Source organism: Oryctolagus cuniculus, chromosome 7 (genome assembly GCF_051225735.1).
Source record: "Oryctolagus cuniculus isolate XC-2025 breed Fujian yellow rabbit chromosome 7, ASM5122573v1, whole genome shotgun sequence".
Lineage (NCBI taxonomy): Eukaryota > Metazoa > Chordata > Mammalia > Lagomorpha > Leporidae > Oryctolagus > Oryctolagus cuniculus.
The window spans coordinates 160,692,564-161,781,440 of NC_142873.1; the positions used below are offsets into that span (position 1 = coordinate 160,692,564).

Below are 1,088,877 nucleotides of genomic sequence, written 5' to 3' on the forward strand. Positions count from 1 at the left end.
ATGGGAGAAGGAAATTCAGGTTGAAATGGCCTGCTAGGTTCAGCTCAGCTCAGTACCCGTCCTCCTCAGAGCCATCACTTGGGACACGGTTGGCTGTAATTCTCCAATTCCATTCATCCTCACACCCACTCTCTGTAATGAAAAGTCCCCTCTGATATCCGCAACCTGGCGACGGCACTGGCTGAGCCTTCCGGGTCACAGAGTGAGTCACTCCCCTGAACCTCTCCCCCCGCCCCCAGGCCGCCTAGGTAATTGGATGAATCAGATCAATAAGTAGAGCAGCGTTTATCTGCACGTCACCCTTCCTGTCCTGCCAGCCATCGCTTGGCACCGTGTGCCGCTGGGTGGAAGCCAGGCCCGGAATGCAGCTCCTCCTTCCTAGTGCGGCGGCCTCTGGGTCCCAGGGTGGCAGCCGAGCAGTCCACCCCAAAGTCCCATGGAAATGCGACTTTCAGCACTTTATAAAAATCCGGCTTCTCATCCAAGGAAAGCAGCCATTCTCTGAGGTCCTACCCCACGACATGGCTCCTCTTAGGCACCCCTGCCATGGAGGGGTCCCTGATTCCAGGGCCACACACCTTCCACCTTCCAACACTGTCAAGGTCATTAGAGGTGATTCTAGCCTGGTGAGGTGAACCCAGGCCTGGGTCCCCACCCCAGGCTCATCAAGGTCAGCAGCAGGGCGTGGGGTGCCCTGGTCATCGGGAGAGTGGGGGTGTCACTGCAGCTCCATACCCTTAGGGGGGACAGTGCGTGTAGGTGCCGCGGGTGCTAGCCCATTCCTGCAGCGAGCAAGGAGCATCCCAGAGTGGCTCCCCCGACCCCTCTGCTCTCACGGTGCAAGTCCAGGGTCAAAGTGCTTGCAGATTCAGTGTCTGGTGAGGGCTCACTAGGCAGTCTGTAGACAGGGGCCTTCTTGCTATGTTTCCACGTGGGAGAGGGAGGGGGAGGGGGAGGGGTGTGGGAGGGGGAGAGGATCGATTGGGGATGGGGATGAGAGAGAGAGATTTTTTTTTTTTAAGATTTATTTATTTCTTTGAAAGTCAGAGTTACACAGAGAGAGAGGAGAGAGAGAGAGAGAGAGGAGAGAAGACTTCCATCCTTTGGTTCACTCCCCAGATGGCTGCAACGGCTGGAGCTGGGCTGATCTGAAGCCAGGAGCCAGGAGCTTCTTCCGGGTCTCCCACGTGGGTGCAGGGGCCCAAGGACTTGGGCCATCTTCTACTGCTTTTCCAGGCCATAGCAGAGAGCTGGACAGGAGTGGAGCAGCCAGGTCTTGAACTGGGGCCCATATGGGATGATGGCGCTTCAGGCCAGGGCGCTAACCCACTGCGCCACAGCACCAGCCCCGAGAGAGATCTTTCTGTAACAATGCTAACAAGTCTCGGGGCTCCACTCTCCCGACATCTTCCTCCACTCACCTGCCAAAGCCCCCACCTCACGCTGGGGATTAGGTCTTTAACATATGACTCTGGGGGACACAGACATCCCAGCCACAGCCCTGTCTCAGAGAACTCGGGGCCCTGGGACCCCTGCACGCATGCTGACACCGGAGTCGTTATTCCGCTTGGAGGGAAACTGCCCAGGCTTCCTGGGTGGCCTGCTCCCCGTCACTAGGGAGGACAGGGCCGTGGCTCTCTGACTCTCCTGGGGAAGATGGGCTGCGGCTGCTGTGGTCCAGATGTGGCTCATCCCTCAGGGGCCCCAGTGCTGAGAGGTGGCGGGAGCTGTAGGAGGTGGGGCCCTGTTGGGGGTGGTGGGGCCCCTGGGGGCACCGCCCTTGGAAGGGATTAGTGTAGTTCTCACAGGACCATGGTTGGTCTCATGGGCTGGGGCCACCGCACACACTGGCCCCCTGCCTGCTTCTCCTCCATGTGGGCATACAGCCAAAGGGGCCCTCACCAGAGGCCAAACTGATGGCGCCACCCAAATTGTGAGGCGAACAAACCTGCTTTCCTATAGCCTACGCGGCTTCAGGCATTTGTAGCAACAGGACGTGGCCTCGGACAAGGACTAGGGGGCCTGTATCTGCTGGCTGGCCGGGTCCTCGCCGCCACACCCTGACCACGCCAGCTCCCTCACGGCCACGCCTCCGTGGGTGTTGGACTGCCCCTCGAGGCTGCGGTGACCTTGGTGTTTTGTCAGGCTCAACATCCTGCAGACGGGGATTTGCCTGTGGGCCCAGCTAGGCCTGGCGGGACGAGGACTGTGTTTCTTCTTCTTTTTTTTCTTTAAAAGATTTATCTATTTGAAAGTCAGAGTTACAAAGAGAAAGAGGAGAAGGGGGGGGAGAGAGAGAGAGAGAGAGAGAGATTGGTCTTCTATCCGCTGGTCCACTCCAGCTGCAATGGCCGGAGCTGTGCCGATCTGAAGCCAGAAGCCAGGAGCTTCTTCCGAGTCTCCCATGCGGGTGCAGGGGCCCGAGGACTTGGGCCATCTTCCACTGCTTTCCAGGAAACATCAGAGAGCTGGATCAGAAGTGGAGCAGCCGGGTCTCGAACCGGTGCCCATATGGGATGCCGGCACTGCAGGCGGCAGCTTTACCCACTACGCCACAGCGCTGGCCCCGAGGGCTGTTTTCAGTTTGTGGAAGCCGTCGTGTGAGAGGAGAGAGGCAGTGGTTTGAGCCCCTAGGCTATTTTGTGCATCTCCTCTTGTTGATGTCTTGGTCCTAGTCTGGCTGAATGCAGTCACCAGCTGCGTTGGTTTCCTGGGCAGCCTCACCGACTACCCCAGCCTGGGGTTTACTCCGTCACAGTTCTGCAGGCCGAAGTCCTGCACGGGGAGTCAGCAGGGTTGGTTCCTCCGGAGGCCTCTCCTGGGCTTGCAGACGGCTGCCTTCTCCCAGCTCTTCTCCCGGTCTCCTCTGTGAGCACCCGGATTTCCTTTGCCTGTAAGGACGCCGCCATTCAGGTCAGGGCCCACCCCCAGGACCTTATTTCAACTCCATCCCCTCTTTAAGGCCCCTTCTCCAAATGCAGTGGCACTCGGAGCTCCTGGGGCTCAGGCCTGCAGCCCGTGAGTCTGGGGGTGCACAGGTGCACCCACGGCATCAGCCTGCTTCTACGCTAAGCTCTTCATATTTGGGGATCTCTTGTTTGCTGCTAAAGTTCATGCTGTGTGGTGGAATGAGAAGGCCATGCCAAGATGGCTGCTGGCAAGCGAGTGTCAGTTACTCAGGAATGGCTTCGGAACCCACCTGGCAACGGAGCCTGCCTGGCAACAGGCTGTGATTGGATGGCTTTGGAAACCACCTGGCAATGGAACCTGCCTGGCAACAGGCTGTGATTGGATGGCTTCGGATACTGCCTGGCAACAGTCTGTGATTGGTTAGAGCATAAACCGCCCCTTGACCGGATTGGCTGCCTTAGCTATTTAAGCTGCTGTACCAACTGAAATCAATGAGTCTGCAGGCTGCTTGCCTCTGGCCCGCTTTCACCCAACTCCCGGGGTCTGTGTGGTGACTCTGTGCCTCTTGCCCCCACCACGCTCCTCCTCTCAGAACAAATCCACAGCAACAATGCTGTGTCTTAAGATTCCTCAATTTCGGCCGGCGCCGCGGCTCACTAGGCTAATCCTCCGCCTAGCGGCGCCGGCACACCGGGTTCTAGTCCCGGTCAGGGCGCCGGATTCTGTCCCGGTTGCCCCTCTTCCAGGCCAGCTCTCTGCTGTGGCCAGGGAGTGCAGTGGAGGATGGCCCAGGTGCTTGGGCCCTGCACCCCATGGGAGACCAGGAGAAGCACCTGGCTCCTGGCTCCTGCCATCGGATCAGCGCGGTGCGCCGGCCGCAGCGCGCCGGCCGTGGCGGCCATTGGAGGGTGAACCAACGGCAAAGGAAGACCTTTCTCTCTGTCTCTCTCACTGTCCACTCTGCCTGTCACAAAAAAAAAAAAAAAAAAAAAAAAAAAAAAGATTCCTCAATTTCAGCCCAACGATCACGGCTGACTTGTGTCCTCACAAATTCATCGTTGATGTCCCACCCTCCCTGCCAGGGCCTCAGCACGTGGCTTGGAGAGAGGGTCTTGACCTTTCATTAAGTAACAGTGGTCGCTAGGGTGCTCCCTGGTTTGGCAGGATTGGTGTTCCTACAGGAAAAGACTAGGATGAGGACCCAGGAGAGGACAGTGTCTACCAGCCCCATGAACACCTTGATCTTGGCTTCCGGCCTCTGCATTGGGAGAGACTCGCTTTCTGTTCAAGCCTTCCAGCCTGTGGCACTCAGCGACAGCAGCCATCGAGGCAGGTGTGGGGTCCTGCTCCGACCAGGAGAGGCAATGGCTGCGATGTGGAGGGACTTCTGCTGCAGGCTCCTGCCCTCGTGCTGCCCTGAAATGCCACGTGACATTCCTGGACCAGACTCCTAGGGGCAACAGGCCCCCAGGGGGAGGGGGATGCAGTTGCCAGGCAGCACCAGCCCCCAAGTGAGTGAGGAAGGCCACCCAGGCTGCATGAGTGACTCCCCAAAACAGAGGAAGGCTCCCCACCTGCTGGGAGCCCAGTCCAGATCACAGACCACAGACTCAGGAGCCAGTAGGATGCCTGCTGTCAAGGCCAGCGCTGTGGTGTAGCAGGTAAAGCCGCTGCCTGCAGTGCCGGCATCCCACCTGGGTGCCGGTTGGAGTCCTGGGTGCTCCACTTCCAATCCAGCTCCCTGCTAATGCGCCTGGGAGAGCAGTGGAAGGTGGCTCAAGTCCCTGGCCCCTGCACCCACATGGGAGACCTGGATGAAGCTCCTGGCTCCTGGCTTCCACTTGGCCCAGTCCCAGTTGTTGTGGACATTTGGGAAGTGAACCAGCAGATGGAAGATTCTCTCTCGCTCTCTCTGTAACTCTGTCTCACAAATAAATAAATAAATCTTTAAAAGCCACTGTGTTCTGGGTGGTTTCTTATACAGCAGAAGGTAGCTGGCCAGTGAGCTTGGCTGGACACAGGAACACAGAGCCCACCCACCTCGCTGAGCAGAGTTCCAAAAATCCACTCATTTACTAACCCGGATTTGAGCTCCTCCCACGCGCCAGGAGCCATCATGAGCAGGGACTGAGCCCCCGGGAGCATCGCGAGGAAAGGAGCTGCGACGGCCACGGGAGAACTCACAGACCGGGGAGGACACGCAGCCTGCAGGTTTAATTTTCTTAATAAAACTGTTTTTCTTTTGTTTTTTGTTTTTGTTTAGGGGCAGAGAGATGGACAGAGAGGGAGAGCTCCCACTTGCTAGTTCACTCCCCAAATGCCTGGAGCCAGGAAGTCACTCCAGGTCCCCACATGGGCGGTGGGAGCATCGTCACACAGGCGGTGGGAGCATCGTCACACGGGCGGCGGGAGCCCCATCACACGGGTGGCAGAGCCCCGTCACACGGGGGGGCAAAGCCCCGTCACACAGGGGGCAGAGCCCCGTCACACGGGGGGTGGGAGCCCCGTCACACGGGGGGCAGAGCCCCCTCACACGGGTGGCAGAGCCCCGTCACACGGGCGGCAGGAGCCCCGTCACTTCAGCCGTCACCGCTGTCTCCCGGGTCTGCATTGGCAGGAAGCTGGGTTGGGATCCTGGGCTCTGCAAACCAGGTTCTCCAGCGTGGGCTGTGGCTTCCCGAGCGACGCCACACTGCTGTCCAAAGCGGGCCTCATGGCGCCTCACTGGAACAGGAAGTCCTTACAGTGACATTCAAGAGCTCGTGTAGGTCGACCTGTCCTCCTCCCTTCCTCTGTCCTCGCCCCCAACTGCTGACCAAGCCACAGGGGACTCTCCGCGTGCTCTCAGGAGGGAGAGCAGAGTCCTGCCCGGCGGCCTGTGCACATCCCCTGTCTGCGTGGAATGAGCTTTTCTCCCAGGACCTCAGGTCCACGCCGACCCCTCTATAAAAACAGCCATTTCTTTCCACTCCCCGCCTCCCTCCGACTTGGTTCCTCAGAGTTTACCGCACCTGCGAGAGGCTTTGTGTCTGGCGTCCCTGTTACATCCGCATACAGCAAACAGTGCTGGCGCACAGCAGGTGCTCAATAAACGCTCTTGCATGAATGAGCGAGTGACCCCGCTCCGTGCCCAGACTGCTGTCCACCGTTCTTCATATGGCCACGCGACCCAGCCCTGTTTGTCTCTCGAGGCTTTTCTGCTCTTTGCAAATGCACTGGACCCTTCTTCTGGGCTTTGACTCCTCGTGTTCCTTCTCCCCTGACCCTGGAGGGGATAGGCGGTGGGCCTGTGATGGCCACGGGTTGTTGTAGTGCAGTCATCAAGGTAGGTGTTCTGTACCCACTTGAACCCAGTGGTTAACTGGAATATGAAGGATCACATGAGATATGTCTGAAACAGGGTCAGCGCCAGTTGAGCACGAGCTGTTGTGGACGCGTATTCTGAACTTGCTCGGACCCAGGTCTACACTGACGATGGCACACAGCAGCACTGGAGGGGCACAAACATGTTCCTGATAGTTCCCCTACAGGAACTCAGGTCGTCACTCATCAGCAAGCGCTACCGAGTGGGCTTCCAGCACGTGGCTGAGCCGAGCCCCCCAAGTTCTCACAACCACAGTCCATATAAATCTCACGTTTAAAGATTTTGCCCCTGGGGCTCGTGTGCGGTACGGCAGGTTAAGCTGCTGCACGGGATGCCAGTGTCCCTACTGGAGCACCACTGCTAGTCCTGGCTGCTCCATTTCCAATTGAGCTTCCTGCTAGTGGACCTACGGAAGCGGTGGAAGATGGGCCAAGTACCTGGGCCCCTGCCACCCTGTGAGAGAACCAGATGAAGCTCTTGGCTTTGGCCTGGCCCAGTGTGGCCACTGTGGGTCTTCCAGCAGGTGGAAGGTCTCTCTCTCCCTCTCTGTTAACTCTGCGTTTCAACCAAAGAAGTAAGTCTTTTAAAAACAAATTATGGCCATCTTATACAAGGTAAAGATGGAAACTGAGAGGGTGAATCTGGATCCATTTTTACACAAAATTGAAAGAGGTTTGTGTTTTTCATACTTATCCAATGGATCCCAGGGTTCCACAGGCAAAAGCCAACCACTGTTCTAAAAGCTACTTGCCAACTAATTCAAGCCCCACTCCACCAGGCGGTCATGGTTCCTCCCTGTCCTGACATCGGTGTGCAGCCAAATTCCTTAAAACAAAGACCACTCAAAACCCAATGATGCGCTCGGTCCCCGCTCAGCCCCTTTCTGGGACAAGGTGACGCTGTCATTGACTGTCTGCTGAAGGAGGGAAGCTCATTTTCTTTAAGCTGAAGCTTCTGGTAGTAACTTAATTAGGCCAGGCTACGGAGCCGCCACTAACAGCGGTCAGCAGTGCCTGAGTCACCGGCGAAGGACAAAGCTTGGCAGACAGCCCCTTCCTGGAGGGAGGACAGAAGCCCGGGGTGGCCCCTGCCTCTCCCCGAGACCGCCCTTGAGGCCGCCACAGCCCCGACCCCCCGTCTCCCAGCTGCCCATCTCAGCAAGGCTTCCGAGTGGTTCCAGGCACAGATGCGTGCGCACACAGCACACCCAGCACACATAGACGGACGCATAGACATAGAACTGCATTTTAAGAAAACAAGTCCCTTTACCCGATCCAATCATTTTCACAGTGTAAGCTTACTTGTGAGTTCTTGCAGCTTTCTTACATAGCAGCAGTCCCCTTTATGTCTTCTAGCGGCTATTTTAATGTTGATTAAAACTACATGTTGATATGCTCTATAATCTACTAGTTTATATACTTACTTGGGGGCTTTCAGGCCAAATTTGGGTGCCTGTAGGTTGAATTGTGGTTTGTGGGTGGGTTTCATTTCAACCATGCAGGACTGTGTTGTGATTTTAAAAACTTAAGTGCCAAAGGAAATAATGGATAACCCTTAAAATCTGGATTTCTCACATCCCAGCCGCATACCAGGTGGCTCCAGGCCACCCTGAGAGAGTGCAGCTCCCCACTTTGCCCCACTCCTCTCAGTCCCTGCTCTCACCCTCCACGCCTGCCTTGTCATCCACACGGGCCCGCGCTGACTCCTGGTGAGTTTGCAGCTTTGGACTTAATGCTTCTGGCCACTACAGGTAAAGCTGCTGATGATGCCTTCAGGGAAAATTTTTTAAACTTTATTTTTATTTATTTGAAAGGCAGAGTGATGGTGGGGGGAGGGAGGGAGAGAGAGAGAGAGAGAGAGAGAGAATGAATGAATCAATCTTCCATCAATAGGGGCTGGGCCAGGCTGAAGTCAGGAGCCAGAAACTCCATCTGGGTCTCCCACATGGGTGGCAGGGACCCATCATCCATTGCCTTCCCGGGTACATTATCAGGGAGGTGAGGTGCATTGGAAGTGGAGCAGCTGGGACTCAAACTGGCACTCTGGGATGGGATGCAGACATCGCAGGTGGCGGCTTAACTCACTTGTGCCACAACACTGGTCCCAGTTTATTTAGCTTTTGCCTCGTTTCCACGGGCTGCATTTCTGAAGGCAGGCTTACCAAGCAGAGCAAATTCCTTCTGGCTCTTGCCAGGCTGTACTCCATATGGGAGGTCCTTCGGGATCCTCTTTTGCCAATGGTATTCTACATGCTCACCCCAAATCCGGCTCAGCTGGGGAAGCACACCCTCTCTCGTGAGTGTGCAAACTGATTTAAAAAGTAGCCAACCCGAGCTGATCACATAAACCGGAGAAGGTAAAGATCTTGGTGGGAGGTGTGTATTTGACCAAATACACACACAAAAAACAAAGACCAGCTTTTGCTAAAAGAGAAAAGAACGAGATATACACGGACAGAGAGCTGTCCAGCAGGAAACCATGGCGCTGGAGACACAGGCAGGCTGGGGTGCAGCGCGGGGGCAGTCACTGAAGGCAGAGGTCACGAGGCAGGGAGCCCCTTTCCTGCTCTCATGTCCTGCAGCCTGCTCTCTTCTTCAGCCGGACGGAGGTGGCTTCCCTTGGTGTGAGGATGCTGGTTCTCGCGGCCAGCCTTCTGTCTTCTGTGTCCACAGCCCTGTCCTACACCCAGCTGGGCTGAGACACTGGTTTTGGCCACGGCCACCTTCCCCACTACAGAGCAATGCCTGACGTCCCATGCCTGGAAAGTGCCCTTAACAAGGTTGCCAGTGGCTTCCCTGCTGCGCCGGTTCTGTTCTGGGTGCTCCCCAGTCTGTGGGCACCCTGGTCCCAGTGGTCACTTCCTGTGCCTCCCCACCTTGCTCTGGGCTCCTCCCCCACCTCTTTGCCTGACCCTCCACAGTTCACTGCACACCAGACCGCTTCCCGTTCTTTCCCTGCTCAGAGGTCCTGCTCAGTGTCCCCACCCTGAGGCCCCTCGATTGCCCCATGTGAAGTCACATCCTCTGGGCCCCCTGTCCCACCGACTCCAGCTGTCCTATCTCTCTTCATGGCAACAAACAAGGACCCTAGCATGTGCTCATTTTGTCGTCTGTCTCCTCCAGTTAGGAAGTTCACGAGCGCAGAATCTTTTGTTCGTCTCCACAGTCATGTGATACTTATCCTTCCGGGTCTGGCATATTTTGCTTGGTACAAAGTTTGTGGAATTCGTTCCTGCTGGGTTACAGGCACATTCTCTGTGGTGCTGTGTCAGGTGCCACTGGATGATACAGCATCCTGCTTACCCAATCCGAGAAGGGCACTGGGGCTGTTGGTCACTTCTGGGACTAAGGTTGCGATGACCATTTGGATATGACTGGACAGACATGTGCTTCATTTCACCTGGGGTTGTACAAGGAGAGGGGCTGCTGGTCACAGTTAGCTATGTTTAACTTTCAGAGAACTTCCAACTCTTTCCTGTCTCCTTGACGCAGAGCCTGTTTCTGCCCCGTGCCAACACTTGATGCTGTCGGTCTTAGCTGCAGCCACCATGGAGGGCGTGTCACAGCACCGCTCTGTGATTTTATCTTGCATTTCTCTGATGACTAAAGACATGGAGTTTTTGTGTGCTTACTAGCTCCTTGGTTATCTTTTCTTGTGAAGGGCTTCTTCAACCACCTCCATTTATTTTTAATGTTTATTTATTTGAAAGGGAGAGAGACAGGGAGAGTGAGGGACAGACAGATCCTTCATCTGCTAGTTGACTCCCCAGATGGCTGCAACAGCCGGGGTTGAGCCAGGTTGAAACTGAGAGCCAGGAACTCCCTCTGGGTCTCCCATATTGGTGGCAGGGGGCCAAACCCCTGAGCCATCGTTTGCTGCCTTCTTGGGTGTACTAGCAGGAAGCTGGATCAGAAGCAAAGCAGCTGGGACTTGAACCAGGACTTCAATATGGGGGGAAAAGGTGTTGCAGGTTGTTTTAACCACTGTACCTTAACACCAGTCCAGACTGTCTTTTGCCCCCTGGGTCATCTGGCTTATTGAGTCACGATTCTTCATAGTCATGTATATGCTGGAGAGCAGTATTTTGTTAGGCAAATGTTTTGCGAGTATTTTCTCAGAGTCATGACTGGCCTTTTCATTTTCTTTTCTTTTTTTCAACTTTTATTTAATAAATATAAATTTCCAAAGTACAACTTTTGAATTATAGCGGCTTCCCCCGCCATAACCTCCCTCCCACTCGCAACCATTCCATCTCCCACTCCCTCTCCCATCCCATTCTTCATCACGATTCATTTTCAACTATCTTTATATACAGAAGATCAACTTAGTATATACTACATAAGGATTTCAAGACTGCACCCACAAAAACACACAAAATATAAAGTACTGTTTGAGTAGTAGTTTTACTGTTAATTGGCATAGTCCAACACATTAAGGACAGAGATCCTACATGGGGAGTAAGTGCACAGTGACTCCTGTTGTTGATTTAACAATTGACACTCTTATTTATGACGTCAGTAATCACCCGAGGCTCTTGTCATGAGCTGCCAAGGCTCTGGAAACCTCTTGAGTTCACCAACTCCGATCTTATTTAGACAAGGCCATATTCAAAGTGGAAGTTCTCTCCTCCCTTCAGAGAAAAGTACTGCTTTCTTTGATGGCCCGTTCTTTCCACTGGGATCTCACTCACAGAGATCTTTCATTTAGGTCATTTTTTTTGCCACTGTGTCTTGGTTTTCCATGCCTGAGAAACTCTCTTGGGCTTTTCAGCCAGAGCCGAATGCCTTAAGGGCTGATTCTGAGGCCAGAGTGCTATTTAGGGTGTCTGCCATTCTATGAGTCTGCTGTGTATCCTGCTTCCCATGTAGGATCATTCTCTCCTTTTTAATTCTATCAATTATTATTTGCAGACATTGGTCTTATTTATGTGATCCCTTTGACACTTAATCCTATCTTTATGATCAATTATGAACTTAAACTGATCACTTTGACTAGTGAGATGGCACTGGTACACGCCACCTTGATGGGATTGATTTGGAATCCCCTGGTACATTTCCAGCTCTACCATTAGGGGTAAGTCTGAGTGAGCATGTGCCGAACTGTACATCTTCTCCCTCTCTTATTCCCACTCTTATATGTAACGGGGATCACTTTTCAGTTAAATTTAAACACCTAAGAATAATTGTGTGTTTATTAAAGAGTTCAACCAATGGTATTAAATAGAACAAAAAAATACTAAAAGGAATAAGATAGTAAGTTGTTCCTCGACAGTCAGGACAAGGGCTGATCAAGTCATTGTTTCTCATAGTGTCCATTTCACTTCAACAGGTTTCCTTTTAGATGCTCAGTTAGTTGTCATCGATCAGGGAGAACATATGATATTTGTCCCTTTGGGACTGGCTCATTTCACTCAGCATGATGTTTTCCAGATTCCTTCATTTTGTTGCAAATGACAGATTTCATTTTTAACTGCTGTATAGTATTCTATAGAGTACATATCCCATAATTTCTTTATCCAGTCTTCTGTTGATGGGCATTTAGGTTTATTCCATGTGTTTCTATTTTGATGGCATCCAATTTTTCAATTTTCCCCACTTAATAACAAAATTGTACTGATGAGGTACAGCATGCTGCTTGGGTGACACATGCACAAGCTAATTAACCTGTCCATACATTGTCTCATGTACTTTGTGTGTGTCTGTCTTGTGGGAACATTTAAAATCTATTCCTGCAGTAGGTGTTGTGGCACAAGTTAAGCTGATGGGATTGAGTTCCACCTCCATTTTGATCCCATTTCCTGCTAATGTACACTGACCCCATTTCCTGCTAATGTACATCTGGTGATGGCCCAAGTACTTGGGTTTCTACCACCCATGTAGAAGACCTGGATGGAGTGTCCTGGAACCTGGCTCTGGATTGGCCCAGCCTGGCTGTTGTGAGAATTTGGGGAGTGATCCAACAGTTGGAGGCTCTCTCTCTTTCCTTGTCACTCTTTCAAATAAACTTAAAAAAATGATTCTTTCAGCAATTTTCAAGTATACAATTTATTGCTGTTAAGTGAAGTCACCATGGTATACAGAACTCCTGAATCCCTCTGTTTTCTTCTTATGTGGAAGGTGTCTTGAGAAATATGTTCCAGGGCTGGCACAGTGCTGTAGCAGGTAGGGCTGCCACCTGTAGCATCAACATCCCATAAGGGGAGTGGTTCGAGTCCTGGCTGCTCCACTTCCAATCCAGCTCCCTGCTAACATGCCTGGGAAAGCAGAAGAAGATGGCCCAAGTACCAGGGCCCCTTGCACTCATGTGGGAGACCTGAAAGAAGCTCCTGGCTCCTGTCTGGCCCAACCCTTGCCATTCTGGCCATTTGGAGAGTGAACCAGCAGATGGAAGACCAATCTCTAACTCTTTCTTTCCAATAAAATAAAAATCAAATTAAATTTAAAAAGAATAGAGAAATATTTGCCCACCCTGAGGCTGTGAAGGTCAAGTTTGTCTCTTGTAATTCCACTGTTTTCTGTTGAGGTCAGTCAGAGGGTTTTTTTTTTTTTTTTTTAAGATTTATTTATTTGAAAGGCAGAATTATATGGAGAAAGAAGGAGCAAAAAAGAGATCTTCCATCTGCTGGTTCATTCCCCAAATGGTCACAATGGTCAGGGCTGGGCCAGTGGAAGCCAGGAACCAGGAGCTTATTCCAGGTCTCCCTTACACGGGTGCTGCGATCCAAGAACTTGGGCCATTCTCTGAGGTGCATTAGCAGGGAGCTGGATTGGAAGTGGAGCAACCGGGACTTGAACCAGCGCCCATATGGGTTGCCAGCACTGCAGATCCAAGTTTAACCCTCTGTGCCACAGCACTGGTCCCCGTCAGGGGTTCTGAGTGAAGAACAGACATGACAAGACTCCTGTACCGGAAGCATCACTTTGCTGTGCTGAGATGGGGCTGTGGGGCAGCAGGTAGATTTGAGGTGACCACCACGATCTAGGTGTGCATGGACCAGGCTGGGCAGAGCGGAAGTGGTGGCAGAGGCTGAATTCTAGAAGGAGTCATCGGCGAGCTTTGGGCCATGCCCTTCATCAGAAGATGAATGGTGTCTGGCTTTAAGGAGTGCTGCTTCCTTTCTCTGAAGACTCCAGCACTTGTCATTTTTCCATAAGGCCAAGTGTGTGGACAGAGACTCCAGCAGTGTTTGCGACACATTTTAACCTATCCTCACTATTTCAAGTAAAGAGTTGGTTTTAAGTTTTAATCCACACACTGACATCTTCAGGCATGGCTGCCCTAAACACAAATGCCGACTCATCTGTCCGCCCGTGAGAGATCGAAAGAAAAGGAAACCGACATATTTCACGTCGCGCTCTGCGTCACTTCTGTTGGGACTCATAAATCCATGCCTCTCTGCTGTGGCCACTTCGTGTCTGACCCTTTCCTTAACTCATGATTTATTGCTGCTGCTCCTGTTGCCAGACTTATAAACTTCACTGTCCTTCATGACACCTCCTTTGTATACGAGGCTACGAGACAGCAAATTTATTGTCTATGAATTGGTACCTTGAAAAATTACATCAATGCAAAGTGATTGCCTTTGAGCCTCCATAGCCAATAAGTTTATTTTTTTGGAGGGGATGATATGAGGTCATAGGATGATATATATAATCGGTGATCACAGAACGGAAAGGAGCAAGTTGGAAGTCCAGTGCCACAGAGCCGAGAAGGAAGGTTTCTCTCTCTCCCATCATGTGTAAGCTGGCCTCCTGCTGTCTGCTTTTTATAGCACTCTTAAAGCCTGTCTCCGCTCTCCCCATCCTTGGCTCGGGGGAAGCGTCCTTTCAGCCCTCAGGTAAGATGATTTTCCTCTCTATGGTAAGCCTGAGACCCTCCCTGGTTTAGAGCAGTGTTAGAGATAAAGATGGGGTTCCTGCTTAAAGGAAACTTCTATCAGTAGCCCTGCTTATGAAAAGATCATTAGAGGATCCTCACTGCACATCTGAGACTTAGGGATGGGGACAGGTTCCCTCCCTAAAGTATGATCACGGGAGGACAGCTCTGCAATTCAAACTCTTTTTGGGGCCAAGCTATTTTTTCCAATTTTAAAAATGGACCTGAATTTAAAACCTCATTACTTTTAGTTCTTATTTCAAATGAGCTGGCTGAATGTAGAACTGGTTGTTTCCGTTATAGATTAATACTGTATTTATTTGATCTTATATTAAAAGTAATCACCTGACATGTGTTGTATGAAACAAAAATGTTCATTAAAAATGAAGTGGCATGTGGGAGTTAGGGACATTGTAGGCTTCCAAGTATGCTCATTTAGTTCAAGCCTAAGTTGGATTTTTAAAAATCTGTAAGTAGATACTTATTTTGCTATTACCTTTAATAGATGGAAAGACTGACTATATAAAATTTAACTGGATTTAATGTTGTCTTTAATTCTGGATACTTTTAGATTTTAAAAGAAAAACACCCTCTAAGCATTGGTTTTATCATTTCTCTGCTCTGAAAGTTTTTCCCAAGCATCTTTCTGATGACTCCTGAGCACTGTGATCATTCAAGCGCCGTCAGCCAACTGCTGGTCACAGAGCTCAAAAGCAGCCCCTAATGGCCAAAATGGCATGGACCTCACCAGCTCTTCTATTTAAAAAGGAACAGGGAAAATCATATGATGAAATCAGGGGTGCTCAGTTATTACTGTCACCCTCAACAATCTGCAGTTAGAATTTTTAAAACTTAGATGAAACGAGAGTAACATCTCAATCACATTCTAGACAGGCGGCAGCTGACCTTGGAATTTTATCATTTGTCTCTAAATAAATGATCCTTCATGACAAACATTTATATTGATAAAATTTTATAGATTTTTCAGTAACATTCTTGAAAAATGCAGGAATGTGCTCCAGTGTGCTATAATGCTGTATTGTCTCTAATCTCTGTGGGAGGTCAGTATGTGCACGCCTGCAGCTGGGGCTGTGTTGTGGCTTCCCAGCCCAGCTCCCAGGGCCTCCAACCCCAGCGCAGTAGCACCAGGAGAACTCACTGGACGCCATCTCCACTCACTGCGCCTCAGGCACCTATCACACCTCACACGCACCAACCTCTCCTCACACACACCTACTGGACTCCACTCGCGCCTACCACACCTCATGCACATCTACCTCACCTCACACGTGCCTACCTCACCTCACACGCGCCTACCTCACCTCACACACATCTACCACACCTCACACACATAACCTCACCTCACACGCATCTACCACACCTCACACACATCTACCTCATCTCACACACATAACCTCACCTCACACACTAACCTCACCTCATGAGTGCCTACCTCACCTCATACCCTAACCTCACCTCACACGCATCTACCACACCTCACACACTAACCTCACCTCATGAGTGCCTACCTCACCTCATACCCTAACCTCACCTCACACGCATCTACCACACCTCACACACTAACCTCACCTCACATGCACCTACCTCACCTCATACCCTAACCTCACCTCACACGCCTACCCTACCTCAGGTGTACCTACCACACCCCACTTACCCTGCCTTGGGCGCGCCTACCACACCTCACACATACTTCCCTCACTCCACACACTAACCTCACCTCACACACACCCACTGCACCTCCGCAGTGCCTACTGTACCTCACGGTCACTTACCACACTCTCCCCAACTTCCCATCACGTTGTATGCCACGTCGTTGCACCAGTTTCACACCAGAAACGCCAGCCAAGTTCCTTACGGATCATTTGGAAGCTGACCTCTTCCCAAGTGTAACAATTTTGACTGGGTCTGGAGGTCCGGTGAGATAACCTGTGCCCCAGCCCGTCTGCTTAACGGGAAACCCCACCATCTTTGCCTCCTCTTAGTCCAGCCTCCTCACCACACAGCCAGAAGCAGAAGGCGGCAGCAGCCGTGGGTAAACGGGGGGCAGGACGAGTCAGACTTCCTGAGCAGAAACTGGGTCTCAAGAAAGCAGGCTCAGCCCTCTCCTGCCCGCAGTGCCTGGGGGGCTGGGTCCTCCCCGGGCAGCAAGGAGTGGGTGGGCACTGCAGCCATGGCCCTGACATCTACTCTGACACACACCCGATCACAACCCCGCACCTGAGGGTGTTCCAGGCATGTTTCACTGCCCTGGGGACTCCCAAGAGATGCCTGAAGACAACCGGCTGAAGTGGAGACCCCCCCACCCCCCACCCCGTGTCTGTTCCTGCTCCACAGCTCGCAGCCGAGACACCAGGGAGCCTCTGGGGGCGCTGGAGCGCACTCCCGTCGTTCTGCAGCCGGGGCCGGAGATGCTGGGTGCCGGCCGCAGCGCCAGGCTGCGGGAAGCAGGTACGGTGCCTCTCCCGGTGGTCTCCTTGCTCACATCCTCAGGTGAGGTCACACCCAGCTTTGGAACACAGAGGGGGCGGCACGGAGCCAGCGCTGGGCCCTGGCAGCCTCCCCTGCTGGCCCGCGCGCGGCCCTCTGCCGCCTTCAGCTTCCCCTGCCCCGGGAGCTCCCGGCCAGTGCGAGGTTCTGCCCGGCACCTCAGCCTTTGCGCCTTCTGTGTGGCTTTCACTTAGTTTTTGTGGGTGCGAGGTCATTCTAGCGAGTGCAGTTTCGTAGGGAACAGCAATGGTAACAGGGCTACTGTGAGGCATCCGGGAAAGCGCACAGCGCCCGCTCAGTCACCCTGAGCCGACGCCCGTGGCCAGCGGGGCTGCTTCCCATCTGTGCCCTCGCAAGCGCTGCCACGCGTGCTCAGGTGCGCTGGCAACAGGACGGGCCTGTCCCACAGATACGAGTGCTTCTGTTGCGGTTTGGACAAACTGCTCATCTGCGAGGTCCCTGGGGGCAATGCCGAGTCCTGGGAGTTCCAGGCAAGAAGAGGGCCTGCCTGTCTGCATCCAAGCCAACATCACTGCAGCGTGGACAGGCAGAACCCCTTAGCCGCGTTCGCCGCGCCACGTTTGAAAACAAGCTGAGGCAGAAGTGGGAGAGCTGAGGCACTGGTTTCCAAACTGTTTTGCAGATCCTCAGACCGACATTTTCAACCCACGAGGAAATCTGAAGCAGGTGAGTGACTGCTTGTGCTGCTGGGTGTGCACTAAGGGGAACATGCCAGGCGTCCCCCAGGACCTACCATCTTGAGCCACGGCGATGTTCCGGGTGGAAGCCGCACCTGGAGACAATGGGCCAGTGTCGTTTCAAAGCGTTAATTTTCCAAATTTTGACTCCTATAAAATCTGGAAGCAACAAGAACGTATCCATTGCCAGTTTGGACGAGTTCTAACCGGTTGCAAGAGAAGAGAAACGCAGATGAGGGCCCGCTCTGAAGCACGTCGTCTGCTGTGTGGGCTCGTCCTCGTGGCGACAGTCAGCCCACAGCCAGGGGCCCTGGTGTCCTTGGAAGCCCGGGACACGGAATCTTGGGCACCTCCCCGATGTCCCCACTTCCCCGAACCCCGCGGCTTCCCCAGGAGGTTCCTGCGCACGTGGAGAGGGGAAGAGTGCTGCTGTGAGACGCCGAGGGGGAACCCGTGCAGAGGGAGAAGGGTTTCTAGGGAATTCTCTCGGGCGCGGTGGACACACTAACAGGGAATGACGGACTCTGGTGTGTCCTCACGGCCATCCTGTTGGCCACCCACTGCCGCCAGTGCCTCTGAGCATGTTTGGGCCTCCAGGATCGCAGCACAAAGGATTCTAATGAGCTCTAGTCAAGCACTTGCCAGACATTTCCAGGGACACCTTTTTGAGTGTGACACTCATTAACATTCTAGCAAAAATGCACCCCGCAAACATGAATACCCGGACACACAGGCTCAAGGAGGGGTCAGCCACTCGGCACAGGGAGCCCCACTGAACATGCAGCACTCTGGTCCCCGTGCCAGCCCAGAGCCGGCACCTGCTAAAGGTTGGACGTGCGTCTTGCTGAAGACTCGTAGGATTCCTAATTCACTGACAACTTATCCTGCCTTTTGTTTGGCTCACTCTCATTTCAGGCTTTCTCCGGACAAGGTCCAAACATTCTGCTGAGTCATCTTTTGGCCAGAACCAGGAAACAGTATAAGAAACGTGGGACTCCCTCCGAGTGCTTCTGGAAATACTGCGTCTGAAGGGACACGGCCATCTATTAGTTCAGAAACATCCAGCTCAGAACATTAAAAATATAAATGCTTGACTTGAAAACAGCGTGAGGAACAACTAGGCAAACCACACCCTGTTATTATTTGGAAAAATAAATCCTCTATGTTTTGCAAAGAACATGAGTGGTTATTCATAAACATTATCTTAAAACCTGTAATTTTTATTTCAATTCACCCTATGGAATTCTTTCAGAACTTAAAAGTGAAGCCAGGGGTATGAATTCAGCACGGTGTTAAGCTACTGCTTTGGAAGCCCACATCCCATATTGGAGTGTCTGGGTTTGAGTTCTGGTTCTGCTTCTGATGTCAGCTCCTCACTAATGTGTGCTCTGGGAAGCAGGTGTGGGCTCAAGTGCTTGAGGTCCTGCTACCCACATGGGAGGCCTGGACTGAGTTCCAGGCTCCTGGCTTTGGCATGGTCCAGGCCTGGCTCTTGCAGGCATTTGGGGAGTGAACCAGTAGATAAGAGATCTCTGTCTGCCTATCTCTGTTTCAAATTAAAAAAAAAAAATAAATAAAACCAGTAAGTGAATGGAATAAAATACTAAGAAACTCCTAAAAACAAAATATAGTTAGAATCATTAAACTACAAATCACTTCAGTAAACTGTATTATCTTAGCTATTATGTTCTCTCTTAACACTTAAAGATGGTAACACAAGTTATTACTTTCCAAGCCTAGAAAAAGATCTGAATGAAGGCTGGCTGCAGGTGAAGGCTGAGGACGGCCACGAGCTCACTTGTCCAGCACTGAGTGCTTCAAACATGAGCCCTGAACACCAAGGCCTGCTTGATCCCAGCCCCTGTGAGCTCAGAATGTCTGCTCATGCGAGGGAAGACACCTGCACATCTCTTGTCATTTCTTTATTTTTAAAGATTTATTCGAAAAGCAGAGTTAGAAAGATCTTTCATTCACTGGCTTGCTCCCCAAATGGCTGCAACTGCCAGGGATTGGCCAGGCTGAAGCCAGGAGCCAGGAGCTTCATCTGGGCCTCCCATGTGGATAAAGGGGCCCAAGGACTTGGGCCATCTTCCACTGCTTTCCCACATGTATTGGTAGTGAGCTGAATGGAACTGGAGCAACTGGGACTCAAACTGGTGCCCATATGGTGCAGGCAGTGGTTTAACCTGACATACCACAGCGCCAGCCCTGGGTATTTCTTCCTAAAAACCACACATGTGTAAACACTAATTTATATTCTGCTAATACATCTACAGAAATATAGCTTCTGTCTGTACAGAAGATCTGTGAGCTCCCAGGAGTTCTGGGTGGCTCGGAGCTGGAAGCCCACACCCAGGAGAACTCTGGGTGGCTCGGAGCCCGGAGCCTGTGCTCCGTGCTGGGCCGTGCCCTTCCCAGAGGACGCGCCGAGGCGGCAGGTGCAGACGGGCAGCAAACAGTGCACGTGTCTCGGAGCACAGGTGTGAGGCGTTAGGAACACATCTGCAAGGAAACAGGTGTCCAAGCAGAGGAGCGGGCGCCTCGTTTCAGAAACACGAACTACAGCGAGGGCGGGGCTGGGGCCAGCTGTTTCTCGCTGAAGTTAAACTGGCACCGGTTCTCTGAAATAGAACTCCGATGCCCAAAACCACCTGGTACCAGAGTGACCGCAGGGTGGAGTCCCACTGTGGGAAACCCCCAAGTCTCTTACCTGCTCCACAGCCGACAGGCAGTTGTTTTGCAGATGGGGATCTGCAGTCAGAACGCTACGGTCAGACCCCGAACCCCACACTCAGTCCTCCCTGGCTGTGCCGACTCACTCCTCTGCCTTGGTCTCCTCCTCTGCAAGCCGAGGTCACCAACAACACTGACGACATCGGTGGCTGCGGGGGTTAAGCAAAACCATTCGCATGAAGCACTTAGTCCGCCACAGCGATGCACACTGGACCAATACCGAGCTGCTTTCCCCCTCTTGGTATCACTGCTGTCTTTGTGAAAGGTCTCAAGTGTGTAACACTACAAAAGCCCTCTGAGCTTCTGGATCTTGCTCTATAATTTCTGGATTTTATTTCCAGCGGTTGCACTGCCAGACTTTGTGAAGCAGCTGTGATCACCCTATATAAGTTATAAGAGTAATTTGGCATTATAAATGTTATAAATTTGGCATTAAGATTAGTAAGTATTAAAAATATGTGCATAGATTCAGGAGCCAATAAATTCTAACAAGCGAATGAATGTAACAAGTCCCACCTTCTGCATGGCAACAGCAAATGCAAAACACTGCTGAGAACTGAGAAGGGTCCTGCTAACCTGACGTGAGGGCCCTCACGGACCCTGATGAGCACTTCTAAGGGACACTCTGTGACGTCATTCACTTCCAAGTGACACCCTGACATCATTTGCTTCCATAGACAGGAAACAAATTCAGAGCAAACATTTGTTGATGCAGTACGAGGAAAATTTCAATTTACAACAATACTCATGTAAACGCTGAAACCTACAATAGACATTTTTATTATCAATTCCTATGGTCATGACTAGAGTGAATAAACTTGAACACTGAAGTTTAAGCTGGGCAAAGCCCCCTGGGGGGCAGCAGTCACCACTGCTGAGCCCATGGCCGCCTTCAGCAGCACAGCCAGCCTCCATGCTGACTCATCATGGGCCACGAAGAGGTCTGACAGGTTCCCGGCCTGCTTATGAAGGCACCAGTGTCGATCAAATGCGTACACCACACTTCATAAAAAGTATCTGAAGGCAGGAAACAGGCAAACTCAGATGCCATCTAGAAATAACGGGAGGAAGGTTCCTATTATTAGAGACCCAAGTTCCACAATATTCATCTGTGAATGCAGGATGACCCTGGCGGCTACATGTGCCATTTCTGATTTGCACAATTCAAAACTTTGCTACTACAGAGGCTCGCTGGTGGACAAGATGGAAACTGAATGACTGTTTAAATCTGATTTTTCACTATGGGGAAAGATACCATATGAGTTATCAACACACAAAGGCCTCAGAAAACGTTTAAACATCAGGGTGGCTAGAACATGAATGTCTTCAAGAAAAGGATATCTGCATGGAACTGCTCAGTGTTAGAAAACACCAAGAGATGTCAAAGCAGCATTTGAAAAGGATTTTGACACCGATTTCCACCCAGAAAACTACTTCAGAAAGGAACTCCAAGCTACAGGGATTTGGAGAAGTTAGGGTGTCTGGCAGTTGTCATGGATAAAAAGATCAATTCTAATCATTCTCAGGATGCTTTACTTAACATGTCAAAGAAGAAATGTTTTCCTAAAACAGAAACAAAACAGAAAACAAAAATGTTAGTGGGCTGCAAGTTTAAAAAAAGGTTACTGTAACCTTCACTTCCTTGTGCCCCCTTTGCTCCTCCGCGTGGGTAGGGATTCCGCTGATCACTCACATCTGAGAGGAATCACGCAGCCTTCCCTATGAGCCGTGGTGAGTGAGCTGACTTAGCCCGTGAACAGTCACACACACGGCCTCGGAGTCACGGCTACGAGTGGCAGAGAGCAGGACAGGAGGCATCGCAGCACCCCCCGCGCTAGCTGCTGGGCTCCCTAGAACGTTTTTCTCACGGCACAGTTCCCACAACACTTGTCCCTGCTCAGAGGCAAACAGACTGGAGATGGAGAAAGCTCTTTCATGTGAATTGGATGGAAGGAAAGAGTAAACTGTTAGTTGTGGTGAGACTGAACATTTAAACATATGAACACATGGAAACAATATTAACTAACTTTTGAAATCATCATTTTTAAATATTTGTCAAATATTTGACCACCAGTATTTTTAAAATGAAAATGTTATAAAGCAAACACCATGGGCTGAGTGAGAAGCACTTGTGTGAACATTACAAATGAAAATGTGAACTTGAACTCTTCAAATAATAAGCTCAGGGTAAGCTGATCAATTTCTAATCCAAGACTCTCAGAATTTCAGTGTGAGGTGGAAAATCAACAGGAAAGGCATTTATAAGAATAAAGATAATGTCTACATAAATAAAGAACCACTAGAAAAAAAAAAGAATAAAGATTAAGTTCAACCCTAAAAATGAGGTATTTCCAGATCCACCAGTGGATACTGTGTTGTAAAGCACTGTGACGAAACCACAAAGTTCTCTCTTAGTTATGGAACGGAGGTACCAGGCCACACGATGCCTGGCTGGATGTGTTACATTAACAGATATCATGATGAAAAGTCTGTGACCTCTAAGTGGGATTTCTTCAAGTACTCTAACAGAACAGTTCCATAACAGAGCAACACAACCGAGGCGAACGTCTGGGGCTCTATTTGGCCACACTTCTCATTACAGCTCACTTCGTGTGATGTCTAAAATGAGGTTTTGTCACACACTACCCCTTAGAGGCAATACAATTTCCTTCTTTCTTTTTTTTTTTTTTAAGACAGAGTTACAGAGAGAGGCAAAGAGAGAGAGAGAGATCTTCCATCCACTGGTTCACTCCCCAGATGGCCACAATTGCCAGAGCTGCGCTGATCCAAAACCAGGAGCTTATTCCAGGTCTCCCACATGGGTGCAGGGGCCCAAGCACTTGGGCCATCTCCCACTGCTTTCCCAGGCCATAGCAGAGAGCTGAATCGGAAGTGGAGCAGGCGGGACTAGAACTGGTGCCCATGTGGGATGCCGGCGCTTCAGGCCAGGGCTTTAACCCGCTGTGCCACAGCACAGGCCCCAATCCAATTTCTTTAGAAGATGGCTATATGAGAAGTTTTAATACATCAGGAACAGAGAGAGGATTCTACAGACAACATGTGCTTCAGAAAAATGGTATTAACAGAATCAAAATGGGAAAGTACCTAACAGGGTACCCTCATGGTGACTGAAGGGTCCACAGAGGGCTGCTCATCCTGCCTGTCTGGGAAAGGCCAAGCAGGGATCCCCACAGGTGCTCAGGCACTGTCTTCTGCCAGGTCCAGGCTGCAGGATTCTGCAGCATCATCGAGGAGCTCTCTGGTTTCCCCAGTGACACAGCTCTCCAAAAAGATCAAGGCAGGCAAGTGATCTGACGTTGGTGTCATCTGCAGTTTTAGAATCAACAGAAGGCTGGCCAAGCAACATACTTCTAACTCCCCAACTTATTCATGTCCTCAAATATCCAAATGCAGCTGGTTCTTTATTATTAGACGGTAAATGACAGAAATTATTTAAATACAGTCATGTGCCGCTTAACAGTGCACTCTGAGAAATGTGTCGCTAGGCAATTCCTCGCTGTGTGGATATCATAGAGTGACTCACACCAACGAGCCCGTACAGGCCTGTCACTCCACCTGGCCTCCCTGCGATCAACAGATGTGGTAGCCATGAGATGCAGGCGCTGCTGCCAGCCTGGCCATGCAACCGTTTCTCGGCAAGCCTTGCCGGAAGCAGCAGTGCACGCTTGAGCCCTGAGGAAAGCAAACTCACAGAACAGCACCACCGTGGTCTAGCCTCACGGCCAGCCATCACACAGTGCAGGCAGCGCGTACGCGTTCTGCTTTTCACAGCTGGCAGAGCAGGTGCACCACACGGGCGAGTGCTGCACTGCGCCACACCGTGACAGACGAGCTGTCCCCAGGTGGTGGGCATCTTTCAGCCCCACTGCAGCTCCAGGGGATCATGGGTGAACACAGGGTCTGCCGTTGGCTCACGTGTTACCTGGCACAGGTAAGTTGTTTTGGTGCACACTCTTCATATACCCTTCACACAACAAAGGCATGTAGATGGCCCAGCACCTGCTTTCTAGCGAGGTTACAGACCAGTCTGACACTGCTCACTCTCTTTTTCAACACTGGGCGTCGGGAGGGGTTCTGCACAGACAGTGGAGCAGGAAGCATGGGAGCCTGTCTCCCTCTCCAGACAGCCATCGGCTCTGGAATCCGTCCGCTGTCACCGCCTGGGAGCTCTGGAGTCTGTGGGATGCCGGCATCGCCCAGGGGAGGCCTGGGTGGGCAGCTGCAGCGAGTGTGGGTCAACGTCAGCCCCAGACCAATTGCACTGCAAAGAATCAACCAGACCCAAAAGAAGACGGCAGCACAAGAAACAAGGGACAAAACGTTGTAAGGTGTACGCAGACAGCAAGTGACATAGGAGGCCCCTCCTCATCAGAAATTACTTTGAGGCAGAGACTGGCAGAGTAGGTTAAAAAAAGCATGACCCTGCTCTGTGCTACCTGCAAGAGACTCACTTCGGATCTAGACAGAAATAGGTGGAAAGCGAAAGGGTGGAAACGGTGACAGAAGCAGAGCTGGGGTCCAGACAGAAGCTGGTCACGAAGTCACTGTGACTCCACTCACCCCAGGCGCCCAGCGTCATCGAACGTGTTCCGGCGGAGGCAGAACAGTGGTCACAGGGTTGAGGGGCAGGATGGGTTACAGCTCAGTGGCACCACCTGGGCTCGCAGATGAGCCGAGTGGAGAGCAAGTGGTGATGACGGCTGAGAAACCAACCGGATGTGCTGACCCCTCGGGGCCCCACACTTCCTGTGCACTGTGTGCATTTTCCCACAACCAAAAAAGTGTTACTCAGTTTTTAAAAGGGGTTGTGGTGGGGAGGCTTTAAGTGACTTTCATAAGCCTTAATCTCATACTTTCTTGGACGTCTAACTTTATTTTCTGTTAAAACTTTAACTTGACTCTTCACCCTCCCACATTTAAAAAATTTTTATTTGAGAGGCGGAGATGGGAGGGCAGGAGGAGAGAGAAAGAGCTCCTATCTGCTGGCTTACTCCCCACATGCCCAGGCTGGCCCAGGGCTGCAGGCAGGCTGAATCCCAGGTGTCCCACTTGCCTGTTAGGAACCACATCACTGGCTCCTCCAGTCTGCACTGGTGGGAAGCTGGAATCAGGAGCTAGAGCTGGGAATCGAACCCAGGTCCTGGCACTCGGCTAGATGCCTGCTTCTTTATTTTGATCCTTGTGGAAACGAAGAGCTCATCATGAGTACAGCCCTCATCACTATCACTCCGGCCGCCGCAACCACCAGTTGGCACCACTGGTTGTTCACAGATGATCTCACTGAGAAGCCCTCAGAACAGCAGAGCGGTCACACCAAAGTCCTGCCAGGTGTGAACACCAGGTGTCTCGGGTGTCAGTCTGCAGCTTTCATTCCTTCCAACATGTGCAGGTGCACCTCACCCCTCTGCTCCCTCATCAACCACGCATCACAGCAGGGCCTTTACTCTTCACTGTCCCAGACTCAGAATCCAGAGAACCCCCAGGCTGCGACTGCTTGTTTACCATCTACAGACGCATCAACAAAGCAGGGACAGAATCACCCTGCAGAGGCCGTGGGGAGAATTGAGGCCTTCAGGGATCCGGCACAGATGCCTCGGTGCAGGCCAGCTGTCTCGTTCCTGATGGACATGTGGTTCTGACTCCAGGAGTGCACCTGGGCGAGCTCTTCCTTCTGCCCACGAGAAGACAGGGGCTGTTGCTGCCTCATGCGATCTAGTGCTATCTAGTCTTTTTTCAATACCACTACTGAGCCCTGAAAATAAACACACACACCTCAGGGGTCCTGAATGAGGCATCGGAGAGTAGCCCGGCTCATGACTGGCGATGTCCTCCCCATTGCTTGTTCACACGTGACGCACATGTTTAAAAAAGAACAATCACTTCTTTATCAGGCTGGTCAGGCAGAGCTCTGTCCTGCATGGGAAACCTGTTTCATGTTTCCGTGAAGCAACAGAGACGAACACACTTGCTGTAGCTCTTTCCCTTCAGAACGGGGGAAAGTCCACAGCCTGCAAAGGAAGCCTGGCACCAGCTTACCGGCTTGCCGCCTTGGACGGCACCGGCCTTGCCTGCTGGGCTCCCTGCATGCGCCCCATTCCTTAGTCGGGAGCTGAATACACGTGACTTCCACCACCATCCTGGACTGTACATCGTTGTCACTTGACTTCAAATGAATGAATTTGAAAATACAATTTTCTCACGGCATGTATAAAACATCAAGAAGTCATTCTGTACTAAAAACACATTAAGAAACCATAAACATAACACTGAGTGGGATGTCTAACGTGCGGTCTTACCTCTTGGGCACCTGGTGAGTTTGAGAACGGAGGTGGGAGTTTGTTCTGCACTCTCCAGTCGGACTTCTCAGCTGTCTTGAGCCATGATTCCTCCTGTGCACTCTGAGCTCGCTGCCCACCTGGGGAGACTCCCACAGAACGACTGCCACCAGCAAAGTCTTTGCTGTCACTGCTTCCTGCCGGAAACCACCAGCAACACCATCAGAACACATTGCAGAGACCCAACCTGGACGCCAGGATGCACCCTTCTCTCCTCACTCTGACTGCTATCGGGAAGCCCACCTTTTCACGCTAACACCCTGGTTTTCAAGAAAAAGCAGTGTATATATGCACATATTCAAGTGTCTACTATGAAGTGAATATGGCAAAATGATAAAAACTGTTACCATTAAAAATTAAAAAACAAATAATCCAAAAGAGAAAAAGTATTGAATTTAGGAAAAGAACAAGACCCTGGCAAGTGACGACAGTGCTGCTCACCACTGTCCAGGGAACTCTGGCCGCCCTGCAGGCAGCACTCAGCCTCAGTTTCCTCCTGGCTCCTCCCCCACGCCTCATCAGCTGTCCATCCTGAGACGACATCCCCTCCTTACCATCCCCCACAGCTGTTCCACCTCCCAAACCACCAACATCCCAACTTTGCTTTCTCATTTGCTTGCTCAACTGCTCCCTACAAATGTGCTCCACTGCTTTGATCTCTTTGGTTCCCTTGTTCTTCACCTTGGAGTCCACAGTTCATCTTTCAGTATCTCAGACTCGTGACACCGTGGGCATCTTTTCCCTTTTGACTCTTCACTGCTGTCGAAGCATCAGCTCAGGCAGAGCCAATCACTGACTTTCCAACAAGCCCAGGCAGCCAAACAGGAGGAGAAAGCCACACAGCACAGGTGCATGGTGCTCAACCACCATGAGCCTCAATGGGAACAGGAGCGCCAGGCTGGGCACCCTGCTGCAGGGCTCTTCCGCCTCCCCCAGCAGCTGTTCTCCACTCCCCCTTACCGCCCTCACTCTCACTCTTCTCCGAGGAAAAAGAACCAGCAGAAGGAAATGCACCACCTGCCCGATTCCAAGCATAAACGCCCCCCCCCCAACCTTCCTCGGCCCCTCCTGGTGTGGCTGAGGAGCCCCTATCCCCAGGCCCACTACTGACAGTTTCCATGGAGCCCTAGGTCATCCCTTTCCTATCTTGCATTTCACCCTTCCAGATCCTTCTCATTGGCATTTGTTGTTGTTGTTATTTGTTTTTTTTTTAAAGACTTATTTATTTTTATTTATTTGAAAGACAGAGTTACATGGAGAGAGGTAGAGACAGAGAGAGAGGTCTTCCATCTGTTGGCTCACTCCCCAGATGGCCTCAACAGCCGGAGCTGCACCAATCCAAGCCAGGAGCCAGGAGCTTCTTTTGGGTCTCCCACATGGTGCAGAGACCCAAGCACATGGGTCAGTCATCTTCTACTGCTCTCCCAGGCCACAGCAGAGAGCTGGACTGGAAGAGGAGCAGCCAGGACTAGAACCGGCACCCATATGGGATGCCGGCGCTTCAGGCCAGGGCTTTAACCCATTTTGCCACAGCGCTGGCCCCCTCATTGGCTTTGAGACAATTAACATGAAGCAAACAAAAATACTACCCTCTGTAAAAGGTAATTGACTAAAACAAAGCTAATAATAGGATTTTAGGATTTACAACACATGTTAAATGTATGACAAAAATAGCACAAAACAGAAGAGGGTGGAATGAAATACTCTGTTGTAAGGTTCTTCCATATAAAGCATTATAATGACTATAATATTGGCAGGTAAATTATGATGACCAAAAAATGTACATAGTAAATCTTAAAACAACAACAACAACAACAAAAAAAACAAAACAAAAAGGAGAAAATCCAGGAAAGCCAATTCTGGAGAGAAAATGGAATTAAAAAATACATAATTTACCCAAAAGGAAGAAAGGGAAGATGAAACACAGAACAGCTACACAGCAAGAGGAAGACTGAAGTCCAACACTGCAGTGTCGACACATCAAACGGAACGGTGCAAGGACTTGGACCATCTTCTAATGCTTTTCCAAACCATAGCAGAGAGTGGGATCGGAAGTGGAGCAGCCGAGACTCGAACCAGCACCCCTGCGGAATGCCGGCACTGTGGACAGTAGCTTTACCCGCTATGCCTGGCTGCTCCACTTGTGATCCAGTTCCTTGCTAGTGTGCCTGGGAAGGGAGCAGAAGATGGCCCAAGTACTTGGACCCCTGCTCCCATGAGGGAGACCTGAAGGAAGCTCCTGGCTTCAGATCGACCCAGTTCTAGCTGTTGAGTCCATTTAGGGAGTGAACCAGTGAATAGAAGATCTCTCTCTCTCTCTCACTTTGTAATCTCTCTGTAACTCTGCCTTTAAAATAAATAAGTAAATCTTTTTTAAAAAAGTATATTGACCCTTACCTCACACCGTATACAAAAATTAACTCAAAACAGATCACAGATCTGGCTGAAAAAAGTTGAAGTTATTAAAACCCTCTGAAGAAAACACAGAAAACCATGTTAGTAGATTCTGGTTAGGCAAAGATTACTTAAAAAGGGCACAAAAACCCACAATCTACAAAAGCAAAACATCGGTAAGGTAAACAACATCAAAACAAATTTTTTTTCTCTTCTCAACGTACCACTAACAAAATGAAAGGGCAAGCCACATATGGAGAGGAAATTTTTGCAAAACAAATATCTGATAAAGGACTTGTATCCAGAATATATATAGACTTCTTAGTAGGAAAATGAAACACAATCAACTTTTTTAAATGGGCAAGAAATGTGAACAGATTATCACAAGGATGACGCACGGATGGTGACCAAGTCCATGGAAAGATGCTTAACGTCATCAGGGAACAGGCGAATGCAAATCAAACCCACAACGAGATGTCACTGCACACCCACTGGAATGGCTAAAATTAATGATGGATGAGGGCCAGTGTTGGCTAGGGTATCCATGTGGCAACCTGGAGCTCACACAAAACTGAAAGGAATGCAAAATGGGATAGCCACTTGGAAAAGCACTTGGTAGTTTCTAAAAAACACTTCCCACATGACTTAGCAATTTCATTCCTAGGCACCGAGGGGATGGAAATATACATCCACAAAAAGACTTGGAGGTTCAGGGCAGTCAACTAATGATAGTGCAGGCTGCACAGACCGACAGCCATCAAGTGGTGAACCCCTACCTGTGCCTCTACTCAGCAGTACGGAAGGATCTCACCAGCACAGATGCACAGCACCTGATGTTCAAGTGACAGAAAGCACATCACGTGTTGCCAGAAGCCGGGGAATCAGGGCAGGGGCTCACTCTAGAGGGACACGGATGGACTTTTCAGGGCGATGGGAAATGTTCTATCTGGGGATTGTGCCAGGGGTTAGGTTATTGCACACCTATCTTACTGTAGTAAGAAACAGAAACCCTACTTCTACAACATACCTATTTATTGTTCATAAGAAGAAACACAAACCTTCCTCTACACAGCCAAAACCAGTCACAGAGCCCTTATCTAGTGACCGCCTGGCAGCAGAGTTTAATGTACTGTAATCCTGATGACTACCTGGTGGTGCAGCACCAGGCCACTCAGAGACGCCTCGAGGAGTGACACTGCGGACAGCTCACTGGGAGTAGAGTGCCTGGTCCTAGTCCCACGGTTGCCGGTAACACATTGCCAGAAAGCAAGGACCCGAGGAAAGGCACAAACATGATGTAATAATCTGACCAGCAGATCTTCAACTTTACCTTCAACAGAGTTAAGACTGACTGACCAAAGTGATCAGTTTAAGTTCATAATTGATCATAATGATAGGATTAAGTGTCAAAGGGATCACATAAACAAGATTAGTGTCTGCTAATAATAACTGATAAAATTAAAAAGGAGAGAACGACCCAACATGGGAAGCTGGATACACAGCAGACTCATAGAATGGAAGACACCCTAAATAGCACTCTGGCCTCAGAATCAGCCCTTGAGGCATTTGGATCTGGCTAAAAAGCCCAAGAGAGTTTTGCAGGCATGGAAAGCCAAGACACTGTGGTAAAAAAAAAAATATGACCTAAATGAAAGATCTCTGTGAGTGAGATCCCAGTGGAAAGAATGGGCCATCAAAGAAGGAGGTACCTTTCTCTGAAGGCAGGAGAGAACTTCCACTTTGACTATGGCCTTGTCTAAATAAAGTTGGAATCTGTGAACTCAAGAGGTTTCCAGAGCCTTGGTAGCTCATGACAAGAGCCTCTGGTGATTACTGACATCATAAATAAGAGTGTCAATTGTTAAATGAACAGGAGTCACTGTGTACTTACTCCCCATGTAGGATCTCTGTCCTTAATGTGTTGTACTATGCGAATTAATGGTCAAACTAGTACTCAAACAGTACTTATATATATAATTATACATATATATATATAAGTATATACTTAGTGTGTCTGTGTGGGTGCAAACTGTTGAAATCTTTACTTAGTGTATACTAAATTGACCTTCTGTATATAAAGATAATTGAAAATGAATCTTGATGAAGAACAGGATGGGAGAGGGAGTGGGAGATGGGATGGTTGTGGGTGGGAGGGAGGTTATGGGGGTGGAAATCTGCTGTAATCCAAAAGTTGTACTTTCAAAATTTATATTTATTAAATAAAAGTTAAAAAAATAAAAAAACGACTGACAGATGTAAATGTGCAAATGACGGGCACAGCCTTCCCAGCCTCACCCAGAGACTGGGTCAGAGCGACTGTGCAGAACGCCAAAGGCACGGCTGTTTCCGGAGCACCTGCTATGCTCCAGGCACTGGAAGTGTGTGCTTTAATTGCCTTTTTGTCATTCAGCAAACAGATAATGGACATTTTACAGGTTCCAAGCAATGTTTGCAACACCAGGAATACGACAGTAAATAAAAAATTCCAGCTATCCTGGAGCTTAACTGTATGGAGAGAAGTACTATAAAGATATTCCATCATTTTCAAAAAAGACTTATTTGAAAGGTACAGTGACAGAGAGAGGGGTAGGACAGAGATCTTCCATTGGCTGGAAGGCCACAACAGCCAGGGATGGGCCAGACAGAAACCAGGTGCCAGGAGCCACAACTGGGTCTCCCACACAGATGGCACAAGCACTTGGGCCATTTTCCACTGCTTTCCCAGGTGTGTTAGCAGGGAGCTGGATTGGAAGTGGAGCAGCTGGGACTCGAACTGGCCCTCCAGGATGAAATGCCAGTGTCACAGGTGGTTGCTTAACCCACTACACCACACCACTAGCCCCTACAGGTTTTATCATTTGATCCATTTTTCTAATAAGAAAAGAAAAAAAAAAGAAAAAGACAGTTAAATGACTTGCCTAAGCGAATCCAGGAGAGCAGTGCAGTGGCAGAGCTGGGGTTTTTTGCTCGCGGGATGCCACTCTGTTACACGTTTTCAGCAGGTGCACTAACACCATGCTTCCAGTCTTGATTCGGATCATCAGATTCCAAATTGTTTCAAGGAAAGGTCCACCCTTGAGGGGAGGACAGAGACAGACAAGTGTAAACACTGACACTCATCCTGATCTGTACCCAGTCAGCTCAGATTCTAGAGTTTAATCTCAGAATGCCTTTTCAGATGAAGGCATGAACGATTAAAAGAAACTGACCGGGGCCGGCGCCGGTGCTATGGCGCACTAGGTTAATCCTCTGCCTGTGGCGCCGGCATCCCATATGGGTGCCGGTTCTAGTGCCGGTTGCTCCTCTTCCAGTCCAGCTCTCTGCTGTGGTCCGGGAATGCAGTGGAGGATGGCCCAAGTGCTTGGGCCCTGCACCCGCATGGGAGACCGGGAGGAGGCACCTGGCTCCTGCCTTCGGATCGGCACAGCTCTGGCTGTTGCGGCCACTTGGGGGAGTGAACCAGCGGAGGGAAGACCTTTCTCTCTCTCTCTCTCTCACTGTCTGTAACTCTGCCTGTCAAATAAATAAAATATGTAAAAAAAAAAAAAAGAAAGAAAAAGAAACTGACCAAAATGGTTCACTTTTGAGAATGGGACGTGTTACTTGTGAAACTATAAACGGCCTCCTTTCTGAAGTGACAACAGGTGGCTCTGAGGTCCTCTACACTCACGTGTTGCCCTGCAGCTGTGCATGAAAAAGGATGGCTGGGGCCAGCGACACGGCACAGCAGGCTGAGCAGCTGCTGGCGACACCAGCATCCCACACGACGAGTCATGGCTGCTCCACTTCCAATCCACTTCCCTGATAATGCATTGGGGTAGGCTGTGGAAGATGGCAGCGCCATCCATGTGAGACCACCATAGTGTTCCAGGCTCCTGGCTTTGATGTGGCCCTCCCCTGGCCATAAGCCATGTGGGACGTGAAGCAGCAGATCAAAGATCCCCTCCTCTCTGTTTCTCCCTCTCTATAACCCTGCCTTTCGAATAAATGATTTTTTTTAAGAAAAACTATGATGGCTAAATTCTCATCTTGTCAGTACACCATCACCCCAGTTGCTAGAAAGAAAATATACTTTATAGCATTGAATGAATTAAGTTTAATACCTGGATATCAACGTTCAAAGGGCAGGGGGAACTCAGTTCACAAACAGGGCTTGAAATACAGCACTCTGGGAAAACCTCACCAACTGTCCGAGAAATGACACAGACACTCCTCCCTCCTGACTCGTAAATGCGGCTGTGCAGAGATGGCCTGTCCCCGGAGAACACAGCCTCTGCGGCCTCCACACCGATGCAGACGACCGCTCAGGGTCAGTGCTGAGACCATGCAAAAACCTTACTTTTATTAAAAAAAAAAAAAAAAGGCCCCCCCTGAGAGGCAGAGAGGGAGAGAAAGAGCGTAAGTGTGCTTCCTTCTGCTGGTTCACTTCCCAATCCCAGAAGAGGCAGGGGCTGGGAACTCAGTCCAAGTCTCCCACGTGGGTGACAAGGACCGAAGCACCTGGGTCCTCACTGCCTTCCAGGGTCTGCGTCAGCAGAAGCTGCAGTCGGAGCCAGGGCTGAGGGTGAACCCAGGCGCCACGATGTGGTGTCTTAACCGCTACAGCAAACATGTGCCCAGGAACCTGACTTAATCGCAGAGCACTCACTCCCCACTTGTGTGTTCAGGGTCAGCATCACTCGTGTCCTCCGCTCCAGGCACGCGTTCCTTCTCACGTGACCTGCACATTCGGAGGGTCTGGGAACTCTTCCTGGACCTGATTCAGCTGCAAGGGGGAGCCGCTCCTCTCAGCGTGGCTCCACGTGTTCCTCCACTCCCCTTTCGCTGAGGACCCAATATGGGCTGCGGGCCTGGGGCCATGGCTAACCCTGAGATCTCAGAAAGGCCTGTAGGGGGACACACGGGTGGCAGAGGGGGGGGTGGGGGGTGGTGTCAGGCAGGAAAACGGTCATGAACGCATCCCAGCAGGGAGGGGGAGCAAGGAGAGGCAGAGGCAGCTGGGGCAGACATTCTAGGTGGCCCATTCTCTCGGAGGGGAACTCTGGGGTAAGATAAGGCTGGAGGAGGCGCAGGGAGGGGCAGCTGTGGAAGGGCCCAGGCCCTGCGTCCGCGAAGCCTTCCACTGCCGCCGCGGGAACACTCGTCTTCCTTAGCACCAGCGCCACCAGGTGGCCGGGGCAGCTTCTTACGCTTGTGCTTTCGCACCTGCTCTGCCTGGACGCACAACATCCCGAGAGGGTGAAAGAGGGCGCTGCATGGAGGAAGCTAACCCCTGACAGAGAAGGGTGCCTCTTACAGCTAAGTGCAGGCCCAGCAAAAGGAATGAACACCTGCCAACAGCAGCCACGTCCACTCCAGGAACAGCAAAAAGTGGTTCTAAAAAGATGAACAAAATTCTCGAAAGGGGCTGGCGCTGTGGCACAGAGGGTTAGTTTTTCAAATAAATAAATAAATAAATAACTATTTTAAAAAAAGAAAATTCTGGGGCCAGCGCTGTGGCACAGTAGGTAAAGCCACTGCCTGTGGTGCCGCCATCCCATATGGGCGCCGGTTCAAGTCCTGGCTGCTCCACTTCCAATCCAGCTCTCTGCTATGGCCTGGGAAAGCAGTGGAAGATGGCCCAAGTGCTTGGGCCCCTGCACCCATGTGGGAGACTCGGAAGAAGCTCCTGGCTCCCGGCTTTGCATTGGCTCAGCTACGGCTGTGGCGGCTACTTGGGGAGTGAAACAGTGGATGGAAGACTTCTCTCTCTCTGCCTCTGCCCTTCTGTAGCTCTGCCTTTCAAATAAATAAATAAATCTTTTAAAAGTTGGTTAAAAATTCTGCATAAAGTCCGGCGCCGTGGCTCACTAGGCTAATCCTCCGCCTTGCGGCAGCGGCACACCAGGTTCTAGTCCCGGTCGGGACGCCGGATTCTGTCCCGGTTGCCCCTCTTTCAGGCCAGCTCTCTGCTGTGGCCCGGGAGTGCAGTGGAGGATGGCCCAAGTGCTTGGGCCCTGCACCCCATGGGAGACCAGGATAAGTACCTGGCTCCTGCCATCAGATCAGCGCAGTGCGCCGGCTGCAGCGCGCTGGCCGTGCTGGCCATTGGAGGGTGAACCAACGGCAAAAGGAAGACCTTTCTCTCTGTCTCTCTCTCTCTCTCACTGTCCACTCTGCCTGTCAAAAAAAATTCTGCATAAAAATTATTATAAAGTAAACTTATTTCAGAATCTCTTAATCAGTTACTTATAAAGACCAGTTTCTCAGATCTAGCATATAAAGAAAGATCCAAATAAATGGTTGATTCAAATTTAGTTCAGCATTTCACAATCTCCATTCACCCCTCATCTCCCAGGAATCACAATGGATTTGTAACAGACATACAGCAAGAGGAACATATTTCTTAAATAAACACAGCTACCTGCACACCGGAACACTGAACTCTGCTTCTGCCTTCCTGCTGACGGCAGGAGCTGTATGGCACCACCAGGATCTTTTCCGGGAATCTGTCACATAATCCTGCTCTTCCTTCTGTATGTGGGCGGGCAGGACAGCCTTCATGAGCCTGCCATGTTTCCATTCTTCCAAGGCCAAAGCCATTGGCCGTGTTTCTAGGGGTGGGGGCTCCCAGGCCAGGGCAGCGGCCTCTGTAAAGAGTGGAAGACAAACTCAATTCTAATTCCTGTCCATCACTTGTATTTATTTTTTTACCTGCCTTCCAATAATTCTTGCAAAGATTATTATAACTGTTCAAATTTTAAAAAACAGTGCCAGGGGCTGTTGCTGTGGCATACCAGGTAAGGCCACCACCTGCATTGCCTGCATCCCATATGGGCACCAATGCTAGACCCAGCTGCTCCACTTCCGATCCAGGTCTCTGCTATGGCCTGGGAAAGCAGAAGATGGACTAAGTCTTTGGATCCCTGCACCCACGTGGGAGACCTGGAAGAAGCTCTGGGCTTCTGGCTTTGGATCAGCACAGCTCTGGCCATAGCGGTCATCTGGGGAGTGAACCAGTGGCTAGAAGACCTCTCTCTCTCTGCTTCTGCCTCTCTGTAACTCTGCCTTTCAAATAAATAATAAAATCTTTTAAAAAAAGTGTCAGCTTAGCATAGGCTTTTAGTTTTCTGTCTTTATGTTTTAGTGAGTTGTACTAGTGCACATATATTCATTTATTTGAACCTTGCTTTCACTGGAAATCTTATCTCCCTGAATTCTTCAGAACATTTTTTGTGACTTTCACTTTAAAAATAGGTTATATATGTATGCATTTCAAACATCAACAAGTATTAAGTCACAGTTAGTAAGTGGTCCCCCTTCCCTGCCGACCACCTGCCAAGTCCCTGCTGCTTCCCCTAAACGCATGGCGTAGCTTCGTACACCCTCCCTCTGACCCTGTTTCTACCCAAACACCTACGTACCTTGGCCCGCCACACGCTGTTCCTTTAACTACATCCCCTGGAGGATGTTATTGATACATACAGTTATCTCGTGCTCTTGTATACTTCATATGAATCTTTTAAGACTTATGTATTTATTTGAAAGAGCTACAGAAAGTGGGAGACACACACAGAGAGTGAACAATTTTGCATCCACTGGTTCACTTCCCAGATAGATTCAACAGCCAGTGTTGGGCCAGATCAAAGCCAGGAGCTGCATCTGAATCTCCTGCAGGGGTGGAAGGGGCCCATGCACTTGGGCCATGTTTGCTGCTTTTCCCAGGACATTAGCAGGGACCTGGATTGGAAGTGGAGCAACCAGAAAGGATGCCAGCATCACAGGCAACGCTACACCATGACGCCGGCCCCCACGGAGTCTAAGAAGCCCTGCTTTTGCTGCATCACAAATATTTTAGTGTGCTGCACCTTCATTGATTTTGAAATGTTTTCTAATTCCTTCTGTGATTTTTAAAATATTTTATTTATTTGAAAGAGAGGGGTAGAGACAGAGAGATGGGGGTCTTTCATCTACTGGTTCACTCTCCAGATGGCTACAATGGCTAGAGCTGAGCCAATCCAAAGCCAGGAGCCAGGAGCTTCTTCTGGGTCTCCCATGCAGGTACAGGGGCTCAAGGACTTGGGCCGTCTTTTACTGCTTTCTCAGGCTGTAGCAGGGAGCTGGATCAGAAGTGGAGCAGCCAGGACTTGAACTGGTGCCCATATGGGATGCTGGCACTGCAGGCCAAGGTTTTAACCCACTGTGCCGGCCCCTTTGTGATTTCTTAAGGATCACTGATTATTTACAAATGTTTTGATTTCTAAATGTTTGGGTTTATTATCTTAGTATCGATTTCTAATTTAATTTATTCTGACCAGAGAGTACAGTTTATATACCACCAACCCTTTTAAACTTCAGATTTTTAAATTTTTTTAAAAATTGTTTTTTACTTATTTGAGAGGCAGTTATAGAGAGAGGGAGAGATAGAGAAAGGTCTTCCATCCACTGGTTCACTCCCCAAATGGCCACAATAGCCAGAGTTGGCCCAATCCAAAGCCAGGAGCCAAGAGCTTCTTCTGGGTCTCCCACACTAGTGCAGGGGCCCAAACAACTTGGGCCATCTTCTGCTGCTTTCCCAGGCCATAAGCAGAGAGCTGTATCAGAAGAGGAACCGCTGGGATACAAACTAGCACCACAGGTGATGGCTTAGCCTACTGGCCACAGCACTGGCACTAAATTTGAGATTTATATTACAGTACACTATATCTCAGTGAACACACTGCCTGCACTTGGGAAACTCATATGATTTGCACTTACTAGGTGTCATATTTACCCAGGCATGAGTCACTGAGGTCGCAAGGGCTGTCACATCATGTTTTCCTACTCATTCTTTGTCTAGATGGTTTATCAACTGCAGAGAGAGGGGTGTTAAATTTTACAATCATCATTATAGGAAATCCATTTGTTTTCACTCTCATTTTTGCTTTTTTTAAATATTTATTTGAGAGGCAGAGTAAGGGGGGGGGGAGAGGTCTTCCATCTGTTGGATCACTCCCCAAATGGCTGCCAGGGGGGTCAATCCAAAGCCAGGAGCCAGGAGTCTCCTCTTGGTCTCTCATACAGGTCCAAGAACCCAAACACTTGGGCCATCCTCCACTGCTTTCCCAGGCCATCAGCAGAGAGCTGGATGAGAAGTGGAGCAGCTGGACTTGAACCAGCACCCATATGGGATGCTGGTGCCACAGGTTCGCTTTCTTCCATTTGTTACTAGCAAATGCACACTTACGACTTGTGTCTTTGTGGTGCATTATTAGATGCACCTGCTGGGACTGTCACGAACCAAGTCCTTCAGCCTCCCAATGCTCACGGCTGCACTGTGTGCCTCTCCTGTCATCTACTCTCGACCCATGCATGAATTTCCACTGAAAAAGGACTTTGCAGAGCATATACAGCTGGGTCTTGATTTTTGCCCGTTAAGAATTTTTGCCCTTTAAAGACAACGTTCAGTTCATTTTGTGTTCATTACTAATACAGTTGGACTGGAGCTGGCTTGGTAGCACAGCCAAAGTAAGCCACTGCCTGCAACATCAACATCCCATATTGAGTGCACTGGTTCAAGTCTCAGCTGCTCCACTTCTAATCCAGCTCCCTGCTTAGATGCCTGGTAATGCAGTACAGGATGGTCCAAGCGCTTGGGCCCCTGCCATTCATGTGGGAGACCCAGATGGAGTTCCCAGCTCCTGGCTTTAATTTGGCCCACCCTGGCCACTGCAGCCCCTGGGGTAGTGAACCTGCAGATGGAAGATCTTTCTGTCTCTCCATCTCTTTATATAACTCTGCCTTTCAAATAAATAAAAATCTTTTTAAAAACTGCAGTTGAATCTATAGCTAGTATTTTATTATTTGCTTGGTCTATTCCACTTCTTTAAAAAAAAGTATTGTGTTTCTGTTTATTTTTGGCAGAGCTCATACCTGTTGTTGTGGAGTTTCTTTATACATTCTGGTTATTAAATCTTAATCATTGCATAGTTTGAAAATAATTTCTTCCATCTGTCGGTTGCCTCTTCATTTTCCTGAGTGTTTTCTTCCACAGTACAGAAGCTTCTCAATTTGATATAGTCCCATTTGTGAATTCTGGCTTTGATTGCCTGTGCCAATGTCTTGCAGGGTTTCCCCAATGTTCTCTAGTAATTTGATGGTATCACGTCATAGATTCAGATCTTTAATCCATTTTGAATGTATTTTCGTGTAAGGTGTGAGGTAGGGATCCTGCTTCATGCTTCTGCATGTGGAGATCCAGTTTCCCAGCACCATTTGTCCTCGCTCCAGAGATGGGTTTTAGCTTCTTGGTCAAATATAAGTTGTAGATGTTTGGATTGATTTCTGGCATTTCTATTCTGTTCCATTGGTCTGTCCATCTGTGTGTGTGTGTGTTTACCAGTACCAGGCTGCTTTGATTATAACTGCCTTGTAGTATGTCTTGAAATCTGGTATTGGGGGGTGGGGGGCGTCTGGGGTCTTCCATGACTGAGCTGTCGTGCTGCCCAGGTGCCCAGCTTGCCGTAAAATGGTGGGTTTGCATTTGAGTTGCAACAATAAATTTGTTTTTCTAGAGACAAAAAAAAAAAAAAAAGAAATCTGGTATTGTGATGCCTCCTGCTTTGTTTTTGTTGCATAAGATTGTTTAGCTATTTGAGGTCTCTTATGCCTCCATATGAATTTCAGCACCATTTTTTCTAGATTTGAGAAGACTGTCTTTGGTATTTTGATTGGCATTGCATTGAATCTGTAAATTGCTTTCAGAAGAATGGACATTTTGATGATACTGATTCTTCCAATCCATGAACATTGAAGATTTTTTCATTTTTTTTATCTTCTTCTATAACATTTTGCAGTTATCATCGTAGAGATGTTTGATATCCTTGGTATAATTTATTACAAGGTATTTTTTTAGCTATTGTGAATGGGATTGATCTTAGAAGTTCTCTCTCAGCCATGGCATGGTCTGTGTATAGAAAGGTTGTTTCCTGTGTATTGATTTTATATCCTGCTACTTTACCAAATTCTTCTGTGAGTTCCAATGGTCTCTTAGTGGAGTCTTTTGCAGCCCCTACATATAGAATCATATCATCTGCAAATAGAGATAGTTTGACTTCTTCTTTCCCAATTTGAATCCCTTTGATTTTTTCTTGCCTGATGGCTCTGGCTAAAACTTCCAGGATTGAACTGAATAGCAATGGTGAGAGTGGGAATCCTTGTCTGGTTCTGGATCTCAGTGGGAATGCTTCCAACTTTTCCCCATTCAATAAGAAACTGGCCGTGGGTCTGTCATAAATTGCCTTGAATGTGTTGAGGAATGTTCCTTCTGCTTAGTTTTTATCATGAAAAGGTGTTGTGTTTTATCAAATGCTTTCTCTGCATCTATTGGGATAATCATGGTTTTTGTTTTCAGTGTGTTGATGTGATGTATCACAGTGATTGATCTGTGACTGTTGAACCATCCCTCCATCCCATGTGGTAAATGGACAACTTCTTCAAAGGTCAGCAGCAGAGTGACTGATGCAGTCCCATCAACTGTTGCATTCATAATGGCCAACAATAACCTAACTGCTTTATGTATATCAACTACAGTCACTGACCAATAACACAATAGGAAATACAGTCAAAACACACAGCCAATGTGAACATGGTGAAATTTCCAAAAGTAACTAACTAAATTAAAGAAAAGATATCTATAAAATTTAGAAGTTACAACTAAGCCAAAGGTATTAATGACTTGCTTTCACTGTGCTGTTTAAAACTGAGTCCATTTTCAAAGGTGAATGTGGCACCTGACTCTGGGGGTGGAGCATGAGCAGTGGCCTTGCTGTGGCTGCATCAGCTTGCAGCCGACCCCAGGCTCAGCGCTGCCATGACAGGGTCTGTGCATCTCTTCCTTCAGCTGTGGACTGTCCATTGGTTGGTATTTCCAATTTCAGTATGTTTGGGGCCTGAGAAACAGCTGGTGAGAGAAGAGAAACTGAGAGTGAAAAGAAAAATTCCCACAGAAAATTCATGTTGAAGACCCAAAGCATTCACAGACATTTACAGCAACAAAAGGAAGCCTATAGGCCATGAGGAAGTAACATCTGGCCAGGACGTTGTGATTACGGAAAATGCAGGTGAGAGTTACTGGGGAACGTGAGCAGAGGACGGCTGAGGAGCACCCTCTCTGTCCAGCAGGGAAGGGCACCGCTGTGACCTCGCAGGACTCGGAGGCCAGCGGCCATGTCTCCCTCAGAGGACACTGTGCTTGCCTAGGACACACACTTCCTCTTCAGAGCAGGGACGCTGCAGCTCCTCGGGTATCTGCAACAGCTCAAGCAGGCCACACGTTCCTGCCTGGCCCCAGTGAGGCACTCCCCGCCTCTCTGCTGGCAGCCACTCCTGTGGGGGTGCTTGGGCTCTCTTCTTTGAGCAGGCCCTCCGTGACTATCCCAGCTGGAACCACCAATGCCACAGCCCTTTCTGGAATTTGCTCTGCCTGCTTCATGTGACTGAAACCTGGGAAGCTCAACTCTCCACTTCTCAACTAAACAAGGGCTCCTTCCGAGAGGAGATGCATCCGCCACAGTGTCCAGTAACTATGAACTCCATGTGGTAGGCACTCCATAAAAATCTACTGATTTACAGCAAAAAAAAAAAAAAAAAAAGCAGGGCAGAATGGCTATTAGAAATTATCGGAAGGCTCTACACTGATAATGTAAGCTTTTGGAAAAAGGTAACACTACATCAAAATTTGTGTCCCACACCTGGTAACACTCTCCCAGTTTATCCATGTCCCACACCCGATGATGCTATCAATACAGTTCATCTCCTGATAGGAGGGGCTGTGCTGTGCTCCCCTCATATCCTCATAGGACTCAGTATCGACATCTTTGTTTTTCAGTGTTTTGGGGGATGAAAAGGCCTTTTCCTCATCTGGAAGGGAATGAAAGGATGTGCCATGAAAAACCTTTGTGAGGAAGCAAAGAACAGGTACTTAGCAAAATTAATCATGCTACTTGATTCTACAAATAGAATGCTATGCAGCTCTTAAAAATGAGTCAGATCTAAACACGCTGATATGGCCGGCGCCGTGGCTTACTAGGCTAATCCTCCACCTTGCGGCGCCGGTACACCGGGTTCTAGTCCCGGTCGGGGCACCAGATTCTGTCCCAGTTGCCCCTCTTCCAGGCCAGCTCTCTGCTGTGGCCAGGGAGTGCAGTGGAGGATGGCCCAGGTGCTTGGGCCCTGCACCCCATGGGAGACCAGTATAAGTACCTGGCTCCTGCCATCGGATCAGCGCGGTGTGCTGGCCGCAGCGTGCTGGCTGCAGCGGCCATTGCAGGGTGAACCAACGGAAAAGGAAGACCTTTCTCTCTGTCTCTCTCTCTCTCTCACTGTCTACTCTGCCTGTCAAAAAATAAAAAAATAAACACGCTAATATGGAAAGATGCCTATCATACTTAATAACACGAGTGAAAGAAAGAGAACTCACTACGCACAGCGTGATCTCATCGATGTTTCAGGGCAGAGATGATGGAGGTTATCCTTGAAATCCTGGTCAAATGACGGGCGACAGGGGGCTTTTCAATGTGCAGCTCATGCCGTGAGCATGACTCATCAATCCTGGTGTCACCAGGATGGAGAATGACTTAGCACTGTCCATCCTTTGAGTACATGGCTCCACCATGTGAAACCCGTGTCCAAGAGAACTTTTTGTGATGACTGATAGGATTGCTTTTCATTTGTGCTGCCCAATGTGGTGGCCACCAACACCACGGGCAGCTACTGAGCCCTTGACATGTAGCCCGAGCAATTGAGAAGCCAGCGTTTTGTTTTGTCTTTTAAAGACGGTGGTCACCATTGGCAGGAAATGGGAATCAAATGTGCACCACAGGATGCACTGAGTTTGAAACCTCTGCTTTGTCTCTCTCCTCTTTATTGGGGTGAGGCGGCCACTCCTCACAGAGTTTTTAAAAATTCATTCAATTATCCACTTGAAAGGCAGAATGAGTCTGGACCAGGATGAAGCCAGGAGCCAGGAACTCGATCCAGGTCTTCCACGGGACGGCAGGGATCCAAGCACTTGAGCCATCATCTTCCGCACTTCCTAGGCATGTTAGCAAGAAGCCAGATTGGACATGGAGGTGGGACTCTTGGCATTCCAAGCAGCAGCTTAACTTGCTGTGCCACAAAGTCCACCCCTAGTAAGTTTTTCAAAGTATTATTATTTTTAATTTGAGAGGCATAAGGCGTGTACACACGAGAGTGGGACTCCATCTGCTGGTTTACTCTCCAAATGCCTGTAACAGGGCTAGGCCAGGGTGAAGCTGGGAGCCAGGAACTCAACATAGGTCTCCCACAGGGGTGGCAGGGACCCAAATACTTGAGCCATCACCTGCTACTTTCCAAGGTGCACATTAGGAGGAAGTTGGAATTGGAAGCAGAGCCAGAACTCAAACCCAGGTACTCTGGAAGTCTGTCTTAACTGTTAGGAAAAACACCCAGCCCAGAACTGAGGTTTTTTTTTTAAGGCACCAACTTATTCACAGTCATAACTGCATCCTGAGCTGCCTTCATTCATATTTACAACCCCCTAGAGTTCCGTGTCCTGGATCATCCTTCACATTTCCTGGTTTTTGGCATCAGGTTCAAACACACCTCATATACACTGACCTCTCCCGAAACCACTCCCAAAACTAAATAAATACTAGAGGAAACATTATAGATACTTGAAGGCTTGATCTTTGCTGAGGACAGAAGAGTCAGTGCCCTGTGAGGAAGTTTTACAGAGTAAAGAATTAACAAACTTTGAAGTTCACTGGAAAAGCATCTTACCCCTGCTCAGGGACTACCGAGCACAGCTTAAAGGGATCATCACGCGGGCTGCTGTCTACGGGCCATCACTCACAGTCTTCTACCACCCAGCTGTCTTCTTCATGTCTGCTTGGGAGGAGAAGGGCTGTGGCTGGCCGGCGGGTGGGCTCTGACTCGGAGGCAGAGGCCAGGTTTCGGCTTGGGTGGTCCGAGTGAGTTCACCTGGCGTCTCCTCAGCCGACTGCCCTTCATTGAGCTGCACCTTGTCTCCACTCTCAGGGTCCAACATTCCATGCTCCCTGTCAGCCAGGGCTTCCATCTTCAACCTTCCAAAGTGTCACTTCAGAGGAAGTCTTCCAGTATCTCGGACAAGAGAAGCCTGAGCTTGATTTCTCACTGGAATGGTTAACAGAGCAGGGGTGGCACCAGTGGGTCTGGAGGTATAAAGCTGACATGCAGAAGGCAGAAAAAAGTGCTCTTGCTGCCAGGCAATTTCCCCGATACTTTTAATTTATTAGAAACCACCGGGGTTTGTGCAAGGGTCGAAAACCTGAACCTCCTCCTTGGTGATGCGCAAATCCCCGGGCTCTGCTGGCATGTATCACTCCTCTTCCCTGAGTAAAGAGCGCGTATTCCCATCACCACTGAGGATATCTGCAAAACTGAGAAATTCACTGGCTCTCACAGATCGTCTACTTCCAGGAAGAAATCTATGTAGTTTTGGTGAAGATACAAATCAAACAACTCTCCTGGCATGTGTGACATTTCCACTACTTCCTCAGGGTGAACAAGTAATGGATCCCGTTTACACTCTGATAAATGAGACGGCAACTGAGGTGAGACTGATTCTGTTGAAGGTGCTCTTTTACCATGTAGAATTTTCCCCAAAGCTCTGAAGAGAAAGAGAGAACCGTCTTTGCCACCAATAACTTGGGCCTCTTGACTTTGAAAAACCCCATCAGATTTTCTCCTTCGTCTTGATTTTGATAGCACAGCATCTGATTTTAACAACGCTCCTTTTTTCCTTGGTCATAAATTGTTCTCTCCTTTAGAAGAAGAACATTGGAGGCTGTTTATTGCACTACTGATACCACCGTAACATCCTTGACAGAGTAACTCTAAAGAACCTCTATCAGGGACAACAATTTTTCTTCCATTTTTATTAGCTTCCATAGTCACTATTCAATTAAGAAACCAGCATAATTGTTGGTACTACAGGGTTAAAACTAATATTTGAGACAGAACATTCCTCTTGAATTTCTTTGGGAAACAGTAACCTATGATTATTATCGCCACTGATACTGTCAGAGATTACAGATACAAGAGGACATCGACCAATCTGCACATATTTCCTTAGAACGTCATGTAAATTAGGAGAATCTCGATAAAACTGGTTAGGTAAATCTTTACCAGAATTATCTTATTAGTTCTTAAGTCACCTTCAAGCACTTGTAGTTTGTTACACTTTGTTGCTCTCAATAGAAACTCTTTGAACACTGCCAACTGAGACTGATATGGAAGCAGAGGGAAGCTTGATTCAGGATTAAACATCCCTTTGAAATCATCTTTTTGGAAGCCTGATAAAACTGGATTAATCCACTCTTGTACATGAATAGCATGCTCCTTTGACAGTATTTTTATAGTGGTCGGCTTTCCACATCCAGGAGGACCTGTTTTGGTTGCCTTTCTAGAACTTGGGCTTTTAACCAGGTTTCAACTTCTTCAATTTTCTTTTTATGCACAGCAAGTCCATGCTGAGTTTCTGGTTTGTATTTGTCCACCCATGACTCATTTTCAGATAGATATTCCTTTGAATTTTCTAGACCATAAATCGGTTCTAAGGAAGACAGCTTTCCTTTTTTTCTAGCTGGAAATTTGCTACTTTCTAATGTAAAAAACATATTTTTTTCTTTTATGAGTTGAGTTATTCACACCTAACGATGTGGCAGTAATAGTGGAGATGCTTGTATTCTCCAAACAATCCTCGAATGATGGGTCTACCCAGTCTGTTACCTTTGCGGAAGACACCTTTGGTCTAAGAAAAGTGTTTGACATCATAAATCTCAACAGCTCCCATCCGCAGTGTACAATCTGTAGTACAACAAAGTATAATTCACTTTCCAGGAGCTGCATTCCCCTCGTGGGCGGAGAGGGGCCAAGGAGCGCAGGGTCGGCTCCTGGTGGAAGGGTAGCCACCCGGCCCTCCCTGGTCGGCACCGAGCCTCTTGGGGGTCCAGAACTGAGTTTTTTTTTTTTTTTTAATTTGACAGATAGAGTTAGTGAGAGAGAGAGACAGAGAGAAAGGTCTTCTTTCTGTTGGTTCACCCCCAAATGGCCACCACAGCTGGCATGCTGCGCCGATCCGAAGCCAGGAGCAAGGTGCTTCCTCCTGGTCGCCCATGCGGGTGCGGGGCCAAGTACCTGGACCATCCTCACTGCCTTCCTGGGCCACAGCAGAGAGCTGGTCTGGAAAAGGAGCAACTGGAACTAGAACCTGGCGCCCATATAGGATGCTGGCACCTCAGGCAGAGGATTAACAAAGTGAGCCACAGCACCGGCCCCAGAACTGAGTTTTTAATTGTACTTATTTGTATTTACCTTGAATTTACACTGGACAGCACAGGGACAGAGAAAACAAAAGGCCCCCAGGCTTGAGCTGTGAGGGAGTTAAACCTTCTTACAGAGGCAAAGAAGTTGCAAGGAGACTGCAAAACAGCAGCCAGAAAGGCAAGAAATACCCTGTGAAATACAGCAAGGCAGAGACTGCGTTAAGGGGACACGCTATCTAACTCTAACAGCAACACCGCTGACAGGCTTTGGAACAGGTATCAGCTGCTAATGTGGTTAGGCAAGGGCGGTGTTGGCTGGAAATGGCGGTATACAGCAGCCTGGTACTATCCCCGGTTTCAAGCATCTACCAGGGTCTTGATACGGGACAGAATGTTGCTGACAGTGCCACATCCAAGGCAGGTGACGAGAAACTGCACAGTGCAGGGGGCGTGGAGAGCAGCCACTGTGAGACCACAGAGTGGGGAAGGAAGCTAGGACACTGATGGGAGACCCGGGCCGGGGCACTGGGCAGGGGGTTGGCTGGCCTGATAATTAGGAAACATTTAGGAACTTCGGCTTTAAGACCTCCCAAGGAATCTTCTCTGACAGCACATGGGGTAATGACACAGAGTGGGAAAGCTATTTAGAGGAATCTGGTGGATTCAAGGGACCAAAATTTTAAAAATAAGTAAAAATAAAAACATCTTTTTAAAAAGCTGCTTCTTGGACGGCGCCGCGGCTCACTAGGCTAATCCTCCGCCTGCAGCGCCGGCACACCAGGTTCTAGTCCCGGTCGGGGTGCCAGATTCTGTCCCAGTTGCTCCTCTTCCAGTCCAGCTCTCTGCTATGGCCCGGGAGTGCAGTGGAGGATGGCCAAGTGCTTGGGCCCTGCACCCCATGGGAGACCAGGAGAAGCACCTGGCTCCTGCCTTCGGATCAGCACGGTGCACCGGCCGCAGTGCGCCAGTAGTGGCGGCCATTGGAGGGTGAACCAACAGCAAAGGAAGACCTTTCTGTCTCTGTCTCTCTCACTGTCCACTCTGCCTGTCAGAAAAAAAAAAAAAAGCTGCTTCTTGCCTCTTGTGCCCTTACATGAGACAGCAGGAGCAGTGAATGGTCGAGAGAGGAGAGTAAAGGGCAGGACTTGCAGTCTGGAGACCCTGTGGGCTCCGCATGGGCATCCCTCCTAACGTCCCCTGCTGGACAGCGTCAAGCAGACGTCAGGGTCTGAAGAGCTGGGGCCTTCAGGAAGTGACCACAGATGGGGGCAGAGCCCACGGGATGGCAACGGTGGCCCTGTGCCAGAGCTGCAGGGGACAAGCGGAGTGTGAGAACGGAGTCCCCCTGAAGGATGACATCCTAGAAGCCGGGTCAGGGCCCCTCCGGACACGGACCCTGCCAGCACCTGATCGTGGACAGAAAGAAGGTAAACTTCTGTTGTCTACGAGTCATGTGATCTCGTGTATTCTGCTAGAGCAGCTCGAGGTGACTAAGGCAGGCTCTCAGCGTGATCCCCTATGGGGACAGCATTTGTGTGTAAATCACATCCGTCCCGAAAACACAGCTGTCACTGCGGCTGCTGCTACCGGCCTTCGGAATGCAGTTTCTCCTCCACCGTGTAACAGAACCATTAACAACACTTTCATGATCTCCAGAATTATATTAACATTCAGGTAGAAAAATCAAGACAAAGACATCTAAATTAAAAAGTTAACCTGATGGGGCCTGCACTGTGGCGCAGCAGGATAATGCCCTGGCCTGCAGTGCCAGCATCCCATATGGGCACCAGTTCGAAACCCGGCTGCTCCACTTCCGATCCAGTTCTTTGCTCTGGCCTGGGAAAGCAGCAGCAGATGCCCCAAGTCCTTGGGCCCCTGCACCCAGGTGGGAGACCTGGAAGAAGCTTCTGGCTCCTGGCTTCGAATCAGCGCAGCTCCGGCCATTGCAGCCAATTGGGAATGAACCAATGGATGGAAGACTTCTCTCTCTCTCTGCCTCTCCTCTCTCTGTGTAACTCTGACTTTCAAATAAATAAATCTTTAAAAAAAAAGTTAACCTGGGGCTGGCATTGTGATACAGCAGGTTAAACTGCTGCCTATGGCACCAGCATCACATATGGGTGCCAGTTTGAATCCTGGCTGCTCTGCTTCCAATCTGGTTCTCCGTTAATAGCCTGGAAAAGCAGCAGCAGATGGCCAAAGTGCTTGGGCTCCTGCAACCACGTGGCAGACCAGGAAGAAGCTCCTGGCTCCTGGCTTCAGCCTGGCCCAGCCTTGGCCATTTGGGGAAGGAACCAGAGGATGGAAGATTCTGTCTGTCTGCCTGTCTCTTTCTCTCCGTATAACTCTGTCTTTCAAATAAACAATAAATAAATCTTCAAAAAATTCAATTGAATTTGATCTCTGTATTATAAATTTTCCTCTGCTATACAGGCAAGCAGGTTACCCTTTCAAAACAATACCCACTGCCACAGGGGAACCAGTCCTTGTGGAGTGCTCCTTCCTCACACCCGACAAAAGCACACGTGTATCGAAACAATGGCTAAAGCTTTTCATTCAATTTAGATCATAAAGACTCTCCATTTGGAATGTACTCCTGAAATGTATTCTAAAGTCAAGTCTTGGTTTATAGACAGCACAAACAGGGAGGCCAACCCCCGTGTCTGCTGGTATATAACGTGAATTCTCGTGTAGACACGAGCTGCAGCTACACTCTGGAACCACTGAGCTCCCGGGCAGTGTTTGCTGCTACCACTTCTTATGGAGTTGATCAATTTTACTACTATAGTAATATTACTACTGCCCTCTGGGAAGATAAAGGTGAAAACCAGCACCAGGGTCAAGGCTTTCTGCTCAGAGCTCACACCCATGACTGCCGGGGCTCTGGGCTGCGCTGCTGACTCACTACCACCACCACCAGGCGGCACCGTGCACATCTCTGTCACTGGCTGCGTGGACAGTTTGGTCGCGGACCGAACGGAGAGCTGCTGACCACGGTTCTGAATTTCCTTCACTCTGGAGCAGACCTGCTGCAGGTTCAGCTTAGGGAAGAGTAAAAGTAAGTCTCCAAAATTATACACGTGCACAGTAAGGATCAACAATGCATTTTTAACGTTGGTTCTACAGAGACAGGATGACCACACGCACAGTAACTGCTTCATCCAGTTTGCCCTTTGCCATGGCAGACGGGCATGGACGGAACACCCAGAACACCTGTTCATATCAGCTTGTTCTTAGAGAGCATATAACTAATCCAAATACCAACTTTCAAAGGTAGTACTTTTTGCTGACATTTTCCCCAACAAATATGGGTTAAAGGGGCCAGCGCTATGGCGCAGCAGGTTAACGCTCTGGCCTGAAGCGCCAGCATCCCATATGGGTGCCGGTTCTAGTCCTGGCTGCTCCTCTTCCAGTCCAGCTCTCTGCTGTGGCCTGAGAGAGCAGTAGAAGATGGCCCAAGTCCTTGGGCCCCTGCACCCACATGGGAGACCCAGAGGAGGTTCCTGGCTCCTGGCTTCGGATTGGCACAGCTCAGGCTGTTGCAACCAACTGGGGAGCGAACCAGAGGATGGAAGACCTCTTTCTCTGTCTCTACCTCTCTCTGTGTGTAATTCTGACTTTCAAATAAATAAATAAATCTTTAAAAAAGAAACATTGCATGCAGAATAAGTCAAGCAAATGAAAATTAATTCACAACCAAGTCCCACACGATGTGACAGTCTGTTCAGAGAATAACCCTATGTGTGGGGCTGGTGCTGTGGCGTAGTAGGTTAAGTCTCCACCTGCAGAGCCAGCATCTTGTATGGGCATCGGTTCATGTCCCAGCTGCTCATCTTCTGATCCAGCTCTCTGCTTATGGCCTAGGAAAGCAGTGGATGATGGCCCAAGTGTTGGGCCCTTGCACCTGCATGGGAGACCCAGAAGAAGCTCCTGGCTCCTGGCTTCAGATTGGTCCAGCTCTGGCCATTGTGGCCATTTGGGGAGTGAACAGCGGATGGAAGACCCCTCTCTCTCGCTCTCTCGCTCTCTCTCTCCCCCTCTCTGTCTGTAACTCTACCTCTCAAATAAAAATCTTTAATCAAAAACAAAGCCATGACAATAAATATCAATTGAAAGAATTTTTAAAAAGGAGTTACTCTATGCTTTTATAAAGCAAACCTCTGAATCCCAATATAGAAAACATGAATCCTGTTCACGTTGGGGAAGGGAGATCTGAAGAAACAGGCGGGATATTAACAGGTTTCCTAAGTTTCCAAGCAGGAATTCTCGCCTGTTTCTCCCCTCTGAGGTATTATAAATCTGAATCAGCGAAGAGCTAACCTCTTTGCTGCTAAAGTATCTTCAACCACTGCCAGTTTTCTATAACTGAGCAACCCACAGCAGGAATCTTTTTTTTTTTAACATTTATTTATTTGAAAGGCAGTTAGAGAGGCAGAGGCAGAGAGAGAGGTCTTCCCTCCACTGGTTCACTTCCCAGATGGCCACAATGGCCAGAACTAGGCCAATCTGAAGCCAGGAGCTTCTTCCAATCTCCCACGTGGGTGCAGGGGCCCAAGGACTTGGGCCATCTTCTACTGCTTTCCCAGGCCACAGCAGAGAGCTGGATCGGAAGTGGAGCAGCCAGGACCTGAACCGGCGCCCATACAGAATGCCAGCACTGCAGATGGTGCCTTTACCCACTACCCCATAGCACCGGCCCCAGTTTTTAATAACTGAGCAGCCCACGGCAGGAATCTTAGAGAGCCTAAGTTTGCCCAATTGCAGTTAACATTCACTGCTCCGTACCACTGACGCTGTCTAGTGAGGACGGCTCTGCACCCACCCACTCACGGCCAAAGTGAGGCTGACAGCATGCCTGTGGTCTCATGTACACTCCTGGACACAGGCACTGGCAGACAGGCCACAGAGAGGACAACAGAGGAGAGAAGGAACTGCCCTTCCCCACCCACGCAGGGGGTGCCTCACAAGCAGCATCCCCTCACCTGAACCAGCACCTCTCCCGGTGGCCCACCTGGCACTCGCGGAGGGACCGCAGTAGAGGTTCCTGGGCCCAGGCCTCTCACCCTGAGACCGTCCTGCCTCTCGGACCTTGGCAGAGCAGTGCCCAAAAGGAGGTGTGTGTTGTCAGACAGGTTGCGGGCCCGAGCCCCTGCCGCACGCCTGAAGGCAGGATTCTCCCCGCACAGAGAGGCAGGGACCCGAGAGCCCGTGGAGGTGTACCACCAGCAAGCGGCTGCAGAGACAGGCTGGGGAGCACGCGCCTGACCCCAGAGCCAGCGCCTCCTCCAGCCACTAGGCCAGCTCTCTGCTCCTCACAAGCGATGCCTGCAGCTCAAGGCAAAAATTATCACCAGAGAATCACAGGACGTTGCAGCATCACAGAAGTGGTCAGGAGTAAACCTCCCCCTGTGGAGACGGCATGGCCCCCGTGCCGTGAAACCACCCCGCAGCCCCGGCCCCAGGCAGGGGCCCCTCGGCGGCTACCAGTGCAGCACCAGGCACATCACATGCTGATGGTAAACTGCGCTGAATAACCACCCCACTTCACAACCTGCACCACGTGCACCCCACTGTTTCTCCTGTTACCTGTCCTTCCCTGCTTCCAACACCACACACGCTCCAGCTGGTACTTCTGTCCACAGGGTTCACTTCTGGGTCTCAAGCACTCAGCACACAGTGCTCGGTCCACGGCAGAAGCCCATGAACACATAAATGTGTACAAGACACTCACAACAGAAATGCTTCCCATATACTTTCAGAAGGATTTGGATTTGTTCTTCAACTCAAGTTGAGACTTACTGATTCCTAGTTGTGAAAATTTCCATCAAGATACAACTGTATTTCAAATCTGTAATTACAGAAATCAAACTCATTAGCCTGCGGGCAGCAGAGAGGTAGCCTTCACTAAAAATGGTGAAATGGAGAAGTATTAGGCTGTTTTGAAAGCAAACAGAACCAGGAAGAAACAAGAAAACTAGTTTTAGTCTCCAGTTTCAACTTCCTCCCTGAGTGATCCCTGGGAAAGTTTCTCTGGCATATCTGCTGATGTGTTATTATATTGGTCAATACATTTTTTTGGAATTACAAAAGATGGGATAACGTTTGACCCATTAGATATAAAACACAGCATAAATCATTATTTGTACCCATGATTACCATTAGGTTTAAAACACAGAAATGTCAACTGTGGAATGGGGAAAAAAGACAGGAAGGAAGCAAGAGCTACGTGTTGGCTCCATGTGGGCAGTAGGTCCATGGAGAAAGTTCCCCTTAGTTGGTTTTTTGCATTTTCTGCATTTTTTAAACAAAATTATTTACTTATTTACTTGAAAGGCAGAAATAAAGAGAAACAGAGAGAGATCTTTCATTCACTGGTCCACCCTCAAAACACCCACAGTAGCCAGGACTGGGTCAGGCTGGAGCCAGGAGCTGGAGCTCCAGCTGAGTCTCCCGGGGGGTGGAAGGGCCCAACCACTTGGGCCATCACTAATCCTCCCATTTGCTGGGAGCCGTATCTATCAGAAGTGGGGTAGCTGGGACTGAGCCCAGGTGCTTCCAGATGGAACATGGGCATCCCATGCGGCATTTAACCCCCTACACCACAAGAATCCCACTGCCCACACAGACTAAGGTTTCTGTTTTACTTCCTTTCAATTTTTTCTCCATTCTGCAGTTTATGTGTGTGTGTGTGTGTGTGTGTGTGTTTTACAGGTAGAGTGGACAGTGAGAGAGAGAGACAGAGAGAAAGGTCCTCCTTTGACGTTGGTTCACCCTCCAATGGCCGCCGTGGCCAGCGGCCCGGGCACACCGCGCTGATCTGAAGCCAGGAGCCAGGTGCTTCTCCTGGTCTCCCATGGGGTGCAGGGCCCAAGCACTTGGGCCATCCTCCACTGCACTCCCTGGCCACAGCAGAGAGCTGGCCTGGAAGAGGGGCAACCGGGACAGAATCCGGCGCCCCAACCGGGACTAGAACCTGGTGTGCCGGCACCACAAGGCGGAGGATTAGCCTATTGAGCCACGGCGCCGGCATGTTTATGTTTTAAACACAATTATAATCATGGGTACAAATAATTTTTTATGCTGTACTTTATGTCTAATGGGTCAAATATTGCCCCATGTTTTATAATCTCCCAAAAAAATGTTATTGACCGATATAATAGCACATCCACAAATATTCCAGAGCTCATCTCTGATGGGAATTTAAGGTACCTTAGGTATGATTTCTTTTAAGGCTCTTGATACAGACGTCAAACTATCTTCCAAAAGCACTGGGAAACATCTGCACTTTGCTCATTCAAGCGACAGTCAACGGTTAAGGAGCATCACGTAGTAAAAGCAGTTTTCACAGGAAGCGGTCAGACTTACGTTTGAGCCTTATGCTGACCGATGATGAAGGCAACCTTGTGGCTCCAGGGGTTCACAAAACTGCAGCAGCTGGAATCCAGGATGAGCGTCTCCATTTTGAGTATAAAATCTGGTGGGTGAATGTTCAAAGGGAGGACGGCCTGCAAACTCTAAGACTAGAGAGAATCACGAGAAAACATGCAATCTAGTTAACACAGACCTAGATTGCTGGTGTCCTTTTCAGACACTTGTAAGTTTTAAAAAAAGAAACAACTATTCAGCAGTTTAGATCCATAACTTATTTGGCTAAGAGAATGAAATAATGAACAAAAAGTGAGAAAAATTAAAGAAAACCTTCCTCCCACAAACACATGGGCCCTCGCCTGTCTGGTGCACAGCTAGCATCAGAGGCCGGTGCTCTGGGTGGTGTGCGAGGATCGGTGGCCCAGCAAAGGCACTGCTATGGGGACAGTCACAACACAGAAGCGTGGTATACTCACCAGGAATTAATATACTTCTTTACAGAATTTGAAATACAAAACATTTTACTCAAATGTGTCATCAGAGCATCTCTAAAGGCAACACACCGCCCCAGTGCCTGCACCAGGGGAAGAGGCTGAACAGGAGGAGTGGCGGTGGACCCGAAAGGCTGCACGCTGACCCTCCTGCCTTCTCCTCATCTGTGGTATGGCACACCACCGCCACCTAGATCCTCAAATTTAGTGGGTCAATAAAACTTTAAAATAAATGTGGAGGCAGCCGGCGCCGCAGCTCACTAGGCTAATCCTCCATCTGTGGCGCAGGCACACCGGGTTCTAGTCCCAGTCGGGGTGCCGGATTCTGTCCCGGTTGCCCCTCTTCCAATCCAGCTCTCTGCTGTGGCCAGGGAAGGCAGTGGAGGATGGCCCAAGTGCTTGGGCCCTGCACCCGCATGGGAGACCAGGAGAAGCACCTGGCTCCTGGCTTCAGATCAGCGCGGTGCGCAGGCCGTAGCGCGTAGGCCGTGGCGGCCATTGGAGGGTGAACCAACTGCAAAGGAGGACCTTTCTCTCTGTCTCTCTCTCTCACTGTCCACTCTGCCTGTCAAAAAAAAAAAAATGTGGAGGAAGAAATGGGGAACACGGATGTGGTGATAACATTTACCTTTTCCAAACAAAGATATTTGAAAAACAGCAGTAAGCTTTAACTATTCTCTACTTTGACGACCCCAAAACCAGAAAGGACATAAGTTCAAAATAAAAAGCAATCCTTTACACTAAATAAATTTAAGATTACCGAAGACAAAGCTGTCCTCCTGAGAAGTGCCTGCCCAGGGAGCATCCCGCAGCAGGTGCGGCAGGTGCTGGAGGACCCCCCTTTGCCCTGGGCTGAGCCCAGTCAGCTGCTACACAGGCTCTCTGCAAACTGACCCTGAGAGCCCGAAAGCACACTTCTGTGAAATCAAATACCATTTCAAATAGCTTTGGGAAGCATAATATGCAACATGCTACAAATCTAGACACACAAATAAATTTCAATGTAAATAATAAAAATCGGACAAATGGATAATCTTAGCTACACATGGACAAGTATGGGAACCTCTTCATATCTTTGTTTCTAAAACCAAATTTCTTTTAGGCTTGCAGAAGCACTGAGCTTTCATCTACTTCAAGAAAAATACACCCTGGGGTGTGTGTTGTGGTAAAAATTATTTTGTCCACTGGGATTTGAGGAGCCATGAAAAAGCAGAATGACCCATTTAAAGGCAAGTATCTAATTAATCATCCACTTAAAGCTAACTGTTTCACACACTTAGGGAATAAAACCTCTATGTGAAGTGACAGAAATCTCACCTAGGAGTCTGGCCTTCAAGCAGCTAAAGTGATAGTTAAGTGACTGGAATTTCATTATTAACTACATTTTAATTAGGTCAAAATGCAATGCCTCCTGAAGTCAATTTTAAACTGTGTTCACTGAAAAGCTAATTTTCTCATCAAAAAAAAGCAGTAACTAAAGAGTTTGGTCATATTTAGTGCTGTGTATAACTAAACAAACAGGACTTGAGATGTCAGTGCTGAATGGACTTTTTTTATTTTTGTAATGAGCCGGCATGATCAGTGCTATGCTAAGCTTACGCTTTGAACCAGCCTTCAGAGTGCGAGGCAATGAGCCGAGCATAATCTGCCCTGATATTCCATTTGCTTGTACGCGATTTCATCTGCAAGAAAACTGAAGTGAATACAGAACACAGCACGCAGCTGAAGGCAGCCACACACATCCCAAACACCCGCCTGCCTGCTGCTTCCGTTTACCCCATGCTGGGAGCCACACTGACGGCAGTGTGCACTTCCAAGTCCTTTATCATCTGTAAAATTGGGCTACCCCTTTTACAGGTTCCTGTCTTTCAATGTAAGATTAAGTTTTTGAGTGCTGTGTCCCCGAGCTCACCTTCGCCGTAAGCCCTGTGTTTCTGTCGGGCGATTCTGTGCAAGACAAGCTGTAGGAAAGTACGTCACACTGCATCAGAAGTGACTGCACCTCTCGGGAACACGAGGAAGCTGTCACGGCATCGGCACACGAGTTCAGGGATAGAAATCTTGTAGAAAAAGGGTCTAACAAGACTTCTCGCTCAGGGGGTTTCAAACCCTCCAAAAACAGAATTCATTCTTGTGGCCTCTGAGACAATTCCAGGGCCCTTATTTCACTCAAGACAGAAGCAAAAGTCCACAGGACATGCCACTCACGGAAAAAACGCCTCTCGGGCCACGTCGACCATGCGGCCATGCTGTCTGTGAAGGAGACTGACTGTGCAGGAAGTCAAGGCCAACACAGGACATGCATGAGAAGCAGCTGCAGCACCCGGCGCATCAGGGCCACACTGGAGACACCAGCTCCCTCTTCTGCTCGATGTGTGCAGTGAATGGGCCCGCTCGCATTTCTCTCTGACGGCGGACAACCCCATGTCAGGCCTAAAGCCAATGGCCTCGACCCACACGGGTAACCAGAGTGACACTTCTCAGCTACCCTCAGACAGCAGGGCTCCAATTCTAGTTGGGCAGAGCTAAGGATGTGGATGGAGTAGGGGCTGCCCCGGAACGGGGCCTGACTCTTCTCCTGACCTGGCCTGCACCTCCACTGCAGAGACCAGAGATGGTCAGCGGAGTGCTGCTGTGTGCCAGAAGCCCTGGTCAGACAGGCTGGGGAATCATCTCGCTGGTGACTTCCGGGAGAGGCATCCAAATCTAAGACATGCACACGTCAGATTAAGCGTCGCTCCTTACTCACCGGGCAACTGGCTCAGCTTCTCTCCTCATCCTTGAGCGCACTTTCCAGGCCTAAACAGTAAGGCCACCCTGGAGGTCCCCATCGGGCCCAGGGTCTGGAGGCAGAGCTCCAGCTGTGCTCCCGCCTGACCTCTCTGAGAGCGAACACCATGCTCACTCTTCCCCCCCCTTCACTCCAGCACGTGACAACTCCAGCCACGCGCTCTGCTGTTGTCCGTAACTCATGTCATACCCAAGTCTAATCCACTAATATGCTTTGTCCCTTTAAAAGGATCCAGAATGTCCAAACATTTCTACCTCCACGAGACACTGGGTCCAGACCTACCATACTTCACATGTCTCATTCCAATGGCTGACTGTTGCCCCTGCTCACCCTCTGATCCCTCTACAATAGGGGCGGCCAACACAGCCCCTTCCAAAAAACCAGTTTTCTTTCTACAAAAGGAGAATTTTCATCTCTGCCCACTGGAAACTCCCGGAAGACTGACAACCTCACAGCAGTAACTACGCTGACCAGCCAGCCTCGGTCTCCGAATACTAACACCGACTCCCACTACAGGAACCAGGGGCCCTCGGGGACACGGCGACCCCACATCTGGGATGAGGAACGTCTGAGACGAGGACACGTTCTGCCCGGGACTCAAGCCCTGGGGAACTCTCAGGAGAGCGCAGGCACAGACCGAAGGCACCGCTGCTGGCCACAGCCAGGACGATGAGTCTTACGAAGATGAACGAGAACTCTGTCTTCCACAGGGGCGCTGAGACAGCAGCGGAAGAGGTAACACGAGAGCTGCAGCTGGCTTCGGAGTAACCTGAGAGAGGGAAGCTGGGGAGCAGGTGACGGGACGGAGCTGGGTTAAAATTAGGAGAGCTGGGTGCTAAGGACATGTTGGATCATTGCACTATTTGCTGCACTTTCGTGTTATCAAGCTCCCAAAGTAAAACATTTTGAACATAAAGCAATGAACCTGAACAAACCTCTCACACAGGAGGCAAAGCTTATGGTCTGGTGTCTGCTTTCTCCTCCTCCCGTTTCCCACCACCCACACGGGCTGTCCTGTCCCTCCTCCAAGTCAGGCCCCCCCCACCACAGGGCCTGCAACACACTTCCTTAGATACCTGTGGGCTTGTTCTCTTACTTCCTTCAAATATCTGGTTCTCATGATTTATAAAATATTTATGATTTAAAAAATAAAAATTTTTAAAAATTTATTGTATTTGAAAGGCAGAGGCAGAGATCTTCTACCTACTGGTTCACTTCTCAAATGCCCCCGGCTGCTGGGGCTGGGCCAGGCTGAAGGCAGGAGTGGGGAACTCGATCCAGGTATCCCCGAGGGTGGCAAGGACCCAAGTACTTAAGCCACCATCTGCTGCCTCCCATGAACAGGGAGCTGGATTAGAGGTGAAGCTGAAACTTGAACCCAAACACTCTGATATAGGATGCAGGCGTCCAAACACCCTCTGGTCCCATTCGGCTTTTTAAGAGACAAGTTCCTCAATATCAAGATGTGATGATTTGAGCTGAAACCGAACAGCAACGTGCGGGAGGCGGGGGCAGCCGCTCAGGGCCTGTGCCAGGGTCACAGTGCTCCTCCCTCATGGACAGATGACGTCACTCTCATGAGAGCCGCGACAGAGCATCAGGCCTCCCCTGCCCTCCTCCCTCTGCAGGTGCCTGCTTGACCTTTGCCATGAGACACTCGCCAGAGGCTGAGCAGACGACAGCCCCATGCTCTGTGGACGTCCAGGGCCTGCTTTCCTTCAAGTTACCCGTCTCAGGTGCTCTGCCACAGCCAACAGAGAGCAGGTGAACAGCCCCAAACACAGCCGCAGAGTCTGCCCTGCCCAGCACCCCTTCCTCTGCTTTACCAACAAATGTACATGCACACATGCACACACACACACACACACACACACACGCACGCTTGTGGATACCACCAGGCTCCTTCCCATAGAAGTTAAAGTCTATGAGGGCGGCCGGCGCTGCGGCTCACTAGGCTAATCCTCCGCCTGCAGCACTGGCACACCGGGTTCTAGTCCCAGTCGGGGTGCCGGATTCTGTCCCGGTTGCCCCTCTTCCAGGCCAGCTCTCTGCTGTGGCCCAGGAGTGCAGTGGAGGATGGCCCAAGTGCTTGGGCCCTGCACCCCATGGGAGACCAGGAGAAGCACCTGGCTTCTGCCTTCGGATTGGCGCGGTGTGCCAGCCACAGCGTGCCGGCTGTGGCGGCCATTGGAGGGTGAACCAACGTCAAAGGAGGACCTTTCTCTCTGTCTCTCTCTCACTGTCCACTCTGCCTGTCAAAAATAAATAAATTAATTAATTAAAAAAAAAGTCTATGAGTGTGGGGAGCAACTCGGACTAGACTAAGTTACTGGAATTAAGACTTATTCTATGCATCTGCTCTCCCACAATATGGCGCTGGGAGAGAAGTAAACAGCTTCCGCACAGCTGCCTCCAGTTCAACCAATAAACTGTAGGACCTGCTCCTGATTGGAGGAGAGCAGCGTACTCGGCGTGTGGGTAGCAGAGTTGGGATTGGTGGAAGAGGACTATAAAGGAGGAGAGAGACAACATGCACCAGGAACATCTAAGGGGAACATCTATCTGAAGGAACACCTGTGCGGCCCCCGAGAGAGCCGGCCGGCGGTGTGCCACTCCCCTGCGGAAGTGGGGAATGTGGCCAGGGGGAACTGCCCTTCCACGGAGGTGGAAGGGTCGGTAGCCAACCCGGGAAGAACCAGCAGCAAACCCGGGAAGGGCCGAGCAGACAAAAGAACAGCGCAGGGTCCTGTGTCATTCCTCCACGAAGACGGGGAGCGACATAGTGGTGCCGTGACTCGGATATGAAGCCTAGGCAGGATTCAGTGTCGTTCCTCCACGAAGACGGGGAGCGACATAATGGTGCCGTGACTCGGATATGAAGCCTAGGCAGGGTTCAGTGTCGCTCCTCCACGAAGAGGGGGAGTGACATAATGGTGCCGTGACTCGGATAGGAAACTTAGGAGGGAAGAAGAGGGAAGAAGTGGGAAAATACCAGAGAAGAGAGACTAGCAAAGAGCCTAGGGAAAAGCCGGAAGGAAAAGGTGCCGGAAGAAGCTATTGAAAGCCTAGGCATAGACTCGGATACGGACTGTGGGAAAGAAGTTAGGATTTAAAGTGAAAGCAAGAAGAAACTTAGACTCAGATACGGACTGCAGGTTGAAAGTGAAAGTGAAACCTAGAAGAAACTTAGACTCGGATACGGACTGTGGGGAGAAGCCAGGAGAAGTGAGAGGGGAATATTGTTGGAAGAAAAGTTAGGAAACATACCGGGTAGAGAAAAATGTTAGGGAGGATGAAGCCGCCGCGGGGCGAGGCGCCGAGAAGCAGCCTCGGGGCGGGTGCCGGGAAGCCGCGGAGATAAGAGAAACAGAAGTTTAGAAGTAAAATGAGAGAAATAGGAATGCTGGCAGATAGAAGTAAAATAGGAGAAATAGGAATGCCCGGAGATAAATAGAGAAAAATAAGGCCTCCCCACAACATGGCAATGAGAGGGCTTGGATTCGGTCTGCCTGATTAGTAAGACGATAAGTACCTGTGGGCGGCTGCAGGTCACCGAAGACAGGCACGAATTAACATCAATAAGTCTTCCCACAATACGGCAATGAGAAGGCTTGGATTCGGTTTGCCTGACTGGTAGGGCTTGTAAGCACCTGTGGGCGGCTGCAGGTCACCGAAGACAGGCACATTATCAACATAAGTCTCCCCACAATACCGCAATGAGAAGGCTTGGATTCGGTCTGCCTGATTAGTAAGGCGATAAGTACCTGTGGGCGGCTGCAGGTCACCGAAGACAGGCACGAATTAACATCAATAAGTCTTCCCACAATACGGCAATGAGAAGGCTTGGATTCGGTTTGCCTGACTGGTAGGGCTTGTAAGCACCTGTGGGCGGCTGCAGGTCACCGAAGACAGGCACATTATCAACATAAGTCTCCCCACAATACCGCAATGAGAAGGCTTGGATTCGGTCTGCCTGATTAGTAAGGCGATAAGCACCAGTAGGCAGCTCGACCAGCGTATGAGCTGCAGGTCACCGAAGATAGGCACGAATCAACACCAATAAGTCTCCCCACAATACGGCAATGAGAAGGCTCGGATTCGGTTTGCCTGATTGGTAGGGCTTGTAAGCACCTGCAGGCAGTTCTAGCAGAGCAGAGCATGCGCTGCAGGGCACCGAACACAGGCACGCATCAGCGCCTAAAAACCTCCTCACAACATGGCGAAGAGAGGACCCGGATTCGGTTTGCCTGATTGGTAGGGCTTGTAAGCACCTGTGGGCAACTCCAGCAAGCAGAGCAGAGTGTGTGCCGGGGGCACCGAAGACAGGCACGTATCAACGCCAAAAAATAAAAAGAAAGGGGGATCTGTGGGGAGCAACTCGGACTAGACTAAGTTACTGGAATTAAGACTTATTCTATGCATCTGCTCTCCCACAATATGGCGCTGAGAAGGGAGAAACAACTTCTACGTAGCTGCCTCTCGCCAATTTGATTGACTGAGCTGCAGGAGCTGATCTTGTTCTTGATTGGAGGAGAGCAGCATACTCGGCGTGTGGGTAGCAGAGTTGGGATTGGTGGAAGAGGACTATAAAGGAGGAGAGAGACAACATGCACCAGGAACATCTAAGGGGAACATCTATCTGAAGGAACACCTGTGCAGCCCCCGAGAGAGCCGGCCGGCGGTGTGCCGCTCCCCCACGGAAGTGGGGAATGTGGCCAGGGGGAACCGCCCTTCCACGGAGGTGGAAGGGTCGGTAGCCAACCCGGGAAGAACCAGCAGCAAACCCGGGAAGGGCCAAGCAGACAAAAGAACAGCGCAGGGTCCTGTGTCGTTCCTCTGCGAAGACGGGGAGCGACATATGAGGGCAACAGCTTTGTTTTGATTCCAGCACTCTAACAATGCCTGGCTCAGAAACCATGCCTAGCAACAGCTCGCTCGCTCGCTCTCTCTCTCTCTCTCACACACACACACACTCTTTCTATACGTCAGCCTTTGTCCCAAGGCCCTAACAAATGAGGACTCTGAACGGCCCCAGACCTGGCACAGGCCCTCCCACCAGCTTGGCTTCCCCAGCGGGGCAACATCAGCTCAAGTCTCCTCGACCATGGAGAACCCAACTCACCCACGACAAGGATTCCTCTCTTTTCCAAATATCTAGAGCACTAAGTAGTCTCAACACCAACAAGGATTTCACTTAGAAGTATTTTTTCGTTTTACTGTGGAAGTGACTACTACATTGCAGTAAAGTCAGAAGATGAAAAAACCATCTCTAGTGACTGAATCAGAAACCAGCCACTACTGAAATTGTGCTATCATCCCCTAGTTCACGCTCTCCAGACCTTTTCACCTCCCCCCCCCATAAATATCCTTCTTTAGAAACTTAAAAACCAATCATGTGACTGAAAAAGAGGAGCCCAAACAATGGTCATTTTATATCCCCAGCCCGGGACCTGGCCCTCAGGTTAAGAAGGATCTTTGTGGTTCCTTTTTCCTGTTCCATTATCTTTTTTGCTCTCCTCAAAGCACTGCACACTCCTTGTGGCAAGGACCATCTTGTGCTTCTGTATCCAAAACAGAACCAGCTGAATGCAAACAAGCACTAAAACACAAATTAATTAAGTAAAACAAATCAGAGCATAGCCCACCGTTTCCGGCCTGTCCGAGCCCCTGTGCATACCAGATCCTGCAGGAAAACAGTTTCCCGGGACACTGCTAAGACAAAGACAGACTGTCACTCACCACCCCACCCGCCTCTTGCCCAGTGAAACAATCCTGCACTGTTACCAACAAACCATCTTCTACTTTGCAAAGATTTATTTATTTATTTCAAAGGCAGAGAGAGACAGGGAGAGGGAGATATTCCATCGACTGGTTCATTCCCCAAATGGCCCCAACAGCTGGGTCTGGGCCAGGCAGAAGCCCGGAGCCCCAAACTCCATCCAGGTTTCCCATGTGGGTGGCAGGGGCCCAAGTGCTTGAGCCATCCTCTGCTGCCTCCCAGGTGCGTGAGCGGGGAGCCGGGTCACAAGCAGAGCAGACTTGAAGTGGCACTTGAACACGCACTCCAATACGGGGACACAGGCAGTACAAGCGGAGGCTTAATCCACCACATCACAACGCCTGTCTCTCTTAGGAGAGAGGTGGTACTGCTTAAGACAGGGCTCTTCTTCCTCCCTTTGAAATCTAGTGACATGCCTGCATTTGCTGAGGGCTTCTGTGTTCCCACGGGAAAGCTCAGGAGCGACAGTGAGAGCACCTGATCCATCCTCCCCGATTATATGCTGAGAATTTCTAATTCGCAAATCTGAAATCTGAGATGTTCCACAATGAAGCTTCGGATTCTGGATTCTGGATGCTCAACTGATGTATGTCCCCGCAGACTGCCCCGCCCCGCAAAGAACCCCTATGAAATCGGAACCATTCCCAGCGCCAAGCACTTGGACGAGGAACATTCAGTCAGGGTTTCCTGTGGTCCTGCCCATAGTTCCATAACTGCTCCTACTCATCCATTCCCAGTCTCCACGTGATGACCTCTACGGCCACTTCGGTGGGGACAGTCTATTCCATTCTAACGGCCTGGATGTTTCTCAAACACTGGGAACTGAGATGATTTCAGCTTCTCACTACATGATACACATCTTCGACCTCTTTGTCCATTTTACATTCTTGCCTGGGATAAATTTCCAAAAGTTGTGTTCCTAAATTAAGTAACGATCACGTCGAGTCTCCTCAGGTACCAACTTCCCAGTGCCATTACTAAGGCTTTCTCACGGCCCTCATGTCAACAGTTTGCATCAGTTTTACTGCTTTTTGTATTACTTTCATTGAGCAACGAGATGGCAACTCAGAAATCAATCTTCCTATCGCAGGGGTGAGGGAGCGGGCTGGGCCCCTCCCCGAGAGCTTGCTGACTGCATCTGCTCCACAGATCTCTCTCCTGCTGTGTCTGTGGGTGCTTGTGCACCAGGGTGTGAAGTCTTCAGCTACAGGAGCTTTCAAAAATGCACGCTGAAGACAGCTCAGGGAGAACCCTACAGAACCAAAACCCCGAGTAAGGCCAGGTCTTTGCACCTCTGAGGAAAGGCGCATGAAGAGTCAGGACTGGAACCCAAACTTGCTCACTCCACTCACACATCCCACAGGTGTGGGCACCAACTGTAGTCGCCAAAGGCCCAACACCGGGGCCAGACCACTCAGCGCAGACGCAGATGGGAGCCCAGCGTTCACGTCCTCGCCTCGCTGTGCGCAGGGAGTGCTTGCTTCCAGGGATCAGACCCTTCCAAGGGGTTTGCTCAACCAGTGTGAAGGGGAAATGTGTTCTAGCGCAGGGCCCCAGCCATAGGGCGCCCGGGCTCCAAGGGAGAGGCGGCAGCTGCAGCAGGTGTGCAGCTCAGGAACCTCGCCCTCGGGGAAGTCTGAATCTTCGAGAGCTGTCAGGCAGGAGTACCTTATGAGGGTAAAGTCCACGCACACCACATTGCTGCGGAGTAAGTGAACCACCAGGGCCCACAAGACACCAACTCTGGGGAACACCGAGCTTTCACAGGAAAGGCAAACACGGCAATAAATACTCAGCAAGGACAAGAAGCCGGAAAACACGCAGCAGAGCCTACAGAGGCGATATTAAAGGCCAAACACCAGGGCTGAACATGAAAGAGCCAGCGAACATGACTTACCACAGCCGCCTGTCCCCGTCACAGTCACGCCATGACTTACCACAGCCGCCTGTCCCCGTCACAGCCATCCCGGCACCTGCAACAGCTCCTGATGCTTAGTGATTGGCTGCGGAATAAACGTCTACAGGATGAATAAACTATTAATGAGACCAGAGAAACAGAGACGATTAAATGACGAAAACATGTGCTGAGGAAGGAGGAGAGAAATGCAATCACTATTTTTGAAAGGTGTGAGGGGCTGGAGCTGTGGCACAGCAGGTAAAGTCACCAGCAGCGCCGGCATCCCATGTGGGCGCCGGTTCGAGTCCCGGCTGCTCCACTTCTGATCCCGCTCCCTGCTGTGGCCTGGGACGGCAGTGGATGGCCCTAGTGCTGCGCTCAGGAGATGAGGGAGGTGTTCTGCAATGTGCGCCCCTGAATGTGACAGAAGGCAGGGCGCCGCGGCCACCGCACGCGCGGAAGATGCGTGGCCAAGGGCGGGAAGGAAAGAAAATGCCTTCCACCTCCAGCGGTGGCTACCGAAACCTTCAGCCTCCATCGAAAAGCCCGGCACCGAGAGGAAAGGCCGCGGGCGTCCCCACAGCGTGGGCATCCCCACAGCGTGGCGGAGGCGCGGGGCGAGGTCCGCGGGCGTCCCCACAGCGCGGCCGGAGGCGCCAAGGTCTCGCGGGCCGCAGGCGTCCCCACAGCGTGGGCATCCCCACAGCGTGGCGGAGGTGCAGGGCAAGGTCTCGTGGGCGTTCTCACAGCGTGGTGGAGGCGCGGGGCGAGGTCCACGGGTGTCCCCACCTGCTTGCCGGGAAGCGGTTCTGACGTCATGGCGGCCAGTTCTCGCGGTCACGACCGCGCGCTCCCGGGCCGCCTCAGGGGCCCCGTCTGGCCCGCGAATCCAGAAAAGCCCCGTGGGCTGAGACACGGACACACGTGGCCCGGCGGCCGCCTGGCTTCCGGAGGCCGGACTTCTCCCTCAGGACCACACAGACCCCTGCGTGACCTGCACAGCGACGCTGCAAGGCCCGACGTCGCGTTGTGGTCAGTTCTGCTCACGCACATCCTCGGTGCGTCAGCGTCCGTCACATTGGACCCCGAGGACGCTGCCCAAGCAGGGCCTGACTGAACCTCCGCGCGCGTGCGGACGCGGCCCGGCCACGCCGATGTCAGCCCGGCTTCGGGGGCGTCACGGGCGCCGGGCGGCCGCGCCAAAGCCCGCCCTGCCTCTCGCTCCTAGAGCCCCGGACCTCGGCGACAGGGGCAGACGCTGCGGGCACTTGGGTGCCCCGGCTCCCCGCCCCGCACCACTCCCAGCATCGCGGGCGGCTCTGCTGCCCCGCATGTCCCAGCCTGCTTCTCCACTCGCGGGGCCCTGGCCTACGGGGAGACGGCCGCTCGAGGCCGGACTGTCCCACGCTCCGTGCTAGAAGGTGGGCGTACGCCGAGAACTGGGGCCGGTGAGGCCAGCTCAGGGGGCACCAGCGCGGAGGGGACGCCCCAGCACGCACCGGCGCCTCCGCCCGCGGCCAGCGCAGTCCCCGGCCCGCCGCGCGCGGGGAAGTTGCTGGCGCCGCGCCCCCCGCGCACCCCGCGCCCCGGCCGCGCGATTGGCCGCCGCCTCCGGCTCCGCGAGATCCCATTGGTCCGGGGGCGGGGCCCGAGCCGGAGCACCCGGGCTACGTAACCGCAGGCGAGTGGGCGGCGACGAAGACCCCAGAGCGTTCCGTGACGGAGGCCGGCTCGCGGCCAATCCTCGGCTGATCCCGGCGGGCCCGGGGCGTGGGCGGGAACGGCGTGACCGCGAGAAGATTCGGCCCGGCGCGGGGGGCGGGGCCGCTGGGCCAGCGAGGCAGTCGTAGGGCTCCGGAGCTGTCCGTCACCAGGTGGGCGGGGCCGGCGCGGCCTGCACGTGAGGCGGGCGAGGGAGAGGGCGAAGGGGCGTGGCGCCCGGGGGGAGGGGCCTGGGTCTCGCAGGGCTGTGGCCCTCGGTGCTGGCCTGGACCTGCAGGGAACCTGGCTGGGTGGACGCAGCCTTATCAAACCCAATCCATTTTCAGGAACTTAACCCTCTAAGTGCCAGGTTTTCAATTCTGTGAACATGCCAACATTCATTTCAAAGTTACCATAGGTGGTATATTTATTAAGTTTTTTTTTTAAAGCTGTCCTATATGTAGGACGATGGGACTTAAAACACGTTGAGGGTCTTCCTAAGGATTTATTTCGCAACTGGGGACAGACAGGTGCAGCAAACACGCCAGCGACACGTGATTCAGGGAAGGCAGGTGGGAGCCCCTTAATGAGTCAAAGCTCCTGGTAGGTTGCATCTCGGCTCACCCTGTTAGGGAGATCATCGTGGGGTAATTCGCCCGAGAAAGAATTCAGGCCTGAGACAGCAGTGCTAAGCAAGGCCTGCTGGGGTAGGGCATCGTCAGAACGGAAGGGGCAGGCTCAGCGTGTGTCCACTCAGACCGGGGAAAGCAAGGTTACATGGCTGAATGGAGAGGCCACACCTGGCAGGCCGGGGCGGCTCAGCAGAGCTGTCAGACCGGGGCCTCAAAGGGAAAGGAGCCCCAGGTCCCCCTCCCCCAGGACAGAGGGTTCGCTGCGGCTGCACGAGGCACAGTCCCTGCCACGGCTTTACTGCTCAGCGCTGTCACCTGGCACGGGGCAGGGCCCTTCCCTTGCGGTGCCTGCTGGGAAGGTTCTGTTCTCCTGTTACCGGACCAGGTGACCCATCTGGTGCTGAGGAGAGAGCACTGTCCAGCTGAGCTCCCCTTGGGGGAGGGGCTGAGACCACCCGGAAAGTGACCAGGGTCTGGGCAGGACACCTGTGACCCTAGGCTGCAGATGCTGGTTTCATTTCCCAGCGTCCGGCGCGGGGGCCAGCCCTCTGCTGGGCGAATGAACGCTTACCAGGGAAGTGGAGTGCGTGCCTTCCTATGACGTGTTGGGTCAGCACCTTATTTTGCTAAGTGACTCTCCAAGGCATCCATCTGACAAATGCTTACTGGGCCTGTATTTGGGTGCGGATGACTGTGGTCCCGGAGCAGAGAATGGACAGAGCCCCTGCTCCTGGGGGGGAGGGGTCAGCATTTTATGAGAAAGACGTAACATACAACTGACTCCATAAAGTAAGTCCAGAAGGTGTGAACACGTGGGCACAAGCTCATGGAGCAGCGGTGGAGGGTGACAAGTGACGGGGCCGGCTTCTGAGGAGAGGAGACTGGAACCCAACGAGCAAGGAGCCGGCCCAGCGGGCATGCACCAGCTCCTGGAGGCCATGCCCCACAGCAGTGCTGCCGCGAGGGAGTGGCAGCTTCCTGTCTGGCGCTCAGAGCACCAGGTGAAACGAGGGCACAAAGTTCAAGGGGCCCAGAGCAGTTCTAAATACCAGCAGCCAACGCCACCCACCCGCTCTAGCTCCCAAGGCTGTGGAAACCAATTCAAGGGAGCACATCCACAGATCCAGAGATCAGCAGTCCTGTGTCCGGACGTCCCTCAGCTGTCCACACTTGGCTATCCCGTGTGGACAGCGGGCCGGTCTGCCCTTGGCAGCACCAGCTCGTACCCCACTTTTGAAGGACCATATATTTAAGATACTCAGAAGCCAAATCCTGAACACACTTTGGTCATCTGTGAAAGCCAGTGCCCACTCATCTCCTGTGCTCAGGAGTACTTTCATGAGGGGAGTCGTTCGCTTCCAGATACTCAGCTAGGAGCAACCCGAGTCCTACAGCTGGTGGGGACTGAGAGTGTAGAGGCCAAGGGAAGATAGGAGGAGGGCAAGAGCCATTTTCATGACTTGGACAAGGCGCGCTGTCCCTCTCCAAGCAACACAGGGGCCAGAACCATGTTTATAAACTTTATTCAGAGAATTACAGTGGGCAAGTTCCCAGCTAAATGCAGAGAGGAGTGAGGTATTCCTGGGTTAATGCAGGAGCCAGTGGGTTACACGGGACTGGGCAGAGAGCACCGAGGTTTGAGCCAGACATGGCCAGAAGCCCCACGTGGAGGCTGGGCTGGCGCCCTGACCCTGACACCGGGGGGACAGCACCGAGGTCTGAGCCCCCACGCGGAGGCTGGGCTGGCGCCCTGACCCTCACAGCTGCTTGTTTCTTGGCATCATTGCAGTGATGTCGGGGCAACCTGAGCCGTGGCTGCTCTGTAAGGCCCAAGAATGGGAGGACATTCTGGTGGCAGGCCAGGGTGACAAGGCCCCCGTCTCCCCCTCAGTGCCTCCTCCCCTCTTTCGGCCACATGCCCTCGCGCTGAGTCTCAGGACACAGCCGGCTCTCGGGTGGCAGCAGTTTCCCCCAAGGCAGCATCCTGCGCTATGACACTGAAGAAACAGAGTGGCTCTGGTGGGCTCTGCTGGTGCCAAGGGCCCTCCACCCGTGCACCGCCCGTGTGCAAGCACACCTCCCAGGACGGCTGTAGGATGTGGAATACGAGTGCACGTGGCACACGAACTCCCACAGCTGTCATCTAGGAGCTCAATGCACAGATGGCCTTGAAGGCCACAAACTGCTGCCCACGTACTCACTAGAAACACATGAGTCCACGCTGACAGCTGTCGCTAGCACGACAGAGTCAAGCTCAACCCTTCGACCCGGGGGGAGGTGGAGTCAGAGGGGAGCGCACATGTGTGCATTCCAAGGCAGGACAGCTGGCCAGGCTGCAGGAGGCTCGCACACCGAGTGACCACTGTAGTTCTAAAGGGCACTGTACGGGCCACTTGGCACTTTCCTGAATTTGCCTGTCAGGAACAGACTTAAGGCAATTTTATTCATTTTTAACATTTTGGCAAAATAAACTTTGGTCTTAGCGATAGCACTAAAAAAGCTTTGTTAAATGGCTATTACTCTGACTGGTAACTGTAGCAAGTGGCACTTAACAGTAACAAGGAAATATCTTCACGCCTCAGGAAGAGCCAAGCTCTTAGCATCTTCTTTAAACACAGCAGAAGAGTCAGTCTTGCTTACAAAAAGTAGAGGTTTCTTACAGGCAATCAGAAAAATACCAAAGTAAGGCACAGCCTGTTACCATCACAGGTTTGTGTTAGGCAGTAGTGTTCTTTCTGAAGGTACAAACTGGAAATGTGATTACTCAAAGTCGAAAAGGCAGACCTAAGGATAGTGCCATATGTCAGGGATAGCCAACTTCAAACGAGTTCCCTTCGTGAGAGTCAGGGGCCGTGAATAAGTGACAAAGGTGGGTCTAGAGGAGTAGCCTCTGGGGCTTGGGAGGTCTTTATCAGCCTAGACCTGTGAGGCCGCAATGTAAAATGCAGGTGGGCTGGCCCACTTCTAGCTTGGAGTGCGTATTAGAGACCAAAGGCACATTTCCTAGAAATCGAACTTTACACGAACAAAAAATAATCATTTTAGATAAAAACAGTAGGGAGGCTTCATAATACAGCAAGTTCTAAGTCCAAAGGCTTGAAGAGTTCTCCTGAAGAGCGGCTTCGGGCTCGCCGGCCCTTCAGGAACCGACGATCCACACTGTGGAGCGGGGAGAGTCACAAACAGGGGAGACGCAGTTTAGTCTTTTGTGCGAGCCCAGAATACGCAGCGAACGCTGCAGCCTAATGTGCACAGCAAGGCACGTGGCTGATTTTCTCCTAACAGCTTCTCTCATTCTACAGAGAGCACGGGAGTCCTGATCAGGAGACAGGCACTTTGATAACAACAGTAACGGGGTGTGTGTTTTTATATAGCAGATCCGCTTATAAATGATTATATCGGGGTGCTGCTGCGGTGCAGCATGCTAAGCCACCTGCAATGCTGGCATCCCACCTAAGTGCCCGTTCAGGTCCGTCCCAGATGCCCCATTTCTGTTCCAGCTCCCTGCTAATGTGCCTGGGTAGCAGCGGAAGATGGCCCAGGTCCATGGGCCCCTGCCATCCACGCAGGAGACCTGGATGGAGTTTGAGGCTCTTGGTTCCAGCGTGGCCCAGCCCCGGCCATTTGGGAAGTGAACCAGTGAATGGAAATTCCCCATCCCCCTGTAACTCCGCCTTCCAAACAAATCTTTTAAAATCCATAAATGTTGTGATTATATGCCAAGTGCCACCCTAAGCTTGTTTTATGTAATAACCAGATTTGTCCCCGTAACAAACAAGGTAGGTTCTACTATTATCCCCACTGTAAAAGGGAGGGAACTCAGGAACACAGATTTTAAACTGCTCGCTCAAGGCCAGAGAGCAGGACAGCAGTGGAGCCAGGATGGAGTGTATGTGGTCCACACCTGGAGTCACTGCACTACAGAGAAGGAAACACTTGCTGAAGAATACAGGGAGAAAACTCATCAGTCAGCAAAAATGAACAAATTATCTATAACCTCAAGGATTAATGCCTATATAAAAAAACTCAGACTTTAATCATACAAAACTCAAGTATTTAAAATATTTGCTTAAGAAAATTAAAATTATTCAAAATAAGCAGATATTTCAGAGGGAACTTTATCCTGAGTTCTTGCACACACAATCAACTGAGAACACAGATTTTTCCAGAGAGCTGAACACAGGTAACTCACCAATGATGATGATGATGATGAAGACCAGAACACTGATCCCGATCGCCCACATCTGCAACAGACATCACGGGCTTACTGAAGAGTATCTCACAATTCCAGTCACCGAGAGAGAAACGCAGGTGTCCACAATCCGAACAACTAAAGCCTAACGTAAGCTTCCCAGTCAGGGCCTGAAGGTCACTTATGTGCTATAAAAGTACATTCTGGGGGCCGGTGCTGTGGCACTGCAGGCAAAGCTACCACGTGCAGTGCCAGCATCCCATGTGGGTGATTGGTTCAATCCTAGCCGCTCCACTTCCGATCCAGCTCCTGCTAATGTGCCTGGGAGAGCACCAGAAGATGGTCCGAGTCCTTGGGCCCCTGCACCCATGTAGGAGACCCAAAAGAAGTTCCTGGCTCCCAGTTTTGGATAAGCCCAGCTCTGGCCATTGTGGCCATTAGGGGAATGAACCAGTGGATGGAGGATCCCTCTCTTTCTCTGGCCTCTGCCTCTCTGTAACTCTGACTTTTAAATAAATAAATGAATAAACCTTAAAAAAAAAGTGTAGAAAAAGACTTAAAATTAAAAAAAAAATAATTCAGGGACCAGAGCTGGGGCACAGGTTAAGCCACTCCACTGCCTGCAATGCCAGCATCGCATACAGACACCAGTCCCTGGTGCTCCAATTCCAACCCAGCTCCCTGCTAATGCTCCTGGGAGAGCTGTGGAAGACGGCCCAAGTGTTTAGACTCCTTGGACAAATGGGAGACCCAGATGGAGTTCCAGGCACCTGGCTTTGGCCCGGCCCAGCCATGGCCATTGTGACCACCTGGGGAGGGAACCAGCAGATGGAATATTGACCTCTCTCTCTCTAACTCTGCCTTTCCACCGCAGCACAGCAGAGAAAGCTGCTGCCCGCAGTGCTGGCATCCCACATGGGCACTGCATCGCGTCCTGGCTGCTCACTCCCGATCCGGCTGTCTGCTATGGCCTGGGAAAGTAGAAGACGATGGCCTAAGCGCTTGGGCCCCTGCACCAGCGTGGGAGACCTGGAAGAAACTCCTGGCTTCGGACTGGCATTGTTCTGGCCATTGTGGCCAACTGGAGAGTGACCCAGTGGATTGAAGACCTGACTCACTCACTCTCTCTGCCTCTCCTTCTCTGTGTAACTCTTTCAGATTAATAAATAAATCTTTTAAAAAACAAAACAAAACCTGTGTCGCAGGTATGCTTTGCTATCTCAGGCACAGAAAGCCCACAATGTGGGCCGGCGCCGCGGCTCAATAGGCTAATCCTCCGCCTAGCGGCGCCTGCACACCGGGTTCTAGTCCCGGTCAGGGCGCCGGATTCTGTCCCGGTTGCCCCTCTTCCAGGCCAGCCCTCTGCTGTGGCCAGGGAGTGCAGTGGAGGAAGGCCCAGGTGCTTGGGCCCTGCACCCCATGGGAGACCAGGAAAAGCATCTGGCTCCTGGCTCCTGCCATCGGATCAGCGCGGTGCGCCGGCCGCAGCGCGCCAGCCGCGGCGGCCATTGGAGGGTGAACCAACGGCAAAGGAAGACCTTTCTCTCTCTCTCTCACTGTCCACTCTGTCAAAAAAAAAAAAAAAAAAAAAAAAAAAAAGCCCACAATGTGTCATACATGGAAGTAAATTTAAAAAACAAAACAGGGGGCCAGTGCCATGGCTCACTTGGTTAATCTTCCGCCTGCGGCGCCTGCATCCCATACGGGTGCCGTGCTCTAGTCCTGGTTGCTCCTCTTCCAGTCCAGCTGTCTGCTGTGGCCCGGGAGTACAGTGGAGGATGGCCCAAGTGCTTGGGCCCTGCACCCGCATGGGAGACCAGGAGGAAGTACCTGGCTCCTGGCTTCAGATCGGCACAGCGCCGGCCGTAGCGGCCATTTGGGGAATGAACCAATGGAAGGAAGACCTTTCTCTCTGTCTCTCTCTCTCACTGTCTATAACTCTACTTGTCAAACTAAAAACAAAACAAAATAAAACAAAAAAACAACTCTGCCTTTCAAATAAATAAATCTTAAAAAACAACAACAACAACAACAAACATGTAAAGGATTTATGGCCCCTAGGAACGGACAGGCTTCCACACAAGGAGCTGCGGATGCACCCTGCATATCTGGACGTGTCACTGCTCATCAAGGCAGAGGGTAGGGTGCCCGGGGCCTGGCTGCAGCACGTCTTGGGGGGCCACGCTCCTTGCACGCCTGCTCTCTACTCTTCCATTGTGCACACCGTGACCGCCTCATATTCCCTTCCCTTGACCTCGGGCCTGTCCGCAGAGCCACAGGCAATGTGCCCATCACTTCCAGCCCTCTCCCGGCAGTCTGGTCAGGGCTCCGCAGGGGTGGAGGGCAGAACATGGCTGACTCAGAATCCTACACGTAGAGGGTCAAGGCCACCTCCCCTGCTCACGAGTCTGGTGTTCCAGCCTCTGCTGATCCACTGAGCACGGACAGGAGGCTCAAGGTAGAAGGCGGTTAGAAGAGAGTTACCTTGCAATTCTTCCACCAGTATTTTCTCTTCAACTTCGCAGCACTGGTTTCAAACTGAGAAGCCCCAGCCTGCAGTGCGTCTGCACGGTCATCTAACTCGGAGAGCTTCTGGTCTCTTTCTAACACCTTATCCACGTTGACTCTCATTATGTCCACGACCTACGGGAACACAGGCGCAGCAAGTTCGTCACGCGTCAGGAGTGGGAGAACTAGAATTACAGCTGTGACGTGCTGGCACATTTCTTCACATCAGCCCTTTATTACTTTGAATCTGACTTTCACCAAACAAAAAACAAAACAAAACAAAACAAATTGGGCCCACCCTTTCATGATGAAAACACTCAGAAAACTAAGGGAATTTCCTTCACAAGATAAAGGACACTCTCACCAGTGTCACACTCGGGGTGAAAGACGGAGGGTCCCCGAGATGGGGAGGAGACAGACACCACTTTCCCTGGTGCTGCTCTACGCTGTGCTGGAAGCTCTGGCAGAGCAGTCAGAAACGATAAAGAAAAGGCATTCACATTGGAAAGGAAAAGTAAAACTTATCTCTATTTGCAGATTCCTGAAGAATCTACAACACAAGTACAACTAACAAATTTAGTAAATCTGCAAGGTACAAGATCAACACACATAAATCAGTCATTTCTACACATCGGCAATGAAGAGTAGAACAATTACATTGACAACATCATCCAAAAAGTAAAAAATCCTAGGAATTAACCAAGTAGGGAAAAGACTTGCACAATGAAAACCACAAAACATTGCTGAAAGAAATGAAAGCAAATCCAATTAAACAAGGCATCCTATGATCACACACTGGAACTTAATACAATATTGCTAAGATGGCAATAGTCCCAAAGTGCTGTGCAAGCTCAATGCAATCTCTATCAAATTCAACATTTTTTTTTCTTGAGAAACTGGAAAGCCAGTAACCAAACCGTATGGAATTGCAGAGCTGAAAAGGTGAAGCGAAGCTGGAAGGCTCACACTTTGCAATTTCAAAATTTACTGCAAAGCCATGATAATCCAAACAGTGTGGTATTGGCCACAGAACAGACAACACACAGATAATGGAACAGACCTAGAGTCCGGAAATCAGTCCAAGCATTTATGGCAAACTGATTTCTGACAGGACCATGGGGGGGGGGGAGAGAACAGTATCTACAGGGGCCGGCATTTTGGAGTGGGGGTAAAGCTGTTGCCTGCAATCGTCAACATCTCATATGGGCTCCGGTTCGTGGCCCAGCTGCTCCACTTCTGAGCCAGCTCCTCTCCAGTGGAAAAGCAGTGGAAGATGACCTAATTGTTTGGGCCCCTTTACCCATATGGAAGACATGGAAGAAGCTCCTGACTTCAGCCTCGCCCAGCCCTGACTGTTGTGGCCATCTGGGGAGTGAACCAGCAGATGGAAGATCTCTCTCTCCCCCTCTCTTCCTCCCTCTATACTCTTTCAAATAAATAAATAAGTCTTAAAAAATAGAGTAGTATCTTCAGCAAATGGTGCTGGGACAACTGGACAGTCACATGTAAAATGACTGGACCCCTACCTCACCTCACATATAAGAATTAACTCAAAATAGATCAACCACCCAAGTGTAAAAGCTAAAAGTACAAAAGAAGCAAAAACAAGAGTGAGTATAATCTAGGGTTTGTTCCTGTAAGATCTGATACAAAAATCAAGGGCAACAAAAGGAAAAAACAGCTAACTTGGATTTTGTAAGAATTAACTTTTGTACCTCAAGGGACTGTATGAAGAATGTAAGACAATCCACAGCACAGCAGAAAATATCTGAAAATCACGTATCTGATGAAGGTTTAATATGCAGAAAACATAAAGAACAGACACATCAGCCAAGACAAATCCAATTAAAAACTGGACAAAGGCCTGGAACAGCCACTGCTTCCAAAAAGTCACACACAGAGGCCAATAAGCACAAGAATAGATGATCAATGTCACAACCATCACAAATGCAAAGCCAAGCCAGGACGAGACTCCACCTCAGGCTGCCTGGGCCGGCTATCGTCCAGCACGGGCACAGTCCTGGTGAAGAGGTGGGGAAGCCCCTGGGTGCTGCTGGGAACATGCAGTGGTGGAGCTACTGTGGCACACGGTGTGGCGGGTTCTCACGGAGCTGATAGAGAAGGGCTTCAGGACCCGGCAGTGTTACTCCCAGGTATGTGCTCAAGAGAAACGAAACAGAAGTCTAAACAAAATCTTGTTCGTGAACGTACACGGCAGGATTATGTGTAACAACTCAAATATCCGTTATTGCACGCATGGATAGACACACCACGGTCTCACACACGACGGAATATCATTCAGCCATAAAAAGGAACGACGTGCTGATCTCGCACTGGTCAGATGAACACTGACACATAACGCTGAGTGAAAGAAGCCAGAAACAGGTCTCGTGGTACCCGATACGCCCGAGCAGGCCATCCACTTGCACAGAATCTGATTAGGTACCAGAGAATGGGAATGAGGAACAGAGATAAGTAAGCAGGGTCACTATATGGGGACGGGGTGCTTTTCTGGGGTAAAGAAAAAGTTTTGAGACCGGAGAGAGCTAATGGTTGCATAATATTGTGAATATACTAAATACTAATAAATTGTACACTTTGAAATAGTTAATTATGTTCCACCTCCATTAAAAAAGGAAAGAACTCTCCTTAAAGTTTCTGAAAAAGGGCTCTAATTTGATTTTGTTAGGAAGCAAAAGTTAAAGGCAGCACAGACTTAGCAGGGGTCTCTAAAATGTGAAATGTTGAGAATTAAGTTCATAAACAAAACCATCAAACATTACTACACGATTTAATGATGGTATCTAACATAGTTTTAACTCTGTTTTGTAGGGTAGCAACATACAGAAAGACCAAAATATCTTTGTTGCTCAGTAGTAACTTCGGGAATAAGGAGATCTTGGTCTGAAATCGGGAACAACCTTGTGCTGCACTCCTGCATCTCTGAGATTCTGTGAACAGGGCCAGTGCCGTAGCACAGGCGGTACAGCCAGTGCCTTACGGGCTCCGTATGAGCCCCAGCTGCTCTCCGATCCAGCTCTCTGCTACTGCCTGGGCAAAGCAGTAGGTGGCTCAGGGCCTTGGGCCCCTGCACCCACGTGGGAGACCGGAGAGAAGCTCCTGGTTCCCAGCTCCGGGATTGGCTCAGCTCCAGCTGTCATGGCCGTTTGGGGAGTGAACCAGCAGGAAGAAGACTGCTCTCTCTGCCTGTGCCTCTCTGTAACTCTGCCTTTCAAATAAATAAATAAATATCTAAATAAAAAAGATTCCGTGGGCTGGCGCCGCGGCTCACTAGACTAATCCTCCGCCTTGCGGCGCCGGCACACCGGGTTCTAGTCCCGCTCGGGGCGCCGGATTCTGTCCCGGTTGCCCCTCTTCCAGGCCAGCTCTCTGCTGTGGCCCGGGAAGGCAGTGGAGGATGGCCCAAATGCTTGGGCCCTGCATCCCATGGGAGACCAGGATAAGTACCTGGCTCCTGTCATCGGATCAGCGCGGTGCGCCGGCCACAGCGTGCCAGCCGCGGCGGCCATTGGAGGGTGAACCAACGGAAGGAAGACCTTTCTCTCTGTCTCTCTCTCTCCCACTGTCCACTCTGCCTGTCAAAAAAAAAAAAAAAAAAAAAAAGATTCTGTGAACATCTATTGCTCAAGAATTCTAGGGAACTGGCACTGTGGCCTAAGCGTAAAGCCACCATCTGCAGTGCCAACATCCCATAAGGGCACCAGTTTGTATCCCAGCCGCTCCACTTCCGATCCAGCTCTCCGCTGTGGCCTGGGAAAGCAGCAGAAGATGGCCCAAGTGCTTGGGCCTCTGCACCCATGTGGGAGACCCGGAAGAAGCTCCTGGCTTCTGTCTCCCTTTCTGCCTCGTCTTCTCTGTGTATTAACTCTGACTTTCAAATAAATAAATAAATAAATCTTTTTTTTAAAAAAAAGAATTCTATAAATACGGATGTGTTGAGCTGCAGTTTGCCAGAGACTGCCTTCTGTGTGTCAATGGGCAACTGTCACAGATGAATTCTACAGAGACTTGCTCAGACTGGGTAATGTGTAGGTCAGGCTAAAGGACAGAGCGTTTTGATTTAAAAATACATGTATATCCATCAGAAGGACTGGTCCTGGCATGAGCAATCTTAGACCTAATCCTTAAAGTTCTGTTACTTTTTTTAATAAGACACTTTTGGGGCATGCCCTCAGGGAGACTGTTTTATGTACATGATTCTATATAGGTTCCCGGAGAGTCTGACTTTGGCTTAGATTAGGGCAGATTCACTACCTTTATGATAACTCAACACTGATGTTCCATTCACACCTTTACGAGAGTTTTTCTAAACAGAATTATCTTCGGCACGCTGCCATGTTTGTTTAAATCTACGTTCCCAGCATTTCGAGCGATACCTCATCCACTTGGTTCTGCGTCTGCTGAAGTCTTCTGCTGCCGGCAGCAGCGCTGGAACCTGCAGGTGCACCCGTGGACCTGGAACGCGGAAAGGCACAGCATGAGTCGGTCAGGAATCCCAATACAGTACTGTCAGCTTTAGGATGCGATCCCATTCCCCAGGACTCCAGTGCGGACAACGCTCACATCACAACCAAAGCGAAAGAGAACCCTGCCTGTAGACCTGAACAGTTCCTCCAAGATTACCAATTTGCCCACATCCGAGGGACCGGAGTCCAGGAGGAAGGCTCGGTAGAGTCTGGTACACAGCAGCGACCCCCAGCCGGGCACACACACAGGCCGCTCTCGGCACTCAGGACTCCCCGGGCCCTTCCACTGCGGCAACAATGCTTTCAGAGGAATAAGAGTTCCGGTGTCTCCTAATAGCGACTCATTTACAGACACAGCGTAGGAACACCGGGCGGGGGGGGGGGGGGGGGGATGCCGTGGAATGTTCGAGAATGGCGAGGAAGCATCGCATCCTCTCAGCGACCGACTCATCCTCCAAGTCTCCCTCTCTTGGCCACTGCGGCCCGGAGCTCCCCTAGGGCTTGGCTGGCGCCGGACAGTCACCAGTCACCTCTCTCCTGACAAACCACGGGCTCCTGGGTCCTAGAATTCTCTCCTCCGTGTTCAAGAATGCCTGGAGTGCTGGCGCCGCGGCTCACTAGGCTAATCCTCCGCCTGCGGCGCCGGCACTCCGGGTTCTAGTCCCGGTCGGGGCGCCGGGTTCTGTCCCGGTTGTCCCTCTTCCAGGCCAGCTCTCTGCTGTGGCCCGGGAAGGCAGTGGAGGATGGCACGGGTGCTTGGGCCCTGCACCCCATGGGAGACCAGGAGAAGCACCTGGCTCCTGCCTTCGGATCAGCGCGGTGCACTGGCTGCAGCGCGCCGGCCGCGGCGGCCATTGGAGGGTGAACCAACGGAAAAGGAAGACCTTTCTCTCTGTCTCTCTCTCACTGTCCACTCTGCCTGTCCAAAAATGATAATAATAATAATAATGCGTGGAGCACCTGCCTCGCCACACAACATCAGTTATTTAAAACCTGCCGCGCGTCAGCAGCCGGGGAATAAGGCAGATCCCACGCTGTTCTGCGTGGAGTGTCCGCGAGAGCACGCAGAGGGCCCACGCCCCGCGCGGGCTCCTTGGATCCTAACTCTTTGGGGTGGGGGGGACACTGCCGATGCCCTCAACACGAGGTTTAGCAGTCACTCCAGGGGGCATTCACCGGCTCCGGGGGTCCGCGGGGCTCTGCTGACCAGCACAGCGGCCTCCCCAGGGACGTCCCACGGGCGCGCCCCTCGGGCGCTGGGCTGGTTTTCCCCGCAGGGGTTGCAACGAGGGGCTGGAGGCGAGACTGCCGGGGCCCTGCGATGCTGGACAACCGAATCTGGAAACAGCGGTCTCCAGGGCCGCAGCCCCAGGAACGCATTCGCTCAGGAGCAGCAAGGCCCCGGCCAGGCTGCCGTGTCCCGAGGCCGCCGCTCCCGGCCCCGCGGTCGCCGGCGCTGCTCTTGGGGACCTCGCGGGGCAGGGCCGGGCTGCAGGGCTGGGCGCAGCCACTTCCTCCCGGAAGCCCGCCGGCGGCAGGGCCCTGGGGACGGCCGGCGGCGCCGCGGCGACAGCTAGGCCCTGCCACGGCCCGCACTCCCGCGGGCGCTGCCCGCCGCAGGCCTCGGAACGCACTCAACGCCCTCACGGGCTCGGCCCGCGGCGGAGGGGCGACCGGCAGGCAGCCACCGGGCCGTGCGACGGCTCCCGCCGCGGGCCGCCGCCTGCGGGCCCCGAAGCCGCCCCGCGCCCCGTCGCGTCACTCACATTTTGGCAGCGGCGGAGGCGCGGACGGCGGGGCGAGAGTCCTCCGAGCTGCGCAGCCCAGGACCTAGGCTCGGGGATGGGTGGGGTGGCGCGGCGGCAATGACGTCATCGGGCGCGGCCGGGCGCGCCGGAAGTGGGCGCCCACGTGGGCGGGGCCAGCGCGAGGCGCCGTCTGCGTCCTAACGCCGTCGGCGGGGCCTGTGGCGGCCGCCCCGGGCCACTGGCAATGGCGGCGTGGGGGGGCCTGGCCGCTGGGGACGCGGTCAGGGGGAGCAGGCGGTACGGGACAGGGACTGTCTGGGCGAGGGCGGGGCTCTGTACGTTCTTCCGGGTGTTTTCGTTTGTGACCGGTGTCTGTCAGCGCCCGCCGCCGGCCGCGCTGAGGGGCGCCCGGGTCGAGGCGGAGTGTGAGGTGGGAGTGGGGAACGCAGTGCCGGCTTGGCCGCGTCTGTCACGTGAGGAAGGAGCGAGCGCGCGCCCCGGGTTGGGGTCGGGGGTCGGGCCGGGCCGGCCGCGCTGGGCACGCGCCGGGCACGCGGCAGCCGGCGGGGCCGGGGGCCTCGAGGAGCCGGCGGGGGCCGCTACGGGCGTGGGACGGTGCCGGCGCGGACGGCCGCTGGCCGGGACACTGGCCCAGGGCTTGGGACTTCAACTGCAAAGCTGGGCGTCTGCAGGACTGACTCTCGCTCAGGAAGGCGTCCGCCCAGCGCTGTTCGGGATCACGGGTTGGCATTGGGAACCGGCACGTGCTCACCCCCTTGGATTCCGGGAACGGGTCAAGTTAAAGCAAAACACGGATAGTATGGGGAAATTTTCTTCATTTTTAATTTACAGCAGAAAGAATATAAAGCATTCAGAAAACATTTTCCATATTTTAAGGGCAATTCAAAACATTTTGCATGGTTTCCAGCAGCTGAGTTCTTCAACAGATCCATTGATTCAATGATGCTTTACATGCACAATTACAAAAATAAAACTTACAAAAAAGAAGACATCTAGACTAGTTTTACATGCAAGTCTCAGGGACCCCCCGTTGGGCGCCAACTACTGTGTGGAACTGCCAGAAGCGACCGTGCAGCCAGAGAGGGGGTTCGTGTTATTGTCTTTTATTTCGTTCACACAGTACAGCTGATTTCGAATGGGTAACGAGAATAGCAATTAAATCTTCAGGAGACAGAATAAGATTAGCTATTAATTTTATAATGAAATCCTACTCCTGGCACTTGGGAATTCAGATTATCCAAGAAAGCTGCGCTTACCTATCATCTTATATTCGAAATTAAGGTTCACAACCAAGAGAAAGCGGTCAGAAAAGCTTCGATTCAGTGGAAGTGCGTTTGTCCCTCACCGAGGATTCACAGTTGGACTGGTAGGTCGGAACCTACTTCCCATCCCCTCCGTAAGAGCCCTCCCAATTCTGTGTAAGTCTCTAATCTGGAATTTTCTAACTTACTCAGCTAATAATGTAGCATGTGAAACATCTTTTGAAATAAAAATAGTGTGAGGGTTAAAGCAAATCCACTGAGGTCATTACTCTGGTCAGAGATCAGTTACTGTACCGTAATCAATGGACTGAACATCCAGATCCAGTGTGGATAGAGGGTATCCCGGAAGAGCTGGCTTTCACATTCCCCGTTTATGAATGCGACTGTGTGTTCCTGGAATACGCAGCGTCCTCCTCTAGGTCAGACCGTGTCAAACAACGGGGATCTGGGGGACCGCACAGCTGCGACGTAACCCACACATTTAAAAACAAAATGGAGTCAGGTCGTTTACAAATGTACAGGTGGCTACTCATTGTGGGGCTGTCACTGTTGTCAAAGCCAGTCACAAAGCAGAAAGACGTATACTGTACAGTAATTCGAGGTTGGCAGTGAAAGGAAGTAATTAAAAAACAAGTACAATTATAGAAAAGGCACCAAGAGCACTGACCCCAGTTTTTACCACAATCTTTTTGTGTCCACCTTCCTTCTGAGACACCAGTTTAAAAGCTCATTCGCGAATTCTGATAGGCTTCACAACAGGCCTCGAGTTCTCAACTCACAGTTGGCAACTGGAACCGAGAGAAAACACCTCTGCCAACGGATGCTCGGCCTCGCCTGGGCATTTTAAACTGGCGTCAGCAACGCGAACTTCATTCTCTCAACCTTGGTAGTTTAATTTGTAAAAGCATCAGATTTCTTTGGCTCCTCGTTATGTGGAAAGAGTTAAATACCATGACGTCCCTTACAGGGCCAGTCTGCATCTTTTTCACTTTTGAGTTATTTGTGTGTGTGTGCAATTTTCACTTCACTTTCTGGTTTCCAGCAGGAGATATGAAAATGTGACATTTCCCTACTTTGCATTCCGTTTCTTTTTGTCAGGTTTTGATCGTTCTGAGTGTTCTTTGTTGGAGTGGATGGTGTTAGGCTATATACTGATTTCTCTTATGATTATCTGTTTTGCAAAATTAAATTAATTTTCTTAAGCAATATTAGCATTCACATTACTTGGCACCATTGGCAAAAAAATTTTAAATAAAATAAACTAAACTCCTGGTAGCCAAAATTAAATGTAAACATATCCTTTTTTTTTTTTAAGTAATGTTACTCTGCCTTTTTTCCTAAGTCTAAATACAGTAGCTCTTTTTTTTGCAGTTTAGTCATGCTTTAGCAAAATGTTCTTCTAAAGAACATTTAAAATAAAGTACTCTTATAGTGAAATAAAGGATTTTTTGTTTCATTTTACAGACCATAGCCACTAATGCTTTGCTTTTGTTCATTTCTTTTTTCTTGATTTCATGCACATATCTCTTTGTTTTAATATATACAATATATACAAACAATACATCCACATTTTTCTCGCTCATTCAGACAAAACTATACAAATAATTTTATCTTGCCATGTTATTGACCTTTGTGAATAAAATATTTAGCAATTAATATAATCCCTTTCAAATATTTTCTCACTTTTCATTTCTACCCTCTGTATATACACAGACACCGCTCCGCTGGATGAGATAGAGCCAAAAACATGGAATTTACTGGCCAGAACGCAGCACCACACTGATCGTTTAGGTGGCAAATGTCCAGGCAAGGTTTATGATTCCTTAGAAGTGCTAGTTTCCAAGGTTACTAAAAAAGGCTACATGCTTTCCCAATTCTTAAGTAATTCTCATTGCACATGAAAGTAAGGCAAAAAAATTAAAGTGCTGAACATGAGAGAAGGGACAAGACAGTTATTCGCAGGGCTTCTGGGAGGTGGTGGGGACAAGAAAATAAATTTAAACTCTGTGAAGCTGTTTCTTGTTATTTCCCATGCATTACCCGTTTGCCACACACCCGCCCCTCTGCAAATTTCCACAAGACATTAAAAACCTGCAGATTTTAAAAGTTGCATTAAGTGTGCTGTAGAGATTAAAACAAACAAGACAAACGAACAAAGAAACAGTGAAGGAAATGAGAACACACGGACCCGATACAGACTGTATGATCTGAGCCCTCCACTGAGAACCAATCCCAGAGATCCACCTTCTTGGCAATGACCGACAGGCGCAGGCACGGCATCCTTGCTGCTGCTCAGGTAGCCCCACCTTTCCTTAGCTGTATTTTTGGTATAAATATTTGTACAGTTCCACACGATGTTTGAATGCAGCCCTGTATGAGAAGGAAAACGGCTTCTTCTGAAGATGAAGCCTCTTCAGTTCCTCCCGGTGTCTGGTTTTCCTGTGATCCAACAGAAGATTGAGTTCCAAGATGTCTTGCTGATCAAATTAAAAGTTGTCCATGAAAGTGCAAATGCAATGACCAAAACATTCCTGTTAAAATCCTGCAGCTGATCTCCCCAAAACTGCAGAGGGATCGTGTGTGCATGTGTGTGTGCGCATGTGTGTGAGTTGTGTTGTTGCATGTCTCTGCTAAAAACAGAAATGAAAACAGTCTGAAAAAGCAACGTCACATTGCTAAGGGATGCTGCTGTATGTCTTCAAGTTCCTTGGCCTTTTTCAACTCTTTCACTCTGGAAGAGAAACAAAGAAAACACCAGGTGATAACTATATAGTGAAACTGTGACTGAATAGAGGGGCGTTACCACTCGCTCTGGACTGAGAAGCCAGGACAGCAACCCTCTTCAGGATTGATGGCAAAAGAAACTTCTGGGAAGTTGCCGGAAAAACACCCGAAAGGGAAGAATGACCCTTCTTAGGGTGATTAAAAATCTTGTCTGCTCTAAAATGTGCTGTACCATCAAGTGCTCTAAGAACAGCAAAATCAGTCTCCTGTACTGAGTGTAACAACAGGGTCAGCTTAGGAAAGGCTACCTTTTCAAATGACTTTTGGGCCGGCTGGAGCACCACTAAGCCCTAGAGCTCCACAGGGGAAGTGCACATACATTCATTGTAGCTCTCAGTGTACTGAGGAATTGAAGTCTTGGCTATCTTGAACCTGAGTACCTCTGCACAATTCACTCTTGCCCTTGTGTGCTGTGGAGTCTTTGATTTTCTCTTCTTCCAATCCACATGTGACTTTTTTTTTAAAAAGACATTGAGGTTTCTCTCTTTAGGGCCCCCAGATGGACAGCAAGTGTGTGTGTAACACTGATAACACACTCTGTTCTGCTTATCAAATATACGGTTGTGAGCAAATTTAAATGGAACTGTTACGGACTGATGGAAAAGCCACATCAGCAAATCATTAATTACCACCTCCAATCTGTATTTTTCATTTAAAAGTTTGCCCATTTTTTGAATAGACTGGGTGGCAGGCAAGCAGCTGTAAACTGAGGGAACAGTCCTCTATACTGACAAGGAATTATCAGTTCCCCTAACAGCTGATTAACCAGATGAAGTCAGTGCAGGCCATGAAGTCAGGCTTTGCAGTACAGCATGCTACACAGTAGCATTTGTTTCTCCAGAAAGGGAATGAGTGCCTGATTTTGGTACAAGAGAAGCATTAGTTTCTCTCCCTCGGTAGCAAGACAAGAAGTCTGACTTGTTCTGGACCTATACAGGGGTCAATAATTTCAAATAAGTTTCCAGTTCTCAAAGAAGTCTTTTCTGTTACCTTAAGTCGCACCAGTAAAACTAAAATTTCATTTTAAAACAAATGCTAGTTTACTTTCTAAACAGATCCCTGAGCAGGAAGAAAATGCTTTTAAAAAGAGGTTTCATTCCTGTGCTACCCAGGTCAGAAGCAACGGAACGAGACGCTGTCCCAGCAACGAGAGAAGGTGACTGCGGTTCCCCCCTCCACACAGAGGGTTTCTGGGAATTCTGCAGGGCTGACACGGCCTCTTCAAACACAGGAGGCCCCCAGAAGCAATGCTGCAGCACGTTTCCATCAGCAACACCCAACAGAGCTACTGTGTTTGAAAACTCGCTTGTTTGATTTACTCTGCACCTATACCAAGCCCAGGCTGGGCCTCGCGTGACACGTACATGTGACAGTTAGCTCCTAAATCTCGGATTCTTTTAACAGGCACATTTGGAATACACTGCTAGGTTCACAACTAGAGCCAGATGTTATCTGGTTTTACATTTTATAATCAAGTAAACCATGGATGAATACCTTTTTAAGGTGGTTTGGGTCCTATCACAGTACGGGACAGTGCATCATTCTAGGTCCCTCCTTTTGGACATGCATAATTAATAAATGGCCTTTAAAAATTGAAACATGCTACAGTCTCTGTTCAATTTTTAAACATGCAGTATCTATGCTAACATCCCTTTGGCTGGAAAAATGCAAGGCATGCGCCGATGCCACCTTCCCTTCTGGACATGCAATCTCTGCACCTGTGCAGACCCGCTTGTCGGTCACTGCCAAAGACGCATGCTACCGCTGCCGTATTTGATCTCTGCACTAGCACAGAACTCATTCACAGATATGCAACAGACTCCATCGCTGATGAGGTTTCCATCCATTCTCAGTTTTCCTAGAGTGAAGAGGACTGCCTCAAAAATGTGAAGTCCATCATTGAGATGAACTACAAAGGAGTGTGAATGATAAGGCTGAGATGTTTCCTACAGTTTCTACCAAAGAACCTGGTATCAGCTGGTTAGGGTATGTACAAAAAAAAATTTTTCTTTTAGTTAAATGGTCACATTGGTTTCTTCAATGATTTTTTTTTTCAGTTTCTCTCACAACTAATTAGAAAACCAATTAAGTTTTCATAAGGTTTTAGAGTTACTGCATTAAAAATTGCTATAAAATTAGTGATGGCCTCACGGATCACCAAGTTGAGGAGGGGTATGCGTCCACGAACAGAGAATGTCTGCCTGGGACAAATGAGGACACCCCAATCATCACAGACACGTGCTAGGCTCTTGTAACTCCTGAGTGATGGAGAATTTCATTCTTGGTTTTGTCATGAAGTCACTGCAGCGTGCTAGTGTTTCACATGATGCTAGAATGACGGACATGGCACAGACATTTCTCTACAGGAAATCATTAAAGGAGGAATTAGATGAAAAGGTAGAAAGAGGAAGAAACGTGGACGACCTCGCAGGTGCTGTGCAGGTTGCTGGGATTCGCTACCTCCTGCAGTCATCTCCAGAGGTCAGTGGGGAACCTGAGACTTACAGGAAGGAAGCGACTTGCCCCAGATCAGTTAATAAACAGCACAGCAGTGATCTGAACCCAGGTTTGCTTGACTTCAAATGCTTCTAGTAATCTCAGACTAAAGAAAAAAAATCTTAATATTCTTATTTCATTGTTTTTTTTTTTTTTTCAAAAGAATTTACTAAAAAAAAAAAAATCGAAGCCATTTGGAAAGTTCCACGTAGAAAATGAGACTGACAGCTCTGCTTTCTCAATGCCAGGACGTCCCCCTTTGTCAAGACACTGCGCTGGTCTCACTACAAGGTTTTGGTTGGGGGAGGCCTCTGCATAAGATGTGCATCTTGATCTTACAAGGCAATCGGATTTTAAATCCAAAACCACGCAGCAAGAACCCAAGCCCCATTCTCCAACTCGCATCTTACAGACCATGCAGGTGCTGACCGGCCCCCGAAGGCTACAGGAAGCTGGGCAGCTTCTCCCTACCCTCCTGAAACACCAGAGTTTTGTGTCATTTGGATGACTCAGGACGTGAGGGGTGATTTTTATTGTTTTAAATTAAATGTCAACTGGGAAAAATGTCAGAATACTACATTGCCCCCAGTGAAACAGAACAATCCTCTCTCTGATACGATGTAGAATCAGAGCGCTTCCTGTTACCACAGGAATCTGTCTTTGCCTTGTTACGGTCAACAAAGTGAACGATCCCCAAGAGGCTCTGGGCTGTTTCCAAAGCTTTTGTCGGCTTAAGGCCTACTCATCATCCTTTAAAAGCTGATGTTTTTCTATCTACCTACACCTCACAAATGTGTTCACGTGACATACAAATAGCTAAAAAACTTAGGGGAGGAAAAAAATTGTGTAAACTAGAAACCAAGATCAGTTGCCTGGTATTCCCTGTGTTGTAGGTGTGCTTTCAGTGTCAGCTCGGTACACACAGACCCGAGTCTTTCAAGTTGGAACTAAGTCTGAGGATCTGGTGTCTGCCACTATACATCTATTACTCAGAACACAGGTGCTCAACAGTCCCCGCCCCTTCTTACGGGGACCTGGGATTTTGGTTCTCTTGAGGGAATGTAACTGTGAGACACTTTGGGGGCTAAAATGAACCTAAAAATGTCCAGGTCACTTTAAAAAATCTCACTGCAATTGCACTTCTGTCTGAATCCTGTTACGTGGAAGACACGTAAAAGCAGCTTCTCTCTCCTGAGGTTGTAAAAACAATTAACGGGATGGGAACCAGAGCTGCTGTCCCCTCCGGAGAGCTCCGCGGGCATCTCTGAACCTCCCGCCAGTAACCTGGAGCTGGGGCAATGAGGCCAGCAACACCTCGCCTGTGACCATCGACTAAATTGGGGGACAATCCCAGGGTCTTCCCGGGTGTTCCAGGCTAAGGAGACTCATCGCCTTCCTTGGGATACTGCTGTAGTCTCAACCAGACCCCCCCCCCAAAAAAAAAGTGGTTGCATCGTAATGTACTGGGGTGACTGAAGTGATGGAGGAAGCAGCAGCACCGAAAGCCAGCAGAAGCCACGGGGTCTGTTTCCAGCAGACGTCCGGTGACAACTTAGGAAACCCAGAGCGAACAACGGCTGCGTGGGGAAGCACAGGGCCACAGCTGCTTCGTTCCATCTGCTCGGGAATGCTCAGCCAGAGATGTTTCATGAGTCAGTGGAGGCCAGCAGGTGTCTTCCCGCAAGGCTGCGCGTCAGAGATCGGGGCAGCCAGGGCGGCTTTCTGATGAGTTACCTGTTGCTCTGAGAGCTGCAAAGGCTCGTGGGGAATTTAGGGAAAGGGAGATCTCGCCATTTTCCAGAAATCTCATTGGGATTGCAAAACAAAAAAGACAGAGAGGCCCGGTAAGAATGACACAGAGCCTGCTGTCTGCAATTTAATGCACACCACTGTCTTCCAAAAACATCCATTTCCTAAAAGAGGCAAGTGAGACAAAGTTACTTCGGAGAGTCCAAATACACCCACGATGACACATCCCACATTCACGTCTTACTGCTCAGCCAACCGACTGGGCCACGTGGAAACTACACCTCACAGCAAATCTAGCTGAAGGGCTGGGACACCGCGGGGGCTGCCCGGGCCCTGGCTCCGTTCCCCCGAGGGGCAGGCCTCCAGGTGCTGTTCCCATGAGCTGGGAGTGTACGTGTGACTTCCAGAACCGGGAAAGCCCTGCAGAGGGGACCCACGTCACAGCGCAGCTGTCAGAAGCGTAAGGCAGAGCCGCGTCCCTGAAATCACTACTTACCAAAGTGGCCGGTGCTTCCGGCGAGGGAAGTGTTTAGAAAACTCCATTCTCAAATACAGAGAAAATCTGTTGTTTAAAAATGTGCAACGAAGGGGCTGGTGACGTGCACAGTGGGGAGAGCCTTCTACCTGCAAGGCATGTGGGCACCGGTTCAAGTCCCAGCTGCTCCACTTCCAATCCAGCTCCTTGCTAATGGCCTGGGAAAGCAATGGAAAATGGCCCAAGTACCTGGGCCCCTGCACCTACATGGGAGACCCGGAAGAAGCTCTTGGCTCCTGGCTTTGGCCAATAGATGGAAGATATCTCTGTCTCTGCCTCTCTTTCTCTTTCAAATTAATAAAAACTAAAGGGGGGGGGGGTGCAACCAATAAGTGTTTTTCCTTTTAGTCCACTAGGACACGTGTACCCAACCTTTGCTGAACACAGTTGGGTGGGCGATTACCAACTGGCTATTTACATAGCAGAATTGCCCCTGCTCATGGTAACAAAATACTGCTCCCAGGAGTCTGACTCCCAAAGCAAGCAGGGATCTGCCTAGAGCTGCTTTCCAGGGAGGGACATCTCTCATGCCGAAGATCATTTTCTGCTACAGAAAAGTCATGGAGAGAAGTGGAAAGCCATTTTCTGTCTTAAAAAGGGCATTTGTGTTTAAGGCAGATGGAGTCTGTTCCAAAGCCTGTCATCGGCTACTTCCTCTATATGTGCACTGCCCTGGTTTTTCCTGTTAGACATCCTCACACCCATCCAACTGGAAGCAGGTGTTTTCAGCGCACTTTAAAAGTTTCTCATGGGGCTGGCGCTGTGGAGTAGCCGTTAAGCCTCCAACTGCGACACTGACATCCCATTGGAATGTCTGGCCGCTCCACTTCCAATCCAGCTCCCCGCTAATGACCTGGGAAAGCAGTGGAAGATGGCCCAAGTGCTTGGGCCCCTGCACCCACGTGGGAGACCCAGAAGAATCTCCTGGCTCCTGGCTTCAGATCAGCCCAGCTTTAGTCATTACAGCCATTTGGGGAGTGAACCAGCGGATGAAAGACACCTCTCTCTCTCTCTCTCTCTCTCTCTCTCCCCCTTCCTCTCCCTCCCTGTGTAACTTAGCGCCTCTCAAATAAATAAATAAATCTTAAAAAAAAAAAAATCTAGGTCTCACTAAAAAAAGTTTCTTACATCACAAAAGTCCTTTGGTTATTTGCTTAAGTTGGTGTAATACCTAAACTACCTGAGAAACAATTAAAACTGATTTAAACATCTGTCTCTGAAGTTCCCTCCTAAGTGGACAATTCACATGCAAGACAAAGGAAAAAAAAATAAAAGTCAAAACCCTTAGGGGAGCATCCACAAGTTGGTAACTGTAGTGCTGAAGTGAGTGGGTGACCTGGGCTAAGCCTGAAGGGACAGGAGGCAGCGGCTTGGTGCTTCTTCCCCACTCATTTCCATACACAATGGTATTTTCTGATTGCTGGGCTGCTGGGAGCCCACAGGGTCTTAATTCTGACAAAGGACACGGCCCCTCTGCTCACCTCTCCTCCCAGATCGGGTCAATGATGGAGACCCATAAATGCAAACACCGCCCCAAATCTAAGCTTTCAAATGCTTGTTGATGCAAACACCCTAAAGGACCTCAGACAGGAGTGCTTCGTAAATTAACAAAATGAGCACATTATATTCTGTGACATTCCAGAAACAGACTCCTCCTCAGAGAAGGCTCTGCCTCCCCAGGGTGACTCCAACTTGGGGGTGGTGGGGGCAGAGCCGCTGTGAGAACCAGGAGAGGTGTCATGGGCAGTTAGGCAAAGCTGTAGGAAGTGCCATGTCCATTCAGACAGCTGCTCAGCTCCTGTCACTCAAACTCCCTAAAGACTGGGGGGGCAGGGGTGGGCGTGCGTAAGGGCCATGATGAGGTTCCAGCGTCCCATGCATGAGTAGGAGTTTCGGGAGCTCCCGACAGGATGCAGCAGGCACTGGAGAGGTGGAGGCGGGGGCTGTCGCTGGCAGTGAGCGCCTCTGCAGAGAGTGCCGGTAACAAACTGAGACGCCCAAGCTTCCCGAGTGCAGGAACAACCTTCTACCAGGACGCCGCTTCCCTGCGTGTGACATGCAACCCGCTGCAGCTGCCGGCTGCACCGCTACGAGAGCATGCATCTCCTCTCCTGGAGGAGTTGTTTTTGTTTGTTTGTTTGTTTTGTTTTAAATAGAAAAATCATCTGTGTCTGCCAGGGTGGGAGGAGCCGGCAGAGGCGGCCATCAGTATCCCCCGTTTCTCGTGCATTTCCAACGCAGACGTCTCTGAGCCTGCTCTACCTTCTGGACCTGAGTCACCTCTGCTGTAAACCGCTGCCGGACGCTGAAGAGCCTGACCCAGGTAAACGTAAACACGTGGAGCTGCATTTTGCTCTGTTTTCCTTTTCTCAACACAAATTTCTGCAGTGACTACCCATGGGTTTAGTCTTCCATAAAGACAGGGCCGTGACGCAAGAAGAAGCCAGCAAGCTGCGGCCCCTGGCTGGGACCCAGGTGGGACCCACCCTGCGTCCATTCTCGTAATAGTCTTATTAGGATGTGGCCACGGCCATTCCTCTGGGAGAGTGGCTGGGACAGACTGTGTGGCCTCAAAGCCTACAATATTTACTCTCTGGCCCATTCAGAATAAGTTTTCAAGGAGCCGGCGCTGTGGCGCAGCGGGTTAAAGCTCTGGCCTGAAATGCTGGCATCCCACACCGGCACCGGTTCTAGTCCTGGCTGCTCCTCTTCCAATCAAGCTCTCTGCTGTGGCCTGGGAAAACAGTAGAAATTGGCCCAAGTCCTTGGGCCCCTGCGCCGACGTGGGAGACCCGGAGGAGGCTCCTGGCTCCTGGCTTTGGATCAGCTCAGCTCCAGCCATTGCGGCCAATTGGAGAGTGAACCAGGGGATGGAAGACCTCTCTCTCTGTCTCTACCTCTCTCTGTAACTCTGTCTTTCAAATAAATAAAATAAATCTTTAAAAAAAAAAAAAGAAAAAGTTTTCAAGCCCCTGGCTAAAAATATAAAATCTATGAAATTGATAGGAAGTTTGCCAACCCCTGGCTTAGAGTACAGTAGATAAATACCAGCATCTAAGTGTGGTTACTGGGACATAATTCACACCTCCAGAGGTCAGAGGTTCTAAGATTTGAGCTATGGTCTTCTCTGAGAAATCTTAAAAAGGACTGAATAAAGTACTAATGTGAAGTTAGGGTTGGTGCTGAACATACTTGATTGAGATAAGGCCCGTATTTCAAATTCGTAAGAAAAAAAGCTAACAAATCCATCTGAACTCAAGTCCAGTTCTAGTGAATTCTATCTGCTTTTTAACAGGTTTCTGACGCTCAATCTTCACTGTAACTTGAGGTGTGTTCCAGTCACACCTGGCGGCGTCTTCTGCCTCTTGCCTGACAAATCAGCACCTCTTCTGAAATCTCAGGAAAACCAGCAGCGCCTACTGTGGAGTACCGACTCCCTGCCGCTTCTTTAAACGATGGACCCCACTGGAACAGCCACTCTGCACCGCGCAGAGAGGGCGCAGGTCCGGGAGACGTCACACCCTCCCCCACCCCCGTTTTCTGTCCAGCCTGGCCCTGGAAGCTGCGTGACACCGCATGTGCTGGGCGGGTCTGGCAAGGAAGCCTCTGTGTCTGACTTACCTCCTCACATAGGGAGAGGGAGACTCAGAAAGCCAAACTACAGGGGCAGCGCACTCGGCCACAGTCGTCCTAAACAAGACACTTGACCGGCTTTGTGCCTTCTTGCTCAGGCAATGTCGGCAAAAGCCGAGTTATTTCTCGTAACGCAGCCTTGACTAGGGTTCAACTCGTGCTGCGGCCACTGTTTTACACGGGAGGCCTCTTCCACCGAGCCTGCCCCCCTCTCCCTCACTCATGCACTTGTATGTCTACCGTACACGACTGCTCTCCTGTTGTGCAAGACGGCAGTGTTAGTAATTGGGGTTAGTTCTTATTTAATTTCATTTCATTCAAAATGGAGGTGGAACTTACTGGCATACCTAGGCTGCAGCCCCATGCAAGCAAGCAAAAAGCAAAATACCGAGAATGGAAGAGGAAGAGGAACTGGCTAGCAGGCAGCTGCACTCACCCTTCTGCACAGCCTATGGTCCACCAGGGGGCTTTAGACAGCAAAACAACACCAGAGAGCTATTAGCAGAGGGCCACGGCAGGATCGACAAACAGCTGCTTTTCAACCAAAGGGAATACAAAATGGCTTCTTTTTCGGGGAGAAAGAAAAGGCGAGTGATAGTGGGGTATGTGGAACGAGCAGGTGGAAAATTCACCAACTGACTTTTAAGTCTTACAGCAGGGCCGGGGTCTCCACTTCTCACTGATTCCTGAAGCCCCTGTCTACCTGCCCTTCTGAGAGGGGCCACACGAGGTTTTCTTTAATATGGACTTCTGTGCTTCTAAGGGACAACAGACATTGACAGTTTCCCTTAGAACAGTATCAGGCGGCCCAGGATGACACCAGGGTGACGTAAGCCCCCAGGGAAATCCAAGTCTGATGGCAGCACACGCACAGCTTTTCAGCATCTTCTCACATTCCTCGGTGGAACACGAAGGAGTGAGTGGGAGATGAACACCAGTCCTGCAGGCCACACACAGCGGTCACGGGAAACCCTGGGCTGTTTCCTAACATCTAACGTCTGGTCAACACGAGGTCAAGGGCCAGCAACGATCTTTACTTGTTTCCAAATAATGAACGGGGATTCAGGGTCCAGCATCTCGTGTTCTCCTCACACCGAGCCTTCTTGGCGGCCTTCCTCAGTGGTGAAAGCCGAAGGAAGCTACAAGTCTTCCGTGAAGTCTCTCCCAGCTGCTGGAGCCCACAGAGAGCAAGCAGGGGACCTTTGTAGGGGCCTTCGGGGAGTTTATGTCCTGTTGAAGCATTCCACTCTCTCAACCCACCCAGTGTACAAACAGGGCGTGGCTTTGGAAAAAAAAAAAAAAAAAGAGGAAGAGAAAAAAAAGTGTAGAACGTTATGTGCTTTGCTCAAAATCCAGAGGACTGCATTACCTCCACCTATATTCAATGTCTGAAGATAAGACTCGAAGAAATGAGGGTGATCGCGGAGTCCAAGTTCACTTGTGAACATTCTGGAAAGCGGGGGACTGTGCCACAGCAATGCTCTTGAAAACGCAACCCGTCTGCAGAGCGTCCACGAGACTCTGCTCCCGGTGGTCAGTCTCCTGGCTTCGGTGCTGCAGGAGCCAGAGGGATGGGGAAGGAGGCAGAGTGCACAAGGGAGACGTCGGGCTGAGGGCAGGCCAGGTCCGCGGGGCTCGCCAGACGGGAGACCCCAGCTGCTGGTGTTGGTCCCCAGCGCTCAGATGCCAGGTGAGTGTCTGACAAAGCGGCAAGGCAGGAGACTGGCGAGTTTGGAGATCAAGATCATTATGTGACAGCCGAGTCCCACGCTTCATATGTGTTTCTGAACAGGACTTCCTACTTCTGAGTCTTGGTAGCAGTCTGCTGTCTCGTTTGGTAGTTGCCGTGTGCAATGAGGAGCCCCCAGTTCTGCACCTCGTCATAGCCTCCACACTGGACAACACCCGTCGGGCCCGGAAACCCTCTTCCTGTTTTCCCTGTTGCTAACATAGGGGCAGCGCGTGTTTCCCTCCACAGCCATCTAAGTGAATTGTTTTGTTGATTTAGAGAAAGGTACAAGGGACCAGTTAAACCCTATGAAGTCTCAAAGGTCAAACGTTTCAAAGTTAGCAATCCGATGGTTTTAGGAGTTAGAAAAATACAAATGGCAGTGACACAAGACCTCTGAGGATCAAATTCCAGCAGGTGTTAAGACACAGAGGCACAGGGAACACACAGCCAAACCACTGGGGAGGCCCCCTGCGCACGGGAGACGTGGCCACTGTGACGGAGGTTGGGCTGGACTGAAACTTAGAGGAAGCAAAATGATGTTCTCCAGCCCCCGGGTGTGAGTGAAGACCCCAACTTCAGCAAGAAAGCGCCCGTGCGAGGGGAGGGACCTGTGGGGAGGGGCCGCGGAGCCCACCTCCCACTAAGTGCAAGGCCCCCAGGATGTCAGCGACCTCTGACCCTGCACAGCTTTGCTGGGCCATTTCCTGTCAGCCACCCCACATCCAGCAGAGGGCGCCACCTGCTTAGTGGAAATTCTGCATCACAGAACCTGGGTGGCCTTGACAGTTCGCCTTCCTTTGCTGGGGCACAGAACACTCCGCGTGCTTTCGGTTTGGACAGACACTGGCACAGGAAGGGATTACAAGAACACTGCAACGCGGCCTGCAAGTCACGGGGTAAGGGGCACTTGGAGCTGAGCAGCACGCGGCACGTCGTCCTCACATCCGAGGCCTGAGCCCCCTGGCCCGACAGGCACCGCGGGGTCTGGGCCAGTTCCCAGAGCGCCGCCAGCGGCGACTTCCTGGCTGCTTCAGGGGCTCCACTGCCCCGCCGTAGTCCGGGGTGCGCCCCTGCCTGCCTGCCTGCCTGCCAGGGATTAGCTTTCCACGGGAGCCGGTGGGCGGTGAAGGCGGGCAGGGCCGCCGCCTCGCTCTCGGCGACGGACACGCACAGACCGAGATTCACCTACCTGTGGCGACAACGGCGTAGAAACCTCATTATTTTTCGAGCAGCTTGGTCCTGCTTTTTGGTTAGCAAACTGCTCCTGAAAAAGTCAGAAAGCTGTTGTCACAGGAGGGCGCTGGGAAGCCTGACGTGCGAAAGCCGGAGGCCGACTCCTGGTAACCAATGACTTACTTCCATGGTTCACGGGGCAAACCCGACAACACGGGCACCTGCGGCTGTCAGGGCACTGAGTCTGCGCGTCACTGGACGAGGACGGGGGGCTGGGCACTTCCCCTCACTTTCAGGGAGGCCATATAAAGACTGAAAGTAAGTCCTCTCTCAAAGCCCCGTCACAGCTCCTTACAAACTCACTCTGTCGAAAAAGACATCCGGCACCACACGGGCGTTCCTAGTGTAGAGGCTGACTCGCCTGAGTCTGATACTCTCTTTGGGCTGTTATTTTCTCCATTTTTAAAATTGTTAAAGAATATTTAATTTATTTGAGAAAGAGAGAGAGAAAATCTTCTCCACTCTGCCCCCTCCCCCATCCACTGGCTCACTGCCCAAATGCCAACAGCAGCCAGGACTGAGCCAGGCCAAAGCTGGGAGGTGAGAACTCCATCCGGGTCTCCCCCGTGGGTGGTGGAGACCCAAGTACTTGAGCCGTCGCCTCCCGCCTCCCAGGGTGAGCGCGCTGAGCAAGAAGCCGCGATGGACGGCGGAGGCAGGACCTGAACCCCGGCTCTCAGGCTCTCGGATGTGGGCCGCGCTGCATCAAACGCTCACCCCTAAAATCTTTCTACGTCAGCGTTCCCTCACTCTGCTGCAAGCTTTTATGACCCTCTCTAACCCTAGCTACTCTTGCAAGGTTTTCCATGTAGCAGCAACTCTGCATCTTAGACAACTGCCACTTAGACTTCTTAAACAGAGTAAGACCTTTCTGAGTGGAGATTCTGGCCCTCCCCCATTTCGAGGTAAGTTGAAATTAGGTGGTGACATCAAGATACCTGGCGCTAAGCACACAGAGACCGGCAGCGCAGGAGTTACCCATGGGACGTGACGGAGCTGCAGTGCACGGAGAAGACAGAGGCTGCCAGTGCCCCGCACAGGCCCCGCACAGGCCCCGCACAGGCCGTCTCCTGCCCCGGGACCCACCTGAGCTTCTGCTGGACGATCACGGCCGTCCGGCGGGCCTGCCGTCTCTTGCCGCACTTGCGGTAGCTCCGGTAGTATTTCTGGATGAGCACGGCGGCGCGGCGGCTCTGCTGGAACTTCTTCTGTTCGTAGTAACTGCGGAACTTGCTCTGGATGAGGATGGCCGCCTGGGTCATCTTCTTATAAAGTGCGTACTGCGGGGAGAACAGGCCAGGCCATGACAAGCGCAGCTGCAGCAGCTCGCCCGCCCCTGGGCCCGCTCCCCCCATGGCCTCTGCTTTGGTTCATCACGAGAGACAGAGCAGGAATCTCCTCACCTACCTTTCCAAACTGTGAAGGACTACTAGAAGGGTTGCCTTCAGATTAAACAAAAACTGCTTTATACATGCTTTTCCCTCAAAATAGTTCCCCTTCTTGGAAAGGAGTTTTAACCATAACAAACTTAGACTCCGATGAGTCTGAAAACATACTCAGGCAGTAAAATTTTCAGTATCTGCTCTGAGCCTGAGGTCTCCTATCCAGGTCTGACCCGTGTGTCCTTCCTTGTACCCCGGCCCTGCCCCCACACCGAGAGCTGCGCAGCCGTCAGCAGCTGACTTCCAACTGTCATCCGGGTGACAAGTCTCTGACTGAGTTACAAGGTCCCAAATACGAGGCTTATCATGAAACGCTGACACCTTTAAGCCAGTTTAACCTGTGAGAGATTAGCACTCGCGAGAGCTACGTGGCAGAGTGAGGAGACCCGGGGGCTGCTCGGGAGCAGGACGGAGCCACAGAGCTGGCTTCCTCCTCGCCGAGAGGCCCCAGGCAGCAGGGGCGCAGCAAAGCGCCCGTGACTCTGGGGACGGGAGTGACAACCACGGCAACTTCCTCTCTGCAGGAACACGCCCCTCGGAAAGTCCCTGTCTCCGCCTCCCTGCACCCTGGGATGTGTGAGGGGAATGAGGGCCCACGCCAGGATCTGCCCTCTCACCCACGGGCCTGACAGTCTTGTACAACAAGAACGCGTGGCCCAAGTGGGGCTTTTGTCACCCTCATCTGTGCACACGGCACACTCAGGCCCCCAGGGGCCACCGTGGAGCCCGCCGGGAAAAGGGGACGCCTGGTTGGCGGCCTCTGGGCTGCAGGCAACTGGCGTGGAAGGGTAGACGTGAGCCGAGAGGACGTCCTGAGACGATCCTGCCAGACCCCTCTCACTGATGACCACGTGCCCACCTCGGGACAGGGGCCCGCCCTGCTAGGGGCTGGCGATGTGTGCGGTTTGTGACTCGGGTGGGATGGCTTGTGAGAGGGCTTGGGTGTGTCATTACCTTCAAGGCTATCCATGTCAGCTTGGGGGAGAAACAGAAAATACAAGATTAATGTTAGATTGCTGCTTATAATGGAATAAAAAACCAGAACTAATAAAACTCCCATCCGAAAAAACACGAAACAAAGTGGCTACAGTCATGCCTTCCATCTTCCAAAACACTCCTCTGACAGCTGCTGTTACTTCCAAAAATAACGACTTCTTTGAAAGGAGGTTAAAGAAAACAACCCGAAGTCACGTTTTAGAACAAACACTGTGCTCATCACAGACTGGAAACCCTGACGCTGTGGCTGTCTGTGCTCAGGTTGCGCCTGCTCGCCAGACAGGAGCCAGTGCGGCCCCTGCCACAGGCCTACGGTATTGTGGTGTCAGCGTTTGCACAATAAACCTTCATTTTCTGGGATCGTGAACTCAACCGGCTACAAGCTGGAGACGCCTCTGCGCCGCCCCGGGCGTCATCCGAGAGAAACCGGAGAAAACAGAACCCCGGTCAGAAACGGAAGCGAGCCCTGGACTGTAACAGAACGTAACCCCGGGTTTCTGTGAGACTGATACACGGGCACTTCCAAAGCCTGCTGGGAAACTGTGGTCAAAGATGATGTGCGTCTCCCATGGGTTTCCTGAAGACCCCTGTGTACGTCTTGACACTTCTTATTCTTTAAATAAAAATTGAAAACCGACCTAGAGCACGGCCTACTAAGAGGTTCAGAAATATACTGACAAGACTGAATTTTATTGTCAAAACTCAGGTTTTTAATAGTTTACAGCTGCCTCGATGATTTAAAAAAGTCTAAATGTTTAGCGAATGCCTCTTCGCCTCGGCTTCTTCAGCTGAGGAGAAATATGTGGGAGAACTGTAGGGGTACACGAGGGGGTGTGCCCCGAGACCCGGTCCCCACCGGGGACCCCGCAGACGCCTGCCGGGTCCCTTTGCCCACTGCCAGTCTAGGGCCCCCACGTGTTGTCTGGGGAACAAACCCAGGGAAGATGACTTAGTGATTCTTGTGCCTCCTAGGGAGGGAAGGCAAAGGCAATTTAAGATGTTCCGAGCTCCTGATCCGCCAAGATTTTTACAATTCTTCCTTTTAAAGTGAGTAAGGAGCTGAAAGCAAAGTGGCCAGAGACGACATCACTCAGTAATCCGACGTCCATGGCAGGAGTGGCGTTTACCTTCTCCAGGCACCTACGGAACTTCCTGGAGCTCCCAAATTACCGCGGTTACATGCTCATGGGCGCACGGCTTCGCAACTCAAACACGAGCTGTCAGCCCAGACCAGCAGAGGGGGGCAGCTCCGGGAGGTGACAAGTGCTAAAAGGCCACAAGTTTGCACCATTATTCTCTTCTGGCATAGGTTTAAGTGCAGGTGGTTTTGTTATGTTTCACTTTGGTTTTCAATCGAGCCAATTCACAGGAAGTCTCTGTCATCAGGTGCCAGATATGGTGGCCCCTGGCCAAGCACCACGCCATGGCCCGGCGACTCCCAGGGCCGGGGCTCACCTGTTTGTATTTTCTGTAACAGCGCTGAATGACAGCTGCAGCCACCTCTTGCTGTTCCTGCAGCGGTCGGCCCTGAAAGCGTAAAGTGAGGGGCACAGATCAGCGAGGATTTCCTGTGAGAAATGTCAACTTTCTTAAAACTGAAAGAGAATCATCACCCAGGTAATTCAGCTTGCTCGGAAACGAGCCCTGCGTTTCCCACGCGCACGACGGTTAGCACACGCTGGGGCGAACGAGCCCGCAGAGTGGACCCCTCGACTACTCTTGCTTCTAAACGAAACCCCGACATCTGCAGGGGCAGGAGACCGCACAAACGCTCGTTTGCGAGGTAGCGCGGGTGCTGCACTGTCCCTCCACACGCCAGTGGTCTCTCCTGGTCCCCTTTCTGGCGGAGGGTCAGAGACCCCTTGGAGACTCCATGGGGGCATGGAGAAGGGAGCCCCCTCAGTCAGCTCCTGGGCCTCCGGCTGGAAACCTCTATCTAAGGTCAGTTTCCCACCACACCCACTGTCACTCCCACTCAGGCTGAGACGGCGACAACCGCCCGCTGCTTCTGCAAAGGAGAAATCATCTAATGCAACACGAAAGCTTCAAATGCAAGTTCTGTCAACTCAGAGGAAAACAAAACACAACGAAAGGCCCGGTCTAGGTTTCAGTTCCAACGACCGGGACTTCCGGCCAACGTCCCAGATCTCAAAGCTGTCACAACACCGAGAGTCCGTCCGTTCTCTTTTACCTTGTATTTCCGGAAAGCTGTCTGGACAAGCCTGGCAGCCTCATAGAGTTCTCTCTGCTCACGATCAGACAGAGTTAGCTGAGCAAACTCATTCTCTACCTTCTCGCTGGTCGACGCACTCAGGAATTCCGACCAGTCTGCCGCCGAGGGGAGGGGAGCTTTCTCCAAGGCTAGTTCACTGCCAGGGGAGCCGACAGGGCTCAAGCTGGTGTTAGAGGGCGGGGTTAGAGGCTCGCTATATGCACTTCTGCAAGGAGGAGAGAAAGCAGAGACGGCCTCGTGACTGAGCTGCACAACCCACTCCAGGGCAGCCAGCGAGAGGCGATCGTGACCGCCAGGAGCCGCCTCCACTCACGAGGGAGGCTGCCCAACACACCCAGCGCTGCCACTGTCCCACCCACGGGCAGGTTCGCACTCAGCACCTGCTGTGAGCTGAGGGCCGCACTCCGCAGGAGCAGCCCTGGGCCGCTCCCCCGCCCGGAGTGGTGGTGGTGGGGACACATGCTCTGCCACGGCAAGAAACGGGAGGAGGAGGTGAGGCCGTGCACCTCCAAGCGGCAGTGCGGCCTGCCCTAAAGCTTCCTCCTTCCCGGGAAGGGGAGGCCCCCTGTTACACAGCATTCAGCAAATACAGCTCTCCTCTCCCGCCCCCAGCTACATCTGGGAACTGAGCCTGGGGGGCAGCCCCCAGACCTGTACTGACCGGATATGGGCGGCACTGGGCAGGCGGTCGGCGTCAGCGAGGTAACTGGCCAGCCAGCTCATCGTGCTGCTAACGGCGGCAGGCTCCGTTCTTTCCAACACGGAAGGCTCCAGGGACACAAAAGTCTCCTGCTTGATTCGGTCGGGGGTGGCTTCGATAATGTGTTCCGCTAAGGTCATCATGTTCACCTGGAACCAGGGCACAGAACTCTCAGGTTAGCTGGGCGCCACCTCCACCCGCCCCTCAGAAAGACGAAAGACAAGCGCAGGCGGGCAAGCTCATGCCCCAGCCCAAAGAGCTCCAACATCCGTGAAGCTGTGTGACGATTTGCCCAGGTACGCGGAGACCCACAGACCAGATTATCTCCAATCACAGTTTGGCCAAAACCTTTCTTTTCCAGTCTTGCAGAGCTTCTGGCTCCAGCCCACTTCTACCCTCGCCAGGATCATCCAATGATGTGCCAGCTGGGTGGAGGCATCAGTGTGGTGCCTGTCACCCCTCCTCGCCCCACCCATGCTGCCTTGCAAGCCAGCCATTAAAAACACTTGTCTTGGATAATTTTCTAAATCTTCATCAAAGATCAATTATGTTTTGCATGGGAATAAGAAGAAAGTAGGGCCTTTACGGGGGCTGGCACTGGGCAGAGCAGGTACAGCCACTGCCTGCAGTGCCAGCATCCCATATGGGAGCCAGTGGGAGTCCCAGCTGTTCCACTTCTGATCCAGCTCCCTGCTAACGCGCCTGGGAAGGCAGAGGAGGACGGCCCAGGTGTTCGGGCCCTCGCCACCCATGTGGGAGACCTGGATGAAGCTCCTGGCCCAGCGCTGCCTGTTGTGCCTACTGGGGAGTGAACCAGGAGAGGGAAGATCTCTCTCTCTCTCTCTGTAACTGACCTTCAAAATAAATAAAAAGACTGCCTTTATTTGTTTTCTATTAAAGGACAAAAACACTGTATTAAGAGCAAAGTTAGATTTTTCTACTTATCACTCACACTGCTCCCAGTCATGCAGGTTATCAAGGTAAGGACACCTCAGTGTGACCAGTAAGAGCCACCACTCAGGCGCAGCGTTCAGTGTGACAGCTGCAGAAGCGAGGGGATTTTAGCGACTTTAAAGCCAATGATTTTCTCAGCAGTTGGCCCTCGGACACTATGTCCTTTGTTTCCACAGTTCTTGGATGTGGTCAGCTTTGGGTTTTGATTCAAACACGCTTTGTGTCCTAGGGTATGGACAATTTTCATAAAACAATTTAAGAGAACAGTGTTCTATTTGATTGTATTTCTAATTACAGCAGCCCTGTCCTATTAAGTACATCATATATCAAGTGAAGCTAATTGTATTGGTAAGATTTTCACATCCTTTCCACATGTCCTCGGCGAGGCTGTGAGACAGCCGTGCTGGCGTCCCGCTGCGGTCACCGTTTTCCGCTTCTCTGCGTCTGCCGGTTTGCAGCATTTACCGGTCCCGCTGCTGGGTCTCCCGACAAATCCCACAGCTCCTGTCTGCCTCGATCTGCGCTGTTTCCTGCTTTCTGCACCCATCTGCCCTCCCGGCTTCACACACCCCTTGGTCTTCTTTCTCTTCCTTCAGCTTTGTCTGTCTTACAAGCAGCGTACGGTGTATTCTGGTTTCTTTTTTATCGGTTCTGAGAATCCTTTATCTCAGCAAGGTGTGAATGAGCCACGTTTGGGAACCCTCCCACGTTCTCTGTCCTTTGTTATTTCTGCTGCAGTTCTGTGCTTCCTTACGTCCCTCAATTTTTTCTTCGTGGACCAGATGTCCGTCTTCCCCCTCAGTGACTCAGAAATTCTGTAGTGCACGTTGACACTACCAACAAGCACTGTCCGCCTGTCCTTACCCATCCTCTCGTGGGAAACACTCGACCACCTCCCCTGAACACAGGATGAGCTACCGACTGTGATACCCACTGACTGTCTCCACTTCCCCACATCAGCGAGGCTGGCACCAAGCACAGCAGGTAAAGCCACCACTGGCATCCCAAAAGGCTGCTGGTTCGAGTCCCAGCTGCTTCACTTCTGATCCAGCTCCTCCCTGCTAATGCACCTGGGAAAGCAGCAGAAGATGGCCCAAGTGCTTGGGCCCCCACACCCATATAGGAGTCTCGGAAGAAGCTCCTGGCTCCTGGTTTTGGATTGGCCCAGCTCTGACCATTGTGGCCATTTGGGGAGTGAACCAGCGGATGGAACATCTCTCTTTCTCTGCCTCTCCTTCTCTGTAACTCTTTTGAATAAATAAGCAAAAACAAACTTTAAAAAAGAAACACTTCAGCGTGCTGGGGTGCAGGCAGTGGCCAGTAGTTAAGAAGCCATGTGGGACATTTGCATCCATGTCTGAGTTCAGGCCAGGGCAACACTCCTGACGCTGGCTTCCCTCTAATGCAGATCCGGGGAGGCGCCTCGTGATGGCCCGTGTCACCGGGTCCCTGACACCCACGTGGAGACTCTGGAGTTCTGGGCTCCTGGCTTTGGCCTGGCCCAGCCCTAGCTATTGCAGGCATTCGGAGAGTAAACCAGCAAATGAAAGATCGATCTACCTATCTTTCTCGTTGCCTTTCAAATGAAAGTAAACAATTTAGAATTTCAGTTCTGGGTTACTGTTTAAGATCATTCCTCTCCTCTGTGAAGAATTCTCAGCACCGATCTCTCCCTGACTTTCCAATAAATAAAATAAACAAATAAGTAACAGGCTGTGGGTTCTGGGCACTGTTTGAAGATGAGGCCTCTACACAGCGACTCGGCCACGGCAGCTTTATCGGCTTCACTGCTCGTCTTCTGGGAACTGTTCTGTCATTTCTTATTTCTAATTGTTAATTTTTCATTTCAGTTATTTAAACTGCTGTTTTCATGGCTATGTGCTCTTAACTTAGTAAAATATTCTCTCAAGACTCTGAAAACGTGGAATAGCTTTTTTAGGTTATTTTCCGTTTCATGCATCAATGGTTTCAGAGGCCAGCTGGCGGGAAGCCCTGTTTGTACCTGGTGGTGATCTACACCTAAATTAATTAAGTGTAAATACAATTAGGAGGCTGGCTCCTGTGCTGCACCAGCCAGGACTCTGGAGCTCAGCAACGCGGGCGGCTTGCAGCGTGGACAGCAGGGGCGCACCGTGTCTCCAGCGCTCAGACAGCTCTGGGAGGCCTGGTTCTGGGTGCCCCCTTGCCTCCCTCAGTTCTCATTTGTGGTTGTTTGATTTCACAAGCATGGTTCTGGATGGCTTAGTATTGACATCTGTATGGGTCCCCAGAGGAACTGTCTGAAACAGGGCTTGGCGACCTATGGTAGGCCGGATCCAGCCAGCACCTGTTGCTGCAAATAAAGTTTTATTGGAACACAGCCACACTCCCTCCCTCAAGCCCGATTCTGTGCTGCCAGATCACATTAAATGGCCCCGATGGAATCAGAAAGTTATCAGCTGGCCTGCTGTACAGGACGGCATCCAGCTTTCCGGCACAGGCCGTGGGAGCCGTTAGCAAGCAGGCAGGCTTCTCTCTGCACCACACAGCATGGGGCTGGCAGGAAGGGGCCCTGAGGTGCGCTGACCAGCAGTGGCTCCCTAGCTGTGCTGGCCTGGGACCCAGGGGCCCTGCCCTAGGTGGGTCGGCCAGGACCAGGGAGCTCTGGCAGGCCCCTCCTTCTCCTCGCATCGCTTCTGCAGGTGCACCTGTCCTGTCAAATGCCGTGGGCATTTTCTCCTTTTACGACTGTTTTCAGTTAGATCAGGGGCAAGCGGGAAAGAGAAGGAGGCTAACGTGTTCTCAGGTCGCCCCCCGTGGCCCTCCCCTATACATCTTTTTTTTTTTTTTTTTTTTTTTTTTTTTTGACAGGCAGAGTTGGATAGCGAGAGAGAAAGGTCTTCCTTTTCCATTGGTTCACCCCCCCAGATGGCCACTATGGCCAGTGCGCTGCGCTGATCTGAAGCCAGGAGCCAGGTGCTTCTCCTGGTCTCCCATGCGGGTGCAGGGCCCAAGCACTTGGGGCATCCTCCACTGCATTCCCGGGCCACAGCAGAGAGCTGGACTGGAAGAGGAGCAACCGGGACAGAATCCTGTGCCTCAACTGGGACTAGAACCCAGGGTGCCGGCGCCGCAGGTGGAGGATTAGCCAAGTGAGCCGCGGTGCTGGCCTCCTATACGTCATGATTAATGAGATTGGTTCAGTAGCCCAGTAAGTTTACTTGTGTATGTATGTCCTCTCCTGATCCATAACAAGTTGGTGCCTGAAACGAATTCTGGATTTTCTAGATGTCTCCTAAGGCGGTCACTGGTCAGCTTTAGGGCTATCTCAGTGCACTTCGTGACGGCCTCACGCCACACGCACCCTTTGCAGTGGCCACACGATGGCCATGCCCATCAAAGTCATGCAGATAATTCATGTTCCGTCCATCCCTTCCTGATCTCGCTGTCCTGAGGGCCCGGATTCTATCATAACTGGAGCTTAGGGCAGCGAGATCAGTCATCCTGGAGGAAAGAGGCGGCAGGAACTCACTCGAGGCCCAGTGTGAGTTCCGGGGAGCCAAGAAGACTCTGCCAAGACCCGCGTCAGCGAACAGAAGCGCAGGTCCTAGGGCAGAAGACCGGCCGACGCTCTGACGCCCTGGCACCCGGGGCCGGGCCTCCAGCCCTGTCCAGGGAGGACGCTACGTGATCTTGACAAAAGGACTGCACCGACCGACCGAGGACTCTGGCACCCCGGCCGGCCTTTGCGGGCTTACCTGACCAGCGCTCACCTGGATGTCGTCCATGGGCTGCGAGCACTCCTCGCTTTCTGCACTGTCCCGGTAGGACCCCATGTCTGGATCCACCACCTCTCTGCTAGCCATCATCAGGACACTCATTGGTTCCCGTGGTCGCACCTGGGAAGGTGCTGCCTCCTTTCCTATACTGGTCCCCTTCGGATTCCCAGTCACCTGCACTGTAGACACACCAATGGAAAGATCTTTGGAATTCCACGTTACTACCGGCTGGGACGCAGAGGCGTGGAGTCCTGCAGGCTCTGGAGAGGGAGGGGAGGGCTCCCGGCTGCAGTCCCTCACCCCGTCCCTGGGGCTGACTGCCTCGGGGACAGCCTGCTTAGAACTAGGGCTCTGCTTCCTGATATTTGGCTGTTCCAGACTCAGTGCAGTGGGAAGCAGCTTCTGCCTCGCCTGGAAGGACTCGGGGTTCAATTTATGCTTTTTGGGAGCCGGACAATCTTTGTGGCTCTCACTGCTGTAGTAATTAGAGGGTTCAGACCGAGGTCTTCTCAGCTCTGCAAAGTACAGTAGAAAGGAGAGTCAGCACAGGTGACAGAGTGAGAACCCGCACGAACCAACACTTCCCACGCCTGAGGTCGCGAAGCCGGCCCGGACGCGCCCATTCCCCGGGGCACGGTGCGCGGGAGCTCCCCCAGGAGTGCGCTGCCTGCACAAACACAGGGTCTGCTACCTCCAGGGCGGCCTTGGCGGGGGAGGGGGGTGGGCGTGGGAGGAGCGCCAGGCGTTCTTAACGGGAAGTCAGAAACAACAACAAAAGCAAGCCCGGTGGACGCGACTGCGCTAGGGACTGCTGAGGGCGGCGGTGAGGACGAGGCGGGGCTGTCGCCGCTTCTCACCTGGGTTGGTGCTGGCGATCACGGTGACTCCTTTGGGTGTTTCCGGAGAGGTCACGGCCTCGCTGTGCCACTGGGACACCCAGCTGTCCGTGTCTGGCTCTTCACTGGGAGCACAGTGGATCCTGGGGTTCTGGCCCAGCTGCGCCTGCTCGTCCCTCTGCAGGTGCTCCAGACACTCTGCTAACTTCACGTGACCTCGTGACCTGGCGATTCCCAGAGGCAGCCTGCCCAGAGAGTCAGGGATGGAGATGGCCCGCCGGTCCCACTTGTACAGCACGACGGCGGCTTCCAGGTGTCCCAGAGCGCACGCCCACATCTACAACAGAGCAGGACAGGGTGGGACACACTTTCTCAGGGGTGCTGGGAACTGGTCCTTACACGCCCCGCCCAGACAGAGCCGCCTGGAGCAACGGGACCCGGGCGCGCCCTCCTTACCAGAGGCGTGCAGGAGAAGTGGTCCACGTTCAGGGGGTCGACCTCCAGCTCCAGATCAATGCTGTCTGCGTGCTTTGTGCTGTAAGGGAGCCGCAGGGCAACAAAGGTTAACGGGAAGCACAGAGCAGCGCGAAGCCCCACAAAGCAGCAGCAGCATGGGCAAGGAGCAGCCCTGGCTCGAAGGAACACCGCATGCCTGGCTCCTGGGAGGCAAAGGCAACAAGAAGCCTGACGCTCAGTGTCTCGCCCGGCACCTCCTGGGCACAGCTCATACACCCCCTGGGAAAGGCCCCCAGGGACGGCCTTCGGCTCCCGGGCCGTGGAGCCCGGTGGGCGGCCAGCGTGCTCTCCCCCGGAAGAGCCGGGGGAAGGGGGCTGCGTGTCGATGCACGCCCGTAGCTCAGCCTTACCGCCACTTGATGAGGGTCTGGATGAGGGTGGCGTAGCCCTGGGCGGCAGCCAGGTGCAGGAGGGTCATCCCGCGGAAGGTCTTGGAGTGGATCAGGTGCTTGGACTTGGCCCAGCAGGCTCGGCTCATCATCTTCTCGCACACGACCACCACACGACTCTCGAAGCAGCTCCCCAGGGTCCCCGTCCCGGAAGCACACTGTCACGGGAAAGCCATGTGTCACGCCGGGCACTGACTCCCAGCGGGGACAAATGCTCAGCAGGGGATGGAGCGTGTGGCAAGGCCATCCCCGCGGCTGCTGACGCTCCACGCCTGCTGCTAGACGGACGGACAAACGGGGCGCAGCCGTGGGGGCGAGGGCTGGCGAGTTCCCCCGGGGCCAGCTCGCTGCATCTCAGGGAGAATCAAGTCACCGCGAGGTGGGGGTTTGCCCTAACGAAGCATTTAAAACAATCTACCCATCACCCACGTGAAGCTGCCGGGAGCCTCGGGGACCCTGCAAGTGACGCACTGTTCGTGACAACGAAAGCACGCAGGACACAGGAACCCCGCTCTCAGGGGCCCGGCCTCCGCCCTCGCTCGCTGTGAATCGGCTGTGTCAGCACACTCGCGGCTCCCCGGGGCCCCGGCACAGTCCTGTTTCACACTCCCCCAAACCCGCAGCACTTCCAGCCCAAGCTGCATCCCTCGTGTTACGGGAAGAGCACTTTTCCTGGCAACACACCCCATAGAATTCAATTACTACAGAAACACTGTCGCGCCTCCTTGTGACGGGAAAATAATGCCTCTGACGCCGCAGGAGCAGATGACACAGATGCGAGCGGGGTGTCACGTGGGAACCTCTCTGAGCACAGCGGGCATCCCCGCCTCGGGCAGGCGGAGCCTCCAGACGGGGCCCCAAGAGGACTTTTTTCTTGTATTAAACAAAGCAGCCACGTCTCTGGCACCGGCATCAGACCCAGGTATTTACGGAAGCAGACTTGCAAGAGTGCATTCAACAGCAGTTACGTGGGGTCCGTTCACGACAGGCCCTTGCTCAACGGCTGAGCTTTGAAACGACACTGATGCACCCTTTGCTGGTCAAGGAACAACGGTTTCGCAGGGACTTCGTGTTTCAGCCACGGGGCATTCTAAAGCGATCCAACAAGCGCCCAGCTCCTTCACCCGAAGGAAAAGTGATGCTGGTGGTAGCCTGGGGACCCTGCAAGCGACGCGCTCTACTTCTAAGCGGCGATTACTTCTTTTATTTTTATTTTTTTTTTTTTTTTTTTGACAGGCAGAGTGGACAGAGAAAGAGAGACAGAGAGAAAGGTCTTCCTTTTGCCGTTGGTTCACCCTCCAATGGCCGCCGCAGCCGGCACGCTGCAGCTGGCGCACCGCGCTGATCCGAAGGCAGGAGCCAGGTGCTTCTCTTGGTCTTCCATGGGGTGCAGGGCCCAAGCACTTGGACCATCCTCCACTGCACTCCCGGGCCACAGCAGAGAGCTGGCCTGGAAGAGGGGCAACTGGGACAGAATCCGGTGCCCCGACCGGGACTAGAACCCGGTGTGCTGGCGCCGCAAGGCGGAGGATTAGCCTAGTGAGCCGCAGCGCCGGCTGGCGATTACTTCTATGACCCTTAGCAGTGCCGGGCGACAGCTCGGCCGATCTGAGCTTGGTGAGCACTGCGTGGGCACCAGCGCTTTTCTTATCGATGTCTGAAGACAGGGGAGGGAGCCTGGTGTTTGCAGGCGTGCTACTGTTTGCTGTGTCTTCATCTGTTATTATTAAAATTATTTCTAACATGATATTTAGAAGAATAATGAAATAAAGTTTTACTTAAAACCAACAGTGTTCAGAGGAAATCACCATTCATCTTGAAGAGAAAGAGTGGATAGTGTTTGAGGTTTGTAGCCCCCCACTCAGCAGTGGGGTTAAGAAATACGGCCAGACCCTGGAGTGTCTCGTAAGAAATGATTTCTTCAGGGCCGGTACTGTGGCGTAGCGGGTAAAGCTGACACCTGTAGTGCCTGCACCCCATTTGGGCGCTGGTTCGAGTCCCGGCTGCTCCACTTCCGGTCCAGCTCTCTGCTATGGCCTGGAAAGGCAGTGAAAGATGGCCCAAGTCCTTGGGCCCCTGCACCTGGCTTCCGGCTTTGGGTGAGCCCAGCTCTGTCCGTTGTAGCCATTTGGGGAGTGAACCAGCAGATGGAAGACTTTCTCTCTTTTTCCTTCTCTCCGTGTGTAACTCTTCCTCTCAAATAAATAAATAAAATCCAAGAGAGGAGAGGAGAGGGGTGGGGAGGGGAGAGGAGGGGAGGGGAGGGGAGAGAGGAGAGAGGAGAAAGGAGAGAGGAGAGAGGAGAGAAGAGGGAAGGAAAGAAAAAAGGAGAGATTTCTGCCCAGGACAGTTTCACCAAATGAAGCTCCTTGGTGAAGTTCTCAGGGAGCCTTCGAGACCAGTGCCACTCAAACAGTATCTGGCCGCTTCCCGCGCCTGGCAAGGCCACCCTGTTCTCGTGGAATGTCAGAGAAGCCTGGGTGCAGGGCCAGCATGCGCTGTTCCACCTTCAACAGCTCCGTGAAGCTTCTCTGGGCCCTCTTCATGTTGATCTCGTGGCGTTCATCAACGGGCGTGTGATTTCTAAACTGGATCACACTGTCTGAAGACGGAGTGAAATGCACAATGCTGTCCGCAGAGATTCCAACTTGGTTTGGAGCCCTGGGAGCCCCGAGCCCCGCAGTGGCCCTCGGGCTTCAGGGGCCTGGACGCCCTCTACCTGCACTGCCCGGGGACTGCGGAATCTCCAAGATCCGTCAAGGTGACTCCAAGGTGGGGGAGGCGAATGACCGAGAAGCCGCACGTCCCAGGGCTGCGTCACACGACGCGGACGGGAACACAGATGAGCACAGGAGCTTCAAGTCCACCTCTGCCCACATCCGGGAATGAGAGCAGCAGCAGAGAAGGGAGCTGGAATCGAGCCCCGTCCCCATCAACCAAAGGTGAACCCGGAGACCGGTACCTGCGCTTGGCTTCCTCCGTTCCCGCTCCCATTGCTGCCTCCGCCGCCAGCTCCTCCGCTCGCCTGCTTGTGCGGCTGGGACCCCGTCATCTCGGCCATCCTCCGCTCCATCTGCTCCAGGCGCTCCAGGATGGACATCCTGAACTGGTTGTCTAGGGCAGAGCAGGAGAGGAGTGAGCACACAGGCCCTGCCCGAGATCATGGGCTTGGCACCCAGGCTGCCTGTGGCTAAGCCAACCAGGGAGGTGCGCCAGGGCCAGGTTGCCCCAGCTCCGTGGTGAGTCTGCCGCCCCACGCAAGACCGCAGTCTCTCCAGCAGCCAAAGGGACAGAAAATGCCCTCTCGCCAAACTGCACGGAGAGCAGCGTCCCCACATGCCCGCAATTTCTCCTAATACCAGCTTCTCAGGTGACCATGGCACGCTGGTAGAAACGCACACCGGTATACAACCGCTGTCAGTTAAAGGCTTCAGTCAGCTCCACCACCTTTCCTGTTCACTCCCTTCTGCTCCAGGATGCGACACAGGATACCATGGCACACCCAGCGCCGAGGTCTCCTCTGAGCCGATTTCTCAGTGTTCCTATACTTCTCAAGACTTTAGCAGTTTTGAAGAATACTGGCTAGGTATTTTGTAGCTGTCCCTACAAGGTTGAGGGTTTGTCTGCTATTTTCTTGGGATTGGCATGGGTTTGGGGTCTCCAGGAGGAATGATGAAGGTGACATCCCTGCTCATCACACACATCATAGGCTCACCTGCCCATCTCACACCTGCCCATCTCACATCACTGGGGGGGGGGGGGTGTTCCAGTGAGGCTCACCTGCCCATCTCACATCACTGGGGGGGGGGGGGCGGTGTTCGGGTGAGGCTCACCTGCCCATCTCACACCTGCCCATCTCACATCACTGGGTGGGGGGCGGTGTTCAGGTGAGGCTCACCTGCCCATCAAACACATCACTGGGGGGGGGGGGTGTTCCAGTGAGGCTCACCTGCCCATCTCACATCACTGGGGGGGGGCGGTGTTCGGGTGAGGCTCACCTGCCCATCAAACACATCACGGGGAGGGGTGTTCGGGGGAGGCTCACCTGCCCATCTCACACCTCATGGGGGGGGGGTGTTCGGGTGAGGCTCACCTGCCCGTCTCACACCTTATGGGGGGGGTGTTCGGGGGAGGCTCACCTGCCCGTCTGGGTGAGGCAGTACCTGCCAGAGTTCTCTACTGCAAGGGTGCTCTTCTCTCTTCCAGGCTTTGGAAGCAAGTCATTAAGTCTAGCCCACCCTTGGGCTGGGTGGCAAGGGGCTGACACACATATTCGCCGCTCTCCCAGGAGGAAGATTCTGTCCTCTCACTCACTGCTCTCAGTGTGGACTCGGCTGTATTTGCTGTATCCTTTGGGTCACAATAGAACACTACGAGGTTTAGTTTGTTCACACCGCTCCAGCTGCGGCCGAGGGGCTCCTCTGGGCTCCTCTGTCTCCCTGGACGTGTAGCCGCCTGTCTTTGCCTCCTGCTCTGAGCACCTCCTGACTTTTTGGCATGACAAGCTGCTCCTGGTTCTTCTTCAATCTCCCTTGTACCAGTCCTAAACCAACACTTTCTCCAAGGAGTAGAGTCCTGGTTCCTTTTATTAAGAACGGTGTTTAGCTACCAAGATCTGGGGCTGGCTGTGCTTACTGCTGCTCTAGCCCTGTCAGTGGGCAGAGCTACAAAATCTATGAGGATGCTTTTAAAACCTTGTGGAAAACGGAATTAGAAGACAAGCATATTTTGCTACAAAAAGTTTTGAAATCTATGCATAGCTTTTTCCAATAATATACCTTCCATGCACTTGTAGAAGATCCCGTGTATACATGAGTAATTACCCATGTGTGCACACACAGCTAGAGCCATTTCTGTTTCTATCTGTGTATATATTAAGGGAAAGATGATTCACTCCCATGTCTGACTGTGAAACAGCAGCGCAGTCTTCATTCTGGCCTTCTGGGCATTCTAAACATGGCCAAAAGGATGACAAAATCTACGTGCTGCTTAGATGTGACAAACCAACATACAGGATGCTAAAATCCTATCGGTGCATTAAACTACACAAAAAAAGGAAAACTATGCATCTAATTTTGTATCTCACAAGTACACAGATGGACAGACATTGTGGCACAGCAGGTCAGCCACTGCCCGCCACGCTGGCATCCCAACTCCCAGCTCTTCTGCTTCCACTCCAGCTCCCGGTTCACGATGCCCTAGGTGCTTTGGGCTCCCGCCACGCACATGAGAGACCCAGATGCAGTTCCTGGCTCCTGGCTCCAACCAGCCAGTGCCATTGCAGCCACTTGGGGAGTGACCTCGGTTACTGCCCTGCCTTTCAAGTAAATAGATCTTTGTAAGAAAGCAGGCAGGGTCAGGGCATCGGTGGGGTGCTGTATCCAGCTACCTTGTTACACTTCAGCAGTGTAACAACACGAGGAAACAAGTGCACACAAAACTGAGGGTCTTCAGGAAGCCCGTGGGAAGTGGAATTAAGTTTACTGGGGGACAGAGCCACCTGAAAGCCATGCCTACTTTCTCCCACAGTATGCACTTCCGTGCACTTGGAAGACTCCTGAGTGCTCAGGTCCTAATCCCAGAAAGACAACCACAGAGCCCTCAGGAGCTCCCAGACTCCCTCCCTGCTCTGGGCTGATAGGAAAAGGGTGCCTCCCCCCCCCACCCTGCAGTCCTGCTCCTTGTCACAGGACTCCTTTTCAAATGCTCCAAATTAGCATTCACTTGGATGGTTAACATCCCTACACAGGGGCTGCCCAACCCCCCCCCTCCCCCCCCACTAAGCTGCACAGCTGCACCGGGTCAAGTCCCAGCTGCTCACTGTTAGTCCAGCTCCCGCCTGGGAAGGCAGCAGAAGATGAAGCAACACGGGAGACCCAGATGGAGCTCCAGGCTCCTCGGCCGTTGCAGCCATTTGGGGAGTGAACCAGTGGATGAAATATCAATCTCTCTGGTCACTCTGTCTTTTAAATCAAGAAAAGTTTAAAAAAAAAATCCCTAAGCAATATTGAAGTTTTAAAGACATGGCATCAGACACCCTGGGACTGCTGCTGCAGCGCGGGGCACCCCGCGTGTCTGGGCGCCTGCCGTGAGGACACTCCGCTTCCTCCCTGTAAACCCTGGAACCTCCATAGCCTCCATTAGCTGTGCTGAGCCATACAACACAGGGCAGCTCCCGACGCCGGTTCCCGGAGAGCCAATCCCACCCCGGGACTCACACGTGGGTTTCAAACTCTCAGGTGTGACACACAATCCTCTTTCCCCGCCGTCCCGGGCTGTGCTCTGCGGGTTCTCGCTGGACACCCTGTTCCCCAAACTCAGCGGGCATCTGATGGCCCTGTGGGCCTCATGGCGCTGACCAGTGGTGGCTCTCCACCTGGAGCTTCCAGAAGGCAGTTCATCCATGCTGAGCAGCCCCCACTCTGGTGGGCCCCAGGTGGCCACGCGCCACCAGCTGCTTTGTCAGCTGTCTGCAGACTGCGCATGATCCCGCCCAGTGGTGCTGACCTGAGACACGTGGGAGAGAGCTGAGTGCGCCTGGCCAGCCACCACTGCCTTCCAGCTCAGGTGAGGAGGCGGTGGCACCAGAGTGTTGGGGTCAGGTTCCAGTGGCAAGACTCAGGAAGCTCTGGCTTCACCAGTCGCAGGCCGGAACGTCACGGCCGTGTCCCCTTCCTTGCCCTCCTGGGCCTCAGTAGTGAAAACACAGACGCCCCAAGCTCTGCCCGCTTTAACTAAACGACTGGCGGCACGGGGCGATGAAAGCAGTGCCTACTGCTGGTGATGAAGGCATCCAACAGGCTGATGCATAAACTGGGGATTGTAATCAGGCTCAGCAAACGAGCCGTGCCCTAGAAGGGGCTTGGCAGGTGTGTGGACCCGAGCACCCGGGGAACGGGCCAGCGGATGGCATCTTGTTATTCCAACGGCTTGAGCAGAGCCACCTCAGGTCCCAGTGCCAGAGCAGGAGGGAGGTTCAGCCTTGGCAGGTGAATGAATGAAGGGGCAGCCATCAGATACCACCTGCTATTTTAGAACGCGTTATTTGTGGCTCAAGTGCACATGTGCCCTCCTGTTGCTATTTGGACTGGGCATGAGAGGCCATCTCTCGTTCCATTTACGGCCTGCGGCCGTGCTGGCAGGAAGGGCTGGTGAGGCGCGAGCGGGCAGACCCGGACTATTTCTGCAGGGGACTGGAGCTGCTGCCTAGGAAGTCTGCGTTCTTCGGGACGCTCGGAAGGCCCGGGGAAGGAGGGCCCTCGACTCCCTCCCAGAAAAGCAGGGCCGAAAGGGTGCGCCAGCCGCTCCTCCCGGGCAACGCTGCGTAAGACGTCCAAGTGCAGAGGAGAGGGTGAGGGCCAGACGGAGATAAGGCACAAGCTGTACCACTCCGATTTTCCAAAGCAATGGCTAAATTTAGCCTCAGAAAAGACGGCCACATGCCACTTTTTAAAAACTCCCCAACTCGAGGCACCGGACAGCAGAAGGGAGGCCCTTGGAGGTCTTCATCTGCGGTGATTCTGAATCGCACAAATCCAGAAAAGCCACTTAGGACGCTGCTAAAACCAGGAAGAACTTGCAAAGAGGAGGCGCCCGGGGTGGCGAGCACATTCGCCATCACTTCCTGTCTGAAAGCTCTGCTGCCAAAGCCTGGGCGGGCACGAGGGCGAGACCCAGACCCCGGGGTGCCCAGGCCCTCGACGGTCGCAACGCAGCACGAGGCGGGGGGGGGGGGGGGCGCACGTTGTGCAGCAGTGGCCTCTGCTGTGGACAGAGTCGCACATCCACCCGGAGAGAAAGGCAGGACGCTGCAGCCGACAGAGCGCACACAGCTGAGGGACGCTGAGGCAGCCCCTGGACCTCGTGAGGCTGCTACGTTTTCCCAGAGGGACCCATCTGGAGGGTGCGGCCTCCGTGGTTTCGGCCACAGAGCAAACAAGAACCACTTGAAGCACAGAGTGAGACGTTCTGGAGCAGGTGACAAGGAGACGGGCGTAGAGGGACGGGGACAGCACTTTCCAGGTGACAGTGACAGGGTCTGCAGACGAGACCTGGACATGAACACCGACCTCACAGGAGGGTGGACGGGAACTTAAGTGAAAACCCGCAAAGCCTAGGGGTTGGCCGGAGGCGTGAGCGTGCGCTAAGCACCAGCAGGCTGACGCGTGGCGCCCAGCGCTTCCAATGCACCCGCTCCGATCCCTCGGGGAGAGCCAGGACCAGGAGGCTCCAGGGACGCAGGACGAACAAGGCGACGCAAGCTGCCGTCACCACCAGGCATGCCCAGGCCCCAGAACCTCCAATCTCCTTCCAGAAACTGCGCCCCCTAACCCTAACCCTAACCCTCCAAGAGGCCAGGGACGACGTCCAGCGTGCTCAGGGCTCTCTGCTGCGCCCGCACACGCTGGGCACGTGAGGTGAGGACACTGATCTGAAACACGCAGGGTCAACTCCGAGGACACGGGGGAGCGGAGGACGCCACCAGGCTTTCTCCAGCCACGTCACTGAGCAGCCCCTTCCTTTCTCCCGCGGCCGCCTTGCAGCCGACCCTCTCAACAACACACGTGCAGTGGCACGGACGACACTCGGGCACAGCAGCCGCTGGGCACGGGGACCGGCTCGGGACGGCCCCTCCGCGGCAGCCTCCCCCTAGGACGTGAGCTTCACCGCAGGGCAGGGTGGCCCATGGGTGGCGAGTGGCGTGCCGTGCTCGCGGCTGCTTTGAACTCACCCTTCCAGCCACAGCCGTACCGTTTGTGCCAGAGTTCCTGGAGGCGTTCACCATCCCGCAGGGACAGCGGGTGCCTCGGGTGTGGCAGCTGCCAGTACCACACGGCTTCGGAGAGGGGGGCCCTGCTCGCTGGCGCTGGGGACCCCATCTGCACAGACGTGCGTCAGGCACGACCGTGTTGAAGTCCAAGATGCTCCACACACACTTATCTCCGTGGAGCACTGGCTCCTTCGCAGATTTCGGTGCTGGAACTCCAAAATTTATTAACTCTGCCGTAAAACTGCAAAACCAGACAAGCAGGCACAGAAGTCCCGCTCGAGTGGATGGACCGTGGCCTACGTGTCCCAAAAGGAAGGGCTGGATGTAACAGGACACTGGACACCACTTCACACACGACACTGGACACCACTTCACGCCTCGGCACAGGCCTTTCTGGTAATAGGGAACGGACAGCTGAAGACATTCAGTGTGCACTTTAGTAAAATACTTCCGCAGGGGACCCCTCGGGGTGTGGGAAAGTTCTAGGCCCTCTCTCCTGTGGCGACAGACCCCTGTGAGGGCCATGCCGTCTCCCGGCCCCCGCCCTGTGACAGTGCAGAAGGGCCCCCGCTGGAGGGAACGCCAGCGCCACGCCTCCCTGGAGTCGGGGTGGGGGGATCTTCCAGTTTCTGCACGTTCCAGATCAATCGGTGAGACTGCAACAAGGGTTCCACTGAGGCCAGCGCTGGGCTCAGGCAGAAGCGCTGACTCCTCACCGTGGCTCTCGCCAAACGGGGCCGGCGATCGAGTCCTGCCCTCCTCACCAAGTCAGCCCACTCAGAGCTCAGGGTCTGCCAGGCCCTTAACTAATGGGGCGAAAGGGGGGCATCTGTCCGCAGCCCCTCCTTGCAGCCCCCTCCCTTCCCTGACCACCTCCCCCCACCCCCTCCAGGCCCCCTCTACCTGTTTCCTGCCCTGCTCCCATGCATCTGGTCGACCACCGTGGACTCTGGTGGTTGGACGGGGCCGCCAGGAACACTCAGAATTAACGACAGATCACGTAAAACTCAAGATTCGTGGAAGACAGGACGCAGCGCGAGCTGAGGAAAAGCCGGGTCACACAGAACACCCACGGAACCCTCCCACCGGGCCGGTTAAATGCCATCCCAAATCTGGCTGAACTGAGGACCGAGCAGAAAAGGAGGCGGTCCACCCCAGATGACCGCTGCTCTGGGTGGCGCGACTTCTGCTGGCCCTGAGGTCTGGAAGCGAGTTCTCCCACGGGCCCCGACGAGGACACTGGGTGTAACAGCAGCACGGGGTGGGCCGAGGCGGCTGCTGCAGGTCAGTATTGAAGAGCACGGACCAGCATTCCGGAAAAGCCGCCCGGTGACAGTTGAGTGTGGTCCTCCAGTGACCGGCTGAGGTCAAGGTGAGACCATTCAGAGGGGCACCTGGCCGCCGCTTACTGCTTATTCCTAACTGCACAGTACCTGTGAACCTGATTTTTAAATCTAAGTGTAGGCGAGCTGAATGCTTTACATTTCCCGAAGGAAAAGTTTCCTGTATCTACCTGGTTTTAAGTCATCATTAAATAATTCTCAAGTTGTTCCTCTTTTGCAGGTCAGTAGCACTTAACCTTAAAAAACTGTCTTTTTTGTGATGAAATAAATGTGTTTTTTTCCCCCTTTCTGTTTTTGCAGGTAAATGTACACAGAGTTTCACCAAAAGGCAGAGTCTTGAACAGGTAACTTCTTCCCAGAATTCTTGGTGGAAAGAGAGCAGCTGCCAGTTTTTAATCTACTCAACAGCATGACATTCAAGTGACTCATCGGCCCATTTTCTTTTCTTTTCTGAAGTCAGAGTTACAGAGAGAGAGGAGAGACAAAGAGGAGAGAAGACAGATCTTCCATCTACTGGCTCACTCCCCAGATGGCCACAATGGCCAGGGCTGAGCCAGGCCAAAGCCAGGAGCCAGGAGCTTCATCCGGGTCTCTCACGTGTGTGCAGGGGCCCAAGGGCTTGGCCCATCTTCCACTGCTTTCCCAGGCGCATTAGCAGGGAGCCGGATGATCAGAAGCGAAGCAGCCGGGACTCACTGGTGCCTAGATGGGATGCCGGCACTGAAGACGGTGGAGTGGAGATGGCCCAAGTGCTTGGGCCCCTGCACCCATGTGGGAGACCTGGAAGAAGCTCCTGGCTCGGGCTTTGGCCCTTGGCCAGGCCACTACAGCCAATCTGGGAGTGAACCAGCAGATGGACAACCTCTCTCTCTCTCTCTGCCTTTCAAAATAAAAAATCTCACAGATGGGAGAAATGCAAGAGAAACCTCATTCGCTTGTTAGAGAAGAAACCATTGCAATGGCACTTAGCCTTTTTGTCATGGGCTCTTGGACAACAATAAAAGCTGTGACTTCTCTCCTTAAAAAACACACCAAACACAAGTAAAAACTTTTGTTCAATTTCAGAGGACTCAATTCACGGGCAGACCCCGGATCACAGGGTCTGCCCCCCGACACCGCATGTCACCTCACACATTCTCCATGAGACCGTGCTGTGCTCTGGCAACAGAGCACACGCTTGGCTCTCTGGCCTAGGCCTCTCCCCGCCCTTCCCATGCACCGGACCTGCCGACTGTCAGTAAGTGAGCGGCGGCTGTCTTTCCAAGATTATCTAAATCCTCCTGCGTGGGGCCCTTACACGCATTCCCTGAACCTTCCTACGTGGGGCGCCCTTACACACATCTCCAGTGCTAATGTTCCCAAGGAGCAGCTGGGAGCTGAACCCAGTTCTAAACCGACTTTTTTTGATGCAGAATCTCCAAGTTAGGAAATTCTTGGTCCATGCCTTCCTCTTCTCATCAGGCTGGGCTCAGGTGCACCCCAGCCCACCGCGGACCCCAGTAAAGTCCCATGGATGAACGGTGGACCCAGGGGCTGACCCAGTGAGCACCCTAGCCCACACGTCCTCCCTCAACCCCCACCATTGCTCATCCCTTCAAGAATCCTAAAATGCATTGATCTCATTTTTTTTTTTTTTGTTCCTTCTGGGGGGGGGGGGAAGATTGTAATTTTAACGGAAAACAACAGTGCTAGGGTCATACTGTTAAGGAACTTTGCTGATTTTCTTTGGATTTACTCTAAAAAATCAGAGAGGTGGGCTTTCTATTTCCACAGAACCGCTGACTTCTACCATATAGACTAAGAATCTTCACCAAGAATATGCCCGCTCACTGAAATTATTTATGTTCACTCTTTATTCACGCAATATCATCTCATAAATGTGAACTTCACTATTTGCTGTGTCCCGTATTGATACATGGTGCACATTAAGTAACTCAACGTCTTACAACACACGCCACACACCCACGCACTCAGACCACTTTGACTATCTATTACGTGATCTGAAAGTGTCTTTCCCCTCAGGTCACCATTACTGTAGTGTTCCTCTGGGAAGCAGCACTGGGCTGAACTCCACACGAGCTTCCAGATGTCCCCAGCATGAGGCTGGGTCCTTCCTGTTGGCTGAAACATCTTTCTCACACGCATGAATGCCGGGGCACTGATTCTGGCTTGAGCAGAATGAATGGGTTACTTCCCTCAGAGGAGACAGAAAAGGATATTTAGATAAATCCTCTGTCGATGAATGCAGACCACAGCCTGCGACACTGAGGGACCAAATCCCACTGTCTGAAAATGGTCCAGGAACGACCCATTCACAGATGCGCTAGAGGGAGCTGGGCTCTGGGGTCTCCGAGCTTAGCGTGGGGCCAGAGAACAGAGTAAGGCGTCTGCGCCCGTGCGGTTTCTGCAGGAGTGCCCCCTCTGCCAGCGGGACAATCGGTCCATGGCAACAGGAAGCCCGAGGACGGGGAGTCTCCAGGGCTCCCTGACGCACACCTGCCTGGCAGCCCCTCCCTGCCCTTCTCTTCTGGGAAGTGCAATGCACTAAGGTCGGGGTGGCCTCCCTGCCCCCCGAATCCTAACCCTCAGTGTGAGGGGGCTGGGAGGTAACCAGGAAGAGAAGGTGGAGCCCAGGTGAGCAGACCTCAGACAGCAGCCCTGCGCTCTCCCCCTCGTGGGGCGCTCCGAGAAGCCACCGTCTGCAATGCGGGAGGGGCCCTCCCCAGAGCCTGCTCACACCAGCCCCTGGCCACAGACTTGCAGGCACCACAACCGGGAGGAAGCCGTAGCTGAGGCAGGGAGCTGACCCCAACTCCTGCCGCCAGGACTGGGTGCATGCGGGAGGCCGGCCCCTGTGCAGGTGCCGGGACACGTGGGGCACGCAGAGCCAGTAAGAGACAGGATGTGTCCCCGGAACCCTGCTTCCGGAGACACTGGCTACACCCGCAGAACAAAAGCCCGGAGCTTGGAGAGGGACATCTTGCTGCCTTCAGGGACCCCTGAGAACACAATCAACACAGAGCCACGGGAGGGACAGAGTTTCCTCTAGGCAGCTAGAGCCAGCTGCACCTGAAGACGACACCCACTCTGAGCCAACACATTCCTTTTATGTGAGCCAGCCTGCGTTCCAGGGTAGGCATGGCTGGAAGTGGGGTCGACAGCGACTCTGTTAACTGAAATGTGGACCCCTTTGCTGGATAAATCTACGATTTCTGTTCCCACACACAAATTTCAACACTGTTCTTTAACATTAAATGTACCTAGCAGCAGTGCACAGGTGTCGGCAGAATGCCCCTATGAAACACGGGCTGCAGCAGAAACAAGCTGTCCTGCCTGTTGAAACACTGATTCACGTTGATCAGCCACAGAAATCAGAGGCTGGGAAAGGCTAGGAAAGGCTAGGAAAGGTTAGGAAAGATTAGGAAAGATTAGGAAAGGTTGGGAAAGGCTGGGAAAGGCTGGGAAAGGTATGCTGGGCTCCGGCCGAGCGGGAGGACCCGTGTAGCTGACTGTGTTACAGACTTGTACATGCGGGGACCTCAACTCTACCTTACTGCCACCGCAGTGCCATAACAACAGACACATGCCAAAGAACCACCATACGAACAGGGGTTGGATGGCAGCTGAGAAATTACCCAGTCCAGTGATGTGATTTTCTTTTCTCTTCTCTTCTCTTCTCTTCTCTTCTCTTCTCTTTTTTCTTTTCTTTCTCTCTCTCTCTCTCTTTCTCTCTCTTTTTTGACAGGCAGAGTGGACAGTGAGAGAGAGAGACAGAGAGAAAGGTCTTCCTTTGCCGTTGGTTCACCCTCCAATGGCCGCCGCAGCCAGCACGCTGCGGCCTGCGCACCGCGCTGATCCGAAGGCAGGAGCCAGGTGCTTCTCCTGGTCTCCCATGGGGTGCAGGGCCCAAGCACTTGGACCATCCTCCACTGCACTCCCTGGCCACAGCAGAGAGCTGGCCTGGAAGAGGGGCAACTGGGACAGAATCCGGTGCCCCGACCGGGACTAGAACCCGGTGTGCCGGCGCTGCAGGCGGAGGATTAGCCTAGTGAGCCGCGGCGCCGGCCCAGTCCAGTGATTTTCACCTTACTTTTGACCAGGGCCTTACAGAAAGAAAGAGCACCCCCCACACCCACACCCCCCCCCACATGCACACGAAACAAAAACCTCCAAAATTCGTGTGTAATGCACTCTGCAAAAACTGATGATACCATCCACTAGACTGATTTCCTGCACCACTGATAGGTGTAGCAAGCAGCAGAGGGTGAGGGGATCTGCCTAAGACTCTTGTTTAGCAAGTGGTAGGGCTGAAACAAAAGCCAGGATCCAGCCTACCGCTGTCCATGTACGGAAACAGCAGGGCCGGGTGTGTCTCCCAGCCAGCAAAGCTTCCAGCCCTGGGGTGGACGACGCAGCTGTCAGACCGGGCTCGTCCACCCTGGCACAGGGTGCAAGGTTTTCAGGGCTTTCAGGGTTAGGGATTTTTAGGGGTGAAAGTCAGGTGGCAGAAGAGAGGTGATGAGAACACACAGAGCCTAACTGGCCAACCTGAACAGAGGCTGAACGTGAGTGCAATATAAAGCTGGGACTTAGCGACATCATACCCATCACTCTCCATACTACACAAGTGTCAGGCGCTTCAGCACCTACAGACCCCACCCCGGCTGAACTCCTCTCAAACTTCACCTGCTGCAAATTAATATTTAATCATCAGTCACAACTTTCGTAACAGCTAACACACAACAGGTGCTTATCAACGTGTGCACTGGTCTCGTGCGACCCAGGTCTGATGTCCTGCTCTGTTTCCAGCTTACAAGATACTGTACAATGAAGCAAATCCAGGAACTGGGCACTTGCAAAACAAACTGCAAGTACTGCATGGAAAGAGCACCCTGGAAATAAAGCAGCCAACAACACACTGGCACCCCGCCCCCAGGCCACTTTTTGAAACCACAGCTGACAAGGTGTAGTCCCATGGTTTTCCTCTCCGTGGGGCTGGAGAGGAACCACTCCCTGCAGGTCTGCCTGCCCTGGGTGAACCCAAACGCAGGTCCGGGGTCGAGGACGGGACAAGCACCTGGCTCTTCAGGATCCCGGTGTTGGTATCTTTGTGGCAGGAAGCGACCCGATCCATACTTCCTACACGTTCAACGTGACTAACATTCACGTGTACTCGTGCATGTAATCCGACACGTGTCAGCTGCACCTCTGCCATCATCGCGGTTACCTGGCAGCTGTCACAGCTTACATGGATCAGAAGAAAATTCCCTGCACAGAAAGGGTTAAGGAAGACTAAGGAACCACACTGCGCACTCCAGGCTGTCAGGGAGCCTGGGTGGTGTCGGGTCCCCCAGACCGACACTGAGCGCCAGCTCCATCAGGGCCCGGCTCCCCTTCCCACACCTTCCCTCTCCTCGTGCCTGGCCCTCCCATCCTGCTGTCTTATTTCCTCTTGCGCCCATTGTGCAATCTGTCTCTCGGCCAGCTCCCTCAAGTCCCTTTTTTGATGAAGGTGAGGTGCACACAAATAAACTCTATCGCGAGTGGATAACAAGGGCTTTCCGGCAGAGGCGCACATAACTGAAGTGAGATCCCAAGCGCCAGGCAGGAGGCACAGCTGGTGGCTAACACGGCAGGCCAGGCGCCACCCAGAATCCCTTCTCCTCAGAAGACGGACGGGATGCAAATGGTAAACCACTTCAAACCAGAGAGAGCCGAGCCCTGTCCACTGGCATCAAGGCGGCAGACACGCAGGGAACCCTGAAGGGAAGGGCTGGGGAGGTGAGGGCAGGGAACAGTCTGCACTGAACCCTGTGTCTTACAGAAACATTAAAACGTAAGCCTGCACCCCTGACTCTGCACCTCCCCAAGTTCACAAAAATGATCAAAGTAACAGAAAACAAGAATAGTTCCCAAAGCAAGCTGAGACCACCCCCTCACCCCCACCCCCGTTTACACTTCCTGGCTACTAAGGAGAGCTCAGTGCCACCTGCTCCGCCTGTACTCTGGAGCGGTTCCACTGCAAGGCCTGGCTCAGCCCCACACAGAGGACCACAGCGGAGCCCGAGACAGCCCAAGCGCGCTGTGGTTAACTCCTGCACTCAGCTCCACGTTTCCAGCCGGAGTATTCACAGCATGAAGGAGGACGACCTGGGCAAGGCTTTGAAGGAATTCAGAGAAGCCCTCTGCCTGTTTTCACCACGAAGCTCAATTTCCTCGGGACATGCACATCCCACTGATTCTGACAACATTCAACACTACCACTCGCTAAATCTAACACAAGGAGAAACAACAGCAAGGCTGGCCCTAGCCGGTAACGTTTTCCCATAACCACACCAGGAAAGGCTCGGCTGGAAGCTCAAGTTATTTCTCTCTCTCGGGAGGGCGGGCGTCTGGGAACCGCGTCTGCAGGAAAACTCAGGGAGCACAGGGAAGGACTGCTTCGTGCGGCAGAGCCCGGCGTCGCTGCCCGCGAGACAAAACTTTCAGCGCAACTCTAACATGTCAGGGTTCGGCCTCGCTGGTGCAAGAAGCAACCACACGCGCGGGGCACCTGTGCGGGAATCCCAAGTCCCCTCTTAACGCCCTGCATTCCACACCTGAGGCTAGGGACGGTGCACAGCAGACACTTTAAGGTGGTCGGCAGCGCCCGGTGAGGCAAACGAGCAGACAGATGATTTGCAAAAAACGCTGGCTCGTTTGCAGGGAACCTGGTGGCGGGGTCTGTGCGCTCCGCAGGGAGCTGCAGAGTCTCCGACAGCGGCCGCCACCAGCGCCACCTGCAGCGCCAGCCACGGCAGGCAGGTGCGCAGGTGAGCGCGGCTCCGCAAGTTCCCGAAAGCTTTCCTCCCAACTTTCCCGACCCCGCTGTGCGCGCCCACGCCGCACGCGAGGGCAAGCCTCGGCTGTGGCGCGGGGCTGGCCCCGACCCCTGAAGCCCGCGCGCCCTGGCACCCGGGACGCGCGCGCCCCACACCTGCTCCACCCACATCTGACGCGGGGCCCGCCCCCCCCCGCGCGCGCGCACCGAGACACGCCCCACCCGCCCGCGGACCCGCGTGTCCCGCCCCGCCCGGCCCCCCACGCACGCCCCTCGGGCAAACGCGCGCCCCGCGAACTCTGCGCCCCATGCGCCCCTGGGCAACGAGACACTCGCCTCTCACGCCCTCGCACACACGCGTGTCTTGCACCCACTCCCCCGCATAAACTCACGCCCCTCCCCACTCGCGCTCCAAGCCGCGCCGCACACGCAGTCGCCCCCGCCACCTTCCCGCGCCGCCCCGCTGCCCACTGGCGCCAGAAACGCGCGCGGCCGCAAGCCGCTATCCAAACGCGCTTCCCCACCCGCGCCACGGGCGCGCGTGCTCCCCCACGCCCCCGCCCAGCGCGCCCCCGCCAGCCCCGCCCCCGCCCCCGCGCGCCCCCGCCGGCCGCCGCCCTCGCCCCGCACGCGCGGGCCGCCTCGCCCCTCCGCCGCTCGCACACTCACTCGGACTCGCGGAGCACGGCCGCCGCTCGGTCAGGCTCGCCCCGAGTCGCCTCTCTCCTGCCCCTCCGCCCCGCCCGGCCCCGCCCGGCCCGGCCCCGAGCCCGCTCAGCTCCGCGCCGCAGCTGGAACCGACTCGCTGGGCTCCGGGTACCGCCGTCTCCCCGCCACAGCCCGAGAGCGCCGCGCGGGCCAATGGCGGGGCGCGGCGGTGAGCTCACCGGCCCCGGCCCCGCCCCCCCGGCCGTGCGGGCCAGTCGCGGGGATGGACGTCACCCGGAGCCGGGCAGAGGCAGGTGTGGGGCGCGGAGCCGCTCCGCGCGCGGACTGCGCCGGAACTGCGCCCTGGCCGCGCGGCGCGGCGCTGGACGACGGCGGCGGCGGGGCCCGGAGGGTGCGGGCGGAGTGCGGCTCCCGGCGTCCCCTCGCGCGAGGCCGGGTGGGTCGCGGCACCTCGCGCCGTCGCCGGCTCAGCCCTGCCCGCTCGGATCGAGGGAGGGCCGCCGGGGTGGGGGGTGAAGGGGCGGCCACGGTGCGCTCGAGGGCACGGCGGTTCCGAGACCGACGGCCGAGCCCGCTTCCCCGGGCCGACGGCCTCCGGAGCTCTCGGGAGCTGGCTGGAGCTGAGGGGTTCGCTCCCCGCGGGGCCTCCCCACCCTACTCCTGGCCCCGCGGCGCCGTCGGGTGCGCCCAGGGGCCCCGCGTCCCTGGCCAGGGCAGCCTGCTCAGCCCTGGCGCGCCCTGCGGCGGCGGCGGCGTCTGCAATGCAGCCCCGGGAGGGGCGGGCGCTGCGCATTGAGCGGGGAGCGCGGCCGGCTGGGCGGGCAGGAGGGAGGGGCGCGGCGCCTCGGCCCGGGGAGCCGGACAGCGCCCTGGAGGCAGCGCGGACACAGGGCTTGGCCGGGGCGTCGGCTCGGGTGGGGCCGGAGGCGGTGCCGGGCGTTCCCCGCGGAGTTCAGGAGCCCCCAGGGCCCCCGGATCCCGGTGTCCACGCCTCGGTCAGACCTCCACGTCCACAAGCCCTGGCTGTGTTCACTTGGAGACCCTGTGCCCTGGATACTCACCACCCCAGCAGCCTTCCCGGGGGTATCCAGTGCACAGCCTGGTCCCTTTGCTGTCCTCTAACCTCTGTGTCCACTGCTGCTCAGTTGCCACCCACCCACGGGCTGTGTTGCTTCCTGTTGTCCATCATCTTTACAAATCTGTCCTGCTCCTTCCTGCCATCTGGGTCAGAGTCTCTCTTTTGACCCCAGTCCCCTAAACACGGAAAACCACCACAGCACTCTGCACAGCCCCGGAGGCTGCAGAGCCGAGCAGGGATGGGCGGTGAGCGGCCGGGCGGAGGGCGGGCGTCCGGAGGAGGCTGGGCCCCCGGCCGCACCCACACCTGCCAGCAGAAAGCAGGCAGGGCGTCTGTGTGGTTTCACTTGGGGGCCTGCACGGACACGTTCCAGAGGACACTCGGTCCTGCTGAGTCTGTCCACTTCGACCCCACTGTGGCCACACGGACCCCTGCTCTTTGCCAGCTCTGTCCAGGAAGGCCTGGCCTCCACCCCACCCCGTGAGTCTGACACTCCTCGTTTCAGATGAGGAGCACCCCCGGTGCCGGTGCCCCGTCCTTAGCAGATGTGCCCTCATCCCTATGCATGTCACACAGGAAGGAAAAAGTAGCCTTTAAAGTGAAAGTTACTAGCTAACAGCAAGAAGCCCAAACCTTGAGAACCGGAACAAACTCACCCATGCTGGCACCTTGCACGGTGTCGGCTGGGCACAGCGCAGCTGCTCAGAGCGGATTGTGAGCAGCAGAGACACAGGGGACAGCATACGGGCAACACCTGCCGGCTTCCTCCCAGTGCCAGAGAACTGTAGCCTGCGCCTCCTCCTGCCACTGGGCCTCGCTAAGGAGAAGGAATCTCCAGTCTCCGCTCCCCTGGGAAGTTCTTTCATTTGTAAACAAACAAAAAAGGCAGAGGCAGGGTTCAGCCCCCAGCAGCCCAGCCGCTGCAGCAGGAGCCTCAGCGGAACCCGGGTGCCCTCACCCTTCCCCCAGCAGCCCGGTGCCCACAGGGCGTGTGACACACGTGGGCCAGGACACAGCACCCGGGTGCCCCCCCATCCCCCAGCAGCCTGGTGCCCACAGGGTGTGTGACACACATGGGCCAGGCCACAGCACCCAGGTGCCCCCTCCCATCCCCCAGCAGCCCGGTGCCCACAGGGTGTGTGACACAGGTGGGCTCAGGCCACAGCAGCACAGAAGGCTGCAGATTGGGGCCGGCAGTCTGAGTGACATTTCTGAGCGGGGTATGTCCCCTGCTCCTCAGCGGGGTTCACTCTCCTGGAAGGCCTGCTCTCCTCTGAGTCCCCACAGACCCCAGAAGCCACGGGGAGTCAAGACAGGGCAGGGTGGGGTGAGCTGAATGCTTCTGCAGGGAGCTCAGAGCAAGGACGTGCTGGGACCTGGTGCCCACAGGTGGCGGCTCCGCGGGGGCCCCGCCTCTCTTCCAAGGCAGAAAATGAAAGGGCATGGCGTGTTGGTGATTCAAGATGACACTGGGCTTTTATGAGGCTTTGAGGCTGCCCAGGTCATTTTTTTTTTTTTTTAATTAGAGAAAAGGAAAACTTGACTGCTGGGAGTCCTCAGGGCAGCAGCCAGACTAAGTGTAATTTCTACCCTCTGAAGCAGGTGCAGAAAACCATTCTTCCAGGTCTCCTAATGGAGGTGGGTGCTGTGATGTGTCTGCTGTTTAGCGAGGCGCTCCCACAGGCTGCTGCTAATGTTCCCGCAAGCAGGACATGGGACAAAGGCTTCGGGAGGTCAGGGAGAACTTGCCCAAAGCCCACACGGCTGGGAAGCAGCGGACCTGGGCTGCAGGTTGCCAGCCTGCACTCACTCTACCTCACTCCAAACACCTGTAAACATCACGCCAGCGTTTACACAGCATTCAAGGGAAGAGTCTGGAAATTTCTACAAAGGATTTTCCTACAAAGAGTGTTTATGGTGTGAGACACACAATGGAGAGCCCGCGTCAGCTGATTTCATTCACCGCACACCAGGGAATAACAGTCGTTACTACCACACACCAAGTGTTCAGCTGCCATCCGTGGGGGTCCCTCCCCCAGCCTCTGAAGTGAGAGGTGACCGTGGGATTCCCTTCAGCCAATGAACTCGGAGTAAAAGTCGCAGCATCCTTACAGACAGAAGCTGTCCACCACGTTCTTTCCCCCCGGGCCCGGTGACTGTGAAAGCCTGATTTTGTAAAGAGATCTTCTCCACCACCCTAGGTCCTTGAGTGGCCACAATGCACAGCGCTGTCCCTACCCCCAGCAGTGGACGTGCGGCCCGAGGGAGAAACCAACCATTGACTGAAACGTTTGTCACAGTGGCGTGGTCTAACCTCTCTTGTCTGGGAAGAAATCGAGGGTCTGTCTGCAGATACTGACTTCCCGTAAAAGCAAAAAAAAAAAATCACATAGGATTCTGCTCAAACTGAGTGACAACCTAAAAATGAGTGGGAGATGAATACCCGCGGCAGCTCTTAGGTAATAAGTGAAAACCACTAAAACCACAGGTACAGTGTCAAGGCAATTCAATGGAGAAAGACCGGTCTCTTCCACAAGAAGGGCTGGGACAACTTGTGAAAGAAAAGCTGAGGGGCCAGCGCTGTGGCACAGTGGGTTAAGTGGGTTAAGCCTCCTCCTGTGGTGCCGGCATCCCGGATGGGTGCTGCCGCTCCACTTCCAATCCAGCTCCCTGCTGTGGCCTGGGAAGGCAGTGGAAGATGACCCAAGTCCTTGGGCCCCTGCACCCGCGTGGGAGACCTGGAAGAAGCTCCTGGCTCTTGGATTCAGTTCTGCCCAACTATGGCCATTGCGGCCATTTCGGGAGTGAACCAGTGGATTCAATGGTTCTCTTGGCTTCTCCCTCTCTCTCTCTCTAACTTTCTCTTTCTCTCAAATAAATAAATAAGTCTTAAAAAAGAGAGAGAGAAGAAAGTTGAATCCCCACCTCACACCACATGTAAAAAGCAACTCACAGTAGAACAAAAGTCTAAACATAGGAGCTAAAATGACAAAACTTTCGGCAAAAGACACAGTGGCAAATCCTTGTGACCTTGGATTTGACAACACCTTCTTAAATATGATACCAAAAGCACAATCAACCAATGAAAAAAAATAGATAAATTGAAGTCTATGAAAATTAAAATTTTTTCTGCTTCAAAGGACACCATCAAGAAGTGAAAAAGGCAATCACTGGGCGAAAAATACTTGCACATCACATATCTGATAAGGGACTTGCATTTGGAATAGAAATACAATTCTTACAGTTCCAAAGTGAAAAGTAAAATAGCCCAATTTTTAAAGTGGGCAGAAGACTGGGATTATGCTCCAAAGCAGATCTGCAGATGGCCAGTAAGGACAGGAAAAGCTGCTCAGCCTCTGAGGACAGCAACCTCCCGAGGAAATGCAAATCCAGCCCTCAGTGAGACAGCTTCACACCCGCCCACAACTGTAATCAAGAGGATGGACAAGAACGGGCGCTGGCAGGGGAGTGGGCAAACTGGAGTCCTCGCACACTGCTGCTGGGAAAGTAAAATGGTGCAGCCACTTTGGAAAACAGTCTGGCGGCTCCTCAGAAGGTTAATCGCAGTTACCACGTGACCGAGCAACCCTGCTCCCAGCTGTGCGCCCCAGAGCAGACGGCCAGGCACACAGGGACAGCCGTTAGGCAGCAAAAAGAATGAGGGGCTGACACACGCTAACACGGGTGAACCCTGGAATCGTCATGCCAGAAGACCACACACTGGATGATCCCTTTACAGGAAACGTCTGGGATGGCCCAGTTTCTAGAGACAGGACGTGGATTAATAGTAGTGGGGAGAGGGAGGAGCTGCAGAGGACTGGGAAGTGAGTGTTAAGGGGCTAAGGATTTCTTTATTTCTTTTTGGGGGATGAAAATGTTCTACGATTCATTTGTGGTATGATTCTACAGCCCTGTTAATGTACCAAAACACTTTGATTGATCGATTGATTGATGTGAAAGACTCCAAGTGCCCACCATGGCTGGGGCTGGGCTGGAGCCAAAGCCAGGAGCCCAGAACCCGGTCTGTGTCTCCCACAAGGGTGACCGGAACCCAATCCTTGAGCCAAAAGCACTGCCTCTCAGGGTGTGCCTTAGCAGAGGGCTGGAGCCAGGTGTGGAGCCAGGTGTGGAGCCCAGGTCTCCAGGTGGGATGCGGGAATCTTACCTGCTAGGCTAAACACTGCCCCTAAAAACCTTTACATTGTACACTTTACACAGATAAATTGTACAGAACGTGAATTACATCTCAACAAAGCTGTGCCCCTCCTCTTCCTCCATCACCACACACAGGAGAAGAGAGAGAAGACAAGAGTGGAGAATGGAGGGCGGACCGGGCTGAAGGGGATGGGCACAGGTCAGAGGGCCCGATGGCCAACCCTCACTGCGAATGTGCCAGCCCTGTATGGGGAACGGTGGCAGGGGAGCGCGTGGTGGACGGCCCCTGCCCCAGGACTACTCATGTGGACAGTGACTCCCAGAGCAGGAGGAGGTCAGAAGATGGCCCTAATGGTGCTTCTCTGGCCAGGGCTGAGTCAGCCAGATTCCTACTGCCAGAGACCCCGGAGAGAACGGCACCCCTGACCTGGTTCCCTGCAAGGTGGCAGTGGCTGGCTGCCTGGGCGGAAGGGTGAGCTCAGCCGAGAGCCTCACGCATCTCCAGCTGGGTGGCCGATGTCCCTGTTTGGGCCCTGGGGCTGCCCGGTGTGAGGGAGGGGCAGAGGGGGTCCCAGCCTGGGGTCAGCGGCCTAGGCTCCGGTTCTGGTCCTGTCATGGACTCCCCATGGGGCAAGCCTCGGTTTTCTCCTGTGGGAAATGGGAATGGACTTGCACTCCGACACAACTCTCCTAGAAGTCCAGAGTCCAGTTTAATCTAAGTCCAGCATAGCCTAAGGCCACACTCAGAGGGTCCGGAGCCTGGAGATGTGAGAGGACCGGACGCACGGCTGCAGCCGCATGAATGAGCCTGGCCAAGCCCAGCATCACAGAAGGTAACGTCCTGCGGCCGGCGCCCAGCTTCTGCAGCTGTTGTGCGCCAGTGGGTATTTAGCACAGCCAGCGACGGCAGAGCAGTCCGAAGGCCCGGCGTTTGCCACCGAGGCACGCCACGCTTCAGGCCAGGAAGGCTGGCAGCACGGAGCTGGAGGGAGGAGGAGACGCCTGCGTCCTCAGCCTGGGAACCTACAGTTGCCTCTTACGGGGCGCGCTGCAGGAAGAGGCTGGTGCAAACCCCCTCAACTCGTTCTGGTGGCTGAAGCAGGCACCCCCCAGCGCCCTGTACTAGGCGCACACAGTGATGACAAGATGGGCGGGGTCTCTAATGAAGGGGATGGCGGATGTGGAGGCAGCAGGGTGCTGAGGGAGTACAGAGGAAGCTCCGGGGGTGGGAAGGGGTGGTGATAAAGCAGCCAGTGAGCTGGAGCAGGGGACAGCCCTGAGGGTGCGCCCCCAGCTGTGTGACACGACCGGCCACTGGCCCCTCTGAGATGCAGCAGAATGGGGGCGGGAGTGTCTCCTGGAAACACAGCCGGGGCTGTGAATAACTGAATAACGAATGGGAGCGGACGGCCCAGGTCCCGGGGTCGCTCAAGGAGGGCTGGGGGGACAGACCCAGGAAGGGTCTTTGTGACGTGCTCTGGGCTCTTTTGGGGGCAGATCCTCTCCCACCACGGTTTGCTTCCTGTGCACAGGAGCTGGCTGGGGTGCCCGAGGCGTGGGTGGCGATCTCACAGTTGGGCACAGGTGCCCTGACTGAACCCGACTCGGTAGCCATCCACGAGAAGCTGGGGTGGGAGAGGGGACCCAGGCCCAGCACGTGCTGGTTTAACTCAGGGGTCCCAGCCAGCCCAGCCTGCACCTGTGGACTAAGATGAGCTCCTCCTTAGCACGAATCCCCACTCCTCCGAGCTTCCTTGCCCTGGTGAGGGGCTCGAGGACTCTCCTGGCAGAGCCTGCGCACTCCACAGCCTCCCCCAGCTCCAACTTCCCACAATACTCCTGGAGATGAGGCCAGGAGAACTCCTGAGGCCTGAGCCAGCACCACAGGTGCCCTGGGGCTGCTGTCCAGCCCTTCCAAGAGGCAAGAAAACCCAGCAGAGCCCTCAAACAGGAAGCCGCACGCCCCATAGCGCAGTGGAGTCACAACCGTGAACGGGCATTTTGATCAGAGAGGTAGACTCAAAAGACGCGTGCAGTAACACTGCCCTGGCGTGCCGTCTCGCTAATTGATACCACTCATTCTGTTTTGTTGTTGGTTACGAGGGGTTCAAAGATCCAGACACGTGGGGAAACCACTTCACGATCACCGTCCTCACGGCCACAGTCAGCTGCTGAGTTCCCCTCGCGGGGAGCAGCTTAGCTGTTCCCTGAGACGGTGAGCACGAGAGGACTAGACACGCTGTGCTACCAAGCAGAAAAGCAGCACTCGACAAGGAAGACCACAAATGTGCATTGCACTGGGAGGGACAGCCGCCTCGGGCGCTGGGGACGCGGCTCACAGTTCAGTCTGGGCAGAGCTGCACACACCCCAGATGCTGAAGTCCCCGATGGAGAAAACCAGCGCCAGCCGGGAGAAAGCACAGGTGTCTCACGTATCTGTGAGCCCCCGGGGGCCACTCCTCGGCACCACTGATCGCTTTCCCTCAGTGGCCCCTCCTACTGCAGCCACACCTGACGCAGGCTGGCCCCTCCTGGCCCTGGGACCCATGAAGTGGAATCAGAGTCCAGCCTGGCTCTGCTGCCCCTGCGTCTATGTCTCCGGACAGGGGACAGGTGACACAGCCCCACCCAGCCAGCCTCCAGCCTCAAGCGGCTTTCAAGGGACTTGCAACAGTGCCAGGGTGTCTCACCCAGTAGAGGAGCACCCACTCACTTTCCTACCGGGAAGAGAAAACGGGAGGGAGGGTGTCTTCCAGGGCCCCAGCGGGCTCTGGGGTTTCAGATTTCCAGCTGCACCCTCTGCCCCCTGCTCAGAGCTCGCCCTCTCCTGTGGCTTTCCAAGAGAGATGGACAGACCCCCAATAAATGCATCTGGCGTTTTCCAACCCCAGGGCCCTGGCTGCTCCCAGTGCATCGGGCCTGACCTCGGGGGGCTGTATCCTCAACCCCTCCAAGGGGGCTGCCTTCACAGCTGCACACCTGCTTCTGCCAGCTGTAGCTGATCCCAGGTGACCTGGGACCAGGTCTTCCGGTGTCACAATAGACATCACCACGCTTAGAAACGACAGCAGTGAGGAACCTTCTAGTCCTCAAGGGTCACACTGAATTGCTAGTGCCCTAGAAGATGGCCGAAGGCTGCATCCATGGCTCCTTTTCTCTTACTGGTGAATTATTGAGTAGGAAGGCTCCACCCCTGGCCACACCCAGCCGGGCGCCATTTGAAAGGTCAAGTCCACTCCCATCCGTGTTGGGGGAGGGGGAGACGGTCACAGCAGAGGGGACACTGGTCTAGGGCCTCCTCCCAGCATGGGAGACAGCGATGGGGAGAGCAGCAGGAGGGAGCTGCACACAGCCCTGCAGCCGCCAAATGGGGGAATACGGAGTCACGGGGAACATTGCTGGAGCCGGGGGCGCTGTCTGCAGTGGAGACGGGAGGCGGGTTTGCTGCCAGGGCAGTGCGGGCCACGCACAGCGCAGGTGACTGAGACGTGACTGAGAATGCATTGGGACAACAACCTTCGCGCTGGAAGGCTCCTGGAAGTTCTCATCTCATTTCACATTTAGGCCGACGGATGTGCAGTCTAGCTGCTTTCCCATCTCTGCCCTGGAAACTTGAGCTTCAAATGGTATTTTATTTTCCGCAGAAGACAGAAGTCTTTGCCCACACTTGTCTCGGGATACGATGTATCCCTGGGCCCCAGAGAACTGCCACCACTACCCCAGACGTGTATCGGGCAGCGCTCGAACACAGCAGGGTCCAAAAGCACCTTGGATGCAGGAGACAGGCTGCTTCCTCCATAGAGACAGCAAAGGGAGTCTGGTCTCTGGACCGAGGAGCGGGCAGGCGATGGTGGGGAGGCACCATGCTGCAAAGCAAGGGTCCAGTCTTTGTCCCTTTGTTCTGGGAGGTGGCTGCTGAGCCCCCTGGACAGCCATGCGCGATGAGAGAGTCACGCCTGGGTCGCAGGACAGTCTAACAGTGAGGCTGAGGGTGGGCTGAGCAGGCCGTAACCACTAACAGAGTGATTTAGATGAGAGGCTTTGGGTCATGCACCTGGTTCCGGCTGCCTCTGGAGGGGCTAGTACTGAGACTGGTCACTTGGTCACGTGGGCAATCGGTCACAACTACCTGATGGAACCCCAGGAAACACTCTGGGCCCTGAGGGGTGCATGAGCTCCTTGGGTTTGCAATTCTCCAATTCTCCGTGCGTGCTGCCACACGTCAGCACCTGGAGAGTGACGCTATGGTGACGCCACAGGCAGGGCAGCACAGAGCTCCCTGTTCCAGCCCCTGTCCTTTGCCTTCTCCCCACAGCTGATTTGGAGAGTGGCCTCTGGAGGGAAGGGGCTGCCACTGCCTGCCTGGAGAACCACCAGGCCTGGGGTGCTCTTGGGGACCTGCACGGTTCTCAAGTAGCTTAGGGTGGGGCTCCCGCATCTTGACCTGGGTCACTGCTGAAGCTCGTCCAGTGACAAGGAGACTGGACAGGGGGTGGCAGTGCCTGGTCAGTTCTGCACCCCCTCCCCAGCCTGCCTCTGATGTCAGGGAGGACATCAGGGCCACTGCAGCCTGACGCTGAAGCCGGTCAGCAGTGAGAGCGATGCTCACAGACACCACTGGTCTGGCCGGTCAGCCACCTGTCCCTGGACGGAAGGCTCATCGAGAGCCTGCTGTGTTCCTGACCTCTGGTAGACCGCGGGGAATGCAGATGGTTAAGGAAAAGCCCTTGGCCTCCGGGCTCAGCGGTCATCTCCGCCGTGTCCATTCCACCCATTTCCACTGCCCCATTGCAACCAGTGCCACCTCCATGCAGCATTCCACAGACTATTCTCCTTCCTGTTTGCATCTCTGAACTCTGGAGCCCACATCCACTTGCCATTGACCTTGCACATGGATGTACAAGCCCCTTGTGGCCAGCCCTGCTCACCACTGGTCCTCTTCAAGGTGAATGGCACGGAACCCACACAGCTAACCCACAAGCCCTCCCATGTCATCTCCTTGATGTCTCTCGACTGTCCCCTTCTCCCTAGAGCCACCAAGTCCAACAGTCTCTGGCCTGGAAGGTAGCTGGTCTACTCTTACTGACTCCCCCTTCTTTCAGTCTGTTCCCTACAGAGCAGCCAAGTACACCTCTTGGCCATGGCACTGCTTCAAACCTTTAGTGGCTTCCCTCTCCCAGGGTATAAAGCCAATACAGCTGGCCCACTCATCTGGCCCCTCCGGCTCCCTCAGCCTCACTGGCCTCCCCGATGGTCCCCCCCCCCCCCAGAGCTCCTGGGCACCACTGCTCCCTCACTGGGAATATTCTTGCCTGCCCTGTTTGGGAGGTAACTTCTGCTCATCCTTTAGATGTCAGTTCAAGCACCGTTTCTTCAAGAACTCCCTCCCAGGTCCCCCAGAAAAGCCAATGCCAGCTCCCAGAATGCTCGTTTGTGCAAGGGTGTGGTGGTCAGGCCTGATTTTCCCTGCACTGGATGGTAACCTTGGTGAGCACACAGACTGCACGTGCCCTTGGCGTCTGCTCTGACTCCCAGCCTTTGGCACAGCAGAGCCTCACTCCATTACCAGGTGTTGAATAAATGATTACAAAGAAAAAAAAAAACAGCTGTTGGAAGAATCCGCAAAGTGTGATGGGTATGATGGGAGAGCCGAGCGTGACGAAGGCGTCTCGCGTGTGTGGAGGGGGCACTGGGACACTTGAACCAAATCCAGCCACAGGGACGAGACCCCGAGGAGGACATGCCTGGAGTGCGTGTCAGGAGCAAACGATGGGGTCGGACCAACACACACAGGCTCTCCGCCCCGCTCACAGTCGTGTCCCAGGTCCTCGTCCACACAGTGGGGACCCCATGGGTTGCTGGGTGGACAGAGCCTGCAGGTGGTGAGCACTTGGGTCTCGGCTGCTCTGTCGGGGGGGGGGGGGCAGCTCTGTGCCAGGAGGTGGGTTTTGCTGGAAGAGAGAGTCTGCTCCCTCTCCCACGTGTCTCAGGACCAGTCGATACACCCAAGTGTCACAAGGTGTCCCCAGGTCTTAGAAACACCACCTAATGGAGTGAGGGGCTAGGACAGGGTTCCCTACTCTCATCCCTGCACGCTCAGGCTGAGGGAGGAGAAGAGACACTCCAGTGGGGACCTCCCCACCTGCTGATGTCAGGTTGGGCCCCTCGGCACCAGGGGCGTGGAGCACAGGGTGGGAGCCAGGTCCTGTCCCTCTCTTGCTGTGTGAATGCAGAGAACAGCATCTGCTGTTTCAGCCAGGACACTGGAGGCAAACCTTGACCTTGGCAGAGACATCACAGTCTGTCATGTGGCCCGGGGCTTCCAGCCGGCTCGTCTGTGCCCTGGCTTCCGGGGCTTCTGGAAACTTGGCCGTGGGATGGAGACGGGGAAGAAGACGGAAGGGCGCTGGCATGCTGGCCGAGGAGGCGAGAGGAGGCCCCACCCCGGGGCAAGTGGCTGCCCTTCCTTCCAGGAGGGGAGAGCTGGATTACTGACAACCGAGTTCTCTTTAAGTTGTAAACTCTCTAACATACTGAGTCTGTTTCTGGAACGTCCATGATTTGCACTCCGCCCTGAGTTTTTACAACGCCTCCCACTATCCATTAGGAAGGGAACACAGGACCCCACTGCGCCCCGCCCCCCAGCACTAAGGACCCCAAGTCCACAGGGACAGACACACTCGGCAGGCCCCTGCAGTGGAGGGCACAAGTCTTTGACCTTCAAAGACCACTTGGACGTCCTGGTGTCCGAGGCAGAGGACAAGGTGGCCCGCGGCTCAGAGGGGATGAGAAACGTGTGTATTTTTAGGAGCTCTTAAAAGGAGAGGGCCTTGCTCTTGGCTCCAGGCGGAGGCTCAGTGTGGCCTTCTCAGTCCTGCCTGGGGCTGGACTGGGTGGGAGGTGTCTGCTCCCAGCTGCTCAGGGCCCTGCAGGCTCAGGTCTTCTCCCAGGCTGCCTGAGGCCCCCTCCCCACCTCCCCCCTGCCCCGCCTCTGCCTCTTCTCTTCCTGGCTGCTGCTGTTCGACCTTCGCAGTTTCAGGCCCACTGCTGCAGCCCAGCCCCTGCCCTCTTTGCCGGGGAGATGGATTCTGAGAGCCCGATCCGAGGGCAGGTCAAGGGAGCCCGAGGCCAGGTTGGCCACATCCCTGGGGCCCTAGCTCTGCCAAGAGGACTTTCTTTCCTTAAGGCCGTGCATTCTGGAGAACAGATGGCCCACACCCCACCAACGGGGCAGGATACTGGGAGGCCAGAGTAATCGATTCCGGGTGTAACTGCCCAGGCAGGATTCCTGCATGCCAGCGACAAGCGGCACTCAGGGGCTGGAACCATCACACACGCGGCTTGGGGCTGAACGGTGTGCTCCTGGCTGGGTGCTCACCTCCAGCTCCTGTACCCCAGTGGATGTGGGGTTACCCGTGGATCCCGGGACAGGAAGGCCACCTTCCTGGAGCCCACAGACCCATAAAACTGTGCAGGACCGACACCGAAGGAAGGCAGGGAGAGCAGGACTGGGGCCTCCCCTCCCACCACACAGGAGTGGGCTGAGGCTCAGGGATGGGCAGGGTGTCCTGGGCCAGGTCAGCATCCCAGAGACCCCTGCTCTCCTGACCATGAGAGCCATAGCCCTGAGCCGGGAGATGGGCTTGGCACCAGCTTTTCTGGATTTTTCAGCCGCTTCTGAGTTCTTCACACTCCTGGAGCACACCCTTCTCTCCCAGCCTCCCACGGGGGTTCCATCTGGGACACACTTCCAGCCGCTCTGCTTGGCACTCGACTTGGCTGACCCGGCTCTTGCCCTCGAGGTGGCTGCTTAGCCTCCGTGGGGTCACTCCCTCCTGGCCATCCTCCCATCGCGCCAGCTGCTCCACCTCTTCTGCTCGACCCCCACATGGGGGTGGCCCATGGGGGACTCTGCTGCATCTATGCACAGCACTTAGCCATGACTTTGAGGACCACCCACCAGCTGACGCCAACTCCTGGCCTCATTCTGGTCTCTTCTTGGCCTCCAGGCTGTGAATGCCGCCCATGAACTTGGCACGTCCGCCAAGGCTGACAGTCCTGACGCGGCCCAAACCAAACTCTAGATTCCCTTTTTCCCCAGACTCCCCACCTCTTCCAGAACCTTCTCCATTGCAGGAAACAAGGGAGCCACAGACTTCTGGCTGTCCAAGTCCACATCCAGGTGCCACATGGTCATCATCCTCTCTCTCACGCTCCACTTCCAAATCATTGGCGGGACCCTGGGCTTCATCCCTACCCTCCCACTGTGTCCCTCAGTGCAACCTCATCAGCGCCATTGACGTTTGACGGCACAGCCTGCGAGTGGAGACACAACTCATTCCCCACGCAGTGGCCCTGAAAACCTGAGTGTGGCCACGTGTCTCCCATGGCCCCCACTGGCCTCAGGATGCAACCTCAGCCTGCTGCTTTGGCTGACGGCCCTCGTGTGGCCTGGCCCCTGCTGGTGCCCCTGGTCCCTTCTCACTCCCCTCCACCTTCCTTGATTCTCGTGACAGCTCCTCCAACACGTGCCAGGCTCACGGTCTCCCCGCTACTCCTCCTGCCCCCACTGTTCTTCCCGTGACCCCAGCGGGTGGGGCTGGCTCCTTCCTGTCACTCCTGTCCCAGTGCCAACAGCCTTCTCTTAGGGGCCTCCTCTAACCTCCCAACTCAGAGGCAGCCTCTCCCAGAACACCAGCTCCAGGTCCCTGGCCAGCATGTAGCACAGCCTGATCTTCCCTCTGCGTCTCATCTGCTGTCTTTCTCCCCCACTAGCACACGAACGCCCCAAGAATCCGGACGCCCCAGGGCCCAGAGCAGCCACCTGCGCACAGCAGCCTCCAGGGACAGGTTTACAGGTTAGCGCATGTGAGATTATTTGGGGGCTGAGTTGTGGTGGTGGAGAGAGGACGGAGGGAAACAACGTATGTGTGAGAAATCAAGGAAAGAAGTCCCAAGCTGTGCTGAGAGAGGGGAGGCCGGGAGCAGGCACAGGTCTCGGGGATGACGCCAGTGGCTGCGTTGGGATTCTGTGTTCAGGTGAGGGAGGCTGCAGGAGTGCAGGGGTGGGGAGCAGCGTGTGGGGTCACACGAACACCTGGGAGGCCCGTCAGGGACAGGCTGGCTTGCCCAGGCTATCTGAGTGCACGGTTCTATGGGTGGCGAGATGGATGGTTCCAGATCTGAGATACAAAGGAGCAGCCACTGCAGTTGCTAGGGCAAAGAGCTCTGCACGGGGAGGGAGCCCCAACAGAATGGGCGGGGGAGGAGAGCAGCTCAGGAGAGAGCTGGATGTGTGGCCCATTCAGGAACATTCCAGAAGGAGGAGCAGTGGGAGCAGGTGGAGGGAGATGGATGGATGGGAGAGTGCAGACCCAGGGCTCCACCGGGGGAGGGGAGGAGGCGGTCACTGAGGTCAGAGGTGTCCAGTCTTCAAGTCAAACGAGAATTGGACAGGCCCTGGAGTCAACAGAGACTGCTGTGGCCTTGGCAAGGACCGGGCCGGCTGGCGTGTGTGTGCAGGGTAGAAGCGGGAGGTCGGAGCCGGAGGCCAACGCCCAGTCCACCCTGCTGCCCCACAGCTGTCCCTGAGTGTCCCAGCAGGAAGGCGCCATTGGGCAGCCCCTCCAGGGCAGGAGTCTGTCTCCAGCACTTGGGGTCCCCTTCCCCACACCTGTCCCACTGCTCACAGAATCAGCACTCAGTGTGGATGGCGGCTGCATGTCCTGGTCCTCTCCTTGAAAGAGGCCACAGGACAGTGGCTCAGTCCTCACACTGCCTGCCAGAGTCAGCCCCGTGTACAACAAACGCTCAGCAGGCTTCCCCAGCACGGCCTGGGGGCCAGGGCCGTGCCCCCTGCTGCTGCTCTGAATTCTCCTGGGGACATGCCTCAAGAGACAGTGTGCTGGGTCAGGTAGCATCCCCCAAGTGCGCCGGTCCACCCAGAAGCTCAGCGTAGGACTGTGTGTGGCCGTTGTCTTTGTAATTAGTTACAGATATAGTTAGTTAAAACCAATTCCTCCTGGATAGGATGGGCCCTACATGGATGGCCAGTGACCCTGAGACACCCACCGAGGGAAGACAGCCACGTGACAGTGCAGACAGTCCTGTGGCCACACGCCAAGGATGGACACGGCCGGCAGCAGTGCCTGCAGCTGGAGTGGCAAGGAGGGCTCAGCTTCACAGGGGTGTGGCCCTGGCCACCCCTGGGTTTCAGCATTGGGAGGGGTCAATGTTGCTTGGAGCCATGCACCTCCTGGGATGTGCACAGCAGCCTGGGAAATCGCGCAGTGGTGGAGGGGAAGCTGGCGAGTGTCGCCCACTCGAGGGCCTGAGCCTCTCACCTTCAAAGTTCGGAACGGAAGAACGGCAGCCAGTCCCACAGGAGCAGCCCGCCCTGCCCGCACCCCAAGACTCCCTCCGCGGAATCTGCTTTGCCCCCCACCCCGACAGCCTCCTCGGCCTCTGCAGAGCCTGCGCTCTCTCCTCAGGGCTGCTTTTCTGCAGGGTGCCATTTGTCACTGCCAGGAGGCGGCTGGGTGAGGCCCAGCACCAAGGTGACCCACTCCCCGCCACACAGGGGAGCTCCTGTGGATCCATTCCATGTTGTCCCCGCTGCGAACGGCCGGAAGTCGCCTCCCCGGAAGTGTCTTGGTCTCCGGCTCAGGGGCAACAGCTGGCTCCCAGGAAGTCCTGATCGCTGACTCCCTCCAGCCGGCAGCAGCCACGACCCGACCCCCAGGGTGCTAAGGAAGGAGAGCAGGACCCACCCCAACCCATGATGTCGTGGACCCCACAGAGAAGAGGAGACTGATTTGGAGCGGCCTCGGGCTTTGGAGCAAGGCACTGGTTGGGCTCAGAGGACACTCCTCCTGCCACCAGCTTCAGTTAAGACAGGCTCACACAGCTTGAAAGGGCACGGGACAGGGAGGGACGGATGGAGGACGTGAACAGGTACAGGCAAGCTCCCACGTCCCCTGGCGCAGTAGGGTAACTGGCTGACAACAGCCAATCATCAATTGCATAAAGTTAGGAGAAAGTGTTTTTCAACATCGCGACGCACAGAACTGATGCAACATCTGAGGCAACAGGCGCGTCAGTTATCCTGATCTGCTTATCACTCTGCGTCTGTGTACTGGATAGCACAGGGCATGCCGTGCATATGCACAAGTATTGCACATCGACCAAAAAGACCAGGAGGCCCGCTCTGTGGCACAGCAGGTGAACCGCTGCCCACAATGCCGGCATCCCATATGAGCACCAGTTCTAGCCCCAGCTGCTCCACTCCTGATCCAGCTCCCTGCTAATGGGCCTGAGGAAGCAGCAGCAGATGGCCCAAGCGCTTTGGCCTGGCTTAGGCCTGGCCCAGCCCTGGCCACTGCAGCCATTTGGGGAATGATCCAGCCGGTGAAAGTTCTCTTTCTCTTTCTGTCTCTCCCTTTCTCTCTGTAACTCTGCCTTTCAAATAAATAAATCTTAAAAAAAAATAAATAAAGACCAGGCCAAATGGCTTCTGCTACTGCCACATGTGTGCCCTAGGCCACCACGGCACACAGATGTCACCACGTATGTCATTCAGGTCACCATAAGGCACACAGCGTAAGCACAGGGCCAGGAGCCAACCTGCTTGTTAGCCCCAGACCTCACTCCCGGTGGAGTCCAGAAAGTTCTCCTCCCGCTGCCTTCTTACTTACAGGCAGGACTTCTCCAACTTCCCCGAAGCAGCCCCCCAGGGGAAGATGGGGGGGGGGCGGCGGCTGTCAGCTGTGATTAGCAGCTTTCTCCTTCTTAAATGTTCTTGGGAAGTTGGTGTTTTACGCCACACAGCAAACTGTATTTGATTTAGTGAAACACGGACAGTTACAATCATCTACCAACTAAATCCCTTCGGCTCGGCCCCTCCCTCCGGCATCACCGGGGAAGAGCTAGGCCTTTGGAATTCGTCCTCTGTGGGCATCTGCAGGGCCTGTTAGTGCCTCCATCGCCCTGGGAGCTGCACAAAAAGCAGGCACTCGGAGGGTGAGGTGGCAGCTCCCCCAGCCCATGGCCCCCTCTGCCTGGGTGGCAAGGCCCTTCGCCCCTCCCCCAGGTCACCAGGACACCAGCCCCCAGGTGAGTGGGCAAAGCCCAGGAAAGCTGCATCCTTGTCTCACTCCAATCCTCTCACCGGGCAGGGGACTCAGAGGCTGAAGATAAGCGGCTTAGTGGGCTTTGGACAAGGGGGCCGGGGTGGGGGTGGGGACAGCGGACCCGGAGCCTTCTGGACATGGCCTTGAGCAGAGTGAGATTGACGCAGGAAGAGCGAGGACAGGGCCCACAGGCCTTGCAGGGACAGGGGTCACTCAGAGGTGCCCCAGGTGCCCTTGGCCGGAGAGGCCTGCCCCACCCCCACAGCCCCGGGGCTGCAGTGTTGAACGGTCTGGGCTTCTTCCCTTTGCAAACACAGGCACAGGCGAGACAGTCTAAACAGCAGCAAGTCCTCCCCGAGCCGAGCCCAGCACAGCCCCAGCTGCTGGAGCCCCTGGGACCCACTGCAGACAGTGACATGTCCCAGGGGCTCCCCTCAAACCGTCTCGGGGTAAACCCTGTGGACCTGCCTACTTCCCACTGGAAGAGAAGAGACCCGCAGACCTGCTCACACCTCCCAGGGCTCCTACACAAGGGTCTGGAGTCAGGTGGGGACGGGGTCTGTCCTGAATCTGCACCTGGAGCCTGGCAGCCCTGGCCAATGGCAGCCAGCCCTTCCCGCCCCTCCCCTCTGTCCCATGCTACCCCTCCTCTAGGCAGACTCTTCCCTTCCTTCTAGCCAGGCTGATGCCTGCTCAGGCTACAGGTCTCACCAGGACGGTCACTTCCCCCCAGAAGCCCTCCTGGTCACCAGGCCGGACTAAGCTCTTCTCATGTGCACGCATGCGTTCGGGTCACAAATACAGTGCTTAACAATGGGACCCTGCCTCTGTCCCCTCCAACTCACAACGGAGGGAGGAGCCTACACGGTCTGCTCCAGGCGCTGCAGCTCTGGGCTCCCCCTCTGCGGCCGCGCCACCACCCACCCCCACTCCCCGCGCCAGGTGTCTGCCTGGATGGCTGCGCCCCAGATATTTGGGGGCTGTGGGGGAGGTCCCTGCGTCATGACCCCTTCACGGGGACAATCGTCCGCCGCTGGGCGGGGCTCCATCAACAAATGCTGCACCATGGGACAGACACTGCACTGCGGGGACAAAGACCGCTGCGGGGACAAAGACCGAGCTGCAGCTGCTGTGTGTGTGTGTGTGTGTGTTTGTGTGTGTGTGCGCGCGCGCGTTCCCTACACTAGGAACCCGTGAGCCCCAGCGGCCCTTAGCCTGGCAAACAAACCCGCCGCTCAGTCAGACCGAGACAGAAATTCAAGTCCCCAAACCGCCCCCACCCTGGGGTGAGGGGTGGGCCGAGGGCGACCCCAGGACACAGAGCAGCGCAGCGAGCGCAGGGACGCTACGGCTGGCAGGCGGGCGACGTGGACCCAAGCCCCCAGCTCTCCGCACACCGCGCGGCCCTCCCCCGGGGCTGCGGGCCCTCCAGAACCCGCTGTCCAGCCGCAGTCGCCGCAGCCAGCCCAGCGCCCTCCGGCCCTGCGCGCCGCCGGCCTTTCTACGGGGATTAGGGGCCCCGCATTGCGGCTGCGCGCCAGGCTCCGTGCGCGCCTTCTGGGCGTGCACGCGCGCCACCACGGCGCCCCACTTAGCTGGCGCCGCAGTCCCCCGGCTCCCGCGCTCTGCGCTGCCACGCCCCAGCCCTGCGCAGGGCGCCGTGGGACTAGCACGGCGGGGGCCCTGGGTGGCGGGGTCAGCAGGGGCAGCAGAGGCACGCTGGCCAATGCCAGCCACTGCGGCGTCTGCCCCGGCATGAAGCTCACCGCCGGCCAGGGCTTGGCCGGAAGCCCGGGACCCCCGCTCTGCTGTCCCGTTGTCCCCCAAGCTCTGGGTGCGGCACTACAGTCCCCACCCCCACCTCCCGGGCTGCTTCCCAGGCTGGCGAAGGGCTGGGGACGGGGTCCTGGAGTGGTGTGTCACCTGTGTTCATTCAGAGTAACAAGGTGGGGTCTCAGGGTCCCGCTGCTCCCACCGCCAAAGCCAAGGGTGGGAGCATAGCGTCTGGGGGCACTATAGAGCTTAGGGCTCCGAAGTCATGGAGGAGGGGACTGTTGGGGGGCAGGGGCCCCGCTGGGCACCAGGCCCATCCCAGGGGGAACTCAGGGGTGTGTCTGCATGAAGTCTCCCCTTGCAGTGGCTGGACCACAGCAACCCTCCCGCCATGGGTGGGGAGCACAGCTGGCCCTCTGGGCTTCCAGGGGCTGGCATGTGTTTCCTGTGTCCTGAGGCCCTGCCTGGCTGAGACCATGCCCCCAGAGAAGCCTCCCTCTCCCAGTCAGGGTCCTACCCCGGTCCCCACATCCTTCAGGTCACCCTGGTGAGGCCGACTGGGTCACTCAGGGAGAGCTCTCTGCTCCTATCTCGGGTTTGTTCTGCAAAACCGAAACCGGATTTCCTGAACGGGAACCCTGGTCACCCTGCCCTTCTCTGTTACATCCTGCAGGTCATCGGCACAACCCTAGCTGGCTCTAGCCTCGGCCAGGGATGCTGCCAGGACCAGCACGGGGCTCCCAGGCAGCTTCTGCCAGGGTGCAGACGCCTGCTGACCCAAGGCTACCTCTGGGAATAGCTCCTGAGGGTTCACCGGCCAGGGTGGCTGCTGGGCACCCTGCATGGCTGGGGCAGGGTCTGGGATGAGGCCGAGGTTTGCACCCTGGATGGACCAGGGAGGGTTTGCAGGGCATGGACCGAAGTGGCAACAGGGGAAGCCTAGGAGATGAGAAGGCAAGGGGCTGCTGTGGGTGTAGGAGAGGGGCTTAGGGAACCCCACCCAGGAGACCCCCAACTGGGCTTAGCCAAGACCCCAACGCTGCAACTGCTGAGCTGTCCAGCACCACCCAAGGTCACCGACAGCCATCCCTCCTGCTGCACCGTCAGGGCAGAGAGCAGAGTGGGCTCAGTGCCCATGTGGGAAGGGCAGCCTTTGACGCCGGGACGCCCGCCCGTCCTCGGCAGCTTTGCTCTGCAGAGCCTCCCCCGCCAACCCCAGTGGCTGCCTCCTCCCTTGCCCTCAGGGGCTCCTCTAGCCTTCTGCCACAGTCTTGTTCCCAGGCTTCTCGGGGAGGCTGTCCATGGCACAGGCTTAAGGAAAAACAGCCAAAGCAGGGCAGATAGGTATCTGAGGCCGCCCATGAGGTTTGGCTAGTTACCTCTAAAGAAAGTACTCAACACAGAGCTCAGACTGTCCAGGCCCCCAAATCCCAAAGCAGCCCAGGCCAGAGCTGCTCCCGAAGCTTCCGGAGAAGTGGGGCTGGGCGGTGGCCTCCTGTGGTTTCCATGACAACAGCCCAGGATGGGCGCAGCAGGTGCTTAGACCTTGCTGCTTGGGGTCTGTCCAGAGAGGGACCTCTCTGCTCCCCAGATTGAGGCTGGGGCCAGCCGGTGGCCAGAGACAGCCACTCCCCCGTTCTGGGTGCTTCCTTGTTTTCTTGTTCCCACAGGTGGTACACAGGGTCCCCGAGTGTCCCTCTCCCTTGGTGCCCGGCGAGGTACAGGAGCATGGTTCTTACCGTCCAGTGACAGCCAGTCGTGCTGGGAGGACGGGAGGGTGGGCAGGGCCCGGGCTTTGTACTCAAACACCACCGAGTTGGAGATGATCTGGTTGTTGAAGGCAACTTGTAGGGTCACAAGACCAGTGTCATGGGCTGAAAACAAAAGAGACAGAGGTCAGGGCGGGGGTGGGCGGGCACCACCAGGACCCGCGAGGTCACCATTGCCCTCGTCCCAGCCTGTGCCCCGAGGAGGCAAAGCTGCTGCCTCCAGGAACCTTCTCTGGTCCCCCAGATGCAGCCAGGTGCCCCGTGGTCACCGCGCCCCTCTGTACTGTAGCCGCCACTTGCGCCTCTGCTGCTGGGTGGAGGCACGGATTGGCTGAATAGGGGAATGAAGGAACGAGTGCCACCTTTCACACGGTGGCTGGCTGACTTCCCCTCTCTTCGTGTCTGTCCTGTGTGGGCTTCATGTACATTTGCTTTGGACTCCCTTGTGCCCACTTCTGTTGTTTCATCTTTTCCTAAAAGCACGGCCTGACTCCTTTAATGTGGCATTCCATGGATTTCTAGAAGTCCCTCTGCCTCCCAGATGGAAGCGAGAGTTCCAACCGTGCCTGCTACGATGGACCCTGGCTGGCGCGGGAGGCCCCAGATGCTGGCTTGAAGCCGGCCCCTGCCTCAACGCCAGACTCCATTGTCCCCTGACATTTGCACAGCCTGCAGCTCTCACGGGGCAGGTCTGGCCCTGACACAGGCTCAAGACACAAGGCTCAACACTGGATGCGTAGAACTCGTGAATAAGACGTCCTCCTTGTGGGCGGGAGGAAAGCCAGCCCGTGGTAGAGACCTGCTCCAGTTCAGGGTCAGGCCGCTGCTGTATCTTGTGGCCCCCAAAGCCAGCCCAGGGGCAGTGGTGGGTGTGCAGGCCCCTGGCTCAGTGCTCTGCGCCCTGCTTTTCTGGGGCACCAGATACCAACAACCAGGGCGTCCCCAGCTCGGACTTCCAGGGAGGACACACCCGAGGATCGCGTTACTGTCTGGGCTCTTGGCTTTCGGAGGCGCTCCCAGACTCAGGACGCAGTCCAAGTCAGCTGCTCCCCGGGACACAGGAGAGCTCAGCTTTCCCCAGAGGACATCTGCAGGTCCCACTTCCCACGAGAAAACCAACTCACCAGCCAGGGGCGTCTGTCCCTCCCAGGTGGACACAGTAAGGCTGCAGGCTGCCACGCCTGCCAGTCACCTGGGGGTTCCCCTGTGCCTCCCACCCTGGCTGGGTCTCGCAACCCAGGCTGCAGCCTTAACCAGAGGACCTGTTGTGGGGCCCCTCTGGTTGGGGATCGACAGCCACGTCCAGGCTCTCCTGTGGCTCTGACAGCGCCACTGGGCAGGTCTCCAGGCTTGTGGGCACTCGCCATCCCCAGAGATTTGTCTGGTTTACCATCAGGAAGGAAGGGCGGTTTCCCCCGCCCCCCGCTGAGCCCTACTCCTCACAGTGAGCCGCCTCAGGGGGCCTCTAGGGACCTGGAGGCTTCTCTGGTGCCAGAAGTCCCAGCCAGGGCGCTCCTCACTGCCGCTCTTCCTCCACCAACCCCTGGCATTTGCGCATCCTGTGGCGACGCTGGATGGTGGCAGACTCCGAGGCTGTCTTGCTTCCCCAGAGAGACGGAGGACAGAGGCCATGCGGTGACCTGGGTGCCGGTCTAGCACCCGGGGCCTTCCTCGGCTTGCTCTTTGCCTCCCCGGGTTCAGCCCATCCTGGGTCCTGGCGCCACCCTTCCCTCTGCCTCCACTGATACTGCTCTAGTCCGAGCTGCGGTCATTTCTTGCCTGGACTTGCTGAGGTCAGCGCCAGCACACGTGACCCCTGCTCCTGCTGGGACGGTGTCGGGGAGGGGGGGCACTGTATTGCACGCCCCTGCAGGAAAGCAGTGGGAGAATACTGCCGAAGAGCCAGGCAAGATGAAAAGCGAGCCCTCTGCCCAGCGGCTCCTACGGTCGCCCTGCTTCCGTTCTTCCTCCTGGTGATCCATGCCCCCGCACACGCAGAACCATCTCCCTGAGACGTAACCCCCCCACGTGAAACTAACAGCCTCCCACTGCACGGAAACTCCAACCGGGCTCCGTCCTGCGACTGAGGCGTCATTTATTCTTGGTCCTTGCCACCTTCTCCAACCTCACCACGTTCAAGTCTTTCCACCACACCAACCATCCAGCCATCAGCTTTATGTTTCCCTCCCTGACACACCACACTTCTGCTGCCGGCCCTGCCCCTCTGGCTCCAGAGCCCCCCCCACACCCAGCAGCCCTGCGGGCCGTGCAGCAAGGCCATCCCAGATGCCTTAGGCTGGGTCAGCCTGTCACAGAGCAGGGTGAAGGCAGCATGGTGTGAAACTGTCCACCTACCACCTGCGGCTGGCAATGGACTTGCCTGGCCGAGGAGTGCGTGCCACTTCTTGTACCAGGTTGTCTGACCCCTTCCAACATAAATGGCCCCTGCGTGCCCTCTGGATGATGTCCTAGGGGGCTGGAGTCAGTCACTCTGGGTACCTCTTGTGTCTTTGCACCTCTCCACCATCTGTCTGGCCTGGACTTCCCCCGCCTCCCTTCCCATCACTGGCTGCATCTCAGCTACCAGGAGCCTCCCTCCTCCCAGGCGTGTGCTGCCGCGGAGAGAACGGCGCTCACTGGTTGGCCTGGCCACCACTCTGTTGCCTTTCTGTCCCCCTTCATGAGACCGGGGACCCCGGGTCTGTCCTGCTTTTCATGCCAAGGTCAGTGCCTGGCATGCTGTGGCCACTTGGTCACTGTTGGTTCGTGAACTGAATCTCACCTTTTGCCTTAGGTGACCTGGCAGGAATCCAGGGTGGCGCCGACTGCCTCTCTCCCCACCACTCTCCCCTGGGCTCAGCGCTCCCACCCAGGCTCAAGGCACCCTGGGAGACTTGTAGAAAGGCAGTCTGTGCCTGCGTGTCTCCTGCCGCCTGTGATGGCATGGGAGCTGCCAGGCAGGACCCTCCCTCGGACTTGCTTGGGCAGCTGCACCTGCCCACTGCCCACTGGCCACTTATGCTCCCTGGCCCTCCTCTGGTCATTCTCAGCCCTCAGTGGCCTCTGAGCACTTCTCTGTGACAAAGCTGGTCTGATGCTGGCTTTGAGGTCCATCCTCCGAGCTCAGCCCCAGCTTGCTCTGGGGGAGGTCCCTTAGTAGCCAGCATCAGGCCCCAAAGCACAGTTCCTTTGCATGACTCACTCCTCCCTGCACTGGGAGCTCCTTGGGGCCAGGGGCCCAGGCAGGAGCTGGGTCTTACTCTTTGTTCCATTCCGGGCACCTGTCCAGTGCACAGCAAATGGAAGGCACTGTTTTGTAGAGGGGAAATGAATGAATGAGTTAATACATTTAGAGCAGTCTTAAAGAGTGACACGTTTCAATTTGGGCCTCAAATCAGAGATGTCCCAAAGGGTCCCCCTTCTGGGGTTAGATCAGAATGGTGCTCAAGGAGGGGTCCCGGCTCCCGGGCTGCCCGGAGCCTGTTGGCTTCTGGCCCCTTGGGCTGAGACGCATCGGGTCAGAGGAGTCCGAATGACCCAGAGACACTCTGCTGCCAGCTTGGGGACCAGAAGCGCCTGCCGAGACTCACTGGGCGCTGGTCCTCCGGCCACCCTCCCCTGGGGGAAGAAAGAGCACAGACGAACCTCCCCGTCCCTCCCCTCCCCAATGCACTCAGCCAGCCAGCAGAGAGGTCAACCACAGAGCTCAGGTCACACCGTTGCAGTCTGGCCGATCCGGGAGGTACCCAGGGGTGACTGACTCCAGCCCCCTAGGACATCATCCGGAGGGCACGCAGAGGCCATTTATGTTGGGAGGGGTCAGACAACCTGGTACAAGAAGTGGCACGCACTCCTCGGCCAGGCAAGTCCATTGCCAGCCGCAGGTGGTAGGTGGACAGTTTCACACCATGCTGCCCTCACCCTGCTCTGTGACAGGCTGACCCAGCCTGAGGCATCTGGGATGGCCTTGCTGCACGGCCCGCAGGGCTGCTGGGTGTGGGGGGGGGGCTCTGGAGCCAGAGGGGCAGGGCCGGCAGGAGGCCCTGCAGGTGCCAGTCTGGCTCCTTGGGATATTTAAGGAGCTAGGTTCAGGTAGAAGCCAGCCCTGTCGGGTGGGCTGCAAAGGGGCACTGAGAGAGAAAAAGAAGGAAGAATGGTGGGTGTGGGCTTGGGAGCCCCAACCTGGGCACCGTGTAGGGGGAGGCAGAGAGCTAGGGCAGCCAAGGCAGAGCCTGGCTGGAGTCTGGGAGCCCCCCAGTGGTCAGCTCTGCCCCACCTGTGTCCCTCATGCTCAGCCCTCACCTGGGAACAATCGCCGCTGCTTTCCTAGGCAACTCCCTGGGAGGGGTCTCTCTGCCCCCCCCCCCAGCCTCTCCCACTTCTTGCTGGGTTAGCCATCCAGGCCGCCCCAAGCGGATGATGGGGGAGACAGGCCTGCCAAGGGGTCCTCTCCACACCAGCTGGAAACTGACCTCAAACTCCAGAAACTCACTCAGACCTTCATGATTTCAGTCTTCCGCTCGTGACACTGGCCCTGGAGACAGAATGCTGACCAAGAGAGACACAGTGCCTGCCCCTCATGGAGCTGACCGGCCAGTGGGCAGGAGGTGGGGATGGCTAGAGGTCAAGAACAAGGGACCGGAGGTGGACAGAGAGCTACGTGGGTGAGGCAGGGAAGGTCAGAGCCACGAGGCAAGCAGAGGGGCTGGCTGGCTTCTCGGGGGTCACTGAGCCTTTGTGCCCAGGCTACGCAGAGGTCCATCTGCATGGCCGGAGGAGCTAGTTCCGTTTGATACTTCCTGGTCCCCATCTGTATGGTCTGCTCTGGGCCCTGGGGGGTACAGCCCAGGGGCCTGGGCTCCCTAGGTTTCTGACTGGCCTGGGCCAGGGCAGGAGGAGAAAGGTCCTCTGGCCTCATATGCAGCTCCTGTCTGGGCCCCTCAGTCTGGCCCTGGCTCTCACCAGCTCCGGTGGCCCTCCAGGCCCAGGGTGGCCACTGCTTCCTGCTGTGGCCAGTCCCAGGTGTGCCCCTGGCTTCCAGGTTCTCTGAACAGTCCATCCCCTCATCACGTTGTCCTCAAACATCCCAGGGGAGCATGCCTGCCCGTCTGGTCGGGGCTCCGCCACCCGACGCAGGTGGCACGGCCAGGCTCTAGCTGGGCCCTGCTCACAGCTGCGCACACCAAGGCCCACAGCAGCCCCGCCCCGAGGTCGCTCCTGAGCCCAGCGTCCCGGGGGAGGCCTCCTCCTCACCTGGGCAGTAGCAGCGCAGCACCCCGGGCTGGATCAAGGACGCAGGCACGGAGATCTGGTCGAACAGGCAGCTGTAGTTATTGCTGGCTTCCTGCCAGGGGCCCGTGATGAGGACCTTCACGCCTCCCTACAGGGCCAGAGGGGGCAGAGGTGGAGACGGAGCCCCGGCGGCACCCCGCAGGGCAGGTCTGCGCCCCTCCCCCACGTCCTGGAGAAGCAGGCAGAGCCCCAGGCCTGGCCCCCGGGACTGCGGTCAGCCCTCACCCTGCCAAGCACTCAGGCCAGCAGCCACAGATCCCCGCCCCACCCTGCCCTGCCCTGCGGGAGCCCCAGCTGCTCCAGCACAGCTGCATCCAGCTGGGGGGGGCAGAGGGGGCACAGCAGGTGTGACCCCAACCCTCTCCCTATCCACCAATCATTGGCCTCAGAGCTGGCCAGGGCCCACCCAGCAGGGAGGCAGAGGGGAGGGAGGGGACAGCTGCCTCTCACTTGGGGACCGAGCGAGCAAGGGAACTCCCAGATTTGGAAACAGGCCTGAGCCCTTGGAGTTACCCCAGAAGAGTACTTGTAGGGAATTCAGGGGAGAGGCCCGAGGTGTGGGAGATGCACATGAGAAAGACCAGAAACAGAACAAGGGGGCAGAGGGCTGGGTGAGGGCCTCAGAGGCCAGATGGGAGGGGGCAGCCCCCTCTGCCATGGCCACGGTGGGGAGGGGGCACCTGCCAATGGACGGCCCGTGCAGGCAGCTGGGCCCTCACCTGGGCGCAGGCAGGCTGGCTGGGGGCCCTCAGATAGCCTTCCCGGCTCCAGGGCGAGGACCCGAGGCGCCCAGGGCTGGAGAGCATCAGGACTGCTGGGGCGCGCCCTGACCTCGGGCCAGCTTGGGGTGCTGCCGGGCGGGTAGGCAAAGGGCGGCCGCGCGCCCCTGCCGGCGACGGCGACGGGGCAAGTTGGGCCCTGGCTCCCGCCTGGGGATGAACAGCGCCGGACGGAGCCTTACAGGTCCCGTACTTACGGCTTGGCCGAGAAGAGGGGTGGTCACCCGGAGTGCACGGAGGCGCTCCCTGGGGATGCAGGGGGCGGGGTGCGAGCCCCACTGGCTCCCGGCTGACCTCTCGTGCACCCACCCCACTGGCTCCATGCGCCCCGCCCCCACGCCGGTAAACACCTTTCCCTGCGGGGGAGGGGGGCAGAGCTGCGCAGGTCAGGGCGGAGAGCGCCACCTGGTGTCCAGGCCGGAGAAGGCCGGGAGCCGCTCCTGAGACCGAGGAGGTGGAAGGCGGGAGAGGCGCTGCGGCCAGAGCCCCCCTTCCCCACCTCCAGGCCCAGGAGGCCAGGCGCGCCCGGGCCCTCCCGCTGCAGCCCTCGGCCAGGCAGGGGCCATGGCTGCCCTGCGCTCCGCGATGAGCCCCACCCTGGGCTGGACTGCCAGGCAACCAGAGCTTGGAGGCCGTGGACGGAGCTCCTGCGGGCACCGACAGCAGGAGGCGTGCCCGCCCCTCGGCCTCCAGCAGCCCCTGGTTTCCGATCTGGACAGCTGCCCCGGTGGAGGGGCGGGGCCTGGCGTGAGTTCCTGGCTGGGAGGTGTGCCAGGCGGACAGGTGCAGCCTGACTTTTGGGAAGTCCGGAAGCTCGGGGCACCACCTTCCCTGGATCCTGGGGAGCAGGCCGTGGGCAGCTGCCACGTGAGGAACAAGGGGGCCTGGAACAGTAACCGCAACCCGCAGCCGCTAGCCCGAGGCTGGGGCGCTGCGGGGAACAAAGCGCTGCGGGAATTCCTGGAGACCATCAGGGCCTTCTCCATGGAAACCGCCCCAGGTCGGCTCGGCATCCATCAGCTCGGGTGGTTGCCGTGGCAACAGCCGCCTGGCGCAGTGGTGACGTGCCTGCCAGCGGCTCTAATTACAGCCTCTCCTGCAGGGTGCAGCGGGAATGTCAGTGGCGGAAGGTGACGCAGATGGGGTGGGGGTGGCGATGGGGGAAGGGGGAGCAGCGACTGCCATGAGGTCTTTGTGTCCTGGGAGCTCTGATTTCCACTGCAGCCAGGGCACATGCCAGGACAGGAGGCCTGCCTCCGGGGTGTGCGACCAGCGGCCGCCCGGGGTGAGGCAGTGGACAGCGCAGGAGAGAGGGAGGAAGACAGCAAGAGGGCTGTGGCTGTGGCTTTCCTGAGGCCTGGCTGCCTGGGAACCAAGGATGTTTAGAGCTGGGTGGGGGCCCGAGTGACCGCTTAGCCTGGCCCCGTGTCGCAGACACACGCAGAGCCCTCTCTGAGCTTGGCCAGCACGGAGCCCCTGACACACCAGCACCCACACAGGCCTCTTGCAGGCTGGGGAGGGTCAGGGCAGAGGCCAAGCATGGCAGTGCCGGGAGAGAAGTTGCTCCCTCTTGCAGGACCCCGGATGGGGTGGCTCCTGCTGCTGGCGTGGGGACCGTGGCCTTGGTGGGAGAGGACAGCAGAGAGGAAGTGGCCCAGCCAGCGCCGCTGGGGCCTCTGAGCCTTCCCTGTGGCCTCATTGGGCCCCAAGGGAGTGCTTCCCAAATCGGATTGAACTGGAGCTGCTTTCGTGTCTGGCTGGCTGGGAGGCAGCACCCAGGGCTCCTGGAAAGCAGGCTTGGATGCGCCCCACTGCGTCTGCTTTTCCTGTTCCTGGGCCGCCCTCGCGTGGCGAGCTGCTGCACTGACTTCCTCCCAGATTCAGTGCAGGTTCTGCAGGGAACAGAGGGAGCTGGGTCTGTGCTCGTCCGGCCCAGGGGGACCCAGCCCAGCGACCTGTGCTCTCAGGCCGAAGTCCCCGGAAAGAAGGGGCCCTTCCCCAGGGCCAAACGTCCAGGCTCTGGGACTGAGAGCGCCTTGAGGGCGCCACCTCGGCTCCCAGCGTCAGCTCAGTCAGGATGGGAAGATAGCTCCGACCTCCGACTTCAGCTCTGGCCTCCCTGTGGCACCCCAACCCGGGTCCCCCCTCGAATTGTTTTTCTAAGCCCCAAGGGGGGCTTTTGGAGGATGCAGTGGGCATATGAGGTTGCCTCTGAGCTTCGTGTGGCTGACCAGAGCAGGGGTCAGGGACAGCAGGGGTCACATGGAGCCACATGGAGAGGAAGCCCAGTGCATCCTCCTGGGCGCTCACCACCGGCTGGGGCCGAGTGGACGTGGTCGGAAGAGGCAGGTGCCAGGCTGAGCCCTGTCCTCAGCTGGGCCTCACCCTGTCCAGTTAGATTCTTTTGCTCCCTCTTAGAGACAGGAAGGCTGGCTGCCTGGCCCGAGGTCCCCGCGGAGCGAGGTCATGGGTGAAACATGGTGTGGACCCGAGGAAGCCTCCCGGGGGGAACCGCCCAGCAGCCCACGCTGGACCTGGGCTCCCAGAGCTCCTGGCAGCCAGGCGGAGGAGGAGTCGGGGGCATTGCCTGTGGGGGAAGACTCGGGCCGCGCTGTCCCCTTCCTGTGCCATTCTGCTCCAGAGTAAAAAGCAAAGCTCCCCCCTTAAGCCCCGCGCCCCCTCTCTCCCCAAACAAGACCTGCACCTGTTCTTGGGAGCAGAGTCAGATCCGCAGGGGGGGGAGGGTGAGTGTGCTGGGGGGACCTGTGTCAGCTCAGGTAGGGAGGGGTGGGGCGGGGCAGGGGCTCAGGTTGGAGATCCCAGGCCATAAAACAGGCCTTTGATCCTGCAAGGACCTGGGAGGTGACTCGGCAAGCTGCACCTGCCCCTGCGATTTCAGTGAGAGGCTTTCTGTGTGCTCAGAGGGGAAGCAAAAAAGAGCGATGGACGCAGGTACCTCGGCGGTGACTTGGGAACGTTATGGAGCAGCCCTAGGACCCTCGTCAAAAACAAAACAACAAAAAACCAGCAAAGCACAACTGGTGGATTCTCACTCCCACGCCAGGAGGCAGCAGGCCGGCCAGGCCAGCGGCGTCCCTGTTCCAAAAGCTCCGAGAAGGTTGAGGACCCCTGCTTGAGCGACGTGTCCCGGGGTAAGAGAGGAGGGGAGTTTTGTGCTAAGGGTCCAGAGCCTCCCCGAGTGGCCGAGACACAGGGGCAGGTGCGGCGGCCGCGGCTTACCTCTGGGTACGACCACTCCGGGGAGTAGTCGGTCACCATGAACACCCGGCCGCTCTGCTGCAGCAGCCCCACCTCGGCGACGTGCATGTAGGCCATGGTGCCGGCCCCGCCCTCGGCACTGCTCAGCTGGGGGCTACAGCAGGGGATGCACATCTCGGCCTGGGTGAAGGGGGCGCGGGCCCCGTCCTCCGACTGCGACAGCGCCGCGCTGTCCCCCGACACCAGCTGGTGCCCGTAGATGGTGCCGCTGCCCCCCTCCACGGAGATGAAGTCGTTGATCAGGTCGGAGAACTGGTTGCTGAAGGAGATGTCAAAGTGGTCCAGGCTGAGCTCCATGTTGGAGGCGTTGCCCAAGCTGGGCTGGGCCACCGGGTAGAGTCCCTGCACCACGTTGCCCGGGAGGATGGGCACGCTGCCGGCGGCGCTGCGGATCACGCCGTTGGTCTCCGGCTGCAGGTAGTGCTCGGAGCTGCAGGCCTGCAGCTCCCCGGACTTGAGCAGGACCGTGCCCGCCTCGGGCGCCTGCGCGGTCTCCATGGTGACCTCCCCTTCGGCCGACATGGCCTGGAAGTTGGCCTGGAACTGCATGAGGTGCAGGGAGGAGGAGGACTCTATCCGCGTCTCCACGTGGCCGCTGCAGGAGCTGCTCTGGGAGGAGGCCTCCGTCTTCACCGTGGGCATCACGAAGGTGCCCCCCGAGTCGCTCAGGCTGCTCTGGGCATTCTGCTCGATGGGGAGGGGTTTGCTGGCATCCTGCAGGAAGAAGCTGGGGGAGGGGGTCTGGTGGATGTGGGGGCTGTGGCCCGTCTGGCTGAAGCCGGACGAGTAGTCCTTGTTGGCGTCTATGGCGCTGAAGTCCATCTGCTCCAGGGTGGTGCTGGGGCTCAGGCCGCCGCCCGACGGCAGCAGGCTGGAGCCGGCGCTCAGGGTGAGGGAGCTGGCCGCCGTGGAGGACGAGTACGCCTCTTTGGCCATCTGCTGCTCGAAGGAGGTGTCCTCGGTCTTGATCTCCTTGGTGAGGACCGTGGTGAAGCCGAAGGCCCTCTCCACGGGCGGCGAGTGCCGCATGTTGGTGCTGGCCATCTCCGCCTTCAGGCCCCCGCCCCCGTATGTCTGGCCCTGCTTTGGGTTGTTGAGGAAACAGTCGGGGTCAAAGTTCATGGTGGTCTCTGGAATCTTCCGGCTGCTCTCCAGGGTGGTGGAGAGGACCAGCTCTTCAGACACGTTGGCGGGCAGCATGGCCAGGCTCTCCGAGCTGCCCGTGCTGGGGAAGGCAAACTTGTGGCCGTCGGAACTCACGGCCAGGACGAGGCCCTGGGAGGCGTCAGGCGAAAGGAGGTGGTGGTTGGGGCCAGAGGTCGGGGACATGGTGTACACAGCCTCATTGGTGACCTCCGACATGAACACCGTGGCGCTCTGGGACAAGCTCCCCATCACAGAGGCCACCGCCATGCTGGACACGCCCGTGACCGCGGGGCTGTCCACCATGTCCGGGTCGCTGTTGAGCCCGCTGCTGATGGACACAGGTGAGCTCTGGGTGGTGTCGGGGACCTCCACCTGGTTGGTGGAGGACACCTCGGTGCTGCTCTGGTGCAGCAGCACGGGCTTGGCCACCTTGCCGTTCCTCTTGTCGCGGCTGGAGCTCTTGCCGTGGCTGTGCTCCTGCTTGCCCTCGGACACGTCGTTGTGCTGCACCTCCGAGTGGCCCCCGTAGCCCCCCGACCGCGGCTCCACCTTCGGCGAGATGATGCGGTGTTTGGCACTGTTACACTTGTGGTGCACGCTGCTGCCCGCGCCTGTGGAGACCAGAGCACAACACACGTGCGCACACATGCCCGCACGCATGTACGCATGCAGAGACTCAGGGCTGGGGCCACGGCAGGCCCTGGCCTGGGGAGCTGGGGTCTCTGGCGATGTCCAGCTCAGGAGCCCAGGCAGGCCACTGACCCCACGCTGCGAACATCCAAGGTCTCTCATCCACTTCCCCTAATCCCTGGGGCTCCTCCTGCCCTGTGTGACCCTCCTCTATAGATCAGGGGGCTTTGTCCTTGCAGCTCTTTGTCGACTGTGGCCATAGCACCCCAGGATGTGGGAGGTCGGGAAGGAGGCGGGCAGTGTCACCTCTCAGGAGAGTCCCCTCACCGTCAGAGAACAGGGGGCTTGCTGGCCAGGGCCGCAGCCCAGGGATGGTAGCTGTGTCCCCCACCCCTTCCACCTCTGTCCAGGCTGTGGACACCTGGCCTGCAGGTGGCTCAGTAGGAGCCAGAAGTCAGCGCTGGCAGATGAACAGCGTCCTGGGACCAAGGAGGGCCTGGACCTGCTCCAGAGGCAGAACGGCCCGGGAGCCACCCCATCCGCCGTTCGGCCAAGTCCCCCTGGGCTTGTCCTCAGCTCTTTGGGGAACAAAATCCTTCTAAGCCCTAAACATGGGCAGAGCTGGAGCCCCATAGCCCTAGCCGAGAGGCAGGGAAGACCAAATGCTGGGAGGCCAGGCCTTTCTGAGCTGGGCGAGTCTCACTTGCAGCCCCTCCCCCACAGCCCTGGACCCTGGTCATCATTTTTCTTTGGGTCACTTCGCTCTTGATGACAGTGAATTCTCCCCTGATTCTGTTACAGCCTCCACGACTGCTAAGTGCACGAAGACTTGGCAGAGAACTGGACGGACCCCCTAATGGAAATAGGTAATTAAGGAAGCCGAGAGAGAGAGAGAGAGAGAGAGAGAGAGAGAGAGAGAGGATGGCATTCCCAGAAAAGCAGGCAGATGCTTGAATGCTTGGAGGAGACAGAGGTTGGAGAACGAGACGGAGGTCCGTGGGCCTGGGGCAGATGTCCCTGCAGAACCCCCGTGCTTGTGGCCTGGGCCTGCTGCTGAGGGTACCAGGAGTGTGCTGTGGGCACTTAGCCGTGGGTGGACAGAGGTCTGAGCCCCAAACCTCTGCACCTCCACTCCACCCCATCTCGCTCCCACTCCCAGAAATGACTCTCTCTTGCCCAGGGCGTCTGTCCTGGGGGCTGCAGTGTCACTGGTTCCTGGATGGGCTGGCCCGGAAGGGGGCAGCTGTGCCCACTGCCCGGCACGGCCCGCCTGCCCCGGGAGCCCCGGCTCACCCAAGCTGCCGGTGCAGAGGCAGTTGTGGGTGCGCGGCTGAGGCTTGGTCTGGTGGCTGTCGAGGATCTGCTGCACCAGCTGCTCCACCGAGAAGCCCGAGCTGCTGTTCCCGTTGCTGCAGGTCCACTTGATGCCGTGGACTGTGGGGAGAGACACACAGTGCCTGTCAGGGGCCGCAGGGGCCGGGGAGGCCTGGGTGGGGCCAAGGGGTGGACCCAGGCCTCTCTGAGCCCAGCCATCTCTCTGCTGGGAGGCCGGCTCCAGGGGAGAAAACTGGTAAGTGTGAGGAGGGGAAGAGGCAGTCTCCCTGCTCCGGTGGGAGCTCTGAGCCCCTGCCTTGCCTCCTCCTCCCCTGCCTGCAGCCTGGGCAGTGCACGGCCTAGAGTCTCGCTCCTGTTTCCTCCCAGTCCGAATGCAACGTTGCTCGAGAGGAGATGGAAGGAGCAAGGATGGACTGGCAGAGTTGACCAGCCGCTGGAAGCCTCCCAGCCTGCAGGCGGCTTGCAGAGGCTGGGAGAGGCTTGAGGCTGGGGCTTCCTGCCTCCAGGAGGCCGTGGGAGGAGGCGCAGCTGGAGAAGTCAGCCTCCTTCCTTGCCCTGTTTCTGTGTCCCAAGGGAGTGCAAGAGAGGCGGGGTAGGGGGGCATGTGACAGGGGGTGCAGCTGATTGGCACCTGTGGCTTGAACAGTAGGGCCTCAGCTCCCAGCCGGTGCTGATAACCGGCCTGGGGGGGATCCCTGCGGTTGGGGCTGGGGCGGGAAGAAGGGAAGGGGCTAGACGGCTGGAATGAGCTGCCTTGCTCATCTGCGTGTGAACTGCCAGGTCTACGCTCGACCCTTCTCCTTCTTCAGCTGGCACAGCTGGCCACCAAGAGGTGGCCCAGCCCAGCACTCCCTGGGGACTCCAGAGGTCACGGTCCGGTACAGGCAGAGTTTACTTCTTCCTCTGCCTGAAGCTTCTCTCACGGGGCCTCCAGGGCAGGAAGTATTAAAACTACACACCTGTCACCTGTCACCTGTCGGGATGCCCAGAAGAGTCCTGGGGGGACGGTCAACACAGCGGCAAGGAGCTGGCTCCAACTGAGACCTGGATGGGAGTCCAGGGTTTGATCTTGCTGCTTTGGGCAGCTCACTTAGCCTCAGCACTCTCATCTGTTAAATGGGAAGACAGTAGCTCTTGCCTCTCTGGCCGGCCAGGAGGAAGCAGGACCCACAAGCTTGGTGCTTCTGCGTGGTCCAGCAGAGGAGCCGCGGCTGTGGCCGGCCCTGCCTGGGACTGGGCTGGGGGAAGGAGGCTTCCTGCTGTGAAATTCACAGGTAGCTCCACCTGGGAGTGCTGGCGGCCGCTCTCCGTGGCAGCTGTGGCCCTCAGCCTGTGCTGTCAGTCAGCAGCTTTCTCTAGAATGTCCACGTTTTCAAAGACAAGGACTCTGCGTGGTCTGGCCGGAGCCCCTTGCAGCCCTGCTGCTTTCCTGGTCGGTGCACCTGGCTCAGGTGTTAGCTCCCTTTCTTTTCCCTCTGCTCCTCCGGAGGCCTGCAGGGTCCTACTGCCTGCACGTTCACCTGTCCCCAGCCAGCTCTGGCTTTTGGCAGGTCCTCAAGCAGGAGACAGACGTGGGCCGAGAGGCACCTGGCCCCGAGCTCACCGAGCTGTCCACCTTTCTGCAGCTGGGCAGTGCCTCCGGCTGGGACTCCCTGGAGGAATTCTCTGCAGACCCCAGGGACCCTGGCTCCTGTTGGTTCTGGCCCCCTTGGGTCCACTCTTCCTGAGCACCCCGCCCTGTAGCCGGAAGGGAAGGCCCAGGCCAGAGGCTTTCAAACCTCATCGACACTATAGAGCTCCTTCTTCCAATCAACCCAGCCTGGAGAGTCTGATGTCGGTGGTCTGGGGTGTGCTGGGCATTTTACCAGAGCACCCAGCTCCTCTGCCCCACGCCCAAACTCAGCAGCAACTGCAGATCTGGGAGCAGACACACCCATGCGCTGAGCCCAGCCCGTCCTGGAGCAGACCCGTTGCCGAGCCAGGCTGGACGTGCCTCTGGGAACCCCCGCCCAGCTGAACTTGGCTCTCTGGAGAGAGGAGCTGTCCTCAGCGCAGCCCCACTGCTGGCTTCTGGCCTCCCGGCCACAGCCCACTCAGGGGCCTTGGGTCTCGGGGTCGGTGAGCGTGCCCTCCCCATGCCTGGGGCATCCCTGCTCTGTCTGGTTTCCCCTCCCACTCCCGACAGGGTTGCGGCAACTGCCTCCTTTCCTGCCTCTTGCCCCCTCCTTGTGTTGTGAAGGTCATAAAATGAAAACCCAGTGGAGGGTGACAGATTGCACAAGCAGAGACTTTCTGGACGCTTGATGCAAACTGCGCACTGTCCAGGCACATTCAAAACGCAGACTGTCTCCCTCCTGCCTGGGTCGAGGGGAGGGGCGAGGAGAAAGCCCCCCACCCCGCCCAGGTGGTGAGTTGTTAGTGAGAGTATCAAACGCCATCAAGATGGCTTTTCACGAGTCACGCTCTGCTGGCCGACCCGTAATGAGTCAGCAGGATTTCTGCAGGGGATGACTGCTTAGGAAGCAGGGTTCACACACGCGCACGCCACCCCCTCCTGCTTTGGGAAAGCTGCAACAGGGAAATTGCATCGAAAGTCAGCTTGGTCCAACGCAAGGTCAAGGCGCATCATGGGGAGTGGGGCACAGACAGGAAGGGAAAGGGGAGTCCTGGAAAATACCCGGCCTCCTGGCGGCTCAGGGTCCCACCCAGCCCCTCCTGCTCCTGCTCAGATCCTGCTCGGATCCTGGGCAGACAGCCCCTCTGCTGAGCTTCCTACACAGGGGACCTGGGTGGGGGTCCCTGGGCCATTCAAGGATGGAGGATACCTGCGTCCCTACGAAGGCTGGGGCAAGGCAGGTAGCAGAGAGGGGGAAGAGCAGGCACCAGGTGGGATCGGCCAACCCCCAGCCTGGACCTGCTCAGGCCAGGAGCTGCCAGGAGAGACACGATAGCCACCAGTAAACGGGTCCCCAAGAACGTGGCTGCTGCCCCGGGACCCACGCCTGGGACTGCGTTGTCCGCTGCAGTGGGGCCTGGCTGAGGCCCGCTCTGCAGAGCTGAGGCTGGGGGCGGCTGTCGCGGGAGCCTCCTGGCCCCCTCCCTCGCCCCCCTGGTCCGCACGTGATGTTTGTCCTCATGACAACGCCTGGCAAGGCAGCGGTGCTCCCGCTAATACGAATAATCAAAATGAAATCAATGACATCAGCAGGTGGCCGGTGTTTCTGAGAGCGTCTTCTGATGAACAATTTACCCAAGAGGCGCCGACCGCGGAGAAGAGAGATATCGAGACCTGGAGATGGCTGGGGGTGGGGCTTAGCCCATGTGGTGGGGGTGGGGAGGGGCAGGCTGCCAGCCAGGGCAACTGGTTACAAGCCCCTGGGGAGCAGGCTGGGAGCACCTCCCATACACCCCATGACGTGACGCTGAACTGCGCGCATCCCCTAGTCACCTGTGGACATCCTGACCCCTGTGCGACTGTACTGGAGACAGGAGGAGACAAGGTTAAACGAGGTCATTTGATGGGGTCCTGATCAATGGGAAAAGACCCCTGGCACGCCCTAGGACAGGAAAGGCCACCGAGGACAGAGAGAAGACGGCTGTCGGCAAGCCAGGGCCAGAGGCCTCCCCAACTCTGACCCCAATGGCACCCGGGGCTCGCACTCACTCGCAGCCCCCAGACTGGGAGCCGCCCAGGTGGTGGGGGTGCTCTGTAGGCAGCATCTTGGTCTGCTTGGGGGGGGGCTGACTTGGAGCTTTGCAGGCTGGCCACTTCTCATCAACAGCTCTGGAGGCCGGGCAGCCACTGTCAGGTGCTGGCACCTGGAGAGGCCCTCTTGCTGTGACGTCACTGCCTGACCGAGGGAAAGGACGAGAACTGTCCCCTTGGAGTCCTTGCCATGGTCAGTGGGGTCCCGCTCGTGAGGCCGGAGCCGCATCAGTCGGCTGCACACCTCCCGTCAGGCCCCAACCCGCCACTGTTGCACTGGGGATGAAATTTCATTGTGTTTGTGAAGGGACAGGCGCTCAGACCGCTCAGACCCTGGGGCCCCAAGCCTCCCCCATCGTCAGCCTCCGGGCTGGAGCCACAAACTCCTGGGGCAAACACCTGCCTGGCACTCACTGTACCTGCTGTGTGTGTGGTGAGTATGCGATGTGTGGTCTGTGTGTAGTGTGTGTGATACGTATGTCTCTGTGTGTGGGCTGTGGTGTGTATGGTATGTGTGTGGTGCATCTGTGTGGTATGTGATGTGCATGTGTGTGATATGCATGTGGTATGTGTGAGTGATATGTATGTGTGCCAGGTGCATGCGTGCGGTATGTGTATGGTGTTTGTGGTGTGTGTATGTGATATGTGTGTGATGTGTGTGGCATGCGTATAGTATGTGTGTGACAAGGTATGGTGTGTGCATGACATGTATATGTGTGTATGATATGCATGTGCCCTGTGTTGTGTGTGATCTGTGTAGTGTGTGTGTGTGTATGTGATATGCATGCGGTATGTGTGGGGAGTGTGTGTGATATGTGTGGTGTGTGTGACCTGTGATGTGTGTTGTGTTATATATGTTATGTGTTGTATGTAGTGTGCAGGTGGTGTGTATGTGATGTGTGTGCAGCTTGTGATGTGTGTGATGTGTGTAGTGTATATGTGGTGTGTGGGTTATGTGTATGTGTCATATGTGTGTGGGGTATGTGTGGCCTGTGTTGTGTGTGATGTATGTAGTGTATGTGTGTGTGTGGCCTGTGATGTGTGTAGTGTGTGTGTGTGTGGTGTGTGTGGGGAGTGTGTGAGATATGTGTGTAGTGTGTGTGTATGGTGTGTATATATATATGGAGTGTGTGTGATATGCGTGTTGTGTGTCTGGGATAAGTGTGTGGTGTGTACGGCTCAGGGAGCCCTGCCTGGTGTCAGGAGCTGTCCACGAGGACTTCTTTCCTCACCACTTTAAATCCCCCACTTCCTTCCAGCCCAGCGCAGCCTGGCACAAGCTCCTGCCCGCCCGGGGCTGCTCTGGCCCTCATTGCCCTCTCAGGGGGGCTGCAGGCTGAGTCCCGAGGCAGGTGTTGGTGAGCTGCTCACTGCCCCCTCCCATGTGGGAAGCAGTGCCCAGCCCCCCCCCCCCCCCCCCGGCAGACGCAAGGTAGTGCAGCGGAGCGACTGGCGCTCGGTCACGCCCACTCCAGCACAGCCGCTTTCTGTCTTCTTGGGTCATCGCTCCCACCTCTGAGCTGTAAGCGGAGCTCATGTCTCAGTAACACTCACAACAACAGTGACAGCGGGCCTTGGGCACGCCCCCACGTGCCAGGTACGGTGGCACATGCTGCGAGCCTAAATAACCACAACACGGCCCAGCCGGGCACCTGCTGGGGGCGGGCGCTGGGCGCTCTCGTGCTCACAGTGGTTCTCGGAGTGTGGGCCTGCAGCACGGAATGCACATTCCCAGGCCCTGTTGCATCAGGAACTCCACAGCCCTCCAGGGGGTTTGGGCTGGAGTTTGGGGACCCGCGGTGTGGAGGGGACATCTCCAGCGTCCTCTGATGCTCCTGTCATTCAACCAAAACGAAGGCTCAGAGAGCTTTGGTAACCAGCAGGTGAGTGGTGGCAGGGGCTGCAGATTCCAGCGCAGAGGGGCCTGCGGGGCCACCAGGCAGCAGGCAGGGGAGAGGCCTCCAGAGATCCCGGTGGGCACAGCCAGGCTCGCTCCTCTCTGACACAGGGAGTCTGATTCCTGGATTCCTGCATGGCCCGGGTGACCAGACTCCTGGGCTGCTGATGCTGGCCGCCTAAGGGACCCCGCTGGCTGGAGGTAGGCGACAGGAGCTCCACAGCCCCTGGCTCCCGATTGTGCTTGGGCCAGGCCAGGTGGGCAGCCAGGCCCGAGTGAGCGACCGCCCAGTTGGCTGAGCCCCCAGACCAGAGCAGAAAGACTTCAGGGTGCTGTGGTGGTGCTGCTCTTAGCACACGAGCTAGCGGGCGAGGGGGAGGGAAGTCCAGGGGAGGCCGCTGCCCGCAGGGATCCCCAGATGTGGGCCCAGGCCGAGGTGTCTGTTACAGGTGCACCTCAGGGACACTTCCAGAGAGAACTGGCAGACGGACCTCACCCCAGACAGCCAGTGTGGGGTTTGGGGGCAGGGTTTGGTTGCGGCACAGATGTCAGGCTTGGAGTTCCTGTTACTGGGGTTGAGGCGGGCGTGGGGAAGGCCAGACTGGGGGCCCAGGGGCCGCCCCTCTTGGTCATCTATGGAGGCCACAAACCATGATTCCTGAATCTCCCTGAGAGACAGGCTGAGGCTACATGGGAGGAAGGTGCTGGGGCTCAGAGGTGTGGGGAGCCGGTGGGAGCTGAGCCCCAGGACCACACTGGCCGGGGGCTGTGTGTCGGCAGCTCTTTGCTTCTCATATCACGTGACCTTGGGAAGTCCTTGGTTCCTCTGGACCTCAGTTTCCTCGTCTGTAGAGTGGGTGTTCTTGCTGGTCCATTGTTTCTCAAAGGACATCAGACACCTGCCAATGAGAGGGCCTGAGCCCTGGGGTTCTGGTTTGTGGCACCCACAGGCAACGGAGGTGGACCAGGGCCAGCAAGGAGAGCTGGCGAGAGCCAGGGCCTGTCCCCTGTTCTGCGTCTGGAAGGATGACAGGGCAAGTTCAGCTGGAGTGTCCGTCACCACGGTAACGGCACAGGCAGCACCTGCTGGAATCGACAGCTGGCTTTCTGGACAAAGGAAGAGGTTTCTTGGTGCCATGGTGAGCAGGTGACAAGGACAAGCAGCAGTGTCCCTGACCAGAGGGCCATGGGGGCCTTCCTCCTCCTTAGCCTGGCCTCATCCCTAGTCTACCCAAGGAAGATCTCGAAAGAGGGGAAGCAGTCAACTTGCCGTCCAAACCGGGTCTCCTTGAAACTGGAAAAGGGGCACTGAGCTCATTTGTCCAGGCAGTGGGACAGCTGGGAGGCTCCCAGGGGCCCCAGGTGTGTGGGAGGCCGTGGGGCGGGAGAGGGGGGTGGCCATGTGCCTCAGGGGAGTGGACAGGAGCCCCTTCCGGGCCGCAGGTTGTTGACAGCGGCAGGCTGTCGCCACGGCAGCAAAGTCGCTGGGAAGCAGCAGCGGCGTTGGGTTAATTTCCACTGTATCCTTGTTGACAGGAATAAAGGCCCTGCTTCTGATTTCTTGGTTCAACTGGATGGAATTTTCATTAAATTTAACTTCTCATAGCCAGACACCCACATGCTATTCAATTTCCCCATCTCACCACTCAACTCTGATTCTCCTATTGGTCCCGGGGACAAGATTTTCAGAAATCTCATTTCCAGGAGTGCAGAGGCTGAGGGGGACAGGCTGGGATGTGTGTGTGTGTGTGTGTGCGTGTGTGTGCACACACATGTGTGCCTGTGACAGGAGGCGTGTGCCTGACCCCAACCAACTTGAAATTCCTGGTACTCATTATGGGGACCCAGGCATTGAGGTTCCCCCTGGGACCAGAGGGCACGGGCTCCCCTCCTACGTCACATACACCCTGGGAAATGGCCCAGGCGGCAGGTTCCGGGCAGAGCACTGAACCTGAGGGGGAGGGGAGAACTTTCTGGCTGCTAAGGCGACAGCCAGGCCCCGCCTCCATGTCCGAGGTGTCAGTGACAGCTGTTTCTGCCCAGCCACGCTGAGCAGGCCAAGGGTGCTGGAGCTACCAGGCCACGCGGTGTTGTCACAGCGGCCAGGCTTCCCACACACGGGAGTGAGGGTGTGCAGGCGCTAGAAGCTCTGGTTATCTAGGAATGCCTGGGGTGCCACTTGGCAGGGAGAGGAGCTTCAGTAGTTATCTCCACATCCGGGAGCCACACGGCTTCTGGGATCCTCTTCTCATTCAGGCACAGCTGCAGCCGGTGTCCCAGGCATGGGAGTGGCCAGCTGTCTGTCCGGTCCTCCAGGCCGCTTGGCAGTAGGGACAGGGACACAGAAGGAGTCCAGAGGCTTCCATATTGCTTCTCATCAGATTGCCCAAGGACCCGGCCTCAACCGCCGGCCAGGAATTGGGGGCGGTGCTGCAGGGAGGCCGCCAGTGAGACTCCGGTCTTTAAAGAGAGGCTGAGATTCTGGGGACGTGAACAACGGCGAGGAATCCTAAATCTGACAAAACCACCCTGGCACAGAGCAGGGGCTCAGAATCAGCTCCCGGTGACAGGCAGGCCTGGGACATGGCTGGGCCCAGCTGTGTCTCCAGCTCTAGCCCAGAGGAGCTCCCACAAACCCACGGAGCAGGTGAGCGATTAAGACGGAAGCGAGTGGGTGTCCGGGGGGTGAGGAGCCGGGGAGACAGGGCCTCTGCTTCTGTCCTTCTCCGGGGCCGAATCAGTTCTGAGGCATTTACCAGAGGGAGAAACACACGTGCCAAACAAACCTGGATCGCAGGGGCAGGCGCAAGCCGCCAGTCCCCACCTACACCCAGCCTTCCGCTGAGGTCAGCAGTTCTGGCAGGAGGGGCAGCAGCTGGGCTTGCCTGGAGAGCCAAGGCTCCCACGCACCTGCTCCTAACCAAAGGGTGCCGCCCCTGCCCCCTCTGTCACTCCCATGTCCTGGGTTCACAGGCAGGAGGCAAGGCCTTTACCCTGAGGGACAGAGCTGACCCCCGTGCCTGGGGCCTGCCACAGACACGCAGGTGGGCTTCCTATTACGGGACTCTAGGACTTCCCACAAGTTCAAGTTAGTGAGCGGCGGGCAAGGCCCCACCAGTCCTGGCAGCTACGCCTCAGCCGCAACTCCAGGACACCTCCAGGGTTGTGTTACCTTAACCCGGAGTCTACAGAAAGACCTAGAACACCCAGAAACTCTCCCCAATTCTCTGTGCTGTCTGGGAGCCTCCCTAACCTGCCCCTCCCTCTGACACGGGAGCCGACTGCCTCCCGAGGAGGCGTCAGGCCTGCAAAGGTGTGAACTCTGCTCTTGCCGGACATGCTATAGCTGAGGAGTGTTTCCTGGGGGCCCCACATGAGCACCCCACTCCCCAGGAAGTTCAGGTTCTGGGGCCACCCCTCCACGTCAGAACGTGGGGGGAGGGTGGGAGCCGCCTTCTCACAGCCCCAAGTCTTTGCTCAGGCCCGGCTGGGTCTTGGTGGCTTTGGGGGTGCCTGGAGGTGCCCGAGCCTGAGCCCTCACTGGACAGAAAGAAGCCCTCAAGCCTTCCCAACCACAGCCCCTCGCTCCCGGGGCGGCTCCAGCAGGCGCATTGTTGGGACTTTCTCTGCCACGGGCTCCTCTTTCCCTACAGGATCTGCCCGGGCTTAGGGACAGGCCCTACGGCTCAGGGGTGGCGCCCTTTCCCACTCCGACTCAGAAGAGATGGAGCCTTGGCTTAGGGCCTCTTCTGTGGTTCCAGACCCTCCCCAAGCCAACCCTCATCAGAGCCTTCCACCACCTCCCCAACGCCAGGTCCAGAGGCAGGGGTGGGGATGGGACCCCCCCATCCCGGACTGGGTGTGCATCTGGGAGCTGGGCTGCTGCTGGCCACCAGGTGGCGCTCATCAACCAGGAACGGGTGCAGCAAGGCCCAGGGAAGCCTTTGTTGATTTTACTTCTTGATATTCTATAATCACCAGGATTACAATCTAAGCAAAAAAGCAAAACAAATAAACACAGCCCCCCTTACTGGATCTTTGGTCTTTGTCTGAAAAATTACGAGAAAACAAAAGACTGCATTATGACTGTACAACCCAGGGCCTGGGTGTTAGCAGCGGCGAGGACTTCTGGGCAGGCTGAGGGAGGGCTGGGATCCTGGAGGACAAGGGCTCCGCTGAGCTGAGAGGACCGTGACCGTGCCCATGGCCTCGGCAGCAGGCGAGGCAGTGCTGGCGGCTGGCCCGCTGTGTTTCCCCGCTGCCGCAGGCCAGCTCGGGGCTATCGGGGTTCCCTGCCTTCGGCCCTGGCTGCGCCAGCCTGCACACTGCCTGGAGCCCAGGCCGCCCGTTCTGTGAGCCTGTGGGGAGGAGGCTGAGCCTTGGGCTCCTGCAGGCAAGGACCTAAGGTGTTTGGGGTAGCACGGGATGCTGGGAGCCGTAACACCTGGAACCCCCTCGTCACCATGCCTCCACCCTCACGCTCAGCAGGCTGCACCCCAGATTTCCCACTGCTCTGACTGTGGCCTCTGCAGCACTATGGACTTAACACTCATCACCTCACATTCAGTGCAATCCCTGCCTCTCCACACTTGTCATGGCTTCTCCAGTCCCAACATATCCATTATCATCTCACGTCTCAGTCGCCTCATCACTCATGCCCCGCACACTCTCACCCTCACCGTGGCCTCTGCCACCTCACCATCAACAGGAACCCTGTCCCCTCACCCTCGTCACATGGCCTTTGTCATCTCCCACTCTAACAGCCTCCATCCCTCCACACTCAACATGGCCTCCATCCCTCCACACTCAACATGGCCTTCACCCTCCACACTCATCATGGCCTCCATCCCTCCACACTCATCATGGCCTCCATCCCTCCACACTCATCATGGCCTCCATCCCTCCACACTCAACATGGCCTCCACCCTCCACACTCAACATGGCCCCCATCCCTCCACACTCAACATGGCCCCCGTCCCTCCACACTCATCATGGCCTCTGTCCCTCCACACTCAACATGGCTTCCGTCCCTCCACACTCAACATGGCCTTCACCCTCCACACTCATCATGGCCTCTGTCCCTCCACACTCAACATGGCCTCCGTCCCTCCACACTCAACATGGCCTCCACCCTCCACACTCATCATGGCCTCCACCCTCCACACTCAACATGGCCTCTGTCCCTCCACACAACATGGCCCCCATCCCTCCACACTCAACATGGCCTCCGTCCCCTGACACTCAACATGGCCTCCACCCTCCACACTCATCATGGCCTCTGTCCCTCCACACTCAACATGGCCTCCACTCGTCATCCTCACCCAGCCCTGGAAGCCTTGAGCCCCGTGTGTCCCTTCACCTCAATGCTACTTCAGCCAATACTGCTCTGCCCACTTTTTGCTGATCCCTGCAGAATGATGGGAGCCCCCGCAGCTCCTCCTCGTCTCCAAACCCTGCAGACCCCTCAAGGCCTGAGGAGAGCCCCCCTTCCATCGTATGTGCCCAGCCCCCTCCCCGAGGTGCTGGCATTGCAGCACTTGGAGGCAGAGTCATCTGCTTGCCCGTAGGGCCATCATTCTCTGGACTCTGGAAGGAGTTCCTGAGGGCAGGGCCTGGCCGCCTCCTCGTGGCACCCGCCCCAGGGCCCTGCACCAGCTGAGGGCAGGGCCTGGCCGCCTCCTCCGTGGCACCCACCCCAGGGCCCTGCACCAGCTGACCGCAGGGCCTGGCTGCCTCCTCCGTGGCACCCGCCCCAGGGCCCTGCACCAGCTGACCGCAGGGCCTGGCTGCCTCCTCCGTGGCACCCGCCCCAGGGCCCTGCACCAGCTGACCGCAGGGCCTGGCTGCCTCCTCCGTGGCACTCACCCCAGGGCCCTGCACCAGCTGACCGCAGGGCCTGGCCGCCTCCTCCGTGGCACCCACCCCAGGGCCCTGCACCAGCTGACCGCAGGGCCTGGCTGCCTCCTCCGTGGCACTCACCCCAGGGCCCTGCACCAGCTGAGCTCAGAGCAGGAGCTTGAACAGCGTGTCATACTCCGCGATCCGAAGGACCCCTGGAGGCCTGTCCAGCTGGGTGCCCACCTGAGTGGGCCGAGCATGTGCTCAGCCTGGGAGTGCTCAGTCTTCAGAGACTTCTGCTCTGGGTGCGGCCACAGTCTGGACCCCAGGTGCTTTATATCCATGACGTCCCCTGATGGCTGCACGGGCCCTGGGGGAGGGGTCCATACCGTCCCCACCGGGAAAGAGGACACCCAGGCTCCGAGAGTTCAGGTGCTTGGCCAGGCCTCGCCCTGGTCAGAGGGGAGCTGGGGCTTGGCTGCCTGCCGTCTGGCCCACTTATACGTTTTGTGAGGGGACAGGATGGGGACTGGACCGTCTCTCCAAGGGTGCTCTTGGAGACAGAGTATTGGAGGCGGTGCTAGTGCCAGGCTTCACCTGCTGGGCCCTCATGTGTCCCCGTGTGTCGTGGTGACGGGAGCAGTGGTGTGCAGGTGCATGTGGCGTGGTGTGGAAGCTTCCATGTCACATGAGGGCAGGAATGGGCTGGGTCCTTGGGCCGTGCTGCTCCTTCCTGCGTGGCCCTCCCCATCCTGCCGAGGGCATCTGCCCTAGAGGCCTCCGATTCAGGACCAGGAGACTCTGGGATGGCAGCTTGGAGAGAGACAGGCCGAGAGGCTGCTGGGGCTCCCTGGTGATGGCTGGGGCTTGCTTGGCAGTGTGGCGCCAGGTGGCCAGCAGGGGCACTCCAGGAAGAGCCCCTGGGGGACAACTGGGCGAGATGCTGTGAGCACAGAGTCCCCCGTCACCCCTCACTAAGGATGCCTCAACCTCGCCGGCTGCTAGCCAGGAAGTGACCACAAGTCTGTCCCCTCCCCCTGCTGCCAGGAAACGGGGCAGGGCAGAGAGCCATGGGTGCTCCGAGGGTGCCAATGGTTTCCGGGGGCACTGGCTCCATCTGGCTGCCGGATGCTCAAGCAGAGTGAAGGCTGGAAGTGAAGCCATGGGCCACGGAGCAAGCCTCCACCAGACCTCTGCCTGTGCGTCCGTCTCCCACCTTGCAATTGACTGTCAGTGGTTGATGTGGGGAGCGGACCCCCTACATTCACACTCGGCCCCTCATGCACACCTCGGGTGTTTGCCAGGTGCAGTGTTCCTGCACTGTCCAGCCCAAACCCCAGAATTTCCAGAACGAGATGCGCTGAGCTTCAGACCGCCTCCCCTTGGGTTCTGTAAACTCCCACCCTCAGCCAATCATCGGAGACCTTGAGCCGAGACGAGCGGTTCTGTGCATTGTGGGCCCAGAAGCTGGGGCCTTCCGGGGTGTCCCTGGCTGAGCCCAGCTCTCCTCAGCCCCGAACGACTCACGTGCAGAACCTCATTCGCCAAGTGCTCAGGAAAACACTGCACTTCCCAGTCCCTTGCAACTGGGGCTGACCATATGGCAAATGTCTGGCCAGCGACACAGGTGGAAATGACTTGATGTCGACGGGAAGAAAAGCTTCCCCCGACTCTACCTTCTCCTCTTCCCACTGCTTGGAATGCAGTTGCAATAGCAGGAGCTGGAGCAGCCATCTCAGGCCTCATGAAAGGGGGCCACACCCTGAGAATGTCCAAGCAACCACTGGAAGGAGCCTGGGCGGCTGATTGACACCTGGGGCTGCCATATCGACCCTGACCTGCTCTGCAGGAGAGAAATCCACTCCTGTTTTATTTAAGCCACCGGTCCACGGCTTGTAAGGGTTCAGGACAGGATCCCAGAAGACGGGGGGAGCTTTGGGAACTGGGAATTCCCATCAGACACCTTAGTGTTTGTCTATTTGTTTTTCCTCCTGGAGCAGGCATCCAGAGTGCGGGCTCACCCAAGGGCACGGTTGCAGGACTCAAGACGGGGTTCTCCAAATTGGTCTGGGGCAGGAGGCAGCGTCCGTGAGGCTCCTGGTATGAGAGGACCAGGGGTCCCCATCTCTCCACGGGAGAGGCGAGGGCTCGGATCAGTTTCCCTTCCCCACCGAGAAGCACAACATTTTGATTAAACCACTGACAACTCTGCTGCAGGGCAGAGAAATTTGGAAACATCGGGAAATCCAACTGTGAAGTCTTTGAAGGGACGTGATTTATGTGAGATGTGGGGAAGCTAATGTGTCTGGCTCCGGCGTCGGGCGGCACGCCTGATTCTGGAACCACATTGGCTGCCGTCTCGGCTCTCCGCATGCCTCTGCTTCCCAGAGCTCGGCGAGCTGAGCCCTGCCTGGGTTCCTGGCGCCAGAAGCTGTCACCGGAGCCGCCCCGCCCGGGCTGCGCCTGCCGGTCTGCGCACGTGCAGCAGGTGCAGCACACTCCTTTGCCGCAGAGGCTTGGGCAGGCATTGCCAGTGCTCCCCAGTTACGCATCAGGGGCCAACTCAGGTCTGTCTGGGTCCCCTCCCTGGGGGTCACAGAGCTGGTCCCCGCCACCCAGCCTGGAGGCAGTGTTCCTGTGTGATGGAGCCAGGGAACCAGCAATGGGATGGGTGAGGGAGAGGGGCTGCTTGTGGGGCCAGTACATCTTGCAAAGCCAGCCCTTCCCTTGGGAGCAGCGCCTGGTGATCTCTGGCTAACGTGATTTCTGGAACTTCCACTATGTGGATGGGGGCCTCTCACTAGCAAAGGGGCCCCAAGGTACCAGCGGAATCCGACACAGGGAACTCCTTCTAGTAACAGAGGGCAAAGGTTGACAGGTGCAGAGAGGCCAGGAAGAAGGGGCAAGGAGGGGGCGCCCATTCCCATGGGGCAGCCACTACGCACCTGGACTCCGGGAGCCAAGCCAGGCCCCACTGAGCAGGCTGGAAGCAGAGGCCACCAGATTCTTCCCCTCTCTCTCTCCAGGAGGGTGGGTGATGGGCCTGGGGCCATGCCCAGGCAGCTGCAGAGTCAGGACGAGGGCCCCCTCCCACTCATCGGCTCTGCCTCTGCCTCCCACCCGGGCCAGGTGGCTTCTGTGCCCGCCACGAGTGGAGTCATTGCTCAGCCCGGGGTGGGGTGGGCAGAGCCCCGTGCCCATAAGTGCTGAATCAGAAGGGGTTAGCAAGCAGGCGTGGAGGCAGAACCCCTGGCACTGGGACCCTGAGCACTCCAGCCACAGGCCTGGCCTTGGACGTGTCCAGAAGGGTCTGGCACTTGGAGACCTTTATCCACTGCTCGGAACGCACTGGAGCCAGCGTGGTTACTTCCCCAGCCGTCCCCCAGACAGGCAGAGAGGCACCCACGTGCCCAGTGCCTCCCGGGCCGCTGGCAGAACTGCAGGGGCTCAAGCAGTCCCTTGGGCGAGCTTCAGTCTGATGACTCTCTCCTGGGGTCTTGGGGAGGCCTGGGGGTGGGCAGGGAAGGCTGGGGAGGTGTTCAGCCTGGCGCGGGAGGGGGTGGCAGGGAGCCAGTGAAGCCGGGGGAGCACCAGGCACAGGGAGGCGGGGGCCGCGGAAGGTGGAAGAGTGGCGTCCCAGCAGGGCAGAGGCCAGAGGTGTGGGGGTGCAGTCAGAGCCATCGCGAAAGCCGTTTGCAGCCTGCAAGGCTTCTGGCTCCAGGCAGGGGCAGCAAGGCCAAGCTGGCCTGGGCACTTGGCTCAGGACAAAGACACGAGAGGAGGCTCAGTCTGAGGGCCTGGGCCACCTCCTGCTGGGCGGCCTCCTTCCCTCCCAGAACCCCTCCGGATCCTCATCCTCAACCCCCTGCCTGAGGCCTCTCGGGAGGGGCTGGTCCCCGCAGCTTGGACCCCGGGAAGGACACTGTGGTGGCTCCCTGTGAAGGGGCCCAGGGCCGGGGTTCCCTCCAGCCAGCTCCCCTGCAGGTCCTGGTTCTGACCCGCCGGTGTGGTGCTGCTGGTCAGTGCTTCTCTGAGCCTGGGCAGTCAGTGTTCCTACACCCTGGGGGCCCTCGTCCAGGACTGGACATCTCATGTCCTTATTGGCTCTGGCAGACCCAGAGCCCAGCTGTCCAGGACTTGCCTCCTGGACACACAGAGCCCCTGTCCCACCCCCGCCCCGCTCCTGTGGCTGCCATGACCCACAGCCCAAGGGAACGAGGTCCCGGCCGAGCCCCAGCTCCCTGGACGTCCACGGTGATTTGCATTCAGTGACTTGCACCTGACAGATGCGGCAGAAAGCATCCCTTGGCCGACAAACTCAAATCCTGCTCAATTCCCATCACCGTTCGCCACCCGGTGCGGGAGCTGCCACAGGCCCCGGGTCCAGGATGCTAGGCTGAGCCTGGCCGAGGACAGGAGGCAGGGCCCGCTGTGGCAGGTCCCTCCTCTGCAGCCCAGCCCCCTGCCCCGCTGTCTGTGGCCTGGGAGGCGCAGTCCTGGGCGGGCGAGAGAGCTCCTGTCCTCGCTCTGGTTGCTTTGTGTCTCTCAGCTTTTCTCACCTGTCCTATGGGTGGGATGTTTTGGCCCTGCCTGGGGTGGAGGGGGCTGGTGAGAGTCAGGTGCAATGGGGACGGGGTGGGCATTGTGCTCAGCTCACGGTGTCCCCGTCATCCACTGTCAGCCAAGCGAGACAGGGCTCCACGACTCGCGTGGGGGCTGCAGCCAGCCGAGGCTACTCACACATGGGTTTCAGCTGCCCGACGAGCTCTTCTTTCGTCCATTTCGCCCACTCCTTTTTGTCGGTGTTGATGGAGCAGAGGATGGGGCCGCAGGGCTTGCCACAGTCCTCGATGGCCGGCACGTTGAGATAGTGCACCAGGACGATGTCGGGGTTCTGGGGGAAGAGCACAGAGACTGGCAGCATGGGGCCAGCGCAGCCCCTAGCGGGCGTGGGCAGAGCCCTGCGTGCCCGAACTCCAGGCTGATAAGCAAGGCAGCATCCTGGTCTCCATTAAGCTCCGCCTCTCACATGGTGACCCCTTACACGAACCTCCAGACATTGCCTGGCATCCTGGGTAGACAAACCATGGACCCACGGCATGGCCGCCGTGTATGTGACATGGGACGCCCAGAGCAGGCGCCACCGTGTCTCCAGCACAGCTACACAGACCCCATGTCCACGGCGGCACCCACAGCTTCCGGGCCCTGCTTCACTCCTGAATGTGGGCATCACTGCTCTCTTCTTACCAGGGCCAAAGCGGGGGTCCCAGAGGGATAGAGCAGCCCCTCTGCCTGTAGCCTGGGGGCTGCTGCCCGCACCAACGGCCCCAACCCTCTCCAAGGCAGCACCACCCAGGCAGGAGCCAGGAATCTAGTTGTCCTTGGAGTCCCTGCGGGGCTTAAGAAAGGAAGCGCTGCCTGCTGGAGACCCTGAGGCCGCAACTCCTGTGTCCCCAAACGGCTCTACTTAGATGGCCCAGCCTCCACCTCCCTGCCAGCCCCGACCGGGCTGCATCACGGGGTCTCCGCGAGGCAGCGGCTTCATTGCAATGATCTGGGGCCTGCTGGGACCTTCCCAGGGCCCCCCAAAGGTGAGGCTGTTTACTGGGTCAGATCAGGCGTGACATGTTATGGAGGCACATGGATAAAGCCGGGAGAACCTGGCTTAGCCCCTCTACCGCCGCAGGGAGCTGTGGCCAGCACTGCGTGGGGGGCCCCGGCCTGGGATTTTGTGCCCCCCAGATCTGTCTCGGCTGCTTTTCCCGACATTTCACCTGGGGTGGGCGGGACCCCAGGCACTGAGGAGGCTGGGGTTGAAGCAGCTTTTTCTGGATGTGGTCCGAGCGAGAGTAAGAAACGAACGCATGAATCAATCCATCCATTAATAAATAACGACCCAAGACTATACCAGGACCAGCACGAGAAAGAAGACTGGCATAACTTAAAAGGATTTTCAATAAGGGTTGAAATATAGTTTTTTTCTTGCCAACGCTCAGTTAACCAGGAAATTAAATCAACACGAACAGGAGCCTTCTCGTTAACGGCAGCTTCTCTGGATTGCGGTAATCACGCTCCTTAATAATAATGATAATCCCTGACATCGGTGCACACTTTATTCTTCTCAAAGCACTTCCCAGCCATTATCTCATCGGGTGCCCGCGCTGGCCAGGGAGGCCGGCAGGGCTGGGCCGGGCTGCCGGGCAGGGCGCCCTCCGTCTGCAGCCAGACTGTGGCTTTGCCCAAAGCCACGTGCCTGGGCTGGAAGCCAGGATTGCAACTCCAAACTCAGGTCTTGCCAAGACATCGAGGGCCTCTTCTCGCTTGGCCCAAGCACGTTCCCACCTCACATTTCGGTTCACCTTTGCCATGTGCCCGGAGTCAGACGTGTTGTGCTCACGGCATGGCTGGGCTGACCCAGGAGACGGGAGGCGTGGGGGGAGACCCAGCCCTGCGTTCTGTAGGCCAGCATGCCGGCCTCCCTGGGCTGGGGCTGGACCCGGCCAGGTGGCAGTGCCAGCCGCTGAGCAGGGCGCGGGAGGGTCACAGGGCTGCAGGAGCCAGCACGCTCCCCGGAGCTTCCTCTGATCCGGCTCTGGAGCAGGAGGAGTGGCCCGGTGGGAGCGAGCTGGCCTGTCAGCCGCCTGGGAAATGAAAGGGCTGCAGCTTCCTGCCCCGCGGCCAGCTAAGCAGAGCTGGGTACCTGTGTGAGGCCGAGGTGACAGGGGTGAGGCAGGCAGAGGCCCCCACTCACCGGGCACCCAATCCCCAAACCTCACAGAGCACCCAGAAGCTCTTATTTTAGGAAGGTCTGCTGCCTCTCTCTGCATAACCAGCGCCCATCTACTACTCTCTGAGGACAGGCACCAGGATCCCCTCCTCCTCCGGGGAGCCTTCCCTGATACCTTACCCTCTCTACCTGCCCACAGCAGGCGGGCAACTGGCTTTGGGTCTGTCTACAATATCTCCTGGACCACAAGGTCAAGGCCCCGGAGGTGTTACAGCGCCTGGCGTTTCAGGTTTGCAGACTCCAGCAAGGCTGAGCCGTGACCTGCCGTCACCTGGGGCCTCGTGACCTTGCTTCAGTCTTCTGTGTCTACAAACGCGGGGCTTCCCCAGGAGGACCCGATGGGAAGCTGGTGCTTCCTTCTCTGCGTCTGAGGCCTCTGTCGAGGTCAGAGGCAGGCTGTGGGCTCCCTGCCCCTGTCCCTGAAGAATATCTCGAGCCACATCCATGTCCCTTCCAGGGCCTCGCGTGCCAGGGCCTGTGAGCCCCCCGGCCGTCATGACCTACTTGGGGATGCTGGCCCTCCTGCTCGTGCCAATCTGAGGGTGCGCCTGGCACAGGCCTCACCGTTCTCTGTTCACACGATCAGCAGGTGGTCCCAGCCCCTGGGGGCTCCAGGGTTTGGGGTCAGGGTGCAGAAGCAGGTGGCTCCGTGCCTCTGCCTCTCACCCCTTTGCCAGCCCAGGGCCCAGACCTCCTGCCGGTGGAACCAAGAGCTCATAGTGAAGCATCGGCCACCCCCACCCCCGCCCCCACTGCTCAGGGCTGGTTTTAAGGCACCGGAGGATTATTTGGGGTGTATGCCGCTTCTTGGCAACGTTGCAATTGTATGCATTCGTTGTACATTTTACTGGGCGTTTTCGGCAGAAAAAAATCTATTAGCCTTGGAGACCTAACGTATCAGTTTCACGAAGCGCTCATAATGGCATTGGAGCCCTCATGGTGCCCACTGAGGGCTGGGCTGGAGCAGCTCCTCGGGGCAGGTGGCCGAAAGGATCACGGCTGTGCCTGGATGGGAGGTCACGGCTGTGCCTGAGCTCGCCCGGGGCCCTCGGTTCTCGATTCTGCAGTCACGGAGCCCTGGCCACGCCTGAGCTGCTCTGACATCTCTCTGGTTCACCACTGCCCGGGGCTGGCCACGCGGGCCTGGGGTGGGGGCGGGGATCCTGCCTGGGCTGTGGGGTTTCCCCAGAGACATGAGCGGCCTTTCTCCACCACAGTGAACTGGACTTCTGAGGATGGCCCCCTGTATATCCCAGAGGTCTGGCTGGTGTTCACAGTGAGGTTGGGAGGGCACAGAGTGGACCCCATGGGGTGCCATGCAGTGGTTGGGGAGCCAAGGATAACCACAAGCCTCATGGAAGCTCCAGAACCTTCTGGAGAGAGCCTGGGAGAGCCCTCCCTCCTCCTGGAGCGTCCGGCTCCTCACCTGTGCCTGGAAACTGTGCCCCTGCCTGTGTCACGGCGCTGCTGCAGGGAGCCAGGACAGGGCCTGGAGAGGCACCTGCTACTCCTGGCCCCAGGTGCCCCCACACCAGACCCCAGGGAGCCCTGAGTGGCCGGGGCTGAGCTCCCAGCAGCCAGCCACCCATTCAAGTCCCACCCTCCCAGTGGCAGCTCCCAGGCGCGCACCCAGACACCCTGCCATGGCGAGCCTCGGGCCTGGGTTGTTAGCTCTGCCTCATCTCCTGGTGTCCCCGTCCAACCACTGGCCTCCAGCCCACCAGGTTCTTTCCAGCCCCACCCTGCCCCTCCTGGCTCTCCTGTCGACTGCTCCCCTAGGGACATCAAAGCACCCCAGCTGCTTGTGATGGAGCGTGACTCCGCGAGGGGCTCTCCGCACCCTTGGCCCACACCAGCCTCTCCTGACGAGGGTGGCGCCTGGGTTCCTGCTGCACAGGTCCCAACCTCCATACTCCCTCCTGTCGTCTCTCCCTCCCTGCACAGCCAAGCCCTCGTCTCGGTGTCCAAAGCCTGTGCCCCCCCCCCCATCCCTGGGCGTGGATGTGGGAGCAGGGCCCTTCCCTGGGGCCCCTGCCTGCCCCTTGCCCTCTGCCTCCAGTCCAGGGATGACCTACAGACCCAGCGGTGCTCCCTGGCACTGTGGATGGAACCCACACTCGCCTCCAGCTCCCCTCAACAAAGAGGGCAGGCAGGACGCACTGGTCACCTTTGCCTCCCCAGGCCCGGGAGAGGCTAAGAATGGTGTGCAGAGAACCCCTGCCCTAGGTGGAACAGGCTCCTGGTGCAGGACTCCTTGGAGCTTTGGTGGTGCCGTGTGCAAGAGGCCCCCTCTTCCGTGCCCATCTGAACATGAGCCTGAGCACCCTCTAGGAACCCTGGTGTTGTCTGGAACACAGTTCGGACAAAGGAAGCCACTTTCAAGCAGTCCCTGGAAGAGAGGCCTGGCCAGCAACCGAGTCCCCGTGGAAGCAGGGCAGCCATCCTTCTCCTAAGCCGGGTCCCCGCTGGGGCTCTGGACCCGGCTCCCCTCAGCTGCCAGCTGGTGCTGGGTCTCTGAGCAGTGCTGGCCTGGGGCTGTGCTGTCCTCACAGCTCTCCCCATCCCGAGGGTCCCTACTGCCCATGGCTATGGTGGAGGCCACTCCCTGGGGAGGGGCTTCCATTCGGGAAGACTTTAGCCCAGGAGAGCAGCCAGGGTAGGAGACTCTGCCTCCTCTCAGATGTGGGTTTGGTCCTTCCTGTCCTGGGAACCTGGGCTGCTGAGGTTCCCTGGGGAGACTTGGAACCAGGCCAGCTTCCCCGTTGTGGGCACTGAGGTTGGGGATGGGCGGTGGGATAGGAGTGGATCTCCTTAATGACAGCTGATGGGGATTTGAGGAAATAAATTTGCTCTGAACAAGAGCACCTCAGGAGCTTGGTGAGGCCGAGGTGGGCCCAGCCAGGGCCACCAGCAATGGCTCCTGTCATCCCAAATGCTATGCAGTAGCTCCTGTTTCCAGCAGGCTGGATTTATAGCCAGTCCAGGCTGCTTCGGGCGGCCAGGCACGGCAGCAGGGGATTAGCAGTGAGGGAGGACCAGGCAAGTGTTCTCCTGCAGGTCTCCCCACCCTGGGCCACCAGTTCCCCTTGAAGAGCCCCCAGCCAGGGAATCGGCCCCCTCAAGCAGAAGCCAGCGAAGCCTGTCTGGAGGGCAGGACCTCGGGATGGCACTGAGATTTAGGGGATGCAGCCTAGAGCGAGGCCCCTTGGCTCCTGTGCTTTCCGGTTCCTGAGAGGCGAGGGACAGGGTGCAGGGGCCCGGGCCAGGGCAGATGTGGACCCAGGATCTGGGGCGAGCCCCTAATCTCACCAAGCATCAGAAAGGGGAGATGAGTACCCCTGGTCTTAACCTCGCCAGGAGGGAGAAAGGGCTCGGCAGGGAGCTGAGCCCCAGCCAGCATTCACATGCCAGGCCCTGGGCATGCCGCTGGCGGGGTGGTCAGTGACCAGCCACTGGTCTGAGATGGAGCTGGGGGAGGTTTCTGGTTTGCAGAGGAAGCTGAGCCTACTCCAGCCCAGGTTTGATAGCAGCCCTGGAGATGGGCGAGGGGCCCAGCATGGAGCTCCTCCCCGAGACCTCCTGAGGGGCCACACATCGCCCAGAGCAAGAGCCGTGGGGTGCTCACGCCCTCCTCGCAGCCACGGCGGGGGTCGGCCTTGGGTGGCGGGGAAGGAGGCCCAGAGCCTGTACCCCTTTCTGTGGAGCTAGCAGGACGGCAGCATTAGAAGTGGTTAAAAATGCAAAAAGCTGTGGGTTTTGATAAAGAAAAACGCAGCTGCAACATCTGTTTGACTTTTGTTTGCAGCTTCATCAACGCTAAGTGGCCAATAAATCAGAGTGGCGTGGCACTCCGTCTCTTCTGCGGCTCAGTCATTAATCTCGTGCCAGTTCTCATGAAAAATGAAGGAGAGAGGCCGAGGGGTGGTGAGAGTGTATACATTACCCAGAAAGTCATCATGGCCTGCAATGCTGCCACGCACCTCCCGGCAAGCCTCCCGGGGGCGGGGGGCGGCCGGGAGGAGGGGGCTGGGCTTGTAAATCAGCGCTGCTGGCGCCACGAGCCCCTTCCGCACCGCACGTGCCCGCTGAGTGCTGTGCGTGCGGATGGCCAGTGCCTCATGAGCCAGTTCCTAAGAGACGCAGCCGGCGTCGTACCTGGGTGTATGATAAACACCAGCAGCAGAAGCCCATAAAGCACGAGGGCCACACCGCCTGGAAGCAGGGCAGGGTTGATTAGGGGATGGATGATGATGGTCCCAGGCTGCTCAGGGCTGGCGCATCCCGGGCGGCAAGGCAAGAAGCATCCCCCGCTCTGCTGCTGCGGCCCCGGGCACTTTGCCACCTGTCTGCTCTGCTCTGGACAGGGTCTGAGGTGGAGGCCACCGGTCCCACTGGGAAGGAGGCTGCTCAGGGAGTCCTTGGCAGGCAGGGCCCTGAGCACTGCCAGTGGGCAGGATGAGGGGGAACGGAGGCCCGAGGATGGGAGGAGACAGACTTCTACTCCTGACAAGGGCCAGGGTGGCGGCAGCCGGCACTCCTGTCGCCTGGGGTCCTCCTGGGCTCCAGGGCATGAAATCTCCCCCCCGCTACTGGGGGCGCTTCTGGGGGCCAGGGTATGCCTGTGCCCCCAGCACGTGGGGTGTGGCCATCCTCACACCAAGCTCTGCAGCAGGGGCTCTGCGGCCAGCAGGCCCATGCACAGAGCACAGGGTGCCTTCTGCAGAGACCCCCAGAGTGTCATGTTCACAACTCAGACCCACGTTCTGAGCCCCACCTCCACAGCTTCCCTGGCCTGGGTCCTGGGGCTCTGGGGGGAGTCGCTGGACAGTGGGTAGGTGCCGTGGCTGGGCCTCAGGGTTTCAGGTAGCATCTGTCCTGGAGCAAAACAGTGCCAGGGAGCCTGGCCGGCCCATGATGGGTGCAGGGAGCTGCCGTGGCTGTAGATGTCCCTGACTTCTCTCAAGGGCCCCCACCCCGTGGTCAGGGAGCAGCATGTGTGGGAGGACAGAGGACAGCCACAGGGCACTCGATCTGTAGCCAAGACAGGTGGTGGGGAGAGCCGGGCCCTCAAAGTCAGGGGTGGTTGAAGGAGAAGCCAAAAGAGAAGGGAAAGAGGAGGAGACAGAGGGTCCCTGGAGCCCCCAGGCCTAGGCAGGGCCAGTGGTCACCCACGTTCTTCCCCCACCAGCCTAGGTGGCAGGACACAGCCCTCCTCCTTGCCAGTGCTCCGCGGGGCCAGCAGGAGGCTCAGGGGGTCACGTGCAGGGCCAGGGGCCGGCTTCCCAGGGGGAGACTTGGGGCTCCTTCGTGGGGCTCCTCGCAGTCAGTGAGCGCGTGCTCCACGAGAGCCGGGGGCCAGCAGCCCTTCCCTGCTTCCGAGGGAGGCTGGGGGACGTAATTAGTTAATGCGGGTAAAGTGGTCTGAAGATGAAGAACCCTGGGAAATTGCTGAGTGCTGCTGCTGTTGTTATTACACAATTACCGGGATTTTCCAGCCATGGGAATCGAGTTAAACAATTCCCACCTGGTGCTGGGTTCTGGGAACCACGCCGCGGGCTTGCTCTACCTCCTTGAGCCTTGGTAGGAAAAACACACGAGAGGTGGGAAACCACGCCTGGCACCGTCCAGGGTGTATCCCAGACACTCAGGGAGTGCCAGGCCAAGAAGCCCAATTCACAGCTCTCCCTGAGCAGGTGAAGAGGCGCTTTCTAGAAGCATCTGAGAAAGTTCTACCCCAAGGCTCTCAGAAGGCCAAGCCATCGTGGCCGGAGGGTGCTGAGGGTGGGGTGGGTGAGGAGAATGTCCCAGTGTGCAGTGTGAACTGGCTGCCCACCTGAACACGCAGGCTGAGGACGTACGGCATTGCTGGCAGCCACATGGAAACCATGGCACTGGCTTGGGGCCAGGCTTTGCCTTATTTAAAATCGTTACGAAGGACCTGGGGGAAGAAATGTCCAATAAAACATCCACATTTGTAGAGGACACTAAACTTTTATGGGTAACAAAAGATCTCAGGCGGCTGTGTTGGTGGGTAGGGGAGTGACAGATGGACCCTGGGCAGGTGGAGTGCGAGGTAGTGGCTGGGGAGGCCGAGGGCCTGAGCTGCCATCAGCCAAGCCCAGGGCTTCTCCCTGGGACTCTCAGAAGCCACTGGCCCAGCATCATTGCTGGGAACGGAAAGGGTGGGAGTCTGGGAGGTGCGAACAGAATCCCAAAGGCCATCTTGGTTCCAGACCTTGATGTGGAGTGGGAGGGCAGGGGCCACCCCGGGTGTTTGTGTCCAGAAAGACAATGATGAAGAGAGAGGAAATGGGGTTCAAGTCTTGTAGGTCAGACAGGGGAGAGTTCCTCCTCCGAGACCCCTGGATGCTAAGAGTAAGGGTCCCCCTTGGAGCTCAGAGAGGTCGTCTCAGCCCAAGTCACAGAGAAGGCAGTGGATGCAGGGGGCTCCTTATCCCAAGGGAGACCGAGGCTGAAAACTACAGAGATTTCTTAACACCAGTTCCTGGGCAGTGGCTTCATGAGGAGTTATGGAAGGAGATGGGGATGTTGGGGTCATCCCTCTCTGGGACCCAAACCCAGGAGGCGCCACCGTGCTTGGGCCCCCCAGGCCGGAGTCCAGGGCTAGACATGTGAGCCAGGTGCTGGGCATTCACCCCCCGTTTCAGGCCTGCCAGGACTCAGTGGGGATTTGCCAGGGTTGTGGGTGGCTGGTGGCTGGCAGAGCCTGCGCTTGGATGAGACTGTAGGTTTGTGTCCCGTGTGTCTCTTGCTCTCACCTCGAACCAATTTTTGATTTATTAGAGATCATCGCAAGAGTTGCTCCTACCAGCCCTGGGGTAAGAAGCCAGGGTCTTTCTCAGGGACATGAAGAACCCCTACGGGGAAGGGCCCGCCTCAGGACTGGCCGCTGTGGCCCAGCAGAGACGGAGAGCAGGCAGGGCAGTGCTGATGCCAGGGGCCAGGCCCTGGGGGTTCTGATTCTGGCACCTTTGCTCTCCTCTCGGCTCCCAGGAGCTAATCCATGACCTCCCTCTCACCAGCCTGAGAGGCCCTGCCCCCAGCTTAGACTTGGCCATGTCCTCGCAGAAGGCTGGAAGCCAAACCCCCTGCCCTCCCCATCTTTCCACGCTCCCTGAGGGTGTGCATCCCAGGCCTGCCCCTGGGGCTGTGTGCCCGCCCCGAGCCACGCCCCATTAGGCAGTGAATCAACCCCATCAGATGACAATGGCACCAAACGGTCACAGCAGCATCTCTGGAGCACAGACGTGCCCTGGACCCCTTCCTGTCCATCTGTTCCCACAATAGCTCTGCGGGACGCTGGGCACGGTCACCACCTCTGCTGGGCTGAGAGGCGCCACATGGCTGAAGGGAGGGCAGTGCTGGATGCGATCCTAGCGTATGTGGTGTTGGTGTTCTTTTGGTGAAAGTATCCGCTTGTTCTTAGCCCCAGCTCAGTCCAGGAGTGAAGAGTGTCACTCAGGCGATCAGGGCCATGCTGATTGGCTCAGGGATGGACTCGTGGCCCCAGCAGGGACAATCAGAGCTCATTCCTGGACAATGGTTGGAGCCACTGGGAAGCAGGGATGCTCTTCTCTGCTGGCCTTGAACCTGGGAGGGTGAAACCTACTGCTCCTGGAAGCATATGGAGTCCCGGAGGGAGCTGGCATCATAGTCAGGCCTCAGGGGAGGAGGCACTGACCCTTGAGGCCACTGATTGAACCCCTGGATCCAGTCGTGCCTGCAGCAGCAGGCAACACGGCTGCAGGCGAAGCTTCCCTAAGACCTCAGAGAACTCACACATGGAGCAAAATGAAGTTAAGTCAGACACTGCTTGTGCGGGAGGTGTGGTCCTTTAAGTCAGGGGCCCGTCTAGGCAGCTGAGAGATTATTTTCAAACGTGAAGGAAGCATTGTCATCCCAATGGATGTTCAAGCCAGTGGGGAGAGGCTGATGATTGGAACATGGTCCTGGGGCGGGGCTGCAGCACAGCATGTCAAGCCGCCACCTGGAACACCGGCACCCCAAAGGGGCACTGGTTCGAGTCCAGCTGCTCCACTTCTGATCCAGCCCCCGGCTAATGACCTGGGAAAAGCAGCAGAGGATGGCCCAAGTGTTTGGGCCCCTGTCACCCATGTGGGAGACCCAGATGAAGATCCTGGCTTCAGCCTGGATCTGTGCTGGCCATTGTGACCATCTGGGAGAGTGAACCAGCAGATGGAAGATATCTCTTTTTCTCTCCCTTTCTCTCTGTAGCTCTGGTTTTCAAATAAATAAAAAATTTTTTTAAAGAATACCAATCATAAAAACAGGAGCTCTGAGAAAACTGTGTGTAAGGACTGGGAGAAAATTACATTTCCTGGACAGGTGTCCTGTGTGTCTCCATAAATCCAAAGTCTCCACCCACTTCCTGCTAATCTGTCTGCACCTGAGGGATCTGGGCCAGCGGGCCCATTTTCAGATCTCATGCAAGTGGCCCAAGCATCGGGTGATGGACGGTTCTCGAGGAACCCTGGCTCTTTCAGAACCATCCCCACTTACGGCTCAGCTCTGCACCGGGACTGTGTGCCAGACCCTCAAGGATCCCGCCAGTCCCGAACTCTTGCTTCCTCCTCACGGGACAGAGCATGAACTACATGGGAGGAAACTTAGCGACGGTCCAGGTCAGCTCCTCCATCCTTTCCTATTTCCTGCTGGGAAAACTGAACCCACAGAGGCTGCTTTGCCCCATGTCTCACGTCCCCCAGTGGACAGGAAGCTAGAGTGAGGCCAGGGAGCCCCACCCGACCCTACCTCTGCTGGCTCCCTGACTGCCCCCTTCCTGAACACTGGAGCCAGCAGGAGGCAAGTGGTCACAGCTGCCTGAGTTTGCAGAGAGACAATGCAGGAGGGCGGAACTGGTGCCGTCCACCCGCGGTGGCCACGGAACGAGGCTGGCTTCTGGTCAGTGTCCTGCCGCCCAGCCTTGACCGCGATCGTGGCGCGCTGGTAAGGGGCCCTGAGCTGAGCTCCTCAGCGCTCCGCCTCTCTGTTCAGCATCCTCCTGGTGGGGGCCGTGGCGGGGCAGGTGCAGCGAGCGGGGGAGTCTGGGAGGCTGGGATCTGGGCCACCCCCTCCCGCTCTGGGAGAGCACCTGGGGAGCCCCTCCACTAAATCCCATTAAAGACGTAAACCCCAAAGCTCTCCCTCGACTGATAAACGGGCCAGCTGTGGAGGCAGCGGAGGGTGAATTGTGCCCGGCCCACGGAGCATCTATAGGATTGTTCTGCTCCGGCAGCTGTAACGGAGAGATCCCGGCAATTGTCTTAGAGAGAATCATGATTAAATTGGGCCGTGTGTTTCTTTAATGTGCTCCCCAGTTCCTCTTTAATACCTTGGTAGGACAAGATAAAGTGGAATCGCTGCAGTGACTGTGGCCCTCACCAGTTTATGTCTTGAAAGAGTGACTGGGGGTTAACAAAGCCACCGCAGGGCAGGGTTTGGATTAGAAAATACAGTTTTTCTTTTTGTTATTTTCCTTTTAAATCCTGCTTTATCTTCCTCCTTTCTCCAGTGGCTCCTGGAGCTCGCTGATAACCTTAAGCCTCCTTGGGTAACGCTGGACCCGCTGCACTCACGACACAGGCAAATCCGGGACCGCCCCCGGCACAGGCACCGGCACAGGCACCGCCCCCGGCACAGGCACAGCCACCGCAGCGGGCCCGCCCCTTCCCCAGGAAAGGCCGACCTGTCCCCCAGGCCCGAGGGGCTCAGCATCCTGCACACCAACACGATCGAGACCCCGTCTTTATCACTGCACCCCGAACCCACAGCAGACGGTTTCAGGGAGGGTGTTGAGTGCATAAATCCTAAAATGCTGCCCTTAAGTGTCCCTGTGCATGGCAGACATTGAAGTCAGCAGTGGGGTAGGTGCCTGTGGCCTCCAGGGAGCTGGGGACCCCACCACCCCTCCTCAGACAGTGACAGGGAGACCTGCTCATGAAGCTTCCTCTGGGCAGCTCCAAGCATCTGCCAGCAGGGGCAGCACTGAGCCACTGGGAGAGCTCATTGCTCCAATGGCACTCCCATCTGAGGCACTGCTTGGGCCCCAAGAGCTACAGGAGGTGGGGGCGGTGGAAGGGGGAAGGAGTCTTCTCTCTGTCCCCAGTCTGACCCTCACCGCCTTGCCCAGGCGCCCTGGCACCGGCCTGAGCTCCTGTCTTTAAGCCAGGCTGTCCCATCTGCCTCCGAGCCATCTCTCCTGGTCCCTGCTCTGACGGCATCGGTGCTGCCAGCTTCACACTGCTCCCCATTTCTCACGAATACAACCCCTGCTGGAGACCAGAGCTTCCCTGATTAGCCAATCCACTGCCATCTACGCCTCCCCTGCCCCCTTGGCTCTGTCACTCAGCCTGCTGTGCCACCGGCTCCGCCCACTCTGTCCCCAAGGCCTGGAGCCTCTCCACAGGCCACCTACTTGTCAAGACCCAGCGCCAACGCTGCGTTGTCCTTGGAGCCCACAAAAGGAACTGCATTCTTCTTAGGACTCCCAAAGCAGCCCCTGTACCTCTCACACATGCAGCACTGGTCCTTCACATAGATCTTTGGGCTGGGGTCTACGCTCCTCCGGCTGACCCCAGGCTTCCTGGGGGCAGTGTCTAAGTTGGAAGGAAACCCGTTCTCCAGTAGGTAGTCACCAAGGGGTTGCATCAGCGTCTGACCTGCCCTAGAGGTGGCGGTGAATGGGGACGCCCAGCCTGGACCGGTCACTGGAGCGAGCCCCGTGGGTGTTGCTCTCAGCGGGGAGCAGGTGCACCTGCCAGGCTGCTGTCCTCACCGCCTCCCCTTTACTCTCTTCCGCCATCCCCAAGGCAGAGTGATGACACTGTAAGGGTCTCTCTGGGCACCTCCACATGGAAGCCCATCTGGATCTCCCTCTGCTTCACTCGTGGGAGCCAGCGTCTAGCAGAGTGATTGGCACCAGCCACTCAAACATGGATCCCCACTCTCCTCTTGGCCTTGGACTTTTGCACCAAACCATGGCAGACGGTGCTCTTTTCTACTAAAGCTCATATCGCAGCAGAGGTCTGGGTTGCTGGCCAGCTGCATGCACACGTGTGCATACGTGTGCACACACAACACACACATAAGCACACACATACACACATGCATGTACACACAACATAAGGTGCACAAATAAACACCCATGAACATGTTTGCACACACATGCACAGATAACACACATGAACACACATGCACACACAGCCCCGAGGTGCGTGTCTCCTTGTTTGTTTTCAGGTCTCATCACGGCTGCCTTGAAGCTGAGGAAACAGATGCTGGGCCGAGGGCCTTGGCACCGGCCCAGGGTAACTGGGACACCCGTTTGCAAGAAAGCATTTGTGAAGTGTGAAGACATCAGAAGAGCACCGTTCAGAAACTGTGTTTAAATTTCACTCAAAATGTTCTATTTTGTGTAGGGGGAGAGTCCTTTTGGAAAAACCACTTGCTGGCATTTGCAAACCGCTGTTGCTATGGAGCTGGTGTGAGACGTAGTGCCCAGGGATCGTAATTAATCGTGGTGGTTGCAGGCGGATCGGGCCAGCAGCTCCTCTGGAGAGAGCTGATGGGAGCGGGGAAGCTGAAAGGCAAATGCGGGGCGCAGACTCCCTGGGCCGGATGCCTGTCTCTGCTCCGTCTTGGTGCTGCCCTCCCCGTGGAGGAGGGAATGTGTTGCGAAGGGACCTGGGCTTCCTGCTCTGTGGGGGCCAGACGCCAGAGGGCACCAGAGCATCCACTCCCCAGCGGGGTTCATGGCGTGGGGGCCTCGGCCTTCATAGGGCAGGGACAACCTGCACAGGCACTCATTCATTCATTCATTCATTCAACAGATATCTCTCAAGAGCATGATGTGCAGGGGCTGGCCTAGGTTTGGGGTCGGCCTTGAGCTGAGTCTCCACCAGCAAGGGGCGTGGAAGGGACAAGTGACTAACGCTGGAAGGAAGAGGTGGCTCTGGAGAGGCCACAGTGCTGTGAGCTGCAAGGATAGAGGTCAGCGGGTGGGGTCTCCATGGAGTCAGGGAGCTCGCAAGCTCCGAAAAGGTGGCTATGAGCCAAGCCTGGAAGGACAACCGGAAGCCAGCGTGGGGACATCTGGGAGGGGAGGGCTCAGGCACAGGAGCAGGACCAGGACCTCTGACAGCCTGGGGCCCACAGGGAGCTCCTGGGGCCATAGCTACGCAAAGCAGAAACATGGGGTTCAGCCTGGGGTGCAGAGAACTGGGGCTCGTGTCCCAGGAGGGCAGCTCCACGCCTGCGTCACTGGCCCAGTGTCCAGCCTGGCACCTGGGCCAGAGGGCAAGGCTTGGTAGAGACTTGCAGAATAAGCGAAACGGTCCAGGAACCCCTCGATGCTCGATGAGCCTCCACCCAGAACGGCAGCTCCAGTCTCTCAGCCGAAGAAAACCCGATTACCAGGAAAGGCTCGCCTGTCCGAGACTCAGCACACTACACACGGGGACTGATTCCCACAGGCTAAGATGCTTAAGGCTTGCTCTAAACCACGTGTTCTGCTGGCCATTTGTTGAGCAAAGGCATTGATGATGGGTTATAATTAAGTCCGCTGGTTTTAGCCTCAGTGTGGAGTTAAAACTCGATAGGAAGAAGTTACCTTGCCTGAGGCCAGACAAGGGAAAGAGTGAGGACACTCAAATCCCCCCTGGGCCACTGGGTACGCTGTGCAACCTTGGGCCAACTCCTCAGTCCATCTCGGCCTCAGAGGCCTCACCAGGAAAATGGGGGTCGTCCTGTCGGCCTGATGGGGGTGGGGCAAGGATGCAGGGGGCTGGCATTAGTGACGGGCGCCCAGCAGACTCCTGGCCAGTGGGAGCCCCTGGGTCACTGACGGATACACTCATGGACACGCCCACCTCTGCCGTTCCTCCTTCCGTCCCCCAGGGCAGATGTGCTTATTTACGGGGCCTTCCTGTTCCTTTGGCTTCTGGAGGTGACCGACTGACCCCTGCCCCTGACAGTTGTTTCTGTAAGAACTAAGGGTCTGGGGGGAGGGAGTGGGCAAGGTCACAGGAGGTCACCGGAAAGGGCGCCTGGCTTTGTCCTCAGTGCATCCTCTCTGGAGACGCAGGGGAGCCAGGATGCGGCAGTGCAGGGTGAAACCTGGAATTTTACACCAAACCCGGGCCAAGCAAAACCTAACGCGACCATCTCAAGCAGCGATGGTTCCGGGGCCGGGCCGTGTTGCCAGGGATTGCACAGACTTTTCCATTCTTCCTTCAGGAAGTTTCCAGAAGGGCCAGCACAGCATGTGGCACCCTCTCACTCCCTGTCCCCCCACTTCCCGGTGGTGGAGGAGGTGGGCTGTCACGGCCGGGCAGAGGCGCCTGCGGGAAGCTGATGGGGGGAGCATCTCGGCTGAACTGGGCTGCGGGGCGAGGCTGCTGTTGGGGGTCAGCGCCCCAGCCCTGGGCTTTGTCCCCCTTGCCTCCTTCTCAGGCTGCCACCTGGCTTAGCAGCGAACGGAAAATTCCTGGCATCCCAGGCTGCGGCCCCTGTGCACATCCTGCTGAGGCTAACAGGTGACGGGGACAAGACAATCTGGCTGTGCCTGTCCCTGGGCAGTGGGAGGACTCTGGGCTCTCTGGCCCTGCCGTGGGAGCACCCCCCCACCCCAGAGCCTGTGACTGCTTCAGCCCAGGCAAGGGCCTCCGTCCCCTGTTCCCTCCTTCCTCTACGTAGCCCCCAGGCGGGGCTGAGTTGCACCGCCTGGACTTTGCCTGTCTCTAAGGCAGGCTCCTGCTCTTCCTATCGGTGAGGGAACTCAGATGGGCCCCATCCCTGACCCTCGGGCCTTCCCCCAGCTCCCTCTCCTCTTCCTCCACCCCATCCATCCCCCAGCCGTCCTCAGGGCCGTGTCCTCTGATACCTCTTCCCACCTGCTCCTGTGAAAGCATCCTTCGCTGGGTCTGAACTGTCAGATTCAATTTCTCAACCCAAACCTTGGACTCTCTCTGAGCTGCTCCAGTTGTCTTTGTTCTGCAGCTGAGAATTAGCTGATGTCAGCCCAGCCAAGGTGTGCCTGGAGGGCCCCCGCCTCCAGATCGCACTGTCTCTGGCCAGCGCCCCTCTCTGCCTGGCCCCTGCCTCCTCCAACCCCATGTTGGGGATACCTGGGATGGCCGAAGGGCCCTGCTCTGCAGGTGCTGGTGGTCTCCCCGGGAGATACTCATGTAGAACAAGGCAGAGTGGAATAGAAGGTAAAAGAAAGTTCTGTGGGACAAGGGGGGTGGAGCATGGTTCTGTATCCCCAGCTTCCAGCCACAGCCTGGGAAGTCACTCTCCCCTCCTCCCCCAGGGAACCAAGCATCCTGGGAGCATCTAGATGCAAGCCAGCCCTAAGCGAGGTTTCTCCACCTCATGCTACAGACTTCTGGGGCTGGTCACTCCTGCCGGTGCGTGGTAGGATGTCCAGCAGTATCTGGCCTCTACCACTAAATGCTGGTAGCACCCCAAATGAGAAAGATAGAACTTGCCTCTAGACACTGCCAAGGTCTACTGGGGTGAAGCCATCCATGTTTGAGAACACTGGGCTCCCCAGCGCCCAGGTCCTGCTCATGGTCCTGGCTCCGTGGTGTTCAACCCCCAGGACTCCAGAGGGACAGGGAAGGGGAAGAGTGCCCTTGAGGGGACCGCAGAGGGCTGGGCCTGGCTTTGGTCTGGAGTTCATTTTTCTTGTTACCTTTTGTTGCACACACACACATGTTTTCGCTGTGTTTGTCACTTCCCAAGTGCATGTCAGCAGTTTCCCTTTCTCTGTGGGCAGCTTCTCTCCCCAGACCCCCAGTGGATCTGAGTGCGGACAGCACCGCACCTCACATACAAGCACTGTGCTACTGCAGCACCCCTCATAACTGGCAAGGCTACCCGGAGGGTGGCACATACCTTGTGGATTCACTGGACCCAGGGATGAGCCACACGCCAGGCAGAAAAGGATCCTACCACAGGACTCACAACAGTGGGCAATGTAAGTCCTACGGGCCGTTTACTTCTGGAATCTTTCATCTAAGATTTTCAGGCCGTGGCTGGTGGGTACTGCCACCATGCAAAGCCACCTGGCAGATCAGGGGTCACCGTGCTCATGTCTGTGCAGCACTGACTCCCAGCAAAGCCCACACTCGCCATGTAGCCACGAGCCCTGGGGGAGGGGGTGAGCGCATCTGGCCAACTGCTCTCCCACCCCTCTTGCTGGAGATTCTTGGGAGTGAGTGTGGACCCAGTTCTGCTGCAGAGGTTTTCCCCAGGGACAGGCACTTCAGGTTCCCCCAACTCTTCCTCCCTGATGCACTGACAGGTGATAAGTGGAACTGGGAGTCGCTGCTCCCCATCATCTTGCTCCCCACAGGAGCTTGAAGCTACTGCAGAAGATGGCGTCGTGAGAGCTGCAAAGAACCAGGGTCCTGGGTGAGCCGGATGAGCCCCCGAATCCCCTAGCCCTGCCAACTGCACGCCCTCCCGCGCAGGTGATCCGGTAAATTCTGCATCGCTGACCCAGTTCCAGGGTGGGTTGCTCTGCGGAGGCGCAGAGCTATCTCACCCTGGCGTCGCCCAGAGGTGACAGTAGATGGGCGAGGGGGTGGAGCTGGACTCCCGCTTTCTGGCCAGGGATTAGCATCTCACAGTCTCCCACCAGGCAGGCTGCAAAGAAGCTGCTCTGGGGGTGGGGGTCAGGGGAGAAGCCAAAAGGCCTCAGCTGCCTCCCTGGCCTGGCCTCCCCCAAATTTCTGTTTGAGATGCAAATTTCCTGATTACATTTGAACACATCCCTCTGTGGAAGCCAGGAGCAGGTGAAGAGAAAGTACACAAACAAAAAACACCTTTCTGGGAAAAGCCCGTGGGCTCTACATTGAAACTCCAAGAACACAATAGCTTTCCAACTGGCATTTGCAAGAGGGCTGAGCTAACCTAATGCAGTATGAAAGGAAGAGGGAAGATTTTAATTATCTCCTTCTCATCATGGGAGAAGAGACTGGTTCCTCGGGAGGTAAACACCCTAAGCCACAGGGTATCCACGTAAATCACAATGCTCAACTTGAGCTGACAAGGCGAGGGACGGGGCTTCCTGGCTGGTGGCATTCCCTGATGTGTGGCCTTTTACTGTAGGCATAAAGAGGCAGTAAATCAGGAAGGTGCTGTAGGATACCATCGGAACCAGCTGGGATCAGCCACAAGGAGCCAGATTTCAAGCCAAAGCATTGAAAATGTGGGAGATGCAAAGAGCCAAAGCTAGTGTTTGGGGCGGAGCCCACCAGGAAGGAAAGAGAAGCCCCTTCTGGAGGTGCAGAATTGCAAGCCTGGGGCCACACACAACACAAGACAAAAGGCTGCGGAACAGGAGAGGGCTCATGGGCAGAGCTCGGTCCTCCCCGGCGGGGACCTGCTGGCACCTGGCACGAGCGTGGGATCCGGGCTGCAGTCTGTGGGAGATGCGGTCTCTCTCTCCCACTCAGCTAACACTTCCCAGAGTTACGATATGCCAGGCTCAGGAGGCGTGGAGATGGAAGAGAGAGTGTCCTCAGGGTCCAGGAGGACCATGGGACTGCACAGAGAGAATGACACGTCCAAGTCAGCTGAGGCGACGGCAAAGGCGGTGATGATGACGACCACGCTAGAACGATACCCACGCTGCACCAGGAGCACCTACTGCATGCAATTCAGGAGCACCTACAGCATGCACAAAGCAGGACTGAGGTCCCGTCCAGACCTCACCCAGGAGAGCCCCTGTCTTCCTGTGCCAGGCTCTGGGCTGGCTCCCTGCATTGGGTTCTCCTAAGAACCTCATTAGGATCAGCCCCACTTTAGGACCAAGGAGACGGGCTCAGAGAAATCCAGGAGCCTGCTCTGGCTGCCACTCCACCGTAGAGGAGCCGGTAATGGCACCCAGACACTCTCCAGTTGCCTGAGCAGCTTGGCTGAGGCACTGAGAGTGAAAGACCGAGACGTCCCACCCGCACACACAGACTGCTCCACACCCGAGGGTCTGGCGTTGGAGAGCTGATTCCTCTGAGGACCACACAGCCTGGTCCTCGGGAAATAGTGTCTTAGACCATGTGTGTGTGCATGTGTCTGTGTGTGTGTCTGTGCGTGCGTGTGTATGCATGTGTCTGTGTGTCCTGTGGGGTATGTGTGTTTCTGTGCGTGTATGTGTGTATGTGTGTCAGTGTGTGTGCTGTGGGGGTGTGTGCATATATGTCTGTGTGGTGTACGTATATGTGCATCGTGTTGTGTGTACATATGTGTATATGTGTACACATGTGATATGTCACACATGTACGAGCACATGTGTAGTATGTGTCAGGTGCATGTATGTGTATGTATATGCACACATGTGTGGTATGTGGCAGACACATGTATGTGTGTGGTATATGCATGTGTGTAAGTACATGTGTACACATGTGGTAGGTGTTTGTGTGTGGTGCACGTATATATATGCATGTGTAGGTGTGTACACGCATGGTATGCATGTGGTATGTGACCCAAGTCTTCAGAGAACCTGCAGTGGGGACACCAATTCCCCTGCGCTGGGTCCTCTCCCGGTGTCCAAGTGTCCCATTGGCAGGGGAGATGCTACTCCACGACTCCGATGTTCTATCAAACCTGAGGTCTTATTTGCTCTGCTGGTCTACACAGTCCCCCCCTCCCTAGTGGATCCTTGAGGCTGCAGACGGCACCACACCCAAGTGTGCTGTCATTTCCTGTGTGCCACGCCACATCGGGCGAGCACCATGGCCAATCCATCCTCCCCCGTGCTGTGCCCCGGCGCCTCCTCACATGGCAGCTCTCACGTCTGGGGACCGTCACTAAGTGCAGTCAGAGTTACTTGAATGCGAGAACTGCGGAGTTGCCATCACTTCTCTGGTAACTGAGAGACTGTCCACTTACACTGATGGGTGGGCAGCGCAGGCAGCCTGCATAAGCTGGAGGAGGGAGGAGTCACACCCTGGATGGGGCAGAGTGGGCGCATGCAACTTAAACTTACGAACTGCCTATTTCTGGAATTTTCCCTGTAATATATCTGCACCACAACTGACTGCAGGAAGTGAAGCTATGGATTAAGGGGTGGGGGCTACCGTACTGGCCAGAGAACCTGAGGACAGAGGACCCCGCAGCCCCTTGGCTGGGAATGGAGGCCAACGTCCCCAGAGCCTGCAGCTGGCCCTGCCTCCGTCTCTCGGCACAGCAGCCACCCTGGAAGGGCTGTGTGTAAGATAGAAAGTGTGCTGCAGCCGCGCAGTACCCCAAGGGCTCGGCCCTGTATGTCTTAGACGGAAGACGTGACTGCAGGTGACACCTGTGTGATGGCAAGTCTTATTCAGGAGACAGATTTATAATAAACAGCCTTATTTTATAGAGCCCCAAACATTTGCACAAAAATGAGCCCTTCATGTAACTTGCTCCATTTATCTCTCTGCTGTCACCAGGTGCATCTCTCTCTTTTATTACTGTATTTTTTAGCCCCCCCCCCCCTCCAATGCCTGCTGCTTCTTTGCTCACCTCTCGTTTCCACGACAGCTGTTACTCCAGTGGCCATCTCCCCTCCCTCTCACACATCTCCTCCCCCTGCTGGTGTCCCCACTCCAACTCACATGGCGGGGGAGGGGATAAGGTGAGGGTGAGGCTTGGCCTCCCCGGGCCTCCCCACACCCCTGCCCACACCCCTGCAGGATTCTAGGGAGCTGCAAGAAGGTGCCCCTGGAGAAGGACTGCCCGCCACCATGGCGCGCCTTCCCTTTCAGCACTCTAGACAGCGCTCCAGGCGGCCATCACTTTAACAGGCTTGGCCTTGGCCTTGCAGGCCCGGTCTGGCCATGCAGAGCCATTTGTGATGGGTTTCTGTGTGGTCTCTTAGCATTCCTATCATTATGAAGCAAGCCTCAAGTGGCTTCGAACCTCCCCGACGGCCCACGACACAGGCTCAACAGCAGAGAGAGCAGCGTGTGAGGAGAGGAGCGATTTTAATTTCAAAGTTCTGCTGGCATTCATTGAGGGCTCTCAAGGTTTGTATCAACAGAACGCCCTGCTTGAAACATCGCTTTGAATTCCGCGTGTGCCGTCACGCCTCTGTAGGCTGCTGCTTCCCTTCCACTCCGCAAAGGGTGCCTTTGTGTTTTAATATTCAGAGGCACAGAAACTGCGGCTGGGGAAGCCCGGCTTGGTTCTTCATCGTCCGAGACAAGTTTGGCCAAGCGGAGGGGAGCTATCCTTTTAAAAGGGTGGTATTGGGAATAATAATCTTACATTTACTAAACATGGGACTTTCCAGAGCCCTCTGGTGTTCATCAGTTTGTCAGATTCTCACAGCAATTCTGTTCAACGCATCTGGATGTGAATGGCAGGCTTGAGGAGGCCTTTTTGGTAGATGGAGAAACTGAGGCTGAGACAGAGTGAGTGACAGCTCAAGGTCACTGCACGGGGCCACTCTGGGCAGGGCTGGCAGGGGCGTTTTTCAGGCTGCCTCCTGCCCTGCACCCTCCCACACTCCCGAGTGAGCTCTCATATGTTCTCACGTCACCCTGCCTTCTCCGAATGGAGAGCTCCTCCCACGGCCTCTGCCTTTTTTATTTATTTATTTGAAAGGCAGAGTTACGGGGGGGTGGGGGGGAGAGAGAGAGAGAGAGAGAGAGAGAGAGAGAGAGGTCTTCCATCTGCTGGTTCACTCCTCAAATGGCTGCAATGGCTACAGCTGGGGTGATCTGAAGCCAGGAGCCAGGAGCTTCTTCCAAGTCTCCCATGCGGGCATAGGGGCCCAAGGACCTAGGCCATCTTCTACTGCTTTCCCAGGCTATCCCTGGCCTCCGCCTTTTAGGACGAATTAAAGCTGTGGGCCAGCATTGTGGTATAGCAGCTAAAGCTGCTGCCTGTGGCACTGGCATCCCATATGGGCACCGGTTCAAGTCCTGGCTGCTCCACTTCCTTTTCAGCTCCCTGCTAATGTGCCTGGGAAAGCAGAGGGAGGATGGTCCATATGCTGAGGCCCTTGCACCCATGTGGGAGATCTGGAAGAGCTTTCTGGCTTCAGCCTGGTCTAGCCATGGCCATGCAGGTTCCAGGGGAGTGAATCAGTGGATGGAAGATCTTTCTCTCTGTCTATTTCTTCCTGTTTCTCCCTCTCCTCTCCCTGCAACTCTACCTTTCAAATAAATAAATAAACAAAATAATTAAGCTCCGAAGCCAAGGGAGAGAATCCCTAAAAATAGCCAAGTCTTCCTCCACTACATGTGGACCACATGCCAAACATGTGCTGTGTCCTGAACAAGCATTACTTCCTTTGCACAGCTCTGAGGTCTGTGGCTCATTTTAGAGCTACAGAAAGGGATGTCTAGAGTATCATAGCTTGTCAGCCTCATGGCCACATCCATACTCGAGCAGCCTGCTCTGGGAAGAGCCTGAGCACCCATGCCTGTGCCCTACATGTCCTGTTTGTCTCTGAGGACAGCCTTAGCATCAGCCAGAGGGAGGGCTCGACAGGGCAGGAGACCAGCTTTGCCCCTCTTGTTGGCAGCCAGGGTCTTTGCCTCTTGTCACCTGTTCTGGGGATGGAGACCAGAGAATCGTGGGTTCTGATATCTGGGTCCTTGCCCTTGAGGGTTGAAACCTCTGACTGCATCCTCTCTGTGGCCCCGGGCTCCTGCAGTATCACAGTCACTCCAGCAAACACATTGTTGCACGGATGAATGAATAAATGAGCGAATGAACAAATGAGGGGAAAGGCTGTCTTGGCAGGGGTGTTGAGGGAGGCTGTGCAGCAGAAAGGCAGTTGAAGTCAGGAAATGTAACACCTGCTCTGGCTCAAAGCCCTGACCCTGAGCTGAAGACCCCCAGCCCCATGGCCCTGACAGCACAGGCGGCTCCCGCCAGGCAGTGCGACGCAGATGCAGATACAGCCAGGGCGCTCTGGGGTCAAGGTGAGTGAGGTTGGGCGGGGGTTTCCCCATGAGCTAGGTCTGATGTGACGTTCGAGGTCCAGCCTGGCTGGGTATGCTGATGGCAGATTGTTCCAGCTCGATCTCTCGGGGGTGGCGTCATTTATAGGTTCTTGAAATGTGTGACTGCTGATAACAGTGACAAACCATAAACCTCTCCGAGCGAGGAATGCTAATAATGCAGGAGGCATTTTTTAGGTGGTGGCTTTGGGGAGCCCTCGGCGCATCAGTGCCGACAGGCTGGCTGTTGTCACTGTCATATATCTGGGAAGTGATTCCAGGAAGGTCGCACGATGACTCGATTGTCATTATGTACAAAATATCTCAATTCTCCAGGATAGAGCACGTCCTGGGGTCCATGAATCTTCACCCCCCCTTTTAGGGCTCCCTGTTTGTTTCTCTGTTTGTATGAGCAGACGATGGGCACACACAGGTGGCTCAGGCTGGAGACACAGGGTCAGGCGGGGCAGCTCAGGGCTCTGAAAGGATCTGACCTCAACTTGTCTGTCCAAACTGTCCACTGGACAGAGCCTTTGCCCTGGACCTCTGGTCACATCTGCATTTCTCTTGCTCAGACCCCCTCCCTGCTGCCCACCTGCAGTGTCCAGCCTGCACCTGCTACCTGTGCTCTCCTGCAACTGAGAGCCCTGCCTGGGGTGACACAGTGGGCACTGACTCACGTACATTCCTAAGCACGGCTCTGTGCCCTGCTTGGCAAGGGGTCTCAGTCTTGTTCTATTTGTCAGCACCTGCTTGTGGGCAAGGACCCTGCTGTGTGTGCTTCTGTGGGTTTCCCAGGGGCCGGCTGCTGCCTCTGCACCTCCATGCACCCTCTTCCTCAATAGTTTGCCAAACCTAAGCTCTGACTTTCTAGCCTGCAAGGTCCAGCCCTGTTTGGGTTGAGGCTCCTCTGTGTGGTTCTGGGCCAGTCTGGTGCTGGGGGACCCAGATGTGTGTGTATCTCAGCTCAACTCTGGACACACAGTTGCTCTTGCATAAGTGAGCACAAGAATGGCAGGGCTTTGGCAGGGACCAATGAGGACAGGGTGGCTTTGCTGCACATGCATGGCCGGATACCAGAGTGCATGCCCAGCCCCAGCGACCCACAGGGCAGACACAGTCGTCCAGGGTCTCTATGCTGGCCCCTCCAAGGCCTTGTGCTCGTTGGGTCACTTGGGCACCTGCTGACAAGGCAGGGAGGACTTAGGGACTTCTAATATGGGAGCCTTGTCTACAGGAAATGGGGGGGGGGTGTAGGGAGTCCAGATATGTGGAAAGTCCGGGAATCTCAGGGCCTGGGTGCAGTGGCACTCCCAGAAAAGAGCACGAGGCATAAAAGTCTTGCTTTCACAGCCCGCATGTGTCATGTCTGCTCCATCCACCCCCTATGCAAAGCCTCATTAATCTGTGAGGGCAAGCAAGTCCCCTGGGAGCCCCCACGGCTCCAGCCGTCTCAGTTCTGGCCTTTGGCAGGGTCCACAGTCTTGCAAAATGTCACACTGGCCACACTTGGCAGGCTCATCTCCACCTCCGGCCACACAGCCCAGTGAGCTCCAAGGGAAATGGGCCAGCACCTCGCAAGCCAAGGTAGAGGGCTTGCCAAGGCACAGGGCGATGAGGAGCTCTCCATGGTGCTACCAGGGCCGGCTGTGAGGAGAGATGGGGGGAGGGACGTGTGGGAAAGACACTCCCCCCAACCCCCAAGGACAGGAAGTGCAGACCTTTGCTGGGATTGGCCCAAGAGCTGCCTGGATGTGTGCGAGTCTCGGGCCCTCCCTGGGCTGGAGGGATGCTGTCTTCTTCCTGGGAGGCTGACTCGCCACGGGACCAGCCCTGTTCCTGGCATCTTGCTCCTTGGGCTCACCCTCTCCCGGACTCAGATGCTTCAACCAGATCCCAGAGGCTGGGGAGTCCCCCACCTTGGGCACAGTTTTAGGAGGTGCCAAGCGTCATGTTTAACGCAGGATTCTAAACAGAATAAACCAGCGTGAAAAACTGCATGGTGGGCAAAATGCGCTAGAGTTCCAGTAAACGCAGATCAGAGCGTCCAGGCACGGGCCCCCTCTGGCTCCCTGGCTGTGCCTAATGTCACTGGTGAGGCTGGCACCGGGGCTATGCATGCTGGGGCCTGGCCTCAGGGGTCCTGCTCAGCTGTCCTCAGAGGCGGAGCTTCTACAACGCCCACTTTAAAGTGGAGGAAAGCAGCAGCCGAGAGCCATGGTGATCTGTCGCGGACCACGAGAGTGGGACGTTCATCCCAGCCTCTTGGCCTCGGCACTGCCTGTGCACTCCAGTGATCAGAACCAGGAGGCGTCTGCCTCAGCCTCCTCGTGTGCGTTCTGGGATCACCCCCTTGCTCTGTGCTAACACCACGCTCAGCCACACATGCAAGACAGAGCCCTATCCAGGCCAGTGAGGGAGACAAGGAAAAGCAGCAGGCATCCCGTGCTGCGGCCGAATCCTGCTTCTGGGGGAAGGCAGAGGTGAGCTCTGGCCCACACAGGGTCTCATGGCCCTGACTGCCTCCTGTCTTTGGGATCAGGGTTACAGGAGGAGTCCCCCTACCTCCCCCTGCCCACCCCCGCCCTCTACAGCCATTGCTGCCAGGCCTCTAGGAGGGTACCCCGTCCCCCTCCCATTACTTTGAGTGGCAGGTACCAGCCAGCATGCCTCGTGGAGCTGGGACGTTTGCAGGCTTAGGGGTTTAACCCTCCCATCTGCTGCCTTGAGTCTGCAGAGGAGAAATGAAGGCCAGATGGAAGGTCACACGGCTAATTGTACAAAACTGGCCTTGTTCAATGCTGTATCTGCCACGCTCAATACAGATCTGTAAACTCCTTTCATTGGCCAATATTTATTAAGCACAAATTTGGAGCCAAGTGCTGTGGGCAGGAGCTGGGCTTGTGGTGGTGGGTGGAGGAGCAGACTCGTCCCTTCCTGCAGGGAGCCAAAGGTGGGTCGGGGGAGGTAAATGGAGGAGAAGAGAAGCCAGGTGTCCAGTCCCTGCCTCTGAGGCCGTCTGCAAGGTCTTCACGTGCTGAACTAGCTACGCGTGTGCGTGCTGTGGAGCCAGGGCTGCCTGCACTGCTGTCTGGGCACCAAGTGTGTGTTTGGGCATCGGCCCTACAAGGGCTGGGTCTGTGCCAACCCAGAGTCTGCTTAGGACATGTCCTGAGAACGTCCTACCAGGCGGCTGCTGCTTGCTGCTTCCTGTGTCTACACGACCTGTGCCGCATTCCAGGGGAGGAGTCATGGGGACCACACGGGTCATCCCGGTCATGGATGAAAGTGGGAGAGGTGAGAGAGCAGCCTCTGCATGGGCCGAGACCTCACCCCAGAGCTCCTGTTCACAGGCATCTGTGGGAGAAGCCCCCTCCCAGCGTCTTTGCAGAGAGAGAGGGAGGCTCAGAGAAGCAAAGCAACCCGGTCAGGTCACCCCGCCTGTCAGGGACCCGGGGAAGGGACTGTGAGCTTGCTATCTCCCATCCCCAGGGAGGTCCTTGGGACACGTGGTCCAGCTGGGACCCTGGCACCTGCTTCTCCCTCCCCCCGAGGCTGGCTCACTCCTGCAGGGCCATGTTGGGGCCCTGTGGGAGGGCTCTGAGCATCCCTGGGGGGATTCCCGGGCGGGGCCAGGGCTGGCCTTGCCGCTGCTGCTCAGCTCCCCATTCCGAGGGGCTTTGATTTGCTGTTAACACCCAACGATGGACGGAGCCTCATGAATCATTCATGCAGGTGCTCCAACGAGATCATTATTTTGAGTGTCGAGTGTCAGGGAAACAGCGTCTGACGGGTAAACATGATGTCTGATGACAGAACAGCCGATGGGGTGACCTGGCAGCTGGGCATCTGCCGTGCTGTGGGGAATCTTTAAGCACTAAGAAAAAAAATCCAACCCAGGCTCAGGGAAGAGCAGCCGACTCATCAAAGCCCCACCCCTGTCCATGGAGGCAGGTGCGGGCAGGTGCGGCGGGGACCGAGGGTCCTGGGAGCCCAGCAGAGGGTCCTCTGACAGGAAGTGACCGAGCACTACCCCACCCTGCACTGCCAGACCCTCTCCCGTCCCCAGGGCAGGCCTCCCAGTCCAACAGCTGCTGACCTTGCTTCTTCTTAGACCCTCCCCATTGACTGCGTCTCTGGAAACGGCCAGGGCTCGTGCCCCAACCCGTCTGCCTTGGCTGCACAGAGGCTCCACCCCTTCTTGGAGACCTGTCACAGATGCAGGCTGGACCTGTGGCTGGTGGGGGCCCTGGGAGCGCCCCCGGCTTCTGGCAGCGTCGAGGGCACTTTCCAGCAGACAGATTGTCGATAGCCCCACTACCTGCGTTATTTAAGCAGAACGAGGTGAGCCTTGGCTGTACCCTTGAGCTCTGATCAGATTGATGGCCAGAGTGGAAGCTACAAGCAATTAGATTTTCTAAAGAGAAAGAGACGCCAAGGGGACTGACACAGGCCAATGGGGCTCCTGCCGGCTGCTGGGGATGGCTCCCTTCCCCGTGCCATAGTCTTGGTCCCCAGCTTCTCTCTCAGGTCTTCTCCGGCTCCTCTGGGCCCTGGCTTCCTATAGGCGATTGTGTGCCTGCAGAGGAAGGTCATGGGTACTGAGCATCCCCCAGGTAATAGGCCCAGGGAGCTCTGCTCTGCCCTGGCTTTTTCTGACCCAGGTCTGCAGGGGCTTCCTGACAACCCCTCTTCCTCACCTCCATCAGGTCCAAGTCTGTCCCCTTGGCCGGCCAGCTTTTCACAGAGGGCCTCAGGGTACCATCTGAGTGCTGTCAGCATCTGAGAGTGGGCAGGAGAGTCCCTCCCCCAATGTGGGCTGGTGGCAGCAAAGGCAGAGCCTGACCCAATGAGGGCAGGGGCTCAAGAGGGATCCCAGCGGCTCGGAGAGGGAATGGCCCTCTGAGGTCACCTAGCCCAGCCTCCCCCCCAACAAGGTCACCCTCTGAGGTCACCCAGCTCCACATCCCCCTGCACAAGGTCACCTTCTGAGGTCACCCAGATCCACCTCCCCCTGACAAGGTCACCCTCTGAGGTCACCCAGCCCTGCCTCCCCTTGTACAAGGTCACCCTCTGAGGTCACCCAGCCCTACCTCCCCCTGCACAAGGTCAAGCTCTGGGGTCACCCAGCCCCATATTCTCCTGCACAAGGTCACCCTCTGAGGTCTCCCAGCCATACCTCCCCCTGTACAAGGTCACCCTCTAGGGTCACTCAGCCCTGCCTCCCCCTGCACAAGATCAAGCTCTAAGGTCACCCAGCTCCACCTCCCCCTGTATAAGGTCACCCTTTGAGGTTACCCAGCCCCACCTCCCCCTGCACAAGGTCACCCTCTGAGGTCACCCAGCCCCGCTTCCCCCTGCACAAGGTCACCCTCTGAGGTCACCCAGCCCCCTATTCCCCTGTACAAGGTCACCCTCTGAGGTCACCCAGCCCCACCTCCCCCTGTACAAGGTCACCCTCTGAGGTCACCCAGCCCCACCTCTCCCTGCACAAGGTCACCCTCTGAGGTCACCCAGCCCTGCCTCCCCCTGTACAAGGTTGCCTTTTATTATACTTGAAGGCTGCTCTTGCCGAACACTACCAGGAACCTGGGGCTTGTCCCCTCTCGACATCATCCATTCCACCAAAAGCCAGCTTAAGTCATTAAAAGGTTCTTTCTGGACCTCAGTCCAAATACATCTCACTGGAGAATCCACCATGGTTTTGTTTTCCGGATCCACAGAGGATTCCATGGGTTAGGATGTGATACTCCTTCAAAGAGTTGAAGAAACATTCATGTCACTCATCTGTTCACACATTCATACACCCATCTCTCCACCCATCCATGTATCCACCCATCCATTCAGCATCCATTGACCTAGCTCCCCATCCATCCATCCAGACACATTTATCATCCAATAACCCATCCATTCATCATCTATCCACCCACCCACTTATCCATCCAATTACCGTATGTTCTTCCAAGGATCCATATATCCATATCCACTCATCCTTCCACCTCTCCATGCATCCAGCAGCTTACTCACTAGTTTTCTATCCATCTATCTGCCCATCTACTTACTCACCTACCACCCACCCACCCTGTATGCATCCATGCATCTATCCATCCACACATCCATCCTCCCATCTATTCAACAAGTGCTGAGGACTTGTTAAGTGCTGACACCACTCTGAGTATTGAAAGATGCAGTTCCTGGCTTTGAGACTCTCTCTTCTGGTACTGAGGCAGATGTGCAGCCAGAATCAGGGATAACCTGAATGCTCACTAGAGGAGTGAGGACAGTACCCAAATTTCACGCAGCTCAACACTCCCAACTTTCTCCCCTAATCATCCCAAGGACTCCAGACCCCTCCTCACCCTGAGTAACTTTCTCTGGGTGCTTCCTGCTCTGGACATTGTCCTCCTCAAGTTCAGTGCCTATGGCTGTGATGGGCAATGCTCAGTCTGGACCTAGTGCTCGCCCTGGGCTGTGGGCAGGCCAGGCCCGTGCCTGGGGGGGGAGCCCTGCTCCCACATTCCTGTCCTGTGTCTGCACCATGACCACGAAAGGCTTCCCTCCAAGCTCCTTCACAGATCATGACCAGAGCTTTCCTATGCACGAAAGAACATTTCCACGGAGTCCCTGTCAGGCTCAGTCGGGGACTTCTTTTGGCCACTTGAATCTCAGCCTTGGAACGTGAGGCATGCTGGCAGTAATTGTCCAAGAAAATCAAATGAAAGCAGATACAGTAAGTTCCTGGTTATTTATCAGCTGTAAATATAGGACACTTTTCATCATGCTGAGCCTCGAGAAAAGATAAAAGCAAGAGAATTGATCTGTGCTCTCCTGGGAGCAACGTACTTTGCCCACAAACAAGTGGCATCTTAAAGGAGCCACTTGCTGGCCTGTGCCACACGCTGGGTGGCAGCTGTTGGGTCTTGGGCCCTCCCCCAGCCGCTCTCCTGGAGGCCCCTGGCCTCTGGGACCCCTCTGCTGCTTCCTGAGCACCCTGCAGCACACCTGTTGGCCTCCACCCAGCTGGAAGGGGCTGGGGATCTCTTCCTGGATGGGGTCTTGCTTTACTTCCAGGCATGGGAGCCTCCTCTGACACAGCCCTCTTCTTGCAGACACCCAGGCAATCTCCTTGTTCTTTTCCCAGGGGCCTTGCTTAGGCCACAGGACTCGGACATGGTGCCACCTTTTGCTGAAGCTCCCCACTGGATCCCACCACGGACAGGCCGGGGTGGGAGAGAAGAGACCAGCTGGGGCCATGAAACCTCGGGACTGGCAGCAGACACCCTGGGCATCTGGTGGACTTTCCTGTGCTAGTCAATCCTACATGTCTACTTGACTGGTGCCTGGAACTACTTGGTGTGCCACCAGTCGAGCTGTCTCATGATCTCATGATCAATATTTAGATCAGAAGACTTTAGTTTACCAGATGACTCTTTAGTGTGAGTGGGCCTCAGCCAGGAAGTTGAAGGACTTAAGAGAAAAAGATTGGGGGTGCCCTGAGCAAGAGTAGACTCTGCCAGCAGATGGCCCTTGGCCCTGACTGTGACACCAACCCTCCCCTGGGTTTCTGGCCTGGTGGCCCTTGTAGAATCTGGGCGTCCAAATATGGGCCCACTCCTTAAAATAAACTTCTCTCCGTCTCTGTCTGCACGTCCTACCGGCTCTGTTTCCTGGGAGCTCCCTGACTATTCCAGCCCCCTGCCAGGAACGCTGCTCTACTCCACAGACCCCACAGGGTGCTCAGGACCTAGGCCTCTCTTCCTTCCTGGGCAGGGTTTGGGCCCAAAGTCAGCAATCAATAAACCAGCCAATGATAAGGAAACATCCATGGTGCTCCCTGAGAAGCAGGGAGCACTTGTCCTGTGCAGGACACAGAGCTGACACGCCACACACATCATCCCATCCTCATCCCAGCCCTGGGAGGAAGGCTGCCACCTCAGCTCCCAGCTGGAAGCACAGGAAATGGACCTTTGGGGAGGTCAAGCCACCTGCCAGGGTCAGGTGCAGCTGGAAGGTAGTGAGCTGACTTGGGTTCAGCTTTGTCTGAGGCCCTTGCCTATGTGGTGGGTTCCTGTCCTCGTGGTTACTGGGACTCCCGGAGGAGCAGGTTGGTGGTGTCATGAGCACCGAGGTAGCATCTTAGGCAACGAAGAGGGTGAGGTTGCCAAGAAAGGCCAAGGTCAGTGTGGGGAGCAACTGGGAGCAACTCGGACTAGACTAAGTTACTGGAATTAAGACTTATTCTATGCATCTGCTCTCCCACAATATGGCGCTGGGAGAGGAGGAAACAGCTTCTACACAGCTGCCTCCAGTTCAACCAATAAACAGCAGGACCTGCTCCTGATTGGAGGAGAGTAGTGTACTCGGCGTGTGGGTAGCAGAGTTGGGATTGGTGGAAGAGGACTATAAAGGAGGGGAGAGACAACATGCACCAGGAACATCTATCTGGAGGAACATCTGAGCAGCCCCCGAGAGAGCCGGCCGGCGGTGTGCCGCTCCCCCGCGGAAGTGGGGAAAGTGGCAGGGGGAACCGCCCTTCCACAGAGGTGGAAGGGACGGTAGCCAACCTGGGAAGAACCAGCAGCAAACCCGGGGAGGGCCGAGCAGACAAAAGAACAGCGCAGGGTCCTGTGTCGTTCCTCCACGAAGACGGGGAGCGACATAATGGTGCCGTGACTCGGATATGAAGCCTAGGCAGGGTTTAGTGTCGTTCCTCCACGAAGAGGGGGAGCGACAGTCAGGGGCTAGAAGGGGATGAAAAGCAGACAGTGGTGCCCACAGCCTTCCCCAGGGACATCCATCCCACTCATGTTAGGAGTTCCCGAGTGCCTGTCACCTTGTCACTCCGTCCTCAGGGGTGGAGGCGGGGGAAATGAAACCTAGAACACCATGTCCACTTGAACGATTCCCCAGCAGCTGCTGCCCCTCACTGCATCACAAAAGATAGCGAAGCCGAGAGAACCAACACAGATCTCACTGTCCCCCACAGGTGACAACTGACCCGGCCATGGATGAAAATGGAAGCTGGAGCAAGTGGCCCTGAAAGCTGGTGCTCCCCGTTCATCTGAGGGGTGGGCAGGTGTCAGCCCACACAGGGACAGTCCTAGGCAGAGGGGAGCGGGCTGGCTGTGGCCATGGGGAGCAGGTGGCCGGTCCTGTGGAGGGGGCAGTGGGCATGTGTGATGAGCACACAACATGTGTGGGATGGGAGCAGGCGCATGGTGGGAAATGCTGGACAGATTTGGGCCAAGGAGCTGCCAGCCTTGATATCTGCTCCAAGTCAAATGGGGTCTCCCAAGCTGACCCCTTGTTCCTGAGGCCCAGCTGCACGGAGCTTGGACCCGCCTTTTCCACCACTCCCTCACTCCCTTTCTATCCAGGCCAAGGTGGAGATGGGGCTGGCCCTGCACATCTGTGCTGAGAATGAGGCATTTTGGATTGTGGTGGGTGGGGTGGCCGAGCCACAGGCCGCCATCAGCTCAGCGAGCCCTCTGTGTTCCTGCGGCTGGCTCCTGGGTACCGTCAGCACCCCCTGCACCAGCTGCTCATCTCAGCTTCCTCTGTCCTCCCCAGTCTCCCGGGTCAGAGGGGACAGGGAAGACCTGGGCCCATGCTAGCTGAACCACCCAGTTCCCTGCGGTTGGAGCCGAGGCCCGCAGGAAGCTCAGAGCAGCCTGGCACTGGCTTCCCTAGCCAGGGCCACCCCAGGGCAGCCAGGCTGCCCTGGTCGCAGCTTCCTGCCTCGTCTCGGAACACAGCATCCCCTTGGGGGAGACACCTTTCCTTCCTGGAGGCTGGGAGGAGAAACTGCCAGGGGCCTGGGCCTCCGTGTCCTGAGCTGTGCAGGGCACAGGTGGTCGCTAGGGCCCCACCAGTGATCACAGACCCTGGCTCTTTGCCTCTAAGGGCGCAGTTATGCAAAGTTGCCAGGTGAGTGCCCAGGCAGGGAGGGTTAAGGCACACGCTGTCGGCCTCCAACACTCAGATCCTTCCAAGCTCTGTGTCACTTCCCTGTCTCTGAGACGAGGTTAACCCTGCTTAGCTTTTTATTACCCAGCCTGGGACTCAGTTTCCCCACCTCTGAAATGGGCGAAATCATGTCACTGGCTTCACTCACAGGGCGCCACTTGGCATCCCTGGGAAGGTGTGGGCTCGGTGCTGCAGGACATGGTCCTGCCACCTCCGGATTCAGCGGGGCCGTGGAGGAGGCAGCTTCCCGCCTTCATCGCTTAAAGAACCAAATGAAGGCGCTAAGTTTCTGCAGGGATCTTGCCGAGGATGGAGGATTTAAATAGCTTTCCAAAAGGTATTTTTAAAGACGACTTCTCAATGCTCCATTCAAAGGCTCTCCCCCTTGCCTGGGGGTCTCGTTGGCTGCTGAAAATTACTATAGTGCCATCAGGGGCGGCTCCGCATCCTCTGAGCTTGGATGCACTTGATCTGAGACACGTGCTTGCTCTACTCGCCGCGGGGGTCACGAGCCTCACAGGGAGCACCCCGGGGTTTGCAGAGTGGCCTCAGACCTGTGGACCCCTGGCCTGGGAGCTGCTTTCCTCATGGAGACCACACTGGCCAGCTCTCCTTCCTCCTCCGCCTCCTTCCTCCTGTGATCTACAATGTTAGGGCGCTGTCCTGGGCCCCCATAGCCTGAGTCCTGTCTCAGGTCCACACTTCCCCACCCATCGCCACACCCACTCACTGCATCTGCTGAGACATCCACCAGGCGGCGCAATCACAAGACAACCCCAGCCCCAGACTCCCTTGGATCCTCTTCTGAGCCCGTGGCTGCACTACCACCCAGTTCCTCAACCCCATAATCCACCTGTCGCCCACAATCCTCTCTTTCCCCTTGCTTCATGTCCACACCACAGCGGGTTCTGTCATCCTCTCTTCAGGATGGCGCCAGACCTCTGCGCCTCTCTCCCCTGCTTCTGCCCTGGCCAGCACCACCGTCCTCTCTGTGGGGATCCGCCAGGGACAAACACCCTTTCAACTCCAAGCAGCCTTTGAAACCCATCGATCGGGTCCCATCCTGCCCCCGGGCTCCCTGCCTGGCCCTGCCCCCCACGCCGAGGCACCCCCTCCTGGTCCCTGTCTCCTGGCTCACCAGCTCCTGCGACCTGCTTGCTTTCACATTCCCTCCTTGCAGCCTCTGTGCCCTTGCACCGCTGGTCCCTCTGTGTGGAATATTCTCCCTCCAGGTCCGTACGAGCTGTGTCCATGTCACCCTGTCAGCTCTAGCGCCACCTCCCCAGAGTCCTTCCCTGACCTTTGATAAGCAGACCACGGGCCTGACTCCCGGGGAACACGACTTTCCTGCGTCTTTGCTCTTCCTGTTCCTCCCACTTCGTGGCCTAGACACCTGCACCAGCCCCTCCGCAGTACACCCGTCCTGACGAGTGAGCGTGCGGGGTCGGGGCCTGGCCAGGCCGTCCACTCTCAGCCACCTGTGTGCCAGTGTCTGCAACTCCAGTGTCCCAGTGAGCAGCACCCTGGCCTTGGCTGAGCTGCCCGTGGCCGTGTCCCAGTCCCGGGTGGAGCTCCAGGCGGGGGGTTTAGAAGGCTCGGGGTGGGGGTGGGTTTGAGAGCGCAGGCGTCCAGAGCCCCTCCCCCCAACGCAGGCCCTTTGCGCGGCAGACTCGCAGTGCCCGCCTCAGCCCCGTGCAGGCTTCTACACACCACTGCCTCTCCTGAGGGGTCCAAGTGCGCGGCAAGCCCTGCAGCCATTGCTCTTCCTGTCACTGGCGAGACACCCAGGCGCGTGAGGAAGGGAGAGGCTCGCGGAGAGGACCTGGCTGGCCTCAGCTCTGATGTTCTGGGCCACATGGGCGGGGCACAGGGAAGCAGGTGTCAGCTCGGAGCGGAGCTGTGGATGCAGGCGTGTGGTGATGCCTGGACGACACCTCCCGTCCCCCTGCCGTCCGTCTCATAGGTGGGCAGCTCACCGACAGCCAGGCCCTTCACACAGCCCCATGTCCTTGGGATCTCCCGCCCTGGCTGGGGCACCCCCAGGGACAGCTGATGCATCCCAACAGGACACTACCTGTGTCTCAGGCCTGGAGCCGGCACCCATCCAGCCACACGCGTGTTCACCTGCTCCTGCCCTCACAGGGCACAGCACACCCCACGGGTAGGGTGCACAGGCAGGAGAGGTGAGGACGAGTGAATATGGCCTGCAGTGAGGCCTGCGAGCCCAGATGGAGGGGCAGGAGAGAGGACAGGTGATCGGGACAGTGCAGGGTGGGCCTGCTAAGGGTCGGGTTTTCCAAGGAGGTGACGGAGCTGAGACCTAAACCAAGAGAAAGCAGCAGCCATGGAAGACCCAGAGGGTGCTGCAGGCAGAGTGGGTGGCCAGGGCCAGCCTTGGTGTGGCTCATCAGTGGGAGGGGAGTGGAGGCAGCGTGGCCGAACTGTGTGCCACGGGCCAGGGGAGTCAGAGGGACACCTGAGGGGTGGGGACACGTTGCTTTGCGCATGGTGGATTTTGGCAGGAGTCGGAATTTGGATGGCACTGGGGGACAGGAGTTGTGGGAAGGATCCTGTTGCCCCCCCCAAAGGCCCTCGGCTTCCCACCAGGTCCCCGGAGCCCCTTCTTGCCACTTGTTTCACAACAGTGAAGGACTGATCAGAAGTTTTAATTCTTTCTGGGAACTTTGAGGCCTTGGCGCAGTGCAAAGTGGTCCCCTTTAAATGTTTTACAGTCACAGCCTGTTAACAAATTCCAAACTTAATTTCTCCAAGAAGTTGTTAAAATTCCCTCTGTGCAGCCAGGGAAGGAATGTGCTTTTGAAGTCATTTACTTACCAATAAATTACAATGGTCTGAAATCATTAGCAGCACAGTAAATTGTTTTAATTGATCTGAACTTCGTTACGACCCAGGGACTCCGTTTCTGTGCAAACCGCACTTTCTAAAGGTCTAAAATAACAAATTAATCTCCCCTGAATCCTGTCATCTCTGCACCGGGCCTCTCTCTTTGAGACCGGGATGGAAAGGAATCGATGGTGGCCACGGGGCATGCTATGTGGGCCAGAGCTGAGTGGGACCGGTTCCGGTCTGGGGGGTCTGTCTTGGTTACCCTGGCTCTGCTAGGGAGAGACCCAGCGCAGGTTACCGACTCTTTCTGGTCCCGCCCCCAGTTACCGCTCCTCTGGCTCACGTGTGTCTCACACATGTCTCCATAGGCAGCAAAAACGAGCAAATGCAGACGTGAACATAGAGCTGGACGATGGGAACGCTTCCCCAGAGCTGCGCCGATGGGCGACTTTGTCATTGCAGGCGGTCGCAGCGTGCTCACCCAACCCAGGCTGAGGTGGCTGTGACGTTGCTAGGTGCCCGTCTCACGGGACTGCCGCTCGTTACGTGGTGTGTGACCAGGTGTGACTGCTGTGACTGTGTGTGGCTGTCCTTACGTGGTATGTGACTGTGTGTGACTGGTTATGTGGTATGTGACTGCATGTGGCCATCATTACACTGTGTGTGACTACAGATGACTGCTGTTAACCAGCGTGTGACCACGTGTGGCCATCGTTACATGGTGTGTGACTGTGCGTGGTCACTGTTACATGGTGTGTGGCCATGGTTATGTGGTGTATGACCATGTGTGGCTGCTGTTACGTAGTATGTGACCACGTGTGGCTGTCGTTACACTGTGTGTGACTGCAGGTGACTTGTTAACCAGTGTGTGACCGCGTGTGGCCATCATTATGTGGTGTGTGACCATGCGTGGCTGCTGCTACGTGGCATGCGACCACACGTGGCCATTGTGATGTGGTGTGTGACCATGCGTGGCTGCCGCTACGTGGCATGTGACCACACGTGGCCATCGTGATGTGGTGTGTGACCATGCGTGGCTGCCGCTACGTGGCATGTGACCACACGTGGCCATCGTGATGTGGTGTGTGACCATGTGTGGCTGCTGCTACGTGGCATGTGACCACACGTGGCCATCGTGATGTGGTGTGTGACCACATGTGAGAGAACTTACAGAGACTTTGCCTAGTGACCCAGACTGCAGACAGCTTCTTGGGAAGACCTGGGGTGTGCACTCAGCAGCGGACACTGCCAGTTGCCCTCTCTGGACTCGTCCCGGTGTCACAAGAGCCTGACACCAGTGCCCAGACCACAAAGCAACTGTAGCCACGCTTTGGGGCTCCCCCGGTGCTCTCCAAAGTCAGCGTGCACTGGTTGAGGAAGTGCTGTGTGGAATGCTAGAATGGCCGCCGGCCTCCTGCCCACCCCAGGTACAGCCAGTGGGTGAAAGGACCTCAGTGGTGGCCCTGGTGAACCCCAGGCGTGGGCACCGAGGCCAGCCTGTCAGTCCTGCTGCAGTGACCCCAGCTCCGGGTGGCACTCCAGCCCCCCGGGCTTCTCCAGAAGCAGGACTGCCCTGTTACACAGAGGTGGGTGGAGGCCCTGGCGCCTCGCTAAACCACCCTGCCTCTGACCTGCCTGCAACGTGCTTCCTCTCACTGCCTCAGATCAGAGGCTTGGCCTGGGCCCTGGCTGGGGTCCTGCAGCAAGGCCTGAGCTCTGAGCCGTGCACGGGTTTTCAGGACAGTAGCAGTGGCTTGTGCTCCGTGGGGCCCTGCTGATGACTGTCACCAAGGGTCTTTCTGCCTCCCGAGGGTCCCCAAGCTTTCTACAGTCTGCAGCCCCAGCCTTGCTGGCCTTCACACAGAGGAGCCCTGAGCAAATCCCCTGTCCCCAGGAGGAGGGAGGGAGCCACCACCCTGCCAGCGCCTCCCCCAGCCCAGCCCTGATCTCTGGGATCAGGGCAGCACTGAGCATGGAAAGCCGTCCATATCTCCTTCGCCATCTCGGGCCGCACAAAATTCTGGGAAGCGACTGAGGGTAAATTGCTTGGTTTTCAATTTTAAGCTGCACTTATCCAAGCACAATCAGTCTTCCCCAATGGTGGCAGGCAATAATAAGCGCCCGCCATGGGGCCGCCCTGGTGCCCAGTACCTCGGTGGGATCACATTCCTGTCTCATCACCGGCAGACAGAGTGCGCCTGCACGGTTGATGGATGTGATAAATGGTCCCTGGGCTTCCCCTTGGGAGCATCTCCTGCCTATAGGCTGTCAGCTCCGCTCCAGGGGTTGGCACCCACTGGCAGGGGGCAGGTCCAGTGAGGACCCCAGGGTGACCCTGCAGGGGAAAGCACCCTGTGATCACTGTCAGAGCTCCCAGGTCTCCACGGCCCGGAGTTGGGGGCGGTCACACTGCCTGGGGCCAAACTGGGCTCGGCAATGCGACCTCTGGCTCACCGACCCCTCAGCATCCTCCACTGTGAAACAGTAGGAGGGACGGCTCTGACGCGGTCGGATAACACATGCGGGCAGAGCCGCCAGCACAGAGTGGCCGCCGGGTGGTGTGGCCATGAGGCCCGAGAAGCTCCTTGGCTGCCAGGACCCTGCCCTCTTGGAGCAGCAGGGCAGCGAGCGCCCCATGGCGCAGCTGCCTGGGCCAGCCTGGAGGAGCCCGGGTTCTGCAGTGGGACCAGGACAGCCACGTGTGCTGGAGGGCAGCGAGGCCGGAGCAGGAGCTGCCAGGCCACAGGCGCCTGTCTCAGGGATAGGACTTTCCTGGCTGAGAGGACAATGGGGCTGTCACCTGCAGCTCTGCCCCTGGGAGCCCAGCCCCTGGGGTTATTGCAGCAGCTCTGGTGACCTGGGCAGCTCCTGGGCCACAGGCAGGTTACCCAGGGCCACCCAGCCCCTGCTAGCTTCCCATGAATGCATGAGCACCAGAGACAGGCAGCAGTGGCCGCTGTCTGGGCCGCGGGGCAGGGAGGGTTTGGGGGAGGTGCCCCGTTCTTTATGTTGCCTCCCAGGAAAAGCCGCTTTAAAACTCTGAGCTGGACCTCCCGGCTCTGCTGTCTCTGGGGGATCCTCTGCTCCCCATGGGCCCTCCCTGGGGAGGGGGCTGGGCCGCGATGCCGCAGAGCCTGGGCCAGGGCGGCGGGAGGAGGGGAGGCTCCTGCAGAAGCCGAGCACGTGCTGGGGGCGGTATCTCGGAGGCACCTGACGCTCTCGTCTGAAACACCTGGTATGAAGATAAACGGATCCGAAAGCAACGCTTCTGCCTCAGCCACGGGACCCCGAGGCAGCAGCCGGGGAAGTAACCTCGGGTCTGACGTGGCGAAGCCGCGAGGTGTTACTCACCCTGCGCGTTTCGTGTCTGATTTAGAAACATGTCATCAGAATGGCACAAAGGGAAGACGCTCTCACGGAGCTCGGCCCTGGAATCGCGGCGGCGAGGGGCGCCCCTCGCTGTGAGTCCTCGGACGTCACAGCACTCAGGCAGGAGAGGGTCTCCCCTCCCAGAGGTGGGAGTTGCATAGGGTTGGGGGCTCCTCCTGGCAGAACCCAGCCCACCTGGGCCCAGCCCCTAACAGGCAGCCTGTAGGGCAGGCTGGTGGGTGCGGTGGCTCCCTGCTGTCTTTCTGCTGTGCCCTGATCTGTGGCTGCTGCCAGGGAGCCCCTCCTTGTCCCCTGGCCTGGGGAGGGGTTGGTTGGGGAGATACCCAGACAGACGGACAGACGGAACGGCCTGTGACAGGAACGATCCTAGGCATTCCTGTCCCTCCTGCCCTGGGGGATGGGCCAGGGGTGTAGGTGGCACACAGGGCGGCCACGGGGAAGGGGTGTGTCAGGAATATCACAGACCCCTGCCCTGGCACACCCAGGCCACTCTGCATGGACAAGCCCCTCGTGGGTGGTCCCCCTCACCTGCAACCCAAGTGATGGCTGTGGTGCTCTCTGTCCCAGCATGTGAGTGGCACAGCACAGAGCTCCTGGGGGCCAGGGGCTTCTCTGGGCTGTGGATGCCCCCTCCACTCACTTCCAGGGCAGGAGGCAGAGACGCAGGAGGTGGAGATGGTGCCACCCCATGCCCTGACGGGCACCTCTGTCTCATTTCTGAGCAGCTCTGTCTGAGGGCAGAGGACGGCTCGGATGGGAGGGAGGCTCTGGGGCCTGGGGCCTGGGGCCTGGGGTGGTGGCACGGGGCCTCGGAGCAGGGGGCTCCCGGGCCTGCTTCTCCAGTTGTTGGCCCCTGTGGTGGGGGGCCCATCCTGCGGTTTGAGGCTCCCAGTGGGTTTCATGAGGTGCCAGGCGTTAGTGCTCCCGCCGCGGGCTGCCCAGCACCCGCTGTATCTCAGCCTCTGCAGAGTCCGGCTAAGGTGAGGATTCAGGCGTGTGAACCAAGGGCGTTTCCCTGATTTCTGGGTTTTCTCTTCAGAATGTGTCCACAGCCAGGCTCTTGTCTGCGTGAAGCTGCTGACACCCATGCTGGCCCTGACTGGCACCTACAAGGGAACTGTCTGTGCATGTGGCATGGGGCCACGTGCCCGAGGGACAGACACAGCCAGGGGCCTGGATACCCTCAAACCCTGTCCGGCCCTCATCCTGGCTCCATCTCCCCAGTCTCCACTGGCCTATGGAGTCTCACCTCCTTGGGACCAGCCCTGACCAACCCTACCTTTTCCAAACATGGTGAGGATTTCTGGTGAATTCCATCCTTGTCCTGAAAACAGGGCACGCAGGAGGCTAGGTGGTGGTGGGAGTGGGAGCAGCATGAGCAAAGGCCCTGTGGCAGGAGACCTGAGGTGATGAGGGCCAGGGGCTGATGGGCAGTGTCCTCTGCTTCCCTGTCCTCCCGGAGTGAGCCCCATCCTGACTTGGGCCACTCTCCCTGTGTCCCTTGCACCACATTCTGCTCCCTGCTGGATCCCACAGGCTTCCCTGTAAACCGCAGGTCCCTAAAGGGCCTGCAAGCCGGGCTCTCCTGCTCCCTGGCCCCTCTAAAGCCTTGCTGATCCCTCGTATCCTCCTTGGGCATTGCTGGAGGTGTGCTGGGCTCCTGGCTGCCACTGGCCCGCCCCAGGGCCTTAGCACATGCTCTTCCCATTGCTGGAATGGCTTTTCCCCAGACACACTCATGGCCCGCTCCCTCCCTGCTCTCAAGTCTGGGCCTAGAGGCCCTCTGTGGCCACTCTATCAAAAACCCACCAGGACTGCTTCCCTGGCTCCACTTGGGGTGTTTATCACAATCTGAAATTATATTACAGGCCCACAATCCAATTCCAAAATCCATAAAGCTCTGAAAACCAGAAGCCTGTTCATAACTCATCCGGTGGCAAACGTGACCTGAACGGACGCGAGGCTATTTATAGTCGCGGCTCAGCCCTCTGCGTGAATATTCATACGTTCTGCTGCAAAAGTGCTCATGTGTGCAATTATGGGGTGCTCCTCCACACCCCGCTTGCGGCCGTACCTAGTTAATGCTCTCAGCCTGGCGGTCCCCACACATCTCCGAGCCTTGGCCCCACTGGCACCGCGGGGCGAGTGGCTGCTCCATGGGCCATTTGCAGCAGCCTGGGGCTGGTAACATCCCTCCCCCAGCTGTGACAGGCAGCCTGTGACGTCCCCACACAGTGCCACACTGCCCAGGCGAGGACCACTGGCCTAAGTGCATCTGGCCCTAGTGGTTTCTGACAAGGGACCGTGGCCCTATCTACACAGAACGCAGCCGCTATGGGCCACAATTCCACTCTGCTCTGCCCTCTGCCCCCTCTGACCTCTGTGGCACCCACTAGGGCTGCCATGCTGCTCCTGTCCTCTCCCTGAGGGTGACCACAGGTGGCTCAGAGAGGGGACCCACTGCAGGAGACTGTGGGCCCCTGCTGAACACAAAGCCTCAGCCTCAGAGCCTTCTCAGGTGACTGCCCTGGAAGATTCTGTAAAGTGTACTCTAGGCTAAGATGAAGGCCCTTGGAGACGGGGGCTCGTCTGCACACAGCCACTGGGTGCGCATGGAGAGGATGGGGCTCGGGCTAGGTCCAGGTGTGGCCATGGGGCCCAAGGCCGTTAGCCTCGGTGTCCACTGCTCTCTTCCATCAGTGCTCATCCCCCAGACAGCTGTGGGCACTCCCTGCTCCCTTCACAGCCAGCCACGGCCCTGTGACGGAGCTCGTGCCAATGGGAGGTAGCGAAAATGGTGTGTGCATGTTCCAGGCTGTGATTCTCTCCTTCCTGTGGCTGGGATACAGACACAATGGCTGGAGTGAGAGCAGCCATGTTGGAGTAGAAGCTGCTGGAGTGGATGTTGGAGCAACAGGATGCAAGAAGCCTGGGTGTTGGCAGAGGCCTCTGTCTTCTAATTAATCTTGTCTCTAACTGACATGATTCAAGTGTGGTAGAGGCCTTCCCAAGGTCAGAAGAAGAAAAAGGGAGGCATCCGTCCTGGGAATGCAATGTGGGTTATCTGCTTGCCCAGGAAGGCTCCGGCTGCAGTCCCCATCTGCTTCTATGTGACCATTTGAGGTTCTGCTTGTCAGTACCGAGCACTGATGTTAACCCTTGCCCGACAGCAGATGGCTCAGTGCGTGTGTATCCTCAGTAACTACGTTCACGTATGCAGTATTGCATCAGTCCTGTGGCTGCCATGTAACACGAGGATATCCAATCACACGTGCAGGTAACCATACAAGGGAGACAGAGGAGAAACCATATATAAGGGAAAACCCGTCTTTGTTCGGGGATCAGGATTTGGGGTATGAAATTCCACCTGGGCCTTATGCCAGCAGAATAAAAGACCACTCCCTGTTAAAAGGTCTCCGTGTCTTGTTTCGGCCCACAAATCCTGCTCCAGGTCCCTTGGACCGAGCGGAGCCGCCAGAACAGTCCCTGACAGCAGAGAGAGAAATCAATCCGAAACTGCTGAGCCCCTGTCCGTTTAGGTTTTCTGCCACGTGCCAATGCCAAAGGACCCGGAGCCCAGGGGGATAAGCGAGAAGGCTCATTTGTGCCCACAGCCAGGGGTGTGGTCAGGAGCTGAGTGACTGTACTTTCTTCAAATTAAAAAAACCCATTGCTGCTCCTTCCCAGGTAAAAAGAGTTAACTTCCAACTACAGCATGTGGGAGGGTATCTCCCGAGAGCAGAGTAATGAAGCTGCTAGTCCTGGTTGCAAAACAAATAGATAAATCAGTGTTTCAATTTTCTCCACGTGCGCCCACAGCCACCAATGCTTAGCAATTCAAAGAACAGCACCGGGAATGGCGGCCATACCCATTTCCTGGGCCAGGAAAGGGGGCTGCTTCCGGGAGGCATCCCTGCAAGCTCACCCCTGCAGAGAGTGCAGGTGGAGCCCCCGGGGGCCGCGGAGGGGGGGGGGCCTTGGGTCTTATCAGCCAGGGGTGGGCGCGCTGATCCCCAGGGCCGCCAGGGGGCCCCAGAGGGCATGCAGGCGCCTGCCTTCGCCAGGCCTCTGAGACTCCAGCCCAGGCTCTTCCACCTACACACACACATGCTTCCGTTACGACCCCCACTCACAGATGGGGAAACTGAGGCCTGGCAAAGCTACGTCACTTCCCCAAGTCGGGGTGCATCGCACCTTATTTCACTGAGTGAGCACCTCTGGGTGTGGCGCCTGCTATGGGTGCAGGGTTGTGGGGGAGCTTGTGGTTGTGGAGGGGAAACCCAGACCTCCAAAGGCACAGAGCCAAATCCCACGTCCCCAGACGGGCAGCCTGATCCAGGGAGAGGAAGTGTGTGAGGGGTCTGCTCAGTGCTGGGCACAGCGACTGTCCTCAGGCCCATGTGCCCAGGGACCTTTGCCACGTGGGCCACGGTGGCCATTGGCGTCCCCACAAACGAGTGGCCTCGGCGCTGCTCTGAGTCATGGGTGCCTGGGGGGCTGCTGGGCTCAGGAGGAACGGGACCTCCAGGAGGGGCTGAGGGCAGCTCAAGAGACGAGGCCCTGTGCTCCCTGGAGGGCTCCCACTGCGGCCCGGCCCCAGCTTCCCCTCCCTTGTGTCCCCTGGGGGCCCTGGGGTCCAGCAGAAGCCCTGTGATTCTCCAAGGTTCCCTGGCAGTGCCAGTCGCCCCGTCTGACCCATGGGGGACAAGGGCCACGTGCCTCCAGGTCCCTGCAGTGGTCCCAAGGTGGGCCACATGCCCGTGTGATCACGGCACAGCTCCCCACACCTGGAGCCCCCGGCAGCTCCCTCACCTGTCTCCCTACCCCACCTCAGGTCTGCGCTTTATTTCTTTCTAGAGCACGTAAGCTTCCAGAAACTGTAGAAAGTGGACTTTGGAGTAAAACCAACCAGAGCAGAATCTTGGCTCTGCCTGCTCCAGGGGCTGGGATGCTGGGTTTTCTGAGCCCTCCAGGGGTCTCTTGGGCTACACAACAGCAGTGATGCCAGTGCCTCCTCCAGGCTGCTGTGGGGTTGCCTGTGGATTCGCCTTCTTTCTAGAAGCTTCCCCTATGCTGCCATGACTTCTCCAGGTCAGGCCACAATTCAGATTTGGAAGGGCCTGGGAAAAGCTGTCCAGCTTATTTTATTTCATCCTGTGTCCCCAAACTCACCTGACTGTGGAACCCTGCTTTTGCGGAAACAGTTTGGAAATGACGCTCAGGTCTAGGCCAAGGGCTAGCAAATTACAGCCCACAGGCCACATCCGGCCCATTGCTTGTTTTTGTAAATAAAGTTTTACTGGTACACAGCCAGCTGGTGCACAGTGTATTGCCAACAGTGGCTTTTCTGCCACACAGCAGAGTTGAGTGGTTGCCATAGCGACCATGAGGCTGAAGATACTGCCCAGCTCTGAGAAAAAAATCTGCCAAACTTTGCTGTAGAGCAAGGTCCGACCAGAAAGGCAGGCAGGCTGGTGCGGGTGCAAGGACTTGAACCCACTTCTAGCCGGCCGGGGGCGTCTGCAGCCAGGAGGGAAGCCTGGTGCGAGCAGGAGAGAGCAGGAGTCTCCTGCATTCCACACTGGGTCCTGGAGGGCTGGCAGATCTGGTGTCTGGGGAGGTCCCACTTCCTGTTTACAGACAGCTGAGGTCTTGCCCTATCTAATGTGGTGGCAGCCGTGAGAGGTCTCCTGGGCTGTGTATAAGGGCTCTGGCCCCAGTCACGGAAGCACCTCTCGAAGCCCCACCACCAAGTACCACTGCATTGTGGGAGATAGGATTTCAGCAGGTGAATTTTGGGGGGCACACATTCAGTCCATAACGCCAAGGCACTTACTGTTTCCCGGTCCCCCCAAACCAAGCCTCCCTGCCATCAGTCCCACAGCAAGGCTCTGTTACCTTGGTCACCTCCTGCCCCCACTCCTTGAAGTGTCAGGGGAGGCAGGAACCAGAAGATAAGCATGGGCATGACAGGTAAGTGACAAGTGTGCCCAACCTTCCCAGCCCATATCCGTGCCAGACATTACTAATCAATCACAGCCCTCTTTCCTTCTGAGCCAGAACTCAGACCCCATACTTCTCCACCCTTCCCTTGACAAATGTTATTTAAAGTCATGATCCCTGTTTGCCACAGTTTTGCTGGGGTGGAACCTGAGGCTGGGGGAGGGTGACAGACCCAAAGCCACGTGGACGTTCGAGGTGGAAGCAGGCGCATGTCTCCCGTTCCTGTCCTCCTGGCCCAGGGCTCTGCACATGAGCGACAGTCCGTCTGCTGAGTCTAGACCTGCATTGTGTGCACGGATTCCGCCTCACGCATGCAGGAGGACTTTACTCTGTCAGGAGCCTGCGTGCCTGGCTCCAGCTCTGCTTGTCTCCCTGCCCCCCTGCTTGTGGATGCAGTATGAGGGGCGGGGCCGGGTGGTGTGGGGCGGAGCCAGGCCACACTCCGTGCTTGGCTTCCAGCTCGCAGGTTGTGAGGCTCCGCAGAGGAGAGCCACCGAGGTGTCAGCCGTCATGTGGAGCACGGACCATTGGCAGGAGAAAAAGCCAAGCACTCAACACAAGTTATTCCCAGTGTTCCTCTCAGCTCTCCGAAGCAAGCATTATCAGCCCATTTTACAGATTTGTCTGCAGAGACACAGACAGGAGCGGATCATGCTGGGGCAGGGGCAGGGGCAGGGGACATGATGGAAGCAGCACTCCAGGGCTCAACACATGGCTACTGTTGGTAGTGGTCTACACAGGTGCCTTGTCCCAGGGCACTGCTGGGGTGGGCTGCAGACTGGTGGATCTGGGGTGCAGGTGGGTCTGAGACCTGCAGACGGGAGCTCACAGCTGGACACCAAGCTGGCTGGAACTCTGACCCTGCCTCTGCTCACCCCTGAGAACGGTTTTCCCCAGGGTGGTGCGGTGGAGGACCTTCCTGCATGGCATTGAGAGGGAACTGAACAAACAGCCCTCCTCCCGGAGAACGACCCCACGACCCCTGAGTTAAAAATAGAGGTGGATCGATGGACCGGGGCCGGAGTGCCCAGCGCCAATTATCAGGGCTTCATTGGCGAAGGAACTGGCCTGAGTCAGCCTCCTGGGTAATTTATTTTTCCGCTCTGCTGGTCTGAGTCCCCCGCACATCCTGGCTGAGCAAATGAGGTGCCAGCTGGCCCCCAGGACCCAGGCTCAGTCACCAGGGCTCCCTAGCCCCGGTGGGCGGGAGCAGGCTGCCCCAGAGATGACGGATGCCTGGAAATGGTCGGTAGGTTTATGGGGCCAGCTGGTAGCCCCCCTGCCCCTGCTCACGGTGCTGCATTTGGTGTCACATCTGTGTCCTACTCTTCCACAGGTGACCCCACGCCCCTCTCGGCCCTGGTGGAGGTCAGACCTGGCCCCTGCCTCAGGTGGGCTCTCGGAATCCCTGGGGAGACCACACAGTTGCTCATCCATGGACAATGCGGGAACCACGTACTTTACCATCCCGTGAGCAGGGCCCTGCCTTGTAGAGTAAGTTCCCTCTCCAAGTGGGTGGCCCCTGCTGTCCTTCCGCCGGACTCTCACCCCACACTGGGCTGAATGTGTTCCCCTGGAACCTCCGAATGCCACCTCGTTCAGAAACAAGCAAGTAGTTGACTTCAGAAATGAGTAGTTGGCTTCAGACGAGGTCACTCCACATTAGGGAGGCTCCTAGATCCCAGGGTGCAGCTATGAGCCCAGGGATGGACTGCCAGGAGCCTCTAGAAGCTAGAGAGGGGCCTGGGGCAGATCCGCCCCCCGCCTCCAGCAGGAGCCAGCACCGCCCACTCTGACGTTGTCTGCTCTACGGAACTGAGAGGACAAGTCTGGTTTTCCATCCCCAAGGCTGTGCCATGTGGTGATGGCCACCAGGGATCCAAGGACAGGAGGGAAGTGGATGGGGACCCAGAGCAGAAGCAAATCCCTGCTTGGAGCCAGAACTGCCTCCCAAAGCCTCAGTTTCCTGAGCCCCCAAACAGGAATGGGCTGACCGCACAGGAGGCCGGGCCAGCCCTGTGGGAGTTTTATAAATCCACAGTGCTCCCAGTGGCCAGGGAGGTGTGCAGCGTGGGGGGCAGTGGCCCTCAGGGGGCTACATGGGTGCACGTGTGCTCACCCTGCTCCTGTGTACCACACCAGCAGGCTCACCTGGGGCAAAGAGCTGAGGCTGGCCCAGGGGGAGATCCTGGGAAGCAGACACAGGTCAAGACTTTGCTTCCTGGTAGAACAGGGGGCTGGGAGCCAGGCAGTGCTGAGTTCAGGCCCCCAGTGCCTTGTGCTGAGAGGCAGCAGGGGAGGCATCCACACCCACAGAGGGAGCTCAGACATGGCTCCCTGCACGGGGCCCTGGCCAGCCCTCAGAGCCTTGGTTTTTGTCTTCCACTTCTCTTCTGTCTTGGCAACTTCCTCCTGTGGAGGTTGAATGTGTGTGTCCTTCCCTGCACCCTAACCTTCAAGACGACGCAGGGCAGGCAGTGGAGCAGGAGAACACGATTGCTTCCTGACTGGGGGGACCTGGCCAAGGCTCTGGGATTAGGGCTGAAGGGGCTGACAGCCAGGGCACACTGCCTACGCTTGGGTGGGAGGATGGTGACGGGGGATAGAAGTGGTGGTGATGACGGTGATGAGGATGATGTTGGTGATGATAGTGGTGGTGCTGGTGGTGCTGGTGATGATGGTGCGAATGATGATGACAGAGGTGCTGATGTTGACGCTGTGTGTCAGGTTATATTCCAAGAGTTTACCATACAGTAACTCACTTAACCCGTACAACAACCCCATCAGGTAGGCAACAGTCCCATCCTCATTTTACTGACATGGAAACAGGCATGGGGGGTGAGAGGATACACCTGGGGCCACATAGGTAACGGTGGCAGAGCCTGGTCGGGATCCCAGCTGTTTTGTTTGGGACCAGAGCCCTCTCCCTTCACCTGTTGATGGGTGTGGAGAAAGCCCCATAAAAATGCTTGCACACACCTGAAGTGCATAATGTGTGCGTGGGAGTTACCCAAGCAGTGTGGAAATTCAGGTTCCAGGGCTGCTGCCAGCCTCCCCATGCCAGGCTCATGTTTCACAACCTCCCTGGGTGACTCTGCTGCAGTCAATCCAGGACTGGTGGGAACCACTGGTGCAAGCAACCCAGCAGGAAGCTGGGCTGGCACAGGGGAGGGGCCGGCTGGTCTGTCTCCAAAGGCTGCCTCCCACTCCCCCAGGGTTCCACACGAGTGGAGGCCACTGTTCCCCTGGTACAACTGCCCACCCTTCAGGGGTCCATCTAACTGCATGCTTTAACCCCTTGTCCTGTAGCTCCCTGTGAGCAGGCCACTCGTCCCTGGGGCTTGTGACCATCTCAAGACCTCACGGCCTGGCCCCTGATGTCACAGCCTGAGTGGTCCCCCCAGTCCCCAGTGGCCTGGCTGGCTCTTACTCTGCCAGGTCAGTTGGGACATCACCTCTGTGGAGGGCCTTCAAGATCCACTGTCCTTGACATGGACACCGTCTCCTGCATTGCTCTCCATTCCCAGGTTAACACAGTTGCTCTGCTGGCCTCAAGTATTCTCCTAACATCTCTGCTCAGTGTCTTCTTGGCCCAGGCCCTGTCCCAGGCTGGGGCACAGGGATCCACATGGACCCCTGTTGTCATGATCTGCCACACTGGCCTGGTTTCAGTCTCTCCGACCAGTAGGCCAGGTCTGTGAGGACTGGTCCGTGTGGGCACCAGGGCCACCACCTCATCAATGAGTGGGTGACGCATGCTTAGGACCAACTACCTGGATTTGGGGCGTGGCCTGTTCACTGTCTCCTTCTCTTAGACCGAGACTGGCGCTCACCAGACACAGGAGGGTCCATCTGGGCAGACACCACTCTTCTCCTGCAGGACAGTGGCTGAGACCAGCGCTCTCTGGCCCTAGCTGAGCTGAGGTCTGGCTACCACATCTGTTTCATACAGGCCTGCAAAGCCACAACTGTGAGATTGTCTTGGAGCTGTGCTGCCTGTTTATGGCTGAGGCCTGGTGCTTCCCGCTTGTGGACAACCATTGTCGGGAGGCAGGAGAGGCAGGGGCTGGTGGAAAGTTTGGCAGGGCCTGGGCTGGGGTCTCTTTGGAATTCTGTGCAAGGCCAGAACTCAGTGGGTGCTTAATAAATGTTTATTGTAAGCAATAAAACCAACCTTATTTACACTGGGCCTGTCTCGAAAGACCACTTTACATCCTTGAAAATAACCTTAATCACCTCTCCCGACATCCTCCAGGGATGGGGCTGCTCTTTGCAGAAGACAGATGGGGAGAGGCCCAGGAAGGGAAGTGGTGGGTTGGGAGTCACACAGGGCGCAGCCCACCTTGCCCTGCAGCTTTTGTCTTCCATCTCCAGGGGCACAGGACAAAAGAAAACCTTCACTTTTCTTTCTAGACTGAGTTCTAGGTGCATTAGACTGAACTGGGCCCCACCCTATATGTTGAAGTTCAACCCCCCATGTCTGTATCAGTGCCAGTATGACTGTATTGACCACTGTGTGGTTATATTGGCCCCTGTGTATCTGTATTGGCCCCGTGTGTCTGTATTGGCCCCATGTGTCTGTATTGGCCCCGTGTTGTGTCTGTATTGGCCCTGTGTGTCTGTATTGCTTCTGTGTGTCTGTATTAGCCCTGTGTGTCTGTATTGGCCCCGTGTTGTGTCTGTATTGGCCCCGTGTGTCTGTATTGGCCCCGTGTTGTGTCTGTATTGGCCCCGTGTTGTGTCTGTATTGGCCCTGTGTGTCTGTATTGGCCCTGTGTGTCTGTATTGGCCCCGTGTTGTGTCTGTATTGGCCCCGTGTGTCTGCATTGGCCCCGTGTGTCTGTATTGGTCCCATGTGTCTGTATTGTCCCTGTGTGTCTGTATTGCTTCTGTGTGTCTGTATTGGCCCTGTGTGTCTGTATTGGCCCCATGTGTCTGTATTGGCCCTGTGTGTCTGTATTGGTCCCATGTGTCTGTATTAGCCCCATGCATGTGTCTGTATTGCTTCTGTGTGTCTGTATTGGTCCCATGTGTCTGTATTGGTCCTGTGTGTCTGTATTGCCCCTGTGTGTCTGTATTGGCCCTGTGTGTCTGTATTGGCCCTGTGTGTCTGTACTGGCCCCATGTGTCTGTATTGGTCCCATGTGTCTGTATTGGTCCCATATGTCTGTATTGGCCCTGTGTATCTGTATTGGCCCTGTGTGTCTGTATTGGCCCTGTGTGTCTGTATTGGCCCTGTGTGTCTGTATTGCTTCTGTGTGTCTGTATTGGCCCTGTGTGTCTGTATTGCTTCTGTGTGTCTGTATTGGCCCCATGTGTCTGTATTGGTCCCATGTGTCTGTATTGTCCCTGTGTGTCTGTATTGCTTCTGTGTGTCTGTATTGGCCCTATGTGTCTGTATTGGCCCCATGTGTCTGTATTGGCCCCATGTGTCTGTATTTGTTCCATGTGTCTGTATTGGCCCTGTGTGTCTGTATTGGTCCCATGTGTCTGTATTGGCCCCGTGTGTCTGTATTGGCCCCATGTGTCTGTAATGTAGGTTGGGCCTTCAGGGAGTCCATAAGGGTGAATGGAGTCGTAGGGTGAGGCTCCCAAGCTCCTGGGATTTATGGCCTGACAGAAGAGGGGCTCTCTTCTCTCCACTCCTCCCACTGGGTGAGGACCAGAGGGCAGCTGTCTGCTGGCCAGGAGGAGAGCCCTCGTCAGACTCCAGCCATGCAGGCCCGTTGCTCGTGGGCTGCTCAGCCTCCAGAGCACTCAGCCGGTCCTGTGCCCCGGGCCCAGGGGCCTCCCACAGCAGCAGGACACGGCTCTGCTGCTGGCTCAGCCATGTGGGCCACCAGCTTCAGGGAGACGCCGGGTCCCAGGCTCTGCCAGCCCCGTCCAGGTGTGCCACCTGCCTGATCTGCCCAGCACAGAGGTGGTGTCCCTGCAGAGCAGGCACCCTCTGAGGAGGGCCCAGCCCCTGATGTCACGCCTGCCCAGCCTGTGCTCCTGGCCTCCTCACACGCAACCAGAGGGTCAGGGCCCGGAACCTGGGACGACCGCCAAGGCCATTCCCCCGGCCCTCGCTGAGGGCCCCCACCCCTCAGCCCACAGCAGCCCTTCTCCTGGAGCCTTTGTTGCAGATGCACCTGCTGTGGGAGGAGGGAGGAACAGAAGGAGATCCTGTTCCCTGCCCCAGGGCCTTCTGGCAGAGGAGGGGTGCAGGGTGCACACCCAGGCGGCACAGGGTGGCCGGCAGGAGGGGCAGCAGGGACTTGGCCTCTCAGAGGCCCCTCTGATGCCTGTAGTCCCCCTCCTTCCAGGGCCCCCCTGCCCCGCCCCCTGCTGCATCTCTCTCCCTTCTTGGTGTCTCTCCTTGGGTGCTTTTCCTCACACCATGATTTTTTTGTCCATCATCTCTTGCTACTGCCTCACTGAATTCTTCCCTCTCTGGCCGTGGTCGCCTCTCCTTCCCCAACCACACAGTCTCTCCTCTTCCTCCTCCTACGGAACTCCTACGGAACTCCCACGGTTCTCCTGTTCTTCCCTGTCCACGAGCCCTGTCTCCACATCACACAGGGGAGGCTGAAGGGCTGGACAGCTTCCTGGACAGTGACCATGTCTGGAGGCCACACACAAGCATCTACTCACGTAAGTCTGCACACATACACCCATCACACATGAACACACACAAATGAGCACATGCATAAACACACACTTATATGTGCACACGCACACACATCCACACATGAACACATACCCACACAAGCATGGACAACATGTCCACACATGGCGCTAAGCACACCTATGCATACCAACTGTGAACACGCACATACATGTGCACACATGTACACCTGTACAGGCTTACAGACACACATGCACATGTGCCTGCACCCCACGGTGTGGCTTTGCTCTGTCTCGTTTTTGGTGCAGGGGCCATCCCAGGGTACAGAGGTGAAGGCGGGGGCTTTCCGGCAGCTTCTGAATCAGCGAGTCCCACCCGCTGGCCCCGGGCAGATGCCACCCTCCCTAATTAATTTTCAGAGCTCATGCTGAGTACAGACAGGAAGCCCCAAGGAAGCTCGCTCCGGGCTCCCGGAGCCCTGCCGAGTCCTGGCAGCTGTGGTAATCCCGACAGTGCCATCACCCGCAAGGGAAGATTAGAGCCGAGTTAGCACCTCCAGCCCGGAGACTCTGGCCTCGGATTCTGGCTTGGCGGATGGAGTGACAAAGCCAGCCCTGCCCAGCAGCCACGCAGCTGTGGCTGGAGGAGGAGTGCACAGGAGACTGCCGGGGGAGGAGGGGGCACCCCACAGGGGAAGTAGGGTGGGCCGTCCTGAGGACACCCCCCAACCCCGCACCGGGCCCCTCATTCTCCATTTGATGCATAGGCATCAACTCCATTTGATTCTCACTTGCATTCCAGAAACTTAAAACTGAAAGGGAAGAGCCCAGCACCTCCTGTGCTCACACCCTCCCTCTCTCTCCCGCCCCACACTGCTGTCCTCTGTGGCACTGACCACTGGGGATGGTGGGGGTGGGGCAGGGCTTTGTTCTCCATGCTGTACACAGCAGGTGCACAATACTTATTTGCCGAGTGAATGAATGAGCCCGCATTTCACACAGTTGCTATAGCACGTGGCAAGTCCCTGGATCACTGTAGGACTCAATTTCCTGGATGAGCATAAGAGCTGGGGTTCCCAGATGCCGGTCTCCCCGCCTGGACAAGGGTCATGGCCACCCCTCCACATGGCCAACGTGTCTGCCTGGGGCCAGCTGGTCTGTGAGAGCACAGCAATGACCAGATGGGTGGGTGGACCCTGGGCTGGGACCAAGCCACAGCAGGGGTCCCAGGGAGCTGGGTATTAATGGGCAGGCAAGGGGGCTGCGGGTCAAGGGGCCAGCATCTGTCTGCTTGGGGGTTAGCGGCAGCAGGGAGACACCAGACTTCTCCATGCAGGCAGACGAAGTGTGGGAACCAGAGTGCCCGTCCGCCTGGGCATCTCCTCCCATGGCCTGGACAATTCCAGAAAAGGGGACCTAACGTTTCTGAGAAGCACGGGCAGCATGGCAGCGTCACAGCGACCTGTCAGGGAGCCAGATAGCTGTCGGGGGCACAGAGGGGGCTGGCAGCATCACGCAGCCTGCGTGGGGAACGGAGGCCGAGAGCCAGGCAGAAGTTTCAGCGGCCGTGGCAAACGAAGCTTGAATCACCCAAACTGCCATGGCCTGTCCAGGCTGCTGCTCCGAGCTGCTGATCTCAAGCTGAGTTACGCCTCTGAGCCATGTGAGAGGAGCCGAATTAAACAGCTTAGTGCCTTTCCATATTCAACCCGGGCAAGACACCATAAAATATGCTGAGTAACAGTTATCTAACGCACATGCCTTAGCATTGCTGGGTTGTTGTTAGGACAGCAGATTTTGGAGGGGCTGAGAGCTCCCGGCGTGTGGGCAGCCATGACCTCCTCACCTCGGACAAGCCAGCTTTGCAGGCAGCTGGAAAGAGGGCAGGCAAGGGCTGGTGGCCTTGGCCTGGCTTGTCCTAGGGCACACACTTCCTCCAGCTACCATCTCCAAATCGTTGTCTCTGCCACAGCCCTCTGCTGGACAGAAAGTCCAAATCAAAGCTCCCAGGTTCTCTCCTGAGACCTAGCCATGGCACCTCTGCCCTCAAACACAGGACAGGGTGGGCAGGGACGCTGTGGAGCCCAGGACCTGGTGTGGCTGGCATCAGATGCTGCAGGGATGATGGCTGCTCCCCCAGCAGCGTGCAGGCAGGGCTGAGGGCTCATTTGTTCCCATCTGAGGGCTACTTCTGCCCTGGGAAGTGGCGCTGGGGCCTGGAGGCGGTGGGAGGGCCTTCTAGCTCCGTGCCTGGGGTCCTGTGTGTGGTGCCATGGGGCCCAGAGCCAGCTTTGCCTGCAGGAGTGCCTTAGGCCAGCGGTCTGCTGTCTCCCCTCCAGTGAGTGACCAGGAGAGGGGCTTCCCTCCCCTTTGCTCAGGCGGCTCTGAGCAGTTGCAGAGAGAGTTGGTAGGGTGGGAATGCACCTGGCAGGAGCTGGGACTCATGGCACCCTCCAGGGCCACGTGACTCCCAGAAAGAGGGTGCCTGTTCCTGCCTGCCCCCGGCTCTCAGTCTCTCTGTCACCCCACAGAGCCCCTGGAGGCCCCTCTTAGAGTGCTGACCTTGGCCCTGGTGGCTGAGCAGATGGCAGAGGGGACAAGGTGATCAATAATGAGGCCAGAAGCTGCTGGTGAAGCCGGCTGGGCTGGATGGGGGCAACCTGCATGTACCCTCCCCCCATCCCGATACTCATCTCCCTCAATCTGTGCCTGCCTGTGCCAGGTTGTGTGTTTGGCATGAAGATGAGGACCCTACAACAAAGGAAGTGTCCAGCCCAGGGTGCCCATACCTGTCCAGTGCCCACACCTGTCCTCCACAGCCTTCATTCATCCTGCGCCCTGGTTCCCTTGGTCTCTGGGGTGACACTGCACAAACCTGAGCTGCATTGAGGTCCCTGCCCCTCCTCCTTGCAGCGGCCATCGGCCCTGCCCCGCCCTCTCCCCAAGGCCCCAGCCTGCCTGGGTTCTCTTCCTCACCAAACTGCCCACCCAGGTCCCATTGGCTCATGGTGTTCTTTTCCAGTGGCACCAGTGGGCTGATGGGTGGTGTCCCTGGTGAACTTACTGGTCCCCAGGGATCTTAGGACACAGTCCATCATGGCAGCCCACGTTGCCCCCTCCCTGCCCCGGCCAGCCCTGCCTGCCTCCCCTGCACATAGGAAGACCCTCGTGGCTGGTTTGTGAGGCACTGGCTTAGCTCATGACCCGAGTGGCTGTGTACCCTTGGGGTCCATGGGGACGTGAACTGTCAGGCGCTGAGACTCAGAGGGGACAGGGACCTCTGGTGTCCCAGATCTGAGGCCCTGCCCACTGGTGACCCATAGGGTACTGTTAGCCCCGACGTGGGCTGCCACTCTGCCACTCCTGGCTCAGCACCTGGCACCTGGGCTGTGGAATGAACCCCAACACAGGTCCTAAACACCTGCGGGGCAGTGGGGGCTGCCACTGAGAGTGGGCAGGGACACCTCAGGGGGTCAGGAGAAGTGGCACAGGTCCCCTGCAGGTGCCACCCAGGCTCTGTCCCCCTGGACCAGAGACAGGGATGTGAACAACCCAAGGAGGATGGAGGCGGGAATGCCCGCCCCTGCTTAGACCTGCACGAGTCAGATATTTCCAGAGGGAGCATGCGTTTATTTCACAAAGAATCCCCTGAGCAACAGAAAAATCACGTTTTCCCAAGAGGAGCAGAGGACAGTCTCTCCCCTCAGCTCCATCTGAGATTCCTTCTGGAAGTCTCTTCCAGCCAGGACCCAGGGCCGCTCCCCCTCCATCCCAGAGACTGGAGATGGAGCCTGGCTCTGCCGTGGGGTGCTCTCATATTGTCAGGGTGCTGTGGGTCTGCTTCTGTGAGGATGCCCAGCGATAGGGGCTGGGCTCTGGGCTCCCGTGCCCACCGTGGGTCGACCACCATCCCCACGTGGCTTTGACAGGCTCTTCCACAGGGTGCCAAGCTATGCTTGGTGGAAAAATGTGCAGCTGGCCATGGGGCTCCCCTCTCCCTCTGCTCTCTGATCCTTTAATCTGAGACTATTAAAACTTCATTCCACTCCTATTGGCAAACCATCAATCACCGTCACCAAGCAGCCCCTGGCTGTGAGAGCCCAGTGGAGGAGGGCAGGAGGCCACATCACCAAGGGCTGGAGGCACGAGGGACCCCGTGCGCCTCCCCTCCCCTCCCCATAAGAGCCCAGGCTGGGGGACCATGTGCCCTTGAGAAGGACGGGGCTGCTGGCAGAGGGACAGGAGGTAGAGGGCCCTGGTCTGGGAAGTCCCGGGAGGGGAATGCCCACAGTTCTGGGAGCCCACAGTGGGGTGACTACTTGGGTCCCCTCTCAGAGGCCACAACAGTGCTCCTCCCCCCGCCCCGGCCTCCCGAGTCACATGGTGCCAACAGTCCCGCTGGCACCTCCTCCCTGAACTGGCAACACCGGTGGACGGGTAGGGGAGGCTTGGCCTCTTTCTATCTTAGCTCAGACCCAGGCCCTAGGCTAGAGGGACGGGGTCGGAGGCCTGGTCCTTTAAGTTAGATGTCAGCAAAGTGGTGCCACTGCAGTGCTTGTCGGATTGTGGGTCTTTTGCTTAATTAAAAAAAAATCCAATTAAATTAAGATATCAGAAACCAAAGAGTGCTTGAATCATTAGTGAGACTTTTATCTTAATGACTGCAGATGCCGAACCTTCCTGCAACTGTGACGGGTGCCTGCCATGCGGATGGCTGGCCCTGGACGGGGTGTGGCCCTGCAGGCACTGGTCAGGCTGCCTGGGAGCCCCTGCTTCTCCTCTGTGCCCCAGACCTTGGCAGCGTGGGGCAGGGACGTGGTGGGCATCTCTTCCCACCTTGGGGACTGGGCTCAAGCCCATCAGCCTTGGTGGGCCTATCCCACATGGACAACTGTGGAAGGAACCAGAAATCTCCAGAACAGAGTTCCTCTCTCTGCTCTGGAGCCCAGCGGGCAGTCCTCTCCCCACCAAGCATAGGCCCCTTTGGGATTGAACACAATCTCGCCAGGAGTAGAGGCAGTGTGGGCCCCAGGGCCCGAGGACCAGGCAGGGCAGAGTGCTGGGCAGCAGGAGATCAGAGGCTGACCGGCTGGAGGTATTTGGGTCGCAGAGGTGGCTGTGGGCAGGGGCAGAGAGCTGAGCTTGGGGGTCCTGGTCATTTCCACCTCAGGTCAGTGCCAGAGACCTAGGCAGAGACAGGCGAACACAGAGCACCCCGGGGCAGAACCAGGTGTTGAGCTGGGGCTCACCAGGCTCAGCCACCCTTCTCCCACCTCCACCCTCTGCCGCTGCCCCATGGGGCTCTCCCTCCACTTCATTCCCTCCTCCTACATCCCACACACGGAGAAGGGCCCTGAAATGCCTCTGGCGTGCTCTGCCCACTGCAGTGCCTGGAAGATCCATGGCTGCAGCCCCTGCGGGTGGGGGCCGAGAGCAGCTCACTTGCACCGGGCTGGAGGCACACAGTGCAAACTCAGTAACTGCATGGTAACCGACCGGGGGCCAGGGAGAAACAGACTCAATCCTCCCCGAGCTCCACCCTCCTGCTGTGAATGAGTGTCACTCCACCCATAATTCTTCAAGATTAACTATAATATTTGTCATCAGCTTTTCTACTGGAAAATAAGGACCTACAAAGGAAGAGGCTATGGAATGTTCTGGAACCTAGAACATCACGACTGGTAACCACTGGGAAAGCATTCAGCGAGAAATTAAAGACTCAGGGAAGAGAGGAGCTGGTCCCGCAGCCTGGCAGGGCTCCGCGTCCCAGTCCTGGCTCCTTCCTGCCCTATTTCATCCAGGTTTCTACATAGAGCTGGATCTGGTTGGCCCCAGGTCAAGGCCACTAAGTGCCCCAGCAAGCTCTAGCAGCTCCCAGGAAGAGAGGGCAAGCCCTGATCCCAAACCCCAGGCTGCAGCTGGAGGACACTGGGGCCAGCAGACTGGACTGGAGGAAGAGAAATCCCCTCTGTACTGGGCTGAGCCATGTCCTCAAGTTCATGTCTTCTGAACCTCAGAATGTAGCCTTATTTGGAAATAGGATCTTTGCAGATCTAATTAGTTAAAAGAAGACGATGTTGGCTGGTGCCGCGGCTCACTAGGCTAATCCTCTGCCTGTGGCGCTGGCACCCCGGGTTCTAGTCCCAGTCGGGGCACCGGATTCTGTCCCAGTTGCTCCTCTTCCAGTCCAGCTCTCTGCTGTGGCCCGGGAGTGTAGTGGAGGATGACCCAGGTTCTTGGGCCCTGTACCCGCATGGGAGACCAGGGGGAAGCACCTGGCTCCTGGCTTCGGATTGGCACAGCGCACCAGCTGCAACACGCTGGCCGTAGCGGCCACTTGGGGGGTGAACCAACAGAAGGAAGACCTTTCTCTCTGTCTCTCTCTCACTGTCTAACTCTGCCTGTCAAAAAAAAAAGACAATGTTATACTGGAACAGGACGGGTCCCGTCCTAAGTCCAGCATCACCAGAGACACCCAAGGAAAGCGCGCTGTGACGAGGGGTGAGGGGAGGAGCGGTGTGTCCACCACTGGGAAGTGCCAGGGGCTGCTGGCAGCCACCAGGAGCACAGGGGCAGAGAAGGACCTTCCCCTGGTGCCTTCAGAGAGTGTGCGGCCCTGCTGAGGTCTTGATTTGGGGCTTGAAGCCACCAGTGTGTGGCACTTTCTAAGGGCCATTTGAGGATGCTCACATATGCCCCAGGCAGCATTTGGTCGTGGAGAAAGCCCTGCTCCCACCAGGGCCCCAACCTGCCAGTGCTGGTTCTGCCCTGGACCTTAAGGTCCATTCTTTCACTCCTGTGCTCGTTAGGTCTGAAACAGGCTGCAGGTGTCCGGGAGGCAGGTTCAGGCCGTGACCAATCTCCCTGTGGGACCTCACGTCTCCTCTGGAGCTGAGGGCAGCAGGAGCAGCACATGGCAACTTTCCAAGCCTCCAGAGAGACACCAGCCTAGCTGGAGACCCTGCACAGCCCAGAGCCACAGAGCCTCCCGGACTCCAGCTGCTCACCTGAAGAACCTGGATAATCAGGGATGCCTGCCTTCTTGGTCACCACGGAGACTTTGGCCAGCTTTCTGCAAATATCTATGGAGTGTGACCTGAGACAGACGCTGGGGATCCCAGGTGAGTGCCCAGCCTGAGCAGGGAGGCCCTCCTGGATCCAGGGTTCATCCCAGCCATGGCCCACGCTATGAGGGAGGGATCCTGGGGCAGAGCACCATGGCCAGAGGTCCAGTGAGCAGGCTGGGAGCTAGGGACCACCCGTGGGGAACGGGTGGATGGGGCACATCCCAGGACCTGCGGGAGGCCAGGGTGTCTGGGGAGCAGGCAGGCACGTGGTTCGAGACAGGGCTGTCTTCAGCCTCCCAGGACAGGGAACGTGCTGACCAGCCAGGCGCTGACCAGTTGGGGGGTGTGCCTGTACAATCAGTGAGCACTGTCTCCATGCTGTGTGGACAAGAGTTAGGAAGAGCGTTCTCTGGGCACAGTGCCAAGGGTCTAGGGAAGGCATTGTGGTCGTGTCCTTTTCTTCTCTGTACTGCTGCCACTCTGACATCTGGGCCTTGCTGACCACCCCCTGGCAGGATGGGGCAGTCCCTGGAAACAGGAAGAACTTGCCTGGGAGCCCCCCACCCCCACCCAACCCCAGGATCGCCCCATGCCCCTGCCCACCTGTACCAGTCACTCCAGGGCCAGCTACAGACCACTAGGGGGAGTCCCTGTACCCCAGAACCCACTGGGGTCATTCGTGCAAGGCAATCCTAAACCTGCTCCCCCTGCCTCACCTGCTGTCTCCCCTGGAAACCAAGCACAGACTCTGCTCTCCCGCCCCTCACTCCCCTACCTCCAACTGACCCTGGTGCTCCCTGCGTCGCCCCTGCCCTTGGGAACTGTGAGTAACAAACCATCTTTTCAAAGGCACAGGGCCCGTTGTTGTGGCACAATGGGTTAAGCCGCTGCTTATGATGCTGGCATCCCATATGAGAATGGCAGCTAGAGCGCCGGCTCAAGTCCCAGTTGCCCTACTTCTGATCCAGCTCCGTGCTAATGTATATGGGAAGGCAGTGAAGGGCAGCTCAAGTGTTTGGGCCCCTGTCACCCACATGGGTGACCTGGATGGAGTTCCCAGCCCTGGCTATTGTCGGCATTTGGGGAGTGAACCAGCAGATAGAAGACCTCTCTCTCTCTCTTTCTCTCTCTGTCATCTGCTTTTCAAGTAGATGAACATAAGTAAAATAAACATTTAATAAAGAGCAGTATGTCAGCCGGTGCCGCGGCTCACTAGGCTAATCCTCCGCCTTGCAGCGCCGGCACACCAGGTTCTAGTCCTGGTCAGGGCGCCGGATTCTGTCCTGGTTGCCCCTCTTCCAGGCCAGCTCTCTGCTGTGGCCCGGGAGTGCAGTGGAGGATGGCCCAAGTGCTTGGGCCCTGCACCCGCATGGGAGACCAGGAAAAGCACCTGGCTCCTGGCTTCTGATCAGCGTGGTACGCCGGATGCAGTGCCCCGGCCGCGGCAGCCATTGGAGGGTGAACCAATGGCAAAAAGGACTCTCTGTCTCTCTCACTGTCCACTCTGCCTGTCCAAAAAAAAAAAAAAAAAAAAGCAGTATGTCTTGATCTGTTGACCTTCTCATCGCTGCATACGAATGAAATCCACGCTTAAAACAGAAGGACCAAGGCTGGCAGTGGGCTGGAGACAGGAGGATAGACCTGGTGGCAAGTCGGCGATGGAGAGTGAGAAGTGGGTAGCACTGGTGGCTGCGGGTTGAGGCCTGTCTGGCCAGGTGCTGGGCTGAGCTGGGAAGAGTTGGGGAACACCAGCTACCTGTGTGACCAGAGCCCCCAGGGCAGCCTGGAGCTGGGTTGCGAGACCACAAAGATGGAAGGAGAGGTGGCCCTACTAGAAACTGTGGCATCAGGGTCCTGTCCTGCCTGCTGCTGGGGTCAGAATTTCAAGCTATGGCTCTTGGGAGACCCAGGCTGTGCCCTGGGGAGTGAGGAGAGAGTGGCTCTCCAGGAGGGGACAGCCTTGGGTCTCTGGAGGAAAGAGAAGGACGCTGGAGAGGTTGTGGGGCCTGGAGGGGCAGAGGACCTGGAGGGCTGGTGGAAGGAGGAGGAAGGAGGGGCCTTTTGCTGTCACTCTACCAGGATCTGGCTCCAGCTGCCCTCCCGGGTCCTCCGCAGACACCCCAAGACAAGCATCCATTTAAAAATGGAAACAACGCTCCCTCGCTTTTTGTGGCTCTGTCAATCGAGGCTGTCAGTCTCCTCGGGTTCTAAATCAGGGAGAGCTCCGTGGGTCCCATAAATAGACTCCCAAAGCCGCAGGCCGATCTGGCTCCCTGCACGGACCCCACGGCTGCGGGCTCGCAGGGGGCGGCTGGGACTGGGACTAGGGCTGGGGTTCACAGTTGATGTGAGGCACCAGCTTCTGCACATCATTACTGGCAGCTCTGTCAGCCTCCTTCTCACCTCCATTAGCAGATTGCTTGGGAAAAAAACACAGAAGAATCCTGCTCTCAAATGTGGGCCCCACCATCTGGCCTAAGTCAGCTGGGTTTTTTGTTCCTGCCCTAAAGCGTTATGGTGCCTGTTCTGGGGGATGGGGTTCCAGGAGAGGGGCACCACAGAAGGCTGTGGGGGCTTCAGCCCCATGGCCCCAGGCAGACAGGTGCTAAGCATGGATGGAAGGGGTAGGCTCAGTGTTTGTGAGGCCAAAACAGAAGGGTGAGCCAGGAGGTCAGAGACAACCAGGCAGAAGACAGTGACAGTGACAGGAGCTGGAGAGAGCAGGGACAGCTAATGGCTTCCAACTTGTTCACTGACTTCTAAAGACAGCCAACAGTGCAGGGCCAGGCTGAGGAGATCACACACAGGTCAGCAGGAAACTGTGCTGTGATCGACTAGTAATGTCTGCCCTGGACACAGCATGGGAAGGTGGCTGCTGGCGGAGTTGTCCCCCATGCCTTTGAAGGCTAGTGGCTTTGAACTGAGATGGGGAAGAGCACTGTCGCCCCCCGCCCCCAGAGCACCCCCACCAGATGGAGGGAGGCTGTTTCTTCTTCATGGTGGTTTCCGTTTCTTAAGGACTTCCTGGTCAAACGAGCCAGGCCAAGTCTCTGACTCGCTACAGCATCACCGGTGCCTGGCACCGAGCCTGGAACAGGTCTCTGTGAGGATCTGCCGGCTGCCTGCTGCACGAGGAGGTTGGGGAGGCACTCTGGGGATTTCCTTGGCCCTGGGCTGGGGAAGGGGCTTGGTGCTTCCACCCCCGGGGAGCCCTCAGTGCTCACTTCCCTCCTTCTGCTCCCATTCCAGGCAGCTTCCTGCCGTGTGCACTGGAAGGGACCCTGGCGTTGTAGGACCCCTGGCTGTATGCCTGGAAGGGGCAGGACACTCCTGCTGGTCTTGCGGCTCAGTGCAAGCCAAGGAACATTTCTGATCAGTCCTGCACCTAAGCCTGGGCCCGGCCTCCTCTCACAGTCAAGTAAACCCCTCTGAAAGTGGACCCCTTTTCTTGGAGTCCCACGCTCTTGAGTGTGGGTGAGACGCTCCCCGGAGCCACGTGATGTAGGGTTCCAGGCCCTGTGCCAGGAGACACCTGGGAAGCAGCTTTTCCCCTTCCTGGGGCTTAAACCAGGGAGGTTTCTCCCAGCCTCCTTCCACACAGCTAGCCAGGCCCGCAGGCCGCATGCGTAGAGCCAGCTCTGACCAGACTCTGGTGGACGGGCCAGCAGACAGGGTCAGGGTCCAGGGACTGAGCTTCGCCTGTTTTTCCTGTCCTGGGGTCTACACTGTGGGCCCACACAAGTGAGGTGCTGTGGAACCAGGTGGGGGGGGGGGGTCCCTGCCCGTGGCAGTGCCACGGCCGCCTGGTGGCTGCTGTGAATGATGTGTCCGGGTCCCCTGGAGGGACTGCTTCCTTCACACCTCTCCCTCCCTGCCCACAATCCCCCCTCACCCACCACACACACTCATTCCCTCATTTAAAAGCTTCCTGTGTGCTAGGCCCTGTCCTCACCTCTGATGGCAGCACAGCCCTGAGGCTTCTCTGAGCTGCCCCTCTGATCTCACAGGTGGAAGGGGATGGTTTGCTCACGCCTCCTCCACTCAGCCCCTGCTTCACACACGTCCATGTGGGCTCTGTCCTCTGCCTGGTCTCCCCCTGTTCACCTTTGTCACCGTGAAAGTCACCCCTGAGCACACAGCTCCTCCTCACACCTTGACTCCCTGCTCTGCCTGTGCTGCACCATCAGGGAGCTGCAGGGCTGTACTGGAGTCCAGCGCCTCTGAGTGTGCACAGGAAAGCCAGGCCTCACTGTTTCCAGGAGGTTGAATGAGCAGCCTCCTGGAAACACAAGGGCAGCAAGCCTGGGGTGGACGGGGCTCAGAAGGCCAGGTGAGCCGTCCTCCCAGCTCTCCCCTGTGGCGCTCAGCTCTGCGCCACCTCTGGCTGTCAGGGGCACACATGGGGTCATCCACCCAATGCTGTTCCAGGTGGACAAAACCGGAAGTGGCTCTTGGGAGGATGGAGGTATGGAGCCATTATCTGGCTGACCCCTGGCCAGTGCTGTGTGTGTTTTACTGCGCTGGGCCGAGGCTGAGTGGGGACGGGGCAGGGGTCCTGCTGTGGGAAGCAGGGGTCCAGAGATGCTGCCTCCTGTGTAGGGCGCCCCATTCTCTCGGCTCCAGATTCATGTTGCCTTGGGCAGGCCTCTTCCGTGGAGCTGAGTCAGCCGCTCTGTACACCTCTCCTGCTCTGGCTCCCCTTAGGGTCAGACTGAGGTTTGAATCCCAGTTCCACTGTCCCCTGGGGAACCACGGGGCCTCTCCAAACTTCTCCTCCCACATGTGCACGCCTCCCAGGATTTTGGTGATGATGAGGATTCTTGAAAGTACACAGCCTGGGTCTACACCGGAGTTCCAGTCCCATGAAACTCTCCTCTCCAGGGAATTTTCTGTGTTTGGCTTTGTGCTGGGGCTATCAGGACTACAGGGAAGCCTAGGATGCTGTCTCCAAACCCCAGGGACCCACCTCCTGGGAGGACTGGGGAGAGCCGACTCGGGAACAGGGACAAATGCTGGGGTCAGGGCTGAGGCCCCGGGGGCTGCAGGAGGCCCTCTCAGGGCCACACAGGCCCCACCCTGGCTCTGCTCAGGCCATGCTCAGGCAAACCCGCAGTTGAGTCAGCCTGCTCCAATCTGTCTCTGGAGCTTCAGGAAGCATCCCAGCCAGGGGCGCAGGGCAGGGTGTGGGTGCTGGGAGCCTACAGGGAGGGTCTGGCCTAAAGGACACAGTAAGTTGTCTGGAAGGCCAGGGCTCTGGGCACTCTGGGCAACTCCCAGCATGCTCTGTTACAAATGTAGAGAAGGAAGGGGGGTCGGGAAGGGGTGAGTGCCTCCCTGCCTTGTGCCCTGCATTGCACCTGCAGGCACACACACAGAGTACAACATGTGTATACACACATGTGCACACATGCACAACATGCATACACACACGTGGGCACACACATACACACGTGCACATAAACTCGTGTGTACACACAGGTACGCACCCTTCTGCCCTTGCACCCTTGTTCTGGCTTGCCGAGCCCCGGGAAGGCTGGGGCGGAAGGAGACTCCGCCAGGTGCCCCAGACCTTCCAGTGAAGTGCTGGGTGCAGATTTCTTGCCTTTTCTTCCTGGGGTAATCAAGGAGCTGTTAAAATGAGCCGGGAGGGGGGCGGTACCTGGTCTCCCTGGAAAGGAAGCCAATGGAGATACCTCACGGGGAGGGGGCAGAGGTGGCCAGGATCTCTATGTGCTGCGCTGGGCCTGGTGTGGGGAGGCCCAAGTGGGAGTGGCCAAGGAGTTCAGGCAGGTGGGAGGCACCAGGCATCCCCCACTGGAGTGGGGCCTCCCCCTGGAGGTGGGCAGGAATGCAGGGCATCCCTGGCTAAACCTCTCTCACCAGGACCTCTCTCACCAGGGTCTGCATTTCACACCCAGCCCCCACCAGCTCTGGCCTCTGGTATCCTCCCTGCCCCTCCCGGGAGGCAGTGGATTCAAAGGTTTCAGAATCCGAAGTCGGATTGGCTCAGTTCTCCTCTGTCACTCCAAGCCCCTCTAGAAAGCTGCCCTCTTGCTGGCGCGTTGGCTCACTTGGTTAATCCTCCGCCTGTGGCGCCGGCATCCCATATGGGCGCTGGGTTCTAGTCCCAGTTGCTTCTCTTCCAGTCCAGCTCTCTGCTGTGGCCCGGGAGGGCAGTGGAAGATGGCCCAGGACTTGGGCGCCTGCACCCATGTGGGAGATCAGGGGGAAGCACCTGGCTCCTGGCTTCAGATTGGTGCAGCACACTAGCCGTAGCGGCCATTTGGGGGGTGAACCAACAGAAGGAAGACCTTTCTCTCTGTCTCTCTCACTGTCTTACTCTGCCTATCTAATTAAAAAAAAAAAAAAAGCAAGCCGCCCTCTCCTCTGTCCCCCTCTGTCCCCTGTGCCATCTCCTCCAGTTTCTTCCCTCCTCAGGTCCTTCCAAGACCCTTGTCCAGGTGGTCATGAGCCACTAGCCTCTGGATCTGTGCTCTTCTCCCTCGGGTGATGTGCTCCCCAGGGCCACCCTTGGGTGCTGGCATGCTGGAGGTGCTCCCTAAATCACCGAGGGATGAAACTCACTTGTCCTATGCTCACGGGCCTGCTGGGGGCGTCTTCCCTCCCCCTGCACCCCTCATTTTCTCACATGCACACTCGTTTTCTATTTCCCGTGGGTCTTTCCTGTCCTAAAAGGGTCTTTGCTTTATTCACTCAAGGACACTAATACACAGGAGGTCCTTGGCTACTGCCTGTGGCTTGAGCAGGGCTCAGCTCGAGCTGGGCTAGCCTACAGCCGCAGCTGAGCCAAAGCTCCGATTCCCCACTGGACATGTCAAAAGCCCCAGGGCAAGGAGAGGAAATGAGTCATTTCTGACGCATTTGCTGACAGCTGTCCATCCTGGTGCTTAGGCGCTGTGGGCACCCCCCAGGGAGGTGGGCAAGGGGCTTTTGGTGACAGGAGAGGGTAGGGTATTGTGAGCTTCCTGGTGCCACCCAGGGCCAGCAAAGAGGGAAATAAGCAAGGACTCCATGAGCCTGTGAAGTCGTAGCAGCCTGCACGGTCACCTTCATTCGTCACAGCCTTGTTAGGGACAGAGGGGAATCGGCAAAGGAGCTGCTAGAAGCGCAGGGGTGCAGACCCAGAACTGTGCTTTTCCAGGGTCCACAACTCAGGACCAGCAGATGACCGGGCCAGCACCATGGCCCGGTGTGACCATTGGCTTTAATGAGTCATTACTGTTAATTGCTGTTTGTCTCTTAAAGTCATGTGGTCACCTGCTCAGGATGGATGCTCATATCCATCACCCAAAGGTGGGGGCAGGCTGTTCCACACTTCCTGTTCTCTGTCTAGGGCAGACGTTGCTAATCAATCACATCACTCTTACCCTTGAGCCTGTAGGTGGCTTCATGATCCTTCCCAGGACAGCATTAGGGGCATACTGAGGGGTGAGGGGGAGGTCCACACAGTGGGATGTCGGGGCCTGGGCAGGGTGCGGAGGTGGTGGTGGCCGTGTGAGATTGGCTGTATACCGGGAGACTGATCACTCATAGGAGCATATTTAAGCATAAAGGAGACAGTTTTCTTATTACAAGGAAGTTACAATAAGAAGGGGAAGATGAGGATGAACCAGCTGATGATGAATTGAAATCAGCTACTTTGGAGTGAACTAACGCTTCCACACTTCCAACTCTGTGCACAGAAACAGACGTTGAGTACGTGTGTGTCTGTCTGTCCCTGTGTGTGTGTTTCTGCGTGTGTGTATCTGTGTAGCATACATAAGGGGTCTGCACAGAGGGGCAGGCGCTGTGTAGCATCCCGTGTCAGAGTGCTTCTCTACTTCCAATCCAGCTTCTTGCCAATGTACCTGGGAGGCAGAAGGTGATGGTTCAAGCACTTGGATTCCTGGCATCCCTGGAGACCAGGACGGAGTTCTGGCTCCTGGCTTTGGCTTGGCCCAGCCCTGGCTATTGCAGGCATTTGGGGAGTGAACCAGCAAATGGAAGATCTCTGTTTCCTCTCACTCTCTCTGTCACTCTGCTTTTCAAATAAATAAACAAAACATCTTAAGAAAATCATGGAGAGTGGGTATAATTAACAAACTATTCATGGATTTCAAAAATTCTTTATATCAAAATAAGCTTATCTTCTAATTAATTCCATTGTCCACCAACTTTTTTGAAGTCTCTTCATATACTCCACTCTATCCACTGACAGGGGCTTGGGAGCAGAGACACAAACACACTCACACACACATCACGGCTTCTCAGTACTGCCTCCCACCCAGAGAACTGGGGCCCCTGGAGAAGTGGTGGAACCCAGAAAGGCCCGGGACACCTTCAGAAAGGAAGGAAGGACCTAAGGAATGAGGGCTGCTCTCAAATAACAAAGAGGCCCACCTGCAGGGGCACCCAGCCACATCTGAGCCAATCTGAGCATCACAAAAACAATGACAGTGACAAATATAAGTAATTGTAACCCATTGAGCAAAATTGGAACCTATACACCCTTAAAGTTACAAATAGATAAACAAAACTCTGATGAGGGATAGTATGTGTGTGTGTGTGTGTGTATATATATATATATAGTTTTAGCATAACTTCCTACAAAATACTTACTAACAATGAACGGATAAAAAGTTAACTTGGGGTCAGCGTTGTGGTGCAGTGTGTTAAAGCCGCTGCCTGCGATGCTAGTGTCCCATACTGGAGGGCTGGATTGAGCCCAGGTTGCTCTGTCTGGGCTGCTCTGCTTCCAATCCCACTCCCTGCTAATGCACCTGGGAAAGAAGCAGAGAATGGTCCCCAAGTACTTGAGCCCTGCCACCCACATGGGAGACCAGGATGGAATTCTTGGCTCCTGGCTTCTGCCTGACCCAGCCCTGGCTGTTGTGGTTATTTGGGAGATTCTCTCTCTCTCTCTCTCTCTCTCTCTCTCTCTCTCTCCCTGTCACCTCCCGACACTGCCTTTTGAATAAATACATAAATAATCTTCAAAAAAAAAAAAAAAAGAGTGACTTGACAGTGGAAAAGCCTCACAGATCCACCTAACAAAGCAAAGGGAACATTGCCAGTCAAGGATTAAACGCAAGTCCTGGGCCACCCTGATGAACTCTGTGTCCCTTCCATGAGGTTCCTCCCAAAGATGCCCAGTCCGAATCTAAGCACAAGGGAGCATCAGCCCAACCCAAGCTGGGGGCACTCTGCAACACCACGGGTTGCAACCTTCAAACAAGTCAAGGACAGCACGGGCATCGGCTGCAGACTGAGTGTGGCGTGCGAGGCTGGCATTACTGCAACAGCTGGTGGACCTGACTGGGAGCGGGAAGATTAGGTAGTAGTGTATCCATGTTCATTTCCTGACCTGAGAGCCTGATACAGCTCCATAGGGGGAGTGTTCTTCTCTGTAAGAAACGGACACTAGGGGCCAGCACTGCCACCTTCAACGTTGGCATCCCATATGGGCTCCAGCTCTAGTCTCAGCTGCTCTGCTTCCAATCCAGCTTCCTGCTAATAGTCTGGGGAAGCAGTGGAAGTGCCTGGGGAAGCAGTGCTTGGGCCCTGCACCCACATGGGAGCAGAAGAAACAAGTGGCCCCTGGGCTTGGACTGGATCAGCTCTGGCTGTTGTGGCTATTAACTAGAGGATGGAAGATCTCTCTCTCTCTCTCTCTCTCTCTCTCTCTCTCTCTCTCTCATAACTCCCTAACTCTTCCTTTCAAATAAATAAATAAATCTTTTAAAAAAAGATTCAGAGAAGATTTCTTTGCATGGCCCTCTCAGCTTTTTAAGAAGTTCATGGTTGCTTCAAAACATAAGGAACAATGAAAGGGACAATTAGATACGCAAAGAAAAAACTAACATAATAACTGCACAAAGAAATTAATGTTCAGGTAGAAAGCAACGTAAACGAGACACAAACGACCATGATAACGAGTACACTTCTGGATTTGACGGGTGCACTCCCACGATCTGGAACATTCCTCTGGGAGTTAGTTTTCAGGCTCAGCAGAGCTGGGCAAAGGAAGGAACACACAGCGATCGTTGCTTCATGGAACACAGCAGAACAGGATACAGAATCCCTGAAGGTCAGAGACGGCCCCTCCACACCAGCGGGAAAACCCCCTCCCTAACCAGCACTGGCTGCATCATCTGAAGAGCCCATGAAAAAGCGTAGGCTCCCCTGCTCAAACATGATGAGAAGTTCCAAGAACAAGGCAGCAGAGCGTTCAGCCGAGCTCAGCACTATGCAGGCCGCTCACCCAGAGTCCGGCCCTTGCCATAACATTTGCCGCTGGCTGCTAAGAGCTTGCCCTGTTTCAATACCCACAGAAGAGACGAAAGATTTATGCATAAGCACATTCAACACGGTATCATCTCTAACACTCTGGAAGCATCACAGATTGTGGTACATCCACAAAGTGGAATATTATGCAACAATTAAAAACTGTATTTTGAGGAATTTTTAATGAAATTCAAGTGCTGTTATCTGAAGGGTCTTCAAAAGATCCCGGAACATGCATATTATGAAAAAACAACCTTAGCATTTTTTTGCATTAAAATAAATTTAATCTTTTAACTCTATTTCCACAAACTTTTTGAAATACCCTTGTATAGTCCTAAGTTTAAAAAAATGCAAAACACTGAACTAGAAAACAATATTCATCCCCACAGGCATAGCAAAGGGATTGGCAGGAAAAGGACCAAAATCAAAACAGGAGTAGCCTCTGGCGATGGGATTATAGGTGGTTTTTATTAAATTTTTAATGCTTTCCAGTAGCTTATAAATGTTCTACCTTGAGCAAGTCTAATTTTTCTAATTAGAAAAATATTTTTAAATATTTAAAAGTAATGTATTCATTTGTTTTAATGAGCCTGTTTGCCTTTGTAATTAAACAGTTTTAATAAAGAAGAAAGTGAAGTGAATAAATAAATAAATAAATGAAAGACCACAGATGCAACCACACTACTAGGGGACTTGCAACAGTCTGTGGAAAAGTGGAAACAAGATAAATTTATTTTGGTGTGAAAAGCTTTTTGAAACCCGGGCATCATTTTCTCATAATGGACCTTTTCCAGGAGCCCTGGTCTTCCTGACCACCTCGCGGGTCTGGGCAGGACGCCTGGTCCTGGAAGCATCAGGACAGCAGGGACGCTGGGAGAAGCACAGTGCACGGTGTCGGACCCTGCGGGCTCACCCTCCTGTGGGCGCTGCCGAGGAGCTGGCTGCACACTGCAGCACGGCCAGGGCTCGCCCAGGCCTCCCGCAGATCTCTCCCTGGGACCTGGCCCGGTCCTGGGTCAGCAGAAGCCCTGGCTGGGCGCCCACCCCTGTGAGCTGGGCCCAGAGGATGACCGTGTACCCACGGCACCCAGCACACTTTGGGGCAGGCGGGCAGCCGGCACGCCCATCTGACTTCTGTGTATCTGTTGTCACGCCAGGGAAGATATTTGTTGAACATATTACCCCTTAATAAACTATAACTTAAAAGTTAACGGCAGGTCCGGAGTAATCAATACCACATTGTAATAATTTCAAGCAAACAGATTTACATTCCATGCACCTTGGACAGCAATTACTTTATTCTTCTAATATACTTGCTAACGTGGCTTTATTTTCCCTTAAACCAATTTGCTTTATTGACCAAATCAAGTCCAGTGGCCACAATATCAAGCCTTCTCCCATCCTCTAACTCAGCAAATCCAGTCCTGTCAATACTTATGATAGGGGTGGTGATTTCTTTGCAGAGCCAGGACAGCACTGACCAGGTCTGCAGGAGATCACTCCTCAGCTCTCCCTTCTCTGGACTGGAGAGGAGCTGGCAGGGCTTTGCCCCTTTCACGAAGCCAACGGTCAGAAAACAAATTTCAAAGCATCAATGCCAGATGGTGGAGGGAAGGGCTGAGGAAGGAAGGGAAGTCAGAGGGAGGAGGGCAGGAGGCTGGGACAAGGGTGCAGAAGCTGGGCCTGGTGCCACCTGGTCCTGCCCAGCAGGGCCCTCGTGTCCTTTGCTGGCAAGGCAGTGTGCAGGGACCCTGCTCCTCCCAGTTCTTCAAGCAGCTGTGCCCAGGGCAGGCTGTGAGCAACTCATGGGGGTGCGCCATTAGCCAAAGACCAGCGGGCTGCTTCCTCCTCATGGGGTGAAGCAACTTGATGCAACTCATCAACTAATCCATTCAACAGAGAGAGGTGGATCAAGGCCTCTTTGACCTGTCAGTTAATCAAGGGTCTCAGCACCAGTTCTCTTGACCGTTCCTTGGTGATATAACCGTCTCTCAGAAGTCTTTTGCTCACTGCTTTGACATCCTCAACTGGCCCCCCGTTCCCAACCACACTCTCATAGGGCTCAGATTAGACCCCTGTTCCCAACCACACTCTCATAGGGCTCAGATTAGACCCCTGTGTCCACGCTGGTGTCCTGGAGAAAGCAGAGCTAGATAGAAGAGGCAAATCCACTGCACAGTGTTTCCTGCATCCATCACCCTGCCCTGGGAAGTAGAAACCCACCGACTCATGACCGGGGAGCTGCGAGCTGAACAGATGCCTGGAGTGCAGGACTGTGACCCTCCCAGCTGCTGCTGCCCCCAGCTAGCGTCACTCTTCTGTGTGGGTGGGTGTCAGGACACAAAGGAAGCTCTTCCAGAAGCTCAGGGATTTTGTATCAAGACTCTGGATTAGTCCTGCTCTTCCGGTGAAATCTGGTTCAGAAATGCATTCACCCTAATGAAGCACCCCCAGGGCTGGAGTCCTGCATGTCCCCTATCCAACCATTCACCAACTTTTCCATCTTTGCATCCACTCTCAGATCCATCATCTGTCCATGCATGCATGCATATATCTCTCCTTCTTCTACCATTTAATGAACTATTTGCTGAGTTCCAACGACATAGCAGGCCTGTCCCAGGCACTAGTCATGCAATCATAAGCCAGATCACGTCAACAGAACCATGACACACAGAGTGACATGTGTCATGCCGGGCATGGATGGGGTTCAGGTGCAGCCCAGAGGAGGACATGATCGACTTTCTGGAAGAGCCAGCCTCCTGGCTGGGTTCTGAAGAAGTGGAAGCTTGCCAGGTAGTCCATGTGATAAAGAGTAAAGGCGAGGCCAGCAGAGGCGGCTGCTTGGTTCCTAGCCTGAGGCCAACTTGCACCCTGCCACGAAGTGTGCCTGTGACATGTAACATGCCTGTCAGGCCCTTGTCAGGTTATCTGTGCAGGGACTTTCCATGCTGGGGCTCCCGGGCTCTGGGTCCTGCCCTCCCACGTCTGCCCTCATCACCTGCCAGAATTCCCATGAAACCTGGGGGTGCGGGTGGGCCTTGGCCATGCAGACGCCCGTGTGGGGAAGCAGGCTAGGCGTGTACAAGAACAAGGGGGGCTGCTCCACGGTGCACAGGAAACACAGAGCAGTCAGACCACATGTGCTGTGCGATGCACAACTCCAGGAGGCGCCATGCCCACAAATTCTCCTGCCATAGCTTGGTGCAATGGCCCGAGAGGAATATCCTTCACTCCCACAAGGAGATATGTGGTATGCTTTCTCTCCAAACACATGGCCTGCTGGCTCCATCTTTCATCTCTTACTTTTGGAAGAAACCTGGGCAGAGGGAACTGTTTCTCTAAGAAGAATCCCAGCACAGGCACTATGAGAAATGGTGGCGACTCCTTGGCCTGAGCCCGGGGGACCCGGCCCCGGGGGTGTGCCCTGGGAAGTCCGATGGGCTACGTCCTGATTTCAGGGCTCCTGCCTTGGCAGCCATGTGGCGAGTGAGGGACATGAGGCTAGGTCTTTCAATTTTTCAAGAAAAGTCATAAATCTGGGGTTTTGTGTGCAAATTCCAGATTTTTATGTTCAGATTTTTAAGACATTGTGTGCCAAACACATTAGAAGGCTAAAGGGCTCCACTTTCATGGTTGGCCCTGCAAGGGGGTAGGCTCTGTGCGTTTGGAGGCCATCCTATGCAAGAGGAGCTCTGAGCCCTGGGGAAGGTCGCAGGGGAGAGTGAGGCGGGCTGGGACCCAGGACTCACACCCCACCCTCCCAAGCTGGGACGTACTGGTAGCAGCTCAGAGCCTGGGTACAGTTTGGGGAGTTCAAAAGTGCGGCGCTGGCATCCCATATGGGTGCCGGGTTCTAGTCCCAGCTGCTCCTCTTCCAGTCCAGCTCTCTGCTGTGGCCCAGGAAGGCAGTGGAGGATAGCCCAGGTACTTGGGCCCCTGCACCCACATGGGAGACCGGGAGGAAGCACCTGGCTCCTGGCTTTGGATTGGTGCAGCTCCATCTGTGGCGGCCATTTGGGGAGTGAACCAACAGAAGGAAGACCTTCCTCCCTGTCTCTCTCTCTCACTGTCTGTAATTCTACCTCTCAAATAAATAAATAGAAAAAAATTTAAAAAAAAAGAGTGGAGGCCAGGGAGCCCCATCCTCCCCCACTGTCGCAGTAGAATGTTGGGGCTCACCTGCCCCACAGCCCTACGCATGCGGTCCATGCACACCTGGTACAGGGTTGATGCTGGGGAACCAGTGGCCCCACATGTTGCCGCTTTAGGGAACCCTAACTTGCACCATGATCACAGGCAGACTCAGTGTGTTGGGTCTGAGTTCCACGTACCTTGGGGGTCTTTGTAAAGAAAAAGGGCATGGAGCTTAGAATCCCAAACAGCAGCACCTGGCGTTGCGTGAAATGACTTGTGAGAGGCAGCTGACTGTCTGCCCTGTAAGTTCTGGGTTCAGTCAGGTCCTGTCGTCCAGGTTCAGCATCTTCACTCCACAAATCCCAAACCCAAAAGGCTCCGAAATCCATACTTTCCTGAGCATGGACAGCACAGATGGAAACTTCCATGCCATGAAACGTAAATTACCTAAAATATGGTATAAAATTACTTTCAGGCTATAGGTACAGGTGTATGGGAATCATAGATGATTTTTTTTGTGCAGCCTTGGGTCTGATCACTAAGAAATTTATTCTGTATACACAAATACTTCAAAATTAAAAAAAAAAACCTAAAGTCTAAACCGTTTTGACCTCCAGCATTTTGGATAAGGGATCCTCAACCTGCAGAGTGGAGCTGGCCAGGGTGGGAGTGGTGATGGCGTGGAAATTGGCAAACGCTGCGAATCACCCCCTTCTGCCCCACCCCAGCCCCCACCACTGAGAACTGGGTGCTGAGTGATGGCCAGCCCACCCCCGCACGTTCCAACAAGGGGCTAGACCACGGCTTCCTAAGCCCATGAATTATCTGCCTCTCAGATCCACGGAAGGCAGTGGAAACCACCTGGAGCCGAGCTCGCAGAATAAGAGGAGGGGCTGTTTTCTGAAGCAGAGGAAACTAGAAAGACCCTTTGGGGAGCAAGGGGATCCCCTCCCACTTGCGCTGAAATGAAAACAAGAAAAAAGGTCTTTTCTTCTATCCCCCACAGGCTGGACTGAGCCAGGAGTCTCCCTTTGAAAAGCACATGGTTTGAGGGCATTCGCTGAGTAAAATCAACTCAAATTAAAACCTCATTTCTTTCAAGGGGCAGGAGACTGTCCATCTGGAACTGAAGGATTTAAATCCGTGGAAGGGGGATCCTCGGTGAGGAAAGGCTAAGGGATCACTGCTCCAGCCCCTGCGTCCTGACACCTGCAGCAGAGAGGGCTCCGCCCACTACGGGGGAGACCGGGCCTCCCCAGAAGTGTCCCAAGGCCTGGGCCCTGGGAAGCCCAGTGGGCTCAGCCTGCCACATGCCGGACCCCATGGCCAGCCCACCTCAGCTGGTGCAGCCATGGTGTGCCGTTAGGGAAAAGGCTGTTAGAGTCCATGGCCAGCTGTTAGTCACGCGGCTCAGAAGGGGCCTCCTGACCTGGAAGCCCCGGGGAGAAGCTCCCTAGGCAGAGGCAGGTTAGGGTTCAAGGCATCCTTCATAGCAGAGGGCAGGGCACGTGCCTGAATGCCTGGAGTGGGCACTCTGCTAGCTTGGACCTGTTGCCCACCTGGCAATGGGTCACAGAAAAAGTGTCCTTTTCGATGGCAGCCCCAATGCTCCATCTGCTTAATCGTGCTTCGCCCCATAAACTGTGGGCTAATGTGTCCCTTGTGGTCAGGCCATATGCCCCTTGCTCTCCCGACGCTGCACGTGGGGTCTGTGGGGAGGCCGCGACCACGGCTGAATGTCACCCCTGCATACTAAGCAGCCGCCACCTGAATGGGTGGGGACCCTGTGCCTCAGGCTGGGGGCCCAGGGCTGCCCAAACACACCTGGTCTTGGCGCTCCCTGCACGAGGTGATGTCTGGGATGACAGAAAGACACAGGGGTGCTAGAGAGCAGGGGGTAGGGAGGGAACTGGACCCTGCTCACTGGGAGTCTCTGAGAGCAGCTCAGGGGCACTATTCAGGGAGATACAGCCAGGGGGCCGCCTTCAGGGGTCAAAGCCAGGGGAAAGCCTTGGCTGGACCTGCTGTTTGCTGCAGCTGGTGTTTGAAAACCCTCACCTGGTGCGAGCACCTGCCCCAGAAAGCCCTGCCCCTGGACACAGCCCTTTGCATCCTGGCTGAAGAAGACCAAGGCATGGAGGGACCCACGGACCTGTGCCCAGCCCTGGCCTTGGCATCTTTCCAGAGCAGAGGGCACTCTAGAGTCCCTCTGCAGGCCTGGTCAGCTCCAAGCAGAATCAGATCCTCACTCTCGGATCTGCCTTCCTCAAAACCCTGACTGCCTCTGGCAGACAGTGAACCAGAGGGCAGGGCAAGCTGAACCCCAAGGCAAAGCCAGGAGGCCACGGAGGCAGGGTCTCCAGGAAGCTCTGGCGGAAGTCTCCTCCCTGTCCTTGGATTGTGCCACAAAGCCTCCCCCTGAACTCACCCCCTAGTGCTGAGTCAGATGCATCCACTTTTTAATGAAAATGCAGTGCAATTTATTTTGCATGAGAATCTCCACCGACCTGCCCCCCTGGGAGCAGGACTCACTGTGGGGGAGGGGGCCTCCTCTTTTATGAGCCCTGTCACTTCATGCACAGGATGATGGGAGCTGCCGGGTGCTCAGCCCACCTCGCCTTCGTCAGCGTTTAGTTTAATTCCACGCGGAGGTTGTTACGGCCCAAGTCTATAAATAAAGGATTTACAATTAAGGTTATTAGCATCAGGTGGAACCTAAACTCAGCAACCTCGCATTCCATGCACAGAAATAATCCTTCAGTGCATTTTGCTCTGATTAAAAATTAAAAAAAAAAAAAAAAAAGGCCCAGAGTTCCTTGTGAGCTGCCTTTGCCAAAACAGGTTGTTTTCATGCCTTGTGGCTGTGCTCTGGTTCAAAGAACCAGTGACTGTGGGGGGTGTTACTCCTGGGGCCCAGGGCTGTGGCCACCAGGAGGGGACCACATGAGGCAGCCGTCTACCTGAGCTGCCAGGTGAGCCCCATGAGGCACTGGCTTCAGCCAGGAAGCCTTTGTGTGCTTCCATTACACATCCCATGATTTCTCTAGACTGCAAAATGGCCACTGGGCCCAGGTCCCATCCCAGAGAAGGTGCAGGGGCAAACCCCTTTGGCCAATCCTGAGCTGATATCTGGCTGAGTCACCTGGGGGGCCTGAGAGCCCCTCAGATTCTTCTTTTAGGGTAATGTCACGCGGAGATCCTGGGCTTGCCTTCAAGAAGACCAAATGAAGCTTTATTTTTCCTCTTTATATTCTGGTGAACAAAAGCAAACCACTGAGCTGGTGACTGACCAAAGCGTCTGCTCAAACATAAATCACACTTGCTCATGGATTCCAGAAGCTGGCCTTGAGAAAGCCAGACGCAGCTGCGAAGTAATCTGGCCCTCCCTGGTCAGCACGGCCAGAGGTCTGAATCTGTTGTAACAAAATGCAAGGGGGTGCAAGTGACTAGGCTCCAGGCTGGGTGGGCTTCATCCTGACCAATGAAGCACTGGAATCCCTGAATACAACACTTCTCCTCTTTTGGATTTCAGCTAAATAATGTTCTGTAGCTACTTAGTTGTGTGCAGCATCATGCTATGTCCTTGTCATGCTAAAGGCGGCCCATCAAGCAAGTTTCTCCAGGAACTGTGCTGATGTTGGAGACGCCCTGGTATGTATCAGCTGCAGCTGCCTTCAGCACCTGGCTCAGCAGCCCAACCCACCCCACTCTCACGAGCAGGACCCCAGACCCCAGACTCTCCTCAGCAAGCAAGACAAGTTCTCCAGACCTCCAGGTGTGCTGTTGTCCTCACCTGTTTGTCCAGTAATTGCTCTCTTTCCTTTACCCTTAAACAAGGTCCTTGTTGTTTTGATTCAGCACCAGGGACAGGGACTGAGCTCTGGGTCTCAAAGCCCACACTCTGCAGTTGCCATTGCAAACCAGGAGCTTCCTTAAGGCGCCTTGCTGTCTGGGACTCTCAGTATTGCTGACCCCAAGCGGATCTCTCTGCTCTCAATAGGGTCATCCTAGAGGGGTGGGGCCACCTCAGAAGACACATGCCAGCCAGTCGGAGTCCCTTGCCCCAAGAGTCATACATCTACTCATTCATTGAAATCCTGAGTTTCCTCCTGGGGCTTGGTCCTCATCCCAGAATGGGCTGATAGTCTTGTCCTCTCATTGTCCTGTGGGAGGTTGGCCCCAGGAGGGGCGGGGCAGCTACCTGCCTGACACCAACTCCCCCCCACCCTTTATTTTAGGATGTATTTTCCATGAGCTTTTTAAAAAAACTTTTATTTAATATATATAAATTTTAAAAGTACAACTTTTAGATTATAGTGGATTTCCCCTCCATAACCTCCCTCCCACCCACAACCATCCCATCTCCCACTCGCTCTGCCATTCCATTCTTCATCAAGATTCATTTTCAATTATCTTTATAAACAGATCAACTTGGTATATACTAAATAAAGATTTCAACAGTTTGCACCAAGACACACAAAGTATAAGATACTGTTTGAGTACTAGTTTTACCATTAATTCGCATAGTACAACACATTAAGGACAGAGATCCTACATGGGCAGCAAGTGTACAGTGACTCCTGTTGTTGATTTAACAATTGACATTCTTATTTATGACATCAGTAATCACCCAAGGCTCTTGTCATGAGCTGCCAAGGCTATGGAAGCTTCTTGAGTTCACCAACTCCGATCTTATTTAGATAAGGCCATAATCAAAGTGGAAGTTCTCTCCTCCCTTCAGAGACAGGTATCTCCTTCTTTGATGGCCCCTTCTTTCTGCTGGGATCTCACTCACAGAGACCTTTCATTTAGATCACTTTTTTTTTTTACCATAGTGTCTTGGCTTTCCATGCCTGAGAGACTCTCATGGGCTTTTTAGCCAGATCCGAATGCCTTAAGGGCTGATTCTGAGGCCAGAGTGCTGCTTAGGGCATCTGCCATTCTATGAGTCTGCTGTGTATCCCACTTCCCACGTTGGATCGTTCTCTCATTTTTAATTCCATCAGTTATTATTAGCAGACACTAGTCTTGTTTATGTGATCCCTTTGACACTTAATCCTATCATTATGATCAATTATAAACTGAAACTGATCACTTTGACTAGTAAGATGGCATTGGTACATCCCACCTTGATGCAACTCCCCTTTCTTAGGGGGATTTCCTTTTCTCTTCCCCACCTCCACTCCCCTGCCTCACTTTCTTTCTTGAATTCTCTGCCTCTCTCCGCAGATTCACACAATGCAGAACAAGCCTGCCCTTCGTGGAGGCAGTGCCAAGGCCACACCCACAGCTTCTGGCTGTCCCCTCTCTGAAGCTGAGGATGGTTGGGGATGCCTCCCGGCCCCAGCTCTGCATCTGTGGTGCAGGGAGGAGGCCCGGCTAGGGCACAGCTCCTCTCTGCTGTGGCTGTCCCCTGTGCCACTGTGGGTAGCTGCTGACATTCTGCAGCCAGAGCCCATGCTGCAGACAGGACACTGCCAGAGAGGACAGGGCACAGAGTGAAGAAGGAGGGAGGCAGGGCTGAGCAGGGAGAGGACGAGAGGTGGGAGCTCCACAGGGCACGACTTGGGTCTCTCCAGGCTACATACTGCAGCCTGACTCTGTGTGAGACGTGACACAAATTTGTACAGACAATTAGCCAATTAGCACAGCATCCCGAGTGGAGTGGCTTCCCTTCCTCTCCAGGTGTGTCAGAACAGGCTCTGGGGCATCGGGAAGACACACAGCCTGGAAGCAAACTACAAACAGCTCTGTGGCTGGGCCCTGGTCCTGGCCTTGGCCAGCAGCCAGCTGGGGCTCTGTGAGGGTCACGGTGACTGTCACACCAAGCAGAGATTAAGGATTTCTCCCCTGGGGCAATTAAAATGTGATTAGTCACTCACTGAGAGGTAGGATTTTGCATTGGCAGATCTGAGGCTGGGGGACTGGGTGGGGTGGGTGATGGATGGTAGGGAGGCTGAGAGGTCCCATGGGGCTCCAAAGGGAGCCAAACTGCAGGAGAGAGGTAGGGGAGTTGGGCAGCAGGGCTGGGGGTCAGGAGAAGGTTCTTGGCCGTGTGGGCTTGCAGAGTTCCCTCTTGGCTTTAAGGGAAGGTGTTGGTCCACAGGTGTCCTAATGTTGTGTCTAGCTGTATGAGAGAGCTCGGCCTGGATTTTTCCTGTGGCACAGAACTGTCCCCCATGTCTTTCGGGGTGGTCCTTGCTCCCTCCTGAGGGCTCTCACTCGAGGAGGATCTACTAGAGATGGAAAGTGATGTCGCCAGGCCTTCTGCAGCCCTGGCTCACTCACACCCTTGCAGGCCTGTGCCGGATCAACCTGCCTGCCAGGCACGCTCTACCTGCTCTCTAACTTGCATAAAAAGCATGACCTAGTGTGCCTGCCCCAGGAAGGGGGCTTGGCACAGACCTGGCATCTGTGGTATGTCAGGGAAGTCCCTGACTTTTTCTAGGGGCCTGGTTGGCAGATACTGGGCAAGTCCCTAGTGCAGCCCAACATGGTCATTTCCCTGTGATGGCCCATACCTGGGCAGGTGCCTACTGCTACTCCACACCTGGGCAGGTTCCTATTGCTTCCCCACACCTGGACAGGTATCCCCTGATGCTCTACACCTGGGCAGGTGCCCCTTGCTGCCCCACCCTGGGCAAGTACCCCTTGATGCTCTACACCTGGGCAGATTCTCATTGCTTCCCCACACCTGGACAGGTATCCCCTGATGCTCTACACCTGGGCAGGTGCCCCTTGCTGCCCCACACCTGGACATCACAGGTGAGGGGTGGGCTGCAGAGAGGTTGAGGAATGCATAGACTTTGAGACTTTGGAAGATGCATAGAAACATCAAGGCGGAAACACTGAAACTCTTACATTATGCACGATTTTCTTTGACTAGGAAGTCACTGCTCTTGTGGGTACAGAGCTTAGGTCTGAGAAGGAGCAAATACACATCAGGTGTCCTACTGTGTGTCTGGCACATCCTACTGTGTGCCTGGAACGTGGCTTCAATGCAGCAGAGGCTTGACTCAGACAAGGTTGAGTCCTGGTTTTGCCACTTAGCAACTCTGCAGCCTTGGGCAGCTTCCTGAACTTCTGAGACCCCCAGATCCTCAGGGACAACGCAGCTCTGAGACACCTGGTTATGCAGGATGGGGGAACTTGTGAGGCTCCCTGGAGGGGGCTTGGGCTTCCATAAATCACAGAAACAAATGTCTGTCCCCAGGGGCCAGGGACCGACAAAAGCACAGCTCTGCCTCGATCGATAGACTTAATATTTAATAACAATCCTCTGAAAGGCACTTTGGTCAGCTCAACGCATCAGTGCCACACTAATAACAAATTATTTCTTGAATTATTAGCTTCAGTTCCTTTCATAAAACTCTGGTTAGGTTTGTGACAGGGAGGGAGGAAGATGAGCTGGGGCCAGCTGCAGCCTGAGGCACGGGGCTACAGTGACACAGGCCTGGGTCTCTGTGTGGGTGGCAGCTGCAGGCAGGCACAGGGACTGGGTGCAGCTGCCGAGCCTGCCTGGTTCAGGAAGGCTCCAGAGAGGCCCAGCCTGGCAGCAGAAGGGGCAAGCTAGGAGAGGTGTGGTCAGCAGCCAGCCTGTGGCCACTGTAGCCCCACATTGGGGCTACACAGTACTCTAATGGCACCTACTATGTGCTGGGTAACACAGGGAAGTATGCATTTCTGTTTAAGACCCTAAGGGAGGGGCCGGCGCTGTGGCAAGGCAGGTAAAGCCACTGCCTGCAATGCCGGCATCTTATATGGGTGCTGGTTCGAGTCCCGGCTGCTCCTCTTCTGATCCAGCTCTCTGCTATGGCCTGGGAAAGCAGTAGAAGATGGCCCAAGTCCTTGGGCCCCTGTACCCATGTGGGAAACATGGAAGAAGCTCTTGGCTCCTGGCTTTGGATTGGCACAGCTCCAGCCACTGCGGCCAATCATGGAGTGAACCAGCAGATGGAAGACCCCTCTCTCTCTCGCTCTGCCTCTTCTGTCTCTGTGTAACTCAGACTTTCAAATAAATAAATCAATCTTAAAAAAAAAAAAAAGACTCTAAGGGAACTTTTGCAAGGGCGGGGCTACTTTTCCCGTTTTACAGACGCTGGAGTGGAAGTGCTTGTCCGGGGTTCCTAGCTTGCAGGTAGCGCTTCTGGAATTGACATCAAATAGCTGTTGGCTTCCTAAATTTGAATTCTGGCTTCCTCCCCCTCCAAGTTGTTAGGGCTCAGAGTTCTCATCTGGAAATCGGGTGTGCTGCTTCCGTGTTCCAGGACCACCGTGGGGCCATATGCCAGCCCCCTGGGAATGTTCCGGACCTGAGTGGACACTTAGAGGCAAGCAAATTCAGATCCACAAGTGGTTCCGGGATCACCTGGGCGCCCGGGGAGAAGTGCAGCTTCCAGGTCCCCCAAGGGGCCACTGAGCATCCTTCCCTTCAGAAGGAACTTTCACCAAATGATCAGCCCTGCTCATCCTTGAGAATTTAATCGGAAACAACGCTCTCCTATTCTGTCTGCAGTTTCTCAAGTCTCATCCCTGAAAAGGAACCTCAGTGTTAAGACACACGGGGCAGAGCAGCAGCTGCCCAGGCCGTTTCGCTTGAGGGCTGGGCCCTGAGTCTTGACCTCTGTTTTCTCTTCTTTTTCTTACTTATTATTTTTTGGTTAGAGATTTGTTTATTTCTTTAAAAGTCAGAGTTACAGAGAGCAAGGGGGGGCAGAGGGAGAGAAAGAGAAAGAGAGAGGGAGGGAGAGAGAGGGAGAGAGCTAGAGAGGGAGGGAGGGAGGGAGAGAGAGGTCTTCCAACGACTGGTCCACTCCCCAAGTGGCTGCAACATCCAGAGCTGGGCCAAGCTGAAGCCAGGAGCCAGGAGCTCAATCTGGGTCTCCCACGCGGGTGCAGGGGCCCGATCCCTTGGGCCATCTTCCACTGCTTTCCCAGGCCACAGCAGAGAGCTGGGTCAGAAGAGAAACAGCTGGGACATACCCGGTGCCCATATGGGATGCTGAGGCTGAAGGCAGTTGCTGAACCTACTCTGCCACAGTGCCGGCCCCCGCATTAATTTTAATTTTGGAAAAATACTGTATTAAAGTATTATTTAGCTTGACTACTGAGGAGCTTTGGAGTTCCCTTTAATTTTTGGCCAAGGTGAGTGCCTCACTCTCCTCACTCTGTTCCTGGCCACTTCTGGGTGGCAGCTCTCACAGGCCTTCGGTGTTGGCGGTCAGGGACTGGCCCTGCCTGCCTCCTCTCTCAGACTGTGAGCGGCACCCACCTGTAATTGACATGAGGTCAGTAAATGCTCATGCAGGAAGCACTGTGGCCGTGTGGCTGGCCTGGCCATAGCCTGGGATGGAGGAGAGGCAGTGCAGGCAGCAGGACAGGATGGGTGGTTTCAGGAATGTTCCAATGAGAAAAAAACTGCTGGGCATCTCTGGGTACCTGCTGCCTGCTCCCAGCTGGGACTGTTCAGGGACGATGGGTGTCCCTGTCTTCCCAAGAGCTGGGAATGAAGCTCAGGGCTGACCAGTGGAAACCATGGCCTTGGCTGCTTTCTGGTTCAGCAGGTTTCCATCTGAGGCCATGGTGATGAGAATAACACTATTACTACCACAAAGAATCGCACAGACAAAAGCCGTTCCCTTGATTGAAAGAAGAAAGCTCCAGAATGTTAACAGTCAATCATCATGTGGCTGTACAGAGGGGTCTAGTACCAGGGCTGGAGCTGGGACAAGATGAGGAGGGCTGGAGGGGGCAGGGGATGGGGTCTGGGGTCTGGTGGGCTGCTTCTACTCTCTGTAGGGCAGCCAGGAGATGGGTGGGCTCTGGAGGCTGTTGGGCTAGGTGTTACCCAGAAAGACAGAAGAGTGGGGCAGAGCTGCTCCTGGAGCCACAGCTGGGAGTGCAGTGAGATCCATAGTCATGACTGACATGCCAGAGCTCACGTGGGGGCCAGCGCAGTCTGTGTGTTAGGCTGGGCTCACATGGGGGCCAGCGCAGTCTGTGTGTTAGGCTGGGCCCATGTGGGGGCCAGCACAGTCTGTGTGTTAGGCTGGGCTCACATGGGGGCCAGCGCAGTCTGTGTGTTAGGCTGGGCTCATGTGGGGGCCATAGGAGTCTGTGTGTTAGGCTGGGCTCACGCGGGGGCCAGTGCGGTCTGTGTGTTAGGCTGGGCCCACATGGGGGCCATAGGAGTCTGTGTGTTAGGCTGGGTCCATGTGGGGGCCAGTGGAGTCTGTGTGTTAGGCTGGGCTCACGTGGGGGCCATATGAGTCTGTGTGTTAGGCTGAGCTTCTCAAATGGGGCTCAGAATGCAGATCGGGGGTGGGACCTGGAACCCACCGTCACCCTAGAAGACATGCCCAGCTTCTGTTGGACAGAGGTACAGAAGTGTTTATGTCTGGGGTCGGTGTCGTGGGGCAGCGGGTTAGCTGTGGCCTGCAGCACCAGCGTCTTATAAGGGCACTGGTTTGAATCCCAGCTGCTCTACTTCCAATCCAGCTCTCTGCTAATGGCCTGGGAAAGCAGGAGAAGATGGCCCAAGTGCTTGCGCCCCTGCACCCATGTGGGAGACCCAGAAGGAGCTCCTGGCTCCTTGCCTCATCTTGGCACAGCCTTGGCTCTTGTGGCCATTTGGGGAGGGAACCAGCAGATGGAAGACCTTTCTTTATGTCTCTCCTTCTCTCTCTCTATAACTCTACTTTCCAAAAGTAAATAAATCTTTTAAAATAAAATAAAGGAAGGATCATAGGCTTCATCTTTAAGTACAGAGTGTGCTGGAGAAATTGGACATCCATGGACAGAAAGCAGGAAGCTTGACCTGACGTTAGATCTGATACAAAAATTTACTAAGCATGGGTCATGGACTGCAGTGTAAAATAATGAACTTTCAGGAGAAGCGCAGGAGAGAAATCTGTGGGAGCTGGCGCTAGGCAACCTGATACTAAAAGTGCGATCCATAAAGGGAAAAGTTGACAAACTGGACCTCGTCAAACTGAAACACTTTCTCTGCCAAAGCTCACTTAAATAGGGTAAAAACAGAAAAGCTATAGCCTGAGAGAAGACATTTGTGAACTAGGCTAAAAATATGTATTTAAACAAGACTCACAAAATTCAACAGTAAAGATGAAATAATTCAATTAGAAAACATGCAAAAGACACACTTGGACATTTCACCAAAGAAGATATACAGCTGGCAAAAGCTCATGAAAGGCGTTCAACATCGCTAGCTTCACAGAAACGTAGATGGAAGCCATAATGAGACGTGACTGCAGCCCTATCAGATTGTCTCAAATGAAGAAGAGGGACAACAGCAAGCACTAGGGGTGACGTGGAGACCCTGGACCACTCCCACAGTGTTGAGGGCTTTGGGAGTGTGCAATGGTGTGGCCACTGCAGACGGAGTTTTGGCAATTTCTTGAAAAACTAAACATGCAAATACCACATAGCCTGACAACCACACCCATAGGCATTCATCCCTATAGAAGAAGGCTTGTGCCCGTGTGCACAGCTGCACGAGGGGTTCCTAGCATCTCCATGTACAATAGCAGAAACACGGAAACACCCAAGGGACCTTCAGTGTGTGACTGGATAAACCAGATCAGTACAGAGTATCAGTACAGAGACACCATGGCCCACTGCTCAGCAAGCGAAAAGGACTCAACAATTGACACCCCAACAACCCAAAGGAGTCAGCTACTGACACCCCAACACAAAGGGGTCGACTACTGATTGACACGCACAACAACCCTGGACAAATTTCCGATCTTGATTGTGGCGGTGGCTGCACAAACCTGCATGGGATAAAACTGTACAGAGCTAAACACAAACATGTACTGACACCCACGCCCATGCAAATAAATGTGAACAGAACCAGGAAAGACAGAGCAGGATTGCTGGGCTGTGGCGATGTCAACATTCCGGCTGTGATACCATGCTAGCAATTTCACAAGTGTCACCACTGGGGACTGGGTAAGGGGACACAGTTCCTCTCTGTATTATGTTTTACAACTGCACAGGAATCTGCAATTATCTTAATAAAAATTTCAATTAAAAAGGAGAGAACTGACAAGGATGTTGCTTTTTAATTTTGCCAAGTAAGTCATTAAAAAAAAAATCACTTCATTGACTTTCACAAAAGAAAAAACTCATAAGTGTCATACAAGCAGGAAGGTCACAGGCTCAGAATGGAGGATGATCCTTTTGAAATGAACACTTAGCTTATGAGAAGCTCACCACATTTTTATGATTTTTCTCACTTCCCCACAGACTGATAAGAACTTCATCACAAGCTAAATGGGTTGAAGATGAGCATTTGGGAGCCACTAATATTAAGGACCGGCTAGTTCCCTATGATGGGGAGGGTGGTGTGTGTGCCGGCTGTCACTCTGGGACGGGGGGTGGTGCAGTCTGCAGTAGTCCCTGGGCTCAGGTGCAGGCCAGGATGCTGGGAAGGTAACACGGGTACTGGGGAGGTGCCACGGCCGTTCACGTTCCCCTCTCAGCTTTGGCACCACATGTGGCAGGCTGCGTGGCTCTCTGGGTCCTCCGTATGGGGACCTGGGATGGCTGGGGCTGCAGAGGCCAGAGCTCCCTCAGTGGCACCAGTGAGATGCCCAGCTATCCTCTTGGGCAGGTGGTTCACAGGACTCCCTGGAATAAAGGTGCTCCTTCTCGGTCAGGCCCTGTTGGGGCAGATCCATGTGTGCGCCATGGCACACGTGATGCTGGCTGCAGAGACCGGTCCCATGCTGTGCCCTGCTACGGAGCTCCCGCTCAGCACTTCTGCAAGGGGTCAGTGCAGTGCCAGGGCCCTCATCGAACGATGCTCAGCTCCGCGCTAGTCCATGTGGCCAGGAACCTGTGCAGCAGAACTCCACAGAGGAGAGCCTGGGCGGTGGGGGGAGGGGCATCGTCCCCTGCACCTGCTTGAGGTGCGCTGATGCTGACGGACACCAGCCCCAGAAACCCTTGAACTCTGGGCTGGACTGGGCGGCTCCGGTCCTTGGGTGGCTGCAGGCAGGGCTCACACCCTCAGGCAGTATGATGGGCAGGTGAGGTCGTGGGGGTGGGGGTGGGGTGGGGTGGGGACAGGGTGTCCTCAGCCAGCAGGGCCGGTACCCTCCTTCCTGCATAGAAATCCTGGAGGAAGTGAGGATTCTGTGTCTTTGGAGCTTTGTTCCAGAAACCCAGACCCTGAAGCTGGAGTTTAGCATGTTTCTTAAACACAAGTGCATCCTTTCACCCAAGGAAGCAAACTTCCAACAAATCACTCATCCATCCACTCAGCATCTAGTGCACCCTGGGCACTGGGCGGGAATGAATCACAGGAGGTGCAAGCTCAAACTCTGGCATGGGGCTTCTTGGGTTCGAATCTCAGGGAAGCCACCTAACCTCTGCATGCCTCAGTTTCCCTGTTTGTAAAAGAGCGACAGTGCCCACTTCTGAGGGCGGTTTGAAAAGTCTGAAGAGTCTGATTTAGTGCATGGGAAGTGAGCCCTCGAAGAAGGTAAAAAACAAAAACAATGGAACACACAACCCGCCCCAGACTCTGACATGGAGGGGACCAGGCCGACACTGGCCCTAAGGTGCTGACATTCACAGAAACCCCAGCCCCGGTGGAGACCAGCGGCTCCTAAACAGGGGTGCAGGGAGGCACTGGAAGGCTGATTCCTCGGCTCTACCTACAGGGACTCCTGACCCCGTGGGTCTGCAGTGGGGCCTGGGATGCTGCATTCTCAGTGAGCGCTCCGGTGCTCCCGAGTCTGTGCTTAAGTTGTAAGACCCCACAGGAGCCTGCTCAGTGTTGACTTGGGCTTGAGCATTTCCTAGCTGAGGAAGAGGAAGAAGAGGGGGAGGAAGAGGACAGTCCAGTGCAGGTAGGGGGCTGAGGCCTGAGAGGAAGCCTGGTGCAGGACATGGCAGGGGGTTCTGCCATTGCAAAGCCCTGGGGATGAGGCTGGGGTGCTGGCAAGGGTGGGAGTCCCCAGAGGGCAGGGAGCTCTGCTGGGCAGTTGCTTTTTCTCCCACAGGACAAGGTCTTTGAAGACTTGAGGACAGGGGAGTGGCCCAAGGTGACCTATCTTAGGAAGATGACCACTCTGATGCTCTCCGTGGCCAGGCACAGGAGATAGGTCCCTGAGAAGAGCAGGGTGATCATGGCCAAGGTCAAGGGGAGAGGTGAAATGGCCCTGGACAGGGCTGTGGCTGTGCAGATAGAGATGGGAACAGCCTAGAGGCACATTAGGAACAGAGTACACAGGCTGTGTTGTCCACATGTACGGTGACCTGATGGACAGTGGCACGTGTCAGAGGGAGAGGGGGCCCCAGAGGAGGAGCAGGGAGAACCAGTGGGTGGGACAGAAGCAAGCTACCAGAGAGGGAGTATCTAGAGCTGCAGGCCTGGGGTGGCTTAAGGCTGGGGATGGCTGGCTTCAGCCCTGACCGGGCAGTGGCAGTGTCAAAGGTGGATGGGAGAGGAGTCTTACACTGAGACAGAGACAGGAAGAGCTTGGCTGAGGTCCACTCCAGGGAGGTCCACAGTTGAAGCCCAGCTTCTCTGGACTCCAAGAGGGGGCTCCCAGGCTACTTCTCCACGCAACGCCTTTAGGAAGGCCAGGACAGGAGCTGCCCTTCCTGGATACCTGCTGCCCCTCCCATCTCTCTGGCACTGCCCACCTGCCAAGGCCTCCCCCAACCCCACCTCGCCAGCACGGAGCTGCACACAGCTCAGGACCCTGTGGCATCTCACCTTGTAAACAAGCTTGTGATGATTTGCGAAGACTTCTAATTAGAGCATCTGTTTATTATCTCAACTTTAATTGCACATTAACATTTTTTTTCTTCTCCATTTCATCTGCAGCAGGAGGACCATGGTGGCGGAGGGGGCTGGGGGATTTCCTCAGCTTCCACCTTCCTCCCCCAGGAGGCTCTGCTCCTGGCAGAGAGGAGCCAGGGACCCTCTCCCCTGAGCCCCATGCCATCCCACAGTGCCATGGCTGGCAGGCTGTGCCATCACAGGCTGGTTTTTCTCAAGCACTCAACAGAATGGCCAGGTTTGGGTGCAGAAGGGAGATTAGTGTTTACCAGGCTCCTCTGTACACAGGACACATGGGTCCGTGTGTGCTTTTGTGACTCTAGAGAGACAGAGGCTCTAGAGAGAGGAGGCACTTTCCGTTTCGGAAGAGTCAAATACACAGGCAGCCTCACCATGAGTCTCAGCCTGGACCCTGCTCCTGGAGTTGGCTGAGGTGGGCAAGGGGCCTTGGGCTGCCCATCCTCCTGCTCTCCTCATTGGCTGACTTGCACAGGGAGGTGGGGCTGTCCCTCCCACAGGAGTACTCCTTGGGCTCCGCCTGCAGCCTTCACTTTTACTGCATTTCATCAATGTCAGGATGCTCGGTTCCTAATGCTGTCACTGTGGGTGACAGCCAAGCCCAGGGCAGCATGGCCCACAGAGAGCGGGGAAGAGGGCAGCTAGGAGTGCGGGCTATGGAAGGGGCTCAGCCTCCAGAGAGGTCCAGCCCACCTCTGGAAGAGGCTTCTAAAATCTGGGGTCCAATTGCCAGCTTCATTGTACCAGGTATTTTTTTCCACTTGCATAAGAAGGAGAGTTTTCAACCATCCCTGGAATTGCTGATCAGACCTGTGGCCTTGACAAGCTCTTCCTAAATACAACTCACTCCTTGTGGCTATGGGCTTCAGCGGACGGCACTCTGCCCAAATGCCTTCTCTCCCTCCCCATGAGGAAACTTCCCAGAACCCTCAGACGTCTTCTCCAGACTGGAACACCACGAATCTCTGAGGCTCTGCCGACTGCCCAAGCGTAGTGAGCAGAGTCTGAGCTCAGGAAGGGCCCTGGGTCAGCGCGGAGCCCAGGGCTCTCGGAGCTGGGTGCAGGAGGCATCCCCGAGAACCCTGGGGGCCTCCACTGCTCCTGGAAGGCCTCCTTTGACAGAACCTTGGCTCAAACCTCTGCTTGGACTCCCCTGTCCTCTTCGGGATGGGTCTCACCATCAGAAATTGCATCCCCAGGACGGACGCCACGTTCTTTCTCTGGTGGGATAGGCAGGATACAGTGCACAGAGGGGAGTGTTGGTTGCAATAGAGCCTCTGACCTTGGAGGCTGACGTACAAGCCCCAGATATCATTCCCTTTTCTTTCCAGCTCAACTGGAGCCTCCCACTCAGGAATTTCCCCAGGCCCTGCCCGAGTCTTCAAATGAGCGTCCTTTTCGAGAGTTACTCTTCGCTATGGAATAAGAAGATGCAAAGAGATAATATCTACCCAAGTGCTCCGTCAGCCAGCAGCTGCCACGCGATGGCCACGCAGAGATGGAGCTCACGTCCAGCAGGACCTAAGCCCCAGACGCTGCACCGGCTCCTGCAGTGCTCACTGTCACTCAGAACAGGCGGGCAGTAGCCTCGGGGGAATGAAAACACCTGGCCAAGGTCACAGGGAGAAACGCAGTCAAAGCTTGTGCTTTATGAGTGGCCTGTGACCCAGCAACCCCGTGTCTGGGACTGTTTCCCAAGGGTAGGACTGGGACAGCTTAGAAAGGAAGATCAGAAAGGCCTGGGTCACCAATGGTGAATAATTATGACCAATCCCAGTGTCCAGTGACCAGGGACTGGGACAGGAAATTACAGCACATTCTTGGGATGGGATGGGATGGGATGGGATGGGATGGGATGGGATGGAATGGAATGGGATGGGATGGATGGGATGGGATGTGGCCACCAACAGGGATTGTGCAGCTCTAAGTGCAGGATCCTGGAAAGACGCCCATGAGATACTATGTCATGAAAAAAGCAGATTACACGATAGCTGTGTCTCATATGAGCCTATTTTTAATGAGTCCACATGGGGGCCAGCATGTGGCATAGCTGGTAAGGCTGCTGCCTGTGACACCGGCATCCCATATGAGTGCTGGTTCATGTCCAGGCTGCTCTACTTCTGATCCAGCTCCCAGCTAGTGGCCTGGGAAAGCAGTCGAAGATAGCCCAGGTCCTTGGGCCCCTGCACCCATGTGGGACACCAGGAAGAAGCTCCTGGCTCCTGGCTTCAGTCTGGCCCAGCCCTAGCCATTGTGGTCATTTGGGGAATGAACCAGCAAATTGAAGACCCCTCTCTTTCTCTCTCTGTCTCTTGCTCTCTCTTGCAATCTGTAACTGTGCCTTTCAAATAAATAAACACATGGTTTTGTGCTGGAGGAGAGCTTGGAAGCTCATATGTGAAAATGTTGAAAGCTCTCATCTCTGAGCGGTGGGATTTCACTGGTTTCTATCATCTCACTACTTTTCTGCATGACAGGAATTATTTTCCAGCGAGGAACCAATAGTAGAGCCGTGTTTGTCTGACAGAGAAGAGCCTGCCGAGGGTCCACACTCGGAACCCCATGCTCAGCACCAAGGACTTCCAATTGCTGAGAATAATCAGTGTCTCCTTCATTCCCTCTGGGCCCTGGGGTTCAGACAGGTTTGGATACCTGGGTGGCCTCTTGGGGGGCACAGCCTTGGTCTCTTATCCATGTGGGGTTTTAGGATGGTTTCCTGGCCTTCTTATTGCTATGGGGCAAGGGAACAAAGGACATGGAATCCTCAAATGTCTAAGCAGGAAGCCCCGGGAGCCATCTGGTCTACCACAGTCTCTCTGACTCCAGCTGCTCCTACCATCAGTCCAGTCATTGGAAGGTCCAGCTTGGAAGAGGCCTGGAGGAAGCAGCTCCCAGCCAGGGGTGGGGCCTGTATGCTCTGGACCCTGGCCTGGACCCTCTGGCCCCTGCCTCTCCCTAGCCCCCAACTCCACAGTGTGACTCCAATAGGAGGCTTCAGGACAGTCAACCAATTTAATTCATATTACAGTATAAAAATTAATAACATAAAAATGTCACGATCGTCCCACACTAATTAAGCATCTAATGAATAATTAGCTGTGGACACATCTGACATTTTTGGTCATTAATCTGAGCAAGTGTTTTAAGTCCCAAACAAAACCCTCAGAGGTGGGGCCTGTGACTCTGTGGTAGGCAGCAGAGACACACTCAGTCCATGGAGATGCAGGAGGGGCAGCGACGGTCTCCTTGGACCACCCTCTGTCTCCAGCCAGCAGCAGGTGGGCTGCAGGAGAGGGGCAGATGTGCACGCACTGCGGGGGGCACCAGCTCCCTGAGCCCAGGTCGGGGCTGCCAAGCTCCATCATCCCTGTGCATCAGCTGCCCCCATCCCTGTGTGGGGACCATGTTCCTCTGACCAGTTGTCCACCAGGCCTGTCAGCCCCGGGGGATCCTGAGAAAGGACAAGATCATGGGTCTGAGTTTCCCCTGGGAGTGAGGGAGAGGGCACCGGGAGGACGCTGGGGCCTGGCCTGGCTGTCTACTCTAGGTGCCTCTCGCTTCTAGACCCACTGAGGGGGGGTGGGACGGGGCTTGCAGGCCAAGCCACCCTTGCAGGAAGTGACCCCTGTCCTGGCAAGACCCTGGCCTACTCGGCAGCACTGACACCTGACACATGGCCTGCTGAGCCCTGGTAGCAGGCGCCGCTCTGCTCTGAGCATTTACACCCCAGGGGGCTTCCAAAAACCCTGAGAAACACGTATGATGGAAAACTGATGCACGGATGTCATCTGTTTTGCACCAAAATAAACTTGTCTTTTAATTCCATTTCCCTGCTCTGGAAAGCCCTTGTATTTAATCCCTCAAGCAAGCAGGGCTCAGAGAGGGTCAGTGACTCACTTGGGGTCGCCCTGCTGGGGAGCAGCGGTGCCCTGATGAGCATCGGGCAGTCTGGCGCCACAGTCCAAGGGTCATGGCCCCTCTCTTCCTAGCATCTTAAGGGGCTTTGTCGGGGCCACAAGAAGAAGGAATGCCCAGAGCAGGCGATGTCCTCCTATGAGCGAAGCCAGAGAGGGGACAGGGCTCAGTCTGGCTCTCAATACCTAGCAGGAGGCTACAGGCATTGCTTTGTCTGATTTTGGGGTTTTCCTCGGGGACTGTCTTAAGTCTCAGGCACACATCTCAGCCAGCCTGCAATGCAGCTAACTGGGAGGCTATGGGAGGGCTGTGGCCCCGAGAGAGACATCCTCAGGTGCCCCAGGACCATAGCTCTGGCTGGACATGGGCACTGGGGGTGTTGGGGGGCAGGTGGCTGTTCTCTGCCCATGCCCTTTGGATGCAGTACTGTCCAGTCCTCAGCTCCCTGCAACCTGGGGCTTCCCCCTGCAGCCTGGACCCTGGGCTCTGCCTGCCAAGGCTCTCTGTGCCAAAGCGTCGCTTGGGATAAACCCCACCTCTCTTCCAAAATCTTCCCCTCCCAGCCCCCAGCACTTGTCTGACCTTTCCAAGTTCTGTAGGAGGCCACAGCACATAGTAGGTGCTCAGGGAATGCTGGTACAATGCTGAATGAGGCTCTGAACTTAATCACTTGCACACTTCCCCTCGAGGCTCCCAGATACTTCCAGTCCCCCTGGGTTCTGTGCCTGGGTGACTGCTTCTTGTTTGTTCCCAGTGGGGGTTGGGAGCTGGAGGGAGGGGCAGGAGAGCTAAGTAGATTCCCTGCCCCCAACCCCGCCCACAGAGCTGGAAGAGGCTCCTGGGCCTGAGGTACAGACAGAAGTGGGAAGGGGTCCTTCCTGTCCCGGTGGGGAGCTCCTCACTTGGATGTGTTACAGGCTGAGTTGTGGACCCTGGAATTCCCAGGCTGAAGTCTGTGGATCTTGGACTGTGGCCTAGGAAACAGACTCACTGCAGATAGCATTCATTTCACTGGGGCGCATTGGAGCAGGGTGGCCTGACCCCACGTGACTGACGTCCCTGTAAAAGTGGGGACTTTGGGCTCAGAGACATACACAGGGGTCGGTGAACACGGAGGTGAGGTCAGGACTTAGGGACTGCCCGAGCCAGCGTCAGGGAAGGGAGCAGCCTGGAGCAGGCTCTCGCTGCTCTGTAGCCCCAGGACTCGCAAGATGCCTGCTGGCTTCTCCACCATGCACCACAGATGGCTCTCCCGGCCCCGTGTAGCAGCCATCACTGAGCAGCCGGAGCCAGTCCAGAACCGTTTCTCTATGTCCTCCACCCCAGAATCTACCTGGAATCCAACACCCACCCCCTCCCCGGCTCCACACCAGAATCTGTCCTGGATTTTGGAAATGGCTTCCTGCCTGGGGGTCCCTCCAGGAGAGACCAGCAGTGCTCTGGGAAAGCGAGTCGGCACTTGTCACTCAAAATCCACAGTGCTGCCACTCACCTGGTGGGAAGCCTGGCCTTGCAAGCGGCTCCCGCAGCCTCGGCCACTTCCCCCAGCATTGTCTCTCTACCCACCAAGAGGCCTCTGCTCTCTCTCCTGTCCTGACTTCCCTTGGCTCCCTCAGTCCTCCCAGGCCTTGCTCACAGGCAGAGACGCTCAGTGACTTCCTGCTCCGCACTCAACTCTCTGTCCCCAGCCTCCCCTCTGTGGCTGACACTGGCTGTGGTGTGTGACTTGCTTAGGCCTGTGCAGTGGGAGTGGCCCCTCAGGGTGGCTCCTGCGACCAGAGTGGCCCTTGGTCTCCCTCTGCTCTCAGAAAACCAAGCCTCGTCCTGGAGTAAGGTTCCCGAGCAGCCTTGCCCCTGCCCTCAGCCTGGCAGAGCCACAGTATCACCCACGGTCACGGGGTCTGTGAGTCCTGCTCCTGTTAGCACCCGGGACTCCATGGCTGTGGGGTACACGGCAGATTCACTGCCCTCCCCCGGGCTGCACCTGTCCTCCCCGGGGACACCTGACCTCTACCTACCTTCCTGATCTGGCTCTACTCTCCCGCCGGTGACCTTCCCCAGGTGACACAGTGACTGTTGTGCCCCGCCCAGCATCTGGGGCCACCTCCTTGCCCAAGCGTAAGCCCTGCAGCAGTTTCTCTGTCTGCTTGGCTGTCTGGCACGTTCCAGACTCCAGAGCAGTGGCGCACCCAGGGCAGGTGAGTGCTGCAATCCAGCTCTCTGCTATGGCCTGGGAAAGCAGTGGAAGATGGCCCCCGAGTCTCGGCCCCGTACCCACGTGGGAAACCCAGAAGAAGCTCCTGGCTCCTGGCATCAGCCTGGCTCAGCCCTGGTCATTGCAACCATTTGAGGAGTGAATGAGCAGATGGGAGACCTTTCTCTCTGGCTCTGCTTCTCCTTCTCTCTTTGTAACTCTGCCTTCCAAATAAAATAAATAAATATTAAAAAAAAAAAAAAAAGATCAGTCCACACACGATGAAAGCCTTGACGAGACCAGGCAATCAGCACCTGTCGTTTCCTCTTCTCATGACAATATACAGGGGATGAGCCGCACGTCACAGGTGAGAAAATACATGCTCAAAGCCACAGAGCTGAGAAGATGCTCCTTTGGGATTCCGACTCAGGATTTTCTAATCTGAGCTCCCCCCAGGGCTGCCCTGTGAGACTCGGGCTCTGCTGAAACTGAACAAGCCTGCAGGGAAGACGCCTTCCTAGCGGGAGAAACTGATTCACCATCCTAGGACCATGCATGGTGACTGATCCACCCAGCCCATGGCAGGTGCAAGGGCCCTGCTGAGGAGTGAGTGAACAGGGAAGTGAAGCAGAGGCCCAAGGAGGGGCACGCACACAGGGCGCAGAGTCTTCCCCATGGGCCGGCGGTGAATAGGGTGACGGAGAGTGGCTGGGGCTCGGGCGGGGAGTGGGGTGAGGTCAAGCAAAGGTATGGTGACTCTAAACCACAGGGGCCCTGAGCAAGGCCCCAGGTCACAGTAGGAACAGCAGGGCTTGTTTGTGAGCTTGGTGTCATGTCCCACTGTCCCTGCAGGGTCAACGCCAAGGGGAAGCTCCATCTTAGGTGAGTTTCTGGGAGCCTGGAGGCAAAGGCTGCTGCATCAGCCGCACCTCCTTGTCTCAAGAACCGGAAGGACCTTGCCCTCGATTCTAGCAGGTCATCTGTGGTTCTGAGCCCTTGGGGTTAGTGCCTTCTCCCGCCTCGGCTCCTGCCCTGGGCTAGCCTTGGCCACAACGGTCAGGGTAAGGGCTGAGCTCAGCCTTTGGCCACAGCCCGGGCACTGCTCAAGAGCACTGCCTCCATCCTCCCAACAAGCAAGAAGGCAGTGCCACCAGTGTCCCCTGGCCACAGTGGGGGTGGAGGCACCACCAGGTGCACCAACACTAGCAGGTGTCGGGGTGGGATGGGCTCTGCTCCGTGGCCTCCAGGGCTGTGTCCCTCCCCAACGCCAGCCTGGGGGCAGCTGAAGAAAACGACCGACCCAAGCAGAATTTCCTGGAGTGGGCATTTTTTAACAGCCCCCAAGCCTAAGGACTGTGACACTGTACCCAGTAGGAGACTGTACCGGGCACTTTCCCAAGTGTGTGCTCTCCTCCTGGTGTGAACACCCTTCAGAAAAGCATCTGCTTCTTCACTGGGCATGGCTTACAGAGGGACAGCATGTGGCCTTGGCCTTGAGCAGGTGTGTTTTGCAGAAGGACTTAGGAGTGATGGTCAGAGACCAGGCCTGAGAGGCAGGGGAGCTGCCCCCCTGGGCCTCCGCCTGTCGAGGAGTGTCCTGGCCTCGTTAACTCGGGCAGACCCTGTATCCAGGCCACGCGACTTGACCAGCTGGTGGGAAGAAAGCCCTGTGTTCCTGCCCTCTCACACAGGGCGTGCTTCTTCATGCCCTGGCCCCTTGCTTCGTCACACACTTGCTGGGTGTCCCTGCCCGGGGACCCGAAGGCACCCAGCAGCTGTGCATGGTGCAGTCTGAGCCTCGGGCCCCAGTGCATTTTTATGGCCGAGTTATAAACCTCTGAGAAATGGGGTTTATAATGGAAACTCTGACACCATCTAAAATATAGCAGCACTACTGGGTGCTCCCAGAATACAGCCCTAATTTATAAACCACTCAGGGATCCTGGGCCATTTTGAAACTTACAGACAATAATGGAGGGGAAAAACGGTACAAGTGCCTGCAAACGATAAACTCTGCTGAGGCCGACAGTTCAGAAATCAAGCCGCTGTCACGACGTTTGGTCTCCGTCCTGAATCCTGGACGCTAGCGTCCCTGGCCCCGGGGCTCTGTCATCTCCCAGCTGTGCGCAGCCTGAGGACCGCACAGAGGGGAAGAGGGTTAAGGCACCCACGTCTCTGCGAAGGCGTCTGCAGGGAGGCCGGCGCACTCCTGGGGACACCGCGTGGAGGGGGAAGCGGCCCTTCCCTGTTCCCCCTCCAGCTGGCCCACTCATGGGGGCCGGTTCCAGCGGGAGGAGCCTGGACAGCCCGGTGGTCTCAGGTCAGCCACACTGACACCTGATTCCCAGCCTCTGTTGAGCCTCTGGGCGGCCTTCCCTTCCAACTGCAGAAATCAGGTAGGGAAGGGCTGGGAAGGGAGCTGTGGTGAACCCAGGAGGTGAGCAGTGGCTGCACCTGGCCTTCCTCAGGGTCCTGCTGGGTGCCCTGCACCCTCCACTCCAGCCTTGTTCTGGGACCCCTCGCCCCTGCCCCACCCTTCCCTCTGGCTGGCCCAGCCTCCCTCCCTCCTGTCCCCCCACCCTTTTCCCCGGCCCCACTAGACTCTCGCCCCTCCTTCATTCTTTCCTTCTCGCCCTCCCTACTCTCCACTCTCCGTGCAGTTTCAGAATAACCCGTCCTGACTGGCAACAAACCCAAGCAGCGGCACTTCCAAAGTGGCTTTTTCAAACCACACCAGCCCCAAACCCCAGCTTCCAGAAGCTTCCTAACCATCTCTTCTGCTGAGGGTAGGGGCAGAGCAACAGTGGCCTCTCCCCACACTGGCCCCCACTGGGGGTCCCCATGGCCATGGCAAGGGCTGCAGGTGGCAGGAGGCTCCACGTATGTCACCAGCTGGGGAGACAAAGACTACTCCCCTCCCCCAGTGGTGGTGGGGGGGCTTGTTGGGAGGCCAGTGCAGGTGGCAGGTGCTGCCCACTGAGCATGGATTTCATTTGTGGGGTGTGATCAAGGTTCTGCTCTCATCCGGGCCCCACAGTTGCCAGCAGCTTCTGGCCCCCGCCTCCCAGGGCCTGCTCAGGACTGGCACTTGCAGCTGATTCTGCCCCACCCGCGTCCTTCCCGCACTCCCGTCTTGTCTGGCTCCTCAGAAAATGCAATTTGAGTCCAGCCACTTTCAATTACTGCGATGCAGCCTGTGCCCACCAGGCAATAAAGGGCCTTTCTCCCTCCTGGGAACGTTTGGGGTTTTCCAGGCGCCAACGGAGAGGGAAAAAGGAAGTGAAGCAAAGTGCTACACTAGGGAGCCAGTGCTGCAATGGATGGCATGGGCCCTCCCCCGCCCTGCAGCCTGCCTGCCACTTCCTCCAAAGCTGGAAGCCGGGAGCCAGGAGCCAGGGACAAGGGACAGCCTGGGGCTCTGGACCCCAGCAAAGAGACTGGAGGGCTCAGGATTGGAGGAAGTGTGTGAGTGTGTGTGAGTGTGCAAACGTGAGAGGTGAATGTACAAGTATGAGTGTAAGTGTGCATGTGAGGATACTGGGTTGTGTGTGTGTGAATGTGAGAGGGTGAGCATGCAAGTTGTGAGTGTGTAAATGTGAAAATGTGAGCTGTGTGTATAAATGTGAGGGTGACTAGGAGTTGTATGTGAGTGTGTACAGCTGTGAGTGTGTGTGAACTGGGGGAGGGAACATGCAAGTCAGCCTGAATGCAGACGTGTCATTATTGTGTGTGCAAGTTGTGAGCATGTAAATGTGAGAATGTGTGCGTACAGGTGTGAGGTGTACAAGTGTGGGTGTGTGACCTGAGAAAGCAATGAGTCCCCGAGACAGAGCTGGCTGGACCTGAGAGAGAGTGGGGATGGTTTCCTAGGCCCCAAGGGATGGCTGGGGCCTTCAGGTCCTGCTCAGCACCCAGCACAGCCCAGGGACCAGCCTTGCCCTGTGCCCTGCCCAGGTGCTCACCCTCTCTGAGAGGGAGGCTGTGTTACAGACATGTGAACAGACTAAGGGAGGTCAAGTACCTTTCTGGAGGCTGTCCACTAGTAAGTGCAGAGCTCTGGTTAGGCCCCACCTGCACCCCCATCATGAGTTGTCCCTGGAGGTCAGGGCCACTATCCCCTCCCCTTAGAGAAGGCTGTGCCAGGGCCCAGCCAAAGGCAGGTCCAGGCCAGCTCCATGATGCCTGTCTGGTGGGCTGTGTTTCTCCCGGCCTGAAGGCAGCTGTGCGTGGGGGTGTAAAGGCCATCCTGCCAGCACGCCCTCTGGCCTCATGTTTCCCCTTCTCTGCCGCACTTTGTGCAAGCAAAGGACCAGGTGGGCGGGCTCCCCATGCCACAGGCAATCAGCTCAAGGTCCCCAGCCCTGCTCAAGGTCCACAGGTGCAGCTGCGATGGGGAGCAGCTTTTTATAATCTGACATAGCTTCATCAGAATGAGGGCTGGGGCTTCCAAGGAGCTGAGGGTGGCCAGCAGGGGCCTCTCCCCATCGGGCTCTGCCATCCGCCCCCATCTGCCTGCCGAGGACTGGCCAGGCTCCCTGTGCTAAGCCTCCCGGGAGGTAAGAAGAGGGAGGTGGACAGATGCAGCCATGCCCCCTGGGAGCCTGGCTCCAGCTGACTTTTCCTCTGAGCCCTGCTGTGCACAACGTGACTCACCGGATACAGAGCAGGGGGCCACTCGCCTCTCCCCGGCCCTCCCAGGAAATTCCTTTGTGTGCTGAGCAAAGAAAGTGTCAGGATAATCCCTGAAAATCTATCACATTTGCCGCTGGCCACGGACATTCATCTCTATTCCTCAGCAGACTTAGTATCTTCATCTGCATCAGCGCCCACCCGGTGTCGTTTGGCCTCATGAATGTGCCGTGGGGACTCTGGGCCCACCAGCATCCTGGGCCTTAGCTGCTGCTCCAGGTCAAAAGCCAGGACCCCCCACTTCTCAGCTGGAGAAGCACTGCGGCTGCTTCCTGGGAAGCAGGGGCTGAAGGTGACTTGTGGGGTTGAGGGTGGGCCCTGCATTCAAGGCTCCCTGACTAACCGGAGGCCGTTTGCCCACTGTCCCTGAGCTCCTGTCCCAGCCGGGGACGAAACGCACACTCGGAATTCCTAAGGAGATTCTGCTTTGCTGCCAGAGCCCATCAAATTTTTATTGGATGCATTTCCTCTGGAGAACTTGTGTACTAAATCCTGCCGAGGCTGAATTAGAGGAATAAAAATTCCATGCACAGACTTGACTGCAAATGCTCCTCCCCAGAGCAGAGGACACTCTCTCAGAAGCCACTTCCCTGCACAGGGGCTGTGCCTGTGCTCGTCCTTGGCCAGGGGCACTAGGGAGGCAGAGAACCAGGGCTGCAGAGAGCAGGGACAGGCGGGGGGACCTCCGAACACAGGCAGCTCCTGCCAAGGCTTCTGTTCACCCTGGACCTGCCCTGGTCACCCTCACCGTGGCACCATGCACCCCAACCCAGAGCAGAAAAATCAGCATCGTGACTGGACCTCCTCCCCAGGGACTTGGGGCCCCAGCTAAGCCTGAAGACCCCTGAGCATCCTCCCCAGCCCTTTCTGCACCACCAGAGGCACAGGCTGGTTGGGGATGCCAGGGGTCTCAGCGCCTTTGGCTGGAGCCCCAGGGGCTTGGGGAAGAATGCAGGACACAGGGACCCCACAGAGCTAGGGGCAGCTGAGCAATGTGGGCTCCAGGGGGTTTCTGTCCATCACAGGACCCCCACCCTCCTATTCAGATTAGTACAGTGGATGAAATGGATGGGAAAGCAGGAAATATTGTGAGGAGAAAGGCCCACAGCAGAGGGTGGCCAGATAAGACAGAGGGTGCCAATTAAATGAGAATTTCAGATCAATAGGACTTCAAGTACTATGTAAGTATATCCCCAAATTTAAAAAAAAAAAAGTTTATCTGAAATTCAAGCCGAAGTGGGCATCTGCAACTTTGAGTTGCTGAATCAGGCACACACAAGCGTCCCTGTGTCCTCGTCCCACCCACACTCACACCCCACCCAGCAAGGCCTCTTCCTGGGGGCCCTGAATCTGAAATGGAAGCTGGAGATGATACCCAGAGGGCAAGTCCAGGCTGGGTCCTGCAGCAAACCCCTGTTCTCGGGCCTCTCCCTCCAGTCCATGGCCATATGCAGTGTCCACACTTCCAGTTCACCCCTTGCCCTGCCCTTCTGTTAGCCTTCTGCCAGCCTTGGGTCAGGCACTGGAATGGCTGCTGACTGGAAGGGCCGGGACTGAGGCAACCTTCCAAGGAGGTTCTCCCTGGAGGGTCTCCGGAGAATGTTCTAGAATCTGCCTACTCAGCTTCCTGTCTCTTGGCTGCTGTTCCTCGCCCTCGAGCTGTGGGCTATAAACAGCAGCACTGAGGACAAACCACCCCACACGTCACAGGTGGGTGGTAACCGGCTTCCTGCACACTCTGCTCGCTTTCCTGGAGGTCTGTGGACTGCCCAAGCCCTGAAGGTTCCCTTCCAATCCTGCGGGGATGGCTCGGCCTGACAGAGTCTCTTCCTGGGGCCCCTCCTGCTGCTGGGTCTGACCAGGGCAGTGGGAAGCCCTGACACTTCCTGGGCCCACCACACTGGAGCCCCTCAATCCCATAGCCATACATCTGCAGACAACAAAGGAAGCAGGTGCCTGTGTCCGGCTCCCTGAGACTCGCCGTGTACTGGGGGGAAAGGAGGCAGATGGCAGCTCCATCATCCATGGAGCCAGTTCACCTGACATTCATGCAAGCATACATACCACATGCATAATACTCAAGCATATATGCACATGAACACATACTTACACATTCACAAGCGCTACACTGACATGAGCACACACATACACACACACACATGCTCACATTCACATGTATCCATACACACATGCAGAGTTATGATCCCCAGGGTGCTGTTGATCATTGCAGGTGAGTATGGAGAGGTGCTTCTCCCTATACCACCCCTGGAAGGGGCTCCAGGACTGGACTTCCAAGGCCTTGGGAGCGGAGCTGCATGCTGGCTCCAGTGAGCACTGAGGGTCTAGAACGGGACTGGCAGCTGAGGCCTGTCTTCCCCGGGGCTGTCCTCTCTGTGCGGGTTGGGGTGGGCAGCTAGCCTCTGTCCAGACTGAATGTGAGGATCGACCCTCTGAGAGGTGTTCCCCAGAAACAGAGTGACCCCTGGTATCTGGGGCCACCCTCAGTCAGGCACAGGCTGTGTCTTCCGTCCCCTTTCCTCTGGGTTCACACTTGGTGGCTTCTGTCCACCTGGACCAGTCCCCTGGGAGAAGGCACCAGGGCTGTAAAGCGAGAGCCCCTCCCCACTGAGGACGCAGAGGAGCCTTTAAAGGTTCTGCTCAAGGCGCCCACGGTGGGTGACCATACGCATCCCTGCTCTGCAGACCGGCTGGTCCGTCCAAGGTCACCAGGAATGGAGGGCAGAGCTGGGGTGGACAGACACGCAGCAGAGGTTCAGAGGGAGGGGACAGGCTCACTGGGACAGCTGTGGACTGGGGGAGGCTGCTAGCTTCAGGCCTTCACAGAGCAGGGCAGCGACAGGTCAGCCATGGGGCTGACAAGGCGGGGACACTGCAGCTTCTCCAGCCTGCCACGAGCCATCAGCGAGCAGCCTGTGAAAAGATGCTGCTTCCTCCTCTCGGCTTATCATGCGAGATGAGCTTACTGTTCACTGAAACTGAAAGGACAGTGACCCTGGTGGCCTCAGCTGCTGGCCTGGTTGCAGGTCCATGGGCGGGAGCCTGGCTCGCCTTCTGCACCTGTCTCTGCAGGCTGCACGGCCTCCACGCAGCTGAGGAGCGGAGCGTGTTTCTGCAGGTGCTCAGGCTGGAGGACAGGCCAGTGTCCACCTGAGGCCGGGCTTCCTTGCCTGTGACTGCGCAGTGACCGGCAGCCCGGGGAGGTAGCACCAAGGTTGCAGAGGCCTCCTTCCCTGGCTGGACCACAGCCTCCCGGGAGGCAGAATGGACAATGTGATGTTCCAAGAGCCTCCTTTTAAAGGAGACAACAGGACAGGGCCAGGGTGCTGTCCTCTCTCCTTGCCCCTATTTTCTGAGGCACCTGTGCTTTAACTACAGCCAACGGCAGATGAGTGTGGCTGGACTTCAGCACTGGGAAACACTGCCATGGCCATGGTGTTTCATTTCCATGGCAGCCAGCAGGTGCAGGGACAGCGCCCATGCCTGCCCTGTCGCCACACCAGACATGAACCCACAGGAGCACACAAGGCTCCTGTACACAATGAGTGCACATGGACTGCTGATCCCTGCCTTCTCACACCCCGGGGCTTACACCATGCCATCATGATGCACTACCCTGGACACAGATCCCTGTCCACAGCCGCCCCTGCCCTCCCCGAGAGCGCAGGCCTGGCCTTCACCCCACTCCTCTGCCCTGCTCATCTCCCAGCATCTGTGGGCCGTTTCTCAAGCACAGAGAAGCCCCCAGCCTATTCTGTACCCTGTGGGAGGGAGGGGGTGAACTCAGGCAAAGACAGCCCAGGGAGAGGACTGCGCTGCTCCGAGCCGTCCCTCCAGGTCTAGGTGTCCAGGGTGCTCAGGCCGCTCTCCTGCGGCGCCTGGGGGATGCTCAGAGAGCTGGCCCTGGGCCAGGAGAGAGAGCGAGAGAGTGAGCAAGAGAGCAAGGAAGTGGTTCCCGGTTCTGAGGGGGACGAAAGGAGCTTTCATCCACCAGCGATGAAATTATAGCCAGGAGGCGTTCTGAACAGGACCAAAATAGATAACGGGGAACAAGCAGCTCCACGATAAATTCCCAGGATTTGTAGTCGTTCCCGGGCTGGTTTATCCTTGAGAAGCCCCGGGAGTAATTCTGTTTGAACAAGATCTAGGGGATGCCAAGTGAAAGGGCATGGTCTTCCTGGATAACGAAGCCCTGCAAGCAGAAAGCTCCCCGACACACACTCCAGTCTGGGAGGGGACGCGTTGCTCCACGCCTGTTAGGGCCAGCACACAGGTCACAGTGCAGCCTTCCACGCCCGGGAGGAGGCAAAGTGCTCAGGATGCCCCTTCCCCCACCCTGGCCACCAGGCCTTGCCAGGAATGAGAGGCCAGAGGTCAGGAGCCTGCCAGAGGTCAAGAGCCTTGCACTCGCCCCACGGTGGGCAGACACTGGCTAGAGCTCAAGGGTAAAGGGCTCCTGTGCACGGACGAATGACCCCAGAACAGGCTCTACTACCGACACTGCCTGGAACGTGCTGCTTCCTCGCTCTGTCCCTGCTCATGTCCCAAACTCGAACCTCTGCCCCAGAGAACCCAGCAGGTGACTTCAGGAATCTAACCAACCCAATCATCGCAAACAGTGAGCGACAAAGCCAGGAGAGAAAGCATCAGGAAGTGCTGGTGCCTGAAACGCTGTACCACGTCCGCTGCCCCCGAGGGTGCAGGCTTGCTGTCTGGGTGGGAGGGACCACCAGGCCCCTCCATTATTCATGAGCTTGCATCTCTCACTGCTCTGCAGCCACCAACTGGAGCCTGGAGACACTGAACGGTTTCTAAAGAGGGCGGGCGGTCAGTTAGGGGCAGCTGAATGGAGTTCAGCAGACGCTCGGGGCTTCTGTCGTGCCAGGAGGCAGGGGCGGGGACAGTTTCGTGGACCGCGTCAATGCAGCCAGCAGGGAGGATGACCGCTCTAGGTGCTGGAGACGCTCAGGACCCTGACTTGACTCTTGTATGCTGGCTGCAGGTCCAGTGATCTGTGCCCGGGAGCGACATGTTATAAGGTTGCCAAATACTCATGTGAAAGTAGTAGCTTCATAGAAAAAGGAGTTATTTCAACATGGTTTAAAAAAAAAAGGAGAAGGAGAAAAGAAAAGCAGCATCAGGAGTGAGATTGGCCTGAGTCACCCCTGTCCTGTGTCCCTGTTGGGTGGTCCCCACCCACAGGGCATAGAAACAGGGCAGGGTCACTGTGCTTGGCCCCAGGGCAAGCCAGTGACCAGGCCCCTTCCTGCTGACGCCCTGGCTTCCGTGTGGACCCTTTGGCCCACAGGTGCCCCCAGGCCCCAGCAGCCCCCCTTGATCTCCCTCTTGCCGTGGCCTCCATTTGGTGGAGGCTGCCTGCACCCCTCAATGCTGGGGACTCCGGCTGATGCCTGCAGCTCAGGAAGTGAAATTCACTCATATTTCCAGGTGCTGCTCATTCCGATGAGGCTCTGCGGATCTCCTGCCCAGGAAAGGATAAATATTTCTGATCTATAGCAAATGTGTTTTCCTTTAGCTAACATCTTGGCAGGCAAGTACACTAATCTCTCAGGAAAATCTAGGGCCTGAATAGCAAGCAGATTTTTTTTTCCCTGAGCAAATAGAAATTCTGAGTTGCTTTTTTAATGCTGCTTTTCTTTTTTTTAAACAGCAGATCTGGAGAAAAATCGCAGTCCATTAAATCTGCATCTCTTGAAAGAAAAACCCAGAAGGCCGCCTCCCCATCAAAGGCAAAATGAACAGAGTTTGAAAGTGAGTTTAAAAAGTGTCAAGGGAGCGGCCGCTATGCTGAATTACTCCCTGCTCCTCCCTGTAGATACAGGGACCCCCGGCGTCCCTCAGGAGATGGACAAAAGTGGACGGTGAGGGGCGTGTGGGCCCAGGAGGCCAAGCGGGGGAGCAAAGCCATACTTGCCCACTGGCCTGCCTGTCGCTGCAGCAGCATCTCACCTGGTAACCCCAAAACTGATGGCAGAGCAGGCCTACCAGGCCCCCGGATCCCCACATTTCATAGTTCTGTTTTACTGGCTCTTTGTACGGCCAGACTTGGGTCAGGAAGAACCCCGAAGACACCCCCAATGTCCTTCAGAAGGACAACGTCCACCCTCTCACCAGTTCCCTGGCATGGGTGCCCTGCTGTCAAGTAAAAGAAAGATCTAGAAGAATCTAGAAGGATCCAGGATCTGATGTCTGGATCCTGCCGGGCACCGTGTGTGACACGTTCCCATGTGCGTACACATGCACATGGTATTTCAAATCTCACAGCCACACGCAGGAGTAGATGTTATTCCCTCCCTGTTTCTTCTGTGTTCAGTTCTTTGAAGCCCACGGTGCTGCCGCCCATGCTTGGGGCAGGTGGGCTGCCCTCGCTCACTGTGCACGGCTGAGTGGAGCCTCCCAGGATGGCAAGAGGCGGCAGTCAGCTCCTCTGAACCTCACGCTGGCCATCCCACAGGCAGTGCCCGGCCCTGACGGGGGCAGACCAGGCCGTCGGGCCTGTGGAACAACTTCCCCTTCTCTGTGCCTCTTTCTCACTCAGAGATGAGTCCATGGCCCCTGTCCGAGTCACATGGGATGACAGGAAACACTCAGTGTCTGCCCAGCTCGGGTGGCCGGTCATGTTCCCCTGGCCACATGGACACACATGCATCTAGCACACATGGAGCTGGCCAGCTCCCAAGAGCATTCTGTCCAGCACCCTGGGCGAGCATCCAGTGCCAGCAACTGGCCACCAGGATGTCTGGAGTGCCTACCAAGGACACGGCATCAACACCGAAGGCCCCGCAGGACGGAGCACACTGGGTTTGCATTTCCCAGCATGCAGCCAGCACATGGACACTGAGGAAGAGCTGCCTGGTGCAGCGCTGGCTTCCTGACAGGCATGGGGACGAGCGACTTTGTTTTCAAGCATTATTATCCTCTCGGAGCAGCCAGGTCGCTTCGGCTGAGAAACCATCAGCACCATTTCCTCTAACAAGTGTGTTCATCCTAGCATCGGTCCGGAGACAGACCACCACGGGCCCTCTCCTTTCACCCGTCCAGGCCGCCGAGGCCCACCCACATCCTGTCCGAAGCAGTAGGACATCCGTGGGATACACAGCCATGTCGGGAACCATGCTCTCTCTGTCTGCTTTGCTCCTACACCGGGATTCTGCGCTCTCGTGGGAAGCAGCATTTGCCTCGAGCCGTTGTGTTGGTGAAGGCACTGAGTTACAGCCCACCTGTGCCCTTGAGACGGCAGCACAGAGACCCTCTGCTGTTGGACGAGTCTTTGTGGCCAGGGAGATGGGCATGAGGCCAGCAGGGAAGGGCTCAAGCCCAGGCAGGGGACGCAGGGTGGTCTCAGGGTGTCATTAGGACAGAAATGTTGTGGGGATTGCGCAGTGTGGGTGTTACATGAACTACAGCCTCCTTAGGATATTTGCAAACAAACAACAATGGACACAATGACAAGCATGAGTGTTTTACGTAAAGGATGGTTGACTGTGGGCTGGGGCAGTGGGTGGAGCTCAAGTCGATGCTCAGGGGCACGGACAGCCTTTGCTACCCTAATCAGAAGTCCTCAGCTGTTCTTGAGTGATGTCCTGGACCTGTACACACAGGGCATCCCTAGGAAGAGCAGTTGGCATGGGGGAGGGCAGTGCCCCCAGCCCCCAACCTTTCATGTAGAAGGAGGCAGCCTCCATATCCCTGCTGCTGGGAGGGGGCACCGTCCTCATCTCTGCCCAGAGGTCTCTGTGGGCAACAGCCCCATCTAGCACAGGCCCCAGCAGGACACCCGCTGTGCCCTGGTGGCACGGCCTCTGGTCACACCAGCACTCGCGGCAATGCCGGTTCCAGCCTCACGGAGGGCCCACTGGCCCGTTCCCAGACACAGTGCTACCCACACCAGTGACTGCACCTTTCTAGCCACATCTCTGATGCAAATCACTTCTCAAACCTGTCCAAAGAGTGACAGGAAGCTGGGGAGCGTAGCAAGGCCAGCCTGGTGTGGGATTTGCCGGGACGCTGTGGGTCAGGTTGCTGATTTGGGTAAAAGAGCCACTGAGTCCCTTCCTGTTCTGCACCAATCGCCAAGATGCCCGGTCACAAGTAGAGGAGAAAACAGTCACTGCAGGCAGGGAGGCTGGCGGGGGCCTGGGGCTGGCCCGTGGGATCCAATATCCAAGCGTGTGCACATTTCTACCAGGAACCGAGTGTCCTCCTGTGACCGTCCAAAGTCACCCCAGCTGCTGAGCAGCCAGAAGCAAACCAATGGAACCACTACCGGCCACCCCTTGTGTTCCAGGTACCAGGTGTGGAGGGGGCAGGGAGGGGTGTGGAGGGGCCCTCTTCCAGGTTATGCTGACAGATCTGTCTGGATGGCTCTGGCCTGGCGGGGTGGGAGGGACTGGCCCATGAGGCAGGGGCACTGCCCACCAGGGCCCTGAGCCTCTGGAGGGTGCCCAGGCCGGCTGTGTCCCGCACTAACGAGTCGGCTTTCCTGAGGGCTAACCCCCAGGTCCCCTGTGTCCCAGTGCTTGACCCGCTGCCTTGTACCAGTTGCAGGATTCCTGAGGCCTGGTTCCTCTCCATGTCCCCAGCACCTGGCACAATGCCTGGCCCCCAGTAACACATCTTGCTGCCTGCAGAGTTCCTCTCCCATCCTCTGGAGCCCACAGGCTGCCTCAGGGGCCTGGCGCACCCTGGCCTGCACCCTCGCTGACCAGCTGCCCCCCAGGCAGCAGCGTGGGGCCTGCCAATTGCTTCCTTCCCTTGCCGAGACCTTGCCCAAGACCACTTGGCTTGAGCCCTTCTGGAAGGAACTGCTGTGTCCCCACTGCGGCGTCTGCCTCAGTGCCTGGCAGCAGGGATGACTGGGGCCTAGGAAAGGCCCCCCTGCCCCCTCCCAGGCTGCAGCCCACCCACTGCTAAGGGCGTTCACAGCCACCTGGTTTTCCTGGGTCTATAGAGGCCACAGGGCCTGGTGACTGCTCCTGCAGGTGACTGAAGCAGGGAGACCCTGGGACCGAGAGAGAAGATGAGGAGGGAGAGGAAGGGGAGGGCAGGCAGGGTGTTGGGGAAGCATGAGGAAACTAAGGCCCAGAGAAGGGAGGGGCTGCCCACGAGGTCAGGGGGAGGAGCCGTGGGAGCCCACATGCAGCTCGTGCCAGGATCCCAGGAAGCAAGCCATGCAGTGCCTATTTATCCACAGGGAAGCTACAGGTCCAAGGACCCAGACACCTGTCTGAGCTACCCTGCATGACAGAGGACAGCCATCAGTGGCAGGAAATGGTCAGGGGCATCTAGTGGCTCAGGTACCATGGGGCAGCACCCAAACCCCCGGCGGCCGCAGCCTCCACAGCTAGTCTCTCCTGTCCATGGCCGGCCTCCTCCCCAGGCACACCATGGGAGACCATCCTCCAGGAGTGCCGTGGGCACCTGGGAAACAGCACTCACATCACTGGGAAGCAGAGCAAGGCAGGTGCACGATGCAGTCTCACTGGAGGCACACGGGCGTCAGTGACATTCTCAGTGAATGAATGAAGGAATGAAGATGGAAGCCGCCAGCCTGCAGCCTCAGGAGAGCTGTGTAGGCTCTGGGCTTGCTCCTGCTGGCGGGTTTTATCCCTCACATCAACAGCTTTGAACACAGGGCATTTCCATGCCTGTTTACACTCTAACTGTCCACTGGGGTCTGAGTGTCAGGCAGCCACGGGGCGAGGAGGCTGCCGTGTGTCACTGCATCTCCAGGACCAACCTTGCCTGGGTCGCAGGGACATGTTCTTAGCCAGGCAGCAGCAGCCGAGGCACACACTGCCGGGTGAGCTCCAAGAAGGGGACGGAAGAGCCACGGGGGCACAGGGAGGCCCTGCCCTGGGGCCCAAGCCGGTGAGGCCTATTTGGGACCAAGTTTTCTGGCCTTCAGGCTGTGGCCTGTGGCCTGGGGAGCAACTGTTCCTGACCTCTGGCCCTGACAGATATGGGAGTGCCCTGGTTTGCGGCCCATGAAACTCTCGTTCAATTGGGAAACACTTTCCGGTCCTAGAAGGTACCTGCAGGAGAGGGAGGAGGGCAGTTTGTGGTGGGAGGAAGCACAGGGCTGTTAAGGGAAACAAAAGCAACCTAGACCCCAGCCAGGCCCAACAGGGAGTCTGGGTTCTGACAGCATCCGAGGGCTTTCAGTGACATTCTGGGAGCTAACCTCCTGGCCGGGGGGCTGGCCCAGCCAAAGAGGCACTAGTCCTGGAGGCCCTCCTGCCCACATGGGCACATCCCATCTAGGCCAAGAGTGGAGTCCAGCCCTGACCGCACTGGGGGGAGGTGGGCAGCCCTGGGTGCCACCAGCTTCCTTCCCACAGCTCTGGGTCCTGCATCCACCGCTCTGAGCTGTCTGCTGTGGACCCCTGACCCTCCAATCTGATTCCACAATGCCAGCCTGTGTTTTGGGCCCTCCAGAAGCACTTCTTTGTGGGTCAGAGCCCCGTGGCATCAGCCCTGTCATAGACCTGCCTTCCGACTGGTGCACCTTGGCCAAGCAGGGTACCAGCTGGCACCTGCCCTCATCAGGGCCATCCTCCCCCAGGCAGACAGAGGGCTGCAATGTGCACAGAAAAGCCGGGAAGCTAGGTAGGGCCAGCAGGGCACAGTCCTTCCTGTGGGACCCTGCAAGCCTTGGCCCTGAGGGTGGCTGAACCGCGTAGGGAACGCTCCTTTCTCCTGCAATGGCTTCCAGGTGGGAGCCTCGGGGCCTCCCTTCCCTGCTCCCAGCTGCAGACAAAGTCCCATGCTGATGGCCATGCCCTGCACACACATGCATGCTTGTGTGTCACTGTGCTGTGTACATAAATGTGGAGATGCACGTGAATGTACATGTATTAGACATGTACCTGTGTGTACACTGGTGATGTGTGCATGTGTATTTGTGTGCATATATGCATGTTGTGCATATACACACACATGTAGGCATATGGATGGATGGATGTGTGCTATGTGTGCACATGTGTATTGTGTGATATATAATGGGTGTGTATGTGTGCTTTCTCATGCCTGTGGATATATGTATACTGTGTGTACACGTACATGTGTATATGTATGTGTGTGAGGCCACTTTAAAAATTTCATGGAGGCCGGCGCCGTGGCTCACTAGGCTAATCCTCCACCTAGTGGCGCCGGCACACTGGGTTCTAGTCCCGGTCGGGGCGCCGGATTCTGTCCCGATTGCTCCTCTTCCAGGCCAGCTCTCTGCTGTGGCCAGGGAGTGCAGTGGAGGATGGCCCAGGTGCTTGGGCCCTGCACCCCATGGGAGACCAGGAGAAGCACCTGGCTCCTACCATTGGATCAGCGCGGTGCGCCAGCCACAGCATGCAGGCCATGGCAGCCATTGGAGGGTGAACCAACGGCAAAGGAAGACCTTTTTCTCTGTCTCTCTCTCACTGTCCACTCTGCCTGTCAAAAAAATTTTTTTTCATGGAAAATGGAATCAAAAGATAAGTATTTTGGTTAAAAATATTGAAATCCATGAGTTTTTTCATAATATACACTCTCCATGAACTTTCTGAAGTATCCTTATGTGTGTGTGTGTGTAGCATATGTGTGTACAGTACATATTGCATGTATAGGTGTATGTAGCTTGTGTAGTGTGTGGTATTGCATAGTGTGTGTAGTGTGTGTTGTGTGTGTATGTGTAATGTGTCTGTAGTGCATATGTGTAGTGTACATGTTTATGTAATATGTGCAGCGTGTGGAGGGTGTGGTATGTAAAGTCTCGTATATGTGTACTGTGTATCACATATGTGAAATGTGTGTGCAGTGTGTATAGTGTAATGTGCATGTGGTGTGTGTATGTCATGTGTAGAATGTGGTGTGTTTGCAGCATATAGTGTGTGATGTGTAGCATGTGTCATATGTGTGAAATGTGTGTGTAATGTACATGCAGTGTATGTTGTGTGTAATATGTGTAATGTGTGGTGTGTAAGCAGCATGTGGTGTGTGTAGTGTGTGGTATATGTGTAGTATGTGTTATATGTGTGAAATGTGTATGTAGTATAAATAGTGAGATGTGTATTTAATGTGTGTGATATGTAATATGTGTAGTATGTGGTATATGCCATATGTGTGCATTGTGTCATATGTGTGGAATGCATATGTAGTGTGTGCAATGTGCACACTTTGTACATGTGTTATGGATAGTATGTATAGTGTATATGTAACATGTAGTATCAGCATGTGTGTAGCATGTGTCATTTTTGTGAAATGTGTGTGTTGTAGCTACATAATATACATTCTCCAAGAACTTTTTGAAGTATCTTTGTGCGAGTATGTAGTATATGTGTGTAGCTTGTGTGTATAGAACATATATTGTGAGATGTGCATGCAGTGTGCATGTGCAGTATGTGTGGTGTGTACATAGTATGTGGCATGTATGTGTGTGAGAAGGGGCAGGCAGAAAGGCTAGGAGGAAACGGGGAGCTGCCATCCCTGGCCCCACATGCTCCTGTCCCTTTGGTTCTTGAGGCTTACGGGGGAAGCTGAGGACACTGTGGAATCCTTGGAGGGGTGAGGATGCCATGAGCAGGGTCTGGACCTGTCGCTGGCTGCCCAGGCCTCCACTCAGATCCTACCCAGATCAGATCCCACTGTGGCCTGCTCAGATTGGCTCTGGGATCAGTCTCAGTGGCATGAGTAGGGTGAGGCCCTGGCCCCCTTTGACCCCTTCATGGGCTCTGGGTTGAATGACATGGGTGAGACGGGTCCTGCAGAAGAAGACAGCTCTGCCAAGAGGCAGCTGAGGTTTCTGTCTCCCTCGGAGGATGGAGGTGACAGCAAATGACCTCAGCTCTAGTGAAAACAGCTCAGTGGCCTCCCAGGGGCCTGGGGTATCCTGAGCAGGGATGCTCGTGAGCATGGCCGGTCCTCAGTGGACGTCCCCGATGGCTGGGAACCATGGAGAATCAGAACACTCTGCCATCAAGGCCAGTGCATTTTCAGACAACATTTTCAAACATTCAGGCAGAAATCCATGGTGTAGACAGGGGCAGCACTGCTGAATTTTCTTTTTGCTTCAAAGCTCGCCTATGGCCTAGCAGGGTTCTAGAGATGGAGGGGTCAGCCCTGTCACCTTTCTCGGCCCTCTCTTGGGGGCCTCAAGCACCTTGCACCAGGGTTAACTAGAGAGGTTTAAAGGGCAGCTGGTGACGGCTGGGGGCCCTCGTGCCCACAGGAGTGAGGAACCCAGGAAGTGCGGGTCAGGAAGGACAGCCCCACCCCCCAGGACAGTGCAGCCGGCATCTAGAACTTCTGCTCAGGCAAGCAGCTCCCGCGTGCTGGCCGCTCACTGCATCAGGGCTCCGTTCCCTCCCAGCCATACCTCGGGCAGCACTATGGTCACCTCCACTGTCCAGCACAGAGAGCTTTAGTCACTTCTGTGAGGAAGCAAGGAGTGGGGCTGGGATTCCAAAGCAGAGCTGGGGGCGCTGGGGAGGTGCAGCCAGGGAGGGGAGACTAGTCTCAGTCTGGGTGTGACTTTGACCATCAAGAGGGGAACCCAACAACAGCCCTGTCACAGTCCCCAGGAAAGGCCCGCTTGGGTCACCCCAGGTGTGGGAGAGACGGGGGCAGAAGGAAGGGGAGCTGGAGCCTGGGAGCCCAGGACCAGTCCTTAGGTGTGGGAGGCACAGCTCAGGACACTTAAATGACTGACACAGGGACAGAGACAGCTCCTGGAAATCAGGTCTTAGTGCCCTAAGCAGACCCCTTCCAGCTCAGCGATCTCCAGGGTGACCAGTTACTCACCCAGCAGATACCTGGGGACAAGGCCTGCCTCTCCCTCCCCCCGGGCATGAGCATTGTTAGCCTCCGCCAAGGAACCCAGAGGCCCAAACAAACCCTAGGTTGCATGTGGGCCTCCCTGGCCTGTCTATGCTGCCTGGGGCCAGCAACACTGGAGTGTGCGGGAACTCTGGGGCAATGCATGGACAGCCGGACAAAGGCCATGGCAGGTGTGTGTTTGTGTGTGTGTGTGTGTGTGTGCGTGCACCACAGAGATCAGCAGATGCTGCCCATCGGCCACTTGTTTCTGTGTTCTCCTGGAGAGCCAATTTCGGGCATCTACCAGCCTCAACTGCTTCACGGAGTGAAATCTTTTCCCCTAGGAAAACCCGGCTACTCTCCAGCTGCCACACCCCAGGGGCCCATGCGTGTCCTGCTGAAGGAAACCCTCGCCATCCCAGACAACAGTCACACCCCCGCGTCACCTCCGGGGCTTGGGGAAGCCGCACAAGTCTCCTCTGCCTAATGAAGCGTGACTGCGGCTGCTGCCGGGAGCCTGCGTCCTCTGATCAGCCCCTTGGCTGGCGGCTGAGCTGCGAGCTGGGGCCGCCTGCGGAAGCCAGCCTGGAATGACAGCAACGCTGGGGAACCACCCACAACCTTCGTGGAAAGGACTGTTCTAGACTGTTCTAGGCTGTTCTAGGCTGTCAGGGAGCCGGATGGAGCCCAGCTGTCCTGCTAATGCACTGGGTGGCCCTGGGTATGTCCCCTGGACTCCCTGGTAACAACGTTCCCCCCACATGAGGGGCCGCACAGCCGGTTCCTGAGGTCCCATGAATGCTGCCCGCAAAGAGGGGCTTGGCCTGGTGGTGGTTGTGGGCGGGGCTGTGACTGAGCTTCTCTGGACCCCATATTCCTCACCATGGAGATCTTGCCAGGGTCACTGCTGAGCAGGGGCAGCCCCAGGCCCCCAGGGCTTGGCCACCCCCTCCGCCACAGGTCTGCACCCCAGCCTGGGGCCAGGCTGAAGAGTAGGCATGCCTGCCCCCTTCTCACCTCCCCACCTGCTCCCCGGAGGAGAGTGGCGGGTGTCAGGGAGCAGAGAGCACTGTCAGCAAGTGTGCCACCTGTTGGGAGGGGCTGGGGATTCGAGCAGTGCTGGGAGACACCCTGAGAGCGGAGGTGCAGGGGACACAGCAGAGCCAACTGACTATAAGTTCACTGAGGATGTCAGGGACGCAGCGGGTGGGGGTGTTGGCCTGGAGAGGGGGCAGGGTCAGACAGCCGGAGATTTGCTGGCAGATTTTCTGAGTTCCAGGTTTTTGAAGGCAACAGAAGGAGCCAGATCCCGGCCTGGGCAGCTCTGGGGACGTTTGTGGATTTCTGGGGTGGGTACGACCCCTGGTGCCCACAGACCCAGGCTCGACAAAGTCTCTGATGGTGAGGGGAAGCAGAGCCTGACACCCAAGCACAAGCCTGACACACCAAGAGCGAAGGACCCATGATGGGGACTCTGTGTCTGCTGGGGTCACACGGGCAAGTCGCCATTGTCTGGGGCTTGTCTGTGTCAGACACTATGGGGTTCCTTAGCCTGCAGCTGCATGGCTCAGGGTGGCTTTACAAATGGATTAGAATCCAGATTAGTGTCACTACCACTGGCCTGGTCTTGGCACCTGCCCAAAAGGCCCTTCAAGTCTCCCCTGGGGCAGAGCCCTGACCACCAGTGGCTGTGTTGGCTTGGAGAGGCCTGGTGACCCCACCCTGGAGAAGGCAGCCCTGGGTGGGCACCTCTTCAGTGAGGAGCAGGTCCACCCTCCACACAGTGTGCAGCCCAGGTCTGGGACATGGGGACTGCAAAGACCCTGGCACTGGCTCCTGGGTGAGTTGTTGAGGCTGGGCATGCTGAGGCCACGGCTGGCAGGTGGCTGGGGTTCATCTCTTTTGCTCAGTCAGGCCCAAGGTGAATGCCAGTGTCTGCGACATTCAGGCTATGACTCAGCGGGTGCTTTACTGTGAGGCCCAAACAGGAGGGGGCTCCCTGCCTAGCCCGCCCAGCCTCCCCTTCCAAGACCCAGGGAGGGGGTGACAATGACAGCCCATGCCTCTGCCTCCCACCCAGCAGGAGGCTGCAGAAAGATGGGCTCCTCACCCCTCGGGGAAGTGAGTCTCTCCTCCCTGCACCTGAGTCTTGGCCACACTCCAGGCCTGGGGTCAGCAGGAGGCTGGCTCCCCACCTCCACTGTGGGGGGCACGACCTTGGGCTGTGATCCTCTCCACAGAGAGGGGGAAGAGCTCCTGGAATGGGGGTCCCCTCCTTTGGGCCAGGCTCCCAGGCTGTGTCTGGCTTTGCTCTGGCCTGAGCTGGGACATCCCACTTCCTGCAGGAATCCTGCACCCCAGAGCCCCCACCCCCACAGAGAAGCCTACAGCACAGCAAGGTCCCCCGGCTCCTCTCTTTGAAACTGATAAGATCCTGAGAACTCAGTTTCCAAATTAAGAAATCTTTTGGCGATTCAGGATCAACAAGCATTTCTTCCCTGGATTTTCTTCTCAGCCCTCCAAGTTAACCTCACAGAGAATTCTCAAGCCTTGTATCCCTGGGGTAAGCCTTCCAGACTCTCCATGCCTTATTCCACCCAAAACAAGGCCAATTTACATAGGAGCAAAGACAGAGGGAGGAGGGAGCACGTTCGCCCTGATTTCTGCACAGAGTTTTCACTCTTGAATTTGTGGAAAACAGCAGGGACCTATGCACTGCTCTGGGAGAGGCTGGGCAGGAACCCCAAGAAGTAGCAGCCTAGCCCCGCCCTCAGAAGGCCTGCACTCTGGGTGGGGACACATGCCATTCATGTTCATCCAACAGACCCCCGGAAGCCAGGCTCACTTTGAGGCATTGAGACCCAGCAGCAAACAAAACCGAGAATTCCCTCCACTCCACCCTTGAAGGACTTTCTCTTGAAGGGTGGGGCTGGGGTCTCAGGATAGACAGGGCATGAACAGCACCGTGATGTTTCCATAACACAGATAAATCCCAGAATGTCATGCTGAGTGAAAGAAGCCATACCCAGGAGCAGCATGAGGGGCCCACAAAAGGTTTGTGGAAAAATGGAATTAAAAGTAAGCTTATTGGGGCTGGTGCTGTGGTGTAGTGGGTAAAGGTTGCCGCCTGCAGTGCCGGCATCCCATATGGGTGCTAGTTCGGGTCCTGGCTGCTCTACTTCTGATCCAGCTCTCTGCTTTGGCCTGGGAAAGCAGTGGCAGATGGCCTAAGTCCTTGGGCCCCTGTACTCGTGTGGGAGACCTGGAAATAGCTCCTGGCTCCTGGCTTTGGATCGGTGCAGTTCCAGCCTGTGCGGCCAACTGGGGAGTGAACCAGTCGATGGAAGACCTCTCTCTCTCTCTGCCTCTCCTTCTCTCCTGTGTAACTCTGACTTTCAAATAAATAAATAAATCTTTTTTTAAAAAAGTAAGTTTATTTTGGTGCAAAAAAAAATCTGGAAACCATGTAACCGTGCATAGCTTTCTGGTCATGCACGGTCCATGAACTTTTTGAAAACCCTTCACATGGTTCCATTTCTGGGACATTCTAGAAGAGTCAACACCAGTTCACAGTGGAAAAAATGAGAACAGTGGTGACCTCTAGGGGGTGGGGAAGGAGCCTGGCTGGGAAGGGACAGGAGGGGACTTGGCTGGGTCACGTGGGCTTGGGCTATGATTAACACATGCACCTGTTATAGCTCACCAACCACTTGTGCATTCGGTGGTTCCGTGCTGTGTGAACTTTGCATCAAAAGCAAAGGAAGAACTGTGCAGAAAGATTGGGTTTTAACTAATGGTCTGCACACAGAAGAACCTGGGAGAGGTGTCTGTCTCATGACACACATGAAAAATAAATACTCTGGACTGCAGAGAGCTGGACACATAAGTGACAAAACAAGGGGCTCAGAGTCCGGGCAGTTGCGTAGGGTGCTCAGAAAACCCTCTCCCCTTTCCTGTGTCTTGTAAACACTTCCGTATCAAGTAGTGGGGAGTGGGGACGGAGTGGTTTGCCCGGGGGGTAGATGTCAGGTGGGAATTGGGGAGAGTTCTGAGGGGAGCTGACACCTGGGTTGATGCCGGAGTCTCAGCAGCCACGGGCGCTAAGATCCAGGCGAGCCTCTGAGCAGAGGGAGGGAGCATGTGCCAAGGCCCCCGGGGGCCAGGAAGACACCAGCAAGGCTGGAGCATGCTGTGGGAGAGGATCAGGCAGGCCGGTACAGGTCCCTGGAGGTCACGGCAAGGATCTGGCTCTTATTTCCAGTGCTGTGGAGACTGCCGGAAGCATGGGACTGACGAGCTCTGATTGGGGACGCTTCGCAGAGAAAGAAGAAAGAGGAGGCGTGGGAGCAGGAGAGAGAGCCGTCGTTTGGACTAGGGCAGCAGAGGGGTTGATAGAGCAATGCGAGCTGAAGACCTATGGGGGAGGGGGCAGCAAGAGAAGTGGGGCTGGGGAGTGGTGGAGCTGCTGGGTGGGTGGAGATCATTACTGCACAGAAAGACAGGGGGACGCGCGAGCTCGAGAAGGGATCCTGAGTCCAGCTTCTGCCAGCGCAAGCTCTGGCTGTGGATTCTGCAGCTGCATCTAAGGGTCTGGCCCTGAGGGTCCAGGTCAGGGTACACAGGAACGTGGGAGTCGTCAGCTTAGAACTGGCACGGAGCCGTGAGACTGGCTGAAAGATCCCGGGAAGGGGTGTAGACAGAGAAGATGAAAAGACTCAGGAAGCCCAGGGAGACCCCGCATGAGGGACTGCAAAGAACAGGCAGCAAGGGAGACCACCGGGGAGTGTGACAGCCACAGAACATTCCAGAAGGAATGCCTGGCCAACCTTGAAGAGTGAAGCTAGAAGGTCAGGAAAGGAAGGGGTGGCTACATGACCTTTGATTTAGGCAGAGGTCATTGGTGTCCTCCATGAGAGAATCCTCGTCTGTGGTTCGGGGGAAAAGGGCAGGTGCAGGGACACCTGCACACACACAGCTTCTGAGAGCCTTGTGGCGAGGTGGTGGGATGCTGAGCTGCTGGCTGTAGGGACCTGGGACCCACGTGTGTTCTGAGTGTGGACCATTAGAGGAGGTGGAGGAGGACAAGAGGGCAGGGCCGTGGGGTCAGCACAGGGCGGCACTGCTGAGGATGGTCTGAGGTTCCAAGACTCCTGTTTGGGCTGCCTTACTGGGCTGGGTTGGGGGTGGGGGAGCAGGAGGCTCCCCAAGTACTTGGTGTATTTGCACAATGGGTCCAAGGAGGCTTGGGGAAGGCACGGGCTGGGCTTCCCCCAGCAGCCAGCTGGAAAGGAAGGTACAGCCCACCACACTTCCCCTCAACCAAGGAGGACCCCTGGGAAAGGGCAGCCTTGCCCATTTTGGGGGTGCTGTCAGGACAGCGAGGTCTACAGACCCCAGATCCTGGCCCTAGGAGGACAGCAGGAGACCTGAGAGGAGAGGCGGGGGTGCTGCTATGTCTATGTTCACTTGGGCTTACCTGTGCACACTTGTGTACATCTTTGCATACCCAAGTACACCTGTGTACCTGAAACCAAGATAGTCTGCCCAGAGTCTGGAGTACATGGCGTGTGTCTCACATGGAGCATCTGCACCCTGTGGCGACTGAAACATCACCGGGGGTCAAGATGCGAGGCTGTGGGGTGCCCTTGTTGGACCAGACCTGAAACTCGCCCCCACAGCCTGGCTGGGGTGCAGCTGGGAGCCCTGTCCAATGTTTGCATGTGGAGCCTGTACCTGATTTGCTTTTCTCTATCAAATTTCTATCTCAATTTTGCTATTGGCCCTTTGAGCTCCTTCAGAGGCAAAGCAGAAAGCATTTCCTTGGGGCAAACTTTTGTCTCTGGCTTTGGAACCCACAGCTTCCGCTTTGCTCCAAAGAGGATCGCGTGCGTTGAACATCGCGCGTCAGTGCAGGATTACATGCAAAGGATAATGAAACCAAAGCCCGCAGCACAAGCCTAGAAGTCGAGGAGGGAAAGTCAGCAGCTCTTGCCGTCCACTTGTGGTGGAAGGGTGTTCTGGAGAAGGGAGTAGCAATCATCTGGCTTGATAATCAAAGATAGTAACCAACTGCCTTGCCCATTGTTCCGCCTCTGTACCAAAAGCGATCGCTGAGCCAGGCTGAAAACACCTGCCATGGAAGGATTGGGAGATGTTCAAATTCTGAATAATGAAACTAATTAATAATCCTCATCCAGTTTCCTCCTTCCCCTCTCCCAGTCTCGCCTGGGCAACCCGAATGGGCAGGGACAAGGGCTCGGACGAGGGGAGGAGCACATGCCGAAGTGGAGTCGTCAGAACAGGGAGGTGCCATTCTACGGCTAGGGGCTGCCGTGAGCCACGTGTAGCTCTAAGGCCTCTGCGTGTCTGAGCCTAGCTTGTCCTTCCAACGACCTCAGCAGGGAGGCATTTTACCAAAACAGCAATAGGATTCCAAGAGGCTAACCCCTCAGCCATAGTCACACAGCAAGTCAAAGTGTAGCTGTTTTCTAACCCAGGCTCGGGTGGTCCCAGGCAGGCAGCCAGGAAGGTCTCTCCAAGTGCACAGTGGGAACAGAGGGTCCCAGCATGCCAGAAGTCCCTGGCTGCACCATCAGTTGTTGGCCCCTCTGCCACCTGCAAGGCGGAGGCTCCCTGGGCTGCCTCAACACTCTTTGCAGGGAGACCTGCTGAAAAAGCCACCTGGATATACCCTGCCCGTGTCCCTGTCCCCAGAGGAGGAGTGAGGTAAAGGATCCAGATGAGGGAAGACATCCAGCTCCTTTCCTTGGGGGTGATCACGGCCGTTTCGGGGGGACTGTCATATTTTCTGGAGGCTTTAGGTGGGTACCGCAGTGGCCTTGGCACCATAAATTGCAATCAGCCAAAGACGTCTGAGAAGGAAATACCGCCCGCTCTGCTGTGCAGCCTTGGCAAGAGTCCTGAAATCTTAATGGAATGGAGCAATTTTTTGCATAGCACCGTAAATTCCTAGTGTCTACCTTATCTCCTCATCGCGTTATTCAAGGGACATTAAATGGAGAAAGATGTGGAAGCTGCTGGTTAGATTAAAGCCGGGACGGGAAGGCAGCCCAAGAATGATCGGTGTGATGCCACAATTCACCCCACCCCCACCCTCACCCTGTTCTCCTTCCAAGACCAGACCCCTCCCCTGCCTCCAAATGGCATTGTCATCTATGGCTGCCCACGCTCTTCTCCGCAGATGATACCTGCCACGGGACTTGTGCTGCAACCTGCTGGACTGAGGCCGCTCCGCCATCTGGCCGTGGTCCCCCTGCCTCTTTCTACCTGGAGTGCTGCCCCCAGGCACATCCAAACCTCCCCCAGCCTTGCTCTCTCTCTCTCTCTCTCTCTCTCTGGGTGCCCAACCTGGTCCTCTTGCCCCTAACTCCTGCTCTTCCTTCAGGATCAAAGCCCCCCCCCCCCCAACCCCGCAACGACCTGACCATTGGCGGATACCTGTGGCTCCCACTGTGCTGCCGGCCCATGAGCTGAGCCATCAGATTGGTCTTGGGCCTGCATCTCTCCTGTGCCTCAGGCCTGCTGCTGGCTGACCCAACCTCATCTCTGCATGGTGACAGTGATGGCGGATTCCCCATGGAAGCCTGCAACTCGCAACATCTGTTGTTACCCCAGGTGAGGCTGAGGCTGGCCATTGCCATCGTCTGCCCCTCCAAATCTGCCCACGCTGACCTGGGATGGCCCCTCTTTCCCATACCTTTCTGTGTCCAAAGCAGATTCAAGCCATCTCCAGGCCCCTCCCTGCGCTGCCTTCCACATTACCTGACTGGTACGGCAGCTGGGGCCCCTCCTGCAGCCGTGGTGGCCCCGTTGACCATGGGGTCTGAACATGCTCACTCTGTGCTGCCCATCCTCCAACCTTAGACCCACCTCTTCCTCAGGAAGCACCCCCCACCCCAGACCACTACTTCATTCTGTCTCCTCCTCTGGATCCATCACATTGACTGGCTGTAGGAGCTACCTTCCAGGGGAGTATGTTTAGGGTTGCAAACGACTCTCATGCCACAGGTTCCTTCACCTTCTGCTCAGTGCAGGGTCCACCCCAAATGCTCAGGGCCTCGCCACTCCTGCCCCTAAGCTTCCCCATGGAGCAGAGCAGGCTGGCCCAGTGCCCATGCCAGGGTCCCCTGCCCTACAGAGGGCTCCAAGTCGACTGGGATGTGGAGTAAAAGGGCCCAGCAGACCCAACCTCACAGGGACACGTGGGGCCCAGGTTGGGGCAGGTCCAGGCTGGTGGCCAGGAATGGCAGCCTCTCCTGTCCATGGCATTCAGACCCAGGCCCGTGAGGTTAGCAAATGCAGGGGATGTGAACAGCCTTTTCTTTTTATCTGCTCAGCATACCCAGGTGCCCCCTCATGTCTGGTCACTGTGGCCTTGAGCTCCCAAGCACAGGGGCTGTGTCTGTTACAGGGCCTGCACCTGGGCTCAGCTGTACCGGCCCTAGGTTGTTAGTGGTCCCTGCGCTTGCTCTTCTGTGAAGCACTGACACCCCCCCCCCCCCAGGGCCGCCGTGACTGAGAACAGAAACACTCTGGACCTGGAGCTCCTGACCAGGTACTCCAGGGGCGCCCAGGGCCAGGGCTGCGGTCTCCCCGAGCCCTGGCGGTGCAGAAACGGGGCCTCTCCTGACCAGCCCATTGTGGCATTGGACACGCCCTCCCCTCTCTGTGGCTGAGGTGGGACTCCGTGCTTGAAAGCAAAGCCCAGGGCCGGGTCGGGTTCCCTGACTTCAGGGAGGCTGCATAGACCTGGCACCTTCTCCTCACCACTGGCCCTGCACACAAGGGCGGGGGCCTCGGGGCACCACCTCACTTCCCTTCTTTGAGTTGCATGGTGGATGCCCCCTGCAGCACAGCGAATCAGGTGTCTGAGGGCAACGCCTCCTGTCGTTCTGACCCCCGGGAAAGCCGCATTTCCTGTTGAGCCAGTGCAAGGTCACTGCCCACTGTGCCATCTGGGCTGCCTACAGGCCCACTGCAGTACACGCTGCTAATGCTGTTTTACAGACACTCCTACCCCACCCCAGCAAGACTGAAAAATGGTCACCAAGCAAAAAGCCTTGGGTATTCTTTATGAAGCTGCAATATTTTCCAATTCAAAAAATTTTAAAAAGAAAGAAGAAGGAGGCTATGTCCTGCTAAAATATCTGGTGGGAGAGGGCTGCTCAGCCGTCCCCACCACTAAGATGAGGCATGGATGTGCTCTTCCTGGGCTTCCGGTTCCTTCCATGGCCTGGCTCACAGGGCGCAGTCCCAGGGCCTGGCTCACAGGGCATGGTCCCAGGGCCTGGCTCACAGGGCGCAGTTCCAGGGCCTGGCTCACAGGGCGCAGTCCCAGGGCCTGGCTCACAGGGCATGGTCCCAGGGCCGGCCTCACTTCCCGCTGGAGTGGTGGGCAGTGGGGAGCACCTGGCTGCACATCTGCTGGGGTGGTTGAGGGGTGCTTCTTGCAGTGTCACAGCCACCACGGCTGCTCCTCTGCTCTCACCCCTGTGCAGACGGCAGAGGAGGAAGGCGTGGAGCCCGGAGACCCTGCTGAACTCTGGCAGTGAGTTGGGAGGGGCTTGGCCCTGGCCTCTCTCAAGATCACTGTGAGAGACACAGGGTGGGCGGGGGTGTCACAGGAGCTTTCTCTGGGACATCGGGATGTTGGCTGCCCTGGAGCTACCGGTTCCTGAGTGCTGCTGTGTGCCATGACTAGAGTTCCATTCTTGTATGCATTATATTAATTTATTTATGCATTTATATATAAAATGTACAGTGCATACTAGTTTATGTTCAGTTCCCGCTGCAGCCCTAGGCAGTTGACACTACTATTATTGTTTCCATTTTACTGAGGAGGAAGCTGAGACCCAGAAAATGGGACAAACGGCCCAGAATCACACTAACGAGTGCTCCTCAGGGCAATTCCAACCCCATGACTTCAGGGTCTGACTGAGGGCCAGCAAGTGCCCGCACACCCACTCACTGTCATGGCGAGTGGCCCCAGCCAAGGTGCAGTGGCAGGGGAGGGGGTTCAAGGACCCACAAGAAGGTCAGGAACTCTGAGGACCCATCCTGGGAGCCAAGGGCAGCTGGCATGGAGCAGAGATGTTGTGATGCCCACACGGTCCCTGTGTCCATGGAGAGGAACATGAAGGCCCAGTTGGCAGAGCTGGTGGGCACAGCTCAGCCTCTCTGTGAGGGGCCACAGTCTCCCGAGCTGGGCCAGGAGGGCTGAGGGTCAGGCCCGCGCCCTGCCCTCTCCTCTACTGATGGGGGATGCCTGGAGGAGGGGAAGGGCTTGTCCATCCTCAAGTCTTTGACAGAGGTGGCCACAGGGGCGCCACAGCAGGAAGGGAGGCCCTCTGAGGCACTCGGGGCTTTGGGCCTGCTGCTTCGTTGTTATGAGGCCCCCAGAATGGGGAGCAGAGGGGGCTTCTCTGGGGGCCCTGCACAGTTTGCCCTCCCCATGCTCCTTGCAGGAGTCCTCATAGTCACAGAGACCCCAGTCACAGCTGCTGCACAGCAGGCCCTGAGCTAGGAATGCCAGCTGCACCGGCTCCAGCCCGAGACAACCACACTCTAGGGACACCACAGGCACCCGCTGTAGGGCAGATGGGTGGCACAGCCAGCCTGGGGTGGGGGTGGAATGGGTGTCATTGCCACGGGGGTGCCCAGCGCCTCCCTGCATCCCAGTTTTCCTCCCCTCCCTGGGAACGGCCTCTTGGTCTTTACACTTCCTGCCTTGGGGGAACTCCTTTCAAGATGAGATTGGGCAAGAAGCTGACCACACTGAGGACAAAATGCCAGGTGGTCTTGGGGGTTGAGAGTTTTAGCGCTGTCCAGTGAACCTGGCTCTGGAACCCCAGGCCTCCCAGGGCAGATGGGGACAGGTGGATGTCATGGGTCCCCCAGCTCAGCTCCTCTGGTGGCTGCATGCTGGCCATGTGGGCTGTGGAGCCCAGCCATGTGTGGCCTGCTCCAGGTAGTGTTGGCACCTCTGCACCCACTATTTTTAAGGGGCGTGGCTAGCAGAGGCTCACAGACAGACAGGGAGCAGGGTGTTGAGGTGACGGGCCGGAAGCAACCTCACTTTCTGGGACAGGTGCCCAACCTCCCTGCCTCTTAAATTCCTCACCTCTAAGAAAGGGTGACAATGGTGCCCCCATGAGCAGGCAACCAGGCCGCAGAGGGTGGTTCTTGGAGTCCTGCCCAATTCTACTCTCATGGGACTTCTTGGAGCCTCAGTCTTCTATCCAGTGAAATGGGGATATGTGGAGAAGGCTCACTGCCCAGGCAGCAGGAGGCAGCTCTAACAATGAGGCTGTGGGGTCACAGCTGGTGCTTAGGAGTTCAGTTAGGACCAGAGGCCAACTTCTTGCTCTCTGAACCCTGTGCGCCTCCTGGTACCCAAAGTTGCTAGAATTCAAACACCTGCCAGGCACTGGAGCTCTGAGATAGATCTGCTTCCTACTGGGGCCTCCCCCTGTGTTCCCGTAGCAGAACCCTCGCCACAGCCCCTCTCCCCCAGGCCTCTGTGTGTTGCCAGGGTGAGCCAGGAGGGTGCCCCTGTGGCCTCCACCCCAGCCAGCTGGAATCAGCAGCCAAACAGTCCCTGGCAGTGATGGCAACCGCGTGGGGACACACCCCTGCCTCCCTCCAGCACAGAAAGCATTCATTAAGCATTTAGAGGACAAGGGCGCAGTGAAAAACACTCATTAGGAGCAGGAGTCATTTCCAAATGAGCCGTGCGGAGTCTGCTGGGAAGTCTGGCCTGTTCTCCTGGCAGGGGATGCGAGAAGGTGGGGCCGTGAGCAGCTGCTGCCTGCTGCCTGTCACCATCAGGAAACCCCAGACAGGAGGGGTCCTGGGTGTCTGGTGGCTGCAGGGAGGCCCACGCCCGGCAGCGAGAGCAGAGGCTGATCACGGACTGTGGGCTGACCCTGGCCTGGCCCTGCTTGTCACCTCGGTGACCCACCCAGAAGACGTGGTGGATGGAGGAGCTCTGTGAAGCCCCAGGACCCTGCCTGCAGAGGCGGCCTTCTCCAGGTCACAGCTGGACCAGCGGCCGGGGCCCAGCTGGACAGCTGGGTTGAGCTCAGATTATCTGGGTTCCGGGCAGGAGTGGACCTGCCCCCAGCACCTCTGGGCTGTCCAGTGACCTCACATGATGCCCAGCAGTCACGGCACTGACATTATGCACCTGTGGACTAAGTGGACTTCAGCACCCTGTGCTGGAGAGGCTGCCTGCTTGTTCCTCGTTCACATCCTAATAGGATATTTACTAGCAATGGTGGGGTGGGGTGGCTGCATGACACAGAAGGAGACAGAGAGAGACACACAGAGTGACGGACAGGTAGCACCCTCCCCAGAGAAGCTCCAAAGCCACATCACTAACATCCACCTCTGTCCCTGGTGCTGACCACGTGCTCCCACCCCAGCCTGGGCACCTGCTCCCTCCTGTCCCGACAGCCAGGCCCTCCCACAGGCTGCCTTCTGTCCACCTGGCTGAAGCTCTGTGCTGGGTGCTGAGGGAGGCACGGACACCAGCCCCTCCCTGGGGAGCTGACAGCCTGGCTAGGGAGTAAGACCCAGGCCTCAGTTGTGCTAAGGTGGCCCTGAGGGGCCTCAGCGGGGGGATCTCAGGGCTCCTGGCTGTGGCCAGTAGATAGCCGCTGAGCTGGCCAGGGTGCTGCTCTCGAAGAGACTCCTGTTTGTTCAGAAGTGCCCTGCCCACCCTTCTTGCTCCAAGTGATGTGGGTAAATAAGCAGGAGACTAGATCAGAGCACTGAGCTGAAGCTTTCTTTACCTGTCGATGTGAAACACCCACCTTCTCAGGACGCACCTGTCGCATCTGGGGCCAGGGCTCATGCTAAGACCTCACCCTGTTCCTTGTAAAAAGAGGTGGAAGGCGGTAGAGGACCTCCCTGGGGGGGCCTCGCCTAGAGGTGCAGTGTCGTTTGCCCCCTTTCCACTGCAGAACACGCCGGAACACACCCCTCTTGTGTGCGCTGGGGCCGGCCTCTCCTGCTGTCCCGCTAACCCAGTGATGGCCGGCTCTTCCCAGTGACAGGTATGGTGTTCAGCTTGTTCAGCTTCTCTTTCCTCTCTGGTTCGTGGCAGCTCTGTGGCCCACTCATGTTGGGTATTTCTGTATGGGGTGCCTATGCTTTTGCATGAATGTACATTTGTTCCCTCACTGCCAGATAAGCTCTGCTCCCATTGTCATCTGCTTAGTGTTTCTATCTCTGCAGGAAGCAAGAACTTGGATTAGTGGCTTAGTAGGCTAAGCCTCTGCCTGTGGTGCCGGCACTCCATTTGGGCTCAGTTGCTCCACTTCTGATCTAGCTCCCTGCTCATGGCCTGGGAAAGCAGTGGAAGATGGTCACCCATATGGGTGACCAGGAGGAAGCTCCTGGCTCCTAGTTTCAGATCCGCTCAGCTCTGGCCACTGGGGCCACTTTGGAAGTGACCCAATAGATGGAAGACCTCTCTCTGTTACTCTGCCTCTCAAATCAATAAATAAATCTTTAAGAATTGATACACTCACAGGCCACAACACAAGCCCCTGTGTTGTTAGAAGGTTCCCCTGTCCCAGCCAACCGGTTCACCCTGAGGGGTGGGCTGACAGGAGGCGTGGCCTGCCTTGGGCCTCTTTCCCCAGCAGCACCCGGCAGTGCTCGGGACATCGGGCTGGGCTGGCATCCTGGGCGCCTCCTTTCTCAGCCCTCACCATGGCCGTTATTGGACACCTCTGCTCCCATGCTTTCCCTTGGTAATTGGTGTTAGAGACAGACTGGGCCAAGTTTTATCTGGGCCGGTGTCTCATGGCTTCTTTCCTGTTTAATATCAGAGACGTCAAACCCGGCCATGCCATCGCCATCCTAACATTGTAATTAGCACCTGGACTAATTGCCCTGAGTTGCTCTGGCTGCCGAGTCCACTCCCAGCTCTGATCAGGATATGCTCTGTGTTAATTGCTTTGGCCTGAGCTTCTTAGCCTCCTACGCCCAGCGTGGGCTGGGGGAGCAGGGGAGACCCACACCTGTTCACACTCCCTCTGCTCACAGACACAGCGCTGGAGGACACAGAGGAGAGGGAGGGACATGGGGGTCTACCTGCCCCTGATACGGAGAATAAATGAGAGGCCCCGGACCAGCCAGAAGGAACCCTGCAGCTATGACACTGGCCCACGGGGAGCTGGCAGGTGACAAGCCAGAGGCCCATGACTCACACAAGGATGTCCCTTGCACAGGAACTCCAGGAAAGGGAAGCATGAGGCCGGGCGTAGGAGCAGCACCTGAGGGAGGGGCCCAGAGCAGCAAGCAGAGCTGGTGGGGAAAATCACGACCTCGGCCCTCACAGCGGCCCATTGGTGTCTGATTCCCGCAAAGTAAAATCACTGGGATTGAAAAGCCAAAAAGGAATGAGGGGAGGCGGGCAGAGGCTTGACTCGGCATGGAGCTGGCCTGCAGGAGGGGCCACCAGCTGGTGGGGGGGCGGGGATGGGCAGAAATCTGGCCCTGGGGTGCTGCTCCTTCAGGAGGGAGGGCTCTCAGGGTATTCTGATGAGGGGGGTGGGCAGGTGTGGACCCAGAACAGAAAAGAGTCAAAGCCAGACCCCGAATCAGAAGCCCACAAAGGAGCTGCCGAGAGCTGTAGCCTGCTTGGGCACACGGTCCTGCTCCAGGAGGCAGAGTTCGGTCCTGGGGACCCAGGGACTTGCTCTAAGCTTCCCCACCCCCAACCCCTGCAAAACCTCCGCCAAGAGGGGCGAGGCCACAACGGACAGTAGAGCACTGCCTGTGACCACGTGGAAACCGCCCTCAGAGCACGCTGGGCTGGGCCACCGCCGAGCTGGGGAAACCGACGTGGGGCCAGGTGTCCGGGAGCAGCAGCCCTTGCAGTCCGCAGTGCCCAGGGCCCTGAACGCTCATGAGCCTGCTGAACCACAGAAGGTCATTGCCAGGCAGAACAGGAAGGGCTTGGAGGCTGGGGCTGGGCATTCAGCCTCCCTGTCCACACAGCCTTGGGTCCCGTGGATGCTTTCCAGGCCAGCCTCCCCAGGCCCCAGGGCCTCTCTGGCCTCGGTAGGCACCACTGTGGCACTGAGGGGGCTCACTCCCCCAGATTCCAGGCCTCTCCAACCACACTGCCAGTGTCACAGCGATCCCCAAGACAGCGAGGCCCGAACATTTGCCAAGCAGGACAACCGTGGGTGTAGACAGCAAGACCGTGGCGGGGAAGGCCTTGGGCAGTAACTCCTGGGCGGAGCTGCAGGAAGGACTTGCGAGGAACGGCGCCAGGCCCACAGGGAGGCACGAGGAGGGGTTCCAGAAAGAACAGCTGCAAACCTGAGGGCCAGCTTGGAGAGGGATCCAGGTCCAGCTCGACTAGGTGGTCCCCTCGGTCCCTGCCAACGATGCGGCAGCACCGCCGACAGGACCACAGCCCAGCTGGCTGGCCAGACTGCACTCGGGCAGCGAGTGGCTGGAGGGCTCCACACCGACCCTCCCCGGCCTCAGCAGCATGGGCAGAGGGCCCCTTTCTCTGGGGATGGCCGGATCCCCATGCCACCACTCCCTCCACCCCCGCCACGGCAGATGTCACAAACCGATCACGGAGCGCCTTCCTGTGCACCTGGGTGCCTCTGCTCCCCAAGCCGGCCCAGAACCCAACTGCACCTGGCACGCTGCACGCGCTGTGACCACCCCGCCGGAGAAAATGAACTGGCAGCCCTCAGCCCTGACAGGCTCTCTCTCATCCTTGGAAACCGAGACACACTGGAAACACCTAGTTCTACTTCTCATTGGTGGGAACCGGCTGCCCCCTACTACCAGGCTTGCTCCCTGTCCATCTGCTCTCGACAACACCAGGCCAGCCCCCAGCTGCACTCAGTGCCACACAGCCAAAGTCTCTGGGGAGGTTCGCGAGGACCCTCGGCCTCGGCCACACGCACGCGCAGCCCCCTGCCCACGCTGCGCCTTCCGCAGACCCTTCCCGAGCACCAGTGACAGAAGAAGAATCCAGACCCAGCCACCTACCTGAAGGAGCCAGTAGCACCTCCGGTGGAAGGTGGGGATGATGGAGGAATGGACATAGCAGCCGTACAAGCACTAGGGAGAAAGGAAAAACGAGAATTCAGTTGGAAAGAGGGAAGGAAGGAAGGAAAGAAGACGTCGCGACAGAAGGAGCGAGAAGGCCCAGGGAGATGGAGGTGCCGTCATGGCGGGCTCTGGTACCAAGACTAACTTCCGGGACAGCTTCTAAGAGGATTGGCCAGTGGGCCCAGGGGTGGGCAGCTGGGCCTTATCCTCTGGGCGCCTGATAGGCAGTGGAGAGTCCAGAACGGCTGAGAAACAGGAAGTGCCTGTATGTGCATCTGCTGCCTTGTTATAGGGACTTGAAGCTACTCAGATGTTCATCCCCACACCGTAGGTTAGAGCCGTGGTGCTGGGGGAAGGACTGAGGGCTACAGAGCTGATTTGGACACACACACACTCTAGACCCTTCCCAGCCACACAGCCCTGGTGGCCACCTGCCCAGTGCCAGGGGCCATTGCTGGGCAGCTCCTCTTAGGATTGACCTCCAGAGCCCGTGATTCCACTTCTGCACATCCTGGCTGCTTGTTTCTGAATGACAGCTTGTTTATCACACATCTATTTGTTGAGGGGTAAACCTGCACCTTCCGCACATGCACTCGGTGTTAGAAAATGACCAGAGTCGGGCTGGAGGACAAGGGGTGGGATTCAAGTTTAGGGAGGGCTTGTGGACGGCAGTGTGAGGAGGGATGGACATCAGGGCCTGGCACCTGGACCCTGGTGGGTGGAGCTAACCGGCAAGTGGGGCATACCACGGCCCCACTTCTGGGCTACAGTTAGGGACAAGATGCTGGTGAGAGCAAGGGGCCAAAGGGGGACAACCGACCAGGTCTTGCTTGAAATCAAAATCTAGGGCCTGAGCAGGAGTCAGGCCAGCTGTAGCCTCACAGTGCCCAGTGGCAGGAGCCCCATCAAAGCCTGTACTTGGGTCCTTGCCACCCACATGCAAGACTCAGATGGAGTTCCAGGCTCCTGGCTTCGGCCTGGCCCAGCCCTGGCCATTGCAGCCATTTGAGGAGTGAACCAGGGGATGGGAGATCTCTCTCTCTCATTCTCCATAACTCTGCCTTTCAATAAATAAATAAACCTTGAAAAATGAAATAAAAGCCAGGGCCACAGCCTTTTCTCTTGGAGTCTCCAACTCCAAATTGGATCAATTGCTCCCCCATTAGCTGCAAAGTCCCCCTGGCTTCCCACAGTGGGGGTTCCAGGAGCCCAGGTGGGGAAGGCCCCCGACCCCTCTGGGTTCATTCCAATTGCACTGCAGGCTCCACGCCCCAGCACCAGCTCTCCAGACAGACAGGGCCACCCCTCCACACCAGAGGCTTCCTCAGATGCATCCAGACCCCCCAAACACCGAGTGCCAGGGGTCCGAACGGGAGTCCATCAGAGCCCTGCCTGTCTGATTAGCAGATCTGAAAGAGCAATCATTTTGGACTACGGGATTCTGGCTGCAAGAAAATCAGATTTCCAATATGTTAGAACTTTTACAGAACGCTGTCAGCTGGGACTTAAGCCCTGTACAAACCAAACAAACAAAGCGGAAATTAATTTAAACGATTCCCTTGCAATTCTTGCCCACGAAATGTATTTATTATTAAGAAGGCAATATCCTTTCCTGCCTCTTCTGGGTTTCAAGGCGTCATGTGCTGTTTCAGTCCTTTTGGTGTTTTTGATAACTCGCTCCTTGCCAGAGAAGACTCGAGTCTGTGTGTTTCCTGTGAGCGTCTGGTTACAGGGAACGAGGACCCTGCCCACGACTTTAGCCACCTCTCCTGCTTCAGAACGTGACCGCTCCCAAGGGCGGCTTCTTTCCTGTGACGCATGTGCCCAGCCAAATGACAGAGGCACGCACTGCTGGAGAAGCTTCTCCCGTCCCTGTCCCCACTGAGTCCTGTTCCCGCGTGGGGACTCTCCCTGTCTCCCACCGCTGTTCTCCCTGGCTTGTCCAGCAGCAGCGTCTCCCCCCACCGCCCATCTGTCTGAGTCGGGCTTCAGCATCCTTGAGTCCCACTCGCCCTGTCCATTTCGGGAAAGTAGAAAAGGAGAAGAAAGCACAGATCTGAATCCGTCCCCCTGCACCGTCCCCGACACCTCTCTCGATGCTGGCAACCTTGGCCTACCCAGAACTGCCCGGAACCATCAGATCAGCAAAACGAAGTTAAAAAGAAAAACTGCCGCCACTCCATCAAGGCTCCTGCATTTTAATCAGAGGAACCCTCGGGGCCTTGCTCAGAACCAAGTTATTCTATTTTTAGACTTTGCTCTCCCCACCTGGTGATCCCTAGTCTCAGGTCTCATCAGATGGGAAGTGTGATCCTAGGAAGGTGGAAGGAGGGGCTGCAGGCAGGCCCCTGGTGTGCCTGGGACTCCAGGAACCCCACCCCGTGGTGCCCCACTCAGCATACTGGGCCACCCCATGGCTCATGTTCGTGTCTGTCTCTCTGATGGCTGGGAGCCGAAGCTTTCTGAATGAACATGGCCAGCAGTTCTCCACCACCCTCTCTCAGAGAGGTGGGAGATCTGACCTGATGTCCATCCTGCCACTCGGCAGCTCAGAGGGTCCTTGTCCTTCCAGCCTGTGAAATGGGTACAACCCTGATACCTTCTTGTAGAGTGGCTATGAAGTAATGGAAACAGGAGGGTGCCTAGGCCCAGTGCCTGTGTAGCCAGTTCAGTGATTGTCACTGGAGCAGATAGAGAGGACCAGAGGAGGCAGTGGCTGAACAGGTGAGCAGAAGGACGAGGGGGACGGGGCAGTGGGGACTGACCCTGGTAAGGGGAGGCAGAGTGGGCTGGGCTTGAGGAACTAGTGCCCAGGGGAGAGAAGCAGGACGCCACAAGGAGCACCGTAAAGGGCCGCTTTACTCTGGGTGTCAAGGTCACGTCAGCACAGGAGGGCACAGGGGAGGGGAGGGCTAGGGCACGGGGACGAGTCGGTGGGAGGCATTCCCGTGAGTCCAGGATGAGCAGGGGATGGGGCTAGCACAGTGGCAGTGAGGAGGGGAGAGGGGAATGGACAGAGCTGTGGGAGTCAGGATGATGTCCCTGCTTCCTGGCTGGGCAGGTGGGTCCACAGTGTCTCACTCCCTGGGATGAGAACCCCTAGGGTGCAGCAGGCTCGAGGTGGGGGAGGGGCTGGCTTTGGATTTCTACTTGGTGACTTGCAGGGGTTTGATGGACACTGAGTGGATGCCCACAGAACACCAGTAGTGTGGGCTCAGGCTGGGCTGGAAACGGTGGTCAGCGTGGGGAGGGGGTTGGCAGCTGATGAGGAGGGCCAGAGCCCCGGGGTGGGTGGCCCACAGAAGCTGGCTGCTTTTTGGGAACCTCTGAGGTGGGCAAGGCTGCCGAGGTGTGAACCTGCCCATCCACGGCCAGCCCCTCTGCCTCCCTGTGAGCCCCCTGTGCCCCAGCACACATGCCCAAGCCACCCCAGCTGTGTTCCCTCGTCATCGGTCTCACTTTTCAGTCTTTGTCCCGTCACTCCTGTTCACTCAGGGATGCACTGCACGTTTCACGTGGCAGGGTGTCAAGGCCGTTCCTCCACCCACTCATCAAAAGAACCACCCAGTCCATCTGCAGTGGCTCGCGGCATACAAAGTCCTGGTTCTTTTGGATCAGGCTCTGGGGGCTCCCTGGGGGACCCCTGCTGTCCTGCTTACCTCGCACAGGTGGGAGGACTTTCTGCCAAGGGTCAGGAGAAAATCTTTTCAACTTTGGGAGTCAGGCTGGCTCCACCACTCTGCAGGCAAAAGCGGTCTGAGACACTAGCAAAGTGGATGGATGTGGCTCTGTCCCAATACAACTGCCTTGAGGGACCCTGAAATTTGAGTTTTCTGAGATCTTTCACAACATGAATGATACTCTTTTGATTATTTTTTTTAAACCATTAAAACAACATCAAAAACATTCTTAGTTCATGGGCTATCACAAAATAGGGAGTGGGCCAGAGTGCTCCCGTGGGCCACCCTGTGTGAGCCCCGACCTGAGACTGGGAGAGTGAATTCCCATCAGCGCTCCGTGTGGAGCAGGTGCACACGGTGCAGGCACCCGGGCAGGGCCAGCCCCAGGTTAATGGAAAACCACAGGGTGCGCAGTTAACAAGGACGCCCAAAGGGGCTGTGGGAGGCTTTCGGCTCGGCCTCCCACAGTCTCTTCTCCAGGAAGACTTTCCCGTGCTGTTTCCTGGGGCCCCCAAAGCAGTGGCTTCCTGGGGAGTGTGAGCCCAGCATCTCATCCCATGCACGGTTGGGATAAACGTCCCTGGTGCTGCTTCCCAGGTCTTGTCAGCGCTGCGCTTTCCAACGAGGTGGCCGGGGCCACACACAGCTGTTCAAGTTCAGAATGGAAACCTTGGTTCCTCGGCTGTGCGAGCCGACCGTCGAGGGCTCGACAGCCGCACAAGGCCTGTGGCTACCCCCGTGGCTGGCACAGGACATCCCACCATTGCAGAAAGTTCCACCAGACGCTCACATCCTGAGGACAGGGGCTGGGGCGTGCAGCAGAGCTCTGCAGCTGACATTTGGAGCTGGGGACCCCAGGGGACTTGGAATGTTTGCAGGTTGGAATCTATTATCCCAGCTGGGTCAGCCTGAATGGACCACTGAGAAATTGACAGGCTTTCCAGGACTATGCTCGCCTCCTACTGCTCAGCCCCCTCCTGAAGCCTCCTGCAGTGCAGGGAAAACCCCTGCTGTGTCCTCAGACAAGGGTGCGACAAGATCTCCAGCCACCATCCTCTCTAGGAAGGTCCCTCAGCCAGCTCTGCCCACAGCCCGGTCCCAGCCCCCAGCAGCCAGGCTGCCCACTAGGGCTTTGAGCTGGAGTGGCAGCCTGCACTCTCCCAGCAGCTCTGCCTTGGGCCTGGCCGTGCCCACCTGGCTCCCGCTGGGAGGTGAGTGTCTACACAGAGGCCATCGGGGCACCTCGTTTATCTCCCCTGTGTGTATCTGATGCACACAGGACCAAGATGAATCATCTCCGAAATGTCACGGGTGTGAGGGTGTAGGAGAAAAAGGCAACAGAAGGGAAAGGAAAGCAGCCTGGAAGAGAACGATTTAATCTCATCCTGAAGCCACGCAGCAGGTGACGCAGCCTCATCCCGGGGACGGGGTGCCCTGGGCTGGGCGGGGCCTGGGCTCACCCAGGTAAGGAGATTGTAGCCCTCACCTTTCGCCACTACCCGCGTCCTGTCCTCTAGGGCACCCCAGACTCCTGGGAGCTGAGGAAATAAGCAGACCAGAGCTGACAGCCCTGGTGCTAAGGGCAATGCACCCAGAGAGGGCACGATGCGGTCCAGGGGAGGGAGTGTCCCTTTTTCATGCTGAAGGTCAGCAAAGCCACCTGAGAGGAAGTGACATTTGTGCTGAGCCAGAAAGGGGGGTAGGAGATCGGCAGGTGGACAACAGGCGGCAGAGAACGGCCTGAGTGGACACAAGGGCCTGGTGAGCGGAGGGCTCAGCCCAGGCAAGGACGTCAACCCCCTTCCCAGCTTTCTCACGTGGGTCCTCCGTGCGGGCTGGGCTGCGCCCGACCTGCAGATCCTCCCGAGGGAACCATGAGGAGCGGTTGGCAGGTGGGCTTCAGTGTGAGGCAAAGGCCCTGTCCTGCTCCACCAGGCCCTCTGAGAATGGAAGGGTCAAGAGCAGGCTCAGGGCAAGTGTGGGTCTGACCCCTCTCCTTCCCTCCGTCTCCATTTCTCACTTCTGTGAGTGTCCCTTGTGCTTCCTTTGCCACGGCTGAACCATCTCTACCTGGCAAGTGCCCAGAGTCCCGTTATTCCTGCTGTGACCCAAGAGGCAGTGAAGTCGTCCACTTCCAGACTTGGGGTGGCAGTGCCAGCAATGCACTCAGACTCCCCTGGGCTGAGAGGTTGGGTCCAGGGGCTATCAGTGGGGCAGGAGAGCCCCTGACGGGTTCTCCTGGGGTCTGGAGGGAGGGTCTCTAGGCAGGAGCCAGAAGGGTCCCCGAGCACAAGAGCTAGGGGCTCACAGAGGGGATAAAAGTGGTTCCCTCCCTGCCAAAGCTGTGGCCGGCAAGAAGCAGGTGCTCTTAGAAGAGCAAACTTTCCAGAACCTTCTATTTGCCAAGGCTAGTGGCAGCTGTGCCAAGGCACAATACCCTGCTGTTCCGCAGGGTGCCCTGAGAGCTGAGGCAGATGCTGAGAGGTGCTGGGAGGCCTTGGGAGGCCCTAGCCTGGGGACAAGTGGAGGGTGTTGCAGAGTTGCTCAGGCCACACCCCTCTGGTGGCCCAACGCCCCTGCACCCAGGGAATGCCAAGGCCTGGACAGGCTGAGCAGCTTGTCCAAGGTCTTGTGCTGGGAATCCCCACAAGAACCCCCTACCCCCCCGCCCCTGCCCCAGCCCCTGCTCCTCCTTCCCTCGCTGCCATATCATGGAAATGCAAGCCCCGCCTTTGTCACAGACAAAAGGGATAGCGCCCTGGGGCTGCTCCCAGAGCTGTCCTTGCTGAAGGATTTGGTTCCTATTAATCTAAGATTAGGCCAAATGATTCAATTCGCATGCTGCCTGCAAAAGCGCTGGGCCTCAGAACTTGTTAAATAGTGAATTGCTCTAAAATGAGTTTGAGCTAAACGGATTGCAGCAGTCGGATTCGGCCTCCGGGGCTGGGTGACAGCAGAGATCTGGGATGTCACATCATGGCTGACCAGAGCTCTGGCCCGGCCTCTCTTCCAGGGCCATCTGCAACAGTGCCTCCTACAGCCACCCAACCACACAGGGACAGTGAGGCCAGTCAGCAAGGGGCCAGCCTGGACCCCCTGACCCTGCGGGCTCAGGCCAGACCGCCCCAGAGGAACTGCCCCCAAGCACTGCACTTTCTTTGGGAGGGGGGAGCTCCAGAGAACTTCTGGGAGGGGGGCTGTCCTGTACCTAGATCCCAGGTGACCCTGCTCTTCCCTGAGGTTGGATGAGACTTCTACCAACTCACCAAGCATGCTCGGGGCCCAGGGCTGAAGGGGACCCAGCAGGATGGTCGGGGGGAGGCTCTGCTGTCCTCCAAGGAGGGGCAGGATGCATCCCTCCACAGATGCAGGAATGAAGTCCAGCTGCATTAACACCTTCCCTGGTCAAGGTCTCAGGGGAGTGTTACAGCTGGAATCTTCAACCTCCAGTGTCTCCAGAGTTCAGCCCCATGTCCCGGGAGCAGAAGATCTGGGCTGCCCCGGGAGGGACACTGTGGCCAGGTGGTCCAACCTGAGTGTGAAGGGTCCCTCCTCCAAGGTAGAAACTTTGAAAGACAGACAGAAACCAGCAGGGGCAGCTGTGTCACAAGGATGGCAGTCCCTCCACCCTCCCAGACAGGAAGTGTGCGAGGGAGACAGCCAGAGGGGACCTGACGCCTAGCAGGAAGTGCCCGTGGACCCTTGGACCCTGCAGACAGCCGAACGTCCCTGGGCACTGGTACTGGCAGGGCCTTTGAGAGGCAGGAGCAAGGAACCTTAGGCAAGCAGAGAGGGCCAAAGAGACTTGCAGGCAGGGGCACCGTGGATCCTGGGGTCTTCTCAGGAGGGAGGACAGGTGGGCTCAAGGCACTGCCCACCTCCCTAGGCCTCACAACCCTCAGTCTGGGCAGGGAGCAGCGAGAAGCCCTGCAGATCATGCAGGGTCCTCAAACTGAGGCTCCCCTGACCACACCTCCAAGAAAGTTCTAGATCACTTGGACAGTACAGGCTGTCCCGGGAACTAGAAGGGGACCTAAGCAGCCCTGACACCTCCAAGAAAGTTCTAGATCTCCTGGACAGTACAGGTTGTTGCGAGAACTGGAAGGGGACCTGAGCAGGACATGATGTGCAGAGGTGAGAGTCAAGGGGACTCTGGGAAAGGAGCAGGGGAGGGGACCACCCTGCCCCAGGGGCACCCCAGAGCATGGGCCTGACCTGGCTCCCCTCACCTGGGCTCCGTCTGAGGAGCCCCTGCGCATGTGCAGGAGAAACACATCCAAATGCAGCAGCTGCAGCCTAATGATGGCATGAGTAAGGAGGGCAATAAGAGTTAATGAATTCCTAGATAAAAAGGCATAAAATCCATGCTTAAAGATGGAAATAAAATCCTTGCAGCTTCAACTTTATTGTTTTTTGGGGGTTCCAAGATTAATAAATTAGGGGGCATAAAATGGAATAATAGCTAAAAATTGATAATAAGGTAAATTTAGATTTAGAGCAGGAGTTGATTCAAGCTGTGGAGCTGAAGACAAGGGTGGGTGGGGCGTGGTGGGTGGAATCTCTGTGGTCACGCTCCTAACCGGCTCTTCCTGCTGTTCAGAGTCCACCCCAGGCACCTGCCAGCCCTCACCTGCCCATTTTCTCCCAGCACTCGCCAAACTGCAGCAGGGACCCCGAGCGCCCAGCCATGCCTTCTGTGCTGGCCCAGGGAGCAGGTGTCAGAGACCTGCCCATTGCTGTCCCAGAAACCACACACCACACCTGGTCCCCCGTGGCCCAGCGTGTCCCACTCAGAGTCAGCAGGAGCTGTCCCCAGTGTGTGTAGTATGTGAGTATGTGTAAGTATGTATATGTGTGTATGTGTATGTGTGGTATATATGTCTGGTGTGTGTGCACTGTGTGCATGTGTGGGATGCATATGGGTGCATGTGTGTGGTATATGTATGATGTGTGTACAGTGTGTATGTATGGTATTTGTGTGTACATATGTGGTGTGGGGCATATGTGTAGTCTATGTATGTGTGTGGTATGTGACTATGTGTGGTGTACGTATTGTGGTGTAAGTGTGGTGTGTGTTTGTGTATATGTGGTGTGTGTGTACTGTGTAGGTAAGGCATGTGTGTGGTGTATATATGTGTAAGTAAGTGTGGATATAGTATAAGTGTATGTGTATCATATGTGTGGTGTAAGTACATGTTGCTGTGTGTCTATGTGTGGTATGTATATTATGGTATTAAGTACAATGTGTGTTATGTATGTATATGTATATGTGTGTATACCTGGCATATGTGCGGTGTGTGTGTCACATGTGTGGTATGCGTCTATGTGTGGGGTGTGTGTTGTGGTATAAGTGCGGTGTGTGAATTATGTATGTATATGTGTATGTCTGGCATATGTGTGGTCTATGTGTAGGCATGGTGTATGTGTAGGGAGTATAGAGGTGGTATGTGTGTATGGTATGTGGGGGTATGTGGAGATGTGTGATGTATGCATGTGCGTGTGTGTGGTAGGGGATATGTGGTGTGTGTGTATGCATGTGTGTGCATAATCTGATCCAATTATCTCCTACCTGCAGAGTCTCGTCCTTTTAGCATGTTTCAAATATCTGTGTTGCCGCTATCTCAAATACCTCCTAAAAGTGCAGGGCATAAATAATACATAAATAAAGTGAAATTTCCTTTCTCTCATCAAGGTGTGCTGCTGACACCTATTCCTCAGAGCCCAGCCGGTGGTTAGAATTGATCTTGAAAGTGGTCCACACTGCTGGTGCCCCAGCTTCCCTCCTTCTCCCTCCTGCCTTCCTCCTGCCCCTTCCTCCCATCTCCCTCTCACCCCAGTGGCGAGTGCCCACCTTTCCCAGGCACCTGCGCTAGGTACCCCGACCCGGACCCTGGCCTCCCACTGCACCTCTTGGCTTGTGTCCTCCTTGCTAACAGCCTGTAGGAGCCTGCACACCTCAGCCCAAGGAGAAGCCGTGGTGGGACTTCACACCACTGTTAGGGACTGGGGCAGCCCTCTGGTGCAGGGAGCAGCTCGTGGCCTAGGTTCCCAGGGAGTCTGCCCTCCTCATCCTCCGATCGTGGGCTCCTCCTATTCCCAGAGGAAGAGCAGAGGCAGAGGCCACTCTAGAGGGCCTGGATGGCAAAGCACTGCCAAGACCTCAGCCGGCTCCGTCTGCTGCAGGGGGCGCGGGCGGGCGGGGACGCAGGGATTTCTGGCTACAGTGATCAATGATTGCCGCGCCCCAGAGCTTGCAGCTCCCCCATTTCCCCGGCACCTGTGACACTGTCCAGCTACCCATGGCACACTTTGGACACGCACCTGCAGGCTGCCAGCCAGTCCGGGAAGGAATTCTTGCTTAAAATGGGCAACGGGGCTTTGTTTATGAAGAAGCGGGGGACATGCCAGGCCGGGCCTGTGGCTATGTTAATGTGAGGCTGGGCTCCCAGCCAAGACATTAAGTGGAGTCCAATTCCTGAAACCAGCTTGAATCAGCAGATTTTTAAGGTTAGAATTACTCTCTCCTCTTGAAGGCTTGCCAAGGTTAATTTGGGCCTGAGCATGCAAAATTAATGGGCTGGACAGAAGGAATCGGCCTTTTCCCGATTTTTTCTCAAGTTCACAAAAACATCTCTACAGAAGGGAGAAGGCAGAGGGACCTGGCCTGGCTGAGAGGGGAGCAGCCGCAGGACCAGGCCGTGCGTGTGTCAGGAAGGCACCCAGGCAGAATCATGCAGGCAGCAGAGGCGCAAGGCTGGACAGCAAAGCTAGTCTCGGGAAGGTACTGGGGGGTGAGGTGGTGCCCTTCCCCTAATAAAGGAACTCTGCTCTGGGGGCCCTGGGGGCCTGAGACCACCTGACCCTCCAAAGCCCCAGTGGCTCTTAGAAGGGGAGGAACCTACATTGCACAGGGTGTTGGGCCCCACTTTCTCATCTGTAGATCCCACAATGATCCCAACAATGACGACAGGAGGCATAAGGAATGCACGCTACATAAAGAAGTATCTGGCTCAGCAGCAGGAGGGGCTGGCCCACAGAGGACTCTGCGACCTTTGTGAGAAACATCCCCACCGGCCACGGGGCTGTGTGAAGAGATGTCCCCCAGGAGCTGGGAGCCCTGGGTCTGGGCCTGGCTCAGGGACCTCTGGACAGAGTCCAGGGTTACGAGTGGAGGGCAGGCCCCTCCTCATCCTTCCTGGGCAGGCACGGAATCTGCCCCTTGGCCCTCTGGGGTGGAGGATGGGCACCCAGTGGGAGGCACAGGAAGGAGCCGTCTGGGTCTGCACTGTGCCCGCATGGCCGAGCAGCACCAATGACAGGGCAGGACTTGGTCCCTGGATCTCAATGTCCAGAGAGTGTAAAGGGCATGGATGCTGGCCCTGGGCTTGCAGGTTAGCTGGACTGAATGACGGTAGGTTTTCAGAGCTGGCACACAGGAGGGCTTGCATAAACACATACTTTCTCTGTTTCCCTGAGACAGGGCACTAGGACACCTGCCTACATCTCTGTGATTACAACAATGTCTCCTGATCCACGCCAATTGGCCCAGGATGGCCAGGGTGGCTCCTGCTGAGGCAGTGTAGGGAGGCCAGCCTCTACCCTTCTGTCCTCGCCAGCTTCCCAAAGTCACCAGGGCTATTTTGAAACAAGGGGCAGCTTCCCGGAGCTCTGGAGCCCTGCCCACGCACATGGAGAGCAGGATGAGTCTGAACCCCTGGAGACACATGTTCAAGAGTCCCCCCTCAACTAGAGCCCAGGAGCCTCCTTTGGGTACAAAACTCAGCCCCCCCATCCCAGCTCTGTGCAGGCCCCCGGCAATCCCAGCCTTCCACAGGAGCACCCAGAGTGCCCTTCCCTGCCTTGAGCTGACCACAGCAGATGCATTTCCAGCCCTGGCCTGGCTATGGGGGGCCAGGTCACAGTGTGAGGAGGCCCCGCGGCAGCAGCAAGGCAAACAGGAACCCCACCTGCTCTCTCCTTGTCTCCTGGAGGGGGCCTTCTCTCCGGCCCCCATAGAATCAAGCCCTTCCCATGGCTACAGCCCTGCAGGCATTATTGCCTGTTCTGCAGAGGGCAGGGGAGGCCAGCTGGACCACCCTGCTGGCTGGAACCTTGCCCACAGGCCTTGGAATCACCTCTCTGTCATCCTACCCACTCATCCCCCACCAGAAGTGTTCCTGGGGCTGGGGGAGGCAGTTCAGGGCCAGCAGGGTCCCCACCTGCTGTCCACACCTCCCTTCCAGTCACTCCATCTCCAATATCTCTGAGATTCCACCTTCTGCCCCTCTTCTGATATCCCTTTACTCTCCCTGCATGGTTAGGACCCCTGCCTGAGCCCCTCACCTCACCCTGGTGCCAGACTCTGGCTGGACTCTGCCAGTCCCTCCCACTTGGCAGGCAGAGCCTCAAGGTAAAAACCAGCCCCCTACCCTCCACCCCAGCACACACACACATACACACACACACAGTGCATCCCACAGTGGGCTTCACTTGGCACAAGATAGAGAACAGACTGCCTGACTCCCATCTGCTCTCAATGAAGCATTTCCCACCACACATTCCAGGCCCTGCCTGGGTGTCCCTCAGCCCAGCCACCACAGGCCACCCTGCACCTGCTCCAGGAGCCTCTGGGTGGGATTGCCACCTCCCCCAGGACTTGGATTTGGGGGCAGGTCAGCTTGTCTCTGCCCAGGTGCCTCAAACAGTGCCTAGAACTATTTCATCTGTATGTAAAATGCCAAAAGGGCCGCTTTCCCAGTGGAAAGGGGCAGAAGCATCGACAGGGAGGTTTCCTTCCTGGCTGGTGGTCCCTGGACTTGGGACCCGGGAGCATGGATATTGTGGCCCCTGGACAGGTGGCTGGAAGCTGCCAGACCCTGGTACTGCGGGTACAGAAGCACAGGAGCAAGGGGGCTGGCCCAGGCCACAGTCACCTCTGTGTGGGGCTCCCTCCCGAGACAGGGGACTTGAGCTCTCAAGAGCCTTGATTATGCTTCAAGGACAAAGGTGGCAGGAGGGAGATGCTGCTCCCAGATGCAGCCAGGGGCTTGGACCCACGAAGTTTCTCCTAGGAGTGCGCCTGGCTTGGCAGCAGCTTGGGCACCACCCATGGGCTCAGCCCAGGCCATGCGTCTCCAGGGACCGGGATGGGTCCTCACCCTTCTGTTTCCTCAGCACCTAGTGGTGTTTAGCACCTAGAAGGCTGCTTGGAAATCTTGTTGGAAACTTTGGAGAGAAATGGTGGCCCATTCCTGAAAAAAACTAAACACAGAATTTCTATCTGGCCCAGCAGTGCCACTCACAGGAATGTCCCCAGAAGAATCGAAAATAGGGACTCAAACACAGACATGTACACACAAATCCAGTGTCAGTCTTCACCCACGCTTTCATCAACAGAGGAACACACACACTGAGTATGGCAGAGTCATACAACACACTGCTGTCTATCATGCAGAGGAATTAAGTCTGGGACAGGCCTTGTGGGGTCACAGATTAGACCTCAGCTTGAGATGTGTGCACCCCATGTCAGAGTGCCTGGTTCAAGTCCTGCTGCTCTGTGCTTCCAATCTAGCTTCCTGCCAGTGCACCTGGGAGGCAGTGAGTGCCGGGGCCCCTGGATGGAGCTCCTGGCTCCTGGCCCAACTCTACTGTTATGGGCCTTTGGAGAGTGAATCAGTAGGCAGGAGATATCCCTTTCTCTCTCAGTTACTCTGCCATTTAAATAAATTGTAAAACAAAAAAGTTGCCAAGTCTGACACATGCCACAACGTGAATGAATGTTGGATGCAAACCCACAGAGTTAGAACGCAGCCCAGGGGGACAGAGGCAGGGGACAGGGAGAAGGAGGCGGCTGCTAACCAGTGTAGGGTTTCTTTTTGGGGCAACGAACATGTCTGGGGATGAAACTGGTTTCACAACGGTACAAATGTATTTCATGACACGGAGTTGTTTACTTTAAAAAGGTTAATTTTATGTTAAGTGAATTTCACCTCAATTCAAACAAACAAAAAGAAACTGGCCCAGGTTGGGCCAGGGCCAGGGCCCCCATCCTGCCCAGGCTCTGAACTTGCCTTAGCCGGGCGGAGCCTCTGGTGGAGCCTGGAGATGGTCCCAGGGGACGTGGAGAACCAGGCCCTTCTGTGAGTGCACTGCTCGGCTGACGTCACATGAGGGGCCCCATCCACCGAGAACCAGACAAGGCAGATCCTGTCCTTGCCTGGCTCCCTGCCAGCCCAGTGAGCCTGAGGGTAAACCTCAGCACTGAGGCTGGAGCTGCCCACCCCAGGTTCCCTTCTGCTCTTACAGAGGCTTGTAAGGAGACTGTCCATTCCAGCGGGCAAGGCCTGAATCTTCCATTTCCTTCTCTGCTGACCCCCAGCCCCACCCACCTCTTGTATCTGGGTCTAGCCCAGGTCCCCGGGTCTGCACACCTGGCACAGAGGAGCTACTGGTAATGGTGTGTGGTTGCTCCCCAGAGCAGAGGAGGCTAGGAGAGGCAGGGAACGGATGGGCTGTTCTGGGTGGGCTGGTGGCTGTCCATCCCTCTGGAGCTTGGTGACCACAGCTGTGTCAAAACCGCCCTGGTCCCAGCCCCGCACCTCAGGAACCTGCCCTGAGAAGGAATCAAGTCTCTCTGCCCTTTAGGAGCTTCAGGAGGAGGGTTGGATTCGTGCGTCTCTGTCTTCCCAACTGAGTACAGCCCATGGCACTCATGAATGTTCCAGAGAAGTCTGATGGGCAGGCACTGAAGGAGCAAGGGTGACCCAGGCAAGCCCATGAACTTCTGAGAGCGGACACGGACTCTGCAGTCCCAGGGCAGTCTGGATTCTTCACAGGTGATGCCAGGCAGTGATGCCCCAGTGTGTGTCAGAGGAGAGGAGGTCCCCTGTCCAGCCCCCTGGGCAGCTGCAGCTGCTCCGGATGCTATGTTCAGCTCCCCAGTGGGAGGCGCAATGACAGATGTGAACATGAGGCAAATGGCTCTCAATCGGGGTCAGGGCTGGGAGGAATAGGAACCTGCTGGACGCTTTAATGGAGCAAGGCAGGAGGCGTGATCTCTTCAGCCTGGAAGCCTCAGCACAGTGGGGATGGGTGCCTGGGGGCTCAGCTGTGGCAGCCCCCTACATCTACTAACGCAGTGCCCCGCCTGGGCCGCTGTAATTACACCTGCTTCTCCCAGGCCAGCGCCGTCACAGGCCGCCCCAGGGAAATAAAGAGCTTGTCCTGCAGCCTTCTGGAGACGGGCCTGCCAGGGTGGTGGGCCCCCTGCATCCAGCTGCTCGCTCTCTCTCTGCAGGCCCTACCAGAGGGGCTCTCACCCTTGGGACTGCACTTTATCTGGCTCTGAGAGAAGGCGGTACTTTAAAGTGTGTAATGACATGCAGGCCGCACGTGGCACAAATTTCCTGGATGTCTAAAAATGGTAAAGGAACAGCTTTTCTGTCGCTTGCAACTACCCGGCAGTGCTAAAATATGAGTCGTGGGAATCAATACGGGCTACCTGAGCGAGGCAGTATCAACTCTTGCAGGCGGTGAAGGGATGGGCCGCTGTCCCGCGCACCTGTGGCTCCTTCCATCCCACCTGCCTTGGGAGCTGCTGGCCCCTCCCCTCCACCTCACACCAGAGGTGTCTGAGGCAGCAGGGGTCCTGCTTTCCCTCTGGCTGCCCGTGCTAAGAGAAACCGCCAGTATGGCGGTGGCGCCCCACTGGCTATGTCCTGGGTGCTTTAAGAAGCCCACCACCTTGTTTCCTGGACTTGCACCTTGGCTGCTTGGCATCTGTCTGAGCTCTGGGTCCCCAGAGCGGCCCTTTGAGGAGGGATTAGCACAATCATGTCACAGGCCGGCATCAGAGCCTCAGGGGCCTGCTGGGTGGTGGCTTCCAAGCCAGGGTCCACGGTCCCTGAGGGCCCACATCCCCAGGGGCTGGCCAGTGAGGCTTCACCTCAGCTCCATCTCCCCAGGCCTTTAGGATGACACGGTGGAGAGGACAGGAGCTGAAGCCAGCCCTGCTGCTCCCTCTAAGTTGGTCTGCCTTGGCCTGCTGCAAAGCATGGCTCCAGCGCCTTTCTCCCCTTGGGGCTGCTTTGAGGAAGGGGTCAAGCGCCTGCTTGTCCCTGTGCCCTGGGGTTCTCAGGGCCATGACTCCTGGCTCCCACTCCTGAGCCCGGCTGCCTGGGCCAGTTGTGCTGCACTCCCCTGACCTCAGAAAAGTGACACTTGTCCCCTGCCTCACCCGGTACCATGATGGGCACAGCCTGCATGAAAAAGCCTGCCTCACCCAACTTTGGGGTCGGCTCTCACCCCTCGCCTCATCAGCCTGGAGGCAGAAAACAAAGCCACATTCCCAAGCCCAGCCTCTTTGCTGTCTCCTTTGAAATGTGCAAACAGCCACCCCTGCCCCTCCAGCAGCCGCCCCCGCCCTGCCGCAGGGCCCACACAGGCCTTGCAGGGGCCCATCGCCACAGCAGGTTGGTTACTGTTGGTTCAGGGAGCCGTTTTCCATCTGGGTGCAAACAGCCTGGATGGCTGCCTCGGACCGAGATGGTAGCAGAGCTCAGTGCCCACAGAGAGCCTGCCGGGGGCTGGATCTGTGTCCCCTCACGCACGGTGGAACCCTAACCTCCAAGGTGGTGGTATGGGGGGTAGGTTTTGGGAGGTGATGAGGCCCTCAGGATGGGATCAGAGCCCCCATCAGAGAGACCCCAGGGAGACCCCCACCATTCTACCACAAGAAGATGCATCGAGGAGGTGCATCTACAGGCCCTCGCCAGACACCGAGTCTGCTGGCACCTGGACTTCCCAGCCTCCAGAACCGGGAGAAACAAATTGCTGCTGTTTACAATTCATCCAGTTGTAACAACAGACTGAGACAGGCCCTGTCCTCCCCGCTGCCTTCGCCGAGAAGGCCTGGCTCCTGCCCAGCTCCCCATATCTACAGGACACCCCGACTCGGGAGACCAGGTTCTCTCCCGGCAGATGGTCCTTCCTCCGGGACACGGAGGCCCCCGTGCATTGCACAGCCACTGAAGCATCGGATTACACACCTTCCTGCTGGCCCAGGAGCCGGGGAAGGCAGTGCCCGCAGCAGGTGTCATTTATCAGAATTCGGCACAGAGAGGCCTCCTCCCATGCCCAGGCCTGCTGCCTGGAGGGAGCCCATTGATCTCGTGGCCTCCTCCTCACCCTAAAATTTGCCCAGGGAAGGAGAGGAAGGTGGGAAGGTGGGAAGCCTGGGCTTGGGCACCCTGGCTCGGCCTTGGCCCTGGCGTGAGGGCGGGCTGCTCACCTGCTGGCAGACTCACTACCCGCTCTCTCTGTGGCTGTTTACTGGGGTTGGACCAACCTGGGCGTAAACCAGGATTTACCAGCCTGTGACCTTGGGCAAACAGCTTAGCTTGTTCCCATCCATGTTTCTGTGGGAAGATGGGAAGAGCTTCTACCATGCACAGCAGTCGGCATCAGCTTGCGATGCAGATGAGGGTCTGCAAACCCAGTAAGGAAGCCCCTGGGGAGCGTTCTCCCTCATAGGCAGGATGTGGGTGGGTGGGGCTCCCTGCCCTCCTTGGGCTTCATTCATTCATTCAGCAGAGGCTGCAGGGATCCGTGAACCACACCGCTGGACAAAAGAACCCAGGCCCAGGTCTGCCAAGGCTGCTCCGAGTCCTTGCTATTCAGATGAGGGCCGGCCCAGGGAGGCTCCAGTCTGCTCTGAGTTCCTAGTGAGTGCCAGGCAGAGGTGAGGACGAGATGCCAGGCTCCCACACTGTAGCCTGGCCCCTGTCCCACTGCCCCACGAGGCTGGGACCGGCATTGAATGGGAGTTCAGGGTCAGGGAGGGGCTGCTGGGGACATGGAGGAAGCCTGGGTGGAGGTGGAGACCCAGTGTGTGTGGTGGCTGTGTGGTGGTGAGGTTGGGGGCCAAGGTGGAGGTGGGAGAGTGGAAACCATTAGTCCTGGGGCCTTCAGGGATGATGCCAGGTGGGGCCTCATACGGGTGCCGTGGCTGCTCAAACCCAGTGCCCCGCAGCTCTCCCAGCCTGTCTTGCTTGCCCTCCCCACACTCACCCAAAGCCCTCAGGCCAGGGTTGGGCTCTGGCTGACCACCTGACAAGAATTCCCCTCTAATCCTCCCCTTGTTCCAGTCAGCACTCTTCAACCACGTGTCCCGTTGTGCGTTCACCAAGCACTTGCCCAGTAGAGCAGTGTCCTCAATCTTTGCTCCCTGGGGGCACTGGGCAATACTGAGGCCACTTTAGGTGGACCTGACTGGGGATGGGCACTCCTGGTGGCTCATGGGTGGAAGCCAGGGACTCTGCTGCACACCCCTGCATGGGACAAAGGAACAAAGCAGCCTGAATTCCAGTAGCTCAGAGGGGGTGAGCACTGGCTGACCGTGGAGTTGTATTTGGGAGCAGGAAGAACAGTGGCAGTGGGAACACTGAGATCTTGTCCATAGGAAGCTACTGCAGCTCTGCTCTGGTAGACGAGATGCCGTGGTCACAGAGGGGGCAGGTGCAGAGTTCATAGAACCCAGAGAACGACCCCTCCACAGCCTGGAAGGGATTCCGAGGGGTCTCCAGCCCAGCCGCTGGCGTGGCAGAAAGTCCCTTTCACGCACCTGGCGAGAGGCACGTGCTGGGCTGGTGGCACCTGTGGAAGAGCCTCCTGCAGACGCGCCGCACTTGAGGGCCCTGCCAACGTGGGCTCGGCTCCCAGCCGCACTGCGGCGAGCCACAGGCCTCTTGTCACTTCACCACCTGAGGCTGGTGTGGGCGGCCGGCCCGTGGCCACCCAGACCCTCACCATGGCCAGGCGCATGGCCCTGTCTTGCTCCGCATCTCTTGCATGTGGGATCCCCTGCTCCTGTGGGACCCAGTCCCTGGATTGCCCCTTACCCTTTCTGAGCTGGTGTCAGGATGAGCAGCTTTTGTGATCAAATATTGTTATATTTACCTGAGGATCTGTTAGGAAGCAATTTTGGGGATGATGAATATTTAATGAAATATTTAAATATTCAATAGGAACTTTTCCAAACCTGACTTAATAATCCATGTCACAGTGAGGAAAAGGGGGTCACTTTTTTTTTAAACATTTTTACTTCCTCTAGGACTCTCAATGTTTGCTGGACTTTTTTTTTTTTTTTCACAGCAGAGTTTTAATTATACGCAATATTCCAGGGAGAAATTCTTTTCTCATTAAAAGTTAACTCTTGCCGACAGCAAGGTGAGCGGGTGGGCGGAGGATGCGTAGGCTTGGAAAGCTTCTGGAGCTGGAGGGATGGCTGGGCTGTGTGCCCATGAGCCTGGAACCATCTCTTTCCCAGTGAGGAAAGGAAGGCCCAAGGTCAGCTAGACGCCATGGCCACAGCTGGAAGGCTCCAGGACCACCTCCTGAACACTGGCTGCAGCCCCACTGCCGTCAGGGGCTCCTGCTGGCCAGTGTTCTCCCCACCCCCGCCCTGGCCATTTGCCACAGCACCAGCTCCCTGAGATTCTCCAGCACTTGGGAGACAACTTCAGACCTTCTTGAAAGACATGAAAAATTCACACCAAGTCCCAGCCTCTTCTGCGTGACGATGGCTGTGGCTGGAAGGTTGACCCATGTCACTGGCCTGTCCCCAGTGTCAGACAGTCTTGTGCCTCCTAGCTGGGCCCTCCTACATCCACGGAGGGTGATGCAGGATGACCATCCTCCCCTTGCCTCCAGGCTGAGCCTTCCCTGGGCCTGGCTCACCCAGCAGTTGGCTCTGGCTGGGTACATAGGCCTGCAGGTCACTAGCCTCACCATGGCTGGGGACAGGCAGTGGGCATCCCTAGCCACCCACCCCTTCAGAACCGGCTCAGACCATTACTCTCATGGCCTCCCCTTCCTCATTAAGTCAGCCCCAACTTCACCTCTGTGGGGCCTGCAGCAATCTCTCCTCTCAGTGGCTGGCCTCTGTGTCCATCCCTGCTTGGACCTTCCAGAAGGTTCTAGCACTCTCTTTCCCAGCACTCGAGACCTTCCCCTTGGGAGACCCACACCTCCTGCACTCCTCAGCCCTACCCTTGGCCTCTTTCCTGGATACTTCCCTCCACGCCCATCTGCCACCACGCGGAGCTGCTCCCTGTTTGCAGTTTGAATTCAGGGTGTCCTTCCCACACCTGCTCAGGTGCAACGTCCTCCTGGAGGCATTGCCCAGCCCCCATCCAACGCACACATGTGGCGCCCCTCTGCCACGTGGCAGGAAGCCTGGAACAGGTTTCCATCGCAGCGCCGAGGATTCTCCCCCGTCTCTTTCCCTCATGAGCCTGCGAACTGTGGGCTGTGAACGTCTAACCCTGGTTTCCGCACTCCCAGGTGTGGTGTGGCCTCTGGCATCCGGGGGGCGCTCACTGTTGTGTGAATCCTGAGCACGCTGCTCGTCTCTGCAGGTTGTCCTTTGTTAGGGAGGTCTGGGGGAATGCCCTGATTCTGAGCCTGGGGAACTTGCACGCATCCCTCAGGGTGCTGCCGAAGTAACCCCTTAACAGTAGGGACTCCATTTTAGAGCACCTGGACTCCATCATGAGAAAGCACCCCCACCCCAGCAGGGAAACCATGGTCTGAAACTAGGATCTAACAGTACACTGCAGCCCGTTTGGCAGAACATAGAAACTCCCTAGCATGATCGCTCAAGCTTAAAACAGATAGGCTGCACCTGGATTAATATGAAGATTGTAATTTGTCTATTGGCCAGATTGTAACTGATATTAGTTTCAGATAGGCCTTAGGTCAGCTTGACCCTAGTAACCACATATTCCCTGCCTCCAAGCCTAGCAACCATGTATTCTCCCTCCCCTCCTTGTGGTTTTTGCCTTTATAAATCCTGCTGCTTTGAGCTTTGGGGTCGAGAGTTCTTAAGGGCATGAGCCTGCTCTCCACCACTAGCAATAAAAGGCCATCAAATTTTATCAATGTGTGGTGCGCCTCTGCCTGCACTCACTCAGGTACAACACTGATCCAACACCTAACTCTGACACCGCTTGCTCTTGCCCTCACCAGCTCTAGTTCCCCAGGCACAATTAGATGTTCCTTCCCCAGTACCCTCTTCCAATCTGCTCACCACCGGAGCAGCAGGGTCGAGATTAGGCCACATCTCAAGGACCAACCGTGTCCTCCCTCCCTGGGCTGGGAGCTCCTCCCAGACCTTTCTGCCTCCAGCCGTCCCAGGGCCCAGCAGGCAGAATCCTGGCTGGGCAAAGAGGACCACGGTAAGGGCTGCAGCCTGACCTGACTCCTCCATGGATTCCCCAAGACCTGTGAGGGCAGGTGCTGGCCTGTCACGTTGCTGAGGCCAGGCTAAGCCGCCAGCCGCCTGGGGACCCCAGTGTGTTAGAGACCCAGTGTAGGTCTTGAGGCACTCAGGACCCAGGGCAAAGCCTGGCGGTCACACTCCAGAGAAAGACGCGACAGCTGAGGAGCTGCCATCCTTAAGAGGGTGCCTCTTTAAATAAGGGGTGGGAGTCTAAATATTTAGCAAACCATGGAAGAACCACCTCAGCCAGGACTGACAGCTCTAATCCCTTTGAGCACCAGGGAGGGAACCTGGTTTCTCCCTGTCCCAGCCCCAGCTCCACCTTCCACCAGCCCTGCAGCCATTACCGCATGTGAGTCCAGTGAGACCGAGCAAGACTTTCCTAGTCCTGTGTCCAGGCAGAGGCCAGGCCTGCTCCTGTTCTGCTCAGCTGGACCCCTCCCCCTCCCCAGTACAGGGGCTGGGTTGAGACCTTGGACAGGTTGCCAGGAGGCAAAAATAAATGGAACGGAAGGTGCAGAGGCCTGAGTGATGCTGTCTAGGACTCCAGCTGTCTCTTCGTTCCCAACTCCCACACCCCCAAAGCCTAGCTCTGGCACCCCCTGCTCAGGGCTGCCTCTACTCAACACCAACCCTGGGCACTGTAACCACCTCCCCTGTCCCACCTGATGCTGCTGGAAGGTGGGTGGGGTTCTCAGTGCCCTAACAGGGCCTCGTGCCAAGCAGGAGATCCACAGAAGTTACAGTGCTAAGGTGGCTTGGTGCCCGTCTCCAGTGGTTGCTGACCATCCAGCCCAGGGCTGGGTGGTTCTCTCCCCTACCTGGCATGGCCATCAGTGTGCCATGGCTACATTGACTCAGCATCAATCAAGTCAACAAGTATTTACAAAGGCATGCAGTGTGCCAGGCCCTATGCTGAGGCTGAGCTTGCAGTGGGGACCAAAGCCAACCTGGCCCCTGCCTTGAGGGGCCTCAACCCCATGGAACTGGGGACCCAGGCATCAGGCAGGTGGTCACACACATATTAGACATGTTTTCTGTGTGTGACAGGCTGTGTGCTGGAGGTTCTGTGCTCTGTGGGGCTGGCATGGGGGAAGCAGAGCACTTGAGCTGGGAGTGGCAGGCTTGTCCAGGAGGCCAGGACCTCAGGAACAGTGTCCTGGGGGGATCATGGGCCGGATGGAAGACGTGAAGACCAAGGGTGGACAGGACATCCTGTGGCTGCATCTGGGAAGGCTATGGCCATGACACTTGCTCCTGGCCCGTTAGTCGTTATCTGTCTTCTCCCCAAGAACACCAGCTGCAGGCAGTGGGCAGAAGTGCGCAGACCATACTGGCTGAATTCCTTCAAGGTCTGTAAATACCAGCACAGTACCAGGTGGGAAACAGTAGGTGCTCAATATGAGCATGCTTCAATAAGTTCATGGACAATGGAATTAATAGATAAACTTATTTGGCATGATTTTTTTTTTACAACCCAGGCATAGGTTTTTCATAAAACACATCACCCATGGCCTTGTAGAAGATCCCTGTCTTCATGGAACAGAAAGTGCCTCAGTGGATGTTCACAGCAACCCAACAAAGTAGGTAACAGTAAGCCCAGCTTTTCTGGGTGAGGGAGCGAAGGCTTTGAGAAGCCGAGAACTTCGACCTAGTCACACACCCACATACCGAGCAACAGAGGAGGCAGGACCTGCACGGGGGCCGATCTCACGCCCACCACTGGGGTGCAGTTCTGAGGTCAGCTGCTGTGGTTTCTGCTCCAGGCAGACTTGCCCGACCCCCCAAGCCCCCAGCTGCATGCAGCCCCACTGTGAACACAGCCTGGCCATTGGTATGCAAACCTGCAGCTCCTCACCTATGCAGGCTACAGGCTCATCTGGCAGATTTCCTTATTAAAATGGGGATACTTTAATCTCAGTCTAATTTCGTCTTCAGGGAAGCTCCGTCCCCAGGCTCCCTACAGCTACAGCCCTCAGGAAGCAGGCGCCTACTTGTGATTCAGGCCCTCACGGCAGGCCATCAACACGCTTGTCTCCTGTATCTGCCATCTCTTATTTATAATCCCGCTCAGATTAATGAGTGACAGTAGTTCTCATCACAGGAAATTTGATTAATCAATTTAAGTGCTTAATCACCACGGCCTTGTTGAGAGCTGAGCATAAGGGATCTCGCTTTGATGCAGATGAATTTCAGACAGAAATGGAAGAGGAGAAACAAAATAGTCAGCACTTCTCCATGGAAACACAGAGGAGGAGGACCGAGCCAGGGAAGTCCTGGAGGTTTCCAGAAGCCGGAGGTGGGGGCTCCTGAGAGGAGACTGACGGACGCCACGGGCAGGGCACAGCCTCTGCAACTTCGGGAGTTGAGGCCTCCACTGGGGCCATGGCTCTGCTCAGGCTCTGCACAGAGGCTACGGGAGTGGGCGGGAGCAGAACCCAGCTAGGTGGTGGAGGAGGGAGAAGCGGGCACCATCAGGCCACACGGCCGACTCTCAGGTGGGACTGGGACGTGCTGCGTGTCTCAGGCTGTTCCCCACTCTACGCCCCCTGGGCAACAAGCTCATGTCCTTTAGGTGGTGTGGAATCCACCTGCAAAGCTGTCCTTTCCTGCTGGCCCATCCAAAGTCTGCCATCTTTGGGGGAGCTCAGCTCAGGACCCCCCTCCCCAGAAGCCGGCCCAGACTCCACCCTTCCCTTTTCTCTGGGCTCAGGGTCTGTGGCACGGTGTGCCCTCAGTATCCATGGTTGCACATCTCTCATCCCCGCCTGTCTCCTCCACCAGAGAGAGGGCTCTCTTTGGGCTGAGGCTGACCTGACCTTGTTCTCCCTCTTGGGACAGGGCAGGCACTTAGTGGGGCACTCCTAAGCCGAGGCGACAAGGACACTTCTGGGGTCTTGTGATGAGACATCAGGATGTGTGCCCCTGGGCAGTGCTCAAGAGGCTGGGGGCAGGCAGTGGCTTGAGCCAACACAGTCAACCCCACCCATGCTTCTATTTCCAGGATGCAGGGGAAAACCTATTGTCTGGAATTACAAACAACAGAAACAGAAAACTCAAGGACACTGGTTCTTGGCTGGGGTGGCCACTCAGGAGCTCACGGAAGAAAGGCACTGGCAGGGACTGTGGGTCCACTGGGAGAGTTTTATGAAGCTCATGTGCAGGAGACGTGGGTTACAGATAAGGGTCTAGAACCATGCGCCAAGCAGACCAGAAAGACCAAGATGGACTCAACCCCATGGAGCTGCCAGAAGGCCCAAAGGCAGGCAGAAGCAACCTCCCCTTGCTGAACGTTCACTGGACACCCACCACGCATGATCTGTATCCACCAGCTGGTTTAATTCCCAAGGGACCACCTGAAGCCGCTACAACCATCACCACTCACAGCTAAGGAAGCCATGGTGTGGGTAGCTGACATCATGCCCCCCATGCTGTGGACAGCAGGCGAGATGAGGCCCAAAGTCCGGCCTGGCCCATCTGCCTCGCCAGCCCTGGGCCACATCATCCCCTGCTGCTCTCACGGCGGAAAACCACTGCCTGCCGCTGACAGGTAAAATGGAGAGCGGCTTGTGCTGTCTGTGACAGCTGCTATGCAGAGGAAGGCTAATTTTGGAAACAGTTTATTAAAAAATACATCCCCTCTGAAAAGCGCAATCAATCAGCCTCTCAGGATGCAGATGCACCAGGCTCGGGGCCTCCCTGGCACCTACAGCCCCACCCTGGTCACAGATGGGCACTGGCTGGGCAGCCCCAGCTCTGCCCTGGGGCACCTGGCCATCCTAGGTCCTGGTGAGGACGGAGAAGAGGCCAGGGCTCTGCTTGCCGACCAGTCTGGAGGTGGCTGCGGAGTTTGGATGAAAGCCACGTGGCTTCTGGTGGTGAACTCACACCTTGCTCCATGAGGGGACAGGCACAGAGAGCCCCGCCCTTGGCTTTGTGCACCATGGGCTGATGTACCAGGGCCATCTGTGGAGCCCAGCACAGGTGCCCATTTCCTGCTACCTGCACTTCCTGGCACTGGGCCAGGCCCTGGGCCTCCTGAGAGCCTCATGGAATCTTAGAGTTGATTCTGCAAATGGACCTCAGAGGCAGGGAGTCCCAGTTTTACAAAGGAGGAAACCAAAGAACAGCCCACAGGGGTAGGGTGCTTTGTGCTTTCGAAGGCCTCCAGAGTCCAGTCTTAGTCTAAAAGGCTGGGCTCTCTCCCTTCCTTCAGGCTCAAGCCCCAGCGCCCTGGGGGCCTCCCCGTCACAGCCGGGGCCCTCATCATTGGGGCAGTTCTGGTCCTCAGTTGAGGCCTGCACTCGGGAGGCTGAGGTCAGGGGCAACAGTTCAGGGAGTCTGTGGAGGGAGCCAGCTGGGTGCAAGGGTGAGGGGTGGCAGGGGGCCCCTGCAGCAGCCACTGCAGAGGTGCCAGACAAGAAGTCAAAGCCAAGCTCAGATGAGGAGCTGCACCCGGGCGATGTGTGTCCCCACAAAACCAGCACAGAGCTGGGGGCGCGGCCAGGGAGCCGTCCTTCTCTGACTCAGAGACACAGAGAAGGGCCGGCTCCAGACAGGAAGGGGCTGGCAGACGGAGTTGTAGCCGGCGCCGATCCAATGTGGCCAGGGGGTCTGGGGTTCTCCCGTCCCAGAAGTGGTCACAGGCACAAAGCAGCTGTGACAGAGTGAGTCTGGGCACAGGGGAGCCTGTCCTTCCCGGTCAGGGCCCAGAGCAGCCCAAAGCTGCAGCTCTCTCAGACACAGGTTTCCTCTGAGGTCTCCTGGGGGAAGAGCCTGCTTCTTGGCTTAAAAGTCAGAGGCCCCATTCTGGGGTGAATGTTGTCCCCGTAGATCCACACATCGTAGTCCTAATTCCACATGCCTCAAAATGCAGCCCCCTTGGAAACAGAGCCATCACTGGTACAATAAGTTAAGATGATGCGAGGCTAGAATACGGGGATCACTGACCTGGCATGACTGCTGTCCTCACTAAGGGGAAGTCGGACATGAGCACACACACAAGGACAGGCAGAGGTGCAGATTGGGTGCTTCTACAAGCCTGGGAGGCTGAGCTGGCCCGCGACCACTGCCCACTAAAAGGGAGGCACAGAACCCATTCCCAGCCCACAGCTGGGGACAAGAAGCATCTGCTGTGGAAGCCACTGGGTCTGCGGGGCTCCGCGCTGGTCTCCCGGACGACTGACGCATCCCTCATGCCGACGAGGAGCCCAGGGAGGCTGCAGGCCAAGGGTGGGGGTCCAGGCTGCTGCTCCGATGGCCAGAGACTGGCCACAGATATCCAGTGGCCTGAGGAGGCCTCAGGTCTGGAGGGGCCCCTGCTGGGCCTCCGGCAGTCTCTGCAGCCTCCTGCTTCCCTCTTCTTGGCCCCCTGGCCAGGCCTGCCACCTGTGTCCAGAGGGACAGACGCCCCAGGGACTTGGGGGAACCTCTATAAGGCTTAGGAGCCTTGCCACCTCCCTGTCAGTCAGGGAAACCTGTCACCTCCTTGTCAGTCAGAATAGGCCTGTCACCTCCCTGTCAGGGAAGCCCTGTCACCTGTCACCTCCTTGTCACCTCCCTGCCACCTCCATGCCAGGGCAGCCCTGTCACCTCCCTGTCACTTGTTACCTCCTTGTCACCTCCCTGTCACCTCCCTGCCACCTGTCAGAGAAGCCCTGTCACCTCCCTGTCACCTTTCTGTCAGGGAAACCCTGTCACCTCCTTGTCAGTCAAAATAGGCCTGTCACCTCCCTGTCAGGGAAGCCCTGTCACCTGTCACCTCCTTGTCACCTCCCTGCCACCTCCATGCCAGGGCAGCCCTGTCACCTCCCTGTCACTTGTTACCTCCTTGTCACCTCCCTGCCACCTGTCAGAGAAGCCCTGTCACCTCCCTGTCACCTTTCTGTCAGGGAAACCCTGTCACCTCCTTGTCAGTCAAAATAGGCCTGTCACCTCCCTGTCAGGGAAGCCCTGTCACCTGTCACCTCCTTGTCACCTCCCTGCCACCTCCATGCCAGGGCAGCCCTGTCACCTCCCTGTCACTTGTTACCTCCTTGTCACCTCCCTGTCACCTCCCTGCCACCTGTCAGAGAAGCCCTGTCACCTCCCTGTCACCTTTCTGTCAGGGAAACCCTGTCACCTCCTTGTCAGTCAAAATAGGCCTGTCACCTCCCTGTCAGGGAAGCCCTGTCACCTGTCACCTCCTTGTCACCTCCCTACCACCTCCATGCCAGGGCAACCCTGTCACCTCCCTGTCACTTGTTACCTCCTTGTCACCTGTCAGAGAAGCCCTGTCACCTCCCTGTCACCTTTCTGTCAGGGAAACCCTGTCACCTCCCTGTCAGTCAGAATAGGCCTGTCACCTCCCTGTCAGGGAAGCCCTGTCACCTGTCACCTCTTTGTCACCTCCCTACCACCTCCATGTCAGGGAAGCCCTGTCACCTCCCTGTCACCTCCTTGTCACCTGTCAGGGCAGCCTTGTCACCTCCCTATCACCTTTCTGTCAGGGAAACCCTGTCACCTCTTTGTCAGTCAAAATAGGCCTGTCACCTCCCTGTCAGGGAGGCCCTGTCACCTGTCACCTCCCTGCCACCTCTTTTTTTTTTTTTTTTTTTTTTTTTTTTACAGGCAGAGTGGACAGTGAGAGAGAGAGACAGAGAGAAAGGTCTTCCTCTGCCGTTGGTTCACCCTCCAATGGCCGCCGCGGCCGGCGCGCTGCGGCCGGCGCACCGCGCTGATCCGATGGCAGGAGCCAGGAGCCAGGTGCTTTTCCTGGTCTCCCATGGGGTGCAGGGCCCAAGCACCTGGGCCATCCTCCACTGCACTCCCGGGCCACAGCAGAGGGCTGGCCTGGAAGAGGGGCAACCGGGACAGAATCCGGCGCCCCAACCGGGACTAGAACCCGGTGTGCCGGCGCCGCTAGGCGGAGGATTAGCCTAGTGAGCCGCGGCGCCGGCCCTGCCACCTCTTTGTCACCTCCCTGTCACCTCTCTGTCAGGGCAGCCTTGTCACCTCCCTATCACCTCTTTGTCATCTCCTGGTCAGGGCAGGCTTGGCCCCTAGGCCAGCACCCGCCCACTCCTGTGCCAGCACTCAGGGCTCCGGCCTCACTTTCAGCCTCCACCTCGTCCCTATTCCCCGCACCCAGACAGCAGGGCCCCTGTCTCCCGCCACATCCTGCATCCTGCCTCCCTGTGTGCCCACAGGGACCCCATCCTTCCAGCTGTCTCATGGCCCAAAGACGGGAGATCACAAGTTATTAAGAAACAGTACTCGAGAGTACTTAACTGCTCAGGACTACAAGCCCCAGAGGGCTTTGTGCAGCTCGGCCTGCTCCTCCCACCTGGGCTCCCTCAGGCCCTGCCACCTGCAGTCAGGGGCTGAGTGAGGGCTGAGGCGCTTCTCCAATCTGAAATCTATCCTAGGCTGTGGCCTGAGCGCCACAAACCAAAGCCAAGTGAGGGGCTCAAGGAGCCCAGACCCGCCCTCCCCAGCTTGCAAGTTGGGCTGGTTCTTGGCTACAGGTGCAGGGCAGAGCAGGTGGTCTGCCCAGCTCCCACCTTGCTCTGTAGGCTTCCTGAGTCTTCCATGGGGTCCAGCACGGCCAGGCCCTGGGTCTAAAAGCTTCGTGCCTTCTAGGCCCCACCAGGGGTGAGGGTGCAGCCCCCAGTGGGGTCACGGGGAGGGCCCTCTACTTGGGCCACCCTGATCTCAGGCAGGTTAGCCCCATGCCAGTGTGACCATGTGCCTGCAAGGGCAGGACTGTGCCCAGCTGCCCCCAGCTCCACCAGGTTGGAAGACTGCAGACACACAGCCTGCTGCTGGCCACCTCTCTCAGTCATGGAAGGGGGATAATTTGACCCTGGGAAACTAGAAGGTTCTGCTTCAAAATACGAAAGCCCCGCTGGAGCCAGGGCATGGATCCTTGTCCCAGATGTGGAATTCTAGGCTTTGGAAGTATGGGATCCTGGCCTGAGCTCAGGCCTGATGGGGAAGAATGAATGAAGGTGTTGGCCTGCTTTCTCCCTGAGACTGTGAACTCCACAGGTGCAGGCAATGTGGCTGGGGCTTGAACGTGTCTCCTCCAAAAGCCAGGTGTTGCCAACGTGATGGTACTAAGGGGAGGTGGCAATGGAGCCACAAAAACTCGTTAACGAGACTGAGAAAGGCTGCACGGGGCAGTGGCCTAGCTGTCCCTTCCACAGTCTGCCCAGAAGGACACTGCGAGAAGACCCTCCCCCAACCAGGGTCGGCACCTGGATCTTGGATTTCTGAACCTCCAGGACTAGGAGAAGCAAATGTTGTCCCATTCAAATGACTCAGTCTTAGGGATTGTGTTGTGGCAGCACAAATGGACGGAGACACAGTCAGAGGTCAGACTCGAAGCACCAGTGCCTAGGGCAGTACTCCAACACAGCAGGGCCCCAACCCAGGGACTACCTATTCTAAGGGAGCCAGAGGGAGAGGAAGCGCTAGAGAGAGACAGAGACAGAGAGAGACACCGCTTCTGCTCCTGACCAGGCTGGAGAAGGCGCATCCCCTCTGCATCTTGCAGGCCTTTGAGTGGGGTCAAAGTTCCAGCCACCATCACACCTGACCCCGGGGGAGAGCAGAGAGCTCCTTCACATGTGGGCAGAGCTGTGGCCTCCTTTCTTCTGACAGCAACTTTGACAATGAAGAGAGAGAGCTGGAAGGCAGGAAGAGGCGTGGAGAGTCCCGGGGTGCAGGGCGAGGGTGGGGCAGCTGCAGAGATGGAGGCATGGGCACAAACTTAACCCCCTTGCCCTGGGGGGGGCCTCCTTCTGCTGATTTCTCCATGGCTGGAGCTGAGAGCCAGGCTGTCTGCCCTCCTGGGACCACTGAGCATCCCTTCCATGTATCCCAATGCTGACCTGGGACAGTCAAAACATGGAACATTTCCATGGCAAGGGTGCCGTCCTCTTAGCTGCACCCACCTCCCCTCCCCTTCGAAACTCCCAGCAGCCCGCTAATCCACGCTTTGTTTCTGTCACTTTGTCGCATCTACACAGTCATCTCAACAGCACTGCACCGCGTGCAGCCTATAGGATGGACTTTCCCGCGCAGCAGCCTCCTCTGAGACCCATCCAGGGTCTGTGTGGCTACAGCCCTAGCTCCTTCCTGTGGGCACCCACCAGCCAGCGGCCAGCAGCCCCTCCTTGAGCAGCAGGCACTGGGGAGACCCTGCAGGAAGCTGCCCATGGTACTCAGGAACTGGGCAGGAGGGAGCAATGGCACAGCCCACGTGGCTCTCAGAATCTCCCAGCTGATAAAGTCCCATTCAGAGGGCTCCACAGGAAGTGGGGAGGGGGGCACACAGCTCCCAGGCCTAAGGAAGCGAGGAAGTCCTACACAGGCAGCGCTGGGGTGGGGAGTGTGTGTGCAGAACAGCCAAACCTCCCACTCTCTGTCCTTCTCCCACACAGCCCCAGCCTGGTGGGACAGCCACTGGTTTCCTGGGAGTTCATCCCTCCAGGGCTTCAAGGGTAGAAGGCAGGCCACCTGGGGGCTCTGGGCCAGCTGTAGAGACCAAGTGGCCCTCAGTGGTGGGAACCAGGTCTAGCACATTCCTGGTTGTGGGAGGGGCTGCCTGCTTCCTTCTGTGGAGCTGATTATAGGCTGGGGCCTGTTGGGGCTGAAGACCCCTGTGGGGGTGAACCTGTGAGGACAGGTCAGGCACACAAAGCAGGGCAAGCCCTGGCACCCGCTGCAGCCGCCCACTCCTCCCTCCCTGTCTCCCTAGTGGGGGCCCCGGTTCGGGCATTTCCTGCAAGAGAGCGAAATAAACAAGGCCATAAATAATTCTCTCCCGGAGAAGCTGAAAGACAGAAGGGCCCTGGATAGAGATAACAGGAGATGCAGGGCCACAAGGGGGACAGCAAATTTTGCTGGATTGAATGCAAGACAGACAGTGGCAAGGCGGCTTCTGGGGAAGGAGCCAGCTGCCTCTCCCAGACCCTGCTCGGGATGGGTAGCCCTTGCGCCAGAGGCTAAGGCTGCTTTTGGCCCTGCGGCCCCTGCCCAGATGGAAGCAGAGCAGCGGCTCTGGCCCAGCCATCCTGGGTCGGCTGTGTAGCCCACCAGGAGGCTTTGTCCCCCAGCGAGAGCCTGGGCTCACATCACGCAGTGCTCCCCGGCCAGGGCATGGTCTCCGTACCCCATCGCCCCCTCTGCCCCTGGGGCTTGCTCCTGCCATGCTCACTGCTGAAACAGCCACCGACTGAACTCCCTGGGACACCAATTCACAGTCAGACCTGGATTCAGCCCTGGCTTCAGCATCTCCTGGCTGTGCGACTGGGGATGGTCACTTTCCCTTGCTGAACCTGTTTCTTGTCTGCAGAATGGAGAGCATGCGTCCAACAAAGTTGGGTGAAGTGACGAGAGCGAGTGCATCGGTGTTCCTGGCGCATTGCTGTGTTTGCACACAGGCAGCAGTGCCCGCTGCCCCCACGGTCCTGGTCCCCTGGCGCATTGCTGTGTTTGCACACAGGCAGCAGTGCCCGCTGCCCCCACGGTCCTGGTCCCCTGTCCCTGCTGTGCACTGGGCAGCCTTGTCTCCGGGCTGCTCAGTCCCTCCCCGCTGTGGGTCTTGCTCTCCAGAGCCAGCTGCCACTTCCCGAGGACCAGGCTGCCTTTGCCTGGTTCAGGGCTCCAGTGTCTCCCAGCAGCTCCATCAAAAAACTGCCAGAGTGCTTACCCTGTGTTGGACACTGTCCCTCGCCTACCATGGCAGGGAGGCGCGTGCTGTCTGGGGTCTCAGTGTCCAGTAGGAAGAACAGCACCCCAGGCTGCATGCACCGAAGAGGCTCTCAGAGGATGCACCAGCTCTGGGGGCTCAGGGGCAGGGGGAGGACAGGTGCCCCTGGGGCTCAGGTGTCAAAGATTGCTTGCAAAGATCAGGAGGGACTGGTTCAGCCCAAAGGGAGGGCAAGGTGCCAAGAAAGGGTGCAGGGGCAGGAATCCCCCTAAGGGGTCAGGATCTGCACATGGGCTGAAGTCCACTTGAGAGGTAGCATGGCAGGAGGAGGGAGTGGCCACCAGCGTGGAGCTGAGTCCTGCACAAGGAAATCAGGTGCCCATGTGACCGGGGCCTCTGGGGTAGAGCAGCTGCAATAGCCATCTGGGGCATCCAGGCTCCATCAGGGGCCAGAGGCCATGGCCAAGGGCCCCCAGGTCTGTCCTCCCAGACCACGCCTCCTGAGCAGGAGCCTCGGGGACTCAGCTGCTAATCAGTCCCAAAAGAACCGTCTTTGAGTCCCATGTGAGGCTTGGGGGAGGAAGTCTGGGGCTGCTGGAATGGTTTTGCTCTCTCAGGGTGGGCAGGGCTCCTCCGAGTCAGCAGGAAGCTGCTCTCCCCAGGTCCCTGTGAAGTATCCTGTGTTTCCACTCCCTCATTGATCCGCTGTTTTCCCAGGCCTGAAGATTTCTTAACTGTCATCCCAAGGTTAGAAGAATTGTGAGTTGGAAAACTATGCAGCATATTAAAGTCAGGCTGAAATATTGCCACAATACAGAGAAATATTTTATATTTATTCTCTTTTAGAAATTGTTATAAAGGGAATATAATGAGAATGTTGCAAACGAGCCGAATATTTTCTTCTAACCTGACAATAAAAATATGTCAGAGGGATGCGTGGAGCTCTAATAGGAAGCAACTGATGGGCCCTGGAAGTGCAGGGATTTAGCCAAGATTTGATTTGGTGCCTTTACTGGCCCACAGGGCACAAGTAGAGGCTTCTGGATCAGACTTCCCTAGGGGTGAACACTCAGAGTGGGACAGGGTGCTCTCTATGCCTGAGGAGGGCCCGGCACTGGTTAGATATCAGGCAGATTTGCGAAGACCCGAAGGCGTGGGGCCTTGCTGAGCATTGAAATGTGAGAAACACACTCACATCCCCGTCATCATCAACCCTGCAGGCATCATGTCCATCATAACCATCACTACCATCTGTGTCTCATCACCATCACCATCCTCACCACCATCTCCATCACCCCACCATCTCCGTCACCCCCACCATCTCCATCACCCCCACCATCTCCATCACCCCCACCATCTCCATCACCCCCTCCATCTCCATCCCCCCCCCATCTCCATCACCCCCTCCATCTCCATCACCCCACCATCTCCATCACCCCCTCCATCTCCATCACCCCCTCCATCTCCATCACCCCACCATCTCCATCACCCCACCATCTCCATCACCCCCTCCATCTCCATCCCCCCCTCCATCTCCATCACCCCCTCCATCTCCATCACCCCACCATCTCCATCACCCCCTCCATCTCTATCACCCCCTCCATCTCCATCACCCCCTCCATCTCTATCACCCCCTCCATCTCCATCACCCCCACCATCTCTATCACTCCCACCATCTCTGTCATCCCCACCATCACCATCACCCCCTCCATCTGCATCACCCCCACCATCACCATCACCCCCTCCATCTCCATCACCCCCTCCATCTCTGTCATCCCCACCATCACCCCCACCATCTCTATCCCCCCTCCATCTCCATCACCCCCACCATCTCCATCCCCCCCACCATTTCCATCACCCCCTCCATCTCCATCACCCCACCATCACCCCCTCCATCTCCATCACTCCCACCATCTCTGTCATCCCCACCATCACCATCACCCCCTCCATCATCCCCTCCATCTCCATCACCCCACCATCACCCCCACCATCTCTATTATCCCCCACCATCTCCACCATCAAAACCATCATCAGCCCCCTCCTCCTTCTCAGTACTGTTACTATTATCCTAATATCATCCCATCATCATCATCATCATCGTTATCCATATCTCATTATCACCACCACTAGCACTACCATCATCTCCACCATCATCATCATCACCATTGTCACTAGGCTAAGTCTCCACTTGCTGAACCCTAATGTAGTGCTGGGCACTAGCCATCCCACTTCAACCTCACACAACAGCCGTGTGGACCACTCTTGTTTATCCTGTATGGAAACCAACGTTCAAGGAGGTCTAGAACTGACTCCAGGACACACACCCGGTGGGTGGCAGAGTTCACAGGAACCCAAGCCATTCTGGCTCCAAGTGTCTGCAGTGGAAGAACACCTCAGTAAGTTTCCGGATGGTGAGGAATCGTCTCCCTCAGTGGCCTGGTGCCGGCTGTATCTCTATACTCGTATGCACTGTGGACTGAAATAACACCATCAGCAGAACGAACAGAGAAAACTCCATCATGTAAGGACCCACTGAACACCAGCAACATGCCAGGCCCTGGGGCTCCTGAAGGAATCAGACACACAAGACACCTGCTCTGCAGCAGACACACAAAGGCCACGCGATCCAAGACACAGGACAAAGGGGAACCCCAGGGATTAGTGCAGTGTCCCCTGCCAGCTGAGGGAACGGGAGGCCCCCGGAGGACAGCACAGATGTGGGAAAGCAGAGGAATGGCTGGGAGCTTCAGGTGAGCTCAGGGCAGGGCCCATGGGAGGCGCGGTGCAGGCAGAGGCTGAGGAGTGAGCCTGGGTCTCTACTGTAGAGAGCTGTGACCATGTGGCCCTTCAGGGGGAGGGCCTTGGGCTGGACCTGGACCCTAGGGACGCTGGAGGGCCATCCAAGGCAGCTGGGCAGTGTCACAGGGCCATGTCACCCCGATGTGGTGACTGGCCCTTGGCAGTCCTAGCAGCAGCAAGCTATGCCCCGGATGCTCTTCTGCCTCCTGCTCCTGTCTGAGGTCCTCAGACAAAGGTCACAGCAACATGACAAATGCTCACTGAGGGCTGCTCCTCTAGGGCTGGGGTGGAACCCTGTGAGCCCTGCCGGGATTCGCCATCCAGCGCACAGGAGACCGCACTGCCAGCCAGGCTGCCCACACTGCCTGGCCAGGCCTGCTCTGGTCCCAACAGCACAGACAGCCCTGCAATCCTCTGGAGTCTGACAGGTGCCAGTGACCTTCCTGCCCCCTCCTTCCAGAAAGCACAGCTGCATAGAACTTTCTGGAGACAGACTGTTTTCCACTGAGACCAACTGATGATCACTGGTCCAGGTCCACGGAGGCGGAGTGGGTGGCTGGGCAGTCAGTGCTGGCACCGCCCTCAGTGCAACCCTCACTCTGCTTTGGGAAAATTCTCCAGTCTTGAGCCCCTCTCTAACCAGGCAAAGGTGGTTTGAAAGCAAATGTTGAGTGGCAAGAGGATGGAAGAACATTCTGGAACCCAGAGCCCACAGTACTTCGGGGCTGATCCCAGCACACCGGCAGTGTCAGAGGGACTGAAGGGTCAGCAGCAGCCTGCTTGCCCCAGAGCACCAGCTGGGCCCCTAACCCTGCCCTGGGCTGAGCAACGTGTGCAGAGGGTGGGCGTGTCATCCCGGGGGCGGCGTTCTCAGTGTGCAGGGTATTTCTGAAGCCAAGCCGCTCAGGATTATAAAAGAGTTCAGAGACTGACAATTAAACACGTATGTCATCAACGTCGGCAAGCTTCAACCCTTCCTTTCAGCAATTCCCCAATAAAATGCTACTGGTACCACTTAAAGCAAATCACAGGGTAGCCCTGACAATGTCATCACAGCCCAGTGACCGCAGAGCTTCCCGGGGCCTGGTTATGCTGGCAAGAATGACACACAGCAAGCGTCTGAGGTCTTTCTGAACCCATTGCTGTAGAAATTTGGATTGCTCACAATCAACTTATAAATATTGCATTCGCATTCCCCAAACCTGAACAGCCGGGCCTTCGTCTCCTAAGATTAGCGACTAAATGTGCAGGAATTCACAACACACAAATAAGCTTGGTGCTTTTCTGACATTCATGGGCCACTTAGGAAGCAGCCAAAAGGTCGACCTCATCCAGGTATTAATTTTTTATCAAACATGGCTAAGCTCATTTTCAGGACTGTAATAAACAACTCCTCCTGGCTCAGACACATCCCATCCCCCACCTGCCGGGGCCCTCACTAGGTCTTGAGGAAGGGGTGCTGCCTCTCCAAACCTCTCAGTCTCTGTCCTGCCTCTAGAAGACTTATCAGCAAAGCTTAAGCAGAGATCACACCCAAGAAAGCCGAGTAAGGAAAACATAAGTCGAAATGCCACCGCTGCACAGGAGAGCCCTGCGGCTGCCCTGAAAAATTACTAAAAACACAGGCCAGATTAAAGGACCAGATCTCGTCTCAACCTGCAGCCTAGGAGGATGCTGCCACAGGCTGGAACCAGGTGCAAAAATGACCCAACTCACGATGCCCAGACCTCCAGATCTTAAATGCCTCCTCCACAAACGTGTAGATGATGGCATTGTCTCATCACCACCCCACCCCTACCCCTGCCTTTTTGCTGAGCTGTCACCAGCCCCACAATGACAGAAGCTCTGAGCTAGGCTGATTAATTATGGATTTACCAAATCTTGAAGCTTTCACTAAAGTTAATCTTTCAAACGATCTCCATGTAAACCAGGCCTTGCTTAGCCCCGTCTAGAACCTCCGCTTTATCTAACAAGCAGTATCCATCAGATCCATGAGGTCACTCAGGAGATAATGGGCTATGCACTGAAAGTCTGGGGTTGGTTATTTTGGGAGCAAACACTCCTGTCGGTCTTATGTCAGCAGCCAGGACAGGAGTCGATGCCATCTCTGTCCACCCCTGACCAGGGGAACCTTCCTCTTCTTAGTCCCAAGCCCGGTTACCAGGGGGACACCCAGGGACAGGATGGGACATGCTACTGGGGATGGCTCACGCTTCAGGATGTCTGACTCTCGCTGGCCCCTGGGCACTTGGGTGTGTGCAAGGCTGGGGCAGGGGGGAACCCTTACCTTGAGAAACCACTCAATATCAGGTCAGGACAGGAAGCCCCTCACCAGCGCTTAAGGACCGGGCGGATGCTGTGCTGGAGAGGCAGGGAGGTGCCCCCTGGATGCCGAGACCCCTCTCCCAGGGCTGCAGCTCAGCCAAGTGCTTGAGCGTAGGAGCGCCTGCTTTGTGGTCACAGCAGCTTCCCCTCTCAGCACCTGGCACCAGGCCTGGCACAGAGCAGGTGCTCGGGAACAAGCGCTAGCTGAATGAACACTGTTGCTGGGGGGCAGGGAGAAGGGGGTAGCCTGGAGCCCTCCGTGGCACCCCTGGAGTAGAGAGAGGCCAGAGTCTAAACAGCCAGGGAGACCCCGGGGTCCATGTGACCTGTGCCTTCCTCTGGGGAAGGGGCGGTGGACAGGCTGCTTTCTGCTTACTGTTCTTCCCAGGAGAGTGACGGGGAGGCCCTGCCAGGCCTGGGGCCCATGGTGGGTGCTAGCTATGTCCAGCCCATGGTGCAGGGGTGCTGTGGGTTTGGGGGTATGCTTCTGGCTTCCCTCTGACTGTCCTCTGGCAGCAAGAGGAGCCGGGCTCTTTAGAGCCCCTAACCCCCTCCTCCAATGCCCACATCAGCCTCAGCCACAACATTCTCTCCTTACTCCCCCTTTTTCTGCAGGAGCCAAAGGGCCTGGCTGTTCTCACTAGCACACAGCCACTGGGGCTGCTCTCCAGGACCCTGCTCCTCCAAGGACTGTCCTCTGGGCTTCACAAAGGCAACTGACCCAGTGATGGAGAGCCTCTCAGCCTGGACCTGGGGCCCCCTGAGACCCTCCCCCAAATACATCTGCTGATCTAATGGGCATTTTTTTGGTGTGACCCAGAGGGTCCAATTTTCAGATAATTTCAAGTTCTCCCAAAAGTCAGAGGCAGAGCTCTGAGGTCTAAGGGCACAGATCTAATCCTTGGGTGTTCCCGGAAGCCTCTGGAGCTGGCCGCATCCCCCCTCCCCCACTGAAACAAGGCTTCCTGGGGAAAATGCTTCCTGCTCTGCACAGTGCACAGAGGACTGTCATTGTCATTTCTGAGGAGAGTGGATCCTCGGGCTTGGGGAGCCGCTCCCCCCCAGCCCCCCGCAAGTCCCAGCCATATTGAACTTGGCCGTGCGCCCACCCTGGCATATCGCGCTGTAGCATGATGCCTTCAGGCCACGCTTCCCTGGTCTCTGCAGCCTTCTCCCCCCTCCCAGGAGCTTGGGCCCTGACTCCACTTGAGCTCAAGACTCAGGGGACAGAAGTGGAGGGTTTAACCCTTAAAAAACTATCACCAGCCTTGGGCCTATTGCTCACCACCAGCCCGTCAGTTGTACCGACAAGTCCAGTTCTCAGCAGGCCCCGGCTGCCCAGGGGGCCTGTGAGTCACAACGTGCAACCCTCAGGCAGGCGAGAGGCCCCCCTGCCCCCTCCACCCTTCCCCATCCTCCCAGCTTGGCCAAAGGAGGAGGAAGCATGACTGCTTCATGGAAATCCTGGGGGTGGGCAGGGGACATCTTCATTCTCTCCCCTACACTTCAAGGTGGCTTTCAGGAAAGCATGCCCAGCCAGGGAAGGCCAAGTGCCTGCAGCGGGTGCTCTCTGGATGCTGGGTTCCAGGATTTGTTCCCCACCTGGCCACTGCCTGGGCCGTGGAGCTGCTGCACTCTGGGCTCTTTCTCCCACAGCCTCCTCTGAACTCATACTAGGTATTTGTAAGCCTAATTGGTAGGAACTGGCTCCTGCTCAAGATTAATAGAGAAAATTTTTGGAAACACTCAAGCCTGAATTTCTGTTCATCTTATGCTCTGCAAATGAGTCTTGGGGGACAGCCTGTGAAGGATGCTCCCTGCAGTGTCGGGCACCACCCACCAAGTTGGCAGGGGGATGTTCACACCCACAAGCCATCCGCCCACCGGAAGCCCAAGGGAAGCTTGTCCTCAGCGTGGAGCTTGCAAGCCCAGTGGCCCAAGCCAGGCGGGTAGGGGGCTGTGCCTCTGCAGAGAGCTTGAGGCCACCTGTGGGTGCTACTGGGAGAGCAGAGGAGCCTGGAGGTGCCAGGGTCACAGAAGCACTGTGTATTGCCCAGCCCCAGGACCTTGGCTTTAACCTCTCTGATCCCCACTTCCCCACCTGCAGAAGGCAATGAAAATACTTGCTGCTTGTGTTTGTACGCATCATCTTAAGACGTGTCTTCATCGTGGTAGCCCAACCCCGCCAGGGCCCCTACATGGAGCTCCAGCTGTCTGTTAGTCAACCCACTTTCATGTGCACCACATGCCCTTTGCCTGGCATGTCCTCCCATCTGTCCTCGGAGACCACACCTGCTGCTCCTCCAGGGAGGGCTCCCTGGTCTCGAAGTCCCACTCACCTTCCCCTATCAGGGACACTCACCAGGCTCCTGGGAAGCCCCTGGCCTTTCCTCTGACCCTCTTCTTGCAATCACTAGCCTTCTTCATATCCTAACACACACATGTGCACCTGCTGCTGCCCTTGGGAATTAAAACAGGGACCTCAGCCAAGTGTGCGGCCAGCAGCACCAGGCCAAGCAAGAGGAGGCTCAGTCAACACCCAGCGTGCTGTCACAGGGCAAGAGCCCCTCTCTGAACCAAGCCTTCATGTCCCGTGTGGGACAAAGAGGACCTGGGTGGCTGGGAAGTGCCACCTTGCTCTTGCAGGGTCCTATCTGGCACCATTGGAACACCGGAGAATCCCTTCACCTGTGAAGGGCACGAGGCTCTTTCTCAAACCCTGTACAGAGTGAGGGAGCCACGGCCAGAAGTCAGCTGTCATGACGTCGGCACATGTGCCCACAGGTGCTGCTCCTGCCCCACGTTGGGGACCCCAAACTCCTCCTGGGTGCAGACTCTGCTCGCCCCAGGCATGTGGTCCAGCCTGCTGCACTCCTCCAGAGCACCCAGTCTGGGTCTGCCAGGCCCCAGGTCCACCCTGCATCTGCATGGGGGCATTGATAAGCCCGCCACCCCTGGGTTGTGTATTCACAGTCTCATGGGACATGGAGATGGCGTCAGGTGCCGTGCTCATGGCTCTCAGGCCTCATCTTCATCGCCTGATCTGCAGTCTTTGGCATAATTGTTCCCCACAGCCTCCTCTCCCTCTCCCTGGGCGATGCTCTCTCTCTCTCTCTTTTTGTTTCTGGAAGAGTTATCGTTTTTCATGGCTATCAACTCTCTGGAGCGGTTGCTGACGCGGGGGTGGTGGTGCAGCTGTCCCAAACACATTGGGTCGGCTCCACGGCTCACGCTGCATCCTGCATGGGCTCCTGGCTGTGGGCAGTCATGTCCTGGGTATTCAGAGGCTTGAGCTGGCCGGAGACCGAAATCTCACTCAGCAGCAATCAGGAGCCCACCCTCTGCCATAGCCACCCCAGGCTGGCTCCAGCTCCAAGGTTTTCCCAGGGTCTCTGGATCTGTCTCCCCTCCTGCTGTCTCTGTGCCTGGAGTCCAGGCTGTGTTGGAGTGGACAGCTCCCACTCCTAGCCATTTGCAGGGCTGCCCTGCAGAAATGAACCCACTACTGCTCCCTGTGCCCTCAATGGCACACTCCTCACTGCTTTCCTTCTGGGGAGAGAACCGTGAGATACAAGGCTCAGGCCACATCCTCTGCTCATGCCTGAAACACAAGGCTTCTCCTTGGGTCCCTGCAAAGCCCCTGGGCCCATTGGACAGTGGAGGGCAGAGACCTCCGTAACTCACCCGGCAGATAACTCCTGGACAAACCCAGGGATCTAGGTTCCTAGAGGCCAAAAAGCCATGCAGTGATTTTTGTGTTACAAAAATACTTGGGTGTCACCCTCTGAGGAGCCCCAGGGGGAATCCCAGGGTGGGGAGTTGGGTACTCCACTCTGGGAAGGAAAATCTGGCTTGTTTTGCCCTTGAAAGTTGAATGAGGTTTCCCAGTCTCCTATCCTGGGCAGCAAACCTGTGACCTTGGGCAAGCTAGTTAGCCTCCTGGGCCTGTGCCTCTTGTGGCACAGGTGCTGTCACCCCAGCCCCTGGGCTGGGAGGGCTCAGTGCCGTCACATGGGAGTGCTGAACCCAGCATGGGGTACGGGTGAGGATCACAGAGTGCCAGCCATGACCCAGGAAGCCACTGGGATCCTGCCAGGGGAGGACACAGCAGGTAAGGGCCTCAAGGTCCACCCTGCTCTCAAGTGCAGGCTGGTGGAACCATGGGTCCCCCTGGCCGGAGGCCTTCCCTGCAGGACACAAGGGGTGGCCAGACGTCTCCAGGTACCTTGGGCTGACAGCGGGCTCCCCTCCCTCCAAATGGAAGGATTCAGATGAGCAGGTGGCCTGTCCTGTCCCTCTCTCTGTCCCTTCTGTCTCCAGCCAGGACTGCCCAGGAGGTGAAGTGCAGCCTGACCCCTGGGCCTGCCTGGCAGATGGGCCCGTCCTTCCTCCCTTGGCACACTTTCCTCCTAGTGGCACAACCTGGCAGAGCTGCCAGGTTAAGGTGCAGCTCCTCTCCCAGGTGGCCCCTTAGATGCCCTTGGTGGGGGAGCCAGGCAGGGACCAGGAGGGTCACCTGAGTAGAGTGCTGAGAGCTGGTGAGACTGGGATCGGCACACCCCCAGGACAGGCTTGGCCTCCACTGCTTCAGAATGGGCTGGGACAGGAGCACCGAGGGAGGCTGGGGAAGCTGCATGGCTGGGCACGGAGGTACCAGGCTTACCCAGGGAGGCGTGAGAGTAGGCTGGGGGCAATGAGTGGGAGGCTTGGGGCAATGGGCCTCAGAGTCCCCACCTGCCAAATGGGAGAGATGGCCTCAATGGTCATGGGAGCCCTCCTGGCTCTGATGCTGACCTAGGGAGGTGGTGGCCTAGAGGCCGTCAGCCTCCAGAAGCCGCTCATCCCCGCAGGGGCCCATCCTGTCAGTGAGGCAGGCCTGCTGGCCGGGTCAGCTTCCTCCTCATAAGCACCCCCACGCCTTGGCTGACACTTCCATTACGGGCCTCCAGGCACAGGGCACAGAAATAATTGATGTCAGCAAAGGCTGGGCAGAGACAGAGCTGAAGCTGGGCAGGGCAGGAGGGAGGAGGGGCTGCCCCAAACTACCCGTGCCCCCCTTCCCCCAGTCACTCCAACAGCAGCCACGGAAGCCACTCAGGAAATGCTGTCACTCAGCACACATTCCGAGAGCTCTCTTGTACAAGCCAGGCCCTGTGCCAGGCACTGCTGATGCAGAACCAAACCAGACATCATCGTTGACGCCCCGCATCCTGGTCTGGGCCGAGCCCCCATCTCCGTTCTCCCTCTGAGCAACTCGTGATGGGATGGACCAGAGGATCACTACAAATCCTGGGAGGGCTGGTGGCATGGGGCATGGACACGGTGGATTCAAGCATCATCTAGCAGTGATGAGCCCCCGGCCTGGGTGCTAGGCCTGCTGCTTCTGCTTCTTCTTCTTTTTTTAAAAGACTTATTTTTTATTTACTGGAAAGGCAGAATTAGAGGGAGAGGGAAAGACACACACAGAGAGATTGTCCATCTGCTGGTTTACTCCCTTAATGGCCACAACAGATAGGGCTATGCCAGGCCAAAGCCAGGAGCCAGGAGCTTCTTCCAAGTCTCCCACATGGATGCAGGGGCCCAAGCACTTGAACCATCTTCCACTGCTTTTTCAGGCCATTGGCAGGGAGCTGGATTGGAAATGGAACAGCCAGGTCTTGAACCAGGACCCTTACGGGATACAAGCACCATAGGTGGCAGCTTTACCTGCTGTACCACAGCACTGGCCCTGGGCCGGCTCTGACCTTTCCCCAGGCAGGGTTTTCAGCCCCTCCCTGCTCATGCCTGCATTTGTCAAGAACTCCTGGCCCCACTTTGGACAAACTGAGTCTTCCCCTGGCAATGAGGAGAAAGTTTCCGAGGCAAAAATGGAGTGTAACCCAAGATAGCCTTTGCTTCCTGCCCTGCTGGGCCACCTCCGGGCCCCCGCTGCCCTGCTATGGCCTTGATGACCAGATCCACATGTGCCACGTCTTCAGTTACCCCCAACGCCTCCCCACAAGGAAGCCACTCCCTCCAGAGCACCACACTCTGGGGACACCTCGGCCCCTCCCACCCACAGGGCCTCCTCTGCAGCCCTGATATTCAGGTTCCAGGGTAAGAAACAAGGTGTTCACAGAATGGGGCCTTCCCCCGCCTCCCTAGTGCACTGCAGATCCCCCAGAAGGGCCCCCGGCCCCCTGAAACCTGGACACCACTAAGGGCCAGGGCTCCGATGCCATCTGGGTCCCCTCTCTGCATTACTCAGCATCTGGGAGTCCCAGCTCAGCTTCCTCAGCACCTCTGTCCACTGTCCACTGCCAGGCACTTATCAGGTTGGAGAGGACTCCTGCAAGTGGTGCCCGGGCCTGGGCAGCAAGGCTGCCAGCACCTGCCCTGGGAAGTGTCTGCTCGGCGCCATGGTGACCATCTCAGTGCACGCAAACCGTGCTAAGTGGGCAGAGGCACCTGGCTCCAAGGGCTCCTGCGGCCTAGGGCACAGGACAGGCTGAGATTCCCTGGAAGCAGGGCTGCTCCTTGCTCGGTGGGTGTACCGCCTGGTGGCAAGCAGGCAATGGTTTGTGGAAAGCCTGAATCACCATTGCCCTTGCCTGGCTGGGCCCACTGTGGGCTGTGAGGGGACTGTGAAGATGCGGCCACCTCTGGGCAGAACTGCTGCCTTCGACATGCTCCTTTGCACAAGTGCCCTGTGTGCACACATATGTGTGAGTATGTGTGTGCAGGTGCATGCATATGTGTGCAGGTACATGCACATGTGTACGTGACACGTGTACCCTGGAAGATGGTGAGAACAGGCAAAGCCAAGGGTTTTGTTGGCAATCAAGGCCATTTTCCAGGTACCCAGTTTGCAGCATCTCCTGTCCCCATGCTGGCTGCACGGTGGCTTCCAGCCTCTCAGGACGCTACTCCTCACCCACCAGGGGGACTGAGTGCTATGACAGCCTTCTCCGTCCTCATCAGTGGCCAGGCTGTGGGGTGTCCCCGATGCCCTGGTACTGTGAATGTCACCACACGCTCCCTGGGCCACTCCACACCCTCTCCCTGCCACTCCATGTGCCACCCAGCATAGTCCCACCCCTCCTCCTGTGGGCCCAAGGCCATCTGGAGACTGGAGAGATGCCTGCTTATCACTGACATGAACGGGCACCAAAAGCCAGAGGCTGTGGAGCCCCAGGCATGCCTTCAGGGGAACCTCATCCCTTTCCGTCTAACTCTGTCCAGATTATTCCCCACACCTCCCACTGCAGATCTAAGGCCTGGGCCAGGAATGTGAGTGGGTAGAGCTCAACGTCACAACAGCAAAAGTCCCCGCTGCCCAACAACTGGGCCCCCACCCACAGAATGACGCCTGCCCACCCACCTGGCTGCAGTCCTTGTGACACCCCCAGGGCACTGGACGAGCACTGACCTAGAAATTCATGGGAGCTTCGCACCCAGCACTGTGGGGTCATCCCCGCTTCCAAATCGGAAACGGAGGCCTGACAACGTAACTCACCTGCCCAAGGTCAAAGCTTGTGTTTGTAAGGGAGGCCACAGGTGCTGGCCTCCCAGTGTGGTACTGTACCACCAGAGGGGGCAGTGGCTGATGCCGAAGCCTCCTGGGAAACGCTCGCTGTGGACCTGCAGGAGGGGAGGGAGGAGGAGGACCCTGAGACCCGCCTCCAGCAGCAGCAAGCCTCACCTCCCACCTGCCGAAGCACCAGGGACAGTAGGGGTGAATACTGCTCCCCCACCCCATCTCAGCAATATTATCATATCAGCTCTATCGCAATGCTACAAGGACTTGGTTTCTAGCTGACTGGGCATGGTGTCCTCAGCAGCCAGCAGCCACGGGTGGACACGTGTGCTCTGCGGCCACGGCAGAAGAGGAGAGCAGTGAGATGAAAACAGAGGTCACGGCTGTGAAGTCAGACGAGGCAGAATTCAGGTCAAAGAAAGCAAGAAACGAAGCAAAGAAAGTGCCTCCTGGTGTTGAAAGCTGCAATTCTTGGGGAAGTACAACTGTTAGGGATCAGATTAAGAAAAAAGGAGACGTCTAGAAAATACAAGGAAAAACAGAATACACGAATGATGGCTTTCCATCCCCTTTCTCAGTCCTACACAGATAAAGCAGACAAAGTGAGTGAGGCTACAGACAAGCTCACGAGTTCACATGCGATGAATGGGAAACTTGCAAATGCAGTTACCCACCGAGCCAGCAAGCCCCTTTCTGGAACTCGGAATTCCATCTGGAATTCCATTTCCGGAATCCGCCCTGTGGATGTGCTTGCACGAGCACCGAGATGCATGCTCACAGTTATTCCCGTAGTGACCTTTGCCACAGCAAAATATGAAAAAGCAATCACAAATTACGGTATGCAAAGGGCATTGTGTGGTATTAGAATGAAAGAGGGAAGGAACAAGGGATTCTCTGTGGCGACAAAAAACGTCTTCTGGGGTTTTTCACTAAATGACGAAAGCAAACGTACATCGTCGTGGGCAATGGGTGAGCAGTGCCCGAGAGGGGGCAGTGAGAAGGCACCTTTGCATCTGTACAGACACAAGCAACACCACCACAGAAATCAGCTCAACAGACACCTCTTCTTACAACACTGCGATGGTTCTGATCCCCGTGACTGTCAGGGTGCACGGTCACCAGGGTGCCGGGCAGGTCACCAGAGCGTCCAGTGCTCATCCCAGGGCCCACACATGGGCTCGGCAGATGTGATGAACGTGAAGGACCCTGGGGCGACTGTCTGGAGGGGACAATGTGACCACGTACACCCGCAGAAGCTGAGACCCTTTCCAGGCTGAGGTCAGGAGGCCCTGTGGGTACGGGGATGTTAGAGAAATTCTGTGACGCCGTCTTTGGGGATGAAGGGAGAGACCATGTATCTGGGTACGGGTGGCCCCCAGAAGGTGGACCAGGCCAGGAAATGGATTTTCCGCTAGGACCTCCAAAGGGGAATGTGGTCCTGACAGCACCGCGATATTAACCCAGAACTGGGAGATGGCAAATTTGTGTTCTTTTTAGTCACCAGATTTCTGGTAATTTGCCATAGCATCCTCAGAAGACTAATACAATGACTGATTTCTAAAATTCACATTGGAAAGATTAAAGAGATGCTTTGGGTCTTGTGCCAATGATGTGACCTAGACGTTGCTGATGACAGAGGTCCCCGGGACCAGGCTGAGCAGGTGCACAGCTTATTGGTAGGCCCATGCATTGCCATCCAGAAAATCGAGGCTGAGACTGGGGGTCTGGGTGCCCAGCTCAGAGCTGCCCGGGGGCAGAGCACAATCCTAGAGAATCATCTTTTCCACGACTGTTCTCAAAGTCCGGGGCCCCTTGGCAAGCGGGGCCAGAGTTGACCAAGGGCTATGCTCCTCATGGCTCCTGTCATCAGGACTTTGTGATCCTGCACAGGCCCATTCTCCTCTGCTAACTTCAGGGCTGGCCCAGGCGACTCAAACTCAAGAGCGCTGGAGGAGAGCAGCCAGCATCCGCGTTAGCATCTGTGCAATGCAGGCAGTGCACCCCCCTGCACGTTTGTGAGGCCGAAATGAGGCTACAGGTGTCAGCTCAGCTCCAAGCCCACACAAGGTGCCTGGAAAACAGTGCCACTGCCTCACACCTCCAGCAGGCAGGGTCCTGCTGTGGTGGTCAAGGGGCCCAGCTTCCACTTGGAAGCCAGAGAACCTAGGGGCTTGGCCACTCTTATGTGCCCTTTTCCTTCCTTGTGAAATGAAACGACCCCAGTCCCTCCAGGGACCATCGTAAGCACCAGGTGCAGAGGCCCAGACACAGTTCCTCCCAACAGCTTCTTCCTGTGGAACATTGGCCAGATTCATGATCACCCCAGTCTACAGCACTGACCCCACGGTCACATGGCAGGAGGGCAATCATGGCCATGGACACTTGAGACAGAGCCCAACTGTCTGCCTGTAGCACCACTGAAGCCCTACGCTGTTTCCCATCCCAGCTCCTACTCATCCCTGAAGGCCTGCTGTCACCTCCTCCAGGAAGCCTCCCCTGAGACTCCCCTCTCCTGTCCTCAGTGGATGAATCCACACAGAGCTGTTTTCACCTTGGTGCCTGCCTCCCTCACCAGACCATGGTCCTTGCACCACAGAATCCCCAACACCACGCATGGTGCACACGATCATTCATTCATTCATTCATTCACCAGACGTCACGTAATCCACTCTGTGGGGGCTGCTCTGTGAATGAAGGAAGAATGACTGCCAGGCCCACCTGCTCCACTCCCACTCAGGGACATTTCCTGCTCACAGGCTCGGGACGCGGGGGCTGTCTGGGAACACACGGGACGTTCACGCGATGTGCTCTGGAATTCACTTCTCTTCCAGGCTCACAAATAACGTCTTGTGGGGCCCCCAACTCTCCACTGGCTGCTGTTGAGCCTCTCGTAAAAGCCCCTGCTCGCCTTCCTTCCCTGCTGCATCCACTCTCAACCCAGCCAGAAGCCCCTGCCTGACCAAGTGCGAACCAGGAGAGGAAGAGGACACCAGAGATGCGGGGAAAGACACGGTCCCACTCAGCAGGGAGGCAGCCCCGCCATGACCAGCACAGCTGGGAGTCTGCAAAGGCTCGGGGACGAGTTAGGGTCCCTGCCCATGCCCACAGTGTGGGAGACAGGACGGACAACCAACCCCAGTAAAGGCAGAGAGCCACCTGTCATGGCCTCAGGGAGACTGACGCGGCAGCTGAGGAGGGAAGGTTGAGGCTGGTCTCCTAGGTGGGTGGGGAGAAGGGGAGGGGAGAGGGTGCTCTGGGGCTGTGCAGGAAGCCAGGGTCTGCTGGGCTGTGTACAGGGGTGCAGGAGGGGACAGGGCTTAAGCAGCTACCTGCTGCCTCGACCGTGCACCCACCTGCACCCCCTCCCCCCAAACCACAAACCACAGTGATGCCTGGGTTAGGAAAGAAGTGACTCCAGGGTCTCAGCCACACCAAACCATTCCTGTCGGAGCACTGCAGCCCTCACTATCTCTCACTTGTGGACGTTGCTGCGAGCAGTAAGAGAGCAGGCAGCTCGCTCCATCCTTTAGGAAAACGACAGAGAGCCAGTGACTCACTCCACCAAGCTGACTCCGAGTTGGTCAGGGACCATCACCCCAGACATAGCTCCTGCTGCCAAGGGGGTAGCCTGGAGAGGGTAAGTTGGGGTGGGGGTTGGGGGTTGTGGGCAGCAGGGATGTGAAACCAGAAAAGGCTCACACTCAGGTCAGGACAGCAACTAAAAATCAAGTTATGCAACAGCATTGGGAACCAGAAGGAACAGCATCCTTTCTGACAGCAACAAAGATACAAATGTTTAAAATAAATTGAACAGAAGCCAGGTAAGATCCACACACTTGGAACTACGGAGCACCAGGACAGAAGGCAAAGGACAGCTCACTGAAGGGAAGTGGCCCACACGGAGAAGGCGGAGGACCCAGATGCGAGGCAACAGAAGCCCCCCTCCCAGCAGCCATTTACAGAGTCAACACGGCTCTGGTCGGCACACTCATTCTAAAATAGCCATGTGAAGGTAAAGGGAGTAGAACTGCAGAACAATTCTGAAAAAGAACAAAGTCGGAAGAGTTACACCACCTGATTTCAAGACTTAGTAAAGCCACAGTCATCCAGACGGTGTGGAATTGACAAAGGGATAGATATCAATAAAGTGCAGGCCAGCAATCAGATACAGTCGGTGTCTAAGGTCAATGGATTTCCAACCAAAGGCCATCCAGAGGGGAAAGGACAGGCATTACAACAAAGGGTGCTGGGAAAATTGGATATCCATATGTGAAAAAAAGAAAAGAACCCCAATCCGGCTTGCACATGTACAAACAGTAATGCAAAATGGGTCATGGTCGTAATGTAAAATCTTTGTGATCTGGATTAAGCCAAAGATTGCTTAGATACAACACTAAAAGCACATGAATAAAAGAATAAATTGATAAATTTGGCTTCAAACTAAAGAACATCTGTTCTTTGAAAGACACTAAGAGAATAAAATGAGAGTAAGATGATAAGCTACAAGCTGGGAGAGGATGTTTGCAAATCAAATAGCTGATACAGAGGTGCACCTGAAATACAAAGAACTCTCAAAATGTGATCCTAAGAAAACAAATAACCCGATGGAAAAAGGGGCCAAAAATATTCGGATGCCCCTTCAAAGTAGATACACAAATGACATTCAAGCAAACACTTGGAAGGAAAAAAAGCTTATTAGGAAAATGCAAAGTAAAATCCCAATGAAATGCTACCACACGCCTTCCAGAGTAGCTACAAATGATGATAGCAAATGCTGGCAAGGGGCAGCATCATGGCCCAGCAGGGTAAGCTCCCACTTGTGACGTTGGCATCCAGTAGCAGAGTGCCAGTTCAAATACTAGCTGCTCCACTTCCGATCCTACCTAATGCGCCTGGGAAAGCAGCAGAGGATGGCCCAGTGCTTCGGCCCCTGCCACTTACCTAGGAGACCTGGGGGGGGGGGGCATTCTGGTCTCCTGGCTTTGGCCTGGCCCAGTCTCAGCCACTGTGTTGCTTTGAGGAGTGAACCCACAGATGGGAGACCTGGCTCCTCTCTCTCTGCAACTCTCCCTTTCAAATGAATAAAATAAATCTTTTCAAAACAGTGTTGGCAAGGATGTGGAGCAAATAGAACTCACACATTGTTGATGGGAATGACAAAGGTACATTCTCTTTGGAATAGTTTTTTATAAGTTCAACGTATTTAGCATCTGACCTAGCAATCTTACTCCCAAGAGAAATAAAAACATGTGATTACACAAAAACCCATATGCAAATGTTTCTTGCCCTTTACTTATAATAGCTCCAAATTGGAAACTGCCCAGATGTCCCTCAAGAGCCAATGCTTCATGAAGCTGGACTGCTGGGCGTCCACACCACAGGACATCATGCGGCAAGGCCAAGGAGCAGACTGTGAAGTGTGTGGCACTGAGGATGAAATTGGAGTTGGTATGCTCCAGAGATGCCAGGCTCAGACACCATACTTCATTGCACTTGTTTCTAAGACATTCTGGAAAAGACAAAACTGCAGGGGACAGAAGTGGGTCAGCGGGATCAGGGCTGGACCTGGGGAAGGTCTTGGCTAGCACAGGGGCCCAGGGAAGGTTTGGAGCTGATAGAAACCTTTGTCCTGTGGCAGTGGTCCTGTGGCTATGTGCAGACCACATGCACTTGTCAGGGCTCGCAGGCCTGGCCAAGAGAAGCAGGAGCTTTGCCGTGTGTCCCCGGCGCCTCCGGGAGCACTGCAAACCAAGTACCTCCCAGCCACAGGACCCGGGCCAGACCTCTCTGAGCAGTGGGTTCCGGATCTGTAAACAGTGAGTGCCAATACCATCTGGGGCCCAGGGACTCAGAAGGAGCAGTGAAGACAAACATGTACACACCGTCTCAGGGTCTGACAATCTTCCAGCTGCCCAGATCCTGCTGGACGTGCCACCCAGGGCCTCTGACCGAGGTGATACCTCTTTCCCACAGCACCAGCAGGGCCAGCCTAAGCAGATGTGTGCTGGGCAGGGAGGCTGAAGCAGGCCGTGCTGGGAAGCCTGTCCAGCCTGGGCAGAAGCCCACAGCTGTAGCATGTGACACACTGGGGCTTGGGCCACCTGTCCCTTAGGGGACCATGGGAAGTGAGTCTGCTTGCCTCTCCATGGAGGGAAGTGGGCTCATCTGCAGCCCATACACCTTCACTGATGCTGAGAATTCACTATAGGCTGGGGCCCTTGGGAGAACTTATCATAGACACTGGGTACCCAAAGCAACACCCCTGTCATGAGTGACATTAGTGTCCCCATTTTACACAGGGGGAAACTGAGGTCATCAGAGGATAAGTCACTCATGCGGTCCCAGGAAACAGGGCTGCTCTTGGACCTGCTCGGGCAGCACCCTGGAGCAGTCCTGTGGACATCCTTGGGTGTATCACACAGTCCTCAGCACAGGCACTCGAGTCCAGAAGGCGTTCCAAGGACCAGCTGGTGTGGAGCCCAGAGCCGGGGTGCCCCCCTAGTGGCAATCCAAGGACAGCAGTCCTATGGCAGTTTGTGCCACCCACCAACCCTGACCCTGTAAACACTGGCCACCCACAGCTTAAGAGATGGTAGTTCTCAGAGGCTGGCCACAGCTGAGCTCCTCCAGGGCCCTCTGGCTAGGTGAGTGAATGGGACTGGACGGGCGTGGGAGGGACAGCCCTGCTCCATGGCTTGGGCTCCAGTGCAGGTCAGCATGGCAGCAGATAGGGCTGTCAAAGTGTCAAGGCTGCCCAGACCTGCACCAGTGGACAGTGGCAAACTGGAGACTCAGTCTCTCTGGGGACACGTGGTCAGATTCTGGCTTTTTGGTTCATCCTGGAGAGACAACTGCCTTGCTCTCAGCCGTGCCCCATGGTGAGTGAGATGAGCTGCCCACCTGCAAGTTGCCCCCATGTGTATTACCAGAGCCTCCTCTGGCCTCGCAGCCACCCACCCCTGATTCTAAAGGGGTGAAACCAGAGAAGCTGCTCTCACAGCCAGGGCACTAGAGGGAGCTGCACACCTGCCTCCCTGCTAAGACAAGTTCAGGGAGTCACTCTGTTTACCTCCCCAGTCTGGTCAGGGGACACTGCCTAGGGGACAAAGCCTGGGTGGGGATCCCCAGAACACCCGGCAGGGCTGCAGGGAGGAGCCAGGGGAAGGAGGCTCCCTTAGGGCCCAGAAGCTGAGGTCCCCGCCCGAGGGGCTGGGAATAGAAGGGATGGAGTTGGGAAGCAACAGACTAGAGAGAGGGCTTGGAGGGAGAAAGCCTCTTGCGGCATCTGAAGCTGTCTCTTAACAGCGCGGCCTTGCTCTGCAGTGCTCCGCGGTGACTGACAGGGCGAGCAGCCACAGGAAGCCTCCTTGCTCCCTCCCTCTCACTACTGGAGCACCTGCGCAGTGCTGCAATGCTCTGAGTGGCACTGATGAAGAGCATGGTCCCTGCACTGCAAAGCTCCCTATCCAGGGAGACCAGCCCAGGCAGCACTAGGCACATGTGCAAAGGGCACGGCCCTGCCCTGGCCGCGGGCTTTAGAGGCCCAAATCCTTCCAGCCCCAGTCTCAGTGTCTGTACTGGCCAAGGGACTGGCCTCTCCAGGTAGAAAATGGCAGCTGCCAGCGAGACACCACAATGCACTCACACTGGGCAGGTGCATCATCAGGCAGAGCAGGGCTCAGGCAATGGGAGGGGGACACCACAGGCCCAGTGCGAGGCCAGGGCCTCAGGAGCAGCTCCAGCCAGGGCCAGACTCCACAGCTGCCACCTCACTTCCAGGTTCCTGACACCAGTCTTCCTCCAACATTTCCTTCTGGGAAGAGAACATGGTGCTATTTCCACCGGAAGGCCACAGGCACTGGCCATTGGTGACGAATGTGAGCTGGATTTGCATCTCTGACTATACCAGCCGTGGGCAGTGGCCTTTCTGTGTGGCTCAGGGAGGACAGAGCGTGCTCAGTCTCCTCTCCCTGCAGCACGACAGCACTGGAGCGGCACCCAAGGAGGTGAGCAGCACCCCAAGGGCTCCGCGGCTCCCTCTCAGCGACAGCAATGGCCACAGCTGCCGAAGCCCAGTACTTCCTATGGCCATTTCGTGTGATTCCCACCACACTCCAGATGGAAAACAAGTCGATCCTGAGAGCGGTCATTTGCCCCTGGCTAGTGACGGGGACCTCGGTCCTCCAAGACAGAGAGGTCACCTTCCCACCCAATGGGAGGGGAAATGGACGTGGTTCTGAAGGCCTCCCCCAGAACCAACTCCAGTGACAGCTAAGGGCTCTCTGTGCCTTTCCTGCACAAAATCCAAAGGCGAGGCAGGGAGGGGCGGCAGTCAGAGGGAGAGCGGCTGTGTCACAGACGATGTGGCGGGAGACGGGGCGTGGGAAATCCCTCCTGACCAGACTGCCAGGATCCAGCAGTTTTCACTCCAACGTGAAGCAACGTCCTCCTCTGTCCAGCCTGCTACACTTCCCAACCTCCTGCTATTGTTGCTGCACCAGGCACTTCTTGAACCTGCTGTGCAGCTTTCCCTTGCTTTGCCTTAGGTTGGAGCTCAAAGCCTCCAGCTTCAAGGAGAACAGAGAAGCAGGGAGCCTCAGAAAGCACATGGGGGTTGGGGGCCCGGGCTGGGCTGGGACTGCGGAGTGACACAGGGCAGGGACACGGGGACAGGGACACTGCCCCAGGGACATGGAGCAGCTGTGCTGTGGAGCTCAGAGACCCCATGGCCTGGCTTGGACAGAAACAGAACAGATGAGAGAGGAGAACGGAATACCCCTAAGACGGGGCAGGATTTGGGAGAAGTCAGGATTAGGAGGCTCCCTCTGTGGGTGGGGATGCTGCATTACTGGGAGGGAGAGAGCTACTGGGTGGTGGCTGGAGATGGGGTGAGACATCAGGTGTGTGAGCACTCTGGCAAGGTGTGTGGGCGGAGTCGAGGGGTCTGACCCACCCAGCAACAGAACACAGAGAGCCTGGGGAGAGAAGGAGGCTGGAGGACTCTTTCAGGAGATGCGGGGACCCGAGACGTTAGGAGGACAAGAGGGGCTGGAGAAGCAGCATCATGGGAACCATGGCAACAAGCACCATGGGGAGGGGGCAAGCAGGCAGTGGAACCACAGGACAGATGGCCAAGGATGGACCTTACAGGACTGGGTACCAGGGGGAGGAGCCAAACGGTCTAGGAAAGAATTTTCCTTACCTTATCCCACCAACTGCTCTACCCTGTGAGGCAGGGGATATCACTGTCCTTGTATTGCTAAGGAGGATGTGGGGGGCAGCTGGGACTAAGTATTTGCTCCAGGCCTCACATCCTGGCTGCTCCATGTCAAGGCCAAGCTCCTCTTAGGAGGAAGGGGAGCCACTGCTGAGTAAGGGGCTCCTAGGAGAACAGAGAGGGCCAAGCACACACACACTGCAGGGGGAGGGGCCATGCCTGTGGCAGAGGATGGGAATGCCCAGCACAGCCAGACACCACCACAGGGGCTGACACGGCCCCTGCTGCATCAGCCGCAGGGATGACTCCGTGGCTGCCGCCTCCGAGGGCAGCACCTGGGCTGGGGTCTTGGGGATGCTTCAGCCCTCACTGGGCCACACAGCTCGGGTGAGTGACAGTGGCTGCTCGTGAGAGGCAGCATCATCGGTGGCCCTCACAGAGGATGGTTCACCCAGCTCTGCCCTCTGTGCCTGTGATGTCAACACAGGACCACATCCTGGGCCCATGTGGTCCATGCCCTGCCAACCTGTCCCAATCGAAGGTCACACACGGAACGCAGCTTCTCTGAAGCAGGCACTTGTGGTGGACAGCAGCCCATGTAGGCCATGCACCGACGTCTCTGCTGCCCCTCCAGAGGGTCAGGGCTGAAAGGAGGAGCAGAGGAGCCTCAGGGGGCCAGGCCTGTAGCACCTGTGAGTAAGGGAGGCCCAGAGTGACAGCAGGGCACCTGGAGGACCGGACATGGATTGCCATAGCTAGCATGGTGGGGAAGCAAAAGTGGAGAGGGTACCCCAAGGTCACCGGGGGACCAGGAAGCATTGTGCCTGGGCTGAGCTCTCTGGCAAGGATGGTTTCCTTGGGAGGCCTTGGGGCTGACCTGGCCTCCCCAGCTCCATTTCTTCCCCAGCCCACTCTCAGGGGTGCAGCGTGGCCTCTTGGCGCCTTCTCTTGGCTGTCAGGTCCACCCTCACTCTGGCAGCAGCCTATGAGCAGAAATTGAAGTGCCTGAAATATCCCAGCAGAGACTATGCGAGCAGCCAGGCGGGAGCAGACACACTCAAGCTGAAGCCCAACTCGCCTACAGCAAATGTCTATACAGCTTTGTTTGTTCTGGAAACACTGCTTGCTGCTGTCTAGCAAAAATCAAATGTCCTGCTGACAGCAAACAGACCAGAGGGGCAGGGTACATTGAGGGGAGTGGAGCGTGGGGCCCCGCTGCGAGATGCTGGGTGGTTCTGGCCCACTCGCACCTCCACCCACTCCGTGCAGACCCCTCATCCACAGCCAGGAGGAAGGCTGAGTCCTAACTTGGCTGAACTAGCAGTGGTGCTGACGGGTAGGGGATGCAGGATCCCTCAGTGCCCTTGGTGTGGTCAGAGGAGTCCCAGGGCCTCTCTGTCCCCACCAGAGGCTGACCCCCAATGTCACAGCCCTGTCCCTCCCCATGGCACACACCCAGTGTCAGGATGACAGGACTATTGAGTTTTTTTGTTTGTTTGTTTGTTTTTTGTTTTTTGTTTTTTGTTTTTTTTTTTTAGACAGGCAGAGTGGACAGTGAGAGAGAGAGACAGAGAGAAAGGTCTTCCTTTGCTGTTGGTTCACCCTCCAATGGCCGCCGTGGCTGGTGTGCTGCGGCCGGCGCACTGCGCTGATCCGATGGCAGGAGCCAGGTGCTTATCCTGGTCTCCCATGCGGGTGCAGGGCCCAAGCACTTGGGCCATCCTCCACTGCACTTCTGGGCCACAGCAGAGAGCTGGCCTGGAAGAGGAGCAACCAGGACAGAATCCGGTGCCCCCACTGGGACTAGAACCTGGTGTGCCGGCGCCACAAGGCGGAGGATTAGCCTAGTGAGTTGTGGCGCCGGCCGACTATTGAGTTTTATGGTCTGCTGTGTACCAAACCTTAGCTTGACTATTCCTACTACAGTTAAGAAAAATGGAAGAATGAGGGCCGACACCGTGGCCCACTTGGTTAATCCTCCGCCTGCGGTGCCAGCATCCCATATGGGCGCCAGTGCTAGTCCCGGTTGCTCCTCTTCCAGTCCAGCTCTCTGCTGTGGCCCGGGAGAGCAAAGGAGGATGGCCCAAGTGCTTGGGCCCCTGCACCTGCATGGGAGACCAGGGAGAAGCACCTGGCTCCTGGCTTCAGATCGGCGCAGTTCCAGCCATAGTGGCCATTTGGAGAGTGAACCAACGGTAAAGGAAGACCTTTCTCTCTGTCTCTCTCTCTCACTGTCTATAACTCTACCTGTCAAATAAAAAAAAAAAAAAGCACTAAAATCTGGAGTCCACTCTACCTAATCCCTTGTTCTAGACTTAAAAAAAAAGTACTTACTGCAAAGACACACATAGTTTTTGATCTGTAGCCTTTAGTTATTAAAATTTAGATATCTGGTTGAAAAATTACTATCAAGACATAATATTGAAGGATGGTACTATGGCCCAATTTAATACATGTTTAAAAAAATAAAAATGGAAGAGAGACAAAACAGCAAAGATTGGGTGATGTGCTTGTGTGTGCCCTTGCTGCTTAGGTGGGCAGAGGCTCCCTGGAACCAAGAATGAAACAAAGGGAACTGGTAGGCATTAGCTCTGCTCCTGACGGCGTGGGGAAGGCTCTCCACAGCCCATACTCCCACCCACAGGCGTCCCTGCACACGGCACTGGGGCTGCACGGCAGCACATAAGAAGGAACAGACTTGGGCACCCAGGATATGCGTCCACCTAAGATCTGTGACCTTAGAAGGCGTAGGCCAACTTGCTCCCCCTTCCTGTCCCAGTCCAGCTTCCCCTTGAGTGAGGCCACTTTTAATTATATGTGCCCTTGCTTTATGATTACGTCATTTATTATCTTGTTTCTCCGCCCCACCCCATGCTAAATCCACACAAGCGCGGAGGTAGTTGTGCTCATGTTATATTCCCAGTGTTTAGCACAGTGCCTGGCACATGGCAGCTGCTCAGGAAGCAGGTCCTGGCTGTATAAATAAAGGAACTAAGAGTCTAAAGGGAAGCATTTTCCCCAAATGTCTTTGGAACATACAGGAATCTCTCTTAGTCTATCTTAGCTTTCTGTATATTTTGTTTTCCACTATAACAGAATTCCTGAGGTAGACTACTGTATTTTTATACTTGATCTTGGCCAAAAGGCCGAGAAGCGATAACTACTGTATTTTTAAGAGGTTATTTTGGTTCATTGTTCTAGAAGTGTGAGGTGTAGGAGCTTTCTTGCTGGCATAGTCCTCAGGCAGTGCAGAGCCTGGGAGTGCATGTATCTGTTTCCATGCAGTCTCTCTGCCCCTCTGTATAAAGCCATCAAGGTTCAACCATGGGCCCTGCCTCGTTGACTTGATCTAACCTGATCATTTTCCAAAGGCCCCTCTCTCTCTTTTTTTTTAACAGGCAGAGTTATACAGTGAGAGAGAGAGAGAGAGAGAGAGAGAGAGAGAGAGAAAGGTCTTCCTTTCCGTTGGTTCAGCCCCCAAATGGCCGCTACAGCCGGCGCACCACGCTGATCCGAAGCCAGGAGCCAGGCACTTCCTCCTGGTCTCCCATGCAGGTGCAGGGCCCAAGCACTTGGGCCATCCTCCATTGCCTTCCAGGGCCACAGCAGAGAGCTGGACTGGAAGAGGAGCAACTGGGACAGAATCCGGTGCCCCAACCGCGACTAGAACCCAGGGTGCCGGCGCCACAGGTGGAGGATTAGCCAAGTGAGCCACGACGCTGGCCATAAAGGCCCCTCTCTTAACACCATTAATGTAAGAACTGGAGGATTAAACTGTGGCAGGAATTCAGGGTACAAATCATATACAAGCCTTAGCTTGCTCTATCTATCCATCCATCCATCCATCCATCCAGGCTGATACATCACTCCACAAACATTCCATTCTACTCTTCTCACCTGCTGGAAGATGCATCAATGCGTGGGGCCATGAAAGAGCACTGATTTCCCATCAGGGCGATGTGGCCCCCAGGCAGCCTCTGTCCAGTGGGGGCAAGAACACCACAGGCTGGGTGTGATGGGTGGTAGGTAAACTGCAAAGCATGAAACCAAGTGCTTGGTTGGCTGACTTCCTACGTCTGGTCATGGGCCTGGCCTCATATTAGGGAACCAGAGACTGTGCCTGTCCTGGGGAAAGATGGCATCTCCTGCCATCTACACCTGGCACCTCTCTAGGTATTGCAGACTGACTGCCTCATGTCGTCTTCCGACAGCCATCAAGTTCCAGCGGTGGCCCGAGTTGATCAGGAAACCCGAACCCACCCGAGCTTCGCACCTAGGCCTGGACAGAGGAGGCCATCAGGTCACCTTTACCCTCTTCTGAAGCACTGGAAGCCCAGTACAGCTGGGCATGTGGTCACCCCCGGGGAAGACTCCATTTTTCAGCCTCTTCAGCAGCAACAGCAACAACTGAGCTGTGGCCAGTGGGATACAGGCAGGAATGTTATTATCCTCTTTCTTTTTGGCTGGAATTCAGGAACCATGGCCTGAACTCAAGCTTCCATTTGGGCCATGAAGCAGAAGCTGTGTGCAGAGGACAGTGGGGCTGCACTGAGGAAGGCTGGGACTCTGAGGAGCCACAGTTGCCGCGCCGGCCCTGGACCCAAGGCAGAGACATCAGCAGGTCCTACAGAAGTCACTGTTAGGATGGGGCTCTGGTCACTTGTAGCTGAGCCTATCCTAACGGATGCAGCCTGTCCGACTCCAGGGTGTGCTTTTTGCGGCTTATCTTCATTATCCCTTCCAGACGTCGGAACATTAGGATAACGTCCTTGGCACCGTGTCCAGCCCAGAAGTGAACGCTCGCTGGCTCGCTCAGTACCTGTTGGCCACTGTTCTCATTGATCTGTGACTGCTGTTGCTGCTTTTACACACGAGGCACCTGACAGCGTGGCTTAGCAATCCAGAGCGACCACACTGACAAGGCCGGCTGGGCAAGACGGCTATCGCAGAGCCCAGCGTGCCCACCCTGGCCTGGCACCCGAAGGGGGAACTGTCACTCTAGCTCCAGAGGAGGTCCTTAAGCTCTGCACTGCCAGCCTGTATCTATGCCGAGGTCCTACTCGGGCACTGTGGAATGCAGCCCTCAGGCAGAACTGTTCCAACGCAGCAGCTCAGTGGGAAGGAGGCCAGGAGGCTGCACGGGGAGGAGGACAGAGTGGGTGAACGGGAGCCCAAACCACTGGCCTCTCCAGCAGCCCTCTCCCAACAGCCAGATCTGCCTACCAACAATGGACATGTCAGAGCCCAGGATGCCTGGGTTCGGTATTCAGCCTAACAGTTTAGAATGCACGATCTGTAATTATTTCCTCAAATTCTAGAGACGTTCCTGCAGACCCTGTCTTCAGCACTGGCTCTGGGTAATTAATTAAATTGCCTTTATATTGCCCGAAGTGATGACAGCTGATCAAGGGCTGCCCTTTCCACACTGCTCCCTCGGCAGCCCCGCGTCTGCCTGGCTGCAGCCATGTCCGGTGTTTTCTGCAAAGCACAAGGCTCAGGCCTGCACACAGGCCTCGTGGGCTCACCTGTGGTCTGTGCCTGTGGCTTGAAAAATAAAAACGCGAGGACACATCTCCCAAAGAAGGAGGAGGCCAGAGAGGCCATCGGGAGGCCTGAGTGATCAAAATGAGGGTCTGGACATTGGGGCCCCTTCAACAGTGCCTGTCAGTGCGGGTGGGCCCTGCTCTGGCCTTCGAGGGAATGCAGACAAGCCCTGGAAGGGCCTGGGGGACCCCAACAGGAGGACGGTCGCAGACAGAGAAAGTGATTTTTCCAGTCTCCCCGGCACCCACGCCAGCAGCCTCTTCTGCCAACAGCTAGGAACACAAGACGCTCGTGGTTTGTTTGTTTTTTTTTTTTTTTTTCCTGGCTCCCTAGATTTAAATTACATCACCAAAGAAGCAACTTCCTGGAAGAAACGAACCTCAGCAGACAGAGATCCCTCACCATGGGTTTCAAATTGTACTAAAAACACAACGCGGATGTTAAAGGTGAATTTCAATTAGGGAGTCCACCACAGATTTTGCTCCAGACCACAATAAAAACAAACAAACAAAAACCTTATTTCAGTGCCAACGCAAGTCTCCTGCGACATCTCTTTGAAAACCAACTGTTTTTGAAAGCCAAGTTAGAAAAACACGTGTGCTCTAGGGTATAAGGCAAGCGGCATTGTGGATAGAGTGTAATACGGGGAGGTAGATCTTAGTATATTGACATTATAAAAACTGGGTAGCAATGGGAAATAATATTTCCACAAAGGTGGCAAACATAAATGCCAGACCTGCAGGCAGATTTGCAGACCTCACTGTGCATGGTGTGCTACAGAAAGCCTGGTGAGGAGGGGGCTGCCGGTGCCGTCCCCAGGCCGGAGAAGCATAGTCAGAGCCCCTGGGTGGCCTGTGCTGCAGGGCACTGGGGGGTCCCGGTGCTAGGGATGAGCTCACGAAGACCCCAAGTCCCTTGGCCTCAGCCTCATGCACCCCTCTGCTGCCCACCAAGACCACAGCCTTTCCTCCTCCTCGCCCCTTCCACCCCCAAGTCTAGCTCTGACTCTGGCTCGGATTTAAATTGTTTTTCCAGCTGAGGCAGGACTCGTAGAGCACAGACTTCACCATTTCAAAGTCTGCAGTTCAGTCGCTTGTAACTCAGAGTCATACAACTCCACCAGCACCATCTAGCTCCCAAGCCTTTCCATCCCCCTGGAGAAAGCCCTAGACTTGTTCAGCAGCTCCTGACCCACTGCCCACCGGTCATGCACCTGTGTTCTGTGCCTGTGGATCTGCCTGTGCAGGACACTTCACGCTGACGGGACAGCCCACCCGCAGCCCTGCGTGACGGACATCTTTCGTGTCCCAGGGCCCCCCTGCTGCAGTGTGTGTGGCTCTCCATCCCTGCTCCGGGGAAAGGCTGTGCCGGGTGTGCTGTGCGTCTGCTCTTTGGTCGAGGCCATTCGTGTGGTTCCACCTTCGGTCTCCTCTGATTACCCAGTGGGGCTTTGTCCTCTGTCTCTCTGAAGTCAGATCTCTTGAGCAGAGCACAGGGTTAGCTACACGTATGTGGATCAGCTTCATTTGCTGAATGAATGAATGAATGAGTAGGGGGTGCTACAGTGGGCGATGGATGCCCTCCCCATCCCTTTTTTTTTAGTGCTCATGAAAGTTGGGAGAATCTCCTCTAACACCATCTCCCAGGAGAAACCTAGTCCTTTTCTGCATGTTTTTGGCTTCGCAGGTAATGAGCTCAGCTGCTCCTCCTTCATCCATTTTGCACACCCAATGTGCAAACACATGGGCATGGCTGTGTGCCAATAAAACTTTATTTACAAAACAGATATACAGGCCTGAGTCAGTCCAGGGTCCACAGTCTGTCAAACTTTAGCATAAACTAACTGTATCGCCCCAGCCACAGCGATTGGTTCAGGGCGGTCAGGTGACTTACACAAGTGCAGAGTGAAGCCCAGGCTGGGAGAAGAGCAGCTCCCTCTTCTTCCGGACAGAGGAGCATGGGTCTGCGAAGCCTGCAGTGCGTGGAGCCATTTTGCTAACATGAAGGAGGGAACGAGGCTGAGGACCAAGAACACCCAAGAGGCGGGCAGGGGAGAGAGGCTGCAGTCACAGAGAACAGGGCCAGGGCCTTGCTGGAGCCAGGCAGGAAGTCCCCTCTGCATCTGGACAGTTCCCTGCCTCGTGCGTGTCCTGCCCTTGCACAGCCGGCCTGTCCCCCCGTTCTGAGAACGGTCCCAGCACCCCAGACTTTGTAAGTCCTTGGGAAATCTGCTGCATGCAGAGCTCTTGGAGGCTGTGGGGTTTCCTGGGAGCAGGGAGGTGAATGCACCCAATGCTCATGTTCCCCAGGGAACTCGGCAGGGCGGTCGCTCCCTCTGGGCTGGCACTGGGATGGGGACTTGCCAAGCACTGTCCTGCCACGGCTGAGCCCTCTTTGGGATGGCTGTGTAATAGGGGTCCCTCTTCTGGAAGTGATGGAGGCTGGGATGTCATTCATTAGAGACCTTGGACTCAGGTTAGGGATAAGGCAGCTCTGGGGAGTGACACCTGTTGGAGAGTGGATTTGCTCATGTGGGCAGAGATAGAAGGGAATGATACCCAATGTGGGTGGGCAAGAGCACTGGGGTCTTTCTCCGGGGTCAAGGAAGCCCCGGAGACAGGACTGGGGAGGATGCCCTGGCTCCATCACTGGGGGCACAGAACCTGGGCTAACACATACCCAGCCCCCCCATCCTCCCCCAGAGCAGTATCCCCAAGGAATAAGGAGGGAGGGAAAGAATGCACAGAAACTTTAACCCCTTCTGCCCCAGGAGCTTGTTGGCACGGAGTGCCCAGGCCACTGGGGCATGCTGGGACACCCTAAGACAGGCACAGCCCCGGCCCTGCCAAGGTCCTGAGTCCCCAAGATGACACAGGCTGTGGCACAGGGCTGATGTGCTCTCCTCATCAGCACCAGACAAGCATGTAAGAGCCGCCGGAGCAGAGCCACCCCTGCCGGCCCCGCCAGGCCCAGAGCCATCCCAGGTGGTAGAGGCAGCATCAAATCAATCATTCAAGAGTGGCTCTCTTACTGCTGATCCCTTTACAGCTTGAAAGCTTTCTAGACTGAGGTGGGCAGGATTCTGTAACTAACCAAGACCAACCAAGTCTTGACTCGGCCTCTTCACGAGTGCCTTGAAACCTGAGGACTCAGGGGCTCTTAGAGGCGGCAAGGGGATTGGTGCTGGGAGACCCCTCAGTCGGGCTGCTCCCCCATGGGAAGGGCCGAAGTGGGGTGGCAGAAGGGGCCCCTGCTTTCCCTCCTCTTCCTCCCATCCTGCCTCCACCTGTCCTTGCTTCCGAAGGCGGGCTTGAAGCAAGCTGTATTCCACAGAGCTCTCACGTTGGTGACAATCAGTGCAGAGGCCGCTGCGGTTGGAAGCAGCTGATTCTCAAGCTCACAAACTAGCTCGAGCCTCATGTCTGTTCCCTGGACTGGGTCCTGGTATTTACTGCCATCCTCCAGCCTGGGTAGCCAAGGGGACGTGGGTCCCCTTACCAGAGAAGCCAGGCCTGATGGGGCAGAGGCAGGCCAGGGGCCCTGCTGCTTGGACAGCAGACAGAGTGGGAGGGGCTACACCTCGGCCTGCTTGCCTGTCCCCCCCCCCCCCCACCGCCGGTCCCCGTCCTGTGCTTGGTGCTTTTCCTTTCTTGGCCAGCACACCTGGGTGAGACCATCTCAGACCCCCAGAGGCAACCAGCACACTTACAACCCAGGTTTCCATAGCAACAGTGACTCCGTGAAACACCATTTGCTTCTGCCTGGTGAGGCTGGTCTCAGGGGTAGTGCTGTGGGGTGGGCTCAGGGCTGGGCTGGAAAGCCCTTTGTCAGCTGGTGGACAGGGAGGACAATGGTTATACAGACACCAGTCTCTCAGCATGACTCAGGCCACTGACTCATCCATTTTTGCTTCCAGAACCTTCCAGGAACATGCAGCTCCACCAAGGCGGCTCCTCCCTACACTCACACTGTAGACAGCTGGAGGGGTCTTAGGCAGGAAACTGTCCATGTCTGGGTCTCCAGCTGGGTCAGTAGACATCTGCTGGCTATTTCAGCAGGAATGGTGGGCTGGTGGCCAGTAAGAGGCCCCAAGAGGAGCCAGCACTGTGGTCCAGCAGGTTAATCCACCACCTGTAGTGCCAGCATCACATATGGGCACCAGTTCAAGTCCCAGCTGCTCTACTTCTGATCAAGCTTCCGACTAATGCCCCTGGGAAAACAGTGGAAGTTGGCTCAGTCCTTGGGCCCCTCTACCCACGTGGGAGACCCAGAAGAAGCTCTTGGCTCCTGACTTTAGTCTGGCCCAGCCCTGGTTGTTGCATCCATTGGGGGAGTGAACCAGTGGATGGAAGATCCCTCTCTTGCTCGCTCTCTCTCTGTAACTCTGTATTTCAAATAAATAAATAAATCTTTAAGAAAAAAAAAAAAAGCAGCAGCTCAGACAACTCTCCCTCCCATGCCTTCAGCTCTCAGGCCCACCAGCATCTGGTGGACACAGGCAGCCCTTCCCGGGGGCTCCCACCCCACAACTGATGCCTCCTGGGAGCCACCCCAGCGGTGGGCGTGGGGCTCTAGAGCCATGGCTGTGTTCCCAGGAGAGCCCCGGGACTTCCCACACCTCCTTCCCTTCCGTCAGGCTAGGCTGAGACAGAGCTGATTGCTCCTGTGCTGGGGAAGCAGCCATTCAGGATGTCCTTGCCATTGTTGGCGGCCCCTCCCCCGCTCCATACCTGAAGCCTCTCCTTGCCAACCAGCGGGCTCTCTCCGCTCGCCCAAGGCAGGCAATAATTCTCTTTTGTTTCAAAAGTTCTCCCGTTTCCTCTTTGAGACTACCACTCTTACTTCCCTCTCTGAGTTTCTGATGGGGAGAAAGCAAGGCTCAGCAGGCGACACTGCCCGTCCCTGGCTTGGGGCACTGCAGAGGGCGCTCCACTTGCACCTCAGCTCTGCACAGCTGGAGACAGGACAGGCGCGCACGGGGTCTGTGCTGAGATGGGCGGTTTCCCATCAGGGACCCGGCGGCTGCCTGGGCAATCTGTCAATGACAAGGGCTCATTCCCGGCTTCCACTGGAGGCAGCGGTTGCCAGCCAGCCGGAGGCAGGCTCCAGGGCTTCTCCCCTGGTGGGGCCGCCGGCCAGGACCTCTCTGCTCTCTGGACTTTGTCAGGCTCAGAGCAGCCGGCCGTCCCTGCTCATCCCGTCCGTGGAAGTGTTCTTTATTACCCAAGGAAATTGAGGATGTCCAATAGTGAGGGGGGAATAAATCATTGTTCTCAGCTAAATGGAGTAGTGCAGATCTGCTGAAAACGCTGCCTTTTATCAACAGTGCAAATAATGAAGACGCCATGCGCTGAGAACAATGAAATGAGCCGCTGCGCTATTGATGGGGTATTTGCACAACTCTGTGAGTTATGTTTCAAAACCAGGCTCTATTAAAGATGCAGAACCCTTCTCAGAAGCAAAGAGACCAATACCACCATCCAAATAATTTATAAGTTTCCCCACAAGGCAGGAGAGCGAGGTGGTCTGCAAGCTGGCGGTCACCGTTTGGGGCTTCTTGTTCTCTCTGTTCCCTTCTGCTTTGCTGGGCTCTGATTGAGCCTGGGGCTGACCCTCCCAGGCCCACAGGGTGGAGGGAGAGGTGCAGCCAGGAGAGGGGGATGGTGGGTGGCAGCGGGACCTGGGGCATCCCCACTTGGGCCTCACTTCATCCAGCTGCAGCCAACCTGGGACTGGGGACGGGGGTTGGGAGAACTGCATTCACAGAGAACCAAATCACAATGCCAGCACTGGCACTGGCTCCCCATCCTGGCAACTTTGCCCCCAACTGCCTGGGAAATTTGGCAACATACAGGGATATTCTTTGTAGACAGGACCGGCAGGGGCTGTGGGTGCTGCCGGTGGACCTGCTGCAGTGTGTGGGTGCCAGGATGCTCCAGGACAGCCCCACACTACACTGCAGCCCCCAGCGCACAGGAAGACCCGGTCCCAAATGCCGACTGCACCAAGGCTGAGAAACTCTGGGCCGGAGTCATCGCGTCATCTCCTCCCCCTGTCCCCATGCCTCCTACGGGCTCCACATCGGGGTGGAGGGAGCCTAGAATCCCCACCTGCAACACCAGGCAGGTTACAAAGCTGTGGTCGGCAGCTGGGCCACGGCACTGCCAACTTAATTCAGGGCCTCTCGGCTGGGGCTGGCCCCTGACCTGCCACGGCGCAGCCACTGCAAGTGAGGAGCAGTGCAGGACCGTGGCTGCTGGGGGCTCAGAGCCTGGCTCCGCTGCGGCTTGCTCGGCATCTCTCTGAGCCGCAAGCTGAGCAGTCGGGGGTAACCAGAGGACGTGCGCCTGGAAGGCTGCTGTGGGTATTAAATTAGCTCTCAGGCGCGAGGCACTTGCAGCGGCGCTGGCACGCGTGAGGCGTGATGACTGTAGGCTGTTATAATTATTAACACTGACGATGATGAAGTTGATTGAGAAACGCAGAGCATTGTTCACGTGTAGGGCTGAGTCACAGAATGAGCTGCCCAGATGGGTGCCCACTCCATGTACGGCTCCACCATAAACCTGCCAGGCCGGGAAAGACGCTGAACCACTGACGGGCTGTCAGGGTGTGGACCCCTGTGGGTGGTCTTTTAGTTTGTGAAAATGGAATTAAAGGCTATTTTACTTTAACAATGACATGCCATAAAACCACACAGCCGGAATCCTCACTAAAAAAATCCCCATGTTCTGTCTTCCCCAGACCTAAGCTGGTTGGCATACAACAGGTCTACATGCTCCCCTGAGGGTCTCACCCACATTGGCTGCTCCTGACAGCAGGGGGAGCCAGCACGGGGTGGGGAGGGGTCCTGGCGATGGCTAGAGCTGAAGGGACATGGGGAGGGATGTGAGGTGGAGGGCTGCCAAACGCGGCAGCCCTGTCCTGGAGCAGACCCCACCTCTTCCTGGTGCTGGGAGCCCAAAGCACAGAAGCAATGGCAGAGCGGGAGACCCGAGGAGGAAGAGTGCGTGGTCAGTCCAAGGCTTCCCCAGGCAGCAGCATGGGGTCTGGACTCTGGGAGGGTCTTGCCCCCATCTCCGCTTGCTGGCGGTGTGATCCGAGGAAGGCACAAAGCCTTCCTGGGTCTCAGACGCCAGCAGATGCCGCTTCCCAGTCACGACAATCAAATATGTCCCTGAGGGAGCCCTGACCTCAGTGATCAGCTCAGCCTTCAAATTCAAAGATTGCGAAAAACATTCGTGTGAGGGACGCCGGCGACAGAGCAGGCTTCTGTAGGCAGCAGCTTTGCTGCCCGCGGAGGCGGGGCCTGCTGCTGAGGCAGCTCCCAGGCTGCAGGCACAGGGGGTGACCGCCGTTACAAAGCACCGAAGCCCAGACGCCGGGCTCCAGAGAAATGCATCAGGTGCCGAGGACAAGGGGATGTCTAAGATGCATGTGACAGTCAGAATAAAGTCTCAATGGATAGCAAGAATGGCAATTTTGCATAGTTCCATAACCGATATGCTAATTCATGTGACACGTGCTGTTAAATATATCGGAATAAATACATTAATAAATAGCAAGAAGCCCAGCGGTGTCCAGCACCAAAGCCTCTCCCAGACACACTTTTCCTTCTCCTTAGCAACACGCTCATGTTACTCTTGGAGCACTCACGCATGCCAGTAAGTAACAGTCTGTGCAACACGCAACGTTAAAAGCATTCCCAGGAAGATGTGTCTTCCCTCGTGTCCGCCTTGGGCCTTGACAGATTGCTTTACTCTGTTTCTGGATGTGTGTGTCTCTTACGTGTGCTTTAAAACCCTTGGGTTCAAATGTACCTTATTACGTTTTAAAGTCTCTGGATTGTAGCGGGAAGATGCTCTGCGCTATAAAACCTGGAGCATAGTTGAGGTTTGATGGGTCTGCTTCCCTTTTCCACCCCACAAAACGCTTCCTAAACGCCATTAAAATGTAGCAGACGCCGTAATAACCAGGCTGTGCTTGTTCCATGTTTAAGTCAATTGACTTCCGAGTTTTATTTCTTCATCTCTATCAAATCGAAGTTGTTCCTGGTGCTAGAGGGGAGGTACCTGGTGCCATTCAGGAGGACACTGGGCCCTGCTGCCTCCACAGAGGGCTGGTGGTGTTGGCGAGGCATTCGCTCATGGTGGACAGAGCGAGTGAGTGGTTACTCCAACTGTGGGTGCAGAGAAGAGAAGGGCAATGATGGAGGCGGAGGTGGCCCAGCATGTGGCAGCCGCTGACAGAACCAGAGAACCAAGGTGGGAGGCGCAAGTGCCTCGAACACAGATGAGAAGAGTCCATCAGAGAATCAACTCGAACCTGGTCCCCAGAAGCTCTGAAGTAGCACTGCATGTGACCAAGAATTAACCTGGCAGGGCCAGCACTGCGACGCAGTGGGCTAAGCCTCTGCCTGCGGTGATGGCATCCAACATGGGCACCAGCTCATGTCCTGGTTGCTCCTATTCCGATCCTGCTCTCTGTTAATGACCTGGGAAACCAGCAGAAGATGGCTCACGTGCTTGGGCCCCTGTACCCATCTGGGAGACCTGAAAGAAACTCCTGGCTCCTGGCTTTGGATCAGCCCACCTTTGGCCGTTTCAGCCATTTGGGGGGGTTGAGACAGCAGATGGAAGACCTCTCTCTGTCTGTAATTCTGCCTCTCAAATAAATCTTTGAAAACAAAAGAATTAACCTGGCCCAAGGAGAACTCTGGGTTCTGCTTGGGGCTCCCGGGAGACAATCTCTGAGGCAGGAAGGTCTCTGTCTAGGGACTCTGAACCATCTCAGGTCATCCAAGCACTTGACAAGGGGAGTGTGTTTGGGGTCACATGGTATCAGGGGGTGTGGACAGAAGTCAGCCACGGGAGCTGTCATCCAGGTCCATGTGACTGTGCCCAGTAATGGCCCAGAACGTCCCTGCTTTGTGGTGATGTCACACGTAGGTGCTGGGAGAAATGAGCACTGCTCACATCCTACTGAGAGAGGACAGCGGAAGCTGCACACGTGGACCTCTCCTGAGCGTCTGTCCTTGGCTGACTCTGAGATGTGTCCTTTCACTGTAATAAACCCATAACTGTGATCACAACAGATACCAGTGCACTCTGTCAGCCCTTCTGGTGGACTCTCTAATCTGAGAGGGGTCCTAGGGGTCCCTGGGAGGACACCAACTCAGTAAGGACCCCAAACTCTGCAGGTGGTGCCAGAAGTGAGGGAGTCTCACAGATGGTCCCCTGCCTCTTGGACTAATCAGGGAGGCCTTGGTTTGAGTCTGAACTCTGCTCTGCTAGATGACCTCATGCAGGTCTTGCAACAATTCTGATCTCCAGGCATCTCACCTATGAAACAGGCAAGCTCTGGTAGACAAGCTGCCTGTAGGAGGCCTGAATCAGCCATGCCCAGAGCCCACCCAGGCTCTCAACCAAGATGAGCAAGGCAAACGGGAGACCCCTCCATGGCTGGGTCTCAGGCCTAGGCTCTGGTTCAGACGTTTCTCATCGAGACTGCCGCACCTCCACCCAGGTCCCCTTGATGAGGGTAAGAGAAGGGATAGGCAGCAACCCACTCAACCCAGGACCTGGCTGGCCGCTAGGCACATGTACCTCCATATACTCTCCCTTCTAGCCTCGAGCAACATAACAGCTTTGACTGAATCCAAGAAACAGAGCAGAAGGACAAGAGGTGGGAGTATACTCTGTCAAAACGTAGCGTGACAGCCTTGCAGTGGGAGGGCAGGAAAACGGAATGAATGTGGTGTGGGCTTTGCTGTGGAACAGCCAGGGCTCAGATCCAGGCTCTGTCAATGGCCAGGCGGGAATTCACCTTGTGCCGCTCTCATCCAGTCATTTAACAAAAGGGTACAGAACGCCGGCTAAGGACTGGGACAACAGAGGAGGCTGGGGCCATGCAGCGAGCAAGGCAGAGAAACAGCTATGGCTCAGGGGAGGGCAGACAAGACATAAAGACAGTCCTCGTGCCAAGTGTCACCCCAGGGTGACAGCATGGGAGCCCGCAGCAGGAGACCTGACCTGGGGGAAGGGCCGGAGGAGGCTTCCCCACCTGCTACCTTGTGTTGCTGGTCCATAAATGGACACCAGCTGTCTGGACCCAGTGAGACAGTGCCTGGGAGAGAGTGGGCACTCACTGAATGGCGACCACTGTGGTGCTGGTGCCCAACGCCATAACCTGGGCTGCTTATTCTCGAAATGGCCCGGGAGCAGGGGAAACAGCAATAGTGTTCAGTGCCCCCAGCTTGGCCTGGGCAACAGATTTCCTTCCCTTTCTGTGACTCTAAATTTCAAATAAAAAAAGTAGATCTTAATAAATAACTAAATAAAAGAGCGGCATCACCTGCAAGGTGCTCAGCCCTAGCTGCCAAGGTAACCTCACCAAAGGAACGTGTGAGCCCCTGATGTGTCGTGTCAGGAAGGAAGCACAAATAAATATCGCAAATCTAGCGCCAGGGCTGTGCTGAGACCGTGAGGCAGAGCGTGCGCGGGGCAGACGGGTCTTCTTTGTGTCCAGGGAGCTCACGGCGAGCTCTTTCCTTTTACCTGGGGCTCTGTTCTTTACAGCAAATTGGACCTTTCGCTCTGAAAGAAATAATTACTCTCTGAGGAGAAGAGAGCCGGTCCTGAATGCTGATATGACACACAATGTCACCTTGCCGGTCAGAAGAGACTCCGTTTCTTCGGCTTGGGTCCCGTCCAACTCCCCGTCTCTCTCCCATAATGGAGGTCACCTCTCTATAGAATTTGTTGATGATCTCCAAAATGACAAGTTAGAAAGCTCCTGTCAGCAGGATATTTTTTTTTAGAGGAAAGAATGGCGCAGAGATGAAGGCAGCAGTCTCCATGCAGTGAGCAGGGAGGCCCCCTACAGGAAGCCCACGCTCAGCTTTCTTGGAACCAGAGCTGGGAGGCCTGGACGTCCCACCCAAAATTAACTTCTGGAGCCAGCGACCCCCGCTGACCTGAACCTGGAACCTGCCCCCATCCACTCCAGGGAGGGAACCGGTGGAGGGCGCTGAGGAGCCAGCAGCCGTGCCGGCGGTAACTGCAGTGTCTCATCGGCACCCAGGGCTGATGCTGGCGGGTCCTGCCGCTTGATTGAGATGCACATGCTTGGCTGCTGCCCTGCCTGGGGAAATGCAAACACCCACAGCCACACTGCTGCAGGCCCACGGCTGGGCGGGAACACCTAACCATTACCAGCAGCTGCCTGCGGGAGGAGGGCGTGGACCTCCCGGCCCCAAGATGTCTGCAGAGCAGGCGAAACTCGCGCCCCTGTCAGGAGTCCAGGAACTCCAGCCACGCACACCCCCTCAGGGCCTCTGTGTGGGCTGCAGGGCCACTCTGGGCTTCCTCCAAGGCAGACCTGGCCTTGGAGGGCGAGAGGCAGTGGCAGCTCCTTCCATCTACCTGTAACCCCCATGGGGCCTCTCCCATGTTCAGAATCCATGCACTTTGTGTCCATATGGGGTGGCCCAGCAGAGGTGGGCAGGAAGACACAGGCCACAGGGGGAGGCTGGCGGGTTGTCATTTACTGAGTGGTCTGTGCTCAGCCTGGGGGACACAGAATATGCTGAAGCCACCACTTGCCAAATCCCTCTGTTTCCTGGGTGCCGGCATGAATTCAGCTGTCCATCCTACAAGTATGTTCTGAGGCCGGAGCAGCTGTGGGGAACACACCAGGGGGTACAGAGACTGGACAGAGTTGGAGGAGGAGTGAGGTGAAGTCCACAGCAGAGTATTGATCATATGACAGTGCCAGGTGAGCCCTGTGGGGTGTGGGGGACGCCCCGGGTAGGGACCCAGGCTCAGGAAGATACTGACTCTGCAGGAGGGGAGGGGACTGCCTACAGCAGCACTCCCCAACCACCCTGGCTCCCTCCATCAGTGGGACACGAGTGTTCTGGGCCCTGTGCCCAGCCTTCTCAGCATCAGCTTGTAGGTGACCAAGCCCGGAGCTGAAGCCACAAACTGCTGTCAGCGGGAACTGGCTGTTTGCACCAAAACTGCCGTTAGAATCTTCTGAAGCAACCAAGCCCGAGGGAAAGGGGCCTTCCTCCCCAGTAAGGGGGGCCAGAGGAGACTCCCCACACGGCTGCTCTCTCCCCAGTCTACCCAGGCAAGTCATACGCAGGCACGGCCCTGGGGAAGACACTTGGCTGCGTTTAGAGTTTTAGATGCATTAAAAAAATGGCAAGGCTTGAAATGATTTTTTTAAAAAATATGAACAGGAGGTTTTAATCAGAACAGGAGAGAGGAATTCCTTCCTGGTAATAGCCCAGTAATAGCACTTCCTAAAGTAATGAGATTTCAGTATTCAACAATAAAATGTGATCTATTCAGGATTCGAGGAAATAAAACTCTAGAGATAATTTTAGGGTGATTTTCAGATGCCTGAATTGGTGTTGCTGGTTCAGACCATTAAGCCCAGCGGCGGGGGCGGCAGCTGAGTGCTCTCCGCTCAGAGGCTCCTAAGAGAGTCTGCAAAGTAGAGGCCCCCAAGAGCCTCTTCCTTGCGACCCTGGGCTCCACAGGCCAGGCGTCACGCAGCCAAGCATGAGGTGGGCTGGACTCCTGGACTCGTGGAGAAGGACCCCCTTCCTCGGGGAGGACTCCGGAGTCCTTTCTCATCAGCCGCCCATGGGCTGGAAATGGTCTGCTAGAGCGCAATCGCTGTGGCCATGGCTCATTCCTCCTTTCATTCACTCTGCACTAAATGCCTGCTGAGCTCACAGACCCTAGGAGCACTGAGCACCATGCTTCTACAGGGCTCAGAGAGAGGGGACTGCACCTTACAGCCCCACAGCCCCAGCACAGCAGAACACCCTTCTCCCACCGCCCAGAGAACATCGACTGATCCTTCAGGCCTCACCTGCAACAGCCGTGTCTCGGGACAACTTCCCTCACTCCCCTGCGCGCCCCCTGTCGGCAGCTGCAGCCCCCTTCGTGATTTCCCTACAGCACAGATGGAAGCGATCATGATCACTGTGCACCTACGGGTCTGATGTGCAGATGAGAAACCCAGCGAGGCAGGGACCCCGCACCTGTCCTGCTCCCTGCAGCGTCTGCGGGATGTTGTATGGCACCCGTGATAAGCATTTGGTCATGAGTGAAAGAATGAAGCGAATCTAGACTCATTCCATGGCTAAGGAGACCAGAGTTTTCCAGATTCAAGTGGGAGAACATGCTCTATCCCACCTGCCACCTCGGGAAAGAAGCTTGGGTTGGCTGAGCCTCAGCTCCTCTCTGGGAGCTGATGGGTTGCACCAGGGAAGCATTTGGAGATTTCTGTTTAAACCCTCAGTCCCTTCTCGACTCTGGGACACCCCACACAGCATCCGTCCCACACGTTCCCAGGCCTCGTGACACTCTGGTTTGCTGTGCCTTTTGAGGGGAGCTAGCAAGGCAGAAAATCTTCAATGGGGGGCCCATCTACAAAAGCTCATTCAAGAGACACCACATGCCCAGATGGTTGATGGCAGCGGTGCCACACTCTACACACAGAGTCCCTGCTGGATATGGCTGGGCCACATCACAGCCACAAGGAGACACACACCTGGGGTCTTCCCTCCTGCACATGATGGGCTGATAATGGGTGTGCTCATCACAGATCTTACGTCCTCCTGAGGGTCCCAAAGGCATTCACACTGGCCAATCATTCCAGTGCCATTCATCCTGTGAAATGTCACTCACTGGCAGGGACCAAACCACCTGATTTGCAAACTGCAGTATCCCAAAAGCCAGAGACTGTAGAAAGGAGGATTAAGTGAAGTTTGGCGGAGGAGCGATGCTCTACAAAAGGTCACTCGTGGTCATCCTTCCACTCATTATTTATTAACAACTCCAGAGACAGGAGCGCTGCATCCAATGTCCAGCACTGGGGAGACAATAAAGCAATATTTTATAGCTGGAGGTTTCTTAAAGGTGTTAACAAAAAGCTTACAAAGTGATTTCAATGTGTTATGAAATAATTTAACAAGAATTCACTGCAGCTGAACATTAAAAAAGATATTAATCACCATGTGAAACGGATGCGAGAGAAACAGCCCAGCCTACATCCATGGGTGATCGAACGAGAGAGCTGCACGTTCTCACTGATTCAGTGCTTGGGGCAGAGGAGGGCCCAGCACACACTATTTGCATCTCACAGGTTTCAAACGTGGAGCAATGTCTGCATTAGAAATGTCCTCAAAAACCTCCTCCCTCTACAGAGAGCTTCCTGTGGCTTCGTGGATTGGCTAAAATTGTCATGTCCCTCCAGTCTTGTTCTACTGGATGTCTTTGCCCCACACTGACCAACTCTTCCCAATTCTGCCAACTCTACCCATACCCACCAACTCCAAGTCCATGAACCCTGTCCATATATGCTAAGGCTACCGAAGTCCAGTAACTACCGAAACCCACCAGTGCTACCCATACCTGCCAACTTCACTCAAGTGCATTCACTGCCACCAAATCCACCAATTCTACCCATGACATCCACTCTGCCCAAGTTCTACACAAACCCTGCCATGTCCACCCTCTCTAGCTAAGCCTATCAACCCTATCCCTATCCACTAATGCCACGTAAGTCCACTGACCCTCCACTTCTACCCATGTCCACACCAAGTCTACCTTACCCACGTTTTAATCACACCCCCGATTCTACCCACACCCACCAGCCATATAAGGAATGCTAATAAGACACAATAAGCATAAATTACAAAGCCACATGACTGGGAGGTGTAGCAGTTAAGAAATACAGGTTATGTCCCAGTGAGGACACAGGTATAAATACTTGCAAACAGGAAACACAGAGGACAGTTTCAGGTTGGTTTCTGAGACATGTGGGCTAGGTCCTGTGTGGCTGAAGAATATTATACTTCTAGAAGGGGATGGGTATTGTGCATTGTGGTTGAGCTGTTCCTTAGAATTCCCACAGACAATAATGGAGTGTTGGCACCAAGTCCAGCCCATGCTTTCTTTTCTTTTCTTTCTTTCTTTCTTTCTTTTTTTTTTTTTTTTTTTGACAGGCAGAGTGGACAGTGAGAGAGAGAGACAGAGAGAAAGGTCTTCCTTTGCCGTTGGTTCACCCTCCAATGGCCGCTGCGGCCAGCACGCTGCAGCCAGCGCACCGCGCTGATCCGATGGCAGGAGCCAGGTGCTTATCCTGGTCTCCCATGGGGTGCAGGGCCCAAGGACTTGGGCCATCCTCCACTGCACTTCTGGGCCACAGCAGAGAGCTGGCCTGGGAGAGGGGCAACCGGGACAGAATCCGGCACCCCGATCGGGACTAGAACCTGGTTTGCAGGAGCCGCAAGTTGGAGGATTAGCCTAGTGAGCCACGGCGCCGGCCCCGCCCATCTTTCAATCCATCATCCTGCTAGTGTGCAGCCTGGGAGGCACAGATGGTGGCTCAAAGACTGGTCACTGCCACCCATGGATGGAGATCTGGGATCTTGGCTTTGGCCTGGCCTTGGTCCAGTTGTTGTGTGCATTTGGGGAGTGAACCAATGACTGGAAGATCTCTTGCTTTCCATGACTATGATTTTTAAAATAATAAATAAACAAATCAGGGTGGATGTCAGGGATTCTTCCTCAAGAAGGCACTGAGACAGAGGGCAGCCCCAGGGCTTGCTTATGGAGTCAGGGAGAGAGATGCAGGAAGGGGAGAGGGAGCAGAGGCTCATGGATAATGAATATACATGGACCCAGCCCAGAGGAGCCTGGTGGAACTCACCAAGCAGACGAGGTGGGGGGACCCCTACTGCAGGCATTTTCACCCCAGACACCTTTAACCAGTAGCAAGTTCCCTCTTGCACAGAAATTGATTGCCATGCATAAAAGTTTAATGTACCCCCAACCTTCCAGGTTAATATTTATTGCATGAAATGAGATTCACCTTGACTTTTTAAAAAGTCAAGCTGTGGAGAATCACCGAGGTGGCTGGATGTGCAGGAACTGTATCTTGTGGTTCTTCTATGAAGGAAGAATGCGTGGCTCCTCGGGTGTGCTGGGCTTCCCCAGCCTTCCCTCCTGGCCTGCAGGGCTCACTGTCATCCATCAAGTGTCAGCTAGAAGGCCATCTCCCCAGGGAAGCTCTTCCGGGCTGCCGCCCCTCCCCTGAAGATTCTCTGCTTGACTCTCAGTGCCACAAGGCTGGGGACCCAAGCCTTCCCACACGGCTTTGCCCATCAGCACTGGCCTTATCCTGGCCCAAGCAAAGAGCTCAGCAAGTTGCACTGAGTGAATGCATGCCCAGAGAGAACTGGGGACCTCTCCCTGTCGCGTGCTTCAGTGATGTGAGCCTGTTAGGATGGGGGACCACAACTTCCCAACGAATGAGCTGTCCCTCCTACTCCACGCTGAAGGCAACCCCTAGGCCGGGCTGGCAGGCAGCAGCCAAGAACTGAACAGAGCTTCTATTACTACATCCTAAATCCTCTTGTGAGCCATATCCTTTCTCATGGAAGAAACATCCAGAACAAGGCTGTAACACCCCCAGCCCTGCTTTCCAGGGCAAGTCCCGTTAACAATGGCTGGTTTCCAGCCACCCAGGAACCTCAGCTGAGCCTGGACAGATTTATGTGCTGCACAAAACGACCCTATTAAGTTCAGCAGTAAAGTCCCTCCATCCCAGCGCCGTGTGCCCGGACTGCAAAGTGGCTGCAGACAAATCCAGCGGAGAGAAACGGCTTCTTGTTTTCATCACATGTCCTTCTGCTGAACATCTGAGTACCCGAGTCACTGCCTGAGCACTGCACCCAGCCAGGGGAGGATGAGGCTGAGGGGGGCGGGGCAGAGTGAAGCAGCTTCAAGGATCATGTGGTCTGGGTCGTAAGGCACTGAAGCCGGGAGCACCCCGCACACTGCCAGCACAGTAGGGGCACACAGGTGGGCACACTGAGACTTTCCCTGCCAGCTGGTATCTTGCTTGACCCTAAATCAACCCTCCCAGGTGGGCAGCATTACCCCCATTTTACAAACAGGAAACTGAGCATTGCAGAAGCCAAGTCACTTGACTAAGCTCACATGCTGGTGACTGCTAGACCTGAGATCTGAACCTCGATTACACAAATGCAAAGACCATCTTCTCAGCCCCCACGCTACAGTGCCGCAGTGCAGGGGTCCTTTGGGACACGTCTGTAGTGGGACTCGTCTGGGTGTATCTCCCTTCTGGCTGTGATCCCAAATCATACGTTGAAGTGTTGGCCTCTGGTCCCTTGGAACATGAATTATTTGGAGACAGGGTCTGTCCAGGGATCATCAAATCAAAATGAGGTCTTAGGGTAGACTCTCATCCAACATGACTGTATCCATACGGAAGAGAGAGGTCCAGACGCAGATACACAGGTGAAGAACACCAGGGGAAGGGGAAGGCAGCCCGCAGGCAGCAGCAGCCAGGAGACGCATAGGGCAGACCCCCCTCACACTCCTTGGGATGAAGTGACGCAGGCCACACCCTGATCTTCACCTTCCAGCCTCCAGGCTGGGAGACCGCACGTGTCTGATGCTTGCTCCCTCGAGTTTGTGGAGCTTGGTGACCACAGCTCTGGCAGACCAGAAGATGCTAGCTGTGAAGAGCTGCACACAGGCTTGGCTCTGAAGGCAGGCATTTTTCCTCCCTGCTCCTCTGCCCTCTCAGGGCGTATATTCCAAAGATCCAGCCTGCAGCCCATGAATCAGTGCCAGAAATGGTCGGTGTTCTGCTGTACTAGTGAAGACACTGCCTGGGACACATGTACCCCATATGGGAGTGTCTAGCTTGAGCCCCTGCTCTGCTTCCAATTCCAGCTTCTGGGTGATGCACACCCAGGAGGCAGCAGGTGACGGCGTAAGTAGTTGGATCCCTGCCACCACTTGAGAGACCCAGACTGAGCTCCAGGCTCCTGGCTTTGGCCTGGTCCCATTCCAGCTGTTGCAGGCATTTGGGAAATGAAACCGTGGATGAGAGATCTCCATCTCTCTGCCTTCAAATCAATAAAACAGATACAAATTAAGGAAGTGTCAGAGGTAGGCACAGTCTCCCTGCTCATTTACCAACTGTCCGGTTCTACAAACAGCAAAGGCCCAAAGGGCTTCTGCCACAGAAAGGCTACAGGGAGACCGCAGAGAAAGGGTAGGGGGGAAAGGAGGGGGTTCCAGTCTAAGAATTCAGGCATCAGCACACCGAGCTGAGCCTGAGGATGAGCCGGCTTTGCGAGCGGGCTGGTGTGGGAGGACAGTTATCTGCACCGGCTGCACCCTGGCCCTTGGGCCCGACCTGGGGAGCACCAGGGGGCCATCAGCTCACAACCACATGCACGGTTGGGTGAAGCCAGCGTTTGTCCTTCAGTCCAGGAGAAGGCTGGCCCCCGTGTGTGCCTTTCTGGGCCTCAGTGTGCCTTTCTTAGGCTTCCCATCGCCTGTGTCCTTGGCATATGGATGAGGACAGGTGTCCATGACCCCAGGGGTCCCCAGAGTCTTGCTGGATGGGGTCACCTGGCACCCGGGCCTGACACCAGGGTTGCAGAGCAATGAGCGCATGAGAACCCTTCTGCCTCTCTCCCTTGCTGGAACTCCTCTTCCACAGCTGGGTCTGCCCTACCAGGCTCTTTGGACAGCAAGAGCCTTCCAGAATGCTCTGGAAGGGAAATTCTCATTTCCCCGTGAGCCTTTGAGCTGTTAAACAGGGGTCCCGGGGTCTTGCAGCTCCTGTTTCTTCAACACCACTGATTCCAATCAGAGCTGTGCTCTCCAGCCAAGAGGCTGAGCAAAGCAACCTGCCCGGCCACAAACAATGTCTTTCACAGCAAGGAGCCCCCCTCACAAGACCTTGGGCGCAGCAGTGCTTCCCCTGACCATTCCCCACTGGCACCATGCAACGGTGGCCGCTGACACACGGAGCGGACAGTGACCACCTCGTCTTGAGGAAGGAAGGAAGATGCCCCTGCCATCAGCATCATGGTTTCTCCTGCAGACTCACAGGGATTGGGTCAGGGGTGGCTGTGGCGAAGAGGAAGGCCCCACCCCTAGCCACTCATGGCCAGCCTGAAGTAGCGGCCGCCTAGGCACAGTGACATCGATAAAAATGTACAACCAGTGTAAAATGTCACCAAGCAGAGATTAGCCGATCAGTAATGAGAAGCTCGATGTGCTTGGACTCCTTGTGAAACCAATGCAGTCATTCTTAACACCTGCTCCCATGGCTGCCAGATAGCAAATTCCCTCCCACGTCACATCCGTTTATCAAGTCAAGACTTTTAGAACAGATTCAGAAAAACAACTGAAGAGCACACCTCTCTGGCACCAGAGAACCGAAACACGAGGACATGGGGCTCGTCCCCTGGGATCACTGGTCACAGCCTTTCTTCTGAACTGTTTTTTTTTTTTTTTTTTTTTTTTTTTTTTTTTTTTTTTCCAAACAGAAGCATGGCAAGGAGCCTGGAACAGTGGGGTGTTCCCTGAATCCCCCTGAGATCTGACCTGGCTCCTTCACTTTGAAAATGAGCCCACAAGTCCCCTTGTCCCCAACAGTCCACAAAGAAACACAAGGCCTCCTTCTAGATGCCATAGGAAGAAGCACCAATGGCCTGGACAAGGACAATGATTTCCCGCCTCATTCCAGGGCAGGGTTGTGTCTTTGCCTGTTCCCTGTTGTTGTCACAAAAGCCTGGGACCAGGTGACTGATACAGAACAATTTCCTGGGGCTCAGGTTCTGGACACAGGAAAGTCCAAGAGCACAGTGCCAGCATCTGCCTGGCCTTTGGTGAGGGCCTTCCTGCTGGTCATTACATGACAGAAGGTATCACGTGGGGAGACAGAGCAGATGCACTGGCTCAGGCCAATCTTCCTCTTCTTAGAAAGCTATCACTGGGCTGGCACTGCGGCATAGCAGGTAAAGCTGCTGCCTGCCATGCTGGCATCCCATACAGGCGCTGGCTTGAGGCCTAGCTGTTCCACTTCTGATCCAGCTCTCTGCTATGGCCTGAGAAAGCAGTGGAAGATGGCCCAAGTCCTTAGGCCCCTGCACCCACGTGGGAGACCTGGAGGAAGCTCCTGGCTCCTAGTTTTGGATCAGCGCAGCTCCGGCTGTTGTGGCCATCTGGGGGAGTGAACCAGCAGATGGAAGACCTCTCTCTCTACCTCTGCCTCTCTGTAACTCTCCCTTTCAAATAAATAAACAAACCTTTAAACAAACAAACAAAAAAAGAAATCTATCAGCCCCAAAGCTGCATCTGCAGACACAATTGGTATGTGGATTTGGGGATGAAACGAGCTTTGGGGAAGCCCATTCCAATCACAGCAGAGACCTGGGGTGCAAGGTGGGAGAGCATGGACTCTAGGCTCTGGCATCCAGGCACCCTGCTCATCCCAGGGATGTCCCCATGCACAGAAATGTCCAGAAGCACCAACTCACCAGACCCTGGGGAGAATGCCCTGGTGTTCCCACAGGAGCTGCCCTGAGAAAGACAGGGAAGGAGGGGCGTGCAGTGGCCGGCACAGGGAGGGACAAGGGGCCGGCTCTCCTTGGGGGAGCACTGAACGCTGAGATGAAATGAGTCTCCATGAGACATCAAGAGCAGCCACGGGGTGGGGGTGGGGCCCAGTTCTTCCCTGCCCCCCACCACGAGGCTCCTTCTAAACAGCCACGTTCACATTTGCTGAGCAAGAACTTAGGCAAAGTTGGAAAGGCAGGAGTCAGGATTATGCCAGTTTCCTGGTGTGGAAACCAGAGTAGGGAGGTGTGAAGAATCAGCAACATGAGTGTGCTGCAGAGCAGAAACTGACATCCAGGTCTGCTCAGTTCCTACTTCACCTGGAGTCACCCCAGGGAGGGAGAGTCAGGACAAAAGGAGAAATGGAGAAGGGGCGGGAGAAAGAAGGAAGGAAACAGGGGCGAAGGAGAGGGAGAGGACCGCCGATGGCGATAACTATGTCAGTGAAGACTGGCGGGGGTCCGAGTCCAGGTTCCCATTGGGAGCAGCTGGACAGAAAGCAGACGTAGAAGAACGAGATAGAAAGAGACAGAAGAGGGAAGGATGATGAATTCAAACCAAAGACAAGTTTTTAAAAGTTCAGAAAACAATGGGCTAAGAAATAACGAAGGGAACTTTAAATTCCCAGCCACGGAGCTCAAAGTGCTCTAAAGTTTGTAAAACTATTAACTCACAGGGTCTAAATGCAATAAATACACCAGGAACTAATTTGGGTTCCGAGCTCTGAGTTGGGCTCTCTGCACTTGGACAGGCCCTGGCTCCCTTGTAGCACATGAGCCAGTGTGTACCAGGACCCTCCTCCACCCACTGACCTGGCACACAGACCCCCAGCCAGAAGTAAGAGAAGCTGCTGTGTGCACATAAGCCCCCCACGAAAAAGCAGCCCAAAGACTCACAGGGATGATGAAGCCACCTCCTTCTAGGTGGGGTTTCCTGAGCTGGTGCTTACAGCTCTAATCACAAAGAAATGGCTCCTGGATGTATTACTAACTGCTTCCTGGATGCATTACTGAGTACCTCCTGTCTACAGTACTGAGTGCTCCCTGTATGCAGTACTGAGCACTTCCTGGAGGCATTACTGAGCACTTCCTGGATGCATAGCTGACCATTTCAGGTATGCGGTACTGAGTACTTCCTGTATGCAGTACTGAGAACTCCCTGGATGCAGTGCTAAGCACTTCCTTGATGCATAGCTGACCATTTCAGGTATGTGGTACTGAGTACTTCCTGTATGCAGTACTGAGTACTTCCTGTATGCAGTACTGAGTGCTCCCTGGATGCAGTACTGAGTACTTCCTGTATGCAGTACTGAGTGCTCCCTGGATGCAGTACTGAGCACTCCGTGGATGCAGTACTGAGCACTTCCTGGATGCAGTACTGAGCACTCCCTGGATGCAGTACTGAGCACTTCCTGGATGCAGTACTGAGCACTCCATGGATGCAGTACTGAGCACTCCCTGGATGCAGCACTGAGCACTCCATGGATGCAGTACTGAGTGCTCCCTGGATGCAGTACTGAGCACTCCGTGGATGCAGTACTGAGCACTCCCTGGATGCAGTACTGAGCACTTCCTGGATGCAGTACTGAGCACTCCCTGGATGCAGTACTGAGCACTTCCTGGATGCAGTACTGAGCACTTCCTGGATGCGAGACGCTGTGCTAAATGCCTTGCATGTGTCTCACTCAGTCTTCACAATCTCCAACCTGCTCTTTACCCAGGAGTGGAAGTAATCTTTTAAAAACATACATTGATTATGACATCTGTCTGTTTAAAGATAGTAAAAACAAAAATAAACAAACCAAAACCCTTCTGTGGCTTTCTAAGGCCCTTTGGGTATAGAGTGAAATTGTTTGTGCAGCTTAGGCCGCTCATACCCATCCCTCTCAGGCTCAACTCTGACCTTCTCCTGCTTGTTAGAGGAAAGTTACCACCCTTGTGAGGTGGGAATCCTCACCCTCATTTCACAAGCAAAGAAACAGAGGCTCAGAGAGAGTAAGGGACTGTCCAAGGGTGTCCGGCTGGGAGGGGCAGTGCCAGTGGTCCTGGGAGAGCAACTCTGTGAAGAAGGGAAGGCAGGGAGGGTGGAGAGCCCTTGGTGTCCACTCGCTCCCCTGTCTGGATGCTGCAGGAGACTGGACAACATCACAGGGACTTCAGCTTGAGCCTCTGCTCCCCTGTGCCAAGAAATCCACCACTTTGGCTGGCATTGTGGTATATCGGGTTAAGCCATGGCCTGCAGTACTGGCATCCCATATGGGTCCCAGCTGCTCCACTTCCAATCCAGCTCCCTGCTAATGCACCTGGGAAAGCAGTGGAAGATGGCCCAATTCCCTGGCCCCCTGTACCTATGCAGGAGACCCGGAGGAATCTCCTGGCTCCTGGTGTTGGTTTGGCAAAACCTTGGCTGTTGCAGTCGTTTGGGGAGTGAACCAGCAGATAGAGGATCTCTCTCTGTCTTCCTTCTCTCCTTCTGTAACTCTGCCTTTCAAGTAAATAAATAAATCCCCTCCCCCACAAGAAAGAGGAAGGAATCCACCAGCACCCCAACATCCTGCACCTGCACCAGAGCCGCCAGATCAAACGGGCTCTGCTTTGACCAGGGGCAGGAACACCCTCGTGGAGAAGGATGAGGAGAGGGGCTGCAAAGATGGAGATGTGGTGCTGAGTGTGGACGATCACAGCGACAGCTAACGTGAACTGAAGCATCCTCAGGGCTCAGGGCCATGCACATCTCACTGAGCCCAGGGGACAGGCAGTGCACCAGCCCAGTCACACAGTGGGAACTGAGGCTCAGAGAACTAACTCTCTCAGTCATACAGGCAGGACTTCAACTTGTGTCCACACAACCCCAGAGGCGCCATTCCTAACCAACATTCTTCCAACTCCCAACATCAGCAGCTACCCACAACAGGGTGGACGGGGCTCCTGTGGACTAGGGAACCTGAGGAGGAGGTGGCAGCCGTCACTCGCACAACTGTCCAAATCCTCCCGAGCCACCTGTAGGCCCGTGCTGTGCATGTCCAGGAAGAAGAGGCTCTGACGGGCTGGGAAAGCATCTCACTCAAGTGCGACTCAAGGTCAGCCATGTGGCTTGAACTTCAGGATGGAGCTAAAACGGCATCAGCAAAAGGCTGGAACATTCTACTGTGTGCGTCCAGGTGCAGTGCATGACAGGGCCCGGCCTCGATTGTCCACAGGGGCCCTGGGAACTGCCTGGAAGGGCACCCAGCTCTGCTTAGGCAGGTCCACCTGGGGCCCTGGGGGTCCTCCAGCTGTGTAAGAACACCCCAACCACATGCTACAAGCCCACTCAAGTCAAGCACACCTCAGATCTCTACCCCACCCGTCCCAAGCCTGGCTGGTCAACCTGCCCACAGCAGCCCTGATGTGGAATCTCCATTCTTCCAACTGGCTCTGCTGCAACTCTCTCCAGTCTCTAGGATGCTGGGTGAACCTTCCTGCCCTGGACCATGCCCAGTGACACCAAACCCAGATCCTCTTGGGGGCATCTGCACTTAGTCCTGCAGGGGTGGAGCCAGCTGCACAAAATCTGGAGTGAGAGCTCATGCAAAGGCCCTGAGGAATGAGCAGACACGGCAACCCAAGCATTACCACGCAGGCCTGGCTGGCTGGAGCCATGGTGGCAAAGAGGGAGCCTGGGGTGTAGGGCTGACCAGAGAGGCATGGAGGCCGCAAGCAGGAGTTTGGATTTTGTTCTGGTTACAGCAGGAGCCCATGGGAGAATTGAGGAGTGGGAAACAGTGAACTGATGCAGGTAGTTGAGAGGTACCTGGCAGCTGAGTGCACAGGAGATCACAGGAGACTGAAGGAGGCTGGAGGGGACGGAATAGGCCTGGGTGCTATTTGGGGCAGGAGAATGGGGTCTGGCTGAGCAACTGACCAAGGGAGGAGAGGCAACAATCCAGAATGACCACTTGGCCTTCGGAAGGAAAGAATGGGTAGGCGGATAGGGAAGGCCTGGAAGGAATACGTTTCATGGAGATTTAGAAGGGGCTTGAGTTTCATTGTGCTAGCATTGGAGGCCTATTAGACACCCATGGGGAGATGCAGAGTGGGCACAGGATTCTGGAGTCTGGGGTTCGGGAGAGGTCAGAGCTGGAGAGACCAGTTGGGGAGTTCTTGGCATAGAAGGGGCATGTGGTGCCAAACACGAACTGGGCACCATTTCAGCAGGAAGCAGCAGACACCACCTTGCAAGCTGGCGTTGGCTGTGCGGTCACCATCTCTGCATGAAGACCAGACAATGGGAGCTCTGAGAGACAGGGTCCTGATGGAGTCACGACGTGTGCACGTGGCACATGGCCCAGCTGCGCACCCAGCAGGCTCCCCACCACAGAGAAGGCCGAGGGTGCACCTGAGTGCCTCTTACATAGTCCTGGACCCACAGGTGCTCATGGGCATCCGTGGATGTCTCAACACTGCGGCATGGATCCCCAGGGCTGGGGGTGGAGGTGGCTCCGGACTGCCTTTGCTGCTCCTTGGTGAGGCTGGCTCGCTTGGGAAGGGGGGCCAGACACGTTCACGCCAGATTCCTGGCTTCTTCTTTAGAGACTGGGGACTTGCCAAGAATCCTGGGCCCGACTAGGGGTAGAGACACACAGAAATGCTCCCACCCCACACCCTTTCAACCAGGAGGCCCTGCACCCACAGGGGCTTCTGCCGGGTCTGGGCTGCTCCAGTGAGGCCGCAAGGCGCAGAACGCGAAGCTCAGGCTACTTCCTTTAAAAAGCTTTCCCTGGGATGGGGATCCTCAGGAGTGGGGACAGGTGGATGACAACGGCCACCGGTCGTCCCAGCTCCGCTTGCCCAGCCAGGCCAGATGGCAACCCTGCAGGCTTCCAAACCAGGGCCTTTGTGCCAAGCCCAGGACCGACACCAGGCTGAGACCCAGCTGCATCTACCTCTCGGGGCTACACCTGAAGAATCTTCTCAAGCACCCTTCCTGGGAGGGGCCCAGGCACATGTGTGTGAGCAGGCCTCCTAGACGGCCAGGCACCACCTTCCCGAAGGGGCCTCAGGAGGCCAGGTTCGCAGAAACCGGAGGAAAAGTCAGCACTGCCTGGGGTTTCCACACCAGTCCTCCTCTCCCACTCCCCATGCTTCCTTCCTCCTGCCCTCCTACCTTCTCTCCCTCTTCTCCTGCTCCATCCCTGGGCGGCTGAGCCAGCGCCACCTACTGCCTCCCCATGATATCTGTCGAGGCTGCCCTGGCCCCAGCGCTTCCGGATGGGCTGTTTTCTGCAGGAGCTGTCACTCCGTTCTCCTAGATAGGCAGCCTCTGCGCTCGCTCACTCTGGGCTGTCCGCACTGCCCTCCTCTTGGTGGGAGTGTGTGATCTGGTGGTGATGATGCTCTGTTTATGCTCGGCTGTAAATGTCAAGTCCCAGTAACACACTGTGCTTGCATCTCACCCTGGAACACTGCAGCTTATGCGCAGCTCTGAGGGTGGAGCCAGAGCCTTCCCGACTATGATGGGCACTCCTTCAACATCTCCCACCTGACGGCATGGGAGGGCGAGAGAGGACGATGCCCTGGATAGATGATGGAAAGCCATGCCCCAGTTCGCCACACCAACCAGCTGCCTCCATGGACACAGGGCTCGGGGCCAGGCCACAGTCTAAGCCCTGTGCAGGCTGTCACTGGTCTGCAGCCTGGACAGAGCTCCCCAATTCCACCCCCAGGGTTTCTCAGACAGAGTATTTGTCCCCTCTTTGGCAAAGGCCTCTGTATCTGGCTCGGGGCCTCAGCCTTCCCAACAGCCCAGCCTCGTCCATCCAGTTTGCATCAGGGCTTGGTCGGGAACCTGGAGGCGGCGTAGGCCCTCGCTGTGCTGGAAGTTCCTGTCTGGCTCTGGCCAGCTCCTGAGCACTGGCTGCTGCACCAGCTCTGCATGGCTCCCCGCGAGAGCTGTGAAGATGTGTGCCCGGGAAGGCTGAAGGATGCATGGATGCTCTCCCAGGGGAAACGCTCACTCTGGCAGGGGCCCAGTCTGGGGCAAGTCCTGCAGCTCATGCTGCATAGCCCCCACTATTCCTGGGTTTCCTGGGTTGCTCAGGTCAGCCAACTGCCAATGTGCTCCAGGGGGACCCAGGGTACCACTGTGGGAGGGCGTCTCACCCATGGCGGGGACGGAGGGACCCCACAAGTAACTGCTGGGGCAGACAGGTGGCCCGGAGAGAAGCACTGGCTGCATGCCAACTTCTGCCTCAGGCTGCAAGGTCCCTCCTTGCCACCCCAACAGACTGGGAGACACGGACCCAGGTCTGAGAAAACCCTTGGGCACCTTGTGTACGTGTTGTGCCTACACACGGGCGCCCAGACCTCCACATGCACATTCCCACACGTTGTCTGCTTGCAGCCAAAGCGCCCCACAAATCTATACCAGTAGTCCCAGGACACAGATTTGGGCTCAAATAAAGAACAAAAGGGAAATGTTCTGCCTGCATGGGAACCACTGCCCTGAGGAGTGACGGGCAGCTCATCATGGACGCTGTGCATAGGCTGCTGCCCAGTGGCATCCCCATGGCCAGGAAATGACCCTCCGCCCACCTCAAACACTTTCTGGAATAAGAGAGGACAATGTTAATAAAAGAGAACACTGGGGTCTCACCTTTCTGACTGTGTGACTGTGTTCCCAGGGGACCCAGGGGACTGGAGGGTCTCAAGGGACCTGGTAGGTCAACAGGCAGGAGGACAGTCTGTGAAACAGCCCCCCACTTCAGCCCCACAGGACACAGAGTGAGCCCAGCACCCCAGATTGCCGTCACAGGAGGCTCAGCATGGAGGATGCAGGTGGGAGCTAGGAGGAAGGGGGCTGAGACGGGGGAAGGGTGAGGAGGGCAGGGGACACCCTGCAGCTCAAGCGGTCAAGAATCCCTCCTATGAGGCTGCCTCAGGACCCCGCCAAGAGCCATGGGTCTGGCAGGGGATCCATGGTGACCCCTCTGAAGAGTTTCCCTGTCCCACACCCAGCTGAGATCCCACACCAACTCCCCTCCAACCAGAAGGTCCCCAGCCTTCACAGGGCGTCCACAGGAGCAGGGGCTGCAGGGCTGAGGCTAGGGAGGTGCAGAAGACCTGTGGCTCCTCAGGGCTCACTATGAACACTGATTGATTTGAAAGGCAAACTGACAGAGAGGGAGGAGGGAGGGAAAAGGAGAGAAAGGATAGGAGGAGGAGGGAGGGAAAAGGAGAGAAAGGAGAGGAACGGCGAGGAGGGCAGATCTTCCACCTGCTGGTTCACTCCCCCAGATGACTGCAACAGCCACGGCTGAGCCAGGCTGAAGCCAGGAGCCAGGAATTCCACCTAGGTGTCCCATGTGGGTGCAGGGACCCTAGCACCTAGGCCATCATGGGCTGCCTTCCCAGGGGCATTAACAGGAAGCTGGATCCTCCCAGGGCATTAGCAGAGCAGCCAGGACTCGGACTGGCACTCCTGCTGTACAACACCTGCCCCCATGTCTTACTTTAAACACGAGGTTGACAGACATGTCAGTTCAGTCCTATGATGGGGTGAGTGTGTCCTCTCAAGAGATGCTGACACTCTGTCCCAGTACCTGTGAGGGTGACCTTCTTGGGGAATCTAGTCTTTGCAGATAATCAGGTTAAAGTGAAGTCCCTAGGGTGGGACCACAATCCAAGATGACTGGGTGCTTCTAAGAGGAGGAGGTTAGGACACAGACACACCCAGAGATAGAGCAAAGACACAGGGAGACCGAGGCACCTGTCAGGCAGGGAGAGAGGCCCCAAGAGGGGCAGGGCTGGCCATACCTCAGTCTCAGACTGCTGCTCTCCAAGACTGCAGAACAATGAAGTGTGGTTTAGGCCGCCGGGCTGCAGTGCTCTGTAACGGCAGCTGGAGCAGGCACAGAGCAGAGCAGACCAGAGGGCACAGCGACACCAGCCGGCGAGGGCAGGGGGCAGAGCAGGCACAGAGCCAGACTTCCTTTCAGAGCCCGAAAGAGGCTGGTGGCAACTGCTGGGCCCAGCATGCTCATACAGCCGTGGCTAACAGCCACTGGGCGGCCCTTGTCAGAGGCCCCGGGATACTGACCGAGCGTCCCTTGTGCTGACTTTGGAGAAAGAGTGTCGGTGAATGAATGCAGAGCGCACTGCTGGCAGTAACACGAACTCAAGGAGCATGGCGATGATGTTTTGGTCACGGCTCTGGTTTGCCATCTTCATTCAGCTTGTAGCGCGGGGCTGAGATGTTCCCTGGGGACAGTGAGAGGCGCGCACAACCAGGCAAGAAGGAATGACCAGATGAGGGAGGGTGGGAAGCAGCACAATGGTGACGCATGGGGTCCCAGGAAAACCCGGAGAGCACATGAGGCTGGAAATGAGGCCTGGGCTCTCTGAGGGGTGCTGTTGGGAAACCCTTGCCCAGCCACAGCTCTCCTCCTCTGCGCACTGAGGCCACAGAGTGAGTGTGGTGACTCCACTTCTCTCCATGGCTTAAGGGACTGTGGCCTCCCTGGAATTTTCCATCTGAACCTCAGGGATGGATGAGGCCTGGACTGATGCTGGGGCAGTCCCCATAGTGGCTTTTCCTGCAGGTTCCTGTTTTCCATCTTTCTCTTCTCCCGCAGGTGACTGATGATCTGGCAATTCCTGTACTTGAATCTGGGCCCCGTTACTTTTGCAGGGAGCAGGCAGTGGCCCTGGACCCTTGTAGGGGTCCTCATCTCCACCCTGTGCCTGACACCTTTCCACTCCTTCTAGGGAGCAGGCAGGGTGGTGAGGTAAGTGCCACAGCTCCACTGTGCTGTGTGGGCGCCACACAGCCCCAAGAACAGCCAGCAAGAGGTGTAACCGGTGCCCCTGAGAGTGGTGGGCTCAGCCAGTAAGATTTCCTCCATCAGAGGCAATTCACAGGGAGCAGAGAAAAGTGAAATTCTGGGAGAAAGAAGAGAGGCAGAAGCATGCCCACTCACAAGCCAGGGCAGAGACACCAAGATATAGGAAGGGCCCCGGGAACATGAGCTGAGCGAGTGCAGTACCCACCAGCCCCTCATCATGGCTGCCTCTGTTCCATGGCCACAAGAGCCAGCCCTCCACTCCAGTTCCCTGTAAGTGAATGGTGGTCCCCAAATATGTTCACACCCTAGCCCTCAGAACCTGTGAACGCAACCTTATTTGGGAATAGGACAATGAAGAAGCACCATGACTGCATGCTGGATTAGGGAGGTTCCTAAATCTGGTGGGAGTGTCCTTACAGGAGACAGGGATGTACAGACAGAGGGAGGAGCACTGACATGTGACCCGGGAGTGGAGGCTGGGTGGTGCGGCGGGAAGCCCGGGGTTGCCGGCAGCCGCCTGCCTCGCGGGAAAGGCATGGGGCAGACTCCTGAGTTCTGGAAGGAGCCAGCCCTGCTGGAAGTACGGCCTCCAGGACTGTTAGCAAGAGAATTTCTGCTGTTTCAAACTTCCCGATTCACGGTCATTGTTGTGGGCACCAGGATGACCTGAGCAAGTCTCTGCTCCTTGCAACCAAAAGACAGCATTTTTATTTTTGAAAATTTTATCTCTTTGAAAGAGAGACAAAAAGGGTTCTCCATATGCTGGTCTACTTCCCAAATGCTCACAACATCTGGGGTTAGGCCAGGCTGAAGCCAGGAGCCTGGAACTCAGTCAGGGTTTCCCATGTGGGTGCCCTCTGTGACCTGGGCTAGCCTGTGCCCTCTCTGTGTGTGGCTCCCAGTTGAAGAAATGGGGGACGGCGGGCTCGCAGGCACTTCCCAGTGGAGCCATCCGGGCCTCACTGGGTGTGTTCCTTGGGCCAGGGGGAATGGGGCAGGCCATGGGTGAGAATCCTGAACTATCTCTTAGAGCTGCTCACCTTTCTATGCTGTGACCCACATGGGCTCTGAGGTGGAGGCAGCTGAACGTCTCCTGCTGTTCACAGGGTGGGATCTCCTACCCATCTCTCGGGCACAGCCTGGGGGGCAGGGGCTGGCGTCTTGCTGAAGCTATCCCCAGAGAGCTGAGTGGCACAGGACAGGGACCTGGCAGTCAGGGGACACTTGTGCTGCTGTTGGTTACAGCTAATGAGTGCAGCTGGGACGAGCAGCCTAGTCCCTGGGGGCACAGAGGAGCCCCTAGGGCTGAGGCACCAGGCCTCCCATGGTGCTCAGGTCTGGGTGTCTGCCAGAGGTGCCACCAACCTTCAGAGCAGGACAGAGCAGGGCCACCCAGACCCCTGCCCACACTGGGGGCCTGAGAAGGCCACTTCTGCCAGGATCCCCAAGATGAGCCCACCTGCACCACAAACTCCACTCTGGAAGACATGGGACGACTGGTTCAGTCGCTAGGGCAGGAGACGTTTCTGCCGAGTGGATTCTTCCCCAGCAGCCCCAGTGACACCTCCCAGGCCAGCCTGGCGATCTCGAACAACCTGGAGGGGTGTCACGAACTTCTAGGGCTCACCCAGCTGCCAAACAAGGCTCGGCTATTGATATTTTGGTCTAAACCTCGGGCATTTCTTGTTCTACATCCTGACCAGAGATGGCTTAGGGTCATCCCGCCTCCCTGCATCACAGTCCAGGGACAGAAAGAAGGGTCAGAAAGTGGAGGATGGTGAGGTCACTCACTGGCCCCTGCATGCTAAAAAGGAGTGGCCTGAGCATCGCAGAGGGAGTGCAACCTGCCCAAGGGAGAAGTGGAGCTGGGGCCAGAATCCAGGGTGCCAGTGCCCTTGCCTCAGTTCACAGCCTTCAGGGAAACACAAGGCGGTTCCTGGACAGGCAGGGGAGCTGACTCCCCGAAGAGCTCTCAAACCCTAACGCCACCCACCCTACTAAAAGTGAGCCCCACATAACCAAGGCAGCCACCCTTCCCTGCCTGACTCCCAAACACAATCACCCGCTGGCTGGGCCCCAGGTTTCTCTGATGTTTGGGGGTTTCCAGGGGCTGACCAGGAGGGAGGTTCCACACGGGGCCTGCTGCACCCCAAGATACCTCCTTGGGATCCCACCATCCTGACACCCCTCAGCCCCAGGGCGGTTTGCTCTCTGTCTCTTTCGTGGATGCCATGGGATTCTGTGTCTTGGACACCTGCACCCCACATTGCCGTGCCTGGGTTTGAGTCTCAGCTCTGCTTCCGTTCCCAACTTCCTGCAATGTGCACCCTGGGGGCAGCAGGTGATGGCTCAAGTACTTGGGTCCCTGCCATCTAAGTGGGAGACCCAGACTGAGTTCTCCACTCCACTCCCAAGTTCAGGCTGGCCTATCCCCAGCTGTTGCAGACATTTGAGGAGTATACCAGGGGCTAGAAGCTCCTTATCTCTCTCTATCTTTATGCCTTTCAAGTATATATTTTTTAAAAAACCTGTTTTTGTTTTAAGTTGGCCTCATGGCTCCCAGGCACTAAGCACTGATCGTGTGCTGGGCCCCACACATTATTAACCAGACTGAATCTCTGCAGTGAGCCACACGGAGGTGTGAACACAAACACCGACATGGGTTCAAGCTCCAGCAGCCAGTGCTTTCTGGGCCTGGCACACCCCCAACAGGGTGAGAGATGTGGAAAGCAAGCCCCAGGGGTCACATATCCTTCCCGGGGACAGACACAGTCTTTCTCAAATCACTCTCAAGGCACAAATGAAGGGGCTGTCAGGATGCGCCCCATCACTGATACATCAGAGACGGACCCCCAATCTCATCAAGGAGCAGGAAGCAGGCTCCTCCTAGATTGGACACCAGCAGCAACAAATGCAGTCAGCTCCAGAGAGATTCAGAGCTCAAACGTCAGCATCCAAACGTCACCATATTTTGAAAACTGTGCTGAGAGGCTGGTGTTGTGGCATAGTGGGTGAAATTGCTGCCTGCAACACTGGCATCTCATATCAGCACCTGTTAGAGTCCCAGCTGTTCCACTTTCAATCCAGCTCTCTGCTAATGCACCTGGGAATGCAGCAGACGATGGCCCAAATGCTTGGGCCTCTGCAGCTTCACGGGAGACCTGGAAGAAGCTTCTGGCTTCTAGCTCCTGGCTTCAGCCTGGCCCAGCTCTTGACATTGTGGCAAAAGTAAACCAGCGGATGGACGATCTCTCTCTCTCCCACCCCCCCTCTCTCTTTCACTGTGCCTTTCAAATACATAAGAAATAAATCTTGGGCTGGCGCTGCAGCTCACTAGGCTAATCCTCTGCCTGCGGCGCCAGCACCCTGGGTTCTAGTCCCAGTTAGGGTTGGGGCGCCGGTTCTGTCCCGGTTGCTCCTCTTCTAGTCCAGCTCTTTGCTGTGGCCTGGGAAAGCAGTGGAGGATGGCCCAAGTCTTTGGGCCCTGCACCCGCATGGGAGACCAGGAGGAAGCACCTGGCTCCTGGCTTCGGATTGGCGCCGGCTGTAGCGGCCATTTGGGGGGTGAACCAACGGATGGAAGACCTTTCTCTCTCTCTCTCTCTCACTGTCTAACTCTGCCTGTTAATAAATAAATGAATAAATCTTTAAAAAAACTGTGCTGAATATTATTCTGACTTTGAGACTAAAAAGGGAAGGGATTCCTTAAATAAGATTGAAAAATGCGAACTGTAAAATAAAACATTGATACAGTTGAACATATTAAAAATTGTTCATCAAAAGCCATCTTAAAGAGATTGACAAACTACAAACTGGAAAACAAAAGGTATTTGTGACATATAAAAGAGACAAAGGATGGGTAGCAAGAAAACATAAGGAATTCTTACAAAAGAGACAACCAAATAAAAAATGAACAAAAGAGGTGAGTAGGAGAGAGGAGAAACACAGTGGTGCCCATCACTCACAGCCAAAGAAACTCCCCTACAGGCCATGGCTGGATCCTATCCCATCCCTTGGTGTTGAAACTGAGAAGGGGATGGGGGCCCTGGGAGCCCCCAAGGCCTCACTGGTAGGACTGCACATTGGCAATCACTGGAACACAGCCTAAATTCACATGTAAAGATGCAGATCTGAGTGTCTTGTCTTCCGGGATCTAGTAATGCAACTACTGCGATGCCCACGAAGAGGTGACATCAAACTCCCCTGCCCTTGAGTCTGGGCTGGCCCTGCTGGTTTGCTTCACCAACACGGTGTGGTGGGCTAGCCAGTGGAAGCCTCCTGTCTCCCACAGGTGTCTCAGAAAATCCACCTTGGGGGGCCCTGAGCTACCATGCTGGGACAGATCAGGTGAAAAGGCCATGTGGAAAGGTCCTGGACTCCATGGAGAGAGGGAGGGCAGGGCCAACCCCAGTGTGAAAGCCTCTAGTTGCTCAACTCCTCCCAACTGAGATCCTGGACCTGCTGCAGCCCAGGTGTCTTCCTCTTGGAGCCCTGTCAGCAACACAAATGACTTGACATGTGGGGCAGTCGGTACCTGGACACCTGGCAGGTGCATTGCTAGGAGACTCATAGACACACATGTAACTACCCTGGGCAGCATTGCCCATGACCACCAAAGACTAGAAAAGACTGAAAGCCTGGAAGTGAGGGGAAAGGTAGGTGGCTTGTAGCAGGATCCCACCATGGGGCACTATGCAGCTGTGAAAATGGACTGCAGCTATATGCCAACTACATAAACCAGTCTCAGGCATGTAATGCTGAATGTCCAAAGCTAATTCCAGAGCTTCACCCGGGGAACAAAATCTTTTCTATAGATTCAAAAACAGGCTCAATTAAACAATGTATTATTTAGGGAAAATGGATGTCCAGAAAGATAATCAAAGTGGATAGCATTGGTTTGGGGCACATAAAGTTGGGGAGGCCTGGATAAAGGGGTGTCAGGCACAGCCACAGCTGAGCTGCTGAGCTGAGCTGCCCGTGCACAGCCTCTGAAGAACACGCTGATCTTGTGCACGGAACCTAGCTGTGATTTCTGGGAGGTCACGGGTCTTTCTGACAGTTTGTTGAGGTCACCCCCCTCCCCAGCTTCCAGAGGCTGTGCCCAATACTTTTTGTGTGAACTCCTGCCATGCCAATCACAGCTCTGGATGGATGGGAGACATAATGGGTAACCTGCTCACTGTTAAAGATCTCAAGGCAGCCACCACCTTGTAAAACCTCAGAGGACGTCCTCTTCCAGGCTGGATAGCATCCCGGTAAGCCAGAGAAACCTCACTCTTTGTCTCAACTCATTTGGTTTTATCTCCGCCAACGCGTATCAGGCACAAGACTAAAATGACAAGTGAGGAGATGGGGGAAGCACCAGTTCCGGACTGTGGCTTGTGGTGGGAGAAGGCAAGACGGCAGGAGGGGCACGCAGGCTGGCAGGTGCAGCTGATGGTGGTGCCATCTCGCTCACAGACTCAGCTGCTGGGTCACGGGCATCCGTGGGAGTGATATTTACACCAACAAAATTATCACAGTGTGTCGTCAGCTGAAGATTATAGTTCATTTAATTACGTGAATTATACTTTTGTTTCTTAAAAAAAAAAAAAAAAAAACCTCAGTCAACAAATACCCAAGGCTCCCATCCCCTGTGACAGCAGGGAATGGCCAAGGGGGCCCAGGTTTGGACCCCAGAACACAATGCTGCCCTCAGTCACTGCAGGCGACAGACATTGCCACTCTTGGCAGAAGGCACATCCCTCCCACGTCCCCGAGTCACGCGGGCGTTGCTGGGCCTGGTGCCTATCACTTAACGTGGAAGGATATTACTCATAAAAGGCGATTCCTGGAAGGAGAGTTTGGGGTTTTATTATACCTCTGGGCTAGATTGGGCGATCTCGAAAGAAATAAGGTTGTACCCTTTTCATTGCTGATCCACAGGACAATATTTTAGCAGCGTGTGGGGTCAGGGAGAAGGCGCCCCGGCCGGCATCGCACGATGCCGACTGTGCACCCAGCACGCACGGAGGGCGGAGGGCACTGGCTCAGGCCTTAATGGGAGCAAGGAGATGTGTGTATGATTGATGCTTTCAGGAAAAGTGGGAATTGCTTCTCCAAAGACAGGAGAGGGGTTGCGGAAAGCATCCAGGGAGGTGAAGCCCGACTGCAAGCGCGCAGGACCTCGGCCCCCAGCGGCTCCATCTTCAGCTGCCTGAGGGGCTACAGCTCTCAGAGGCCTACTGGGTGACACGGAAGTTCTTCCCGTGTCGTTCCTTCTTCCCTGATCTCCCTGATTTCCAACATCAGGGTTGCCTCACTCGAGCCCCACATCCCAGGATTCTCAGAAAAGGGTGAACAATCAGCGCAGTGGTGAAGACATGAGCTGGGATGCGTGCATTCCACATCCAAGTCCTGAGTTCCAGCCCTGGCTCCACTCCTGGACGCAGCTTCCTGCTGATGCACACCTGGGAGGCTGCAGTGATGGCTCACGTGCCTGGGGCCCTGCCATCATGTGGGAGACCTGGACTGAGCTCTGGGCTCTGGGTTTTGGCCTGGCCCAATCTCGACTGTTGCAGGCATTTGGGAAGTGAAGCAGAGGACAAAAGAGCTCTCGCTCTCTCTCTCTCTCTTTCTCTGTGTCTCTGTATTTCAAATCAGTAAGATCAATAAATAAAACTTTTTAAAAAATGAATGGAAACATTCCTCAAGGAATGTCCTGCACAGTGGCATCTGCCATGGCTACAGGGAGTCATTTCTTCCCAGTCCCATCCTTGGAGCGCCCCTCCCCTAGCCCACCTCTCCCCCACAGCCCAGGCCCCACCCTCCAGGGACAACCTGAACAGGTTACAAGTGATTCCCTGCAGGGAACAGCTTGGCAGCGAAAGAACTCAAATACTGCTGCCCTACCCCCAGGGTGGGGACAGGCTGCTAGGGCAACCCCGAACTGGAAGGAGGGGCTTTCAGCTGGGGACAGAGGGCCTGCGTCCACCGCAGGAAGCTCAGAGGGGCCCAGGCTCTCTGTCTCCGCCTTGCTGCCTTCAGACAGGCTCTGGAGCCTGGCGGTCTCCTGAGGTCCCCTGGCTGCAGCACCCTTCCCTCCATGCTAGGCTACCAGACCTGGGCTCACTCCCAGAGATGGGCCCTGAGCTGCCCCTGCTCACCCCTGGCTCCCTCGGAGGCCAGGTCCTGGGGCCTCTCCTGAAGTTCACTTCTGCTTCCCTGTGGACAGAGCATCTCATTTATCCTATGGAGGCAGAGACAGTCACGATTTTGAGTTGTGTGGAGACAGAAAGCACTGGACCCTGGCCAAACTGGCGAGCCCAGCCTGCCTGAAGATAACACACACACAGATGATGTTTATGGCAGAACAATCACGCAGACGTGAGGCTGGTGGCAGCCACGGCAAACCCGGGCGGCTGGGGTTGCCACCACCCCCCGGCTGGGTGCGGGCCAGCAGGGCTGCTGTCATTGCCGTTGGCAGGGGAGCCAGCTCCAGACTGGGCGACGGCTCAATTCCGAAGCAGAAGCGGAGGGCTCCCTTGACAAGGGAGCTCAGCTCATTCTCCTTACCAAAGACAATCTGCGACCTACTTTGCGCCTGGATATAAAAGAGTGGAAATATTTTGTTTGACTGGACACAAAGAAAGCTGTGTCCACCTCCTGGAGATGTCCCACTCTGCACAGGACACGTGGGGTGGCCACCTATGTCCATGGACAGGAAGACAGGGGTGACTCTGCTCCTCTTCCTCATGGCACCCCTGTCTCACAACCACCCCCAAATCTCCCATGTGGTCCCCACATCCTTGGGGACTACTTATCTAGCCTTCTCCAAACCCCAGGGATGCTGAGGGCTGGCACAGCTGAGGGGCAGCTCCAGGTCCAGCAACCATGATCACTCTCAGGGGGCAGAGGCCTGTAGGGGAAGTCCCACCTCGGAGACCCTTTGCGGCTGCAGAGCTGGTGTCCAGGGGTGACGTGCTGTGGTCAAGGAAGAGCCTTGGCTTGGCCTCAGGAGAAAGGGTTTGCAGGGTGAAGCGCACCCTGACCAACTGCCTAGGCCACCCCTGCTGTGTCTTTATCGTGGCACTTCTCAGAGTGGTGTGTAGGCCTCGTGTGCATTCGTTCACAGCACATGCTCCTTGAGAGCAGGGACTGCCTCCTGTCCTCCACTGAATCCCTGAGGCCATGACCATAGTTTGGTGCAGAGTAGGCCCTGAGCACATAGACATTGTCTATGAATGAGACGATGGATGGATGGAGAGATGATGGATGGATGGGAGATGGATGGAAGGAAGGAAGGAGGAAGGAAGGGTGTATGTGTGTCGGGGGGTGGATGGATGGATAGGTGAATGCAAGAAAGGAAAGCTGCATAGATGGGTGGAGAGGAAGAAGGAATTAGATGACAGGTGGATAGATGGATGACTGCTCATTAGCTGTCCATGGAAGACAGCGACCATCCAGGAAAGAGGTAATTCCTGGGCCCTTCCTTAGCCTTGGCCTATGTCTGTGTCTAACAAAGGGCCTAGCTTTGTCCCAGTCCGCTGGGACATCTGGCTAGAGGAAGCCATTCCTGTGCCTTTTCCTGGACATAAGTACACGGAGGGCAGAAATCATCCAACATCTCCCCAGTCTCACCTCCAGGGAGACTTTCCAGAGACGAGAAAATGAGAAGCAGGAGTGAGGACGGGCAGCCGTGGCCTGCATCTGTAACAAGGCTTCATGGGAACAGAGCCACATCCGTTTGTCTACATGCTGTCTAGGTGACTTTTGTGCTACAACAGCAGAGTGGAGCAATTTCAGCAGAGACCACAGAGCTGGCAAAGGCTAGCATATTTACTGTCTGTCCCTTTGCAGACCAAGTCAGCGGATTCTTGGGATACAGTATAGGCGGGTATACAGGGGCCTTCAAAAAGTCCAGGGAAAATGCATATTGTGAAAAATATTGTGTGTGGATTTCAAACATATTTTGCATCAAAATAAACTTACTTTTCAATTCTACCCTCTATGTACTTTTTGAAGCCCCCCCCCCCCGCCGTGTGTGTGTGTGTGTGTGTGTGTGTGTGTTTGGGTGTGTAGGTGCTAGGTTATGGAATTGGCTTACATGATCAACTGTGGGGGCTGACAAGTCCCACATTTGTAGGGCACCCATGCTGGCAGGGAACCTAGGTAAGAGCTGATGCTGTGGACGTCAGTCCTAGTTCCACGGGGCAGCCAACTGGACACTCGGGCAGGGTTTCTGGGTTGAGTCTGGGAGCAGAATTCTTGCTTGGGAAACCTGCATCTTTGCTCTCAAGGCTCCCACCCACTGATGAGACGTGGCCCACGACTGCGGGTGGCGCCGTGTGCTCGCCTTCAAGTCTACAGACTTCTGTGTGAATAGAACCTATAGAACACCTGCACAGGGACACCGACTCCGGGCACCACAGCCTGGCCATCTGATGTGAGAAATGAGCTGCACAATCCTCACGGCAGCCACCCCCTCCCGTCTTGCAGGCCAGTTCTCTCTCCCTGCAAAGGAAGACGACAAGGCACAAATGTGTAGACAGACACCTGGCAAAGCTTCTCTGTGCCCACGCCCATCACAAGGGGACGGCATCGATGCACTGCCCAGGACAAGGCCTCCAGGACCTGTGGGGGACTTTGTACTCAGCAGCCTCTGCTCAAGAATCTGCCGGGACCTGTGTGAGCACCTGCTCCAGGGAGCTCAGACCCCGGCAACCGTACTAAAACCACATTCTAGTTGTTGCTCCTGTGCTCCCGGGAGCATAAGCCAAACAGGAAGAAATGGCTCCTGGGCCTGCCCCGGCCATTTCCTTTCTTCCTAGACGGGATGTAGGAGCCATCACCCAAAGAGAGATGTGCAGAGCAGGCCTCAGGCTTTGGCTCACTAGGACACATGGGGGGCCCAAGCACCTAGGAGGGAGGCAGAGAGAAGGGCTCATAGCTGACCCCTGAAGTTGGCTCTGGGCACCAGTGGGCTAGGGCCAGTGCTGAGGATTCTTCCGGTTGCCCTGCCCCTCTGGACACAACGCAGGTGTGATAAACAGGGCAAGGCTGCCCACCAGCACTTCATCCTGCCCCCCTTGGCTCAGGGTCCCTGCCTTTCACTTTTCAACCACGCCACCTTTGAGCGTTTCAGTCGCCCCAAGCAGCTGAGACAGCTGGCCCTGTGTGCTCCTCTCTACTAAGTGTCCTCCCCCAGCCCCATGCCATACTCCTGGGAGGTAAGGATGGTCACAGAAGTGCAGGCTGAACCCAGGGAATGTGAGGACGTCCACTGGTGCTTCTCCCTGGCCTCAGGTCTACTCTCCTGTCCATTCTAACAGTAACTCCTCCAAGCCAGGCACTTGCATCACAGCCCTGCTGTGACTCTGACAGGCAGCTGCGTGGACACCATCTGAAAGTATGAGCCCCATGAATACCTGCACCTCCCACACCCCTGTTCTACCCCGCACTGCTGCCAACTAGCTCAGCATGCAGCTTCCCTGGGGACAGCACCACAGCAATACATGCTCTGTCCAGGTGGGCAGTGGCCACAGAGATGGTGTGGGAATGGCCCTCTAGAGAGCCAGCCCATACCTGTCGTTCTGTGTTCCCATGGGACAAGAAACAAAAAACAAAACCCCAAGTGCTCAGTACAGGCTCTTTCTTGGGGCAGGAAGGCCCAATTATCAGAGCCATGGAGCCCGTGGGTACATTTTTAATTCATCTGACAAACAACTGTACCTCTGAGACACCCTTGCTGCTTATGGACCCAACAGATTAATCGTCTTTAACCACGTTTTGTTTTTTACACAAATCTGTGTTGTACCTTTAACTGACTAATATTTTAGGGACAGGCGTTGTGGTGCAGTGAGCTAAGCCACTGCCTAGGACTCCAGCATCCCATACCAGAGCACTGGCTCGAGTCAAGGCTGTTCCACTGCTGATCCAGCTCCCTGCTAATGCACCTGGAAAAGCAGCAGAAGGTGGCCCAAGTGCTTGAGCACCTGCACCCATGTGGGAGACCTGGATGGAGCTCTGGGTTCCAGATTTCGGCCTGGCACAGCCCCAGCCACTGCAGAGGTCTCATTTTCAAAGCTATCTATGAAAATATTTCCCTCTAAGTGACACAACTCCTGCCCTGGAAGTCAGCCTGGCAGTCGGAGGGACACACACCAAACGCTATCCGCCCTTCCCCTCTGAACGTAAGTCCTGGCTTCGTGCTACCTCTGTGGCCTCGGTTTTCTCCCCAGAGTGAACTGCAGGGTACAGGGTCCTCATTTTTATCCAAAAACCAGGAAGCCTCATGCTGGAGCCCCAGTCAAGGGCACCAGGTGAGGAAGCTGGGGGCAGTACAGCACTGGGAGCCCTCAGCTGACCGCTGATGTCACAAGGCACTGGGCACAGGGCTGCTGGGCACGCACTCACTGTCTGAATTTCCAGCCTCTGGAAAAGGAAGAGCTTTTTGTTCCCAAAGATACTGGCCCCCAGGCTTTGCTTCCCACCCCTCAGCGCTGCAGAGGAAACCAGGACTCAGTGAAGGTTCTGCAATCTTAGAACTTTTTGGGATCTGCACAGACCAGAAGGCTGGTGAAGGGTCTGCCCCGGTCTCTTGACTGTGAGGCTGGATGACCCTTCTCCTCCACACTGTCCAGGTGCAGTCGGATCATGGCAGGCCTGTCTGCAAGCCTGGATCTGTCGTAAAGAATGGTTTGTCTTACGGGGAGCTGTACGAGCTGCAGCAAGCAGACTCAATGTTTCAATTGTCTGCAGAGCACACCAGGAGAGCTTCCCCCAAGTCAGGGATGCCTGTGTGTGCTCTAGCTGGGAAGGAGGCCTGTGCTCCAGAGGCCAGGTGATAAGAATTACTGATGTGTTGCCTTCAGAGCAGTTGGCTTGATGGCCTGGCGGGGCCAGCTTTGAGACTCTGCGGAGCCTTGATCTGCATACCGATGACACAATGTCAGCCTCAGCCAAGGCTACAGAAGGCCTCCGACATCGTCGGCGTCGTCCATCTCTGCTGCCAGTCACTGGTCATTTTAAACTAACATCTGGAGAGTGTATTTCTAAACTGCATCTGTAGCTTTAATGAGGGATCTCTCAGGAACATCAGGGGAGGGAGGAGAGAGAGAAAGGAGAGAGAGGCGAGAGGAGAGAGCTGAGAGGAGAGAGGGAAGAGGAGAGAGAGGAGAGAGAATTGGATTGGAAGAAGAGCAGCCAGGACATGAACCAGTGCTCATATGGGATGCCAGTGCTGCAGGCATAGACTTAGCCCACTACACTACAGCACCAGCCCCAAGATATAATGTTCTTATGTCCATTTCTCTGACCTAAAGTGCTACTTTAAAATCCTGGGGGTGCTGACTTGCATCCTCTGGTCTGCTTTAACAAAAACCAGGAGGAAAAGAAAGCTAGGCATCAGAAGCAATGTGAAGACAGGTGGCAGGCCTTTAAAGGCTGCTCTGTACAGTGATCTGCCATCAGGGAAGACCCAACAGGCCAGTCCACTGCAGTGGCTTTCAATCTGGTAAGCCTGGGCTTCAGCAGAAGTCAGCTTATGAAGAGCCCTGGCAGTTCTGCCAGCCAAGAGTTGGATCACTAGAAATGGAACTGCCCTGGAGTCAAAGGATGCCCAGGTCAGAGCCACAGCTCTTGCTGGCTCTAAGTTGAAAAGCCCTTCACTGGGCCCAGCTTCCAAAGCAACCACAACTGCTGAGGATATGGCCAAGTAGGGTAAATAACATTGCGGGCAGAACTGTAAATTTCTTGTTAGAGATGCCACCTGCCTTCACCTAGCCAGCTCTCCTCCCAGGCCAGCTAGGTAATGGAAGGCAACAATGTACCTTACCCAAGGAGGTCCACACCTCCCTAAGATGCACCCCATGTGAAGAGATAGATAGGTCTGGGCCTCATAACTGGCAAGGCCTTAAAGCTCACCAGATTATTATCAGGCCCCTTCTGTCAGGTTCTATGTGCCTCTCAATCAGAAAACTTATTCGTATTTAAGAAGCAGCTTTCTTAGGTTCTCCAATAATGACTCTGTCCTTTGTTTTAGACCCCATCTAGCCCACTTTGGGCCTCACTCCTTTGTAATCATAGCCTTTACTCTAATTTCAATGACCCTTCTCCCAACCTGTGGTATTGATGGTTATCTTCCCCACTTAATGTGTATGATTGTTCAGAATTTTCTCTACAGACAAATCCTTCTACCTGCAAAAGATGAGTGGCCTTTCTCTCAGTCTTGTTGGGATCAGCTTTAAACCATGTCCATCAAACAGTCTTCACAAATGACCAAATACCCCCTTCATTTCCTCTCCCCTTGAAATTCTCTCATTACTTGGTTAATGCTGCCACTAGGACCATTGGTTGCTATTCTCATCCTGTCTTTTATACTACCATGTCTGTTTAAGTGTTTACAGGAGTTGATAATGGAACAAACCAAGGCCTTCATCAGCCAGTCAACCAAATGTTGCTATAGGGATATACTCGGCTCCCCACCCAGGAGACAGCAGCTTGAGACATCACCCCATGCTAGCAGAGAGTACCTTGTCGCCCCATGTCATCAGGAAGTAGTTCTAAAGAAAGATCATCATCCCTCTACCCCTCCTGGACTTTTGGGGCTAATGTAATCCCATACAACTCCTGATTATAAAAAATAAAAGGGGGGGATGTTAGTAAAATGGTGCAGTCTTATCTATGACATAATCTACACCCCAGACACCATCCTAGGCTCTAGCCCCTATCACCATTGCTAGAAGCCAGGTGACCACAAGGCCCAAACTGTGTTGTCAGCTCCACCCCATCCTAACGGGATTCGCTGCTCCTACTTCCCTGCCCATGCTCCAGCAAAGGTTTGACAGGACCTGTTCCTGAACACGTGGTTCTCTCTTTATCTCTTTCTCTTGATCTCTCTTGCGTGCTCTCTCCCTCCCTCTCTTTCACTCTCCTTCTCCCTCTTTTCTTTCTTCACCCCTTCCCTCCGGTCTGTTGGGGTTTCCCCACCAATAAACACTTTCCCTAAAAGAAAAAAATAAAATAATAAAAAATAAAATAAAATTCTGAGGCTGGCCATTTGGCAGATAAGACCCAATCTGGGGGGCTGGCGCTGTGGCATAATGGGTAAAGCCACTGCCTGCAGTGCCTGCATCCCATATGGGCACTGCTCCACTTCCAATCTAGCTCTCTGCTATGGCCTGGGAAAGCAATAGAAGATGGCCCAAGTCCTTGGGCCTTTTCACCCAGAGACCCAGGGGAGACCCAGAAGAAGCTTCTGGCTCCTGGCTTCAGATCAGCACAGCTCCGACCATTGCAGCCATCTGGGGAGTGAACAGCAGATGGAAGACCTCTCTCCCTTTGTCTTTCCTTCTCTCTCTATGTAATTCTGACTTTCAAATAAATAAAATCTTTTAAAACAAAGACCCAACTGGGGTACCTGCAGCCCCTAGTAAAAGTCCTAGCCCTGCTTCTGATTCCAGCTTCCTGCTAATGTGTACCCTGGGAGGCAGCAGTGATGGCTAAAGAACTTGGGTCCCTGCCACTCCCACGGGAGACCTGGATGAAGTTCCTGGCTCCTGACTTTGGCCTGGTCCACAGCTGCTTGTTGTTGTGGGCATTTGGGGAATGAATCAGAGAATGGAAGATTGATCCCTCTCTGCCTTTCAAGTAAACAAAAATAAACACTGTGAACTCTCAGGGATGCATATTCAACACCCAAATACAAATGGCCTTTCCCCTTCCCTCATGTGAGCCCAGCCAAAGGCTGCAGTCCCTGAAGCACAGAGAAGCCTGGCAGTCCACAAACAGCAGCCAGGCCCCTGCTGCCCCACCCTTTCCTGATTAAATGTAAGTAATAATAATAAAAAAAAAAATCCCTCCATCTCACTGGAATGCCCATTAAAATGTAAACACACAGAGAGGTTTTTGAGTAGGTTACAAAAATGCTTTATTCAAGAGCCTGCAAAAGGCAAAGCAAAAATAAAGTTGATTTTTCAGCCTAGTCCATGGTATGCAAATACACCCGGCTCCCCACTCCTCAGAGGTTCCTGGGACACTTTTGTATTTATGGGAAAAGCTGCAGCGCGGTGTCGGGTGTTGTCAAGGCCTGAGTGAAGATGCAGGCTCCAACTTTTCCATTATAAGTGGCTCCCTGCACCAGCACAGGGTCCAGGGTAGGACCAAATGCCCCAGGGGCTTTTCCTGGCTCTTCTTGCATCAGCCTCCGCAGCTCCTGACTCGGGAGCCGAAGCCCATCAGGGGAGTCCGTTATCACCCATCAGTGGTGTCTCCTGACCCAGCCCAAAAGCCGCAGAGAAGGGCGCCCTCACCAGGTCTCTACCCATTCAGCCCCTGAATGCAGCTGGGGTCAAGGCGGATCCTCCCGCACATGCCAGTTTGAAGAGGAGCAGGGGGAGATGGCTGAGACACAAGAGGAGCCACACGCACAGGTGCCACACTTGCCCCCTTGAGGTCTCCTTGTTCCACCAGGTCTCCACGAAGTGGGTGGCCGTGGGGTCCATTGTGAACTCATAAAACACAGCACCAGCTTTCCTTGTGCAACTCTGCAGAGTGAGTTCCTGTTCTGTGCAAGCAAGGGTGTTACAAGCCTATGAATAGGTATTGTGTGTGTGTGTGTGCATCTATGGGTTTGTGCATATTTATATAATCCATGAGTATATTCTTTATTTTTACTGCCTGTTTTGCTCAGACTGCAGACAGCACCAAGATCATCAGCGCCTCCTAAATTATAGATCGGCTCGCTGCATATGCTGTGTCACTCATTAGCTACATCATCCTGCAGTTCGGCACAACAATAATTTAAGTAACACAATAGCTGCAGGAAAATTAGGTGACTAATTCTCACATTAAACTGAAAAGTTTGGGATGCCTTTGGTTTTTCCTGTGCTGCCCCTAAGAGAACATGGTCTCCCAAACAGACGAGAGACGGACTCTAAATTCCAAGGGTACAATTCTTCAGAACGAGTTAGGCGGGGTTTACATTAAAAATAGAACAGGCTCCCGCAAACAGACTTGTATTTATATAGAACGTTGCGACAACTGTCATTTTACATTAGTCAGAGGAACCCCACAGGACTGGTGTAAGTATTAAACGTGGCAATTTTTTTTGTTTACCGACAAAACATAATAAAAAGAACACAGCCTCCTGGATGACACTCTGGGTGATTTTTTTCCCTCTTTCCCTGAAGTCATTCATAAAATAAACATGTGTTCCCAGGCCACACCGGCCTCCTTTAGGAAGTCCGCTGACAGTGGGCTGGGAATGACAGACAGAGGGGGCCCCAAAGACCCTCTTTCTGAGCCCCATCCGTTCCCAACAGGGCAGCCAGTCTTTGGGTACCAGTAAGTGGGGCAAAGCACCTAAGTCCTGAACCCCAAGTGGCTTGCATTGGGCTTCCCACTGACAACATATGGAAAGCTCCCAAGAGCTCACGGACCCAAGCCAACAAGAGGGAGAAGCAGGCTTAGGGACAAGATGGCTGCACAGAGAGCGACTGTCCACAGCGCTTCACAGCTGCCCTTCCCCCATCCCAGGCTGTGGTGGGGAGGTCAAAGAGGCAGGAAATCTCTGGCCTTGCTGGGCAGGTGGTTCTGACCGGCTGCCCCATCCAGTAGACCCTCCAGGGGGCTGCCGAGTACAGGGGTTCTCAAACTGTGGTCTGGGGGCTGCACAAGATGCCTGCATCCTGTGAAGATGGGATATGCCTCAAGTTGATGGCGGCGTTTTTCCAAGGCTGCCGAACACAATGTGTGGCTCACCGAATGTGCAATGCTCATGTATTCTTGTGTTTTAGAATCCCCTCTGCACTCACTCATAGGTGTTAGAAGTTACCCAAGCAGTCTAAAGATCTCTGGGGTCTTTGTTCATGTTCAAGGGTGTGAGGGAGTCCTGAGACTTGTCTGAGGATGGTGCCTACCTCAGGGCACAGGTGGCTACGCTGAGGATGACCCTGCCCCAGATGTTCGTGCCCCTCTGGGACGCCGGCATGGGGAGGGGGCGCTCATCCAGCTTTAACTCTAACCCCACGAGCCCAACATGGCCCCAGCCTCCCATATCCCTGGGATTCAGCCTCAGCCTGCTTCGGGGGGTGGGGGGGCACTGGGTATAACAAAGAGCCCAGCCCCAGCCCGTTCTGCCATGGCCACTCCCTGTGTTGGACAGAGAGGAAGCATAGGGAACAATTTTGGCCCTAAACCCTTCTCTTTTTCTCTTACAACGTAACAGCCAACTAGCACGAACAAATATGATCAAGCAAATTCTTCCTGTTTCAGTCACTTGCCCTGGGCATGACCTTGATTTAGAACCCAGGTGTAGAAGACCAGAGTCATGTGAACCACGACGGATTACCTGATTCAGTGAGTCCTGCCCACACTCAGGCCTGGTCCTGGCTCACATCTGAGTCCAGGAGGAGCCTCAGGAGAGTTCCTGCTTCCTCTCCCAGTGAGGGGGGAGGCAGCCCCTCTCCCCATCCCAATATCACCCCACGCTTGCAGGAGATTTACTGGACATCACTTGTCCTGGAGTTTTCCAACTTTGAAAAATAAGCCCTGAGAACAAAACGTTTTTTGGTCAAAGGTGGAACAATTTCACTCCAGAAAGCAGCAAAATTTTAAGGGCAATCTTCAAATCTCTTAGTTCTAAGGTTGTTTAGAATTTTGGAAATTTCTTTCTGCTAATGAAAAAGATCTTAAATGAAGGGGGAAATTATCAATTATGAACACAACTGCAATGTCCTAATTGTTAAAAATATTAACTTTAATTATTTAGAAAACATTTAGTCACAAGTTATGTTCATCTAGGGAACAGGATCTTGAAACCTCAACATAATTAGAAATTACATTAAGCTATTAATTTAGGATTCAGAATTTTTTTCTCAAGATGTTACTCCAATGACTTGACTTACTGCTTCTGTAGCTTGGAGAAAGGACAACTAATCACCTGCATGGACTTTTCAGGAAGATTCCGGAAGGACAGAGATGCATTAAGTGGAGTAAGGCACTGTGACTTCACCTCTGTTGCAGCTTTTGGAGCACAAGTACATAAGAAAAAAAATCACCAGGCACAGCAAGTCCTCTATAAACAAGAACCCAAGAGAAAGATCTGCAGGGCTCGATGTCAGAAGGATCCGAAACAGGATGTAAGACTGGTTAGAAAGACGAGGGGGAAACACAATGAAGGGAAAAGAGAATCTAAAAACATGTAGGCATAGTTGGGGAAAATGGTAAATAAAACTTGCAGAAATAACAACAATCACCATTTTTAATCCTGATGTAGGGGTGAGCATTTGGCACAGAAGTTAAGATGCTGTTTGAAATGAAATGGACACTATGGGGCCGGCGCCGCGGCTCACTAGGCTAATCCTCCGCCTAGCGGCGCCGGCACACCGGGTTCTAGTCCCGGTTGGGGCGCCGGATTCTGTCCCGGTTGCCCCTCTTCCAGGCCAGCTCTCTGCTGTGGCCCGGGAGTGCAGTGGAGGATGGCCCAGGTGCTTGGGCCCTGCACCCCATGGGAGACCAGGAAAAAGCACCTGGCTCCTGGCTCCTGCCATCGGATCAGCGCGGTGCGCCGGCCGTGGCGGCCATTGGAGGGTGAACCAACGGCAAAAGGAAGACCTTTCTCTCTGTCTCTCTCTCTCACTGTCCACTCTGCCTGTCAAAAAAAAAAAATTAAAAAAAAAATTAAAAAAATGAAATGGACACTATGAGAAACAGTGACTTGATCAGCTCTTGTCCTGACGGTTGATGTACAATGTAATACTTTATCCATTTTAGTATTTTTTTTGTTCTAGTACCATTGGTTGAACTCTGTAATTAACACACAATTATTCTTAGGTATTTAAATTTTAACTGAAAAGTGATCCCTGTTAGGAATTTGGAAAACATTATGCTGAGTGAAATAAGCCAATCCCAAAGGGACAAATACCACTTGTTCTCCTTGATAGGTGACAACTAACTGAGCACCAAAAAGGAAACCTGTTAAAGTGAAATGAACACTATGAGAAACGGTGACTTGATCAGCCCTCACCCTGACTGTTGATAAGCAACTTGATATGTTATCTCTCTTAGTATTTTTTTTTGTTTGTTCTACTTAATACTTCTGGTTGAATACTGTAATCAATACACAATTCTTCTTAAGTGCTGAAACTTAACTGAAAAGTGATCACTGTTAAATATAAGAGTGGGAATAAGAGAGGGAAGAGATGTGCAATTCGGGACATGCTCAAGCTGACTTACCTCAAATGGTAGAGTTAGAAACATACCAGGGGATTCCAATTCAATCCCATCAAGGTGGCATGTACCAATGCCATCTCACTAGTCCCAGTGATCAATTTCTGTTCACAATTGACCATAATGATAGGACTAAGAACCAAGAAACAAGAATAGTGTCTGAAAATACTAGCTGATAAAATAAAAAAGGGAGAGAATGATCCAACATGGGAAATGAGATACACAGCAGATCCATAGAATGGCAGATGTCCTAAACAGCACTCTGGCCTCAGAATCAGCCCTTAAGGCATGCGGATCCGGCTGAAAAGCCCATTGGAGTATTTCAGGCATGGAAAGCCAAGACACTCTGGAAAAAAAAAATCCTAAATGAAAGATCTCCGCGAGTGAGATCCCAGTGGAAAGAACGGGTCATCAAAGAAGGAGGTACCTTTCTCTGAAGGGAGGAGAGAACTTCCACTTTGACCATGGCCTTGTCTAAAAATTAGCAGAGTCAGTGAACTCAGGGGGCTTCCATAGCCTTGGCAGCTCATGACAAGAGCCTAGGTTGATTACTGATGCCAAAAACAAGAGTGTCAATTTGTTAAGTCAACAACAGGAGTCACTGTGCACTTACTCCTCATGTAGGATCTTTGTCCTTAGTGTGCTGTACATTGAGATTTAATGCTATAACTAGTACTCAAACAGTACTTTTCACTTTATGTTTCTGTGTGGGAGCAAACTGTTGAAATCTTGACTTAATGTATGCTAAACTGATCTTCTGTATATAAAGAGAAACGAAAATGAATCTTGATGTGAATGGAAGGGGAGAGGGAGTGGGAAAGGGGAGGGTTGCGGGTGGGAGGGACGTTATGGGGGGGAAGCCATTGTAATCCATAAGCTGTACTTTGGAAATTTATATTCATTAAATAAAAGTTCAAAAAAAAAAAGATGCTGTTTGGGGCACACTCAGCCCACATTGCAACTCCTGGGTTTGAGTCCTGGCTCTGCTCCTGATTCCAGCTTCCTGCTAATGCACCCAGGGCGGCAGCAGTGATGGCTCAAGTAGTTGGGACCCTGCCACTCACATGGGAGACCCAGACTGAGTTCCCAGCTCCTGGCTTTGGCCTGGCCCAGCACTGGCTGTTATGGGCATCTGGGGAGTGAACCAGCAAATCTATCTTTGTATCTATCTCTCAAATAAATTAAATAAGTAAAAAAAATTAAAAACAATGCAAAGAAACTATTAGAATTCAAAGAGAGAACTGGAAAGTTTAAAGATAAATCAAAAGATATTACTAAGAAATCCACGACAGAGAGAAAATGTTGGAAACTATGAAATTGAGATAAAGATGTAGAAAGCAGAGAATACAGAATGCCCTGAACTCACAAAGGAAAGAAAAGTAGGGAAGCAGCAAGACTGAGCCTGGGACTCTTCACTGTCCACCCCAATTCAAAAAGCCCGAGGAACCCCACCCAGAGAAAGCAAAACAAACTCCCACCAGTACGTCGTCCTGAACGAACACAAAGTGAAGTAGAGAGGCGATCTCGACAGCAGCTAGAAAAGGAGACGTGACAGTGAGAGTGACAGCTGATTTCCCTACGGCAGCAGGAAGTCCCAGGATGCACTGGACTACTACATTCAAGCCCCTCGGAGAAGAAAACAACCTGCTCCCCGGAAACAAAGCAGCTGTCCGAGAAGGAGGATGCAGTGAAAGTAGTCTTGGCAGCAAAGCAAGCCCAAGAGTCCGCACCCAACAGCGTTAGAACTTCAGGCCAACCTGATGGAACTGGGTCCGGATAGATCACCTAAAGGCCAGAGGGGTGCCATCCAGGCAAAGCCCCTCCCCTGGGACGTTCCAAACTGCTACAGCAATCACTGTAAACTTCCCCAAGGAGCCCCCCTGTATGGCCCCACCCACCTCATCAGGGTCCACGTGGTGCTCTGCACCTCCCCCAACAAGCCAATTAAGAAAGGACCCTGCCTGCTGCCCAAGTGGAAGGAAGCTTGGCTTCGAACCCCTGCCCTCCGTCCAGGCAGGCTGGAACCCCGCTCTCTTTATCCGCTATTCTCTCCCCCGACAATGAGTCTTTTTTGCCTTGACTTTGCCTCCTTGCCTTCTTAGAACCCTAACAATCCTAAGACCCAACCAATGGGACTCTGTAACAGAGGCATCTCAAGGGTGCACCTTGGGAAGAGGAAGATTCCAGAAGGAAGGTCTAGGACGTGAGGATCAACACAGAGGAAGGAAGCGGTGAAACTGAGAGTAAACATAAACAGCCTCTCCTCCCCTACCTGAGGGCCTTCAAAGGGTGCAGGGAACACAGAATTAAAAGAATAAAAATTTATTTTGGTGCAAGACACTTCTTGCGATCCATGTGTGGTTTTCTTCGCGATGCACAGTTTCCAGGAACACCTTCATGATCCCCACATGCATGAGTTTCAAAAGTTTCTTGCTTCAAGACAAACTTAGCTCTCACCTCTGTACTCCACAGAACTTTGAACCTCGCTCGCTCGTGCAAGCTGAGCTCCTTCCTGCCTCATCAAGGACATTCCTTCTGCAGTTCCCCACGAGGGCTCCGGATACTATCAACATTCCGGGCTCTTCCAGGTCATCCCCGGCAGGCAAACACATCACAATTCCCTACACATTAAAGCGAAAAACCCTCCTCCCGGTCTCTGACGGCGTGTCCACATCCCTTTGCGGACCTTTGCACCCATCCCGAGACACATTGTTACTTCCTGTCTCCCATTTCTTCCTTTCTAGCCGATCCTAAACCAGCTCCAGACACACTTTGGCCCCTGACCTCCTCATTGCTGAACCAACTGCCAGCTCTCCACCCTCCACGAAGGTGACCTGGAGGTGGCACCTCAGCCCCTCCCAGATCCGCATTTGTTCACTGGGCTGTCGGACCCCCACCCCACCCCCCGGTCCTGGAGGCCAGAATTCTGAGCCCGAGCTAGGGGCAGAGCCGTGCTCCCTCCCCCTGCCCGCTCTAAGGGAGGCTCCTTCCTCACCTCTTCTTCCTGGAGTTTTCCAGCCACCTGTCATTTCACATCCTTCTCCCTTCTGCCTCTGTGCCGATTTCACTCTTCTAAGGACAGCAGTAACATTGGATTTAGGGCCCGCCCTAACCCAGCATGACCTCATTGTACCTTGATCACACCTGCCAAGACCCTACCTTTGACTAAGGTCCCACTCCGAGATATCAGGAATTAGGACTTGAATGACTCTCTGGGGACACAGTTCAGCCCATCACACTCAGCCATCCTCACGACCAAAATGCCACCTCCCCAGAGACGACACAGACACTCAGGTTTCCAGATCTGCCCCTTCTCCCAGAACTCAAAAGGCGGCTCTCATAGCTATTGGAGCTAAGGCGTCTGGACCTCTCTCCTATTTAATTTTTTAATGTAATGTTGCATTTTTTTTCCTTAAAGAAGGTCTCCAGACTTGTATATGCTTTGGGTCCACAGAACCTGGATCCGCCTTTGAGATCCCAGACACGGGTACCCAGCTGCCTCGCTCAGTCTGAAACCAAGCTCCTGGATTCCCCCCAAACCTGCCTCTCCTAAAGCTCCCCCGACACTTCTCTCCTAGGTGCTGAGGGCCAGGCCCTCAGAAACATGCTTGGCTCTGCCTATCCAACCCATCTGGTGACGTCTGCCTTCTCACCCCTCACCCAGGCACGGGTCATGTCGGCTCTCTCTGGGTCACTACAGTGGCCTCCTGAGGGTCCCTGGGTCCCCAGCCCCACAGCAGTGAAGGGAGATGTTTACAATAAAAGTCGGGTCCTGCTGCTCTCAGGCTCCAAACCTTCCTGTGGCTCCCCATTGCAGTCTTCACAACAGGAGGCCAAAACGCTTACAGTAAACAACAGCTCAGGTCTCCTGGCCCTGCTCCTGCTCTGTGGGCCCATGCCCTTGCTTTCCCTGTCCCAGCCACGCTGGCCCCCATGTCCACACCCCACACTCACTATCCCTCCACCCTCTCCTGGGGAACACAGCTCCCTTATTCACTCCCTCCAGCCTCACTCAAACCTCACCAACTCGTGGAGGCAGGTCCTGACCTCCCTGAGGAAGACAGCATTGTGAGAAGTCTGCCTGAGAAGGCAGACTGCAGGGACAGACCTGAAGGCAGCGGGGGATCAGGCACACAGACTTCTGGGAGACTTCCCTGAATGGAACAGAACAGAGACCCTCCTCCTCCTCACACAGGAGAGGCCTTCCAAAAGTCCATGAAAAAAAAAAAGTATATTAGTAAAAAAAGCTAGGCATAAGTTTCAAAATTATTTTGCACCAAAATAAACTTATCTTTTAAAAAATATTGTCTTATTTGAGAGACAGATGGGCAGGATGGGGGGGAGGGACAAACTCAGAAAGAGATCTCCCATCTGCTGGTTCACACCCCCAAGTGCCCACAATAGCTCAGGCTGGGCCAGGCAGAATCCAGGAGCTGAGGACTCAATCCAGGTCTCCTACGCAACGGACAAGAACCCAATTACTTGGGCCATTGAAGCTGCCTCCCAGGGTCTGCCTTAGCAGGAAGCTGGAGTCGGGAGCCAGAACCAGGTACAGAACCAGGCACTGGATATGAGAGTCAGGCATTCTAACAGGCATCTTAGCCACTGGGCTAAATCCTGCCCCCTAAACTTGTCTTTTAACTCCATTTTCTGCAGACTCTTTGAAGTACTGCTCAAATTTGAAAACTTTAAAACATTCTCCCCCAAAATCCATGAGTCTTACAGAAGAAATAAAAATGAAAACAAGAAAGAATACTAAATGAAATCAAGAAATAATACTAAATGAAAGGACAGTGGAATAGTATTTTGAGGGAATAAATAATATATGTTAAATTTTTTAAAATAAGACAGGGTCTGGGACGACACTGTGGTGTAGCAGGTAAAGCCGCCGCCTGCAGTGCCTGCATTCCATATGGCCACCGGTTCGAGTCCTGACTGCTCCACTTATGATCCAGCTCTCTGCTATGGACTAGGAAAGCAGTGGAAGATGGTCCAAGTCGTTGGGCCCCTGCACCCATGTGGAAGACCTGGAAAAAGCTCCTGGCTCCTGGCTTCAGATTGGCTCAGCTCTGGCTATTGCAGCCATTTGGGGAGTGAACCAGCAGAGGGAGGGCCTCTCTCTCTCTGCCTCTGACTCTTTGTAATTCTTTCAAATGGATAAATGTTAAAAAAAAAAAAAAAAAATAAGGGTGGAAAATGATGAGTTAAATATAGAAAAAAAAATTAGAGAGTAAACACAAAGGAAAAAAACTGAATCAACATAAAGGGAGTAGAGAGAAGAAATTAAGACAAGAGCTGGTGTTTATGATGTGGAAAACAAGCATACAAGACAGGGAATCAGTGACAAGAGAAGTAGATTCTTAGAAAAGTCTGATATTGACAAATCTCTGGTAATTCTTACCAAGAGGGAAAGAGGGAAGGTGCAATTAAACAATATTAGAAATAAAACAAATAGATGAAGCAGGGATTACAAAGGTAAACACCTTTTTGCCAACTAGTCTGAAGACTTAGGTTAAATGAACAGATGACTAGACAAAAAGCAAACAACCAAATGTGACTCAAAAACAGACCATGGCTCTAGCCTCCTACATCCCTGCCAGCAACACCTGAGAATCCCCACAGAGACAGTGAGATGCCATGCCTATCACCTCTGAGACTCTGCCACAGGGATGGACAAACTGAGGCCATGGGGAGCCACTGTTTATGAATAAAGTTTTATTGGAACACAGCCCCAGCTCTTCGTGTACATACCATTGATGGATGCTCTCTACAAAGGCAAAGTCGAGGAGCTACAGCAGAGACCAGAAGGCCAGCTAGTCTGAGACGTTCATTGCCTGCCCCTTTAAGAAGCTGGCCGACCTCTGCCTTATAGAAAGATAAATAAACAGCTAAAGGCACATGCTAAGCAAGTAAAGGCCATGAGTGTTGTACCAAGGTCAGGGGCTGGTGTGGGAAAGGTGGGGCTCCTGACACAAGGGATGCAGAATCTGGGCAAATGTCTCCAAAGATTTTAAATCCCTAAGACCCCTCCAAATCCCCCAAGCCTGTGGGAGTGCCCATCCCTCCCTAGGAAGAACAGGCACACCACTGTCAGAGGACTCACCGATACAAGGTAACTGGTGCCTCAGCTGAGAGCAGATTTCTACTTTTGTTATCATGTGGGACTCTAACTAGGGTTAAGTGGTGCAGTGGGGGATGTGCTGGGCCTGATATGGGAGGCCCAAGGGAGTCACAAGTCCTAGCCCAGCATGAGCAAGGGTGCTTGGCAAGTGGGTCTGGACATGCTCTTGAGACCTGAAACCATGGCAGGGGCTCCTTGAGATGGATAAACTTCTGGGGTGACTTCTAAGAATACACTAGAAGATAAGTTGCCACAAGGGTCCTAGCAGATGCAGAGAAAGGGACTAAAGGGCCAGGAGAATGAGCAGAAGGGAACAGCTCCACCAGGGATGGCCAGAACACCTGCTGATGAGTTTCTTCCATGGCAAAGACAGGAGGGAAACTGTTCCCAAGGTCATAAGGATCCCAGTGACCCTCCCTTGCAGGTGAGGCCTGGAGGAATGACCCAAGAAGAGGCGGGGAGAGAACTTGCCTTGCTGACAGCAGTGGGATAATGGTGCCTAAAGTGGCAGAGGCCACCACTTGCCCACTACAAGACTGGGCCCACGACTACTAGAACAAGCAACAATGTCAGAGTGGCAGCCAAAGACCTTCCCAGAGTTACAAGAAGGTCATTCGGACACAAGGAAAGATGGGTGAGAAGCCAACAGACTTGCTGAGAAAAGGCAATCAAGGATGGGGGCCTGGAAGCTGAGGGTGGTGGCCCCAGTAGAGTCATAATCCCTTATCTGATCTCTGAACTTAAGTCAGTTTTTAGACTTGGGACTCACTAGAGGAACAGATGGCTAGTGCCGAAGAAAAAGGACTCTGCCACTCCACGGCAAGTTTACAGGGTAGGTCAACAAGTTCACAGAAAAATAGTTAAAATATAATTCAGTGGCTGGTGGTATGGCTCAGTGGGCTAAGCTGCTGCCTGTGATGCCAGCATCCCATATCAGAATGCTAGTTTGAGTCCCAGCTGATCCATTTTTTTAATCCATCTCCCTGCTAATGGGCCTGGGAAGGCAGTAGAAGATGGCCCAAGTGCTTGGACCCCTGTCATCCATAAGGGAGACCTGGATGGAGTTCTTAGTTGCTGGTTTCAGCATGGCCCAGACCTGGTTGTTGTGAACATTTGGGGTATGAACCAGTGGATAGGATATTCTCTCTCTCTCTCTCTCAATCTGTTTCAAATAAATAAATCTTTTTTTTTTTTTTACAGGCAGAGTGGATAGTGAGAGAGAGAGAGAGAGAGAGAGACAGAGAGAAAGGTCTTCCTTTTTGCCGTTGGTTCACCCTCCAATGGCCGCCGCGGCCGGTGCGCTGCGGCCAGCGCATCGCGCTGCTCTGAAGCTGGGAGCTAGGTGCTTCTCCTGGTCTCCCATGCGGGTGTAGGGCCCAAGCACTTGGGCCATCCTCCACTGCCTTCCCGGGCCACAGCAGAGAGCTGGCCTGGAAGAGGGGCAACCGGGACAGAATCCAGTGCCCCAACCAGGACTAGAATCCGGTGTGCTGGCGCCGCAAGGTGGAGGATTAGCCTATTGAGCCACGACACCGGCCTAAATAAATCTTTTAAAAAGATAAGTTTACTGGGGTCAGCACCGTGGCACAGCAGGTTAAAGCCCTGGTCTATTGTGCCAGCATCCCATATTGGTGCTGGTTTGAGTCCCAGCTATTCCACTTCCAATCTAGTTCCCTGCTAATGTACCTGAGAGAGCAGCAGAGGATGGCCCAAGCCCTTGGGCCCCTGAACTCACATGGGAGACTCAGAAGAAGCTCTTGGATCCTGACTTCAGATCATCTCAGCTCTGGCCATTGCAGCTATTTGGGGGATGAACCAATGGATGGAAGACCTCTTTCTCTCTCTGTTTCTACATCTCTCTGTAACTCTGTCTTTCAAATAAATAAATAAATCTTTTTTCAAAAAAAAAGTTTATTTTGGTGAAAAACATTGAAATCCATGCATAGTGGTTTTTTTTTTTTTTGTAATATGAATTTCCACGAACTTTTTGAAGACTTCATGTACGAATACTGGGATGACTTCCCCCTTTCCTTCCCTGAAGGGCTGCCTGCCATTTGTTTGGCTGTGTACTGGGGAAAACCTGGGTAAGTTGAAGACTGTTAGACACACGGTCTTAGTTGATACTGAGACTCAGAAACCTGAGCGTCTGGGTGATCTTCCTGCTGGAGCAGGGGCTTGTGATAACTGGAGTGTCACTCAAAGTCCACGTCCAGTGGGTCCACTGAGTCTGTGGATCCAGCCAACGATCCACACCTGTCTTCAAAATGTATAACTGAGATGAACTCACTTGGCAACTGGCCCTGCCCCACGTGGAGTCCTTGGTCAGAGGGGTAGGAGAGGGGAAAGGCAAGTAGGATTCTCTGAGATGATCCCTCTCCCTGTGCTGGTTAAGACTGTAGACAACACAACACCACATCCCCGTGAGAAGACAGAGGTTAGTGCACCTCTGAGGATCCCAAGGAAGCAGAGCGGTGGTTCCCTTCGTGTCTTCACTTACGTCACCAGCGTAGACCCTGCAGAAACCAGAGGGAGCCTCAGGATGAGTGTAGAGCCCTGCAAGCTCAGGTAAGTGGCAGCCCTGGTCACTCACTCTGGCCAGCCTCAGACTCATGGCAGGGCCACTGATGTGACGACTGTACTCGCTTCTGTCTCAATCAGAAAACCTTTCACTTACGTGGAAGAAGTCACTCATTTATAACAAACAGACTCTCCCAGCAAACCAGAACTAGAAGAGAACGTCCTTCATCTGACAGAGAACACACACCAAACCTCTATAGCAAGAATCGTGGTTAAAGGTGAAATATGTACCCAAACTTTACAGCACATATCATGACTGAAGGTGAGTTACTGGAATCCTTCCTCCTGAGACCAGGGACAGGAAAAGGATGCCTACAGCCACCAAATCTATTTGATAAAGTACTGGCGATCCTTGCCAGTGTGATAAAGCATGAAAAAGAAGCCACAGGCATAAAGGTCAGAAAGAACAGAATAAAACTTTCATTGTTTGAAGATGACATGATTGTATTTGTAGAAAACACAGAGGATTCTACAGATGCGCTATTACACTGAGTAAACAAACAGCGAGATCCCTGGCTACAAGGTCAATACACAAAAATGAATTGCACTTCTCTTGCAGCCATAGAATACAAAATGAAATTCTGAATGTACCCAGAAAGATCTAGGACGGCACTGAAAATGTCAGCTTGCTGAGAATACCTCCATTAAAAAATGCACAGGACTTAACACTTTGCATTAAGCTCACCGATGACAAGAACCCCAGCTTGCTTGATGCTGAGTTTTCCAGCACTAGGAATGCGGCTGGCACATGAGAGGTGCCCAGCAAATGACTTCTGCATGATCGCATGGTGTCTCCCCTCCTTGCTGCCTAACGTTCATCCTTCCTTCACGGTTCCACAGCAGTGTCACTTTCTCAGAGAAACCACCCCTTACCCCTGCACCAGGCTGGAACCGCAATCTTAAAACTTCTTTGAAGTACCCACCACTATTGCACTTTTGTAATTAACTGTGTCACTGACCACTCAGGGTCCACCCTCCTCCAGGAGACGGTGAACTCCAAGCAGGTGAGAGATGCAGCTGGCATGAGGAGGTGCCCTGAAATATTCTCTGACTGGCTGAATGAATGAATCAACGTTGGATGAATGATTGAATCAACAAGCTCTCTGAAGCTCTTCGGCTGTCCGTTTCCACTTGTCCAATACGCATGGCTTCACATCACTATCTTACTTTTCTAGTGTCCCCCTGGGTGCCCTATCACTTGTCACGGTTCATTCATTCATTGAATACCTCATAGGGCACCTGTGCCAGGATCTAGGGACACAGCAGTAAATAAGACACATGGCATTGGAGATCCGGCACTCACCGGTAGCAGGTGTGCTCCTGTACAACAGCAGGAAAGAGCTTTTTATCTGGCTGCAGAGGGAAAAGGGTTCTCCCTTTTCACAACATTTTATGTAATCCCCCAAAATAGCTGAGGAAAAACATGCCTCGCCTCCCATTTGTCACATCCAATGATCCTCTTCTATGGAATTCCAATTCCGTAGCTCGCTCAGCTGAGCTGTCATCTAAGGACACCCCATTAATACAGTCAGGACTCATTCTGGCTGTGATTCATTTAATACCAAAATGGAGGAGAAAAATCAATAACACTTAGCTCCAGCCACATTACATTTTTCTTTAACCAAGGCAAGCGTCTCTCATAAATATCCCCCCCAAAATGGCTATGAAATCCACTGGCCTTCACTCCCCACACGTCCTGCCCCCTAAGTTGCCCAATGCAGTGTTTTAGTCATGATAAGCCAGGTGGCCGCCCAAGCGAGACCCCCAGCAAACTCATCACCGAGCAAGTTCACCAAACCTCAGAGAAGCCTTTATAGATCAGCTCCAGGCATGAAATTCAGTGAAACTCCACGAGCCCCCTGGCACCGCACTGTGCCTGCTTGAGCAACTAGCAACATGGTGCAATTTCTGCCTTATTTAGAGGAACAATGGCCTGTTCTCTGAGCAGCCATGAGTTCTGAGCCAGGGACTGGGCCTCCCTGGTACTGCCTTGGTGCACTGGGTTCTGACACCAGTTTTGTAGCACAGCTTCCTCCCCATCCCCGTCTTCTGGTTTCTTCCATGCTTGCCAAACCCACACCTCTGCTTTTTTCCCCAGCACTTCCCCTGACCCTATGAAAAACACATGACACCTTGGCCCCCAGGAAGTTGGTAGGAAGGCCTCTGGGGACAAAACAACGTCTTCCCATGGATTCAAAGGATCAAGAACTGTGCCTCAGATAGGGCAGGGACAGAGGGAAATCAGTAACCCTGAGCTCTGGTCATGTGAAGGTTCTCTTTAGGCAGTGGTAAGTGTCTTTCAAAAAGATGCCCCAAAGGGCTGTGAACTCACTGCCTTCTGCCCCCTTGCTCTACTATGGGCCATCAGGGATGTTCCAGTCCATCCGTCACTGACCTGAGCTGAGCTCAGATGGGACACGCTCCATGCCTACTGTACATCTCAACCACTTCCAGGCCCTTTGCTGCCTTGTCTGCTCCCTGTGTCTGCAGGCATTGGACATAACTGACAGCACCAATGAAGAGACGATAAAGGACCCGGAAGGTCCTTCCGAGACCCCTATGCCATCTGACCCCTTCTGCTCAGACAGCAACACAAGCCACTCATGGCCGCTCACTGTGCCAGGCATTTATAGCCGCACTGAACCCCACCATGATTCCGGTGTCATTCCCATGCTGCTGAAGAGCATGGGGAGCTACAGAGAAGCCAAGTGACTTCCTCGGAGATACAGAGGATCTTAGGACTCTTCCCTTCTCCAGCCACAGCTAACAGCTACTCCAAGGTTCCACGTCCCAGGCTCAGCCGTGTGGGGAGACAAGGGGATGGCCACTCTGAAGTTGGTTTTCATGGTGCCAGCACTCTCTAGGAACTCACCTTGGCCTCTTCTTCACCTCTGGTCTGCTGCAATTCCTCTCCAGTCCCCACTCCAGTCCCCTGAGCCGCCAGGACCATGAGATGACAATTTCTGTTGTTTTAGGTCTCCAAGTGGGTGGTCCTTTGTGGTAGCAGCCTCCAGAGATTAAAAAAAAAAAAAGAGTTCCACCCACCAGAATGTTCCCATGTCGCAGAAAGGTGGAAAGATCTGTCTGTGCTGACCCAGATCCTAAGTGACCAACCAAGTCAAAGCCAAGTTCTCCAAACCTCACTCTCCCCTGAGCCACATGGAGTGGGCTGGGAGGAAGGAGCAGAGAAAGCAGCTGCCTTCCTCCCTGATCTCTGGGTCTCGCAACAATCCTATCTTCCCCACACGTTGGCCCAGGCCAATCGTCGTTAGCTACTGACAGAGGTAATGTGTTTGTGGCTGCAAGCCCTTGCTGCCCCTCCTCCAGAGCCTGGAGTCCTCAGGTGTGTGTGGGTAGTTTCAGCGTGAACCTTGGTCCCAGCACTGCTCTCAATGTCAACGGCTGTCAATTGCTTTTCGGGAGAAGGAGCAATGAGATTGAACCTTCAAGCGTGTTCTCACTCACTCTTCATGTTCCCTGACACCCATGGCTGACCCTGGAGTCCAAAACCCCTTCAACATCCTCATTGCTTTGCACTCTTTCTCTGAATCTAATCATGTCTCTTGTCAGTGTCTCAAGGTCGTGTCTGCTTTTCAGCCAGACAGTCTCGGGATGATTACCACTTCAGGATTCTGTTTGGGACCTGGAAGGGGAGTTTGGCTCTCTGTGGTCAGAGCCTACTACTGCCAGATGCATAGCAAATTACTTTTGGTTCCCTCAAGGCATACCTGAAGCTGAGTCCCAGAGATAAAGGACTGGGGGCAGGGAGTTAAATCCCAGAGGCAGGAATCTATGACTGTCAAGACACCCAGAACCTCTCAATTTTGAAACCTAACTCATAGGCTCATTTTTCACATGATGATTTAAAAGCACAGCTCTTTTCCACAGACTTCTCTTTTCTCTGCTATTGCAGCCTCTTAGCTCACTTAAGACAGCCAGCTCCCAGGATGAGAAGCCGCAGTAGGCCCTCCTGGAAGTGGTGGTTCAGCACCACGGACAGCACCAATGACAGCAAAGGCCGCTCCAGCCTCTCCTAAAGGACTCAGCATGGAGCAAACTCTCACTCTCCAATCTCCAGGACACACCTGGGAGCACCCCAAATGGCAAACCTGAGGCCCTGGTACAAAGTCCCAAGACACATCTGTCCGGCACTGGGGGCAGTGGTCTTGGACTCAGACACAGGTATGTCCACCCAACATTGGCAAAGGCAACAGTTGTTGTGGGGACATCCCTAGCTGAAGGACTCTGCCTTCCAAGGTTTGAATGGTTGCCACACACATGGATGGGATCAGACTCAGGTGCTCTGGACTGGAGAACAGCACCATATGCAGGAAAGACCCCACCTGTGTGAGAATTTGCCAAGAACTCCAGCTGTCCAGCCTGGGAATGAATCCCTCCCAGGGAAAGGAGCCCCTGCCCTTCAAGGCAATCTGCTCGCAGCAGTTGGTTGTCCAGTCTGCTCTGTGTGGGAGTTTAGATTCCTGATGCAAAAATGACTTCAAACCGTGTAACCTATTGGGCCAGCACTGTGGCATAGCAGGTAAGGCCGCCAGCAACACTGGCATCCCAGGTGCTGGTTCTTGTTCTGGCTGTTCCACTTTCAACCCAGCTCCCTGATAATGGCCTGGGAAGAGTAGAAGAAGACGGCCCAAGTGCTTGGGCCCCTGCCACCCCCATGGGAGGCTCAGATGAAGCTACTGGCTCCTTGCTTCAACCTCATCCAGCACTAGCCATGTGGTCACCTGGGGAGTAAACCAGCAGGTGGAAAATACCTCTTTCTCTCCATCTGTTCCTCTCTCTTTGTAACTCTTTCAAAATAAATAAATAAATCTTAAAAATAATGTAACCCTTACACTAAAGTGGAGCCTCATGCTCCAACAGCTCTCTCTGCCCTCGGTCCTGCTTCCTAACTGCTGATTGAGGGTGACCGGTGTCCACAGCAAGGCCATCCCCTTCCCAAACTGGCTTCATGCTATCTCCTTTCCTGGTGCATCAGGCAAAATTTATAGTGATAAGGATAGCTAAGATCACTGAGGGTACTTTGGTAATACAAATTATATTTTTAAAATAAAACTGCCCAAATTCTGGCTTAGATATGTTGGAATACACATGACACTACCCCTTTCTTCAGGAAATCCTCCCCACCCCTACCAATACTAAGGATAACAAGAAAAGAAAAACAGACTCTAGCTTTTATGTCTAAATACGATCTCCATTCTCTTTCAACAGTGTCAGGAGAAGGGCTGAGCAAGGCCCAAAGGTCTCCCAGGGCTGTAGGAAGATGCGGAAAGAGGACGTTTACAGCTGCAGCCTTGCAGCTCATCAAAGCAGAGATTGCATGCCCTGAGGCACAAGACCAACAAGCCTGTGTGTGGAACAACAGAAGCAGTGTGCGTGGATGGCAGCAGAGAGGACGGCCGGGATTCACCAGCAGGTGCAGAGAACGGATGTGGGTGGGCGTCAGAGGAGAGGAACTGACTTGGTAGCGCCCTGCAGCTGCTGGCTTCTGTCGGCTGGGGAAAGCTCTCAAACACTCCCATCTCTGTGCCTGGGGACCTCGGTGGTTCAGGCAAAATTCATGCCAGCCAGAAACACCACCCCTGCAGATCAAGGCGGGAAGCCCAACTTATTAAAAGACTCAGAGTAACACAAAGGAGCCAGAATCTTATGATGGTGAAATACAGAGAAATGGAGGAATGAAACAGAAATAACTGGATGAACACACCTGGAAAATGTCATGGTCACACATTACCACAAGTTTTTTTTAAAAAATGAAACAAATGCCTCTTTTAAAACACTCACAGCAGAGATACAAATGCTCAGGAATGGCACAAAAGGCATCCAATGAGACTAAAACAGGAGTTGTCAGAGCTCAGGGAAGAAAGAAAAGAAATATAAAATAAGCCACTAAGCCAGGGAAGTCCTCTTGGAGGCAGCCCACGGGAGAGCAAACCCTGCTGAAGGGCATCAGGGGACAGGAAGGACAGTGCCGGCAGCATGAGTGCCAGCCCATGGGAACGGCTCTGGCTCTGGGCAGGGCAGAAAGATCAGACTGAAAGAAGTTGTAAACACGGAAGATGTTCAAGCAGCAATTTGAGGACCCCGAAATGCAGCAGGGGTTTGGGGACGGAGAGCAGAACTGGAGGCACCATGGAAAGAGCTGTGTGTTCCCTATGTTCCTCCATCCCTGAGCTCCAGGACGGGGCACTGGTGGTGGAAGACAGCGTTCTGGGAGAAGCTTCCAGGTGTCATTCAAGGAGCAAGAAACGGGGTCTCCAGACCTTGAGTGGAAATAGGAGGAAAGCCCCTACTTAAATGTGGTCCTGTCATTGGCAGAGCAGCCCCAAGGCAACCCTGCAGTGATGATGTAGCGCAGGGCAAGAAGCAAATGTCTAAAACCATGAATGGAACCATCCCAAGAATAGAAACTGCATTCCCTTTGGGAAGGCCCATGGTCCCCTGTCTCTGATCTAGGGTTGTGGCCCCGGATGTGGCTGTGGCTGTGGGTCTGCATCACAGAACAAGGCAGCTCAAACCCCAGCATTCTGGCCAGAGGAGAGACAAGACAAGGAGAGACTCAAGAAGTAGGGAGAGGGAGAATTCACACAGAGTCGCTGATGGACTTCTGGTTCACCCCAAGGTTGCACACACGGTCTGATCCTGCACACCAGACTGGGAACCAGACTGTAGGGAAGACAACGGCTACCTTCCAGACTGGCTACCAATGGCGACGTGCAATACTGCACAGGATTCTGACTTTAAAACTCCATCCCCGGGAGCCTGGCTTGAACATTCAGCCTGAACCCAACTGGACTGACTCCCTGCTAAAATTAAAATACCTACGTCTTCCTTCCAATGTAAGCAGGACCCAGTGTTTCACAATATACTGTTCAAGATGCACAGGACACAATCCAAAATCAGCTGGCATAAGAAGAACTGGAAAAAATCTCAGCTTTCATAGAAAAAGACACACAAATGGTGGAATGATCTGGCAAGGACGTAAAACAGTTATTATGAAATGTTCCAAGAAAGAAGGGTAAATGCTCTTCAAGCAAATGGGAAGAGAGAAGTCTCAGAAAACAAATAGAGAATACAAGAAAAAACCAAATGGAAATTTTAGAATGAAAAATTAGATAACCCAGACAGAGAACTCACCAGGTGGGCTGAATAGGAAAATGAATATTGCAGAAAATAGCAAACTTGCATACAGAAAAATAGAAGTATCCAGTCTGAGCTACAGAGAGAAAAGATGGGAAAACGCGCAGAGCCTCTGGAGCTGCAGGACAGCGGGTCCGCGGTGGAGGGTGAGGAGGGTCGTGGAGCAGAAAACACACTTGAGTTAGCAGTGGTTGAAAACTCCCACAGCTTGGCAAGAGACATAAACTGAGAATTTGAAAAGTGTGGTGAACTCCAAACAGGATAAATCCGAGAGCTTCTTAACCAAATATATCAGAATCAAACTGCTGAGAACTGAAGACAATGGAAAAAGCTAAAGTCAGCCAAGAGAAACGTCGCCTTCCTCACAAGGCAGAGACCACAACTGCAGGCTGCGGGCCAAGTCCGGCTCACGAAGTACTCTGGTGAACAAAGCTTCGTAGAACATAACTATGGCCGTTCCTTTATGTATTATCCAAGACTGTTTCGTGATTAAATGCCCAAGTGCAGTGGTTGTGATAGAGATAGAACCTGCAACACCAAAAATATCTGTGATCCATCTGGTCTTTTACAGAGAAAAAAAAAAACTACTGTTTTTTTTTTTTTTTATATAGGGGAACAATTATTTGAATGACTGCCAATCTCTCATCAGAAGCCACAGAGGCCAGAGAGAAGTGAAACAATATATTTCAAGTGATGAAAGGACTGCAAACCCAGGATTCTAGACCCAGCAAAAAATATTCTTCAAGAATGGAGGTGAAATAAAGATAGTGTCATAGGAAAGAAAGCTAGGAGAGTTCATTGCCAGCAGGCTTGCTCAGAAAAGGAATCCTTCCAATGGAAGGAAAATTTTCTACCAGGAGGAAGTTTGGAACATCGAGAGAGCAGAAAGAGCAACAGAACTAATAAACACTTGGGTAAGTAAAATAGATTATGCTTCTCTCGAGTCCTTTAAAGTATTTTGATGGCTGAAAGCAAAACTGATAACTATTTCTATTGGGGTTTTCAACATACGTAGGTGTAATATATAAAAGTTCAACAGTATAAGGAGGCAGTAAAGGGATTTATATGGTGGGGAGATTTCTACATTCCACTTGAAGGTGTCAAGTGTTGATTCCAAGTAGATTAAGAATGCACATCATAATCCATAAAGCAACTGCTAAAAAACTATACAAAGAGATAGCGTTAAAACCACAATAGATGAAATAGAATACTCAAGAAATGTCCAAATAACACAAAGGAGGCATAAAAAGAAAAGGAAAGGAACAAAACCACAGAAAACAAAAGTAAACAAATAACAAAGCACAGTGACAACTACATCAAATATAAATGATCTCAATGAAGCAAATTAAAGATGGGGATTATCAGAATGTGTAATAAAATGGCCCAACTAGGAGCAAGCACCTAGCCCAGCAGTTAAGACACCTGTGTCCCACATCGGAGTACCTAGGTTTGATTCCCAGCCACAGCTCCTGACTTCGGAGCCCTCCCAATGCAGACCTGGGGGGCAGCAGCGATGGTTCACATAATTGGGTTCTTTGTCACCCTTGTGGACCACTGCTGGCATCTGGGGAGTGAACCAGCAGATGAGGTCGGCTGGCCTGTCTATCTCTTTTTCTCCCCCTTCCCTTCCTCTCCCACTCTGTATATCCCTCTGCCTCTCAAATACATACATAAATAAAATTGACCCAATTATATTCTGTTCATTAAAAAGTCACTTCAGGTACAAGCAGGTTAAAAGTAAAATGATAGGGGCTGCTGTGGTGGTGCAGCATGTTAGATAAGCCACTGCTTCCAACGCCTGTATCCCACATCAGAGTGCTGGTTCAAGTCCCTGCTCCTTCACCTCTGATCCGGCTCCCTGCTAATGCACATGGGGATGTATCAGAAGGTGGCCCAAGCGCTGGGCCCCTCCACCCTTATAGATGACCTCGATGGAATTCCAGGCTCCTGGCTTAAGTCTGCCCCAGACCTGGGCCCTTGTGACCATTTGGGGAGTGAATCAGCAGATAGAAGACCAGTTTCTCTCTCTGTCTCTCCCTCTCTCTGTCACTCTGCCTTTTAAATAAGTAAATAAGCTTTTTCTGAAAAGGTAAAAGGATAGAAAAAGATACATCATGTAAACACTAAGTTAAAAAAAAGTTTGAGTAGTTAAAATAATATTAGACAAGGTAGATGACCAAGCAAAAAAAGTATTAGCATGGACAAAGAAATATATTAAATAATAATAAAAGGGTAAGTCATAATCCTAAATGTCTTGCAAAATATATGAGGCAAAAGCTTACAGACCTACCTCAATGGAGAGATATATTATGGTCTTGTATTAGAAGACTCAACATAGTAAAAATTTCAAATTTCCCCCAAAGTGATCTATAGATGTAACCCAATACCAATCAAAATTTAAGCAGGATTCTTCCTGCAGCTATAGACAAGCTGATTCAAAAATTTATATCACAAGGCCAAGGAAATAGAATAGACAAAAGAGTTTTGAAGATGAAAAATAAAGTCAGAGAAATCAGACCACCCACTTTTCAGATCTACACAAACTGACGGTAATTAAAACACTGTGGAGTGGGTGACATGATAGGCGCCTGGATTAACGGCATAGAACAGACATTCCAGAAGCAGACACAACAAACACAGACAACTGGCTTTTGGACAAAGGTGCCAAGGCAATCTGAAGGCAAAAGATAAGTTGTCCCGGGACAACAAGAGCTAGCTCTTCAATCCACACCCCATAATTGTACAAAAGTCAGCTCAGAACTGTTCGTGGGTCTAACTATAATATAAAATTGTACCATTTTTAGAGGAAAGCATGTAAGAGAATATCCGTGCTCTGCAGGTGAGCAAAGATTTGCTGGGTATGACCCCAGAACAGAATCCGCAAAAGAACAATTAGGTTAGACTTGATCAAAAGTTTAAAACTTTTGTTCTATGAAAGACATTCTGGAGATAATGAAGATTCAGGTTAACATTTAGTTAAAGATATTGGCAGATCACACATATGACTCAAGAGCAAGAAAACCAAAAATCCACCCTAAGTGGCCAAAAACTTGAGCAGACATTTTTCTTAGCAGAATCAATAATGGAAAACAAAGCAGAGGACAACTCAGTCAGCATCACTGACTATGAGGGATGCACACTGAAACACAATGAGATGCCAGCTCCCCGCTACTGGAATGAACTCACACACACACACACACACACACACACATAAACACACACACACACACATAAACACACACACACAGAGAAATGCACATACACACTGAAACACTATGAGATGCCAGCTCCCCGCTACTGGAATAAACTCACACACACACACACACACACACACAAACACACAGACACACACATAAACACACACGCACACAGAGAAATGCACACACACACTGAAACACTATGAGATGCCAGCTCCCCCCTACTGGAATAAACTCACACACACACACATAAACACACACACGCACACAGAGAAATGCACACACACACTGAAACACTATGAGATTCCAGCTCCCCCCTACTGGAGTAAACACACACACACACACACACAAACACACATACACAGACACACACATAAACACACAGAGAAATGCACACACCCACTGAAACAATGAGATGCCAGCTCCCCCCTACTGGAATAAACACACACACATAAACAGATATACACATAAACACACACACAAACACATAAACACACATACACACAAACACACACATGCACACACAAGTAAACACACACACACACACAGAGAAATGCACACACACACTGAAACACTATGAGATGCCAGCTCCCCCCTACTGGAATAAACACACACACATAAACAGATACACATATAAACACACACACACACAAACACATAAACACACATACACACACAGGGAAATGCACACAAATACACAAACACAGACGCACACACACTTGCACACATATACACACAGAGAAATGTGCACACACACACACCCACAAACACATGCACACACATAAATACATAAACACACATGCACAAACACATGTACATACAAAAAGAAATAAACACTCACAAATAGAAACAAACACACACATATAAAAACATGCACACACAAACACACGTGCATGTACACACATAAATACACAAACACATGCACACATAAATGCAGACACATACACACAAACACACACAGAAACACAGAAACACACACACAGAAACAATGAACATTCTGGTAGTTTCTTTTAGTGTTAACTATACATTTACCATATAATGCAACAATCGCACTCCTGGATATTTCTACTGGAAAAAACTAAACTGTATTAAAAGTGATATGTGGGGCTAGTGCTGTGGCATATCAGGTGAAGCCACTGCCTGCAGTACCGGCATCCCATGTCAGTGCTAGTTCGCGTCCCGGCTGCTCCACTTCCAGTCCTGCTCTCTGCTTTGGCCTGGGAAAGCAGCAGAAGATGGCCCAAGTCCTTGGGCCCCTGAACCCACATGGGAGACCCAGAGAAGCTCCTGGCTCCTGGCTTCAGATCAGCACGGCTCTGCCCATTGTGGCCATTTGGGGAGTGAACCAATGGATGGAAGACCAACCGACCAACTTCTCTGCCTCTGCCTCTTTGTAGCTCTGCCTTTTAAATAAATAAATAAATAAATAAATAAATCCTTGCATCCTTAAAAGAAAAGCTATATGCAAATGTTGGCAGGAGCTGTGTTCATAACTGCCCCACATTTCCCTTTTTAGAGGGTGCGTGCACTCAGCAAATGCTACCCCCAGCCAATGGGGAGCAAGCATAGTGGGGGAATCATAGGTGTTGACTTGAACGGGAAGTGCTTCTCAATACACCACAGACTGTATGATTCATTCGTATGACATTTTCCACACAACAGTGTGGTGTCCGAGAGCCAGATGTTACCCATTTTCAAGTGCATGTGTCAGTGGCATTCAGGACCTTCACATGGTACAACCATTGCCACTCAGTGTCTTCAAAGCTTTGCCATCATCCCTAACAGAAACTCTGCGTCCACTAAGCAACAACTTCTCAGTCTCCCTCCCCAGCCCACAGCAGCCTCTGTCCTGATCGCTGTCTCTGTGGATCTGCCTGCCCTTGGACGCTTCCCAGAAGAACAACTATACATACATATGTGTGCTCTTGTGTGCTTGGCTGACATGTTCGAGCTCTGTCGAGTCACGCCATGATCTCAACGCCTCTCACTTGCGTTGCAATCAGATTTCCCCAGACTCCCTGCCTCCTTCAGCTCTGGCCCCCTGGATTTCCAGAAGGCCATCCTTGACCCCTCAGTCTGAAGGTGCACCACCTCCTGTGGCTTCCTCTGTTATCCCAACCTCTCACAACCATCCGACCTACTCTGTGTGCTCCCCCTCATCCACCTCCTCTCTCTAGAATGTGTGCCCCCCGAGGGGGGGCTCCCACTTCTCCAGCACCTGGAACAGTGCTCCATAAATGCTCGTTGGATGAATGAACACAGGAAGCAATGAAACAATGGAAATATCCAACTGAGGAGAGGACAACACCGTGGGCAACCATGCAGCTCTTACAATGCACTTGTGTGACATCAAATAATGTCCGCAGTGTAGCTGTGGTCACAAGTGGCACGTGTGAGGGGACTTCATTATGGAAATTTAGCATTATCTCTTAACTGTATTTTCCATGAGCTTTTTGAAGAATCCATAGCACCATCATAAAAGTGTGTGTGTGTGTGTGTGTGCACTAAATTTAGGGGGACTTTTCCACTTGTGCATCTGTGTAGTGACTCACAGAACACTCCTGGCAGCACCAAGAGGCAGGCCATGGTTCTGGCTCCAAGTCCAGATGAGGGGACCCCACCCAGAGAGGTCAGAGTGGCTTCGTCTCATCCTCCCCTCCGCCAGCACGCAGCCACCCTCCCCTCCTGCTCCGTTGGCCCTGCCAGGACTCAGTAATCTGCCTGTCCCTGATCAGAAACCATGATGTGAGAGACCAACTCAGTTTAGCCCAGCCCTGAGACATGATGGGAGCCACTGAACCAAGCTCATCCAACCCATGTGACTAGCAAAGGAGGAAGCACCAAACTGGGAAACCCAGCACCTGGAGGGCTTCCCCGCAGACCCTTCGGGAAGAGAGACCCTCATGGAGGGACCCCCGGGGCGGGGGAGAAGATGCCTGGGGGTTTCTCACTGAGCAGCATCAAGTCCCCCTCCCCTCCCCATTGACAGCATATGCATGTGGAACTGCAAATCTCATAACTGCAGATATTACAGGTGCATATTTCATCACTCTCAGCATTGCATATTTATAATTTAGCGGTGTGTAAAAATTTATAAAGGCACAACTAGTGGTTGCTTAATGACAGCCTCTGTGGCAGCCCATATTTAGTCTATTTTTCATGTCACAGAAATCTGGCCTGGAACAGAATGCCACACACATAAAACAGCGATGAAAAGAGGGGCAAAGGGTGAGGGGCTTTATGACAACGCCGTTCCGAGACTCCGAATGGCTGCCCCCTCCTCTGTCGCTGAGTGGTGAGCTGCTCCAGGAAGGAGAGGGAGGGGTTGGGGGGCATCTCTCGATGAGCCAGATGCATGGGAGCCCATACTAGCTAGGCTTCAAAGAGAAAGGCTTCTGGCAAAGAATAATTACGGTGAGAGACCCCCAAGAGAAGGCGGTCGATGCCATTGCTGTATTGACAAATGCATAATTTTATCTTGGAAAAAGAAATCCTCCGTCTTTCCAAAAGCGAGTCCTGAAATAGCTGCCTTTCAAGGACCAGCGTCCTAATCGAGTTTTTATTCATCAGTGGCTGCAGATGAGCCAGCGCAGGTCCTGCGAGTCTACCCCCGGAAGCCACAGCTCTGCTCTCATAGCCCATCAATTCCATGTGCTGCGTGACAGGGGCTGGGGAAGCCCGCAGCCTGTTCTGGAGCTCAGAACAGCTTGGCTCTGGGTGGGGCCAGGCAGGACGAGGCCTCTGTGCTGCAGGGGACATGAGAGCTCGCTGGCCACCAGGAAAGGGCCTCTAGGGAGAAAGGCACTCTGCAGCTGACATGCAGGCATGCCCCTCCTGCCCTCAGCACCCACTGTGCCTGTCCCACCATCCAAAGATGATGAGAACACACTGGCTCTTCCTGTCCTGTCCATGCTGTAGGCCAGATGAGGGGACTTCCCTGCAGGTGTCCTTACATCCCTCTGTGTGCTGCCTCAACTGGCTCCGTGGAATTCTCCCCGGGCTGGGGGACCAAAAGACCCCTCGTGCACTCCCTACACACAAAGCCAAGGGATTTGATAAACAGAGTGATCTATTCTCACTTAGTACAACAATTAAAGCAGATCCATATTTTCAAGCTCTCACCCCGGACAAGTCAAACTGCACTACAAATCAAAAAAGAATAATTAAAACCTGCACTTCTCGTAATGCCACCAAGGAAGGCAATTATAAGACACTTCTAATGAGCAATTTATGTAATTTAAAAAGTCGGACTCATAATATGCGAAGAACACTTCGGATGAATCACTGCTGGGGTCTCGGTGCACTTTGATCTCTGTGTCTGGGCCCTGCCGGCTCAGGCTCTTCTGTCACTCTGTCCCCATATTTCTGGGCCCATGGATAATAGCCATGCAGGATTTTCTGCATAAGCTCAGGCTGCGACTCATATTTAGAAAACACGTTTAATACCGACTTGTAGAAAGGATGGTGGGTAATTGCCGCTGGAGCCCAATGTGTGTGCTGTATCTCATCTATGATATGCAATTTAGAAGCTATATTCTAGTAAGAGAACTTTATGACTTGCTGTCATGATAAATAAAAGTTTATGGCATAATGGAATTAATATTTACTTTGAGTGCTACACAGACTATTCAAATAAAGTTGGTCTAGAATCACTCTAAACCCAGAGAGTTTGAAGATGTCGCCAGCCAACCACGGGATTTGAATTCGCTTCCTCTCGTTGCCTGCCAATTATTCACAATCTTTCCATTTTCTGGTTCAATCAATTTCTATACAAGTTTCTAAACAATTATTGCAGTTAAGAATGCAGATGCTGGATAGGATGTACCCTGTGTGGAAGGGGTCTGTGTAGCCAGGTGCCACAAGTGCGGATGGCGGGAGGGGTTGGGGGATCCTGTGCCAGGGTCTGAGAGACACCAGGGACCCAAAGGCAGCCCGGGGATGGGGGAAGGAAACCAGTTTCCTGAGTGTGTGCTTCCAGGCAGCTGTTCTCGGAAGGGCATCTGTGACTCATTGGACATTCACTGTGTTGCTTTTTTTTTTTTAAAGGATACTATCTCAGATCTAAATTACACAGTGGCTGCTTGGTTCTCAAATAAGGACGCAGCAAGCAATCTTCTTACTTTATTCCAAATTGCTTATTCTAGATTGCAATTTACTGTAGGTGCAGGGAGCAGCTACTCCAGATCTTGAATGAATCAGAGCTGCAGTCATATTTAACCAGGAAGCCAATGGAGCGTAAGCTGTCAGGACCCCTCCCACCATGGCTCTAGGGCTTACAGGGCCACCAGTAAAACTAGGATCTGCCCCAAATCAGAAGGAAGCTTACCTTTCAAAGCAAAATAAGAAAAGGCAACAAGAAGGGCTGGAAATCCTGTCTCAGAGCTGGGCTGGAACCACCCCTGCCCCCAGGTCCTGGGTCAGCGCAGTGTGCTGAATTGCCTGTGTCACTGCTTGGGGTTGGGTGGCATTGCCTGAAGCAGGAGAAGGAGGAGACGGGGCAGGGGCATGGAGGGTGGCATCAAAGGGTTCCGAGAGCCCGAGACACAGTGGCCAGTGTGTGACTCAGGGGAGCTGAGGCTCAGGACAAGGCTGGCAGCTCCCCTGAGTCTGAGCCATGTGGCAGCAGGAGGCAGATCACCCAGACCATAAACAAGTGGGAGTTCTCCAGAGAAAGCATGGCTCAATGGGGCAGGCCGGGCCACCTCCTCTGCCCTGTTCACACTGAGGGCTACAATAAGGGGAGAGATTGCTGACCATGCATTCTGCTGGGTTCAAGGAGCCCTTGCTCAGAGGCCAAGATGATTTTCATAACATTTCAGGCTTGCAGGGTGCCTTCCGGGCAAAGAAATCAAGTCATGTTTCACACAGTGTTGTACTATGAAGAAGCAATGTCTCCTTCATCGCTGATCCATGTGGTCTCAGGAATCCTGGTCATTTCACCTCCAGCCCATATTTGGAATCATAATTTTCAGATTCTGAACTTTGAGGAACCAGACCCAGACAGAGGAAGGCACTCGTCAAAGATCAAGCAGTGCATCTGCCAAGAGTGCAAGCTCAGCACTTCTTACCCTACAACGTGAGCCTTCAGTCAAAGCAAATGATCCCCTGAGTTCATGGCTGTGGGAATTCCATTTCCATTTAAGATTCACAGCCAAAGAAGAGGCAGTCACTGTCCCTCACAGTCACTGTTCACTCCTGAGGACTCCAAGTGGCCAAGGCAGGACCCAGCAACAGCTCCACAGCAGTTTCTCTGGTCTGGAAGCTGGGAGTCATTCTGCACAGGAGCACCCTGGGGGACCATGCACCTCTGGGAAAGGCTGAGCTGGAAACCCAGCCCCTACCGCTCCTCCAGGGAGTTCTGACTTGCTTCTCTGGCTTTCCTCCTGCACCTCCCACAGGGGGCCACCCTTGGACTCAAGTCCATGGCTAGCTGTCCAGGGGCTTCCCACTGACTGTCTTGGCAATCCTCCCCTGGGAACCTCCTAGAGATGGCAGCCAACTGAGAAGGCTACACAAGGGTCTTTGTCCATTTCTGATCACAAAGTGTTGAATTTCTTTCTCCCTGAAGGACTGCACTGTATCACCCTACACTCACATACAGAATTGTCACAGGTAAGGGGGATGAACTGGCCTGGGGAAAAGGAAGAAATGGTAAACATTAACTCAAAAGGATGCTGACACCAGCCATAATGAAGTGACTAGTACTGAACTTGCACTCCTGCTGCAAATAACCATGAAACTCAGCAAAAATAAGTCTCAGGCTACTATTGGCAGGTACTGGACAGCAAGAAGCTGGGGACTGTGATCCCGAGAGAAAGGAAAGACACAGGTAAGCACCACCAGCTTCCTGGTCATCTAGAAGGATTCCCTGTGGGTATGTGGTTGAGGAAAGAGCTGCCCACAGGGAGGGCAGGATCAGTAGATGTTACAGGACTGGGAGTAAGTGGAGTTTCCAGAGCCCATGAAAGCTGGGGGAGTTTGGTTTATGGACAAGTCAGACTGGGAACCACTGATGTGTACTTGGGGTATTTATTTAAGGCTCCAGAAAGACCAGGCCTTGAGGATCAAAGACCACACCCAAGAGTATGGACCATAGCCTACAATTGAAAGCAAAGTCAAAACAGACCAACCCTGACAACAATTCAAACCAACAATGACTGGACATTACCCACCAAAACAAAGCTCAGCATTTTAAGAAAAACAACATAATACAGAATTCCTATAACAGGTCTTCCAAAACAGCTATCATAGAGATACACCATGTTCATGGATTGAAATTGATCTCCAGACTTAACTATCACATCTTCCAATTCTCCTCTCTCTTTCTCTCTCTCTCTCTTTTTTAACAGGGGGGAAATTGTTTATGCAAAATTAGGAACTTTCTGCGTATTCTGTTTTACAGCTTCCTTTCCCCTGCCCTGCCCAGTGACATCATCACCATCAGGCACTTGGCACAGCCAACCACTTCCTCCTTGAAGTCCCTCTTCACTTGGCTTCCAGGTCAGCATGTTTTCCTTCTGCTCACATGGGCCCTGCATTTCCATTTCCTTCGTGGGCTCTCTTTTTTCTTCCAGACTGCTAGATGTTTGAGGTGCCATGGGCTGTCAATCTTTGGTCATTGTCTCCTTTATACTCTCTTTCAGTGACCATCCATGACTGATGACTACACAAGCTTGTTTCTCTGGTCTGACTGTCCCTTGAGCTCCAGACTTGCGTATTCATTGGGACACTCAACTCCTATACTTGGACATCATGTTCAACATGTGTGGGGAGCAACCCGGACTGGACTGAGTTACTGGAATTAAGACTTATTCTATGCATCTGCTCTCCCACAATATGGCGCTGGGAGAGGAGAAAACAGCTTCTACGCAGCTGCCTCTTGCCAACTTGAGTGATGACCTCCAGGAGCTGATCCTGCTCCTGATTGGAGGAGAGCAGCGTACTCGGCGTGTGGGCAGCCGAGTTGGGATTGGCGGAGGAGGACTATAAAAGAGGAGAGAGACGGCATGCACCAGGAACATCTAAGGGGAACATCTGAAGGAACACCTGTGCAGCCCCCAAGAGAGCCGGCCGGCGGTGTGCCGCTCCCCCCGCAGAAGTGGGGAATGTGGCAGGGGGAACCGCCCTTCCACGGAGGTGGAAGGGACAGTAGCCAACCCGGGAAGAACCAGCAGCAAACCCGGGGAGGGCCGAGCAGACAAAAGAACAGCGCAGGGTCCTGTGTCGTTCCTCCACGAAGACGGGGAGCGACAAACATGGCCAAAATATAACTCTTGATCTTCTTGTCCAAATCTGCTTCTCTCCCATGATTCTCCTCCTGGAGTAACGGCACCACCACTCACCCAGTGACCCATGCCTCCAACCTCAGAATCACCTTTAAAATCATTCTTCCCCCTTTCCCACATCCAAACCATCAACTAATTCTTTTTTTTTTTTTTTTTTGACAGGCAGAGTGGACAGTGAGAGAGAGAGACAGAGAGAAAGGTCTTCCTTTGCAGTTGGTTCACCCTCCAATGGCTGCCATAGCTGGCACGCTGCGGCCAGCACACCGCGCTGATCCGATGGCAGGAGCCAGGTGCTTCTCCTGATCTCCCATGGGGTGCAGGGCCAAGTACTTGGGCCATCCTCCACTGCACTCCCTGGCCACAGCAGAGAGCTGGCCTGGAAGAGGGGCAACTGGGACAGAATCCGGTACCCTGACCGGGACTAGAACCTGGTGTGCCGGCGCCGCAAGGCAGAGGATTAGCCTAGTGAGCCATGGCGTCCGCTCAAACCATCAACTAGTTCTATCAGTATCCTCAGCATGCATCCCTAGTCAGCTCACTCTTCATCACCTTCTCTGCCACTAAAGTTACTGAGGATGACATAGGACACACAAGGCGTAGAAGGGATACACTGTGCCAGTTACAACCATAGGCACTGGGTCCAAACAACTTGGGGTTAGACCCTGGCCCTGCCACACACTAGATGTATAATCCTGAGCCAAGTGTTAACCTCAAAGTGCTTACTCCCTCAGTGGCCACCTGTAAAGGGGCAAAAGCACCCATCAAAGACTGTTACAAAAGACTGTGAGTGGGGGTCAGACACACTTGCTCTCCCTGGCTCTTCTCACTGGCTCATTCTGACAAAGCAAGTTCCCCATTGTCACTGTTCCATGGAGAGGTCCATGTGGCAAGGAACTGAGGCCGGCGTTCTGCACATAGCGCTCAGTGCAGCAGCCTGTGAGGAACTGGGTCCTCTGCACAACCATGGGAGTGAGCTAGGAAGAGGCCCAGGGGGGTCTTTAGATGACCAGTCCTGGCGAGCAGTTTACCAGCAGTCTCATGAGACTTTGGGCTGGAGGATCCCATAAAGCCATGCCTACTGCCAGCCTACAAGAATGGTTCAGTAATGAACATGCATTCTCTGAAGCTGCTATGTCTGGGGGTCAGGGATGGATAGCAAACCTCCTGTGTTACTCTCCGTGTGGCAGCAATGACCTCCTAAGCATGTGTCTGTCCATTGCCAGTCTTCCAGACTCCAAGAAAGCTGCACAAAGGCCTGGGTATTGTCTGTCTTAGCATTCCTGAAGCCCCAGGAACTAGAACCATGCTATGGTAAACACTCAATAAATATTTGTTGAACAAATGAATAAATTTCACATGCTGGGCCTTTTCCCAAGTGGCTGTCTGAGACTGAAATGATGCACACCTGGAAGTAATTTGGAATCCACTCCCAGATTCACAGCATCATCAGCCATGCACTCAGCCAGCGTGTTCCCCTAGCCCTTAGCACGTGCCAAGGACTCTGATGAGTGTCACTGTGTGAGATAGAACAAACCTTCCCTTCTGGGAGGTACCGTCTGGTTGAAGAAAAAAAGGTCAGCTGGTGAAAGCAATAAGGGGTTTAGTTCTCAAGCCTGGCAAGCAGAATGAATGATCACAGATGGAGATGTATTGTGAGACAAGAGGGGCCCATTGGCACTATAGAGCATGTGTGTGGGCCTGACCCTGTTCCCAGTCCTGTGAGTGTGCTGATCCACGTAATCTTCCAACATCCAAGAGGGAGGTGCCATATGAACACAGCAGGGGGCCAGCGCTATGGCGTAGTGGGTAAAGTCGCCGCCTTCAGTGCCGACATCCCATATGGGCACTTGTTCACGTCCCGGCTGCTCCACTTCCAATTCAGCTCTCTTCTATGGCCTGGGAAAGCAGTAGAATATGGTGCAAGTCCTTGGGCCCCTGCACCCACATGTGGGAGACCCGGAGGAAGCTCCTAGCTCCTGGCTTCAGATCGGCACAGCTCCAGCCGTTGCAGCCAATTAGGGAGTGAACCAGTGGATGGAAGACCTCTCTCTGTCTCTCTCTCTCTCTCACTCTGCCTCTCCTCTCTGTGTAACTCTGACTTTCAAACAAATAAATAAATCTTAAAAAAAAAAAACAGATCAGAAAACCAAAGCCTGGGTTGAGCCTCTGGCCTCATGGTTTGAATGCTGGCTGAGGTTCCCACATCCCATAGTTGGAAGATGTACATTTGATTCCTAGCTTCAGCCTCCTGCCCATGCATACCCTGGGAGGCAGCAGGTCATGGCTCAAGTGCTGAGGTCTCTGCTATCCCCATGGGGGATGTGGACTGAGTCCCTGGATCCTGGTTTGACCTGGCCCAGTCCTGGTCATTGCCAGCATTTGTGGAATGAACTAGCAGATGAGAGTGCTCTCTCTCTCTCTATAAGTGTGTGTGTGTGTGTGTGTGTGTGTGTGTGTCAATGTCTCTTTAAGAAAAAGAAAGAGAAAAGCAAAGCCAAGATGAGTTAGCTGCTTAGCTCACATGAAAGTAAAGAGCAGAGCCAGCATTTGAGCACCTGAAGTCTGTAAGCCAGTACCTCAACACCATGAGGCGCTTGGCCAGGCAGCAACGAGGCTTTGGGGGCCCATTAGGGGTTCCAGCAGGAAAGCCAGCAGCAGAACTGGAGGTCAGACTGAGCTGGAGGGATGTCATGGGACAAACGGAAGAGGAGCAGGGAGAGTTGGGACCAAACTTAGGATCAAGGTCCTTCTCTTCCAAGGTAAATGTGGGAGAACCCTGGACAGAGGCCCTGGACAGAGGTCTCACCCTGGGCATGGCCGCGCTCTGCCTACAGGCCCAGAGGCCCCATGCGACTGTAGTCTCTGAGGGTCACAGTCCTCCTCCCCTTTAACCAAGTTCACAAGATATAGGCATAAGGTCATAATGGCTCTAAGTTAATGTGTGACAAGAAATCACCATTCCAGGGACCAGAAAGTTGCCTGACCTATAGCATCCATTCCAGGAAACTCAGGAGAAACAAGATGGGCGGTTTATCTGCTTGAGACCTGGGGCAGACGTGGCTGAGGCCCCGTCCTCTGTAGCATGAGCAGGCTGCTAGCCGGGACCACTCGTGCACTGGACGCTGCTGCCAGCCTCCCACTCATCCACAGACACTTTTGTCAGATCCAGTCCAGCACCCGGTGGGAGCCACTGTCAGCACATCTCTGTAGAGAGCTGCCAAATACTCTCCCTGCTGGCCGTGGCAGCCCCCAAATTCAAACACTCAGCAGTGGTCAAATAGTGACTTCCCCCCACCTGGGAGAAGGCGTACCTGGGTGAACAGAACAGCCTCATCCACACCTTGAGCCCTCTTGCACCAACCCCCACCCTATAGCCCAGCCTAAGAAGCCGGGTTGGTCATCGACACCTGTAGGGTGAGCTTTCTCTGGGTGAACCTTTTCCCGTGGGCACCACCTCCAACCGAAGCCTCCAGAGACAAGGAAAGCCCGGCTTGCTCTGAGCTGGGTTGCAGCTGTGCTTCCCTGGGCAAATGCCTGCCTGCCAATGGTTTCTTCGCAAGCACTTGCAGTGGGGCATGTGAGGCTGCCTGTTGGAGCAGGGAAAAGATTGCAAAAGCCAAGCATTCATTGCTCTGACAAGCTCCAAGGAGGCCCCAGAGGTCACTGTGAGTCCTCGGCCGAAAGGGTGACCTAGGCAGCTGTCGGGAGGTGCAGCATCCCAGGAGCCAGGAGGATGCTCCGAGGCTGCTTCCCCAGGGGACCCACAAGAACTCGAAGCATTGGGCTGGGGTGATTCCTGTCTAGGCACCCCAGCCCCCTTCCTTGGTCTTGCTAAAATACCCGGTGTTTTGCTTTTAATAGATGAAAACAGAGCACCAAATTATGAAAACTGACCTGAGAAAGACATTTCCCAGTGGATGGCAAGAAAGCAAATGACAAACAAACAAGACTCAGAACAGGAGTGCGTGGATCACAGAACAATCTGGGTCTCAGCCCCCACCACTCCGTAAATCGGCTCGGCGTGACTCTGTCTTCGCTGACAAACGACCGAATGGGCTTTGCTCACACGGATGCCAGAGAAACGCCAGCCCCATAACGACATCCAGGTGCAGGAGGGAACGATCCGGCCAGGCGCCTGCCTGTGTGCGTCATCCTGTGTCGCAGCGGGAGGTGGGGGCTCTGGCTGCTGGGACCAGCTGGGCCTGTGTTCCTGCTCTCCCCCAACCCCTGCTGCTTCTCCAGCCCCATCCCTCCCTTGTCTCCCCCGGAGCAGGAGACAGGTGGGATGCAGTAGAAGCATTACCATGGAAATTAGCCTAGGCTTTCAAACCGGGAGCCAGCAGGGAGCTGGACACCACGCAGGGCGGCTCCTCCCCAGGAGGATGGGACAGGGGTGTGCTGTCTGAAAGATGGGAGGTGGGATTGGATGGGCCAATGCTCCACAGGACTCCTTGGCCTGCTTCCCAAAGGAGAGAGCAACACAGAAGGCAACACAGGAAGGGCAAGCACTCAACTCCATCACTCAACTCGGCCACCTTGTACCAAAGAAACAGCTTTCCCGGAGCAGCTGGAGGGCACAGCACAGCTCACAAGCACCGGCCAGCTCGCAAGCCCTCGCAGGACAGGATGGAAGCCGGGAGAAACCAGCAGCCCGGATGCCTTGGAAGGGCCAGGAAGAGGTTTCTTCCGGAGAAATTCAATCAGGGATCAATGCAGGGTTTTACCTGCTGCTGAGTTTGAGCTGGGGACTGGCATTGCTAAGGAAATGCTATGCTGATCCGTGTCAACTTTCAGAAAACCACTCAGTGCTGGGGATGCAGGGCGAGGTTGGGGTGAGGTCAGAAGGCTTCAATGGCAGGCGCAGCTGTCCCCAGGGTTCCGGCAAGTCCCAGAAAGACTCACAAGAGACCCAAAGTCACTGGAGCCGAAATGCAAGGTGGCTCTGAGGAAGCACAGAACATTGGCTCTGGCTGCTAAGTAAGTTCTTTCAGATCACTTTTTCCCCTTCCTTTTGAAACTGCGGGGATGTACGAGTCGATCCCCAGAGGACACTTTGTCCAATAAGCCTTTCCTCTTGCTCACTTCCCAGGAAGCCTCGGATCAAGCCACGGCAGCAATTCAATCTCCATATATTTTATTTTTAAAATATTTCATTTCTGGCCTCCAGTCCTTAGATCGCCAATTTGATTTGTTTTCTATAAACGGATTTTTCAGTGTAGGTGGGAAGAGTATTTCACTTCAGATTTCTGCGAGCTGAAATCTCCAATATGAAATTGAGTGTGTTTGGGCCATGCACAGGCCAGCTTTGAGACCGGCGCTGCGTGCCACGTGCTGCGTGCCCTTGGACAGTGCTCTCGGCTCTCCCTGACTACAGCACGGGAAGCTGGCATCGGGTTCCCTTCCCTGCACCAGCTGCTTTTGCACACGTGCCTCTAGAGTTCCTGCTAAGAGGCCAAATGTGGGCGAGAACCAAAACCATCTGAGGGAGCTGCCGCTAACAGCATGGATGCGGCCAGCCAGCAAGGAAAAGTGAAGGCATAAAGCCCAGCTGTGCTGTGCTACCAGGCAGCTGAAATGACCCCAGAGAGCACCCCCAGCAGCAGCTCATCCACTGCTGGGGAATAATCTGAGCCCAGAAGACAGGCTAACCATGTGCTGGCCATGGTGGGGAAGGGGCACAGGCCCTGGGCCAGGAGCTTAATGTGCGCCATCTCTGAACAACCCCTAGGAGTTACACGTTGAAACTCCACTTCAGACAACAAGACCGAGGTTCAGAGAGGGTTTCAGCTCTTTGTGTGGCATGAGCAGTGTTCTGGCTCCTGTATCCCCACAGCCCCTGCTGTACCAAGTGTTCAGAGTGTGGCTTAGAGTCACATTCCTATTCCATAATGCGGGTTCCATGATTAACTGGAGAAGTCTGGTAACCTCTCTGTACTTTACAGGAGGGATGATAGTTGCACCTGCTCCATGAGGAGCATCTGCCATTTGCTCCGCCTGGATGAAGATTACGTTTCCCAGCCTCTCTCGCAGTGGGACTGACCATGTAACTAGGTTCTGGCCAGTGGACTGAGGGAAAAAGTGATGGACATCAGGATTGGCCCCTGCAATATCTCCCTTCTCTTCTCTGTCCTCAGGGCTGAGAAATGAAAACCCCAAGATGGTGGAGCCACGCAATGAGAGGAGCCAGGATTCCTCAGTCTGGATAGGCATCTGAAAAGTGGACCTGCGTGTAGGATGCCATAGGCATTGCAGGATTGGCTCCTTCCCAGAGCACAGCCTAGCCTAGCCTGACCCATGCAACACATATTACCCGTGATGATGATGGAGGAAGAGGAGGAAAGGCAAGAGGGAGGACATCGGTCAGAATAGCCCAACTCAGTTTTTTTTTTTTTTTTTTTGACAGGCAGAGTGGACAGTGAGACAGAGAGAAAGGTCTTCCTTTTTGCCGTTGGTTCACCCTCCAATGGCCGCCGTGGCCGGCGCGGTATGGCTGGCACACCGCGCTGATTCGAAGCCAGGAACCAGGTACTTCTGCTGGTCTCCCATGGGGTGCAGGGCCCAAGGACTTGGGCCACCCTCCACTGCACTCCTGGACCATAGCAGAGAGCTGGCCTGGAAGAGGGGCAACCGGGACAGAATCTGGCACCCCGACCGGGACTAGAACCCAGTGTACCGGTGCTGCAAGGTGGAGGATTAGCCTATTGAGCCACGGCGCTGGCCCCAACTCAGTTCTAAGAGAAGATGGGCACCTGCAGGTTAGAAATATTACTAGGCCCCCTCCTCAGAGGTCCCCCTCAGTGACTAATACCCCAGGGCTTCACCGTCCAGTGAGACTATTCCCAAAGTGAGTCCTATAGCAAATGACCAATTTGAGTGGCCGTATTCAGCCTGCGTCACACTGACAGTCATTCTACAGATGCAGGCGCACCCTGGCTGGGGTTCTGGGCTCTCCCTACCCAGCTGCCCTAGCCTCCTACTGCTGGCTCCTTGTGCTCACATGACCGACTCCTCTCTGTCACCTGTTCTCCTTGCCAAGTGCGTCTTGATAAAAATAACCAACTTTCCCTCCTTATGTGATCTCGCCCTCCCCTCATCCCCATGACACACACATACACAAAGCCTCAGTATCTCCAGCAAATTGATCTCAGCTAGCTCAAACTGGACTGCGTTCATTGACACTGCCGAGTAAACCTCAGTGGTCACTGCAGTGGAGTCTGACACTCACAGTCCGGGAGTAGGAGCTCCAGCTTCTCCCCACAGAGGGGCAGCCCGATGAAAGGCATGAGCCCGGCGTGTGTGCAGTCTGGAGTCCTGAGGCCGCCCCCCTCCATCCTCGAGACAGAGAAAGGACTGAGGCTCAGGAAGGGGAACTACCTGGCCTGCCCTCACCACTGGGGATGTTCACCAGAACCTGTTTTACTTCCACTCACCCTCAGGAGCCCCACTCCCACCCCCCACCAGTCTCTAATGTGCTACCTGCCAGGTAGTATTTGGGATCATTCAAGGCTCTTCACAATCTATGCCTAACAGCCTCTGAGACATGAGGCCCAGTGCTCCAGCCCAGTGGCTTCAAGGATCTTCACTCCCAAGTACCAGACCATCGGCTGCCACAGTCTTGCATGGACACAATGGCTGCATCCACTGACCTGGCCATCTATACATTGGCCTTCCCCAGACAGTAACCCAGGGTGACCATCCTAAACACACACGACTCCAGCAGAGACAGACGCCATGACTACAGATGTGCCTTAGTGAGGAAGACCGCTACTGGGGTTTTGAAATGCAATGAAGAGCTACGGCCCCTGCAAAACCTTCTCCCAGGCCCAGCGGCTTTAAAGCAGGCAACACACGCTGGAATCTGTGCCGTTCCACCCATCTGCTAACTCTGCCTGGCGCTGATCTCTGCTGACCCCTCCTCCTCTCCCTTCGAGACTCAGCCCATATGCTTGTTCCCCTGTGAGGTCTGCCCACCCCAGCCCCTCAGCATTCAGGCTGCAGCCTTGAGGGCAGGGACCACGAGGCACTGGTCTTTGAGTCCTCAGAACCCCGCGCGGTGCTTGGGGGACAGTAGGCTCTATCCTCATACTGCTGGGCCTGATACCCAATACCAACACTGCGGGAAAGCATGTGAGAGGAGTGGGTCTCTTTCCTGGCCTTTACGTGGTGAAAAAAGGACACATGTGACCTTTTTGTAGTGGACTTTGCAGATTCATAGTGGACTTAGGAATGTACGTGTTTGCTTGTGTCATAAATCTCTAGTTCTCCAGTTTCTGGTTCCAGTCTTGGCACAGAGAGGGGTCTCAGCCATCAGTGGGGCTGGAGACAAGTAATGCGTAGCCGCAGCAGCTGCCAGGGGCATGCATGTCATAAAGAAGCTGTCTGCCCCCTCAGGGACCCCACTTTCACCCCCAAAAGAAGGCCAGGTGAATCACTCACTCACTGTAAGGAGATGGGGGCAAACCTGGGAATGGGTTCACCTGAGCACCAGCTTCCCTGCATCTGGTGTTCAGGTTCCAGAGATTGGGGCGCCCACACCCTGGGAACAGCTCAGCTCTTTACGAACTATCAGATCTTTGGTCTGCATTTCAGGAGAAACAGCCTCCCCTGAGCACCTGTTCAGAGGGAGCAACCAGGTGGATGAGGCACTGCCAGCTCCTCTCCAATAACGTGGGAGAACCACGATACTCCCTGAGGTACAAGTAACACCGAGGGCTAGAACTGTCCCCCAGTGGCAGCACCATGGCCAGCAGCAGCCTGCACAGCCCAGACCTCCCCCTGCCGCGGGATGCAAGGGATTCACGGACTTGGAGGAAGCCAAGTACCTCCCCTCTGGGATGGAATTATCTGACAAGGATTCTTGCTGGCCTCTCTCAAACTGAAACAAAGAGCAGGAAATGGCACTTGTTCAACCTCAGGATCCATTTTCTCATCGGCAGCTGTGGTGACAGGGTTGGGGTACATGGAAGTGAGTGGTCTAAACAAAACCTGTCTGCCAGGCACCCTCTCTCTAACCAGGCTGGACAGCTTCACTTGCTGGGACACAGGGCCATGGAGGTCACCTGGCCAGAGGAGCCTGGGGATGGCCAGCCAGCAGGAGGCACCGAGGGCTCTGCAGGCACAACAGGTTTCCAAGGGAGCTGCCCAAGTTCTGTCTTCTCCCAACGTGAGATTCAGAGGCCGAGCACCCCGTCCACTGCACCTCCTTCCTCGTGCAGGAAGCACGAGCCCATGCCCGGGAGACGCGGCCCCATCAGCAAGGCCAGGAAGCGATTGCTGGTGCTAAGACCTGAAGGGTGCACTGACTAGGCAAAGAGGCAAAAGCAGAACGTGTGCAAAGACCCTGCGGTGGGCGGGCCCTGGGAAATGAGTAACTGAAGGAATCAGAAAGGCACAGGGAAGGGAGAAGCACGAGGCACGGGGTGGAGCCAGGGGACAACAGCAGCCAGTGGTAGGGGAGGACCTCCTCTGGGCCCACACACTTGTATGCATTTCACCTGCAGTCCTCATTTTGCAGACAGCAATAGCAAACTAACAAGACCAACAGAAATAAGGGCTGACCCCGTGTTTCCAAATGCCAGAGCTGATGGGAGAAGACGGTCGGCGACTGACTTCACCTACTGCTCCCAGATGAGAACACTGCCGGGGGAGAATGCATGTGACATGCACAGGGCCCCAAGACAGGGAGGAGGAGCAACAGGGACTCAGTTTGTGCAGTTGGTGCCAGAGTTCCGGGTTCTGGCAGAGAGCTAGAAATCACACCCTAAGAACTAAGCACAGGGCAGGCACTTGGCACTGCGGCCCACACTCCAGATCCTGATTCCAGTCTTGGCTCCTCTTCCAGTTCTGACCTCCTGCTAATGTGTACCCCCAGAAGGCAGCAGGTGATGGCTCAAGTGCTTCTGTCCTTGTCACCCACAGGGGAGACCCAAATTGTGTTCCAACCTCTTGACTTCAGCCTGGACCAGCACTGTCTTCTGTGGGTATTGGGAAGTAAACCAGCAGATGGAAGATTTTTGTGTCTCTCTGCCATTCAAATAAAATGAAAAATCAATAAATAATTTTAGAAAACACTGGACAGTACTGGTGGAACTTACACATTGGAAGACCCCTCCACTTTAGTATGGAGAACGGGCGAGGAGCAAGAGAAGACTCAGGTGAGAAGGATAATGCTATCGCCCCAGTGGTGGACAGGTGTGAGTCCAGCCTGGGCTCATGGTGAGCTAGGGGACAGAGGGAGAGGGACGGGTCTGGGGCTTCAGAAAGGAAAGGAGTTGGGGTTTATTCAAAGAAGGGGAAGATGAAGATGGATGTGGCAAGAAGGACCCCTAGGTTTTTGGCTTGCAGAACTGGATGGGTGGAACCACATTTCATGGTAACAGAGACATCTGAAGATGAAGCCCATGCTTCAGAATTAGACATGTCAAGTGCTGGGCATTTGACATCCACTGTGGATGGGCAGCCCAGTCTCCTCTCAGAAGGCAAGAAGGAACCCAAGATGGAAACCAAGGGTGAGCCCCTGTGTGGGAGAGCTAAGCCCTAAACCCAAACCCAAACCCTAGCATTAACCCTAACCTAAACCTAGCCCTAACCCTAGCCCTAACCCTAACCTTAGCCCTAACTCTAACCCTAACCCTAGCCTTAACCCTAGCCCTAACCCTAACTCTAAGCCTAGCCCTAACACTAACCCTAACCCTAGCCCTAACCCTAACCTTAGCCCTAACTCTAACCCTAACCCTAGCCCTATCCCTAACCCTAGCCTTAACCCTAGCCCTAACACTAACCCTAACACTAGCCCTATCCCTAGCCCTATCCCTAACCCTAGCCCTAACTCTAACACTAACCCTGGCCCTAGCCCTAACCTTAGCCCTAACTCTAACCCTAACCTTAGCCTTAGCCCTAGCCCTAGCCCTAACTCTAAGCCTAGCCCTAACTCTAACTCTAACCCTAACCCTAGCCCTAACCCTAGCCCTAACACTAACCCTAGCCCTAGCCCTAACCCTAACCCTAGCCCTATCCCTAACCCTAACCCTAGCCCTAGCCCTAACCCTAACCCTAGCCCTAGCCCTAGCCCTAACCCTAACTCTAAGCCTAGCCCTAACTCTAACTCTAACCCTAGCCCTAGCCCTAGCCCTAGCCCTAACCCTAGCCCTAACCCTAACCCTATCCCTAACCCTAGCCCTATCCCTAACCCTAGCCCCAACCCTAGCCCTAGCCCTAACCCTAACCCTAACCCTAGCCCTAGCCCTAACCCTAACCCTAGCCCTAACCCTAACCGGAAGAGGCGACCACAGCCTCCTTCCCAGCAAAGCCCCTCTGTATTCAGCCTTTGGGCAGAGCTGCTCTATACTCCAGGAGTGGTGACAGAAGTCACCGAGACCCCAACTTCTGGCCCAGAAAAAGGAAGGTCAAGAGGGAGGTTCAGAGGAGCTGTCACCAGACACCACCAAGAAATCCTGCTGGGATGAGTGATGGAACAAATCGCCATCCAGGCAAGTTAAGTGGCCAGTGCTGCCCACTGCCAGTGCAGCACTTCTGCCTTCCAGAGCTGGGCATGGTGGCTGAGCAGACCTGGGCACAAGAGCTGAGAGCTGAGGGAACAAGGAGGAGGATGTGCACAGGGGCCAAAAAGCTGGACTTGGGCATGGAGGCCACAGCATACAAGATGCAATGAGCCCCATCTCAAAGCCACTGGAGGAGCAGAGGGGAGCCCAGTCAGCGTGAAGACCGCAGGATACTCAGAAATGCCTGCTCGGGCTACTTCCATCTGGATCCCTGTCCAGCACGCTAGGGTGTTTCTATTGTGTCTGAGCTGGATAATACACAAGAAACGCGTCTCCTTAGCTCTCTTTCTATGGTAATGTGGAGCAATCTCATTCCCTCATGTGCATATCTGAGGGCTGACCAAGGTGGACTGCAGAAACTCTCTGCAGCAGTGAGTGCCAGACAGGCCAGCAAAAAACCCCAGTAGAGAAGTGCTGACTCCTGGCACAACTGGCAAGAATGAGGGATTGGTTCTCACCTGTGCCACAAAGTAGGAATTTGGATTTAGGCTCTCTAATCACACACACACACCACACACACAGGCACACACTGACATACACACAGGCACATACATGCACAGGTACACATACATGCACACGTACAGACAGGTACACACACACATGTACACACATGCATGCATACACATGTATTTCTTTCTTCCTCTTTCTATAAACAACAGCAACAAAACACATGGATATGGGATATTTTGCAAAGATAATTTAAAAACCACTTAATACCTCATGAAATTCAAGCTGGTAAATTGAATGGACAGTGATATTAAAATATTTCATTAGATGCTTTTTATGCCAAATTAAGCTGCTGCAATTATATTGATATTCACAGTCTGTATTAATCTAAAACTATTTTAATACTTTTTCTAATTTAGCATGATTAATTCCTTCATTTAAGAACACACTCATTCCAAGTTTTGTTTTCCTACTTCACGACTATGACTCTGCTGGGCCTGCACATTGAACCCACAAGGGTCTCGTATCCAGGGGTGTGGAGGCCACGTTTCCAGGAGAGGGAGCTACCTGGGAATATGGTTTTTCTCTTGTTTCTACAACAATTCTTTTATCCACATGGCAGACCAGGCCTTTGACATATTAGCTGTATAGCACTGCGATTTATTAAGTATATACCTACAACCTTGAAGCCCACAAGGCCGTAATTTTAAAGAGATTCTTGAATTGGTTTGCAAGATTAATATTCTGCCTAGTTATAAGGAGAAAAAAGTTATGAGTCTGTAGTTTTACAAACTGAACTGATGTCCGGAATATAATGTCTACTGCCAGCAGGGGACCATGACGCCAAAGGACGCTGTGTGCTGGTGAAGAACCAGTGCCCGGGTGAGGACAAAGGGGATGGCTCCAGGCTCCCTGCACCCAGGCCTCCCCTCGCAGTGTCCATCAGTAAAGAACTTGGCTCGTTATATCACAGAGAAAGTGTCCCATTTTGTATTCCTAATAAAGAGACATTTGGGTGGGGGTTTTTTGTTTGTGGGTTTTTTTTGTTGTTGTTTTTTGTTTTTTGTTTTTTGTTTTTTTTTTTTTTGCTTATTTTAGCAGTTGTTCCTTATTTGGCTTTAATAATACTAATAATAAATGTGTACCAGTTACAGCACCAATTTCTTTCTCCAAGATGCACCATGCAGTTGTAGTATCAATTACTGAGACGGTTTCCATCCACCCAGACACTAATGTCATTAGTCCATGGAGAATCCTTTGAAACAATTTACATGGAAAGTGCCTTTACATGCTCAATGACAAATGTGCAGCTGCAGTCCTTTGGCATCTGAATCACAACCCCACCGCGTGCAGGTCGCTGATTCGTGCTCTTTGTGAAACAGGAAGAAGGTGATACGGTCAGGTACAAGCAATTGCTGCAAGCCTGCGCCACGTGACAGTGACAGGGCAGCCTCCCCAGGACAGGCTTGCCCTCGGTTGTACTTCAGGACACCCACGTGGCACCTGGGTCCCACCTTATATCCCGCCATACTGCACTCCATAGATGTTCCTCTGAAAGCCACAGGCTACAGCTGACCTCAGGTGTCTCCTGCTTGGGACAGGGAGTGAGGGAATCGTCCCAGCACTCCCCCAGATGCACTACCTGGGGGAAACTGCTGGATGAATTTTTGCAGGATTCCTCCCACAGAGAACCAGAGGGCTTGTGGTAAGCCGGAGAGGGCAGAGGAGACAAGCATGAGGCTGGATGCCCAGGTGGGCAAGGGACATCGACATGCATCAGCTGGGCAGGTTGTGGTCACTGGGTTTTGGTTTATTATTCTGGCTTTGTTGCTCAAGGCCAAGCGCCTCTAACATTTGCAGGAACAAAGGCAGTCAAGAGGGCTGAGGGGTCTGGATGGGGTGGTGCCAGGTTTCCACAGCAACTAGCAGGTCCACCTCCTTCCTTCCAACCCCCAGGGCCTGGTGGGCACAGAGCCATGTCCTGCCCTAGTCCCACCTGCGGGGTGGGACTTGTGATACCAGGGATCTCACTGGTCTAGGGGCACCCCATCAGGTGCCTGGGAGGTTGCTCTGGCTTCCCATCACTCCAGGGAGCACAGGCTCTGCATTTTAGCATTCAGGCCCACAGCACTCTGAGGGCCCACACTGTGGGCTCTGCCAGCAACAGAAACAGATGGAGAGACAGTCTGCCTGGGTGTGGCTGTTGTGGGGCTGGAGACCGGGGTCACCTGTGTGGGAAGCTGCCCATTGTGTACCGTGTCCGACACCATGCCCAGGTCCCCTGGCTGCCCTGCAAGCAGCTGCTGCTCAGCCAGGCTGCTAGACGTTGTGCCCAGGGGAAGGCTGTGGTTCTGGACAGCTGCCTTGCGTAACACTGACAGCTTTCAGGGGCCCCGTCCCCTGGCTTCCCCGCTCCAGACTTGAGCCATCTGTAGCCTCTCCCTCCTTGAGCCTGAAGCCCAGAATGTGAGAACAGGACAGGGAGGAGAAATCAGCCAAGAAAAAGAAAGAAATGAAGAAAGAGATGGGAAAATAAATATGTAAATAAAAAGAACAGGGAGCACCTGGCAAGAACCGGAAACGGTGAAGTCCCTCCTTCTGGAATCTGCCTGCCACCCGCCCCCCCCCCCCCCCCCGCCCACACACACACACTGAGCAGCAGTTCAAACGATAATCAGCTGATGACACTCCCTTAATTCACAACCTCCGAGCGGCTTGTGTGGGACTAGTCTCAGTTCCCACCCTTCTCTCGTCACTGCCCCCTTCAGGCTCTCTGCTGCAAGTACACTAACTTGCTTTCATTCCTGTCCTCCTGCCCACCCCTCTTCCTCCTGCCTCAGGGCCCTTGCATAGACGGTCCCTTTGCCCTGTGTTTTCTGCCTTCTCCCATGGCCCTCCCACCCATAATGGACTTTCTCAGTGAATCACCAGGGCTGCCTTCTCTGACTCTGGATGCAACAAGACCCTCCTGCTGGGGACCAGCACTGTGGCATAGTAGGCTAAGCCCCTGCCTGCGGTGCCAGCATCCCATATGGGTACTAGTTCATGTTTTGGCTTCCACTCTTCTGATTCAGGTCTCTGCTGATGGCTTGGGAAAACAGTGGAAGAAGGCCCAAGTGCTAGGGTCCCTACATCCACATGGAGACCCGAAAGAAGCTCCTGGCTCCCGGCTTTGTCCTGGCCCAGCCCCAGCCATTGTGGCCATTTGGGGAGTGAACCAGCAGATGGAAGACCTTTCTCTATCTCTCTTGCTCTCACTGTCTGGAACCCTACCTCTCAATAAATAAAATCTTAAAAAAAAAAAAAAAAGACCCTCCTGCTATAAGATCACAGAGTCCCCTCGCTTGTCCTCTATGGCACTGGTCAGAGTACTTTCTAATGATCTGGTGATGAAATTGTGCCTCCCCCACCGATCTAGGAGGGCCAGGACCCCACTCTGTGCTCTCCAGGCCCTGGGAAATTGCTCATTTGTACCTTCATTTGCACAATGAATGAGATGAATGATGTGCAAAGTCAGTGCTCTTAGGAAAAAAAAAAGACTGACAAGTTCAAGTTGAAAATCTGTGCTGGAACTCACAGAATGAACATGAACGTGGGAGTCAGGAAGCCTTGCGTGTGAGCCGGGGCTTGGGGATAAGTGACCTCGTCCATCATTCAACCCCCGTGGGCCTCGGTTTATCCTTGGAGAAGCATTACAGGATTCATGTAAGATCATGACAGTATGTGGGAAATGGTGCGCTCCACTCCTGCTGTGGGTGCTGTGGCCATGGAAACACTGAGCACAGGTGGTAGGTGAGTGCAACGGGTCCTCCCTCTGAGCTGAGGAAAGCATTGCACACACCCTCATGGTGACGCAGGCTCACCCATCACCAAGTCGAGAAGGCCCTCCCCGGGGCCAGGTCACGTGCAGTGGGCACAGTGACTGCACAGTTTTACACGACACCATCCTTCTGCAGGGTGGGCTGGCCCATCTGCATGCACGATTTAACCAGATATGACCTGCAACCCAGCATTACTATTTCATTTCTCAGAATATGCCCAAGGCAACAACTGGACAAGTACAAGATGCGTGGGACACAGCAAGTCTTCCAATGCAAACTTGTTGGGGCAGCGGCGTATGGCCTAGGGGTTAAGCTGCTGGTATGCATACCTGCATCCATACTGGAGTGCCTGGGCTTGATTTCTGGTTCTGCTCCCAACTCCAGCTTCCTGTTAATGTGCACCCTGGGAGGCAACAGGGGACAGCTCAAGTAGTTGAGTTCCTGTCATCAACATCAGAGACCTGGATGGAGTTTCTGCCTCCTGGGTATTGGGGAGTGAACCAGTGGTTGGAAGCCCTCTCTGTCTGTCTCTTTCTGCCTTTCAAATGAATAAAATATTAAAAAGTGAAACACTTAAAAAAAGAAAATTTGCTGAAGGATTATTGAATAGATACCAGGATGTTACTCAGAGTGACATCTAATGGTAAATGATAGTGATGGCAATGGATCCGTTAACTGTATGGTACCACACAGACATAATCATTCAACATGGGTTCAACTGAAAAAGCAATTCAAAACAGCAGATTTAGTAAAACGTGCATGTACGTGTGTATAAGTGTGCATATGCAAAACAAGGGGCCTTGGCCTAGTGGTTAAAATGCCTGCATCCCACATCAGAATGCCCGGGTTCGATTCCTGGCTCTGGCTCCAGATTATCAGTTTTCTGCCAGAACAGACCCTGGGTTGGCTCCAGTAACTGGGTTCCTGCTGCTCACATGGGAGACCTGGATGGAGTTCTCAGCTCCTGCCTTCACCCTCCCCCAACCTCCACTGGCCATTGCAGGCTTCTGGGAAATGAAACATTGGATGGGAGTGCTCACTCGCACACACACTCTCTCTCTCTCTCAAATAAATAATTTTTTAAAAATTAGGGGGTGGTGTTGTAGCACAGTGTGTTAAGCCACCACGCTGTCACTGGCATCCCATGTGAGTACCGGTTTGAGTCCCGGTTGCTCCACTTCTGATCCAGTGTCCTGTTAATATGCCTGGAAAAGCAACTGAAGATGGCTCAAGTGCATAAGCCCTGCAACCACATGGGGAACCTGGATGGAGTTCCAGGCTCCTGGCTGCAGCCTGGCCCAGCTTTTGCAGCCATTTGGGGAGTGAACCAGTGAATTAAAGATCTCTCTCTCTTTCTCTCTCTTCCTCCCTCCCTCTCTCCCTGTAACTCTACCTTTCAAATAAATAAAATTAAAAAAAAAAAAAGAAAATAGAAGGACAGACATGATGGGCTGTTTTATGAATGAATGGGATTTAGAGTAGATTTGCTATCTTTTTGAACTTTCCCTAGTATTTGAAATGTTTTTCAATTATATATATATATATATATATATATATATATTCATTTTGAAGCCATAACAGAAAGGTACTTTTCTTTTGAGAAAGAGGACACAGAACAGAAGGAGACATAGTCTCTGCATGGAGGGGCTTCCTGGAAAACTTGGTCTACCTGTGAGGCAGGCAATCCAAGGATGAGACTGAGACAAGAAGACAAGAATGGGTCTCTGTGGGTGCCTCTCCTCTCCTCTCTTCTCCTCTCCCTTCCCCTCCCCTCCCCTCCTCTCCTCTTCACCCCTCCCCTCCCCCCCCCCACACACATCACACACACACACACATCACTGCTGGAGATTAATTGCTTTCTCTACTTTAACTCTCACAAAGGTCCAAAAACAGAACCCAGAAAACTGCTTCCTTGGAATATCCACTCAATGCAACCAATATCACACTGGCTGAAATACTGCAGCATCAGATCACATATTGGAATTGTGCAGTGCAACTTTCAATTTTATTCTTATTTTAAACATTCTTATAGCTCTTATTGGTTCTTTATAAGGTTTATGCTAATTTTGGAATTGACTTTTAAATTTCTAGTTTCCCTGGTGGGATTTTGATTGGAATTGCATTGAAGCTATAGATCCGTTTGAAGAGAACTCACATTTGAAAACCACTGAGTCTCCCAATCCATGTACATGGGACACCTCTCCATTTACTAGTCTTTAATTTCTCTCAGCAATATATTACAGTTGTCAGTGTACAGGTCTTAAATATTTCGTTAATCTTATCCTAAAACATTTTAAGTTTTTATGCTATTATAAACTGTATGTTACTTTACCTTTATTTTCAAGTAGTTCATTGCTAATATATAGAAGTGCAATTTTTTTTTCTGGTATGCTGACCAGATTCCGTGTGGTCTCCTAAATTTATCTGCTGGTTCCAGTAATCTTTTCGTAGGTTCTTTGGCATTTTCTGTGTTATGTATTCATGTTGTCTGCACGTAGAGTTTTATTCCTTTCTTTTCCATCTGTAAACCTTTTACTTCTTTTCCTAACCTTAACGAACTGTTCCAGTCCAGAACAGAAGTGGTGGAAGTGCACATATTGGTCAATTCCTGGTCTTGGGGAGAAGTGACTAAGTGTGATACTGACTTTTCTAGAGGTCCTTTATCAAACTGTGGGAATTTTCTTCTAGTTCTAGCTTGCTGAGAGCATTTTTTTTTAATCATAAATGAGGATAGAATTAGGTTCTTTTATTCTGCAGCTGTTGAGATGATTTTTTGGTCGTATCCTTTGTTGTGATAATAGGAAAAAGTACATTGATTTCCAAACATTAGGCCAATCTTGCATACCCTCAATTCATCCCATTAATCATGGAGTGTTACCCTTTTCCCACGTAACTGCCTTCCACTTGCTCATCACCTCCTAAGGACTCCTATGTCTATGCTCACGAGACATGCTTGTCTACAGTTGTCTCCGAAGGCCTTTGTCTGCCAGGCCTGTTGTTATCAGGCATTCTGGTCTCATCAAATGTACTGGGAAGCATTCCATCATCCCATCATTTTTCCTGAAAATGTTTGGTGAGGTTAGCATTATTCATTCCTTACACACTTGATAGAATTACCCATGAAGGAGTTCTCTATATGGGAAGATTTTTTTCATTATAAACCCAATGTTTAAAATAAAGATATTCAGGCTTTTCAGTTTTATATCAATGTAATTATTGTCTTTCCAAAAAAGTTTGTTCATTTCATCTAAGTTATTGAATTATTGCTATAGAGTTTCCATGATATTCTTTTACTATAACTTGAATGTATGTATAACATCTGTAGTGATGCATCCTACTTCATTTATATTAATAATTTGTATTTTTCTCTGTTTCTGATCAGAGTACATACAGATTTGTCAACTTATTGACCTTTGTGTTTTATTGTTTTCTATTGTCTGCCTACCTAATATCTCACTGATTTTATTCTTAAGTGTTTTTTTTTGACAGGCAGAGTGGACAGTGAGAGAGAGAGACAGAAAGAAAGGTCTTCCTTTACCGTTGGTTCACCCCACAATGGCCGCTGCGGCCAGCACGCTGCAGCTGGCGCACCACGCTGATCTGAAGGCAGGAGCCAGGTGCTTCTCCTGGTCTCCCATGGGATGCAGGGCCCAAGCACTTGGGCCATCCTCCACTGCACTCCTGGGCCACAGCAGAGAGCTGGACTGGAAGAGGGGTGACCGGGACAGAATCCGGCGCCCCGACTGGGACTAGAACCCGGTGTGCCGGCACCGCAGGCGGAGGATTAGCCTATTGAGTCGCGGCACTGGCCTTCTTACGTTAATATTAAGTTTTTCTACTTACTTGATTTCCTTTGGTTCTTCCTTTCGTAGCTCCTAAATATGAAAGCTCAGGTCATCTTTCAAACTTCTGTTAATATGAATTACATTTATTTATATTAATGTAGAATTTTCTTCTGAGATCTGCTTTGGCTGCACCCACAAATTTCACATGTTGTCTTTGAATTTTCTTTCATTTCAAAATATTTTCTAGCTTCCTTTATGATTTTTAATGGTATGTTGTTTAATTTACAAATACTTGGGAACTTTTCAGATATCCCATTTTACTATTACACTTTAAATCAGTTCAGTTACTAACAGAGAAGTAATCCCTTTAAGTTTATGAGACTCATTTTATGTCACAGTGTGTGGTATGTATCGGTAAATGTTCTATCTGCAGTGAGAAAGAATGTGCATTCTGCTATTGCTGGGTATTCATTTCTTTTGCTTTTTTAAAAAAGATTTATTTATTTATTAAAAGCCAGAGTTACAGTGAGAGAAGGAGAGAAAGAGATTTTCCATCCACTGGTTCACTCCCCAGATGGCCACAAAGGCCAGGAGCCAGGAACTTCTTCTGGGTCTCGCACGTGAGTTGCAGGGGCCCAAGCACTTGGGCCATCTTCTGCTGCCTTTCCAGGTGCTTTAGCAGGGAGCTGGATGGCAAGTGGAGCAGCCGGGCATGAACCAGTGCTCATACGGGATGCCAGCATTGCAGGTGGCAGCTTTACTTGCTACACCACAGTGCTGGTCCTCAGCTGGGTGTCCACTTCTAAACAGTCAGATCAAGTTGGTGGCAGTGTTACCCCTCTCAGGGTCCTTACTGATTTCCTAGCTACTTATTCCATTCATCACTAAGAAAAGAGGACTGGTTGGCCGGCGCCACAGCTCACTAGGCTAATCCTCCGCCTAGCGGCGCCGGCACACCAGGTTCTAGTCCCGGTTGGGGTGCCGGATTCTGTCCTGGTTGCCCTTCTTCCAGGCCAGCTCTCTGCTGTGGCCAGGGAGTGCAGTGGAGGATGGCCCAGGTGCTTGGGCCCTGCACCCCATGGGAGACCAGGAAAGCACCTGGCTCCTGGCTCCTGCCATCGGATCAGCGTGGTGCGCCGGCCGCAGCGCGCTGGCTGCGGCGGCCATTGGAGGGTGAACCAACGGCAAAGGAAGACCTTTCTCTCTGTCTCTCTCTCTCACTGTCCACTCTGCCTGTCAAAAAATAAAAAAATAAAAATAAAATAAAAAAAAAAAGAAAAGAGGACTGGCCTCTCCCACTATCACTGTGAATTTGTTCTTACTTTCCGTTCTGTCTCTGGCACATAGTTTGAAGTGGTATAATGAGGCACACACATTTAGAATGTTGTATCTTTCTGATGGACTTTTTTTTTTCATTATGAAATGTCTCTTTATCTTGAGTGATAATTCTGGACTGGAAGACTATGCAACTTGATACCATAACTGCTTTATTTTTCTTATGGTTAGTATTTGCAATACTATCTATTCTCATCTTTTCACTTTTAACCCATTTGTGCCAAAATGTGTTTTTGTAGAATGCATGTAGTTGGACATTGATATTTTTGCATAGTCTTCTAATTTGTAGCTTCCGACTGCAATGTTTAAGCCATGCACGACTGACATAACTGTGGATACAGTTGGGTTCACCTCTGCCATCCAGCTGTTTTCTATTCTGTTCCACTTTCTCTTCTTCTGACATCATTATTGTCATTATTTTGGAGTTTTCCATTTTATCTTCATTATTGGCTTATTAACCATGTCTCTTGGCTTTTAGTGGCTGCTCAAGGATTGGCAATATGTATCTCTACTCACTGTATTATATATTAAAAAATATTATAGCATTTCACCAGTAATGTAAGCACATTTCAACAACACACTTGTGCATTTCATCTGATTTCCTTTAGATTACTGTTGTCACACATTTTACCCCATATGAGGGGATTTCAACAAGCTCATGGAAAAATGGAATTAAAAGATAAATTTATTTTGGTGCAAATTAACAAAAAATTCATGTAAAGTTATCATATTGGATATTTCCATGAACTTTTTGAGGATCCCTCCCTATTGTTATTATTTTTATTCAATTATCTTAATATCTTATTAAGATATAATTTACACAGCCTAAAGTTCACTCATTTAAAGTGTACTTCGGAGCAGACATTGTGCCGCAGCAAGCTAAACCACTGCCTGTGATATCAGTATTCCAAAAGGGAGCTGGGTTGTGTCCTGGCTGCTCAGCTTCCTATCCAGATCCCTGCTAATGTGCCTGGGAAAGCAGTGGAAGATGGCCCAGTGCTTGGGCCCCTGAAACCTATGTGGGAGACCCGGAAGAAGCTTCTGGCTTTGGCCTGGTCCAGCCCTGGTTGCTGTGGCCATCTAGGGGAGTGAACCAACAGATAAAAAATCTTGTGTCCCCCTTTCTCTCTGTAACTCTTACAAAGAAATAAATAAATCTTTAAAAAAATAAAGGGTACTTCAGTGTTTTTAGTATATCTGAACTCCTGTGCCACCATCACCATCATCTAGGTTTGTATCATCTTCACAATGGGTACAAGAAACTTTATATTCATCAACCACCACTACCCAAGGCCACATGACACACCTCTCAAGCCTCAGGCAACTCTTAACCTACTTCCTATCTCTAGAAATTGTCCTATTCGAGGCATTTCATATAACTAGTATCACATGATATGGTATTACACTGTTGTCAGGTATATATTTGCAAGTGGAATTTCTGGGTCGTATGGCAACTCCATGTTTAATATTTTCAGAAATTCTGGGGCTGGTGCTGTGGCGTAGCGGGTAAGGCCACAGTCTGCAGTGCTAGCATTCCATGTGGGCGCTGGTATGAGTCCTGGCTGCTCTTCTTCTGATCCAGCTCTGTGCTATGGCAGAGATGGTCCGAGTCCTTGGGCACCTGTACCCACTTGGGAGACCCAGAGGAAGCTCCTGGCTCCTGGCTTCAGATCGGCGCAGCTCCAGCCGTTGCGGCCAATTAGGGAATGAGCCATCGGATGGGAGACCTCTCTCTGCCTCTCCTTCTCTCTCTGTGTAACTCTGACCTTCAAATAAATAAATAAATCTTTAAAAAAATTTTCAGAAACTGCCACACTGTTTTCCACAGCAGTGACATATGTGGGTCCCAATTCTCCGCATGCTTTCCAGTACTGCTATCATGTCTTTCCTGTTAGAGCCACCCTGGGATGGGGTGGGTATAACATGGTATATGATTCTTGAGTTAATTTAAGTCGAGGTATCTTTCTAGGATTTTGTCCATTTCATCTAAATTGTCTAATTTGCTGGCATATGGTTGTATTATAATCTGTTTATTTCTGTAAGGTTAGTAGTATTGTCCCCTTTCATTCCTGATTTTAGTCCTTCCTTCTTTCTTCCTTTCTTTCTCTTTCTTCCTCTCTTTCTTCCTTCTTTCTCTTTTTGTCAGTCACTAGGTTTGTACATTGTATAGATTCATCAATTTTACTGATCATTTGAAATAATCAATTTTGTTTCATTGATTTTTCTCAATTGTTTTCTAGTCTTCCTTTCATTTGTTTCACTCTGTTCTTAATTATCGCCTTCCCCATTAATCCTCTTGGATTGCTGAAATATGATGCCATGGGGTGGGTGGCTTCAGCAGCCAGAAGTCCACGGTCACGGTGCCAGCAAATCTGGTTTCTGCTGAGGGCCCTCTGCCTAGCTCGCATGTGGCCGCCTTTTTGGTTGGTGCCCGCATGGCCCTTCCTTGGTGTGGGCTGCAGAGACAGGGAGTCCTCTGCTTCTCTTCTTCAAAGGACACTGACCTTACTAGATCAGGGTCCCACCCACACGACCCCTTTGATCACTTCCTTAAGGCCCCATCACCAGCCACAGCAGGTGTTGGGGTTGCAGCATAGGGTTTGGGGCGGAACACAAACATCCAGTCTGTAACTCCTGCCTTTGGCTCACTAGGCTTCGGCTCGGTTTTCTTTTCTATTTCCTGGGTGGAAAGCTAAGGTGTTGTTTGAGATCATTTTTCTTTATTGATCTAGGCATTAAGAGCTATAATTTTCCCATAAGTTTTAACAATTATATTTTAAAGAAAAAATTTTGAAAACCAAGAAGGAATGTGTATTATATTTACCACATAATTACCATTTCTGGTACCCCCCTCCTTTGTGTACTTATGAAGTTTCACCCATTTTCTTTCAACCTGAGGACTTTCCTTTAATATATCTTACAGCATCTGTCTGCTAGCAATAAATTCTACCAGTGCTTCTTTTTTGTCTAAATGTGCATTTACTGAATATAGAATTCTAGATTTTTTGTTTCTTTAGCAGTTTAGATGTTTGCTTCTAGTTCATAATGTTTATGAGAAATCAGTGATAATTCTTATTTTTGTAGTAAATATGTATCTTTTTTCTCCACCTTATCATTTCCACTTTGTTTCTAGTCTTTAGCCATTTGATTCTGTTTCTTGTTATTATTTGCTTTGTCTTAATCTTGCTTTGTGTTCAGGTTCATTGAGCTCCTATGATTTGTGACTATCATTTTTACCAAATTTGGAAAATTTTGACTATCATTTCTTTAATTATTTTTCTGCCATTTCCCCACTGACACCTTGGTCTGGGCCTCCAATTATGTGTGTGTGTTAGAGCACCGATGCGTTCCACAGTCACTAAGACTGTATTTATCCCCACTCCTCTTCTCTGGGTGCCTCAGCTTGAGTAGCTCTTAGGCTCCATCTGTATCTAATGTGCTGTTAGGCCATGTGATAGCCACATTCTAAGGTGACTCAAATGAAATCTAATGCCTCACATTTGTTCCTTGTAATTCCAACCTGTTGATCGTGGATGCATCGGTGACTTGCTTCTAGCCAATAGAGCACATTAAAGATGACCAGACGTCACTTTTGTGGTGGGATGACTGGGTTACGAGAGACCATAGCGTCTGTCTTGCACACTTTCATGAAGCGAGCTGCTGTGCTGGCAAGGTCACATAGCAAGGTACTAACCAGCTAAGAGCAGAAGCCCTTGGTCCAACACCTGTTAAGGAACTCAATTCACACAACAACCAGCAAAGCCTACAGACAGTTCCTCCCTGGCTGAGCCTTCAGATGAGACCTCGGCCCTGGCCACCACCTGGGTTTGGCCATGGGGAGGGGCCCTCACTCAGAGAACCCAGCTTCATCATGTCTGGATTTCTGATCCCCCAAAACTGTGAGCTGATAAACCTGTGTTTTTTTGAGCTGCGCTGAGTTCTGGTGATTTGTTACTTCACTTTAGATACTGTATTTTCCCATGCTAAAATTCAGTTTGGCTCCTTTTATATAGTATGCGTCTTTAAGTAACTGAGAATGTTACAAGGCCTGTTTTGAAGACCTTGCATTCTAATCCCATACTATTTTGGACTCTTCTTCTACTGCCTGATTTTTCTCTTGGATATGGTTATATTTTCCTGTTTCCTGTTTAGTTCTTGTAGGAAACTGTGAATAATATATTTTGAGTGTGGATTTTGTTCTCTTCCTTTGAAGGATGTTGGATTTTGTTTTGTCAGGAGTTTGCAAGATGTGCAGATCAGCTCGCTCGTTGTGAGCTTTGTTTTTCTGCCTCGTTAAGGCAGGTCTGGAGAAATTCTTACTCTAGGGGGCATTTAGCCATATTATTAAGGTGCGATCCTTCTGGGGTCTCTACTGCATACCCAGGTATTCATTAACTCCTCTTCGCACAGGCTTTGTGATTCATGAGACTTTACCTCACAGCTTTCAGGAACTGCGTTTCCCCTTAAGCACGTACAGCTGTGTACGTAGCCACAGCCTCCGGTGGACTTGCTATGCAGATTTCTGGACCTCTTTCTCGGCTTATGTCCCTGCTCTTCAGAACTTTCCAGCCCTCTACACTGTAAACAGCTGTGGCAACCTCCCTGAGCTCCTGGCTCCATCTCCTCCCCTCAGCTAGATGCTGTGTTAGTTGGTTACCCCCCCATCCCCACACTCAAATCTGGAAAATGCCCCATGGCCAGAAAGCCAGAGATGCCTGTGTGTTTCCTGTGCTCAGACAGCACTGTCAGGAGCTGCCTGTTGTCCCACAGTTGTGTGATAGATTTTCCAGGTGTTCTCATTGGTATTGGTGGAATGGTAACTTAACCATCAGCTACTGGGCCACTAACATTGGCGGTCTTTGGGCATTCTTAGAAATGAATCGAGGAAATAGGATCAGCACTTAGCTCTGGCCTTCGAGTTCCTAAGTTATGTGCAGATACTCAGCTGGCTTCCTCCTTGGGAGGGGACAGGGAAATATGCATCTGAAACGCTCCTCACCAGCTGCGTCACAGCCCTAAGTCCCCAGATCTTCATTAGTAGCACTCACAACAACCAATCTTGTTGCCTCTTCTGCAGATAGTTTGTCGGTGTGTGACAAGAATCCATCACAAAACCCCTGAGTCTACCATGGATTTGTATATTCTGTGAGCTACGTAGGAATCTGAACCTTTGAACTAAGACCCTTGGTCTGGTGATGGGTCTGGCTATTTGAACGTGGAGTGGACCCAGCAAATCCCATGTGTCTGGGGATCTGGCACACGCTTACACAGAGAGCCTCTTCTAGGGGCTCAAGTCGAGGGGGATCTCTGATCCAGTTGACACATGGAGCCAATCACCCAGGAAGCTTCAAAAAGATTACAAATGCCCATGCCCCACTCCAGGCCTGCAAAACATGAAGCCTGGCATTCCCCTATGATCCCTGCACCTGGACAAGGATGGCTCTGTCATCCCATGTCCAACAAAGCCAAAGGACTCATGGATGCAAGAACGGAAGACTTCACAGAAATGCCAGTGCCTCATCAGCCAGCCACAATTAGTCCCAAAGACACACGGTGACGACTCCAGTAAGGGAAAACACTTCACTCTCTATGAGTTATAACACTTGTCAATTGGAAAGAATCTTGTAGAACATTCTGGCCAACCTTGCCTCCTCTCCCCCAGCCTTTCTACCCCATAGATTGATAAAGCAACACCCAGAGGGTTTGAGTGACAAGTCCAGCATCGCTCGGCCCATCTTGAACTTCCTCCACTGCCTCCCAGACCCCTGTGATGACCCTGTCAGTGACCTTCAGAGCAGAATCCAAAATCACAGTGTAGCTGGGCCCCTACAGCTCTGGGCTCTGGCTCCACCAGCCCTACTCCACACCCCTCCCACCACCACCAAACTTACTTCCAAGTTCCCGCCCTTTTGGTCACTGAAGCCCCATGGCATCCCCAGGAAAGCCTCACTCCAGTTCTTCCCAGCACCAGCCCTCCCTCTGCCAAGTCCCTGCTCATCTGGTGCTCCTGGGCCACCAAAGTCCAGAGACAGCTGCTACTCACCATCTGGGCACGGCCCCTGGGTATCACCCTGCAGCCTCCTCGGAAGGACCCCAGGAGCCCCTTTCTTAGTTCTGTCCTGTCTGTGCCCCTCCACTAAGCTGTGAGTGTTGAGAAAGCAGAGAACATGCCTATTCTGTGCATGATTGCACCACCAATGCCTCAGCAAACTTCCTGGCACACGGTGAGCTTATAATCACGTTTCTTGAATGAATGGCTGGACGGAAGAGTTAAATAATTAATCACCAACCAAGCAGTGGCAGAAATCCCTCTGTCTCTAACCTCTCAAGTGCTACGAGGGCAAAGGCTTTGGGGTCCTAGGCTACACTTGCACTCCACATAACCCACTCGGTCATACCCTGAACACACTGCTATCACAAATCCTGACACCCCAGCACATGGGTATTCCCACAGCTGAAACCTGTCCGAGGCTCCCTCCTCCACACATGTGCCCCAGCTCTGCAGAGCCGCCGCAGGGCGGTCTGTTCTCTCACTATACCTTGGGTCTGCATAAGCGATGGAGGAGAATTTAGGATTCACTAGTTTCCACTGGGAAACAACCTGGGAGCTGGGTTTCTGCATCCACAGGCAAAGCCTTTAATATTTAAGCTGGAAGCAACAGCCAAGCTCCATCGAGGGAAAAGAGCTCAATTTTCTTATATCATGTTGTTCTCCTGTGTGCCCTTCAAGTCGGCAACCAAGCCATCAAACAAGGCCTAGCCTTCCCACAGTGTGAATCCTGCATTCCCAGTTGTGAGTCAGAGCCTGATGCAGGGCCGGCCAGAGAGTCAGACTCGCAGTCTGCGTAATGGGCGAGCTTAAGAGTGATCGAGGCTTCCAGCCTGGCTCGGCTGCAGGCAGCCCCAGGCTGTCCAACACAAGCACCACACAAGCCGCATTTAGTGTTCTGGCAGCAACAGCAAAAAAAAAAAAAACTAATTTTCATAATGTTTTATCTAGCCAATCTATTTAAAGTGTTATTTCACCACATAATCAATAACACAGCTTTTTTTCATACTAAGTCTCTAGAAGTGTGGGGTGGCACATGCGTGAGCCACGTTCCCAGGGCTTAGCCACCACGGGGGCTTTGGGAGTCACAGTCTGCCCTGCATCAGAGTTCTTCATCTGGATGGCACATGGAGTCCACTGCTCAGGTCACGCGTGGGGAGGAGGTGCTGTTTGAGGACATGCGTGGCATGGAGGGAGGGAAGGGAGGGAGGGAGAAAGGAAGGAAGGAGGGAGGGAGGGAAGGAGGGAGGAAGGAAGGAGGGAGGGAGGCTTGGGAGCCCTGCTTGCTGGTCCCAGAAGCCCCCTCCCCAGCCCAGCAGACGCTGGTGGCAGCAGAGGAAGCCACAGCTGCTCTGGGAGCTTTCTCTGAATGCTTGGATTAATTCACTTGTATCTGCTCGGCTTTTTAGAAACAGAAGTCAGACTTCATTCATCCCATTCACCAGCAGGAAAGGGCGGTGGCCCTGGGGATCTGACAGCCTTGCTCTCCCTACACAGATAGAAAGGTGAATGTGCAGAGAGGGAGAATCAGACTGAGTGGAAATCTGAGATACTTTTCCCCCTTGTAGATCCATAAGCCAAAATATTGCTAAGGCTTTTTATAAACAAAGATAATGAGTTGTATAATTTATGTAAATGAACTAATGCTGCTGCATTTTCTAGAAGTAACATAAACTGCATTATTTATTTGATGTGCTTTTTGGAGTAAAAAATAATTGTAATTGGATATTATACCTAACAGGTTTCTCCATTGTTTTCCTATTAGGGTTGGCAGTTTCGAATTTCAAACACAGACTTGCTGAAGGTGGGACACGTAGGAGGAAGAGCTCTGTGAGACCCGGAGTCTGACTGGGTCCCCAGCCACAAATTCTGTGCCAGGAGGGGACTGCACATGCCAGGCACCCTGGGCACGGCTCAGTAGCAGGCATGGGTACTGTTCGACTGGCACAGAGCACAAGTTGGTCAGCAGCCCATCATTTTCCCTCCCTAGCATTTTCCCATCTTCAGGGCTCTCTGAAGACACGTGGTGCAGGCAGCACGAGCCCCGCTCACTGGGACTCGCTATAAATGCTACATCCCTGGGAACCTGCCTACACCTTTCTCCGTCATTTGCTTCGAAGGCCAAGTCCGTTCCTGGACACCTGTTCAGGAGAAGACCTCTAGGGCTGCCCCCAGGGAAGGCATTGGGGTGGTTCTCCGAGTTCTGTTCCCAGCTCCCAGCAGCAACCCACCTGCCCCTTCACTCCCAACACGTATCAAAATGAGTACTGTGTAATCATGGTACTGCAATTCTTATCATATTAGGAGCGTTAAAATGCAAGGAAGGCTAATTAAGCAAAATAAACATGGATCTTGAAACACACAGCCCTGGAAATGCGTGTGTGGCCTAAATGCTCACCAATACGTGTTGGCCTCCAGCAGGCTTGCTACCCTCTTCCGACGGTCAAAGCACAAATGTGGAGAAACGCCAAAGGCATGGAGAGAGCTGGGAGTGGCCGCCCTGCTCACTGCTGGCATGGGAGAAGAAACGCTCCCGAAAACCCAGTGACCTTTAGGGGGAGCAGAGGTCAGGTCAAGGGGGATCCCAATCTGCCTCCCCCACCCCCTTCCCCTTCTCCCCAGGAACAAGGCTCCTTCGCTGAATGCCTAGGGTGGGTGGAAGGAAAAACAAAACAAAATGGCTCTGACCGGCCAGGAGTGGAGGGTAATTTACTGAATTGATTTCATCTCGTCCCCCTTAATCATGCAAAAACAAAACCCCGAAACACTCTACATTCTGGTTTGTGTCCAACACAATGTGCAAACTAATTGAGTGTAAAAAGCGCCGCTCTGCATTGAATCTGTTAGAGTAACAATCGCTCTCCCCACCCCCGAGCTCTGTTTCATTTCTGCTTTTGTTATAATTCAGTCCATTCACAATATGTCATTGCAAACACTATTTGCAAAAGAAAGTATAAAAAAACAGATTCTTTATTTCTTAGAGCATTTATTTTCATCTCCCCTTCTCAGCCTCTCCACATTTATACCGTGCTTCCATCTGGAGGGCTTAAAAAAAGTTAGAGACGAAGTTGCTCTACATAATGAAGCACACACTCGTCTGCTATTTAGCCTGAGCATTTCATTGCCAGGTGTTGTGAAAGCAAAAAAATAAAAAATAAAATACGGCCAAAATACTGTGTTGCATCTTGTTTCCAAACATTTCATATCACGCCTGCGAGTAGTCATTAATTTGGGAGGGAAGCTACTTCAGCGGGGTCTCCTTCCTTGCCTTCCAGGACCAGGCAGATGGGGTGGCTCCTGGCACCCAATCCGGCCCCACTGCCCATGTCATGGGTGCTGTGTCCCGGGTGGGAGCCAGCATGCTTCGGTGATCAGCACCAGAAGCTCTGCTGTGCCCGATCTTGGCCACTCAGGAGCTACACATGGAGGCCCTGTTGGGCTGGGCTCTGGGGAGCCACAGGCAAAGTGAGCCGCAGCAAGGAAGCGGAGTCAGGCACTGAACCGACCATCCCTGGGGGAGGGAAAGGAAGCTGAGGAGCACAGAGCAACCAGGATGCAACCCGGGGCTGTTCAGGGGCCCAGGGAGCACCTCAAGTCCTCCTCTGGGTGGGGGGCTCTGGTTGAAGATTCTTCCAGCCAGTTCACGGTGATCAGAGACCTACAGGTCTACTAGCAGTGGGCCGAGGGTCCTCTGGAAGGCTGGGTAGCTTCTGCCGGTGGGAGAGAGCTGCCCACTGCACCCCGCTGCTCTCTGAGCGTGGCATGGCATTGTCCCGACAGGAGCACTCGGCAGTGAGGGGTCTGAGGAAATCACGCGTGCCGGGGCCTCACACCCACAGGAGGAGCAAGTGCCACCCCTGCCTGCCTGCCGTACCGCACGGGGACAGCGAAGAAGCAGGGGGGGTAGAAATCGGAGCCCTGGGATTTTCCAATTTCCTTTCCCGCAGTCCCCCACAGAGAAGATCACAGTGTTTAACATCTGCTGGAGGTTTTGGAGAGAAAGTCACGCAGTATCTTGGAACTCGAGCTCCCAGACAACACTAAAACCTTCAGAATGTCACTGGAGGGCTTGTGGGCTTCTCAGCCATTGCTAAGGTCACCTGGGAACTCTGCCACCCAGTCGCAGCCTCACCCGCTCTAACCCCTCCCCAGCTCTGGGCCGTCAGCACCCCCACTCCCCAGGGTGGCAGAGCTTAGGATCTGCTATCCTCCGTCAGAGTACAATCCCCATCTCACGAGAGCTCTGCGATCCTGCAGTCACTCATCGTCTACTCCAAGGCTTACATATCTCATTTAAAGAAATTTTAAGTTAAAAAGGACCACAGGCAAATACAAGGATACTTCCAAAAGCTGTGGAGGGCCGAGCTTTTGGCCTAGCCATTAAGACAGCAGTCGTGATCATGCATCCCGTATCAGACAGAGTACAATGGGTTGAAGACCCATCTCTAGCCCCCACTCCAGAGTTCAGCTAAGGCCAACCCTGAGAGGCCACGGTGACGGCTCAAGTCCTTGTATCCCTGCACACATGTGGGAGGCCTGGACTGCATTCCAGCTCCCTGCTTTAGTCCCCAGCCCGTGGGCGCTGTATTTGGAGAGCTCGATCTTTCTCATTCTCTCTCTGTCTCTCTCTCTGCATTGTAATGAAAAAAGTTTGTAGAAAATAGAATTAAATGATAAGCTTATTATAGTGAAAAAAGCTTTGAAATATATGTATACAAGGGATCTTTAAAAAGTTCATGGAATTGTATATTATGAAAAAGTGGTCCATGATAGTTCTATACCAAAATAAACATACTTTTAAGTCCATTCCACACACATTTTCTGAAACCCCTCATATAACATCCTTTTCTCCACCAGAATCTCAGGTGCTGGAACACACACCCCTCAGCAGAGCCTTGTTTGTTTGTTTTTTTAAGAGATTTATTTGAAAGGCAGAGGGACAGAGAGAAAGGGAGAAAGGGAGAAAAAGGGAGGGAGGGAGGGAGGGAGGGAGGGAGGGAGGGAGGGAGGGAGGGAGAGAGATTCCATCCACTAGTTCACTCCCCAAATAGCCACAACAACCAAGGCTGGGCCAGGCCAAAGCCAGAAGCCAGGACCTCCATCCAGGTCTCCCACAGTGGCAGGGGCCCAAGTACATGGGTCATCCTTGGCTAGTTTCCCAGGCTCAGCAGAGCTTTAAAACACGAAAAGTTAGAAATGGGAAGAACGAGCACCGGCATCAAGGAACTGAAGCCTGGCCACCAGGTAAGAGATGAAGGATCCTCACCTGTGAGCGCAGATGCAAGCAGCCAAAGGGAGGGCCAAACCCGCAGCCACTGGCTGTGCGATTTAGGTTTGCATCAAGTGAGACATTAGGACTCGCCCGGAGAAGTTACAGATTCCTGTGCTCCCGGAAGGAAGGCTTCTCGGGAGGCCCATTGCAGACTTAATAATGATCCCCATCCTCCCTCCTGACTTCCTTATCGCCACCGCCCTACATGAATCATTAAGCTGCACACCAGCAGAAGTTCCGTTTATCACACGCCACCCAGAATAGTTAATAAAATAAATCCTAAATAATCAATCCGCAAAGAGTCAACATTTCTCACACCTTTGTAACAAATGTCTGCCTCTCGCATCTGTCATAAAACTGAATGTAAATTGTGGCAGCAAAGATGAAAGAGATGCTCCCAGTGTTCTGGGGTCACAGGGGCTGCAACCTGGACAAGGAGCACCGGCCCTCCCCACGGCCACTGTTCCCGGCTTCTTTCAAAGCACTTGGCTGTGGTTTGGGTGTGGCTCAAGTGTGGCCCCAAAGGCTTGTGCACTAGACACTCAGTCCCCAGTGTGCTGGTGTTCTGAGGTGGTGGGGCCTGGTGGGAGATAATTAGGTCATAGGCACCACCCTGGGGAGGAGACCACTGATGCTGAGTTCATGGAATCTGTGGGTTCCTAAAAGTGAGCGGTTACAAAAAGAGCAAGTGTGGCCACTCCCTGGCCTCAGCTTCCTGTCTCACCTGCAGCCTCTTCTGCGTCTGCTCCTGCCCTCGTGATGCCACCCGCCACATGGCCCTACCCAGAGCCGAGCAAACGTGGGCGCTGTGCCCCTGAACCTCCAGAACTGTGAGTTCGGCAAACCTCTGCCCTCAGAAAGTTACCCGGCTTTCCTCACGGCAGCACAAGACAGACCGAGACGCGCCACAGCCAAGGATGCAGGCCGTTCGACCTTTCTGTCTGCTGGGACATCCCAAGCCCCCAACCCAGCCGCACTCAGCAAGGCCCAGGTCACAGACCGAGCTGTCCTATTGGTCAAGGAAGGGCAGGGCACATCCCAGAGACCTGCCCCCCACCCTGTGTGGTGCCATGGAGAGACGTCCTGCAGCCGAGGAGACAAACCCTTCCCCAGCCCCACTGGCAAACTGCCCTCTGCAAGGCCATGGACAGCTTAGGGTGAGAAAAAGAAGCCTGCAGCAGGTGGAAGCACTGACCTTAAAAATAAGGAAAAAGAAGCCCCAAACACACCAGGTATGTCATGAACAGAAACATTCATGTGTTGCAGGGATATCCACTGAGTGTGAACACCACAGGCTGTAGGAGATACCAGGGCTCGGACTGAAACCCTTAAAGGTGTTTGGAGTAAGTCCTTGGTCATCCCCCATGAACTCTTACTTGTTCCCATAGCACCCACTCCTTCTAGAAACTGCTGCCATATTCTAGAATGGGTGTGGGCAACCACATCCATGGTCCAAAGCTGGCCCTTGACCCGTTTTTTGTAAATGCGGTTTTATTGGAACACGGCCAGTCCATCCCTTGTCTACCACCTAAGGCTGCTTTCACGTTACAGTGACAGAGTTGAATTACTTGTGACATTCTGGCTCACAAACTCAAAAATACATATCGTCTGGCCCTTTACAGAAAAAGTCCATTCATTCAAGGACTAGCAATCTGGGTACTGATTCAAATCCCAGCTCCTTGGAAAAGCAGCAGAAGACAGTCTGATTCCTTGAGCCCCTACCACTCACATGGGAGACCTGGATGAAGCTCCTGGCTCCTGGCTTCGGCCTGACCCAGCCTTGGCCATTGCAACCATTTCAGGAGTAAGCCAGCAGATGGAAGATCTGTCTTCCTCTCTCTCTCTCTCTCTCTCTCTCTCTCTCTCTCTCATTCTGCCTTTCAAATAAATGAATTTTTTTTTAAAAATCCCATTCATTCAAAATCCACTCATTCATTCAAAAAACATTTATTGGGCACCCAACATGCCCCAAGTACCACACCGAGCATGGGCTATGGTGGTAAGCAAATAGGCAAGGTTCAGAGGAGCCGAAAAAGGCCAGCCAAGGGCACTCTCGGGGAATGGAGGGCTGGGGAATTGTTCCATCATGGCCAGTGGTGTCCTCTGCTGTCAGAAACCTGCTGTGCTCCAGGCTTCATGGTCAAGGACAAGATAATGGACGGTAGGCTGCACTCATCTAATCAGAGGCGTCAGGAGGCACAGAGGCAGGACCCCACCAGCATCCCGAGGATGGTGTGTGTCATTACTTCCCGAGCTGCACAGGGCTCATAACAACACACACACTTCTTCCAGTGGGTCCTGGGCAGGGCCTGCGAGCCTGCACTTCTAATTGGCTCCCCGAGGATGTGGCTTTGGCCCATGCACAGCCCACACTGTGAGCATTTCCGTTGCTATGTCTGTCTCAGGTGTTGCAGGAGTGGGCCAGGAGCCATTTCTAACAGGAAGTGGAGCACCCCCTGAAGACACACAGCAATGCGCCCTGTTGGAATCGAGGGCCACGAGGAAAGGGAAGGTCATTTCATCTTGGAAGCCAGACACCCCAACAACTGCACCGGGAAAACAAGAGGCGGGGGCCAGCTGTCACACAGCACTCTGTCCGGGGCAGCTGCGGATGGCTGTTCCCTGCCTGGCTGCTCAGCACCATTTCTCTCACCAGCTCCTACGGACACCAAAAAAGCTCGCTGTCCACACCTGTTTCCCTGACCCCTCTCTCCGCAGTGTGGATGGGGATGTGGCCAAATCGGTTGGCAAACCTCTCCTGAGCTGGTGACAAATCCACATCCGGGAAAGCATGCTAGACGAGGGGGAGACCCGTGCCCATGGACCCAGCCCTGGCTGCTGCCGGGGGTGGGAGGGAGCATCCCCAGCAGTGCTAGGGGCCAGGAGATGCAGAGATCAGCATCTCACAGCCCCGACAAGGGAAGGCTGGAGCTGTTCTTTACCCAGCGCAAACAACTCTGGGCACTCACGGACGGAAGGAGGAAGGACCACAGCTTCAAACCCATCCCCCGGCTTCTGCTATAACTGACGTCGAGGAACGCCAGGTGGTGTGGCCTGGGACGCACTAACCTGGCACCTGCCGCACGGTGAGGGCCAAGCACAGAAGGCCTTCAGTGAATTTTGACAGTGGTATGCAAGGGTTTGCGTCGTAATTGAATATGCTAAAATTTCTTTTCATGTCCTGGTGGGCTAATCTGCCACGATGTTAAGAGACCGTTATGATAATAATTAAATACAAGTTCAGCATATCAAGTGGCTATTCCACGGCTCTACCTTCATCTGGGAGTTCCTCACTTAATAAGGCTCAAATCAAGTTAAAGGGGAAATTACAAAATATTTTACATCTCGTCATGTACTAAACACGCAAGGCAGGCAGAGACGACGGCCTCTTCTCCTCCAACGTCTTCCTGGCCTGCCTTTGCTAGCAAGCTTCTCTCCCACTGCCACCTGCTCCTCCAGGGAGCAGCCTCCCGGGTGCCACACCTGACTTCAGGAGGACCAGCACTCTGGCCCTGGAGAGGCACACAGGAATGACTCCATTTTCAGCGAGAGGAGGAGGGCCGTGGCCTGGCCATCCTTGGGCTTGTCAGCAAACCGCCAGGAGGGTCGTGTCTTCTCTAGCGATGGCCGTGCCCTCCTGTCATTTGTGGTTCCTGACTCAGTGATGGGTCTAGAGATAAACTGTCACACTTTCTTATTGTCTCTAACAAGACCCAAGCAGACCTATCTGTAGGCAAAGACTCAGGAAAACTGCTTTGGTGGTCAGAGGGGTGTCAGATAAAATATAGGACAATTCAGCAAAAAATTGAGTTTCAGATAAACCATGGAGAATATTTTAACAGAAGGATGTCCCAAATTATTGCATAGGCCATCTCTGTCCTTCAACTAATCTGCTGCTTATCTGAGATTCACATTTAACTGGGAGTTCTGTAATCCCTCAGATATGTGTGTAGGAATGCGTACATGCACACATGTGTTAAACCTGGTGAGCCTGCAAGTGAGCAGCCTGTGCTGGGAGTACGAGAGCTACGGTTTCAGGACCCAAGGAAACAGTTCATTTTGGAAGTAGACAGACACCTTGTTACCCTTGCAGTTCATCTGGGAATATAGAAGTTTCAGGACCCAAGGAAACAGTTCATTTTGGAAGTAGACAGACACCTTGTTACCCTTGCAGTTCATCTGGGAATATAGAAGTTTCCAGAAGGACTTGAAAAAAATCAGCTAAGGCCTACTAGGAGGTAATGCAGGGTGTCTGAATGTTTGGGGTCCAATTCCCATCCACTGAAGTGGACAGCAAGAGGCCTGTCATGGTTTCTCGCAGTCCCCAGGTGGAATGAGGGCAGAGAAAGCAGTGATCTGGAAGGGATGTGGCTGGTGACCAGAAGACAGGATGCACATGAACCAATGAGCTCAGGAGTGGGCATTCAGTGAAAGTCCGACAGGTGACGCTGGGAAGAGGCAGCCTTCAGCAGGTGCTGCAGATTGACCACTGTGTCCCCCAGGGACTTCCTATGTTGAAAACTAACACCCAGGGTGGTGGTATCTGAGGGCAGGGCCTTTGGGAGGGGATCAGATCAGGAGGGTGGGGCCCCAGAGTGGGATCTGTGTCCTCACATAGTGAGAATGCAGCTCTCTATCAACCAGGGCTCTCACCAGACACCATGTGTGCCCGCATCTGATCTTGGGCTGCCCGACCATAGAGTTGTGAGAAGTTACTGTCAATGTGACCAGGACAGAGGAGGACAAAACCCCAGGTTGTCAGGGCTTCATCAGCCTCCAGACGTCAGTTAGAATTCTTATTATGGCCAGCATCATGGCTTACTTGGATAATCCTCCACCTGCAGCGCTGGTACCCTGTGTTCTAGTCCCAGTTCGGGCGCCGGATTCTGTCCTGGTTGCTCCTCTTCCAGTCCAGCTCTCTGCTGTGGCCTGGGAAGGCAGTGGAGGATGGCCCAAGTGCTTGGGCCCTGCACCCGCATGGGAGACCAGGAGGAAGCACCTGGCTTCTGGCTTCGGATTGGTGCAGTGCGCCGGCCATGGTGGCCATTTGGGGGGTGAACCAACAGAAGGAAGACCTTTCTCTCTCTGTCTCTCTCTCTCTCTCTCACTGCCTAACTCTGCCTGTCCAAAAATAAATAAATAAAAAAAAAGAATTCTTATTACACGAATTGGGTCCTAGGAATGCTAAACAATTAGAAATCGGGGAAAGACCTGGAGGAACTTCCTGGCTCCTGGCTTTGGCCTGGCCCAGTGCCGGCTATTACGACCATCTTGGGAGTGAAGCAGTGGATGGAAGATCTGTGTGTGTGTGTGTGTGTGTGTGTTGTGTGTGTGTATCTCTCTCTCTCTCAAATAAATAAATCTTTTTAAAAATGAGAATCGCAAGCATTCGGTGTTACTCTGTTGAGCTGGACAAAGCTGATATACAAAGTAAACACTTCTGTAAGAAAGGTCCAGATTGAGGTCACTGACAATGGAGGGGAGAAGAACGGGAGAGGTATCCTGGAGGGGCCAGAGGTCATAAGGGGCTGAGGGTCTGGATCTGGACATGGGACAAGCCGGGTTCTAGAGGAGGGAGCTGCAGGGTCCAGCCTGGTGGGCACACAGGGTGGCCGGAGAGGGAATGAGTGAACCAGTTACTGACAGGCAGAAACCCGCCTCTGCACACGGCAGCCAGGTGCACCATCCCTCTGCTTCATCAGCTAACCTACTTCCACCTGATCTATTCACTGCTGTTTTCCAAACTTGATTTGGGTACCATACTTGTTTGTGGCTGGCTATCTAAAACATTTTCCATCGGTGGCAAGCAAGATACCTATTTATCTTAGGGCTGCATCAGAGCTGAAGTGATCTGGCATTGCCACAAGGCAGTTATTTCATGCCCTGTTAATTCCTAATGCAGTAACTACAATATCATTCCTACTTTCAAAAGAGGTGCTTTTAAAAAAAATGTGGCCTAAGTGCCCAAATAAAGAACATCACTTCTAATGAGGTCAAGCCCAAAACATAACCTTGGGACCAGGCTGCTGTGCTTCCAGCTTGACGACAGCTCACAGAGGAGGCAACAGAACTCTTTGTTCTTTTCAGGCATCACAAACAGCTCAGCAAAACTCCCTCCTCACGTCTGGACGTTACAATCAGAGGTTACTGGCAGGCCTTCCCACTGGGGATGGTCCAGGCCAGCAGCTTCCTCCCACCACAGAGCAGGTTCCGTCCTTGCCACAGCGGCTATAGCAGAGCCTCAGCACCAGGACCGCCTCTCGGTTCCAAAGGCTGACTGTTTGCGGTGAGGTACCCATCTTCAGAGCAGAGGGAGCCAGTCCGGGAGACAAACGTCTGGGCTGGCTAAGGCTGAGAGAAACACTGACCTGTCGCCACAAGGGTCACCTGTTGCCTACAGTCACGTGAGCTGTTTGTCAACAGACTCCACTACCGGTGACTTACACTTCCCTACCTTGTTACCTGGCTGGCTCCCAGCACGCCCTCCTGCCTTCTGTTTACCTCACTGCCTGGAGGCCAGGTCAGCCGCAGCTACACCGTCTCCTCACAGCCTGGACATCCTGCATTCAAAGTGCACACGATTCCTTGTCTCCCTGTAGACTGGGCACTGCATGCTCTTTACATCCCTGTCACAGTGCTGGTGGGCGAAGGCAATGGGCTGTCCACATGGGTGGACTGGATCCAGAGGACCCAGAGACCACATCCGGGTGCCCGGAGCAATAGGTGCAAGGACCACAGCAGAAGTTTCAGAACCAGCAAGCGCAGCTCAAGTCCCAGCTCTGCCACTGCTGCATAGCAAGGGAAACCTTCTCTGAGGCTCAGTCTCTTTCTCTTTAAAATAGGTATAACAGGGGCTGGTGTTTGGTGCAACAGGCTAAGCTGTTGCATCCCATATCAGCGTGCCAGTTCCGGTCCCAGCTGCTCCACTTCTGATCCAGCTCCCTGCTAATGTGCCTGGGAAAGCAGTGGGGGATGGCCCAAGTGCTTGGGCCCCCAGAACACACTAGGGAGTCCCAGATGGAGATCCAGGTTCCTGGTGTTGGTCAGGACTAGCCTAGGTAGTTACAGCCATTTGGGGAGTAAACAAGCAGATAGGAGATTCTCTCTTTCTGTCTCTTTCTCCTCCCTCTCCTACTTCTCCCTCCATTTCAAATAAACAAATCTTAAAAATAAATAAAGTATATTTACAATATAAAAATGGGTATAACGACCTGTCTCTGCAGGAATGCTTTCATGAGGATTGGATGGGGTACCTGGGCACAGGCGACTTGTAACCCCATGACTGCCCTGTCATGGGGACCCAGCAGTGAAGGAGTGATGGGGCAGGGGTAGGGAGCCAACCTGACTGTGACAAGATCCCCCACACACTCAGGATGCAACACAGCCCCAAAAGTTTCTGGGGCCAGAGAAAGTACCATGAGCTCAGAAGGAACTCTTCAGTGAGCCCCAGAAAACATCCTGGGCACAGGCTGACCTACAACAGGGGTGCTTCAGAGATGGCTCTGCTCTCAAAGACCTCCTACCCCCAGGGCCTTGGCCCTGACAGGCATGGCTACAGGGGCAGGAATCCACCGGGGGCAGGGCCCACCTCAGGCCCACTGAGATTTTGTCCTTGAGAGACGGTGATGTCACCATCCCCTTCTTTTCCCCGTCTACCTTTGTCATCCCTGGAAACCCTGTCGCACTAGCTTCCCCTGGGCTCCCAGACAAAACAGCTAATCACGGTCTCACAGCTCGTCAGCTTCAGAGGCAGCTGCCCCGGCCCCACACCCAGCTGAGAAAATCAATGAGCCCTTGGGGTGCCGTGTGTGCCAGGGCCCCGGCCTCTGACAACAAAGGCAGCCAGACTGTGGAGCAGCTCCAGGATGGCTGCGAGTCTTCCTGGCCTGAGGGAAGGCTTATGGCAAGTGATCTGTTAAACGGTGGATCTGAGTAGCTTTATCATACTCTGGAACCCAGGGAACTGGCTCTGGTGGTGGAAAACTCACAGCTCTGAGATCCCATGCAGAACCCACGGCCCATGCAGCAGGAGGGAGCTGGCAGTTGCCACACCAGGCCTCATGCTGAGTGATGGCAGCTAACCAACTGAGTCCACTAAAGCAGGGTCCAAACTCAGAAGCCCCCTGTAGCTTTGAGAAGCACAGCCCCATCTGTATCCCCATGGCGACTGCTCACCTACCCGCTCTCTGAGAACACAGCCAGTGGGGCCCCAGCCCAGGTCCACGTTGGTGCCCACACAAGAGACACGATCCTGAGAGCTGAAGCACCCTTCTTCAGGGACCAGCTAAAGGCTCCCATTAACATAAGAAAGCACTCATTCCCAAAAATAATCAAGAAAAATTCAGGTGTCATTGCAAAGAGCAGTGAGGGGCAATGGTGACTTCCAATGTGGGTGGGCACATAATTGGCACAGCTACCAAGCAGCAGTGTGGCAGCACCTAGAGAGACAGCCAACGCCAATCTGGGTGCACACAGGCCCAGGAAAATGTGCCCAAGACTGGTTACAGAAGCACTGTCCATGGTGCTGTAAAACTGGGACACCCCTAAAATGGGGAACATTATTCGGTATTATCCATGTCCACCCCCTCTGCGGCCACTCATGCCCACAAAGTCCCAGAAGCCCTGCATTTTCCCACAGGGCAGGTGTCCCAACCCTGAGAGCCAAGGGGCCAGGCTGTGGACAGTGAGTGGGAGAGCCACAAATAAGACCACACATGAACAGGCTCTAAAAATAACAACACATCCTGATTCCATCCAGTGACAATTCTAATTTATAACACCAGGGAAAAAACACTACCTGGGCTTCTCAGCTGCTGCTGGGGACAAATTCTATCCTGCTGTTACTGAAAACCACAAGCTCCTGATGGAAGCCACACTGCAGATGAGATACACCGGGAGCGGGCATGGGAATCCCTGCAGGCCTATTGGTCCCTCTGAGGCCCTATCCCCACTGTCCCTCTCTTTCTGCCTATTTCTCCGTCACAGGCAATGAGGGTCATCCCCAACAGAGCAGAGCCCTGCCTCCCGTGGACAGCAGCTGATGTATTTGAACAGTCGTGGGCTGTGGTCCCAGGGCTGAGTCCTGAGCAGCCTGTTTGCGTGATCTGCGTTTTAATGTTCCATGCAGTCAATTAGACCATGCTGTGCAAACGCCAAGCACGGGAGAGTGTGGGGAACAGGAATTTCTCGGATCGGGGCTTTCTTTGTTCATCATCATAAAGCACTGTTATTAGGTGTTAAAAAAAAAAAACCTCATAAAGCAAACGTTATTTCTCTCTGTGGGGTAATAGAATAGAAGCCATTTGATGCTATTTTTAACAGTCATCAAAGCACATGATCAGTACAGAAGAAGTCGTAATGACAAAGTCACAGAACGTCAGCACGAAAGGGTGACCCCTAGAACAGAAGTGGGGTACGGTCCCAGCTGGAGGACTCAGCACACCATGACAGAGGACACCTCCCTCCAGCAAGCGTGAAATGCCAGGAGCCACAAGTCAGCCTCCCAGCTTCTGGCCTGCGGCGGCACGAGCTGTGCTCTGCGGGTTCAGTGAGAGACAGAGAAGCAGGCGCACTCCAACTCCCAGGCTGAGAATCCACCACTGTTTGTGTTTGCTCCCTCTACCACTATAGGCATTGGCTTAGACCTTCCAACACGAGGAGTGGGAGATGTTTTCTGCTGAGGGCCCTGGGGGTCAGCATGACTGCCAGGAACCCAGCCTGAACCCCATCTTCTCTTGAGGGCCCAAATCCCAAGTTTGCACAAGACCCCAAGATGTTTCTGCAGCCCCAGCTCTGCAAGAACCACACACACCTTGTGACCTCCACCCCCACCCCAACCCCCACAATTGTCTTTAACCTCCAAAGAATTTGGATACCAGAGGCGAGGGAGGGGTTTGTCGCAGAGGGTATGAGCCTGGCTAGAAGGAGCAGAGGGCCCACCAGAGGCCAGCAGGGCCATCTGGACAGGAAGCTGCCTGGCGCCGCCCCCCCCCCCAACCCAGTGCCTGCAAACTCTCTGCACATCTGCAGGCTCTGCTGTGATAAATGTAAAAAGTGATCCCCCAGCAACCCGGCAAGTCCCCATCCATCCAGCAGTGACTCCCTGAGAACAAGAGGGCTTTAGTGACATCCAGCTCCACTGGGACCCTGAACGAACACTACAAGGAGACAAGGCAGCGAAACAAGACAGCAGCAAAGCCAGGGCCCTGGCAGGAGATGTTCTGAGGGTGTCGGAAGGCTCCCCCGCGATGCCATTGTCCACTGCGGGCTGCGAATGGCTTTGCGCGACAGGAGAAGCTCCCCGGCGGTTTACCTCCACTCCCTGGACCTTGAGCTTCATGTGGTCCTCTCGGGTCGTCTTCCCGTCTTTCCTCTTCTTCCAGCAATACCCATCTTTCCTGTACTTCACCTTCTTCCTGTTGTAGAGTATCATCGAGCCATTCTGGGGTCTGCAAATGACAAATGGTTGAGTTACCAAGAGAATCGAGCAGCAGGAAATATTATGCAGGAAGGTACCGTAGGACTGGTGCCAGTCTCTTCTGAAAAGCAGCATTCCACGTTTGCTGGTACGTAATTTTTCACCTTTTATCGCCGCTCCCTGGATTATCCATGTTTTATGGCCAGCCAAAGTTTGCTTGTGGATTTGGTACCTAATGAATTAAATGTGTCAATGATAGGCTTAGAAAACATCCCCTTAGTAGTATCTGCAAACGAATCAGGATATACGATGTGGAGGCCTGGGCCTGTGAAAAGTAGGCAAAACCGAGAGAGCGAAAGCAAACAGAGCCAAGGGGTCGACGTCGTGGCAGCCGGCAATATCTTATCTTCCACAGAAGGATTTCCTGCACGTTTTTTAATCCATCACCCAGCATCAGGAAATAAATAAGTTGAACGCAGACGGTGGATGACTATGTTAAGAACAGACCAATAGAGGAGCTAGTCGCCAGAGCCAAATGCTCTTGATTCATTGCCTGTGTTTAGATCACGGCTAGATAGGAAAGAGCATCCATAGCCCTTCTTCCCCGACAAGCTAAGCACCTGATTCCTTCCCATTTTGGCTTCGGCTGCCAGAAGTCTCAGACAAGGCAGAGAAAACCCATCCATTCCATCCTTGGGCAAAGCGTCTTAGGAAAATTGCTACCTGCTTGTGAAAAGCTAAGGGTAGGGTGGCCATCCTTCCACCACTTAAAACGCACAAACCACAGGAACCTTGAGTTTTTCAGAAAGGGAGCCTGCAGCAGCTACAGGGAACAGAGGATGATGATCTGTGTATCTGTAGTTTCAGTGGTCACTTATCTGGGTTTGGAAACTCCTTGGAGACAAAGAACCAAGGCTCTCTAGCGGCTGAGGATGAGTTCAGGGTAAAGCTGCACAGGCCCAGCAGATCCTGCCTTCACAGGAGACCCCTGGAAGCTAACGGCACACAGCTGTAGCCTCTCTGGGCCACCCTCCACCTGAGCACAAAGCAAGGAAAGCCAGTAGCTCTTCGTGCACAAGGCTGGCTATCATTCACCTCTCTCGCAGGCAAGGTGAGAGAACCCTCAGCACAAATCAGGCAAACCAAGGGGTTGCTTCCCAGGCACGGTGACTCCTGGGCTCTGCGCTGCAGCAGAGGTGTAGAAAGACACGCCAGCTCTCATCCCAGCAGCACCGAGCCTCCAGTCTCCCTCTCTTCCTTTATCCTTTGAACAATAGGCCATTTCACCATCAGCTGGGGACACTGGCCATTGATGGCTTAATACTGCATTGTCTAGAGGGAAAAAAAAAAAAAAAAACACCCCGCGAGGGTGACTGCAGCTAATTGTTCCCACCCAGCCCGACGATGTCACTCGGCTGCAACTCGATGACTAAACAGCAATCCCCCTGGAAATTATAGACTTTCAACAGCGACTCCCGCACTTCATTGTTTTCCGAGCAGGGTGCAATTGGTTTGTGTCAGTGTTGTTTCCTCCCTGAGTCTGCACTGACTAAAACAATCGGGAAACGGCTCCACATGCTGTCACGGTGCTGTCACCAGACACCTTCAGTCTGGCACTCACCAGGCTGCACAGAACAGTTGGCTCCTGCCTCCAAACGGCAGGCAGGCCTGAGGACACGGCCAGTTCTGTGGCCAGTTGCCTCATCAACCCTGCTCCAGGTTCTCATCCTTAAGCTTCAGAGTGAACCAGAACCTGCCCACCCCTAAAAGACCCCTCAGAAGGCCTCCAGTCCAACCTCCATGACGAAGGCCACTGCCTCAGGAAACGGCCAAACCAGCAGGCTCTGTGTCCACCTTGTCCTCTCCAGTGAGGGTGTCACAGGAGCACCACCCAGAAGATCCACCGTTCATCCAACCCAGCCTCTCGTGGGCTACAGAATGGGGCCGGACTCCATCCCTTGCCTTCCCTAAACATGGGCAGTCCTCCAGGCTAACTGCCCCAAAGGGTGGGGGAGACAACCCAGAGAGAGGGGACCCCCGGAGTGATGTCAGCCTGGCAGAGACATCCCCCACAGAAACCCATCTTCCCCTGCATGGCCACCCATCGGTACCCCAAGAATGGCCCTGTCACCTGACACTTTAAGCAGGACACAATCCCATGGGGAACTGGGGTGTTCAACTTAAGTGGTCTCAATAAATGGAATCGTCATTGTAACCAGCAAGAAAGAACAACCTCGTAGTGTTTCACCCACCCATCCGATTCTGCTACGACTCGCCTCTGCTCCGCACCACCAGAAGTGTTCAGCACAGCCCCGAGTCTCAACAGCGGCAAAGCGAAAAACAGGCTGAGGAAGGGCCCCCAAAGCTAAGCTGGACCCGGTGGGCAAGGCTCCAAGGAAGGACAGAGGGACCTGGGGAGCTGCTCTGTGGGCCCAGCAGCTGGTGGAGGGCTTCCCATGTGTTAAGACAGAATAATGGCAGCACCCTCCTGAGAAGCACAGGGAACTGGGAAGGGAGCTGCTGAAGGGGAGAGCAGGAACTGCCTGGAGGAGGCACGAAGACCCAAGCTTAAAAGTGCCCCAGCTGCTGGCACTGCCCGTGTGCCATGTGCCAAGCGCTGCTGGGGCACACTGGCTGTGCACAGAGTGCCTTGTGGAGTCACCCCCAACACTGCTGGTTTAGTGCAGACAACAGGTCTAGTTCTGCTCTCCTACTCCATGCAATGGAGAGGGAGTTGGCGGATGAAGTCCAGGCGTGCCCACCCTGCTGTGGACTAACTCTGGGCATGCTCCCAGCCTCTCGGCACCCGCCTCGGTGTGTTACCTGACTCCCCAGAGTGGACAAGGCCCTGTATTTGCAATCCTGCTCTGTTTTCTTGCATCCACATTCCCTGGCTGTTGGTTCCTGGGGCTACCTCTCAGATAAGAGGCTTGTACTCAAATTCTCATCTTAGGGTCTCCCCTGGGAGAAGCAGAAGCGAGGTTGATAGCCCAAGAGAGCCTCGGGAACCCCAAGAGAAACTGCTGCAGTCCCACAGAGGAATATCAAGGGGAAAATGTGGACCACAGGGAGCTTCAATCTAACTGGGGAGGCTGCTGGCCGGGTAACCCTTTTATCCAAGACACCAACAGCTAGCCAAGCCACAAGGCTCAGGGCAACACAGCAGAAAGATCAGGGCTCAATGGGAGTTTAGCAGAAATTATAACAGTAAAGAAGCAGCTATAAAATCAAGATATAGATAAACTTACGATGGATGAATGGAGGATGGTCAGGCAGATACAAAGAAAACTGGAAGACTCAATGCACCACAGACAAAAAGAAAATTAAATACCCAGGCATAAATTTAACAGGAAATTCCCAAAACCTAAAGAGAAAAGCTATAACTATCTTGTAAAGGATAAGAAACTAAGTTACTGATGAATGCAAAAACACATCTTGGTAAAGAAAAATTAACATAAAAATGTCAATCTTCTCCTACTTAATTTATAAATGTGATGCAGTGACAATGAGGATTCCATCAGGATTATTTCCTGGACCTACAAAATTTTATTATGTTTACCTGAAAGGAAGAACCACCGTACATAGCCAGATAAACCCCACCCAGGAGACCAAAGTGCAAGGCCTAGCCCGATCAGCTATTAACACAATAAAACCTCTATCTTTTTTTTTTTTTTTTTTTTTTTGACAGGCAGAGTGGACAGTGAGAGAGAGAGACAGAGAGAAAGGTCTTCCTTTGCCGTTGGTTCACCCTCCAGTGGCTGCCGCGGCCAACGCGCTGCAACCGGCGCACCGCGCTGATCCGATGGCAGGAGTCAGGTACCTATCCTGGTCTCCCATGGGGTGCAGGGCCAAGTACTTGGGCCATCCTCCACTGCACTCCCTGGCCACAGCAGAGAGCTGGCCTGGAAGAGGGGCAACCGGGACAGAATCCGGCGCCCCGACCGGGACTAGAACCTGGTGTGCCGGCGCTGCAAGGTGGAGGATTAGCCTAGTGAGCCGCAGCGCCGGCTAAAACCTCCATCTTTTTTTAATATTTACCCATTCACCTGAAACAAGAGTTACAGAGAGAAGGAGAGACACAGAGAGATTTTTCTATCTGCTGGTTCTCTCCCAAAATGGCCACAATGACAGACTGAGCCAGGCTGAAGCCAGTAGCTTCTTCTAAGTCCCCCACATGAGTAGCAGGGGCATCTTCCACTGTCTTTCCAGGCCATTAGCAGGGAGCTGGATCAGAAGTGGGGACAGCCAGGGCTCAAACAGCTGCCCATGTGGGATGCTGGCACTGCAGGCAGCAGCCTAACCCACTGGCCCCAAAACACTATATATTAAACCCACAGCATTGGTCCCAAAACCTCTGTATATTAAAAGGATGAAATTGACACATGAGTAACCAGACCAATAGAACAGAAGAAAATCCAGAAATATTCCCCATCACATGTACAAATGTAACAGATAGAATAAAGAAGCTATCTCAAATTGATGGGGGAGGGGTTATGGGGAGAAACTGGATCAGCACCGGGCAAAAGAGGAAACCAGGTCCATCCCTTCTACTGCACAGTAGCACGTGTCCCAGAGGGGCCAGACATGCTAATATAAGAAATGACATTGCGCATATTCCAGAAAATACAGGTGATTTTTTTGTAACTTGAAAATGGAGCAAACATTCCTAACCATGATTCAAAGCCCAGCAATGATATGTGATGGGCACACTGAGCACATAGAAACAAAGCTGGTAGATTCTGTTCCAACATGGCACACCCCTCCATGCCCTCACAAGAAGTGCACGTCCTCCCCACACTCAGCCTGGTCCTACTGTGTGTACACAGGATTATGGTAATGAGCATCTTCTCCTGTACTCATTAACTTTCCACACCATTTTTTAGTGCAGTGGTGATTTAAATGTTCTGCCCACTTTAGATTGGGGTTGTTTATCCTCTCATTTTTTGGTTGTTTGGGTTTTTTTTTACAAATAATCTGGTTACAAGTTCTTTTCTGGATGCAACATTCGCAACTACTTTACTTCCACCATGCTTGTCTTTTTTTTTTTTAATTCTGGGGCCAGCGCTGTGGCACAGCAGGTTAATGCCCTGGCCTGAAGCACCAGCATCCCATATGGGATGCTGCTCCACTTCCTATCCAGCTCTCTGCCACGGCCTGGGAAAGCAGTGGAAGTTGGCCCAAGTCTTTGGGCCCCTGCACCCATTGGGAGACCCAGAGGAAGCTCCTGACTCTGGCTTCAGATCCGCACAGCTCCAGCCATTGCGGCCATCTGGGGAGTAGACCAGGGAATGGAAGACCTCTCTCTCTCTCTGCCTCTCCTTCTCTCTCTGTGTAACTCCGACTTTCAAATAAATAAATAAATCTTTAAAAAAATTTAAATATTGATTTGGGGGAGAATGAGAATGAATATTCCATCTACTAGTTCATTCCTCAAATGGCCACGACAGGACCAGGAGCCTGGAACTCCATCCAGGTCTCCCACATGGGTGGCTGGGACACAAACAGTTGAACCATCTTCTACGGCTTTCCCAGGTGCATTAGCAGGGAGCTGGATCAGAAGTGGAGCAGCCAGGTCTCAAACACCTCTCCAAAAGGGGATGCTGGCGTTGCACGCAGTGGCTATACCACAATGTTGGCCCTTATCTTCTTTTCATTTTAGTAATTAAATTTGTAATTTTTAATTTATGAGTAATGCTTTTTAGAAAGCTTTTATTTAATAAATATAAATTTCATAGGTACAGCTTTTGGAATATAAAGGTTCTTCCCCCCATATACACCCTCCCACTCCCACTCCTGTCCCATTTCCTACTCCCTCTCCCATCCCATTCTTGATTAAGATTCATTTTTTTTCTTTTTATTTTTTTTCTTTTTTTTTCTTTTTGACAGGCAGAGTGGACAGTGAGAGAGAGAGACAGAGAGAAAAGTCTTCCTTTACCATTAGTTCACCCCCCAATGGCTGCCGCAGCTGGCACACCACGCTGATCCAAAACCAGGAGCCAGGTGCTTCTCCTGGACTCCCATGCAGGTGCAGGGCCCAAGCACTTGGGCCATCCTCCACTGCACTCCTGGGCCACAGCAGAGAGCTGGACAGGAAGAGGAGCAACCGGGACAGAATCCGGTGCCCCAACTAGGACTAGAACCCGGTGTGCCGGCGCCGCTAGGCAGAGCATTAGCCAAGTGAGCGGCGGCGCCGGCCAAGATTCATTTTTGATTATCTTTATATACAGAAGATCAACTCTATACTAAGTAAAGATCTCAACAGTTTGCACCCATACAGACATACAAAGTATAAAGTACTGTTTGAAGACAAGTTTAACTGTTAATTCTCATAGTACAACTCATTATGGACAGAGGGCCTACATTGGGAGCAAGTGCACAGTGATCCCTGTTGTTGATTTAATAACTGACACTTATTTATGATGTTAGTGATCACCCGAGGCTCTTGTCATGAGCTGCCAAGGCTATGGAAGCCTTTTGAGTCCACAGACTCCATCAGTGTTTAGACAAGGTCATAATCAAACGGAAGTTCTCTCCTCCCTTCAGAGAAAGGTACCTCCTTCTTTGATGGCTCCTTCTTCCCACTGGGCTCTCACTCACAGAGATCTTTCACGTAGGCCATTTTTTGCCACAGTGTCTTGGCTTTCCATGCCTGAAATGCTCTATGAGTAATGTCGGGATCATGTGTAAGACTGTTTTTGCCTAACCTAGGGCCACAAAAACCTTCTTTTACATTTTCTTTACAGAGTTTTACATTTTTAACTTACATTTACATCTATTATATACTTTGGGGCTAATTTTTGTGTGAGTTGAGGGTCTAAATTGATTTTTGGCATCTGGATATCCAATCGTCCCAGCAGTATTTGCTTAAAGACAGAAAAAGCTTAACCAGGTTTCCATATCCCCACCCACATACACAGTTCTGCCTGCCCTACTGAATTGCTTTTCTGGGTATTATGGCACAGTGAGCTAAGTTGTCATTTGGGACACCTACATCCCATATCAGAGTGCCAGTTTGAGTCCCAGTTTCTCCACTTGCAATCCAATTTCCTGCTGATACACCTGGGAAGGCGATGGATGATGGTCCAAGTTCTTGGGTCCCTGACATACAAGTGGGAGACCTGGATGGAGTTCCTGGCTCCTAGCTTTGGCCTGGTTCAGATCTTATTGTTGTGAGCATTTGGGGTGTAAGCCAGCAGATGGAAGGTTCATTTTCTCTCTCTCTCTCCTCTCCCCTTCCTTCCCCATCATTTTGCCTTTCAAGTAAATAAATCTTTAAAAAAAAAAAACAAATTGATCACAGACACGTAGCTTTATTTCTGGACTTCATATTCTATTCTGTTGTGCTTACACTGTCTTGATTGTTGGATCTTGACAGTGAGCTTTGAAATCAGAGAGTACACTTCTTCCAACCTTGTTTCTCTTTTTTAAAACTGTATTTCCATAAACATTTTAAGATCAGCTTGACAGTTTCTTGGGGGTGGGGGTGCAAAGCCAACTGGTATTTTCATAGGAGTTACAAGGAACCTAGAAATCGATTTGCAGAAAATTTCCACCTTAACAATCTAAAAATCAGTTTGGAGAAAATTTCCACCTTACCAACACTGAGCCTTCAGTCCTTCAATAACAGAACACAGACGGTCTCTCCATCCGGGTCAATCTTTATCTCAGTGAGACTTCACAGTTTTCAATGTACAGGTTTTATAATTTGTAAATTAAATTTATCCCAAGGGCTTTTTTAAAATAGTTTTTTTATGTTATCATGAATAGAATTTTTTCTTAATTTAATTTTGGAATGTTCATTTCTACTGTATAAAAATACAATTAACAGGAAAGGCACTGTGGTTTAATGGGCTAAGCCTCCGCATACAGCATTGGCACCCCATGTGGGCACCAGTTCATATCTCGGATGCTCCTCTTCCAATCCAGCTCTCTGCTTATGGTCTGGAAAAGCAGCAGAAGATGGTCCAAGTGCTTGGGCCCTTGCCCCCATGTGGGAGATCTATAAGAAGATCCTGGCTCCTGGCTTTGGATCCAGCCCAAGTGCTGGCCACCGTTGAAGGTGGATGATCACAGAGTTTGTTACATGAGCCTGTCTACATGTGTGGATGTTTGGACTTTCCCATGATAGAAAGTTTTTGATAAGAAGACAGTCATGGGATTTAGAGTGAGACGGAGCTGACATCTGAAGTCCTGGCTCAGCTCTGTATGAACTGTGTGACGAATTACACATGGCCGCAAGGTGCCTAGCATGCTGCCTGGCACACAGCGCATGCTCTTCATGTCTAATAACCATCACCGACTTGTTCCCCTTCTCTGAGTCTGGGCAGTGATGGAAGGAAATGGTGACCCAGGGGGTACATCTGGAGAGCTCACCCACAAGAGAGGCCATTCCCAGAGATTAGAGGCCCACAGACTCCTCCAGGGCTTCAGAGGAAAGAGGAAGGCAAGTTACCGAAGGTCAGAGGCACGGTGCTTCTTGAGAGCTTCTGGGTATGGATGCTAGACAGAAATCTATGGCGCAACTCAGGGTTGAATCTGAGACAAAGTTCATCTAGCAAAAATGAAAAGTGTACCTAAAACAAGTCTGGTTCATACCCCTCCTCCTGGAACCCCACTTCCTCGGTCACTGATCTTTCTAGAACCTCCGCAACACCAGTTTCATCTCTGCAGATAGCTGAGACCCAGTGACCTGTGGGGAGCCCTTCTGCTGGCCCATCCTGTCAGTCTGGCCTGGAGGGAGCGGGTTTTGTGCAACCGGCTCTGTTCAGGCTGCCCAGTCCCTGCTTCACCGCATTCACCAGATCTGTCCCTGTGGCCTCCCTGCCAGAACAGCAGCATCCACGTGCCTAGCGGACAGCTGCTCAGCGGCGAACATCTCCAGAGCATTGTCCTGCGGCAGCTCCTCCCTTTCTGTCCACTCCTTTGTCCTATCCTTGTGACTGCAAGGCTGGAGGCCAAGTGCAGTCTGTGCAGTTCTGACTGCCTCCAGGCTCTGACCCCAAGCATAAAACAGGCCCCTGTGACGAGCCAGGGCCCGAGGCGTGCTGGAGCAGAGGATGCTGTTCTGAGGCCAGTGCTAAATCTCCGTTCCAGTGGGCAGTTAGAAAATGGGAAATGCCACCCTTAATTGCAGTGGACATATTTTATGTCCCCACACCTTTCTTTCTGATCTTTCCAATGCAGAATGGCCCGATTTAAATGCACCATCAGAGGCATATAGCCTGGACCAGAATGTCCATGATACCATGACACCTGCTGTGCGAGAAGAGCTGACACTGGGGAGGCATTTGCCCCATGCCAGATGTGGGGAGAGCCTTCTATGCATGTCTCGTGCAGCACCACGGCCACTCGCTTTACTCAGAGCTCGGGGGGGGGGGGGGGTCCCTGTCCCAAGGCCACACAGCTGGCAAGGGCAGAACCCGGAAACTGCACACCACACCCTGCCTTGTGTCTCGCTACAGACGCCTGTCACATCCCTTCCTGTGTAGCAAAACCCGGCACTCTCAGGGCTCTTGAGAATTGTCCCTGTGGAGGAAGGACAGGGTAAGCCTGATTTAAACGTGGCCTGGAGTTCTTCCTGAAGCAGTGTGGTGGAGGAGTGTCTCCTTTGTTATCTCCCTCCCACACAGGCCCAGCGGGGCTGAATCGGACTGCTGGCGCCCAGCGAGGTTGACAGAGCGCCAGACGGAGCCCCAAGAAGCCTGTGCGACAGCCCAAGTCTCATGGGAAGGGGCCGGCTTATCAGACTGCTGCCTGTCTCGGGTGTGTTTACAGGGTCTTCAGGATCTGGGGCTGGACGAGGGGCAGGCAAGCAGCTCTGGCCAACTCAGGGTCCTCTCCCCCACCCCCACCTGGGGCCCTCCAAGCTATTCACAGAATGATGGGAAAGAAAGGGCTGCCGGGCCCAGTCCAGGCTGCAATCTGCCAGATATGAAAACCAATTGCTTTCCATAATAAATTCCAGATGGAGCCATAGACATAATCAGGACGCAGAGAAGGTAACACCAATTTGCGTTATTTGATTAGCTCCTTCTTGGGCGGTCCAACCCCAGCTCCTTTTCATTAAAATAAGGGCAAATTGAAAATCGTAAACGAGGCTTTCTTATCAGAGAACAAACGACCAGAGAGACGCCCGGCCCTCAAAGCCTCTGGAAGCCATCAGGCGGCCGCGCCTGTGCCCGCTCTCCCATCTGAGACAAGCAGGTCCCAAGAAGCAGGTGCTCCCAAGTGCCTCCTCCAAGGACTCCTCCACGCTGTGCATCCAAATCCATGGTGGAGGCGGGTGCTTTGTGCAGTCAGCAGCCTTGAGTCTTCTCTGTCACCTGGGAGGAAGGCCACTCCGGGACAGCCACACAGGCGGATGACACCCCCCCCAGGCCAGGTGCCCCCAGATCCCCACCTCCAGGACCTAGGCGTCCCTGTGAGGAGGTGACAGCAGGACAAGGGGCAGTGGGAGGACCGCCAGACGCAGAGGCAGGAGTCAGTTTGTACTTTCCAAGGATCATTAAATGCAGGCTGTCAGCCACAGTTTTGTTCATATAAATTGTCGCTGGAGGTCACAGGAAAGAAAAGGCAACCCGTATGGAGAGACGGTAATGACCAGGAATCACTCCAGAGCCCGTCTGCGGGGACTCATTAACGACTCCCTCCCAAGCACTCCCTGGGGCTCGGCTGGAGATTCTGTTATGGCATTCAGTGATTTATTCCGTTAATATTTACTGAGCAGCTATTATGGGCCAGGCCATCACATAGGGTGCTCTGAGCGCTGTTGCCCCAACTCTGTGCAGCTTGGGGCCTTGAGGTAGGGGAAGGGGCTGGGGGAGAACCACCAGCAGGTTCACCAATGAAGGGGTGGTGAGGGGGCCAAGGCAGGGCCACCTGGGTGGGGGGCCTCTCCAGCGAGGCAGCATCTGGGCAGAAGCCAAGGCCAAGGCAAGGACAGGGCTGTGGTGGAGCAGCAACAGGCCCAGAGTATGTGGCTGGAGGGCAGGGCACAGGCCAAGGCCCCAGTCACATGAGCTCCTGATTTTGATGCTAAATACCACATGAGACACCAGTGAGCCTGGCCCTACAGATGTGTGGATGGCAAGGGAGGAAAAGCCAGAGCTCTCGTGGAACAAAAGATGCGAGACAGCAGAAAAGGACTCTGTCATCGTCCCCTTGGCAAGCGCAGCCTGCCAGGTCCTGGAGAGCGGGAACGGCCTCCCCAGGGGTCCGCTGGGAATTCTGCTCTTCAATCTCGGGGGAAAGGGGACTGGGGAGCAGGGAAGTATGGTGGCCAGTTACACCTGGCACGTCTGGCTCAAGACACTGGCTTGCTCTGCTCCCTCCCCCCACCATGACTTGTAAACAGCAAGCACTCCATAAATGCCCATGGAGAAGGTGAAGTAGGTGAGAGCCTCAGTGGCTTTTGTAAACACTAACAGGAAACATCTCTTATGTTGAAAGCCTGTGGCCAAGAAGCAGGCCCAGGCAAAGGGTGGGTTAAGGTGAGAGAGCAAAGGGTGTCCTCCTGCTTTGGGATCCCTCCTCCAGGAAAAGGCACAATGCCCATCCCCACTGCCCAGCGGCCTGGCTGCAGGAGCCCCAGGCCCAACCCAGGCAAGCACTGGAGCCTCACTCACAGGCTCCCAGCACCGGGCTCTCATTCAACCCCACTGCGGTCTCATCCGGCCCAAGTCCACGCCTCCTAAGTGGAGCCTGGGGCTTCCGTGGCCCCTCACCTATCATATCCCAACACCGATATTTTATTAATAATCCAGTGTCAATCTGAGAGAAAATGAATGTGTCATCTCCTAGCAGGAAGGCCTAAATATCTCAATGCCATGGTCTGCTGGAGTTGTCACTTATCATTAGCATGCAACTCCAGGCAAGCTTCCCACACTCTGCCGGGAGCTTTCAAGACAATGAATCTCTGAGAATTAGCTTCGGGTCCAATTATTCCTGTTTTCCCCCCACCCACCTCAGAGATAAATTCCGTCTCTGTGGGAGGAAAAGAAAAAAAAAAAAAGAAGAAGAAGAGCAAAAGGAGGAGGAGGGAGCCGGCTATTCTCCTTCCTGGTTGAAATCAATTTTTCTCAAGGAGACAAGGCAATATTCGTTTTGTGAGAGGGGAATAAGGCTGTACACTAACGGCCAATAAATGGAGCTGCTCTGATGAGAACTTCCTCAAATCAAACGCGGGGGAACCTCTTAATGGGCTTTGTTCTCCTTTTCCATAATCCATAACTATTAGGAGAGAGATGGGCAGAGAGAAGAAGTCGCAAGGGGAGACGCACGTCAACACCAGGTGGGGGCATCAGCCAGGGAGATCGCGAGAGGTCACAGCACGGAATCACCACTCACTGCCTGTCCCGGGAGTCCCTGCACGTTGGGCACTGCCGCAGGTGGCCAGGACACAGCGCTGCACCGACACGTGTGTCCTAGTCCTCAGGAGTCTACAGTTTTGCATGAGTGAAAGCAGAGAAGTGCTCTAAATAAGATAACCCAAGATAGGAATTCTGTGTATCAAAATAGAATTGTTTTGTCTAGAAACTTTTTATCTTTAGTGCGAAGCATACAAATGCATTCTGGCAAAAATCACACTTCTGGTTCCAAAGCAAACAGGGCAAGGGGATGAACGGGCTGACGTCACCTCCTCCTGGCCAGCAGGAACCTAGCAGGAGTACTGGAGGGCCAGGGATAGCCCCGCCCAGCTGACTCCAGCATCCAGCTTGCACACCCACAGGAGTCCAGAGGCCTTAGCTCAGCCACCAGGGGGAGAAGGCCAGGCTTCCGGAGCTCCAGCCAGCAGGCTGGACATGAGGGACTGGAAGGCCCCGAAGTTCATTCACAAGACCTGCTCTCTCTGCTGGGTCCACCCCATGGGGAGAACAAAATTGGTCTCAACTGGACGGTGTCTCCCATGACAATGGACCCCTGCCATGGCCCCATCTTGACATGGCAGGTGGGCCCTGTTCTGGTAACTTCCATGAGGGGACAGACCACCCATGTTTGGTTTGAGCTAACTGGGGTCTCCTTCCATCTGCACAAGCTCACGAAGAGGACATCCTCTTGGAGCCTCATCTCAGGACCCCAGGTCCATCTGATGTTGGGGGGCAGTCATGGCCCCCACATGCCCCCATCTCCCCACCTCCATCATCCCCATCCCCCTCCCCTAACCCACCCCCATTTCATTACTCTGAAGTCACTCATTGGCTCAATGCAGATGCTCACCCCACACACACATTAGCTGAGTGCAGAAGGCGCCAGGGCCACCCGAGGCCGCCCAAGGCCACCCGAAGCCGCCCAAGGCCACCCGAGGCCTGAGCATGCCCCACCAGCCAGATCTTCTGCCTCCCTCCCTCCCTTTTTCCCTGTCCACCTTGTTCTCAAACCAGGCCTAGCCAGCTTTTGCCCATCCCTGAACATCAAACCCACCAATGAAGGGTGAGGATATTGCTTGGGCAGACTCCCAAGGGGCTCTTGTACCCTGAGCTGGGAGCCCCCTTGCCGTGTGGCCTAATCTGCCTCCTTCCACACGCAGGTGCCTCAGCATAGAAGGAAGCCTCCCTTGCCACCTGCCACAGCCCAGGCACCCATGGGTCCCTCCATACACTGGCTTCCACCAGAGCAGAAGGCACAGTGGTCCTGTACTCTGCAGCCACGCCCTTTGAGAAGGAAACCCTCTGCCTCAATACGACAGGCCTGGAAGGTACGAACCCTCGCCCTTGAGCAAGTCCCAGGCACGGTTCCCCATGCCTGTCCCCCTCCTGGCCAGGCTCCCTAAGACTGTGAGATGAGCCCAGAAATCATCTCAGCCGTCCTGCCTGGCTGCCCTTCTCCCTGGCTAGGAAAGGGTCATTCTCTCAGGCATGAGCTCCCAAGCAGAAGGCCCCGAGTGACAGCCCTCCCCCGACACAGGCCTGTAGGCAGTGACTGAGCCATGCAAGCGCGAGGCAGCCAGGATGGATACCAGGACCGGGATGACCTTTGTGCAGATGGAGCTGATGGGGCAGAGAGATTCAGGGGCTGTTCCAGATGGTGGGGACAGGCAGAGATGGAGGACAGGCTGGCCAGGGCAGGGACAGGCAGGGATGGAGGACGGGCTGGCCAGGATGAGGTGGGGGCCTCAGAGAGGGCCAGGGCTGGCCAGGGCAGCACACAGAATCCCAGCACACAGAATCCCAGAAATGGAGTGAGGGTCTGAGGACACAAGCTCCGGCCTGGGCTGGGGCTTCCAGCTCCCATCATCTCCTCCCTACCCTACCCTCCTGCTCCCCACAGCTCCCTGAGGGCTCAGCTAGTCCAAGTGCAGCTGTGAATCTTTAGGCTGCTAATTCAAACCTATAGCTCTGTGGCCGGGGGATGCTTCCCCCAGGGGTCGGGGAGACCCCCAGGAATGTTCCTCTGGGCCCTGCACCCACTCAGAATCCTTCACAAGGCTGTCAGGGCCGGCTCTCTGGGCCTGGCTGCTCAGGAGCTGGCCCTGAGGTTAAAGGGCCCTGGGAATTCTCCACGGGGGCCTCTGAGGGTCATCCTCCAAAGCTTTTGGGCCCAATCTGCCACTCAACACCCCCCCACACACCAGGAAATACCTGGATGAGAATAATAGTAACGACCAGGCTTAACAATCTCATCAGGGGTCATCTGGGGCTCATGGGCAGTGGGTATGAACGAGCTGATGTTCATGAATGGGCACCATGGGATCTGCTTTCTTTTCTACCTATCTGTACCCCAACTTTCCTCCAATCCTTTTTTTTTTTTTTTTTTTTTGACAGGCAGAGTGGACAGTGAGAGAGAGAGACAGAGAGAAAGGTCTTCCTTTGCCGTTGGTTCACCCTCCAATGGCCGCCGCAGCCGGCGCGCTGCAGCCGGCGCACCGCGCTGATCCGATGGCAGGAGCCAGAAGCCAGGTGCTTTTCCTGGTCTCCCATGGGGTGCAGGGCCCAAGCACCTGGGCCATCCTCCACTGCACTCCGTGGCCACAGCAGAGAGCTGGCCTGGAAGAGGGGCAACCGGGACAGAATCCGGCGCCCCGACCGGGACTAGAACCCGGTGTGCCGGCGCCGCTAGGCGGAGGATTAGCCTAGTGAGCCGCGGCGCCGGCCCCTTTTTTATAAGAGAAACACTGAATTTTCACAGAGTTTCTTGGCTTGGAGCCCCCTGGCCCAGCTCCTGCCTTCCTCTTCCCTCCCTCTCCTGCTCTGCGGGGCTGGGCACCTGCACTGCAGGCCACCCATCTCCTCTAGCTGCCCAGTCTGCCTTGTGGCCCAACCCTGGAGGGCCCCTGGGGCTATTTTGCCTTCCCTGGCTCTGTGAGAACAGGACCACAGTGCCAGGGTGTGCTCACACATGAGGGATGGCAGCTTGAGGTCCTGTTGGAGCAGAAGGACAGAAACTACCATCCCACAGCCCTTACCCCTCCTGCCCCTGCCCTTGAGCCCCTCCCCTCCATGTGCTCTGGGTGACCTTCCTCCACCAGGGACATGGTCCCAACCCATTCACTCTGAGTGCCTCAGCCAAGGGGCAGGTCCTCTGGGTGGTATGCAAAGCCCTCCCCACCCTAGCTCAGCCTGCTTTCTGCCCCTTTTCCCTCACAGCCCAAACCCCTGCAGCTCTATGCCCCCTGTCATCAGCACAGCTCACCCCCCTGCCTCGAGTCACTGCACACACTGCTGCCCTAGTCCAGAATGTCCAAGGAGTGCAGTGGGAACCATCACGTTGCTATTTCAGACTCAGAGCTGCGTCCCCTGGCTGAAGGCCAAAATCCTGCCTGGTTCTTCAAGGCCTGTCTCTAGTGTCACTGCTGCCACTTTCCTCCCTCCCAGGCGTGAAATTGAATACGGCCTCCTCCACCCCCCATAGAACATGGGGCCCGGGCTGCACCCTCCCTGCACTGCCCTTGTTGATTACAGAGAGAGTTCACATCAGCCTCCACACACAGGAGTGGGGAATCTCCAAAACTACCTCCAGTGGGCTCCCAGCTCAGAGGGGATCTTGCCAGGCCTCCGTCGGCTGAACACAGGAAGCTCAGGAGCTGTGCCGAGGACCGAGGATGCACACGCACGAGACACACAGAGAGCCTGCACAGCGGGTGACGCTGCCAATCCCCTTCACAGGCACCACTGCCAGGGCCCAGGGTCTGCTGACACTGGCATGGCAGGGAGGTCAGGCTCCAGGCACTCATTCTGACCACTGCACTGGGCCCCCTCCCCGGGAGCAGGCTGAGACATCAGACTCTGCTGTGCCAGCACCGTCGGAGGGCAGCAAAGAGCCTGGTCCCGCTGTTCCCCTACCCAGGGGAGTTTTCAGGCAGTTTAAACAGCCCTGGGTGCTAAATCCCCAGTGTGTGCCTCCGAGATGGGAACACAAACCCAGACTTCTCAGAGTGCTCTTGATGCCGACCTCACTCACCAGGCTGTGTCCTCACTGGGAGCTGTCCCTGACTCTCATTAATTGTGGCGTGAACTGTGTGGAAGGTGTTTCGGTCCATGGAGACCCCGTACCTCCTCTCCCAGGAGCTCCTAAATCAGAGCCCTACGGTCTGCCGGCCACGATGGCCCCCTAATCATGTTACTGCAATATTAATAAGGCTGTTTAATGCAACCAGCTCCTGCTAAATTGTCACATAAACATTTGGTAAATGTCAGACACATCATGTAATAGAAAATGATGTTTCACTGCCAGGGGAGCCAGGTGGCTAAGGGACGGGTAAAATGCCCAGCCATGACCTTATGCAGGTCCAAGGGAAAGAGCGCTCCCAGCCTGGGGCTCTCACCTCAGGCCTTGCTTCCCTGGTGGTCAGCCACTGTCCTCAGAGGCCAGTATGCGCAGGATCCTGGGTGAGGATTACCAGGTGAGTATGTAAGATTTGGCTTAGAAAGAAAGTCCTGGGGCAGGTGTTGTGAAGTGGCAGGTAATGGTGCCGCCTGTGACACCAGCATCCCATATGGGTGCTGGTTCATGTCCCAGATGCTCTGCTTCCAATCTAGTTTCCTACTAATGACTTGGGAAAAGCAGTGGAATAGTCCCTGAGCCCTGCGCTCATGTGAGAGACCCAGAAGAAGCTTCTGGCTTCGGCCTGACCCAGCCCCAACCGTTGTAGCTATCTGGGGAGTGAACCAATGGATGGAAGATCGATATCTCTCTCTCTCTCTCACTCCCTCCCTCCCTCCCCTCTCCCCCTGCCCCCAAACTCTTTCTGTATCTCTGACTTTCAAATAAATAAATAAATCTTGGAAGGGGAGGGAAGGGAAAAGAAGGGGAGGGGAGGGAAGGGATGGAGAGGGGAGGGAAGGGAGGGAGAGGAGAGGGTAGGGGAGGAGAGGAAAAGGGAGAGAAGGGAAGGGAGGGAAGGGCAGAGAAAGGGATGGGGGAAGGAGGGGAGGGGAGAGAGGGGAGAAGAGGGTCCTTCTGCCCTCATGCAGCACTCAGGCTTGCTGGAGCCAGGGAGATCCAGTCAGTTTTCTGGGTCCCTCTCTGGTCACTCCTCACAGTGGCCCCCACGGTAAAGGATTATCACCCCCCCCCCCATTTTAGAAAACCAAGACAGGTTCTGGGACATCAGCCTACACATGGACAGCTTAACATTCACACAGGAGCTTCACAGGAGTGTGAATTGTGTATTCTGCTGATAAAAGCATGGGGTTGGACCACGGCATGGGTGGACAGGGCCATGGAGATGCAGAAGGACACTCGCACCACTGCCCAGTTACGTGTGGAAACCACCACAACGCAGCTGCAGATGCGTGCTTTGACAGACTATCACGGCATACTGATAGAACAGCACAGGGTTATCGGAAAAGTCGCGCTTATTTTTATATGGCCACAATGCTTTCACAAAGCAAACGGCAAAGGAGCCTGTGTAGAGAGATCTGCATGGAATGATTCCCACACCTCCCGTGCCTGCAGAGAAGTCGGGGGCTGGTGTCCTCCAGGCCCAACCCAGCTCTCTCTGGGGCTGGGACTTCAGAGCATTTGTGGGGATTTCTTTTTTCTTTTTCTTTTTTTTTTCTTTTTTTTGACAGGCAAAGTGGACAGTGAGAGAGAGAGAGAAAGGTCTTCCTTTGCCGTTGGTTCACCCTCCAATGGCCGCCGCGGCCAGCACGCTGCAGCCGGCGCACCGCGCTGATCCGATGGCAGGAGCCAGGAGCCAGGTGCTTTTCCTGGTCTCCCATGGGGTGCAGGGCCCAAGCACCTGGGCCATCCTCCACTGCATTCCCTGGCCACAGCAGAGAGCTGGCCTGGAAGAGGGGCAACCGGGACAGAATCCGGCGCCCCGACCAGGACTAGAACCCGGTGTGCCGGCGCCGCTAGGCGGAGGATTAGCCTAGTGAGCCGCGGCGCCGGCCCTATTTGTGGGGATTTCTAGGAAGTCTTTCTGTGTGAGAATGCTCTTCACTGAGTGTGCACCACCTTTGTCTGAGAGAAAAAGGTTCAGTTAAAGGCGAGGATTCCCGAGCTGATGCAGCCAGCAGCCTAGTCTGCACCAAGTCCCAGGGCTACAGAGACAGATGAAGCACGGGGCTGCAGGCACAGCTCTGAGGTGCAGGCAGTGGGAGGCCAGGGCTGGATTCTGGGTCACCGGCTCTCGCGGCCAGCATCCTTGGCCTGTGCATGCCCTTCGGAGGCAGGCGCTGGGCACTAAGGAAGCTCTCTCCTGGCAGAGTGCAAAGTCCCTTCAGGATCCCCCTGGGATGAGGCACAACTGAACTGGAAGCCAGAAAAGGCAGGGAGCACACGGTCACTGAGGGGACATGGAGGGCATGTCCTCCTTCTGTCCAGCAGTGCTGGGACAGCTCTGCAGGGAGGATTAAGACCCAGATCTCAGCAGGAGGAAATGGGGGCTCAGAAGGGTTTGTGCCTGCCAGGGACCCGCAGAGCTGGCTGTGCTGCAACAGGGGAGGGAGCACATTGCCATCACTCACAACCTTCGGGCAGGTGACACCCGGCTGTCACAGGGTGGGGGAGGGGAGAGTGGACCCCAGACTCTGGCCTGGGAATGCCTCTCTAGAGAGAGCTCAGGTCAACTAAAAGCCTGTGGCCTTCTCCAGAGTGGGGCCAATGCTGGAAAGTGAAATGCCCAGGGCCTCTGCCCATTCCTCTGGGCATAGTAGCCAACCCTGGCATGAGGCACTGGGGGACCCACTTCATTGCTCCCTTATGGGAGACTGGACCCTCCCCCAGTATTCTCAGAACTGCTCCTGAACTCCAGAAATCCAGGGCCTGAGATGAGGAATCCACTGCTGACAGGAAGAAAGTTCCCAGGCTGCTGCAGCAGAGGGAAGTAGAGGAGGGGCCCCATGGGAGAGGAAAGATTTGACTGCTAGTGAGAATCTGCATCTGTCTGCAGGAACCCACCCAGTTGGCACCCTTCGGCTCCGTCCTCACACTTCTAGACTTTCCTCCAAACTTGCGGTCTCAGCCAAGGAGAAATGGACCACGGCTGGGGGTGAGGGGGTGGGGGATGCTTTCCCCATTTCCCAGGCCACAGGGCAGTGAGACTGCACCTTGTGATGCTGGGGCTCCTCACAGCAGCCATGGTGTGCAGCGCAGCAGGTACGGCTGCAGCACGGGAGGGCAGGGCGCCAAGAGTCCATCCACGTGACACGGAGTGGCTGAGGGCCCTGAGGAGGCAGTGCCTCACTGACCCTGGCCCTTGACCATCAACTGACCCCAGGAGAGAGGCTCCACACCCCCACATCCCCGGGACTAGTGGCAGAAGCAGGGATGCAAGGGCATCCATTTGGGGCTCCTCTCCCAAATGATGATGATGTTTAAAAATAAAACCAGTACAAGCAGATTTCCTTTTAAAAAATCCCTTAATTTTAGCAAGCAGAAAATAGTTTTAGAACACTGTTTAGTATCTTGGATCTTGCTGGCAGTGAGAACACAAGCTGTCCAGATTTGGCTGGCTCCTGGTTTCCCCTCCTCCCCTTGGGTAGAAGCTGAGCCATCCTATGGCAGTGTCCCATCACTTGGACAAGGGCCAGCAGCTGAATACAACCTCAGGCCATCCCGTGCCCAGCCCACCAAGTGCCCCAGCCTCTGGTTTGCAGCCTGACCCTGAGCGGCTATTCCACTTTCAACTGATCCCGTGGTCTCCCGCGGTAAACTGAGGCTCACCAAAACCAAAGGCCTCCGCCTTGCTGGACATCAGCCTCCCTCCCACCAGGTGAGGTCCAAGAATGGTCTGAGTGCTTTGGCTTTGTGTAAAGGTGCAGAGGGAGTCAGGTGCCAGTGAGTGTGGACAGTCGCTTGCCATGATGGTCCATGGGGTTGGTTGGTCACCACTGTTCTGGGGTCACAGTGAACCCAGAACTGGTCCTCCAGGCTGACCCTGTCCCCCAGCAACCTCCCCCAACCCTCTAACTTCTGCCCTGCAGATGGGATGGTGCCTCCCTTAAATTTCCCGTAGATCCACATGACAAATGGGGATCTAACAAATAAATTTAGAGGCATCTAATAAAATAAAACCTGAGCTTAAAGGAAAGCTGGTTAGCATATTCATGAATTCAGCTGAGCTCCACTAAGCTCCTCACTCACTGGGGTCAAAGACCCAGAGCCAGTCCACACCTGGTTTCTGAGCCAGTCCACACCTGGCAGAGTCCTGTCCACCCTCAGACCCCTGGAGCGAGTGTGGATTCACCACCCCCTTGCACCACTGTGGGTTATGCAGAGTCCTCTTCCTCACCCCAGAGCCTCAGGCACTGCCCGCACCACCTGTGATGATGCTGAGCTGGTCTCCAGGGCCCTGAAAAGCCACAAGCCCTGACCTCCAGCCCTGGCCCTTGCAGCCATCTGAGGGAAGAACCAGCAGATGGAAGATCTCTCTCTCTCTCTCTCTCTCTCTCATCTCTGTGACTCTTTCAAATACATAAAAATGAGCAGGGGTGGGGGGTGGGACAGGTACACCCCCCACATGAAGGGAGCAGGAATTGAGCTCCAGGGACCTAGGGAAGAACCAGCAGATGGAAGATCTCTCTCTCTCTCTCATCTCTGTGACTCTTTCAAATGCATAAAAATGAGCAGGGGTGGGGGGTGGGACAGGTACACCCCCACATGAAGGGGGCAGGAATTGAGCTCCAGTGACCTGCAGCTGCAGAAATGTTGAGGACTCCAGTCAGGCGGGAAGTGGCCGGAGGGGCACGATCCAGGGGCAGCCCCCTGGAGCACAGCTCCACAGCGGGGACAGTGCCGGAAAGTGCTGGAGACCAGCTGGGGTCGCCACCCCGAAGCAGGCAGGGAAGGGAAGCAGAAGTGGGAGATGGGCATAACCCAAAGGCCAGGCCCCCTGCCCCTCACCCCTCAGCCAGGAGCCTTGCCTGGGGAAACCGCACTGCCCTGCACTGCCAGGAGAGGGAGCACTGGAGCTAAAAAAGTCTGATGCACGAGGCCTGAGTCTTCTTCCTGCCCTCCCCCTGGAGAAGCAGAATGGCCCAGGTGAGCAGCCCCGTAACTGAGCTGACAGCGGCCACTCCAGAAACAGCGGGTGAGAACAGCGACATAATGAGCCCACGGAACCGCTGCTCACAACCTGCAAGCAATGGATCAGCAAAGCCGCGTGCACGAGGGCGAGCCCGGGGCGCGCTGCTAGCCCAGCGCCTTGCCCAGCACCTTCCCCAGCGCAACGCAGCCGCTGCATCACAATTCTGCCCTTAGGCAGAGCGGCTGTCGCGACCACAACGCCCTGAGTGGGGCCGGGCCCATGGGGCCCATGGAGGCACCGCGGGACTCAAGACCGCGCGACCCTCGCCGGAAGAACCTTCCAGAGCGTCTGCAAACGCACTGAGGTGCGAATACGGACAGGTGTCCCAGGCCGTGCACCGCCGGAAGAAAAGCGAGTCCGGGGTCAGCCCCGTGCAGTGGCCCGGAGTCTCCACCAGCGGACCAGCCGGCCGAGGCTTGGAGGACCAAAGTGAACACCTACAAAGCTTAGCCATAAATGAGCCAAGAAAACTTAGAGAAACACGCCCGACAGACCAGTAGTTGTTTATTATGTAAGACACGAGGACACTCTCAGATGTGGGAAATGGAATTGTTAAGTTTGTGGGGTCGGCGCTGTGGCATAGCAGGTATAGCTACCGCTATACCGGGGGCAGATGTGTGGCACAGCACACACACTGCTGCTTGGGGCACCTGTGTCCCACCCAGCTTCCCCGCTGATGCCCCTCGGGACGTGCTGATGGGGACGCCAGCACCTGTGTGCCTGCCGCCCATGGAGGGGACTCACTGAGTTCCCGGCTCTGGCCTGGCCCAGCCTGGCTGCTGTAGGCATTCAGGGAGGGAACCAGGAGAGAAGAGCTCCCTCTGTGCCATTCTCTCTATCTCTCTGCCTTTCAAATAAAAGGAAATAAGTAAAAAAAATTTTAAAGAACAAGCATATCAATCGGAAACATTGGACAAATAAACAAATGGATTTAACTTCCTTAAGAAAAAGGGGAAAAAAGAGTCAATTGCCTTAAAGGGAAAATCTGAGGCCAGGGTTGTGGTGCAACAGGTTAAGCCACTGACTGCAATGGTGGCATCCCATACTGGAGCACCGGCTAGAGTCCCTGCTACTGTGCTTCTGATAAGTTCCCTGCTAATGCAACCGGGAAGGCAATGGAAGATGGCCCAAGTGCTTGGACCCTGACACCCACAGGGGTAGCCTGGACAGAGTTCTTGGCTCCTGACTATGGCTTGGCTCAGACCCAGCAGTTGAGGCCATTTGGGGAGTGAACCAGTAGATAGACAGATCTCTCCCTCTCATAAATAAATGAATCTTTTATAATAAAAGAAAACGACATCCAATTATCTGTTGTATACTTTTAAAAAGGGATTCAGAAAGGCTAAAAATAAATGGATTGGTAAAGTAATATAATCCAAATGGAAATAATAACAAAATAAGATCAGAATCTTGATATCAAAGATTAAGTAGAATTCAAGAAAAAAAATGGAAGAAACACTTTCTAATGTTAAAAAATCACAATTCAAAATGAAAACACTAGAGTAATTGAGTATCAGTGCGCCAAACGAAACTTACAGGGGCCACTGCCACCTTTCTAAGTAGAAAGAGTAAGAAATGTTAGAAAACGTAGATGGAAACACACTAATCATGTTGTTTACCACATCACTTACATCACGAGAGGGATGAAGGAGAAGACCACAGAAGTCCCAGACAATGGATGGCGAGAGATCACATCTCCTCCCTACGTATTTGTGGACTCTCCATAAAGCCCATCTCTTGTGAGGTGACAAACAATCAATAGGTTATAGAAAGTAGAAATGTCACATAGAAATAGTGTCTGGTCATAGTGCAATAAAACTGGAAACTAATTTTTAAGATAAAAAACCTAAAATAACAGAAATTCCAAAAATGTATATATGATCATTAAAAAACACGACACGCCAGAATTTATGGGACATATTAAAGCAGAGATCAGATGGAAACTCAGAGCCTTAAATAACTGTCTCAACAAAAATGAAAGAATCAGAAAACTCTTACATGCCAAGCTCCACAGGCCAAAGGTGGAAGAGCAACAAAAGCACGGGAAGGTGCAGGGGGGAGTCAGAAATTAATGAGTTAGATCAAAAGAATACATCAAAATCCAGGAACTTCCTCAACAAAATCAATAGGATAACCAGTAGCTAAAGTTAATCAAAGAGAGAGAAAACACAATTATAGCAAATAAGAGCGACAGAGGGGCAACCATCATTGGGATGGAACTTAGCATACAGCGACAGGTAGTGGCCTGCCAGGTCAGCAAAGAAGAGAGGACTCAGGGGCCCACAGAGACACAGCCCATGGACCTCCAGAGCAGGCGCCAACCTAGATGATCTTCCACAGGTGGAGGGAGGGAGGGAGCTCCATGTAAATCCACTGCACACCCACACAGCCAGCCTCAGAGTGGACAAGAGACTTAAAACATAGGAGGACATTCAGGATCTACAAATAAGATCTACAGACAAGGAGTTCTTAGACTCAACGCCAAGTGGTAATGTTTATTGATAAATGACTTCATCAAAATTAAAAGTGTTTGGGCCGGCGCCATGGCTCACTTGGCTAATCCTCCGCCTGCAGCGCCGGAATCCCATATGGGCCCCGGGTTCTAGTCCCGGTTGCTCCTCTTCCAGTCCAGCTCTCTGCTGTGGCCCAGGAAGGCAGTGGAGGATGGCCCAAGTGCTTGGGTGCCTGCACCCACGTGGGAGACCAGGAAGAAGCACCTGGCTCCTGGCTTCAGATCGGCACAGCTCTGGCCATAGCGGCCATTTGAGGGGTGAACCAAAGGAAGGAAGACCTTTCTCTCTGTCTCTCCCTCTCACTGTCTGTAACTCTACCTGTCAAATAAATAAATAAAAAAAATCTTAAAAAAAATTAAAAGTGTTTGCCAAAGACACGACTGAGAATGTAAAGACAAGATACAGACTGGGCAAAAATATTTGTAAAGCACATGCTGGAGAGAGGATTACCACCTAAGATATACAAAGAACCATCAAACTCAACGTTGTTTTAGTTTCTTCTTGTTATTTATTTTTATAAACATAAGGAGAATAGATCTCATAGATACATCTTTAAGAATATAAAGATACTTCCCCCTTCCTTCCTTTTTTAATTTTCATAACATATTTTTAATTTACTTTATAGTCACATGCTTAATGCTCCACCAAACAGAGTTCAACCAAACTCAACATTAAAAATAAAATAAACCAGTTAAGAAATGGACAAAGGACACTAGCAGGCATTTAACTAAAGTAAGTACACAGACAGCAAACACACAAAAAGATATTTAGCATCATTAGCCATTAGAGAAATACAAATGTAAACCACAATGAGGTATTGCTGCACATTGGCTAAAATAAGCAGCAGTGACAACATCAAAGCTGGTGAGGACGTGGGGAGATGCAGTACAGCTGCTTTGAAAATTACTTGGCAGATTCTTTAAAAACTGATACCTAACTCCCATACAACCCAGCAGCTGCACTCCAAGAATTCCAAAGAAATGGGAATTTGTGATGACATAAAAACTAGCATACGAATGCTATCAGTCTGAGCGTTTAAAACCTGAAATGTCCCAAGCATGATGGGATGGTGCAAACAAAAATCTCACACCACAAAACACTGTTTCATGAAAAAATATATATATCATATAAAATCACATTCGGGTTATGCTCCTAAGGTGTATATGAAACATAAATGAATATTTTAAATGTGTTTAGATTTGGGTCCCCTCCCCAAGACATCTCATTTTACATATATACAAATATTCCAAAAGCTGAAAAAATCCCACATGTGAAATAATTTTGGTCGCAAGCATTTCAGATAGGAGATACTCAACCCAGGGCACTTCCTGTGTGAGAGCCCCAAACTAGAAATACCCCGATGTCCTTCAGTGGGTAAACAGCTACAGACACCAGTCCAGCGAACCACAGGACAGGGCTCAGCTGCAACACAGAATTCTCCAGAGAATTACACTGAGTGACAATGGTCAGTCCCAAAGGTAACTTCTGTGTGAGCCCATTCACCTAACATTCTTTGTCTGTAAGATAGATTTATTTATTTATTTATTTATTTATTTGAAAGTCAGAGTTACAGAGAGAGAGAATGGGGGGGGGGGTCTTCCTTGCTGGTTTACTCCCTAATTGGCCAGGAGCCAGGAGCTTTCTTCTGGGTCTCTCACATGGGTGCAGGGTCCCAAGGACTTGGGCCATCTTCTACTGCTTTCCCAGGCCATAGCAGAGAACTGGATTGAAAGTGGAGCAGCCATCACTACAGGCGGCGGCTTTACCTACTACGCCACAGTGCCAGCCCCCCTACCTAACATTCTTGACATGGTTAACTATATTGAAATGGAGAAAAGATTCCTGGTGGCCAGGGCTAAAGAGGGTGTAGGGTGGGGAGGAAGCAGGTGTGGCTATGAGGGCTACCAGGCAGGATCCTGGTGACAAAAATGTTCTGCACCTTGACCATACCCACGTCCAGAGGCTTCGCTGTGAACTTGAGCCATGGTGTTCAAGATGAGCCACTGGAAACTTCTTAAAATATCGCTGGGTCTCTGTAACTGCTTATAACTATACGTGGATCAACAGCTCTCCAAAAACAGAAAGTCCAATTTTTAAAAGCAGCAATATACAAAGGAGTATCTCATTGTGTGCAAGAAACAAAGGAGAAAACATGGAAACAGACACGCACTTGCTTACCTCATCACAGAAGCACAGGACAAATAGAGATAGTAACAAGGTTTAGTCCCCGTGTGGAGGGGGCGATGGGGACAGTGGCACTTGTCTCGCATTTTGCAGGTTTTTTTTAAATTTATTTATTTGACAGGTAGAGTTATAAACAGTGAGAGAGAGAGACAGAGAGAAAGGTCTTCCTTTTGTTGGTTCACTCCCCAAATGGCCACCGTGGTCAGCACTGCGCCGATCCAAAGCCAGGAGCCCGGTGCTTCTCCTGGTCTCCCATGCGATGCAGGGGCCCAAGCACTTGGGCCATCCATCCTCCACTGCCCTCATGGGCCACAGCAGAGAGCTTGCCTGGAAGAGGAGCAATCGGGACTAGAACCCAGTGCCCATATTGGATGCTGGTACCACAGGCAGAGGATTAACCAAATGAGCCACGGCACTGGCCCCTTTTGCACAGTTTTGACTTTTGTAAACATGGTAATAGTTTCCATCAAAAATAAATAAATAAAAGCCAACAAGTATAGGGAGGGAACTTAAAATCGAACACAAAACAAAATAACCTAATTGTATTTTGTTACCAAGAATAAGGTAATAATAAGAGGGGGTGGGGAGAAGGAGACTAACCCAGATATCTTTTCTTTTTTTCTTTTTTAATTGAGAGGCAGAGAGACAGAGACAGCAGAGACACGAAGAGCTCTATCCCCATCCGCCTAATGGACCCAAATAATTTTTGAACTCAGTATCCCAACTACCTGCCCTCACACCAAGGACAGAACAAGCTCTAAACACATTTTGAACTCCAATTAGTACATTTGTTTTCTTCAGTGGTGTGGATTAACTCTCATTTAACTACTTCAAATGCATGTTAGGATTTAGACAATAAATACATATACTGAGGGAAACTTCTTGTTGTTGAAGGAAATGCCATCGGTAGGAGGCCAGGAAACAGAAATGACTCCTGGGGTGTTGGATCAGAACCAGTACCAGGCCGGGTGCTATGGCATAGCAGGTAAAGCCACGGCCTACAGTATCGGCATCCCATATGAGCGCTGGTTTGAGTCCAGGCTACTCCCCTTCCAATCCAGCTCTCTGCTAGGGCCTGGGAAAGCAGTGGAAGATGGCCCAAGTGCTTGCACCCATGTGGGAAACCTGGAAGAAGCTCCTGGCTTCAGATCAGCGCAGCTCTGGCCATTGCGGCCATCTGGGGAATGAACCAGCAGATGGAAGACCTCTCTCTCTCTCTCTCTCTCTCTCTCTCTTCTCTCTCTCTCTCTCTGCTTCTGCCTTTCAAATAAATAAATAAAGTCTTAAAAAATTTATTTAAAAAAAAAAAAACAGGACCATCACGAATGCACGGTTCCATGCACACACACACACATATCCAAATGCTGATGCACTGAAACAGAAATACACGTGTTTGTGCACTTAGGTGCACCATCAGGAATGCATGGTCTCTCTCTCTCTCTCACTCACATACACACATGAATGCTGATGCACTGAAATAGATGTAGACAGACATGTGTTTGTATATTTGTGGGTGTCCACTCACACATACACCTCAGCTCTGCTCATTCAGAACGAGGGTGCCTAGAACCCATGGCACACCAGGAGCAACAAACACAGTTGGAATCCAGAAACCATTCTCTCCTGAAAGGTGTCAGGACTCCTTGGAGGTAGAGCTAGTCCCGGGGTGGGTGCAGGGGAGTTTTGGGGGACCCTGGAACTCTTTGTTGTGGTGAGAGCACTAGACAATGGGTACAGTCAGCATCACAGATGAATTCCAAAATCATTATGGTGAATGAGTTCATTCTTACACAAAAGAACAAGGGCTTTTGCTGGCCCTGTTTGCATAAAATATTGAAACAAGCCAAACCACCCAGTGCTGGGGACAAAATCAGAACCACGGTTGCTGCTGACAAAGATGAGGACCAGGGCTGACTGGAAGAGAACTTCCTGGGGCAACTGAGGCTCTGTGTGCTGAGAGGGGCTTGAGCTACACAGGCGTATGTCTGGTCCAAGCTCAGCAAATGGCGCGTTCCCTATCTGAGCACTGTGCCACATGTAAATCTCATCTGAAAGAGCTGTAAACAAATACTGAACTGTACACAATATGCCAAAGTGTTTAAGGATGAAGTGTGCTGATATCTACAACTGACTTCAAAATGCAGTTTAAACAATAAGACATATTGCTGGACAGATGGAAGAATGGATGTCGGGATGGATCTGTGAACCAGCAAGCTTGGTAAAATGTTAGCTGAAGAACCCAATGGACAGGTCTAAGGGTATTCACCAAAAAAAAAAAAAAATAGCTTTCTGTATATTTGAAATTTGTCATAACAAAATGTTGTGAAAAATATCACACAGACTTGTCAGCAGCCAAAATGAAGGGGCTCCCATTGGCTAAATCTGTGATGATTTAATCATCAAGATAACTGGATTATAGACCAGTGGACAAATACATACCCCACTGAATCTGACTCAGTCAAGATAATGTAGTCAGCGTAAGTCATGGACTGAAAGAGGGGCCCATATGGGTCTAGATAAATAAATGAGAAGGTAAATAAATGTGAGGAAGCACAAGCTCTTCAATATGGTAGAAAATGCTGAACAATAGGAAAATCCAGGGAAAATCACCAGATGGCATATTGAAAACAAAATATTTACATAGAACCAAACCACATCCCCACAAATTGCTAATTACAAAGGCAAAACCCAATAACTTTATATGGGAGAAACGTAGGAGATGCCATCGTAGCCAGTGATCAAAGTTAACCCCAGCCATGGGAGAGCTGGACTATCCCCTTCACATACGACCCCGGGAGAAGACCCAGCCTTGCTTCCATGGGGGTCCTGCCAAAGGCACACCTCCTGAAGAGAGTCAGCGGGAGCCATCTGACAAACTGAAACTGAAGGGCGCTCCACAGCACGACTGAGCCGCGTGCACCACAACAGGCAAGGTCAGAAAAGACAAAGACGGAGGAGCCGTTCCAGATGAATGGGAATTAAAGAGACGTGGAAACTAAACACAAAGTGAGGTCTTGTGCTGGACCCCACAATAGATGACGATGAGGACGATGATGATGACGCTAATTGTGTTTTGTTATAAAGGACATTACTGGGACATTCTTAGTTTCAGGAACACAGTGTCCGGCTGGATGATGGCATCGTATCAGTGCTATTTCCCTGATTCTGATCATGGTACTGGGTTATGCAAGATGATGCCCTAGTTAGGAGGATACACATGCTGATGTATTTAGGGTTAATGGGGCATCAGGTCTGAAACTGACTTCTGAATGGTTCACATGCATACACACATACACACACACACACACTCACACAGAATAAAGCAAATAGGATAAAATATTAACAACTAGGGGATCGATCTGAGCGGACAAGGGCATATGGGATTTCTTTGATCTATTCCTACTGTTCTGAAATTCTGAATCATTTAAAAAAATATAGTTTCTAACCGATAAAATAAAATGTTCTAGAATGTCAGAATTCTCAATTTTGACTAACCTTCCCTGGGCCAGGACAGGGAGGCACCCTTGATTCAGAAATCTCTAAAGATGGAGAATTTTGTGGCCACTGGACCCTCACTGAGTAGGTGACACTCAAGGATTGAAGCAGAAGCTGACCAACCAGGAGACCTGTGGGGTGCACAGGCAAGACCCCAGGGCTGGAGAATGAGGCCCTACTGGCCGAGGCCCACAGACCACTGCTGACAAAGCCGTGGGTTCCCTCCAACAGGGTGCCGAGCTGCAGACTGGACAGCTGCCTCCTGCCTCCCACTTTTGGAACCCCCATCAAAGACTGCAATTAATAATCCAGGGCAAGACTCCTCTTTCTCACACCGCCTCGGATGTGAGTCAACCCCAAAGTGTTAATGGATCAACAGTTATCTCTGATACCAAAAGCAATTTGCATTTGAGATGACATCTGCAATATTTTAAAAGCCAAAGTCTAAAACAACAAACTTGGCAGTTTTTCTGAGCAGCAATTAACACAGTGACTAATCCTATCAAGGAGACAGTAATTGGCATGGAGATATCCTTCTCACACCAGCAGCAGGTTGAAAAACTTAATCCTAACCTCTTTTTAACAGTGTGGACTCCAGAGCATCTCTGCTCATCAAGGAAACTAATGCAATTATTAAGGACAAGGGTAATTACCCGACAGCTTCAACAAAAAAATAAAAGTGCTCAAACAGCAGTCACACAGGAGAAGGGTGGGGGCTTTGAATCACAGTTGGAGGCTATTCTGTGCCATAACCAGACCAGGCTTGGGCTACGGAAGCTTCACAGCCCTGCCTGGAACAGATAGGCAACCACAGATAGTCTATGCCAGCCAGGTTTGCCCAGCAATGGCCATTCCAGGACACAGCTTCTGATACAAAGGCCCCAAGTGCCAATCTACTCACCTAGGAGGTTCTGAGGGGATGACACATGCAACGTCTAACATGTCCCATCAAGCTGGTTCCTTCAGTGCCACCAGAACCCACTACACCTGTTCTCAGCACACTCAAGTTATTTATCATGCCGGTTCCCAGACTCCATCCAAAGTCTACCCATCCTGCAGGTCTCAGATCCAGCTCCAGGAAGCAATCCTGACCCACTCCAGCCCTCAGCGAACAACCTGAGCACCACTGCTCTGAACCACAACAGCGAGACACAGTGGAGCACATGCTGATTCCTTGCTTCCCATGGGCTGGCCTGACTTGCAACCTCAACAGAACCACGCAGTTTTCAAGAAAACTAAGACTTGTCCTAGGCAGCTTTATTTTTTTTTAAAGATTTATTTATTAATTTGAGAGGCAGAGACAGAGAGAGAGAGGTCTTCCATTTAAATGGCCACAACAGCTGGAGTTAGGCCGATCCAAAGCCAGGAGCTTCTTCCAGATCTCCCAAGTGGGTGCAGGGGCCCAAGCACTTGGGCCATCTTCTATTGCTTTCCCAGGCCGTGGCAGAGAACTGGATCAGAAGTGGAGCAGCCAGGATTCAAACCTGCCCCCACGTGGGATGCAGCGCTGCAGGCGGCAGGTTTACCTGCTATGCCTTGGCAGCTTTCACACCACCCAGCACAGGGGTAGACAAGCAGGTAAAGCTCTGGCAACAACTCCAAAGCTCCTGGATGCTCAGGGACACCCGGCACCACAAGGGGAGAAGGGAAGGGGAAATAATCCAGAGGATAACTGTAGAACTTTCAGCCAAGTCCACGATATGTTCATTGAATGAATGAATGCACAAATGAAAAATAAAAGGACAAACCAACTACTATGAGCCTGGAGCAGTTTACCTGGTAGGTTAGCAAGTGGACCTAGCAAGGCCAAGGCTACAAACAAGACATCTGCCCAGGAGAGCGCGCCTCTCCCAGGAAGCGCAGCTGGCCATCAACTCCAACTCCATCTGCAATGCTGCACAGCAGCCTCCAGGGTGTGCTGTTGGCCACAGGAGGAACAAGCCAGGGGGGTGAGAGGCTTCTATCTGAAGGGACTTGTCACCCTTGCATGAAGGAGATGAGGCAGCATTTTGCTGAGAGTGGAAACTTCCCTGGAGAAGCCCAACTGCCCAAACCTCCTTCAACTGCTTTTTGAACCCACTCAAGACGTTTGCCTTCTTCATCCAGCGCCGGGGCATCCTGGTGCTGCTGGTGCTGTCACCACCTTCCTCCTCGTCGTCTTCAACACATTGCCCAGACAGGTCAGCCAGGTCATCTCCAGCACGTTCCACAGGCTTCCGACTCCATCTGCCTGGACACCTGCCCATGGTGCTAGCCCTTCCACTCCAGCTCCCACAATCCCTCCTGCACATCAGAGCCAGCCCCGTTTCAGTGCTTTGTCTGAATAAACCTCATCGCGCTTCCACCAGACAACTAACAACAACAAAAAAAAACCACTCTGGCTTGGGATGGCAGCAAAACTGCTAATGGAGGAAATGCCTGGACCTGGGGCGGATGGACACTCGGCCTTGAGAAGTCTAGTGGAGGGGGCAGAGCCACAGACACCAGGAGGAAGGGGAGAGCTCTGATCTCAGCAAGACGGGAGAATTGAAGACAGAACCTGCGGCAGGGAGGAAGGGGGGGCGCCTGGTGCGAGGTCATATTTATTTGTGCCACAGGTCTTGTGACAAGGATCCTGGAACTTGCCAGTTAACAAGGTTGATCCTGGATCTACCCACTGATGGGACTCAGCACCAACTTAAGTTGCTGGTGATGGTGTAGGTTGGAAAGAGCGAGTGAATTTTTTATTTATTTATTTATTTATTTATTTATTTTGGTACGAGGATAGATTTAACCTGTTTAAAAAAAGTATACATTTTTCAGTGACAGATTCTCCTCCTGAATCTGTCATTTAATAAGAAGGAAGAGAGAGCTCTTTTCCTTTGTATATTCACTTCACAGAGGCCATTCCATGGCACTGGTAACCTGGCAACTGGCGCCTCATCGGGCATCCCTGGCACTTTACCTGGTGGTGTTCTCTGATGTAAACCTGCCTTCACTTCCAACAAGGGGAAAGCCCCTGGTGGGAGCTGAGTCTTACACCTCACTGAATGCCGCACAGAGCCTAAGCAAGGGCCAGGCACTCGCTGCCACTCGCTGAGTGCTCACTGCTGAGGATTTTGTGACAGCTATAAATACAAGCGAGGAGGCAGCTCCTCGAGGAGGCTTGTGCCAGGTCTGCACACTTCTCTTCCAACAATGGGCACAGTTAAGTTGTGTGCAAGTGTCTTTGCTCTCAGGAGGTTGTGTGAGAGGTGTCGTAGTTCCCAGTTCTGATTGACAGCCTTGTATTTCTAAGTAGGGGCAGGCGATGGGAGTGTGATATCTTCAGGGACTGTGTGTCCATGGGAAGGGATCACCTGGATCAGAGCTCAAAAACCAAGAACTTAGGAATGGTCCTTAGAGACGCTTCTCTGCCACCTGCTAGGTCTCAGGTTGATGGCACAGAAGGACTGAGGATAGCTCACATCGGCAAAGATCCGAAGCAACAGAGACTCACACCACAGAAGGGAATGAAAACTGGCGGCACCACTTTTGAAAACTACTTGACAATTCCAACTCTCGGGAAACAATCTCTATGTCCATCCACAAGTGAACAGATAAATACACTGGGCGTGTTCACCCATGGAATAGCAGACAGTAATGAAAAGAAACTGGAATATAGGCATCTGCAATGATGACTCTCACAAAAATACATGAAAAGAAACCCCACAGTTACAGCTCAAATTTTTGAAAAAAGATTCAGCAAAGAAGCAGCATATAAAAATGACATTTAAAAATCAACACCATAAAGAAAATCCCATTTTAATGGCAACAAAGATAAAATACTTAGGATTAAATATAGTGAGGTATGTGCTAAACCTCCAGTAGGAAACTTAAACTAATACAGAATATAAAAGTCTTCCTGAACAAATGGGAAGACATAAGTTGTTCTTGGATGAGATAACTCAACATATTATAGGGATACCATTTCTCCCTAAGTTAATTTATAAATTTAATGCAATTTTATGGAGATAGACAAATCGATACTTAAGTTCATGTGTAAAAATAAAGCTTCAAGAATATCCTGGAAAACAATGAGAAAGAAAAGCCTTCATGTGGACATAAGCCCTACCAGACCTTAAAAATCCTACAGGCTGGACTGTCCCAGTGCTGGGACCAAAGTTGAGTGCCCCATACACATCACAGGCAACACAGAAACTTGCAGCACCGTGATACCCAAACTAGATAAAAACATCACAAGAAGACAAAATTACTCAGCATCACCCCTATGGGTACAGATGCAAAATTCCTCAACAAAATCATGGCAAACTGAATCCAACAACACACACACACACAAAAATAACATTCCATGACCAAGTGAGACTTATCCCAGGAATGCAAGGTTGGTTTGGTATCTGAAAATCAACTAAGTAACACATCAAATCACTCAACAGACAACAAACAGAAGTCATGAGATCATCTTGAGAGACACAAATCCAACACACTTTTATGATTAAAAATACACTCAGCAAGAAGAGAACTTCCTCAACCCAATAAAAGGTGTCTACCAAACACTACAGCCAACACTATGTTTAATGACAAGAGACTGGACGGTTTGTCCCTAGATCAGGAATAAGACAAGGTGTCCACTCCACCACTTCTACTCAAAGTTTACTGCAAACACTAGCTGTGGCAATTAGGCAATAAAAGGAGACAAAAGGCATCCAGGCAGAAAAGGAAGATATAAAACTATTCACAGATGAGATGACCTCAGATAGAGAAAATCCTAAGGAATCTACTGAAAACCTATGAGAACTAGTGCAGAAGTTCAACAAGGCTGCAGGACATAAGATCAATGTATGAAAAAAATCAATGTATTTTTATGCACTTGCAATAAATAATCTGAAAATGAAATCAAGAAAACAATTCCAGGAGACTCCAAGATGGCTGAATAGGGTATAGCCACATTAACTTAAGTGGTTACGGGATATGAAAAGAACAAAGGAAAGATTGTGTTTCCAGGGGTCTGACGGAAATGTTCATCAAAGGAATGAAAAAAAAAAGACTCCGTGAGACAAGAGGAGAGAAGACAGAGACAGCACCATGGCAGCACGTGATGCAGGCACCCACTGGCTGCGAGCTGCCATCTTACCACCTCCAGGTAGGGAGAAATTGCTGTGCACCCTGTTGCTCGCCATTTTAGCTGATGGGGAACTGACACTCACCCTCTGGCTTTTCCTTCAGCCTGGAGCTGACTGGGGTCTGAGCTACCGCGGGGCTTAGAGCAAGAAAGCCTCTTTACTTCCTCCCTTCCCTAACTCACACAGCGTGCCATACTCAGCAGCAGAAAGTTCTGCAGAGTGTGCCTGTCCTTCCAGGATCAGAGTCAGGGCAATGTGCGGGGCAAAGGACAGAGCCCCTGCATCCTACAACCATGAGAGTTTTGGGGCATTAGCCCCAGAGCTACGCTCACATACTCTTTGTGAGCCAAGGGGATTCACCTTAGCTCCTGGTTAAAAAAAAAAAAACACCACTCCCACCCTGGGAGATCTGGGTAATGATCCCACTGTTCCCTGCAACACCAAGACTAAACAATTCAGCCTAAATGTCTCGGTGTCACTGGAATCTACCCAGTGGACATAAGGAAAAACCTACCTGCATTCCACCTCTCTGGACTCTTACCCTCCAGAGTAAAATCTCCTTGCAGTGGTTTTGCATCCCATAGTCCGAGGACTAGGGCTGTTGGTGCTTTAAGCCACAGTAGCAACTGGACTTTCCTAGCAGGACCCGAGGAAGGGTCCATCCATATCACACAGTCTAGAGCCACGGCAGTTGGTGCCACAAGCCCCAGCATCACTCAAGCTTGCCAATAGGACAAGGGGGCAGCCACGCTTGTCTCCCTCAGTACCAAGAATGAGGCCCTGACTACACATTCACCAGGGAGGCTGACACCGAACTCTCCGGACCAAAGATACACACCCTAGGAAACCCATGTTCATCTCAAAGCCACACTTCTATCCCTACAAACTGCAGCAGACTAGACCACTGTGTCACTTATAGACACAGCTGACACTGATTAAGACAAAAGAAATTACTCAGACATTAGATTCCTGGGCTAACCTAGAACTAAAGTCAAAGCAACAAGCCAAGTGATACCCTGCATTCAAGCTAAATGATAAACCCTTTTCCAACAAAGCCTATTCCTTAAGGAAGGGACAAGTAAACAGACATCAATGTAGGGACACAGGAGACAGGAAGAAGCAAGACACCTCCAAAAGAAAAGGATACTCCCCCAGAATTAGATCCTGAACTGAGGCAAATCTATGAAATGACAGAGAATTCAAAATAATGATTGTAAGGAAATTCAGGGAGATGCAAGAAAATACAGATAGACTGAAGAAGTGAGGAAATTGATGAGTGACATGAAAGAACATATTACCAAGGAAACAGGACTCACTAAGAAGAACCAAATAGAAATTTGGGGGATGAAATCTTTAATCAGTGAAATAAAAAATATGATTGAGAGCTGTAACAGCAGAATAGACCAAATGGAGGAAAGAATTTCTCACCTTGAGGACAAGAATCTTGAAATAACACAATTGGGCAAAAATAAAGAAAAAAATAAAAAGAATGAAAAAGTCTACATGAAATATGGATTTTCATTAAATGACCAAATATTGATATTATAGGAATTCCTGAAGGAGAAGAAAAGGAAAAGGCATGGAGAACCTGCTAAACGAAGTAATAGTTGAAAATTTCACAGATCTTGCGAGAGACATGGACATCCACATACAAGAAGCTCGAAGAACCCCAAGCAGACTCAATCAAGAAAAGATTTTCTCCAGCGGTTGGCACTGTGGTGTAGGGGATAAAGCCACCACCTGCCATCCAGGAATCCCATATGGGCACTGGTTCAAGTCCTGGCTGCTCCACTTCTGATCCAGCTCCCTATTAATGTGTCTGTGAAGGCAGCAGAAGATGGCTTAGGTGCTTAAGCCCCTGTCACCCATGTGGGAGACATGGATAAAGCTCCTGGCTTCGGCCTGGCCCAGCCTGGCCACTGCAGCCATTTGGGAAGTGAATCAGTAGATGGAAGATCTCTCTCTCTCTGTCTCTCTGTCTCTCTGTCTCTCTCTCTTTCTTTGTCTCTCGATAACTCTGCTTTTCAAATAAATAAATCTTACCAAAAAAGTTGGGGGGGGGGGTCTTCTCCAAGGTATATTGTAGTCAAATTGTCAAAAGATAATGACAAGGAGAGAATCCTAAAAACAGTAAGAAAAAAGCATCAAGCTACATATAAAGGAAAACCAATCAGATTACCAACAAATTTGTCAGCAGAAACCCCACAGGCCAGAACAGAGTGGGATGATATATTCAAAGTCTTAATGGGAAAAACTTCCAACCAAGAATATTACATCCAGTGAAAAAGATATCCTTTAAAAGTGAAGGAGAAATAAGGTACTTTTCAGATAAGAAAAAACTGAAAGAATTCACCACCATCAAATCAGACTTACAAGAAATTCTGGAGGGCATCCTGCATTAGAAGTAAATGTGGGGGCCGGCGCTGTGGAATAGCAGGTAAAGCCACAGCCTGCTGGGCTGGCATCCCATACAGGCACTGGTTCGAGCCTTGGCTGCTCCACTTCCAACCCAGCTCCCTGCTGATGCACCTGGGAGAGCAGTGGAAAATGGCCCAAATATTTTGGCCCCTGCACTCATGTGGGAGATCTGGAAGAAGCTCCTTGTTGTTGTATCCATTTGGGGAGTGAACCAACAGATGGAAGACCTCTCTGTCCCTCCTTCTTTGTGTCTATAATTCTGCCTCTCAAATAAATATTTTTTAAAAAAAGAAAAATTAAACATGAAAACACATGACACCACCAAATTCACTAACAGAGCAGGTACAGTCATTATCCAGTTAACAAAATGACATGTCTTAGTTCTTGTCAATACTAATCTTGAATGTGAATGGATTAAATTCATCAACCAAAAGACTCAGGTTGGTTGCTTGGATAAAATGCCATGACCCCACTATGCTGCCACAGGAAGCTCACTTCACAAAGATACACACAGACTGAAAGTAAAAGACTGAAGAAAGATACACCAGGCAAATGAGAACCAAAAGCAAGCAGGCATAGCTATCCTGATAGCAAATAAAACAGACTTTAAGTCAAAAACTATAAAAATAGATAAAGAAAGACATTATATGTTGATAAAAGGTTTTATTCATCAAGAAGATGCCATAAATATATATGCACCCAACCCAAGACCACCCAGATATATACAGCAAATACTAATAGACCTAAAGGAAGAGATAGACTGCAATATAATAATAGTAGGTGATTCAACACCCCACTCTCATCAATGGACAGATCACCCAGACAAAAAAATCAATAAAGACACATCGGAGTTGAAACAGACCATGGAGCAAATGGACCTAACAGACATTTACAGGACATTATACCCAACAGCTACAGAATACACATTCTTCTCATCAGCACATGGAACATTTTCTAGGATAGACCACATATTAGGCCACAAAACAAGTCTCAGCAAACTTAAAAAGACTCAACTCATACCATGTACCTTCTTAGACCATAAAGGAATAAAACTGGAAATCAATAAGAAATATGATAGGGGCCAGTGCTGTGGCACAGGTTAATCCTGTGCCTGCGGCACCAGCATCCCATATGGACAGTGATTCTAGTCCCAGCTGCTCCTCTCCAGATCTAGCTCTCTGCTATGGCCTGGGAAAGCAGCAGAAGATGGCCCAAGCACTTGGGCCCCTACCTGCATAGGAGAACCAGAGGAAGCTCCTGGCTCCTGGCTTCAGATCAACTCAGCTCTGGCTGTTGCGGCCATTTGGAGAGTGAACCAGCAGCTGGAAGGCCTTTCTCTCTGTCTTTCCCTCTCAGTGTCTGTAACTCTACCTCTCAAATAAATAAAATCTTAAAAAAAGAAATACAATAGAACACGCATAAATGACTGGAAATTTAAAAACATGCTACTGAATAATCAATGGGTTATTGAACAAATTAAGAAAGAAATAAAAAATTTTCTTGAAATAAATTAAAATGAAAACAAAACATAACAAAAACCTGTGGGATACAGCAAAACTGTATTAAGATAGAAGTTTTTGGCATTAAGTGCTTACCTTAAAAAAAAGACATGTCTCAAATTAAAGATCTAGTGGTGGATCTTGAAAACTTGGCAAAACAAGAACAAACAAAACCCCAAGTCAGTAACAGGTGGGAAATAATAAGGACCAGAGCAGAAATAAATGAAACTGAAACAAATTTATTTTAATTTTTTTTTTATTTGAGAGGTAAAGTTACAGACAGTGAGAGAGAGAAACAGAGAGAAAGGTCTTCCTTCTGTTGGTTCACTCCCCAAATGGCCGCCGTGGTCAGCACTGCGCCGATCCAAAGCCAGGAGCCAGGTGCTTCTCCTGGTCTCCCATGCGGGTGCAGGGCCCAAGCACTTGGTCCATCCTCCACTGCCCTCCCGGGCCACAGCAGAGAGCTTGCCTGGAAGAGGAGCAACCGGGACTAGAACTGGTACCCATATGGGATTCCGGTGCCGCAGGTGGAGGATTAACCAAGTGAGCCAAGGCGCCGGCCCCAAAACTGAAACAAATTGCAAAATATCAAAAAAACAAAGTTTTTTTTTTAAAAAGACAAGCAAATTAGATAAACCTATAGCCCAACTAAAAAAGAAAAAAAGAAGAAAACTTCAAATAAGATTAGAGATGAAAAAGGAGACATTACAACCAACACCACTGAAATACAAAGGATCATAAGAAACTACCATGAAGAACTTTATGCTAATAAACTGGAAAACCTCAAAAAAAGGTACAAATTCTTGGATTCATAGAAGCTACTGAGATTAAGTCAAGAAGATATAGGCAACCTAAAAAGACCTATAACAAGCAATGAGATTAAAGCAGTCATCAAAAGACTACATCAATGAAAAGTCTGGGGCCTGATGGCTTTACTATTCAATTCTACAAAACATTAAAAGAGGGAGTAACTCCAATATTTTTCAAACTATTCCAAAATATTGTATAAGATGGAACTGTGCCAAACTCTTTTTATAAAGTCAGCATTACTTTGATACCAAAACCAAAGATACAACACACACACACACACACACACAAAAACCACTACAAACCTATATCCTTAATGAACATAGATGCAAAGATTCTCAACAAAATACTATCAAATCAAATCCAAAACCACATCAAAAAGATCATATATATACATCATGATCAAGTGGGATTTATCTCAGAAATGCAAGGTTGGCCCAACATCACAAATCAATAAGCGTCATAAGTCACATCAATAGAATGAAGAACAAAATCTATATGGTCATCTCAGTAGATGCAGAGAAAGCACTTGATAAGATTCAATGCTTTCATGATAATAACCCTCCACAAATTAAGTACAGAAGCAATACTCCTCAGAATTATAAAGGTTGTATATCACAAACCAACAGCCAATATCATACTGAATGGGGAAAATCTGAAAGCATTTTTCTTCAGGTCTTGAACAAGACAAGGATATCCACTTTTACCACTCTTATTCAGTGTGGTACTGGGAGTTTTAGGAAGAGCAATTAGGGAGGAGAAAGAAAGAAAGGGCATCACAATTGGAAAAGAGAAAGTCCAATGATCCATGCTTGCAGATGAAATGATATTGTACATGGAAAATCCTAAACAATCCACCAAAAAGCTGTTAGGACTGAAAAACCAGTTCAATAACATTTCAAGCTAAAAAATAAACATATAAAAAACATCATTTTATATGCTACTGATGAACTCACAGAACGAGAAATCAAGAAAGAAATCACATAGTATCCACACCAAAAAAAAATCAAATATTTAGGAATAAATATGATCAAAAAAGTGAAAGATATCTACAATGAAAATTATAAAACATTGATGAAAGAAATCAAGGACACAAAAAATGGAAAGATATTCCTTGCTCACAGATCGGAAATATCAATATCATTAAAATGTCTATGATACTTAAAGCAATCTACAGATTCAATGCATCTCTATCAAAACACCAATGGCATTCTTTACATAATTAGGAAAAGCAATCCCAAAATACCTATGGAATCACAAAGACCCAGAATAGCCAAAGCAAACCTGAACAAGAAAAATTAAGCTGGAGGCATCACATTACCTGACTTCAAAGCATACTACAAAGCTATAGTAATTAAAGCAGCATTGTGCTGGAATAAAAACTGATACATAGATGAATGGTACTGAATAGAATGCCTAGAAAGTAATCCAAATAGACACAACCAACTGATTTTTTTTACAAAAGTGCTCAGACCTACAGAGGAGTAAGGGTAATCGCTTCAACAAATGGTGCTGGCAAAACTAGACATATATATGTAAAATATGCAATTAGATCCATACCTCTCATCATATAGAAAAATCAACTCAAGATGAATCAAAGGCCTAAATTTAAGACCTGAGACTACGAATTTGTTGGAAGAAAATGTAGAGGAAACACTCCACGTTGTTTGTGTAGGAGACAATTTCTTGGACAAGACCCCCAGAACAAGGAGGACAAAACCAAAACGAAACAAATGGGACTGTATCAAACTCGGAAGCTTTTGCACAGAAAAGGATTGATACAATGAAGAGACATCCAATAGATGGGAAAAAGTATTTGCAAGCCACCTAGCCAGCAAGGGATTAATATCCCAAATATATCAGCAACTTTAAATAAAAACTCAGCAACAAAAAAAACCACTGCACTTAGGAAATGGGCAAAGGACTTCAGTAGACAGTTCTCAAAAGAAATACAAATGACCAACAAATATCTGAAAAAAATGTTCAGCATCACAAGCCATCAGGGAAATGCAAACCAAAATCACAATGAGATGTCACCTCACCCTGTCAGAACGGCTAAATCCCAGAACACATAGAGTAACAAAGGCTGGAAAGCATGTGGACAAATGGGAACACTTACACACTCTTGGTGAAAATGTAAATTAATGCATATTAATGGATATTTCTATAAAAACTATAAATAGACTGGCCCCCAGTGCCACAGCTCACTAGGCTAATCCTCCACCTGCGGTGCCGGCACACCAGGTTCTAATCCCAGTCAGGGTACCGGATTCTGTCCCAGCTGTTCCTCTTCCAGTCCAGCTCTCTGCTATGGCCAGGGAGTGCAGTGGAGGATGGCCCAAGTGCTTGGGCCCTGCACCCGCATGGGAGACAGGAGAAGCACCTGGCTCCTGGCTTCGGATCGGCGCAGCACGCCGGCCATAGTGGCCATTTGGGGGGTGAACCAACAGAGGGAAGACCTTTCTCTCTGTCTCTCTGTCTCTGTCTCTCTCTCTCTCTCAATAACTCTGCCTGTCCAAAAAAAAAAAAATAGACTGGCCATATGATCCAGCAATCCCACTACTGGGCATATCCCCAAGAGACTTGAACACAATGAATCAGATATCTGCACCACCATGTTTAAAGCAGCACTCTTCACAATAGCCAAAATTTGAAATCAACCAAGGTATCCACCATCAAATGAATGGATAAAGAAAATGTGGTGTGTATATATATATATATATATATATACACACAATGCAATATTATTCAGCTACAAAAAGAATGAAATTCTACCATTTGCAGCAAAAGGGACATAACTGGAGGACATTTACCTGAGTGAAATAAGTTGGACACAGAAAGATAAATATTGCATGTTCTCCCCTACATGTGTTACACGTGGAAGCTAAAATTTAAAAAGTAAACCAAAAGAGAGAGAGAGATGTCCATTTGCGTCAGTACTGCTGCAAATATAGTTTTGTAAAACTTTATTTTATGCCTTTGCAAGCCAATGTTTAAGAATGTTATACTATTATAGTTTTTTAAAAAAATATTTATTTATTAGGCAGAGTTACAGAGAAAGAGAGAGAGAGAGAGAAAGACAGAAAGAGAGAGAGAGAGAGAATCTTCCATCTCCTGGTTTACTCCCCTAATGGCTGCAAGGGCTGGGCCTGGCCCAGGCTGAAGCCAGGAGCTAAGAGCTTCTTCCGGGTCTCCCATGTGGATGGAGGGGCCCAAGGACCTGGGCCATCTTCTGCTGCTTTTTCTGCATTAGTAGGGAGCTGGATCATAAATGGAGTAGCCAGGTCTCAAACTGGAGCCCATATGGTATGCCAGCACTGCAGGCTGCTTAACTTTCTATGCAACAGTGCTGGCCCCTGTACTACCATAGTTTTAATGATCTGTGATTACTTTAAAATTTACTGTTTTTTTTTTTTTTGCATTCCATTTTTTTTGCATTCCATTATTGTTTATAGCCATTGCCTATACTCCCACTAAAATAGGGCCTTTTTGCTTTTTACTTGTTAAACTTATTATTCAGTGAAGTATTAAGCCTTTTTACTGTAATGTAAATTGAAAATATGTTATCTCAAAAACTAAAAACAGACAGAAAGGAATGGAGAAGGAAGTAGGGAGGGAGGAGCAGAGGGGAAAGAGAGGGATGAGCAAAGGGAATGTCATTATGCTCTTAGAACTGCATCCATACAACACACTGAATCTGTTAGAAACTAAAATATAAGCTTTAAAAATTAAAAATAAAGAAAGCAATTTCACTCACAATTGCATCAAAAAGAACAAACTACTTGGGGATAATTTTACAAGAGAAGTAAAGAATTTACACTGGGAAAACTACCAGACATTGTTGAGAGGAATTAAAGATGACCCAAATAAAGGAGGAAACATCAGTGCCTGTGGATCACGAGGCTTGCCATTGCTAAGAAGGCAGCACTGCCCCACTGCTCAGCAGAGCCAGCCCAACCCACACCAGAGCTCCAGCTGACTTCTTCATAGACAACATCCAGCTGATTCCAAACTGCGTGTGGAATCGTAAGGGACAGCAGAAAGACAAAACAGCACTTCAAAAAGAGCAGAGTGAGAGGATTCACTCTTCCCAAATTCAAAACGTACTATAAAGCAACAAGAGTACCAGCACAAGGACAGATCCGCAGGCCAGAGCCCAGAGTCCACAGATAAGCCCAAGTGTTGATCATCAATTAATTTTTCACAAGGATTCCAAGACCACCCAATTGCAAAAAGAATGGTGTCTCCCAAAACATGGTGCTGGCACAACTGGCCACATACATAAGAATGGAATTGGACCTTTACCCCGCACAATGTAAGAAAAGTAACTCAAAACAGATGTTGGAGGTCTACCTGTAAGTGCTAAAACCATCACATCCTTAGAGGAAAACAGGGCTTGTAATTCTTCATGACTCTGGACTTGGCAAAGCATTTTTTAAAAGATTTATTTTATTTATTTGAAAGGAAGATTTAGAAAGAGAAGGGGGGAGAAAGAGAGAGATCTTCCACTCACTGATTCACTCCCCAACAACAGTCAGGCTGGGCCAGACTGAAGCCAGGAGCTAGGTGCTTCTTCCAGGTCTCCCACTTGGGTGGCAGGGCCCAAGAACTTGGGCCATCCCCTGCTGCTTTCCCAGGAGAATTAGCAGGGAGCTGGATTGGAAGTAGAGCAGCTGGGAATCGAACTGGCACCCATATGTGATGCTGACGTTGCAGGCGGAGGTTTAACCTGCTATGACACAACCTGTTGGCCTCCTTGGCAAACATGTTAAGATATGACACTAAATTCATGAGTGACAAAGTAAAAATTAATTGGATTTCATCAAAATCCAAAGCTTTTTCATCTAAGGTCATGATGGAAAAAAGTGAAAAGACAGTCCATGGAATAGTAGAAAATATTTGCAAATTGCATATCTAATAAAAATTATAAATCTATACTATGGAAAGAGCACTTACAACTTCATGAGAAAAGATGTAACCCAATTAAAAGTAGACAGCATCTGAGCAGACACTTCTCCAAGAAAAACAGACAAATGTGCAAATAAACACAAAAAGACAGCTGACATCATACGCTATCAGGGGAATGCACAGCAGAACCATGATGGGACACCATCTCATGCCCGCCAGGAAGACTGGAATAAAGTCAGACAGTAACAAGTGCTGAGAGGGAAACTGGAACCCACACACTGCTGGTGGGAATGTAAATCGTGCTGCCATTTGGAAATTAGTCTGGGTGTGGCAGTTCCTCAAATAATTAAACAGAGTTGCCACCTGACCCAGCAATTTCACTCCTAGGTATAGACCCAAATGAAAAATATGTCTACACAGAAACTTGTTCATCAATGCTTCTGAATCATTATTGCTAACAGCCAAAGGGCAGAAACAAACCAAAGGCCCATCAACTGAGGAATGGATAAACAAAATGTGCTATCCACATGATGGAATACTATCTGGACACAGAAAGGAACAAGGAACACGCGGCAAGTTGGACAAACCTTTAAGATATTCTATAAAGAAAGAAGCCCGTCCCCAAAGCCCACACATTATCTTTCATACAAAAGTCCACAATAATCTCTCGAGACTAAAGCAGATTAATGGCCTCATAAAGCTGGGGGGGGGGGGCTAAGTAGGAGTGGGGATAGGGATACAGCAGGGTGACAGTTAAATGACACAAGGTTTCTTTATGAAGTGTTAAAAATGTTTAAATTAGTGGTGGCACAGATCTGTGAATGTACTAAAAACCATTGAATTATACACTTTAAATAGATGAATTGGAGCTATATCACAACAAAATTGCTTAAAATCTGTTTTTAATTTTAAGCTTCAAGGAAACAGGGTAAGCACAGAGGCAGGCACTGGACCTAGTGGTTAGGACACTGAGTGCCCACACCCCACACTGACATACACAGCCTCAAGCCCCAGCTCTGGCTCCTGAGTCCAGCTTTCTGCTAATGCAGACCAAAGCAACTGGTTCCCGTCACCCATGTTGGAGCCCTGGATTGAGATCCTAGCTCCCATTTCAGCCTGATCCCCACTGCAGGCATTTGGGGAGTTAATCGGTAGTTGGGGGAGCTCCCTCTCTCTCTCTCTCTCTGATTCTTCCTTTCCATTTAATTAATAATTAAAAAGATATTCACACATTCCCCAAGTATCACCTCATGTGATAGTTATTAATAACAAAAATATACAAAAGGAAAGAAAGTAGCAAGTTTACTGTAAACAATCCAGCCATGAGACAGAGGTCAGATGACTCAAGGAGAAAGAGGCAACATCACTTCTGGGCTCTGTTGCAGCCATGAGAAACACCAGAGGAAGCAGAACCAAAGGGTATTTGCTTTGCAACATATCAGTATTCAGAAGTGTCAAATCAAGAAAAAAACCTGAAGAACTGCTCCAAACAAGAGTAAAGAGGCGTGACAACCACATGCAACCTGTAGTCCTGGACTGCTTCCTAGAAAAAAAAAAAAATGTTTTTCTTTCACTATACAGAACATTAGTGGGACAATTACTGAAATTCCTCTAAGGCATGAGAATTAAATAACAGCTTTACATTGGTGCTGATTTTGATATTTGGACCGTGGTTGTACCCAAGAATGTCCCCAGCCTTGCATACAATGAAGTATTAAGCACTTGGAAGCATCATGTCTTCAACAGCCTCAAGTGTTTCAGGAGAAAGTCAAAATGTCACAAATGCGTACTAGTTCATATACCAGCATATTTCAAAAGTTCATGGGAAATTGACCTAGAAAATACGTCTATTTTGGTACAAAAACTTGAAGTTCATGCATAGTTTTTACCCAAGAGACATTTTCCACAAGTCTTTTGCTGACCTCTTGTATAGCTGCCCCCTTCATCCATGGGGGATTCATTCCAAGACCCCCACACAGTGGGTGCCAGAAACCACAAAGAGCACCTTTATATGCTGAGAACTTTCGTCTATTCACTTCAAAGAAGCAAACACGCCGCTCCGAATGGCAGCAACACCACTCTTGCACCTTGGGATCGTCATTCAGTAAAGCAGAGGTTGCCTGAACATGAGCACCAGGAGCCACGGCAATTCTCCGCGACAGCTCCCAGTGACTAAGGGCCGCAGCACGCACAGCGTGGGCACGTGCTCCGAACACAGGGACGCCTCACCGACTCCATCATGCTGCTCAGAATGGAGCACAATTTAAAACTCCTGAGTTGTTTATTTCTGGAATCTTCCATTTAACATTTTCAGGCTGCACTTGATTGTGGATAAATGAAAGTGCAAATAAGGGAGAACTAGTGTGTGTCTATAGAGAGACAGCAGAGTCAGAGACGGAGGGGCGGAGATAACGATTAAGCATATGTCATGAAATGGTACAACTTTGAGATCAGGTGAATGATATGCAAACAGTAACTTGTACTAGTCTTTGAAACTTTTTGGCTTTCTAAAACTGCTTCAACTAAGCAAGTTGGTAGCACAGTATCATGGATACATAGTTCCAAAGCACAGGGAAGGGAACAATTCGCACAGGTACACAGTGGCCCCCTGAGGGCCTGCTGGGAGTGCAGCCTGGTCTCCAGGGAAACTTCAGGGAGCTAGAGTGGACCCTATGAGAGGTGGGGCTGGCGGGAGCTGCACAGGCCACAGGGGACCCGCTCTTCCAAGGCAGCTCCTGCAAGAGGCCTGCTGCAAAAAGAGCCAGGCTGGCCACCCAGCCTCTCTGCCCATTTCTGGACGAGACTGCAGGCCCTCACTCAGCTTCACCATTGCTGTCTGCCATGGGCATGGAGGTCCTCACTAGAACTAAGATGGTGCAGGTGCCATGCCTGTAAGCCTCGACACTGAGCACTAACTAAGTCTCCCCTGTCTTGCTAAGTACCTGAGTCAGGTGATTGCTGACAGGGAGGAAAGCCCCACAGAAGCCTGGGAGACAGCGGTGACCCCTGGGGAGGATGGAGCAAGGTGGACAGTAGCTGAGTTCTATTCTTCACCCAGGTGGTCGATATGGGGCTGGTCATTTTATGATGATTTACAATTTATATATCTGAAACACTGAATGATGAACATTTTAATTAAAAAGGGGTGCTGCTCCCCATCTCCCTTTCATCTGGACTGCAGGGTTTTCCAGAACAGCGGGGCCCTCTCATCCTCAGATGCACAACAGCAAAGAGAATTTCTCACCACACACAGGAGACAGATTCCCTGGAGAAGGGAGCCCACAAGAGAGGGCTTGTGGCTGAGGGTACCACGCGCCATCACTCCCCTGCAGAAACAAAGCCATCTTCCAGCTTTTGCAGGTGGTAGGGGGAGGGCCATGCATCAAGCACAGATGTCACAGGGGTCGCAGGAGTGGCAGGGGCAGATGCATGGAGCTCCCGCATCTGCTCTCGAAGGCAGGCATGTCAAGGATCCTGAGCCTGTGGGAATCTCCTGAAGTAAGCCACACACACACACACACACACACACACACACACAGTGTGGGGGAGAAGGCTATGGCCTGGCCTGGTTCACAGCTGGGGCTCTGCCTCAGAAGGGATGCCTGTTGACCTGGCCACCCCTGTGTCCCACAGTCAGGCTGGGTAAGTCCAGCAGGCAGAGCAGGGGGCACTGTGCTTGGGCCTGAGTCTGGGGCAGGGCTGAAGATCTGGCTGGTGTGAAGGGCAGCCTGTACCTGGCCGTGTGCAGCACTGTCTAGTGTGGTGCGTCTGTAAGAGACCTCCGTTCTCCACAAAGATGCAGTGGGCACCCCTTCTGGGCTCTCGGGAAAGAGGGGAGACACTAAGGTAATAAGTCTTCTGGGGAAAAGAGGTCGGGAACTGGGGACAAAAATTTGGGGTGGAAGGAATAGGCATTCAGTCTCGTGGTTGAGACACCCACACCCTGCACTGGAGCACCTGGCTTGGACTCCTAGCTCAGGCTCCCAACCCCAGCTTCCCACTAATGCCGACTCTGGGAGGCAGTGGTGATGGCTCAAGTGGTGGGGCTCCTGCCGTCTACCTGGGAGACCTGGCCTGCATTCCCATCTCCCAGTTTTAGCCTGGCCCAGCCTCAGCGATTATGAGCATTTAACCAGAAAACATGAGTTCGATCTGCCTCTTCCTGTCCTCTGCCTCTTGGATAAATAAAGCTAAAAAAAAAAAAAAAAGTCCAAAAAGAATTCAAGATGCAGCTGCAATTTCAAATAGAAGGATTGACACACACGTTGCAGGGGGGGTGGTCTGGCAGGGCAGGAGACTTTGGGCAGAGATTTAGGGGCCTGAGGGGGCCTATGGGTACAGGGAAGAGCATTCCAACCAGAGGCAATGGCAGGGAGGGGAGTCCTGGGGTGCAGACCATGTGCTTCCCCTCAGCCGAACCTCAAAGGAGCCAGGGTGGTCGCTGGAGTGGGCACAAGACAGAGTGAGACCAGAGTGGCGCCAAGGGCTCTCAGGTGATGCAGGGAGCAGTGGGGCTTCTAAGCAAGGGAGGGGCACAAAGGGGACATGGCCCTGGGCAGGTGCCATGGTCCACAGGAACACTGGGGTGCAGACAGGTCAGCACCTGCCTCACAAGCAGGGCCCCATTTCCCACTTACACTGAGTTCTTTCCAGAAGGCCCAGGGCCAGGACCAGCAGGCCGAGGGAGCAAGCAAGAGCACCCAAGGCACAGGCTGCAAGGGACCCCTACACAGGCCCTGCTAAGCAGCTGGCATGATTCTGTCGCACGTACAAGAGAAAACAAGGGCAGACGCCATACCCGAGGGCTCCCTGAGGAAACTGGCCGTGCATGGCCTGCCACAGGTCAGAGCACCCATGTGGGTCCCACACCCAGCAGCCTCCCAGCCAGGCAGCTTGGGCAAGGTTTCCAACCCCTCAGTCTCAGTGCTGAAAACCAAGTAAAAATGCCCAAGCTTCAGAGGACGGAGTGAGAGAAAAGTGGAAGGTACGGCCCCCGGGGGGGCTGATCCTGTATGTCCTTTCCTGGCTCTCTATCCTCACCCTCCTGAGAACATCCCACATTCCAGCTGCTGAAACAGACCCTGGTCGTGTCTTGGGTCCCAGGTCTGCTCCTTGGGAGACAATGCTAGGTCCTCACCCTGAGAAATGGCCGTGACTGACAGACTCCGCACCCCCAGAACCCAGGCTGGGCATTCGGGGGTACCTCTCCTGGGGTTGGCAACCCCGCGAACTCCCTCAGGTGTCGGGTTCCAGCCACAGCTGACCCCCACCCTGGAGCAGGAGACCATTGAGGGCTTCCAGACCCTGCATCGCCTCCCCGCGAGCTCGGCCAGCGCTGAGCCCAGGCTCCTGCAGTCCCCTCCTGGGCAGGAGTCTGCACCCAGCTGCAGATTTCTCTGGGTGTCACGGCTCCATCTTCCCGTGAAATTTACACTTCTGCGGCTCAGCAGGGTTCTTCGAAAAAATATTCACGGGAACGTGGGATTAAAGATAAATTTACTTTGGTGCAAAAAAATATTAAAATCCACAAGGAGCTTTTTTGTATTGCACATGTTCCGTGAACTTCTTGAAGATCCCTCATATGCATGGATGTCAAAAATTTTTGCACCAAAATAAATTTATCTTTTAATTCCATTTTCTGCGAGTGCCTTGAAGCACCCTCACACATCTATATTTGTTTCTATGTTTGCTGTCTTCTCCAGAGCATGTGGCACAATGCCAGACCACCAGTATCTGTAGTAAGTGTTTGTGAACTTGAAGGTAATAAAATATATATTTGTTTAAAATTTTTAATTAGGGAAAAATGACTAGAATTAGATAATGAAAGTTCTGCTTCATGTACCAAATTTGAACTTTTTCTAGAAACACTTTCTAACGGACTTTGCAGGGAACCAAGCAATTAATGCCTTTTCATTACAATTTAGGACTGCAACTGGAATATTAAAATTGCCATTCAGTGGAATGTGCATGAAACCCTGCAAGTCTCCTGGTGAATAATTCCTGGTTATAATGACATGCTGTAGACTTAAATCTTCCTCCTAGACATGAAAAAAGACAGTTAAATCAACTTTGTCCGTTTAAATATCATTTTAAGATATCTAGAACCCATCTCTTTATTGCTCAACAACCCTTAGCAATTTCTTTTGCCCTCATTTATTTCTGGTTCCCAAGGGAATCCTGTCTGATTTATTGGAAATTAGTTCGTACAGCTAGTAAATGCTTTAAACTGTTTTCATATAAATCATTCCGGAATCTGTGCGCCCGTGGGAGCTGGTTGCACTGATTTCCCCGGGCAATGCGGAGCTCCGTGCCCCCTTCTCCTGCCAACCAGCACGACTGCCCTCAGCCGGGGCTCCAAGGGCACACAGAGACCTCTGTGGAACCTGCTTTGTCCACGGGCATTCTCCCTTAGTCTTGCACCCCTACATCCTTCCCGTGTGTGGACACTGATCAGCTGGGCACGGGCATATTTGCCAGCCAGCGTCCTCGTGGGATAAGGGCTGTCTCTGAGCCGGCTGGGGTGCCTGAGTGAATGTGAGGGAAGAACATCACACTATGGTCAGAGACGCCTGCCTGGCTCCATCCACTTGGGTCAGTCAGGACAGGCTGGGCTCTGCTGAAGTAACAAGCCAGGCTTGTCTCTTGCTCCAGCCACACGATCACTGTGGGTTTCCCTCCAAAACTGTCAGAGCACAGAAGGGGCACACTCTAGTGTCTTGCAGCACAGTACAGTGACTGTGGCTCCCAAGAACCCGTTAGGTCTTTTATAGAGAAGAGGGGAACTTGAAGCCTCCAGATGTCAGCTGAGGTCAAGGTCAACCATCCTGATTCCATTGGAGCACACTGTGTGGGTACACAGATCCAAAGAGTTCATTGTACCCCCCAGAAACAGCACACTGCTCACGTGCGCATCACAGCACTGTACTAAACCTTTAAGGAAACAGAAATGCCCAGGACCCCGCCCTGACTGTGACACACGGCATACATGCACGGAAGTACCACAGAGCATCCCGCAGGCACGCACTATCAAGTCATTTAAAAAAATTTCTCAGAGCAGAAGGAGGAATGAGGCCAACCACACAGGGATTCTGAGTGCAGGTCACTTTCCCTTGAGAGGTATGATTGAGCAACGGACACCAAGGTGCGCACGGAGAGTGGGTGCACTGACCACCCCGCCTCCTCTGGTGTGTACCCTGTGCTGTGTGCTGTGTGCTGTGTGCTGTGTGCTGTGTGTAGGTTTAGGTTTGTTCATCTCTGCCAGCAGGCACTGCCTGCTTGGGAAAGTCGCATCATTTGCCACAGTGTGGCTCAAGTGTACTCTCCGGAGGAATCGATCTTGAAAACAAACGGTCACTACCCAGGTAAGGAGCAGGAAGGGAAGAAGCTCTTCAGAGGGACAGAGAAGGGGAGCCCGGGAGGGACGGCTTAAAGGCCTGAGTGGAAGCTACACTTCTTGGCAGAAGAGAGGAGCTGAGTGTTTCTCTCAGGAGCCCAGGAACGGGGGGTAGGGGGGAGGGCCGGCCAGGCACTCCGCTGCCCCCAGCTCGCCTTCCAGACTCCGAGCCGATGAAACCGGCATCTTCTCCTCTCTGCCCTCGCCTCCCCTCTTTCTGCTTTCCACAAATACACTGCTATTTTTGGAAGCAATCCTCGGAGCGCTGCTGTAACACCACGGGATAGACGCTCGCCGCAATAACAAATGTATGGGAAAGATCATCTGTAGAAATCATTTTTAAGTTGAGATCTTTCAAAGGCAAAAATGATCTATATGCCGAGAGACAGAGCTCATACATCTTCTGGAGAAATGATGGGACCTTGTTCGATGATTTAAAGAACAGCACCATAAAAAAAATAATTCTACATATAAATATTTAAATATAGTTTATTATATTCAATACCTGTCCAAATATATCCTCCATGGAGATCTTTTCCAGCTGTACGCCTGGCTCCAGACTCTAAGAGTAGGAGGGATTACTAAACAAATCAGCTGGAAACTACCATGCTTTTGGAAGATAGGGCTTTAAAAAAAGATTTATTTATTCGAAAGGCAGAATTAGAGAGAGAGAAGAAGAGACAGAGAGATCTTCCATTCACTGGTTCACTTCACAAATGGCTGCAACAGCCAGGGCCAGGCTGAAGCCAGGAGCCAGGAGCATCATTCAGGCTTCCCACATGGGTGCAGGAGCCCAAGAACTTGGGCCATCTTCCACGGCTTTCCAGGGTGCACCAACAGAGAACTGTATTAGAAGTGGAGCAGCCAGGACACAAAATGGTGCCCCTATGGGATGCCAGCATTGCAGGAGACAGCTTTTCCCACTACACCACAATGCCAGACCCAGTAGCGCTGTTTTTAAAACCATGTTACCAAAAGGTATCTATTGTGACCACATGTTAAGAAGAGAACAGGGATCATAGGAGAAACTTAGTAAAACTGTCTTTTATTTGCTTTCATGTCACATTTCTAAGGATTTCATTTCACGGCTACAAATATTTCACGCTATTAGGTATGACTCTGTTTTTAAATGCATCCTTTAAATTGAGGTCACAGATGTGCACGTGTTTATGTCAACAATGCCTCCTTCCATGTGTCTCACATGTGGAAAAAACGCGATGCTGAGGCAGGCAAGATAGTGAGCGAATGCAGGGTGCCTGTCGTTTCAACCTCAGAGATGTGGGAGACTTTAATGGAAAGCTGACAGCCAGCGACAGCTTCAGGCCAACAGCCTCTCCCATAAAAGTTACCCGGGATACCTGAAGAAGCACCCCGAGAAAGTAGCTTTGCAAGCGTCCACAGCACGTTCCCAGAATGCTCAGCTGTCCGGGGCCTGTGCTGCAGCCACTGGTGTCGTGCTCAGGGGAGCTACCTCCTGAGCTCTCTCCCCATGAGGTGACCAGTCCAGTCCAGGACCAGTCACAGGAGTGGGCATGACCCAAGCTGCCACCCACCTCCCTTGGCCGGGGACACACAGATAGAGAAACTGTGTGTCCCAGGGTCCATATCTCCCCGGCAACATCTGCACTCCAGCAGCTAAAGCCTGGTGGAGCTCGGCTGCTCCATCAGAAACCCCAGTAGACTTCCAGAAGCAGGTGCGACTGGGCTGCAGCAACCTACTTACGGGCCACAAACTCCAGGGGGCACTTGGCTTTCAGGGGAGACTTATGTCTTGGAAAACGACTCGCTCTTGGAGGCATCAGTGCCTGCGAGGATCCACGGCTCAGGGCCACAGGATCGCAGCACACTCTGCACAAGAAAACTCAGGGTGACTCAGCAAGGACTCACGGATGTGACTCAGAACCTCAGCCTACAGCTTGCCCAAGACAGCTCACCCTCAATTTCTCAACTCCTGCTCATAATGGGGAGTCTGCATTCACATTTCACTCCTGGGTTCAAATCCCAGCTCTGCCATTAACACACAGCGTGACCCTGGGTAAGCCCCAGGACCGCATGCAGCCTCACCTGCTCACGTTTACAGTGGGAGTCACAGGCCTTACCTGACAGGGCTGCCAGCACTTGCCTGGCAGGAAATGGGCACTCGAGACCTGGTCTTTTCTGCCACCCTCACTGCCCCGGACTGGGGTACTCGTCTCCACGGCCAGCCATGGCTGCAAGCACAGACGGTTCCACCGGAGCTGTCTCAGGTTCCTGCTCTAACTCAAGAATCCCCAGGCTGGAGGCCCAGGCACTCCTTTCCACAAAACCTGGGTTCCATGGCTTGGCTCTGCAGACACTGCTGGGATCTTTCTGCAAAGTTCTGGCATGTTCCTCTGTGAGAAAACACGGGCTCCAGAAGTGGCAGCCGCCAATTGTGAATCAAACAGGGCTGTTACAGTCCAAGGCCACACGCCCCAGCCACAGCCACATCAGTCCTTGTCATGGCAGAGTCAGCCAATCTCAGCCTCAGAGCCTTGTTCCACATGGGGCTCAGTGACTCACAGACCAGATCCCGAGTCCCCACCAGAAGGTCCCAAGAGCAGGGGAGGAGCCAGGAGGACAGAGAAATGCATACCTACAAGGGATTCCCCCAAGAGTGTACCTCAGGGTCTTCTAATGCTCCTGACAAGCAACGGCTCCACCCTTCTCCCACACAGCCCCCATGCCACACACAGACACATCTAGAAAAAGGAAGACAACATTGTGGGTATCAGCCCATTTCTCAGATGAGGATGTTAAGGCACAGACAGGACACCTAGAGTGACAAAGCAAGTTTCTGGGGTTTCCAGAAAGTGAGCCCAGCTCCCTCAACACCCAGCTGTTTGCACTGTCCTCGCCGCAGGAAGAGAACATTCTGGAGAAATAATGCAAGGCCTAACGTCTCCCCAAGAAGCTGATTCCCAGGGCTGCAGGAACCTTCAATGACAAAGAGGCCTCCTCCAGGAACCGTCAATGACAAACCTCAACCCCCATGCCTTGCAGCTGTACCAGATGTGGAGAAAACAACACGTTCCCTGAGAATGAACGACCAAATTTAAAGCAATTCCGAACTAATCAGGGTTCTGTTAAAGCTGATTTTATTAATTTAACAGTTTTAAGAGTTTAACAAAATGATGCACTTGGAAATCTTTGTTGTGGAATCGGCTCATTTAGGCGCAGAGGAGATGGTGCCACCTGAGAGTCCACTTGAAAGAGAGGGATGACTCGTGGGGGAACCAGAGGCTGCTGCTCGGAACGGCACGGAGTGTGGGGGGACTGCATCCAGCACGTACACTGTTAGGGACGATTTGCACCCGGTGCTCAGGCAGAAGGCAAATTAATAAGACACTTACATCCAGCAGCAGAAAACTCAACAGTAAGTGCAGGATAATCACTCAAGCCTCCATTCACATCTGGGATTAGGAACAAAGCTATAAAGTGTCCTGCCTAGTAATTCTCTTCGTTTAAAATAGAAGCACAGAACTGTTCATGTCTGAGATGCGCTGCTGACAAGTCCCTGGCACCCTTCCCACGCCCATGGCCTCTTTATAAATAAAGCCGTGCTCACATTAAGCAAAACAAACAAACCAAATGCCAGGCTGGCATAGTCTTTGAATGCTGCAAAGCATGGTCTGCAATACCTCGTGATTTCAAAAGATAAGTCAGAAGTCAAGGCCCATGTCTTTAAAGCCTGACTGTGTACTCACCAGAAGAAATCCTGCCATTTACAAATGGAAAATACACCAGCAGCAGCTGTGTGATGCTAGGTGAGTGACCGCTCTGAGCTCATTTCCTCGGGTGTAAAACATGGGTAACCTCCACATAGTGTGGCTTGCTGCCGTCAGTGAATGAACCGAAGTGCTTAGCACACAGTCTGCCTCCCAGAAAGTCCCCAAGCCATCGCAACAATTACCATCCATGTTTCTGCAATTAATGTGGGCCTGTGTTCCACAGCTGGCACATCAGGTTTCATGCATTTGGGGTTTTCTTCCTCATTCTATCTTCTAAATTATAAAAATAATACTTCTTTATTTTAAAAAAACTACTCAAATAATTGGAAGCATAACAAGTAAAAATTGAAATTCCTGGGGTCAACATTGCAGCGCAGCAGATTAAGCCACCACTTGTGACACCAGCATCCATACTGGAGCACAGGTTTAAGTCCCAGCTTCCTGCTAATGCACGTGGGAAGGGAGTAGATGATGGCTCAGGTACTGGGGCCCCTGTCATCCATGTGGAGACCCAGACAAAGCTCTTCGCTCCTGGCTTGGCCCAGCCCTGGCTGTTGTAGCTATTTGGGGAGTGAACCAGAAGATGGAAGTTCTCTCTTTCTCTCTCTCTCTCAATCTCTCTCTTTCTTTCTCCCTCTCCTCCTATTTCCTCTCCTCCTGTTTTTCTGCCTTTCAAATAAACACATAAATATAGTTTTAAAAATTCAAATTCCCTCTTCTACTAACCTCAGTCCTTCCCAGATATAATCACAGACAACAACCCCTGGCATATTGTGTTTCTGACAACAGTCAGAACAGTATATGCACACTTAGACCACATGTCCTGTATATTCTGCACTCTATACCAGAATAGATTCCATTCCACAGAGAATATCCATCCTCGTACCCTAGTAGCTTTGTGGTTCAGTTCCAGATCACAACAATACAGCAAATATCGCAAGTCAGTCAGTCACATGGGGTGGGAGGTATGTTTCCCAGTGCATATAAAAGTCAACTCCACACTATATTGTGGTCTATTAAGTGTGCGATAGCATGATATATAAAAAGTATATACCTTAATTTTTTTTTTTTTTTTGACAGGCAGAGTGGACAGTGAGAGAGAGACACAAAGAAAGGTCTTCCTTTTTGCCGTTGGTTCACCCTCCAATGGCTGCCGCGGCTGGCGTGCTGCAGCCGGCACACCGCGCTGATCTGAAGCCTGGAGCCAGGTGCTTCTCCTGGTCTCCCACGGGGTGCAGGGCCCAAGCACTTGGGCCATCCTCCACTGCACTCCCGGGCCACAGCAGAGAGCTGGCCTGGAAGAGGAGCAACCGGGACAGAATCCGGCGCCCCGACCGGGGCTAGAACCCGGTGTGCCGGCGCCGCAAGGTGGAGGATTAGCCTATTGAGCCACGGTGCAGGCCCAGTATATACCTTAATTTAAAGGGCTACATTGCTAAAAATGCTAAATGATCATCTGAGCTGTTAGACAAATGGCGCTGATAGTCCTACTCGAAGTAGGGTTGCCACAGATCTTCAACTTGTAAAAAATGCAACAAAATGAATCACAATGACAGGAGGACTGCCGATAATACACAGATACTTATACATGTATCTAATTCACACACCCGGTTCATAACACTTTATTCTAGAGCATGCTTTGTTCACCTAACAGTGTGTCATGAACCTCACTCCAATTAACACTCGTAGCTGTAACTCTGCTATTTTGTGACCTAGGTGTGGCACAGAGGATCCTACCTTTCCCTCACTGATGGGCACTGAGGTCTTCTCTAACATTTCCCTGTTAAAAACCATGCAGAAAAGATTTCTTATACCAACATCTGTGTGCACAGGGCAACAGCAATCATGGAGACTGAAGGAGGGGTGAAGCCAGAGAGGATGGGATTTAGGGAAGAGACTGTCTATTTAGGATAGAGATAGTCTGCTTTGCTTATTACCTGGTAATAAGAATAGAAAGTTCTGTTGGGGTGCCGGATTTTGTCCCGGTTGCCCCTCTTCCATTCCAGCTCTCTGCTGTGGCCCGGGAAGGCAGTGGAGGATGGCCCAAGTGCTTGGGCCCTGCACCTGCATGGGAGAACAGGAAGAAGCACCTGGCTCCTGGCTTCAGATCAGTGTAGCTCCAGCCATAGCGGCCATTTGGGGGGTGAACCAACGGAAGGAAGACCTTTTTCTCTGTCTCTCTCTCTCTCACTGTCTAACTCTGCCTGTCATAAAAAAAAAAAAATTAGAAAGCTCTGAGTGTAGTGGTTTGATACCACTTTATATCCACCAGGATGGCTATTATTAAATAAATAAACAATACAGGTTGGTGAAGATGAGGTGAATTGGAACTCTGGTGCACGACAAGTGAGAATGTAGACTGGTGCAGCTGTGGTGGGAAGTGGCAGGGCCAGTCCTCAAAAAATTAAACACGGAGGCTAGTGCTGTGGCATGGCAGGTTAAGCTGCCTCCTGCAGCACCAGCATCCCATATAGCCACTGGCTTGAGTCCCAGCTGCTCCACTTCTGATCCAGCTCCCTGCTAACACACCTGGAAGGGCAGCAAAAGATGACCCTGGTGCTTGGGCCCCTGTCCCCACATTGGAGACCTGGATCAAGCTTCTGGTTCCTGGCTTTGGCCTGGCCCAGCCCTGGCCATTGCAGCCATTTACAAGGTGAACCAGTGGATGGAAGATTTCTCTCTAACTCTGCCTTTAAAACAAATAAATAAATCCTTTTTTTAAAGATTATTTAAGAGGCAGAGTTACAGACAGAGAAGGGGAGAGACAAAGAGAAAGGTTTTCCATCTGCTGGTTCACTCCCCAAATGGCCACAACATCCAAAGCTGAGCCAATCTGGAGCCAGGAGCCAGGAGCTTCTACTAGGTCTCCCACAGAGGTGCAGGGGCCAAAGTACTTGGGTCATCCTCTACTGGCTTCCCAGGCCACAGCAGAGAGCTGGATTGGAAGAGAAGCAGCCAGGATACACAGGTTGAGGCTTAGCCCACTCTACCACAGCATCAGCCCCAAATAAATAAACCTTTTTTTAAAAAAATAAACATGGAACCACCATTTGATCCAGGAATTCCAACTTGGGTGGATGCCCAGAAGAACTGAAAGCAGGGACTTGAACAAGTATTTGTCGGCCATTGTCCATAGCAGGACCATCCCCAAGAGCCAAAAGGTAGAAACAAGCCATGTGGCTACCAAGGGAAAATGGATAAACAAAATAGGCAAAGTGATGGAATATTATGCAACCTTGAAAAGGAAGAGCATTGCAACACAGGCTACAACAGGGATGAAACGTGAAGACATCATGTCAAGTGAAATAATTTAGAAACAAAGGGACAGATCTCCTGTGATTCCGCTTGTACTAAAGCACACCTGGAGTAGTCACACCCCTAGGGGCAGAAGTAGACGAGTGCTTATCTGGGCTGTGAGAGAGGGGGAGGGAGTGATAGTTCTAGCCTGGGAAGAGGCCTGCCGGTGGGTGGGAGGAAGTCACCCCACAGCACGGATGGACTTAAAGCCACGCAATCCGTGATGCGCTTGAAACTGGCTAAAACGGTAAAGGTTATGGAACGTGGGTGCTGACATATTTTGTGGGTCTGTGAGGGTTTGTTTCAGGCCCATCAAGATTTCCCCACATCAGAAGAGCCGCCTCAAAGCATGGAATGCAGGCTCTGTCCACAAGCCCTGGCCCTCTAATAGGCGGGGGTTGGGAGTGTGGGTGGTGGTGCTGGGGGGTGTGGGTGGGGAGCAGGCAAACATGAGGAAGCCCGGCAAAAGGAATGCAGGTACAGGTTGACACAGAGGAGCAGGGGCTTTTCTGGAATCCAGAGGGCGGCCAAGCAACATTGCTCTTATTCTCTATCATTTTCTGTGTCTTTAAAATACTAATTTAAAAAAAAAAGGACACTTTTTAAAATGGGAAAGGGCTGTGAAACTTTGCTCAGGCAATCTAGAATGCCTACGTTCCAGCTGTGTAGATTTCACGATCCACTTTATAAAAATTTAACAGGAAGACAAACAGGGTTGATAACTTTTGATTTTGTTAAGCAAGGGTGTTTTTAAAATTGCCATCTGTTTTCAACATTATGTCATGAAAGAAGGTGTGTTTTGTACTAAAAAGCTGAGCTTGGACATAAATGACAGTCTTTCCCAGAAGGGGCCTCTGGCAAGCCTTCCCACCGAGTAATCCTCATTTTCCTATTTTGCCACAAACCAGGCTTCCTGGGCTTGGGAAGGCTCCCCTCGCCATGTTCCCCACCCAGTGCGCAGTCTTCTTCAGCCTCAGCTCCAAACACACAGAAAATGATAGAGAATAAGAGCAATGTGGCTTGGCCACCCTCTGGATTCCAGAAAAGCCCACGCTCCTCGGTGCCAACCTGCACCTGCATTCCTTTTGCCAGCTGCCTTTCCTTGATTTCGTTGCCTGCTCTACCCCCCCCACACACACACACACAGAGACCCTCCCTGCACTCTAGCTCCCAACCCCCAGCCTACTAGAGGGCCAGAGCTGGCAGGAAGAGCCTGCATTCATTCCACTGCTTTGAGGCAGCTCTTTTGAGCCCCCTGCATCGGTGTCTGGGCAACCTCCCAAACTATCAGGGCAGTGACCTGAGAGGCCTCGCTCCCATCCTGGGCTCCTCTCCTAACAGATTACCCCCAGCAGGGACTCGGCCAATGCCACCCCACCAGGAAAACTGTGAGTGACACCTCCCAGGATTCCAAATGACACCCACCGTAAAGACTCTGTGATTACACCCTGTCCAAAAGACTCCTAAATGATACCCCACCAGGGAGACTGTGAATCACACCCACCAAGGGACTGAGTTTCACCCAGAGGAGACTCTGATTACACCCACCAAAGGATTCTGAATCACACCCACCAGGAGACTCCTAAATTACACCTTGCCAGGGAGACTGAATTACACCTCACAAAGAGACTCCTGAATAACACCCACCAAAAGACTCTGAATACACCAGCCAGGAGACTCCTGAATTACGCATTTACAGGCTGAATTACAGCCACCAGAGACAAGTGAATGGTACCCATCAGGAAACTGTCTATACACACCAGAAAGACTCCCAAATCACACCCACCAAAAGCTTTTGAATAACACCCACCAGGGAGACTCCTGGACAACAGCCCATCAGGAAACATACCTGGCTGTACATGTCTCGTTACACTGTCACTGTACACTGTTAAAACTGTGAAATTTCTCTCCCCGAGATGACAGCATGCATTCCCCAAGCAGCTGGCGTAGTGAAGCAATGGGTTCTGCCACATCATCTTCAGGAAGTGATGCTCGTGCAAATAATGAATTGATGAAGCTTATTCTAAAGGAGGCCCACCAAGAAAACCAGTCCTCAGAAAAAGACATGAGGCCTAACTGGTGACTCCCAGCTCGGAGTCCCCAGCAGGTGGGTTTAGGTCACCTGGTGCTCAGTTCATTGCTCTTGCCAGCCAGTGTCCCCAACAACAAAGGGACGACTTCCTCAGGCCAGCATCACACACATCTCCAAACCATCACAGCGCTGACCACCAAAGCTAACACTGCCTAGGCATTTTCTAGGTCTAAGTCCTGGCCCTTGCCCTTATAAGAGGGGTCTTCAAAAAAATCATGGAAATGAATATCATGAGAAAACTATGCATGGGTTTTTAATTCCCATTTCCCATGAACTTGTTGAAGTACCCTTGTAAGTATTATCACACACTTAGCTTTGTTAGCTTAACACTACACTGGCTTCCTTTCTGCAGATCTCTATTTTGAAACAGAAACTTTGCAAAAAAAGTGCAAAGGATCCCTGCATGTCCTTCCCCTAATTCCTGAGCTGTCAACACCTCCTTCCCTTGCTCTTCCTTTCTCTCTGTCTCCCTCTCCCCTTGCCTCCCTCCAGATACACACAAGGTCACCCACCCTGACCCACTGCCTCTGAACTGAGAGGAAGAAGAGGCCACCATGCCCCTTTGCCTCTTCAATGTGCATTCCTAAAACTCAGAACATTAACGTGACACCAGGCCACTGTCCTGTGATGTCCTTTTAGGCAAACGAAAGGGCACATACTAGTTCGATCCCACCCAGCTCGACAACATCTAACATTCTGTCTCTCTGGCCTCCCTCAATCTGGCACGGTTCCTCAGTGCATTTTTCTTTTGCGACCTTGACATTTTTCTTAGAGAACAAGCCAATTATTTTGTGGCGGTCCCTCAATTTGGGTTTTCTGATGTTTCCTCATTATTAGATTCCAGATGTACACTTTGGGCAGGATTGCCACAGAAACAAGGCTGGATCTTTCTTGGGGCCGCACATCAGAGCCACAGGGTGACTTGTCCCAGTATTAGTGAAACTGATTTTCATCGCTTGATTGAAGTAGTGTCTGCCACATTTCCTCATTGTAGAATAATAATTCCCCTTTAGAAATAGTAAGATTTTATGAGGAGGTACATTGAAACTATGTGAAATCCTTCTACATTGTCAATCTACTATAAAGAAACAATTCTTCTCTCACTATATTGATTCTGAGGTTCAGTGATGCCAGAGTTGACCAACGGCAGGTGGGGAAGGGGGATTGGGGCAGAGCTCCTGCACCACCTCTCTGGGGCTTGGGTATCTCTTTCCTTTCTGGCTTACAGGGTTCCAGCTCGTTTGTACCCTTTTGCCCCAGCCATGGGAGTAACATCTCCCAAGGTCCCTGGTACTGGTCAGTGGAGCAGACAACAGCAGAACAGATCCAGACGCTGGGCTTGCTACTGGGAGGCCATCATGTATTTCTAGATCTCTCTCTCTCTCTCCTATGTGCTACCTCAAATCCCAACCCAATACCACAGGACTGATTCCAGCCTTCCACCTGTCCACACATGCAGTGCCTTCCACTGACTGGGAGAAAGATGGCTTCCACTATTCACAATACATGTATACACTTCTTTAGTCTCGAATATTGATAAGATGATGTCAGCACAGCTAATCCGCATCGCATTAAAAGACAGACCTAGGGGCTAGCGCTGCAGCCTAGCAGGTAAAGCTGCCGCCTGCAGTTCCAGCATCCCATACGGGCACCAGTTCGAACCCTGACTGCTCCACTTCTGAGCCAACTCTCTACCATGGCCTGGGGAAGCAGTAGAAGATGGTCCAAATCCTTGGGCCCCTGCACCCACGTGGGAGACCTGGAAGAAGCTCCTGGCTCCAGATTGGCTCAACTCCAGCAATTGCAGCCATTTGGAGAGTGTACCAGTGGATGGAAAACCTCTCTGCCTCTGCCTCTCTATAATTCTGCCTTTCAAATAAATAAATAAATCTTAAAAAAAAAGAGAGAGAGAGAGAAAAAAGATGGGAGTAACCATCTTATTTATTTATTTTTTTTACAATTACTTTTTGTTGTGAGCCTGGAGGCATATGGTCAAAATACAGTCCCAAAGATACTCAGGGAGCTGCCCTCATTGTTCAGCCAGGTTTAATTCCCATCCCCATGCAGCTGGCTTCATTTGCTTCTGTTGCTGGGTTTTGTCTCTAGCCCTTGCTGCGTTTTTCTGAATCGTGAGATGGTGACACGATTATTAATGTCAGAACAGTACAGAAAGGTAGACCAGAAAAATGTCTTTCTCCATTCACCCCTCTCTTCCCCCACTGGGTGCCACCCACCCCCACTGGTTATCAGTATCATTCGATTCTGTTTTAACCTTCCTAAATTTCTTTTTTTTTTTTTTACTAAAATTGGATATGTATATTTCTAATTTTATGTTTTTTATTATACAACAGTAGCATACGAAAGTTATTCTTTTAACAGCCTTGTTTAGGCACAGTCTTCATACCACAAAATTCACTCAGTCTGAGTGTGCAGTGCGGTAAGTTGCTATGAAAGCGTATCTACAGTGTGCACTCAGCACTGCCAGCTCTGAGATGCCCGTCCACACGCGATCCCTGCTCCCACCCAACTCTGCACTTTGCTTTTGTCAGCTATCAGCGTGCCTGGAAGCTGCCCGTGTACATTCATGGAGACTGCCCTCCTCCTGTCCACAGCTGCACGTGCTGCACCGTGTGAGCATTATGTACTCATATCATGTGTCAACTTATTCAACCACTCCGCCCGTGTGGACAGGTAGCTTGTTTCCAGTACTTTCTGTTCCCAATGTAATGGTTTGACTTGATGGTTTTTCTGGTTTTATCATGATACAAAAATGACAGGTATTCAGTAGAAACTTTGCACTCTGAATGTGGATCCCTTCCTGGGCTAGCACACGTGGTCCAGTCCTCCCTGACAATGCTGGGCAGTGGCACAAGCACAAGGATTTACTCCATCGCAAAGGGGTTTACCGTGTACTGTGTTTCTGCACTGTGATGTGCAGGGGGTTCAGTATAATAAATGCATTTTCAACTTAGGGTGTTTTCACCTTAGAATGTGTCACTGGGATGTAACTCCATAGTAAGAAGCAGAGAACTATGTTTTGGAATCATAAATAATTCTGCAGTGATGGACCTTATGCACAAGTATTTTTAGACATCTGAGGTATGCCTTCAAGATTAATTCCTGGAAGTGGGACTTCTGGGTCCCGATTGCTTTTCTCCTCACAGCCTTGCCAACAGATGCATTGTCAAGCTCTTTAATTTTTGCCAGTCTGACAGGTGAAAAATGATATCTTAGAGTCGTTTGCATCTGCATTTCTCTAATTATGGGTGAAGCTGAACAGCTCTTCCCATGTTTAAGGCCATTTGTGTATCTTTCATATGAATTATCTTTCACGTTTTTTGCCCATGATTTTTTTCCTATCAGGTATCACTCCTCAATTTTCAGTTTTTCAAATATCAGGGATATTAACCCATTATGTCTGATAAATATTTTCTCCAACATCATCATTTACATTTTAACTATACTTATGATGAGTTTTTATTTTTTTCCCCACATCAAAAGTGTTTAGTTCCATGCACTGTCATCAAATAAATGTATCAATCTTTTACTGCTTCTGGACTTTCAAAGTTAGAAAACTTTTCCTAATATCCATGTTTTCTACCAGTATTTTTATGATTTCTTTTTTTTAATAATTAGAACTTAGAGCCATTTGGAGTTTATCCTTATAATGTGTGGTAGAGCTATTCCCTCTTGTAGTTTTTATTTTTCAGGGTTTCCATGGTTATGGAATGTTTTTCATTTTGACTTAAACATCAATTGTTTAGCTCTTTGAATAAGCTGATTGGTAATCTTCCTGGGAGTGTGTTTAAAGAACAAACTAACCATGGACAAACTGGCTTTTCTGTATGAGTTTAAGCAACCCACCCAAGGCCAGGGGCTGTCTTCCTGCCGTCCCAGACTACTTTTGTGTCTTTCACAAGTACTTAGTTTTCCTTAGAGGTTTTGTCCACATGGTGCTAGAATTACTCCTGAGCATTTTATCTTTGTGACTGCTGCCACGTCCTCCCACTGGTTCTTACTTGTGTCCTAGAAACCTGTTTGGCTCCACATGTTAATCTTCCAGCCTGCCACCCTAATGAGTTCTGCTGTAGTTTAAATTACATTCATCAGTGTTCCTCTAGGGGTTTCCCCAGTGTACTGTCAGATCACAAGCAAACTGAGATGGGTTTGGGTTTTCCTTTCCAGCACACACGTCACTGACTGACTTCTCTTATCTGACTGCTAATCCCTTCTGTGTTGCTATAGGACAGAGATGGAGACAGCAGGCATCCTTGTTTGGCCCTCATCTTGGTAGAAATGCCTCTAGTCCCCATCAGATAAGATCCTGACTTCAGGATTCAGGCATATAAAATATTACATCACTTGAGGGTAATACCTATCCATCCCAGAGGTACTGAGTTAAATGAAAAATTTCAGCAACATGTGAATTTTCCTTAGATGTAATATATCAATGAATTTCCTTATATTGAACCTACTATGTATTCCTGGGGGAAGGGGGAATGGTTATGATACACTGATTTCCTAAGGTGATTTAGATTCAATACATGAATAACTCATGGAGTACTTTTACTTCAATATTTACAAGTAATATTACTCTATAATTTCATTTTATTTCTATATTTGCATCTTCAGATTCAGTATCAGCATAAAAATACTTTTAGCAAAGGTTTAGAAAGAATGTCTGTATTTTCAATACTCTGAAACAATTCCTAAAGAATGGAGAGTATTTGCTCTTTGAGAGTTTGGTAGAATTTCCCTGTGAAACCATCTCGGCCTGGCGATTTTTTGTGGGATGCTTCCTTAATAGCTTTCTCTAGGTAATTTTATGGAAATTGGTTTATTTAGGCTTCCTACATTTAATTAATACTGTATTTTACCTAGGTTTTCATATTTATTTTTGCAGAGTTCTGCAAAGTCATCTCAAGATCTTTGTTTCTATTTCTTCTGTTTCCATGGTTATTTCTCCCTTGACATTACTGATTTTATATATTTGTCCTTTCTATTTTTTTGTTAGCAAGTGTTGTGTCCATTTTGTTAATTGTTTAAAAACTTGATTTTGGAATTATTAATTATACTGTCCTTCTATTCTCTACCTTATTATTTTCTGCTTTTATCTATTATTTACTTTCTTGTGCTACATTTTGCATTACCCTATGGTTTGTGTTTTTTTTTAGCTTTTTGAGCTGGAGATTTAGTTCACTCATTTTCATTTCTTAAACTTTTATCCATAAAAGTGTTTAAGGACGTGAATTTTTCTCTGATCATTGCTTTCAATGTATCCCACAAATTCTAGTAAGCAGTATTTTTATTCTCATTATTTCTTTGTAAATTCTGTCTTCCCACTTTTATCTAAGACGTGTTTAACAGAAGGTTTTTTATATTTCCAGATGACTGAGCCTTTCTGTCTTTGTTAAGCTTTAGTGTGTTTTAGTGTGTTGTGATCAGAATATCATTTGTAATATTTCTATGCTCTAGAACTTACTGCGGCTTTCTTTGTGATATAACATATTTCTGTAAATGTCCCACCGCACTTGAGAAGGAGGTATATCCTATACTATGATGGCATAAGGAGAGCCATCTACATACCTTCCTGACGACCACTCCGCCTGCCTGGGCTGAGTGTGGGCTCCTAGAATCTCCCACTGTCAGTGGGTCCTCGACTGGGCCTCCGGATTTCTTCTGCAGCCTCTGCGTGAGCAGGGTGGCTGCGCAGCGTGCGCGCACGGGGGCTAACGGCTGACACGTCACTGCGGGGACCGCGGTCACCCCTTCTTTCCTCAGTGTGTCCAGTGGGCTTGCTGCAGGCGGGGCACCCTCCGCCGTGCCACTGTCCTCCGCGTGCCTGGGAGCAGTGGCCGCCGAAGCTCAGAGGTGCCGGCCGGGCACAGCTGTTCCCGAAGGCGTCGGGGCCCGGCCTCCGCCTCCACCTCGGCCTGGCAGCCCGGAGGACGGCTGCCTCCGGACACCCTCTCCCTCACACAGCCCCGAAGGAGACCCCGGGCTGCGGTTGGCGGCCCCGGGCTGCGAGCGGGAGAGGCGGCCGCCTCTGGGCGCTGCCCGTGAGCTGCAGTCCCGGCTGAGTCGAGGCGCGAACACGGAGACAGCCCGCGGGCTTCGGGGATGAGCAGAGCCGGAGAGGCCCGAGCGCGCCTGAGGTAAACCTGCGGCCAGTCACACACGCTCTCCCCTCGGTCCGCAGCGGCCTGGACGCCTCGCCAGCCCGACAAACGCAGACTCTCCACTTGCCAGGCCTTCGGAGAGGCTTTGTCCAGAGCCAGAGAGACGTGGCCCGGCCAGACAAGGGTGCCAGGGAGCGGCTCGAGCGGCCCTGGCACAGGGGGAGGAGCGAAGGCCGCTCCAGAGAGCACGGGCCTCCTCTTTGGGCGCCATCTCAGGAAGGCAGGCGCCTCAGGAGTCGGGGGAGGAGCCCAGCCTGTGGGAGGGGCCTGGTGTGGGAGGAGCCTCAGTGTGGAGAGGAGCCTGATGTGTGGAAGGCGCCTCAGGGAGTCAGGGGAGGAGCCTCGGCGTGGAGAGGCCTAGCCTGTGGGAGGAGTCTCGGTGTGTGGGAGGGGCCTGGTGTGGGAGGAGCCTCGGTGTGAGGAGAGGCCTACAGTGTGGGAGGGGCCTGGTGTGGGAGGAGCCTCGGTGTGAGGAGAGGCCTAGCATGTGGGAGGGGCCTGGTGTGGGAGGAGCCTCAGTGTGGAGAGGAGCCTGATGTGGGAGGAGTCTCGGTGTGTGGGAGGGGCCTGGTGTGGGAGTAGCCTCGGTGTGAGGAGAGGCCTACAGTGTGGGAGGGGCCTGGTGTGGGAGGGGCCTTGGTGTGGGAGAGAGGCCTACAGTGTGGGAGGGGCCTGGTGTGGGAGGAGCCTCACTGTCAGGGAGGAGCCTTAGCCTGTGAGCTGTTTTCACCTGTGGGAGGGACCTCAGAGTGAGGTGGGGCCACACTGTGTGGAGGAGCCTCAGAGTCGGCCTGGAGTTTCCATGTGTGGGAGGGGTCCCAGAGTGTGGGAGGGGCCCCTGTGGGTAGGAAGGGCTGTGCCCGGCCTTGCCCACGCACAGTGCTCACCAGTGTTTCCCTCCCCCTCCTGAGCAGATGGTCAGCAGGACTTTGTATTCCCAGCCTCTGCGTCAGGCAGTGGACCATGGCTTAAGTGATGCCTGCCACTTCCAGGTCTGTCCACCGCTGGTCACCTGCCTACAGCCTGCCCCGGTGGCACAGCTACTAGGTGGCCTGGCCATTGCTGCGACGCGCATCTTACCAGTCTCCCAGGCATGTCTGACAACTTTATACAGCAGGCTCTGGGCTGGAGGGCCTCATGCGTCCTAACATCCTCCAGGACCCCTGGACAGTGAGCCGCAGGGTCTGCCCATCCCCACCCCAGACCCAGGCTGACGAGAAAGTCAGAAGCAGCCAGAGCGGGAGCCAACAGCGGCTGGACTCGGAGAGCAGCCGGGCTCTGGCACGTGTGGGCCCAGTTCTGAGGCCCACAGCCACCCTGTCCACACTGTGGGCTTGGCAGGGAACCCTTACAGAGCACAGAGCATCCTGCTTGGAGAGGCCCCATCTGCACAGGCAGACATGGAAGGAGCCAGCAGCCTCTGTCCCCCACCCCAGCTACCTGGGGGCTTTTGCAGTCCCCAAGACCCCTGTTCTTGGGAGCCACAGAGCTCCAAATGCCTGAGTCTGGGTTTCTCTCCCCCTTTCTTTGGCCTGCACACTTACCCCCCTGCCCGAGGCAGAGATCGACCTGCAGTGCCGAGAGCGCCTCACTGTAAGGGAACCCTGGCTGCAAAATTCTCACCAGGCAACACCTGACGGAAGGACTCCATCATTTGAATAAGAATCCAGAGATGTCCAGCCCCCAGCCCACTGCCCGAGAGGAGGAGTCTGAGGTTGGAAGTGCCACGTTGGGGTGCACACACCCAGGCTCGGGCAGCAGGAGCCACGGCCCAGGGAGGGGGGCTGGGGATTCTGTAGGCCATACTCCTCCCTGGGGAGCAGCGCTGCTGATCCACTCGGCCTCTGTCTAGCACTCGTCTGGGAAGCGTGGGAGGCAGCCAGCGAGATCAGTGACACTGAAAATAACGTAATTTGTGCTCATGGGCCAGGAGGAGCTTTTCCTGAAACTGAGAAAGGCTGGGCAGAGCTGCCAGTCTGGATTCTGCAGCTGGCCCGAGGGCTCCAAGGGACGTACCTGCTCCCCTCAGCTCCCTGCTGCCCAGAGCGGGGAGAGGGATACCTGGCCAGGGACGGGCCTTTGCACAAAGGAAGCGTCTGATCGTCCTGGGTCTGACACAGAGCCCGATGCTGACCCAGGGCCCATCCTGCATTCAGTGACATGGGAGCGGCCATAGGATGGCGCAGGGGCTTGCAAACTTGGGCTTAGCGGCGCAGCTACGTCTGCCCCTCCCCTAGCCCACTGCCCACCAGGCCCCTGCACAGGAAAGCACACATTTTCACTCTGATTATGGCTTGGCACAACACAGAGACTGTTGGGCACGGTGCCGCTCTGTCGGATGCGTGACCTGTAAGGGCATTGTGTCATCGTGCAGATGCGCGGCCAACTGCTCAGACGAGGCACTCCCCTTAGCCTTCTCGCAGCGCTAAGCAGGAGGGGGTACAACAGGAGACAGAAGACTTGCCAATGCAGTATGGGACACTGATGCATAGGAGAATATGCCCACAGCTGAACTGCCACACATCTGTCTCTGTCACACGTGCCATGGCATTAGCCTGCCCTGGCACCACGGCCCGGTGTCAGTGACTCTGTCTGCCATCCTCCCCAGAGTGTCCAAGAGGCGAGAGGCAATACCTGGACACCTGCCAGGTGCCAGCAGCCAGGCGTGGGCATCAGCACTCTGTACCCATCTTGTTCACCATCACCCTCTTACACATAAACACACAAGGAGGTGCCAAGATGACTCACTAAAAATGTTCTAAGTTTCTAATTTTCTAGATTATTTTTAAGAATAGCTTAGAAAAGTACCGTGTTCCAATCCTGGGGAAAGTGAGTGCCTAAGCTGAAAGAGGAGACCCGTACCTGCCACCCACAAGGGACCTGACAGCAGGCCGTGCTGTGCTGGGTACAGCTCCATTCCTGTGACTGCTCCATGGCCAGCAAGGAAAACCCGTCGCCACAACCCACAGCCCCTGCTCCAGGAGCCCCTGCAGAGCCCCTGGGGAGATACAGGCAACGCTGCCTTCTCCTGCCTCCCAGCGAGAAGCCCCAGCTGCCCCAGGATCCAGAGCACAGTAGGCCCTGAGCTGAAGACCAGAGCCATGGGGGGCAACTTCCTGCCCCCTGCCCACAGTGCTGGACCCAGGCCCAGGCCCTCGACATGACTGTCCTGCGTCCCCTCAGAATCGGCCACCCAGGCCTCCGGCCAGCACATGGTGGACAGCAGGCTCCTCACAGCCCTGGCCCAGCGGGAAGGGGTGTGAGCTCAGGTGCGTCCCACTGGCTTCTCCGCTGCTGGAATCTTCCAGTCACACGTAGGCTGTTTGGATTACCGCCTCCCTCATCCGAGGCACTTGTAAACAGTGACTTTTTGAAAAAGGGCTTTGTGTATTTTTATGTACTCGAGATTTATGGAAATAATTAAGAAATTTGATTACAATTCCATTGTGGCTGTTTCCTTGGAGAACAAAACCTTTTTCGTGAACACTTCTTCACACTGACTAATGCACTTGAGTTTCTTTTTATTTTTAAGGCATAAATTTTCCTTGCTGATAGAGCCTATGTATAGCGATTGCAGCTGGGGCTGTTTTGACTAAGTTTCTAATCTAATAAGTCCCAGGGAAGAGTAATACGGGCGCTTTCCCGCCCAACAGCCGCTCCCGCAGGCCCGCGAGGCCCGGGAGCTCTCTGCCCGTCTCTTCTACCACGAGCGGGAGGTGAGGAACAGAGCCGGGAGGCTCCTCTGTGAGTGGACAGGAGCGTCCAGCAGCCAGGAGGAGAGCAGAGGAGCCGACCACACTGAAGTGGGCGCTGTGTGGGCCCCAGTGGCCAGAGTAACCGGTGGTCAAGGCAGGGCTGCAGGGTGCCACCCACTCCTGCTAGCCACCACTCACCATGGGTGCTGCTGGGTCCCAGTGATTTCCACCAGGCTGTTCTGGGTTCTGCTAGGTTCTGCCGGGGTCTAAGTGGCCCAGGATGAGCCCTGCTGGGTTTTGAGGGAATGAAAGTCTTGTCTTCCTTTCTACACCTTCCCTCCCCCCTCCCCAGGATCTATGCAGAGAGGAACACAGTCAGCTATGAAAAAGGAAGAAATCCTGTCATTTGCAGCAAAATGGATGAGACTGGAGGGTATCATGCTGAGTGAAATAAGCCAGACACAGAAATACACATATACACAGTCTCCCTTACATGTGGAAGCTAAAAATGAATAAATAAACAATTCAACCTGAACACAGAATGGTGATTATTAGAGGCTGGGAGGCATAGAAGTTTTGGGATTAAAAAAAATATGGACCTCTGGGCATGGTGTATTAATTGTGACAAAGATGCTCATATGAGATGTTAATGGGGAAATGGGTTGAGAGGTATATAAGAACTCTGTGTTAATACCTCACGATTTTTATTTGGGAAATTTAAAACTATTCTGAAATGAAATGTTATATATATATTATATATATCACTGGGGTGAGTGCTGTGGCACAGCAAGTTAAAGCCCCAGCCTGCGGTGTCAGCATCCCATATGGGTGCCAGTTTGTGTTCCAGCTGCTCCACTTCCGATCCAGCTCTCTGCTATGGCCTGGGAATGCTGTAGAGTATGACCCAAGTCCTTGAGCCCCTGCACCCACATGGGAGACCCAGAAGAAGCTCCCGGCTACTGGCTTCAGATCAGCTCAGCTCCAGCCATTGCAGCCATTTGGGGAGTGAACCAGCAGGTGGAAGACCCCTCTCTCTCAGTCTCTACCTCTCTCTGTAACTGTCTTTCAAATAAATAAAATAAATCATATATATATATGTGTGTGTGTGTGTGTGTGTGTGTGTATCACAAAGTCCAGAGGCAAACATTGCTTTAAAGTAGGACCCTGTTTTCCTGCTCTGCCACAAAGGTTGAAGAAGGGCCCCATGTTAACTGAGAACCTCATAGGCCTGGCACCAATACAACTCCAGAACACAGGGGTGGGGGAGCTGGGTTTTGGCAAATGCACCTAAGATTCCAAGGCAGGGATTCAACTGCAGACTCACTGACCCTCAAGAGGACACAGGGCAGCCATGTGCCACTTTGTGTGTCCTCAGGGTAAGGTTTGGCTGAAGAGCTGAGCCTCACCCCCGAGCCTCCTGCACCGACTGCCACCTGGCACGCTTTGTCACGGGAGGGAAGGAGCTCATCCTTCCTGAGCCCCGGGAGAGAATCTAATTTTAGCTCCCAGAGCCCACAACTGCTGGTGCAGAGATCATTAAACACTCAGCTGTCCCCAACCCTGGCTGATCACAGACGGAGAATCGAGAAGACGGAGTTGGTGAATCTGTGTCCCTGCCCCTCATGCTTCCCTGCCCAGAGCCTTGGAACCCTAGGATCTCATGGGCACTGCCCACGGAGCCAATGTCCTTCCCGCTATCAGGTACAAGTGTCCTCCTGTCTCCCCAGAGAGGGCTGTCAAGAATGACAGCATCAGACTGGCCGGGCAGCGCAGCAGTCGGGCGGAGGGTTGTCTAGAGGTGGAAGATGGTCTCAGGCAGGGCCGTCTCACCAGAATGGGTCAGAATTTCAAGCTCAGGGAGCTTGGTATGGGCATCTTGCCCCTTTGCTGATCACCGTGTAATTCCCAGGCCAGCAGCTTCTCCCCACTACACGCCCATCCACCTGCTGGCTCATTCTCCCCACACCTGCCTCTCCATAGAAGTACTTCTGGATTTATAAGATAAGATTTCCAGCTCTGCTGGATCCACCCCTCACCTGTCCCATGACAGAAAGGACCAAACTATTGAATGAAAGGATTTGACATGAAAGAAGAGAAATGGGATAAGAATGAGAAACCCAAGTGCCCATCAGCGGATACGTGGACACTCAAAATGTGGTCAGCACACGCCATGAGGAGGAATGAAGTGCTGACACACACTACGACATGCATGAGCACAGTGAAAGGAGCCAGTCAAAAAATGCCACACAGCACACAACGCCATCTACACACAGTATCCAGAATGGGCCAAAGGGTGGAGAGAGAAGGCAGAGAAGTGATTTCCAGGGGCTGGGAGCAGGGGCCCTGGGGAGAGACTGCCTGATGGTCTGGGATTTTACTCTGGGGCACGGAGAATGTCTGGAGCTGGAAGGACACAGTTGCACAGCTCGGTGAGCACACTAAATGCTTCTTAACTGGTTGCTTCAAAAATTACACTATGTGCATTTCACCTCAATGCAAATCATAATAATAAGGGATGCATTAGATTGAGGGATCAGGGTAATTTATAGGAAGAAGTTCAGTGCCAGCCCTGTGATACCAGAGAGGCAGGAGAGGAAATGGTAAACAGGAAGCAGCCTTTGAGCAGAGCATGGAAGACAACAGGTGCATAGGTACAGGGGGGCAGAGGACAGAGCAGTTACAGGCTTCCAGGTGGAGGACCAGCCAAGCAAAGCCGCGTCTTACGTGAGCGTCCTTTGTTTCTATGGCAACACAAAGGCTCCCTCTTAACAGCTCACTGCGGCTGAATTGACAGACGTGACTCCAGCCTCTCTTGACCATGCCACCAGACAAATGGACCCAGGGACGAGCTGCCTTTTCCTCTAGTTCCAGGAGAACACGTTGAAAGCAAATTTATCAAGAAATGAAATAGTCAATAAAGAAAAGCTTTGACAGAGGACTGGGAGAGGTTGAGAAATGGGAGGGTTTTTTTTTTTTTTAAGATTTATTTATTTATTTGAAAGGCAGAGTTACAGAGAGGCAGAGGGCTTGCATCTGCCGGTTCACTCCCTAAATGGCCACAACAGCCAGAGCTGGGCTGATCCAAAGCCAAGAGTCTGGACTTTTTCCCAGTCTCACATGTGGGTACAGGGGCCCTCGTACTTGAGCCATCCTCAGCTGCTTTCCCAGACCATTAGCAGGGAGCTGGACAAGAGGAGGAGCAGCCGGGACTCAAACCGGCTCCCATATGGGCCACCAGCACTGCAGGCAGCAGCTTTACCCACTAAGACACAGAGACAGCCCCCAAAATGGGGGATTTTAGCACACCTTTCTCAGTAAATTATCAGATAAAAACTAAAGTCAGAAAGAATAAAGAAGATTTGAACAACACAATTAAGGAGGCTGATGCAACCGACATACCCAGGACGATGCAGCCCAAATGCAGAAAGAAACTCCATGGTCCCTGTTTCCCAAGCCAATTCTGAGTCTCAAAAATTTCCGAAGTCCTAGCACCATGTGGATAGTGTTTTCCAAATATAATTAATTGAACTTGAAATCAAATATTAATTTAGAAGTGAGTAGCAAAAGGATTCTAGAAAGATTACTGTGTGCTTAGAAATTAAGAAACCAATTTTAAACAACTCAAAAAAAGAAATCATAATGAAAGTCATAAAACATTTAGAACAGAATGATAATCAAAGTACTAAAATGTGTGGGGCACACTCAAAACATATTTAGAGAGGAATTTATTAATTAAAAAGTCCTTACAGAAAAGAGAAAAAGCTGAAAATTTATAAGCAAGACTTCCAACTTAAGACATTAGAAAAAAGACAGGAGAATAAATTCAATGAATACAGGATGTAGGAAATAAATATTAAAAAGAAATTCATGAAACAAGACATAAATATGAAATGGCTATGAATGCCAACAAAGTCAAAAGTTAGTTCTTTGAAAAGAACGACACAGTTGACAAAATCCTGATGAAAGAGGACAGTATTAGGAGTGAAGAGAACAAAACCAGGGAAACGTCAAACACAGGATCAGCTCCTGAATGAACTGGAACCTAAGCTCTGATCAGCGCTGCCTTACAAAAAGAGGGGCCTGAAGGTTCTTGTAAGCATACAGAAGTTGAGGCAACAAAAACACCTGACCCAGATGGTTCTGCCCTTTACATAGCTCTACTAAATATTGACTTAACAAATAGTCCCAGTATTGTGTGCACAAACAATCCTAGATAATTATTCTATGGCCTCAAACACACACATCACACCAGCCCTGACGCACTGATCAAGAGGAAAGAAAGGTATAGGCCAATATAAACCATGAGCACAGATGAGAAACTCCTAAATGACATCTTGGAAAACTAATCAGGCAATGTATAAAAATTATAATATTGATGAATGAGTCGATTTATGAGTATTACCCTAGTATTACAAAGATTAATATTGAGAAATAAGTAAATGTAACTCATGATATTAATACATTATTGGAAGTGAGCTATATGATCATTCTCCATAGCTTCCATTAAAAGCATTCAATAATGTTAAACATCCATTTCTGATTTTAAACATTCTTAGCAAACTAGGGATAAAAGAAAGCTTCCTTGACCTGATAAAATAGCTCATATTACACCAAATAAAACCCTGGCAGAAAACAACTGTTAACCACAAAACACAGAAGGACCCCCTTTACCATGAGACGAGAGTTCTTGCCATGACCACGTCTCCTCAGGCTCAGTAACTGACGGTTAAGAAACAAAAGCCATGAGGTTTGGAAACGGAGGAAGAAAGCTCCGATATTCACAAGAATGTGAATATCCACATAGAACCCAAAGACTGTAGAGGCAAAGTATTGAAAGATTTTACCAAAGTGGCAAACGTAAGGTCAATATGCAAAAATAAATATTCCTATACAACTGTAACAAACAGAGACTGTATTTTAAACAGCACCCCTTATAATTAAAGTCTAAAGTTTCTAAAGATATATTCTTAGGACTCATCCTAAGAATAAATTTATGAATAAAATCTAAAACATTGAGGAAATATTTTTTAATTTATTTTCATTTTATTGGAAAGGCAGAGAAACAGATGGAGAGAGATCTCCCATCCACTGGTTCACTCCCCAAAGGGCCAAAACAGCCAGGACTGGACCAAGCTGAAACCAGGAGCTGGGAACTCCATCCAGATCTCCCACATTGGTGGCAGGGCCCAAGTACCTGGGCCATCATCTGCTGCCTTTCCCAGTGCATTATCAGGGAGCTGGGTCAGAAGCAGAGTACCCATAACTCAAACCAGGTATCCCAATATGGGAGGCAATCATCCCAACTGATGACTTACCTGCTGTGCCAAACACCCACGCCACTATGGAAATGTATTAAACATGGCCTAAATGTATGTAGAGGGATCCCATGTTCCAAGACAGAAGACTCAATACCATGATACAGTCAATTCCCATCAAATTGGTAGGTAGGTTAATTATAACCCCATTCAAAATCTCCACAGGAATTTGAGGATCTTAAGATTATGCTCTATAATCTTAGCCCAAGCCAAGAACATGCACACTACAGAATACACCTGAAGAACACCATCTACCCCTTTATCAAGATTTTATTTCAAAGCCACGGTGAATGACAGCCATTAAGACGATGATGGACTGAGAAGGACAGCAGTAGACAAACTGACCACTGGAATAGAATAAGAAGCCCAGCAACAGAACAACCCATGCATGGCCACATTACAGAAGACAGAAGGCAATAGGCTGGCATTGCGGCATAGCAGGTTAACCTCTACCTGCGACACTGGCATCCCATATGGGCATCAGTTCAAGACCCAGCTGTTCCACTTCTTATCCAGCTCCCTGTTAATGTGGCTGGGAAAGCAGCAGAAGATGGCCCAACTGCTTGGGCCCCTACACACATGTGAGAGGACCAGAAGAAGCTCAGGGCCCCTGGCTTCAGATCAGTCCAGCCCTGGCTGTTGTGGCCATTTGGGAAGTGAACCAGCAGATGGAAGTCCCCCCTACCCCGTGCTGCCGGCTCTGCTCTGCTCTCTGTAACTCTGCCTTTCAAATAAAAAATGATGGAAGTCAGATATGAACATTTAACATGTGCACATCACTGGGAGAAGGGTGAACCACTCAACAAATGGTATGAGGACAACAGGTCTTCAACACAGGGGGAAAAAGTAAAAATTTTCTACACAAAGTAAATTCCAGATGTACTAAAACTTAAATGTGAAAGTCAAAATCTTAAGATTTTTGGAAGATAATGTAGAAAATAACATTATTTTGGATAGAAAAAGATGCATTAAACAAGAATTTTTAAAAATTGCCGTAAAAATAAGATTGGTAAAATTAAACTGCATCAAAATTAAGAATTCCTATCCACCAAATTCAAAACTAAAAGTGCTGTTTTAAAATCCTCAAAATGTAGAAGACATTATAATACATAGAGCTGACTGAGGATTGGCATTTCGGAAATAAAAAAATCCCTGCTAATCAACCGATACTTAAAAAACGAAAAACCCATGGCAGGGAGTTGAGGGGAAGGAATGTGAGATGCAGGAAGAACAAACCCGATGGGTAATAATTTATAAGCAGCAGCTCAGCCTTACTGGTAGCAAGGGAGGTCGAAATGAAGACAATACTGAGATATTCCACAAATTCAGACTGGCGAAAAATCTTAACTCTGTGATGGAAGTGTGAAGAAATGGGAACTATCACACACTGACATTTGGAAGCATAAATCAATACAGTCATTTTGGAGAGCAATTTGACAAATAGTGGGAGATGCAGGTACTCTACCCTCAAGCAGTTCCCCTTTTAGGAGTATGAGAGAATCCAAATATATACACACACATACACACACACACACCCCTCAGAGAGACACTAACACATACATGTTAGTCCCAGCAGTTAAAATAAATGAACAGAAACGTGTATTTCTTGTGCTAGTCACACACCTCAGACATTTGATACATGTTTTATACATGTATGTATCAGTGCAGACAATAATTAAGTGTTAGAAAAGGATGTTGGATGATCTCATTTATGTAAAGTGATTAAATCTGCAAGACAATGGTATATATTAAACTGAGTCTGTAAATATGTGATTAAAATATAAAATATGCTTTGGAATGGAAAAGATGCATGAAAATGAAAAGCGTCAGCATCAGGACCGGTGAGGGAAATCAGATCCAAATGTATTGGTGGATATTATGCTTTGTTTCTTCTTTGAAAAATAGCAAAATGGGGCCAGCGCTGTGGCTCAGCTGCTAATGCCACTGCCTGCGGTGCTGGCATCCCATAAGGGCACCGGTTTGAGTCCCGGCTGCTCCACTTCCAATCCAGTTTTCTGCTATGTTCTGGGAAGGCAGTGGAGGATGGCCCAACTCCTTAGGCCCTGCACCCATTTGGGAGACCCAGAGGAAGCTCCTGGCTCTTGGCTTTGGATCAGCATTGCTCCAGCTGTTGTGGCCAATTGGGGAGTGAACCAGCGGATGGAAGCCCTCTTTCTCTCTTTCTCTCTCTCTGCCTTTCCTTCTCCCTCTGTGTAACTCTGACTTCCAAATAAATAAATAAATGAATATTTTTTTTAAAATAGTGAATGTTTTAAAAAAAGAAAAATAGCAAATTAAATGGGGGACAGGAAGATCTGATAAAATTAGGTGATAGGGAAACAGGCACACATTATATTATTCTCCCCATTTGTCTGTGGGTATATTATGAAGTAGTCAACCCACTTTAAATGAAGATCTCTAACCACCAGTTTATACGTAGCTAGAGACATAGCTCCAGATGGAGAGTTACCTAGTAATCTTTACCAGCTTCAAGTGATTCGGCCAACTTTGACTTAGTTTTCTCTTTTACAACAGATAACTTATTTTAGCCAGTAATTCCGATTCTATTACCATCATACTTCCAACATTTTTCAGCCCTATTATATGTAAGCAGCTTTTCCAAACACTTCCTTGTAAAGAAAAGGGACAGTTCTGAAGGGGACAAAGGATGACATTTTAACACAGGATACTCCTGAAAAGAACAGCATCATTATAAATGTTTTCACCATTGAAATAGGGAACAAAGAGGGCACAAATATTTGTCTCCATCATTTCTCTTGGTGTTCCAACAATCACGCTGCCCTAAATGCACTCACACACAATTAGGTAGTGTTCTTCTCGGCATTCGATTAATCATCCTTTATAAAGGTGAAATAAACCTTGTTGGCTGAAATGCAGCAAACACAAGACACAAAAAAATTCTCAATCTGTACATTTCTGTTACTCCCTGGCTTCCAAAGGTACAAATCTGAGCTTAGCACTTGCTATGCTCAGCTCCACACAGGGCACGACGGGGCCAGTCCTGGGCACGGGTGGACCCCAAGACCCTGGCTGGGACATGTCACAAGCGCCAGGCTCTGCAAGTTAGAAGGCACCAGGCAGAGTGAGGGATGCCAGCTCAGACACAGGCCATGCTGGCATCCAGCCGTCTGCCCATCAAACCCCTAGCATTCTCTAGAATCCTCAGATTAAATAAATACTTGGCAAAGTACTGCTGGCAAAAAAGTGATAATAAATTCAACTCAATTCCCACCACAAACTGGCAAACTCCTTCAACAAGTCAATCCAATCTGTCTGCCTCGACTTCCAAATAGCTAGTGATGGGGCCAGCTGGGGCCTGGGGGATCCCAGCAACTCTGAGTCCACATCCTATGGCCTGCCATTTGCCAAAAACGCTGTGATAAATGTAGGACGGACTTGACTTCGACACTAGAGTTGGGAGGTAAAGCCACTCAAGCAGGCCCCCCGAGGACCCCCAGTCGACTGCTCTGCGCACAGTCACACAATCCCTCTGTCTTTCAGACAGTATTGAACACACACTGGTTGCCAAGAGCTATGCTAGGATCTGGAGCTGCGGCCCAGCACAGGATGGAAAGGACCTGCTCCCCGTATATGGGAATGTATCGTCTAGAAGGAGGCAGTAGTGATCGTAGTAGAGCTTGTGGGGGTGGGAGGTGATGAGTGCTGGGAGCCCCCACCCAGGTTTTGTTCTCCAGGTCCTGCTCTGCCAATCCTGCTGGCTTCTTCAGCAGGGTCTGTGGGGCCCAAACAGTGTCCCCAGCGTACCGTCCAATACTATTGCCCTGTCCCCAGGTCCTGGCCCCATAGGAGACCTGTAGTTCCCTGTCTCTCCATGGCTCCCCCATATGCTGCTATTCACTGTAAACCCACACATCGCTGAGCCTAGAGATAACATTGGTGTCCTGCTTACCCGCATTACCGGTCCCAAAGTATATGTCCTGCTTCCTCCTCCAGGATCTCAGTCCCCTTAAAGCTCTGCCACTCCATCCACCTGCCTGACGCCCCACCCTTGCCTCTGCCAGCTGTGCACACCCTTGTGGGGAGCAATCCGGACTAGACTGAGTTACTGGAATTAAGACTTATTCTATGCATCTGCTCTCCCACAATATGGCGCTGGGAGAGAAGAAAACAGCTTCTGCACAGCTGCCTCCAGTTCAACCAATAAACTGTAGGACTTGCTCCTGATTGGAGAACAGCGTACTCGGCGTGTGGGCAGCCGAGTTAGGATTGGCGGAGGAGGACTATAAAGGAGGAGAGAGACGGCATGCACCAGGAACATCTAAGGGGAACATCTGAGGGAACGCCTGTGCAGCCCCCAGAGAGCCGGCCGGCGGTGTGCCGCTCCCCCGCGGAAGTGGGGAAAGTGGCCAGGGGGAACCGCCCTTCCACGGAGGTGGAAGGGACAGTAGCCAACCCGGGAAGAACCAGCAGCAAACCCGGGGAGGGCCGAGCAGACGAAAGAACAGCGCAGGGTCCTGTGTCGTTCCTCCATGAAGAGGGGGAGCGACACACCCTGGGCTGGGTCATTCTCCTCTCCTGTCCTACACCTGCCAATATTTGGATGACCTCTACATCCACGGATTTTCCTCTACCCCAACCCTGGCCACCCACCCCTCCAGACATCAACGACGGCACCACCCCTGACATCACCATTGCAAACCTCTCCTGCTCTGGCTGGCATCTCTCACTCCTGTTCTCCTGTGCTAGGATGGATGCCCGGGCAGCCTCAGCTTGAGAAAGCCCTCCAAGCCCATGGCATCTTGCTCTCTGTGCCTCACTCACAGGAGTCCACTGTTATAATCCCTGCTAAACACCCTGACCATCTTGGCTGTCCCATAATGCAGTGGACTGGGAGGAGGAGGAGCAGAGAGGAAGGAAAAAGAATGAGAGAGAGACAGAGAGAGAGAGAGAGAGAGAGAGAGAGAGGAAGTGGGGGAAGGGAGGCGGGAAATCCTGAGACCCCCACACTCGCACCCAGACCATGGGTGCTGGCGCTCATTCAGGATTGGGCCACTCAGCTTGGCTAAGATGCACAGCCACGTCTCCCTCTCCCCTCACTGAAGTTCGCTCGGCTTCACCCCTAGAGGACCACGTCCCACCAGCTCACCCCTCATACCCGTCTGCCCCCAGCCACCCAACGACGGTGGGCTCCACGTTTCTCTGAGGAAATGAGAGTTCAAGGTGCTTGGTCAGGAGTCAGCTCCCGGCCCCCTCTTCAGGCTGCTGTCTTCCTACCCCAGTGCCCTGCCTCCTTCGCTGGCTCAGGGAAAGGCACCGTTGCTCCTGCCTCAGACCACGGTCCTGCGTATCTGCGTCCATCCTGTCACCTCCGCAAGGATGCACCTCACCCCAGATCCCTCTGCTCTGAGCCGCCTGGTCCTGCCTCTGCGCTGGCCACATCTGTTGGTGTCAGATGTGCTCCGGGGTCACCCCCTGCAGGGACCTCACGGCAGGGTGTCTGGGAGGAGAATGGACCTTGGCGTTGACCTCCTCACTCTCCACTCCACCGAATCACCTCCACGCAGGCTGCCAGGGCGTGCATGCAGCACGTGGAATGGTCTCTTCTCAGCCCTCGGGAGACTCTAACCTGGGACAGCAGCTGGCACAGGGGCCCACTCCCTCCCCCAATACCTCTTCTGTCTCCCTGAGGCCTCTGTGGTCTCCTGGCCCCCGCCGCACTCACTGAAGCTCATTTTCTGTCTCCTCCACTGGATTCCCCTCTCCTTAGCCCTGCAGGCTGGAATCTGCATCACACAGTTCGGCACCCCCCCCCCATCCATTTCACCCCTACGTGGGCGGCCTCACTGTCCTTTGACCTCACACCTGCACGCTGACAACCTCAAGTGCCAGCTCTTGTCCTCTCCGCCACGTGCACATAGGAGGGTGCCTGCCAGGCATCTGAAACTTTAACGAACTCCAAAGAGAGCAACTGGGTCACAACCCGGCCCTGCCCAGTGCACCAAACGGCACCACCATCCACTCCGTTCCCAAGGTGGAAATCCCACCCCCGCCTGCTCTCCTCCCACCCTCCCCTCAGCAGGCCAGGCACTCTCAGCTCCGCCTCCATGCACATCCCTAACCTGCCCGCTTCCCTCACCTCCCCACACAGTTGCTCCGCGTGTCCTGCAGCAGCCTCCTAGGCCTCAGGGCTTCCTGCCTCTGCTCCTGCCTCCCACATCCATTCTCCCAGGAAGAGGAGAATGGAAACTTTTCAAACCTTTCCACCTCCGGTATAACTGCTTTGGAAAATGGTCCTGCAGTTCCTGAAAAGACCGAACATGGCTACCAGATGGCCCAGCAATGCCGTCCCCTCCCATAAGCCCATGGCAAAGGAAGGCCCCAATGGCCACTTAGAAACCTGCATGTGAGTGGTCACAGAAGCATTAGCCAGAAAAGGCAAAAAGGAGCAAGAACTGACATGTTCTTCGACTGATGAATGGGTAAACAAATTATGGTCTGTCCATGTGACGGAGTACTACTCAGCCATAGAAAGGAATTAGGTTCTGACATGGGCTACGATGGTAAAGGAAGAAAGCCAGTCATGAGAGAGCACATACCGTACGATTCCATTTATATGAAATGCCCAGAATACACAAATCTAATAAGAACATAAGTAGACCTGGGGTTGCATGGGGGAGTGAGGCGTGACCATTAGGGCACACAGGTCCCGAAGCTGGCCGAGACGATGGTTGCACAGCTGACCTGGCACTTCTTGGTCCTGCAGGTGACCCCTGGCTCCAGGTGGCACTCCCGCAGTGAAAGCCCTCCAGTGTCTCCCCCTGCCCTGCAGCCTCCCATCCCCCACTGGGCTTGAGGCCGTCTCGCGGCTCTCCCCGCTCTCACACTCTAGAGGCCCTGGCCTTCTTTCCCATCCCTCGGATCTCGGCAAGGCTCGCTTCAGCCTCTTTAGGACTGAGCGCAGCCATCACTGGGGCGGGGATTGAATATCCCAACACCCAGAAACACAGGCAGTGCACTCGGTACTGCAGCTCCTCCTCCGATTTTCATCAGTGGCATGAGCATTATCCCTACCATAGCCCGTCCTATGGCTCTCCGATCCTCTCACTGCCCTCCCTGACAGCCGCCAGCCCCCTGCGGGACCCTCCTCTCTCTTCAGCGCTCTGTCCTCAGTGCCTGCACAGAGTAGGTGCTCAATGAATACTTGCTGCATGGACGAAGGAAAGAGATCAGGGAAGGTTTCCCGGGGGGGGGGGGGGGGGCAAGCTGAACACTGCAGGATGAGTAGGAGGAGGATGGAAGCAAGGAAGAGAGAGCAGAGATGTGGATGTCAGGGGAAAGAGTACACAGTGGTTAGAGGACCCAAGAGATGCAATAAATGGGAGAGAAGAGGCGGGCCAGAGTGGGCGCCACTTGTGAACCAGCAGTAAGGCACAAGAATGCCTGAAGCAGGGGCCGACACCGCAGAACGGAGGTTTAGAAAGGCCCAGTGGAGAGGACCAGCAGAGGGAGGCGTGAGAGGAAGAGGCCTTTGTAGCAACTCAGAAAAGATAATGGAACCCTGAGCCAGTGACAAAAGGACAGAGACAAGGGGCCAGGGTCAGGAGGCAGAGCCAACACAGTGCTGACTGGCTGGACGGGGGAGCCGAGACACGGAGACTCCGGTGGATGGTGCCATGTGCTGAGATGGACGATGCGGGCGGAGACTATTTCAGGGCACGGGGTGTCCCAGCAGGGGACACAAACTCAGGAGAAGGCTCTGGGCTGTGGATAGAGGCACGGGTGGCATCCCCGAAACCAGCGCCATAAAAGGAAGTGGCATTTCCTAAGGGACGTCTGTAAAGTACGCTAACCAGGAGCCTTGGCCCGGACCTGGCAAGGTCACAGGTAGAGAGAGAGGGACTCACACAGCTGAGAGAGGCAGCCAGGGAGCGAGAGGCAAAGCCAGGGAATATGGCAGCCAGGGAGCCAAGGGGAGAGTCTGGCTCGGCATCCAGCCAGCGCCACTGTGACCTCCAGAGAAGTGAGGACTGAGGTCCCTCCCTGGTCAGGGCTGTGCCGAGAGGAATGGCAACCAGGTGACTGACATTTGGGTAGACGGTGGAGGTGGGGGGAGGCGCAGGGAGGAGGAGCAAACTCAAAGATACAGAGAGGAAATATGACGGAGAGAGATACGTCCCTGGTTGAGAATGAACAGCTAATCTTAGTGGCTTGTCCTGTGTGCCAGCACGGCCCTGAGCACACCATGTGAATTCACCGCTCTCTCTCTGCAGAACCCTCCCAGCAGGCACAGGGAGGCTGCTTTTATCTGCAGACGGGGAGGGGCCCACGGCAGGAGGGGGCTCAGGATGGCCGCTCCCCCGCCTCTCCAAGGCAGCGGTGGCAGGGAGTCGGCAGGCTGGGGACGGTTTGGTGTCCTGTCAGCTGTTGCTGAGAGGGAGGAGGGGCTGCATTTGAGGTCTGAGGCAGCTGTTGGACTTGCAACGGCATGGGTTTCCACGCTTTTCTAAGCACCCTGGGACACCAGCACGCTGACAACAGCCATCACTCTGAATGTCGGCACCCAGAGTCACGACCTGAGGAGTCACTTTCTAAGTCACAGAGCCACCACCTTAGAATCCTGCTGGCTCCCTGCCCGGACTCCACCTCACCCTGGGGAGGACAGCAGCCCCTCGAGGACCCAAAATGTGGGAAGCACATTTCACGCGGAACGACCCGACCTCTAAGATCTCATTATCGCCTTTAAAAGAGTCCCCAGAACCTTACAATTTTTTTAAATGTTTAATTCGGTAATACTTAATGCACAGGAAGATAGAGCCTCTCTATATGTAAATTACAAAGCTTAAATAAGGCTCCTGAGCTCACCCCATCCCTCCCCACACTCAGGACCTGGAACATCTCACACAAAGCCACCGTGTGTAGTTCGTTGAGCCCTGCTCCCAGCATGCACAACCCTTCGTGCTTATAATCCTGACCTTTATGCTAATAAAACTTGGTTTTTAAAAAATATAGTTTTACCATAAATGTATAAGTCCATGAGAGAAATTGCTTAGTTTTTACTATGAAAATTATCAAACATGCAGAAAAGCTGAGAGAATTTTATAGAAAAAACCCTCATTGCCACCACCCAGATTCTCCACTGAGCATTTTGCTACAGTTAACATGCGCTCTGCCTTGTAAGTCTCCATTCAGTCTTCCTCCTGTGCTTTCATGGGCCCATCTATTTCTCATGTATTTCAAAGCAAATTTCAGCTATCAGTACATTTCATTAACTGGAGTTCAAGATTTGTTTGCAGCTTTGTTTTTAGGTGAAGTTTCCAGGAAGTGAAACGCATGGATCTTGCATGCATCATGGGACGAACACCTGCGTAACCTGACACCTGTCCAGGTATAAGACACTGTAAGGGCCAGGTTGTGGCACAGTGGGTAAAGCTGCCGCCCGTGATGCTGGCATCCTATATGGGCTACTCCACTTCTGATCTCGCTCCCTGCTAATGACCTGGGAAAAGCAGAAGATGGCCCAAGTGCTTGGGCCCCTGCACCCACACGGGAGACCCAGATGAAGCTCCTGGCCCCTCGCTTCAGGCCAGCACTGGCTGTTGCAACCATCTGGGGAGTGAACCAGCGGATGGAAGATCTCTGTCTCTCACTCTGGGTCTCCCTGTCTCTCTGTAACTTCACCTTACAAATAAATAAAATAAATCTTTAAAATAAAAGACACTGTAGCAACTCAAAAAAGTTCTCACATGGCCTCTCCCCATATATTGCAGATCCATAACCCACAAGAGAAGCAACCGTTGTTAGGACCATTTTCCACCATAGGTGAGTTTTGCCAAATCTAGAAGGTCATGGAAAAGAAACACCCTCTATGCGCTCTTTGTTCTGGCTCCTTCACTCAGCATGAGACGCCTGAGATTCATCCACCTGTGGCCTGCACCAGTAATCCATTCCTTTTGGTTGCTAAGTAGGATTCCCTTGAATGAACACACCTGTGCTGACCCATTCACCTGTGGATACCTGAGTGGCTTCCTGTCTCTAGTTAGTATGAGTAAGACTGCCAAGAACATTTATTAAACTAGTCTTTTTTATAAATGCATGTTTTCACTTGTCTTGGTAAGCATCCAAGGGAGGAGCTGCGAGGTGATAGGGCTGAGAGAGATTTAGTTAAGTTATGGAAATCTGCCAGGCAGTTTTTCGCTGTGTTCGTACCATTTTATGTCTCCACCTACAGCGTAGGAAGCTTCCTGTTGCTCCACAACCTTGGCGATCTTTGGTACACTCAGTCTTTTCAAGTTTTAACCAGTAGGGCAGGTACGATGTGCATCTCCTTGTGTTTTTAATTTGTATTTCCCTTGCTGCGGATTTTGATGGTTACCCTCTATCAGGATAAGAAAGGACGTGTCTGTCCCTAATATGCTACAAGGATTGATCATTTTTATGGTGTCAAATACGTACTCTCTGCAGATGAATCTTTCCAACCTGTGATTTTTCTGGGGGACAGGGAGATAACGAGAATGCTTGCTTTAAAAGCCTCTCTCTCCCTGTCCCACTGGCTCCCAGGCCACCAGTAAGAGCCAGAGGAGCTGCTGGGGGAGGATGGTGGTGGCCGTGGTGTCTTATCAGGAACGGAATCATGCGGGCCTGGCAACGGCACGCTCTGTAAAGTGTGGAAAGCAGGAATGCATCCCGACCATCCGGGACTGTGAATGACCTGTCTGCCATAAAATTAAACACTGGCCACAGAGCAGTCAGAAGGATGCAAGCCACACCTGGTGTGGAAGCTTCTGGAGAGGTCTTGGTCTGGGTGTGAGGAGGCCCGGTCACGCTTAGCAAAACCGCGGGCACCTTGTAGAGACAGACCTGCACCACCTTGTGCTCCCTGTGGGGCACCGACGGATAGTCCGTGAGTGGCAGACGGATTTCCCTCGGGAGGGCATCCAGCTCAGACACCGCCTCCCTCTACAGAGCCCTCCCTGGCCTCCTTCCTCTGTGGTCCCATGCATATATGTGTTTCTCTCACTGTCAGGCCTGCACAACACCAAGAACAAATTGCCCCTGAGTGCCAGCAAAGCGCCCAGTAGAAGCACCTGCTGGACCTGTCCGGGGAGTGCCGGACAGGGCTGCTCGTCTCTCCAGCGGGTCAGTTTGACGTGGGAGGTGTGCACGTGGGGTCTGCTTCGTCTTAGCCACCTCAGGCAGCCCTGCGTCCCTTCTCTGCACAGTCCCCTTCTAGTCCTGGAAACGTCCTGAAAGCGCACCTGCAGCCCCTCTCCAGAGACAGTGCCCTGTTTCCAGGGTGTTTGTAACCAATTGCGTTCCCAGGAAGTCAAGTCCACCCTGTGAGAAACTCACCCTGCTTCTCGAAAGCCTGCCTTTTGGGGCCGGACCAATGTAAGTTCATCGTGTCATGATGAATGAGAACTCATCGCTGTGGGATACCTGGATTCCGACCTGAAGGCGGCCACTTTGGAAGGTTCCAGAGACTAGAAGCTATTGTGCCTGTGTCATTCACACCCTGCCCTGTGTTGACCTGTCCACACAGCCTGTTTGCTTCTGTCAATACTACACTGGCACTCACCGCAGGGCCCAGGGAAGACTCAGGACCCTCAGAGGAGCTGCCCGGATTGGTGCTTGGTGCCTGCACTGGCCACTTGTGTCCCCTCTGAGCCTGACTCTCTCTGCTGGTGGAGCCAGAAGCTCCCCTGGGCCTCTGGGCCTCTCTGCTTTGGTCAATGTTCCCCCTAGGTTTATTCGTGCCTTGTTTTCTTTCGTTCTTGTTCAGAAACTGAGAGGACAGTTTCTCTCAGAACCTTAAGTCCTGCATCTAAGAAGTCTCTCCTCCTTGATCCTTTCAAGTTGGCTGTGATAAGGCAAGGAGAACGCTCAGGTTGTCTTCCTCTTTCTGAGAAAAGGGAGAGAACGGGTTCATGGACTCCGAAGAGATGGGGCACCAGCTCCTCCCACGGGCAAGGTGGCCCCGCGTGACCGGGCACCTGGTGGGAGTGTCGAGGAGGTGACCCCTCTGTGATGTGCGGTGGCTCCACAGGGAACTCCAAGCAGGTAACAAGACAAGGTTTGGACAGGAGTCACATTACAAAGGCTGGTGACCCTGTGCTCTGAGCCCGCCCAGAGACAGGTTCTGCAGAGAGAAGACGGAGGCGTCTAGGAGAGCTAAAGGGAAGTCCGCAGAGCAGCACCTTCTGATCCGTGACAGCTGATCCGTGTCACTCAGGGCAGTCCAGCAGCTCTCCCCGCAACCACGTGGCAACCTGCGAGGAGCTCAGCCCCGCTCAGGCACGCCTGCCACTTCATCTTCAGTGACAGCAGCGCCCTCACCTGCACGTCTTTGAGTCAATGGGGCAGTCTTGCCAAAGACTGAAGTCTGAGATTCCCAAAATGGGGAACGATTGGTATTCCAAAGCCGGTTTTTCTTAGGTCAAAATTAGAAGGACTAGGATCTCGCACAAAGAGAAGGGAAGCTATGTTGCCTGGCATCTTGAGGAATCAGCAAGAGAGGGTGATAAATTTACCTCCTTACAAGAAGCACAGAGGAAGGGAATGAGGCCGTCACAGACTTAAGGGCAACAGGAGCTGCAGCAGAAAAATCAGCCGCCCTTGAACCTGAATGTGGCAGACTCCACCTGCAACCCCCCCCTCCCCGAGTTGCCTCAGGTTTTGGGTCCCAAACTCCTCCCTCCCCTCCACCCGAACCTTCACTGATAATTAATGGAAAGAAAGAAAACATAGATGAAGGGAAAATACTGTGATTCCTCCTTTTGGAACCAGAACTACTGAACATGGGGAACCAAATACTCTCTACGCTCCCAAGACGAAAGCAGATTTAAAAGCCACAGTCTCAGGATGCCCCGCTGCAACCCAAGACCCACTGGGGTTTGCAGAGGCCTGTCCGGGGCTCTCAGGGCTTGTGACCCTGGTCCTCAGACCCTGGCCAGTTAGTCCCACGATCGACAATGGAGGATATGGCCACAGGATGGCTCTGGTGAGCAGAGCGGAGGAAATCACTGGATGATTTTGATAAAACAGAGGCTGATCCTTGAAGTGCTTTGGGGAGCTTGTAGCCTGATGGTGCCTAGTGCCGCCCAGTGCTTTTCCTGGAGTCACAAATCTGGCTAAGATAACAACAGTATAAGACGCAATGAAACTGCTCCTCATTTTATATTTGCTCTGAAAAGACCTTTAAACAATGCTCTGGGATTTCCTCCCCTCTCCTCTCACAAAAAATGTTTTTTTAAAAATCACTAAAGTGACACCTTTCTAAGTTCTGGCTTCATAGAAGGATTTGATGAAGAATGAACTGCCCTCACAAAAAGAACGCAACCTGAGCATCTCTTCCCACTGACAGTCTGCTGATTCTAGCTGACCAATTGTCTGATGTTAACTAAAAAGGAAAAAGAAACAAGTTCCAAAATCATGAGCTTGCAACTAATACAGCTGAGTTCCTAGTGAGCTCCCAGGAGACAGACATGGAAACCACAGGCTGAACCCTGGGGACTTTGCCTATTGGAAGAAAAATATCAATTAAAAGACTCCCAACAGGAAAGGACCCTGACAAGTACTTCTTATTAACTCCGGCAGTGCCAAACTGAAAGGAGTTGCCGCTTGGAAACGCATCTCCGACCTCAAGGTGCACGGCTACGCTGGCGTCGGTTCCCGTACCTGAACAAACACGGTCTACAGTAGCTATCACCAATATCCAGTTTCAGTTACGTAAGATAATCCCAACGGAGGAACTCTGGTGACTCCAGAATGTTCTCTCCTTTTCACCTCCATGTTGTCTTATTACATCGCCAGTCATTCATCTATTGAAGAGTTTGTTTGCAGGGCTGGCGTTGTGGCATAGCAGGTAAAGCTGCCACCTACGGCATCCCATACGGGCACTGATTCATGTCCCAGCTGCTCTGCTTCTGCTCTACTTCCCTGTAACGTGCCTGGGAAAAGCATCAGAAGATGGCCCAAGTGCTTGGGCCCCTGCACCCACGTGGGAGACCTGGATGAGGTTCCTGACTTTGCCCTGTCCCAGCCTTGGCCATTGTGGACATCAGGGGAGTGTACCAGTAGATGGAAGATTTCTCTCTCTCTCTCTCTCTCTCCCTCTCCCTCTCCCTCTCCCTCTCCATCTCTTTCTGTCTGATTTTCAAATAAATAAATAACCTTAAAAAGAGAAAGAGTTTGCTTGCAGTAGTTGGCATCCTCCTTGGTATATGTGGTCACTTGGTTGAGAGTGATCAGAACTATACTCAAACTTACCATCCTCTCATGCTTGGTGCATTCGCTCTGACTAATCCTCGCTTCCAGAGACCCACCCTATCCTTCCCCTTGATATAACCCCCATAAAACAACTCGAAAAGCTAAAAAGGACAAAACCAAGGCTTAACAACAATACCACAAACCTCTAATGGGGTCAATCACAAGGTCCAAATGATATAGATTAAGGCAAACACGTTGGGATTGGTAAAGGAAAGCAATGCAGGGCAGAGGTTGGTTGGTTGGAATCTATGTTACTTCCTGTTTCAATGCAGTGTTCTCCAGGACATACAGTTTTACAATATCCTTTCTGTTATATTGCTAATCGTTTTATATGTTGCTTACAAATGCTGGTCCAGCGGCTGGCATTGTGGCACAATGGGTTCAGCTGCTGCCTGCCACGCCAGCATCCCCTATCAGCACCAGTTCAAGTGTTGGCTGCTCCACTTCTGATCTAACTCCTTGCAAAAGCACCTGGGAAGGCAGCAGAAGATGGACATTGTGCTTGGGCCCTGCCCCCTATATGGGACACCTGGATGAAACTCCTGTCATTGGCCTGGCATAGCCTCAACCTTTGTGGCCATCTGGGGATAGAAGATCTCTCTCTCGCTCTCTCCAACTCTACCTTTTAAATAAACACATAAATCTGAAAAAAAAAATTGGTTCAGATGTCAACAGACCCAAATGAAAACACAGATCATGAGAGAATAACAATTAGGTACAATTTAGGGTATTATTTAATTATACCTCTGTCCCAGACCTCATCAGCCTAAAGTCACTGCTCTGTCATCATTCAGAGACCTCCTGGGAATGAGCCTTCCCAGACACTTAGGGTCATGTGTACACCCTGCTCATGCATGCACAAGCCAGTGTAATGGGTATGAGGGGTCATGTGCATGGCCTGCTTGCATGTGTACAAGCCTGTGACATGGATGTGAGGGGTCACGTGCATGGCCTGCTCACACGTGTACAAGCCTGTGACATGGGTGTGAGGGGTCACAGGCATGGCCTGCTCGCATGTGTACAAGCCCGTGACATGGATGTGAGGGGTCACATGCATAGCCTGCTCACATGTGCACAAGCCTATGACATGGGTGCGAGGGGTCACGTGCATGGCCTACTTACACATGCAGAAGCCTGAGAGACATGGCCAACAGTGAGGACTGAGAATAAACTGCCCCTCAAGGCCTGCAAAGCCTTCAACAGGGACCCCGATGGACGCCTGTCCAGGTAGCATCCAGTCAGAGCTGGTGATCTTCTCCACTGGGTCACTTCCCCCCCGGTGATGTGCACACAGAGCTTGCCTTGTCGTGGCCACCTCAGGTGACCTGTGCAGTCCTATGTTCTTTATCTACACGTCCCTTATCCATTCCCAGAAATGCCCATCTTAAAGTTAATCAGTGGCTTTCCTTCAGAGACAGTGCCTTGTCTCTGAAGATGTTTGTGACCAATCATGTTCTCAGAAAGCCATCTGCAATCCATGAGAAGTTCACCCCGAGTCACGGTGAATGAGAACTTCCTGTCACGAGCACACAGACCCTGACCCGAGTCTGACCACTGCGGAATGTTCCCGAGACACTAGGAGTCACTGCACCTGTGTCGGCCGGGTCTGGCTCGTTAGTGTTCCGCCCTGAGTGACCCTCATGTGTTAACTGTTCTGTTTCTTTCTGTGGACAGCATCAGCGCCAGCCACTTCCATGTCTGCTTGCCCCCCACGAGCCTGGGTGCTCTCTGAAGACAGAGACCGTCTCATTGTCTTTCTGCTCTTCCTGGCACGGAGCCATTGCTGGAAGAGGTGCCCACCACAGGGGGAGTAGTTCAAAAGGACAACTGGATGGCCCACCCCGAGTCATGTGCAGGGCAAGCTGGACGTGGGCAGATGCGTCCTCTGAAGCTGGGGACACCAGGCTATGGAGCCTGGGACTGCCTCCTCCACCGGGTGCTGCCCAGAACCTCAAGGCTCGTTAGCGACAGGTCGGGTGGAGGAGCTGGGCTCCTCTCTCCAGGGCAGTCTCTCCTTCACCCTCCTCTGTGGGATTCACTCTCTGCCCAATGCCACCCACTGCCTTCTCACCTCCTCTCACCACCTCCCTTGTTCCCCAAAGTACAGATACTGAATGATGGGCCCCGCCCTGCACAGCAGGGCTTTGATGTCTCCCTGTGGGAGACAGGCTCATTTCCACTCTGCCTCCCACCTGTCTCCAAGGGTGTTGTCCCCACCAGCCCAACCCCAGGGACCTTCTGCCACCAGGCTGCTCTGTGCCCTGCAGTCTCTCACTCACTGGTACTTCTGGGGTTTGGCATCCAACCCTCTGGTTGAAAGAGGGTCTGGGTGGAGAGAGACTAGAGACTCAGCGGGGGGCACCCTAGTCACAAGTCATGAGAAATTTTTAATTAAACACCAGGATACTTCTAAAAGTTCATGGAAATTTTGAATTAAAAAATAAGGTTATCTTGTTGCAAGAAATCAAATCAAACCATGAGATTGTTCATGACACACATTTTCCATGAACTTTTTGGAAGATCCCACAAATGCATGGATTTCGGATTTTTTGGCACTAGAATAAACTTGTCTTTTAATTCCACCTCCCCACAGCCCTTTTGAAGCCCCCAGGTGTGTACGTATGTAAGCACAGCCTGTGGGCTCCCAGGAGCCCAGCTGGAATGGGAGGGTTCTGCCTCCTAATCCCTGCCAACCACAGGCTCCATAAGGAGTCCCGTGCAGTACGGGGAGCCCTGGGCCCCAAGAGACCAAGCACAACCCCTGTCCTGTCTCCCCTTCCCTGAGCTCCCCGTCTCTTGGCCAGCACAGTGGGGACAGGAAGGTGTCCTAGACTTGGTGGCACCTTGTGCCTGGAAGGTCACCATCAGCACCATTTTACCTTCTGTTCGGCATTTCTCTCTTTTTCTGGTCCTTCTGTAGGAAGCAGATGTCCCATGGAAGGCGACATTACACATAACTCCTGGCTGCCTGCGTGCGAGTGCCTTGCTCTCCTTGCAGAGGGGCGTGGGCAGCACAGAGAGAGAGTTCCAGGCTCCCAGTGGGGAGGGGATGCCAACAGCTAGCAAGGGACCACTGGGGAGCAGCCTGGAGAACCAAAGATAAAGTCCTCGACCTCAGGACAGAAAAATGAGCAGCAAATATCAGACAGAGGCTCTTGGCTGAGTCACCCACTCAGCAATTCTGGAATATTTATGCATTTTCCTGCTATCAGATGCAGCCCCCAACACCTGCAAACAGGAGTCTCAGGTAGGGGGGCATCATCAGGTTCCACCCATCATCTTCTGACAGGAAAGGGCACCCCTAAACCAAACAGGTGGGGTACCCCAGCATCTCCCTACATTTTTCACTGCTCTCCTCAACAAGGAATCTCAAAGCACCCACCACCCATCAACCCCACCTCACTGCACCACTGCGCTGCAGGGAAGGAAGGCCAGGCCCTTGCTCACCTTCCAGCCCAGGGCCCCCGGCGGCAATGGGACACCTGGTGCCCACGGCTGGCTCCACCGTACCTGAGATCACGGCAGAAGCCAGGGAAGACCCAGGGCGGGAACCCAGGCCTTGTGGCTCCTGGGGTCTTTGTTCCACGTTCCCCTCAGTCTTCACACAGGCTGCGTCTTAACTCAGCCTCTCAGCAGTGTGTTCATCGTCACCCACGAAATGCTCCCTGAATGCTTCTGCTCACACACGGGACCCCCAAGCAGAGGGAAGGAGGGGATCAAGAACGTGCAGTGACCACAGCGCCTCGCCATGACTTCTCCAAGGAGGAAGGGCGGACGGGAGGTGCCAGTCACTCCCCACCCCCCACTTCTGGTCCTGGGCCTTCTTCCTTGCACCCCATGCTTGGCTGCTGTGGTTTGCATTATTTCCGCAGAGGGTCACCAGCAATGGAGTGAAGGGCAGAGCCTGCGTGGCTGCTGCACACAAGCTGGGGCAGGTGGGCGCAGACCACTCCTTGGCAACCGACACGGTCTGGGAGTCACTCTTTCTCCTCCTAAAAGAGTGCTTAGAAACAGGAAGCTCAATTTAGACAGAAGCCAGTGCCTTAGAAAGGGTGGCCTAAAACCCTTCCCATCCAATGGTTCCTCTTTTTTTCTTCTGATCTCAAGCGACAGAGGGGTCCCCCTGCTCCTGACACAGGCGCAGTTTCTCACTGCACCCAAGTTCTCTCGGCAGCAGGACGTTTTGTCTTTCTCACGTGTACAAACTCTTCCGTGAAAGACGCACTTTTCTGCATTCCTAACACCACAAGAGAGAGAAGAGGGTTCAAGACATTCTTTACGCATCTCTCCCAATGCTCCCCACGGCAGCAGTCTGATAAAGTACCGGGACTCGGTACCACCGCATCCCGCCCGGCTTGCTGCAAGTGTCTGTGAAATGACCTCCGGGCTCTGGCAGCTTCTGCTGCGGATGCAGTATGCAGATTTTACAAACAAGATTTAGCTTCACAGCTGGTTTTCAGAACAGCTTAGAGTCAAAGATTCAAAATACAGAACACAGCGAATGAGTTCTTATCAAAATGTCAAAATCGATTTTGCCAGAAAACCTTGGCTTGAAACATCTGTGAAAGGTTAGGGGCGAGCACCACTCCCTCGGTTCATACAGACGCCAAATTAATCAGGGCAAATGAAACACGCCGGAGCCGCGTGAGGCTCCAGCCACACCCCCCTCCCCAAGCCCACTCCCCCAAGAGGGAGCGTGTCTCAGGCTCGCGGGATGGGAAGGACCCTAAGGAGCACCCAGGGAGGCAGCAGAGCATGCAGGGAACTGAACAGAGAGCACAGTGCCTGCTCTATGGCACCTGCTCCATGGTGCCCCCTCCTCCCTGCCCTGGGAAGGGGCCTGGCAGCCTCAGAGCAGAGCTGGACCTCTCTGCCCTTGGCAGCTGGCCCCAGCTCCTAGCCTGGCTCAGAGGTGGCCTTAACATAAGCGGAGCAAGAAAAGTAAAAGCAACCATCCTCCCCCACCAAAGCCAACAAATCCATTCAAAATCCTCCGATAACATTCTCCCAGCCGGTCCCATCCGCTGCCAGAAAAGCAGCCCGCGTTTGGGGGCAGCAAGGTGTCTGTTTACAAATGGGGAGAGACTGCCCCTGCCCAGTACGTCTCCCCGGAGGGCTGAGTCTAGACAGGGGATGCTTGACTGGGAAGGAAGGGTCCAAGCCTTTACAGGCAGAAGGGGACAATGCACGGCACCAGACACACGGTGTCCTTGCTGCTTATTCCTGGCGAGAGCCGGGACAACAAGCTCCGTGGCCTCACCCAGACGCCGTAAATGGCGGATGCTTTGATCACAAAAGCGCATCCTCTCCTGCACGGTGCAGGCTTGTGTTGAGGTCAGAGCTAATTACTGATTCTAATTTCTTTCACTTCAGACAGAATCATAACACTATTAAGATCCAATACATTTATTACCATGAGTCTCAACCGGGCAGTATTAAAACTTGTGAAAGTGACTTTGCAAATTACCAAACAGTCACCAAGCTAATGAAGCAGGACTTTTAAAGTGACTGAGAAATAATTCCTATATTACAAAGGCTGCAATCTGTGAAGGGAGATTTGGTTTTAAAAAAACACATTATAACGTATAATGGAACACGTTAATCTCTGCAGAATCCAATCAGAGCCGATTGGAGAGGAAAACACAGGACAGAGTTGGGATGGAGACGTCCTGTGAGCCCACTTGAAGAATCTTCTCTAACCCCAGTGAGCACCGGCACTGCACCGGCTGCCAGCCACAGTCTCTGCTGGGGATGTGGCCTCAAAGACATGTCCTCCAGAGGACAATACGGAGAGAGAACCGGGGCCCCTGTCTTCCTTGGCTGTGGCCAGGAGTTGGACTCACCTTCAAAGCTCTCTGTGACGCCTGGTCTGGGTGCTCTGGACCCCTACAAACAGATAACCAGCTCTAGGCTGTAGATCAGGGACAGGGCCCGGGGCCCCTGGAGCCCCCCGCCCCACTGACATCCATTGCCACTGCCCACTGTCAAGAGGAGGGGGGACCAGGACAGGCACAGGTAGACCCGGCCTGCCTCACTGCTCCTGACGAATCAGGCACCTATTCATTTGGCTTGGGCACTCTCCATAATGAAAACAGGCTAGAAGGCACCATATCAAAGCACCGTGCTGAGCAGAGCCACGGAGACAGGCGCAGACGCCAACATTGGCCAGGGGAGAGTAGGCCCATGTTTCTTGTTAGCATCTGACAGCGAGCACTGCATGCTACTTAGTGAACCAAATCCTCCTTGATGCAAAAGCGTTTTTCTCATTCTTGGCCCAACGGTTTCAACGGGTGCTGCCCTCCCCCCCACTCCCAGATTTCAAATCCTATTATACAGGAAACATCTGTGGCATTAATTTTCGCCCTGCAAACAAATGCAGGCAGCTGTGGCAGATCATTTGATGAGTCAATCAATATATGAGCAGCCTCGGCGCCTGCTCCTGCACCCGGGCCAAATGAGACAGGCTTTCGGAGCCCATCTGTGGCACCGGCCAGCGGTGACAACGTCGGAAGAGACTCGACCTCTCACCTTTATGTCCGACCAGGATGTTGGCCCTGCCCTCAGAGCAGTTGGAAGGGGTGACCATGACCTAAGCATGAGGGGCTCCGTGTCCTGCCGTGCGCACACGTGGAGACTTGATCCCTGAAATGCTGAGAACCTGCACGCTTGCCCTCTGTGGGCAGTGGTCTCAGCTGCGGTGATTCTGCCCACTAGGGACATGGACAACGTCTGCAGACACTTGGGGCTGTGGGGCAGCGGGGTGCTATTGGCGTCTTGTGGGTGGAGACCAGGACACTGCTGAACACACTAAAGTCACAGGACAGCCCCTGGCCCACCACAGGGAGGTCCGCAGCACCTGGAGCCGGGAAGCCCGGCACAGAGACGTCTGTGTCTTCGAGGAAATGCATCTCCACCCCACCCCCACCCCTCCGAGGGAGGAAACGGGAATCCTATTGATTTTGCCACATGGCTCCATCACTTCCCCATTCTCGTGCTCCAGGTGGGAAGCCATGGCTGTGCCTGCTTCATCACGGTGCGGCCCACGTCACGGTGGGCCTGGCGTGCAGCTGCCCGTCTGGGCCAAAGGCAAGGCCGGGCCGGGCCTCCCGGGCAAGCCTGCAGTCAGCTTCAAGGCAGGCGAGCAGCTGCTGGGGCCTGGGCAGAGGCCAGGGCCTCAGTAGCCTTGGGCAGTGCTCAGTGTCCTTGATGGGGCACCACTGAGGGCTTCCTTCCTGGTGTGGCTGCGGGACTGCAGACCACAGCCAGGCTGGCAGTGTACAACGCTACGACTTCCCTGTCAGAATGCAGGTCTGCATGTCTCAGCTCCCCAGTGGAAGACCTGGGCAGCCCCTCCTCCGGCAGAGAAGTGACCCACGCCAGCCCGGCACCAGGAGTCCCGAGAATGGAGAGGGAGGAAGGAGGGCCAGTGTTTCGCGGTTTGTCGAGATTTCCGTCACCATAAAGATGGCTGGTTCCCTACCCAGGCACGTATTTCTCTCTTCCCAGCATCCCCACACCCTGGGCTCCTTGAGCACCCATGGCCTCATTCTGACCTGATTCAGGCCTCAGTGAGTCTGAGAATCCGGCCAGACCTGCCCCGGGTCCCGCACGCCAGTCCAGAGGTCAGGGGCAGCCATCCTGGGAGAGCCAAGCCTTTTGTGTATGTCAGGGACCCAAGCCCAAGTGGGAAATAACTCACAGCACAAGCACTCTGCCTTCCTGGGAAGTGGCTCCCTGGATCCGCCAGCCTGGAAGGTGCAGCAGCTGACCCAGCTGTCAGCCCCGCTGAAGCCGCCAGGTCCACTACTCTGAGCCACCAAGTGGACAGCATTTCCACTGCCACACTTGACGCCGTGGATGGGCAGAGGACGAGCAAGTTCCCCAGGGCCCTGCAGCCCTCCACAGCCGCCACCAGCTGCCCCAGGCCTGGGAGGCTCCTGCAGAGACCAGTGCTGTGGCACAGACATAGCCCTCTCTTTCAGGGAGCGGCACCCCTTCTGCACCCAGCAGGACCCCACCACTCCCTGGGGGCTGCTAACCATCTCCAACCAGCTGAGGCTCTGCTGGGGCGTGAATGACAGGAAGGACTCACCCACCAGTTCCCCACAGAGGGTCCTGTCCCCAGCTCTGCTGCATCCCTGTCTCTGGGCGGCCGGGGCGAGCTCCGTGCAGAGGCCCCAGGCCACTTCTCCTCCACTTTGTGCCTCAGAAGTCAGCTGCCCACAGTGACAGCCATTTGCAGCCCTCCAGGTGCTTGGCCCTGAGCAGACACTGAGGACCTGTGACCAGCCCAGGGCCTGACCCGAAGGTGGGGTAGCCAAACAGCCCGGCAGAGGATGCGCCAGAGCGTGGTGTGAGCCTGGCAGTCAGTGCACTCGGGGCCGCCTCCCAGTCCCCAAGGCAGCGGCAGCTGCTCCGCACACGGCACCCTCTGCTCTCTGCTGCCACACCCAGAGCCCCTGGCATCCCTGAGGTGGGGGGAAGAGGTATGGTGGGGGCATCCTGGGGCTGAACGAGCCGGCTGGCTGTGCCCCATCCTGAAATAGGAGCAGAGTATCCTGGGTGCACGCCCAGAGGGGGCAGAGCTGGGAGGGGACCCACTGCACCTTCCAATGAGCAAAGTCACCAGGGGGTGGGTCAACAAGTTGGAGAGATGGAACTGGAGTGGGAGCAGCCTCCTAGGCTGGTGTCAGGAGCCCAGCCAAGGGGCAAGCAGGAGCCCATGCATAATGCACCTGTTGGGGGGGTGCTACGTGGGGTGTGAGTGGCCTCTGCAGGTGTGTAGGTGGTATGTATGTATATGTGTGGGGGTGTGAGAGGTAAGAGTGTGTGTATATGTGTGAGTGTGTCCATGGTGTGTGTATGTATATGCATGGTGTGTAAGTGGTGTGCGTATGTATATATGTGGATGTGGGTATATATGTTGGTGTATGTGATGTGTAAGTGATAAGTCTCTGTGTGCATGAGAGAGACCCCAACATGCCAAGTCCTTTTTCCCTCCCGTCCTCTGACATCCACCCTGCACCCATCCCAGGCCACAGGACAGGTCTTGGCACCCCAGTTTGGCTTTGGGGCCCTGTGCTGCCCTCCTGACAACACCCCTGAGCGGAGAGAGGAGATCAGGCTGTGGGAGGTGTCAGGAAGTGGGAGGCTGCGGGGGCGGGGTCCTGCTGGGTGGGAGCACTCACTCACACTGCACAGAATCCCTGCCCTGCAGGCATGAAACGGAGACTCCTATGGGAGACCCCACAGGGAGAGTCTGGGCCTGGCTTCAGTGAGAGATAGCCCCCCTCCATGCTTTCGCCTCCCCCGGCTTCCACGCGTGCTTCCTCCTGCCTCAGGACCTCTGAGAATCAGCCCTGAGCGTCTGAGGCCCAGGGGATCCATGGACGCCTCCCAGAAGGAGCTGGCTGGGGCAGGGGACCTGGCAGGCAGGATCAGAGGTCCACTGGCTCCTTCTGGCAGAGCCGACTGCCTGTCCTCCCAGGGCAGGGACGAGGAACGGCCACTGGGGAGCACCCCCCAGGGTGAGATACCCTTGGGGCCTTTCCAAACATCCTCCCATTTAAAGAAAATGATCCAATTAAAGCACTCGGCACCACGCCACTCACGTAGTGAGTGTTCAGCTAATAGGCGCCATCATTCACCGGCACAACAACCTAGCGTCTCCTGCCAGTTCTGCAGCATAGACCGGGGGCCAGGGAAACTGGCTCAAGGTCACAGAGCTCCTGGACAGTGGACTTGAACCCAGGCCAGCTGTATTACAAGACGCCCTGTGTGCACAAGAAGCCCTCAGAACCCTCTGTGTTTCCCTGCAGGGCAGCTGGGGATGTCCTGGGTCAGGGGTCCGGCCCCCAGCAGCCCCCTTACCCATGGGTTACCCTTGCCCTTCACTATCATGCCAGCCCTGCTCCTACGTGACCCAGCCCAGGGCCACTGCCCTCTGAGGTCCTGCTGAGCTCCTGTGCCCTGACTTTCCATGGGGCAGCTGCAGCTTGGAAGTCTTTCCCCAGGCTTGGCTGCACGGCCACCCCATGTCTCCCGCCCTCCCTCCAAGCCCACAGCCCGCCCTGGGACTTGCAGTCCTCGTTCCTTTTTCTCTCTTAGGTTACAGAGCAGGCTCTGCACCTGCTGTATGAAAAGCCCAATTTTCCCTGCACTATTAAACAGATTTCTTCAAAGATAGAAACTCACGTTGAATTAAGCCCTTTTTTTGAAGTCTTTAGTGGTTCCATAAATTCAGTAGATGAGTATGTTGGCAGCCCGCTGGCGCCCGTATTTAAAGCAAGATGAAGAGGCACTGGGGAATCCCACCCAAGCCACGGAGGAGAAGCTATCGGGCAGCTGTCCCCCAGCCCAGACCCAGGGAAGCAGAAGGCAGGAAGTCCGAGGGGGGCGTTGCCAGCTGGGAGGGGGCACCAGCCTTCTGCCCTTGGGTTTGTAGGAGGCACATGGAGAAGGACCCTGGACAAAGAACTCTGCCCCCTCCCTTCAAAGGTCATATCCTTGAACCTCACACATGATTAGGAAAGGGGGCGTTTACGGTGCAGCTCTGTGGGGGCCCTCAGGGAGGGAGAGAAGACCAGATGAGTCCTTTGGGAAGGAGCCTTGGAGTGAGCTGTGTGCTGGATGGGAAGTGATGTCCCCCTGGAGAACCCCCCGCCCCAGGAGAGCAGTCAGCCCACAGCAGGAAGCCCCACGGGCAGGGAGGAGCGAGCCAGCTGCAGCTCTTAGGAGAATTTGTGGTGTGCAGAACGTGATCAGCCCAGACTTCACAAGGCCGCGGTGGCCTGAACAACGCTGGCCCTGGAACATTCCAAAGTGTCTCCAGGAAGGGTTTTGCCCCCGTGGTGACAAACGCTCGAGGATGGGACTGAAATTCAAGGTTTGCTCTACCTGCTGAGAAGGAAGACCTGCACCTGACAGCCGGCCCAAGGCTTGGCTCTCAGGTAAAATCCCCAGAGGACATTTGAATTGCTCACCCACCTTGCCAACAGACGCTCTCCCCCCTTGTCTGCAGGCTGGGGTCCCTTCTCCCTATCACTCCTGGAGGGGCCAGTACTTAGATCAGCAGCCCACCTTCCCCTGGGGTCACCTGGTGGGGGGTGACAGGACAAGACCCAGGTCTCCATAGAATCCAAGACAGCTCAGGCGCAAAGACGCCAAATTGGAATCCACTCGTGCGGCCAGAAAGCATCTCAATGGGTCCAGCTCGCCCTTTGTTTTCCAGGGGGGAAAGTGAGGCCACGAGAGGGGCCAGCACCTGCCAGTAGCACAGCCCAGAGGCTGGCTAGGTAGGGACCTGTCCCCATCACAGCAAACTGCCTGCGTTCACTGTTCCCACGAGTCCCCCAAGCCCGCCTTCCCCCTAAGAAGGGCCTCCCCTCTGAGCAGGGGAGCCACACGCACCTGGATCCAGATGACAGTGGCCATGACAGGAGCCATGAGATGGCCCTGTCATCATGACCTGTCCTGCCCCACGCTTCTAACTCATAGCCATGCCTGAGCCCACCCCTGAAACCCATGAGACCAGGAGATGCACACAAGTCCATGTGCATATACACCATCCCTGTTGTCTGCCTCCTCCACAGTGGCTTCCACCTCCTCCAGGAAGCCCAGCTGTCTCAGGAGCGTCGGCCCCTGGGTGTGGACACAAAATCTGGCCCCCAAGTTGGAGATGATTGCCCTGCATTCGCCGGCAGGTGAGTTCTTCCCCAAGTCGACTGGGAGCCACTGGACGGCCGGAGAAGCCTGGACTGTCCGGAGTCCCCAGAACAAGTGATCCTGGGCCCAGCCCTGAGCGAGATCCCTGGGCAAAACCTTCTCTCGAGTCAGATCCCTTGATAGCAACTCCCCTACCCCTACCCGGGCCTCTGGGGGCTGTGGTTCCTGGAAAACATCATCAGTCACACTCAGCACCAGGGAACACAGGGAACCAGGGGTGCCTGGGATGCCTGGTAGGCAGGAAGCAGAGAGGCCGCCGGGCACTGGGATATCCTGCCACAGGGGACTTTCTTTGACCAGTCATTCTCATTTTTTAAAGGTTGATAGACTAATTGCTTGACTGATTGATTTGGAAGGCAGAGTGACATAGAGAGAGATGGCTTCCACCTGCTGGTTCATTCCCCAAAGAGCCACAATAGCTGGTGCTGATCCAGACTGAAGCCAGGAGCTGGGAACTCCACCCGGGTCTCCCACACAGGTGGCAGGGACTCAAGTACTTGGGCCGTCCTCTACTGCCTTCCCAGATGCACTAGAGGGAGCTGAATTGGAAGTGGAGTAGCTGGGACTCGAACTGGCACTCCAGTATGGGATGCAGGCAATACAACCGATAGCTGCAACGAGCTGCACCACAACACCAGCCCGTTTGGCCGTTCATTCTGCCCACCCCCCAGGAGGGAGGTAGCAGAACAGAGCTCTCTAGGATTGTGGGGGCCCGGGGACAATCGTCCCAACAAAGTAAGAGAAATGCAAAGAAAAGCCAGACCCAAGCAGCTTGGCCCGGGTCCTTTCCAGCACTGATGGAGAGAACAGAGGACTCAGAGGAACTGATGCTGCCACACCCCCTGCAGTGCTCAGAGAAGCCCCCTCCCCACCGGGAGCCCCGTCTCCTGTTCTGCAGAAATGGGGAACCCCAGGTTCCCTGACAACCAACAGGTCTTCTGGGTAAGGAATCGCTTGTCTCCTTCCCCCCTGCCCCTCACCGGGTTCCAGAAGGATCCAGGAGAGGGCCGGCCAGGATCCGGCTGTGATCAGAATGATGGAATATTTGCATCGCAACAACCGTCAGCGTTGGTTTAGTGCTTGCTCTCTGATCAATGCAACGTTGAGTGGACTAACAGCTGCTGAGTGGCCACCGCCAGATTCCTGCTCCCGTTTGTGGGCCTCACCCCTCTGCAGAGCCGCTTCCTAGACACCAGTCTCCGGCGTCTGTGTGGCCTTCCGGGAAGGAGCTGGGACTTCAGCCATGGCGAAGGCCAGGGACTGGAGGATGATGCCACCTGCATTTTAGCAGATTGTGACGCTCCAAGTAAAGGGAGAAAAAAGAACCAGACGTTACCCAGGCAGTCAGGAAGGGATGTGGCAGGACACGAGCACAGGGGCCCTGCCCACCAGGGGCCCCGCCAGCTGCTTTGAGGCCAGACACCCAGAGCCGGTCACAGCTGGCCTGGCTGGGTCAAGCCCGGCCTTGCAGATCCTCTCGCTCTCTCGAATTCTGTAAGTGGCTTCGAGGGGTGAGAAGGTCTGCCCAGCCGAAGGCCCCCCGCCTCGACCATGTTGGGAGGGGAGGAGCTGGCCTTTGGCCTGGAGAGGAGCTGAGCCCAGCGGAGGGGCCACAAACATTAATATTTAATGGGAAGGTTATTCCTCACATAAACATCCCCGCAGGTTCACAGAGCAGTCACCCACTTCTCCCTCTGCAGGTAAGTTTCAGGAAGGAGGAAAGGCAGCCGAGATGGGGACGGTTCGACGTGAAGGCACATTTTTAATTAACAGGAAAAGATCAGAGCCGTGATGTGGCATCATAAAGCAGATCACTTTACGGCCGATGGCCTCCCTCTGATGTACTTGGAAACCATTTTCAAGCGACATAAAGTTTAACATACCGGTACATCTGCCTACCCGCTAGATTCTACATGGAATTTAAAATTTAATTATATTAAAGCTTCGTTACAGTGTGCATCGCAGGCATGCTAACCAAGTGGAACCTTAACAAAACCTCCGCAGATAGCTTTTTTTTTTCTCTTAAACTCGGTTTTGTAGAACCCAGAGTTGAGTTTGACAGACAGTTGATGATTCTGTCCGAAATGTTTTTCTGCTTGCATAACAAACCACCTGAGACCCAACTGTTTATTCTCCAGGGTGCAGCTCGGGACCCATCTTCTTTTTGCCTACTCGTTGCTAACGCAGAAAACCAGCCAAAGAAATCAAGGACTCAGCGAGCGGGTTGGATGCTTTTGAAGTCACCTAAGGGTTTGGGGGAGGGTGGGAGGAGTCAGTTATCCTGGCGAGAGTGTTGTCACTACTGATTTTACTTGCAGATTAAATGTGTGTGTGGGGGGGATCTGCTAGTCACAGATTGGAAACTTTCTGCAATTAAAAAATGCAACAGGATCTCGTGGGGAGAAAAAAATTCCAGCAAATCAGGGAGACACCGGGCTTGAGAGGGCTTGAGATGCTGGGCTCCGGGTCAGGCAGCCCTGGCTTAAACCCTGGCTCTGTCAGCTACTAGATGGGCCCCCGGAAGCAGGCTACTTCATCCCTCTCAGCCTACTCTGCAAGTCAGAAAGAATAATAATCGTGCTGCACTCATGTATGACTGTCAGAAAATTAGAGAAGATGCAAAGCATTTAAGCATGAGGCCCTCGCAGGTGGTCGCTGGGATCTTCCCTGCTGTGACTGTAGCGGTTGGTGTGTGTGCTGTTTTAGCACCAGCGTCACACCACGCTGGACAGGCCCACAACTTGCTCAGGTGTGTTCAAGTAAAGAAGCTCATGCCCCAGCCAGAAGTCCTGCAAATCCGAATCATGAAGCCTTTGTGAGGTGCTGCTTAGGGGGAAAAACAGATATGAAGCTCATCTTTTTACTTTTCCATGTCTCCATGCACCCAACAAACACCTACTAGGTCCACAACTATGGAAGACACAAAACCAGAAAGGACACACCCTGCCTAGTAACGTGTGTCTGTGCAACCTAATGAAACACAGAATAGGAGTCCGTGGCAACACCGCTGGCACAACAGAGGCAGCCAGGTGTGGACAAGTATGACGAGGGGGTGGCGGGAAAGGCCACGACTCTGAGAACCCAGGCTTTCCAGGCAGGGGCTTTCGAACAGAGAGCTGAACAAGCGGAACACACCCTCACCGGGAGCTGGAGGGACAAACAGAAAGGCTGCCGGGGTGCAGGGAGGGTCTGTTGGACAGTACAGCTCGCAGGTCTGCCGGTGGATTCTGGGAAGGAAGGGAGGAGGAAAGGGCCCAGGCTGGTTCCCGGGCAGGAGGCAGGTGCAGTGCTTGGTGTGAGCGTTGTTAGGAGGTGAGATGCCTGCTCACCATCCAGGTGAACACATGAGCCTGAACTCGGGGGCGGTCAGGACCCAAGTTACAAATGTGAGGTCATCCACATTTGGACGGTATGCAAAGGCAAGGGCCAGGGCGAGGTCGCCGGGAAGTGTTTAGAGAAACTCTGAATCTGAGAATCTGATGACTGGGCCCCAGGGCAGGGGGTGGGCAGAGGAGTCGCTGCGGGGAGACTGGAAAGTGGCTGCAGAGGGAGGAGGAGGGGCCAGGCATGTCGAACGCTGCCCGTGGGCCAGCAGAGTGAGGACAGATGTAACCATAACACTTGGTGTCCTTAACAAGAGCTTCCCAGCGGAGCAAAAAAAGCCAAGTCCCAGAGAGAAGTGACGGAGGTGAGCCAGAGCAGATGAACACGGCAGCCGGCCCGGCTGATTTGCTGAGGGAGGACGGAGAGAGACAGGACGGCAGCTGTCAGCAAGGCTCTCTGCGTTTCTACGAGATAGGAGACGCTACACTGCTGATAGGAATGACCTGAGAGAGAGGAGGACACGCGGGCTGAGGGGTGGGGGCGGGGAGTGGGGGCAGGATGCTATCCTTGAGTGGGCAAGAGGGGATCCAGCACACAGCGTGGCCAGGACAGCACACAGGTTACCCAAGGGATGGGGGGGCCTGCCCACCCCCCACCACCACCACCGCCCTGGGAGCACGTGCACATTGCCTGCTGATGGATGAAATAAGAAGCCCAGGATCTGAGAGCAAGGAGGAGGACGAGGTGCCATTGGAGAGAGGCAAGGTGTGGCCCAGGGATGGACAGAGTGGCACCAGGGCTTAGGGGAGGGGCTCCAAGCTTAAAACACACCCAGTCTGTGTGGGTATCTTCAGTGCCCTCCACTATGCTCGCTGGGCAGCTCGGACAGGGGCTTCCGGGGAGAAAGAGTTGGACCTGCACAGGCAGATGGCTTTGCTGCTGAGCGCCATGCAGTGGGTTAGGCTCGGCCAACGCACAATCTCTGGCCAGGGGTTGAGCGACTGGGACTGTGAGGCTTGTCTGTGACAGCAGAGTGTTACTGGCTATAACTAATGCTCGTGAGTTTTGAAAGAATCTCGATGTGGGTATTGAATACCCTCAAGAATCATGGCAGGTGCCGAGTTGGGAAGAGAGGTACCCAGGTGCCAAAGTCGTAAGCAAGGAGAGGGAGCCACTCAGGGAATCTGTAGACTGCAGTAGGGAAAGATCTCTACTGCAGCAGCTCCAAGGCACGGGCTGCACAGGAGGGGGAGAAATGATGGATGAGAACAGCCCAGGAGTGAAACTGAGCAGCCAGGAGCAGGCCCTGCAGAGAGGAGAGGGTCAGAAGACACCCCCCCCACTGAGAGGCATGGCTCCACGAAGGGAGAGGGTTCCATGAACACAGCAGCTCCCCAGGCTTCTGACCCAGAAGCTCCGCTCTGCCCTTGACCATGAGTGAGGACCGCCACCGCCAGCCACAGTGCAGTGCTGGGGACTGGGCCCCCCAACACCTCTCCCAAAGGACAGAACAGATGGAACCGACAGTGCCGCACGGCCATTCCTCAGAGGAGAATCGGTGACCCCTGGGGAAGACTAACAACCGGATAAAGCCCTAGACAACTGAGGGGGGAAAGAGAAGGCACGCTAACCCGTTCCACGAGCGAGAGGAGGACACTGCTACAGGTCCTGCAGGTGTCCCATGAACAGCAGGGGAAGAGGAGGACTAGCTCGATAATGCAGATGAGAGGAATAATTCCTTAAATGACATAAGGTACCCAGTTCATTCATCAAAACCTAGGGAACATGAAACGACCTTTAGTCGTTAGGGAAAAGAGATGTGTAGTGAGCAACTTGCCCACAAAGAAAACTCCAGGCACAAAAGACCAGTATTTCACAGATGCAAGCAAGCATTAGGCACAAAATAATATCAGCACTACACAAGCCTTCCACAATGCAGCTGAACAGGCCACCTAATTTTATGAACCCAGCACTAAAACCAGACAAAGACAATATAAGGAAAGAAATCCACAGACCAACAGCCCCCAAGCATGCTCAGGTCCTTACAAATATGAGCAAATCAAATCCAGTTATATTAAAAAAGTCATCGCCAAGTGAAAGGCTGGTTTAACATTTGAAAATTCAAGTAACTCACCACAATAACAACCTAAAAGAGAAAACCCACAGGATCCTCCTAGCAGATACAGAAAAAGCACTTGACAAAACCTAGCATCTGCTCATAATAAAAACTCACAGCAGAAACCCAAGCCAGCAGTAGACCAGCTGATAGTCCTGTGGCAAAGTCTTCCTCCTGGTCTTGGTAAGACCCTGCAGGTGTGTGACATGTTACCACTGGGGGAAGCAGGATGGAGGGGGCAGAGACCCTCGGTCTACCAGTTTGACTGCATGAGGGTCTGTAATGTCATCTAAATTAAGGAGTCGACATCCCCAAAACTACTTGCCTCAAACTAGAAGTAGAAGGGATAAAATCATCCATGAAAAACCTGCAGTCAGCATCATGAGGCACAGAAGTGTTCCAAGTGTTTCCCTGTATTGGAAGAAGTGAGGGAAGGAGTAACACATCACCATTTGCTGTCTGTACTGTGGTGGAGCGCCTAGCCAGCGAACGAATCAAGAAAAAGACATAAAAGGCATATGGATCAGAAAAGGAAAAAATAAAATCATCTTTTTAAAAAATATTGATTTATTTATTTTAAAGGCAGAGTTACAAAGAGGCAGAGACAGAGAGGTCTTCCATCTGCTGGTTCACTCCCCAATTGGCCGCAACAGCTGGTGCTGGGCTGATCCAAAGCCAGGAGCCAGGAGATTCTTTAAGGTCTCCCACATGGGTGCAGGGGCTCAAGGGCTTGAGCCATCTTCTACTGCTTTCCCAGGCCATAGCAGAGAGCTGGATTGGAAGTGGAGCAGCTGGGACTCGAACCGGCGCCCATACGGGATGCCAGCACTACAGGCGGCAGCTTTACGCACTATGCCACAGTGCTGGCACTGCATATTACAAACTTAAGGGTAAATATGATGAAAAGATGTACAAAACCCATACATCCAACTATAAAAAATTGCTACAAGAGAGTTTTTAAAATAAATAGACATATACCCATATACCATGTTCATGAAGAGGAAAACTTGGTATTTTTTAAATTATATTTATTAAAATCTGATTATTTTTTTTTTGACAGGCAGAGTTAGACAGCAAGAGAGAGAGAGAGACAGAGAGAAAGGTCTTCCTTTTTCTGTTGGTTCACCCCCCCAAGTGGCCGCTATGGCCAGCGCGTTGCGGCCGGTGCGCTGCGCTGATCTGAAGCCAGGAGCCAGGTGCATCTTACTGGTCTCCCATGCGGGTGCAGGGCCCAAGCACCTGGGCCATCCTCCACTGCACTCCCGGGCCACAGCAGAGAGCTGGCCTGGAAGAGGAGCAACCGGGACAGAACCAGCGCCCCGACCGGGACTAGAACCCGGTGTGCTGGCGCCGCAAGGCAGAGGATTAGCCTATTGAGCCGCGGCGCCAGCAAATTTAATGATTTTTAACATTTCACTACATTCCCATCATCTGTAGATATTACATACACACACACACACACACACACACATACATACACGCATACTATGTTTTCTTGAAAGCACGGATATTAATATCACCTAACATAGGAGTCATGGTTATAAAGCAGAGAAAGAGGGGCATGTGCTCATGAAGATGCTGTAATTCAGTGAAGACAATATTTATAAGTGTCTACACCAAACCATGGACATCCACACAGGCTTTTTTTTTAAAAAAAGGATTTACTTTATTTATTTGAGAGGTAGAGTTACAGACAGTGAGAGGGAGAGACAGAGAGAAAGATCTTTCTTCTGTTGGTTCACTCCCCAAATGACTGCAACGGCCGGAGCTGTGCCGACCCAAAGCCAGGAGCCAGGAGCTTCTTCCCAGTCTCCTATGTTGGTGTAGGGGCCCAAGGACTTGAGCCATCTTCTACTGCTTTCCCAGGCCATAGCAGAGAGCTGAATTGGAAGAGGAGCAGCCAGGACTAGAACCGGCGCCCATATGGGATACGGCGCAGCAGGCAGAGGATTAACCTACTGTGCCACAGCACCAGCACCAGCCACACAGGTTTAAAACTCTCCTCTCCTAAGTGGAAGGAAAACTTCATATTGTTAAGATGTCCCTTCTCCCCAAACTCATCTATACATCCCATTCCATCCTAATAAAAATCAGACATTTTGTAGAAATTGATAAGCTGATTCTAAAATGTGTATGAAGTAAAAGTGACATAGAAATGTCAAAACTGTTTTGAAAATTAACAAAATTGGGGCCTGTGCTGTGGCATAGCAGATAAAGCTGCCGCCTGCAGTGCCGCCATCCCAAATAGGCACTGGTTCGAGACCCAGCTGCTCCACTTCCAATCCAGCTCTCTGCTATGGCCTGGGAAAGCAGTAGAAGATGGCCCAAGTCCTTAGGCCCCTGCACTCATGTGGGAGACCCAGAAGAAGCTCCTGGCTCCTGGCTCCTGGCTCCTGGCTCCTGGCTCCTGGCTCCTGGCTCCTGGCTTCGGATCGGAGCAGCTCTGGCTGTTGCGGCCAATTGGGGAGTGAACCAGCAGATGGAAGACCTCTCTCTCTCTCTCTCTCTGCCTCTGCCTCTCTGTAACTCTGCCTTTCAAATAAATAAATAAATATTATAAAAAAAAGTGATACTGGCATAAATACAGATATGTAGAAAGAAGGAACAGGATAGAAAGTTTAGAAAAAGGCCCATATGGGGCCAGTGTTGTGGTGAAGAAGGTTAAGCCACCACCTGCGACAATGGCATCTCATATGGGCACCAGTCATGTCCCAGCTGCTCCACTTCTGATCCAGCTCCCTGCTAATGGCCTGGGAAAGCAGCAAAGATGGACCAGGTTCTTGGGCTCCTGCACCCACATGTGAGACCTGGGTGAAGTTCCTGACTCCTGGTTTCAACCTGGCCCATCCCTGGCCATTGTAGCCATCTAGGGAGAGAACCAGCAGATGGAAGATCTCTCTCTCTCTCTCTCTCTCTCTCCCTCCCTCCCTCCCTCCCTCCCTACCCCAACACCTCCCCATAACTTTTCCTTTCAAATAAATAATTTTTGATCAAAACATCCATAGATATATAGTCAGTTGGTTTTCAGTGAAAGGGCCAAGACAGTCCAACAGGATAAGTATAATCATTTCAGCAAACACTTCTGGAACATTCAGGCAGCCACAGCAAAAACAAGACAAAACCACCTTGACCTTTATCATATACCACATACGAAAACTAAATTGATACGATGATAGACCCAACTATTAAACCTTGAGAAGAAATTTAACTGCAGAAGAAAGTATTAATGACCTTGAGTTTGATGGATATTTCTTAAATATAACACAAAAAGCATGAACATAAAAGAAACAGTGAACAAATTTTACATTGTCCAAAGTAAAACCTTTTTCTCTTCAAATGTCCCTTTTACAAAAATAAAAAGGCAGGGCTAGCGCTGTGGCATAGTGGGTAAAGCCACCGCCTACAGTGCTGGCATCCCATAAGGGGGCTGGTTCAAATCCTGGCTTCTCCTCTTATGCTCCAGCTCTCTGCTACGGCCTGAGAAAGCAGTGGAAGATGGCCCAAGTCCTTAGTATGAATGGGGAGCAACTGTAATGCCCCTGCTGGTGGGGATGGGAAATGCCACAGGCGTAGGGAGTTTCTGTAAGTTAAATGTGCACCTGCCATACAACCTCATCTTCCAGCTTCTAGGTATTTACTTGGTCGGGAGAAACAAAGCCTTTGTCCACACCCACATCAGTATGTTTGTCATCATTGTGTTTGTATGGCCAAAAGTTATACACAAACCTTCTCCACAGGTGAGGAGATAGGAAAAAAACAATTGGAATAAAATAGGAGTCTTTGACAGCAGATAGCAACTTGGATGAATTTCAAAATCATTACACTGAGTCTAAGAGGCCGGATCTAAGAGTACATCGTGTTGGACAGCATTTATGTAGAAGTCTGGGGAACACAAGCTAATCCATAGCGAGAGAAAACAAACGGCTGTCTGGAGACAGGTGACGAATGTGTCCGTTACCTTGATGGCCGTAACGATTCTCGGCTGCATACCAGGTTGCACGCTTTAAATGTGGGTCTACTGTATATCAATTCACATCTGTAAAACTAGCCATTGGCAGGCCTATGAATTAAGCACTATCATCATCCCCACGTTACAGGTACGGAAACTGAGGCAAAAAGCAATGAAGTTCATTGCCTGCAGACGGTCCTCACACAGCCGGGATTCCAGCACAGGCACTCTGACACAGGGCAGGACCCTGGCTCTCAGCGCTCTCTCCCACCACCACCCCCAGTGCTAACTGCATACAGTGCTCCCCAGGTAGGGAGCCCTGGGGAGCAGGTCCCGAGGGAAAGGAGACAGAGGCAGAAACCCAGCCTGCATTTCTAGATCATCTTTCTCAGGAAGGCTCACACCGAGGATCTGATGGGAAGAAACTAGCTTCCAGGAAGCCGTGGACGTAAATTCATGGGAAATTCTGACACTCGTGAGCCTTGTAAGCCCAGGCGAGTGATTCAGTTTCTTCATCTTTAAAAATGGGGCAAATCTTTCCTATTTTTCAGGGTCGCTGTAAAAATTTGAAATGTGAAGTCCACATTCCTTACTGTTGCTCAAAGCCCCGAGTGCCCTCCTGAGCCCAGCTCGCACAGCGTTGTCCACAGCAACACTTCTGACCTCCTTCTGCCACCATCTCTGGGCCTTTGCATGAGCAGCTGGGTTTGTCTTGGATGCCTTCTCACACTCGGTCTCACCCCGTCTGTTCCTTCAAGGCTCAGCTGAATGCTGCCCCATCAAGAAGGCATCCTCTGACCACCCGTGATGGGGGCCCCACGACCGCTCCGGGTCTGAAGATTCTGCAGAGGGACTCATAGGACCCACGATAAGTTGTGCTCGTGACTGAGGTTTGTTATTGTGAAAGGATGCACCGCAAAATCCCCAAAGGGAAAGGGTGAATGGAAAAAAGTCTCAGGGAAGCCAGGCAACGGTTTCCAAGGCTCCTCGCCCAGGGACATCACACGGGACACCTGTGGCGCCTACAGGGACAGGCTGTGACAATGCTCAGGCAGTGCTGTGCACCTGGGAAGCACATCAGAGACTCCAGGTCTTGTAGGCATCTTCTGCCTGGCACACACTCAAACCCCCGACTCCAGGAAGAAAAGAGGGTGTTCAGCAGAAGCCCCGTTGCTTGCACACACAGCCTAGGCACAGTGGGAAGGGATAGAGAAGCGTTTCCCAGTCCAGTTCCCAGATCCCAGACGAGGGCTGACTGTGCCAACAGGCCTGTCTCAGGAGAGGCAGCTGTCCTGCTGGGTTATCCCTTGTCTGCCCGGCATCTGACTGGGTCAACTCCCCAATCCCCCGTTTCCTTGGTAACCTGTATCACACCTGGAAGTAATGGAGTCACGCATCAACTCTTCAGGGAATCATTTGTTAACATCTTCTCCCCCTCTAGGCTCTGAGGGCAGGTGCACTGCCCCCCTGCACAGGTAAGAGGGTAATAAATAAGCCTCAGGCGAATGAGGGAGTTATGAAAGAACACAAGGAGTCCTACAAAGGGGCTGGTACAAATCAACACCAGCACATGGCAACTCTGTTCCAACGCACTGCCTACTTTTACAGATTTATTTGTTTGTTTAAAAAGGCAGAGCAACAAAAAGAGAGGGAAAGACAGAGAGATCTTCCATCTGCTGGCTCATTCCTCAAATGGCTATAACAGTCAGGGCTGGGCCAGGCTGAAGCCAGGAGCCAGGAACCCCATCCACGTCGCCCACACAGGTGGCAGGGGCCCAAGCACTTGGGCCATTTCTGCTGCCGTCTCGGGCACATCAGCACGAAGCTGAACAGGAGCTGAAGCAACTGGGACTCGAATCAGCACCCTGACATCGGACGCCAGCATCACAAGCGGCCGTTAGCCAGCGGTGCCACATCCACTGCCCGACCGCCTGACTCTCGAGGCTCAGGGAGATGCTCACAGCCACAGAATTCTAACAGCGTGGACAAGGACTCAGCCTGCAGACTTGAGGGCACCGTGGCCCAAGCCCTGCAGGAAGCATAAGGGGGAGTTCAAGGAGTGCAAGCCAGACTCCTGGATCCCGAGGGCTCCTGGATCCCGAGGGATCGGCTTCAGCAAAGATAAAACAGAGTGAGCCCCGAGCCCCTCGGACCTTGCCTTCACCCTGGAGCCATGGGCTCCCAGAAAAGCTGAACTGTCTGAGAACTGGATCCCCCGGGGGTTCCTTCAGTGTCTGGCTGCTCGGTGACCCTGCCTCTGCTGGCTCAGCTCTGTCCCCAGCCCCAGGCTGCCCACCCTTGCAGAGGCAATGAGCAGATGAGAAGAGCCCAGACTGACAGGTGCAAAAATTTCAAAGTGGCCGTCGCAAGTTATGCCTTAGATGGATCTTCGGCTATCAAGGGCACAAAATCGTAAAAGCATGCCAAGTTCTAAGCATGACTCGATGATTTTAATATGGCAGACACTGCATCATCAACCCAAATCCTCGTCTTTTCAATGCGAATCATTATTCAAAATATGTCACTGTGCAATCAATACAAAAGTTAAAACTCATCAATATTTAAATTTTTCCAATTGACATCTTATCATTCTACCCTGGAACGAGCTCAGCAGATCACAAAATCCATTCTTTAATCTTTTGGGTTTGCAGAGTTCAGAATTAAATGCTCCACTGTGTCATCTGTTGCCTGAACAGATCACATCAGGAGCGGGAGGAGCGGGAGAGCGGCACCACCGACACCCAGCCCGCGGTGGCCTCAGCAGGCAGGTGGGCAGTGGCGGCTGCGGAGTTGCCCGGCTTTGGAGAGGAGAGAGAAAGGGAAGGAACCCAGAGCCGCTGCCACAGCACCTGGCTTCAGGCCAAAGCTCCAAATCTTCCAGGAGCTGCTCCCTCAACTGCCAGCCCCTCCTGCCCACCCCGGGCCCTGCAAACCTCCTCAGCTGCCAGTCACCCCAGGCCTCTCTTGCCCCTCGACCTTGGAATGCTCTTTTCCACCTGAAACACCCTTCTCCCTCCTTCCTATCGACCAGGCTGATGTCTGCTCTTCCTTGGGGTCTCAGCTTGCACGTCGCTTACCCCAGAGGTGTTTCCTCTGGCATCTATGGAGGGACAAGTGGTCAGCGCACATGGTCACCCGCCCTGGACTCTGTGCTGGCCCTGACCCAGGATCCATCATGATCACTCTGACACTAGCCACTCCCGTGGCCTCATCGCCCAGCACGGCGCCTGGGACACTGGCCGGCACAGCAGTGCAGGTGGGTGAATGAATGGATGAATGAATGACCAGACCCCTTGGATAAGTCATATCTTCTGGTGTCCCCGAGGCTGACTTGGAGCTCAGTGACCTGGGGAAGGGCAGACCCATTTTCCTGGTCAGAGATTGAGTTCCACACCTGCCCCGACATTCCCGGCAATGCTCTCTTCCCTCTTCCAGGGGCACGGAAGCGTGGAAGCAGAGGGTTGCTCCCCAGACTCCCCTGGGGTGGAGATGGGAACTTCATGCTTCTTACAAAGCAAGTGTTCAGCCCCATGACAGAAACAGGCTGGAGATCCCGTGTGCTCACAGGCGCGAGGACAGAGGCAGGGGCAGCACTTAGAGCAGATCCAAGGGAACTGGGAAAACCTCCCGTCTCCTTCCTGACCCCATGATCCAGGCTTCCACCTATCCGTGCTGTCTCCTTGGAGCCTGGAAGTCTTTGTTCTCTGAGCATTCCCCATTAATTTGCCCAAATCCTGGGGAGGCTGCTGTGAGAGCATTTCACAGCATCTCACTCCACACATCCCTACTGAGTCCTGTCTGGTCAGCACCGTGCCTTGCTTGTGGGGATTCAAGAATGAGACCCACGACCCTAAAGCCTCCCCACTCCCAAAAAACCACCAGCCCACCTGGGCATCCCCCACCTGCAACATGATCCCTCACCGCCGACTTCAAGGAGTTTATGAGCAGCCGCAGAGCAGGTGGAGAGCAAACACCGGCTGAATGAGTTACCACCGCCTCGGTGCCACGGAGACTCCCCTCACCGAGAAAGTGCAGCTGAATCAGTGCCACCTTGGAGAAAAGCATCAAAGAGGAGGGAACCTGCGATCCAGGCCCAGGAGGATGAAAGGACACCCCAACAAGGGAACCCCCTTCAACAGCAGGGGGACCATGGGCACGCCTGGAGCGTGCTGAGCCCACTAGCACACACGCACGGTGGCTGCTGGGGAGGAATGCAGTGGAGAACCTGGGTCTGGGACAGAGGGGATTCATCGCAGGAGGCAAAGGAGCAGAGAAAGGTTAGAGACCAGAGCAGCACAGGTGCAGCCAGGTGCAGACAGGTGCAGACCCAGACAGTGCTCTGGGCTCTCCTGCTCAAGAGGAGTCAGACACCAGGACCCTGGGGCTGGCCCCATCAGACAGTTCCCCAGCAAAGCCAGGGCTACTCCCAGCTGCTCTCAGACTTGGAGAAAACCCACAAGCTTCTCCCAACACAAGGCTCTCACAATACCACCAAAGGGACCCAGCAGGCTGGAGAGATGGGTGTCGTGAAGAGGAACCCCAGGGACATGAGAGTGATAGCAGCACACTCCACACAAGCCAGGGGTCCAGAGAAGGTGTCCCCAAGGAATAAACCTTGATTGAGGTGCCCCAGGCCTACCCAGAGCGGGGAGAAGGACTATGGGCTTGGGTGATGGGGAGCAGCAGGGAAGAGCTGGGCACACCCAAGGAAGGGTGGGTGTGAGGACAGGGGGCATGCAGCATGCAGGCATCTCTTACAGGGTGTACTTCATGCCCCCCACCAAAAGATGCTGAAGTCTTAGCCCCCAGCACCTGGGAATGTGACCTTGGAAATGATCAGGTTAACATGAGGTCTCCAGGGTGGGCCTTAAGCCAAGATGACTGGCGGCCTCACTCAAAGGGGGAGATTTGGACCCAGAAAGAGACACAGAGAGAAGGCAGCCACCTGCCCAATAAGGCAGGAGCACTTCTCCCTCCTGGTTCTGGAGGAATGCCTCTCCCGGCCCCTGGAACAGTGAGACAGGACGGCCCCAGAGCATCGAGACAGACGTTGCTGCTGTTTATGCTCCCAGCTGCAGACCTGTTACTGCAGCCCCAGGAAACACCCTGGGGTCTGGGAGCCAGGCAGGAGCCGGCTGGGGGGAGCCGGCCGACTACATTCAGGGCCTCCATTTCACCCCAGAAAGAGCTGGAGCCACAAACAGGGTTTTGCCACAAAAGTGCTCCTGACACACTTGCACAGAGTCACCCTGGCTCCTGTGGGGGCGCCCAGGAGACCAGCTGGAGGAGACTACCGCTTGGGCAGGCAGCTGTGGCATGGTGGCAGTGGGAGGGAGCTGGGACTGACCAAGCTCCCGGCTGCAGCACGAGGGAAGATGGCTGAGCCGAAGACAGAGGTCCCAGGAGAGCAGGTCCGGCCATCTTGTTCCTCAGACCCTGAGCTGTACTTGGACACAAAAGCGCCTGGGGAGGAAACCCAGCTCTGTCCACCACCCACCCTCAGACTCCTTCCTGCCAGTGGCTCGGATAGGGAACAAGATGTGCGCCCCAGGGCGAGGACCATGTTGGGTGGGCAGAGAGAAACAAGCACCCCCTGGCCTGAGCCCTGACACCAGCCCGTCGCTGACCCTGGCCTCCTGGCCCCACTCTGCAATCAAAACCCTCCCTGGGGCTCCAGGCACTGCCCTCACCCACATGCCCCTTCTTCCTTTCACCCTCCAGAGCTCCAACTGCCTCTTCCATCAGACCCCAGCTCCAGGGGAGGGGCTGTGTCCGACTCCCTCCTGGGGGCACTTTTCCCGTGAGTCTCAGGCACAGGGCTGACAGGAAAGACAGGAAGGGGCTGACAAGGCCCCTGGAACGGAGGGCAAGGTGTGGGTGGGAGGAGAAGATCTAGGATGAAACTCCTTTAGGGAACCAAAGTGGGGGTGGAGCCTGCCCAGGTGGTGTCAGTCAACCTCTGAGCCCAGAACATTCCATGACTTCCCCGAAAATGGGCTTGAGAGCATCCCTGCCGTTCCCAAGGGCCTTTCCCCCAGCCTGTCAGCCCCCAGGCACAGAGTCCCTCCCCTCCCAGGCAGTGACTGGCACTTGCCTCCTGGCCCCGCCCTCGGGTGCATCACTCACCAAGGAGCCTCAGTGCCAACAGCCAAGTACCAGGGCTCCACCCACAGCCAGCCCAGGCTGCTGCCCTGCCCCATTTCTGGTCCTCTCTGGGACCCCCGGGGCTGAGCTGACCTGACCACCAATACCCCGACAGGGACAGATCCACCCTGGGTTTCTGAAACATCAGAGAACCGCGGTGGCTCTCACGTTGGGTACGTTTGCACCCAGGAACTGTACCCCAGGGCGTGGAGATTCTTCTAATCCCCTCCTAACCACTTCTGCAGGAGAACACGTACGTGGCTGCTCCCCAGCAACCAGAACATTCCATTAACCGGAACGTCCAATCCTGGCCACTCTAGCACTCACCTGGATCCTCTTTCTCCTGCGCATTGCAAACTGTGGCTCCTTCCTCAACTCTACAGGGCGGGTCAGATGCCCACAGGGCCTTTTAGTTCCACACATAGCTCATGCCCTTTTCCATCGGAACCCCATCCTGAGCCAGCCCTGATACGGGGTGACACAGTGGCACGGGAGCACACAGAAGTCCTTGCCTCCCACCGACGCAATCCCCAGTCACCACGCTCGGCTCTTGGAAGAGCTTTCCTCCAGTGAGGCCCCCAGGAAGCCGTTGGGCTGCTCGGCTGGCGGGAGCACTGCTTACGGAGCTGCCGGCCGTGCCCTTGACCTTGACCTTTCTCCTGAAAGCACACTTGCTTTCTTTGAAAGATAATTTCATGAAATGTGTAATGCTGTGTCTCATTCGTTCATCAAAAGTGTGGTCCTGACATTTTAATTCCACCCTGATAACATCCATGAGGTTGGAAACAATGGAAACCATCTCACAGCCAAAAGCAAACTTCCTGGCCAACAAGGAGGTCTCCAGACTACCGAGCTGAGCCTCTCCTGTCCACAAAAGGAGGCTCACGGCTTGGGCTGTGTGGTGGGCAGGTTCCCCCGTGTCCCCCAGTGCTCCTCCTCCTGTGTTCATGTCCTGTGGAATCCCCTTTCCTTGAATGGGAAGAGAATGCAAGAACCGCAAAGGTGATGGGCTGTCACTTCCGTGACGGCTGACATGACGGTGACCCCCGTCAGGCCCGGGAACTCTCTCCTCTGCTGCCTGTGGGGAAGGTGCGGAGCTGCCCACATCTGCTCCACTTGGGATGAGCACCTCGTATCGGGGATCTGAAGAGCAAGCTCCCAGTGTTTCCCTCCCATCAATCAAGGCCTCCCGCCCCAGTCCACGACACTCGGGCGGCTCTGGTGTCCCCAGGACCATGCCCCCCCCCCCCCCCCGCTCTCCAGGGAGGCTTTGTACCTGCTGGCCAAAGCAACTGAAGCACTGTGCCCTGAGCACGCTTTTTAACAGTGAAGAATTTCAGACAATGAGCAAAATCAATCACGAACGCTTCAGACTCCAAAAACCACCTTTTGCCTGGCATTGAAAGCATCAAAGCTGGCATTGTGGGCTGGTGGGTTAAGCCACTGCCTGTGATGTTGGCATTCCATATGAATGCTGGTTTGAGTACCAGCTCCACTTCCTATCCAGCTCCCTGCTAATGCACCTGGGGAAGCAGCAGAAGATGGCACAAGTGCTTGGGCCCCTGCTACCCACAAGGGAGACCTGGGTGGAGTTCCTGGTTCCTGGCTTCAACCTAGCGCAGTGCTAGCCATTGCGGCCATCTGGGGAGTAATCCAGCAGATAGAGAATCTGTGTGTGTGTGTGTGTGTGTGTGTGTGTGTGTGTGTCTCACTCTAACTCTGTCTTTCAAATCAATCAATCAATTTTTTTTTTTTTTTTTTTGACAGGCAGAGTGAACAGTGAGAGAGAGAAACAGGGAGAAAGGTCTTCTTTTTCTGTTGGCTCAACCCCCAGTGGCCGCTGTGGCTAGCGCACCACACTGATCCGAAGCCAGGAGCCAGGTGCTTCTTCTGGTCTCCCATGCGGGTGCAGGGCCCAAGCACTTGGGCCATCCTCCACTGCACTCCCGGGCCACAGCAGAGAGCTGGTCTGGAAGAGGAATAACCGGGACAGAATCCAGCACCCCGACTGGGACTAGAACCCAGTGTGCCGGCGCCACAGGTGGAGGATTAGCCTAGTGAGCCCTGGCACCAGCCAAAATCAATCAATCTTAAAAAAAATAAAAGCATCAAAGCTCAAAGTGGGATCCAAGAATGTGCAGTCTCACAGCCCTCCCTCTTCAAGAGGTCTCTGCTCCTGGTGCCTGGTGCAGTCAGAGCTGGGGGAGTCCCTCTGCGGGCACCAGCACAGGCTCATGGGGGTGTGGCAATGGATGTTCCAGGCCTGAAAGGCTCAGGGTCAGCCCAACTTACAGGCTTGAGATGGTGACTCTGCAAGCCAATCCCTCGGCAGAAAATGCTGATTAAATTAGCAGGCCGCCCGCCCAGTGAGTGCCCAAGGGGTTGGAACACTGCAGAGGCGTTTTGTAGGAAGATTAGAAAGCCAGGGCAGGCCGGAGGGTGTCTGGGCAGGGCAGGTGTGGCAGGGCTCACCGGCAGCAGAGCGGCTGCACCAAGGCCTCCAGCACGAGACTGAGCAGGGAGAAATGGCATTCAGAGGCAGGAGGGCCCAGGACGCCGCAGGGCAGGCGGAGCTGCTGCGGAACTGAATGCCCGCTGGGGCCGAGACATGCACGTCTCCCCTTCCTCGAGGAGTCGACAGCCCCCCTCCCCACCCCTCTCAAGGAAACCCAGGGTGAGCCCTGGAGGGCAGCAGGCAGTGTGGGCAGGACTCAACTCGAGACCAGGACGAGACAGTGAACACATCTGCTACAGAAAGGTCTGAGCCACCGGATTTTTAACCAGCAGTGACTTTACATCCGCCGTGGCGAGGGCGTTTATGCCCTGGACGTCACCAGTGTCTCTCCCGGCTGCAGACGGTGACTCTGTAGGATGCCGTAGGTTTGGGTGTGGTTCCGGCGAGTCTCCTCTGGGTTCACATTTCCAAGTTTAATACCCACTGTGGGGTATTAAGAAGGGAGAAATTGAACCCCACTGTGATGCCTAGAGGGGAGCCCTTGGGAGGGTTAGACAAGGTCACCAGGGTGCAGCCCCCATGACTGACAACGTGTGGCTTTGTGAGAAGAGGGAGAGAGACCAAGAACACTCACTGGCTCCCCGTCTCTCACCATGTGATGCCCTGCACCACCTCATGACTCTGCCAGCAGGGAGGCTGTCACCAGACCCAGAACTGTGCGCTATATAAGTCTCCTGTCCTTATAAAGCTGCCCAGCCCCGGGTACTTTGCTACAGTAACACAAAGAGGAGGAATACAGATGCCGGATGCTTCTAGCTCCCTCCGTGGAGTTTGTGCCAAGAGGCCATCCTGGTCATTCCCCAGCTGTCCTTTTCCTTATGATTCCATAAATAAATTAAATAATATGTAGAATATTAAAACATGAATATAAACAAGGAAAGTTGTTTCTATGAAAATTAAGTCGCATTCCTAGAAAGATTCAGAATAAAAGTGAATTGCTTAAAGAACCTGCCAACTCAAGGGCATCCATTTAACTATAAAATACTGGGGTGGTGGGTAAGCATTTGGCTTAGCAAGTTAAGATAGCCACATCCTACATTGGAGCCCGGGTTTGAGAACCGGCTCCAGCCCCTGACTCCAGCTTCCTGCTAATGCAGACCCTGAGAGGTCGCAGGGACAGCTCAAGGCCTGAGCAGAACAAAACAGCTGATCCTCCCAAGGGTGAGGAGGAATCCTCGTGCCTGGCCTCAGCCTCTGGACTGGCCCTGGAACAAGTCCAGCTGGTGGCTTGCAGAATGAAATGTCCACATCAGCTGTCAGTGTTCAGCTTCAAGACTCCCAGGAACGACCCCACCGGGTCTCCTGGGCCTCCGCCTTGCTGTCTGCAGTTCTTGGGAACTGCCAAGCCCACGTAATCGAAGCCCAGTTTCTTAGAATCCTTCTCTTGGGTTGTGTGGGGTGGGTGTTTAGCCGAGGGGTTCAGAGTCCTGTGTCCTGCACTGGAGTCACAGGGCTCCATTCTCAGAGGGAGCGGTGATGGCTCAAGTGTGGTGGGAAACACAGAATGCCTTCCTGACTCTGGCTTTGGCCCTGGACCAGCCCTGGCTGTTTTGGGCATCTGAGAAATGGACCAGCAGATGGGAATGCTCTATGCTGACCTCTCTGTCTCTAACTCAGCTAAACAAGTGTTTTTTCTAAAATCTCTTCACATGTGTATATGCTGCACACGCACACACACACACACACACTGTTCTGTTTTCTAAAATCAGTCTATATGTGTGTATGCTGTACACACACACACATGCTATTGGTTCTGTTTCTCTGGGGACCCTGCCTAACACAGGTGGCCTCTAGGACACAGCAGTGCAGCCTGCCCCCAGCTTCTGTCATCGTGGTCAGGGTATCTGCAGCCCCCACTCACAGAAACTGTGAGGTCACAGCCTTAGCACATGCTGGTCTCTGCAAACTCGACTGAAGGGAACCTTGGTGAAGGGGCAGTCAGGGAGTGGGGCCAAATGTGGCCAGACCTCCATATCTGGGGATTCTGCAACTGCAGGTTCAACCAACCACAGACATAAACTATTTTCTAAAATGTAAAAAATAAATAGTAAGTTTAAAGCAACATATTATAGCAACTGCATAGCATTTTCCTTGCACCCAGTATTATAAATATTGCAGATATGACGGAAAGTATACAGGTTGCCTGGCTCCCATCCCAGCTGCTCCACTTCTGATCCAGCTTCCTGATCCAGCTTGCAAGACAGTGGTGATGGCTCAGATACTAGGGCCCCTGCCACCCACATAGAAGATCCAGGTAGAGTTCTGGGCTGCTGGCTTCAGTCTGATCCAGCCCCAAGTGTTGCGGGCATTTGAGGAGTGAACCAACAGAGAATCTCTCTGTGTGTCTCTGCCTCTTTCAAATAAAATGAAAATAAATAAATAAAGTTTATGGGCACATAATGTGTAATGTGTAAATACCAAGCCATTTTAAGGGACTTGGGCACCCGTGGGTTTTAGTATTCGTGGGAGGTCCTGAATCCAGTCTCAGGAGACACTGGGGGACAAGCATGCTACGAAGGTCAGGAGCAGGACGGACAGAGAAAGAGCCCTTTACCGGGGTGGGGTCGGGGGGTCAGCTGTCTATGGACTTGGTGGGCGTAATCTGTAGGATGCAAGGGTCAGCCTGGAAGACTTGGGCACAGCACCTTACAGACCGACCAAGAGAGGCCCAGGTGGCCTCAAAACCACGGGCTCCTGTGGCCATTCCGCTACCTAACCCTCTCGGGTAGTCTTGGACCACCAGTAGGAGAGGCCGAAGCTCATCTGTCAAAGTGAGTCGCATTTGCCAGGCATTTGGATGCAAGAGGCACTCAGTCCTTTCTGTCTGCTACAGTTTTGAAGCATAAAATATATTGCTAAAGTGAGAGAATATCATTAAAGGTTAATTATGAGAAACTTAAAGGTTATTTTTGCATATCTCACCTCTTGGACAAAAGCTGCCTCCTCATTACCATGTTGGAATAGAAATTAATCTGTGCAGCGTTTAAAATGCCACAAACTCCTTAACTTCATCACGGTGTTAAATACCAGGGATAAATACGTGCTGCCCTGTTCTCCCCGTACAGGGAGGTCCTCCCGGCTCTCCGTCGGCCTGGACGCTCTGACCTGAAGCCCCACGGGCCACAGATCCTTTTCCCTGGACCCAGAGAGGCAGGCAGAGACGCCCTTGTCCCAGGAGCTGCCAGCCAGCGCTCTCTCCTCCCAGCCAGCTCCAGCTGGCCCCGGGCGCCACAGCAGCACACACGGGAAGCCCGCCCAGTGCTCCGCCCTCGGCCCGCCGTGATCCACTCGCCCCAGGAGCCACCCTGGCCCCGGGACCTCCGTCTGTGGCTTCTGACAGGAAAGGATGACTCCAGCCTTCAGAAAGTCAGTCTGCGCTTCACTGAATAATTCATCTGCACACGCTGCAGTTCAGCAAGTTGCTGCCTCTTGTGCTGATGCTATGCTTTCCGGGAAGAATCGAGAGCCTGCTGTGGAAGGACCTGGAGAGGCAGGGCAAGGGGACCCCAAAAAGGGGGCCTGAGGCTGCCCAGGGAGGCTCCTGGTCCCAAGACGTGGGGAAATGTACCAGTACATTCAACTGGGCAAGCAGCCAATCCCTGAGGCCCCTCCTGCCCTGTGCAAGGAACCAAGGTCTGGGAAGCCAGAGAAATACACAGACGGCCCCTGTGGCCAGAGCACCACTCGAGGGCCCAGGAGAAAGACTGCGGCCTCTGGGAAACCCCTCCTTAGTGTGACAAGGACAGGAGTTGGCCCCAGAACGGCTGCTGCAGAGAGGGACGGGAAAGGGAGGAAGGAGGCCCCGGGGCGTCTCACAGGGAAGCCAAGGACAGGAACCTGGAGGGCAGAGCACCACCACTGCGTCTGGGGCCTCTTGGGGACCGCGTGCCTCTTCTGTCTGTAGAATGGGTGAGTCATCTCTACCTCTGCCCCTCTTGGCGGAAAACAGGGAGACTCTGAGAGTCCCTTAGGCTTGCTGAGGCATGGAAGGGAACTAACCGGGTGACGTGTGGTGCTGAGATGATGCGCAGGACTCCCGCGGGAGACTTGGGAGGAGGCCAGCCTGTGCCTCCAAGGGACCTGGGGCACAAGATCAAAGACTAACAGAATGGGTTTGGATGACACAACCAAAGGAAGGACCCAGCGGCCATTGGCTCTGGGCTGCCGTCCTAAAGCAGCCCCGGCAGCCCCCGCCCCCCAGCCTCTCTCTGGGAGGTCCAGGTGATGAGCTAATAAGATACAAGCCCCGCCCCCTAAAAGGGAGGTGTCCACACAGTCAGACTGAAGACAAAGACACAACATCCATGGGTTGCTTCCCGTCCATGTGTTACCTTGCTTAATCCTCGCCACAGCTCTGAGAGAGAATTCATAAGCCCATTTTACAGGGACGACTGGGGCTCAGAGAGGTAGAGCAACCTGTCTACTGTCCACCTGATGTCACTGGCCCACACCATTCTCTTAACTCACAGCTGGCATAGTTGAGAAGTGGCCGGAGCTATCTGCCTCCACATTCCTAAAATTACACTGGGCCACCTGCTCAGGAAAGCTCCTGGAGGGTTTCTTCCTGAAAGAAATTTCCATAAATCCAGGACAATGAGGCCAGTGTGATGGCAGGCAGGACAGGAAGAAGAGCGGTGCTTAAGGCATCTGTGTCCTACCCCTGGACCTGCGCATGCGTCACAGCAGGTGCCAAGGGGGACAAGGGTGGCAGGTTGAACTCAGATTGCTGACCAGCCGATCTTAAGATGGGGAGAAGATTCCAGATGATCTAGATGGAGCCAATGGAATCACCGGGGTCTTCAAAAGTGGGAGAGAGGGGGCTGGAGGTGAGCCTGGTGGTAAGACGCCAGCTGGGCACCTGCATCCACTTTGGAGTGCCTGGTTGGAGTCTCAATTCCACTCTCGATTCCAGCTTCCGGCTAACACACACGCCAGGAGGCAGCAGGTGACGGTTCAGAGGAGACCGGGCTCCTGTACCCAACATGGGAGACCCAGATAGAGTTCCTGGCTTCTGGCTTTGACCAGGCCCAGCCCCAGCTGCTGTAGGCATTTAGGGAGTGAACCAGAGGATGGGAGCATTTCTGTGTGTTTCTCTCTCCCCCACTAACCCTCTCAAATAATTTTTTTTAATGTAAAAGTGAAAACTGGGACCAGCATTGTGGCACAGCCAATTAAGCCATCACCGGCAACACCAGATCCCATAACAGAGGGCAGGTTCAAGTCCCAGCTGCTGCGCTTCCAATCCAGCCCCCTGCTATTGTGCCTGGAAGGCAGCAGAAGATGGCCCAGGTGCTTGGGCCCCGCCACCCATGTGGAAGACCTGGATGAAGTTCCAGGATCCTAGATTCGGCCTGGCCTAACCCCAAACATCACAGCCATTTGGGGAGTGAACCAATGGATGGAAGATCTCTCTTCCTTGCTCACTCTGGCACCCTGCCTTTCAAATAAATAAAACTAAATCTTTTTTTAAAAATAAGTGAAAGTGGAAGCTGTAGGCAGGAGGGAGGTTGGAGGCAGAGAAAGAGAGGTGCTGAAAGAGAGCCTCGCAAGAGGGACCCAGCACCGCTGACCGGATGACAGCCAGCAACAGCGGTGCTGCCTGGGCCACGCACAGAAGGGCGAGACAGCTGGTTCCAGGCATGGTGAGCCGTCCTGTTCCCGGTGACGTTACAGAGACAATAAAAGACTACGATGTGGGGATGCCCCGGGGACAGGACCACACAGAGACCCTCGATCGGGAGGTCCCTGGGGTCATCTTCTGCCCGCATTGGAAGAGGATTCCACAGAAGAGAGGGGTCACGGGGAAGCCGAGGAGCAGCACCGTCCCCCTGAGACCAGAGGACAAAGTGGCTTCCTTGAGATGGCAGGAATTCCACCCCCACCTCCAGGCGTGCCTGTCCCTCCAGCTGCTGATGGAGGATCGTGAGAGGAGTACCGCGGCCCCCATTGCGGGACAGAGCAATCCACGGCGGACTCCTCCGGACCAAGCCACAGAAGGCGAGGAGCTGAGCCCGTCAGGCCGGCCCGGCCCGTGGTGGCGAGGATTAATTATTGGCTTCTCGACTCCCCTGAAGTGCAGTGGCTACAAATCATTGCAAATCGATCTCGATTAAACTGCCGGGGAACAGGCCTGCCCCCCAGGAGAAGAAACTTCTGAAATAGAGGGAAGGGGGTGCTGGGGAGGGGTCGCCCGGCCTGGAAGACGTGCACGGCCCCGGTGAGCAGGAGGCCCTCACAGCAGCGGGGAGGGCGGACTGAGTGGTGGTGAGATTGCAGAGGCGGGAGCCCAGGTGCACAACCCAGGAATGACCAGATGAGCCTGGGCGCCTCACCCAGCCCAGGCCCCGGGGCTCACTTCCAGGCCACAGTGGACAGCAGCAGCACTGAGGCCATCCTGCCCCCATGAGGGACCCAAGAGGAAGGGCCCAGCACAGCCCAGGGGACTCAACAGAAGGCCAGGGCAGAGCAGCCCCACCCAGGGCTTCAGGCCCCGTGAGCGCCTCAGCAAAGTCCCCTCCGACTCGTCCCACCTGGAGACCGGGGACTGCCTGAGACGGAAAGTGCTGGGCTGCAGAACTGGCCACCAATCCCCAGGCACCAAGAGGTCAGCCTTCTCACTCTGGCAACAGGGGGACGATTCACCTTGCACGGTGGTCAGAGGGCGCCCTGGTCAGACGGCTTAGGGGCACCGAGCACAGGAGCAGAATCAGAGCTGCTGGCGGCGGCCATCTGCCACCAGAGCTGTGTCGGGCAGGAGGCTGAGGCTGAACCCAGCGCGCAGCAAAGCCACGCTGTGGTCAGTGCTGCCCGGGCACTGACAGATCAGCACCGTCGTCATTTTAAGGAGGAGACCGAGTCCCACGAAGGCAAGGAGGCTGTGCCCCATGTCAGCTCTGGGCCTCTCCTACCCACAATTTGTCCCTCTCATCGGTCCTCCCTGTCAGGTGAGAGTGGGGTAGGTGGTGTCTGGGGGGCTCCCTGTGGAATTCATGCCCCTGTGAGCCCCCGGCCCACTGGAATGAGCTGGACCCAGTGGCTCCTGTCTACGTGGACTGCAGTGAAAGCAACAGAAGTCCCCGTGAAGTTGGTCTACAAAGAGGGGAGAGGCAAGCTGCCATGTTGCAGAGGGCCCAAGGGTGGCCTCAGGCCAGCAGCCAACAAGGAGCTGAGGCCTCCACTCAACAAACCAGGAGGAGCTGACCCCTCCAACAGGCACGTGAGCGGGCTTAGGAGTGGGTCCTGCCTCTGGTGAACCTTCCAGGGAGACTACAGCCCTGCTGGCCCCCGGATGGTGGCCTGGAGAGACGGCAGGGCAGAGGCTCCCTGCTGAGCTGTGACACCCCCCTCCCACCCAGACGTGGGGAGATGGCAAATATGGGTTATTGGAACAACAGTGATTTGTCACACAGCAATGGGGACTAGCACGCAGCCAGTAAGCAGGTGTCAGGTGGATAACAACGTGAGGTGTGGGCTCCCGTCTGGGCCCCCCCCCCATCACGTAATATGCTCTTCCCTGCTGAATGCTGTGACGTGGACTCTGTTGGTTCTCTTTGTTCCTCTCTGAACTCTGCTTATCCCAAGGGTGGCTGTGCTGTTCTTCGTAGCCCTCATTTTGTACAGCTGTGAAAGCGGAGGTGAGGAACAGCCTGGCGCCGGGTGGGACTGACGCTCTGAACGGGTCCCTGGAGGGGTCGTTGTAATCAGTGCACAGATAGCACCTCCCATACGAGGGTACTCGAGAAAGTTCATGGAAGACGGAACTGAACCATCAGTGTGGGACCAGCACTGCGGTGTAGTGGGCTAAGCCTCTGCCTGCACCACCAGCCTCCCAGTTCAAGTCCCAGCTGCTCCACTCCCATTCCAGCTCCCTGCTAATGGCCTGGGAAAGCAGCAGAAGATGGTCCAAGTGCCCGGGTCCCTCCTTCTTCTGGCTCCTAGCTTTGGCCTGGCCCAGCCCTGGCCGTTATAGCTATCTGGGAGTGAACCATGGATGGAAGATCTCTCTCTCTCTGCCTCTGCCTCTCTCCCTCTCTGTAACTCTTTCAAAAAAAAATAAGTAAATCTAATAATAATAATAATAACAATAAGCTGCAAAGCTAGATTGAAACCCAGAGCCTGGCTCTTGGCCACCATGTCTTTCGGGAGGAGTTCTCACAACTGACCTCGGCCGCAGCTGTGGACACGCGGGGAGGAATCGCCCTAACCCCAGCACCGCCCGGAGCTCTGCAGGATGTTTGCCAGCATCCATGGCCCCACCCACTAGGTGCCTGTGGCACACCTGCCCCCACTGGGACCACCAAAAATGTCTCCAGTCACTGTCTAGTGTCCCTGCATGGGTGGGGAGGGGATCCCTGGGTGAGAAGTGCTGGGTGACCTATCACACGCTCCTGTTACTAGCCCTGCTGGCTGAACAGGGGCATAGGGCCACACAGGCTTGTGAACAAGACTGACAGGTATTACAGCTCCAGGCTGGGGTGGCCTTTGGGCCACCACCCCCCACTCTCAGCAAGTGCAGCCATGTGTGTGCTCAAGGGGAGCCCTTCAGTCTGACGAGCTATAGACGGCCCGAAGACAGCACACAGGAACGAGGCCCCAGCAGCCTCTGCCTCCTGGAGCTGTCCCACCTTGGATGAATGCCCTCTGTCAGTGTCCTTGTGGTCCTTGGCCACCAGAACCTCACGGTCACTTAGGCCAAAGCCACCTCTCCATCTGCTCCCTGTGTGGTTTAGGGTGAGAACAGCCCGAGTCTCATCGCTCTTCTCCCTCCTCAGACGGTGCCATCCCCTACCAAGGCACACAGTTTTCTGATGGAAATTCACCTGGCAGACGTTGCTGTGCTGTTTTTCCCCATTGAAATCAATTGAATCCGGTTGATCTCGGCCCCATTTTGCATTCCTCCTCCAGTACTGTGCGTGTGCGCAGACACACGAGCACGCATGCACACACGCACACGCAGGCGCCGCTGTGTGTGCCATCTGCAGTTGCTCTCTTGTTATCTCAGATACGCGTGACTTGTCTCTCCAATTAGATCCACTGCCTCTGTCACCTCGCAGTGCCCACAAGGGAAGGCTTGCTGATGGATGCCACACGTTACGGAGTGGCATTCCCGCACCCCTCCCCCGCCCCACCTGCCATCCCGCATCCCTGACGTGGGCTGTCCCTGGGGTTTCCACAATACCTCCCCAGAGCCAGCCACTGTCACCTGCGTGTCATATAGCATCTTATCCTCCATGTTAATGGGGCCTCTCGCCCAAACAGGATCCGATCCCTGTGCTTCCCCCACTCACACCAGGATGTCAAGGCGTTAAATCACCTGCCTGCTGGAGCAACTTTCCGTGGCAATGAGGGACAGCCTGGGGAGAGCAGGTTCCCAGATCCCACCGCCAACGCCCTCGGAAGCGGAGGCTGAGGGTAGGAGCGGCTTCCTCAGCGTGATCAGGCGCCACTGGAAGACACTAGATGATGAGTAGCACTTGGCAACATGGAGTGGCCCCACTCCACTCATGCCCACTCCTTGGGGGCAGCCGGAAATTATTTCAAAGCCCTAAGAACGACACTGCATGGAGGAAATCCCTCAACCATCAGTTAGACACCGGGCTCTAGTCTGGACTTGGGTGGTGCATTAGCTGAGTGACCTTGGGCAAGCCCCGAGACCTCTGGGTCTCTGTGTCCTTGAGTGGAGAGAGGTGGCTGGACAGGGAAGCAGGACTGTGCTCTCTCTCTCCACCCCTTCTTCTCTGCTCCCCCTCCTCCCCCTGCCCTCTCCCCTGCCGGCTGCATGGCAGGGCCATGAGGACGGAGACCCCAGATCTGAAGGGTTTTGCAAGTCACAAGCAGCGCTGAGGCTCCACGGAGGGCCAGCACTCTATAGACACACTTACAGAGGCACACAGAGCAGGCCTGGCGGTAGCCGACGGCTAGCCCTTGGCTGAGAGCCTTGAGTGGCAGGCACTCCCTCCTTCGCCGTCCTGGGGAAACCCACAGGAAGTGGACCCTGAGGCCCCACGCCCTCCTTGCCTCGGGTTTGGCTGAGGATGAGATGCTGGATGAAGGACAGCAGGTGCCCGCCCTCAGGAGGCAGGGAAGTGGGCAGCTCTGCCCTCGCTCCACACCCCCAGATCCCGGGCCACCTGGGAGACTTTTCCTAACCTGACAGCCACACTACTTGGGTGAATTCAGTCGCGTCTGCAGATGGTGGGCCCTAACTTTCTAACAGGGGATAAACTCACAAAGCACTGACCTTAACTTAGTAAATTAATTCCAAAGCACAATTGTTTTCCATCTTCATTTAAAAATCAGCCTTCGTTAATCTAGATTTAACGACACAGGAAATGGAAATTCCCTTAATAAAATAAGTTATGAATATTTATCATCCCATTTACCTGAAAATTGAATAATTCATCAATTAACTTTACTATTAATTATTGAACGCAAAATTAACAAACTGCAGAACTCCTAGGCATGCCTGCAGACCCTCTGGCACGGGGCGAGGGAACGAAGCTCCGGGGAATCGGCCTGGCCGCGGTGCGGGATTCCAGCCACATGCTAACGGGCTATGGCGCTGTCCGTGGGGAGCAGCGCCGAAACACTGACTTGGAAGTGAAGGGGGAGGTTCCTTTCTCACCTTGGAATTCCGTGCCACAGCCGGAGACGACAAAGTCTGGCCATCTGCGAGAGAATCCTTCTCCCACACATCCGGCACCAGCAAAAGGCCCCAGATACACAGCCATTACCGCCGGTGAGGCCCCTGACCTGCAGGGGAGGGACCGAGCTGCCCACACTAGGGCAGGAGGGGTCAAGGAAGAGGATGGAATGCAAGGGGCCGACATAGCCAGAGGCTGAGCCCCTGATGTGAGGCCCCGCCCCGGGGTGACAGTTCTGCTGGAGGCTCCTTTGCCTCCCCAGACCCCACTGTGTCTTCTGGGGACCCTAGGATAAGGACACCTTCAGAAAGACAGTGCCTCAGTCTTCCCATCAGTGCAATGGGTCTCTGCAGAGGCCTTCCTGCCACTTCCGCTCAATGTCCTTGCAGCTCACTCTCCACCCCTGCCCACATTCAGGGAGCTAGCGCTTATCTCATCCACTCACTTTACTGTCTGTTCGACACCTGCTGCTGGGAAAGCCCACTGCATCCAGCATGGTCCCCGGATCCTGCCTGGTCCACACGGCCGCCCTCACCTGGCCTCCACCTGCACTGCTCCCCCAACCCTCACTGCCCACCGCTCAGCCCCTCTGTGCGTCGGGGCAGCCGCTCCTGCACTGCTCCCTGGCAGCACTCCGCCAAGTGTGGTCACTGTAAGTCATCCGCCGTGGTCACAGCTTCATCCCCGTGTCCGGCTCAGCCCCAGGGCACACGAGAAGCGACCAAACTGTATCCATTGAATAAGCAGAAGAGCCGGTGCCCACCAACTCCATGAAGGTGAGGATTTGGCGTCGCGCAGTTGAGGAGTAAAGGGGCTCACAGAAACCCCGGGGAGAAGGTGCTGTCCCTCCTAGACAGAGCTCTATCAACCCTCTCCCTACGCTGGTGGACCTGGTCCATTATCGAGAACCCACGGTAGCCGATACATGGACGTTCTGGTATGCCAATGATGCAGACGGCACAGGTCATGGTGCCAGCTACAGAAGTGAAGGCCTTCGTCTGCTTCCACGCCTGCACCTCTGCTCCCAAGTCTGCCTCTTGTGCGCATCCCTTGCCTCGCTCTGCAACCCTCCTCACGCATGGCTGCGATCTGTCTGCCCAGCCGCGTGGCTGCGATCTGTCCGCCCAGCCGCGTGCCTCTGCACAGATCCGACTCCACACAGGCCAAAGGTCCTGAGCCAGACAGGCTGCCGGGAAGAAAAAAAAAGTCCGCTCCAAATGCCTGTGGAAGTCACAGAGCAAGGCCAGGAACACTCCCAAGTCCCCGTAACACCGCACGGCCAGGGTGCTCACGTGCCCCCTTCCTCTGGTGTCACCCAAACCACACGGCTTCATCAACTCAATGCAGAAGCGGCCAGTACAGAAGAATTAGTGTTCTCCTCTATGAGAAATTTTCCTCTCTCCCCCAGATTCCATCCTATTAAATAACTGAATGCAGACAGAGAACAGCACCCAGTACAGGGAGGGGTGTGTATGTGGTGTGTGTGTGTGTGTGTTTGGATACATGCATGACTCCATATGTACACGTATGTATAAGGTAATGTACTGTGTATTTCTCCATTGCATGTGAGCATGTATGTGTGCAAAGGCCCTGTGTGGCATGGGCATTGTGTGTGAATTTGCACATGTGTCTGTATGTTCCTGAGCACATGTGTGTGTTCTGTGTGTGTATGCATGCATACCATGTAAACACACACACAAAGCACAAGCTCACGTAGAAAGTGGGATGTGCAGTCCAGTCTGAGGACCAGAAAAGGCGGCCTCGCTCTGTTTCTGATTGTGCATTTGTTTAGAAAGCTCCATGATGAAGGACCATGGAAACCTAAAAATAAAAGCCAGTGCCACCTCCTTGCCCCAGCCCAGAACAGATGATCTGGTAACTGCTCATTCCACCAACTTACGCCATCGCAAAAGGTGGTTCATTCTGAAAACACGCCTCCCTACCCCGCAATGCCGCAGCCCGCCGGCCAGCTCCCTCTCCACAGCGAGCAGGGATTGATCACATCAGACCTGGCCCAGAAGAGACGTGGTGGATGCCAATCAGGGCCCATTACAGAGACGCCAGACAATGAGGGGAGCGAAGAAGCTAAGAATAAACCGGTAGGCAGCAGAATCGATGCGAAATCAGTCAATGGACGCTGACAGGGTATGCAAATGCCTCTCCATTTGTGTGAGCCCAAAGCCAGGGTGCTTTTGTCCTCAGAAACATTCATCACCACCAGGGTGTCCTGCTTAGACACCAGAGGCATCAGCCCAGGCGCGCAGCCTCCAGCCGGACTGCGCCAGCACCCCAGCCTGCACCACAGGCACCTGCCACAGGAGATGTCTGCCCTGGAACCATCCCAGGAAGACACACCCACACCACACCAAGACAAGAGACATCCACGTGCCACCGCCAGGGACATGTGTGGCTACCGGATGGCCCTCTGGGTTCTGCCCAGAGAGGCCACACCACACCGCCCTACAAAGTAAGGGTGGTTCACAAAAGAAGGGAAGGAGGCAGCCAGCACTGAGCAGGGGTGTGGGAAGCAGCTCTGTGGCTGCACAAGAGGGGTGCGTGCATCTCGGCGCCGGGGCCTCCTTGGTCTGAGTGGCTGCACGTTTACACACCTCCAGACTGCCTTGGAGGAAGCAGGCACTTAGCCTAGTGGTTAGCTCCACATCAGAGCACCTGGGTTCCATTCCTGGCTCTGACTCGTGACGCCAGCTTCCTGCTAAAGCAGACCCTGGGAGGCAGCAGTGATGGCTCAAGTGTCTGGGTGCCTGCCACCCACGGGGGAGACTTGGACTGAGTTGTGGACCCAGCCAGGGACTGTGTGGGCATTCAGGGGGGAAATCAGCAGCAGGGAGGGTGCTCGCTCGCCCTTCTCTCTCTCTGTCCCTGTGGGTGGGAGCTTTGTTTGCCTCTCAAATAAATAAAATGAAACAAATTTTCTAAAGTGTATCTGGAAACAAATAAAAATGGCATCCAAGTATCATTTTTTTATAACACACACACTTTCCGTGACTTCTGAAGACCCCTCATCTGTGAACAGCCACACACCCCACCCCAGGGCTCTGCCCCAGCAGGGACCAGTTTGTTTTCTGGAGAAAGTGACCTGAGGGACTCCAGACTCAGGCAGCAGGGGAGAGGTGGGAAACCCGGGACGTCATCAGGGAGAGCTCAGTGCCAGCTTTCACGCTGGAAGGTGAAATTCCGGGCTCCTTCCCTGCCTGGGTCCCAGCACACACAGCAATGCGCAGCTTGGAGCCACGAGTGGCACAAGGAAGCACCCGGATGGTGCCAGAAAAAAGATCTGCAGGTGCTGAACCTCAGAGTCTCCCAACCAAAAGACAACACCTCCACCCTTGAGTCCCTCCACCCACCCAGGGAAGGAAGGGGCAAGCAGCTGGCACAGCAGGAGCACTGGACCCCCAGTGAGCACACGAGGAAGTCAGGAGACATGGAGAAGCAGCATCAGCCCCCTGAGAAATCTGTGGTCAACCTCAGAGCCCAGACAGTGCAGCAGGCTGCCCCGGGAAACAGGATTGGGCCGTCGGGCAGAGGCTGCGATAATTGTACCTATCCATGGACTGCAGCGACGATTCAGCACACGTACACGATGTGTGCTGAGCAAATCACAGTGATCGTCATTTCCTTTTTTTTTTTTTTTAAAGACTTTGTATTTATTTGGAAGAGTGACAGGGAAGGGAGGGAGGGAAGGAGGAAGAGAGGGAGGGAGGGAGAGAGGAAGGAAGGGAGGGAGATTTCCTATTCACTAGTTCACTCCCCAAATGGCCACCATGGGCAGGCCTGGGCCAGGCCTAAGCCAGGAGCCCAGAACTCCATCTGCGGATGGCAGGGGCCCGAGCACTCAAGCCATCTTGCTCTGCTTCCCCAGGAAGATCAGCAGTGAGCTGGATCGGAAGTGGAGCAGCCGGGACTCTAGCTGGTGCCCTGATACGGATGCCAGCATCACAAGCAGTGGCTTAACCCACTGTGCCACAACGCCGGCCCAGCATTGCCCAGCCTCAATGTTGCTGTGTGTCTGGAGGCCAGGAGCTCTTCTGTTTGTTCATAAACTCCACGCAGGCTCGCTGTGAACGGTGGCCCCAGGTACACTGTGTTACATGAAGAGCCTGTTCCTCCCACCTCTCCCTGATCTGGGATCTGCCATCCAAACTCTCCCTGCCCCCAGCCCCCAGTCCCCCCCCCAACACCGGCCTCTAGGAATCGTCATTCTGTGTCTTGACGGAGTTTGTTCAGCTGCCACAGCGGAGAGAGAACCCGTGGCATCTGTCTTTCTGTGTGAATGCAACTAGAGGACGCCATGTTTTCTTGCGCGCTTTTTAGGATCATGTGACACATTAAATCACATGCATGCATACTTTTGATAGAAATCTAAATATTAACAGAAAGCAGTAGGGGAGGGCGGGAGCCAGGAGCTGGCAGCCACGCAAACAGCTAGAAACCGAGACCTCAACATCAGTGTGCAGGCCCACGGCCTCCAGGAAGCCAGACGTGCACTCCTGGGCCAGGAATGAGGAGGGATGTGATGAAGGCTGACACTTGTCTCACGCCAGGGACCTGAGCGCTCGGCGGGCACTGCCATTTCAACAAGCAGCCGAGCACAGCTAAGGACACACGAGCTCACCTGTGCTCAGACCCACAAGTCCCTGTGGGCGACAAGGTGACAACCACCCACAGGGCAGTCAGAGAGAGGACTCAGGGAGGTGGCCTCTGTGGGCTGGCCCTTAGCCATTCCTGCGATCCCTGATGAGGAACTGGGATCCAGGACAGACCCCTCCCTGCTGCCCCATGGAGCCTAGGGAGTTCCCACCGCTGCAGAGACTCCACCAGACACTCGATGACACACAGCCGGTTCCCTGCCTCATCCCGGACACGGATGACAATGAAATGACAGGTGCTTCTGGAGAAGTCATCCAGCAACCAGGGACTCCCACGAGTCCCGACAGGCACAACAACCAGGAGCTCCCTCGCACTCCAGCGCTCCTTTGTTAATGATGACAGAGTTTGGACTTGGTCAAGGATTTGCTCAGGACATTCGGCAAATGTCGGTATGAGTGTAACATGACTCAGCGCTACAGTATTTGCTGAAGTGAGTGTAACATGACTCTGCGCTATGTTAATTTGCTAAAATGTGTATAACATGATGCAGCACTGTGTGAATGTGCGAGCAGCTCCCCGATTCAGCACCAGGCAAAGGTCGCCACATCGAGACCATCGCTGACCCAGAACGGTTTGACTTTCCTTGTGAGTTCTGAACTAGAGAGTCCTTGAAATGACCTGGGTATAAGACAGCCCCTCAGACGGGCCAATGACAGCACTCTCCCCCCCAAACACGTATGTCTGTGCACATATGCATGCATGTGGGCACATGCCCTCTAACATACAAACACACACACCTGCATACATCCACACACATGCATGTATGCACAGAGCAATCCCCTCACCCCCCACAACTCAGCCAAACTGGAAGCCTGACAAAGAGCTACCAAAGAAATTTTGAGAGATTTTGTGGTAAAACATATGTACCCTAAAGTCTGCGGTTTTAGCTGCTTTCAAGGGCACAGTTCAGTGGCACTGAGGTCACTCATGCCATTGCACAGCTGTCACCACCATCACCCCAAGAACGCCATCATCCTCCCGAACTGAGACTCCATCCCCAGCCCAGCCCCCACCATCTGCTCCCAGAACCTCACGACCCCGCACGGAAGCAGAACCCACTACCCGCCTCTTAGCATAGCGTCCACAAGCTTTAATCATGGCGCGCACTGTTTTGGGATTTTGTTCCTTGTTAGCTCTGCGAATTCTGTGATCATCTGACAGGGACCTCCGTGTAATTTTTGTGATTCTGTTCTGGTCACTTGAGCAGCCGCGTCAGGGAAAGGAGCCTCTTTGGAAAGGGCTGTAACCGTCCCAAGGAGCAGATGCCTCCGTCCTGTGCACTGCTCACAGGGGAGCGAGGAAGACAGCACCAGCTGCTCAGAGCCCGGCCTGGGCGGAGAAGGTCCCTTTCCAGGAACGCCCCCCCTGCTCACAGAGCGGCACTGCTCCCAGGCCCCCCAGGAGGACAAGAAGCCCACTGGCTCCAGGGTCAGACACTAGCAGTGCCTCCTGCCCACGCCTGCAGTGCCTCCTGGGTCACCTCACTGCCCACGCATGGGGCGCCTCTGCTGCACGCCCTGGCCAGAGAACACAGAGAGGGCACTCCCTGGCCCGCGGGGCGCTCGCCTCTCCCCACCCCCGCCCCGGGAGGCGAGGCGTACACACTGATGACCGCTATGTCCTCAAACACTGCACGGTCTGGTGATGCAGCTACGGCAGCTGAAGAGAGCTTTTTAGGTGTTGTTGGGCTTCGAGAGAGGATCTCAGTGGGAGGCAGGTGGGGCTGGATGTGATGACATTCAAGTGAGGTCAGGGACAAAGGGGACTGTCTGGGGAGCAGCAGGTAGCCCCTAAGGGGACTGAGGTGGGCAGAGAGGGAAAAGCTTAAACAGGTGGGCGAGGCAGAACGACATTTTTACATGCAGAACCAGGGGGGTCTGACCCTTAAGTCTTAGGAAGTCCCCGCGGGTCTCCAGGGGAATGGTGACGCCATAGGAGGACCGTTTCAGGAAGCCGCTAGGAAGAGGAGCAGGTGTAAGCAGCTCTTCTGAGAACCAGGGAGTCAGAAGAGGAAAACCCAAGCAGCAGCCAGGGATGCAGGGAGAGGGAGGACGGTGCCTCTTGGGTGAGAAGGCCACATCCCAGCGCCCAGCAGAGCAGCAGAGCAGGGATGACCCACAGGGGTTAAAGGTCAGGCCATGGGCCGGGCAGTCCTGGGAGCAAGAACATGGCCCCAGAGCGCAGAGGACAACACTGGGTGTCCACATCCCCTTGGGACCGGGGGAGCCCAGGGCACTTGGAGAACTCACGGGGGACAGGGACAGGGAGGGTGGGGTCCCAATGAGTCAGTTGCATCTCCTTGAAACTCAGGGCTCACTTTTCTTTCTTAGATTTATTTATGTACCTGAAAGGCACTTACAGAGAGAGCGAGGTCTTCCATCTGCTGGTCCAGTCTCCAGATGGCTGCAACAGCCTGGCTGGACCTAGCAGAACCCAGGAGCCAGGAGCTTTATCCTGGCCCCCCACACTGGGAGCAGGGCCCAAGCACTTGGGTCGTCCTCTGCTGCTTTCCCAGGAGCATTAGCAGGGAGCTGGATCAGAAGTGGAGCAGCCAGGTCCAGAACCGGAGCTCATCTGGGACGCCAGAATCGCAGGCAGCGGCTTAACCCACCTCACCGGCTGCACCACAGTGCTGGCCCGTTTTTGTCTCCTTTCCTTCTGAACCCCTCCTCCTACTCAGCTATTTACTGCTTATTGACAACAAGTATTTAGTGTTCATTATAGGAAAATTCTATTACCAGACCTTTAGTGCTTCGGAGTTAAGGTGCTATCCGTATCAATCTAATGAATTAATTAGATAGTTAATAGCATGTCCCAGCCTCCTTACCAGCGTTAACGGGATTCCTGGGCAGGAAGCCTTTCCACTTTACTCCTGAGCCTGCTGTGTCCCCGGATTCCAGGGAAGGTTGCATGTGTCCGGGGTGGGGTGGGGGCTGAATGATCAGAAATGCTAGGTTTGCAGTCGCCTGCTGCCTCTGCCTGGCTCTGCGCCTGCCCTTTGGGCAGTGTGCGTTTCTCCCACGCAGCCTGTGTGGGGAGGGGGGTGGGCAGTGAAGATCTAGGAAGCCCACCAGGCTGGTGTACCTGCGCCACGCTCAGCAACAAAGGGAAACCACCCCCAACCACGGGGGTCCCTCGACGGGTTCAGAACTCATGGCCATGGACAGTGGGGAGGAATTCTGGCGATACTGTTGTGCCAGCTTCAAATCCCCACCCCTCTGGGCATGGAAGTGCAGCAGGAAAGCGAAGGTGATGAACTCTGCACTGGGCTCCAATCCCAGCCCCGACATTCATTCCCCGTGCAGCCCTGGGAACTCGCACGCCCTCTCTGCCTGGTTCATGGCCTAGTGGCACTGCCGAGGGCCTGGCACACGGGAAATGCTCAAGAGCACTGTCCTGGCTCAGTTGGCCGATGCCAGCGTGAGACACACAAGGAACAGGAGGAAAAAAGGAAGCCAGCTCAGCTCTCTTCCGTGACAAGGCTCAGGCTCATTTTGCTCACTTCACAAACACTTCCCGGGGCCAGCTGGGGTGTCCAGCACTGATAGGGTACTTGGGGATGGCTGGAGACCAAGCACAAGAAAAAACCCTCCCCCCATGAGACTCAGCCTTGGAGGAGGGGGTGAGGTAATGAATGCAACCTGGGCAGAGGGAAGGGGTCCAAAGCAAGGCCTGAAGGAGGAGCAGGAAGAGCGTTCTAGACCAGGGAAGGACATTCTTCCCGCCAAGCTGCAAGGCCATGGAGCAGGATGGGGATCATGGCGCCCCCGAGGGTCTGCAAATGGTATTGCAGCGCTGAGCACAGGGCAAGTGCCCACAGACGGACACTGAAGGGTGATTCCTTGAAGGGAGGCTCCCAGGCACCCGGGGACAACGACACAGGCCAACGCAGGCCGCGTGAGCCTCAGCATTCTGCCTGGTGGCGGCATTGTGGCTGGTCGAGGCCCCCAAGCCTGGGAGCCTCCTCGTAACACGCCTCATTATGAAACAGGTGAGCCGGGCTCCCGGGGCCTTCTCTGTAATTAGGGCAGGATCTGAGCGGGTGCTAAATTTATAACCCCAGTCATCAGCAAGCCAGGGAGACAGGCAGTGGGTCCCGCTGCACCTCCTATACCAACATCTATATGTGAACTGATTACAACAATTAATTTAATAGGGATTCCTCCACGCAAACAATGTATCATTTTATTAGGAAACTCTATAAATGTCAGTGGTGCAATTCATTTTTATTAATTTTCCAAAATGAGATTAGCAGTGGCGGCAACGGAAGTTGCATGGCCTCGGCGTGTGGCAGGGTATCGGTGCCATTAATTCCTTAACACCAGGAGGCCAGCTTGGACGAACTCAGCAGTTAACAGCACCAATTAATTTCAATACTAGAGGTGGCGGGCGGGGGCAGGGACTCCAAATTCAACTCTACAACTAATTTAGGAAGGACCTTGAACAAGCCCAGCAACTTTTCTCTCCCCTGGGACCAGATGCTTTCCAGGGTAAACACAGAGTGGATATTAGAATACCGACAAGAAACCTTCTGTGGCTACCCTCTCTCTTTAGGGAAGAAATTCGTCCTTCCAGGTCCTACAGGAGCCCCAACAGGTGCTTCCTCTGGTCGAAGCCCCAGCCCAGCATGCTCAGGGAGTGGGGCGCTGACTCGGATCCTCACAGCACGCACAGCAGGATCACCGACACCCCCTCAGCTCCCCTTTTGACGTGAACGAGAAAAAGTGGAGTTTTAGAGGAGTGGAAGTGGCTTTGTACAATGACAGAGTCGGAGATAAAGCACAAATTCCCTCTCCGCCGTGCGCACCTGCTGGGCCCTAGGTGGGATGTCTCTCGGTTCTATTTTTACTCCAAAAAGCCAAGTGAGTCAGGCATAGCCACAAGTGACATTCACGTCTCTCCTGAGACCCAACTCCGAGGCTAAACCTCCTGCTCCCTGCGGGCTGAGGCTCTGCCCACGTCTGCGGGTCTGAAATCGGACGTCTGGCCCCAGAACTTCCAGGGAAACTTGCTCCTCACCTCCAGTGCAGAGGAAACCAAACCAGCGTCCCTCTCCTCGAAAGCATGGGAGTGGTGGTTCTCAAAGGGAGCCGGCGGTGGGGGTGGGGGGCCCCGGCGGTCCCAGCCCAGCTCCTGGGAACTTGTTCAAAATAATAAGTCCTCAGGCCCTGCACGGACTCTACCAGCCAGGCCCAGCAGCTCACGTGACGGCCACTCAGGTTGGGAATGACAGCCCTAAAGGAGATGCCCCAGAAGCTCACTGTGGTCTGTGCCACGGCTGTGCCACAGAACACTGCGCTGAATGCCACTCGCTCTACCCTGCTGCCCTGGCCCCACTCCAGGACGTGTGCCCTTCCCAGCCCCGTTCTTGTTGGGCTTGGCCACGGGAGCTCGCTTCAGCCAATGCGTTTGTGAGCCAGCGTGACCTACGACAACACCTCGGGGCAAGGGTTTCTATGGCAGCTGCCTGGACTGCCTTAGCCTGGTAAGCCCTGTACTCCTCCATGAGACCCAAATGTCCCAGACACAGGGTGATCCCTCAGCCAGGAATGAAAGCATGCATGGAGCAATCCCAGAGCCACAGCAACCTAACCCTAACCCTAACACTAACCCAACCATAACCCTAACCCTAACCCTAACCCTAAGCCAACCCTAACCCTAACCCTAACCCTAACCCTAAACCCTAACAATCAGCCAACCCTAACCCTAACACTAACCCAACCATAACCCTAACCCAACCATAACCCTAACCCAACCATAACCCTAACCCTAACCCTAACCCAACCCTAACCCTAACCCTAACCACTAACCCTAAACCCTAACCCTAACCCTAACCCTAACCTTAACAAGCAGGTAGCCCACGAGCAGGTAGCCAAGGTTTGCGGTGTGGAGTCGCCCGTTTAGGGACTGTTCCTCACACAGTGTCATCACCGCAAAAGCTGACCGATACAGACCATCTGATTTCCTAGCAAAGGGAGTCGTGGCCCCCACAGGTTGAGGCACTGAGTGTCCCCTGCAGGTCTCAGGCCAGAAGGTAAAGGAACCATGGTCACCAGGGAAACGGGAGCCTCGGTACCCAGCGTCCCTTGTCCTGACCTCCTCCAAAGCAGAGTTTGCCCTCCCCTACAGGACGCTGACCATGAGAAGCTGAGCCTGCTGAAGCAGTATCTTTCAGTGAGTGAAAAACACTGAGGACCCAGGCCCCTGCTTCCTCCACGGCGCAGAAGGGACGAACAGCAGGTCAAGCTCACGACCCCTATCCCTGGTCCCAGCCAACAAACCTGGGGCCTTGGGGGCCTCTGTCCAAAGACAGCCCAGGCACCCGCCCCTTACATTCCGGTCCCCAGCCCAGCCCACCTGTGGGCGGCTCAAGCTGACCAACACCTGGCCCGACCCCACCAATAGGAAACAGGAGACAATGGGAATCCACTGGCCCTGTACCTCTGAAGCTTCTAGCATGGAACACACCAAAAATCAAAACTTAGGGACGGGGAAGGAGAAAGACGCTACCTTTAAAACAAACCCTAAACCCCAGCTTCGCACCTCGCACCAGCGGGAGGCAGACCCACTGCACTTTGCCAACTCCCTCTGCTCCCTGTGGTGAGGGGAGGTAAGGGCTCCAGCAGGTCCTAGGCTCAAGGACATTGACCGCGGAACAAACAGCGAGCCTGGCCTTTGCCTCTGGCTGCAGGGAACCTTCTTGCCCCGGTCAAGAACTTGGCTTTGACCTTGTGAAAGGCACCGAGATAAAAGGGGAGGTCCAGCTCCCTTCTCTACTCAAAGAGTGCATTTCCAGCGAACACTGCTGGCAGCGCCCGCGCGCACACCCGCTGCAGGGCCCAGCCTCAGCTGCACAGCTCAGAATCCACTGGCTGCTCTGTCCCGGGTCGATTAACAGGAACTCGATGTCACAAGCTGCCACGCACAACGTGGCATTTTCAACTTGGTGCCCAAGAGTGGACTTGCCCCATCAGACAATCTACGAAAATCAATCCATTCACTGTACACATTGGGAGGAAAAAAAAAACTGCAAGATCTGGGACATTACCTTGTCTTAGGGGATGTGGTTAGCCATTCTTCGTGTTTCTCAAATGTTATTAAATAAGCTGCGATTTCCTGCAACAGAAGAATAAAAAGATAATAGCAACAATTAGCTCACGTCGGATCAGAAAGTTTGCACTGTCTCCTAGCCGAGTTCTCCGTGCGGAGGCTGGAACTTGCTCCCCTGCTAGAACGCTCGGTGTGGATGCCGCGTCTGTCCGGAGTCTCGGTCCCGTCCACCCCGGTACAACAACAATCAAAGCGCTGGGTTTCAAAAGAAGAGTTGGCGGCAGGACAAGAATATTTCTCTGTGGGAGGAAAACATGATGCACGCTTTCTGGTTCAGACACCTGCCAACAATGGGCCTCCACTTACGCAAGGTCACCACCCGCGTGCGTGGCTGGACAGATCTTTCAACTTTGTCACAGGAGCAACTTCGCATCCTCACAGCTAAATTCCCAACCCCTTGAGCCAAATCCCAAAAAGACTGAGAAGGAAAGATAGAGCCATGTGAGGCTGGGGGGCGGGGAGAGGGAGGAGGAGAGGGAGAGGGGGAGTGGGGAGAGACATAGGGAGAGGGGGCGGGAAGAGGAAGAGAGAGGGAGAGAGAGAGAGGGAGAGAGGGATAGAGGAAGAGAGTTAGGGGGAGAGAGAGGGGAGAGGGAGGGATAAAGAGAGAGAGGAGAGAGGGAGAGAGAGAGAGGGAGATGAGAGAGAGGGAGAGGAGAGAAAAGAGAGGGAGGGGAGGGGGGAGAGAGAGAGGAGAGGGAGAAAGAGAGAGACAGAGAGATGGAGAGAGGGAGGGGGAAGGAGAGAAGGAGAAGGAGAGAGAGAGGGAGAGATGGAGAGAGGGAGGTAGAGAGACAGATGGAGGGAGAGAGAGAGACAGAGGGAGAGAGAGAGGGAGGGAGAGAGAGAGAGGGAGATGAGAGAGAGGGAGAGGAGAGAAAAGAGAGGGAGGGGAGGGGGGAGAGAGAGAGGAGAGGGAGAAAGAGAGAGACAGAGAGATGGAGAGAGGGAGGGGGAAGGAGAGAAGGAGAAGGAGAGAGAGAGGGAGAGATGGAGAGAGGGAGGTAGAGAGACAGATGGAGGGAGAAAGAGAGAGAGACAGAGGGAGAGAGAGAGGGAGGGAGAGAGGGAGAGGAGAGGGAGGTAAAAAGAGAGATAGAGGAAGAAAGAGAGGAGGGAGAGAAAGAGAGGGGGAGAGGCAGAGATAGAGAGAGAGGGAGAGAGGAAGAGAGGGAGAAGGAGAGAGAGGTTAGCCTTTCCCCCTACTGATAACTTAATCTACTGAGCCGCAGTTCAGAGAAGAGCAATGTCAGCAGAGCATGGGGCAAAGCTGGAGAAAATGTGGGCACCTGGAGGTAAATTAAATATTTATAAACACAACAACATCGCTGCAGATAGAATTACTGATTTATTAATAATTTCCATAAAAAGCCGGTGGTGACATCGACATAAGTCAGGGCTCCAGCTCTGAGGCATGATACGGCCCATTACCTCCAGCTGCAGACAGATCTGCTAACGTGAAGTTGGCGGGGACTGTGAGTTAAATTAAGGCTGGGCTCATCCGCGTCTCCCTGGATCGTGGTGGTGACAGAGTGCGGAGCGGCGACCCGGGGCTGCTGCAAAACGCTCCCCCTCGGTGCTCCCACGGGCCAGCCCCTCCACCCAGGGACCAGGAGCCTCTTCTGGGCTTGGACATAATGGGGTGGGCGCCTGTGACACCCCACACGTGGCCTTGAGGAAAAGGAAGAGAATGCCACCAAAACCAGGCAAGCAGAGCAGGCAAGAGTGTGGCGTGACGGCCCAGAGACGCAGGTGGAGATCAAGGCCTCGTGTAATCAAGGCAAATGGCCGCTGCCTCCAGGGAGCCAGTGCCTGGGCGTGGAAAGCCCAGTCCCTGCACCGAGCACCTGGGAAGCAGAACAGAGCAGCTTCTCTGTGCAAGTTTCTGCCGCTGGTTGCGGCTGAAGAAAGCACGTGGTGAGCAGCTGGTCAACCAGCACGCTGTTCGCCCCCCACCCCCACCCCGAGCCGTTCGCAGTGTATTTCCTCTCCTTAGAAAATAAATTTCCCTGAGGCCTCACTGTACACAGATGGCTCTGCCCTTGCGGAGCCTCCCTCACATCGAGGACGGCGCTCAGTGCCCGTTCCCCACCCCCCACCCCAGCACCTGGACGCCCTCCAGTGCATGGGGCTTATCACTCGCATGCTGACTGGACCACGAGCAGGCGCAGTGTCCTCACGGATGGTCCCCCAGGACTTCACAGTGTCCTCCACCACCTGGAAGCACCTGATGAGCGTTTGCTAAGTGAGCAGGTGGGGGTGGGGTGGCAAGAGGGAGAAAGGGGGAGGGAGAGGCAGGCATTGCCTCAGGAACACGCATTCCTCAGTGAATGTGCCTCTGTGTGTGTCCACTGCTGAAGAGGGTTGAAGCAAGAGCTTAAAAGCAGCAAAATGCAGCAGTTCCTGGGCTGTTAAATAACCGTGGCCAGTTATGTAATTAACACCTAATTAACTGAACCACAGTTCAGAAGAGCACATGCCGGGGCCAGCATTGTGGTGTAGCGGGTAAAGCTGCTGTCTATGATGCCGGCCTCTCATATAGGTGTCCTGGCTGCTCCACTTCCAATCCAGCTCTCCGCTATGACCTGGGAAAGCAGCAGAGGATGACCCAAGTGCTTGGGCCCCTGCACCCACATGGGAGACCCAGATGATGCTCCTGGCTTCAGCCTTGCTCAGCCCTGGCTGTTGGGACCATTTAGGGAGTGAAAAAACAGATAGAAGATCTCTCTCTCTCTCTCTCTCTCTCTCTCTCTGGAACTCTGACTTTCAATAAATAAATAAATGAAAGAATCAGCCATGGCTTTGGGCACTAGCTCTACCCTGTACTAGCTGTCTCCACTTAAGCACATTCCCTAACCTGTCCACACCTCAGTTACCCATGGCACTAGGAAAATGTCACCTCATGGGGCAGTTAGAAGGAATGACAATTCTGAATACATTGGCGGGAACACAGCAACCCCCGAATACAGACACCATCATTCTCCTGATGAGGTCTACATGGCGAGAGCACCTGCTAGAGGCCCTGATGAAGTTCGGGAACCAAAATGGGCCCGGAAGCAGCAGCCACCACTGCTGGACCCCACCGTCTGCCCCTCAGGCTCTCCAAGTCCGCCCTTGCAGACGACGAATGGTAAGAGCACAGCTGTTGGCGTCAGCCCTTCCACTTGTCCATCGCTTTCCATTGACATCACCCAGCAGTGTGAACAGACAGTGGCTGGCCTCATGGAGTGGCCACAGGGAGCCACGTTAAGTGCATCAGCCCATCTTCCTGAATTTCTGGAGACTTGGGACGCCGAGCAATGGATGTGCCTGTGGAACCCCAGATCCCCACCCTTGCCAGGACCACATTGAGAGCCAAGTGGCCTCAGCAGCCCAGAGAATGCGGGGTGAGGGGACCACAAGCATCCCAGGCACCTCGAGATCAGTTATGTCCCCAAGTCCAGATCCCCGAAGAAGACCTTCAGGAAGGCCCTTCAGCCAGCACTCACCCCCACCTGGCAGGGCTTCCGCCTCACTGCTCCTGTTGCCCAAAAAGAAAACTGCCTGGGCCGCTTACTGCACCATAATTACTCTACCAATACTTACTGAGCACCTGCTCTATGCCAGTCGGGGGACGAGACCTCGCTGAAGCCTGCCGTGAAAGGTCTCACAGTCGAGGTGGGAGGGCAGCGTCCGAGCTGTTACAGGCTCAGCCGTGCAGTCGACCCCACGCCACGTCCGAGGCTCGCGCAGGGGTGATGAGCTGCTGCACAAGCAGGCAGGAGCCCCAGGAAACCACACGATGGGGGAATGCCCTTCAGCACGGCTGCTGCTTCCTCTACCCCACGACAGCTCCCACCCAGAGTCCCTGGTGGAAGAGCACTCATCCCATCCAACAGGTGTCTTCCTGAGAAAGGCAACGCCAAGACCCAGCTCATCAGCTCTGTGCTGACGTTGGCTGTGTCCCAGAGCCGGACTTGGCCACCAGGGCTGCCACCACACTGCTGCCCAGTCTCCAACTGCACTGGACCTGTCTGGGTCCCCTGTCCAATCCCAGACTCATGCCGCCCAGTGTTCTCAGTCCTCTGACCTCTTCACCAGATGGACAGATCCTGCCTTCCCAAACCTTAGGAACTGGCTGGGGAGACGGATATGTGCACGGCCCAGCACCACAAAAGCACACAGAATACTCACAGCCGCTGCTAAACAGAGTGCAACGCCAACACTCAAAGTGGGGAGGGTTGGCTGGACCAAGAAGGAGTGACTTTGGACAACAGGGACTTTACCATCTGTCATTGCTGCCATCGATGTCACCATGCCTACATGGATGGAGTGCTACCTGGAGCCAGGTACCACCCTGAGCCTTCATGAGGGGTAATCTCATTGAATCTTCCTATCAGACTATGAAAATGGAACCATGCCCACATTATAGGCATAGAAACCAAGGCACTGAGCTGTTATGCAAGCTGCCCGAGGCCACAGAGCCTCTGCCTACAGAACCCAAGTGGAATTCTCGCAGAGCCACACTCTGTGCCACCATCCTGAATTTCCTAGGGAACAACCGCCACGCATTTGCCTGGAGAAGAACAAAGGGAACCCATGTGCGGAAAGTCAGCTTCCCCCAGTGGACATGGAGTCCAGGCTGAGGGTGCTTTGTGAGATTCTCTGCTTCCAGCAGGATCAACCTCATTTCTACCTCCAAAACCCTACAGACCGTTTATAGAGGCACCTGCTTCAGTGATAGGCAAAATTCCTTGCATCCTTGGAACCCTTTGCTTGAAACGTCTCACACCATAGATTAAAAATGACAGAGAGGGGCTGGTGCCGTGGCGCAGTGGGCTAAGCCTCTGCCTGCAGCACCGGCATCCCATATGGGCTCCCATTAGAGTCCCAGAAGTTCTTCTTCCAATCCAGCTCTCTGCTATGGCCTGGGTAAGCAGTAGAAGATGGCTCAAGGGCTTGGGCCCCTGCACCCACGTGGGAGACCTGGAAGAGCTCCTAATCCCTGGCCCAGCCCTGGTAGTTGTCACCATTTGGGGAGTGAACCAGCAGATGGAAGACCTTTCTCTCTGTCTCTCCCTCTCCCTCTCTGTCTGTAACTCTACCTCTTAAATAAATAAATAAATGTAATCTTTAAAAAAAAAGGACAGAGAGAAGGGAAAATGTCCTCACGGAGGAGAGGAGAGGCTGTGAAGAGGATTTTTCAGCACAGTTCTCTGGCTTCTCTCCCATTCCCCAAAGCCTGACAAACCTAAGACCTGGAGGAAGGCAGAAGGAAACAACTGTGGTCCACGTCCTTTTCCCAGGCACGGAGAGGGTGAGGACTTGCCCGGGGCCAGCGTGTTTATGGCTCAGCTGTGCTGGGACCCCTGGACTCCCGGCTCCCGGTCCCGGGCACACACGCTCGTCCCCACTCACTCACTGCCACACTGGGACCCCTGGACTCCTGGCTCCCGGTCCCGGGCACACACGCTCCTCCCCACTCACGCACTGCCACGCTGGGACCCCTGGACTCCCGGCTCCTGATGCCGGGCACACACACTCCTCCCCACTCACTACCGCTGGAACTCAGCCCTGAAGAGTCACAGGGCACTCAAGCAAGAAGGCACACCCCCAGAGAAGTGGAAACTGGCACAAACCTGCACGCAGCGCCACCCACAAGAGGCAAAGGACGGTACGCACAGGTGGGCTAAGCGATGGGACGCTGTTCAGCCACATAAAGGAACAACGGAGTGACATGCAGGGCTGCGACGTGGAGCAGCCCTGCACACATCAAGCTAGGAGACAGAAGCCAGGCACCCAGGCACGCAGGCCGGGGCTGTGCATCGACAGCTACAGGACGGGCAAACCCGCAGAGCCAGAATGCCGGTTAGCGGTGGCCGAGGGCTGGGGGAGCGGGGGAGCAGGTGGCAACTGCCTAATGAGTTTGGGGTTTCCTTTTTGAAGATGTCGGGAACTAGACAGTATCATAGCTGCACAACACTGTGGACATACTGAATGCCACAAATGGTGAGTTTTACATGACGTGTGTTTCACTACCTTGTTTAAGAGGACAAGAGGAGAGCACACCTGGCCAGAATGCAACACTAGCCCTGGCTGCCTCTGCTGACAGGCCCGAGCCCGCAGGCCACACTCACCTCCACCGCCTCCCCCAGCTCCCTGGGCCCCTGAGCCTCCTTCTCGCCCTGGACCCTAAACACTGCCTCCGTGCTGAGAAGAATGACTCGACTGTCAGGACAAGGGAATTCACCACAGGCTCCAAAGCAAAGACTGTCCAGCTTGCAGATTGTAAATGTTTAGTTTGTCCTTTGGACGTTCAAACAGAAAAACGGCTGCCAAGGTACGGCGTCTGTGTGTGGCCGGCGCTCAGGGGAGCGGTGGTGTGATGGAATCCCGCAGGGCCCCTGGTGTCTCCAGCATCAGTCACCGCAGACCTGGGAGACAGGTGGGCCTTCCCCAGGGCCGGCAGGGCCACAGCAGGAAGAAAGAGCAGAGCAGGGCTGAGCATGCCGGCCTGGTCCATCTGTTCCCACCGCCCACAGGCATGTGGACTGCACATAGCCTCAAGGGCTCAGACGAAGACTGCCCAGCCCCCAAGAGTGACGAGCAGGCTGGGTCACTCCCAGAGGCCACCCTGCTGGGACTGGCAGGAATGTACCACATCACTGTGCCACGCTCCTCTTGCCCCTTGCCACCGAGCCTGCCCATCCCACCTGTCTGCCCTGTCCACAGCCCAACCCCTCTGGCAGCCCGCCCTGCTGCCTCGCTTCACGACCATCTCCGGCTGCTGAGTCCCTCTCAGCAGCAGCTGCAGCGCCCTGGGCCTCCCGGCACGCACTGTGCTTCCTGTTGTAGGTCTAAGTGTGGTCATTATCCCTCCGTGGTCTCACAGGAGCCGTGCGGGGCTTGAGTCTCTGTCCCTTTATCACTGCAGTGCCCTGCAGGGCCCCTGTCTCCAAGGATAACGTTGACTTGCTGGAGAGTTGAGTGAAAGGATGGAAACTTGAGCATAAAGAGCCCGCGCGGGCCTCCCCTGGCCGCCAGCGTCGAGGGCGTGGACAGCTGCGGTGAAGGCTCCGTGCCCCACGTGACCCGTACCAGAGACACTGTCCTGGCACGGCCCACTCACACAGGCAGCGCACAGCTGATCTCTAACCCAACCAGAGTGTGAGCCACCAAGCAAGCTCTGTAGGATTTTTAAATTTCTACATGCTATTAAAAAAAAAGGTGAAAAGAAACGAGAGATTAATAATATGCCTCGTATTTTAACCCAATATATAGGAAATACTATGACTGCACTAATCTTAAAAAGCATTCATGGGTTACTTCATATTCTTTTTCATACAAAATTCTCTAAATCTGGGGTACATCTCCCACGGGCTGCAGAGCTGGACAGCCAGCTCTGGGTGGAGACATCCCAGGACCCCCAATCACAGGGCCCTTCTGAACCCCACGGGGCCAACTCAGAGCCCAGGTGGGAAGGGAGCTGCTTCACAAGCCAACACTTTCTGCCCCACAGGTCCTGCTCGGTCACAGGAGAGGAGGCTGTGTCCCACCTCACACCTGGCTGGGTGGGCCACGGGAATCCCGGGGGGCTGAACCCATAGATAGTCAAACCCAGAGAAATCGGCTTCTCCTCCACTGGTGTCCTCCAACACAGCCCCAGAGAAGGGCCAGGAGACCCTCCCAGGTCTCTCAGCCCACACTCAATCTGCCTTCAAGATTGAGAAGGGAGAAAGGTGAGTACAGGGGCTTTTCAGGGCTCATTGCAGCAACCTGACAAGTGCATTTTATATATATACTTGTGTATGTATGCAAACACCTATATATGTGTGTATATATTATATCATATTATATATTATATTATATATATATGTTTGTTCTTGAATCCAACTAACACGAATGCCTCTATAGTCTATACAATCTCCCATACCTTCTGCACACACGAAAAACAGATTTCAACCACAGAATAATTTTTAAAGTTTGGTTTTTATGAGAGTTCTGCACAAGGGTTTTATCTGTAAGGGACCAAAGCTGAGGGGGGAAAAAATTCCAAGGCTCTCCTAGCAGCTGGCCCCAGCATCTGCTAGACCCACAAAATGCAATTATATTACTCCCAAACGAGAAGTAAAAATATCTTGTTTCCAATACTCTTGGTTTTAAGACTCGTACTTAATGTCCTCTGGGTATTTCAATGGTGCCAGATCTCTGTGTTATGTAGTTTATTAGGGATGTGTGAATGTCATATTAATGACTTCTAACGAACATGTTTATAGTGGTAGCAATTTTCCCAGAATCCACTACTCACTGTACTTTACAAAAAAATAATCACTGACCTTGTGTTAAACAAATAAAGAACCATTTCGCACGCCCCCACCCAGGATTCTCGGGGCACCCCTATGTGAAGCTGGTGGGTTTCCTCCAGGATAAGAGCCCCATCCCTGGCCCTGTGCACCCCCATGCATCCCGAGCACCCAGACAGCCAAGCCAGCACCCCACGTGGAGGTCAAAGTCAGCACTTCCAACAGATTACCAGCTCCTAACATAAACAGCTAGACTATAGGTTGGCTTGGTTTTTTATTTGTGCTGAACAATTCAGGAGTGTGGTGGTGAGGAAGATCCCAGGAAGCTGAGGGTCTGGGGGAGTCCCTCCCTACAACATGGGAAATAGCAATCCAGAATAAACCCCTAACAGCCTGGACTTCTGGAACAAAGCCTTGCCCCGCAGGCTTTCTGCTGACAGTCTTCTGACCGTCAAAGTGCCCCCCGGTGAAGAGACAATGAGCGGCCACAGGCAAACCGGAGACAGATTGAGTTAACAGCAGCTCACCCCGTGTCCCATGCATTTACCCAACTCCGGTTCAATCATTTGGTGAACTACCAAATACCTACCATCCAACAGGCACCAGCGAGGCCCTGATGACACACAGACATACGTGGAATGGCCTGGGAAACACATCTGGGAAGGCAGACAGGGCTGCAGGATCCAAGGCGAGCGTGTCAATGGCAACCCAGAGACGCTCATCGCTGAGTTGGCAGTGTGGATGAAGTGCCCACCCTGGGGCGGGGAGGGGGCAGGGATGGTTGCGCCAAGGAGTTAACATTTCAACTGGGTCTTGACAAGCGAGTAGGAGGTTGCCAGGCAGACAAGCAGTAAGGGAATTAGGGAAACAGCACCAGCAAAAGTGGGGAGGCGGGAAAAGCAAACACGCTTGGGGAAATCCAAGCAATGGAGTCGCCTGGCAGAACCCAGAGCTGGAAGGACAACGTGGGAACCAAACTGCAGAGGGATCTCGGCGCCAGCAAGGGGAGGTTCATCCCCTAGAGCGTGGGGCTCAGTGAAGACGCGCATGCAGGACGGTGACCCAAAGAGAGCGGTGCTTTAGAAACCTCACTTTGCCGGGGACCTGCCAGGTGGAGACGGTGATGGCAGCCCGGCAGCGGGGGGGGGGGGGGGGGGGCGGACCCAAGCCGAATGTTTGCGTAAGGGACACAGGTGGGGCTTGGAGTCCACGGGCTGGGGACAAATGAGGGACAGCAAAGCAGCGAAAGCACCTGCAAAGCCAAAGGACAGGCTGGCAGCCCAGAGGCTGAGGCCACCTGGTTGAGCCAAACGGTCTCCTTCCCACTTGCTGTACTGGCCAACACTCAAAGCCTGGAGGTGCAGATTTCCAGCTTCTCTTGAAAAATAAAGTCGGACAACTCTGGGCCCGTGTCCCTGCCGTGTGTCCGTTGTGGCGTCCGTTGGTGGCAGCTGGGGAGCTCTCGGTGACCACGCTCTCCAGCCGCCAGGCTGTCTCCACTGTCCACAGCTGTGTGCGCTTGTTGGGACGTGGTGATGGGGTTCAACGTGGATATTTATGCCACTGGAAACTGGAGTGTCGCAGGGCCACGGACTGATACGGATTAGCCAGAAAGAAAGACACTGTAGGACGACAGGCTTCCGGGAGGGAGTGATGATGCGGGCCAGAGCCCCCCGTGCCCCTCAAGACCATGGCATCTGCCCATAAGCTGGAGCGCGGTTGCCCCAACACCCAGCCCGGTCGTGTGCAGGCTGAGAGGCAGTGCGGTCTTTGGGCCCCACGTCACCCTTTCTGTCCTGCTCTGCATTGCTGAAGCTGGCCCCTGCAGAAGCTTCTCCTTTGCCAGCCAAGGACGGCGAGAAGACACATCCCTCTGGTTCCTGACCGCTCTCTTTAAGACAACTATCACTGTGACTGCAATGCCCAAGACAACACAGCACAGGCCCCAGGCGGCGCAGGTGACTCCACCTGCAGTCTCCGACAGGCTCCCTCCACTGCCCTGGACCAGCTGTGTTCCCCCCAACATCCTCAGCCCCCACCCTCGGGCAGGCAGCACCCTGGGCTGGCAGCCATGTGCCTTCAAGGGGATCTGCAGCTCACGCAGTGGGCTGGGGGAATCCTGGGTCCTTAGTTTACGTGTTGTCTGCTCTTTCTCAGCTGAGACTTCGGGAGCTTAGAACTCTCTCTCATTCCCATTAGTAGTCAACCAGCGCACACGAGTAAGCAATTCTTTAGGTAAATGTTCTCTGTTCAAATATCCAGTGTGACTTCCGTCCCCTGGCAGGTCAAGTGACAAAACAGTCACCCATGGCCCTGGAGGTCCTCACGGCCTCACCACTGCACCACTTCCATACTCAGAGCCTCACCCATGCCCCCCATCCTCACAGCCTCACACACACCCCCACCCTCACAGTCTCACCTACACCCCCATCCTCACAGCCTCACCTACACCCCCATTCTCACAGCCTCACCCACACCCTCACCCTCACAGCCTCACCCACACCCCCATCCTCACAGCCTCACCCACACCCACACCCTCACAGCCTCACCCACATCCTCACAGCCTCACCCACACCCACATCCTCACAGCTTCACCCATACCCTTACCCTCATAGCCTCACCCACACCCCCATCCTCACAGCTTCTCTCACACCCCCACCCTCACAGTCTCACCCACAGCCCCACCCTCACAGCCTCACCCACACCCCCACCCTCACAGCCTCACCCACACCCACATCTTCACAGCTTCACCCACACCCTCACCCTCACAGCCTCACCCATGCCCCCATCCTCACAGTCTCACCCACACTCCCATCCTCACAACCTCACCCACACCCTCACCCTCACAGCCTCACCCACACCCACATCCTCACAGCCTCACCCACACCCACATCCTCACAGCCTCACCCACACCCTCACCCTCACAGCCTCACCCACATCCACACCCTCACAGCCTCACCCACACCCACATCCTCACGGCTTCACCCACACCCTCACCCTCACGGCCTCACCCACAGCCCCACCCTCACAGCCTCACCCACACCCACAGCCTCACAGCCTCACCCACTCCCCCACCCTCACAGCCTCACCCACATCCTCACAGCCTCACCCACACCCACATCCTCACAGCTTCACCCACACCCTCACCCTCACAGCCTCACCCACACCCCCACCCTCACAGCCTCACCCACACCCACACCCTCACAGCCTCACCCCCATCCTCACAGCCTCACCCACACCCACATCCTCACAGCTTCACCCATACCCTCACCCTCATAGCCTCACCCACACCCCCATCCTCACAGCTTCTCTCACACCCCCACCCTCACAGCCTCACCCACTCCCACATCCTCACAGCCTCACCCACACCCACACCCTCACAGCCTCACCCACACCCCCATCCTCACAGCTTCACCCACACCCTCACCCTCACAGCCTCACCCACACCCACACCCTCAGCCTCACCCACGGGTCCCACCCTCACAGCCTCACCCACACCCCCATTCTCACAGCCTCACCCATGCCCCCATTCTCACAGCCTCACCCATGCCCCCATTCTCACATCCTCACCCACACCCCCACCCTCACTGCCTCACCCACACCCTCACCCTCACAGCCTCACCCACACCCCCAACCTCACAGCCTCACCCACACCCCCATCCTCACAGCCTCACCCACACCCACATCCTCATGGCCTCACCCACACCCCCACCCTCACAGCCTCACCCACACCCTCACCCTCACAGCCTCACCCACACCCCCATCCTCACAGCCTCACCCACACCCCCATCCTCACAGCCTCACCCATGCCCCCATTCTCACAGCCTCATCTATACACCCATATGCACAGCCTCACCCCTGCACCACCCTAGAAGCCACACTCTGAGGCTTGGGTGATGGAAAGCACTGGGAAGAGTGAGGGCACAATCTGGGAAGACTTGCACAGCAGCCCAGTGAGGACTGAATAACAAGTGTCCAGACGCCAGCGAGACACCAGTGTCCATGCCAGTGGAAGAGTATGCCTTCCTCTTCAGCTTGTGAGAGGATCTGAATCTGCCTACTTTGAGAGAGTAGAAGTATTTCTTCTAAGTAGAAAAAATCACCCCATCGTCCTTTGGCTGCATGTTTTGTGCCTCAGCCTTCTCACCTGGAATATGGGACAACACAACCGCATTACAGGAGGTGATGTAGGTAGATTCTCAGCACACGTTAGATCATTGGGTTAAATGTCTTTGAAATGAGCTTTGTTGAGTTATAATTTATACACAATAAAACACAGCTCGTTTCAAGGTGCAATTCAATGAATGTTAGCAAATGAGTGCATTACAGGACCTGCGCTGTGGTGCAGTGGGTAAAGCTACCACTTGTGACTGCAGCATCCCATATCTAGTCCTGGCTGCTCCTCTTCAAATCCAGCTTCCTGCTAACGTGCCTGGGAAGGCAGCAGAGGACGGCCCAACTCCCTGGGCCCCTGCCACTGACATGGAAGATGAGGATGGATTTCCTGGCTCCTGGCTTCAACATGGCCCAGCCCTGGCTGTTGCAGCCATTTGGGGAGTGAACCAGCAGAATAAAGACGTCTCACCCCCTCTCTGCCTTTCAAATAAGTTAACTAAATAAATCTTTGGAAACCCCAAGGAATTCACTAGCGGTATCGTCACGCCCAAGGATTAAACATGTGAGGACAACCTTGCAGAACACGGGATTCCAGCCACACAGGCCGTTCCCCCTTTTGTCTCACAGACTCCTGGCTCGCGCTGCTTCTGAAGAGTTGTCTGCAGAAACTCTGATCTTTAGCCACGACAATTTGTCTCCTGCCCGCCCCTCCCCCGAACCCCATCCCACCCTTCCACCTATCCGCCTCTGCCACGAGCTGATTTGACAAGTTCCACCGGAAGCAACTGGATCCAATGCGCCTGCACGTGATTCCTTCACATCTGTCTTGCCTGGGGTGTGTTGAGCTCCTGGGGTCAATGGATTGGTAGTTTCCCTGAAGTCTGGAAAACTGTCAGTGTTGCATCCTTGAATAAAGAACAGTGGACTGGGCTCCCACAGACACTCAGCTTCCTTGCGGATCCTCCTGATTCTCTAAAGGCTTATTCGTAATCTTTGTAGCTTTCACTCCACAGAGAGTTTAACCCTACTGTTTACAGATTTTTCCTTCTGGGGTCTCCACTGACCATCCTACCTATTCCAAGACCCCTGGAATTTTTCACCTGAAGTGCTCACTGCTCAGCCCCAGTGAATTTCTCCCGACACATCAATAGTTGAGTATCCAACAGAACATTCCAGAGAGGCCATATAGTGTTCTGGAGCAGTTTCTGTGACGACTATGGCCACCTCTGCCTCTCAACTCTAACATCGGTGTCGTCACTTGAACAGAATCACTGTCCCCTACTTGGCATAGCTCCCTGAACCCTAGTCTCATAGGTCTCCACGCAGAAACACAAAGTGACTGTAGGACTCACTGTCTTCTATGAGATGTGCAGTGACAGCTCTACCCATGTTATGGTCTAAGACCTGGAAATGTTTACTTCACTTGTCTCGTCCAGTTTTATAATTGCTTACAGCAAGAGGACAAATCTAAGGCCGGCGCCGCGGCTCACTAGGCTAATCCTCTGCCTAGCGGCGCCGGCACACCGGGTTCTAGTCCCGGTCGGGGCGCCGGATTCTGTCCCGGTTGCCCCTCTTCCAGGCCAGCCCTCTGCTGTGGCCAGGGAGTGCAGTGGAGGATGGCCCAGGTGCTTGGGCCCTGCATCCCATGGGAGACCAGGAAAAGCACCTGGCTCCTGGCTCCTGCCATCGGATCAGCGCGGTGCGCCGGCCGCAGCGCGCCAGCCGCGGCGGCCATTGGAGGGTGAAGCAACGGCAAAGGAAGACCTTTCTCTCTGTCTCTCTCTCTCACTGTCCACTCTGCCTGTCAAAAAAAAAAAAAAAGAAAAAAAGAAAAAAAAAAAAAAAGAGGACAAATCTGGTCCCAGCCCTCCGTTATGGCCCTCCATAAAAGTCTTGCCACAAATTTTTAGATTTCTGTTTTATTCTTGGAGCAGTTGGCAGCCCTTGGAGGCAGGGCACAGCCAGCCTCAGGGAAGGTGGAAGGCACTGAAACTCCGAGGACCTCACTGCTGGCCCTGGGAGAGGCTACCGGAGGCCTCTAAGGAGCCCAGCTTTTCCCAGTGATCAAAGGCGGGAGGGAGAGATAATGGCCAGGGACAACTCAACACCAAATCTGCTCTCTGCAACATCACCCAACTCTCACCTCCATCCTATGAAGACGTTGACTTGCTGATCTGACAGGTTCAGCTCAAGAACCGGAAGAGCCTAAAGGAGCACAGAGTGTGATCGGGCCCTCCAGGAGAGCGACGCAAGCCTGAATATGCAGCAGAAGCAGCGCTGCTGAACCTGGCTTCTTCCTCACCCTTGGCAGGGTTCTCTCTGCATAGAAAGTGTCACCGACAGCCTCATGCTGCCAACTCCCATTAAGAACAAGGGACAAGGGAGGAGCTATGCAAAAATGCTCTGCCTCCCCCTTGGTCTTTGTGTAGCCACCTCTTTGGAGATGTGTCTGAATCCCTGGCTAAATAAATGAAGAATTTGCATCCAGTGTGTGTGCATTCTCTGTACCAGCAAATAACCACAGTGCCACAGTGCCGAAAATTTCCACTCAACCTCTGCCCTAACCTATGACCTTGTGCAGCCCTGGGAAACAGGTTTCCTTCAAAGAGGTCAGGGAAAGCTCTGATGGTTGCAGCCAAGTGTTCCGTGCCTTTAGGGACACAGCAAAGGCCGGCATGCTGCCTGGCTCCAGGCCCTCTGAGTCTCCAGGCAAAGCAAGGCCACCCAACTCAGAGCAGCCACAGTTCCTTGCAGAACAAGCGCCAACACTCAACCTAAGCCACCAGCCGCCACTGCCAAGCCAATAGAACTAATAAAAACAGAAACAAGCCATCCTAAAGCAAACACATCCGGGAGACAAGCGGAAACCATTGATCACCACTCCCTATCTTCCCCCCCCCCCCCCCCCCCCCCCCCCCCCCGCGGCAGACAGCCGCCGGGAAGCCGGCTCCCTCACAATGGAATCCCATTATCTGCAGGAGAAGCTTGTTCCAGAGGGGAGTCGCAAACAAAGAGACACAAAAGGGGCTGGAGTGGATGGGGGAGGGGAGCATCAGCGCTCGCCTCTGCTCCCAGACCGGGTGGAAACCTCAAGCTGAGAGAGCCAACTGCCACAAAGAGGAGGCTTTTTTTCTACAAGTCACCAAACTGAGAATGAAATGAAGGCAGAGTTGTGGATAGCAGGGCCTGTGAGCCTGGTTGTGAGTGTGGGTGAACACAAGCAGAACAGGAGCTGATTTCACGTAGCAAGGAACCAGGTCAACAAACACCTTTCCTTAAAGTCCAGAACTGCCTGCATTTGGAAAATTCAAGGATATCAGCTGAAGTAGCAAGCCAGTGAGATTCATTAGAAAATGCCTCAAATCCTTCATTCCCACTTCAAACAAACATGCTAATTGTGTAGCCAGCAGAGTGTGACGTGATTATAGGCCGCTGGTGGCCATTAAGAGATGAAAGGTCTTCGGATTTCCGTAGCGCTTGAATTTCAGAACCCTCCCTCCTAAGAGAAGTTGCGCTGAGTCACCACCTCCATTCGATGACAGTGTGATCATGAATCCCACACGACAAGCAAGCACCACAGCGTTGAGACTTCGGAATTGAAGGGTAAACAGAGGAGAATTCATGAATTTTATATCGGTCATTGTTCACTCTGCTTTGAAAAGCAGTTGAGTTTGGTCTCTGAAGACCTTAACATACGCACAGAACACAGCACACAACTCAAAAGGCCGCTGTGCTCCAGCAGAGATCCCTTTGGAGAGGCAGAACAGAGCCAGACCCCGGCCCTCAGGTACTGAGCAATCACACAGATGCCCTACTCCCAAAGCCACGAGCCCAGGCCCAGCGAGGACTCAGTCAAAACCAAAAATGGTGGACACATCATGAAGCTGACCACCATCGATTAAGAGTCTCCATCAGTCTTCCCTTTGACCCAGTGGTCCCTGTCCTCAGACTCCATTAGAAGGGCAGACAGATAACATCAAGCACGAGATGAAAGGCAAGAGCCACAAAGTATCACATTGTGTCACCTGAAGTGCACTGGGGCTGCACGGGAGAAAAAGTCCATCAAGAATAACTTCCTGAGAAGCTCCAGATGTGGTAATGCTCATAATGTCAAGCTACAAAAAGGGGCTCTTTTTTCCCAGGAAATAGGGGAAGGACTGGACGCGTTTTTCCCCCTCTAGGCACGCAAGAAAGAGAGCCTAATAAACAGAGGCACTCTCTTTCCACTGTGATGATAGTCTACAAAGTCGATTCCAGTGGATCTGCAGCCAGCGGCACCCCCAGGGAACGGCCTCGATGCAGCTTTCTTATCTTCACCTGTTAACTCTACTAATTTCTTGGAGACCTGAGTCAAGCATTGTAGGGAATATAGACCCTGTCTCTCCAAGAAGCATGCCGTCTAGGAAGACAAAGTACCTAATTAGAGAGTAACACAAGACACTAGCACCACAAAGATCGAAAGTGAGCCACGAAAAGTCCAGTAAGGGCCAGGTCAACAAGCTGGAGAAATCAAGGAACCAAAAAGTGACAGCAGGGGGAGCCGTGACCAGGGGAGGCAGCAGACGCGAGGGGGCACTATCCTTGGTCCTGAACCAACACTGTTGCAAAGCAGTGATTTCTTAACTGCGTGTTCTAGCCCATTAGAGAACGCTGAAGTAAATTTCAGACACACACACACAAAAAGTGAGTTTTGATCAGATGGGATGGCGTGGAGTGTAATGGAAACCACCAGAGTGCCCCCAGATAGTGCCGTTTCCTGAGCCTTCTGTTCAGCTTCTTCAGCGTAGATGACTATGACTCTGTGTGTTCTCGGTCATGACGTGAAATAGATTTCTGGTGGTTCAAGGACAAAATGTTGGAAAATCACTTCTCCAAGGGACAGTTGCTTCCTTCTGTCCTTGAACACTGAAGACTTCTGACTGTCCCCAGGGATTCCAACTAAGGTTTAAACCAAGAGGCAGTGGTAGGAGATAATGCAGGATGAAAACCAAGGGAAGCAAATGAACAGAGAACTGAAACCACTAAGAGATTTTGAGGGCAGGCAGGGGGAGACACTTTCAACCCAGCTACCAACATTGTTGGGATTTTATTTCCTGCAAAACTGAAGTAGTAGGTCTATCACCAACCTCTACTCCCGACCCTAGAGGGGTTCTAAAGAGAAAGCAACTGCATGCAAACCCCCAATCCCCTGACAGGGTGGCAACACTGCCTGCTAAATGGGGTCCTTCCATCATCCTGTGGTCCTCTCTCTCAGTGCAGGTTCTAGTGCAACCTGGGAATGATGAACGCAGCTATATCATAGTCAGGAATGTGACAGGAAGAAGTTTGTAAGTCCTTACAATGGGGCCTGCAACTCAGAAAATGCTACAGGAGGGTTAACTGTTACAACCATTGCATTTGGATACACATTTAGATGCAAAATGTAAAGATTTCATATTACACAGCCTTTAAAAAACAGTTACAAAGAATTTAATGCTTATGATACAATGGTGATGAGAAAAAGGATACAAAGCTATATAACAGTATAATCTAAGATATAATTTTAAAGAGTTCATAAAATATTGGAAGGAAATTTACTAAGATGTTAACAATAGCAGTTGGATTTGGGTATGAGACCTTAGATAAATTTCTTTTTTGCACATTTTCTTCTATTTTCCAATTTTTCCTACAATTAGCATGTGTTTTCCTAATTAGGGAAAAAACTGTACTTCAAAGACTCTAACTCAAAGTCAAAATGGCTTTAATCTTGCAATATGCCGTTCTGCAAGGCAGGCAATAAAATGGAATACAGGAGTGAGGAGCAGCACGTTTCATTTGCACAGTCATACAGAGAAGCCAGCACGTGGCAGGAATACAGCGTCTCCAACTATCTGGTCTTCCTGTGATACTTCACAACTGCTAAAAATGGGGAAATTACCCAAACTTTGGATTTACTTCCAACCCCGGAAGGTCATAGAAACAGATAGGATCCTCAACAGCCCGGGAGAGAGGCACAACACACATCTCCTGCCCATGGCTCTGGCACAGAGGATCCGGAGTGGCTCCAGCAGTCTTTTTTAAGTTCTTCCCACGTGGCACACTGCGTTTCCAGCAGTACGTCCTTCAGTCTTATCATTAACTCTATGAAACAGGTTGCCATTGTCCCGTCCCCACCATTCCTTCACGCCCCTCTTGTCATGGCCAACGTCCCAGTGAACTCTCAGGCTTCGCTTTACACCCTGTGGGCACCTGCAGCTCTCCCTGCCCCCTGCTGAGATGCTGTCTTCACTCGGTCTCGTGCACTCCACGCTCTCTGCCTGCTACTTCTCAGCCTGTTCCCTGGGTTCCTCCTCACCTGCTGCTCTCTGAACACTGAGTCTCCCCAGAGCTCACCCCAGGTCCCTTTCTGCATCTCCACCCACTTTCACCTCACCCAGTGAGACAACTTTAAACACCACCCCTACCCCCAAATTCCCATTTTCAGCCTGAACTCCAGGTTCATTATCCAACTGCCTATTTAAAATAAAATAAAATAAAATAAAATAAAATAAAATAAAATAAAAACTCCACCCAAATATCCGTTAGGATCTTGACATTCACATGTAGCCTCTCTCTCTCTCTCTCTCTCTCTCACACACACACACACACACACACACACACAACGTGCTCTTTTTGCAGCCCCCCTTTCCCAGTAGACATCAGCTCCACCCAGGGTGCAGCCACACCCCTGGAATCATCCTTATTGCCTCCACTTCTGAAATACAAGCAAACCCTTTCGCCCCACCTGCAAAATACGAGCCAAACCCAACTGCCCTCCCCTTCGCTGCTGCCCTCTTGGCGGAAGTGACCAGAACTTCAGCTGGATGGCTGCAAGGCCTCCTGTCTGGTCTCTTGCCCCCCACACCAGCCAGGAGGATTCTCTAAGACAGCTCCCACGTCACTCAGAGTCAAAGCCCAGGTCCTCCCAGCAGCCTCCTGGTCCTGCGGATCTGGCCCGTTGTTCCTCCATTTCTCTGATGTGTTCCTTACTGTGCCACCCCAGCCACACTGTGCCCTCGTTTCTCCCTGAACGGCCTGGCGTTCCCTACCCAAGGCCTTTACACTTCCAGTACCCCGTGCCAAGAAGCTCTCTCTGAGAATTCTGGACTACTTCCTCACTGCCTCTGGCTCTCAGCTCAGCCGCCCCTTATCAGCAAGGCCCTCCTGCACCCCTGCGTACAGCAACGATGTGCCCTTACCCTCCCTGCAATCCTCTCACTGCCCTTTGTTCCCCACGGTCTGTGTGCCCACCCGACATCCTGCAACACACCATGCTTTTTACTGTGCTAGGTGTCCACTGTCTGTCTCTGTGCCTGTGCCCCCACCACCCCGCCACCCTCACTGGATGGCAGAGATTTTTTCCATTTGATTCCCTGCTGCATCTCCAGACCCAAGTACTTGGCCCGGATTCAGTGAACGTCAAACAAATGGACAAATGAACAAACAAGTCTGTTCAAGGTCACCCAATAAATTGTGGTGCCAGGTTCTAGACCTAGGCCAGTGCCTCCAGGGCCCACACGCTCTCCTGCCTCTGGCTGCCAAGACATGTTGCCTGCCAGCCTTGTCAGCTCAGAAATACTCGACTGGCAGCAGTGAGGGATCTGAGCTGAGTTCCACAGCCAGCGTAGAAGGCAGTCACAGAGCTGATCTCCGTGTAGGTCAGGCTGCACACAAAGCTCCAAGGAGCACAGAGCAAGGATTTGCCCTTGATCCCAAGAAGGCTCAGCAGGTGCACTGCAGATAGGGCAGCCTAAATCCATCTTCACCGCCGGAGAAATCGCCCAAAGCCCCGATCCTCCCAACACGGCCGCCAGCCTCTGCTTCACCCCTCAGACTCGGCTTGGATGGACACCTCCATCCCCTCTGCTGCTCTGATATTGATCCCAAGTAGGAGGGCACGGGATATCTTCAGCATACTCTGGTTCAAACCCTTTGTTTTAATTGGTCCCAGGCATTTCCATTTCTAGAGCTTCCTCCATGCACTTGGTTTAAAAAGTCAATCTCTGTATGATCCAATAGGAGCCCAGAGAATAGACGCAATGGTGAGACTAATCTGTAACATTTGTGTTTAATGGTTAGATATTAATTGGCTTTTCTTAAAGTGTGTAAATCGGTCCATTTTCAGTCTTTGTAATCTGTTCGTTCTCATTAATGAAGGAGCAATACTCATCAACAGCCCTGCCCGGCACGGCACCTTAAAAAACGACAGCCTGTTTGCTTTTTAAAAAATAAAATAAAATAGATCTATCACAATTTGAAATACAGAAAGTCATTACAATAATAATTAAAGACACAACTACAAGCACAATAAAAGTTCCATGATAATAAACTACATTTTAATGCATATTAATCCCCCTAATGATTTACTCTATACATCTTACAGGGTCAAATCAATGTCTGTACCAAAAAAAAAAAAATTCAATTAAATTCCATTCACTGTATCTTTCAAGTGAGTCTATTGTTTGCTTTTGTTTCCCATCAGGCCATTTGTCAGTTGTCCTCACCCAGGACTACAAATAGAAGGGACACGGCCCCCTCAAGGTCAGAAGAAACACGTCCAAACCCTACCCAAACCACCTCCGCCATCTCCTGTTCATCTGTCACTCGTGACCTTGTTTGGGGGGCGGGGGGTGCGTTCAGTCTCCTTGGCGAGCCATGGGCCTGCAGTGTCCTCGCTCTCCCACTCAGCCAGCCCGGGCTCCTCCTCGCGGGAACAGCCTCTCACTGCCCGGCGTTAAGCTTCCCCCTGCCCCAACACACGCCACGTCGGTGCCTGCTCCCAAAGCTCACCTCCCTGCAGTGCTCAGAGCCAGAGAAAGCAGATCGGCTTCCAGTCCCTGCACCAACACAACTGATGATCAAGTCTCTGCCTTGCCTCGCTGATTTTTCCAGAATTAAAAACAGAGACACTTTCCATACTTGGAAAAAACTGACTTCTGGTGACAGTTTGATGGGGCAAAGGGCTACGTGGTAGAGACGCCAGGGGCTGGGGGTCTCTCTGGTCCCCTCCCTGCAATCCATCACTGCCCATCTCCACCAGGCCTGTGTCCGAGCTGGTGGGCAACGTGAGATCACCTGCTCCACCACCAGGGGGCAGCAGGCATACCGTGTGCTACCCCAGAGACAGGGTTTCCCTGCGGGAATGCCACAGAGCCCAAGGAGCTATAGGATTTGGAAAGGGAAAGAAATGACCCCAGAGCTTCATTCTGTAGCATCAGGAAGCCAACAGTGACCACCAATATCAGACCCAGCTTTCAAGCAAGGAAAAACAAGTCATGCATGAAAAATGATTGACTTCGAGACTCGACATGAATTAGGGAGGAAGCTGAAACACAGCCAGAGTGGCTAGGGAATATTCAGGCTCCTTCATGAACGTCCCAAAACCTAGAGCACCAGGTACAATACATGCATCTCCTTTCTGACCCCTTGGCAGCTACGAGGTCAGGTGTGTGTTGGGGGTGGGGGTGCATCGAGCCCTCCTGAGCCAGCCGCTCCCACTTGAGTGTGCCCCCCCGCCCCGGACGCTTTCCCTTCTGTGGACAGGGGAAAGGAGCGGTGAGGTCAGGCTGATGCTCCCACACCCGGGCAGCAGCTGGTTCTAGGTCCTTTGAGGCCCAGCCTCTTGGCAGAGCCCTTCCTGCCCCAGAGAGCCAAGGGCGTGCGCTTTCCATGGAGCTGCCCAAGGACCAAGTGCATGGAAGAGGGTGAGAGCGGGAACGGGAGCCAGGAAAAGAACAGGAAGCACAAGATTCTCATTAACCAAGGCGGCCTCATGCTGGTGCTGGGCTTTATAAGTCTCAGCTGCACAATGCTTTTTAAAATATAGGTGCAATTTGGGCCTGTGGTTAATACTGTTTAATTTTATTTTGTACTGTATAATATTTTCCCAAGCTGGGCCTAGGCAAAACCTTAAGTCTGGCTCCAGGCTTTGCTGATTTGGCAAATCAGTCCCGTTAGGCAGCTATGCACAAGTCCCCACTGCCGGGCCCTGATGGCCCTCAGCTGACCCCTCCACCAGTCCCCAGGGCCCTGAAGCTCCCGAGGTCTGGGCACTCCTCCTCTGCTCCCCTCAAAGGCACTCCTCCACCCATGGCCCACTCATGAAGAGGGGAGGCAAAGCCGGTGGCTCACTGACTTGAGATCTATCCTGCTGGCTGATCCATGATCCCATTCATTTGTTTCTTCCTTCAACAACTATTTGTTGCCTAATTACTCTGTGCCAGGCCATCTGCATCCAATCTGTGGTTTGGGAAATATAACGACTGCGATCCCAGTGGAAGGGGAGGAGGCTCCAAACCAGAGACTGCACTTTCCGATCCTGGTGCCACCCCTTAGACGCTGTGTGCCCCTGAGCACACGGCTGAATGCCTCAGGCGCCCATCTCTGTGCTCAGGGGCCTGTGTGTGGCCAGGGCAGACGCAGTGCGGAGCGCCCTCTGTGCACGTGAGGCATGCAGCAGGTGCTCCCTAAAGCATGAGGGCTCCTTCGTTGCCTTTAGGTTAAAGGGACAACCATAGAACAAAGCTGTCACCTGAAACAGGAGGACACCTCGTCTGCCTTTACTGCTACAGCTCTGCAGACGCCAGGCCGGTTGCGAGCTCACCCTCCCCACCCCCCAGGGACGCAGAGATCTCAAGTGAGCGCGTGCAGAGTGGGGGCCATGCAGAGGAGCCGTCTCCCACCTCACCATCCACTGTTTCCATGAAAACCCATCAATAAACCCACTTGGCCAAAACTCCCCAAAAATGCTGGAATGGGAAGAAAAGAAAAGAAAAGAAAAGAAAAGAAAAGAAAAGAAAAGAAAAGAAAAGAAAAGAAAAGAAAAGAAAAGAAAAGAAAAGAAAAGAAAAGAAAAGAAAAGAAAAGAAAAGAAAAGAAAAGAAAAGAAAAGAAAAGAAAAGAAAAGAAAAGAAAAGAAAAGAAAAGAAAAGAAAAGAAAAGAAAAGAAAAGAAAAGAAAAGAAAAGAGAGGGGAGGGGAAGGGAGGGGAGGGGAAGAGAGGGGAGGGGAAGAGAGGGGAGGGGAGGGGAGGCAAAGGAAAGGAAAGGAAAGGAAAGGAAAGGAAAGGAAAGGAAAGGAAAGGAAAGGAAAGGAAAGGAAAGGAAAGGAAAGGAAACAGAAGCCAGAATGCTGAGCCACAGGGAAGGAACCCCTGGCCCCAGGGCAGCCACTGGAACAGCTGAGGGCTCCTGGCCTCGGAGAGAGCGACGGCAGCTACCCAGTGCTGGGAGCTGGAGGAGTCCGACGCTCAGTAGCCATGAATTTTTCTGAATCCCAATAAAGTGCCTTTTACTTTATTTGTCCAGATTATTTATAAATGGATTTTTCAATAAAAAGCAGGGCTCTGGACGCATGATGGATCTTCTCTGGCACCGAGCTCAGGGCACGTTCCCTCCCGCCGCCGCCTGCCAGGTCCAATAGTGCACGCCTTGCTCAGCCCCTCCTCCCTTCGGGCCACTGATTGGCTTTCAATAATTTCTCAGACGCCCATGGGCAGTCACTAAATTTAAACTCCTGTCCTAAAAGCTCAAATCCAACTCAATAAGCACTTATTGATATCCTACTACATGCACGATATTGGGCTTAGGTGCTGAGCTGGAGGCAGGCAGCAGAGGAGAAAGCCCACGGGTGCTTCCAGCATCTCACAGCTGAGAAAAGAGCCCGGTGCACAACACACCAGGCAGTGGCGCAAGGAGTCGGGACGAGGGCTAAAGCAAGGACAGAATGAGCACAGGTCTAGGAGCGAAGTGTCTACCGATCAGACTCCAACCTAAAGAACAAAGAAAATGCATTGCTCCCATTACAAGAGGGCTGGAGGCACCTGGCTTCTTTCAGCCAGACCATGCCCTGACCTGGACCCACGTGGCTACAGGGTCACCACAGCAGCTCCCCCCATCACTTTTTACTAAACCAGCCGATGGAACTCTCACAGTCTCTCCTAAGAGCTGGGAGATTCCTCCAGAGGTGCTCAACCATCTCATCTGCAATAATGAGCTACAGGCTCCCTCTGAACCAACCACTGGCATGATGGGCTTGGACAGGTAGAGATGCCCCTACACCCACACCTCTGGAGGAGGTTCGGCCTCTCCTGAAGAAGCTGGCCCAGGGGCTTGAACACAGCCAAGTCCTGTTGGCAAGACCTGTAGGGGACTGCCGTTGGGTGAGTTGTACAGACCTGTGCTTGCGTGGAAACACCAGTAGTCTCAGAGGACGTTCCTAGTTTAACCGGCAGAATGCAATACGGTGCACATACAGTGCGTACCCATCTTGTTCTTTGCTGCAGTATTTGCAAGGAGCACCGTGCCTCGCATGCAGGAGAGGCTCCAGTACCTGCTGAATGAGTGCATGCTGGAATTAAACCAAGAAACTGGGAGCAGATTCAAGAACATTCAGACCCTCCCACCTGGTCTCAGAGAGGCAGGACAAGGAGACCGAGTCAGCAGGCAAGCACCCAACAGGGGCACTGAAGGAAAGACAGGGTCCTGCCAGCAGTCAAAGGTTGGCACTGTTTGTCTAGCGCTGTCCAGGGAAGGGGCTCAAGTTCAGGGGATGCAAACCTTCCAGTCCCGGAGAGGCCTGCAGATGTCCACGGTGTGGATTTACCAACCACCTCCCACCCTTTGTTCAATTCCCTGAGCGGGAGCCACCATGGACGAGCTGGAGCTAGGGCAAGGGGCTGCCTGTGCAGGGGGACCATGCGTGCAGATCACGAGGAAGAACCCCCTCCACTGCACCTTGATGAACCAGCCTCTCCTTCTGCGCCGGCCTTACACGGTGAGCAGAAGAAATCACCCTCCCCAAACCAGATCTCCCTACGGGACAGAGGCAGGACCCACCTCAGTCGGAACCAACGCACGCGAGACTCCAGAACTCAGCTCACACAGCAAACACAGTCTTTGACTGGACTGAGCCCTCGGGGCTTCCCAGGTGAGAATTCTGCCCTGGCCAGGAAGCAAAATTTTCTTTCTCCTAATTTGACCTGATACCCAGGTGAACTCCAGCCCCCCGACTTTCACTCAGAGACATCCCTGGGCCAGCATCACCTTCCGGCTGTCCTGTGCCCCAGACGTTGTTAGCATCAAGACTCCTGCAAGCATGCAACTCTTTATTTAAATAGAAAAATGGATGCTGAATATTTAAAATTTTCTCTGTCTTTCGTCAAAAGTTCAGCTTCTACTTCTTGCACTTTGCGCCCAGGGCAAGTTCTACCAAATCCGTGGGAACGTGGGGACAGGTAGGTCAGATCCTTTTCAGAGAATGCTGGTTCTCTGCACCGGAAGTTAGCATGTTTGCGTTGAAAGCTGCAAGATCTGATCTATGAGAATCTAAGCGAAAATATCGACTGGATACCAGGAAAGTCCAACCCGAGTTCTTCAAATGACAAGCCCTGTCAATCAACCACAAGCATATGTGCCTTTCTCCATGTTCCATAGCCACCAGGGGCGGTTCACATCCAGCCCACCTAACGCAGGACACCAGCGATGGAAACGTCATGAGCACTGGGCAAGGCAACCAGCTGAAGGTCCCGGAGCCCAGGATGACCTGGTGAGGTTGTTATTATCCTCAAGAGGACAAGAGCGAACCACTGGGAAGAAGGAGGTGATCTGCAGAGCCACAAAGGGCACAGATCTGGGCCACAATGAGGCTCAGAAAAGAGGGGCTGACTGGACACAGGCAGTGAGGACATGAACAGGTGCAAGGTCAAGGTCAGGTGGCCCCACACACGAGGCTCAGCCGCTCCTACAAAGGCCAGCCCGTCCTCATATAAGCACCTGCAGGTGCCGTTTCTCTGCTCTGAGCCCTCAGATGCTCAGCCGCTCCCCGCGAGTGCCGATGCCACGGTCCAAGCTAAGCCAGTGCTGCGCTGTCTCAGCCCTGCTCGCTCTGAAAACGTGGGTGGCACGGGGACGAAGGTTGATAAACACACCTTGAAGGCCACCTGCTCTTTGAAAGGAGAAAAATACTTTGCCAGTTCAAAGAGGAAGATTATTTCTGTGCTTGATCTCTGCAAGCCGGGGGCTTCCTCCCACCCACCAGCCCTCCCTTTCCCAAGTCCCTCCCATCACTTGAGGTGGAACGCAAGGAGACACGCCTCTCCTGTATCCGCCTCCACTGCTGTGGACAGGAACCACTCCGCTCTGCTCCAAACAGACTCCGCCAGGGGTCCTGATCCCACCCCTCACCTTCTTGAGGGCCTGCAGCCTGGACTGTGCCTTTTTCCCCTCCTCGCCAGGCGATCAAAATTAACTCTTCTCCCTGCCTCCTCCATTGGCTTGTTCCCATTCCTGTCTCTTTTGTCTCCTCCATATTTGCTATGCATATTCCCCACGGCCACTCTCAGCCTGGAAATGACACCTTTTCCTCATCTCAGCTTCTCAGCTGCCTCCACGGAGCTGGCCCGGCCCTTCTCCCCCTCAGCCTGGCTTTCCTCCTGCAGCCCTAGGCCCCTTCTCTGCTTCCATGGCGGGCTCCTCCCCTTTCCTCTAACCTCTAAGGATCTGAGCCCTGCTGGCTGCTGGCCGGGCCCTCTTCACTCTTCTCTGCACACTTTGTCCTGAGCAGTCTAGCCCTGGCTCTGTTCCTGCAAGCACCAAGTATCATTGGCGACTTGCAAGCTTCTGTCTCAAACCTAGGCTGCTTCTCTGAGCTCCTGATCCAGCACATGCCTGCTACCCCGCAGTCTGGACACACAGTAAAAGTGTGCAAGCGGCCCTGCCCCTCCCCACCATCTCCTCCTTCCTGGGTGCCTCTTCTTTTGCTTCGAAACTCTTCTCACCAGTGGAATCATCTGGGTTACTGACTGACTGCTGGGGACTGAATTGTGCTCCTTGAATCATGTGTTGAAGTCCTGACCATAATATCATTTGAAAATGATGTCTGACATGATTATAGTTAGATGAGGACCCAAGGGTGGAACTCTCACAATGGGACTGGGGACTTTATAAGGAGAGAGGGAGAGGGAAGGAAGGAGGGAGGGAAAGGGGGAGAGAGGGGGAGAAGGAGAGGGAGAGGGAGAGGGAGAGGGAGAGAGAGAGAGAGAGAGAGAGAAAAGGAGCAAGACAGGGAGAGAGAAAAAAGGAGAGAGACAGAAGGAGGGAGAGAGAAGGGGAGCCAGAGAAGGAGACAGAGAGGGAGAGAAGGAGGGGGAGGGAGGGAGAGAGAATCTCCACTAGAGAGTGATGCCAAGGGAAGAAGCAGACTCCCACCAAGGAGCAGCCTCGCAGGCACATTGATCTTGGACTTGGAGCCCCCAGAGCTGGGAGAGTTGTCTGTGTCACTTCAGCCAGGCAGTCTGTGATATTTTGTTACGATGCCCTGAGCAGATGATACAGTGATTTATTCTCCCCTCTCCTGCACTGGGATATCAACCACAGGAGGCAGAAAATGTCCCAGACGTATTCAGCATTGCATCCCCAGGGCCAGCAGGAGGCCCGACGGAGGGCGGGTGCCCAAGGAGCTGAGATTCTTGAACCTGCTCCCAGCCTGCAGCTACAACTCACTTCTGTTTTGCAGGAAGAAAATGCCCGATACTCTAAGTCCCATTGCAAATGGTTGCATCGGGGGAGGTATTTCAGACCCAAAATTGCTTTTAAGGCCACAAAGCAGGGGGAGGGCATGAGGCCATTTCAGGGGAAATATTTCGAGAGTTGGCAGGTTCTGGCTGAATGGTCATCAGGCTGCCCCTGCCTGTCTACACCGCAGCGACAGTAACACTTCCCGAGGATGCTCCCAGAAGCCCTCTCTGCAGAGCCTCTGCCAAGTCAAGAGAAGGGAAGGGGTGGTCCCAGAGGTCAGATCTGCAAGTGAAATGCTCTGGGTCCTGCTTCCCCTGGGGACACTGTCCTAATGCCAGGCTGTGTCTGAGTGGACCAGAGCTGACCTACACTGTTTCCCCACAGAGACATGCTCAAGTCCTAACCCTGTGAATGGGACCTCATTTGGAGACAGGGTCATGGCAGAGGTGGTCAAGCTAGCCTGAGTCAAGTAGGGTGGACCCTCACCGAACGGGACTGCTGCCCCCACCAGAGGCCACATGAGTTCAGAGACACAGGGACAAAGCCATGTGCAGACAGAGGCAGAGATGGGAGGCACGAAGCTACAAGCCAAGGAACTATGGGCACAAGGGTCACCAATAGAGGCTAGGAGGAGGTGGGGAAAACCTTCTTGGGGGTCCTGCTGAACCTTGGCTTTGGACATCCAGCCTCTGGTATGCGGAGAAAACACACTGCTGGCGGATCAGGCTACTCGGCCATGGTCCTTTATTAGAGAAAACACAGGAACTGAACACCCAATAGCCTCAGAGTCTCCCGTCGCCTGTCCCATCCCTGAGCCCGCATGCTGCCCACCCCTCACCTGCCGGGTCTTAGCCCCATGTAGTGTTGCCACTCCTCCTCCTCCAGCCACCTCTTAACTCCTACACCCAGCCCTCCCACGCACGTCGCCACCTTCAAACTGGCTGTCTATGACCCACAGCATTACCTAAGCCTTGGTCCCACGTGGCACACTCCGTATTCTAATCTCACCTCGCATTCTTTCTCTGTCCTCACTTTTTTATTTAAATTTTTTATTTATATAAATGGAACAAATTTCATGTATCTCATATATGCAGTTTTAAGTACATAATGACAGTTCCTACCCCATCCCCCCTCCCTCCAACCCTTCCTCCTGCTTCCTTTCTTATTTTTCTTTTTAATTTTTGCAATAATATATTTTTTTCCTTTGAGAACAAGCTTTATCATTAATCAAAGAAACACCTAAGGAAACAGGCAATGGAGTTGGGCACTTAGGCTTATCTAAAACTTATGAAACATAAAATTTTCCTCTACTTAATACACTAATATGAAGTAGATCTTTGAGAACAAATTTTACTATTAACTATCATAATACAAGTCTTTGAGGACAGAAGTCCTGCATGGGGAGTTAGTGTACAGTGACTTCTGTTATTAATTTAAGAATTAACACTCCTATGTGTGACATCAGTCATCACCCAAGGCTCTTGACATGAGCTGCCTAGGCTATGGAAGACTTTTGAATCCATAAACTCCTTCAGTATTTAGACAAGGATATAAGCAAAGTGGAAGTTCTCCCTTCAGAGAAAAGTATATCCTTCTTTGATGACTACTTCTTTCCCCTGGGGTCTCACCCACCAAAGTCCTTCATGTAGGACACTTTCTGCCACAGTGTATTGGCTCTCCTTGCCTGAAATACTCTTGTGGGCTTTTCAGCCAGACCAGAATGCCTTAAAGGCTGATTCTGAGGTCAGAGTGCTACTTTAAGCTATTGTCTTTCTATGAGTCTGCTGTATGGACTGATTCTCATGTTGGAGCATTCACTCCTTTTTAATTCTATTATTATTACACTTAGTATAATTAATAACACTTATATATAATTATTAATAATTGATATATAATAATTAATAATTGATAACACTTAATATAATTATAACACTTAATCCTATTTGTATGATTGCTTTTTTTTTGACAGGCAGAGTTAGAGAGTGGGAGAGAGAGACACAGAGAGAAAGGTCTTTCTTCCATTGGTTCACCCCCCAAATGGCTGCTACAGCCGGCGTGCTGCACCAATCCAAAACCAGGAGCCAGGTGCTTCCTCCTGGTCTCCCCTGCGGGTGCAGGGCCCAAGCACTTGGGCCATCCTTCACTGCCTTCCTGGGCCACAGCAGAGAGCTGGACTGGAAGACGAGCAACGGGGACAGAATCTGGCACCCCAACAGGGACTAGAACCTGGGGTGCCAGCCCCGCAGGTGGAGGATTAGCCTAGTGAGCTGGCCTATGATTGCTTTACACTTAATCCTATTTATATGATCACTTTGATGCTTAATCTTATCCCTATGATCACTTCAACACTTAAAATGCTTTTTTTTTTAACCACCCCGCTTATGGGGAGTTGGCATCTCATGGCAAATTTTTAAACTGTACCCTTAGAAGTAAGTCTGTATGAATGTATGCAGAACTATACAGCTTTGCAGGTACAAGCTTCATATATTTCATAATTACTACTATAGTAACATGGGGATTCTTCCCACCGTGTCCGCCCTCCTACCTATACTACCACCCCACTTCCTCCTCCCTCTCTTATTCCCATTCTTATTTTTTACTAAGATCTATTTTCAATTAACTTTATACACATGTGTTTAACTCTATGTTAAGAGTTTAACAAATAGTATTTAAAAAAAAACTGTTCCTCAACAGTCAAAACAATGGCTATTCAAGTCATTGTTTCTCAAAGTGTCAGTTTCACTTCTATAGATTTCCTTTTAGGTGCTCTATTAATTATCACAGGTCAGGGAGAACATCTGGTATTTGTCCCTTTGGGACTGACTCATTTCACTAAGTATGATGTTTTCCAGGTTCATCCATTTTGTTGTGAATGACCGTATTTTGTTGGGTTTTTTTTAATCACTATGTAGTAGTCCATGGTGTACATATCCCACAATTTCTTTATCCAGTCTTCAATTGGCAGGCATTTGGGTTGATCCCATGTCTTAGCTACTGTGAATTGAGCTGCAATAAACATGGAGGTACAGATAACTCTTTCATATGCTGATTTCATTTCCCTTGGGAAAATCCCCAGGAGTGGAATGGCTGGGTAATATGGTAGGTCTATATTCAGATTTCCGAGGAATCTCTGTACTGTCTTCCATAGTGGCTTTACCAGTTTACATTCCTACCAAGAGTGGATTAGGGTTCCTTTTGCCCCACATCCTCACCAGCATTTGTTGTTTGCTGATTTTTGGATAAGGGCCATTCTAACAGGGGTGAGGTGAAATCTCATTGTGGTTTTGATTTGCATTGAATGGGGTGGAATGAGAAGGCCCAAGGTCGTCCCATCCACACCCAGTGAGGATGCCCATGTTTGTGGCAGTCCCTGAGCACCCAAGTCTCTCAAGGCAGCTGCTAGACCCCATCCCACCCACATGTTTGGCGTTAATGTCAGAGTGGACACAGAATTCAGGCCCTGAATCCAATGCCCATAAAAAGGCTTCTGCTAACCAAGAGCCGAGGATACGCTTGTGTTTTTCCAGAGAATGCAGGACAGCCCATTTGGGTACCAGCCAGAAACATCAAGCCTGCAACTGACAGTCAACCAGAACCAGCTGAACAAGGCTGGGAGCCCGCCTTGTTAGCAGACGCACCTGCCCTATCCTGAGAATCTGCCCATAGCCACATCTGTTACTGTTTTATACCCCACTTAGCTCTGCTCAGCCACTCAAATGGCCCATAGCCTGTGTGCGGTCACACCATTCCTGATTATCATTGTTCCTCATTCCTACCCCCATCTGAGCAAGCACTCCTGTGGTCTCTGCTTTTGAGTGCTGGTTAGTCAATGACGGGTAAGATGCCCTGGGGAACAACCTAAGACAGGCACAGCCGCGTACGGAGACCACATGGAAACAGGGTCAACAATGGTATGGCCAAGAATCATGCCTCCTGTTGCTCAAAAATACACAAAAAGGGGGAAATGTGGTGAAATGAGAAGGCCATGCCAAGATGGCCACTGGCAAGTGAGCGTCAGTTACTCAGGAATGGCTTCGGAAACCCCCTGGGAAACCATCTGGCAACAGAGCCTGCCTGGCAATGGGCTGTGATTGGTTAGGGCATAAACTGCCCCTTGATCAGATTGGCTGCCTCGGCTACATAAGCTGCTGTACCAACTGAAATAAACGAGTCTGTGGGCTGCTTGCCTCTGGCCCGCTTTCACCCAACTCCCAGAGTCTGTGTGGTGACTCCACGCCTCTTGCTGCCACTCGCTCCTCCTCTCAGAACGGATCCACAGCAACATCCTCCTAACAAAGAAAAGCCCAGGGCCAGATGGCTTCACTGCTGAATTCTACCAGACATTCAAAGAACTAACTCCAATTCTTCTCAAGCTATTCAAAACAATTGAAAGGGAGGGAATCCTCCCAAATTCTTTCTATAAAGCCAGTGTCACTTTAATATATGAACCTGAAAAAGATGTAACAGAGAAAGAGAACTACAGATCAATTTCCCTGATGGACATAGATGCAAAAATCCTCCACAAAATACTAGCCAACAGGCCGGCACCGCGGCTCACTAGGCTAATCCTCCGCCTAGCGGCGCTGGCTCACCGGGTTCTAGTCCCGGTCGGGGCGCCGGATTCTGTCCCAGTTGCCCCTCTTCCAGGCCAGCTCTCTGCTGTGGCCAGGGAGTGCAGTGGAGGATGGCCCAGGTGCTTGGGCCCTGCACCCCATGGGAGACCAGGAAAAGCACCTGGCTCCTGGCTCCTGCCATCGGATCAGAGCGGTGCGCCGGCCGCAGCGCACCAGCCTCAGCGGCCATTGGAGGGTGAACCAACAGCAAAGGAAGACCTTTCTCTCTGTCTCTCTCTCTCACTGTCCACTCTGCCTGTCAAAAATAAATAAATAAATAAATAAATAAATAAAAAATACTAGCCAATAGAACCCAACAACACATCAGAAAGATCATTCACCCAGATCAAGTATCTGCTATCCCTGGTATGCGAGGATGGTTCAACATCCACAAATCAATCAATGTGATACATCACATTAACAAACTGAAAACAAAAACCATATGATTATGTCAATAGATGCAGAGAAAGCATTTGATAAAATACAACACCCTTTCATGAAGAAAACTCTAAAAAAGTTGGATATAAAAGGAACATTCCTCAATACAATCAAGGCATTTATGACAAACCCACAGCCAGCATCCTATTGAATGGGGAAAAGTTGGGAGCATCTCCACTGAGATCCGGTACCAGACAGAGATGCCCACTCACCATTGCTATTCAATACCGTACTGGAAGTTTTTTGTGTTTGTTTTTTGTTTTTGTTTTTTTTGTTGTTGTTGTTGTTGTTTGTTTGTTTTGACAGGAAGAGTTAGACAGTGAGAAAGGGAGACAAGAGAAAGGTCTTCCTTCCGTTGGTTCACCCCCCAAATGGCCACCACGGCCAGTGCTGCGCCAATCCGAAGCCAGGAGTCAGGTGCTTCCTCCTGGTCTCCCATGCGGGTGCAGGGCCCAAGCACTTGGGCCATCCTCCACTGCCCTCCTGGGCCACAGCAGAGAGCTGGCCTGGAAGAGGAGCAACTGGGACAGAACTGGCACCCCAACCGGGACTAGAACTCGGAGTGCTGGCTCCACAGGTGGAGGATTAGCCTAGTGAGCCACGGCACCAACCCATACTGGAAGTTTTAGCCAAAGCCACTAGGCAAGAAAAAGAAATCAAAGGGATACAAATTAGGAGAGAGGAAGTCAAACTCCCTATTTGCAAATGACTTGATTCTATATGTAGGGGATCCAAAAGACTCCTCTAAGAGACTATTGGAACTCACAGAAGAGCTTGATAAAGTAGCAGGTTATAAAATCAACACAAAAAAATCAACAGCCTTTGTACACACAGGCAATGCCACGGCTGAGAAAGAACTTCTAAGATGAATCTCATTCACAAAGGCTACACAGAAAATCAAATACCTTGGAATAAATTTAACCAAGGATGTCAAAGATCTCTACAATGAGAATTACAAAACATCAAAAAAATAAATAGAAGAAGATACAAAAAATGGAAAAATCTTCCATGTTCATGGATTGGAAGAATCAATATCATCAAAATGTCCATACTATCAAAAGCTATCTAGAGATTCAATGCGATACCAATCAAAATAGAAGGACAATCTTCTCAGATATAGAAAAAATGATGCTAAAATTCAAATGGAAACACAGAAGACCTTGAATAGCTAAAGCAATCTTATACAACGAAAACAAAGCTGGAGGCATCACAATACCAGATTTCAGGAGATACTACATGGAAATTATAACCAAAACAGCCTTGTAGTGGTACAAAAACAGATGGACAGACCAATGCAACAGAATAGAAATGCCAGAAATCAATCCAAGCATCTACAACCAACTTATATTTGACCAAGGAGCTAAAATCAACCCCTGGACAAGGACAGTCTCTTCAACAATGGTGCTGGGAAAACTGGATTTCCACTTGCAGAAGTATGAAGCAGGACCCCTACCTTACACCTTACACAAAAATCCACTCAAAATGGATTAGAGACCTAAATGCATGGCCTGATATCATCATTAGAGAACATTGGGAAACCCTGCAAGACATTGGCACAGGCAAAGAATTCTTAGAAAAGACCCCAGAGGCACAGGAAATCAAAGCCAAAATTGACAAATGGGATTACCCCAAGTTGAGAAGCTTCTGTTCAGCAAAAGAAACACTCAGCAAAGTGAAGAGGAAACCAACAGAATGGGAGAAATTATTCACAAGCTATACAACTGATAAAGGATTAATAACCAGGATATATAAAGAGACCAAGAAATTCAACAACAACAACACAAACAACCCAGTTAAGAAATGGGCAAAGGACTTAGACATTTTTCAAAAGAGGAAACCCAAATGGTCGACAGACACATGAAAAAGTGCTGAGGGTCGCTGGCCATCGGGGAAATGCAAATCTTTCCTCAGTTTTCCACACCAACAGTGTTGAGCTGACTGCACCACGGTTCTTTATCATTTACCCTGAACATGGACTCCATCACACACTCACTGAGTGTCAGCTGTGTGTCTGGCCGAGCGGATAAGATGCTGATGAAGATGCCCGCACCCCATATCAGAGCGCCTGGGTTTGCACTGTGGCTCTGACCCCCGCTCCCTGCTGATGCAGACCCTGGGGAGGCAGTGGGTGATGGCTCACGTAATGAGACCTTTGCCACCCCATGAGAGAACTGGACTGAGTTCCCAGCTTTGGCTGTGGACACTGCAGGCATCTGGGGAGTGAGCCAGCAGACAGAAAATGTGCACTCTTCCAAATTAATAATAATGTGTATGCGTGTATGTGTTTGAGATACAAAGTGGTCACATCAATCAAATAAAGCCCACATGGCCGGTGGCACCGCAGCATGACAAACCCTGCACGTCTGAAGCCTACTCTCTCTGCTGGTGCAATTCTCTGCTCAGCAACTCCCCATCCTGGCTTTGCCCCCTTCCCCCACCCCAAAACCACCGTGCTCCTCCCTGCCCCGGGGCCTTTGCACAGCCTCTCTCCTCTCAGACTGGCCGCCCTGGTCTGTCTGCTCAGCTCCCACTCTAAGCCTGGCCAGGTCTCCAACTCTTCCGGAAAGCCTTCCCCAACTGTGTGTTGAGTGTCAGTCTGTGTGGACGCCTCCTGGAGCTTCCCCATGTGTCCAAATCTCCTCTTTTTGTAAGGACATCGGTCCTTTCGGGTTATGGTCCAGCAGCCTCATTTGAATGCATCCACTGTTGCCAGCACCATATCTCAACACAGCCAAACTCTGTGACTCAAACTTGAATGTATGACTGGCGGGGGGGGGGGGGGGGGGCACAGTTCAGTTCTTCATGAGGTCTTCCTCGTCACTGGCAAGGGTCCCCTTGGTGTCCCCACTCTCCCTACCCCGTCTGCACATCTGCAGACTGCCAGGGCCATGGCGAGCTGACACTGAACCAGTTGACACTCAACCCAGCCCCTCCCACCTGTATGCCCTCTCCCTGGGGTTGGGGTGGGGTGGGGGGATGTTCAAAGACGTAACCACAGGCCTGGTACAGACACCACAGTGCTGAATGGACACAGGCCAGGACGGGGGGCGGTCAGGGAGCTCAGAGTGGACCCCCACCGACAGCAGCAAAAGCAATTGGGTGGGTTGGCAGCACGTGAGTAGCAGTGGCTCCCGTGGGTCTAGCGGGACCCGCCCCGGGCATAAGTGGGCATCTGCCCCCGTCCTGAGACAGCCGGGGTCCTGCTCAGTGCCTGTGCACAGGAGGCGCTCGGCGAACGTTTGTCCAACGGAACCAAAGCCTCCCAGGCGGAGGCAGAACGGGAAGAGCCAGGGTTCCCCAGACTGGCACCTCTACTTGGAGAACCAAACAAAACCTGTCCCTGGGCAGCCCGCTCGCTCAGAGGGGGCGTCTGTCGGGCTTCTCGGCTCCAGCGACCTCACGGAGCTCTGACCTGAAAGCAAATGAAGAGGGGATAAAAAAAGAGGAGCCTGTGGCCGCGCTTTTGGCAAGCGCCTGCCCTTCGGTTCCAAAAAACAAAGGGAAGCCTCCGTTGTGTCAGAAAAGCCGGCAGAAACCTCCAGCAACTCTACTTTCTTGGCAACGCTCCGTGAGCTCCTGGGAAACCGGAACCCGACGCTCGGCGGCTTCAGTGCGGCAGGCTCCTCTCGCATTATGCAAGAGGCCACAAAACTTTCCACAGGCTGCAGAAAGTGCGTGCTGCCCGCCTGGAGCATGAAACCAAGGGCGGGCAGGACGCACGGCTGGGACCGCTGCGGGCCGCGCGCCACCCACCGCCCCAGGCTCACCACGGCCCCGGCAGTCTGCAGACATGCAGACGGGGTAGGGGGAGTAGGGGACACCAAGGGGACCCTTGCCACGTGACGAGGAAGACCCCCTGAAGAACTGAATTGTGCCCCCTCCCATTCATACACTCAAGTTTGAATCACAGAACATGGCTGTGTTGAGATACGATGCTGGCAATGGCGGCTGCATTCAAATGAGGCTGCTGGACCATAACCCTAAAGGTCTGATGTCCTTGCATAAAGAGGAGATTTGGACACATGGGGAAGCACTGGGAGGCGTCCACACAGAAGCGAGACTGCGTGAGGACTCGGTGAGGAGGCAGCTGTCTGTAAGCCGAGCAGAGCAACCTCAGGAGGAACCAACCCTGCGACACCCTGGCCTCGGGCGTCCAGCTCCAGGACCGTGACAAACGAACTCGTGTTGTCCCTCAGAAGGGGGATTTGCTGATCCTAAGCTCCCCGCTGCATAAATGGTCCATGGAAATGCATGGGCACCGTGGGTTATGTGCATACAAGTTACGCCACCAACCCTGGTGGCCTGGGGCCAGCCTAGGGCAGTGGTAACAGTGACTGTGGCTCACATCCGGGGTCTTCAGCAGACCTGGGTGTAACCTGTGCCTTCTCCAGCAGGGGCAGTGACAGCACCTGCTCCTCCCTGCTTTGTGAGGCTGAGAACCGGTGATAGCTTCCGAGCACAAGGGGTAAGTGCACAGCAAAAGCAAAGTTCAACCAATCCCACCCGTTACAGGATACTATCAGTCCCTCCCCAGCACGCACGACTCCACTCTGCTTTCTTTGGCCTGAGGAGCGCGGAGAAGTTCCCTACAAAGAATCGGAGAATGGAGGGTGCCACTTGAATGGGGCTGAGGACACACGGTTGCTGGGGTGCTGTCCCATCTACCTGACAGATGAAGTTCTTAAACAGAGCCAGTCTTGAATCTCTGGGGTCAGTCAGGAAGCAGGGAGCTGGAGGGAGTCCTCCTCCCAACCCGGCCTACACAGAGTATCTGGGGCAGAAGGCAATGGGGGACCCGGGGTGGGGGGAGCCAGGACCCTGAGCACCAACCCTGGATGCTGAACCCTCCAGAGACCCAAGGAAGACCCGAAAAGTGTAACTGACAGGCCCACCTCCTGACTCGTGCGGCTGAGGACGCCACCTGCAGACACCCTGGGAACACGCATGCCCTGAACACCGTCTGTCTCCTCTGAAAAGCCCCCAGCATGAGGCATCAGTGGGGCGGGAACTCAACCCCACTGTGGTGTGCAGGGGGTGGGCTTCTGGGGGTGATTAAGATCAGATGAGGTCTCCGGGGTGGAGCCTCTGCGATTGCATCCTGGTGGCTTTGTCAGAAGAGGGAGAGACCAGACATGTCCACACACACGTGCCCCGTCCATCGTTCCGCAAGGCCCTGCACGGTCTGGGGTCTCTGCCAGCAAGAAGCAGGGGCAATACCAGAAGCCCTGAACCTCCAGGGCCATGAGCCAAAACAAAGCTCTTTTCATTCAAATGCTCCCAGGCGGTGGCACTGTGTGATTGGCAGCAGAGAATGGCCCGAGTCAGACAGACAGCAGGGAAGGGAGAGGACGCGTGTGTCTCTCCACTCCTCGCCATTGGATGCTGTCAGCATCCTCCGAAAGGTTTCTTAGCCTTCCACGGGGCCAGGGTAGCACGTAGAGTGTGCCAGTGACAGCAAGGATGGTGACAAGCCCTGAGCTCTGCATTCAGACGATGGAGGAACCCAGAGGCCACCCCAGAAGAGGTGAGAGGCCCTCAGTGGGCACTGCCTCACCCAAACTGGCCAGCCCGCAGGGCAGCGCTGCCTCTCCAAGGTTGGGCATCACTTACTCTCCATCCCACAGACAGCTGGTGGGCACCACTGCACTATGAAGCATATCAGCACCAACCCTCGCCTTCCAGCCAACGACGCCAAGTCCACAGCCCTGAGTTGTGTCTGGCTTCCACCAGCCCAGCACAAGGACTCCACATGAGGACTCCCCACGCAGGCCAGTGGTCCATGAACAAAGGGTCCAGATGTCTTGGTCACTTTTCCCCAGAGAGATCAGCCTGATATGGATGACTTCTTGAGTCATCCCTGGCCAAGAACACATCTTGTTCATGAAGGACATCAGCACATTGTGGCCGGTGTTGGGGTGCAACGGGTAAAGCCACCACACCTGCATCGCTGGCATCCCATATGGACTCCAGTTCAAGTCCCAGATGCTCCACTTCTGATCCAACTCAGGGAGTGCATCAGAGGATGGTCCAAGGGTTTGGGCCCTGCACCCACTGGGAGACCCAGAAGAGTCTCCTGGCTCCTGGCTTCAGTCTGGCCCAACTCTACCATTGTAGCCATTTGGGGAGTGAACCAACAGATGGAAAATTTCTCTCTCTCTCTTTCTCTCCCTCTCTCTGTAACTCTGCCTTTCACATAAAAAAAAAATAAACCTTTAAGATAAAGAAATCAGGGGTCAGCACTGTGGCATAGTGGGTAAAACTGTTGCCTGCAGAGCCAGCATCCTATGTGGGTGAGGGTTCACATTCTGGCTGCTCCACTTCTTATCCAGATCCCTGCTAGTGGCCTGCAAAAAACAGCAGATGGCCCATGTGCTTGGGGCCCTGCCACACACCTGGGAGATCTGGAAGAAGCTCATGGCTCCTGGCTCCTGGCTCCCACCTGGCTCAGCCTTGGCCAATGAAGCCATCTAGGGAGTGAATCAGTGTACGGAAGATCGATTTTCTCTCTCTCTGTCTCTCCTCTCTGTGTAACTTTGACTTTCAAATAAATCTTTAAAAAAGAAAAAAAGAAATCAGCAAGCAGGGAACTCTCACTCCCAGCCCCTGCAGCTGCACTCTGGACACCAGTGTCCTGGACATTAACCATGCCTGACGCTGGGGAGTCTGGGGAAAGAGTCCCTCGCAACCCAAAGCCGCTTCCAACTGCTCTGAGGAGGTGATAACAGGGGTGCAGTCTCCCCCTGACCTGGGCAGTACTCCTGGGAATGATGACGGCCGGGTGAGCTCTGTGGCCCCTGGGACAGAATCCGAGGAGGTGATGCTGGCCTCCACGCAGGGCCTCCTGTGAGACGGTGACCGTGCTGGGCCCCACCCCCGTCCTCTGGAGTGGACATTTGTCCTCATACCCCCAGGCTCTGCTGCAGAAATGGCCCGGCCTGGCTCTGCTTCTGGGGTTTCAGGGCCCCAGGGGTGGAGAGAAGGGGCATCGTCAGAGAGCGGTTGTCCCAGCTCTGGGCTCTGCAAGTCTTCGGGCCTGTCCCAGCTCAGAGGGAAGGTCCTGGCACACTCCTGGAGCAGCAGTAAACCCTGGCTGTGGCTGGCCTGGGGCCTCGACACCTAAAGCTTCGTCTGTGTGACAGTGGGGGTGCGAGATGGTGAAAGGGAGGCCTCCCTTAGGTGTCGGCAAAGGCCAGCTCTGAGGCTCCTGATCTGAGTGTGCAGCCCCAGGACGGGGTCTCAGCCTCACAGGGTCAGCCCAGGAGGGTGGACAGCTGGACCAGGCACCTCCGCTGCCCTCCTCCAGGTGGGAGGGGATGTCTATTGGGCCAACTGGGCCTCAGAGAGCACCGGCAGCCACCCCACCACCCCGAGAACTGGCCGAGCCTGCGGCACACCGGCGTAAGAGCTGCCTTAGATCTTGTCAAAAGATCTGCAAAGTTGGCGTTTCAAAAACACTTTGTTCTGACTGCAATACAAGCTCTTACAAGGGTCTACCCCCAGCCCGCTCTCACTAAAGCTGTCAGTACGTGTGTGAGCCAGTTTACGGGCATGGCAGGGGGCCTGGGGGTCAGGGACAGGGTGCTCCCCACGCACAGGTCAGCTTCCAAACTGAGAAACCTACAGGCAAAGCCGGAGGCCGCTCAAACGATGAACTTCCAGAACGACCTTGGATCGAAGACACAGACCAGAGCCCTCACCCCCAGCTGAGGCCCCGGGGGGGGGGGGGGCGGAGAGCGGGGGGCTCAGACTCCCTCACTCTCATCCCCACCAGAGAGTGGCGCTGGCCCTACACCGTGATGACAGAAGGAGGCAGCAAGGTCGAGAGAAGGCGGGCACAGAACCCGAGAAGCACAGGAGCTGTGGACGTCGGCCCTGGGTCCGTGTCAGGGAATCGGGTGGGGCTCCCTGTGGAGAGGGTTGGCCCTTGTGGCTCTAAAGTTTGGGAGCTAAGGACGTACCTCCACCTGCATGCAGTTCCCTCAAGACACCCTGAGGTGTCACAAGCTTCAGGACCCCCTAGCCTGGGCCTCCCGAGCAGAGCAGACCCCATCCCCCAAGCCATCCTGGGCCTCCATGTTGGTACCTGCCAGGTACTTGAGTCCCTTGGGCTCTTCCTCCCCCTCTCCAGCTTCTGAGCCCCTCCCTCAAGGAAAAATACCAGGTCACCCCCTCCGCCGGGATGCCCAGCCCCGAAGGCAGGGCACTTGGAAAACGCTGGCCAAATTCATCCGTCAGCGAGGCTCTACATCTGGCCCTTGTCTCTGTCACTGTCTTAACAGGGCACATTTTTTTTAAAAGATGAAAAGAGCTGGAAAAGAAGTGACTCCCAGCCTTTCAGGTGATCACACACAGCTGCACCTGAAGGGTGATGTCAGGACCCCCTCTCCCGCCTGGTGGCAACGGGTTCTAATTGCAGGTTCAGCCATCGGCGGTTAAAATGAATTATTGAAACTATAAATTTAAATATTGAAGAGCACCATGCAAACATCAAAAGAGGTCATGAAACCATGCGTGTGTGTGAAATGTGCTCTTCATGGCTGACTTCAGGTGAAGAATAATCCTAAAGACGTCCCCGAGCTGTCACTCACAGCCTCTGGGCCCTGGGGACCAGTCTGTTTCCTTCGGATTTTATGCTCAATTCCCACCCTGGTGGAAGCATCGGAATCTCGGGACCCACAAGCTGTGCAAAAGGTACAGAGACCTCAGGTGAGAGACAGGCCCGCCCCCCTGTTAGAGACCTCAGGTGAGAGACAGGGCCGCCCTCCTGTTACAGAGACCTCGGGTGAGAGACAGGGCCGCTCTCCTGTTACAGAGACCTCGGGTGAGAGACAGGGCCGCCCTCCTGTTAGAGACCTCAGGTGAGAGACAGGGCCGCCCTCCTGTTACAGAGACCTTGGGTGAGAGACAGGGCCGCCCTCCTGTTAGAGACCTCGGGTGAGAGACAGGGCCCACCCTCCTGTTACAGAGACCTCAGGTGAGAGACAGGGCCGCCCTCCTGTTACAGAGACCTCAGGTGAGAGACAGGGCCGCCCTCCTGTTATAGAGACCTCGGGTGAGAGACAGGGCCGCCCTCCTGTTAGAGACCTCAGGTGAGAGACAGGGCCGCCCTCCTGTTACAGAGACCTTGGGTGAGAGACAGGGCCGCCCTCCTGTTAGAGACCTCAGGTGAGAGACAGGGCCGCCCTCCTGTTATAGAGACCTCAGGTGAGAGACAGGGCCTGCCCTCCTGTTAAAGAGACCTCAGGTGAGAGACAGGGCCACCCTCCTGTTATAGAGACCTCAGGTGAGAGACAGGGCCTGCCCTCCTGTTAAAGAGACCTTGGGTGAGAGACAGGGCCGCCCTCCTGTTACAGAGACCTCGGGTGAGAGACAGGGCCTGCCCTCCTGTTACAGAGACCTCAGGTGAGAGACAGGGCCGCCCTCCTGTTACAGAGACCTCGGGTGAGAGACAGGGCCGCCCTCCTGTTACAGAGACCTCGGGTGAGAGACAGGCCCACCCTCCTGTTAAGAGACCTCAGGTGAGAGACAGGGCCGCCCTCCTGTTACAGAGACCTCAGGTGAGAGACAGGGCCCGCCCTCCCATTACAGAGACCTCAGGTGAGAGACAGGGCCGCCCTCCTGTTAAAGAGTAAGGGGAGGGGTCGGTGCTGTGGCACAGCAGGTTAACCCTCCACCTACACAGCAGCAGCATCCCATGTGGGCACCGGTTCTAGTCCTGGCTGCTCCTCTTCCCATCCATCTCTCTGCTGTGGCTTGGGAAGGCAGTGGAAGATGGCTGAAGCATTTGTGCCCTGCACCCACATGGGAGACCTGGAGGAGGCTCCTGGCTCCTGGCTTCGGATCAGCCCAGCTTCGGCTGTTGCAGCCATTCGGGGAGGGGGCCAGTGGATGGAGGACCTTTCTCTCTGTCTCTCCCTCTCACTGTAGCTCTACCTCTCAGATAAATAAATGGAAAACTCTTTAAAAAAAAAAAAAAAGAGTGAGGGGTGGGCATGACCTATTGGGTGGGGGAGGGCCCGAGAGGCCCCTCTGACCAATCACAGCTTTCCAAGGTGGTTGCTTAGCTCTGAAAAGAACAGCGTGGCCAGGGTTCCTGAGTGCACCTGGGCAGGTAAACTCTGGTGTAATGGAACAAGAAAATGGCCTGGAGCCCACAAGGGTGACTCAGAGCCTCCCACTGTGACACTGCTGTGGCCTCTGGACAGGAACACAGCCACCCAGGTGAGGTGTCCCAGGGTGCTCCCTGGAGGGCAGGTCTCCACGCAGGCTGCCACCTTCCACGGTGTCCAGCACAGAAAAGGCCATGAGGGCTCCCTGAGAGTTAGCCACCGTCCCCAACCTGTGCCCTGCGCGTCAGGACAAAGTCCTCACACCCGAGCTCTCAGCTGCTCCCCAGGAGACCGGGGTCCAGGCACGCTCCATGCCACTGGAGCCTGGGAGGCGGAGCCAGCTCCCCCAGGGTTTTGAGACACGGTCCTGATGTTGCTGGAAAGGGAATTCTCCCAGCACTGCGTGATTCTATGTGCTAGTCACGTTCTCACTCAGTCTCCTAACAACTCTGCGGGCCAGCAGCTGTTACTGATCCAGTCTTGGTTTTTGTTTTGTTTTGTTTGTTTTTTTAAGATATCTTTATTTATTTGAAAGTCAGAATTACAAAAGAGAGAGAGAGAGAGAGATCTTCCACCCACTGGTTCACTCCCCAAATGGTTGCAATGGCCACGGCTGGGCCAGGCCGAAGCCAGGAGCTTCTTCTGCCTTTTCCACAGGGGTGCAGGGGCCCAAGCACCTGGGCCATCCTCTGCTGCTTTCCCAGTCACATTAGCAGGGAGCCGGATCAGAGGTGGAGCTTAACCCACCACACCACGGCACCGGCCCCTTTTACCATCCCATTCTACAGAGCAGAACACTGAGGGTCAGAGAGGCTGCATTTCCCGTGCACACAGGGCTAGGGGTGCTGCGTGGCAACTCAAGCACAGCTCTCGCCGTGACCTGTGGGGCTGGGCTGCCCCGTGGTTAGGAGGAATGCCTCTCGCCAGGCTGAGCATCCAAGCCCTCACCAGTGGTGCGCAGAACCCACACCAGGGCAGGCCCCAGTCTTCAGACACAAGATCCAGCTCAGCCCATCCGCAGAAGTAGCTGCTGGAACCCGCTAGTGCCTTCTGAAAAACCACGTGAATCGGAAAAGGAGCGCGAAGAATTAGAAAAAGATGAGAATGCGCGTGCTGAGCGCTGGCAAACCACCCATCAGCGCTGTCCCGTGGCTGTCAGCCCGGAGAAGCCCCAGAGGGCGAGCTCCCTGTCCAAGCGATGCAGAGACAGGCGGCCGCCCTTCTCCTCCATCCCCTGTCCACATCAGGGAAGCCACAGCTCCCCACGTCCCAGCTCACTGCATGCTCTTTGCAGTGGCCCCCTCGGGCTCCCCGAGCTGGAAATCAAGTGGGCCGCCTCCACACGCCACTGCCTGCGTGACCTAAGCACCAGCAGTGAGTCGGGTAGCGAGGGCGACAGCCGGTGTCGAGTGAGGAGATGACCAAGCAGAGACGGCAGCCGAGGCAGCCGAGCACACGGCAGCAGGGAGGAGTCCCCCAGACAGAGGCGGACAGAGGCTTAGAGGGGCCAGAGGTGGCAGCGAGAGCAAAGCCTGAGACGAGGCCGGGGCAGTGACAGGACAGCAGGGAGGAGAGACGTGGCGGCATTGGGAAAAACCATCTCTCAGGGGCAAGACTCGGGATTCCAGGCAGCATTTGTTCATTCATTCATTCATTCCACAAACGTGCACCGGGCACCAACCACATCCAGGCCCCCTTGGAGGTGCTGGGGACACAGAGAAGCATAAAACTTCCCATCCTGGGGAGGGAGAGGGAGTCGTGCAGGTCCCAGCATGGAGAGAGCGAGAGTGAGGAGAGAAAGGGGCAGGGGCAACTCTTGTCGTGGTCAGGACTTTGACTCCAGCTCCAGAAGTGGACGGTGAGGGGTTTGACCAAGCAAGAGACAGGATGTGGTCTCCCGGGGGCAGGAAGTGGCTGCGGGGTGAAGCGGGGAGGCTAGGAAGAAGGCTGTCGTGATTCTCCGGTGAGTCTAAGTGCCAGACAGTGGCAACATCGTCATGGAGACGGTGAGTCTAGAACCCATCCTTGACGAGAGATGGAATGAGGGCTGGAGGAGAGGTGGGTCAAGGCAGTAGGATTTTGGCCGCCAGCGGGAAAGACAGCGAGGGGAGAGAGGCAGTCGGGGAAGCGGCAACGCAGGAGTCCGGGAACCTGCAGCCATGCGGCTGGGAACACCCAAGGTCGAGGTGAAGAGCAGGAACCTCCCAACCTTCCAGCTGTCTGGCAAGCCGGTGCCCCACCTCCTGCCGCCAGGCCCTGCCCACTCCTCTGTGCTCCCAGAGCAGAGAACAGGGCTTGGAGCCGGGAGCGGGGCTTCTGAAGTATGGTTCAAGAGAGGAGATGTTGGTCTTGCATCTCAGAAGAGAGCCCGACGGGGCTGGAGTAGGAGCACCAGGCACCCAGAAGGGCCGAGGTGGGGGTGGGGAACTGAAGGCCAGCTGGCAGCACAGTGGGTGCTCAGGGAGGCTGAGACCCAAATGGGGCTGGGACTTGGCCCCGAGTCTGGTCACGCAAGAGGGGCAAGGTGGAGAACGCCAGGGGGTATTGAGTTCAGCTCCCGGCTTCAACCTGGCCCAGCCCCGGCGATTGCAGCCATACGGGAGTGAATCGGTAGAGGGAAGATCTGTCTGTCTGTCTCTCTGCCTTTCGAATAAGTAAAATAGTTTTTAAAAAATAATAACAGGAAGGAAGGGACTATGGGCTGGAAGTTGAGGCTGGGACCCAGAGCGCGGTGACTCCTGGTTGGGTGACACTTGGTCAAGGAGAGGTCACGGTGCCCAGCTGCAAGGGCCTGCGGCAAGGCAGTGTCCTCCGGGGCGGTCACCAGGGCGGTTGGGCATGGCTTTGAGGAAGGAGCGGAGCTGGTGCTCCGGCAGAAGCCGGGAAGCTACGATTCTGCAGCTAAGAGGCATCCAGTCCCCGGAGGCAGTGGGAGGTTTCAGGAGGTGGGGGTGGGGTTCAAAATGGGGTGCGTAGAGCTAGCTGCAGGGCAGGGCGTGTGAGCCCACAGAGACACCATTAGAACGACAGGACCCGCAGGGAGCAGCCTCTGTGTCAGGAACATCCTGGGTGTGTCTTCCCAGAAAGCTCGTTCAGGCTAAAAGCAAACAGTGAGCTCATCACCGACCGCCCCAAAGCCCCAGGCTGCAGGCCTAAAGTGGGACCCCCAGACCGGACCAGCTGGGACCTTCTTTGAGCAGCAAAAGGTCAAAAGGCCAGGTGGAGTCAGGGGCCCTGGTTCAAACCCAGCCCCACCCCGAGGTCCATGTGGACTCTGGGCTTTTGGAGGAGGACTGGTGTGGCGCTCTCTGCCCAAGACAGGAACCTGCAGTGTAACCGTGGTAACCCTGCCGCCTCTCCCTGGGCCTGGCTGCTTGCCACGCCAGCCACTGTCTGCTGACCACGTGGCCGCCTCCCCAGCAGCCTGCTGCATTCTCAATGGACTCCAATCGTCTGCCTGGACTCTGAGACGGTCAGCTCAGCCACGGGAGAGGCCAGTCTGACCCGAGGCACCCCGTCTTCCTGCAGAGCAGCTCTCCCGGCAACACGCTGCCTGTGGACCTCATCCCTGGGGTCATCAGCTCAGTCAAGGAGGGGGACCAGGCACCTGGACCCAGCTCCTTGCCAACCAAGACCAAAAGCTAAAGGGCTGACTTGGGGTCATCCACACACGAGCCCAGGAGACACGTCAGGAGTGGGCAGCATGGCATCATCCCTCATGCCTGACACAAACACCACAGGGAGCTGGGCCACCACCAAGGACCAAAGCCCCTGCACGCTGCTCCCATAAATCCACCACTATGACGTGTCTCTCCCCCTCCTGATAGGGTCCCCTTCTTCTCCAGCCTCACCCATGCAGGGCTAGAACAGGGCTCCTCCATCATATGCTCCCCTCCACCTTCCATACCCTCACCAGGACCCCCCAGAAATCAGCTTATGGACCACAGAGTCCCCCACATATAATGAGCCCATCCACATGGGCAACTCGCTTACATCACAGTCCAATAGGCTGGCCGTGCCAAGACAGACACCCCCGCCGGCGGCGTCTGCCGTCTCGTGTCCGTCCTGGGATTGTGGCACTGGGCTCCATATCACTCACCCCAAGGATGAGTGGTGCAGCCCAGGCCTGTGTGAGGGTCTCTGTCTGAAGCCATATCCCCAGTCAGGACGCAGAGGGGCCATGAACAGCCAGGACGTGGACCCCACAGCCAAGTGGCTCAGGTGCAGGCTTCTCCGTGCCAGCCCCAGTGGAAGCAGAAGCCGCCTCTGCTCTCAGGGCCCCGAGGACTCTCCCGCTGCCCTGGAAGGTGAGGCGAAGGAGCTCTGCTCTGACCCCAATCCCTCCTCCACCGTGGAGGACCAGGCCTGGCTCTGGGACAGCAGCCCCAGCCCCTGCCAGGGGCCTGAGTCCTCCAAGCCCTGCCAGTCCCTCCTCTGGCCTCAGGTCCTTTTACCCTTCACCCCCTTTCTCAGTGCAGCCACACATCTCCTGGCTGTCCTTCAAATGCTCCGGGTTTGATCCTCCTCAGGGCACCGTGCGTGCTGAGCCCCTGGAGGAAGCGCCCCTCCCCAGGAGTCCATGTGGATCCCACGCCCCTCCCCGGACTCCAGAGGGCCTGCCCTGCCTCCACCTCCCTACTTTACTCTCGCTCGGGTCCTCTCTGCCCTCCGAGACTTCATGACATCTGTCTGTCTCTCCAGAACTCTGTGTTCCCCTTCCGCTAGAACACATTCTCCAAGGAGGCAAAGGCCTACATGTTGTTTTTTTAAAAAAAAAAAAAAAACACATTTATTTATTTATTTGAAAGGCACAGTGACCGAGAAGGGGAGACAGAGAAATTTTTCTGTCTGCTGGTTCAATCCCCCTGATGGCCACAACAGCCAAGCCTGGATCATTCGGAAGCCAGGAGTCAGGAATTCCATCTGGGTCTCTCACGTGGGTGGCAGGGGCCCAAGCACTTGGACCATCCTCTGCTGCGTTCCCAGGTGCAGTAGCAGGAAGCCGGATTGGAAGGAGAGGAGCCAGGACATAAACCAGTGCTCGTATGGGACGCTGGCATTGCAGGAAGCAGCTTGACCTGCTGCACACGGCACGAACCCCTTCTATATTTTAAGGGCTATGCATTCAGCATGGATAGGACAGTGCCTGGAACACACTAAGGGCTTGCCAAGGAGTTGTGAGATGAATAAACCATTGGAAAGCATCCGATCTTATCAGCCGTTGATTGTTTCTTTGAACACAAGAGGGCATGAAGATGGGCTGCACCCACATATGCAGTGGGACCAACCCCTTCCCCAGAGCTGAGGCTCTCTGTGAAGGCGGGGCGGAGGGAGCCCCCAGGCCCCTCACCCTCAGCCCTGCTTCCTCCTCTGTCTTCCTAAGGAGGTGTAGAGCTCCGGGCCAGGCAGGCTTCCCTAAGGTGTTGTCCGTACTAATGCCAAGCCACCTGCATCTTGGGCTGAGACGTTGGTGTGTGAACCCCGATTGGAAATGAGCTGAGTGCGGCATCCCTGGAGTAGCTGGCTGAGGTTCAGCAACATTTTACTTGCATAAAATATCGGGGAGGCCTTTGTTAAAAAAGTCTCGCACCGCACTTTCCTGAGTTAGCCTGGGCCTAGGGAGAGCGGGCCTATCTGTAACCCCAATTCTAAATGAATTCCTCGACTGGCGACACAGGTGGATAGAACACCTCTCAGAGTTCCGGAAGTGCTGGAATGAGCTGTCCATGTAGGGGAGGCCCCGTCCCAGAACCCACCCCTCCGAGGAACTGCCCGCACCTTGTGTCAGCACAGCCTGCAGGTGCCCACACCTGAGCGGGGCACATGCTGACATGTGAGGGGTTCGATGGGCCTGGATGCTGAGCCACCCGCTTGGAGCCCAGGACAGCTGAGAACGAAAGGAAGCCGAGTTTTGGTGAGGCTCAGAGAGGGTGGTGGGAAGGTTCGGAACCCTCGCTGAGGGATGCAGCGACCCGGCCAGCCCTGGAGTGGGACAACTGCTCCCAGTTACTCGGAGACACAGACCCTGCGGCCATGTCCCCGGAGACAGACCCCTGCTGCATGTCCCCGGAGACAGGACCCCTGCTGCCATGTCCCCGGGCAGAGACTGCACGAAGCAAACGTGAGGGGTGGGAGTTCAGCCTCAGAGTTGAGACACCTGTGTCCTGCACCGGAGACCCTGAGATCCACGCCCAGCTCCGGCCCCTGACTCCAGCTCCTTGCCAGTGCAGGCCCTGGGAGGCAGCGGGGACCCTCAAGTGGCTGGGTCCCTGCCACCCACATTGGAGACCAGGATCAAGATCCCAGCATTGAACTTCTGCGACCCTCAGAGCTCTGGCCATTGTGGGCAATTTGGGGCCAAAAGATGGGAGCTCTGCTCTCTCTCTCTCTGCCCCTCAAATAAATAAATCGATATTTGCAAATGCAAGCACGAGACTCCCTCTCCCAAGAAGACCAATCTCCACAGTGCCAATGCCCTCGCACCAGCTGGCTTCCCAGGTGCCTGGCTGTGCCATCCAGGTAGCGCCGTCTCACCTGGGCAGTCACCTGGGCTCTCGGCCGTGCTGGTTTATTCTACCTTGAAGTGACTTCTCTCCCGTTTTCCCTTTCTCCACACCCAAGATTTCTCCTTGTCACAATAATTAATAGGTTCTTTTCCTAAAGCAATTATATTCAAATTATCTTAAAGTGCAGCTCTGAGTGCCATCCAGCAAAAGAGTGAAACTTAATCCCCACTGGGCCTGGGAGGCCCCGCTGTCTCCCACTCCAAACCCCCAGACAGGCTCCACGGTCACGGCCCAGGGCTCCCCGACCCTCAGAGTGACCGAGCCTGAACGACCAACTGCTCAAGCCCGGAGTCGGAAGGCAGGGACTGCGAACCCTGAAACTCTTCTTCGCAGGCAAAAACCAGGAAAAGTCACCTGGCGACAGAGCTTCCACGGTTTGTGCAGAAGCTACACATGTCCCAGGAGCCCAGTTGCTTGGGTGGGCAACCGTGAGGCTCATGTCCTGCTGGCCAGGACCTCACCCCGTCGCCACCCAGGAGCTGCAGAATCTGCACTTGGCAGCCTTGCTAGCTCATCCTTGCGACCTCCAAAAATGGAGAAGCAGCCCCGCGGCCAGAGGGCAGGAGGCTGTGAAGAGCTCCCTGCACCCCCCCCCCCCGCAGGAGGCTTCTTTGGGGATGCAGGCCAGGGAAATGCCAATGTCCAGGCCCACTGGGAGCCTGGGGGCACCTGGCAGAAGAGAACAGAAGGGAAGAAGGAGGCTGGAGAAGTGAGGAGGGGATGTGGAGGGAAGAGAGGTGAGCAGGGAGAGGCAGGAGGCTTTCTCCTCCAGGTCTCGGGTGTGTGCTTCCTGTACCTGGAATTCCCTGTCCCCTCCTGCCAGATTCCAGGCTGTGCGCAATCGTAACTGCTCTGTGAGGCATCCCCCTTCTCGCTGAAGGGAGAATTTTTCGCCTCCATCGTTTCTTCAGCATGCAAAGTTACGCTGCAGTGATGATTAAGTAGACCCTAAAGTTTCAGGGCTCCAAAGCTCCCGCCGCACATCCCCCGCAGGCTAGGGGAGGGAGTGAGCTCTGCTCCTCCACCTCACCCTGGGATCTGCAGCGCCCAGGGCTGCACCTCAACCCACACGGCCTCACTGCAGAGTCGGGGAAGGGGGCGTGGCCGGCAGCATGCCAGAGACCAGTGCCTTCTTGGGGTTGCATCATGTCAGCCAAAGCCAGTCACACACCCACAGCCACCCCAAGGCGGGCAGGGAAGCATAGTCCCACCAGGACACCGGGCAGGAAGTGCGGACACACGGGCGGTCAGCACCGAGGGACCCCAGGCCAGGCGCAGGCTGGACGCCGCTCTGCTTCCTGTCAGGCTTTGGAGCGAGCCTGGAAGAAAGGCCGCAACGCTTACATTTTCACAGACGAGGAGACCAAGGCGCGGAAAAGTCAAATACATTTACGGGAGTCAGGATCCGAACAAGTAATAAGAGCAGTGTTCAAGGACGGGTCCTGGGACCAGCCGCTCAGCCACTAAAATGCCCACGTCCCCAGCTCGCTCCGGACTCCAGCTTCCTGCTAATGCAGACCCTGGGAGGCAGCAGTGACAGCTCCAACACCTGGGTTCCTGCCGCCCATGCCGAGAGTTCTGGATTGAGTTCCCAGTTCTTGGCTTCAGCCAACCTGGTGCTGGCCACTGTGGGCATGGGGGTGTTGAGAGCTCTGGCGTGCTTGCTCACTCTCTCCCCTTCCTTCCCTCTCAAATAAGTAACTTTGTAAAAGCTTTACTTATTTATTTTGAAAGAGTTACAGAGAGAGGGGGAGAGACAGAGAGAGAGAATGATCTTTTTGCATACTGATTCACTTCCCAGATGGCCACAATGGGCAGCACTGGGCCAGGCCAAAGCCAGGAGCCAGGGGCTTCATCCAGGTCTCCCACATGGGTGGCAGGTGCCCAAGCACGTGGGCCATTTTCTGTTGCTTTTCCCAGGCCATTAGCAGGGAGCTGGATCAGAAGTAGAGCAGCGGGACATGAACCTGTGCCCTTACAAAATGCCTGCATCACAGGCAGTGGCTTCACCCACTACGCCACAGCGCCAGCCACAATAAATAACTATTGTTAAGAATCAGAATGGGGCCGGTGCCGCGGCTCACTAGGCTGATCCTCCACCTTGCGGCGCCGGCACACCGGGTTCTAGTTCCGGTCGGGGCGCCGGATTCTGTCCCGGTTGCCCCTCTCCCAGGCCAGCTCTCTGTTATGTCCAGGGATTGCAGTAGAGGATGGCCCAGGTGCTTGGGCCCTGCACCCCATGGGAGACCAGGAGAAGCACCTGGCTCCTGCCTTCGGATCAGCGCGGTGTGCCGGCCGCTGCGGCCATTGGAGGGTGAACCAATGGCAAAAGGAAGACCTTTCTCTCTGTCTCTCTCTCACTGTCCACTCTGCCTGTCAAAAAAAAGAATCAGAATGGGTCACCTATGCTTCCAAAACCCACATGCCTATCCCTGTGCTACACTCATCCTGAGGTGGAATTAGTCGTATACTCCTGTCTGTCACTGGACCCTGGAAAAACAGCGCCACCTTTGTCAAGCCAGATGCTCAAAACTGTGTGCAGAGTGAGTGCATGGGACCACCCCAGCAATGCACGAGCAGACTGGCGGCCCCTCCCCCATGAGCACCCTGAGGCTGTGAACCGCCTGACAGCCTTCCCCTCTGTGGCTGCTGCCTTGGACACCTGGGAGACCAGCAGTGCTTTCTCGGGGGACTTGGGAGGGCCTGGTGTGGAGGCCCCCTGCAGCACAAGTGCAGGCTCAGACCCAGACAAGCCGGCCAGAAAAATCTGGGAGCTTGCAAACAAATGCCCTCCAAGCTTTATCAGTGTGGGCTTAACCACATTGGCCGCCAGCTTATTAAATAAAGTAAATTAGGTCTCAATTATTTGCTTGCATACCAGGCAGGAAAAATGAAATTTTCAATTTAAAAGTAATATTGCTATTAATATGCAGAGAGCGGGTCTGAAATTGGACTTCCTGCGCACTTCTGCTGAGGTCAGAGGCAAGGGATTCTCACACAGGGGTCTCCTCCCCCACCGAGGCACCTGGTGAGGAATCCCAGACCCTCCCAGAGGAGCAGGGGGTCCCGGTGCCTGGAAAACCAGTATGGGAAGGAACCGCATTAATTTAATCCCCTCCTTCATTTTCCTCTAAGCACCACATCGCTGCTGAACGGCCTGATTAACACTGCCTCTCGGTATCGAAAAATCTCAATCAGGCACATTCCAGGCCTCTGCATTTGCATTTTTTAATGGCAAGGGAGAACCAGTATCAGGGGAGGGTGCGCTTAACTCCAAGCCGTTATCAGCCACACAATCCAAGAGCAGATACCGGAGGAGGTCTTCAAGGGGGGGGCTCTAAACCCGTCCCTGTTGCTGTGCTCAGGCCGGATCAGCACAGACTGCTCTAAAAGCCAATTTCGAATCTCCAGAGGAAAGCATGGTGACTCAGTAACACCTGCCACTCCACTCCGGGGCTCCCTTCCTCCAGGGCGCCTGCAATGAGCGTATAATGGTTCTAATGGAATAACAATAATCTCTCAAATACAGAGGCATTTAAAAGTCTAGGGCTTGAGATTGGCCAGGGGTAATTTCAGACTAGTGTGCGTTTTTGGTGCAGGCTGCTGGTCGCTGCTTTCTATCTCAGCCGAGGACAGACAGGGCAGGGGAGATGCCTCCAACTACAGCAGGGGGAGGTCAGGCAGGCTGGTGACAGCCGGGGACCTTTCCCCGTACAGGTGGGTCTCATCTCCAGAGGCAACATGCCACAGAGGGCGACGAGGGCAGATTTTGGGGTTCTGCTGTCTCTCAGCAGGGGGATCTTGGGCAAGCCATTTTTTAAACGCTCTGCACTGAGACGCGGGGATGAATCTGGCACTGGCTTCTTGGGGTCCTGGGAGGATTCGGGAGCACGGGTTCTGGGTGTCAGGCACACAGCTAAGAACAGGGCAGGCACTGCTGGGGCTGGTGCAGCAGGCTGCTTCCAGACTGCTGCAGGGCCAGGGCAAACCTGCACAGGCTGGGCTTGGGTTTGGGCTTTTTCCATCAAAACATCAAGGCCTGGCTGGCAGACAGGAAGGGGCACAGATGCCCAGGAGGGAGAAGGAGAGAGAAGGAGTGGACAGGGAGGGGCTGGGGGGAAAGACCACACCCCAGAGGAGCTGAGCCTCAGAAGGTCACCAGGGGTAGGGTGACAAGCTTCCACCTGCTCATCCAGGCTCCTGGTGCCCTCGGGGTCTGAGAGTCTCCTCCTTCAGCACCAGCCAGGGTCCCCTACCTGGAAGTCACACAGGTGCCTGCCCAGCCTCTGCCCAGCCAAACCGCAGGCATCCATACTGTCAATCACTCGTGGGATTACAGGAAAAAACTCAGGGTCCCCAGAAGCACACCCTGTCTCCCTTGGGGTCTCTTCCTGTGGGGCCAGACCCTGCTATGGACTCTCAGGCCCCAGAGCAGCAGGTTCACAGGCCCTGCTGCTTGTGTGTGTGTGTATGTGGGTGTGTGCATGCATGTGTGCACGTGTGTGCAGGTGTGACACCTCCACAGGGACATCAGGGGAAATCACGGCTGATGGCAGGTGGCGGCCCTTCTCCTGTGGATCACCGCTCCCGACCCCTGCTAAGCAGCCCGACGGCCTCCAGAGGACATAGGAAATGCAGTCCCCTTCCTCGAGACCCACCCATCCTGGAAACGTTCCCAGGGAGGCACGGAGCCCCTGCACCCGGAGCTGCCCTCTGCCCTGGCTGCCTGGCGCCTGGCAGAGATGGTGCCTCTCTAACTTCACCGCGTGCCAGTGACTCGGGATTCAGAGTGGGAAGGGCAGCCAGCAAGAGCCTCACACGAGCTCCAGCCAGACGGTCTGCTGCAGGCCTGCCAACCCACCCCGCGCCTGAGCCCTAAACTCCTCTGCCCACCACCTGCCAGAGACGAAAACCCCTGCCCGGAGCTGCCATCCGGGAGCGCTGCTGAGGGAGGCAAGGGGACTTTCTCCAGAGGGGAGCAGACTGAAGGACACAACAGCGCAGAAGAATGTCACCTCTCTCCCCCCAACACCGTGGGAGATCCACTCATGGTCTCTCTCTCTCTCTAGCGTCCTGCAAAACTGCTCCCAAAACTAGATAAGCGAAAGGCCTCCAAGGCTTCTGGAGAGCCCCTGTGCCAAGTTCCCTCGGCAACCAGACCAGATGAAAACCCAGCCCCACGCCCGCCTTGTGCACGGTCTCTTCAGAGACTGTCACCACCTCTTTGCTTCAATAAAGCGACCTGTCTCTGTGGAGGTCGGTCTCTGTCTCCTTTTTCCATCTCTCCTTTCTGGGGGTAGGAAAGGCCAGAACCCCAAGTTATTCCAGACCAAACACAGACAACAGGGTGGCTGGCCCACGAGGACAGAGAGGGGGGAACTGAGCCAAGGAGCCACAGCCACCCCTAGAGGAAGCACTCTCACTCTCCGGGAGCCAGCACCAAGCTGCAGGCACCTATGTCCCGCTGCGTTCATTCCAACAAGAAGACAGGACTAGTACTGACCCACGTGACGGAGGGGGATGCACACACACAAGCACACATGCACACAACACACATTCACATTGTGAATATGTGCATAACATGTATGTATGCACTCGTGTGCATGCATACATATGTGCACACCAGAACACATGGACACATGCACACGAGAACAATGCATACAGGCATGCCACTCATGCACATGCGCACACACAGGCATGCGTACATGCACAAGAGTGCACAGACATACATACAGGCACACACACGCACACATGCACACACATACATGTGTGCACACACAGGCGTGTCCACATGCACAAGCGTGCACATACATACAGGCACACACGCACGCACACGTGCACACACATACATGCGTGCACACACAGGCGTGCGCACATGCACAAGCGTGCACATACATACAGGCACACACACGCACACATGCACACACATACATGCGTGCACACACATACATGCGTGCACACACAGGCATGCGCACATGCACAAGCGTGCACAGACATACATACAGGCACACACGCACGCACACCCACAGAGGATGAGTCAGACAAACCAAACCAAAGTGAGCTAAACCCCAAGTTACCACAAGAAACTCAAGAAACGGACTCTGAAGATGCAGCCCAGGTGTGTGTTGGCTGCAGCGAGAGGAGAGCCCTGTGTGGGCACTGGCATCAGGAGCCCCAAAGTGTCCACTTTGCCACAGGTGGGCCTCCCACAGGCGAGGAGACAGCGGGAGCTGAGGGCCCCTCCCCCCAGCACCCCGAAGCACACCCACGCCAGCTAGAAAACCAGGGGGTTTCATTTTGCTTTCTCAGGCAACCGCGAAGTTCAAGACGGAAACACCTGTTTTCCACCTTATTACAGTGACCTCTGCTGGTCAAGAACCAGATAGTGCATGGCCAAATTAGAATGAAATTGCTTAATTTCAAGCAACTCCAAGAAATAAATGTCTTGAGGCCCTCTGAGAGGTTCCCAGACGAGCTGGAAGGGGAGGGACCATGAGCAGGAGCCGCCGCCCGCCCCACTGAAGGGAAGAGCCCGGCTGGCTGTCACCTGACCCTGAGGGTAATCCAGCCAGGCCCCTGGTGGTGCTCCCAGTGTCTCAGCCACTGTGCCTCTCCAGCCCCTGGCTGGTGGCCATCAGGGCCAGGCTCAGGGAGGTGTGGTTTTCTAGGAGCCTGGTGACCTCAGCACTGCCACCAGCCCTGCCGCAGGACATGGGCTCAGCCACAGGCAGAGGTCCAGGCTAAGACATCCCAGTCAGGGAAAGTCAGCAGGAACCAGAGGGGGAAACACATCTCTGCACGCATCCACCCAGGCCCCAGTGCCACAGGAGCGCAGGTGAGGGGTGCAAGGCGGCCAGAGGAGCTGCACTTGCTGGGGAGTGGCTCAGAGACCAGAGCTCCTGGCCTGGGCAGGAGGGAGGGAGAGAGGAAATCCCAGGGCAAGGAGCAAGCTGCCCATTACACTGAGCCAGGCTGGCACCGTGAGGGGGTCGTCCCCGGGAAACAAAGCTGAATAGGATCCCCTGTGTGGTGGAAGAGGGGTGGGCGTGGGTACTTCAGCCCTGCTGCCAGTTAGTGCAAGGGGGCTGGGCTGTCCCCAGCACCACCACCACACGCCCACAGCAGACGAGAACCCAACAACCTCAGACCACCCATTCCAGCAGCTTCTAGAAGCTTCCGGTTCAGAGCATCCATAAGTTCCTCCTTTCCCAATGTGGCCGCCTCTTGGCCCACGCTCCGTGTGTGGGCGTCAGTCAGGTAACTCCCCAGACGCGAATGTCAGGTCCCCTCCCAGGTTCTCCCTGCAAGCCCCAGCTGGGCCTCGTTGTTCAGAGAACGGAGACAGGCTGGTTCGCTATCCTGGTACGCTTTGGAGCTCAAAATGGAGGTGGAATATCAATATTGTCTCAATTTTCCTTTATCTACGAGGAGACGTCAGCAAAGCTTCCTGCCAAGGATTGTACAAGGATCATTAAAAGGAAAATGTCCGTGGTAACAGTGCCTTTCTGCATATTTCTTCACTCCAATATCCTATAACATAATAACGTTTCACATTTCTACAGAACTGTCTTTTCAGCATGTTTTCGCATTATGCTTAATTTCCTAAGAGTTTCTCAGCCCTACATAACGATACAGTTCAATGCAGAATCAGATATAAATCTAGCTTAGGAGACTCTCAACAGGAATTTCATTTAAAACTGTAAATGTTAAAAGATTCTGGCTCTGATTTATGCCATGTTGTGTGAGAGAGAGAGAGAGAGAGAAAGAGAGAGAGAGAGAGAGAGGGCACTCGACTGGCCCTCACAGACAAGAGATGCCCATGAAATCAATGCAGGAGCACCCCGGGTGCCCGCATGTCTGACAGCCCAGCCTCGCTGTGCCTCAGCAGAGGAAGCTGGGAGGGGAGACGTGAACCTGCTGTCAGAGACGCAGCTCCCTGCCCCTCTGGCCTCCATGTGTGACATGAAAAGAGTCCCGGGTGCTGTCACCTGCTGGTTCCCGGGCAACTTCTAGGGAGCGTCCTCAGCCTCCTCTCATCCCCCTGCGGCGCCACCCCAGGCCTGCTGCTCCCACAGGCACCAGTCTGTGGAATGGAGGAGGCAGAGCCGGAGCAGAGGCCGGGATTTTCATCCACACCGTGCCTGGCTACACTCGCGACTTTTAAAGGTGCAAGGATAAACCCTAGTGCCCGTGTACGTTCACGTCTGGGAGCTGGGCAGGTGGACAGACAGGGCTGAAGCTCACATGGGAGGAGGCAGGCGATGCCTCCAGGTACCGTGCGTTGTGAATTCTTGGTGGAATTAACGAATGTGGAGGAAGCATCCATCCATTGTCTGCGTGCGTTTAAGACAATTTTAAAATGCGGGTTATTTACATACTATGCTCTAATGACTCCAAAGCAACCATTACAGTCCGTCATGTAAAACCACATCCCGGCAATTTTACTGCCGCCTATCATATGCACGCCGTGTTTAGACAACTTACAACACACAAATTATTTACATCATGAAAACATCTCCGTGGTCCTGGTGTTGTGCAAGAGACAAACACGGCAGCAGTTGATTAAACTGAAATATGCTGGCTGCTCCTGAAACTTTCAACTTTATTCCCAAACGCTAAAAGCCAAAAGAAATTCACAGTCAGCGTTTTGGAACCCACTGTGTCTAAAATTTCCCCCTGAAAGGTGGAGCTATTGTGAGTTGCAGCCCAGAAAAAGAGTAAGTCACCACTTTGCAATTGTAAAATCCACTTATTTAAAGAAGATTGAGACATCCAAGCCTCATGATAGCACTTAACATATTAAAAAATATGCGCTGCAAAGCTCTAAACGTTCCTGAATTTCTCCACGGGGTGGGGGTGGGGGATGCTTTGCCACTTCTAATGGACTGCACCCAACTCCAAGTGGAATCTGGAGGTACACGCCCCCGGAAGAAAAGCAATTCAAAGGACTTGTCTGCATATCTTTCCAGGAAAGTAAATTATAGCTAGGTCTGACTCACTCCCCCTCGCCCCTATAGGCTACCCATTTTCCTCCCACACTCTGCAGCCCACAGAAATGAGGAGAAAATTAGCAAGTGAGTCTCAGCGCTCGGATACCAAACCGCAACAACGCTCAGCACCTCGTCTCTCTGCCTTCCAGAACTTTGGTTTCAAACTTTAAAGTGATTCCCATTAGCCAGGTTGACACATGCCAATTAGCTTCAAGCATCTCACAGAATAAAACGCCCCTTGAGATAAATCACCCCACGCACCCACCAGTCTTCCAAATATCTCCATTTGTTTCTCAATATTTCATGAAAACGAGGCTCTTGCATGACAGTTCAGATGTGGAAGGGAGCGCTACTCATTCTAATTCAGTCTTCGCTCCAAGCTTTCAGAAGTACCCCACTCGCAATGAATGACAACGCCAGTGTCTCTGCTCAGAGAGTTCCCCATCCCTGGCCCCTTTGCCGCAGCAGGTGCAGGAGTCCCACGGGCACATGGGCACCTTCCCAGGAAAGCAAAACTTGATCGCAATGATAAAGGGGCGGCGGGTGCTGGAGGAGACTCCCACAAAGCATTAACTGGTGGGTTACAGTCAGAATGGGCTTTGTCTCCCCCTACCCACGCCAGCGTTTTAACCTCACTGTCTCGTGTTAACAGTTACTGGATCAGAGCTGGTGCTGTGGTTTAGCGGGTAAAGCTGCTGCGTGCAGTGCCAGCATCCCATATGGGCACCAGTTCGACTCCCGGCTCCTCCACTGCCCATCCAGCGCTCTACTAATGTGTCTGGGAAAGCTCTTGGGCCCTTGTACCTGCATGGGAGACTGGGAAGAAGCTCCTGGCTCCTGGCTTCAGATCAGCACAGCTCCAGCCTTGTGGCCATTTGGGGAGTGAACAAGCAGATGGAAGACATTCTCTCTCTCTTTCTCTCTCTCTCTGTCTTTCAAATAATAAATAAATAAATATTTTTTAAAAAACCAGTTAACGGATCAATGGTTGACACATCAAGGTTGGTGGGTTGATCTGATTATGGTGTCGATGGCGGAGCCTTGGGGAAATGACTGGATGAACTGAGCTGTTAGGGCAGAGGCGGATGATTAGATCATGACGGCTGTACAATGAGAGGCTTGTGGACATGGGAGAGGAGTGTGCTCCCTGTGTTTCTCTGCTTCCTGGTTTACCATGCAACCCTCGCTCCACCATCCCCCACCCTCAGCAGATGCCTGAGCCAATGGGGCCACCCAGTCTCGGACTGGGAGCCTCCTTCTGGTGTTCGGTATCATAACTAAAAGCTAATACATGGTATAGGTCACAAAGAAAATATAAAGCACAAAGCCCCACTGCTCAGTAACCCTTGTTTTAACAGACTGCTACAGGAAGTATTTTTCTGTGGGGCTGGCACTGCGGCACAGTAGACACCGGCATCCTGTATGGGTACTGGTTCAAGTCCCGGCTGCTCCACTTCTGGTCCAGCTCCCTGCTAGTGCACCTGGGAAAGCAGCAAAAGATTCCCCAAGTGCTTGGGCCCCTGTACTCACATTGGAGACCCACATGAAGCTCCTGGTTCCTGGCTTCAGCCTGGCCCTGCCCTGGCCATAGTAACCATTTGGGGAGTGAATCAGCAGACAGAAGATCTCTCTCTCTCTTTCTCTGTAACTCTGGCTTTCAAATAATAAATAAATCTTTTTAAAAATAAATAGTAAGTGATTTGCTGTGATCCTACAGGCCTACATATATAAGCATCTTTATTTCTTACATAAATGAATATATAAAATATCTGTATTATTTTTAAAACTAATTTTCCAAAAGAACTGTAAACAAACAGTGAACACTAATGAATTATATGTCCTCATGCTGAACTATTCTGAGGCCAGTGTATTGATATCTACAAACTTTCTCTGAAATGAATCAAAGAAAATTGAATGAATGGAGAGATGGGCATGAACAAAGCAAGTGGAATAAAATGCTAACTGTAGAAGCTCGTTAGTGAGTACATGAATTTCACTGAAAATTATTACAACTTTATTATATGTTCGAAACTTTCAAATTGAAATGGCAAAAAGAACCTAATTTTTTCACTAAATATGTTGTTGATCTTGTTCCATACCAATATGTACAAATCTTTTTGTCTTCTGTGATTTTTTATTTGCTTAATGTCATTTTATCTAAAAGGCAAAGAAACAAAGACAGAGAACTTCCATCTGCTGTTCACATGCCAAATCCCTACAACAGCCAGAGCTAGGCAGGGCAGAGCCAGGCTGGGACCCCAGGGCCTCCCACAGGGTGGCAGAGACCCGAGGACTTGAGTTATCACTGCTGCCTCCAAGGGTGCACCTTAGCAGGAAGGCAGAACTGGAAGCAGAGCTGGGACTCAAACCGTCCCACGTGGCATCTAAACCGCTGTGTCCACCGCTCGTCCCATTTGTCCTTCCTCACTGCTGCACGAGAGTCTGTCATTGGTGCATCACAATTTGTTAACCTCCCATCACTGATGGACATTTAGGTTACCCTGCAGTGACGGACAATGCCACAAAGAGTATTCATGTAAATATGTATTTAAATATGATAGCATTTCTGAGGGATGAATTCCTAAGCATGGAGTTATTAATGCAAATAGAATATACATTGTTACCTTTGACACATAACAAGTTAATTCCATGCAAACCCCCCATAAGCACTTTTCATATCCTATCCCATATGTACCTCACAAAAGCCCAATTACGTAGGTCCTATTGTATCCTCACTTTGTTTTTGGGGAAGCTGAGGCCTACAGAGATTAGATGACTCGCCCCAGGTCTCAGAGCAGGAGCGCGGCAGCCTAACTCTTGACAAGGTACGGTCACAAAGACCAAATCCGAGTGTATACCTACCAAGAGTGCTGTGAGTTCCTGCTTCCCTGGGCGGGGCTGTTTTAAATTTATCTAAGACTTGAAAGAAAACACTGTGCATTTTCCCAAATGCCGTGAAGACCGGGGCAAAGAACCCAAGGGCGCTCAGAACGCGTGCGTTAGGCCAGGAAAGGAGGCCCTGAAGTGCAGGCCGGGGCCTGGGGAGCAGTGGCTCCGCCTCCGCAGGGGCTCCCTCGCCACTCACCTGCCTGCCTGTCCCCCTCCCCAAGATCTGCAGGAGTGTGCCAGCAGGTAAGGCACCCACAAAACCCTCAGTCTTCTATTTTTAAACCCTAGAACTCCCCAGCCCACCTTCGCAGATGTGTTAATGCGATCCCGAATAGTCTACCTCCATTTCTCTTTAGCAGACAGCTGCGAGTAGAAAGGACTAATAAATAAGTATATCGTCTCTCTTGCCATCATCGACTCAATTAATTCCAGCAAATCTTTAGACAGTGCTTGACGTGTCAGTGGGATATTTTTATCAACAATCTCAAAAGGTTCTTTTGTTTTATTACCTAAAACATTATAAATGATCCCATTATAAAGCTGATTAAGAAATCTTCCTGTAGCAGGCAGTAGTACCAGCCCCAAACTTGTGAGCCTCACCAAAAAGTCTTCCCACAGTCAGCTCCAGAGACACGCGAGCTGCGGCTGCTGGAAAGTCTGCAAGCAGTGGAACACCAGCCCCCAGCACCAACGAGACAGTAATAATACCTAATAATACCACTGCATCGCTGTTGCTGTAGCAACAAAAATAAGGTAATGGATACGGCTGGCACACTTAGCACAACACAGCGAACTATGCGGAAGAGCAGGTGCGAGGGGAAAGCCAGGAGAAGCTGAGTAACTTCACACGCCAGCCAGCACCTCAAACTCGCCAGGGTAGTAAGAGCGCAAACCCAGAACCCGAAAAACCTGGGTGGGAACCGTGGTTCCTTCAGCTTCCTGAATGCTCATGTGTCCGCTACAGGTGGAGGAAGAGCCCTGCTTCCCCGGGGCAAGGCAGCGGCCTCCCCACACACGGCGGCCGCTGGCTCTGTGGTAGCAGTCACGGCGGCCTCACCAGCCGGCTCTCTTTGGCGTTTTTCACATGGAACTGTGGCTCCATCGTGAGCTCGCACGTTTTCTCTTTTTGTGTATTTCGTGACCATGATGATGATGCAAGAGTCCGAGCTCTCCAAAACCTGCATGCTGGCCAACCACAGCTCCCAGCGGCAACATCTCACCAGATGCCCTCAGATTTATTTTTTTAGAAATAACGAAGAAGAATGACAGCTGTAACTGGAGCGCCTGTGTACTCGCCCATCTCATTCTCTGCCTCCCGCTCACAGGCAGCCAATACCTCTCGTTTAACTTTCATTTACTGCAAGTTCAGGCGTCCACACACATGTATTTTCATATTCCAAGCTGATCTAAATGATGCTGTACATTTCTTTCTGCAACTCGTTTTTCTCCACCCAGCTGTTTTGATATTTATACACAGAGATACACACGGCTTTAGCTTACTCATTTTAACTCCCATATATCATTCCATTACATAAATATACTACAATTTGTACATTCTACTACTGGTGACCCTTTAAATGGTTTCCAAATTTGCATGTGTGTGAGCGATGCTACCAAGAACACGCGTGTGCCTGTCTCTGTGCATAGGGTCAAGGGTGTCCCTCGGGCAGCAGCTTCCAAAGCATGGCCAGCAGATGCTGGGGGATCCCCAGAACCCTAACAGCAAACCATGAGATCAAAACCATTCTTGGAAAATTCTAAGAAATCATTTACCTTTTCTCAAATGCTCCATTTGCAATGCTGGAGCAAAAGCAACCGCAGGTGAGGTGGCAGGGACCTGAGCACAAACAAGCCCCAGCCACCGCCCGCAGGAGCAGTCGGGGACCCTTCACGGCCGTGCACACACACAGCACCCGCACATGTGCACGCTCTCCTGCCAGTTTCACTTAGGAACTCCTTGAAGAAGGAGTGAAAGTGCCTGGTGTGTTAAATCCCCTTCCTTGGTTGCGTGCTTTTGTTCATAGTCTGTGTGGCACAGAGTGCTGCAGCTGCAGGATGGGGTCGAAGAAGTGTGTGTGCAACTGAGACGCAAGCTGAACCAGGACGTGATTTACTCGAGTTACGTAGACTTGGAGATTTGGCAGGGCATCTGCTTATGGCCAAGATGGAAGAACAGGGCTGAGGAGCACCCTGTTTGGAACGACTGAAACACAAGATAACTCATGTGAAACCTCAGCCCTCCAGACACTGGACACCAGGCAGTGATGGACAGAAGTCCCTGGTGCCTGCGAAAGAAGTAAGGTGAGCCCTACAACTACTCCAGTCCATGTGCTAGAGAAATGGTACAGGAAAGACCCCAGGTCCAGAAATCTCCATGAGTTGCGGAGGAGAAACCAGGAATCTAAGGAAGCCATGGCAGCCGGAGGTCACAGGACAGCGTTCCGGAGGAAGATGCACCAAGAAGCCCAGGGCTGCACGGGTTCTCCTTCAAGTATTCACAATAAAGGAGCCAGTGCACATGAGTGAGGAAACCAAGAGGCCATGGAGCAGACCATCCAAGAAGAGTTCCATGAGCAACCCTGTTACCCATAGCCGCTGTGAACAACCCATCACTCACACTCACCGTGAACAACCCTGTCACTCACACCCACCATGAGCAACCCGTCACTCACACCCACTGTGAGCAACCCTGTCCTCACACCCACTGTGAACACCCCTGTCAGTCACACCTGCCATGAACACCCCTGTTACTCACACCCACCGTGAACAACCCTGTCACTCACACCCACCATGAGCAACCCGTCACTCACACCCACTGTGAGCAACCCTGTCACTCACACCCACCATGAGCAACCCGTCACTCACACCCACCATGAGCAACCGTCACTCACACCCACTGTGAACGACCCTGTCCTCACACCCACCATGAACACCCCTGTCAATCACACCTGCCATGAACACCCCTGTTACTCACACCCACCGTGAACAACCCTGTCACTCACACCCACCATGAAAAACCTGTCACACCCACCATGAACAACCCATCACTCACACTCACCATGAACACCCATCACTCACACCCACAGTGAAAAACCCTATCACTCATACCCACCATGAACAACCCCTGTCACTCACACCCACCATGAACAACCCTGTCACTCATACTCACTGTGAACAACCCTGTCATTCACACCCACCATGAACAACCCATCACTCACACTCACCATGAACACCCGTCACTCACACCCACCATGAACAACCCTGTCACTCACACCCACCATGAACACCTGTCACTCACACCCACCATGAACACCCCTGTCACTCACACCCACCATGAACACATGAACACCTGTCACTCACATCCACCATGAACACCCCTGTCACTCACACCCACCATGAACAACCCATCACTCACACCCGTCATGAACAACCCATCACTCACACTCACCATGAAAAACCTGTCACACCCACCATGAACAACCCATCACTCACACTCACCATGAACACCCATCACTCACACCCACTGTGAACAACCCTGTCCTCACACCCACCATGAGCAACCCGTCACTCACACCCACCATGAACAACCTATCACTTACTCTCACCATGAACAACCCCTGTCACTCACACCCACAGTGAAAAACCCTATCACTCACACCCACCGTGAACACCCCTGTCACTCACACCCCCCATGAACAACCCTGTCACCCACGCCTACCATGAACAACCCGTTACACCCACCGTGAACACCCCTGTCACTCACACCCATTGTGAACAACTCCTGTCACTCATACCCACCATGAAAAACCCTGTCACTCACACCCACCAGGAACAACCCTGTCACTCACACCCACCAGGAACAACCCTGTCACTCACACTTGGACCTGGAATGCTGCCTGTTTCTGCCAACGAAAGCAGGAACCTTCACAACACAGGGGGCACAGCCACGTTCTGCCTCAGTGGTGGGAAGAATGGACCCAATGCTGCCGCAGAGCTGCTGTCAAAGCAGGACAGGGCCAAACTGATCCCACAGTGCAACCACCTTCCGCAGTGAGTTACAGCAGGAAAACGGTACCCTTCCCCAGCGTGGCCAGTGGGTGAAGTCTGGGATGAAACAGGAAACTTCCGCGTAAAGAGGGGCAAGAAAATGTGACTTATAAAGGGAAGAAAAATGGACCCCAAGCAAGCCAGAAATTACATGATGATAAAGTCTGTTGATGAGATCAAACCGTAAGACAGAACTATTCAACAGGCCCAAGTAAGAGACGAAATTGCAATGAGAATCTAAGATACAATCTAGGTGAGAACAGCTAGATAGAATTAACAAAAATCAGATGGCACAAAAGAAAATATTAGTGAACATAAAAACAGCTTATAGGAGCTACCGAAAATGAGATTCAGAAAAAATAAAGGGAGGGGGTAGAAATGAACAGCACATCAGTGACGACCTCAGGCTGCACACAAAGCTTCCGGTGCAGGAAAGGGGACAGGACACAACCATTGGAAAAGTAGCGCCCATAGGGCCGGCACTGTAGTGCAGTGGGCTGAGCCTCCACCTGCAGCACCAGCATCCCATATGGGTGCCGGTTCACGTCCCCGCTGCTCCACTTGTGATCCAGCCCCCTCCTGATGGCCTGGGAAAGCAGTGGAAGATGATCCGAGAGCTTCAACCCCTGTACCCATGTGGGAGGCCCAGATGAAGCTCCTGGCTTCCTGGCATTGGCCTGGCCCAGCTCCAGCTGTTGCCGCCACTTGGGGAGTGAACCAGCAGATCAAAGACCTCTCTCTGTGTCTCTGCTTCTCTCCCTGACTTTCAAATAAATAAATAATTTTTTTAAAATATTAGTAATGACTAAAGATTTCCAAATCTGATAAAAACCATAAATCCACAGATCCAAGAAGCTCAGGGAGCCCCAAGCGTAAGACACATAAGAAGGCTACTCAAGGGCTCATCACAATCGACCTGCTTAAACCCAGCACTGAGGACAACACCTCCCAGGCAGCCCTGGAGGAAACACACATTATGTACGGAGAAACAAAGACAGATCACTGCAGACTCTCATCAGAAACAACCTGAGCGAGCCAGAAGACATAAAGCAACTTCTTCAACGCACCAGGAAAAAAAAATCATCTGTCAGCCTAGAATTCTTTACTCACTGGAAATATCTTTCCAAATAAAGGTGAAATAAAGACTTTCTTCATAGACACCAAAGCTGAAAGGATTTACGACCAGCAGGCAGGCACTACATGAAATGTTTGCAGAAATCATTCAGGCAGGAGGAAAATGAAGACAGAAATCTGGATCTACACAGAGAAACGGGGAGCGCTGGGAACGAGAACTGCTGGGCAGATGCACACTTGGTGAACTGTGCGGATCTCTTTCAGAGGTACCTGCTTAAAGCAAAGGCAGCGACAAGGAACTCTGGGGTTGCAGCGCATCTGGAAGGCAAGTGCTTGATGAGCGTCGCACACTGCATGCAGTGGTGTGAGACCACCTGAAAGCTGACGGCAATAAATTAGATGCACACCCGAAACTCCAACCCAGCTGAAATAACAGAGGTAGAGCTAGGAAGACGGCAAAGGAGATAACGTGGGCTTATAAATTCTCAGTTAATCAAAAAAAAAAAAAATATGTAGGAGAGAAAAGAGAAACAAGCAACAGAAAGGACAAACAGAAAAATAACCGTGTGGTCATCACACGTCAGTAGAAATGGTGCCAATACTTCACGTAAGACAGGGAATGTAAAACAGCACGGAGACACGACGGCAGCGACGGCACCAGCTAAGAAACCCACTTTCAATAGGAAGGAAGGGGGTAGGCGTGGTGGCACAGCAGCTACACCTCCGCTGGGCACCCACATCCCACGCCGCAGCGCCTGGATTGAAGGCCCATCTTTACTCACCATCCAGCTTCCTGCTGACACATCTGGGAAGCAGCAGGTGACGGCTCAGGGACTTGGGCCCCGGCCACTCACACGGGAGACCTGGAGGGAGTTCCTGACTCCTAGTTTCACTTGGGCCCAGAACAAACTGCATTTGGGGAGAAGACCAGCGGGTCAAAGTGTTCTCCACCCCTCATCTCACTTTTAAAATAAACAAAAAGGCTTCTTTTTAATTGTAAATATTGAAAACAGTGTTGTGTCCCAGGTTAAGCTGCACCTGTGACATTGTTTTCCCACACTGGAGCGCTGGTTTGAGCCCCAGCTGCTCCACTTCTGATCCAGTTCCCTGCTAACACACCTGGGAAAGCAGCAGAAGAGGACACAAGCACCTGGGCCCCTGCACCCTTGTGGGAGACCAGGATGGAGTTTCTGGCTCCTGGCTTGGCCTGGCCCAGCCCTGGGTGTTGCAATCATTTGGGGAGTAAACCAGCAGGAGAAAGATCTCTTTCTCTCTGTTTCTCCCCCTCTCTGTGTCACTCTGCCTTTCAAATAAATAAATCTTTTTTAAAAACTTATAAAGAAAAAATAGTTAACACTAAAATGCCAGAAGACGTATCTCCACTGGCACCACTGAACAGAGCGAGGAGTGGCCGTATTCACGTCACAGCGAGTATCTCAGGACAATAAACGCTACCAGGGGTACAGAAGGTTACTTCAAAAGAATGAAGAAATCCATTAATCAAGAGGACAGAACAGTTTATGAACATGTTTATGGACTAAGCAACAGCTTTTCAACAGGTAGGAAGCAAAAACTGATAGAAATACAAGAAGAAATAGACAAATCTGTAATGGTAGAGATTTCCATATCCCTCCCCTAATAACAGGCGTCAGGACAGTCAGGGTGCGGAAGACTGGAAGGCCACCAGCAGCTTCACCTTGTGGACGTGGATGGACGTTCCAAGCAGCAGCAGGGCACAGTGTGTCCAAGCGCTCGCCAAGCACCCACCAAGACGGATCGTGTGCGGAGCCATCAGAGGTCTCAATAAATTTAGAAGAATTCTTCATACAAAGCAAGTTCTCTGGCCACAGCGGAATTTAGAAATGCAGAACAAACAGATATTTGGCAGGCGGTATCCTCAAAAGTGAATGTGGTAAGACCATCGCTTCCACTGGCGATATTTGTTGACGACGATAAGATCTGAGTTTTTAAGTAAAAATTAGAATTTGGGAAAACCTGTATTCACCACTGTGAACCTGACAGCTTGCAAAACTTCAGACTGTACTGAGGACATGGGGAGTGACATTCACTGTGCAGGGGGTAGGCTGTTGGGTAATCAAATGTTTCACCATTTGAAAGATCAGGATAACTCAGAGAACCAGGATTTTCTAAAGGACTAAATCATCCCTGGGGGAAAAAATCTTCCTAAATATTCTTACTAAAAGATACCCCCCCAAAACAAAGGATAAGCCTGCAGGTTTTAATATAACAGATACAAAAATCTCACAGGTGCAGTTTCAGCTCCACACTGCAACTAAGCTCTAGGAAAAGAATATCCACAATTCTCTGAAAAGTCTGTTCAAATACTGCTTCCTTTTTAGTTGCACATCTGTATGAAGCTAAATTTCTTCATTTATTTCAAAATATAGAACCAGATTAAAGGAAGAAGCGTTGAGAATCCACTTATCTGTCATTAAGCCAAAGGAATTCACAAAAATGTGAAACAGTGTCACTTCTTACTTTTATTTTGTTCTAGAAAATGTTATTTTTCACAAAATAATGTGCTATTTGTTAACATTTAATGAATTTATATCACTACTTTAGTATTCTAATGATGTCTGTGTTTTAACTTCTAACGCAGTAAATTTTGTAGCTATAACTCATAGACAGAAGATCTTTGGGATCCTAAACTTTTAAGACTCTAAAGAAGCTGTGTGACCACAAAGTTCAAGAGCCATCGCTCTAGAGAAGTAGAATTGCTCAGTCATCTCCCACGCAAAAAAAGAAAAAAAGAAAAACCCACAGAGGGGCGGGTGGAGGTGTTTCTTGACATTTGCAAAATCACTGAGAGATTCCAAGCTGAGCAACAGACCGCTGGGTGCGAATGACTAATAGAGCCCTTGTTTTATGGTTCCAATAATAATGATGACCGTAATAACAATAAAAGCTCCCGTGTATTAAGCTCGTACTATTTGCCAGGCATTACACTCAAACTGAAACCCTTGTTATCCTCCAACAACCTGGAAAATGAGTATTATTCACCTAATATGAGAAAGAGACTGCGGTTCACAGGGGCCAAATTAGTTGCCCTAGAGGGTGAAGGAATCAGGATTTGAATCAGGATTTGAAACCAGACCTGTCTGATCCCAAACCAGTAGCAGCTCCCACTTTTTCCCTGAAACTGTGCCGTGCCAGTGTCTTCCCGTTCTGCAATGGGAGGGGGTTCAGAAACTGGACAATGCCCGTCATCTTCTGGATCCGATTCCTTGAAGGCCCCTCGTGCATCACGCGGCATTTGGGCGTTGTCTCTCCCTTGTCAGTATGGGCGCCCCATGACTCTGTCTACACGCCAAGGCCTACAGCAGGGCCTGGCACGTGGCATCCGACACGTGGCACCCACAGATACTTGCTGAAGGAGTGGAGGAACAACCAGACGCACGCGTCCCCGTGAGAACAGACAATTCTGTGACCTGCGGCGCGTGGAGCTCCAGTTGCACACCACACTTGCTTTCTTCTTCACTGATTATTTCACACAGAGAAGGTCCTCCAGGCCCAACGCTCACACATCACGTGCGAAGCTGCCCGTTGTATGGAGCAGAGACGGAGCCCCAGATGGCTGTGTGTCCCAGGTCCTACAGGCACCTGGAGGTCTGTTGCTTCAGGTTAGTGGGATGTCCCCAAATCTCAGCAGGAGCTGGCAGGCTGAGGGGAGGGAGTAGGAGACAGACACCGAGTCCCGACTCTTCCTGGCTAAATCCAACGCCAGTGCCCTGCAGGCCCGGTCAAAAAGAGCAGGAATGCACAGTGAGAGCGCCAACACCTCCTGAGCGTGTGCAGGCTGCCATGCAATGCGGGGGGGCACACAGGTGGAAGACACGGCTGTGGAGACACCACTGGAATGCCTCTTGGGGCCAGTGGGGTTACCCCAGAGATCGGCAGGCCGCTGAGAGTCAGGATGAGCAGAGAGACTTCGAGAGAAAGGACAACCTTGAGGGGGAGACTTCGATCCGCGGGCAGCAAGGAGGAAACGCACATCAGTTTGTAGTTTCTGAGCACAACCAGGGACCTGACCAGAGAGGACCCCTGTGTGGGAACCAAGGGGCTGAGTGCGCTTGGCCGTCCTCAATGGCTCATGCTGTGATTTCTGGCGCCCTGTCCACGCCGACCATCAGCTCTGCTGCCCAGAGACTCGCCGGCACCAAGCTCTGCACTCTATACGTGGGACAATGCTGTGCCTGACAGCTATTTCATTGCTTGCTGGCCCACATTATGCACTTTTTCTCCTGGGCTTAGTTTCTGCCATAAAAGTGGACCCAGAAAAGTGTCAGGAAGAAAGATATTGAGTATCTCTGTTTGGCAGTAAATGCACATCCTAGCATTACTATCGAAATGAACAAATAAAAAGTCTAAGGGGCTTTGTATACATGCCCAATCCTGACTGTCTAAGACAGATGGGTGCATCCCATGTCAAAGACTTGCTAGAATCTCTCTCCACGCCCACTGTCAGACCAAATCCATCCCACTCCTTCCAGCTCCGAATCAGGGGTCTTCGACAGTTCTCATCCTCTGCACGTCACCACAGACACCTCGGCCAAACTTCCATTTTCTGAAATCTGGCTCGGAGATCCTGTAGACCAGGCTCAGATGCTGCTGGCTGGGAGTCACCGCATCCGCCACCAACCCCACCAAGCTGACAGCATACACTGAAGATACGGACCCAGGCGAGGATCGAGATCTAAGGAGCAGATACGAAAATGCAACGTGGCGTATATTGATCTCCAGGTCACTGAATATATAAGGAAAGTTCAATGTGTCCCTTCCCCCGGGTCCGATGGGCCTCCCGGGAGCCATGTTTTCCGGCTTCGACCTTAATTGCAAATATTTAAATGCAGCGCATGCATTGCTATTGATCCTCAAAGCAGCCTTTTAATGCTGGTATTCATGATGTCATCATGAGTCCCAGCAGCTGGTGAGCGATGCATGTGGAACCAAATTCAAACACAAGATTTTTTTTTCCCACTTTGTCCTCCAGAGATGAGAAAGATATTGATGCTTCTTCAATTCTTTTCCCACCCTCGTCTCTAGCCATCAAAGGCAGCTGGAAAATTCTTAAAACTTCAAACCAATCCCAGGGCCAGGAGTGCACCCCACGCCCAGCAACGCCACTACTTGAGAAAGCCCCCCGTGTATAGATAAGGCCCTCTGAGAACACCCCACGCCCAGCTATGCCACTGCTTGAGAAAGCCCCCGTGTTTGGATAAGACCCTCTGAGAACACCCCACGCCCAGCTACGCCACTGCTTGAGAAAGCCCCCGTGTATGGGTAAGACCCTCTGAGAACATTAACGGACCAGGAAAATTTCACATCAGAGAAGGATGGCAGGTGCTGGCGTTGCGGCGTCGTGGGTTAAGCTGCCACCTGTGACACGGTCACCCCATTTGAGCACTGGGTCAAGTCCTGGCTGCTCCTCTTCCAAGTCGGCTTCCTGCTAATGTGCCTGGGAAGTCAAATGGGGCCCCTGCCACTCATTTAGGAGACCTGGCTCTTGGCTTCAGCCTGACCGAGACCCAGCTGTTGCAGCCAACTGGAGAGTAAACCAGATTATTATACCCCAATTCCAGCAAGGGGAGCGTGTGGAACAGGAAACCTAGGACGCCTCTCCCGGGTCATATCCCGGCCTCCCTCCCCTCTGCAGTACGTCCCCCCACATCACACGCTGGGCGGCACCATGCACACAAGCCCCGGTAGAAAAACGAGAACATCCTGATCAAATCCGAGAATCCTCACGGGGTCGTCACACCCTCTGCCGCTCTGCCTCCTCCTGCCTGGGGTTCTGTGCCCCCTCAAGGCCAGGCCGGGCAGAGCCCTGGCTGTGACGGATGCCCTCGCTCTCGGCCTTGGCGCATGTGGTGCCCCTGGGCTGCTCTTAGTTAAGTCTCCATTGCTTCTTTGCTTCCCCCAGAAGTCTCCCAGAACACAGGAGCCCTGCATCCCCACCACGGGCAAGGAGCAGCCAGCTGTGCGTGATCAGATCCCTTCCACTTCCCCAGTCCGGCTCACTGACATTGTGGGGGGTGGGGCTTCGCTTTGCCCCCATGCCTTTGGGACCGACTTCAAGGAAGAGGCAGTGACCAGGCGATGTACCTGTCCCCAGCACCTGGCCCGGAGCCTGGCACAGACACACCCGAATTCCTGTTCAAAGTAGCTGCACAGCCCCCTGCAGCCACCCCCACATTAGTAAGGCCGGAGAGGGGGCAAGATGGACCCAGACACAGACCCCACATCCCGCGGCTCCCACACATCCCTGCAGCTTTCCACTGGAGAGACTTCAGCGGTTCCCTTGTGTGCCCTGGAGCCGTGGCCGCCCTCCTCCCTGCAGCACAACCTCATGGCCAGGGCCTCCTGGCCGGCAGAGCCAGCGCGGGCCCTGCAGCACTGACTCCCACAGGGGAGAAGTCATTGCATTCAGATCAGCTACAGCGGCAATAGGTCAGCTTCCAGAAGCCTCCCCCAAACGCTGATTAATGGGCAGGAGTAGCTCTTGCGCATCTCATTACGCACATAGCTGCAATGAAACCATCTTTGCTTTACAGTTTTGTGCAGGACATAAAAGTGGGAAATATCCCAGCCTTCAGAGGGAACAGGCTATGAATATTGAAGCAGCCCTGGGTTATTAATCCAGCGCCATTAGTCTTGGGGAGTCACCCCAGCACTGACCCCCTGGAAGGAAATTTCTCTTGCTGTCCATTTCTCATTTCAAACTATCCATATAGTCGCCATACCTACCACCTGTGAATTATTTGATATTTTGGAGAGGAAGGTAAACAATATAAAAAATCAGCAGAACTTAGGGGATCTATAAATTCTTAGCAAGTTATTTTCAGAGTGCGGGGAGCTGATTCATATGGCAGTTTACTTCCCAAGACTAATTTAGTTTGCTTCTTTCCCTTATTAATAGGAGGTAAGCACCCTGGAAAGATCACATTTTTGTTCTCGGCAGCACCTGTCAAGGGATCCCAGGCCCACAGCCTGTGTTTGAAGGTTTATCCCAGAAAGGTATTCATGGAGCAGTCACGGCACTAGCCAACTCGCCCGGCGAGCAGTGCTCCAAAAATCACCGGGAAGAGACACACACCTGGATGACGCGTCTGCGTGCACAGGCAGCCGCACGCGCTGATGCACACTCACTGAAGAGCCAAGCGTCGTGTTTGCCCTTCGGGTTTCCTTAGGAAGACAGGAAAACATAAAAGCGGCCCCCGTCCCAATCCCCCCCACCCACCCCTTTAGGTTCATCCGAACGAGCGAGGCCTTGCCGGGGCCGTTTTCCTGGCATATTTTTAAGACGCTCCCTGACCTCTGCCGTTCCCTAGCTCCGCTGCGGTCCACCCGCGTGTGGGCTTTTGCTTTTATTGGTTCCACTTGGGGCCCAGGCTCCTTTCCGACAGGAAGGCCCCGCCCCCGCTCTCTTTATTTCTCCAACCGCAGCCCTTCCCAGGAAGCCTCCTCCTTGTCCTCTTCTTCTTCTGAGACTCCTGTCACAAGGGTGCTGGACTGGCACGGTCTGGAGGTCCCCTCGGAGTGGCCTGCAACTGACTCTTTATGTGTACCCTGTTTATTAGGAGGTTTGTGGTTTCTAGTCCCAAACATATTTTTATTCCTAGAATGACTAGTTGGGTTTTGTTTTGTAGGTTGCCTGTTTCTGCCCATCCAAGCCTTATGGATTTTATTTCTTAATTCACCTCTCACGCGTGTAATGTGCACTTGCTCTCACATCCTTCCCGGATTCCGCCCTGATTTACAGTCCCTGAGACGAATTCACTGTCACAGCACGTGCTTCCTACGTGGCAGTGGGAACCTTTGTGTGGTCTTGTCCACACTGGGAGCCCTCCAGGTTCTTTCCCATGAGTGCCCGTGTTGAGGAATCGCTCCTCTGGGGGGATGTGCAGCCACATCGCACAAAGCCTTAGGGGCCTCACTAGTTCCAGGCCACGTTTCACATTCGATTCTCAGCTCTGAGTTTCTCCTCAGATGGATCGTGCAGGATTTGGTCTCCTGTCTCCGGACCGTTCATGCTCAGTATGCCTCTGTCTGGCAGAAGACTCTTCATAGCCATAGCTTAGGGTCGTGTCTCTGACCCAATGAGAAGAACTCTCCTAGTTTTTATGGACAGAAAGGACAGTCCCTTCATGCACCTGGTTTGGAGCAAAAAACCTAGTTCCAGCTCCCTAGGGCCTGTGATGAGCCCAGCTGTAATACGGGGTTTATTCTGGAAACTGCAGGAGGACCCCTTCAACTCTGAATCTCATCTCCCTTCCAGTGCTCAGAAACCGCCCCCCCCCCCCACCCACCTGTGAATCCAGTTAAGCTTCTGCCGCTGTGGCTAACCCAGCACTTCCATGGGTTTGGCGTGAGGGAGCAGGGATTCCCACACGTGCAGCTGGCATCTTGACGGCAGAGCCCACTACAGCGCCCTAACTCCACCTCAGGGAATTAGATCCTTGCCTAATATTTCCCAAGAACACACCAAACGCCAGTTGCCAGTCGTAGCTAACCCACCTTGAAATAGCTCCAGCACGTGCCAATAAACACCCCCCAATCAGATGGAGGAAAGACAGCAATTAAAAAAAAAAAAAAAGGCCAGGCCCAGCCACGGGGCCGGCCTTGCATCCCTAGGACTGCAGATGCTGCCAGGGCAATGTTGCATGGATTCCCTAAAAACTTGGAAAACAAGATCTGACCAGATTGGATTTTTTTTTAAAGAGGCTACTACTTTACGTCATCCTGGACTAATTAAAGAGGCCGATGGAGATGGAATCCCACTCCCGGTCGCACAGCCAGCCCACACAGTACCAGCCTCTCACCCGACACTCACACGAGGGTCGCGCCATGCCCTTCGCAGGAGCCTCTGGAGGGGAGAGACCGAGCAGAGCCCCAGCCAGCACTGACAGCTCACTGATGCCCGCCTCTGGGGATGCAAAGTACAGAACGGGCAGAGGGGCGGCTGCCCATGGGCAGGAGCAGAGGCCGTCTTTCCTTCCAGCTCCAACCGAATCACAAGAGGAGGCCACCAGCCGTTTCCAACGCGGCTGCTGACGGCTCCGGGTGGCACATCTCTCCCAGCCCACAGCTGACGCTGGGGGATCATGCTCCAGAGAGCTGGGTGTGAGGCGCAGTGTGCCGACCCGCGGCTGCGTGTCCTTGGATGGGTCACTCCGCGCCCCGCTCTGGGTCCCTGGGGACAAACACTGTTTCACAGCTCGCCCTGCAGATGAACTTGCTCACGGGACGGCGGTGATGTCGGTGCTGCTACTCAGGGCCTCAAGGAATGCAAACCTCAGAAACCCACTGCCCCGTGGGTCTCAGCCTCCCTCTGTGTTGCAGGGAAGCCAAACACGGCTTTTTCTGAGAGGCCGATGTTCATGAACACTGACTGTCTCATTGCTTTCCTGCTCCAAATGGGCAGGGGATTGAAAAGCAGCTTTCTTAAGGTGGAACTGACTACAATTTGCTGCCATAGTTAAGGTGCACGGCAGCTAAGTTTTGATGTAATTATTTTAATTACTTTTTTTTTTTAAATTTGAGAGATAGAGTTACAGAGAGAGGGAGGGAGAGACAGAGAGGTCTCCCATCTGCTGGTTCACTCCCCAAATAGCTGCAACGGCCAGAGCTAAGCCAATCTGAAGCCAGGAGCCAGGAACTTCCTTGTATCTCCCATGCGGGCACAGGGGCCCAAGGACGTGGGCCATCTTCCACTGCTTTCCCAGGCCATAGCAGAGAGCTGGATCAGAAGAGGAGCCGCCAGGACTCAAACCCGTGCCCATGTGGGATGCTGGTGCCACAGGTAGAGGCTTAACCTACTACGCCACAGTGCCGGCCCCCATGTTGGACATATTTTTACACTCATGGGTCGTCACCCTGGCCCAGACAGTGGGCATCCCCGTCAGTCCCAGATTTCCCTCCTGCCCCTCTCCCTCTGCCAAGTGGCTCCTTTGGATTATAATCTCTTTAAAAGAATGAGAAAGAAGGAAGCAGGGGGGGGGGCGGGGAGAGAGAGAGAGAGAAAAAGAGAGAGAGAGAGAGAGGAGTAAGAATCAGGAGAGCAGAAGGCACTGCACTTAGTGGCCACAGCATGGCCTGCAGATGTGGATGACGATGTCCTCAAAGGGAGCAAAGACAGAGAGAGAAGCTGGCCCGCAGTGCACATCCGCCAGCTCCCAGGCCACCCAGAGGAGGCACCCACTGTGGACTCCTTGCTCAGGCGCAGGCTCGAGCCCAGCAGGGACCTGTGTCTTCCTGCTCCACCACCCAGCCCCATTTCTCACTGTCAAGGCCATGCTGGAGCACAATTCATCACAGCCAGGTTCAGAAACCAGCCATGTCAACGTGGGCGGATTCCACAGGGCCAGGGCTTGCCTGCCCTGAAGGCAGTTCCTCTAAGCATCTCTGACACCTGATGCTGTCTGGTCGGCTGTGGCAGCCTCCACTCTCCTCCCCAGACCCCCAGCACGCACCTGGGCGGGGCCACCAACTTACTCCTCCTCCCAGCACAAAGGCCCCGGCCCCAGGAGGATGCAAAGTCACAGCCTGAGCCTGGAATTGAAAAAAGCCACTCTGCTGATCCAGGGCAGGTGACGGCAGCCCAGGAGGAGATCAGAGACCGGCCTGACTCTGTGCAGCAGCCTGGTGAGACTCAGCCACCGACTCATGTCCCCACCGGAGGGAGGTCTGGCTGCCTCCTGCTACACCGGGCCGGTAGCCCTGGTGTCTGCTCATCATGGCTACCCCATGCCTCAGCTCAAGGCCAAACCCACGGTTTGCAGCCACAGCTCTCAGAGGCAGGGAGCACATCCGACAGCCCACAGAGGCTCCTGAGTCCCAGGCGTGGGAGGTGGGAGGTTGCCTGTTGCCTGCCTAGGCTTTAGAACACACTCTCAGCCCTAACTGGCTCCAGTCCCCACTCATGACCGTGGACCGCGTTACCTCGGGGCTCAGGAGAGAAGTGCCTGTTAGAGCAGCAGGGCGCCTTTCGCGGCCAGTGACACTGATAACGAATGTGCCGCCCTGGCCCTGCTGGAAACGCGGGAGCCCGGCCACACCTGTGTGTGCTCAGCCAAGCCTCAGAGGGGCCCCGGAACGAGGAACAGCCAAAGCCTGTTGGTCTAGGGCTTGAGCCTGAGTGACCTGGGGCGTCGCCGAGAGCACACGGGGAAAAGGCGGGCAGAGGGAGCCATCGGCTCCAAGATCGCCACACAGTTCCGCAGAAGCTGCCGTCGGGGTGGGCGCGGGAGGACCCGAGCCGCAGGGAGACGCAGAGCTGGGTTCTCCGTGAAATGGTTTGCTCGGACTGTGTCTGTGCTGGTGTTGTCTATCTTGATGGAAATTTTTACTCTGTTTGCACAGTAGCAGAACAAACAGCCGCTGGCTTCCGGCTGCATCACCGCTGTGGCTGAGTTCCCCGACCCTGATGGCTCCTCAGCACGCCTGCCGCTGATTTGCCCCTCTGGAATCTGAGGGCATCTGGGGTGGACGCCAGGAGTCCCTCTCGGACTGGGCTCCCCATTTCAGGCTGTGACACCACTGCCCCCGGCCACGGGGTGCTGCCCTAAGGTAAGCGCAACCCTTTGCACTCAAGGTACCTGTTGACACACACGGCCTAAACCCTGTTCCAGCCCAGGCCTACCCCACCATCACCCCGGCAGGTCCTGCTGGCCAACAGCAGCTGTTGCTGGGAGGGTGGTGCTGTTTCTGGCCATCACAGCTTTAGAGAAATTCGCAGAAATGAAGGCTTCCAGCCAATTCCTCAGCAGAGCAGCCCGACAAGCAAATGGAGTGGAGGGGCTTAGGGTCAAAGAGCTGAAGCCACAGGAAGTAGCAAGTCAGTGTCTCCGAAGCATCGCGAGAACCTGGGCACCGACTGGCCCCAGGCCAAGACCACCTCTCCATGGTGCCACCAAAGTGTGCACAGGCATCTCCTCTGCCCAGCGTGGAAACGAGCAAGCCAGAGTGGGAACAGCCACGGCCAGGGCTTCCCAGGCTCCCGAGGGGCCTTCTCTTAAATGGTCCCTGTTCCCGTGCCCTCGCAGCTGAGCGGACAATGGGACCAGGGCACCGGGCTAGGACCTGAGTCCTGCTGTTCCAGGCTGGGGAGGGAAGGGGGATTAAAACAAAGAAGTGACTCCAAAGGGACGGTGACCCTGGAGCCAGACCTCCCCTTCCACACACGGACTCGCCCCGTGACGGCCGCGGAACCTCCCCTTCCACACACGGACTCGCCCCGTGACGGCCGCGAAACCTCCCCTTCCACACACGGACTCGCCCCGTGACGGCCGCGGAACCTCCCCTTCCACACACGGACTCGCCCCGTGACAGCCGCGGAACCTCCCCTTCCACACACGGACTCGCCCCGTGACGGCCGCGGAACCTCCCCTTCCACACACGGACTCGCCCCGTGACGGCCGCGGAACCTCCCCTTCCCGCACACAGACTCGCCCCGTGACGACCACGAAACCTCCCCTTCCCGCACACGGACTCGCCCTGTGACGGCCGTGAAACCTCCCCTTCCACACACAGACTCGCCCCGTGACGGCCATGATACCTCCCCTTCCACACACGGACTCGCCCCGTGACGACCGCGAAACCTCCCCTTCCCGCACACAGACTCGCCCCGTGTCGGCCGTGATACCTCCCCTTCCACACACAGACTCGCCCCGTGACGACCGCAAAACCTCCCCTTCCTGCACACAGACTCGCCCCGTGACGGCCGTGGAACCTCCGCGGAAAGGAGACGGGAGAAGCGAGGCTGGGCCGTCATAACCCAGACATCATCTTTTCCTCTCCTCCATTTACAGAACAGATATGCGTGACATCAGACGGCGTCTTCGTTTCCTGCAAACACTACAACTCAGCATTCCCAGTTCCTGCAAGTATCAAGTCTCAAGTTCAAAGCCAACACATAATGGCTTCTTAGAAAAACACTAGCTGGAGGAGCATACGCACGAATAAGCAAGGGGTTTGCATTTTAGAAAGGAACAGATGAGGTTCATTCGAAAAGCCGTCTTGTTTGTCTTCACCCGGATAGGAGTGTGTGAGCTGAGATCACCCAGTCACGAAACCATCTTGTTTCAGAGTTTGAAGAAACCGCAGAAGTCACTTGCTTCAGCTTCATCACTTAACAGACACACACAAAAGACGGTAAAGACAGTAAAGAAAATAAAGACCATGGAGCAGGTGCTTAGCCTCGTGGTGGAGACACCGCGTCCCCATCAGAGGGCCTGAGTTCAATTCCCAGCTCAGGCAGCAGTGGTGGCTCAGGTAACTGGATTCTTGCTACGCACATGGGAGACCTGATTGCATTCCCAGTTCCCAGCCGCAGCCCTGGCTCTGCCCCCGCCGTTGCAAGCACGTGCGGAGTAGACCAACGGTTGGGAGCATGCGTGCTCTCCCTCTCTCCCCCTGTCTCTCTTCCACTCAAAAATTCCAACAGAAAGGTCAGAAAGGGAAAGCGATGTAAGCAAGGTCACGCAGCAGAGCCAAGGTCACGAAGCTGAGGCTGTGCCTGGAGGTGCAGAGAGACGACCAGACGCAGGGGCCACTCAGCACCCTCCTGGGCCTCAGCATGCCTCACCTGTGCCTGTGTTGTTGCAGATCATGCACAGTGGGGCATGAGAAGCAGGGAGAGAGGCCCAAGGATAGAGCCTGGGAACTGCTTATGCAGAAAAGGGAGCAGGGTTGGGCAGGTAGACAGAGGAACCCCTGTGTTCAGTGCCCCAAACTCTTATCCCATCTCTCCTACTAGCATAATAGGGGGCCGAGGGAATAATTATGTTTAATTTAGGACATTGGTGGTTATATTTATTAGTTGAGTTTTTTAACGATTTAGGAAATACCAAAGTTCTGCAAAATTAATTTCACTTTCACGTCACTCACTGTGCTTCATTCATCCATCCATCTGACAGCTAAGTGTACAGTCTGCACGGCACTCCAGGCCCTGAGCCCGCCTCCCTGTGTCTTGTGACACAGAGCACATGCATGGAATAAGGCAAGGGTCATCAAGAGCAGACAACGCGTTGGCACCAAGAAAACAAAAGGAACCAAATGTTGACACAACAGCTTTGTGTGGGTCTTGAGGGCATCAGCCTTCTCGGAAAGACCAAAGCAGAGCGCAGCGAGCGGCCGCTGGGTGTGACGGAGGGGCCGCGTGTGGCTGTGGGACGGCATGGAGCCACCCTGAGCCCCGGTGGTGCTTCCGGGGTTACAACCCACAAAGCTGCATACTCCTCCCAGAGATGACGGTAGGTACCGTACACTCGTCCACAGAAGATGGAAAAAACATCAGTGCCACGTGCGGCCCCTCAAAGGCATCTGACTGACCCTGAAAGCAGACAGGGCTGGGTCGAGGGGACTGGAACATCCCAGGCTCAGAGAAAGAGCTGGAAGGGGCCACTCTGCGGCAAAGTGAGGAGGACCGTCAGGGGCCAGGGAGAGGAGGCGGGAAATCCCGCTATGGGCACCCCCCATGCGATGTGCCTGCTCAGCCTGGCAAACGGCTGTTGTGCCGTGAGGACCATTCAGCTCGCCAGCACGGCAGAGGAGAACTCTGAAGGTCAGAGCCTTGACGGTTGCGGGTGCCGGTCCAGCTAGTGCGCCCAGCTGCACGCAGCATGAGCCGTGGAAACTTACAAGTCCCTGGCGTCTGTTGGGAGGAGAAATGCTATCCTGTAATTTTCAAAATTTCTTGACTTGGAATAATAGGATCAGAGACTCTCAGAGCTGGAAGGAAATTCATGGATCGTTTAGCTTGCGGTGTTGGAGTCGGGGAGCCTTCAGGAATCTGAACAAAACCGCCCCGCTCTTTTCTCCTGGAGAAAACACAGGCGAGCAAGCAGCTCCCAGGTTCTCCCTGAACTCTCCGACACCGACCCCCGAATTCAGCCAGGGTCTGGGACTGCCCTCCGGCTCCAGATTAAGATTCCCGGACCAGACCCTCAAAAAGTCTCCCGGAATGTGTGCTCTCTAGACACGCCTGTCCCAGATCCGTCCTTGCCCCGCTCAGGAGGAGCCTGGGAGGGGCTCCCACACAGGGAGGATCTCACAAGGTGAGGATCCAGCATGGACTTGGCAGAGATGACTTGGGCCTCCGCGGCAAGGGACAGCGCTCACACACCGTTTTGTTGCATTGAGACAGGAGCTTGGGTCTGTCCACCTGTGGTGTGGGCTGGGCTCAGCTACAGAGTGCCCTGTGGTCCTTGCAGCCACCTGCCCTGCCATTGCCTAGTCTGATGGGGCAGGCGGGCGGGGGGTGGCCAACCTGTGGGCCCCTTCCCTGGGGGCGCCGGCACTCCCAGGGATGGGGCGCCTGCTCCAGCTCTGTTCACAGCTGAGTGAGGCTCAGCCCCCTCGGGCCTCCCGGGCTATTTTTAGCCTCACACCCTAAACACAAACTGTTATTTGCAGCTTTTGCAAGGCCTAGCCCAAGGCTGTGTGTCTACTCAGATTCCCATCTGTGCAGGCTCCAGGCAGGTAAGGAGGCTGCTGCCTGCTGCCTGCTGCCTCTGCGTGGGGTGTGCAGAACAAGGGCCGGGTGGGGCCTGCTCAGACCAGAGCTGCGGGCACCTTCCCTGGCACCCCAGCCTGCTCACGCGCTGCCCCAGCAGGCCCGTCCCCTTGTGAGGCTGCCGTCTCAGAACCTGCGCTGGGCAGGCTCCCGTCTCCCACATGGCCGGGTCTATTTTAAGAGCTGTATTTTTAGGACGTACAAACACGCTGGGTTTCTACATTCCAAGATCATGGCCTCACTCGCCCCTGGCGGCAGCTCCACTGCCGGGCCTCCTTGGCTCTAACCGGAGGCCGCCTTCAGCCAACCATGCCAGGGCTTTGAAGAAGGGGGCTCTTGGGGCCAGTGGACATATAGGGGTGCTCTGGGAGCTGGAAGAGCAGGGGCAATACAGGAAGGAGAATTCTGCCCGTGCCTCGAAGCTGAGACATGCAGTAGCAGCCTTGTTTTTTTTTTTTTTTTTTTTTTTTTTGACAGGCAGAGTGGACAGTGAGAGAGAGAGACAGAGAGAAAGGTCTTCCTTTGCCATTGGTTCACCCTCCAATGGCCGCCGCAGCCGGCGCGCTGCGGCCTGCGCACCGCGCTGATCCGATGGCAGGAGCCAGGAGCCAGGTGCTTTTCCTGGTCTCCCATGGGGTGCAGGGCCCAAGCACCTGGGCCATCCTCCACTGCACTCCCTGGCCACAGCAGAGAGCTGGCCTGGAAGAGGGGCAACCGGGACAGAATCCGGTGCCCCGACCAGGACTAGAACCCGGTGTGCCGGCGCCGCAAGGCGGAGGATCAGCCTAGTGAGCCGCGGCGCCGGCCGCAGCCTTGTTCTTACTACCAGGAACACATGCAGGACCAACAGCCTGCCACACCAGGCTGGCGGGGAGGTAGCATCCTAAGCTGTACTCCCACTCCGTCCGTGGCCACCTGTTACCCACGGCCAGTATAGGAGCACCTCTGAGCCACACTTTGCTCACAAGACCTGCGGACTGGCAGCCCCCTCGTGGGTACCGGTCAGTGGACAAGTGAGATGGAGCATCCAGGGTACCTGCTCCTACCCCTCAGCCTGTGGCAGGTGTCCCCAGCTGGCACTGCTGTGATGAGCCCAGGACCACCGTGTTATGGGGAGAGCACAGGGTCTCGAGGAGCCCTGCTCTCTCTGCCATGCCATCCCAGGACTGCGACTCTCAGGGACAGGAACTCAGCCACCTGCACAACCACAGTCAGGGGTCTCTGTCCATCGCCAACTGCCCCTCTCCGCCTCGAGTCCCCTCCTCAATGCAAGCCCAATCAGAGCACGGCGCCCCCTGCTCCAAACGCTTCCCTGTCTCCACGCTCCCCCAGGATATCATGCAACCCCTTTGGGCCTCACAAGCAAGTGAGGCTCCTTCAAAACTTCATCCAACTCAACCACAGAAGATAAACAGCTCAACCCCAGGTCAGCAAAGGACCAGAGCACACGGCTGTGCAAAGCAGACCTAGGAATGGCCATGAAGCGCAAGAAGAGATGCCCAGGATCACAGGTCACTCACGGAGCGTAAGTCATGTCACACCGAGTGCCACCCACTTCACAGAGAGAGGGGGGCAGGAGAGGAAGAGAATAACAAGTGTTGGCAAGGATCTGGGAAAACCAGTACCTTTGTGTGTTGATAGTGGGAAAGCAAAAACGCACAGCCACTTTGGAAGACAGACTGACTGTCCCTTGAAACAATGAAGCAGAAAACGACTCTATGATCCAACAGTTCCACTTCTGGGTATCCAGAAAACGGGATCAGAAGCAGGGACGTGGACCGATATTTGCCCATCCGTGCTCGGTGGCACCGTTCTCAGGAGCCGGGGTGGGAGCCGCTCCAGGACTGCTGACTCACTCGCCCGTAGATGGATACACAAAATGTGGTATGCACCAGCCATGGACTATCACTGTCTTCAAAAGGAAGGAAGTAATGATGATGATGATAATTAGAGAGACAGAGAGTGCTCCCATCGCCTGGTTTGCTCCCCCAAAACCTGCAACAGCCAAGGATGGGCCAGGCTGAAGCCAGGAACTGGGAGCTCACGGGGTGAACATGGCACGACCCCACATACAGCACGCACCTGGACCAGTCAAGCTCCCCGAGACAGAAAGCAGGACAGGCATCGGGGTGCAGCGGTTAAGCCCCGCCTGTCATGCTGGCATCCCTTATGAGTGCCAGTTCAAGTCCTGGCAGCTCCACTTCCAATCCAGCTCCCTGCTAATGTACCTGGGAAAGCAGCAGAAGAAGGCCCAAGTGCTTGGGCCCCAGCACCCATGGGGGAGACCCAGATGGAGCTCCTGGCTGCTGACTTTGGATGGGCCCAGCTCCAGCCATTGTGCCCATTTGGGGAGTGACCCAGCGGATGGAAGTCCTTTCTCTCTCTCTCTCTGCAACTCTACCTAATAAATAAAAAAATTCTTTTTTTTTCTTTAAATAGAGACAGAAAGCAGAAGTGGGATTGTCAGGGCTGGGACTGGGGTTGAGGGGAGAGGTAGGGGAGGACACGGGACAGCAATTAGTGCTGAATGGGGACAGAGTTTCAGTCTGAGGTGATGAGAAGGTTTTAGAGACAACAACACAAATGTACTGAATGGGACGCTTTAAGATGGTTAAAATGATAAACTTTACAGAACATATTTTTTAAAGATTTTTTTTCACTTATTTGAGAGGCGGAGTTACAGAGAAAGAGAGAGAGAGAAAGAAAGGTCTTCCTCCGCTGGGTCACTCCCCAAATGGCTGCAAGCCCTGAGCTGGGAACTTCTGGGTCTCCCATGTGGGTGCAGGGGCCCAATACCTGAGCCATCTTCCACTGCCAGAGAGCTGGGTCAGAGTAGAGCAGCGGACATAAACCTGCAGCCACATGGGATGCCGGCGCCACAGGCGGAGCCTTAACCTCCTACACCACAGCGCCAGCCCCTACATGCTTATATTCTACCACAATTTAAAACCAACAACTAACTTCATTCAAGGCTGCACTTCCAGTCTTATCTCAAAACTCCAGGAGCCACCACAATGCCTGCTGGGGCCTGGAAGCTCGTGCTGCCAGTCACCAGGCAACAAACTCCCAGAACACAAATCAAGCCTCAGCGGGCAGAGCCGGGCTCCCGGGGCCAGCGGCCCCCCATGGTGGCAAAAGAGGCAACTGTCCCTGAGTTCCAGAAGCTTCCATCCTAAGGGGCGACAGAAAACAGAGAAGGTGAGCGAGAGGACAAAATGAGACGGCTGATCAGGTCGGATGGCGAAAGTGTCACGGAGGAAAAGCAAGCACAGGAGGATAGTGGGAGGGAGAACTGTGAGTAGCGGTGAGAACTGTGGCGCCCACGGCGGCCCCCACAGGTGACATTTCGGCAGGTGGGAGCACCTGCCCCGTGTCAGGTCCTGTGAGCCCTCCAAGCCTCGTCCTCATCTCGTAGATATCAAGACAGGGACTGGGGTTAAGCAGCGACAGCAACAGTAAAACAACCTGGAGCCTGCACTGGGAGAGGACGCAGCAGCCCTGGAACAGTGCAGCTCGGCTGTTTTCTGCAGCAGCCAGTGTGATGGGAGCAGAGGGCAGCGCGGGGCCTGGCAGCAAGGGAAGGACTTTGCTCCTGACTCCTGGTGAGATGGGGTCGCTGGAGGGCTAACAGCAGCCTGGCCTGACTCTCAGCTCAGTACAACCGCTCGGTGGCCGGCTCCAGGGAAAATCGAAGGGTAAAGGCAGGCGAGACGGCAGCCATCCCAGGGAGAGATGCTGGGGGCAGCAGGGGCAGGTGGGACAAGGGCAGTGAGACACTGGAGCATTTAGAAGGTAGAACCAACAGAAAGAGAGAGAGGGAGAGAGAGGGGGTCAGAGAGTGGGAGAGGGGGAGGGAGGGAGGGGAAGGGGAGAGAGAGACAGAGAGAGACGGGGACTCGAAGCTGAGACGGGGACTCGAAGCTGAGCCAGGGCCCTGGGCCAAGGTGCTGGAGGGTGAGGCTGGCACTCACTGAGAAGGGGAAGACAGCCCAAGGATGAGATCTGGGGAGAACAAAAGGCTTTCAGGGCCTGGGCTGCTTAGACAAGCAAACGCAGCAGAGGTGCAGCCAGACGGGTGCGCTTGGGGATAGGAAGAGAAGCCCAGGTCACCAACACACATCACAGGGCCATGGGACTGAGGACAAATGGCTGCAGGAGTCCAAGGGCAGAGCTGGGAACACTGTGCAGTGGAGAGGAGAGGAGGAGGAGGCGGAGCTGGCCAAGGAAACAGAACAAGAGGAGACGCAGCCTCTCAGAAGAGGAAGGAAGCAAGCGAGCGTGTCTGGCGGGACAGCCTGGGCGCAGGAGAGTCGCCCAGGCCCGCTGCTGCTGGTGCGGAAGGGGTGAGGCTCAGGAAGCAGCTGACCCCTGGGCTCAGGGCCATGGAGGCCATGGCAGCCTTGGGAACTCTGGTTTGGTTGACGCACAGGGTGGGCAGCTGAGTGTGGAGGGCTCATGGGGGACTGGGAGACTGACAGGAGCTATGGGGATCGGCACCTTCTCCAAGAGCTTCCCTGTGAGACACAGATGTGGGCTATGGTTGCAAGAGAGTAGGGTCCAGCGGGATTTTTCATGGGAGGAGTGGTGGCATGGCTGCATGCTGACAGGAAGATCCAGGGACAGAGAAAGACAGGTGCTTGGGAGGGCATGAGGCCAAGGTTAGGAGCAGCCATGGACAGAGCCAGGGCCACCCAGGGACTGGCAGGAAGGTGGCAGATTAGGTGGGAGGAGCCTAAGGAAATGCTTTTTAGATTCTTTCCATCTAGCAAGGTCAACATCTGGGGTTTGGGGGGGAACGTTGGGTAGGGGCTGGAGAGGAAGGGGAAGGTAGGCAAAAGCCACCTAGGAGAGCAGGAGAAGGAGCAGACAGGAACCCTGGGAGCTGGCTGGGCAGCATCGCAGGCCCAAGCCTGGCCAGTGACAGCAGCTGTGACGTCAGCACACTTGCAGGTGTCTGCGTAGCACATGAGCTACACGGGCATAGCCGAGGAGCAAGGCCAGAGCTGAGTCTGAGCAGGCTGGAGGTTTTACCAGGGGAGTGTGAGGGTGAGAGAGAGGGGCCAGATGCCAGGTCTGGGACCAGTGGCTTGCGGTACTGCGGGCGCCTTGGGGGACTGTGCTGGAGATGGGAATGGGGTATTTGGAGACAGGGGCGCTTGCAGACTCTGAACGTGGAGGAGCTGGAGCTGCTGGTGATGGTGAGAACGCGGCCAGCGCGTATGAATGAGCGTCTCCACCCACCAGGCTGGGAGCGACAGGCTGGTGGGGCCTCCCACCTTGTCGAGTCTACACTCTGGTACGGGAAATCGACCAAAAAGGAAAGGAATAGACAATAAAATAGCCGCAAGCCAAGATAAATGTCCGGCAGGAATTCAGCATGGATGCAGCAGGCGAGGGGCAGGGATTATGTTAAACAGAGTGCCCGGGGTCGTCTGTGGAGGAGCTGGCAGTGGAGCGGAGGCCTGCACGGTGACAAGGGGCCCCCGTGTTGAAAGTATGGAGGGAGTCAAGGTAGGGCCCTCCACACCTTCAGAGCAGAGAGCGACACAGGAGGGCCCGAGACGGAGCCAGAGAGATGGGAGGGAGCGTGCAGGCCGTGGAGAGGGGCCCGGGAGCGTCTGAAGAGGCGTCTGCAGCAAAGGAGCCCACACGGGGACATCTCAGCACTGAGTCAGCCCCAGCCAGCAGCAATCAGGAAACAGAGCTCCCCGGAGAACACTGGGTGCCACGTCAGGAGGCGGCTGCTGCTGGGGGCTAGGACGTTTGTCCCAGGTGGCACCTGCACCTGGGCCCGGGTGTTCACACCTCCGTGACCAGGTCACAGGTACCAGACCGTGCTCTCCCTGCTGCTCACTCGGCCGGAAGGCTTCTGCTGAAACGGAAGGGAAGCCGGAGGCTAATACAAGAAGCTGCCGCGAACAAGCCTCACTTCTCGGCCCTGTGCAAAACGGAAGCCGGTTGGTGGGTGTGTGGTTGGTGGGTGTGGGGTGGGGGAGCACATCCTAACAGTCCTCCTCGGTGGGCTCTGTGGACACCTGGAATTCTTTCTGCTGCACAGACAAAACCTGGGCTTGTGTGGGCAAGCGTCCACACGTCACACAGCGGCCAGCAGCGGGGCAAGATGTGATTCAGGTCTTTGCACCTGCCACACGAGATAACGAAAATCAGGAAGCAGGTATCCTGGCATCCGCAGGACAGATCCGGCTTGGGAGTGGCCAGAGAAGGCTCCCGGAGCAGGTGACACCTGAGCCCACAGCCCACAGCCACCGAGCACAGCAGAGCTCAGGTAAAGCGAAGGCAAGAACACAAAGCCTGTGCTCTGGACACAAAATGAGCAGCCAGGCCCAGGATCCAGACGCAGGGCACCCACCCTGCCTCTAACGCTTCCTGGCAGTCTCTGCACCCCAGTCCCCTCCCTTCCTGGGCTTCAGCTCCTCCAGACCCCGGGAGCCCTCTCTGTAGCAACATCCTGCAAGCCCGTGGTTATGCCTGAGGACACCTACCCAGAGGACAAACCCCCTTCCGAAACCCAAAACAGAAACACCTGTCAAGGGCTTGAACTTGGCAAAGCAAGTGGCTGGTGAAAGCCCCAGGAATGGGCTCCTCCATGTCCACACTGGCGGGCCCTGCACAGCCCCAGCCCGCTGTGGACATTGCTCTCAAATCCACACACAAGGCCCAGGGGCCCGGCATTCAGGAGGGAGGCTCTCTGGGGGCCCAGGCTGGATGGGTCAGGGATGGGCCTCAGCATTCGCTGCCTGGTCCCAGGGCCCTCGGCCAAGAGCAGGACCAAGCCCACAGCTCTGTGGGTCGCAGGTGGCACAGAGGCTGTGCAGAGACCAGCAGCTTGGTGACTTGCGTGTTGGCTGAGAGGCGAGTCCTGAGTCAGGGGTTCAGGCTCCATATAGCTTGGGGGACAGGTGTGACCCCTCGAGCAGCCTGGGGCTATGGCAGCAGCATGTGACTCTCCCCGTGGGAGGCCAAGATGCCAGAGCCCCACGGGGCAGCTCAGCACCATGGAGCACGGAAAGCAGAAATGCACACACGGCCAAACAGGAACATGGAAACCCAGTGGGGTGCAGGCAGGGCCTCCCTCGGCCACCAAGCTGGTCCTGGTCCTGGAGCCCCACATTCCCCAGAGAACTCAGACCCGAGTGGCCAGCCCACCCATCCATAAGACCTCAACTCAGGAGAAGCCGGCTTCCCCGCCCCCCACCACCCACCACCCCGAGCCAGGGCAGATGCCCCCTCAGCAGCCCCCAGACCCTCACATGTCAGAGGTGACAGAGCCCTGGAGTCCCTGGTTCAGGCCTGCACTGCTCTGAGGAGCAAGCGCAGAGCAGAGAGGGAAGCGCCCGAGGCCCTCGAAGTCCTCTCCCCAGCCTGAGCTCAGGGCAGAGATCAAGGGCGTGTGAACTCTGGTGTCACAAGCGTGGGTGCCTGTGGAGGGCAGAGAGGCGCCAGTGCCTGCAGGGGGAGCGTCCCCTCCCGGCCAGAAGTCGCGGGAGGCTGGAAGAGTCTGTTTATTTCCCTGAGTTTCTTCTCCAGCACTGAACCATAACATTCATCCTGAGGTCACTTAAGGCATATAAATTAGATTGAATATTTCATTCACTAAGTGGCTCGGATAGCTATGGATTCTACCGTAAGCGAGCAGAAAGTTCATTTTTTTTGCACTTACTCAATAATGTGAAATAATCATCTCCAATGAATATTTCAGTTTGCATTTTTTAGCAATCCAGTTCCTTTCAGAGCCACTCATAAGGGGTCCCAATGCCTTATGAAATTTAAACAATCAAGACACAGCCATTAGCTTGTAAAAACTCTTCTGATCCAGAGCAGATAAAGGAGCTAGGACGATGTCCACCAGCCGCCGATGGGGTCCCAGCTGCAGGATGCTCAAGACCCAGCCATCTGCACTCACCCACCAGGTCACAGCCAGCCCTCCCCTTCTCCTGGGACCCTCAGGTGAGAGAGGCCAGGCTCTGGAGCCTCACTCCGAGCCAAGCTCTTTCTTGCCTGGTTGGACTCTCCTCCCTGGTGTCCTCGTCACATCCATGAAAGTGACAAACGGTGGGGTGGGTGGTCGGTGCAGCCGGTTACGCCACAGCTTGAGATGCCCACATCCCGCATCGGAGAGCCAGTCTGAGTCCCGCAGCTCTGCTTCTGCTCCAGCTCTCTGCTCATGCATCCCGGGAGGCAGAGGATCAGGGCTCAAGGGCTTGGGCTGCTGCCAACCCATGTGGGAGAACCAGATGGAGTTCTGGGCTCCTGGCTTCAGCCTGGCTCAGTCCTGGCTGTCAGGGGCATCTGGGGAGGAAACTGCCAGACAGATGCTTTCTCTCTCTCTCTCTGTCTCTGTCTCTCACTCTCTCTCTTCATGTAGATGAAAATAGATAAATAAACAATTTAAAATGACAAACAAGCGAGAGAAATGTTGATTTAGCACCTTCTCTGTGGCATGGACGCGCCCTCCCGCATGCACCAGCGGGGCCCACTCACGCCTGGGCACTGGCGCAGTTGGCGCTTCTCTGCTTCCTTTAATTTCTCTGTGCTGCTCGCCCAACGCTTCCCTTACAGTCCCATGTATGTTCCATAAGAATCGCGTCTGAGTACATCCAAGGCTCAGAGAGAAAACAAAGACTCCATATCCTCCCACTCCCTGGATAACCCAGGACAGCGCTGGCCATGAAGCCCGCTTGCCAAGGCCCCCTGCACTCCCTCCAAGCCCTGCTTCCAAGGGAAACGCACGAGGCAGCACTCCATGTCCTCTTGCTCAAGTCTCTGCCCGCTTCCCGGACGGGGAAGGGGTGCCCACCCCAGGCCCCTCGCCCGGCACGGCGAGCAGACGTCTCCCAGGTCTCAGGATCCCTAGCTGCTCTGTTGGAGGACCCAGTGGGCAAGCATTAAGCCTCTGTGATGTGCCAAGGCCCCTGGAGGGGCGGCCGTGACTGGGACGAGCCCCTCGTCTCTCTGGGCGGAAACAGTGCAGGCATGTTGTGGGAAAGGCAGAGCTAGCGGCTACGGAGCCCCACACAGGGCCTCTGTGAAGGAGGCGGCCTCCAAACAGCAGGCAGAGCCTGGCAGGCCCTGGAGAGGCCCGGCCCAGGGGACACGAGGGTGCCTGACAGCAGGGGGAAGGCTGGGGTGGCCAGGGACAACTTAGAGCTAAAGCAGGAGGTAAACAGAGGCACGTTCTGGAGTGTGCACTTCTCCTGCAGGAACTGGCAAGCCCCCTGGGAAGCCTGGGCAGGACCCAGGAGGGACGCTGTGCCGCCCAGTTACACCGGAAACTCCACAGTGCGGCCTCTGCGGCACGGGCACGGCGGCTGGTTCCTGGAAGGCTCCCCACGCTCCCTCTGTGAGGCCTTGGCTGTCACTCAGAGATGATTATGGGAAGGCTCGCACTCAGCCATGGGTGACCCTGTGGGCCACACACACCCTGTTCCTGGTGAGTGGCCTTAGGGAGACCCAGAGCGGAGCTTCCAGGCACATCGCCGTGCCCCTCCCTGCCGTGCCCTCTTGTCCTGACCACCAGGACACCTGGTAGAGCCGTGACATAACATCATCTTCTATGATTCTATTACCTTCGCTCAGAAATTGCGTTTCATTAGAGTCTCTCACACATCCTTCCTGAGAGCGAATGAGACGTGAGCCGAAGTGAGCGGGAAAGTCCTCTGACCAGGGAGAGAACTCTGCCAGCTGTACCATGGTGTAGACGTGTGATTTCATGAAGGGGTTAAAGGAGAAGCCACAGCACGAGCGTGGGACCCAAAGGAAACGGGCTGAGATGGAGACAGGAGCCCCCAAGGCTGGGGGCGTCGGGAGTGGGTGTCTGGAAGTGTCAGGCGAGGACGGTCCCCGTGACAGGTGACCCGGGCCCAGGTGGCCTGGGGTGACCGGCTGAGCCCAGTGCTTTTGGAGAGGCTCAAGTCCGTTTCACCCTGCTCAGCTGCGTGCGCAGGCTGGCCTCGAGGAGGCCGGAGTCCCTTCTCCGCAGTGTCATCTTCCTCATAGTTAATCAGGTAACTCTGCAGAGCCCAGGGCTGCTCCCCTCCCCATGAAATAAACACTGACGGGGATAGCACCCCCGTGCTCCCTTCCATAGGATTTCAGGACGAAGGCCACCATCCACCGATAATTGCTTTCTTATTTCTGCATTTCTGTACTAAATTTTCTGTGATGGGCATAGATTACTTCGTAGTGGGGAAAAGTAAACTCTATTCTTAAAAACGCCTTTGCCCACTGGACCTTACCAACCACACTGAAGCACAGACAGGAGGACCAGAAGCCAGCGCACTGCCCAAGGTGAGCCCAGAATTAAATCTGCTAATATTCCAGACTCGAGTGCTACAGGCAGGTCCACGCAGGGAGCCCCAGTCCTCCTCCAAGCCTAGCTAAGCCCAGGACCACAGCGCTCGGCACATCCTCCCCTCCCTTTCCCCATCCTTCAAACGCTCCGAGAGCAGCCTTGGTCCCAACCCCTCCTCCTCCCTGGGCCTCTCTTCTCCCTCCGCCAGCACCCCTGTCCTGTCTGCCTGCAGCCGGCTCCAGCACAGCAGGGAGCCAAGTGTGGGCTTGTCTTACATTTTTCTCGAAAGTGAGGGTTTCAAATCAGTTGTGTCTGGACCTTGGCACGAGGAAGCTTCCCCGAGGGCTGAGCTGTCTACCCAGACCCTGCAGACCCAGGTCTAGGCGCTTGCAGCCTGCAGGTGGCTGTGTGTGTCTAGTGCTCAACCCATTAGACAGAGGACTCAGCACACGGAGCTCCAACCAGTCCGAGCTGTCCTGGGGCAGCCTTGCCCATCCTTGCGTTTGGAGGTTCCGGCTTGCAGGAAGCCTTCCCCGGGCCTCCTGCAGGCTTCCACCGGATCCCAGCCTTCCTTGTGCGCCACCTGGGTGACTGTGTACTCTTCAGCCTCCCCCTCCCCCGGCAGGTCAGATCCGTGAAGGCCAAGGCAGGCCCACATTGCCGCCCTAGCACCAGGCACGAGACCTCCAGGGTTCAGAAAGTAGTCATTGAGGGGACAAGACTGGAAAGAGGAAGGGAGAAGGAGAGGAGAAAAGAAAAAGAGAGAAAGAGGAATGAATGAACTCATTCATTGATCATTTTTCCCAAGTAACTGAACCTAGACTCCTTGGAGGCCCCACAGGGAAGGCCCCTCCTCGTTCTGTCAGGAGCCTGCAGAGCTGCAGAATCAGCGAGGCTTTGGCCAAGTAAGTGCCCTCTGGAAGACGAGCCCGAGTGTGACCCCATGGCCCAGGTGAGGTCAACATTCACAACCAGTCTCCAGGGGAAATAAGCTCGTCTTCCCTGTAGTGTGACACTTTTTCACACTAAGCCGCAGCCCTCGAGGTCAAGAGGGTGGTCTCCCTGAGAGCGACGGGGCTGGTGAGTACAAGGACTGGGAGGCGCTGGGCGCTGCACCCTGCACACAGCAGGCTCACGTACACTCCCCGCCCACCTGTGCGCTTGCACTTGGGGTATTTTTTGTATACATACTTTATTTCACAATAAACAAATATATGGTTTTAAATAACAGCAAGCAGAAGTCACATTTCTACAAGTTCTGTGGTTCGTGAGCGCCTCCTGACAGGAGGAAGGGAGCACACGAGTCTGCCCGGCCATGGCCCGGCGTCTCCCTCCTGACCAAGCTGCAGGTTCCTGGCCACGCTTTCCAGCCGAGGTCTCAGCTTCCCCACACTGAAGTCCAAATGCGATTGATATCAAACCCCCGCTTTTGAAAAAAAACCAGCACACTTGGCCTCTCTGCTCCTCGGCAATTATTCTCTCTTCAAACAGACAATTTTTCACCATTAACGGGATGACGGGACTTTCGTTTGTAAGGTGATCCATCTAGGAAATAATGTAGTGTCCACCATAATTCCCATTTCCTAAGCACGCCGGGCAATTTTTTATCTCAGGGAGCGCTGGGGAGATCATTTTCTGTAACTGGATGCATCCTTGTGCTCAGATCATCTCCGAACAGCTTACGTTTTAAAGTGGAATTAGACCTTTGAGGCGCAGAGCGCAGCCTGGCCCCTGTGGGGGAGTTAATTTTCAAAACGAAAATAATAATGATGAGCAATCTCTTGTCTGACGTCTGATGACAGGCTCTGACTCACCTCTCACAACTTGCGTTACCTCCCAGGGTGCAAGCCAGGTACTTGAGCAAAGTTGCAGAGGCCCTGTTATTCCCTTCCTCAGCACCCCCTGACCACACGGCTTTATCCTTGCTGGAAAATGAAAATCATTACTCTTTCTCATGGAAATGATAGCTTCTGAACAAAGCACCCGTGTGGCCTCCTCTGCTCGCCAGCCCACCTGCATGAGGGATGACTTAAAACCAAGGAAACTCGAGACTTCCCTCTTACTCCGTTGTGCTGCCCTGGACCGCATTAATAAAGTCCAGGAGCGCCCCTGCTCAGGCGTGCTCTGATGAGATCGGGATTCCATCAGTGTCTCCCCAGGCAGTCAGGTCTAATTCCAGGCGTTCTCGTGTGGACCATCCACTTACCCTGTTACCTGTGACCCGGGGATGAGTGCAGCCTGGTAACCCCTCATCACCAATGTGCTTCGAGACCACGTTACTCTGTGTTGACAGAGCATAATCAGTGCACAAGAACTCATTATAACACAAACTCCCTGAACACACCGTTAGGGCAACAAATCCGTGTCACTCTGAAGCCACATCCGCCAACAGTAGAAGAGCGAGGCAGCACTGTTCTAAATATGTCTGTCCCGGAGCTTCACAACCAGGGGCAATTTTGGCTCAAGGAGGATCTGGCAACATCTGGGGACTTTTTTTATTGTCCCTTCTAGGCCGGTGCTCCTGGCACCCAGGTAGAAACTGTAGATGCAGCTGCACACCGTGCCACACACCGGACGGCCCTGACAACAAGGAATCATCCACACCAAAATGCCCACGGGGCCGAGGTGGGCAGTCCTGAGCTAGATCACCAGCGGCTCACCACGGTCTCTCCCACGTGCCTGCAGGAGCTGCCATGTCTTGGACATTTGGTGACTACGGGTTTGAGGGACACTGAGAAGGAAGCTGGGCCTCCCGGAGGCTGCTGGACAGCACCACGAGCAAGTTGCAACAGACTGCCAGGCCCCCTCTCTTGACAGAACCTGCAGTGCCTCTGGACCTCAGCCACACAGCTGGCAAAGTCCACGTGCTACCCTGTCAATGAGATGGGGCCGCACAGGCTGGACAGCAGGACAACAGGACATCAGGGAGACTCGTCGTTGGCCCAGAAACTGAACTCACCGAGCGTGGCACAGGAGATCCAAATTACCCCAGGCCCAGCTTCTGCCCTCAGCCCCATTAGTGGGACACTGCTCTCGATGACTTGAATAAAGTCCCAGAAAGTACTCATGCAATCCCACACAACGCGACGCTGGCAAGGATGCGGATATTCTGATGGGCTGAGAGTCAACGTAACGGACCTCAGGGGGTTCTGAGAGAAAAGGCCAGCTATGCAGCAATGATAGGTGGCCTCAGACTTTTTTTTTTTAATGTTCTCAAAGCACTTTCACTCCAGGCTATCTCATCTGATCATGATGGCCAGCCCGTGAGGTGGGTGGGTCCCCTGACTCTTGCTCCCTCCATCTGTTCTCTTTCCCGCCTCGCTGAGGGGGATGCTAGAGTCTGCAGGTACATTCAAAACACATCCTGGCTGGAGCACAGGATAGTCCTTTTGAAAAAGGGCTTCAGTGGCAGGTAGACTTGAAAGGCATTAACTCGGTGGCATTAATCAGGGATACAGTCAAGAAGGAGGGAAGGGCGATGCATCCCCTGCTCTGAGCAGAAGCCGCGTCTGTGGCTTCGTCGTGTAGCTGCATCTAAAAGCAGCACTGGACACAAGAATTCACTCACCGGAGAGTGATTAAGACGCTGACGAATGTCAGTGCCCCAAGAAGAAGACACGCCGGATTGCGGCCGTCTGCTTGTTAGAGACATCCCAGGGAGTCCGCGAGGCTGCTGTCCATACCAGAAGCGCCCTCAGGGACAGGGTGAGCGCCTGACACCCTCCGTGCTGCCAGAGGACAGCAGCAGGAGCAGTGACGTCCACGGGAGACAACGGCAGACCAGCTGGAGCAAAGTGTCCTAAGCATGTGGCCGCTCAGAATTGGCAGGTCACTGCAGGAGACAATGTTCCGGTGCGGGATGGGGCTGGAGGTGGACCCCCAGGATGGGCTGCTGGCCAGGCCATGTGTTCACTCACCAGTCGGGTACTGAGAGTATTGCCCCGGGAGCTGGGGGAGGGCCCATCCTCATGGAGTCACAGTCGGTGGTTACACAGCGGAGGGAGGGGCTGCGAAGACATCGGGTTTCCATAATTAAGAATGTCCCATCAGATTTTCCCCTAACAGTCCGATATCCAGGTCCTCAAAACTTAGAGAAATTAGGGGCAGCATTTGGCACAATAGGTAAGCTGCTGTTTGAAATGTCCACAGCCCCTATCAGAGGGCCTGGGTTCAAGTCCTGCTTCCTCTTCTGATCCGACTACCTACGAGTGCACACAGTGAGGAGCAGCAGTGATGGCCCCTGTACCTGGGTCCCTGCCACCCATGTGGGAGCCCAGGATTGAGTTCTTGGCTCCCGGCTGCAGCCTGGCCCAGCCCCAGCTGTTGTAGGCATTTGTGGAGTGAATAAGTAAATGGAAGATCGGTAAAGATCCTAACACTGTTTCTGGAACAGAGATGCCCAATAAAAGGTAGCTTTATTTGGGGGGGAAAAAAGCAGGTGAAATAAACAAAAACGATAACAAAATCAGTGATCCACCCAGCAGCTCCTCACTGAGCACCCACGGAGTCAGATGCTCGCAGCACAGAGGAACGTTAGAGGACAAGAAAGGCAGAAAGCACCACGTCGGGCCCTGGCCCCCTGGCAGGAAAGACAGAAAACACACACACCGCAGGGCACTCCCCATGGCGCCAGGAGCCAGGAGCCCGTCACGAGGTCAGGGAGCGGATTCCAAAGGGAACCGTGGGGACAGGGCTCCTGGCGGTCACTGATGAGCACACGGACAAGGGCGCAGGGACACACAAGGCAGAGGGCGGGACACCTGCCAAGAGCACTCGGCGCTCGGGGCCCCAGTGACGGGATGGAGGCTGTCAGAGGCCCAAGCCCCTCACACTTTACTCCCCAAAGAAAGCAGCCAATAGACAACCAAAGGGTAGTGTAGTACCACAGACGGTCACACCAGGGAACCTGCCCAGACAGCAGCAAGAAAGAACACAGAAACAGGAAGTATTCTGGTTTTTGTTTGTTTGTTTGTTTGTTTTAATAAACAAGTGACAGTATTTTGGAGAACACTTGTCAACGTCTATACAAGGGAGACTCGGAAGGACAGTGATGTGTGTGGAGGGGAAGCAGATGAAGAACTGATAACCAGAGTATCCCAGAATCGCAGGGACGGGAAAACCTCAGGCAGAAAGGATGCCCAGGATGCCAGGGGACACGTGAGACTGACGGAGGGGCATCGGAAGCCCCAGAAACAAACAATAACTCAAGAGGGTGTGACGGTCGTGAAGAGACACACACCTAGAACTTGGCCTGGAAAACCACACAGAAACTGACCGAGCTACGGGAAGAAACAGATAAATCAAGAGGTTTGGTTGGCAACTTCAACACCCCTCTCAGAAAAAAATTGATGGCTTATGCACACAGAAAGCAAAGAAATACGAAGATAAAGAGATTTATTAAGGTTGAACTACATATATGGAGAATTCAGCCCGCAGAGAAAACACATCCTTTTTTGAGCATAAATAGAACAAATTCTTGAGAAGCAAACATGCTCCGGGCCAAGGCATCAGTGTCACAGCCACGGCTGAGACCTCAACACAGTAAAACAAGAACGATGAACATATCTGGGGGAAAAACAAACACTGTGTTGGTCCTTGTTCAAGGAAGAAGCATAGAGGGAAACTTCAAATGCTCAGAACACAGTAAAAAATAATACCTCCAAGCCAGGATTCATGGGACACAAGTATTTCCATTTCCAAAAATGGAGGAGGAGCTCGGGTCGGATCAACTCTCCAATCAACCCGACGCCGCAGAACTGGCAGGATGCGGCCAGCAGGAAGAGGATAATGAGCCTGGGTGAGTTTCTGGGCTTTGTTTTTCTTTTAATAGCTTTTTGCCAGAGGCAGGCCCCAATGTCATGGAGCAGCAAACGCTCAGATGGAAACTGAAGTCTTTCTTAACTGTAGAATCAGAGGGGACTCGGGGCGATCACAGCAGCTAGAAAGTGAAAGAGGAAATCCCAGAAAGGAAGAGCCACAAAGCTTGTGTGCTAACTCTGCCCAGATCTCCTGTTAGTCCCAGAATCATGTGCCGGGAGACTGTGTAGCCCACCCCGGCTGTAAGACCTGGATGGATGGGGGCGGGGTGTGGAGCATTATGTCCTAGCAGGTTAAGTGGCCAACTGTTGCACCAGCATCCCATATGGGTGCCAGTTCATGTCCCGGCTACTCCTCTTCTGATCCAGCTCCCTGCTGACGGGCTTGGGAAAGCCACTGAAGATGGCCCAAGTCCTTGGGCCCCTGCCACCCAAATGCGAGACCCAGATGAAGCTCCTAGCTTCAGCCTGGCCCATACGTGGCCACTGCAGCCATCTGGGGAGTGAACCAGCTCATGGAAGATTCCCACCCCCCTCTCTGGCTCTCTAACTTTGTCTTTCAGATAAATAAGTAAATCTTAATAAAAAAAAAAAAAAAAAAAAAAAAAAAAAAAAAAAAAAAAAAACCTGGGACAGGGATTTTGGCTGCTGCCCAGTTTGGGTCTCCACAGAACACCCTTCACAAGGTCTAGAACACAACCCCGAAGTCTAAGGCTCTGTAGAAAACAGGAATCCACCCTCAGAGAATAGGCAGGGAGTGGAGGCCAATTCTGAGACAACAAGCATGCATCTGTGGGGCCCGTCTCTTCCTTTTGATGCTTTGACCTCTTAGGGCCTTGGTGACACAGCAAGAACTGCCCCCCACAAGGTTAGCCACTTCCTAGAGAGAGCCCCCAGTACCCCACTCCTATGCAAGACAACTAACTGAAGCCCACACCCCAGCCACCTCTTTTCCTTATCAGGTTCTCAGAGGCTCCACACTCACCCCACTACTCCCCCACCCTAATCACCGCTGAGCCAGGTACCAAGCGAGTGGGGACAGAGTCCACTGAAAGTACTTAGACTAGCCCATCCTGGACCTGCTTACCCTGCCTTGACTTCTCGCAGGAAACCCAATCAAGGCTCTGGCCCTCATTTCTGCCTCCCTACTAAGTCCCTGCCCCTTGGAACTGTCAGTCATGAGCTATCTTTTCAACGGCAGTCATCTGATCCGCTGGTCTTACCACACCCAAATACCAACAGCTTGCATTTTGAAGCAACACTGAAATCAGAAGACAAAGAGTTTGAAGGATCTATAACTACGCTCAAGTGAAGAAGGAAAAATATGCTGGAAATGAATTACTACGTAAGTCATCTCCACAAAGAGGTAGAAGCTATATATGAAAAACAACCAAACACAAATCCTGTAACTACACAGCAAAATATCCAGAACATTCACTAAATTGGAGAGGACACAAGAAAAGAGTCAATGAGTTTGAGGACTGGATAATTTTACAGTGAGTCTCCAGTAAAAGTGAAGTTTGTTCCCCAGGGGACTTCTGGAAATGTCTGGACACCACTGGGATGCAATGGCAGTGGCCCCAGATGCTTCTAAACACTCCACAGTGCACAGGAACCCCAGCACACACACAACATATGGTGATCTCACAGGAACCCCCAACACACACATGTGATAATCTCACAGGAACCCCCAACACACACAATATACGGTGATCTCACAGGAACCCCCCAACACACACACAACATGTGATGATCTGCCCAAAAAGTCAGTCGTGCCAATATCAACTGGCAAATCCTGATGAATCTGCAAGATGTTTGGACAAAGTGACTTGTGAAAAAATAACGTGGTCCAACAGATGTATAATTGATGTGTCAGAGGAGAAAAATGAGTCTAGGGCAGAAAAGGTTTTGAATAGCCAAAAGTTTTCCAAATTTATGGGAAGATGTAGATTTTCAGATTCAAGAAGATCAACAAATCCTCAACAAACAAATAGGAAATGTGGGCACCTCATAGTCAAAGTGAATGACACCAAAGATAGGCAGAGATGATACATTCCACAGAGAGCAAGCAAAGAAGTAGATGAATAACAGCAAAATCAGCTCAGAAGAGAGGAAACACCATCTTTAAAAAGGAAAAAACTGTCCATCCAGAATTCTATACCCAACAAAAACATCCACCAATAATGAAGTCAAAAAGACATGCTCACAAAAATAAACTGTAAGAAAATGGACCACCAGGGGCCAGCACTGTGGTGTAGTAGGCTGAACCTCCACGTGCAGTGCCAGCATCCCACATGGGTGCCAGTTTGAGTCCTGGCTGCTCCTCTTCCGATCCAGCTCTCTGCTATGGCCTGGGAAAGCAGTGGAAGACAATCCAAGTGCTTGGGCCCCTGCACCCATGTGGGAGATCTGGAAGAAGCTCCTGGCTCCAGATCAGTCCAGTTCCCACTGTTATGGTCATTTGGGGAAGTGAACCAGTGGATCAAAAACCTTTCTCTCTGTCTCTCCCTCTGTCTGTAACTCTGCCTTTCAAATAATAAAAATTTTTAAAAGAATTTTTTTAAAAATTGACCACCAGCACATCCTCTTCTATGAAAAACTCTAAATGAGGCCGGCGCTGTGGCTCACTTGGCTAATCCTCCACCTGTGGCACCAGCACTCCAGGTTCTAGTCCTGGTTGGTGCGCCAGTTCTGTCCTGGTTGCTCCTCTTCCAGTCCAGCTCTCTGCTGTGGCCTGGGAAGGCAGTGGAGGATGGCCCAAGTGCTTGGGCCCTGCACCTGCATGGGAGACCAGGAGAAAGCACCTGGCTCCTGGCTTCAGATCAGCGCAGCGAGCTGGCCATAGCAGCCATTTGAAGGGTGAGTCAATGGAAGGAAGACCTTTCTCTCTGTCTCTCTCTTTCACTAACTCTGCCTGGCTACTCCACTTCCAATCCAGTTCTCTGCTTATGGCCTAGGAAAGCAGTGGAAAATGGCCCAAGTCCTTGGCCCCTGCACCCATGTGGAAGACCTGGAAGAATCTCCTGGCTCATGGCTTTGGATCAGCTCAGCTCCAGCTGTTGCAGCTGTTTGGGGAGTGAACCAGCAGATGGAAAACCTCTCTCCCTCCCTCCCTCCCTCCCTCCCTCTCTATGTCTGTAACTCTGCCTCCCAAATAAATAAATAAAATCCTTTAAAAAAAAAAAAAAAGGATCTCTGCACTGAAAACGGTAAAGCATTGCTGAGGGGATTCAAGAAGGCCCACAGCAAGGAGGGCTGTGCTGTCCTTGTGGACTGAAGACAATGCCCCCAGTGATCTATGTCGTTAGCACCACTCCAGTGAAAAATACCTGCAAGACCCTTACAGACACTGACAAAGCGGTGCTAAAATTTATATGGAAATCCAAAGGAAGCAGAATAGTCAAATCCAATCCAAAGAACAAACTTGAAAGACTCACTTCAGGGTTGATTACCAAGCTACCATCATCAAGTCGGTGAGGTTCTGCACCAGACAGACAAGGAAATTCATGGAAAAGAGTAGAACCCGGAGCAGACCCACCTTCACACGGTCTATTAATTCTGCAGGAGACAGACAACCGTGGTTCTGAACAGCGAAACATGATACGGAAAACAACCACGTTCTCTCCTACCTCACACCTCACACTAAAGTTCGTTTAAGACAGGTAATTTACATGTAAAAGCTAAAACTATAAAGCTTCCAGAAGGAAACACAGGAGAATCAACTTCACGTAACCAAAGATTTCTTACCGAGGACACGGTAAGCAATAATGATGAAAGGAAAAAAATGACAAATTAAACTTCAGCCAAATTTAAAACTTCTGTTTGTGAAAAGATACCACTATAAAAATAAAAAGTAGGCCACATCCTAGGAGAAGATATTTGTGAAATGTATAACTAACAAATAACTTGTACCTAGATTATAAAGAACTCCAATAAGCCAATTATAAAAAGAAAATTTTAAAAAAATTAAGAGGCCAAAGATCAGAATGGAAACATTACAAAGAAAGATGTATGAATGGCTACTAAGCATATGAAAAATATCATTAGTCATGAGGGAAATGTAAATGGAAACCACAATGAGATCAGAATGGCCAAAATTAAAAAGAATGACAGTGCTAAACACTGGTGTGTGCACAGAGAACCTGGAACCCTCACACACAGTGGGTGGAATTGGCACAATCATTCTAGGGGAGAAAAAAAAAACCTGGCAGAAAGGAAAGCATAGCACCCAACAATTCTCTCCTAGGCATTTACCCAAAAGAAATAGAAACACACATCCCCAAAAAAGACTTGTACAAAATATTCACAGTTTTATTCATAATAGCCCAAAACTGGAAACATACCAGATGTCCATGAATGAATGGATAAACAAACCATGTTACACTCACACAATGGAATACGATTGGAATACATCAATAAACAACAACAACAAAAACTCTGATGCTTGCAATAACCTAGATAAATCACAAGAACAAGCCGAGTGAAAAACGTCTTCCCCTCAAAGAGAAGAATTTGCATTTATGTGGTGTTCTAGAATAGGCAAAAAACATCTATGATGAAAACAACCACAGTGGTGGACGCCCAGAGGAGGGCAGTATCGACCGGAGAGGGGCAAGAGGAGACCTTGTGGGTGTTGCTGATGTCCTGCGTCATTTTAATTATTTTATTTATTTGAGATACAGACAACTCCCATCCACCAACCCAACAGCCAGGGCTGGGCTGGGGTGGAAGCCAGAAACCAGGGAGCCAATCCAGGTCTCCCACGAGGGTGGCAGAGACCCGACCACCTGAGCCATCATTACTCCCCTGTCCACCCAGAGTCTGCACTGCTAGAATCAGGAACTAGAGCTGGGAATTGAACCCAGGTCCTCTGAGGTGGGGCTCGGGCATCCCAAACTGCTTGTTACCCACTAGGCTAGCCATCTGCCCCGGAAACGGTCCGTGTCTTAACAAGAGCCTGGGTCAGCACTCATCAGATGGCACGCTTGAGATTGCACATCTCGTTGCATCGAAGTTTTACTTTAAAAAGTAAACAGGTTGTTCGTGAGAGTTAGGGGTGACATACACTGTCATCTGCTATTTTACTATGAAATACATCAAAGAACCATGATGGATTGATGAATCCTCCTACATGCGGGCTGCGCAATAAAGCAAACATAGCAAAGCATTACAGTGATGGATATACACAAGGGCACTTCAAAAAGTTAGTGGAACAATGGAATTAAAAGATGAGTTTATTTTGTTGCAAAAAATTCTAAAGTCCATGCATGATTTTTTCATAAAATGCATTTTTCATAACCTTTTTGAAGGTTCCTCTTCCTACTTATGGGCTTCAAAAAATCTTTGCTCTGAAATAAATTTCTTTTAATCCCATAATCCACCAATTTTTGAAGCATTATACGATCCTTTTGCTGCTTCTTCATGTTTGAAAACTTTCAATATAAATCTGAGGACGAGCAGAAATTGCGGGATATAGTCAAGGCAGTATTTAAGTAGAATTTTATAGTTTGCATTCAACAGAGGACAAGAGAGGTCAATTTGAGTCCTGGCTGCTCCACTTCCAATCCAGATCCCTGCTAATGGCCTGGGAAAGCAGCAGGAGATGGTCCAAGTCCTTGGGCCCCTGCTCCCATATGGGAGACCCAGAAGAAGCTCCTGGTTCCTGGCTTCAGATCGGCGTAGCTCTGGCTGTTGTGGCCATTTGGGGAGTGAACCAGTAGATGGAAGATCTCCCTCTCCCTCTCCCTCTCCCTCTCCCTCTCCCTCTCCCTCTCCCTCTCCCTCTCCCTCTCCCTCTCTCCCTCTCCCTCTCCCTCTCCCTCTCTCCCTCTCCCTCTTCCTCTCTCCCTCTCTCCCTCTCTCCCTCTCTCCCTCTCTCCCTCTCCCTCTTCCTCTCTTCCTCTCTCCCTCTCTCCCTCTCCCTCTCCCTCTCTCCCTCTCTCCCTCTCTCCCTCTCTCCCTCTCTCCCTCTTCCTCTCTTCCTCTCTTCCTCTCTCCCTCTCTCCCTCTCTTCCTCTCTCCCTCTCTCCCTCTCTCCTCTCTCCCTCTCTCCCTCTCCCTCTCCCTCTCTCCTCTCTCCCTCTCTCCTCTCCCCCTCTCTCCTCTCCCCACCCATAACTCTGCCTTTCAAATAAATAAATAATAAAATTTTTAAAAAACGGAACTCAATAAAGGATAAAAATTAACGAGCTATGCTGGAGGTTGTCCAGGATCTCTCCCCCCCTCTTGCTACCCGTCACACCGCAGCTTGATCATGGGCAGGAACGCATTGAGGAGACCTCCCTCCAGCCCCTTTGCAGAGAGAGCTGGACGAGGAGACGCCAGCAGGAGCCCTTGATGGGACTTCCAGGGAGGCGCATCAGGAGGAGAACTGGAAAGGCCCTCTCCCGCCCGCCTCTGGCCTGGGATCCAGAGGTCCTGTCGCTGCTCTGCTCCGGGGGTTCTCCTTGTGTCGATCCAGTTCCAGTCCCCTACATTCCTCAACCCTGGGCGCCAGCCCACCAAGTTAGGAGCAGGAAGTGAGGACCAAATAAATCAAAACACATTTTTGAAAGGTCCAAGTGGTGGAGATGTTTCAAGCTCTCCCGAGCAGTTTGCAGACAGCTGATGTGACGTCCCACGGTCAGAAGCAGGTGGCTCTGCTTTCGAAGCTGGAGTCCCGGCGGCAGTGCCGGCGTCCCAGGAAGACGGCTCTTGGTAATGCCGAGAGCATCCACCCAAATGATGAGGCTTGCTGCCTCACTTAGGAGCAATAACGCCAGATACCTTGAACCACGGGTTCTCATAAATCTTGTTTGGGGGGGTGGAAAGAAAACCTTTCAATTCCCACTGGAAATATGCAAAACAGCCTGCACACTGTAAATCTTCCTTTTCAGTTCTAAGGAGATAAGTTGGACCTATTAACCTTCCATGTTATTTTCAACTTCATTATTTGAGCTGACACGACACGAGAGCGGTGACGGCTCTTTCTGGCAGAGTGCATGTAAATCGCTTTCTCAAAGGAAATTACTTCTCTGGCCTGAATGTTATTAATCTAAATTCTCCGTTAGTCAAATTGTTGCCCATAATAAATATGGAACAGGTTGTGGTACTTATCGAGTGTGGCAGTCTCTGTGGGCGTCACATCTGCTCCTAACCCCCTTCCACGGGACCCACCCCTCCGAAGAGGCCGGTCCCAGGCGCTGCCTCCAGCATGAGGGTGCTCATGGTGGGAGGCAGGAGGTGACCCACCCGAGGGTTGGTACCTGGCTCAGCTGTGGACTACCCACGGCACGCCACCTCATCCTGCCCCTGGATATTGCTGGCCTAGGGGAACCCTCTGATGGCCTCCGACGCTGGAGCAACACATCCCAGAGAAAACCAGCAGGAGGAGCAGAGTTGAGCCCCCTGCCCTGGGTCACCTTGGTACAGACACAGTCAAACCAGCACCCCAAAGACTGGGTCCCCCCAGTCCCTCCAGCACCGGGCAGCCAGCCAGGTTCTTCCTGGCTGACACTGGGGGTGACGAGCTAAACTTCTCACAACTCCACTGAACACTCTACTCAGCACCAAAGTCATTACGAATCACCCTGTTTTCAGAACCCCAGGAAGTGGGATAGAGTTTGCCGATTTGCATGGGGCCCAAGCTGAACTGTGGGATGGGCTGGAAGAACCCACAAGATCACAGTCATTTCCACGCCGCAGCGTGAGGATGGGGGAGGCTGCCTGCCACGGTGCAGGGGGGACGCAGAATACAAGACGCTTTTTTTTCTATTTCTACTGGGGTTCTTTCCAGGGTAATTACAAGAAGTTTAAAATCCATTTGGGGACTTGTAGTTCATTAAATGAATTTCCATCTGTGTATCCACCACCTAAGAAGTATCACTTTGTACAATACTCGGGTTTTTATTGTATATAAGTCAGATTGTTAATTTGCAGCATGCCGCCTGAAAGGATCATTTCAATAGCGCCTGATTATGCAAAAATGAAGCCGGGGTTTTCATTAGGCCTGCCTCCCACACTCTGTAACACCTGATGGGTGCCAGGATCAGGAGGGGCTCTGGGCAGGCGCAGGAACCCCGGCCCAGCTTCCAGGGCGTGCCTGTGCCCGGTGGAGCCATCCAGCACAGCAAGACCCCTCCCCACCCCACGGGGCCCTCACCAAGGCCTGGCCCAGGTGGCCACCCCCACAGCTCAGCAACGGCCATGGGGAGAACTCTGACACGGAAGGGGAACCTGTGAAGGATGGGCTTCCCGATTCCAGCCGTGTTCTGAGCCTATTGATTTCATTTAAGGGAAGACGTTCGAGGGAGGCAGGGCAGCTCCTATTCCTGGTACAGTGCTGGTGCCAGGCACAGCCGGCTGAGCCCTGCGGAGTTGCAGGGGGAGACCCCAGCTTACAGAAGCCAGTTCTTGCCACACAGGAGGCTCACCCAGGGACCGCGAGGCTGGGGTGGGCGCCACGTTGCACAGGCTGGGAAGGGAGGAAGGGCAGAGTAACAGGGACAAGGGGGAGCTGGATTCCTGGGGCCAGAGCAGAGTGGTCTTCTCCACACTGACCCGTGTGCAAGTTCCGTCCAACAGCAGCGAGTATCTATCTGCAGATGGCAAAGCACAGCGAGGAAGAGGGAGGGGTTTATACACCTAGTGCCTTTGGCCCAATGCCTCATTCTGCCCTGGTCACACCGCCATTCTCCCACCGTATTCACCTGGAGGCCAGCTCCCCTGCCCAAGCGGTTCGGGTGGTCTTCAACCTGGGCTGGGCATGAGAGTCATCGGGGACCTTTTCAACAATACCAGCTGCTGAGCCCCACCAGGGTCACTAAAAGTCTCTGAGGGCGGGCCCCGCATCCATTCCTCTGGGAGATGATAATATGCAGACAGGGTTAGATTGCGTTGAAAACCTTTATCAAGATGCCCACCCCCACTCAGCGACACACAAATGAGCAAACTGAAGCCAAGGGGTTCACGTGCCTGCAGGGGCCCACGAGACACCACAAAACCTGCCCAAGAGCTTGCTTATAAAACACCGACTGTGCATCACCAAGGATTTGTCCCCAGAAGAAAGTAGCAGGGGCACTTCAGCAGGGAGGCCGGAAGGGTGTTCTCCATGCACTAACTCACATCCTCGGCGTCTGACCTTCTCACCCACTTGGAGCCAGGCGCAGACAACAACCGCACCACTGCCTCGGAGCCCCAGGCTTAGACTGTTCCAGGAAGCCCTCCCTGATCAATGGGGTGACTGGCAGATGGCATTGCCCCACACACCCCTGCACTCCCTCTCACAGTCTGTACGACAGACGAACTCACGCAAGAACAAGTTACTCTGCCATATTCTCTCTCCTTAGGATCCAAACCCCTCCAGGGCAGGCACCCCCACAGCTTCTAAATCCATAACTCTCCTGGACATGGCTCAGCACTGGGCATCCCGTCCACCCGGATCCTCCCCAAAGGGTCCACTGTGCTCTCTCTGCCCAACAAGCCCACCCCCAAAACTCCCTCTGTCCCATCCTGGACCACGTCCCCCGCCTCGATGGGGGCGGATGGCTGCTTTACTCCTCTCGTGCCTTGTCTTTCTCGTGTCTCCTCAGGTCGTTATCTGGTGCTAAAAGGTGCTACACGGCTCCTGGGACTCTGGCAGCCGAGCAGGGGAGCTCCCTCGGCACTGCAGGTGTGAGGTGTGGCAGCAGGTGGACGACACGCCCAGCCCTGGCCTGACTCCGTCCTGACACCCACCTGCAGGTGCCAACAAGGGAACGCGGAGGAAGATCACAGGGAGCAGGCAGGACCACATCCAGGAGTGAGCGCCTGAAAGTCTCAGATGGCAGGGCCGGTGTTTCCAGAACGTTCTCCCGCCCCTGAGGGAAGCAGGTCGGCTCAGGAAGAGTTAATCCTGCTGCAGTCAGAGGTTAGAAGCTGAAGCCCTGCCCAAGCACAGGGGAACATAATAAATCTGCGGGTGCGGGAGGCCTCGCTCCTCATTTGTCAGTCAGCGATGTGTGAAAATGTTAATGAAGGGAGTTCTAATCTATGAGAATTCCGCCATTGAAATGTGGTTCACGTCGGGAGGCCCTGCTTACACACAGCCCGTGCACATCCACCTTCCCGAGCTGCTAATCACAGGCCTGATTGCCTCGCTCTGTCCAGCCACCTTCACCCTGGCAGCTCCGAGATCTGCTACAGCTGTTATTGTAGAAATTATCCGTGTGCTATTAACGTTGAGTTTTATTATATGTGTTCTTAAAAGAAAATAAATGCAGAGATGTTGTAAGTGTATATCAGGTCCGTGATGAAAAGTATTTTTAAAAACATAACGCAGTGACAAAAAGCGCTGAAGTAGGGTGATATAACCGTTCCTTCCCTTATTGAAACCTAAATTAGATTCGGCTTTGTAAAAGTGCATACGGGGATTCTTTCTTTCCACGGAGAAAATTTCTATTCTGAGAGTGGCAGCAATTGCCCATTGCAAAATCAGATTGAGTGTGGGGGAGTGCGGGGGTCGACCCGGGAACTCAGACTCCAGCCCTTGCCGCCTCACAGGGTCCTCTCTCCCCGCTTCACGGAGGTCTTCCCCACTTCATAGTCATCCTCTCCCTTCACAGTTGGCGTCTGACAGACCCCAGAAGCATCCCCCTGGGACAGGCCCAGGAAGCCTTCCCAGAGAGGCCCCGGTGGCTGAGCCACTCTGCAGTCAGCCCGCTCCCCGCGCTCACAGCTCCACACGGGCAGGTGTCCCAGGCTTGCAGCTGAGGGAGAGCCCCTAATACAGAATGGGCTATTTTGAGACAGCTAGCTTAATCTTCATGGAATGTGCCAGAAGTCCTTGGTATCACCATCCACCTAACCTTCATCCGTCCACCCTTCCACACTCACCCATCTAGCCACAAATCCATCCACTTATCCATTTACCCATCTACCCACCTGCTATCCACCTACCCATCCATCCACATACTCACCCACCCAGCCATATACCTACCAGTTCATCCACCTGCACTCCCACTTATACTCACCTAACCATCCGTCCATCCACTCTCTCACCCTCCCATCTATGCATCTACCCCCATTCTCCTTTCATCTGTTCACCGACCCATTCATCCACTTATCCACTTACCCATCTACCCACCTGCTATCCACCTACCCATCCACCCATGCACATACTCACCCACCCACCCACATATCTACCAGTTCATCCACCTGCACTCCCACTTATCCATACACTCACCTAACCCATCTCTCTCACCCCCCATCTACACATCCACCCCTCATTCTCCTTTCATCTGTTCACCGCCCCGTCCATCCACACACTCACCCACCCAGCCATGTATCCATCACCCATCTGTTCATTCACCCGCCTGCCCTCCCACTCATTCATCCACTCACCCACCCACCCATCCATCCACCTATGTGCATCTATCCATCCATCCACTAATCCATCTACTCATCTACCCACCCCCTCTCCCCCCCCTCCATCCACTCACCTAGCCATCCATCCATCTACCCACCCTCCCATACATCCACCCAAGAGATCTATTTATCGAGTGTTTACCATATGCCAGTCGCTGAACTACAATAGTGAAGAAATTAGTTATGGAACCTGTCTTCACAAAGCTTTGTGGAGAAGATAAATATGAAATAAAACAAAACCTTAAAATAAATACATAAAGACAAGCTGTGATAAGGATTACGAAGGCAGCGCACGTAGTATGGAGACAGATTATGGCAGGAGTGTCGGTAGGTGTGGGGGCCGAGACTGAGGCTGAGACTCTGAGCAGATAAGGGAGACGGGAGAAGGCAGAGGCCAGAGCAGTGTGGGGGCTTTGGAACCCAAAGGCAGCCAGTGGAGCTAGGTGTGTGGAGAGGAGGGCGGTGGAAGCGGGGGGCGCTCACTCGGGGGACTTAGAAGCCAGCGCTTTCTGAAAACAAACTCTTGGATTCTTTCTGGAATTCACTTTTGGATCAGCCTGCCTAAGGGGGAGTAACACAAGACAAAGACAGAAAACAGGTCCCACAGCTCAGCAGGTTCTGCAAGCCCTGGGGACCACTCCCAGCCGCCAGGCAGAGTTTGGGAGGTTGTACGAACGGGCAGCTTCCCAGGCTCCCTCACCCACAAAAGACGCCAAGGTCGTCGTCATGCAGTGCAATAACCCTCACCTCCAACCCATGCCTTCCATGGTGGACGAGGTAGAGAGGCCATGGAAGACGGCGGGGAGCCCACGAGCCAGGACAAACCACGGCCTGACCCCTAGCAAGCCCTCAGAGTGTGAGCAGCTGAGACAGGAGCCACACTCGCTCCCCTTCACCTCCCCCTCAACAGTCTAAGGCCTGCACGTTTGGGAGCCTGTGCTCAGATTCTATGAAGGCAGAGACGGCTGGGGAGGGGCCGTCCAGGGAAGGTCAAGGAGCTTCCATCTACTCTCTGCCACTCCCTTAGGAGCACAGGCTGCACCCACAACGCCTGTGATTTTGAGAAGTACTTGGGAATTAGGAAGCGAATAAAGGCTCCCGAGAATCGCAGGCAGGAAGCCCTCGTCTCAGGGCTGCGCCGTGGCACGGGATGAGCTGCTCAGCGGTCCCATCCCAGGTGAGCACACAGAGGAGAGGACCTCTCCAGGGCCTGTCCTGCTTTGCCAAGCTGGTGGAATCCCCGTGGCCAGCAGAGAGACAGCAGAGGAGACAGCCTCCCCAGAAGCAGCCTTGGGGCTCCATCCCTCACCTTCCACCCCAAGCCCAGCTCCCAGGTGCAGCTCCGGGGGGCGCATTCTCAGGGGGACTCCCGGGCCATACCCACACCTTCAAGAATGCTCTCGAAGGCTGCTTTGTGGGTTCACAGGGTGGCTGTGTGGAGAGAAGCAGTGTGCACTGTGGGGGGTGAAGCCAGGAGCTCACATCTCACAGTGTGAAAGTGTCTAAAAACAGAAATGCATTTACTATGCAATGCAGTAAAAATCTAGTGTGCATTACATACAAAAAATTACACATTAACATCATGAAAAAAAGTTGATCACTGTGCAGAGCAAGAGCTCAGCTATGCAAAATACACAGATGAAAGTCTGGTAAGATTTGGGGCAACTGTTATCTTCTCCTAAAGTACACTTGCAAACTTCTCAACTTGTCTGCGGGGAGTGCCTGTTACTCTTAGGGGAGGCCTAAGATTTTCTTCATGGAAAATCTTGTAATCCAAAAAGCCTGGGGAACACAAAGCCTTACTTTAATTTGGCAACTTGTGGTGGCAAAACCTGATCTGAACTGGCACAAGGCATAGTCCTCACTTAGCCCACCTGGTGTGGATATGCCCACGTCTTGGCCCACTGTGGGAATGCCCACATTTTGCTCAGTGTCCAAGTCCACCAAGCTGTCCCAGCATGTGCCCTCCTCACTCTGCAGAAACCCAGAGAATGAATCCTGTGATGGACCCTGGGGGCTACAGACAGTGGAGCCACACACCCAGTGGCAGCCAAACAGGTCCTGGGTTCCAGGCTCAGGCTCCCGTCCACTGAGACCTGCAGCATGGCCTAACAGAAGTCACATCCCTCTAAGGTCCCGGTTTCTGGATCTGCGCCATGAAGGCTGAAGACGTTTACATCTCTCCTGGGCCCATCACTCTGCGTGTTCTTGACCTTGGGTGTTGCTAGGATGCCATGCAGAGTCGCCAAAGGAGCCCAACCCTTCAGCCCACCCAACACCTCTTCCATTCTTGGCTGGGCAGAGAGGGGAGCCCTGGCTTCTGGAAGCAGGAGAAGATTCTTGATGCCCCATGGTAGCAGAAGGGCAACTGCCCATCGGGCAAGACAGTGCCTGCCCCAACTCAGTCTCCCCCACAACTTGTAGGCACCAATGGTTGAGCCCCAAACACAATGGAAAACAAGCAAATGAACTCAGCTTCTCCAGAAGTGCGCAGTAAGGGACAGCTTCATAATCTGCCTCTCCCAGGGGCTCCCTCCTAGGTGCTCTCCTTTGGAAGAAAAGCCCAGTGAGGGACCAGCACTGTGGCAAAGCAGGTAAAGCCACAGCCTGCAGTGCCGGCATCCCATACGGGCACGGGTTCAAGTCCCGGCTGCCCCACTTCCAATCCAGCTCTCTGCTATGGCCTGGGAACGCAGTAGAAGATGGCCCAAGTCTGTGGGCCCCTGCATCCACGTGGGAGACCTGGAGGAAGCTCCTGGCTCCTGGCTTCAGATCAGCTCAACTCCAGCCATTGCAGTCATGTGGGGAGTGAACCAGGGAATGGAAGACTGACTCTCTCTCTCTCTCTCTGTCTCTCTCTCTCTCTCTGTGTGTGTGTGTGTGTGTGTGTGTACACCTCTTTGTAACTCTGTCAAATAAATAATTAAACCTTTAAAAAAAAGAAAAAGGAAAGGAAAGCCCAGTGGAAGAAGGTCTCGGCGATGGGGTTGTGAGGACGTGAGTGAGAGGGACAAGTTGGAGTGAGCATTCCTCTACATTCCACAACTCAAAGTATTCAGAGACCCCCCTTCTTCCTGTGCACGTGGTGGGCTGAGCACCCCGACAGCTGGGAAGTGCAGCTGAGGGGACAAAGTGTCCGGAACACAGGGGTCCTCTCCCTCCGTCACACCACCACCACCACAGCTTCCTGATCTTTAATTTTCTTCTAATTCTAGGATTGCCGCAGCGTTCTAAGAACCCCTGTAAGTGTTTTAGGGAGATGGTAATGGTCCTACACTAAAATAATTCAACCAACACTATAATTTTAGTGCCACCATCAAAATGAAATAATGGCTGTTTACTATGTTACACCTTTCAAATGACCTTCATTTGAATACAAATTGTGGCTTGAAATTCTAAAAGCTGCTTGGTTCCAGAAGGCAGAGACACACAGGAGCTCGGCGAGGGCTGCTCTTCCCGGCGCCTCCTCCACATGACCGCGCGGTTTCAATGGATGCTTCTCTGGAGCTGCTGGAGACCCATTTAGCGCCTCAATGAAGCAGAGCGGGCCCGGGGGCCGGGGAGCAGGCGCGGGGGCACTGCCTGGGAAGCCCACCTGCCCTGGAGACCCCACCCTGGCAAGCAGCAGGCAGAGTTCAGGAATCTTCCTCCGAGTATGTGTGGTGGCAGGGGCAGGGGGTTGCCCTTTTACACCTGCCAGGGACACCAGGCTAGGGTACAGCTCCGTACCCCGCACACCCAGCCCCTAACCAACATCTGCTGGGTTGAAATCTCACCTCCGGAAGCTTCCCAGCTCGCCAGTGGGGTGACGCCATCCTGGCTAAGGCATGCTGTGGTTACCACTGACTTTTGTTTCACCCTGGTGAAGACAGCTGAGGAACCCAGGCTCAGCAGTCTGCAGAGAAGTGACTGAGCCCTGAAGAGCAGTAGGAATAACACCGTCTACTGGCAGGCCGTTGTGAAGGGCAAAGGATACGACACACGTATGTTAAAAAGTTGGGCCACGGGCCAGCGCCGCGGCTCACTAGGCTAATCCTCCGCCTAGCGGCGCCAGCACACCGGGTTCTAGTCCCGGTTGGGGCGCCGGATTCTGTCCCGGTTGCCCCTCTTCCAGGCCAGCCCTCTGCTGTGGCCAGGGAGTGCAGTGGAGGATGGCCCAGGTGCTTGGGCCCTGCACCCCATGGGAGACCAGGAAAAGCACCTGGCTCCTGGCTCCTGCCATCGGATCAGCGCGGTGCGCCAGCCGCAGCGTGCCAGCTGCGGCGGCCGTTGGAGGGTGAACCAACGGCAAAGGAAGACCTTTCTCTCTGTCTCTTTCTCTCACTGTCCACTCTGCCTGTCAAAAAAAAAAAAAGTTGGGCCACAACATAACCGATGAGCACCAAGCCACCGCAGGCGGACAGAAGGTGCTACGACCAGTGCTGTGCCGACGGCCTTGTTCTGCACATGCTCTGCAGGCTGCAGGGTCTGACCCATGTCACCTTCTCCCCTCCAGGGCCCCTGCTCTTGCTGGTAGCCCGGCTTGAGTCTGGAGGATTCTCTTCCCTCTCTCTCTGCCCGGGCCACCCACCCTGTGTGGGGCGTGCTGGCCTGTGCTCCCTGCTCCTGGGTGGTCCCTCACTCAGGGTCCACCACATGTGATCCACCTGACTCAGGCAGGTCCACTCACTCTCAAAGGCGACTTCCTCGAGGAAGGAGCCATTGTCCACTCAGCTACCGACTCCAGAGCCCGACAGCGTACTGAGCACCATGCCTGCAGCACTCCAAAAGGCAGCGAGCCAGAGGGGACTCCTCTCTCCTCTTCCATCAGCCACCGCGGGATTCTCACCCCGAGAGTCCATTCCGGAAACCTGGCCTTTTTTTTTTTTTTTTGACAGGCAGAGTGGACAGTGAAAGAGAGACAGAGAGAAAGGTCTTCCTTTTGCCATTGGTTCACCCTCCAATGGCCGCCGCGGCTGGCGCACCGCGCTGATCCAAAGCCAGGAGCCAGTTGCTTCTCCTGGTCTCCCATGAGGTGCAGGGCCCAAGAACTTGGGCCATCCTCCACTGCACTCCCTGGCCACAGCAGAGAGCTGGCCTGGAAGAGGGGCAACCAGGACAGAATCCGGCACCCTGACTGGGACTAGAACCCAGTGTGCCGGCGCTGCAAGGTGGAGGATTAGCCTAGTGAGCCGCGGCGCCGGACTCTCCTTGGCCTCTTACGCACATCCCAGCAGGAGCTCTGAAGCAGCCTCCCCAGCACCTCCCACGCCGAGCTCCTGACCCTCACCAGCTACTTCCAGGAAGCCCCACAAGGGCTCCCAGCTGGCCTCAGCCTCCACACATGCCCTGCTGGCTGCCATCCTGCCGTCAGACTGATCTCCCTAAAATTCCAATTTCCTGCTCAGCAGCCTCAGCTTAGGCCTCCGGGTGCCTGACTTGAGTTTGCATTCAAGACGCCCTGACCTTCGTCCACACCACAGCGGCCCACGCAGCAGCAGGGACGGCAGTGCTGACGCGGCTGCAATGTGGCTGCACCTTGAGGTCACTGTGCTAAGCGGAAGAGGCCGGAACCTAAAGCCCATCGTATGAAATGTCCCCAGTAGGCAAATCCAACATGCAAGATTGGCAGACAGGGATGGAAAAGAAATTCGTGGTTGCCAAGGGATGGGAGGGGAATTAGGAGGTCGGGGTAAAGGTTAGGGATGGGGGGGGGGGGGACTGGAGGGCAATGGCAATGTTATAAAATCAAAGCCATGTGAAGTCTGTGAGTACACCAAAAACCGCTTAACTGCATACTTTAAATGACTGAGTTGCACTGCATGGAATTATCTCAATAAAACTGTGGTTGGGCTCCACGCAGCCTGCACCTCCCCAGCAGCCAGAGCTGCTGTCTCACCCCATTCAGCCTGTCCATCCTGCAAGGCCTAGCTCCCCAAATTCCTGTAGCTGCACACATTCACGCATTCACTCATTCTTTTTATTTAAATGTTTGTTTATTTAAGTTCATCTAGGTGAAAGAGACAGAGACAGAGACAGAGAGAGCGTTCATTCTCCCCAAATGCACGCAACAGTCAGGACTGAAGTAGATCAAAGTCAGAAACCCAAAACTCCATCTGGGTCTCCAACACAGGTGGCAGGAATCCAATTACTGGGCCATCATCCACTGCTTTCCAGGTGCATTAGCAGGGAGACGGATGGGAAGCAGAGGGGCCAGGACTTGAACCAGCACTCCAGTATGGGATGAAGGCATCCCAGGTGGCTCCACCGTGCCCACCCCTCACTCAGTCATTCTTGCACTCAACAGATGATGACCGTGAGTCTACCATGCCTCCGGGGGATTCGGCAGCAAACAGCACCCAGTCCTGGCTCCCAGGGGGCTCACAGTCTAATGAAGAACAGCAAGCAAAAGGGCGAGCAGATGCAGTGATGCTAACCACACCGCCCCGCTGCCTCTTAGCTTTTGTACTGAATGTTTCAGGGGTTGCTCCTTCCTCCTGAGCAGATCCTGAACTCATCAAAGATGGGGACAATGTACTGCACCTATTTCCTCCCAAACCTCACACAACACGCAGGGGTTAGAACTGGCCTCAGAAGCCCTGGCGTCAGCGTCCAGCTCTGCCACCCGCAGGGTCATGCTGCTCAGGCCCCTCCATCCCTGCCCTGTGGCACCTGCCTCCCAAAAGAACACAGTGTGCCAGGATGGGTCACTGAGAACTTAAGTCATCGGGGTAACCTGTTGAGAAGTCAACTTGCATCCTCAAGACTCATCAGGAATAAGAAGTTCCAACAAATACTTGGTATCTGTTGGGTGAATTCACGCCTTTTTGGATCATCCAACTCCATGGGGGAGAAAATAACTCACCTGCGTTATGAAAGGACACTGCGTGACTGCCCTGTGGGGACAGCCCCGGCAGAGGTCTTGGACTTCCAGGGTCTCTGACTCCGGGGGGGGGGGGGGGCATTGGCTCCTCCATGAACTAGAGAGGACAGAAGGATGGTGTTGGGGGTGGAAGGACCTGAACTTGGTCAGATCCAGTGACGTGGAGGTAGCAGAACCTCAGAAGGGACATGGGGGTCTGTGAGGACCAAATGCCAAATGCCAAGGCTTTTGTGACCTAACAAAGGCTCACGGTGGCCCTGCTTGGCAAGACATGGATCCACCAGAGGAAAAGCCAACCCAGAACGGCCTCGGCTGGGCTCAGCCAAGTGGAGCAAGCAGATGCCCTGTGGAGAAACAGAGGCTGCCCCTGCAGCCACCACAGGAGGTCGTTCCTGGACTGTAAGCCGGGGTTCCCCCACAACCTGGACAGGGAGTCCCAAGAACTCGTGGTTTGGGACCAACCTGTAATCATGGCAAATGGGACCTTGAACTGGATTTAATTTTATTTAAACAAAGAAATGTAATCCTCCCAGCGTCTTGGACGGATTCCAAGCTGACATTTAGGGGGATTCTCTGAGATGATTAATTCATATCCGCCTCACTGGCCAAGCACAATTCCTGGCCTCTGAGACAGCTGATGTTTTATTTCTTGAGACAGTGACCAGAGAGCTTGGAGAGAACTGGGGCAGAGAGAAACGTGTGGCCTCTCAAAAGTTAGTGAGGAAAGACAAGGACGAGCGTAAAACAACCCCCGGGCATAGAGAACAGTTGATAGAACATTCGAGAATAAAAGGCTGGGAGCCAGAAGAGGGGAGATTCTGGTATAAATGAATGAAAAAGAGCCCTGCAACTTTTAAAGTATTTTTCAAATTGGAGATGAGTCGCTCAACAACGCTGTTCTGATAACTTTGGAAGATTAGGCCAGTCCTGAGCATGGCCTGGGGCCTAGGACGTAGTGCTAGCACTAGGTCCCTTCTGGTGGCCAGAAACAAGCAGGTTTTAGATGCAAAAGCTCAGGATCTGCAGCTGCACCTTCTCAGAGATGCCTGCCAGCCCAGCGTTAGACATCTACAAACACAGCAGAGAGCCTTCCATGTCCAGCCCCAAAGTGCCAGGGAATCCCTGTCCCGGTGCCTGGACAGTCCTGCTGGACATGCAGCTTGCGGCAATGCCCTACCCCAGGGGCACTCACTGGAGCCCCACCTTGCATCTCTCTCCCAGCCCCCACCCAACTCCGCGATTTACAAAGATGCACTGGGCTCCAGCACAGACCGAACCCAGTGACCATTTACATCAGTCCCTGAGCTCGGTGGAGAAGAATGGCCTGTCTGCAGCTTCAGGCCGCCGTGCTGCGTGCCGCCCAGTTAGAGTTTATTTTTCGTTAAATCTCCAAGCCAGAGACCCTCCAGTTGGTCCGCATAAAGCAGAGTTATTGGTCCAAGTGTTTTTAAAAATAGATGCAACTCCAGACCACAAGAAACTGAAGGGATATTATGGGAATACACAACTGTATTGTTTTGTTACTGTATGAAAAATTGGATTCTCCGACTCCAATTTTCCCTCCTGCTCCTGGGCTCCTCCCTCTCCTTGTTCCTCACCTGAGACGCTGCGGCGGCTCCTGGCACCGAGAACAACATTTATTATGAAGCAGAACAACCCGCACCAGGCCCCGGGGGCCCAAGCCATGCCACACACCCGGGTGGAGGCCCGATGGCTCCAGCTCTGGTCTTCCTGCAGGTCAGGAGAATCTGTCATTCCAGGCCAAGTTTTAAACAAGGAGAACCCTGCAAAAAATGGCCATGGCTTCAAGCTGGATCCGAGGATCACCTTTCCCTCACAAACGCTGGTCCCACACAGGAAGCTCTTCTCGGTGCTGAGATCCGGGGACGTGAAGGTTCTTTCCCCAGCTTGGTGTCGTGGGAGGGGCAGGCAGTAGCTCCAGCTTCGACCCCGCTGGCCACTGTGGGCGTTAGAGGTAGTGGCTTCTTCCTGGCTCTCGTGGCCACAGAAACAGCCACGGGACTGAGGTTGCCACGGAGCAGGCAAGCACTGAACGCTTCGTGTCGCAATAACCCTGTAAGGCAGGTGTCTGGCGGATGAGGAGGGCAGCACCAAGAACAGATTAAAATACGATCCCGTCACTGAATGTTCATCCAAAAGAAGCAAAATCTGAATCTTGAAGAGCCAGTCCATGCTCGTTGCAGACTATTGGTAACCGTCAGAACGTGGAAAGAACCAAACCGTCCACCTTCACATGGACGGACAAGAGAATGGGGTATCGACCAGGGTCCCCCAAAAAGTTCACGGAATGCTCATCGTGAAAAATCTATACACGGATTTCAATTTTTTGTCACCAGAATATATTTAATTCCATTTTACATGAAGTTTTTTTTAATTTTTTATTCATTTATTTGAGAGACAGACAGACAGAGAGGGCTCCCAGCCACTGGTTCCTGCAATGGGCAGGAGCCAGGAACTCAAGCTAAGTCTCCCAGATGGATGGTAAGAACCCAAAATGCCTCCCAGGGCCTGCATTAACAGGAAGCTGCAGTCAGGAGCCAGAGCCAGGTTTCTGCTGTAGGCTGCCAGGGTCTTTTTTTTTTTTTTTTTTTTTAATTTATTTGACAGGATAGAGTTACACAGTGAGAGAGAGACAGAGAGAAAGGTCTTCCTTCCTTTGGTTCACCCCCCAAATGACCGCTATGGCTGGAGCTACGCCGATCCAAAGCCAGGAGCCAGGTGCTTCTCCTGGTCTCCCATGGGGTGCAGGGCCCAAGCACTTGGGCCATCCTCCACTGCCCTCCCAGGCCGGCTGGACTGGAAGAGGAGCAACCGGGACTGCTGCTCGTCACGGGGCAGCAGGTCCGATAGAGCTCCTCAGGGCCAGCGTGGGGAGCTCAGGGTCCGAGCAGGATGATGAATGTCGGCGGCAAAGGAACCACACCAGAGGCGGGAGATCAGTCAACGCCCAGGGCGCAGCCGGGTTCCCAACTTTATTGGGAGGGGGAAAAGCTTTTATAGACACAGAAAGGGGGCTGTCCAGGGCACAAGGGAACCGAGCCAACCAGCTGAAAGGTAAGGCAGGACATAAGGGTCAATCACAGCCAAGGACTCATACTGTCCACGAATATGGAAGTCTCCGGTCAGGCTAGGTACCACACCCGGGGGCTATCTTGGATTGTTGGAAACGCTGAGTCACTGGGATGCGGAAGTGCGGCAAACTCAAGCAAAGTCTTAGCGGCCTTATCCAGCGAAGGCTTAGCAACTTTGTTTCTTTTTCAATTGGAGCTCCCCCCTCCATGGGACTAGAACCAGTGCCCATCTGGGATGCCGGCTCCTCAGGCGGAGGATTAACCAAGTGAGCCACGGTGCCGGCCCCAGAATGCCAGGGTCTTAATCATTATCCACCCCTCCATGAACTTTTTAAAGTTCCCTTATATACACATATTTATAAATACCACTCAGCCTTTAAAAGTAAGGGAATCCTGAGTGTGTGATACCGTGGATGAGCCTGGAGGACTTCGCACAGAATGGAACAGACACTGCATGGTTCCACTCACTGGACGTCTCTAAAATCATCACGCGTAGGGCAGGCGTTTGGTGGAGTAGCGAAGATGCCCGACACCCGTATCCGAGCGCTCGAGTTTGAGTCCCAGCTTCAATCCCAACTCCAGCTTCTTGTGAACGCGCACCCTGGAGGCAGCAGGTGCTGGCTCAAGTAGTTGGGTCCCTGCCAGCTGTGGGAGACCCGGTGGAAACCCAGGTTCCTGGCCTTGGCCTGGCCAAGCCCCCACTGTTGCAGGCATTTGAGGAGTGAACCACAGCATAGGATCTCTCCCTCTTTCTCTCTCTCTGTCTCTGCCTTTCAAATAAATCACTCCCTCTGACTTTCAAACAAATAAATCCCCCCTCTCTTTCTCTTTCTCTCTCTCTCTCTTTTTTTCTCTCTCTCTCTTTCAAACAAATAATTTTTAAATAAATAAAACAAACTCACAGAAGCAGAGAATCGAATGGTGGTAGCCAGAGGCTGGGGGGGTGGGGTCTGGTCTAGGTGTACACGTTTTCAATGGTGCCAGATGAGTTAGTTTTGAGATGTGCTGTACCACAGTGTGCCTAAGGCAACACAATCACATATCTAAGTGTTCTTGCTGCTAGTTACAAAAGAACAAGTTGGGATCAGATGGTGTCTGGATACAAAGTCCGCCCCACCCCACTCCTGGACAGGAAGCACAGGCAGAATTCAGCTCTCCGCTCCTTGCCAGCCCCCGTGACAGCCAACAGGACTCCTCCCTCCCTCCTGGATTCTCCCGAGAACAGAGGCCCAGTGAGAGCAGGGATCAGGAGCCCTGAAGCCCAGAAAGATGGACACAGAAAGGAGATGGACCAGTGGCTGAAGGATGGTTTTGAATTCAGGGCGTAAAATGCTTATGCAACATGAGTCCTTCCTCCAAATGCAGAAGTGAGACTTCAAATACTTGTCCATCATCAAATCACAAGCATGCGAAAAGGTCCTAATTGAGGTGTTGGTTTATTTTTTGTCTTTATCAAAGAGTCCAGATTTGTGACTAAGAGCACACACAGGACTTCCTGCAGGGAGCTGAACTGGAGATGGAGCACTGGGACTCCAACCAGCACTCTAATATGGGATGCCGCTATCAGAAGCCGAGGCTTAACCCACTGCGCCACAATGCCAGCCCCTTGCTTACAATCTGTAGACGTCACAAAACAAATTCCCTTCCCAGAGGAGCAGCACAAGAACCGCCTGCCTTGGCCGATCCCCCGGCAGACGTCCTTGCTGGGAGGAAGGTAAGAGGCAGAGGAGCGCTCTGACCAGGTTCCCTTCTAAAGCCTTCAAGCTCTACCTCCACCTTCCCTCCCAGCTACACCCAGTTCCAGGGCCCGCCCAAGCCCCCCTGCCAGAGTCCCGCCTTGATGGACACCTCACCAGTACCCTCCGGCTCCTGCTCACAGCCTGTCCAGAACACAGGAAGGCCTCCCTGGAGACGGCAACCCCGGCACCTGCCCTGGGTGTTCCCCCTTTCTCTGGGGCATCTCTTGTTTCTTGGTGAGATCCAAAGGCAGCAGAGAACAGGCCATGCCGACACAGATGCTACTGAGCCACAAACGGGTTAGCAGCTGCAACGCCATTGCAGAGACCCGGGGCCGGCCACAGCCGAGACCCCTGCTTCTCCAGGACAGCCCTGTCCTGTCCTGTCCTGTCCTGTCCTTTCTCCCTCGGAGAGCAGGAATCCACCCCCATCACTTACCTCCTAATGCCGGAGGATGGTCATGGGGGCTTTCATCCCGGCCACAGACACCATTACCCTGCACTGAGTCGGCTCCAATGCAAGGAAGTCATTAAATGCCTTTTAATAAAAGGCCAGGCTGTGGACCTACTCTCAGTCAGAGACCTGCCCAAAGGTGCTTTTGCCACTGCACAGCTTGAGAGACAACTGTGACATTAGTAGTAAGGGTGGGGGTGGTTAAAAAAAGAATAGGCCGGTGCCGCGGCTCACTTGACTAATCCTCCACCTGTGGCGCCGGCACCCCAGGTTCTAGTCCCAGTTGAGGTGCCAGATTCTGTCCCAGCTGCTCCTCTTCCAGTCCAGCTCTCTGCTGTGGCCCAGGAAGGCAGTGGAGAATGGCCCAAGTGCTTGGGCCCTGCACCTGCATGTGAGACCAGGAGAAGCACCTGGCTCCTGGCTTCGGATCGGCGCAGCACGTCAGCTGCAGCATGCCGGCCGTAGCGGCCATTTGGGGGGTGAACCAATGGAAAAGGAAGACCTTTCTCTGTCTCTCTCTTTCTCTCTCACTAACTCTGCCTGTCAAAAAATAAAAATAAAAATAAATAAAAAAAGAATAAAGCAAACTCCGCCTCCACTGATGTGCTCACAAACTATTTGGGATATTACAGTTGCAGAATTGCAATTTTCTATTTCTTTTTAGTCCTCATTAAAGTCGCCGCAGAATAACACAGATAACGATCACATCGCCTGCTATTTGATTACCTTTTTGTAAGTATAGTGCCACAGAGAAGAAATGTCCACACTCCAGCTATCAACACTGCCCCTGCCAGACACCCGGGCGGAGTGACTCATCAAGACCGAAGTGTGGGAGGAGAGGCGGTGTCCTCGCCCTTCCTCAGGCCTTCTCTCCACCCCTGCTCTGTGCTCACTGACCCTCCAGAGCTCCGCTCCGCCAGCAGCTTGGCGGCAGAGCTGGGCTGCTCTGCAGAGCAAAGGGGCTCCCCAGGGCCTCAGGAGTGAGGAGGCATTCCTTCCCAACACCCAGGGAGGCTGGCCAGGCCCAGGAAGGGAGAGACAGGGGACAGGCCAGAGCCAGCCACAACGCCCATGGACACCGGCCACCAGGCTGGGCTGTTCTCCAGGACTCCGTGGGTCAGCGGTCACTGTGATCATGGGGCCTTCAGAGTCACTGGATTCTTCAGGCCTCAGGGAGGTCACCGGTCCTGGCCCTGCCTCCTCTGCCGGGCCTGTGGAGGGACCAACGTTCTCCAAGGACAGAACCCGCATCACCCGTCACTGATGCTGTCTCTCCCGGTCCCCACTCCTCCTGCCGTGTGCCCTGTGTGCCACCTGATCCCGGTCCCTGGAATGGTGCTTGTGCTCCTCCTGGGCCAACACGCGTGGGAACGCTCGTGCACGTCAGAACAGAGCAGGCTGGAGGCCCCGTGCACACAGGACTGCAAACACCTCCAGCTTCCCATGCACCTTGAGAGCAGCCTGGAAGTAGCCACACGACTCCCGCGAGCTGCAGAAAATGGAAATGCTTCTCTTCTCATGTCCCTAAGCTTCTGAAAGATACATACTGTATAGAAAAATATGCAAATCCATAATTTAAAAAGTAAGAGGTGACGAGGGTTAGAGAGAGTGGGAGGGTGGGCGAACTTCAAAGGGGCAGCAGGCGATGTCTGTGGACACGGAGCAGCTCTGCCTCTGGGTCGTGGTGCTGGGGCCATGACTCCAACACGTGGCATGGCTCCACATACACACAGGGCCCTGGTGCTGTGCTGTATTGGGGGAAATGGAGAGGGCACGTGAGGCCTCTCTGTACCGTCTTTGCAACTCCCTATAATTTTATGATTATTTCAAAGTAAGCAGTTTAAACTCCGTCTAACTACTGTCTCCATCCAATGTTCAGGGACATGGGTAGAGTCTAACTGTGAGCCTAAGCTGACTTTGAACGCCAATCAACACCCATGCAGACCCAGTGTGGTGAACACAGAAAGGCAGGGAGCACGCTCTCCTGTCGCATTTTTTGTAACTTTTATTTAATAAATATAAATTTCCAAAGTACAACTTTTGGATTATAGCAGCTTTTTCCACCCATAACCACCCTCCCACCCACAACCATTCCATCTCCCACTCCCTCTCCCATCCCATTCTTCATCAAGATTCATTTTCAATTATCTTTATATACAGAAGATCAACTTAGTATATACTAAGTAAAGATTTCAACAGTTTACATCCACACAGACACATAAGGTATAGAGTACTGTTTGAGTACTAGTTTTACCATCAATTCGCATAGTACAACACACTAAGGACAGAGATCCTACATGGGGAGCAGGTGCACAGTGACTCCCGTTGTTGATTTAACAGTTGACACTCTTGTTTATGACGTCAGTCATCACCCAAGGCTCTTGTCATGAGCTGCCAAGGCTATGGAAGCCTCTTGAGTTCACCAACTCCAATCTTATTTAGACACGGCCATAGTCAAAGTGGAAGTTCTCCTCTCCCTTCAGAGAAAGGCACCTCCTTCTTTGATGGCCCATTCTTTCCACTGGATCTCCTATCTCATTTTGCCCACCAAGAACCCGCGAGGCAGGGCCCACCTGATGGACAAGGCTGCTGGGGCAGGAAGAGGTCCCTGAGCTGCAGGAGGCTGGCAGCCCCCAGCCTTCTTTCAAATGCTCAGCTCACCTGGAAGCACAGACCCCACTGGGCCACTTAGCCCTCCTCACAGCCCGCAGCAGGTGAGCCTGTCCTCAGTTCTCAGGGGAGAGCCCGACCAGGTGACCGAACACATCGGCAGCACAGTGACAGGAGTCCAGGACTCCACCCTGCACCTGGTTGCTCCCCCACCTGGCCACCTCCCCTCCGCAGCGCCTCCATATCACCACCTCCCTCTGTCCAGACTCCAGGTCAGGCCCCCAAACTTGCACCCTGTCCTTGCCTGTGTGGCATGGCTCAGGCTAACCAGACACCTGCCCGGCGTGCTTTGCGGCAGGTGAAGCAGCTGGTTTAGCCCCACTGCACTCAGAGGATCCCTGAGAGTCCCAGCTGCCATGCTTGCCCCCTTTGTCCACTCATGGCAGCCCCTGTCTCCACCAGGATAAAGCCCCAACTCCGTAAATGGTGAGGCGGACGAGGCCTTCAGACAGACCCTCATCACATCTGCCTCTCCTCCACAGTCTCCATGTAGCAGCTCCCCGGTCACAGCCTGCATCCTCTCCTCTGAGCACCTGCACGTTCCATTCCCACTGCTGGGCATGCGGTTCCTAGTGTCCCCACCCCCACCACTCTATCAGCCTCCTTGTGCCAAGGTCTGCCCTCAGCACTCCCTCCCACCAGGGACTACACACCCTGAGCAGCCCACTGACCCCTATGCTCCATACACGTGTTGGTCACACTCATTGCTATCACCTGTCCTTCCGTCAGGCTGTTGGCTCCATGAAGCCAAGAACCATGTGCGTCAGGCATACAAGAGACACCAGTAAACATTGGTGAAGTTAATGAACTCCAGAACAAGGAGCTGAGATGACTTCCTGAGACCATGTTCACGGGCAGGGAGCTGGCCTGGAAACTCAAGCCGAGTCTCCGCCCTGCGGCCTGTGATCTTCCCAACTCAATCAAGGACGGACAGAAACCAGCCCTCCAGCCTTGATTTCCAATCCTGTCTGCAGAGCGAGCAGAGAGCAAGCCAGGACACCACTCACCTGGCTCCCAACAGGACACCTCTCGATGCCGCAGAACACACCAGGGTCACAGGAAGAGAGGTTTCCCTGGCACTCGAGGGGGCAAGCCAGCTGGGGCCAGGGAGCCGACGGAACTCTCGGGTTCCACGATTCAGGAGGGGGGTGCGTGGCTTCAGCAGCAAGGGGAACCGGCTGCCAAATGCTTCAGGCTCAACGGCAATTTATCGATGTTCTTTGAGTTAATGCATTATTATTAGTTTGCATATTTATAATGTGCCCTCTAGTTATTAACGATGATATAATGCCAACTGAGAAAACCAAGAGACCTCAGAAATATTTACATAGCAGCATAATTAAGACTAAGAGCTGAGTCACCAAGGGATCCTGCTGATTCTCTGGGAGAGGAAAAAATAGAACATTCTGGCTTCACCCCTGCCCAAAGTGGGGACCAGGCAGAACCCCCTGTGTCTCCCCAGAGATCACCCCCACCTAAGAGCTGCAAACCTGCGTGGCCTCTCAGCAGACTCAGCCCAGACCTTCCCGGGGGTGGGAGTGCATGGGGAGGAGGGGTCAACACCGGAACTCCCAGCCCCCAATCCAAGCAGCTCCACAGCCCTCAACCACACAAGCCTGGGGAACTCCCACCCAAAGGGCCCCTGTGAGGGCGGAGCCTCTGAAAGACCAGCAGCCAAGTCCCTCCAAGGACCCCGGTCTCAGTGCCGGCTGACACGGGCCACTGCCGGCGTTGTGAACAATCCCGTCTGCTCGGGCATTTCGAAGCTTGCTGCAAGGAGATGACTCGGGAAGGCAGACCTTGCGCCCAGCCGAGGAGCTGGTCTGCAACCAGCCACTGCACACAGCTGAGCTCCACCACCAGACGCCACCACCAGGACCATCATCGGAGCCTGAGAGTCGGCTTTTCAATCGGCTGGACTCAACTGTTCTTTACAGCCTCTGCCTGCAGCTACCCCTGCCCTTTAAAAACCCTTTTTGCTAGCTTTTTGGGCAGAAAGAGCACATTTTGGGGTTCAGACACCACTCTGTCCCCAAGACTGCCGACTTTTTGAAATAAACCCTTTCCTCTCACCCACTCGCATCCTTGGTGAATTGGCTGTCCAGCACGAGCAGCAAAGGGCATGATGGTTTTGTCCGGTAGCACTGGGGTCTGAGGCGGCTGCGCCTCCCCCGATCCAGTCCACTGACCAGGCCTGGATGCAAAGCATCGGCTCTGACTGTTCAAGAGGCAGTGTGGTTCCGCCCGGCTCTCCCGACGTCCTCCTCACCTCTCCCACAACTCCAGACTCCAGGTCAGCTGGGTTCCAACAGGCTCCCCTATGATTTTTTTTTCATGACTACATTTTAAAATTAAAAGGGAAGGATGAGCATTTAACACAGCAGTTAAAGCACCACTTGGGAAGCCCATGCTCCGTATCAGGAGTTCCTGGGTTCAAGTCCCAGCTCCAGCTGTCAATATGAACTTCTCGCTAATGCAGATCTGTGAGCCAGCGGGTGACGGCTCAATTATTTGGAAGAACTGGATTGAACTTCTGGCGCCAGGCTTTGGCCTGGCCCATCCCTGGCTGCTGGAGGCATTTAGGGAGCAAACCAATGGATAGGGGGTCTCTCTCCCCTCTCCCTGCTCTCCCGCATCACCCACTGCCATCCTCACTCTTCCTCCCTCCCAAATATTTTTTTTATTTTTTTAAATTTTTTGACAGGCAGAGTGGACAGTGAGAGAGAGAGAGACAGAGAGAGAGGTCTTCCTTTACCGTTGGTTCACCCTCCAATGGCCGCTGCGGCCGGCGTGCTGTGGCCGGCGCACCGCGCTGATCTGAAGCCAGGAGCCAGGTGCTTCTCCTGGTCTCCCATGGGGTGCAGGGCCCAAGCACTTGGGCCATCCTCCACTGCACTCCCGGGCCACAGCAGAGAGCTGGCCTGGAAGAGGGGCAACTGGGACAGAATCCGGCGCCCCAACCAGGACTAGAACCCGGTGTGCCGGCGCCGCTAGGTAGAGGATTAGCCTATTGAGCTGCGGTGCCAGCCTTCGAATATTTTTTAATCATAAGTAGAAGAAATCACCTGATGAATACATAAACAAACCGTATCCATACAGTGGAACACTACTGGGGAGTTCTGATACAGGCTAAACATGGATGGACCGGAAAACATTGTATTGAGGGGAAAGAAAGCCGGACACAAGAGGGCAAACCCTGTGAGATTTCATTCATACAAAATGTCCAGAGCAGGCCAAGTCCATGGAAGGCACTAGATTAATGGTCATCCAGGGCTAGAGAGAATGAGGGGGCTGGGGGTAAAGACAGTGTCTTGGATTCGGCTGATGGTGGCTGCACCATTCTGTGGACACACTAAAAGCCACTGAATTACACACTGAAAATTAGTGAATTTATGGCATGTGAATTGTTATTTAAAACATAAAAAACTGGGAGAAATTCCTGCTATGTGGCTTGAATTGTAGAATAGCATTCCTGTCTAGGGCAGCCTGCAGAGGCACCTGGGCTATGTTCAACCCTGCAAAGGCTAACCCCTTCCCCTCTCCCAGGAGTGCCCCTCACCCCCAGACCGCACCCCAAAGCCCTAGCCTTCGCCCGACATAGGAAGCTGCTGCGGCAAGTCCCAGAAAGATCCCAAGACTGGCAATCTACATTCCACAGGACACAACAAGCAGTAACTAATGCCAGACACGCGGCATCGAGCTTGCAATAAATGTCATCCTGTTTGGCTTCTGAAAGGGTCTCTGATATGCAGTTAATGCTGCATTCAGGCTCCATCCAGCCTCCATCACTGGCGATATGCAAATGCGGCTTTTGTCACAACCAGCACTAACTCTAATAACTCCCAAAGTGCAAATGTTCCCATAAAAACCACCATAAAAAGTCCCTTATTTTATTGCCAGCTAAGTTTTCTTTACTTGTTGTCAGGACTTTCTCCCCGCTGTTGATTAGCTAACAGGCGGCACGTCGTTTTTTTCCTTTAGAGAAACCAGGGCACACCATCCCCAACCTGCCCCCCCCTCCATCTGGAGTCCGCCTTGCTTCAGCTGTGACTGCTGTCCACCCCCCTCTGAGCCAGAGGGGCTTATAAACCACATTTACCTTCCCCGACGGGCGGCTGAAATGCATTACCTTTGGTCGGCTGGTTGCACTCCATGGCCAAATGGGAATATAAAAATCAGCCTTATTTATAACAACACAATGTTCCTCAACTTAGGGCTGCCCGTGTGTCACACACACATGTACACACACCACACACACACACATGCACACACACCACACACACGGACATGGGAACACACACATATAGGCATGCACTCAAACACATGCAAGCACACACAGGCACACAAACACACATGCAAGCATGCCCATGTATGTGCACGCACATACACACATACATCTCTCAAAGCGGCTTCTGCACACAGCCCACAAAGGCCACGGCCAAGCCCTCCGGGAGCCCTGCCTCTCTGTGCCCTGCCTTGCCAGCAGCATGCGCCCAGGAAACAGAGGGCCAGGCGGGTCTCCCAGACAAGACCCTCCCCCTAAATCTCAGCAGATTCTAGCCCTCCACCTGCTCTCCTGAGATCTGAAGTCGACTCTCCTCCCCTGCCTACACAAGACAGCTCTACCCCAGCCAGCCCAGCCTCCCTTCCTCAGCTCTTACAGAGACACAATGAAACACACGGGAGGAAGAAATCTCCTGGACCTCCTTCCAGAAAGTTCCTGGCAGCACCCCACAGGTAAGACTCACTGCTCACCCCCAAGATGCCCCTTAGAAGAACCCAGCAACTCCTGTGTACCTCAAATCCACCAAAGCAAAACCAGATCTACAAGGGTTTCTGACAGAAACGTACAAAGGAATGAGTGGACAGTCACCCTCCTACCTGTGACCATTAGCCTGCAGAAGGAGGAGAGCAAGGCAGTGCAAGCCTCCTTAGCATGGAGTGCCCACCAGGGCTGCCGGAGCGGTCACTGCCAGAGTTCACCTCCTCCCTGGGCGTGGACCCCCAGAGCGACTGCCATGTGTCCCTACTCCTCTCTCCCTCCCTTTCAAATAAAATGAAAATGCAAATAGGGGCTGGCATTGGAGCAAGGAGAGTTAAGCCACTGCTTTGGACATTAGTGGCCTGGTTAGAATCCTGGCCATTCCCTTCCAATCCAGCTCCCAGGCTAATGACCTGGGAAGCCACAGGAGATGGCTCAAGTCCCTGCCACCACATGGGAGACCTGGATAGAGCTCCTGGCCTCAGCCTGGCCCAGCCCCTGCAGTTGTGGCAATTTGGAGAGTGAACCAGTGGATGAAAGATCTTTCTCTTCTCTCTCTATCACTCTACCTTTCAAACAAATAAAATAAGAATCTCTTAAAAACTAAGAGTGTTCCTCTTCCATTGTGGAAGAGAGGCAGCCTCCACACTCCTACCACACACAGAGACCCAGGTCTCAGAAGAAATGAGGGGGTGGGTACAGTGGTCCTCCAGGCTCTGTGCAGTCCTCCAGGTGGCTGGGCCAGTGGGCTTGCTGGGTACTACCCAGACCTGGGACAACCCACCCTTACATGGCGCTCCCGGACGCTGATCCCAACCTGAGCACCCAGGACGCTGAGTCCTCACTGAGCACCCAGGACAGAGTCCCCACTGAGCACCCGGGACGCTGAGTCCTCACTGAGCACCCGGGACGCTGAGTCCCCACCTGAGCACCCAAGATGCTGAGTCCCCACTGAGCACCCGGGACGCTGAGTCCCCACCTGAGCACCCGGGACGCTGAGTCCCCACCTGAGCACCCGAGATGCTGAGTCCCCACCTGAGCACCCGAGATGCTGAGTCCCCACTGAGCACCCAGGACGCTGAGTCCCCACTGAGCACCCGGGACGCTGAGTCCTCACTGAGCACCCGGGACGCTGAGTCCCCACCTGAGCACCCAAGATGCTGAGTCCCCACCTGAGCACCCGAGACGCTGAGTCCTCACTGAGTACCCAGGGCGCTGAGTCCCCACTGAGCACCCAGGACACTGAGTCCCCACTGAGCACCCGGGACACTGAGTCCTCACTGAGCACCAGGGACGCTGAGTCCTCACTGAGCACCCAGGACAGAGTCCCCACTGAGCACCCAGGACGCTGAGTCCCCACTGAGCACCCGAGATGCTGAGTCCCCACTGAACACCCAGGACGCTGAGTCCCCACCTGAGCACCCGAGATGCTGAGTCCTCACTGAGCACCCGGGACACTGAGTCCCCACCTGAGCACCCGAGACGCTGAGTCCTCACTGAGTACCCAGGGCGCTGAGTCCCCACTGAGCACCCGGGATGCTGAGTCCTCACTGAGCACCCGGGACGCTGAGTCCTCACTGAGCACCAGGGACGCTGAGTCCCCACTGAGCACCCGGGACGCTGAGTCCTCACTGAGCACCAGGGATGCTGAGTCCCCACTGAGTACCCGGGACGCTGAGTCCTCACTGAGCACCAGGGACGCTGAGTCCCCACTGAGCACCCAGGACACTGAGTCCCCACTGAGCACCCGGGACGCTGAGTCCTCACTGAGCACCAGGGACGCTGAGTCCTCACTGAGCACCCGGGACGCTGAGTCCCCACTGAGCACCCGGGACGCTGAGTCCCCACTGAGCACCCGGGATGCTGCCCTCATGAGCACCCTGACACTCCGGGAATGTCGAAGGTGAGGTAGGCCCCCAGCCTTTGCAAACACCCACAGTCCCCTAGGTTCCCATCCTATTAGACATGGGACCAGCCTCAGGGAGGGCCAAGCTGGTAAGAAGCCTCAGAACGGGGTCCACTTGGCCAGGCCCCACCTTCAGATTGAGGGCTGGGTGCCACCGGCAGGGAGACTCCTTCGAGCCCCCTCCCTCAGCCCTCCGAGCTGCACTGGCCACGCTGCCTTCGTGTCCTTGGGAGGCAGAGAATGAATGGGCCTGGATCAATTCGATCAATTCCCTCAAAATGTTAAAAACCTAAGAAAGGTCGCTGCCAGTGAATATTCCTTTTAGAAGCATCAGCGGCTCCAAACTGCAGAACTACGTGTCAGAGGCGTGACGGAGAGCCCGGCCCTCACGGCCCTCATGGCCCTCACGGCCCTCACGGCCCTCACGGCCCTCACAGCGCCCAGCGCCCCCAGCCGCAGGGCCAGGGTGGACACAAACAACCCGAGAGCAGCAGTGCACACTGCTGAGCCCCCGGCAGCACCCACAGTCTTGGGGCCCTGTTGGCTGCACCGCCGTGAGGGCTGGCAGGCCACCAGGCCGAGGCTGCAGATGGAAGGCGGACGCTGCGCTGGCCCCAGTGAGAGCCCCCTGTGCTTCCTGTCACTTAGGTCTCTGGCTTTGCAAAGCTCTCTCTTCCGTCGACTCCTTCTGCAAGCCACTCGTAGCACACGATAGGTTTTTTCTTCTTAATTTAGCCAATTGGTTTCTGTGACTTATAACAAAGTTGGCTGTAACTGCATCATAGCCCAAGCACTTTGTCCAAACCTTCATAAATTCAGACAAGTTAGAGAAGAAAGGAGAATAAGAATCAATTCCAGAAACTCCTTTGATGAAGAATCACTATCCACAATTGGAATAGGCTGATCTAAGAACTCACTTTAAGCACATGTTTCCACCCCAGACTGTCTGGTTTGAAAACCCTAGGTCTGGGGCCGGCGCTGTGGCATAGCAGGTAAAGCTGCCACTCACAGCACCAGCATCCCATACGGGCACCACTCGACTTCCGAGCCAGCTCCATGCTAATGTGCCTGGGAAAGCAGTGGAAGATGGCCCAAGTGCTCGGGCCCCTGCCACCCATGTGGGAGACCACAGATGAAGTTCCTGGCTCCTGGCTTCGGACCGGCCCAGCTCTGGCCATTGTGGCCATTTGCGGGGTGAACCAGTGCATGGGAGATCTCTCTCTGTCTCTCCCCCTCTCTCTCTGTAAACTCTGCCTTTCAAATAAACAAATAAATCTTTTAAAAAAGAAAAAAAAGAGAGGAAGGAAGGGAGGGAGGGAAGCAGAGAGGGAGAGAGGGAGGGAGGGAGGGAGGGAGGAAAGAAAGGAGGGAGGGAGGGAGGAAGGACTGGAGGAAGGGAGGGAGGGAGGGAGGAAAGGAGGGAGAGAGAGAGGGAGGGAGAGAGGGAGGAAAGAAAGGAGGGAGGGAGGGAGGAAGGAAGGGAGGGAGGGAAGGAGAGAGGGAGGGAGAGATGGAGGAAGGAAGGGAGGGAGGAAGAAAAGGAGGGAGGAAGAAAAGGAGGGAGGAAGGGAGGAAGGGAGGGAGGGAGGAAGGGAGGGAGGGAGGGAGGAAGGAAGGGAGGGAGGGAAGGAGAGAGGGAGGGAGAGATGGAGGAAGGAAGGGAGGGAGGAAGAAAAGGAGGGAGGAAGGAAGGGAGGGAAGAAGGGAGGAAGGGAGGGAGGGAGGAAGGGAGGGAGGGAGGGAGGGAGGGAGGGAGGGAGGGAGGAAGAGAAAGAGAAAAGGACACCGTAGTTCTACCACCGACCAGCTCATGATAGCAAGACGTCACATAACGTCTCTGGGCCTCACTGTCCTCACGTGGACAATGGAGCTTCTGGAACCGACGGATCTCATGGGTTGCCATGAAGACTACAAGCATTCGTGATGCAAAAGGCTATGAGCAAGACCTGCACAGACGCGGTGCTCAGTACTGCCCACTGGCCCTTCACCCACACAGGCACTGCCGATTAAGCACCCGCTTTAGGTGCAGCACTACCCCAAGCTTGGCTACGCAAGGGCGGAGTGGACTTGCCCTCAGAAGTCACCGCCTAGCTGGAGAGACAGACTGGTAAACACATCAATCCACGTCCCACGTGATAAGACTCTTCCGGAGGTATCCACAGATGCTCTGGGAGCACAGAGGGGAGTGATTAATTTTGCTTCGGGGGCTGGGGAGTCTTTGCAGAGGAGGTGACATTTGAGCTGGACTCCAACACAACTAAATCTGGACCCAGCGCCCAGAGAGCCGGCCTCAAAAATCAATCCAGCCAACCGGAGAAGGGGCAGCCAGCTGCAGGCTGCCTTCCCAGCAGCTCCCACAGGCTGTGGGTGCCCAGAATCTCCACGGAGGCTGGGTCAGGTCTCTGCATCACGTTCCCAGCCCAGCCCCGCCCACTCACCTCCAGCTCAAGAGTTCTGTGTCCCAGACAGACTTCCGGTCTCTGCCCTGTGACTGCAACTAGCGTTTTCTTTCCCTGGAACAAATATAATCACGACCGCTTTCGGATCATGCCCTGTCTCTGCAGCACGCTTACAGATTTCAAGGGAGAAGCTATGAGTAAGATAACAGTCGAGCGCACAGCGTAAGCCCAGCTCTGCTGCCACCTGCCTGGTGACCTGCAGCTGCTGTTTTAATCTATCAGGACTCCATCCCCTCATCTGTAGACTGGTGTAAGAGGGTTGCTATGGCAGTGTCATGGTTAATAGACATGAAGTTTTCAGAATAGATTCTGGCAAACCGTGGGCACTCAAAGTGCTGGTGCCTTCCAGTACATTTCTGTCCCCCTCCAATCCCCCTACCCTAGCTCTCTCTGCCTCAGCCATCGGACAGGAACTGCTTCGTGATTAACACAGGGGTTCACGGAGAGCAGACCTGGAATTCAATCCTGTCTCCAGCACGTGCTTACTACGTGACTTCAAGCAACTTAACCTCCTCAAGGAAAATGGGACAGGCGGGGCTGTGTGAGACTGTGCGGGCAGGTCCTGGGATAATGCAGGCCATGTGCTTGACATCCTCGGGACACATCAGCTACTGATATTGAAGCTGTGTACTCTGCAGCCTGGGGCAAATCTCCCTGGCCCATGGCTCCCTGCTTGGACCCAGGAAACACTCACTGACCCTCTGGTTCTCAGCTGCCCTGGGCCTGTTCCGGCCAAGGGGCTTTGTCTCGCCGGGGGACCAGAGGGTTCAGCGGTGGCACCCGATGTTGCCACTTCCTGTGGGCTCCATGTCACAGTGTCGTCATGTCCCGTGGGGACCCCTACACACACACCCTCTGTGTCATCGGAACTGCTTATTCAGAAAGGACTCTGGTCACCCTTTTCTCCCAGGGTACGAATCCCTGATGGCCGCCGGACATCTATATCATTTTTTTCAACACAAACTGAGCAGGGGATGAACATGTTTTTCGGACTCTGCAGAATTGCTGATGTTATTTTTGAATCGTTGGCAGCAAGGACTCCGGCAGAATACTCAAGGTCAAGAGACCAGCATGGTTCTAGGCAATCTGTACCTCTTACAACAGTGACAAATATGTTATTTAATTTTAATGAGCTTTTTTGCATCTCAAATCTAATTACAGCATTATCAAGTACTGCTTTGAACTGCAGGTGGCTTCTCATTACGTGTGCAAAGCCTGCCATGAGCATTTTTCGTGAATACTAATAACTGCTTAATTTTACTATCCGCTTAAAAAAAATAAAAACTTTCAGCAACTTAGAAGGCTGGGCGTTATAAAGCATCTGGGGAGGGTGAGCCACATAGCAATGCAGCTTAATTAAAGAAAATAAATACTGTGTGTGGCCACCCTCAAGGATGACAGCCCAGGAAGCTGCAGAGGGCGGAGGACTCCGGGCTGGGAGGAGAGTGGCTCCACACGCTTTATTGCAGGTTGATTGCATCACATTCCAGCTGCCCAATCTGCTCGTGGTGCAGAGAGAACGGTTCTGTCAACACATTTTCTGGGTGACGGATTTCAGCAATGGGTGTGAGCTGGAGGTCTCTGGGGCTGAGCTCCTGAAATCTGCCATGCGGACAGGGCCAGGGAGACACTGTCCAGGAGCAGGGTCCAGCTGCCTCCCAGCCAGGACAGGAAGGGAGAAAGTGGAGGCGACCAGGCAGACAAAATCTTTGCAGCCCCAGAGGATAAAGCATAGCAAAACCCATGGCCATGGACCTGCCAAAAATGGGCTTGTGCAACGTCTGGGAAATCCGTGCTGCTCCTTCATTTTGAAAATGGTCGTGGTTGAAGTTCACCCTTTGCCGGCCAGCTTCCAGACTCGCACCTTCTCCAGGGAGGGGCACAGGCGGGAAAGGCCACCCACTTGTTGTTTTCGTTCAGGAAGCTTCCGGCACAGTCTGTGAAGCCGTGGGACACGTTCATTTCGGGTTTCGTTCCTGCAAGTCCACTCCCTGCCACTGACCAGGAGCTCCTGGAAAACGCACGTGACGTCTGAGCAGGGCCATCGCTGCACGGACAGCCGTGCTGTGGACTCAGCGCCCCTGCCTCCCAACTCGGGGCTTCCCACAGGACCAGCTCAGCTTCCCCTGCTCAAGTCCAAGCCCTACCTGTGCCCACTCAGAGGACACAAAGGTCAAGCTGGTCCAAGGCCCAGCTCTCTACCTGCTGTGGTCAGCAGGACACAGGCCCCGAAAAATGTCCACAGCATAACCCTCAAAACCCATGGATATACACATGCAATGAAGGTGACTCATCAGCTGATTCTTTTTAAAGGATCTGTTGTTTTTTAATTTAATCATTTATTTGAAAGGCAGAGTTACACAGAGACAGAGGCAGAGAGAAAGAGAGGTCTTCCATCCTCTGGTTCTTTCACCAAATGGCCACAACGGCCAGAGCTGGGCAAATCTGAAGCCGGGAGCCAGGAGCTTCTTCCAGGCCTCCCATGTAGGTGCAGGGGCCCAAGCACTTGTGCCATCTTCCACTGCTGTCCCAGGCCACAGCAGAGAGCCGGATCGGAAGTGGAGCAGCTGGGACTCGAACATTTGTCCATATGGATTTCTGGTGCCAGAGGCGGAGGCTTAACCTACTATGCCGCAGCGCCGGCCCCAAACTTTTCTTCCAAACTGCAAATGTGCAGCAAGCCTCTCCCAGCCCCACTGAGCCTGTGGTCTCACAAGTCCCAGGCTCACACCGAGCTGCTCCGCTACATGGGTTTCGTCCTGCAGTGTGCTGCTCGGCGTGAGCAGCAGGCCTTGCCAGCCATCCACGAGTCCTGCAGCAGCTCACCTGGGCCCCCACGAGGCCACTCCTGCTGACTGACAGATCCCACCCAGGCCTTCGCTGGCTGTGCCCCCAAGGGAGACTTGGCGCAGGCCAAGCCCTGAAGGCAGAGCGCTTCCCTGGTGTCAGCCTATCAGACGGAGCGCTGCTCCCGCGGCCCCAGCAGACGGGGAGTTAATGGGCCAACGCTGAGCTCTCTGTTTTTATAAGAGAACAAGTGGTTTATGACAAAGAACAAAGTTTCCTTCTCTACGCGGGCATCCTTGGTGCTCCTTCTCCAAGTCCACGAAGCCCAGTTATCTCGTACACGGCACCGCCACACAGGTACCGCTGCCACCGACAAGTTCATTTAAGAGAATTTATGGCCTAATTGTGCAGCTGTTGCCTTCTGAGTCAGTTTTAAGAGACTGTTACACAAGCAGTGTCATAATTTAGTCATGTTTTCATCTCACAACTATACTGTAATTACTGTTGTTAACAGCGAATGGTAAACAGGAGAGGCCCAGACAGAGGCAGCACTAACAAGGCTTGGATCAAGCAGGGCAGGAGAGAGGACACTTGGGACCCTGTTCAGCTCTCTGGAAAGCCCATGTGGATCCCGCAGCCCCTGGGGTTGACCATGAACTTCCAGTACCATGCTGTGCACCTGAGTCCTCTCCTGGCGGAGGTAAGGGGTAGGATGTATTCTGCCCCCCGAGTTCCTGTTGGAGACTGGGGTGCTGACAGCTCCTGGCCCTGCTGGCTTGTCTCCGGCTGCCACAAGGGCTGCCAGGTCCTGGATGGGTCTGGAGTGAGCCCCAGGCAGTGTGCACGGAACCCAGCAGATGCTCAGTTCTTATCTGTTCAGTGGAAAGAACTCCCCAGTGAGGCCCTGCTGCCGCACCTTCTCTGGTAGAAAACTCTGGAAACACAGCTGCAGCGGAGCTGAAGGGAATCGCAGGAGCCGCCCTGACCTTTGCCTCCTCTGCGCACGGCTTCCTTGCCTTCTGCTGCCTGCATCGTTATTGGTTCACACAGAAAGACCAGGTGGAAGAACCCCACCCCCTCGCCAGAGTACCCCGATGCTTCTGCTACTGGCCACAGTGCAGGACGGAGCCAGACCCCAGTCCTGGCAGCCAAATAGCCTCCTCCTCCACAGCAACCCATGCGGGCCTTGCAGGCCCAGCTCAGGGCTCAGCAAGCTCGACCCTGTGAACTCAAGCCAGACAGAGAGCAAGGGGCCAGGCTCAGGGACAAGGCCCAGGCAGTCTCTGGGAGGAACCTGGACCTGCTGGACTGTCACAGCAACAGGAATCCCGTGGCCACTTCACCCCTGGCAGTGCCCTAAGCCTTGAGGCATCTGTGCCCCCCGTCCAGTTTATATAAAACGCGCCCAGGGCCACGAGCCCAGGACTGCACCTGTATCTGCTTACCCCACAGCCCTGGCTCCGAACTCCACGTGCTCTCCCACTGGACCTGGCCTCCGGCCGTAAGCAAGAAGGGGCCAGGTCTGACCTTGAATCATTGAAAACCCTAACAAGCTAACGGACCAGGGCAGAGCAGGAGTGGCGAGGCTGAGGAGAGGTGGTGAGAAAAGCAGCAGAGTGCTCGCCTGTGCCTGGCGGTATCAGTTACCCCAGGGTCCCTGCCCTCCCAGCCCCCACCTCAGCTCACCCAGAGGCACCAGCCGTGATTCGTTGCAGCCGGCTGGGGAAAGGTCAGGTGCTCTTCAGAACGCGAGGCTACCGAGGCTGGAGGCCTCGTTTCCAGATCAGCAGAGCCCCCAGAGAAACACCGCAGGCCTGGAGACTGCAATGAGTAAGCCGGAGGAGACCGGAGCGAGAGAAACGGAAACCATGGCTTGGAAACTGGGGCATGCTGAGAGAGGTCAGGGTGGCCCTGAGCCGTGAGGAGGCTGCTCCCCAGCTCGGTCCAGCCAGGGAGCTTGAACTGTCCCGGGCAGGAGAGGGACAGCCGGAGGCAGGTGAGGAAGGCAGAGCCCCCGCCAGCCTCACCCTGTTGAGAAGCAGGCACCCGCTGACAATGTTCCAACTCCCAGCTGCCAGGGTGAGCGTTAAGGGGTACATTTCCCTTAAGGTGTTCTTTGGAAATGCACTGCTCTGAACTCTGCGTCTGTCTCCTGTGTGGCCTTGGGTAAGTGACTTGACCTCTCCAAGTCTCTTATCGCCTCACTTGGGCTATTTGTAACCATACGCCAGGCACAGAGCAACCACCCTTGGAACTTTCTTCCCACCGCACAAAGACATGCTTGGAGCCCCAGATCGCACAGAACAGTTGTCCGCAGTTTGAGGGTTTGAGAGGCTGCTCTGGATAATGAAACGTTGGAGCGCGTGGAACAAATGGGATAACACCATAGTTTATTGGGACAGACAGAACAGTTATGGTTTCATCAACTTGGACTTGAGCAGTAAGAGGTTCTAACCCACACTGGCATTGGACACCTTGCTGGCTACTTGCTATGGGACAAGTCTCCCAGACCCATAACAGTCTGGGACCCAAGGCCAGGCCTGCTGCTGTCTCCACACAGAGCCCAGCACCTGGCACCTGCATGTAGTCGCCACCCCTTACTGGCCTGTGGACTCATCAGTCATCGAGCAGCCATCCACAGATGACAATGAGAAAGCCACAATGGGGGCCTACACTGTGGCACAGCAGGTTAAGCCACAGTCTGTGACACCAGCACCCAATATGAGCGTTAGTTCAAGTCCCAGCTGCTCCACTTCTGATCCAGCTCCCTGCTAATGTGCCTGGGAAAGGCAGGAGAAGGTGGCCCAGGTCCTTGAGCCTCTGGCACCCACGTGGAAGAACCCAAAGGAGTTCCAGGCTCCTGGCTTAGGCCGGGCACAGCCCCGGTTATTGCAGCCATTTCGGGGGTAAACCAGCAGATGGAAGATCTCTCTGTGTCTCTCCCTCTCTCTGTATCTCTGCTCTTCAAATAAATAAAAAGTAAATATTTTTTAAAAAGAAAGTTACAACTTGCGATCTGCTCTTCCAGACTGGCTGACAAAAGCAACAGGCACTTTTCATGAAATCATGAAGAAATGATCAATCCCCAGCAATGAGTGTGGCTGCCTACGCCGGTCAGGTTCAGGCTGTGCCAGCATGAACCCACCCTCAATGACCCAAGCCCCGAGGTGCTGCCCTTGGCCCAGCGGCGGGGAAGCCAGCAGCCCCTCAGAGCTGAAAGACTGCAGCCTCTCCTGCAGAAGCTGAACCGTAACTTTGTGGACTTCCACATCATCACTGGGGTTTTATGCCAGTATAACGCTCAGCTGTTTTATGTGGGATTATGTGCCGTGTGTACCAAAAAGCTCATAAAAAAGAAAGAAATGGAATGAACATTGTTTTTAAAAGGCCCTTAACAGGCTATAAAGTGCAGTGACTTTCATACCCTTGGGTTTTTCCATCTTGTATGAGAGAGTCCCCCAATCAAAGCAGACTCTGGGCAAAAGGAGGTGACAAGGACATAAGAAAAGTGGATTCCAAGGTCAGGGGGATGGGAGAATCGGGAGCAGGCAGGCCTCGGGCCTAAGCTAAGCATCCCTGAACAAGGAAGGACTGCTGCCTGGGTGCAATGGTAAGAGCACCCCTGCCAAGGCTGACAGGGAGAGGACACCAGCAAGGCAGGGTAAGAAGCACAGTCCCCCGTGGTCCTCGCCAGGTTCCCAGGGTGGGGCCCTGGCCCCTCCACACCCCTCCAGGTCTCTGCACAGCTCCTAAGGGCCAGGGACGTGTGTGGTGGAGACAGAATGCTCCTGACAGTTTCCAGAATCTTTTCTATCGCTCAGACTGGGCTGGATTCCAGGGACAGGATCTATACCAAATTCCTCGAAGCCACAACAGTGATGCAGAGAGAAAAGGGCGGGACAGCCACAGGACAGGCAGTTGGGTAACATTCAAACCCATGTTTGCAAAGAGTGTTTAATGCCACGGGAAAATGCCCACAATAAGCTGTTGAGTGGAAAAGTAAGCCACAGAAAAACGGGATCCCCGTGATACAAAACGAAGCACTCGCCCAAACGCACAGAAGAGCCAGAGGAAAGCAAGCACAGGCCAACAATGGTGACCGCCGGGTGGTAAGGTTGGGGCAAGTGAGCCCTGCGTTCTCAATGTCTTTTCGTACGTTCCCAATCCCCTGCACTAAACAGTTGTTGTTAACAGCTAAAATTGATGATGTGAAAATATATTAAGTATTGAAATAACATTCCTTCCAAAAGAAAAGTCTTCATTGTTTTATCTTATCTGATGCCAGAAATATCTAAACAAGCCAAGGCTTTTTCGGCACTGACAGGAGGTGCCAGTGGGGCACAGGCAGCAGGCAGACAGATGGGGCCCCACTGGTGGGAGAAGAGGGGTTGGGGCTGTGGCTCATGGGAGCAGCAGGAAGCCAGGCCAGACCCTGGTCATGGAAACAGCACCTCACACCAGTCGCACACATCTCACAGCGACACTGCCCTGACAGTTCCGCCCGCGCTCCACGGACACCCGGCACGGATGGTCCACGCCGCATTCTCACGGACACCCGGCACGGATGGTCCACGCCGCATTCTCATGGACACCCGGCACGGATGGCCCACTGTCCTGCCGGAGTCCAGCTCAGATCTCGAGACACCTGCCAGACACGCCTGCTCATGAACCGGCCCTCAAAAGGGAGCCTCTCCCCAGTACCATGGTGTAGACAGCCCTCGTTCCACTGCTCCCCGGCTGTGGCCTTCATCAGCTCCGTGACCAGTTCTCCCCCGCTTGCGGCTCTCTGCAGGAGTGCCCTCCTGCAGCACTGCAGGGGGAAAGCCGAGGGCCTGGGCAGCGAGCTATGAAAGTGAGACCACTTCGGCTGGAACATTTGAAAACCATTTCAAGGCCCTCCAGGCCACCACTTTCTCTCTGGCAGTGCCCAGTGATGGCTGAAACGGTGGCTGCCCCGGGTCCCTGCATGACCACGATGAGCCCAGCACAAACTCCCACCCCCACCCCATCTGCAGTGAGCAGGATGCAGAGAGAAACCACTCGCTGAGGTTAGGGAGATCTGAGAGGCAGCTTTGGGAAGAAGGCTGGCGCTAAAGGCGCTTGGGTTCCTTCCTCACCATTCCAGGTCCCACAACCGGGGCGGGCGCCGGACACGTGGTTAAGATGCCTGGGACACCCTCCTCCCCTACCACAGTGCCTGGGTGCAAGTCCAGCTCCTGCTATTTGCAGTCTGGGAGGCAGCAGCATGCATGGCATCCTCACGGACTTCCAGCTCTTGACAGTTTGCACAGCACCACTAGTTGAGTCCCTGCCACCCTGGAGACCTGGATTGAGTTCCTGGTTCCTGGCCGAGTCCTAGGCATTGCAGGCATTTAGGGAATGAACAGTGGATTGAAGACCTCTGTCTTTCAAATAAAATGTGAATAAACAAACAAACAAAAAAAATCCAAAGTCCCAAAGCTCTGAGCTCGGGATGCGAGGGAACATTGCACTGAATGTAAACGTATGAAGGAACACCCGCATGGAGCTGGGCGGCTGCTGGCCTCCACAGGCCCAGGGTCCTCCCAGCAACTGGGCTTGAGTGGGGGCTGGCTTGGGAAGAGAAGGCAGTCTCCTCTCTCACTGCCCCCACCCCAAGCTCGCCCAGCTGGCACGGTCCCCTGCCCCTGAACCGATGAGCCCCCCACTCTCCATCCCAGAGGCAATGGCCATTGGTTGAGCTGACAGCCAGCTAGCAGAGAGAGGTCCAAGGATGTGTCCATCCAGACCTGCATGAGGCCTGGAGTCAGCCAGGATCCCAACCCAGCTCTGCCACATTTTTGTTGTGTGGCCTTGGCAGAGTAACCTGTCAGCCAGGGCTGGTGATGAAGACCAAATGTGACGAGGACAGAGGGCCTGGCATTCCCGGGCAATCAACCCATGTCATTGCCCTTCCTTCCACACTCACTCAACGTACAGCTTTGGAGAAGACTCCAAGGCCCAGAGTCTTCTGTGGAAAAATTAATTGTTGGACTGGGTCAGCTCTGAGATGAGAAGACAGAGACTCAAAAACACCAAATAATTTGCCTAAAGTCATTCAGGCTGCAGTCGCCAGGAGTCTGACTCCAGTCAGGTCGTCAGATGGTAAGGGTGTGCAAGGCAGGCTGGAGGGGGACTTCTGTGACAGCACCCCACGGCTCCATCAACTCCCTGTGCCTAACCACGTGGGGTCTCGTAGTCCTAGGGCAGAATTCCTGCTCTTGGTGTGGAACAGGAAGAAAAGGCCACAAAGGGGCCAGTATTGTCTTCCCAGAAGTCTCACCCACAGCCTCAGCCATGAGATCTGTAGAAAGGGGGTCCCCTGCATATGTCTGACCCCAGTGGTACCCGGTGCTGCCTGAGGTGTCCAAAGAAGAATCCCCTGTAGAATCCCACATGGGCTCTGGCCCCAGCCCCATCTGCTGGAAACTCTGCGGTCCCAGGAGTTCAAGACCCTCACAACCCCCAGGTACCATCCTCCTGCCCTAACCCCACTTCCCATAGGCACTCCCAGGTATGGGGCTGAAAGGAGAACAATTTAGCCTATTTCAATTAATCATCAGTTCTAAAGATAAATCCTCGGAGTGGATTAGTCACAAGGACTGGATTAGCCAGATTTATCTGGGAAGAGACCGGAGTTTGCACGAACGGGTCTCTTGCCTCAGCAGCTGGTCTAGTTGCCTGCATTTGCCTGGAAGATTATCCTGCCTCCCGAGACAAAACCGGAACCCAAGTGGGGGTGACACAGGAGGGGACATGTGTCGGGGACAACGCACCTGCCAAGACTGGCCTTCTGGAAATCAGACTTGTGCATTTTCATCTCCCTTTAATGAATGTCCTTACCTCCGCCCTCATGGTGCAGGAAAGCAGGTAGAATAGGGGCGTCAAACACCTGGGTTTGAAGGGAGATCCTGCCATTGATGAGCTGTGTGCACGCAACGCTTTATTTCACCACTCTGAGCATCAGTTTTCCGCACTCAGCAGAGGTAACAGTGTTGAGTGAGGAGATACATTCATATTATAGCATGGTACCCGACATGGAGGATGCTCTACCAAGTGATGTCCCCCACCACCACTCCAGCAAGTCACCTGACCTCAGATCCCCATCAGTAAAATGGGGACAACAAGACTTGCTCTTGGCAGCGCTAAGAGGATGGACTGAAGTTGGTATGAGAAAGCGCCCAACTTGCTCTCACTGCACATGTACACCGGGGATCATCCGGCCACATAGAGAGGATTGTGGCACTGCCTGCAAGACTTTCAGAGCTGGCCTGGAGACCAGGGGAAGACCATCCTAGGATGCTGGGGGATTGTGATTGTCCATTGAGACAAGGAATGGGAACCAGCCCTGCACCAGCCACAGGCAGGTCACCCATGACCTTGGGAAGGCCCAACACCTGCAGAGTGGTTAGCACATTCCCTGGCACATGGAATGGTCTCAACAGAACAGATGGAATTATAACAAGCTAAGAAACTTGTGGACAGCAAAGGAAACACTCAAAGTAATGAGGCAGGGTGCTGATGCTGCGGCACAGCCGGCGAAGCTGCTGCCTGCAGTGCTGGCATCCTATATGGGTGACAATTCAAGTCCCAGCTGCTCCACTTCCCATTCAGCTCCCTGCTAGTGTGATGGGGAAAATGGCAGAGAATGGCCCATTGCTTGGGCCCCTGCACCCACATGGGAGACCCAGATGAAGCTCCTGGCTCCAGCTTGACCCAGCCATAGCCAATGTGGCCATTTGAGGAGTGAACCAGCATATGGAAGATCTCTCTTTCACTCTCTCTGTCTCTCCCTGTCTGTAATTCTGCCTTCAAATAAATAAATAAATAAATCTTTTTTTAAAAAAATCATGAGGTAACTGACAGAATGGGAGAAAAGATTTGCAAAATATGCAAGTGATAAAGGATTAATATCCAGAATCTATAGCTCAGGAAACTCAACAATGGGACCAGCACTGTGGTGAGTAGGTTAGGTCTCTGTCTGAGGTACTGGCATCCCATATGGGCACCAGTTCGTGTCCTGGCTGCTTTTCTTCCAAACTAACTCTCTACTATGGCCTAGGAAAGCATAGAAGGTGGCTCAGATGCTTGAGTTCCTGCACCTGTGTGGGAGATCCAGAGGAAGTTATTGACTCCTGGCTCTGGGTATGTCCAGTTCTGACCATTGCAGCCATTTGGGGAGTGAACCAGCAGTTGGAAGACCTTTCTCTCTGTCTCTCCCTCTCTGTACAGTGAGTCTATAACTCTACCTCTCAAACAAAGTAAATAAAATCACAAAAAATAATAATAATAAAGAAACTCAGCAACAACAAAACAAGCTACCCAGTTAAGAAATGGGCAAAGGACGTGAACAGGCATTTTTCAAAGGCTGAAATATGACAGACACATGAAAAGATGCTCAGGATCCCTAGCCATCAGGGAAATGCAAATAAAAACCACAATGAGGTTTCACCTCACTCCAGTTAGAATGGCCCTCATCCAAAAATCAAAAAATAACAAATGCTGGCAAGGATGTAGGGGAAAAGGTACCCTAATACACTACTCATGGGAATGTAAACTAGTGCAGCCTTTGTGGAAGACAGTATGGAGATTTCTCAGAAATCTGAAAATAGATCTACCCAGCCATTCCACTCCTGGAAATTTACTCAAAGGAAATGAAGTCAGCATATTAAAGAGCTATCTGTATCCTCATGCTTACTGCAGCTCAGTTCACAATAGCTAAGTTATGGAATCAACCCAGAAGTCCATCAAATGATGACTGGAAACAGAAATTGTGATATAGGTGCTGGCACTCTTGTACAGTAGTTTAAGCCAGCCTGCAGTGCTGACATCCTGTATGGGCACTGGTTTGAGTCCTGGCTGCTGTACTTCCAATCCAGCTCCCTGCTAATGTGCCTGGGAAAGCAGCAGAAGATGGCCCAAGGCCTGCAACCCATATAGGAGACCTGGAAGAAGCTCCTGGCCCCTGGCTTCGGTCTGGCCCAGCTCTGGTCATTGTGGCCATTTGGGGAGTGAACCAGTGGATGGAAAATCTGTCTCTTTCTGTCTCTCCCTCTCTGTCTCTGTAACTCCAACTTTCAAATAAATAAAATAAATCTTAGGAAGAAAAAGAAATTGCAGTATATATACTCTATGGAATACTACTCAGTTGTAAATAAAAAAAGTAATCCTGTCTTTCACAACAAAATGGGTGCAACTGGAAACCACTATGTTTAGTAAAATAAGCCAGTCCCAAAAAGACAAATACCATATATTTTCCCTGATTTGTGGTAATTAATATAGGGTACAAAAAAAGTAATATATATGAGCAAAATTGACAATCTTATATTTGATTATTGTTTTGGGCCCTGTCTGTACTCTTGAGAATTGCTGGATTCTTTCTTTAGTGGAGGTTAAGCTTGTGATTATAAAGGAATTGAAAATATGTCATTGTAAAAATTAAAAGAAAATAAGAAAAGAAGGAGAAGTTTCGGTAGGAAGGAAGGAGGGTAGGGTGTGAACTATCATTATGCTCTTAAACCTGAATGTATGAAATACATGGAATTTGTTCCCTTTATAGAAATAAAGAGTAAAAAAATAAGTAGAACTGCCAAATAAAGACATTTAGAGAATTTTTTTTTGAAATTTAAAAAAGAAGTGGCCAGATGCTGGAGGGGGCACGTTGGCATTCTCACCCTGCCCAGGCCACCTCTCATGCCCTGCCCAGCACATAGCAGGTTGCCCAGTGACCTGTCCAAGACTGTGCCAGGGCCACCAGTCAAAGTCCCTCCTCCTAACACACATGGGTGCTGCCAAGGGCTTCCCTGCCTCAGCTGGACTGCTGGGCCACTCGAAGCATCTGACCCTCAGGAGGACCTGGCCTGCAGGTCCTGCTTCTCCCACCAGACCCACTCCCTTCTCCACTGGCTGCACAAAGAATCCATGGTTCTAACTCTGGGCTTTATCTGCCAGCCAAATGAAGAGGAATATTTTACAAAACTGTAATACTGTATGAAATTGCTAAGTACATATATAAGGCTAATGTCACTGTAATATTAAAATACTAAATTCATTTATATACTTTTTATTTAAATTGCTGGGGCAACTTGCCATAACTGATTAAAAATTCTGAACAGGGTGTATTGTATGGGCCAATTATGAAACAGGGTATAAGCGCTGTGAGCAGCACTTGGAATGTGCAGAAAACCATTTATAAAATGAGATTTTTTAAAAAAATGAGAAAAGAAAAAAGAAACAAGGCATAGACAGAGGCAGGCCTGCATGGAGCTTGTGGCAGACCTCAGAGGCCACACCCTGTGCACCCAGGGGTGAGTCCTCCCTAGGGACAGCAGCCTGACCCCAGCCTACCCAGAGTCACCCGCTCCTTGTCCCTGGCACGTCGCCTCTCGTTTGCAGGCTCTTCACTGGCTGAATTTACCACTGTGTGGGCCTCTCGTCCCTCCTCTTGGTGTCCTAGGAGACAGCGCTGGGCACACCGGTTTCCAGCTTGCTCCAGGCACTGGCCAGCAGGCTCAGGAGCACGGCTGGACCTCTGCCCCTCTGGAGGTCACTCACAGACCCTGCCTGAGCATGTGCATCTCTGCCCAAGGCTGTTCTTAGGCTGGACTTTGCTGGTCCATAGGACTGCCCAGAAGTGACCCTCAGCCCAAGTGGGACAGGAGCTTCCTGGGCCATCAGTGCACCACTGGGCAGTGTGCTCTCAACAACAGAGGGCTTCCTGGATTCCCACCCCTCCCTGGTTTGCTTTCTGGGGTCACCTCCCACGTAGGCCATTCGCACGCCAATCTGTCTCAAGGTCAACCGCTACAGGGAATCAGAGGAAAGCATCGTGTCCCTGCCCCTTGGGGTCACGGCACCCTCACTGACCTGTGAGGAGCTTAGATCACGGAAGAGCCGCTGGAGGGCTAGGGAGAGCTCGCAGGTCAAGGCAGCGGTGGGGCACCAATGGAGGCCTGCTTCAGATGCAGCTGGACCCAAGGGCCCATGGACAATGACTGAGGCTGGCTTAAGAGCCATCGCCAGGAGAGGAAGCTGATGCCTACAACACCGGCATCCCATATCAGAGGGCCAGTTTGCTTCCAATCCAGCTCCCTGCTAATCTGCCTGGGAAAGCAACAGAAGATGGCCCAAGAGCGTGGATCCCCGCCAGCCACATCTGGGTAGAGTTCTGGGTTCCTGGCTTCAGCGTGGCCCAGCCCTAGCCATTAGCATCATTTGGGGAGTGAACCAGCAGGCGTAAGACCTTCCTCTCTCTCTGTCTCTCTCTGTCTCTCTCTCTCTGTCTCTCTCTCTCTCCCTCCACCTACTCCCCATCACTCTGCTTTTCAAATAAATAACTAAATAAACTTTAAAAACAAATAGTTACTGCCAGAACCACACAGAGTTGTGAGAGCTTTGAGGAGCTCTGTATGTACCCAGGGAGGCAGCCATGCAGGTTGTTGGAGGCACTAGGGCTTGGGAGTCAAAGCACACCTGGGTTCCATGCCTTCTCTGTGCTTCACGGGCTATGTGGGCTCCACAGCAGTAAATTGACACCAGTCATGTCTGTCAGGACCACAACTTCCTGTCGGGATGCTCCGCAGAGTCCATGGGCACACGAGAGCTACTGCTGGGCCTGGTCCCGGCACATGAAGTGGATAATGATGGTGATGCCATTATCAGAGTGGACACCTGATTATCAAAGGATCGGCCCTGACTTCTCTAGAGTCCTTGAATTTCTACTCGTCTTGGACTCCTGACTCCCCAGAAAGTCCATCTAGTCTTTATGCTGGACGATCCCCAGCAGAGACACTGTGATGGTTCATCTTTTAGGTTCACTTGCCTGGACCACAGGGTGCCCAGATCTTTGGCTAAACGTTATTTCTCAGTGTGTCTAAGGGACAGCTTCAGGATGGGATTAGCATTGGAATCAGCAGGTTGCCCTTCCCCTGTGGGGTGGACATCGTCCAAACCACCAAGGGTCTCGGTAGAGCAAAAGGGCAGAGGGTGTGGAGGAGCAGTGTGCTGGCATTGTGGCACAGCAGGTTAAGCTACCGCCTGCAATGCTGGCAGCCCACATATGGGCTCCACTTCTGATCCAGCTCTCTGCTATGGCCTGGGAAAGCAGCAGAAGATGGCCCACGTGCTTGGGCTCCTGCTACCCACATGGGAGACCCAGATGAAGTTCCAGGCTCCTGGCTCCAACCCTGGCTGCTGCAGCCACGAGGGGAGTGAATCAGTGGATGGATGATCTCTCCCTCTCTCTCTGTAATTCTACCTGTCAAATAAATAAATAAATCATAAAAAGAAAAAAAGGCAGAGGAAGTGAGAATTCTCTCTGGGATCAGTCTTCCACCCTGGGCAGGAACTGACACCATCGGTTCCGTCAGACTCAGCCTAGGACAACACCTCCCACTCTCCTGGGTCTCCAGTTCACAGACAGCGATCGTGGGACTTCCCAGGCTCCAAAATCACATGAGCCAACTTCTTCTAAACCTCACAGATACATAAGTACAGACACACACACGCGCACACGCACACACGCATGCACACACGCATGTGACAGTACAGGAAACGCTTCCTGTATCTCTCGGTTTCATTCTCTAGGGAGTCCTAACACAGACCCCATCCCAGCCTTCCTTCTGCTTGGACTGTGAAGACCTCCGCTCGGTGCAAGAGGGGGGTCTGGTGCTGGCTGTGTGGCTAAGGCAGAGCTGACCTTGAACTTGTCCTTGAGAAGCACGCAGTCCAGCAGAGGGGACATTCATACATTCATTCATTCACCCAGCAAGCATTCACCCACGCCTCCTCGGTGCTGGGTGGTGCCCTGGGTGCCAGACAAGGGACCTGCCCTCATGGAGCTTGCAGGGAGGCAGGGACATAGATGCTATGTAGAGAGCAAACAAATGCCGTGGGTAAAGCTCTGTGCTGCGACAGAGTGGCTGGGGTTTCCCTTGGTTTGAACAGGCAAGGAAGGCTTATTCAAGACAAGACCTGGACAGCAAGAAGAACTGTGGGATGTGTCCAGCCTCAGAAGATAAACAGGGTCACAGGCAGCACAGGGGAAGGAGGGAGAAACTCCTGCCACAGGGAACCAAGCTGAGTAGGACAAGGGCCAGGAGGCTGCCCCGAAGGACAGGTCTGAGAATTTTCCAAGTCCCAGGTGGTACCGGGTCCTTAACTTAGAGCCCATGGATGGTTCCAGCAGCTCCACATATCGCATGGTGATTCCCTTCTGTTGGGAAACAAAGTGTGTTTATTTTCTTTTCTTCATCCTGGACGGAGGCCATATGATAATTACAAAGCGTACGATCCATAATGTGTCCTAAACTGTCTCAGTATATTATGTGGTTTTGGAATAATACATAAAATGCTTAATAAAAATTAATGTGGAAAAGAGAATAATCAGCCTCACTTGGAAATGAAAGCATTAACGTCTTTGCCCGCAGTTATCCTGACGAGCTGGTGGTGACATGTCCACCTCTTCGACCTTCAATTCAATCCATGTGGGAGATGCCTGCTCCTCTGCAGTGACTTCGAATCCCAAGGATCCCAGGCCTCGGAAGGACATGTGTGCACACAAGAGACAATCTTATGTGTCACGGCAACTCCCCAAGGTTTCCCAAGCCTCGCCAGTCCCTGGCAGATCGTATGCACATAGGAATATCTGCCCAAAGCTGTTCTCTGAGATACTCAGGGCCCTCATGCCTGCTCGTCTCCAGGAGCTGGCACAAACCCCCAGCCCTGCTCCAGTCCAGGGCTACGGTGGAGCTGAATGTGACGCGGCCGCCGTCCTCTGCTGGCACCACCCTCCCACGTGTCTGGGAGGCTCAGCCACAAAGCATGAAGCCTCTGTACTGGTCAGTCAGCACCAGGGTTTGGTGCAGTGAGCTGAGCTGCCACTTGCGAGGTATCCCATGTTGGAGTGCCAGCTGGAGTCCTGGCTGCTCTGCTTCCAATCCAGCTCCCTGCGGATACTCCTGGAAAGGCAGCAGGAGCTGGCCCAAGTACTTGGGCTCCTGCCACCAACATGAGAGACCCATATGGAGCTCCTGGCTCCAGGCTTCAGCCTGGCCCAGAGCTGGCTGATGTGGCCATTGAGGGAGGGAGCCAGCAGAAGAAAGATCTGTATGCGTGCGTGCATGCACATGGGCATGTGTGTGTATATGTGTGTGTGTGTGTCTCCCTCTGTCATTCTGTCATTCAAATAAATAAATAAATAAATCTTAAAAAAAAAATAAAACAGAGCCCCAGATGGGCTGGTGGGAGCCAGAAGAAATCAGGAAAGGCCAGAAATGCCAAGGTCGGGCATCCTGAGGGCTATGAGGCCACATCAGGGTAGGATCAGAGTGCAGGCCACTGGGCACAACCGCCAGCTCCAACTGATCACGCGAAAACCAACAGAGACAGGGCTGTGCTGTTGGCGACAAAGCCGGAATCCCAGGGGGGTGAACAGGTCTGATTAACAGGGTGGGCTCCAGGGCCTGGCTTCAAGTCCCAGGCCTGTCACTTATCTAAGCCTCTGTTTTCTCTTGCACGAAACAGACAGAATAGTATCTGCCCCATGAGATTAAAGGAGAAGATCAATTTAAATAACTTATCAGAGGGTCTGGTATATGACAAGTGATGTACAAATTACTGAGTAAGGGGAGGTGGTAGTAATAGTGGTGACAATGACGGTAACAGTGCTGATGGAGAACAGGGGTGGTGGTGGTGGTGGTGACTGTGGGGGTGGTGATGGAGGTAACAGTGATGATGGCAGGGATAACAGTGGTGATGGTGATGGCAGTGATGATGGTGATGGTGGTGGTGGTGATGGTGGTAGTGATGATGATGGTGATGATGATGGTGGTGATGGTGTGATGACTATGGAGGTGAGAGTGGTGATGAAGGTAATAGTGATGATGGCAGGGATAGTAGTGATAATGGTGGTAGTGGTAGCACTGCTATTGCTATTGCTGCTGGTGATGGTGATGGTGATGATGGTGATGGTGGTGATAGGGGTGATGATGGTGATGGTGGTGGTGATGGTGGTGATGGTGGTGATAGGGGTGATGATGGTGATAGGGGAGATAGGGGTGATGATGGTGATGGTGGTGATGGTGATGATGATGGTGATGGTGGTGGTGATGGTGGTAGTGATGGTGATGGTGATGATGGTGATGGTGGTGATAGGGGTGATGATGGTGATAGGGGTGATGATGGTGATGGTGGTGATGGTGATGATGATGGTGATGATGGTGGTGATGGTGGTAGTGGTAGTGATGGTGATGGTGGTGATAGGGGTGATGATGGTGATAGGGGAGATAGGGGTGATGATGGTGATGGTGGTGATGGTGATGATGATGGTGATGGTGGTGGTGGTGGTGGTAGTGATGGTGATGGTGATGATGGTGATGGTGGTGATAGGGGTGATGATGGTGATGGTGGTGGTAGTAATGGTGGTGATGGTGGTGATGATGGTAGTGATGGTGATGGTAGTGATGGTGATGATGGTGACAGGGGTGATAATGTGGGGGTGAGGGTGGTGATGGGGGTAACTGTGATGATGGCAGGGATAATAGTGGTGATGATGGTGATGGCAGTGGTAGTGATGGTGGTGATAGGGGTGATGATAATGGTGGTGGTGGTGATGATGCTGATTTTGGTGATGTTACTGCTACTGATGAGGATGGAATCATCCTTCTGTTATAGGCAAGATCTGATCAATACATCAGAAAGCTTGGGAGCCAAGCACTCTGCTCAGAGCCCAAATCCATAAGCCAGGCTTTACTTCTTCACCCAAGTCTCAGGTGCTGCAGGCTCAGCAGATGCCACCTTGCATCCTATTCATCAAAGAGGTCGGGGAAACAAGCCCCTCGCTGATCTACTCCCCACTCACAGAAACCTCATCCCTTCCCAGCCCTGTCCACGGGCGTCCATCTGCCTTTGGCTACCAGTAACACCAGGCCCAGTCAAGAACACTCAGCATCATCTCTCTTCCCTAAACGCTACCTGCTAAGCCAGTTATCATACTTTACTTTCAGTTGAAATCTCATCACTTTGTACTAAACCCAAGCAAACACAAAACATTGAGTGGCTTTCCTGATAAGAGATACAGTAGGAAAATCGCCACTTTGGGTGCTATTTTTGTTGAAAACGGCACATCTTCAGGGTGCACTAATGGCACAGCCTCCCAATAGCCAGGCCACAGTCATCCCCGTGGGCTTCATTCCAGGAAATCGGATGGCTCTGCCCACGTCTGAGTGCTGCTGCTGCTTTGCCCCCCAAATTCCGTTTTCCAGAAGGCAAACAGGAGGGCAGGTCTGGGGGCATCGTGCTCCATGTTGAGGGTCAACGTCCCCAACCGTCAGACAACCAACAGCCACAGCTACAGGAACACAGAGGCGTTCTGAGCTCCAGTTCCAGGCCTCCCACCCACTGAGACCCTGAGCCCATCGTTGAAGACTCTGTGGCCCCTCCGTATAGTGCAGGAGAGGGCCCAGCCAGGGCTTCCTCCATTCAGAGATGCAACTAAAAGCAACTTGCTCACCCACAGCAGAAACGTGAGCATCCACTATCTGCCCACACCTCATACTCCAGGAAGAAAATCCACTCGTTTTGGCTCAGAAAGACCGTGGAAAAGTTTACTTTCTGCAAATGTTTTCTTTACAAGAGCCAAATCCTAGAGCTGATGTGATGTGGGGCGGATTAGACAATTAAAGCAGGCTCTCGGAATACAAATCTGCATTTGTTCAGCTGGGTCTGGAGGACACCGCCACTTCCTTCCTCCCCCAAGTCAATTTACTCGGGAGCAGCCTCCTCTCCAGATAAGCACATTGACTTTAAAATAAAGTGCACGCCAGCAGCTGCAGCCCTGCGACTGGAGCAGACAGAGATGTGGCACAGAATGATAATTAAATACATTTTCATCATCCGTCATTTTTTTTGCGGCAGGTGCCAGGGTAATAAATCTGGACTTGCCTCTTTTGTCAGCTGGCAGTGAACACGTTTTAACGTGAAACCTCCTGGGAGGAATTAAGAGTCACTTGGCCTTGTAAAGGAGAAAGGGTTTTACTTCCAAACTGCCAAGTGAGGAGCTCACAGCCGATTGGTTTCATAATACTTAGTTATTTGACGATAGATATGCCTCGGGTTGTATTTCAGAATCTCATACCTACGGGATAACTGGTGCTCCGAGAGATTTGTCATCAGATTCGAGAATAAAAACTTATTTGGGAAGATGTTCGCCACTATCTCTTTCTATGAATCCCAAATTTAATATATTATTGACTAGGTGTATTCTGAATTTGAAAACTTTCCCTGCATTCTTGAGATTCCCTCGCAGCCATGGCAGGGAAATCTGTCCCCTCTGCTGTCTGCAGTCTCACTAAAGTGCTTCTGATTGGCCTAAGGAGTTTGCTGGACTTTTTGACGGTTTAACAGCTCCTTCTCCCCAGGGGCAGCCTCTGGTGAGCAGTCCTGGGAAAAGCACACTGGAACGGCACCTCCCAGCTTCCTCCCCCATGACAGAGCCTCTCCAGGAGAGACGGAGGCGGTGCTGGTGAAGGGAGGGCGAGCCCTGCCTGCCGGGCCTCGGGCAGCTCCTGCCCTCACAAACTGCCCTGGAGAGAGGTGATGCGTCCACAGCACACACCACAGGCACACAGTGAGCCCAAGTGCAGCCGCAACTACCAAGTTTCTGCTTCTCTCTCCTCCTCAAAGGAATGTTCTGGAGAGCACATCCCTCCCACACTGGCCTTCACCCGCTCTCCCAGGGCGCCCTACAATGCTAACTCCTAAAGAGGCGACACAGGGATGATTAGAGAACAAGAGTTCTATGCACCCTTCTTTCCAAGGAGGGGCAGTTTTGCCAAACCTTGATCATTGCTGACCGGCAGTGGTAATTTCTGAATTTGTCTGGTAGTGTCTGAATTTGTCCAGTCTACATTCCTTGGCCAAAAACACATCTTTAAACCCCAAGGCCAGTGCAAAATCTCTGAAAATTCTTCATTAAATACAAGAATCCCTCATTTTACTAACTGCAAGTGCTGTCTGGTCGCTCATTGGTTCCAGGGGCAAACAGCACAGCGGGGCACCAGAAGAGATCCAGTCCACAGAGAGCAGAGGGGAAGCTCACTCCCAGTTAGACTCCCAGCAGGCTTTGTTTTGAACATTGACAAGCCCGTTCTAAAAACCATATGGAAATGCAGAGGGCCCAGTAGCCAAAACAACTTGAAAGAGAAGAATGGAGTTGTAGCGCTAGCACCACTTTGATTCATAGTGCCACAGTTGTCAAGACAGTGTGACACCGCATGCAGACAAGCAGACAGAACAGACCCAGAGAAAGACACTCATCACTCATTTGCAGGCACAAACAGGTTTTCACGAAGAGGCAAAATGCCTCTCCGTGGAGAGAGAGGAGTCTTTTCAATAGTTAGTGCTGGAATAATCGGGTATCTACACGCAAAGAAGAAAAATCGGGGCTAGCAGTGTGGCACAGCAGGTTAAGCCATTGCTTATCAAGCTGGCATCTCATATCACAGCGCTTGTCGGAGTCCTGGCTGCTCAGCTTCCAACCCCGCTCCCTGCTAATGTGCTTGGGAAAGCAGCAGAAAACGGCCAAAGTACGCGAGCCCCTGCACCCATGTGGGAGACCCAGATGGAGTTCCTGGCTCCTGGCTTCAGCCAGGCCCAGATGTGCCTATTTGCCACCATTTGGGGAGTGAACCAGTGGACAGAAAACTTCTTCTAATTTCTCCCTTCCTCCCTCCCTCCCTCAATGTCACTGTGCCTTTTAAATAAATAAATAACCTTTTTTTAATGCCAAAATGAGACCTTATTTTTCTAGAACTGAACTTCATTTCCATTCTCACAGAACTGTGAGGGTCTTGTCCTCGCAGTCCTGTCCACACCTAGCTGGGCAGGTACAACAAATGCTAACAGATGTGGCAAAGGGGCCCAGTGTCATGTGATCAGAATGGCACGGCCCCACCCTGACCCCTGGCAGTGAGACTTTCCTTTGTGCCGCACACAGTCTCTGGTGGAGATCTGCTGCATTCATTCAATCCTTCCTTGCTCTGCCAGGACTCTTGGATGCAAGTGACAGATAACCCAGCTCTAATTGCCTTAGGCAAGAAACGGAATTTACGTGCTCGGACGACTCGAAAATCGAATGACACAAATGGCTTCAGACACAGCCGGGTCCAGGGGCTTGAGCCATTGCCATCAGGATCGGACCTCTCTCTCCCTCTGTTCCAACATGTTGGCTTAACGTCAAGCCTTCCCCCGCTGCAGGCTTGCCGCATCCTTACTACCTGAGGCACTGCAGAAAAGCCGCTTGCCTTCAGCTGCTTCTCCTGGTCAGTCAGTTCGCTTCTGGAATGTCCCCCACCTGCTGTGCTCTGGAGGGGCTGAGGTTTTGCTTGGCTAAGCCTGAGCCAGGGAGGGGATTGGTTCTGATGGAGCAGCACACGGACTGAGAGTGGGGAAGGAAGGGTTCTCTGGTGGACGGCTGCCACCAGGGGTGGGCTGACGAGATCTGTTGCCCACGCGTGCATCAGACGTTCTCCATGGCAAAGTCTGGCAGACAGGGAGCTGGGGACACAGACACGACACAGACCTTCCCTCCATGGAATTCAGACCACAGTGGAGCACCAGAGGTGTAGCCAAGGGGCATCAAATAAGATAGGTGGGAGCAGCCTGGCCGGTACCTGCCTGGCCCTGTTCACCTTCCAGCTGCCAGCCGACACCTGAGGATTCTGACCACTTCCTTCCACTGGGTCTCCCAGCACCTTCCTCCTTGATGTCACCACCATCACCACCTCTTAGCAAAACTCATTTCACCAGGTTTAAGGGGCAACGCTCTGTCTCCTGTAGTGCTGAGCTAACTGTTCAGCATTTATCTTGAGGTGAAATGTCAATTTCATGAGCTTTCCAACTCAATTGCTGCCTGGCGTTTTGCTCCAGTCTTTCTCTAGGCGGCCAGCTGTGTGGAGCAGGGTCACCGGCCCAGATGTGAGTTATAGCAGTGTGAACGAAGCAGAGAGAGAGAGGTTGAGAGGAAAGGGAGCCAGGTAGGAGTGCCGGGTGACAAATGACAGCTCCAATGTATGTTTCGGGTTGTTGGTGATCCTGGGCATAGCATGCTTGGGGAAGGGTGCAGGAGCGTGGTGAATGTATGGAGAACTATCAGGGAGCGAAGGCGTGATGGAGACCTGGGCTAGGGTGCTGGCAGGTGGTGGGATCGAAGGAAGTGAGAGAAGGACGCCGTCTCGTGATGGGAAGTTCTGCAAATAGTCTGTGGCCATGTTTAATCTAGCACGGATGAGAACACGGAGGCCCAGGAAAGGAAGCAACTGATCTAAGACCGCGCATCGGGCCGGTGTCAAGATGGGGAGCAGAGCCTGTGTCTCCCACCACCAGTCCTGCATGGCTCCTTCCACCCACAAAGCCTCCTTGGAAAGGGAAGACAGGCATGCGTGCCCAGGAGAAAGGGAAAGCTTGCCCCAAAGCCCCGGAACCAACGAAATCAGTCACATCCCTGCCACCTCAGTCCCCACTGTGGTGGCATTCACAGAGGTCAGTGCGGGGCAGGGCCATGGACAGAACAGTTCGCGGAAGCAGAGAAGGAGCGGCTGGGCACGGGGTTTGGTCTCCTCTTCAAAGGATCTGGAGCATGGCTGCTGGCCCCATCCGTGCCCCCAGGCCCAGGCTAATGGAGTCAGCGCACAGGCCAGGCCTCTTCCACCTAACGGTGTCCTCCAATCCCAGCATTCCCAGCGCCTGGCAGACGGCTCAGTGCCAAATAAAGCTGTGTGTGTGCCTCGCTGCATCCTGGACACCCCGTAATCTCGGTACAAAAGCCCTGGCAAGCAGCTTCCCCGGGAGGCGGCTTCCCCAGGGAGCCCCATCGTCACTGTCATGTGACCTTGGTCGGGTCATTAATGAGCTCAGCCCATCTCAGGGCCCCAGCAGGCTCTTGCACCAGCTGGGCTGTGTCTCTGGCCGCCCTGTGGAGTCCTCTGTGGGGGCACAGGAGAGGGCCATCCGCACGAGGCAGCCAAAGCCAGAGTGGCGCTGCTGAGCAGGGTCCACGGCAGAAGGAGCTACACAATCTTCTTAAAGACGAAAAAGAAACCTCAACTCATACGTCACACCAAAACTGACCCAAAATGGAGACTAGAGCTAAGTTTAAAATCTATAGAACTTAGGAAAACATAGGAGAAAATACTTCTAACCCTGAGTTAGTCCAAGATTGTTTAGTTAGGACGCCAAAAGCACGACCCAAAAAAAAAAAAAAAAAAAAAAGCCGATAAACTGAAACATCACCAAAACTAACTTTTGTTCTTACAAGATACTGCTGAGTGGATGAAAGACAAGCCACAGACTGGAAGGGAATCTCTGTAGAGCGCGCATCCGGTCAAGGACTTCAGAACATACACACAAAGAACTTGCAAAACCCAAACACACAAGGAATCCGCTGTTCTTAAATGGACAAGAGATTTAAGCACACACTTCACTAAAGAAGGCACATGGCAAACAGGAACAGGGCGGCTGTGTGGCACAGAGCAGGTTACAACGCCCACACCCTGTATCAGACGGCTGGTCATGCCCCAGCTCCTCCACCAACAATTGATCTCCCTGTTAATGAACCTGGCAGTGGATGATGGCCCAAGTACTTGGGTCCCTGCCACCCACATAGGAGACACAGATGGAGCTCCTGGCTCCTGGCTTTGGCCTTGCCCGGCCCTGGCTGTTGCAGGCATTTGGGAAGTGAATCTGTAGATGGAAGATGTCTTTCTGTTTCTCCCTCGCTCTGTGTCACTGTGCCTTTCAAATACATAAATCAATAAATCTTTTTTAAAAAAATTCAACAGCACTAGCATTTTTAGGGAGACACTACCATACACCTGTTAGAATGGTTGAAATTAAAATGACTATACAGAGCATTGGAGAGAAGCTGGATAAATTGGAACCCTCATCCTCTGGAATGGGAATGTAACAGCACAAGGTACCCCGGACCGCAGTGTGGCAATCTCCATAAGATCCAGCCATGCCACCCCCAGGCTTTTACCCAAGAGAAGATAAAGCAGATGTCCATATGAAGGGTTGAACACAATGTTCATGGCAGCTTTGTTTGTAAGTCAAACTGGAAACAACCCAGATACGCATCAATAGGTAAAGAGACAAATCATCTCCTACCCACCCAGCAACAAAGAGAAAGAAGTTTCTGATACACACCACAACACAGGTGAATCCCAACATAACTATAGTGAATTAAGGAAGCTAGACCAAAAACAATGTATACCGAAACAAAATACTGGAAAACACAAACTGATCTATAGCAAAAGCAAGCAGATCAGCGGATGCCTGGGAGGCCCTTGGGTTCAATAGGTATATTCATTATCTTGACTTGGTGACAATTATGCCAAAACTCACCAAATCACATATTTTAAATATGTGCATTATGCATCAGTAACTCAATAATGCATCAATTATGCCTCAATAAAGCTGTTACCAGGAAAAGAGTAAAATGTGAAGAGTGACAAGGACATTGTTCAAGGAGACGTTAAGCTGTAGATGTGCTGTAAGTCCACGGAGTTTACAAAAAAAAAAAAAAGGAGACGTCAGCAGGAACAGTCATTTGCCGGTGACTAGAGCTGGGAAACCTTGCGTTCAAAAGCAAACCCCTCGGTCCTTCCTTCGCTTGTTCAATTAGAAAATGATCTACAGAGCCCTGAGGTACAAACATATGATTTCTCCCCTGAAAGAAGCCAACGTAAGGACCTGGCTGGCGACTGTGCTGACTGTTCTGCACCCTGGTCAGAGACAGACCTGCATGCAGACGCACCTGGCCAGGAGGGCTGAGCTTCAGCAAGTGACAGAATAAACACCTGGTGCCTCAGTTTCTTCGTCTGTACAATGAAGATGATGTGTTAATAATCTCATAGCTAACACCTGTGAAATTCTTAGAACAACATCACCTCAGAAGCACTCAATAGTGTGTCCTACATTTAAGACCGTAATCATCTCTGCTTTCACTACTAACTTACCTGTAGAGACACATACCACATGTACAGTCATCTTCCAGTGCTAAGCTAAGTGACTCTGATTCTATTTTCTTTCCTGTGTTTCCTTCCTTTTCCTCACTGAACATGTATTACCACCGATAATTAAAATTTTAAGTAAATAAAAATGTTCAAATAAACAAATAAAGGCGGGATGCTGAGCAGCTTCAGTATTTACCTACCCACACCCCTGGGCGCACTTCAAAGGCAAGCTCCAGGGTGCTCGGCCTGCACACAACAGCCCCTGTACCTGCAGCAGGTGCACACACCAGAGGCTGAACAGAGGCTGCTCTTTGTCCCCAGTCCTTGCAGCCTTTCATTCCAACCAGACCGAGGACATCCACCCCCCAAGGAAGACTGCAGCTCAGAACCAGAGAACCGAACAGTCAAAGCCCAGGCTTCAGAATGACAAAAGTCATTCTGTGAGGGCCACATCCTGCCCAGAGCCACGCTGGAGGGAGAATGACGAGTGAGACACTTCCTGCCCCACACCTGATGGGGAGCTGAGCCCTCCAGAGGCCCAAACCCCACAGGAGCTGTAGAGCTTCTGCCCTGATCCAAGACTGGAGGAGACTCCTGGGGTCTGCAGCACAGCCAGATAATCCCTCACCCCCAGAGAGGGCCAGGGGGCTACCACAAGGAACTGGCTTTGAGGAACCTTGTTGCTGGGACAAAGGGGGCCAGCAAAGACCTTTAGGGGTGACAGCCAGAGGCCTGAGGGCCAGACCCTCCCCTCTCCCTGCCTCTCACACTGGCCAACCCAGCAGCTCAGGAAACCCAAAGACAATGTTCTGTAACCTGGGGGATGAGGGATTGAAACAGAAATCACAACCAATCAGAGCAAGACAGAGAAGCCTTCATGTCACAACCCTGGCTGTGGGGTTTGCTCCTGTCTCCTATTTATGCCACTGCTAGTAAACAGCTGGTCAGCTTTCAGCATATTACAGCACGCCTGGCCCCTCAGCACAAAGCAGGGTAAGACCTGGATCCCATGGCCAGCCCTGTGGCATAGCGGGTAAAGCTGCCACTGCATCGCCAGCATCCCACATGGGCACCAGTTCAAGTTCCATCTGTTCCACTTCTGATCCAGCTCCCTGCTAATGCACCTGGGAAAGCAGCAGAGGATGGCCCAAGTGCCTTGATCCCTGCAACCCACACAGGAGAACCGGAAGGAACTCCTGGCTCTGGCTTTGGATCAGCCCAGCTCCAGCCACTGTGGTAATTTGGGAAGTGAACTAGCAGATGGAAGATCTCTTTCTCTGTCTCTCCTCTCTCTGTAACTCTGCCTTCCAAATAACTAAATAATTCTTTTTATAAAAGGATTTATTTGTTTATTTGGAAGGCAGAGTTACAAAGAGGCAGAGAGAGAGAGAGAGAGAGAGAGAGAGAGAGAGAGAGGTCTTCGATCTGCTGTTTCACTCCCCAGATGGCTGCAACAGCCGGAGCTGCGCCAATCTGAAGCCAGGAGCCAGGAGCTTCTTCCTGGTCTCCCACGCAGGTGCAGGGGCCCAAGGACTTGGGCTATCTTATACTGCTTTCCCAGGCCATAGCAGAGAGCTGGATGGGAAGTGGAACAGCCAGAACTCCTACCAGCACACACATGGGATGCTGGCACTGTAGACCAGGGCTTTAACCCACTGCACCATAGTGCTGGCCCAACAAATAAATCTTAAAAAAAAAAAAAAAAAAAAAAAAAAAAAAGACCTGGATCCTGAGGGCCAGGCAGGTGGACCAATGACTACAGGGCAAAGGGGAGGAGAGGCTGGGCCTGCAAAGCTTCAGCAGAGAGGGTCCGTGCAGAACTTGGAGGAATCCAGAGAGCAACAGGGCACTCCTGCAGGATTAGCTCATGCAAAGGCAAGTCTAAAACACCACTTGTCCTGAAGGCTCTCCCGGGTTAGTGGCAGCGACAAATACAGACCACAGCGAACTAGCGACCAAGTCCCACACACACCCCCAAGTGCTTACGCTGTTGTCTGAGTTTTTGTGCATCCTCCAAAGGAGGGGAAGACAGATGATAGAACACATTTTCAATCACGCTGGATTTATTCCACTTATTCAGAGATCATGTCCGTCCACCGTTTCTTTTACAAAATATTGATGATATATAGTGGCAGGAGTTTTTCCTTTTTTTAAGAATTTATTTATTTAAGAGGCAGAGTTACAGAGAGAGGGAGAGACAGAGAGATTTTCTACCCACTGGTTCATTCCCCAAATGGCTGCAGTGGCCAGAGCTAGGCCGATCCGAAGCCAGGAGCCAGAAGCTTCTTCCAGGTCTCCCACGCGGGTGCAGGGGCCAAAACACTTGGGCCATCTTCCACTGCTTTCCCAGGCCACAGCAGGGAGCTGGATCAGAAGTGGGACAGCACCCATATGGGATGCCAGCACTGCAGGCAGAGGCTTAACCTGCTACACCACAGCACTGGCCCCAGAGTTTTTTCTAAATCTTGCTTGGCAAAATTAAATGTTGTTGGTCTCATAAGTCCCTTCTATTTAGAAAAAAAGAATATACCCCCTGTGAAAGCCCTCACTCATCTGGACACAACTTTTGGGAGCCTGCGATGGGCCAGGCTCAGGGCTGAGTGCTAAGACACAAGCAACAAACCAAGTGGACTCTGGCTGCACCACCAAGCTCAAGTTCAAGGTGTCTTCAGAGGTTAAACAGAGAAGCTGGGGGCCTTCTGTATTCAAGGTGCCTATATTAGTCCACTTTCATCACTAGGATGAAATTCCTGAGACAACTTTACAAAGAGCAGATGTTTATTTAGCTTATGTTGGAGTCCAAGGGCTCACATCTGGGGCTGGCTGGCAGGGTCCAGAAGTAGCACAGGGCATAACAGGCAAACCCAGGGAGTAGCTGTCCGGCTGGCTGGCTGGCTGTCCGGCTGGCTGGCCTCGCTGCTTCTTACCAAGCCATGAAGAGTCACAGGGGCCCCACCCTGATGACCTCGTCTAGTCTCACTCACCTTGCAAAGGGCCTCCCCTAAACACCACGCTCAGATTACATCTCCACCCTCTTAAATTTCAACACATGAAGCCTTGAGGGACACTCAGACCCCAACCAAACCACAGCAGTGTTCTTGCCTGGCTTATTCAGAATGACATCTACGGTGAGGGCCGGAGAAAGGTCTGGGGCCACCAATGGTAGGGACTAGAGACAGAGGGCCTCAGATAGGATGGGAAAGGCAAGTGCAGAACTCCTGAGTGCGAATGAGCTGGGTGAGCTCTCGGTGGGGGTGTGAGTGGGTCGGCACGCACCTGGAAACACAGGTGAGGGCCTGTCTGGGAACAAGGCAGCCACAGGCACTGTCCCTGCAAGGGAGTTCAGGTGGTAAAGGCAGAAAGGAAGGGAAAAGAGAAGGGGCTCTGGGAGCCAGAACAGCAAAGCCAAAGCTGGGCAAAGCGCCTGTTGAATCAGACGTCTGCCTAGCTGAGTTCCAAAGTGACCTGTACTTAAGACGGAGGCGCCTGCCGAACACCAACATACAGAGCCCCTGGTTTGCTGGCAGTTTTTTACGCCCGCTCGACTGGGGAGCTCCCGGATCTCTCTGAAGAAACGGATTTCAGCGTTCCAGGCGAGGGCCCGCACCCACTCACCTGACACAGGGAGTCTCCTCTGAAGGGCAGGTCTAGTGTTGCCAGTATCCACAGCGACCCAAACCAGGTACCAGTGCACCCTGGGGAATTTCACCCAACTCACAGGAGACCTGAAGTATACTTCTAAATTTTAAGAAAAACAAGCTGAGGCCAGCGCTGTGGTGCAGCAGGTGAAACCGCCACCTGCAGCACCGGCATCCAATATGGACGCCAGTTTGAGTCCCGGCTGCTCCACTTCTGATCCAGCTCTCTGCTCTGGCCCGGGAAGGCAGAAGATGGCCCAAGTCCTTGGGCCCCTGCACCCACGTGGGAGACCCAGAAGAAGCTCCCAGCTCCTGGCTCCAGATCGGCACAGCTCTGGCCATTGTGGCCAGCTGGGGAGTGAACCAGTGGATGGAAAAGACACTCTCTCTCTCTCTCTCTCTCTCTCTGCCTCTCCTTCTCTCTTCATGTAACTCTTTCAAATAAATAAATAAATCTTAAAAAAAAAAAAAAAGCAATACTGGTTTTTTCCAAAACACCTAACACCATTGGAACTACTAGCATGGGGCAGCTCACAGGTTCACCCTGAGACGACTCTAGACCCCTTCGCAGGTCGCCATGCCACGGAGAGCTGGGCTTTCAGAGACTGCTGAGACAAAAAGCAAGGGCCTTGCCAGAGTCAATATTGAACAAACTACAGTGGCAGTGTCCAGTCTGATTCCAAGATTTGAAAAATGGCCCCATGCCCAATAGGGACACACATTCCATAAGAGAGTGATGTAGTTAAGAATGACATGTGGGGGGCAGAGGTTTGTCCTATAGCCAGCTAGGTGTCTACATGAAGTGGGGGCAGCTGTCTTCTATAGCCAGCTAGGTGCCTACATGACATGTAGGGGACAGCTGTCTCCTCTAGCCAGCTAGGTGCCTACATGACATGTGGGGGGCAGCTGTCTCCTGTAGCCAGCTAGGTGCCTACATGACATGTAGGGGACAGCTGTCTCCTCTAGCCAGCTAGGCGCCTACATGACATGTGGGGGGCAGCTTGTCTCCTATAGCCAGCTAGATGCCTACATGACATGTGGGGGCAGCTGTCTCCTGTAGCCAGCTAGGTGCCTACATGACATGTAGGGGACAGCTGTCTCCTCTAGCCAGCTAGGTGCCTACATGACATGTGGGGGCAGCTGTCTCCTGTAGCCAGCTAGGTGCCTACATGACATGTGGGGGCAGCTGTCTCCTATAGCCAGCTAGGTGCCTACATGACATGTGGGGGGCAGCTGTCTCCTGTAGCCAGCAAGGTGTCTACATGACATGTGGGGGCAGCTGTTTGTCCCAAGTGGCCAGCTAGTAGCGTGTCTACATGACATGTGAGAGTGCCTGCATTTGACCTGCAGCTCCAGCTTGCAACCTCGCCTTCCTGCTGATGCAGACCCTGGGAGGCATCGGTGATGATTCAAGTGGCCGTGCGCCTGCCACCCACATGGGAGACCTGGATCGAGTTCCTGGCTCCTGGCCCCAGCTCTGGCCACTGCGGGCATTCATAAGGAATAAACCGGCAGACGGGAGTCTTCTCACTTGCTCTCACTCTCTCTAGTTCTTTCTGCCTCTCAAATAATTAAAAAAAAATGAAATTTTTAAAATCATGCATATTCTCCAATAGCTATTAGGTTGCTAGGACACAAATGTTTATTAAGTCTGGATCTAACTACTTAACAGGCAGAACTGCTGGATATTTCCTGAGGCCTAGACACAGGGGGTACCAAGAATCAAAACAACTTGGGGATTTCTTCTCTGGGGAAACCTGGCTCAAGGCCCTTCCCAACGTGCAACAGGCAGGACAGTAACTGGAGTGACCACTGACCAGGTACTTCCTTAGTGACTCTGACTTTGAATAATTTATTTCATTCTCCTATCAGCCCTTTTTGCCTTGTGGGTTTAATCCACTCACACATGGACAGTCGCAGGGCACGGCCTGGCATGGGGCAGGTGCTCAGGAAGCGATGGGTTGGGGGCACTTACTTTTAATATGGACAGGATACCACAGGTCGCCAAGGCTGTTCAGCCCTTGCCCATGTTACCCCCCTCGGTACACTGCCCCCTGGTGGGCAGATCAGCCCAGGGAGCTTGTGTCCTACCAGCACAGGCCCCAGTGAAGGAGTCACCAAAAGCAGAGACCTCAGGCAATCAGGATGGAAGGGGCCTTGGAGAGCCAACGAGACGGTCCTGGAACCAGGGCTCCCACCGTGGGTGCCGGGATTCCTGCTCCTGATTCCTGAGCAAAGCTGCTGCTCCTGGGATTTTACAGTTCAGCCTCCCTGCAGCAGGGACTCGGGGAGGGGACCCAATTTCCCACCCACACCTTGGAGAAAGGGAAAAGCACGTGGGGCACAGGATAAGCATGCGGGCCACGACACACAGGCATGGCACTAGAGACAGGAGGGGGGCCCAGCACGCCACTCGGGAGCTGAAGCCAAGGCAGAGTTCCAGGGGCCTCGTGGCCCCACTCTACTAGATGTGAGGAACAGAGGGGCAGGTGCAGAAGCAGCTCCCCCAGATCCCCAGGCTCAGGGGGCTGTTTTCCCTGGACCCACGGCCTCACGACCCAGTGGGCAAGACTAGCCGAGAGCAGGGCCCCATCATCACCAGGGGGCACCCTTCAAGACAGGTGCATATGGCGTTGTGAGGATGCCTGACACAAGGGGCCCCAGAATGGCCAGCGCCCTCCAACCACTGCCAAGAAATCCACACGAAAAAGCTCCAGACCACGCAGCAAACCTGGGCTGCCAGGGCTCATCAAAATCGCTATTTGCAAGATTTCCATCCGCCCTACTCGACAGCTGCCGTGTTCAAGTGCCGAGGCCCCGGCATAGTAGCAGAGGGGTATCCGCAGGCACACCGGGTCCCAGGAAGACGTGAAGACTGAGCTCGCATTCTGAAAGTTTATAAATAGCCCCAGAAAAGGAGCTGGAACACGCTTCTTAGTAAATACAGCTGACCCATTTTCCTCATTCTTCACCAGGAATAAAGCGGCTGTTACCACGGAAAGTACAGAGGAGTCTAAATATATATTTCCTCCTCACAGGGACCCAGATGAGAAAAGCGGAGCTGACACTCAGTGGGTGAAGGAGGGACGAGCCAGGCAGGGAGGCGCGGCCGTGGGTCACCACCCCACATGACCAGCGGACCAAGCTGGGAGCCCTCACGCCCTGGTCAGGGTGGAGAGGCCAGCGTAGACTGTAGCCCCACAGGCCGTGCTCAAGGGGGCTGGCCGGTCTCTCCCCAGCCCAAGCCCCTCCAGAGCAGGGATTTTTCCTTTGCTGCCCACTGTTTACTCTGAGGCCCTGGAATAGCCCTTGGCATGTGACCAGTGCTCAGCCAGTATTTATCAAAAGAAGGCATTTATGCGGGCTGGTGTTGTGGCACAGTGGGTAATGCCGCCTGCAACACTGGCATCCCATGTGGGCACGGGTTTGTGTCCCAGCTGCTCCACTTCCAATCTAGTTCCCTGCTAAGGGCCCCAGAAAAGCAGTAGAAGGTGGTCCAAATGTTTGGGCCCCTGGACCCATGTGGGAGACCTGGATGAAGCTCCAGAATCCTGGCTTTGGCCTGGCCCAGCCCTGGCTATTATAACCATATGGAGAGTGAGCCAACAAATGGATGATCTCTCTCTATCTCTCTCTTTCTCTCGTTCTCTCTTTCAAATAAATCGATCAATCTTATCTTTGGGGGAGGGATCTGTGACCAGTGGCCAAGCCTGGCTTAGCCTGAGCTCCTGCAGTCTGCTATGGTTCCAGATGAGTTTCTGACCTCTAGTCATGAATGTACCCAGAAGCCCCTTCATGTGGGAAGCTACCGACCGGCCTGACAGCCTTGGGGGGGAGGAGGTTGGCGGTGGCTCCTCATTTTTGGTAGATTTCATACATTAGGCAACTGCTTTTCTCCTTTTGACAAGAGCTATGATATAAAATAATTGTCCACCCAAACCAGCAGGTCCAGGAGACTCAGAGCCGAGCAAAGCCACCCTTCGGCAGCTGTGTGGGGCAGCAGGCCGGCGGGCTGTCTGCTACTCTGTCCCCTGCAAGCCTGACTGGCACAAGGTGGGTCCCCAGTCTCCATCCTATAAGACGAAGAGCACCTGAGCAGCCAGCACCACCTCATCTCACTGCAGGCACACGGTGGACGTCCCGCCAGCTCCATGACTGCCCAGACACAGCCTCATGCTTTGACACAGCTGGCAGCGGACTCACCCTGCTGGAAGAGCCGTCAGTGACTTCCTTACGCAGAGGAGCAGTGGGTGGGGCAGAAACACAAACCCCCGGCGTTCAGCACCACAAGAAATGTGGAGAAGCGAGGGAGGCTGGCGAGGTCGGGAGAGGCCTCCCGGAGACAGGGGTTTGTCGCCCAGAGGGGAACTGGAAGGTGCTGCAGGGTGGTGAGCGGAGGTTTCAAAGGACCTGACTCCTCAGGCTGTCGCCACCCAAGGAGAGAGACACGGGCACAGGGCCAGCAGGAAGCAGACCAGGGGATGCTCGAGGAGGCTCTGCTGAAGCTGAGGCTGAGAGACGCTAACTGGCAGTTGGGAGCCCTGGGTCCCTGCCCAGAGCCTGCTAAGGCCTGCTTCTTACTGACCAGGACATCAGAGCCCAGTCCTGACTCTCCCCCAGCCCCAGCTGACCCTACCCACCCACTGGCTCACCGGAGAATCACGACGGAAACTGCCTGCGAGGCTTACAAACCCCTCCTGGTCCCCATATGCCCTTCACGTCACACACTTGATCCCTGGCTAGACAAAGCCAGGGCTGCCAGCAGCACGCTGGGGAGTGTGCCCTCTGGCCCCAGGGAGGTCTGAAGATCTCCCCACCCTCCTGAGAGTCCTTAACACAAACCTCTGTCAGCAAGGAACTGGAGAGCAGCTCTGCTCCCTAGAACCAAGCAGCGATTGAAGAGGGCCCGTCTGGGGCCAGCGTTGTGGCGTAGCAGGTAAAGCAACTGCCTGCAGCACCAGCATCCCATATGGGTTCTGGTTCAAGTCTCGGCTGCTCCACTTCCAATACAGCTCCCTGTAATGCACCTGGGAAAGCAGTGGAGGATGGCCCAAGTCCTTGGGCCCCTGCACCCGCTTGGGAGACCTGGAAGAAGCTCCTGGCTCCTGGCTTCAGCCTGGCCCAGCCCTGGCCGTTGCAGCCATTTAAGGGAGTGAACCAGTAGATGGAAGACTGTCTCTGCTTCTGTCTGTCTGTAACTCTGCCTTTTAAATAAATAATCTTTAAAAAAGAAAAGAGTCAGTCCCCACCACTTCCCGCACTCAGGTCCTGGTGTGGGTGCCAGGTGGCCGATGCCCAGTCTGATCACAAATGCTGGGGTGCTGACGTGGTCGCCTCCTGCTTCCCGTGGGACTGCAGCCTTCACTGGAGCCCACAGCACCAGCCTCGCACACAGAGTGCTCGCGATTCCAGAGATGATGCCGTGCTCCTGAAGTCTCTGTTCTTTTTATTGGTTATTTCTTTAAATTGACTTTAATTCATCATCTCGGCTATGATCATAAAGGACCTTAATTGATAGTTATTTGAGGGAATCTACCTTATTCATGAGATTTATTACCTCATGCTAGAACAGCACGAACCAGAAAGCCGAGCCTGCCGCCCAGCACCAGAAGTGGCTGCCAGTCCCCCAGCAGCCATCCTCCCGGCGCACTGAAGGTCCCGGCACTCCACCTGAAGCCCGGCTCTCCCCGAGAGCTTCGGGCTTGGCCTACTGAACCCATATGGTGGTTGTCAAACACATCTGCAACTCACCTGGCATTTTCCCACCAACAGTCTAATCCCCCGCCCCTTGCACACAGGCTGGCCGTAATGGCTCACCTGTCACTCACAGGACACACTGACTTCCAAGGTGCAGCCCCCAAAGGTTTCATGGCTTCCACTGGGCTGTCCCGGGACCAGCAAATGGGAAGTCCTAAAGCTGCCAGGCTAAGGGCCACAAGGAGGATGGGGGTGGGGGTGGGGGTGGGGGTACCCGAGGCACCTGCTGCCCTGTTCCCAGATGCTGGCACGTTCCCTGACACACTCGGGCGAGCAGTCCTTGGGATGACTTAGTCCAGAAACCACCTGACTCACCCCAAGTGAGGGCTGCCTGAGCCAAGCCCAGACTGAGAGAGGAGGTGGTGATCGACCACTGGCGTCTCACCACCACATCAGGGCCGGAAACCACCGGGACAGCCCACAGCCTTGCCAGCCCAGGGCCCCGGCCAGTCCCGCCCCTCTGCACCTCCTTCTGCTCATCTGAAACAAGAGGAGCGCGGACCACAGACAGATTTTTGCCAATCTTTGCCAACGTGAGAGGAATAAGGAAGAAAACAGGCACAATAGAGTGAATCCCTCATTATGCTAAATTTAATCCACTGAAAAGATATTCTTTATCTTGAAATTGGGTTTCTCTTATAAGGTTGGTGTTAAAATGCTCTTTCCTGGGGCTGGCATCCCATATGGGCGCTGGCTGGTTCAAGCCCCGGCTGCTCCACTTTCAACCCAGCTCTCTGCTGTGGCCTGGGAAAGCAGTGGAAGATGGCCCAAGTCCTTGGGCCCCTGCACCTGCATGGGAGACCTGGTAGAAGCTCCTGGCTCCTGGCTTTGTATGGGAGCAGCTCCGGCCATTGCTGCCAACTGGGGAGTGAACTAGTGGATGGAAGACCTCTCTCTCTCTCTCTGCCTCTCCTTCTCTCTGTGTGTAACTCTGACTTTCAAATAAATAAATAATCTTTTTTTTATAAATGGTCTTTCCTTTATGAAATGATGACAAAGTATATGGCAATGGTCTTGTAACGGCTTCTGTCGGTCAAAGTAGAAGTTGCCCATTCTGTGTCAGTCCCACAAATGTTCTTAAAATGTGGCCAGCCTGTGACGTCCAGTGCTGGGGAACACCTGGCTGGGGGAGGAGGGGTCTCTGGTCACTTCCACACATGCGGAGCTGTTTCTTATTAAATCCCCCACAGAAAATAAGGATCCACCTCTCTTCTTGCCAAATGTACTCTAAAAATCTCTGTCCTGGCCATCAGCTGACCCCTGGCTCTGGTGTAAAACAGCCCACGGGTCATGGGCCCCACATGTCCTAAACACGGACCCCTGTGATCCACCACCAAAGGCCATTCCCTCCCGCCGTGGCCTCCGGCATGCCTGCCTCACTGCTGGTGTCCAAACCCTCTGCATGGCCCAGTCAGGCTCCAAGGCCCTTGCGTGGATGGAGAGGTCAGGGCTCAAAACAGAGTTCCTTCCAACCCCGGCAAAGGCTGCCTGGCTCCCAAGCCCCGCGCCAGCATCTGTCTCCGCGCACACAGAGAGAAACACCAACCTCGGAAAACGGTGTCAGCAGATCTGCACTTTCCAAAAACAGAGTGTTTTCAGGTCACAGAACAGAAAGACGCCAGCCAAAATGCGCCGCGGCCTTCATTTCTAAAAGGGAAAAGAGGCCTTCAAGCATTGAGCTCTTTGGCTTCTGGCTTGCTGGGTCTCCCCTGGTGTCTCGGCAGCCTGTGGTGGCTTTGGAGTGACCGCACCCTTGAGTCTGGGTCCGTGTCAGCTGCCGGCACGGCTGGGCCAGCTTCAAACCCCTGTTCCTCTCTCCATCACGTGGTGGGCGGCCAGGGAGAGGGGCCACAAGAGGGTTGCACAGTGGGGAACGTGAGTGTTTTTCAACAGTCTCGTGCACCAGAAAGCCCAGGAGCCTGGCCTCTCCTCCCTTTCCCCCAGGAGCGTGCACACCACGCCCTGGGCCCAGGCCGCCGTGGGAAGTTCCAGCTTCCGTGGGAAGGGCTGTGGGCAGCACTGACTGGTGTTGATGGCTCCAGATGAACACGGTTCTGAAGCTGCAGCATTTCTCAAGCACCAGTGGAACAGTAAGGCGGAGACATTTCTATGCAATTGGGAGACATTTATCCTGAGACAACATTCTATTCCAATGACTTTTCTATTACCACCAATGATTAATGATGTAAATTCTGTCACCGAGGATGATGGATGCTGGGCAGCTGAGGGGCTTCTGCATAGATTGCCCCAACTCCGGCTTCCCATTGGCTCCCAGGACAACTGTGGTCCGTGCTTCAGTCAAGCATAAAGGCAAAGTTCTCCGAGTTAGAGAAATACTATTATTTGTCATTATTCTCCGGAAGCAGCTGGACTAAGACTTGGTGAAAAGCTGCTCCTGGCCAGCGTCAGGCTGCTGACCTGCGCTCCACGTAGGCGTACCTGAGCAATTCTTCCCCAACAGGCGCTGAGGAGCCTTCACAAGTGGGTGCCACAGAAGGTGCAGACAAGCAAGCAGGGCCCTAGAATTTGGGCATTTGGGGCCCTCTAAGCGCTGGGCCCAACTCAGCCCCAGCCAGCCCAGCTCCAAGGAAAACGAGGTGCCCTTTCACCTCCCCACATTCGTGCTGGTCCAGTCACCCGGATGTCCCCTAGGACCTGTGATTCCCACCTGCAAAGGACCCAAGAGGGTCCCCATCGGTGGAGACCTCTCCATGTCGGTTGTGGATGTGTCCCTGCCCTGGTTCTCAGGGCTCCCTCCAGCCCCCCCCACACTGTAATCTCCCCCACGGGGGTTCTGCCACCTGCTGATGCCTCCCAAATCCGCATCTCCTTGCCCTCCCTCAGGTCTGAGTTTCACACCCAGAAATTCTGCTCTGCACCTGGCTGCCCCACGGGGCCTCCTACTGAGCTTGGCTGCATCCCATCCTGGCCCCCCAGGGCAGTGGGTACCCTGTCCTGCTGGCCAGCCAAGACAGACACGGGAGCCTCCTCTCTTACCTTTGCCCCCCAACCTGATGGGCCTCTGTCACTTCTCTCCAGTTCCGCTAGGCCAGCTGTCACCTAGAGTCCCAGCAAGGGCAGAATCCTCTAACGGGTTCCCTTGTGTCCAGTCTAGCCAGCATCTCAGTGCCGCCCCTCCCCGGCCCTCAGATGCCTCCCTGGTGCTGCGGCACATGCACACAAACGCAACCCCATCCTGAGCCCCCTCGCTCACACACCCCCCCCACACACAGGCTGCACATTCTCCGGCCTCCCTCCGGTTTCTTGAACATGTCATGCTTTCTCTGCCTCTGCTCAGAACAACTTTCCTCTCCCAGCTCCTTCTTCCCGAACACTCTCGTTCTTCAGGTCTCAGCTTAGACACCACGTGCTCAGAGGAGTCTTCCCTGACCCACCCCACCCGGAACACACAGCTTTACTGTGGACTCCCAGAATGGCTGCAGGTCTCCCCTTGAACCCTCACCACGCCTCTGCCTTCCCCACAGGGGAAGCTCGGGGTCCGCGTCAGCCTCCTCCATCACTTACACAGCCTCGGCCCCTGCACTGCGTCCGCACAGTGCAAGGTCCATTATACACACACTCAGTGTGTAAACAAAGCAGACAGCAAATCTGCATATTGGGTGCCCCCCACTCCCACCCAGAATGGCAACTCCTGGAGTCCCAGAACAACGAGTCATGTTCACAGACAAACCAACAGAGAGAAATCCTGATAGAAATGCACATGGAACCTAGAAAATCAGTGGCCTCATTCATAAGGCAAAGGCTTAAAAGTTTAAAGAAGGAGAAAGGATGGATGCAGTGTGCAGTGCACACGCGGGCCTGTAAATCAAGCTGTTGTAAATGCCACGGGGAGAGCGGCTCGGTCTCCCTGCAGAAACTCAGAATGCAGCTGTGATTCAGAGCCGGGGCGGGCCTTACAGGAACGCCTGGATCTGGATTCCTGGCACTCCTAACTCAATTTGGCCATCTCTCTTAGCAGCCTTTCTTGGAAACCGGATGAGCTTTCTACTGTGACGCCTGGGAAGCACCCGGGTTCCACCGACAGGTGGGGGAGGGTGGCGGATCCAGGCCAGCCAGGGTGAGACCCAGATGTCTCCATGGTCCTGGGGATCCCTGCCCAGTGACAGAACACAAAGGCATCACATGTCCCCAGCTCCCTGCTTGTCCTTTTCTCTGGCAGCCTGGTCCCCTCCAAGGCTCTGGGTCTAGGAACAGGAAGGCCGCACCGGCACTCTTGGGGCATGCCCTGGAATGGGGGCTCCAGTAGCCACTCCAAATGTGACAGACAGACCCAAGAGCAAGCATGGCAGCTCCAGGGACCACCTGGCAGGCATCGGCTGCTGTGCAGGAGTCTGAGAATGGCTGATGTCCCACGGCGGCAGAGTGGCGTGCCACCCCTGCACGCAGGCTGCGGTCTGAGACGGACAGGAGCAACAACACTGGCTCGCTGTCTTTCCTAGTGTCCCTGACTCTTCTTCCTGAGTGGCCACAGCTGCGGAGCCCGGGTCGGAGCCCAGAGCCCTGCTGCTGTTTCCCGCTTTGGTCTTGTGGGGCCACATGCCAATCCCCCTCTGGCTCGCCCCCTACCTTGAGCCACACAGGTCTTCCATCTCCAAAAGCAGTGTGGACGCGGCTCCCTGACAGCCCTCCCACCCACCGGTCTCCCTTCTTTCTCGCACCCTAGCCTGCGCCGATGTCTCCACATCAGGAGTGTGGACGGGGAAAGAATCAAAGCCCGTGTTCCCAAGAGGACAGGACAGGCAACACACAGAATGCAGAAATTCAGAGCACTTCTAAAATCACTAGATTCCCTGGCTGAAAGAAACACCACCACAAAAGTATTCTCCAAGTTTGGCGTTTAGGTTCCTGGAGTGAAAAATCTAATCTTTGAAACCATAAATATATGCTCTGAAAAAAATAAAACTACTTAAATGAGTCTACTTTTGCCTGACGAAGTAGAGGAATCCAAAGCTGCTGGATTTTAAAAGCTTCCATTAAAGCGGCTTTTCTTTTTTCAAAAAATAATGAATTGAAAATAAATCAGAAAGCTTAATTACGCCCAAGGCCAGTACGCAGCAGCCAGGGCGAGGCTTCCTGACGAGCCCCAAAGGCACGCGGGCGGCGCCGCCTGCTCTGCTTATTTCTGGAGTGTCTCGGCCAGAGGTCTGCCTCTGCGTGGCACAGAATTAGGATGCGGCTGTTCTTCTCGGGCAGTACAGTGTGTCTTCACTGGTGCTACAGAAGGCTCATAAATTAAGATAAAAAGCTGGTGAGATGGAGAAAAGAATGTATTCTGGGGAGGAGAGAGAAAGCTCAGACAATGCCCCAAGTGCCCTGGTTCCTGGTGTCTCCGGCAAACGTGAGCTCCCCACGCCCACAGACCTGCTGAACCAAAAAGCCCCCAACTTCTTCAAGCCCAGGCCTGGGCCCAAAGTGGGAAAATGTCCCTGTCCCAACCCTACACATGTTGTACCCCTCCCCAGGAGTCCACCTAAGACCAGGCTCTGCGAATGGGCAGACGGCACCCCACGCGGCACCCCCACCAGCAGAGGCCACGGGGAGTAACCAGTGTGGTCACCAGCGAGCGGAGTGTGTAGTGCTGTGAGCGTGCACGAGTCTGCTGCATTTCAAGTGCATATTCAGTTATTTGAAAGCTGCCAGGGTAGTCCTAGCATTAGGGACACAATAGTGACAAATCAGAGACGGGCCCTGCCTTGTCACCGCCTACATTCAATGGGGAGACAGGCATCAGGTGGACCACCTCAGAAATGACCAGCCATGCCCAGCATCCCAAAGGCAGGTGAGATGATGTGAGGGAGGACTGGCCCTCACAGAGTTCCCCATGGTCCAGACAAAACAGACTACTCCTCTGCCTCCAAGTTCAACCTTGCCTGCTCCTATGCCTGTATTCACACTGCCCCTTCCCCTGGAACACCCAAACCACCCAAGTCCATGCCACCTCTTCTGTAAAACCTCCATCAGCGGCCCCCTGCCCTCTCTCTCCTCTGGACTCACCTCAGCTCTCTCTGGCACTGAGCACAGTGCCTGGCCCAGCAGTTTGAGAAGATGAACAAAAATGCTCACGCATAAAGCGGCTTGAAAAATAATGGGTTGGCGTTGTGGCACACTGGGTTAAGCCACGGCCTGTGACGTCAACATCTGGGCATTGGTTCGAGTCCCAGCTGCTCTACTTCCAAGCCAGTTCCCCGCTAATATAGCTGGGAAAACAGTAGAGGATGGCCCAAATGCTTGGGCCCCTGTGCCCACATGGGAGACCTGCAAGAAGCTCCTGGCTCCTGGCTTCAGCCTGGCCCCACCTTGGCTGTTGTGGCTATTTAGGAAGCAAACCAGAGATGGAAAATCCCTGTCTCTCTCTCTAACTCTTTTAGATAAATAAATAAACCTTAAAAAAGGAAAAGAAACCAGGGCAAGAAGTTTCTTGGTGACAACTTCCAGGAAGTAGAAACTCCCAGCCTACCCTGGAGGAAGCTGGGGCATAAGGGAAGGAGGCAACATCCCAGGCAGGGGCTGCTGTTCTGTCACCCGGCGGCTCTGCTGGGAAGGGCACCTTGACAAGCACGGAGGGCCAGGAAACCCCAGAGGCAGGCGGAGCGGAAAGGGGCTGCAGACTCCTCAGCACAGCTCCGACCAACCTAATGGGAACCGTGTCTGGCCATGTGGAACAGTACACACAGGATGGCTAACTCAACCTCCCCAGGACCCAGGCAAGGGCTTTTGGACCAAGCAGTGGCAGCCAGAGCAAAGACAAGGGCATAAGCCTAAAGCCCAATGGGAGAGAGAAACTGGCTCCCCACGTATGAGGAGGAAGAACAGCGCGTTGTTGCTTCCGGAGACGAGGGAGAGCTAAAGCACGGATCACGTGAATCACTCAAGGTCACAGTGCATGGCTGGCAGCGTGGGGAGGCCAAGCCTGCAGACAGGGAAAGCGGATGCTGTGGGTGGGGAGCGAAACACAGCACAGCTCAGCACCTCTGTGCACAGGCGTCGCTGTTCGCACCAGGTCCAACCCGGCCTCTGTGACTTGGCAGCCACATAACCGCACCACACCCAGGCTTCTTTCCCTACAAGGTGGGGACCGAAATGCCTCCCCAGCTGCCAGGACTCACTGACCGGCAGGACGCCTGGCTCCCAGCCTGAGCTGTCAGCATGGCCGTGACAGCAAATCGCCCACAAAGCAGGGCAGAGTCTTCCGTTGAGAGGGAGTTGGGAGGTGTGAGCCCGAGGACAGGTTGCTGGGAGAGCTGACCAAAACCACCATCTCCTAAAAGGGACAGAGCCTCTCCCCAAGCCAGGCAGCACCAAATGTAAATTAGGAACTTTTCTATTATGGTATCAGGAACACCAAGGTTACTCTTAAAGTACTAGGAAATGTTAATTCCCTGGGGCTCTATGCAAAGATTCACTAAAATCACCTACATCCAGAGGATACTGTGGCCCCCGTGAGACTGACAGGAAGAGGCACTTTAATATTTCATTAATGTCCCATTAGCAAGACCACACACATCTTCACACTCGGTGACTTCTTGGGAATAATGTCTCATTCAGAAACAAATGGGGGGCGGGAGGGGGAGGTGTGGGTGGTGAGACTCTGCTGCTTACCCCGCTGGCATGCTAAGCACCTGGAAGCAGCCAGTTGGAAAGGACTTGACCTTCAGGGTTACGGCTACTCAAGCCAGTGAGCCCCCAGTGAGCCCCCAGTGCAAGATCTCCTGGGGAGGCAGCTCTCATGAAACCTGCTAATCCAAGGACGGAGGGCCAAGCAGTTGAGATGCAAGGGTGAGGAAGGAAAACCTTCCTCAGGCTTCTTAAACCTCACCCCTGCAGGCTGGTCGTGGCAGAGCCACCCAAAAGTTACAGGATCCACGTCCACCCTTCCCTTCAGGGATTCAGATTCAGGAACTGTGCAGATCACTGTCACCTCTGCACCCACACTGGGTACATGACAGGGAGCTGCTGCCAGCAAACCAGGATCAACGCCAGGTGTTGATTTACGGTGCGCGCAGCCCCGCGAGGGGTATTAGCACTCCCGATTTTCAGATGACGCCCAGCAGCAACTGGCTGGGGAGGTTCTCGGTTTCTCCCTGCTGCTGGAGGTGGGGTCACAGCAAACCGAGGGGCTTGAGGAGTGGGCTCCGAGGCACAGGCTCCCCCGCACGCTGGCCTCCGTGCCTGAGAAGCCACTGTGAGGAGGGGTCTGTTCCAAATATTCTCAACAATTTCTGGCGGGGGGACCACTCAGTCCTCCCCTGACCCATCCCTGATGCCACACGAGAAGTCAAACGCAAGGGCAGCCGCATCCCGCCCCCATGGGCCCCGTTACGGAGCCGGCCTGCAGTCCACCAACAGCTCCTGGTCCTGAGCTAACGTCCTCTCCCACGTCCAAGGAGCAGAGGGTGCCTGGCCTCCAGGGACCCCCCCCACACACACACACTCCAGTTTGGTCTATTAATTAAAACAAAGGAAGCTGGCCAGGAGTGGCAGGCACAGGGGATGTCCGAGAGGAGGTAATTAATGCAGCACTCCACGAGGAAGACAACACCTTGTCTCATCATTAGCAGATGTGCCACAACTCAGGATGACATCCTGGAGGACGGAGGCAGGCACACGTCCGCGTCTCGCCCGCCACTTCAAGCTCCTCACTGTTGAGCAGTTAGGAACAAAGCGCTCCCAGCGGGAAGTTCCAAGCTGCCGAAGCCCGCGGTGGAGTTCTGCAGCCCAGGGCCTAGGCCAGGAGTCCCTCTGACCCAGCAGCCACAGGCTGCACACGCAGGCCCCTGTGAGGACAGGACACGCCTCTGCCACGGGTCCCTGACCCTATTTGCTGTGCTCGGGAAAGAGGGCCGGCACATGATGGGCTGCAGGGACACAGTGACCTTCCCCAACAGTGACACGCTACAGGGATTCAAGGTGTGCAGAGAACACTTTCAACAGCTCGGCACTCACTCACCAAGAGATATCAGGAAGTTCCCTTCAAAAACCAGCACATCCCTGACAAGGCCAAGCAGGCTCTACCTTGTGAGCCTCAACTCACCAAGAACATGTCTGGGAATGGGTTAACCATGTTCCAGTCTGGCTAAAAAGGTCTGGGGCCACCCAGGGGCTCTGTGCTCACAGAGCAGCTTTAAGAAAACTGGGGTAAATGGGAAAGGAAAAAAAGAGTTTCCATACAGGGTTTTGAGATTACAGCTCTCCTTTCCCACCCAGCAGGCCGTTGAAGTAAAAGCCATGGTGGCTTTGGAATCATCTGGGTTGTACACTTGAAGTCTGACCCCACAGAGGGAAGATAAACAAAGTGTCCCTTTGATCACGGAGCAGCCACCTGGGCCCCAGCACACAAGCTCCAAGACAGCAGCAGGGGACGCGTCTGGTCCCAGGACCCACTCAATACACAGATAAAGCCGAGAGCCGGAAGCACTGCTGCAAATTCCATGACGGAGCATCGTGAGAAAGGCCAGTCACTGGGCTGGACACGGAGGTCCACACAGGCTGGGCCGCCCTTGGAGCAACAGCGGAAGCAGTCTCCTAGGCTTCAGGTACCACCAGCGGGGGCAGGACAGTCCCCAAGGCTTCAGGTACCATCAGCGGGGGCAGGACAGTCCCCAAGGCTTCCAGCAGCCTTCCTTAGAGCTCAGCCCGGAAGACAGGAGACCTCAAAGTTCACTTAGGTGTGGTTTTCACGCCTTCTTATGCACACACCCGTTAGCTTTATCTGGGTCATACTCAAGATCACAGGACCAGCCCCAGGCGCGTCAGTGCACTCAGGACTCCTGTTATTATATCACTCCTCTCTGGTGAGCCCCCAGCCACTACCGTTAATCCCTGCTGCAAACTGACAGGTGCCTCAGCTCCACCAGCCCCTTAAGAGGCCGAGCCTTGCCTGGCCCAGGCAGTCCCCCGCGGCTGTGACTGCCTGCCCATGGGTAGTGGTGGAGCCGCACTCACCTGGGGCGGCACTCCATGCTGGAGGAGCCCCGAGGCCTGTAGTCTCTGCTGGCTATGAACCTCCAGTTCATGCCTGCTTCCAGCCTGTCCAGGGCCAGCAGCATTTATGTTTTAGGAAGTTCTGGAGAATGATACTACAGTGTTGCTTAGAAAGAACATCTACAGGTGTCTTTTCAAAGTGTAGATAGACAAGGAGGCAAAGCTGACCTTTCATGTATATTTTGAATTCAGAAACATTCCATCCAATACTATACAGATTAGGTGACTGTGTTGGGTTCCTTTTCATCTAAATTATCAAAAATCCCAAGGATTCTCCAGTCTGCATTTAAACACCTCACATGGCTGAAATAAATAATTCAAATAACTGAGTTTTCTCCTAGTGACAAGAAATTCTTGATTTCCTAAGAGTAAGACAATGTGGCAAGTCAGTCCGCTTAATCCCACCTGTTTCACTAAAAAACAGAGAGGATTATGGTAGACAATGACCAGGATGCTTGTGGTTATTCTTGTACTTTACTGTGTTATTCTTTGATTTGATGCCTTCTAATTATGTTGAAATTGATCGAGTAGTTGCAGCAGTGATTTCTCAGTACTCGTGTGTGACTGTGAGGATGCCAGAATCTGCCTACATTAATATTACACACATCCCTGTCAATAACCACTCCTGGTGAGAAATGGCACACCCAGGGGCCCAAGGAAAGCCTGCCCCACTGAGCACCGGCTGGGAGGGTGGAGCAGGAACACTTCACACAGAAGCCCCAACTTCGGAGCTGCATGAACCCCTTCTCTAGGTTAGGTCTCATCACACCAGACCCCCAGCGCCTGGTGAACAGCATTTATCAAAGTTGAATCAAAGTTTATTTTTAAAATTTTCTATCTTCCCAACTTGCAACATGGGCTAGGATGATACTTCATGTCTCTGAACCCTGGAGAAGGGCCACAGGGCCACCATCCTGAGCCTCCAGTTTATGGGGAGGGCCAGGAGGTGATCAGGTTGCCAAACGGCCAACAAAAAAATCTGTCTTGGGGAAAGCCCATAAACATTCCCTCTGCATCGGCTGCTCAAATGCTCTGGCTCAGCCTGCACGTGAGCAGTGCCCTGTGTCTGCAGTTCCAGCAGAGGCCCAGCTGAGAACAAGGCAAGAGCCTGGCCAACCCGCCTGCCAGAGGGCACCTGCCACTCGCCTTCACCCACTCTTCACCAGGCATACAAGGCCTGCAGCCACAGTAAAAGCCCCTTCCTGGTGTTGCTTAGCTTCCTGCAGGGCAGACAACGAGAGGATACCCTGGGTACCTCGAAGACAAAATGCAGACAGGGAGCTGAGGGAAAGAGTGGTCTGAGCAGAGCTGGGACAAGGGCACACAGTGAACCATCGGGGGGGTCCCAGGAAGGAGAAGCGGCAAGTGCCAAGGCACCAAGAACAGCAGCTGCGACAAGACTTGAGGGCAGAGGGGTCCAGGAGCCAATCCCTCCTCTTGGCATCACACGCTGGACACCCAGGACCCCAGGAGAGCGTGAGAGGCCTCTGGATTTGGGCTGCAGTGACGGCAGTCAGTAAGGTGGGCAGGACGGGGTGGGTTCCGAGCTGCCTGAGGGTCACACTGGTTCCCACGTACAGTGAGCAGGAAGGCTGGATGCAAGGGGCCTGGTGTCACAGGAGGCTGAGACGTGCCCTGCCTTCCCGAAGGTCACCCGGCCGCGGTCTGGACGAAACCCAGAAGTCCTCGGTTGCCTGCTCTGAGCACACCTCGCTCTCGAAGAGCTCCTGAACCAGGCAGCACCTCACTCACACTACACACTCTGCCCCCTTCAGAAACGTGCGAACTTGTGGGGGCAGGCGGGCGCCACAGGGAACCTGCTGAGGCTGCACGTCAGCTCGCCAGCTCTCTCGCGGCACAGCTTCTCGAGGCCGGGGTCTGGGGCTCTCCATCCACCCCAGAGCCCAGCTGTCTGGCGACTCAGCAGAGCGTGGTTGCTGCCGACCGACACAGCTCGGGCTCCAGGACGCCCTGTAACTCTCACTGCTTCACCAGCTCAAGGACACCCTGGAAACCACACACCGGATCTTTAAAAAGCAAACCAACTGAAAAGCAATTAGCGGAGACAAAACACAAATATTTGAATATTGAGTCTTCAAATGATGTCTACCTTGAAGATGGACCTCGATCTCCCCTTCAGACCCAAGGCTCCCTGGGAGAAAGCAGCAGGCCTGGCACAGAGATGCAACAGCTCCTGCCCCTCTGCCAGGGCCCACCTGGCTCAGGCAGTAAGGCTCTAAATGCTGCGAAAACGCACATTGCGATCTACTGAGGAAGCCCGAACTGGCCCCAGGCAAGTAACAACGGTGTGAGAATATTTCATTTAGCACTTTCCTCTTTCACACCCTTTGGGGGAAAAGACTGTCGCATTCAGGAATGAGGGGGAGGGAAAATTAAATAAAAAATGTCTTCAAATAACAGCCACAGAGCAGCAAAGGGAGGCACCAATGCCTGAGCCAACTTCAAACTTTGTGCCACCCTGATTTGCCTTGGAAACCGTTTCACTGTGCCTTCTGCTGCTTACACAGTAATTATTAAAGGCATCAATTGTAAGTGCCCAATTCCACAGCTCCCACGGCCAAGGTCGCTGGCACGTCTCCCACCTTGCCTGCAGCACCTGCCGCCACCCTCATTTTCCACGTCAGTGGGGTAGAATCGGTCTAGGGTGGAAGCTGTTTCTCTGGACCCACACCATGCTTTAAAGTTGAAAGAGGGGTCGCTGCCCACCGCCCAGTAAGGATGAAAGAGTCTCAGATACAACACAAGCATCAGCAGCCCAGGCGCAACAAGTGCGCCGGGCATGGAAGACACATCCCTCGGCGAGGAGGCTGACGCTCCCATCTCTGGCGGGCGCCCTCTGCCCACCTCCAGGAAGAGGACGACCCTGGAGAATCAACTGCCAACTAATTTTCAGCTGACAGGAAAGAAGGAATCCCTCTTCTTACGTCACACATGAGGAAGCCTCTGGATCATACAGAGGTCCTTCCTGGTCCACTGGACATGTGGGCCACCTGGAAGCTCTGTCCCTTCTGGATGTCTGGAGCTGCAGGGCTTGTGTGGGAGGCCCAGACACAGCATGAGCAGGAGTCTTTCCAGGGCGGACTCGGCACTGCTTCCACCAGATCAGCTGCGCGCTGTATTGAGTGACGTCCATGAACGAGGGCCCAGAACATGAGACAGAGATCCAAGTGCTATCCCCAAGGAACTCAACATGTGCACACACACATATGCACAAAGCAATAAAGACACGAGGGAGCAACTGATTCTGCTGGGAGATGCAGACGGGCAGGGAGGAGGGAGAGCTAAACTGAAACTGGAATGAGCCCCCGGGACCCAGCAGCAGGAAGGGCAAAGCAGTGCACAAAGGGTGCCTGGGTCGTTCTAAGGAGCTGCACTTCACCCTGCACAGCGGGCTGGCCTGAAAGGCAGAAGCAGGTTGGACAGACGAGGAGGGAGACTTAGGGACTCCCCCCACTCAGGTTCACACTGAGGTGGCAGGGGACCGGGTATGGATCTGTGACTCCAGAGAGTGGTGAAGGACACCAAGGAGGGCCACTGGCCTCAGCCGAGGGACATCCTGAACCAGACACGGAACCTGTTGGAGAAATGATGAGTGTGGCTCTGGACACCAGGAGTGTTTAGGATGTGCTATGAAAAAAGGCTTGAAATTCAGAAGAGAAGTAGAACCTAAAGATACAGATGTGGGCATCCTCTGTGGATAAATGGAAATTTAAACCATTAGTGGGGTGGGCAGTCCTGAGAGCTCTCAGCAAGAGAAACACAGGCCAAGGACATAAACCCAAGGAGCAGCCAACTCCAAGGCTGGCCAGGAAGGGCATAAGGACTGGGTAATGAGGCAGGAAGTCTCCCCCAGCAGAGGGAGAAGATTTTCTATCGGGGACTGGTGTTGTGGTGTAGCGGGTGAAGCTGCCACCTGCAAGCCGGTATCCCACAGGGGCACCAGTTCATGTCCGTTTGTCCCACTTCCAATCGAGCTCCCAGCTAATGGCCTGGAAAAGCAGCAGACGATAGCCCAAGTGTTAGGACCCCTGCCACACATGTGGGAGACCCACATGCAGTTCCTGGCTCCTGGCTCCAGCCTGGGCCAGTGCTGGCCAGTTGCAACCATCTAGGGAGCGTATGGAAGATTTCTCTCTCCATCTCTCCCTCTCTCTGTAACTATGCCTTTCAAATAAGAAAATAGGTTTTTTTTTAATGTTTTTCTTTCAGGAAAAGGGCAGTTCAGAAAAAAATAAAGAATAATGCTAAAGAGAAGCCAGGAAGGATGAGGGCTACAAACAGGCCATGAAATTTAGTAACAAAGAGTTCTCACTGAAGCCTAAAATGAGAAGTTCCTATCGAATGGAGTGGGAAGGCAGACGCCCACCATCGGTGTTAAGGGGGGATGGGAAGGAGAACTTTAGCAGGAAGGTTTGAGAGAAAGTGCACACCCAGAGAATAACAGCACACTTGTGCGGAGAGAGGGAGAGAGCAGCGTAGAGTGGGTATCTGGGTATGAAGTTTGGGTTGCAGAACTCAGAAACCATCAACAGATGGGTGACAGTGGGAGGCCCATGGACGACCCTGCCCTTGTAGAGTAGGCAGGAAATAAAGCCCAAAGCCAGACTGTGAGGTTCAAACGGAGCTGGAGCAAGGGTCTCTCTTCCCATCCTTGATCCAAGCATTGCTTTTTTTTTTTTTTAAGATGTATTTATTTATTTGAAAGTGTTACAGGGAGGGGCGAGGCTGAAAGAAAGAGATCTTTCATCTCCTAGGTCACTCCCTAGATGGCCACAACAGCCAGTGCTGGGGCCAGGCCAAAGTCAGGAACTTCTTCCAGGTCTCCCATGAGGGTAGCAGGAGCCCAAGGACTTGGTTCATCTACCACTGCTTTTCCCAGGCCACAGCAGGAAACTTGATCAGAAATGGAGCAGCCAAAACATGAACTGGCGTCCATAGAGATGCTGCATCGCAAGCAGAGGCTTCACCCACTCTGCCACAGTGCTGGCCCCAGCACCGCTCCTTGTCCCCGCTCACCCAGCTCGGCCCATAAGGCCGGATGCTGGCCCCTGCACCGCTCCTTGTCCCCACTCACCCAGCTCAGCCCATAAGGCCGGATGCTGGCCCCAGCACCGCTCCTTGTCCCCGCTCACCCAGCTCGGCCCATAAGGTCAGATGCTGGCCACCCTAGCTTCTAGTAGTGCCTGTCCCTTACGAGAAGCAGATGGAAGGTCTTCAAGTTCTCTGCAACACTGAGGTTCTACAGAGACTGGAATGTTAAACAAAGGAAGATGCAATGGGACCCGAGTCAGAAACATGGGCTACTCACCTGTTTGGAAGCCTCAACAGTCCAAGGCCGGAGCTGCACCAACAGCTCAAGCAGAAGTGAAGCTTTTCCTGGAGACTCAGTGGACCACTGAAGACGCCAACAAGATGCACCACATAAAAACTGGGGCTACACAAAATGCACACGACGACAACCAAATAAAGTACACACTTGAGAGGATTTAGGACTGAATGAAGTGTCTACTACAGTGGAATTTAAAGACAGTTTTTTATTAAGGCATAAGTAACGCCCAACAAAATGTACAGATCTTAATCTGTCCAGTGAGTTCTACCAATTGTACACATCGTGTAATCAACACCCAGAATGGGAGTTAGCACACTTCAACCAAGCCTGCTTACCTCCTTCTAGACAATCAACTTCCCTTCCTTCTCTCAAGAAACCACTTCTGACCACGTCGCATCCGCTCTGACTTTACCTGGAGACGCTCATACGGCGGGGACTGCTGTCAGCTTTGCGCTCCACCCGCATGGTCGTACGGGCAGTTCATTCTTTACTGCTGAGCAGGATTCTACTGGAACTACTTATTCATTTTTCAGTGGATGGACACTGGGGCTATTTCCAGTTAGGGCTTTCTATGGTCTTGTTCATATAATTCTGTGAGCATGTACTTTCATTTCTCCGAGGTAAACAGACAAGAGTTAAATTATTGGGTCACAGCAGATGTATGTGTAATGGGGGAGGGAGGGCTGTCAAACAGGCCTCCAAAGAGAAATCACTTAATCCCCTCACCAGAAACACAGGAGCGCCACAGCCATCTTTTCAATTCAGCTGTGCTAACAGACGGTTTCTCATGGTGGTTTTAGTTCATATTTCTCTGCGACGGAAGAACTGAGCACCCACTGGCCACTTGTGTATCCTCCTCTGAGCAGTACTTGCTCAAAGTGAGCAGGTTCATAATTTTGACAAACTCTATACAGCTGTGTAGCCACAACCACAATCAAGAGATAGAAAACTGCCATGACCCCAAAAAACCCCACATGTCCTACATGCAGGTGGGGAGCCACCACCATCCCCAGTCCCCAACACCATTTAGGGCTTTCTTTTCACAGTTTTGCCTTTTCCAAACGGTGGCATAAATGGCACCAGACAGCCTGTAGTCTTTTGAGCACTACGCATGATGCATTTGGGATTCGTCGGCATTATGTCAGTTTGTTTCTTCCCACTGCTGACTAGTATTTCAATGAAGTTGTTAATTCATTCACCAGCTGAATGACATTTGGGTTGTGTTCAATTTCTGGGGATAGTGAGTAAAGCCACTGTAAACATTCACATGCGTGTTTCTGCATAAAAAATAACCTGTCATTCTCTTAGATAAAAATACCTAAAAGTGTGGCCCCTGGGTCATATTACAAGTGCATTTTTAAAATTTTAAAGTGTAGATTTATCAGAAACTGAAATTTGTTTCTAAACTGGATGAGCCACTCTGCATTCTGCCAACCAAGACAGGAGTTTCAGTGGCTCCCGCGGCTCTCCAGCACTGGCAGCACCAGGGTGTTCTGGTTTCATTCTGCCTTTTGAAGACATCCCGACAGGTGTGTGCTCCTGCCGCGGCCTGGTTTCAGCTTTATTCCCTGATGACTAACATCGTTGCGTATCTCTCACGTGCTTTGTGGCCGTCTGTATCTTCAGAAGTCTATTCAAATCTCTCGCCCACTTCAAAATTAGGGTGTTTTCAAACCACTGAGTTTTAAAGAATTGTTCATATATTCTCATCCCAAGCCCCTTTATTAAATACATGCTTTGCACAAGGTTCCTCCTGTTTGGTTTGCCTTTTCATTGTTTTAACGATGTCTTCTTCAAAATTTCTTCACTTTTATAAAATCTAACTTCCAATTCTTAGGGTTGTGTTTTTGGTGCCATATCTAAGACATCATCGCCTATCCCAAAGTCACAGAACTTTTCATCTATGTTTTCTTCTGGAAGTTTCATAGTTTCAGAATTTAAACTCAGGTCTAGCCTCCATTTTGAGGCTTTTGTCTGTCTTTGGTACACATAGAGTATCAGCTGAGGGATTTCCTCTGTTTCCGGCTCCACTGCCGCTCTCCCCTCTCTAGCGAATTGCCTGTGCACCTCATCCAGCCAGCTGATCCCAGGAGTGTGCAGGTCTATTTCTGGACTCTATTTTGTCCCATTGATTCCTGTGTCTATGCTCTTGCAGTACCACGCTGTCTTGATTACTGTTAGCTTTATAGGAAGTCTTGAAATCAGGCAGTGCAATCTTCCAGCTTTGTTCTTTTTCAAAACTGATTTGGGTTTTTTAAGCCCTTTACATTTCCATATAAACTTTACAATCAGCTTGTCTAAATTTTGACCAGGCTGGCATTGAATTCATAAATCAATTTAGGGAAAATAGGCATCCTAACAATACTGCGTCTTTGAATACATAAAATAACTCTCCATTTATGTAATCTCTAACTTCGCTCAGTGACATTCTATCGTCTCCAGTGCAGAGGTTGTTGACATTTCCTTAGTTTTATTCTAAGGTATTTGATGCTTCTGAAGCTATTGTAAACAGTACTTTTAAACGTCTGCCTTGAATTGTGTGTTGCTAACATATAGGAGTAAAATTGATCTTATGCCTTGTAGCCTTGTTAAAGTCACGTATTATTCTTGTAGGAGATTTTTTTCTTGGATAGGTTCCATAGGGGTTCTCATAATCATGTTGTTTGCAAATAAAAGCTAAATTCTGCACCTGGAATGATCTGACTGGGTGGAACTCTGAAAGACAGATGCTTTTGCATTATTAGAGTGCCTAAAATTCCAGAAGCAAAAATTTGGGGAAAATTCACTGTAAATGCGTGAACTGGGATGACAACACTTTGACCTCGGAGTTTTATTTCCTTATTAGCTTGACGCTCTCTTGCAGCCGACAAGGGAGGCTGGCTGATGGCGCAGCAACAGGACACACCATCGTGGAGGAACTAGGAGAGCTGCGACTTCTCACGCATCACGGCTTTCTCCTGTGCAGTCCGCAGTGCTGGCGGCGGGCCTGGCGCACACCGGCGTGCCTGGCAGGGAAGCAGCAGCAGCTGCTACGGTGCCCCTGCATCCTCTTTCATCCGGGTATTTATCCTAAGCTCCTGGTAATACGATCTCTACTGGCCTTGTAAACAAAACTTTGGATTTCACATATGACTTTCCAAAGAGCTCTCAATTTCATCTGAAAGCACGCCAGGGAGGGAGGCTGTTAATAGCATTTTTCCCACCAGCACAGAGGCCCATGAAAGGTCTCAATTACAGGTAACTGACAATCCAACAATAAAAAAACACACAGCTGTGTTTGAAACGTAAAAAAAGCAAAAACCCTTGTTTAACGGGGAGGCGACATCAAGTTCACCAAGTTTATGGCTCAATCACCCAAGTACAGAGAAACAAGAAACAGATCATCTGGTGGCAGACCTGACAGAGGCTTGGGTTTAAAATGTATTTCTACTCCATCTCATTTTCTTCCCTCCTGCCACCTTACGTAGCGTGACTGAGGTCCTGACATCTATGGTGTCAAGTGCTAGGACGTGTCTGAAGTTAACTATTCCCTCCATCACAAAAGTCAAGTAATTATTTATCATGCTGGTGTTCTGCCCAGTGGCGCTTCAGACACTTCTCTGTTAGGAGGCAGTGACACCCTACGTGTGTTTGTGTTAGGAGGCAGTGACACCCTATGTGTGTTTGTGTGTCTTACATATTTAACGGAGAAATAACTCCCAAGCACCCCACCACCATTCTATCAAAATAAGGCGATTGTTGAGTTCCCAATTATGTTCTGCCTTCAATCACACGGTTTGGTCTGATTGTATACCCAGCCCTACAGGGACTTGCGCAAAGGCATGTATCTGGCAAGCTTTCAAACCACAGCAACAAAACATGTGCTGAAGGAAATGATTCAAAATATCAGAAAGCAGTCATTTATTTAGAAAGGCTGTGCACATGAAGGAGTAGGCTGCCTCCCAGAAGAGGCTCCATCCGTCAGGAAAACCCTGTAACCCAGCACGCACTGGCTGCAGCCTGCCTCCCAGCACACGGCCTTTACGACTCATCATCACGCACATCAGAGCCGGGGCCACCAGGGCGGCACATCCTCCCACACGGAGGAGCAGCACAGCACAGACGGCGTCACAGACACAGGGACAACCTGAACTCCCTGCAGACACAAGGAAGTGATGGAAGGCAAGCGAATCTTGGCACTGAGTCAAGACTGTCCACTTCTCCATTAGAAATAATAACCCAAGCAAAGCAAACCTGGGGTTCCAGGTCAACCAGGTACCTGTTTGGAGGACTGATATGTGATGAGGGGGCCGGCGCTGTGGGGTGGTAGGTTAAGACTCCGCCTGCAGCACCGGCATCCCACATGGGCACCGGTTCGAGACCCAGCTGCTCTTCTTCTGATCCAGCTCTCTGCTGTGACCTTGGAAAGCAGCAGAAGATGGCCAAAGTCCTTGGGCCCCTGCACACGTGGAAGACCTGGAAGAAGCTCCTGGCTCCTGGCTTCAGACTGGCTCAGCTTTGGCCGCTGCAGCCATTTGGGGTGTGAACCAGCAGATGGAAGACCTTTCTCTCTCCCTCTGTCTGTAACTCTGCCTCTCAAATAAATTAATTAATTAATACAAAGAGGTCCCTCCTGGACTCAGGCCAGCCGAGCTCAGCCAGGTGAAGCAAAGGGGATTCCATTCAGAGGCTCGGCGGAAGCCTCTCCCAGCACCTCCCCGGATGTCCCCTGGGAAACCAACTGCACTGCGCCACCCTGAGGAGCCAAGTCACAGGCCAATGCCACCGTCCCTCACCGGCACACAGACTGTATTAACAGATCTTGTAAATTATATACAATATTCTTCTCAAAATCAGGACACACTAAAATTCTAGCAAGTATTTAAGCTCCACAGCCAAGTCTGAGAAACGCTTGGTGAGCCAACTGCAGTAACCAGACAAGGAGTACGAAGCAGCGATCTGACAACCAAATCAGGACTCGGAAGTTTCCTAAGGCGGCAGTTTTTAGAAAACACAGCATTTGCAAGGAAGAGGGAAAGTGATGGACTAAGGATTAGCCAGAAACTTTTGTAAATATTGTACCATGAAAAGACAATAGGAAGAAAAAAGAAAAAACAAGCTGTTGTGAGCAAGAAATCATCTTGGCTCTTTCAAGGAAAGAGAGAAATGGCTAACAGTAACATTCAAGGCCAATTAAACACAAGTATGTCCATCTGGAAGTGCCAATCTCACTGCTTCAGGTTTGATCGCAGCCGTTTCCCATTCAGGTTGGATCAGAGGGGCCTGTTTCATTTTCAAACAATTAAGCAGTTAATTACCATATACAGAATGTGGCATACTGCGCACACTTCTAATAATCTGTTCGTCACTTTCCACAGGGTTGGCTTACCGAGTTTGCACTAACAGGAAACCAGTGTCTGACATGCAGTCCCAAGTATTCTCCCTGCTGACATGCACACGTAACAGCTCACTGCCACAGCCACGGGAAAACACCCACCTGCTCCACACACAGGCCTCATACACTGAGCAAACCAACCTCCACTGCGCACACCTCAAGACGGCACAGGCGAGGCTGTGTGCCTGTGCTCGTCCTGTTTATTCCTCCGGGGAACCAGGAAGAGTCAAACACCTGGATGGGTTGGCACTGGGTCCCAGACAGGAGATGGGAGAGAAGTTTCTGAAACTTGGCCTAAAGCACTGATGATCAAAGACACCTCCTCCAGCTCCAGGGCTTAGCCCTGGGTCTCAGTTCTACCAAGGTCCATTCACTTTCAATTGAGTGTAAAGTGATTGTTCTTGGTACAACCCAACCACTGTAACACAGCCCAGGGAGACAGCAGCAAGAAGTCTATGGCACAAAGGGGAGCTTGTGCTAAGCAGACAGAGGTCTCCTGAGTTCTACAATCCAGTCCCCAGCTAGCACATTGAAGAGCACGATAAACACTCCAACACACAGCTTGGAGAGGCATAACGTAGTTGAGCCTCAGCGACTTGGAAAGGCAACCACTTCAACGCACCCTCACTGACTTTCTAGGTCTCAGTGGCCTAACGTCCTATTCTTAAAAATCTAGATGTTGCTGATGTGGGCGGAGAGCACAGAGGAGCAGAGGTTTAACAGCCCTGGCTGAGCTGACCCGTGTGACAGCCACAGCCACAGCCACCCCACATGACAGCTCTGGCCAGTCCATTTAGAAGCCCCAGCCAGTGTTGTAACCATGACAGCCCAGTTTGCACCATTCAAACCCCTTTTCCACCCACTGTCCAACCACCACGTGTTTCCGTGCAGCAAAAACTGCAAGTTCCGCAACATTCCAAACTTAGAATCAGTGCCAACTAGAAATCTCCAGTACGGCCAGGAGCTGTGTCCTGTGATGAACTTTAGGTCATTGTAACAGCATCACTATGGCCAAGACTCCCACTCCCATCACACACCTAGTGCCCTGACCCCTCTGAGGTTTCCAAACATGGGCACAGAAATGGGTGGTATTCAAGCCCCACCTAGAACCCACTCCCTTTGAATATTCAATTAAGCCCCACCCCAACACCACCCCTTATGCCTCCAGGTCATATAACAGGACAGCTCCAGGCCTTGGTAAGGGCTGCTCATTCTCTCTAGCTTGCCTGCACTTAAGACTCTTGAGTGTGTACTTTTGCTTTAAATAAATATTGCACTCCTGCTCACTTCTACGTCTCTTTCCAGAATTCTTTCTCAAGTGGAGACAAGAAACTGGATGTAGTTGAGCCAGGGGCTGCCCCCCACCCCCAACACTGCCGGAGGAAAATCAAAGTAGCTAAAAGCTGCTCACCGAAATTTAGTCTGCAAACACCCTCACCTTAACAGACTGGCTGCCTAACTCCAGAATGAATGCTGGAACCCAGGAAGTGTTCCCATCATGCTCGGAAGCGTGCTGTGGGAGAAGCCAGAGAAAAGGCCTGGCTCTCGGGCGTGGGGGGAGTGAACTCAGATTCAGTCGCTGGCACCAGAGGCCAACCCCACAGCTGAGCCCTGACCGCAGGCCAAGAGTACTAGGAACATGAACTGTGTACCTCACTTGAGTACAGCCACTCTTTTAATCTCTAAATCTCAAAAAAATTTTAAAGGTTTGTTTATTTATGTATTTGAAGGTAAGAATTACTTTGAGGGAGAGAGAGGGAGAGAGAGGGAGAGAGAGGGAGGGAAGGAGGGAGAGAGGGAGAGGGAGGGAGGGAGGGAGGGAGGGAGGGAGAGAGAGAGAGAGAGAGAGAGAGAGAGAGAGAGAGAGAGGTTTCCCACCTGCTGGTTCATTCCTCAAATGGCCATAATGGCCTGGGGCTGGGCCAGGCCAAAGCCAGGAGGCAGGAGCTTCATCCTAGTCTCCCATGTGGGTGCAGGGACCCAAACACTTGGGCCAACACTTGGGCCAACACTTGGGCCATTCTCTGCTGCCTTCCTAGGCATATTAGCAGGGAGCTGGATCAAAGTGGAGCAGCCAGGGCTCAAACGGGCGCCCATAAGGGATGCCTGCACAGCAGGCGGCTGCTTTAACCTGATGCACCTTACTTTTTAACTTTCAAACCTCCAAGACAAGGTCAAGAGCAGCACTTCCCAGGAAAACACTAGAGGAGACGCTGACGGGGCTGCGGATCACCCTTCAGGCAGCTCTGCAGCCATGTGCACCCCTTCTACGGCAGCCATCTTCAGGGGCCCCTCCCATGTCCACTTAATCGGTGAGTGTCTGTACTCAGGCACGTCCAGATGCTGGACACAGCTGAGAAAAGTCAACCACCGTCCTTACCCTGTAAGAGCTGGGGGGTGGGGGGAAATAAGGATAAAACTGAAAAAAAAAAAGACAAGAGATTATTTCAGACAGTAACATGATGAGAGAAAACTGCGACGAGAGGGAATGACAGGGACTCTGTTAGACTGGGTCAGCAGGGAGGGTTCTGAGGACACAGTGACATCTGAGGTGAGACCTGAACAGCACACAGGAGTCAGCACACAGAGACGGGTGGCTGAGGGTGGGGCAAACAGAGAGGCTGAACAGGATCACGCTGGGTGTACCCTGGGTATGGGAGGGGTCAGTGTGCCTAGAAGGAAGGGGCAAACCACGGGAAATGAAAGATGAGGGCAGGCTGATTATACGCCAAACAGGTGCAAAGTCACTGTGGGGTGAAGCGAGCTACTGGCCTACTCCCATCTACACTTTCAATAGGTTCTGCTAGTCCTTGCACTGGGAATATCCTGCAAGAGGAACAAGAGTGGAGACAGGAGTCCAAATAGGAAAATGTGACAGATGTCAGGCAAAGAAAAAGTGTGGCATGGACGAGGGTGACACCAGTGGACAGGTGGAGAGTCGGATAGAACTTGGAAGGAAAACAAAAGAACTTGCAGATAGAGTTGATTTTGGAGATGAAAGAAGGGAGAAAAAAAAAAGGCGGCATCAAGGACAGTCCTGGGTTTCTGGCCTGAACCAATGAGTCTGGGTAAGCCTCCTCTTCATTTTCACAAACATCTGTCCATGCTCTTCTGCCCAACACTGAACTTAATCCCACCAGGCCCCTCTGAGCAGAGAACATTCACCCTGTCCAAAGCAACAAAGCAGCTTAAATGCTAACACGTATAACCACGATTCTACAATAAAGGTTGGCAAGTCTGGCCTCTGCGCCAGCCTGGGGTCTGAGAAGCCTGCCTGGGCACGCACCTGCTCCTCCCTTGGCGTGGCTGTCGCCAGCTCCCGGGTTTGCAAAGACCCTCCACCCCAAGCAGCTGTTCACAGAACACTTTCAGCACCCTTCACCAGGCTTTTAAAAACAGATACTTTCTCCACCCTGAGTTTGTCACCATTTAAAATGTTGTGCTAGTTAGCAGTAATTATGTAAATGCAAGCAGCTATTTCTATTTTTAAAAGGGAACCCCATTTAGCATCCTTATATCCTGAAATGTTTAAAATAGCTGGTCCAGTGATGTTTTCACTTTATTCAAGCTGTTTGTGTGGATTCAAATACAGGTTCAGCAGAAACCAAAGCAAGTCAAACAGTTACTTTCTATTAAACATCTACATCAGAAGATTAAAAAAACTATTTTACATTTACAGAAAGCAGCCATCAAATCAGCACCACCACAGACTCGCCAAATCCACTGCCAAGCGGGGCTGGTGTCTGAGAGGTAATCAATTTGGGAAGGGACGGGTGGATTTCTCTAAACTCTTCAAAAAGGGAAAAATACATTTGAGCAAATCTTTTAATTATAGTATCTTCCAAAGAACCTACGAAGCCTTTATTCTTTCCAAACCTAATGCTTTTCAAAGGCAGCTTTTGCCCCTTAATTCCACATGAAATATTCAGTATAGCGTAATTAAATTTTTCCATGCTATTTTTACTGGGTTCACAGAAATAGAAGGTAGCATCATTTTTAAAACAAATTTCCCAGCAACTTCACTTTTACAGAGAATAGCTAGTTCTCAAAATTGGCAACTGAGAAAGTAGCAGAAGATGGCCCAAATGCTCGCACCCCTGCCACCCACGTGGGAGACACGGATGGAGTTCCAAGCTCTTAGCTTCGACCTTGGCAGCTGCTGCCATCTGGGAAGTGAACCAGTGGATGGAAGATCTGTCTCTTCCTCTCTGTAACTCCGACTTTCAGATAAATAAATCAATCTTAAGGAGGGGGGACCTCCCAATTTCTATTTCAGTCCTGTACGGAGAAGTGGGAGGTGGGCAGCCAAGGCAGGCTCTTTCACAGGTCACACCCAACTCAAACAAACAACCGCCCAGTTCTCCATTTATACACCTGTGCTTGCCACGAGGCACCTCGACGCATGAACCTTCACTTCCAAAGTTTAAATAGGGGAGCCTGTTGGATTTTCACTGTGAATCTATTTAGTAAGTAAAGAAAAAGAGGGGGAATGAAGTGCTCATCCTTGGCTGTTAAGAAATTTATAATGATAGAAAATGTTTGGATAACTGGGTCAGTTGTGTATGTGAGGAGTGGGCTTGATGGTTTGGGTCATTTAAATACCAAAAATCTTTTATCTCTTTTCCAGTCTAGGTGAGCAAGCTATGAATGAACACAAAACACCACACTCAGACTGGCCCATGGGTTACAGTTAAGTGTTACACAGAACGACCACTGCCCAGCGGATGCCAGGAACCAGCACTGTTGGCAACCTCTTGGGTGCATGCCCGTCCTTGCTGGGACACAGCCTATCAGAATGCACAGCTCCCGCCACAACGTGCACCTGCAAGCTAAATCTTTATTTGGAAGTCTGCAGACTTACGCACTGGAGGATCCTCTCACTGTGGCCAGGGGGGCTGCACAGCAGCACAGCTGAAGCGGACAGCCGAGGTTCCGGAAGCAAAGAGCTGCCCCCACCCCACCCCACCCCCGCCTCAGGCCAGCAGAAAATTACTCTGGATGCTGCCCTAGAATTCCCATGTGCCAGGCTAGAACAGGCAGATACTTAAGATATTTTTTCAGCTTTTTATAAGAAAAAGGAAAATAAAGGGCTCTTTAATGAGGCTGTTAGAACTTTAAAAAGTTAAAGCAGGCCGGCGCCGCGGCTCACTAGGCTAATCCTCCGCCTAGCGGCGCCGGCACACCGGGTTCTAGTCCCGGTCGGGGCGCCGGATTCTGTCCCGGTTGCCCCTCTTCCAGGCCAGCTCTCTGCTGTGGCCAGGGAGTGCAGTGGAGGATGGCCCAGGTGCTTGGGCCCTGCATCCCATGGGAGACCAGGAAAAGCACCTGGCTCCTGGCTCCTGCCATCGGATCAGCGCGGTGCGCCGGCCGCAGCGCACCGGCCACGGCGGCCATTGGAGGGTGAACCAACAGCAAAGGAAGACCTTTCTCTCTGTCTCTCTCTCTCACTGTCCACTCTGCCTGTCAAAAAAAAAAAAAAAAAAAAAAAAAAAAAAAAAAAAGTTAAAGCATATCTTAATTCATATATTTGCCTTTTGCTTTGTAAATTTACCTGTCATTGATTAAAAAGAAGAAGAAAAAAAAAAAAAAAAAAAACCACCACCCTCCAAACTCAGGGTGGGCAAGGAGACGTCACAGCCTGGGGCCAGCTGCTGCTGCAGCCACCAGCACATGGCTCCTCTGAACCGGGAGGCTGTGAGGAGTGGAGGCCTGACCCACAAGCAAACAAACCCAGGCACGGGCAACACAATGCCACTTGTATGCCACAGAGAGAGGCATTGAAGTGTATATAAAAGCATCTACCCCCATCGTGTTGGCTAAACCAAAAGCCAACCAGACCTAGGAGATGTGCTTCTGCCTTCTCTCGGTGTTCCAGCAAAGCACTGGGCTTAGCTTCACAAGGACACTGGCCCAGCTGTCACTTTTCAGACCACACCACCTCCTCATTCAAGTATTCAGTGGCTCTGCTGTCGAGTTTATGGCTAACACAATAGGTAACCCAAAGACCAAACAAGGTGTGGCCACACAGCAACAGCTCATGGCACCGACTCTGTCAGGGGGGCACAGGGCGGTATGGCAGGGTTTTGGTAACCAAGACTAACAACACTGACTTCACAGTATTCAGTAAAGAGCTGAGTGAAATGAACTGCAGAAACTGTCTATTTGATAGGAAAGAACTGTTAATGCAGATTAACAGTGTGGCCACAGGGCAGAATTCAGTCATTGTAGAGGGCAACAGCAGCATTTCAAAGCCTCACGGTGTAGGAGAGCTGCGGGAAAGCCCAGGAGTGCTCAGGCCAAGCTGCTACGACTCCAAGGGACCCAGGCTCCAACTCTTGGTCACGTGGCCTCCACCAGGCCACTCCCTGGCCTCCCTTACTTCATCTGGGTTCATGAAAAAGGAGGGGACAAGGCTCTCTCTGTAGGCTCTTTGGGTTGTTAAGAACGCAACTGAGATGCTATGACACCACTTTCTTAAACTGCACAATATTTTCTTCATAGAACAATGCTAGCTATGGATGAAAATTAGCTAGTCTTGGAATTGGGAAGCTCAGTGAGTTTATTTCGGAAGGCAAGAAACATCTGGAGGCTACCTTTTCTTTAAGATGTGTGCTTCCAACTTGACTTAAACCAGGGGTGGGGAACCTTTTCTCTGCCAAGATTTATTTGCATATTTATAATATCATTTGCAGCTCATATAAAATTGCCAAATTAATTTGCCTGCTATAGATTTATTCAATTTCAAGTCCTGCCTGCAGTTGCCAAACCTAATAACGTCACAGGCCTCATATGGCCCAGGGGCTGGACGGCCCCCAAATGACATCACAGGCCTCATATGGCCCACAGGTTGGACGGCCCCCAAATGAAATCACAGGCCTCATATGGCCCACAGGCTGGATGGCCCCCACTCCTGACTCACACTGTCACTGGGTGACAAGTCATCATATGGCCCATGGGCTGGACGGTCCCCACTCCTGACTCTGTCCTTGGGTGACAAGTTGCCATGGGACTGCAAAGATGCTTCACTGAAACACAGACATTAACTTCCCCATCTGTGCTGGTCAGCTTCGCATTACTGTAACAAAATACCAAACACGAAAAGGAAGGGGAGGGGAGGGTCCACCTTTGAGAGAGAGGGAGAGGCAAATAGGTCCCCAGGGCCCAAGTCACTGTCAGGACTCTTAGATCCACTGCCTCACCGCATCTTCACAACCAACTCTTGATGCGGGCTCTAAATCATCCCTGCTTCACAGCTAAAGAAACCACAGGAGACGCTGACGTTCCCAGGGTTGGAGGTGGGGTTAGGTTCCTGATCTGCCTGATCCCAGAGTATCAGCATCTGGACAAGAGACCAGGGTGGGCAGGACCAGAATGGAAACACCACTCCCCCAAGGCTAATCAACTACCGGCCTGTGCCAAACTGGCCACAGCCACCCAAATGCCACCATTTAGGCTCATTAATGCAGGAAGGGACGTGATGTCCCCTGGAAAAGGGAGTTAAGAGATGCCCGTAAGACCTGAAGTCCTGGTTCCCTTCAGAACCTTCTCACAGGAAAGCCACACAAAATTTTCTCCCAGAATTTCACTCAATACACTGCAAAACTGTCAGAGTCAACTCCAGGGCCACGCTTCACGGAGCAGCAAAGCGACAAGCACTAAATACGCAGGAGGAAAAAAATCACAATAGGCATAAACCAACCACCCTGGGACTTTCCAAACTCATCCGAGAGAAAAGCTCTCCACAAGAACCAGCCCTAGCGTGGCTCCCCCCACCCCACCCTCCAGCAGAGCCCTCCAAGGCCGTGGGCCAGAGCCCCTCCCTGCCCGATGTCCTCTGTGAGCCACCAGAGGGCACCAAGTCATGGAACTGCTCTTTGACATTTTCTGTCCCACATTTTAACTGCAACAATGTTGAGTGAAAACCAGATTTCAAATCAATGAAGTGTTAAGTATGCATCTTGACAGCAGCTTAAGCTTTTGTTGGTCTTGTATTTCATTTTAACTCCATAAAAGGTACACACATGCAACAGCAGGATATACTAAAAACAAAGTTCATCAGATCCTTAGATTTATGAAAATAACTCCCGGATAAACCAAAGAGTGACGCACTTGCTCCGTCAGTCACCAGGACTGTCACCTGGATACCCTGTCCCAACCCTGTCCTTTCATGTGTACAGAACATTCTGGCTTCTTCTTGGCTTTGGAAGTCACTCTTGATTGAATTAGAGATGGCCGTTTGCCGTGATGAGATTATGGTGCAGTTTGTTGAGCATGATTAAAACCTGATTTACTCTTCACGCTACAATCTTGTAAGAACACACACCACACTGAAAGAGTGCTCCCTGTATTCTGGGTCGCTGTTCTAAGCACTCTGCACTAATTTAACACTCAGAACACCCCTCTGAGAGGCTGTAAAATTCTATCCTATACAAAGCTCAACCCTGCATTTCTTCAATGCAATCTCGACTTCATCTTTAATCTCTATCCCCCACTGATGATTTATTTGTCTACACAACTATAAATATGGATTTGTGAGTTCTGCCTCATTAACTGCGTTCTGCAATTATTTCTTCACCCTAGAATTCCTTATACTTTCATGGGTGGGTAAGAGCATATAATCAAAATAATTCAGCAATAAGTTTAATGAAAAATACATCATGCCTCAAAGGTTTTTGTTTTGCTTTGTAGTACATAAACATAGGGACTTTGCTTTTCACTCTTTACGTAAAAGGAACTAAAACATATTTACTGATTTGATCAGAAATACCAGTCACTTCTCTATGTAAACCAGAATCAGATTTTAATTGGACTAGTGTTTGAGCTGATTTCTTCAGGGCCTAAGGAACAGCTGAAGTTTACACTAAAATGAACAAAACAAAAATGACAAATAAATTATACCTGAAAAGAAGTTTTAGTTCTTTGAACAATTCATCACAAGTTAGTGCTATAAATAAACTCACCTTGTACATCACAGGATACCATCTCCTAGGTATTGTTTTTGGCCTTGTTAAAAAAAAAAATCTCCTCGAAGTATTTCAAAATCAATATTGAAATTTTGGCCTGTGCCAACACACAAAGAATAAAGATGGGGTAACCACAGCATCGGTGAGGGTGAAGAGGGAAACACAGGTACTCTTGTAGTACAACGTGCACACACACACATGATGACTGCAGGGGATCTGTCACTGTGAGAATACCGTGTGCGCTTACACCAGCTGGGCCGGCTGCACCACCAGGCGACGCGATGCGATGGGACCACAGGCACATGTGCGCTCCATCGTGGCATGTGACCACAACTGTCCCCTCTGCACTTCGTTAAAGCCCACTTGAGGTGGAAAATAGCTTATCTAGCTTACTTGATGCTAGAACGTATTGTTATAAGCATCTGCTTGTTTTCTACCTCCCAACTTTTATTCTTTGGTGTTTCTTTCTAAGCTGTCGCTAGACGTCTTGACATTATATCCCAGAGACATGACTTCTGTTTCTCCTTTGCATTGGGAGGCACGAGTCCAAGGCACACGGCAAATGCATAATAACTCACGGTTCCGAGTCCTGGCGTGCTTCAGCTTCATACACACCATCCTCAATGGGGCTGCCAGTTACTTCACTCAAGATCAAATTTTTATATTCACTCCCAAATTTTCACTGCTTTATCATTTCAGAAGTACACAGTATACATATAGAAACAGCAAATCACAGGCAGACACGCAGGAAGGACGCAACACCGTGATCCCTCGTTCGCTCAGCAGCATTTATTTGAAGCCACTGTGCACTATCCTATGCCCTGGGCACACAAGGGAGACAAGACAGAGGCCCTGCCCTCACGGAGCTTCCATTCTCACCAGAGACAGGCGGTCATCAAGATGCGCATACATCATTGCTAGGAGAAAAGGGAAGCTTGCTCGAGGGCACAGAGGGGCTTCACGGCTGGTCATGGAGGCCTCGGGACCATGCAGCATGTAGAAACCTGCTCTGCAGAGCTGAGTCAGGCCGTGGAGCTCCTTCAGTCTGGGTGAGGAAGAGTAGGTCACTTTAATCTATTTCCTTTTTAGCAACATTCGGTTCAAATTAATTTGGGGTTTGGAGTACAATTAATTCACTAATAGAATTGTCTTGAAGCCAGATATGGGGCTGGCAGGATGGAAAAGCTCTCCCTACGAATCCTGCCAGCTCTCACTCCAATGTGTCAGCCCTCCTGGCTCCAGCTCTGTGGCTCCCTCTTCTTGCTGCGCCCATGAACAAGTGAGTGGTGAGAGCCTGAAATAAACAGGTGTAAAATGGGTCAAGACCATCGCTTCTATTTCTGTTTTTAACTGAAGAAAATCTGCCCCATTTCCAGAGGCAAAGAGAGGAGACTTATGAGGAAAGGCAAACTGAAGTCCCTATTAAACACACATGCACATATGTGTGTGTGCATGTCTGCAGGCATGTCCTCTGTACATCCGCTATACCATACACACCCACATTCATGTGACTCACTTTCCTACAATAACTCAAAGCTGACTCTGGCACAACTGGTCTTTCTGCAATCGATACAACATAGCTTTTATTGGTTAAAGTTTGTATCATCAAAGGACACAAAACTTTTTTAAAAGATCAAATTAAAGATGATCAAGGTTCAGATTCAAATAATACTAATTTCAGAAGAATGCTTATTCAGCAATCTATTTGAGTTTTTATTGGTTTTTCCTGATGCTTCACCCCAGAGGAGTCACTGTGCACAATCAGCTCTCTCGTTCCGATTGACATGTCTGAGTACCACTGATGTAACACAGCGCTTCGAGAGGCTCCCCACTGCCTGCTGAGGTACAGGACAGCAGGTGGACTTCGTAAACTCAATTCCAAGCACTTCCAAATGTCACTTCCAGCCGGTTTCACCACTGAAATGCAGCATTCCTCACTTCTCCAATGGCCCTAGACCTACCACGATGACACTGACGCTGAAGGGTCTCAAGGGTCTCCCATCTACCTCTCCTTAAGCTCGGAGGAGTCACAGAAGTGCAGGGGAGGAGTCATAAAAGTGAATGACTTCTGGAGCCCGTATCGTGGTGCAGCAGGTGAAAACTGCCCGCTGAGATGCTGGCATCCCACATGGGCGCTGGTTCATGTCCTGGCTGCCCCACTTTCAATCCAGTTCCCAGAAGATGGTCCAAGTTTTTGGGACCCTGCCGCCCATGTGGGAGACCCAGACAAAAGCTCCTGGTTCATAGCTTTGGCCTGGCCCATCTAGGAAGTGAACTGCTGGATGAAGACCTTTCTCCCTCTCTTTGAAAATAAACAAATAAATCTTTAAAAAAAAAAAAAAAAAAAGTGTGAGTGATTTCAGGCAAAACCCCGAATGCTTTGTGAGGCTTCCAGAGCAAGCTAAGAGCACATGGTGGTGGAGGTGTGGATACTGTCTTAATTTGTTTTCCCAATTTGGGACTGATTCCCAACCAAATCTCCAAATTGACTAATATTCCAGTGAGTCAAGGTAAGTAAAAAAGGACCATCACAGTCAGGCACGTGTCCTGGGTTCAGAGGCACATCATTTTCACAAGTCTAGAATATGTAGTATAAAGGCCATACTGTGAAACGAACAGAACCATGGGCCTCTCCAAGGGAAGTCCTCGTGGCACAGCCTATTTCCCTAGGAGGTATTCAATTAAATAATTAGCTACTTAAGATGCCAAAATGACAAACTTAATATTTCAAAGCAATCAAATGTAAATTATATCTTTTTTACATAAAATGTGATCATCTCTGGATTTAGCAGCTTCTGACTTAATTCCCACTGCTCTTTGCATATTTGTTTTCCGCTACCAAAATTTTAAAGACCTGTATAGGCAAAAGCCACACTTAGTTCTCTCTTCCTCTAACACCATTAGGTTTAGCATTTTGGCCTGTAGAACATGACCCCACAGTCACTTCCCTGATTCATCACTCACAACCAGACGCTGGCCTGGGGACTAGGGACCCAGAAGTAAGGGAGACCCAGCACCTGTCCCCAAGGGGTTCCTAGCTTAGTGGATTAAAGGCTCCAGGAAATTGCAATATACCATGGCAACAGCCTCACGGGGATGTGAGAAACAGAGCCAAGGTCAGAGTGAACCACAGAACAGGCTGTGCTGACAGAGTCCAGGGAGGAAAATACGGGAGCAGTGGCGCAAGGACTGCCTCTGCGCTGTCCACTGGACCAGGCAGGAGTCAGAGGGCAGCTGGGGTAGAGGAGAAAGGAAACGGGGGAGACAGCAGTGGGAACTGCCACATTCTGGGGCGGGCAGAGAGCAGGGTGGAGAGCAGGTGGGTGAGACGCAGCTGCACGGGGCAGGCTACACTGCACCAGGAATGGCTGTGGGTTTGGTTTTCCTTGACTTTCACCTGCTTCTGTGGCCAGAGGTGGGGAGTTTCAGATTTAAGAGTACTTGACTAGTGGAGAGAAATCCAAATGACCACCAACAGGAAAGCCTCACCTTAAAGACAAGAAAGGGGCAAATGCTTATCTGCTGCAGGCCAACAGCTGCCTCCATGCAGTCGAGACGGCTACGTGGTTACTAAAGTTTCAGCAGTAAATCTGTGCAGCAATAAATAGATTATAAGCTTAAATGTTATACTGCAGATTTTTTTGTACATTTTAGTGTCCCAGGTCTACAAGAAACAAACAAAAAAACCAATGTGCAATGTCAGGACACTCACTTGTCTCCTAGACACAGCAACTTCACTTTCAAAGAAACTAGAATTTTGTGTGTGCCAATTAAGTAATTACACTAACAATGCTTTTTTAAAAAATGAATTCTCTGGTTCTCTTCCATAACATGTGTTATAATTTACAAGTGGCATCATAAAATAGCTCTTCTTTGGCTGGGACCCATTCCAGTCCATTTGTCATAAAGATTTATGTGTGAAGGGGTGACTTTGCACACAAAACACCATTTAGTGAGGAGGAAAAACTCAAAACAAATTGCAATAAAGCCATTAATGTTCTTTTAATTTCTTGCTTAATTTCCAGTTCTTAGTATTCATACACTTTCCCCATCAGATGGAAACATTTTAATTAGAATAAAGAGAGTTTAAGAAAACTTACGCAATGAGTAAACTTGCATTATTGCTAAATGGTGTTTCCTGAGCTTTCTTTCGTGTGACCACAATGGTGTGAGAAGGAGCACATTACACGGAAGGAGCGTCCAGGATGGAGTGGACTGTATTGCTTTCAGGGGGACTGAAGTCTGACCTCGACTAGTTACGAACCACTTCGATCCTTCATCCCCATGACACGAGTACAACAAAATGACCACATACTTGTTCCTTCGACACAAGTCATCCAGGAACATCAAGTTCGTCTACACATGCCTCAACATGGGTCTTCCTAATATCAGGGCTTGCTAGATTTCTGAGGACTTTCTGGTTCATCTTAATACTGCAGGAAAATGCACAAAAAGGAAGCTCTGGTAAATCTAAACTTGATAAAGGCACAGAATCACGGTATCATCGACCTTTACCTTCAGGGCTGGGGTAGGCAGCACTGGCTATCGGTATGAAAAGCAACAACGCATGTGTGCTCTACTGAGGTGTCCCTGCTTACCTTTTTAAAATATTTTTATGGTGCACAGGTTAAAAAACAGCTTTCTGACATCATCAGCTTTCATTCATCTTAGACACAATGTGGACCAAAGCCTATAGACAGGAGAGTTCTTCAAAAAGTTCATGAAAATGCTATTGGGGGGGGGGGGGGGACTATGCATGCATGTCAACTTCTGGCATCAAAATAAACTTATCTTTGAACTCCACTTCCCACAACTTTTAAAAGTGTCCTCAAACACGTGTGTGTGTGTGTGTGTACACCTGTACCTATACAAATTCTCTGCGTGGTGAAAGGCTGACCATCAGATGGGGCTGGCTGACTTCGCATGCTGCTGCCTGTATGACATGGCAGGCAAGGAACTGCTACGGCCAGGATTCAAACACGGTTAGGACTGGTCAGTATTTCTAACAGGATTAGAGGATTATGCTGAAATAAAGACAAGCATATAAAGGTATGTCCAAAGATAAGGAAAGATAGAACCTAAAGGATATTTTTACAGGGGAGAGAGGACCACATTGGATTAGCATTTTCATTAGTCACTCAATGAAAGGTCTTCTGGAAGATCCTGTCAACATTATGGCCTGTGTTCTCATACTTTACCCTAACTTAGAAATCTTGCCCCAACCCTGATTCCAGGAGCTATCACTTGAATTTAAAATAAGGCAAGAAATCCCTCAGAATCTTTCAGCCCTCCCCTGGCCTGCACTTAGGCTACAGAAAACAGAACACCTCAGGGCACGGGCTCCACTTCCTGCTTAAACCAGCGACATCAGGCTAGTGTCCCCAGCACTTCGCTCACAGGCTCCTCGAAGCCAGCAACGACGCCATGCTGTCGAGCCCAAGCCAACACTCACCCACAGCCCAGGCTCCTGGTTTTCCTTCTCCAGCTGCTTCTCATTCTCCCTCGCTTCCTTCTCCTCCCTTCCTCTTCACGCTGGGCGCCCCAGCTCCATGTTCAGACTTCACTCTGTATACACCCCTACAGGACTGAAGAACTATTTCTACAAGCTGAAAACACTCAGAAGTCGAAGCCTCTTCCCTCCACCACACTCACACGTGTGGCCAGCTATTCGACAACTCCAACTGGTGCCTTAGAGTCAACACATGTGTTCTCCTGACCCCTGCCACTCCTGAGGTCTTCCCCGCCCCACAACAGGAAATACCGTTCTTCCAGTTACTTGGCGCAAAACACCAACATCATCCCTGACTCCACCTATTTTAATACAATCTTAACAGTTTTTCCTGCAAACTATATCCTGACTCCTGACTGCCCTCGTCCAAGCTACCACCAGCTCCTGCAGTAGTCCGTCCCCTGCCCGGTCTCCTGATCCCAACTCCATCCCGCTAAACCAGGAGTCAGCAAACTTTTCCTGTAGAGAGTCAAGGAGTAAACTGTAAATATCTCACATCAGCAAGCATGCCACTTCTGTCTCAACAATTCCACTTGGCTGCTGCAGTTCGAGAGCAGTCTCAGACAATACAGAGTGTGGTTCCACTCCAGCAACAACGCAGCCAAGTGCACATTGAAATGTGAATTTCATATAACTTGCAAGTGACACAAAATATTACTATTCACTTTGTTCAATTATTTAAAAATGTAAAGTGCATTCTTACTTGCTGCCTATACACAGATACGGCCCACAGGCTGCAGACTGCTGACCGTGCCCTGGACTCTGCCCTACATTCAAAGCAATCCTTTTAAACGTGTCTTTTTTTTTTTTTTTTTTTTTTTTTTGACAGGCAGAGTGGACAGTGAGAGAGAGAGAGAGACAGAGAGAAAGGTCTTCCTTTTGCCGTTGGTTCACCCTCCAATGGCCGCCGCGGCCAGCGCGATGCGGCCGGCGCACCGCGCTGATCCGATGGCAGGAGCCAGGAGCCAGGTGCTTTTCCTGGTCTCCCATGGGGTGCAGGGCCCAAGCACCTGGGCCATCCTCCACTGCACTCCCGGGCCACAGCAGAGGGCTGGCCTGGAAGAGGGGCAACCGGGACAGAATCCGGCGCCCCGACCGGGACTAGAACCCGGTGTGCCGGCGCCGCTAGGCGGAGGATTAGCCTAGTGAGCCGCGGCGCCGGCTTTAAACGTGTCTTTTTCCTGCTCAAAAATTCTTGGACGGCTTCCCTTCCCAACAATAAACTCAAAAAGGCCTGACTGTGGGCTGCCGTATCCTGCTCCTCCCGCCATGCTCCCTTGACACTGGACGCCTGGCTATCCTGGCCGGCCTGCACTACGGCCAAGCCTGCACTTCCCTGCATGCCCTGATGCTGCTGCCCCTCTGCTTGGCAGACCCCCACTCCAGATGTCTACACGGTTCCCTGTGTCACTTCCTGCCAATCACCTTATGAAGACACAGCTGCTAAAGTCACGCCCAGCGTGTGCAGGCGCACACACAAGCACAGGAACCCTCTGAACTGTTCACTGTGCCTCCCTGTCCTTCGCTTTACTTCTCCCTGACATTTCTTTCTTTTGAAACCAATAAACAAACCATTAGACACTTTTTAAACAGAGAAACAAAACGGCACGGAATGCTGGAATGCCAACAGCAGCAATTACGAGCTACGTGGCAATGAGCAAGTTAATTGAACGTCTCTGTACTTCAGTTTCCACATCTGTGAAGTCTAAGTGAAAACAGCACCCACTTCCCTCAGTGCTCTGAAGAGTTAAGAGTGCTAATAAGCATTCAGTGACTACTACTGGTTTTTGTTTTAGTTATTGTTTATCATTCCTGTCCCCCCCAACAGTTTTACTTACTGCTTTATTTCAAAGACCTAAAACAGTACACAGCACTAGACATTCAGTAACTATTTACTGAATAAATACTTGAATATAAGTCACTCTGGAGTGGGCAGAACACCCTCCTCCCATCATCACACGAACTTTCAGGAGGGCCAGCACAGAAAGGGCAAGAAAACCTGCCACCACCACCCCCACCCACCCCTCGGGATGGAGCTGCTCACGCTTCTCCTCTCAGTGGGGAAGCAAGTCTGTTTCCCACCCTGCAGCGAGACCCCGCCAACCATCCCCCTTCAAAAGAAACCCCTGCCATCCAGATTGCTGTAGACGCAAAGGTTACAGGCTCAGGTCTCAAACCAAATTAAGTAAGAAAGAGATTTCACATCAGTCAGGTTCAAATCCCACACGTAAAAAGCCGACTTAACACCTACTATCACAATTCTGTATAGGCCTTGCAGTATTTTTTGGACACAAACAAGAGACTGTTCAGTCAAAGCAGCTTACATTTAACTGACTTCTAAAACCAAAGAGTATCTCACCAAGTAACTGAGTCTCCCCTACCCCAGGCAGTGGCAGACACACTTCTGTCCACCCGTGAGACCCAGGGTCCACACAGGATACCACAGGTCTCAGGGCCCTGCAGTGTCTCCCCGTGTGACCGGGTTTCTGATTTACACAAGTATTAAGTTAGAATACTTCTGGGCTTTACCACTTTATGATGCGGTCTTTAATATGCTTGTATACTTCTTAGGGTTAGGGGAGCTCTTTTTCAAGCAAAGACACTACACCTCCTTTAAAAGAAGCAGAGGGATGGTGAGGTCACCCACTGCTCAGCAAAGCAGAAACGACCTCAAACCTCCGCGTTAAAATGCTTCACTGTGAAGCAAAAAACGAACATCCTCAATAATGGCTCTACCAAACCCAACATAAATGAGCAGATGCAGGTGGCGAAAACACAGCTACATTAACAGTGCACAGCTCCAGGGTGGGACTGCATTAACAGTCTAGAACTCCAGGGTGGGACTGCATTAACAGTCTAGAACTCCTGTGTGGAGCTGCCATTAACAGTGCAGAACTCCAGTGTGGGACTGCATTAACAGTGCACAGCTCCAGTGTGGGACTGCCATTAACAGTGCACAGCTCCAGGGTGGGACTGCATTAACAGTGCACAGCTCCAGTGTGGGACTGCATTAACAGTGCAGAACCCCAGTGTGGGACTGCCATTAACAGTGCACAGCTCCAGTGTGGAACTGCCTGCCTGCATTAAGGGCCTAAAATCATGCGCACAGCTAAGTAAAGAATTATGAACCTGGGGGTTATGAAAACAGCTGAGTCCCAAAAGGAGGTGTGAACTGGCATGGGCCTCACCTCCTGCCCCTGCACCAGACGGTGATGTAACTAGAACAAATGCCTGGGGTTCACTGTGAGGTGGGGTTGCAGAGTATTCCTAACAAGCGATAAGAAGTTTTTTCCTGTTATGCCCTCCTTGTGGGGAGTGGGTTTTTGTTTTTTTCCAATTATCTACCTGACTGAACTTTTTTTTTCTTTTGACAGGCAGAGTGGACAGTGGGAGAGAGAGGAGAGAGGAGGGAGAGAGAGAGAGAGAGAGACAGAAAGGTCTTCCTTTTTCTGTTGGTTCACCCTCCAATGGCCGCTGCAGCCGGCGCACTGCGCTGATCCGAAGGCAGGAGCCAGGTGTTTCTCCTGGTGTCCCTTGCGGGTGCAGGGCCCAAGAACTTGGGCCATCCTCCACTGCACTCCCGAGCCACAGCAGAGAGCTGGACTGGAAGAGGGGCAACAGGGACAGAATCCGGTGCCCCAACCGGGACTAGAACCCGGTGTGCCGGCGCCGCAGGTGGAAGATTAGTCTAGTGAGCCGCGGCGCCAGCCTGACTGACCTTTAAGGTCACTGTGACATAGCAAAGGACCTCCAGCAGACAGGCACAAGTCACATTTCAATTCTGCATTGTCATACGGTGGCAAAACCTGAAAAATCAGGATGATAGCACTCTAATTTAATACTGTATTTAGCTGATGATCCTAAATAACACTTTGTCAGCTTTTGTGATCTAGCACAAAACCACATGCCTTGTGATCTACCAGCTGGCTGTAGGAATGCCCTTGACTTGAAGCTTAAAAGCTTTGGTTGGGACATAACTTTGATGTATTATCTTTCCATTTCAGACTGCAGTGTTATCCCTGGGTCTGGCATCACACAGAGGCTACCAAAATTAGATTGTGAGGAGTTACGAAGACTACCTACCCCCTTCGGTGCAACCCCACACATGTGGCTGCGCTCAGCTACGCTTATCTGCAAGACTGAAAAACAATGGCTGCTTCGATTACAGGATGCAGGGATAAAACTATCTGCCTGGTCTGGTGTACCTGTAACTAAAACTCAAATGACAGACACATCTCTGCAAAGATACCTACTAGCTCCTACTCTTAATTACCTGTGCTAAGGAGAGATGAGAAGAGAATCAGCATTTGCTGAGTGTACTGTGCGGAGGAACCTTACCAAGTGCTTCCATGTGAACTGCAGCCACTGACAGAAGCGCAGGGCGGCATCTTGGGCAGGAGTGTCAACCCTCTTCCCACCTTATCAAGCCATCTCGGTAAACACTCAGAAACATCAACTCAAAGGGGAAAACTTACAGGCCTGGAAAACCAAACCTGAGAACTCTGTGGCAGGTGCGTGTGACAACTCATCATGTGGCATTTTCCCAAAGGTGAGTGTACACGGGAAGACCTGGTCTAAATCGTGGGATGTGGAAGTGAGCTACACAACGCCACAGTGACCGCCACCAGTTCTGAGCTACACAACACCGCAGTGACCGCCACCAGTTCTGAGCTACACAACGCCGCAGTGACCACCACCAGTTCTGAGGGAGGGCAAACAGGAGATGTTTTCCCTTATTTCCTGCCTGTGCAGCAATTCTGCTGCCGACCTCTTCATTAGCTCCTTTTCTGGCTGGGATGGATTTTCAATAAGTAATGACAAAAACCTCATCCCGTACCTTCCCCATGTGTACTTTATTCTCCTCAAAAGCCTCGGAACAGCTAACTGCTACCTGCTGGCCGACGGGGCTCCTAAGGCAGCCTGGCTGGCACGTGGGCCAACCTGCTGGGCTCCAAGGTCAAACAAGGCTTCCCAACCTTCATACTGGGTGGCCTCCCACTCACCCAGCCTTCAGTCATGTGTTCCCTTGAAATGGAGAGGAGGGGACGCAGAGGAGGATTACCCTGACTGCTCCTCCAGTATCTGTGGGGGCAGCGGTCATGACAGGCATCCATGCCTTCACGCGTGCTCTGCTCCCCGCCGCACCGCCCCATACACCCGGTGCAAGTCTAGACTGGCCATGAGCTTGAGGAAGGTCTGTTCCTCTCAGCTTCCTCATCACCAGCAACAAAGGGTGATAATCTTGGACCTCCTAACCCTTAAAAACCAGGCAGCAGATATGCTAAAACGCCCGACTAATGGGGCCTCTACAACTGTCCCAGTCTGTCTGCTCTTGTCCAAGATTCCGCTCTACCTAGTGAGTGAAGCCTAACATTTCTCAACCCACTTAAATCCATGAAACTAAACAATCTAAATTTTCCAGATAAACCACTCAACGTAGGAAAGATCCCAAATCCTGCCAATGTTCAGGCAGGGGTGGGGGTGAGGGGTAGAGCCTACTGCTTTGAAAAATAAGATACCAAGACAAATTGAAAACCATTGAAAAATTCAACACCTGCTATGCCCTAGGCACCCATAAGATTGTGGGTACTTTACGGTCTGATGACATATACACTACAAACACCCAGAAGAGAAAAAGAGCAAGAAGAGGAACCATGGAGGAGATAAGAGAGGAGACAGAAATGGAAAAACAAAGGCTTTAACAGAGAAGAGGAAGGGCAAGCATTCAGCCCAGTGGTTAGGATGCCACTGGGCCACCTACATTCCACATCAGGGTGCCCGGCTCAGGCCCAGGCCCAGGCTCTGCTCCTGACACCAGCCTCCATCATCATGCACTGGGAGGCAGCAGGTGATAGCTCATTTGGGTCAGACACACACACAGGAGACCTGAGTCCCAGCTTCCGCCTGGCCCAGCCCCAGCTACTGGGGCACTTGGGGAGTGCACCAGCAGATGGGAGTTCTTTGTGTGCCGGTCTCTCTCTCCCTCTGCCTCCGAAATAAACTTTTAAAACTTTATTTAGAAAGAGAGAAAAGGAAAAAGGAGTGGGTGAAAGTAAAACTGACAAAGAAAGTACCTGGCTTTCTACTTCATTAAACTCCATAATTATGCTCAAATCTATTTTTTCTGATAGTCAAGTGCTCACTCCAAAGAACAGTGATGCCTAGGATTTTTCCCAAAAAGGTACTGGTTACTGTTGACTGAACAACTGAACTGGCCCATAAAGACCCAGTTTAACCCACAACATAGCAAATTATACAATAGCACTGGTCCGTATTCTAGAAGCACAGAGCTATATGTACACAAATTATTTTCTTCTTGTTTTATAAAACAAGCTTCCAGTATTTCTAAAGCTATCGATCAATGGCCCTCTGTAAGAACAAACATCAGAAACTTGGGGTTGAGTCAGAGACTTGAGTTTCTGAAAAACTATCTAAGTGTTCTAGGTACGCAGCCAGGAGTGAGGAAGCTGCTGCTACAGTCCTGAATGTGTCTCACTTGACAGAGCCTGCCTGGTTCTGGGGGAGGGGAGTGTCACTGGACCCAGATATGCCATCAAAAGAGGCCTTACTAAATTAGAGATGCTGTTTATTTATTTATTTTTTTAAAAAAATACCCTTTTTATTGTTTTTATTTTTAAGTTATTTGAGAGATAGAGATCTTCCACCCACTGATTTCACTATCCAAATGCCACAAGAGCCAGGGCTGGGCTAGGCTGAAGCCAGGAGTTGGGAGCCAGGAACTCAATCTAGGTCTCCCATGTGGGTAGCAGGGACCAGCTACTTGAGTCTTCACCTGCTATCTCTCAGCGTGCACATTAGCAGGAAGCTGGAATGGAAGCAGAGCCTGGGACTCGAACGCAGGCATTCCAATATGGGATGCAGCAGCCCGAGCAGCATTTCAGATGCCATACTCGCACCTCAGGGTACGGGGACATAAGAGGTCTGACGGCTGAGCAAAGATGATGTACACAGCTGGAGGCTTTGCCACAAAACTGCAGAACCGTTTCATGTGAGAGGTTTGGCCAGGTCTACAGACAAACGCAAGGTAGCAGGTGCCATGAGATGAGCAACACCGAGGTTTAAGTGCCAGTTCTGCAATTTATTAGGGTGTGGGCCTGGGAGAGTTTATGTAACCTGCAAACTGGGGTTAATAGCCCATCCATCACCGAGCTAAATACGAATGATTAAAATGTTCAGAAAGCTCTGGGAACAACATGTGATACATACTCTTACAGAGAGAGCAGAACATCCCTCAAGAGGACACTGAAAATCTCTGACCACCTCTACAACTCTGACTCCTTGACAGTCAGCTAGACAGCTAAACCAGGGCAAAGAGCAAGTAGGGCAAAGGAAGAGATGGGTCTCTCCCTCAGGGTCTCTATCCTTGTGTCTCCCTAGCCAGAAAGAGCTCAAACAAAAGAACTTATCAAAACAAAGGGACACAGAGCTCTTCATGATCTGAACTTTCCTTCATAAAAGGTTAGGAACCCACTTTTAACATCATGCTCCTGAATGAGCACTGGTTCTAGAAGTGCTTAAACTATTCCGTTCCCCCTCTGAAGCACCCAAGGGTCTCTAAGTCAATGTTAGAAGACTAACAGGGGGCCGGTGCTGTGGCATAGTGGGCTAAGCTTCCGCCTATAGCACCAGCATCCTATGCAGGCGCTGGTTCGAGTCCCGGCTGCTCCACTTGCAATCCAGCTCTTGGCTGTGGCCTGGGAAAGCAGTGCAAATGGCCCAGGTCCTTGGGCCCCTGCACCCTACAGAGAGACCCGGAGGAGGCTCCTGACAATTCATTTCCGACCACTGCAACCATTTGGGGAATGAACCAGCAGACGGAAGACCTCTCTCTCTCTGCCTCTGCCTCTCTGTATTTCTGCCTTCTAAATAAATAAACACATCTTTATTTAAAAAAAAAAAAAAAAAAAAAAGGAAGACTAACAGAGGAATATGTGCCACGTCATGTGGTTTTCTATAAGGCATGTGTCTCCCACCCAAGGTTTCTCTGCTGTACAGATCAGCCACACCACACATCAGGCACTGTTCAAAGGACTCTGCATCCATCAACTCAGCTAAAGCTCACCATGACCCTTTAAGCGGGTACTATGGTCACCATTCCCACCAAAAAGAAGAGGAAACTCAAGTGCAGAGAGTTCAGGTAATCTGCAGTGGTCAGACCACTTGCAGGAGGCTGAGCGGGGATTCGAACCAAGGCAGTCTGGCTCCTGAGTCTCCGGTCCCGGCCCCTCGGATGGGGTTCACTACCACTGCCTTGCAGCATCACAGGTGAGGCTCAGTTTCAAAGCACTTTACTTCTGCGTTCTCCATGTGTCTGGCACACCAGGTTTCATTTATGCTCCCGACAACCCTGAAAGCAGACAGCATCTACATCTAAGGACAAAAAGCAAGTGGCATCAGTGAAATGTTTTACAAACTCCCAGATGGTAAGCCAAACAATTAATGTCATGGCTTTTACACTAAAATGGATGTCTTTTGCATTCTGGGTGTTTTAGTTTTTGTGACTACCTTCCCAGCACCAACAACACATCCAGAGATCTCAAGAGTCCAGAGCAGGCCTGACTCCCAGACAAGGCTTGCTCAGTGACTCGTGCTCACAGACATGGCGCCCACACGGCTTTCAGCGGACGAGAAATCCAGCCAAGTGAGCAATATCTGTAGAAAATGCCATAAGCGCGTCCATGTGCTATATTAGAATGATTAGGTTATCATAGAACATATGAAGCAAAGCACTTCAAAGACAATCTAATTGATCTAATCACAAAATACAGCAGTAAAGACATTTTTCTTCTGTGCCTATCAATGTCTCTTCAGCTCCTACTGGACTTATGAATCTGACCATCTCAGGAGTAGACGGCAGCCCACAGGGGAGCTGCTTTTGTTAGAGGAGCTGTGACTCTGCAGGGGACCATCAGAAAGCTCACTGCTCACAAGAGTGGAGCCAACAGTCTGGGCCCTCTGCAGCCCTGCGACTCTGTACCGTGGACATGGAGTCACACGCCGTTCCTTCGGGGCAGGAAGGACAAGGTACCAAAGGAACAATTGTGGGACACATCTGAGGTGGAACAAGTCAAAAGATCTGGAAAATATTCCTGTACAACTGTGAAAAGCACTATTATAAAAAAAAAAATCACCTTAAAATTCAAGGTTCGGCAAGTTTCTCTCAAGTATAGGGACATTTGTAAACACAGGGTCTTGGCTATCATAGGATGCTTTATCTATCTGTATTTCTCACCTCTGATATTTTGCAATGCTATGGAAAGATACTGAATAGGACAAAGGCACCTTTCCAGGTATAAGAGGCACAAACAAGCTTGTGAGCCTGAACAAGCATTCATGAGAGTTCCACTAGCCAATGAACAGCTCACCACGACTAATTTTAATCTGTGGTTCTAATGAATGATATAAACTTTTATAGGTATCAACAAAGCTCAGAGAGGACTTAAATCCATTCCAGTGCTCATTTAGCAGTTTCAGCTGTGTGCAATTAAAACATCAGCATTAAATGCTAGAGAATAAAATAATGAGACACTTAAAAAATAATCTGCTTCAGCGGGCCATGTTAAGAGATTCCACATGATTTTTTTCAAGATCTTGATTTCTTAGGAATATTTTGCCAGTTCAAAGAATTAAGTTTTATTTTTATTTTTTGATTTTGGTTTGCTTTCTGAAAAGAATAATACAATAAAAATTGCATAGTTTGAAAACCAGTCATGAAATAGCACATGGTGTAAATCAGTTGGTATACAGACAATCAGAGCTGACTGACCAGGCTTCAGCAGAGATACAAGTATTCTTTGGTCATGATGTAAATGTTACTTATTCTTATGCCTCAAATGAAGAAATAAAATATTAAAGGGGAAGGGAATGAATTTTGGTAATGAGACAACTTTATTCTTCTAGCCCTTGAAAGAAATTAAAAGTCTGAACATTTTTCCTTAATCACATTTGAGAATATAAAATACAATCTGGGAATGCAAGACTGTGGCAGCTAAGATGAATGAAATCAAGTTGCTACTATGAGGAAATTTCAGAAAGTTTCGAAAAATGGAAATTTTAAAGTTTATTTTGGTGCAAAAATTTTGGTGAAAAATTTGAAATCCATGCATAGTTTTTACATAATACATATTTTCCATGGACCTTTTAAAAAGTCCTCGTATACATGGATTTCAAAAAGTTTTTACACCCAAACAACTTAACTCCATTTTCCACAAACTTTTTTAACCACCCTTGTATTTCCAACAGAAAGACAAGTTGCTGTACAAAGACAGTGCTCTACAAAGACGATGGGTGGGTGTGTGTGTGTGTGTGTAAGAGAGGAGAGATTATGGGGATCCTGGGTGTGTGTGAGTTCTATATAAACAAGTTCATTCAGCTTCTACAAAACATGAATAAAAAGGAAATATATTGTATGGGGAAATGCATTCATTAAACTTAAATTTTAAAAGGATGAAAACACAGATTACACTTTATTTTTAAAACTGAAATGAATTTTAATACAGAAAATGAAGACAGCATTTTGCAAATTTATCACTCAAAGGGGTATCTCTATTTGAGGAAATCAGCGTGTTACACTTTGAGAGATGAAATGTTACAGCTTGTACACCAAAATTAAAAAATGAAATTAAATTAAAAAATGAAATGGTTACCAAGGTAATGCAGGTCAGGGGATCAAAGGTGAAGGGTCACACATTATTAAAAAGAAATCCAAAAGGACGGCTGCATCATGATCTCTGCAAAACAAAGGAGCTCCAGTGAGTACAACTGACATCTCCGAGAATGTCAAATCAGCTCTTGAAAAGAAGAACCCACGCAATTGAACACAGCATTCCTGGTTCCGTGTGGAACCATTTCTATTTAGGTACAAATCTACATTTTAATTACCTGTTACCAAGAAAATTTTTCTAAAAATTTAACCATTCAACCATATTAAAACTCAAAATATCTCCAATTGAAAGTGATTAGGAAGTACTGGTTTTTCAATTGGACCCCACACCATACATTCTGGAAATGACAGTGTTTGATAAGTTGCCAACATATCAGAAATCTAATTTGGTCACAGCATGGTGAGTTTTTTTTCCCTCTCCTCAAGGAATGAGTTCCAAAATTGAGTTTTTGCAAATTTGTTTCATTTGAAGTAGCTGCATAAAATTTCCATTATTGGAACATTTAGTATAACAATGTTCTAGAAGACAGCAATAAAGTGATACATGATAAAATAAACTGTGTAACTATCTATTAGGCTCTGTTCGCACATTCAACTCTCACTGCACAGGGGAAAAAGACATTTAAAGCAAAGTAACCTGCTAGTTCTACTGGAATCACAGAGTTAACAGAAGCTTAACAAAGAATATCTACGGGGGGGGGGGGGGGGAGTATCTCACAGGCTTCATTTCTTCAACAAATATTACTATTTACTCACTTTCCCTATAAACAAACTAGAGTAATTCACATTTTTACAAAGAACGGAAAGAGCTGAGGCTTTGTTTGGAAACATGTAGCTACCACTTAAATTATGACAAACTTATTCAACTTTGCATTATAGTTAAGTACAACTAATAGTTACAGCAAATAATTCTATATTCATTTCGCTAATGAATAAAATGAATAGTATCATAATATAATCACGTTTGGCATCTCCTCTCGGAAAACAAAGCTTGAGCAGCTACGTTCCCAACTTTTGGGGCCCAAATTCCTTAATGCTTACTGGACAGCATATTCTAAAAAGCAATGTGAAAGATAACTGCCACAGATGACCATAACTGGGAGCATAACTAGCGACAGAAGAACTAGGTTGAGTTACCATTCTTAAGACAGCCCCTATCTGCTATTTCTCCTTCCATTCTCTGAGCTCAGTTCTGCCCCACAACAGCTAACATTTAGATAATCTTGTTAAAATCAAATTCCAGAAATACTTGTACACTACAGACAACTGCCCAAAAGCATTTTATTAAAAGGAACAGACTATTTGTTCTCATGGCTTATGGCAATCAATCAATAAACAGACTCCAGGATGCCAGACTGCTGCTCCTCTTCCTAGGCTTTGTCAACACCCTGCAGAGCAGAGCCTCATGCCCCCACACCAGCGCATGAGTACCCGAGGCCACGGTCCTACACTGCACAGCTACTGAAAAGTAAACCAGCATCTCATTTCTCTGGATTGCTCATCTCACATAAAGTCCGTCACACATGTGTTCATTGCTGGGAGGCATGCAAGCAATTCTGCACACTACAGAAGCAATCAATACCTCATCAAAACAATGCAGCATACGTTGTTTTAGTAGCATCATTATTTAGATCACTTCAGCATGTTTGTAAGAACAAACACCAAGAAGTCAGCAGTGTAATGTGTCGTTTTATTTTTCTAAAATATTTTCTATTAAAAAGGAGAAAAAGCATGCCTAAATTGTTATCTGATCCATACACATTTTGGTAATGAAGGGGGTACATTTCAGATCAAATGTACCCCCTTCATTACCAAAATGTGTATGGATCAGATAACAATTTTAATAATAAAATGATAAAGAACTTACACAAGGGGGCTTCAAATGGTTTGTGGAAAATGGAATTATAAGATTTATTTTGGTGCAAAACATTTTTTCCATAATACATTTTCTGTGACCTTTTTGAAGACCCCTCACAAATGCTTTTTAAAAGTCTTGTAAATCATTTTTAAAATTCAGCAACTCTCAAAAACCATTAGCCCAAATTTTCTACCAGCTTAGTCCCTGCCCAGCGTTTCAGACCCCAGGACCCCAGGACATGGTGTACCCTGCATGTGGCCAGGGACTGCTCTTCCAACCAAGTTCTCACACATCACTCCACGAGCGTAATGTCCATCTCCTTACCTAATTTCTTATATATGACAAATCTGCTACGGATGAAAACATGCCAACAAATGATAACACACATAATCCCAAAAACATCTGTGAAGTATTTTAACTTAATACTTTCTACAATGAGTCTGCTGCTGGGGGAGGGGGGTACAGACCACTAGGGGTTTCCCCTGGTCCCCAGGGCCAGGGGTCCTGGAAAGGAAGAAAGCTGGAAGCCATCAAGGCACAGTGCACCCCTGGAGAGCAACTGACTTCACTCCAACCACAGAACGAGCTGAGTCTCTGGACACAACTGTCTCCTGAGACAGGTCCATAGTCCACATCCATTTTCCCATAGAAACAATGCCACAAGCAGCATTTATAGCTAACATCTGCCTATTTATCTCAAAAGCATTAGTGTCGCTTCCACTCTTGACTTCTTAGGGTTTACTACTGGATTTCTTTTTTTGTTGTTGTTGTTGTGTTTTTGTTTTTGTTTTGTTTTTTGGACAGGCAGAATGGACAGTGAGAGAGAGAGACAGAGAGAAAGGTCTTCCTTTTTGCCGTTGGTTCACCCTCCAATGGCCGCCGCGGCCGGCGCGCTGCGGCCAGCGCACCGCGCTGATCCGATGGCAGGAGCCAGGTGCTTCTCCTGGTCTCCCTGCGGTGCAGGGCCCAAGAACTTGGGCCATCCTCCACTGCATTCCCAGGGCAACAGCAGAGAGCTGGCCTGGAAGAGGGGCAACCAGGACAGAATCTGGTGCCCCGACCAGGACTAGAACCCGGTGTGCCGGCGCCGCAAGGCAGAAGATTAGCCTAGTGAGCCGCAGCGCCGGCTTACTACTGGATTTCAATAGCTTTCCTCTGCCCCAAGGCCTGGCCCAAGGTGAAACTTTGGTTCCTCTCTCAAAGCTCCTACCTATTGGCCAAAATCCCAGGCCTCAGACAGCAGTGCCTCCAGATCCAAAATTGCCCATCTTCTTCTCCCTCAGAAGCCTCCACCTCCTCCCGTGAGGCCCACAGGCAGCTACTGATGGACACACCGGTGTATGGACAGGCTGAGGGCTCTCCATTATCCCGACAGATCCTCAAGACACACAAGTGCAGGAGAAGGCCAGTCAGCCCTAGGTAGACTTGTTGAAAGCACATTTTGTTTCTTTATGTAACTAACTATATCGAAAAGAAAACGTTCAAAAATCCCAGTCAATCCCAGAACCTGAAGGTGCAAGGACAGCTGACAAGCTACCTCTAACTCTGGGAAACCAGGCTGCCACACTGCGAGTTATGTGACTGAAGGGGCACATCAAGTGTCACCCTCGCGAGGAGTGCTCCTACAGGGATATTCTCACCCAGGTGAGCTCCATCTGGCCATTTTATATTGTTGTACCTTCCAATCAACTCAACTGGTACTCTATTTAAAATCTTTTTTTCTTTGCGATGGGGGAGGGCTGGGGTGGGAGGTAGACACTGGCTAATGCCACTCAGGACCCCCCCATTCCATGTCACAACAACTGGGTTCCAGTCCCCAGTGAGGCAGCAGGGACAGCTTCGGTTTGCTGGGTTCCTGCCACCTACCTGAGGGCGTTGGATCAAGTTCCCAGCTTCTGGCTTCAGCCTAGCCCCGGCCCAGCCACCACAGGCGTTTGGGGAGTACACTACCAGATGGCAGATTTCTCTTTTTCTCTCTCTCAAATAACTAAAATAAATAAAAAATGTTTTATCTTTTTTTTTTTGGGGGGGGGTAAGGAGCAGCATTTGCAAGCACAGGTAATTGTTTAATGTCTCACAGAAAAGAAGACCATCATTTCAATAAGGTTAAATTATGACAGAAATACAGCCATTCTCACCTCAAGCATATTACTTTGGAAAAAAAAGTACATAGAAGAACTGGACAGAAATGAATAAAGAGCCAAGAAAATGCAAAGAGTCTGAGAAGCTAAAAGGAGATCGTTCAAGAAATCCATTAAAACAGAATGCTATACATTTTACTAATTCTTTACAAAATGTCTATTAACAACATTACATAATGCTTCTGCAGCAGACACTAACCTCAGCAAATGTATTCTACAATTAAAAAGAAATGCCCAGCCAAAAGCTGATTATAGTGATGGGGCAAAATTTATTATTTTTAATCTATAAATGTAAATAAATAAACCACCAGCATACTATTCAATAAAACAGACAATTCACTAGAATGAACTGCACTTGAGCTAAGATTAGCCTTCAGTTAAGCAGGGATTATGCTGCTATTACTCCATTTCCTGTTAGAATCCACGTTAGTTCATGGCAGCAATGCCATCTATTAGAGAGAGAAGCACTTGGTTCTCCTGTCTGTGACTCACTCAGCGCGGGTGCAGGAGGCACCCTGCCCTCCTCTCCCCATCTCCACCACTCAGCCTTTCTGAAAACGTCATTTCTTGTCTACTTTTTCAAGATGATCTGTTCTAAGATAATGTCTGCTCCTCTAAAGTTGTAAAGAATACATCAAAGAATACATCTCTGGCAAGCCACCAAGACAACAAGGGCATGCATCTGGCCCAGTCGTTAGGATGTCCACAGCCTCTGGAGGACCCAGCTCCACCCCCGGTTCCATGCTTCCTGCTGATGCACACCCTGGGAGGCAGCAGACCAACCACTCAAGTTGTTGCATCCTGCTACCTATACGGGAGACCTGGATTGAGTTACCAGCTCCTGGCTTTAGCCAGACCCACTCCTGACCACTCAGGCGTCTCGGGAGTGAGCAGCAGAAGGCGGCACTCTGTGTGCGTGTCTGTCTCCTTCAATAATGAATGAAAGAAGGAAGACAAGGATGGTTAGGCACTCATGTCTCATGCCGGAGTTCCCAGGTTCAATCCCAGCTTCAGCTCCTGACTCCAGCTTCCTGCTAACGCAGACCCTGGGAGGCAGCAGTGACGGCTCAAGTAATCGGTTCCTGCCACCCATGTGGGAAGACTGGATCACATTCCCAACTTCCAGCTTCAGCCCCAGCCTAGCCCAGCTGTTGTGGGCATTTGGGGAGTGACCCCATGGATAGAGCACGTGAGTTCTCTCTCAACCTCTCTCTCTCCCCACTATCTTTCACTCTTTCTCAAAAACATAATTTCATTCAAAAGAAAAAGGAAAAAAAACCTAGGCTGGCACCACGGCTCACTACGCTAATCCTCTGCCTGCGGCACCAGTACCCCGGGTTCTAGTCCCGGTCGGGGCGCCGGATTCTGTCCCGGTAGCTCCTCTTCCTGTCCAGCTCTCTGCTGTGGCCCGGGAGTGCAGTGGAGAATGGCCCAGGTGCTTGGGCCCTGCACCCCATGGAGACCAGGAGAAGCACCTGGCTCCTGCCTTTGGATCAGCGTGGTGCGCTGGCCACAACGTGCCGGCCGCAGCAGCCATTGGAGGGTGAACCAACGGTAAAGGAAGACCTTTCTCTCTCTCTCACTCTCACTGTCCACTCTTCCTGTCAAAAAAAAAAAAAAAAAAAAAAAAAAAACCTAGACTACAAGGTAATATTTTTCTGCCTAGTATTTTGTTCAGAACAATATAACTTTTATACCCTAACAGTTTCAAAGATTCCACAAAGACAAAGATGGTGGGAGGGAGGAATCATGAAGGCCCCAGGAACTTCTGAGTGATGAATACACTCACTATGGCAATGTGGTGACGGTCATGGGGACACACCCTGTGCATGTGTGACACACCCCTGTACATGTGTGACTAGCAGTGTGGTGATAGTCATGGGGTACACACTCCTGCACATGTATGACTACATCCCTGTACATGTATGACTACACCCCTGTACATGTGTGACACACCCCTGTACATGTGTGACTGCACCCCTGTACATGTGTGACACACCCCTATACCTGTGTGACTGGCAGTGCGGTAACAGTCATGAGGTACACACCCCTGTATATGCGTGACTGGCAGTACGGTGACGATCATGAGGTACACACTCCCCTGTATATGCGTGACTGGCAGTGTGGTGACAGTCATGAGGTACACACCCCTGTATATGTGTGACTGCACCCCTGTACATGTGTGACTGGCAGTGCGGTAACAGTCATGAGGTACACACCCCTGTACATGTGTGACTGGCAGTACGGTGACGATCATGAGGTACACACCCCCCTGTATATGTGTGACTGGCAGTGTGGTGACAGTCATGAGGTACACACCCCTGTACATGTGTGACTGCACCCCTGTACATGTGTGACTGGCAGTGCGGTAATAGTCATGAGGTACACACCCCTGTACATGTGTGACTGGCAGGTAGGAAGCACAACACAGACCTCTGCCTCTCCCTGCATGCCTTTAGTCACACAGCTGTGCAGACAGCCAAGAAGGCTGTGGGCAAGTCCACCCCGGTGACGCTTGCTGTCTTCTTGTCATATAAGATAATAGGAGAATTATCACTGTTTATAAAGAAACACATAGTATATATATATATAAATACATTAATTTAAAACATTTGTTACTGATTACTAATTTTCATGAGGGTACTACAAAAATTTTATAGATAATAAGAAGCTTTTTTTTTTTTTTCCAAAAAAAGTTTGGAATTCATACACAGTTTTTAATAATACACATTTACCAGGACCTTTTTTGTTGATGATTATTTATTTATTTTCACCTATGTGAAAGGCAGAAAGAGAGAGAGAGAGGGAGGGAGAGAGACAGAGAGACAGAGACAGAGAGACAGAGAGACAGAGAGACAGAGCGAGAGAGACAGAGAGAGACAGAGAGACAGAGAGAGCGAGAGAGACAGAGAGACAGAGAGAGCGAGAGAGACAGAGAGAGAGAGAGAGGGAGAGCTTCCATCCCCTGATTTACTTCCAAAATACATGCAACAGCTGAGGTTGGGCCAGGCTGAAGCCAACAACTGCATCTGCGTCTCCCACACGTGTGGCAAGGGTCCAAGCATTTGAGTCTGCTGCCTCGCAGGATACAACAGCAAGAAGCTGGATCAGAAGCACAGAGTAGCCAGGCTAGGAACTGGCACTCGGATGTGGAATGCAGGCATTCATTCCAAGTGGCAGTTTAACCCACTGCACCACAATGACCACACCTACCATGAACTTTCTATAGATCCCTTATATGCAAAGGCTATTTGAAATCAGCTTACGACATATTTCTAGTTTTGAAAATACTAATTCACAAAATGTACTTAAATTTGTTCTTAAGACTGGTCTGCTACATTTATATTGAGCCAATCATGTCACAGCCAAAACCCAGTCCCTACCAGTGCTACCACACCAGGAAAAAGGGATAATAAGACATATGCCAAATTATTCCAAATATAAATATGTAAGAAACAAAGCAAAAGGGAAACAAATTGATTCACTGTTGATTTTTCTTCCACTTTACTTGTTTTTAAACTTACTAGACATGAACAGTGATGTTTATTTTAATATTTTTACTGGCTTCCTGTGGGACAGTCTGAAGCATTGACTCAACATTTCACATTTTCTCTATTCAATTGTTCTCAATCTTCAGGCTAAGGGGCCAACATCATAGCGTCTGCAATGCCGGCATCCCATATCACTGCTATTAATGTCCCGGCTGCTCCACTTCTGATCCAGTTCCCTGCTGTGGCCTGGGAAAAGCAGTGGAAGATGGCCCAAGTGCTTGAGCCTCTGCATCCACTTGGGAGACCTGAATGAAGCTTCTGGCTCCTGGCTTCAGCCCTAACTGTTGTAGCCACCTGAGGAGTAAACCAACAGATGGATGATCTCTCTCTCTCACTCTCTCTCTCTCACTCACTCACTCTTTCAAATTAAAATCTTAACTTAAAAAAAAAAAAAAAAAAAAAAAACCTTCAGACTGAATAAGAATCCCCTATCTAAACCACTTGACTTGTAAAAATAGTTTCCCAAGTCCTACTCTGGGGAGATCACAACTGAGGACATAAAGAAGTGGCACGGTAATCTGCATTTCTGAAAAACTCCCAGGTGAATCTCTGATCAGAAGTCTAATCTTCACTTTAAAGTATACTGTCCAGGTGGGTCCAGCCCTACCCCCCAGTCCTCATACAGACACACTCTTCTCATGCAGGGTCCAAATCACAGATGTTAAAGCTGATAGCAGCTTAAGATCATCCTCCCTCACAAGAATATTCAAATGTTTTCCAATGCAGGCCTAAAAAGTTGTTAAAACCCTAAAGAGGGGCTAGCACTGTGGCACAGCAGGTAAAGCCACCACCTATGGTGCTGGCATCCCACAGAGGTGCCGGTTCAGTAGCGGCTACTCCACAGCCGATCAAGCTCTCTGCTATGGCCTGGGAAAGCAGTGGAAGATGTCCCCAGTCCTTGGGCTCCTGCATCCACACTGGAGACCTGGAAGAAGCTCCTGGTTCCTGGTCTCAGATGCCCCAGGTCTGGCCATTGCAGCCATCTGAAGGAAGAACCAGCAGATGGAATACCTCTCCTCTCCTCTCTCTTCTTCTTCTTCTTCTACTTCTCTCTCTCTCTGCCTTTCAAGTAAATAAATAAATCTAAAAAAAAAAAAAAAAAAAAAAAAAAAGCCAAAAGAGTAAAGCTGTACTGAAAGGTGGAGTGGCTATGTAAGATATAAGGAGTCCTTTCAGGACACCAAGTAGTTGAATCTGAGTTCCAACTGACAGATCCACTCCTTCTGTGACCTTGGAAAAATTCTTTAATTTCTCAACTAAGATTCATTTTCAGAATGGGGTGTTGTGCTGCAGCAGGTTAAGCCACCAGTTGGGATACCTGCATCTCATTATCAGAGAACCTGGTTCAAGTCCCAGCTACTGTGCACTTCCAACCCAGCTTCCTGTCCAGTATGCCAGGGAGGCAGCCACTGATGGCACAAGTACTTGAGTTCCTACTATACAAAGAAACCCAGATGGAGTTCCTGATTCCTAGCTTTCAGCTGGCCTAACCCCAGCTGTGTGGGAATATGGGGAGTGAACCAGTGGATGGAAGATCACCCCCTCTCCCTCTGCCTCTGCCTCCCTCTCCATCTCTCTGCTTTTCAAATAAATAAATAAATATTTTTAACAGAGATTATTTATAATGTGAAAATAACAGCATCTCTACCTAACAAGGTTGCTGTGAGAATTAACTGCTTAGCACAGTGCTTGGGACTTAAAACACAATAAACATAAGTTATATGGTTACTATGATTAAAATGCTGATCATCTTACACTCCTGTTCTTATCTGATGTTTTTCACAACTTACAAGGGAGACACTGTGGCCCCATTTTTGAAGACCGGTAAATGTTAACATCAAAACTGGAAATCCTAAAAATGGCAGAGCTGCTGTAGTTAGTGGGACAGTGTGGCACAGCAGGTTAAGCCACTGCTTGTGTCAGCCACATCCTATAAAGGAATGCTGGTTCAGGTCCCAACTAATCCACTTCCTAACCAGCTACTGTAACGGGGGGGGGGGGGGGGGCAGAACAGGGGATGATGATGATGGGATGATGACCCAAGTAATTGGGCTCCTGATACTCAAGGGTTTCTGGTCCTGGCTTTGGCCTGCTCCAGCCCCAGCTGTTGTAAGTATTTGGAGATGGCAGCTCATGACAAGAGCCTCGGGTGATTACTGACGTCAACTGTTACATCAACAACAGGAGTCACTGTGCACTTACTCTCCATGTAGGATCTCTGTCCTTAACGTGTTATACTATGTGAATTAACAGCAAAACTAATCTTCAAACAGTACTTTATACTTTGTTTGTCTGTGTGGGTGCAATCTGTTGAAATCTTTACTTAGTATATACTAAGTTGATCTTCTGTATATAAAGATAATTAAAAATTAATCTTTTTAAAAATATCTATTCATTTTACTTGAAAGTCAGAGAGAGGAGAGGTGGGGGAGAGGGTTGTCTTCCTTCTGCTGGTTCACTCCACAACTGGCCGCAACGGCCGGAGCTGTGCTGATCCGAAGCCAGGGGCCAGGAGCTTCCTCCAGGTCTCCCATGCGGATGCAGAGGCCCAAGGGCTTGGCCCATCTTATACGGCTCTCCCAGGCCACAGCAGAGAGCTGGACAGGAAGTGGAGCAGCCAGACTAGAAACGGCGCCCCATATGGGATGCCGGCGCTTCAGGCCAGGGCATCAACCTGCTGCAACACAGCGCCAGCCCTGAAATAATGAATCTTAATGAAGAATGGGATGGGAGAGGGAGCAAGAAATGGGATGGTTTGCAGGTGGGAGGGTGGTTATGCAGGGATGGGGGACCGCTATAATCCAAAAGTTGTACGTTTAAAATCTATATTTATTAAATAAAAGTTTTCTAAAAATATATAATAAGTATTTGGAGAGTAAATCAGTAGATGGAAGATCTGTCTCCCTGTGTGTTTATCTGTCTGTCCCTCTCTGTCACCCTGTGTTACAATCAATGAATCTTTTTTAAAATGGCAGAGCTGGGGGCCGGTGCTGTGGCTCACTTGGTTAATCCTCTACCTGCAGCACTGGCATCCCATACGGGCGTGGGGTTCTAGTCCCGTTGCTCCTCTTCCAGTCCAGCTCTCTGCTGTGACCTGGGAGGGCAGTGGAGGATGGCCCAAGTGCTTGGGCCCTTCACCCACATGGGAGACCAGGAGGAAGCACCTGGCTCCTGGCTTCAGATCGGCACAGCACCAGCCGTAGTGGCCGTTTGGGGAGTGAACCAACGGAAGGAAGACCTTTCTCTCTATTTCTCTCTCTCACTAACTCTGTCAAATAAATATATTAAAAAAAATTTTTTTAATAGAAAATTTTTTAAAAAATGGCAGAGCTAGAATTCAAACTAGATCTGTCCAGATCTGTCCTGGTCCAGCCCGCAACATTGAAGGGTTTGTAAGATCCTCTCCAGGTCCCCAAGAGACTCGTTTGCATCACGTTCCCACATTCTGCACAAGACTTGGCCCGTGGAAGCTCCTGTTACAGGTGTGATAAAGTCATGGAATGGTAAAGTACCTGAGAGTAGCAGAGGCTAAACAGAAATTCTAGATCTACTACTGTTACCTATCACACAGCACCTTACACAATACATTTAAAAGGACACCCATGACTTACCTCCAATGGTGGAACTAGAAATGTGCCAGGGGATTTCAACTCAATTTTTTTTTTTTTTTTTTTTTTTGACAGGCAGAGTGGACAGTCAGAGAGAGAGAGAGAGAGAGAGAGAGAGAGAAAGGTCTTCCTTTTGCCACTGGTTCACCCTCCAATGGCCGCTGCGGCCAGCGCGCTGCAGCTGGCACACCGTGCTGATCCGATGGCAGGAGCCAGGTACTTATACTGGTCTCCCATGGGGTGCAGGGCCCAAGCACTTGGGCCATCCTCCACTGCACTCCCGGGCTACAGCAGAGAGCTGACCTGGAAGAGGGGCAACCAGGACAGAATCCGGCACCCCGACCGGGACTAGAACCCGGTGTGTCAGCGCCGCAAGGCGGAGGATTAGCCTAGTGAGCCACGGCGCCGGCCTCAACTCAATCTTATCAAGGAGACATGTACCAATGTCAGGGCACTTGGTAAAGTGATAAGTGTAAGTACACAACCGATCAAAAAAGATAGGGTAAGTGTCGAAGAGATTTTACAAACAAGACCAGTGTAAGCAAATAATGAAGGATAAAATTAAAAGGGAGAGAATGATCCTGCGGGGGAAGCAGGACACACGGCAGGCTCATAGAATGGCAAATGCCCAAAACAGCACTCCAGCCTCAGAATCAACCCTTGGGGCATTCGGATCTGGCTAAAAGGCCCATGAGAGTCTCACAGGCATGGAAAGCCACGACATGGTGGCAAAAACAATCTAAGTGAAAGATCCTGGTGAATAAGACCCCAGCAGAAGGAACAGGCCATCAAGGAGGGAGGCGCCTTTCTCCGAAGGGAGGAAGGAACCTCCACTGTTATAAGGCCTTGACGAAACAAGTTCAGAGTCGGTGAACTCAAGGGGCTTCCACAGCCTAGACAGCTCATGGCAAGAGCCTCGGGTGATTGCTGACACCATAAATAAGAGTGCCAATTGTTAAATCAACAACGGGAGTCACTGGGTACAGGCTCCCCACGTAGGATCTCTGTCCTTAATGTGTTCTACTATGAAACTTAAAAACAACACTACTAGTCAAACAATACCCTATACCTTGTGTGGTTGTGTGAGGGCAGCCTGTTGAAATCCTTGCTTAGTATACATATACACTAAGTTGATCTTCTGTATATGAAGGTAATTGAAAATGACACTTGATGAAGGGCGGGATGGGAGAGGGAGTGGGAGAGCGGAGAGCCGCAGGAGGAAGGGAGGTGGGGGGGGCACAACAATACAAAAGTTGCACTTTGTAAATTCACATTTATTAAATAATAAAAATAATTTAAAAAAAAAGGACACCCATGTTATTTAAATAAATGGTCTAAGATAAATAAACTCCAGAACTCCTTTGCATACTTGCACGCTAAAAATGAAGAGTGGGGGTGACACATCAGAGTACCTGGGTTCAACGCCAAGCACTTGCTCCTGGCATTAGCTTCCTGCTAAAACAGAGCCTAGGAGCAGTGGTGATGGCTCCTGTAACTGCCACCTAGGCGGGAGACCTGCACTGCATTCACAGCTCCAGGCATGCGTGACACTGGGGCGTGAGCGGTGGGCAGGAACTAACTCATGCATGTTTTTGTGCTTTCTCTCTCTCCCTCCCTCCCTCCCTCTCAAATATTTTTCTTTTTAAATGAGTGGCTGGTTTCTATCCATTCAAAAGACAAAACTCATTCATTCAGCAAAGACTTGTCTAGCACCTACTGTGGGGCAGGGCTCAGCATCAATGAAGAATGAGCAATCAGCGTTGTCCACCTTAGCAACTAAGGTGCAACTCAGACACAGAACTTCAAGCATCCTGAGTACAAAAACGCATAGGGCACTAAGGAAATGCATGGCAAACAAACGTCACTGACCCTGCCAGGGGCTGGGAAGTTCTCTTAAGAAGTAAGACTTAGGCCGGCGCCACAGCTCACTAGGCTAATCCTCCGCCTGTGGTGCCGGCACCCCAAGTTCTAGTGCTGGTAGGGGCACTGGATTCTGTCCCAGTTGCTCTTCTTCCAGTTTAGCTCTCTGCTGTGGCCCAGGAGTACAGTGGAGGATGGCCCAGGTCCTTGGGCCCTGCACTCAAATGGGAGACCAGGAGGAAGCACCTGGCTCCTGGCTTCGGATCGGCACAGCACCAGCCGCAGCGCGCCGGCCGTGGCAGCCATTAGGGGAGTGAACCAATGGAAGGAAGACCTGTCTCTCTCTCTCTCACTGCCACTTAAACCACATATAAGCTAAAATCTGAAGGAAAACAAGGAGGAATAGGACCATCAGTCTAAGCAGGAAAAATGACATTGTCTAAAGGAACTCAGAGTGCTGAGGGAGTCAGGGCAAGAAACCAGTGGGTGGCAACACGGGCTTGACAGGAGCCAAGAAAGCTGACAACAACAAGATGGCACAGGCCTGAAGACTGGCTGAGGAGCTGGGATGGCACCTCAAGTACAACGGGAAGTCATTCAAAGGGGCGAAGAGAAGGGTACTGACATTTTTCAAAGACCACTCTGGCATCGGTGTGGTGACCAGGTTAGGAGGAGGCAAGGGTACACGCAGACAGGAGCGAGGAGCCCTCTGGAAGAAGGTAAGCCCAGGTAACCGTGGCTTGAAGTGGAATGTGGCTGTAAACAGTGATTCGGACAGAATGGAAGTATACGAGACTTTGGAAAAAGGACTGGTAGGAATTGGGTTGGATTCAATATATATTAATATTAAAAGAAGGAAAAGTATCCAAAATGACCCCTATAGGAGAAAACATAGTAACTTCAGTAGTGAAACTTGATAAACAGTACCTGAGCCAAGCAAAGGTTACTTCTGTCTGTAGGAGGTCATGTTGAGAGCACAGGCCTGGACAGGAGGAGACCAGAATGGCAGTTTCCTTCTGTGGTTTTCCTCCATGCCCAGTCTAATCATGAGGGAGACAGCAAAAATATCCAAGCTGAAGAACACCATAAAATGCCTAGCCTGGGGGTCAGCGCTGTGGCACAGTGGGTTAAAGCCCCAGCCTGCAACACCAGCATCCCATATGGGCACAGGTTCAAACCCCAGCTGCTCCATTTCAGATCCAGCTGCCCAACAGTGTGGCTGGGAAAGCAGCAGAGAATAGTCCAAATCCCTGGGCCCCTGCATTTGTGTGGGAGACCCAGAAGAATCTCCTGGCTTCTGGCTTTGGATCAGAGTGGACAGTGAGAGAGAGAGAGACAGAGAGAAAGGTCTTCCTTTGCCATTGGTTCACCCTCCAATGGCCGCCGCGGCCAGCCCACCGCGCTGATCCGATGGCAGGAGCCAGGTACTTATCCTGGTCTCCCATGGGGTGCAGGGCCCAAGCACTTGGGCCATCCTCCACTGCCTTCCCGAGCCACAGCAGAGAGCTGGCCTGGAAGAGGGGCAACCGGGACAGAATCCGGCGCCCCGACTGGGACTAGAACCCGGTGTGCCGGCGCCGCAAGGCAGAGGATTAGCCTAGTGAGCCGCGGCGCCGGCCAATGTTTAACAACTTTAAGACCACCAGTGATCTAAGAAAGAAGGTTCAAGAGAGCAGCAGAAGCTCAATTCATACTGGAATGGTTAAAATTTTTTTAATATTTAAAAAAAAATGGAGAGGAAAAAATAACATCTCTTTCAATAAGTGAGACTTCCTTGAGGCCGGCACTGTGGCAAAGAGGGTAAAGCCACCACCTGCAGTGCCAGCATCCTATATGGGCACTGGTTTGAGTCCCAGTTGCTCCACTTCTGATCCAGCTCTATGCTATGGCCTGGGAAATCAGTAGGAGATGACCCATGTCTTGGGCTCCTGCACCCATGTGGGAAAGCCAGAAGAAGCTCCTGGTTTTGAATCAATGCAGCTCTGGCCATTGCAGCTATCTGGGGAGTGAACCAGTGGATGGAAGACACCTCCCTCCCTCCCTCCCTCTCTCTCTCTCTCTCTGGCCATTGCAGCTATCTGGGGAGTGAACCAGTGGATGGAAGACACCCCTCCCCCTCTGCTTCTCTCTGTAACTCTGCCTTCCAAATAAATAAATAAATCTTAAAAGAAGAAGAAGAAGTCTGGCTCTCAGACATATACAGCATGTCCATACACACTCATGTTCATATATACCATGTTCATGAATATCCAAAGGCAGAAGCAAATCAAGTGTCCACTGATGGACAAATGTGTAAACAAAATGCGGTATACACATAATGGAAGGGCTGGTGCTGTGGTAGAGCAGGTCAAGCTGTCATCTTCAGTTCCAACATCCCATATGGGCACTGGTTCAAGTCCTGGCAGCTGCACTTCCAATCCAGCTCCCTGCTAATGGCATGCGAAAGAAGCAGAAGATGGCATATGTCCTTGGGCCTCTGTACCTATGTGGGAGACCCAGATGAAGCTCCTGGTTCCTGGCTTCAGATCTTCCCAACCCTGGTCATTGTAGCCATTTGAAGAGTGAACCAGAGGGGCCGGCGCCACGGCTCAATAGGCTAATCCTCTGCCTTACGGCGCCGGCACACCGGGTTCTAGTCCTGGTCAGAGCGCCGGATTCTGTCCTGGTTGCCCCTCTTCCAGCCCAGCTCTCTGCTGTGGCCAGGGAGTACAGTGCAGGATGGCCCAAGTCCTTGGGCCCTGGACCCTCATGGGAGACCAGGAGAAGCATCTGGCTCCTGGCTTCGGATCAGCGCAATGTGCCAGCCACAACACACTGGCCGCGGTGGCCATTGGAGGGTGAATCAACGGCAAAAGGAAGACCTTTCTCTCTGTCTCTCTCTCTCACTGTCCACTCTGCCTGTCCCAAAAAAAAAAAAAAAAAAAAAAAAAAAAAAAGAGTGATGGAAGATCTCTCTCTCTCTCTGTTTCTCCTTCTCTCTCTAACTGCCTTCCAAGTAAATAAGTAAATCTTAAAAAAAAAAAAGCATACTATGACATGGGTGAATGTTGGTGACATTATGCTAAATGAAATAAGTCAGTCATAAAAAATATAAATACTGTATGACTCCTCTTTGATAAACAGTAAGAATGGTGATTGCTAGGACTAGGGGGAGGGGGAGGGGGAGATGGAAAGTTACTCTTTAATGGATACACAGTTTCAGTTATACAGAGATGGATAGTGATGATGGTTGCCCAATAATATGAATGAATTCAACACTACTAAACTAAATTCTTCTCAAAATAGTCCAGAAGAGGATGGGCACTTGGCCTAAAAGTGAAGTTGACAGGATCCCCATGTGCACATCGTACCTGTTCTAAACAGCCATCTCCAGAGGCCAGCACTGTAGTGCCACCTGCATTCCATATCAGAGCATGGATTCGAGTCCCGGCACTCAATTCCCGATCCAGTTCCCTACTACTAATCCTGGGAAAGCGGCAGAAGATGGCCAAGTATTTGGGTCCCTGCCACCCATGTGGGAGACACTGATGGAGTTCCAGGATCCTGGCTTTGGTCTGGCCCAATCCCAGCCATAGCGACTATTAGGGGAGTGAATCAGTGGATGAAAGATGTCTGGGCCGGTGCCGCAGCTCACTAGGCTAATCCTCCGCCTTGCGGCACCAGCACACCGGGTTCTAGTCCCGGTCGGGGCGCCGGATTCTGTTCCGGTTGCCCCTCTTCCAGGCCAGCTCTCTGCTGTGGCCAGGGAGTGCAGTGGAGGATGGCCCAAGTGCTTGGGCCCTGCACCCCATGGGAGACCAGGAGAAGCACCTGGCTCCTGGCTTCGGATCAGCGCCGTGCGCGGGCGACAGCGCGCCGGCCGCAGCAGCCATTGGAGGGTGAACCAACGGCAAAAGGAAGACCTTTCTCTCTGTCTCTCTCTGTCCACTCTACCTGTCCAAAAAAAAAAAAAGAGAGAGAGAAAGATGTCTGTCTTTTTGTGTGTGTGTACGCATGCGCGCGTGCACGCACGCATGCGTCTGTTTCTCCCTGTCACTCTACCTTTCTAGATAAATACATACATATATACATATATAATATACATATATATATACACCTTTCAGCTCCTAACTGCAGATTTATGATGGCTCAAATAATTAGGTTCCTGTTAACCACATGGGAAGAAAAGAATCGAGTTCCTAGTTCTGGGCTTCAGCCCCAGCCTAGCCCTAGCCATCATGGGCATCTGAGGAGTAAGTCAACAGGTGGTGGCTCTCCCTAGCTCTCTGCCTCTCAAATAAATAGGTAAATAAATTAAGCAGTTAAGACTGTTTTATGTGTTTTTTACTGCAATTAAAAAAATTTGGGGGGCCAGAGCCATGGCATAGCAGGTAAAGCCACTGCTTGCAGTGCCAGCATCCCATATGGGCACCTGTTCAAGACTTCTATTCCACTTCTGATCCAGCTCTCTGCTGTGGCCTGGGAAAGCAGCAGAAGATGCCCAAGTCCTTGGGCCCCTGCACCTGCGTGGGAGACCCGGAAGAAGTTCCTGGCTTTGGATGGGCCCAGCTCTGGAAATAGCAACCATTTGGGAAGTGAACCAGAGGATGGAAGACTTCTCTTTCTTCTCCCTCTCTGCCTCTGCCTCTCTGTAACTCTCCCTTAGAAGTGGATAAATAAATCTTTAAAAAATTTTTTTTTGAAAAGAAACAAATCAGGCTCTCCAAATAGTAAATCCGTATCAAGTTACATGACCTACAAGGAAAAAACTGTACAGCTGGAGTGTTTTAGCTGTGAGCAGTACTTCTCAGACACTTCTCTTGACGACCTGAAAATGGGCACAGGTCTAGCTCCCCTTTAGTCCTGCAGGGGGAACCAAGCCCAACTGATCCCTGAGCTGTGGTCTCTGACCCCAAGGATACTCAAGCATTCACACACCTGGTCCTATAAACTTTTGCTTTTGACTTGTCCAAGATGTGAGAAAGGCTAGTTTATAACAGCTAGAGAAATCAAGGTTGGAGATGATTTCAATTCCATCTTCGTTAGCAAGAAAAGTTGCTTTAGTTTTTCTTCATTAATCCACAATTTTTGCTGCCAAAGAAGAAAAACGATTACATGATCTTAACTTATTGAAACTAGAAACAGAGGGCATTTGGGGGAACAAATGCATTCCACTGCAAAGCCACACTCCATTTCTGAGGGATCTTTAAAGAAAAAAGGAGCAATAACTTTTCTCTTTACAATACGTAAGGATGACCCAAGAAAACCACTGTGTAAGGAAAGAAAAGAAAAAACAAGATGCTACAGATATACGCAGAGAATAAAGAGAGCACTGAGTAGAGATAATCCATACTATTAAGAAAAATGTAGCTGCAGAAATTTAGCACATAGCAAAGATGAAATTTCAAATCAAAAGGAAAAGATCAATGATTCAATGATAACCATCCATTTGGGAGGAAAATGAAATCAGAGCTGTACCTCGGCACGGCCATATATGTGTGTATTCAACCTTCAAGACTAAAGTTCACAGCAAAGAAGAAAATCTGGGAAGATGATCACTCACTGGCCTGGTACATCACCTACTTTCCTGAGTACATCACCAAGGCCAGAACGATTCGCAGTCTGGCTGCACACACAGAATACTGGCACGAGGACACAAGTATTGAGAAAATTAACTGAAATATAATGACTAAAAGAGGAAAATTACATATATCATTGAAGAAAAACACTGAAATCAGAAAGAAAAAGGATGACCTACTAGGAAGAAGAACAAAGGACAAAAAGACAGTTCAATAAAATATAAGTGATCAGAACATGTCAAATGGAAGGAATATACAAAGAAATGCAAAAAAAGGAGACCTACGTTTTTCACCTGCTGGGCTACAAAAGATTTACAAGACTAACAACACCTAGCACTGGTGAGGGCTTGGGGAAATGTATACTCCCCTGTGGGGCTACTCAGAGTCCAACTGCTAAAGGGCTATGACAAATGTTATTAACACCTGACAAGCTTGTGGCCTAAGAAAATCACAGGAGAAGTGAGCAAACATACATGAAGAAGAATGTTAAGTGTACCACTGATTATAAGAACAAAATACCAGCACTGTGGCCCAGCAGGTTAAGCCACTGCCTGCAAGGCCACCACCCCATATTGAGTGCCAGGTCGAGTCACAGCTGCTCCACTTCTTATCCAGCTCACTGCTAATGCACGTGGGAAGATGGTCCAAGTTCTTGGGCCCCCTGCACCCACGTAGGAGACCTAAATGGAGTTCCAGGCTTCTGGCTTCAGCCTGACCCAACCCTTGCTGGAAGATCAGTATCCCCAACCCATCCCCATTTCCTAACTGCCTTTCAAGTAAATAAATCATCTATTTAAATAAACTGCCTTTCAAATAAATTAAATAAATTGGCATCGGGGTGAAGACCCAATATGAGATGCCCACATCCCATATCGGAATGCCTGGATTCAAGTCCCAGCTCCGCTCTCCATTCCTGCTTCCTGAGAATGTGGGAGGCAGCACAAGATGGCTCATACCCAAGTCACTGCTGCCCCCACACTAGAGACATGGATTGAGTTCTGTACTCTTGGTCTTGGCCTGGCCCAGCCCCAAGCTGTTGAGGGCACTTGAAGAGTAAGGATCTCTCTCTCTCTCTCTCTCTCTCTCTCTCTCTAATAAATAAATAATTTAAAAAATTATATGGGGCAAGACGGTCCAGAGGGTTAAGCAGCCATATCAGAGTGAGGGTTCAAGTCTGGCCTACTCTACTTCTACTCCAGACGCCTATCAATGAACTTGGGAAGGGAGCAGATGATGGTGTAAGTACCTGAGCCCTTACCACCTACAGGGGAGACCAAGACAGGGTCCCTGGCTCCTAGCTTCTTCCTGGCCCAGTCCTGGCTGTTGTGGGAATTTGAAGAACAAACCAACAGATTATCTCTCTGTCTCTCCCTCTCTCTTTCTGCCTTTCATATAAATATATAAAAATAAATTAAAAAGGTAACAGAGAATGGGACATGAAGAAATTCTGTTATGAGTGCCATAAAGACTTAGAAAAATCCTTTCACAAAAGCAACAAGACCACTGGCAAAAATTTAAAAGAAAAAAATGAAGTTGATCAATAAAGACTGGCCTAAAATTTTTTATCCAATGTCCACGCTGTATAATTATGTACATATGCATCCACACACATATATTAACATGGAACATGTCCATAATACATTATATCACAGGGAGAAGAAAAGAGTAAGTACACACAATTCTTCTCATGTGTTGTGTGCATGTACTCAAACATACATATTACAGATACACGCAGAATTTACATATGTATTTTTGAGGTCCAAAGAAGGACATAAATCCAATTCTTTACAATGGCTATCTCCTAAACATGGAAAACCTTGTTTTTAAACTCTACAATTCCACGTTATTACAGTTTCTCCAGGGATCACTTATTAATTTTATAATTAAGTCTACTTTTACATACTTTCATAATAAAAATCTAATACAGTAAAGTGATTACTAGAAAGGAGACAGCCTATAGCAAAAAGGGTGTAGTGATTTTATGTGCACCCTTTTCCTCATTAACATACGAAGTCCTTCAAATACGTACAAGGCAACTTCCAGATAGGACTTTACAGTCTTGAAACAGCTGCATGTCCTTTTGACACGGAAATGCCCTACACTTAGCAGTCAGAAAAAGTGAGATCGTCTCGAGCTATGGCAAAGTTATATATGGCACTGGAGCCTTCAAATAAAAACCCTAGGAGACTCGGCACATAAAGGGCAGCCTTCTTCACACATGCCTGCATTAAAGGAGTGACAGCCTGTCAGCGTGATTTCAAGCCAACAACAAGATCATCAGGAGGCAAACTCCACAAGGGCCCATGAAGAGTCTCCCTGTGGAGCCAACCCACCCAACCACAACCTGCAACAGTCACGGCAAGGAGCACGAACTTAAATGTACGATATAACCACTGCAGTTTAAACTCAGCTGGTTTGGTTACCTGGTATAAAACCACCACACACATGCCACTTGAAGGCAGAATAAAACTGAAAGCAAGCCAGCGCGCCATGGCTCACTTGGCTAACCCTCCGCCTGCGGCGCCGGCACCCCGGGTTCTAGTCCTGGTTGGGGCGCCGGGCACTAGTCCCGGTTGCTCCTCTTCCAGTCCAGCTCTCTGCCGTGGCCCAGGAAGGCAGTGGAGGATGACCCAGGTCCTTGGGCCCCGCACTCACATGGGAGACCAGGAGGAAGCACCTGGCTCCTGGCTTCGGATCAGCGCAGCGCCGGCCATAGCGGCCATTAGGGGAGTGAACCAATGGAAGGAAGACCTTTCTCTCTGTCTCTCTCTCACTGTCTATCACTACCTGTCAAATAAAAAAAAAAAAAAAAACCTGAAAGCAAGCCAGGTTGTGACAGAACTTCACAAGGCGCAGGGACTTCAGGACATTAGTGGAAAAATTAAAAGACGGATTTGAGTATAAAAAAATTTCAAATCCATACACAGGGATTTTTGTTTTTGTTTTTGTTTTTGTAAGTTTGTTCTGTATTTGAAAGGCAGAGTCACAGAGACAGAGAGGTCTTCCACCCACAGTTCACTCCCCAGATGGCTGCAATGTCTGGGCTTGAGGCAGGCTGAAGCCAGGAGCCTGAACTCCACCTGGGCTTCCCACATGGGTGGCAGAGGCCCAAGGACTTAGGCTGTCTTCTGATGCCTTCCCAGGTGCATTAGCAAGGAGCTGGATCAGCAGTGGAGCAGCCAGGACTAGAACCAGCACTCATGTGGGATGCCAGGATCACAGACTGTGGCTGAATTCCCAGTTCCACAATGCTGGGCCCCATACAGTTCCTTTATAATGCAGATTTTTCATTAACTTCTCGAAGACCTCTCATCTTCAAAAAAAACATGTACTGAACACATACTGTTTGCCAGGCACCAATCTAAACTTTGGAGATACAGCAGTGAGTACAGCAGAAATCTCTGCCCAGATGTGTCTTGTTTTCTAGTAGCATCAAATCGATCCATGCCACCCACTCCATAAAACTGCATCCCACTACCCACACCTCAGCATTCCTGTGTCTCCCCATAAACAAGCTCTCATTTTTTTGCCTTTTATGTTTCACTTAACAAGTTATTTCATTTACTGTCAGTCTTGCCCCTTTAGAAGGCAAGCTCCCTGGAGACAGAAATGTAATTCATGTTTTATATACTAGCACCCAGACACCCAGCCATCAGCTGAGTTAACAAATGCCCTCTCTTCTTTCTATGGATTCTCCTTCCCCACAGAGAGCTTACACCTACCCCATCAATAAAACAAGACGCAGCCACCTCCGTCCTGCAGCCCTATCCCCAGTTTGTATCTCCGCTACTCCGAAGACGTTGTGGGCCAACAGTAATTGGCACTCACTACCTCCATGTCTTCACCTCCTACTCCCCACTGTAACTGTTTTTTTTTTTTATTTTACACATTCCATACTCCAATCTGGGAGTCACTGTCAATATCTCCCTCTCCCTCCCAGCCTACTTCCACCCCATCACCAGGTCTGACTGATTCTATTTCTCAACACTACCTCCATACCATCCAGCTCCATTGCCGCTGTTTGGCGCCACCTCCACCATCATCACCTTTCACTTGATTCTTGAATATGTATCTGGTGACTACTTAACTTCCACTCTCGCCTCCAGTTCGTGAGCCACTCACTCAGCACCAGAATGACGGCTATCGAACGCAATCAGGGATGGTGTCTGGCATTACCACTTGGGACATCCACATCCCATGTTAGAGTACCTGGGTCTCACTTGAGTCCTAGCTCTGTTTTGAATTCCAGCTTCCTTCTAATTCACACCTAAGGAGGCAGAGGCGATGGCTCAAGGAACGCGGAGCCTGCCACCCCTGTGGGAGACCTAGATTGAGTACCTAGCTCCTGGCTTCAGCCTGACCCAACATTTAGGGAGTGCCAGCAGATGAAGATCTCTGTCAATGTCTATCTTTCATTCAAGTGAATAGATAGATAACTTCCTAAAAGAAACCTCCCCTGGCCTCCTATCTAAATTAGAACCTCTTCTATCACAGTAGCCTGTATTTTTCCTTCAGAGACTTTTCTATGATTTTGCAATAACAAATATATTCTTATGCTTGTCTGATTAATGACTGCTTCCCTCTGAAGACAAGACTGAATCTTAATCACCATTATATCCCCAGGGATAGCACAGTGTCTGACACAAAGAGCTCAACTGGCCAACTGAATGGTTGGCTGACCTACCTGACCACACACTGCAGAAGCAAGCTGAACACTGACTCTGTTACTACTTTATATCTAGCAACAAACTCACAGTCTATCACAAAAGAGAACATTCAACAGTTTTTTTTGTTTGTTTGTTTGTTTTTTAAGATTTATTTCTTTGAAAGTCAGAGTTACAGAGAGAGAGAAGGAGAGGCAGAGAGAGAGAGAGAGAGGTCTTCCAGCTGCTGGTTCACCCCCCAGTTGGCCGCAATGGCTGGAGCTGCGCCAATCTGAAGCCAGGAAGTCTGGAGCTTCTTCCAGGTCTCCGGAGGGGTGCAGGGGCCCAAGCACGTGGGCCATCTTCTACTGCTTTTTCAGGCCATAGCAGAGAGATGGATCCAGAAGTGGAGCAGCTGGGACTCAAACCGGCACCCATATGGGATGCCAGCACTGCAGCAAGTGACTTTATCTGCTACACCACAGCACCAGCCCCTGAACAGTTATTGAATTAATGTTGAATGTCTCTACCCCAAAAGAGAATGGGGTAAAGAATCACCATAATCCTATTTGGATCCCATAAACCACTGGAACCTCCATGGCATCTTGTTATATTTAGCCTTCTAGATCTTTCTATATTAAGTGTATTATTGTACAGTACCCAGCTCCTGCAACCAGTTGGCTTCTCCAGCAAACGGCTTCTCGAGGCTCCAAGACTGAGCACAACAGCACCCCATGTCCCTGGTTTGTAGCATTGCTTGACATGGTGATTTTAGTGATAGCCTTTCAATTCCGTAATTTAGGTTTGGTTTTTCTGGATTTTAGGTTTCTTTTATTGCTGTTGTTCCAGTTTCCAGACACTGAATGTTATCTTTTTGTTCCTAAAACATACCATACACACTACCCTTTTCTAATAACTTCATTACGTGGAGCCCAGTGGATCTGCCTTCACAGTCTGTTGTTTCTCCTGGTTTCCAGTCAAGCTGTCTTAAATCCTTAACTGCCAGGTGATTTCTGAGTGCCAGACATCGTAAACAAATAGATAATTTGAGCTCTGCGTGAGGGATGTTATGTTCTTCAAGAAGAGATTTACATTCATTCTGCCACATTAACCTGATCCAGAGTCCTTGCAGCTGGACTGAAGTATCCACAAAGACCTGCTACCCTAGGGTACAGGCTTCTTTCAGGACCCCTGCTCAGGGCCCCTCCTCCATGAGCTGTGCCACACTCTGATGGTGTCTTCCACCAGAAGTTCTACTGGGCTTTGCAGTCTCTCATTTAACTGCCTCTTCCTGATCAGCAGATTACTTCAGGACAGAACGAACTGCAATGCTGGTCTCACATCTTTACCCTACCCTACCCACCACAGCGTGGACCCAGAAATCTTCAGTTTCTTTTATCTTTCACACAAATTTTGTTTTCAATGTTGTCCATCTTTCTCCTTCAACCCTCTGCAAGTCAAATGACTTCTGTCTCCATTCCTATGCACAGGTAGTATCTTCAGCCTAGATCTGTGCCTGCCTAGCAAACTCCTAATCATCTCTGAAGTGTAGCTGCAGTGTCTCTTTTTAAAATTCTTACCATGCCTATGCTGCTGCATGTGCCTCCTTTGTGCCTCAAATTCATCTTGTACATCCATACTGCACACCTCATCATAGCCTGTATCAGACCATACTGCCATGATTCTTGTGCAGTTCTCTTCCTACAAGACCAGGACTGACACAGGTATCCCCCTGACCACACTCCAGTCTAGTTCCTCTGCTGCAAAATTCAGTGCCCTACTCACACCTGTGTAGCCCAAACCTAGCAAAAGTCCCGTCAATGTGGTATGGCCAGAATCTTCTTCCACCCTCACTATCTGACCATCTTCCTCCTCCTCCACATCCCCTAGATGATGTCTAATCACCTGGCCTGTCTTCAGCAAGATTCCTGTTTGACTCCCCAGACTCTAAACATCTAAACTCCAAAGCAACATGTCAATGGTAACGGATTAATGTTGGTGGCTTAAGGGTGGAGACTTATCGAATACAGTGCTGGAAAGTACGGCTTTGGGAAGAGACTGGATTGGATCAGGTTCCAGGGCAAATTATGACAGTATTATTAAAAAGAGATCATATGAGGGTAGACTAAGTATGGTTCCTGTGTCTCTGCTTCCTGGCCCACCATATGCTTGCCCCTGTGCCATCCTCCAACTTCACGAAATGGCAGATCAACGAGCCCAAACCTGGACTATGAACCTCCAAACCATAAGCTGAAACAAACCTTCTTTTCCCAAGAAGCTCCTCTAAGGTAATTTAGCTGTAGTAAAGAAAAACTAACGCAGTCAACTTCAGCAGAATCTCTCTATTACTCTGATGTTTCCTCTTAGTCATATTCCATCCACTGATACTTGGCTACAAATTCCCATTTTGTGTGTGTGTTGGGAGTTGAGCCCAATCTCACTCCCCTACTGTGAAAGCCCACAGCTGCACTCCTATGCAAGACCACCCTCCTACACCAAATATAGTTTGCCTATTTTAACGAGTAACATGAGTACCTATTTCCTCAACAGCATACAGTAGGTACACAAAATAACCACTGGATGAAAAAGATTAAGCAGATAATGCTTGAGGAAATGGTTAATAAAAATTATCGAGAATGTATTTTTAATGGAAAAATATAAAAAGTTACATTTGACTCAAATCATAAATATAATAAAGGAATCACTATAATAATGTAATAAAGGCAACAGACGTTAAATTATGTAACAAATATACCTCTGAAGTTTTCAAATAGTTCAGAGGCGTTACAAGTAATACTAAAGAGGACTGATTGCTGTAAATTTAACCCAGGCAGAAATAAACTGTTTCGGAGTCCTTTTAGAGAAGAGTTAAATCACTTCATTCAAAAAACAGTCCACATGTGTTCTACACCAAGAGAAGAAGCAAAAAGGTCTATATAACCATAGAAAACTATTTTTCTAGCCTTTGCACACAAACACATAATGTTTGCCTTTGAACTTCCAGAAAAACCTTCACTTCCATTTCTTAACTATGGTACAACTGCAGCCCCAGGCAGGAAAGCTGCATGTCTGTATTTGGACAATTGCTTCCTCATTACACAGAGAATATAAAGAGCCATAAGGAATCTTGAAAGGGAAAGTGGCTCTACAAAACAGAAAACAGATAAGGGCCCTTTACAGTAAGTTTGATGATGGGAATGTTTTAATTTCTTAAGATTATCTAAATAGATTGATTATGACTTTATGAATCTGAAAAACCTACTTTTAAATACAAACAAATCATAATTCAAATTTTTAAATCAAACATACACAGTGAAAAGTAATAGAAATATCCCATTAACCTGTTTTCAAAACCAGAGACCTGGCTAATAAACAGGCCAAGTTACTACTCTCTGGCTTTCCAAATAACAGTGGATTAAAGATGCAACCTGGTTAAGACGCAGTTATTACCCTGAAACTTGGAGAACTCAGGAAGCAGCACTGAAATTAGTCATCTTTTAATCATTACGAAGCTAGAAAATGAAGACTCGGTGTGGCCTTACAACTTTAGACGCCACACTGACTCCAACGTGCACATTTACAGAAGACAGCAGAGTCAAGCAAACACTGCAGGAACAACCACCAACAGCAAGGAAAGTAGACTTCTACCAGGAAACTGCTTTTCACAATCCCTTGCCCTCTTGTCTCCCAAAGGTAATCACTACCCTGATTTTTCTACTAATTATCTGCTTGCTTTTCTTTATAGAGTCTGTAACCTGTGGCAGCTTTTGTTTAAATAAAGGTTTTATGGGGCCGGCATTGTGGCGTGGGTTAAGCCTCCACCTATAATGTTGGCATCCTACACGGGCACCAGTTCAAGTCCCAGCTGCTGCACTTCCAATCCAGCTTCCTGCTAATGGCCTGGGAAAGCAGCAGAAGATGGCTCAAGTGCTTGGGCCCCTGCACCCATGTAGGAGACCCAGAAGAAGCTCCCGGCTTCAGCCTGGCCCAGCCCTGTCCATTGCATCCATTTGGGGAGGGAACCAGCGGATGAAAGAACTCTTTCTCTCATTCTCTCTCCCTAACTGCCTTTCAAATAAATAAATAAACTTTTTTTAAAAAAGCTAGCGGCTGGCGCCATGGCACAGTAGGTTAATCCTCTGCCTGCAGCACCTGCATCCTATACGGGCACTGGTTCTAGTCCCGGCTGCTCCACTTCCAATCCAGCCCTCTGCTGTAGCCTGGGAAAGCGGTGGAAGATGGTCCAAGTCCTTGGGCCCCTGCACCCACGTGGAAGACCGGGAGGAAGCACCTGGCTCCTGGCTTCAGATCAGTGCAGCTCCAGCCATTGAAGCCGTTTAGGGAGTGAACCAACGGAAGGAAGACCTTTCTGTCTCTTCCTCTCACTGTCTGTAATTCTGCCTTTCAAATAAAATAAATAAAAATCTTAAAATAAAAAAAGCTAAATCTCGTATTCCTTTTTAAAAAATGAATAAATGAAAGCATTACTAACACATAATTCATATATTATGAAGTCTATTCCCCTAAGGAGTATTTTTAGTATATTCACAGAATACCTATTCAACTATCTTGTTCATTTTTCTACTTAGTGGTCTGTCTTCTTACTTTTAGGAATTATCAGAATTTCTGAGTATGGGATTACTTTAGCCAACCTAACCCTATGACTTCATTTTTCATTCAGTTAATGGCATGCTTTAACAAAGGGAAGTTCTTTCCATGTAATCCAAATCATCAGTCCTTCTCTTTATAGTTATTACTTTTTGTGATTTATTTAATATTTATTTACTCTACAAATCAACACTGGTCAAATGAACCAATGTTTTGTCATATACTGTAGGTGATGTACCTGTTAACTCACTGAATCCTTCAAACCATCCTCAAGGTGGACGGAGTGCTACAGGAGAACTGGGCAGAAGAGGCCGCCAGATGCAGCAAACCTGCTCTCACCACCCAGTGTCATACACCGAGCTTTGTTTGCTGGCAGAAGATGGCAACTCCTCCAACAGCACTCTTCGCCCTTAGCCACATACAGAGAACATGCACATGTAACAATGACCCACATGCACAAGTGACATACGTAAAACAGTCACATGCATATGTATAACATACGCACACATGTGCAAGACAAATATGTAACATTTATCCACATATATACATTTCTAACCCATATTAAAGAAATTAATCTAAAAATTAAATTGTATTTCACAAACCTATTTCCAGTGCAACCTCATGAAAAAGTGAAAAGACATAGGCTAAACTATTAAGATTGGCATTAGCTCACAGAAAAATCACAAGCAGATAATTCAGTAGTACTGATGAGTAATGCAGGAAAATCAAACAGTAAGAAAACTGTAAATTAAAGGGTGGGCTAGGAAGAAAATGACTGTTCTAGAAAGTTACAAAGCAAAGTGAGATTAACTGTCATGACATATTTTTGAAGTATTTTTTAAACCCTGCTAAATTTGTTGTCATTGTGAGAATATATCAATGTCAGAAAGAAGCACAGTAACAACAGTTTGGAAAGGTACGATGGGGATGGTTACACAATGAGGAAAAGTTGTGGGACCAATTAATAACCAGTCCCCACTTTGAGAACTCCATGAGGTTGGAGCTAACATAATTCCTCTGTCACTTCTCAAGTTCTTTCCCTGGCAAAGCCAACAACAAGAAGTTTTCTAACAACTGGCATTTCTCAGAAACTGATGCAAAATACAGTCTTCCTACCCTAGATGAATGCTTTGTCAGGAAGTCTCACCATCACAGTGCTGTGGGACTGAGTGGGGAAGGAAACGGACATCTAAGGACCTCGGGCAAGGAACGAGCATAGGAGCTAACAGAGGAAACGGACTTTGGGGAAAGAAGGAAACACAATACCACACGTGACAAACATGCTTCACTACATCAGGCTGAAATATCCAGGTAGGGAGAGAAGTGCAAAGAGGCCTGCTGGGGAACGAGACGGGTAGGAGCGAGACGGGTAGGAACGAGACGGATAGGAACGAGACGGGTAGGAGCGAGACGGGTAGGAGCGAGACGGATAGGAGCGAGACGGGTAGGAACGAGACGGGTAGGAGCGAGACGGGTAGGAACGAGACGGGTAGGAGCGAGACGGGTAGGAGCGAGACGGGTAGGAGCGAGACGGGTAGGAGCGAGACGGGTAGGAGCGAGACGGGTAGGAGCGAGACGGGTAGGAGCGAGACGGGTAGGAGCGAGACGGGTAGGAGCGAGACGGGTAGGAGCGAGACGGGTAGGAGCGAGACGGGTAGGAGCGAGACGGGTAGGAACGAGACGGGTAGGAGCGAGACGGGTAGGAGCGAGACGGGTAGGAGCGAGACGGGTAGGAACGAGACGGGTAGGAACGAGATGGATAACCTCTGCCCTAACAGATGCCAAGCTGTGAGTGCCCTGTCTTGCTTCAGAGCATCATTCCAACTCAGCAGCATCCATGGATTCAGGCAATGTGCATTCTAATAATGAAACTGCACATTCAATAACACCACCTATTACAAATGTTCCCCTCCAGATTTCCTTTTCCTTATTTTTAACCACAATTTGATTAATTACAATGAAGACTTCTTCCAAAAGCAGACAACAGCAGCGTTAAGGCAGTGGTTCTCACCCCGGCTGTACTTTAGAATCACCTACAAAGCTTTTAGGGAAGGGAAAAAGAAGAAGAAGAATTTCATGGCCACTGTTTTAATTTCCCAGGCCTGGGCCCTAACCAGAGACTCCATCAGAACTGGTATGAGGGAGGCCCAGGCCCTGACATGTTTAAGCTGTGTGCGCACTTCTACGATGCAGCCAGGGTGCAGACCCACCAGTAACCGAGGACTGGCTTCCCAGCAAGGGCAGTTTTACCATCTAGCACAACATCACAGCACGCATACCAGGACCCCTTTAGGTTCCCCTTTAAGGCCAGCACCTCCACCACCAGAGAGCCACGGGTCAGAAAGGTTTGGTGTAGAGTCTAGATTTTGTGAGGACTAGAGCTGCACTACAGTCCTAACATTCTAACATGGCTCCCTAACTCCAGGACTCCCAGGCTGTGACAACCGTGGCAGCTGTCAGCAGGGGCAAGCAGAGCTGGGCTCCGCTCCCTGGCTTAAACCACAGCATCTCCACTTTTGTCTACTTGGTAGGTTCTGATTCCTCATAAAATTATGTTTGAAAAACTGGTCCAACTGCTGCTTTAAAAATTTGTTTTAAGCAGCTGGCCTTGTGGCACAGCAGGTAAAGCTGCCACCTGCCACACTGGCATCCCATATGAGTACCAGTTTGAGTCTCAGCTGCTCCAATTCCAATCCAGCTTCCTGCCAATGCACCCGAGAAAGCACAAGATGGTGCAAGTGCACAGGTTCCTGCACCCACATGGGAGACCTGGATGGAGTTCCAGGCTCCTGGCTTCTGTCTGGCCAATCTCTCTCTCTCTTTCTCTCTGCCTTTCAAATAAATAATAAGTCTTTAGAAAAAATTTGTTGGGGGGGGGGGAGCAGCACTATGGTGCAGTGGGTAAAAACGCTGCCTGTAACACCAGCATCCCATATGGGCACTGGTCCATGCCCCAGCTGCTCCACTTCTGATCCAGCTCCTTGACAATGGCCTAGAAAAAAAGCAAATGGCCCAAATATTTGGGCTCCTGCAACCCATATGGGAGACCTGGATGAAGATCCTGGCTCCTGGCTTCAGCCTGGCATAGCCCTGACGGTTGACAACCTAGGGAGTAAAACCAGCAGATGGAAGATCGCTCTGTCTTTCCCTCTCTCTAACTCTTTCAAAATAAGTAAATCTTTATTAAAAAAAAAAAAAATGTGCTTTTAGCAGTCAGCATGGTGGTACAGCAGGTTAAGCTGCCATCTGCCATTCCGCATCCCATACAAGCACAAGTTCAAGTCCCAGATGCTCGACTTCCAATCCAACTCCCTATTAACATGCCTGGAAAGCAGTGGAAGGGCCCAAGTACCTGGGTCCCTGTTACCCACATGGGAGACCCAAATGGAGTCCTAGACCACTGACTTCACATGACCCAGCCCCAGCTACTGTGGTCACTTGAGAAATGATCCAGGGATGGAAAGAAACTAAGGCCTTCAGCCCAACAGTCCACTCATGAGGCCACCATCCACGTGAGGCAGTAAGAGGCCCTTTCCCAGTAACGTCTTCAGATGAGAACCCAGCTCTGGCCTACACCTTCACTACAGCCTCCAAGCCACGCCACACCTGCACCCCACGCTCACAGAGCAGCGAGATACAGTAGAGAGAGGTGGAAGAGGTCCAGCACTAGAGGAGGCTCCCATAATGACACAGGAGACCACCGTGAGAGGTGGTAACCGTGGGCAACGGAAGGACCTAGAAGTAAATGGGGCAGACAGAGCAGGGGTCCATGAACTTGGGTAAGAAAAGGACGGCATCCTCATATCCACTTTCAACTACAATACAGGATTTTATTTAACTGAAAATATAGGCAATAAACTTCTGACTACCTCTGACTTTTAAATCACATTTTGTTTAGTGTTTATCACTATGTGTTTATGGGAGTTAGCAATCCACCGCTGCATATATGTGTGTGTTATCAGATCACAAATCCGTTTTATTAATATCTTGATAACTGCATTTCAATAGTTGGTTTAAGATATGATTCTGAGAAGGACTGGACTGCAAAAGGGTCCATGCATCAAGAAACCCTGAGCCAGAGGGGGCAGAGAAAGGCCCAAGGAGACCTGGTGCCAGGCCTTCTGTGCCACACTGGGGCCCCCATGGCATCTAAAGTCAACATCTGAAGAAAAGTGGGAAATGTATGTGGTACTTCCAGCCATGTCAGGAGATGAAATTATTTAGAGGGTCATGTGGTAGTGGGGTAGACATACCCAAGGGACCTCACCCTGGAAAGGACAGATTAAGAAGGAGGACCGGCCGGCGCCACGGCTCACTAGGCTAATCCTCCACCTGCAGTGTCGGCACCCCGGGTTCTAGTCCCGGTTGGGGTGCCGGATTCTGTCCCTGTTGCTCCTCTTCCAGTCCAGCTCTCTGCTGTGGCCCAGGAGGGCAGTGGAGGATGGCCCAAGTGCTTGGGCCCTGCACCCGCATGGGAGACCACAAGGAAGCACCTGGCTCCTGGCTTTGGATCGGTGCAGCACGCTGGCCATAGCGGCCATTTGGGGGGTGAACCAATGGAAGGAAGACCTTTCCCTCTGTGTCGCTCTCTAACTCTGCCTGTCAAAAAAAAAAAAAAGGAGGAGGAAGAGGACCAAGGGGACTGGGAGGTTGTAGCCCCAGGGTGGGTGAAGGAACCCAGAAGAGGACATTATTCTGAGGGAGGAAGAGGCAACTCTGCTGAATGCACTCTGGGGGAAGTGTTCACGCTGTTTCTAATGCAGCTATAGATGAGAGGTACGATGGGCAGCGAGGGATAACTGGTCTAACCAGAGGACTTCAGCAATGATCTGAATCATGCGGTAGAGACGGAGGGGTCACTGATGTAGGAGAAAACGAGCTGACTGCTGGCCTCAAGGCCTGGAGAGGAGAGCAGGTTGGGATCCAGAGCTCAAGGAAGCCGACTAGCCTTCGACAAGGGGAGGACCTGCAGCTCTCACTGTCTTCTACTTCCTAAATGTCAAGCAGGCCCTTCAGCCCCAAGCAGATGTGGTAGAGGCTGGTGAAGCCTGAAGGAGGCAGTGGAGAGGCAGACAGGTTTAGTTGCTGGTGGTACCTGTCCACTTGAAGCAGATGACTAAGATTTCTCCAAGACAGTAGTCTGCTCTGCTGCCCGGTTTTTCTGCACTGACAACTGCCTGGGTACAGTCATAAAGGGTCAGGAGATGAGGTCCCTCTGCAACTGGGACCGGGCCAGTGACTGTGACAGGAGAGGAGGGAGCAGGAAAGTCAAGGACACATGTAAGAGAGTGGTTATAACTCTGAAATTTAAACCAGGTACAAACAGAAATAATGAAAAGAGGGACTCCTGCAGATTGAGGTTCAGAGTTCTCTAAGGAAGCAGATGAGCAATCAGTAAGCAGTTAGCTAGTATAAGTGAGGAGAGAGGAGGAGCCATGCCAACGAGTCAGTGCAGGTCAACTTCAGCAGGAATACAACGTGTCAACAGGGGTCCAACAGCAAGCTCCTAAGACTGTCCAAGATCCCCAGAGAAAGAGCAGGCCACATAAGGTCAAGGCCTCGTCTAGTGGGAGACGGCAGCCCTGGATGATCTATTACTACCTGTGAGACAGGTCCCACTAGAACACAAGTCCCATAGGAAAGAGATCCTTGTTTGCTTTGCCACTGTGCTCCCCAGAGTCTAGTGTTCAACAATGAGTGAATAAATGATATTAAACTGTAATGAAGGTGAGAAACTGAGGCACGACTACAATGTTAACAAGGAGCAGGGAGAAGAGCAGAAATGCAGTGAAGTAGTCCCAGGTCAAAACAGGAAAGGAAAAGACCAGAGCTCTGCATGGCACAAGTGAGCTCACTTGCATTCTCCACATCCTCACCTCTGTGGCCTCTGTGCCAACACTTCTGGAACTGCTTGTCGAGGTGGTTCAGAGCCACCACAGACCCAATCCCATCCTCACTTTACTCAACTTCCCAGTAACCTTTGGCTATACCATCTGTGACAGGAACAACAGTGCCCTCCCCCCAAAGATATTCAAATCCCAATCTCCAGAACCTGCAATTGTATCAGGTTGCACAGCAAAGAGAAGTAAGAGTTAGCTTCTTAAACAGCTGACCTTAAAATAAGGAGATTTTCCTGGATTACCCAGGCAGACAAAATGTAATCAAAAAGGTCCTTAACTAGCAGTAGACGAGGGAGGCAGGAGCAGTGAGTCAGAGGAGGAGAGGCAGTGATGGAAGAGGGTCAGAGAGGACAGCGCTGGCTCTCAAGAGGACGGCGCCATGTGCCCCAGGATGCACAAAGCCTGTGTAAAGAAGGCAGGTCGGGGCCGGCGCCGCGGCTCACTAGGCTAATCCTCCGCCTTGCAGCGCCGGCACACCGGGTTCTAGTCCCGGTCGGGGCGCCGGATTCTGTCCCGGTTGCCCCTCTTCCAGGCCAGCTCTCTGCTGTGGCCCGGGAAGGCAGTGGAGGATGGCCCAAGTGCTTGGGCCCTGCACCCCATGGGAGACCAGGAGAAGCACCTGGCTCCTGCCATTGGATCAGCGCGGTGCACCAGCCGCAGCGCGCCGGCCGCGGCAGCCATTGCAGGGTGAACCAATGGCAAAGGAAGACCTTTCTCTCTGTCTCTCTCTCACTGTCCACTCTGCCTGTCAAAAAAAAAAAAAGAAGAAGAAGGCAGGTCGGGCAGGGAAGCAGATTCTCCTCCAGAGCCTCCACAAAGACAGGCAGCGTTGCCCGAAGTTTGATCTTTGCCAAGTGAGGCGTCTGACCCACATAATCTCAGACAATAAACTTGTGCAGTTTAAAGGCACTAAGCTGTGATCACTTGTTACAGCAGCAAACAGAGAGAACATTCTCCCAGCTTCCACTTCACACTGCTGTCCCTGCAGCCTCCGGCGCTGGCTCCTCTTGCTCTGTGCAGGGAGTGGCCTCCCCTCCTCCATCTTCAGCACCTAGTCTGTGGCCCTACATGCATACACACTGACAGCTCTCTAACTACTGTCTCCAGACAGGACCCCTCTGCAGACTTCTGGACTGTCGCCTACTGGACACCACTGCTTCCACGTCTAGCAGACAACACCCTCACTCCCTCCTCTCACCCTCTCTTTCCCCAATCTTCCCTGTCTCAATGACCGGCACAAGCATCACACAGGCACTGAGGCAACAAACAAAGCATCATTCTTCAACTCCACTTTCCTTCCCTTATGTCCAACCAAGAACCCTGATAGAGCACCGACTAAATACACCTGAGGAGGAGGCTAAACAGTGTTTGTTGACAAAGTCTTCCTTGATTCATTCAATGATTGATCCCTGAGCCCCCACTACACAACATGTGTTATTCTAAACTCCTTGGAGCCATCAGGAAACAAAAACAACGATCTTTGCCCACCTAGAACTTACAGTCCAACAGTCCAATGCTCAGTAAAAAGACATAATTATATGGTAGATTAGATGATGACAAATGCTAATTCCAATATACTTATGTCTCACTATCTTCATTTATAAGATAAAAAACATATAATCACCATGCAGCAGGGTATCTAAATTGCTTGAGGAATGAATGTTTAAAACTTACTGGAAAAGTGTTTAAATATTAAAAAATTGATAAATAATAATTAAAGCATTTAATGAAAATGATTCTTAAAACAGTGTTAAGATGTCTAAATTTTGTTCAACAGTACAAAAATAAAATTTTAACATACACATTAAAAATTGTCTTCTGACACCAGGAAAGTGGGGTCTGTCACTACAACAGCTTAAAGATGTGTCAGGATGGGGCCCGCGCTGCAGCACAGTAAGCTAAGCTTCCGCCTGCGGCACCGGCATCCCATATGGGCACCAGTTCGTGTCCCAGCTGCTCCACTTCTAAACCAGCTCTCTGCTAATGGCCTGGGAAGCAGTGGAAAATGGCCCAAGTGCTTTGGCCCCTGCACCAGTGTGGGAGACATGGAAGAAGCTCCTGGCTCCTGGCTGCAGATTGGCACAGCTCCAGCCACTGCAGCCTACTGGGAGGTGAACCAGCGGATGGGAGACCTCTCTCTGCCTCTCCTTCTCTCTGTGTGTACCTCTTTCAATAAATAAATCTTAAAAAAAAAAAAAAAAAAAAAGAGAGAGAGAGAGAGAGATTCATCTTAGGATTCCTCTGTTTTCAGCTCCTTGGGTCAAATGGAAAAGGCAAAGAAAAGGGTAGCGGGACTATCCTTCCTGCCAGCTCTTTAAAAAACACTGAAGAAATGAGAATGGGGACACAGGCATTTGGCCTAGCAATGAAGACACTGATTAAGATGGCCAAGTCCCACACTGCAGTGTACGAGGTTCCTTGCCTGGCACAGCCCCTGGGCCGGTGATGGCACAAATGACTGGATTCCTGTCACCCACATGGACTGAGTTACCAGCTCCTAGCCTTGGCCCAGCCCAGCCCCAACCACTGCAGACATTTGGGAGTGAACAATGGAGAAGCATTCTCATTCTGTGTGTGTGTTTGTGTGTGTGTGTGTGAAGTAAATTTTTTTAAAATATTCTTCTATGGAGCTGGCGCTGTGGCACAATGGGTTAATCCTCCTCCTGTGGCACCAGCATCCCATATGGGCACCAGTTCTAGTCCCGGCTGCTCCACTTCTGATTCAGCTCTCTGCTATGGCCTGGGAAAGCAGTAGAAGATGGCCCAAGCACTTGGGCCCCTGCACCCCATGGGAGACCTGGAAGAAGCTCCTGGCTTCGGATTGGCTCAGCTCCAGCTGCTGCGGCCAGTTGGGAGAGTGAACCAGTGGATGGAAGACCTTTCTCTCTGCCTCTCCCTTTGTCTATAAATCCATCTCTCAAATAAATAAATAAAATCTTTAAAAAAATTCCTCCACACACTCCCACTGCTGCCAAAATATACTGAAAAATGAGCTTCCTATAGACCAAGACATTGACACACACTTAAAACACCAAAAAAGAAAAAGATTTTTCATTCTACTACTTTTAAGTACTTATTAGCTAAACACATGAAAAATAAACTCTACAAAGCTCAACAGTATCTCATAAAACCAAAGTAGACCAAAATATACCCAAGTGGAATGGAGATACAAAGCTGAAGCTAAAGTCCAGCGAGGTTAACTAGAATACACTTAGATTCCTCACAGGGGCACCTGCTAGCAATACACATCCTCGGGCCACCCACCCAAGACTCACTGGAGCAGAAACTGAAATGGGCCCAAGCCATCTGGGCAGGAGTCTGTCTGCAGCTCAAACCTGAAGCCCAGTGAGTTCAGGAACACCAACCTCTCCAAGTAGTCTTCCCTTTCCCATTTTAGTCTACCTCCTACTGTGGCTCAGCTCCCTGAGGGGAGTCACCACCACCCAGAGTTTCCCACCATTACTGAAAACAAGGGGCATTCTATCCTCGCCGCAACCCATCAGTACATCACAGGCACAGCACACAGAACTGCAACTGAAAACTACTCAAGCACACTCCATTCAGCTTAAAAAACCAAGGACTCAAAATGGATCATTTCTGCACCTTAACATTTTGTAAATGCAATTGCATGAAGTTTAAGCACAGTTAATGACCTACACACAAGGACAATCTGTCCAAACTACAACTCCTGTACCAGACAGGCACAGAAACCTGGAGGAGATATCAAACAGCTTCAAGTGCCCTGCAAAGACACTGCTGACCTCACCCAGTCCAGAAGGCTGAGGGATGATGAAAACTGTTCAGAATTTAGGCAGTGGTGAGGCTGCACAACTCTGACTATAATAAAAAAAAATCAATGAATTATATACTTTAAAAATGAAATACATAGGAGCTAGCGCTATGGCGTAGAGGGTTAAGCCCTCGCCTGCAGTGCTGGCATCCCACAAAGGAGCTGGTTCGAGTCACAACTGCTCCCTGCTAACATACCTGGGAAAGCAGCAGAAGATGGCCCAAGTACTTGGGCCTTTGCACCAAAGTGGGAGACCCCAAAGAAACTCCTGGCTCCTGGCTTCAGCCGGCCTAACCCAGTCATTGTGACCATTTGGGGAGTGAGCCAGCAGATGGAAGATCTCTCTCCTCTCTCTGTATCTCTGCTTTTCAAATAAATAAATAAATCTTTAAAAATAAATAAATAAAAGAATGATTAACAGTAAAATAAATTTTTTTTAATTAAATAAACTTCCAAGCTGAACCCAATCCTCCTAGGAAGGTTTCAAACTCCCCCCGCACAACTCCAAAAGCAACAACAATCTTTAAAAACATAATCTGCGGCTCACTAGGCTAATCCTCCGCCTTGCAGCGCCGGCACACCGGGTTCTAGTCCCGGTCAGGGTGCTGGATTCTGTCCTGGTTGCCCCTCTTCCAGGCCAGCTCTCTGCTGTGGCCCGGGAGTGCAGTGGAGGATGGCCCAAGTGCTTGGGCCCTGCACCCCATGGGAGACCAGAAGAAGCACCTGGCTCCTGCCATCGGATCAGCACGGTGCACCGGCTGCAGCGAGCTAGCCGCGGCGGCCATTGGAGGGTGAATCAACGGAAAAGGAAGACCTTTCTCTCTGTCTCTCTCTCTCACTGTCCACTCTGCCTGTCCAAAAAAATAAATAAATAAAAATAAAAATAAAAATAAACCATAATCTTCAAAGATCACTAAGCACCACTAACCTGAGAGGCAGAGCAGGTAGGTTTCTTACCCAACATTTAAACGGCAAGACTAGAACCTGTTTCCAATGCAAGCTCTGTATTCTTCCCTGGATAGCAGTGGTCCTCACTTTAGGTTCTGTGGAATTACTATCATGAGTCCACGGGTTTTTAAGAAATTTTTAATTTCACATCTTCATTTAAAACATAATCTGAAAAAGTAATGCCTGTAAAAAATATATCTCAGCACACAAATTCACTGCTCAAGTTTGAAATCTGTGATTACATCTGCCTTAGTACCCAGTAGTGTCATTTAAATTGCTCTCGGGCTAATGAGAAAGATGTGAACTTAAGACTAAGTGATTTTTTTGTGCGAAGGACATAGAAATGCTTGCTGTGCAAAAAATAGTTTCTCAATGGGGAAAGGGATAGAACTGCAGGGCACAAGATAGTATCCCATGCCAAATTCAAAAGAACCTGCCTGAGAACACTGAGTGCAATATTCGTGTTGCAAGAGACAATTTAGTGTTGGCAAAACACTACCTACTGCATTGAACAAATGCTGCTAATATAAATTTTATCAGCTTTATAGTTTCTTTACCTGTTTTATACACACACACATGCATCAGGAGCTAGAGAAGCCTGAGAAAAACAAAGCACCTGCAGACCTTGGAAGCAGCCAAGGATTTAACACTAAAAAGTCCTGCCCAGACCCCCGTAAGGGTACACGGGCCTCAGCCTTCCCCCCAGGCAAAGCTCCCCAGGGGAATCCAGGCTCCTCAGCACCAAATGGTTACCTACCTGCTACCTTTCAGCAAGAAACCTTTACAGCCTTCTCCCAGGAAGGCTCTCTAAGGGAAGCTTCCCTGCCTGGCACCAGGTGGGCTGCCCACTCTGACAGTGCTGAGCAGGGAAACCTTGGGGGGAATTCCCCCAATTCCCACAGGAGGAGGAGGAGGAGGAGGAACAGGACCAGGACCCTCAATCTTGCCGCCCACACTCCTCTCTGTCTCACATCTGAATTCTTTCTTGCATGAAGACAAGAACCTATCCGACTCATCTCCACTAACATACACATATAAACATACATATATATATCTATATGTTTTGTATTTGCATAAGAACTCCAAGAATTAAGAAACTCATACTGAGATATTTGTGTTTCTCAGATTTCACTCATTCAACAAATATTTCCTAAACTATGACCATGAGCCAGTTATTCTATGTACTACATACTGAATATTTTAACAAAAACAGTTCAGGTCAAAAAATGAGGTAAGCCCACAGTAATGTCATTCCTTAAAAAAATTTTTCTTTAATATGCTATTTAAATTTTACAAACACTGCTCTATTCTCCACAGGTGAGCTCTGCCTTCCTTACTGCTGCTCAGAGCCAAACCTGCCCCCATTTCCTCTCCTCTCCTGGCTTCCCTCACCCACCCTGGGTGACTTTCTGTCCCCGCATCTCAGTGTCTACTTCCGCTACTGCGGAGGCTACCATGCATCCTCTTAAAGTTCAGCTTTCTGCACTGCTGCTCATATTTGTATTCTTTCCAGCTGCAATTTAACCAAAAAAGACCTACTTAGACTCAGAGTACTCTGGGATGGTTCAAACCATTAGCACAGCCAAAAACTAAACATAACAAAGCCCCACCTCTGGACTAACTTCCCAAGTCATCAAAACTGAAATCTCTCACCCATCTTCATTGTTAGAGTATTGGTGCTTTTCAGCTTCCCTCTCAGGTAGGAGGACAGAAGTGTCTTCAATAATCCCCAAACATGTGGGTCTGTATTTCAAAGAGATAACATACAGACGCCAGCGCTGTGGCAGCGGGTTAAGTCACGTGCCTGTGATGCTGAGCATCCCATGTAAGCATCAGTTCAAGTCCCCACTGCTTCCAATTCAGTTCCTGGTCAACATCTGGGAAAGCAGCACGGCCCAAGGGCTTGGGGAGATGGAAGCAGATGGAAGGTCTCCCTCTCCCTCAGTACCTCTGCTTTCAAAAACTAAATCCTTAAGAGAGAGAGAAACAAATACACCAGCAAACCAGTCATTATACAACTGCAGCCCTAGGGGGCAGGTGTTGGGCACAGGGGTTAAAATGTTTTTGAGATGCCCACATCCTTACCAGGGTGCATGGATTCAAGTGCCAGTTCAACTCCCAATTCCAACTCCCAGCTGAGCCCCTCCCACACACACAGAAGACCTGGACTGAAATCCTGGCTACTGGTTTGGCTTGGTGTTGCAATTATTCAGGATGTGAACCAACATATCAGAGATTCCTGTCTCTAAGTTAAAATAAAAATCTGAAAAGAAACCACAGCCCTGAATCTATAACTTAATACAGTCATACAAAGAAAAAAATTAGAAATACAAAAAACAACACACAAGAATGTATGCCTACACAGAAATTTTTAAAAAGACAACCTGGCTTATTGCTTTAAAAAAATAAATGAAATGTAATAATTCAAAATATATATAGTTGAGGAGAAAAAGTATTCAAGACTTAAAAGGGTAATTCTCTCCTATAAAAAACACACTGTATATAGGAGTTTTTTTCTTCAGGCTCTTAAGCATGGCTTAGAATGTAACCATCTGTATCAATACTGTTCCCTGCACAGACTCTTTTAATTTTTATTTATTTATTTATTTATTTGCAAGACAGAGAGACAAAGAAAGCCCTCATCTGCTAGTTCATTCCCCAAAAGCTGGAAATGGCTGGGCCAGAACTGGGAACAGGTTTCCCACATGGGCGACAGGAATCCAACCAGCTGAGTCAACACCTGAGTTGCCTGCCAGGGTCTGTATTAACAGGAAGCTGGAGTCAGAGGAGGCAGAGCAGGAATCGAGCCCAGATACACCAGTGTAGGACACAGGCATCTTAACTGATGGGCTCAAGGTCCACACCTACATGAAAATTTTACCACTAAAAGTAAATAATTAAATGAAAATATTCATTGACTAAAAAGTTCTCTGAAGCTACCACTGACTAAAAACATTGATGCAACTTTAAGAATTAGTACAAACTAAAATTCTATTTTGCTTGCTTACTCTAGAAAAATTTTGTATTAGAGGAAAAATCAAAGAAATAACATAAATAGTTCAAAAATAGTAGCACACCACATGGATTTGAACATATTTAGGGAGAACATTTCCATTATAAAAGGTTCATGGTACTGTACTAGTTTGACTTTGGAAGAATGCCATCTGAAATCTAGATCTGGAGACTGGGGACTGCAGTAGCTATATTTTAAGTCAAACAGCTAATTAATGACTAAACAAAAGAAATTTCAGTCTGGACAACATACACAGAGTACTAATATGCATAATTATGAAGTAGTCATTTGTGAATCAGAAGTTGCATTAGCATAATTATCTCTGGCTCTGGGCCTTAAAAATATTAGCTTAAAATGCAGAAACCTTCTAACAGTTCAGCTAATGAAGATGTGAACACCAAACTGATTATGAAATACAAACTAGTTCTTTAACCAATGTGATCTGTAATTAAAATACTCTTTCTCTCCTGCCCTGGATAATAATAGGCCTAAGGTGGGCACTGTGGAGTCGGGGTTAAGCCAGTGCTTCTGACACCCTCATCCCACATCCATGTGGGTTCCAGCTCCAGTTACTCCACTTCTGATCCAGCTCCCAGCTAACGTGCCTGGGAAGCAGATGACGACTCAAGTGCTTCAATCCCTGACGTTCGTAAGGGGGACCCAGACTGAGTTCCTGGCTCCTGGCTTCGGCCTGTCTCAGCCCATGCTGTTGCAGCCACTGGGGACAAATGAAAACAAGCAGTATCTATCTCTATCTATCCCTCCCTCTCCCTCTCCTTCCCCCTCTCTGCCTCCCCCACCCTCCCTGTCACTCTGCCTTTCAAATAAGTAAATAATTATTTAAAAAAAAAAAAAAATCAAGCTTAACACTCAAGGTACACACATGCATAAAATTTCTACTTTTAATGTATTTCTCTATTATCCTGAGCCATATAATATTCATTATTAAGAATCAAAAGTATTTCCCTAAGAAATTTTAAAAATTTAAAAATTTTCTTAAATCATAAAAGATACATGTTTATGTATAAGGGTCCTTCAAATAGTTCATGGAAATGTGTGCTATGAAACTATTTGTGGATTTCAAAAAAATTTGGTAACAAAATAAACTTATCTTTTAATTACATTTTTCCAGAACTTTTTTGAAGAACCATTCCATAATATTTGAAAATGTATATGAATAAAGAAGCCAAACAAGTCTAGAAAACAAAAGGATTACAAAATACTAAATATTAGCAGCAAAAAATTTGGAAAAGTTTATTTGAAATGGTTCTTTGGGACAGAATAGGAGAGAATATGGGCTCCAAAGTCAGATGGCATGGGCTGGACTCCCCAGTCCCCTACTTCTGCCTCGTTAACTGATGAGTGAGGAAGACTCCTCTAGCCTGCAAAATCATTTAGTCTGGCCCTGCCAAGGCAACCGCAGCCCAGGCTCAAAATCCTGTAAATCTATATATGGCTGATTTTTAAGTTGATAATTTCATAGGTCCACAAATGATGCTACAAATACCCACATGGTCTGTGGCAGAAAAGAGGTTCCCTACCCCTATAATGTGTGATATCTCCAGGGCTCCAGTTTCCTCACCAGTATATGAAGATAATCAAATAACCTAACTCACAAGATTAACTCAAGGACTAAATGTGATTACTCATGTACAGCACTCAATAGTTCCTAGCAGACAATAGATGTTCGATAAATGCTAGCTGCCATAATTACTGCTGTCATCATCATCACCATCATCATCATCCTCAGAACCTGAGGAACAGTGTCTGTGACTGAGAGCCCATAATCACAAATGGATTTGTTTTTAGATATAGCATTTAACTTATTTTGTAACTTCAAGTAACATTCAAGAAGGATAGTAGATTTACATATTCCAATGGGTTAGACAAGGTTAAAAGGAGCTTAACTAGGAACAAAGATCTCTCATCTTCTCCGTGTTCCTACTGGAGAACTTCTAGCTTCAAATATTTGCATATGAACCCACAGTACTAATCCTACATTAACTCTTTTTAAGTTCGAAGTCACATCATGGAATGGATGTGCTGAGCAGGCTCATGTGGTTTAGAGCTATGGGATCTCTGACTACAAGTCTAGACAACAAACAACAGAGTGAAGTTCCTGAGAATTAACAAGCAACATAGAAGAAATTAAGCTCAGCCTCTATCCGTGTCCTATTATTTAACAACTATCTATCTAAACTCTCTCACCTCTACAAGGAAATAGTACCATCTTACAATATTATTATGAGGCTCAGAAATAATTTTATAAAGCGAGTACCCAGTCACCAGCAAAGACCAGGTGCTCAAGAGCAGCCTCTGAGTGGGTGCCCGCTCCCTTGTCCACTCTCAACACTCACACATGCAGAGAGTACAGAGCAGCCTCTGAGTGGGCGCCCGCTCCCTTGTCTGCTCTCAACACTCACACATGCAGGGAGTACAGAGCAGCCTCTGAGTGGGCACCCGCTCCCTTGTCCGCTCTCAACACTCACACATGCATAGAGTACAGGTGCTGGATCTTCTCAACCACAAACACTGAAACACAGATTTGAGTAGAGAATTTCCTTACAAGTATGGAGGAGCCACATTTAACACAGGAATTCCACTGTACACACCAGAGAACAGTGGTGGAGTGGGTAACATGGGAGACAAAGATGACAGCTGACATTTCACACAGGCAGCTCCAACTGCCAGTCTTGTCAATCATGCAGTGCCAGAGAGAGTGCTGGAAACACAACTCCACTGCACTCTCAACTGCTCTCATTCCCGCCACCTCATCCACTGTGAGCCCCTTGTCCCAGTAAGTGGGATCTAAGAAAATGCAGTCTTTGCACAACACAGCTTCTATATACAAGCCAACTACTTCATGTGGTCCTCAACCAGAACACAGCAATCTATCCCAACTCTAGAAGGAAATTGGCTCCTGGTCATGGCAGCACGACTAAACTTTATGAGCAAGCCAAGGAATTTCACAGGGTTCTGACTGAACAGTATTTTACCTTACAAAGGACCAACAACGTCCCATTAAGAGACAAGCCCATCAAACCCAGTTTCCTTCAGTTCTGATGTCAACAAGAAGGATGACAAGATCAAGAACATGGGAAAGTACCATTCCCAGCAGATGAAAGAGGCAAGTGCTTCCGCACTGATGGCTTGATTGCAAGCCAGGTTATCATCCCTTAACACACTACTTACAATTCCTACCATAAATCTTCTGCTATCATACTTAATATTCCCCTATTTTTCCTAAAGCCAAAAATAAAGAGACAAGAAAAAAAGTGGAGGTCTTTACACAGAAATATGACTAACTTTTAAATTATTTCTCTCGACTGAAAGCTTTTGTCCAAGTGGCGCTGACAAGCTGCAGAGAGAAGCAGCAACCCCAGAGGGTGGGATGACTTGTCCCTTCATCAGCCACGCTGCCAGAATTCCTGCTGCCCCCCCTTCAGGAACACACACTGGGCAACGGCTGGCACAGGGCAATCCTCTCTTCTCCTCTACACCTGCAATGTTCCGTCTCACCAGAGATGTTTCCTGGCTCTAACCTGGACTGTATCAACCTACCCTCTCCAAGGGTATTATACATGCTGAGGTCCTGCAGAAAACAGAATTACTGCTCACTTCTTTTAATTTCCTCCTCTAGGAAAATCCTTCTCTGAGTACTCTATAATGTATCTAACACAGTAGTAAAGTGGAACGTGTAAATCACTTAGAGGCAAACAAATATGCAGAAGTAGACGACTATGCTCCGAAGGTCCAAAAAAGTCTTGAAGCCACTGATCTAATCTCCAGTTAAACTTCCAGCATTTCCACATCCAGTTTTGTAAGACTTTTAAAGGCAATGATTTTGATTTATTAACCAATTCCCCATTTCAAATATAATTCATAATCATAATTAAAATAAGCTACCAATTTCATATAAAATAGAATACTGAAAAACTACACACCTATTATGTGTTTTGTTACAATTTATAAATAAACTGGAGCTAATGTACTATAATATAGTATCAAATCTACAATTCAGGGAATACTAAGAAACATACTGACTTTCCAAACAATTGATAACCTAATGATGAACAACTGGATGGCTTCCAAATTAACTACTTTGTTGACAGAGTAACAACTATGATCAAGAATAACTTTCAGCAAATTCATTTTGTTTTCATTTTTGAAACAGTTAATAAATAGCTGGTTAAAACAACAGAGCTCTAAGCTAATGTTTGTCTAAGCTAGAGCAGTCTGAGGAGAAAATATAATTTTCGCAAATAATCAAAATTTAAAACTTGTTGTGACAAGTAACAAAGCTTTAAGATTCTAGTATTTAAATCTGTAACCAGTGATAAGTAAAAAGACTTTCACCTTTATAACCTCCCACAATTCAAAACAAAACCTTCTGTGTCAAGTTGATGCAAAATCACCTCAAAAATGAGCCTGAATGGGTGACGTTTTCTTCTGTAGCTTACCAAAACTGGGGAGCCAGTAAGTACCCAGTACTACACTTAACCCAACTTGGAAGTAAACGATGAACTACAAACACAAATGGACTTAACCCAACTTAGCAAAACCAGGAACTCCAAACATTCGAATTAAAGGAATGTAATTCCCAAATGGACATACAAGTATATCCAACCCTCATAACCACACTAAATGAACATTACCCTGAACTGAAATGAACACATACCCAATTCCTAACCACCACACTGACAGTTATTACCCTAAACTGAAATATTCAGATTGCAAAATAAAAATGAGAAGGCAATCCACTCCTAACATCAAAACATCCCCCCAGATTAAAATTTACCAAAAAAAGCAACATTACCCAAAAAGACAAATGTGCATTCTTCCTGTATCGTCAATCTACCTTCCAACTGGATGCCAAATGTACACTCAATAACACAGCCTGCATTCTTAATTAAAACCCCACTCATTAAGGTAAACCAGTTACTCTCCAAGGAAATCTTCATCATAGAGAACTAACCTGTTCCTACTAAGTCTAGCCTTCCCAACTCCACGGAAACTTCACGGCGTCACACACTTCTGCAGAGGTCTGGGGGCTGCGTATCTGTTATACTCATGACAACACAAGAACTAATGTTTAACTGAGAGGCAGGCAGTGTTAACCACCAAACGCAAGACACCAAAAAAAGAAAAACAGTTAAAACTTATGCTACCCTAGTTAAACTCAGTGAGCACATTTTCTGTTTTTCAACACAAGCCAAGCACATTAGAGAAAGATCAAGAAACATGTGGGTTTCTGTCAAATTCAGATTAAATATTCTTCTCATTTACAACTTCCTAGTTCAATATTTTGAATATAAAACTAATATAAAGTACTGCTATGCAAAATAACCTAACATATTTGCCCTTAAAAATGATATCCTTAAAAACAAAAATGTATCTACCTCATTAGTGTTCCAACGGTGCCTCTCTTTTGGTAAACTTGAACATTTCGGCAGACATTCAAGCAGCTTTTTCGGTAAAAAGATTTTTACATGACTACTATTGCTGTTCCCATGATCATCTATAAAGAAGAAAACAGTAAATTCAGAGAAAACAGCACAGGCAAACATCCTATTAAGCACACTGGCAAGGTCAGAGCCAGCAGCTCGGCATGGTCACTGTGAGACCAAGAGCAGCAGAAGGCCCAACTACTCCTTATCAGCAACACCATTTACACAGCTCAGATAGATGGCAGCAGAAACTGGGCAACAGGCTCTACCACAGGAGTGAGGTTTTGCTCCATCACACGCAAGTGAACAGCGACCACCCCAGCAGCTGCCCATAGTCAGAGTATAACTCTTAGAGGTTCTTTCCCCACATTTCCGTGAAGCACATCAAAACTGCAAAATGATTTAGCCTCAAAAAATCCAGAAATCTTTCATTAACCAGTTGAGAAAGTTTTAGGTTTTCTAGGTAAGAATTACAGCAATATGTGACTATTTTATTCATAAGCTAATACTACTTCATCTTTCAGAATACAAATAAGATTTATACTTTAAAAACAAATCGCATATCTTACAAATATAAGGAATTTAAGCCTATAGTTAGTTACCAGGTAATACAGAAGCTGGCCTTTCTAGCTGGAATTTTAAAACATATAATTTTAACTGACCTGATTTACATAAGCATAGCTATGTAATTAATGTATTTTTAAAATGTAATTCTAAATGAGTATAAGAAAAATCAATTCCTTCCAGTCTATACAGTATATCCCACTACCTGATAATCATTCTACATGATGATTTCTATAAGAGATAATTTCCTTTATGTAACATTTACTTATTTACATTAACAAGTATCATTTCTCTTCTATAATACAGTACTTTTGCCTGGCTCAAAATTTCTTGTCAGTTTTGGCAAATTTGGATCAAGGTTTCAAATTACTCCAACTTTTTTTACATGCTAAATGAAATCACCAATATCCCAAGGATCTGATGCATAACTGGCACCCTGGGAGAAATGCATTCAACAGTGAGGCCTGAGCTTACTCCAGGAAGTCCTCCAGGAAGTACTCCAGTAAGACTTGAAAGAACTCTTTCTCTTATTAAAAGGTATAATAAAAATACCAAACTCAAAGTCAAGAGTCCAAGACTTTGGCCCAGTTCTGCTACTTGCTAATTGTGTGACCTTGGGTAAGTTACTTAATACTTTCAGTTTTCCCAAATCATCAGATAATTAGAAAAAAAATCTCATTTTTTCTCAGGCACAAATCTGTAAAATTTACTATCACCCCATAACTTAATATATCATAATTAATAACCTTCCATAGCTATATTCAGGCATCAGTCAACGTAAAAAGTGAAAAATGGACAAGCGCTGTGGCACAGCGGGTTAAAGCCCTGGCCTGCAACACCGGCATCCCATGTGGGCACCAGTTCGCGTCCCAGCTGCTCCACTTCCAACCCAGCTCCCTGCTAATGCACCTGTGAAAGCAGCGGAGGATGGCCCAAGTGCTTGGGCCCCTGTACCCACAGGGAAGACCCAGAGGAAGCCCCTGGCTCCTGGCTTTGGATCAGCTCAGCTTTGGCCACTGCAGCCTTTTGGGGAGTGAACCAGCAGATGGAAGACCTCTTTCTCTGTCTCTACCTCTCTCTGTAACGCTGTCTTTCAAATAAATAAAATAAATATTTTTTTAAAAAGCGAAAAACAATATATCATATTTATATACCTTTCCAATTTATTTGTGGTAACTTCATATAGCATAGTTTACTTTTGGAAGATGTGAAAAAAAAAGAACAAAAAAATATTTTCTAGGATCACAAAACCCTCTCCAAACATTTTTCATTCAATTATCACATTTCTCCTCAAAGAAACGATCTTAAAAGGAAAATACTAGGCATAGAAATAAAGTCTGAAACAATTTATTGCATCTTATAGAAATATTTTATAGGGATGAACTTAACAGAGTTTTAGCACACTGAATCTTTTTTGGTCTATGAACTATATAACCAAATGAATTATAATACCCATCCTATATTTCCATAAGCAGTAGAAAAACTTGAAAAACTTAAAACTGACTGCTATTTTAAGAATCTAAAATTTTAATAGCAGAATAAGATTAAACTTTTTAAAATCTTGCTATGAAACCAAAAGGAGATCTCTCAACTAAGAAAGTTCACAGAAAGTTCTGGATCAATTACATACTCTAAAATCTTGGTCATTTTATGTGCTTACGCATGCTCCATGCACTGCATCCTCCCGAGGGAGGTACCATGGGCCATAAAACTTGAAAGCACAGACACCAAACCACAGAGCCTTTCCCTCCCTCTCTCCTCCCCTACAGTGGTTTCACTCTCATTTTTTAAAATCTCTCATAATTGTGAAAATAGAGGTGAAATTCCAAAATCTATATTCAATTCAGATATTCAACATTTACAGGGCACCTTTTATGAAAATAGCACTATGCTAGGTGCTCAATTAAAAGACTTACTCTGAACTCTTCATGAGCAGTCCTATCTCTGAGACAGCTGTTTGTTTAAAGTTTAATTCTGAATCCAAATGAACAGATTAAACCCCAGTCCCTATGTGATCACATCCTGATGGTAATTTTCTATTCTTTCAGCCTGATAAGGAACTTAGCTGCCAGGTGGTATACAGTGCACACGGTGTGTGCAGGCGTGTGTGCGGAGGACTGTTCTGAATACAAGTCAACGCTCTAGAAAAAGCTTAGGTCTTCCACTCCAATACCAACTCAGGCAGTGGTAAGTCTGCCCAAAGGCTTTTAAAGAGAAAAAGGAGAACCGCTGTGTAAGCACTGTCGCAATCAAGTTTCTAAATATAGCATTTTATGGAGATGTGCAGCCATGGGTTAAAAAGGACCAGGAAGTATGACAGGCCGATGGGTTCCCCTTAATCAGTTTTTAAACTGTGCCATTTCCAGAATTTTAGCTTCATGCTGAATATAAACTGGATGTTTTTAAGAAACATATAATGGGAAAATTTTCCTACTGTGCATTATAAATATAGCAATTTTAATACTGGGAAAAGAATTATTAGGAACTCAAACTCACAAAATGTTAAAACTCATTTTCAAATTTCAGCTTTTCCAGTTAAAGTGTGATAAAGAGTAATTTCGCGTTTATACTAGAAAAGATCTAATCACATGGCTACACTACATAAAAATGTGCTTTTTTAAACTGCTTTGTAATATTTTTAGAGTATCTACTGATGATGAAATAATTAAACATATATGCCAGCTTTTAAATCTTAGTAACAATATTGTGAGTTAACTCTAAAATTAAGGTACACAGGTTTCAACCACAGCTCAAGATTCAACTCAAATAGTTAAAACTCTGATACTGCAAAATTAGAGTGTAGACCAAATGACAGCAAAATAGTCCATTATCATCATTTAGCAAAATATGCATGTATGACATACAACTTTACAAAATAATATTCTAGCCTATTTCCCAATAAAAAAAATAATTAATGAAGCTCTTGAAACTGACTGATGACGTGCTTGGCTGGCAGCTGGAATTCTAGAGAATGAACCAACCGTCAAATATTTTCCAAATGATAATTTTAAAGTCACAGTATAATTTAGGTAAAGCTTTCTAAACTGTACAAAAATGCTCACTCACTTACTTAACTAAGCAAAACACAGAATTATTGTTTTCACGATTGTTTCTAAAAACTGAGATTCACATAGCTAAATCCTTTATTTAAATCCAAAGAAATGTACTTGATCTTTTCCTTAGAGCAAGCTGTAACTTCTGTAAGGTAAATTATAACTGTATTAACTCTAACCTAGAAATGATACATCCATTTTATTTTGATTCATAATATAAATTAATTTTGGTCCTATGAATAATGACTAACGCTGCTATTCAATGAAGTTGATTATGATTAATCTCAACTCTATACTGAACTGTTCAAAGTTAGCTGGTGTAACAGTATGTCAAACTGCTAAATATTATTGGGCATACATTTGATCAACAACTTAGAATGATAAAATTAAAAGAAAGCTCTACAATTTTCTGTTTAGCTCTAATTATTATGTGCTTAGATTTAATCAGTAAGATGGGAACTGATTCAAGAAAACATAGGCACAAACTGTTACACTCAAGGCTCGCAGCAGCAGACTCCCGTTACTAACCTGAGACCTTCTGATCACCACTCACCAAAGTAACTATCAGGTACCATCATGTGCCAAGCACTGATCTGATTTTATATTGCTTCCCAAAGTCTCCAAAATGAATTAAACTCAGCTGTACTTCTCTAAAAGATTTTTAAAAGACAAAAAGTTCTTAAGCAAAAAAAAAAAAAAAAAAAAAAAGGCAAGTTTTGCTATGTAACAACACTTGCCTCTTAGAGTTGTATGAATCACATCTTATCTCTCCTACTTTTTAAGCTGTCCAGATTTACCCTTTTCCTTTCAATCAATCCCCAATCTCTGGTCCAGGTTTAGGTTGACCCTTAATTCAGGTTCAATTAACTTCTTACTATTTATCTGCACTTTTATTTTCAATCTAGAAATATAAGGGTGGAGACAAGTAAGACAGTGGCAAGGAAGCCCTGCAACCACTGCTTCAACGTGGGCTCTGGGACACCCTCTACTGCATTGTTTCATTCAATTACAACTTGAGCTATGTGTGATCAAGTAAATCCAGTTTCCATTATTTATGAGAGGGTAAACATCTGTGGGACTCTACTACACATTAGGCACTCAAAGGATTTCACATTGCACTCATTTAATCCTCACAATAAAACACAAGGGTTTAGTCACCCTCATTTTACAGATCAGGAGCTTGAGGTTCAGATTAATTTGTCCAAAATCCACAACTACCAAGTGCTCAACTGGGATTCAAACATGAGCTGTGGCTCTTCCCATAATGCCACACTACTCCTACGCTAACTCACCTACTGGACAACAGAATTACAGAAACATTCTATTAATTAAAATCTAACATTTGCAGAAAGCTGTGAATTTTCCATGCGATAAATCCATAGTCCTTTTTAATCCTCAAATGAAGTTTGTGAGGAAAGTGTTCTTTCTGCTGCCCTAGGATTAAGTAACTCATCTAAGATCACACAGCAGTTAAGAGGCAGAACCCAGGTCTTCTAAGTGCTGGCCGAAGGCTGTTCCCACTGCACTAGGATGATGGAAGTACTCTCACTGCCAAGCCCACCCCTTCCTGTAAGTCAAAAGCTTTTTCAAATCCTACCTTCTATAGGTGGCACGGTGTTGAGAACACAGTAGGTGCTAGTTCCGCAGAATACACTTTGGGAAACGCTCTAAGGAAACAGAAAATAAAATGTAAAACTAATCTTTGAAAAAGATATATTCTGGCTCTTCTGTGAAATTCCTGCCAAAGATGCAAAACCTGAATCTAATCATGAGGAAACATCAGACAAATCCAAATTGAGGCACATTCCACAAAACAACTGGTCTGCAATCTTCAAGAGTATCAAGGTCACAAAAGTCAAAAAGGATTGAGCACTGTTCTGTATGAATGGAGACTGAAGAGACAACAGTACGTGACCCAAAGTTCATATTGGACATTTTTCTACGAAGGTCACTGCTGGGTCAACTGGAAAAACTGGAATAGGATTTGACAATTAGCTAGTAGAAATGCCTCGATAATTTCCTGATTTTGATTACTGTTTTCATTTTATGATTATGGAGAATGTTCTTTTTCATAGGAAATACATAATAAAGTAGTTAAGAGTGAGGGAACATCACATTGCAACAAATTTACAAATGATTCTGGAGAAATAAAGTTCTTCACACTGTAGGCCTAAGACTGTTTCAAAATTTGAGGGGTGTGTGTATGTGTGTGAGAGTAAAATCTATGCTGGTGAACATGTATTACTCATAAAGTTTTTCATGGAAGTACATGTGTTATAACGGTAAATTTTGCTATGAACCAATGTCATATTCATTTTACAGTTCAGTCAATGCCAACAACATTATTAATCATTTCATGGCAATAAGTCCAACACACAACTCATTCAAAACAATCTTCCGAGTGCCGACTGGCAATGCGGCAGTTAAGTCAGGGAAAATCAGAATGTAAAGTATCTGCCCTCAGATGCTTCAACTCAGAAAAAACTAAAAGTTTCAGATAAAAACCTGTACAATGTAACTTTAAGAGAAGAAGGAAAATCCCTTTGAATCTTGCCAGCCAACTATTTTCAGTTCTATGAATAACTTTTTTGTTTGGTTTTAGTATTCAATAAAATTTTAGATTTCACATTATAAACCACACATTTATATACTTAGAAAACCAGACAGTTTACAAGTTCAACCACCACCCTCAGAGTTTTATATTTAAAATATAAAGAGCTCAGTTCTACCATCTACTAGCTGTCCTTGGGAAAGCCACTGGGTATTATCTCATCAGAAAGAAGATTCTCATGCCTAACTGGTAGGTGGAGGATCAAATGGGATAATACATATTAAAGCACTTTGAATCCAAAAGTACCAGCAAACATAAAACACTATTGTTACTATGGTTAGGAAGGATAATCTCTGGTGCAGGCATTTGGTACAGCAGTTAAAATGACAACATCCCATACCCAAGTACCTGGGTTCCAGTCCCACCTCCACTTCCGACTTGTTAATGTACGTCCTAGGAGGCAGCAGCGATGGCTGGAGCACTGAGGCTCCCGCCACCCCTGTGGGAGAGTACCTACTGATTGCCTTCGGGCTGGCCTGGCCCTGCCAGTTGTAGGTATTCCAACAGACAAAGACCTCTCCCCCCACCCCCCAACACCACCTTTGCTCTTGCTCTCTGCTTTCAAATAAATTAAAATAAATAATAAGATAATTTTAACAATGTTAAGATTTTCTAAGAACAAACTTAGGATTGCCTGAATTTTTTATACCAAAATGAGTATTGAAATCTGACTAAACCTGACTACCATTAATTTTTTTTTAAGATTTATTTATTTATTTCAGAGTTAGACAGAGAGAGAAGGATAGGCAGAGAGAGAGAGAGAGAGGTCTTCCAACTGCTGGATCACTCCCCAATTGGCCGCAACGGCCAGAGCTGCACCCATCCAAAGCCAGGAGCCAGGAGTTTCCTCTGGGTCCTCCCACTTGGGTGCAGGGGCCCAAGAACTCGAGCCACTTCCACTGCTTTCCCAGGCCACAGCAGAGAGCTGGATCAGAAGTGGAGCAGCTGGGAATCAAACCGGCGCCGATATGGGATGTCAGCACTGCAGGCACCAGCTTTACCCACTACGCCAGAGCGCTGGCCCCTACCATTAATTTTTAATTTTACTCTCCCTCATATCCATGATCAAGTACTGCAGAGGTCACATTATTTTCAGGGTCTATATAATAAGTCTTTCCATACAATGTGATCCCTAGCTACCAGGAGAACCATCAGCTCCTTAATCCTTTGCTATTTCTGAAAAAGTCTTGTTCTAGGACTTCTACTGGCACACTCTTTGATCTAATCAACAGTGCCTGTGGTGGCGTCTGTGTAACTTCCAGTCAAGGATTATCTCTGTAAACTATGGACAAACCTCAGAATTCACATAACCTCTGAAAGAGTCGATATTAGTTTCCACCCATGACTCTGGGCCCAGGATTATGATGTCTTATGATAAGCAGGTGACATGACATCGGCAGTATCATCCTCTCACTAACATCTGCAAAGCCACCAGCAACAATCCACTAACCACACAAATGCAACATTCCACCCTAATACAGTTTCTGAGTTGAAACATAAAGCTGTGTGGTGTTAAAAAGAATGCCTTACATTTAAGGTTTAAAATACTATTAGTAAAAAGTATAAGATACCACTTTTCAACCATCGTAACAATGGTCATAGATCAAAAGTTTAAAAAGCACTAAAGAGAACATACTAATGAATGGCTTCACAAATAAGGACTTCCACATCCAACTGCGAAGACTGATGATAATTAGTGGGAAAATATACCAAATAACAAATAGGAAGAATTAAAAGCACCAAAATAACACACATAACACAAACATGGACAAAAACCTTCTCAGCAGCACTGGCATAATAAAGTCTTAATAATCAGTTTAAGAAAGAAACTCAGGAAAGTTGAGAGTGAAACCCGTAAGTCACGGTTAATAACTGAGTTTCCCAGGGCAGGCTTTCTGAACAGTGGTTAAGTCACTGCCTGGGACACCAGCATGCCGTACAGGAGTCCCGGCCTCTGCTTCCAAAGCAGTGCCTGCTCCTGTGCGCCCTGGGAGGCTGGAGAAGACGACCCAAGTACCTGAATCTCTGCCACCCATGTGGAAGATCCAGAATGGGTTCTAGGCTTTTGGTGGGAGATCTAGAATGAGTTCTAGGCTCTTGGCTTCTGCCTGGCCCAGTTCCAGCTGTTACAAACATTGGGGAAATGAACTAGTTGATAGTAGATCTCTCTCTCTCTCTCTCTCTCTCTCTCTCTCTCTCTGAGATGCTCTTTCAAATAAAGCTTTAAAAAAAGAAAAAAACTTCAAGGTTCTCAAAGCAAGCAAGTAAGCCAAACATAAAACAACTTAATAAGAAATGGCTAACCGTGGGTGCAGGGATTCAGCCTAGCAGTTAAGAAGACCCCAATCAAGATGCCAGTGTCCACACTGAAGAACCTGGGTTACAATCCCAACTCTGGCTTCCCACAGCTGCTTCCCTGCTAATACACACCCTAAGAAGCAGCAGTGGATGACTCAAGTAACCAGGTTCCTCCTGGATTGCATACCCGGCTCTGCACAGCCCCGTCTGTTGTGGCCACTTGGGGAATGAAACAGCAAAGCTCTCTTTTCTGCCTCTTTCTCTGCATCTCAAATTAGTCATTAATGTCTACCGTGAATTAGATGCCCCTGTATGAGACACTGAGTGAACATTCACGGCCCTTGTGTTGTCCCATCCTATCTCTAGACGTCTGTAACACTGAGGGACTACACAAAGTGGAAAGGACGGCACTACGCATGTGCAGGGCTAGAGCCAGCTGCCACCCATTCCACCTGCCACTGCGAGAAGTCTGCGCAAATGACTCAGCACAACAGAGCAGACGGAACCGCCAGGTCGGGTGGATCAGCAGCAGGTCTTCGCGCTCATCTCCCAGGCTGCCTTCTTCTAGACTCAGACTCAGACCTCCGGTCCCTCTGGAAGCTTCCTGCCCTCGGGGTTAGGCAGCCCTGCTGGAGCCTACAAAGCAGTCTGTGTTTCCCTCTCACTTCTAGAAAAATTCCTCTTGACTGTAACCCTTCTGATAGTTCTACAAACACAAAGAGGAGCACCTATCATGCGCTACTGTCAAGGAGCATGAGCACCACAGGGAACAAGACAGAGCAGGGGTCTGCCTTCTGGAGGGATATTCTAGTGCAAGCGGATGAATTCCTTGTTGACTAAGAAAGTACGCCTGTCTGTTAATACATTCTATAATACAAAAATAACACAGCAAGACAATGAAAAGAAACCACAGGGACAGTTAATTAAGGACAGTATAGTGCCCAGTGTTTGCTAGAAGCTCCCAAGAGGGGAAATGCTGAGCTCCGTAAGATACATTCCCTGCTTTCAAAATGCAAGCTGTCAGGGCCAGAGCTGTGGCTCAACGGATTAAGCCACCACCTGTAGTGCTTGCAACCAATACAGGCACCAGCTCACGTCCCCGCCGCTCCACTTCTTTTGCAGCTCCTTGCTAACGTGCCTGGGGAAGCAGCAGAAGATGGCCCAAGTGCTTGGTCCCTGGACCCACATGGGAGACCCAGATGAAGCTCCTAGCTCCTGGCGTCGGCCTGGCCCAGCCAAGGCCGTTATGGCCATTTGGGTAATGATCCAGCAGTTGGAAGGTCTCTTTTCTCTCTCTCCCTAACTCTGTCTTTAAAATAAATAAATGTCTTTTAAAAAAAAAAAAAAAAGCAAGCTGTCTAGCTGAGGAGATAATACTAAAAAAAGATGTAATGAAAAACTAGCACATGATTTAGGAAAGGTAGATGGCAGCAGTGTGGAAACGCAGTGGCCCGCTGTGCTCCTTCTTTGCAGGCGAGGATACGCTTTGTTCATCCTGTCCTCTCCAGAGACCTAGGTCAGGGTGTTGCAGGCACCTTCACAATCCACGTCTCAGCTCTTGGATGATGGGGAAAATGGCATACACATGAGAAGTAACTGCAGGCTTTGGAACAGAGAAGTTTGATGAAAATGGTATTTACAGTTCTTTGAAATAAGAACTGAGAAGGTTTAAGTCTCCATAGAGTACTTTTAAAGCTAACTGAGGATCCACATAGCATATTAAATCAAAATGGAGAAAGGCCACAGTGAGTGCAATAAACTACTGTACCCATTAAAAGTGGTACATTAAAAATTTTTGTCACTTTATCAAGACTTAAAAAGATTCTAAAAAATTCATTGGTCTTGCATCCAACATTACTTACAGATAATCAAAATTCAAGCAGAGTCTGAAATTCTTAGCGTTTTCCTAACCTCACCAGTTTTCTAGGCACGGCTAGATCAGTTAGGCAGGCTAAGTCTTAGGACAAACTACAAAATGACTCAAATACTGTCAGTATTTACTTCTTGCTGGTATAAAGTCCAGAGCAGGGGTGCCTGATCAGCAGACCACGCACCTCCGAGCAGTGGCTCTGGCACTGACCTCCTCTCACAGGAGGATCGCGAGGCTCCTCTGCACCCCAAGGTCCAGGGCCTGGCTGGAAGTGGCCTCTGCTCTTGCTCCGTTGGCTAGAACTGGAGCAAGGGAAACAAAAGCCCAGGAAGAAGAGGTAGATTTTGTGATCGTCAAGAGGCTCCGCCACAACACCACCTGTAAACTGTTTTATAATTTCAGAAAAGTCACTCTTTTCAAAACTGTCTTTTTCTGCTAACCTACAGCTCCACCTTTGCCTCCTAAGGCCATTCAGCATCTAAAACCAATTTAGTAGTTTTTCTTCTCTAATAAACATTTTTCTAACATACTCAAAATCAGAGTGCATCAAGGGCATCTTTACAGGGTGTACGTTGCAATATCTCTAGGATTTAATACAATGTCTGGCACAAAATAGAAGCTCAAATATTTGTTGAATTTATGAATGAATGACATTCACAAAATTTCATGCAAAGGAGACAGACTGACCCATCTCCTACCTGTGATGTACCAAGGCCTTCTGTGGTTTTGTTTTTTTTAAGCACCTCTCTCCCTCTGCTAATGCAGCCCGCAGTTGCTCCCTATCACCTGGACCCCTTAACAACCACACTAATGTTCTGCTGTCTTTACTGCTCCAGCCACTGACACAAGAACAAATAACCGAACAGGAAGACGTGATGAACATGGGAGTCCTGGTCTAGCAATGTTGTGGATGTTTTCCAAGAAGGGACCATTTCTGCTTATTCATTCAAGAAATCAAGCAATATGACAAAAGCTACTTTAGACCCACTAAGAAATGTGGGGTGGGGGAATGGAGAGGCAGAGTTTTCATCATTACCAACAGAGCCAACACTAACATTTTTGGCTAGAGCATGGGGTCTGGGGAATACTTCATAAAATCAGGTTACTGACTGAAAACTCAACATGGAAAACTAGACCCAAGTTCCTTTATTCTTTTCCTAAACCACAAAAGGTTAACAGAAAAAAAATTATGTGGTATAGTACAAAAATATTTTGAGTTCTCATATTACCTCTTTTCAAGAAGTTTAAAATATACCATAAGTGCTACTATGCTATAATAACCTTCACAACACTCCTATGGGATAGACACAAAATTAAAGTGCACACTCAAGTTAAAAGGAAGTGTGGTAGGGAGCTGACTTCCTACTCCTGGGGCAGGCGAAATAAAAAAGTGAAACAGTAACCTCCAAGGTAACTGGGGCACAAACCATTTTAGGCTCTCAAATTGAGTTCAACACCTAGAATTGAGTTCAAAAGCAAACAAGTAGCTAGAACAGACCACAAAATAGCGAAAGTTCTAAGCTGCTCACACAGGAACTATTACTAGAATATTTCAAGGCTGATTTATGACCTGAGAAATTAGATTAATTGATTTACTATTACCAGAGATTCCTGTAAAACATATTTAAAGTGATTTCAGAATTTTAAAAAGAAAATCATTCTTTCCAGATATGAATCACAATGTCATTAGGATTTTCATAAATTATAGTTTGTCTAGGAAGCCAGTATACTCAGTAGTCTGGAAATACAAGTAAACAGACAGCACTTATTAAACGTTCACATTTGTACAAAAATACACATACCAGTAGGATCTATTCAGGAAAAATGTTATAAAATTATAAATCACATTGTTTATGCAGTATTTATTGTTGCTAGTATAATTTTTTAGCTCCTCAGAGATAGAGCACTATAAAAGAAATCAACAAAATCAAATACAAATGAAGCAATCTATTTGACACTATTAATATGCACAAATAACAAGCATTTTCTTATATAAAATCTTAAGTTGCTCTCACCCTGGTAACGTGGTCATGCTTCTCCACAAAGAAATCAACAAAAGTTCACACTAAACAACTAAAAAAAATTTCTTTGAAAGAAGGCAAAGGAACTGTGCATATGGAGGAATAGCAAGGAACCTCTGGTAATCCAGGCTGCGGGGTGGACATCCTGAAGGCAAGAATGGCAGAAGAGAATGCAAATGCACACACCTCAATGTTGATCCTGTCTAAAGAAGATTTTCCCTGCTTCCCAAACATTTTTTGGTTCATGAACCACAGACCACCTATCACCTATCACCACTTGCTCCTGCCCAAAAAACTAAAACCTCATCAAAACTAAAGGAGAGAGTAATACTGTTTCTCCTAACAGAGCAATGAGGCGTATGCCAAGAAAATGGCAGCCACACGCCCCAGAACGGACCTGGGCTGTCTGGGAACCTCACTTAATCTGAACACAGCCAGAGCAGGAAGGAAGCCAAGCACACTCTGAAGGCCAAGAGAGGTTTCTACAAGTCCAAGCACAAAAGCTCACATACAGCATGGCAACAAAAGGCCATACACCCGGCTTGGTTACTATTAGAATACTCAGAGTTCCAACGAATTTAATTATCAGGTTGCCAAAACCAGAGAAGATCAGAAGCAACAATTCAGAAGGGGGAAAAAAGATAGCTAAAAACTGACACACAGAGAAGAGCAAAAGAGTGACAGTGGACAACAAGGACATACATATATATATATATATATTTAAATATATATATAGAGAGAGACAGACAGACAAGAACTTGAAAGGTACAGCAGTTTGTGATCATTTTCCATAACAGCACTCTACTCAGAAGGTCCTAAAAATATCACAGTATTAAATATGGCCCACTTCAAAAATTTGTGTACAACGTAATGAACTCAAGTTAACAAAGAAATAAGTTAAATTCCAGGTGTTTCGCTTCACACAGGTAACAGTACAGTAACTTTTGGTTGCCTATTGCTTTACATTATGTAAAATAGCTATGTTTGAATTACCTCCTGCATCCTCAACAAAATCATAAGGTGAAGGGCACTGGGAATAATTCCATTTCAGCAAACAGATGGGTTTATCAACAACTGTAAGACAGGATGCTAACCTGTCTACCATGGAGCAGCACCCACCCCACTTGCCAGGGGACGGAGGGAGAGGGCATGAAGGCTTCCTGAGAGTTCATCTCTCGACTGCATCTTTACCTGAACCTGGAACTTCCTCACTTGCAAAACCTCCCTCTCTCAAAGTTCTCATGCTCCCGTGCATTGCCCAGGGCGTCCACCTGAAGGCCTGACTTACCCCCTTCCAGTCTCATCATGCCTCCCCACACGGTGGACAAACCTCAGGACGTACCACCACGACTGCCACCTCTGACGCCAACACCTTCATGTACTTCCCTCCCCCGGAATGCGGCTGGGCCAGGGGTTTGCTGCGAGCCGGCTCACCACGGCAGAGGTGACGGCTGTGGCTTCTGGGGATGGGACACAGACTGTGACCTCTGTCTCGCCAGCAGACTCTCCCCACTGGCTCTGGTGACCCAAGCTGCCAGGCTGGAGAGGTTCCTGTGGCAGGAACTGAGAACGACTCCTGGACGACATCCAGCACGGAGGGGCGGCCTCAGCCCGACAGCCCACAAAGCCAGAATCTCCCACGTGACCCTGGGAGCTGACACAGATCCTAGCTCGGCTTCCAGTGCCAGGCCTGTCCTGACCAACACTTCTGTTGCACCTGGGGGGCCCTGAGGCAGAGGCCTGGCCAAACACGGTCCACAAAAACACTGAAACAGTAAATGTATGTTGTTTTCAACTGCTCAGTTTGAGGTTATTTGCTAGGTAACTAATATATCCACGGCCCATCAGGTCCCAGTGACTTCTTTTTTCAGCTTGAACTTGATCTATCATTTCAACCAGAACTCTGTATATCACCCAAATTCTTTTATTCTTTCAATTCACTATCAAATTCACAAAACCAATCCTGTCCCTTAGTCTTCAGGCTACTCAAACTCTCTGGGGCATCAAAACTGAGAACTTCTTTTCAACCCTCTGCAACAAGCATCCCTTCTTGTTCGATTACCTCTCTGGCCATTCATTCTTTTTTACTCATTTACTTGAAAGGCAGAGAGAGAGAAGAGAGAGAGAGAAGAGAGAGATGAGAGAGAGAGATGAGAGATGAGAGATGAGAGATGAGAGATGAGAGAGAGAGAGAGAGAGAGAGAGAGAGAGAGAGAGAGAGATATCTTCCACCTGCTGGTTCACTCCCCAAATGATCACTGTGCCAGGCTGAAGCCTGGAGCCTGGAGCCTGGAACTCCATCCAGGTCTCCTATACGATTGTAGAGGCCCAAATACTTGGCCATACTCCACTGCTTTCCCAGGTGCACTAGCAGGAAGCTGGATTCAAAGTGAACCAGCTAGGGGACCAGCGCCATGGCCCAGTAGGTTAATCCTCCGCCTGAGGTGCCCACATCCCATATGGGCGCCATTCTCATCCCAGCTGCTCCTCTTCCGATCCAGCTCTCTGCGATGGCCTGGGAAAGCAGAAGATGGCCCAAGCACTTGGGCCCCTGCACCCACATGGAAGACAGGGAAGAAGCTCCTGGCTCCTGGCTTCAGATCAGCGCAGCTCCAGCCATTGCAGCCATTTGGGGAGTGAACCAATGGATGGAAGACCTTTCTCTCTGTTTCTCCTTCTCACTGTCTGTAACTCTACCTCTCAAATAAATTAATAAAATCTTAAAAAAAAAAGTGGAGCAGCTGGGACTGGAACTGGCACCCGTATGTGATGCAGTGTTGCAGGCAGAAGCTTTATCTGCTGAGCCCCCCCATCCCCTGTCCTGGAATGCTTGCATCTAAGTGTCACCAGGAGGAGTCAAGAACCAACAGTGGACGACGATCCAAATGCTTGGGTCCTGGTACCCACATGGGAAACCAGGATGCAGTCCCAGGTTCCTGGTTTCAGCCTGGCGAAGCCCCAGCCATTGCAGCCATTTGGGAAGAGAACTAGCAGATGAAGATTCTCTCTCTCTCTCTCTGTGTGTGTGTATGTGTGTGTGTGTGTGTGTGTGTAACTGCCTTTGAAGTAAATAAGTAAATCTTCAAAGAAAGAAAGAAAAAGAAATGCAAGCATTCTCCACAGTTCTCCCCTCAAGTCCTTTCTTCTCCCATGGAAATCTCACAACTGCAGTTTCTACTCCTAGTTCTTTTTAATTCATTCATTCATTCAATCAGAGGTACATGTGGATGCAGCAATGTGGCCATGAGAAGACAAACAAGGCTGCTTCCTCTCACTGGAACTGTGCTGGTCCAGATCCACTTACTGCTGCTCTGCACACTGCCACGTGCCCAAGAAGCCGACCTTTACTGAGTACCTCACCAGGGCTCTCTGCCCTAGGAAGTTACAATGAAGGCAAAAAATAACAAGGTGAAATGAATGACTCCCTAATCTGACTCACAATTCCGGGTCATTCCTTCTAAAGCTGCCCTGAAGAGCAAACACCTTAGAATCCAGTCTTTCCAAAAGATCTTTTCAGTATGGCCTCACCAAACTCCCAGCTGTGGAGGTTCAAAATATGAGTCATTGTCTCAAGGCCCACATTTCAGTAAGTCACAAACCTGTGTGCATGCATGCATACACACACACACAACTCAGCCACACCAAAACTATCCCCAACTCAACTACAGACAAGCTTTTTTACTTTTTTTTTTTTTTTTAAGTCATAGTTACACAGAGAGAAAGAGAGATCTTCCATTTGCTAGTTCATTCCCCAGATGGTCTCAACAAAGCAATAGCCAAGAGCTTCTTCCAAATCTCCCATGTGTGTAACGGGCCATCTTTGCTGCTTTACCTAGGCCATTATCAGGGAGCTGGATGAGAAGTGGAGTAGCCAGGACATCAAACTGTGCTCATATGGGATGTTGACATCGGAGGTGGCAGCTTTACCCTTTAGGCCCCAATACTGGCCCCTGTGGACAACTCTTTTGTTGTTAAGGATTTATTTATTTGAGAAGTAAAGTTACAAAGAAAGGGAAAAATAAAGGGAGAATTGTTCCATCTGCTGCTTCACTCTCCAAAAGGCCACAACGGACAAAGCAGGGCTGATCCAAAGCCAAGAGCTTCTTCCCAGTCTCCCACTTGGGTGAAGGGGCCCAAGCACTTGGGCCATCTTCCACTGCTTTCCCAGGTGCATTAGCAGGGAGCTGGATTGGAAGTGAAGGATCTGGGACTCAAACTGGTATCCATATGGGATGCTGGCGCCATAGGCAGAGTCATAACCTACTATGTCATAGTGCTGGCCCCTGGACAACTCTTAACTGCAACAATTTTCTTCTGGCTACAGGTCTTCTTATTTGCTCATTCACACATTCATTCCTCTAACCAATAAATAAACATTTATTACACCCAGGTACTCATGCCACCAACCTCTAGACATTTGCATCTGATTGAGACAGAAAGAGAAGTTAACAGGCAATGTTGGCCAGCGCTGCGGCTCAATAGGCTAATCCTCCACCTGCGGCGCTGGCACACAGGGTTCTAGTCCTGGTCGGGGTGCTGGATTCTGTCCTGGTTGCCCCTCTTCCACTCCAGCTCTCTGCTGTGGCCCAGGAGTGCAGTGGAGGATGGCCCAGGTCCTTGGGCCCTGTACCCGCATGGGAGACCAGGAGAAACACCTGGCTCCTGGCTTCAGATCAGCGCGGTACGCCAGCCACGGCTGCCATTAGAGGGTGAACCAACGGAAAAGGAAGACCTTTCTCTCTGTCTCTTTCTCTCTCACTGTCCACTCTGCCTGTCCAAAAAAAAAAAAAAAAAACACAGGCAATGCTGATAAAAGCTAACCGTGTGATCACCAGGATAACCACAGCGCTATGGCACACACACAGAAAGGGTATTCAATCCTATACGGAAAAAAAGTCAAGGTCAGGAAGACTTCTGGGACAAGCCTCATTTAAGCTGAAATTCAGAGGACAGGGAAAGTCCACAAAAGCATGTTGACTCTGTGTGCCCGCATCCTAGAGACAGGTGCATCTTCTAAGTCCAGGCAATAGCTGCATCTAAAACCTCAAGAAAGCCTGGGTCTCTGGCACAACCTATAGAGTGGAGAGGAAAGCAAGTGGCTCTTCTTAACACTTTAAAAGAGAATTGGTTGCGTAAAACCTCTACTTAAAAAAAAAAAAAAAAAAAAAAAACTCAGGCTTAAAAGCCTTTCCCAGAGCAAACAATAACATACAGACTCTTCAGTCTGACTTTCCAAGCCCTAAAACTGGACGCTTCCCTACTTCCAGGGTCATCTATCCCCGTGTACCTAGAATTCCAGCCACTGCCTGGCTTTGTTTCTTTGCTCCTTTTCCACTGTTTGGAATTTCTCCTCCAACAACCATGTTTGCCTTCAGTGACTCCAGATCAAATTCTACCTCCTCTGGGAAGTCTTCCCAGGTCCTCCCAGTGCCTTACTGGACAACGCCACGAATTGCCTTGATTCAGTTACACTCGTATCTGCTTCCCTACACACTTCTGTCCCCTGCAGGACTAGAGTATATATAAACCAAAGCAAATACTAATTTCAAATACTACAGAAATTTTCCAGAAAAATACTCAATTTACCAGTACTGCATTTCTATGCAGTGAAGCACAGATCACAAAAATCATTTTTGAATTATATGAAAACATTCAATCAAAAGCCTAGATATTTTCATGTTTTCTCATATGAGCCTCTCTAAATAAAAACAGCTATACAATCAAGTACACAGGCTTACACAGACGAAGTTCCTTGCTCTGTCAGGGGCAGAGCAGACCAGAGCTGAGCCTGCAGACACTTTCCCAACAGTGACAAGCAGCCAGACACAGCGAGACACCTTCACACATCACACCTCCAGCTAACCTCACTATCTAGAACTTTCTTCCCTAATTCTTCTTCAGTGAACTCCCATTCTCCTCCAGAGTGCCACTGAAGAAGTCTTCCCCAACCTCTCATCAAATCCCCTTAGAATTCAGTGCACTGGACCTTACAGCATGTATCCCAGTTGTAATTCCCATGGCATCTTGATTAATGTCAGCCTCCCTCATTAGCTCAACAAGGATAGGGGCTGACTGGGTCTGTTCTTCCCTGTGCCTGGCAGTGAACAAACTAACTTAAAAAGTGTACCAACTGAGGTTCACGTGGCCCCTGCAGTAATTCAAGAACCAAAAAACAATTCGGAGACTTCCAACGTTAATAATAACAATTATATAAATTTCAACATCACAATCTTATTGCAACACATCCTAAGTCTTTAATCATTAAATATCCACATAAGTAATCTACTAATTCTCTATTAACTAGAATCTATCCTAACAAGAATACCAACTTTTTTTCTAAACATACAAGGCATTAGCAAATTTTCACATCAAAAGAACACATACAGCAAAGAACATATGGTATAAGAAATCAACCTACAGACTATATGGAATAGCTATTTGCTCTCTTATAACCTGAAAAGTCCAATTCCAGTCTAACAGTGAATTGCACTGTTTCACCATGGCAGCCTACAATATTAATAAATTAAACAACACTATGTTTTTAAAGCAAGATGCTTGGACAAGTTACCCAGGAGTTCTTAAGTATACAGCAGATGCATAAAAAGGATTCAAACTCCCTAAACAGACCCACAGATATAAGCTAATTCCAGTGGCCTTTGCACAGAAATTGACAAACCGATCCCAGTATTCATATGGAAATGCAAGGGACCTAGAATAGCCAAAACAATTCTGAAAAAGAAGTACAGAGTTGAAGGACTGACACTTTCCAATATCAAAACTTGTTTACATGGGCCAGAGCTGGAGCATGGCGGGTAAAGCCACCAACGGCAACGCCAGCATCCCTGACGAGTGCCCACCCATGTCCCTGCTGCTCTACTTCTGATCCAGCTCCCTGCTAAAGGCCTGGGAAAGCAGCAGAAGAAAGGCAGCCTGGCTCCACCCTGGCCTTTGCAGCCATCTGGGGACTGAACCAGTGGATGAAGATCTCTCTGTAGCTCTTTCAAAAAAATAAATAATTTTTTCTTTTTTTCTTTGACAGGCAGAGTTAGACAATGAGAGAGAGACAGAGAGAAAGGTCTTCCTTTTTTCCATTGGTTCACCCTCCAAATGGCCGCCACAGCTGGCGCGCTGCGCCAATCCGAAGCCAGGAGCCAGGTGATTCCTCCCGGTCTCCCACGCGGGTGCAGGGCCCAAGCACTTGGGCCATCCTCCACTGCACTCCTGGGCCACAGCAGAGAGCTGGCCTGGAAGAGGGGCAACCAGGACAGAATCCGGCGCCCCAACCGGGACTAGAACCCGGGGTGCTGGCGCCACAGGTGGAGGATTAGCCAAGTGAGCCGCGGTGCCAGCCAATAATTTTTTAAAAAAAAATACTTACTACAGGGCTATGATTCCTAAGACAGTGTAGTCCTGAGAAGAAAACAAATAAGAGTACTTCAAAAAGTACAAGGAATTAAAAGTATGAGTTTATTTTAGTGTAAAAAAATTTTTTTCATGATATATAGAAAATGAATATTATGAAAAAACTATGCATGAATTTTTTTAAGATTTATTTTATTTATTTAAAAGGTAAAGTTACAGAGAGAGGTAGAGACAGAGAGAGATCTTCCATCCACTAGTTCACTCTGCAAATGGCCATAATGTCGGGAGCTGAGCCAATCCAAAACCAGGAGCCAGGAGCTTCTTCCAGGTCTCCCATTGGGTGCAGGGGTCCAAGCACTTGGCTCATCCTCTGCTGCTTTCCCAGGCCATTAAGCAGGTAATTGGATTGGAAGTGGAGCAGCCGGGACTCAAATCAGTACCCATATGAGATGCTGCTGCTGCTGCAGGCAGAGGCTTAACCTATTACATAGCACTGGCCCCATTATGCATGAATTGCAAAACAATGCACCAAAATAAACTCACACTTTTGATTCCATTTTCTACAAATTTTTTGAAACACCTTCATATATGTGTCAATGAAACAGAACTGGGACACTAGAGACTAATCCACACATTTATAGTCAATTGACTATCAACAAGATTGCCAACATACTTCAATGAGGAAAGAACAGTCTTTTACAACAAATGGCTCTTTCAAACAAAAAGTGCTGGGACAAACTGAATGCCCGCATGCAAAAGAATGAAGTTGGAGAGCTCCTTCACATCACATATAAAAATTAACTCAAAATAAAATCAGAGAGGCCGGCACTGTGGCTCAGCGGGTTAAAGCCCTGGCCTAAAGCACCAGCATCCCATATGGGCGCCAGTCCAACTAGTTCCGACTACTCCACTTCCAATCCAGCTGTCTGGTATGGCCTGGGAAAGCAGTGGAAGACGACCCAAGTCCTTGGGCCCCTGCACCCGTGTGAGAGACCCAGAGCTCCTGGCTCCTGATTTCAGGTCGGCTCAGCTCCAGCCATGCAGCCATCTGGGGAGTGAACCAACAGATGGAAGACCTCTCTCTCTGTAACTCTTTCTCTCTGTAACTCTTTCAAATAAATAAAATAAATCTTCAAAAAATAAAATCAGACACCTAAGTCTAAAAGCTACTAAAACTTTTATAAAACTCAGAAGAAAACATAAATGCAAATTTTTCATGATGTTGGAATAGGCAATGTTTTCTGAAGTACAGTACCAAAAGCATAAACAAAAAGATAGGGGCCAGCGCTGTGGCATCATGGGTTAAGCAGCCACCTGCAGTGCCAGCATCCCATATAGGTATTGGTTAGAGACCCAGCTGCTCCTCTTCCGATCCAGCTCTCTGCTGTGGCCTGGGAAAGCAGTAGAAATGGCCCAAGTCCTTGGGCCCCTGCACCCGCGTGGGAGACCCGGAAGAAGCTCCTGGCTCCTGGCTTCAGGTTGGCACAGCTCCAGCCATTGCAGCCATCTGGGGAGTGAACCAGGGGATGGAAGACCTCTCTCTCTCTCTCTCTCTCTCTCTCTCTCTCTAACTCTGCCTTTCAAATAAATAAATCTTTTTTAAAAAAAGATAAATGGAACTTTATCAAATTTAAAACTTCTGTGCTTCAAAGGGCACAATCAAGAAAGTGAAAAGACAGCCCACAAACTGGAAAATATATTTGCAAATCATGGATGCGATAAGGAACTGATATCCAGACTGTATTAAAAACTCTTAACAGCAAAAAATGAAAATAATTTTTGGCTCAATTCAAAAATGGGAATGGACTTGAACAAACATTTCTCCAAAACAAAACACAAGTGTTCAATAAGCACATGAACAGAAGCACAACATCATTAGTCATTACGAAAATGCAAGTGCAAAACAAGGGTATACCCACCTACTCCTCATCACAAGGATGGCAGGGACAAGTGTTAACAAGGATGTGGAGAAACCCACGGGACTGTTGGGTGAGGCAGCCACTTTGGAAAGCAGCTCGATAGCTCCTCAAAAAGGTCAACAGAGGTGGCAGCAACAGCCACAATGATTAAGATGCCCACATCCCATATGGAGCGCCTGGGTTCAAGTCTCAGGTCACTCCCTATTCTACCATCTGGCTAATGCACACCCTAGAAGGCAGCTGATGAAGGCTCAAATCCACAGAGCAGACCTGGACTGCACCCCAGCTCCCAGCCAACCCCTGCTACTGCAGCCATTCTGGGAGTCAATCAGAGAAGGAGATACCTGTGTGTATACACGTGTCTGTGTGTGTCTCATCTCTATCTCCCTGCCTCTCAAGTAAGTACAAAACTGCCTGTCTGTTTCACAGTACACATGACAAGGCAACCCCACCCCTAGGCATACACCCAGAGGAGCTGAAAGTGTCACCAAAAGCTTGTACATCAGTGTCCATAAACGCATTTTTCATAATAGCCAAGAAGAATAACTCAAATGTCCATCAACTGGCTAACGGACAGACATAATATATATGTGGATATATACAATATATCCACACCAGAGCGTTATTCAGCTGTGAAAGGAATGAAGTAATGATATATGCTTCAACACAGATGAACCTTGAAAACATTATGTTAAGGAAAATAAGCCAGTCACAAAAGGACAAATACTCCATGATGCCATTTATGTGAAATGTTCAGAATAGGCAAATCATAAAGACAGAAAGTAAATTAGTGATTGCGGGGCCGGCGCTGTGGCACAGCGGGTTAACTCCCTGGCCTGAAGCGTTGGCATCCCATATGGGCGCCAGTTCGAGTCCTGGCTGCTCCACTTCTGATCCAGCTCTCTGCTATGGCCTGGGAAAGCAGTATGGCCCAAGTCCTTGAGCCCCTGCACCCGCGTGGGAGACCTGGAAGAAGCTCCTGGCCTCTGATCGGCACAGCTCCAGCAGTTGTGGCCAACTGGGGAGTGAACCGGCAGATGGAAGACCTCTCTCTTTCTCTCTCTGCCTCTCCTCTCTTTGTGTAACTCTTTCAAATAAATAAATAAATCTTAAAAAAAAAAAAAAAAGTAAATTGGTGATTGCCTAAGGTGGAAGGACAGGACAGAGACTGCCAGTGGATACAGGTTTTCTTTTTGGGAGTGATGTTCTAGAATTAGACAGTGGTGATAACTGCACAATTGTGTAAATATACTAAAATCCATTGACTTGTCTAAGTTTTTAATTTTTTTTAAATGTATTTGAGAGCAGAGAGAGCAAACAAGCTCCCCCATCCACTGACTGACTCCTCAAATGCCTGGAGCAGCTGGGATTGGCCTGGCCAAATCCAAGAGCTGGAACTCAATCCAGGTCACCCACTTAGGTGCCGAGAGCTTAGTCACTTGAGCTCTCACCACTGCCTACCAGAGTTTGCATTTAGCAAGAAGCTAGAATCAGAAGGTAGAGCTGAGAATCAAAACTCAAGGATTCCAAAATAGGAGTCTTAATCATGAAGCCAAAAGCCCTCCCCCATTATATATTTTAGAGGTTGAATGTTATGGTTTATGAATTATGTCTTAATAAAGCTGTTATTTTTAAAAGAATCAAGGGGTTGGCATTTGGCATAGTGGCTAAGGTGCCACATGGGAGTCTGCATTCCACATCAAAGTGCCTGGGTTTGAGTGCCAGCCTCTTCCCAATTCCAGCTTCCTGCTGACACACACCTTGTGCGCAGCCAAGTGATGGCTCAAGGAGTTGGATCTCTGCCACCTGAGTTGGGAAGACCTAGATTGAGTTCCCAGCTGCTGGCTTTGCACTGGACAAGCCCCAGCTGTTTCAGGCACTTGGGGAGTAAACTAGCAGATGTGAGATATCTCTCTCTCTCTTTAATAAGGTTAATTAATTAAATTTTTAATCAGAATCCAATCCCTGTAACTACTTTGATAATGTTTCTGGGTTGTTTTTTTGTTTGTTTGTTTTTTGTTTTTGTTTTTGTTTTTTTTTTTTTGATGACCATGTTTCTCTCCTCTTTCATTAAGCAGAACAGAGCCCTAAACACTGCTTTCCTGAATACTGTACACTCAAGGTCATCACTCTGCATATCAACTACTACACAGAGAATTCAACGGAATACAACTATCAGCCCTTTAAACAGTACCTCCAAACTACCGTCTCTTCACAATCTGACACCTGTCTTCCATAACTCTGCTTTCTTTCTTCTTAGAAAAACAAGACTGGAGACCAGTAGGATGTACCAAGGAAAAGCCCAATGAGTGTACCTAGAGGTGGCCACAGCCCAACAGAGACTGTTTGTTTTCCTCCCCCACACCCACTCTGAAGACAATGTCTCCACTGCACATCTCCAACCCTTCAAGTTTACCTGAAGTCCACAACAAGGGGGAAGCAGAGGAAACTCACCCAAATATCTTGACCTATAGAAGCCCACAGATGATACCGACATCCCCAAACCGCCTGATCCTAGCTGAGAACTCCCACAGGAAAAGAGTGCACGGACATGGCGTTGCAGGGTGCCCTGCTCCGCTGCCACTCAGAGCATAAGCTTTAACAGTTACGACATCCACGCAGGCCACCATGCTTCCTAGCTAGAGCGACAATAAACATTCGCTTTCACAAAGTTTCGTCACAATAGCAACTGAACAGAGGAAACTCTTTTATCAGTAAATATCCCTTTGTTTACACTGCCTGAAAGACACTGAGTTTGAGGTGCCATGATCCTTCCTATACAGTCTCCTCTCACTCCATGCACTGGAAATGACCGGCAGTCACTGGGCTCTAACCACTCTCCCTTCAGAGTTGGCCCACAGCAGGCTGAACACCCAGCGGACAACAAACCGAGGAGTCCAGTCCAAGTCCCTGCCTTAGAAACTCCACACAGAGCTACAGACATGCAAGTCAGATGTTGTGAGCGGGAAAGCCTGTCTGCAAAGACAAACGGAAGGGAGCAGGCAGAGGAACGTCACGGACGCAAGGCACGAGATCCCAGAGGGAATCCCAGCCAAGCCCTGGGCATTTTCACAGCGACATCTTCTGGAGACCATCCAAACTAGCCATCACACCTCAATTTCAGTACTGCTCCTGCTCTTCTTAAACTAGAGCCAGGTCTACCTGGGGCCGATGTTTGGCTTAGTTATTAAGATGCCAGCTGAGACGTCCATATCCCATCTCAGAGTGTTTGAATTCAAGTCTCAGCGCCACTCCTTACTCCAGCTTCTTGTTAATGTGCAGGTGATGCTCAGTAGTTGGGTTCCCCTGCCCATGTGGGAGACCTGGACTGAGGTCCTGGCTCCCTGGCCTGGCCCAGCTGTGGTCGTTGCAAGCACTTGGGGAGTGAACCAGCAGGTTGGAATTCTCTCTCTCAAATAAATAAATAAAGGCTAAATTAATAAAACCACTCCACTTAGCCCGACCCAAGTGACTTCTGATCTTTGCAACCAAACTGCTCTAACTTCAAGTAGGACCTGCTTATTTTCCCCAACATCAACCTCAAATAATCAGTGTTTCTTAGTGCCCACTAAGGGCCTCAGACTTTTCTGAATGAGCTGGTCAAATCTCTTCACAAACATGAATACTGCAAACATTAAAATCTCACCTAAAAATCACTTTCTGTATAAACAAGCCTCAAAGCCTGATTATCATCATTTATTGTGCATGTGTGATTTTGACAGCTTAATTAAGATACAATCTCCCACCTTTGGGTAACAAAAATAGTGCCATGTCCTGTTAGGACCTTATAACTACTTTTCTCATTAGGTTTCAAATTCTTTTATTTATTTATTTGAAAGGCAGAGTTACAGAGAGGCAGAGAGAGAAACAGACAGACAGACAGGTCTTCCATCCCCTTGTTCACTCCCCAGATGGCCGCAACGATCAGAGCTGTGCTGATCTGAAGCCAGGAGCCAGGAGCTTCCTCTGGGTCTCCCATGCAGGTGCAGGGCCCAAGGACTTGGGCCATCTTCCACTGCTTTCCAGGCCACAGCAGAGAGCTGGATTGGAAGTGGAGCAGCTGGACTCGAACCGGTGCTCATATGGGATGCCGGCACTGCAGGTGGCAGCTCTACCAATTACACCACAGCACCGGCCCCTTTACATTCATTTATATGTTTTTGTTTGTTTGTTTGTTTGGTAACTGTAGTAATACACATGTAACATAATATTTGCCACTGCAACCTCCTCTGAGTACACCAAATTTAGTGATGCTGGTTACATTCACACTAATGTGCACCATCACACTACCCATTTAATTTTAAAACCATCCTGAAAATCACAACTCTTTTAGTTTCATCAAACAAACAGTTCTGTCTACGCTCCTTCATCCAACGACAAGGGCAAGGTGGCTCGGAGAGCAGTGTTGGGTGGAATAGGGAAGGTGGCAGAGCAGCCGCAACAGCTTGGAGCAGCACCAGAGCAGTTAAATCCATCCTCAGTTCCTCCAGACAGGGCCACAGAGGCAAGAGAGACTAAAATACTTGGTGCGGACAGATAATACCTGCCAAGGATATTCAGCCAGTTAGACAGGTCGCTGTTATCACCACTTTTGCATCGGGAGACACTCACACAAGCAGCCACGGGTCATATTTAGAATAATCAGATTCAGTATAGCACCGATGCTTCTTCCCTCCTGGATGTCTGCAATAAACTTCTGGGCCTTAAATTTGGTCAAGTAATCTATGATCAATTTCTGGAGAACCCCAGCAGGAAAAACAAGTACTCTAAAACATGAGTACCCACATTTGTTACAGATTTCTTTTTAGCGCACAGTCTCTCTCAGTAACAGAAGTAAACGAGAAGGAAACCTCCATCTAAGCTCTGTCAGGGCGATGATTCAGCCACCCCATTCATAATGCAGAGAAGGGAAGGAAAAGGCAGGGCGTGCTTACAAGAGCACCAGGAGCTTCAACTCGCCCCTCAGCATCTTTAAAAGTGAAAGACACTGTCAAAAAATAAACCATATTCAAGCCTCTCCAAATGCTGACCTCTGCCGAGGGAGTAGGTCCAAGTGGAGATCCTACATGATCAATTAGAGTGGACCCGCAGCAACTCCCTAACCCACAGGTGTAGTTCTTAATAGGAAGAGTCTTTATTTACTGAATTACTGGCAATCGATTCATTTTAATAACAGTTGTATTAGTCAACTCCAGAAAATACAGTCAAATGAATACGAACAACTACCTTGAACATGAAATAGTCTGATGCTACTAGATACTTTTCAGCTGTAATCATATATTATTTAAGTCTATTTTCCAAAACTCTGAGCCCTCATCCGTATCTAAAAATAAAGACCTTCAATCTGCCTCAGGGAATAACTAATAAGACTTAACATTTTTGTGCTGTTCATCTTCTTGATAACACTAACAGTTTTTCCCATTTTTTTTTTTACAGAAAATACAGCGGTACGCAAAGACCTAAAATTTAAGCCCACCATGTACACCAGAAAGGAGGTTCACTTCAGTGCCCGTAGTTCAAATTCTTCCCACGGGGGCTTGTGTCAACACACTGACTCTAGATATGGGGCAGGACTTCAAAAGGAAAAGGGACCACTGTACCAAACAGCTACGGCAGCAAGCAAGTCACAATGTGAGATTCCACACAGCCAACTTCATTTTCTGATCATTTTAAGACAGAATGGGAAGGAACTGTAGAACTCACCACTAGGACAACCCTAGGGGAAGGCACTACTTGAGGAGCTGGGCCAGAGTCAAGAGAGAGGAATGGAGAAGTACTGTCTGGTAAGGAAGAGAAGGTAGAGATGCCAAGGAGAGCGGCTTCAGCTCCTGTCCCACTGGAGGGCAGCCAAGGACACAGGCACCGCACTTCCAAGAGGAGCTCCTTGGTCCCCTTCACCAGCATTCCAGCTACAGGAAGCAAAGAGCACTAGCTGGGAATCAAAGTAGGCTTGTTCTTTTTTCTAAGAGCTATTTATCAGAACGGCAAGGCAACAGCGAGGGACAAACACACGCACACACACACAGAGACAATCAATGCTCCAGCTACTGATTCACTCCTCAAATGGCTGCCAACAACCAGGTCCAAGCCAGACCAGAGCCAGGAGGAGCCAGGAACATGGGTGATGGGGTCCAAGTACTTCACTATCTTCCACTGCCTTCCCAGGCACATTAGCAGGAAGCTGGATCAGAAGCAGAGGAGCCAGGACTTACACTGGCACTCTGATACGGGAATCAGTGTCACAGGCAGCAGTACAACCTGCAGCACCGAAGAAGCATCCGGAAAACCTAAACTATGACTTCAAGGTCAGACAACTAACCTTATCACTGCTGGGTTCAAAGTGACACAAAAGAAAATGTCCCGGCTGCTCCACTTCCAATCCAGCTTCCTGATAATGTGGCTAGGATAATGTGGTCCAAGTGCTTGGGCCTCTGCAATCACATGGGAGACCCAGAAGAAGCTCCTGGATCCTGGCTTCTGGCTTCAGCCTGGTCCAGCCTTAGCTGTTGCAGCCATTTGGGGAATGACCCAGTGGATGGAAATCTCTCTCTCTCTCTCTCCATCTCTGAGAAAGAAAGGAAGGAATAAAGGAAGGGAGGGAAGGAGAGGGAGGGAGAGGGAGGAAGAGAGGGAAGGAGGGAGGAAGAAAATAAATAATCATAGCTCCTAACTTTTTGTAAATCCTACAGTGGTACACGGTTTTGAAAATTACAAAGCATGGGGCCTGCACTATGGTGCAGCGGGTAAAGCCGCTGCCTGCAGTGCTGGCATCCCATATGGGCGCCGATTCAAGTCCCAGCTGCTCCACTTCTGATCCATCTCTCTGCTAAGGCCTGGGAAAGCAGCAGAAGACATCCCCAAGTCCTTGGGCCCTCGCACCCACGTGGGAGACTCGGAAGAATCTCCTGATTCCTGGCTTCGGATCGGCGCAGCTCCAGCCGTTGGGGCCAACTGGGGAGTGAACCAGTGGATGGAAGACCTCTCTCTCTCTGCCTCTGCCTCTCTGTAATTCTGCCTTTCAAATAAATAAATCTTTAGAAAAAAAGAAAATTACAAATCTTTTACAAAGACCCTCTATGATTAAATATTCCTTTCTTAATAATACTTAAAAATAGATTCCTTCATATATATTTAAATAATATCAAAACTATTAAGTTCTTGGGGAAAATAAATTTAAGTAATCTTCAAATGCTTATTCATAATATACTTGTTCTTTTTCTTTTTTCTTAGTGCATCTCCTTGAAGGCAAAAGCTGGCTAGCAGACCACTCATTTCTGCTACCCAGTGGACAAGTTAAGTCAACCCAGAGGAACACAAAGCTCTAGTTACTTAGGAGGAGACAGTACCCAAGAGCTGCCATGACATTTTCACTTCATCTCCAGAGAAAGACAAGGTACCAATCAGCTGCAGTTCAAATTGTCTACTCCAACCATAAGTTATAACAGGACCAAAATGGTGAATCTTAAAAACACATTTTGGCTGGCGCCGCGGCTCAACAGGCTAATCCTCCGCCTAGCGGCGCCAGCACACCAGGTTCTAGTCCCGGTCGGGGCGCCGGATTCTGTCCCAGTTGTCCCTCTTCCAGGCCAGCTCTCTGCTGTGGCCCGGGAATGCAGGAGGATGGCCCAAGTGCTTGGGCTCTGCACCCCATGGGAGACCAGGAGAAGCACCTGGCTCCTGGCTCCTGGCTCCTGCCTTCGGATAGGCGCAGTGCGCCGGCTGCAGCGCGCCGGCCACGCCGACCATTGGAGGGTGAACCAACGGCAAAAGGAAGACCTTTCTCTCTCTCTCTCTCTCTCTCTCTCTCTCTCGGCAAAAGGAAGACCTTTCTCTCTCTCTCTCTCTCTCTCTCTGTCCACTCTGCCTGTAAAAAGAAATAAAATAAAATAAACACATTTTATTTTAAATGGTTCTTAGAAATCAAATATCCAGAAAGTCTAGAAACCCTCAAGAAAGCAGAGAAAATGAAGTTTTTTACAGTTCACCATTCATCAGCTACAGGAGGCTTGAAAGATGCCAGAGGCCAGAGGCTTAGCCTCAAACCAGGCCCTGCACAGGAAACCTCCAAATAAGATTTCTTCAAGAACTGCTCCCAGGCAGCGCTGAATTACAAGCAGTGACCTCCCTGGAGGAGAAACGAGTCAACAACTACATAAGTGCACGATCTGGGTAGGAGAAATCTAACTCCAACACAAGGGATGCTCCACTAATTTAACAGTAATAATGTTATATCAAAAATCTAAGCATCAGGCCAGCGCCGCGGCTCAATAGGCTAATCCTCCGCCTAGCGGCGCCGGCACACCGGGTTCTAGTCCTGGTCGGGGCGCCGGATTCTGTCCCGGTTGCCCCTCTTCCAGGCCAGCCCTCTGCTGTGGCCAGGGAGTGCAGTGGAGGATGGCCCAGGTGCTTGGGCCCTGCACCCCATGGGAGACCAGGAAAAGCACCTGGCTCCTGGCTCCTGCCATCGGATCAGCGCGGTGCGCCGGCTGCAGCGCGCCGGCCGCGGCGGCCATTGGAGGGTGAACCAACGGTAAAGGAAGACCTTTCTCTCTGTCTCTCTCTCTCACTGTCCACTCTGCCTGTCAAAAAAATAAAAAAATAAAAAAATAAATAAATAAATTAAAAAAAAAAAAAATCTAAGCATCAAACAATAAAGTCATCTAAAATATTTCAAGAGCAAATTCCCCCTCACAAAAAAAAAATCCAAATTCTAGGACATAATTTAATCTCCAAGCCTAACCTCTCTGAAATAAGACAGAACACTCCGATTTAGCCAAATTTTTTTTATAAAAGACATGCTGCTTTGTAACAAAGGAGCTACAACCATAGCACTCTAAACTTCCAGCAAGAACAAAAATTTTGTGTCAATATGCTCACAACACAGTCCAATCCATAAAATCACGAGATAATTAAACTGACTGATTTTAGATTTCAATCTGGGCAGCAACCTTATACGCAAACAGCACTGATGCAAATCAACCAAGCCCTTCCAAAATACCCCTGTCGTCTACCTTCTGCGTTTCCTTTCAGCGCTGACGTACATGCTGACTGATGGTAAACCAGTGTGTGGATGTGCCAGAAATCAGTTCAGGAATACAAAACAAAAGAGATGTAGAAGAATCAAATTCATGAATGAAAATGCTGACGTCACACTTCAGCTCCCAACAGAGCTTAGCATGTAAGTGAAGAAACTGTGTGTCTTTGGGGACAACTGGAAGGCAGATAAAAGCAGCAGCCCTTCCTAGGTCAGCATAAGGGCAGAGGAGTTGAGGAAAACTTGCATTAACCTCTTCCCTGGACCAGAAATGCAAAATATACAATAGATATGGCATGACGAGCATAACTTCTAAGGCCACAAAACTGCTTCCTGTTATTAATGTTGGAAGCAGTATTTTTTAAAGATATGGCTACTTGAGTCTCTAAATAAGTAGGACACAGTTTCCATCCCAATCTTAAATCTTCGTCCTACCACATGGCTTATCAACTAAAAAAGAAAGCATGAATTTTATTTCTCTACTATGAACCACCTGGTACTGCCACACCACACCTGATTTTAAGTCATTCTAAATACAATGGAGTGGAACCCAGTGACCAAAGGCAAGCTACTGGAATTTTTATGTGAGAGGAAAAAAATTTATCTAATTATGTAATATAAACTAATAAAAAAGATTATAAAAAGTTGATTTATTTACAACTATTAACAGGGCTAGTGCTGTGGACTGTTCACATTTTTCATCTCTTGGCAGAACTGAAAATACAACTAGTAATACAAACTTCAGTAAAGTTTACACATAATTTACCAAAATTCTTTCATTCAGGATGCTTAAGTAACTGATCCCTAGATTCCTGTTTCCCAGGAAATTTAAGATTATTACATTCTCAGAAAATGACAGTGACCCTCAGATCCTCAGTAATCTCTCCAAAGCACAGAACTACAAGGGCGTTCTCTCTTCCCTACCATTCCTAGAGCTGAAAATAGTCATTCTTCTCAAATGGAATTTTTTTTAATTTACTCAATAAACAATGTTGTCAATAAACATTTTAAAAGGAAGATCTTATTAAGTTAAAAATGCAAACGTGCCAGTTCTATTTGTAAATCTAAAATGCTAGAAGAGATCATCTCACATTTCCACCACAAATCTTTGATAGAACATCACTACCCCCTTGTGGATTTGCAATAAAATATCCTTATCTTCAATCTTCACTCTTTAAAGGTTCCATTCTGCTCAAGTTCCATCAAAGTTTACAATTTCTTCACTAAGAAGAGTTATTTTATTTCAATTACTTTTCAAAAAAAGGAAAAACACTTAACATTTTAAAATGACCAATTCCATACACCTATCTGTCTTCTCAATGTCCCCATTTTGGACAGCATTCTTCATATATGTACATATGTCAATTTCAAAACGGTAACCAGATCAACATTTCATTTTTCTTAAGAATACTTAATTTACACTTCCATTCATCACTTTGAGATTATTTTTAATCCTAATTTTTTTCATTGTAGTATTTTTTCCTTTCTACATAATTTCACACTTTGTCCCAATTTCTTATTTTTACTCCCCAGCAAACACAACCTCAGAAATTACTTTCAGAAAAGGATTAAAAAACCAAATTTAAGTTTTAAAGGATAAGTTCTTGATTGCATTAATGTATCTTCAGAAATGACTCCTGGCAATCTAAATCAACCCTGATGAAAAAAAAAAAAAAAAAACACCTGTTTTTCAAAAGGAGAGGAAGGCTTTTTGTTTCTTTCTTCCTTTTTAGTTTGAAGCATACTTCTGGTTATAACTGCATGTCATCATAACAACACATAAACATATTCTGTTAAATTTACATTGTAAAAGAAAAGAAGAAACAGAAGGCCTGGTTTGCCCCTTGTTACAGACACTGTCAAGTGTAGACCACTACTGCTGGTTGGGGGCCAGCTACACAGAAGTCAGTTACAAATGGCTGCACTGCCTTGACTGGAAGCCAGTACTCTACTCTCTCAGGAGCTGAACACAGAGTAGGGACATAGCCATTTGCAATTGCCAGTATTCATGACAATGGCTAGGTGGGAATAACAGGAGAAAAGTCCACTTTGTGTGTTTTAAGTGACCAAACCCATAAGCTTACCACATGGTAATTGATAAGGAAGACCGGAAGCTATGCCGCATGGGCTGTTCAATGAGTGACGCGCACTTCACACGTCGACCTCACTAAGACAACACATCCAAAAAGTGCCAGGCACACACCTGCAGTGAGAGCTAGCCTTCAGGACGCTTTGCTTTTTCTGGAATTTTGCTGTTACAGTTGTCATTTTTGAATTTGGGGGTCTTGTGGAAGAAACAGGGTGGGGGGCAGGGTAGGGAAGAGGTGGGGGCATTCGAGAAACCATGAGGGAGTGGGATGAGAGGTGAGAGTGCTGCCATCCAATTAGTTGCCAGGCATTGCTATGGTTTCAACTGTTAAGAACCAACCCCAAACATTTATTCCAAGACATGTCACTTGTGCATCTGCAACTACCAAACCATACTGCAGCCAGCCGCAGCCAGCACTTTCTCCCTCAAAGCTACTCTCTACTAACAATGTCAGTAAGGGATCTGTTACATGACTTGAAAGATCAGGCTAAATTTGGAGAAAACAAAATTGTGCTTTTCCAAATGAGCAAGGGAATTCATGTCCAAGACAACATGCAACTATGTCAGGAATGAGCAAAACACTGGAGTGAATAGGGAAAAAATATTCTTAAAAAATCTCTGGTCCTTCCATATTAGCTATGCCCATCAGCTGAAAGTAAATGAACAACCATTTAAAAAAGGAGTGAAAGGGGCTAACACAGACCTCTCTTTGCAGTGGGGAACTTAGTATTTCTTAAGTCCAGGGTAATGAAGCTTTAAAAAAAATGATCAGGATGGCACTACCAATCTTTACACAAGCAGGCCTATGACCTTCTATAAGCAATGGCATTCTAAGCAGAAAGATGTAATACAACCTTGGAAACACACAGCCAGCATACTGATGTTTAAAAAAAAAAAACTCTTTACATTGTCCCACCATTAAAAATCAGGAACTTCTGTCCACTGTCAAAATATACAGAAATAAACCTCCTTACAAGACAAATGCTTACACTATGGGATGGCAGACCATCTATGTGTTTACAAGTCTTTCCAATATGGCATAATCACAGGACTGACACTACCACAAACATGAAAAGTACAAAGAATCTGATAGTGTGTGATCAATCTATGTCCTAATTCTGACAAGGTATTCAAAAAAAAAAAAAGAAGAAGAAAAAGAAAAAGGAAGATTATATACTAGAACCTGGAAAGCAAAGTGAATGACTATACACTATTCAAGTTCTATGCCCAAGTAAATGTACTTTTGTCACAGAGACAGAAAGAAACTCACTAAATATAGCAAAAACAAATTTCCAAAATGCTACATGGGGAAGCCCAGTGTCTCACCCCAGCATGTCATCTGGTGGCAAACACTACAACTACCCCATCCTACCCTATCCACCTGCCTATCCTAGGGAAATAAAAACAATACCATGTGCCACAGGACACAGGGGACAGTGGGCACCCCTTACTAAAAGACAGAAGGCTACAAACACAGTAAACCTACAAATACTTACACTTTTTTTATAATAATGAGGACAAGCGCAATTTAAAAAACCTCCTTTTATAGGAAAGGGCAAAAAGTAAAAGGCCAATAAAGGAAAGGAAATAGAATTTAAGTCTTGTAAAACACCAAGAAACAGGGCATGGTAAGTGACTTTGGAAAACACACATCTTGGAAAGCGATCTGTAAAATGGAAATATACACACCACCTGTTAGCACAAAAAATATTCAGTCACATATTCAAAGGACACTGCCCAATTACATACTACAACAGCCCCACCCGAAAGTTTGCACAGAAGTGAAATACTGGCAGAACTGGTTTCCACATGCTCCGTGGAAGCGGATATCTGCTTAATAAAGAAGGAAAAGAAAATGCCCTTCCTGTTAATTTTTAGTATCATCAGTACCATTGTATATAACCTCCATTCAAAAAAAAAGTATGAGGCTATTTATTTTAAAAAAATAACATTAAAAAGCACAAAAAATTAAACATCACATAACAAAAGCAGTGGTAATTATATCAACTATCTAGCCCCAGAATGGTCAACACTTAATTAAGCATTAAATTTAGATATAACACTTCCTGGCAGTGAAAATACTACAGCAGCTCATCCAGTTCTTGCTATCTGATGAGATGAACCATGCAAGTTAATCAGAAGAGGAAAATATCTTTCTACCACTTCCTTAGATGAAGGATGTGTGTGATTTTATATTCTACACAATACCTGGAATAACACTGCTGTTCACATGTTAAACAAGCATTCCAATCAATCATCTAACTAAATGGTTTGAAAGTTATGCCTAGACAACTAGACTGAGAAGGCTGACTTTACTTTCTTGGACACCCATATCCCACACAGTCTTGGGAAAAGCCTCTCCCAGCCTAAGCTCCACCCTCTTCACCACCCCTACTCCTGCAGGGAGGGGGAGAAAAGCTCAACAGCACAGTACAGGGCATACATCTGTAAGATTACAACTCAAAAAATAAATAAAATCCAGGGAAAAACTGCTTACAAGACTATATAAAAACCAAGTACTAGATACACAGGAATGTCATTCATACTACAAGCCTAACAAGCTCCAATACAGTCCCAGCAAAATCACAGAAAGCCCCACAGGTCCTTGCACATAGCATGCTCCAGGAAAGGCCTCCTCAATGACTTCAGACAATGAGGACGGATATAAAAATGACTTCTCCCCAAACGGACAACTTCCTAAGATCTCAAAAAAGAAGCAACTGCCACAACCATGAGGAAAGAAAGGGAACATGAGAATCACTCTCTTCTGCTTCTTCCAGAGGGAAATCAGAAACAAGTACAACTGCACACGTATTTCCTCAGAACTTCAGAAATGGGAAACCAAGAATGGCACAAAGTCATGAAAACAGTTGGGGGGAAATGTTAAGCCACCAGACGAGCTCCTCAAAATCAGAAAGAAGCAGGGCTAACGTCTGCCATTCACAAGGGACTGAACTACTACCACCCGACTCTCAGAAGCAGGCTCTTCGTGGGGAACCCTCAGCCACCAGCACCTACAACCGGAAGGGAGAGAGAAGAACGTGGCTGAACAGGATGCATAAGGAAGTCCCAAAGGGCAAGAGCGATGCTGCTTTTCTGAGAATGAAAAACTGACCCCATATGACCTTGAGCAGAGGTACTGTATATGTGTCAACATTTTGAATCCACTCAAGGATGAGATGTGGAAACCAAACGTGTCCCAGAAGCAGGATAAGTAAGGTTTTCAAGAAGACAAGGGGAGAGGCGGCCACCCAACCCTGTCCAGAAAGCCGAACCTAAGCGGTCAGAGAGAGGAAAGAGTGACGTGCCAGCAGAGAGACGTAAGCAAGAAAGTGGCTCAGAGCACCCATTTAGCCTGCTTACCTGCAGGAGGGCGCCTGGTCCCGGGACAGCTTCCAGGGAACCCGCAGACGCAGAAGGCACAATCACACTCAACTCGAGAGGAAGAGCCTGACTTCGCACAACAGCCTGAAGTGTGCGGCTCTAACCAATCTTCACAACTTTTCCTTATGCTGTGCCTTGTACAGAACACCCTGCTTAGCAAGGAAAACTACAAAAGGCCCGGGAAGGGGCACAGAAGAGCCACTACAAGAAATGAGCTGACTCTCTGGGTAAACGCCAGCAATATACAGCAGGCAGTCAAAGCTCACTGATACTTCCCCCTAAAAATACACAACTCCCATCGAGCTGATCAGATACAGACAGAATAAAATACACAAAAATCAAAAGAAGCTCACAAGAAGGAAAGTGTGGTCCACGGCTCTACTTTCTGGCAAAGGGCACCACGCCCACAAGACAACTCACTATTAACTAAAAGGCAAAGTTGACATGTCCAGGCCCAGTACTGACCAAACCTCCAGATGACCACATCTCCTTAGTAAATCAAGGTGGGCAGCTCAAAGGCCTGAATGCCAGGGCTCAAAACAGAGCTTGTTGGAGAGGACACGTGCCCACACTAGGCCTGTGGAAAAGTAAGACTCTGCTGAGGGACAGCAGCTAGCTGCCAGAGCCATCCTGAGCTCTGCGAGGGAAGGAGGGAAGGAGACCAGAAGCAAGGCTCCTGACCTCAGCCAGACAGCCCCAAGGGCTCCCATTACCGCTCTGCCCAAGGAAAGGAACGGGAAGAGCCCCCTCCCACCCTCTCAGGAAGGGTGAAGGGCCTTTCCAAAAGTACCTCTGGCAATTGTTTAAACAGCCAAAACACAACCGGGACATGTTCATGGAAAATCACCCCTGGTTCTGTCAGGGGAAAGCACCTCTCCTCCCCATCCCCTGTCTTGCGCCCAGAACACGTGATATCTCTTTCCCCCACACTGCAGTAAAGAATCAAGCAGAGAACGAACCTCACGGCTCAGGTCGGACGCCCAAGTTTGGGTGCTCATCGGTGAGCACGCAGGGACGTGCTGAACATTCAGGATGTCATTCTACTTATTCCCTACAGAACAGACGACCAATGAGGGAGTAGAGAGAACTGCCCGTTTACCAGTGCTGCTTCTCAGCCCCAAGAGTTCCCAACCACAGTGACACGCGTGTGTGCTCCTTCACACACAGGTCCCTGCCAGCGCCCACCATGTCGAGCCAGCCACCTCAGCCGCTCCGTTCCCACACACCTGTGACGCACGTGATCTCTACGAATATACACCCGCAGGTAAGTGTCAACAACCACACACCGCGGCACGACCACCTCTGTCTGCTTCATCCAAAGAAACCAGAACGCGCGCGCGAGAGAGAGAAGGCATTCAAATGTCCTCTGCGCCCGGAAGCTACAAGATCCCAGGAAACGTTGGAATCCCACAAGAGACGACACCAGGGCCAAAGGAAGGTTCTAGTACAACAAGGAGCACACAGCCACCTCTTCCCGAATGGCATGTGGGCGACTTGGGTGTCTACGCTCCCTTTTCTGAAGGGAAAGGCATATGGCTTCTCCCTACCCAGCCAACACGAACACAATTTGAGAAAATTAGAAAAAGTCAAGGTAACAGGCTCCCTAAATATGGCTGACTGGAAACAGAAGCCAGAAGGAGGATATGAGTTCTCTCAAAAAAGAATTGGGAAGTTTATTTCCAGGGAAGGTTCAGACACTCCCGAGTGTGGGACGCACGAAGTCTGGTTCCTGCTGCACAGGAGACGGTCATCAGAACACCGGACACGCAAGGACGCAAGACGCCCCTGGAGCTGGGCAGTGTCACCTGGGGACTGCGCCCTCCCACGGAAGGGCCAGCGGCACGAGTGAGTCCTGTGGCTCTTTTTCACTCAGCTGTGAGGCACAATGGAGACCCTGCCCTACATCCTCCTGGGGCACCCCCCTGGGCCCAGACAGGAACTCCATGGAGAGGGCGCGTGTCGGGGGAGTAGATAAACGGGAGGGGAGCACGGGCACGTCCAGGCTTCTCCCTAACAAAAAAGAGGGCAACTCACAGGGTGTTCAGGAAATGAGCTCACCCCAATCCAGGAAAGTGCGGAGAGTACACCTAATCTGGAAGTATCTGCTCTCCCATTTGGAAACGACTTCAGAGCCACACAGGCCCCCACGGTCCACCGGGCAGGGAGGAACACAGGTAGCCCGAGTCCCCTTGTCCTGGCCAAAGGGTCACCGGAGAGCGTGCGAGGCCCCAGGAGCTCCCACGGAGGATGAGCGGCTCAGGCGGACCCCAGTGCCGAGGAAAGATCGGGGTCACGGGAGGTAAAGGGCAAGGGACCGGACACGGAGACCCCACCCTCCCGGCTGTGAGGGTGCAAGGGCAAGAGTACGAGGCGAACGGCCGCGAGGGGCGGGGTGCTGCGCAGGCCCCCTCGCCTGCCCGGGAGGCGAAGGGGGAGGGCTCACACGAGGCCGTCTGCCGGGGGTCCCCCTGGCGGGGAGAGGCGCCCGGGGCTGAAGGGGGCCACCGGGGAGAGCACGTCGGCCCTGCCCGCCGGAGAGCAGGGGGCCGGCAGGGCTGAGCGCCGCCGCGGCCGCCCGAGGGGGACCGGCCCGGAGCAGCGGGGCGCGGGGCCGGGGGCCCGAGGCGGATAAACTTTCCGCCCCGCGGCCCCCACCCCGGGCCGGCGCTGGGGGGCGCGGGCCGGGGGCGCGGGCCGCCCGGGGTCGAGAGCGGCGGGGACTGCCCGGTCCGGGTGGGGGAGGCGCCGGCCCTCCGCCGGCTCCTCCTCCTCCTCGCTGGGCCCGGCCCCCGCCCCGCGCGCCCCCCGCCCCCTCCGGCCCCAGCCCGCCCCCGGGGGTGGGGTGTGGGGCGCCGCGCTCCGCCGGCCCCGCGAGTCACCTCAGGACTCGGCCGCGCTCCGCCCCCCCCACCCCGCCGGCCCCCTCCCCGGCCGGGGCGCCCGCCCGCCGCGCCCCCGCGCTCCCGCCCGGCGCCGCCGATGCCCGGGATGTCCGGCGGGGCCGGGTCCCGCCGCCCGCCGCGCCGCCCCCCGGCCCCTTGCGCTCCGGCTCTTACCTTCCGGCTTGTTTTCGGCAGCCATTTCCCCTCCGCGCGCCACATCCTCCTCCTCCTCGCGACCGGGACCCCGAGCGCGCGCCTCGTACCGCCGCCGCCGCCGGCCCAGCCACCCCGCCGCCGCCGCGCACCCGCCCTGGCCCCGCCCCGCGGCCCACGCACAGCGCCCGTTGGGCCGCGCGGCTGCCACTCACCGCGCCCACCACCAATCGCCCTGCACCAGGGGTCTCACTACTCTCCGGGAGGAGCGTCCTATCCATCTGGCCCATTGGCTGGTCACCACCCAAAGGACCGAAATGATTGGTCAAGAATCAACGCCCCCTCCCCACCCACTCCCAGGAAAGCCCGCCTTCCAGACCTAAACAAAGCTTCCCAGTGGCCTGGGCCCGAAAGGGCTGCCCAATTACGACGGGGCCGACACGGAATATTTCCTCGAGGCCGAGACGTGGCGTTTTCATTGGGCGTCACTACAGTGTTTCCCAGGCCGTCCAGACCAATCAAAGGGGGTTCCCGGAACTCGGGAGCGGCGGAGGGAAGCCCCGCCCCTAAGCGTGACCGTCATGAGGAAGGCGCTCGCTCATTGGCGCGCTGGGGCTTTTCCCGCGTGCTCCCGGGGCTGAAGGACGTTCCCGGGGAAGCCGCTGCCGGCGCGTGGGGTCTCGGTGGCCGTGGAGGGCGCGCCGGGATCTCCGGGATCCCGCAGCCTGTCGCTGCCGGCGGAGAGAGGGCCCGGGGTGGGAGGGGCGGCCCCTCGCGGCGCCGCTGTCCGCCGGGACGCCGCGGCCCTGAACCGGTCAGCGCGGGAGCCCGGGCGTCGCTGCCGGCCGCGGGGGAGGGGCGCGCGCGCGCCTCCCGCCAGGCCCCGCCCCTTCCCTCCCCTCCCCCCGGTCGCCGGCGCCCCGCCCCCTCGGCCCCGCGCCGCCGCGTCCCCGGGGCCGGCGGCCCGCCCGCGTCCGCCTGCTGCTCCCCGCCCCCGGTGTGCTCCGCTGTCCCCTTTTCCAGCGGCTTAAAATACTGAAACTTTATTTTGGTCACGTTGCCCATGTGACCGACGGGGCGATGACTCATACGCGCCTGTCCCAGGATGAGGCCGCCGAGGGGAGCGGTGGAGACGCGCTCGGCGCGGCGCGCCGGGCTGGAGGACGAGGCGGGACGAGGCGGGACGAGGCGCCCGGCGTCCCCGGCCTCCGCGCCGCGCGCGCTCGCCGACCGGCACGCCGGAAAGCCTCTCTGAGGAGAAATCGCGGGCGGAGCGCGCCGGGAACAAAGCGGGGGCCGAAATCGCGAAGTTGAACCGAGATTTTCACCGAGAAAGGCAAAAGTTGAAGGAAAAGCGGAGCCGCGGGCCCCGTGAGGGCTGGAGCGCGGCCGGCGGGCGCAGCGTTCCCGCTCGTCGCTGTCGCTGAGGAGACGCGGCCGCGGGAAAAGCCGTGCCTCGAAGACGCCGCGGAGCCGGGCGCCAGCCCCGACGACACGGGCTTCGGTTTCCCCAAGACGTCCCAGAAGAGGGACGTGCTCGTCTTTCCACAAACTTCTAATTTTATAAGCCTCAAAAAATGCAAACTTTGAACAACCAGGGTGCAGTATTTTATCGATTAGCATTCTTAATGGCACCTGTGTTGACAATTTCTGCAGTGGAACATTCTTAAAAGTGCTGGTGGCGTTGTGAATTAGTATAACCCTTTTGAAAAGCAATTTTACAGTGTGTATTAAAAACCATAAAAACGTCTGCATCTTTTGACCCAGTAATCTTACTTCTGGGAATCTGTTCTAAAGAAAATAACACGAAATGCAAAAAAAAAAAAAAAAAAGCCGTATGTGTGAAGGTATTTACAGGATCACCGTGTGTGTTACACACACACACACAAAGCAGCAGCCTCCTGCCTACGTGGGCTGATGTTGGCTATTCAGCAAGTGAATCTCCGTTGTGTCCCACCCACAACGGGACATCAGAAACAGAACAAGGACAAGGGCTGTGGCACAGCAGAGTAAGCTGCCTCTTGCGGTGCCAGCATCCCATATCTAAACACCAGTTCCAGCCCCAGCTGCTCTGCTTCTGAGCCGGCTCCCTGCCGATGCACCGACAAAAGCAACAGACGATGACCCAAGTGCCCGAGCCCCTGCTTCTGGGAGACCTGGATGGAGTCCCTGGACCTTGGCTTCAGTCTGACTGTTGTGAACGTTTGGGAAGTGAACCAGTGAGTGCCCGATTCTCACACTCTCACTGGTTTTCTCTGTCATTCCACTTCGCAAATATTTTTTAAAAAACTTTGCCATTGCTAAGAGGGAGGAGTATTCAGAATTACGGTGCTCATTTATAATATGTGATGTGACGAGAGATACAAAAAACTGCATTTCAAAAAAATACTGGTGCACACCTCAAGTGACATTTAGGGGATTATGAGTGACTTTATTTTCTGTAATATAGTCATAATATTGTTTTTATATTTAAAATACATATTTAAATTTAAAATTCTATCTGGTACCTACTAAGGACCAGATGCTAAATTATAAAGATGAACAAAGTTGAGCATCCTCCTTCAAGGGAGAGTGAACAAAAAGCAGGACACTGTGGTGGGAACACAGGAGAAGGAAGCGACTATAGGCTGGGTATCAAGAAGGCATCACCATGGGACTGGCACTGTGGCATAGAGGGTTAAGCCACTGCCTGCAGTGCCATCATCCTGTATGGGCACCAGTTCAAGTCCCGGCTGCTCCACTCCCAATCCAGCTCCCTGCTAATGTGCCTGGGAAAGCAGCGGAGGATGGCCTAAGTACTTGGGCCCTTGCACTCACATGGGAGACTCAGAAGAGGCTCCTGGCCATTTGGGGAGTGAGCCAGTGCATGGAAGATCTCTCTTTCTTCTCTCTTTCTCTCTGTAACTCTGCCTTTGAAATAAATAGATCCTAAAGAAGAAGACATCGCCTTTACCATGGGAATTACCTTAAATGCAGGCCTGGCTCTCCAAGTGCGGAAGGGGATGTTCCCAAGATTCTTTCTTGAGATCCACAAGGTTAGAACTGACTTCTTCACAACATTGTGTCAATCTCTCCCATATGTACAGTGGAGTTTTCCAGAAGCTACATGACATGTTCTCTCCCTCCCTCCCTTTCTCCCTCCCTCCCTACCCTTCTTCCAAATAAGTTGAAAATAAGTTTTTAAAGATTTATTTTATTTGAAAGAGTGACAGGGGGAGTGGGAAGAGAGAAAGAGATCTGTCTGTTGATGCACTCCCCAAATGGCTGCAATGACTGGGGCTGTGCCAGGCCAAGCCTAGTGCCTGAAACTCCATCCAGGTCTCCCACAAGGGTGACAGGGACCCAAGCACTTGGGTCATCTTCCACTGCTTTCCCAGGCACATTAGCAGGGAGCTGGATCAGAAGCAGAGCAGCCAAGACTCAAACTGGCACTCCAGTATCAATGTCAATGTCACAGGCAGTGGCTTAACCCACTGCACCACAACACCAGCCCCTGTTTTTGGTCTTGGGTTTTTGTTTTTTTGTTTTTTTGTTTTTTTAAGATTTATTTTATTTATTTGAAGGGCAGTGTGACAGAGGGAGAGACAGGGAGAATAAAAGTAATGTTTTTTTGTTTTTGTTTTTTGGTTTTTTTTTTTTTGTTTGTTTGTTTTTTTTTTTTTTTTTTTTTTTTTGACAGGCAGAGTGGACAGTGAGAGAGAGAGACAGAGAGAAAGGTCTTCCTTTTTTTTTCCGTTGGTTCACCCCCCAGTGGCCGCCGCGGCCGGCGTACCGCACTGACCCGAAGCCAGGAGCCAGGTGCTTCTCTTGGTCTCCCATGGGGTGCAGGGCCCAAGCACTTGGGCCATCCTCCACTGCACTCCCGGGCCATAGCAGAGAGCTGGACTGGAAGAGGGGCAACCGGGACAGAATCCGGCGCCCTGACTGGGACTGGAACCCGGTGTGCTGGCGCTGCAGGCGGAGGATTAGCCTAGAGAGCTACTGCGGCACTGGCAAAAGTAATATTTTTTAAAAGTTGCCATCCTGAAACAAGACCATTAGGTAGGTGATGAGAATATTAAATTGTCACCCTAAAAATATTTGTAAAAAGCCTTCTCTCAATAGTCAACTTCCAGAAATAAAGTACCTTTAATATTCTTGGGGTTAATAAAAATGAAAATGCTTGGGTTTGTTTCCTTCAATTAGAAGTTACTAAAGTTTACAAATTACTGGATTGGGAAAGCAGAAAATGTGGACTGACCCATTTCAGAAACTTAAACATTTCTGAAAGAGAAGTGACCCACCACTGCAACACTGGCATCTCATATCAGAGTGCCAGTTCAAGTCCTGACTGCTCTACATTTGATCCAGCTTCCTTTTTTTTTTTTTTTTTAAGATTGATTTAGGGTTGGCACTGTGGTATAGTAGGTTAAGCATCCACCTGCAGCACCGGCATCCCATATGGGTACCATTCGAGTCTTGGCTTCTCCACTTTCCTTTGAGCTCCCTGCTGATGTCCTGGGAAAAAGTCTAAGTAAAAAAAAAAAGTCCCAGTAAAAGTCTAAGACCTTGGACCCCTACACCCACATGGGAGACCTGGAAGAAGCTCCTGGCTCCTGGCTTCAGACCAGCCCAGCTGATGGAAGACCCCTCTCTCTGTCTGTTAACTCTGACTCTCAAATAAATAGATAAAAAATCTTTTTTAAAAAGATGTATGTATTTATTTTGAAAGTCAGAGTTACAGAAAGACAGAGAGATCCTCCAACTGCTAGTTCACTCCCAGATGGTCATTAGCAAGGAGTGATCCAGTGTACCCAAGGAGGTAGTGAACAATGGTCCAAGTACTTGGGCCCCTGACATCCATGTGGGACACTGACCCAGCCCTGGCTATTGCAATCATTTGGGGAGTGAACCATCAATGGAAGATACCTCTCTTTCTCATTCGCTCTCTGTCTCTGTCACTCTGCCTTCCAAAAAATAAATAAAGAGGGGCCGGCGCCATGGTGCACTAGGTTAATCCTCCGCCTGTGGCGCCGGCATCCCATATGGGCACCAGGTTCTAGTGCCGGTTGCTCCTCTTCCAGTCCAGCTCTCTGCTGTGGCCCGGGAATGCAGTGGAGGATGGCCCAAGTGCTTGGGCCCTACACCCGCATAGGAGACCAGGAGGAAGCACCTGGCTCCTGGCTTCAGATCAGCACAGCGCCGGCTGTAGCAGCCATTTGGGGGGTGAACCAACGGAAGGAAGATCTTTCTCTCTGTCACTCTCACTGTCTGTAACTCTACCTGTCAAATAAATAAATAAAGTCTTTAAAAAAAATAAATAAATAAATCTTTCATACCAGAAATGATTAGTTTACTTTGATGCAAAAAAAGCTCAGACTTCATGCATACAACAGAATCATCAAAGAGCTCATGGAAAATATGAATTACAAAAAAATTTGCAATGATAACAGACATAATCTGTGTACTACTAGAGGCAAGAAAAATTTCACAGGTACCCCAAATAGAATGAGGTACTTGGACCTAGTAGGCCAAAATCTCAACTCATTTGAAATATAATTGAAACTTTAACAGCCTGATTTATGGACCCAGAATCTGTTGAAGTTTTGAGATGAATAAGTAGTTTCCTTGGTTCAATATGTGCTTCACTGAAGTGTAGCCAGATCCTAATGGACAGGAGGTCCGAGGACCAGCCACACTGCGTCTGGCAGGTTTGTTTTCTTTTTAGCAATTAAAACCCAGAACAGACCATTATCCTTCGTTATTGGGGTTGCAAGAGAGGTTGTTTAAACAGTAGTTATAATCACAGAACTCTTGCCCGTCATCCAGCTATTGCATAAAACGTGCCTGAGTGCACTGGTTCTCCAGGGGCCTGTTCTGAGGTTACCACAACTGAATGCCCCGCGTGGAATGTGTCTCACCTTCACGCAGTACTTTAGGAATCAATCCAGTGTTTTTCTGGATGTTCTTTTTAAAACTGGAGTCTTTCCACTCCTTCCTGAGCCTTCTGGTATTGCAGCCTGATACTCTTCATTGAATTTGGACTCAGGAGCAAAGAAATGGCTTCCCAGGATGGAAAAGTTTGGAGAGATCCGGTGGGCCACGGGGGAAGAGCTTCGTGACTCCTGAAGCGCACAGTTTTAGGGGACCAGTGTCAGACCCCTGCTTCCTGAGACCCAGAGATGTGCCAGGCAGTCTCCACAGAGAAAGGGCTTGGGAGCGGCCATGTGACTGCAGGGAGCAGATGAGCCGCACAGGAAGACCCGGCTGCCCTCGAGCTCTCTCCTCTGGTGAGTACTGGCGGCCAGTGGAGGCGCTGTGGCCACCACTGAGGGCTGTGAGCTCATTGGGAGGACTCTTAAGTTTTGTTTGTTCTCCTACTGATTTGCTCAATACTTTTATTTATTTATGTATGTATCTCAAAGCAGAGCAACAAAGTGAGAGGGAGAGAAAGAGAAATCTGGGGCTGGCTTTGTGGCGTAGTGGGTAACCCATGTGGGCGCCAGTTCCAGCTGTTCCACTTTTTTTTTTTAAAGATTTATTTATTTACTTGAAAGGCAGAGTTACAGAGGCAGAGAGAGAGAGAGAGAGAGAGAGAGAGGTTTTCCATCCGCTGGTTCATTCTCCCAAATGGCTGCAATGGCAGGAGCTGGGTTGATCCGAAGCCAGGAGCCAGGAGCTTCTTCCAGGTATCCCATGTGAGTTCAGAGGCCCAAGAACCTGGGCCATCTTTCTACTGCTTTCCCTGGCCATAGCAGGGAGCTGGATTGGAAGAGGAATATCCGGGACATGAACCAGCACCCATATAGGATGACGGGAATTCAGTCGGTGGCTTTACCAGCTATGCCACAGCACCCGCACCGCTGTTCCACTTCTGATCCAACTCCCTGCTGATGCGCTTGGGAAAGCAGTGGGTGATGGTCCAAGTCCTTGGATCCCTGCACCCACATGGGAGACCTGGAAGAAGCTCCTGGCTCCTGGCTCCTAGCTTCTGCCTGGCCCAGCCCTAGCTGTTGCAGCCATTTGGGGAGTAAACCAGCATATGGAAGACCTCTCTCTCTCTCTCTCTCTCTCTCTCTCTCTCTCTCTCTTTCCCTCTCTGTAGCTCTGCCTTTCAAATAAATAAAATCAATCTGAGAGAGAGAGAGAAAGAGAGAGATCTTCCATCTACTTCCCCCAAATGATTATAAATGCCAGGACTGCGCCAAGCCAAAGTCAGAAGCCCAGAACTCTATCCAGGTCTCCCACGTGTGTGGCAGGGGCCCAAAAACACTTGGACCATGATCCCCTGCCTTCCCAGGCACATTAGCAGGGAGCTGGATCAGAAGCAGAGCAGCTCTAGGACTCAAATCAGCACCCTGACATGGATGCCAGCACTGAAGCAGCGGTTTGTTAATTGCTTTTTTTTTTCTTTTAAGATTTATTTATTTTTGATTTGAAAAATCAGAGTTACTGAGAGAGAGGGAAAAACAGAGAGAGAGAGAGAGATCTTCCATCTTCTGGTTCACTCCCCAAGATGGCCACAAAAGCCAGGCCCAAGTCGAAGCTTCATCGGGATCTCCAAGCACTTGAGCAGTTGTCTGCTGCTTTTCCCAGGCCATTTGCAGGGAGCTGGATCAAAAGTGGAGCTGCCAGGACTCAAACTGGCACTCATAAGGGATGCCAGGGTGGCAGGTGCAGCTTTTATCTACTACATTCCAACGTCAGCCCCTGAAGCAGTGGTTTAACTCATCCCACCCGAGCTCGAGCCCCTGGCTCAATACTTTCAACTGCTTATTATTTTTACTCCCACGCCTTGTCCAGTTGTCAAAGGTAACATGGCCCTATCAAAACAACTGAAGGACAGAAGAGCTGCTGAGAGTCCAGCACTGTGGTCTTCGGCAGTCACTGGGGAGTGTCCAGAAGAGACCAGACCGCTGCCATCCACAGAATCAATAAAAAAGGTGTGGACAGAGAGGCATCTAATCATCGTCAGCCTTTCCATTTCTTGAACAAGACAAGCAGTTGGTTCTTCTTTAATTGTTAAGTTGTGGGATATGATGCAGCCATTAAAAACAATGGAGGCAAATCAGTGCGTGCTGCTACAGGCAGGTCTCCAGCCCTGCTGCTTCGCCAAGAAGGCAAGGCACAAACATGGCATGCATGTGTGCAGAGAGGGTGTCAGGCTTATTGCACGTGCAGATATTCTTGTATACGGGAAAATTTCTGGAACAGAGGCCAACACTGTGGTGTAGCAGGTTAAGCTGCCGCCCATGATACCAGCACCACATATGAGCACCATTCAGTCCCGGCTTCTCCACTCCTGATCCAGATCCCTGCTAATGTGCCTGGAAAAATGAGTGGAAGATGGTCCCAAGTACTTGGACCCTGCACTCACATGGGAGACCTGGATGGAGTTCCAGGCTCCTGGCTTCAGGCTGGCCCAGCACTGTCCATTGCATCCATTTGGGGAGTGAACCAGCAAATGGAAGATCTCTCTCTCTCTCTCTCACTCAGCCTTTCAAATAAATATGTAAATCTTTTTTAAAAATTTTCTGGAACATTAACAAGAAATGCATTATATATAGTTACCTTTGAGGACCAGGCAGGAAAAAAAAAAGCTTCCTGTTCATTGGATGTGGTTTGAGTTATTTTTGCCACGTGCTTGCATTGTACAATATTTATTGGGTGCTTTGACCCCCCAGATCCTGGTTCTAGGTGCTCAGGATGCTGCAATGAGCAAAGGAGACAAAACTCCTGCATTTATGAGCCGACATGGAAGTAAGAAAGACAGACGATGAACAAACAGACAGATGACGGAATGTATCACAGGATAGTGATAACAGCTTGAAGCAAAACCCCGAGAGGCTAGAGTGATGAGGCTGCTGTTTTGGACACAAGGGGTCTGGGAAGTTCTCTCTGAGACCTGAAGGGAGGGGGCATGAGTCATGCAGTCATGGGTGAGGTGGAAGAACATTCCAGGCAGAGGAGGCCAAAAGTGCAAAAGCCCTGAGGCTAGTGCACACTCCGCGTGTCGAAGGAAAACGATGAGGCGACCTAACACCAGACCACTCGGGACCTCAATGCCCACAGTGAACTCTTTGGATTTTATTCTGAGGGGGCTAAGGAACCAATGAGGAGTGTGCAGGTAGAAGTATTCCTTTGGGGGGCTGGTGCTTTGGCACAGTGGGTTAAAGCCCCAGCCTGCAGCGCCAGCATCCATGTAGGCGCCAGTTCATGTCCCGGCTGCTCCTCTTCCAATCCGGCTCTCTGCTATGGCCTGGGAAAGCAGTAGAAGAAGGCCCAAGTCCTTGGGCCCCTGCACCTGCGTGGAAGACCTGGAGAAAGCTCCTGGCTCCTGGCTTCGGATCAGCTCAGCTCTGGCCGTTGCAGCCATTTGGGGAGTGAACCAGCAGAATGGAAGACATCTCTCTCTGTCTCTACCTCTCTCTGTAACTCTTTCAAAGAAATAAAAAAAAATTCTTAAAAAAGTATTCCTTTTAAAAAAATATTTATTTATTTATTTATTTATTTATTTATTTATTTATAAGACAGAATTACTGGAAAAGGGAGGCAGAGACGGAGGGAGAGAGAGGTCTTCCATTTGCTGATTCACTTCCCATTTGTCGGCAACACACGGCTGGGGGTGGACCAGGCTGAAGCCAGGAGCCAGAACTCCATCTGGGTCTCCCATGTGGATGGCAGAAGCCCAAACACTGGAGCCATCCTCTGCTGCCTTCCCAAGCACATTAGCAGGTAGCTTGATGGGAAGTGGAGCAGCCAGGACTAGAACTGGCACTCATGTGGGTGCCAGTCTCACAGGTGCTGGCTTGACTGGCTGTGCCATAATGTTGGCCTCATGGAACTGGGAGAACTATCTCACTGGTATTTCTAAAAGATTGCTGTGGGGCTGGCATGGTAGTCTCGGCTGCTCTGCTTCTGATCCAGCTTCCTGCTAGTGCGTTTGGGAAGGCAGTGGAAGATGGCCCAAGTACTTGGACCCCTACCATTCATGTGGGAGACCCAGATGGAATCCCTGGCTCCTGGTTTTGGCCTGGCCAAGAGCTGGCTGTTGTGGGCATTTGCAGAATGGATCAGCAGATGAAAGATCTCTCTCTCTCTCTCTCTCTCTCTCTCTCTCTCTCTCCTCTCTCTCTCTCTCTCTCACACACACACTCACTCTCATTCTCACTCTCACTCTTTCTCTCCCCCTGCCCCACTGTTGCCCTGCCTTTCAAATAAATAAATAAATCTTACAAAGTAAAAGATCACTCTGCCACAATGGAGAGAACAGACCGGGAACGGGCAAGCGAGGAAGCAGAGAGACCAGTTTGGAGATCACCGCAGATGCAAGGCCTGGCGATGGCTGAGACTACACGGTATTTGCTGCTCATGGCTGCTGCAACAGGTCACCTGAGCGGTTCAAAGAACCAGAAATATGTTCTCGCACAATGCTGGGGTCCAGACGTGAGAAATCAGTTCCACTGGGCTGGATCAAGACGTTGGCAGGGCTGGACTCTTCCGGAGTCTCCAGGGGAATCCACGCCTCCTCCAGCTTGCAGTGGCTGCTGGGGCTCCTCGGCTTGTGGCCACATCACTCTGATCTTCAAAGCCAGCATCCTCAAGTCTCTGGGTGTGCCGATCCACATTGCGCTCTCTCTCTCTCTCTCTCTCTCTCTGCTGTCTTGTGTCAGCTCTCCCTTGCCTCTCTATTCTAAGGACAGGTGATGGTATTTAGGGCACACCCAGATAATTCAAGATAATCAACCCATCTCTCAAGACCCTTAACTTAATCACATCTGCAAAGACCCTTCTTCCCTGTAAGTAATATTTACACATCCTAGGGACTGGGACTTGGTATTTCCGGGAGCCCTGATTCACCTACCACACTGGGGTCAGCAAATATTTTCAGTAAAGGACCAGATTTTACATATTTTACGTTTGGAAGGTCCTGTGATCCTTGTCACAGCTACTCCAGTCTGCCCCTGTGGTACAAAAGCAGCTATGGACAATACAAACCAAAGGGCATGCCGAGGTTCCAGCAAAACTCTATGAAAAGGAGTGCCACCTGTTAGACGAAGGTTGAGGGTCTTAAGGGGGTCTTTGGTGGGTTTAGGATACATGTTGAGAGCAGACTGCTCAGCTTGTGCTAAGGATTGAATATGATAAGAGAAAAAATGTTTTGGAGCCAAGTTTGACTCTTGGGATTTGGGCCAGAGCAACCGAGTTGATGGTGATGCATTCAAAGACGAGAGGAGGAGCAGACTTAGGAGTGGGTGGGAATCCCAAATTCCATCTGGGCCCTGCTAATAATTCTGAAATGCATATAAGATACACAAGTGGAGATATCAAGAAGGCAACTGAATATGTGCGGGAACTTCAAAATGTTTGTGGAAATTTTTGAAATCCATGCATCCATGCATAATTTTTTTCTATTTTTTAAAGACTATTTGAAAGGAGAGGGGGGAACAGAGAGAGAGAGAGAGACAGAGACTGAGACAGAGAGATCTTCCATCCTGTGGCTCACTCCAAATGGCTGCAACTGCCAGGGCTGGGCCAGCCAAGCTCCACCCGGTCTCCCACACGGGTGGCAGGAGCCCAGGCACTTGCGCCATCACTAGCTGCCTCCCAGGGTGCATTAGCAGGAAGCTGGAGAGGAAGCCCAAAAGTACTTGAGCATCTTCTGCTGCTTTCCCAGGCGTGTTAACAGGGCGCTGACAGCCAGGACTCGAACCAGCACTCATACGGATGCCAGCAATGCAGGCGGCAGCTTCAAAATACACGTTCTCTGTGAACTCTCTGATGGGACCTCCTGCGTACCTGAAGCACACAGGAGTTATAACCAGGAAAACAGAGTAGTCAGCGCTCAGTGGACTCTAAAGCCGTGGATTTCCAAGGGGAGGGACATAGCGCACTTTCACTCAACCACAGTTCTGAAAAAGGATAGAGATCATGCCTCTCGTACAAATACAGAGAGTATGTGTCAAGGACTTTCTTTAGCTCTTTAATTAACGAAGGAATCAGTGAGATGTTGAAACCAGTTCAAAAGAGGGTTAGAAGAGCAGAGATGTACAGGCCAGCTGGTTCTATCCTGTAGGGCAATAAACTGCCATGTTCAGAGCCATATTTTCTGTGGAACAAAGTCATCTGCATTATTCTCTCTTTCCTATTTCTGTATGGCCCACAGAAAGAAGCTCACCCCCACAGGATCACTCAGTCTCGTCTCTGCCTCTCAGTAAATAAATAATAAATGATTTTTTAAATATAAGAAATTCTTTGAGCACTGTGGTGTGACGGGTTGAGCTGAGGCCTGCGGTGCCGGCACCCCATACAGGCACCAGTCTGAGTCCCAGCTGCTCCACTTTCGATCCAGCTTCCTGCTGATGTGCTTGAGCTGTTGTACCATGTGGGAAACCCAGATGAAGCTCCTGGTTCTTGGCTTCAGCCCAGCCCAGCGCTGCCTATTGCAGCCATCTGTGGAGTGAACCAGCAGATGAAAGAATCATCTCTCTCTTTCTCTCCATTCCTCTCTTTCTCCTTCCCTCTCTCTGTAACTCTGCCTTTCCAATAAATAAATAAATCTTTAAAAAAAAAGAAAAGAAAAGAAATCATTTGAGCAAAGACATGTGGATATCAGAGAGAGGGCTGTTTAAAAGGAGTTTAGACTTTTTAAAAAGAAGTTTAATTTTTAAAACATTGGTGAAGAGGGAAAAAATGCAAGCAGGAAAATATGAATCATAGATTGAGTTAAACTTGTTTGTTTTCCCGCCCATGATGTGTGCTTTCAAGTCCCCGGCGTGCAGTGATGCTGTGGGCAGGAGATAAGTGTGAGAGCCGACGAATAACTTTAACAATGCTGATCTTTTCACCCTTTCGGAAGGAAAATTGGCTCTCCTTTTCCATTAGCCGAGACTCCCATCTGCCTCGCTCCTCCACCCACAAAGAATCAGCCTGCATGTGTGACAATACTTAAAGGAGAAATTAAAATTTTAGTAGTAAATAGCAATTCAAAAATAGGTTTCTTGAAAGAATCTCCTGGCTAATGAGCGTGCCGCTCTGGAGCATACCTGGAGCTGCCGGGCTGCGTCCCGGAGCGCTGCAGTAAACGCTCGGAAATGAAGTTGTAGTTATCTGCCCTTTTTTCGGAGCCAAGGCGGGAGGGGGCTATTGCTATTTTAATTCAGACTGGGTGAAGCGCAGCCTTCAGACTTGTGCAAAGATCTCTCAAAGCGCGATTTTCTTCAGTGACAAAGATTTCTTTCTTTTTCATCTTGTCAAACAGAATCACTCACAGATAAAGTCAATTTGCTCCTTTGCCATCACGTTGGGCTATTTCCTTTTGCCAGCTGACTAACGGTTTCTAGGGCAGGCTGGAATTAATCATTCAGCACCCAGGGATTTTTCAGGCCAGCCAGGACTGAGGATCAGAAACAACAAAGCCCACAGCCACCCTTGACAGGAAGGGCCTCGCCCCAGAGCCCCTTGGGAAGAGCACTTTGTGAACTGCTAGGCAGTGGCCGATCTTGAGTCTCCAGATCCTGGCCATCCTGTCACCCTAACTGGGAGTCCTCTGTGCTGAAATATTCCCGTGTTGAGGTCTGTTTCCCCCATTTCCCAAGAGGTCTCCCCAGGAGGTCGGCGCCCGGAGCCTGCACCCGGAAAGCCCGAGCCCCCCGTTTCCGCTCCAGCAGCCCTGAGCCCTGAGTGCTGATTCTCCAGCCAGCTCCCTCTTGTGACCTGAGACACCGTGTTCCTTGCATCAGGGTGCTGACTTCATTGGCCACTCCTGCCTGTGCTCCCAAAGCCGTGCCAATCGCCCTTCTCCCGTCTGCACGTTCCAGACTCAAAGGCCAAACGTGGTCTCGGGCGCACAGCCTGGAGCAGCATCCTGTGCCGGGCCAGCGCTCCGAGGCCAGCCGGCCAGTGTGCTTGAGCAAATGTCAAGAAAAGCTCGCCGCACACAAGCTCCAGAAATACTGTGGAATTGTTCTGTCCTTTTAAAAATGGAAAACGCCTTGGCAGGGTGATATATTATTTGCCTGGCTGCATTTTCTCTCTGTCTCCGTCAAGGCTTGGAAAGTACTGGCACTTCTGCCTCTTCAAGCGCAGCGCGGTGTAACTGGACCACATCTAATGCCTGTGCGATGCAAATGAAGATTGAGACTGCTGTTTCCTTTGATGTGTGTGACTAAATGCTCAGAGGGGATATTTTCCTCCAGATCCTCCGGCGGATGCAGCCTCTTTAAAAGTACCTGTTGGCTCCCTCTCCCCATTGGCAACTGAAGTCCTCCCCGCCAGCGCGCAGGCAGAGGAGGAGGCTGGGCCCCGGGCGTGATGAATGTCTTTCTCCGGGAAGAACATCCTCTCCGTGTTTGCCATGATTGTTAAAGTTCTGGAGGGAATTAAGAAGCGTGAAAGGCACGTTAATGATGGGTAGCTGCAATGAGCCTCTCGGGCTCGCCTGAGAGTCCAGAGAGCACCTTGCGAGAGGGAAGCCGGGGAGGCGGCTGAGTCATGGCTGGAATGCACAGGGGTTCTAGCTGCTCGCGGCGCCGAGGGCCTGGGAAGCAGGGCAGCGCCGTGCAAGAGCCAAGTGGACCCACGTACGTGTCCAGCATTCAGTCTCCTCCTGCCGAGGGGGGAGCGGAGCCACCACCAGCACCAGCAGAGCTGGAGCTCTATCCGGAAGCTGGGTGGTCCCTGGGAGCGCACGTGCCAGGACGGCGCGGGCTCACAGCGCCAGCAGGACTGCCGGCCTCCAAGCTGGCCGTGCCGGGCGCGGGATTCTCACCCCACTCGGCCCTTTGTTCCTGAAAGTTCCCATGAAACAAGGCAACGAATGGCTTATGTAGTTTTTTAAAGATTTATTTTATTTATTTATAAGTCAGAATTACAAAGAGGAGGAGAGACAGGGAGAGACAGAGAGAAATCCTCCATCTGCTGGTTCAGTCTCCAAATGGCTGCAATGGCCAAGGCTGGGCCAGGCTAAAGCCAGGAGAGCCAGGAGCCTCCTCCAGGTCTCCCATGTGGGTGCAGGGATGTGGGATATATGGGCCCATATGAGCCCAAGAGTGGTTTATGTTTAAAAGCAAGAAAACAAAAACAATTTGGAACCATGAATCATGATTTGGGTCATTAGTTTATTTTTACTGTGTCCTCTCTTTTTTTCCTGGTAAATGTTCCAGTAGATCTCTTGAGGAGGATATTGGAGAGTGGGATTTTTTTTTTTTTTTTTTTTTGGAAGCAGAGAGAAAAAGACAGATAGAGAGTTCCCATCCACTGATTCACTCCCCAGTGCCAAATGGGGCTGGGCCAGGCCAGAGCTGGGAGCCAGGAACTCAATCCAGGTCCCCCACAGGGGTGGCAGGAACCCAGTGACTTGAGCCATCCCTGCTGCCTCCAGGGAGCCTGGACCACTCACAGGAGGCTAACAGGAAGCTGCTGTCTGGAGCTGGAGCCGCACATGGAGCTCAGGCATTCGGGCATCTTAAGGCTCAGGATACACGACCTCTTCCTGGAGACGGGATTTTAGGCAGCAGCTCCATGATACCAGGGACTGTAACACAGCTACTGCTGTGTGCCCAGAGCTTAGACAGAACAAGCACACAACAGTGTGCAAGAGATACCAAATGAATGAATGAATGAATGCATGACGGCCCACGCCTGCCCTATCCAAAGGAGCCAGGTTGCTGTGAGGCAGGGAATTCCCAGGGAATTCAAGGTGGCCCTGGTGTGGACACTGTTCCAGTCAGCTGGGCTGCCATAACAAAGCCCCACAGACGGCCGGTGCTGAGGCTCACTAGGCTAATCCTCCGCCTGCGGCGCCGGCACACCGGGTTCTAGTCCCGGTCGGGGCGCTGGATTCTGTCCCGGTTGCTCCTCTTCCAGTCCAGCTCTCTGCTGTGGCCCGGGAGTGCAGTGGAGGGTGGCCCAAGTGCTTGGGCCCTGCACCCGGATGAGAGACCAGGAGGAAGCACCTGGCTCCTGGCTTCGGATCGGTGCAGCGCGCCAGCCACAGCATGTTAGCCATAGTGGCCATTTGGGGGGTGAACCAACGGAAGGAAGACCTTCCTCTCTGTCTCTCTCTCTCTCACTGTCTAACTCTGCCTGTCAAAAAAAAATAATAAAAATTTAAAAATTTAAAAAATAAAAAAGCATGCATTATCTATTTTTATTTATTTTTTAAAGATTTATTTATTTGAAAGGCAGTTAAAGAGAGGCAGAGGCAGAGAGAGAGAGAGAAGTCTTCCATCTGCCGATTCACTCCCCAGATGGCCATAATGGCCAGAGCTCCTGCCACTGATCCAAAGCCAGGAGCCAGGAGTTCTTCCAGGTCTCTCATGTGGGTGCAGGAGCCCAAGGACTTGAGCCATCTTCTGCTGCTTTCCCAGGCCTTAGCAGAGAGCTGGATCGGAAGTGGAGCAGCCAGGCCTTGAACCAGCGCCCGTATGGGATGCTGGTCCTCATATATTCTATTCCAGTGATAGAGACAAGGAAGCAAACACTGTCACAACTCAGAGCAAGGAATTACATCTATAACCTCCAGGAGACCATCACAGGCTGGGCAGGGGGCGTGGCAAAAAGCACAGACTGGGCCAGAGTCAGGGCACAATGGGTTAAGCCACCACATGCACGCCGCTGGCTGACCAGCATTCCAGGTGGGCGCCAGTTTCTATCCCAGCTGCTCCACTTCTGATCCGGCTCCCTGCTAATGGCTGGGAAAAGCAGCAGAAGATGGTCCAAGTGTTTGGGCCCTGCCACCCACATGGGAGACTTGGAAGAAGCTCCTGGCTTCATCAGCTTACCAGCCCACACCATGGTGGCCATTTGGGGAGTGAACCAGTGGATGGAAGATTCTCTTTCTCTCTCTGTCTCTTTGTCTCCCTCTCTCTCTCTGTAATTCTTTCAAATAAATAAAACCTTAAAAAAATTAGCCTATTTTGTTGCAAAAAATGAAACCCATGCATAGCTTGTTCATAACCCGCGTGCCACATTACCTGACCCCTCCCACTCTGCCATCTTTCCAAGGGAAGGGAATGAAAACACAAGTTCTCCCCAGCACTTGGGGCCCAGGCTGGATCACGAGACTGCATGCGTAAGAGGGCAAACGTTTCCACTCTGAAGCGTAGAGCAACCCCCAGTTAAAACCTCCTTCCCTTGGCCGACGCCGCGGCTCACGTGGCTAATCCTCCACCTGTGGCGCTGGCACCCCGGCTTCTAGTCCTGGCTGGGGCACTGGATTCTGTCCCTGTTGCTCCTCTTCCAGTCCAGCTCTCTACTGTGTCCCGTGAAGGCAGTGGAGGATGGCCCAAGTGCTTGGGCCCTGCACCCGCATGGGAGACCAGGAGGAAGCACCTGGCTCCTGGCTTTGGATCCACACAGCAGCCACTTGGGGGTGAACCAATGGAAGGAAGACCTTTCTCTCTGTCTCTCTCTCTCTCACTGTCTAACTCTGCCTGTCAAAAAAGAAAAAACAAACAAACCTCCTTCCCTGGAGCCGTGAGCAGAACCCAGAGCGGCCATCTCTGGAAACGAGAAGCCCCTTGACGCCCTCCACCCCTCGCCATCCCCTCCCGCCTCTGGCAGCCACCTTTATGGGGGCTTTACTCCCGCACTTTCCACCCCGCTGCAGGTCGGCGTCTACCTCGTGCCTCCACCGAAACAGGGCTGGTGGAAATCTCCAGTGACCTCCAGGCTGAATTCTCATCTGTCCTCTGATATTTTTTAAATTGTGATAAAATGCACATAATTAAAATCACCATCGTAATCACTTTTTAAAAGATTATTTATTGGGACTAGCATCGTGGTGTAACAGGTAAAGCGGCCGCCTGAGATGCTGGCACTTCATGTGGGCACCTGTTTGAGTCTTGGCTGCTCCATTTCTTTTTTTTTTTTTTTAATTTTTTTATTTTTTGACAGGCAGAGTGGACAGTGAGAGAGAGAGACAGAGAGAAATGTCTTCCTTTGCCGTTGGTTCACCCTCCAATGGCCGCCGCGGCCGGCGCGCTGCGGCCGGCACACCGCAATGATCCGATGGCAGGAGCCAGGAGCCAGGTGCTTTTCCTGGTCTCCCATGGGGTGCAGGGCCCAAGCACCTGGGCCATCCTCCACTGCACTCCCTGGCCACAGCAGAGAGCTGGCCTGGAAGAGGGGCAACCGAGACAGAATCCGGCACCCCGACCGGGAATAGAACCCAGTGTGCCAGCGCCGCTAGGCGGAGGATTAGCCTAGTGAGCCGCGGCGCCGGCGGCTGCTCCACTTCTAATCCAGTTCCCTGCAAATGCATCTGGGAAAGCAGCGGAAGATGGTCCGAGTACTTGGGCTCCTGTATCCACGTGGAAGACCTGGAAGAAGCTCCTGGTTCCTGGCTCCTGCCTTTCAAATAAATACATATTTTTTTAAAAAAGACATGTTATTTATTTATTTACCTAAAAGTCAGAGTGACAGAGAAAGGGAGACACCAAGAGTCAGAGACAGAGGGGGAGAGAGAGAGAGAGAGAGAGAGAGAGAGAGAGAGAGAGAGAATCTTTTACTGCTGGTTCATTCTCCAAATACCAGCAACATCCAGGACTGGGCCAGGCTGAAGCCAGGAAGCAGGTCTCCCATAAGGGTGACAGAGCCCGGCTGCTTGAGCTATCACCGCTGCTTCCTAGGGAAGCATCAGCAGGAGCTGGGGAGGGGGCTGGGCTGGGCTGGGCTGGGGCTGGGCTGGGGCTTGGCTGGGCTGGGGCAGGGCTGGGCTGGGCTGGACTGGGGCTGGGCTGGGGCTGGGCTGGGCTGGGGCAGGGCTGGGCTGGGCTGGACTGGGGCTGGGGCTGGGGCTGGGCTGAGCTGGGCTGGGCTGGGGCTGGACTGGGGCTGGGCTGGGGCTGGGCTGAGCTGGGCTGGGCTGGGCTGGGGCAGGGCTGAGCTGGGCTGAGCTGGGCTGGGCTGGGCTGGGCTGGGGCTGGGCTGGGCTGGGCTGGGCTGGGGCTGGGCTGGGGCTGGGCTAGGGCTGGGCTGGGGTTGGGGCTGGGCTAGGGCTGGGCTGGGCTGGGGCTGGGCTGGGGCTGGGCTGGGCTGATCTGGGCTGGGGCTGAGCTGGGCTGGGCTGGGGCTGGGCTGGGGTTGGGGCTGGGGCTGGACTGGGGTTGGGGTTGGGGCTGGGCTGGGCTGATCTGGGCTGGGGCTGTGCTGGGCTGGGGCTGGGGCTGGGCTGGGGCTGGGCGTTGAGCCCAGGCCCCCAACACAGACTGCAGGCATCTGAAGTGTTCCTCTCTACTTTTCCACTTTTTGATTAGCCTCATGTGAGCAGGACCTCCTCAAAGCATCCAACCATCAAACTTACTCAAAGCTCCCAGGAAAACCAGAGATTCCAGGACTCTGGGCTGATGTCCAGGGCCACAGTCTCTCCAGGTAGTGAACCTGAAGGCCCTGCAGCATGAGCGGTGTCTGGGCCAGGCTGGGCGTCGCAGGGGCCATGTTTAGGAGTCCAGCTTCTGGAGACAGAAGGGGCTGGCTTCAAATCCCACCCACTCATCATTACACAGCTTCCTCTGAATTATTCAGCTTCTCCAAGTCTCGCTTCTCACATCTGTAAAACGGAGGTGAGATAAGCCCACCTCAGGAGCTGTCCTGTAGATTACATCAAGCACATGGTGAAGCGCCATGCCCAGGGCCTGGCACATATTAAGCACTCAATAAACACAGGATGTCTTCATTAACTCAGATCCAGTCCTTGGGAGCATGGTTACTGACCTGATTAGCCACAGATTGGTGCTACAGACAATGGACTATACACATATGTATCATAAGAAATACTGCCTCGGGGCCAGCGCTGTGGCGCAGTGGGTTAAAACCCCAGCCTGCAGTGCCAGCATCCCATATGGGCTCTGGTTCATGTCCCAGCCACTCCAATTCCGATCCAGCTCTCTGCCATGGCCTGGGAAAGTAGTGGAAGATGGTCCAAGTCCTTGGGCCCCTGCACCCACATGGAGACCTGGAATAAGCTCCTGACTCCTGGCTCCTGGCTTCAGATTAGCTCAGCTCTGGCCATTGTGGTCATCTGGGGAGTGAACCAGCAGATGGAAGACCTCTCTCTCTCTCTCTCTCTCTGGCTCTATTTCTCTCTGTAACTCTGTCTTTCAAATAAATAAAATAAATCTTTAGGAAGGAAGGAAGGAGGGAAGGAAGGAAGGAAGGAAGGAAGGAGGGAAGGAAGAGAGAGAGAAAGGAAGAAAGACTGCCTCTAAGAGCCACTTAATTCCATCTCAGCCCTCAGCCGGCCCCGGGCCTCTCCTGCCCCACGGTCACACCCGAGCCCCAGGCTCACGGCTCGTGTCAAGCACTCTGCCCTGCCTACTCTCAGGTTTTCTTAAGGAGTTGGAGTTTCAGAAACAGACGCCAGAGTCTTGCAGCTTCCCTGTGATCTGCCAGTTCCAGCAACTGTCAGAGGATGTGACAGACACACGGAGCCAGCTACCCAGCTGAGGAAGGGGAAGGAACAAGGGAAAATACAGAGACGGGAGAAGCATCAGCAGCATTCCGGTGCTGCGTGCGCTTCCTGGGTCCCCAGAGCTACGCCCGCCTGCGGCTCTGCCAGGTTCCTGCCGTCCCAGATCGATGAGCTGAGTGCCCTATCCAGCAGTTCCCCTTCCCGGCCTTGGAGATTCCCACAACGGCCTCCGTGTGCACTCAATCCTTGGCCCACCACATGGGCGTTCATTTAGTCATTCCACAAACTTTACTAGCTCCTCCTATGTGACAGGCCTTGTGAGCAAAATTCCTGCCCGCATGGATTTTGACATTCTCACACTGTACTATGAGAAGAAACATAAAGCAAGCAACAGGGTAGGGAGAGCAGCAAGAGTGGCCAGAGGTGGGTTACATGACGCTGGGCGCCCACATCCCACATTGGGGCCTCTGAGTTGAGTCCCAGCTACTCCACGCTTCTGATCCAGCTCCCTGCTAGTGCTCCTGGGAGGCAGCAGATGACGGCGCACGTGCTTGGGCCCTGCACCCACGTGGGAGACCTGTATGAGTTCCAGGCTCCTGGCTTTGGCTTGACCCAGTCGGGAGTGTTGTGGGCATTTAGAGAGTGAAGCGGTGAATGGAAGGACAGTCTCTCTCTCTCTGTCTCTCTCTCTCTCTCTCCCCCCTCTCTGCCTTTTAAATAAATAAATCCTTAAAAAAATAAAGTCAGGGTAGGTAACCTCAGGGAATACTTAAGCAAAGACAGAAGCAGGTGAGGAAGCAGATATGTGGGTCTCTGGGGGAAACACATCCCCTGCAGACAGGGAAGAGCCAGTGCAAAGGGCCTGGGGTGAGTGCTTCCCTTATGAATCAGGGCAAGAGCAGAGAGGCTCAACTATGGAAGCTGAGTGAGCAAAGGAAAGCGTAGAAGTGCCTGGTGCCCAAGGGGTGGGCAGGAAGAGCCCACTGGGCCAGGTAAGGAAGTACTCATTCCGAGCACAGTGGGAACTGCAAGTGACACGGTAGGACAGATGTCACGGGGGAGGGCATATAGTGCAGGCAGAGCAGAGGGGCTGCCTCCGAAGGTGAGCTGGAATCAAAAGTGGAGGTGGACGCAAACCCAGGCCCTCTGATGTGGGCGTTTCGACCGCTGCACCCAGCACGCGCCCCAACGCAAGGCTGTTTCGGTGTTCAGTGTGCACAGTTGTGTGAATGCCTGTCTACCTTCAGAATGTTGAGAAGCCGGGTGGTTCAGAAGTGGCAGCGTCCTAAGTGAGTGACACACACGCTTCTCTGGACATGGGGTCCCTGGATCAGCAGCAACACCGTTACTCCAGGACTTGTTAAAGACACAGATTCTGGGGGCCGGCGCTGTGGCGTAGCCGGTAAAGCTGCTGCCTGCAGTGCCGGCATCCCGTATGGACGCTGGTTTGAGTCCTGGCTGCTCTACTTCCAATCCAGCTCTCTGCTAGGGCCTGAGAAAGCAGTGAAGATGGCCCAAGTGCTTGGGCCCCTGCACCCACATGGGAGACCCAGAGGAGGCTCCTGACTCTTAGCCTCAGATCGGTGCAACTCTGGCCATTGCGGCCATTTGGGGAGTGAACCAGCAGATGGAAGACCTCTCTCTCTCTCTCTCTCTCTCTCTCTCTCTCTGCCTCTGCCTCTCTGTAACCCTGCCTTTCGAATAAAATAAATAAATCTTGTTTAACAATGCGGATTCCGAGGTTTCCCTCCAGCCCCACTGTGTCAAAAACACCGTGCAATCTGTGTGTACCGAGCCCTCGGGTGAATCTGCGCACGCTCCACCTCAGAATCGCTGCTCCAAGTTCTCGGCTCCCCTTCTATTATTATTATTTATTTTTTTTTTTTTGACAGGCAGAGTGGACAGTGAGAGAGAGAGACAGAGAGAAATGTCTTCCTTTGCCGTTGGTTCACCCTCCAATGGCCGCCGCGGCCGGCGCGCTGCGGCCGGCGCGCTGCGGCCGGCGCACCGCGCTGATCCGATGGCAGGAGCCAGGAGCCAGGTGCTTTTCCTGGTCTCCCATGGGGTGCAGGGCCCAAGCACCTGGGCCATCCTCCACTGCACTCCCTGGCCACAGCAGAGGGCTGGCCTGGAAGAGGGGCAACCGGGACAGAATCCGGCGCCCCGACCGGGACTAGAACCCGGTGTGCCGGCGCCGCTAGGCGGAGGATTAGCCTACTGAGCCGCGGCGCCGGCTCCCCTTCTATTATTTTATTTACTTATTTGTTACTTGTTTATCTGGAAGGCAGAGATCCAGAGGCAGTGCCTGTCTGCTGATTTCCTCCCCAAGTGCTGGCGACAGCCGGGACTGAGCCAAGGCTGGCCGGCTCCCCCTTTCAGTCTCTGCCTTTGGAGGCGTGAGTAGGATTTGAGCCATGGAGGAAGAAAGGGGCTTCCTGTGTGTCCTCTACCTTCCAGGCACCCTGTCTGAAGTGTTCTGAATTTATTTTATTTATTGATTGATTTATTTTTGCCAGACTTAAACAGTAAGAGAGAGAGAGAGAGAGTTATAGACAGTGAGAGAGAGACAGAGAGAAAGGTCTTCCTTCCATTGGTTCACTCCCCTAATGGCCAGTACACCGATCCAAAGCCAGGAGCCAGGTGCTTCCTCCTGGTCTCCCATGCGTGTCCAGGAACCCAAGCACTTGGGCCATCCTCCACTGGCCTCCCGGGCCACAGCAGAGAGCTGGACTGGAAGAGGAGCAACCGGGACAAAATCCGGCGCCCCGACCGGGACTAGAACCTGGGGTGCCGGCACCACAGATAGAGGATTAGCCAAGTGAGCCACGGCGCTGGCCGAAGTGTTCTGAATTTTAAAATGGGCCATGTTTTCCTTTTTTTTTTTTTTTTTTTTTTTGACAGGCAGAGTGGACAGTGAGAGAGAGAGAAACAGAGAGGAAGGTCTTCCTTTTCCATTGGTTCACCCCCCAATGGCCGCTGTGGCCAGCATACCGCGCTGATCCAAAGCCAGGAGCCAGGTGCTTCTCCTGGTCTCCCATGGGGTGCAGGGCCCAAGCACTTGGGCCATCCTCCACTGCCCTCCTGGGCCACAGCAGAGAGCTGGACTGGAAGAGGAGCAACCAGGACAGAATCCAGCGCCCTGACCGGGAATAGAACCTGGGGTGCCAGCGCTGCAGGCGGAGGATTAGCCTATTGAGCCACGGTGCCAGCCCCATGTTTTTCATTTTTTAAAAATTTACTTTTTATTAAAGGGGTAGAAAGATGGAGACAGAGTTTAAGAGAGAGAGAGAAAGATTTCCCATCTGCCCAAATGGTCACAGTGGCCAGGGCTTGGCCAAGAGGAAGCCAGCAGTTGGGAGTGCAGCCCAGGTCTCCCACGTGAGCCATCACTGCTGCCTCCTAGGTCTGTATTGGCAGGAAGCTGGGGTCAGGAGCTGAGGTTGGGGATTGAACCCAGGTACTCCAATAGGGGACTTTTTTCTTATGATTTATTTATGGTTTTTGTTTTGTTTTTTGTTTTTTTTTTTTTTGTTTTGTTTTGTTTTGTTTTTGAGAGGCAGAGTTACAGAAAGAGAGAGACAGAGAGATCCCCCAATCTTTGGTTCACTGCCCAAGTGGCCACAATGGTCAGAGCTGGGTTGATCCAAAGCCAGGAGCCAGGAGCTTTTTCCAGGTCTCCTGCATGGGTACAGGGGCCCAAGCACATGGGCCATCTTCCACTGCTTTCCCAGGCCATCAGCAGGGAGCGGAATCAGAAGTGGAGCAGCTGGGACTTGAACTGGTGCCCATATGGGATGCTGGCGCCACAGGTGAAGGCTTAACCAACTATGCCACAGCACTGGCCCCCTGGACAAGGGCATCTTAACTACATTTATTTTATCTGCACGCATATAAGTGGAGGGACTCCCACGCTTTTGTCATTCAACCTGTTACCCATACCCAGGTCCAGTTGTTCTGGCAAACATAACACAACCAAACACACAGTGACTATTGGTCAAAGTGGCAATATCGAAACCCTTCTCCTCTGGTACAAAGTTTCTCTGCAGAGGAAGCCAGTGGCAAAGAAGCCAAATGTTGTCATTTTTTAACACCAGTCAAACACGAGGCTGGCGCTTTCAGGGTTTGTGTGCCTGGGAGAAAGCCAGCTGTTCGTTTGCTGGGGCGTCTCCTAAGGTACCAGTGATGGTTGTTTCCAAACAGAGAGGAAGCCCAGCTGAACAACCCCCCTGCCTTCCAGCTCTGCTACAACGAGGTCCTTCCCTTCGCAATGGAAGTCGGAGCCCTTGCAACATTGCAGCTGCCTGCTTAGTGAGATCCTGCCACGCCTCCCTAGTGTGTGCTAGCGCCACCCCGAGGACTCTCCTCTCGCAGCCCCAGGGGCTGTAGCCCATCCACCTAATGTGACCGTCCTGCCATTCCCCCGTGTGTCCCTTTGACTTGGAGTCAACAGCCACCGCCCGCCAGGCGTCTCTTTAGGCATAGTGGGTGCTGAGTCAGCATTGACTTTGCACCAGATGCTGGTTGGTTTTTTTTTGTTTTTTTGTTTGTTTGTTTGTTTTTTTTTTTCAAGATTTATTTGAAAGTCAGAGATACAGAGAGAGAGGGAGAGAGAGAGAGAGAGGTCTTCTATCCATGGGTTCACTCCCCAGATGGCCGCAACAGCCAGAGCTGAGCCAGGTTGAAGCCAGAAAGCCAAGAGCCCTTCTAGGTCTCCCACATGGGTGCAGGGGCCCAAGCACTCGGGCCATCTTCTGTTGCTTTTCCCAGAGCATTAGCAGGGAGCTGGATGGGAAGTGGGGCAGCTGGGACTCAAACCAGCGTCCATATGGGATGCCGATGTCACAAGCAGTGGCTTTACCGGCTGTGCCACAACCAGTACCCCAGCCACTGCTTTAAAGGCCCACTGAAATGGGTCCTGGGGCTGTGTCCCACCTCCCTGGAGCTGGAAACCCTGCATAGGAGAGAGAAGCTGCTTGCCCCCACGGAACACACCGAGAGTGTGTCAAAGGGTAAGAAGCATACCGTGTGTCCTACACCACTGCTCAGAAATGAGTCTCTCTGTGAGACAGCCTAGAGCCAGAGCGCCCAGCCCTGCGAGGGAGAGGCCATTGGCTCTCAGAGCTCTGTGACGGCGTGAACGCCTGCTCCTGGACAGAACGGAGAAGAGAGATTGCACACACAGCAAGGGGCCATGGAGATGAGCCAGCCATGGGGGCCCGGGGGGGGGGTGCAGAGCAAACCATGGCAACGCCCGATTCAACACAACACCCTCCCTCCAACACCTGCCCCTGACAGCACCCAAAGCCCCAGCGGGACTGAGAGAGGCGAAGCAAGTGTCCCATGAGCAGCGTCGGGAGACGCCCACTCTGCGCTCGTGCCAGTTGAAGTCAGAGCTTCCTACAGCTCGCACCCGCACACCTCACCGCCCCGCCCTCCGTCAGGCCTCCCCAAAGACACAATTAAAGGCTACAGAGGATTATTTAACAAGATCTGAGATCCCCGTTCGGTGAGGACAACAGGCTGAAGCCACTATCGAGCCTAATTCTCCAGACCGTCGCATTGTCAGCAGTAAATTGTGCAAGAGGGAAGAGAAGAGAGGAGAGGGAATTCAGAGGAGTTTGTTTCCAAACTCCTATTTGGCTGCGATATCATGGTATCAGCAGAAACGCCTCAACTTCCTCCGCGGCTGCTTCCAGCGTTACTTTGCAATTTGGGAGCGTCCTGTAGAGGCTCTGGATCAATGGCCAGTCCTGGGTTCCAGTCTTGCTCCTGCTGACATGACGACACTGGGCGAGTCACGCGGCCCTGTAGAGGCTCTGGATCAATGGCCAGTCCTGGGTTCCAGTCTTGCTCCTGCTGACATGACGACACTGGGCGAGTCACGCGGCTTCTGCGAGCGTTGACCCGCTCATCTAAAGATGCTCACGATGGGGCAAGTTTTTGGCCTCACTGGTAGGACGCTTACATCCCGTATCACAGTGCCGGGGTTGGATGCCTGCGACCGATTCCCGGCTCCAGCTTCCTGCTAATGGGAGGCAGCAATGATGGCCCAAGTCATTGGGTTCCTGCCACTGTTCCTGTCTTCAGCCTCACTCAGTCCTGGTCATGGTGAGCACCTAGGGAACGAATCAATGGATGGGCATTCCTTCCTCAATATCTCTCTCTCTCTCTCTCTCTCTCTCTCTATTGTCACTCTACCCATCAAATAAACAAATAAAGATTTTAAAACTTTTTAATTTTCATAGGCAGAGAGAGAGAGAGAGAGACAGAGACAGATCTCTTCTATTTATTGGTTCATTTCCCAAATGCCCACCACAGCCAGGATTGGACAAGGCCAAAGCCAGGAGTGAGGAATTCAATCCAGGTCTCCCACATGGGTGCTATGGACCCAAGCACTTGGGCCATCATCTGCTGCCTCCTGGGCACATTAGCAGGAAGCCGGATCAGAAGCAGAGTAGCTGGGACTTGAACCAGCAGATGTGGGGTGCAAGTATCCCAATCAGTAGCTTTACCTGCTGAACCACAACACCTACCCCATCAGAGAGCTATTTAAATTGCCATGATTCCTGCTGCAGCGCGACATAAATTAGCATCAGAGAACGGCTGTACGAGACACCCCAGAAACAGAGGCACGGCCCCAGCACGGCACTCTGCCATCTGCAGGTCGGCAGCAGCCTCTCAGCCAGCAGCTCGCTCACTCTCTCTCTCTCTCTCTCTTTCTGGCTTTTATTTTGAATGGCAGCACCCATGCTGGAAGTTGTAGGAAGGCAGACAGCAAACCCAGGTGAATCGAAGCAAAACCAGCACATTTTGCTCGTCCTCCCCCAGTATTTCCCGTCTGTATGTACAAAGCCTATGAACCCGCCGTGTTTACGAAGGGAACCCCGTGCGCTGACTGCGTGCTGAGCGCAGGCAGGGAAGGCATGCTTCGGCCATGTGGACCTCTGGGAGGATGGAGCCGAGCTCTCAGGACCACCTGGGCCGGCCTGAGGCCACCAGCGCAGCTTGCTCCGACTTTGGAAGACACGGTTTCCCACTTCCAGACACCGGCATTCTCTCACTGACCTCCCACAGTCCTCCAAGAGCTCAGGGAGGAACTATGGACCCAAGTACTTGGGCTCAGGCTGGGAGGAGGAACTCCAGGCCGAGGGAAACAGGATGAGGGGCTTCCAAAGGAGGGGCTGGACAGGCCTGGCCCCGGGGCATCCCCAGCCGCCTCCCTCTCTGCTCACGCATTGCCCCCCGCCACGTGGGTTCACATTCCTATACCAGCAGCTCAGGCACCGTTCTTGGCACCAGGCATGTGGTGGTAAACTCGGGGACGAGCCTGACCAGGAGGGGAGATTCCTTCGGGCAGAGAAGACAGACAGCAAAAGGCAAAGGAACAAAAACACCCAAAAACCAAGGAAACAGGACGGATGTCCACGTGATAAGCACTCTGATGTCCACAGGCAGGGAAACGGAGCAAGGCCTGCCTCGCTGGGCACGTGGGATGGAGCCCGCGGGGTGGACGGTGGGGTGCTCTGTCGGCCGGGGCTGCGGTGAGGAGCTGCTGGGACCCCCACCTCCAGGGGCCTGGACTTCGTCACACATGGAAGAGGAGCACCTCCGGAGCATTGTCGGCGGGGGACTCACATGACCCAGACTTTAAGAGAGCCAGCATTCTGATTGTTAATGTTTTCCAACCATTTACTGAATTGAATGGAATTTCACCCACTCTGCCAAGAACCAGCAGGGTGACCTTGGCCGAGCCTCTCCGCAGGTGGCCTCCCCGAAGGGACCTGTGGGCACTCGGGAGGAGTCCGGCAGCCTCTGCGGGAGGCAGACCTGTGGAGGCCCCGAGCGGGTCCTTCCGGCCCGGGCGTCCGCGTGGGTCTGTGACCTCAAACTGCTGAGACGGCAGTGGAGTTCTCCAAGCTTCTGCCAGCGCGCCGTTTCGATTGGATTATTACAGCCCATTTCTCTCCAAAATGACCCAAACCCCTCTCTGGATTCTCAGCCACAAAGGGGAAATTAACAGGAACATAAAAAGTTAAGAAGGTGAGAGAACATTATTCCTCTTGTCAACAGTAAAATCTGCCGCTGATCTTCAGTTGTGAAGACAGGCACATCTATTATTTATAGAATACAGATTGTTAAATATTAAATACTTCAGCCTGGGACAGCGCGAGGGTGAAACCAGGAGTGTGAACTTGACAAAATCGTAAAAACGGTGACTCCGTGCCAGGGTGAAGTGCACCTCCATTTACCACCACTTTACTGCCCCATAAATTAAGAAGGGAAACCTACGATGTGTCAGTTTCGAGGCCTGCGTGATGGGCGGCACTGCTGGGATGGTGTCCGTCTGTACCCAAGGCAGCGTCACAGCTGTGAGCCCGCTCGCCTGACCAGTGCCTGCCTCAGCTGGGAAGAGGGTAGAGTCCCCGGTTCCCCCCTTGTTGCCACTGGAGGGAATGGCAGGCAAAAAGCACGCTTCAGGAGCTGGTAATTTTCTTGCCGTGACTTGTGCACTTGTCCAAAGGCTTGTGTTGACAAAGGCAAAAATACTTCTTAAAAGTCTGAAAAGTCACACGTGATGCCAAGCGTCTTAATTTCTATGTGGCTTTGACAGCCCCCAGCTCACCCTAATTTATTTCTGGCCTGGATCTCTCAGGCGTATTTAAAGATGAGCCACCGCTCCTGGCGGCGTGATGGAAGTGAGATATCCCGAGATCACCCCACTCGCAGCCCTCAGCCCACCCTGAAGGGCCCACTGGCAGGAGAGCCTGACCTGTTGATTTACTGCTCGTCATACAGTGACTTTTCCTGTCTTCTTATAAAGAAGATTGCACATCCAATTTGTTTTCCCTTTTTATAAAAAATGTGTTGAATCAAGCCAAAATATTTCTAATGGAGCACCTGATTGGAATACAAATTCTGCGAGTGGAGCAGCCAGCCTTCTGTTCAATGAGTGTTCGGCAGTGATTTCACATCCAATTATCTCCCTTAAAAATTGCTGATAAACTTGTCAATATTCGGAGTAACTTCAGTGTTAAAGGTGCAAATTCTGAACATTTCCACGTTGGGCAGGGGAGAAAAACGACCGTTTAATTGTATAACAGCTTTAACCTTGATTATCCCTTTTTCTGATTGAACCCTATACAATGATATTAAATTCAAAAATTAATCTAGCCTGCAGGATGGATAATTAGTCAAAACCAGGGAAAAGTCACAAGAAATTAACAATGAAATCAATTCCTTGATTTTATGTCACACCCTTTTTCTCCTGGGCATTTGGAGGCACATTTTCAATAGGAACCCATGCTTTCTCCAGATTCTGCTCAAGTTATTTATATTCCAGAAAGATCTAGAGTATTCCTCTCAGAGGTGGGGAAACTGAAGTGAAGCGAAGTTCCACAAAGACAGGGTGGAAAATCCGCAGAGGGAATGGTTCCGAAAGAGGCCAACTAGGAAAGGGGGAAAAGACCCCGCGGAGCAGAGACCTGGAGGTTAAAGACGGCCCGGGGAGACCTGCTTTCAGAGTGCTGGTGGGATGTGGGCGCAGCGCTTCATATGGGTCTGAGACACCCGCCTCCCACATGGGGGCGCTGTGCTTCCAGTCCAACTCCCCACTAACGCACACCCCAGGGGCAGCAGGTGATGGTACTGGGCAGCCACCACCCAGGTGGGAGATCTGGATTGAGTTCCGGGATCCCGGCTATGGCTTGGCCCAGTCCTGGTTGTTGTGGGCATTTGGGGAGTGAGCCAGAGGATGGAAGATCTCTCTCTCTGTCTCTCTGTGTCACGCTGCCTTTCAAATAAGTGAAAATAAATAAATTTTTAAGCTGCTGGAAATTCAGCAGGCAGCTGTCTACTTCGGAGCAGGGAAGTAGAAAAATCTTGCGCAAGATCTCTGATGGAAGGGAGATGTGACAGATTAAATGGAATAACTGAGGAAGAATTGAGAATAGGATGAAGGCAGATCGTGCAAGAAAAACTAAAAGAAAGGCAATTAGACACTCTCAGAAAATTTTACAACAAAAAACTTACAGTAAATAATGGCCCAAAAATGTGTCATAGTATGAGAAACTGTGGATGCAAGTGAACAGTTTTGTTTTTAGATTTGAAAAAGTGACACAGAATTCCCTACTGAAGCAGGTACTGCACAGTTCTGAGGCCACTATGCTGGGAAACCGCTAACGAGATTTGTGGTTTTTTTTTTTTGAAAGTCAGAGTTACACAGAGAGAAGGAGAGGCAGAGAGAGAGAGAGAGAGAGAGAGAGAGAGAGAGGTCTTCCATGCGCTGGTTCACTCCCCAGTTAGCCACAATGGCTGGAGCCGTGCCGAGCTGAAGCCAGGAGCCAGGAGCTTCTTCCAGGTCTCCCATGCGGGTGCAGAGGCCCAAGGACTTGGCCCATCTTCCACTGCTTTCCCAGGCCACAGCAGAGAACTGGATTGGAAGTGGAGCAGCCGGGACTCGAACTGGTGCCCATATGGGATGCCGGCACTGCAGGCCAGGATGTTACCCCACTGCATCACAGCGCCGGCCTCTGGGGATTTTTAACTTTTAGGTTCCAGCTGCAGACACGCACCCGAGTGGACTGCACTGGCTGGACGGACACAAAGGCTACCAGTCTGACGCCTCCAAGCGTGGCTGGCAGACGTTACAGCAGGGAAGGAGGGAGGAATGGTCCTTATCTGACAATGCAGAGAATCCAGAGACACTGTGGACAGTTGACCCACAAGAAGCCGAAACAGAAGCCAATCATCCAAGCCAGAAGAGTGACTGATGATGCAAACATCAAACATGAGGAGGGAGGGGCGGGTGCTTTGTGCAGTGAATTAAGCTGCCGCTAGGGGCGCCCGCGTCCCCCGTCAGAGACCCCGCTTCTGATCCAGCTCCCTGCTGGTGCATGCTGGGAGGCAGCAGGTGACGGCCCACGTGCTTGGGCCCTGACACCTCCACGGGCGGCCGAGATGGGGTTCTTGACTCTGGGCTTCTCTCTGGCCCAGCCCTTGCTGTTGTAGTCATTTGAGGAGTGAACCAGTGGATGGAAGATCTCTCTCTCTCGCTCGCTCGCTCTCTCGCTCTCTCTCTCTGCCTTCTGAGATTTTTTTAATTAAAATTTAAAAAAAGGGAAAATTCAGGAAGGGACTCCAGGAAGAAATTGAAAACCTGAATAGACCTATGACAAGTAAAGAGAGTGAATTAGTAATCAGAACTTTTCACACAAGCCCAGGCACAGAATCCACTGGTGAGTTCTACCCAGTGCTTAAAGAATGAATACCAATCCTTCTCAAATTCTTCCAAAAAATAAAGTGGGGTGGGGGGTACTTTCCAGCTCATTCTGTAAGATCAGTATTCCCTGGTACCAAACCCAGAGAAAGGCATCACAGGAAAATCACATCCCAATGTCCCTTATGAATATAGATGAAAAAAAAAAAACCCTCGACAAAATACTAGCAAATCAAATCCAGCAATACTGGCAAATTGAATACTAGCAAGTCAAATCTATATAAAAAGGATTATATGACCAAGTGGGATTTTATCCCAGGAATGCAATGTTGGTTTAGCATATAAAAATCAATCAATGTAATACACCATATTAATAGAATAAAGAACAAAACCACATATTCATCTCAACAGATGCAGAAAAAGAACACAGAATCCAACACGCTTTGACACTAAGAGAGCTCAACAAACCAGGAATGGAGTAGACCTTGCTCAGACGCCCTCCGTGGAAAACCACAGTGACGTGGGTCGTAGTTAACAGACTGAATACTTTGTCTCCAAAATCAGCAGTGACACAGACATTGACCCTCGCAGCTCCGCTCAGCATTGCACTGGAGGTTCTACCAAGGCAATGAAGCGTGAAATAAAAAAGGTGTCCAGACTGCCAAGGGAGAAGTAAAGCCATCTCTGTTCATAGGTGACATGATCTTAAATACAGAAAATCATAAGGAACACACACACACACACGGGGAAATTAGGTACACAAGGTAATGCAAAGATGGCGCCCAGAGGAAGTAAGGTGGGCGGAATCCAAAGTTGTTGACCACCAAAGCTGATTGGCTGCACAACGTCAGGGGAAGTGGCAACAACTGATGACGAGGGTAGAGACATGGCCAGTCCTGTGAAAATCGCCCCGAAAATGACCCTTTAAGTGATTGGTTGGTCCTTATGCCCTGCCCCAATGACTCTGCAGTTTTGTGCTTTAAAAGGCTTTGTTGCACGCGAAATAAACGAGTCCCTGCTGGACTTGGCTCCCCCTGCGTCTGACTGTCTCCGGGATTGGGAGGCTGGGGCACAGGCAAGCGGCGCGCTTACCTTTCCCCGGGCCCAGTCCATCCTCGTATGGGTGGACTCAGACCCTGCACACACACAACTCTGAGAACTAATAAGCTCAACAAGGCTGCAGGATACAAAATCACATGCAAAAATCAATTGTGTTTCTATACACAAGCAATGTACAAAAATGAAATTACAAAAACAATTCCATTTACCACAGCATCAAAAACTAAAAACTTCAGAATATTATTGAAAGACATAAATAAACAAAATCCATGTTCATGGGTTGAGAGACTTAATATTGTTAAGATGGTAACCCCAAGGGGCCAGTGCTGTGGTGTAGCAGGCAAAGCTGCCACCTACAGTGCCAGCCTTCCATATGGGGGCTGGTTCGAGTCCTGGCTGCTCCACTTCTGATCCAGCTCCTTGTTAATGTGCTTGGGAAGGCAGTGGAGCATGGTCTGGGTTCTTGGGCCCCTACACCCACGTGGGAGGCTGGGAGAAAGCTCCCAGAGCCTGGCTTTGGATCGGCTCCGGCCATTGCAGTGAGTAAACCAGTGGGCGGAAGGCCTCTCTCTGTCTCTCTGTAAACTCCAAGGCTGGCGTTGTGGCGTAGCAGGTAAGGCTGCTGCCTGCAACACTGCCATCCCATATGGGCACTGGTTCAAGTCCCAGCTGCTCTACTTCCAATCCGGCTCCCTGCTAATGGCCTAGAAAAAAAGCAGTGGAATATGGTCCTGGTGTTTGAGCCCCTGCCACCCACCTGGGAGATCCGGATGAAGCTCTTGGCTTCAGCCTAGACCCATGCTGGCCATTAAGGCTATCTGGGGAGTGAATCAGCAGATGGAAGATCTCTGTGTGTGTGTGTGTGTGTGTGTGTATGAACATGTATCTGTAACTCTGACTTTCAAAATAAATAATCTTTTTTTAAAAAGAGATGGCAACACCCCAATTTGATGCACAGAATTAATATGATCATGTCAGGCCGGCGCCACGGCTCAATAGGCTAATCCTCCGCCTTGCGGCGCCGGCACACCGGGTTCTAGTCCCGGTCGGGGCGCCGGATTCTGTCCCGGTTGCCCCTCTTCCAGGCCAGCTCTCTGCTGTAGCCAGGGAGTGCAGTGGAGGATGGCCCAAGTGCTTGGGCCCTGCACCCCATGGGAGACCAGGAAAAGCACCTGGCTCCTGGCTTCAGATCAGCGCAGTATGCCAGCCGCGGCGGCCATTGGAGGGTGAACCAACGGAAAAGGAAGACCTTTCTCTCTGTCTCTCTCTCTCACTGTCCACTCTGCCTGTCAAAAAAAAAAAATATATATATATATATATATGATCCACGTCAGAGACCCCAACATAAGAGCTAAGGCTATAAATCTTAGAGGAGTAAATAATCTTCATGAGCTTGAATTAGACAATGATTTCTTAGCTATAACATGAGAAATATAAATGACAAAAATTGGTAAATTGAATTTCACTCAAAATATAAAATGCTGGTTATTCAAAAGGACATTATTGGGGAAGGCATTGTGGCAGAGTGGGTAAAGCCACCACCTGCTATGCTGGCATCCCATGTGGGCGCCGATTCGAGTCTCAGATGCTCTGCTTCCTATCCAGCTCCCTGCTAATGTACCTGGGAAAGCAGTGGAAGATGGCCCAAGTGCTTGGGCCCCTGCACTCACGTGGGAGACCTGAGGAGGCTCCTGGCTTTGGCCTGGCCCAGCCCTGGCTGTTGTGGCCTGTTTGGGGAGTGAACCAGCAGACGGAAGATCTCTCTCTCTACCCCCCCCCCACCTCCTTCATAATGCCTTCAAGTAAATAAATAAATCCTTAAAAAAGTGGGCGTCATCAAGAAAGTGAGAAGACACAGGGCAGGCACTCGGCACAGCAGTGAAGATGTTGCTTGTGATGGCCACAGCCCGTATCCAGGCCTGAGGTCCAGTCCCACCTCTCCTTCTGAGTTCAGCTTCCTGCTAATGTGCCCCTGAGGGCAGTGGTGTGGGCTCAGGTGCTTGGGTTGCCACCACCCATGTGGGAGACCTGGATTGAGTTCTGGGCTCCTGGCTTTGGCCTGGCCCTGTCCTGGCTGTTGCAGGTGTTCAGGGGATAAACCAGAGGAGAAGGTCTTCCTCTTCCTCCTTCTCCTCCTCCTCTTCTCTTTCTCTCTTTGCCTTTCAAATAAAATGAAAATAAATGATCAAAAAGAAAGTAAAAAGGTAACCCATAGAATGGGAGAAAACACACACAAACATCTCTCTAATGAGGATCTCATATCCATAATATATAAAAAACTCACACGGCTCAACAACAGGCAATTCACTTTTAAAGTGGACAAAGTGGGTGGAATCTGGCACAATTGGTTAAGGCATCACTTGGAAAGCCCACATCCTGTAGCAGGGTGCCGGGGTTTGAGCCAGGCCTGCACTTCTGATTCCGACTTTCTGCTGGTGTGCACCTGGGAGGTGGCAGGTGCTGGCTCAGGTACTGGGTTAGGCTGCCATGGGGACACCTACAATCCAGCTCACGGTTAATGTGCCTAGGAAGTAGCAGGTGATGGCCCAAGTACTTGAGCTCCTGCCACCCCCATGGAAGACCTGGATTGAGTTCCAGTCTCCAGCCTCAGCCTGGCCCAGCCCTGGTTCTGGCAGCCATTTGGGGAGTAAATACTTGGGGAGTAATACTTGTCTGTCTCGCTCTTTCTTTCTCTCCTTTTCTCTTCTTTTCCTCCTCTCTCTCTCTCTCTCTCTCTCTCTCTCTCTCCCTCTGCAGTTTAAATAGAAATAAACAAAAAATAAAAAGGACAAAGTACCTTTATAGCCATTTCTCCAAAGTAGCCATAGAAATGCCCAATAAGCCCCTGGAAAGGTGCTCAGAGTAATAATCACGGAAAAGCAAATCCACACCACATTCAGATCTTCTTCACATCCACTCCGATGGCTACAGGAGAACAGACAGACAAATAGCAATTATTGAGAGGCTGGAAGAATGGAGATGGTGATGGGGGCATGGGAGCACAGCAATATTCTGGATTTAGAGATGGTCTCAGAACTTTGTGAACATGCTGAACTGACGCTTCAACAGAGAGAACTGTATGGTAGGCAAATTATGTCTGAATAAAGGAGTTGGAAAAATAAAAAGGAGTGGGCATTTGGCCTAGCGATTAAGTCACTCATTGGGATGTCTTGCCCATGGAGTACCTGCTTCCACAGGAGGGAGGCAGCCGGTGATCGCTCAGGTTGGTGGGCTCCTGCCACCCACATGCGAGGCCTGGGTCAAGTGCACAGCTCCAGGCTTCTGGCTTGGCCCAGGCCCAGCTGTTGCAGGTATTTGGGGAGTGAACCTTGGGTGGGAATTTGTGTGTGTGTGTGTGTGTGTATGTGTGAGTATGACTCTCAAAAACAACAAAAAAATTGTCTTAAATTAAAAAGAGAAAGAAGAGGGCAAAGAGGAAAGAGAGGGGAGTTTGAGCTACATCTCATCTTCCTGTTAAGGAGCCAAAAGATATTGTCCAAAATTCCTCGGTCAAAACAGGCCAGGTAGGTCCAGCAGGCCACAGAAGAAACAGCAGAATTACAGCAGTGCGGTTCACGTTGGGGAGCATGGCGTGAGAATGCTGCTTTTCTACGTCATCATCTCTGCTGTGCTATCCCTTATTGTCTGTGTGCATTGCTTCGAGACAAAGTAAAAAAAAAAATTCTTAAAAAGGTGAGCTGAGACTGAGGCCAGGCGAGGGAAGCTTTGCAAGGTGCTCCTGGGACACGAGATGGGACATCGCGCTGAGCTCCTCCAGGAAAGAGTCTACAGACCAGACCGCACGCTGCTGCTGCCGCGCCTCCTGCTGCGGCCAGATGACCCTGGCCGGCTGGAGCAAGGGCAGTGACTGACACAGAGTTTTCCCAACCGGCCGAGAGAGCGGGAGAGTGACACTCTGTCAAAAACGCAGTGGTGAAAAGAATTAACTGCAGAATTAATTAGTTGTCAGGCACACGAGAAAAAATGCAGCAGGACTGGAACAAGAGCAGGACTCCAACTTGAACGTCAGCACTCAGCTTCCACGTACCTCTTTAGCATCCCCCCGTGTGCCAAGAATGTAGGGGTTCACACCTTCATCGGCCTCACACCCCCGTCCTTAGCTGCTGCGGCTGGAACTCCAAACCACTCATCTCCTGGTTGAATCGGCTGCTCAGCTAACACAGCTCAGACGGCTCCATTTGATCCAGAAAGTTTAAACACACACACACACACACACACACACACACACACATACACACACGCCCCAGTGTGTAAGGTAGCTTTGTCCCAGATCTTTCCCTCTGAGTCATGAACATAATAGATTTGACTTTTTACGTCTTGTGCCCCCCTAAGAAGCATAAAAGAAAGGTTACACTGGCAGGCGGTTAGAAAAGAGTTTAATTAATCCCAAAGTGTGTGCTTCATTTGGAAAGCGCATCACAAAAGAATCCTGTGTTTACTGAACTAAATCCTTAAGGCCGTTATCCCTCTGCCAATGGTGAGCTTGTTCCGAAGGAGCCAGGTCCCTGGCGGTCTGAAAGGCACTGACATTAAAGCTGAGATCCGCTCGGGACCCAGGACTGCAGACACAGGCTGAGCCCCGAGTTTGTCGACGACGTCCACACCCCCGTGCTGGGGATTTCTCCGCTGTCCTGGGCAGGGAGGGGCAGCCCACCAGCTTCTGCCAGCGCAACTCGGAGAAGCAGCCAAGGGGTGCCAGTGCTTGGCAGCTTGTGCTTTGCAATCCCCTTAGTGAAAGCAAATGCTTGCCCTTGCACAGCAGAGGCACTAGGGCTGATCAGAATCTCGCCGCCTGGAAGAACAAATGCGTTTCAATTTAACCTGTCTTTTATCAATTAAAGGAGTGACTTAAAAAAAAAGGCATCGGATGCTACAACACGAATGAACTCCTGAAATAAGCCCGTCGCCAAAGGACAAACACTGGTACTCAGCGGGGACCCCTCGAGTCCCTCGAATTCACAGAGACAGAAAGTCAACTTGGGGCTGGGGAGGGCAGGGGCGTGGGTGAGTGCTGGGGACAGAGCTTCAGCTCTGAAGATACACAGCTCTGGAGATGGCGGTGGCGGTACCCGCCCCGCTGCGTGCGTGCAATGCCCGCACACACTCAGAGCAGTTAGGAAGGGAGCCGTATGGTATGTATGCTTTACCACAATTTAAAAAAAATAAACTAGCTAAGAAAGCAAGCCAAGGGCTTGTGCTATTAGGAAACATGCCGTGTTGCTGCAGCCTCCTGTTTATTTCTCAAACCAGGAGTTCCTTGGCCAGCAACTGCATGCGAGCCCGGACCCTCCTGGAGGCTGGGGGTGGGGGTAGCTTCTCCCGCTCATGAGTAATGACTGTGGTTTTCTGGCAAACATTAAGAAGGAAGGAACTAAAAATACTTACCGGCCACTCTGCCAAAACTCCACAGTGCTCGGAACGTACCAGGCCAACACGCTGAAGCACTTTGAGAGCGAGCAGATCCGCCCAGACACCACCAAGGTCAACGTCAGCCGCGCGCCTGCCCTTCCCCTCTGCCAAGGCTAGGGCTCTACAGGTGAGCCCACTCACCCCAGCACTGCTCCGGGCAGCAGTGCACCCAGGCCAGAGGCTGCTGAGGGAGCTGCACCGCCCCGGGACGTGGGGCCGCAGACAACTCCCCCACCGGCGGCAGGACGCAGCCAGGCAGAGCCGGGCAGCACCTCTCCTGCTGCCAACTCAAAGAAGCCAGGACAGAAAGAGCAGCAGAGACATTTCCCTCATGCAGCCTGCTCCCCAGCTGTGGGAATCCAAGCCCGAGGCACCTGCCAGAGGCTGGGCCAGGGGAGATGGCTGTGGTGAGGAGGCGGCCCAGATGGCACGTGGGCCTCCAGACTCCCTCCTGCAAAGTGAACGTGAGTGAGTCAGCAGGCGACTGCAGGTGACTGCTGAGCAGGTGTGGGGTGGGCCGAGAGCCCGCTGGTCCAGCAGGTGCCCAGGGGTGCCGATGCTGCTGGCCGCGGGCCCCGCTCTGAGGAGAGAAACAAAAGCCTACCAGGCACAGAGCAAATAGGGTCGGGGCTGGGATCAGCAGTAGGCGACGCAGGTGTGGTGTGGTCCTGGTTTGCCGAATGGGAAACATTTTCTGAATCCTGGCATTGCAACCGATGGCCTTGCGTCAGCCAGTGTGCAAGAACTGCACCCAGCCTGAACACAGCCCGAGACCCCCTGTGCCTCTGGGGACTGTCCACACGCGGGGAGCAATGTCCTTGCAGAAAGGGAACACACTGACCCAGATAGCAAGCTGCAGAGTCTGACACACCTGGGCTCACATTCCAGGCGCTCCACGTCAGCTGTGAGATCTTGGGCAGCATTCTGAGCCCGAGCTTCCACCCTTGTAAGGTGAGACTGTCGACCTCCAAAAATGCACAGGTCCGGTTCTCCAGAACCGAACGCAAAGGTCCTCGCATGTGATGGAACGAAAGCCCCTGAGGCGTGGAGAGTAGCCGGGCGGGTCCAATGTGGTCAGCGCATCCGTGTAACAGGGGACAGGAGGGTCAGAGATGCAGGGTGGCGCAGAGTTCAGAGAGACAGCACCGCAGAGGCTGCACTGCTGGCGTTGAACGTGGGCACCAGCCAACGGGTGCAGGTGCCTCTGGAAGCTGGAACAGGCGACAGAACAGGTTCTCCCGGTTTCCCTCTGCAACTTATAATAAAATGTATGTGGTTTTAGGCCACTCATTTGGTGATCATTTGTTACTGCAGCCACAGGAAATGAATATGCTACAGGAGCCTTGTAAAAATTAACAAGACAATGTACTGCCTGTGAGGGCTCCCAGCACAGAGCCTGGCGCTCTATCAGCTCCAGTGGGGCCTGGCTGCACCACTCCCATGCATTACGGCTCCCGGCTCCCGTGCACACAGCCTCAGCTCTGGCGGGGGGGGGGGGGGGGGTTCATCCTCACCCTGCACAGGGGCGGTGACAGCTTCTCGTCACTGAATGTTGACCACGGACTTTCTGACCCATGGAGTGGAATGAGGACAAGCATTGGTGGGGTGAGGAAGGAGGTCATCAAAGTAAAGATTAAAAAAACCACCGATGAGGGGTGACCTCTGGGTCTATCTGTTTAAGGCACCTGCAGCCCGTATCAGGGCGCCTGGGTTCCGTTCCCGGCTCTGCTCCCTGCCATTGCAAACCCTGGGAGGCAGCAGGTGGCTCAGCGATGGGATCCCATCCCTGGACTGAGCTTCCGGAACCCAATTTCAGCTTGGCCCAATCCTGGCCGTTGAGGGCACTTGGGGAGTGAACTAGCGGACGGCAGTCTGTCTGTCTGTCTCTCTGCCTCTTGAATTAAAAACAAAAACAAGCAAACAAACACCACCAACAAAGCATAAAGGGAACAAGCATCCTGAGGATTCCAACCAGCAATTTCCTTGAATTAAAAAATCCCTAAACGGTGCGATAACGTCACAAAGAAAAGCCATTTTAGGGGTGAGAAGGAGAGCGCGCCACCGGGGACCATGGGCAGCCCCGGCTCCCAGCTGGTGCGAGTGGAGCAGACATGGGAATGCGCTCCCACACCGGAGGCCCCCGCGGCTGCTCAGTGTGGGCCGTGACCAAGCTCTCCGCCCGGGCCAGGATCACCACAGCTGGCCCAGGGCCAGGCGTGATGTATTATAACCAGGGAGTAAGTTATTCAAATTATGATCATTTCAGGAACCATTTTTTATGAGAAAATAAATTTTAAATAATAGCATTTTAAACTTTTTATGGTTACATTTGTCATGTGACCTGGGACAAGGTATATTTTTGCACTAAAATGGGACACGTTAATTATCTGTGAGGTAACACTCACTAGAAGCAAGAGGAGCGGGGTAAAAGGACGGCTGATGAGGTTGCTGTCCCTTCCACTGAGACCCCGTGAGCCTGGCGGGGATGCGTGCACACACACACACCCTGACACACAGACTGACACACACAGAGACACACACATAGACACACAGACACACGCAGACACACAGAGAGACACACACACAGAGACACACACAGAGACACAGACACACACACACACACACAGAGACACACACAGACATACACAGAGACACAGACACAAACACACACACAGACACACACAGAGACACAGACACACACAGAGACACAGACACACACACACAGACACACACAAACACACACACAGAGACACACACAGAGACACAGACACACACACACCCCAAGGATACAGTTTGGACACTTGGGCCCATGGGCCCAAAATAAGTCCCTGAAAGGCACGGAAAGATTCTAACCGAGAAGCAGATCTTAATTCAGGCCCAACAGACATGGGTGTGTGTGTGTGTGTGTGTGTGTGTTCCCGCTGCTAGTTAGCCGTCAAGTAAACAGTTGAATGTTAATGTTGGTCATCCACTTCCCAAAACCCGCAGAAATGGAGAAGAAAGGAAACTGCCGTGGGTGATGGTTCTCTGCCTAGCTCCTCACATTCCCACAGAACCCAGAGGGGCCCAGGGGCCTCCTGTCCGCACACAGGGTCACTTTCAGGCTTGGGTGCTGACAGCTGGACAGAGTGAACGCGAGGCTTCCTGGCAGGGAGACCCACAACAGGAGATGGGGGGGCTCACGACCAGTGTTTGTCCCTGGGGAGGAAGACAAGCACCATAAATGACAGAAAACCCAGCAGCTGCCCAGGACTGGCTGTGGACTTGCAGGATCTGCTGCAGGAGGAAAACGCAAGACTTCCGTGAAAAACTTCTCAGGAACTTCAAGACGGGACAGCAGTGCCCTCAGCCAAGCCCCGGGGTGGGGGGACTCGGCACAGCTGTTGCCACTTGGGGTGCTCACCTGCACGTCGGAGCACCTGGCGTCAAGCCCAGCTCTGCTCCTGACCCCAGCACACCCCGAGAGGCAGCAGGTGAGGGCTCAAGCAGCTGGGTCCCTGCCACCCCCTCCTGGATTGAATTCTGGGCTCCCAGGCGTCTGGCGAGTGAACCAGCAGACTGGAGGTTTCTCTTTCTCTCCCTGTCTCTCCCCCTGTGCGTGTATTTTTTTGCCTCTCAAGTAAAAATAAACAATTTTGTTTAAATGCCAGGCAGAGGCCACCTGCCTGCAAAGCTGGCTCTGCCCCTGGGCTACAAAGAGGAGAAGCGACCACATGAAACCCTGCCCCACACATCTCCAGCCTTGCCCAAGGACCACTCTCACCACCCTTTCAGCTGCAAATGACAAAAGCCTAAGGCAAACGGCTTAAACAATAAGGAAATACACTGATCCCTGACTGTAGGGGCACAGAACAGGTACCTTTGGGGCCTAGCTAATCCTCTGTCTCTGGCTTAGTTTTCTCTGGCTGAACTGAGTTCTGCCCTTGTGGGCCTGGGAGGGGGCAGGAGTAGCTGGTGCAGCTCTGGGCATCACCATCCAGGCACAACAATGTCTCAAGGAAGAGAGACAGAGGGACCCCCTCTCCTCCAGCTCTCTCTGCAACAAGGACGTTTCCCCCACAGCCAAGGGACTTGCAAATCCATCCCTCGACCAAGCCCTGCCACAAAGGAACACCACAGGCTGTCCTGATCCTGGGGAGGGGAGGAGTTACCTTGATTGACTTCCTTAGCTCCATCTCCAACCAGCAGAATGGCAACCCCCAGGCCATACCCTCTTCCCTGGTGAAACTGTCCCTGGGCAGCACCAGTTCTTAGCAGATGACCTGGATCCTTAGCTGTGTTTAACTGGACCATGAGGCCCTGACCCAGGATGGACCAGCCAAGGGCTGGGTACCACCCTGGCATAAAGAGGCCCGACTGGCACTGTGGTGCAGTAGGTTAATCCTCTGCCTGCAGTGCCAGCATCCCACGTGGGTGCCAGTTCGAGTCCCAACTGCTCCACTTCCAATCCAGCTCTCTGCTAGGGCCTAGGAAAGCAGTAGACGATGGGCCAAGTCCTTGGGCCCCTGCACCCATGTGGGAGACCCGGATGGAGCTCCTGACTTCAGATAGGCCCAGCTCCAGCCGTTGCGACCATCTGGGGAGTGAACCAGCTGGTGGAACATCTTTCTCTCTCTCTCTCTCTCTCTCTCTCTTATTGTCTGTAACTCTACTTCTCAAATAAATAAATAAAATCTTTTAAAAACAATTCACCATGGAGGGTATAAGGAGAATATTTAAAAAAAAAAAAAAAGGAGGCCTGATCAGATTCTCGCTCTAGGGCGTCTGAAGGAGGACGGTGTAGAGAGATCGGTGATCGATGCAGCAGGCTGAGGCTTAAACATGAGGAAGCCAGCGAGGCCAAGGTGCCCCTCAAACACCTACAGTTGTGAGGGGGAGCTGTGGACCAGCACAACCCCTGGAGCAGACACGGACTCCCGGCTGGGGAGGAAGGCAGAGGGCAGACAGGGAGGACCCGAGCCGCCCGGAGCCCAGAGTGAAGGCCGCAGACTCCTGCTCCTGCAGTCCTGGGCGGCTCTGCATCCCGACAGTCACCCTTGTCAGCTCTGGAATCCACAGCTCAGCCACCCCTGAGCTCCCGCGCCTGCGTGTGGCCCTCCAGCCCAGCTCCCACTCCTTGAGGTATGTTTTTTTTTTCCTTTTTAAAACTATAAGTCACGGGGCCGGCGCTGTGGCGTAGCAGGTAAAGCCGCTGCCTGCAGTGCTGGCGTCCCATGTGGGCGCTGATTCTAGTCCCGCTGCTCCACTTCCGATCCAGCTCTCTGCTGTGGCCTGGGAAAGCAGTAGAAGATGGCCCAAGTCCTTTGGTTCCTGAACCCTTGTGGGAGACCTGGAAGAAGCTCCTGGCTCCTGGCTTCGAATTGGCGCAGCTCTGGCCATTGTGGCCATCTGGGGAGTGAACCAGTGGATGAAAGACCTCTCTCTCTCTCTCTCTCTCTCTCTCTCTCTCTCTGCCTCTGTCTCTTTGTAACTCTGCCTTTCAAATAAATAAATAAATCTTATAGAAAAAATTACAAGTCAGCTTAGTTTATTATTATTATTTCATTTATTTGAAAGGTGGAGACACAGAGAGAGGGATGATCAGAGACAGACAGAAAATGCCCACCACAGCTAGAGCTGGGCCAGGCTGAAGCCAGCAGCCAGGAACTCCATCCAGCTCTCCCACACGGGTGGCAAGGACCCAAGCACTTGAGCCATCACCTGCTGCCTCCCAGGCGCATTAGCAAGGAGCTGGAGTCATCTCTCCCAAGTGCTGAGAGCTGGGGAGAGGTTGGCCCTGTGCCCAGCGACCACCCCCACAGCCCCACTGAGGGCTTGTCCGTCAGTGTGTCTGAACCCGGGACCTTAGACTTCACTGGGTTTTTCAGCTGAGGAAGAAGGAGAAACGCAAGCTAACGGTCACTCCTTCCCCGTGAACGGAGGGCTCTCAGTGCCGGGTCCCTCAGCGAGGCTCTGGGGAAGCAGCACGCACGGTAGCTTTGGGGGAAGGGCGAAGAGAGACAGGTAAACAAGTCGTGTGCTGCTATGTGACGGGTGCGAGGTGAGAGGAAGTGACCGAGAGCGCCCTAAACCCCAGCATCCTTTGCGCCGAGTGTCTCCAAAGCTTAAACCACACTGGAGATTTATGCTCTGGGTGAAGCTGACATGCAAATGTTTGATAATAAACAAGCATATGGCGATGGGCTTCCGTTCCCTCCCCTCCGCTTCCCCTGGATCTGTAATCCTTCTACCTCCATCAGAAAGAATTTAAAACAAACAAGGTTTATCCCGAGAGCTCTGCACACACAAACCCTGACAGTGGGTAGACCCCACAGAAGTGCAGCTCCTACCCACCGAGGACCGCCATAGCAAAAGCAATATCCATGGTAACTGATCAGAAAATGGGAGATCTGTGACGAATCTCTGATGAAACAGATAATCGCACAAGACAATACCGACTGATGAATCTCACCATGGGATCTTGGGAGCCAAAGAATCCTGCCTTAGAGAGCCCCGGGGGTCCCGTCTCAACGTAGCCTCATCCCTGTCAGGGTTCTAAGGGGACTGCCTTTTGGTCTGCAAGTAGCATGGATGTGAGATCCAAGCAGTGTGTGTGTGTGTGTGTGTGTATGTGTGTCTGTGTGTGTCTGTGTGTGTGTCTGCGTGTCTATGTGTATGTGTGTGTGTCTGTCTGTCTCTGTGTGTGTCTGTGTGTTTCTGTGTGTCTATGTGTGTGTCTGTGTCTGTGTGTGTCTGTGTCTGTGTGTGTCTGTGTGTCTGTGTGTGTCTGTGTGTGTCTGTGTGTCTATGTGTGTGTCTGTGTGTATCTGTGTGTGTCTGTGTGTGTCTGTGTGTCTATGTGTGTATCTGTGTGTCTGTGTGTCTGTGTGTGTCTGTCTATGTGTGTATCTGTGTGTGTGTCTGTGTGTCTGTGTGTATCTGTGTGTCTGTGTGTGTGTCTGTGTCTGTGTGTCTGTGTGTGTCTGTGTGTCTATGTGTGTGTGTCTGTGTGTGTCTGTGTCTATGTGTGTGTGTCTGTGTGTGTCTGTATGTATCTGTGTGTCTATGTGTGTTTCTGTATGTCTATGTGTGTGTCTTTGTGTGTCTGTGTGTGTGTCTATGTGTGTCTGTGTGTGTCTATGTGTATGTCTGTGTGTATCTGTGTGTGTGTCTGTGTGTCTATGTGTGTTTCTGTGTGTGTGTCAGTGTCTGTATGTCTGTGTCTGTGTCTGTGTGTGCCTGTGTGTGTGTGTCTCTGTGTGTGTCTGTGTGTCTATGTGTGTATCTGTGTGTGTGTCTCTGTGTGTGTGTGTGTGTATCTGTGTGTGTGTATCTGTGTGTGTCTGTGTGTATCTGTGTGTGTGTCTGTGTGTGCCTGTGTGTGTGTGTGTGTGTGTGTGTAGAGGGGGCAGGGGGCGCAGCAGGCAGCAAAGCTCGCACACTTCCGTGGGGAAGATTTAGCCACACTTCCAGAGTCCCTTGTCCTCTGTGCATCCACCATGGACTCACAGATGGATACATGTGTCCTGAAGGCCAGTTTAAGAAACCAGCAAGCAGGGGCACAGGGATCCCTCTGGACAGGCCTCTGGAACCAAGACCAAGGAAATCAGTCCCCAACTTTGAAGGGTGACTTTAGTCTAATTCTCAGAGTTGGACGAGATACAGGTACGTCCACACACAAGACTCAGGCCAAGGCCAGGGAAGTGCTGGCTCAGCAGTCAGTCCCTGACCCAGGGCCATTTCTGCTCTTGGGTCCACTGTGGCCCGAGGGCAGCCTGTAACCCTGGGCGTGGAGTCAGAGAGGCCCTCTCTCCCTCCCGCACCCTTTTTTTTGTTTAAGATTTATTTGAAAGCCAGAGTTACAGAGAGGCAGAGAGAGAGAAATATCTTCCTTCCACCCGCTGGTTCACCTCCCAAATGGCTGCAATGGTCAGGGCTGGGCCAGGCTGAAGCCAGGAGCCAGGTGCTTCTTCTGGGTCTCCCATGTGGGTGCAGGGACCTGGGCACTTGGGCCATCCTCCACTGCCTTCCCGGGCCATTATCAGGGAGCTGGATCGGAAGTAGAGCAACCGGGACTCGAACCGGCACCCATATGGGGTGCCGGCGCCGCTTTACCAGTCCACCACAGTGCCGAGCCCCAACACTGCCTTTTCTAAGTCGTCTCTCTCTTTGAAAACTGTGCACAATGGAGAACAAACAGCACTGCGTAAGTCACAAAGCCTGGAATTTAATTTTTATTTCACAACAGAGAAAAGCAAGCCTGTGAAGACGACCCTAAGGTCAGCGGCAGGGAGCGAGAATTCATTCCTCCATGAAGTCATTGTGCAACGAACGCCTGGCCAGATGTGACCTGGCCAGTGTCCACATCTGCCTCCGAGAGGGCAAAGCCTCGCCCTCCCATCCTTAGAAAACAGATTAATACCGCGGCAGGCAGGGATTCCATTAACAGGGTAACAGTTGCCTGTCTGATGAATTGGAATGGGCAGCAGTGTATGGAAGTTACATTTCGGAGTCAATGAGTTTTCATAATTGAGTTTCTCCCCAGCAATGAGTACAGTTCTAGGAAATCTAGATAAAAGTGTGACGGGCTTTGTTTGCTTAAGTGTTTCCTGAGCAAGGACCATTAGCTTCGCGAGACTTCTCTGGACATCTTGTTGTCATTACATCCCGGATAGAGCCTCAACGGTCTCCATTCTCACGGCCACCCACGGAGCCCTGTGGAAGCAATCTAGGGAGAAACAAATCGCACAGGAAGAAGCCAGCAGCTGGGCTTGACGGGAGTGAGGGCGCCGCGCGTGCCTTTCCCGCTGCGAGGCCCCAGCGAGTGTCCTGCCCCACGTGCCCCATTCCCACATCTCCCACCCAGGGTTCAGGAGGGGTGGGCTCACGCTGGGCATTGGGCTGCACCTGCCCGGGGAAGGGAAGCCCCAGGCACAGGCCAATCCGGAAGAGGAGCAGCCTGGGAGTGAACAGGCTGTACTGACCGACCAAGGGCTCCAACGTGGGAGGGAGAAGAAGGTGGGAACATGGACGGGCGAGGACAGGCAGGGTCTCGCAGGTCTAGCTAGAGAGGTGGCCCCTGTCCTGTGTCCCTGGGCTCTGTGGTGTTCATGGTGTCCATTGGCTAGGGCTGCCATTAGGGGCAGCTCACACAACAGAAATGTGTTTTCTCACAGCCCTGAAGGCTGGACGTCCCAGGTTAAGGGGTCACCTGGGCTGGGTTCTTGCCCGGGCCTACAGAGGACATGTGTGTCTTGGTGTGTCTGTCTTCTGTGTGGACAGCCGCTGACTTGCCGTGGTTTGATTTTTGAGTTTCTGGCTCTTCCATGGTGCGGAAGTGACACACACTCAGCAGACACTGTGCCTGCGGGGCCGGCACTGTGGTGTGGAGGGTAAAACCACGCCTGCATCGCCGGCATCCCATGTGGGTGCCGGTTCAAGTGCCAGCTGCTCCCCTTCTGATCCAGCTCTCTGTTATGGCCTCATAAAGTAATGGAGGGGCCAGTGCCGCGGCTCACTAGGCTAATCCTCTGCCTTGCGGCACCAGCACACCGGGTTCTAGTCCCGGTCGGGGCGCCGGATTCTGTCCCGGTTGCCCCTCTTTCAGGCCAGCTCTCTGCTGTGGCCAGGGAGTGCAGTGGAGGATGGCCCAAGTGCTTGGGCCCTGTACCCCATGGGAGACCAGGAGAAGCACCTGGCTCCTGCCATCGGATCAGCACAGTGCGCCGGCCACGGCGGCCATTGGAGGGTGAACCAACGGCAAAAGGAAGACCTTTCTCTCTGTCTCTCTCTCACTGTCCACTCTGCCTGTCAAAAAAAAAGGATTCAGCATACGAATTTCGGGAACCGTAACACTGAGACTTGTATTGTAAATGTGACATACATGATAATACATTGCTATTATATGTATTTATGTTCAATAATTGTTACATACGCTTATTTTTTTTTTGACAGGCAGAGTGGACAGTGAGAGAGAGAGAGAGACAGAGAGAAAGGTCTTCCTTTGCTGTTGGTTCACCCTCCAATGGCCGCCGTGGCCGGCGCGCTGCAACCGGTGGCATCGCACTGATCCGATGGCAGGAGCCAGGTACTTATCCTGGTCTCCCATGGGGTGCAGGGCCCAAGAACTTGGGCCATCCTCCACTGCACTCCCTGGCCACAGCAGAGAGCTGGCCTGGAAGAGGGGCAACCAGGACAGAATCCAGCGCCCCGACCAGGGCTAGAATCCGGGGTGCCAGCGCCACAGGCGGAGGATTAGCCTAGTGAGCCGCGGCGCCGGTGCCAGCCTACATACATTTCTTTTTAAAATATCATCTGGCAATCACACAAAGTAAATCCAGTCGGTTGCAAGCCAAGTATTGGAGGGGTGGGAGCAGGGTCAGGTGTGGAGACACGGATCTGTGACAGTCTGTGAAATGTCCCGCCTGGGGCAGGCATTCGGCACGGTGGTTAAGATACCACCTGGGTTGCCGACATCTCATATCAGAGTGCCCAGGTTCAAGTCCCACCTCCACTTCCACCTCTAGCTTCCTGCTAATGTGTGCCCTTGGGACAACAGCAACGGCCCAAGTGCTTGGGCCCCTGCCACCCATGTCGGAGACCTGGATGGAGGTCCAGGCCCTAGCTGCCCCTGTTGCGGGCATTTGTGGAGTGAACCAGTGGACGGAGGTCTTTCTCTGTCTCTTTGCCTTTCCAATAAAATGAAAATGAATTTTTGAAAAAACTGCACACTTGCAGCAAGCCAAGTGTAGTACCAGGCAGTTGTAATTCATCGCTGGCTGGGACGGCATGATCTGTGAGGAGGAGAGAGACACTGGTGTGCAGGGCATGAGTGTGGAAGGGGGCGTGCGGGGGGTTTGGACATGTAGGGTGCAGGTAGGAGAACTGGGGAACTGGGGGCGCACTAACAAAGCGACGGAGGCTGCACCGCGAGATCTGACGTGGTCGCCGGAGCTGTGGCTTGCCCACGTCTGCAGAGGGTCCGGACAGGCCCGCATAGCTGGGGTCTTCTAGCCAGACTCGTTAGCTGTTCTGGACTCTGCCTCGTGTCTGAATTGATCCTGAAGCTCAGACCCAGATCAGCAGGAAGCGCTCTCCCTTCACTGAGCGACTTGGTTTTTGCGTCTTGATGGAATGCGCGAGGCCACTCTAGCTGCCTCCCGAGCCCTCCCAGGCACTCACGAACACCAGCCCCCAGCCGCGGACGGAGGAGGGTGTCCCCATCCAAGCATGTCACGGGAACCCGACAGCCACCACTGTGTGAGTGGCTGGGTGTGCTTCAAGGCGACGGATGTTTTTTTTTTATTTTTAGATGAGCTCAAATAACAATCTAGAAAAGCCAGACTCCAGAGAACAATGAGAAAATATAGAGAAGCCAAATATAAAAATACTGGCACATGCAAAAAAAAATAAAATAAAAAAATCAATTCACTTTCACAGATTATGACTGGAAATTCCCAGAGGAGCGAGTAGATTTTGGAAGAGAAAAAGAGATTATATTTTATGGAGAGAGGTACAATAACCATTCTCTTCCCATAAAGCAAGTGATGGAAGACGGTCTCCACATAGACACACACTGCACATTTCGGGATAATACGAACAGGAAATCAATAGGATCTTTTCTATGTGAAAAGACATTATCTCTTGGGCTCCCAGCACAGTTAATCGGGCTACAGAAGATCGTCCCAGGAACTGGCCACTCACCATCACTCTTAGTCCTGGGACAACTAAGTGGCCTTTAAATCCAGCCCTTTGTTGATTTAAAAATCATTCTTATTATTTATGTTTTGGAGATAATCACCGTCAAAGCACCACCCTCGGTTAGAACCGCGGGGTGTCCAGATGACACGGAGTGACAAGTGTCTGCGTGGCAGGCCAGATGCTCTCAGAAAGCGCCTCCCACCCTCGTCCGCCATGGTGGTGGCCACATTGTCAGCCACTCGGAGCCCATCAGGCCGCAGTCCGACAGCCAGGACAGGCTCGGCGGGAGTCGCGGGATCTCCCTGTGGCTGTCTTCATTGCTCTGAAATAGAACCCAAGTTAATATTAGAAAAACAAACAAACAAACAAACAAACACAACGCTTTGTGCTGGGGTCATCTTCCCAGGAAAGGCTGTGCCCTGGTGCTTTGACCCTGTGTATCACGTAAGTGTTCTTGGCCGGCTCCAGGCACGAGTCCCTTGATACCCACAGGACTAACCACCCCGCCCTCTCCTCCCATGCGAGGGTCTCACCACCATCCTGGTAAAACATCATTAAAATAATAATAATAATAATCTAATCAACCAGGGTAGAGACCCCATTGGCACAAAGCTGGGATTCAGCGTGGGCTCCACAGTGGATCTGTTTGCTCAGGCTGCTGTCCAAGGACCTAGTGAGTGGCTCAGGACCACAGGGATTCCTTCTCCTGGGGTTCTGGGGGCCAGAAACGCTGAGCCCAGGCCTCAGCGGGGCCATGCTCGTGCTACCTCTTCTTGCTTCTGGTGGTCACGTGTATCCCTGGGCCCCAGCAACACCACGCAAGTCCCTGGTCAGCCCCTTTCATGAGAATACTCATCCTGCTAGACCTGGGCCCATCCCAATGACCTGTTTTAGTTCAGTTAACTTGAAAGACCCCATCCTCAAATAGAGTCACATTCGGAGCTACCAGGGATTTAGACTTACGCGTATGAATTTTAGGGAAATGCAAGTCACCCCAAAGTAGCCCTCAAGACACTGTTCTCCCATCAAATGTAGACTGGGTGACTCCTAGCGTGATTAGAATCCATCAGTGCTTCTCAGCCCTGGCGCGGCTGACATGCTCTCCGTGTGTGTCTGCGTTCCGGGAGCTGTCTGTGCTTTGGATATGGTGCCTAGCAGGAGCCTGGCCTTTACCCATCGGACACCACAAGCCCCTCTCATTCCCCTTATGAAAACCAAAAATGTCTCCATTTATTGCCAAAAGTCCCTCAGTAACAGGAGCGGGGTGGGTGGGTGGGGCAGAGCCAGTCTGGTGCAGAAGCGCTGGGTTGGCTGAAAGGGAGACCGGCGTAGTCACGCATCATTCAAATGTTCCTGGAAGCAACGGACCCTGGGCCATTCCCTCAAAGTCTGGATTGATTCCTCTATTAATTTAACAAATATTTATTGAGTGCCAAGTGTATGTTAGGCAGTGATCAGGAACTGGAGGAAAAACAGAGAACCAAAAAGATTTACCAAAGAAAGATTTGTTTATTTGAAAGGCAGAGCAACAGGGAGAGAGACAGAGACAGAGAAAGGTGTTCTATTTGCTGGTTCACCACTCAGATGGGCAAAACAGCCAGATCTGGACCAGGCCAAAGCCAGAAGCCAAGAACCCCATCCTGGTCTCGCACATGGGTGGCAGGGGCCCAAGGACTTGGGCCATCAAGCACTGCTTCCCAAGGACATTAGCAGGGAGCTGGATCAAAAGTGGAGGAGCTGGGACTCGAACCAGTGCTCCAATATGGGCTGCTGATGTGTAGGCTTCAGGTTAACCTGCTGTACCACAATGCTGGCCCCAAAAGACAGACTTTAAAACTTCTGCCTTAAACATTGTACATTTCACTGGAGAGGACTTGAAATAAGCAAGGTAGTAGACTACAGAGACTATTAGATAGTGACACCCGTGAAGGAAGGGAAAAATCGAAGCAAGCAAGGGGGGTGGGAGCGTTGGGGGATGCCGGTGTGTTCTGTGGGGCGGCCGATTTTGTCTAGCAGATTCGTGGGGAGCAGCCTCACAGGCAGAGGAAGCAGCAAGGGCAGAGGGCCTGCAGCAGGTGCATCCCTGGAAGTCTGTAAACCAGAAAGGGGCCTGCACAGCTGGAGCTGCAGGCGGGACAGTCGGCGAGGTAAGGGCCGGAAGCAGACACACCACCCCCCTGGGGATATGTGCCAAGCTCCCACTGGATGCCTGAAACCTCTGATAGTACCAAACCCCATAAATACTATGTTCTGGGGCCGGCACTGTGGCAGAGCGGGTAAGGCTGCAGTGCTGGCATCCGTATGAGCACCGGTTACAGTCTCAGCTGCTCCACTTCCAATCCAGCTCTCTGCGATGGCCTGGGAAAACTGGAGGATGACCGAAGTCCTCGGGCCCTGAACTCGCATGGGAGATCCAGAAGAAGCTCCTGGCTCCTGACTCTGGATCGGCGCAGCTCCAGCTGTTGCAGCCAATTGGAGAATGAACCAGCAGATGGAAGACTCTCTCTCTCTCTCTTTCTCTCTCTCTCTCTCTCTCTCTCTCTCTGCCTCTCCTTATCTCTCTGTGTAACTCTGACTTTCAAATAAATAAATCTTTTTAAAAAATCTACTTTTTTTCCTATGTATCCATATCTATGATAAAATTTATGAGTTAGGCACAGTGAGAGATTAACAATAGCAATAAAATAGGGGTGAGGGTTATGGTGTAGCAAATTAAGCTGCCAACTGCCATGCCAGCATCCCACATGAGTGCCGGCTGCAGTCCCAGCTGCTCCACTTCTGATCCAGCTCCCTGCTCCCTGCTGATGGCCTGGGAAGGCAGTGGAGGATGGCCCCAAGTCCTTGGGCCCCTGCACCCATGTGGGAGACCCTGATGCAGTTCCTGCTTCCTGGCTTCAGCCTGGCCCAGCTGTTGTGAGCATTTGGAGAATGAACCAGCAGGTGGAACATTTCTCTCTCTCTCTCTCTCTCTCTCTCTCTCTAATTCTGCCTTTCAAATAAAATAAATCTTAAAAAAATAGAATAGTGATAACAATATATGGTTATGAAAGTGATAGGCATATGATTTCTATTTTTTTCTTCTCTCTCCAAAATATCTTATTGTGCTTTCGCATTGTCACTTACAGGAAGTGCTGTACAGCTTCTCTTTGGCATATCTGAGTCGCCAGCATCACCGTGCTTGCTTGGGGCCATTATCAAGAATAAGGGTCATCTGAACACAAGCAATGCAGCTCCAGGACAGCGGATCTGCTCACTGCAGTGGCTCCCAGGTGACCAATGGGCAGGTGTCACTCACACCGCGGATACGCTGCACGGGGTGGCTCACGTCCCAGGCAGGCCTGAGCAGGACGGAATGAGAGTGCCTCAACTCATGCAACTTAAAACTCGTGATCTGTTTCTCTCTGGGATATTCTACTTAATTATTTTGGGCTGCAGATGACCATGGGTAACAGAAGCTGTGGAAAGCAAACCCGCAGATAAGGGGGCTGCTGGATGGAGGATGTGCAGGGCATAGCAGAGCTGGCCGGCCCTCTGAGGGGTATGGGAAGCCATGCTATCAGAACTTAGCAGGATCGCCCTGAGAGGAGGTTGTAGACACACAAGGCCAGAGACTCAGGTGTGAGGCTACTTACTGTGTCCATTGACCCACAGACGAGCACGGAGCGGGTTGTGAGATGTGGGGAGACTGGATGGATGTGTTCCACGGGGACCCCGGGACACTGGCTGATGTGCCGTGATGTGGGCTCAGGGAGGAGTGGCCTTGGGCTTCAGCAAGTGGAAAAGCAGAGCAGCTGTTAACGCAAGGGGGTCAGCAAAAGGAGCCACAGCCTTTGTGGTTCTCACGTGTGCAGCTCTGTGGCCGTGGGGCGTTCCCACTGCGGTATACCATCACCACTGTCCACCCGCAGAACCGGGCATGGCTCCCAGGGCACCTCCGCCCCAAGGCCCACGGCCTAGGGGCAGGGCTACCCAGGGTCCCCCCATTGTCCCTGTTGTCATGGTGTAACTGGCAGTAGCTATCTTCACTCTGAAAACTGTTCCAGTTGGGGTGATAAGAAGATGACACATACACACCCCACTACGAAGTGACAGACAGGTGGTCTCTCGTGTAAAGCAGAGGGCAGAGGACTTTGGAGACTGAGGGTGCCTACCTGGGCTCCTCCACAGGTGCACATCTCAGTTGTTGAACCAGTTAGAGGATTGCTTAGGGTGTACTTCTGCCATCCACGGAAACCTTGGGGAGGCCTGCACGTGTCGGTAGCTATGCCCTTGGTGCCTGGAGGGAGCAGGTGTGAACGTGGGCCTCCAGGGCGAGCACAGAGCCCCAGGTCTCCTCTCCACTTCTTTCCCATGGTTCTGATGCACAAGACAGATGATGGGTCCAGACGGGCAAGGTCTTCGGCTGTGATGTCTCCTGCTAGAGTTTCCATCTCACCCACAGCCTGGCGTGTGGGGACCATCTGCTTATTACAACACATCCCACCTCACCTGTTGATGTTTACACCACATGTCAAGACCGAGAGACAGCCTGAGGAATGAGGGACAGTGAGATCTGGGGTGCGGCCAGGGTGCTCTATGCCTCATTAGCCAGGCAGGCTGGAATTTGGTGGAAAGTCAAGGAATTCCGCATAGACATTCCTGAGTCCTGAGTCAGAATGAGTGGGACTCCATAGCAGGCAAAAACAATAGCGCTCATTTCATTCTGAAGTTTCCATGTGCACTGGCACCATTCTATCCCAACCTTTTGTTTCCATGGAAACCATTCAGGATGCCACAGAAAGAGGCAGGGGTAGCAGCGGCAGGAACTAGCTTCCCGGTGAGCATCAGGTGGCAGGGAGGGCAGGGATACCAAGCGGCTGCACCCAGAGCCGTGGCTGGGTACAGTGACCCTCCCCAGACACCCAAGGGTGAATCTCGTGGCCAAGCAGAGCCCACTCACGCCAGGCTTCAGTCTGATGATCCGGCCAGCTGGGGGAGCCTTCCAAACACTGCTTTACTTTTCTAGTTTTTTTTTTCTTCTTTTCTTAAGAAAAAATTGTGTTCATAGATCAAAAGGAAAAGGCTCTCCATTATAACTCAAGCGTGGAAAGGCGTGGGCTAGGGGAAGCAGAAGTCACCCACAGCTTGAGTTTCCTGAGGCCCCTATAATCAATGACCACTGACTTGGTGGTTTAAAACAACAGCCATTTATTGTCTCACAGGTCTAGTGGCCAGAAGTCCGAGCTCTGGTGTCAGCAGATCCATGGTCGCTTTGAATGAAGCCTCCAGGGAGAATCCTGCCTGGCCTCTGCCAGCTGCTGGGGGCGCCAGATGGCCCAGGGCTGGTGGCTGCTTCACTCCGATCTCCGCCTGTCCTCACATGGCTTCTCCCGTGTCTCGAATCTCCCTCTGCCTTTTTTCTTACAAGGACACTTGTCATTGGATTTAGGGTCCCCCCCAAATCCAGTAGGTTCACGTGGTCAGGTCCACAGTCACATTCACGAAGCCTTTTTCCAGATAAAGTCACATCCACAGGTTCTTGAGACTAGGACGTGGATGTATCTCTTGGGGGCCACGGCTCAACCCTTCACATCCACACAACAGGGGCCTTTGCCAGGCACCCACAGAAGCTCCCATTCTGGGTGCCCCACGGCGCCCTGAGAGCCTTGAGGCTTTGGTCAATTTCAGAGGAATGGCAGGGGCAGTTTCTGTCATTCGAAGACCTGGCCACGGCAGGGAATCTGGGGCGTTGCCATGGTGATCCAAACCTTGAAACTTTTGTCCTTTTGCATTGTTTGCAAGGAACTAGTTACTCAAACCTCCTATGAAATAGGAATCCAGGGGGCGGGCTCTTGAGATGTTTCCCGGTCTTCACTGAAGAGATGGCATCCGCAACACTCCTGGGGTTTTCCCCCAGAGACCGCTGTGCTAGGCTGAGCAGCACGGTAGCTTGCTGCTACCTTGGAACCACACAATCAGACGCGTGAGGAGCGAGGCAGGTGGAGTCAGGGTGGAAAGAAGGGCTCTACAACACAGCACCTGCCACGCTCTGATTCAGGCGGGAACACCACGCCGACGCTGCCAGAGCCCGGTGCCACGGCAGACGGCCGAGGGACAGGCTCTCCCAGCAGCTCGTCACGGCGAACGCAGCTCTGCCAGGCACCTATCTGGTTGCAAGGAGCTGGCAGAAGGACCGGGCAGCAGGGGAGAGCCCGCTCCTGCAGGAAACTTCAGAAACTTGGAGAGGCCCCGGCTTCCGGGAACTCTGCCTGGGGCTCCCTGCAGGCGAGCACATGAAAGAGGGGGTCCGGGCGGCTCGGCAGGGTCAGCCAGACCCCTCTCACCTTTTGGTTCAGGGTTCCTTCCTGCAGAATAAAGGCTGGGTGACTTTGTTCTTGTTAACACACACATCACCTTCCAGACTCAGCATCCTGCCTGGGACTCGCACGCATGGTCGGACTCTGCAGTCCTGGCACTGGGCCCCGAGAACCTTCCAGAGAGGGAAAGCCCCTCCTGCGTAGTGGGCTTCACGGCAGAAACAGCGCTGCTCCTGCAGTACCACGGGACCCATCACCCCGGAGAGCTCCTGTAACACCCGAATGCTCCCAGGTCTTGTCGTTCCATTAGCTCAGCCTCGGCTTGCCAACAACAGAGCAGGGCTAGGAGAGTCGATGCCACGTGTTAATTCTCGTGATCCCCACGGGACAAGGCCATGCGTTTTGAAAAGAGCAGGAGAACCCAATGCGTTCTATAAAAACCCCCTCACCTCCAGACAAGCAGGCGACGCAGGAGCCACTGGTCCCCAAGCCTGCCTTCACCTTCTCTGTTCTAAACCATCGGGCACAGGTTTCCTTGCCCACTCTTGTTCATTGGGACCGCAAGTCTGCCCTCTGCTGGTCGAGGGACATTTGGGCCTCATTACGGCTGGGAAGGGGCTGGAGGCTGTGGGCCCTTCAACAGCTTCTTTGCTATGGATGCGGTTATGTCCTTATCTCTTAATTCAGAGACTTTATCTGGGAGTCAGAGCTGTTGAGCAGGCAATAAACATTCGCTGCCTTTGTGGGTCACAGATAACATCTTTACGCACCACATATCCCCGGAATGCTAAAATAAAGCTGGTGCTATCACACATTCAGCGAGAAGTCCTCTCAGACATCATCATATACATTCTAAAAGAAAGAGGGCAACTAAATAAATAAACATAACAGCAACAGTGGAAAGGTCGGACCTGGGGCTGGTGTTTGCCCTGGCAGTTAAACCCCACCAAGCAGTAGCTGGGTTCACGCCGGGCTCCAGCGTCCGACCAGCTTCCTGCAGGTGCAGATTCTGGGAGCAGCAGGTGATGAACCTGGATTGAGTTCCCAGCCCCAGTTGTCTCGGGCATTTGGGGAGTGAACCAGAGATGGGAGCCTCCTCTCTGCCTCTCAAACACATTTTAAGAACTTTTTAAAGTCAAACTTGCCTCTCTAGTTACTAGCTCTGTGAGCTGGGATGAGGACTTCAGATGAAATGTTCATAATACATCCCAGAATTGTTGAAAAGATTCGATGAGACCATTAATCAAGTAGCACAATGCCTGGCGCAGCAAGAACGTTCTTTAAACAGTAGCTTAAATGGTTTTCTTTTTCAAAAGAGAAGCATTTATCTGACAGGCAGAGTGGGCTGGACCAGGCTGAAGCCAGGAGCCAGAAGTTCCCTCCAGGTCTCCCATGCAGGAAACCAAGTACTTGGGCCATCATCAGCTGCCTCCCAGGATATGCACTAGCAGGAAGCAGAAGAGGGACTGATCCCAAGAACTGCAAGATAGGGGGCCAGTGTCCCACGTGGTGGCTTGGCAGGCTACACCACATCTGTCTCTTAAAGATTTTCCTGTTTCAGTTCACTCTATTCTAGAAGCTAGAAAATTTTTGCTCAGAGTGGACACAGTAGGAAAACCCAGTGTGGGGGAAGAAAAGTGCCCCCACGAGGGCCCGTGGTGTGTGGACAGCATCGTCAACTGCAGCCCAGGGGGTCTCAAGGTGGTGGTGGGAGTGGGGGGGGGTTTGCTCTCCCTGGATTTGGGCACTGTCTGGAGGTACTTTTTGAGGTCACAGCAGGGGCGTGGTACCACTGGAATCTGGCTGGAAGAGGCCAGAGATGCGGCTAAATGTCCTCTCATGCAGGCTGGCCCCCAACAGGGGCTCTATCCGCACAAAATGTTAATGGCTGGAAACCCCGCTCCAGCTTTGCTAAAAAAAGGTCGTTAGCTTTAACACTGAACAACCAAGGTCTCAGCCAGCGCTGTCTGCAGCTGCAGCTGTGCTGTGCTTCCCCGAAGCTGAAAACTCATTCAGAAATGCAAGCCACGCGCACGGCGAATCAGTCGGGGCGCTAATCAGTGGTGACTCTGCTGAGTTCCAGAACTTTCTATGCCCGACTGACCACCAGCATTTCTGTTCATGGTTTGGTTTTCTAGATGATAGTTAGGATAGAAACAAGATCTCTGGATTCAAAAACCACCCAAAGTCAAGAGGCCAAGCCTCCCAGTGTATGTTTTTAAATTTCTAAATTGTGATAAAGGGGCTGGTGCTGTGGCATAGCAGGTAAAGCCACCACCTGCAGTGCCAGCATCCCACGTGGGCACAGGTTCAAATCCCAGCTGCTCCACTTCCAGTGCAGCTCTCTGCTATGGCCTGGGAAAGCAGCAGAGGATGGCCCAAGTGCTTGGGCCCTGAACCCGCATGGGAGACCAGGAAGAAGCCCCTGGCTCCTGGCTTCAGATCGGCACAGCACCAGCCATGGCAGCCATTTGAGGGGCGAACCACCGGAAGGAAGACCTTTCTCTCTGTCTCTCTCTCTCACTATCCATAACTCTACCTGTCAAAATAAATAAATAAATAAATAGAAATATGCACAACATAAAATTCACCATCTTAACCATTTTTAAGTGTAAGTTCAGGACAGTTCTGTGTTCTATAGTTTCAGTTACCCTTGGCCAATCTCTATCCAAAAATGAAAAATTCTAGAACTAACCAATTCCTGAGTTTTAAATTGCATGCAGATCTGAGTATAGTGAAAAAAAACCTCCCTCAATCCTGCTTCTTCCTGCCCAGGGTGTGACTCACCCCTGTGTCCAGTGTGTCCACACCGTGTGCACTGCCCATGAGTCACATAAAGTCTGTTAGTCAGACAGCAGTCATCTGGGTTCAAACCAGGTTAATTGTAGCCTCACACTCCGTCCTAATGCCTGTGTCAGTCACTCTCACATCACCCTGAGAAGAAGGTGGAACAGGATAAACAGACAGCTCAGACGGAGCCCGCACAGTGGTACAGCAGGCTAAGCCGCCACTCACAACACACATCCATCCCAGCACACCGGTTCGAGTTCCAGCTGTTCCACTTCCAATCCAGCTCCCTACCAACGTGCCTGGAAAGCCAGTGGGCGATGGCCTCAGCACTTGGACCCCTGCACCCAGGTGGGAGACCCTGATGGAGTTCCAGTCTCCTTGCTTCAGCCCAACGCAGCCACAGTCATTGCAACCATTTGAGGAGTGAATCAATGGATGGAAGACCTCTCCCTCTCCTCTCTCCACTCTCCCTCTCTGTCACTCTGCCTTTCAAATAAATAAATAAATACCTTTTTTAAAAAAAGAAGACATTTCAGATCACATTTGCATAACTTTTATTATTATATATTGTTTATTATTATTATTATAACTTGCATGATCATTATACCGGGACTTGAACCAGCACTCCATATAGGATGCCGGCATCACAGGAGTGGCTAACGTGCTGCACCACACCCCCAGCCCCAGATTAAACCATACTGAGGCAGACATGAAGGCACAGTGGGCTAAGCCCCGCAGGGGAGTTGCCTGGTTTGAGCCCCACCTCCACTTTGAATCCAGCTTCCCTCTAATGCACCCCTGGGAGGCAGCAGATGATGAATCGAGTACTTGGGCCCCTGGAACCCATGCAGGAGACCTGGATAGAGCTCCAGACTCCTGACCCCAGCCTGGCGCAGCCCCAGCTGCTGCAGCATTGGGAAGTGAACCAGCAGATAAAAGGCGTCTCTGTGTCTCTCCCCCTCTCTCACTCTGCCTCTCAAATGAATAAATAAAACTTTAAAAAAAAGATAAGCTGTGGTGAGCCTTTAGCCTGGTGGCTAAGACACCTGCATCCCGCATTCAGGTGGCTGGGTTCAATGCCCAGCTCTGGCTCCTGACTCCAACTCCCCCCTGGGCAGACTCTGGCTCCAGTGTGTGGATGAGTTGAGTTCCTGGTTCCTGGTTTCGCCTCCCAGCCACTGCAGACATCTGGGGGTGAACCACTGTCTGGAAGCATTCTTTCTCTCTCTCCCTCCCTCCCTCCCTCCTTTTATAGATAAATATTTACAAAATATATTTAAAGGTTCATTTATTTTTATTTACTTAAGATTTATTTATTTATTTGAAAGGCAGAGTTACAGAGAAGCAGAGAGAAAAAGAAAGAGAGAGGGAGAGAGAGAGAGGTCTTCCATTAGATGGTTCGTTCACTCTATAAATGGCCACAATGGCTGGAGCTGAACCAATCCAAAGCTAGGAGCCAGGAGCTTCTTCTGGGTCTCCCAGAAGGGTGCAGGGGCCCAAGGACTTGGGCCATCCTCCATTGCTTTCCCAGGCCATAACAGAGCTGGATCAGAAGTGGAGCAGCCAGGACTCAAACTGGCAACCATATGGGATGTTGGCACTGCAGGCAGTGGCTTTATCCTCTATGCCACAGTGCAACAGAGAGGAGGGGAGAGAAAGAGAGGGAAGGAGGGAGAGAAGGAAGGAGGGAGGGAGAGCAGGAGGGAGGGAGGGAGAGAAGGAGGGAGGGAGGGAGGGAGGGAGGGAGGGAGAGAGGGAGGGAGGGAGTGGGAGAGGGAGAGAAAGAGAGATCCCAACCACTGGCACATTCCTCAAATGCCTATAACAGCTGGGGCTGGGACAGGCAGGAACCTGGAGCCAGAAACTCAACCCAGGTCTTCCAGGTGGTGGCAGGGATTCTTATGCCACCACCACGTGCTGCTTCCTGGGGAGGCCACTCCAGCTCAGAAGGACTTGAGGCTTTTCTGGCAATGTCCTGCTCCTGGGGCCCTCGGCACTCACCTGCCGCTGCACCTGTCAGTGGATGGAAACAGCTCCAGGTCTCCACCTCCACCGTCTTCCGCTCCCAGCTCTGTTCCGTCACCCCTCCTCCAGAGCTGGCACACATTAAACATGTGCATGTGTTTGGAGCACTTGTAAGAGGACATGGTCATGGAAACACAAACAGAAAATACTTCAGGCACCTGCCTTAAGGGCCTGCAAGACCCAGGAGTGGTTCCAGAATTGGGGACTGGGCAGCGGTGTTGATAGTCTGTATGAAGATCACCTAAGAGCCCTGAATCCCTGCCCCAGGCTACCCAGTCTAGCAATGCCACTCCCCTCACCCTACTCCTAGGAAGTCTGTGACCTGGCAAGGCTCAGGAAGACTTTGGATCTAGATAACAAAGTGTAGCTAGACACCAGGTGGGTCTATAACAGAAAATGATGGTAATGTGATAATCCCAGCCTTTTCCTCTGCATGGCGTTTGCCTCCTCCAGACAGGAGAGAAAGAGGAGTCCTCTTAAGAGAAAACCAACCCACTCAAGAGAGAAGCTGACGGATACAACATCTGTGGGATCCTGCCCGGTGACTCTGGAAGAGAACACACACATGACACACAGTCAGCCAAGGATCTCCAGAGCTTTGAGGGATGTGCTCACAAAAAGCAACCAAAATAAACAGGAAAAAAAACAACTAGGCTGCTTTTAGAAAGAAAAACCACGAGCCAGCAGGGAAGGGAATAAAACTAAACAGACTTCCAGAGATAGGAGAGAAACCGCATGCATCAAACTCGTTTAAAGAAAAGAGGACAGAGAAGAAGACCTCTGGAAAATCAAAAACGATAATGGTAGATGTTTGTTAAAACCAATGAAAGAACTGGGAGCTGTAGCTGAGTTCCCCAACAAATGACCAAAAATATGAGAGAATGGAAGTGTGAAAATTTGAGAACCAGTCTTGGAGGTCTGCTATCACAAAAAACAGGGTTCTAATAAGAAAGAACCAAGTCATCACACAAATACAGAACATTCATGTGCAGCGTATGACGTAGAATTTCAGAACTCCAGGAATAAAAACAGTATTTCCACAAAAAGAAAAGGACAGGAGGGCTACAAATCTCAGAAATTACAATAGAATCAGTTTTATTGCTAATAATAAACACTTATAGGTAATAAAAATGAAAGCGGCTGGGACCAGTGCTGTCATGTAGTAGGTTAAGCACCTGCACCTGCCTGCAGCACAGGCGTTCCATATGGGCACCAGTTCGAATCCCAGCTGCCCCACTTCTGATCCAGCTCCCTGCTGACAGCCTAGGAAAGCAGTGGAATATAGCCCAAGTGCTTGGGTCCCAAACCTGTATGGGAGACCTTGAAGAACCTCCTGGCTTCAGATCAGCCCAGCTCTGGAAGTTGCAGCCATTTGGGGGTGAACCAGTGGATGGAAGATCTCTCCCTCTGTCTCTCCTCTCTCTGTCTGTAACTCTGCCTCTGAAGTAAATAAATTAAAAATCTTAAAAAAAAAAAAAAGACAGCATAACAATGCCTACAAAAATACCTAGACTTTTATACCCAGCCAAACAATCTGCCTATCAAACTATCTATCCAATATAAAGGTGGAATAAGGGAATCTGAGTTCAAAAAAAAAAAAAAAAAAAAAAAACCATGGAAAGTTTTACTCCACTAATAACAAAAGTATAGGAAACAGGGCATTCATGAAACGGGAGTGCCAGTACTAGAGAGAGAAAAAGAATCATCCTGCAGTCACGGCATTGGGAAGATGCAGGACTGAAGTAGACTACACTGTGTCATATACAAAATCCCTGAGAATGCAAACGGAATTGTATGGTAGCCAGAGCATCAGTGACTCCCTGGAGATCGGGGTGAGGGGCGGGATAGACTGTTGAGGGGCATGACGAGATGGAAATGGAGATGTCCACTACTTTAATTATAGGAATGGATTCAGCAGCGAATTTATGTATCGAAACTCATAAATTCTTTTTTTTTTTTTTTGACAGGCAGAGTGGACAGTGAGAGAGAGAGACAGAGAGAAAAGTCTTCCTTTTGCCGTTGGTTCACCCTCCAATGGCCGCCGCGGCCGGCGCACTGCGCTGATCCGATGGCAGGAGCCGAGTGCTTCTCCTGGTCTCCCATGGGGTGCAGGGCCCAAGCACTTGGGCTATCCTCCACTGCACTCCCGGGCCACAGCAGAGAGCTGGCCTGGAAGAGGGGCAACCGGGACAGAATCCGGTGCCCCGACTGGGACTAGAACTCGGTGTGCCGGCGCTGCAAGGTGGAGGATTAGCCTAGTGAGCCATGGCACTGGCCAAAACTCAAATTCTTTAAGATGGACATGCATTATACCTCAATTAGGCAGTTAAAAAAATTAGGAAAACAAGAGAATTAGTGAAGTGGAAGATTGGTCAGAGGGAACTATCCACAAAGAAGCATCCAAGAAAGAATGAAGATCATGCATGCTGTGCTGGGAAGGCCCAGTGCGTCCTGCTGGGTCTCAGGATGAGAAGAGAGGATCCTTTCACAACAGCTCCAACGGAAGCCTGAGCCAGGAACACAGTACTCTCAAAGTGCTGGAAAACAAAAGACTGTCAATAACTTTTTCAGCTCAGAAGGAATATCCTTTAAAGCAAGCGACAGGCATTTTCAGATCAGCCAAAGCTCAGAGTTCTCCAAGAGTTCTCCCTGCTCACGGAAAGTCCACAGGGTGTTTTTAAGCCGAAGGTCAATGACCCGACATAGAATTTCAGAGACGCAGTAAAGGACACGGTCTCAAGCAGTCAAAGGGCTGTTTGAGATACAGGCAGCATCTTGTTGTTTTTCCCTTTTCTGGCTAAAATCAAAGATCCATGAAGGAGAAATCAGAGGGTGCAATGCTGAAAGACTGGTGAACCCAGATAACCAAGGGTCTGGGATGCCACGCAGGAGGAAAGACAGAGGGGCCCAGGTGCAGAGAAGCGGAGAGAGGGGAGAGAACAGGCACAGCAGTGCAAGACAGAGGGGCAAGCTAGGAAGAAGGCAGCCAGCGCTGTCCACCACGACCTCAGGTCCGGTGGGCGGCCACTGAAAGGGAAACGCCGCTGGAGCTGGGGGTCAGGACGTCACAGGACCTTGGGAGGGTGACCTTAATGAAGGAAAGGGATGAGCTCCCGATTGCGAAGAACTACAGAGTGGATGGAGAAGGGAGCAGAAGGGGCAGGTGTCTGCTTCAGGAGAACTCCGGTTACCCCTTCCAAGCCTGCCTCTTCCCTGGGGTCCCCGCTCTGGGAATGGCCTTACTACCCAGTAGGTCAAGCCAAAATACAGGGGTGACCACGGTTCTTCCCCTACTCCCCAGACCCAACCTCCCAGCAGCGCCTGTGGACCCTGCTCCCACGGGCAGTCTGTATCTGACACCGCATGGCTCCCGTCTCAGTCCAGGTCTCTCCCAGGCAGTGCTGCCTTTCATGGGGCTGGGCTGGGGGATGCTTCTATGCTTGCTTTCTCTGGCCCAGTCTCCTGATCTTCTAGGCATAAAGAAAGCCAGGCCACATCACTCCCCTTCTCGAGGTCCCTCAGTGACCAGGTGAGCATGCGTCACAGCAGTGACATCACTGCTTGGGACACCTGCACCCATCGGAGTGCTTGGCCTGGGTCCCTGATGCTCCACCTCTGGCCCAGCTTCCTGCTGACGCATGCCCTTCGGAGCAGCTGGTGATGACCCAAGTACTTGGGTCTGAGTTCCAGGCTCCTGGCTTTGGCCTGGCCCAGCCCTGGCTGTTTGTGGAGTGGACAGGAGGATGGAAGATTGATCTCCCTCTGCCTTTCAAATGAAACAGAAAACCGAATCCCTCAGTAGCTCCCCACGGTGTTCAGAACAAAACTGGAATTCTGGACCACCGTGTTGGAGGCCCTCCGGGACCCGCCCTAGTTCAACATCGCAAACTCCTGTTCCGCTGCCTTCCCACCGTCACTGGCTCCATGCTCATTGGTCCTGGAGTACATCAAATGCTTTCCTGCCTCAACACTTTTGTTCCAGAAGGTTCTTCCTCCAGATCTTGGCAAGCTAGATTCTTTTGTTTATTTTAAGATTGATTGATTGATTGATTGGACAGGCAGGGTTACAGAGAGACAGAGACCCAAATGGCTGCAATGGCTGGAGCTTGGCCAGACCAAAGCCAGGAGCCTGGAACTCCATCCAGGTCTCCCATGTGGGTGGCAGGGGCCCAAGTACTCGGGCCAACTTGCATTGCCTTCCCAGGCCATTAGTAGGGGGCTGAATGGGACTTGGAGCAGCCAGGACTCCAACCAGCATGCATACGGATGTCAGCATTGCAGGTGGAGGCTTAACCGGCTGTGCCACCACAACAGTGCCCCAAGTTGCATGATTTTCCCAACATTCAGTTCTGAGCCACCTCCTCTGATGATGTTCGCCAGTCACCCGCACAGACAACCTGCCCTCCAGCTGAGATGCCCCCAACCCAGCACTGAGCTGTCTCACCTGTCACACTTCCCCTCTGAAATGACCACGTGCCTTGACTGACTTCCTTATTGTGTGTGCCCCACCCACCCCACCACAGATCTGTTCATTCCACCAGCTCAGGAACCATTTCCCCCATAAGCTGCTGAAGCCCCACTGCCCATTCTTGGACTCTGTCTTCAAAGAAAGAAGTGGAGCAGGAGCCGGCGTGTGGTGGCGTGGGTTAAGCCCTGTTGCAACCTCGGCATCCCGTACTGGAGCACTGGTTCCTCCAGTCCCGGCAGCTCTGCTTCTGACCCAGCTCCCTGCTGTCCCTGGGGTAGGCTCTGGGCCAGCGCGACTCTCCATCTCGCTGGACGACTGTCTCAGCAGAGGCACAGGAGGCTCTTCCTCCGGGTGACCTGACCATCTGCAGTTACCCTCTTGGCTGAAGATGCCAGTGACAAAGTCACTGAAGGCTCAGGGACCAGAAGACATCAAGAACATGCAATTCTGGAGCTTGCAAATTCTCTTTCCCTGCCTTTAGCTGAAGTCTCCCATTGCAACCTCCTGTAACAGGGTCGTCAGCAGGCTTAGCATGGCCCAAGGCACCCTGGGTCCGGTGTGGAGGCAGTGGCACAGGAACAACAAAGAGCTTGCAGGTACATTTCCTGTCTGAATTATGGGGGGTGGGGGCAGGGAGGATTCAGCCCCACTGCAGGAGGGGCAAGGGCAGGCTGCCCCCTCCTCTCTCAGGACTTAAATTCAGGAAAATGGTAAGGACAGAAGGACCTCCCGCTGAGGTTGCAGATAAAAATGCAGGATGCGGGGCTGGCACTGTGGTGTAAAGGGTTAAGCCCCTACTCCCAGCGCCAGCATCCCATAGGGGTGCTGGTTCAAGTCCCAGCTACTCCAATTCCAATCCAGCTCCCTGCTGATGCAACTGGGACAGCAGTGGAAGATGGCCCAAGTGCTTGGGTCTCTGCCACCCACCTCGTAGGTGAAGCTCCTGGCTCCTGGCTTCAGCCTGCCCCAACCCCGGCTGTTGCGGCCTCTTGGGGATGTACCAGCAAATGGAACATTTCTCTCTGCCTCTGCCTCTCCCTCTCTGTAACTCTGCCTTTCAAATAAGTAAACCTTTTAAATCAAAAAACATGATGTCCAGTTGAATTTGAATTTCAGATAAACAACCAATAATTATTTAACATATATACATATGTATGTACTGTTAGGATACTCACACTAAAATTATCTGTTGTCTAAAATTCAACCTGGGGGGCCGGCGCCGCGGCTCACTAGGCTAATCCTCCGCCTAGCGGCGCCGGCACACCGGGTTCTAGTCCCGGTTGGGGCGCCGGATTCTGTCCCGGTTGCCCCTCTTCCACGCCAGCCCTCTGCTGTGGCCAGGGAGTGCAGTGGAGGATGGCCCAGGTGCTTGGGCCCTGCACCCCATGGGAGACCAGGAAAAGCACCTGGCTCCTGGCTCCTGCCATCGGATCAGCGCGGTGCGCCGGCCGCAGCGCGCCGGCCGCGGCGGCCATTGGAGGGTGAACCAACGGCAAAGGAAGACCTTTCTCTCTGTCTCTCTCTCTCACTGTCCACTCTGCCTGTCAAAAAAAAAATAAAAAAAAAAATAAAAAAAAAATAAAAAAAAAAAATAAAATTCAACCTGGGGCCAGCGCTGTGGCACAGTGGGTGAAGCTGCCGCCTATAGTACCGGCATCCCATATGGGTGCCGGTTGGAGTCCTGGCTGTTCCACTTCCAATCCAGCTCTCTGCTATGGCCTGGGAAAGCAGTGGAAGATGGCCCAAGCCCTTGGGCCCTGCACCTGTGTGGGAAGACCTGGAGGAAGCTCCTGGCTTTGGATCAGAGCAGCTCTGGCTGTCGCGGCCAACGGGGGAGTGAAGCAGCGGATGCAAGACCTCTCTCTCACTCTCTCTCGCTCTCTCCCTTTCATTCTCCCTCTGTGTAACTCTAACTTTCAAATAAATAAATAAATCTTTTAAAAAATAAAAATAAAATAAAATTCCACCTAACTGGTGTCCTACACTTCACCCAGCAACCCTGTCTCCAGCACGTGCTTCAAGGAGGGGCCTCAGCATTGGAAGAGGCCTCTAAGGAGACTTTCTGAGTGGCTACAGAGTGGCCAAAAAAATTCAAAGACTTTTTTCAAGATTTATTTATTTATTTGAAAAGCAGAGTTACAGTGAGAAAGAGAACCTTCCATCTCCAGGTCTACTCCCCAAATGGCTGCAACAACCAGACTGGGCCAGGCTGAAGCCGGGAGCTTGGAAGTCCATCCGCATCTCTCACGTGGGTTCAGGGGCCAAACACCTGGGCCATCTTCCGCTGCCCTCCCAGGTGCATTAGCAGGGAGCTGGATTGAAAGTGGAGCAGTCAGGACTCGAACCATCACCCTTACGGGATGCTGGTGTCACAGGCATTGGCTTAACCAGCTATGCCACAACCTGGCCCTGGCCAAAATTTGGTAAAGTCTTGTTATTCATTTTTATTTATTTGAGAGACAGAGAGCTCCGTGTGCTGGTTCACTTCCCAAATGCCTCCAACAGCTCCAGGGCAGAAGCTGGGCACCGGGAGACTCAGTCCAAGTCTCTCACGGGGGTGGCAGGAACTCGACCGCTGAGCCATCACTGCTGACTCCCAGGGCCTGCAAGAAGCTGGAGCCAGAGCCAGGGACCAAACCAGGTACTCGGATTTCAGACGTGGGCGTCACAACCCGGGTCTTCACCACTAGGCCGAAGCCGGCACCCGGACGTGCTCTTTTGACTTTTGAATGTGTGGTGCTCCTGGCCCATTGCAGACGAGGGCTTTGGAAGGGCAGAAATGGGCACGCCAAGCTCTGAGGTGAATGCATTTCCCAGGCCGGTGGTGCACCGGAGCCGGGGTCCCGCTTACCACAACCACTCCCCCAGTAACCACGACACGAAACGCCTCGGCCCAAGAGCAGACAGGCGCAGAGCCCCCTGAGAGTGGCTGCTGGCCGTGTCTGAGTGGTGATAAAAACCAGGTCATTCTTAGTCACAGAAGCACAGGCCGGGGCGTAGCAGGGCAGCCGTCACGTTCCATTTAGGTAATGGGTCGAGGCTGTGTCTTCCAGGGGTGGCCAAGGACTTCCGTCCCCAAGCGAGTGTTACAACCCAACTAACTGAACAAACCTAAGGACAAGAGGGACAGCTCAACGCGATGCAGCAGCCCCTCCAGCCTCTCTGCAGGAAATTCTTACAGACCAGCACACGTGGGCGTGCAGTTTAGTCCGCACCACAGCTCTGCAAGGAAGAAAAAAAGAAAAGCCCACAAACATGGCCATGAGAGCCAACGGACCGTGAGTGGCCAAAGAAACAGATCTGATTTACAGCCTGGGCTGACAGTCTGCTCCAGACGGACACTACAGACAGCACCCACGTATCTCATGCCAGGAGATCCTACGGGGCCTGGGCAACTCGGCAGGGGGAGGCACAGGCCCAGATGGTGCACATCTGGCCAAATATTCGGAAGAGAGAGAAACCAACTTCCCAGATCCCCAGACAGGTGTTTGGGGCTCCCCAGGAGACCTGCCCAGGAAAGGTAGGAGGGACGCTGAATCAGGACGGTGGCTCCTTAAAGAGCAAAGATTCTTAATAAATGACCGGCACAGGACCGGCACAGGTCAGCAGAAACCAAACAGGTGGCAAGAGAATGGCCCGCTGCCCACCTTCTCCGGATAACAGCATCAATTCCAAGACACTTAAATTATTTACATTATTGTAACCAAGACATCTTTAATAATGCACCAAACAGCAGGCACCGGGTTGAAATCAATTAGACTCCACCGCTAAACTGTGAGGGCGAAACTCAACAGCAGCAGGGCTCTGGGCACAGGTGCGCCTGCCAGAGAGGATCAGGAACCAAGCGGGCGGGACCCGGACGTGGAAGAGACGGCCAGGTGCGCCCACACAGAGGGCAACAACGAAACACCAAAGCCAGAGGCCCTTCAAGAAGGTTCTGGGTGGCCGGGCTGTGGCACAGCCGGAGAAGCTGCCGCCTGCAGTGCCCAGGGTTCGAATCCAGCTGCCCCACTTCCAATGCAGCTCCTTGCTAATGCACCTGGGAAAGCTGCAGAAGATGGCCCAAGCGTTTGGGCCCCTGCACCCATGAGGGAGACCTGGAAGAAATCCTGGCCCAGCCCTGGCCCTTGTGGTCATCTGGGGAGTGAACCAGTGGATGGAAGATCTCTCTCTCTCTCTCTCTCTCTCTCTCTCTCTCTCTCTCTCTCTCTCTCTCTCTCTCTCTCTCTCTCTCTCTCATAAATAAATATAAAAACAAGGTGGCTGGCGGAGGAACACGACCACAGGGCACAGGGACAACCTCACTGCCGAGGTGACCAAGCACACAGGTCCCGAGCAGCCTTGCGCCCGCCGGCCCGGAGGGACGTCTGGGCTGCATGCCCGGGATCAGAGCCGACCGGGGGACACACGGGTGGCTGGCAAGGGGCGCTCTCCGCAGAGCCGCGAGGGCGCCAGCCCGCCGGCCCGACCGCGCGCTGCCCTCTCCGGCCGGAGCGAGCGCGGGCGCCGACGGGTGGGCGCTCGGCCGCGCGGGGGCGCAGGGCGCAGGCGCGCACCGCCGAGCCGGCGGCTCCGCGCCGCCAGGGGCCGCTGTGGCGCCGGCGGGCGTCGCGCTGTCGGGGCGGCGGGCGGCCGGGCCCTCTTGAGCACGGCCTCGCCGGTTTGGCCGGGTGAAAGGTTGCGAAGATGGCGACGGCCTTGAGCGAGGAGGAGCTGGACAATGAAGACTATTACTCGCTGCTGAACGTGCGCAGGGAGGTGAGGCCCGCGGCGGGGCGCCGTCGGCGCTGAGGCCGGGCCCGGTCGTCCGGGAGGGCCGGGCTGGCGGCCTCGGCCGCGGCGGCCACTCCCGACTCGGAGGCCGCGTGACCCGGTCGCGGTGCGCGGCCGCCGGCCGTCGGTGCCGACACCGCCGCCGCGGGGGCTGGAGCCGGCCTCGGACCCCGCGCCCGGAGCGCCGCGCCCGGCCTTTCCGGGCAGGGCCAGAAGCCCCCGCGCCCTCTGAAGGGGACAGGGACCCCGAGGGAGGCCCCCGGAGCGGGGTTCGTGGTCCACCGGGTCCTGCGCCCCGCGCGGCTCCCACTCGCGTCGTGGCCGAGGGGCTGTGTCATCGGCCCGGGCCAGCAGCATGGCGAAGCGAGTTTGGGGCCCCAAGGTCAAAGCCCCCGGGAGGCGCCGGGGGTGTCCCGGGGCCGGCTCGCCGCCGGCCGAGGCCAGCCTCGTCCCGCGCGCCTCGTGGCCCCTGGAGCTGAGGGCGGAGCCGGCCGGACCCACAGCCAGGACGGCGGGCCCGGGCGTGCTGCTCTCCGGAGGGGCGGCCTGCGGTGTGCGGTGCGAGGCCGCCAAGGTCAGGGCGCAGGTGGCTCGGTCCGCACGTTTCCGCCTTCGCCGGAGCAGCGCTGGCCCCGTCTCCCGGCCCGAGCTGGCCCGGTGGACACGGGGCAGTGTGGTTTGAGCTACGTGTGTTGGGGGTTCCCGGGGGCCCGCGTGCCGCTCCTTCTTTCTCCCGGCAGCCCTCGCCCAGGTGACCGGGTGACTCGCCTGGTGCAGCCCCGGCTGGCTGACTTCCGGTTCTGTGCTGCCACCGAAGCTGGCCAGCCCTGGGCCGCCGCGCTGCTGGTTCCCGCCTGCGTCCTCGGGACCCACAGGGGCAGCCCTCGGGTGGATCGGCCCCTGTGTGCTGCGGAAGCCTCCAGGGAACTGTTCCGGAGGTTTTGTGGGGCTGCCCCGGGCACCCGGGAGCCCTTACTCTGCATTTACAACTCCATGCGAGGCTTTGCACAAAGCGCCTATTTGGCCTTCCGTGTCTGATATGAATAAAGCTGTCTGCCTGTCCCTTAGGTTTTTTTACATAGCTTTTTTTTTTTTTTTTTTTTTTTTTAAGAGAGAAAGGTGGTATCTACTATCCGCTGGTTCACTCCTCAAATGGCCACAACAGCCAGGGCTGGGGCAGGGTGAAGCCAGGAGCCTGGAACTCTTATCTGGGTCCCCCACATGGGTGTAGGGGCCCAGGGACTTGGGCCATCCTCTGCTGCTCCCCCAGGCTCACCCACAGGGAGCTGGAGAGGAAGTGGAGCATCCGGAACTCAAACTCCTGCTCTTACGGGATGCGGGGGTTGCAGCAGCATCCTAGCCCACTGTGCCACAGCGCTGGCCCCTAATTTTTAAAGATTTATGTATTTATTTTTGAGGCAGAGTGAAAGAGAGAGGGAGAGACAGGGCTTCCGTGTGCTGGTTCTCTCGTAAAATGACCACAACTGGGCCTCCCACATGGGTGCAGGGGCCCAGGCTCGTGGGCCGTCTGCCACTGCGTTCTCAGGAGCGTCAGCAGGGACTGACCCTCACTCGAAGGGATGCCGGCACCACAGGGGAGGCCGCTCCATCCTCTGAGTTATTCTTTGTCTTTTCCGGTTCGTAGAGGGGAAGCGTCTAAACGAAGCCAGGCTTTCTGAAATGAACCTTTCTTACCATGCGTTTATAATTAGCCTGGTTATTGACAGTTCAGCAGCCTCTACCTGTTTCCCAGCCTTACCCTCGGGCCCTGCAGATGGTCGGAAAGATGTGGGAAAATGGGCTTAGCAGAGCCCTGGCTCGTAAACCTTGAAGCTTCTGGGATTTTTTTTTTTTTTTTTTTTTTTGACAGGCAGAGTGGACAGTGAGAGAGAGAGAGAGAGAGAGAGAAAGGTCTTCCTTTGCCGTTGGTTCACCCTCCAATGGCCGCCGCGGCCGGCGCGCTGCGGCCGGCGCACCGCGCTGATCCGATGGCAGGAGCCAGGAGCCAGGTGCTTCTCCTGGTCTCCCATGGGGTGCAGGGCCCAAGCACCTGGGCCATCCTCCACTGCACTCCCTGGCCACAGCGGAGAGCTGGCCTGGAAGAGGGGCAACCGGGACAGAATCCGGCGCCCCGACCGGGACTAGAACCCGGTGTGCCGGCGCCGCTAGGCGGAGGATTAGCCTAGTGAGCCGCGGCGCCGGCCAAGCTTCTGGGATTTTTAGGCCTGCCAGTGTCATTAGACTGATGGAAGGGAGTCAAAGTGTTTTGTTTTTAGATGTGTTTATTAGCGTGAGAGAGAGATCTTCCATCCACTGTTCACTCCCCAGATGGCCTCAACAACCAGGTTGGGGCGAGCCAAAGCCAGGAGCCAGGAACCCCATCCTGGTCTGCCACACGGTGACAGGGGCCCAAGCACTTGGACCTTCACCCGCTGCCTCCCAGGCACCTTGGCAGGGAGCTGCAGCGGAAGCAGAGCGGTGCAGGCTGGAACTGGCGCTCCAGTGGGGATGCCGGCCTTGGCCGCCGCTTACCCTGCTGCACAGCACCAGCCCATCAAACAGTTGTGTCTTTAAAACTTCAGCTTTTCTAGTGAGTGAACGCACCTCCCGTATTTATGGCCGTGGACGGGATCTGTTCCCTGTGTCAGCAGCGTCTGTGTTAATGCCGTCCTCGGGTGCCGTGTGCTGATTGTCTCAGGATTGTCGCCCAGCTCTAACAGTGAGGTCTGCCCTGGCTGATTTACTAGGATTGTGTTTTGTGAAATCGAATCTGGAGTTGGAATAACATGATTTGCTTGGCGGAAAAGTGGATGTAACCTTTTTTTTTTTTTTTTTTTTTTTGACAGGCAGAGTTGACAGAGAGAGAGAGAGAGAGAAAGGTCTTCCTTTGCCGTTGGTTCACCCTCCAACGGCTGCCGCGGCCAGCGCACCGCACTGATCCGATGGCAGGAGCCAGGTGCTTCTCCTGGTCTCCCATGGGGTGCAGGGCCCAAGCACCTGGGCCATCCTCCACTGCACTCCCGGGCCACAGTAGAGAGCTGGCCTGGAAGAGGGACAACCGGGACAGAATCCAGCGCCCCGACCGGGACTAGAACCCGGTGTGCCGGCGCCGCAAGGCGGAGGATTAGCCTAGTGAGCCGCGGCGCCGGCCCAGATGCAATCTTAATTCTTAGTTTGTGGCTGGAAGAATGTAGTGGTGCCTGTGCATGTATTAGCTTGGTGCCAGGTGGGTCCGCCTGTAGGAGGCGCAGAACCTTCAGAAGACGGTCTTTAAACCTCTAGCGCTCAGCAGAGTTCAGACTTTGCCCAGAACTCTCAAGTGGAAGCAAGCGAAGACAGAACCAGGGAATCCTGCCTAAAAACTGTAAGATAGTGGAGTAACGCAATTGGAGTTGTGTGGGAAGCTCCAGAACCGGTCTAAGAATCTCCCTTCTTCAGAGGGAAGCAGGACTCGGGCTCTGTGCCGAGCCCCTTCCTCTGCCTGGTTACCGAGGGGAGCCATCTGCCTGCTTCACACCAAGGCACTGAGGGGAGCCAGTGAGGTGTCGCCCCCCGGGGGATGTAATCCCCTGGGATTTCCAGGGTGGCTTTTCAAAACTTGTGTGGAACAAGGGCTCCTCGGCAGTAACCGGGGTGGCGTTTTCTTGACCCTGATACTTCTCATAGAAAATGGCATATTTTATTGCAAATGTTTTGAGTTTGTTTCCTTTTTTTTTTTTTTTTTTTTTTATTTATTTAGAAGGCAGAGAGAGACAGAGACAGAGATCCTCCATTCCCCAAATGCCCTCAACAGCCAGGAGCTTGGAACCCAGTCCATGTCTCCCACCTGGGTAGCAGGGATCCGAGTACTTGGGCCATCACCTGCTGCTTCCCAGGGTGCACGTTAACAGGAAGTGGAGTGAGAAGTGGAGCCAGGACTTGAACCGGGCACTGGGATAGAAGGCAGGCCTCCCCAGCAGTGTCCCAGCCACTGTACCAAGTGCCCACACTGACACGTTCTAAACCTATTCTAATTCCTGCCTACCAGTGTGGTGTTACCTTTGACAGAAGTTATTTTTTATAGTATGTCATTCAGCTGTGTTTATAGCTTTTTTTCCCAAAGAAACCTTTTATTCAAGGAATACAAATTTCATGCATTTCTGTAGCCTGTTTTAAGACCTCTGGATCAGGTTAGCCTTGAGCCAACCTTTTCAAGATTTAAACACTCTTGGAAAAAAGGCAGCTGTTAAGTAAAACATAAAGCCCTACAGGTCAGTTCTTTCCTCCTGCAGTCGACACGTGGGGTCAGCATACCGGAGGACAGACGTGTCATCCGCCAATGAAGTTCCCCCACAGCCTGGTTTTCATTCCTTCCTGGTGCGCAGTACACTGTTTTCTGCACTGTTTTGGTTGATTGGGTTTCTCTGGCTGCAATTCACAATCACGGAGTGAGACTAAACATTCGAGCCCCGACTGCAGATGAGAAGAAAGGGCCCGAGCAGGAAAGGAAGGCTCACTGGTCACTTTCAGAATTAACGCGAGGTCAGAGTCACCCACAAAAGGGGGGTGGGCAGCAGACCTCCCCTCCCCAGCCTGGGCAACTTAGAGTGGCCCAGTGCTGTGGGGCGGCGGGTAAGATGCTGCCTGCAATCCTGAAGCCACATTGGGAGTGCTGGTTCCAGTCCTGGCTGCTCCACCTCCCATCCAGCTCCCTGCGGTTGTGCCTCAGGGAGGCAGTGGAAGACGGCCTGAGTACCAGGACCCCTGCCACCCACATGGGAGACCTGAGTGGAGTTCCTGACTTTGGCCTGGCCCAGCCCTGACTATCGCGGACATTTGGGAAGTCAATCAGTGAATGGAAGATCTCTTTCTGTCTCTCCCTCTCTCTTTGTAACTCTGCCTTTCAAATAAGTAAAATGAATCTTTAAAAAAAAAAAAAAAGGAAAAAGAAACAGAGTTGTAAAAAGATGGACTGAAACAGGTGGGCACACAGGTCCCAGCCGTGCTGGGGTGGGTTCTGATCCCTCATTCATTGCTCCCTGACCTCCCTGAAGTCCACCACGTTTCCAGCTTGGGGTTCATTACAGGAACCTGGGAACGTGTGGGCACTGGGTGCCAAGGGTTAAGCACAGCTGTCCAAACTGTACTCGGATGATAAGCATTTTGTGAGCCATGAGGCTAAGGAACAGGAATTTCAGCCTCGGAGGCCTGCCACTGGACTGCACTTGATCCTTTAGCTTCCCAGGGCCTCCGTCTTCTTATCTGCAGAGTGGAGCTACAGCACTGGGGGGGGGGGGGGGGGCTGCACTGTGTGGGATTTGGCAGCCTCATCGGGCTGTGTTTAGGTTCCACGTCACTCTGCTAGGACTTTATGCCTCTAGGAGAGTCGTTTACCCTTTCTGTTCATTTTCTGTAACACTGACATGCAGGGAACAGGTAAGAGCATTGTACTAAGTAAGCACTTGCTGTCAGCGGGTGAGTTGTGTGTTGGTGTGTGGTGAGGATGTATATAAAGTGCCTGGGATAAATGGCTGTTCAGTTAATATCTCTTGGGTTTTGATAAACACAGGGTGTGCTTATTTTCCGAAGACATGCACCTAACCATTGTATGCTTCTTCCTGGTGCTATGCAACCGTTGGACTACTGAAGCACTTAGCACCCAAATTTATGCCGGGCGTTAGGTTATGAATTCCCTGAGTTTTCTTCCTCTGTTCCAAATGCAGAGTTTTGATTGTTTAAGATTTTGTTTATGTGTTTGAGAGGCAGAGTTAGGGAGAAAGGTCTCCAGTTGGTTCACTGCCCAGACAGCCAGAGCTGGGTGGATCCAAAGCCAGGAGCCAGAAGCTTCTTCTGGGTCTCCCACCTGGGGGCCAGGGCCCAGGCACTTGGGCCATCTTCCCCTGCTTTCCCAGGCATGGCAGAGACGGCAAGAGGAGCATCGGGGATATGAACTGGTGCCCATATGGGATGCCAGTGCTGCGGTGGAGGCTTAGCCAACGACGCCACAGCACCGGCCCCCAAAATGCAGTTTTAACAGTTGTGTCTGAACAAGGCTTCCTGCAGAGTTGGAGGTGGGGGTCTTTCTGGGAATTAGAGCCAAGCTAGAAAGTAGGATGAAAGCTCAGCAAAAATTAAAACCATCCCTGGGAAATGATTCCCAATGGGACCCTACGAGAGTTGCTAGCTGACAACTCTGAAGGGCGCACAGGGGAGGCAGCCAGGACTGGGAGGGGTGCCCCAGGAGCCAGTGGCAGGGAGTAGCTGTTGAGGGCAAGCTGGTTCCTATCTCATCTCCTGTGTAACCAGCAAGCAGCACAACATTAAGTGTTACAGTGTAGTTCTCTGATGACCCCCAAGCCAGCTGCTGCCTTTCTGCTTTGGGTATTTCAAACGCTTGATGCTGAAATTTTGATGTTCTAGTTTTACATTTTCTGTCAAAATACCTGTTATTTTTCTTTCTTTTTTAAAGAGAATTCAGTTGAAAGCTTTTGTATTTGCTGTGAGCTTAGTAATAAAATAAGGAAGAAGAAAGTATGGAACATGCAATCAGTTTTTGCTTGGCTATGGAATTTTAGGTTTTTTATTAATCTTTTTTTTTTTCATTTTATTTACTTTATGTATACACTGCCCTGTTCAAGAAAGGATTTAGGATAGGGCTGGTGTTGTGGTGTAGCAGGTTAGTGCAGGCATCCTGTATGAGCACCAGTCTGAGTCCCAGCTGCTCCACTTTGATCCAGCTCCCTTCTAATGCACCTGAGAAAGCATCAGAGGGTGGCCCAAGTGCTTGGGCCCCTGCACCCATGTGGGAGACCCTGAACAGGCTCCTGGCTTCAGTCTGGCACAGCCCTGGCTGTGGCAGCTGTCTGGGGAGTGAACCAGCAGATGGAAGATCTCTGCTTTTTCTCTCTCTCTGTCTCTCCCTCTCTGTAACTCTGCCTTTCCAACAAATCTTTAAAAAAGAGAGAGAAGAATTTAAGACAACTAACAGATGAATGAAATAATGTAACCTTTTTGGTTTTTTTTTTTTTTTTTTTAAGATTTTATTTATTTGAGGGACAGAAATGTCTTCCCTCTGCTGGTTCACTCCCCAGATGGCTGCAGTGTCTGGAGCAGGGCTGATCTGAAGCCAGGAGCTTCTTCCAGGTCTCCCACATGGGTGCAGGGACCCAAGCACTTGGGCCATCTTCCACTGCTTTCCTAGGCCATAGCAGAGAGCTGGTTTGGAAGAGGAGCAGCCAGGACACAAACCAGCACCCATGTGGGATGCTGGTGCCGCAGGCAGAGGCTTAGCCTACTGTGCCACAGCACTGGCCCGAATAGTGTAGGTTTCAAATAGGCAGGAGGCACACATTTCTAAACAGGGAGATCAGTGGGAATATTGGTGAGTTCTTACCACTGTGGTGGCCCACACGGCGCACAGACTCCTGGGAAGGCAACTTGCAGCGGCATGGAAGATGCTGCTGCTGCTGCCCCTGTGTGGCTGCGGCACCTGGGAGCGGCTGCGGCACCTGAGCGGCTGCGGCACCTGAGCGGCTGCGGCACCTGGGAGCGGCTGCTGCGTGTGTACCTGCCGCCTCTGCAGGAGTCAGGATTTGCAGCAGTGAAAGGCCAAGCCAATAGCGATCAACCACACGAGGTCTGTGTGAGTGGGCAGATAGCACAGATGAACACGGACAAGGGAAAGTATAAGGTCAGGCTTTTAGGGAAAAACACACCAAACTGGTAATGCGAAGATGGGATCTGAACCATCGATTTTGCTGGAACTCAAAAATTTGAAAGGATCTCTGCAGCTGGCTCTGAGGGAAGCTGGCCTTTTACTTCCTGTTGTGCCTCGAGGGCACCAGATAACTCCGTGGCCGTGGCCAAGAAGAGTAATAACGCACAGAGCTGCACAGGGCCTCCTGAGCCTGACGGGACCCTGGTCAGGAGTCGCCGGGGCTGCTCCTGTGGCCTCTGTGTTCTTCCCTGTGTCACATCGGCAGGCATGTGCTCTCGCCCGTGAACTTTAAAGATGATGTGTGTCATTACTGACTGGCTAATCCCTTTTTTCAGATTTATGTTGCCAGCTTGGGAGTCTTCTGAGTTTGTAAATTGTTTCCTTTTTTAGAACAAGATTTACTTATTTGAAAGACAGAGTTAGAGAGGGAAGGAAGGCCAGCGCCGTGGCTCACTAGGCTAATCCTCCGCCTAGCGGCGCCGGCACACCGGGTTCTAGTCCCGGTCGGGGCGCCGGATTCTGTCCTGGTTGCCCCTCTTCCAGGCCAGCTCTCTGCTGTGGCCAGGGAGTGCAGTGGAGGATGACCCAGGTGCTTGGGCCCTGCACCCCATGGGAGACCAGGAAAAGCACCTGGCTCCTGGCTCCTGCCATCGGATCAGCGCGGTGTGCCGGCCGCAGCGCGCCGGCCGCGGCGGCCATTGGAGGGTGAACCAACGGCAAAGGAAGACCTTTCTCTCTGTCTCTCTCTCTCACTGTCCACTCTGCCTGTAAAAAAAAAAAAAAAAAAAAAAAGAGGGGGAAGGAAAGATACAGATCTCCCATCTTCTGGTTTGCTCCCCAAGTGGCTGTATCATCCAGGGCCAGGCGGAAGCCAGGAGCCAGGAACTCGTCCAGGTCTCCCACAGGAGTGCAGGGTCCCAAGGGCTTGGGCCATCCTCCGCTGCCTTTTCCAGGTGCATTAGCAGGGAGCTGGATCTGAAGTGGAGCACCCAGGACTCAGACTAGCACCCATGTATGATGTGGGCACTGCAGGCAGTGGCTTAACCTGCTACACCACAACACCAGCCCCTCCTTAACTCTTATGTATAACTTGAGATTAAATAAACCAAAATTTTGAAGATCTTTCCTAGTCGTAGGGGCTTGGAATTGTTTCAGCAGCCTCCTGTTTAGCTTTTCTGACTCATGATTTGGTTGCTTCTCCTAAAGCTCATCTTTCCAAAGCGAAGAATTCTAAAACAACTGTGGGAAGCAGACTTCAAAATTGTGTAAAATGTGCTGTGACGTGGGAGCCAGTGCCTGCAGCTCTGGCGTCCAGTGTGGGCACCGGCTTGAGTCCCAGCTGCTCCTCTTCCAGTCCAGCTCCCTGCTGATACACCTGGGAGAGCAGCGGAAGACGGCCCAAGCACCTGGGCCCCTGCACCCGTGGGCCTCAGCTGAGCACAGGGGTTAGAGGACAGCTGAGGACGCTCAGCCTGGCGCTTGCATGTTAACCATTGGCTGGCAGCTTGTGAAGCGGCCAGGGGAAATGGCAGAGCTTCTGAAAGGGGTCAGCGTGAGGACACAGCCGCCACGGTCAGGCCTGGGCTGGCAGTGTAGCCTCATCTGGGCCAAGTTCAGTCACTTCTGTGAGCCTGATTCTTCATCCAGGAAACCCAGACAGCTTTACTGCTGTGGGGCTGTTTGAGAATTAAGTGAGGACGCGGGTGAGTGTTTAATGCAGCAAGGGGCACCGGCTGTAAAGTGGGTCCTGGTGGGTCTGGGGGGCATCGCGAGCCAGGGACACTCCGAGTGTTGTTCATGTGGTTTGGGTGTCTCGAGTGTGCCGTCTGTACTGTAAGTACCGGTTTCTGAGTCAGGGCTCCATGACCAAATGCATTCATTCTCTGTCTTAGGTCGTTAAATCTTTTTGATCCTCAGTATTTCTGTCTGTGAGGATTCTGACACCAGCTACAAGGCATTTTTTGAGTATTCAAACATTGAACGAGGAAATATCAGTGGGATTACTTCGTTACTTATAACACAGGTGCACCTGTGACACCAACAACCCTGAACCCACCCCCACCCGTGCAGCGCTCCAGTCCCACTGCTGCCTTGCAGGTGCTCATTCTCTGCCTTCCCTGCTTACTCCTCTCCCAAGACTCAGTCCTCACCTCTGTGGCTTTTTATTTACTTATTTTTAATAGATTTATCTGAAAGAGAGAGGCAGAGAACTCTTCCATCCACCAGTTTACTCCACAAATGGCCATAATGACCAGGGCTGGGTCAGGCTGAAGCCAGGAGCCTGGAACTCCATCTGGGTCACCCACGTGGGAGCAGAGACTGTGTGTCACTCCACCTCCCGCTTCTCCCTAACTCATGCATTCCACCAGAAACAGCTGGAATGCTCTGTTTTTCTCCATTTAGTTCAGAAAAATGAACCACTTTTGATTGTCGGGGGTGCAGGGGTGCTCCTTGAATCCTCTCGGAATTTCAGCCAACTCTGATGGCTTCATTTCTGCTTTGGCTTCGAGGCTGCCGGCAGCTCCGCAACCTCGACCTCAGTTTCTAGTGCTGTTTCCTTCGGTCTCTGATTTGGGTTTTTGTCAGCCTTACTCAAGCTGTGCCTAAGGAATACTAACAGTACAGGTCACGTTGCCTTTCCCCTGCAAACCATGTCTGGCGTGTTCTGTTTGTTGGGTAAAGGGCAAGCTCTCTGGCACCACTTTTTAAACTCCCTAGAATTAGTTGTCTGCTGCATTTTCTGTCTGCTGGCCACACAGTGCGCTCCTTGTGGTCAGGGGCTGTGGCTGTCTGGTTCACCCTCCCATCTCCTCAGTGCCAGGCACATAGCAAGGACAGCCATGCCTGGGGACATTTCGGTCAGTGATGGCCTGCATGTCCAAAGGTGGTCTTGTTAGGTTGGATCCCCTAGTGACGCCTTGGCTGTCTGGGTATGTGTAAGCATACTCTGATTTTCACACTGCAGCGAAATTGCCTGTGGCACGTGTTGGAATGTATCCTGGTTGGGAAGTGACATGTGACCCCGAATGAACAGGCAGATGGATACATGTCCAGACGCATTTCTGGCCTCCTTAAGCTCCTTGCTCTTGGCAGTTGGCTCAGTGTTGTCTTTCTGTCCCCAGCACCAGCCTGTGTCTTCAGAGCACTCTTTTCCCCCGAAACACTTCAGCCCATCTTGATCCCAGAGCAAATCGGAATTCACCGTTTGTGTTCACACCGTTTAATCTCCCTGCTTTCAGGAAGTTTTCTTTGCACTTGATGCCCTGGACTTACTTCTGCACTATTAATGTTAGGTTTCTGCTTTATGTCACCTAGTTAAATACATGTGTGGTTTTTAAAAATATTAATTTACTTGAGAGGCAGAGAAGCAGACATGGCTCCCATCCACCGGTTCACTCCCTGTGGGCCCACTGGCCCAGGCTAAAGCCAAAGCCAGAAACTCAGTCCAGGTGGCCCACAGGTGGTAGGGGCTCAGTGACTTGAGCCATCATCCCTGCTCCCCAGAATCTGCACTGGCAAGGAGCTAGAGACAGGAGGTGGACCAAAGAGTCCAACCTGGTGGTCGTGTTAACGGTGTCTGAGCTGCTTAGCTTATGCTCACCCCACGTGGATTTTTTTTTAAGATTTATTTTATTTATTTGAAAGAGTTATAGAGAGGTAGAGACAGACAGAGAGATCTTCCATCTGTTGGTTCATTCCCTAGATGGCCACAGTGGCCGGAGCTGCGCCAATCTGAAGCTAGGAGCCTCCTCCGGGTCTCCCATGTGGGTGCAGGGGCCCAAGGACTTGGGCCATCTTCCGCTGCCTTCCCAGGCCATAGCAGAGAGCTGGATTGGAAGAGGAGCAGCCAGGACTAGAACCGGCGCCCATATTGGATGTCGGTGCTTCAGGCCAGGGCTTTAACCCGTTGCACCACAGCGCCAGCCCCCTCCCATGGATATTTTTAGGGGGACAAAAACACTTTTAATCTCTTTGAGGGCAGATACCATTTGTATTTCTTTTGCGCTCTCGTGGTCCCTGCAGCCAGGCTGACATCAGTGGCCTTAGTGATTGGTAGGTGCTGGCTCCGTTGTTCATGAGCGTTTTACCTATGGCACACTCACGGTCTTGAGGAACGCATTGCAGTTTTAGCGATCTAATCATCCCAGGGAGCTTGCTCTTAGAAGGACTCTGTTATCAGTGTGTTAAATCTGAGTTTTCACTTAGGGAATTGGTTAAAGTCAGGTATAGGAAGAAGACAGCAAATCCAAACACACACCTTTCTGCCTGGGCCCTCGAGCTGTCCAGGCTGTGAAGACCCAGTCCAAGCCGGTGGGCGTCCTCCCGGGGAGGGACAGCGGCTCTCCCTTCCTGGGCGTCCCTGCTTCCATCTGGCAGCGGGATTAGCTTCCTCTCTGTTCCTGAATTGCAGCAGGAGATGGCTGTGCGTTTATCATCTTTTGCACTAGCACCAGTAATGGTGTTTGTAAAAGAAAAATGAGTTATAGCTGGAGCCCGTGTCCTTCATGCAGTTGCTTTTCTTTTGTCAGTTACATAGAGCTGAATTTTTACAGTAGACAGAGGCTGGTCTCGTTCAAATCCTGCTCTGCGTGGAGCGTCTCTTAGAAAGATCTCAGCAGGTTGAGCTGGGACAGCCTGCGCTGTGGGGGACTGACACTGTTGGGTGCTCTGGGCTCTTGAGGATAGCCAGACCCTCCAAAATGTTCCCGTGTCAATGCGGAGGGGAGAGGTTTGTGTGCAGCAGGAAAAATGGCCTCAGTGTGGCAGAGCTGTGTGTGAGAAGGGTTTGTGTTGTGGGACGTGTCGGGCTGTAGGCTTGGAGCCTTTGCACAGTGAGGTAGGAAGGTCCTTGTGGTTTTAACCATGTCCGGTTAAACAGTCCCATGTCAGTGCCTGGTGCATGTACAGCTTAGTCTGTTAGTGCCATCAGTATCTACTAACTGGCACCAAATGATAGGAGATGCCCTGTCTCCCTGAAACTGCCCTTACTCAGCAGAAAGCACCCATCTGTCTTGGTGCTATAATCTCTGAAATCTGCTTTGTCCCTTAAAGTGCGTGAGTACGGAGTATCATTTAGAATGTACAGATTTTTATTAGCTGATGCAGTTTATTTCAATCAGATTGTTGTGGAACATATGGACAGTAATGAATCTTCAATAGTGGTAATTAGGCAAACTTCCCAAAATCCAATAGCATATAGTTTGTAGAAACTTAGTTGCTGAAATTCAGTAATGTGGATAGGGCCTGGAAGTGTGAGTTTGAAATTACTTCAGCAACAAAAAACTTGGTGGCTCTCGCCAGTGCCGCGGCTCAATAGGCTAATCCTCCGCCTTGTGGCACTGGCACACCGGGTTCTAGTCCCGGTCGGGGTGCCAGATTCTGTCCCGGTTGCCCCTCTTCCAGGCCAGCTCTCTGCTGTGGCCCGGGAGTGCAGTGGAGGATGGCCCAAGTGCTTGGGCCCTGCACCCACATGGAAGACCAGGAGAAGCACCTGGCTCCCGGCTTCGGATCAGCAGCAGTGCACCGGCCGTGGCGGCCATTGGTAAAGGAAGACCTTTGTCTCTCTCTCTCTCTCACTCACTGTCTACTCTGCCTGTCAAAAAAAAAAAAAAAAAAAAAAAAAAAGGCAAACTTGGTGGCTCTCTCTTAGGGCCTGGGAAAGCAGCGGAGGATGGCCCAAGTGCTTGGGCCCCCACACCCAGGTTGGGGACCCGGAGGAAGCTCCTGCCTCCTGGCTTTGGATCAGCTCAGTTCCGGCCATTGTGGGCATTTGAGGAGTGAACCAGCAGGTGGAAGACCTTTTTCTCTATCTGTAACTCTACCTCTCAAATAAATAAAATCTTAAAAATTCATCTAGAAGCAAAAGCTGCGGCCCCAAAATAAAATTACCTGTTACATTTTTCAGTTATAACAAGAAGCAGGTATTGGGGCCAGTGCTGTAGCATAGAAGTTAAGCTCCCACCTGCAGTGCCGTCGTCCTACATGGGCATCATCCCATTTGGGCACCGGTTCAAGTCCTGGCTGCTCCACTTCTAACCTAGCTCCCTGCTAATGTGCCTAGGAAAGCAATGGTACCCTGCATCCATGTAGAGACCCAGAAGAAACTCCTGGCTCTTGGTTTCGTCCTGGCCCAGCCCCAGCCATTGCAGCCATTTGGGGAGTGAACCAGCTCTCTCTAGTTATCTATCTCTGCCTGTCAAATAAATACGTAAAGTCTTTAAAAAAAAAAAAAAAAAAAAAAAAAAACAGCTAGTATCAAAACTGCTTTCACCAGAAAATACAGGGCAACGGTTTTCGTGGAGCCCAGTGTGAAACGCTTCCCCTGAGTGGGTCTGCAGAGGAATGGTAACTGGTTCTTTCCTCGAAGGAAACCCTGGCGTCGAGGAAAGACACGTGCCTTGCCCCCTGAAGTGGAGACGCTTTTCAGGGACAATGCCAGAAATGCCACAAACTTTTGCTTTGCTGGACTTGCTAGGCCAGACTGAAGTGGTTGTCACGAGTCATGCTACCCAGACCGTTTTCAAAATACTGCAGAAATCCTGGCCGTTCCAGAACTGTGCATTGGTGGATCTGAAGGTTGAATTTGGTGTTGCTGTAACCACCAAAGACCCAGTTCTTGGTGGTACTGCTGATGATTCCGGGAGACCAAAGCCAACAGAGAGACAAGTGGCTTTAACGTGACCTCAAAAAATAACTCCTGCAGGGCTCCAGATGGGGAAGAAAAGCTTTGAATGGGTTGCAGAGACCGTAGAATCGCTTCTGAAATCCGAGTCATTGCAGGTCTGTAGTATTCTGATCTCAGCCGCTGTGCAAACATCAGGAAGGCTGGGGCCAGGGTGTGGCACAGCTGGTTAAGCCGCTGCTTGTGACACTGCCATCCTATATCAGGGTTCTGGTTTGAGTCCTGGCTGCTCCGCTTCAGTCTAGCTCCCTGCTAATGGGCCTGGGAAAGCAACAGAGGATGGCCCAAGTACTTGGGCCCCCTCCACCCTCTTGGGAGACCTGGACGGAGTTCCTGGCTTCATGCTTCAGCCTGGACCAGCACCAGCTGTGGGCAGCCATTTGGGGAGTGAACCAGTAGATGGAAGATGTCTTCTCCATGTTCCTCCCTCTCTGTCACTCTCCCTCTAAAATAGATAAAATCTTGAAAGTTGGCGAAAAGTGTGCAATTCCAAGCTCAGTTCCTAAAGGACCAGGTGTTTGAAAGCTGGGCGAGAGGAGGCCCTGTGTGGCTGTGGCAGGCAGAGGTGGTGGTTTGGTCCCAGAGGCGTCTGGCAGCACTGATATCTGGTTCTCACCTGTCCTCTCGCTCAGACTGGGGGCTCAGGAAGTGTGGTTTCTTCTGCAGCCACCCAGAAGGATCGGCTCAGTTTGCTGCTCAGATATTTGAATTAAACAGCCATTTAATATGTGCCTGTCTGCAGGCAAGCATGTTGAACACATGGATTTCCCGGAAGCAGGTCAACAAGAAAATCAGAGAATGTCATTCATAAGAAAGAGCACCATTGCATTTTTTAGGGGGAAAACTATAAAGTTTTAGTTTAGCAATAACAAAAGCAAAAATCAGGCAAGTTGAAAAGATGGTTTTTAAATCAGAGAAAGCAGAATTCGTTATGAATTAGGTAAATAAATCTAAAGAAAAAGAAACTAAACCCTGAAACTCAACACCTTAAAAATTCCTTTTTTCTTTTCCTGGAATATTGATTTATTTATTTGAAAGGCAGAGTTACATAGAAAGGAGAGACAACAGAAAGAGAGAAAGAGAGATCTTCCATCCACAAGTTCACTCCCCAAATGGCCGTAAGGCCAGGACTGTGCCGGGCCGAAGCCAGGAGCCAGAAACTTCACCCAGGTCTTCCATGTGGGTGCCGGGGCCCAAGTTCTTGGGCCGTCTTCTGCTGCTTTCCCAGACACGTTAGCAAGGAACTTGATTGGAAGTAGAGCAACTGGGACTTGAACTGTTGCCCAAATAGTTTGCCAGTGTCCCAGGTGGTTGCCTAACCCGCTACACCACAATGCTGGTCCCTGAAATTTCTAAAAAATGTCAGACACTAGCACGTATTTCGTTAACCATCAGAGCAATGATATTGTCACACATCATGTAGCCTCAAGAAAACTCCACTCTACATGCATGAGTCAGAGTGGAGAGGCAGATGGCAGCCTAGTGTTATTAGGAAAATGGTTTGACCTTGTGGACCCCTAGAAAGGTCTTGGGGCTCCCAGACCACGTTTTGAGAATCACTGACTTGGCCTGTCAGTAATTATACTAATTATACTAACACAACCATGGTTCGGACACCACACATTTTAGCTTCCTCTGCAGAAGATGAGAGTAGAGTCTGTCCTGTCAGGGTGGCTCCTAAGATGGTCTCCATCGCTGGAATATACATAAATGGAAGTGTAACAGCTTCTTCAATTACTAATTGTTCTAAGGGAAGCAGGTATAAACTTGGATTTGGGAGACTTCTAAGCATGACATCACAGCAGAATCAGAAAGGAAACAATTGATGGAAAAAATGAGGAACCTGTATGGAAGGGGGAAAAAAATTGAGACTGAAAAAAAAAAGTGTTCAGTATATTTACTTGGTGAAAGATCCACATTTCTCATGTATGTGGGAGTCAGAGGGGAAGGTAAATACACTAACAGGAAAACTCTACAAAGGAAATGACCAGATTATTTTATAGAAAAAAAGAATCTATGAGGCCAGCACTGTGGCACAGTGGGTAAAGCAGTAGTGCCGTCATCCCGCTTGGACAGCAGTTCTGAGCCAGCTCCCTGCCAATGGCTTGGGAAAGCAGTGGAAGATGGCCCAAGTGTTAGGGCCCCTGCACCCACTGAGAGACCCAGATGAGGCTCCTGGCTTTGGCCTGGCCATTGTGGCCATCTAGGGAGTGAACCAGCATAGGAAAGATCCTCTCTCTCTATAACCCTGACTTTCAAAATAAATAAATTTTGTTTAAAAAGAGAAATAAATCTAAAATAGGCACAAGTTCATCTTCACTGGTAAACAAATAAAAATTACAACAAGATATCTGGCACTTAAGATGCCTGCTTTCTGCATTGGATTCTTGAGTTCGATGCTAGGTTCCAGCTTCTTGCCACCCATGTGGGAGACTTGGATTGAGCTCCTGGCTCCTGGCTCCTGGCTCCTGGCTCCAGCCCTGTGCCGAGCTCCAGCCATTGTGGGTATTTGGGGACTGTAACAGATGAGGGTGTGCTCCATCTGTCTCTCTCTCTGCCCTTGGGGTGGGGGAGAATATATGTGGCTATTCCGTGTGTGTGTGTACACAGATACCCTTTTTTGACAAGTTTTGACAGCTTTGCTGTTTATTTAATTTAAATATTCGAGAGGCAGAGAGAGTGAGCTCCCATCTGCTGGCTCACTCCCCAGATGCTGCCTTGTGTTTGAACAAGAAAGCTCGCACTGGGGCTGGGCTGGGGCCAAAGCCAGGAGCTGGGAGCTGAGCCCAGGTCCCCCAGGAACCCAGTTACCTGAGCCATCACCTCTGCCTCCCGGGGTCTGCAGCAGAGAAAGCTGAAATCGGGAGCTGGACCAGGAACGGAACCCAGCCACGCTGAGGTGGGACAAGGCATCCGAACTGGCGTCTCACCCTCTGGGCTAGATGTCTGTCCCATTTCTTGTGTGTGTTTATTTTATTATTTATATTATTTGAAAAGCAGTGAGACAGAGATAAAGGGAGCGTTCCTGTCCATTGCTGCACTCTCCAAGGTCCCACAACAGCCAAGATTTGCCAGGCTGAGACTAGAAGCCAGGAACTCAATCCAAGTCTCCCACGTAGGATACAAATACTGCTGCCTCCCTGGGTGGACATTAGCAGAAAGCTGGAATCGGACGTCCCAGCTGGCAACTTAACCGCTAGGCCAAGCACCCATCCCTATTTCTTGTTCTAAGTATTTATAGCTATAAATTTCCCCCTTAGCGCTTGTTTTCACTTTGTCCTGTAAAATTTTGATGTGTTTTTCATTGTTATTTGTCTCTAGGTATTTTCTAATACCTTTGGTGATTTCTTTGATTTGTTGCTTACTTAGAGTGTTGTTTAATTTCCACGCATGTGTGAATTTTCCAGTTTTTCTTCTGTTACCGATTTCTGACTTGATCCTGTTATGGTAGGAGAAGATACTTTGTATAATATCTGTCTTTTTAAATCTATTGAGGCTTAATGTGTGGCCTAACATTTAGTCTACCCAGTGAGAATATAATCAGACGATTGGGGTGATAGAACTTTTCAGACATAAAGCATGAGGCATCTCTTAATTTTGTTATAGAATTTTAGAAATAAGTATGTAGCTTTAGGTATCATTCTTAATGATATCTCATTACATTTTGAAATGATACCAGTATTTTTATGATAGTGAAAGAGGTTATCATTTATGAAATATCGAACTAGTGACCTTAACTATTCAGTTATGATGAAAGGCCCAATCTAACCTTTTATTGAATGTGATATTTATTAAAAATGAAGTTTCTCATTTCCATTACTTAATCAATAGCACATTATGCCATTTATTAATATAATTAAAGGAGGTCTTGCAGACTAGATCTTCTCTCCCTTGTCACCTAGTTTAATTTTAATAACCAGGAAATAGCTTTCTAACCTAGAGTTGGTCAAATCTGTCCAATCCTGTAACTTTTATGAGATATGAGAAAGAACGGTTAAATTGGCAGAAAGAAATAATGTGTAATGGCTACTTAGGAAACAACAAGCCCCTTCCATCATCATGTAATGTAAATCAATCAGGAGACATTCTATTTTCCCATTATTTTCCATTATTTATGTTTAAAACACTGGGGTTTGGTACAGGTGGTATATTGGTAAATGGGTAAGAAATGCATTTCGTAAATAACATTGACAGAAGAGAGCTTATGCAGGAGGAATAAGGAGACATCGGAGTGGAAGTCCTGAGGCCCGTCCCTTCCAGCAGCCCTGTGTTTGAACGAGAAAGCACGCACTGGGAAGCACCTGTCCCTCGGTGCGTAGCTGGGTGTGTTCCCGCCAGCACTGCCGCTCCCTGAATGGCCGTGCTCACCGTCCCTGCACCCAGGCAGTGCCTCCCGCACTGTTTCAGTCTCGGTGCTTGTGATGCCAAAAGGATATGGAAATTGAATTGTGACGATGATTACAGCAGAGCAGCTGTGTTCCCACTATGTTGCTAAGCACTTGTGTGTGTGCTTGCTGTCTCCTTTATGCCCCACGGTTACTGTGAAGGAGGTACTATTATCCATTGTTCAGATGAAACAAGAGGGTTTTTTATTATTAATTTATTTGAAAGCAGAGTTACAGAGCAAGAGGACACAGAGAGGTCTTCTATCCACTGGTTCACTCTCCAAGTGGCTGCATTGATCAGGGCAGGGCCAGGCTGAAGCCAGGCGCCAGGAGTCTCCCACGTGGGTACTTTCCCAGGCACATTAGCAGGGAGCCTGGATCAGAAGTGGAGCAGCCAGGGCTTGAACCAGCAACCATATGGGATGCTGCTGCTGCATTCCATCGTTTACCCCACTGTACCGCAGCGCTGGCCACAAAGTGAGGTATTTTTTTGTTTTTTTTTTTTTTTAAGATTTATTTAGGGGCTGGCGCTGTGGTGCAGAGGGTTGACGCCCTGGCCTGAAGTGCCGGCATCCCGTTGTGGGCGTCAGTTCAGGACCCAGCTGCTCCACTTCCTATCCAGCTCTCTGCTATGGCCTGGGAAAGCAGTAGAGGGTGGCCCAAGTCCTTGGGCCCCTTCACCTACGTGGGAGACCCAGAGGAGGCTCCTGGCTCCTGGCTTTGGATTGGCTCAGCTCTAGCCATTGCAGGCAATTGGGGAGTGAACCAGCAGATGGAAGATCTCTCTCTGCCTCTTCTCACTCTGTGTAACTCTGACTTTAAAATAAATAGATAAATCTTTTTTAAAAAAATTATTAATTTGAAAGAGTTACACAAAGAGAGAAGGAGAGGCAGAGAGAGAGAGCTTCCATCCGCTGGTTCACTCCCTAGATGGCCGCAACGGCTGGAGCTGAGCCAATCCAAAGTCAGGAGCCAGGAGCCTCCTCTGGGTCTTCCCACGTGGGTGCAGGGGCCCAAGGAACTGAACCATCCTCCACCGCTTTCCCAGGCCATAGCAGAGAGCTGGATTGGAAGTGGAGCTGCCGGAACTTGAACCAGCGCCCATATGGGATGTCGCCACTGCAGGTGGTGGCTTTTCCTGCTGCACCACAGCGCTGGCCCCGCCAAGTGAGATTTTCAAAGAGCTTCTGCTTGGCAGGGCTCCTGACTCCAGATTCCTACTAGTGCACGCTCTGGGAGGCAGTAGGTAGTTGAGTTCCTGCAGACCCAGTAGGAGACCTGTACTGAGTTCCCAGCTCTTAGCTTTGGTCTGGCCCAGCCCAGTAGCCATCTGGGGAAGTGAGTCACGGATGGATGATATCTCTCTGTCTCTCTCGTGTACGTGTGTACATTTCCCTCTCCCTCTCTCTCTCGTTCTCTGTCTGCCTTTCAAATAAGTAAACTACCGTTTGTAAGTTTTTGCTGCGTGTTGGGCCCTATGTGAGCGCTTTTTAGTTGCTGTTTCATTTCATTCTCACACCATCCCAGAGAGATACTAGCTCCGTTCTGTGGGGAGACCTCAAGGTCACAAAGCTCCTAAGGGCAGATCCCACACCCACCTGAGGCCTGCATCTCAGCCACCTGCACCGAAGGCTGGGGTGTTGTACACCTCCAAATAACCAGGTGGAGAGAAGGAGGCATTCAACTGTGGCGGTCCAGTGGTGTTGCTCCCAAGGCCACCCCAAAGAGAAGAGGGAAGGCAGAGAATCCGGGGCGGGGGGGGGGGGGGGACAGAGCCTGGTTCTCAGGGGCTAGGGATGCCGGATCAGCAAGATCTGTGACCTGGAGCAGGTGGTGGGGACCCTCAGGGAGCCCCTGACTGAAATGGCAGATACGCTCTGTCTGAACAGGCTCGCTTCTCTGACCGCGCATGTCAAGGCCAGGCCAAGCTGCGCTCTACTGCGGAACACAGGCACGCAAGTTCAGGCTGAGAGGGTGTCGCAGGTCCCCCGCCTGACCACCGGGCACGGAGGTGGGGAGCCGGCCTGGCCTGCCGCAGCCTCTCCTCAGACATGTGTGTCCTGTGCCGCGTCTCGTTCCCTGTCTTCAGAACTCCTCAGCTGGAACTCTGCGAAGCCGCTTGGATTTCCTGGTTTTCTAGCTCCTGAGTTAGTCTTGCAGAAGAGACGTACATTTATTTATGCCAACAATTCTTGCTGAACTACAGAAAAATTTTACCTTGTTGGTGAAAAGCTCACTAGTCCTGGGACTGAAAAATGGGAAGTTATAGAGAAATAAAGTGTAGCATAGCCTGCGCCCAGACTCGTGCCTCTGTGACCTCTGTCCTCGGGGAGCCACCTTCCAGGAGCTGACGCGTCCTCACCGGGGCCCTGGGACCATGCCTCTGCAGCCCACATGGCTGATCACGGGCCCTCCCTTCAGAGCAGCTGCTGGGGAGACTTGCCGGGTCTGTGTGCTGGGCTTTTTTGGAGGCGAGGTTGGGGAAGCAGTTTTGCCACTTGACACGCTGCCCTGTGGAACTGGAGGTTGCAGCAGAGATGTGTGAGGGTTTTGCAGGTTTCTGATTGTTTTTCAGGATCGATGTTTGTGGTGTCCCTTGTCCAAGGTGGATCGAATGGCTGTCATGCCGGTTGCACAGTTTCCTCCTTGCTGCCCATATTCCCTGTTGGGAGGGCCTTGCATTGTTTATGTCAGATAGCTGAAGTTAAAGGGTAAACCAGTCTGACAGTGTAGTTTCAGCTCAGGGCACGACGAGCCAGGATAGGTTCTCACGCTTCCATCCGATCCGGTAACAGCACTTGCGGCAGACTGGTCGCTGTTGTGCACATAACCGGTCACTTCATTAGCGATGGGAAAGAGGCCGCGTGAAGTTATAACATGACTGCATTGTGTCCCGGACGCAGACGGCAAACACGCCGCGATGTGGCTGGCAGGTCCCCTTCCCCAGGCTCCCCGGGCTGCTTTGGGTCCTGATCATGTGTGAGTAGCATCTTCGGTCCTAACTGCCTTTTTCCTTCTTTAGGCCTCTTCTGAAGAGCTGAAAGCTGCCTACCGGAGGCTGTGTATGCTTTACCATCCAGACAAGCACCGAGATCCAGAGCTCAAGTCGCAAGCAGAGCGGCTGTTTAACCTTGTCCACCAGGCCTATGAAGGTCAGGGGAGGGCTCGGCTTTGGAGGAACCCTTGTAGCAGATACTCGATTTTTAAGAGACTTGATTTGTAGAGAATAGAAAGAGAGAGTCCTTAGAGGCGTGTAGCAGAGCTGGTTAGGTCAGTGCTTTCTCCTGACGGGTCCTTTGAAAGGTAGTATTTTGCTTTGGAAATCAATATGTGTCCAGTAAGTAGAAAATGAGAGTCCTGTGACGGAATAGGCCAGGCCTGAACTGCAGGGGGACGCTCCGGTTTTAAATCGTTTACCAGTTTTCTTCTAAAGGTAAAAGGCTGATCGTTACAGCGGAGCTTTCTTTGTTCTCTTTTTTGTGAGAAGAAACAAAGACATTTTTTCATTCAAAAGTGATTTTTATTGGTTCTGTAGCATTCAATTAAAGAAAGGTTCTAACCAAAAAGAAAAAGAAATGATGTTAAGAATGTTAATAGGCGATAGAACCAAGTAATTGAAAATTGTATACTTAGGTATATCAGAAAGAAAATTTTGTGATATGTTTATAAAATAAATATAAAAGCCACTAGGGAGTGCAGTTTCTGCTTGTGATGATGACAAGGTCTAGAAATGGAGAATTAATGATGGTTATGCAGCATTGTGACTTTATTAATGCTACTGAGTTGTACACTTTGAAATGGTAAAATGGGCAAGTATTATATTATGTATATTTTACCACAGTTTCAAGAATAAAAATTAGAAATCTATTAAATCACTCTTAAAGTATTCATTCCAGAACCATTTGGTGATTTGTCCCTTAATTAGACCAAAAATTTTAAAATATCTTTCTTTTCAAATTATAGGAACTTCTTGCTGTAGACACACTAGTATATGATGTAGTTCATTTTATAGCTTTACCAAAAAGTTGGGTTTGAATGACCAGTAAAAGTCCATAGTATGTGAGAAATGTGAGCTGTCGTTGTAAGATTTAACTGTTCAGACCACTTATGTGCCCAAGTCTGTTTCTTTTATTGTAGTCTATCTGATTTTACTGTTATCCAAATAGCTCACTTGTATCATTTTGGAGATTCATGGAAGAGTCAGCAGGAAGCCTGACCACTGCCTGTAGGGGTGCAGCAGGGTGCTGGCCCTGGCTTGGCCTGCAGGGAGACGCACGTAAAGTGGAGAACAAATGACTCCTTGTTAAATCAGAGACTGACTCTGGCAGTTTGGCTTCCATGTTTCCCAGGGGTCAGCATTTCTTTCTTTCTTTCTTTCTTTCTTTCTTTCTTTCTTTCTCTCTTTCTCTCTTTCTCTCTTTCTCTCTTTCTCTCTTTCTCTCTTTCTCTCTTTCTCTCTTTCTCTCTTTCTCTCTCTCTCTTTCTCTCTTTCTCTCTCTTTCTCTCTCTTTCTCTCTCTTTCTCTCTCTTTCTCTCTCTTTCTCTCTCTTTCTCTCTCTTTCTCTCTCTCTTTCTCTCTCTCTCTCTTTCTCTCTTTCTCTCTTTCTCTCTTTCTCTCTCTCTCTCTCTCTTTCTCTCTCTCTCTCTTTCTCTCTCTTTCTCTCTTTCTCTCTCTCTTTCTCTCTCTTTCTTTCTCTCTTTCTCTCTCTTTCTTTCTCTCTCTCTCTCTCTCTCTCTCTCTCTTTCTTTCTCTCTCTCTTTCTCTTTCTCTCTCTCTCTTTCTCTCTAAGATTTATTTTTTTATTTGAAAGGTAGAGTTACAGAAAGAGATCTTCCATCTGCTGGTTCACTCTAAATGGCTGCAACAGCTAGGGCTGTGCCAGGCCAAAGCCAGGAGGCAGGAGCTTCTTCCAGGTTTTCCACATGGGTACAAGGGCTCAAGCACCTGGGCCATCCTCTGTTGCTTTCCTAGGCGCATTAGCAAGGAGCTGAATTGGAAGTGGAGCAGCCAGGACTCGAACTAGCACCCATATGGGATGCAGGTCCTGCAGGGTGTGGCTTAACCTGTGCCACAGCAACAGCCCCAGCATTTCTTGGTTCCCCATTAGATTTGAATATAGATGGAATCATTTACATCATTTTCTAATTAGACCTAAAAATGCCTGAGAACTCCCTGGGGAAGGGCAATGCCAGGGTGTGGAACAGAGCTTGGCGGAGTGGAGGAAGGAGACAGCGACGCCTGGGCTCCCTGACATTTGGTTTTTTTTTTTTTTTGACAGGCAGAGTGGACAGTGAGAGAGAGAGACAGAGAGAAAGGTCTTCCTTTGCCGTTGGTTCACCCTCCAATGGCCGCCGCGGCCGGCGCGCTGCGGCCGGCGCACCGCGCTGATCCGATGGCAGGAGCCAGGAGCCAGGTGCTTTTCCTGGTCTCCCATGGGGTGCAGGGCCCAAGCACCTGGGTCATCCTCCACTGCACTCCCTGGCCACAGCAGAGGGCTGGCCTGGAAGAGGGGCAACCGGGACAGAATCCGGCGCCCCGACCGGGACTAGAACCCGGTGTGCCGGCGCCGCTAGGCGTGACATTTGGTTTTGATTTGAATGCCCCTTGATACCTTGCCAGCCTTTCTGAGAGGTTTTTTTCTGATCTACTTTAGGACATGTGGCAACAATGTTGTGAGAGCTGTTTCTTAAATGATTTACAGATAGAAGTGTACCAGAAAAATGTACACAGGCTAAACTGTAAAGTGAATAATATTTTTATAATATCAAAACCTATCCTAGTTTTACGTTGAGCTTTAGGAACTAGAATGAACTTTAAAAAAAAAAAAAAAAAAAGATTATTTATTTGAAAGGCAGAGTTAGAGTAGAACTTATCCACTAGTTTATTCCCCAAATGGCTGCAACGGCCAGGACTGGGCCAGGCTGGAGACAGGAGCCTGGAACTCCTTCTGGGCCTTCCCTGTGGGTGGCAGGGTGCTGCTTTCCCGGGCACGATATCAGGGAGCTGGATCAGAAGTGGAGCAGCCAGGACTTGAACCAGTGCACATGAGATGCCAGCAGAGGCTTGACCCACTCTGCCACAATGCCAGCCCTTGGAATCAATTCTTTCAAACCAGTATGCTTCCTACAGGGTGGCAGAAAGTTACTCAACTGTTTTAAAAACAACTGGGATTTAGTGATTGAAGAGCCAGCGCAGCTTCTTTCAGATACGAAGCACTTGGCACGGGGAGACCCGACTTCTCTTGTTCGATCGGAAAACCAGTTACGGAAGATGCATAGAAATGAAGAAGGTCAGAGTTCTGGCCGTTGTGGCCATCTGGGGGAGTGAACCAGCAGGTGGAAGACCTCTCTCTCTGCCTTTGCCTCTCTGTAGCTCTTCCGTTCAAATAAACAAACAAATCTTTAAAAAAGAAAAGAAAAGGGCCAGTCCTTGTTGTGGCACAGCAGGTTAAGCCACTGCCTGTGATGCCAGCATCCTATATGAGCGCCAGTTCAAGTGCTGGCTATTCAACTTCCAATTCACTTCCTTGCTAATGTGTCTGGGAAAGCAGTGGAAGATGGCCCGAGTGCTTGGGCCCCTGCTACCTACGTGAGAGACCCAGATGGAGTTCTAGGCTTCGCCCTGGCCCAGTTCTGGCCATTATGGTCATTTGGGGAGTGATCCAGTGGATTGAAGATCTCTCTCTCTCCTTCCACCCTTCCCCTCTTTCTGTAACGCTGCCTTTCAAATAAATAATTCTTGAAGGAAAGAAAAGAGAGAAAGAAAAAATAAGTGAAAAGAAATGAAGAGATCTCTAGGAAGATTATGACTGGACAGGGAAGAGGTGGGCTTCCCTTCAAACACTGTTGTCGGTGCTTGCAGAGAACGGAGGTGGGCTTTGCACTTTGTGAACATGCTGGTTTTCTAATTGCAGTGCTTAGTGACCCGCAAACCCGGGCCATCTATGACATATATGGGAAGAAAGGACTGGAAATGGAAGGATGGGAGGTAAGAGAAACTGCACGTGAGATGTCCCAGAAAAGTCAGTCAGCTACAGCACAGCAGCCCGTGGGCATGGCCCTGAGACCACGTGACCATGTGAGACACATCAGTCCCCTTCCTCGCCTGGAAGTTTAGTTTCAGATGTTGAGCTTTAGACTTGGCTCTGACGCTTTGTAATTCTTTGAACTCCGGTGAGTCTGCCCGGCCTTTCTGTTTAACCTGTCATGGGAGAAGACAGAGGGGTGGACCCTACCACTGATTCTTAGCCCCAGGGGTGGGGGTGAGCATGACAGGTAGGCCCGGCGGATGATGGAGATGAGTTCTTCAAGGGTCCCTCCCGCCCCCTCCACAGCGAGGCCTCTCGCCCTGAGTTACTAGTGAGTCCCTGGGGAATGTTTCTGCTGGGAATGTGTTATTCGTGTGAGCGAGGTAGAAGTAGGGAAGACAGGAAAACCGCAAGGTGACAGTGACGTCCCTTCCCGTTGTGATACACCACTGTGTGTTAGAGCGTTGTCGGACACCGTGCGACAGAGCATACGGTGCTGTGAGAGAGGTGGCCCTCTGCCTCTGACGCTGGCAGAGCCTTGAGCAGGTCATCTGGCTGTGACGTGCTTCCACGGCGTTACTGAAAATGAAGACAGGAGGAGCGAGTGAGGAATGAAAGTGAAAATTAGCTGTAAACCTCTAGATTGCTGCAGGAGCATATCGGTGTTACTATTTAATTTCATTATAGAAGCTGGGTTCTGATGCTCAGAAAATTTAGGTAGACTAATAACATTGAATTAATTCTCATTGAGGTTTCGTTTTGTTTTTTATCATCATTGGGTAAGGTTCCCCTAGAAGTTTTTTAGGTGTCCAATCTTAAGCAGATGTGCCGGTCGTGGTTCTTGCATGAAAACCTTCCAAAGGCTTCAGGCAACAATGAGCTAACTGAGCCCCCGCCCCTCAGGCTCTGCTGAGGGTCCAGCTGTCCCAGTCCCACCTCTCCCTGCTGTGTTGCATCCAGCTCCTCACCCATCTGCATGTCCTGCCCGGCTGCAGTAGGCAGCTGGCCTGCGGTTTGTTGGGAGTAGCAGTGCCTCATGTCACGTGAGTTCATTGTAGCTAAGTGTTGAGCCTGAGAGCTTAGCTTTCTTTCATTCATTAAGGGAAATAAAATCCTTTTAAATTTACTAATTTCTCTTCACAAGTTAATACACCATTTTAAAGCTCCCTTGCTTTTTTAAGATGTAGGCTGGTTGCAGTTTTCCAAGGCAGCAGTCAGTGTTGCTGAAGGCTGTCAGTGCCCGTTACATAACCCCGTTTCAGAGTCGAGGTTTTTAGTACCCAGCAGCATTATCCCATCTCTACTGGAGCAGTGAGGTCTTCTGGAAAAACCATATTGCGTGGTTTCCTGCTGCCAAACCCTATCATCTCATTAGAAGAAAAGCAAAGCCACACATTCAGTAGTGATTAAAAAAAAAAATGTGTGTGTGTATATATATATATATAGAGAGAGAGAGAGAGAGAGAGAGAGAGAGAGAGAGAGAGAGGCAGGCAGTCCCAGGTGGTGAGTGGGTAAACTTTATATTCATAATTTTTCATAATGTAAAGAAATAAAGTTCTCATGGTTCAGAATTGGCTCTTCTTTTCCCCCATATTGATAATAACCTTTCACTGCAGGCTAAAAATGCCTCAAGAAGACTATACAAAGATGCCTCCCTAGACATTTGTTCAGACATATCATGCTTAAGATAGAGTAGGAAGATTGAACCCGTCATTCCTGCTGCAAAGGAGAAGTCTGAGTGAGCTCCAGCCATTGTGTGGGTCCTGCAGCGGGACGGAGTTTCCCAACCGTGGTAGTCGCCTTCGCTCTGGGGAGGAGGCCGTTGCTGGTTCCCGGTTGTTGAAGGGGTCCATTTGCCACCTGTTTATTAGGCTGACCACCCGGGCAGCGAGTGAAGGGTGGAGGGCAGGGTTCGTGTCTTGAGGGTCTGCGATGCCTCTAGTCAAGGGTCTCAGGGCTCCCAGGCATGGAGGTCACCCCCCAGGGCAGCAGGGTGTCCACTCCCATTTTCTTGGTGGACCTTGGAGATGATGTTGGGGCTTCTTTAGATTGCATCGCATCCACTTCAGTCACTGGGTAAGTTTTCACTCCTTTTATTTTGAAACTTCAAGAAACGTTGTTGCTCTCCAGCAGAATTCTAAAGGAATGAGATGTAATCATTCTCACCCTGAAGCATCAGCCATTTTAGCTCCTGGAGTTAGTTGTACTTGCACAGAAGTCCCCATCAAATTAGCCTTTTCCTCAGAATGGCGCGAATCCAGCTTTGAGCTGGGGGGGGATTGACAGTGCTGACTCTGGTGATGGATGGCCAGTGAGTGGAGACCATGCAACTCAGATCCCCTGCAGATACCACTTTGCGGTTCTGAGTTATTGAGAGTTGCATCTTTGGCCCGGGTCACCCACAGTGCAGTCCTTCACGTGAGCCATGTTTCACTCTTCCCTGGCTCTGACCTCAGTCTCACCACGTCTGAGAAAGTCAGTCTCTGTTACAGACTGATGTAGCCAAGCTCACGAGAGACTAGGAAAGGCTTAGAACCGTCACAGAGCAGAGTAGACTCAATGCTAAGTGCAGCGTGGTGCCTTGGGTTGGATCTTGGCACAGAAAAGGGTGTTAGTGAGAAAGCTGGTGGAATCCAAAACTGCACATAGTTAACAGAGCCGATACTAATGTTGGTTCCTTAGATTTGACAAATGTTCCAAGGTTGTGTGAGGCGTCAACCTTGGAAACTGGACAGAGAATACACCAGAACTTAGTATACTGTCTTTCAACTTTTGTAAAGTTCTAAACAATTTTATAAAAATATTCCAAAATAAAAAGTTGAGTAGTTAGAATCATAGCGTTTTTAGGTCTCTGACATGTTAGGAATTGGGTGGCTTAAACCCCCTCGTTACAGTCCTAGAGGGTGCCGGGCCTGCCCGCGTCTCCGGGAGGCCACAGTTCACACTGGAGCTGGGACCTAGGTTTCTGTCGTCTCTGCTTGTGCCCTCTCGCTGCCAGAGATCTCAATCCACCTTCTGTGTTCAGTCTTCTGGTAGAGTAGGGATCCACCCAGCTGGTGAGTGGAACAGGTGAACAGGCACCTGAGTATTTCCTGGGCAGTGCAGGATGCACTCTGCTCATGAGAGCCTGGCACTTGTGTAGTAGTTCCCAAGAAAAATGCAGTTTTGAGTGCCGTAGTCCTGAGTGCTTCTCTCTGAGGGCTGCTGAGATGGGAAGAGTTTGGTGTCACAGTTGGCTTGATCCTGTTGCACTCTGCAGCACCGTGATTCCGGGCAGGGAAGGGTAGAGGTCATCGTGGGTGGCAGGGGCCAGTGGGGACTGAGAAGCAGACATGCCCAGCACAGCTCTTCCCTCTAGGGGGCCGCCCACACTTTGGCTTGGCAGTTAGCTGAGCTGCCGCACCAGCTGTTTGCAGAACTTGAATCAGGTGTGACCAGAGGTGGAGTGGTCTACTATCCTCTGGAGCTCATCACAGGGTAGCGCAGAGAGAGTAGCTTGCTGCTATAATTCCATCCACAAAGGTTGAATAGCCAGAATTCCCGAAAACAAATCTCTTCCTGCTATAGCGTCCTTGGAGCCTGACACTTCTAGGTTTTTTATTTTCTGTAGGGTTCAAATCCAAAATTCTAATTCCTACAACCTTACAAATTGGTTTATGGGAAAATGGTAATGTATGAGATCTGTTTTTGTCACCGGTGTGTTTTCTGATCTGCATTTTTAAAGCCAGCATCCTGTTGAGTACAGAACTCAAGTATGAAATCCCCTCGCCCGGGCTAGAACCACCGACTGCTCTGGGCTGTCTGTGTAGCCCTCAGCATCTCACTGCCAGACCCTCCTATCCCTGGCGATGGGTCGTCCACTGGTCACAGACTCCACAGTCACAGGTCCACTGGATCAGATTTAAAGTCATGAATGATTCTCAAGTATTTTAAATCATTTGAGGGGGGATAGGGTTCTTAAAAGTTAAATCAGATAGTTTACCTACAATGTCCTGAAGCTCTTATTTTCATTTTCTTATGAAGGGAGAGGCTGACCAGAGACAGAACGTAATGGAAACTTTGCAGAACTGACTTTCACTCGGGCTGAGAGGAGTGATTAGAGGAGCAGGTGCCCGTGCCCTTCATGTTCTCAAGCCTGGGTGGTGCACGTGCACTACCCGTTGAGGTCACAGAGCTGTCACAGTTGCACCATTTAGGACTTTCAGTTTGTTCTTAGATGACTTCAACAATCTTTTTATTTTAAAACTTCCTGTAAAAGAACCACCTCCCTCTTTTTAGTAATTACTTTTATGTTGCATTATTAGAGGGAAAAATGGTGTTTTATTTTCTGTTTAACTTCTGAGAGTAGTGTTAAAAATTTCTCAGTTCTTTTGGCTAGACTAGCTAGACTTTGGGCTAGACTAGTTGCCCAAAGCCTGCAATCTCACATTTATATACAAACCATAAGAATGCACAAGCATATATATATATATATATATATACACGCGCACACACATACACACATGCTCAGAGGACTTTTAGAGAGAGAAAAATTAAATGCTAACCTATGAGACACATTTTTTTTTTTTGACAGAGTGGACAGTGAGAGAGAGAGAGAGAGAGAAAGGTCTTCCTTTTTTGCCGTTGGTTCACCCTCCAATGGCCGCTGCAGCCGGCACACCGCGCTGATCCAATGGCAGGAGCCAGGTACTTATCCTGGTCTCCCATGGGGTGCAGGGCCCACGGTCTTGGGCCATCCTCCACTGCATTCCCTGGCCACAGCAGAGTGCTGGCCTGGAAGAGGGGCAACCAGGACAGAATCCGGCGCCCCGACCGGGACTAGAACCCGGTGTGCCAGCACCGCAATGTGGAGGATTAGCCTAGTGAGCCGCGGTGCCGGCTTACATTGATTTCTTAAAAACAATTTTAAAACTTGAGATTTCCAGGATACTTTGTCCTCACGTCACCCTCCTTTTTAGGTTCTCTCAGCAGCAACTCAAGACTTCTCGGTGTTCCTCCCACTAACACAGGGGCTGTTTCAGGCTTTTCCGCCTCGTGCAGCTCATGACTTTGGTCATGGTGCGAGAAGGGTCTACTCGCGGGTGAGCAGAACCTTCGGGCACCACAGAGGGCGGTGTCCTTGTGTTTGTCCACCCCTCTGGAATCTGGCCTGAGTGACAAGCCACAGTGGTGCAGCTCTGAGCTTTACCTGGTCTGCTGCTGGCTAGCTGGGTGTCGTCCTGCTGGAGTACAGCTGCCATCCTCTGGTTTGAGCCACGTCCTGTCGGGAGGACGCACCCCCAAGCCGCTCAGGGCCCTGGGTCCGAGAAGCTGGAGTCCGTCCCTAGGCTGACGGCATTCCCTAGGCTGACTGCAGGATGCCGCAGAGAGCTGCCTGCCTGCCTTTCACATTTAATATTTGTTATCTGGGACTCACCAGGAAATTTAAACTCCGAGATTTAAGGTGATGCTTTCTTTGTAAGAGTCTCGCAACTTCAGAGAGAAGTTAGTTATTTAACATAAAAGAAACGTTGTTTCAGTCTTTCTGGGGAGCTGAAGGAAAACCCGAACTCAGGATGACCAGAAGGTGGGTCCTCGCCTGGTGGGGGAAAAGCTGTCGTGGTCCCCCGACATCGCCGAGGTCCTGGAGAAGGGCACGGCCAGACCCTGGGCACCGCGGGACAGCCGCACCAGTGGTCTCAGCTCTGCGTGCCTCTTCCTCACGGCCCGGGTCCTCAGCTGTCTCCTTGACTCTGCCCGCAGGTCGTGGAAAGGAGGAGAGCTCCGGCTGAGATCAGGGAAGAGTTTGAGCGGCTCCAGAGAGAGCGGGAGGAGAGGAGACTGCAGCAGCGAACCAATCCCAAGGTAAAGCCGGCCAGCCGTGGTGACATGTCACCGGGAGCCAGGACTACCGCTCTTAGGTGCCGGCAGGTCTTTGAAGTAACCGCGTACAGAATTGGGTGGGGTAGCATTGTGCTTACCGCGTCTCAGAGTGGCGTGCCTCTGAAGCTGCTGCTGGTGACCCGGAGACGAGCGTTTTGAACCATACGCAGGCATGACAAAGCCAAGCAGAAACAGCCGGTTCTCTAAGGCCATTTCCTGCAGCTCTGCAGGGAAAACACCACCGCCTGGCTGCTTAAACCTGGGAGCAGCAGCGTCCCTCGCGTGCCAGGTCGGATACGGAGCCAAAACGGAAGGTTCAGGCATTTCCAAGTTGTCTTCAGTGGGGTGGGGCCCAGCTTCCATCACCTGGGGTATGGGTGGCCATGACCACCGTTCGCCAGGCTGTTTTGACAACCATGCCCTGGTCCCAGTCCCTGAGGGAGTTGTCCCGTATCCCAGGGACGCTGCTGAGTTGGTTACTTCGCAGCCCTGCACAGGGTGTCCTCTTCCTCCGGTTTGCACGTGTGCCCACTATGGCATACGGATAGCTGTCGGTCAATTTGAGATGCTAATGGTACTGATTGGCCAGCTGAGTGTGGCCTGGTGTGCTGTTCAGCAGCCAGGCCCTACCAGTGTGGCCGGGCCGACCTGGCAGGCAGCTGTCCCTGTCTCAGGGAGGAGCCGTAGCCTCCCCGGCTCTCCCATCAGCCTCTCTGAAGGCTCCAACGTCTCAGTAGTGGAGAAGGAAGTGAAGGGGAGGTAAAGCCATACAAAATAATAGGATCATTACATTTCTTTAACTTGTGAAGAAAAAAGATAAATGCTAGCTTAAGAAGCGTAAGATGAACCTCTCATCAAATACGTTCTGAAAAAAAAAAAAAAAAAAACATTTTTTTAAAGATTTACTTATTTGAAAGAGTTACACATAGGAAGAGACACCGAATCTTTCATCTGCTGGTTCACTCCCCAAATGGCTGCAACAGCCAGGGCTGGGCCAGGACAAAGCCAGGAAAAAGGAGCTTCTTCCTGGTTTCCCACGTAGGTACAGGGGCCCAAGCCATCTTCCACTGCTTTTCCAGGAGCGTTAGCAGGGAGCTGACTGAGAAGTGGAGTAGCTGGGTGTTGAAACATAATGGATGCCAGCGTTACAGGCGTCAGCTTTACCTACTGTGCTACATTGCCGGCCCCCCCAAAGTAGACTTTTACAAAATGGTATTACTGGGGCTGGCATTGTGGCATAGCAGGTAAAGCTGCCAGCTCCCTGTAACACCAGCACCCCATATGGACACCTCTTCATGTCCCGGCTGTTCCACTTCTGATCCAGCTCCCTGCTAATGGCCTGGCAAAAGCAGCAGAAGATGGCCCAAATGTTTGGGCCCCTGCCACCCACGTGGGTGAAGCTCCTGGCTCCTGGCTTCAACCTGGCCTAGCACTGGCCCAGTGGATGGATCATCCTCCCTCCCTCTCCTCTATCTCTCTCCCTCCCTCCCTCTCTTTCTCACCTGCTCTCTCCACTCACTCTGTGTAACTCTGACTTTCAAATAAATTAATAAACCTTGAAGAAAGTGTCTGCCCGCAGCTGTGCTAGTGGTCTCTGCCCGCACCGCCCAGTGCCAGTGCTCAGGGCCGGGTCTGGGTCGGAGGTCACCGTGGGCAGCGGCACAGGACGTGCAGAGCAGGCTGTTACTTTGGTGCTTTTGCTCTTCTGGCTGGACTGTTGTTCAGAGTAGTGAAGGGAAAGAGGACTCCGTGGTCTGAGCCTGTGTCCCGTGGCCATCTGGGTGTGCGCCACAGTTGCCTGCTGGGATTCTCTGCAGATGTGTGTGCTGTCTGTGCTTCTGTGGGAAGGGGAAGCACAGCTGGGACATTGCATACAGCCATGCGGGTTACTTTAAGATTTCCAACACTTTGCAACTTCCACAAACTGCTTCCAGACAAATAGACATTTTCCAACCAGAGACACTGAGTGATAACCAGAAGTTGGCTCTGCAGCATTTGGGGACGAGGATTTGAGTTGGGGCTTTTCCGTTTCCGAGGATTTACTTACTTAGTTATTTGAAAGGCAGAATGACAGAAAGGTAGAAAGAAATCTTCCGTTCTCTGGTTCACTCCCCAAATGGCTCCCAACAGCTGGGTGGCAAGGACTCAGGCTTCCTCCCACGGTGTGCACTAGCGGGAGTCAGAAGCAGAGGGGCGCTGGGACTCCAGCTGGTGCTCCAACTGGGCGTGGGGGCGTCCCAAGCAGTGGCTTAATTCACTGCACCACAGCGCACCACCACCACCCTCGGTTTGTTTAGAAAGGTTTGGACGAAAGGCTGCTCTCTTTGAAGGTGTGGGGACAAGGGCACTCTGACAGCCATGGGGACTGCCTGTCAGCCGTCGATGTCTGAGTGAGCCCCAGGGGGAGGGCTGGCCACCCTGTCGTTCTCAGCTTCATCCCTCATGACAGATTCCAGGATCAAAGGCCACTGTTACCCCGGGGTGGGAAATGTTGTCAGTTTGAATTGATCCTTTATAACGCTGGAGAAGGTGGAGTCTGACTTGGGGCACAGATGCCTGGTTCCATGGAAGCAGGCCTCACAGGAGCTGTCCTGGTTCATCAGTGACTAAGGGCACTTTCTCATCTCTCATGTCTGGGGGGATTCTCAGTAACTTGAGATGGCGTTGGGCAGAGATGTCTCACGTTGCCCCTGTTTCAGCTCAGGTGGTGAGGGATGTGGTGATTGGATCGTGATCATTGTTACACAGTGTGTAGCTCTGTCAGATCACCTAAAACATAGACAGGCTTTATTTTCTTTGCCAATGAAATATTATAAAGTGCTTAAAAACATCTGAAACCGACAATAAAATTAGTGATTTGGAATGGGACATTGCCTCTGCCCAAAGAGATGGTGGGAGCGTCTTGGAATGTGGGAAAGCCTGGACTGACTCATCACGCTCCAGACCTTGTGAGTGACGTCAGCCAAGATGTTTCTCACGTCCACGGGCGACTCCGTTGTAGGGTGAAATGTGAGGCTTGAGTGCCCCCTACACTTCAGCAGGTGGCTGTGCTGCCCAGGGAGGAGGAGCCGGGTGGAGCAGTGGTGGCCTGACTCGCTGGCTGTTAGCAGCAACCAGCAGAGTTTGTGCACTGGGACAAGTGAAGATGTCTGATTTATTCAGGTGCCTGAAAGTGCCAAGTACTGTTGGAGACTTGGACATTGACGGGAACAAGACAGACAAAACTGAAGCTCAACGCTTAGTTGAAGAACAGATAGTGTGCAGCAGGCGCAGCACATCAGTTGTAGATGAGAAAGGGACAAATGCTGAGGGGAAAACAGAGAAGTGGGCGTGGGGCAGGACTGCCGTGTGGTGAGGCCCCTCCCAGAAACCGGCACTGGAATGGAGATGAGAAGAGGTGAGAGGGGCCCACGTAGTGCCTCTGCTGGAGGGAGGGCTGGAAGGGGGCTGGTTGGTGTGTTCAAGGAACAGCAACAGGCGGGCATCTCTACAGGGAAAAGCAGTGAGAGTTAACGTCAAAGGGTCACCTGCCATCTGCTAGGGAGAAGCAGGGAGCGGGCTTAGTGTGGGCGATTGAAGACAGAAGCAGCAGCAGAGAGTAAGTAAACGCTTTTCCTCTGCGGCACTAGAAATTGCCTCTTTGGGTCCTTTTTCTAGTCTTTACCAATCTCTCAGTTCACCTGCAGACTCTGTTATGACCTGAGTTTTCTGCAAACCCTCGGGAACTGCCTCTGCTTTTGACCTTGGTGGCATCCCCTGCTAGTTGTCCCGCCCACCACACTTTGCTCTGCAGCTTCCTTGGACTGCACTTCTGTTCTGGGCTTGTCGAGTTTTGATTGAGTGCCAGCCATGAAAAGGCATTTGTAGGTGTGGAGGTGAGGTTGGCAGAACAGCCAAGCTCCTTCCTGGAGCGCAGGTTCCCTCCAGTTGCCTCTGTGGTTGGCCCGCTCCGCTGCCTCGTCCGGGTGTAGCTCTCCTGTGGTTGGCCCGCTCCGCTGCCTCGTCCGGGTGTAGCTCTCCTGTGGTTGGCTCGCTCCGCTGCCTCGTCCGGGTGTAGCTCTCCTGTGGTTGGCTCGCTCCGCTGCCTCGTCCGGGTGTAGCTCTCCTGTGGTTGGCCCGCTCCGCTGCCTCGTCCGGGTGTAGCTCTCCTGTGGTTGGCCCGCTCCGCTGCCTCGTCCGGGTGTAGCTCTCCTGTGGTTGGCTCGCTCCGCTGCCTCGTCTGTGTAGCTCTCCTGTGGTTGGCCCGCTCCGCTGCCTCGTCTGTGTAGCTCTCCTGTGGTTGGCCCGCTCCGCTGCCTCGTCCGGGTGTAGCTCTCCTGTGGTTGGCTCGCTCCGCTGCCTCGTCCGGGTGTAGCTCTCCTGTGGTTGGCTCGCTCCGCTGCCTCGTCCGGGTGTAGCTCTCCTGTGGTTGGCTCGCTCCGCTGCCTCGTCCGGGTGTAGCTCTCCTGTGGTTGGCCCGCTCCGCTGCCTCGTCCGGGTGTAGCTCTCCTGTGGTTGGCCCGCTCCGCTGCCTCGTCCGGGTGTAGCTCTCCTGTGGTTGGCTCGCTCCGCTGCCTCGTCTGTGTAGCTCTCCTGTGGTTGGCCCGCTCCGCTGCCTCGTCTGTGTAGCTCTCCTGTGGTTGGCCCGCTCCGCTGCCTCGTCCGGGTGTAGCTCTCCTGTGGTTGGCTCGCTCCGCTGCCTCGTCCGGGTGTAGCTCTCCTGTGGTTGGCCCGCTCCGCTGCCTCGTCTGTGTAGCTCTCCTGTGGTTGGCCCGCTCCGCTGCCTCGTCCGGGTGTAGCTCTCCTGTGGTTGGCCCGCTCCGCTGCCTCGTCCGGGTGTAGCTCTCCTGTGGTTGGCTCGCTCCGCTGCCTCGTCCGGGTGTAGCTCTCCTGTGGTTGGCCCGCTCCGCTGCCTCGTCCGGGTGTAGCTCTCCTGTGGTTGGCCCGCTCCGCTGCCTCGTCTGTGTAGCTCTCCTGTGGTTGGCCCGCTCCGCTGCCTCCTCTGGGTGTAGCTCTCCTGTGGAAAACGTCCAGCAGCTTCTTTAGAGAAGATGCATAGAAGGCGAGTTCCTTCTTCCTTTTTGGTTTTTGGGGTTTTTTTTTTTGGTTTTGTTTTGGTTTTTGGTTTTTTGTTTTGATAAGCAAAGTTAGACTGTGAGAGAGAGACATAGAGAAAGGTCTTCCTTTCCATTGGTTCACCCCCGAAGGCAGGAGCCAAGTGCTTCTCCTGGTCTCCCATGGGGTGCAGGGCCCAAGCACTTGGGCCATCCTCCACTGCCTTCCCTGGCCACAGCAGAGAGCTGGACTGGAAGAGGAGCAACCGGGACAGAATCTGGCGCCCTGACCAGGACTAGAACCCGGGGTGCCGGTGCCGCAGGCGGAGGATTAGCCAAGTGAGCTGTGGCACCGGCCTTCCTTTTTGTTTTGACTTTTCTGTCTTTAAAAAGATAGGGGCTGGCGCTGTGGTATAGCTGAGCTTCCTCCTGCAGTGCCAGCATCCCAACTCCCTGGGCCTTTGCACCTGTGTGGGAGACCTGGGAGAAACTCCTGGCTCCTGACTGGCCTAGCTCCAGCTGTTGCAACCATTTGGGGAGTGAACCAGTAGATGGAAGACCTTTCTGTCTGTAACTCTCAAATTAAAAAAAAAAAAAAAGAAGAAGAAGAAGATAAACTGTAGATGCACACATACACTTACAAAGGATTCAGAAAACTCTTAGAAATGTGTACCATGGAAAAAGTATGTGTAGACTTCAAATTTTGGCACCAAAACAAGCTTATCTTCTTTACTATTTTTCTGTGAACTTTTTTTTCTTTTTTTAATTTTTTATTTATTTGAGAGGCAGAGGGAGAGGCAAACAAGAGAAATCTTCCATCCACTGGTTCGCTTGGCAAATGGCAGCCGCTGGAGCTGGGCTGATCCAAAGCCAGGGACCAGGAGCTTCTTCCGGGTCTCCCACATGGTGCAGGGGCCCAAACACTTGGGCCATCTTCCACTGCATTCCCAGGTCATTAGCAAGGAGCTGGATTGGAAGTGGAGCAGCTAGGACTTGAACTGGCACCCACATGGGATGCTGGCGCCACAGGAGGAGGCTTAACCTATTATGCCATGGGGTCAGATCCTCTGTGAACTTTTTCTTTGAAAGAGTGTAGCAGGTGCGCCATCATGAGAGAGCAGAGTGCCCCGGAGCCCCCACCTGACCGAGAGCTGAAGCAGTGCAAAAGCTTGCGTCAGACCCCCACATTCTCCCGCCAGCAGGAGGCACGGCCTGAAGTGGTCATCGTTCTGTTGCTTTTAAAATGTTGTCATGTGTGTGCATTTGCTGGTGGGGGGGGGGGGGTGGTCTGTGGTTTGGTTTTTATTGTTTCTGAACTTCATAGAAACAGTGTTATGGGGCCAGCACTATGGCATGTTGGGTTAAGCCTCCACCTGCGGTGTGCGGTGTCAGTATCCCATATGCTGGTTCAGAAGTGGAGCAGCAGGGAATAACTGGCGCCCACTCGGGATGCTGGCGCTGCAGGCGACGGCTCAGCACGCTGCGCCACAGCACCAGCCCCTCCTGATGTTTTCTTGGGTGTTTGTATTCTCTGCTTCTTCCTGGTTCTTTTTGTCCTTGTTTTCAGACTTCCACGTTGAATTTTTCCTCAGAGGTCTGACAGCACTTGGCTGTCTGCTTACAAAGAGTGAGGCTGCACAGCCTGTGGATAGGCCCCGCCCTTGGCAGGGTTGGCACCCGCGGGGCCTAACTCCGGGGTGCTGGGTGGAGCCCGCCCCCGGCATGCAGAGGTGAGTGTCCAGGGGCCTCTCATCGGCAGTCTTGCTGCTAGTGGCGTAGGGCGCTGGGGAGAGTTCCGCTTCATCCCTGTTTTCCCGCAAAGTGCAAGTCTCTGTCACTTGGCCTCTTGGATGAGCGGGCAGGGGTCCACCTCTCATTGCCCTGTGGGGTGACTTCCAGTGCAGGTACCTGGGTTGCAGCTTTCTTTGCCAAGTCACTCACCATCTCCAGCCTCTATTTCCAAAACATTGGCAAGCACCCGTCCCTTGACCTTTCCTGCCCTTCCTGTCCCCTTCAGTGTGTGCCTTGATTATTCCTTCAGTGTCATTGTGAGAGGGAGGGAGGACACTGCGGTAGATATGTGTATGCAAATCTGTTCAACCAAAATGAAACTTTGTTTATTACAAATAATTGTGTTGGGGCCGATGCTGTCGCGCAGTAGGTTAATCCTCCGCCTGTGGCGCCAGCATCCCCTATGAGCACCAGTTCTAGCCCTGGCTGCTCCACTTCCGATCCAGCTCTCTGTAACGGCCTAGGAAAGCAGTGGAAGATGGCCCAAGTGCCTGGGCTCCTGCACCCGTGTGGGAAACCTGGAAGAAGATCCTGACTCCTGGCTTCAGACCAGCTCAACTCCGGCCATTGCAGCCATTTAGGGAGTGAACCAGTGGATGGAAGACCTCTCTCTCTGTCTCTCCTTCTCACTGTCTGTAACTCTACCTCTGAAATAAATAAATAAAGCTTTTAGAAAATAATAATAATTGTATTAGAGGCCAGTGCTGTGGTCTGGAAAGTTTAGATTCTGCCTGCAGTGCTGGCATCCAGTATGGGCCCCAGTTAGACTCCCGCTGCTCCACTTCTGACCCAGCTCCTTGCTAATGCACCTGAGAAAGCAGCAGAGGATGGCCCACGTCCTGGGCCCTGCACCCATGTGGGAAGCCCAGAGGAAGCTCCTGGCTTTGGCTTAGCCCAACCCCAGCCTTTGCGGCCATTTGGGGAGTGGGCCAGCATATGGAAGATTCATTCTCTCTCTCTCTCCATCTTTCCTCTTCTCTCTGTAACTCTGCCTTTCAAATTAATGAAAAATAAAACTTAAGGAAAAACAAGCACTGATCAGCTAGTTAGCTAGTTTATAGTGCCCAAGCTGTAGCACAGTGTTTGTTCATCAGAAATACGGACCGTCAGGCACAACAGGAGAGGGAACAGTTTGCCATCTCCCCAGGGATTTCATTTGCATGGCTGAGCTTGAGAAGTAGCGGTCTGGAGGTAAGAGAATAAAAGATATCTTTTTTTAGGGTGCCCCTTCTTCTTAATGGCTATAGAAAACATAGTTGATTTATGAATAGAGCATTTGCTAGTCCAGGAAAATGACGACCCAGTGGGGTTGTAGTTCATGGATAAGACTGATGGATGAACAGTGGTCTCTTCAGCTGCTTGTCTTGTGTTTAGATCCTGAGCCCTTTGAGTCTTAACAGTGTATGGTTTTCTATTGCGTAGTTCAAACTAAGTAAGTCAGATTCTTCTGACAAGTTGTGCCGTAGTCATTGCTCTGACCTGATCAGTTGGGTAATAGGAAACTGGGTGGGGTTAGCACTAGTTCAGGATAAAATAGTAGGACTTCCCATGCTATTGCTTGAATTTTGTAGCTCCAAAAACATCACAATGGTCTCAGTTGAGCTGGGTGGCCCTCTGATACTTTTTCAGTGGTATATTCCTCGTATGAAAAGCTCTTATTATTGTCATTATTATAAACTGATGGCAAAATTCGGGACTCTGCCAAGTTGTGACCCACATCCTGTTGTACAGCCATGAACCAGCACCCATATGGGATGCCAGCCTTGCAGGCAGCAGCTTTACCTACTCCGCCACAGCACAGGCCCCATCTCATATTATTCTTAATTTTGAAAATACTGTCTCAGTTCTAAATTTCTTCCTGTCAGAATGTGGAAGTGTCTTGGGCCAATATTCCTGCAGATATGTCTCAGCCTCCATTCAGAATAGTTTCCTTTGACAACTTTATTTTCTACAAAGTACCTGTGTTGGTGATCTCTTCAATGTTCCAGAATAGTTGCTACAAAATTGTAGGCCTCTTCAGGTCCTTCCCAGGACAGAAGGTAAGTTCAGCCAATTAAAACTGAGAGCGCCTTGGGGCCAGCACTGTGGCACAGCAGGTTAAAGCCTTGGCCTGCAGTGCTGGCACCCCATATGGGCACTGGTTCAAGTCCTGGCTGCTCCACTTCTGATCCAGCTCTCTGCTGCGGCCTGGGTAAGCAGTAGAAGATGGCCCAGGTGCTTGGGCCCCTGCACCCACCTGAAGACCCAGAATAAGCTCCTGGCTCCTGGCTTTGGATCGGCTCAGCTCTGTCCGTTTGTGGCCATTTGGGGAGTGAACCAGCAGGTGGAAGCCCTCTCTCTCTCTCTCTTTGACTGTACCTCTCTCTGTAACTGTCTTTCAAATAAATGAAATCTTTTTTTAAAAAAAGAGCTCTGCCAGCACTGCGGCTCAATAGGCTAATCCTCTGCCTGCGGCGCCGGCACCACGGGTTCTAGTCCCGATCAGGGCACCAGTTCTGTCCCAGTTGCTCTTCATCCAGTCCAGCTCTCTGCTGTGGCCTGGGAGTGCAGTGGAGGATGGCCCAAGTGCTTGGGCCCTACACCCGTATGGGAGACCAGGAGAAGCACCTGGCTTCTGGCTTCGGATCAGCACGGTGCATCGGCTGCAGTGGCCGTTGTGGGGTGAACCAACGGCAAAGGAAAACCTTTCTCCCTGTCTCTTTCTCACTGTCCACTCTGCCTGTCCAAAAAAATAAAAATAAAATATTAAAAAGAGCTCCATAAAAAGAGTCTCACCAGAACTGAAGGTCATTCCAAAATGCCGCAGTGCAGTTTCACTGTTCTGGTTCATAAACCATTGGCGCTCTTTGTAACTTGTTCAGGTTTCCCTCCTGAGGAGATGCATTTCAGAGTCTTCCTCGGTGTAAGCTTTTCTTCACAGTGACCACAGTTTCTTAAATGTTCTCGGAGTGGCCAAGTTTTTTTATACTCCACGTGTAAGGGGAAGTCATAGACTTAAAACATGAGGAGGATTGAACTGCGGGTCGCCGTCATCACAGGAATGCATTAGTCCTCCTGTATTGAACTGCGGGTCGCCATCATCGCAGGAATGCATTAGTCCTCCTGTATTGAACTGCGGGTCGCCGTCATCGCAGGAATGCATTAGTCCTCCTGTCTTACAAATGCACAAGCGTTCGGAAATGCTGGCTGCAGCCTGATTCCCCATAGTGCAGTTTACAGGTGTGCGTTATGTGCATTAAGCGTTTTAAGCATGCTTTGCTCTGTGGGTTCTTAGCTTAATAGGACGCTTATTTATTTATTTATTTGAGAGAGAGGAGAGCCAGATACATAGAGTTCTCATCTACTGGTTCACTCCCCAAGCAGCACAGAAGCAGCTGCTACTTCCCTCTCATTGTGCGCTGCACCCTTGTGAAGGAAGTGTGTGTGTCACTGTAGAACCGCCACTGGAGCCCCCTGGGAAGTCATTGCTCACGGTGTGTGCAAGTGCACCTGCTGCGCAGGCCTCCTTTCACGTGCAGCCTTCCTGCGAGGACAGACAGCTTTGAAAGTGGCTCTGGTACCTCTTAGCAGAGCAGAGACTGGTTTTTGAGGAGAGTTGATGTGGAAAAACATCTCAACTCACAAGTTCATCAGCTTTCTGGGAAAATGAAATTTAGTACTTAATTTTAAAAACAGTATTTTAATACCATTGCTGCCTGAAGGATTTATCAAAAAAGGACAAACCTGTAGATCTATAACGGGGTTGGCAGACTTGAACACTGCTTGTTTTGGAATGATCTGTGAGTTAAAAATGGGTTTCACATTTCTAAATAGAAAAAAAAAGATGGATACTTATGATCTGTGAAAATTATATGAAATTCAGATTACAGAGTTCATGAGCAGTTTTATTGGGACACAGCCATGCCCATTTGTTTACTGTTATCTGTTGCTTCCTATGACAACAGCAGGTGAAGCGTTGTGGTGGGGAGTGTTCCACAACACCAAACAAATTTGCTCTCGCCGTTAAAGAGTGCCAGCTACTGATTTCCTTCATTTGGGGGTCGCAGAACTGACAGGTGTCCACCTGCTTTGATAGTACTGCTGCAGAAGGGCCTGCTGGTTTCCTCCACATTGTGGGTGTGGCTGGCCAGTGGCTTGTCAGCCTCATGCACCCGCAGGCCAAGGCCCCGTGTGCCGTGTGGCAGCAGCATCTCAGACTGGTCCAGCACCAAGGGGCTGGGAGAGTTCCTGTGCCCGGCCAGCTCTCAGCATCGTGCACGCTGGGCCTGGAAATGGAAAGGCAACAGAAGAGTGATGGGCATCCTGGCCATCTCCTGGCGTCCCCTGCATCTCACACATCATTAGATGAGACCTCGGCAGATGCCGGAGGTACAAGGTGAAGGCCCATTGGTCAGTCACTCTGGCACCTTAATCTGAGGGCAGTGTCGTGGCGTAGAGGATTAAGCTACCGCTTGTGACCTGGCATCCCATATCAGAGTGCTGGTCCGAGGCCCAGCTGTTCTACTTCTTATCCAGCTTCCTGCTTATTTGCCTAGGAATGCAGCAGAAGACGGTCCAAGTGCTGCTGCCCCAGCACCCATGTGGGAGACCAGGATGAAGCTCCTGACTTCAGCCTGGCTATTTGAGGAGTGAACCAGCAAATGGAAGATATCTGTCTCCTGTCTCTCTTTGTTGTTCTGCCTTTCAAATAAATTTGAAAAAAGAAAATGAAAAATCTGGCCTGACCACTAAACCAAGAGAAGCAACAGTGTTAAAGTACCGGCCGGCGCTGCAGCTCACTAGGCTAATCCTCCGCCTGCGGCGCCAGCACACCAGGTTCTAGTCCCGGTCGGGGCACCGGATTCTGTCCCGGTTGCCCCTCTTCCAGGCCAGCTCTCTGCTGTGGCCAGGGAGTGCAGTGGAGGATGGCCCAAGTGCTTGGGCCCTGCACCCCATGGGAGACCAAGAGAAGCACCTGGCTCCTGCCTTTGGATCAGCGTGGTGCGCCGGCCGCGGTGGCCATTGGAAGGTGAACCAACAGCAATAGGAAGACCTTTCTCTCTGTCTCTCTCACTGTCCACTCTGCCTGTCAAAAAATAAAAATAAAAATTAAGTACCATTAGACCACCTCACCACCCCCTCTGAATTAAATATTCATTGTTATTTATTAAATATTTATTATTTAAATAGTTAAATAATAGTACATAAATTAAACTTCAGTAAAAAATGGGCTGGGTCTGGCACTGTGGCTGAGCAGGTTTTTTGGTGTTTCTTTAAGGATTTATTTTATTTATCTGAAAGAGAGAGAGAGAGAGAGAGAGAGAGGTCTTCCACCCACTGGTTCACTCCCCAAATGGCAGCAACGGCTGGAGCTGAGCCATTCCAAAACCAGGAGCCAGGAGCTTCTTCCGGGTCTCCCATGTAGGTGCAGGGGCCCAAGCACTTGGGCCATTTTCTGCTGCTTTCCCAGGTGTGTTAGCAGGGAGCTGGATCAGAAATGGAGCAGCTGGGAATCAAACTGGCGCACCCAGCCCACTACAGTGCTGGCATCCCATATGGGCACCTGTTCAAGTCCCGGCTGCTCCGCTTCCGATCCAGCTCTCTGCTAATGCTCCTGGGAAAGCAGCAGAAAATGGCCCAAGTGCTTGGACCCCTGCACCCACATGGGAGACTTGGAAGAAGCTTCTGGCTCCTGGCTTTGGATCAGCCCGGCTCCAGCCATTGGGGCCATCTGGGAGTGAACCAGCTGACGGAAGATATCTCTCTCCTCTCTCTCTCTTTGTGTCTGTTTCTCTAACTCTGCCTTTCAAATAAAATGAATTAAAAAAGAAAAAAATGGGCTGCAGTCTTTAGTAAATATGTGTATGGTCATGTTTTTTATCGATATATGCCCATTTGGAAAGTCTTCTGACTATGAAAGAAAATAGTAATAAACATTGATTTTCTGAATCAGGAGCATTTTTATCAGCAAGATTTTAGCTTAGTATTTTCTTGAGAGATGTAGGTTTCTGTTTGTAATAACTTTATCTCAAATTTTAGAAAGCAGAGCAGTTTTTCAGTCTCCCATTTGTTGATAATTTATTCTGTGTTCCTTCTCTTTGAAGGTAAGTTTATGGCATGGAGAGGCTTAAGGTGTTTTGTGATGTGAGTGTCTAGATGGGGTGGGCACTGTGACACAGCACGCTAGTGCTGGGGCCAGCAGTGCCTGAGATCAAGTCCTACCTCTGCTCTGACCCAGTTTCCTTCTGATGGACCTGGAAGCCAGATGATGACCCGAGCACGGGGCAGGCCTGGATATGGAGCTCTTGGCCTGGGGCTTCAACCTGGACCAGCCTCAGCTTTTGCAGGCATCTGGGGGGTAAACCAACAGTAGATTGTCTCTTTCAATCAGCTTTTTAAATTTTTTTAAGAAAGTATTTATTTATTTATTTAAAAAAGTTACAGAGAAAGGTAGAGCCAGAGAGAGGTCTTCCATTCTGCTGGTTCACTCTCTAAATGACCACAATGACCAGAGCTGAGCTGATCTGAAGCCAGGAGCTTCTTCCAGGTCTCCCACGTGGGTGCAGGAGCCCAAGGAGTTGGACCATCATCTACTGCTTTCCCAGACAGAGCTGGGATCGAAAGAGGGGCAGCTAGGACTCAAACCAGCGCCCGTGTGGGATGCTGGTGCTGCAGGCTGTGGCTTTGACCCACTGCGCCACAGTGCCAGCCCCAACACTTGTCCTTGACACATCATCCCTGTGCAGACCTGCTGGCTGGTCTCCTGGTCAGAGCAGCGCTCTCCAGCTCTGAGGTCTGTGGCGTGCTGCCGCTGTGTGGTTGGAGCCGGCATTCATGCTGGTGCGCTTGATAAGGGAGACTTGGACCTCAGGCCAGTGAGTCATGAAATCAGATGACTTGTCCCAATAAGCCGTGCGGCATTGACTGGTGCCACAGATACAAGCCCCTTCTGCTGACTGTTTTTCTGCCCCAGGGAACCATCAGCGTTGGAGTGGATGCCACCGACCTTTTTGATCGCTATGATGAGGAGTATGAAGATGTATCAGGAAGTGGCTTCCCACAGATTGAAATTAATAAAATGCACATATCCCAGTCCATCGAGGTAAAGCACAGAACTGGTCTCCAAGTACAGCAAGGGCTCGAGTTAATGGGGCACAGCGCTCCACGTGGCTGATGAGCGGCTGCTCTGGGCTTTTCTCATCTTTACTGGTGAACGGGTGCAGTTAGCCACTTAAAAAGGAGAACACTCCCGGCACAGCACCTTTCCTGCGCTGTAGCCAGCGTGAGTGCCGTGGCCTGATGCCCGGCGTCTCAGATCTCTCCCGTTAGGGAGTGTCCGTGCTCCGGGGGAAATAGAAGCCCAAGGTTTCGGTGATTTTAGGAGAGGAAGCAGACCTCCATGAATGATTCTGAGAACTGGTTTTGGCTTTAAGGCCTACCACATGTGTGCTGCAGCCACACAGCCGTTGTGTGGACGGCAGCCACCCTGCAACCCCAGCCCTGGGGCCACGGAAACGTCATCTTTGCCCACGACTGGCACGTGGCCGTGCGGCCATTCTCCTGAGGGCGGGCTCAGTAGGTCCACCGCCCCAGCTCTGTCATTTATTCTCAAGTGCGCCAGCCTGGAACACACCCTGACGGGGAGCTTGGCCCCTCTTGGAGCTGCCAGAGGAAGAGCTTCAGTCTCCTGTGGAACCCCGGGGGTGGGCGTGGGCGTGGGCCCCCACAGTGGGAAGGTGCCTGTGCATTCACTGTCCTGTACAGCTCTTGGCCCTCTGCTTCCCCTGGATTCTCAAACACTGCCTTCCTGACCACACATAGTTCATGACAAAACGAGAGGAAGGTAAGGAGGCCACTGCCAATGCCTCCCTGCGTACTTCCGAGCCGTGGGCCTCAGACTTGACGTGCGCTTGGTCATTAGGCTCCTGTCCTTTGTACTTCTGTTGCTGTGACTCATTTACTACCAGCAGATTTGTTTCCTAGGCACCCTTGACCACTACAGACACAGCCATCCTGTCTGGAAGCCTCTCGACCCAGAATGGGAACGGAGGGGGCTCCATTAACTTTGCGCTCAGGCGAGTCACTTCGGCGAAAGGGTGGGGAGAGGTAAGAAGTCTCTGGGCTGCAGTGTTCTGCCCACACAAAGCCGTGTTTGTGAACCTGCCCCTCTAAAGGACCTGGGTGGCCACGGCATTGGGTAACAGGGTGCTGGCTGTCAGACTCCAGAAGTTGGCCCCAGAAGAAAAGCTTATGTCGTACCTGAAGAGTCCTGACAGTCTGCCAAGCAGTTGAAGCCAGGACACAAAGCGTGATTTCCTTTGTGACGCCGACTCAGAAACCCGGCCTCTGGGCCTCGGCGTCTGTCCCTTGGCACAGACACCTGCAGGCCGTTCAGGAGGTGGCACCTGCTGGTCAGCGCTGGGGTCCACGGATCACTGGTGCTACCGAGCAAGTTGAGCTGCATCGAATTAACACTGGAGAGCTGCCTTGGACGTCCCCCAGGGTAGTAAGTGAGGCAGCCAGAGCCGGCCGTAACTTCCAAGGCCGTGCGAGTGTGGAACTGCTGATGGGCGGAGACACCAGACCCCTGAGGACCACCCCCAGCCACCTGTGAGACTGGGAGCAGAGTGAGAAGGCGCAGGAGCTGGCACCGTGGGGGTGGGGTGGGGGCACGTGGCTGTCGTGGGCGCTCTGCAGAGGGTGGTTCTGCCGTGGGGAGCCCTTCGGCCTCTTATGCCCCGAGCCAGGGCGCCAGGGCGAGCAGTGTTTCCTTTGGGGGCCCATTTCTGAAAGCTGGGCCCCTGTGGATTGGGCAGCAGTCATTGTCACCTGCAAAGGTGACGTTGAGACAGGAAGACGCATCCGCCCCTCCTGCTGAGCCCTGGCAAGGGCGTTGAAGCCAAGGCAGGGGTCCTGACCAGAGGTGCGGTCCTGACCAGAGGTGGGGTTCCGACCGGAGGTGGGGTCCTGACCGGAGGTGGGGTCCTGACCAGAGGTGGGGTTCTGACCAGAGGTGCATCCCTGGGACCTGGGCTGCTGCTGGGGAATAATAACACAATTAATACTTTCTCTTTCTTTTTCAAACAGTTGGAATTTGGAGCTGGAGACCTCCAGGGGCCGTTATTTGGTCTCAAGCTGTTCCGTAATCTCACGCCAAGATGGTAAATAGGAGAGAGCCCCCTTGAGCGGACTGTGTTGCCTTCTGGTCAGGGTCACGTGGGGTTATCCTGTGTGTCCTGCAAGGCTACCAGGCACACTGGGCAGACCCGCAGCGCTGACAGTGTGGGCAGTGTGTGGGCTGGAACGAGCACGCACTCATGGGGGAGGGGGGCAGGGGTCCCAGCCAGGCCTCACCCTCTGCTTCACAGACCCCTCCCCATTCTGTGAGGGACTGGCTCAGGTCTGAAGTGCTAAAGCACTTAGCATGGGTCATTTCTTGGTCCCAGAGAGAAAGTTGGGTGCTGGTGCCAGAGCTCTCACAGCCTCTGCCTCTGTCGTCCGTGAGGCAGCAGAGGTCACGGCCGTGCCTCGGAGTCTGCTGCACGTTTGGGGGTGGAATGTCTGCAAGTTCACATCAGAGTATTGGGTGGAAGATAAGTGAAACCTGTCCCAGGGCAGGAAGTAGCCAGCTACTGGCACTGGGCCATGACCTAAGCCCTGGCTGCCAGGAGGGTTGTCCAGGCAAGAGAGAGAGGTCTTCCATCTGCTGGTTCACTGCCCAGATGGCTGCAATGGCCAGAGCTGCACCAATCCGGAGCCAGGAGCTTCTTTTGGGTCTCCCGCATGGGTGCAAGGGCCCAAGGATTTGGGCCATCTTCTGCTTTCCCAGACCATGGCAGAGAGCTGGATGGGAAGTGGAGCAGCCAGGTCATGAACCGGCGCCCATATGGAATGCTGGCGCTTTGGGCCAGGGTGTTAACCCGCTGCGCCAGTGCCAGCCCCCGCGAGGTAATTCTTAAGATCAGACAAGTTTGGAAGACACTTCATTGAGGAAAATCTTTTGACCATTTCATTCTGGTTGAGCTTCAAGGTGTCCACTGAGTGGTCACCAAGGGTCCAGGTGACAGGTCATCAGCCTCAGTGGTAGGTTTGGCAGTGGGGTTGTTCCGTTCCCAGAATCTGCCGGGCTTGAGAATGCAGGCTGCCAGCCGGTGGGTGCACAGCAGCACGCTGGTTACAGAGCTGCTCCCGGGCTCCTAGCCCCTGGGGAGTGCTCCTGGGCTCGCCGTCTGGGCTCTGCCTTGCTCGTCTCCCCATCGAATGCTGGTTTTCTGGACGATGCTGGCCAAAGTTGCTGAGTCTCTTTCATGAAACAGCGAGTTCTTAAGTTGTGTTTAGAATGTCGCTCTGGAACGTTCGCTTGTAGTTCTTGTCTCTGTGCTCGCTCCTCTGACCCTGGAGTGGCTGAAGCAAGAGGTGGTAGCTGTTGTCCTGTGGGACTGAGTTGGAGAACAGGTGTTGGCTAGGGGCCCCGTGGCGAGTCAGGCGTTGGTACTTCATTCATTCAGCCATGGCCAGCTGTTAGATTTGAGTGAAGCAGTGATATTGATAAGAATGATCCTGTTAATTGTTTTAGGGTAAGAGGTTCACTTCTAGTACTTGGAACAGAAACTAAATATTGGCCGTTTATTTATTGAGTGCTGGAAGTTTACTCACAAAACCAGCTGGTTGTTCCCCTTTCCTGCCCTGCATGGAGTATTGTGCGTTAGTGAAATGAAATACCCAGTTTTGACCAGAAGATGGGGCTAAACTCCTTTGGAAGCAAACTTCCGTGGCCGTTCGTGCAGTGGCGGATCTGGTATCTTCCGTCAGTACGCAGCCGTGGGTGCCCAGCAGAAGCCCACGGGCACTGCGGCCCGGCCCCCACCCAGAAAGTCTGATTGAATCAGCGTGGGGTGCCCTGAGTGAATAAGTGGGGCTCAGGCTCTGCTGCACATTCAAAACCCTGTAACCCCTCCCAGCCCCTGCCAGAGGTCAGAATGCCCGGGGCGGGAGCCAGCAGAGTTTTGCAGTAAGCTGGTGAACCCTGTGCCCTGGGCCACCCGTTTGAGAACCTCCCCAAAGTGATTCTAACTCGCCGCCCGTCTGGGCTGGGTGGACTTAGTAACAGGCTTACAAATGCCTCTGTGGGCACAGCTGAGGTTGGAGTAGACGGGGTGGGAGTGAGGTCAGGAGGGAGAGCTCTGAAGAGTCCCTCCTCCCCGTGCAGATGGAGCCGTGGTCTCCTGCCTTGCCTTGCTGGGAGCGGCCCAGGGATTCATGCATGAGCAGGGTCTTAGCCTGGCAGAGGAGGTGACAACAGCTGAGAGCAAACGTCTGTCTGTGCCCCTAGCTTTGTGACGACGCACTGTGCGCTGCAGTTTTCATCCCGAGGCATCCGGCCTGGCCTCACCACGGTCCTCGCTCGGAACCTGGACAAGAACACAGTGGGCTACCTGCAGTGGCGGTGGGGCATCCAGTCAGCCATGAACACTAGCATTGTCCGGGACACCAAGACCAGCCACTTCACTGTGGCCCTGCAGGTGAGCCGAGGGGCCCGTGCTCAGGAGCAAGCCCACAAGAGCTTCACAGGGTGTTGAAAGACTAGTCTCGGGCTCCTGAAGCAGCTCTGATCAGATTAAACAAAAATAGGCGCCATTTTACCATCTTCTGGTGGGAGGAGCCCACAGAATCCAGGTGGGAGCCCTGACTGGCACACAGAGCCGTGAAGCAGAGTGACACACGCCGAGGCCACTGTGGCCCTCAGTGAGGGAGCCAGTGAAAAGCTGGACAAGCAGAGGCCCCAGGGGCAGAGGCTCCTCAGCGCCCGCCAGTGGCCTCCACAGGCTTGGCACTGTCGGCTTTTATTTCATGAGAAGCTAGAAAGCCAGGTTTTTATGTGACATCTCCCGGTTTCAAATGCTGCCACGTACTGCATAGCGATGTTTCCGCTGGTGACAGACCACGCGATGTCAGTGATGGATTTGGTCCATGTCCACCCTGCAGCTGCCAGCGTGTGGTCCCTGCCGTGGAGGCCAGTGCATAGAAATGCCCGGCAGCTAGTGGGGCCGAGGCCCACCGTCCAGGGTCACAAGGACTAGCTGTGCACCTGTTTGCCTCTTGTCTCTGCAGCTGGGAGTCCCTCACTCCTTTGCACTGATCAGCTATCAGCACAAGTTTCAGGATGATGACCAGACTCGCGTGAAAGGGTCCCTCAAGTAAGTCCTGGCTGCCAGTGCCGGTGTGCAGGTCAGTGGAGGGGTTCCTCTGAGCCCGGCCCGTGCAGAGTGCCCGCTCACATGGGGCTGTGTGTGCTTGGTGCTCTGGGCGCCTCCTGTCGCGGGGCCATGAGGGTCAGGTGCCCCTCAGCCGTGGCAGGAACAAAGTCGACTGAAACACCGGGTCATGGGTGACCAGCTCTGTGCTGTCCACAACTGAGGACCCCGTGGGAGGGGTAGGCATGCAGCCCCTCCAGGTGGAGGGCACTGGCATTAATGAGCCGTGCTGGCTGGTGGCGTTCTGCTCCCTACAGGGCCGGCTTCTTTGGGACGGTGGTGGAGTATGGCGCCGAGAGGAAGATCTCCAGGCACAGTGTTCTGGGTGCTGCCGTCAGCATTGGAGTCCCCCAGGGTGTTTCCCTCAAAGTCAAGTAAGTTGAACTCAGATGTGCTGGTCAGAGAAGGCGGGCAGCTCCCCTGGGCTTTTCCACACGGAGGAGGAAGAAGCCTTTGCCTTGTGGTTTTGTTGCTTCTGTCCAGAGTGTGGATGCCAAAGCCCAGCACTGAGCTGGTGAGGCCTGACTGCTCCACCACCATTGTCCCTGGTTCTCGCCAGTACCAGCACCGCCACAGCGGACGGAGCCCACGGCTCAACTCAGCACCTCACCAGACAGTTCTGGTGGTGCCCCCGCCCTCTGCACGCTCTAGTCTGCCCTTCTCTTTCCTCTGCTTTGCAGGACCGTGTCTGCTGGCTCCTGGGGCGTTTCTCTCTGAACTCACGCCACTCAGGCCTTCTCTCCCAGCCCTCGCCAGGAGTAGCCTTACTGGGTCCCCAGTGGGCGCTGGCCTTCCTTGCACCAGGTCAGGGCTTGGTCTCCACAGCTTCTCCCTCAGTGGCCCGCAGCCTACATAGGGACTCCAGCACTGGGTTTCCCAGGCTTCTGGGTAGAGGCTCCACCGTGGGCGTGGTCCTCCTCCATGTCATCTTCAGTTCCTAGCATCGGGTCAGCCTCACGCGCTCAGCGCCTCCCTGCTCTAAGGCCCCGCGCTGGGCCTGCAGCCTGCTCCACCTCTGGGTCTCCAGCTTTATTTTCACAGTCGCCCTCCACCTGGCAGGTTTCACCTACCCAGATCAGCCAACCTCAGGCTGAAATATTCGGGAGTGTCTGCACTGAACATGTACAGATTTTTTCTTTTTGTCATTAGTCCCTGAACAGTTCAGTATAATAACTATCCACATAGCATTGATGTTATTTAGTATTTTTTTGAAGATTTATTTATTTATTTGAAAGTCAGAGTTACACAGAGAGAAGGAGAGGCAGAGAGAGAGAGGTCTTCTATCTGATGGTTCACTCCCCAGTTGGCCACATTGGCCAGAGCTGTGCCAATCTGGAGCCAAGAGCTTCTTTCAGGTCTCCCACATGGGTGCAGGGACCCAAGGACTTGGGCTGTCTTCTGCTGCCTCCCGGGCACGTTAGCTGGGAGCTGGGGCTGAAGCAAATCTGCCAGGAGATAATAGCACCGTTGGTGCAGGCGTTTGCGCCAGCAGTTAAGACACTGGTTGGGGCACCCACATCACAGGCAGCAGGCCTGGGTTCATGTTCTGTCCTCCACTCCGCTAATGTGCACCCTGGGGGGCAGTGGGTGATGGCTTGAGTAGTTCAGTTCCTGCCACCCACGTGGGAGGCCTGGTTGAGTTCTGGTTCCTGGCTTGATCCAGCCCCAGCTGTTTTGGGAATTTGGGGATGGGAACTGTGTCTTTTAAAAAAATTAATTTAAGGTATACAAATTTCATGTATTTCATATATATACAGATTTAGAAACATAGTGAACTGTCCATGTTACCACCCTTCTTCTTCCTCCTCTCCTATTCCCACTCTTAATTTTTACAAAGATCTATTTTCAGTTCATACTCATAAGATTAACCCTACACTAAGAGTTCAACAAATAGCGTGAAGAAAAAAAAACACTGTTCCTTAACAGTAGAGACAAGGGCTGTAAGCAGTCATCAGACCTCAGAATGTCCATTTCACTCTAGTACATTGCATTTTAGGTACTCTGTTAGTTACCACAGATCAGGGAAAACATATGGTATCTCTTTTTGGGACTGGCTTAGTTCACTAAGTGTAATGGTTTCCAGTTGCATGCATTTTGTTGCAAATGACAGGATTCATTTTTTTATCACTGCATAGTATTCCGTAGTGTATATGTACCATAATTTCTTGGTCCAGTCATCAGTTGATGGACATCTGGGTAGATTCCATGTCTTAGCTGTTCTAAATTGAGCTGCAGTGAACATAGGGGTACAGATGACTCTATCATCGGCTGATTTCGTTTTGTTTGGGTAATTCCCTAGAGTGGGATTGCTGGGTCATGTGGTGGATCTATTTCCGGCTTTCAGAGGTATCCCAAACTGTCTTCAGCAACGGCTGCACCAGTTTGCATCCCCACCAGCAGTGGAGTTAGATACCTTTTTCCCCACATCCTCACCAGCATTAATTATTTGTTGATTTCTGTATGGGAGCCATTCTCACTGGGGTGAGGTGAAACCTCATTGTGGTTTTGATTTGCATTTCCCTGATGGCTAGTGATCCTGAGCATTTTTTCGTGTGCCTGTTGGCCATTTGAATTTCCTCTTTTTAGAAATGCCTGTTCAAGTCCTTTGCCCATTTCTTAAATGGATTGTTTGCTTTGTTATGGCTGAGTTTCTTGAGCTCTTCACAGATTCTGGATATTAATCCTTTGTCAGTTTCATAGTTTGCAAATATTTTCTCCCATTCTGTCACTTGTTGAGTGTTTCTTTTGCAGTGCAGAAGCTTCTCAGCTTGATGTGATCCCATTTGTCGATTGTGGTTTTCAGTCTTGGCTTTGACTGCCTGTGCTTCTGGGGTCTTTTCCAAGAAGTCTTTGCCTATGCCAGTGTCTTGCAGTTTCCCTAATGTTCTCTAGTAATTTGATGGTATCAGGTCATAGATTTAGGTCCTTGATCCATGTTGTGGATTTTTGTGTAAGCTGTAAGGTAGGGGTCTTACTTCATACTCCTGCATGTGGAGATCCAGTTTCCCCAGCACCATTTGTTGAGAAGACTTGTCCTTGCTCCAGGAATTGATTTTAGTTCTTTTTTTTTTTTTTTTTTTAAGATTTATTCATTTGCAAGTCAGAGTTACACAGAGAGAGGGAGAGAGGTCCTGCATCCATTGGTTCACTCCCCAAATTGTCACAACGGCCGGAACTGCGCCGATCCGGAGCCAGGAGCCCCCTCCAGGCCTCCGTCGCTGGTGCAGGGGCCCAAGGACCTGGGCCATCCTCCACTGCTTTCCCAGGCCACAGCAGAGAGCCGGATCGGAAGCAGAGCAGCCGGGACTAGAATGGGCGCCCACATGGGATGCTGGCGCCCCAGGCCAGGGCATCACCATACTGCGCCATAGCACCAGCCCCATGATTTTAGTTCCTTTGTCAGAGATAAATAAGGTTGCTATGTGGATTGATTCCTGGACTTTCTGTGCCCCCCCCCCCTTTTTTGTTTCTTTTTGCTTAAGATTTATTTATTTGAGAGGCATAGTTACAGAGAGAGGGGTCCTCCACCCACTGAGTCTCTCCCCAAATGGCCAGAGCAGGGCTGAGCTGAAGCCAGGAGCCTCTTCCCAGTCTCCCACGCGGGTGTAGGGGCCCAAGCACTTGGACTGTCTTCTACTGCTTTCCCAGGCCTTCTGTAGGGAGCTGGCTCAAAAGTGGAGCAGCCAGGACCGGCATTATGGGCAGTTGTTCAGCCTAACCTACTGTGCATAGCACTGGACCCTGGAGTTTCTGTTCTGTTCCATTGGTCTACACGGGTCTTTTTTTGCCAGTACCAGACTGTTTCATTATAACTGCCCTGTAGTATATCTGGAAACTGGGTATTGTGTTTTCTATAAGATTGCTTTAGCTATTCAGGGTCTTGTTTCCATGTGAATTTTAGCATTGTTTTTTCTAGATCTGAGAAGAGTGTCATTGGTATTTTTTGATTGGGATCAGTCTGTAAATTGTAATTGGTAATGTGGACGTTTTGATTATATTAATGTTCCCAGGCCACAAGCGGAAGATTTTTCCTTTTTTTTTTTTGGTTTCTTTATTTTTTTCTTTAATGTTTTGTAATTTTCCTCATAGAAATCTTTGACATCCTTGGTTAAATTTATTCCAAGGTATTTAATTTTTTTGTAGCTATAGTGAATGTGATTGATCTTAGAAATTCTTTCTCAGCCATGGCATTTACTGTGTATACAAAGGCTGTTGATTTTTGTGTGTTAATTTTATGAGTTTGAGTAGTCTCTTAGTGGAATCTTTTGGTCCCCTATATATAGAATCATGTCATCTGCAAATAGGGCTAGCTTTGACTTCCTCCTTCCCAATTTGTTATTCATTTGATTTCTCTTCGTTGCCTAATGGCTCTGGCTAAAACTTCCAGGTGTGTCTCTCTCCAATTTAAAAAAAAAAAGAAAAAAGAAAAAAGTATACAAGAGGCTGTCCACTCTGCCTGTTTAGAAATATATATATAAAAAAAAAAGTATACGAGAGGATCTACATAAGTTACATGCAAATACCACACCATTTTGTATAAGGAATTGGAGCAGCCTCAGAATTTGATATCTGCACCAGTTCCCCGGTGTCCAGCTTCTCTTTCCAGATCTCTGCTCGGGTCTCCGACAGCATCGTGGATGCCCCACGTCCAGAACAGAACTGCAGACGCGTCTTCTGCCAGCAGACGCCCAAACCCCACAAAGCCTGTCTTCCCCTTCTTGGCGCACGAGCCCGCCAGCCTGCAGGAGCCTCGTGCCGGAGCCTCAGGGTCACCTGAGAGCGCTCCTTCTGCCCTCGCTATGGAGCTGACACAGCTCAGAACCATCCTGCACTGCTCTGAAGTGCCCGCGTCTCTCACAGCCTCACAGCTGCCCCTTCTCTGTCACGGCCACAGCTGCTCTCCTTTGCCCCTTGCAGCCTGTGCTCCACACTCGCAGGAGAGTCCTTTTGAAATGTCAGCCCGTGCCGCTCTTGGCGGAAATCCTCAGGGACTCGGGGTCCACAGGTCTTCCGTGTTGACGGGCAGCGTGCTGTAGCAGGTTCAGCCTCCCCCAGGGCACTGCATCCCGTTGCAGTGCCAGTTTGAGTCGCAGCTGCTCTGCTTCCAGTCCAGCCCCCTGCTAATGCATCCTCAAGGACAGCAGGTGGGGGTTCGAGTGCGTGGGCCCTGCATGACTTGTCTCCTGGCCAGCCTGTGCTCGTCCTGGTGGTGCACCACGTGCAGCTGAACAGAGTGCACTCCGGGGTTGGCTGCCATGCTGGTCAGCACCAGCTGGACCCAGGCACTGACGGCACTGACCACCATCTCCGCGACCGGCGGCTGGCCGGGTGTCCCTCAGCTGTGCGGGGTGTGTCACCTCCGCGACCGGCGGCTGGCCGGGTGTCCCTCAGCTGTGCGGGGTGTGTCACCTCCACGACCGGCGGCTGGCCGGGTGTCCCTCAGCTGTGCGGGGTGTGTCACCTCCGCGACCGGCGGCTGACCGGGTGTCCCTCAGCTGTGCGGGGTGTGTCACCTCCGTGACCGGCGGCTGGCCCGGTGTCCCTCAGCTGTGCGGGGTGTGTCACCTCCGCGACCGGCGGCTGGCCGGGTGTCCCTCAGCTGTGCGGGGTGTGTCACCTCCGCGACCGGCGGCTGGCCCGGTGTCCCTCAGCTGTGCGGAGTGTGTCACCTCCGTGACCGGCGGCTGGCCGGGTGTCCCTCAGCTGTGCGGGGTGTGTCACCTCCGTGACCGGCGGCTGGCCCGGTGTCCCTCAGCTGTGCGGGGTGTGTCACCTCCGTGACTGGCGGCTGGCCCGGTGTCCCTCAGCTGTGCGGAGTGTGTCACCTCCGCGACCGGCGGCTAGTCCAGTGCCCCTCAGCTGTGCGGGGTGTGTCACCTCCGCGACCGGTGGCTGGCCGGGTGCCCCTCAGCTGTGCGGGGTGTGTCACCTCCGCGACCGGCGGCTGACCGGGTGTCCCTCAGCTGTGCGGGGTGTGTCACCTCCGCGACCGGCGGCTGGCCCGGTGTCCCTCAGCTGTGCGGGGTGTGTCACCTCCGTGACCGGCGGCTGGCCCGGTGTCCCTCAGCTGTGCGGGGTGTGTCACCTCCGTGACCGGCGGCTGGCCCGGTGTCCCTCAGCTGTGCGGGGTGTGTCACCTCCGTGACCGGCGGCTGGCCGGGTGTCCCTCAGCTGTGCGGGGTGTGTCACCTCCGCGACCGGTGGCTGGCCGGGTGTCCCTCAGCTGTGCGGGGTGTGTCACCTCCACGACCGGCGGCTGGCCGGGTGTCCCTCAGCTGTGCGGGGTGTGTCACCTCCGCGACCGGCGGCTGACCGGGTGTCCCTCAGCTGTGCGGGGTGTGTCACCTCCGCGACCGGCGGCTGGCCGGGTGTCCCTCAGCTGTGCGGAGTGTGTCACCTCCGTGACCGGCGGCTGGCCCGGTGTCCCTCAGCTGTGCGGGGTGTGTCACCTCCGTGACCGGCGGCTGGCCCGGTGTCCCTCAGCTGTGCGGGGTGTGTCACCTCCGTGACTGGCGGCTGGCCCGGTGTCCCTCAGCTGTGCGGAGTGTGTCACCTCCGCGACCGGCGGCTAGTCCAGTGCCCCTCAGCTGTGCGGGGTGTGTCACCTCCGCGACCGGTGGCTGGCCGGGTGCCCCTCAGCTGTGCGGGGTGTGTCACCTCCGCGACCGGTGGCTGGCCGGGTGTCCCTCAGCTGTGCGGGGTGTGTCACCTCCGTGACCGGCAGCTGGCCCGGTGCCCCTCAGCTGTGCGGGGTGTGTCACCTCCGCGACCGGTGGCTGGCCGGGTGTCCCTCAGCTGTGCGGGGTGTGTCACCTCCGTGACCGGCAGCTGGCCCGGTGTCCCTCAGCTGTGCGGGGTGTGTCACCTCCGTGACCGGCAGCTGGCCCGGTGTCCCTCAGCTGTGCGGGGTGTGTCACCTACGCAACCGGCAGCTGGCCCGGTGCCCCTCAGCTGTGCGGGGTGTGTCACCTCCAGCTGTTACTGTAGGCTTGCTGCTTTTCCGCAGTTTCTGTTGCTCAGGTGAGATTTTCTCTCTCCTTCTTTGCGAGTATATTTTCTCTCCTCTCTCTCCAAGGCTGGTGCAAACACCTGCTTTAATAACAATCCTCCCGCTCTGACACCTGGGTCGGGCAGGCACCTGTGAGTGCGGCTGCGGCCCTGTGCCCCAGTGCTGAGTGAGACGTGGGGACTGCAGGCACTCCCTCCCAAGGGCGCTGGCCGTCCTGTGCGGCTGACTTGGCTATGCTCCAGCTGCAAGCTGCGACTCACTTGTGTCAGTCACACCTGCGCCCCCGAGATGCGGCGTCAGCTAGAGACCCGCACTGCGCAGAGCTCTCTGCCGCCCTCAGGGGGGTCCCTTCCTGGACATGCCAGCTGCCGAGCGAGCGCGCCCTGCTCGGAGCGCCCGTCCTTGCATCTAGCGTGACTCCAGGCATCCTTGCAGAGTGCAGCCAGCCCCTGTGGCAGACTGCCACTCACCCCAGGCTCTCTGCGGCTCACCTGGAGCCACTGGAGCCCTGCGGGGGGGGCCCCGTTCTTGAGTACCCCCATCTGCCTGCCGTTGGGCCCCAGAAAGGATGATTGGTCCAGTGGGAGCCGCTCGGCCATTACTGGAAGAGAACCTTCTGGATTCCCTACTTCTGCAGTCTTCCCGAACCTTTCAAACTCGCCAGTTAAAGACAGGTGTCCGGCCGGCGCCGCGGCTCACTAGGCTAATCCTCCACCTTACGGCACTGGCACACCGGGTTCTAGTCCCGGTCGGGGCGCTGGATTCTGTCCCGGTTGCCCCTCTTCCAGGCCAGCTCTCTGCTGTGGCCCGGGAACGCAGTGGAGGGTGGCCCAAGTGCTTGGGCCCTGCACCCCATGGGAGACCAGGAGAAGCACCTGGCTCCTGCCATCGGATCAGCGCGGTGTGCCGGCTGCAGCACTCCGGCCGTGGTGGCCATTGGAGGGTGAACCAACGGCAAAGGAAGACCTTTCTCTCTCTCTCTCTCTCACTGTCCACCCTGCCTGTCAAAAAAAAAAAAAAAAAAGACAAACAAAAAGACAGGTGTGACTTTCAGAGGCCAGAGGAGTCCTCAGCCGTGGGTGTCACAGCTGTAGGGGACATTTGCTCCCTTTAAGCCTCAGCTCTGTTACTTTGCCCTGCGGCGAGCGTGCAGTGGGACCTTTCTCTGTCACGTGCGGCAGAACTGGCCGTGAAACTTCGGGGTAGGGAACCGGATTGTGGCGCCAGCAGACGCGGTTCCCTGCAGCTGGCGTGCTGTGTGTGTGTGAGTTGTCTTCCTGCGGCTGAGACCCTGTGACCCATCCCTGGAAAACCTGCCTCAGCTGGGTGTGTTTTGTTGCGCTCACTCCACAGGTTAAACCGGGCCAGTCAGACCTACTTCTTCCCTATTCATCTGACGGACCAGCTCCTCCCCAGCGCCGTCTTCTACGCCACGGTGGGGCCCCTCGTGGTCTACTTCGCTATGCACCGTCTGATCATCAAACCCTACCTCAGGGCTCAGAAAGAGAAGTGAGTTCAGAGCATGTCGGGGTGTTTGTGAACTTTGCTGCCTGAAGGGGAGCTAAGAATAGACGTTGCCCAGGGGTTATTAGGACAATGACCTGAGTTACTGCTTGGTGCTGGAGTCAGGAAGCGTTAACTGTTCTGCCGTGGGACCCACGGCTCTCAGCCCCGCCCTTGTCCTTGCTCCCTTCAGAAAGCAGACGTGGTGTGTCAGGTAGTTGGCCTCCTACACGTGTCCACAAGAAAGACCAGAACAGCTTTCCTGCCTCTCGCCCGAACCGCTTGTTCCGAGTGCTGAGTGTGGCCGAGCGGGTCCTGGATTCCAGTCTCGGAAGTCGCGGTCTCGGCTGGTTCTGCAGCCTCCTGTCGAGCCCACTGGGCACGGCCTTGACTCAGCTCCCGGGGAGCAGCTCTGCAGAGCACGCGGCAACTTCCATGGCGCCCTTTTTTTTTTTTTTCTTCTAAGATTTCTTTATTTGAAAGGCAGAGTTAAAGAGAGGGAGAGACAGATCTTCCATCTACTGGTTCACTCCCCAGTGGACGCAGTGGCTGGGCTGGGCCCATCTGAAACCAGGAGCTTCTCTGGGTTTCCCACATGAGTGCAGGGGCCCAAGCACTTGGGCCATCTCCTGCTGCTTTCCCAGGTGCATTAGCAGGGAGCTGGATCAGAAGTGGAGCAGCCGGGACTCGAACTGGCACCCATTTATGGGATACTGGCACTGTAGGTGGTGGCTTTATCTACTGCACTGGCCCCCCATGTTTCCCTTTAAAATGATCTAATTCAGGGGCTGGTGCTGTGGTGATGGGTGCTGGTTTGAGTCCCAGCTGCTCCACTTCTGATCCAGCTGCCTGCTAATTCACTTGGGAAGGCAGTGGAAGATGGCCCAAGTATTTGGGCCCCTGCACTCAACGTGGGAGACCCAGAAGAAGCTCCTGACTTCAGATTGGCCCAGCCCTGCCGTTGCAGCCATTTGGGGAGTGAACCAGCAAATGGAAGACCTCGCTCTCTGTCCCTTCCTCTTTCTGTCTGTAACTCTGCCTCTCAAATAAAAAAATAATTTTTTTCATTATCTCATTTAATAGAGCCCTGAGCTCAGAGCGTCCTCTCTGGCGCCCTTCAGCCTCTGGGTCTCCGCAGGCAGGCACTGACTCCTGAGAAGGCTGGAGGCTGGGGCCAGAACGCGTGCTGGTCAGGCCTGAGAGGACAGGTACACGCTGGCCCCGAGTCCCTGCAGAATGTGTTGTTAAGGTAGCATGAGTCGTTCCTACCAAAAATGTTATTTAGTACTCCCGGGGGGTTGGCAGGCCTCCCGAGACTCTTGTCATGCGGTGTCGCGAGCTTCCTGCCAGCCCTGCTGAGCCTGTGAGGGAGAGCCAGCCTCAGAAGCGCCAGGCCTGGGAGCCCACGAGCCCCCTGACGGGCTGGACGGGGGCCCGGGCCATGCTGACCACGCTGCACTGGCCATGTCTCGCGCAGGGAGCTGCAGAAGCAGAGGGAGAACACTGCCACCGACGTGCTGCAGAAGAGGCAGGAGGCAGAGGCGGCCGTGAGTCCACGCGCGGCACCCGCGCCCGGGCCCCCTGTGGCCGCGGTGCAGGCGGCAGGGAGGCCCTGCCCCACGTCCCTGACAGCTTCCCTCAGCATTTGAGTCCCCCAAGTCCCCCAGTGTGGGACGCAAGCCCCTAAACTGCTGACTGAATGCCCACTCGTGTACACGGCCTTGTGTGGGACACGGGGGCAGAGCCATCCTGGGAAGGGGCAGCGTGTTGCCAGGTTCTCTGGCCAGAGGAAGGCTAAGTGCAGAAGTGCGCCCAGCGCCCAGGCACGCAGCCTGACGTGTGGGCCCTGGCACGGCCAGCGAGCACGTGGCTGCAGAGGGCGGTGCAGCGGTGCCGAGGGAGGACGTGGGCCCTTCCTCGAGAGGAGCTGGCAACGCCCTGGTGTGTGTTTTCCATTGATCAGTGAATCCCACCCTCCACCCGTGATCCTGAGGGAGTGGAACTGCAGCCCCTCTGGCGGGGGGGGGGGTCCATTTCAGGCTGCTGTGCCTCTGGCCCCCACTGCCCACTCTGGGCATCTGCTCCCTGCCCTGTGAGGGGTGTGGTGCGGGCATGGGCTGCGAGTCTGGCCTCTCCACGGAGAGGTGGAGCAGGCCGGGTCCTGACGCTGGTCACCTGCTCCCTGGCAGATTCGGCTGATGCAGGAATCTGTCCGAAGAATTATCGAGGCAGAAGAGTCCAGAATGGGTGAGCAGGCGCGTCCACCGTGGGCCGGCCGGGCACTGGGCTCAGAGCCGCGCGGGGAGGTGTGTGGAGGAGCCCTCCTTCTACTCTGACCCCGTCTGTCCTCAGGGCTCATCATCGTCAACGCCTGGTACGGGAAATTCGTCAATGACAAGAGCAAGAAGAGCGAGAAGGTGAAGGTGATTGACGTGACCGTGCCCCTGCAGTGCCTGGTCAAGGACTCGAAGCTCATCCTCACGGAGGCCTCCAAGGTACAGCAGCGCCAGCCCGGCTCCCAAGACCACACGCACACCGGCTGCCGGGGGGGGCCCTTCATATCCCCAGCCCGCCCCGGGGGTCACAGCTCACACGTGTCCTCAGGGCACTCACTCTGTTCCTGCCTTGCTCTGGGAAGAGTCCACCTTAGCAAGTGTGTTACCTACGGAGCCTGGGCTGTGCGCCACACGAAACTAAAAGCCGGTCAACTCCGGCCACAGTGGACTCCTTGAGGAAGCCATTTGCTGTGTCTGGCAGGGCTCTGCCGGCCTGGTGTGGGGCAGGGCCTACACCACACGGCAGCATACTGGAATTCTTTCTCTTCGAGCTCCCGTGTCTGTCTGAGGGACAGTGGGCCCGGGAGCGGGGGGCGGTCCTGACCGCGCGGCTCTGAGGAGGGTGCTGTGTTGCAGGCCGGGCTGCCCGGGTTCTACGACCCGTGTGTGGGTGAAGAGAAGAACCTGAAAGTGCTTTACCAGTTCCGGGGCGTCCTGCACCAGGTGATGGTGCCGGACAGCGAGGCCCTCAGGATACCAAAGCAGTGTGAGTGTCCAGGCATGGCCGGCGGGGGCTCGTGTGGGCGCGGACTTGAGCCCGGGTCAGCCGTGGCGGGGCCGGCGGGGGCTCGTGTGGGCGCGGACTTGAGCCCGGGTCAGCCGTGGCGGGGCCGGCGGGGGCTGCGCGTGGGCACGGACTTGAGCCCGGGTCAGCCGTGGCGGGGCCGGCGGGGGCTGCGCGTGGGCACGGACTTGAGCCCGGGTCAGCCGTGGCGGGGCCGGAGGGGGCTGCGCGTGGGCACGGACTTGAGCCCGGGTCAGCCGTGGCGGGGCCGGTGGGGGCTGCGCGTGGGCACGGACTTGAGCCCGGGTCAGCCGTGGCGGGGCCGGTGGGGGCTGCGCGTGGGGGCTGACTTGAGCCCGGGTCGGCCGTGGCAGGGCTGGCAGGGGCTGACTTGAGCCCGGGTCGGCCGTGGTGGCTGCTGAACCTGTCGGGAGGAACAGGGCACGGGAAGCGTAAGGCCACTTCAACAAGCAGGTCACCTACAGAGCCTGATTTTTCTCCTGCAGCTCACAGGATCGACACGGACGGATAAGCTGCTTAAGAGACAGACAGAGGCAAAGAGGCTGCATAAAATGCTCCTGGGAGTCTACAGATTCGGAAGCGAGGAAAGCCCCGACATGAGATGTTTTTATTTTATTTTATTCCTATAGAAGGTGGCACCATATCAATTATGTGAAGGGACACGCAGACGGCCCAGCTCCTGTGGGTGCTGCGGGCTCGGGCCACGCCGCAGCATGGATCATGTTCCTGGCAGGAGGGCCTGAGCCCTGGACGCTCCCGGGGCCTCGCCCGGGGCCTGCCGCTGCGGTCGGCCCTCACACAGGACTGCTCTTCCCAGAACCCACACTGGACGCTGGAATCCCATCAGGAAGGAAGGCGGGTGTCCCAGGCCGGGGAGCACTAAGTGAACGCGGAGTGGAGTGTGGGTTTATAAAACTGCTTTTTATCTGAGAACAGACGGGTTCGGAAATCAGTCTTTCTCCCCACTCCCAGGGCTTCTCAAATCATTCCTGCAGCCCCTGGCTCTGGACAGTGGGGTCACTCCCAGCCCAAGGCCACCCACTGGGTCACTTCCTGAACTCCTGCTGGGAAAGACTCTGCCAGTGTCCCCTCTCCTGAGCCACCAGAGGAGTGGCTGGAGAGAGAGCTGTCAAGGGAAGGGAGGTGTTCGCTGAGGGTCCGAAGTGCCAAACCCAGAGGCCTGTGCCTCTAGCAAGCTCCCAGCAGGTGGCGCTGTTGGTCCCCACTGGCCCAAGGGACTCCTGGCTCCTTTCACTTGCCCACACTGGATGAAGCCTTTGTGGGGGTCAGACACCCCGACTGCCTGGCCACCCTCCACAGCACAAGAGCAGAGGCCTGCTGCTGGGGTCCCGAGTCGGTCATGGGCACTGCCGGCACAGATGGGCCGTGGTGGACGGCTGGCTCTGGAGGCTGGGCTGCACCTGGCCTCCAACTCCTGTGTCTGGAGGAGCTCCGGCTGCTGCTGTTGTCTGCACCCCCCCCCCCACCCCGCCAGCACTGGAGGCAGAGCAGTGGCCAGTGACCCCCTTCCTCCAATTCCACAAGCAGTCCAGGCTGTCCGATTCTCTAACATGCCATGTTCTGGACGTGGCCCGGTGCCCTCTGCAGCGGGGCCCTTTTCCCTCAGCAGCAGACTGTCCCCACAATAAACCTGTCCTGAAAGCTGAGGGTAGCGTTCTTAGTTCATCTGTGTGTATGTTTGCAGGAGCAAAATGAGGGGGTGCCCCTGCCCCGGGGCCTCATTCCCAGACCTGCTGTGGCCACTTGTCCTATGGCTGGCCCTGGACACCGTAAGCCACGCCTGCTGGTGGCCACTCACCCCGTGGCTGGCCCAGGACACCGTAAGCCACACCTGCTGGTGGCCACTCACCCTGTGGCTGGCCCAGGACACTGTAAGCCACGCCTCCTGGTGACCACTCACCCCGTGGCTGGCCCTGGACACCGTATGCCTAACCTGGGGCTGCAGTTTGCCTCTGTCCGAACACTTGGCTGAGAAGCTGAGTCAGAATGAATCGCACTGCAGGTTTTGTTCTTTAATTCACTGAAGTCTCGGTCCTTACGCAGTAGTCAGAGGTGGCCGAGCCCTGCTGCCTCTCCCTGGAAACGAGGCCCATGGCGCATCGGCAGCCGTGGGACCGGCGGGAGGATTACACGGGGGCGCGGGGAGCTACAGCGCAGGCTGACGCGTTCCCGCGCCGCCTGCAGACCAGGGCTGCCTGGGCCCAGCGCTGCGGCACGGCTGGCCAAGCCGCCGCCGGCATCCCTCTGGGTGCGGTGCAAGTCCCAGCTGGGAAAGCAGCACCCACATGGGAGACCCGGATGGAATTCCAGGCTGCTGGCGCCATTTGGGGAATGAACCAGTGCGTGGCCGTGCACTCTGCAACTCTGCCTTTCAAGTAAATGATCGGCCTTAAAAGGAATGGGGCCAGCTCTCGGCCGTCCACGCTGGCCACCCACCATGGGGAGTCCGGAGCGCAGCGTGTCGCTGGCCCGCAGGGAGAACCTGTAAGACCCGGGCCCTGGGTCCACCGACGCCCAAGCAGCGGGTGCCAGAGGATGGCGGTACAGAAGCCAGCCTGGGCCTGGTCCTCGCCCCTACCCGACAGCTGCGGCCGGGGGACGGTGGATGTGCACCTGCCGGCGTGCCGCGGCGCTGCCCTCGCAGCAGCAGACGGGAACGGCCTGGCCTGGCCTGGCGCCGCCTCGTCCTGGCGCCCCGTGGGCTCAGCTCCGCTGCTCCGGCTGCACTCCGGGTCGCGGCCCCCGCCGCCCGGCCCTGGGCGCACGCAGCCGGCTGCGCATGCGCCGCATCACCAGCCGCTGGGCCTTCAAGCGCCTCCGCAGCTTCTCGTTTTCCTTCAGGGTGAGGAAGAGCTTTTTTTTCAGGGCATCTAAGTCCAAGAGGGCGTAGCTGTGGTCAGATGGCTGCCTGGGGAGAGGCCGCCTCAGCCCCGCGGGGCCGGCCGCTCGGCCAGGTGCGTCCGGTCTCTGCGGCCAGACCTGAGGAGAGGCGAGCGGGCGCTGAGGGCTGCCTGGAGGCAGAGGGCGCCCGGCACCAGCGCTGGGCACTGGACGTGCGGTCCACCCGCTCCTGGCACAGAGGCGCCCAGGGCCCGGTGGACGCGCAGAACGCAAGGGGACCGTGTGCTCCCGCGGAGAGCAGCCCGCCACAGCCCCCTGGCCGGGCCTGGGCCTCTTACCGGGCTCCGGGGGCCTCCGGCGTTCGGGGGCAGCTGCAGCTCCTCCAGCGCGGTGCCCATGTTCCTCCCGCCGCCGTGCTCCGCGGACCCGGCCTCAGGGAGGACCTGGGGACAGGCTGAGTCGGGCTTCTCCCCAGCGACCCCAGGGCTGGGGCCAGCGGGAGCCAGGGACAGGGTACGGCCCCAGCGCTGCCACGAACTGGAGAGAGGCCGAAGCCGCGTCACTGCAGCCTCCCTCCGACAGTGAAGCAAGCAGCCAAGGCCCCGCCCAGCAGCCCGTGAGCAGTGCAGGCCCCCGCCCCCGCCCCCGCAGCCCAGTGGGCAGTGCAGGCCCCCGACCCCGCCCCCACAGCCCAGTGGGCAGTGCAGGCCCCGCCCACCCCCATCCCCGCAGCCCAGTGGGCAGTGCAGGCCCCCGCCCCCGCAGCCCAGTGGGCAGTGCAGACCCCGCCCACCCCCATCCCGGCAGCCCAGTGGGCAGTGCAGACCCCGCCCACCCCCATCCCCGCAGCCCAGTGGGCAGTGCAGGCCCCGCCCACCCCGCAGCCCAGTGGGCAGTGCAGGCCCCGCCCGCGCACTCACCTTTCCCTTCTGGAGGCTGGGCTCGCTGCTCTCGCCCCCAGGGTCCGTGTTCTCCCTCACCAGCTGCAAGACAGAGGCCTGAGGACAGCCGGCTCCCCGAGGTGCTGAGAGCCAGGCACGCCGACCCCGGGCACCTGTCCCCACTGCTCAGCCCCAACTGGGACCCAACGTGGGCCCCGCCCTCCTCTCACCACCCACGTGGCGCTCTTGTCCTCCAAAAGTGCTCCCAAACGTGGGTCAGCGGCTGCTGAGCAAACCCTGTAGCGCTGGGGACCAGGCCTGCGGGCGACCCAGGGCCCGGCAGCCTGCCTCGCCAAGTGCCTGCCCCACGAGTGGCGGCCGCAGCGGAAGCCCTGTCCCCTGGCTCCCAGATGCACCATGTGAGCCACGGGGCCGGCCAGCTTCCCCCACCAAGCTCTGAACCAACCTCTAAGTTCCGGGAGAGCCAGAAGCCTGAGTACGGTAGCACCTTGGGGCCGAACACTTGGGAGAGGACTAGAAAGGGGAAGGTGGGGCCAGCGCTGTGGCGCAGCAGGTAAAGCTGCCGCCTACACTGCCGGCATCCCAAATGGATGCCAGTCGAGTCCCGGCTGCTCCACTTCCAGTCCCGCTCCCTGCTATGGCCTGGGAAAGCAGCAGAAGATGGTCCAAGTCCTTGAGCCCCCACACTGGTGTGGGAGACCCGGAAGAAGCTCCTGACTCCTGGCTACAAATCGGCACAGCTCCGGCTGTTGCAGCCAATTGGGGAGTGAACCAGCAGATGGACAACCTCTCTCTCTCTCTCTCTCTGCCTCTCCTTCTCTCTCTCTGTAATTCTGCCTTTCAAATAAATAAATCTTTTAAAAAGGGGGGGAGTAAGTGGGGCTGGCGCTGTGGTGTAGCAGGTAAAGCCGCCGCCTGCAGTGCTGGCATCCCATGTGGGCGCCAGTTCAAGTCCCAGCTGCTCCACTTCTGATCCAGCTCTCTGCTGTGGCCTGGGAAAGCAGTGGACGATGGCCCAAGTCCTTGGGGCCCTGCACCCACATGGAAGACCCGGAAGAAGTTCCCGGCTCCTGGCCATCTGGGGAGTGAACCAGCAGTGGAAGACTTTCCTCTACCTCTCTGCTTCTGCCTCTCTGTAACTCTGCCTTTCAAATAAATAAATAAGGGGGGGGGGGGCAGGTGGCCGCAGGTGCCAGGAGACGTGGGGCAGGCAGGGGATGGGCCGACTGGGAAGAGCCGGGCAGGCAGGGCGCAGGGGCGCAGGCACGTTTGCTGACTGAGTCCAGAGTCGGCCTCAGTCTTCCTCACTCTGCTTGCCCACGCCTGCTCTGGGCACCCACTGGATTTAGGAAAATCGAGGTCACCCTCTCATGGCTCCCACGTCCCACACTCTTCACAAACTCTGCTGAGCAGCACCCACACACCCCGCCCCCAAGACCCGTCCCCTCGTGTCCCACAGGTCCATCAGGGCCTCAGCCAGCTCCAAGCCCCTCCCCTCCACCGCCAGGCCTGCAGGGAGGTCTCAGGAGGTGAGGCCTCTGGGCAGGAGACAGCCTGCTCCCGCCGTCTGCGCGGCCGGCCTGCGGACCCCAGGACACTCGCCAGGACCCGGCCTTGCTCCACGGCCTCCAGAACCGGCAGTGCTCGGCTCGAGCCGCCCACCTATTAACTGTGCTCCCTCTGCCCTCTGGGGACCTCCAGCTGGGGGACCTTCCCCCACTCCCAGCCCCTGCCCACCGTCCCACGCCTCCCGCCTTCCTGCCGCTGTCTGCCCTCAGCATGCCAGCTGCGGGCCGCCCAGGACACGTGCTGCCGGCCGCAGGAGACCCAGGCAGGCAGCCCCTCCAACCGCGCTGTCGGGAAGCACACTTGGCCTAAAGGGGCCCAACTGACCCCTTCTCCACTCAAGGTCAAGGCCGGCAGAGCCACAGGGCTCCAAGCCCCAGATGCCCGACGGGGCCACTCCTGCGCTAGTGCTTGGCCTTGGCTCCCTGCCCCCGGCTGCCTGTGCCGTCGGGGAGCGCCCTACCTGCGTGGGGTCCTGGAAGGCAAACACCGTGGGCACGGCGTTGTGTTTCAGGTTCTTGCGGTTCCCGAAGGCGCTGAAGCACTCCGGGCTGAAGTGCTCGGAGCAGATGACCGTGTGCTTTTTGGGCTTGAAGTTGGCCCGGCCGATGTTGAGCACCCATTCTTTCAGCAGCTCGGGGCGGCTGAACGGGAACCTAGAAGGGCGAGCGGGCACGTGAGCGAGCTCAGCGCCTGGGGAGCCCGCTGGGCGCGCAGTCACCTCCCTCTGTGCAATCACATCTTGAGGGCTGGTGCTGTGGCACAGCGGCTAAAGCCGCCGCCTGCACTGCCAGCATCCCATATGAGCGCCGGTTCACGCCCCGGCTGCTCCACTTCCGATCCAGCTCTGCTATGACGTGGAAAAGCAGCAGAAGATGGCCCAAGTCCTTGGGCCCCTGCACCCGCGCGGGAGAAGCTCCTGTCGCAGCCATTTGGACAATGGACCAGCAGATGGAAGACCTCCCTCTCTCTGCCTCTCTGTAACTTTGCCTTTCAAATAAATTAAAAAAAAAAAAATCACAACTGATTTCTGGAAGCTTCCGTCATGACTCTTCATGGCATCCTAATAAAGCAAACCGACCATGAAAACGGCCAACATCCCGAGGCCCTGTTACCACTGGCCGCCTGGGGTCAGCAAGACCACCGCTCCCAAGCAGGCAGGAACCGACCACGTGGGCGGCATCAGCTGACAGGAAGTGCTGGGGGGACAGGGAGGGCCACCTGAAGAGATCGCGCTTAGCCAGCAGAGGACACAGCAGGAGGGCGTGGGGGCCAGGGCTGAGCTGCAGGAGGGCACCAGGCGGTCACAGCAGGTGTCAGCGGGAGGCGGGGAGCCCAGGACAGTTCAGAGTGGGGTTTGCCTCGGGATCAGCCACGCGTGGCACAGCAGGGGAAGCCATCGCCTGCGAGACCGTCCTCCCAGACCGGAGTCCACGTCTGATCCAGCTCCCTGCTACGGCGCCTGGGAAGGCAGCAGAGGACCGTCCAAGTGCCTGGGCCCCTGCACCCACGCGGGAGACTCCGATGGGGTCCCAGGTCCTGGCTTCCGCCCGGCCTAGCTGTGTCTGTTGAGGCCGTTTAGGAAGTGAACCAGGGATGGAGTCTGATCTCTAACTCCGGTTTCAAGGAAATACATAGGTCTTAAAAAAAAAAATCAAGGTACTTCTGGATTACCCAAGTGCAGGGCAGCAGGTGGACACAGGGATGGCTCCTGGGGGCTGTGTGAAGGCCGGCCCTCGGAAACCCACGCACCCGGGCAGGAGGGAACGCGGCCCACACCCTCAGTACCCGCACTGGACGTGCAGGAAGCAAGCCGGCAAAGAGCTGACTGTCCGAGAAGCCCAGCGGGCAATCGAGGGATGGGCGCCGTCCAGCGGCCCAGAGAGGCCAAGGTGAGCACGGGGCCTGGCCTGCGGCTCAACAGCCCGCATCAGAGTCCACAACAGCCCACTTCTGACCCAGCTCCCTGCTGTGACCTGGGAAAGCAGCGGGAGGTGGCCCAGGTGCCTGGGGCCCTGCACCCACGTGGGAGCCCAGGGAGCTCCTGATTCATCCTGGCCCAGCCCAGGCTGTTGTGGCCATTTGGGGAGTGAACCAATGGACAGAAGATTCCGCGCGCTCTCTCTCTTCAAAATAAATAACGAATGAATTAAAAAAAAAAAAAAAAAGGCAGCTCCATGCCCGGGTGAATGCCCAGGGCAGCGTCTGAGGCGGCCGGACAGGGAGCTGCCCCAATGCCCTCAGCGGGGAGGTGGGCATGCAGCGGGCGGGGCCAGCCAGGATCTGGTTCCGCGGCCCCCGCCGGCTGCCTGGCACGAAAGCGTGGAGCGAGCAGAGGGGGTGCGCACCCCCGGGCCGGCCCGCACAGACGGGACGAGGGGCGGCCCCCAGGTCTCCCCCCTCCCCCGGCTGCCCGAGTCCCTGAGCTCCCGGGTGCCCCGGGCCAGGTGCACGCGGCGCCCCCGCCCCGTGCGCCCCCTCCCCGCGCCCCCTCACCGGTGGAAGGTGAGCTGTTTCCTACAATTTCCATATCGGTTACAGCACAGCCGGGCTGCGCAGGACTTGGGCATCTCCGCCACTAGGCCCAGCTGCCCCCAACAAAGATGGCGGCGCGGCAGGCGGGGGCGGGGCCTGCGGGGTGGCGGGAGGGGGGCGGGACGGGCGCGGGGCCGCGGGGCTCGGGCCGGGTCTGGGGGCTCCCGGCCCCCGCACCCTCAGAGCCTGGCGCTGCCGGGGTCCAGGCTGAGACCCCTGCCCATCGCCCCTCCCCCAGCGCGGGTATGGCTCGGAGGTGGGCGGTGGTCTCCCCTCTCTGCATCGTGTGCGCTGGGCGCTCACCTCCCGGCCCGGCCCCGCGCCCTCGGCCCGGCCCCGCGCCCTCGCAGAGCCTGGCGCTGCGGGGAGGGAGGGGGCCGGCTGAGACCCCTGCCCATCGCCCCTCCCCCAGCGCGGGTATGGCTCAGAGATGGGCAGTGGTCTCGCCTCTCTGCATCACGCGCCCTGGACCGCTCACCTCCCGGCCCGGCCCCGCGCCCTCGAAGAGCCTGGCGCTGCGGGGAGGGAGGGGGCCGGCCGAGACCCCTGCCCATCGCCCCTCCCCCCGCGCGGTAAGGCTGGGCTGGGAGGTGGGTGGTGGTCTCGCCTCTCTGCATAGCGCGCGCTAGGCGCTCACCTCCCCTACTGGCCCAGCCCCGGCCCCTCCGCGCGGCACGGGGAGCCCCCCATGCCCTCTGCACGGAACACACAGGCCGGCGCCGCGCTCAAAGGAGAACCATCTTTATTTACAAATGTACAGTTTCACAGAAACAGCTTGGTTTATGCAGACGGACACCACACGGGACCACGGCCGGGACCCTGCACAAAGCAGCTGACCACACAAGCCCAGCGGGCCCCAGCCCTGGCGCGGCTCTGCCACAGACCAGGAGGAAGCGGGGGACCCCATGGAGCCCCTCCGAGGCGACACCAGCGCGGCCCGGCTCCAGGCTCTTAAATGCACTTCTAAAAGCTCAAGTTTAAAACAGAAACGACTTTGGAACTTGGGCTGGGCAGGCGCGGCCGGGCAGCTCTTTGGCTCTGGGCTGGGGAGCCCCCGACAAACACGGCTTCACCACTGTTTCGCTACTTGTTGACAGAAGCATTAAAACACAGAGACAGACCCGGCCCGACAGGAGAGATGCGACAACAGCAAACTATGTATCCGCCCTGGAGTTTCGGGAGAGAACTCTGCTGGCCCGAGACCCCCGCCCCGCTACAAGCACACTTGGGCACTACTCCCTCTCCGCCTTCCAGGGAACAAGGCTCGTGGAAACACTTCACAAACAGGTGCCCAGACCAGCTGTGTCCCAGAGCCCCGGCCCTGGCCCTCCCGGTGGCCTCCCCGCCTGGACCCCAGTTCCCGTCTTTCCGGGGGCCAATACCAACACCTCACTGACTGCAAACCGAAAGGGCTCACGCCCTCCCCCTGCCCCGTGGACCAGCCGCTCCCCTCCCCCACCCCGTGAAGGACCACCACTCTCATCCCCTCCAGGAGCTCCCACACCTGCCAACAGCTCACCTGGGCCCGCCGGGACCAGCACCCAGCAGGAAATTGGCCAATACTTTGGCAGCATCGTGCAAAAAGACAGATTTTGTTACATCGTGCAAATCAGGAAACTGAGTTATGAACAAAGGGCCACCTCAACCCCCAACCAACCCCCTTTCCATAGAGGTGGCCGCACACTGTCCCTTTTTCAACAGACAGAAGGAAACCTAAGAACTGCTAAGGGGCTCGCCTCCCCCGGCTTGGGCAGCTGAGCCAGGCAGGGGCGGACCACAAAGGTAGGGGCGAACGTCTGACGGCTGCTGTAGACACGTATGGTAAGACACGTGGGAAGAAACTGACACGCATGGCCGTTCAGACAGGCCAGGGAGACACCCCTCCCCCTCCCCTGGCACGTGGAGGAAGGAAGAGCGCTCATCCCAAGTAGCGGGCATCTGTCACAAGGTCAGCGACAACTCACAGCTACCACGCACCCGCACTTCTGGCCGACCCAAGGCCACCGCGCCGGGTGTCCCGCCCACCTGCACTGCGGAGGACACAGCTCTGGCAGCGCTGGCCACGGGGGTTTTACTCGGTCACTGGCTATGTACAGCTCGTCTGCGTGGACAGCCTGTCCTTTAGCTTAGGCACCTGAGTGGCAGGCATCTGCCCACACCAGAGCTCAAGAGTTCTGTGCTCAACCGAGAGGCCAAAGAGCCCGCCGACCCTGCGGCTCCTCGCCCAGTCTCCTGGCCGGCGGCCGTCAGTCCAGAAACAGCTTCCGGGAGCCCATGCGGGAACGGCTGGAACGGCGGATGTCGAACTTGGAGTCCCGGCACTTTTGGCAGACAAACACTTCGGGGACGTTGGACTTGCGGATCTTCGCGCAGGACAGGTGAATCCAGGTGTGGCACTCGTTGCACTCAATCATGGGGCGGCCAGCGAACGGTTTCATGCAGAAGCAGGTGACGAGGTCCCAGGAGTCGTCATCTGAAAGAAAGGAAAACGCTAAGAGGAGGGGACGTAACCGCTCAGCCTCCCAGCCCAGGGGCCGCTGGCCCGGCAGACAGGGCAGCCGAGTGTCCGGAACCCATCCGTCCTGCACTTAACGTGCAGGCTCACAACAAAGGGCCCCGGGTGCGGCCGCCACGCGCTCGGAGATTCTGAGCTGCGCCCTGGATCTCTGCTGCTGCTACAGAGCGAGCCCTCCTCCCAGGAGGGGGCAGGGACCGCCCACTCCCGAGAGGGGCCTCCGCCGGCCACCACGCGCCCCCAGGGAGCACTCACCGGAGTCCACCATGATGTCCTCGTCGTTGCCGGTGCTGTCCTCGTCCCGGAACACCACCTGCTTCCCCTGCCGGACGATAGTCCGTTTGCCTTCAGTTTTTATTTCCTTGACCTGATCAGGTGACACAGTGGCACAAGACCCACTGGAGGGAGTGTCAGAGTCCCAGCCCGAGCAGGGGTCGCCGGGGGCCTGGGGAACGCCCTGCAGGGCGGGGCTCGCGGGGGTCTCGGCGAAGGCGGCGGCGGCGTCCAGCTTCAGCAGGCCGCCCCTGTAGCCCTCCTTCCCGGGCCCGTCGCTGTCCCGGCGCTTCCTCTTCTTCTTCTTCTTCAGCTTGTCCGTCTTCTTCCTGTCCAGCAGGAAGTTGCTGGGCTTGGCTCGCTGCAGGAGGGTGGGCTGCAGGTGGCTAAAGCAGCGATCGGAGACCGGCAGGGGCACCGAGGCGGCCACGTCGGTGAAGCCGGCGTCCCAGCCATCGCTGTCCACGGTGCCCGCGGTGCTGTTGGCCGGGCTGGGGCTGCTCCTCAGAGGCGGCTCCTGAAAGGAGGCGGCGCAGGTTCTGGTTACGGCGCCGGGGCCAGCCGGCCCCACAGCCTCCCGGCCGCACCCCGACCAAGCGCCCTCGAAGGAGGCGTCCGTCCACACAGCCTCGAACCTCTCGGCTCGGCAGCACTACGGGCGAGGCTGGAGGAGAGACCCCCTCTGCTGTTGAACCCCAGGCCCCGTCCCAGGCAGGAAGTGAGCTGTCGGGAAGAGGCGCCGCCGGCACCTCACCCCTCACCTTCTCTGTCAACCTCTCCTCCACTTCCCCTCCCAAGAGGAACGCTTTTTTAATTAAGTGAATTAAATTAGTTTTGAGAATTTCCTGACACTTTTAAAAAACCTGGAGATATCCCATAATAACACAACACTGAAGCAGGCAACTCCTGCCCCAAAGCAGCGAGGGGGCGCCGGCTGCAGCCCTTCCAGGCACGGCATCTGCCAACAGGCAGCCTCCTGCATGGAGCCGTCCAGAGCCAGCGAGGCACTGGCGGCACTGGTGTCACGACGCGGGGCCTGGCTCCGGAAAGCTGGATTCTTCCACGTCTAGCCTTGCACGCTGTGACCAAGGCCCCTCACGTCCCACAGCGCGGCAGCTCTGGCCCACCGGCCGGCCCTCTCCCCAGCAGGAGACCTGATGCAGCCGTCCCTGGAAGACTCCGTGCGTGGTGTTACCACAACACAGAGGCTGCTAGACACCGGAGCTCCACCTCTAACCCACCAGGGCCCGGGGCGAGCGGGGCCCTCTGATGCCTTGGTGTCCCCGTCGGTAACTACCGGATCGACAGACACCCCCACACCCCCACCTCGGTCGGCGTGTGCTGGCCCTCTGTAAGGGCAGGCAGGGAGCAAACAAGCAAACAAGCGGTCACCCCCGGAGGCCCTTCCTGCCCACGCCCAGCCCTCACGGCCTCAGGGTTACCTCCTTCGGGTAGGGGATGTAGCCGGCGTAGGCCAAGACGAAGGTGCAGAACTTGTTGAAGTCCTCCACGGTCCTCCGCCTCTTGCAGCTGGGCGAGTACTCCTGTGAAGGGGAGGAGCCGTCAGCGGGCGCCCACACCCCAACTACGCTGCGGGGTGCACCCGGGATCCGCGGCCAAGGCTTCACTCCACTGCCAGAGGGAGCCAGCGCTGCGATTTCAGGCCACGATCGCGGGAAGCCGGCTGCGAGATAAAGGCCTGCACAGAAGTTCGGTTCTGCGCCTGTGTGCGGCTGCCGGCCTTATCTGCTCCTCGGCCGGCCGCCGGGAGTCCTACCCCGACTGCCACAGCCTCTCCCACCGAAACCACCTCAAGTGGCCTGGGGAGACCCCTGCCCTGCTGCTGAGGGGTCCCCCGGGCGCCAGGGGTCGGGGGTCTCCGGGAGCCCAGCAGGCCGCCCGCGGAGGCCCACGGGGAGACCTCCGCCCCGCCCCGCCCTCCCCTCGAGGCCGCGGGAAGGGACTTCTCCCGAGGTAGCCCAGCCCCCGCTCCCTCGGCCGGCCGGCATTTTGGCCGCGGGCTTCTCGGCACTCCGGCCCCCACCCCGGCCTCACCGAGGCGCCCCGCCGGCCCGACCCGAGCGCGGTCCCCCAGCACCGCCACGCCGACGCCGGAGGACGCGGGGGCACCCTCGCGCGCAGCCGCCGGCGCCTCCTCTTCCCCGAACTCCAGGCTCCGCCGCCGGACCCCCGAGGCCGCCCGCCCCGCACGGCCCACGCCGCGCCCCGCCGCTCCGACTCCGGGAGGAACTTTTCCTCGGGCAGGGAGCGGGCAGGGCGGAGGGCACCCGCGCCTCCCCGCGCCGCCGCCTGCGGGCACAGCAGATGGCGGGGCGGCCCCCTCCCCGCCGACATCGGGCCCGGAAGGTGCGGGGCCCACTCCGCGGGGGCGGGGGGCTGCCGGGCGACACTCGGGCGTCCCTGGGCTCCGGAGGCCCCGCGAAACCACTACCCCCCCCCGGGCGGCCACGCGACCGAGGAGCGCCCGGCGCCGCCTCCCCTCCCCCACCCGCCCCGGCCACCCGCCCCGCACCCCGGACCCCGGCGGGGAGGGGGCGAGCGAGCGGGCGGCCGCCGGGGGACCGCGGGGAGAACCGAGGGCCGATCCCCGGAAGGAGGGGGAGTGAGCCGGGGCGGAGCGAGGCGAGCCGCGCCGCGGGCGGGGGCCGGGGGCTCCGCAGGGGGAGGCGAGCGCGCCCGAGGGCGTGGGGGCGCCGGCTCGGGGCCCCGGAGAGGGTGCGGACCCCCGACAGACGCGGCCCGGAGCCACTCAGGGGGCGGGGGCCGACCGGGCCGCGAGCGGAGCCAGGGGGCGGGGCGCGGGCCGGGGGGACCGGGAGAGCGGCGGTGCGGCGCGGGCCGAGCCCCCCGGCCGAGGGGAGCCGGGAGCCCCCCGGGAGGAGGGGGAGGGGGCCCTGCGAGAGAAGCGGGAGCGCGGCGCGGGCGGCAGCTCGGACCGCGTCCCCGGGGGCGGGGAAGGAGCCAGCAGGCCGGCGGGAGGGGCCGGGGCAGCGGACAGGTCCCAGGGCGACGCGAGGCCGGAGAGGCGCCCCGAGCAGCCGAGTGGGCGCGGCGGCCCTGCGGAGGGGGCGCGGGAGGGCGCGGGCGTCCGGGCAGGGGAGGACGGGGCGCCGGCCGAGCGGGGGGCGGGGGCTGAGGGGGGCGACGAGGCAGAGCTGGGGGAGGGGAGGGCCGCACTCGCGGCGGCCGGGGGTCGGGCTTCCCCGGGGAGCGCAGAGCGGGTGGGGGCGGCCGGGGCGCAGCTCCCACTCACCTCCGGGTGGAAGGCGGCGGCGCAGGAGTCGGAGTCCATGTTCCGGGGTGGGGGGCGGCGGCTGCGGGAGTGCAGGGGCCGGGATGCGGGAGTGGGGCCGCCGGGGGCTGGGGGCTCCGGTGGCCTCACAAGGCGAGGGCGGACCCGGGAGGGGTCGCTCCGGCTGGAGGCGATGAGGAGCTCGGCGTGTCGCGTCTCGGGTTCTGTGCTCCCGGGCTGGCGGCTCCACTACCGAGCAGAGTAGGCGATGCAGCTCCCGCGGCCGGCGCGGCGGGAGAGTCGCGGCGGGGGGCGGCGGCGGCGGCGAGCGGGAACCCGACCGGCTCCCCGACCTGACGCCCAGTTCGGCTCGTGTCTCCGGAGGGAGGGCGGGAGGGCCGCGAGGGCTGTCGGGAGATGTAGTCTGGCGGCGTCTAGGGGCCGGCGGCGCGGGGGCGTGGCGCGGTGCATTGTGGGAGTCGTAGTCCGTGGCCAGCCAATGCGGCGCACAAAGGCCGCTTCGGGACTCCAACACCCATGGGGCCTCGCGGCGGCCCCCGGGAGTGCGGAGGCGGGGTCTCGGGGGCTCGAGGGCCGCTCGAGCGGGGGAGGTGCGGGGGCTTGCGCCCGCTCAGCCAGGGAGGCAGGGGGGAGGGGCAGCGCGAGTGGCTGCGCCTCAGACTGCGCGCGGGCGGGGGCGGGGGCGGGGGTCGCCCCTGCGGGTGGGGGGCGGGACTGGCGGGCCTGGGTCGCGGGGGGCGGCGGCTGGCGCCTCCCATCTGTGCGCTGGGGGCTTGGGGTTTGTGCTCTTTTGTGGGGCCGGGGTCCCCGCGCTCTGCTCCCCGAGTGGGGCGGGGGCACTGACGTCGCCGCCGCCCCCGGCCCGCTCCCTGCGGGCGGAGCCGCGGTCGCCCCCAGCGCCCGGGCCGGGCGGAGCGAGCTTGTTTTCGCGGCTGCGGGTGTCTGGCCGGCGGCGCGGGCTCCGCGGGAGCGGCGGGGCCGAGGCCGGCGGGGCCGGGGCCGCAGAGGCCGCGTGAGGCGGGGTCGGGCCGGCCGCCGGCGTCGCCCGCGAGGTAGAGGTGCTTGCTTGGAATTCCCTTGTGGTGGTGGTCGGCGCCGCCCCTGCCCCCGCTCGGGACGGCCGCGGCGGTGCGGGCCTCCGGGCGTGGACGGCGGCCGCGCTGACGGACGCGGGGCCGGGGCGCCCGCGGGCCGCTTCACAACTTTTCCCGTGGGTGGGGGTGGCCCGGGCGGAGTCGCGGTGATTGACGGCGGAGGCCTCGAGCGCGGGCCGTTGCGGGGCGGTGGGGTCCCCGGACGGATCCGGCGGGAAGACGGGTCCCGAGGAGCCTGGGTTGTCGCACAGACGCCCCTCGGCGGGCCGAAGGTTGGCGGAGCGCCCTGGCGCGGTAAGTGGCAGTCTCACTGTCGGGTGTCGCGGTGTGGGTGCTGGGTCACCGCCCCTCGCTGGGGTCCCCCCCCAGGTAAAGTGACCGAGGTGGAAGCGGAGGCGGTGGTCGCAGGCTGCCAGGCGTCCACTAACAGCTCCTCCCCAGCCCCGCAGCGTCCCCCGGTTATCGGTGCGGCCAGAGCCAATGTCCTGAGGTCAGCGGCGGCGCCCAAGGCCAGAGCCCATGTCCTGAGGTCAGCGGCGGGGCCCAGGGTCAGCGTGCTTGGCCTGAGGAAGAGGTGGGAGAGGCGACACCCACCCGAGGCTGTCGGGCATTTGACGAGATGAGCATTGCACCCTCCATGCACACACACAGGCTGATGGTGACACACGCACTGTCACACACACGCATGCTGATTGACAACGAGGTGCACATGACATCCTCCCCACACACACACACGCTGTCACACTGATTGTCAACGAGGTGAACCTTGCACCCTCCACACACACACACAGAGGCTGGTGGTGACACACACTCTGTCACACACATACATTGTGGTTGTCAATGAGATGGATGTTACATCCTACACACACAGGCCAGTGTCACAAACAGGCTAAGTGTCACACTGTCGCACGCTGTCACACTGATTGTCAACAAGATGAACGTTACATCCTCCACACACACACGCTGATTGTCAACGAGATAAACATAACATCCTACACACATACACACACACTGAGTGTCACACGCTGATTGTCACACACAGGCTGATTGTCGACGAGGTGAACATTACATACTACTCACACACACACACTAAGAAACTGTCAACCCGAAAGGACTAGCTTAAAAGTCACACATACACTAATTGTCACACACTGTCACACGCGCTGGTTGTCAACGAGATGAACGTTACACCCCACACACGCGCACACACTCACACGTGCGCACACGCTGATTGCCAACCCCGAAAGAAAGGAGTAGCTCCGAAGTACCAGCGCACTTAGGGAGGTCCCAGACTGGGGCTGTGTCCTGGGGCCCAGGTGATGAGCCTCGCTGGGAGGGAGTAGTGCCCAGTGGGCCGGCGCGCAGCACGGAGAGTGGTGGGCCCCGGGCTGTCCAGTGCTGGCCTCCCTGCTCCCCACGCCAGGAAAGCGACCTGGCAAGCACTTTTTGGTCTCCAGTTTGCCTTTGAAATAGAGCCTCTGAAGGAGGTTTGGACAGTCCTCCTGCTGTTCCTTCCCTAGCCTTAGAAAAGAAGGAAAAAGAAGAGGCTGGCACCCGCCATTGACCGAAGTTGACCCAAACTGCGTGGCTGGTGTGCATGTGCCCGGCAGCAAAGCTGACTTTCTCTGTGCGAAGGGTTTGGGTTTGGGGTTTTTCTCAGGTGCACTGCACTACTCCTGGGCACAGGGGGCTGAATCCAGAATCCCTCCATTAACTCAAAGCGTTAGCCACAGTAGCCAGCTCCCCGGGACTTATGAGTCTTTGTTTTCTGCTTAAAAAAAAAAAAAACCTGCTGAGGAGCGCTAGTTATCAGATGATTGTAGTCACTTAGGAAAGAGGAGGGGGAACCTACAGTAGCACAGGTTGTGACAAGTTAAAAATACTAAGAATACCACGGTTTCCCAGTAAGTAACTTGAGAATGTTGTTATTTTAATTGAGTTACCAAATATAGCTTCACCTTCCTAAATCTCAGGGCTACGCACACCACATTCATTTGGGGGAACATTCAGGAAAGCTCTCTGCTTCCTATTTTAACTGCTCAAATGTGGGTGTGAACACAACCAAAGATTTATTTTTCCCAGAATAATTTCCTGATGTTAGCTTTTTGTTCAACTTTGTGTTGTTATGAATGCTCACTGCCCTCTGCCTTCTGCCTTGCTCCCTGCCAGCTCCAGGAGACGAGGGAGAAAGTGAGAATGGCTCAAAATCATATTGTTTTCAGCTTTCATTGCTGTATGAACATGTGTGAATGATTTGACATCATTAATAAATAATTTCTAGACCATATATTGTCAGCTTTTCATATAGTAAGAAATAAAAACCTGTGTATCCAATGAATTTCTTGTGTTACTGCTCATCTTGTTAGAATATGAAGATACTAGCTAACTGTGTGTGCCAAACACCTGAAATGCTTTCACTGACAACAGCTCATTTATATACATAAATGCATTTAATGAGCATATAATAGTCCTTAAATTAAAAAAAAAGTTGGGGGTGTCTGACGCTGTGGCACAGCAGGTTAAAGCCCTGGCCTACAGCGCTGGTATCCCATATTGGCGCTGGTTCTAGTCCCAGCTGCTCCTCTTCCAATCCAGCTCTGTGCTATGGCCTGGGAAAGCAGCAGAAGATGGCCCAAGTCCTTGAGTCCCTAGAAGCTGCTGGCTTCTGGCTTCAGATCGGCACAGCTCCGGCCGTTGCAGCCATCTGGGGAGTGAACCAGCAAATGGAGGACCTCTCTCTCTGTCTCTGCCTCTCTGTAATTCTGTCTTTCAAATAAATAAAATAAATCTTTAAAAAAATGAATTTAAAAATTTGGGGGCTGGCATGGTGGCGTGGCAGGTAAAGTCACCACCTGTGGTGCCAGCATCCCATATGGGCACCGGTTGGAATCTCAGCTGCTCCGCTTCTGATCCAGCTCCCTGCTAATGCACCTGGGAAGGCAGAGGAGGACGGCCAGATGCCACGTGGGAGACCTGGACGAGCCTCTGGCTCCCGGCTTCAGACTGGCCCAGCTCCAGCTGACGGAAGACCTCTCTCTGTCTCTTCCTCTCTAACTCTGCTTTTCAAATAAGTGAATAAATCTTAAAATTTTTAAAAAAGAAAAGCTTATAGTAAGCACATTACAAGTCACATATTAGGAGGCCCAAAGACAGAAATTCAGGGTATGTGATAGCAAAAAAAGGTTCAGTTGCTTGTCTATAAATGCTAAGGGATGTGTTCTTAAATGTCAAAGCCAAAAAAAAAAAAAAATTACAGCAGCTTTTAAAATGATCCTGTCTCCTCTTGTCCTGTCTGCTTAAAATTAAATTTCAAATATCAAAACTAAGCAGCTTGAGTGTTTTTAACTAAGTAGTGCCGTTATTTTTTAAATCACATTGCAAAAGTTACTGGGGTGGGGGTTGTGGTGACACACATTCCATTCCACACTGGAGTGCCTGGTTCCTGCCGGTTGCACCCTGGGGGGCCGCAGCAGACAGTGTGCTGAAGCATTCGGGTCCCGCCACCCATGGGAGAGACATGGATGGAGTTCCTGGCCCCTGGCTCCTGCCTGGCTGTTTGGGGCGTTTGGAGGGTGAGCCAGAGGGTGCAAGGTCTCTCTCAGCTTTCAAAGAAACATAAAAGAGGTCAACTTTTAACTTTTTCGTGACTGAAGCTTTTATCTGACACAGCCTGGTGCTTGTCCGAGTTAACAGGTTTCTCAGCAAACAACAGATTCCAAGCAGGAGCCAGTGTCGGATGACCTCCGAGTCTGACCCAACAGGGTTTGCTAAGTCGATGACGTGGTCAGTGCAGAGGGGACAGCAGCTAAGCGGCCGGCCCAGGTCGTGGGCTCCTCAGCCTGGCAGACATGGCCCACAGACCTGCCCCTGTGCAGTGAGCTGGGACGTGCACACGGCCCCAAATGCTGACACACTTTGTCTCGCGCTTCTCGGAGACGGGATTCTTTATTTTGAACTTGTATGATTTTTTTGAATTCACAGGTACAAACAGAAAATGCAGGTAAGCAAAAAAAAAAAAAAAAAAAAAAAAAAAACACCTTAGCCATCTAAAGTAAATGTTATTTTTTCTAGACATATGAACACACAGGCCACTGGCTCATACCCTCAGTAATCTGACTTTTCAGTTAACACGATAGCACGGCCCACCCACCCTCCCTTCCCTTTCCGTAAATTTCTCCAGCATTCCTCATGGCTGCACGGTGAGATGCACAGAAGATGTTTAAATGAGCGCCTGTTGCTAGAAATTAAAAAAAAAAAAGCTGCTGTGTGCTCCGGGCCGGAAGCGGCACTGAGCGAGTGCAGGTGGACGGCTGACCCAGGGGCATTGCAGGCCCGCCGCGAACGTCCACTTCCTGGTGGCTCCCGCTCGTCACAAAGCCTACGCAACTGAGCGATTGGCCGGGCTCCGGGGCAGGAATGCCGGGGCCGCGGCCGCTGGCAGCCGTGAGAGCAGTCCTTCTATGGGCAACGGGCAGCCCGCAGGGCACCTGGAGGCTTGTCCGCTCGGGCGGACCCGACACGCAGCCCGGCGGCACGGTGCGGGGCCCGGCTCGCTGCGGGCGGGGACTGACAGCCGGTTCCCGGGGCGCACGTGGGCGGCGAGCACACCCCGAGGACTGCTCTGCTCTGACCCTGAGCAAAGCGGCTTCCAAGTGTCCTCCCCCGACACAGGAGGGGAGCCCAGGCTTTCCCTGTCCCCGCCGGGGGCCTCGGCTCCTGGGCCTCCCGCGGAGCCGCCGGCCGGGGCGCCCCGGGGCAGGTCCACTCCTTGGGAGGGCAGCTGCGGAGCCCGCAGGGTCCGGCTCGCGGCTGGGCAGTAACTGGGCGACCCCCGCAACGCCACCGCGGAGCGCGAGCCTGGGGTCCGGCCCCGGGGTCGCCTATGGATGCGCCGAGAAGAAACGTCACCGACACCCCTCAGGCTTGAGCGTGCTTCGGTCCTGAATTGTAGAAGAAAAACAAATTATATATATATGTATCTCGTTCGAAGTCAGTCCCGTGATGGGGTTCACCAGCAACCCTCGGAACTAAGGAAACAAATCAACCAATAAATAAAGGCCATTGTCCCAGGCGCGAAAGGGGGTGGCTTCGCCCTCGGGGCCCCGCTAGCCTCTCCCGGGTTCCGTGGAGCGGCCGGGTCTGGGCGGGTCGTGGGCAGGCCCGAGTGCGCCCTGGCCACCCGCCGTCCCGCGGGCCCGGGCGCCGGCGGGAGCCGCGGGAAGCCCCGGCAGGAGGGCGGAGCGAGGCGGCGGGGCCGCGGACAGCTGTGACTCAGCCGGCAGAGTCGGGGGCGGGCGCGGCGCCGGGCCCGGCGGGGTTAAGTGGGCGGCGCTGGCCGCGCCCGCCCCGCCCCCGCCGGGCCGCCCTTCCCGGCCGTATTTAGAGCGGCGGCGCCCGGCGGCCGCGGCGTCCTCGGGCTCCCCCCCCGCCAGCCCCAGCGCCAGCGCCAGCGCCATGGAGCGGCCGGCGCCCCTGGCCGTGCTGCCCTTCTCGGACCCCGCGCACGCCCTGAGCCTGCTGCGCGGCCTGAGCCAGCTCCGCGCCGAGCGCAAGTTCCTGGACGTGACCCTGGAGGCGGCGGGCGGCCGCGACTTCCCGGCGCACCGCGCCGTGCTGGCGGCCGCCAGCCCCTACTTCCGCGCCATGTTCGCCGGGCAGCTGCGCGAAAGCCGCGCCGAGCGGGTGCGCCTGCACGGGGTGCCGCCGGACATGCTGCAGCTGCTGCTGGACTTCAGCTACACGGGCCGCGTGGCCGTGAGCGGCGACAACGCCGAGCCGCTGCTGCGCGCCGCCGACCTGCTGCAGTTCCCGGCCGTGAAGGAGGCGTGCGGCGCCTTCCTGCAGCAGCAGCTCGACCTGGCCAACTGCCTGGACATGCAGGACTTCGCCGAGGCCTTCAGCTGCTCGGGCTTGGCCAGCGCGGCGCAGCGCTTCATCCTGCGCCACGTGGGCGAGCTGGGCGCCGAGCAGCTGGAGCGGCTGCCGCTGGCGCGCCTGCTGCGCTACCTGCGGGACGACGGGCTGTGCGTGCCCAAGGAGGAGGCCGCCTACCAGCTGGCGCTGCGCTGGGTGCGCGCCGACCCGCCGCGCCGCGCCGCGCACTGGCCGCAGCTGCTCGAGGCCGTGCGCCTGCCCTTCGTGCGCCGCTTCTACCTGCTGGCGCACGTCGAGGCCGAGCCGCTGGTGGCGCGCTGCCCGCCCTGCCTGCGCCTGCTGCGCGAGGCGCGCGACTTCCAGGCGGCGCGCTACGACCGCCACGACCGCGGGCCCTGCCCCCGCATGCGCCCGCGCCCCTCCACCGGCCTCGCCGAGATCCTGGTGCTCGTGGGCGGCTGCGACCAGGACTGCGACGAGCTGGTCACCGTCGACTGCTACAACCCGCAGACGGGCCAGTGGCGCTACCTGGCCGAGTTCCCCGACCACTTGGGCGGAGGCTACAGCATCGTGGCGCTGGGGAACGACATCTACGTGACGGGTGAGTGGCCTGGGCTGGCGGGGGGTGCGCTCGGGTTCTCGGGCCCCAGGGGAGGCCGCCTCTCTACCTGCAGTGGAGGGGCCGCTCCTGGGCAGCGGTGTGTCTTGGTGACACTTGTGTGTGTGTGGAAAGGGGGTGGGGGGAACAGACAAGTAGCTGCTTGTGGTCTGTGTGCCTTGTGCCGCGGGCCTGCCTGGCTGAGCCAGCTCCTCCCTGGCAAGAGCCCCCCCCAACCTTGGTCATTTGGAAGCGGCTGGGGCATTCACCCACACAATGGGTGCTTTCTCTTTTTCCCTCGGGAACCCAGGGACGGGCGGGAGCCAGACGTTCTCCCCCAGCCGGGGCCGTCCCCTCCCCGCTGAGCCAGGGGATCTCCTGACTCACTCGCTGTGCCCTGCCCGGGTGACAAGGCTTGGGACCTCCTGACTCACTCCCCCCATCCGGGTGACAGGGCTCCCTCTGACTCCCACCTGAGCCCTGCGTTGGGGGTCACGTGGTGCTTAGGCCCCGCGAGGCCTGGGACTGTAAACAGGGTCACATGTTGGGAGGTTTTCTTCCAGTTCCTTGGCCCAAACCCCAAAACACTGCCGAGTCATGGTGGGCGGGCCCCAGCCTGCCCGAGCCCTGGGCTTCTCCCACGTTTTTCATTAAGGATAATTCGCGCTCAAACAGGAGGCTACCTCCTTGGAGGGGTGAGGAGGGGCGGTGTCTGGGACTGCTATATAAGGAAAGAACCCAGGCCTTGGTGGCTCTTATCAGGCAGGGAGGCGCGGGGCTGGTTATCACAGTGGCTGTGCCCAGCCTGGCACACTCTGGACAAAGCTTGCTCCCTCCCAGATGTACTGTGGCTTCTCGTTAGGTGACAAGGGGGACGGGAGGGGCCCAGGGACAGCCTCAGCTCCGTGGGCCACAGCTTCCTTGGCCTGCAAGCTTGTCTGGGACTCGATCCCTCACACACAGAAGTCTGACCAGTGGCTTTGAGCAAGGAACTCCCGCCCCAAACTGGCCGGACTGGCCCCTGCTTCTGCACGCCCTTCCATAAATTGTCACGACTGAGCAGCCGCGGTTTCGGCAGGTGGCTGGGTCATTCCGTGCAGCTGCCCAGAGGGGATTTCGTGGGGGTGAGGAGGCCCGCCGAGGGGGGAGTGTTCCAAGAACTCTTGTCTTCTCCCTTTTTGTTCTGAGCTACGAGACACGGAATGTCTGTCCCACCCTGTGGCACCTGCCCCAGGCCGAGAGGTGCAGCCCCAAGGGTTCCCGGGCTCCCTGTGAGCCCCAGGAGTTCTCATGCCCTTAGTAGGTGCGGTTTAATTGAGGGTGACAGCCAGCACCCCTCGGGGTTCTTCTAGCTTCTTACTGATGTGAATAGAATTCAGAAGCGTAGACATGCCTGGGCGGCTTGCCCAACAAAATACGCCTGGGTGACCTGCACCAAAATCGGGAACCAGCACCGGAACAGCCCTCACAGCCTCACTTGCCGTGTTCCGAATCCTCCTTCCCTCTGCCCCGCACAAGCTTGGCTAGAATTTGATGGGCAGTGCCTGTGCTCACCCAGACGCTTGGTGTCTCCCCAGCAGGTCTGACCCCGGGGCCCCAGGCCCTGGTCAGGGAGGGAGGCTGTGTCTGTTTACTTGGGACTGTGCCCCAGGAGCTGGCCGGCAGGGGCTCCGCTGTCCCACAAGGCCATGGCAGGGAGCTTTTGGCCCGGGCCCTGGGAAGAGAGAGCGGACGTGTGTTTAAGGTGAAGCCCTGTGCGGTTAGCTCCTCGCCAGGGAGAGGCCCTCACGGGCGTTGAGGAAGGCCGGGGTGGGTGACTCGGCCCGGGGAGGGCTGACCAGCTGCGTCGTGCGTCCTGGCAGGTGGGTCGGACGGCTCCAGGCTCTATGACTGCGTGTGGAGGTACAACTCGAGCGTGAACGAGTGGACGGAGGTGGCGCCCATGCTGAAAGCCCGCGAGTACCACAGCTCCTCCGTGCTGGACGGGCTGCTGTATGTGGTGGCTGCGGACAGCACCGAGCGCTATGACCACACCACCGACTCCTGGGAGGCCCTGCAGCCCATGACCTACCCCATGGACAACTGCTCCACCACCGCCTGCCGTGGCCGGCTCTACGCCATCGGCTCCCTGGCCGGCAAAGAGACCATGGTGATGCAGTGCTACCACCCCGAAACCGACCTGTGGTCGCTCGTGGACTGTGGCCAGCTCCCTCCCTGGTCCTTTGCGCCCAAGACTGTGACGTTGAACGGACTCATGTACTTTGTCAGGTGAGTGCCTTCCCAGCCCGGTACTGAGCACGTCACCGCTGCTCTCCCCACTTTGCAGATGGAGAAACTGAGGCCAGCTGTGATTGCAGGCTCTTTCCTTTTGTAAGATTTAGTTATTTGAAATGCAGAGTGATCGGGAGAGAGGGAGGAGGGAGAGAGAGATTCCATCCTCTGGTTTGCTCCCAAAATGCCGGCGACAACCAGGATGGAGCCAGCCCAAAGCCAGAAACAGGAGCACCATCCGGGTCTCCCACATGGATGGCGGGGGCTCCGGCACCTGAGCCATCGCTGCTGCCGCCCAGGCACCTCCGCAGGGAGCTGGAATGGAAGTCGGGTGGCCAGGACTTGAACCAGGCGCTCTGCTGGGGCACGCGGGTGTCTCAGCTGCACCTGCCCCACGGCTGGAGCTTTCTGGCCCCAGAGCAGTTTCTGTGGGCCTGCAGGTGTTCTCTGACCGGTGACCCTCATGGCTGTGCAGGGGCCTGGCTGCAGCCTTGGCAGCTCAGAGCAGACAGGCGGCCCCAGGTCACCGTGCGGCAGCCGCTGGTCTCAGTGACCTGGCTGGTGGCAGCCAAATGCCCCAGGCGGGGTGCTACAGGCTCCCGGCCTGACTTACGCCTGCGTGTGTGCACGCACAGGTTCAGGCGCCTGGCCTCCAGCCTCGCTGACCTTGGGACCAGGTGGGAAGGGGGGTCTCAGGCTGGTCCCTCAGTCCCTGTTCACTCTGGGGGCCTCAGGATGTGTGCGCTGTGCTTCTCGGCCCAGGACCGCTCACCACCCGAGCAGCCCTGGCCGCCTCTGCTCCTCCCTCCCGGACAGGACGCTCCGAGCCAGGCGCTCTGGACGAGCCCCAGAGGGAACCGAGGTGCCATTGCTCGTCCCGCAAGTGGCCCAGGAACTTGGGCCAGCCCTGGTCGGGTTATAAAACGTCACCTGACCCTTCCCCCAGGTCCTGGAGGCGTCTTCAGAGGGGTGGAGATGGCTATAAATACAGCTTAGCAGCGGGCTGGTGCCAGAGCCTTCGCCTCAGCCCCTCAGCCGGGCTTCCAGGCCTGCGGGGGCCCCGGCAGACCCACCCATTTCTCCTCCAGGTTGCTTTTTTTATTTGACAGGTAGAGTTATAGACAGTGAGAGAGAGAGACAGAGAGAAAGGTCTTCCTCCCGTTGGTTCACCCCCTAAATGGCTGTTATGGCCGGCGCACTGCGCCGATCCAAAGCCAGAAGTCAGGAGCTTCCTCCTGGTCTCCTATGCAGGTGCAGGGCCCAAGCACTTGGGCCATCCTCCTTTGCTCTCCCGGGCCACAGCAGAGAGCTGGCCTGGAAGAGGAGCAACTGGGACTAGAACCCGGCGCCCATACGGGATGCCGGCGCCGCAGGCGGAGGATTAAGCAAGTGAGCCACGGTGCTGGCCCCTCCTCCAGGTTTCTTAGGGAAGCCGCGGGAGGTGAGCCTTCGCCGATGGGCAGGTTCAGCCCCTGGTTGTGGGGGTGGGGGAAGATGTTTATCCTTCCAGGGTGACCTATGGGCAACAGTGGGCACCCGGCCTCCTCCTGAGAGTGGAGGCTGTGAGGCCGGGGCTGGGGCCCGTGTCCTGGAGTATTTGTCCCAATGCCTCCCTGTTCACGCCCTCTCCGTGAGCCCTGAAACCCCCTGCCCGGAACGCCCCCTGTCTGGGGACAGCTCCTGCCCAGCACACGCTGTCGCCCTCATCCCCTGACCAGCAGCAGGGCTGCTGTCCTGGGCCTCCTCCCCCAGGAGCGGCTCCCGGGCTGGGCTGCTGCACCCTGCAGAGGTAGGACAGGGGGGCACTGCCAGCCTGGCCCTGCCGGCTGCCTTTGCTGGAGCTGGGGGCCGGATGGGGCAGCCCGGGCAGCCCGGCGGGTTTCACAGCCCCCAGACTGAGGGCTGGTCCTGCAGTGTGAGGTGGTCAGGTGGGACCCAAGAGCCCTGTCTCCGGACAGGTTAAACGGTGGAGGAAGCGCACGTTTCTGTGCCCTGAATACAGCTCACCGGGGATGCGGCCGGCCCGCCCCCTTGCCGCACCACCATGCTGAGTGGCCCCTGACCCCTGACCCCTGACCTCCAAGCACTGCTGCTGCTGCTTCCCACAGTGCCTTGGCTTTTCTCTTGGGAAGGCGGAAGGATCTGGATTGCAGTCGAGGGCAGTCATTGCCAGTATCCTCATTCCTGGGCCCATGCTGGGTGCTGGGGACACACCAGTGGGCGGGACAGGGCAGGAGGCTCGTGGCAACACTGAGGGCGGGGGCAAAGGCTGTTCCAGAGCACGTGGGGGCAGGGGGACAAGCGGGAAGCCAGCACAGGGTGGGAAGGGAAGAGGCGCCTTCGAGATCTGAAGGGAGTGAGTAGGGGGCAGGCAGCCACAGCAGCGCCAGGCAGGCGGAGTCACCCAATGGCTTCCAGCACCCCAGGGTGTGGTCACTGGGTGTGGGGAGCAAGGCCAGGTCCCAGCCTCGGGGTCCAGGCTGAGCAGGTGCGGGGGCCTGGAGTCAGCCGCGAGAGCTGGAGATGGCTCTTCCTGGTGAGGGAGCTGCCGGGCGGCGTGAAGCAACACAGGTTCCTGGCAGAGCCCGCCCCCCACTGGAGAAGGGCCTTGGGGCGTCCCCAGGGTGCTGCCCCCGTGCCCTGACCAGCTGTCCTCCCCCTCGCTCCTTCCACAGGGATGATTCTGCCGAGGTGGACGTGTATAACCCGACGAAGAACGAATGGGACAAGATCCCATCCATGAATCAGGTAGATCGGCCGGTGTGCCAGCGTTGGAGGCACAGGCTAGTGCTGTTTATAGCCACGCTGTCATGGCCCCGAGTGTTGGGGAGACAGTCACGGTGGGTGGGGCCCGTGCAGAGCCCTGTCTGGGTGGTCTCCCCTTTAGTAGGAGGTTGGTGTCGCCCTCTTGTACACAGATCCCACGGTCACACTGCTTAGTTCATCCTTTGAGCCAGAGGGCAAGGAGGTGAGGGAGCCAGCCCCACAGAGACCTGGGAAACGGTGATCCACTGAGCGAGTGCCAGTGCCAAGGCCCTGGGGCAGGGTGTGCCTGTTGTCTTCGTGGCACTGGAGCAAAAGGGTGACATCAGACAGGAGTCTTTGGAACTGACCCGCCCTCAGCCAGTTCCTGAGCAGTTGACCCCGGAAATACTTTGTTGTTGTTGTTTTTAATTTGCAAGACAGAGTTAGATCTTTCATCCACAGGTTCACTCCCCAGTTGGCCGCAGTGGCCAGGGCTGGGCCAGACCGGAGCCAGGAGCCAGAAACTTCTTCCAGGTCTCCCATGTGGGCACAGGGGCCCAGCCCTTGGACCGAATTCCACTCCTTTCCCAAGCCATAAGCAGGGAGAGGGATTAGAAGTGGAGCAGCTGGGATCCAAACTGGTGCCCACGTGGGATATCAGCGTTGCAGTCGGTGGCTGAACCGGCTACGCCACAGCAACCCTTGAAACACGTTAAGTGCCCTCTGAGTGCCCAGAGCAGGACACCAGGAGGTGCTGCCCAGCTGGGGCCGCCTCCTCTTACGGAGGGGACAGGCACCCAGCCTGACCGTGGGCGGTGCTGGGAGGCTCGGTACCGTTGGGCCACACCTGGAGTCAAGCCCCAGCTTTGCCGCTGTCCGTCATGAGCCATGCCAGCCTGTTTCCCCATCTGTGGCAGGGAGAGCCGTGGTGCCTACCCCAGGGTACCAGTGATGTATAAGGACTGCTAGGCACGGCCTGTACGCACAGATCCCTGGGGCAGAGGGACGGACCGGTGCTGGGCCAGGTGCTGCGTGTGACCTTGGGGCCCTGTGTTCCTAGGTAGGACGTGGAGGGGCATCGGCCTGTGCCGGCCGGGTCAGTGCTGGGGAAGTGCGGAGGCTGCCCCTCGCCGCCCTCGGGCCAGGCTCTGCCCGCCTCCCCTCACTCTTCTCTCTGGCCCGCAGGTGCACGTCGGGGGCAGCCTGGCCGTCCTGGGAGGGAAACTCTACGTCTCCGGGGGCTACGACAATACGTTTGAACTCTCGGATGTGGTGGAGGCCTATGACCCGGAGACTCGGGCGTGGAGCGTGGTGGGGCGGCTCCCCGAGCCCACCTTCTGGCACGGCAGCGTCAGCATCTTCCGCCAGTTCATGCCACAGACACCCTTGGGCGGGCGCGGCTTTGAGCTGGACAGTGGCAGTGGCGACATGGACGCTGGCCGGCTGCGGCCGCCACAGAACCCCGACGAGCTGCACTAGCCCCGGCAAGGCCCGTGGTGGGCCTCGGTGCAGGAAACCTGGCACCTGCGGGGGTTAGCAACCCACTGCTTCGTGCACAAGGACAGGTTAGGGTCACAGGCAGAGTGCGGGCGGCCCAGCGAGCCCCAGGATCTGTCACCCAGAAGGCCTCTGCATTGAGCCTCGGCTGCTGGTACCGACGGCAGTTCCTGGGGTGGGGGGGAGGTGCCGCTCCACATGCGCGAGTCTTGGCTCCCACAGGTCGCCCCCAGCTCACCCAGGCAGTGCACACAGCTTGCTCCCACCCTGGGAGAACAGGGGGAGGCATCCTCCCGGGAGGGCCTGAATGCCGGCACTGGAGCGTTGGGGTGCCAGACTCCATGTCCGGTGCCGAGTGTCGCCGTGGGCCAGCTCCTCGCCCTGCTGGGGTGTCACACCAGAACAGCCCGGCCTCCTGGAGCTGAGTCTCGCGGGGCCTGTGCAGTTTGCTGTGCACAGAGGACAAGGCGGGGCGGCTGCAGGTCTCCCTGGCCAGCCTGTCCGCTGGGGTGTGGAGACCTTCTTGGGCCTTGGTCCCAGGCCAGTGAAGGAGAGGGCGAAAGCCTGCCTCTGAAGGTTGTGGCTTCCTGCTAGAGGCCTTGGGAGTTTGTCCTTGAGCTCTGGCCAAGCCAACAGCTGCACATGCCCAGGTCCTCGGGCCTGGGAGGGGTGGCTCCTGTTGCTTCTAAGGGACAGCCCGGACGGGGCCGCTCTCCGCGGTCGCTTCCTGGGTTTGAAAGGAGTCCGTGTCATTTCTGGAGGTCCCAGCGGGAGTCGGGGTGCCGGGCTCCGCAGGTGCTGGCTTCAGTCCTCGGAGGTGCCTTTGCTGGGTTTGCCCTCTGCTCTCTCTCTGGGGAAGAGGGCATGTGGCCTGCTGCTTCCTCGTAGGCAAGCGCTTACAAGTGCCCTGTCCCAGGCGTTTTCTCGTAGGGGCAGAGCAGGTAGGGTTAGCGCCGTCACCTATCACATCAGGACCCTTTTATCAGCCACACGGCTTTGCAGGATGCCCGGCAGGGCTGCCAGCGACCCTGCCTGGCGTCTCCCACGTGCTCTGAAGGAGAGCCCCTGGTGCGCGGCACACTCTGTGCGCGTCATCACGTTAGGCTGGAAAACCGTGGAGCAGCCATGGCTCTTGGCTCTTGGAGTTGTCGCTCACTGAGCACTGGTGACCAGGCTGGGATGACGGACTCACTGCGGCCACAGGCTCAGGGGCCCGTGTGCTGCCTGGGGTGCCCCTCGGACACTGCTGGCTTCCTGTGCACCCCAGGCCATTTCCCAAGGGTGACGCTCGGTTCTCGCTGGGCCCACCCTCGGCCCCCACCTTCGCCCCTCCTCAGTGAGCTCCCCTGCCGCTGAGCCATGGGGTGGGCGGGTGGTGGTGGCCTGTCGTGGGGACAGCAGGACAGGGCTCAGCCACATGGGACTCACTGAGCCCTGAGAGCCACGCCAGCGAAGGCACGTCAAGGACGTCCGAGGACATAGCCACGCAGGCAGGCTCGGTGGCTGCTGCCCCAGGTCGTGTTGGGGGACAGGCTCCTGCCCACGGCCTGGCGGCTGCTCAAGTGACAAAAGCCTGGTTTTGGCCCCGTCTGTGTCTGCGCTCCAGGGCTGCCCAGGTCACCATCAGGACCTCGCCTTTGGGTTTATGGCATCAAGGCTAGGGAGGAGCCGGCAACAGCTGTCACCCCAGCAGGTGCCCCCAACCCGTGGGTCCAGGATCAGGCTGCTTGCCCTCTGCCGTGACCTGTAAGCTGCGGTGTCCCCAGCGCTCGGGGCTGTCTTCGCACTGGGACAGAAGATGGGCCGCTTGGGCGCGGGAGTGTCCCCGTGTTAGGTGTACAGAACTGTGTACAAGGCAGGTTAAGTTATGGAAACTCAGTTACTGTATTTAATGCTGAACTACTAGAATGATTCTGTATTTATATGCTTCAGAGACTTGTGTAATGAAAGGCACCCTCCCTTTGGTGTCCAGTGCCCAGTCCTACCCCAGGGGGTGGGGTGGATTTGTGTATTTATTTTTGTCTATCCTATAAGCTTATGTGTCCAGAATCCTATCTAGGGTTTTAGGAGGCCTTCAGTACTTTTTGAAATAAAAATATTTCCTATGCATTTCGTGTCACTGCCTTTCTCCCGCTGGGCTTCTGGGAATCAGGTGGCGGAGGCCACACGGTGGAGCCCAGGGCCCTGGCCGAGGCTCCGAGGAGGGTGGCGTCACAGCCTTCTGGCCTTTTCCCATGTCAGATCAGCACAGATGGGAGGCAGTGGGGAGGATGGGGACCACCGGGCCGGTTTTGGCTGTACTTCCAGTGGGGATTGGTCGCTGGAAAGCCAGCTCAGCCCTGGTGGTCCTCCAGAGAGTGCAGACAGGATGGGGGGTTCCCATTCGCCCTGCTGGTCCTCCAAGGGTGCAGACAGGGTGGGGTTCCCATCCACCTTGCTGGTCCTCAGGAGGGTACAGACAGGATAGTGGGGCTCCCACCCACCTGCTGGTCCTCCAAGGGTGCAGACAGGATGGGGGGCTCCCATCCACCTTGCTGGTCCTCAGGAGGGTACAGACAGGATAGTGGGGCTCCCACCCACCTGCTGGTCCTCCAAGGGTGCAGACAGGATGGGGGGCTCCCATCCACCTTGCTGGTCCTCAGGAGGGTGCAGACAGGGTGGGGGGCTCCCATCCGCCCTCCTGGTCCTCCAAGGGTGCAGACAGGATGGGGGGTTCCCATCCGCCCTCCTGGTCCTCCAAGGGTGCAGACAGGATGGGGGGCTCCCATCTGCCCTGCTGGTCCTCCAAGGGTGCAGACAGGATGGGGGGGGCTCCCATCCGCCGTGGGCTGGACCTGGCACTTGAGGAGGATCACGCTGGGAACGCTTCTCGCACCTGCAGGGCACAGATGCAGCTTGGGCAGGGCAGGGAGCAGAACTCCTGTGGGTTTTTGCCTTCTCCAGGCCTTTCACGAAACAGATCTGAAGCAGCTCCTGACCTGCACAGGGAGATCAAGCCTGTGGCGTTGGGTACCGGCTGCCCAGCACCCATTGGTCAGGAAGTGAGGGGTGGCTGGGGTACTCTGGGCGTGAAACAGGAGAGTGCGTAGGAGTTTGGTGGGGCAGGCTGAGCTGCCACTCAGACACCTGTTCCACACACCAGGTGCCTGGGTTTGAGTCCTGGCTCCGCTCTGTTCCAGCTTCCTGCGCGGGCAGCAGGTGATGGCTCAGCCACTTGGATCTCTGCCACCCACCTGGGAGACCTGAATCGTGTTCCTAGTGCCTGGCTTTGGCCTAGAGATCTCTGTCTCTCCACCTTTCAAATAATCTTTTTTTCTCTAGAGGGATTTAGCATTAGATAGGGAGGATGGATGGCCTTCAGGAATTTTTAAAGATTTATTTTATTCATTTGAAAGACAGAGTTACAGAGAGAGGTAGAGACAGAGAAATCTTCCATCCGCTGGTCCACTCCCCAGATGGCCGCAACGGCCAGAGCTGCACCAATCCAAAGCCAGGAGCCAGGAGCTTCCTTTGGGCCTCCCTCGTGGGTACAGGGGCCCGAGGACTTGGGTCATCCTCCACTGCTATCTCAAGCCATAGCAGAGAGCTGGATTGGAAGAGGAGCAGCCGGCACTCAAACAGGTGCCCGTATGGGATGCTGACGCTTCAGGCCGGGACTTTAATCTGCTGGGCCAAAGCGCCGGCCCCTATTGTTGTTTCTTTTAAGATTAATTGATTTATTTGAAAAGCATAGTTTACGGAGAGAGGGGGAGAGACAGAGATCTTCCATTTTGCTGGATCACTCCCCAAATGGCCACCATGGTCAGGGCTGGGCCAGGCCAAACTCAGGAGCCTAGAACTCCCTCTAGGTCTCCTATATGGGTTCAGGGGCCCAACCACTTGGGCCATCTTCCACTGCCTTCCCAGGCACTCTAGCCAGAAGCTGGTTTGGAAGTGGAGGAACCAGGACCCAAACTGGCACTCCTGTGGGACACTGGAATCACGGGCAGTGGCTGAACCACTACGCCACACCACCACCCGCCTTTTTTTTTTTTTTTTTTTTGACAGGCAGAGTTAGTGAGAGAGAGAGAGAGACAAAGGTTTTCCTTCCGTTGGTTCACCCCCCCCAAATGGCTGCTACGGCCGGCACGCTGCGCCAATCCGAAGTCAGAAGCCAGGTGCTTCCTCCTGGTCTCCCATGGGGTGCAGGGCCCAAGCACCTGGGCCATCCTCCACTGCACTCCCTGGCCACAGCAGAGAGCTGGACTGGAAGAGGAGCAACCAGGACTAGAACCTGGCACCCAACCGGGGACTAGAACCCGGAGTGCTGGCACCGCAGGCGGAGGATTAGCCAAGTGAGCCGTGGCGCCGGCCGCCCCACCTTTTTTAG

The 1,088,877-nt window shown here is 53.2% G+C and overlaps 8 protein-coding genes, 2 long non-coding RNA genes and 2 pseudogenes across 44 annotated transcripts; 5 read left to right on the forward strand and 7 right to left on the reverse strand.

The window, feature by feature from the left end:
• Positions 1-13,711: 13,711 nt before the first annotated feature.
• On the forward strand, positions 13,712-18,529 carry UTS2 (urotensin 2). 2 transcript variants are annotated; one of them, XM_051858156.3, is made up of 4 exons: positions 13,712-14,111; positions 16,505-16,660; positions 17,301-17,344; positions 18,271-18,529. In XM_051858156.3, exons 1-4 carry the CDS (start codon positions 14,009-14,011, stop codon positions 18,382-18,384), a joined length of 417 nt encoding a protein of 138 aa, XP_051714116.2. In that variant the 5' UTR covers positions 13,712-14,008; the 3' UTR covers positions 18,385-18,529. The 2 variants fall into 2 exon arrangements, with proteins under 2 accessions (XP_051714116.2, XP_069935469.1); XM_070079368.2 differs by having other exon boundaries at positions 16,505-16,618.
• Positions 18,530-21,146: 2,617 nt separating this feature from the next.
• Positions 21,147-56,246, reverse strand: PER3 (period circadian regulator 3). Its single transcript, XM_089299405.1, is given in 9 exon segments — positions 21,147-25,861; positions 35,242-35,333; positions 35,336-35,467; positions 41,559-41,751; positions 49,075-49,267; positions 53,513-53,599; positions 53,601-53,667; positions 55,919-55,953; positions 56,215-56,246. Coding segments are annotated over 9 exon segments (1,047 nt in total). The 3' UTR covers positions 21,147-25,645.
• On the reverse strand, positions 42,290-50,618 carry LOC149125855 (cell cycle checkpoint protein RAD17 pseudogene; annotated as a pseudogene). Its single transcript, XR_016211308.1, has one exon. The product of XR_016211308.1 is annotated as a cell cycle checkpoint protein RAD17 pseudogene (transcript).
• A 12,067-nt stretch (positions 56,247-68,313) lies between the features above and the next one.
• VAMP3 (vesicle associated membrane protein 3) lies at positions 68,314-83,304 on the reverse strand. The gene is made up of 6 exons (XM_008265977.4): positions 83,224-83,304; positions 79,760-79,938; positions 77,904-77,982; positions 73,483-73,641; positions 70,999-71,050; positions 68,314-69,965 (listed from the first exon to the last, which is right to left on the reverse strand). Exons 1-6 carry the CDS (start codon positions 83,302-83,304, stop codon positions 69,946-69,948), a joined length of 570 nt encoding a protein of 189 aa, XP_008264199.2. The 3' UTR covers positions 68,314-69,945.
• Positions 80,561-924,412, reverse strand: CAMTA1 (calmodulin binding transcription activator 1). 27 transcript variants are annotated; one of them, XM_070079353.2, is made up of 25 exons: positions 924,288-924,412; positions 890,047-890,116; positions 884,785-884,903; positions 623,116-623,183; positions 480,518-480,653; positions 302,979-303,050; positions 174,158-174,311; positions 157,935-158,075; positions 154,827-156,622; positions 150,769-150,895; positions 145,486-145,620; positions 109,973-110,124; positions 106,972-107,168; positions 106,562-106,640; positions 106,127-106,442; positions 105,264-105,448; positions 100,519-100,706; positions 99,816-100,062; positions 99,080-99,151; positions 97,583-97,603; positions 96,273-96,466; positions 95,143-95,217; positions 92,658-92,688; positions 88,039-88,217; positions 80,561-83,755 (listed from the first exon to the last, which is right to left on the reverse strand). In XM_070079353.2, the coding sequence occupies exons 1-25, from the start codon at positions 924,360-924,362 to the stop codon at positions 83,692-83,694; spliced, it is 4,893 nt and encodes a 1,630-aa protein (XP_069935454.2). In that variant the 5' UTR covers positions 924,363-924,412; the 3' UTR covers positions 80,561-83,691. The 27 variants fall into 27 exon arrangements, with proteins under 27 accessions (XP_069935454.2, XP_069935447.2, XP_069935443.2 ...); XM_070079346.2 differs by having other exon boundaries at positions 99,915-100,062; positions 105,264-105,784; XM_070079342.2 differs by having other exon boundaries at positions 105,264-105,784.
• LOC127493653 (uncharacterized) lies at positions 83,762-95,969 on the forward strand. Its single transcript, XR_007924134.3, has 3 exons — positions 83,762-85,794; positions 90,767-90,911; positions 91,884-95,969. It is a non-coding gene; the product is annotated as an uncharacterized LOC127493653 (long non-coding RNA).
• Positions 924,413-961,118: 36,706 nt separating the features above from the next.
• Positions 961,119-962,638, reverse strand: LOC138850443 (uncharacterized). Its single transcript, XR_016210275.1, has 2 exons — positions 962,145-962,638; positions 961,119-961,551 (listed from the first exon to the last, which is right to left on the reverse strand). It is a non-coding gene; the product is annotated as an uncharacterized LOC138850443 (long non-coding RNA).
• A 31,456-nt stretch (positions 962,639-994,094) lies between these two features.
• DNAJC11 (DnaJ heat shock protein family (Hsp40) member C11) lies at positions 994,095-1,058,169 on the forward strand. The gene is made up of 16 exons (XM_008265984.5): positions 994,095-994,184; positions 1,015,985-1,016,114; positions 1,019,877-1,019,950; positions 1,025,733-1,025,834; positions 1,039,629-1,039,757; positions 1,040,639-1,040,761; positions 1,041,743-1,041,816; positions 1,043,988-1,044,177; positions 1,044,767-1,044,852; positions 1,045,167-1,045,283; positions 1,053,272-1,053,427; positions 1,054,899-1,054,968; positions 1,055,611-1,055,668; positions 1,055,774-1,055,916; positions 1,056,334-1,056,463; positions 1,056,988-1,058,169. Exons 1-16 carry the CDS (start codon positions 994,113-994,115, stop codon positions 1,057,011-1,057,013), a joined length of 1,680 nt encoding a protein of 559 aa, XP_008264206.3. The 5' UTR covers positions 994,095-994,112; the 3' UTR covers positions 1,057,014-1,058,169.
• On the forward strand, positions 1,008,156-1,008,880 carry LOC138850741 (bifunctional phosphoribosylaminoimidazole carboxylase/phosphoribosylaminoimidazole succinocarboxamide synthetase pseudogene; annotated as a pseudogene).
• Positions 1,058,170-1,058,510: 341 nt separating the features above from the next.
• Positions 1,058,511-1,064,482, reverse strand: THAP3 (THAP domain containing 3). 6 transcript variants are annotated; one of them, XM_051858154.3, is made up of 5 exons: positions 1,064,329-1,064,482; positions 1,062,296-1,062,488; positions 1,060,285-1,060,347; positions 1,059,703-1,059,807; positions 1,058,511-1,059,502 (listed from the first exon to the last, which is right to left on the reverse strand). In XM_051858154.3, exons 1-5 carry the CDS (start codon positions 1,064,400-1,064,402, stop codon positions 1,059,227-1,059,229), a joined length of 711 nt encoding a protein of 236 aa, XP_051714114.3. In that variant the 5' UTR covers positions 1,064,403-1,064,482; the 3' UTR covers positions 1,058,511-1,059,226. The 6 variants fall into 6 exon arrangements, 3 of the variants coding, with proteins under 3 accessions (XP_051714114.3, XP_051714113.3, XP_051714115.3); XM_051858153.3 differs by having other exon boundaries at positions 1,060,285-1,060,362; XM_051858155.3 differs by having other exon boundaries at positions 1,060,285-1,060,342; positions 1,062,294-1,062,488.
• A 610-nt stretch (positions 1,064,483-1,065,092) lies between these two features.
• On the reverse strand, positions 1,065,093-1,070,809 carry PHF13 (PHD finger protein 13). 2 transcript variants are annotated; one of them, XM_051858151.3, is made up of 4 exons: positions 1,070,430-1,070,809; positions 1,068,598-1,068,699; positions 1,067,138-1,067,672; positions 1,065,093-1,066,840 (listed from the first exon to the last, which is right to left on the reverse strand). In XM_051858151.3, the coding sequence occupies exons 1-4, from the start codon at positions 1,070,466-1,070,468 to the stop codon at positions 1,066,614-1,066,616; spliced, it is 903 nt and encodes a 300-aa protein (XP_051714111.1). In that variant the 5' UTR covers positions 1,070,469-1,070,809; the 3' UTR covers positions 1,065,093-1,066,613. The 2 variants fall into 2 exon arrangements, with proteins under 2 accessions (XP_051714111.1, XP_089157664.1); XM_089301538.1 differs by lacking the exon at positions 1,070,430-1,070,809 and adding an exon at positions 1,069,211-1,069,644.
• Positions 1,070,810-1,076,918: 6,109 nt separating this feature from the next.
• KLHL21 (kelch like family member 21) lies at positions 1,076,919-1,086,617 on the forward strand. Its single transcript, XM_051856890.3, has 4 exons — positions 1,076,919-1,077,998; positions 1,079,858-1,080,263; positions 1,082,942-1,083,014; positions 1,084,197-1,086,617. The coding sequence occupies exons 1-4, from the start codon at positions 1,076,978-1,076,980 to the stop codon at positions 1,084,488-1,084,490; spliced, it is 1,794 nt and encodes a 597-aa protein (XP_051712850.1). The 5' UTR covers positions 1,076,919-1,076,977; the 3' UTR covers positions 1,084,491-1,086,617.
• Positions 1,086,618-1,088,877: the final 2,260 nt, after the last annotated feature.

Coding starts and splice junctions, on each gene's coding strand:
- VAMP3 (XM_008265977.4), bottom strand. CDS start 83,304: ATGCCGTGCCTGCGCCTGTCGGTCATTGCCAAGAAGGTGGATCTCTGG. Junction 77,983..79,759: donor GCCTCCGCCGCTGCCAAAAT/GTGAGTGACGCG, acceptor TCCGCGTTCCAG/GTCCACGGGTGCACCTGCAG. Junction 69,966..70,998: donor CATCATCATCATCATCATTG/GTGAGTTACCTG, acceptor CCCGCTCCACAG/TGTGGATCGTCGGTTCCTGA.
- PHF13 (XM_089301538.1), bottom strand. CDS start 1,069,510: ATGTCGGCGGGGAGGGGGCCGCCCCGCCATCTGCTGTGCCCGCAGGCG. Junction 1,068,700..1,069,210: donor CGGGCCGGCGGGGCGCCTCG/GTGAGGCCGGGG, acceptor TCCCCTTCACAG/GAGTACTCGCCCAGCTGCAA. Junction 1,067,673..1,068,597: donor ACATCCCCTACCCGAAGGAG/GTAACCCTGAGG, acceptor GCCTCCTTTCAG/GAGCCGCCTCTGAGGAGCAG.
- THAP3 (XM_051858153.3), bottom strand. CDS start 1,064,402: ATGCCCAAGTCCTGCGCAGCCCGGCTGTGCTGTAACCGATATGGAAAT. Junction 1,060,363..1,062,295: donor CCTTCCAGGACCCCACGCAG/GTAGGGCGCTCC, acceptor GGCTGTCCTCAG/GCCTCTGTCTTGCAGCTGGT. Junction 1,059,808..1,060,284: donor CCAGCCTCCAGAAGGGAAAG/GTGAGTGCGCGG, acceptor GCCTGTCCCCAG/GTCCTCCCTGAGGCCGGGTC.
- UTS2 (XM_051858156.3), top strand. CDS start 14,009: ATGTGTAAGCTGGCCTCCTGCTGTCTGCTTTTTATAGCACTCTTAAAG. Junction 16,661..17,300: donor CTCCTTGCTCACATCCTCAG/GTGAGGTCACAC, acceptor ACTGTTTTGCAG/ATCCTCAGACCGACATTTTC. Junction 17,345..18,270: donor CACGAGGAAATCTGAAGCAG/GTGAGTGACTGC, acceptor CTCTCATTTCAG/GCTTTCTCCGGACAAGGTCC.
- CAMTA1 (XM_070079342.2), bottom strand. CDS start 924,362: ATGGGCCAGATGGATAGGACGCTCCTCCCGGAGAGTAGTGAGACCCCT. Junction 150,896..154,826: donor CGGAGTGGTCGTACCCAGAG/GTAAGCCGCGGC, acceptor CTGGCCCTGTAG/GGAGGCGTGAAGGTCCTCAT. Junction 100,707..105,263: donor AGCCCATGGACGACATCCAG/GTGAGCGCTGGT, acceptor CCCTGGTTCCAG/GTGAACATGATGACCTTAGC.
- DNAJC11 (XM_008265984.5), top strand. CDS start 994,113: ATGGCGACGGCCTTGAGCGAGGAGGAGCTGGACAATGAAGACTATTAC. Junction 1,040,762..1,041,742: donor CGGCGAAAGGGTGGGGAGAG/GTAAGAAGTCTC, acceptor TTTTTCAAACAG/TTGGAATTTGGAGCTGGAGA. Junction 1,055,917..1,056,333: donor TCCTCACGGAGGCCTCCAAG/GTACAGCAGCGC, acceptor GCTGTGTTGCAG/GCCGGGCTGCCCGGGTTCTA.
- KLHL21 (XM_051856890.3), top strand. CDS start 1,076,978: ATGGAGCGGCCGGCGCCCCTGGCCGTGCTGCCCTTCTCGGACCCCGCG. Junction 1,080,264..1,082,941: donor GGACTCATGTACTTTGTCAG/GTGAGTGCCTTC, acceptor CTCCTTCCACAG/GGATGATTCTGCCGAGGTGG. Junction 1,083,015..1,084,196: donor AGATCCCATCCATGAATCAG/GTAGATCGGCCG, acceptor TCTGGCCCGCAG/GTGCACGTCGGGGGCAGCCT.